The following is a 1,153,433-nucleotide window of genomic DNA, read 5'->3' on the forward strand; positions in this document are numbered from 1 at the left end:
AGTATCAGGGTCAACGTTGCTCCTATCTCTACCCACCTGCCATTTGCAGGATGGAGCTCATCACCGGTTCCCCCAGGAAGCTTAGTCAGCTCTGTTAAAGAAATCACAATAGTATGGCTTTAAATTGCACGATGAAATTTAACACCTACTCTTGCAGCTAATGTAGGGTACAGTCACTTGCAAAGAAAAAAGTATTTGGGGAACTCATAACTCAAATGGCTGAGCAGATTTTGCTTACAATGCCAGTGAAGCAGTGCGGGTCTCATGAGCTATGGCTCTGCTGGCTGAGCTCGATTTCTATGAAATCTTAAACGTAGTTCTCTCATGCTTTGCAAGACTAAATATGGTGTAAGTATAATCAAATGTGAAGCCATTAAGGCTGCAAAGTTCTACAGCCAGCTTCATTTCTTGGCTTAAAGCACTAGTGCACACTTGAAATTTGAGATGCAAGTCCACAGTGGCACAAAATGCATCAAACTGTATCTTGTGGAAGCTCTGCAAATTTTTTTTCTTAGAATACGTCAGCTACTCAAAACAGAAACATTTTTCAGGAAGAAGTATAGCTATTTGATTTAGTAAAGATTTCATAGGCACAGTTAGGAAATTCTGATGAAGAATGAGAAAAGAATTAATAGGTTGGTGGTGAAATCCAAGCTTCTCCTCTGTGTAAGTTATCTTTTTCATTAAAAACCAACCAACCAAAAAAAAATCCAACCCCAAAACCTCAAGTTTTGGATATAGTCTAGAATAAAAATATTTTTGATATCTCAAAAACATTGCCATTATTTCCTGTGTGGGCTACCTTGAACGAGATGTAGTCCAGTAAACTGGTGGCAATGGCTCAGAAATGGACGTAAGCACATAATCATAAAGGCTGGGAACTCACAGATCAAGCCTGTTATGGAATCTGGGGTATGTCATTTTTGCTGTGTATTCCAAGTTTTTCAGTAGCTACCATCTGGAATTAAAAACGTTAATGGTGATGATTATGAGATGAGATGATAAAAAGCTACAACAGCTCCTGCAGATATTATTGTAAAGCTCCTTCCATGTACCCAAGGAAATAGTACTGTGTAAAATATTCTCATAGATAATTTTTTAATTATTATTTAATTGATTTTCATTTTATGTATGTAATGTATTTTTTTGTAAGAAAGAAACAGTTCTTCAGAGCCTTTAAAATGGTTGAAGGGAAAAGATGAGTGCATAATTCATGTGCCCTTTGCAGCCCACATCCTGCGCAAGAGGGAAGGTTCAGAGGGGGGAAAAAAACCCAAAAAACACCTGTACAGTTTAAAAGGTGATGCTGGGATGTTAAATGAGAAAGAAATAGAGATGAGGAAGAGAACTTTCACAGTTTGACCTCTGAAATGTTAAGTATAAAGAAAAAGCATGCTAAAGCACTTGAGAGACTTTTGACCAAGGCGGTGAGGGCTTCATAGTTGAGAGTGACAATATCTAAACACGACTGCAACATAGCACAATGGTTATTTTTCAACTGCTGTCCTGACAATCTTTAATTGTACAATTGCAGCTTAAACTGTTACCTAGTACAGAACTCCGTGTTGGTCATGGCATTTTGTTTCTTTTTAATCTTGTCTACTGTAGAACCACAGGAAGTGTCTCAAAGGAATTTCAGGGAAAGAAACATATTTTTCAGGTTCTCTGCAGGAGACTGGAGCAGGCTGCCAGGCAGAAGTTTCAAAAGAAGTCTTGCTATGTGAGATGCTACGGGAGCATAGAGCAGCTGAGGAACAGAGAATTACCATTATACAAACCTTCTAGTTCCCGGCTGAACAAGACAGATTTCTTGTAGAAACTGAAATTGCGAGCAGATGCAAATCCCTAATATGTGTGACAAAGAAGTGTCACAGCGAAGTGGAAAAAAACGTCCAGTATCAGAGCTCTGAGAGGATGAACCCAAGAGGAGCTGCTGCCCCAGGTGTGTGTCTGTGGGGTGCATAGAATGAAATGTAGGTGAGTGAAGTTATTTTACTGACAAAAAAAAAATCACTCACAGAAGGTGGAATGAGCAGATCTGACTTGTAGGGACAAGGGAAGGAGGCAAATGGTTCTGTGCCAACAGATGCCTTTTCTTCTCTCCACCTGATGCCATTCAAGGCAGTTTGCATCAGCTTCTCTGCAGTGGGATGCAGTCACAGGGTAGGTATCAAACTGTGCCAAGTGGTGGTATCCCACTGCTTTGAAACGCAAACTTCATGGGGAAGAGCAAACAGAGATCCTGCCAGGGTACGCGGTTGATTCAGTTCAGACCCGAATACTTGTTTCTTCCATCTTAATAAGGAAGGAAAAAGAGGCAAAATGAGAGGAGAGCGAGTGAGCCCTCGCTTTGGAAAAGAAATTCTTGCTTAATCCAGGAGTGGGCAAAGTTGATACAAATCTTGATTTGATTAGCATGTATATGAGTCATTTAGCCATTTATCTGTGTTTTTCCCCTAGTGCTTTTGTCCTAAACTTGTTATTTTTCTCTGCAAAAGTGAGGCAGCAATCATCTGCTTTTCTGTTATCCTTTGGGGGAGGAGTTCTGCAGGTGCTGAATTGCAATCAGAACAGTGGAGAACGATCACTATGATTCACAAGGAGGCTTCAGGTCAATACCCTGCTGAGGAAGAGAAGGAACAGGTTCTGATCAGAGAAAGATAACTGCTTCTGCCTGAAAGTTAAACAGGTGCCCTTGAGGGGAGACCACACAGGGATCACAGGTTCAATCAGTGCCAGAGATGCGGTAATCACTAGATGGGTCATTTACCTAAGTAGTCTAGAGGTAGCAATAACTATTCATTACTGCAGAGCTATCAAAATGATGGTTCTCTTTTTTCCTTCTTTTCATGGGCTTCGTTCCTTGAGCATATACAGAGCAAACCAGGAAAGTCATTATATTAAATAGCTCTTAAATAAGGTGGAACAATGATCTTGGTTATAAGTAGTTTTTATAAATGGTACTGAAGAAGAAAAAAAAAAATCCACAGAGGACAGTCTACAGCTATTAACACAAATGACTTCCACTCGTGTGTTTGGAAAGTTCTTAGTCCAAATTAACTGAACTTCCTACATTTGAGTGACTAATATCTCAAGAGATTGACAGTCTTTCCTTTTGAGCACAGGAGTAAAAGAAAAGAAGATGGGCATTCAAATCAGTGTCATCTGATGAAGGGTAGACTCCTGCCAAAGAAATCTGGAAGTTCAAAGTGCCTGAGACACCACCTGGCACAACAGTCAAAACAAGTTATTCAAAGCTGCATGGTTAAAGAGAATAGGTTAGAGAGGCCAGGCAGTTGATACCCATTAAAGAGAGAGCTGTTCCTGTGTTGATAAGGCTAATCTGTTTGCTTAGACATTCAGCTGGAACAGAGAAGACTTGTATTCAGTTTCAGGTTTTATAAAGACAGCCCGTGCTCCCTGGACAGTTAGTTACTTGACCTCTTCTGTGGTTGCTATATGAGAAATTGGTGTGATAGTTCTCTTGCTCATGGTCATGTGCTGGTAACCAACAGAAGAAGTCACTGCTAAGGTGCTCTAACTCCATGCTCCATCCTCTAAAAGATAGTTCAGAGAAACAAGGATGGATGTTTCCTTTCTGTAAGCTTTGCCTATGAAATATGTTCTCATTGAAAGCCATTAATCAAAGCATGGTTTGATGCATGGTTATTTGCTTGGTCTAATGTTTACTGAAGTCAGCAGAAATCTTTCACTGAATGTTTAATGTCTTCCTCTCCCTGTCTTTCTGTGATGCTTTATGGTCACTGGCCCAGCTAAGGAAGAATGCTCGAGCGTAAAAGCCCTTGGGATGAGTATTGAGGCAACAAGGATCCAGAAAAATTAATCTGAAGAGTTACATAGTTCATAGCTTAAATGTAATCGTAGCCCTACAGTTAAGAGACAGTGTTAGCATAAGTACTGTTGCATCCATGGTGGTTCAAAGGTATAAGGGAAATAAGGTTGTTTAAGTTCTAAATCAACTTAACGTATTTATTCTTACTTTTATTACACTTATCCTCATAGTCTGAACTGCAGGACAGAGTGCCCAAGAATCTGAACACTGACCCAATTCACCTTCATATTTCATCGGTAAAGCAATTGAATTTTGAAGTTGTAAGTGCCATCGTTTGAATTTCTGGAATTCTTTGCCTGAGACATAACCTTCATTAGATAACACTGTCCTGAATTTGCCTTATTTTCCCACAAGACTGGATAATAATAACCTAGAATAGAGTCTGTAGGTGAGGAAGAGAAGCAGGAGGAGCACATGATACAAGAAAGGCTGTGTCCAGCTGCAGCCCACCCAGCTCCGGTCCAGGACGAGTAACGGTTGTCTTAGCAGCTTGCTCATTGGGAAGAGCTCAACGCCGTAGCCTCTGAGTGGTGAGATTCAAGCCCTGGGGGCACCAGTGTCAGCTCCATACAAACTTAAATGTGCAAGGATGTGGGCAATGCTGAAGGAAGCCAGGGACGTACTTCCTGAAATTGCAGGATTTTGCTTTGATGGGAATGAGGAAGATTTCAGTTTTTGTTTTTCCTGGAAAAAAAAAAAAAAAAAAGTGTAGTCTCCTTTCTCTCCCACTCCTGTTCTGTGATTCACATATCCTTACTTATTTTATTATAACTAAGAGCTACATGATGAACTTCTCTAGTCATCATTTTGGTGTGTTTAGCTCTTTTCTTATCAAGTGCTTATTTAGTAAATATAATGGAACACAATTTGTAACTACTGGGATAAATTCAACATGTCCACAGAATGTTTTAAGGGGATTTATTGTAATCTATTTGTTTTGTCTTTCTGCTAATAGTTTCTGGAGTGATTTTGATGCCTCTAAGACAAATTAACTCATGAACCTGGGTTGAAAAGCAGGGTTTAGTTCTAAAGAACAAAATTCCTAAAAGGTCTTCAAGTTCTACAGCTACAGGATTTTTATTAATGAAATGAGCAGCACACAGGAGGTCTTCAGGTAAGGCGCTTCCCATAGTATGTGTATAAGTGAAAACGTGTCTTGAAAATTCTGCTTGGTACCTGCTTGATCTCACTTGATATTTATGCTACTATCCGTTATGCATTGTCTTTAGGACTATATTTTCTGTATCGTATTAATGCACAGCAATAAATGGTGCAACAAAATTAAAAATTACTGTAATGAAAAATGGGAATAAGATCATGTACTTTTGCTATGACTTGCCTGGTTTGTAGAGATAAGGGAGTGTATGAAATACAATGTTATCAGTTTAATCTATGTTACTTTGGACATCACCATACTTATAGTTCATTAACAGGAACGTTTTTGCTGTGTAGGTTTTATAACAGTTAAGTTGCTTAGCAACCTTAACTCCAAGATAATGATGCCTTGCTGCCTGTGATTAAAGAATGTTTTTTTCCTGTATTCTGTTTATGATATATCTAGCTTACTTGTTTGCTTGTTTGCAAACTCTGTGCCTCATTTTTCATTCCAAATATAGCAAGGTATGTATGCATTCCTTGAATAATTTTATATTTAAAGTTCACCACAGTCACTTACTCGAGTGAATGCAAATAGCACAATAGTATTATGAAAAAAACCCCACACTGTACAGTAATGCAAAGAACACAAAATGGAGTACTGATACTGCCAAATAAATCCTTAAAACCTTTTCAGCAGAAGTGCATTGCTGTAACTGTGGATAATGCTCTAGTTCTATGATTTAGTTCTCCCCTTAAATAAATAAATGGAAAGCTATGGGACTTGCCCATATGCAATGCTACACCTTGGAAATGATCCAAAAAAGTGAAATACTGTACTTTAAGTGATAGTAGATGTCTTCTGATGCTGCTAGTGGATGGATCAATTAGTTGAATAGTATTTATGGAAGTCCATTGGACCCCAACACTAACAGTATTCCGAGCTAATATCTGAAGGATGGCACACATTAGAATGGATATTGGGTGACATTATCTATTTAATATATTTCAAATGATTCTGTTAATTCCTGCAGAGCTTATCACCATGGTTACCGTGACAGAAATTAAACAAAAAGAAAAACATTTAAATTAATCCATCCTGAATAAGATTCCAGTGGGATCAAGAGTCTCATTTAAGTGTTGGGATCCACATTGAAGAGTGACAGCTCTTCAGCTAATAGTATAACCCATGCCTGCTGGAAGGAGGGTTCTGTCCCCGGGTTTGGTGTCTCTCTCATAAATCACTTTCCGGATTGCACCGTATAGGAAGTGGTGGTTTTGGAATGGAGGCCTAGATAGGAGCTACTGATGTCAACTGTCTGCTTCCAATAGGCTGGAATTAAATCAGTGATACTTCATGGTGTCGAGATTTGTAAGCGAAGCGCTAACATTGGCATGGATGCAATATAAATGGAAATACGTGTGTATGCTGTGTATGCGACAGCACCAGAAGTTACAGCAAAGTAAGTGTTACGAGGCTGGGACTTGTATTCAACTCTCAGGACGCTGCTTGCAGGACACCGTACCCAGTAGCAACATTGAGAAATACGCTGTTTAAATCCAAATGAGAAAGCTTGCACTCTGATAAGAGCACAGCACAGGTGCTTTCTCAGTGCAAGACCCTCCATCCTAAACCCTGGAGGATGGCAACAAGTTGCAGCATATCACATATGCCAGTCCTTTCCTTTTTCCCAAACAGGAAAGCATACATTTCAAACAAAACAAACAAACAAACAAAAAAGGCAAAACAGACAATGTATAGCGAGCCTAGCTAAGGCTTATGAAGCTACTGGAGTCAAAAGCAAGGCATCAGCGGTCAAAATGGGTATACGGCTTGTCTTTGTGCTTCAGTATTACTTTCAATCTAAATTCAACTGTCTTCAGCCAAGAGATGTGAACAACAACTGTAGTGTGGCATTTACCTACCATTTTGAAGGGCTTCTAATATATCGAGTTGCTTACAGTTCCTAACTGTTTCTTTTTATTTAAACAATTATCATTACTTAGAAATATGGAAATTCTGATAGAGCATTTGGAGTAGGTTTTTAGTTACTGAACTTTACTGACTTTCAGTGCAATGTTGGAGGTGTGAAGATATCACAGAAAGCAGGAGGGGAGGGTATCTGCAATATGCAATTATGTTAATGTCTATAGTGAACTTTATGTTACAGCAGTTTCTCTAGACCGATAATGTAAGATCTCAGCGTCTGCGTAGTGAATTCCTGCTGGATCAGTCTGGTATTTCTTGAATATTTTTGTTGAAGAATACAGATGTGTTACCTCAATAGAAGTTGGAAGTTGTCCTGTGTAGGATATAGTCCCTCTACATGAAGCTTTTGTTTCAAATGTCTGCCTTCCAGATGTATAACAAATTTGAGATTGTGTTTGGTGCTTAGTTTGAATGGAAACCCTGTCTACTCATCCTATTGTTGCCATGGGATCTGAAGCAAATTAAACAAAAGTATTCTTCATGAGGAAATTCATGCAACCAAAATGCAAAACCTTGATAAGAGCAATATCAAGGCATAACAGGAATATAGTAATGTCAAATAAATACCATCTTGAGTGACAGGGAATTCTGATAAGTTTAATTCACATTTACTTTACTGTGTGTTTTGCACGGTTATACAAGTGAAAGCACGGTTACGTGCTTACATCAAATAAGCATCATTATACAAGTAAGTCTTTGGCATCTGGAGATACCCCTTTACTTGAAATCAGGCATCAATTAAAACATTTTAGCTTACGCTGGACTAAGTATTAGTCTGTACAAAACAGTACAGTGAGAAACATCCAGGAAGCTGTTAACAGATGTACAAGGTTGAGGATCTCATCCACTGATAATTATGAATGAAATTATCAAAATCTGGAGTACCTGATTTCTTTTTGTAATGAGATCCCCAATGGGGTGTCCACGGTGGTAATGTTGGCTGGCTCTGGAGTTAAAGGTACATTAAATTATAGCGAGTTGTAATGGAACATGAATCTTGTATGAATCACCAGAAAACAGCAACTGGGAATAACGCAGTATTTTTAAGGGAATCCCTATAACTCATGTAGTTAGTGCATATGTAGTCACAAAGGAGTTTTACTCAGCCCAGAATTCTTCCCAATGACCTCTGGTATGTAAAAAAGTTTAAGCAAATCAGAAAGATTGCATTGTCTCATAAGTTAAAACATTTTCCATTTTTTAATTATAGCTAATGTTTTTCCACTGGAAAACATTTCCCACAGGAAGACTTTTTGACCTTGGTAGCATTTAAAGACAAACCTATAACTTCAACAGCTGAATGTAGTTTTCAGTGGTAGTGTAGAACATCTTGAAATAAAACAGTCAAAACAACTCTCACATTATACGCTCACTCAAAATTCAGGTTTAAAACCTTCATGGGGAATCATATTTAATATTTAGTTAAGCATTGCCAATTATCTCTGGAACCACAGAATAAAACAGAATTCTACTACTTGTCAAAGTGTCGTGGAACAGCCTATTCCGATATGAATGAAGCTCTGAACATAAGTAATCCTTTTAAAGAATAAAAAGGAAGTACATTAAAGGTTCAGTGGCTCTCATTAAAATTAGTTATTCCCAAGACTGATCAGGAAATATGATCCTCTTAAAGCGATCTCAAAGAGGATACTGTCATTTTCATAATTACACGTGACCCCAATTTATGCTAAGATGTATGTAAAAGTAAACTACATCTTACTGCTATTCAAATATTTATAAGCTTTCCAGCTGAGCGGTGCTAATTAAAGCTTTATATGCTTAAAAAGAAAACTTAAACTAGTACTTTTAGCTTGGCTTTTATGAAATCCTTTTCTTTTCCAAGATGTCATAGAGCAGCACAGCTGCAGCAGCGTTAGTGCAGAAGGCCATCGTAATTGAAGAGTACCTCGGGAGCTACTATTGCCATTGCCTTCAAATTTCCCACAACTTGCTTTGTTGGCATTGGTAGAGTCTAATTCAGAATCTTGGGGTTCAAATCTGATTATTTCATTTGAATGTTTCCTAAGGCCTTTAAGAGTAGTCATGGTGAGTGTAGAGCACTGGTCAGAACACCAATAGCTGTTATCCCACTGTCTGTGAGCTAATTACAATAGATTTTTTTTTTGGCAATCGAGATTTTTCAATTTCTGTTTCTCCACCTACACTCTCGGAGCAGTAGTTTCAACATAATGTGACTATTACTTGGTAACATTAATATTAACATCAGGTTAGAGTTAGGTAATATTAAAGGAATAAAAAAAGATGAACTGGAAGCTAACTTTTAGAGATAAAATGTCTGGTTCAGGCTTACATAAAGCCTCTGGTGAGAGAGAGGGCTCCTACAGCCCTTTACATACATTCATTAAAGCCAGAGTTGGGTTTACGCTGAAAGCTGCAGAAACCTAAAGGAAGCCACCAGAAGACAGGGCCAGTAAAGTACTGTCAGGTTACTGGTAACCCAGAGCAGTTTCTTCTCCCAGATCAACCCTTGTGGCCAGTGTGAGGGGAGGATGGCATGGGGTAAGAACAAGGGACCGAGGTAGAGGCGATTCCCTCTTTTGGCGCCAATGCTCTTGGTAATACCAGCGCTGCAAACTTAAACTGTGTGTGGAACTATAAGGTACTTGTCTTTGGTATAAAGGAAATTCTGCTTGAGGATTAAGCAGAAGAGAAAAAAAAAACATTTCCCCCCATTCTATGACCAGTAATTGCTCTGTTGGGAAATGTATTGTTCTGTAGCTTGAATTCTGGGTAGAAAGTATGTGGTTTTGGAGGCCTTGTTTCTACCAGTCCCATGGAGTTTTCCTCTAAGGAGAAAGAAGAGGACCAGAGTATGTACACGTGTCTCTGTATGCTACACAACTGCTTTGCACCTTGGTAGTCGGTTGGGCTGTTCTGGGGAATAAACGGGGATGTAATTCCTTAAAAAGGAAAAATACGTGCCCTGAAACTAGTGGTTTCGAATGTTTGTCATTAGCTAAATGTCAGTAGCTAAAATAAAATTGCTCAGTGTTGTTATTACATGATAAAGGTGACATTCGGCAAGTGGAGGAGTACTCTTCCTCCTGTAGGGTGCTACAGCCACGCGTGCTCTCACTGTTAGAGCACTGTGCATCAGAGAGCAGCTCTTTATAGGAAGGTGGCTTAGGTACTGGAATCTTTCAGTGCACACGTCTTATATTCTTATTGAGCATGCTGAATGCTTGTTTTTCCATAATAAAGGTGAACGAGGGTATGCCATCACAAGTTATTTCTTGCATATTTTAGTAGTTTGTGCTGTGAATGGCTGCTGGAGACGTACAAATTGCTGCCTTATTATGAGGAACGCTCTGCCTTCTCAATCTACCTTCCCTCATCTTCAAGTTCTAAATGAGATTTTCAGCTATTTTTGTCTGTGTTTTTAAGGATTAAAAGTTAACGCTATCTTGCATATACCTTCCTTTGTTTTTGTTAGGTTAAAACCTACAACTTCTTGAAGGAGGTGCTTATATCAAAGATTAGTACTTACAAAAACTATTAAAGCTGGATGTAGCATTTTATTCAGGTATTGCTGTGCTTGTTTTTAGTTAAGCTGCATTCTAAAGTAAGGTCACTAGTTTTTAAAAGCTTTATTTCAATACGTATCATCTTTGACATATATAATATCTTATTTTTATAGAGCTATTTAACTTGTAATAGTAGCGCATTGATGTGATACAAATTAATAGCTTTCTTCCTAATTTGGGCAATCGCGTTAATATAACTGCATAAAGTAACATTGTCTTATTGCAATAATATTGTAAAATGGTACATCTTATTATCACGTTTACTGGGCAGTTAATACTCTGTTTGGCATCTGACAGTGGTCAGACAGTTCAGAGCACAGATGGCGTGGGCCCAGAGCACCGTCCGGTGTTCACCAGCTCACGTATACCTGGAGAGAGCAGTGAGTGCTGTCAGGGTGGTTTGAATCTCTTCCAGTTCCTCTTGGTTTACTTTTTTCTTACTTTCTGATCTTTCCCTTCACTTTTTCTGTTTCCTGTTGTCTGTGATTATTTGTTTCTTCCTGCATTGCATAGGGAGGACACTTCAGCCTCGCGAGCTGATTTCTGCTTGTCTTTAAGAGGAGACTTAAAGGAACGGTGGCCAAATGAGAATGTTTCTGAAAGATTAAAAACGGGGTGAGTACATAGGATACTTTCTAACCTCCATCTGCCGAGGAGCTCAGAGACTTCTTGACCTAGATATAGTGCCTGAGTATTTAATAACCCTCAGTGGTTTTATTTTCTATGAAGTTGTCCAGTCTCTCTTAGCGCTCCTGTAAGCTTTTGGCACTCACCATACCTTTCGGCAAGTAGTTCCTTAAATCTGCTCTCTGCTACGCGAAGAAAACTCCTTCATTTGTTTCCAGCGTAGCTCCTAATAGCTTAATTTGATCCCCCACAGGTTTTGTTTTGAAAGAGGCAATGAATACTTGGTGTCTATCCAACCTCCCTATACCACTCATGATTTTGCAGGTCTTTGTCACACCTCTTTTTAGTCATCGCTTTTTCAGACTAGAGAAAAATAGGTATTTGACAAGTTTGGTGTTTTGTTTTTTTTTATAAAAAAAAAACCCAAACTTATAAAAACATTTTAAAGACTTTCGGAAAACACTACTGCTTATGAAAGACGCCATCCATTCTGTAGAATGATGGGCAGCATTCTGCTTTGCTCCATGATTAATAGATGGTTGAGCTATCCGCTTTTCTGTTTGGAAATGTCTTTATCATCACTAGCAGGGGACTGTCCCTTTACTTGGGTGATAATAATCCATACCATAATGAGGTTCATAATCCGTACTGTAACGAGGCTGTTCTGCAGGCAAACAGAACCACCCAAATAAATTACAGCACCAATAATAGGTAAGAGACATTTTCTTCTTCCCAGCTTTGGTAATAAATAGTTAACAGAAACAGACTTTTCAATGCATTTTAAAAAGACTGTCAGTCGCAATGGAAGTAATATCATTCTATCTGCTCTCTGTAGTTACTGTTCAGAAAAGGACATGTTCCTTGAATCTTCTTGTAGACACAAAATAGGAGCCTTTGCCGAACTTGGAACGAATCTACAGTCTCAGCACATGACAGTAAAAAAGAAACAAGCAGAGAGGCAACATCAACTTGACATAATCAGAAGAATTGCACTGGCAATTCACTACTTGGAAAAATCCAGCAGTTAATTAAGAGATGATTATTCTTTTTGGGCACTTCAGTATAGAATAGATTACATTATGGGAAAAATACCATGATTCTGGCTTTTGTCTCTTGTCATACAGGCAATTGACTTTTTTTGCTTAGTTTAATCATAGAATCACAGAAATGGAAGAGGTTGGGTGGGACCTGTGGAGGTCACCTATTCCAATGCCCCTGCTCAGGCGGGGTCACCCGGAGCACGTTCCCCGGGACCCTGTCCCATCAGATTTTGAATGTCTCCAAGGACGGAGCCTCCACAACCTCTCTGGGCATTGAACAACTTCACATAAATAAACGTTTCTTTATATTCAGCTCCAGCTTCCTATATTTTAATATGCATTATATTTTAATGCGTCCTGTCTAGATACCAACTGAGAAGAGTGTGGCAGTTTTCTTTGCTGAAGGTCAGTTGTAACAGGAAAGACTGGAGTGAAGAAGGCATGGAGTACCACGGTCCTTTCTGTGTCTTTTGTCATTAGGTCCCCCTCCCATTCAGCAGCAGGCTCATTTTCCCTAGACTTCTTTTTGCTGCTGATCTACTTGTAGAAACCCTTCTTTTTGCACTTCACATCCTTCAACAGAATCAACTCCAGATGGGCCTCAGTTTAAATGTAACAGATGATTTTAGATAGGTTTAGCTAATTCCAAAGCCTCTTGCAAATCAGTCTGGCTCTGGCAGCGGTTTCAAGACTGAGTTTTACAGATGCTACTTGAAGAACCAGGAGTTTAAGAAAAGTAAAATTGCAATTTCCTAACCAACACAATTCTTGCTTTGGACCTCAGTTTCCTGAAATGTAGGAAATCCATTTCTTTTCAAATTCATTTTTGCCAGCAAAGCAAATCGGACTCTCCTGGACCTGGTATAGCTGACAAAGCACTTAGAAATGGAACGACCCATAAAACAGAATAACTTGTTATGTTATTCAAACTCTCTGCTTTTGGTTTTTACCCTTCTCTGTAATTTGCCCTTAAAAGAATGCATAATACTTCCTGAGGAGACAAAATGTTATTGTCGCTCAACTTAGCTGGAGCGTATGTGAAACAGGTAGCTTATTAGAATTAGCTTATAATCAATATAAACTTTGCTAACTATAAATATTTAATTGATTTCTGAGTAGGCAGTAAAAAAAATATTTTGTATGGATGGTTCAGTGCTCTGGAAGTGCTAGGTCAGAAAATTCCTTTGCCTCACAAATCCCTATGACAGACTACAGCACTGAAAATGACTGTTGACCACAGTATGGATCTGAAGTCCGTGTATTTCACTTTTAAAATACATGAAACTTTTAAAAGTTTAAGAACTCTTAATGCTTTTCCTCTAACTGACTATTTCTTGATTTCGATGTGCTGACTGCACATTTTCCCCCACTAAGTCACTTATATCATGAAACAATCTATAATCTTATTTTTTTAATACAGAAAAATATATAATCTACTCCCAAATGCAAATTAAGTAAACAGTGATGAATTGGGCCCACATTCAAAAAAAAAAAGCCACTCAATGAAAAGTTTAAGCAAATGCTCAAACATTTTACCATATGGAAGTACCTTTAAGCATGAATTCAGAATTAACCCTGTATGGGATTAACGTGCTGAACTGGGAAAGCACGTCACGTTTGTAGGACAAAAATGTGAGCCTCCAGAAGCCAAGTGTAACAGTTCTATTTATTGACTGATTCGTCGTCCTCTTTTATAGCGACAGTAAGGAAGATGAGATTGGGGAGTAGTGCAGCCCTCCACGCTTGATCTGCAGGCAAAGAGGTATTCCCGTCTATACATATGCTTTACTTGCAACTTGTAGTTTTTTGATGCGTGCATTAAAAAAAAATGTGTATACCATATGTGTGAAATGAGAGGCAGAAATGACCTTTTACTACGATTTCCATGGTGACAGTCCTCACTTTGGTGCCATTAAACTGTTCATTAATATTGAATTAACTACAAGGGACATCTGGAGCGGACATGATATGACAAGTGAAAGTAGGAGAAAGTGAAACTTTGGTAAAGATTGTGCTTTAAATTTTTTAGAGGTATCTGTTTTAGAAAAGCTTTGCAATTCCATTGTCCTACACTGTCAGCATGCTTTATACAAGGCAAGCAGCATGTGGGGAAAACAAGTACTTGCAGCCACGGCTGTTAACTCGCAGGGAGGTTACGTCTTACATTCTTTATCTTTGAATTTCATTCGGTGTGTCCTGGATATGAGAGGAAAAGAAACTATGCACTATTTCTTTCACAAGCGTTTTTATTTTTGAGGTATACATACATTTATGTGTATTTCTAGATATCATACATCATTCACATTAGCAATAACTGAAATAAAATGTCACTCAGTTCTCTACTTTTATTCTTAATATATAGGGTATAAGTTAAACAGTCTTGTTATGCTGTTCTGTGAGCAACTGAGCTGTATTTGCAACATTTGTTAAGACTGAAATCCCATAAATAAAACATCTAAGAACTCAGATGTAAAACATCTAAGAACTTATCTACTTTTGAGATGGCACGAATATGTTCACATATTGTATGAGCTGAATGAATCTGGGCTTTTTAGATTGAAGAAAAATAGGTTATAATAGGTAGCAGCAAATAGTGTGATCGTCAAGAAAATGCGCAGCGTATGTATTGACTTTTCACAATCAGAAGTAATGGCCCGTTCTCTGTTTAGCAGAAGACGCTTCAATAAGTATTTAAAGATTCTGCTTTGTTAGCTCTAGGAATTTAGTAATAATAGGTGAGAACTCCAGTGAGTGTCACCTGTGAAACCTCCTATTTAATGATATTTAATATTTGTTAGATTTCACAGAAGACAAAAAGCAAAAGAAGGAACGGTTGTGTAGCGAACATTTACGTCTTCCATTTGTTATTGTTAATAATTTTGCATCTGTGCTTCTTTTTTTTTTTCTCTTTTTTTTCCTTTAATTGTTGTCATTCAGGGAGCCTGCTTTTTCCAGACTAATGCATTTGCTTATATTTATGCACCACAGTTACTTCACCCAAGTCAACATGTTACTGGAATTTGCAAACCTGCAACCAAAGCACGTGTCTCAATAATAAGTAAATCTGATAGACTCTTCCCAAGTACAATAGCTGTCAAATGTAATGCAAATACAATTATTTCGTGGGGGCTTTCTCGGAGGAGGTGGGTTGGTCAGAGTTTACTATTTGTGAAATGTTACCATCTCTCCACCTAAATTCTAAGCCCCAGGGGAAGCTGTTCACCATCTCGTCGTAGGTGGGCCACCGTGGAGGCTCATTTGCCCTGGCCACTCACAGCAAACCAGACTTCTGGCCCAGGCGCTTGTGGCTAATGTTTGCAGATCTAGAGGACTTTGCTGTTGACCACTCAGCTCAATGTATGATGTGAAACGCCCTCTTTTCAGAGCAAGACTTTGTTTTAGAGTAGTGTCCAGGATTTCTTTGGCAATTATTGATTTTGCTAAACACTGTATCAAAATAGCGGGTTTAAAAGCAAAGATCGCTTTTGTCATGAACTGTTTGCTTCTACTAAAAAGTACTGTGTATCTTCTTTTCAGTACTGTCACGAGTTTCTGGCTTAAAGCCGAAGAGGTCTCATTTTGAGCCACCATATGGTTGTGAATTAAAATTTCTTAGGTAGGCAATTTTTTAAGACAGGATAACTGAGGTCTAGTCTGTTGTTGTTGACTTGTATCAGTCCTTACAAGCATGGCAGGCGCAGCGTGAAAGCTCTTTTTTCATAGGGATGACTGTTCCATCTTATGCTAACGTTGCCCACATTTGGTGACGTCCTTCATTATATACTTTGAAGAGTCTTACGTTCCTGATTAAAGCGCATACACACCCACTGAAATTCTCTCCAACTATTGTTTGATTTAGTGAAAGTGCCATGGGCACCACAATCGCTTTAACCTTTTTTCTAAACGTTTCCCCGACTGTATTTCACGTTAGCCTGACCTGACTTACCCACATCTGAAAGGTCGTGTCAGGTTTCATTCACTGTCAATCAGTGTAGTGTCTGCGGATAGCCCAGGGCTACGTACACATCTAGTGAAAGTAGATCTATGCCTTGGGTTAGGATTGCTGGAATTTGACCTGTAAGAAGAAACCTTGCTTCAGTTTTTATTCTGCGGATGCTGTTTCTTAAACCAAGGAACCCAAATTCTGTTTTTTCCCTATAGTTCTTTTCTTTCTTATATATAAGCTGGCTACTGAAATATTTCTGTGGTTTCTGAAAAGCATACTGTTTTTTTTCTTTATTAAAAACAAAATACAATTTCCCTCCTCTACCCACTGAAATACTGTCCATGACTACTGATATAAATCGTGTTAATGCCCCTCGTTGTTACTTTGTCGTTGGAGCTATTCTTGATCTACTTTATCTTCCAGAAGGAAACTCTTACAAAAAAATCTTTTCTATAAAGGGAGAATCTTGTAATTCTTCAAAGAAACAAAATTTCAGCATCCTCATTATCATTTCGTCAACATTTGCAGCGCAACTTATTGTGTTCAGGTAGTTCCTTATCCCATTTTAGTTTTCCTTTTCAAGGTATTGCTTTTTCAGTTGGAACTTGACATCGCTCTTGAAATGGCATTTACGACCATGGACGGTATTCAGCCATCATTAAAGGCAGTGGGCACTTTTGTCTGCAGCAGCTACCCTTTGGGACTGAAAACCTGTTCAGACTTCTCTCTAATCCTGCTCGGACGCAGGAATGTACCGTGAGAATCTGACGAGACTCTAACATCAGACCAGTTTTGACAGTGTAATACGGTTTACTTATATTAGGCTAGCATAGGAGAAAAAAAAAAAAGTCAGGTTAATGCAAACGTCCTAAACCTGTAGATATCACTGCTGTATTTCGTTTGAATAGCATAATGTGACACTGCGTATAGAAGGTGATGGCCAATTAAACATAGGAAGAAAGGTAGAGACAGATCTTGTATGAGGCTGGGTAATACATATGAAAAAGTCTGCTGGCAGTGTTATATCAGTAAATGAACATTTTGGCAAGAATTTATGGGTTTGGTTAATCAAGTAAAGTCAGTCGTACTACCAAAAGCACTGTATTGTCACGTCCCACTCTCAGTAAAGAGGGGGGGTAAATGACTTCAGATTCGTAAATTCTCAGCAGCGCGGACTAAGGTGAGATAAATCTCAAGGTCCATACACAAACATTTATTAGCTTCCCAAAATGGTTAGTATAGGTCTTAACAAGTCTATGATAACTGGTTAGGTGTATAACAAATTACAGCAAAGGGTGAGGTATGCAGCGTGTTACTTAACAACAGGGATAGGACAACTTATGGCAAGAGGTACTCAAGGTCGTACTTAAGGTCGTTACTTAACAATTAACTGTTACTTAACAATTCTAAGGGAAAAGAGAAACTGAGGGATAGAGAAAGGAAAACACAGAGAAAAAGACAGAGATAAAGAGGTCACTGGTACCGGTTCCAGCGTCTTTTTCAGGGAATCTTCCCAGGCATAATCTTCTTCTTTTTTGGAAAAATCTTCCCAGGCACGGTCTTCTTTCTTGGGAAGAATCTTCCCAGGCACTATCTTCTTCTTTTGTTTCTTCTTTGTTCCCCCCCTAGGGGCACTTATTTTCCCTTTTTACGTTTGCTGAATTAGCATGGTCCACCCCCCTTGCTGAGGACAGCCTCGTCTCAGGTTTCTCCCTTCTCCCAGGTGACGTGTAGCATGATTTGGGTGGAGAGACGAGTGCCACAGTCATACATGTTTAGCATGATCTCTATAATCTTCATTAGCATATGCAGGGTGTGTGTTTTCATATGCATTTCGTGGATAATGAAGCAAAGGTCACTCATGGGACACAATGGCCTCGAGAACCGAGAACTAGCGAGCTCACCAGAGGAGTGGCAGAACTATCCTGTCTTCACAAGACAGTTCTCCAACACTTCCAGGCGCCAGAAGTGTGAGCCTTGTCAGTTCTTTGAAGGCCAGGCCTGCATTATGTATCGCCTTGCGAGTGTTTGAGGCATTCCATTGAAGGCTTGGAGGGCCTTCTGCCCCTCGTCAGGGAATTTACAGTCCGTCCCTTACATGTATTATCAGCTTTATTGTGTCTATTCTGGAAGGATAGTGGAGAATTAATAAATAAAAATAAAATTCACTAGCGTTTCTAAGTTGGAACTTTTTTTAGAGTGGCTTTAAACTGATTTTTCAGTAAATGACTCCTGCTAGGATTTCTGTTTTCTGGGCTTTCATTACCTCCTATTCATGATTTGCATTCTGCTGGCCTCCTTAATCTAGGTTTTAAATCATTTCTATCATACCAAGATCAAACTCTCTCATCTTGGTATTATAATATTAATATGCTTTGTTGTTTTCAGCTTGGCAGTCTTGTTCAAGAGTGTACATCATTTATATTCAGGTAAGACTTTATTTGCATGAAGAAGTTCAAGTGCAGCAGCTTTTCTATTTTCCCTGGAACGTTTTTCACATTTTAAACATGTAACCATTCTAGATCACCTTTTCCACAGCTTGTGTAAGTCTATTAAAATCAAATTTGCTCTAGGCAATAAACCAGCCTAAAGCTGAAATACTGACTGTGACCCTTTGGAAAGATGTAAAGCACTTATCAGAAAAAGCGTTGTGTCCCTTTGTCAATGTCACAATTAATTATTCTTGTGACATTGTACGTCTGGCACGTACATTGCCATCAAATGGACAGGGCGAACTTAAATGCATTCTGTTATTCCATATTTAATACTGAAACTATTTTAAAGTTAAGGAGCTATTGTTATTATAGAAAGGAGAAAATAGTGAAAAGTTACGGCAAAACTCTGCTAAGGCAGATGTGGTCATATATTTCTAAGTCAACTGTTAATCTAGCATTTTAACTTCTCATAAACATTGCGGTGTATAACTTTTGATGCTATCTTAAGCGGTATGTTTAACCAGGAAAACAGGAAACGCAATTTATCTACCGGTAAATTGTAGCTGATCGTGTGATTGTTTAAGGTGAATGTTACCTGCTGCATCTAGATATATGGCTTCGTGCTAGGGGACCGACAGAGAGTTGGTCTGTCAGCTCCACTTGAACTAACCTCATTACTCTTGGATTCTTCCCTGAGGCTATTTCTACCCCATTTTGTACAACTAGAGCAACATGAAGGCACTGAAGTTTTGCAGAGAATTGAGTCTATGACATGAGCTACTAATTTATCTCACTCTTTTTTTCTTCTCTCTCTCTTTTTTTTTTTTAATCCGGGTAGCTGGCTTTTTTTATGCAGGAAACTCACTAAGTTGCCCAATTAAATTGTCAGAAGGAGCATTTCATTATTAAGGTTTGAGAAGGCACGTTTGAGGTGTTTCTTTTGTGTTTTTAAATCTGTTATGATTAAACGATATTCTTTTTTTTTTGCAACATTTCATGTTACTTAATTTTTAGGGTGAAGTTAAATATGGGAAATGATCAACAAATGAGATGAGTGTCAAAACCAGAAATCACCATGCAAATTGTTTTGCTACCTTTACGGAGGCAGTCTATAATGACAACTCTTTTTAAAAATTAGAATACATGTGTCGTACACAGAAAGCTGTTACTGTTAAGGAACTACAGAAGTCCTTCATGATGAATATAGTATCTCTCTTTCTGTTTACCATGGTATTTACCTCTCCAGAAAAGTTAACGCTGTTTTCAAATGCAACTTAAGCAATGTCCAAAGAACTAACTGAATTATTTAATAAATCCACACTGGTTTCAGGTGGATTGTGTATTGATAAACCTGTTTATTACTCCCCATGCAAAGCATCAGCAAAAAAAGGTTCAGTCTAAAATATGCGCAAGTCTCCAGCAGAAAAAGATTAGCAATAAAAAGCTTATGGAGAGCAGCCTATGATAATACTGTTCGTAGATAAGAACCTTCTTTGATATAGCTTCTTATTTCAAATAAAAACATTGAAATGCAACTGGATTTAGGCATAAAATGAGATAGTATTTCCAAAACTCACTACTAAAATAATTACATCTGGAAGCAAATATTTGATAAGCGCTTCTTACATACATCACAGCTATAGCTCAACACTTGAAATTGAACTCATTTACTAAGTGGCATCTTCACAAATCACATCTATGGGATATTGATTTGGATACTAAAAATGAGCAGATCCAAAATTAATGACCACTTTGCAAAATGTAGTGGTACTCAAATATTGTGGGGCAACTCTAGCTGTGTTTGGTGAATTTCCATTTCCACCTGATTGCTAGTTTAAGAACCAGGACTGATTTATCAGCCTTGGAAGGACTTTTCAGTTTCTTGCTCTGTCAGCAGCAAGAGACAAGACACTGACATTATTTGCTATTATAAATAACAGCAGCTTGTTGCTATTTAATTTTTCCAATACTAATGATGTTTCACCACCAGAATGATATTATATCATAATTTAAAGAATTTTATTGAAAATTTCCAACCATCACATGAGAGAAGACTTACTGTAAGTTTTTAAGACTCAGGACTTAGAAATTCTCTCTCATTTGTTCTCCCCATTTCAGATGCTCCATGTTCAAATGTATGTCATTGACTACTTAGGTACTGGTGACCAGCTACCAGAAAGGTGGAAAGAAGATGCGAGATGTTTGTGGATCAACTAATTACTAGCGAATCCATCTCCAGTAAGACAAACATGATTTCTGTGAGGTCCTGGGGACGAATGCCAGGCAATGTATCCCGCGGACAGTCCTGCTCCTCCCTGAGCACACGACAGGGTGGCTGGACTTTGCTGCTGTGAAGTGCAGACCTGACATCTCCTGCTCCTTCTGGTGACGAGCCACTTGGGAACATGCGGCTCTCGCCATTTGTGGTGGCCAGGGTTGGACAGCCAATTTGTGAATACAGGTGGCTGCACTCTTAAGTGCATAGACATATTTCTTTTGCCTTCTGCACGTGTAAGCTTCTCAGTGGGAGCTGCCCTCTGGAGACTTGTTTAAATTGCCTCTGGTGATTTATATGCAGTCATTTATATCCACTGTGGCTGCCTCCAAGGCTGTCATCTGATCTCTCTCTTGCTCCTGTCTGCTGTTTCCCCAAGTATTACCTCAGGGTCCAGATGGAACAGTAACCCTCTAAGTCAGGGCTCGAAAAGAAATGCGCGTCCCTACAGTGTGCCCCAGAGAGTAACTAGAATTACTGCCATTGCCCTGTCAGACTCTGCGGGTTGTTCATACAGTCAAATATCAACCACGCTGTTTGCTGAAGGATGCCCCCGTCCAGGAAACTCGGGATGCACGCAGTGACTGACCCTCGCTTCCTGGTACTGTTCAGTTATGTGGATGGTGTATGTAAGCTTGGCCAACCTCGTGACCGTGGCACCCAGAGGACAATTAAACCAGGTTCTCAGCTCCTGCTGGCCTCCACGGCATTGCTGTCGCTCCAGATACCGCGACAGCCTGCCTTGAGCCTCCTGAAAGCTGCTTCCCAGGTAGTCACTTAATGCTCCAGCTCTGAAGGTTCCCTTACGAATGAATGCGTGGGACTGCTGCTTATCCGTGCTGCCTTTAAATAACTGGGTGGATGCAGTCTGGATGTTAGTAAAAAAATAATGGTATTTAAGACAATTTTTCAAATTTATTAGCAGAGATAATGTCCCCATTTATAATGACTATGCAACACGGTTTGTGACTGTGTTGGAGGTACTAAACCTTCATCCTGATAAACTATACTTTGAAATGCGTTTACATGTTTTGAAACATTATTTCTCTGTGGTTTTAAGAAAAAATGTTTTCTGCTTCTGAAAATAAACAAGTTATCAGTAAGAGGGTACATTTTCTTATAAAACTGTTTTGTTTCTATTCAAACAGAATGTATTTGGGAGACAAATTTTCTTAATTTGCTAACTAACAATGTCATTCTTTTTCTTTAGAGATAATTCTAACACCTAATAACCCTGTAGGATACTTATTAAAATAGAAGAGATTAAATTCTAATGAGCACACTACAGGCCTCTTCTTGAAAGGGCTTCTAGGAAGGGATCGCTGTAAGAAAAAAAAAGATTAAATTAATTTTCCAACCTATAATGAAAGGCAGAGTGTAGTACATAGCTGTAACGACCTCCATGAATAATCATAAATTAAGTGGTGTTTTGCTGGTTAGCCAGCCGTTTGTCCCTATGGATGCGCAGGCAGAAAGTCTGCATTTTCTGCTGTGTGTAACTGTACTACTTCTTGTAGACAGGTACTATTTTTAAAACAAAGAAGATATCAGGACCTTTGTCAAGCTTGTAACCCATGGAAGAGGATACACAATGCAAACGCCTCCTGCATTACTGTACAGACGATGGTCTGGGAGGAAGATGGCATTGTAGAGCCATGGGGATAAGGCCACCGGATCAAGGAGATCCTCAGAGGAGAATGGGCAGTGACCGTCACTGTAGCCCTACCCAGCTCATAGCAGGAGTGAAGCGTTTTATACTCCCTGCTTCCTCTCATGCTGTTAGCACCTAGGCTTCGGATTCACTGTAGTAAATGAAATTCCTTATCTCCAGTAAATAATCCACTCTCAGTGAAAGTAAAAAGAGGGTCTCCTGGTGAGTTCAATAGGAGTAGAATAAAGCTTATAATACAGTTCTTGACCAACTTGAGGGGAGGGGAATAAAAACAAACCTGATTCCAGAAATACTTGTGGATTATGGATTACTAATAAAAAGAATTGCACTGATTTGGGCACATTAGGAAAAGCCATTAATATACTAGCAACAAAAAATGTTGTAATGAGGTAAAACATATATTGAAGCTAAAGGTGATGGGTACTATAAAAAATGAAAGTCAGAATTAAAGCATTTTGTGAGAATTGGGATGTAAATATCCTGCTTTCCTAGTATATCTCACAGTATAATATCAATGGTGCATTAACATACTATTTAGTAACACAAATCAATAAATACAATTGATGGGGAGGAAATCTTAATTACCATCATTCAGGCTGAGTATTATTGTGAATCTCCTACAAAACCTGTATGAACTAATTTTTGCCAGGTAATATAATTAAACTAAAACCAGTACACACAAACTGTTATGATACCCAGGTGATCAAAGGTAAAGCACTTATTTACATTACATTCGTGTTCTCCCCTTACACCAAACAAACAATTTAGAACAATTTAGTTGAGAGGAAAGTACTGAAGTGGATATGGAGTATATTGCATTGAGATAAAAGAAAAATATAGGGAAAATGTAGATATGCTTTTGCAATGCTGGAAGCATTATAAGAAAAGCAACAGGATTATGCATTGTATTTCTGTAAAAATAGAAAGTACCACTAATGGAAAGGTGAGCAATAAACAACATGAAAGGTTAGGTGAAGTAAACAAAATGCAAGGGAAGACAAAAGAGTAAAGTAAAATTAGAAAGGAAAATAACCTTGATAGTAACACTGCCATTGCTTCAACCAAGTTGAAAGACATCCCCCCCTTTTTATTTTTTCCGTGTCGGACTCTATACAAGTAAAAAGATACAGGTTTTTGCCTGAAAGCCTTGCAATCCAGCACGAAGCGCAAAATGAACGTAGCGCAAGAAGCGTATAGAGTATAGGTGGTATGCTCATATAGTTTTATGCATTGTGGTACATCAGTTGATTGAACTGAAATTGTTTAAACTATTTTTTAAAAACTTGACTGTAGGTGCAAATGCAAGAAGGATGATGATGATGATAAACTTCAGCAAATCCAGCAGGGGTTGGGACAGGTTGCCCAGAGAGGCTGTGGATCCGCTACCCCCGGAGGTTTTAGCACCCAACTTGTAAAAGCCCTGAGCGCCCCAATGTGCAACCTTGCTTTAGGGAAAAACTTGGACTAGAGACCTCCCACGGACACTCCAGCCACGGTGAGTTTGTGGTTCCTTAGTTCTGTACAGCTGTGATTCTGTATGTATCGCAAGCACCATCTCACTAATGTGAATTAGCAGATGCACTTTTGTAACCGAAACGTGCCTTGAGCTTTGCCTCCAATCTACAAAAGGTGCATAGGAATTGATGAATTTAAAAGAACAGATCAATCAGAAATGGTGAGAATAGATGATAGCCATCAATAGACTGCATCGTTTGGAGTGGGGATAAAAGCCAAAACAACCAAAGAAGAGAGATGGAACAGCAATCAGTTGAAAGATTCATTCAGTTATTTCTTGTAACGTATGAACTAAACATATATTTATAGTGGTATAATTTTACCGATCGTGATGATGCATGATATCTCTTAAAACAAAAATAGTAAGATGCATAACATTTTCATTTAAAATAGCCTAGCTTCTCACCAATAACTATTTTGTACTAGCTTTGCACTATATATAATTTTAAAATTTTGAGTTCTCTTTCCAATTCGTACATGTTTTATCTGTTCTCTGTGCTTATTCTTTCAACTCTCAACCATATCTCTTAGCTTTGTATTCTGTCTGGCTACAAAGTTGTTGTAAAAGACAAAACAGATAAAATAGCAGAATAATGAAAGTGGATGTGTCCCCTCTGGTGAGATCTAGATTTCCTCAGTGGAGTATATATGACCTTCTTTCATTTTTGACGCTTGAAAGCTTTCTTTAATAATGTCATTTCAGCCTAATTTTATACAGTCAGCGTGTTAGATGTCTTTTAAAAGTTCTCCCATCTTTTATTGTTTATAGCAACCAATTAATTCCCAGCCCAACTAGTCCCAGTTGCTCGGCTGTATAGTGGGCATTTGGCATAGCATGTTGGAATAAATCACTCGCCTTCTGCACCTTGCGGTCTTAAAATACAAATCAAAGCATAGATGTAGATGTATGCGGTGACAATGGAAGAACCAAAACAACAAATTCATCTGTTTACCTCTTCTTATAGTGACCCCACGTAAACCTCTCTAATGCCAGATGTTGTTTTTCTCGAAAGAAAAGAAGCAGTCATTTAAGGGATTTTATAATTAGGAAATATTTCTACTACTGCTGCAGATTAATACTATGCTTTCCTCTGCTAGAGCTGATCGCGTTTAATTATCTACTGTCCTTGCAAAGCCACTTGATGATGTGACTCTCTTGATTATAAGGAGGTTGTACACAGCCAGCAGAGGTCAAGTTCCCAACGGTCGCGTAGTACGTCAGTGGTGCCAGTTGAAGTCAATAGAATTACTTTTATGTACTTTTGAGCACATGGTTAAGCCCTGCTTTTTTTCTTTTTTTCTCTGTTCTTCTGTATTGAGGTCACTTTGACTGTTTCATTCTATTTGTGCTTTCAATCTCCATTTTTTACTGAGGACACTGCAGGCTGAGCAGGAATTCCACATTTTCAAGGGGCATACTGAAAAGTGATTTCCTGCTTAAAAGTTTTCCTTTTTATTAAGTACTTTCTGGAGTACAACTTAGTTCATTCTGATACAGACTGACTGAGACTAAAAGGTAGTTCTGCTTCCAGCAGCCACTGGCAGAGGCCTGAGAAGCCTTGTGCAAGCACCTCCATCACAACTACAAACACCTGAACTCCTCGGCAAACTCCTCGGCAGCTGGGCCCAGGGCGCCAGTTTGGCATTCCGCTCTCCGCTCCATTGAGCTAGCTCCAAGGTGGGACGCTTCTGTTTTCTTCCTCTTTTCCTCTCTGAGCCAGGAATAGTTCTAGGAGCAGAAGGCAGTTTCAGTCTGGATCAACTGCTGATGATCTGGATCGTATGATGCCGATCCCAGAGAGAAGCCCAAGATGAACATTTCTGTCTTTTTTTCTGGGTCTTCTGCTGCACATAAAAATTCAGGTGTTTCAGGTTCTTTTGGAAACTCTGAAAGGCTCCTCCCTCCTTTGCCTTTGCAAACGTGGATTTTGATCACAGGCCACGGCTGGTGTGAACAGCAGCGCTCACCACACACGTCAGGTACAACATGGCAGCCATTGCAATAATTAAAACATGCATCAGTCACACGTGGTATACATAATCACACCTGATATTTCTGAACTCTAATTAGGTTTTGGGACTTCTGCAAAGCTTGGGAACACGTTACGCTCATTTACGTTGCAAGACTGAACTGCGTTAGGATACTGCTATGTTGAAACAATGTTTTCCAAAATAGTTGACTTAAAATAGGTCTGACTTCAAAGGATCTACAAATTTCTCTTCTAAATGTTTGTGATGCTCTAACAAATCAAATTAAAACAAGTGTATATATAAATACTAGAAAATAAGATTCTTAATTGTCAGAAGAGTCACTTAATAACGTGTGTATATTAGATTTTTTTGAATAATTATCTCAATTTATTTGTTTTATGTGTTTAATATTTTATTTTGTACTATAAAAAATGACCATTTCTAGATAAAAGTATAACCTCAGTAGTTAAACTGAAATACTGTGCATCTGACTACTCATGAAATAGTACCTCTAGTAAATCATGTTAAGAAGCATATCAACAGTACAGAAACATTCTTCTTCTCTTTGTTTGAACAGTTTAACTATCACATTATTTGATGGACCAAAATGTATTTCCCTGACACCACGGATTAAAATCATAAAGCTGTAAGAAACACGTGAGTCTATTGCCTTTCATCTTTCCGTCTAATCACCCAGTTGGAGAAATGGGGCTTGTAGTTACTTGCCTTCTCTTCAGCTCACTTGCCCAAGGCAACAAACCAGAGAACTTACAGGTAACTGTTGATCAAACGCTTGTAGTCAGTTAACTCCCTCTCTACCTGTCACTAGGCATCCTTGTGTTCACAGAACCTTGACCCAGGTGGGCCAGTAGCTTGAAAGTTCAGAAGGTACGATGCAACTGGCAAATAAAAGATGGACGATGTGCATTTTGTGTTAAACGCACGTTAGCCTATCCGAGAGTGAACGTGCTAATCCGAGGTGACATTTTATAAGCGATATTGTAGAAGCCTTGTGAAAGGAACTCAGAACAGTCTTAGCACGCGCTATGAAGGGACAGGAGGAAAGACTTCATGGTTAATGTACAGGGGCTGTGAGTTTGCATTTGAATTCCCTGCAGTGGAAGCGTGCATCGGCACAGGATTTAATCCAAATCAACAAGACCAGGCGTAACACACAGTTTGCCACGCGAGCAAGCTTTGATAAGTAAGAATAATGACAGTTGAAATACATTTTTATTAAGTATAAATCATTTATAAACCCATTTTGGTTTTTTATATGGCTCTGTTATTGGTATAATAAATCAATTTTGTTTAATAGCTACTGCAATTATACATTTAAAAACATACCGTCACATACATGAGGAAAGAATTTTCTCCTAACATGTGAAACTGTCCATAATATTCTGTTGCTTTTTTTTTTTAGTGAGGTAGAAATTGAGGAAATAATCTTAATCTGAATTTAAATTTGCATTTTTTAATCAATTACTTAAAATTATATTATGAAAATTCAAAAACGTATTTAAGATTTTTAAAGCCACCTTAATTTAATCTTTACCTTTTTCACTGTATTCAATGAAAACTTGAATAAAAAGTGTAAATACTGATGAAATAAAGACTGCTTTCCATTGTACACAGTGAAAAGGACTGCTTACTGTCATTTTCATTTCTCTTAATTTCTTATTTTTTTGTTTCATGCCCCAGCATTTAACTTTGTAGCAGTACAAGAAGCTCTTGAAATGAATTCATAACCAAGACAGTTTCTAAGTTTTTGTTTTTTTTTTTTTTTAAAAAAAGAGAGAGGGAGAAGAAAAACTCAAATATTTTGTGTTAGATGAGATTAAAAAATCTTTTAGGTAAAGATTGAAAAATTAGTTCATCTATGGATTCTGTTTGCAGTTTGTGTACTATTTTGTTGGCTTAGATTTTTATAAAATAATAAAGAAAATAAAGACGTAAAATCTGAAAAACTGGCCATATAATCATTATCGCTCATAATTAAAAAACAAACAAACAAGCCAACCACAAAAACCTGTAAGCCAACCAAAAAAACCCACACTTTACTGTGGTAATAGCATTTACTGCAAATAGAAGAGTTTTATTATCTGTATAAATATGCTTTTCGAAGTGAAGTGTAAGGAAGTAAGAATTTATTCCAGGTAACTCATGTTACGTGACCTTTGAAATGAACATAACCTACTTCACACACTATGTGTAGTTCACAGGCATATTTTAAATTGTTTTATGGGGCAGTGGCTTCTGACAGTGTCTTCCGTGATGAGGATATAAGTTTTCTTCTCGTTAAACACTAGTGCTTTTCTCCCAAAGCTGCTCAGTTTCGCTGCCCTCAGTTCAACGTCCACAAACGCAGGCCCTGGCCCTGCGTCGTGGTGTGTTCTTGAAGGTGGCATCGGTTTGCCATGTCTAAGTGCCCTTCCCTCTTTTGGCACAGAATTTTTCACCTGTTTTTAAGACTATCAAGATCTGGAAGAGCCAACTTCCATTCCCCTCCTCTCCATTTCTCCAGCAACTGATATTTTTATTCTTCCCTTAAGATCTGCGTCTCAGACTGCCCCTCTCCTTCCTCTCTTCTGCTGTGCCAGGCACCCCACACCACAACTGACCCCCATGGAGCCACTGTCCATCCCGTGGGCATGACCTGCCTCCTCCGGGGACCTAAATCTGCTCGGCTTCACTCCGCGAAGGGCTCGGCGTGGGTTCTGCCATGATACTGCCTGGATTTTGGCCAAGATAGTTGATGGCAATCGTAATGCGGTGTGCAGGTGCCTTAATACTGGTTTGGTGGGATGATCCAGTGGTCTGAATTGAAGCTCTGGCTCTCCTTTGGTACCTTTATTCACTTATATAGTACAGTATTCACTCCTGTATTAATTTACATTTCCTATTATATCTCTAACAGGAACTCCCTAACCAGTCGTTACTTTATCCATATGTTAAATGTTCATTTTACAGCTATTAGTAGAACCCTACATTCTGCCCACGCTATAAATTATTGTAAAGGTTATTTTTGCACATTTTCCCTGTTTTCCTGTCTCCTCTGTAGAATGTCACCAGTGTGTTCACTAGGCCTTTGATGGACTAAATACACCCAGATCATTAGACAAATACCCATTTCCTATCAATCAATGTTATTTTCATACTCATTGTTTCATCAGAATGTTTTTAAGCCTTCTGAGCATTGCTTTAGCCTGCCATGTATACAGCTTACTACAGTTTTCTCAGAAAAATAATCTCCTATTTTGCAGGCCGATTGGTTTTCATCCAAGTACTGAAATGCTGCTTTTTAGATAAATTTTCCCACTACGTCTGATACTTCCAATCGCTTCTCTCGATCGGTTCTCTCAAAGATCACTGCCTTTGACTTCCATGCTTCCATCCTACTGGTTTTGCTCGTACTTTTCTGGCCATCGCGCTGTTGGTGTTTGTGTGGACTTGTCCTCCATTCTTCTCCGTTAGCATCTCCTGGGATTTCTGTTCATGCTCACACTATGTCTTTGCTGTAAATCTAGTGTCATCCTTGAACAATCTCATCCATTTACATGGACAGTGAAGTGTCTGCCTAGAGGCAGAAGTTAATTACTGTATTGTGTGTTACACAAATTAGTATTGTGTCTAAGCACCACTCCGCTTTTGGGATGCTATCTGTTGGGAGACATTCCTTGCTTGGTAACAACGGGCAAACTTTCCACTTCAGGCTAAGTGGAACATAACATCTCTGATCAGCGATGTTATGAAAAAGAAAATAAAATGTATTTATATTTAATGTTACGCCCCTGTGCCTGCTAGTCTGTCGCAGGAAGAAAAAGACATAATCTATGTTTTGTTCCCTGCTTTCCTTACAGTGCGTTGCAGCGTGTTTGTCTGCTGCCAGCACCCAGGGAGCAGGATTATTATTCTCGTCGTGTGGACGTTTTCTTTCCTCTGCTGACTGAAAGCCACAAACTTGTCAAAGAGAAAGTCTGATATATTTGTACCTTTGTCCCTTTAAAATTCATTCACGGCAAGTTGTTACACGTAGTCAACCAGGGAAAAGCGTCTTCCTTTATAAAGAAATCAGGTGTGTTCCCCAAACAGTGTTTCTAACAGCCCATTTCCCATATATTATTCTAGCTCTGGCTGTGGGAATTGCATGCTTGCAGACAGCTGTGGAATGATTATTCATGTTTTGTATCTACAAAGCTGAACGTTTTGTTCCTGTTCAGGAACAGCGTGGAAGACCTAGCCCAAGTTAGCTGGGAAATGACTTACGATTTCACTTGACCTGGAGGATCAGCGACCTTTGGAAGGTTTAGGGCCTCCAGAATCACCAAGTGTAAGAAGCAAAGGACAGGTCATGCTCGTATTGAAGTCAGTGGCATAATTTCTTACCCCTTCAGTAGAATCAATTGTACCACCAGCAACTGAGGGGAAAAAACCCCCTAAACTGCAATAATTTTCTAACCGGGATTGGAACACTTAAACGTTTCTGGTTTTAAGTTGAAGAAAGTTTTACTCCTGTCTTTTATCTGGTCTTCCGTTTTGGTGCTGGTGTAAACATCAGGCTTAATATTTTTTTTTGTTTTATATAGGTACATACTTTCTTTACGTATTTTCCCAAATTATGTCTATTGTAGCGGCTTTTACAAATGAAACTGAAGAATGTGTGCTGATGCCCTTTACAGGAAGGGAGTTAAGTTTTCTCTCTCTCTCCTTCTGGTCCAATAAACGTTGATTTATAAAATGTGGAGCAGATCCCACAGGACACTAGAATATTCAGTAGCTTGGTAAATATGCAGTGATCTAGGATATGGGTTCAAATATTTGCTCGACGTCATGCAAGCAAGCATCATTTAAACTAAGATCTCTTCTTTAATGCCCGTTTACCTGTTGGCTTCTCTCTTATTTTCATTATCAAGGTGAGAAAACTGTGCTTGGGCTGCCAAACACATCACCTGGGCAAAGCGAAGAAATCAGGTAAAGACAGAAGATGATAATGTACCCTTAGTAGCTGATCTAATCTGAATATTAAAATATGCATTGTAAAGAGGAAGCTTAGTCTAATTTTTCGCTGGTTAAAAGCTAACTGGCTCTGAGTGCTCCCTCGCATCAGTGAGCGTGGTAAGACTAAGGATTTTGTTTTAAGATATTGTTCCGTGACCTAAGATTAATGGTAACAGTACAGGTGCTAATGTGTTTGTTTATCAGAAACTGTAAAGAAAAGAAGTGGAAACGTTGCTACATTGGGCCTCACCTTGCTTTGTTACAGGTCAAACGAAAGAGCGTGTCACCCAAGAAAAGCCTGTTCTTGATTAGAAGGTGTACGTAAGATACTCTCTAGATGGTTTACCTGAAATGATACGTTTTTCATACGGACAGACTGGGACACCTTCCTATGCCTGACTTCAACCAGGCGTCTACATCTCACCGTGAACTACTCTTTAGAGGTAAAGTTGTGTTGGTTCATGAGCGTTATGTGACAGACGAAGGCCGGGAGGATGTAATTTGTCGCCCCGATCCACTGTAACTCCTGTGAAGCTCCAAATCAGCACCTGCCAGCACCCGCTGTGTTCCAGGGCCAAATCCATTCACCTGCTCGAGCAAAGACCTTTACCTCCACATAGCAAGTGAAGCTAAGAGGATCCATACAGCCACAGGGAAGCTTTCATTTAGGGTACGGAAGGCTTTTTTATTTAGGCTATGGAAGTTTGTGTGGTTATTTAGGCAAGGAAAAAATTAATCTCAGTAAGGAAAACTGAGAGTGACAGATGCACCGGGGCTTGCCTTCCCTGACCTCCCATCCCCGGGTGGACACTGACCTCACTGGAGGTTTGGCTCTGCAGCAGCCAGCGACGTTTGTCACAGCCACGGAGAGGGGAGACCAAAGCCCCCCTGGCTTCCTGTAATGTCACCTATGGCTACAGTGCTGTCCTTCCCGGTCAGAGCATCACCAGACTAATTTATCTTTCAGTAATTTCAGTTTTGACTGAAGTCTTTTCTAATGCTTGGGAAAACTGCACTTTTAGAAGACTCTAGCGTCTGAATTTGTGAAAATATTTACTTTATAGCCAGCTATGGTGTGTGGGTTTCAAGTTCTCTGAGTTTTTAAGTTAGCCAGGTGCGGGGATGAGGAGGAGCGAGACCCGGGCACTTGACCCAAGCTGGCCAACAAGATTATTTCATACCATGAATGTCACATTCAATATAAATTAAAAAGTTTTTGGAGGAGTCTCTCTCTCCCTTGATGGCTGCCATCCTGAGAACTTCTTGCCCTGTTGCCAGAGCCCTCAGCCCTTCCCTTCCTCCTGAAGCCGCAGCACTCACAGTGTCCGACATTTGCTGTCCCTGTCTGGGAGTGCACAGCTTCCTGCGGATAGAATAGGCTAGGTAGAATCCTTGTGTATTTTATACTGGTATCGGGATCAATTATGTTAATTAATTAGTCATATTCTATTAAATCTGTATTGTTTCCTCAGGTTTCCTTGTTTTTTCCCGATTCCTGTTCCCGGGTTGGGAGGGCTCATTGTGTGATAGAATCAGAGAGTGTTAGGGTTAGAAGGGACCTTAAAGACCATCTAGTTCCAACCCCCTGCCCTGGGCAGGGACACCTCCCATAGACCAGGCTGCTCCAAGCCCCGTCCAGCCTGGCCTTGAACCCCTCCAGGGATGGGGCAGCCACAGCTTCTCTGGGCAACCCGGGCCGGGGGCTCACTGCCCTCACAGGAAAGAATTTCTTCCTGATATCTCATCTAAATCTCCCCGCTTCCAGTTTAAAACCATTCCCCCTCATCCTATCACTATACTCCCTCATAAGGAGTCCCTCTCCAGCTTTCCTGTAGGCTCCCTTTGGGGACTGGAAGGCCACTATAAGGTCTCCCCGGAGCCTTCTCTTCTCCAGGCTGAACAACCCCAGCTCTCTCAGTCTGTACTCACAGCAGAGGGGCTCCAGCCCCCTGATCACCTCTGTGGCCTCCTCTGGACCCGGCACAGCATGCTCTGAACGGCAATAAATCGCGGTGGGTTCCTCAAACCGTAACAAGCACCTACGTTCAAACGGGCGGCGGCGGCCGTTCCCCCTCGTCCCGCGGCGCCGGGGCTCCTGTTTCCGGGGGGCGGCGGGACTCGCTGGGCCAGGCCGCGGCCCCGACGCCGTCGCTTAGCAACGGCTCCCGCCCTCCCGGCCAATCGGCGGCGCGCTCGGTAACGGCCGGCAACCCGGAAGCAGAGGAGGAGGCGGGCGGGACGGGGAGCGGCGCGCGGGGGGGGGGGCGGCCGCCCGTTCCCTCCCTCCCTCCCTCCCGGCGGGGGACACCGAGCGGCGCCGCCGCGCAGCGCGGCCGCTGTGGCACCCAAGCACCCACCACACCCGCCCGCCCCGGCGTCCCGTCCATAATCCACCCCCGCCCCGTTAACACAACCCAGCCCCCTCCACCGCCGCGCTCAGGCCCCTCCTGGCCGGTGCGTCCGCCGGGCCCGGTCCGTCGTCGGCGGGCGAAGAGGGAGGGTGCTCTGCTGAGCGGCGTCTGGCGGAGCCAACAGGCGGCGGGGAGGGGGGCGGGCGCTGCGGGGGTGTCGGGTTAGAGCGAGGCGTGACCCAGCTGACGGGCGCCGTGCGGAGCCGGGCGGCGGGCGCGGAGCCGGCGGGGGAGCAGCGGTAGACGGTTGGCGGCGGCGGCGCACGGCGTCGGTAGCGGTCGGCTCTGGCGCGGCGTCTCCTCCACCCCCTCGTGAGCCTGGGGAACCTGCAGCTCAAAGCCGCCGCCAGCCACACCACCATGTACCCCGGCAACAAGCGGAAAAAGCTCTGGCGGGAGGAGAAAGGTATTGCCGCCCTTCCCCGGACCGGGCCCGGGCCCGCTTCTCCCGCCTTTACCTCAGCCTCACCTGTGGGGGGGAGCGGGGGCGGTCCTGTCCCCTCGCAGCCGCCGCCGCCCGGGGCTGAGGTGACGGGGGGTGTGTGGGGTGTGCTCCGTGTTCTCTGTCGTTACCCCCGGGTCTCCCACCTGAAACACCCCCAAAATCCCGCGGACCCGGGGTCGTCCCCCCCCCCCCACACCTCGGTTACCGCTGACTGCACCCGTGGGGAGAGGGGCCCTGGGCTGAGGGGAGCTGTGGGGTCTGGCGGGCGGGGTGCGTGGGGGGAAACCAGCCCGTCTCCTGAGGGCTTCCTACACCCCCCCTCAACCCCCCCCCTCCGCCCCAAGTCACCTTGTGTAAGTCTTTCAGGCCGAAAAGTTAGGCACACGCCGTCAAAAACGTGCTTTTCCTTCTTAATTGTGTGTGTTTTCCAGGGGAAACGATGGTTTGTCGGTATGGCTTGAGTTTGGCTAATAGCGTGTGATCAGCCGGGGGGAAATGTTTTGGGGTATGGGCCCCTCTCCTGTCCCCCCCCATAAGTATTTATTCCTTTTATATTTTTTTAAGGACACCCCCCCACACACCCTGTGTAGTCTCAGTTCATGAAACCCCAACGTCAAGCTCCGGAGCATGGAAACTGTGGGGCCAAGCACTTTATGCAGGGACCTTGCTATTTTGATACTTTATATTGACCGCCTGGGGAGCGATGTGAAAATTAGCAGAGAAGCTCACACAGTGGAAGTATAATGCCTACATCGGCTAGGAGGAAATGCTTCTTCCCGGGCGTGTTTACAAACAACCTAGAAATATATAAGGAGGAGAAGGAGGAAAACAAAAGCAAACCAGTGGATCATATTTTAAGTTTTCTTTCCTGTCTTCCATCACCCCTATGGCTGTGTGTATGTTTCAAGCCAAGGCAGCAGTAGACTGTTTCGAAGGATAGGATTCATCCTTTTTTTTGTCTGTGGCGGAAATCAAATGCACGTTTCTGAGGAAATATTGTTAAAACACAAATAAACTGATCTCTCTGTAGGTTAGTTGCTTCTGGCAAACTCTTCTCAAAGGAAGTGAGTTTTGTTGTGTACTTTTTTTTTTTCTTTCAAAACTATCTTAGAAAGCTTGTTTCTGTAGGTAAGGTGAGGCAACAAATTTCTGCCAGGTGTTTTAAGTTTCTGTTTTCAACAGAGAAGATAGAGTTAAATCTTCTCAGGTGTTGCTTATGTGTGATCAACTATAACTGACTTCCCCTGTGCAAGTCCTTAATGTTGCTATGTCATTACCTTCAAAAAAATGCTGTTTCTGAGCTGGGGGCAGGTGGGGAAAGGTTTCTGGTAGGCTCTGGTGAGTGTTCCTGTTATTCCTACTTGACTCTTCCAGCTCTTGTTGCTGTCTGTGCGAATTCATAGCCTGGCACGTGAACTGCAGCCCTTGGTAAGGGTTGTGGAGCGGAGGGGCTGGAGGGTAAGCTGGCAACCTGAGATGCAGGCACGCTTTCGTTGTCTTAGTCAGCCGTGAGGATGGTGGTCCCCATCAGTATGGTGATGTTACTGAATGCAAACCAGAGCTCACGACTGCTGGTGAGATTTTTTTTTTTTCCATCCAGGGAATCGTGTTTGTGAGTGCTAGCTGGCCGGAACTCTGTGTCTCTTTGCTGTGTGAGAATGAACAGCATTTGCCAGTCTTCTGCTCCAGTGACTGCTTTCCAGTACCACGCTGATGACGTTTTGAGTGAGGAGGGCAGAAAAAAATGTCCGCGTTCATTGCTGGCATTGCTTTTCAGCTTGTAGCCCTGTGTGACTGTTCTTACCATGTACCTTCTCTTCTAGAGAGGAAAACTATAGAGGCCCAACTTCTTTCCTTCCTACCCCGATTGTACTTTTGAAGTCGAGTCTTCTGTTAGGTCTGCTTTTGCCTTTCCCAGGTACTCCTGAACCCCTGTAAAGCTGTCTGTGCTCCCCAGTTCTGCTCTTTCCATGAAGCTCTAAGTGTAATTGTTCTCAGCCCTTTTATGTTCTGAAGAACTTTTTGAAAAGAAAAAGCACTGATTGCTAAATATTCAGTTCAAACCCACTGACAATACGCTTTCTTTTCTTAATTACTTTCTTGGTAATTAAGGGTTGGTCCACGTTCTCCCAGGGTGGATCTTGCTCGAGGACTGATGGAACAGAGTAGGAGCGGGACTGGAGTTGATTTCGGAGTCTTAAGGCACAGGATTGGTCTGCCTGCAAACTTTCAAGGTGCTTCATAAAGCTACAGGCAGAAAACTGTACTTGCAGCTAAAGCTGTTGGAAGTATTTTCCAGGAGGTTTGTGTATAATTAAAACTCAGTTTAAGTTCTTGAGGCCGACTTGCAAGAGTGAAGTTTTATAAAACCTTCCTATAGAGAGGATTTTGTTATATTGACGGCGCAGAACTGGCTCTGTAACCTCTTCAGCAGAAGGCAGTAAAACTTCCTCTGCTTGTCAGTCCCTCAAACCTGACATGCACACACATATGCTCTCTCAGATTTGCCTTTCTGTAGTACTTTCAGCGTGCATGTTAAATAGTTGCTGTTTTGTGTGCTTCAAGGTCAAGTAATGGAGTTAAGTGCATATCTGTTGTGCATAATGGCGATCCTAATCACGTTAGTTTTACTTTTGCGTTTGTAAATATACAATTAAGATACAGAGCCTGAATAATGGGAGAGAAATGTTTTTGTCAATTGAAGAAACTGGTAATACTGTCAAAAAATATCAAAATAAACGTAGTTTGATGAGGGAGTCTGTTTTTAAAAACTGCCTTTGGTTATTAGAGTGCGCTGATTGTGGCCTGTGTAATTAAGAAACTTTATTTTGTAAATAAAACGCAATGAGAGTGATAATATTTCTCTCTTTTTCCCCGAGGATTGATCTATTTATTTTTTTTTTTTCAAGGATTGATCTGAGAAGCAGTTTCCATGTTCAGTTTGCTGACTGCTCCTTCAACTTCAGATGAAAATATTCTTTTCGTGTCCATCTAGTCCTCTATGCCGAAGGCAAATAATATGGGTCTAGACCCTCCCCTACACCTCTGAAAACTCTTGAATCATCAGAGCATTTATTGCTGATTAACATGTCAAGAAAAACTATTAGTAATAGTAGTACAGTGCCACTGGTAAAAACAGATGCAGGAATTTGCATAGCCTGTGGGTGTCACGATGTGCTCTACAGTTGTTTTTGTCCTGTTTCCCCCCCACCCCCAAATTCTGGAAGGGGAAAAGCTCTGCATCTTGTGCTAGCTAATACTAAGCATTGCTGAGGTGGGGAGGGAGAAGAGGACGTGCCTGCAAAAATCAGATACAGGGTCTTGCTGAAGTGCCGGGGTTGTTTGCAGCGCTGGGTCATTGGGATGTTTTTTTTTCTTATCTTAGAACTTAGTCCATTTATAGCAAGGTCTGAAGAAGAGTGAATTTGGCAGTAGCCGTCATAATTGTACAATCTTTGAAGCTTTACTTTTCACTAAATGTCTGAAAAAAGACACGGTGACTTTCTCGGGAGAAAACAGCCATCCATATGTGTTTTGGTGTGGTAACCGAGTGTGTCATATTAATGCTCAAAGAAAAATGTCTAAAGCTTAACCCCTGCTGCTCACTTTAAACCCAGGTTCTGTTTCACAGCATTCAAAAACCAGCAGATGCAGTTCATGCTGGTCCTGGGCTGCTTTTCAGGAACATGTTTAGCTGCTGGATGGCAGTGGGCTTTCCTAGTGCTTGGGATTATGTTCAACCAGAGTTTGACAAACTTACTTATATTGCTTACTCTTCCATAGATATCCTAGTATTTTCTACAGTTACTGATTGATTTTTTTCTTTTTTTTGGCCCAAAATGGGATTAAGTGCTGCTGGATGTGTCTAAAGCAGATGCCATCATTTTTCTCAGGCTGAAAATTACATGGTTTGCAGAGCAAAAAAACCCAACCAAACAGAAATGCCTTTCTTGTCACCTCAGCCATCTAGAAAGTGACGGATCATTTGCATTAGTTCTAATTTCTTCTGTAAGGTAGTAGCACTCTGTTCATCTTGGGTCATGTCCCCTGCCTTTACTTGCTGGCATTGATAAGCCTGTTTCAGTAAAAATGTTTCAATTTTGATCTTCCTAACTTTTTTTAAATTTTGGTTTACAGATGCAGTACCGGAAGAATAGATTTCAATACCTGAAAACTCTCTATAAATCAACAATTCCCTACTTAAACTTGCTGTTAGTTCTCTGATCCTTGAATTAAAGTGGCAGGAAGAAGCAGCACAGTAGCGATGGGGGGGGAAGTAGTCTGGACAGTTGAGTGAGCAGTGAAAAGGCATTTTTGCTGAACTGGGATATCCAGAAATAGGCGCATGCAGTTGTTTAGATGTGCTGTGTTTAGCTTCTGTTACTTGTAACTCATTGAATCACTTGCGCTTGGTTCTCTCAAATGGGTTTTAATTGCAGCGAGGACACTGAATTGGTCGCTACTTGGCCAATGTACAAGAATATATGAAAGCTTGCAAAACCTTATTTATTTCTCTTTTCCCCTAAACAGAGCGTTTGCTGAAGATGACCTTGGAAGAAAGACGCAAAGAGTACTTAAGGGATTACGTTGCCTTGAAAACTATTCCAACATGGATGGAAGACTTAAAAAGTAAGAGCGAAAGTGATGGTAAGTAAAACAGGAGAATCTTTTTAAATGTAGACCATGCTGTTTGCTCAATCTGAAGCTACTTTTAGGAAGGCCAAGACTTAGAACCCATGTTGTTACTAACGGCGGCAGCCTAATATGGGGACAAGGCACTTCGGGAGCAGGGAGGAAACCTCAACAAAGTTCCTTAAAGCCTCACTGGTGTCCACTAATTCTGCAAGTATCCCCAGACAGAGTCATTGTAATACTGATACCCTTAAGTGTGTAAAATAGCTGTTCTCTGCATGAGTGTTGTTTTCCAGATGCTCCAGCAGTCAGCCATGCCTAATGAACTTTGGCTTTGAAACTTAGGGAGCATAGCGGTATGGGGAATCTGGGCAAAATAGCGTTGTTCTTGTAGGTAGCTGAAAAGCAGAGGGGAATTGCACAAGTTTGTGTTTCCTGAAAATCCAGAAATGGGAGAAGATTGGGTTTGAAGCCTCTCTTACTTATTTGTGGTCCTGCCTGCTTTCTTGGGCTGAGGAACATGAGCCTGTCCTGGATTAACTCTCCTTCTCTTAGCGTGTGCAGTGTTATCATGGTTATGATAACCAGTAGAGTTGTCTAAATACATGCAGTAGAGGCTGCCCAAAAATGAGAATCCAATTCACTTACATAGAGAGTTCTGTATGTAATTCCGCGACAGTGTCTTGTTCTTCGTATAGTTCTCTCTCATCCACACAAATATGTGGAAGAAGAGGGACTCTTTCTGAGCTGGTTTCCCCCTCCTTTTTTCTTTCTATGTTTTGTTATCTTACTTGGTTGAAGCTTGTGTGTTTTGGAGGGGGATTTGGCTCTGAGACCTAAAGTGTTTCCTGCTTCTGCACATATAGGACTAGTTTTCTGACACTTTTGTTACCATTAAGAGCAAATACTGGCCTGTGTGAACAGGTGTGTAGAGTAATTTTGTGGCTGCAGGTGAATGTGGTCTTTATGATAATACTCCAGGTGAGATGAGGCCTCAAACTGATCAGATGTTTTAATAAAATGGGAAAGCTGTAACACTTTTTAGTACAATCTGTAGGAGCTGACAGATTTGCAGATGCCATTGTCATAAACAACTAACGCTGTCATCTACTCCTAAAAGCATCTTTAATGACTCTTGAAGAGAAAATCCATCCGAAGTTGCTGAGCTCTTCAATACTGATCAGTAGTTGTAGCATGACAGTACACGTAGACCTCTTTCTCCCATTAGAGTAGGCCTGTTGTAGCTTGCAACATCCAGGAGCCTATCCACCTGAAAAACAAAGGCTGCATAAAAATAAAAAATATTAGTGGGCTTCTCAAAAGTTAATTTTGGAGGCCTGCGGTAGATGGGGATATGCAGTATATTGTGGTTTAACTGGGGGATACTTCATCCATTCTAGCCTAAACTATGTTTTTATTCTAACTGCTCTCAGTCTGTACAACGTGCTAAAATTCACAGATCTTGTATTAGTTGGACTGCTGAACGTGACAAGGTGTGGATTTACGTTGTGATTGCTGTTACACTTCACATAAGCAAAATGTCAGTGTCTAATACGCGGGTATTGAATCATGGCAGCGGTGAATTTATTTTCTTGTAGCTGCTCCTGCGTTCTTTCTGTTAGTTCCTAGTACACTGTAAAAAATGCTGGAAGGCAAAAGTTGTGCTGAAACACTTCTCTGGTACTTGAAGCTTTTGTTATACTGTACATTCAGGAGAAAATATCCATAGTCACTTGTTTTCTTTGATGTATTTGTTGTAAATAAGCCATGTGGAATAGTGAACTTCTAGAAGGTTAGACTGCTGAAATGCTTCCACATTTCTACTATCAGTACAATTAAAACAAATATATATTAATGTGATGAAATATAATATATTAGTGTGACTATTACTGCATCTGTTTCAAACGTTAATTCCCTTAAACGTTAACCCCACTCTGACGGTATCAAGACAGTGAGTAAGGACTGTCTTTCTGAGCTGAAATACTGGAAAAATTAGAATTTAAGTAGTCTTGCTAATTAGAACAACTGCTCCGTATACTGGGAGGTTTGAAGCTGGGGGGTGGAACGGGCAGAATTCTTCGTATGTTTGACAAGCCAAAACAGTAGTTGATGGGAAATGTGGAAAAAGTTCTTTACCATTTACTTCCAACACTGTATACAGTGAAAAAAATGACAGATTGATTAGTAAAGTGTGGAGTGCCTGCTCAGGAAGAGTGATGAGGGGAAATCAAGAAAGGAACCAAGAACAAATAAAGTGAGGCAGGTGCAATCAATCAGTCACTGGAGTAAGAAGCTGTAGGAGAAGGGGAGAGCATCTGGGCTGGCAGTAGTCCCTGTAGATACTCAACTGGAGATTAAGGAGATGAAGTACTGCACAAATTTTTGTACTGTCTGTTAGGAAAAATTGTGTGAACACTACAAAAGCTTTATGGCACCCGTTTTTAAATGCAAATGACACGCTGGATGGGGTCTAAGGATATTCCAGTTAGGCACACGTTTTTGTTATATGGGACTTAAAGGGAAGATTATTGAAAAGTCTGTCTGTGGAACTGCTGAAACTGAAATGACCTAAAAGGTTCATGTTGGAAAGGCACCAGCCTGACCTCCTGATACCTCTGTGTGCTCTTTATTGACCAGTTTGGAGAGTATACTTTGGTTTGTGGAAGGAAGTGCTTCTTCCCCACCCCTCCTCCTCCACCCCTTGGTATGAAGCTGTGTTCAGAATTAATTCTGAAGAAAACTGGTAAAGCTTATAATAAGTTGATGTTAAGGTAAGTTTTGGCAAGGCTGGAAGTCTTTATAACACAGGGATGTTTAACAACGTAAAGGCTTCTGAGGAGTGGAATTTGGGAATTCTGAATGGCAGCTGACAAGGGCTTTGTCTTTTTTTTTTTTTATAGCAGCAAAGGTGTTTGAAAACATTTGGAAGTTGAAAGCAGCTGTGTATAGTTTTTTGTCTTTGACTTGCTCTTCTGTGACTTAAACAAAAACCTAAGATTTTTGCAGGTCTCCTCATATGGATATGACTAGCCGTAAGAAATCAAGTTGGTGCATGTTTTGGTGTGGAATTTGGTCAATATTTCTGATACGCTTTGATTTGGGGGTAAGGGGGTGTGCAGTGTGGAATGCAGGGACTAAGCCCGGTGCCCACTGCTCTGAACTGAGGGAAGCAAGCTGAGGTGGGTACGTGCGCTTCCAGGACTATGTTGCCAACAGCCCTGGGTTTTGGTGTGACGCTTGCCGGGCTGCACGAGTGGACCTCAGAGATCAGGTACCATAACGCTGTCCCTTTTCCTTTCACTGCTGCTGTTGACAAATGGTCGTCTTTAATGTCAGAGGAGATGGTAGGAAGGGAAAAAAATTCTTGTTCTTGAAGTAGTTCTGTAAATGTAAGTTTTCTTAGTTTTAACTGCACTTGTTAAGGAAATGAGTAGTTGGCCACTTCAGAAATGAAGAATGAGCCTGTCATATGGGGCTGGATAGTACATATATACTGTAATCCATCGTTCCTCCCACTTCTTATCCTTCAGATACACCAAAGGCAAGCACATCTCATCTGTTATGTACTTTGAAGTAGAGTTCCTTCCTGACAACATGCAAATAATGGACTTGTTTTCTGAAGCTCGGAGTTTTGTATACCTTTATTTCAGTGCTCTTTATTATATACCACTTTATGCTAGGCACTCATGCTGTACAGCAATGGTAGCTTATCTTTTGTGATGCTTGGTGAATAAAATGCCACCATGTAGATGAATAACTAGAGTGTTTTTTGAAGTTAAATACGCATATTAGCTTTTTCTTGGGTACACAGTTATTCCCAAAGATGTCTTTACTTTTCAATGGGGAAAAGGCAGAGATAACTTCAGAAAACTTTTTCTTGAAAGCTTTTTTTGAAAAATCAGGGTGTCGGGAATTCTGTTACTGAGTTTTGTGTAGAAAAATGTTGTGTTGCATTACTGGGATAATTCAGAAAATGGAATAAATTCTGTAGTTTAACTCATGGCAGCTGACAGTCCTGCTGACTCTCACAGCCTCTGGGATTTATTAGTATAGCAGCAGTGCCAAGAAAACAGCAAATTCAGGTGATGGTTTAAAGATCTTTTCTAATGGTAAGAACTATTTTTGATTGGATGAAGTTAAAAAGGAAGGACATGGTGATTTTTTTTTTTTAATTTTTGTTTACAATTAAATGGCATGAAAGGTCTGCGGTCTTTTTTTTAAGCAAGTCTTGAAGTATGTTTAGATGTTTTGTTGGCCTCTGGATTGTCTTAATCTGCTATATTTTTAGAAAATTATGTAGTTCAAACTGTATTCAAGTTAATCTACTTTAACACTGAAGGGTTTATGTATAATAGTAAGGTTTGGATTTAATAAAAGCATCTTTGTACTATGAATCTGTAGCTTTCTAAATATTAACAGTGAGTTGACACAAAATTATAGAGACAAAGCATCTAGATGAGCCACTCAAAAGGCTTCATTGCTGAAAAGAAAAATGTGCGGTAATACTGAGCTCCATTGACCAGCATTTCTTGAGACGGTTAACTAACCACAAGCAATATTGGGCTCTTCAGAGCATCTCTGTGTGGCCCCATTTGATGTGAGTATCTGTCCTGCGGGAACCAGGAATCAAGGTGATGATCATCAAACAGCCTTTGGAAAGTAACGCCATTACTAAGCTGCAGTGAAATTCAGCCAGACATTTACAAGTGAGAAATAGCATCTCTCTAAACCACTCGTTACTTTCAGAGTGTTATACAGGAAAAAGAAATTATGTTCTAGTAGACCATTAATATCATCAAAAGTTGCCCGGCAATCAACAAGTTCAGTCTGTAACAGCTACGTGAAACCAGTATGCTTCAAGACCATCCCCCACCAAAAAACAAGTCCATCAGCTTGCGTTATCTTTTTTTCTTATAGTGACTTTAGCAACTGTCTTTAGAACAGATTTCTAGCTGAGTGACAAGGATGAAAGTAAATTGAGACATCTTAGCTCAATGTGATGCTTGCTATCTGTCTGTCAAAGAAAATGGCGCTTTTGCTACTGAAACTGTTTGGTTAAGTTCACACTACGGCAGTTTTTCTATTGAGTTCACATACAAAACCACAACAACTTGCATGCCACAGTTCAGGATCTCCTCCAACTAGCTGTGGTCTTGAACGTGAGTTCCGGCTTCACTTAAACTCAGTGCTGCACTTGGTTTTGTCCTTACTTTTCATATGTTGGAGTGCCTCTCTGTTACTCACGCTAAACACTCTATCACAAAGTCTCCTGAAGACTAGCGTGTTCGGGTTAGAAAGCTGTGTCATTTAGATGCATGTGGAGATCACTGCTTATTAATTGCTGTGTATAATAGCTTGGGGGAGCTCCACTAGAAGATTAACATCTGTGGCTTCATGAATTGTGTGAAGATTGTGGTAATGGAGTATTTTGACTACTTAGGAAATGATGCACTTTTTACGGAAGGGACTATAAATCTGCTTGCTGATTTCGATTGTCTGTTTTTGTTATGCATATATTAAGGAAGCAACAAAGGCATTGGAGTGGTGACAACAGCAAACCATGTTTGCAGCATATTAGCCTGTTCTGAAGGTGTCCAGGAATCTCTGTGCCCATGGCATAACGTGGAGTGACCTTAAGGGTGAAGTGGTTCATGTTTGGCTGCAATGGATATTAAAGGCTGGCAGAGAAACAGGGAGTAACCGGAGCCCTGTGTGCTCTGCTGCGCCCAGGCTCTTGGCTGCCCTTTTGGGGATCTGTCCTGAACAGACACAGAGCTGCAGAGTGGTAAAAATCCAGCCATGTGGTCTACTGACCGCACACACCTTTCTGTCTTCCTGAACTCCCACCTCAGATATTCTTTTTCCAAAGATAGCCTTGCACAGTGCAGAGATGGCAAAAACTCTTCATGTGCAAGCTTACTTGAGTGTAAACTGAGAAATAACCTGGGGAGCAGGGTTTAGTTTGTTTTGAGAGGCAAGTATTCCTATCTAGTTAGTGATATCCTTGATACAAGTGGATAAAGCAGTCTGTTTACTATGGTGGGGGGGGGGAAAACTGCAGCAAACAAAAAGAACCAATATGTATTCAATTGACCTTGTAATTCCCTGGTGAGCTGCATGCATATAACCTTTATAGGATGGATTAGCTGTCAAAGAAATGATGCTTGGCTTACAGTTTTCTTTAAGATGTTTTGGGGAAAAACAAAAAATTCTTGCTTTCAGCAAGTGTGAGAGATGATTATTAAAAAAGCAAAAAATCAGCTCTGTTTATATAGATTAAGAACACATAATCCAGTGTGGCAAATCCTCTCTCTAAGAATGTAAATCACTTGTCTTTGATGTAATTAAGACGATGACTTCTTCTTAAGCTGCTATTCCATGATTATTTTTTTTTTAACAAGTTAACTTCCACACAGCGTTAAGCTTATACAGGTCCTTGACAGAGTTAGGATTTTGTGGTCCTTTTGCATGCAGCTGAGAGAATGCTTTTATCTCCAGTGTCAGCCAGCTCCTCAAGGGGCAAGAGTGAACTGTAGGAACGGATGCTGCTCTCAACAGTAAACTAGTATCTTTATTGAAGCTCTGAAAGCTCTCCGTGTGTTTTAGAGAGTCGTAGTGGGTGGAGATCCAAAGGGAAGTTAAGCACATCTTTGCCAGAAAGAGTATTTCTAATGTTTAAGTGCTGATGACACGAGTCTTTGACCAGATTAATAACTTCCAAGCTTCTGTCCCCTGCAATATGAGGCGCAATCCTTTTTTTGTAGCTACTGAACGTCACTGTGCACTGAAGTTTTGTACAGAGGTCCCTAAGGAAGTACTACCCAGAGTTAGAAAGTCCAGATGATGCAGTGTGCCGTCAGTGGGTGGGCTCGTTCAGGTTGTGAGGAAGGATGGCTTTTGCAGCAGTGATGCTGTGTGTAAGTCGGTATGTGCCGTTCCTCAGGAATTGCTGAGAAAAGCGTAGGGTTTCTCAAGTTCCAGCCTGGAGTGTTTCAGTGGCTGACTTGTCTCATGTTCAAGACTACTAAGGAAAAGAAGAGGAATAGTAACATTTTGAGTGAGGTAGTTTAATATATGCAGAGAAAAGTAATAGATTATAGGTCTTGGTTTCCAGTAATTTGTGTTTATGTATATGTCTATCTTTTTTTCCTTTTATTACTTTTTCCCCTCCCCTTTTTTGTGTATAAAGGATGAGCTCCTTTTGAGCATGGGGGATTGCAAGATCAAATAAGCAAACAATTCTTTGCTCTACAAAGACAGTTTCAGTAAGTCGTCTAGTTTTGCTCAGTATGGTAGCTTGGCTAAAGCCATAACCCATAATTTATGATGGATTGTGGCATATGTCCTCACAGTCTTTTGCAGACAGATGTGAGCCAGCCTGACTAGAAGCTGTGATTAGGTTGAGGCCAAGATCAAGCTGTTAAATTGTACCCTTGTCATGGCTTACTAGTGTAGATCTGTTGCCCTGCCAACTGGCTACATGACTTTTGGATATCTTCAAGCGTAGGTGGACAAAGCTGATGTCCTCCTGCAGAAGACCGTGAGCCTATTTTGATAAGACTGCAAGAGAGTGGTATGGCTTGTCTTAATTCACTGTAGCTTAGAGGTGACAGACATTTATGAAGGTGCTGAACTATTGCTTCAAGTGGGATTTGCTGCCTGGGGCTAGTAATAATTAGTGATCACACAGGACAGGCCTGTCAGCTGCTGTCGTCTGGATGTGGGAGGCTCGCATCGAGTCTGAAAATTAACCACCACGTAAGGATACTGGTTTAACTCCCTTGATAAGGTAGAGGGATCACTGATGTTGGATCATGTTAACCAACTTTCATGCACAGCTGCATTTGCTTCATGCACAATTAAACACTTGATTACACATGTGTTAAGAACCCAATCACTGGAAACCAGAGAAGCTTGGTTTCCCTTTTTTGGTTCACTAGAGCCAAACTGCTCACCATGTAGAAATGTCTCTAACAAACCAACTAACGTCCGAAAAAGATGTTGTAGCACTTCCTATGTGAAGTGATATGTGTCCCTCTCTGTGAGAGGCCATCTAGCTGATGTGCCATTGGAAAATCCAGCTGACAGAGAATTCCTCAGCCCTGTAGGAAGTGCAGCATACAGACATGTCTTTTACAGTGCACAGAAAATTCTGTTCTGTGCTGGAGAGAAAGCTTAACAATCTGGTTTAAATATGAACATCTATTTTGCACAGCTTTAAAAACCTTTGAAATTGCGATTTCATGTGTGGCTCCATTACACTAAGAAATATTTCTTATTTAAATGGGGGGGGAAGCATAGTGTTTGTGCACAGAAAAGGTACTGAGACTTGCAGCTGTTGTGTGTTGACTTGACATGTTTGCAGAAGTGTGTGTCACAAGGGCCTTTACCAAAGTTTCCAGATGTTTTTTGTGGACAGGATGCTATAGAACATATACTTTTGCAAAATTAAACCTTGTGCTGGTATAGCCAATACATTTATTTCTGAAAGTGGAAGTAGTTCTCTACATGCACCTTTGCACTAATAGCATCTTTAGGAGTCCATGATCAGACACAGAGTTAGAAAAGACTGCCGTATAGTTTACCAAAAGGATCCTGTCCAAAAGACTATCTGTATCTATAATGCAGATAGGAAGAAAGTGTAGAAGTGGTTGCACATCTGTCTTGCTTTAAAACATTTACCTGCCTTATCCTGCACTTTGCTTTTTCACAGAGGCGTGTTTTATGCAGACATGGGCCTTTTTGATTGCTTCTTTGGTACTGATGGTTAGTCTGTAAAGGCGGTGTAAGTCACTTGTTTGCTGCACGAATAGGACTTGTAGTTGAAGTTCAGCATGCATTGGTTTCATCCCTGTATGCTTAATGTCATTTTTTTCTGCATGAATAAGATATTCTTTTGAAAAAGACACTGCTGTTATACAAACATATTATGTGTTGCAGTGCTGTCCTTTTGTGGGAATACTTAATGAATCTGCACCAACTGAAAGCAAACCCCAGATTTTATGTAATTATTACTGAGGGTATGGATCAGTTATATTTAAAGAAAAAGTAGAGTTCCATGTTGTTGTGTTGTTGTTTTCTTTTTTTCCCTTTCTTCTTTGCTACCAAATTTCTTACAGGAGAAGATTTGTAAGTGCATTGCGAATAACTAAATCCAGCCAGGATAGGCAGTGCTCACCAACAGATGCCTATATTATCTTAAGGGCTTTGAGGTTTGGCGTGTCTTTTATTTCCAGGTAAACGTGCAGAGGAAGATAGAGCTAAACCTTTCTCCTATCTGCTGGTGACTTTGTAACACTTCCTATTTTTCGAGTCCTTAAAGTAAGCAAGCCTGACGTGCAACACTGATGGGTCTTGGTAGAGTCCTCTTCAAATATTGAAGATTTTCTTCTGTACCTTGCTGTTTGGATTGAAGCCTTATTGTTTCTTGTGGTAGCAAATTACATATGGTATCTCGGGGAGTAGGGAAGGGGAAAGGCTGCAAGGTAAGTGCTACCCAAGCCTAATGTCTTCATGCAGAAAACGTTATCTGTTGTGCTTGCATAGAAACTTACCTACCTGTCCCCTGGTACTGGAAGACTGGAGTTCCTGCTCCCATCTGGTAAGCAGTTGTAGCTATATCTAACGCAGAGATGTTCTTGAATAACAATGCCATGAGCTATTTGCCGACAGTTTTGCAGAAGTTTCATAGCTTGCTGGTAGTAACTTTTTATTTCCAAGCTATGTAGTAAGTACTACAAAAGGCTGGTAATGCTCAAGTAGAGAAGCTGTTGCTTAGCAATGGTGTAGAAAATTCAAAAAGCAGAGAACGTAGAGTAAAAATTGTCTGACTGCTTAGTAAGCTAATGAATGAAAGCTAACGAATTTGTGGTTTTGCACTATAAACTTACTTTAATTTTGCTTGATGCTGTATGTGCTGTTCACACGTATTAGAAATGAGTTTTCACTTCTTGGTAGATAAAATAGATGCTGCAGAAGACCAAACACCTGGTTGCTCATGAAAAAGCTTTTTTTTTTTTTTTTTCCCCCCAGCTAGTTTCTACAGCTGGGTGAAGGAATACTGTGCTACGGGTAGTGTAAGTCTTGGATGAAGGCTCATAGTTATTCCAGGAGGCACTGGATTGATCTGAACACGCCAGGAATAGTTGTATGAATGCTGTGATATTACCAAGACACAACTCTTGCAGTGAAGGTGATCCACTTTGTTTTTGAAGGAATCTAGCGAAGTAGCATCACCTATAGTCTTCTAGCTTAATAGAAAAGTATCAACGTATTTCTGTGAGGCAATGAACAGTGGTCTAAAAGAGTGTAATATATTTTTGTCTCAATTTTTGAACTTGTATTGTTAATTATAAGCTCTCTGTGGTAGAGGGAGGTTATAAAGTATTGAATTGGAGATGATGTGGTTTAGTTCTTGCCTCCGTGTGACCTTCGTTGACCATTTAACATACTTTAGTGCAACTCATGCTGCCATTCTGGAATGGCAATACCAATTCTTGGTATCCCTCAGAGTCAGGTACTGATAATCAGGCTTGGGCAAGAACTTAGTAAATATGCTGTCCAACAGCTGCTGCTTTTTTTTTTTATTCCAATATATTATCACAAAGTTTTGAATACCTCTGAAGGCTCACTTCAAAAAAAAAAACAAAAAAAACCCACAACAAAACAACCAACCAAAAAAACCCAACAACCAAACAAGACAGTGATTGAATGAGTTTCTTCAAATACACAAAGCACAGCTCCTTCTGGGCTGCAGCTAAGCCAGCAGCTGTTCCTGTGCACCCTAAATCATGAAATCTCAAACCAGCAGAAGCAAGCGTAGCAACCGTAGCAGCTGGATGCTGACTCTCTGAGTAAACACACAAATACCCTAGGGCCTCAGCCTACTTAATGTTGTGTCTTTGCTGTCACTGTGCATGCCACTGAAGTGAGAAGACTTTGATTTATGAATTGACAATTGCGTGTCCCTGCAGACCAGGTTGCATGACAAATAAGAATTGAGAATGTATTCCTTTTCTTGTTCTCCTTGTTTGTTGTTACTGCTTTCTCAAACTTTGGTCTTTGGTACTTTTGCACTCCATACCAAGTCTTCTCTCATTTTACAAAAACTTCAGAAAAAGGGCAAGCTTCTCAATTCTCTCTCCTTCTTCTGCTCCCAGATTTAAAGGGTTTTTTTGCCTCTGTGTTTTGTTTTTGGGGGACATACAGAGCTGTGTGGGATAGACTGAGGAAAAGGTTGGAACACTTGTAAGGACTAGGCAAGACCTTCGTAACACAAGAATAACCGCATTTTGCATAAGCGTTCTGTGGGCTGTTAGGACCGACTGGGTATTTTCTATCAATTCTCATGGTATACCGCTATTTCTCTCTTTAACATGTAACAGAGTCTTGAATGGCTCCAATTCAGTCATGTGGCTGAAAAGTAGAAGCTCATATTTACAACCCTTTTTGTGGGCTGCTGATTGCCATATCACTGCATTTAACTTAAACTGAGTGATTTAGTTCTGGGCTTCTTGCAGTAGCTTTAGAAGGTTGTGTTACAGCACTGTTGAACTCAATTATGTTGTGGTTCGTTGGATGCTAACCAGTGGATGTCAAGTGATGCTCACGCCCTCCGCTGGGGGTATTTCGTACCTCTGAAAAACCTTGAATGGGAGATACTGTGACCGCCTGACCTGGAAGATGGGACAGAGTGCTCACTCAGCAAATTTGTGACAACAACTTTTTGTACAAAAGTTGGAAGTGTAGTTGGTGCGCCAGATGAGCCACAAAGATGATTAAGGGACTGGAGCATCTCTTCTGCAAGGAGAGGCTGAGAGCACTGGGGTTTAGTCTGAAGAAAAGATGCCCAGAGAGGACCTGATCAATGTTTACAAACATATGTTGGGAGGGTGTAAAGAAGATGGCTCCAGACTCTTCTCAGTGGTACACAGTGACAGGGCAAGAGGCAATGAGCACATGTTGAAAGAGGAAATTCTATCTGGGCATAAGCAAACAAAACCACACAGTTACTGCGAGGGTGGCTGAACACTGGAACCGGGTTACTTGTGTGGAATCTCTGTCTTTGGAGACAGTAAAAATCCAACTGGGATGGGGTCCTGGGCAACTTGTTCTGGGTGACCTTGCTTTGAGTGGGGAGGTTGGACTTGATGATCTCTAGAGGGTCCCACCCAACCTCATCCATTCTGTGATTCATGGTGTCTGTATGCCTCATAAGCTTTGTACTTGGCTGTAGTTCTTGGTTAATCCAATTATGCCAGTTTGTAATTAGCTGAAACAGAGCATATTGGCAGAGTGTGTAGCCAGGGAGAAGGTGTTGGTGTTCATCCTCAAGTGCCTTCGACTTGTGTGATGTGCTGCATTTTTGGCTAGGTAGAAAGTGATTTGTTGGCAACAGATGTTTCTTCCTTGTGCTCAGGTTCTGATCTCGTTTAAGTCCAAGAAGTGATAGAGCAAATCTGTACTACAAATCTGAAGTACTAGAGTGCATCTGTGAATGCTTTCCCCCCTGGTGATGGAACATATGGAAATAATGCTTATCTTGATTTAGATAAGCAATTGCCTTTCCTGTACAATCATCCACAGTTAGTAGGAGTAAAAGCAGGCACGTAATGTAACAGATTTTACAAGCTGTCTTTTCTAACCCTCTGTAAGGCTATGCAGAAACAAATGGAATGGAAAGCTGTGTTAAATGCGAGGGTAGTAATTGCTAATAGTTTGTCATTTTTAAACTGCACAAGACGCTTGTGAAAACAAAGCATTAAGAAAAAAAAAAGCACTGAAGGGAAGAGTGCACGGAATATGTAGCAGAATAGTTGCTGTAGCTTTCTCTGCGGTCAGATGCACTCTTAAAGTTCGCTCAAATCCTTTGTTTTTTCAGCAGCCCAAGAAAAGTGGAGCAGTGTCCCGATCCAGCCTTTGTTGAGGATTCTCCTAGGAGAAGAAGGGCTGGCTCTTGTCTGGCGTTGATAGCGGGACTCTTGTCCCTTGCTCAGGCTCTTTTCCCAGCGCTTTGTCCAGATGGTGTTATAGACTGCTGTTGGAGAAGCCTTCCTTGTGGGAATACATGTTTCTATTAGTAGCTGTCGTAGCAGGGATGAGATAGTGGACAGACTTACTCTATTTATTTTTAACTTGAAATTAATTTATTTCCTTCAGCTGTGGATTCCAAAGTCTGTAAGTGATGAAACTCTCCCATTTTCAGCTTTGTTTCTTGCCATTCAGTCTGTTACTCTTGTTTTTGTGAACTAGAGGGGAAAAAAAAATCAAGTCATCTGACTTGTTATAGAAAATCTAATTTTCTTAGTACAAGCCTGTGAGCCTAGCTGCTGTAAATCCTTTTCACTTGTTCTTTCTTTGATTTCTTCTCTTATCTGCTTTTGCTCATGGAGTGCCAAGAGCCTTTTTCTTTGCCACAGGTATCGCTTTATACTATGGGGTTTCAATAACTATTTTTACTACTTCGTGTGTGCTCTACTCTTTAATTATCAAATAGTTTAAAAATGAAGATGTGTTTTTTAACAGAAGCTCTTCCAGCTGTTGGTTTTTCTCCTCCCTTTGATTGCAAGCTCTTTGGTATTGCTGTAGGGATTTCTGTAATTGGATGTTTGAGACCTCTTTAAAAAATTAAGATCCTTTAAAGTGTACTAGACTTTAAAATTCTGGATATTTTAGCAGTGGCTGAGTTTCAGAGTTGATTTTACAATGAAGTTAGGTTTGTGCTATACTCTTCCATTGCACGAGCTGAGCGTATTCATGCCCTTTATGGGGGCTCCCTCTAGTGAGCTGTTCTGAAAGTCCTTTTTCCTCTTCGTTCTGAAGAGCTTTCCGTGTTTTCTTTCTAGGTGCGTTTTTGTTCACTAAATCTAATGTGTTTCTCTGCATATGTGTAAGATGTAATGGTCCTTTTCCTTTGATGCGAGTTAGAAGGAATTGTAAAGTAAAGCTGAGGGACAGGACTACCTGTTTGCTGTACTTAGTGTTAAGAGCGCAGCTGATGAACTTCATGCTTAAGAAAGATGTGGCTAGAAGGAAGTCAGAGGTGCTGGGAGCATGGCTAAAGGCCCAAAGGGTGTGACTTGGCAGAAGCCAAGTTGGGTTGTGTAGACAGAGGGATGGAAGATGATGGTTTGGATCTGGAGGGGACAAATGGTGGTGGGACAAAAAGTTTTCAGCTTTTTATGGTGAAGATTTTCAACTCCAATATATTTCTGGGGGTGGAGGGGAGGACCTAGAGCGTTTGTAGTGTCCCCACTGTTGTGTGTCTTTAAAAACAGCCTAAACTGTTAGGTTTAGGTAGATAGATTTCAGTAAGAATGTGACAGGATCGACTCTGTACTTCGTGTGTGTGGGTACACAGATGATTTAACGACCATTGGCTTTGCTTTCCGATAGGAGCTATGGTCAGCATGTTCACAATACTGAAGTTTAAAAAAAACCCCACACACCTGTCTGTGTTTTTGCTTTGTTTCTGTATTTGATATTTTTCAGTATATTGCTATGCTTCCCTAGCAGATATTGTTTCTTGATGTATTTGTTTTTTCCTGTCAAAATCACCCCAGAGAAGGGATGGATAAGATCTGAATTAGGGCTAGTTAGGCAGAGGAGTAAAGTTTGAGAATTGTTTAGGTCAGAAAACTGTCAGAGAGACTGAATAGGCACTTGGGGAAAAAATTCAAAACTTAGTCTTAGGAATTGCTTTCATATTGGGTGTTTCCTTAGGGTTCTGTTAGATCCTCACCTGCTTGTGAATATGCGGATTTTTGGCATGCCCGTGGGGTTGCTTTACATCTCAGTGTCTCACTTTGCAAATTTAATTTCATTTCTTTCAAATGAATAGACTTGAACAGACTGTAGTTATGCCTACAGTCACTTTACGATACAGTTTCTATTGTGTGAAGTGAGTGGAATTTAGAAAGTCACTTCAAAAGTTTGTGAATATTCCATTTACCCTCCTCCTTAATAGTTTTCTTTGTGCCAGTTAACTTTTTTTCATTCATCTGAACCTGAAAGCTCTAAATGGTTGTGAAATCTATCTGTATGGGTGAGCATTGCTTTGCTGATGCTTTTAGTCACAGGTCTTGAATTAAGTAGGGCCTTTTATTCCAGAGGCAGGGCTGGCATTAGCTGGTCCCAGGAAGTCATCAGGGATGAAGACCCTGGGCTTGCACTTTCTCAGAAATCGGATAGGCAGACTTTACACAAATGTACCCTGCAAAAATTCACATTAAACAAAACGGCTTATTTGCTTTTGTTATGCACACATAATTGTAATGAAATACGTGAAATGTTAATGTGTTTAAACTGCAGCTTGAGTCTATTCATAATCCTTACCAGCCACACAAATAACTGTTTGCACAAATTCTGAGATTAAGGAAGAAAAATGAGTAAGAAAACTGACTGGGGGGAGCTGGGGAACAAAATGGTCAAACTAATGCTGGTTATCATTGCTATGAGAGCTCACCTTTTGTGTGTGTGTGTGTATATATATATATATTTAGCTAGTTTTGAGGAGCACCTCCAATAAAGCCTTTATTTTTACTTTTTCAATGGAGATGGGCATGGGGTAGAGGTGGGGGCAGAGTCTTACTGCAGAGGGAAGGGAAGCCCCAGAAACAGTCTCCTTGGGAGTACACAAGGATAAAACCCCAAATAAAGCAGAAGCTATTGCTCATACTTAATACTGCCACAGTCCCATTTGAACAGTTATTTTGGCATTTTACTAGCCATGGCTTGATTAAAAGTGATGATCTGAAGGCATCCAGGCGTCTTGCGCAGGTGCTCAGTATGTGTTTTGGTTTTGCTTGTGAGCTAGGAGAGCTATGATGGAGACAGGAGCAGTTCTTCCAGCAGGGAGGAAGCCTTTCTTCCAAGGCAATCTTTGCTGCCCAGCTGGATGATCTTAAAAATCTTCTAGTGCCTCTTAAATTTTACTGTAGCTATGCTGGCATTCCTGTGGAGGTACTTCAGAAAATTCAGTCTCTCTTATTCTGCTTGCTGCTTTGTCCTGAAAACTTTTCATATTCACAGCCGCAGTCCAAACAACGTGTTTTCTTATCTTGGAGTCTGTGATGCCTCCATCTAAAACTGAGATGGACTTTGTCATGACCTTGATGTAGTGTGGGTTTAGTTGGTGGGACTTCTTTGTTTGGTGGTGTGTGTTGTGTTGTATTGTTTTTTTGGTTTTTGGGACTGGAATATATCTGAATTTTCCTGGCTTTTCAGCTGTTTTGCCTTTAAGGTGCATTCTGGACAACCAATGTGGAGACAGACTTGAAAGCTTGATTTCCTTGGCAAGCAGGCTTTCTTTTCTTTAAAGACTTAGGCCTTTAAGTCTAGGGACTCAACTCCTGTTTTGTAGCTTGTGTTGAAGATGAGGTTACATAGCAACCACTTCAGAGGATTTATTTCTTGAGGATATCTGTAGAGCTTTTTCATTAATGAGAGCAAGAAATAGTCTCGTTATGCTACAAGTGCAAGGTAAATCTGTCACTGCTAAGATTTTTATTAATGTGCTGATATGTACACATGGTGCGTGTGCTTTGTGAAATAGGCAATGCCCTGGAATTGCTGGTTTGTCCTTGCTGAGTTACGGTACCATGAATGACAGGATAATACCTACAGCATTTGAGTTCCATGGGCATGTTTGAGGACTGATCATACTTATTCACAGATCTGAGGCCCATCATTACCTTGGGAACAGTCTTTGAAGTAAATGAGTGCAGGTTTTCTTTTAATCTGAGAAGCAGGCAAAAATGCTTGGTGGAGGAAGAAATGGGAGACAAAGGGGGGAAGTGAGTTATTTGTAAGGGCCAGAAGTGACTTTGCTGTCCCTGCCAAGATGACTAAATTGATTGCAGGAGAAGAAAATAACCCAAATCAGATATCAGTTTTGAGTTTGTTAAGAAATGTTGTCTGCCAGCCCCAGAGATCGAACAGATGGCGAAAGAGAAACAGTCGTCTCTCCTACAACTATTTGTATGCTATTGGGATTACTTTTGTAATCAGCAGCATATTAGTAGACCTGTTGAGTGTCTTTGCGAACAAGCCTTGGCTCCCCACAACTTCCATCAGTGTTGAGCTTCCTTCTGTAAAAACCAGAGCAAAATAAAATAAGTGCAAGCTCAAATCGTCTGTTAAATCAGGCTTTTATTGAAAGAAATGAGGGTAATCTATCAAAGATGTTCAAGGCAGCATATGCTTTTACTGCTGAACTCTAAAGACAGAGGTTATCAGGGCGGCTCTTCCAATAACTGTGGGTCAGGGAAGGGGCTTGCTCAAGAGGTTGTGAGAATCACGTAGGAGGGTTTTGGGTTTTTTTGGTGTGGTGTTTGTTGGTTTTTTTGTGGTTGTTTTTTTTTTTTTCTTATGAGGCAGTGAATTTATTAATCCACTTTCATGGGGAGGGAGTCTCAGGAGAACCACACTCAAATATACTCAGTCCTTGCACAGGGTGAGAACTGGAGGCAGAGTTGTGAAGGCTGTGGAGGATAGAAAAGAGGCAGCACCAGCATGCGCAACGTCGTGTTGTGTCACACCCTGCGGAAAGAGTTAGATGACCTTGCTGGTGACTGGACTAAGGGACATCTCTGCTTTCCCTCTGACTCAAATTAGTGATAAGGAGAATTTTATTTTTTTTATTTGTGTGGTATCTCTTCTTGTGGCTCTTTCTGGTAGGGTTTTTTTTTTTGTTTTAGTGTTGTATTGATAAAAATACTGTAGTGATCCATACTGTACTTTCTATTTAAATGGTTTTAGTTTAAAGCATTTGCTGTATTTGGTTTGATGTTAACTATTATTGCAGTAACTTGGGCAGAAGGGTGGAGGGGGAAGATGGTGGTGGGGGTGTGCATTTTAAATTTGGCAGCTCCGGTAGGACGCTCACTGGGGAGGGGTGGGGAAAACAACTGTCCTCCTTGCTGGTAGAATGCAGTTAACATGAAAGCAGATAATAAATCAGACTCTGTAAATCAGTCACAGAGACTGATTTTTATTTTAATACAATTCAACAGCTAACTGCAATTGTTACCTTTCTGTGGAAAAATGGATGAACAGCGTATAACTCTTAAGAAACTTCTATTAATCTAACTTAATATAATAAAAGCTTGATACATTTCCACAGAAACTCTTCCTTCACTTTGGCTAAGACACTGAGGGTGATCTGGTGGCGATGGAACAGTCGCCTTAGCAGCCAAATACAGAAATCAAACTCCTGAATACACACCTTGAATACAAGACTCCCTTTATGCTAGCGTAAGTCACAGCAGCAGTGTATCTTTTGCTGGAGGTGGTGTGGATTTTGCACTAGGCGTGTGATAACTGCTCTAAAGTAGAATTGAGTGAGGCTGGCTACCTTGGGGTGGTTGAGGTAAACAGTGATTTCTGGTACCAGTCCTTTGTGCTGATGTTGGAAGAGGAACACCTAAAATAAAGGCGTCTTTCTTATTTCTACTTATAGTTGTTTGGAACGCTGACAAACTTGAACAGATATGCTCAAATTTGTGGAAATTGGTTAAAACAAAGGCTGATGTGAAACTACAGGGCCAGATTTGTTTGGACTCCCCTCTACCTTCTTGCTAAATCTTCTCTTGAGGTTTTTTTTCTAACAAAAAAAAAAAAATCACCTGTTTGGAAGACTGAGAACTGTTTTCCACTTAAATTGTGACTTTAGCAATTCAGTTCTGTTTCTGGCCAAGATATGAACCCAAGCCTCTTTAGACTTGGCTTGTGTTGGAAATCATTAATTTTCAATAATAATAATAAAATAAAGCAATCTTTCTCTCATTAGTTCTTTGCTAATGATGTGGATGTCTAACAACGCAAGACAGTGGTGAGCTTTTCGCCAATATGTGTTTGTAGAAATGTTTGAGGTAACCGAACAGTTACATAGATGATGATGCAAATTCAGTGAATTGGTGACGCAAAAATTAAGAGTTTACCAGAATAAGGGACCTATTATAACATTGTTTAGTAATGAATCTTTTGAAAGCTAATGTATGTTGTGTCTTCACCCCCTTATCTTCTAGTTGAGCAATTTAAGATACCAAAGCTCCAAGTTTAAATTTGCTGGTGTTTTTGTTAAGGTTTTTCTTTTCCCCACTAGCTGCTGCCAGGGCTAGTTCTGAATTTTGGGGCTCTTGGCAAATGGCGTGCTTGTGTGTTGTTGTATCTGTTCTGAATAACTTTTAATTTGGATAAATTATTGCTTCAGTGGGAGGATTATCTTAACTAATTCTTCTCATTTTTCATAATTTGCGCCCTTATGGCTACCAAAGAAATTATTTGATGGCTCTAGCTCCAAAAAATGTGTATGCATATACAGTTTTTTAATCAAATGGCATGTGGGCAAGGAATCAGTGCTTCCTAGTAGCTTGTATTTGAAAACAAATAAAAAGCAACTAGTGTGACTTGAGGGAAATGCTGGTATCTTTGGGTTACCGGTGCCCTCTCGAGGCAAAACCGAAAGATGCCGCAGTCTGACAGCAGTAGTGTAACTGAAAACTGCTGATACCTGCTCTGGACTTCTAAATAGTGATCTCAGATCCACGTTTGTAATCTGGTTTTACTGCTTTCTTGTTTTGTAGGTGAAAACACTAAAGAAGATCTGCAGGGGAAGAAAAGTCTGAGCGAGAAAGTTTCTCTCTATAGAGGTGACATTACACTGCTTGAGGTTGATGCCATCGTTAATGCTGGTAGGTGATTAAATGTTTTACATCGCTATGTCTCAACAGTCCTTCTTAGTGCCACGTTGCAGGTTTGAACTTTGAGAAGTTGCATAAAATTGGCATGTCCTGTGGATGTCTCACGGAAACTACATGATTTTTTTCCCAATTTCTCTATATTGCATCTGTTCATCCTGTGTGCCTTTACTGTGAGAAGGAGTATTGTGAAACTGTAATAGCATAGTCGCCAAGGAAAAAAATAATTATCTTGCATCCATCTTTTGACTTAGTTTGAGCAGCTGAGACTTCACACTTGATCTGGTAGAAGGCTGAACTCTTACACTAAACTACTGCAGTACGTTCTTCTCTGTTTTCATAAATCAAGACATTCGTGGGCTAGGTAATGTGAAAACATTAACAATAAGGTGATAGGAAAAATCAATTTCTGTTTTATGCGGCATGAATGTTTGCTTTCTTGTAGGGAGGTTGTATCTTTCAAATTTTGGGTCATGAGCTACAGAGTTTTAAATGTTTTGATACCTCTTCTTGCTTAGTGACTGCATGCAACTGAGGTGAAGAACTGCACATAGCATCTTCATGTGACAAAAAAAAAGGGAGGGGGGAAATGCCTGTGCTATTAATTTATTTGTGCATAATGAGCTAATTTGGCTGGCTGGGACAGACTATGGGAAGGTTTCCTGCTACGCACGTGCCCCACCCAAATCTTGCCTGCACTCCTCGCCCCCCAAAAAATACGATTTTTTTCTTGAGGCTGGAAATTTCCCCACCCTGGTATTTGGCTGACATTGTCCTTAGTTGCTATGTGTATTGATTAATTTTCAAGAACTAATTTATGGTGGTATTCGTTTATTGGAAGGAAACATACTGCAGTATCTTCTCTGTGATGGAATAAAGTGCAGAAATTCCCAAGGTTGTGTTGGCCAAAACTGATGTGTTTGCTTACCACAGTAAAAAGCTGTGTGGAGGTGCTGGCTCATGTCTGTAAAGAGTACAGAAATGTTCGCTCAGAGTGTGGAAGTTGGGAAACAGAGGCTCTTGGATTGTTTGATGTTGTTTGTCTGCTTAACTCCCTACTTTACAGTGGAGACATGCTACTAGATTTCATGGAGTACAGGTAGAAGAACCCTTACTTATCTCAAAATGCATTTTTGCACTCCAACAAGTAACAAGGATGATATTTCCATGCAAAAGTTTTTAATTAATCTTCTAGTTTACTGATGCACAGAAGCCTTTCTACGTTACAGACAAACAATATGGGTAGCATCCATGTAGTAACGCAATCTTCTCCTCGCTGTGTCGGCAAGGTCTCTGAAGTATTAATCTTTTAATTTTTCTCCCCTGATTCTTTCAAGATGACATTTCCAGTAGTGCTCTCATTGACTTCCTAGCTTTATTACTCTACAGTAAGTCAATATTAGCATATTTCTCTCGATTTTATATTTAGATTCTCTTTGTTCATAGGCCTCCCTTGAATTGCAGGCTGGAACTGGTTGCGGATTAGCTTCAGAATTAGGACTCTTATAAAAACTCTTATATTTTCTAATACCTGCCTGTGAGGGGCAAATGAGACATAAATGGATTTACTTGATTAAACAGGGGTGTGAGAATACGTGCGGTAAGTTGCCTGTAGCGCTGACTCGATACAGTGATGTCCTCCTTCGGGCATGCAGCTGACAGCGTGACTGTTCAGAGTATAGCCAAGTTTATTTCTGAGCTATACTACACAAACCCGTCTGTCAAATTTAGTAGCTTACCTTATGCTCTGAATTCTGTTTCCCCTTTCAGTTTCTCATTTATATATGAGCCAGTTAAAGTGCTAATTGAGTTTATTTCGTTAGGCTAACAAAGGTGTTAATGGTGATCTTCTGTAGCTAAATACCAAGATATCATTGAGGAGCTCTGCTACAAAAGGATCCCCTTTTCTCCTTGGCTTTAACAGACAAACTGAATGTTAGTTGCTTTCCAAAATGTTTTACAAATATTTTATGCTAAAAGAGGACAACTATGGAAACAGTGGAAGTAAAAGTTTGTGTCTTTGCTCATTGTCAAAACAACCATATCAAAACAGCCACTTTGAAATCATGATCAGAGTGAGAATCTTCTTTTGGCCTTCAGAAGAGAGTGAGAGTTAACCTGAGATGCAGTGTGTTGGAGGAGAAGTAATTTTGCCAAAAATCAATGTCAGTTATCTACCCCTGTAAATGTGTTATCCTTCCAGAATAGCTCCCTAAAACTTTCTTGCTACTGATTGCATTGCAACAGCTATTAGTTTAACTTGATGTTTTGCCTAAGCCTGTTATGTTGATTTCTTTCCTCTTTTTTTTAAGGATTCGGCTATGATTTCTAGAAAAATCTTATTTTTACTCCTATATGCTTTTTGGCTCTTTAGGTATTATGCTCTAAGAATGCAATCAGGCTGTCCCTGAGGCATGTACTTACTGTGTAAATCCACGATAACTGGCCTTTTTAACAAACTAACTATTCCTAGATGTCACTTCATCCTGCTGCCAAAAGTGCTTCGAGCACCTGGAAGTCAGACAACCACAATTAGCTGGCTTCCAAATAACCTGTGAGAACTGAGCTTGGGGGTGGTGGGGGTGTTTGTGTTTAGGGGAGGGAGAGGAAGGGGGTTCGTTTAGTCCCTCTGCCCCTTTCTGTGCAGCTCTTTTAACACGTTTTGTTCATACTGCAGGCATTTCCTGATAGAAACCATTTTGTGGACCGAATGAGCTATGTAAGAAAAATAGTTTCAGATAATATTGGAACACAAAAGCTACAAAATGTGTAATACCACCTCGCCAGTTCCCTCTACCTTAGTGTTTTTGAGCTGCTTTCTCCAACATACGATACAGATTTAGGGAGCAAGTCTTTCTGCTGGAGGTTAAGTTAGCAGCAGTCCAAAAACAAGTGGTGTGTGTCCTGAGTTGTGACTCTAAAAAAAAAAAAATAAATTGTTTCCCTCTGTGTCTGCCTCTGCTTATTGAAAGTCTGGACGGTATGACGTGATGGTCTCATGGCTTAGGTGGGTCTGATGTAGTAACACAGGTCCTGACTGAAGTTTTCAGGGTCTATTGGAAAAACAAAAAAGGAGGATTAGTCTACCAGTCATGGAGCTTATTCTACTCACTTTTAGGCTTTTTCAGCTATGTTGTTTTTATAGAGTCGCTAATCCCAAAGACAGAAATAAGCGGTAAAAGCCTCAGTAAGGCTTGAAAAATAAATTGTGCAATACTTATAGTATCAGTTAAGCAGTAAATACTACATTTCCTCTGCATTATTAATAAATATAGGTGAAAAATATGTCACTATTTATATTGTATGCAGCAACTTTTTAAATCTGAAGTGAATAAAGGAGTTGCATTTTCAGAGTGGGTGTGATATGTATGTCTATGTACCTGATATACCATAAGCACCAGTTCATCACTACTGACCTATTCATTCACTTTTTACCCGTTACTGGCCCAGTTCTAAGATAAGAAGGTGTGTACTAATGTTCTTGTGAGTGATTTATTTTTTTTTCTTTTACTAGGAGGGAGAAATGATATTGGGGGGGAAGGGATTTCCTTATTTTTATTTGGTTGAGGGGAAGAGGATTACTTGCAGAACACTGGAAGAAGTGTTATTTCTTCGTAGTTTTGAAAAGTATTTGCGGATATCTGTACAAAAGTATGGTACTGAGAACAGAAATGTCTAATCTGCAGGAAAACGGAAGGTGATCGGTTCTATTCAAGTAGATATTTCTGGTAATAGGTCTATAGTGTTGCTTCTGCATTAGCAATTACATGGTTGCTACAGTTATAGCAACTGGGTGGCTTCCTTTAAGCTGTACTTGAGAGCTGGAATCATCTCTAATCCTCCCAAATCTGGGGAGAGGCTATCACTTTTTAAGGGGAATATTTTTTCCATATGAGAAAACAAATGGGAAGTAAAAATCTTACTCTGATAGGTAGTGAAAAGAGTTAGTGAAGAAAATAAGTAAAAAAAAAAACAAAACACAAACACCAAAACCCCAAAAAACAACAACAAAACAAAAACAAAACCCAAAATAAACTTAAGTTGCTTTTTTACTAACCTCTGATGCTGGAATTTAGTTACTAAACCTCATGCTGCTTAAGAAGAGTTTTCCTCTACGGGAAACCATCTGTGTGCCTGCAGTGGGTCACTGCAGCTGGGGATGCTGGTTTGGCAGACACGTGCTGCGTGTTGTGCAGAGCCAGTGAGTGACGCAGAGGGAAGGATCTCTCGGTTGCATGTTTTCAGGGAGTGAGTTACATCTGAGTCTTTTTAACAAATTTCTAGGAGTTTGAAACGCTTGTCCTGCTGTACCTCCCTGTCCTGGTACTGGAAGTGTGTGGAATTGGAAAATACTCGGTTTTGAATACATGGCTTTTGCTTTGCTTGTTGCAAGATTGGTTTCACCTGGAGTCTCTGCATGACTTGACTTGGAGGATGAAACAGCCATTTTCATATTAAGTCTCAGTTTCCCATAAATAGGCCTTTCCTCCCTCAGGCTTCTGACTTCACAACCATGCTTAAGTATTTTAGTGTAACAGCAGTATCTTTCTCTGGTTTTCTTAACTGGAGATAGCAACAGACTTTCTTCTAGACTCTTCTTTTCCTGGCCTTGACCTTGAAGTATAATCGGATTGTTTAATTTCATGAGGCATCCCATTTTTCTCAAGTCCAAAATTACACATCAAGGTAGAAGTACTATGTATTGAAACTGGGAACTGAATATATTATCAGTGAATTATGCTTAAATGAGAGTGTAAGTATAGATAGTGGCTGAACTGTGGCTTTCCACATAAACAGCTTGTTAATGCGCAATCAGTCATTGCAGTTGCCTTTAACTTGGTGCTTAATGAACAGGTGGGGAAAAAGGATGGATTCTAATCTGGAACAGATCTGACATCAGGCAATTTCACTGATTGCTAATCCATTTCATTTGGCAACTTAATTTATCACACAAAATTTTCATCTTGTCGCTTCTGAAGGAGAAATTACTTCAGAAGTGGCCTGTCTAAATATTATGAAGGTATTCGAGTCAGCTGCTGGGCCTGAACCAGTATTGTCTATATAGGTACTTTCTCCCTTTTTGTTTTACAGTGACCATTAGTTCTTACTCTGGAGTTTATTGGAAATTATTCTTCAGCTCTTTCACTATGAGTCCCTTAACTCAAATGTTCCTGCTATTGAAAGTGGAATCAACAAAACATAAAACCTGCCCTTAAGCTGCTTACAGGATTTTTGCGTGGGATGTTTGCATTTATTAACATTGATTATTTGGGGGGGGGGGGGGGGGGTGTTGGACTTCTTTTTCCCAGCTGAGCTAAACACAAATGATTGCTTATGTTGGGAGTGTCTTAGTGAGTTTGATATCTAGTAGCATGTTTTGTAAGCATGTTTTAAATGTTTTATCTCTAGTATACAGATAGGGAAACTGAAAACTTGCATGGAAATCTCTTGCATAGAGTCATCTGGCATCTGCCTATAACTTACGCTGTTCTAATTTCCTCAAGGAATAGAACCAATAATGGTAACAAATTGTTGTTAATTTAGTTTTCATCTTTAGTGTGAGCAGACTGTGGTGTTAATCAAAGGTTTCTCGAGTTAAATTACAGTTGGTGCAATTACACTTGTGTGTAGAGCCTCAGACTAATTTATATATAGTCCCCACTTACTCATCAGAAAAGTCAATGTTAATAGTTGAGGGAATCGGTCATTCTCAATCATGACATCTGTGAGTGAGTTTATTACTGCTTTTCTGTGGAAAATACCTTAAATGCAGCTGGTGAATAAGGCATGGTTTAACTTGCCCTCTGCTTTTGGTCTAATCTGATGTCAGTGTAGCTCTTCCCTTTAGCGTAATGCTCATTTGGATGAAAACTAAAAATCTGTGTAAAGTGGTAGTGATCAAAGAGAATGAAACCAAAGAAAACTACAGCTAGAGGTGGAGTTTAATTTAGGGGGATTACTTTAGCTGCTCTGAGGATGGGGCAAAGGCTTGAAATGGAGGAGACTAACTCAGAATTGTACTGCAGCAAGGTTGGTCACAATATACTTTGAAAATATTCCACGTATAATTAGTATAACTCAAAACTTAAGAACAAAAAAAAAAAAGAAAGGATTGGCAGTGCAGCAGACACATGGCAGGAATGAACTTTTTTCCTGTTCTGGGGTGATTTGGGAGGGGGGGAAACTTATTGTGGTGAAATGTTGTCAGGATGCCAGTATATTCCACCGGTGTGCTTACAGCTGTGTCGTTTGGCTAACAGAGATGGCTTCTGTGCCTCAGACATGGTCCTGGGCATTATCCTGCCAAATCACGTCTTGTGACTGTGAGCTGAGAGTCTCAGGTGATGGAATGAAGACCTAAACCTCACATGCCGGCAAGGAAAGCTTTGCCCATCAGCCTGCCATATGGCCAGATACCGCAAACAGATAGGCACTTCATGTTAACAAGTAGTGGGATGTGAGGGTTCACTGACTTACTGAGAAACCGTAAAAAAAAAAAAAAAAAAAAAAAAAGCAGTAGAGAAGAAAATGTACTTTTCATTGGAACAATGCACTCAAAAGGCTCCTTAAACTAACAGATAGTGGACTGAGGCACCAGACGCACAGCAGGTCGAGGTTCAGGGCAATGCTATTTGACTTCCCATGTTATTCCATGCTAGCACAGAAGTCTGAGTAGAATGAGATGAGGGTGCAGGATATCAAGGTATTTAATATCTAAATATCTCAAACAGGTTGCCCAGGGAAGTTGTGGATGTCCCATCGCTGGAAGTGTTCAAGACCAGGTTGGATGGGGCTTTGAACAACCTGATGTGGTGAAAGACATCCCTGACCAGGGCAGAGGGGTTGAACTAGATGGTCCTTTGAAGGTCCCTTCCAATCCAAACCATTCTGTGAAATACCCTGGCACAAAGTTATATGGCCAGCTCTCTCCTCTGACAGGATTCAGCATAGTCTGTTAGTCTTTTGAGAATGTAATGTTAAATGGACAAGGTAGACGTTTCACTAGCCTAATCTAACCTGATGGTCTATGGTACGTGGATTATTATTTTTTTTTTAACAATCTAGCCTTCATCTGTGTTGATGCTTTCAGGCCACTACCTGTTTTTCCTAGACCAATACATTCTCTTTATTTCTTTATGCATCCATTGTTGAACCCATTTACTGTCTCTGATTATTTCTAGGCTCGCTGGGGCAATAATTAACTGTATAAACCATGTGTTGCTGATGCTTTTGTTCATAAAAAAACCCAAATAAAAAACGTTTAGGAGCTTTATGAATACAAATAAAACATTTCAAGTAACTTTGACACTTTCTGGAGTAGAGAAAGAATGTGTGGGAGTAGAGGACACTACTCGCATCATTTGTGACTTGTCAGGTTTAAAAGTAACTCATTGTAATGCGGTGTTTGTGCTTTCATTTGACCTCTTAGCTTCTCAGGTTTGTACTCGGCCACTCAAACTTAGCACATTTTATCTTTCTAAAATGAGGGACTGTATGTGTTGCAAACAGGGCATGGGAGCTGTGTAGGCTCTGCTGGAGATGCAGGTTTCTAGCAGTGTTTGGTAATTAAGGGGAATAGAAAAAGGCTGGGAAATGCCAGACCTTTCACTGTATCATCTTCTCTTTTAGGTTTTCTATCCTCTGACACTGCTTTTTTTATCCTTTTTGGTTTGAGGGGGTGGTAACTTAAAATCCTTGCTCCTGTTTGTAGAACTTCTTGCTGGTATTCCAGCACTGTAAGGTGGACTTTACTAACCATCAGACCAATGTGGTTATTGATCCTTCATGCCAGGATTACCTTGGACCTTTTTCTGTACGTGCTTTTCTAGAGAAAACTAGCAACATACGGGCAAAACACCTGCAAAGTTGTATTTCTTAAATGTCTTTACCCGCAGTTGTGGAGTGCGAGGTGGTGTGGGATGCCATGGATGCTTTCTGACAGCAGGTGGCAATAGTGCCACTGTTATCACGAAATCACTTTTTGCCTGCATACGTTAATTTTCCTGGACATAAAATCAGAAATGACTTAAGCAGAGGAAACAAAATGCTTGTATTCTAGGACTGCTTGTTGGATAGGCCATCGATATGGCTCGTACTTATTAAATGTCTACTCCATTTCATTATGTGTGTTTGCTGTGTGTTTGAAATGAAACAGGAGACAGACATGGTTTGGAAGAACTGTAAGCATCTGTTCTACTTCATAGAGGAAAATATTTAGGAAGGACCCTGCTATCAGCCTGTCTCATCCTACATTTGACAGTGCAGCTGTCATCTTGAGTGCACTGATGGAGCAGTGTGGTGTAAGAAACTGCTCAAGGTCGTCTTGAACAATTATGCTTCATTTCATAACATTAAATCCAATTTTAATCAGGACTTGTGGGGGATTATCTAAAGGATTGTGGGTTTTTTAAGCCAGTAGTTGCAACAGTGTGTTGTCAGTCAAGATAGGCATGCAACGTGGTGTGTTTTCAAGCTTCTGCATTTAAAAAAAGCCCAAACTTCTAGTAATTGCAAAGTGTTAGGACACAAGAGAAAACTCTTTGCATTCTCCTCTCTCTGCAATACCCACAAACTCTTGGCAGTGGGTGGTCAACCAGGAGGCTGAGATTATCCATATAGTGTTAATATTGCCCCCTCATACTTCTCTGTCCAGATATATGTTTGCTCTTTCCTGCCTTTGTGGTGTTAACTATCCCAGACACATTGGGATAGACTAGGTTGTTCTGGGTTTGCAGAGGTATTAGCTCAACATGATCCTGGCAAGCGTAAGTAATGCAGTACGGTTAGCATGGGGATTAGTATTTCTATGCGTAACGTAATCCCATTAAATATATGCAGTTAAGTATTGAATAGGGGAAGGTCTACTTTGATTGGAGCGAGTAAACTTTAGGTTTATCTCATCTAACTCACTAGATGCAAAAAAAATGGGGCAACTACTCACCAAAATGGTAATGAGAGTTGATGTCCAAAAATGCTGTTGCGTAGCTGTCTGGCTGACCCTGTCTGTCTCCTCTTCCTTCTCCTTTGGCAGGGAGGTCTTGCATTTGCTTAATTCTCTTAGTATCAGTCTTTTACTGAGCAGCTGTGTCTTCCACCCTTTGTTACGATTTCAGATTTGCCCTGGTGTTTTGCCATTTGCTGCAGATCTTGGGGAAGCTTTTCAGAAATGTTAGTCGCTTGAAATACAGTTTCAATTGCCTGTTATGTAAATAATTATGGACCGTGAAATGAAGTTTATGTTTTGGTTTTACCTGTGGCTGTTGGAAATGGCCTTTTCTGACAAAAGGAAAACATTTATGTTGCAAAACCAATAGTTGCTTTCTTTAGGAATTCATATTGTCTCTTGCTTAAAAATTAGTATTGAGGGTACGGCTTGGCTTTAAAAACTTGGACTCCAAACCCCTTTGTGTGACCTGCTGTCACAATCATAGAAATTAGTAATGGCAGCTAAATATACATCAAAGCACGGGTGGAGGCTTGTGAAAGCTGTATTTGCTTGTTAATCCAAGCACAATAGCAAGTGGTGTTTGCATCTTGTGCAAGTAATAGACACTTGTACGTTTATATGCTGTTGTTTCTGAAACATACTCTATTGTTTGGATGCATGTGGGAATTGTTTTAATTATAGTACTGAAGATGCTGCAAAGCCCTATGCTTTCTTCACAACAGCGGGGTGATGAGCTACCGCTGCTCCCACACATCTCTGATTCACTCAGAGGTGACAGGAACATTCAAGGTTCGCTTTAATACCTCCTGCCTGGGCTGTCGCTTGCACAGTGTGCTCGAATGGCCCAGAGAGGACATGGTGGTCCCATTCCTTCCTCTTTTGGGGTACCCTGTCCTGAATACTGTCCCCTTGGCTGCAGAGGAGCTATTCTGAGCTGTGCAACTTCTTCCCTGAGCTGTGCTGAAGGGCAGGCTGTCTCATAAAGCAGAGATTACTTGGCTCTTGTAGGAGCTATGTTGTAATTGCCCTTGTTCTTAGACGGTTTCAGCAGTGATGCCTTGAAGCCCGGGGCTTTTATTGCCTGTTGTGTTTAACTAGTTGAAATTTGTGGGAAAAATACTGATTTGGAAAACTTCTTAGGATTACTGCTCCTTCTCCCTTTTGTCGCTTGTGTGTCTACGCTGCAGTAACTTTAATCTGGCGTACAACACGAACCACTTAAGTATGTCTCTGTGGCACCTTCGCTTTATGGTTTAAAGTTGGTTCCTGTAGAGTAATAAATAGAAATAGTTAATATCTGGTATGCCTGTTGTAGGCTGTCTGAAAAAGATGGTTCTGCCAGCTATATTTGATTTGTATTTATAACGTTTTGCATTGCAAATCCACGTTAGAAATGCTTTTAAAGTGTGAACCATATTGCTTTTTCAAGAGAACTGTGCTCTTGTCACGTGAAATAACTTTTTATTTAAGAAAGTGATGGTATTGCTTTCAACTCCATCAAACCAGGTTATAGAGGAATGTAAGTCTTCCCAGTGACTTGATATGCTAGATAATATTAACTGGCAACCCATTTCCTTTAGGTTTCTAAGAATTTGTGGTGTATAGCCTATTTCAGAGAAGCTCTGTTTTTTCATCGTGTCGGTTTTGGTCCGCTCTGAAGTGATTGCGTTGAGCAATGTGGTCCATGTAACTACCTGACTAATTCTGAATTTCTGCAAATCTGAGTCCTGATATCACCCTTTCTGAAATTAAAATCACATTTTATAATGGCTTCCAGAACAGTCAGTCAGTGAGAAAATGGTGGATTTTACCTGCAGAGTTCACCGAACTATATTCGGAAAAGTAACAGGAATTGAGAATTTATGCATGAGCTCTTATTTCAGAGGTTCTACAACAATTTTCATTTTAGGCTGGCCATTACCTTAAAAAATAAAACAACTGAATCTACCTTGGGGGAAGGGTGGAGTAGGACAAATATAGCAGTTCTTCATTATCCTTTGATTCCTTGGATGAAGGCATCTCCAAATGCTGGAGGCCAGATGATTTTTGCCTTGTGTCACAGCAGAGCTTTGCCTATCAGCAGTTCTAACCTTGGCCATGACCCAGCTAATTATAGTTGGGTTTTTTGTTTTGTTTTTTTAATACTAGATGACAAAACCCAGTGTTTCAGAGAGCTGAGTGATCAGCATTAGGTCTGTTTTGCCACAGAGTGATTTCTCTACCTGGCACCTCCTTGCTGGCAAAAATGAACCTGCTTAGGAGGCTCAGACTTGGTGTGTTGGTAGGGCTTAGAGCCCAAAGGCTCTTTTGGTCAGGAGTTTACAGCTTCAGAGGCTGCAACTCCAGTTCAGACTAGTCCCCGACACCAGTAATAGATTAAATTAAAATAAAGACTGTTTCTTAAATTCAAAGTAAATCCTGTGACAGCACAAGGAGTGTTTTCAGGTGGGAGCATTTCTCTGTTGTATACTGTTATCAAAGGCACAGTGTCAGGTTTCAGTTCCTTACTTCTTTCTTAGTGCCCATGTCCCAGGGGTTGACTTATATCTGCCTTCTCTTCCTTCATGCTGACATCATCGGACTCCCAAGGAGATTTGATGCAGAAAGTATGGCTTAGCAGTATCTCTGCTGCCTTCCTCTTCTCTCCTGTTCTCTAGTGGTAGCACCCAGCAGAGCAGCTTGCGTTGACTGCAGCCTCCCTTCCTACCCTTTCCACCCGTATCCTTCACGGGGAGAAGGATGTGAGAGGGGAGTGTTGCCTTTTCTCCCTTAGAAAGGCCCCTGTGAGCTGCTGTCAGATGTGGCTTCATAACTGCAGCCTGGGGTCTCAAATCGTGACCTTCAGCCTTTGGTTGCATGGGCAACTCAGGGGAGCGGTGCTTGTGTATTTAAAACCACTTTTTCTCATTTGGGCCAGTGCTAATCATCCAGGAAAGCTGAGCTTTGTTCTTCTTTCTTGTTGGCCTCTTCTAGAGATTCAGGGCTGTTCTGCTTTGCCTGGGGGTGAGAGTGAGATGGATGGCTCCTTGGTGTCTTTGCTATAGACACCGTGCCTCGGGAGTCTCCCCTGAGCGCTGCTGGAGTCACTTCATATTTCATAATCCCCTGCTGACAATTAAGTCAATTTGCTGGTGCAGGTGTGATGGAGCTAAGCTGGGACATGTTCCTTTTTTAGCCTGGCTATGGAGTGAAAAGCTTCCTCTTCTGCTTTGATCGAATTGAAAACTGAAGCATATCGTTACCTGTCCCTGTCTTGGAACATGGATCAGATTTATCAGTAGCATTGCCACCCTTGCTGGACTTCTTATTAATAATTTATTGCCCTTTTTTTGTTTAAGGGGAGGAGGAATCAGGGCAGGCGTGCATTGAGTTTGGTGCAGGAGATGGTAAAGCATCACTCTGCAGCAAGAAAGGATCTAGCTGTGAGCTGGAGAGCCTGGAGCTCCAGCGAAGGACCTGCTTGTGGGAGTGGGGGAAGGACAGGGCCTTCAGGATCCAGGGCTTTAGGAAAAGGGGACAAGCACTTTGGATCCGTGCAAACTAAGTAGCCTCTCTCTTGCCCAATGTGGTCTCTAACTCGATCAAGGGACTCTTTTTTTTTTAAATTCCCTGGCCAAATGCAACGTTCCTCTTGCTAGAAATATTGCTTTTGCTTTGATATATATATTTAGTGTGTGTGTTAAACAACATTTTCTTACATAGTCTTGGTAAACATATAAATTGGTACGTATTTTCTTGTTCTACTTCGGCAGCTCTAATTTTTCTTCAGTCTGGCATGAATACAGTGCTGCAAATTCAGAGTTAGTCTGGTGAAATGGAGGATAATTTAATGTTAAGTGGAACTTTGGGTGCTTTCTTGTGAAATCAGTTTATGAATTGGCTTACTCTTTTTTTTTTTTCTTGGGACTTATTTTTGTTTAGGCACAGGATCTTTCTAGTTGGTGTTTATACACTTCTAGTGTTGTAGGTATTTCTCAAGGTCTATACTGCAACATGTAACATGTCTGTATTTTTGCACTCCTTGTATTTTGATTTTTTTTAATTATTTATCTGCAGTTTGAAGTGTTTCTTCTAGACTAGTCTGCACCATCAGCAGTCTGTTTGGCATTGTATCAAGATACAGATATGATAGAAGATAAATCCTATATAATTAGCAAGACTGAAGAGTTTTAAGTTGTGATCCTGAATTCTGTTCCCTTGCAGTATACCTCTTGTGAGTGCATATAATGAATCTATCAATTAGGTAAGAAACAAAATGTGCATATAAACTGGAAATAAAATTGGCTGCTGAACAGCCCTAGGCTTTTAATTCAGCTTTTGTACAAACTGGTCTATGTGAAGTTATGTGAACTATTTAATCTTAAGAATTGCGAATCTGAGTCTGGTACTTCCAAAGCATCTTTCTTCTTTGTCCAAAACGCTTGCTTTTCAGAGTGCAAGGGTGATTCTTTTTCGTACTAACGCGTTATTCTTCTGAAGCTTAATACCTGCAGGTTTTATGAAACTGCTGATTTTTAAGGCAGTTGTTACTGGATAGATTTGAGCTTAAGTCTTGAGCCTGGAAAAAGCTGCACAGGTTCTTAAATTCTAGTGTAGGCATAGTCACGTTCACTTTGGCAGGATTGTTCATATATAATTTAAGTACATATACAAGTCTTGAAAAATGGTGTGTTAAAGGGCTATTTCTCATTGAAGTTTCTTTTCCCCCCGGTATTTAATAAAAAGGCACAAAGTTTTGTTCTCTTTAAAAGCTGCTCTCTAATCACTGTAGTTCATTATTTCAGCTTCAAAGTGTAGTCTGTACAGAGAGGCAATGAGGTGTATCCACATCTAGAAATTAAGCAATAATCATGTAGTTTGGTGTTTCAACAGGCTTTGTTCATTAGTAAGTACAATGATCCATTGTAAGTACTTGCTGTAGTCATGATGTTCTTAACAGTCTGAAACTTAAACTCTCCAGAATGATTTTTTTTTTTTTTTTTTTAATTAAAATATATATTCCTGACTGGAACAGTACTACCAGGTGTACCAAATGCAATTCCATGTGTCTTGGCTTAATGATAACTGTTCTGCGGAGTCATTATGGGAAGAATATTGGAAATTGTGTACATAATGTGTGCATACATGTGTACGTGGCTTTGGATTTACCAATAATTCATGCTTGCACTAAGAGCAAGATCAGCTATAGACATGGCAGGATGATTGGAAAAGCTTCTTTAAATTAAACACCCTTGAAGAATTTGAAAAAAGAGAAGGAGAAGCAAAGGCACAGCAAACCCTGAGGAAAACAGAGAAAGGGGAGGAATAAAACTGAAGTGTTGCAAATTGGTGGGAGAAAGGAGTTGGCACTGAAATACAGGTGGGCACATGCAGAAGAAATTGTTAGTGACTTGATGGGTTTGAATTATTGAAGCTCATCTTGCAACTCCACGGGCCCAACTCAATGATTAAGACACCACCTACAGATGGTGAAGTTTGATCAATAAAGGAGGGCGTAAAGAAATGGATGCTTTTAATTTGTGAGAAGATGAGGGAATGTTTAGATGTGCTAAAGATGTGAGTGGGAGGGAGCAGGAGAGGGTCACTTGACCAGGGTGTTGTGGGTTGGGACTGTAATTATACGGCAATTTGGAAGCTTCTTGGCAGTAAAAACAATTAACACTTTATTCTGTCTGTGCTTGAACTCCTCCCCTGGAAAGTGCCAACCCAAGACCATCCTGGGCAAGTGCATGAAACTTTGGAAGTCAGCCACTTGGTGAAATTTCTTTCACCTTTCCAACTTTAGTGAAGGACTGTATGTAAGTAGTTTCTGTTGATAGTGTGTGCAAGGCAATTATGAAATGCGTACACTGGGGGTGAGGGAGAGAAGCAGCCTGTGGTAGTTTTTATTTGGGTCTTTTTTTGCTATTTTTGGTTTGCAAATGGACTGTTTGTTACCATAACTATTCTCCATCTATGAAACTGAACCGCCTGTAAAAAAAGCTACTGATGTTCAATTACGTTTTAGAATGCAGACTGTACTTGTAACGCAGAAACTGTGCAAGAAGATGCCAGAGCATGCAAAAATCTCTTGAATCTGGTGGGGTTTTTTTGGGAGGGGGCATCCTGGTACAGCCCTGCCCTGGCTTTTGCACGCAGGTGCGACACCCTTGTCTGCTGCGCATCGGTTCTCAGCTGGTAAGACAAAGTGCAATGCCATAGCTTGTAAATGATTCACTATCAGTGTTTCAATCTGATCCAAAGAAATGGCGAGCTGTGTAATGACAGTCGCCTTCACGTTGTGTTGAGAGCAAAAAGGTCAGTGATTCCAAACCAACGCTGGTCTATCCTTTGCTGTCTAACAAGCATCGAATGCTTTATAAATGGAGGCAGAGTTCAAATTACTGCTATTTTGGGTTTTTTTTTGTGAGTGTAGCACTGAATTTATTTAGTTGTTATTGTGGAGGCTTCAGGTCGCTAGAGTGTGCTGCAATCCCAGCCCTGCTTGGCCAGGGCTGGCTTTGAGTTCGCCCCAGTGCTTTCCCTGCCGCTGGGCGACAGTGAATTTTTTCATCGTGTTACTTTGCTGCTGTCGCCTGGGCAACTTGAACGAATTCCCCTGCTATTTTCTTTGTGTTACACCCTGCTTCCCTGCCAGTGAATGACGTGGTGGCTCATTAGCCTGGTACCTGGGTGCCCCGGGAGAGCATCGTGTCGTTAAGCATTGTAACGTTCCCTACGGCCGCCTTTATTTTGCCGAATAAGGAGCCCATATGAGGTTGCCACGCTGATGGCTTATAAGGAGTTGGTATCAACAGCATTTAATTAAACCGTTTATAGGTGCTGCATAGTAATATTTATGGAGTTGGGCTTTTGGGCTTTGTGGTGGGGAAGGAAGTGCAGACTGGCTGCATGGGGCTGTGCATGGAAGAAAGTGCATGGTGTACGCTGTACTTGGAAACTTGTTGATTTTCTTTATCAAAAAGTCTTAGTTCTGCCTCTTTAGAATAAATGTGGTCTGTTTTCTGTGTTCCTGCAAGTTATTCTTTGATAGAGCTGCACAAATTGAAAGTAGTAACTTTTTTTGACACTCAGAGCTTTTCTGCTTGGTCAGGAAAACTTTGTACAGTTGAATTCTTTTCATATTTTTGGTGAAGGCTGAGGCAGTCTGGATCTCTAGCTTAAGGACAAATCCAAACTGTAAAAACGTAATTAAAAGATTCTTTTATTACTTCTGCTGTCCTGTCTTATTTTAATTAAGTTCATCCTCTGATGAAAATTGCGCTCTGAAATATAGTGGGAAATCCATAATGTCTTCTCTTCTCCTTGGATGAAGATCACGGCTGACAGTTCTCCTCTTCGGGCATACTGCGAGTTTCTGCTGTGAGCTCAGCTGCGCAGGGAGCGGTTTTCCTAGGGACAGGGCTCAAGTTGTGAGGCTTTGTACAGAAATGAAGGACAACCGCCTTCCATCTGAAGTGGGAGATTAACCTGTCTCCCACATCAGGAAATGCGGATTTTTTTCTTTTTTTTTGAAGTTGTCACTTTCTGAAACCAAACGCCTGCTTAGAAAAAGTGCTCTTAAGTATACATTTCTATAGCTATACATTCTGCAAAGAGTGAAACAAATGATAAACTTCTACTCATTGCTTAATGCCCTACTGGAAGGCAATTTAATGCAAAGGCGAAGTGTGTCTGAGCACCCCTATATACACAACAGGATGACCAGCAGTTACTGGCATCGGGCTACTGTCAGGGCAAGCTCTTTCCGTTTATTGGCAGCAGCGTGTGCTGTTGCACACTCCGGTATTAATCTCGTAACTCCTTCTGTGAAGCAGGCAGGCCATCTTGTGCAATTTAACAGAAAACTACGTGAAACAGGAGCGCAAAATAGGACAACTAGGAAAAAATACTCTGCTAAAGGGTCCCCTTTCCTGCCCCCTCAGATAATTTTGACTTTATGTAAAAACAGGTTGTCCGGCTATTTTCTGTCTCCATTGAGCATGTGGATGAAGTGGCCAAGTCAGACTGGCAGAATCTTTAAGTGGGGTTAGTGTTTTATGGCAATGTGATAACGTTGTTTAATCTGGAAGTAGTTACGGTTGCTAATATGTCTGGAATTTGTGCCAGATGGTCATTTTCTTGTCTAGAATGATACAAGCTAAACCTAAAAAAAACCCCAGCCCAACCTTACAAACAGGTCTAGCAGCTTCACTGTTCATACAACACATGGAGCTGTTTTGTCCGGCGTCTTTAATTGAACGTGATGAACGTAGGTTTGGCACACCAACTCCTGAAAAGTAAAAAAAAAAAAAAAATAAAAAAAAAAATCTCTTTTCAAGCCAGTGAGGGATGAATCCTTCTTGTTAATTTTTGCTTCACTAATGTGAGAAATAATTTTTCTTTCCTATTATTTTTGAGCTGTATGTTAAGGTTGTAAATTTCCTTGGAAAGCTAGCAAATGGAACATGCCTATGAAGAGATTAAAGTAATTATACTGCAATGCTCCACTAGTAACAGAGAGCAGTCTGGGATAAAATTATTTGGAGAGGCGCCAAAGCCAAGTTTGGTTCCATTTTAAGCTAAAACTAATTAAAGTTGTCAGGTCTTACAGTGGTCAAAGGTTGCTTAGCTGCTACTTGAAATAAATGAATCTTACTCAATCGGTAACGCTAGCAGCTACGTGTTTGCAGCTGTCTTCATAATAAAAAGCTCCAAGAACCTTCTAGTTCTTGTATGTATGTTTACCTTTGCGTATGTCTTTTAACATGACAAGTGGTATATTCTGGCCACAATATGGAGTTACCTATCTTGCCAGCTCTACCCATTAGTCTTTTTGTCTATGCCTGCCTCTTCCTTTGTTATTTTATTTCATTTGTGGGGAGGAATTCTTAGGAAGAAACTTCATCAGGAGGCTGCTTTAAGGCTTTCTTTTTCAGAAAAGCTGCTTTGCGTCATTCTATGTATTTAAAACAGCTGTACAAGATTCAGGAGAACAAATATGGATTCCTAGAATGTAAAGTCTGATAGAATATTAAACTTTTGAAAATATTTTTAATTTTTCAAATGTCATATGCTAAATACAGTTGACGTCAAATTCTCTTGACTGAGCTGTTGGTCACTAAGATAGTCATGAGTTTGCCAGTTTTAAGTGGTGTAACTGTCCTGAAAATCTGTGTGGTTTTTTTTTGTTTGTTTGTTTTAAATCACGCTAAATGTATTCCTCCCTCATGCAAATGCTGATATTTAATAATTCAAAAAATGCTTATTGGCACTTTCAAGAATGGACAGCCTATACTCATTGTCGACAGTAGGTTTCCATGAGAATCTGTGTTAGGGGATAACACTACATATAATGAGGATACATTATCTGAAGTGGTTAAAAAGAATGGAGTTGGGATTATTGGGGTGTTTCGCTATCACGTGCGCATTGGTGTGGAGGTAGGTGTATATACTCAAGGTTTGATCTCGGGATGTTAATATTGAATTTTGCAATTTTGTAGTTTGAAGGTGGAAAGTTTTGAAAAATGTGTTTTCTGGTGCCTAATTTGCTGTATTTACATACCCAATTCTGTTTTATTGTAACACAAACCATCATGAAACTTTGGAAGCTGCTTCACTTAAGCACACGTGCGCACACAGGGTTGAAAAAAACATGACCACGCAGGTCATTCTTTCATGCTTTTCTTATGGATGAGATATAAAATTTAGGTACTGTCTGTTCTAGTAGGGCTCAGGATCGGCGCTGGGCAAGTATCTGAGTGAAATTTGTGGGTTTTTTTCTGAAGAACTATCTAGAAATAGATTTGTTTGCATTACTAACTAGCCCAACTCTCTTCCTTCCAAAAAGAAAAAATCGTGTTAACTTTTAAAAACTCATGAAAGTTTTATTATTAAGTTTAGCTGGATGAGTATGTGGGGACGAAAAAGATCTGAGAAGACATGGAGTGAAGAGGCTGATGTCAGCCAGAGCTACTTGCTGAAATTCCGGATATATTTCACTTTTACATACTTGTAATAAATAAACTTTTACCTCTAAAGTTTCACCTAGCTCTACTGCAGACATACCATGAAATTTAGATGTCAGGCTTGACTGGCTAAATTCCAACTGGGATAATTAATAATTGGCTCTTGCAAATTCATTTGGGCTTTTTTTTTTTTTATTCCTCCCCCTGAGTAGCTTTGAATTGTTGCTTCTAGGTATACTCTCTGTGTGCGTGTATTTTACTATGTGATATCTATTGTGCGTGAGTATAATGAGGAGTATTGAGGAGACAAGCTTGAAAAGAATGAATTGGGATTGGATGTCAGTTGACTTTCTGTGCTTTTGAGTGCCTCAACCCTGCTATTTCGTGACAGGTTTGGGTTAAATTGACTTTGTGTATAAGTTTTAGGAAGTAAAAAAAAAAAAATAAAATCTGGATATTGCAGGTTGCCAAGAGGTGCTTTTACGGCTATTAATTATGTTGCTGAGATATTTTTCATATAGGAAAATTGTATACATGAGATCAAACAGGTTGTGTAAGACTTTCTTTGACTTTGTAGCGTCTATATATAATTTTAGTAATAATTAAGCACAGCTATGAAATAATACTGTTTCCCGTGAATTTTGTTGTTGTGCAGTTTACCCTTATAGCAAGCTTATATATTTCTAACTGTTCACATGAAGCTTTCAACACCAGCTACAGAGGAGACTCATTTAACCAGACTGGAATGGCAATCTAGAGCGACGCTAACGAACCCTGTGGGATCGGGGTAATTTGTAGTCAGAGCAGGTGCTCACTAAACCGGGGTTTAGCAATTTGTTGCCTCAAACTGTGAGGAAGGCAACCTGCCTGACCAGAATGTCAGTTTATGAAACTTCCATGGAGATGACTCTAGAGTGGTCAACGCGTAATGTTAAAAACTAACAAAACTTTTTCGTTAAAAAGGGAACAACATACTTAGGATGAGCGCGTTGAGAAAGCGAGGAAGTGCAATTGCTGTACTTAATTTTTTCAGTAAAGTAATCTTAAAAGTATTTATTAACAATAAAAACAGTTTATGTTTTAAGCATATTAGGCTGGATACTACATGTTGCCCTACCAAGAGAGTTACCCTCTGCTCGGTGGTGATGGTTCCTCTGTCTCTGTTTGGAGCTCCCCTGACCTTTGCAGGAGAAAGGCACCCTTTGTCTGTCGTGTTTGGGGATGTGGGGAGCTTGGGCTCTAGCACCTATATGCCAACTTTCTTAGTGCAAAATGTATTTTAAAGGGTTTGCTGCTATTGATGTAAAATTCCTGCACCAACTTTTTTACCAAAGTGCTCTGTTTTAGCCATCTCATGCCCCGCGGGAGGGAGGGCTGGCTGTCCTTAGCCTTTCGGAAGAACGCTTCAGTATTAAACTTCTCAACCTCTAAATCTTCTTCTTGTAAAAGTGATTAGACAGATTCATAGTCAACGGGTCATAAATGGACAGTAAAAGGACTGGACATAAATGTACGCTCTAACATCCTTAATGGAGCAGTTAAGGATGCAGGGGGAGAATCCAAGGGGAAGGGACCGCAGGCAGTTGCCAAGCTGATGTGTTCTCCCTGAACTTTGTCTCCTGTTGCTTCCATCAGGGAGAAGATCCTGGTTTAGACAGACCATTAGCCTTCCCAGTAAACCATTTCTTCCTCTTAATGGTATTTTGGAGTAGGTACCTCTTGCTCTTAAAAACTAAACTGGTGGGGCTTCTCAGGACAGCTTCGTTTCCCCTCTTTGCCTCTGTCATCAGGAATAAGTTTAAATTAGCACAAAATATGGAAGAAAAGCTTCTGCGCTTATTTCTGATGGCACTGAAGTTTGGAGCCCTTCTTCCCTTGTAAGAATAAATGTCATAAGCTAAGTCCACCCTTCTCTAAATGTGTGTGGTTTTTTCTTTTATGTTCACAGGTTGCCTTGTAATGACTGACAGTTCAATTATTTCAGCAACATGTAGCTGTTTGGGATGTCATGGAGTGGCATGTATATTTATATATACGCGCACACACACACACATATATATACACACACGTATATATATATATATATATGCATTCAAGTAGTTAAGGCCAACCAAGGCAGTGTGGTGAAGCTGTGTGCTGTATTCCTAGAAACAGGAATATCCAAATGACTTTGAGCTGAACGTTGTACCTGTTGGGGATTTGGTGTTGGGTGCATTAATAAGCAATAACTATTAAAATAGAGATGCGCATCGACATGCACACACATGCTTTTTTTAACACAGCGTTTTAATCAAGTACAGGGTACGTAGAGGAAAGTATTACGTTGTTTCTGTGGACGCGGCACAGTTAGGACTAGAATATTTATTTGCAAAGTTCACGGTGGATTGCCAGACTTATTTTTTTTCTTCAAATTCGCTTTCAAACCTACACCATGACAAACTGCACTTGCCAGTCTGAGTTGCTAACAATATCGAGAAGCCTTACGTTAATCACTAAAACCCACAAAACCCTGAACAAGCAAACAAATCAAAGAAGTCATGGATTAGCTTGTTACGCTGTCCTGGATGACTTGTTTTTCAGTATGCTTACGGGGATTGGTTTCTGCTGCCCACCAGTTATTTAATCCTGTTTTTTAGCAAGGAAATTTGGTGGAAAAAGCTACTAAATCTCTTTTTTTCTAAAACAGAAGATCTGTCTTTATTGTTTATCATGGAACAATTAAAGTGAATGTGAATATCTGTTTATGAAGGCACTAAAGCTTGTAAAAGCTTTTTTTGCTTGCGTTGGGGTTTATTTAGGGTTTTTTGAGGGCTACCAATGCCAGGTGGGAAATAAGACTTTTGAAGCAGAAGCTGCATGCTTGGGTTTATATAAATTTGTTTGTTTTGTTGGAATTTTAGGATTAAAATATGATTATATATAAAGGAGACAGGCCTTCAAATGGTGCCAGAGCAGTAGCTGTAGTGTTTAAATTACATGTCTTGTTTCGTCAGTAAAATTCTTAGACTTTAGGTGCTCATATGTCAAAAGATAATCTTTGAGTGATATTATGTACGCATGCATGATGGTTTTTATCACCGAGTACCTCAGTGTAAGTATTGAGTATTTCACACTGAGAAATACAGTGGAGTTTTTCTGTTTACTACTGGTAAAGAGTAAATGTGCTCTCCGTGTTTCATACCAGTGCTTGAACAAATAAATATCTACTGCTTTACAATGGAAAAAAAAGCCCCAAAGCTTCCAGGTTGCCGCTGGTGGGAGAGGTCGTGTTTGTACCTGAGAACAGATTGATCGCAGATGCCGGCTCTGCTATAATTCGGTTATTACCTGTCGGCTGATCAATACTGCACAGATAGAAAAACCTCGGGCTGAGGCAGAAGTGAAAGTCGCGCTTTTCCTCACTCAGCCTTAACTGAAGTGGCTGCTGCCTGTCTCCAACAGAAATGCTTTTGCTTTCCTCTGGGGTCTGCAGTGGAAGGACAAAAAGGGGAGGCTTTCAAAAGCCATAATGAGAAGCAAGCCCTGAAATCCCATTGACTTTTAATGAAGGTCGGGGGCAGACGCTTTCGTTGTGCATCAGAAACTTCCCTCCTCTTTCTCAATTGTCCAGGTTGCTGGTGGTGGATGAGATGTGCCTGTGCTACCTTCTGGACTCCTTTAGGAACAAAAGTTGTCTCGAGTTTTGTTCGCTGTCTTGCCTGAGCTGAAACACAGATTCCCCCTCTCTACTTGTTTCCATGAAGAGCGGTCTGTAGTCACACATACCTCTACGTGCTGCAGAGCCACATCTCTCTATAGTAAAGCCACTCGAAAGACAAAAGCGCGGAGAACTTGCTGCTCGGTTACTTTGTGCTGGAACACTGGGTACCATGAGAAAATAAGAGTTAAGATTTTTCTGAAGGTATCTTGTTGTTCTGTTGTATGGGAGAAACTTATCTGGTGACCTGCAAGAGATGTTGCAAAGGTCTCTCTCAACCAGCGTTGGAAATACCTTCCGTGTGGCTGTGCTCACAGGAAAGGTAGTTTAGTAAGTTTAAAATACTCCTTCACTCCTTGAATGACTGAAAAAATCACGTCCCTTTTCTCTTTGATAATACATGAAGATACTGTCGCAATTTATACATTTTACAATATAGCCTCACAACCTTGAGAAAAAATGCTGTTAGCATACAGAAGCATTTTTTTTTACTTTTTTTAAAAACATTTGGACCTCCCTCTTCAGGTATGCTTTTCCCATGAAAAGGATGGGTCAGCACACACAGCTTGCATAACTCACCGCAAAGTGCCCAGGCAATTTTCTGACTGTTTCTCTGGGACTCACGGAGTGGGGTCACAGCCTCCCTGCGTGAAGGGTGCGGAGGAAGGAGTAGTATTGTTTGGGGGACTACATGGGGAAATGCATAGAGAGATTTCTTCGAGACTTTAAGTATTCCCGGATACGGCATGGAATTAAACCTAGTTTTAAATCTTGGTGTTTGTGCTCTCCTAATTGTCAGCTGGTTCGTCTTTCTCCGGCTCTTCTGTGAAATGTGTTGTGTATTGTGTGCTATAATCTCTGAGAATTCAGGACTTCAACCGGTTTGTAGTTACTTTTGATACAATTCTTCACCCCTCCTTTTGTGTTTAAAGATCTTTGTGTTTTGTATGGTTGTTGTAAGTGCAGCATTTGGTTTTAAAACATGAAGCTACACAGAACTCATTTAACTGTGGGGAATCTGCAGCAGGTACCTCTATTTTCTGCATTATTTTAGGACTTTAGCAGGAGATGCATCTGTATGTAGCCCTTGCTTCTTTTGAAAAAGGCCTTTGGATGCATTATGGATGAAGCCAGAGACAAAGTGCTTTTTAAAAAGTTTATCTTGCATAGTCATGCTATATATGAATGTACAATCTATACTTCTTATAATGACTAGACTCTTGTCCACCTTTTTGCTTGTGGCTTTCTTCCACAATTCAATAATCTTCTTTATTATGCATATATAAAATGATGAATGATCACTTTATAGAACTCTGCCGATATAGTGTGGGAAAGTATTGGAAGCGATGTGGCCTCGCTAGTTGTCTCGAACTGGGTTTCACAAATACCTGTGTCTTGCCTGGAGCGCTGTTTGCCGAAGGTGCTCTTCACGTGGGCTGCCTGTAGAAAAAAAGGGTGTTCTCACAAGTGCATCTGCTTCCCTCTGTCTGTATGTTGGATATGGATTTTGCTTTCCCGTACCGCCTCAGAAAACGCAGTATCACTAGAAGCTAACGTACTTTCTATAACATTATGAAGTAATCAACGTTGGTGGTGGTTCTTCCTAATAGTTAGAATACGTTTTTATAACCCAAACAGTTACTACTGGAAGACTGAGCCGAGGTCTCTGATTTTGGCTATCAATATTGCACCCTTCAGCTGTTCTGTCTGCATCTTTTTAGTTATGTAACTTGATTTTTGGTTTGATCTTTTCATTACATAAACTTTTGTCGTTTTTTAAGAACAGATTATGAAAGCACAAATCAGAAGAAACCAGTCTTGGACGCTGCTGGAAAAAAACTGAACATAAGGGCAGAAGTATGGTAATGTCTTTATCGCTGACTTAGAAAGAAAAAAAGACTGGAAGAGAGGAGACAGGGAACGGTTTCAACCACCTGAGCATTGTTTTCTTGGCTGTAACCAGTAGCGCCTTTATGCTGAAAATGGACAGTAACCTCATGCGTTATTTTTGTTATCTGTGTCTTATGTAACGTTTGCCCAAAACCTAAACTGTTTTCTGAGTGTTTTGATAACTGAGAATGTGACAGAAGGTTATTAAAAAGTAGAGATCTTGAAAGTCTCCAGAATAATTAAAATGCATAAACCACAAGTAAGTAGCAGATGGCAAGCAAGTGGTTGAATTAAACCAATAACTCTTTAAATACATAACCTTAACAGATAATGTACTGACATGGCAGGCTGTACCACAGTTCCTACCAGCATTGTTCTAATGACGCCAAAAGATAAAATGTAGTTTTAGAGACTATATTTAAAAATAAAAAAAACCAAAACATTAACTTAGTGGGTTTTAGGTTTGATCTCATCCTCCCTCCCCCCTTTCACATGGATTTTGTTCTTCAGGTTGGTGTTTCACAAACTGTTACCTGGGCTGAAGAATGGAGAGATGTCAGCACCTCTCACTTGTTGGTATTTAAAAAAAAAAAAACAGGTTTGCCACAGGAATTTCAGTAAATATGGTCAAGGCTCAAATCATGTTTGGTACTTTGTGAAGGGAAGAAGCGTAATTTAGGAGGCTTTGGAGGGGGGGTAGCTGAGAAAGTAGTTCTTGCATGTGTTGAAGTATGGACCTTGTTTTAACATCATCCCCCATCATTTGCTTTCTTTTAACTGGTGGAATGTAGACTTAAGGGATTGGCAGAGTGAGCCCTAAGAAGGCTTTGGATTGAGGCTTTATTTGCTGCCTTTATGCCCACCTGGTTGTAGGACCTGTGTTGTTACATGTTTGTAAATCGAACTTTTTCCAATTTTGACACGAGAAAGCAATGAAATACATTCCGTTTCAGCTGCTAGTGTGTGTTATTTTAGGGTTTGTTCTGGTTTTGGACTTTGCACAGTAGCATTACCAGCTCAAAGGTGTTCTTCGTATTGTTGTTCTTGCTAAGACTGGTCAAACAGAGGGCCTGCTTCCTGCAGCAGCGTCGGAGGGATTGATTGATTGCTATGGCAGCACATGTGGCACAATAACTGTTCCCTGCCTCCCCAACGATGAACATGCAAACATAACTGTGCTGTACATGTATTAACGAGTAGGAAAAATGGGCTTTGTTGCTAAATCTTCAGTTTAAACTATAGAATAAACAGTTTAATTGTATTAGAGCCATTAGCAGTATACGTATATTGTCATGGCAACAAGGACACCTGAGATAATGCAAATCTAACCGGATTTTTTTTTTAAATAGAAATGGTTTAATAGAGCATTATCTACTTTTTTCTTACTTCTATAGCTTATTTACTTACTCTATGAGAAAACGCATTTGCTCCAGCTACCTCCCGTCCCCCGGGTCCCTCTTCTTTCTAGCCTTGCAGACTCTTTCAGGTATCCGTATCAGGCTGCAGTGTGGTTTTGATCAGTCCTGGACAGGACATCTGTCCTTCAGGACAGGTGCTGCACTCCTTTTTATGTATATAACTTTCAGCATGGGGGTAAAGAAGGGGAAAAGTAAAGGAAAGGGTTATATCTAGCCATGCGTGAATTCATGTGTATGCATGTGAGAGTTAACTTTCTCACCTTTCTTTCCTCCTTTCAGTCACTTCATTTAAAAAAAAAAAAAAACCAAACAAAAAAAACAACCAGCCAACAAATGCTCCAAGTAGTACTGTAGGTTTTCCTGAAGGCCCTTAAAGCATTTTTTTTTTTTTTTTTTTTTTGGTGGTGGTAACTTTAGCTCAGCAGAATTCCTTGGAATGATTTCTTGGTGTTGTCGAATGTCATAATTAATGGGATTTCTCTGGGAGTGAGACAGGTAGCCAGGGTTCTGGAAGCAGAAATCCTTTGTAGGGGAGAAGTTAATGAGACAGAGACAAGGAGAAATGTAGTAGCGGAAGCATCTGCTGTAGTTCTTAACACTTTTCTTTCTGCTAGAGCTGCTCTCTGCTTCCCTTCCAGTGCAGGCTGCTGCATAAAATGAGGGGAAAAATGTGATTTAAACCTCAGCTTCCCTTGTGTTTCTGCCTCCTTGGGAAAATGGGGAGCTGGGTCTGGTGACTTTTCTGGAGAAGGAAAGCCTAAAATTTGTTTTCTGCCTAAGCAATGCAGTTTCATCCAACCAGAGCCATTTCAGGGCCATGATAATTTTGAAGACTTTTTTTTCTTAAAGTTTCACATGACTTAACAAGGAATTTAATATTTTCAAATGAGAACAGGATTTGTGAATACACATGCTTGGGCTTCTCTTAGTCAAATCGTGTCTTTTCAAATTCAACTTTTGCAGGAAATCAACAACAGAAATGTCTGAATAATTTAAAACCCTCTTTAAAGCAATATGTGTTGCGACAATTTCCTTTTCAAAATTTCTGTAGCAAGGCAAGATCATTCTCTTAGAACTGTAATGCAGAAGTTCAGTAGGATGTCAAGATGCCGTCTACAGCATATGTTAACAGAAAGGTAGCACCGGCTAGTGCTTTGGTAGTGATGCTATTGAAAGTTACAGAAGTATTTCCTGTTCTCTCTAATGGAAACTCTTATTTTTCCTTGCCTCACAATAGTAATGCTCAACTAGTCATCAGAATATCATTGCCAGTTATTTTGAATAAATTGTTTTCCTCGAGAATGAAAAATTTATCAACAAATTCAAGAGTGTATGTGGTTATGCCAGATGTACAAGTAAGAAATTTGAATATGCATAAATAACTTCCCTTGGATTGCTAATGAAGTTGACAGGCAAGAAGACAAATGGCATGCATTTTTATGCATTAAACTCATCATTTAATTGAAGAATTATTTAAAACTTACTTCTGATACAATGACTACTTCTTGAACCTTACCTTTGTATCAGGCTCTTCTTAATTGCTTTTAACTCACTGTAACTCTTCCCCCCACCCCCAGCCTTCTTAAGCATTGTACACGAACTGAATCCAGACACGTGGGATCTGAGTTACACTGAATCTGTTCTTCTGGTGTTCTGCGCATTTGGGCCATATGGACATCTTCGTTTTTCTTTTGGGAGTCTACTGAAAAGCCTTATAGCTTACTGTAAATCAGAACACTTGCTTTTTCCTTAATGTATTTGTTTTCACTTCTCTAAAGATATTAAAATCCAGGTGAAGGGAGGAAAAAAAGAAGTTATTCCTATGAAGAAAGTTGGGATGAGGTTACATTCCATTGAAAGCCCAGGAGTCCTAGGTTCCCATCTCGAGCAACCCTGGAAACTTCCCTATTGGAGTTAAGAAATTCAATATCTTATTTTATCTTACTATACTAAGGAAAATATCTGTTTGCATTTCAAACATAAATAACTTGATAGAGCAGTGTTTTATTGAGCTTGTTTGACAGCTGTATACAGACCAGGTTTTTGTCTTCGTTTGTAGATCTAGAGGTTTTTTTTCTTGGTCTCTTTTCCTTGATGCAGAAATGAAGTGATTTATATACAGCCAAGATTGCATTGGCATGTAAATATAAAGGAAAAAAATCCTTTAAAACTGAATTTAGGTTTGGGATTGCAATGTAATGAAGAGAGACAGGAATAGTGGGTAGAGCTTGGTCTTTTTTTTTAATGACATTCATTTCTCTTGTAACTCCTTCGTGCTTAGACACTTTAGCTTGATTAAAATGAAGCTAAAGGTGCCCCTTGATTGTCCTTGAAATCTCCTACTGAGCTCCTGAAAAGCTTTTGTTAACTAGCGTTTGGTTAGCTGATAACAGCAAAACCGTGGCTTTCAGGTGTGTGTTAGCTGTTTGCTGAGGCTCTGTGCTCGGTGGTCTGCATCAGTAGTAAGCCCCAGGATTACGTTCCCTGTTGCCTTGGCGGGTCACAAATTTCCCTCTGTCAGGTTTTCCTTACCTCTTTGTATCTTTACTATTTCATACAAGTAGCCAAATTCTTTAGTAATACCTGTGTTTTCAATTGCAAGTGTTTGGAAATCACAGTGGTAGTTTTATTGGTAGTTTTATTCCTAAAATACGCAGTTGTCTGGGTGACAGCCCAGAGAGGCGTCCCTTCCATGACGGGAGGAGGGTGAAGGTGTGCTGGGGCTGGAACGAAGCCGGGGTGCGCATTCACTCGTTTCTGAGGAGCGTGCCTGCAAAGGGAAGTTACGGTTTGGCAATTGGAATAAATTTGAGAGAGCAAAAACGTCAACTGAATTTATAGAGAAGACTTTGGAGCTTCCTCCTGAGCAAAATAATCGTAGCAGCTGAGCTCGGTAATGCAAAAGAAAAGTCAACACACTGCCTGCACCAGCTCCGAGCCGAGGCATGGCCCGACCTCGTACAGCTTCTGCCTCTCAAGCAGCCAGGAAATCTGAGGGGATTTGCATTTTCTGCCTTGAATAGCAAGTTATTCAACACACACACTTGTAATTTTGGAGCGCTTAATAGCAATGGAGTCGAAACTACTTCACGGAGCGAAATTTGCAATGAAGTGCTGCTGTTCTAAGGAAGGAAATTCGAAATGCAAGACTTCGGATTCATTCATCAATTTAACTGTTACCAACTTGAGCTCTCACTTGATTCAACAGATGAGATGTTCGCTAGCCACGCCTTCATAAAGCATAATGGCAAGTGAAGGTTTGCGTGTTGTAAACGGGAATAATATCCCTTTGAGGCTAACTTGCCAGATTTCTTGAGAGTCACCAGGTTCTTAAATGAGTCTTGAAACAGGGCAGTGCTAAAGCAATTTGTGGGATAGGTTTATAACCAACTGATAATTTAATTAATGTAGCATCTTCGCTGCTTGTCTCTGCTGTAATTTTTTCCAGCTGTTTGGCTTTAATGAAAGTCTCTTTAGAGACTCATGAGGAAGGTAACATCTGGGGGAGAGCATTTAGGGCAAGTTTGCATGGAAGTAAAGCAATGCTCCCATAGCCATTACCTTCCCTTCTCATCACAGGCAATCCTGAGATTTGCAGAGGTTATGGATATTTTTATATCTATATGTACACATATATAAAAGAATAAAACAACCCAACTTTGTTTTAAGTAATGGAATGTGGTGATTTTTAAAACAGAAGAAAAAAAAAAAAACCTCCACAACTGCCACTGGGCAAGTGGTAATCGCAGTTTATACTGGCAACGTTTTTGTGGACTTGGACAAAAGCACAGTGGTTGTTACAGGTGACTTACACAGAGGTCGACTTCCAAATCCGTCAGCTTGGCCTAAATACAGCTAAGCTTGGTCCTCGGTTATGGTAAAACTTAGCTTATAAAGCAGGAGAGCTCGTCTGAAATCCCGCAGATAGAATACAAAGGAAACCAAGAGCTGTTGAGTTCTCTTTTGCTGAAAACTTTTTTATTTTAATGTGCTTTTAAGGTTCCTGTGTTTGAGGCATGGGAGCCACTCATTTAAGAGCCTGGGAGAGAGCGGGAGGGCAACCGGAGCAGCTCATGTGATTGTAAGACGCTTGGTCTCCGTCTTTAACAGTCACTTGAGGACAATGTTTCATTCATTGTGTTGACTCTATTCAGATAAAAGATTGAGAAGCAGAATATTTATGTCAATACCTCAGCAAACTTTAGCTTTTATAGTACACTGTAGAATTATGGGACAAGTTATATGCATTTTATATCCATATGCAAATACTTTTAAAAAAAAATCCCTTGCAATATCGATTATCAGTCTTAGATGATCTAGCTGCTATTTCTTTAGTTTGCATGGGAAAGTGATTTTATTTGCGTATGTTTCATGTTCTAGGAAACCAGGTATTAGGACTTGTAAATGGTAGTGCCCAACCTCAAAAAGTCATAGGAAATGTTCTCCTGAAGTCCTGTCCCATTGGGACAAGCAAAGGACTTTGAGATATGTTAGAAGTGTTAGTAAAAAAAATATCATTTTTTGAAAATCTTTATGTAAAAAGCATATTTGTCCATATGTTTTAGATAAGCTATCTATATTTTTGTAGAAAACTGATATTAAATGGAAATTCAACCCTTGGCGACTTTCTTAACAAAAGACACTTGTGGTCTGGAGCTCTGAGGTCCCAGGACGGTTCCGTTACTGTAATTCCACAGCGTGAGCTTTAAACATATCTGGAGACTTTAATGGATCACATGGGAAGTAAATCTCTTTGTACCTGCCTTAAGCCATATGTTACTGATACAAGATGTTGAGCTGCCTATCTCTTTCACTCAGACGCAGCTGTGCGCTTCCATAAGGGTTGGGCTTTTTGAACTGCAAAGGGAAGTTTCAGATTCCGTTCTTCTCCCCCATTATAGGCGATCTCATGCTTTGTAAGTTCAATTGTGTGATTTTTATAGATTTTTCCAGAAGAGGTAATTTTTTTGATACATTTCTAAATCTAATGATGCTTTTAAAAATGCTTTATGGCTTTTAATGTAGTCACTTCATTCTTTCACTTCTGTATGCCTTTCCTGCTGTTGATCAAGTTTCTTTGTTCTTACTATTTAAATAGCATGCACAAAACCTATTTGCTCCCAATTGATATTGCTGAATATCGATGCAAAGCAAAATTAAACATTAGGTTTAAATAATGGACTTGTTTTTCATACGCCTTGTTTTATTGTTTTCTAATATAACTGTAATCAGTGAATATTGTAAACAATTCATATAACTGTGAGACAAATAAAACAGGATTGAAATTTTATGCATGATAGGACACACAGACTGTTAATGTCTAAGATACAATTTATTTTTAATAAACTAACAATTCCCATTTGCAGCTCTAACCGCTCTTCTGAACGCCGCTTGCGTGTTATTTGTTTTTCAGAAGTCATACTAGTTACTTCACAGGTCTTTCAGGGACGCCTTAAATCACTGGTTGAACTCCCCACTCTGGAAATCTGAGACTGATGTTCTCCTTCAGTAACCAGGACCTTCTGTGCTGCGATTGCTGGATAAAATATTTACGGCCAGTAATTAGTAAATCTCCAATAGTGAAGGAAGGCTTCTTCCATCCAGAGTATCTGGGTAGTAGCTGTAAACCCAGTCTTTCCCTCTTACATATAAGCAGCGTGGGACTTAAGGTAGTTACTTACCACTCTTTTTATGCTCATTTTTTTCCCTATTAGAGGAAGAGTTTATTTAAAAGTGAAAAATGGGTGTGGAGAAGGAGTACTGGGGGGAAGTGCTTAGAAATACACTCCACACAGAGCTGCAGGTAGCAGGCAGCTCCTTTCTCAAAAGCATAGTTTAAATAGCAGAGAGAAGGAACCTCTATAAAGAAATTTCGAAATAGAGGGGAAAAATAGTGTGATGACAGCAGAGAGTAATTTTGTACTAGTTTTTCCCTTGGTAAGGAGAGGGTAGTTTTGTTGAGAAGATGTAAGTGAATAGGGGAAAAAAATCCCCACAAACAAACAGTGGTGGGGTGGTGGTGGGTACGATGAGGTGAAATGGTGAAGTGGGAAATTAGCAGAAGTGAAGGGGGCAGCTGAAGGGTGAATGTTGGTGAGGAGGTTTAGAGGAAAAAAAGAGGTTGATGAAGTTTACTTGATTCTTCAGATTACTCCAGCCGAAGATGAAAAAGCCCATTTTTGGTATGACTTCTGTTTCAGGGAATAGGAACTGGAAACTTCAGTTTCTGTAGAAATCTCAATTTCTTTTAGCATTAAGCAATATGAAGCTTATCCTTTTAAAAAGAAAATTGATGCAGTTATTTTTCCTTTCAGCAAGATGCAAATTATATGCAGTATTACCAATAAAGTTTATACAGGATGCTCTGTACTCATTGTCTTAGGTTTAATGAGCTAGGCTAATTATACTATGCCATAACTAACCAAGTAATAACAAAATTGATTTTTCTTTTCTCCTACAAGATGCTCTGGGCTTGTAGTTCTCAGATTTAATATACCCACGTAATTACGCAATCTTGTAGTTCAGCAAGTCATCGGAGAGTATTGAGATTGTAAGTAGCGTTGCGAAAGCGTGCAACTTCTTGTCCACTTTGTCCACACTTACAAGTCTGCATTTTGAATTCTGAGGAAAAACCTTGTTGACTTAAAATAAACACATAGAGTTGCTGAATTTCAGTTGTCTGCGTGTAGGAAAGAAGGGTTTCTCAATTTCACATTTTCATTTCCTTTTTTATTTAAATGAGCCAAAGGCAAGATGTTTCTGTAATAACGTATTTCTTCTGTAGACAAAATAGTGTGGATGGAATTTGCCTTGATTTCAACTGTCCAAGTTGTCCCTCTGCTGCTTCTGTAGGTAGTGGAGCATCTCCAAATGGTAATCCAGCCTTTCCTAAATTAGGTGCCTCACAGCTGAGGTAGCTTCTGTTCTGGGGTTACTGATGTCTCTCCATTCCCTGTAGACAGAGATAGAAAGTGTTTAACCTAAGAAAAATACCTAATTTAGACCTTTGTCTAAATACATTAGATGTAGCTTCTTCCACTTCATCACCTTTAATGGAAGTTTAACAACTGTCTGTTTCAGACTGTTAAACTGGGCTTTAGTGGATGTTACCACCTGTTTACATGGAGACAAGTGGCTTCTTGTTCAGGAGTGTGGGAAGCCTTTGAACTGGGACGCTTTAGCAAGGTGCTTCCCAGCACATTCTCCAAGTATCCAGAGGGTAACAACAGTGGTGTCCCCAGATAAGCCGGGTGGACTTGGCTGAGCAGATACCGAAGGGTCACAGAGGGGCTCAAACACCTTAGGTTGCTGGTTGGACTAGATGATCTGAAAGGTCCCTTCCAACCTAGGCAATTCCGTGATTCTGTGATGTGGCTGGTGGTAACCAGGAAAGCTGTCTGACACAGCAGGATTTTGGAGAACTTGAGTCCATGGGCTCATGAGGCTTGTGGGTTTTTTGTTTTTAGTCTGGAAGTCTTTGTTGACGTGCATTTGAGGCAAGCATGTGATGCTCTGTCCTGGTAATGTGCTGGTGCAGGGTGGTTTTGCCGCTAGCTCGGTGTGAGCCAACTTAGCTCTTGTGATTGCTGACATAAAAGTCTTTTTTTCTGTAGCTTAGATTAAGCTTAATGATTTTGTCACCTTTTCTCTTACCTTCCTTTAAGCAGGAAGTACAAAAACCCAATACCCTGTAAAATAACATCTTTCTTTATTTCCTATTAAATAAAAGAGTTCATGCAGCAGCTAAGGCTATTTAAATACATCTTAGAACGTATCACGCAGGAAGAAAAGCCACCAAATAAATGGATTTAGAGCCATAACTGGACCAGCAGTGGGTTCCTTTTGAGTGTTGACCCATTAATATCAGTTTGTAGTGTAAAACAAAAATTGCTTCCTTTTTTTGTACTTTGTGTGAAGTATTTTACATTTAAATTTTTGAACGGACCATATTCCTTCTTGAATGAGATAAAACTGTTAAGCCGAAGGGCAAGTTGGCCATTATACTTGTCTTTTTAATGAGCTTGAAGAAGGCTTAATTTTACCAGCAGTATAATTTGTTTGGGGTTTGGTTTTTTTTTTTTTCCACCTTCTTGAGGAGTCGGCAGAATATAAATGACGGATACTCTGGAAATAGTTACCTGGTATTTCACATCATTAGAACTAATGCTGCTGTTGCCATAATGTTACAAAAATGCCTTCAGTGCTTCTGTTTCCTTGAGACTGAATCCCAGATGTTAATTTATAGTCTGCCATCTGCTTGGTCTTGGTGGTTTTGTCAAGTTGCAGGTCAAAAGTATTACTTGTTTGCTGTCAAGAGAATGCCAGCATTTGCAACGCCTGTATCTTATGCTGAATGTTTGTCTGTAATTGCAGTCTAACTTGCATTTTTGCCTTGACTTCCTAGAGGAAATGCATATATAGCATGAATCTGCTATAATTGGTTGCGACCCATCTTGTGTGTGGAGGCTCCCTGGTTTCTGGTGTGCAAAACTTACAGGCTGTGCAGCTCTGAACTTTATCCTTTGGGAGCTTGTGGAGTGAGTATAGTAATGCGGGGAAGCAGACGATGACCTTCTCATCTTGCAGAAGTGTTGAACCTCCTCCTTGACGCAGCCATCAAAAGCTGGGTGTAATCTCGATTCTACGACTATAGTAAATGCTGGGTTTATTGCTAAGTGAAAACATTCTCAGCTATTAACTATGGAATTGTAAACTACACCTCTGTGACAGCAAAACATAAATGTCAGTCTCTGACTTTGAAGCATGGCTGAACAATGTGGGCTAACAAATATGCCAGTATGATTATTTTTTTTTTTTTTGCTAAAAGCCTGCATTTGAATTAATGTGAAATTAGTGACATGCAGCCTTACTTAGAAACTCATTATAGTGCTAATCATTATCTAACACTTCAAAAGATCAGTATACTTAATCTCTTCTGACCTATGTTGATAGCTGTGCCTGTCTCTTTTATTTATTTTTTTTTTACTAGTCAGATGAAAAAGTAGTGAAGAAAGGGGATGGGTGGAGAACCAAATGCCTCTGTGCTGTATTTTTCCCCCCAAGGACGCTGTAGGAGCTTGTGCTGCCCCAAAAGCGCTAAGTCCTGAGGTCAGGTACAGCAGACACACATGTGAGCAAAGCAGTGCAGACGCACAACTAGTGAGAGCAGTAACAGCTCCTTTCACTTACCTTTAGGGGCAAGTCTTCACTGTAACTTATCATACTTGCATTGCAGTCGTTCCTGTTGCTGAAGTTCTTTAAAGCTGTAAAAGAGCATCTGAGGATGCTCAGTGCTGCCAGGTGAGGGCCTGCCTCACCTCCCGTGTTTTTCGCTTGGTAGCGAGCACTGCGCTATTTGCTTCTTAAGAAGTAACCAACTTCACTTTTGCAAGATTTATGTTTTAAATGAATTTTATTTCTGTAATGTAATGCCACAGTAACAGATAACGTTGCATTTTAAAAATACTGGGTTATAGACACTACGGATAGTTTAAAAACACTTTAGGTCTTCATTTAGCTTCTAGTAACTTGAATTTGTGGCATGTCTCTTTTTAAATGCATTCCTTTCTTTTTTTCCTGTCCAGAAATACGTTCTGTTGTTTTAATGTGGCTTCCCTCTTAAATGAGCGTTGATGTCGGAGCCACTTCTTTGAAACGGACAGTAGTCTCACTTTGAAACCCTCAAGAGTAATCAGTGCTGGTGGGTGCTCTTAAAAAAACCTTTCTGCCATTGAATTAACTTAATTCATATATATTGGTGCTGTGAGTGGTTGTGTAAAAAGTTTTTCCGTTTCATTAAAATGCTTCATGCGTAGTGTTACTGTGCAAATGAAATGATGCAAGAGACAATTTTTTTGCCTGTAATCTTTTTTTTTTAAAGGGGAAAAAACAGTAGAGCAGTAACATGTATCTCTAATATATTGCAGAATGAAAGATTGGTTTGCAATGATTTATGAAAAGGCAACAAAAAGCTTGTATATCTCTGCTTTTATAACCCAAATCTGGGTAAGTAAGTGTTCAGAACAGGAAAGCATGTCAGTATAATTAAGTTTGCATTTTCTATACAAGAAACTAAAATTTGTTTTGACGTAGTTAAAATGGAAATATTTTTTTTTCTGGAAAGGTGAAAACACTGGAAAAAATAGGACTCTTTTTTCCTTCTGTAGATTTACTTCCATTCTTCAGCTTCAGTTTGTTTGGCTTTTGTTATTCTTGGTGTTACTCCTATTATTAGGAAACTCTTTAAAACTTTCATAACCATAAAACCTTCTTCTATGTTGGGCTTCACTGGCAGCTCAGAATCAAAGCTCACAGCGGTCTGGCCGGCTGGCTCGTTGGAGCTGCTTCTGAACTTGCTGCTGGTGTTTGTCAGGGATGGGTCCTTGTTCCTCTTGCCAGGCAGCCATGCTTCCACACTCCGGATCCCTGACTCCGTGCCTGTTGCAGGCTCAGGCTGCGCTTCTGCTTCCCAGTGCTGTGCCGTGCTGCTGCCCTTTGCCACGAGTGCCACGCGTAACATTCACCATCTTAGATTTTTCTCCCTTGAACCTGTAATGCTCACGGTCAGCTTGGCTTTGTTGCAACTTCGTGCAGTGGCGTCCTGCTCAAAATGCCTGTGGGCAACTGATGGTTTCATGTTGAAAGCCCGGCTGTGGGGCTGAGTTTTGACCTGCTGTGGCTTCTTGTGTCCCGTGAAGCAGGTCAGAAAACCAGCACATTTTTAGGATGATCTGAAATGTAACTCCATATATGCTCTGCTCGTACGCGGACGCTGGCACCAAATTCCGTTCTCTTGCTGTGCATATAGTGGTTTCTCCAGATGCATATATGCTGGTTATGGGCAGCACTGACTTAATTGCTATTTCCAGATTATTAAGAGCCCAAATCCGCCTGTAATTCCTAGGTATGATATTTAGAATTAAATTAGGGCTGCCAGTTATCAGGCAGAAAAAACATCATCTCTAAGTTTTCGGTTACCTCTGTTAAACCATTGTATGCACTTGCGAATTCAAATAAGATGAATCTGTTTTCCACGTTACTTTCATGCAGCGTTGCAAAAGAGCATGAGGTTTCTGGCGTGGCTTTTATTTTTCTCTCCTACTGTGTGCGTTGCATTAAGCATATGGAACACTTGTTTATAAAGAACTGAAAAGCACCAAACCCTGGAACTGGAAAGGATTATCCAAAGAAATGAGAGGCTTGTTGCAGGGAGTACTTTTCTTCTGCCAGGTTAGCTCTTTTCTGGAACGCAACTATTCAGTGCTGGATGGCAGAGCTCTTTCACTTGTTCGGGGTTTTAGAGTGAATGTGGTGGAGGTGAGAGATCCAAGGTGATAGAGAGGGTGGACGGCTTCCCTGTCTCTGCCTCCCCTCACTCCAGTTTATTTATTATTTTTTTTTTTTCCCCTGGATACCAGTGGTCTTAATCCTGCTGGTTTCTGCCAGTGTATATATGTGCATTGCCAGGCCTGATATTTGTGACCTTTCCCATACCTTCTCATGGCCAAGTTTTCAGTCTTGTAATAAAATCTGATAAAGCTTGTATAAGCTTTAAATAAATTCATACAACGAGTAGGCATTTGTTCCGAGTATTCAAAAACCATATGAATGATTTTTTCCCCTGCTCCGTCTCCATAACTTACTCATGCTTGTTTTCAACAGCTCTCAAATACAGCGTCACACAGCAAAAAGACAGACCTTGGAGGACACCAGGAATCAGGGCTTCAGGGTTCCTGTGGAAGCACTTTGCCACATGGACGTGCCCCCACTGATTTATACGGGATTCGGTATCAGAAGTGAAATAGGAATTTGTTAGCCACTTGCTTTGTATTTTGGTGCTTTTTTAATGGCGTTTTACATAGTCATGGTAATTTTCACTGATTGAATTTCAGATTGTTTGAATAGTTTGTTTCCTAGAGCTATAAGGAAACTAAGTTCTCTTCTTATGTATCTTGTTACGTTGCCAAGTTAGCAGAAAAGTTAGTAAACAATTTTTGGAGCTGACATCTTTTCTCTTGGTGAGCCTGAGCAGAAGCCATCATCAGGAGCTGCTAGAGCTTTTCATTGGCAATTGTGGCACTTACAAAACTTCAAAGTCCTGTGTATTTTTTGGCAAAAAACCTCTGCTTTTTCCGAGAGCTCTTCCTGATGTCCCTAATGGTGCCGCTACCAGCCAGGGGGTCGTGGTTATAATCCTCTTTGAACCTTCTTCAGATAGAATTTGCATTAGAAAAACCTGTTTGCTGGTTGTAGTGCATCGTACTCTATTGGTTTGTAGGAACTGGATAAATGGTCCTGTTGGTGATCGAGCACAAAGGAAGGAAGAAGAACATCCCAGACTATCTAATGTTTAAACTTTGATTAAAGACTATTAGTGAGGTTATTCTTTTTTTTTTTTTTAAAGAAATAACAAGGGGGATTGAAGAAATTAAAGTATCGGTGACTAAAACATATTTTTTATGAAAATGTTTGATTTGTGTATTAATAGAAATATAAAAGTAGTCATTGCTTTTGCATAAAAGCAGCTGGTACTGCTTGATGCCAGAGAGCTTGGTGCCAAAGAGAAGTTCCAGAAAATCCTATTGAACAAAAACAGTAGGGGAGAGAAAGGATGATTCATAGCAATGAAGAAGTTACAATAGTAATAAAAAGGAAAAGCAACTCTCCCAAAGTTGGGTGAGAACGTTTTCAGGCAGGGATGTTCCACATGGTACGGTGATGCCGATCCCCGAGAAATACCTTAATAGTGTTCAGCTTTTGTTGGCAACCCGTAGGGTTTAGTGCCCGCGGTGGATGCAGTATTTGTCTCTGAAGGGGGTAAGACTGTGTAATATTAAAAATTCCTTGGCCAAACTGTTTGAGCTTTAGGGACCCGGTTTACATGTGGTGACGCCAAGTGCCATTACAGGTATATGTGACTTGCTGTTCTCTGTTAAGAAACTCATTGCTTTAACTCAAAGTTTCTTAGAGTTTTTACAAACAGGTACAAGAAAGGTTGGATGTAATGGCTGTCTTTATGGGGGCGGACAGGGAGCGTTCTGAAGTTAGAATTGAATTTGATCACAATCCCCAAAGACTCAAGGAGGGATTCATAAGACTTTGACAGAATAATCCCACGTAAGGCAGGCGCTAGCAAAGCCCTGAAGTGCCACATCTTGAGAATGTGACAAAACATGGCAGATTTCTAATGTCTATAAAAGTAGAGGCTGAGAGTCAGCATTTGCTGGTGGCTGGGTCAGTGAATTCCTCCTCCCTTAATAACGGTGCCCTGAAGGCACTGTTCAGCTTTAGTTTCAAAATGGTCACGATCATTAAAAGGCAACAAGCTGCTTCAAAAGTATATTGAAATTTAGGATGCTGTATTTCAAAACAAGAAAAGAAATTACGAGGCTGGAGCAAACAAGTCGGGATGTGCAGTACCAAGTTGTAACTCTTCTGTCTTATGAAACAGCCCTCGATGCAGCTTTTCAAGTGCAGCCTAATGGCATACAATTGCGTCTAAAGCGTCAGTCAATAAAGAATACTTTGACAATAATGAAATTATTACCGTACCAGAATTGAAAAATACATGAGGGAAAGTTATTTTCCGAAAGAAATTGATTCAGAAAAAAACAATTGAATGTGTTGTGCAATAGGTGATGTTACACTTGCAGTACAAATGCTTAAATACGGAATTTAGCATGAAATAGTTGTATAAAACGGATGACTAGAATAAAATGAAACTCTTGGAGGAAAAGTAATTTAAATCAGTGACACACAAATGACAGCTTATGGAGTGTTTATCTTAAAATTAATTATTCGTATATATATATGTGTGTGTATATATATATAAAAAAATATAACCTAATAGTTGTAATAACCAGGAAGGGCATGATGGGTACGAACTTCTTAATTATTTTATATTATTGCTTTTTCAATATAAATTTATAAATTTAAAGTAAGTTGCTGGAATGTTCTTTTTCACACAGAGTGCAGGAGTACTGATTAGAATAGCAAACTTGCAGAGAATTGTTTATATGATGTCAGAATTCACGTCTAAGGCAATACTATAAATCTGTGATTGCTTGTCTTGTTAAGCCCAATTACTCCATGGACGTGCATCACGTGAAGAGTAGTAGCTTTTTCTACCACATGTAACTTCTGTTACACATCTAATCAGCAATAATGATAGACATATATCACCTCTTTTTTTTTTTTACAAGCATAGTACTATTTTCTAAAATCAAAGCAAATAATTTTCTCTGATAAAAATGTTAAAATTTTCTTAGACTGCACTTATGCCTTACAGACAGTGAAAGTTTGTTTTAGAGTTTATTAATTGGGTAAGTAACGATCGGATGACTAGTCAGAACTCTTGCCTGTGATATCCGTAGGGTACCAAAATTACCAGCAGCTCGTTGCAGCGCTTCCCCCCTGCGAGAGCACATGCTGACGATCTCAATTAAGTGAGGCATTTGATAACACTCGCATAATAAGCATTATCGAAGCCATGTGTACAATAGCTTCTTTTTACTGTGATGTCTGTTACTGTTCTAAACTAACAAATTCTCTGTAGTAAGTTCCGTAGCTGCAAGTAATGCACGGTGGTCGTGTGCGACATTGCTCCTGGGGCACTGCTCTTGCATCTTTGCACAGGGAATACTACCCCTAGGGACCGCTCAGAAGTTGGAGAAAAATCAGTTATCCTGTAAAAATAATGTTTCAACTCATAAAAACCATCCTAGAAACCTGGGATACTTTAACTTTCTCAGCAATTGCATTGGAATTATTCTTTTACCTGTGTTACAGGGTTGTAGGTGGTAGCACCTGGAGTTCATGCTTGTTTGATATATCCTGGACTCTTAAACATGAGAGAGATGTTAATTGCGTGGATAGTTTTCATTTTCAGATGTTTTGGGATTTCTATATATAAAGTCAGCTTGTTCTATAAACATTTGAAGTTAGACGGTCGAAAGCTTTCAGTGTGTAAAAAGATGGTAAAATCAAGGTGTAATGGGTAATATAAAATGCTTCTTTTCTGAGAGAAAGGAAGGGGAAAAATCAGAAGATTGATTTGGTTTGGTTTTTTTCCTCTTGCTCCTGTAGTCACTAAGCTTGGATTGAGCTTTTGATGGCCAAGCCTGAAATGGATTAGTTCTCATGGTACTCTATATGAAAACTTAGTGAAAACGTTGTGCAAACTGGATCCTGATTAGATGAAAAAAATTTCAATAATGATCTTGGCTAAATTGTTTGAACCTATGTAAAGCTTCTATTTTACTATTCACTGGAGGGAAAAAATCCCTCAAGCGTGAAAAATAGTATCTTTTTTTCTAGTTTCATTGTGTCACAAAACAAGAGGAAACCTGCGTATTTCGTGCTTTACATAGCACAAGAGGGTCACCAGATGTTTTTTCACTGATTGCTTTTCATCCCCTTCAATAGACACTGACCAAGAGGAAAACGTCTGTCTTTAATAGACTCAGTAGAACTGTGTCTTGGCCTGACAAGTTTAGTTATAGAATCACAGAATGGTTTGGGTTGGAAGGGACCTTTAAAGATCATCTAGTTCCAGCCCCCCTGCCCTGGGCAGGGACACCTCCCACCAGCCCAGATTGCTCCAAGCCCCATCCAGCCTGGCCTTGAACACCTCCAGGGATGGGCCAGCCACAGCTTCTCTGGGCAACCTGGGCCAGCCACAGCTTCTCTGGGCAACCTGGGCCAGGGGCTCGCCACCCTCACAGTAAAGAAGTTCTTCTTCATATCTCATCTAAATCTGCCCTCTTTCAATTTAAAACCGTTACCCCTCATCCTATCGCTACACTCCCTCATAAAGAGTGCCTCTCCAGCTTTCTTGTAGGCTCCCTTTAGGTACTAGAAGGCTGCTATAAGGTCTCCCTGGAGCCTTCTCTTCTCCAAGCTGAACTCCAAGTCTCTCAGCCTGTCCTCATAGGAGAGGTGCTTCATCCCCCGATCATCTTCGTGGCCTCCTCTGGACCCATTCCAACAGGTCCATGTCCTTCTCGTGCTTTCTGGACTGTGAGCCTGCATTGCTGGGTCATGTTGGGCTTCTCATCCACCAACACCTCCAAGCCCTTCTCCTTAGGGCTGCTCTCAAGCCATTCTCTGCCCAACCTGTATTTGTACCTGGGGTTGCTCCAACCCAGATGCAGGACCTTGCGCTTGGCCTGGTTGAACTTCATGAGGCTCATAGGAGCCTAACTCTCAAGTCTGTCCAGGTCCCTCGGGATGGCATCCCTTCCCTCCAGCGTGTTGACTGTGCCACACAGCTTGGTGTCATTGGCGAACTTGCTGAGGGTGCACTCAATCCCACTGTTGATATTGCTGACACAGGTGTTAAATAGTGCTGGTCCCAGTACTGACCCCAGAGGAATGCCACTTGTCACTGGTGTTCACTGTAGTCCATGCTTTGTTGGAATAGTGAAAACAGTTTTCCAATTCTTAATGGTCTAAAGTGTCCAGGAATTTCTCTGGAGTGTTGATGTAGATGCGCATTAAGATAAATATGTTCTTATACCCAGATGTCAGAATGCATTTTTCCCTTCTTGTGTCCCCACATGCCACCTTTACACCCTTCTTTTCTTTGTCCCCTGGCTACTGACTGGGCAAGATGTGTCTGTGCCCTGGCTGATGCTGGCGTGTGTTGCAGCTTTGTAAGGCTGGTGCTTTTTTCAGGCAAGATGTTAATCTAGGATTGTGTAATCCACACCTACTCACTGATATATTGCCAAACATTTAACTAAATACCTTTAATCTCTCTGCTTCTGAAGTTGCTTAACAAGCTTGAAAGTTAGTGCAGGGAGAGTTGGTCACAAAAGTCCCTTTCCTTAGGAAAAAATTTTACGCTGGCAACAGTTTTGCCTGTTCTATGTTCTAATACTTTTTTATCAATCAGAGGTGTAACCATTCGCTATTGTTTTATAAATTGCTATAGCTCGCTCAGGCACAGATGTTATTTACTGCCTTGATTTTAGTTTCATGGATCACTGTGCTATTCAAATACTCTTTTTCTGCTCTTCTTGACCCTGGGTGCAGCTGAACTTCTGAATGTGAAGGTTTGTTTCAGTTTGGACTAGCATTGATTGCTACTGCTCTTGTATGGTGTGCTTGCTTCCAAATGGAATAAACCAAAGAAGGTTGTTTCTTAGGCCTGTCTTCTGTCTCTTGATACAACCGTTTTCAAAAGCATGATGAAAACCAGCTGGTTTTGGCTCCTGAGCGGTCTTGGCCGGTATCTTTCACTTCTTACCTTGGAGTAACTGTAGAGGATGGGACTCCCAAAGACTACCAGTAGCTAGAGTTCTAGAAAACGCAAAAATAATACGGGTTTCATATTTTACTTTTTAAAAGCAAAACCAGGTCATTACTAATAATTGTTAGTGCATTTAGGAACACGGTCACTGTGCAAATTATTTCTGGAGGAAAAAGTCATCACAGTTGAAAACGTGTTACAAAATGTGTGTTATTAAAAATCTGCTGAATGCTTGATATTCTGTGTGTGTGCAGGAAGATGAGATTTTTAAAAAGCTTAATGCTGTAAAGTTCATGATCTGTCCTCGTGGTTTCCAGGCTTTCACTCGTACGTTTTGTCATTCATCAAGATTTCTCATTTCTCTCTAATGTTCTGTAATTCCTTTGGGAATAGGGGCAATGGCACTGGCTGTGGCCCTGGGTCTCGTTCCTGCTCGTGCATAAACAGTTCCATTTCCCTTTCTGAGGGCAAAGTTTATCAGATGTTTTCTGTATTCATTTGGGAAAATTTCTGATACTTAATACACCAGATTGGTGAAAACAATGTCATCAAATCTCATGGAATCTTCTCTCCTCAGATATTCCTGAGGAGAATCTGCGAGGTTTTTTCAATAGCTGTGTCTATTTGTGTATCTCCAGACCTTATATCCCTCAAGCTTGCTTGGCTTTCGTAGTCACGCCAACGTATTCCTCAAGGTAGTTAAGGTATGATTTATTTTTTTTCACTTCAGAGTTCGTTTTATTCTTCTGAGGGGGAAAAGGTAGAAGAAACAAAGCAGAGGAAAATTGACAATATTGCACGAAACCCTGAATATAAAACAGCTGCAGCATGTTCGTGTGCTCTGGGAACTCTTGGCTTTATGAATTAACTCCTTTACCAAACTGTTCAAGCTGATTTATTACCTATGAGAAGTACTGACTGAGACCATAAAAATCTGAGGTCTTGCATCTGTAATGCTGTAAAATAGGTGGTTATGAATCAGCTTATGAATTTACTTTTTTTTTTCCCCCTGAGGCATTCAAAGATAACAGTATGTCTAATTTCTCTGGGTAGTTCTGTCTGTTACGTAGTCTAGGGACTAAAATACTTAATTTGTTGGCTGTATGATGTATATAATATCTAGTCTGTAGAAATGGACTTGTCAATTTAGCAGAAATGGATCCAAGACCATCAATTTTATTCCCTCCCATCTGTTAACCTGGCGTCTTTGTTTAGCATGCTATGTCTAGGAAATACAAATGTAAGCAGCCAGAAAGCTGGTAGAAATCTTAGTCTGAATCAAATCAAAGCAACCTATTCTATTGCTGCACTGGAAATTAAAGTTTAAATCCCGGTATTCCTAATTGATCAGTGCAAATACCTTTATCAGGGAGCCTTGATTGTTAGCAGCCGTAGCGTGTCGTAGTGACGATGGGTCAATTCCTCCCTGAAGTCAGCGTTTCCCTGGACATACGGTGGGACATATGGCTCTCGCAGGACTCCATGCCTGGGTGTTAGCCGGGGATAGGTGGCAAGCTCTGGATGTGCAAAGGGAATTGCAAACTGCACCCCTGATGGCTTTTTCTTTCCCCGCACCTTCACGCGGAAATCTTTAACTTGAATTCCTCAGTTGCTCTTTTTTTTGTTTTTTTTTTGTTTTTTGGCAAGTTAAGGGAGAAGATTGCACAAAGGTAGCTGAGACCATCTCTGACCCGGTGTCACAGACTGGCTCCGCTACCCCCATGACAGCAAGCTCTGGGGGGCCTCTGCCCGCTGGGTGAAAAATTATTTTACCTCTTATAAATTGCCTTTTCCCTAGTTCTAAATCCCTTTTGTTTTGTGTTGGGTTTTCAGCCTCTCCACTGCCGGTGCTGCTTTGTAAATCTGGATTGTGTCTCCCCTCCACCTTTTCCTTTCTGGTCTGGAGAGTCCCAGCCTTCCCAGTCCTAATGTGGCTGCGTGAGTGTGTGTTTTCAGCCACGTGGTTTTTAAATTATAGCTTGCTATGTAACGTACAGGACTTTGGCAGCATTTACAGTCAGTGTTTGCTGGGAGATAAGCAGCAGTCAGACCATAAACCTTTTCACCTAAGAGAATAAATGTTCTTGTAGAGCTATACTTTAGAGATCTGTAAAGAATTAAAAAGTGCTTTTAATGAAAAATCTCAACAGATTTCAGATGACGAAAACATAACGTAAGAGTGAAGCTAAGCCGCTCTGTGTGTGTGTTTCTTGAGTTATTCTGAAAAAACTCTTCTGTGGCACTAGAGTTCTTAGAAAACACCCCTCAAATTCATGGAAGTGGTTGGGCTTGACATTAAACCATTGGGCATCTCTATCATTTTCTCCACACCAGCTTTGCCACCCAAGCATTACGTCCCTCACATACCAGACGTTGCATTATGATGTGCACAGGGGAAGCTTTTGTGGCCGTTTTCCTGCGGTGTGCTGAAGGCAGGCAGCCTGTGCAAGCGCGTCTCTCATTCCCAGCCGGCTGCACAACTGGGATTTAAACAATCATTTTTGGTTTGATCTGAATCACTCCTGCCTTATGAACAGTTTTCCATCAATTCTTACAAATAGCTGGGGTTTTTTTGAGAATTGCATATTTTTTTTTCTCCTTTTGTAAAAACTGCTTTATTTTTTTGTTTGTTTTGTTAAATTCATCTCTACTGTATCCCAATAACCAGGTGGCCAGTGACTGTAACCAGGTAGGCTGCATGAGGAGAGTTGGCAGGTCGCTGGGACAGGGGTCTCGGCTGATTTGATTGAGGCTCGTGTGTGTGTCGTCCAAGTCAGTATCTCCTCCACTTCTAGCAGAGTCCCAGAGTTGCGACTCCGGTCTTTGGGGGTTACCGTTGGAGTGCATTAGTTTTCACAATGCTGTTGGATCTGAGCAGTTTAACAAGTATCTTAACTTTTTGTATCTACTCCTTGTTTCTTATACTCTTCTTCTATCTTAAACCATCTTCTGTTTATCTCTCTTTACTTCAGCTCTTGTCTTGCTGTGTACCTACTCCCCCTTCATGGTATTTTTCTTTGTCAGTGACATCTTCCATTTTTCTGCCTTCCAAGTTATTTTAATCAGACTCTTCATTCTCTGTTTCTTTATAATCTTGCAGTTGATACTTCACACGTTCTAAACCTTTCCCAAAATACGTGTTTGCGAACCTGCCACCATCGCCTGTGCTCCTTTCACTGTTCATCAGTCTTGAACGCGCTTGCATCCTCTCATGTATATCAATAGTGCTTTCGATTTTCTAGCTCCAAATACTCTGTTTCGCACTGGTTCCCCATTGCTCCGCTCCACTTCTCCCTAATCTTACGGAGGAGTGATGTTAGATTGGCTTTTCATGCCAGCTCCTTTCTCTGATCTCTTCCCAAGAGAAGTGGGGAAGAGCAGAAAGAGAGTCCAACCTCTCCAGGAACCTCCGCGACTGTGGAAAAAACAGTTCAGCTTCAGGACTTGTTATGAAGGTGTTGCTGATGCCCCAAATGGAGAGCCTTGCCCGGTACCTCATTTGGTGTGTCAAGTGAAGCTTTTCCCAAACATGCTTGACATAGGAAAATGTGATACACTTTTCCATGGAAACTTATTGTACGTAATGGATATGAAGATAGGTTCTAGATGTTTTGCATCAAAGTAAAACAAAAGCTTGAGAATAACTCTGCTGCCTTTTGTTATCCTTGTTTTAAGATGGGATAGAAATTACTCATGGATCTAAGTAAACTTTATGTATTCATCACTAAGTAATCAAGTTTTAAAGTTGCTTCTCTCCCTTTTCCTCTCTTTTTGTTGCAGTGTTTCGTCATAAATTTTCATTCATGAAAATCCACCCTTCAGATTTTTGGAGCCAGTGATACTGAGGGACAGGCTAAGTTGCACTTGGCAGGGACTAGCACTGATTTTCTTCTTCTGGAAAACCCATTAAGGGGAAGTTGAGGTTAATTTAAACGTTACTGTTAATGTTTGATTTTTTTGTTGTTGTTTTTCTTGTTGTTTGTGCGGTTTGTAGCTGAAGCTGTGAGCATGTTGGTTTTAGAAGCAGGTTTTAGGGTCCTGCTGTTGGGCAGAGCTTCGAGGTGGGTCTGCACAGGCTCCAATCAATGTTGGAAGGCTTCGAAACAGGAAAAAAAAAGGCAAGTTTTATTATACTATAAACTAGAATAATTGACTGTTCAGACAGAAGTCAAATGATATGGGAAGGTGTAAAAGAAATCAAGAGGTTCGCATACAAATCCTTCCTTGACCGTTGTCCCGGCGAGTGGATTCATTCTCCCAGCCTTGATTCCAACTGCTTGCTGACTCTGTGGTGGCAAGCCCTTACCTCAAGGCGAGTTGTTCGCTCATTTTAGTCTTCTAGTTTTTAATAAGGATGTGATACAAGGTTATACTGGTCCATCTGTGATTGATTGCAGTGGGATGCTGAGCAGTGAGCATGCAGGAATATATTTTCCTAGAGTCCTCTTTCAGCTGCCTCTGATGGGTGGCTGAGAGACGGCTGGAGTACAGGTGGTCTCCCTGGTTTTAGTATTTGTCGTTTTTTCTGCTGTGAATTTATCCAGTCACTTCTTGAGCCCATTCAAACCGTACTATAGCTTAACTATATATACACTGGTTTCTTTTGAACTGGCTCCTTGCTGCTTTCATTGAATTTTGCCTAATTGTTGCATTGGAAAAGGTGGGGAAAAGCAGTCCCTAGCAATTTCCTCTGTGCTGCTCTCACCTATAAGACCTTCACCATTGCAGGTGGAAGATTTCTAGTGCTGTGTGCTGGAAACAGTCAGTGAACTTCATCCCGTCCCTGTTTTACCTCCTCCCCGGGTCATCTATGAATGGCAAAGGTGACAAGCCCTAGTTCTCACACCTTTAGGATTTCACTGATGTTACTACTTTGCCCTTGAGAACTGGCCAGGTGCTCTGTACTTCTGTCTGCACCCCTTCTTTTTAACTACTTTGATGCACATGTGAGGACCTTCTCTATCCCACAGCCACTTCTTTGAATTCAATTAATAAAACAAGATATTGTGTTATCCCAGAATGGCGGGGGTTGGAAGGGACCTCTGGAGATCATCTAGTCCAACACCCCTGCCAGAGCAGGGTCACCTTAGAGCAGGTTGCACAGGAACTCATCCAGGCGGGTTTGGAACGTGTCCAGCATTGGAGACTCCACCACCTCTCTGGGCAGCCTGTGCCAGGGCTCTGCCACCCTCAAAGGAAAGAATTTTTTTTCTCACGTTGAGGTGGAATTTCCTGTATCCAGAAACAACGTTCTTGCTTTATACCAGTTTTTACCAATCAGCTGAGAAAAGAGTAAATATTAGTAGACATATCTAATTGTATGCCTTTTGGGGCTTTGGTTTATTTTCTTCTGCTAGATCTTTCTCTGCTTAGCTCTTAAGCTTTTGAAAGGCGCTTTGTTTTCAGTGCGCATTTAGCATCAGTTGATCGGGAAACGCAGCCATTTTAAAAAGATTGAAAACTGAGAAAACTTAATACATTGAGACAGAAAGGAAGGAGAATGAAATCTGTTTCTTCTCCTCCTTGACTCAGGTTTCTACTTCAGTGGTAAATTGCAATAACAATGTAGAAGTAGGGCAGCAGCACTAGAAAGCAGGAAAACTAATTGATGAAAATTATTATTTTTTCTAAATAACTGCGTCAAAGTATAATTCCAAATGGGAAAGGCATCTGGTGTCCCAGCGACAATGCAAATGGCACAAATCTAATAAGAAATTACAAGACTTCTCTGAGATACTTGATCCCTTCTCTGTCAAATGCAGGCTGCTGTATATATTTGCATTGAGGTATTTTATTCTTGTTAAAATAATTGTGTGTTTACCAACGTTTTTGGTGAAATGGCAGCCTTATAGTCAGCTTTGCAATTACAGATTAGTCCGGATTCAGAAAGAATATGTATTTTGTTGCATTTATTGGCCTGACAATACTGTAATGTGCCTTTTTGTCCAAAGCAGTATGAGAAGTGCTTAATCATATAATTGGTGTATTCAAAGGATAACTGTAGCACTGAATAAAGAATTTATTAAATGAACAGAATTTTAAACTTTATCAAAAGGGTTTTAGTGAATATTTGAATCTTAAAATGCTAGGGGAAAAGAAATGTCTTTCTCTGATTAAATTTCTGTTTGTTTTTTGAAATTTTGGAGGGAATAACTCTTTTGTTGTTGGGTGTTTTTTGTGTGTGGTTTGTTTTTTTGTTTTTTTTTTTTTTTTTTTTTTTTTTACATGGGAAATAGGTTGTATCCTTAGTAAATATAAATACAGCCTTCCCTATTCTGATATGGACTCACTGACTTTGGCACTTTAAATGTGTGTTTTAAATCTTCTTTCACCTGGAGAGAAGTGTTTGTCTTTTCAAGTAGAAGGATACATTTTAAAAGGGCAACAGATAACATGTTATTTTTCTGTTAAAAGAAATAACAACAAAATGCCAATCTATAGGCTCTTTTTTTTTCTCTCTGATTCGTATTTGGGAAAGGGAAGAAAAAGCACACTGATCTCTTCAATATATCAGTATATCTGATCACAAAATATCAGATGCATTGAAGCAGAATAAGAGGTCATCTGTGTTTCTTGCCAGTTTCTGCCGCTCTTCTCTCAATTAAATATGTTAACATGGCAAAAAACTTTGTGTCGCTGACACAAGCTTTAAAAATCTTCATCTGGAGGCTTGTTCTTATTTCATTAATTTTCCCTCAAATAGCGGTGCCTAATTATGAGCTACATTAAAGCTTATATAGAAGAGGAAGAATCGGATGGAGATAAAATCAAATTTTCTTTTCATTTTGTAGGCTTTCTGGGGGCTGCTTTTGAACTGGAATAACAGTAATGACAATCAAAAAAATTGCTCTGACTTCAGGGGTCTTTTCTAACCATGGGAGCTGGACAAATTGGAGTTGAAAGGACCTCTCCAATTAACATGTCGTCTTCTCGTGTGTCGGACAATACACTGAATAGCCAATTAATTACAGATGTTTCAGCTTGTGTGGTTTTAGGTCAGATCATAGACGTGGCTCATGCCTCTTGATAGTTTTTCTTTTTCTCCTCTATAATAGCCTAATGAGAAAATAAGCACTCCAGCGAGAGCGGGGGTAAGTTAGTAGCTGACAGCCTGGATCTAAATGTCACGCTTGCAGTTTTGGGCTAAAACAGGAGGGTTTTTGCCGTATGGTGACTTCTTTTGCAATAACCTTGTTTTTCTTCTGGACAAAGGTCCTTGGAAAAGCAAGGGTGGCACTGAGGGAATTAGGATAGGTAAAAATCTGCATGTTAAAGTGATTATTAGAAAATACTGCAAGGGGTAATTACTCATTATTTCTTCTAACTGAAAATTGTATATTTTTGAGCTTTTTTTTGTTACAGTAACTTAACTTTTGAGTGAGAGTTGCCAAACGGATGTAGCACTCGTTCTGCCCTGCCTATTGCAACCTCAAGAGTAGCTGAGCTTTGATAATATTGTCTTCAGATTTAGAAAAGAATCCCAACTTCTTTTGGAGGTATGGGGTTTACCGTCAGCCATTTCAGCCTGAGTTTGTATGTGAAATTTTAAAATAACGTGAATGAAGGTGGTAAGAAAGGCTGAATATTCAAAAAAAAAAAAAAAAACCTTTGTGTGTCTTACTGGGTTTCTTTCAAAAGCTGTGGTCCTCCCAAGCTGTTTGGGAGCCCAAAGTAAAGGCTATTAATCTTTACGTGCTTCTTGTATGCCTTGTCTCCCCCAAAGCTTGGTCTCAGGAGGTGTATTTGACTCTTTTTCCTGCAGCGTGGCTGTTTGCAAGGCCAGCAATTCACTTCGCTGGATGCTGACTATAGTTTTCACTTGGCCTATAAACTATATTTTGCACCCACAGAGCTGAAATCTGTGCACCTTCTGCACCTAGGTACCGTTTCCAGCTTTCAGCAGCGAAGGCATTGGTTTTAAAAAAATGCGGCCACGAAATAACACTTGCTTTTTCTAACTTTAGTGCGTAACATTCTCCTCTACCCTTCAAACTTTGAAGAAAGTCTCCAGTCGGTGACAGATGGCTGATTAGGTAGAAAATGTGTGTATGAGCCTTATTAATAGAAATGTTTGTGGCTGAACCGCATTAGTACTAACCTCGCTTGTTGTGATCCTGGGAGAGGTTGATAATGCTTGTTATGAAATGTTGAAGTGACAAATTAGCCATTAGGATTTTATAGCCGATGTTTTTATTAAATGCTTGTTGCAAGGCGTTTTGGCCTCAAATCGATGTGCTGAGGGTATAATTGTACTTCTACCTTCTGCCACCCGAGAGTGTTATTTTTTGGGGGGGGGGCAGAAATCCGTGATCTTCTAATTTAATGCAACGTCTTAAAAGTGATGCTCAGGATATCAATGTATACTTGTAATTTTGCCCAGTGTGAGGGACGGTTACAGCCTGTCCCCTGTAGAGGGTTTGTTTAGGAGACAGAGGTGGGAAACTCGTGTCTTGCCCTGCAAGATCAAGTTAAAGGACTGTCAGGGCATGGGGTGAGAGATGTTGATCATCCATTCTGTGGCTGAACCAGAAAAAACAAGTTTCAGAGCCGCTTTTCCCCTCTGTTTCGTCCTGTGGGCTGGACGAGGTGAGGGGATGGCAGTAGATGGCTCTACTGTGCTTTGCTGACCACTGAAAGCAAAACTATGTGGATATTTAAGGCTGCCATGCCCAATAGCAGTCGCAAACGTGTGATTTCCAAAATGCTTATTACTGTGGTGCTGTTGGAGATCCAGTGGTAATTTGGGAACTTTGTACTTCCTTTCTTTTGGTGTGTGAGGAGCTGTTAGTCCAGCAGTTGTGGATACTGGAAAAAGCTTGAAATTTCCAGGTATTAAATAACACCTTTTCTCCCCGTAATGGAAAGGCACGGGGTAAAGGGCTCAGGAGTGATTCTGGATCTGTAAAATTGTATTGGAACAAATGAAGTGCCTCTCAAGTGCAAAATAAATAGGTGTATATTGACGTCATCTACTGTTAAGCTAATAAAGTATATCTGCTGCTCAAAACCCGTTTCATTTTTTTACATCTGCACCTTCTAAATAGGTCTGGCTTCAATTTATTTTGTTGAGTTAGAAAAAAATTGTTTATTTGGACATTAAAAATTGAATTGTCAATTCCATTATCCTCCTTGTACACTTCAATTTCAGGCTGATCTGCATTGATGAAGAAGTGTTCCAGGAAATTCTTTTTTTTAATTGAAAAAGATCTATTGTTACTTGCAAAACCGATGTAGAAAGTTGCACAGTTGCTAATAATCTGGAATTTCCCCAGTGTATATTTTTGCTTGCTTAGAGTATTTGCAATTAGAAGTCTCCATCTCGATGGGATAATTAAAAAATAATTTACCACTTGGAAGGATTTAGGTCTCTTTGGGCAATCTGCACTGCTATTGGTTAATTATTACTAATTTTTGGTTATCTGATACAGTTTTTCCTGACCTGACATCTGCATAATGTGGAAGCTAATGAGAACAGAAATTAAGCCTGGTAGTTGACATGTCCTCTATTCGATTTGAGAGAGTAAGGTGGAAAGAGATTAAAAATAATATTATCAAAGTGGATCTTTCAGCATTACTGGAAACTTTATACTGTGCACAAAATTTTTATATAGATAGATATATATGTAGAGAGAAAGGCACGTGTGATTTAGCAATCCTTCTATTGCTTTTTGTCATAGTAGCTGAAATACCGACTACAAATCTGAATATTATGGTGTAATCTGCATAAGCTTAATACCCAGTTGCTGCAGGACTTGCTGTAAAATGAAAGTTTTCCTCCCTGTTTGCAATAAATAAATGTTTTACAGTTGCTAAGGAAATATTTCTATTGCATGATATGCAATGATACTTTTTTATATTATTTACTTCATATAGCTGAGTAACATCTCTATTTACAAGCTGTGTCAGGTTGTCGGGCTCTCCCCTTTGCTATACTTGATTTGAGAAGGCGAGGTGCTGCCGCAGCTGGCGTGGGTTCCGCCTCTTGCACCAGGTGACTTCTTGCCTGGTGTCACACCTAGTGAGTTTTCTACGCCTCTCTGGGCTCCCAAGTGTTTATCTTTGTCAATATTTATCTTTGTCGAAGTTGAAACTATTCATGGAGCTTACCTTGAGTCACGATGAGGGGGTGGAGATTGTGGGATCTAACAGTATTTCAAAACACTCTGTTTTAACATCATAAAAACAGGCACATAAATTTGGGTGAAGGGAGAAGACGGCTTTTCAGTTGTTAATGCAAATTTTTATTCAAAGCAAACAGGCATTTTCTGTGGAGTGGTCGGTGTGAAACCTTTCCTCCTTGTTGCTGGCAAGAGATTTGTGCCCATGCATGCACACACGGAATACGCATTTCATAGTTGCTCCAAATAAATCACTGCTGGTAGCTCCGGGAGGCACTTTGTGCTAATAGAAACGTGCTGGCTTTCCTGGGATTTGGGATCAGACGAGGGGAAAGAAGGGAGAAACTGTCTAAATGTTTCTATCGTATCTATCCCAGCAACCTTAGCGTCCAGGCATCATGTCAGCGTGAGCTATTGGGGAAGGAAATCGGGGGGGTTTGCATATCGTGGGGCAAGGGGAGAAGCAGAGTTTTGAGCCCCAAAAATAAATTGTAAGGGGCAGTTTGGTTCTGGTAGCCAAAGGGTGCATCCCTGCAGGATTGCCAGGGCTTGACAGATGGGTGCGAGGGGAGGAGAGAGGTTTGCAGAGACAAAACTGTTACGGATTCTCTAAAAGGAACTGCTCTGCCTTGAAACTGATAGCAAAACTCTTCCTGGTATTTAATTTCTGTTGTGTTTGTTTGTTTTTTTACTTATTTATATTTTTGCATCTAATAAGAGTCTTTAATGGCTCATGGGCACGTGGAAACCAATGACATAAACGGAGTGCAAGTACAAAATAACCTGTATGTGATCATTTTAAAGCAAATAAAGGTGAGCTACGTGGTCAGACCGTTATGGGAAATACGAATGTGATGTTCAGCTTGGGTCTTGTAGCTTTTGCGCAGTGTTAAAAGGTTGTTTTATTTGGCTGAGACCAGGTTATTCCAATTAACTGTGAGTGTGGACAGGTTTATTCAGCGACAAAAGGCCACCTAGCACATTTTAGAGGTAGTTTACGTGTGTAGCTGTGACCTTTATTGATTCAGAGGCATTATTCCATTTTTAAAAAATGCTCCATTGTGCTTTTGTTGACTGCAGAGCAATAAAATCATGTTACACTTTAAATTTTTCTTAATGAGAAAATAGCCATATCCCAATTGAGAGGATTATTATGATAAATGGGCAAAATCTGCTCCCATCACAAAAAATGTGGTTTTTTTCTATTCAGCAGCCACACAGCTCACGTAATACGACGACAGATGCAAACAAGCAAGTTAAAAAGCCCATACAATAAGATCGCAGCAGAACTTTTAAAAAAAGGGGGAGTGCAGCACGTGAAACGAAGCCATCTGTCTCTGCGTTACAAAGCGTTCATTCCCTTGGAGAGCGTAATTACGGGCCTGGCTTTTCTGTTGCAGGATTTTTTTTTATACAAAATTGTCCCTAAGAAAAACAGAATTGATTCAGAATAATGTAAAATGACTGACTTGTGCTACTATAAATTCCCTGAGTACGGCCATGGAGTTCTAACTTCTATTGCTGTTCTCCATTTGTCCAGTGGCATTAGGTGAGAATAATGGTGTCTGTGGTAGCGGTTTACTGACCTGGTCGCTTGGCATTTAAAAAAAAGCTCTGCCAGGCTTTATCAATAAAAGAATTTAGTATTTTCGGGACAACACATAAATTTTCAGTTCTGCTGCTCTAAGTGATAAAATTGCTTTTGGGCTTGCTAAATATTAATTATAACTTTTAAATAAAATGGAAAGAGCAACTGAATTATATTTCTTACAAGGGGGAAATTGAGCAAATTTAAGTATGTAGCTTAGAATTCTGGAATATAATTTTTAACCTAGTTTTACATAAAATATTACTATATTGAATAATACACAGAAGTATATGTGGATCATTCAAATTAGCCATGCTTGGGTCCTTTCAGTCTCTTGTTCCACTTAGTCAAAAATTACTTACTTAAAAATATATAAATATTAGGACTTAGTGTTATAATAGAACTGAATCAGGTAATTTTTAGTTGGACCCCAGCTGAATCATAGGGCTGTCCTGAAGACGGGAAAGGTGGTGGTCAGGAATCTCCTGCTGCTCTGTGTAAACTATTGTATTGCTCGTGTAATTTCGCTCATTTAAAAAAGAGGCTTCTAAAAGAAATACAACATAGAATAGAACCTTCTCATGCGAAAATAAGATTGCCTTTACCTCGTTATATTGGCTCTGAACTTTAAGTTTTGTGATGGAGGTGGTGTCAAGTCTGGAAGCGGTCCTGGGATGTGTCTTGGCACAAAAAACTAATAATGTAGTTAAGGGAAACACTAAGAGGAATGAGGTACAACGATCTTGAAGTGCTTTTTACTCAGACAACTTGGGAGCATTTGGCATGTTATTAAAAAAAGTACAGAAGCTGGTTTATATTTTGTATGTACCTATTCCCCCTGGATAATTCCGTCGTTGATGTTACAGGTGCCCATCACTCTCCTGCTCTCTGTTCTGGTTGAACCCTGGTGTAGTTTTTGAGTCCTAAAATTTAATGGGGTATCTGTGAGAATCCTATTCCTTGAAGTAATAATATTTACCTTCTTAAATTCCTGTTGAGCTGTTTAGGGAGGTCAAATATGCCATCAGTTACCTTAGCAGCTTTTTACCAGCTTATGCTCGCGCAGCCTCAGTGTGCATGTTTGCTGCTTTCACTACTAGGCTAGAGGCGCAGTAAGCCCTGGGAGGTTATCTGGGATGGGGGAGAGAGGACGAGAAGGCCCTTAAAATATCAATTAATTCATCTGTCTCAAATTCTAGTATCAGCTGCTGCCTGACTTCAGGTGGCCAAACATCTTTTGGTTGCTGGTAAGAAGGAAAATCTTTTTTTTTTTTTTTTTTTTTTCTCCTCTGTACACTCAAGATCTGTTGGTTGCTGTGAAATTAAGTTGGCTTCGACCTGTATTTTAAATACTTGTGCACAAGTTTGGCTCAGAAACAATTTCCAAGTTTTGTTTCTTTCCAGTCACTTGTGAAAGGTCTTCCTCCGGTCTTGCCCTAACTAGGTTCGGTTTTAATGTCCTTGTTACCTTACAGCGGAGGGACAGATGCCGGTGACCTGCAGCCTTTCTTTCCCTGTCGCTTTAGGGAGCATCCACTTCTATGCTCTCCTCCAGTAGCAGATGCTTATTTTAAAAACAAATATTAATGCATTAGTATGCAGTGTTCAGAGCAGCAATTTGAAAACACAGTTAATGTAATTTGTGTTCTGTAACACTTGTTTTCCTTGTATGCAAACTCTGGTGGAGCAACTGTGACAGTCTTCTCAGTCGAAGTTTGAATATTAATTTTGCATCGGCTATAGGACCTGGTAACAACGTAGACTTTAATAACGCTGGCACTCAAAAGCATTGAAGTGTAACTGGCGCTGTCTTGAGAAAAAATGAAAACTCTCTCTCATGTCACCAAGGGGCAGCTGAAGTCGAGAAGACGCTTGCCAGCTTTTATTATCTTCTTGACAGTCTCTTAGAGTCGGTTTTGTGGGGCTCGATCGATCTTCAAGAATACAGCGTTTCTTGCATTCTCTACTTAAAACTTTCTTATTAGTTTACCAGTTTGTCTTTTTTTAAGAGGCAGCAACCAAACACCCTTTGTGAATCTAGTGGAAAGCAGCCCCCTGCCATTAGAGAATTTGGATGATGGAGATGCTGCAGGGAAGGGAAGATAATTGTTCTGTGGCTTCTGCTTGCTGACAGAAAACAGGATCTTCTGTACCCCAGACGTATCAGTAAGGATGTTTGGACACCGGACCCCATCTCATGCAGGGAAGGGGCTCGTTTGAGATGAGAGTTACTGGGGTTTTGCACTGGCTAGTCTCAATACTTTATTTCTGTGTTGCAAAGCTCATGTTGCAGTTAACGTAGCAGATAAATTTATGCGTAACAATAAGTTACGTTCTTTAACAGTAAGTTTTGTCCTTTGGTGTGAATTTTCCCAGCAGGTTTTTTTTTTTTTATCTTGAAGGTATACAGCTATTAATATTCACAACTATTCTTTAAAAAAAACAAAACAAAACCAAACAAAAAAACCAAAAAACCCAAAACAAAACCCCCAGACCCCCACTGCTGTGAATAAAGGGCCTCCCTACAGTGACCAAAGGTAAATGGCAAAACCCAAACTCCCAGTGCTGTTCTCTAAAGGATCTTTTGCAGTCTTTGGCTGGCAGGCTTTTAGCGCTACATGCAGTAGAGCTATAATTTTCCGTGCATTAGTAGGCTGCTTTTTTTTTTTTTTTTAAGAAGGTTAATTGGACAGATTTTCAATCTGGCCAGTTAAGGAAACTGAGGCAAGTTTTGCTTGCATTCTTCCGTCAGTAATTCCTTGCAGTGACTGGAGCTGCTTCTCCAGAGAAAAACGCAAACGGAATTTGGTCTGTTATGGATAACCACGAAAACCTAAAATGACTAAGCCTTAGCAAAACGCGTGTGCTGTATGGACAAGTGCAATGAAAACTGTTGGGTGCAGATTTGGGTGGGAAAGGCACGGCATTTGCGTGATATTGTCAATGCGTTTCCTACGGGGCATTTGGGATGAGTTGATTTTTATTCTGCTGAAGCTTCAGCAATGCTCTGATCGGTTACGGCGATGCTTGGGAGAGAACTGAAGGCTTCAATTCTTGCGAAATCTGCGAAAGGTTTCCCAATTGGAGCCGAACACGGTCAGGCCAAAGGATTTTCTGCGCTCTTTGCAGTGTGTATTGATTTCCTGCTCCCCATGTGAAATATGAAAGCTGCAGTCATTTCTTAGTTACATGGAGTATTGGACTAAATTCAGAGGAGGACAGATGAGTGACAGTGGAGCAGAGCTAATCTGGACTGTATCACATGCCTTGTTCTGTACAAAAGCAGGCAGGTAAGTGATCTGGTAGAGTAAGTTAGGAGAAGATGAGTCGAGGGACTTTGATTACAACCAGCAGCTCTGCTTCCAACTTGTGCCACGTGGGACGAATCACTTCAACTCGGAGTGAAATACTGTTTTCATTAAACCAAAGGTAAACTTCTCTTGGTTTCGGTGGAACCTGGTTTCATCCTCTGCAGTTTGTTGTGTTTTTTTTTTTCAGATACGATACACTTGTGAAAAAATTATATCATATTGAACATCATCAACATTATTACACTGCTGCCAGCGGAGAAACAAGCAAATAAAACCTATTGTGGCTGTGTGCGTTAGGGCTTTCTCTACACTGATGCTTTCCTTGGTTATTGAGCAATTCTGCATTTCCTCATTGCCACTTCTTAAAATCCGTTGTTTTAACGACATTTTATTCACTTGTTACACTTTAAAACATTTGTTTTCTGACAAATGGGCAGGTGGTATTTGCACACCCAACTTTATTGTACTTGTGTGATGCTGTCTTTTGCTCACTAAAAAAACCAAAACAACAAAACAACCCATACCTACCGAAACATTTTTTAGGAAATACACATAAATTACTTAATGCTGTAAGTACATAATTACTCTTACCAGCTATCAAAAAAAAAAAATCCACTGTAATACATTCTAATTTCTGTACAAGTATTTCCAGAATACGGAATGGGTAAACAGCAGACTTCGGTTCCCCAAATTAAGGCATACCCAATAAACGGCTATGGAAGCTGCTTGAAAAATTGCTGGTGGAGGAGGGTGGAGCTTTGCTTTGGGTTAATCTTAACAGCAGCTTATATGAATTTATAAATAAACCCCATCTTTTCCTTCCCTGCACTGCAGTCCATGCAAGTCCAACTGGTCTTTCTCCTGCTGTTACCCGTCTGTTTCTAGGCTCTAGCTAAATTTTACAGTATGCAAAATGTAGTTTTTGCTTCCCACAGAGTTGGAAGAACGGGTAGAGAGGAGAGGTTTGAAGGTACCACTCTCCCAATTTTTAGAGTGAGAAAAAACATGTTAATTGTTACAAAGGAGCGAAACCATCATCTCATTTCCCATAATCTGGTAACTTTCAGTTACGGCTAACTATGGCCTGGTTTGAAACAAGCCACATAAAAGTGAACAATTACATATAGGATTATTCAGTATTGCAATCTTAGTTTGCTCTAGTCCTTTATTTAATTTGCTATTTCACATTATAGAATTACATGAGAATTACAGATACTTAAAACTATGCAAGTTGACAGGTTTTACAAATTCCTGTGTAATATTTCATATATGGTGCCTTTACTAATATGTTAATTTACTTAATGTCGGTTGTGGAGTTCATTTCATTCTTGATTACGTGTGTGCTCTTGAAATGTTTCACTGAGCATATTTTTTTTTCCTTTATACTGGTTTTTGCTTTTCTTTTTCAGCCAGCCTATGCAAAACATCAGTTGTCATATTTAGAATGAAACAGCCGCATCATTGCTGGCGTGCCCGAGAAGAATGCTGGCAGTTTGGATTTCAGAATAATAATATGTTAAGAATCGGTCCCTCACTAATGAAAGAAGTGGGCTGGATTCTAGTTTTATTAAAAGGTTGCTAAGGCAATCTTCTCCCACTTGTTGATTTTTAAACTTTGAAGAAAAACTGCTTTGCCAAGAATATTTGTTTGAACCTACTCAGTCTTTATTTTTATAGCATAATAAAGTTAAAATCAACACTGCCAACCCAGTTTTAACAAAAGGTAGAATATAGTGTTGTTACATACTTCATTGTAAGTATCTTGAATAGGTGAAATGTGTGTTTACTTCCGAGATTGGGTGTGCGAGAAGGAGGAAAAGTAGCGGCAGAGAAACATCTTAGTAGGCAGAACACTGTCTCACCCCCAGCCTCTTTTTGCCAGCGCGCTTTATGTGGTTCATTAAAGCAGCTGCTTTCCTACCTGGAATCACAGAATGGTTCGAGTTGGAAGGGACCTTAAAGGTCACCCAGTTCCAACCCCTCTGCCCTGGGCAGGGACACCTCCCACTAGACCAGGCTGCTCAAAGCCCCGTCCAGCCCAGCCTTGATGCTTCAGCATTTGCTTTTGAAGCAAAAGATGCCTCAAATGTTTCTGGGTAAAAGCAAAACTGCAAAGTCTGTAGATTATTGATATCTCTGATAGCTAACAACTACTCCAAAACTAGAACTTTCTCACTTTCCTTAATGGTTTTGTTGCTTGTAGATGCTTGAGCAAAGAAGAAATATATTTTTTTAATACGCATCTGCAGTCGTTATGCACATGACTTACAAGCTGTGCTCTCTGTTAAAGAGCTTACGGGGCCTGACTGTTGCAAAGACACTTCTACCACAGATGGCACAACTTGCGTCTGAATTCGGGGGTGAGGTTTCTGTAGAGGCCTTTCAGGCAAACAAGTATTTTCTTTCAAAATACCTCTTGGGATTAGCCTCTCCCGAGAAGAGGACCCTGCTGAAAACCTTCTGCGTGGTGGCTGTAACTCACACCTTGGGAAAAGGGCTTAATGGATTCCCCTGTCCCTAGGGGCTTTTAAACAGTTTTGCCTTTGACTACATCAACTGGATATAAAATATGTATGAATACATCTTACTCTGCTTTGTGACAAACTGAAGGTATAAAAGTAAAGCCAACTCAGATAATGGTTTGCCGTATGGTTCCCTGTTGCAGGGAAATTAAAAGAAAAAAAAATTCATGAATGAAATTAGTGGGTTTGTATTTTTTTTCTAACTTAAAGGCTAATCTCTCTGAATTGACAACTTGGTACCTCACTGAGAAGAGCTTAGTCTTTTTGAATCCAAGTCCTTAGTCTTGGAAATGTGTTCTATATAAATATTTTTCATTTTAAACTATGACCGGAACATTGTAATACACCACCTAGAAAACAATGCTGATGTACAGCAATCCTGTGCAACTTCAGAGCTCTTTGATGTGCAGCCTTTAAGGATAAGAGATTAACCTCCTTCCCTCGTAGACAAAGAGTTCTTATTTTTCGTCTTTTTACGGGACCTGATCCAAAAGTCATCAAAGTCTATGGAAACCACCCTATTTATTTCAATGGGAATTGAATAAGGAACATGATTTCTGTGGTCCGGTGCTTTAAAAAAAAAAAAAAAAAAAAACCAAAAAGAAACACCAACAAAAACTTTGCTGTAAAGTCATAATTGCATCCAGATGGGTTTCTCTAAGTGGTTGTGAAGCAGCTGGTGGAAACGCCTTGATCTGACCAAAATTCAGCATGCCACTTGTTTCTGTATGTGGGAAAATCTGCCACAATCTGGAAGTAATTAGTCTGGAACCACCAGCCCCTCTGAGCAGTCCTTTTTAAACGAGTTACAAATAAAAAAGCTAAAAAAAATCCTTAAGACCAAGGTATATCATCTGTGGTGTACCGTTTTATCAGTAACTTGGCTTCTAGGGTTTTTTTTAATGTGCTTTTTTGTGTGCGTCAACACATTGTACAGTGATGGTTGTCTTCCTAACGTTCTGTGTTATTCTGTTCTTCTGCATGTTATGCAGTATTCTGGGCCCAAACCTTTATTTTACGTTAGTAGATGGGACACCAGACCTGAATTTCTAGGCAAGACTCGAGATTGGTGATACGGGCACAGGAACCTTTGCTTTGCTCTGGACAATTTTCTGGACCCCAGCTGGGCCCTTTCGCGTATTGCTGCTGAGGAACTAAGAAATATGAACAAAACACTCATGAATAAAAGAAAAAACCCCAGTTAAATGGTGAAATGGAGGTAAATGTGTACGTAATGTTCAGCAGCAGGTTTATTCCTTGCGCTGCTCCTCTCCTTGCGACGGGACGCGTTGTGATTCATTCCAGGGCAGAGCATCATCCTGCCTCTGACAGTGTTCAGCAGCAGCTGCTTAAGGAAGACAAAAAAAAAAAAAAGACATAAAGCTAGTAATAGCTCACCAGAATTATGTTCTCATCTTCAAAAATGGGCCATAAATGTATCTCACCAATTTAAGTGGAATTATTTGTGCTGGTTTGAGTCGGGGAAATATGAAGGCAGCAGCTCTATATCTCTTTTCTGTGTGGTCAGTGCTGAACTGCTGAGCTATTACTGCTTGACCAGAGACCCTGAAAAAATAGGTTGGGGCAAAAGAGAGAAGCAGCTAAAAAATTTAAAACTATATGATTTTTTTTTTTTTTTGAAGAGGCAGCGTACACAAGAATGGAAGCGTTCTTGGGCATGCTTTTTAGAGTAGCGATAGTACATAGGAGATGTATTTCATAATCCAAAGTGGGGAGAAGGAACAGAAGAGGAATGTGAGAAAAATGCACTGATGGAAAACCAGCAAGACGTAATATACTCTCAAGCTTCTAAAACAGAGAAACAAAATTAACTTTTTTAATTCTGTTATGACTAGCTGAGCTGTAATGTAATATAGTAAATCTCTCAGCATTATGTAATAAAATTAGTCAAAAAATGACAAAAGCATAAACAATGCACTAATGAAAAAGCCTTGCAGGACTCGTATTTAAATTGGATTGTGCCTGTTTGATTTATGCTGGTGTGTAAGTACACTCAGCTCGAGTGTGTGGAAGCACGGGCAGTATCCTCTCGCTCTGCAGTCGCTCCTCCTTTTCTGTATTTTTTTTTTTTAAGGTCTGGAAATACATTACTAAATATTATAACAGCATTGGCAATTATAGGGTACGGGGAATAGATAAATCTGTTGTGCAGTCTGAGAATATAATTAGGGACAAGCAAAAAGCCATATTTTACTGTAACATGGTAAATGATGGAATCGCTAGATTGTCTTGAGCTCACTTGGCTCAGCTTAGATGCACATAAAACCCATCAGCAGAAAACTTTTCACTTGAGCAGTATCAATGCATTTTAAGAGGAAGCAATTCCCTGGTGTCATTTAGATTGCCGGCCAGAGCTCTGCGTGTGTTGGTATTTCAGAAAACAAAATACATGCAAATGCCTTTTTTTTTCCCCGGCATCGTTTCTGATGGCACCTCTGCTGCTGCTGTGGTTCTAATGATGGTGGCGACTGCTTTGTTCACGCATAATGGGCAGAAGCCTGCAAGGTGTGCAAACCCCGTTAGTTGTTTTTAAAACAAACCCAAAAACGAGTTATAGAGATGAATATTTAATTTATAGCTGTGAAAAATGAGAGGAAACAGAAGGGGTTTATCAAGTTCCATACCGGTTCCTTGACTTGTGTCTGAGCCTGATTTCTGCTCCCTGTGTCTGCTGATAGAAATACCACTTGGTGCTTTATCAGTATGTTGTTTTCAGCTGTAGCGTGCAAATACTGTCGATGTTTTAGTATCCCAAGACACTATATCTTAGCTCTTTCCTATTTTGATTCGATATGACAGATACGTTTGAAACCTCTGTTCTGAACAAAAGCGCACGGAATGTTGGAAGGCACTCTATAATGCGAGTTATAGAGAAAGCAGCATAATGCAGTGAAAAAGATTAAACAAGAAATATATTAAAACGGAATACTTCTTTGTAAATGTAATCAATTTAAATGGAGGAGGGTAGAAGGATTGACTATAAATGAACATAATGCTGCCTGCTGCGGGATGAAATAGGTTGTACTGGGGTGTCGGATGTGTTCCTGCTGTCAGAATCCTGTTTGCTTGCAGAACTGTTCTTGGATTTATTTATGCCTTGCTCTCCAGGCAGGCCAGGGAACTGAGTGGTGGCAGCAGAGCAATTGTCCCTGGTGACACGGTACGTCTGTAATCCCATTGCCTGTTGCAGAAGGCACATCCGTAGTGTATTTTTTCAGGCCACATCTTAAATGGAGCAAGTATCGGAGTCGCGGGAGGTGAGGATGTCGAGCCCCAGCACGCCAGCTGGCATGGCGTGCCGATGGGCATGTCCTGGCACGGCCTGTCCTCACGGCGCCCGCCGTCCCAACAGGAGCAGGTGGGAGGCAGTGTCTGTCAGAAGACGCCTCCTTGAACGGTGCAGGGATGAGGTAGGATTTTAATGGGAGCCACATGACTTGAGTTGCTGATAGCGATACACTGATTTACGTGCTGATGTATATGACAACCACCCGGCTTCCTTTGAACCCTCCACCCTGGCCTGCGTTACGGAGATGCAAGGAGGTAGTGCTCATCCCTTCGTGGTCTCAGTCCACCCACACGCACCATATGCATAATTTTTCCATAAAGGATGACTGTTGGGATGTACAACCATCTGAAGTTAAGGCAGTTGCACGTACTCTTATTTTTCACATGCAACTGTTCAGCTATATAATTTATCTAACCAAAGCTAATCATTGAACACCTGAACGAGCCTATTTGTTACATTTTGAAAATGCATCATGTGACTTTTTTTGTAAAGGAAGATCCTGATAACTGTTATCTTATTTTTCTGTCGCTCGATTTCATTGGCTATCTTGCGTTTGTTAATATAAATGGTCTTATGGGAATTTTTATTAAATATGACAATACTGTTTGCATACCGAGTTACAGATGAATGGTCGGCTTTTCAGAAGTGCTCATTGTTGGGTGAATCTCGTCTCATTTAAGTCGGTGGTAAATCCTTCATTAGTATCAAAACTAGTACAGTGAAGACAACACACAAGCACTTTTGGAAATCATGCATTAAGAAGGTGTCTGTCTGCTTGCAGGACTGACAGGATAACAAGCTCATTGCTTCTGTTACAATGCTAGAATTTGGCTATTTGCATAATATAGAGCAGTAACACTTTAATTTACAATTCATGCATAAGCCTTTCAGACGGTGGTTTCCGACACGACTGAAATTTGTGAATGCTTCTCAAGTAAATTGCTGGTTTTGAGCACATTTTGTTATTTATCGGGAAGCTGAAATTATACTCGGATGCCCAAGCCCGAAAACAGAATGTGATTTGGCATTTGTGCATAAATGGTTCCTGAAGAAGGATGGTGGGGAAGTACTGAAACAATTCCGTATTTAGTTGTGCATGTAATAGGTAAACTTGGTTATTCTGTGCTTGCATTGTAAATGTTTCTGTTTCTTCAATCAGGTGGCTATAAAGAGAAAAGGCTGCAGGTGAGAAGAGTCAATCAGGATAAACCTTTTTTTTTTTTTTTTTCTTTTTTTGGCTAGTGTTTAAGAGTAGTGCTAGTATGGGAGAAGCCCTGCTGCAAGGAGGTCTTGGTAGACCTACAGAAGCTGTAAGAAACTCTGGTAGGTTTAAAAAGGACTTCTGCGCGTACTCGACGTGACTAAAACATATTGCTGGAGCTTTTCCTGTGGTTGCTGGGCTGGTCTTTTGGGTAACATGTAAGATAAAGCGTGAGGTGGAGCCTGGGAAGCGTCTGGTGGTGGTGTTTATGGACTGCGTGAGCCCGTCTCCCAACAGCGGGATCGAGGTGTTCCTCAGTGCCAGGAAAGTTGTGTGAAGATGCATGTAGGAGTAGTGGCAGATGTGCTGACTGAAGAGCTGCATCAGGAGATGAAGAGCTGAAATACAGATAGGAGGTACAGTCATATATGATGACTACGTGATAAACACGATAAAAACTTGCTGAGGAGCAAAGAACTTTTTGCCTCTTTCATGTCTCGCAATAATTAAATGGTCCGTTTTTATTCAGCTTCTTTCAAATGGGGTTCTAATGAAGCAATAACTAATGAAATACGAGGTTAAGCATCAGCAAATCTCTGATGGTCAGAGACGTGCCCAGGGCAAAGTCCAAATTGTAAAATTTGTGTTTGAAACAAAGCAGAAACAGTTCTTACAGAAACAGGAGACAGATTCCGTGAGTGTAAATGCAGATTGAATAAATATTCTTAGTGTTCTGCTGAACTGAAAAAAATGTAAAATTAAATATGTATCCCTTTTAATGTGGTTGCTACATCACCACCGCAAATTTTTAAAAAATGCATCTGTAACCAGATAAGATGCTATCAGGCACTTTTAATTTTAATTAAGGTTTAACCTATTGGAGGAATATATATTTAAAGAATTAATTAAAATGCTGTTCACTGTATAAGAGATTTCGGTATAGGAAATGAGTTAATTGCGATATCATAGGGGATCTGTGCTTTGCAAGCTGTTTTGTGATGCTAAAAAGGCATCTTCATGTGGATGCTGGGGACCTCTCGGAAGAAGCAGATGATGGCCGTCTTTTCGGTTTAGTTTGAATAAAAGTAGCTGCCGGTCTCGCTGCATCTATGTGTGTCAAACAGTCTTACTCCAGTTTCTGTTTTTCTTCAGGGTGGGTGGCTGGCTGGCACAAACGTTCAAAAATACTTGAGGTAATTGGGTATAATTTGATTGCATCATGGCAATCCTGTATCCCGCAAGAAGGGTTTTTAAGATGGTTAAAATACCTTTATAGTCTGAGGTCTTTCACACTGTCATTCTTGGTAACCTTGTATCGCCGCGAGTTTATTTTTTTCATTCGGCTGAACGTACGAAGTTGCTGCTGGAGTTCCTCAAGGATCAAATCACGCCTTATTTAATATTTTCATTAGCAGCCTTTCCAGAAGAATTGGAAGCACGCTGAATAAATTTACTGACGCCAAAGCCAAGAGACACTGGCAAGGCCAGCGGAGGAGTGGATTATTATGTGAGAAGAACCGCTTTCCTCTGCTGTTAATTGGTTTCAGGAAAATGTCATGTGCTTAAGGGCGGATGATACTAATTTCTTCTATAAGCTCAGCCTCATCATTTGGGAGCAGCGAAGAATGAAGGTGTCCTGCTTGTATTTAGGCGGATGAGTTTAAGCTGCCCCAGGTCGAGGAAGGGTAATTCGGATGATGGTGGAAGGATTGGCCAGCCTTTGTATGAGTAGCCTGGAAGAGCTTGGCTTCAGCCTAGAAAAACAAAACCTGAGGGGAGATAGGATTGCTCTCCATATGTATATGGAAGACAAAAAAAAAAAAAAAAAAAAGCACAGTTATTTAAGCTAAAGGATGGTTTTAGAAGGAGGCATCGGGTGCAAATATGGAATCCACTTAGGCAGGCAGGTTATTTCTCACCCCCTGTTTGGTGCTTCCCCGTGGGCAGGACGCCTTGAGCATTAACTAGTCTTGGCAAGCCCCAAGGTCAAGCGTTGGAAGTAACTCTCTTCAGAGCACATTGGGGAGCTTGCTTTCAACCATTCCATTGAAAAAAAAGAACAAAGCTTCTAGAGGAGAAGTGTTTAAAAAGCAAACATAACGCATAGGCAGCCCTGTCTTCCTTAAGGATTTACTGCTGCTCTTGGTGGTTGTGTGGACGTGCCAGACTTCTTCCGACACCTCTGAGTAGGTGCCAGTCTGTCAGATTAGCTCAACTAAAATAAACCTTTCTCCCACTCCCTGCCTGCTATCGGCCTTTTGAGAGAGAATTACCTTTTAAAATGTACCGGGCTGTTCGCTGGGCTTTTATTCTGCGGTTTTAAAATAGGTTTTAAATGAGCAGAGAGGAGGTGAAAAATGTTGGCCACTTTTAATACTGTCATTTAATGATCTCATCCTTTGAGCCAGTGTTTGTGGAGAGATGGCTTATCTTGAGCCGTTCTCTCCTTTCCTTGCCTGTTTTCCACGAGAGTGTCTCCTATTGTGTTAAGCCAATAACCCTTTTTATATAGGTCAGCGTATAGTATTAATGAGCTTTTATACCGTGGTTATAAATGTCACACACGTTTCTTAGAGTAGGAGCGGGGAATAGAAAATATTGCCTGGATTTGTTCTTTCCAACAGTAGATGTGTGAAAGAGTTGACCTTCTGATAGGAAAAAAAAAAGAATCTCTTTGATCAATCAGAGCCTTTTAGCTTTTGTCATATAAAATGCAATCCTAAAGACTAAACGCGGTGGCACTTGCCTTCAAAAGCAGCTGCTTTAGGAAAATTTAAAAAAAAAAAAAGAACTTGCTGTGAGATAGGTGTGCCCGTAATGAGAATTTTACAGGACAAGCCGCAAGTAAAAGTTGAGAGCTTTTATTTGTCTTGGGAACCCGCAGCATGTTCAGAAGTGCCTGGGCCGTGGTGAACCTCTGTTTGCAGCAGAGCAACGTGAGCTTTATCACCGCCTCGAAAGGCAGCAGCATTAGTGCTGATGGAGATGCAGATGTGGCGGGCTTGGCTTATACCAAGAGCGGCCAGTGTGTTTGACTCGGTGTGACGTCCCCAACTCTCCGTTATGGATGGCAGGTGTAAGAAAACACATGGCGTAGCCCAGAAAACAGAGTAGTGGGGAAGGTACACTGGTGGTTCATAAAGGGGAGGTGGTAGCGGCTCTCCAAGGCTCTCGCTCCTGCCTTCTTGACTGTCTGGATTGCAGAGCACCCCAGTAACGTCGTCCTTCAGAGCTTCTGCCGTTTAATTTCCTCCAGCAGCAACCACCGCAGCACAGCGTTACTCGTGGTAAGCTGAGGTAGCCCTGCTGCTGTCACTTCCATTTCGTTTTCAGCCACATTATCTTAGTAAACAAAAAATTGAACATCTGCAATTTTGCTTTATCAAGTAGTCGTATAATGCTGCAAACAAAGAAAAGGGGAAGCTGAACACATTTGAAAGTAGCTTTATAAATTAGTGTTAGTATTTTAATTTGCTCAGTCTTTACTTTTGGATTTTGGCTACTTAGCAAAAATTGCTTCTAAGAGCTATTAATTTTACCATAAGAATGATGATGCTATATACAGAAAAATATCTGACTGTATGTTTGTATCTTTATTTTAAAGGACAATGACTGATGAAATTTAATGTAAAGGGAAAAAATAAATTATTACTGTACATTATACTTTCGAAGAAAATGGAGAATAGATGGATTTAGAGCCGTAATTTTCTCATTTGCACTGTGGCTGTGCATAATACATGCTTTTGAGAGTTCAGGGTAAGTGTCATCTGAAGAGCATTCTTGAATGGAAAAGTAAATGTCACAAAGTTTGCAGTGTTAAACAGATGATCTGATATGTACTTGCGTGGATTTCAGTATCTTATAGCTGTTTTCATATCTGGTTAGTGCGTTTTATGCTCCTCTGGCATATCGTGCTAATTTCTTCTGTTGCTGCTTCAGTTGAGCTAAGAATTGTAAGGTCAAATTGTAAGGTCTCTTTCAAGCTGATTACTTTTAAAAATCACTAGTGAAGAAACAATATTACAAAAAGGTCTTAAAACAGCTTATTTTTTAAAAAGATTTTTCTGGACACAGAGAGTAAATACCTGCAGGGTCTTGAAATCAAGTTGGAATGTGGAAGTTGGTCACTATGGTGGGCAGGAGTGGTTTTTTATTTTCTTCTAATTTCCTGCTAGTTTTAGTCTTAATATGAAACACCTGCTATTATCATCCTTGCTTTTCACCATACAGGGAACGTTTCTTGTAGGCAAGTAGAATGATTACTCCTGCAAAACTGTCAATTTAACAACAACCCCCCCAGCACTTTCCAGTGTTCAAGGAACCTGCATCATCAGCATCTAATGATGTACCACAGGTTATTAAGCAGCGAGCAATTCTTTTACCATTAGAGAAACAGGCAAATCTGGGTTAGCCCCCAGGAGAATAAGAGTGTAAAGGTCTTGGACAGCTTCCTGGTGCCCGCGTATCAATCGGCCATCTCCCTGTTGTGCTTCAGCAGTTCAGGGAAATGCTGGAAGTTTTTCATGTTCGCCGAGTCCTGTGCTGAGGTCACTCATTTGCAGGCTCCTGGTGCCACTGTCCTCTTTTGAGACGGAAGAGAGAGAGATGCTTCAGGTTGGCATGTGGTGCCTTATGATTGATGATGGGGCTCTTCTTCAGATGTGTATCATGTGCCTGGAATGGGCGACGTGCCATAAATTTATACTGTTTACTCATATTGGGTCATTGGGATGCATAATGCCCTAAAATAACCTTGGTGCTCCTCTTAATTTTTCTGTGAACAGACCTAAAAAAAATCATAAAAAATTTAGTCTTGTAGGAGTTGTCTTCTATCTTCTGGAAGAGCTGAGGGCCACTCCTTGCCTTCCTGTTCTCACTGCCTGTGGTCCTTTTAATATAGCACTAACCTGCTCAGCCAAATGGTAAATGTCATGGAGATATCTCCGTGTTTGTTTGGGTTTTTTTTGTGTGAGGTGAAGCAAACTTCAGTAATCCCTCATCTGATCATGGAGAATGAATTTGATGTTGCTTTTAGGTGTACTTATGCTTATTCCCTATCTTCTTTCTTACTTGTTTTCAGGACGTAAGTGACACTAATTTGCACTTGCATAGTTCTTCTGTCTTGATTACTGAACAGGCTGGGTGATGTGAAGATTAGTAGTGACGTTTTGAAAGACCAGACGCTTGCCAGTGTCTTTAAAATTCCCTACTTTTTCCTCCTTGTTTGATCAAGCCCCAGGGTGAGGCATCAGAGGCGGCTCCCTACAAGTGCCAAAGCAGTAAAAACCGTGATCCTGGCCTCGTTTGTCACATGAAAGCTCATCCTAATTTTTATTTTTTCGCAAAGGGAGGAGTAAGTATGGCTGTCTGTTGACCAGGCCAAGCACAGGTGATGGCACCTGCTGGAGCTGCTTCTGGGCAGGGGGCGGGGAGGGGGGGGAATATCTTTTCTCCCTCCATCCCGGCATTTCAGCAGGTTGTGAGACATGCAAACAAATGCCTTGGCAGGTCTCCAACACCCGTTGGTGCCTGGCACGGTTATTTCCCTGTCTTCAGGAATGCTGCTTCAGTCCAGTGAAGGTTCGAGCATGTCCTACGTGGGTTCATCAGTTGATGGTGACGGACCCCAGCACATGCAGGCGCGAGCTGCTTCTGTATTTGGGCATTTCTGTGTTTGCTGTCTTTAAGCACCAGTTTATAGCAGCGCTGTGGAGATTTCTATGAATGAGAGACTGCACGTTTTATTTACAGATTGACTTGCACACCTTAGAAAAGAGGTCTGTGACTTGGGGATTTGACCTAATGTCTTGCTAGAACTAGCGAGTGAAACAGATGAAGAGATATTTTTAAGTGTTAGCCGTATTTTGCTTCTCTTGAAAATATTTTGCTGCTGAAATCTTTGCATCAGCCAAATGCTGCAGAAGTTTTGCATAATCCAAACCAGGCTTTTGTTAATACTTCACTAGTATCCTTTCAGCCCGCTGAATGCGTTTTAATTGATTTGGAGGGATTATATTGGAGGATAAAGTTAGTCTTTGTTAGCAGGAGGAGAACAATAGGTAATTTTATTTTTTTTCTTTTTTTAATAAATAAAACAGGAGTGTTTAATGTGGCAGTGAAAGCCTTCGGTAGTGTTAGCTGTTCTGTAGCAGAAAACTAAAATACCTGTCAAAAAAGTGCTGATTACAGCATCTTGCCTGGAGCTAAATTCATTGGAATAAAACCTCCTGGGCCGGAACGGGGTGCCGTTCATGCTATTTGCCTCTTGAGTTGTTTTTGCAGCGTGTAAATCCAGAGCCAACAGCTGTCAGGGTCGCAAACGGCTGAAGGAGCTGCGTGCCGAGGCACGGCCGAGCTGCGGGGCTCCAGTCCTTTGGAGGGAGGTCTCAGCCGGACCCCGGCAACGCCGGATGGAACCTGGAGCAGCTGAAAGCGTGGGATTAGAAGAGCTTACATCCTTTGACTTTGTACCGGATCACTGGATTGAAATCACTTTGATAGGTGCTTTGTGAGGATTTTGCAGCGTTGCTTGGTTTGGTTTTTTTTTGTTTGTTTAGGGATTTTTCTTGAAGTCTCTGGAACTATACGCTGGGTTGCATGCCCTCTAGGTTTGCAGCAAGACTAGTATCGAGTTTAACGTGGATATGGAGACAATCAAGCCTATACTTACCGTATCAGCAGGGTTGCTCCTTCACGGGGTGCAGAATATCACCTTCAAATCAATATCCAAGAGAGAGAGTCCCTTCCACTCCCTTCCCAACACGATGTGGTTGCTTTGGGAACAAGATGCATTTCTTGCATGAGCAGCTCCATGGGTCCTTTTGTCAATATAGCTGGGCTTGTGAAAGTTTTTGGGTTTTGTTTTGGTTTTTTTGTTTTGTTTTGTTTTTTAATCAGTAAAACAAAGAATCTACCTGCAGCACATTGTAGCACTTTTTTCTTTAGCTAAGAAAGAGCAGAAAGTTGGTTCTGTCCTACCTCAAACCAGGACATCCCCTAATTAGCATCTTAGTGTAATGTCTCTCCTTCCTTGTCCTCTCCCATCTCTACTGCCTTAAAAACTAAATCGACAAAGTGTTTTTTGTGCTTTTAATATTTAATGACTAAAATGATACAAATGTTAAAAAACTCAGTTGATAACACAGGGAAAATGGGAAGATGTTGATGAACCGTGTTGCACAAACTTCCATTTACTTCTACGCAGAATATGTACTGAAAAATATCCTGGGGGGGAAGGGGAAGGGCCTTAATTAAAATGTGCTCGTGATCGTTAATATGGGTATGAATTCAAATAGACCAAACCAATTTGTTTTACAGATAAAACTGGGCATGATGTCAGATCATTCCCGCTTGAAAGCTACGTCATCTGTTCTTTAGTTTTGTTTGGGTTTGGGTTTTGTTCGTTTGGGTTTTTTTAAATGTAACATAGGATAGTACTAGATTTCAGAGTTTGGGACAGAATTTTTTGGACAAACCCAAAAATTTGGGACAAATTTTTGTGGGAAACCCAGTCGCCATTACCGTTGTTTTCAGAGATCTGGGTGCATTTGGCTCCTCTTAATATCTCTGTCCCCACCCAAGGGAAGCACTGATCAGTGCAGCCCCGTCATCCGTTGGGTCCAGCAGATATTGAAAAAGACCCGAGCTCTTACTGACACAGATAAACCATGATAAACCAAGTAGTTATTCTCATTTTCAGTATAAGTCAAGTTTCAGTAGTAAAAATGTTACTTTGTGGTGTTCCATCTCTCTCTCCCCTGAAATTCTCTTTAATTGACCTTGTTTATTTGGATTTTGTCCATATAAATATGGGCCAGAGGAAAGCAGCGTTTGAGAGCAGCTTCTTAGGAATACATTATTTATTTTTCTTTTCCCCTTAAGATCTTGTTATTTTTAAGCTCAGGTAATAGCGGAGATTTCCAGAGGAAATATTTTGTGATGCGCTTACCTTGGATTTAATTGCAAACACTTTTAAGGAAAGTTTACCACCATTCCACTGTGTATCAACAAGTACAATGAGCAACGAAGAGGGTTTTTTTCCATGCAAATCAGTCATGTTTACTGAACAAACTCTCTTAATAAGCTTTATTTAAAAAAAAAAAAAAAAGTAAGAGAAAGAAGAGCTTAAGAGGTAGTTATGGTCCTGCTGGTGCTCAACCTTCTTGACCCTTCAAGGTACTGATAAAAATTTTCTTGTAGTCAAAAGCAGGAAGATACAGAACTGGGAGAGCTGAGGGGTCTGTCTGGGACAGTTGTGGATGAGCTGCTTATGTCCTACCTGCAGTTCCATCGCTGCCTCTTCTCATTTATCCAAGGAAACAGCACGAGGTCAGCAATTTAGCTCCCCCAGCGGTATTGTCCTGTACCTGACTTTTCACTTCATTTGGCTGCTAAGTGGGGGATTTCAGTGACCAAAACAACTTCCGAGATCTAGGAATAATGTGAGATTTTTTTCTTAATTTTTTTTTTTAGTATGCTGTATGTCATTTCCGTACTGGGGAGAAATGAAAAGGTTTTTAGCGGATGAAGTAGGTAACACGCCATTAAGGAGTTCTTAGAGTAAAAGAATTGCTTTAAAGACATTAGGTGCAGAGGTTCCGCATTATCAGCTAATATCCTAACATTATGTTTACTCGCTGGGTTAGCACTTTCCCTGTAGATGGCTTTCTATCTGTTAATGAGCTCATGATCCTTATGGGCAGTAAATTATTCTGTCAGGCTTCAGAAGTAAGTGTCTTCAATCTCTCTTGTGAAGATTATTGAAACCAGGCAAACAAACAAAAAAAGCCCAGGTTCTGTAGTTGTCCACGTTCTTGTTGTGGCGTTCAAAATGTGTAGAAAATGAAAATTCAGTGAGTTCTAGTTTATTTCCTGTTAGAGGACTGCAACGCACGTAGCTCTTGTTTCCCAGTAATGTAGTTTAAATAGGGCTTAAGCATATAATAAACACAATCAAAAAGCGCATAGGGTTTATAAAGGCTTGGGTTTTGTGTGTACTTCTGGAGTAAGAGTTAAAACGTGACTTCTTAAATCCTCTGCTTTGTCAGAACAGCAGCATTCCTGGGCAGAAGGCTTTACCTTTTTAAAAAAATGTTATTTATTTATTTTACCCTTGAATCCATGGAAAAACAACACTTTGATTTAAGAAAGCCAAATTAACTCTGCTTTACACATACAGAGCAATAGCTTAAGATGATGTGCAAGGTGAGGATGCTTTCTCTTACTCTCTGTTCGAGCTGTTAATGCTTGTTCTAGTAATTTAGGAAACAATGGTAATGTAGCAGACTCAGAGTTGGGCGAAGGCTTAGGTTTGACGTGGCATGCGGTGTGTTCCTCAGCCCGAAAGATTTCTGCTTCTAGTCCATAACTGCGTACGTAACTACAGCTGCTCGTGTGCTGCTCAAAACTAAAGTGTCCCACGTTTTGAATAGGATCGTACAGTGGTGCAAACTGGTGGCATTACCCTACTGCAATTCTTGCAATAAAAGCAAGACTTCAGCTTAGAATCCTGGAAAGCCTTATTGCGAGGAGAGACGGGAAAGGAAAGGGGAGCTCTTTTACCCCACCAGCACCTGCCCTAAATGTGTGTTGATGAGTGATAGGTGTTCACTTAAAATAGTCAACAATTCACTGTTCTATCCAATGAAAACGGAAAGATTTGGAGTGAAATTATTTATGCCTCCTAATTAAAAAAAAAGAGACAAAACAAAACCAATCCCCACGTCCCCCAAAAATACCTGTTTTCGTGTAGAAAGCCAGTTGCCTAGTAGGCACTTACCAGGGTCTAAGACCACTGGAGGAAATCTGTTTTAAATAAATCAGATGTGCGTTTCTGACCTAAATAATTTTTAAAATATTTTGCATAAATTGAAGAGTTAAATTATGCATAATACGCATAATTTCATCCGTTTGTAAATGATGTTGCCGCAGTTAATGATTAAAGAACATCGCGCGGTCCCTTGGTTTTGAGCAATTAAACCTTTTATGGCTGTGTCTATAGATAGATATTCCTTAAGCTGGGCGAGGGGAGCGGAGCGCGCACCAGCACTTGGCTGTGGTCCACTCCCTCTTTTTGATTACTTAAGAGGGCTGTTCAGGACAGAGTATCAGCCTATATGAATACTATCAACCAGCTTGAACAAGTCAGATTATTTAATTAGCCCTATTAAGAAGCTTCTATTTTTATAACTTATTTATGAGTGCTTTTGCTAAGCTTCGAAGGTCCAGCTTCAGATTTCAGAAAGAAAGCGTTTTCAGCTTGTGGTGTTGTTCGTAGTCTTGAGGGGTTTTATACCGTGGCTCCACAACACTTTCATCCTAAGGAAGAACACAGGGGCTCTGGAAAACAGTTGAAGTTGGGTAAAGCATTTCTGCAATCCCAGCCTGCAGGTTTCAGGTGTAGGACACTTATGGCGCCCACGCACGATGATGGACATTTGCTCGGTTTCCAAAACGTGCGTTGTACGCCTTTGCCTTAGACCACCGGTAATCCAGAGGATGGTTATTTCTTTTAACACTCATTTTGTTGAAGTGTTTTGGTTTCCCCCTAGGGCAGGAATGTTCCCCAGCCATCATTTTTTAAGGACTACCGTAAAATGAGCATCTTGCTTGATGTCCAGTGCTGGTAAAATGCAGGTGATGCTTGTTTTGAGCTAAATGCTCTTTCACTGTTTTAGTGACATCCATGTACTTCATGTGGTTTTATCTAGAGTTTTTTGAGAGGAGCAGGAAATTATTTGATGAAATAACTATTAAAATTAAATCAAACGTGCATCTTTTAAAAAAAAATAATAAAAATACATCTTTTAAAGCAATGGTGTCCAGAATGTGATACCTGTGGGGTGTCACATGGTTACACCTTCAGAGTGTTTGAAAAGGCTCTAATTTCATCACAAGAGCGAGACCTCTCCACCAGCTCCAAAACTAAATTCATTTGCAAAGAAAAAAGAAAAATGCTTTCAAGTATAAAATTTTCACATCTGAATTCAGTCAATGGGCTTTTCCTTTCTGGTTAAACCACTGCCGGCTAGTTTGGAAGAAGAAACTCCCCGGTTATGGATTAACTTTGTCCTTTGTTTAAAAAAAAAAAAAAAAAAAAAAAAGTTCACTGATTGTAAGTGCTGGGTTGTGGCTCGAGGCTTTTATTCTTGTTCTGGTGTCAGCGAAGAAAATTAAACAAAGATCAGGCTGAAGGTGATGCTGAAACACGGAACGGTTAGTGTGCCTATATGGATTTGGAAGCAAGGTTAAGGTGTTTTGAAAGCAGAGGGTATCTGTGCAAATTTGGGTTTCATCCAAAAACATCCCAAACAAACGCGGTTTGGAGAAATCCAGGCAGATGGCATCTGCCAGCTCACGTTTGAAGATCTCATCCAACTTTAGCTGCAGGTGAATATGCAAAACTGTATCCTCTTACTCAGCGGAGAAGTCTGTATATGTGCTTTAGTGCATTCTGTCATCAGTAAATTATTTTAATAGCAAATAAGGCTTTATTACTTTTTGCTTTATTGCATTTGCTGCTCTACATTCAATATGTACAGCATTGGCACAATATAGCTTGCATGCTAGCTAGTGCATTAGCAGAAGAAATGGTAACTGTGTTCCAAGACCATAATACTTTGAGATTGGTACTGTTAAAGCCAGGAGAAAAAAAAAAAAAAGAAAAAGAAAAAAAACAACCGAAAAACCCACCAGTTGTTGCATTTCAGGCTGTTGTACAAAGCTAGGAAATAATAGTTTATAAATGAAGCAAATTTAGTTCTGGAAGGTACCGAGATGAGACAAAATTAATATGGTTTTCAAAGTACCAGGGTTGGGTTTTTTTAGAGTCAGCTTTCAGGTTAAAACAGAACTGTGAGCAATTCAGGGTACCAATATAAATATAAAAAAAGGACAGTAATAAAGAATGTAAAAGATACTTGGCATAGTATTTTAATATGGAGAATGCTGATTAAATTAACCCTGCAGGTAGGTTTAGGCAACGCTGAAAGAAATTCCACTCCTTGCTCCACAATTACATGTTGAACAGTACACTGAAATAACATGGAATTCAAAATTATTCGAGATAAGTTTAATGTGGATTAATGTTATTTTGATAAATGTGTTGAGTAAACTGCTCAATGCAGTAATCCGATTTGCCTATGTATGTAACTGTCTAATAGAAGGGATTTATGCACGGTGCTAGAGAGCATTGCATGCTATAACTGCAGCGCTATCGTAAGTACAAGAGTCTTGAAGAGATGGGCATGACATGGAGCGAAATAGAAATTTGTATAAATATCAGAAGAAAAAAACAACCCTCAAGAGTCTAGTTTAAAATTAATCTTTCTCTTGCCAAGTCAGCACACGTTAATATTACACGCGTTGCATAAAAGTTGCTGTAGAACCTAAGGAAGATCTCGTATGCGTGGTGTGCTGTTTTTTCCCACGGACGTGGATTGCGGTAGGGATACCCGCTCTCCCTGCAAACCTGGCCTGGTTCCCCGCCGGCGACTGAGCCGCTTCTCCAGGTTTTCACCCTCTTTCTAGTGGAGGTGAACCGGCAGCGACTGGGCCAACCTGCGGAAGTTGCTCTTGGATTTGTCTCGCAGTACGTAAATTTCACGTGAAAAGTCCTTGTACTTCAGATTCACGTGCAAATATCTCCTCCTCAAGTGGCAACTTTTTTATGGCACTTATGACGTTTGAATGGCATCACCCGAGACGTGCAGTAGATGCTATGGACCACTTCCAGGCTACCTCTAGCTGAGGTGCTTCAGAAGAGGCATGGGACAGTACTCATTGAGTGTTCTTTTACCCTTTTCACAACACAAATTTGGAGTCGACAGAGAGAGGTTTTCATGTAAATAGCTTGAAAATACAGCAAAACCTATTTAATTTTGTTATGGGAGAGCCGATCGCAAAGAACCAGTAATCTATTGCTGGTGTCCCAGCCATTAAATCTCTGATATAAGGGGTCCCTATATCACTAGCTGAGATGAAAAACAGGTCCATCTTCTCCATCTGTGTTGGTTTTCCTTTCCCACTTGCCGCTTGGGAAGCCTTTTGCACAAGAACGTGATGAGGCTCCCCATGCTTGGCTTTCTCACCCTTCCCTAGATTCGTACCTGATGGGAAAACAGTGCAAAATAGTCTTTCTTAGCGCGTTACACTGAGCTGAGCACGTAGTTGTTTAGCATAATGTGCCCCTTCCTTGTCATTTTTGGCATTGTGGATCCATCAGCGCTCCATGTGAAGGAGAAGAGGTGATTTGTGCAAGGTCCTTAAGGAAGCACAGTGCTGCTCCTCCACCAGGGACCCCTCTGCTGCTCAGGAACTGCAGGAGGCGTTTGTGAAGGTGAGGTTGAGGAAACAGTTACCATGGCTCAGGGAGTTTGGAAGGGAACTTCCCTGGGCACATCTGGAAAATGAGGCTGAAAAGAGCTGTGTATTACCGGAAGTTTGGGATCTCCGCAGTTGGATGCCTGGCAGAATGGTTTGCTGAAACCATCACTGTTTTTTCTTCATCCTTTACCACTCTTAGGGAAACAGACAGGCCAAGCACTGCTAAAATTCTCTTAAAATTGAATTGCATTTGGTATAGATTCCTTCTTATCTGAGATACTGTCCAAAATGTTAAGTATTTTTTCTTCTTATTTGCTGTTTCTGTTGAAAAAAATCGTATCTCAGAGGGCTGTAATTCCATGCCTTCCCTCCCTTTCATTGTTCACATGCTTCAAAGTTGTGAAAACTTATTTTCCAGGTGATTAATAATAAAGAAACCCTGCAAGTGTGATACTGTCAAATTGAACAAAGAAGGTGGTGAAGCTCATGACCTGAACAGTGGTAGCTTTTGAGTGGGTTTCCTATCAGTGCACTGCACAGGTGCAGCATTATTTTGAACTAATTTTTCAACTTTATTCATCAATAAGACCAATATTTTTCATGGTTAAGTTACATATGAAAAAGTGGGTATTTTATTATTTTTTTTCCCTTTTTTTAATTTTTAAAAGCTTGATACATGTAGCGTTGGATCAAGGCACATACAAGACTGGCCAAAGGGCGTACAAAGCACTTTGGTTTTTAGTTGAAGAAACAAATGATTATGGCAACAAAGAGTGGCTTGGGGATTAAACATGAAATAGCTCATAGTTCAGTAGGAAGGCAGAAAGAAACATGTTACCTTACAGATTTACCAAGGAATTTCTGGAAAACTGTGACAGTAATGGGCAGTATTCCTGACTGTAACAGCGGTATACCGAACACATACCTGTATACTGTTGAGTATACACTTAAAAATAGCTGTATTCCCCAATTGTCTCTTTACCTTCGTGACTAAAGTTTTTGAGACCTTGCTTGCATTTGCCTGGGTTTTTTGTCCTGCTCTTTTTTTCTTACGAAACTGCACTTTCAACCCTTTTTCTGTTCAAAAACCAGGTTCTAAGCATTGTCTCTGTCCTCCTGCCCTTGCCCCCCAAATGCCTGTGACCGTCCATCGCTGTTGTCTCTGTAATAAGCAGACGACTGGTTTTGATAACCAGAAATCTACCCTTAAACTGCCTCTACCCACTTCATTTGTAGAGCCTAGCGCATTTTTTTAAATTCCTTGTTAGGAATTTCATTCTTTTTTTTCACACGTGTCAAGAGCTTCAGTCTCGTGCATGTCATTGATTTGATTATTTTCATCTAAGTTGGATTTCACCATTGTTGAATGGATATATCCAGACAGCTGATATTGCCCATTACTACACACATTTTTGTTTATTGAATATTGTTGTGGTTTACAGGTTTAATAGACCCAACATTGGAAGTTCTGTGAGTTTTTGCAACCACTTCTTGATCTTCCTGATTTGCCAGGTTCAACATTATTTTATTGATACCAAAGTGAAAAATGGCCTGTGCTTACACTTACAAGGATCTCAGATGAATGTTCTGACTGCTCAACACGGCAAGAAAATTCACTTTCACAGTCAACAAGTCATCTTACTCAGTAGAACATAAAAGTTAAATGGTCTGTAACTTCAATATTAGCAAGGAAAATACAGTACAAATTACTAAAAAATACTAAAATATAGAATTGTGGTCAGGTATCCCCACTACATTAATCGCAGCAGTAGCCTGAAATTTGAAACTTTTAATAAAAAGTTCTTAAATATAAATTATATGGCAAATGTACAGTACATTGCTTTGTCAGTCTTTTAATCCAGTGTTTTGCAGTAGAACAGCAACCGTTAAGTCAGTCTTTTCTCGTTTTCTTTAAAAAACAAAACAAAACCAAAAAACCCAACAAAACCCAAACCAGTCTTTTGTGTCCTTCAGTATCATGAGTGTGAATGATCTGAATCTGGAATACCACTGTCTCTGTAGCTCCTGTTACTACTGCTTTCACTGTGGCTGTTCTTGTACAGATTCATGCCGTTAGGTGGGAAAATGGTGTGTATTACAAATTCCTCCTTGGACACTTGGTCGTTGGTTATTGGTATCATCTGGAAAGAAGTCTCCCTGATTTCTAGGATGGAGTTGTCCTTCTTGGTTCCCGCTTCGGCGTAGTCATCTTTTCTCCGTCGTCCCTTGCTGTAGGCGCAGTTCCGGGAGAACAGGGACCCGTTTCTGTGGACGTACCAGCAGACCAGGGCCAGCAGCGCTATGGCCACCAGCGCCACCGCGCCGCCGATGATGGCGGCCAAGGGCAAGCTAGAGTTTTTGTAAGGTTCTTTCTCCTGCTCCCGGTTGAGGGTTGTGGTAGGGTTGTACATCTTAAGGGGCGCCGTCTCGGTCTCGATGCATTCGGGCGTTTCGTCGGACAGATAGATGTTGCTGGTTTCCATGGGAACCATGCATACGCGGTATGGCGATTCTGGTTCGAGAGCCGTCAGCAAATAGTCGTTCCTGTCGCCCGTAACTATCGTTTCAGTTATAGATCCAAAGGCAGGGCTGTGACCCATCTTGAGCCAGCTCAGCCTTAAAGCAGTCATTGGTAGTGCAACTTTCCAGGAGATGTGAATAGTCTCCGTGCTTACGGATTTCACAAATATTGTAATGATTTTGCGTACTGGGCTTGCTGTGGTTCTGTAGTTCTTATTTAGGTTGGGAGTCTTGATGTCTGGTTGTTTGGTCACAGAAACCGGCCAGTGTCCCTGGGCCGGGTACAACGTGTTTGGTACCGCAGTAGTGATTTGGATGGTGCTTATCATGCCATCATCCTTACAATCAAATAGTTCCGCGTTGAGGTCTTTGATAGCCATTCCACGTACTTTTTCTGGTGCCTGACACATCAGTCCACGTACGTTAACTTTCAAAGGCAATGACTGTAACCAGTCGCGTACCCATTTCATTTTGCACCCGCAGTGCCAAGGGTTGTTGCGAAGAAAAAGTTGAGTTATGTTGTCCAGGTCATCAAAGACACCCTGAGGTAAATTGCTAAGATTGTTATTGGACATGTCTAGTCGATACAACTGCCTTAAGTAAGAGAAAGCATTGGGTGGCACACGGTTGATGTGGTTTTCTTGAAGATAAAGCTTTCTTAGGTTTGTTCCCGGCAAATTTACCGGTGCGGCTGTGAGAGAATTGCGGACCAGTGACAGTTCTGTAAGATTGACTAGATTCATGAAGACTTTGTCTCCTAATCCATGATTATTTAGAAGATTTCCGTCTAAAACAAGGCGTTTTAGATTTGTAAGGTCTTGAAGGGACAGCTCTGAAATCGTGGAAATACGATTATCATCCAAGCGTAGCTCTTCTATCGTTTTAGGCAAACCCCAGGGAATGGTGCTAAGGTGATTTCGGGAGAGAAAAAGCAGTCTGAGATAGATGTTGTCCCGGAAAGCTCCATCCTCGATGCTAACAGCGGAAACGGAATTATCATCCAAATGCAGTTCTTCCAGATAAGGAATTTGTGAAAGTGAATCATAAGTAATGGTCCTGATATTATTCTCCTGCAAATGCAGTTCCTTAACGTACTTAGGGAGGTTAGTGGGGAATTCATCTAGGCTGTTGTGGTATAAATATATTCTTTCCACCCTAAGCAAGTTCTTCAGTTCTGAAGGAATCCCAGCATTATTTATTTGATTGTTCTGAAGGAAGAGGGTAGTAGCATCCTCTGGGATTCCTGTAGGAATAGACGTCAAATCGCGATCATTACAATATATGAAACCCATATCACAGCGACATACTGAAGGGCACGGTTTGGCACTAACAGGGTAAGGTGCCATGTCAAGTAACAGCCCTATTTTAGTCCAAACTAGGAAGATGCTCCAGGTTACACTAATCATGGTCAGGAATGATGAGATTTGTATACAGTTCTGATCTTCAACAATCTAAAAAAACCAAACAAACAAAATTATCCAGATCATCAGTGAAGAAACTGCAGTGAAAATTCAACTTCAACATTACAGAAGACATCTGAAACATGCATATTAAACTAAAATTCAAGCTCATAGACACGTTTACTTTTTTCCTTACATCAGTAATTGTACTACTACTTGTACTAATTCAATTACGTTAATAGGTTATTCTGCATAGTAATTGAAACTAATATAATCAAGTATGTCTGATCTGTGACTTGTCTTGCTTAAGCAAGAAGGCTCTTTCTAAGGATTCCTTCACGTTTCATGGGTAGAGACAATCTTTGTTCACAGATACCAGATAAGTACAGAGCTGAAGTCACGCCAGAGTTCAAGTAAATCATTCTATATCTGAAAGATAAGAAGTAATTCCTAAGCCAGCTAACTACCCAGGAGCCCTTAAGTGAACTATAAACCCCTTACCGAACCCACAAGTTTAGCGGCAGCTACTTTGGAGGTTCAAAAAAGTCCTAGTGGCAAAGCAGAAAACGCAGACAGAAGGTCAAAGGCCAGCTAAAGACTTTTTTCCAAGTTTTTCCAAGCACTATACATCATGTTGCGTATCTTAGAGATATTACAGCCTACTTTTCCTGGGTTTTGAACTGGAATGTTTAGAAAGGTGAACGTTACGATGGGTAGGTAGCTAACAACCTGAAGTAGGTGGTAGAGCTACGGCTTTCTAGTTGACTGGATAGAATATTTCATTACATGCTTAATTTCACATTTAAATATTTGTCATTCTCAAAAGTCTTCTCACTAAGCAGTACGCTAATAAGAGACTACTTGGCAGGTTTAACCACATTTTCCCATCTTATTAGGTCAAACTGTGCAGGGTAGGATAATATAAATTAACTCTTGAGACTGAAATTGTACTTTGCATCAGTAGTGTGTTTGTACATTGAGCTCAGGTAATTAGCATTTTTATAGCTTTTAAGACAACATAATTCAATTACCATTGTAATTAGGGTTGTGAGAACTTCTGCAAGATGACCTATGCATTAAGCGGTGTCATGACCTTTTCTCTTGTGGGTTCATATATTAATTGAACTTTATTCTCTGAGGCACAAAAAGGAAAATAAATTAATATTGATCCTACCGTATTTAAAGGTACAAGTAAATTTTGTGCTTGAGGATATCCAGTAAAGGAATGTCTTTCTCGCGAGTCACTCTTACGGTTTACTCCATGGAGCCCTGTTTTCCTCAGCGGTGTTTCCTCAGACGGTCCTTCTCGGTGGTGTGTGTTTCCTGGCTCCTGGCACGATTCTCAATGAGCATTCCAACCAAGATTTATCATGGTACATAAGCACACCAGGCCCAGCTTCAGGCTTCCCTCTATTTTTGTCCTCGTGTAAAGTCTTGTGAATGAAGAGCCCCTTTTGTTCGGTTTAATGCCTTTAGCAGGAATGACGTTCTTTGTAACTCTTACAAACTCTTCCGTGCAGCGTGGTGGTTGGAGGTGGCAACTTCAGCGCCGCGTGATGGAGGCCATTCATTATGCTGAGGCTTGAAGGACGGCAGCCTCTTCAGGAGGTCAGGAACGGGGCTGCTTTTTTCCTGTCCGCAATTATCCAAGTATCAACTTTGTACAGCAGCTACATCCTGATACATCCACACTTCTTGGAGAGAACCATTTTCCGACTCTCGCTTTTTAACGCTTCTTCCACATTTGTAATGCAGGAAAAGAATTCCTCCTGCACTGCAAGAACGCAAGTTACTCTGCCGTAGAAACGTTAGGCAAATCAGATGGTTTTCTTCATTTAAAAAAAAAACCCACAAAAATACGATTTCCTCCCCAGAAAACTCCCTTTTTAAAGCTTTCCTTGAACTCTCAATTTCCTGCAAAAGTAAAAACAAAAAAATTTGGAATTAATAACAACGGGTAGAGACTAGTATTCAGAGTTTTGTTGCATTCCTTGTAGAAATCATGCTCTGTTTGTTGTATACTTGACTAGGACATCTTGTTTCCCCAAAATATTGGTATTTCAGCAAAGTACAGAGCTCTTCAAGAAAACATTTTGCTGTTTAGTTTGGTGTTAGGGCATTTTTGCCGGAACTGTATTTTTCTTTCTTTCAGTAGAAAATAAAGTCATCCAGAACTGAGAGGTTAACAAAATATTGGTAAATGATGTTTCCCACCTGATTAGAAATGCCAGTCCTGCCTCCTTGGAGGAGACCAGAATGATTGCTTGCTTTGTGTTCTTGCTAAACTGAAATAGATGATGATCCTCTCCTTGGTTTTAAACGTAAAGGGAGCTAATTACCCTTCAGTAGTTAGTGGATGAAAGGGGAAGCGGTTTTGCTAAAATACTGTATTCATATTTCGTATTTGCAACATGCCCGTTCTGAACTGGGGACTAGCTGGGCATCCCTATCGACTCTCTGACAACAGAGATACGTATATGGGTTTTCTTCGTGAAATGTGCTCAATTTTTGCGGTCTGAACTTTTAAGCTATTGTATTTGTCACTTTGCAAGGTGGAACTGGTGTTTAGATTAGCATTTTAACTGATTTTTTTTATCTAATTTAAAAAAAAAAATATTTTCAGTCTTGGCTGTTCCTGTTTCTTGAAGAACTCTAATTATTTGGTTATTTTTGAATGTTATTTTTAACTTGGGTTACTTTGTACCACTACTGCAGAAAGTATCCACTTAGATACCAACTTTGTTTTCCCCAAGAGCGTGAGGGTGGTATCTGTCTGGGATAGAAACAGTTAAATCTGAAATTACAAAAAACCTTGATGTTTAGTTGCCTCTCGTTTTTGTGAGGAAACGTATCTTGTCCAGAGAAGGGAGCACAATCCTCAGAACTGAAAGGCTGGGAAGAAACAGCGTGCTGAGTAATGCTCGCTTAGCTCCCTTCCCATGGGCTTCACTACGGTAGCTTCTGGGCCTTCAGAAAATATTAGATCTAACAAAGAAACTGTTTCTGGTTTGTAAGTGGGTTTTGCAATTTGAAGCAGGTCCATCATGAAATAGATGAGTAACACTCCTATAGCAGCAGGAGGTATGCACTGATACAAACTTATCGACATAGATACAAATTATGCTGCTCTTTTTCGTAGAAAAATAGTGACCATTAAATAAAATTATTTTTTAAAAAAAAAAACAAAAAGCCGCCCACTTTTAGAGATGGTGTGGCTGGCTAGTGAGCGAGTGGTAAAGCCTTTTCTCTCCTGATGCTGCTTTCGTGCTCATCTGAGCTTTGGTTTTGCACCTTGTTTCAGCAGTTGTGTAATGAAAATAGTAACTTAAAATGAGAGACTCTCCACTATGGCATATATAAGTATTTTAACATACGCTTTGTTTAAGGCGAAAACTCAATTTGCGTGGCCACACTTTAAGAATATAAGGGAATGCATATTTTTTGTGGTAATTTATGTAATTTGGTAAGTTATGCGATCGGTATAAAATGGAACAAAAATGCTCCATATTCTTGCCGTGTCTGGATCGCCTGGTCTGTATTACTGAAGTGTTTGGGGAAAAAAGTCCAGGCTCTACTCCTGAAACTTAAAACAGTTCCTTAACAGCTCTAGAAAAAATGGTATCTCTTAGGAACTAATGTGAAGTTCTGAGAGAGGGTATTTTCCACAAGTATATTTTGAAGTGGGAATATAAATTTCTTAAATAGGCCTTTGAAGGCTACAATAATGTTTAAGTACTTCCTTAAAAAAAAAAAAGAAAAATCATAAATCTTCTTTAGAACTTTCAAAGCTGTAAAAAATACGTTAGTATTCAGCAAAACAGAGGCTGTAGTATGCATACATTAATATATACATACACACGAGAGAAAGTAAGTCCATTTGTTGTACCTTTCTAGCATATAAACTGTTTCCTCTCCGCTCCATTTGGTAGTCATCCCTTCATTTATTGCCACTATTAGAATAGCAGTAATGTGTAGGATTAAAGTGAAAGCACTAAAGCTCATTAAGCTCTTGGAATTTATTTTTTTTTTTTTTTTATCCCTTCTCTCAAAATTACATGAAAACAAGGGAGAGAAAAAGAAAAGGAGGTCTCTTTGGAGAAGACGACACTGTTTCAAAAATGTGGATTAAGACTATACCCCCCACTCCCTTTTCTAAACTTAGAATAGTTTTCTTCAGGTCTGGATTGTTTGATATCTCGCACTTCCCTTTTATATCTGAAGCCATCGCTGAAAACAATGTTTTTGCATATCAAAGGCTCCAGTGATCTGTCGAGAAAGAGAAGAAGGGAATCCTGCTGCCACGCTCAAACTTTCCCCTTCTTGAGCCGTCTCTAAATATTCCCTGACATCAAGTCATTATAGCTGATCCGGCGGGATGAAAGGAAAAGTGACCCCCACTGGTACAGACACTGTGTCCAGGTTTCTGCAACATCAAATTGGGAGGCGTCATGGACACATGGTTTTGAAAGAAGCCATTACTTCTGAACAGAGCAGATTTTAGAAAGTAGGTGCTAAAACTCATTTTTAAATGCAAAAATTGCCTTTTTTTTTTGGCGGGGGGTGGGTAACAAAAGTAACATTGGAGCAACCGAAGAGCAGCTTTTTGGCTTATCTTTATTCCGAGTTGAATGTTTTCATGAACTTTGCTGAACTGCATGGTTAAATTACTTTTCCTGGGACATTGTGTAAGCAAGAGTATTACTACAGATAGTGGTAATGCGGGAGCCTCGTGCGTCTACTTATCGCTGTGGTACAGCTAGGCAGGGGGACATCTTATTTTAAAAAATTCAAAGCAATTTGCACTATACAAGAAAAACGTACTGAAAAGGAACATTATATTTACTATGAGATACAGAGTCCAGCTGCACTCCCTGTCCTGTAGGCAGGCAACAGCAAAAAAAAACCCCAAAGAACCACCACAAAAGCAAAAAAACCCACCCCAAAATAAAACAAACAAACAAACAAACGTTTTGGTATATATGAAAAGTTGGGTGTTTTTCTCAAAACGGTGCCAAAGATATTTTTTTTTTTTTCCTTTCCAAGCTGTGATAAAACATGAATAAAATCAAGACCTGCCTCTCTTGAGGTCACACAATGCTTATTTGAATTTCTAATCTACCTCTGTGTTCTCCGGCAGGAGCTCTGGTAGTTCAGTGGCTTCTTTCTAACCATCAAAGTATCAGGGGGAAGGGAAAGAGCTCGGTATTTTTAGGTTATAAATGACAAGAGTAACATTTAAAGTTAACATTAGAATATACATATATTTGAGAAGCCTAACAATTTTGCTTAATCAGCGTACCCACATTCCAGAACTACCTCTGTATTTGTTTATAATCTGAAATATATCAGGACTGTAAAATGTGCTTATCATCTTTTAAGATACTTGTGAAGTTTATCTACTGCGTATATTGCCAGCTCCCCTTACAAAGGTCATGCTGCCTCTTAAATAGCTTCAACCAACTTTTTTTTTTTCTTTAAAACAACAACAAAAAAAATCCACAGTGCTAATCTACACTTAAAACAATGCCCATACTTTGTTTTCTTTAAGTGTATTACTCAGGGTTAGTTGATAGTGACAGCAAAATGCTTTCTAAGCACCCTGTCTAGGAGCTGCGATTTCCACGATCATCATATTTCAAGAAGGTGCCCCCCAGTCTTTTGTTTTGGTGCTAGGCAAGCAGAAGGTCCTCTGGCTGGCTTTCCAAGGGGAAAAGAATGCAAAGGATTTGGTTAAAAGTGAGAGTGAGCCCTTCAGTCAGGTTGTAGCTCTGTGGTTTGGTGAAATTTGGAGGTTTTCCTTCTGTTGGGGGTTTTATTTACTGGTAGAAAATGTCCTTTCCCCCCCCTCTTCTTGTATAGTAGTTGAATAGAATATTGCTTTTTGTCTTCCTAGTTCTAACTGAAAGTGTCTTTAAAAAAAAAAATGCAAATTTTAATGTGATCTTCCCTTAAATGCAAGTGAATCTGCCTTAGAAATGGATTCTGAGTAAGAGCTTGACTCCACGCCTAAGATGAGCCAAACCAGTATTTGCTGTAGAGGATGGAAATGAAATAAGTTGTTCTCTTCTGAAGTTTACTTCTAAAACCTTGCCTGGTTTTGAAGATGCCGGGTTGAAAAGATCCAGACTATTAATGCTGTTCCCCCTCGCTCTCTTGTTTTGACTACTCTGCTCCTGCAAAGGTTACATGTTAAAAAAAACCAACCAAAAAAAAAAAATTCAAAACCACAAAACACTTTGAGGGGGGAGTGTTTTGAAATGGCTTTTTGTTTGGTGTTTTAGTGCTCTTTGAGTTTAGCCAATTATGGCTTCTAGGTTTTCTTTGCAGAGCTGCTGCTGAGGTAACTCGCCCCTGCTTAAAATAAAAGAATAGAGAACAAATGCTGCCATTGTTTCAAGGTAAAATCTAAAATTTTTTTCCCCCCTCTTGACAAGTTTAGGTGGAATTATACCTGATAAGGGAGTTCCTGGCCCAAAACGTCAGGCGTGTAAAAATATTACTGAAACACTGGATAAAGTTTCAGTAGTTTTGTTTCTTTCCCTTTTAAAACAGTTGTTTGCTCATCTCCCGATTTACTAAATTTGCTCCTCAAAATGTAAGCCTTTAAGAAACGTGAAGTTGAAAGATTGCTCGAATTCTTACAGCTCAGGAAAGGAAGAAGAGAGTTTGTGATGATGTAATATATTTACTGAATGCTTTTCAAGATGCCTGCCCTAAGTGATTTTTTTTTTTTCGGTCCCTTATTAAAAATAAATGCAAGCAATCACAGATTAAGTCTTCTACGCGTTCTTCTGCTTTGAAGTGATTAAGGGAAAAAAAAACCCCAACCACCTTCAGAATTAACTAGCCATTTGTCTCCTTCTAGCAGGAAGCATGGATGCTAAGATGGCCATCTACCAACTGAAGCCACTTCAAATCATTGCAAGGCAAAGTTTGCAAACTCCAGCAATTGCTTTGATTAGTCACCGTCGCCTGACGTAATATCTTTCAACTTTTAAGCTACTGGTTACAAAGGAAAAACGAAAAAAGAAAGAAAAAACAACCCACCCCCCCAAAACCAAACCCCAGAAACGCATCTCGATTTTGTTCTTGCTGTAAAACATGTACACTTTATTTCTGAAGATTAGAGCTCGCTGTGAGTTTACTACAGAGTTTTTTTGCCCACTGGGGGGTGGTACATACTACAAAAACTGTGCTTTTAAGAGCCACAAGTCAGATGGTTTTTGCTGCTGTCCAGTTTTCTCTGCTTTAATTACAACAAAGTCTCCCGTTGAGAAAAACAGAGGCAGCCTCCAAAGGAGGGAATTTAAAAAAAAAAAAAAAAAAAATTTACTCTTTCAGAGAGTTTACAGAATCTTATTTCCCATCCTGATTGTATTAACTACGGCATTTATCTAGTCGTTCTCCAGTTAAAATGGTATGAATGTACAAACAACAACAAAAAAAGGCATTTTAAATATATGCCAAGGGTTGTCACCGTTCCTGGTATATAGGAGGAGCACAGAAGGCAGGAAAAAAATGCAGCTTTTAGAAGTGATTAAACATAGATGGAAAAATAGAAAAGGTTGGTAACAGTATGAATAGAAGGATTAGAATAACCTCAGTGTATCTGAAGAGCTTTCTGTAAAGCCAGGTATACCGTTTGTTTATGAAATACTGGAAAACCGATCTTAAACGGGGCTGTATTGTATGGGTTTGGAATAAATTAAAGGAAACTTGAAGGGTTTTTCTTGGAGGGAGGGAAGGGCACTGAAATCTCCTAAATATGATCTAACGCGGGGCTTATATTGACAAGAAAAACACATACTCATCTCCCTGTTTCGTAGCAGATAATTCTTTTCTTTGTACACTTGAATTGACAAATGCATTTTTCTCTCGAATTCAAAGAAACGTTCATTAAGACGCCATATCCCCAGGCAATAGATGGGGGAGCATAACTGATGCTCCTATCTTTTTTGGGCAGTGTATTTTAGGCAAGGAAATTGGGGTCAGGATAATGAATTGTTTTAAAGTCTGAACATTTTCAGCCTCTCCTTTCTATACTTTTTTCTCTGCGTAGGGGATTTACATGGAAATGCAAATCGCGAATCTTCTTTTTCTAAGTGGCAATAAGGAAGATGCTTTCAGCTGAGGTGCTCTTTGGCAGGAATATGATTTAATTTTAAAGTAATTCTGCATTTCGGTGTATGAAAGGCTCCTCTGGACTCTGTGAGCCGACCAGAATTGATCCCTCGAAGAAGGGGAGCCACTTGAGCTCAGTCCAAATCAGGAACCCGGGGCTAAGTGCCCTCCACGAATTAGTTAATTACACGCACTCGTCGCCGCCCTCCCAACGCTCCTCGTAACTTTGGGCTCAAAAAGATGAAAATTGAGGCTCCCTCCAACAGAAGGATGGAGCCAAAAAGGCAGGGCTTGTGTTCGCCAACAGGGCTGAACTGGAAAATTGGGCAGGAACCAAAAAAAAAAAAAAAAAACAAAACAAAACCCCCAAAATGGGATGGCAGATGCGGGGACTACGACTGGGGACTGCGGGGCCAGGCGAGCTTCGCCTGGGCAACTAAGTTGCGGCTCTTACTTGCCTCGGAGGGGGTGGGTGAAACAAAAGCACATCGAGCCGTCGCGAAACCGCTTTCGGGGCGAGAAGAAGATCGGGATCTGAGGTGTGCGAAGGAAATAATTTATTTGCGAGCCGTTCATATTAAAGGCAGCTGCTGCTGCGCTTCTACTAGGGCAGACAATCGCTTAATCAAGTGAAAACAGCAGAAAAGTTGATTAAAACTAGGCGAGGACCTCACAGCCCGGCGGGAGGGGGCCCGGCCGGTTCTTCTCCCCAAAGAAAGTGGGGCGGTTTTGAGGGAATTTGGGCCTGTTGCGTTCTTTCTCAACGTGTGTGCAACCATTTTGTTCCCCATCTCCTCTCCCGCAGACGTGTGGGGGAGGGTGAGGAGGGGGCACAAACGCGCCCCCCTTTTATTTTTTAATTTTCTTTAATATATGCAGCAAGGGGGGGGAGGGGGGGGCAGTTTCCAAACCCAGGGGAGAAATGCGGGGTCCGGGCAAGGAAGATTCCCCCCCACCCCCTCGGTTAAAATTGAGGGACTGGGGTCCCAGCACAGGCGGGGAGCCCGGCGGAATTGCTCCGCGGGTCCCTCCGCCCCCGCGGAAGGCGGTTTTGCGCTCTTTCTCCCGGGGCCGGTGCGAGGCTGGCGCGCACCGCACGGCCGGTTTCGGGAGCAGCCGGCTTTGCACCCCCCCCCCCAAGTATACGGTGGACAGAGGCCGGCTGCAGCCGCGGGGGAAGGGGGGATGTCCGCGGAACTCCGCGCTCCTGCGCGCCCTGCCGCGCACCCAGCGGGGCGCTCCCCGCCGCAGCGCCGTGCCCGCACCCCGGGGCTGGGCGGCGGGGGGGGGAGTACCCAAACTTCCCGCCGCATCCTCCTCCTCTACCTCCGCACTCCCCCCATTCCATCATCTCCATCCCCCGACCGCGCAACTCCCGCGGAGAAACCGCGCTTACCTGCGGGGAGGGGGGGGGAAGGACGCGCGGAAAGGGGCGATCCCGGCATTTACAGCGCGGCCGCGGTCGGTAAATCCCACTGAGTGGCTGGGGCGGGAGGGGGGAGGCCCGGGCGGCCGAGGGGGTGCGGAGCGGTGCGTTGCGGTGAGCGCTGCGCTGGCGCGGAGCTCGGCGCGCGCCCTCAAGTCGCGGCGGCAGCGGCGAGCCCGCGGGGGCGGGGCCCGACGTCACCGCCAGGGGGGCGGGGCGAGGCGGGAAGGGGGCGTGGCGCGGCGCGGAGGGGGCGCCCGGCGGCGCCGCTAGGGGGCGCAGCAGGCGGCGCCATGGCCCGGGCGGCGCGGGGGAGGGGCGGCGGCGCCTCATCCCTGTGTGGAGCCGGGGGGTGTGTGTGTGCGCGCGCGCGCCGCCTTCGGCTGTTTTTTTAGTATTTTCCCCCTTTTTTTCCGGCGGAACGGCGGTGGTCGCGGTGTGGGGAAGGGAGATGGGTGCCCTCCGGTCCCTTCGGTTCAACCCCGAGCCACCGTTCCGGGTTCGCCAATGTCGGTCGGGCTCCTGAGGGGACAGACAACGGCGCTGGGAAGTTAAGGCCGGCCACCACCGCCTTCCCCGTGGTTTTGGCCCAAAGGTTGGGGATGGTTGCGAGTGGCACAAGCGCTTTTAAAAGGAAAATACTCATAAATCGCTGTCGCTTTCCTCAGGCATCGCGTGTGAACGTCGGTGAGCATCGTTCCCCAAAAGCAAGGGCCGAGCCGTGGCGCCTCACCTGAGGCATCGCGGGCGGCCGCTTCCAGGGGTTTCGAGGTTTTCTCGAGGTGTTAGCACTTAATGCTGTTTAAAGTCAGCCAGTCGATAAGGGCTGCTTGGTTTTCGTGCTGCACCCGGGACGGTACTCGCTTGGAGGTGCCTTATGGTGCCCAGCGAGACTGAGATGGAGGACAAGTGAGGCCTCAGGGATTTTTTGTTGGAAAACAAACTTTCTACTCTTTTCAACAAAACCAAAAATTTACAGTAGTTACAGGATGCGCTAGAAGATATGTTCCCTGGATGTTTTTTCATAAAACCTGGTTTGCTTTTACTCATAACTTACTAACTTACTCAAGTAGCATTGGATTTGGCAGATGCAGTTGATATGTCCGCTGTTGTTTTTTCTTTAATTTTCCATTGAAATGGGGGTTTCTTTCAAGGCAGACAGCTGCTGCCTCCACCAGTATCCTGTTCTTGTTAGCAGCGTGCAGGTGATCTTGGCCATCTCCACAAGGAGCTGACGTCCAGGGCAAGGCAGGCTCCCGAAAACCATCTCTGCTGGCTCCAGTTGTCCTGCGGTAGCACTTTTTGCTGGTATCAGAAGGCAGCAAGGCCAAGCTTCATTAAGCCTAAAGAGAGCTTGATTTCTTTAAGGCCTACAGAAACCACCAGAGAGTTGCATTTTCTGCATAAAGTTTGAATACTTAAATTCCCTTTGTTTACTTTTTGGCAAAAGCAAATAGACAAACTAGAAAGTGTCAAACCTCATCCTTTCTGGAGAGGAATTTTAATAGATTTTTGAACGGTGCTTGATGTATTGGGTATTTAGATGTTTGAAATGTTATATACATGCTGTATTTATTCAACTAATTAAAAAAAATCCTAGATTGATTTTCCTTGACAACGAGGGAAAAGGATTTTTTTCTCTCTTATCGCTTCAATTCTAGTCTTTCTCTGAGGAGAGTAAAACCTAATAAAAAATTCACTTTAAATTAAGGTACGATTGTCTGTACTGATAGTCCTGGTAGAGTGAGCTGTGCCCCGATCAGTTCAGTATATACCACTGTATTACATATACATCTTAATGTATGCATAACATGTTATTTGCATGGCTGTATGGATACGTATGTACATGCACTATACAAATATAGGTATGCTTGGTGTTACAGTGTGTCTGTGTCTCTCATGTGGGACAGAACAGTGGGCTATCGTAATGCAGAAAGCCTTTTGAGACGCAGTGAATATCCTGTAGAATTTTTTTGTAACTGAGGTTCTGTTCAGGTTATAGTAGCGTTTTTCAAAAACGTGGCGTATTTGGTATTTCTTCTGCCTGACCTAGTTGTATGAGTTAACAGATTCCAGTTTTTTGTTGCTGTGCCATGTCGCTAAGCCTTAACGTATATCTGTGGGATATTCATAAAAGATGTATATGGTATGCATTCAGTTATCTTTCAGTTGTATTCCAAGGCTGGCCCAGTGCTTGTGGCACCAGTTAGAAATTACAGTAAATATTCCTGGAGAATTTCAATGGGCATGTGAGAAATAATTAGATTTTACCAGGTCACAGCTGCGCTGGAGTACTGAAGGGTCTTTAATGTGCTGTTGCAAGCAGATCTCTGACTGCATTCTTTTTTTGAAAAGTCCTTAAATATACTTTTTAAGAACATGGGTAGCCTTTAAAATACTCTCCACGGAAATCTTGTTTATTGAGAACTGGACCATGTTCTCCACTTTCTTAAAATGTAGCAGTTCAAGGCCTTTTGAATTCCAGAGAACGGAAGACCTCTGTTAATACGGATGGAGTTACTCGTATGTGGGGAATAAAAATACACATATGTAACACAGATTTATCAAGTCTTAAGAATATAATGAGATATTTTAATTGAATTTCTAAGTTAAAATAGTCTTTTACCTGTATTTTGTTTATAAAAGTAATTAACGCTCGTGACACGGAGATTAAAGTTCTCATCAGACCTATAGGGAAATTACCTTTCGAAGATATGGCAATCTTGTTAACCTTTAACAGGCTGAGAGAGTTTAAAAGGTGGTAGATGGGAAATTCAGAGTACCTACATTACATAATGTGTTCTAAAGAGTTTTAATGCAAGTTCATAACATAAGCTTGCAAAGTGCTATGAGGTCAACATGATGATGATGATGCTTGGGTTTTTTTTTTTTCCCCGAGCACCCTGACGGTATGATAAGAATCCCAGTTCTGGGAACTCCCTCAGCCAAAGGTTGACCTGAATGACTCTCGCTATGACTTGAACAGGCTGTTTGGATCTACTTTGTCCTGCTGTAAATCAGGTTCCAGTCATAAACGTTTCTGGGCAGGACATTTATGAAATGTTAAGAAACCAAACACATTGACTGGGAAGTGAAATTGAATCTGAGATCACTCATCCTCAGTGCAGAGGAGAGAGAGCTGTCTTCAAGCATTGAAACTGAACCATTGCTTCTTTGAGCTTCCCAAGGACAGATTTCTTTTAGATAAAGCTGAGAGTAATAGGTTTGATATTCAATGAAATACCGTGAAATGAACGTTAGTGGTTTTCAGCTTCAGGCTTTTATCAGATTATATTGATTTTTCAAAGCAGGCTGTCCCAAATCCAAGCTAGGCATTGGTTGATTTGTAGAGACACCTAAGAAAAGAAAACACTATAATATATGAACTTTTGCATGATACATGTCCTCTAAGGTTTTCTGATATTGACTTAAGTACAGTTTCTCAGCAAATATGTATTGCAGTCTGTATTAGAGTTTAATCTCTCAATGATCTGAACCATTTCAACATTAGAATCCAATTTTGGATACGTTCCGTCAAAAATAAATGCCTGTCAAATTCAGCTTTCAGCATTGTGCATGTACGTAGAGTACCTTGTCAAAGTTAGTGCGGCAGCTCTGTATCAAATGTAACAAAAATGAGAATGTAATCACGCACGACACAGTCCACGCTACAGCTGAAAAGGTATGAAGAGTCTAAAACTAAATACTTGCTTAAAATTACGTGGGCTCAAGAGTGCTGCTTATTTTCCCCTGACAGAGGAATGTTTGAGAGGTAATAGTTGTAATAGTGATTATTCTTTTGTCCTGTCTGTAAGGGCTGGGAGATTAGACCGCTGCACCTGTGTTTTCGGCCATTCCTCTCCCTTCTCTCCATGCTGTCTTCCTGTTCTTCTTTCCAACTTTCCTAAACAGCCCCAGGGAAAAGATCTGTCAACTCAGAAACACCCCTGATGCAACCATGTCTCTATTTTTCCTAAGGCAAATAAACAGTTTTGCTTATCAGATCATGTGCTATTGATAGCAAAATTAAGTAACTTAATGGGGTACTTGAAATTGCAAAGGCTATGAGTAAGGTATTTATCTTTTTTTATTTACAGAACATACAGAAATGGATAAAGTGAGCTGACTGGGTGAAGTCCATACCAAGAAAGTTTGCTCCTAATGCTTAAGGCCAATTGCTTTTTGTACTTAGAAAGTAATTTCCTCTGTTTGTTAGTTCTCAAGCCATGAAGCCACCACGGCAAAGTTTTTAGGAGAAACAGAACTAACTCCTTCACAGCTGTGAAGAATATGGAGTTTTTGATTGCAGGCTTGACCAAGTGAGCGACAGACTTTCCGTACGCTTGATGTGGCTTGAAAGTGTGTTAAAGGAAGGGAAAATAGCGTTTCCTGAAGACAACCTTGAAAACTTAGGGATTGTTACCAACGTCTAGTATGTGTGAGAAAGAATCCTGTAGAGGACAAAACCGCTGTTCTTCCCTGAGGGCAGCTCTTGTATTAGCAGATTCAAGTTTTTTTATGGATGCAGCCTATACTGAGCTGAACAAAGCAGTAAATGCATTTTTACGCCTGCCTCTATATACAGTAGAAAAATACTAAATAAAATAAAATAAAATTTAAATGTCCTGAAATGGCAAAAAAAAATTAAAAATTCTAATGCCGTTTTGGTCTTGGACTCTTCTTCTCGGAGCTTTAATACCTGCTTATGTGCCCGCTGCCCAAAGGTAGCCTTCAAGAACAGAGAGATATGGAAGGCAGTGGTGATTTGTGGCTTGCTAAGGAGGGACTTGCGATGGTTGGCTCCTTTCTGTCCGTGTCCCTGGTCCTGTTTTGCCTGTTGGTGTTTGGGAACTCTTTGCTGCTCCTTCTGTTGACCCTTTAGGTACCAAGCAGGTATACGTTCTGTGAAAAGTCATGTTTTTTTGTTGGATTCTTTGGGTCTAGCGGGTGTATATCCATTTGAAGGTTAAATCTGCTTTCTCCATTACTTGAGGAATTTGGCAGTTTTCAGGAGACTTTTGGGATGAAAAATGCTGGGAATTAAATACCAAAATATGAAAAAGTTATTGTAAGTGCACTTAGATCACAAGCTATCTTGAAATGTTAGTTATCTAGATGTGAGGGTTATTTGACTGAGTGTGACTTCACTTTACAAAATTAAGACCAGTTCTCACATTAAATCTCTTGACTCAAAATGAGATTCTCTCAGACAAAGAAATATTTTCACGGAGGAGTTAACGTTCCCCTGGTGATGTTTTTTATGGTGGAATTTCCCCTCTTCGGAGGTAGAAGTTTAAACAATGCCTGTAGCTAAAAGAACAGTCATATTTCTACATGCAGTTTTCATAAATCTCAGTTCTTCATAGCTATATACTGAAAGCTTGAAATTCACATTCTTTCTCACAAGTTTATTTTCAGGCCCCCAAAATGGTTCTTCTCCTGGTCCTTTCTCTTTGTTTTGTTTTACTTCCTGACAGCCCCAGAGTTTTCGCCGCCTCTCTCTCCTCTCGCCGTTGTCAGCTTCTCTCTGCCAGGCTTTCTGCGTACGCCCTGCCTCTTACCCATCTCCTCTCCTCCTCCTGCAAGGCCCAATAGCTGTTCTTCTGCACATCAAACCCACACGGCAGCCTTTACATTCCAGCTCTTTATGCATTGATCTTCTGCCACGAGAAGCTGCTTCTTCTGAACTCTCTTCTCTCCCTCTTTGTCCTTCTCCTTTGGCCCCCTTTATGTGTTAAAGAGTTTCCTCTTTTCTTTCCTTCTCCTACTGGTTCCAAATTAGGTGAGCAGTTTCACGTAGATCATGTAATCATGTAAAATTACAGTGGCCAAGTTCTGTGCAGATCTATAATGTATTAGTTACCTGATTTGAATATTTAGCATTCTTTGTAAACTTAAACTAATTGCGTGGATGTAGTGCTGGTGAAGGCTTTAGGTGGTGATCTGTTATCTCTAAAAAAATGTACACCCCCCGCTTCGCATGCAAATCAAATCAAAGCATTCGCATGCTATTTTGGCCAAATATGCACCACCCTAGTTGTTTGCCTTGTTTGTGTCTAGTCTGTGTTAACATCTAGCAATAAGCTGGAGTCTGTGCATTTGCTGATTTGCTTGTGTAATACCTGGGTTTGGAATTATGAAAGGCTATGTGCCAGTGTGGAATATATGAATAACTCAAAAGGAAGGGCTAAGTTTACATTGTCTGAACAGATTTGTTTAGTCGTAAGTAGGGGTGATTATTCTGTCTTTGTCTATTCGGCAAGAGAGGGCGTTCCAGAAATGGCTTTGCACGACAGCAGTTAATGCCGTTGGCAGAAAGTTACAAGTTGATACGGCGATTAAAAATGAGTTAACAGGAATTTTGAAATTTCCCTGGCCATGAGGAGTATAGTTACATTTGATGAGATTCTGACTCAGAAGAAGGATATATATGCAGAAACTTTATCTCAGTTGAGAAGACAAGCCGCTCTTGTACGAGAATCAACTCCACCAGCACCATCTGTGTGAATCAGTGTGGAAGCTGGCTTGTCTTCAGCGTCTGCTGGCTGTGGAAAGCTCCTTGAAGCTAAACAGGAAAAAAAAAAAAAGTAGTTGTGAGGCATATGCGTCTTCTTTCACATTTGCTTTTCCTAGGTATACGTTATTAATACTGATTTTACTTTTTACCAGTGACATTTTGTCTAGAATTTACCTGGAATGTAAAGGAGATCTCATTTCTAAAGTGTTGGCTTGCTCAGTGGGGGAATACTGTTTCCTTCGAGTCTCAGAAGCATATTCATGTTGGAGGGTTTCCCGGGTATTCCTGGAGCGATCCCTCTTCAGTTTTCACCCGTGTCCCAGTTGCAACACCTGGAGAGAATGACTGGGAACACTGATGAGTGGAGAGAAGCTCTCCCCTGCTGGGTGTCTGCCCAGAGCTTGCTGGTAAGCATGGAAGTGAGGAGAAGGCCTGAGACCTGGGAATTACTTTGCACAGGTGATGGGCACGCATTATTTGGTTGGTATGCCTTGCTGCTACTGAGGATGAAGTTTCTTGAAGTGGTAAAAGACTGAAGTTTCATGGGAAACGGGATCTGAAAGCCATTTGAAGCTTAGTATCTGGAGCAGTGGTTTACTTTTTTTTTTTTTTTCCTCTTCCTTAATCCATCTTTAATCTCCTTCCTCAAAGTTTTTGTTCTTTGGCCTTTTGTGAACACGCACTAATTGCTTCTGCCAATCCCAAGGCCTTGGGGGAAATGTTGGGAATCCTGAAGAGAAGCAACCTGTAGAAACCCATAAGGAGGCCTTCAGCTCTGCAACTCAGGAAAACAAAAGCATTTTGTCTGAGCTTAGGATGGATGTGGCCGTGCATGATGTGCAGCATAAGAGAGACGTCTTGTCTGAGAAGGTGACAACAGTGGCCTTGTAACTGAAGAACAGAGTCTTTCCGACTCTGGATGGTTCAGAGAAGTAGGAGATTGCAGAAGGCAGGATGGAAATTTTGAGGTATGGCAGCTGTGCATCAGACGAACACTTTCATCAAGGTCTTGTATTTTCTTTGAGTTCCTTGGTTTTCCTCTCACTGTAAAAGTGAGAAAAACAAACTCCTGTCTTTCACATCCATCGTTGAGCATGTTTTTCTCTCCCCTAAGAGTGGTCTACGCTATAGTAGCTTTGTATCAAATTCATTGATGGGGAAAAAGATTTTCAAAGCTGCTTCACAGTCACTCTCGCACCTGCTTCTCCACCCTAGAAGCCACAAGTCTGCACCAAAGGCTTGTGGCATCAATTCCAGAGGCTTCATCTTCATTCCCTTTGGAGAGGAGCTGAAGGTCAAAGGCAGGCTTAGGTCTGCCAGCCCAGCAGGTAAAGCGAAAGGCCTGTAGTACAGTCGTTGCAGTATAAGTGATGCCATGGAATAGAGAGATCAGTGATATACGCTTTTGGCTTTTCATTTCTTTGCTTGGTAGTCTAGACAGGTTGTAAAACCAGAATATAAATCAATTTCTAATTTTCAGGTGTTATGGCAAAGCTTGTAGGTGTAAAACTCAGTTTTGCACGTTGCTATGAAAGCAAAAACTAGTTGGTGGCATGACAGGGCTGGTTGGACCTGTGATCTGAATCAAATACGGTCTGTTTGTGGTCCTCATTAAAGCGATAATTTATCTATTTCTAGATAAGCAGGCTTTCAGATACAGTAGCATGTGTGAGAAATATTTAATTTCCACTTATTGACCAAAAAAAATAATCTTCACTTGAATGAGAGAAATAGAGCAAGTCCCCTAATTAAAACTGGAGTAGTTCTTGACCTTAGCAATGGTTCTTTAAAATCACGCATTTCTAAAGCCACCAGCAGTGCCTGAACTAGCACATTATTTGTAGTTGTTGTTCACCTGATACGCATCTCAGTATGTCTTTCGATAGAGTAAAAAACATGCAAGATGCTTGTTAGAACAGCAGCGTAGTTTTATATATAAAACTTCAAACCTTTTACAAATAAAGTAACCGTAGTTTCCCCTGAGATACAAAGCATGATTTTGGGAAGTAACGCTTGAAACATTTGCTTTTGTAGTTTCCAAGCACTAAAACCAGAAGTTTGCCTTGCAAATGCCAGCAGATGCAACACCCAAACTCCAAGAGAAGCTCAGGAAGAGCTGTTAACAGCTGCACTGGGAAATTACCTTCGTATTTAAATATGAACACATCTAAAAATAACCCCAATGAGAAATGAAAACTCTATTTGTTGTTAGCTTGCCTAGCATTTGTCTTTATTTCCAGTTTGTGTTATTTTACGTTATTGTTCGTGGATATAACAAAGCCTATTTCGTTTCTTCTTGATCATTTTTCCCGGGGGACGTCAAGAGGCTCTGATTGCAATTGTAAATCCTTTAGCAAACAAGTCATGATTGCTATGGATTGTTCAACCACAATCATTTCAGGCCTGTGCTGGGTCAGCGCTGTACCCTTGCACACAGTGAAGCCTAAAAGCATATAACAGAAGGGATTCAGGTTACTGAGTTCAGTTCCGTGGTACTCCGGGCAAGAGCATCTAAAAATGGGTTTTAACAATACAGCTGGGCTGTTTGAATGGCTGGCTGCTACCACAGAGGGCAGTTCCGTCTCCGCTTTTGCATCAAGCACTTGTGTTTGGCCAGTCCTTTAGTCGGCTCAGCTGCCAGAAAATCACACTTCCCTCCAAAAATAAAATATGGTGCTGCTTTTCCATCCAGCTCATGATGGAGCTAGACAAGTGCTGGTGCCTGCGCCGCTGCAAAAAGGGAGCGGGAGCATCCTCTTTCCCTGCGGCTTGGAGGTCGGGTCAGGCAACGCTGCGCTCTGGAGCTGAAGTTGCTTTTCGTGGTCGGCTCTAACAGTACTGCAGGTTTGCTTTTCAGAAAGACGAAAAGTCAGGTTTTAAGCCTCGATAGGAGCTCTGCTTAGTACCCGCAGATTTAGTGGAAACTCTCTGTGCATGTGTGTGCGTGGAGCAGTTTCAAGTAGAATACATCAGCTGGAAGAGCAGATGATCCAGCGCTGAATGACAGCCAGTGACAGTGCACGTCACAAATCGCTGCTGGCTCACTTTCACTTATTTGTTTATTTACTTCACCGTTCTGTACTGCCTGCAAAACAACTGCAAAGCCCTGCTGCCTGCTCGTTAGCTGTGGTCTTCCACCCACCATCACCATGCAACGCTGACTTCAGCGCTGCATCTGTGAACTTCTGCCTTAAAGCTCTCGTATAAACTTGTTCTTAGTAAACGGTGCGAGTTTGGCATATGCAGCTATCAACTTTCTTATGGTTTATGTCGCCTGTCATATTACTACAAAAACAGTTTTCTTCCTTGCTGTTTCATTTCTGAAACTAAAAAATACTTGGTTCTTCTGTAACCTGTAATGCTATGTCTACTATATTTTTTAAAACGATGCAGACCACAACGTGCTGGGGCTGTCACTGTGGAATTACTTTGTTGTTTTCCTGATGGTCCTAAGGATTTTAGTATGTTGGCAAAATGCCTTCTCGAAGGGATTGTGGTATTGGCATGGAAACTGGCACTCTCGTCAAATTGTGTGGCAGCTGTTCATTTTGTCATGACTAGCAACCCTTTGCTCTCTCGCAATGTGGTGCTTATGTTACTTATGATTTTGAGTAGAAACAGTCTCTTGAAAGTATTGACGGAATGTGCAGCGTCGATTCTGGTGGTCACCTGAGCAGTGGGGGATGCTGCTTGGTAGCCACCAAGGACAGTACAGTTCCTTAATCCCATGTAGCCAGCTATGAAACTTTGGACCTTCTCGTCCAAGGGTGTTTTGGGTTCTTTTCCCTCTTAGAGACGAAGAGGAGTTGTTAGCGTTGACCATTAGTCGCTTTTGGAGCAACTCCTGGAAAACCGTGACTGTAAACCCGGGAGTGCTGTGGAGAAAGGCAAGGAGCTGGCAGTTTGTCCTTGGCTCTGAGATCCCACTCTGTAGAAGACTGTACACCAGAGAAGCACATTCATACACGCTGGGCCAGAGAGCTGGGAGGATATGGGATGGTTTTGCATTCTCATTTCAGCGAGCAAACACGTTGCTGTGTTGTGTTTGCGGCAAAAAGCAGAGGTAGATGAGAATGAAGGCAGCCAAACCGTAAGTCATTTACAAGAATAATGATGAGGCATCGCTGTAACAGGCACTGACCTGTTGCTGGCCTGCGAAGGATTGTACCTTTCCTCTTTGAAGCTACACAAGTTTAACAGTTTTTACCTGAAAACTTTCTAATTCTGCTGGATATCCTTTAATACCGTAGGCAGATTTACATTTTTTTTTTTTTTTTTTTATTTCATCTCGTGGCGGGAATACGTTGCCTGGATTACAGGCATCTTTTTGAAATTGCAAATTAAGGTTCCTTTAAAGCTTTTGGGTTTGCAGACTGAGCTAAGCCTTTTCGAGGTTGTTTCAAAAGTGGGTGTTGTACATGCAGGCATTAGCGTGGTGTTTAGGAAACAGGCGTTATTTGATATCTTCAAATCATCTGACTTTTTCTGGGCGAAGAGGGAGAACGCTGCTGACAAAGAGGACTTTTAAAACCTGTGCTGTCAATTTGTGTGTCCTGTTGCCTACCGGCTCCTTTACCTCTGCTGGATGGCTGAGTCATCCGCGTAGTTAGTGGTGCCTCTCCTTTAATGTAGGTACTTGAGGCCTGTGTTTTGGGTCTCTAATTTCAAATGGAGTTAATAGAATACCCCTTTTTAAATTTTAAAACAATTACTTCATAATAGTGTATTGCACCGCTCTGCAGCACAGAAAGCGCATTGGTTAGGCGTACAGGAGCAAATAAGCTGCTAGAATAAGGGCAAACCACCACATTTAGAAGAATAAAGGAAATATTTTACGGCTTCTAGAACTTTTTTTGTTGATCGAGTGTGACTGCGTTCCTCCCTGTCTGTGCTCCGCACACATGTGCACATACATATTTTCCTTACGTTCCAAATGTTTCCGATCAGAGCAGCTAGTTTCAGGCAAAAATGTTGTTAGGAAAACAGCAACCCTGGAAATGGCAGCTATTGAAAGATTAGAAGTGACTGAAAACAAAATCTTGTAAAAGAATTTCTAATGTAATTGTAACATAATTTGCTGCTGCTCTTGCTCCGCTACGGCATGATTAAGTACTGAATTTGAATCAGCTTTTAAAAGAAAATGCTTAGTTTCATTCCGCAGCACAATTGGCAACTAAATAAAAGTTCAGACCGGATTTTTTTTTTTCCCCCAGCCCTCTTTTCACAGAGAAAGAAAAATGTACATAGAGTCTTTTGTGTTTTGCAGAGAGGAAGTGTAGCACAATAGACCGTTGGAGGAAAGCAATTCCAATAATCAGTTTTCTGTACTACTTATTACAACTGGTCAGGACTGGGTTTTAATTAAATTTTAGGGATAAAGGACAATAGCGTGTGCTAAGGATGGCGAGTCAGCTTAAACTTAGAATTTCCTGGCTTTTATCCATTTCTGTGCCAACTCAGTAGTACTTAAATGTATGACTGCAGATGGGATTCACTTGTATAGAAAGTAATAACTGTTGAGGGTTTAGGAGTTTTTCAAAGAGTCTCTTTTGACTTCCAGAGGAGGTATTTGTTCTTGGGTGGGTAATGGGAGCGTGGCACCTGGTAATGCCCCCCTTCCCCGCCGAGCTTCAGCACTGTGTGGTCATACAGTAAGTTGGCAAGCTTGTTAGTTTGTCGTTGTTTCTTAAATAAACTTAAAATATAGTGATTTCCAAAGGATAGTTTATTAAGAGCCAGTGCTTTTTGACTCTTAAATGTTTTGTGTCAGGTTCACAGAGGATGAGGGTAACCTGGTGTGCCATTATGACATTTACCGTGACCTTCTGTATAACAGAGCCCAAATAACCTCTCAACATTATGTTTTTGCATCAGAGCTGTCACAGGCACCACTTCAAAAAGCATCTGATCTTCCAAGGTAAAATGAAGAATCTACTGCGTATCTTAAATATTAACTGTTGCATGATTACCCTCCAAGCTGTCCTCTCGATTCAAATCCGTTCTCTCTAGTTTGTGATTTGTCTGGCTTCAGCGGCTTTGGACATTCTCTGCAAGATGAGTAATCTGCTTGATAAGAGTTCTCATACGTTCTGGGCTTTAATGGCTGCAGGTAAATCACTCTCAACTCACTGTTGGATATATATATTGATTGCATTCCTCTGCTTGCCCCCATGGAAGCAAATTTTCTAGCTTTGTAATTCCTCCTTGTAGAGATTTTCTAGTGCTTTTCTAGAGCCATTAACATATTTTTCCCCAGGGTGGCTACAGCTGCAGCAGTGATAGCTTCAGAAAGTGCTCTACCAACAGACCGTCTGAATTCTTTACTGATAACGTCCCCACTTTTGCATAATTTTTGCCGTGCTTTCTTGTCAGGCTGGCAGTCTACAGACCTTTTTTAACCAGTTCTGTAGAATTCTGCGACGCAGCCAGAGTATTAAAAAGTGAAAAGCAAAACGGGCTGTCTGACAGGCAGCGTGGAATTTTGCTTTTGTATTCCTTAATAATCGCAAGAATATCTTAGTATCTTGAACTGGTACTCCCTCGTGTTTACTCATGAACAAGCACCGCTGTTTCAGCATCTGCTTCATGGGGCATGATATTTATTAGATAATGAAATGAAATATACTAATTTTTGAGAACCCCAAAGCACTTAATTGATATATATTTAATTTACCTGCCGTGAAAGAGGACACCGCTTCACAAACTTTCCCTTTATACTTTTGTGGGTAATACGCTCGGTAAAACTGTTGTGTTGCATAAGTGCTGTGCTGTAGGTAGGCATTACAGTAGTGTTTCAGCAATGATGGGAAAAATTTAAAAAAACCAACAGCGTAATAGATCAATACACAAATTAGATCGTTTGTATCTATTTGCTTTTTAGCTGGTATTATAGGTTACGCTTATGGTCCTACATGGTATGGGTTGGGTATACCTAAAATTTGAAAAGCTTTCGGGCTTAAAAAAATAGGATCGTAAATTAGCTAATTTTAATCTAGAATTAATTTCCTTGACTAAATTATAAACCACTTGAAAATGGAGGCGCCTATGAATTTTGCTGACACATCCTTAAAGTGAACATGGCTAGCTTCACAGTACACAATTGTATAAACAATGTTAATAAGCCTAACTATTAAGACTGTAAATATTTGGATTGGTATTTGTCATAGCATTTTGTTAGGGCAAGTTCCTATACTGTATTTATTCTAAGTCTAAGGCATATGCTGCTTTTGCACAGATGCTCAAAATCAGTATATTCAGGCTGCTTATTCCCACTCACTTTCATGAATCATTTGAAAAGGGAGGATGGAAAACACTGACAATTTCACCAAATGCAGTTGCAGAAACACATTAATAAATACTTTCTGCACGCCCCCAAAAGCTTGAATTAACAATAAACCTGATGTGAGAATATGAAATTGATACCTGCTGCCCATTTTTTCCCTGTGTTTGTGCCGTAAATGGTGCAGGGAAGGCTATTGAGTAATTTTGCTCAATGATGGGTTATATATTGCTTTTGCGGAGACCAATTTCCTACTTTAGACAACAAAAGCTCTAGGATTTATTATTTTTTTATCCTAATAGCTGAAAAATTATTTCAGCTAGTCTTGCTTATCATATAACAATAAAGCTTTAGGGCAATTGACCTGCTGACCTTAATTCCCAGGAAACTGTCACATTTCTTCTTTATTCCTTTGTTCAGCCTAACAATGTGACCCAAAATACTCGCGAGCTTGAAAGTTTCTCAGCGTTGTAAGGTCAAGCTTTGGTCGCCATAGTTACAGTTCAGCTCCGCAGGTCAGAGGGCAAATAGATTAATGATGTCAGACACATCTTTAAATGGTTCTTACACCGCTTCGCCATGCGGTAAGCAGCTGAGCATATTTGATATGACAAAGGCCTTCTTAAGTCTTGCTAATAGGAGGATCTTTGGAGACATCTGATGGAAAGGTCCTTTCCGCTGGGCGCCGGCGTTCAATATCGAGCGGCGGTGGGCATCGGCGGCGGGCTGTGTCGCTTCACACTGTCGGAAGAATATTGCAAAGAGCAGATAAATAGCCGCTGCTCCCCTGCGCTTTTCTTTCTGGGCATCCCATTCCTTTGTCTAGGATTCAGTCCAGTGGTTAAAAGCCCCAGAGAGGATGTAAAATAGGAAGCTGGAAGAATATATTAGCATTCTTGATGAAAGACGTGCCCTCTCCTTCGCAGCGCTGAGGTGACGCACAAGCCAAGAGTAATGTGGTTTATGTGCCTGCGTTCCGTTAGTTATTAATAAAAGCCTTTCTTCATACACGTAATAGTTGCACATATATATTAAAAACATATCTAGGGTCTTCCTCTAGATAATAAGACTTTTTAAATTAAAAAAGGAAATACGGCTCGCTTGATGAATTATATGGGTTCCTAGTGGAATGGGCCTTGGCGGTTTGGTGTAACGTAGCACATTGATATCAGAATTCAACAAGAATAAGCAGCTATATCATCATTTTAATTTACAAGCAAGCAGCTTTTTCCTGTATAAGATCTTACTACTCGCATACCTGCGCCATTGCGCTTTCTTAAGAGTGTGATGCATGTTGCGCAAAAATGAGAAGCTGTGGGCTGACATTGCTATGTTAGTTTTAAAAAAACCCCACAAACCAACCCCCCTGTCGCCAAAGCCAAGCAAAGTACTTTCACGTACCCTGTATCCGAGTATCTTCAGCGAACCCCTGATTTGGAAACACAGTCTGCCGGAACGTTGAATTTATTCTTGACACGGAAATCCAACTAATGGCATGTGTAAGCCACCAAAAGGAATGAAGGGAAATAAAAAAGCTTATTGTCAAGTATGTAAGGAAAATCAGTACTTTTCATTACTTATGTATATTGCCCTTCATCAAAACGCGTTATCAGTTCATCATTGGGATGGTTGACAGCAGGAAAGTAGGAACTGTTGATTTAAAACTAATGAAGAGTGGGGTGAAAGCCTCTCCCTAAGTGAGGGTGCTGATGCTGGTGGGCGGAAGAGCAGTGTCGCTCCTGGCAGCGCCTGGTTTACCTGGGGCTGTTTCACAGCCTTTTCTTGCCATTGGCAGAACCGGGCACTACTTATTTCCTTTTCAACCCCCTGGAATTAATTGTAGCGGAAGAATTTGGAAACCTGATGAGCAGCAAAATAAATGCTGATCTGTCAGGGCTTATTCTATTGCGCTATATTAGGGGAATAACAAACATATATGTGGTTTAAAATAAGAGTAATTAAAATGTTACTTCTGCCTCTGAAAGGTGAGTTGTTAGCTTTTTGGGTAGTTTTCCTGAAAGCTTTTTGTCTAAACATTTGGTATTTAACGGGTTCTGTTCCTTTCAATCTGAAGTTTCGCGAATGCAAAGTTGTCTTTATTCTAATACTAATGAAGAATAGACCACTCTAATCAGGTTTAAATATTTTTTTTGTTGTTGCTGTAAGGGGAAAGAAGGGACTCCTTATGTTCCGGTATTACTTTTCCAGCCCTGTAGGATATATTACAGCCTCTTTATTTATAGCCCGCTCATTGAATTGGCCCAGTGCAAAGTTTCCTTTTCTTCTGCAGAAGACTAATGTAGCACTTCAGAGGTAAGTGCTGCCCCCTGTTTCTTGTGCTCGCAGCGCCCTTCAAATTGTTTCACGTCCTCCCCTGTGAAAGCGTTCTGGTTTAGCATCTGTTTCTTCAGCCTGCTTGGGAAGCTAAGTTTCAATTCCCTCAACGCTTCTGTTGTAGAAATTCTTGCAACCTTATTTGTATTTCGGAGGCTTTCACGTGTCAGTGGAGTTTAAGGGTTTAACTGATATTTTTAAAGAGTATTTCTCTTAAAGAGTAATTTGGTTTGTCTTGGCCTGGGGAAGGAAAAACTGCAGTTTCCCCTATGTGACATACCTGGATGTTCTAAATACTGTGATTTAGCCCGTGACATACACCCAACATGGGAGAGGATGGCTGCGTGCGGGAGACGCGGGGCCACGCCGCTAAGACAGAAAACCAATTGGCGTTGATAGAGCACTACGTACCACTGCTGGTCCTTGCACTGGTGCCATCCTGGGACAGGGAGAATTGTTTTCAGCGTTGACCTCTTAACGCAAAGATACTCTCTTGCAAGATGATGAAAAAGCAGCTGTTGCAAACTCTTGCGCTTGTTTCTCTACAGCTCTGTGCACTTTTCGATGCTGTATCGACAGAACAGCTCGACTGAGGTATTTCTTAACGCGGCAAGTACTGAGCTTGCGGCACTTCTGTCCTCTGGGAGTTGTCAAATACTGTTGCTGGAGTTTGATTTGGCTGTGATCATTTGATGATCAGTAGCGACACTATCCTTTATGGTCATTATTTTGAATCAATTCTACGTGATTGACAGAATCACATAATTAAGAAAGAAAAAAACCTACAACCCTAAACTTTAAACACTAGCCAGCTGCTGTAATGCGCTTGTGATGTGGGAAAATGTAGGCATCACAGCCTTTTGTATATGGATTGATTTAGACATTGAAAATATAACCTAAGACCCCTTGATTTCTAGAGCCTTACACTATATGCTTCACTAGATAGCCTATTAGTATCATTAGGAACTATGTCTAAAATCATATTATGATTCTGTAACACTGGAAAAGAAAAAGGTAAGACTTAGTTTCCGCGTCCCAGTGATGAAGTGTATTAAAGGGGTTTGCATCGCCTTCATTGATGAAGAGTGATTCTCTGCTGGAGGCAGACTACTGGGATACAATAAAAGAATTGTAAACCTGATAAAACAAATACTGTAAGAGGAAAAAAAGCGTTAGGGATCTCTGGCTACAAATCAAGGAAATTTGCTAACTTAATAGTGATTTTGTTTGCTAGATTTTAATTCATGTGTTTTGACAGATGTTGTAGCCACATGTTCTGATGGATTTTTTTTGGTCTACATTAAACAGCCGTATCCTTCACTGGCTTGAAATCATCCCTTGAAATGACTGACAGCAGAGCGTGCTTTCCCCTATAGCCTGTGAGCAAAATCACAGTCCTTTCTTTTGCAGCTACTTTTATTATAGCTCCACGAAGCCCCTGTTTTTCTCACGCTCTCTCAGGTTGCCCCGTCGGTAGTCCCTGTGTCCGAGTTTTCATTTACAGCGAAACTCGAGGCGCTGTCACTGGCCCATGTCTTCCCCTATCTGAAAATAATTCTTCTTCCTTATGGTCTGTAGGACAGGCCGTGCTAGTCACTTCAAAGGTCTGGTTTCTTTCAGGGAAACGATCGAGCGGGATGGAAATTTCCACAATCCTTTCCTGATGTTAGTAGCGGAGCTCTGATTTATGTGAGATACAGTTCTTCTAGTTTTAAGTTTTGCAATTCGTGAAGTCGCTGGTGTCCAGGCTATTATTAGATTAGGTATCCATTTTCTTACTAAAAAACTTGGAGAAGGGGCTCAACATGAAGATTCCGAAAGGGAACTGTTAAAAAAATACTGAATATTGTAATTGTTTTTTCAGGATATTTGGTTTTATACCAAGCTTACTAGATGAAATGGGATTGCTCCAGCACAACTTCCAGTGAATTTCAGTCTACTTCTGAAGAACAATTTTAATGTGTTGTAATTAAGTAACTTCTGATATCTCCGTATTATCAAGTACCGTGACTTTTTTTTCACCACAGTGAAGCCGGTTATCTCCGCTTTTTATGTAACAAACCGCTGCTATCCTCATCCCTGCTTAAAAATAAACCTGTTGAACTAAAGGTTTCATGATTTGTGTGTCTCAAGAAGTTTATTTGGGAAGTTCGAAATGCACGCTTTTCAATTTGAAGCCCTTTGTAATTGCCCTGGACTTTGAAAGTGGCACAAAAGTAGATTTTTCACAGTGATTTCCTAAAAAATGAAGTTTGTGCCATTGCACGTGAGGTGTGCTTACGTGGACAGCCACGTACAGCAACTTTTAAGCTGTTTACCAATTTAAGACAAATGTGAATGAAACGATGGGGGAAGACTTGTAGTATCCAAACACACTGACGTGCTGCTTTTTTAATACAAAGTTTAAAAAACCCCTTGAGTGTCATGTCTGATCTGATTGTCTGCCATTATAAATGGTGTCTGGCAGAGTGGATGTAATTTGTGTACAAAAATGAAACGAGCGCTTAAGGGTAGAGAGTACTGCCGCTTTTTTAATATAAACACAAGCATAATGCAGGCTGCTTGTTGAGGCCTCTCTTTGCTCTATATTAAATCTCATCATTTACTCTGCGCCGCTACTTAGGTAATGTTTCATTTTAATTCCATTCATAGCCCACGTCTTCATTTTTGTAAAGCATCTGAGATTTCTTTTTGGTCAAGAACCCTTTTGAAGTGCCCGGGAGTACTCCTTGCAGCTGCATAAATGGTTTTGCACTGTAATTATGATCCTGTTTCTCAAAGGTATACACGGGCAGAAACAAAAGGGGGCTTCCCCTAACCCTGCTTACGTTTCAGAAGGGCAAAAACAAACCAGAGCCTGTAAAAATAGTACTAGAGGATTTAGAGAAAGTCAGGAGCTGGCAAGGAACTGCAGTAGGTGCTTTTCTTTGCAGATGTTTAACGTAGAAACTAAACAGTGTGACATAGCTAGCATTAAAAAACCGATATTTAAAAAGTTGATTTAGAAGCAGCGTAAGAAAGAGGGAGGCATTTTCCCTTGATAGAACTGGAGATAGGGTAATCATCGTAGAGGAGGCTTGAAAATCAAAATGCATAAACAAAGTTCAATTTAGTTGTACATGTGTATGCTTTCAGCTGGTAGACCAAATTATTCTGATTGTTCCTCATCAGATTTTAGTCCTTCTGTTTCATGCTGTTTATATTAACTTCCATTAACCGACATGTTTTGAGTGAAAGTTTAAAATGGGCTATGAAAATTGCTTTCATCACTTCTCAATTTTAAAATAAGCATCAACACTGGATTACTCTGTTCCTATAATAGATTAGTTTTAATCCACAGTAACGTAACCCAGAATGACTGCGTGCTTTTAAATGGACGTTTGAAAGTTTAATTTTTTTAGTTTGGTCAGTGATTTTAATAGATTTGCAGCACACGTAAGAAAGAGTTGTGTTTGTTGAAAGCTGGAAGTTAGATATTTAGGAGGTTTTTTTTGCTTTTGCAGTTGAGATATCTTGTTGCACTTTAATGTAATGCATTTACAATAGTAAATCTATAAATTGAATAGCCTGAACTTGCTGTTTCTGTGTACAGGTTAGCTTTGAGTTTGAGTACCTTTTCCGTTCTTTTAAAATCATCAGTGATGAATATAGTCGAGGGATCCGCGAGTATATATATGCATATATCTTAAGCATTGTTGTTCGCTGAATAATTCATGTGAAAGCTGCTCATAAAGCTTGGCTAGTAATGTACCTTTGAAAGGTATTACCATCAATATCTGACATGACTTTGATTTCCACTAATGATATGTAACCAGGAAGACTGCTTAATCTGTCACTGGGTATAAATCACTGTATTTGGGTGGTCAAGGAGACCACTGTATTTGCTAGTTTGGGAATGTAAATCCTTAATCCATCACTGCTAAACTGGATTTCTAAGTGCTGCTTTCTATGTTGTGTTGTAGGTCTTTGTTTATAACATGTTTGATGGGTTTGGAGCTAGGAAGAGGTGAAACTGAGCAGAAAAGCATTTATTTAATGCTAAAATCCGAGCACGTAATGCTCATTTGAATAAGGAGAACTAAAACGTAGAGCAACAAAAGGTGAATAAACTATAAATGAGCAATGAACTACTAACCAGCTGTTACATTCCATTTTAGAAGCAAAACAAATTAATGCGAAGGAAAGAAAAAACCCAAGGAGAGCAGAAAAGGATTTTTGAAGCAAAACACAAATAAAGAAGTAGCGTCAGGAATGAAGCGGGAGGCCGGCTCAGTGACGATGGCAGGCGGGGATGCGGTCCTTAATTGTTTCGTAACGCTTTGCCCTTAACGCAGCGTGCGGGCACACACACAGACACAGGGTCGCGCCTACGTGGTATATTTTATCCTCATTTCCCAGCTGAAGGAGCAAAGATGCTTCACCCAGCGCTCCAGAACGGCCCGGTATGGAGCTGAGATTAGAATTTAATTCGATCAGCTCGGAGCGAGAAGGAAGCACAGGCAATTAGCAAGGGCTGAAGAGCCTGTCGATGCGCCTGTAGAAGGCTTTGCTGGGTGGAAAAATGATTCTTGTGTAGTAAGTGAAATATTTGGGTCACAAAATATCACCAACTTTGTAAGAAATTAGTTCACTGTTTCATGCAATTTTGGCAGTTATCTTCACAACCGCACTGTACGCTGATTCTGTTGGAGGAAAGCAAAGGGAGTGAAGGAGATCAGGATTTCGGGTTTTATTAACTGTGAGTGAAGAAAATAGCCTTAATGTTTTTTATCTAGTAAAAACTGTCTTTAGTTTCCAAGTAAATATAGAAGCTTTTGGGAAGGAAGAACCAAGAAACTAGAGGATAATGCAGCTGTGAGCAGTGAGTGGGACGAGCTTGAAATAATTAAGTGTTGTTGGAAAAAAATACATTTTGAGATTACTACAAACGTTTTGCACAAAGGGTATAGGATTGTCTCGGTGAATCCGAGCCTTTTGCATGTGTCAGACGAAATAAGCATCCTGAAAACTAAATTAGTTAGGTGCGGTTTGACACTCCCCAATGTATTGAAATCTCGTTAAAGAATCACGAGCAGGCTAGGTCAAAACAATGCGGTCAGTCGATGAATCAATTGGTCATTTGCATTTTACCGAGATTATCAGTATACGTGCCCTTTCATTGCATCAGGCTAAAATAGATGGGTGATAAGTAAACTCGGTTACTTTGAAGATAATACTTAGTTCGAAGAGTTCAAAAAAACCCAATGTGATAGGAGAAGTTAAGGAAAGAAAAAAAAAAGGAAATTATTTTCCTTTGCGGAAAGTGTTTTGTGCATCTGTGGGGGGGAAAAGTGCCCAGTAAATAAAAAAATAGGGCAGCAAGTGGTTATGGTGAAAAGGGACTTAGGTAGTAAATAGTAAAAATGATGGGAGTAACCACAACTTGGTTGTTCTGTGAAGAATTAGAAGTTGGATTTTTTCCCCCTAGTAGGAAATAAAAGGCAGATAGTCATTACACAAGCCTAGCAGCCACTTGCTGTGCTGAGGTGGGCTACTGAAATTCAGAGAGGGGTTGCCCTCCCTAACCAGGCAAAATCTCCGCGGCATCCTCTCCCTCACACTCCAAACACCAGGAAATTCAACCATCGCCCCGAGATCTGCTCTACCATCTTGTCTCTTCCCCCACCTCTCCGCAGAGGAAGATGGTCGGAAAGTAACATACGAATGGAAAACTGCTAACTGGAGCCCTCTTGGAAAACCGGCTTCAGCTCTTGACTCTTTACCTCAAGTTGAGAGCTAAAGTTCTTGTGCCAAGAACTAAACGTGAGCGAGGATGAATTTTCCTTTAGAAGGGAGAGGGTGAAGGATGTTGGACACGGATAAAGAAAAAGTATTGAACAGAACGTAAAAGGCAAAACAACAATGCAGTGTCTTAATTGGATCCTATAAAAACATTTACTTCAGTGTGGTAGTTACCATTTTATCGTTGTTTTGCAGTTTGTAAGAGAAATAATTTAATTTCTATGTTTGCTTTGAAATGAACTCATGCGTAATGCTGGGCTTTCTGGTTTATGCCTTGCGTTACTGCCGCACTGTATTAAAATCCTCTCTGAGTTCTTTAGCCAGCGCAGATCTGTTGATAATTGATATCTAAGAATCTGCTATCTATACAAAGAAAAGGACGGATAATTTTTTCCCCTGTGCCGGAGTAAATATTGATTAAGTCGATTGCAATAGAAAGACTAAAGTGAAAAAATGTTTCCGATTTTTAGGTTCCCTTCTTTCGGTGCATAAGGATATTTAGCAGTGTGCAGGCGTGGAGACTGTGGCTGTGTACGTGGAAGCAAAACCTGACCAGGAGTTTCGTGGTTCTCACGCCTTTCTGATTTGATGTGCAATTATTTGCATATCCCAAAGAACCAAAAATGAATAGGCCGCATTTCCTCGGTTTTGATAAGCGAACTGATGTTTTTTAAGTGACTAATCTGTGCATATCTCCTCTTACAGTCTTAAGGCTGCTTTTAAGAAGCCTTTAAAAATGCAATAATGTTTTCCCCTCTCTTCTGAAGCTGCGTTTGGAGGAGCTTTCTGTGAGGTCCTTGATGCTCTGCTGGGCTTGCTTGACCCCACTGCCCTGTGCAGGGCTCACGCGCTGCTCCCGTTTTCGGCTTTACCTTTGTAATTGTCATGTGAACTTGTAACAGAGCTAAGGACGCAATTTCACACAGCCATTTGGCTGACTTTTTCCTCCCTGTTTAAACAGAAACAAATATTCCTCCTGGTTGCAGTGACAAGATGCTGTTGTAGATCATTTAAGTGCTAGTTCACAACAGTAATTGCTACTGTGTGACAGTTTGTGGAATGAAGCCATGATTTGCCTGGTTTTCATGGGTTTTCAAATTATACTGGATCACCAGTCACTGCTGATGGTTGCTTTGCAGTGCAGAATTTTAAGAAGGAAGAGTGCGAAGGCGGAGTTTCTTTAACAGTGAGATGCGAGCTGCGTTGGAAGCGATTGAGGCACCACCCCTGGAGGTATTTAAAAGACGGGTGGACATAGTGCTTAGAGATACGGTTTAGCCATGGTTTTTGTCAGAGTTAGGTTGATGGTTGGACTCGATGACCTGGAAGGTCTCTTCCAACCCGGGCAATTCTATGATTCTGTGATATTCAAGGAAGTCTTCTGGAGGAGCTTATTTCTGCCCATGGTGAGCTGCTTAGTTGATTGAATGTGTGACTCAGCTCTTGACACCTGCCAATCTTGATGGTTGTTCTCAACCTCTGTTTTGCCTCAGTGATCTTCATCTCTGATTTTTCTTTACAATTTTTTCTTTTTTTTGCGTCGTCTCCTTTGCTCCTTCAAGTTCTGGTCTCCGTGTTGCCTCTTCCTTTTGGGTGGCAAACCTTACATTGCTTTCCTGGAGTCCCCTCCACGTGCAAAGATATAAGTAGGCTGCTGTTTTTCAGGTCTGATTTCTGTTAAAAATACAGAATCTGCAGGAAAGCTGATATATTTTCAAATCTGAAAAAAACGTCTAAAGATGAATAATGAAGTTCCCTTTGTCCAGAATGGCTAATATAAGGTAGCTAAGTATATATATATAAAAGATACCTCAGTTGGGAAATGGCTGGCTGAAAATCAAGATGAAATTGTCAGAATGAATATGTATGTATCTGTCCAAGAAATTTTTTAAATGCACTTTGACCATCACATAAACTGAATTTCACTGAATATTTTTTTTAAGGAAAAAAAAAGCAGGAGAGGGATGTCTTTGAAAGTTTCCCTGAGACGTAGCCTGAATTGCAATTTTTGTACGCACAAATCACAGAAACTGCTCTGCAGCTTATAAATAAAGTATTGGGTTTGTTGTATCCACTTGTGATTTATGAATGGGAGTGCCTAAAAAGTGAAAAGCTACAATACTTTCCAGACCATTGACTGAAATTAAAGATGTTTAATACTTAATTTTTTTTTAGAATGACTCTCGAGGTACTGTAGTAGATTAATCTTGCAATTTTTTAAAAGAACTCAAATGACATACATCATGCCATTTATTGAACTGAGTGTCCCATGCATTGTTTGTATAGATAACACTACTGAAATATTAAATAAATCGTAAAAGAGGAATAAATTTGGTCCAGCACTAGAACACTGAAGCCAGGAGGCCTCGAGTCCCTCCCCAGCTGTGCTGTAATTTTGTGGCCTATTGCGTGCAGTCTGTTAACGTTTATTTCCCTGGCTCAGGAACGTGTGGGTAGGTAAGGAATTTACGTACCTAATTGAGAAATTTTATTAAATGAGTAGCACGCTAGTAATTATGTGTGCTAGTAATTATGTTAATTTTTTTGTAATACTTTACTCGCTATCCCGGATGAAATTTGCATGTTACCAAGAAGGGGGACTGGGCCGTCACCTTTTAGTTACTGCCTTAAAGTCTGTCCATTTTATTTGAAATAATTTAAAGAGAAAAGGCTGCCCTTTCTATTGCGGCACACAACAGATCAGGCAAAGCATAGTTGCCCTACATTTAATTTTGAAGTTGAGAATAATTTTCAGTATATCTGAAACACCTGGCCAGGTTCTGTTTTATAGAAGATGAAATTCTCAGCCACACAAAAGCCCCCGTATTTGCCCCAAAGTTGAGTATGCAGTTTTAAAATAATTTAAGTATTCTGTTATAAGCGTGACAATATTTCAAAATTAACAGAAGACTCTTGTGCCTTTGGAATCTTTGAGGTGGGAAAGGAGATTTTGTCTCTCCTCCTGTTCTCACGCTTAGGCACTCCTCTGTGTCAGATTTGCAAATGTCTCGGATCTGGTACTGTGGGTTGCTAGGTGGCACAGATGATAAAAGATGAATTTTCAGTGTTCATCTAAATGATTTTGTTTGTGGTTGATCTGTGTGTATCGGTGACTTTTTTTTTCTTCTGGGGGTGGTGTGATGGTGGGGAGGAGGAGAAGTGCTAAATGCAGGTTTATAAAGCAAATAATGAAAGATGTTCACACCTTCAAAAATATAATCAAAATGGTAGTTTCGCCAGAAGTGTGGTAGTTCTGCAATTTTTTTTTCTAGCATGTTTATTTGTGAGTAAAGTGAGTTTTTTCTCTCTGAATCTAAATTGTCAAAACCAGGATGACGTATCACTGGGATTGCTTTCCAGTACGTGACTGCAGGTGACGGTTTTACGATACGTGATGCTGTTTTCTGAAAGGACGGGCATAGAATACGTATGGTTGAAAGGGACTTCTGGACTCTTCCAGTCCAACCCCACCTTCAAAGCAGGTCCAGTCAGATCGCGTTGCTCAGAGCTGTGTCCAGCTCAGCTTCCCATGTCTCTAAGGATGGCAGTTTTACAACTTTTCTGGGCAACCTTTTCTGATACTTAACTGCCCAAGTGTTGGAAAGTTTTGCCTTCTGTCTCATTGGAGTTTCCAGTTACTGGAAATCTAAGGTGGCAGGTGCCAGGATGTCGTGCAGAGGATGGATAAACGCACGCTAGGGTGTTTCTTACTGGTCCAGTCATATTCTGTGCAGACTGTGAGGTTTCTTGTCAGAGCAATGAGGTAAATGGTTTGACATTCCATGTTCAGCATCTGCTCTTTTGGCTGCTTTGTTATGGGGAGGAGATTGGTTGGACTCCAGCTAAGTTGACCAGAAATGTAATGTCCTTTTTATTCCTGAAGGCATGACCGCCGGGACTTGGGAATCCTGCATCAGGTCCTTGACACGTGCCTGCAAGAATTTTGGCTTTTGAGCGGTCCAAGTGATTTTTGCTGCCTGCATTGTCTGTGACAGTTATCAGTTGTCAGATCAGATCGTGTTTCTGCTGTAGATGCCTCTTCTCCACGCTGTCGTTATTTAAACCTAGATGATCTCTGGGTGTGTGTTTATAACAAGACCTTGGTTTTTCTCACTGTGTGTTTTCATGAAACTGCATTCCCACGGTTCTTAAATAGCTTGGGTTTGCTGTGGAGGATACCTCTAATCTCAAACTCATGCTTTTGGATGAAACATTTTAGTTCAAGGTAAGATCCATCTTACCTCCTCTTATGTGCCTAACCTTTAAACACCTGAATGTGAGCTACATGTCTCTCAGCTTTCTGTTACAGTCGGTGGAGAGAAATAAATCACAGAAAGTGATTCAGCTTCATCAAATTACGAATGGAAGATAAGTTAGAAGTAATTGCTGTCTAAGCCATTTATTCCTTTCCATTGTCTATAGGAAACTTTGACAGTTAAATGTGAGCTAGTTACATTAACTCGTGGAAAACCTTACTTTAGGCGACTGAAATTCCGCCTTCCTGTTATCGTACGGCACTTCATAAATTCTGCTTGCTTAATTATGGATGCTGCTTTTAGCAGACGGCAGTTCTGTCTGTTTAATGTCACAAATTCAGTGACAGATCTGCTTTGCAAAGAGATTTTGGGGTGAGCGACGTGTTACGATTTAAGCGATTGAATGTATTTTGATGTGACACATACGTTGTCTAACTAGAAATCAGTATTTTCTGAGTTCTGAGGAAAAATATTCTGAGGAAGGACAAACCCTAGCGCTGCGTAAAGGTAGCTGACAGCCCGTGCATGGTGGTCTGAAATTTCCAGACACAAAGACTATGCAAATGTTGACGAGACATAAAAATAAGTACTTGTGAAATATTGTACTTGGTCTGGATAGCAATAAGGCTGGATTTTAGCCAAGCTTTTCCCACTGGAGGCCAGCACTCAGCGTCCGGGAAGACACTAGGTGACCTGCAAAGAGAAGATGTGGGGCTTTTTTGTTTGTTTGGTGCCTTTTGCTTCTCTCTTTTTAGGCGGCTAACCTTCTGAACTGCTGGCACTAGCTGTCAAAAAACTACTTGTTTGAAACGTGGAGACCGGCCAGTATTTTTGAGTTATGAATAAAGGCAGAAAAAAAACTTAATGTAGAAGGCTGAATCTATTACAAGTTGGTTGGGTTTGGGTTTTTTGGTTTGTTTTTTTTTGCGTTTTTTTTTTTCCCCATAACATTGTCGACTTTGTGCTTGGTGAAGAGGATTGATAGCAGGGAATCCGTTTTGTCTAAAGAGTAAAAAAAACTAGATGACCAGTTGTTCCTCAGGGGTAGAAAGATGCACCTGACGCTGATAATTTATGAGATAATTCCCTGCAAACTCTGGACTGGAACTCAATACCTGTACTTTGAAATTGGGGTAAAGTTGCAGCAACGCTCGACTGTTCAAGAGGAAAGAGATTCTGACTTGTGGCTGGAATTTGATGTTTATTTTAGAGCTCTTCAAGAGCACGATAGTATTTGGAAGATACTTTAATAGCAAGTGAGGCTGTCACATATACATGATAAAATGCATTTTATGATGTGCTTTTGCAATTCACCAAATGGATAACCCTACGTTAAGTGTAGAATTTATAGATAGAAAAGCATTGCGAGAATATAGCTCAATATTCAGAAGTATACCATCTATAAGAGGCAATGAAAACATGTCTCGGTGCTCAGAATTGCCTTCATTCATAGTTCATCACCAGCAATTGCGAAAGTAAATTTTACTAAAATACTCTGATTTTTTTCCATATTGGATATAAGGCCTCTTAAAGTTTTATGTTGCTTTCATTTTATTTTTTTTTTTGAGTTTTCCATTCTGTCTTCAGTAACTTCCAAGGAGTGAGTTCTTTTTCTTTTCCTCGTGCATGTTTTCTTTCACCGAGAAGGAAGTGTTGTGCTCTCAAGACGTTAACCTTTCCAGCATCCCTGTGTGATATTCATGCACGAATATTGTCTCAGTCCCCAGGGACGTTTTCCCCCTGGAGCTACAGGAAGATGTAAGAATTTGGACCAAAGCTCTCGAGTCCCTTGTTGTAAAGCTGGTGCTCGGGGAGGCAGATGATGCTTTTCTCTGCAGTGACAGGCTCTTTTGGGTGAGTCAAGAAGTGCTGGTCGCATGAGAAGCGTTTTGACTAGAAACAGCTCCAATCAAACAAATCTCTAAGGATCTAACTGTTGTGCTTCTGAACGAAGAATGATCGAATAAAAGATTACGGCGAAGTCTTAATTTGGTCCATGACAAAGCATCCTCTGACTTCACTGAGGACAGCTTACATTTCAGTTATTGAAAAGCTGTCTTAAAAATCCCTACCTTTTTATACCTTTTAGAAAGTCAATTGTTAATAATAAATGCATTTCTATCACCGTATCAATATAAATTAGAGATTAAAAAGACGGATAGTGTTTCCGTTGCATGTTAATATTTGAGCGAGATTTTTGTATATATAATAAATGAAAGGCGGTGTCTGAGAGATTCAGCTTGGAATCTTTGTAGTTACTCGTTGTAAATTTGCTATACCATGTTTAATATTGGAAGAAAAATCCTGAAGTATTTTTTAAGGAGTATCAGAGTTTTGCATTGGTAAGCGAGTGACCTTTCACTGCTTAAAAAAAAAAAAGAAAAAAAAAAAAGGTATCTGCCACAGGAGAGCAAATGCCATCTGCTGTATTTAGATGTAAATGTTAAAAAGACATCCAGGTAGAACAGCCTCCGTTCTCCTCTTGGTCTGCAAAGGTAAAGAGATGTTAAACCTTCCAACAGCAGGCTCTCTGAGTTAGGCTGGTTAGTCCTTCTCAAATAAAAAGATGCTGAAGCATATTACTTTACGTTTATTCCTTCTTGACTTTGAACGATGGAAGGAAATATTTTTATTAAAAATTGAAGTGTTGCTTTTTTTTTTTTAATTTCTTTATTGGAGTTTGTCTTGTAAACTTATAGCTCACGACAGTGCTGTAGAGATGCTTTTAATTTACGTATTAGCAAAATCTGACTTTCGTTCTAACTACGCATTTCCAGATTAGTCTGAAGTTTATTGGCCCAATTTATTTTAAAGAAAAGAAGTATGTAATCCTTTGAAACAACACACGTAGCAAAGATACTTTTTTATTTACTGGTTTTGCAAGAAAGAAAGCATATACAGTCGGGTATATTAGCTCGGTTTTGTAAACCCTTCTGGGCGGTGAGGACTGTGTTAGAAGAGTGCTCCATGATTCTTCTTGGGGGAAAACGACGAGTTCTGGGACCACCTAAGTCACCTTTTCTCTTCCATACAGTCGCTAATATCGTTTGGTTATTTTTTGGTGGTGTTCGCCTATTTTCTGGAGGTTTTGTTTGTTTGTTTTAATTGTAACCAGTGGAAGCTTTCCCCTTCTGCTGGTAAGAGGAGAATGTTTACTTTTTACAGTGTTCCCATTTATCTCTTCAGCTCTTGCCTGGGGGGGGTGTGTATGTGTATATCCTTTTGCAGATATGAATTATATTTTCTGTCTAGAGATCATAAGTTTTTTTGAAAGTGAAACAAAATGATTAAACTGAAGTCAACTACATTAGTTGAAGCTGCTGTATGTGTTTATCCTCATAGTGCTTAATCCTTGACTTTGCCTCCAGCTACTAACCCTGGCTGGTTATTAATTCCTTAAAAATGCCCCGAGCCAATGTTGCTTCTATTATAACTTGTTTGGGGCTGAGCTGAAGTTGACGTTTTTCTTAGCTGCAGCATCTTCGCGCTGTAATGTCACAGGATCAATTGGTTACAAGCAGTGCTGCTATTTCACCATGTGCCTCCAACATTTTATTTCTCATACAGCATCTGTTTAGACTTCTCAAGTTAGCGTTTAGTCTACCAGGGACGTAACCTATTTTGATGAACGAATTTCAGATCTTTTGGAAATACTCTCGCTATACAGATCCTAAGTGGCCTATTAGGAAGAAACCTGTGTTTGTACTATACGGAAGAAAAAAAACAACCCGTCGGCAAGATTGGAAACTTAATTCATTACGCTGTGGGAAGAGGAAAACTGTGAAATTGGGGTGAAATACAATACCGTTTCAAATGTTATGAACTTCTTTCTGTATACATTTTGGGGCTGATTTCATAAACTACTTTAAAATGCTTCCAGGGAAAAAAAAAGTTGGCCCAGCGTGTTTAAGCCCGAGGTTTTCCTCTCCTGAGTGTGTGGATGAGTTTCTTCCAGGCTGGAGCATAGAGTTTTCTGTTTTAACAGAAGCCTTCCTATAAAAATCAACTAACAATGCTGTAAAAGTACAGATTAGCTTCAGGAGCAGCGAAACAGCTTGGCGAATTATCTCCTAGTGCTGAAGCCGTTCCCTTCCTCCGTCAGCTGGCGCGAGCTGTGCGAGCGCCGGCCTAACGCCGACAATTTGTGCTGCCGGACGCCCAGCTTGACTCCTCCGACTGACTCAGCGGTGATGGGGGGGACGTGTTTGGAGGGAGGATGAGTCTGAAGGATGCGACGGCGCGTGGAGTCTCTGCTCTTCTGTGCCCGGCACGGGGCTGAGCTGACGTCCTGGGAAATTCCTGCTGCCGCGGGAAGCCTGTGGACCGGCTCCGTGAAAGCCCTGCGAAAGAGAAGGAGCAGAGTGTTTCTGCCAAAATGCCACCCTCTCTTTGCTATGCCGTTATAAACGTATGCTTTTTTTGGCGTGTTAAACATCTTCTGTTTCCATTCAGAGATGAGCTCTTGTTTTTCAGCATGAGGTAAAACATCTTTAAAAATGGGGGGATCACTTAAATACCTTCAAAACCCCAGACATACTCCCCTTTGCCCCACCCCAAACTTTTCATTGAAAAGGAAGTTTTGTCTCCAGATTCTATTTCTAAAATGAGTGCCCTCAAAGCCCACTGCAGAAAAGAAAGCGCAGACCACTTCTGCTGCCTTCCAGGAAGCCATGCCCAGCAGACATCCTGGAAGAAAAATCACTGGATTAAAAACCAGCAATAGCAGGAGGCTACCTGTTACCATCAACAGTAATATTTAGCAATCTACTCCTTCCTTAGCCTCAGAAGTCCAAAATACAGAATACTTTTAAGTATTCCTGGCATGTGAAGCCACCAGAGCATCTTCCAGTTTGTGTTCTAGACCAGGCAGGTAACTTGCCTTCTAATCCTCATGGATGGGACGACACCAAATGTTATTTCAATGCATCTTCCTATCAATCTATAAAGAAGACTTAAATATTTGAATAAGATAATGAAAACTTTTAGTCCGATATGTTACATTTCCTATGTTTCATTGACCTATTTGTGTCTTATTGTATTTGTATCACATCATAGCAAAGCTTCCTCTGTTCTCGTAGCGCCAGAAATGTTTCAAATTACGATTTAAATGGTAGACTTAATCATTATAGATAATTAAAGCAAAGCCTGTGTGAAGAATGCCGAAATTCTGTGAATATTAAGCCAAGAAATTATTTTATGCAAGATTACTGTAATGAATAGGATACGAAATAATTTCATCTGTGCTAAACAACTTCATTAACTATGATCCATACTTGGTATCTCACCACTTCCCCTGTTACGACACTTGTGGGAGACAAAGTTAACGAGACGGTCAGCAGCCTGTAATTAAGAGGCAAGTGGCCCCATGGCATGAGACTTCCCAAGGAACTATTTTTGAGCCGGTGAATATAATTTATACTTCTAAGTTTGTTTTCAGCGTGTTGTTTATAATGTTGTTCCACGGCGGTGTAATAGCTTGCTGAAGTCGCGATGTGAGATGCATAATGCTATGGTATGTAAAGCGCTGTAGAAATTAAATGGAGACATCCAACTGCCTTTTCTCCGGGAGAAAGGAGAAGAGTGTCTCCTTTTGCAGCTGCGTAAATTTTCCTTAACCAGAGCAAATTACTACGTTACATGGGAGGAGAAGGACCTGGGCTGGGTCTGTAATGCCTCCTGAAACTCCTTTTTGCCCAACACACAGCGAGAGCTGGTTCCACCACCACCATCCTGCAGCAAACTTCCTCTTTTGGATGGTGGCGATCCCAAAGCAAATTACATTGGGGAAGCCTGGATCGATGCGATACGGTCTGTAAAAGCAGTGGAGAAGCTAATTCAGATAAGTGTTATTTCTTATGCATTAAAAGCTGTGAATTAAATGCTGGAAATGAAAGATCTTAATCTTGAGAAAGTGGAACAGATTTCGTTTCAGTGTTGAACTTGGCTCTCCTGGCTGCACGGAGAAATCTGTGAAGATTTTGAACATTTAGCAGAATTGGGCTTGGCGTCAAGGCAGTCTGGAGTTTGACTCGAGCAACGCTGATCTTGTTTCAGCGAAGTTCCCCGCCGCAAATGGAGGTTCGGCTCCCTGAAACGTTGCAGCACAGCCTGTGATACGGGAGGGAATTAGCAAAGGGTTAAGAAGCCGGAGGGGCTGATCGGAATAGCTACAATTTTTCATCGCTCTTCTCGTGTTTTCGGAGCCACGTATCCAGCGCTTAACGCTGGCGCGGGAGAAGGCAGGGAGCCCCTGGCAGGGAGACAGCAAATCACAGCTATTCACAGTGTCACCAAACTCCACGCGGCGAATGGGGGCGGGGGCGAGGGGGATGAGATACGGGCGTTGCATTAAAGATCTGCTAGTCACAGGGGGGGAAAAAGTGAATCATTTTAGTCCTGCGTCCCCCTTACAATCTTGCACAGCCCCTCTCCGCTCCTGTGCTTCAAGGCAGCCCTGGAGGCACCGTCTAGTTGTTTCCAGGGGAGTTCTGCTCTGGAAAACGTCCGCTTTCTTATTTGGTGGCTCTGCCAAAGATTATTGAAAGCCTGTATCTGCTGACTCCGGTGACAATTTCTATTAAGTTTTCCACCACCAATTTCTATGGTGATGCATGCACAAAAAAGAACAGAGCTTGACTTTCAACTCCAGAGCTATTTTTACAAGGCTGGCTGTTAAAGACAAACAAAAGAAAACATCTTCTTTCTAAACTGAGCATCTCTGACATCGAAGGTCAATGAGAGATAATGCGACCAGAACTCTGATGTTTATTCACACAATTGCTTATGGAGCAAATGAAACGATGTAATGACCTGATGACTTCTTCTGTCTTCCCTAAATGAAATATAACCCTCTTCGCCCTTTGGTGCGCCTCTCAGCCTGTCCCTTCACCCAAAAACCCTTAAAGGATTTTGTCTGTGAAATCTGCACCTTCCGTTACCCTTGCCAGGTGCCGCAACTGGAATTCCTGAAATGAGATTCAAGGGTGTTGTGTGACTGCTGCCGCTGTTATGCAGATGGTCATTTCTTCCCGTGCTGAGTAATATAAGATTAGAGAAAGATTAAAAGGTACCGTGTGCCTCAAAGCCTTTTTTTTCCCCCCTTACATTCTCTGAAAGAAAGAAAGAAGATAAATCCTGGAAAACAGTTGGTCAGGGAGATGCAGAGGGTTAGTATCTATTGATGCTGAGAGCTGGGTGTGAATCTAGCCCTCCTCCTCCTCCTTCTCCTTGGAGAGGGAGGGAGGGAGGGGGAAAGAGAGGTGTGGATGTTTTCATCGGAAGGTGCTTTTCTCACGGTGCCCAAGATAAAGGGACTGACATTCCCACAGCGCTCTAATGGGGGTGGAAGAGTAACTGGATCCTGAATTAGGTGCTTCGTTAATGTGCGTATTTTTTCCAGTCCACGGAGTTCTGCCGAGCGCCTCGGGCTGCTGGAACCGTGCTTTTATGCCACTTAAGGTCTCAGATTTGTACTTTTCAAACCAAAGAAGATGCAAGTTTTGTAATTTCTTCATCCTCCCCTCCTTTTTTTTACTTGTAAATACTAGGTTCAGTCCAAGTGATGGTTTTGATTTTGGGGGATTTTTTTTTGGAATCAGCTTAATTGTGATACTATGTGGTTAGTTTTATTTGGATGGAAATAATTTAATGCAGCACATAACGTATTGAGATCCTGATTTTTTTGGTCGAGTTTACAGTCTTTTTTCCAATGTGGGTTGTGGTTTCATTACAGTAAGTTCCTGCTTTGGATGCAGAGACTTACGTCAGATTCACCAGCTGCTGCTCTCTCTAAATAGGCAGGGTGCCAGTACCAAGGATTAGCTGGGTTACTGTTTGTCCCACCAGTTGTTTTTAAAATCCTTAACATCCTTCTGTGTCGTCCCTGCCACTCCGTGCCTGATGCCCTCTCTTCCCACCCTCCCTTTTTTTTTTTTTCCCCTCCAGGCGATCTATTTTGCTCGCACTTGTATTCAATTACTTGCTTTGGAAAATCCTTTTGTAAATATATTTGGGTTTTATTATCAGCTAGCAACCTTCCATATATATATATATATTTTCATCTCTTGTCTTAGATGATGGCTTTTTGGGAGTGGGTTTCCTTGGCCTACCACGATGGCTACAGCATTCAGAGGCTGCCATTAAAATGCTTATCACAGGGGGTACGTGTCTCTCTCTCGGATGATCCAGGAGGAGAAAACAGCAGCAGTAAGCAATGCTTACCTGAACCACAGTTTGCTCGGCTCATGGAACAATTCTGTCAATAAGATTACCTCCAGCCTCCAAGGGCGATGGCTTGGAGACAGTGGCTTTGCGCAAGTCTTCCTCAGTCCGCCGACTTCGCTAATAAAGCTGAACTGAAATACTAAACTGGCTCCTAATTTAGGCTAAACTGCCGCGTTGGTGCTGCCGAGCAGCGTGGGTTTATTGCAGCCGAGGCAGGCATGGATTTGCCTTACGGGAGCTGCCTGAAGGAGCAAGCGGGTGTATTTGCTTCCCCGGAGGAAGCCGGGGCTGAGCGCCTGCCTGCCGGCGCTGGGAGCAGACCTACACCCTTGTTATTGTCTGCACACTACCTCCCTGCTCCCACGAGAGCATCTTGGGACATATCGTGTGTTTCTTTCTTCTGAGATGCTTCTGCGGTCTTCAGCTTTCCCTCTTGCCTAATTTAACGGTGACAGTTTTGGAGCAAGCATGTCCTTTAGGGCAAATAGTGGGAAAGTTATTGGAAGACCATGAACACTTCGATGCGTTTGCCGCCGTGCTCCTTGCAAAGATGACAGGTTTTAGCCCAAGTTTAAAAAAGAAATCTGAATTGCAACCGCAGGCCAAGCCAGAGCAGCCGGCCTGGACTTACTTGTACCAAAGGGGATGGTATTGGGCCAAAACACACGTAGGAGCTAAGGTGAACCGTGAGGTGAGGGAAGAGAGACTGCAGTCTCTTCCTCTGCTCCAGGGCAGCTGCTTCCCTCCAGGCTGTGGGATTTAACTTCATTAACCGCCCCAGGTCAATTGGAGCACGCGTTTTAAGATCTACAGAAGATTCATTTTCAAAAGGCAGAAGAGCATTTTGAGGCCTGTAAGATTCTTGCTGTGGGCGTAAAGAGGAGAGGTGTCTGGCAGAGGCAAGAGAGTAGCTTGGCTGGGGAAGAAAACACGGCAGGTTTAAGATTATGGTTTCCCTCTTTCCCCCTAAATACCCTTTGGACAGAACAGTGTGGGTCTTTACTCTCAAACCCTCTTGTTTTTTCCCCAGCACACAATTTTGCCGGCTGAGTACAACTGTGATGAGAAATGCGTGCGGAGCTGCATCAGCTTCGGTTTCAATCTTTATTCAGCAGCCGTATGCCATGGTGGGATGTGTTTCTGTTTAGACTATTAGTATGTGTCTTGAGTGAATGGACAGGGCAAAGCTTTTGTTCAGAAAAAAATCCAGCTCCCCTGGATGCTGTGGCTATCGTCAGCCCTTCCGAGTTGCAGATGAGAGTGCCATGGCAGCGGGTGGTGGAACCAGCCGTAGCATATACGTGGCGGTGCAGGCCACCGCAAACATGTCTCCCACAGTTCTTGGTGCTCCTCAATGTGATGAGCTCTGCTGCTCCGTCACCTGCTGCTGCTGCACTGCTGATCTCACCTTGTTTCTCTTCCACGAGCTCCAAGCCTTCCCTCCCCACCCTCATCTCTCGTGATTTCCAGTGAAGAACTCAAAAACGTCATCGGGTGATTTTTTGGGGGCAAGCACACTTCTTCGGCGTTCATGCATCAGTTGTCTCATGGATGTGTCCTACCCCGAGGACGGTGCACCAGTATGCCACGAGTGCCCACTCGATTCTCAAACATACTCCTTCTGCTGGATTTAAGGTCACCTGAGAACACCAAAGTGATAAAAACGGGAAGAGAAAAAACCCACCCTGATCCTAGTTCAATAAAGACTAGACTTTTATACAGTTTTTAAAATGGATGTAAATATTGTAACATTTCATTAATATGCATACACATTTTAAGAAGGCATTACTTAACCATTTGAAACCTGGTAGTTGCCAAGCTATTGAAGACTACTTAATTGGGGAAATCAGTGCAGGGGTATGTCCCATTTGAATTTTTTAAAAACGTTTTCTTAGTTTTAGTTTCACAAGTAAGAAAGTGAACCTTCTTGTGCTCGCCTTGATGGACTCCTATGTCGTGCACAAGCCAAAAGATTCCAGTCTTGGTGTAGGTTTCTTTTAAATTCAGTAGTGTATCTCTTAGTATGATACTCTGAATGACGGGAGGAAAAGGTGATTGTTTTTGATGCTTCGAGAGCTGGGACCTACTTAGCAAGCATCCTACCCAGAAGATATTCTTCCCTTTGTCAACTGCCATGTTTCATTTTGTAAATGACATATAACTACGATGGCCCATGTCTCGTTGGCTTTCCCTTGAGATAGAAAATGCAAAATCCTGCAATTTTCTGGAAGCATTTCATTGTCCCGCGCACTGATACTAAAGACTGTATAAATGATACCTGTTTAATTGTTGGAGAACCGACATTGCCATGCCACTAAAGGATGTCCTCTGTTGAGGAGAGAAAAATTATGCTTTCTGACCTTAATGATGTAATGGATTACCTTAAAAATCAACTTAAATAAAAGAAGTTGAAAAGAAAGCAGTCCTGAAAGCTTTGCAGTCCACAGAGTGAAATTTAACTTGAATGGTAGCCTGAACGGTGGTAGCTGGATCGTGTTAGTTTGTATTTAGGTGCCAGTTAACAGCATGATCTCGACAAAATGATTTTATTGTTCCCCAAACCCTGTTTTTATGGAACTGTTGTCTGTGGTTGGTAAGCCGCTCTTTTGATGATTCAGTGAACTGTCATAACGGTCCATCTTGTCTCTGTACCTTTTTTTCCTGTTTTCCCATGCCATCTTCTAAGGCCGTGTTCGCACACAGATGATCAGCAGCAGATTTAAGTGCTGCTTATGGGTAACCAACTGTGGGTTAGGACCTGATCCAGCAAACCATTAAGCATGGACCTCGTTTCATCGACGTCAGGCATGACTATATGTGTTCTTCAAGGTGAACATACGCTGTGGTGCTTCAGTGAATCAGGCTGCAATGATATTTGTAAGTTAACGTCAGGACTGTCATAAGGAGGAAAAAAGGTGGCTTTTCCTTAGCAGCGCTTCTTCAGTGGGGTTCAGCAGAGCTTTTTGGAGACACTGCCTGGAAATAATTCCAGGTTTTACTATGGGGAAAAAATCTGACATATTTTCTTGCAGATAAGATTCACGATTCCAGCCTGACTTGACGCAAAACTTAGGAAGAGGTGCCTGTATAGGGCTTGGACAGATGCCACTTTGTCCTTGGTTGAGGTTTGTCAAATTATGTCAAAAGTTCAGAGGCCCATGAGAGAGTTCCGAGCTGTTTGTGGCTGGACCCATGCTGCTTCTGTGAAGAGAAGTAAGACTCTCTCCAAAGTACGTAGCTAGTCCTCCTCTGAAATAAATATTCCTCATGTTACCAAATTTCATTTTTACGTTCTTGTAATGTAACACAAAATATTTTCTATCTGCTCATGGCGTGTTTGTTAAAAGGAAGTATTCTCCCGTTTAAAGGTTGGGGTTGGTGTTTCTAAACTTTTTGTGGTGATCGGGGTAGGCCACCCGGCTCTTCTACTGTCAAAATGTGTGTTTCTTCTTGAGGCTTGAGAAGGTTGAGGGAAAATAATCGCCTGTTCTCATTGCCTTCCTGGCTGCACTGTGAATATGTTAGAGTTCAGCTGTGTGCTTAGATATAACGCCGTTCGTGAAATAAAATACGCAGATTCATTAAACTCCAGCGGAGGAAAAATGGTGCTCATCGTATCGGTATCACTTCAGTCTTTAGTTTATTGTGGATATGAAGTTAAAACTCTAGTATCACAGAGCATTCTAAAAATACGCGTTAAGTTAAATTATTTAATATAGTTTTCTTTTATAAATGTCATGGATACCTTATTAGTATTGCCTAAGTTGTCCGATTGTGCTTTATACTAGCAATAAAGTTATATGTGGGAGCTGATAGCAAAAGAATTATTCAAGGCATAAGGATTAAAAATAAATTCCTTCTCAAACGTTTTTAAGAACCCAGACCACACATATTTTACACAATATGCCGCCTTTTGTAAGAGAATTTTTAAATAAATCAGGATTAGCCTGATTTCTTTTGTTTAAAAAAATTAGTGTTAGCGCAACTGTGTAGCTTTTTAAAAATGCAAAATTCAAATGTTTGAAATCAGGATAGCTGCAATGTTGCCACATACTACAGATGTTAGTATGCAAATACATAAGAAAAAGAGAATTACACTTTGAAACTGAAGTTTATTGTTTGAATATTATTTGAAAGTAGTGCAGATACAGAATAACGGGTGATCCATCGCCTGGTTGGCTTTAATTGCTGCATTCTTTTTAGTTATCAGTTCAGTATTGGGAAACTGCGGAGTCCTAGAAAGTTATGGCTTTAGGAGAACCAGAGTGTTTTGTCTTGCTTTAATCTCGTATGTGAAACTGTTATGCTGATGACTTCACCGCTTTGAAGATTCCCCAGTTCTTCTCTCAAGACTAAGACTCTTAAAGACCAGATTTGAGGAAGAGGTGCATCAGCTTACGTGAAGGCGCCTTTATAACTACTAAGACTGAAAAGTCAAGTCGGTAACCTGAAAGGGAAGCGTAAAATGGTATGAAGAGACTATTCTGCATATAAGAATCAATCTTGGTATTAAGCTTGTACGGTTTATATAAAAACCGTGGCTTCTTAGGATATTGCTGCTTTTGCGCTTTGCTAAAACAGCGTTACTACAGTGAGTTAATCGTAGAAGGTGGACTTTTTGAAACAGCACTTGTAAAAGCCACGTAAAGACAATCCAGGTGAAGAGGCTGTGTTAAGTTTTGGGTTTCTTTTTGCTGTTCGAGTTGAAGATGGCAATTAATGCAGCCTTCTTGATCTATTTGCGTTTAGTCATTCAGCATAAGCATGAAGCTCTCAATTCAAGCCTCCAAACAGCGAGTGATTGCTTCCTACTCTGCTGAATAGGGCTGTTTCTGAACTGCGACTGCATCTAATCAGCAGAGAGTGGGCTGACTTCACACCAGTTATTGAAAACACATTTTCATAAGGCTTCTTTGCTGATAAATATCCAACCAGAATTCCCTTATATGTTGTAGTATGCATTGCTATTGAGAAATGTTTAGAAATGCATGTGTAGTATCAACCGTACAAATATGGGTTTGTAATACTTCTTAGCACATTCATTATGAATTCTCAAAGTGTTAAGTTATCTCTGTCCTACAGTATATCTGTGCCGAGCAAACCGTGGCTGGGGGCCAAATCCATTTTACAGCTATCCAAAACAGTCTTGTGGCCAATCAATCAAGTTTACACTTATAAAATGCCCATAGTGTAAGCACCTGAGGCGCTGTGCATAATCCATGCTAAAATAAATACGATATACTATCTCTGAATTGTGAAGTCAGGTGAAATTAGACATGTGCCTCTGAGGTTGTGGGAGATAAAGGACTCTGGTTCTGTAGGAGGAGATGATTAACACGTGGTACAAATGCACACAACTCGTAAGGCAGTCGCACTTTTGAGATGTGAATGGAAAATTGATTGAATGTCTGAAGGGACCGAAAGGATGGTGAATAAGAGGGTTTTATAAATGAGACACAATCGGGCCATGGAAATTTCTTGCACAAATTAATGTTTAGCTCTGTGGAGAAGGCTATCGTCTCCTCTATCACAACTACAACTCCGTGAGCTTCAGTTACTACTAAAATTTACCTGCTGTTTGCTCATGGGTATTGCCTGTAGGAGTGGACAGCCCTCAGGCTTAACACATTTTGCAATAGGAGCACTGTGCATTGGTAAAGCGTGCAACTTGGCAGTGTCTTCCTTTACAAAAAATGAAACTAACTCCACGTCATGAATGAAGAACATTAAAAAAAAAAAAAGGAAGGAAAAAACCTTCACAGTGCGTCTGGATGTTGCGGTTTATTTAAGGACCAGCGAGATGAGAGGCTCACCCTGTTTGACGATCTCCCAGTCACATCGTACCCTCCCAGCACCACCGTCCCTGGGTCTCTGCTCCCCTGCCCAGCAGGGAGGATGCTGGCCATGGGAGATGGGACCCCCCAGCAGGGAGGCTGCTGGCCACGGGAGGTGGGATCGAACATCGGGTTAATCCGTGCTGTGCCACCACTCGCTGTTACCCGTCTCAGACATCACTGACCAAGGTCTTTGGGTGGCCCCTGATATTTGCCTCCATACATAACCCTGATTTCTAGGATCTGTCCTCCAGCCAGCCTCCTGACCTCCTTCTTCCTGCTTCCCAAGCCCCCCCGTTGTCCCACCTAACTGTCCCACGTGCAGAACCACAACGTGTGATCTGCCTCCTAGTTTGTGGTTCTGTCTCATATCCGTACCAGCTGCGGCTAACAAGTAGCAGGGTTGCGGTTGAGCATTCAGAAGTTCAATTTTTCTCCCCTCTGATTATCTGCTGCTCTTTAGCTTTCGCAATTTAAGTTACTTTGTTTTTTGCCAGCGACACCCTCAGCTATTAGCCTGCTTGTGCAGCTATGAGCATCCAGCCGCTCCGCGTGTGTTACGGCAATAATGATCGAAAGAAAGCGGTGCTTTTTGAGGCAGGGTGAAATAGTTTAGACAGTGCGGAATTTATTCTGATACATGAATCCAGTATTTAACGTGCAGGTAGGAAAAAACACTTGCTTCCTGTTCTGCTAATCCTTGGCTGGATAATTGACAGCCTTCTGGATCTTCATTTCTAGCCTTTTCAGCTTTCGTTGATAAAGATGCAAAAAAGACAGACATGTACAAAAGGACTGTATATAGCGTATAATTCATTTTGTAGAGCTAGAACATCTCGCTGAATGTGCCATTGATTTATCCTGGCACTAATTCCTAGCGAGTAGCTCATTTTGAAAGTAGCTACAAGTTGGCATATTTGCAGGAGCATTGAATTCTGGCACGCAGTCGCTGTTGTATTAAAAACATGGTGTGCAGCGAGTCTGGAGAGCCTTTGAAAGTGAGATATCAATAGAAGCTATGAGTTGCATTGTTATTCTCGGTACATACAGCATAAAAAACCCCCAAACAGAGTCAGCTATACATGTTACCAATAGTGTGCAGTTTGTGGCATGGATTTTTCTTGCAAAATGTGTTAGCGACGTTGCGTTTATTAAAAAATTGTACTCCAAGCCACTTTAAAGTCCATATGGTATCTGTTATGATTGCCTTAATAACAATAGCATAATTATGGGTATTATATCTTTATGGAATTGAATGTGCAACAAACAGTGCTTGTGAGCCGCAAGTTTTCATAAGAGATGACAGCTGTTTTAGAACCCAAATTATAGCTTATTTATTGTGTGTATACATTCGAGCTGGGCGAAAAATAGCAAAAGAATGAAATCTGCAAAAGAACTGTTTCTTGCTAAGTGTTATTTTGCAATAAGAAAGCTAGTTGTATACTAATGAACAATAAGAATGGGTTGGTTGGAAATAACATATTTCTGTAAAATAAGATGTTTCAAAAGGGTGCCTCTGGCTGCAGGATCTACCAAGTTTTTCTTCCCTTTTCTTGGAGGGAGAGGAGGAAGAGGAGAAGGGGGAGCTCCTTCAGAATTGGAAAACTTTGCTCAGTAGTGGGAAGTTGTAGTGGAAAACGTTGAACTGGATGAGAGAACTCATCATCGCCTCTGTGCGGCAAGGATGGACAACTCATATCATCTCTGTATCTCACCTGATGAGAACAGAGGGGAGAGGAGGGAGGAGCTGCTGAAGGTTCATCGTTTGTATGGATCTTGCCATGGAAAGTCTCCGCGCACCGGTCTGGCAGGGGCAACACTGACCTGCGACAACTACCCCAAGCATTAGGTACCAGAGTGAGCTGAGCGGAAAAGATTGGTCGCAAGGAGGTTAACTCCACAATGGGAGGCCCTTTTCCCACTTTTCCATGTTTTTTCTAAACCTGTGTCTGTCTGAAGTAGTGGTGAGTGCCATCCAAAAATTTCAGGTACCTCGAGCCTTTTACATGCTGTAATTTTGCTGTTGGATATGGTGGCCAGGTCTTCAGGATAGATTGCAAACAGAAGCATTGGAACAAGGAGCATTTTAACTGAAGGTTAATTTTATATTGGTATTTACTTATCTGAGGAACCCTTAGCACTTACAGCTTTTAGAAAGTTGTTGAAGGTTACAGAAAATCCAAAGTTTGAGCTTGCACATGGTTATTGCAGAGACTGTCACCTTCTTACAGAACTGAAGAAACGCGAGGCGGGATGTTGGAAAGCTGCATTGTGGAGGCTGGGGGGAGACAGGAATTCAAACAGGTGTCTTCGTTGCTGCAGATGAGCGAGAGTGTGGTTTCCAAAAAGGGGGGGGAAAACAGTTTTCAATACAGATGAATAGGCACTTCTTAGCAAGGCTTATAAAGCATTAAAATTCAGGCACAATTACTGTACAAATAAAAACCAGGGCTCTTGCATATACAGAAAGGAACTTTCGTTCCATGTGAAGGATCTTGGCACAAAGGGAGTTTTCAAATCATTATAGGATTGTTAAAAACTGGTTCCCCAGCATAAATTAATGTAAAATTTCTGGTGTGTGCTGTGAGTGAGCGTCCCATTGGTTGCGTCTCACCGAGATCTAAAACCAGGAATAAGAGTGATAGCTCAGATTTACCCTGCGGTGATAACTCTGACTACGCTGTTGGACAAATTCCCTGTAACAGAGGAGAAAGGTTGATCAGAGATAAACTAGGTTATAAAAAGCAACTTCAGCAATTCCAAAAATCCTGAATGCTGTGAGGGAAAAATAATTGTGAACAGAAATTCTGTATAACCTCTGTTTAGGTTGTTCGTGTTCCTGTAGGTGACGCGTCTGTGGACACACTGGACGAAGGGCTGTTGCCTAGAAGGCTGTTGGGTTGTATATTCTGGAGAAAACCAAGGAGGAGTGATGGGGACAAGGAGAATTCAGGGAGCCGGGAGGGTTTTCAGTTGCTTGGAGGCATCATTGCTGGCATGGGCTCAGAGGCTGGGCTCAGGCTGCAGTCACCTCTTGGGTTTTATCCAGATTTAAACTCTTTTAAAGCCTCACTGGCTTTTCCTTTACTTGCATGCAACTGAGTGCGGTGGGGGTCTGGGTTCTGAGGAGCTTTTCTGAGGGCTGCAGCCACGCAAAGTGAAGGTGAAGGCCTGTAGAAGATGGGGCACGTGGCCATTTTCGCAGGTAGAAGTATCTTAAGAAGCCCTTTCCCGCACTCGTGGGGCTCTGCTGCTGCTCAGCATCCACCAGGATTCCCTGGGACTGTATATGGAGCCAACAAATCCTCAGGAGTCTCCGTCTTGTGACCTGCTGGTGCCTTCCCGTCATGAAAACAAGTGTCTGCTTTGAAATCTGGTGGCGGGGAGTTTATGTGCTCTGAACAATTGACACGGGCAGCACAGGGATGTCTCTTCTGTATGGAAGAGATTTTTCCAGATGGCATTGTGGAAAGAAGTACTGTGTGATGGTTTGCTTTGAAAATACTTCGTAAACTCAGAACTTGTCTCAGCTTCGTAAAAAAACCAAACGGTTTTAGTTTGTTGGGTTTTTTTCAGGATCATTTTAAACATAGTGAGATGCCAAATCATTTGAACGGCAAATACTGGCAGATTGTATCCTATCTCTTTTGTGACAGAAATTATTGTCAGCGGTGTGAAACACTGATGTTGACTATGCAGTGATAGTTGTGTTTAAGTAGCTTTAGATTGTGTAGATCTTGTTAATCTCTCTGAAAAACCATTATAAAATGCAGTGGAATATAACAGTCTTGGGCTTTATTCTGTGGCTGCATCATTTGTTATTCTTCATTTTTACCAAAGCTATGAAATGGTTGCTGGTCTCATAATTTTATGGAAATGCTTTGTAAAATAATAACCACGTTACTCAGTTTTGTCTGTAGTCTCTGATGTGATTTAGAGCAAAGTTTTAAAAAACATTTTGCAAATTGCCAGAGCTCATTACCTGATGCATTGAATTACGGACGGAAAGGAATGCTGTAGTGGCTTAATACAAGCATAATGGCCGATCCTGTTGGGACCAGGCTGCACTATCTTTGAAATGTCTACATCCTAAGTACGTGCAGGTATCGTTTCGAGGCCCTACTCATTCCAGTGCTGGCATTTACGTGGAAATTATTCTACTAAATTCCAGAATGCTCTGCATAGAAATCCAACAAATAAGGTTATGTTAGACAGGAAAAGTGATTATTTTTTTTCTTCAGTAGTAACATCAACAGGTTTTCCAGTGGCCTGGAAGCCTGTTTGCAATTTAAAAGACTGAAGGACTACTTTTCCTTTAGGAAAATGTTGTGTGAGCAAAAACTTGAAGTTCTGATGGGGAAAAAAAAATAAATTGGAGCTGATGGGGAATTTTTGCTCCTAGGGGGAAAAAAATTTTCTCTTTTTAGGATGAAATGTTTGGATCTGAAACAGCTCCCTAGTTCTGATTTTTGCTAACATAAGCTTGTATTAAAAATATACACATATATCTAGAACAAAATGTTGCACTGAAACTAAAAAAGTAAGAAGTTTTTTTCTTTTTCCAGAAATGGATTGCAGAAGCTTGTGACTGTCTTTTGGCTTTTTTCCACTTCAGAGTACGAAGGGGTTCAAATGGAGAATATTTGGCATAACAAAATGTAATTCCAACGGAAATCTAGTCGTTGCAAAGCAGGCAGATAAACAATTGTAATTTGATTGTAATTTTTTTTAATTTCAGACTTTGTGAGGTGCACCTTACAAAATGTCACAGAAGCGTCTGCTGATTGGGTGTTATAATTAGGATTCGAGGCAATAAATTGCGCTGCCTAAAGAAGTTTTGGATTCTAAGGAAAATAATGTATTTGTAAGATGACATGACAGGTTTGCTGGCTTCTACCGACATTGGTTCACCACTGTTAACATTGAAGAGTACTTTGTCTGTCCCCATTTCCTGAGTTAGAAGTTACTCCAAGTCGTTATAACTATTGCTACTGCAACTGCTGCCGTTCGTCTTTGCTTTGCGTGAAGCTGGTGTTTGCGAGTGAATGAGCTGTCTGTTGCGATGAGTCTTTCGAAGAATTATTTTAGGAAACAGTCAGTCTTTCAGAGTTATTTTTAATGACGGAACTGACTCAAGGAGGAAAGAAAAAAAATCACGTTGATTACATCTGTCCAAATTTTGTAGGTGCATAATATCATTCATTAGGCCGATAAAGGTTCTGACAAGGTTTGCTCTTCAGCCGGAAGACGTCCTTGCACTTAACTGGACATTGAATCTACCACCAGTAAAGACTCCACAGGTCCGTAATTAAATTAATGTAATGCTGAATTCTCTTTTGCGTTCTTGGCATAGTCACCTGCATCTGAGCCCCATCTGCGCGCTCTGCGGTGGTGAAAACGGGCTGGTTGCTGCCACTGTGACACAGCAACCCTTTACGCCAACCAGAAAGGACATGCAATAGGATCAGACCGGACTTCATTTACAAAAAGGCACTATTACATCTGTAGTAAGAAACCCTGACACAGAGCTAGGATCGTTTCCAAAGTGATTCATTATATTTTTCATATTTGTTTATGAAGTCCCAAACGTTACAGGGGAAGTTTATGTTATATAAATTGCACTGGTTATCGGGAATCAGTTGTCAGGTGAGTATTCTGGTCCCAAAGCTTGTCTGCTCTTCAATTCTAGGATGTGTCATGGGGAGTTTTGGTAGAACATGAAGAATGATATTGCTGTAGTATAATACACATACCAGAAGGGATTTGCACTGAAATGCTGGTAATCACAAAGAGCAGAGAATTTTCCTCTCCAATTTCCATTGTCAGGGATGGTCCAACATGGATTTTGGGGGAGAAGCGCCTGCTCGACACGATACAAGCTGAGTTTTGCTTTTGGCCTTTGTGGCTCAAGATCAAATCAACGTCTCTCTTGGCCTCAAGAAATAGATATTGCAAAAAACCATAATAGTGCAGTATAAAATTATCTGGTTTGCTTTGTTTACTTTCAGGTGAACGCCAAAAGTAAAACTTTAAACGGTTGATCGCTTAGCGATCAGAATAATCAGTTCAGTTGAAATAGCGTGCTGTTTGAAGGCCTGCTTTTTAAATCTAACCTGTTTAGGCTAGAAGGGAACTTGAAAATAAAACAACATCTGAATCCTAATGTACTTGCAGACAAACACCTGCATATTCCCACTGAGTAATTCTGCTGCTTAAATATTCTTTGCTCTTCTGGTTCTGTATCTGCCTGTGATCTTCGGGACGATTCCTTGGAGATCAGGGAGGCAAACCAACCAACACAAATATAAAAGTGTTGACAGCGGAGGAGAAATCTGCTTCTTTGCCATCTTGATCTTGGGTTTGTCTGAGTTTCGGCATTGTGCAAACAACTGAAGGGTTGGGGTATGACCACCGTGGGGTTTTTTTTTCTGAACGTAACACTAATGTGAAAGTAGAAAACTGTGTTTTAAACTAGCATAGTCCTTTGCGTCATTCTTACTTACTTCTTGCTGGTTGATTGGACTGATCTTATTGATTTGACTCGTAATACTCATTTTAATAGTTAGCCTGTTTCTTTCTGTTTCTTATTTGTCCAATCAGTGATTGGAATATTTTTGCTTTGCAAAAGAATGTAGACGCTGCCGATAGGAATGTATCTTTTAACTGGGTTCTTCACCTTGTCTTTGCCAGAGAGGCTGCTAGCCCATAAACACTCTGGGAAGACAAATCATTATAGCTTTTTTTCCTCCCCCCCCCAAAAGAGAAAGAATCTTGATTTGTTACAGATTAATATAGAGAATATTTAATGCAATCTAAATAAATGGCGTATTGATAACAGCAGCAATGCATGAAGAAGAGCTGGACAGAGTAAAAGTTATTTATAGAAAGTGGTATTTTCTAATGAAAAGTAATTGTCTTTATATGTTATTCTGCGAGTCTCATGTTTAAAATTTGGTATGAATATTCAAGTAAGGTTCTTTAATATGTTAAAATTATGTGTATGTAAAAGTCTTACCTCATATTTGTCAGCTGAAATTTGTTTCCTGCAATAGGAAAATAACAGGAGTTTTCTTAATTAAGTAACGTTTTGTTGGAATACATTCTTATTCAAATTCATTTGTTTTCATTCCGCCATCAGTTAAAGAAGAGCTTGTAGAGACAAGCTGCATACCTGTATGCCAATTTTATTTTTTGGTTATAAATATATTCCAGACAAATCCATCTAGTTTATTCTCATTAGAATCAAATTATAGCAAATACTTGCTTTACCCAAGATCCTCTGTTCTCCGAGAGCCCTTCAGCATTACTTTTAACATTACCTAAAAATACTGCTAAATTTGAAAATACCGAAAGCAGAATTTAAGCTGATTACATTCAGTGCCTTTTTCTTCCGTAGGTGACTCAGGCTCACTCGTCTTCCTTTAAGTCGAGCATTTCTGGAGGGTTTTCCATTTGCACACATTGCAGGTGATGCCTCCCAGGATAAGGCCCCTGCCACTGAAGATTTGTCGGATTAGTAAAGAAAAAGCAAACTCTTATGTCAAAGCTGAAGCTGGAAAGGATGTAAAAAGATCTCTAATGTATTTCCTATAAATAAGGGCCGTGGCAAAAAAGTCTTATTTGCAGAAGGTCGGTGACTTGCTCATTCCTGTGTAATTTTGAATGGGGATATAAAAATTGATGTGAATGCTCCCCACCGAGTTGCATTTTTCTATTGCCTTTGTATTTTATTTTGGTCCTGAATGATAATATATTGTGGAATCCCTCTTTATGGTCCCCCTCAAACCTTTTGAAGGGGTCTAAAATTGATCACTTAAAATCAGTCATGAGTTTGTGGACCATGGGCAAAAATCAGTGATTTGAATATTTGTTTGTGAGTGATTTTAAGGATTTGGGGGGGTGGGGTGTGAGACTTTATTTAAAGTTGTGCAAAGTACAAAACTGGTTTTCGCTGACTTCACTTGGCAAAACAAAGAGACAAGGGTCAGAGGAGATGATTGTATTCTTTAAAAACAACCCAGCTTTTCTTTTTCCTGGCCCAAAGAAAAATCCATTTGCTTCTAACTATCACAGATGGTAACCTCAGGTTTAGCAAAATTGCGTTGCCTGGACTAGAGGTGGCTGCTGCTGTCTCGCGTGGCTGCCGCTGGAAACAACATGCAGCCTAGGAGAGGTGGAGTGGGGAACGTGGAAGCTCCACCAGCAAGGGTGAGTGAATTCTCTGTGTCTCTGGAAGAAACTGGAGGGATTCATGCTCCGGAATACTTTCTTGTTGGAGACTTAGAGGCTTGGGTCTGAAGATAAAACAAGTGTGAAACAGGTTACGAAGCAAATGGACAAGAGCGGCAGCAGCACGTTTCCAGGATGAGGTGCTGTTTCTCAAACGTGGAGAAGGTGCTCAAGAATGAAAAAGGTGAATTACTAATGGTGGAAACGGTTGGCTGAAAGGGCTTTGGTGTGTAAGGTGGCAGATGTAACGTCATCGTCTTGAACACAGCTTGGGAAAGCTGAGGACTGCAAGCCTGCAAGCTTTGTGTGTTCTGAGTAAGTTATTAAAAAGCGTAATAAAAAAATAAAACTCCCAACACCTGCATAAATATAGCTAGCGCCAGGTTCTGAGTGTGCAAAAGCTGGGCTTTCTACACAGTGGCTACCAGGCGTATGAAACTTTTTGCCAAAGGGTATTGCAGATGCTTACAGTTTAAAGATAAGGTCACGGACAAGAAAGCCACTCAGGATTATTTAGAAACTACAGCCAACTGAGGAATTCCCTGAGCTGAAAGCATATGGAGTATTAGCAAGAGTAACCGTATTTGGGAATATTGTGCTTTATTATCGTGTTTTCGTACTATTTTTTGGTCATCTTTTCATGACATCTGTTAGAAGTATAGAAGTAGGATCTCAGGCTAGGTGGATCTTTGCTTTGAAATAGTACTGTACTTCCCGTGGTCTTTTCTTCCAGAACACCATCTGCCATGTATGAAAGGCTGGTTACAAAAATAAACCAGCAAATGGCAGAAAAATACAGTCTATTAGAAAATTCCCGTGGCGGTTTGCAGGAAGAGGTCAGTAGACCAGTCAACGTATCCATCATGTTGTCTCATTGTGCTCCTCTCCTCCTCTCTGCAGAACAACGCTGAGTTACCAGCAAGAGGGCAAAGAAATGCTCGAAGGAAGATGAGGGCAGGGCCTGTGCGGGTCTGGAGGGCTGAAAGGGACGGCACAGTCTGTTTCCTATCCCGTGCTCTGGTTTATGGTAGGAAAGGCATGGGTGGAAACGTCTGGAGGGGAGTGGGAGGTCGAATAATGGTATTTGGTTGTGTTTAGTGACTTGCATTCCTTGCTCCTGATTACCTCTCGTTAGCCCCCCCGAGTTTGTGCATCGCTGCTCTCTGTGCCCTCGGAGCAGCATCAGCTCTTTCCTTGGGGTCAGCGTTACTCTCTGCTGGGCTCCCAGGCTGGTGTACGGAAAGGGGAGGAAGAGGTGCTTCTCCCAAGGGCAGGACCTTTCACATCTTGTTTTGTTGCTTCCGTACGAAGTGGCAGGCTGTCTTTTTTTTTTTGCTGAGACGTGCAGGCACGGGCTTGTCAGCAGGAGTGCTCCTTTCCTGGAAGCAGGATGTGGAAAAGGCAATTGCAGCGGGCAGGATAAAACAAGATCCAGTAAGAAGCTGTATATAGAAGGCAACGTGGACTTCAAACTCTCCATTAGCCTCCATATTACTACACAATAAGCCTCACTGAAAAGTATGAAGTATGCATACCGGGTCATTCTTTTGGGAATAAATGGCACACGTAGCCTTAGTTTTACTTCAGTCAGTTGCCTCATGATACTGGCCCTCTGTCTCGGAGGACCTGAATTTCTAGAGGCAGGCTACGTATTGATGTCCTTTCCTTCTTGCAAGACGTCTTCTTGCAAGAATAGGCTGTATTTGGGATCTTTCGGTTTTTCAGTTCCTGAGGCTGTAAATCAGAGAAGTGTTGTCTGGAACTGGAAGTGCAGAGGTCTTTAACTTCCATTTGTCCAGCCACTGGAGTATTGAAACAGGATGATTAGGAAAAACCCTATCAAACTTTCCATGTTAAGGTATTGCATTGATACGGCTTTGCAAATTTTTAGGTCGTATTACGTACCAATTTTTACAGAACCTGCGTGGAATCCATACTTCATTATATAAGCACAGTAGTGTGATCCGGTCGTTCCATCGGAGAAATGCGTGTCTAAATAAGCAGGATGGGGAGAGGGTGGGAAGTAGACCACAGATTTTATGCAGGTCCTCACCATATTGAATCATGTGAAGAAGCTGCCTATTCGGCACCACTGCGGCGTGGAGGCATCACGTAGTGCTCCAGTGGCACTTGCTGGGGATGAAAACGTCTTCTGCTTTGCCCGTAGATGCTGTCACAGGGATCTCTCTTCTTGGTGGAGAAGTAGGCAATACGGTTGCACTTAGAAGGCTGTGATTCTTTTAATTGTAAGCATTAGTTTTGGCCGAGTTTTTTTCCACGTGAATTTTTGGCAGTCTGAGGACCATTAAGTTGTTTAGACCTCTAGTTAGTGACAGAGGAAGCAGCGGCATTCAGTCTGACACAGGCAATTAAGTATTTTATTTTCAGGATCGCAAAGGCGGGGTTGCTTTAGAAAGAAAAATCAGAGGAGAAATATGATTACCAGTGAAGCCTGGATAACACTTGTAATGTTTAAGATATATATGCTTGAACAAGGACTTGTATTGCAATGATTTGTGAATTTATGATTGTTTGTAGAGGCGGGTTATAAGCAGGGTTATAATACTTTATGGTTTTAATTACAACTGATAGCACTGAAGCCAACAGCAAAATATAGTGGAAAAACAAGTAATTAGTGTCTTACAAAAACCAAAACCAAACCCTCTCTAGAGGCAATATTGTTAACAATTTTTTCATTGTTGCAGAAAGGATTCAGTTTTTAGTCCGTAATAAAAGGTGGTGAAATAGACTTCCTAGAATTGTGTGTGTGTGAATAATCATCCTCGGTGGCGGTGAAACTATGGGGGAATATCTGTTTATAAAAATTGCTCATTCTCTGGCAATCAGTGTTTACTCATTTTAATGAGCGAGAATTTAAGATTGACTGGCATATTTTCCATATCATATGTTAAGTTTAGAAAAATCTTAACTGTTTATGCATATAAGTAACACTTTTTAATTTCTATCTGATTTCTGAACTTCATTTTTTATAATCCTGAGATTTCCTCAACAAAGTTTCCACTGAATGTGACGAGACTTAGTTGATCACTCGTTTTGCGACTCATAAATACCGAGTCACTTGAAGTTAAGTGGTTCTTTAGGCACCCAAGTCGGATTTCACTGTCTAGTTTCATGTATATACAGTCTGTTAATAAGAACAGAATACTTCTTAAATAACATTGCAAATACTTTTAAATAGCTAGATTTTGAGCAGTTATGGGCATAACTTCTGGAATATATCCTTCATTGTGTCCGGTATCCCAGGTGTGGATGAAGGGAAGAGTACCTACCTTGGAGCAAGAAGTTTTCTCTCTCCACATCCAAGGAAAAAGGAAAGACACGAATTAAAAAAAGGAAACAGAAAAACAAACAAAAAACCCCAACAAACAAAAAATCCAACACAGGCAGTGGGCAGTTTCCTAGGAAGGCTGCTGAGATAAAGATGCTTGCCAGTTCCTTGAAATTATATTCACTTTTGAACCACCTGTGATTTGTGATAAGATCCTTATTCAGTTAAGCAACCCGAACAAACTGGCCTTCACTGTATTTTCGTCTAAATCCCTCATTTAAATTAAACGAAATTATGATTTTTGACCATTAGTTTTTTCTTTTTACTGGACTGGTGGGCCTAGGCGGTTCTGCACCTGAGCGTCTCTTCCTTAGCCTGAGGTGGTGAACAAGCGGGTTTTTCATTGACAAAGGGATGAGACAGTGAGATAGTATTAAGAGAAATGGTCATTAACCTTCTAATCCTTTCAGAGGTAGTGGTTTTGAAATCCATAGCCTTGAAAGTCATGCTTTCTGAGAATCGAGGTATGAGCCAGGAATTCATCCAGCTAATGCTTTCTATTGTGTATGGTTGTAGTTGGGAAGCACCGTGTGGAGTTAGTGCTTTGCTTTAGCTTCCCAGTTGCTTAACCTTTGTTTCAAACGAATGGGGCTGTTTCGTTGCTGTTGCCAGATGCAAGAGGCATCTTTTTGTGTTTGTTAAATGGGCAGTGATGAAGTGCTTTAAGTGCTCCAAAGTGTTTCCCCTTTTAATTATGTAAGAGGACAACAATAACTAAAAAATAGCTACAGCTGAACTTTTTAAGCCTTTTTCTAGCAGTCTTAGCACTCAGGTGAAAATAATTAAAGCTATTATTTGGTCTGTATATCTGCTAAACGTTGTGCTTTTGGGAGCAGGAGGTGGAGTTGAAGCCTGGGTGGACTTTTTGCTTGCGTTTTTGTTCATGCCTTAGTCCTCATTATGGCTCTTTCTGGCTCTGAACGTGTTGGTGTTTCAGTGGCAAGGGTGCTTGAGATTGCCACGTTTTGCTACTTAAAAATTAATAAAATCAAGAAGGAGGAAACAGGATGAATAAATGAGTTTGCCAGTAATTTCTCTTTTTAGTTTTGAGATGCTCTGATCACCTTTTCCATGTCTTGCTCCCTGACGAGCAGCACTGGAAACCATATTGATGGAACAAATTACTGCTAGAGAGTAATGCTGAGAAGGGACCAAACTCTGGTAGGAGAATTATGTGGGGCTGCAGAATCCTTCGTGGGGCAAACATGCCAAACACAACTTCTGTATCCTCCATCATATTGACTGGTGGGAGTTGACAGTGCCGTGGAAAGCAGGAGTTAGCGCGTGCTGTGCTGTGACTTGCCTGTTGGCGTCTCGAAAGGTGTGGCACATGTCCCAAAATACTGAGTTTTACTCTGTTTGTGTAAGCTGTTGCCATTCTCTCATTTTTCTCTCATTTGGCGTTTTTGAAAGCATTGTGTTTTGTGAAAAGTATCTGAACACTTTTATTTCTGGATGGTTTATTTAAAGGAAAAACGTCTTTATTCTACCAATTGTAGAAAAAATAGCTGATACGTACCCACAAGCTCAAAATAAAACTACTCTGGTGGATTTGAACCGGGCCTCCTGAGGACTTTCCTTTCAAGATAGACTGCCTCTCCCATAGTCATGATTCATAAGCTCCTCTTACTAAAAGCTGCTCATGTTTTCCTTCAGAAGAGCTTCTGGGCTCTTGAACACCGAACCTCTACTGACATCCACAAAGCAGATCTGCTGTGGCATTTGGAGGCAGACGAGAGGGGCTTGACGGTACCATAGTCCTACCTGGAGCTAAACCGTACGTGCCGTTTTCTGCAGAGTGTGATCTGCACTATGAAGTGCTCAGTATTTTCTTTACCTTCCTTCATATTTAAGAACTGTCAGATGGAATTATTTTTCTAATACGATGGCTCAGTCTGTGTTTTCCGGATGACGTATTATGGTGTTAAATTTTTGGTTTAAACATCGCTTTACAATCTTAACCACGTACCGTCGCAGGGCCCAACTTCACCCCGAGGAGTTCCTGTAGAGCAGGTGGCAGGAGACTGGCAGTTGAATTTATGTCGTAAAGCCTCCAATTCAGTCGTTAATTCAGGTTTCTACTGTCTAGAAACTAGATGTTGCCATCAGTATTTCTTCATGAAAATGTGGGTAGAAAGTAGATGTTGCCATCGGTATTCCTTCATGAAAATACAGATGAAAATCAGACAAATGGTCCTAAGTAAAAAAACTTGGGGCTTTAATCTAAATATTAGTTTTCAGTTAATGGCAGGAGAAGGGTTGTTGTTTGACCTGCTACAGCTGAAATGCAATTGCGATATAGGATTTTGTTGGTTTATTTGTTGTTAATCGCATGACCAAGTGGAAGAAAGGATGGGGAGAGTAAAGTTAATTTGAGAAGAGATAACTCTTACGAGACAAATCTTAAATCTTGCTGAACAGGGAGGTTAAAATAGTACTCACTGAGCACTAAATTTAACTTTTTCAGTATTTATTTCCGGTAGGCTGATTAAATTTTCTGGTCTCAAGGGAGCAAGTTTTTTTTTCACATAGTGATAATGATTGGTATTCAATATCCAATTTAGGTTGTTTGTTTAATAATTCAATATTCGTGATGAATCCTGGTAAGTGAAACTTTTTGCATATACATCTGGGTTGTAGTTGAAAAATGGCTTAATATCTAATCTTAATAGTGCATATATACATTTATACCTTACATACTTCTGTTTTTCAATAAATGGTATGATTCTGCAACACATGTTTGTTTACAGTTTCATAATTATATTGCCAACATTTATGAGACACCGAGGGACAAACTTTAAGTGATCTATGTGGTGTCCGGGAAAACGTTCTTAAGAGCTTTGTTTTTGAGAGAAAAAAAATTACCATAATGCATATGAAAAGATAATGGCTATTCTTCAGTCAAGATACTTCCCGGTCTCATGTGACCTTCTAACTACCAAGCTGTCAGATAAGGTTTTCTAGTTAGCAGCTACATCTCCCTCTCAAGAGAAAGCCCTGATAAATTAATTTGAATCTGACTTTTTTTCTTGACTACCCAGGGATGTGTTGTAGGTGTCTTTCATGAAGGATGACTCTGAAAGATGGAAAGCAGTTGGGAAGTTGCAGGCAACATGTATCGGGGCAGTGAAAAAAGGGTTATTTTCTCAAATGTGAATGTCGCTGGGATGAAGCCTGCTTTAGGCATTTACATCTAATAGCTGCTTGTTGATATATTTGCCTTCTTTCTAACTTAAGTCACTTTAATCCGGTTACTGGAAACCGTATGTGGTGAAACCGAAAGGCAAAATGTCATACTGCAGTGGAAAGCTGGATAGCAAACGGTAAGAGGGCAGCTTGACAGAGAAGCAGATGGAGCAGAGGGGTGTAGAAAAACAAACTGGTTTGGCAATGTAGACCTGTGGGGGGAGAAAGCAGCTGGGAGAGGAACTGAAGAAGAAAGAAGTACCTGGTAGAGGCCGGGTTTGTGAGCAAATGTCATGCGTAGAGCCTTGGAACGAGAGGAGAAACGTAGGGATTAGGTCAGGGGGAGGAAACCACGAGGGAAACTTGAGAAGCACGGACGCTGAGATGGGACAATCTGAAATACAATCTTGGAGACAAATAGTGCTCGTTGGCCCGATAACAGCATCTCGTTTGGGCTCAAGGTTATTTCTTTGCTTGGGAGAAGCAGTTCCCAAGGGGTTGCTTTCAATTAAGTACTGCAGATTGTGGTATTTTGGGTGCAACTGTCTTTATTTAAACATATGTGCAGGCATGGAAGGATGAAATGGTCATATAAGACAATCCCTCGCAGGAGTCTCGGGCCAGCTAGAAGTAATGAGTAATGTGAAAGTACAGCTGCTAACTTCACGTTTGTACAACGGGACTTAAACTTGTGTTTGTGGATGAAAACCTGGTCTGAATCAGTCTCTGGTGGATTCCCGCTTACTTGTGACAGCATCTGCTGAGCGCTTGAGTTCTCCCCCTCTACCTGCCTCTGCGTTTCTGCTAAGGGCTCGCTTCATTTCTAACTGTGGATTTCTGCCTAAGAGTATTACTGTGGGTGAAAAGCTGGACTTTTCTACTGTGTTGTTTGACTGTATTCTACCAAAACAAAAACGCTGATGTGCCCCCAAACTGCAGTAACCTCTCACTCTTCAAAATTTTGAAAGCTGGTATCGGCTGTCCTTTATTCTCCTCCTGGGTGTACGTTTCCATCTCTGAATGCGCACGATGTGGATGCTGTAAAGCTTGTAGGTCAAATGCTGTTTCTGAACCTAAAGGAGGATATTTACAAGAGCTGACTAGGTCCATCATACAATTGGTGGAAAGACGGAGTTTGCTCCGCAGGGTGGGAAGTTTGGTGGCTACGTCCACTGTGTGCCCCAACTTGCTTCCTAGGAGGACTGCTGACTGCACAGGGATCCAAGGAGGGCAGTACATTATGCTAAAATGATTATTTGTGAACACTATCTGAAATATAATAGTCCAAACACTGTCATTTACAAATTCCCAATTTGCTTTCCGCTCATGTGGCTTCAGCAGCATTAGTTAAAGTTGGCTGGTTTAGCAAACATTTTTTGTCATTACGTATATTTGCTATTACATTCTTCAAGTGTAAATCATGGAAAAGTCAAAACATTAAGCAGTTGAGTAGTAATAAAAATATCTCAACTTGATGTTCTAGAGATGAGATATATACAGCCATTTACAAAAGGAGAATAACATGGAAGAAAGAAGAAAGGAATATCAGTTGGGAAAAATCTTATGTGTTTCTGGCAGTTTTTAAAGCTGCTGTAAGTTTTAGTAGTTTCTTTTGTTGAAAAAGAAACTTTTTTTCAATTTAATGAATTTAATAAGTAGGTGATACTATAAAGAATTTTTAGTAGCAGCTTTTTTTTTTAGCTGCAGCTGAGTAAATGCTCAAAGTATTTTCTTGCTTAGCAAGAGAGAAGCTGATAATTTAGCTTTAAAAAAATATTCCTTCGAGACGTAGAGAGTTTTCTTTTAGTTTCTAGTCTTTCAGAAGATGTCCCGTGAATAAACAATATTTTGCATCTTTTATCGTGGGCTTTGTTCCTTCTGATGAACTTTTAAAATGATGTGTTAAAGTGGAATGTGTGATCCTTTTCCACTGCATTTTTTTAATAGAATGTTTTCATATGTGAGTACAATGCTGTTCATAAATGGTCCTCGTCCATTATTGAATTGATGTCGTTAACAGCAGATTCTTAATGCATTCACCAACCATCTTAATTAATACTGGTAAAACCTGGCTTATATCTTGGGAAATGATGCAGGATTTGGTTCCAGCTTGTTGGCTCTTTATCAACCCCGCTTAAAGCTGCTGGCCGTCAGGGTCTCATGCCTCCCATGCCTGTACTTAGGGTTTACCTGCTGAATATGATTTTGATGACAAATGTAATGAAAGTTCATATATGGAATAATAATTTTACACCATGGCAACGGTATCAAAACATTACTGCTCCTCCTGCGCTCATTTTCTTTTTTTACTGGCTGGAGAAGTGGTTTGTGACTGGGGACTCTCAGAGATTTTTGAAAGTGGAGATTTTTGTTGGGTTGGGTTTTTTTTTCTTCACTTGATCTATAGGCTCAGTGTAGGTCAAAAGTCCCAAGACAGAAAGTATGCATATATTAAAATAAACTAGAACTCTTCTGAAATAAATAAGCAAAGCCCCCAAATAGCCCAGCTTTGACAGAAAGAGACGTAGAACTTTTTTCTCCTCAATAGTAGCTCTACAGGTCTCTCTCGTAGCAGCTTAAATTGAGCCCGCTGGGGTCATTGGCACATTTTTCCCTGTAAAGGTTGTGAAAACACCTACTTTAATGATAGATGCCATTTCTAGAAGCATAAAACCTCTCATTCTCTGGAGTCAAAAGTGTAACTGGAAGCCTGGTTTCTAAAGGCGCGCTTTGGGGCAGATCGGTGTTTGCAGAGTCCCGCACCAGGCTGTGACAGCAGATCTTGGCCATTGCATGTCCCTTCCCGGCTCCGGTGCTGGGTACAGAGACCCGTGGAAGTTAGCTGGCAGCGTGAATAACTGGCTGGAGGGGGAAGGTCAAAGCGTCTGATAACTGGGGCTTCTAGTCCTTTCCAACAGTAACTGCAAGAGGTATTAATTTTGTCTGTCAAAACAGACTAAAGCAGTATTTAGGAGCTGAAGATTATTCATTTAAATTATGAAAAGGCTAAAGTTACAGTGATGGATGTTTCGAAGGATGCAAGAGGGGACTAAAGTTATATTTAAATATGAATCCACTGTGAAGCTGTCATAACATCCCTTACAGTTAAAAGTGAAATTGCTGAGCGGCAAGATTTGTTTTCTGAAACTGTGCTTAGGACATATCCACTCTTCTGCTTCTGCGGTATTTCTCAGATTAGGGAATTTAATCTTTTTAAGCCTGGCTGTTTAGTCAGTACTGACCCTCGTGGTGGTTGTGGCACGAGAGCTTTCCACAGCTCTGAGTTTGGCTGGGTCCCATGGGAGGAGGTCTGTAGGTTGCACGAAAGGGGCTTGAACCTCCAAATGGACGTCCTCTGGAATTATTGATTTTGAAGAACAGGAAATACAGGTTAAGTGCATTTATTTTTCTCAAGAGTCCTTTGGGTCCACCAATGGTTGAATTTATCTTTATGAAAGGAAGTTCTGTGCACTGGACATAATGCGTTTCAAATCTCACCTTCATTGACATGGCAGTGATAGAGAGTATATCGTAATATCCTCTGTTATAAAACTAACACGAACTATTTAATTTCTATCTATCTAGTTCAACTTTTTTTTCTTTGTTTTAGAGAACTATCTTGGGTGCTTCAAACAAATGTGGTTTTGTTCTTTTAAAGATTAATTTGGAAACTGTAATGGTAGAACACATAATCATAGAATCGCCTTGGTTGGAAGGGACCTTTCAGATCATCGAGTCCAACCATCAACCTAACTCTGACAAAAACCATCGCTAAACCATATCTCTAAGCACTATGTCCGCCCGTCTTTTAAATACCTCCAGGAATGGTGCCTCAACCACTTCCCTGGGCAGCCTGTTCCAACTCTTAATAACCCTTGCAGCGTAAAATTTTTTCCTAATATCTGGTTGCATTAATAAGTTGACTTCATCCTGCCACATGAGATGCAGTTAGTGGGTCTCGATGGAAGTTTTGTTCAATTTGTTACGGGAAAGGGACCTGTGATAATGATAGTGGTATCCCCTACTAACACCTACAACTGTTTTTTGTGTTGTTTCTTGTACGACCTCTTGCAGCTTTTATAACCGTTGTTCTTTTTAAAAGTGTCTCATAGATACATTTCAAGAGGTGTACTTGAAGTTTGTAATATGGATTGAAAATACGGTTACATCTGTATTTTTTTTTTCTCTGGTCCTCTCTTCTTACTGTTTTCTAATTGTTGATCTTGCAGAGGAAAAGCAAATTTTATCACAAATGGAGCAGGCAAAAAAGGCATCAGCTATGAAGAAGTTAGTTACTGCTAGTAGACCTATGCTTCTGGAATATTAAAATTCTTTCCCTGTTTTGTTCAGTGGGGCTTTTAGTAGTGCTTCTACAGTCAGAACCTTCGGGATTTGCGTGGTACTTCTCTGCAGCTTTCCCTGTCTTTGAAGAGAAGAAAAGTCTAGGAGGAACTTGGGAAAGGACTGGATAAAATATCCTCTAAAGTGTTTCTGATAAAGCAATTGGGAGTGGGTAAGGATACATGAGGACGTTTTATCTAAGTCTGTCACTTTTAAAAGCTTTGATTGAGGTCTGTTGTCCTAGTAGATATAGTTGATCCCTTGAACCCTGCAGCCTTTTAAATGTTCAAAGCTGGGTATTTTTGAACAAAGGTTGTGAATAAGTGACTTGCATTCTCCACCCTGGGAGTTTGTTTCTTGATATCCTTGATCAGATTGTCCCTTCAGGGGAGCTCTGCAGACTAGGTACAGGCCTGGTGTGTTTGCTCGTTGAGATACTGCCGCTTTCTGCAGTTATTTACAAACTAAGGGAGTTCTTAAAGACTTCGTGGCTACAGACATCTTTGCACAGGAGGCCTTGTGAAAAGCATGTGTGTTATCTTGCAATAAAGTGGTCTTTTTTTATAAGACATGACATATTTCTTGAAGAAAATGCATAGTTTGCCTTTTGCTAAAGTTTATCTAGTATTCCTTCCCATGTTTCTGTGCCGGTTCCAGGATGCTAAGTACTACTAGGGTATTCCCCTGCCCAGTTGTCATTATTAAGAGATTGGTGAAAAAAATTAGTTAAAAACTTGTTTTGGATTTCAAAAGTTTCCTTTTTGAAGGAGGATTACGGTATTTGTCTGCGGCAAGCCAGATTTTTCCACCATGCACATTACGGAAGACAAAGCCAGCTGATTGGTGAATTCAGCAAAAATAAAATAATTTGTTCCAATATTTTTAGACTTTTAAGAGCTGATATCTCTTTTACTAGCACCAATCCTTGCATTAGGGCAGTTGGTTTTCCAGTCTCTGCAACGATAACGATGTGTTCCCGTAAGAGTCAGCAGCATACTCCTACCCCTTCATGTACAGCCGAGATGTCTTTGCAGTATTAGTAGAATGTAAACGAGCAGTTTAAATGAGATTACTGGGATTAGTCACCTGGACGGAGCAGATTTACAGTGGCCTCGCTTGAGGTCCTTAAAATTATGAAGTAGACAGTAAAGCCATTATGGTCAAAGAGGAAAAATGATAAAAAGACATTAAGATGCAGGGAAAGAATGGATTTGGTTTATGGTTTGTGTATTTCAAAAGAAATAAAGGCTTGATATTACCTTGTATTTTTCTGATCAGCATAGAAATTTCCTTGTGGCAAGAGACGAGAGAAAAATACCATGAAATAATTACTTTTCAAAAAAGGAGTTTCATAACACTAAGAAGTACTTCTGTTGTGGAAATCAAGTGGAGGAAAACATGCATACTTAATCTCTCCAGATATTTCTGTGTAACTCTGTGTGTGTCTAACAGACTTGTTCAAGAGACCTTTCATCTCAGTATTTTCATAACATATAAAATAGAGCATTTCAATTAGGAGCTTATACTTTTTCTTTCACTCCTTTTCTGTTTTAGGGATTCTTTCCTTTGTGTCTCACTCCTGGACTTCTTTGTTAGGATCCGTTTTCCTCCTGGTGTTATCCTTCAGTTTGGTTTCCACCAGAGTGTTTTTCTAAACAGAAGACATTTATCTCCATATTATTCCATGGTTTCTCCTTTCTTAGAACAATTTTGTTTGAGAGACGTGGCAAGAGAAGAGCGTGGCTCCTAGCGTAGATCTCTGTCCATGTGCATGGACAGCTCTCCTGTGCTTGAATTATTAGCTTCTTTCTTTTGCTGGGAAAAAGAGAATTAAGGCATCTCGGGTGGTGCATGTTTTGCTTTTCCATTGCTCTGTGCCGCAAGCATTTGACCAAAAGACTGAGTAGGAAAGGCAGCTTAATCAGGGCTTTGCAATACTGAAGTAATAAACTCTTCCTCCCGTTTCACACCTTGGAAGTAGTCTGGCGCTGAGTTTTATTCTTGGCTGGTGGCTTGCCGTTTCCACCTCCTCAGTCTGATAACTGTTGTCTAAGGAATATTAGAATTTGTCGTTATTTTCGGTCATTTCCTTTCCCTCACGTGCCGTATCAAACTGTTGCCACCCAGGACTCTCGTGCTACCACGTGTAGCTTTTCTCCTTTGTTCTGGTCTAAGAAGCAAGGGTTTTTTTTGGTTGTAATTTTCAGTAATTAAATTGATTAGAATTAAACTGGTGGGGAAACTGCATTTGATTACACAGGCAATACAGAGGAGGTAAAACTCATCTAAGTAGGTTTCTTTCCAGCCTTTAGGCTTTTAATAGCTAAGTTAATTTCCTAGAGGAATATGGGCTGATTGAAGGAAAAACTATGATCATTAATTGCGGTAGATTTAATTTGTTTGAAGTATAAAGAAAAGACTGCCTGAGACTTTAGGGAAGGAAAAGAGCTGGAATAATGTTTTTTTCCTGCCCGTTAAGAAATTCTGGCAAAATTTTTGGACTGTTGTGGGGTTTATATGTGTCAGTAGGAGTGATATTCTTAGATCACAACATGATTAGAGATAAATTTACAGGACATCTTTTCCTGCAAATCATGACCATAAACTTCCGCTATGTATTTAGTAGTGTAGGTTTCATATAGTAATCTGTCCACCTGATGCTTCAGGGACGTAAGATCTTTTCTAGCTATCCGCTGAACCACTTCTGTGCTGATATGGTTGTAGAATATGGGAGTCTTTGGGAGGCTGTCATTGCTTTCCAAGAGAAAACAGAATTTTCCATATTCAAGAAAGTTGGAGGTTTTTTAAATTGTCGTTTCATTTCTTTCTCCCTGATGATTAGAGCATGTGACTGGTGTTTTGGGGCCTCTCTCTTAATTGCCACTAGAGAAGTAATTTTATACAGAGCTAACAGATGATTCATCTTTTTCTTTTCTGAGCAGCTATAAAAACATACTTTACCTGCCTTACGGATGTGCTTATATATGGCATAAGGTGTCTGTAATATCCTTTGACATTAGTGGCCTCTGTGTTTGTATAAGCAGCATTTGTGCTTTGCCTAATTCTGTCTTTGTTTTCTCTAATACATTTTTTGAAAGTACTCAGCTGACTCATAAATCCCGCCAGCAGTATTAGAATAATGAAATGAAGTGTTTGCTGTGCACAAATTAGATGATAGTATCCCTGTTTGTGTTTCCTAGAAGTTCAATAGATCTCTGTGAGTTACACACTAATCCTGGATGTAGAAGGTCTGCATGAAAGCTTGGAGCTTCTTAAGATTTTGAATTTTCCTGATATAAGGTAGAAAAGGAATGACAGCTCGTTAAAATACAATCTTACCGAGAACAGTTTTTTTAGAAAGTTGCTCGAGATAGTTGATCTGTGTGTGTTGTAGCATTGGGGAGAAAAATGACTGAACTCGGACTGCACGCATTCATCCTCGTGTGGTTTTTGTGCTACATGTGTTTGTTTCCCTTTTCGCCTTACAGAAAGACAGGGAAAACCAAAACCAGAGGAGTGCTTGTTTGATCAACACTTTAAAAACACAGGAATAGGAAAAAAAGGAGCAGCATATTTTGGAGTGATTAATCAGCTTTCCCAAATTTATCTTCAGTCTAATTGTCTGTAGAAATTGTTTGTAGGATTATTTCTTTGGCTTTATTTCCTCTGCCTTAAGCTCTGATTAGCGAGCCACAGTTCTTTTTATTGAAGCTTTCAAGTGAGAATACCTCTGACAATTAGGTGGTGCGGCGTACAAAAAAGCTTGCGACTGAGCTGTGGCCCAGACAAAGGGTCAAACTGGTTCGCTTATTTGCTTTACCCAGTGGTACTACTCTTGAGTCAATGGACAAACTGTTACTAGAAGCAACGAAAGCAAATGTTAGCAAAAATAGCAAGTACAAGCAGTTCTTGCGGTTTTGGGTAGTGGTTATAGCTGAAAGGATTTGTGGTGGAAGTGCTCGTGGTGATGATGGTAAATTAACCACAAGCGTCTCTGCCACAAGAGGGTGAATTCACGTCATCCGTCTTGGGTTCCCAAAACACAGATGTCCTCCCTTGCTGCCTGATAGTGCCTGCATCTCCTCATTGGCCGTTTGGGGAAATCAGTCTTCCACATGCGGTCTTCTGGTTTGCATTCAAAAGACGTGGCTGCTGTAGGCAGCTCAAATATATTGTCTAACTGGAATAGTCCTGCTTGAAAGGGGCGACATTTCCGTATCTAAACTTGACCAGTGGAATTAGCAGGAAGCAAGGATGGGAAATCTTAGGGATGATGCTGGTGCATATACAATGAAGTTATTGATTAGGTGTTGCATCTTGACGATTTCCCTTTCTGCATGGCATTATCGGCGTGTGGCACTGCAGCCAGCCTACCCTCCTGTTGCGCTTCAGAGAAAATGAAAGATTCTTGTCCAGCCTAACCTCAATAAATATTTCATCAAAGCCTTAATACTGCTTCTGCCAGATATTATCTGCTTGAGTGCACAGTCTTATAACAACAGTGCCTATTTACTGCCTTTTTTTTTTTTTTTGATAATAGCTTTAATCTCCTTCATCATTAAGAAGTGCCTGTAATCTTAGTGTTGAAGAGGTATCTTGAGAGGATAATAAAACTGCTTTACTTCTCAGGCAGCCATGGGGTACCCAAGGAGCAGGTGCGCAGCTGATACGCAGGCAGATAAAGTGCAGGGCAATTTTTGGTAGGCAGGTAACTGAGCAGTACGGCTCCAACCTGACGATCGTTGAGATCAATCATGAAACGCGAGGGTCCGCAGCTAGGAAAGATAAGAAACCCCCAAGAACCTGACAGGAACAAGGAATTGTCCCACGCAATTTGAAATACTGTCACTGCTGGGGATTTCAGCTGGGCTCTTGGCTTTGTCATGCCTTTGAAAATATGTACAGGCCTTCACATCATTCTGATTACTTGTGATCTCCCTTTTCTTTAAAGTTCCTGAATGGAGTTTTCAGGGCATGTGAAAATGGTATGCTAACGGTAAAAATATCTATTTTTCCTGTATTTTTTCGAACTTTAGATTATGTTTCTTCGTTTTAAAACATGTTATGGATTGTATGTTCCAGGAACAGTAAAATGGAGAGGATAATCAATCTCCCTCTGACTACGCTGACTTAATTTTATCACAAAAGGCGCAATTTCTGATTTCTCTGATAGAGTAAGTTGATGGCTACACGTTATTCTTAAAATCTTTTCTGGTCTTCTCAAGATTATTTTTTTTTTTTTTAGCTTATAAGTGGTAACCTTTTGAAACAATAAGGTAAAGTATGGATAGTATATTTGTCAACAGTACACAGAAAGATTTGAGACAATATTCTTATGGACAGTGTAGGATGTCCAGTCTGTATCTTACTGTAATGCGTTATTCCTGGTTTGACTGAAATACCCAGGTTATTAAGTTCCACTTTCCCTTATAAAGGAATACATGACCGTCGTTAGACAAATATTTAGCCCTATAGCAACAGTTTGGGCCCGTGTTTGAAAACACAAAAAGTACAGTAAAATACATAACCGGATTCTCTGCTGCTTCTGTAAAGTGGCTCACACTGACCACAGTGGGAGCAGCTCCCAATTTCAGGCTCTGTAAAGGACGGATCGTTGGAGAGGTTACACAACACCTTCATATGCAGAGCATGTTACATTTGCACAGTTGGATATATTTTAAAGTAGACCTTACTTCAGTGCTTTACTTGCAGGCTCTTCAAATCCTACATGTCTGCGCTAGTTGCTTGCAGGAGCTTGTAATTTGTTGTCAAAATCTTCCTTCCAGGCTGCTCTTGCAAAAGCCAGTGCAATAACACCTTGCCTTCCTCTAACTTTGCAGCAAAATTTGCAAGTGAAGTCTTGTCTGCATAGCTGGAAAAAAAAAAAGTGCGAGGGATGTTTTGGTAGGGCAAGTTTGTTTGTTTGTTTGTTTGTTTTTTAAAGTGAATGTTGTTCATGAGCGTTAATACCCTCAGAAAAAGCAGCGGTGTGGGCACTTACTATTTTACTTCAGAATGCTGAGGCCAGCCCTCCAGCTGCAGCCAGGGTTGACCTTGCTTTCGACCGCCTTGGAGTAAATGGGAAGCCCCACGGGCTGTTCCTGCACCCCAGGGTACTTTTTTGCTCCTGCTGAACCGACGGAAAAACGCCCTGCGCGGCTGTCGGCACAAGGCCCCGGGTAGCTGCTTTTCAGCAGTGGCCTTTGATTTCATAACAAGTTAGGGTTTGGTTTTTTATTGTTTTGAAGCCTGAATGTTGAATATGAATGTTTCAAGACTGAAATATGGTGGTTTTTATTGCCTTTTGATTTCTTTTTGATTCTGTGGCTTTATTCAAACTTTTTGCAATCAGACATTTTCCTTCTTGAAATCAAGTATTATGCAATTATTTCCTTGTGAAGGAAATTGAAATGAAATCTTATGATTAGTTACACTCTAAGTACCACACCACTGTTTTAAAAAAAAAAAAAAAAAGAAGAAAAAAAGAAGAAAACTCTCCTGGAGTGTTCTTGTGCACAGGTGGAGTTGGGGAGGTTCAGGCCTGGTTGTAATCTTGAAAAGACAAAAGCAAAGAAAGCACAAAGAACTTCACTCTCATTTTCTTTCTGTTTTCCAGATAACGTGTTCCAGTACCTTTGAGATATTGGAAAGATGTGACGATTATATAAATTTCACTAATTATTTTGAAATAATTGCTACCAAAACTGCTTTTCTAATTGTGCAGGTAGAACCTAGGACTACCTCTTATCCTATTTTGCGTAGGCTGTTAAATATTGATGATGACTCTACTTAAATGGATTAATTATATACTGCAGCACTTTGATTCCCTTTAATGTTACATTTACAAACCACACAAATGTCCCAAATTATGAGATGAAGAAGTGGCTGCAGTAGACCTGAATATTTTTTTCCTCATTATTCTGCCCTGAAATAAGTTCCTGTTGCTTTACGCTTCAGCTCGACTATATTTTAAAATACCTTCATAATCTAGAAGGCAACTTTAAGTGGTTGAGCAAACCACAAATTGACACACAAAATGGATGAAATCTTAATTCACAGCTTTCCCTTTAGCATCTGGCAGTGTGTGTGTGACAATTTATCAGCCTGTGTCTTAGAATGAAATTATTCCTGCTTTGCGCCTTTCTCACCTTTGCCAGGAAAAATGAGAGGAACGTGAAAAATGAGCGTGCCTTCTGCACAGGGGTTCACGCAGAACGTGACGATGGTCGTTCCTGTGCTTGCCTTTCTAGCTCTTTCTCTTCAAACGGCAGCTTCTCTTTTCAACAAGTCTGTCGTCTTCTCCCTCCTGAGGGTGAGATCAGCCTCATCAAACAGGTTCTTCTAACTGTCCTTCACCAGGCGCTGGTGGGAAACCTTTTCCTTTTTCATTGCTTGCTTTCCTTTGGTTTGGAATAGGTGTTTCTGTCTAGCTGAAAATAATACCTGTGGATGGGTATGAAGGGTAGGAATTTAATCGGTATGAATGCGCGAACTGCTGGTTTTGCGGGATTTCACCTGGAACTGTTTTGCTGAGTTGTGTTTGGGACTGAAGATCTCCTGGTGAATACCATTCTTAAAAACAAGTTCATCTGGTTTTCTGGATATTCTTTTAACTTACGTTTTTTTTGCTGCGGTTGACTGACTTCCCCACCAAGAAGCAATTGCAGTGATTTGGAGTCCTCAGGCTACTGGAAAGTTTAGGCTCCTTTTAAAGTTGGAGCCTAATCTTCAGTCCATATGGAAGTTTCTACAGCAGCGCTTAGGAAGTACTTTAGGCCAAGCGCTTTCTCTCCTGCGTTTTTCTCAGTATGTGTTAGTCAGCTTCAATTTCTGTTCATTTTCCCTCACTCTGCATTAAAGCAATTAGTGTATTTCACTGTAAGGTAAAAACCTGTCATTTTGCTCCTTCTACTTTGAAGGTATGCCTCCGACGTACTCTAAATTTTAAATGTCAGACCGATAGCTGTGTGCTTATTTCTATACTGCGTTGGCAGTACGCTGCTGCTGCTGCCGCCTTGCCTACATTGGGGTTTGTGGGTTTGGTGCTGGTTTGTTTTTTTTTTTCTCTTTACTCTGCATATCAGATTTCAGAGGCGCTTTGCATATGACTGATTAAGTTTAATGGGTGTAATATATAAATTTAAAAATAGCTTTCTTGCATAAATGCACATTATGTATTGAGTTGGTAATGTATTAGAAGAAGAAAAATAACTGAAAAGTTATGACAGTTATTGTTTCCTTATTGAATTCAGAATGTTGTGAAGGCAATTTCCTTGACAGGATCAACTCCAGAGCACTTACTAGTATGCTGATTTTTTTTTCCCCTTAATCTACCTATGAAATACCCTTTACAAGCTTGAAATTGGAGTTAATGACTACTTTATTTGCAAAGATGGCAAGACTTAGTTTTAACGATTTGTTCTCTATACAGAATTTGTGAGGGGGAAATAGAATAGCACAGGTTGTGTGACAAGTAAACCACAAAGCCATTTTATTTGTTTCAAATACAAAACCTGTACTTTTAATTGTAGAAAGCCTTCCGTTAGATTTTATTTATCTTTAAAGCAGGACAAATTTGTAGTGTGCACTTTCAGTATCTGGGAAAAAAGTAAGGCAGAGAAAATTCAGTCCCTTTCTTTTGTCTCCCGCATCATCTGCTTTGCTATCACAATTGATGGGAACTTCTTAAGCTGAATTGTTTGGACTCATTAGGTCATGCTTCTGGGCATCTTGGCTTTTTAGAAAGAGAGCTTGAAATTGGTACTTTTTACTAACAATAAAATAGGACTGGGTAGACTTTTGCTTCTATTTACAGAGGTTTTTTGTGGGCAGAAAAGGAGAAGATTGCTTAATACATGGAAGCTCAAGTCTTTAAGCGTGTATTGAGAATATGATGTGCCCTCCATCACCCATTACAAGCAATCAAACTATTGGGCTAAACTCAGAAGCGTCTTAGGAGCCTGTTGGAGCAGAGCGGGTCGAGGCCAGGCCTTTGGCCAACGCAGGGGTTGCTCCAAGGAGCTGCGGCTCCAAGGAGCCTTCCACAGCGACTGGCCCACTGCCCTTGGACTCAGGGTGCAACTGTCTACATGAGGCTCCAGCTCGTGCGTGAGCCAAAGGATTCAATCCCAGTTTGGCTCTTCAGTGTTAGTCCAGGCTGGCGAAAGCCCTTTCCAAGCACAGAGAGAAGCAACTTGTCTGTAGAAATCTTCTGCCCCGTAGAAAACAGTTGAGTAAATCGCTGGTACCCGAATGACAAAGCTGTTTCCGGTGCATGGCTGCATGCAGGTTATCATCACACCCTCCGTGTTGAGTAAGTATCTGAAGGCTGTGTTTAGAGAAGGCGTATAGGCATCTGAAGATGCTAATAGCGGTACTTACTGATGTGCCTAAACGTTTCAAGTCGATCTTATTTTGTAGGCTGGGTGGTTTTCTAATTTCCAGTAGTCTCTGCTTTGCACCATTAGGCACTCAGATAAGTTTGCATATCTGGCCCAGTCTGTTACTATAATGTTATTTTACCTCTCCGGATTGCCATGGCCTTGTGTGCAAGGAAGTATTTTGAGTAAAGTTAATTACAGTGGTGACTCTACTGTAGTATACTGTATATGGCTGTATTTTATTTACGATATATACCTCATGATCTTTAAGCCTAACGGATTTTTACTTGAAGGCACGGAGGCACATCTCGTGTTAAAAATGATTGAATGCACAAGGTGCAGTTGTTAGCTCACTCTGCCTTGTTCTCTCTGCTTCCTTGAGAAAAGATCAAACAAAATGCAGTGACAGGTAAGGATGTCTCACAAAACACGTAGAAGAAATGTAGCTTCCCGTTCCATAAATTACTGGTACTCTGCTCACCAGCTGCCTGTTATGATGTTTTATTGATGAATAAAAATGGTGTCTGAGGCAATAGAATGTCTTGCATCTTACAACGCTGCCAGTTATAAAGATGTCGGCTTGAATAAATTTCACAATTAGAAAGTATTGACAAAAATATTTAATCTTTTTTACATCAAAATAAGCTCAAACATCTGCTGCCAAAGTCAGACAATATCAAGTAATCTTTTAAAAGTATATTTTTATTATACTGACAGATGCATGGCTGCATGACATAGATGTCAATTTAAGTTACTAGTGCCATTAATACTTGACAAAGACATGCTCCCAGAAGAATTTACGTTTTTAAAATGTTGTCAGATGAGTATATGCCAACAAAAAGTAACCAGAGTTATTCAGCTATGTTGTTAACAAAGCTAAAAGCATGTTATCTCCAGAGACATCACGAAAATTGGTATTCGCATCTTTTCTATTCTCTAAATTCCACAGAATTGACAGCAGAAAAAATAATTCCGTGTCTGCAAATGTCTGTTTAAGCAACGCATGCATACATCCTTTCTCACTTTTCATACCTTTTGGCTTGCAGAGCAGAAAGATTTTCAGTTTCATTTGAGGTGGACTTCTTCAGCATTCATTTGCTTTCCACAAAATTTCAAATAATCCTGCTTCTTGGCAAGGACGCTGTTGTAAAGGAACATTGAGGAAAACGTCGAGACCTGTGCTAGAGTTTCTGGTCTGCTTATTCAGTCAAAAAAAGTGTTGGAAAGCTGTATGACTTAACTCATTAAGAGGGCTGAGATTTAAAACATTCGTGTCCAGTTCTTTTTTGTCAAATATGCTGGTATATTCATGATTCAAATTTGTACATTTTAGTAACCTCGTGTTTCATTGTGGGTATTCCATAATGAGAAACTAAGCTTCCTTTAAATTCTTTCCTTCCAGGTCTTCTGTTTTCTTTTCTTTTTTTCCTTTCTCCCAACGGAAGTGTTTTGGAAGAAATTTTGTTTCTCAGAGCAAGAGTGGAGTTTTGGTGGTAGAGGTGAATAGGGTTCATGGAGTTTATTTGGTAGCACTGTCCTGGTGCTGCTACTCTGTGTTAAAATGCATAAAAGTCTAGTCCTTTGAGGTGCCAAGTCATTTGAAGTACTGAATTTCCAGTTGCATCTGGGGTCATAAACATCTCATTAAGGGCTGAATCGTTATACTCAGTGATTAGACACTGTTTTTTTCTTTTAAGTGGATTTTTTCTGAGAGATGAGCCTGAACTTTGTAGGAACACTTTTTTCTGCTAATCCTTCTAATGTATCGAATAAAAAGAAACCTAGAACTAAAGGGCTGAAAGCCATATTACTACTTCTCGATGTATTTCTATTTGCTGTACTGAGGCAGACTGTGAAGGTGAGATCTGCTTCTCAAAATGCAGAGTTCACGACTCCGTTTAAAGTCGTGGCGATGCGCAGCATCTCCTGTGCTGTGATTTGCCTCATCCTGAAGCAGCTATTTAAAATACACCACAGGAACTGATCCCCAAATATGTCAGGAGTTGGGGTTTTTTTTATTTTTTTTTTTTTTAATTGAAGCCTATGTTACTGGTGCTGGGAAAAATATTTAAAATTAGATGAGTTCTCACCTCTGCTGCCACTTGCGGGCCATCGCCAAGTGAGATGTTTTGGATGGGGCTTTATCAATGCGTGTTACATTTCAGTTTGAGAAGAAAGTACGTAGTCTGCTGGCTGCCTGAGCGCTCTGTGTCATCACTCCTCTTAGTATAAATGAGTATGTTTCAAGGTTTGTATCGTGAGTGGATTTTCAGAATTAATGCCCAGGAATCTATTGCAGACTGTAGTTCGTAAGGAGGCAATTTTAGAAAGGTTGGGCAGGTCGACTTGAAGGGGTGACGCGGGGAATGAAATGAGGTGCGAGAAGTCTTTACCTCAGATTTCTTTGGAAGCCTCTCTTATGCTTGTTTGTTTTCTTTTACTGTTCTTTGCCTTGGTAACTTGGTAGCAATTCAGTCTTCCTCCTTCCTCCCACCCCAAGTCTCCTACGACTTGAGAATCTTGTGCAGCTGTGCAATAGAGAAATAAGGACAAGAGGATAGCGAAGATGGATTTACTAGTTGTCTACAAATGTGTTAACGTGTACTACCTACGGCTGGGCAGGCCCTGAGTCAGGTGGGGGAGTTGTACGTGCACACAGTGTTGTGGTGCAACCTGGGGAGCAATTTGGTCTGCACCGAGTTTGCAGGTTGGAAGGTCTCAGAGTCCCACCGCTGGTTGCTCACACCTACCCACAGCTGAACCTCTGCAGCAGGAGCTGCTTTCAAAGTGTTCGGCAAGACTTGGTCATTTGGGAGCACGGATGGACAAAATGCAGCTGTAGATTAACACCGGGGGACCGAGAAGAGAGACAATACTTGCTCCAACGTTGTGTGATGTGATGACAGCCATGGGGCTGTGCCGACCTGCTCTCTGCATCTGGGTGAAAATCCCCACCTCTGGCTGGGGAAAAGTGTTCTTTAGGTGCTAAGTGACAAGAAGTTTCTTCTTTAGTGGTGAGGCTTTCCCAAAGATGGAAAGAGAGTTATATTTTATTCAACCTTTTAGGCACAGTCTGAAAAATCTGAAAATAAAAATGTTCTTGCTTTTTGAGTGACATATTATCTTTCTGGAAAGGGTGCTGTAAATATAATTCAGTCATGTTCTTTCTTGTCGTCATAGGAAAATGATTTGATTTTCCTCCTAATAGTCAAGCATAATGCTTAAAAAAAAAAGTGCCTATGAATTATTACTGCAGTTTCAATAGCTGTAATAGATGCATTGCAGCCAAAAATCTGTTTGAGCTGTTTTTGCTGTTTCTATAGAGAAGTGTGTTATCCTGAGTTATACTGTACATTATTAACAATTTTTAGAAAGTATTGGAAAGATGAACGTTGTCAGGAAAAGTTAACGAGAGAAACATAATTCTCTGAGAAGCCAGCAAATGAGAGTTTGCAATGGGGATGTTGGCTGGGTATCAGAAGAGACTTTTTTAGCAGTGGAAACTTTGGTTACAGTGAGGTATAGCAGGTCTTAGCTGTGTCTCTTAAGTCTTTCAAACATAATAACTGAAATCCTAGAACTTGACTCATTCGAGAACTAGAATGGTAATTGTAGGTGCATTCTGCAGTGCCAAGAAGAATAATCTTGAATAGCAGATTTATGGCAGTAGGTGACACTTTGTTACTCTTATTTTCTTCTGATATGAAGTATGATGAATTTTGTCTCAGATCTACTTGCTTTACTGCAGGGAAGGTGATGTTACTTGTTGCAGGAGTCCTTTGGAAGCTGCTGTGGAAATGTGTGGGGCTGTTTTTAATTTGTGTCTTTCTTTACTGTTAGGTTTCAGTGAGGGCAAGAGCAGGCAAATATAGAAAGACTGAAGTTCAGTGGCACTCTTTGCAATATAAGTCTGCACGCATTTATTATTACTATCATTGTATCTTTTTCAAAGGCAATTTATATATGGCAATATTTGTTCCCTGCTAGCACTTTGTAGAAGATAGCCCGAAGTCTGAAGCGGTCTTTTTATGCTCTGTAAAAGCAAAGTAACTGTGACAGTGATGACCTAGCAGTGTAGTTGATCCATGGGGTATAGACACATGAAAGTTTTAAGGATCTTGAGCTAATATAACAGTATGTGACAGCCAAAAGGGAGGATTTGTTCTGTCTTCTCCAAACTGTGTTGCCCCATCTTCTCTTTTCTAGCCACACCGTTCTGCCACTTGGGTATCTCTCCATGAGCCAGTTCACCTCAGTGACGTGTCAGAAATCTGAATGAAAACAATAGTGGATAGTTTTCAGATGGTTTCTGAGTTGCATCTGAGGGAAGAATCCAGCCAGCAAAAAGGAAGTCAGGCACTTCTTTGAAAATGGCTACAAGTGGCTTTGTTTTAGAAGAAAAGATTATTTACCCCATTTTCCTTTATAGAATCACAGAATTGTTAGGGTTGGAAGGGACCTTAAAGATCATCTAGTTCCAACCCCCCTGCCCTGGGCAGGGACATCTCCCACTAGATCAGGTTGCTCAGAGCCCCATCCAGCCTGGCCTTAAAAACTTCCAGGGATGGGGCTTCCACCACCTCTCTGGGCAACCTGTTCCAGTGTCTCACCACCCTCATGGTGAAGAACTTCTTCCTAACGTCCTGTCTGAATTGACCCATCTCTAGTTTTAATCCATTCCCTCTAGTCCTACCATTACCCGACATCCTAAGAAGTCCCTCACCAAGTTTCTTGTAGGCCCCCTTAAGATACTCGTAGGCCACTATAAGGGCTTCTCGGAGCCTTCTTTTCTCCAGACTGAACAACCCCAACTCTCTCAGTCTGTCCTCATAGGAGAGGTGCTTCTGATCATCCTCATGGCCCTTCTCTGGACACGTTCCAGCACATCCATATCTTTCTTATAGTAGGGGCTCTGGAATTGGGCGCAGTACTCCAGGTGGGGTCTCACGAGAGTGGAGTAGAGGGGGAGAATCACCTCTCTCGACCTGCTGGCCACGCTTCTCCTGATGCAGCCCAGGATACGATTGGCTTTCTGGGCTGCTCGTGCACACTGACGGCTCACGTTGAGCCTCTCGTCCGCCAGCACCCCCAAGTCCTTTTCCTCTTCTTATGTAGTCTTCCAGAGTATTAGACCCAGACTTGGACCAGAAAGATGCAGAAGAACATCCCTCTAGGTCTTGGTCTCAACAATTCACTCACTCAATGAGTGTAGGAGCAACTAGTCCAAGTGTGGATAACTGTCCCTGTTGTTTACTGTTTATTTTGATTTGATTTTGTCAGCTATGCTGGATATAAAGCTGCATATTTATTTCTTTAAAGAGCATTGCATTTTGGATAATCTAGAGCTACTTCTTGAGTCACTGTAAGATAATACTAGTAATGGTATATGTTGCTTTTAAAATTGGAGATCTTGGGTATGATACTTTGATGGAAAATCTAGCTTTTTGATGACGACAGTTTCACTGCAGTGTCAGGGAAAGCTGGCTGCAAATGGTTGAGCTGAAAGTGGATGTTAAGTCAAAGATGTTTGTAGAATTTCTGAAAAAGGAATGAGGAAGACCAAGGTAACTGTTGATTTTTTGTAGAAGTCTCAAGAAATTGATGGAAAAAAACAACAGCCAGGGATTTTGCTGTTTACAGTCTTCTGTTTAGAAAGCAGAGGAGTATCATAGAAACAATAATGTATAACAGTAGAAAGTTTTTATACTGGAAAATACCTAGTTTATTCTGTGTATCTTGCCATCTACCCTCATCCTGGAGCAGGAAATGGTTTGATGCCTTGCTGCTCCTTCACTCATCAGCAAGCAATAAGAAATATCTGTGGCCATCCATTATATTCTTGCTTTTATACTGTGTTTTATCTATATTACAATAGGACAGGGATTTGTTTCCGACACGTGCAAAGGGTGAATACTTTACTCGAGACAGGCTGAGAAGCCTAGGCTTTCCTTCTGTTTTTCCCTAGGCAGTGAAAGGAAAATGTTTGGCATGGCTCCAATTGTGCTAGCTTAATTTGAAGGACCATCTTGTATCACCATGCTCTGAAAATTGCTTTCCATAAGTGATTTATCTGTTTCTGGCATGGATAGCTGGATGGTTACACTACAGAGGCAATTAAGCATACTGAGTGAAATCCCAACTTAATTGCATACAATGGTAAAACACCCTTTGATACCAATGGGACCAAGGTTTCTCACCCTTATTCTCAAAGGTCCCATGTCATAGAAAACAAGGAGAGCTAACCAAAAGTTGCATCAAAGTCTATTTAAGTTTCTTTAAAATGAAAGACTTTTACTTCATTTGGGAATCAAAAAGGAATGTGGTTTATAGAATTATAAATTCAAGATTGTAATTTCAGAAGCTATTCAACACATTAAGCATTAATAACTGTATTACTGTTTTATTTATTAGACTACATGTTTAAAGATATTGCAAAAGAGTGCAAAGATAAAGATTGCAATTATGATTTACATAAATGTTTGGTTTTGCAGTAAATGTTTTTGGATAATTGGAGAGTAGCAAAGTTACTGAAACACTGGAAAGTCTCTTATGAAACATCTTCTGTTTTGGTTCCATCTATGTTTAGGAAGCTCAATGCTAACAATTCTCTTTTTGTTCTTCTTGCAGCCAATTCCAGCCTTCTTGGAGGTGGGGGAGGTGAGTCTTTGCTTAATGCTGTACTTATTCTTAAATAAATGTGACGTATACGCTGAGCAAATGTGGTGTTTAGTTGGTTATGAAACTATGTATGGTAGGCTCAAAAGGTAGAAAAGTAAAATTATTAGATGGAAAAACTCACCCAAGTCAATAACATTTCCTATCATCAAGGGGCAGGGTGTGTGCCTGCTGCTGAATCTGGGTTCCCCTCTCAATTAGGCTGGGGCTGACCCGTATATGGGGCTAACTGAAACATGAAGGAACTGAACTGCCTTATGTTATGTTGTGTTTAAGTAGTTAGGATTTTTGTTTAATTTACTTCAAGGGAACCCTGAATGCATGTTAAGTAAATAGCTTTTTTTTAAAAAAAGTTAAATAATTAAAGCATGGTAAAAACTCTTTTTGTAAGTTCATGAGGTTTTATTTTCACTTTTTTAAAAACCCTGGTTGCTTACCCCCTTCTGCTTGCTGGAATACTTAAGTAGATTTCAATACAAATCTTTGGTGCATGTAAGAGATGCTAACAACATGTACATTAGTAAGACAGAGAAGCGTAAGCACACGTAGTGGGTATTGTTTCCAAATATGTGGGTGCTGTAGATCGATGCTATTTTGCTTTTTGTAGTACTGTGGCTGTAGCAGCTTACATGAGTGTTAACAACTCAGGAAAAAAAAAAAAAAACAAAAAAAAAAAAACAAAACAAAACCCCAAAACCACCAAAACACATGAAAAGCTTGATCTCAGTTTTCTGTGACTTCCCCTCCCTCCCAGAGGGAAGCAAAAGAGCTCAGTTCTGGAAATTTCACAGTGCAGGAGCAGTACGGGTAGGGACTAATCTTCCTTCCTGGCTGGAGTTAAAAGGACTTGATGATCAGAGCTTACATATGCAAGGTTAAAGGAAAGGCCTCTGTAAAAAGACAGAAGATCCCTGTTGCTTGTGAGGCTTGAGGACAAGTCCTCAAAGCTTTTGTTTTAACAGCCTTAACTGAACGGGCCTCTCTTATTCCTGGGCAAGGAAAAGGTGCTGGACAACTGCACCCGCTCTAAATAAAAGAGTTCATATTTCTCAGCTGTGTGTCTGGACATTAAAGTACAGGGAAGCCTTACCTGGTAATCCTGTTGGATTAATCTGTTTCTTTTGATGCAAGTTAGTTGTTTGCAGTATACCGAATTTTTCTTTATTTAAGAGATAATCCTTTAAAAGGTAATCCTTCGCTAGCCGTTCATGTTCCTGCGGAGCCATCCATGTACCTTCTCTCCAGTGCTTGCTCCCAGCTGGTAAAGTCAAAAAAATAGAAAAATATAAATCAATGCAAATGTTCAAATTCCAATCAGGTTCCCAGAGCACTGCTGCTGCTGAAAGGATTTGGCTATTGACTTTCTGTGGTATTTATTCAGCTGGACCATACTTCAAAAGCTGATGTCCGATCAGCGTGGCACAAGATAACGTGGCTCTCCTTCTGTGGCAGATGGGATGAGCCCACACTGCCAGTCAAGGGGGGATTTTTCCTGTATTTTTTGTGCTTGAAGTGGGGGAGTACTCACTCAAGTTAAGGTATTGGCAATGAAAAACACCTGCCCCCCCCCCAACTTCCTGGTCTCCTGTCCCCTCAGGGCGGGCTGAGGTGATGGCAGCGCAGGAGGCTGGGGCAGTGGGCTGCTGCACCTTCTCTCCTGCTTCTCCCCTCCCTCCTCCTGCCCTGGCAGCATTTTGGGCTTGTACCCACCATTTCTGGAACAATTTTCCTCAGTGGCATTGGGAAGCTTCTGTGGCAGGTTGAGTTTTGGCACACAGTAGGTCCCTTGGGTCCTCCCACAGAGGAGGTCTCCCTGCAGACTGCCCCTGGCCAGAACTCCACAAAACACGATGCTGGATCCTTTGGATCTCCGGTGGAAGGATGACGACATGCCCCGTTGCTTGTGATGCAGGTAAAATACTAAATTTGACTATTTTATGGCTGAGAGTTTGACGGCTGATGGTTGAGGGGCTGCATTTGTGCTCTGGGGGTGCCCTTGTGTAGGATGGCTGACGTGTCCTCGCAGTGCACTTGCTTAGGTTTTTCCAAGTCTTTTGAGGAAAAATTGTGAGAATTTTGTTGCCAAAGTACTCCCAAGTTTGGGCAGCCACCTTGGGGTGTCCGTGTCTCCATCCTTGGGTGCATGCACTGCCTGTGCCCTTTCGGAGGAGGGGAAGGGTGCGCGGGGCTGGGGACTGGAGCTTGCCCAGGGGGAGCACAAGATGGAGGCGCCTCTGACCGACCCGCCCGCCTGCCGCAGGCAGACGAAAACCGGAGCCCCTGCTTCTTGGCAAAATGACTCGTCACTGACAACGTGCATTTCTCTGTAGAAAGGATTGTTTTGTTTCCAACTGAAGGATTTTGGATTTAAAATTCTGGATACATTTTTTTTTCCCCCTTTTTCCAGAAGGAAGTGGCGGCAGCGCTCCGCATGAAATATTGCTAGTGAATTATTAAAACTTTATTATATACGTAAACACCAAAGCCTTCTTTTGATTGCAGATGCTGAATATTTATGATAATGCATAATACCAGTGTAGTTTATCCAATAATGGGATTCAGATCTCTTCAGTAACACTCATTAATTTAATCTCTTTGTCACTGCTGGGGGTATGAATACATATCTTAGTTTTACAGAAAATGAAAACCAGAAATTTCCACTTGTCTAAGCTCATGCAACAGGTTTTGTGATTTTGAGCTGCTCTTGAGTTGTTCTCTGTTAGAAATCTTTCCAGAATTGAACACAAATTAGTTGGAAATAGTTATTTGAACACCCTGATGTAACGTTTGCGAATGACTCGATATGTTTGTTAAAACCATCTTCCGGAGGAGAACTGTTGAGGACCCCAGTGGGCGATGTTGTCAGTAAATGTAGCGCATTTGGATATAAGTTCAGGTGCTGGTGGTTTTGGGCAGCTGCCTGTCATCCCTGCGTCACCTTGGAGCCACATCAGGGCACCCGCGTACTTTGATTTCCCAGAGCCAGAGTAATGATTTGTTCTTGCTTTCCCCATTTAAATGCTGTCTTTTCATTTTCATGACCATTTGGAATGAAGAGATAAAAGCACAAAAGACACCAGAAACAATTTTTCACAGAACTGTTTAATCATAGAATCGAAAAACCCACGATAGAGTCTTAGAAGAATCTTTAGTTAAATATAGATGTTGAAGATGTTTCTTTCTGCTTTTCAAATAACTCTGAAGTTTCCAGGATTTCATTATGAGTTTGGTGAGTGAACCTTTTTTTCTTTTCATTCTTTACTGGTTTTAATAATTGATTTTTAATTAGAAGGCATATTTCACTTTCAGGTCTAGATTTATCATGCATTCAGCGTTTGACTGCTCCTATTAACTTGCACAGAGCATTATGACTTATTTGTGCATTGTGTATTATTTGTCCCATTATGTTCAACAGTGCAAAGGTGAAAATTATTAAGAAAATTGCCTGCATTTGGCAGGAGTGAGGAAAAAACATCTGATATTTTGAGAAAGTGACCCCTTTTAAAAATGTATCGTGAAGTTTTGGCTGTTGAGAAATCGAAGTGCCCTATTTTGCATGGCAGTTTTTTTCTTTACGTTCTTTTATAGCTGTGTCAAGGAATGAAAGTATGTGATTTCAGGCACTTTGTTAATGCAAAGTGAGCAAGAGCTGAGACTTCTCCTTCCCTCTTATGGTTTTGGATAATCTGTGGGGCTCTTTTCCTTGGGGTATTCGAGTTCTTGTTGCGTGCCGATTCCCTGATTGGCTTGCTTTCTTTGACCTTAATTTGAGGGTCTATTTAAAATAGCAAGCTAGGGATTTTTATTGGTTTTTTTTCTTCATAGGATTTTATTGCCTATGCTGGAGCCGGAGGAGGAGACATCATCATTTAGTGTCCTGTTATGAACGTAATTTTTGCCTGCTCTGTACTTGAAAATTGTAATTTTGTCTTTAAAAAACTTTGAGAGGAGACAGGTTATGTTCGCAGTTTTTTGAAAGCATTGTTTGGACCCTGTTTAAGTTGGTTGCCCCAAAAGGTCTGTCTGGTTTCCTCTTTCTCTCCATCTCTCTCCTTTTTTTGGCCAGTGTAACTATATCTTTCTAGGGCTTTTGCTGGCATGGAAAAAGTTAATTCCTATATAGCCGTAAGTGTGTTAGCATATCTTAAATGTAGACCAGACCTACCTCTCCAGTCTGCCAAGATACGGTTTGTAGGCATGTCATTTTAAGCAACTGTTATGGCATGGGGAACTTGTATTGTGTTCATGATCACAGCAGGGAACTGGGTTTCTCTGCATGTTATCGAGTAGACTCCATTTTGAAAGTGGGATTTACTTACTGCCTTTGTTCGTCTCTAGCTCTGTGTTAGATTATAATCGTGGCGAAAGAAGTGTTTTCTCCTGCTAGGAAGAAATTACCACAGACTGACTTCTATCCTGGAAAATGGGTTTATCAGGAGGGAAATGAGCTATGCAGTGCCTGGAGTCTTTTGCTGAGCCCGGGCACAAAATCACAGGACGGAGGAGATGGACTTTGTGTGAGGGTCGGTATGCCACGTCAAAATGCGGGCAGCTACGCTTGCCTACGAGCATCTAGTGCCACATCATCCCAGTGGGCTCTCTGAGGTACAGGCGTGGGTCTGGCAGATAGGACACGAGGTTGGGTGGCGTTCTGCGCCAACTGATGGTCGCATAGGTCACTCTGGGACAGCTGAGGTACCAGTAGGTACCTGTGTTTGAGCATCTGTATTGCACCACTTGGTTCCAAATTGGTGGTGCGGTTGTTCATCTTCAAAGATAGGTATAGCAGGTCTGTAGCGCAACCATCTTGGCTGCTGCTAATGCTGTAGAAATAGAGGATAACTGCTGATGGGGTGCTGCTGCAAAGTCAATGGTGTTTGCCAGCCACCCTGTCTATTTGTCAATTAATTGCAGGCTAATGAGTTCAAAAAGCCAGTGATTATCCTGTCAGTAGTGGCAGGAAGGAACAGCTGACACAAATATCTTTTCTTGACATCCCTCCCCTTGGCCAGGGATAAAGTTTTTATTCGCACGGCTGTGGCTTAGATTCACTACTAACCATTTCCAGCCACCTTCTGATAGTGAAATCTTTACCAAAAGAAGGCAGGCTTTGCACTGTCTGAATCGTAACTTGACATTGACTTACATGGCAAATGAGTATTCATGATGCTGAGAAGTAAAAGTTGTACAAGAGAAAATTGGAGGCAGGAATGAGACAAGTTGCAAAGCACCACATAACAATCTAAAAGGAGAATACTTTAAATATTAGACTGGCCCTACGCTAGCCCGTTCAAAATGTATAGGAGGAAGAAGACAAGCCTGTTTTTTCCTGAACCAGGATGAGATGCTCTCTGTTTTGGATTTCACAGGGCTTGGGCTTGATATTTACATAATTTAAATGCAAGTGAAGCAAGGGTTTAAATCCAAAGTTCAAATTTGTGCATGACGTGCCCATAACATGAATGCATCCCTTGAGAGGAAAAGAGTGAGTTTGGGAAAGGAGCACTGACAGGATTCTTTCATCAAGAAAATAAGCATTATTATTTTGTATTTTTTTTGTGTGTCAGTCTGTTGGCATTTTCTTGTATCATGTCAAATGCGTTTGTCAGATTGGGGTGTGCTTGCAACAAATGGCTTCATGGAACAAATGTGCTTCGTCTGGGATTTCAGCTAGCTTCAAAGCTTTCAGTTGCTTTGTACACTGCGCCGTCCTATCTTAGGTATTTAGATAATGGCTAGGAAGGTACAAAGATTTTCCTAGTGAATAATAATGATCATGTAGAAGAACTGATAATTTAAGGCAAATGGCCGTTTGCCTTTGTTGCTAATTAATCCGTTTCTGCTAGAAGATTGCTGCTGCAATTCTGTAGGGTTGTTAAAGTGTTTTATCTCTTTTTACTATTTGCATGCTGTTCTTTTTCATCTCTGTAAATAGAGTGGGTTTGAGAGGGCTGTATCCACCAGTTCCCCCACTGTGACAGTACATCAGCCAATTAAAAGTTTAATATTTATGCATTTATGTATTTCTTTCTGTGCGGCTGTAATACTAGTTCCATTGGTAGCCCGGTAGCTCAGGCTAGACTGCAACCCTTTCAAGGTGTTTGGTTCATCCCAAAATCTTGTTATTATTTATGAGCGTTTTGTTGGATTAGATCAAAGCAAATAGATTTCTCTGTAATTTAACTGTTTTTATAGAATTTATTCAAACTTCCTGTGTAAGCAAAGTCTTTCTTTACAGGTCATTTATTCTGGATATGTTTTTTTCTTTCTTTCTTCAATCTGTGTGTGTATGTTTGCTTTTTGCCTTCTGTCATTGCAATGGATATTTCCATGTGAGTTTTAGTTCAGCTTTAATTAAAATTAGTGGGTTTTCTCATTTTGTAGTGCATCTAGAGACATAGTGATGATAGCTCTATAAATAAATAAGCACAGTTTATTTCAAAAGACCTTAAACCCAAACTGCCATGACTGTATTTAAAGTGTATGCTCTGCTGTCTAGAATTGTTGGGCTTTATGTGGTTTGCGGTTTATTTTTTTGTTTGTTTAAATTATGATATGTATTTTGCTCTTTGACTAGATAGGATGCTAACTTGCTTTCTCCAGTTGTTTTATACATTCTTATAGGTAATAATCATAAACAGGAAGTTTCTGGGTTGATTTTAAGTATTTCTCAGTTGTTCCATAATTGTATCCTGTTAATTACAATTTCCCAGCAGTTATTTAAAAAAAAAAATAAATTATGTTTTGCTATTTACAGGAACTGACACAGGTATGTGATCAGGTGTTAGGTTTCAAACATGTACATATATTTGTTGGTGCACATTAATGACTTCCCTAACATTGACTTTTGTTTAAAACACACATTCAGCCTGTGATCCTTTAAAGTGGTGCTCCTGTTCCAGCCAGTTGTGTGGGAACATGACTGTATGTTGCTGTCATGAAAGTAATCTAAAATTTAGTGTTTCCAGGCATACTTACTCACTGCTGTCCTTAGCTTTTTATTATTGCTGCTGTGTTGACTTAATTAGGCGTTAGAAGGTGATGTTTTATTTTTCACTCATCACTTACTGAATGCTGAATCCACAACACTCTCAGCTCTTGCTTAATTGTGAGGCCTTTTTCTTGCTCAGATAAGGGAGTCAGTGTGACAGTCTCATTTTGTTTAATTTTGTTATGAGGTAATTAGAGTGTTACTTACCCACAACTAAAAAATGAACGTATACAGCTTCTGCCATATACATGGCTTTCATATATGGTGACATGCGTGTATATATGTACATGTTTTTGTGACTGAATCTTGCAGTCTTTTCAGAAAGTCAGACTTTGTGTGTGTGTGCACACATGTGCATGTGCATAGATAAAAAATATGGCATTAATTTTGTTAGACTGGGAAAGGCCTTTAGTTCATGGTCGCTGAAAATTTAAGGTGCTTTTGATAAAAATCCAAGCCGAAAAGGCAGGCAGTTATGTAAGGAATGTATTCCTTTCTTTTTTCCTTTTTGTTTCGTGCTATGGGACAGAGCTGCAAATCAGGATGAGAGATCACAACCCTTCCCTAATCCGCAGTTATCACATGATGTATAAGGCAATTCACGGTACGTTTGTTACGTGAATTGGATATATGCTCTAAAAATGTTAAACGCTTTTTCCATATATAGACAAATACGTATATGTCTCTCATGTTTGTCTTGTAAGCAGAAAATACAGTTATTTTTTCATTTACCAAAGTGCTGCTCGGGCATCTTAGGATACTTTGGTTGAGACTCTCCCTCTGTAGCTGAAGGTGAAGAGCACAGCTCCCAGGATGAAAATAGTCTGGGAGTGCAGGAAGCGACACGTGTGGCTGTGTGCTACGACAAGAATAGAGTAAGTCAGACATTGGAGTGTATATATGTGCCACTCTATGGAAGACAGTTTTTAAAATTAAGCATTTGGTTGGTTTCCTGAAAGAAAAATCTGTAAATTGGGACACCTGTCAAAGTTGTTCAGTTTCACGCCCAACAATCTCGACAGTGTCCCTTTTGCTGAGGTAAGAATGAAGCGAGCGCTGCGGTGAAGACATGTTTTGTTAGGCTCAAACAGGGGTGGTGGCGTTCTTAAATCTGTTTTTCAGATTTAAGGTCTACAGCTATTTTCCTGGATCTGTAACAGAAGTACTGACTATTCAGTAGGAGGAAAAGGCGATTTAACACATTTATTTTTTCAGCTGATATTAAAAGAAATAGAAAAAATGAAATAAAGGGATGATGGCGGTACTTGACTTGTAGGCACAGAGGCACTTTTGAATATCAGCCCACTTAATGACGCTTTCATGCTGGTATGCCTAAATACAAAACAAAGACTTTAATCAGTCGAGAGTTCCTTAAAAGTATCTCCTAAGCCTCAGGCTCGTTACTTTCTACATCGAATGTGTATACAGGTGTGAGCAGCAAGGCAGGGAAAAGGCATAGAAAAATGGCAACAACTTGCTGATTTGCTGATCGTTGTTGGCTATTCTTTTTAAAATGCGTGAGCGTCCAATAAAATGAAAAGATGGACATTGCATAATGCTAGCGCGTCTCCAGAAGGAGGGAGAAGATCGCTGTAACTATTTCTGCTGAGGTACTTGGACACTTGGAAAACCAGCATTCCCCAAAGGTCAGAGACTGGAGGTTCTTGTTGTCCTTAACGCCCCACCTCACATAATGGAAAGAATTTACAGTAGTTTCTTAAAGCAATTAGTTGTTAGTCACTATATTTTCAAAGAAAATCTTGAATAAAACCCAGGATTAACTACAGAGGCAAGCAAAAAGCAAGTATCGAAATTACTGATATTATAGAAAGAGTTTACAACTCTGTTCTTGCCACATAGAATGAAGGATTATGAAATCAGGCCTGCATTCACCTCTCACCTTCTATTTCAAATTTTCTGCTCTTTCCCTAGAGCTTCACTACTCGTTTATGAGTTGCTCATTGCTGATCACATTTTTCCAAAGTTCCTTTGTTCTGTGCAAAATGCTTACAGATAATAACGTGCAGCTTTTCGAAAGCCAAGAAAGTCTCCAGCAGAGCAGCTGGCAAGATGGTAGAGTCTTGGAAAGATCTGTCCTTCTTCGTTTTCTGTGTGCCTGTCTTTCCAATTCTCTTCCTTCCGTTTTGAGAACCATCTATCAAACAGACAGTATAAAGTGGAATGAACTTTTGGCATAATAAAAAAAAAAAAGAGAGAGAGAAATGTGGTGATTGCTAACGAAGGATTGAAACTCTTACATAGGTGGAACTGATTTTTAAGAGACGTTAATGGAAAACCTGCGTGTACAAGTCTGTCTCTGCAGTTACTCATCTTTCCTAGTGGGTAATATTGGACGGTAACGCAGCTTCCAGTTGCTAATTTTCATTCTAATGCCATACGGCAAACTGCAAAGTAGACAGTCCCTATGATTTAAGAAACAAATAAAAAAGCTCCCTGCCCTTTTGAGGGCTTCAAGTTTAGCCTGAATGACTTTATACATTCAATTTAGACTTTATTTTTAAAATCAGTTGTAGTGGGGGAACAGTAAACTGAGATGCGAAGTAAGCGAGAACAGGAGCTGCTGAAGATGGCTTTGCTATGAAAGAAAACACATGATGAGTCTCATCCGTATGAGCGTTATTATCACAGAATCTAAATTCTCCGCAGACCTTTGGTGCATTTATCCTAATTGCTCTGTAAACAGAGAAGTAATGTTTTCTCCATTTTACAGTTGGGAAAACGAGACAAGGAAACCGTATGTTTTGCAAAAGGTCCAGATAGAAAAGAGCAAGAATCAGCTCTCTGAAGGCAAAGCATAACTCGCTGGGGTTTCATAATGCCTGTATCAGTTTTGTGAATAGGGATTTTGATTCCTATCTGGAAGGAAGAGGAATTTTAATTTTAGTACCAGTTTCATGGGTAGAAACAGGATGATATTTGGAAAAAGAGAAAACATACTCTACTGAGAGCAACTTTCTGACGATTAGGCCTTAATTGGTTATAGAGCAGAAGGACCTCCAACTGGAAATAAGATACTGCTAGATAACCAGTATTACACTAATGCAGATAAAACTGAATATGGGAAAAATGTGATGTATTTGAGGCTGCCACCATTAGTAATTCTAAATAAACAGCAATTCACTGTTCTTATTTGGGGCCTTTCTACATTGAGTTAGAGAACGGCTGTTTACTTTTATTTTGAATTTGTATAGTATTAATAACAAAGCATTTGAATATCTTTTTGATGATAAAAAGACAGACTCTTCTGGATTAAGAAAGTATCTAATTTTATTATCTACCAAATCGAGCCTCTTCCAACAGCAGAAGAATTTCAATGATTCTCCCATTAAAAATGCTACCTTATAATTATGTGTAAAATAGTTTTCTTTTCTTTATAAAGTTGCCTTATTTACATCTTTTTCCTTGTTCTTATGTAAATGCCGTGTAATGTATAGGGTTTATCATTCAAGTTTCTTTGAACTTGATTTATCTTTTTAAAATTTGAAAGCGTATTTTTGCCATTTGGACTGACAGATCTGTAGTGTTGTAGTTTTGGCTACATACACAGTAGCAAAGAACAAAATATTTTTTGTCACACTTCTACTGTTACAGTTCAGTCTGTTCCTTTTACATTATCAGCTTGCTTCTCTGGGCTTCGTAAAGGCATCTGTTTTAATTTTTATTGGGCAGGGCTGTAACTTAGCAAACTCATGTAAGCTTCAGAAATCATTCACAAATGTGGACGATTAAATCAATTATGTCTTGGCTGAGTGATCTATGACTGTATTATACACACACAAAGTTTAAAGAATGTTATTAAGGTGTGAACCCAAGCACTTAAAGTTAGGAAGAGCCAAAATTAAAGTTGCCTGCAGGCTCACAGTCTCCATGCATATATGCGCTATGGTATTGCCTCTAACTGTACAATTGCACTGTTTTTCCAGGTGGAACCTTGTCTCAGTCATCCTCTTTCTTCCAAGCATAAACCGCCTTTCGGCTTTTTGTGTGCTTAAACTCTGGTCTGCAAACCAGTATTTGTTATGGTACTTATCATTGGTATATGATATCATAAGAAAATTAAAGATTTCATAGGTAATATATTTGTCTTCCCCAAATGTTATTTGGTGTTATCTTTATTAAAAGAAAAAAAAAGGAGAGATTAAGGTCACAATTCTATGCAACAGGGGACTATTTTCTGTAAAGAAGTGGAAGTCCTTACATTTCAAAAAATAGGTCTAGTAAATTCCAAGCAGTTCTGCAAACTGGAACTTGTACATCAACTCAGGATGTAACATTATAAATTTTCAGACTGAAATTCACCTTGAGATTCCCATCTTCTTCTCTACTTCTTGTTCCCAGTCCCACTACCTGCATTTTAGAGTTTACTGCTCCCTTAATCCCATCCATCCAGAAGTCTGTTGGCCTAAATTTACATATTAAAGAGGGGTTGGTTTAGGGAGGGGTTTTACTTGGGCAATTCACACTGTGGTCTTAAAAAAGTTTGCTTTGGGGTGATTAAGGAGCAGAGAGCTGGCTGAGGGGAGGAGTGATGGGTGTGGAAACAAGTGCAAAGGGGAAGAGATGAGTGATAACTTCCTCCGCTGCTGGGCAGATCGTAATGTGAGACCCTGTTCTCAAACATTTGGGGTGCGGGGAGTGAACGTCCCCTTTCTTGCTTCTTACCATAATGTTCACTTCTGAAAAGTAGTCTCCATGTCTAGCCAGTCACAGTTTCTCTCTGCTTCTGGCTCACAGTCTGATTTTTTTTTTTAGTGGGAAATAGTTCAGTTTTAGTCCCAGGCCAATTTCCCAGATTCCCTCTCTTTGAATTCGAGTGCCTGTGCCCTTTCACTGCCAGCTTCATTCTTATGCCCTGTCCTAATCACAGCTTTAGCCACCAGTCCCTTTCGTCTTGAATCCTACCGTCCAACCCTAAACGCAGGTGGTGCTCCGTCTCCTTCCTTTCACCAGTTTGTACTGTGACGAAGGGAAAAAGTGTTCTGACCAGGCAGTGATTTGTTGAGCCAAATGAATTCATTATTCAAGCAAATGAAAGAGAACTGCCAATTTTGGAGTTGCTGTAAGTGAAGAAAAAGTTTACGAAAGCCTGCAGTTACGGTTGTTATCTCTGTGTATCTTTTAATCACAATTTTGATTTAAAACAGTTAGCCCAACCTATCCGTACTGCAGTGGTCACCCCATCTGCTGTTCCATTGCTTTTAGGAATGAAGGCAGTATTGTCGGTGTAAAGGGATAAAACCCCTGGTGTTACTACCGTCTTTGTATTTCTTCACCCTTGATGATCGGCAATAATTTCTCCATGGGGATTATTTGTTCAAGGGTGGGGCCTCTGTTCAATCCAGATATAACCCAGCTGCGGTGGAATTTAGCCTCTCCTCTGGGTTTACAAGCAATTAGCGCTTCAGCCAGGGCTGCCTGCCCTCCCAGAGAACAAAAGATTCAGTAGAAAACTTGTCCCCTGAAATGACAGCCGGACAAAGAGTCGGCAGATTTATCAGACAATTATTTCGAGTCACTTTTTACAGCAAAGTAAAGTAGCATGACCTCACCATGGACCGAGACGAGACCTCTTCTATGTATAAGTTTATATGTAGATAACTAGTGGAGCGAGTGTCAAAAAAATGGATATTCTTAATAACGTAAGGTACGGATAACAGTCATATGTGAGTTTTGAAGGAAATTTGCTCTGATGACAGGTCAGTTTTTCATCAGGTGCTGGAAAATTGCAAACATATGATTATTCAAATAAGATGATATCTGCAAATAGGATATACTAAGCAAATACTGTAAAGTTCATATGCGATATTATTATCTTCTTCTCTCTTGAGAGTTGATTCGGCAGGAGCAGTTGAATTTTTTTAAACATAAAGAATGTGAACGTTTAGAGGAGATTGTTTCATTATAAAGGAAAAAAGTAGCAGTGCACATCAAATATTAAATAGAATTCTCTCTTTTTCAAAATTAGTTCCCACGTTTGATGCTATAAAATTCTAACAGTTGTGGGAGAGCTCCCAGAAGACCCTTCATTATGTCTCATTATTACAGCATATGTGAGGCCATAATACCTTTGGTTGCCATAGTTCCTTATTTAATCAAGAAAAAAAAATGCTTCATGGCTGCACAGCTGGGTAACCTTATGTATCTACAGTTTTCTCAAGAAACAATCCTATCTATGCGCCATACTATCTTAATGTGAATTTTGCTTCAAAAATCCGTAAACCAGACTCCTTTTTTTTTATTTCTTGACTACACGGTAAAGTTTTAGGTCAGACCCCAGTTTTGCATAGTGCTTCTCTGGCTTTTCTTGATAAAGGGAAGGTTTTCTTCCTTTTGCAAGGCCAAATGTGATTTCAGGCTTTAAGTCTTGCAGCACAAGGAAGGCAGAGAGTCCACACTGGTGGCTGTGACAGGTTTGCCATCAAGTATATGGTTTTATGTTTTTTAAGAAACAATCTGAATTCTTAATGATGTGTTTTTCTTTCATTTATGTTATTTAAAACCTAATACTTCTTACTGAACAAATTGTATCGGGTCTCCTCTGGAATGGTTATCAAATAGCAGTTTAAATATTATCTAGCTTTAGGTGCTAGCTTTAGTTAAATATCTGCCCTGCCAGGGGAGACACTGTGAGGAAGACTTGTTTAGCTTTACAATTTCAGTGGTAATGGTTAAATAACTTTGCAGGCATGAAATACCCAGGAAAGCTGCTGCAGTCTCTAGGAGCTTCTTGGAATGAATTAATGCCCTAATACTCAGGGAATATTTACAATTTAATAATTGAGGAAAGTTGATTAAATATACAAAGCATTTAAATAGCCATTTTAAGCTCACATTAGTTCCTAACAAATTGAAGTATCTTGGCATGGGGAGAATTACAAACTTCTAGCAGTAAGTTTGGGCCTTACAGCAACTCATTACAGCCTTACAGGGCCCATTTCATGTGAAATACAACCTTTGGGTTCACAAGGCTGTGATGTACATGGTTGTATTTAGTCATACTGAGCCTGATCTCTCGTGGTGATGGGATGTGAGGATTTGTGAGTACCATTCCCCTAACTAAGATGGTAGGAGACAACTGGAAAAGTTCTTTTCTTATTATAACCACGGGGATATTTTCTTTCCCTCGTGTGACTTTGCACGCAGACAGCAGAGCTGATGATCTTTAGCAGTTCTGCGTAAGAGTATCCCAACTATTTCAAAACATTTTATATATAATTGGAGGAAAGCAAGGCTGGATCAGACAGTATCACTTTTGCTTAGGTCACTCCTGGCGGATACTTGTCAAACTCTTCCTTGTGCTCTTGCTTGTGACTCTGCAACTACTGTAGGCAGTCTTTTCCAGCGCATCACTATCTATACCATTATGCCATTGGAACATTTTCCCCTGGAATCTTAATTCTCTTTTTTTTACAGCTTTAAGCCTAAAATTATAGGATTCCTGTTTCTTTGGGGGAGAGGGGGGCTATCATGTCATTCATAACGTCTCATCCGTGAGAAGAGCAGGTGCCTGTGAAGCAGCCCACAAGGCTTATGATGAAGGATCAGGACACGTAAATTTGTAGACTCAGTTTGTTCCAGGCTGCCCAACCTGGTTTTGCTTTAGTAGTGCAAAGTGTCTGTAAAGGAAAGTACACCACCTGAGTTTCGGGGGAGAGAGACAAGATGACAGCAGTGCTCCTGCCTGCTCCTTTGTGAGTAAATCTTCCCTGGGTGCCCTGAAATTACAGAAAGGTGCAAACGGCTGTCTCCTCCTCATCTGTGGGAATAAATCAGACATGAGAGTCGTAGGCTTGGCAGTTAAGCATTTCCATTTGTAGAGCACTGACATACTAATGATGGTAATTTTGCATTTGTTACTACATGCCTAATCTAATTAAGTTTTTCTTAGGGTGCAATTGTTGTTTTCTGTACTTAATTATGTAAGCACCAGGTGCAAATGTTAACAGGAGCTGAATTCAGAAGGAAACCTTTTATCTTTGTGTTATGCAAGACCTTTTTTCTCTATCTTTAATTTTGCAGTTAAAAAAATGCATACAGTATTTGGTTGTTCCAAGGAGTTGCATTAACTTTTCTGATTGATATACATAGGAAGCGCTAATGAGGCCTAAAAGTTTATATTACTCGTCGTTTAAGTGTGTTTAGAACTATTTACGAGCTCTACAGGCTTGGTTTCAGGTGTCGCAATAGTTCAGACTCCTTCTCCCAGATATACTGCTGATTTTGAGGGTTGGCAGACTTCCCGCACTCCACGACAGATCTGACCCAGTCTGTTTGAAAAGGTCTGAACTACGTAGGGGTCTGTTGTCTGAATCTGAATTTCGTGGAGCACCGGTAAAACTGCATCTGTCACTGCCAGCCTGGCTGTGAACTTTTTGCCACCATTTTATCGATGCTTGTTCAAACATTGAAAGAGAGTTTTCAGTAGAATTCTTTGCCTGGAATAATAAACTCGGGCATTATTTTTAAAGCTCAAGAACCTGAGCTTTGAAATGATGTAAAAGACTGCTCGGAGGCAAGTGACTCTCAAAAGATTTTGCAATTATAATGTTAATTTTTAAATTAAGTGAATGGGAGTTGCAGTAAACTTTTCCACCTGCAGATTGGTAATTGTTTTTATCTATTAAGTGAAAATAAGTAAAGCTTGTATTTTCTAGTTATTCATTAGTAATCTATATTTACGTAAATTTGGCATTGACTATAATAGAAAAATTAGATAAATGATTGATGCGTGTTTGTTCTAAAGTGTAAGGTACCCATAAAACATTGCCATTACTAGCGACTGAGAATTGTCTCCAGAAGCATTTTTCAGCAGTTTCTAATTTGTGAGTGACTATACATTTTGTAGTAGAAGTATGGCCTGTACGTACTGTGAGTTTAAGCCTGCTGCCAGCACGCGTTCTTCTCTTTGTTATCTTTCGTGGATTCCTTTTAAAGTAGGATTTTAAGCCCTCCATGGACCACAAGTCAGTAGTAGTGACCTGAAATATATTACTTTTCATTTCAGGATCTTGTGTGATCGTTTTTCATTGGGCTGTCAAGTATGGTTTTATGGTTGACTGTTGAACCATTTTCAGTGTAGAAACATGAAGGTTCATATTTACACTGGTGTAAGACTGACAGCATCCGTTGTTTTAATTCTAGATCCGGGTAAACAAAGGAGCTGTGTCTGATAGTTGTTTTGAATTAAGCTTTCCAGTGTTGTTAATGGTAGAGATTTCCCCCATCCCTGCCATTGTTCGTAGAGACCTCGGTTGTTTCAAGTTTGGTTTGTTTCTTACCCTTCAGGCTTTTAATTCCAACTCCACTCCTTTGATGGTTTATCACAAAATTTGTTCAGAGGCTTCCATTTTTTAAGGTAGTCTTTTAACTACTACTGATTATGCATTGCATCAGAGAAAAGTGGTTGAAAACTGTAAAACCACAAATAAAATATACATCAATGGGTTACAGTAATGAATGCTAACCTACTGTTTCTTCAGAAAGAGCCCTTTAGGGACAGAGGAGAATGTTTAAGGTGATACGAAAAATGAGAACAGCTTGCCAGAGTTAGTGGTCAGGTTTTACTAAAGATGAATTCTAAAAAGATTAAAATAGATCTGTTTAGTATTAGTTCATAGAAGTCTTCAAGTTAATACCAGGATTAATTCTTTCTGGCAACAAGGCCTTCACGCTGATGGGAATAATAACTTGTCACTTAGTTGCTATACTCTTTTTTGCTTTTGGATTCAGTTTTCCATTATTCCTGTTCCAGGTGGTGTTGTGTTTTGTTGGTTTGTTGTTTCCCCCCCCCCCCCCCCGGAAGTATGATGATTTATTTGGGTGATAATACACAGGCTGCAATATTTCAGAAATTGATATCTGTTTCCATGTAGGGATGCTTGGAAGAAAAGAAAATAAGGCTATCCTGCAAAAAATATGCTGGCCTCATTAGGTGCAAAAGTGTCTCAAATGGCCCTTAAGCAACACTTTGGCTTCTCCAGCTTCTCAGCATGAAAACATGTCTAAGTAAGTTATATTATTTCAGGACAGTGAACAGCTTGCTTCAGATCCAGCAACTGTGTTTATTCTTTGGTTTTGGTTTTTCTCCCAAATGAAGAATGTCACTCTACATTGTTTACATTTACATCTCAAAACAATTAAGCTAAAACAGCTTCATAAGATTTGGAGCTGGCGTTCTCTCAGGGAAAGCTTTACATTTAGTTTCTAGAGTCATGCAGTAAATAGATTTATTTTTGTTTTTTCAAGCTGGTATGATTGCATATGTGTTCATCTTTCTGAAGAGGTTTGAATACTGTTGACTTTGAATTGTGCATATTGGCGAGGAAGCTTACCCATAATTTCTGTATAGTGCTTTAATTATCTTTATGAGAAGAAAAACTAACTGATTTATTATATCTTTGGGGATATTTTTTATTATATCTTTGGGTATCTCACTGAAATACCTTTTTTGTGAAGAATTACAGTAGAAAACCGTAAAAGCTTGTTTGCCTTTGATTGCAAGATCAGGTACAAACAAAATGCAGAGGCTTTGCTCCTTGGTATTTTTCTGTGTCCTTATACCATACCCATCTATGAAATGTAGTGGAGGTCTCCTACAGGCCACCTGACCAGGAAGACCGAGCAGATACAGTCCTCTATTTGTGTCAGTGACATGGACAGTGGGATTGAGTGCACCATCAGTGAGTTTGCCAATGACACCAAGCTGTGTGGAGCAGTTGACACACTGGAGGGAGGGGATGCCATCCAGAGGGACCTGGACAGGCCTGAGAGGTGAGCCCATGAGAACCTCGTCAAGTTCAGCAAGACCAAATGCGAGGTCCCGCACATGGGTCAGGGCAATTCTAAGCACAAATAAAGGCTGGGTGGAGAATGGATTGAGAGCAGCCCTGAGGAGGACGACTTCGGAGTGTTGGTTGATGAGAAGCTCAACATGAGCCAGCAATGTGCACTCTCAGCCCAGAAAGCCAACCGTATCCTGGGCTGCATCAAAAGTAGCATGGCCAGCAGGGCAAGGGAGGTGATTCTCTCCTTCTGCTCCACTCTCGTGAGACCCCACCTGGAGTACTGTGTCCAGCTCTGGGGTCCCCAACATGAGAAGGACCTGGACCTGTTGGAATGGGTCCAGAGGGGGGCCATGAAGATGATCAGAAGGCTGGAGCCCCTCTTCTGTGAAGACAGGCTGAGAGAGTTGGGGTTGCTCAGCCTGGAGAAGAGAAGGCTCCAGGGAGGCCTTACAGCAGCTTTCCAGCACCTAAAGGGGGCTACAGGAAAGATGGGGAGGGACTCTGGATCAGGGAGTGTAGTGACAGGATGAGGGGTAACAGTTTTAAACTGAAAGAGGGGAGATTTAGATTAGATATTAGGGAGAAATTCTTGACTGTGAGGGTGGTGAGCCCCTGGCCCAGGTTGCCCAGAGAAGCTGTGGCTGCCCCATCCCTGGAGGGGTTCAAGGCCAGGCTGGACGGGGCTTGGAGCAACCTGGTCTAGTGGGAGGTGTCCCTGCCCAGGGCAGGGGGCTTGGAACTGGGTGATCTTTAAGATCCCTTCCAACCTAAACCATTCTGTGATTGTATGATATGAAGAACATTTCTACTCTGAACTGAACTCGATTTATAATTGTATTGTTCTAGTGCTTAGTTATCGAAATATATGTAGGGGAATTCAAACAGACCTAGCCCCGTGTTGCTAAGTTTTTAGGGGACCATCCTGCTCTCTTTCATTCCTTCCCTATTTCCAGGTTTCATCAACCTATTCCTATACAGTCACTATACATGTTAGTGAGTGTGCAATCCAATATTTCTTTGCTCCCTGTTACAATAACTGGCATTTCTTTCTCAGTAGGCAAAGCTTTAACAGTAATTTTCCCTTAGGGCAAGCCACTAGGCTAAAAATTTAGAAAAGGCTGTAAAGCTTAAGACCTTTTCAGCTTTCTCATTTCTGGATTCGATTCTGTTTTCTCCTAGTGGGATGAAAAGGGATGCCCGAGGTGGCTGTGTGAATGAGCTGCCTTCTCTAGGCTGTTGCTTCCTCCTGCCATTCCTTCGCAAGGGCAAAGCCTTGTTTCAGCCAAGAGCACAAAGTGGTTTGTACAAGATGTGCTAAAGAGTCTCAGAGTGTTTTCATATCCCTCCTACTTGCCAGGGGACAGAGCAAGTGTGAAGCAGAGCAGATGGTAGGAGACCCTAATTTCCCTTCAAATGCTTGTCATGCCTCTTCCTGAAGGCTGTCCCTGCAGAGCTCTGGGGCAGCCTGCTCCCTGGAATTGGTAAGTTGTGAGCAAAGACAGGCGTCAGGGAGTGAGAAAGGTGCTCCTGGTTCCCAGGGCCAGTGCTGTCACCTCTGACGTTCCTTGCGCCCCTGCTTCCTTCCCCCAGCAGCAACAAGAATGATCAGCGTCGTTCCTCCACCAGTTTTGCAAGCGGTGCAACTGCAGTTAAGAGGTCTGCTGTCAGCAGGGGTTGAGAGGGCACCAGGGGGGATTTAGCCACTGTTGCGTATACAGTTCAGAATAATTTTCTGTTCCTTTCGTAGCTCTTGATGTGTTTTCTTGAGTTCCAGTCTAATCAAGTTAAATGTTTTAGCACATTGTCTTTCTTCAGACTTTTTACAGAAGGCAAGTGTAATCTCTCTTAAAAAGAAAAAAAATAATTCCCCTTTCATCTTTCTAGGGAGATCACTTTATTCATGTGTAGTGACCTGGCTCAACATTTGATAACTAGTGTGTCACTGAAAGTTCCTCATTATGGTCCCAGCTCGCAGACCACCTGGAGTGCTTCATTATTAATGTGAACTTCAGGTTAAATTTTTAGATCTGTGCAGGTGCATTTGCACAATTCATTGCAGGCTGGTGACACATGCCTCGTGAAGGGACAAGAGTACGTGAGGCTGAATGTGTCTAAAGGCATATGGAGCACTTATTGTTTTGACGCCAGCCATATGAGGAGTGGAAGGACTGAGGCTCAAGCTCTGTGTTATTATAGTCTAACTTCTGCTTTCCTTGGCAATCATTCTTTGATATATAGGCACTTAATCTCAGCGCCTGGAGAAAAGAAGTAAAGGAGTCAGAGCGGGGAGGATACAGGGGAAGCCACACTCCAGTTAAAGCCAGTAACATGGGAAAAGCTTAGTTCTTATTCCAGACATGAATGTATCTTCGGATGTAGATGATAGTTACATGGCAACCAGACACTGCAGAGCCCTCCAGATTGCTACTGGTTGTAGTGCAAGATGTTAAGTAATCCTGGTGATGCAGCTTGGATGCTGCGAAGACAATGAGTGTAGGAAGAATCTTGCATGTCCTGGATGGAAGCTTAATTTTGACTATTTTTTGCAGTAGTTGCCTAAACCACGTGAACTCTCCCAGCCTTCCATCTTTGCCTCCTGAAATCAAACGAGTGACCTACTGAATTAAATCTCTGCTCTTAACTTGTTTGGTCTATAGTCTAAATAAATAAAAAGGCAAAAGATAACAGAGTCTAACGTTGCATACAAGAACAACAGACCTCTGTAAAGTTGCAGGGTTATTAATTGTTTTCTCTGAGTTTTTGTTTGTGGGTTATTTTTCCTTCTTTAAGAGGGAGTTTCTTTGGCGGCTTCTCTCTCCCTCTCTCTGTTTTTTTTTGTTTTGTTTTGTTTTAAAAGAAATATGGAAATCCCAGGAGTGGGAGGAGAGGTGGATTCATAGGAGCAATGAAGCTGGAAGGACAAAGGGAGATGGACTGAAAAGGAAGGGGAAAAGAATGGTTACAAGTGTGTGAAAGGGAGTGGGAAGAACAGGAAATCTGAGTGTGGGATTGAGAGCACTGGGAATCGTGGGCAGGAATAAACTGGACGGGGGAAGAACACTCCTGAAACATGTTGTTTTCTTTAAAGATGCTAGCCTTATTACAGTAAGATAGCCTCCACTTTACTTACTGAGGACTAGATCTTGACACTATCTGCTTAAAACAAGTAATAAAATACATTAATGCTTTTTTAATGAAGAGCTAAGCACCAAAAGATACTTCCTTGATAGCTTAATATTTTTAAAAAAACATCTCTCAAATGCTGAAGGATTAAGGGTTTTAAAATCTTATACAATTGTATGTAATTTGTGTAGTTGACATCTTCCTGGTCATTTTACTCTTATTTAAACTGAGTATATGCTGGTTGTTTCTTCTTTGCGCGTGTAAAGAGCAGTGCCCTGATTTTCTAGCAGGGTATCATACCACCTACTTCAGTTGAGTTGAAAATAGCGTATGGTCTGCAAATGGGAATGTGAATTGCCTCTGGGGGTAAAATTTGGTTTTAGTGATTAAGGAGGTCATGATAGCCTGCTCTGAATTGAAAAGCTGATTGAAAATCAACAGATCTGATGACACTGTAGCAACCACAGACATGAATTTCATAGCAATAACCATTTTTGAAAATTACCGTTTTATTCGTAAACCTAATCCGTATAGCAGCTCTGTCCAGTTATATCTGAATGCATCAAAGTTGACAAATCAAAGTAAGGGTATTTTGGATTAATGTTTCTGCTTCTGGCCAGTAGCACTAAAAGATGAAATCTCTTTCTGATACCACCTAGCTTCTTAAAATTTTGGTTTTCCTTTTTAAAAAAAAAAAAATCATTAAATTAGATCTCAAGGCACTTTTTTCTAGATTTGCTGTTAATACAGTGATTTTGCCTTTTGGAGTTGGTTTCAAATATGTGGATATACCTATCTTGTAGCATTTTAAAGTGCGAAATTGCCATTGGAGAGATGAAAGAAGTCTGGAAATTTATTGACTAGTTTAAAATAAATTAAATATTCCAATTAAAGTTATTTAATGTTTGTTATCATTTTTCCTCTACACCTCAAATATTTGTGGAAAGCATCCAAGAATTTGTATGGCGTATTTAAAATGTCTGGTGAATGTCCCATGTGAAATAAATTATTTTTATTGCATTTTCGAAAAGTACATATTTAATAGTGAAATGCTTTGCTTATGTACTTATATAACTCCAGTGTATAATATGGGTCCAAAGGTCTTTAATTTATTATAAAGATAGGACTTTAATGACAAAATAATGGCTCTGACGTATCTGTAACTTTGGGGTTAGATATTAGAAAAGTATCATATCTTTCAACTCTTCCTTATGTGATGTGACATTGCTGCCCCAGGCATTTTTTACTGCATGAGCAATCAACATAAATGAAAACTAGAAAGCATTCATGTTAAGACAAGAAGCGGTTTTACTTTCAATAAGGTGACTTCAGAAAACTGTCACACAGATATTTCACTGGAGACATTCTGGTTTGACCTCTACCCCACCATTCCTTCTCTCTTTTTTTTTTTTTTTTAATTTATTTTATTTTGTGATTAAACAGAGGATGAGGGGTTTGCAAGAGCCTTCAAGAAAACTGACAGTTCCTTGTAGAATGTAGCTCTTTCTAATTTCCATATATTTTCCTGCAGGAGAATGGCTCTCTAACAGCACATTAGCCTTCAACCTTGGCAGGTGTAGAAGTAAATCTGCAGTATTATGATTGAAATGTTATACCTGCTTATTCTAAAACTGACATGATAGGTGACAAATGACAGGGGCATTACTGGGTCAGGTGAAGTCTTTGTCATAATCCCTTTTCCCCTAACTTTTAGCTGGTGCAGCAAAGAGAATCCTGTTTCAAGGATTATTAACACCACCTGCTACAAAATTCCTTTGGGAAGGACCAGAGTGCTTTGGATTCGAGCACTGACTTTGAAATATGCAGGAAAATGGCACAATCTCTGCAGATACTGTAACGACTACTTTGGTTTTGTTATAAGCCAGTTTTACAACTTCACACTGTGAAAATGTATTATTAAGGATATAAACACTGTTTCTCCCATTTCAATGTAAAATATATTAATTTTAAATGAATTTCTTAAATACTTGTTTTTCACAGGATTTAGACGTGCAGTCTGCTGCAATGAATTGTGCAGCAAGGTTTAACCGATCTCTTGGTTGAGGGCTTCCCCCTTAATTCTGCGTAGCACAAATAGAAAGCTCTATCTCCGTTACACAGGATTTTTTTACTCGTCTTTCTTCCCCAGCACCGTTTCATGTTTTTGTAAGTTTTCCCTCATGTCTGGTTCATCCATAAGGCAGATTCTTCCCTCAAGACCGCCTGTGGAAAAATTATTTCTCCCTTTGGTAGACTGTTTCTGTCCTACTTCTCTTCTGTACCTCCTGTACGCTCTCTGGGAAGGAATACACTGCCTCCCTGCCTGGCTACGGGCTATGTCACTCATCAGGACAGGGACCTGACGAGAAGCCCAAGCACCAAGTTTCACGCCAGTTCATCTCCCATTCCCGTGTTGGCTTTTGGACTTTTTCAAAAGCCAGATGAGGGAAAGGTGGGACTCCTTTTAATTGGCGAACAGCGTTGATATGGTCTCTTTCCTGCTGGAAGCGCCTGAAATAGAAGAGGCAGAGCAGAGAAGCAGGAGAAGCCCTGGGCTCTTTTCTTCTCAATCTCTGATTGCAGATCCCCCTGGAACCAGAGGGTGAATCTGTCCTTTTGTATTTTTGAGTGAAGTGAGTGCTGATTGATTTGTCAAGTGATTACATGCTCAGATGAGACACTGGAATGTGTAGTTTGGTTCGTATTCAGTACCACGGCAATGCCCAGGAGTAGCTTCATATAGTACAATGAAGATTGTAGTCATTGTAGGAAAGCGTACATAGAAATCACCTTTCTGAATGTCTTTTAGAACCTTATTCAGCATCGTATCTTTCAGTTTGTTTTCCTTTTGTGGAATTTTCTGACCTTGCACTTGCAGAAACAGAATGCTGCAGTTTAAATGTTGGCCAGAAGGACCTGTTTCTAAATAAACAATACCGAAGTGCACTGAAGTTAATTGCCTTTTGAGGCTATATCTGTCCTTTCTAAACTCAGATGTGGTAATATGTACCTAAGCCGTGAGGTGGTTTCAACTCATCACAGTACTCAATGTACTATGTTTAGTATCATAGTACTCAATGTTTAAATACTCAAAGTATTTAAACAAATACTTTGGTTGGTTTTCACATTTATACTATGGAAGATGTTGCTTCTGTGAATATGAATCCTCAAAGGTCATCTTTCTACACAAGTGCTTGCTCGCACTCTCAAAATAAACCCACCCAAGACCCAACTATCCCTATTTCGTTCTTGGCTGGCCCTTTTGTGCTGCCATCCTCTCTCTGCCCCCTCACTTCGTCACAACGTATTTACAGGGCCAGATCTACACTGTTGGGCAATCTGTAAGCGCCTTTAAGACAAGGCTCCTTTCCACAATTTTAAGCTTTGAAACCTAAAAAAAGATGGCATTTTGCACAGTTTTTAGGCAATACCTGTGTGCTATTTACTGCTGTGACTGATTACTAATGTACATGTGTTTCTGGAGCAGTAGTTCTCAATATTTGAGGCATAACATACTACGAGTCATTATTTTTTTTTAAAAATTCAGAAGGGGATTTTTGTATAAGAGAATCCTAAGAAGCAATTGTTATGATGTGAAGTGAATATATTAAGTTGTGATTTCTGAGCTAATCTTGGAGTCTATTGTAGAAATTAAGAAGCTGAGGCTATTTAAAACAATTCTTATGTAGCAGTTGCATTTACTAAGTAGCAGCTCTTTACTTTGGTGAAAGCAGGGAGTGGGAATGGGTTTTTTTTGGTCTTGTACATTAATCACACATGTTACCAAGAAGTGACTCTGATTAAGGACATTGCTTTTCCAGAACAGAAATAATAGTTTTATAAGTTTTATTGCTATCAAACCACTAGTAAAACCAAGGTATTTTAGGAATATTAGAACTAATAAAAGCTTGAGTTCCTTTGAAGTTGTGGCTCTGAGTTGACTCTGAGCTCAACCAAGCCGCTTTCTCTTGCAGTTTGAGCATCTGAAATGTGAGAAATAATTACTAATTATTTGTTTGTCAGAGACCTGACTAGATATTACCAGACTGAAACTTCTGGGTCTGTAAATGGAGCAAAGAATGCACGGTTTTAAGCTGAGAGATGGGGATTGATAAGCCAAAGGCAAAAATATTAAATATGAGCTCGAGTTTGTTCCCTGTATTCATAGAAACATCAACAAAGAGCCGGGTTGAAGTGGTGTAAATTAAAAACACGGCTGCTAAGCTGTAGTGAGTCTGAATCTCTCGATTGTCTGGGATTCACTCTGTGGTAGTGGCCTAAGGCTTAGCTAATCCCTTGGTACTGGCTTTCCTCATGTTAGGGGCATGTGTGTATCTGTTTATCTATCTAAATGTGTTTGTGTGTGCATGTATATATACATATATATATATAAATGAATATAGATACAAAGTTACGAACTTAGCAGATTTAATTTCATTTTTCATGCTCTCCCTTTTTATAGTTGCAAAAGGATGTTGCTGTATTTACAGTCCTGGATGAAAGATGGGTTACCACAAAGATGTTATACAACATTGAAAAAATATTTGAGAACTGTTGGTTAAAATAGTTTTGGAGTGGTTTGAGGTGATGGATGGACACTAAAATGATTGACAAGCCACTCGGCATGGGCCTGATCTTTGAAGTCTCAGAACAGTATAGCTTTTGGGATGGGACCTTCTGGGTTGTTTATTTCATCTCTAGAAGCCAAGTTCTGGGTTTCTCCGAGAGGTCAAAAGGCTACTTTAAACTCCTCTCAGGGCAAAATTACATCCATCCTCAGTGTGTTGTCTTCTCAGTGCTGGCAGGGAACCCACTTAGAAAGCAGAATCCTCTTCTGTTCTACTTGCATTTTGTACTCTTTGCATCTCACCCAGTACCTCATGAAATACCAATGGTAATATAAAACACTGAGATTCTTTCCAGATGGATATGGTGGTGTCCATATGTCAATGTATGTTATTTAGGAGGCGAGGATAATTCATACGTGAATACCAGAAAATACTAAAGGATATATTGTTGCTCTCATTTCCCCAAGAGGGAGCGAGGGAGGATGGTGTGTATTCCCTCTCCTGCTCCATGGATAGAGCAGGGAAAAGGGGAGATATTTGCATGGTCTGAGAGGAAATGGGATTCTTATTAGAAGAAAGGCATGAATAAGATGAAAGGGAGTATGTGTGGTACTTGAATGTTATCTGGGTTGCTGCTGGATCCTGGAATGAAAGGGAGGCCTTTTGGGAGGAAGCTGCAAGACAATACAGCCTTTCTGGGCACAAGATCATCGTCTTGTGTCTGGAATGATCTCTGGAACTATATTTCAGGAAGCAATTTTTAAAATTCTTTTAAACATTGCTGACATGTTGAAGCGACCAATGTTTTCATTTCATTTTGTTGACAAACTGTTTATTTAAGAGTATGTTCTTGCAGTGAAGGCAAGCCTGTCACGCAAACCTGCAACTGGCTGAAATGTGGTACATTTTAAGAAATCTATAGCTCTCTAATGACATTCCCAAACAGTAACAGGCATGATTGTAAGCAAACCAAAACCAGTCTCTGCCGGTCAGTTCCTATGTGTGTAGAATTTCTTTCTGCATTGGTTGTGTGCTAATGTCCTGGTTTGAGATAAAACAGAACCAACAGATAACTTCTCTTGTGTATTGTAGTAAATTTTGTTTAACAAATACAGTGTATTAAGAGGATGTCAGACATATCTTCAGTGCCAGTCTGGAACGTGCAGTTTTTAAAATGGAAAGAAATGTCTCTTAACTTGCAAAAATAAAAATATCCCAGGTGGGGAACATAATTTGTTCCTTTCCTCCATACAGATATTTTGATGACCAAATCAGATGCAGAATTCTGGTGTGTTTTGTTTTTCATTAGAGTTATCCATCTATTTCCTTACCTTAGTGTATAACACTTCATAATACATATGATAATCTGTGTTGGAGTCGTTTATTTTGAATCCTAAAAGGTAAAGAAAGTACTGATGCTCACCCAGGTTTCTTTGGCACATACCTGTATCTCTTCCATAAGTGCGGTAAATAACAAAGAGCAAGTCATTCTCCATTTCATTAATGCACTCCAGCTCTCTTATTTGAAGTTCCTGTCTCGTATATGTGGTAAGTGAAAAGGAAATGAGACTTTGGAGTAGATAATGTAAACACACCATTTCTGTGGTTTAACTGAAGTGAAATTAACACTTTGTTTTATAAAAATGTAATTACTGCTATACCTTCCATGCATTCAGACTCTTAACTCTGGCCTGGCCAAGCCTGTTGTGCCTCCATTATTTCAGGCATCAGGTTTTATGAAATATAGTATTTCATATGGTAAATACTAAGGTGCCTAATTCTCTGCTGTCTTTTACATGCTTAAAAAAAAGGAAAAAGGGTTTTCACCTCAGTCTCTTGATGTTCGTTAACTTAGAGATAGGGGCAATTTAATTCATGGTACTTCAGATTTCATTGTGCAGTATGTTCTCATTACGCATGCTGCATGTAAGTAAAATAAACTGAGAGTTGGGAATAAAATAACTTAAACATAACACAAAAAATTACAAATCAGTGCACAGGCCTCCCCAGTTGTATCCTTGTCTCTAATTCTTAGCTCTTTTGTCCAGGATTATTTTCCCATCCTTTCAACTAAGAGTTCTACCAAATTCTTGTTTCTGTCTAGCTTCCTTCTCCTGCCTGCAAGCTGTTGTGATTCAGTCCTTAGATTAAATAGTCCAGACATGTTCTTGAAATATTTAAACTTCTTGGCTGAATCTTTTAAAATAAAAAAAATCGAGGCGTAAAATTTAAGATCTGGTGATGTTATGAACTAAAGTCTGGACCTTGTAACAGATTTAAATCTTTTTTTTTTTTTTCTTTGTACTGATGCATTTCGTCCTTCTTTGCATTACAAGTTGCAGAACTGAAGAGAGGTTTGTATATCTGCTCTGTATATCTTGTTTTGAGTACTTAATTCCTGTCAGTGTTGACCACCATCTATCTGTTTATGTTATCATACAAAACTGCGATTCCAGAATGACAATGGTTTCATGTTTTTATTCCTCTTCCTTTGGGCAGTTCTGTGGGTTGGGGTTTGATAACTAAAGAGCCTGTTCACTCAAGCAAATGCCTGTCAGCCTCACTTTTATTTTCAGTTCTTGCATTTTATGGTGAATAATAGAAGAAATATTCTCTTTGGTTTCAAATCTAATAAAGTGGCCTAGATGTAATCAGTGAGTAGCATATTTAGATTGGCTTCATAATCCTAACAGAAGGAAATATTTGTAACGTGTTTAGTGTGTATCATCTTTAGATGACAAGAGACCGCTTTGCAGGAGTTGCCTTTGGTCTCTTAGTGACAATTAAGAAGCTTCCTCTGCCCTTGCTAAATGTATAAACTAGGGCAAAGTAAATAAAATACTTGTCATTTTAGAAATTTCACCTACACTGACAAGCAGACTTTTAAAAACACCCAACCAACCAGAATTAGTGCTATGCAATCTAGTTCATGTCTTTGCTTAGGAATGATAAATAGTATATATAGATCTGGAATGCTGTGTGCAGTTCTGGGCTTCCCAGTACAAGAGAGCTTAATTGGCTTTTGAAGGTTTTCCTGTAGTCTTGAATATCTAAGAACTTGCACACATCTAGCGGGTACAAAGGGTTTTGTGAAGATTGGCCCCGGGTTTTTGAAGATAACGGGAGTCTGAGTGATTAAAGTGAAATACCTTCCTCATGCTGGAACGATTCAAGATGCCTTTTTAACACCACTTATTTCTCAGGTTGCTTCTCATGCATAACAGTAAGTTTTAGAGACAGAACATGTCCATAGAAACGTGTGAAAACCAAATATATTTAAAACCTGGTCTTTGAGAAAAGGCTGTGACAGACTTGGATTTGTTTTATTTGAAAGAGAGTAACGATCAATTGTTTTCCATGCCTGGTGGCTACGTGAGAAGAAATAACAGCTTAAAGTTGTAGCAAGGGGGTTTTAATAGGAGGAAATCTCAGCTACATAGCAGCTAAATACTGAACAGGTAGAAAGGCTTTTTAAACATTGGATAGATAAAGATTTGGCAGGGATGCCATAGATATTTCAGTAGCATCAGAGAGCTGGAGATGATGGACTGCGTGTCGTCTTGAGGTCTGCTCTTAATTTCTGTGAATTCTGTCTGTAGAAATATCTCCGTATATACATCAGCATATCAAGAGTGAGCTTCTTTTTTGGGTAGAAAACCCACAGTTTTTGAGGAGTCCTTCACTTTACTTCAATTTATCTAATCGGGCATCTGAGCATAGGAAGTGTCAGATTATATAATTGATCTTTATTGCTGCCAGATAAAGAGAGAAATTAAGAGATTGCCAGAATTGCATTAACCATTTAAAGTGTAGCCTTCTCAGAGTGCTTTGTTTGGAACATCCCTAGAGCCATCCACATCTTCAGCATGATTTTCCAGTGAAATTGAATAAAACACCAACAGATTTGGTAGACCCCTACCAAATCTGTTCTCATAGAATACCAGCTAGCTAGTTTTTCCTATATAAATCGTTCTTAAGGTATTAAGCATGTGAGACCACAAACACATAATCTCATTCTCTTCAGCAGTATGTAGGACCAGAGAAATATTTCGAGAAATGTTTCTCTTCTTAAGCTGTCCACTCCATATAATGGAAGTGGCTGATGTCTCGATCATTGTTCTAAGTATGCCTATAATTAACAGTTTTAGTTTCTGTCGAAGTACGTATACGTTCTCTGTGGAATTGAAATGGTTTGATTTCAATGAATATTAGAAACATTTTCCGTAGTCCTCTGGTAAGTATGAAGTGCTAATACATGCATAAGAATAAAAGACATATAGTCTGATAATAGACTATAACTTTCCTAATTACTGTCAGTTAACAGGTAGTCACTTGTACGAAAATACTTCTGGGAAGTTCTTTAAGGTAAACAGTTACCTTTAAACAAGGGAGAAATTAATGTTGCTAGCCATAATATGCTGGGATTGTTATGTTATAACAGTTTTGAATTTGCGTTCATAACAGGGGCGTCTTGTTATCGACGGAACAGACAAAGTCAAGCCCATCTAAACAGTGCCCTGAAAATCCTTTTTCTTGGGGTGTGTCAACAACAGGCTGATGATGTGTTCCACGGTTGATTAAATGGTGTCAGATTTAGGTGCCACAGAAATATTTTTCTTATACAGGAAAACTGATATGCTAAAGATATACTTATGTCAAAAAGCGGAAGGTTTCAAAACTTCTCTGTTTTGCTTTGTCTGCTGTAATATTCTTCCCTCCATCTTTTCATCTTTCGTTTTTGAGTTTCCAGTTTACGATTAAAAAATTGTATGCATTAGTGTTATCTTCGCTGTATTTACTGGGATTTTCAGATATCTGTTGTGAACTTTCTCAGACTTTAAATCAAGGAATAAGGGCTCATTAATAGCAGAGTAATGTCTTGCAGCTTTCATTGAATATTGGAATTTAGAGAGATTTTGTTGTAAAATACCACTAAGCAGAGTTTTAATCTGAATGAATGTTGTTTTTCTCAGAATCAAATTTAACTCCTCTTATCTGGAATATTACTTTACCACCTTTCTATACTGTTCTCTCTGAAAAATGGAATAGAAAAAATGAGTTTTCTAATTAAAAAAGAGAAAGCATAGTGTATTTAGAGGACTTGAATGTTCTGTATCCATCACAACAATCTGCACACTGCAAAAAAAAAAAAAGCTTTATCTCTGGGAATATCACTTTTAAAGATGACTAATTTCTAGGATGTCCAATCTAAAGAGAGGACAAATTATGCAGTCTCCGAATATTGATCCTTTGTGTACAAATATGCGTGCTTTTTCTAGTATGTTGTCAGGAAGACTAGAATGATTGTGTGTAATATTAGATCATTGTGTACAAAGAGGAGACATTAGCTTCTTAGTCATCAGGAATTACATAAATTCAGTCTGTGTGCTTTGTATGGCATGTGCCTCACATAAAAATTCAGAGTTGGTACACTCTATCTTTGGCTCTACTGTGCTGCTTCATAAATTGATTTTTTTTTTTAAATGTTATAATGCTGTTCTCTATAATAGCGTTTTCATTTGCTTTATATGAATTGAACATGTTTCCACAAGTAAAATTGCCCAAGCAAGTATTTTCGTAGCTCATACAATGGTGTTAGAAACTTCGTTCTTAACTTAGAAGTATATTTTTTTAAAACACAAAGGTAGTTCAAATGGCCAGGAGTCTTTATTCCTATTAATAATAGTTGGGGTGATACATCCATTTCAAAGCTAGACTGAGGCAACCAGTTTGTTTTAAAATCTGTAAGGTGCTTAAGCCTTTCAAAAATTTGGGACTCACTGAGGTAGAAGATTCAGTGTTTCATTAGTTAAGTCCCAAGCTGTGCAGATTGCACCCTTGGCTTTCGTGTCTGAAAGCTTTATGCCGGAGGCACATTTAAAAGGTAACTGTAGCAGACTAGAGAATTCTATTTTCAAATAAAATAGTATGATAGTTTATGCTGTTATTCAGTCACAGTGTCAAATGTCATTAATCTTTATGTCAGTTTTAGAGGTTTAAGAAAAGCCGAACACCCAATTACAAAGTACTTACAAGGTACTTACTGCAACTGTTTAAGGAAGGGTGATGGTGGGTGGGTGGGTGAGCGAGCGAAAGGGATGCTTGCGCAGATCCTTTCACTAGTGAGAAATTATGTGCGAGTACAAAATAAGCATTTAAACAAGTGATAATTCTTTTACTATTTCAAGTCTTAGTGCATGAAAATATTGATAATTTGAGAGGTAAAAAAAAATCCAGATTACAAATCTTCTTTATGACTAAGTATTGTAGATATCTTGTGTCATATAGGCACTTTTATTTAAGTTGATCTGTAAAGTGCAAAACACCTTACCCTTCCCTGAAATGGAAGAAATGCAGAAACCTAAAATACATCAGGAGAGGGTTAGAGATTGATGAACTCAATATCTAAAGAAAGTACTCAAACATCATCATGAGATCAAAATGAAAGGGCAAATAAAAAGAGCTTAGGTCAGCTTTTAAAATGTAATATTCTTTGGCTAAGATCCCACTCCTTCATGCTTCGATTTAATCTGTCAGGGCAAAAGGGCAAAGGTTCGCATGATTGCTGGGGAGGGTACAAGATGCATGACAGAGCAATTTGCTGAGTTTCTCTGGATGAGTGTAGACAAAGCTTGCATGTCTTTGCTCTTTGTCTCTCTGACAGTAGCCTTTAACATAGTCCTTATTGTTCACTTTTTGGGTCACTGAAAGGCATTTATAAGGTATTTGTGATGCAGAAAGCACATGAAACTGTTTTCTAATTTGTCTTAATTGCTTGTCTCACTAAATGGTTAATTCACATTTGTATGTGCTCAGCAGTTTAGAAAAAAGGTGTTTGTTCATATATGAAATCTCTGTAATTGCCAAAAGTCACTGGAGGTGCTAGTGGATGATCAGCATTAGACCACCGAAACCCCTTTATTCTCACTTCCCCTGCTTTACTTTTAAAAGCGCTAGATGATTATTTTATAATTTGTAGCTATTTACTGAAGTTGTACTCGGTCCTTTTTCCTTCTTGGGGAAATATTTGGTCATTGGAGATTGCCTTCCTTGATTTCCCTTGGTGATGGGATGTGTTAACCCTTTGTTGTGCTCTTAAAATCCTGTGCACTAAAATTGGCCTTCCAGTTACAAAACGGTATGTGCCTCTCTTCAAGTCATTCAACGTGGTAGTAAATAGAGGAAAGTATGCGAGCGTAGATGCATGTCCAAAAATCTTTCTTATTTGGTCAGAACACAGTTATTTCGAAGTCATGAGAATTCCAAAGACAGTCGTCTTTTATTGTTCCGTGCATTACTACTAATATGCGTAACTTCTAAAGAAAATGGAAAACTGCTGGCTTTTCAGGTTGGTAGATTGAGGTATTGATCCTGCAATTGAATATTCCCAAACAGAGGGACTTTCTAACCAGATGCAATGGTCTTCTTCTGAAATTTGTCATAGATTTGGAATCAAAGTCCATAAAAAAATATCCTTGTGGTTTAGAGAGTTGAATGCCTTTGTGCGGTTTACAGAAATAGGTTAGAGGCTTCATGTCTTTTGCTTCATTTAATTCAACGTTATTCTGTTATTACAGAAAGAGAGAAAATGTCTTGCAAGCGTAAGTTTACCATTAGCAGAACGGATGCAATGTTTTTTATACATCTTGCGTATGATAGTAATGTTCAGTTAAGTCACTCGTAGTAGCAACAAATGCCTTAGATCAAGGTTCATTTTGTTAAAGGATGGCAAGACTGCTGTTAGCCATGAAAGCAGAGAGGAAAAGACTTTACGATGTACTGGGCAGTTACCTAAAAGCAATCTGCTTCAGTCTATCTGCAGATTCATTCTCGTTGCGTTTTTGAGCAAAAGAGGAAAATGACTGAGACTGCAGTAGGTCATTTTACGGTCTGGGTTTGTGTCATCGTATTAAATAATGAGTGCCAGGTATCTAAAGGAACTGAATAAATGAGTCACAACATTCTAGATCTGATCAGTGATTACTGACAGCTGATGCAGTCATGCATACAGGACAGCTGTTTGTCAATACTTAAGACTTTGGGGGAAAAAAGCATCATTTATTGATCATACTTCATAATCATCTTAGAATCATCCTCTTTTTTTTGTCTTCCCCCCTCCGCTCCCTTCTTTACTTAACTGCCTTTTAGTGTTTCAGTTGCTTTTCTTGGAGAGAAAAAAAATACTTTACGCAGCCCATAATGCTTTGGACTACTGACCTGTGTCTGGCTTGGTGTCCAGACACAGAAGATGACTTTAGCAAAGGTCAGCACCTGGGCAATGGAGTTAGTGAGTGGGCCCAGCTCTGAGGCCTGGCCTAACAATCCTGACAGTAACGTTTACAGGTGCCAGACAGAGTTTTGAACAATTTGAGCTGGGCAATGCTTCCCTTATCAGTTGCCTAATTTTGGCTTGTAGTTTTGGGAGTTATAATTTTACCAGTTTGCCAGGCATGGTGGTGTCTTCATAGCTCTGAATATTTAAGACAAATAACAACTATTAGAGAATGCTAACTTGCTGGTTTTGGAAGCAGCAGTTACGAGCCATAATTTTTGTGAGCATGTCATCTAAATTCTGTTACATATATGTCCCTTTCCCCACATTGTCATCAGCTAATTTGTGTCCATGCAGACACCCCTGCCTCGGTGCCCAGGAGGAGGTGGGCATGAAGAACCTTTCCTCTGGTATCATTTCTCTATTTTACACTGACTGAACGTGTTTCTGTTTTCAGAAATGTCCCAGCTTAGCACGGATGGCTCCTTAAAAGAAATGCAAAGAACTTATTTCAAAATGATTTGTTTGCAGAAATCACAAGGACAGTGTTTATGTTTATATACTTTAAATAAATGGAAATTGAGTGAACTTTTTTTTTTTTTGCCTTCTAGTGTTTTGTGCTGCATCTTAGGATAAATCAGTATCCAAGATTTTAACTAGCTTTATTGTTTGTTGTGTCTTTACTATCTTGCTATTATTTTTGGCATGCCTTCCTCTGCTGATGCTTATGTTGACATTTATTCTGATTAGTTTAAATGAAGGTCTTAACCCTGGCTCTATCCTTTTAGATGGCATTGCTTATGAGAGAATAGGAATGGCAATTGTATCTAACTATGCAATGCATTTAGGTAGTTTGTATTTAATGTCCGTGAAAATCTATTTCTTTTCTGAGGTAAACGAACCATGTACATTATGTGAGAAATCCATGTTCCTACATTTAGTTGCTCCATGAAAAATTATCTCTTTAGGTAGCGCTTGTGCTTGTAGTGAGAAGTATAAAGCTTTGAAACTGTAGGTGCATTCTGACATTGTACAAGGGCTAGGAAGATTGTTCTGTTGCTTCTGCTTGCGCGTATCCATTGATATGATTTCAGGGTGTTTATTCATTTATTTTTAATGAAAAATAAGTGATACTGAGGTGTTCTGTTTCATTCTTTTTGTGTCCAGTTTGGTAAGTTGTTGGATTCCTGTGACAGTTATTAGTATGTCGTGAGATGAGGGCATTCAACACCTTGTAGATCTGATTCCTTTCCTGTTCTCTGTGTCCAGTTTCATTTCGTAAGTTATTTTCATGTCGTCTTCTTGAGAAAGAAACTATTCCATAGAAACTCTGTGCCCTGATTCCTTGCTCAGCAATCAAAGGAGGAAAGCTGAGAAGACATTGCCACTGATGGGTTAAACAGTGGATTCTCTTTTGAACACTGTGCTTCTACCTGAGGTCTCTTCCCTGGGAAGCCAGGGAGATACATTTGATTATTTTTTTTTTAAATATGCTTCCTCCCTACCCCTTGCTGTTAGGGAAACTGGCGCGTTTGTGTTTGACAAGACTGTAGTATGTGGCTTGCTTCTAGCTTTGCAAAGGTTTTTGATTTGAGTAGTATTTTAATTTGCAGTTAGATCCTAAGCGTGATGGTAAATGAGGATCTGTTTTAAAAGTATGACATTTGGAACCAAATGATGACGTGAAAATCTCATCTTCCATTTGCAAAGTTACTGCTTCTTATGTCAGAGAGAATGGCTTTCTCAAAATGGGCTGTAACAGGGGACGTTTATTTTATGACTAGATGTGAATAGGACATCTATAGCGTCGTCCTTCTCTGCATGGGCTTTACCAATTTCCAGCAAATCCTGAAAATCTGAACCCTGAATAAGTAAAAAAGTTGTCTTAGTGTTTTTGAAGACCAAAATACATAGGCTAATTCAAAAACCCCTGAATGCTTGGACTGTAAATACTGGGAGTTGAAAGTCCTCTTCAGAACTGACTCCTTTGATGGTGGCTCCTGCCTCATTCCGTGCTCAATTCAGGGAAAATCAGAGTCTGCACAGAGACTTTGTCTTGGGTGACTCCAGCTCAAGTGGTAATCTCCTCCTAAATCAGTGACTCATCAACTTTCCTGTAATACCACACTTGAACCTCTTCCTGCCTTGGGCTTTTCCCAATTTTAAATCCTTCTGTCTTTCCCTCATTTGTGGCTGTGTGTTGGAGGACTTCTACCTGCAAAGCTATCGTTTAACTTGCCTATAAATGTTTTCAGTGGAATGTAGATATGACACAACTTTGTTTAATTCCTACTTCTTCCTGCATTTAAAGCCTTTTTTTTGTTTGTTGACTGAAGTATAAACAGGGTGGGGGGACACCTCTCCTCCCTTTTTACCAATGGTGGTTAAAGAAAAACACTTAATCCAAGACATTAACTTTCTTTCATTGGTTTTGTGAGATATGCTTCGGGAAGACATATTTGCTCCTACACAACATTGACTGGAGAATATAAGTCGTCACAGGAAAATGGAGAGTATGTATTTATTGGGGGCACACCGTGCTTTCAGTATAAACCCAAAATTTTTTATGTGCTTAGTGCTTGGCAAATGTGTTGATTTGCCTGTCATTTGAAGAAGGGTTTGAGAAGAATAATAAAGACAAAGTTGGTTTGTGTTTTCTAAGTGAAAATACTAATTTTGATAAAAGCAGATCCTTCATATACATAGTCTACATAAATTATGTGTAAAGTATCTGGATTAAATCGGGAAAAGCCAAGGATAATTTCTGCTGTCTCTTATATCTGAGTTGCATTCAGTTACCCAGGCAAGGCTGTAAGCATTTCTGTGGGGGTAAAACCTGGCATTGCAAAGCATCCGACATAAAGTTAGCTAATGCGAGGAAACCTCTTTTTAGTTTAAATACATGTTCCAGTTGATGTGCTTGCTAATATTACATCTCTTTTCTGACTTATATTGGATATAAGATGAAAAAAATTAGCTAGACTTGGTTTGAACAGTTGTTAGTGTTGGACTTACGTTGTTTTGCGGACAGAGAAGAAAGAAGAATAGGGAGGGTGGAGGAGAAGTTATATTCTTGAGAGTAATACGTGATAACTCCTTAATCTTGTTGGTTTTATCACTTTGCACCTGTAGGTTTTGACAGTCTGGTACTGGCTTATTTTATGGTTATGAGCTGAACAGAAACTTCCCTGTTCTCTTGTAAATAAATCTGAGCGTTCCTAAATAAAATAAAAATCTATGTACCAAAAATCATTTATAACACTTTCACTTTTGACAGTGAAGGATATCTGTCTCCAGTAAAACACTTGCTGTTGGCTGATTTGGTTCAGTTAATCATTGATTTGCCAGACAAAAAATAATGACAAATTATGTAAACTAATCTGAAAACTCAAATTACGCCTTACACTTACTTTGCATTTTGTAACCCTTGGTGCATCATTTCACATTTTTATAGCAATAGTGATAAGTAAGTAGGAATTGATGTGCCAAACCTGCTAGTAGTATGATTTTGGTTATCCATTAAGTCAGGCTCCTCTCTGACACCAGAGGGATGGCATAGCATGTTTCAGATGATTAAAGCCTATCTACCGTTAAGGCTTGAATTGAATGTTGTGCCATTTTAGAGTAGCGTGCACTCAAATGTTGCTTGAAAATGTCGAAAAAGTGAATGTTATGGAAGTAAAAGAAACAAAGCACATGCATGTAATTAGTATCCCCAAGGAAAGGAACCAAAGCTATGTAAGATAATTAAAACGGCTTGTGATAAACACAACTTTCAAACTAGTTGGTTATGGATGGACCATTTTGATTTCTTGTGACGGCTATGTTCTGGGAATCTCATTTGAGAGGTCAGATTGAGTCCCGGGAGCTTATGAGGCTCAGCCAAAGAAAGGCCGTGTTACAGAACAGAAATCGTTGCGGGGAGGAGGGAGGACAAGGACAGAAAAATACATCTGGAAAGGTCAGAGAAATTCTCACAAGTACTGATGGCCAGTTTTCTACTGATCTGTATATTTTCTGTTTTAAGGGTGTTTGGTTTATTGTGTTGTGGAAGTAATACCAATTTTATAATAATCTATTCTAAAGATTAATTATTAAAGCCCATTATTAAGGGTGGTATGTTCTTAACCTTATCTTTAATTTACGAAGGTCATAAATATAGCCGAACAAGGGCAAGACCACTATCTAGAAAGCAGATGTGAGAGCCAAGAGCTTTGGGTCTTTTCCAAGTGATTATTCTGGGCTGTGGACCAGCTCTACATCTAATGGTAAGAAGCAGTTTTCTGGGATGCGTTCAGAGTAGAGTGGCCACTTGATCCAGAGCTACGGAGAGGAGCTTCCCCAGCCTGCCATGTGGGAGCTGCAGGTCTCACAGCCCTTGCTCCAACCCAGGAGATTTGCTCTGCTGGCTCTGATCTGTACACAAATGGTCTTTTAAAATTATGTATTTATTTTTTATTTCTCCCATTATTGTCTGTGAAATATGCCGTACCCAAACGATGTTTAAAAAACTTGGATGGCAAAACCTGGTGACTGTCATTTTCGGCAAATGTTTTGAGCAATGCTAAAGCAATTTGGAAAAACCTTTTAGCATACAAATTAATTTGCAATATTAATATTTTCTAATATACGAAACAAAGGCTTTGTTTGATAGAATAAAAGATTGTATCTCCGGGTAGTGCACATTTCTCTAAAGCAGAAATTGTAGTCAGTGATAAAAGGTACAAGGAAGTCACTGCCATGCTTCCCAGCTGTGAGTTAGAATGGAAAACATTTTCATGTGTTCTTTTTACTTTAACTTGATTCCTATCTACGAGTTTGTTCTTGCACTTTTAAACCATTTCCTTCCTGTTATCAGTAGATGTTCCCTAATTAAAAGCTTCTAAAATGTAACATAAATTAAGTATAGAGGAAGGAGGCAAGAGTAAACAAATGTTTATAACTAGCTTGCTATCAGTCTGGGGCGTAGCTGGTTTGGATGGATGGATGGATGGATGAATAAAGCCGAAAAAACAACTGAGCTGTAGAAGCTGAGAAAAAATTTGGAGAAAGCCGGAATACTACCCGAGACAAAAAGCCTTGTATGATTCAGGAACTCGAAATAGGAACTGCATCATTAACGATGTATTATCTGCCTTTCTGTCTTAAGGATATTAGGATGACTAAATCTAGATATACCACAATATTCTTTGATTATTTTTTTTCTGTTGTTTATGTGGTATAAAGTGGCAGCCTTCTGACCGAAAATGGTAACTAGCGGGGTTTTGGTTTTTTTTATCAAGATGAAGACTTCACTGTGTAGTGAGTTATTGCTTCTGATCTAGCTCCTCTTCTGCTCTATAGCACTGAAAGTATGCTGAAGGAGGGGTGAAACGTAATAAAGTACATCGCAGCGACAGTAATTCTGAAGCCATTGACACAAATTATTGCTGTGGTAGATAGTGGTGCTGTGGCAGACTGGAATTGCATTTGGGTGCCTTTTAAGTTTCTCACCTCTTCTCTGCAGTTCGACAGAACATCAGCTTAAGACCCCAAGGGCCATGTTAATTACAGCATCACTTGGCAAATTTATTTCATTTTTTTATGGGTAGTATTAATGTTAGCAATGTATTTTAATCTCTTCATTTCAGATAGTGGTGATTCTGCCAAAAATAGTTACGTTGGAGTTTCTCATGGCCAGCTATATGATTACTTTGCATATTTATTTTTGCTCACTTTTTTCTTAACAAATATATGAAATGGTTTAGCTAGTAGTCCTTGAAAAATAAATCTGTCATGTCGGACAGTGGAAAATATAAACTTCACACTATCCAATGTATGTGCCAAAGAGAATAACCAGTAATGAGAGAAGTACCTGGCAAGGATGCAAAAAAATGTGCTAATTACTTTTGATGGGAAAATTAGATTTTAATTTATTTAATGTCTCCATCTGATACATTCAAGGCATTTACTATTAATAAATGATAGGGAAAATCAAGAGCAGCTGCACATTCTGAGGAACCATCTATTGGAAACTGAGCTGAGATCACTGATACTTAGCTCTTCGTATTATTCGAATGAGTAGCATCAGCATTTCTCTCCATTTTTCAGGGCTTCTTCCATTCTAGTATTTCAAAAATTTGGGGTGGGATGGGAACTTGGCAAATGCTCATAACCGTTTATAAAATAATACCTTTACTCTCAACCATGCCGTGACATTAATGGTACTAATATTTAGCATTGCTGAAGGAATTTTTATCATCATATCTCAAAGGACTAGGCACAAACAGATTGGAAATGTTACTCCCAGTGTACAGATAAGAAAAACTAAGCAAAATAATTTTGGTGTGTCTTTAATGGTGAGATGTTTGAGGAGCTAGCCTTAGATTCATCAATTTGCTTATTTCCCGCATGTTCGTCTGGCAGCTGCACATACAGGGATTTTTCAGTTTCCCCCAGTTGTGGTTGGAGAACAGAGATTGATGGATGGGAAAAGATGCAGCACTTCAGCGCACGTATTGGCTAACACCGGGGTGGGCTGTTGGGGGTGAATGGGTGGTGGGCAAGCAGCTGCGTGGGACCAGTTAGCGCAGAGATAACGCAGGAGGAGAAGAGGGAGCTTGGACGCTTTGCATGCTGCTTTCCTCTGTGTGATGTGGGTTTAGGAAAGAAGAACGTCACTGAGATGAAACAGGCTCAGAAGAGAGATTGAGTTGGCAGGAGCCTGTAAAACCAGTTGCATGTGAAGCTCTCATGCTGCATACGTTCCTGGTCTCCCCATTCCCACCATTTTATATTCCAGCCTATCTGATCCGCAGCTGTGTGTTGGACATGCTCCCTTTCATCCATCCTTTCTCAAGCGCTCTTTTTTAGTCTCATATGAACTTTATCGCGATTTTCCTTTACACTTTTTCTGCTTTTGTTTCTTTATTTTCTTTTCATTTAATCTGGCCTTCTGATTATGCCCTTTCTTATGTCATCTTCATTGTTCTACTTGCCTGATAATTTCCTTGCAGAGGCCCCTCCTAGCTGTAGGAAAGGAGCACACACAGCTCGCTCAAGATTTACCGACCATCGTATTCCCTCTGCTTGCATGTTGTATTAGCAAATCCTTGTCTGTTTTGTCAGCCCTTGGGAGCCAGGACTGACTACTGTATATCGACCATTTAGCAAAGGCAGCTATCGTTTCAAAAAAGGTTTTATCCGTCAGTACGCATCTGAGTATTCATAACTGGCTATCTCGCAAGCAGTTGAAAAATGCAATCCCGTGCAGTGCCAAGCCGTTCCTCCAAAGGCTCCCAGCTCTGCCAGCTCTCCCCGACTCGAGGGCGGGCAGCAGGTTAGACTTGCCCACATCAGATCACTTCACTGTGACAACTTATTTCAATGCGTTTAAAGTCAAATCAGCATAGAATGTTTGAAAAATCTCTCAACGGTAAAGTTTTAAATGTATTTTTTTTTTAGTAGCTCAGGTTCCCAAAGTTGAACTTGGTTAGTCTCATGTGTACATACTGAGTCTTTAAAAATGTATGTGAGTGTGTGGGTATACCTATAGATAGTCCTGACCTGAACTTCTTTTGTCTGTTCATTACATAAACAGAATATTATTTTAAAAAAATGCTTCTGGGGCATTCTAAGTTACTGTTTGAGGAATTAATAATGGAAAAGTATTCTAAATATAATATTTTATGAAGCATATAGCGGCTTTAAAATAAGCTTATTTCAGCATGTAATTTAATAATAATACAATGTTAATATGGGATATAAGTAAAGAACATAGAGGCAGAATTGCCTGACCTTCATTTTTTTAACTGTATCACTTGCATGGACACATTATTCATTTGCTACGGTCAAAATGAAAAAAGAATCTGGAATTGTTTTCATAGCCAAAGGAAAATATGTGAGCGGTAATAAGAAGACTGGCCATGTCAAAATCTGGAATCATTCTTCAAATTTGCTTTGAAAATTAAGCTTTTAACACCAAGCAACTGGCTCTCTCAGATATCTTGTTTCAAGGAAAATACAGCAAGCAATAAATTGCAGTATCGAATGGCTACTGTAACTAAATCTTGTTCTTCCTTCAGTGGCCTCAGGATGATTGGTCTAAAGTCTCCTTTAAAGAAAAAGGCTATAATTACTGCTGCAATTGTTTGCTTTGCCTCAGATGTAGAAAATGTGCTTCCTCCTCCTTTGTCCTTTTTATGGCTATTTTCGCCTCATCTTTCAATGTGTAACTGTTTCTGTCCAAGCAGATTCTCTGTAAGACTGCAAGTGACTAAAATGTAAATTGGCAGCTTTTTGCTAAATTGAACATCATCAAAATAGATTAATACTATAAAATAAAAATGTAATGTTTTGTTCTCAATGTACAGAAATTGAAATTTTTACCTAACAAATGATCTGCTGATTGTGCTTTTAATGATAGGAAAAAGCAAGCACTAATTAAAAAAAAAATACAATTTAAAATCTTGGGAAATTTGGTTTCACTGGAAATTAATACTCAACATTTTGCAGGACTGAGGGTCTTGGCAGACCTGAGCAAAGCTGTTTCTGCGCAGTTGCTGGTATTTATAATCTACAATAGAGAAGAGACTGTTTTATGAATGTTGAGAAAAGATCAACACTAACACCTAACAGATGGGTTGCATCAGGAGAACATTTGCTAACAATACTTGATCTTAAAGACCTGTGGAAAAGAGTTGAAAAAGCGTTTGGAAGAGATTAAAGAAAAAGGCTTCTAATGACACAGATTTCACAACTGTATACGTTGTTTTAATGGACTAATTAAACAGATCTCATTCTCTGAATTAGTTGTTCCACATGTCAATTTATTTGGTTTTGGGTTCTTCTGTGGGAGTATAGGTTTTGACTCCAGTGTTATGATCTTAAATAGACTCCTGCTGTATATTGCATTTTTTAAAATGCGTATTCAGAAACTTTTGAGACAAATCATTAGATTTACATATTCAGTTAAGTGAGTTTAAACAGGAAGCGTACTGTGAAAAGCACTTCATTTGTGCTGAAACTTTCTGGCTTTTCGGGACGGTATAGCTCTGTAAGCGAGGAAACAAGTCTTAAACAGTTTGGAACTGGAGATGAAAAGGAATTCAGAGGCAGAGAGGTGGAAGTTCGTTGTTTGTAAAATATTTATTTTGCTACAGTGCCTGAAAGTAATGGATTTTGGGGAGCATTAAATCATTCATATTCTCTTTAAAGGAAGACGTTCTTCTTGCTGTAATAAGAATTATTTTAAAAATAGATTTGTTGAAATTTACTGTTAGCACAGGGTATCTCTAACTACCTTAGGTACTCCAGTGGTTCCCATCCCAGACAAATGGAAGCATGTTAGTGCCTCGGATGTATTAATCTCTTTTGCACCGGGAACTGAAGGACAAGGCCAATGATGGCCTAAGACAAGGGGACTGACAATCGATTCTCTCATTGCTATACAACGGCCCTACCTACTTATGCGATACCAAAGGGAAAATGGTTAAAATGTTTGCCGTATTTTTATAGGCAAAGCTATGTACTTCTAACACAGCTTGATCCTTTGCATACAACCCTCTTATAGCTTGTAAATTTACCCGCTTATTTGTTCAAAATGAAATATTCATTGCTGGACGTTTGCCAAGCTTATTCATTTTTCATATTTTTCAGGTGAAATGGCTTTCCAGTTCCCAAGAATAAGACTAGAATAGTTCTTTTCCTTAAATAGCTCTAGTACTTCTGAGTTTGAGAGTAAAAAATTGATATTTGGCTATAGGATGAGCATTTGCCCACTCTTCTGATAGTAGTTTATCACTTGGACGGGTTTTAAACAATAGTTGAATTTTCAGACTTCTTAAGATTTTAACAAATATATTCAGTGAAGAGTGCATCCATGTGGAACATTGTCTGCTTCAGAGATGAAAGAGGCTTTTTAGGCAACTGTGTTTCCATGCAGTTCACAAATGCAAATAATAGTGCTATTTCATTAGTATGAAAATAAGCTGAGGAATGTTATTAAGCACACAGATAATTCCATGTCAGATGTCATGACTCCTACCAAGATATTTTTATAAATTGGTTTTCAGGGCTGGTCTTGAGAAGCATCTGAGCAAAAAGCAAACTGGAAAGTAAACAAGCAGTGGCCTCAAGCTGAACAGCAAGAATTAAAATTTCTGAGTAGTTGGAGCGTCCTCCGTTCTTTGTACTGAGTCAGGCAGATGTTACTGGGAGAAGAGCAGCCACCCATGTAGTATAACACAACGGACCAAATTAAGGCTATCCACACTGTGGTTCTCCATACAATAATTATCTTAAAACATGATTTTGATGTAAAAGATAAACATTTTCTATGCAGCTAGTGATATCTCTATCGAAGTGTGTGCTGAGGAGATCCATATCTGAAAGGGTGTGGTATAATTTGCTGTTATTACACATCTTCAGCTGCTTTGCCCCTGTTCATAACGTCAATCCTTTTTTTTTTTCTGTTAACACTCTATATGTAAGTGTTTGCCCTCATAAAGCACATCTGTGAATGTCCTGTTACTCTCCAAGTGCTTCAAGTCAAGGGTTTGCGAATGTTTTCATAGGGTGGGCCACGTTTTAGCTGTAATTTAGGGTGCGGATTCTGTGCGTTCCACTTCTGACTTTATATACAGCCCTTCTGCTTTATCAATACTTAAGCAGTTGCTCAGAATGACAATAAATATTTCAGGAGTATTTTGTGCCTTTTAATGCAGTTCAACAGTTGGAGAGGACCCATCACTATCAGATAATAGCAAGCTTATCTAGAAACTTCTTTGCTAAGCACTGGAGATCCATAGATGACATTATGAGAATCTGTTCCATAACTGGTATTTTTCCCACAGATACTGTAAATTTCAGGTAATGAGCAAAGAGTGCGTTTCCTAACTTGTCTAAATTAGTTCTATGCATCAGTGCTTAACAGGAGCTTTTTCATCATCACAAAAATCCGGCTCTGGGAAAGAAATGTACTCTTCATTCCCGAAGGTAAGCTGCTGTTTGAATGGCAGACTTAGAGCCAAATGCTGCCTCATTGTTGAAAAGGCTTTGTTAAATCAAGCTGAATGCTGCCTCTCGTGTAAGCCTGGAAAAATTAAAATATCATTGACTTTGTATTCAGTAAATCAGAGCTTCTGATAACGGAGCCCACAGCAGCATGAAAACGTCCTTTGCGTTTAGAAGAGAAACTGTAGCCAGAAAACTCTGTTACGGGCCCTTGTTACAGCTTCAGGGTATAGATAATAGACTGGGATGGAGAAAAAATCTCCCTCCCAGGCAAATGACAATTATGTTTTGAAAACGCCTGAAGATGAGAAATGTGGACTTATCCCCGGCACTTGCTTAACTAGCTCTGCTCTGAAACTTCATATGCACACAAACTAACCCCAGATGGCATGTTACTGAGGCTTTAGGCTTTGTTTTGTTTTAAACTTTTGATGTTTTAAATGTGTTAATATTGCAGCTTCTTGCAATATTTGTGACTGTTGAGGACGGCATTTTACCTTGACACTATAAATTTCCTGGGAGGTGTGCGCTCCATTGATGATGGATGCCCACTTATGTCACGTTGCCATTAGACGTAAGTTTTAAAATTAATTTGAGATATAGGGCTCCCTTCAGTGGAAATTTGGAAAAGGCAAGGGTTACCGAGGGTGCGAATGGAAACCTCCTCTACAGTATCTTTGTCTTTTTCTTTTTTTTCTTCTGGGTGATCTCCACCGTGGGCAGAAGCAGGGGACTGCACATTTTTCTCCTCAGCTGGGAGTCTCTCTGGGAGAAAGAGCAAGCCCTCCTGCCCCAGGCAGTCCCTGGCAGCTGTGCTCCCTCCCCTGTTGTGACGAGGAAGGTTAACGTGAAGAAACCGTAATTTCCTGATAAATCTGTTCATCGCCTTGCTTGGAAGCAGCTACTAACAAGTTTCTCCCATTAGGCTTTTCCTTCTGCAAACAAATACTTTTTACAGTTTTCAAGCAGTAAATTTAAAGATTTTTTTTTTTTTTTTTTTTTTTTTAAATCCTGGAGGTTCTCACTTTGAAGATGAAACTTGTTAGGTCATCTCTTTGATCTCCTGGAACATTCAGGATTGTCCCGCAGAAGCAGCAATAGCTTTTTGTCCAATTTAGTGCCCCGCTTCCCCCTGGAGACCAGACTTCAGATGATAGTCTAATGCATCTCAGTGGCAGCTACTTTGTGAGACATGCCATAAAAATGCCTGGATTTTTTTAATGCACTGTGTCAGCATGTGATTCATATTTAAAGTAAAGATATTACTTTACCCATATGAGTAATAAGAATTAAAAATGTAAAAAATCCAAAACAACCATCTTTAATAATCTGTTTTTGTGTGTCTCGTTAGGACAGTTTCCAGGGCATGAACAGATTAATGGAGTCAGGACTGGTTTTGTTCGGTTTCCCTTAGAGATTCTGCAATGCTTGAATGGCACAACTTGTTTGTTTGCAAAGATTCTGAGGTTTGTGTCTCTTTAATTCATATTAGAAAAGAAATAATCTAGCAGCCATGTTTATAAAAATTCCCCTTTTAACGCTTACCTGTTTCGATTGGTAGCTATTTTTTTCACTTTTTTGGCGTCAAAATACCTTTTCTGTTAGAAAGTTTTAAATGAAAATTTACCAAAAAAATCTGTTTTATATGCTCCTAAGTAATTTACAGCATCCTGTGTCAGAAGCTGTTCCAGCTGGTTAATTACATATGTTAATTATGAACCTTATTTCTGTCTGAACTTTCTGGACTCAGATTTTAACCACTGGACCTTTGCTTTGTTATATCAAAGAGTCTTTTAATGTCAGGTATCTCTGCGTGTGTTGCAGGGACTGGTGGGAAGGCAGTGTGCTCTCTATTTCTTTACAATTTTCACATCCATTAGGGAAAAAAGTTTATTCGATTGTTACCCCTTTCTCCTCCTAGCTTCAGATATGGTGGTTTCCAGACAGTGGGCTCTTGGTTGACTCATGCTTAGGTTGATGGATCCTCTGTCTTGCGTGGGGCCGGGAAACCACGCTCCAAGGTCTTGGTTTGTTACATCCCAAGCTGTAATGACTGATACGTAGCACTGGACATCTGAGCCTATCCTAGAGTCATAGCCTCAGCTGCTAGTTGGTTTGCTTTTAATCAGGTATATGTTCCTTTTTTTTTTTTTTTTTAATATATTTTTAATGTTTGGGTTTTTTTTTCCTTTGAAAAGATAGCAGAAAACTACCTAGTATGTATGTGAACGTTTACCTGAAACATTTAAATTATGATTAGGAGAGAGAGAAGGGGCAGTGAGGTTCCTAGGTATGCGTTCATAGCACTTAATTCAATGCTTTTATCACAAGGTGTCGATCCAGCCCCTAAGGAGTTAGTAAATGGCAGTGGCTTCAGAGTTAAGTGATGCTTGGGTAACTCTTGACACACGGGTATCGCACAATGCCGCACCCTTGGCACCTTCCAGATATAGACCTCCAGCGAATAGTGGCATATGATCTCATCAAAGATTTATAAACTCGTGGGAGGGTACGATGCCAAGCGATAAAAATGGACAAAAGATGCCAGAAAAACCTGAGGAATAGAGTGGAAGCTCCTGACACCTTATATTGTGAGGGACAGAAAAAAAACAAGACAAAACCACTTCCACCGGCTCCCAGATGAAGGGAAGAATGACACTTCACACTGTGTTTGTCAGATAACTCTTAGTGGAGATGAATTGCAACCTAACTAAACCATACCCCCTGCTGCTGCTTCTGTGTCCAAGACAAAAGAGATTGTTGTTATGGAAGAAAAAAGTTGTCTTATGTTCTGATTTTTTTTTTTATTATCTCTTTTTTTTTTTTTAAGATAACAAAGGAGTACAGCTGTGAACTGATGTGATGTCAACATCTGCAGATACAAATATTTTTTGCATGTGTATATAACCTTAGCCTTTAACCTCTTGGCATTTTAATAGCATTTATTTAGATTTTTAAGTTATTTCTGTAAGGATTCTCACCCTTACAGACATACATTGTGATTTCGGAAAAGGATGCTCAGCCTCACTGCAGACCATTTTAGATTTGGAAAAGCTGTGATTAGGTTGAATTTCTGTCCTAGTGAACTTGTTAATATGTCTTCAAGAAATAATCTCTTCCCCTACTACTGAATTCCTTTAATTTAGGTTTATGGGGTTTTTTTTTCTGGTAAAATTATTCAAGATACTAAGGACCGATTCGTTGTGAAAGGTCACTAAAGACAAAATCTTAAAAGTGACTTTGAATTCAAATCCCATTTTTCCAACCAACTTAAAAAAAAAAAAAGAAAAAGTAATAATCCTGCAAATACAGTTTTATAATAAAATGCTGGTGGGACTTTATTCATGGCTGCATGAATACCACTGCTAAGACATAGTCACAGAAGTATAGCACTACCTGTTTGTAATTTTAGATGCAGTTATATAAATTTGGTCTGTTTGTGTCATGTAATGAACTGAAGCAATGCCGCAGGCAGTTAATGAGGTTAGCTCCAACTTATTAATATAATATTTGCAGAATTCTTCTGCGTATGTTACAGCATTTAAATATTGTTATGCTGACTGCTACTGACATTTTTACTCTTAACAATAAAATCAAAATGGGTGGTGATTGCTATTTATTTGAAGTGGGGTTTACATAAATTTTTGTAGAGATTAATGTTTTCTACAGTGTCTTTTTTCAAACTGAAAAATGTAGTTTTTTATTAATGTCTTTACTTTGAAAGATGGAAAATGTATTTCCTTTTCCCAGACTACAGATCTTCCACTCCCAGTCTATTCTCAGTGTTGTTTGGGCTTTTTTTTTTCCAGGGGTAGGATGTCAAGGGGACTTGTCACGTCTGGTGTTGTGGTCCTTCTCCCAGGTCTCCCTTCCCCTCATAGGGTGAAGCTCCTTTTCTTTTCCAGTTTCCAAGGTTCTTTGGACACCAAAGTATAGACGCAAAGCAGGTTTTCTTGGGTTGGAAAGATGCTTTGCTCCTGGCAGCTTTTCATTTTCCTGTTCGCCAGTGGGTGAGACTTCTGGCTAACATTTAGTGTGAAGTTGCCCTTTGCATTACAAACACAGCCCACCTCCTGGACCCGCTATGAATTTCCAGACTGGTGGCAAATAGCACGTGCTGGCTCTCATGTCGTGCCCAGTAACGCATTAGAAAGACTCTGGCTTGCAAGAACTAAGCACTTTCTGGAATAGAAGAAAAGTTACAGAAAGAATAGTGCATTTAAGGGTGGTAAGATAGCCTAAATAATTCTGTAGTCATATAAATTGGGTTACGCTGGGGGAAGGGAGAGTTGAAGTTGTTGCAAGACCTTGAATTGACCAGAGCTGGGAAGGGGATCTGCCCAGTGGCAGAGCCTTTAGACTCAAAAAGCCACATTGTATTTGGATGCAAACTATAATATCTTGCATCTTAAACAGAAAAAACTTGAAGCGATTAGGCAAGACAGAACAAAAATAAAAAGGGTTTATAGACAATCTCCCCCTTTGTCCCGGCAGGCGGCTTCCTGCTTTCAGGCTCTGTTCTGGTCAACTCGGTGCCCTTGGATAGCAGCAGGGTGATGGGAAGAAGCTTTGGGAGAGCAGACTGCTGGCCCCGAGCCTCCTGCGGGCTCCCACCTCTTGCTGGGGGTCCCCCCTTTCCTGTCTGCCTTCTGCTGCCGGGAAGGACCAGCTCCTTCCAGCAGAGAGCTGGTCTCCCCCTCTCCCCCTGCCCCTTCGTAGCCTTTTAAGGCAGCACACCGTAACTGTAAATGACGAAGTAAAAATAAAATACTGCCTCTCAAAGGAGATTTCTTTCAACTCAAATAAAAAGTCAGGAAAATGCCACTTTTTGGTATAAAACTGCTTTCAGTTTGCAACAGTTTATCAGAATTGTTCTGCAGTAGGATTGCTCTTAAAATTTAGGTTAGATACTAAAATTTCTGGAAAAATCGGTTTCTTCTTATAACACAGTTTTTGTTTTCCTTTTTCTACGTTAAATCTGCTGTCTTGCCTGTTTCTGAGGATGCATGTGGACTGTGGTCACTGCAGATCTTGTCTGAGCATTAGCAGTAACTGAGAGCCGCCGGTGCCTGGAGTCCAGCGTAGCCTGTGAAATCCACTGAAGAATAATCACCAAAGTGGTTAACGTATGCCTACCTCTGTGCTGCTGTAGCGTTTTTAAGGCTAGCACAGGTATCTGTACACTGCACTGCAGCACAGGTACAGCAGCACAAGTTGGCTACTAAATTACGTCCAAATCTCTGTGTTACTTGGTTGTTTCAGAAAACAAGCAGCCTTGACTGTACCACGTTTCTATTTGCAGCTCCCTTCTATCACAAATGTCCTCCTGCAAGAGCCTTCTGCAAACCTAGCACCGTTTCACTGCCCGCCTGCCCTAATTTCAGTAGTTTCAACCTACGTGATTTCGAGTGAATTCAGTGCTGTGAATTCTAGTTTCCACATCTAGGGTCTGTTCTTCACGTACTCATGACGTGCCAAGTGAATGTGTGCAATTTCAGAGTTTTCTTGGCCATGTCCTTGGCTGTGTGTGTTGCGGGGAGGCAGACATTTCTCCTAAAGTACCTCAAATAATGAGTTTCCTTTGGTTGTTTTACTGTTTTGTTATATGTTGCACAAGGCTAATCCTTACCAAAACAGACTTTTACTTTAGCGGAGAGATGGAAATTCATTACTTCACTGTTAATTTCTGTGTCTGACTGCTTTGTTACATCTGTAGTCAGTAGGAGTTTTGCCCCAAAGCATATAATGGACATTATATCTTCTGCTACCCCTTATGGATGACATCCAAATTAAAATTCTAGCGCTGTGCCTTGTTGAGGACTATTAAAAAGCATCACCATACTGATATATTTCATAGATGCAGCTTCCCCAAAGTGCTAATAATGTGACTGAAGGATTTCTGCAAGTGAGCTGAAGGTGGAAGGGCTGTAAAAGGGGGAGAGAGAGGAATTTTGACATTTCTACTTATTGTAAATTCAGAATTTAACTATTGCCATGTATTGGCCTCTGCTTGGCCTTGTAGAGCTTTTCTCTCCTATTACGTTATGAGACAGTACTATATAGCTTCTCATAACATACCCATCACCGATCCCAAGTTTCACTGTTTGTTGTACGCCGTATGTTTTGACTACATACAGATTTTCATTATTCCTAAATTGCCTACATCTTAAAATGAGGTGTGGGGTTGTAAGACAGAATATTCAGGCACTTATCTAGACTTTGAATCGTAAACTAGATCAATGATTTCTGGTTTTTTGTTTTTTTTTTTTTTTGAAAGCAGAAAAGAGAACATTATCTACAGAAAGAATTGTGCTTGTGGGCTCCTGGCAGCAGCGTGTGGATCTCTTGCTTTTATACCTATGAAACTAAATTCAAAAACATCTATTAGGTTTGTTCAGCGTGGCACCTTTTTTATAGAGCTTTTTGGTGAAAATTATGTACCCAGATGTTTGATCATCAAGAGGAAGCCCGTTTAAGCACAAATTAATGCAGTGCTCAGTTATTAAGTATTTAATTCTCAGTGGTGGGCCAATACAACGAGTTTTGTGTCTCTGTACAATACAGTTAGGTATTGATTAAATAGACGGCTAACTTATACATTGAAATGTGAGAAGTTGGTAAGTTGTAGCAAGGAAAAACTGTAGGAAAAAAGCAAATTACTGTAAGTAATAAATTGAAATTATTTTGGGTAGCTTTTAGTGTCTGATATTGAATATGGCTCTTCTAGTATTGCTGATGGAGGCATTATTAGGCCTATCTCCAATTTGTTTACAAAACGTGCCGGTGTCCACTTGTGGTTGTGAGCAAAGCCGAAGTTGCAGTGGTGGCTCTGAGAGCCCTGGGGCAACGACGAGGGACAGTCCAGGCTTTTTCAGAACAGGGCCTGTGTTTGCACCATGGCCGTGACTTCTGCGCATCGTCACATTCAAGAGTAAAGAGCCTCGCAGATCAGTAACAAACTGAAAGTAGGCCTAAAATCCAACTGGTTCACTTGAATACCCTTTATTTATGACAGTCCCGGCACTCCACGCCACTGTGGAAGCTTGTTATTTTCAAGAGTCCGAGGACATACAGCGATGTGTCTTTGGGGCATACGTTTCCTTTCTGTGTTTTTATTGCAAGGCCAGACAGCGGTATCATGCTAATAGGGTGCATGCGCTCCATCGTCCCTGAATCATCAAGGTCCCATGGCTCACTACATCTTTATGGCGTTTTATATGAGGCTTAGTCAGTGACATTGTTCCCTGGTGGCAGAAGCGGAGAGAGACAGATGGCAAAAGCCATTCTTTCGTCAGAAAAGCTGAGGTGGAGACAGGAAAATGGAAGGAGAAAGTATCAGTATAAAATGCATACAACGGGGAAACCAGGAAGGACAGAAAATTACAGTATAGAGGGGTTAAATATAGGAAATATATTTATTTCAGGAAATATTGGTGTCCCATTTCTTGGTTAATGTACCCCATTGATTTCAGAAGTTCTCTGTTGCAAATAGTTTTTCTTAGTCTATTTGAAGGCAGATGACCTAGTCTTAATATTCTCACCATCTGTATTTCTTTCTAGCCTTGAGAGCTAAAATTTCCTGCAAGTAAAGATACCAATCTCTGGTGCATAAAGGTTGCTCCAGCATCAGCCTTTAGTTTTCTAGGGAGTCCAAAGCATTCTCCTCAGAAATGGGAAACACAGTCAGAGACCACGTTAATAAATGAGATGCAGTACATAAACTCACGCAAATTACATTTGTACTAGTTTTTCTGTCATCGTGGAAAACTGATTCTCAGGTCACCGGGTTAGCAAGTCCCTTTGTCGCTTCCCTCCCCTCGGACAGGTGGTGCTTCATTGCCCTGCGGCGTGCCACGGATGTGAAGGATCCCGCAGTCAGTACGGCCCCCAGCTGTACTGGGAGGCACAGTACCTGCCCCAGTACCTGCCTGGCTCTTACCCCCCCAGCCTGCTGCCTCATCCACCCCTTCACAGTCTTCGCCACTGTTTTCCACTCCGACACTCCCTAGTATGATTTCGTCTGAGATTCATTTTTTCATAAAATAATCCAGGAGCAGAGCAGTTTATATATATATATATATACACACGTATATATAAGGAAAAAAGTAATCCTCGGTGATTCCCTAATATCTCCATCACAAGTCTCATCACAGTCTTTTTAATTTGTTTCTGTGCAAGTAATTTTCAGCGGTGCTGTTGGAAAGTCTGCGCTGGGGTTCAGTACATTCTGACAATCATCTGCAAAATTGTGTTGCGTTCTCTCTTTCTCGATACGCTTTTGTCTATCAGGAAAGATTTAGCGTTCTTGTTTTGCTCCGACTCCTTCCCTGCCAGCCAGGGACGTACCTGAACAGGATAGCAGACCGGTTAGGGCTAATCCTTCATAAGTAATATAAACCTGGAAGTTTGTGAGGAAGGAGACAGCTATTTACAGTGTAAAAATTAGATATTTTTTTACCTCTGCAAAAATTACATGTGTTTTACCTCTGTACAGACACAGGGTAGCTGTTTGGTTCAAACATTTTTTTTTTAAATGTTCCCATCAAAGAACAAGCCGGTCTCACTTGAGTCAGAAAAGCAAAACACCGGAAAAGTATCCAAGCATCTGGAAACAGTGCACCACACTGGAAAGTCTGGGGCCATCCCAGCTATGGGTTTTGTCTACAAAAGTGTCCATATACATGATTAGAAAATGACTCAAGTCTTATGAAGTCTCATTTTATTAGGTCTGATAGGCCTTTGTGAGCGTTTTTACTTCTCTCCTGATTTCCTTAAAGCTGGATTTTTATGTAAGTTCTATCTATCTTATTCTTCCACCCTGCCCTTCCACTGACTGCTTTAAAACAAGTCAAGCTTTTCTAGCACATGTGGCTTTCCGCGGCTCAGCTATGCTCCCTGAAATAGTGATTGCTTTACCAGATCAGTTTTCTTGGAAAGACTTCCAAACAGTGATCTAATAAATCTGATATGTTAAAATACTTAAGCATTCAACAAGTGTTTGGCGAGACAGAAGGATGTTCTTGGAGTTAATATCCAAAGAATATAGAACACGTAGCGTCTTACTGTGCTCACAGTGCTGTAACTCATTTTATATTTTGCTGCCTGTAGGTTATTTTTTTTTTCCCAGTCTTGTCTTTTTTTTCCCTCGTCTGTGATCTTAATTCCTGAGGTGCAAGTATGTGCATTGGGCAGGTCAACGTTCAGAAGTGGCTTTCTCCAGCTCTACGCTGTCGGTGCTTGTTTGGCCAGTGAGAATTTGTACTCATACATTTACTTGAACTGGATGCCTAGCTGATTGACTCTGTCATCACCTGATAGCTTTCGGCAGACCTGGGGGATTTGGGGAGGCCAGTCGGAGGGTGGAACGGCTGTTCAGCAAACCTAAGCTTAATTCTTCCTTCTCCCTCCGTGAAATGAACTCATCGGTTCCAAAATGACTGATAGAAAGGAGGCAAAGATCTTAACAAGACATGAAGTGGGTTTGTTGAGAGATAATTTTTCTAGGAACAGATGGAGGCCTAAGAAAGGACTTGTTTCCATGTATTTTCCTTCCTGGATTTTGTGTGCGTGTACATACACACTTATATATATATATATACACACACACACACACACACACACACATATATATAAAAATCTCCCTTGAAAAAAAGGGAATGAAGTTTTCTTGTCCCTGCTGTATTGGCTGAGGAGTTGGCCCATTGCCTTAGAAAGCCCCAAATTTTCCTGATCTTTTTTTTTTTGGTTTTTGTTCCATTGAAGAATGTTTGGCCTCTTCTAGCACTCATCCCCACTTTGTAGAAAAGTGAGGGTCAGCGATGGCGAGCCCGATAAGCAGGGGCTGCAGCTGTTCCTCATGCAAGGCTGCTTCTTACCTGTTGCTTTATTCTGTCAAGGGTCCTTGCTTTGCTGGTGAGTTCTTATATCCTGCTGCTCTGCTGTCTCCCATGTCTGATAAGGATTTAAAATTCTTTTTAAAATTGCTATAGCTGCAGGTGGCTCTAATTATTGACTGCGGCACTGCTGTACTTTCTCAGGACCAACGTGGAACAGTAAAAGACCATCCCCGCCCTGAAGAGCTCACTGTGTAAGTGGAGGGCAAGAGACAACAAGCAGATGTAGAAAGCAGGCCTGGAAAGCCCAGCACAATGGAGAGGTGATCGTGAATTTTGGGTTAGGCAATAGTAAGAGCATAGCGGCTACCAAGGCAGTGTTGAGGAATTCTTCATGCCAGCAGCTGGAAGCAGCAAGCTTGTTGGAGCAGGTTGCTGTAGGTCTTCATTTGTGTGCAGTCCATATCCAGGGAAGGGAGCAGGATCGAACACCTAATACCAATAGTAGTAAGACCACATGAATCTTAAGTATATAAGAGTTATTAGTGCGAGAAAGGAGGGGAAAAAGGTTTCTCTGGATCTGCCAAGCCCAGCAGAGGAGAGGGGACTTGTGTGAGGAGCAGCGTGCCACATGAGGGTGGGGAACGGCAAGAAGAACTGGTGCCGTGGTAGGGGAGTTATCTGTTCTTAATGCGGGCTTCAGGTACGTGTTAAACATACCTCATATCCGCTCTTGTTTTAAGCTCATCACAGGAATCGCACCTATTCTGTTCCCGTAAATCAAAGCAGGCATTGTGCTGTAAGCAGATTTTGGAAGCAGAGTGAAATATGGTAGTGTAATGAAACATTCGATGACTTTAATTTCTCATATACAGGTATGGTCCTTAATTGTGTAAGGACCAAAAATTATGTAATAGTTTTAGCTGGCACACAGTGTCCTGTTTCAGAATGTTCTATTTAATCTATAATCTATAACCCTTTTTCCAGTGTCTTTGGGATTATGCAGTGTACTCCATTTTCAGATATAGTTTTTTAGGATAGTAGATTGGACTGAGATTTAGATTGCTTCAAGATATTCTTTTCTGTTCTCCAGTACTCATCACTGTTAATATTCTGCTGGTGTAATACGTATTCAACTTAAAACTTCATAACAAGATCAAGTGGGTAATAGAGGTTCCAGCTGACTTGATTTCTTCCCAGGAAAATATACAAGATGGTGAAATAAAAGCCCAGACAAATAATTAATTATTGACTTTAAAAATAGAAAGGAAGAGACAAGCTACATAAAAATAATTAAGTCCTGCCTTCAGAGAATACTATTTATCCACACATAAAAGAGTAGTGACCTGTGTTTCTCATGAAGAAAAGACTATGGCAGTTAATGTTTTTCTACAAAGCTTTAGTTCTGAAACGTTTTCTGCTGAATTAAAAAAAAAAAAAAAAAGGTGTAAGTGGAATATTACAGAACACAAAAACAAAGTGGATTTAAATTAACAATGAATTGTCATGATCAATTAGTGCTTCCTATCATGTTAAAAATCTACTCTAATAAGTGAAGATTTAAAAAAAAAAAAAATATTTCCCTTGTCACCCTCTGCTCCTGAAGAAATTAAATAGCATTGACAATTAAGACGCTTGGTAGAGAAAACGTTTGTTTAGTTCTCTGACTAATCTGTTTAGTTCTCTGACTGACATTTACACAGCTAATTGTGTAATGATGATCCTTCTTTAGTAGATCTGAATATTAATGCAAGATTTGGTTAAAGTCGAAACTTGTTTGTTTAGGAATATCACTGGAGAAATAAGAATGCTTCATCAACTACGGATTTTCATCACAGGTTTTATGACATATCATGTAACTTAAGTGCTTTTATGATTTGTAAAAAAAAAATAAAAATGCTTCAATATTTGACATTTTGTGCTTCAAGGAATCCTGACTGGCAGTTGATTAGCCCTTTGCTCAAGTCATTATCTTCTTTAGTGAAATTAGTTGGCTAGAAAATTGCATTGTAATTCATCAAGGGGAGAGAAAGTAACGTTTCAAAAGCTCTTGAGAGTACGATCCTTTTTATTTAGTATACAATATAAATTATTTTCCTAGCATGCTCTTCGAAAATGCACTATTCATCATATTATAGCAGTTTGTATTAAATTATTGTATTCGTTTTCATTTCAGTCTTTCATTGAAACTAGGTGATACTTGCGTTTAAATTAGCTCATGAGTAATACTGAAGGATGTGTGTACAAGAAAGAGTTTGGCCTTGAATCAGAAGAGCACTGAAACAGGCATTTAAAAACTAACCCAAATATGTGGAAAACTCTTCTCTTATTACATTTAATGCAATGCTGGTAGTCAGGTATTTCTCATTCAATAGGAAAACTTTCTGCAAAATGTTCATAAATAACGCACAAACGTTATGGTAAGGTGAGGAAAATGTATTTGCAGAAAGACCATCAGTTTTATAAAGTCTGTAGTGTACTGGAAAAAATAAGATGACATTTTTGATAAATATTCCTCATTACCTAAGTTGAAAGTACAGTACCTGAAACACATTGCTAATTAGGTGTGCATGGAGGGAGCATGGTGGAGGTCATCTGCCAGAAGCAGTGGGTAAGAATTTCCCTGCCTTGGCTTCGAGGAGCCGGCTTGTCCCCTCCTAGAAGCTTTCCTGCTCTCCCAGGTGACCGCGAGAGCTCGCCATGCAGGTACCTCTGACGTGAAGTAAGACAGAGAAACAGCAGAGAGATTATAGGAACTGCGTTCTTCTGAAACAGTGGGTTTCCAACAAGTTCCCTTCCAGACACCTGAAATGTCATTTGCATGTTGGCCAGGGCTGGTGTCTGGGGATTGTCCTGCCCTGGGTGAGGGGCAGGACTACAGGACCTCCAGAGGTTTCTTCTCACCGATATTTCTGATTGACGTCTAACATATTTCAGTTTGCTTCTCTTTTGCTCTTGGGCTGTGGAATAAAACCAGTTTTCTGCAGTGTTGTGGCATGCAGTGGAGATTGTTCTCTTTTCTTTTAGTAATTCCCCTTCAAACTCCAGCCATGACTTAGGGTCACGTTAGGCACAAAGAGATGCTTTTTGACCCACTGAGTGTCACCAACTTAATTAACTTCAGATTGCGATACAATAAACAAGGTGCTTTTTTGGTGGTGTTTTCCCATTTTCATAGCATGTGTGGTTTTAGATGTTTTAAAGCAGCATCTTGATGTTATATATTTAATTCATCTGGAAATTCTATTTAATTGGAATATGACCACATGTGTACCATATAAAATTAGCTACTGTGCAGTGATTATCCAGTGGAAGTTAATTTCTAGCTTGCTGGTAATCTTCTCCTACACGGAAAGACAGAAAACATTTTATCATTGCGTTTAGCATTCCTCCTGTGAGATAAATGTCTGGAAGAAAACACGCACGTCAGATGAAATAAGAACATTCTTTGTACGTGATTTAATATCAGTTAACTCACTGGACATCCTCTAAGACCTTAATTAAAATGATGTTTTTGTATGTAGCTTTGTTCCAGTAGTGACAGATGAGTCTGCCCAAGATCATTTAATGAATCACCTTACCAGTGAAAATAATGGCAGTCTCTCGTAACGCGTGTCTCTAACTTCTCTGGGTTTCTTCTCTGGGCTAGAATAGGCTTGTTCTTACTTCGTGCCTTTCCGTCTTCACTGCACCATTATCTGTTGCTACTGTATGCTACTGCTGCCCAGTATTTGATAGATAAGTAGCAAAAATCATTTGGGCAGAAACAAGTCAATCTAAATTATATGTACTGTAAATGGTCTGAAAAAAAAAGAGTTTCACAAAGTTACCTCCCTAGTTTGAAAGTCAGAATTTTATGCATTTTGTGTTGCGTGTTTTATATCTTTCCTACTTTAATGATTGTTGTTATAATAATAAAACAGAAGTTTTTTTTCTAATGTAAAAAACTTAAATTCCTAGTTCGTTAATAAAACATACCTACATTACGCTCTCTACAAAATATTTGTCAGAAGGAGTAATTAAAATTAATTAATGCTTCTGGTAAAAGAGTAATTGTCCCCTGAAGGTATCGCACACTGGACTGGAAGATGTTTTTTAAGAGCTTCCAACAAAGTAAACAAAACAAATTTCTTTAAAAGAAAAGACTGCTTTGAAATTCGACCTGTATTATTGCAGCTTACCTCTCGAGCTTATTGATCACTTATTGTCTTAACAAAAGGAACTCTGCCGTCTCTCCAGGAAACATTACCAGCTACAAGTGATCGGAGCGGTCATGCTCCGACCACACGATGAAGTATCACTCCTCATGCATAAAATATAGGACAGAGGAATTGGTCATGTCTGTTCCTCCCGCCCCCCCAGATGTTATATTATGATATGCTTACCAGGAGTAATGTCACAGCCTTTAATTATTTACAAAAGTCATAGTAGCAGCCGGTGTAATGATGCTGCCGCTTTGCGTATCTATAGTCCTTCTATCTGAGGAATGTAAAGTACTTTACAAACATTCGTTAAGTAAGTGTTATCTTTCCATCACTACTACTAAGTGGCCCTACTGGAATAATCAGGCTGCTATTAACTGAAGTTTCTCTCCTCTCCATTCATATTTAACGTGCTGCTAAAATAATTGACGTATTTACTGCGTGCTCCTATTCCCTTATTTTCCCTGTTCCTTTTACTTTGTGCCGTACTCCTTTAGGGCTAGTTTTGGAGGTGGAACTTAATTTTTAAAGAATGTTTATTCTCTAAATGTGAAACTGGAAAAAAAAAATCACTTCTTAGGAAGGTTGTTTTATAAATAGTTTAAGAATTTGTAAGACTTCAGTCTCCAAAGTCAGGCTCTCTAAGGCCCTGTCTCAATGTGTGTTGCAGAGTAGCTGGAGAATATGGTACTTTCTTGAATGTTCGTAGAGTTGCCAGAGCGCCTTTTAGTCAGAGGGGGAAATATAATTTTAAAAAACTGTTTGGCAGTAGTGATAGGCTAGCGTGTATGGTTCTAAAGCTTCTTGGCAATATTGTGTGACTCTTCTGTCTAGGAAAAATATAAAAATTGCAGACAGCTTCTATCTAACCTGACAGGGTGCAGTAAAATACGGTACTCACAGCTCAGGAGGTGCTATCTTTCCAAATGCTGCCAAAATATATTGGTGTGCCACAACATAGTGCTGCTTTATTAAACTCTCTGAACGAGAAAGTGGGATGGGATTTACACATTTCCTGTCTCATTATCCAGAAGTACCTCTGCTCCCTTTCTTCGGGAAAACCATATTGTAACTCTCTTGTAGGATATTCACTTTACGGTCTGAGACCTCGTATCACTCATTTGCATCAAAGGTGTGACAGAGCAGAACAGAAAGGGTTTTCTCTTTGGCTTTGCTGATTTTTGTTGATGGGCCTTTTGTAAACTTTGGTGCCGATGGGTCAAGAAGTCATACGAAGGGCGAGGGATATCTTATAGCTATGAGGAGATACACTTTTCTCCAAGCAGAAAAACCATGCTGATTCTTTTATGGCATATTTCTAATTTCATTCCCTGGCAGACGTCAGAGTAACATCATAATACCGTGTTTGAAAAGACAGAAGGGTGTGTGACATTTACTAGGTTGTAACTTCAATTATTTGTCACCATTGCCTGTCCTGGAAGAATCTTCAAAATCTGTCCCTCAAGTTTCTGCAGTGTTTCCGAGTCTTCTGAGTTTGAAGGAAGGGTATTTGTAAAGATCCAATTGACTGTTAAGTTCTCATTCTTTAATGTGGTCATTGTGCTTGACAAAGGATATTTATTTTATTGTGTAGCAAAAAAATTGTACAAGGGAAATACATGCCTCAAATTTGTAGTGTTTCTTCAGCTTGGTAAAATCGACTAGAGATATAACAGAAGCTCTGAGGCATAAGGAAAAGAAATCAAATTTCATGTGTTCTAATCTTACACACATTAAATTTGTTTTACAATGATTTTTAAGCTGTACTGTTTTAGGTCAGCTATGTTCCTTTTCTGGGGAATCACTGCATATGTTCCTGAGTGTAATAACATCTACACTTTTTTTATTTAAGCTTTCCTTTCAGTATTATAAAAAAATTACATTTATGCTCTTGGGAGCTGTTAATGGTTTTGATTCACTAAAGCACTCTTTTTATGAACAGATAACATTTATCATTTGCTTAATAACTATCAATTTATGTGCTAATGTTGAATAATCGAAAGTAAGATAGCGAAAACACAATTGGTTACTTAACAATGCCATTTGACTGTAGTCTTTTAAGAAAGACTATATAACCATATATATGAGAGAGGCACTGGCAGCACAGGTATTTAGGAAGAATTTGTTTGTTTGTTGGAAAAAGGATAGGTTTGACAGAAGCTTAATTGTTGTTTTCCCGTACCTATGCCAAGGACAAGCATGTGCTGCAGTTAGCATGGTGCTTTTGTGTGTTCGCCCAAGTGTCTCGGCGTTCGGGAGACAATGCTTGCAAAATCCTTATTTCCAAAGAGACCTTTCGAGTATTCACATTTACCCTCTGCACTGTACCATTGTGGTACTGCATCCAGTTTTGGGGCTTTCGAAAAATTATGCCTCGTTTTGTACGTTGTAAATGTGTTTCTGCTTCGCTTTGGAGCGGGTTGTGTTTTGATGTGTAGTGAAGCGGTACCTAAACCAGTGTAACTAAATGAAGCGCAAGAATTGGGGAAACGGTAAGTACAACAGTCACACCTACTGCAGCAGAAATGGGAGCAGAGCCATGAATACCTAATTGACTGTAGTGATAACTCGGCCCTGTAAGGAGATTGTTTTGGAGTGTGTTTTAACAGCGCTTCGGTTTTAACTCTTGCACAAAGCTCAAGACCAGAATGTGTTCAGAAAGTGCCATTAAAGGGTATGCTAGACTGATGGGAACATGGGTGAAGTTTTCATCCCAGTCGAGGATTCTTGCATATTGTATCATAGGAACAGTTTATTTTGTCCTTGAGATTAATGTAGCCATGTGTCGATGAAAAGGAGAATATTGACAGTGACTGTTGAGTATTCTGGCTCATCCTAGCATCTATACTCTACAAAAAACTTTATATATTAATCCCTACTCTTCTTCCTTCCCTCTATTGCACTCCCTCTGACTTATTTTGCTGTTTAGTTGTTGTTTTTGAAGGGATCGATCCCTGGGTAATGTAATTTTACTATTAAAATACTTCTACATCAGTTTAAGTTTAAGCATACCCTGAGACCAGTAAGTAGAAAGAGGTTTTAAGAGGAACGAAGGAGCTTTTTTTGGAGCTATTCTGCAATGATTTTTAATTCCTCACAGGATTCTGGAGGTCGCTGTGGCTGGAGGTGGCCAAGGTGACTATCTGGAGTCCTGTAGACAAGCAGGCTGGTGGACTCCTGAATCACAAAGGCCTATTATGATATATACAGATGGTGCCAAATTTCAGACTAAATCCATTATGTAGTTTCTGAAAAATGTTTTCTTTTTTTGAGAAGCGCTACTAAAATGTGCCTCTGTGTTTGCAGGGGAGAAGTATACCTCCTGATCTGTAGGCATTAAAACTTAATGAGGCCAGGTTTCTCCGCAAACCCCTAATTATTGCGTTCTCCTTTAAAACGTGCAGGTTTATGAATAATAGAAGGGAAAGATTGAACGTGGCTATCTAAACTTTTTTCTCCTAACTTTTTATTCTGTGCTTTCCCGGGGCGTCTATTTGAAGTATCAACAGAACGTTATTAGTTTCACAATGATTAACTCTATGTCATCTAAACAAAGTGAAGATGCTGTCTCGTGGAGCTATTTTGTTGCTTTCAAGTAGGCTTGCAACACTAACTCGTCTCACATTTGATAGGGAATCTGCTGAACATGAGAAAATGTCCAGACTGAATGACTTCTCGGTCAATATTCCACCAATAAGTGCTGGAGGTGGAAGTTCAAACCCTGATGTTCACTGAGTCATCTTGTCAGTCTCGTCCGTGATCTTCGCTGTATTTCATAAATGTTGTGACCACAGGCGCACACGCTTCACTTACTCATTCACAGATGGGCAGATTGGTGTAGTGAAACCTGGGGCTCCTTGAAGCCCAAGACAGTTTTGTCAGGGATTTCTTGTCAAACTGGAAAGGAAATATGTGATAGTATCCGTTTGTGCTTTGGTTATGCCCCATCTTTTATGAGTAGTCTGCAGATAATGAAACGTTCTTATTCTGGTTTCCTTGTGCTGTCTCTTGCCTACTATTTATTCCCAACATGTTATTTAATCTACTGGTTATTTGCAGATGTGTTTGACAGAGGATTGCAAGTTTCAAAACAAGCGAGTTTCTGCACATTTCTGAAAACTGATGTCCAGAGAGAAACTGAAGCCCCTCTCAAGGGGGTGAAATCCAGGGAGACTCAGCCATTATAGATTTTGTTGGCATTGTGTTCCTGGACAGTATTTCAGATTCACTATAGCACACGCGGGTTTTATCCTGCTGGCAAACCAAAAAGGTCCAGGTTGGAGGCATGGAAGAACTGAGAGTAGCCTAAGTGAAGAGAGACCAGAGACGTGGGGCTTTCCGGAGGTAGAGGGAGGGTCTTGAAAAGTATTGAAAATACTACATTTCACTTTACCCTCAGCCTCCCTCTCTGTATTTTCACATTTGGTGTCTGTCTCCTTTGTGAAGTACATAAAATCTTCTAATAAAACAGCTGCGTAAAGCCTTTAGGAGTTGTTTTGATGTGATAAAAGCTCTTGCATTCAAATTATATCTGGTCTGTAAAACATTGCTCAATGAGATTTCTATTCAAAACAAAAAATCTTGTAATATCTGCATCTGTGCTGACATGCACATAAGGCATTAATGGAAAAGGAACAATATATATTAGTACCTGACAAAAAAAAATCCTATTAATTTTAAATAAAAAAAAAATCAAGTAGGAAGCGTAGTTTAATAGAAAAAACTGCCTATGAGAAGGTCGTGAATGTCACTCTCGCCTTTTTATGACAGTTGGACCAGTAATGAACTCTATCCCACTGGATTTTATACAGTAATATTTTTTTAAAATGGTTTTGTTGGGTTGTTTATGTAAATGCTTTCAACGGGCAAATAGATTTGTTCAGGCAAAATAATACTTAAACTCCAGGCATCGCATGCCAGTGTGAACTAATTAAAATCATATTGTGCAATAGGTCAATAGATCAGGAAGTTGGCCATCTAATTAGCAGAGGTAGTTATAAAAAACTTGTTCTTGTTGAAAAGGAAGAGCAAAATTAAGAAAAATAATCTGGACATGAAGAAGGAAAATCAGAGCCCCAGTTCTCCGCTGAAAGCGGTCTTAAAAGTCAGCCCTTTCTGTTTTGAGTCACACTATGTTACGTATTGAGAGATTTGAGACTTCAGATTGTCCCTCATTAAGGATCTCTGCGCTCATCCCTCTGCCTGCAGTGCCTGCCCATGTTATGCATACCTCAATCTGCAGATAACAAATAATAGCCTGGCCTCCACAAATGGAGGTCTGACGGGAGTATTCAGATCTGGTTTGCATTTGCTGTCAGCTTAGGCCTTTCATCCTCCTTAATACTTTAGCTACACCTATTTTTTGTGGTTCTTGCTATCACCACAAATAGGTGCCTGGCCAAACTGAATAGGTGTCGTCTTGGGACTGTTTTCGAGTGAGCCTTTTGTGCCAATTATTGTTTAGCTTTCATTCTTCCATCTTAGTAATTGAAAAATATTTATTTTCAATAACATGTAGGTGTTGGGTGTTGTTTCACCCTGGAGCATAAACATAATTATTAAAAATAATAACAATAAAAAGATTTTTAGATGGTAGAGCAGCTTCTCAACATTTTCTGTAGATTTTCTTCACTTCAGAAGGGTTGGAAGACTGATCTGTTTCAACCATGCTTTTGTTTTGTAAAGGAAAGTTGAGCGGGGGGGTAGGACTGCATAAACTCCAGGGTCCAATCCAGCCTAAGTTATTCTCTGATTCTATCAAAGGATACATGCTGAAAATAAAATACATTAATACTATTAAAGCCAGTAAATCTAAGATGTCCATTTATTGGAGTGCATAGCATCATCTTTCCATAGGACTGTGATGAGCTTGTCTTCGCAGTGTGATGCTGGTAATACTGAAACATGCGAAATATTTGTGGTATGGGATTGTAAGTTAACCAGAGGTCTTCTGGAGACTGTTTTATAAAGTGTTTCACCATCATATTCACACCTTTTGCTTATTCAGTTTGAACCGAGATGTGTACTTCACAAGTACTTAGCTGTGTAAAATTTTCTGTATAATATTGTGAAGGCGGGGAGGATGACTTTTCTCAATCAGCTTCCCACCAGAAGTTACTAGAACTATGGCATTAGATTATTTGTGTAAGTGGTCTCGATGCTGTGAAAAAGGTTCTCCATCATTCCCTCAGTCTTGATGCTTCCTGACGCTTCATCCTTAACATCACCACTGCAAGCAGAACGTATTAGTCATTCTAAGACAAGGCTTGTTTATGCTTGTACCCTAGGGTGACTGCTGAATGTTTTTGTTCTGCCATTGCTCTGTTGTTTGTTAGTGCCTGTTTACAACTAAAACCTTAAGGGATGAATATCCTATCGTGCTGACTTCTGTGTGTGGCTGGTGCAGAGTTTGGGTTTGATGTGAATAGTTACTTTGATCTTTTGAACTTTGATTTACACAGGTTGTTAGGGCTCAGTAGCAAAACTGCCAGCCTCTTATAATGCAGAAATTTGTTTCACTTGGGTGTAAGAATGGGGGCTGTTCCTTTCTATTTGCAGGTGCACTAACTCAGGCATTGCTAAAAATGCTGAAAAAAATCAAATAAATGTCAACTAAAAACAATACTTAAAGGGTGCATTTACCTTGTTGTTTATAGTGGGGGCCTAGAACATGCTTGTGAAGGAAATCCCCTGACTCTCCTCACTGCTTTTGTATATAGTATCATCAAATATCTTGGAGCACGTGAGCTAGGTCTCTTTCCAGTAAAACTAGACTGGAGGATGTGTCCCTAAAGCATTCCGTCAGAAAACTGACATTCAGTCCATGGACCAGTCAAGACCTAGTCCAAAATAAAAATCAACAAAAGCAAAAAAACCCAACAACCCAAACAACAAAACCCCTCTGTACCACCAAAGAAACCCCTGAAACGTGTATGGTATTTATACCACAGGTTCTCAATACCAGTTGTTTTACTCCACAGATATACTCTTATCGGTCCTCTGTATTTGCTAATGAAGATGTACCTAAAGTGCTAAATTTTAGTAGAAAAATGTAGATGGGGCTTGTTATGCCCTTTGTATAGATAGCAGTTCATGATGCCTCTCCGAGCTTCCTTCCCAAATTCACTGTAATTTCTTCTCATAATCCTGTGTATGACTTCGTATTTGCAGGCCTTTGAATAATACGAAAGTAGGCATGCAAAACTATATTTAAAAGTAGAATTTTCTGAGAGAGGGTGGAGTAATATTAAGAATTATAGGGTTAGGAATTATGTCAAAATTTATTCTGCATTTGACACCATTGGCATAAGCTGTTGGTTTGTTTGGTGGTTTTTTTTTTTTTTGTTGTGTTTTTTGTTTTTTTTTTTTTTTTTTGAAATATGGGTAAGGATTCTGTTCCATAAATGTTTCTGGAAAGGATGCCGATTTGGAAGTGAAATGAGAACGATGACTTCTTTCTAATGGTATCAGGCTGCATTTTAGGTATGAACCACATATGGTTAAAAATCCAGTAAATTTAATGAGTCTGGCTTAAAGGTTCTGACATAACTTTTCAGAAACAGGTGAATTCTTTGGTTTTGTTATTTCTCTGCAAGCTTTTTAAACTGGAACTTTCCATCTTTTTTTGTACAATGCTGGAAATACACCTCACCCGCACACCCCCTCATCCACACAATGAGAGCTGGAAAGGAAAATCTGGAGGCTTAAGTATAATACCAAATACCATAGGATATGTATTGTTCAATCTTTCTACTTATGATCATATGTGTTTTCTTTAAAAACTGTATTTTTATATATTGGACATATGCACATTTGAATATGTTTACTGCAACTTTTATGGGCTAATGTTGAGCTGCTTTTTCCTTTTAAAGTCACGTCTCGGTGCTGTTGTATCATTTCATTAATACTGCTCAAACTGCAGAGAACTTGAGATGCTTTGGGTAAATTATTGTTTGGAATTAGCTCTTAAAGATTCAGTTAATACATAATGTATCTGTGGAACATTGCTATGGAATTAATGCTGTTTACTCGTTAATTACTGTAGACTGCAGCTCACAGTGTTGGCACTGTGGCTTGTTTGTTACATGTGATGATCACTTTAAAAATGTCAATAAAATCAAGACAAAAACCTCTAGTACAACTGGAAGTAACAACTCAGTATTTTCCTCATTAGTTTTGGCAGCGAAGTAGTCTTACAAAGCAGTATGCAATAAAACACCAGCCAACTGAGTCCCACACTGTGGCTATAATTACATATTTTTGCTTGCTAATCAGTAGAATTTTTCTGTGTACACTATTATACTTTAATGGTTCTGTTGCAACACCAAATTTACTACAATGTTCTCTTGAAGAAAATGGCACATAATGATTTTGTATTTACTACAAGAAGATATTAAACTAAATAATACATAATGATGCTGCACAGATTAACCAGCTCTTTAGTTCTTCTGTTCCTTATCTCTCTTTTAATAGTGTTTTAGGACAAACATAAAGTTATTTGGGAGGGAATTACCAGAATTACCGAACTGGTAAATATAGCCATCCGAGTGGGATGTCTTGTTTCTTGCTCGAAAACTATTAGATTGTAATTTTAAGCTGTGCTTAGTACTTTAATTTCCCTTCCCACAACTCACGGAGCATAAGGAGGGTTGCAGCCAGCTCAGATAAGTAATAAGTTCATTAATTACAGGCTTACCTTTCCTGTAGGTTAAAGAAGCTTGTGTGGGACTTGATTAAACAGGCTGCTGGGGTACGACCCTGTGGAGGGCTGGATGGTGAACCGCTCAGAGGAGGTCCCCCGGCAACTTTTGGCTTCCGAGTCTTCCATTAACTCTAAAGATCACTTGCTATTATCGGGCTTCGTGTCCTCCTCCTTTTTAAAATTATTTTTATCCAAGGTGATTACACTGCACAAAAGCCCGAAGCACAGTGGGCAACGTGGAAGGCATTTTTTTATCTAACGCTCTTTCCATTATCTTGTTTTATCTTCTGACCGTAAATAAATAAACACTTAAGAGTTTTTATTCTTTTTCTTTTTATTCATGGGTATGCAGTCACTTAAATTCCACTTGATCATTATGAATGTATTTAATAATCTTAGATTAGTTATAATGCTCTTCTATTTCCCTTGGAAACAGAACTTTACTGTCAGAGACAATCTGCCGAGGAGTGGAAATGGAAGGTAGGATCTGATGATGGCAGCTTACCCCCTTTACTCCATATACGGTTAATTATGTGCGAAGGTTGTGCTGATGCCTCTAATATTTTTATAGATCTGTCAGATTCTGCAATGCAGTCTGACATATTAGTGAGAGGAAATAGTTTCTCCTCTCTATTTGATTTGCAGTATGAGTCTGTATCTGGAAAAGATACTGTTTTTATAGGGGAAATTGTACTTAGCGTATGTGATATTTTGTACGGGCTGCCGGAAAACACTTGGTGTTTCAACATTGCCGAATGTTGATTGTGTCCTAGATCTTTTAAGTTATCTTTTGGCAAGCATTCGTCTTAGACGTGTTGCACGTATGATTTGTCATAGCATCTCAACAAAAGGAAAGAATATTTGAGACTTTTTATGGGTAATTAGTTCTCAGGCTTGTGTTAAAACATTACCTGAAAGAACCATGTTCATACATAATTTTCCAGTTAATCTAGTGTTTACCTTTTTCTTCCCTTGTATTTATTCCATTTGAATACATTGTAATGTGTTCAATTGGATTTACCTATTGCAAGGCAATTTTTCTATAATTAATACTGTTAATTAATCTGGCTTGAAACAGCACTCCAAATTGAGAGGATGTTTCTGTGATTGCAGACTGAGAAGTATCTCAACCAAGTTTTCTCCCTTCAGTGGTTCATGATAAAAGTAAATTAGCACAAGTGAAAATGGTCCAGGAAATAGGCAAACCAACCGCTACTCAGTAATTAATTCCTAGTATTCCTATAGCCTGTTAAGCCTTACTGCAAGCAAGAGAACATCTCCTTATTGATACTTAGTCTTATTCCTTTGTATATTCCAGCTGCTGCCCTAATTCAGAGTTCCTACATCCCTGTGGTTTTTTTAAGTCCCTTTTGAAGTATGTGCACAACTGGACACACTTTGCTTCTGTAACAAGCCTGTCCTCTGTGACTTTCTTCATCTTCTCTCTCTCCTGTAGATAACGCATCACTTAAACCTGCAGGAAGATTCCGTGCTGTCGCACAGTCAAGCTGAACCCGTATGGGTTAGAGAGGAAGGGAGGAGATGACTCCTGAAAACAAACAAACAAATTGCTTATAAAAAGTGTTTAGAAAGTAATCTTTGAGGTCGTAAGTCGCAAAAGTTTTTTTCTTGGCAGACCTGCCCATCTTTCTTTTGCAAGATTTTTCAGGGAAGTGGAGCTATTCACCTTGCATCATATATCTCCTTCGTCTGGCTGAGGCTCAGTGTCTTCTTCCAGGTTTTCTCCAAAGCTTTGATGTATTCTTTTATTCTAGCAGTGATGTATAGTGTTCTGGGGCTTGGTGCACCCTATAGCTGAAGAGAAACATCACGTTCTCCCATGTCTGGTTTAGTTATATTTAGTTAGAAGTCATATTTCGCTACAGAACTCTTCAGGCGTCAAATCCCCAAAGACCTATGTAAGAATGCCTTTGCTTCTATGGTCTCTGTGAAGAGAAGGTCTTAGATCACATCCCCTTGCATTTCAGTGGGGAAAAAGTGGTTAACTTTCAACGTTTCAAAAAATTTATTTTCAGTATACCTTTAAAACTCTTAGAAGTGGCAGGCTAACAGCCTGTTGGGCTGTGAGGATGCACCACAGTTATAAGGCTCCCTTTTACACAGTCATTTTACAATTATTACTTGGTAGCCTGCTCTGTCTAAATCCTTGACCTGTGCCTGATAACTGCTAGCTGATCATAGTGAATAAATATGTATAATCGCTGTGAGATGACTGCTTAATAACTGTGCTCCAAATATGCAAATACCTATTCTGGCTTAATACAATTTATCTACATGACTGGCCCATGCACTTAGTATTTTTGAAACGTTTTCAAGTAATGGAGCATGCCATTGCAGTCTCCTGCCTTTTCATGCGGAGCCCTAAAGTGCTGAAACCCACAGAGAAGGAAAAGATGCATTACCAAAAACCCAAAGCAAAATATTTATCAAACAACAGAGAGGAAGTGCTTGTCTGTGTGTGTTGTAAATGGGGGCAAAAAAACCAACCAAACAAAAAACTTTCTTAAAAACTTTGAAGTAGTTCTTTCTACTTTCACTCTCTTTTTCTAGGTTAGTAGCATGCTTTTACTCAGCATGATCTGCAGGATTTATTTCCCTGCTAATGCTGCTGTCCCCCTTACAGAGAGGACTACATAAAATTGGCCGATAGCAATCCAAATGCTTGTATGTGTCTGAGATGCTCTCACAAAATGCTCACAAAAAACCCAAGGAAAAAGCATGTCCAGAGTGATACAGAAAAGACATCTTGCTCAGGCTTGTGAGTTGCCGGTACTGAAGGGCTGGAAGAATATTCTGTGGAAGCACTGGTAATTTCTTTCTCTGATCTTGACCTCTTCTTTTAAGCATTTGCCTTTGGCCATCATGTGAGATAGGTTGCTGAGGCGGATGGACGGTGTATTTTACCAGTTTGTCCGTTTCTGTGTTCTTTATTTCATTTACATGCAGCATCAGAACATTAGTAGATCATTTTTTTAAATAAAACCTGAGTTTCGTTGCCCTTTCAAACATATTTTTTATCTTTTTAGATACTTGTTTTTTTTACTGTTTCTCAGAGTTTAACTTAATGTTTCCAAACAGTGCAGGAGGAAAAACAGGCTCCATAGTTCTATGCACAAGACAGAGATTGATACGAAGGTAATAGCCTAAAGTCATCAATAGCTTAATAGCCATCATGGCAAAAGAGAGTTTCAGCGAGATTTCAGAAACAATAACGGGGGTATTTACTGTGAATTTCTCCTGTGCTTGAGGGAGGAAGCACGAAGGTGCTTGTTTAAAGGAAAGAAGCAAGCGAGGGGCTGAAGGCAGCTGGTGTCTTGGTCCGGGTGAAGGTGGGTGTTGACTTCTCTGTGTGCAATTAAGAGTAAGTGTTAAGCAGAGCCTAATTTGTGACAGTGGGGGCAAAAAAGTTCTGATATCATCTCCTTAGACATTTACATCATTTAAGGTCAAGGTGGTGCAAACCCCAAAATGGTAGGTTAAAGCTTAATGACTAGAACTTTATTTGTATCCCTAAACTGGGTAGTGCAAAGAGTGTAACTCACCCTCCCAATTTCCTGCCTTTTCAGAGGGACGCAGCTATAATTTTTTTCACACGGTCTTAATCTGTTCCACACGCTTTTAATTTTTTTAGTGGGCATAAGAAGAAGCTGTGATGCATGAAGTTCAACTTCAGAGTTGTTTTCCTGATGAAGAATGGGAGTCCTGTAATTATAGCACACTAACATGAATGGAAATCCAGGACAAAGTAGGCACCCTGGCAATAAAATGTTGTCAAGCCTTTTTGTCCTTCCAATCTGTGCAGTATGCAGCTGGAAATGAGGTCCTGTGACTGCCCACCCAGGAGGCTGAGGAAAGGATTTTGGAGTCACCAAACCCATTTCTTCAGGGTGATGCCACATTAAAAAAAACTTAGAGCTTCTTAATAGTCAGTTTGGGAAGCTGGGGGAGCAAGTTGAGATGAACATGAGCTGAGTTTGGTTTAATAGCGTAGAATAGCCTGAAATTTCACCAGACTTCAGCTTATCGCTTCGCTTCTCGATAAACAACAACATGCGTTTTGTTTCTGCTTGCTGCAGTGAGGTATTTGAGGCTTAGCTGTCTCATTTCCATCTGTAGAAGAGTGTGGTGTGTCAGGTGTCTCAACACTAACACAATTAAAAGGAAGTGAATGGTTCCTTCACACATGCCTTAATGTCAGCGTTTTGGACTGGGAAAAACTGGTAAAACACTATTGGAGCCTTTCCTAGTTCTTTTTTTCCTGCCAAAAGTGTGACATTCAGACAGGTTTATCAGACCCATGTTTCTCTGAGGCCTTATGCTGCTTGAGTGGGCTGACAAAAGTGTGAATCCTATTGACATTATAACTCTGTCTACAAAATTGGACTGGAGCACTCGGAGACTAAGAAAGATGACGTCCTAAGTGTGAGATAAAACAAATGCTTTCTTTATTGCTTAGTCGTTTATGGAAGTAATTTACCAATCGTTATTGCTAACGTGACAGGACAACTTTTTCTTGGCTTTTCATATATTTTTAATATGAGTTTCTGATATCCCAAGATATTTGACTAAAATAAAAAGTCTGCCAAAACTTGCGAGTTTACTATTGTTTTGTGTTTTTGTCAAAGTGAGAGTGATTGTTTGTGTGCAATAAATGTAGAGCACTTAAAATTTAACAGGTCCACGGGTAAGTGAGCTTTATTTTGAACCGTTGTTGACTTCTTTATTTCCATATGTCTTTTTGCCAGTTTATAGCACACACATCGATTATGTTGGATCTTTCATCTGCTTTTGTTGTGCTGGCATGTGAACAGCATCCAGATTAAGGGCAGCCTTCTCTTAAAACCACCAGTTGGCTTTAAAATTTAATTTCCAACGCTTTTCACCATAGCAGGCAATAACTGGCTAAATTTGGAGGACTTCAGCTAAACAATATTCTAAAATACAAGTTTCCCATGTATGACTTTACAATAAGACTTGCACATGCCATTGTCATGAGTAGGTTTGTTCCTTGCAGTTTGTACTGGAATAATGGTATTATTACATCTTATTATTACTTTTCATTAAAGTCACTCTGTAACATGGGTTAGTGGTTGGAGCTGTGAGGACCCAGAATTTTAGTTTTGGCTGCGGTGAGGCCTCTTGTGCAATCTCAAAATGTTGATTCTTAAATAAAGATAGGCACTATACAGAGAATGGGAATTGACACATTAGGTAATGAGTGTCTTAAGCATCAAGACTTTAAACTCACCGTTTTGTCTTGATTTAACTCAGGTGTAGGCACTAAGAGTTTCTTAAAATAAGACTATTTAAGGAACTATAAATTTAGATTGTCTGTGATGAATCGTGAACCTAATTCAGTGAAATAGCCATCTCAAAATGAATACTTCATGTGTGCTTTTCATTTTTAGAATGGAGAATTTTAAGGCTAAATCAGATCGTGCTCTTAAAACTCCTTGAGATCTTGGCCGGAAAGTACCGTATAAATGCTAAGTATTTAAAATTAATTATGTTGGAGGCCTATAAACCAGTGCATTGATTAAAAATCTTCAGTTCATTAAACTTCCCAATGGCAGAGGCCATCTCAGTAATATAAATTGCTGTTTCCAGCAGCGGCGGCCGCCTGGCATCTGTGTTGTAATCTTTTTAAGATCCCCACCTTTGTTCATTAGACCAGCAGCTGTTGTCTCTTGCTGGGCAGGATTTATTTCCCCTCGACATCGGTCTCAGAGGTGCAGTTGCAGCTTTGGCAGCACTTGATACCAATGAACTTCCTCGAGGTGCTTTACCAGTTTTGCAGAATGAGGTTGCTTTTGTTTGTGAGATTTTTTTTTGGGGGGGGGGGGGCGGGGGGCTTGGTGGGGGGAGAAGGTCTGGGGGTGTTTTGTTTTGTTTGTTTTTCTTTTTTTTTTTTTTTTTGGTTTCCACACACGTCCTTGCAACGTACATTTTTGAAAGGTCCACAAGGACTGAGGGCATGTATACCAGAGGTGTGCTACAGTCTGGGCAAACCAGTTCCTCTTGTGTGTCCCTAGCCATGTATCTCATAAAACGACATTTTTCTGTTTTTATTCACTCCTGGCATTTGCCATGTGGGAGAACAGTACTGCCTCATAGATAAATCATGCATGGTTAACTTCCTTAGATAAGTAAATCTCCTGAATTTCCATGTGAAAATGAGAAATGAAAATATGGAAAAGCACCAGAGAACAGGTATTACTATGGAAAAAGAATATATAGATTCTTGAAATGTAATGTGATAAATCTGCATATGTTGTATACATTGTAACTTCAATTTATTCAGGCTCGCACACAAGGTCACAAAAGAAGTTTGGGCCTTATTATTCCTGGGGGAATTTGTATTTTTTCGCTGTGGTGTTTGATTACCTTACCCTTTTTTATTACCATCTGCACTACAAGGCTAGTTTTGCTGAGGTTATTTATTTTTTTTTTTAAGCAGCATCCCATGATACCCTTAATTCCGTGTTTGCTGCGCTTTTGCTTCATTTGCAATTTTAAGAGATTTTCTATAAGAAGTAGATTTATTCTGTATTGTACATCAGTAAATTATCTAGTTTTTACTATATAACTTTAACCCTTTAATTCTGGAGAACAAATTCAGTTTGTTTACAATGAACTGAATAAGAAAGGATTTAACCTTTTAGCATCCTTTAGTGTGCAGTGAGAAAGATGTCAAAGATTTACGTATTTTTGTTTAAGACATTTTTTAGTACGCTGTCATTTTGCCTAGGAGTTTTATTTTGACACTTGATTTTGCCCATGTATTTTAAGCAATTATTTTCAGGTGACTTCTGTGTGCAACCAATACCATTGACTGCAGTAGCTTTGAAAAGAGTTTTTCTTCATTAACGGCTTCTGCTGAATAGTTGGGAGAACAAAGTGCTGTCCCTAGTGGCTCCTAAAACTTAGGGATGCATGCAATGAGATTGCTAATATTGTTTTTAATGAAAAAATGTTGGAGCAGTGCTTTTCATAGCTTTACGCAAACATGAACGACTTGAACTATAGAGCTAAATTGCAGGCTCCTGGAGCCTTTCTTCAGCCCTCAAAATAAAGTTCATGTTACCCAGGTCTTCAAAACTAAGAAACCCCTTTCACACGCTCGTCCAGCCAAACCATGGTGAAGCAGTAAATATAGAAACCCCATTTGTATGGCGTCTCCACGCACGACGGCGCAGTGAATAAGGGGATCACACTTCAAAAGACAAGTTGAGCCACCTAAGTTGTTGCAGTCATCTAAAAGCAAAAAGTGTTACGTGCTTTCTCAAAGCATTTATTTTGCCTCAAGGTAGATTGTGGGGAACATTCAGCAGCCTGGCAGCCTGCTTTTTGGGAAGGGGAATGCAGATGAGAAGAGGGCCCATCCTGTGGATGTTTGCCACCTCACTGGTGGCCCCGAGCAGGACTCATTTAGTATTAATGCTGTCAAAAATCCTTAGAAATAGCTTGGTTTATATGGATGAAACTCATATCAAGGAGCACAGTATCAATAAGGACAGTTAGCAGCCCTGTCTTTAGTACATTCAAGTGTTACCAGTACATATAAATGCCAATTAATCATCATGCAAACCAGAGATGGGATTTCTTGTAAGTTACAATTGATAGCTTTTTCTGTGGGATTTTCCTACATCTTTCCCGTAGCTGTGAAATGGCAGGTCACTTGTGTATATAAATGACCCAAAGTACATATATGTGATTTCCATAAACCTGGACAGGAAGGTGGCCTGTAGAAAAAAGGCATACTGTGAAGCAGAGCGATAGCTTTGAAGTAAGATGGCATTTTTCCTTGATTGTAGAAAACAGTGATAATGCATAATTCCTTATCACTGTCACATGACGCAAGTCAGATTCGACCATAAATGCCTGGGTTTTTCAGCCAGTTGCACAAAGAAATTCCAGGGAAGGAACAGTAGGATATGTTTTGTCATTTTCCAGATCTGGTTTGAAAAATGCAGATGAGCATCTGTATATCAAACTGATGATACAGATGAAGTATCTGAAACCAATAAATCAAAGATTCTTCACTTTCCTATAAAAGCAATTTGGCAGCATGCCATTATTATCATGTAAATCTCTTCCTCCTTACTCCACAATAACGATATATCTTTGGCCATCATTTTTCCCTCGTGAGGTTGTTGCTGTTATCTGTAATTTCCATAGAGTTTCCATGTTAACAATGCTTACTTCTCTGGACTCTTACATTACTAGTCAGTGCACGCTCCCAGAAAACAAAATATCTCACGTAAATGTTTTGTGCGTGCCCGTTCCATGTTTTTTTGAATTACTACAGCTAAGACATGTTTTAGCAGAGACTGAAGTATCACATTTAGATTTGCTAATCTACTCTACCTTTGCCAATTTTTTTTCTTTATGTTAGGCAGGGTGCTCGTATTTTGCAAGAAATTTTACTGCTTGGGGTTTTGCTTTCAGAATTATCAAACTTGTGTCATAGGTTGTGTATGTTGGAAACATAGAGTATTTCTGTCATGATTTATTGAGTTATCATATTAAATAGAAAATGTGTACGTAGACCAGATGTCATCTCTGCTCAAGTATTTAATAAAGTATGGTAGAAAAAAGACATTATTCAGAAAATTGTGGGCGGTCTGGTGTTTGGGTTTTGGGTTGGTCTTTTTTTGCTGGTGGTTGTCCCCCCCCTCCTTCATTCTTCTATGTCATCAGTCACTGAAGTATATCAAATGCTAATGTCTATGTTTCTGTCTATGCCTGTCTGGAGCATTCAATCATTTTCTGTTATGCCACCCTTAGAAGAGAAGTATGCATGTCTACTTGTTTGGTTTCGGCAGATCTCTTCCATTTTCCTTGTCATATGTCAAAATTGGTTATGATAGAATTGATTTTCCTCCGTTAAGAATTTAGTTTTTTTCAATTATGTTTTCATATTTCTGGAGGCTGCTTCAATTTTAAAGACTGGACATGGACCTGTGTGGAACCAGCTCCAGGAAACTAGTGATAGACCATCCGTAGCATAGCTGTATGAGCATTACGGGCATGCTTCTTCCATCATGAGATGGTTTATGGATGGGGAGCCTGTGTGTTGGCCGTCATAGCTGATCTGGCACGTGGTGTGTTAACATAACGGGTACGTTAATACATTGCAGATTTAGAAGTGGCAAATCTGTGCTTCCACTTCCCTGCCAGAGGCGGTGGTTTCTTTTTGCAGGCTCTGTTGTTTGGCTGTGCTCTGAGCTGGACTTGGGTTAAAATCAATGGAGTTTAGGGAAAAAGAGGTTGATTTATCCAGCTGAGTTGGTTGAGAAGAGAGTAGCTGAACAAATCATTGTACAGACACTGCTCAAGGGAGAGTGCCTACTTGTCCCTAGATCAGAAGGATGTCAGGGGTGGAAATGGTTAATCCACTGCCATGGACTTGAGCCCTTGTCCAGTACTCATGAGGTGAAAGAATTCTTCCTCTGTAAAGAATTGTGCAGAAAGTGCTAGTCCTAAGCATCAGTGCTGTTTTTATGTTAATGTCTCAGGAAATATTAATGTTGGTAAAGATTGTGGTGGTGGTGCTTATAAAAATATACTTGAGGTTTCAACACATACTGGTTTACTTATCCTGCTTGGTTTGGAAAAGCATTTAGTAATTAAGTTAAAATAATTAAATCGGATATTATGAGCACAGGATAGATTTCAAGCATTCTTTTTTTCCCCTCGAGGTTACAAAATATTATTCTTGCATTAGAATCTTGCAGTCTTGTTGAGCAGAGATTTTGGGTAAGTTAAAAGCACAAGTTCAGCTAAGGTAGAGTAAGAAGACTTGGCGTCTTGGCATAGACAATGCACAACGAGCTTCTGACTGGTGGCTTGGCATCCACATTCTTTCCAATATGAAAGTTTTGTAATTGAAAGTGCAACATTACACGATTCTGTAATTATCTGTCTAATATAAAGTATTTCAAAATGACTTTTTAAAAATAAATGGCACTGTGTCCAGGGTGAGTATTGGAGTATTACAAGGAACCGCTTACACAATTTTACTGTGTCATCTCAATATTAACGCTGGCGTAGAACACCTCGAAAAAGGCAATTGAGTTTTTAACACTTAGTAGAAGGCGGCTTCATTCAGATAACAATGTTATCTTCCCCTCCACTTGGGGATGCGTGGCGTCAGGGAAATATTTAACACCTTGCAAAACCAACTGTGCTCTTAATGCAGAAAGACCCATCGCCATTTCCATTCCAGCTTCAAAGAACATCTTGGGTGAGGGAGTTATTTGGTCTCCTTGCATCCCGGTGGGCAGTGGATGGTAGGTAGGTGTGCTGGGTGCCCAAGTCTCATATTGCCCAAATCTTGCGATGCGAGCCTGTAGAAAGCTACACAGGTTATGCTATGAACAGATCACGTGCGTCTCTTGGAAACCCATCTCCGCTTGGCTTTTCAAACCTTTTGTGGTTTAATTGCTTCAAAAATGCTATTGGGAACTGCTGTAGTTTTGAACTGGTTAAGCCTGAAAGAAAATATTGAATGACAGGCATACAGAATCTTCCTTTCTTATCTCTATAAGTAATTTGTTTAGCCTTTATACTTCAGCTTATTTTACCTTTTTTGAATTGATATTGTAGTTTATATGATGATTATTTCTCATAGTTGAACTTCATCGTTGCTGCTGACTTAGGGCCTTAGTGTAGCTAATATGTTCATGCACACAATTTTCCCTTTTTTTTTTTTTGTTTCCTTTTTCTTAAACTTTTTGCCGTAATTACAGTAAATGATTTCTTTGATTGCATGTTGAGAGGACAGAAATGCTGTGCCAGCAGCCTTTTTTTTTTATTCTTTGCTGCTGTTACCATTCTTTCGCTGCCCCCCGAGGGTTATAAGATCTATGGACTCTACTAATTTTCTTGCATACGTAGCTGCAATTGCAACCTTTAGTAATTATTTAATTAACTCCAAAGTATTGCATAAATAATGCAAAATTTTAAAATGTAAAAAAGAAAAAAGGTCAAAACAAGGTATTTCTTATATTTCAAATCCACCAGCATTATTCCTTGGAATGTTTGTATAAGGCATTAATAGGACGGTGACATTACATGGTCTGCACAATTGTAGAAGCGTCAGAGGCGTGTGGTAAAAGAGAGTTTGGCATTTAACAGGGGATCAAATTTGTTTTCATAATTTGTAGTGAGAATTTCTTAGAACCTTGAATAAGACCCTTTTTAATACTGAAAATTGAATTCTCCCTTACCTTTTCTAGCTGTTTTTGGTTAGCAGAAGTTGACTAAATATTATTTTTTGGATAAACACATTGACTAATGCTGGCAGAAAAAATGTTTGTATGCATTTGGATATCTACTTATGGATCAGCGGGTCTGCGCTGCGAATGTAAAAATGAGCAGTAAATGTTTGTGACGGCATATTTGTGTGAAGGCAACATGAAGACTGGCTTTTAATAAATTAAAATTTCTGGCTTTGCTTTTGTAGTGGATGGCTGTATACACAGAGCTGCTGGACCCTGCTTAGTTGCTGAATGTCGCAACCTGAGTGGCTGTGAGACGGGGCAAGCCAAAATTACGTGTGGATATGACCTACCTGCAAAATGTAAGTCAACCCTCTCTTAGCGTTTTCTTTTTGTTTTAAGCACATGGAGCTGGTATGCATACTTTATTTCCCTCTAGTCTAATTCAACAAGGTATTCATTTTACAAAATTAGCAGTGGGACTTAATTAAGCATGTTGTGTAATAATGTCTTCCCCTCAAAGCAATTCAGGCTTTTCTAAACGATTATTTCACCTATGTTATCCGATGAAAACCTAGATGTCTCTAAAATATAAAGCATCTTTCATGTTTATTTTTTGCAAGCTAAAACATATCCTTTCATATGCATAATAAAGGATTGGAAATGCTTTATGAAGTATGAACAAAATATACATTATCATATTTAAGTTCCATGGAGACAATTTTTGGAAATGTTGCATATTTCATACTTTTCATGCAGATTCCTTGATTGTGAATAGTTTGAAAGCCGAGGAGATCAAAGCGATGTATTGTGTTTTCAGCTGCTACGTAGAGGCTGATTGGCAATTACTGTGAAGGCATCTGCCACACTAGCTTTCAACAGAGTGCAGCTCAGTGCTGGAATGTTTTTGCACGTTAAAAGTGGAATTGTCATCAAAATCCCCATCTTATTTAAAATAGGAAGATGGGTATTTGACCTTGTTGCATAGATGTTGAGTTTGTCTTGGGAAAAAAACCTAACATGTTGACAGCACATTGGTCAGCCAGTCTATTACATAAGAATAAAAAGTGTGAAATCTCTGCAAGTTAGGATCTTACAGAATAGTATATTAAGATACGATGATACAAATAGCAAGACAGCATTACAAACAGCATATAACTAGAATTCAAGATCTCTTTTCTTTTTATACACAGTTTGCACTAGGAACGTGGCTCATTCAGATATATTTAGATCTGCTTTCTTAATTTGTTCTACGTTTTTTCATGTAAAATCAAATGCTTACTGCAGTAGCAGGTATCTTTTTAGGTTCCTGTGGCCATTAATGCCTTAGGTAAAGAAAAAGATTGAGTTCCCAGTCATTTGTTGGCTTTGCTATGTTTTATACATAGTTTTACCACACGTTAATGGTTATTTATGGAAGGTTAATTTGCCTAGAGGTCAGCGAAATTGTTGGGGAAGATTCAATGTGGTAGTTATGCTGAGTTTGTATACGGCCAAAATTTTCACAAGATTCCTATAAAACTGAAAGGATTGTTTGATAACACGTTGTAATTTACTCTACTGGGGATTTTTGATGTTTAGTTCTTCCCCTTTAAAAAAAAAAATATCTTGGAAGGGACAGAAAAACTGCTCATGCATAGGTGCATGACTCGTCCCATGTATTTTAATGAGAGAAATTAAACACAGGGTACCAAAGCAACGAGCACTGAACTGTGCTAGAAAGAGAAAGGGTCAAGTCTGAGGTGTGGCTTCCCTTTAAATTTTATAGCAGATAAATGGGTCTTGCTTAAGTTAGGTTTGTAGAACGGGATCCTGTTTGAAGACTATAGGAAATTTTTTTTGTTTTAGTCTTTATGTAGGACTAACAAAACAAAACAATGAGAAAACCCGTTATCACTTGCAGTTGGAAATAAAGCCTGTAACCAGACACAGAGAAAAGTCAATATTCTGCCTAATCAGTATTCTTAGAAATTGAAATTGCATCAAAGACACGTGCATTTCTATTTGATCATGCATCAGCATGAGATGGGGAAAGGATACATTAACTGACAGGCACAGGGAGGGAAATGTACAGTTTGCATGCAGAGGCTCAGAATTAGATACTCATGATTTCTTAGGGTTTTTTTTTTTTTGTGTTCACCAACTGTTGTTTTCTTTTACTTTTCCCTTAAGAAGCTTTTAGTTGCAGGCTCATTAAATTACTGTACCTTCTAGACCATTCATCTGAAAGTTACCAAACAATCGAGAGACTGTTTTCATATTTTAAAAAGCTATAGAGCCACCGGATATCTTTGTCATTCTGTGTCACTTTGTCGTAATAGTACTTACAATTTAACTGTGGAAACTATTTTACATCTGATTTTTCTGGTGAGAGCAGCAACATGACTTCCCCATCCAGATGCGCTGTGATGCAAGTTTGTGTGTCGGCAATTTGTTGAAGGTTATAGGTGAATGGATAACCGCCAGCTTTCACAATGAGTTTGCTTTTCACTTACCTATTTGTAAATAGGAGACCAAATACAATAATCCATTAACAGTTTGAGTCGTGCAGTGATTATTTTGCCTCTGCTCTTCTCATGATTGTTGTTGGATGAATAATGATAGTAAATGTGAAACATATTTCCTAGCATGAGGAATTGTTATTTTTTTGTTATTTAACAGAACTGCAAAATGTTATAGTCGCGTTTCCTACCCCTGGGATTTTCCCGTCTCTAGTTCTTGATCCTGAAATGCGTTGCTTGGAAGCAGTTTGCTGAAATCAGCAAAGCTGCTCTGGGCCGGAGCAGTCTGCACGTGTGCCCTGTGATGCAGGATTTGGGCTTAAGCTGAGGACTCCATATTAAAGACGGTTTAGTATTCAAAGATCACGCAACGTATTGCTTTGTTTTGTAGACAGCTTGGAGGAAGTTGGAGTTAAATTTGGTGTTTGAAGGGAAGGTATGCTTTGTTAGGAAGCTGGTAGTTGGTAAATAAAAACCACTCTGGCAATCTCCTTTACGACCTATTGCATTTTTATTGAATGCTTTGCTGTATTTACTTAGGTTAAATAAGATCAGGCCTGATAAACGATTTCTTCACAAAGGAAAAATGGAAAAATAATGTCTGACTGAAAAATGCAAAGATTTAGGGTACAGACTAGCTTTCTGTGATTTGTTCTTGTTGCATCTGAGTCAGAGAATTAGTTTCTGAAATACACAAGTAACAGTAAATGTTCAGGGAGAGAATACATAAAATAGTTCATTTTTTCCTCATCTTTTTATCCTAATAGCGTGAACAGACCAACATTAGCATGTGTATAGCCTAGAGATGTTGCTTTATGAACTTTTCAAGATCTATAGTTTTGAATGCCAAAAAATAGTTGGTATGAAAATAGAAGTGAAATCAAATTGAGTTTTCTAATTGCCAGTTAATGTAATGTTCAGTACAGTTTTACAGAAGTCAGTGTAATCACCATCTGCCTTCTGTGCTGCAAAAGCCTACACAAAGCCCCCCCAAATGCCAAGTGAGTTATTTGCTGAATACATAATTTGGTTGATGTCATCTATTGTTGTTTTTCAGCAAACACCTATGCAGGCGCCCACATCTTCATAGTGCTTTGGAGGGCTGGAAAAGGCAGTGCTTTTTGCTCTGAGATACTTGCCTTTAATGCTCTCCCAGACCGATCATCAATTATTTAGCTTCTGTACTTCATATTGTTGTTCCTTTTAAAGAAAAGTTCATTCTAAATATTGTACAACTGGTCTTCAAACATTGAGCAGTACCCTGATACCGTCATGCTTTAAATAACAGATGAACAGTATCTGTTTAAAGCTCTACAAATGCTTGTTTTCTTTCTCATTTGATTAATAGTCTCAGTTGGCTCTGCTGGCAGAAAATGGTCTGAATGTAAATTGTGTTTATGGCTGGAACCAAGGGTCCGTAACAGCCTCGTGGCTTGTTATCTGCTTGCAGAGGTTCACCATAAAAAAAAAAAAAGACCCTGTCGGAACATATTAAAAAATACAGTCCCATTCTTCAGGGTATTTAACAGGCTTCAAACCAATTGAAGATGTGGTGACAGCATCCAACGCAAGGAATTGGTACCTGACCTTGGCAGGAAAGGACCACCAAACTAACTTTTTTCTATTGTTTATATGTCTAGTAATAATTTCTTTCTTTTCCTGAGAAATGTTTGATAATAAAACCCCTAAACGTGGGAAAATAAAATCTTACAGCCTCTAATATGGGATAGAGCAAACCATCTGAAAGGTGGACTTTCAGTGGAGGTACCTCGGTGGTAATGCTAGGCAGTTTCTAATAGATTGTTTTATGTTGTTAATAAAGATATAATATTTAGGATAAATTTCTCTGTTTGCTTGATATTTCTAGTACGTTAAGCAATGCCCTTTAGGAAATACTATATAAGGCATAGTCTTCTCATCCAAAATCACTGTGTAGATCAATGTGGAGTAATAATGTGAGCGTGCTCTCGAAGACAATTCCTGCTGTGAAATAAGTAGTTAGGAGGAGTGCTAGTATTAAACGCAGTAGGAGGAATCATCCTTTAAATTTGTTTAATCAGATTAAAAAGTGGAGATTAAAAAGTAGAGACTAAAAAGTGTGCTTCCATTATATAGACATAATTTTCTGGATTTAGAAGATGAATATTTGGAGGGTATTATTTTAAAGTAAGGCTGTAAAGGTAGGGATTTTAAATCTCTCCGTATTTGCTTGGAGATCGCTTACAGAGCTGTAATTAAAAGGTTGATTATGCAGAAATGGAACTCCAAAACTCTGCTCCATACTGCAAAACTGATCAATTGGAAAAATGGGGCAATAATATTCAAGAATATTCTCCGAATTTCCAGGATTCCCCAAAGAACTCTGTTTGCTTACTTTCTTTTAAAACCTTGCTTGATTTTAATAATACATGAATTTTGTTACAAATTATTCTAAATTTCTGACATGTGAGAGTCAGAGAGATGCTTTCTTCCACGTGGTTCTGATGTACAGAACATTATCTTTTCATGATTGTTCAGTTTGCTGCCTTCCTGTTCCTTCTGGAAAAAGGTAAGTCTGGGAATTGGAAAATAAGTCTGGGAATTTCAAAGGAAAGCATTAAAAGTGAGGAATGTGTGGCGAAGAGAGAGGATTGCTTAGAGAAGATTAACTTGGTTAATACCTCCCTGTTGGTCAAGGTCCTTGGTCGTCTCTCATAGTTGCTTTTAAATATTTAAGTGAAAACAGTTGTGCCACCAGATGCGTAAATAGACTGAAAGTGGATGAAATTTCAGTTGAAAAAGGCTGCTGATAAGTATAGGGTGACAAAAACATTAATATAATTGAAGCTTCATAAATGTTATGATAGTTTTCCAGGAGGGACGTTTTTGTACTCTATGTCATAGCTGAATAGCATCACTTTATTGTCAGCATTGTGCCCAAACTGTGTGACACATACTGGAAAAAATAATCTAGCTGGAAGAAGCCCTAGTTGGGTATTTCCTGAAACACCGCTGAGCTGCAGCCGCTGTTTGCCATCCCTTTTTTGTATTTCTTAAATCTTTATCGTTGTTTAAATATTGAAAACTAAATTTAAAATGAAGTAGAGGAAGTTAATATTAATCAAAGGTCCAGGACTCCTTGCTCTTGAGCGATGTTTTTGCTGTTTAGGTATCTTTGGGAAAGGATTTTTATGGTTAACAAAACCACCTACTACGTATTTGTGCTTTTTTCTTCTGAGTTGTGTCTAAATTTCAAAGCTGTTTTTTATAAGCTCCGTTTATGTATTTCATAACCATTTTGAAAATAATTGCAGTGATGTCTTTATTGTGTTTTAATTCGCTCTAATTGACTCCAGTCATCTTAATGACCTGCTATATTCACCGTTAACAATAGTATACATTGCATATGCTGTAAATGTGTTGGAATGGGAATATTAATGATTACTTCTTCGATCCTAAAACCTGCTTATATTTTAGAGAGGGTTTTACAATATATTGTAAGGTTTTATGGCTTATCTTTCCCTTATGTACACCCCCCCCACATATACACACAAAGGGAGAAGTTAGGACTCATGGGGAATAATGGGGAATGCATTTATCAACTTCAGCTAAACAAGTTCAAACATCTAATTCTCTTCCAAGTCTGCTCAGGGTCTGTCATCAGTTTGGGTAGGAAAAGGACAAGTGCTGTAGCTACCAGTTAAAATGTGTGGATATGTATCAGGAAGAATCTTCCACCACCAGAGTGTATGGTCTTTGTCTTTGGATGCGAGCCCAGCTCATATACATTTTTTTAATGGATAGATTCTTTAAAATTTAATTTGTGAATGGTCTGGAGTGCGCATTTGTCAGCGCTCTGTGTAGTGTCACGCTGTGGTTAACTTGCGGCATGTACTGCTGGAAATCCTCATTTCACATCAAATTGTTCAGTTAACAGATGTATGCGTTGTGGCTAAAGGAAATGTTTTACTATTGATCCTCACTGCTAAATCTAAATATTACTCTTCTGGGCATCGCTTTTTACAATCTGGTCATTGAACATTGAACTCCAAGACAGGAGCAGGCACAGACAATCTAAGAGGAGAACCGAACCGTGTGCTCAGTGATTGGGGCCACCATTAGCTTAATAATGCGTGTATTAATATGATGTAATGGTGGGCGGTAGAAACTCGATGCCATGAATTTCCCTCCCTGGCCTTATTTCTGTAATTTTGGACATGTAAAATTTCGGCAAAGGTCTAATTCTGATGTTACTGAGAGCAGTTCCAGAACTGAGTTTGCAGCGTAGTGTGGCGGTGACGGAAGCCCACGCAGTTCCCTGGCGTCAGCGTCTGACATGCTGGGGTTTATCCTCTGGATACCCCCTTGGTGAAACAGAGAGTAAGTTACAAGGGGTAAACACTTTCCTAATGCTTCATTTATGTGTAAGGTGCTATTTAAAATGTCTCCTAATTCGGTGAAAAATAATTTGCACCGGAATACGCCTTTCCACACTGGTGGCGTATAGTCATTCCTCAGGCATGTTGGCGCTGCAACAGGGCGTTGTGCCCCTTAAGGCTAATATATTTTCTTTCCTTCATACTTGGATGTAGTTGGTCATTTTTACTCAAATAATAATAGAAAAAAATAAGAAGTCCAGTGTGTAGCAGAAAAAGAAACCAGATTCTGATCGCTACGGTCAGCTGACAAGGAGAAGGGGTTATAAGGGAGATGTTTATGCTCCTTTAACTGCAGTGGTTGCTGCTGCTCCCACTCTAATGCCTTCTCTCGGTAGCCAAAGCCTACACTCAGTACTTGAAAAATTAATCTTTGATGCATGAGATTTTGTCTGCCTGAATTTTGCTTGTCTCATTTTTAAATGGTGATAGAAATTGCTTACTTTAGTAAAACACAACATTAACCTCATAGTGTGTTGGCACTTTGTGATTTATACTGGTTTAGTCGCTGAAAAATACGCAGCCTGTCTCCCAAGCCTGGATTTAGCTTATAAAATATGTTGGCACAGGCTTGGGGCTTGAATTGGAATGCTGATCCTCCGTCTCCCTAGGGTAGGAAAAAGGTTTAAAATTGTAGCCTCTCGGAGGTCGTTAACTTCATATCATTTCTTCAGATTAATAATAATTATATTATTGTAGCTGGAATGTTTTAAAAACAGTACAGCCTAGTTTTCTTTCTTGCAAGCAAAGTATAGGGTTCCTTTTTGTGCTGAATCTGCGTATTCCTCAGCCAAAAATATGGCAAATTATTTGCAAATGGAAATAATCAGACCATAGGTAATAAATAAGGACATAGCTATTTTTGTTCTATTATTTTGAAATAAAGCAGAAGGAATAACACGGACGTGAAAGGTGCTGTGATTCTTTTGAGTTATCCTTCACTCACCCACAAACCTTGCTGTTTACTTGAGGTTAAAACTGCTAATTTTATATTTTCTGAATATATTTTGAAAGAATCTTACAGATGAAAAGCGGGACTGTTTTGAGAGGAGGAGTTTACTTGTAATCTACTTCCTTTAGACCAGTCTAAAGTGGATAGGATGGGAAGGTTTTGTAAAATGGTTTTAAAAATATTTTTGTCTCCCTGAGCAGAGGAATCTTGAGGCTCTTTCACGTAAACCAAGTGCACAGACCAAAACATGTTTCATTAGTGAAAACTGAGGTCAAGCATTCGAAACATTTCTCTTCAGGAAGAAGACATCAGGTGTGAGACTGCAGGGCGTAAATAATGTTTTAATTGCTGTAGGAAAGAATCTAAATACTGATTAACCAGATAGTTTAAAAAAAAAGGGGGGGGGGGGGGAAGTTGGTATTATTTTACATGCTGAAGATGCTGTTTTACTACTGGTGAAAAGAAACCATCATCCAGGATGTTTTGCCTTCAAGTATGGGGATCAAAATCACATGGATTTTTGTTGTTGTGCAGCACTAGAAATTTATGAGAAATTAGTTCCTCTTTTTTTTTTTTTGGTTTCTGTTAGCATCCCCCTTTTCTTAACATTGTCTTCGCACTAAAACTTCTCTTTTTTTTCTAGTTTTGTTTGAAATATTTCTTACAAGTTGAAGAGGATACATTAGGTTTTATTTTTTCATTTCTTCTTAGGCTTCTCAGGTTCTTTCTTTCCTTTCTTGGTATTTGTGAATTTTCGATGATGTTTGTGAAGATTGTTGAGTTATCATCAGTGATCTCGTACCATTTTACCAAAAAAAAAAAAAAAAGAAAAGAAAAGATAACCAAGTGATGGAGGGGATACATTTACATCACTATATATCTATAGCTATACATGTATTTATATTTTCTCTGTGCATGCTAGTCAGTTTTGCAGATTACTTCCACTATTGTGTGACTTGCAAATGTTCTACCACTTATTCTCTTCTGGACCGATGGCAGCATCTTTTAGTTTGATTAGCTGATAAGAAAAAATAGGTTCTGGATGTCATTGATTTTTGGCCATTTTCAGAATGCTGGAAGAAGAAACATTGTTAGTTTTTAGTGGTTTCAGCACGGGGCTCATCTTGCTGGATTTGGAGTGAAGTTTCACTGTGGGAATACAGAGGAACTTTGACATGTATCATCTCCAGGGCACAGCAGTCACTCTGATCTGGGCTTTGCACCTTTCTGGATGTCTTTGAGTATTAACAACAACAAAAAAAAAAAAAAAAAAAAAAAAAGAAAAAAAAAAACAAACCAAAAAAGACCCAGCGGTACTCCAAGTGACTGATAATAGTTCTATGACCAGGTTTAGGAGGAAAATGTATTAATGCAAGATACGGTACTTTTATTGTAAACTTTTTTTTATAGCTGTTTCTGCTCACATGCTGGTTTGTAGGTGAGTATAATTTGTATAAAATAATTTACACAGTAAGAAGCCAGAAGAAAGTGTTAATTAAACAACTGTCACCAACGCTGAGTTACAGCTTCTTACATACTCTTCCTTAGCTATTTGTCATGCTACAGATCTCTCTTCTGGCTCCTGGGGAAACTGAGTTACGCTGAATTCCCTTTAACCTCAGCCACAGTGGTCTGAATTCTTTTATTTTCTACTGATGTATCACAGAGAAACGTCTGATCATTTTCATGTTTCAACGTGGCAAATCCCTGCGCGCTCCTAAGTATGCTTCCTATTTAGTTTTCAATAAAAACAGTTGGTAGCTTTCCAAGGCTTTTCTAGGCTTATAAATAAATAAATACATAAATGAGAAATGCTTTGCAACACTAAGAATAACCCTTTTGATATCTAATTATACGTATGTCTGTCTGGATCACATTTGGTTTTTTACAACTTTCTTACTATGCTTTCAGTATAATTTTATACGGTGCGTGCTAGAATTAAAACATGTGGGTTGGTTTTGAGAACGTAAGAATACAGTAAGAATATTGTTTAACATCTCGTAGCCTGCATGGGCTATAAACAGCAGATCATCAAGACTGTAAACTGCTTAAAGCACCCTTGAACACAAAGAAGAAAACGGTTTCTCATTGAAGCTTTTTGTTTTAACAGTCGCATTATGCGTTTTTAATTCTCCAGTAGGACTGGGGGAACTCTCTACATGTTACATGTGAAACAAAGAGGGGGAAAAAAAGCCCTGAGACTTTGAGAGGTGTCATGGATAGCAAATAATGTCGCGTAATATGCTCTGAAAGCCTGCAGTTTTGAAAATCACAATTCATTCAAGTAAAAGATTGCATTTGTGTCAGGTGTAATCCTGTCAGAGGTGTAATCTTGTTTAAAACAACTTTTTGTTCACAAAATGTAGCAGAAACGTTTCCAAGAAAGACTGTTCATTTAAAATTAATTTGTTGTAATACAGCCCTATTCATGAGAAGCTGAAAGTGAAGTTAACGCAAAATTGACCGGGGAGCCTTAAATATTGTTGGATTTCTTTCAGTTTAGAGAGTTGAACATAAACAAAGACGCAAAACAAGTCATTTTAAATTAGAATCTTACATTTGGCAATGAAAGACAACTTCAGAAAATGAGTGTTGGCTTTGAATTATTGGCTAGAACTTAAGACTAAAACTTCTTCCCCTTCACAGCCAGGATCCCCTTATTGCATGTTTTTTGAAGGGCATAAAAACTCCCCACCTCTTGTCATTTATAGGTAAAGAATATTTATTACCTGTCTTGCTTAGGGGACTGTCTGTAAATAAGAGACTGCGTTCAAGATAAAAATTAGTCTTAGCCAAGACTGATGTTTCTCTCTAGATTACAGAAGAAAACCAAAATAACCCGCCTCCCCTCCCCCTTCACCCACCAAACAACAAAAAAAACCCTTGTTGGGTTAAAATTTTTACAGTGGTGTCGTGTTAAAACGCTTCCAGTGTTGTCCTTGCCTGCTCCTGAATTGAATTAGCTGTGGTGTGGCACTGCCACCACTTTGGGCTTTTTTGGATTCGCTGCTTTTGGTAAGGGAAGGGACGTATCTGACAGCCCAAACTGGGATGTGAAAGAAAATCTAAATTATGTCTGATAAACTGGAATGCCACCGTGTTAGCATGGGAATAATTAGGGTAGCAGTAAAGAAAACTTGTGTACAGGTTTCCCCCCATGGGGAATTCAAAGGCCTCAGAGAAAAGGCACAAGACCTGTGTCAGAGGTCTGTGAATCTTACAGATGCTTGAATGTCCTATCGCAGCTACAGATCCACGAGTCCTCTTTCTTCATAGAAGTTTAATTATGCAATTGGGATATCTGGGTTTTTCTCCTTTTTAAAAAAATTAAATATGGAAGTGTATAAGTTCCCCAGATACTTTTTGTCAAATTAATGTAATTTGTAACACTTAAAGGTCTCTAAAAGCACGGTAAGATTTCATTTTATTTTTTCCCGTGTCTTTTTGTTGTTGATTTTAGACAATGCTTTATTTAGCTTTTCCACCAGATGGTTTTATCAAAAAGAGCAGTTAGTTCATGGGTCAGAGAATCTCTTGTGATCATACATAGAGGGTGAGGCTGAAAATGAGAGAGGACTTTTTTTGGTCTTTTTTTTTTTTTTTTTTTTGTTGTTGTTGGCAACAATATTTTAGGGGCACAATGACTATGAATAAGAAATCAGGGCGGCACAAATGAGTAAATCCCCCATATGGCAGACACAGTGTTTTGAAAGGAAATCCTCTAAGGTGGGTCAAGTCCTCACCTCGTGCACCAAAGAGCTTGGGGGACTCTGGCCTTTTTCAGATGTGATGCTGTTTGGGGTGTCGTGTGTTCCTGTGCTGTATGAAGAAATTGTAGCTGCAGAGCCCCTTCCGCTGCTGTTGCTCTCCTTCTCCCAGACAGCACATGCCTGCAGGGATGAAGACTTTAAGTGCCTGTTTAAAAATAAAAAACAAAACTCCCCTGTGTGTAACCCCATTAGACAGGTAGGTCGGCATGACAGCGATGGGAAAGTGAAGGTTTCCGAATCTGACCTAGGCTGACTGTCTTTTAACAAGAGAGTTAACATAATTTTTTCAGGGCTTGGAATATTCTGTGCTTAAAAAATATTCTTTAAATTAGTTCCAACTGTGGACGTGAATTTTATATCAGAGTAACTTACCCACTGAGAACAAACTGAGGGTATCAGCGCATTTCCAGTAATCCGTTGAACCAGCATCAGTTGGTACTAATTTTCTGTCACTGCTATTCAGTGGCAGATCTGAAGCAGAAGCGTATAGGCAAATGTCTCTGAAGCCCATTATCTAATCTAGTTCCTCATAAGAATCCTATTTTATTAAATAAATGGAGATTCATATTAGACGCAGGTGTGGGAAGTCACTGTCTCGTGTTTTTCCAGCAGCCTGCCAGTGTGAGCAGCCTGAGATTTCCATGTATCACTGTGAAGTGAATGAACTGTTTCCTAATCTGCCCAGTCTTTTGGGAGGTGAATTCAGTGGCTTTAAAACTGGGAAAGCTTTGGGCAGGGCCGATTGTACTGAGCCCTTCTCTGAAGCCTCTGGACTCTGGTCCCGTCTCAAGCTGTCATTTTTGGCCACACATGGTACACGTTTGTTCTCTTCTCACACTTCCCTCACTTTTCCGCATTACCCAGCCAGCCACACTTATCTCCCTGCCTATAGCAGAGGAATTCAGTGTGTTTCTTTGATACTGCATTTAACTATTACCTCCAGGCTATCCTTAATACAAACCAGTGGTAATGCTCATTTGGATTATTGTGTATTTTATTGGAGAAATTGTAATGGACATGTGCAGTTGATATTTGGAAAACAGTGTATTTACCTACCAGTGTTTTAAAAAATAAAATCACCCCTATTGGCTTTTCAACAGCAGGAGCTGTGATTTGGCTCCAAGCCCAGCATCCATTATATCTTGCACCTTTAGCCTCCAAATTGATAAAATGGCAGGCGTACGATTAACAGATTTAACTACAGTGTCTCTTATCTAAATGCTGTGCTTGGCGAGTACATTATCCCTCCTTTACCCTTGCATTTTTCTAGTTCTTCAAACTCCCCCCTCTTTCCAGCACTTTCTTGGGCAGTCACTTTTAGTGGTGATCTCTCCTTATTGTTATTGTGTCTCTTCCTAGACCGGCAGAGCATCCTTGATCAGTTTAGTGTCTTCCCAACCATCTCACACCCTTTTTCAGCTGTCTTTCCTTCTCCATTGTCCAGCTTGCTTCTGTTTGATGTGAACTCTTTTTCAATTTTTTTGATTTTAGTGTTTACCTCTATTTCTTCCTTCCACCTAATGAAAGGAACACTTCCTCTTGGTGCAAAGTTGGGTCTAAATCTTGGGTTTCATTAAAGTCAGGCTAGTTTGAATTAAGGTTTAGGGTTCATTCCTGCTAAATGTAAGGGAAGCATCTGAGCTTGGGCTATGGGGAGATGACAATGCTACCATCTCAGAAGCAAACCAGTCCTCTTTCATCAGGTGTCTGTGTAGCTAGGCTCAGGCATTTCCAGTTGATCTGGAAATATTATTTTCTCATCTAAACCAATAAGTTAATTTAGGCCATAGTTAATTCACAGTACGAGTTCAGTAACTAAAGATAAGTTATTTTTCGCCTCGGTTATGCACCTTGTTTTGATGAATGCATTAAAAAGATGATTGACATTTCTTTTTTACCGCATGAGGAGTGATACGTGCCATAGTCTCTTCTATACATACAGGGAATACCCCTTCATTTTTAACAATTGCAGCTGTTGAAACACTGCTTGTATATCATTGATCAAACCATACACATTTTAAAATGCATTCCTTCTGCTTCCTTCCTATCAGATGTTGAGAAACGGTTGATTGCAATTTCTCAAAGTTGCAAGAACTAGTCTAAGCTTGTCTTCTGATCAAATAAAGTCTTAAGACATAATGCTTTATAACAGGCTAGACTCTGTGATTAAACAGAGTTTTAACTTGTGAATACTTGACCAAATAAATGCCATAATCAACAGGAATAGATGGCATGCGATGATTTGCTGGGTGTGAAAATCCTCCTTTATTAAGGCATTTGTTACTTACTTTCATGACATGAGTTTCATCTGTGATCAGTCTCATAATATGGATAGTATCAATGAAATTATCAGTTTTGTTTTGTTATGCTTTGTTTTTTAAATAAACCGTGGCTTTTCACATTGTTGTGTTTTGGGCCTTCATGGAGAATTATGCGTTGAACTGATGGGCTGAACAAATATTTCTTTCCCTTGCCTACTGTAACATCACTCATGACTAGTTATCCTATTATAAATGTCTTGACACTTTGGTAAAAATTATGCTTTTCTCCCTTTGGTTTTTGAAAGCTGGAGAGACTTCCTTGTTTCTTAGCTTTTAGTCTGAAACAGCATGCATTTCTTCAGTCTTTAAAATGTGAGGTCTCTGTGTAACCAAGGATTGTGAGGTCCTTTCTTTTGTACATTTATGTTTGAAGGTATTCATTTGAGGGTAATTCCAAGTAAAAAGAAAGTCTCTTGAGGCACAGTGGATGTCTGCAGGTGTTCTAATCTCCTGCTATATCGCTGTCTGGGAGATTTCACCTTCATGTTTAGGGAGTTCATCCGGGCTAATCAGGATTGGCAACTCTGTGCAAATGAGATTGTAAATGAAGGTTGAAAGTGGAATTTATTTTAAAGAAAAATATTCGGGTTAAAGAGACTGTGATATATTTATCATTCTATTTTTCTCTTCTATCTGAACGCTCTTTAACATTTTCATATTTTGTTAAATTACATTAAATTTTTTTAAAAATTAAAAGAAATTGAGGTGGATCATTAATACATCCTGCTATTTTTTTCCTGACTATCAGTCATACTTAATGCATTCAGAACATAATTGCGATGTATGGAGAATTCAATCTTAACTAACAAGCTGAGAAAGAGACAAGTAAATTGGTTTTCCTTCTTCATTTTGAGGTGTTTTCTTGAGAACAATTTTCTGAAGGGAGGAAGGTTAAATTGTGGGTACCGTTTAGGTAGCTCTCTCTCTCTTTTTTTTTTTTTTTTTTTTTTTTTTTTTTTTTTAGAGCAGCAAGAGATGTTATTAAACACTGCTCCCCTTGAAGTCCTTGCTAAAATCAGTGAAGTTGGCTTGAAAACTGACAGCACTTTGCCCTTCATGAGTAGCTAGCTTATCTTTATGTTTCTTAAGACTTGTGGAATTTACTAAATCCTTTAAGGAATAAATGGGATATACTTTATATGTACAGATTTTTATCTATTTCCTTTTCTTTTAGTAACATTACATCAGCATGCAAGGTCAGTGAACTAGCAGTGGGCTTTCTCTATGACTGCACCATGCTGGCAGTGCTGTTCTGTTCTCACAAGCACTCCCAGTTCTCTTTCTTCAAGTTTCTACTTGACTAACGAAACGTTTGCATTGCTCTTTTGCCCAGTTCCTAACAATTCCCTCAGGAGCTGTTTTCACTTTCTGTAGAGCATTTACATCTTATCTTTGTAAGAGAGGAGTTTTGGCATCTATTCTTTTTTCTACACTAATGGGATTGATTTTGGAGTTACCTACCCAACCATTCTCCTACATTCCTGCATAAGTATAAACCTTCAAAATACATGGAACAATGACCTTTACATATCAGAAGATTAACTAAACTAGAGAACAATAAAACTTAGTGAAGCAGGAAACTTCAAATGATGTGGAATGATTTCTGAAGCTTATGTCAGTTTTGTTAGAGCTTTAATTTTACGTTCCTATACTTTTCAGATTACTTGACAATAGTGAGCAAATAGCAGGGTCTACTTTTCCTACTTACAGGAATGGAACAATTCAAAAAATAAAAATGGTGTCCTGCTTGAGAGGAACGGTGCTTGTTGTTTGAGATTCTAAGACCAAGATATGTTTGTTAAGAGAGGTATATTTTTGAAGATACTAATTCTTCAAAGCTTGAGCTGTCACACTTAAGACTGCTTCCTACAGTAGGTTTATCGGAAGTTACCAATTCAGATTGTCAACACAGAGTGAACAGTCAAAATAAATGAAAATTGCGTTGTCCTAAGGAATTTGAAAGGAAGTAGTGTTACTGAGATACGTTATGTTCACAGCAGGGAAAGCAAACTTGCCTTCCCAAGACTTATCTGTCACTTCCTAAATACCTTATTCAAAACCATGCATATATTTTCATTTGTTTGTGATAGGCATAGAAGTCGGAAGTCCCCATTCATCTCTACTGCTCTCAACACAGTATCTAACAAGGTTGACAGGTCTTGTAATTTGTTTGCTGCTTCTATTCTTTCGTTTCTTTTTCTTCAATTCACAAAAGAGCCATATTCCAATTCCTGTCACTTTTTGTGTGTTAAATTCACTTCAAGTGAACCTACATTTAAATCTCAAATCTTTTGCTCTGAATTAGAAGGTGGCTGCACTTACATGAATAGATTTTAAGGATGAAAATAATAAGCTTCAGTAGCTCAACGTTTTATTGCCTAAATCTGTTACTACATACTAATTCTAAGCACTCCAGTGCTGATTTAAGATCTTACTTAGACGCCTTTTCAGAAAGATTGCAGAATGAGTGCGTGGGTACAGGCACACGGGAAAATCTGGCCACTAAATAATTCTTCAGATTAAAAAAAAAAAAAAGAAAAAAAAAAAAGGCGCTGTGGAGCCTAAAGAGCCTAAAAGGTGCCCCGGGTTGAAAATTCAATCCAGCAATATCCATGATTGCTACAGGCATCAAAACGCTTTTAAAAAAGGTTGCAGCTACTTAGTGTGGTGCATTGCTTGGTGGAAGATATTGCTGTCAGACCTCCAAGTATACATCTGTATTGCCTGGGAGTGTCACCCTACCCGTATAAACTTCAATTAAGAGCTTAAAGCATTAAGTTGTGGGGGAAGAGGGGACAGAGAAGACCAAATATAGAATTTATGCCAAAAAGTTGCCTCTTAGCTCCATGCCATTTTCAGTGTTAAAATTTAGTGAGAAGCAGAAAGAAGAGGAATAATTGAGTGGGGAGTTGCTGCATGAAAATTTCAAGGAGGAGTTTCTGTTTTGTGGCTCTGTGTCAAGAGTTTCCTTACTAAGTGACTGTTTCATAAAACGAGTGGAGGAGTGGTTGAAAATGTGGGTATATTGAAGTTTACTACAGTAAACTGTTATTAAATGATCAAGATCGTTTGCCCTGTGTAACACTTCTCTGCTTGTGGTGGTTTTCTGAACACCAAATCTTGTCAGGCTCTGGGTACCTCTAGAGCACTGCTAAAAATCTCAACTTGCTTTACAGGTTCTTGGCACCTTTCAGGAGTAGATGGAGGAAGAATGTACCAAACTTGTTGGAACAGAGCGGTCTGTGAGCGCGTGGAAAAAATTCTTCCACCCATACCATGACTGGAGATAGGGGTGTGTCCCACGAAGTTTGGGATGGGAAAGATTGTCTCCCGGAGGCAATCCTTGTCCTTGCACCGCTGCCCCTCCCCAGAGTGAGCTCAGAGGCGTGCGTAGGAGGAGGCCCATTCATTATGTCTCAGGTCTGTTGTTAGAGCCAGCTTTTATGAGTGGCTGTAGGGATCTGCCGTGGAGTTGTGCTCCTTTAATGTGTCCACACTCTGCCCCGTGGTACTCATCCTTTGCCTTTGACATCATGGTGTACTGCTTGGCCTTTCAAGGAGAGGAGCGAGGGAGTCTTCCAGTCTTTGTTATGCCTCATTCCAATGGGAATAATGAAATAATCCAGTATTTTAAACATTGGAAAGGGTTTAGGCCCATTTATGCACTCATTTTGGATTTCTTTATTTGTGATTCTTCAAGGCGCAAAGTTAAAAAAATAAAATAAAATCAGAAGGTACATATTTCCCCAGTGAGTCATTAGTAATGAAATAGCGAACTTTATATTTTAATTTATATTGTTAGTAGATCAAACTTCCAGACATTTGTCTTAATGCCTGTTTCTGTGTTTAATAGCTGAGCTAAAGGTTAAAAAAAAAAGGGTTGTTTCATTATTCTTTCAGCGTTAGGGGAAAGTTAGTCCAGCTTTAAGGTTTCTGTACCAACGTGCTCCAACTCTGAGCTGCATGATAGGCTTCTAACCAAGGGTTTTGTGAAGTGTGGAGGATCATGGTGTATTGGAGGTAACAAAGCATACCACATTATAACATCTCGCTTTCTTTGCCTTTTATGCTTTCACAGAGCAGAGGAATTTTTTTTTTCCCTCGCGTTTATTGAGGGAATTGGTGATTAACTTCCGGAAAATAAAATTATTTTCTTGAAAGACATAAGTGCTTAAATCTAATACTGGAGCAGCAGGTGAAAAATAGTAGTGAAGCTGGTTTTAATGCAGGAAGTGGAGAATGCATAATTGAAACAGTATGATGATGAAAAGGCATTATGTGAAGCCGTCAGAAGTCATTATAATACACTAATTAACACATTTTGCACTCATAGCTTATGCTGTTGTGTGCTAGTATTTCTTCCTCTGTTGCCTTTTGTATTCCGTAGCTTGTTCTGCAGGTATTTGAAGGCAGGCAGCGGTATTCCCTGTATTTTGCTATTTTAAATGCTTTTGTTAGAGGAACCTGTCACCTGCATAGTATGGATTTTCCTCTTGATAGCAATTTAATGTGTATGGTTGGGCTTTAGCTTTGTTTCTCTAATGTCTAGAAGAAAACATAGATTATATTTCAACCTAGGCAGAGAATGTCAGATTGTAAAGGGAAAACTTCAGTCTGCGTGTGTGACTGATACCTTCCTTTGCTTGCGGCTTATCTACCTTATGCTGTGAGCCTTTCTGGAGAAAGCCGCCTTTTGAACATAACAAATGTAAACAACCCAGAAGATCTTCATATCTCCCAGGACTTCTGGAAGTGGTTCAGCGTGAAATCACCCTGCTTAAAATGCCTTCGTAGGGTTTATGCACCACCTGAGGAAATAACAGCTTAAATGATACGTAGGGCAGGAATTAGTTCCATGGATCAGTTTCATCCATTGCACTGAATTTAAGTAGTGACGCTTTAGACATTTTAGCATGATTTTTACATACTTGTAATTGAATTTTGCCATTGCCACTCTCCGGTTCTCCCTAATGGGTCTACATACAGTGTAGTTTAAGGCCTACTACAACTTTTCGGTACCTTTCCAGGCTCCAAAGTACAGAAATCAGGGCATAAGCTGCTGTCCAGCCTTTTCTAACGGGTCCGCGCTTTGTGAGGCTCAGTTGATGAGCCCTCCATCCCAAGATGTACCGCTTGATTTAAAGCACTGACAGGGCTTCCTTCTGCTCAGATGTGTTTAGCCATCTGAGTACGCCTTGCCTCAGTTTATGTTTACTGAATGGAAGAACCAAAAAATTAAAGATGAAAATGGAGAAAGTACCACTTGTTGAAATAAATCTTGGAAGAGAAGAAACACAGTGAAATCAGACTCCTGTTTCTCTCCCATTTGAGATGGGAGCAGTTCTTTCATTCCCAAAGTAGAGCAACTTTGCTTTTTTCCGAGGCCAAACGTGGACAAGTTGAGTCTCAAAAGCTCTCAACAGAAGATTCTGTTTATGGAAACCGTTGTGCAATCCATGACTGCCACGGCTTTTCTTACTCCCGTACGCATGCCCACATACACATCCCTGCCGAAAATACCATTTACAGTTAATGCCTTAGGCACATCTCCAGTGTAGTGAACATGTATAATTTCTAACGTAATACTGTGTGGTAACTGTTGGCAAACTGTTCACTCCATGATGGAAGTCAACTTAGATTAATTACTTTTTGATGTTAGGAAACGGCAGCTCTGAGAGGTACAAACTGTCCCATGTGCTTCAGAGGCAAATTACCATCACGTTCAGGCTAGTTCCTCCGGTAACTCGCCAGCTTGGACCATCCCAGAACCTATGAGCTTATCGGAGGATGCTGCTTGGGGCAGGGAGTAGATACCAGGCAGAGAACAAGGTCTGGGCTGTGAAGGGGTAGCCTGGGGCGGGGGGGTTAATTCCACTTAGGGGCACTGCTGGAAGGGTGGTTTTTCCATGGGCTGTGGTTGCCGTAATCTGTTCCTGAACTTTGGCGCCAATTGTGAAATCGCATTTCCTTCTCCTTACATTTTTGCGTAATCATGTGAGAAATCGCTAGATATGTATCAGTCCTAGTGCTGCTTCGGGACTTCATAATTTCCCAAGATCTCGGCAATAAGGTGGAACCTTCCGGCTGTGATCCTTCTTCACGGAGTTTAGCAAAATATGTTTTACATAGGTGAAATTTTGCAAAAGCACAAAGGAGCAAGTGATAGCTATTTGTGAGCAGCCATTCTGAAACCCAGGCCTTTTGCTCCATGAAAGCAACACGTGAAGACACTTTCAGAAAAGTCCTTTGGTCTTGGTATTCAAGGGTTATGTCTTCACAGTACCTCTTACCTAGATTTGCTTTCTTAGTTTACAGAATTACTTGAGTGGTAAGAGAAGTGCAAAAAATTACTTAGATCCTCATCTCCTGTGAGCAGAATGATTTCTGTAGGGAGACAATCCTGCAATTTTAATTTGGAAGCTCTTTGGTGCTCTGAATAACACATATAATCTGAATTATACCTCTAAATTATAACGGTGTTGGAATGATTATCTTTGAAAGGGAACATCTGATCGATTTGCTCAAGTTTCTTTTTAATACAACATTGATTTCTGTGTCTGTCATTTTAGATCGATGGATTTGCTTTTTTGTTGTCAAGGCTTGCCGCTCAGTTGTTATTGGCAGCTCTGGAACACTTTTAGATCAGCTCAGTAAATGGAACGTTCATCGAGGGTCGTTTTCCATAGCAGCTGATACAGTGCGTTATATCAGTTATTTCCTACTTTAATGAGTATTTGTGTCAGAAAATAATGGGATTTACCTGGGCAAATGTGATTCCTTTTCCTCTTGCTTAGCGAATGTACTGTACCTACCAAACGTAGGATATGTCCAAATAAGAAACCGATAAAAAGGACATTAATATTGAATCTCTGAGATGAAACTCGAAGGTATGTAGTGCGCTGCCTGATGGTAAGCTAACTGTTCGAATGTGCTTCAAGTACAAGAATTGTTTTTTTCCTGGTCAGACTGTGTTATCCACTTGGGAAAGATGATTTATTCTTTCCTTTTTTTCTTTTTGGTAGAAAAGAAACTACTTAACACTAACACTAGAAGAAGATTTGCACTTATGTAACAAATCTATTAGTCAGTCAAAAAGAGCTTTCTAAATCTTACTCTCTATTACTTTCACTAGCACTGTCGGATATTTATAGTAAAAGCAATTATGTTTGGTGGGGGTGGTGGTGATGGGGACAGACAGGATGGAAAGTGGTTATAAAATGCCATTTCTCACAAATGGTAGATGTCAAACAAAATGTAAAATCTAAAGGTGCCGTGTAAGCTCGGTTCTCAGACCCTTTGTTTGGAAGACATGAGTTTTACTGACAGCGTCTGACAGGAAGCTTACGTTTTTCAGGGTGGGCTGAAATGTGTCTGAAACCGATGGCAGTCAATCTCAGCCATTCACATCTCTGGCTTTCACGTTTCGATGCAGCTAGAATGAAATGAAAGAAGCACTAAAGAAACACAAACGAAGTAATTGGAACCTAATCACGCTTAATTATTAGGCATGTGTTTAATTTTAGGCATATAAATAGGCCCGCTGAAGGGAAAAGGACGTATTCTTTTCAGTGCCTAATGCGACTTTTAAAAGCCTATGTTCTTCAAGTAGTTGGATGGTTTTGATGTTTTTACAGAAGAATCCTTACAGTTACAGAGTTACACAAGATTTTTTGTTACATGGGATTTAACTCTTTGTTATGTTTCCCTGAAAATAAATAATCTGACAATAGCGTTAGCAAAATTGAAAACATAGCCCTGTTTCATTGCCTTCCTTAAGTTTTATATCCAGGTATACAACTGCTTGCTCTCCCCTTTTCATTTACGTACAAATTTGCAGTCTGCTGTCTTTCGATTCTGTCTTTTAGAGTCATCTTGCCTTCATTAAATAAGAAAGGTTAAAATATCTTCAACTGTAGTGCCTCCCACCCCCCCTCATTTTTCTTCTAAAACTGTCCATTGCTTCTTTTCTTTTAAATTCCTGCTGTGGGAAAGATTCGTGTGCCTGGGCAGCACGACTAGCATAGATCCGGATCCCGCAAAGCTGCCTGCAGAAAGACAGTAGCAACGATTATTGCTGGTGCTGTCAACTGCTTGAAGTAAACAGCATTAAAAATGAAGCATTCACAGGTTCCAGAGTCAGAGCCGCCAGGGGATGGACACCTCCGTCAACTCCTATTTTTTAAAAATAAGAAAAATGTTTTGCTTTCGGGTTTCTGCTGAATTGGTTTTGTCAGCTCGTCCAGCCCTTCGCTTGCATGGGAGGCCAGTGACGAGCGGCCCACAGAGGGAGGTGGGTTGTACGGAAGCGGGATGGCTGCCTTTTCAGCTGGCACGCTCTGATTTGAACGAGGCAGTTCAAGAGCTAATGTCCTGAGTTCCCGCAGTTTAAGCTCAGCAACCAAGGTCCTCCTGACAGCATCTGTAACAGCATCCCTTCTGCACGGCTTACATGTAGTCATCCATCACTCTGCAGAGGAAGGACTCTGCTGCGCCAGTGGAGATGCTGAGAATGTGCAAGACACTGATAACGCCAGTATAGTTTATTACTTCTACCTGCCATCTCTAGAAAGTGTTTTTCCTAATCTGTGCACTTTTCCTGACTGTCCAGTTAGTCCTTTGGGTAATCTGCTGGTCTTTGTGCGTGCATTAAGTGGTGGAGTTTTCATTGGTTAAATAAACATATCGGACTGCATTACTTTCTTGCAACACTGTGTATTGTGTTTGGCCATACGCTGGGTTTGTATCTTTAAAAGCGTAATACCATCTTCCATATGCCCTGTGTATTGGTCCATGCACGAACGCTGCGTAAAGAACACGACGGCACTAATCCAAGGACCATGCAGAAGGACCCCGGGCTGACACCCAGCTCAGCCACCCCTCTCTCTGGTTTTGCTTCATTGGTTTATCTGCATTTTACCGGTGGCATGAGACGTTACAACGTGTTTCTGCATTTCCTGCATTTGTCTCTTTCACACTTTTTTTCCCCACTGCAAAAGGGAGCATATGTTCCTCGCTGTTTGCATTAATGAGCCTTTGATGCCATTGCTAAATGAGCAGGTGGGCGAAACTCATCCTTGATTTCTGTTAATGATTATACGCAGTAGTACTCATTTCTCATTTAAAGAGGATCCGTTGATATATTTGTGTATATATATATATGTATATATATATGTATTTCCTTCAGGCTGGGTGCTCAGTTTTGCCCAAGTACAATCACTTTTGTGGCACTAGATGTTTGAAGCTATAGAGGAGTTTTTGTTCTCGTGACATAATACTGGTACAGGTGGAACTTTTACATGAATGCAGCTTTTGGCTTCGAGCGTCCACATCAGAGTTAGATTAAACAATTACATCAGTAAAAAGATGTATCTTTCCATTTCATAGGAAAAAATACTTAAACAATAAAGAACGGTATTTTTCATCACAAAGGGTAAGAGTTTTAAACGTCTTTCTGTGTATCTGGTACTAACTGGACTTTATTTTACATGGATGTTTCTGTTTGCAGAATGTATTATCAGAGCAGAAGTTGTTGCATTTGAGTTTAGACTTAGGTCTACTTTTTACCTCTAGATGTGTATAGCATAAGTTTTCACTTCTGAAAGATCATTTGTGCTGACATTCTCATTTTTAACTCATTAGGAGCCCCTGTAGCAGAGAGGCTGAAGTATGCTTTGCTGTCCTGAATTTAAGTATCACTGGTGTAACAGTAGAACCTTGAAAGCTCCAGAGAACGGAGTTTCAAAGAACATGGCAAGCCAAAAGGTTGCCTAAAATCATATGTTCCTGCACCTAACCCCGTCACCCCAGTCGTTTTCAATTGTTCGTAGTCATATGCTTCTCAGTCTTGTTCAATAGCAGGTTTGCAGACCTTTGACATCTCTATTTAAAAATGAACTGACAGCTTTCCAACAACAGCTGGTAAAGGGCACTTTCAGCTGTTCATTATGAAATGGATTTTTAAGAAAAGCACATGGTTTCATATTTCGTAGTTTGTCTCTAAGTTCAAACTAATATTTACTGATTTTTTTGGTATCTGCTTGACATTGATTTAGCTTATATATAATATGCGCTTTTTACTATACTAAACATTTCCTTACGTGGGAAGTGTGAAACCAACAGTGTTGGCGTGGTATTTCAGCATTGTGAGTAAATTTTATAATTGGTTGAATTGCTTTTAAAATGTTAGCTGTGTTAATTTCCTCAGATGCTGCATCTTTGATTTTTCTATACAATTCAAAGAGGCCATGCAGTTGATTGCAATTCGAATTGTTTTTGCAATTTAAGCATAGCAAATGGAAATCTAACTTGGGGCGTCCCATTGAAATACTATAGCAACTATTGGTAATCTTTCTCTGCAAATTTCTCTATAAACAGGTCAACTTTTCATTAATATTCATGGTTAATCCTAACAACTGAACATAGAGGGGAAAGTCAGGGTTTTTCTGGAGTCAGCTGGCAAAGGTTGTACAGTTCTTTTAAACAAAGAAATAATTTCATAATGCAAAAGCCCATCCACACGCTTACACATTCCTGCATGCAAATTTTAAAGCTAATTTCCATTTCAGTATTCAAATATTTCCCTAGACTGATGGCTGGCATTTTCTTGATAGTCTGAAGTACAAGGCTGTGTGTTTTATGAAAAACCTGAAGGTTTAAGTCTGCAGTGAGGGCAGTAACCATCTTCTAAGCAAAAACCCCTCACCGGACTGCTATGATCTTCAACCGCCGCTATCACTCTATTGAAAGCTCCCCAAATATGTCAGTTTGCTTTCCAACTTTGATCCCTGACTCTACTCTTGAGTTCCCCCAGGGCAGCATTCCACTTCCCTGACCATCTTGTATGTAAATTGTTTTCAAACGAGCGAATTAATCAACATTGCAGAACCTTAATTGAAAATACAACTGATGATGCATGTCAGTTCATTCAAGTTAGAAATATATTTTAATTTTCATGTTCCCCAGAGAAATTAGCATCTCTTACTTTAACATTTCAACCCTTCAAAATTACAAGGAGATTTTAACCTGAAAAATGCCAAAATTACCATTGTCAAATACCAACTTTTAACTTCCCTTCTGTTAAAGCCCCCTGAAAACATCTAAGAAATATCCATCAAAAAATGTCAAAGACGGCTGGAAAGTCAGGAAGAAGTTCCTAGCGGAAGATAAAACGCCTACTTTTGTTTTAATCTGTGGCCTGAGATATTGAACCTTAAAACGCCAATTTGGGCATATTCCCAAAAGAGTTTTTAGGTGCTGCAGAGAATCGTTTCTGTAGTGATACTTTTCAGGAAACTAATCGTGGCACAAGTGGGAAGTCATGAAAATAGACTATACACTTCTGATGGAGGAAGACTTGAGCTCTAGAATAAGTGCTCCATCCAGACTGCCCTCTTCAGTTGTGTGCGACCTGTTGCTTTTTCACACGTGCCCTTTGTCGTCGGGGGTGTGCAGTCCTTGGTGCTTCACTGGGTTCTTCCAGTTGGAATATACACAACACGTTTTTGGGTCTGACTTCAAATAACAATCTAGCAAGACTGATGAAAGCAAATAGAAGAGTCCCTTTTTTACTCCCCTGCCCTTTAAGAGAGGGGAAAAAAGAATCATCTCTGTTAGCGTGCCTCTGCCCCTACGCAACACGCTTCGATTTCTGTGCTCAAAATATTAGCCTTTGCATTATACTCGCAACAATTATGTTTACTATTTATTGTGTGTAAGGTATAGATGATGGAGCAAACACCCACGGGTAGGTATTTTGTTGTCCCTACTTTTTTCCAGCAAGATCTTGCAATGAAAATACGAAGTATCCAGGTGATAGCTGTGGGAGGGATAGCCTGGTGACTATCACAGACAAACGTTTTAGGTCAAGTATTTGACTTTTTTTTTCCTGTACAGTTATACGTCTAGGTTGTTGCTATTATAATTGTTACTGTTGGCTTCAAATAATTCCTTCCCCCACTTCTTTCAGTATATTAAATGAATAAAGTGGTTCATGTGACTCGAGCAGCTGTACTAGGAGGGTTTGTTTTTTTTTTTTTAAACTATTCTTATTTTTAAATTGAAGAGCTTATTAAAAAAGAAGTACTTCAGTAAGTTAAATTACTTAATGCTGCACATCCTTGGAACCCTAATCACTTCCAGATGGAGCAATTCATGCTTCTAAGAGAGCACTAATTTTAAAGTGAATCGGGGTTTTGGGTATATGCATCTTAGAGCACCCTTGTACATTGCAGAGCCGAAGCCCTTAAAAAATTAAGCAATCTAGTTTTGAAAATAAGTACTTTATTTTTAAACTTTTTTTAAGTAGTTCCCATTGAATATAGATTTTATTTCCTGCTGCTGTTCATTTAGTACTCGTACACGTTCCTTTGAAACTGCACTAAACACAGAAGACAGGAGAGTAGGAAATTTAATTCGCAGAAAGACCTTAACCTTACCTCTAGAAAAGTAACTTTGGTGTGCTAACTTTGCTAGAAATCTTACATTTCTCCTCACACATCTTGTTTTTTAAATTCTATTTTCAAATTGTCTTTTTACAGTTAATTACTTTCACTAACTAACCCATTTCTATTTTGTTTTGTGGGCTTGAGGATATGAAGATGTCTCGCACCATTGCAGTATTTGGACATCCTCTCTGTAAAATGGATGCAAAACCACAGTGCCATGACTTGCGTCTTGCCCTCTTGGGGCACTTTCTTACGACAGGTACAATTTCTTAGTGATCTAAAGAAGATGCAGCTGCATCCTTTCCTCAAATAATAATACACAGGCTAGTATTCACTAAAGAAGAGTTTAGTATGTAGTGGTAATTCATCCTAAAGCGTGTACTAGGCTAACTGCTTCTTGCTCAGAGCCGTAACGGTCACTTAAAGAGGGGGGTGAAAGAGTCTGTCTCTCCAGTTGGAAAGAAGACATAGTAAATGTGAAGGCAATACAACATGTGTGGTCACTTCTGTTTGAAATTTTAGATATTTGTAACTGGGAATGTCATATTTATTTCAGTGCGTGTGATTTCAAAAGGTAGATGCTATCATGGTTAGCCCCACTGCTCATTATTTCGTTGCTTAGGAAAGGAAACGAAAGAATAGTGTAACTTCTCTAACGCATAGACTACATCTAGCAAATGCTAAATCACATGTTCATTTTGCCCTACAGGTATATAAAAAAATTCTTAATGTGGAATTCTGCATAAACTGCTTGATGACTTCTTATGTTGGGGACAGCGGAGGGTAGGCTGGGAACGGTGGGAAATCATGGGAAATGATAGGCATCATTTTTGGGTTTATGCTCAGAAGGAAAAGGGGAAAGCAGCAGGAACCTGAGTTGTACTGGGAGAAACCAGGTTGTAGGGACCAAGTGAATCATGCCATATTCACTGGCACCTCGATACCGAGATAACACCAAATATATTTTGTCATTTCTTACCTTGTGACTTTTTCTGTTGGTGTGGTGATCTCTTGGACAGCCAAAGGCAGGTTCCAAACATAGCTCCAGTCCCAAATCACACCCCTTTGTCCCTAAAGGTGGTGCGAGAGGTCGGCACTGAAACCTGCCCTGGGCATGGTGTCAGCTCAGTCCTTTGAGTGAGGCTTTTCCTTACGCCAAGGAAAAAAGCTGCAGCACAGGGTTCGTGGCTCTAAGCCCTAGTGCGGTGCTTTCCAGTGCTTTTTTTTAACGTGCAACATGGTTGCTTTCCCCAGGAGAGAGGGGTGTTATTTACTGAGCCCTGTTTAGAAAAGAAAAAAGGTGCCATTTTATCGTGGTTTGTACTTGTCAGATCTGGGTGTTTTTATTTACTTTGAAGTAACTTGCCTGAATCCTGAAACAAGCCTGGATTCTATCTGTGCCTTCTCCCTACCCACAGCCTCAGTAATTTATGTAAAGATTTTATTGTTAAATATTGAGAGATTTGGATTATCTGTAAATTTACATTCCACATTTTCCTCTCACAAATTGTCACATAAAAACTAATTCTACATGTCAGTGGGTCAAAATACAGTGTGTACATTTCTCAATAAATTTGAGGAAGTACAATTTTATTGTAAGTGTAGGCTAAGAATGTTTCCTACTCGTACAACCATTTTCTAAGTTGTAGGTATGACATCTTTTAATAATAATATTTTAGAAAATAATTTCTGAAAGTTACTGTTTCTGTCGTTACTGTGTATCTATAACAAGCTCCATGTACATTTAGCGGTACATACACATGGAGCGTTTTTCTCATTTTGAATTTGTAAAACGTAACTTGAGCGAAGCAGGCAAAATTGATGATAATTCTCTTTCTACAACAATCGGGTGATAATAACTTTAATATTGTGAGGAGTAAAGGAAAAGAGCAATGTTACAAAATGTTGCCATTAAACAAATAACCAGTGCATTACGAAAGCAAGTAAACCCGTGGTGCTAATGTTTGGCAATCTCAGGTTATTGGAAATACCCCTCATTTTTGGACCATTGTCGAAAGCTGTTTTCTTTCAAAGGTTTATAGCTGAACAGAAGTATGTGCCATGATAAATGTTTACCAAACATTTTTATAAAAGCTGAGACTGTAAAATGATCTACAGTAAACCCATTTTTTTTTCTGGAACAGGTCATGCTCTTGGGACACAAGATTTTATAGTTGAGTGTGTTGGTTCAGCAGAGAATTTACAAACTTCAGAATTTGCTACTGCTCATTTTGTGAAAGCTAGATTACAAATGAAAGACTATGTGTTCATGTGATATGCAAAGTCTAGGTCTGCCTTGCCAACTGGTCAGCTGCCAGTTATAAATTATGCTGTAGGTATTTGCATGTAGAATATGGATAACATACTGCAATTTCTGTGTTTAATTTATTAAAGTACAGCGCAAAGCAATATATAGTCAGCATTTGCGTACTTTAACTGCACAGTAGGCATATGCTTTTGTTCTAAATGTAATCAAAATTATGGTATCTCACATACCACTTAGTGAAATCTGTTGGCAAAGGCTACAGTTTTTATTGTGATGACTATATTTTTACATGTCTTAAAACTAAATGACATTGCTGTAGCTGCTGCTTCGGGAGGCAGCGTTCTTTTCCTTGCAGCGCGGTGCACAGCGGCTTTGTGAAACAAGTAACGTGCCAAGGATGATGGTACTCCCACCTTTCAAGTCCATACTAATAACACAGGGAAAGAAATCAAAATCATTACTCTAATGCTCTTCTACATATTTCTAGCACCTGCTCCAGCGGTGGCCATGGATACCTTCACAAGTAGTCCCACGACGCAGGTTAAAGTGCCTTGGTGTACACTGGCACCAGTTTTCTTGTGTGGAGAGGAACATCCCACAGGCGTGGGTATAGTCAGCATTACTCTCTTGGAAGATTGTTATAGCATAGGATATGTGGCTTAGTATAATTCTTAAAAAATTCACATACCAATCTTTCATTTGGAATCAGTACAAGTAGAGGGAGTAGAAGATTATTGCATGATGCCAGCCCTTCTTCCATCATAAATTAGCTTAAAAGTTGATGCAAAGTTATCTTTGAAGATTCAAACGCCAATTAAGGCAACACAATCAGTCATTACAGCACACTGTATTTTAATGACCCGAAGAGCTTAAATCTTCTTTTCATCTTTGACCGCACCTCCACATATTTTATTTCCATCTGAGAATGTCAGACATTCAAATAGTTTTCAGAAGTTGGACACCTATTCTTGAGGGCCAGAATAATTTCTTTATTTTAGCTATTCTGTAAGAAAAACTGAGTTTTAGGAAAAATATTTATGCAATAAATATTTATGAAATGTCTATTTATACCAATATTTATATGTAACTGTCATTGTCTGATCTTCTCTGCCTCTAAAGAAGGGCTTGTTTCACTTTTCACCTTCCTTTAAAATTTGCGTACTGTTCCATTAGAGAGGGTATAAGCCTTGTCCAGAGAAGAAGTTTTACCCTGTGGTCCTGACACGCAATGAATAAAAAAATAAATAAAAAAATCTTTTGCCGTCAGGGCAAATTTTGGGTTCTGAGCCAAAATCTGCGGGCTACTCTGGACTCTGTATAGCAAATTAAAACCCCAAATGTTTTCATAGCTATAACCTTGAGCAGTTGTTTTGGGATAGATACCAATGAATATAATGGGTCCACTGGGAAGAGACAGAGCATTTTCAGATTTATGAAGGGGAAAAAAATCAATAGTCTCCCTGAGGCTGTATAAGTCATGAGTAGTACCAGTAGTTTTATGCAAAGTTGACAATATCATGAAATATAAACCCTTGGTTTGGAATTTTACCAGAAATTAAAGTGGCATTAAAAAGAAAAGTAAATGTTTTGGCATATGTATTAAGAAGGTGGTTTGTATTTCTTATCATTTTGCGCTGCAAATTCCTTTCAACTGAGCAATAAAAGACAGTTCAGAAAAGATTTAAGAAGAGTTTGGTTCTCAGTCCACATGTCTCATCTGAATTATGTCTCCCCCCAATTAAATGCGTCTGTCTCTGAGGAATACTCATTCCGTAAATGACAAGTGACCGGGACTGTTCTTTAGCAAACTGGATGTGATAGAATTAGGAATAGATGCTGGTTTTCAAAAGCTTGTACATGCTACTCACTTATAATAGCATTTAATTGCAAATACTCATATCTAAATACGCAATAGTTTTGTGAAGTCATCCGGTTGCTCCCAAGTCTCCCTGGCTGATGGTTCCACTCTGCACTTGGTGGTTTGGCTTTCAATATGTTGGGGTTTTTTGTCTCAAAAAAAGGGAAGAGAAAAAGAAACCGCACTCAAGTTGTTACATATATATTTGGGGAGAGGGTTAGGTTCTTTTTGAGGCAGAAGGAAAAACAGTTCTTTACAGAAAACAGATCAACTAAAAGAAGTTTGATACATGAGTAGCATGAATTGCACCGGAGCATGAATTGATCTGTACGTACTGGAAATCGTACTTCTGTCTTCAATGTATTACTTCCATAAGGCTGACCATAAGGTATTTGTGAATGAAACAAAGGAAAGATATTTCTGTACTGAAAACATTCTGGTTCGGTACTGTCCTTTTGAGTGCAAGTCCACTTGCAAAACACCTCATCAATATTTTTAGAATGGTAATTTTTCATTTTCCCCATATACATTGTAGTATGTCCAAAGAGTAGCATTGTCCGTAGGTGTTTCATTACTAGCTGCTTTTATTGGTATGTTGGTAAGGAATTTGGGATGACTCCCTGATGGTACTCGGTCATGTTGTGAACGTGGCGTGTTGATGAAGACCATGCAGACTGCATTCTGGAAGTTTTGTATTTATTTTCCCCTCAGTATATTACAAATTTAGATAGCACAGTAAAGATCACAGAATAAAACCATAGGGGGATGTTAAATTGAAAAGTACTAGCAGTGTGTTTCTGCTGCCCCCCAAAAAAGAAAAAGTGTGTTGTTGCTACTGGAAAATTGAGAAGCTTAAGAGCATGTGAAAGATTTTTTTTTGCTCTTTATCTACAGTGAGAAAACACTTGAAGGAGATACGTGTTTTAAGTATGGTCTGGGAGAGAATCCTGCTTACTCCTTGTGAGTTATGCTAATAGAGGTATAAATAAGAAGAACCTATGTAATCTATACTGGCATCTGTGCAACAGCTCTCTGGTGGAAGCTTTAGGCTGGGTTGCCTAACCGGCAGCCAGCCGGCTCTGCCCGCGCAGGTCGATTCATGTGGGCAGCCTCCTCCCGCTGCCTCCTTCCCCCAGCAGCCTTTGAGGTGGGCAAAGATGGCTCGATATTAGACCTCTTTGCCTCCGTGGTCCCAGACAGCTGTGTTGTGCCGGGCTTTGCAGGGCTGGTTATTCCCATCACGAGCGGTGAAGCTCGCCCATCCTTTCTGCCTTGGCTTTGCAGAGAGGAAGGGGACGGGAGTTTTGCACTGTCCATCTCGGCGTTTGGCTGTGTCTATGGTCCAGAAGATTGAGTTGCACCAGGCTCTGTTTTAAATGTAGTACCTGCATGTAATTTTTTTATTAAAAAAAAAAAAAAAGTTTCAGCTGTGTGGGACGGGCACATCGTTTGGATGTGCACAAGTGGAAATAAATTTAAACATGCAGCTCCAAAGTAAACAGATATGTCTGTGAATATACACAGGGAACAGATCAGTTGAGCTTTACATAGTCATTTTTCAAGTTAAACATGCTTTAATGTAAGCCATAAATTTCATCATCTGAATATTTTTATGAGCTGCATTTCATCCATTTATTACTCTGGAGTTCCAGATAGTGACAACAGGTAAATACAGTGCCAGTTCGCCTGCATGTCGAGACACTGGGAGCCTTCTCTCTCCTACACATTGTTTAAGCAAGGGTAACAAATTACTGGTATGATTTCAGATGTATTTCAGTGAGTTTTTTATTTGACAGTGCAGCTGCCAAGAGTTCTTGCGTAAGTCCAGACCATGGTTTCTGACCTCCAAGATGGGGGGTTTAGTTTTGAGGGCTCAAATGTGGTAGTATTGGCAGGTTCTTCACAGTATTTTCACCTGTTTTGGGGCAGATTTTACTTTTACTTTGGATCTTGACTCTCAGTTTTTAAATTAAAATAACAATTTCTAAATCTGTAAGACTGTGGTGCTCATGAAGCAATGAAGTACACTAAAAGCAATATACATTAGAATAATTTGAAATAGATTTTAGATAGATTACTGTGCAGATGTCATACTATATGCACCTGTGTTATTAAAAATATAATAATTCTGTTTTACTAAGAACCCTTTGAAAAACAGGGTTACGAAAGGGAGCTATGCCATAGTCTGCCTCAGGCAAAAAAAAAAAAAAAAAAACAAAAACTCTCGATTCCCTAAAAATCATCAGGTGAGGACACGGAGTCTGCTGGGGAGTCTGTGGCCTGGTAAGGCCCAGAGTTGTGCTGCCTGTCTTGGGGTGCTCATCTGGGGGATTTGAGTTCAGGTATCTGCGGTTATAAGTGAAGGAGGTCCGCTTCCCCCTCCCTCCCTCCCTCCCAAAGCAGGACAGCTGAGTTGATAATTTAGGCATATTTATTATGTGATGGTAGGACAGGATAAATGCCATCCACAAACTGGGCAAAAGACTGTTTGTTATTGGAAAAGTCTTTTTTGAGGACGGCACTACATGTTGGACATTATGTATTTAACCAAGCCTGTTTTCTGTAATCATTAATGTAGAGTGAAATATCTTCTCTGATACATAACCCAGCTTGGAAAGACATCTTACCTTCATCGAAGTGCGGGTAAAGTGGAAAAAGCTGATTTACAAGTAACTTGTTTTCCACTATATTAGAATCATAGAATCGTTAGGGTTGGAAGGGACCTTAAAGCTCATCTAGTTCCAACCCCCCTGCCCTGGGCAGGGACATCTCCCACTAGATCAGGTTGCTCAGAGCCCCATCCAGCCTGGCCTTAAAAACTTCCAAGGATGGGGCTTCCATCATCTCTCTGGGCAACCTGTATTGAAATTTTATACATACAAATAAACATACTGTATATTTAGAAGGTAGTTTAGTATTTTTGCTGCATATACCCGAGAAGTAATGATCTCTTTTGAAAGTTTTACTGCAGAGAAGTACATCATGGAACAGTACTAGAGCCAGTGTAGCTCCCTAAATTTGCTTTTCCTATTTCAGTCTTATTAGTATTTTCATCACTAACTTAAAATTGATCAAGGAAGACAAGTCCTTGCAGCCATGAAATAAAGTGCTGGAAGCATTCATTGCCTTTGTGAGTGCTGTACCATAGCAACCCTATCAGTGGCACGTACCAAAGCATTGCAATTTGAATTCTGGTAGATGAAGGAACTCGCTATAGTATTAGCAGACCTTAATCTGCAAATGGCATAGAGCTTTGAATGTGGAGTGACCTTGTTTGCTAGGCAGAGCACCGTGCCTGATAGCTGTATAGTAGATTTCTAATTCTTTTATTTTCCAAGAGTAAAGACATCTCTCCCCCGTGTATTGATGACAAAATTGCCATGTTTCTAGAAAGGGATTGCACTCTATCATGTAATCTTTTTCTCTGTCTCTGCTCAGAAAGAGATTGTATTTGCTTTAAAACATCATGGTAACAAGAAGCTGATTCTGTAAATTTAAGAATAACATCCTTCCTCTGCCCCAAATATCCAAATCTTTTTTTTTTTTTTTAAATTATTGTTATTCATTTCTTTATGCAGGGGAATCCACTGTTGCCTTTGGTCATTGCAGCTTCTTATATCTTCTACTAGTGCTACACTTAAAGATTTTGTCATACCAATTCAAATAAGAATTATATGCTGAATTGGAAATGCTTTATGGTCCTTACAGTGGATAAAATATGTTAATTTGTGTAAATGCTCTTCTGAGTGCAGATGCTTGCACTGAAAGCGTGCTTATCTTAAAAGCTGCATGTCTTTCATTCTGGCCTTCTTTTATATGCACAGTTTATTTTTTTTTTTTAATATGTGTCTTAATATTTGAGGAGAGTTTTAAAAGGAGACATTTAAAGCTAAGTGGGAAAAAACCCAACCTCCTAGCTTTTTCATAAATATTCATGGTTTCATAGAAAATCTTTTAACTGAATTGCTATTTTCTTTTGAGGTTTTTTGTGTTCTTCCCCTTTCCCCCCCTTTTTTTTTTCCCTTTATGCTTCATTTCATTGCTATAGATTAGCAAATTAAGAATGCTAAGTTGGCTGAGCCATTATATGCTTGACATCAAGTCTGGTATGTGAAGTGTTAGTCTGCTCACTTTTGTTACAGAAGTTTTATGTATCTTAATAACATGTGATAACACACAAACAAGTGAATGAAGCAGAGTTAATACGATGGACTATGTGCTTTCAAGGTTTAGAGTATAAGCTGAAGTATTTATTTGTGTGTCATACTTATTTAGCTTATGAATAGAAATATATGCAAGTTGCATTTGAGGTCGACAACCACAATATTGCATTATATGTTAATTATATTATGAAGGAAAATTTAATGAGTTTGTGTTTTTTGGTTGGGTTCCCCCCCCCAAATACTTCTGTTGGAATGCTTCTTATTGATAAAGATTTACTTCAGAACTCAGCTGTTAAATTCATATTCTGAATCCAATGGTCATCTAATTTGAGCTAGACGACAGCTTGGGTCCTAGGCACAGATATGAAAATAGACTAATTCTGATCCAGAGGAAGTTGCTTTTGTTTTATCGGATTTAATTATTTTTCTCATTGAAGAGATGCCATCTTGCTCTTCCTATTTTTAGTAGAACCTCTTTTACTAGAAAGAATTTGGTAGAAGTGATGCCGGGTAAAGCAAAAATAAACACCTGGTACCAGCAGCTGGACAAAACCATTGTAAATACTGACCTGTTAGAAAAACATAACGGAATATATGCAGCAAAACACACTGATACATTTTCCTTGAAACAAAATACAGGCATATATAATGTTATAATCATTAAATATTCATTTTTCAGGTTTTCAAGGCTACACCTGCGGTAAATTGGTACACTATATAATACATAAAAGATGAACTGTGTAGTGTGATAAGAGTAATGAATTTCACATTTCCTGCTACGAAACCCACAGAGCCTGGTACCATCTGATCATAAATAAATGCCCAGTCAACAGCAATGTCAGTCCCTGTAAGGAGAACATCGGGGTAAATAAATCAAATGTTGTTTAGGACATTTTTCTCAGTAGGAAAGAAATACACAAGTGCTTTCCGGATGTTATTCACTGCTGATTATTCACTGCACACTTTTATTCCATCTCATTCACTGAATTTCAATGTGTTAGACATTTAAAATTCAGTCAAATGCTGGGGAGAGAGGGTAAAAATGGCAAAGGATGAGGATATTCAAATCTCACTGGAGAAGTGAGTATATAAAGCTGAAAGCTGGCAGCACACTATAATAGCAAAGACCTGTAGTCCTTTTTCCCTGGTCAATAGCTTAGTCAAAAAGACAGCTTTGCATATATTACAGAGATATCTTTTAATAATGTATTTCCCTTTTAGAGATTTACCCTTCCCCTGTCTTTTTTACCATTTTCCACCGTGTGCAATTTGCATTCATATTACATATTCCTGTTTGAGTAACATATATGCGTGCTGTCATTTTTACAGCTTAGACCCGTCAGTGGCTTTCTTTGGGGCAGAGGGGGAATGGCTTTTAAAATCCCAGTCTCACCTGTTGCTGCGCACCATAGACTGCACGCGATTTGGAAATTGTTACGCAGAAAGCTGTGTTCCAGTTTTTTGCCATACTTTTAAGTTTCTAACACCATTTCTAGGAAAGCTAATTATAGCAGAAACAAAGGTTTCAAATTCAGATAGTTTCTTGTCCTTCCGGTTCCTTATTTTGAGTATGGCCTTGGGAACGGAAAATCCGGTGATTTGTCCCTCGTCACATCTAGAACTGCAGTGAAGTGAGGGGTCTTGAAGAACTGATTGTAGGGGAAAGTGAATACACATATATAGTGTGTGTGTAGTAAAAAAAATGTTTGTATGTTATATATGCTGACCTGACATATAAATTTGTAGAAGTCGTCCCCGGAAGGAAATAATTTTTAAGAAGTATTAAGCACAAGCTTTACATCCTCTGGGCTCGTGCAGCCTGTATCTGCTGACATAGCATTTAATGATGAAATCAGGAATAAATGTGAGATTCCGATTCTCCCTCTGTTGCAGATGACCCACAGTGGAGCACAGGGCTATTGCAGTGAAGTCTGAAGTTTGGCCATGCACGTGTGTGTTGTCTTACTGTTTCAGTTCATCAGGGTTCTTGTTTAATGCCTAGGGGTTTAAGATTCTACCCGTTCCCTTTTTTGTTGGCATGGTAGAAGCTAGCAGAGAGCTAAAGAGATGAAGAGGTTCCAAGGTGAGTTATATATGTAGAGAGTCGCACCAATGACGGCTTTGTCATCAACTCCTCCTCTCTTTCAACAAATAGACCGAATTATATAATCAATGTCTATAAAGAAATTGCCGCCTCCTACTTCTTTCAAGTGCTTTTGGGTAGAAAAGGTCCACCAACGTTTACGTGAAACACTTATATAAAATGTCTCTGGCTGTTGGCGCCCTACTGCAATGCTACTAAAGGAGATGGTGTTGAAATAGCTTTGGAAATTCTGCAGATTGTTTGTTCTCCTGGCTGTTTCAATGCTAGCTTCCGACTTGTGGAAAGCATGGCTGTGCCACGGCCACGGAGGCTGTGCCTCCTCTTTCGGCTTATTTTGGTTGTGTGCAGTATGCATCCGTGAAACAAAGATAAATGAAAAATATGTGACCTAGCTCGCTGTAAAAGCCAGATCTATGGCCTTTTATAATGTTGGAAACTGCAAGCCTCTGGAAGCTACCAGTGTGAATTACAATACGAACTTAACCTCCATCTTCTTTCTGTTTGTTTGGATTCACAGCTTCCTTTTCATTGGAAACATATGTTGCATCACCTTTACTCGAATTTAGAGCAGGAAAGAAGCATTTCCCCAAAGTCAGCAGATCTTTGCCATGGATTAGATGTAGGTTATGACCTCCCGTACCCTGTTGTAATCAGTACACATGCTGCTGCTCTAGCACAATGTTTGCTGGATGCCAGAGTAAAATAATAAGAATATCAACTTCCAGTACAATGCTTGAATGCTACAATGGTGCTTAGGTCGATGACACAGTTAATCTCTGTCTTTCGGCTATAATGATAGTACAGGTTAATGTAATATTAGATAGATGAGTAAAATGATTAGTTGTACTTTGTTTAAATAAAGTAACTTTGTTAACTTTGTTACAAGTTAATAGCTAAATGTGGATAAGCATAAGCTGGACACAGCCAAAGTGATAGGAGAGGTGACATGACTTGAGTAGCAATATAAAAGGAATTGTAGCGGATATGTGGAAGCTCAAGAACAGGAGGATCCTTTCATCTTAATAAAAGATACTTAGGATCTGAATGGGGAACTTAACAATTAAAAGGGTTGAAGAGACAGCCATTAAAAATTTTGCAACAGGTAAATACAGAAAAAACTGTTGAAGAGACTGTTGGGAAGGAAAACAGTACTGAAAAACAAGAAAGTCTGACCTTCAGTTGATAGTGGAGCAGTGTCAATGTCACTGATAGTTGGAATCAGAAGGGATTCAACAAGAGGAACAATTGAATTTTTTCCTGCTCGTCGCCTATGCAGGGTATCATAATTGGAAATATGTAAAGTGGCAAGGAGATGAAGGGGAAAGGGATATAAAATGGCCGGAGAAAAAAAATTAATTCTAGTTTATTCTGCTTTAGTATGGTACATGTAGAATTAATAAACGAAAAGGAAATCATGACATAAAATGAAAGGCAAGGCAGACGCAAGTTAACACATTTAAAGGACCTGATCCAGTTGGTTTAATGTGTTTAAGAGCTTAGTGTATGTCCTGATGTGTCTCAGATGAAACACTCATTGATGTGCGCTAAAAGAAAATAGATGAAAGACTCTCAAATTTTCAAGGCAGGTATTATTTTTTAGCTGTGAAATCTGACTGCCAATGCATAAAGATTTCCTGTTAAGCGAAAACAGAACAAGGGAAAACGGCGATAAAATCTCATCCATCAAACTCTATTGTATCAAAGCATATAAGGCGAGTCTTCCTCCCGCTTTTGGTTAGTGAATGTTAGTGTTTGAATCTTAGAGGAGACCTTGGCCCACAAAATGTCATCACCCTTTATTTTTGCCAATATTATACTGGAGTTTTCAGGAGAGCAGCAGAGTGGAAGTAAGAATGGCCATACAAGTAAGTAACGGGAACGCGTTCTACTTTGGCGATAAACCGCCAGGCTTCAGAGAGCCCCCCAAAATCCTGTCATTGCCATCACACCCTTTAACCCTTTTATGCCATGACTCGTGGTTTTGTACCGTAGGATGCCGTGACAATGGAGTAGCTGTCATTTGCTGGCTCTCTGCTACTGGTCTTTGAATCAGAAATGTAATTGGAAACGATGGCAGACTGAGTGGTGCTGTTTGGAGGAAAAAAATTCTGACTGGTTCAAAATTCCACGCCTGGTTTATTAACATTAACAGAGGAAATACTGTAAGCATTAAGGAATTCTATATTTAATAATACCATACTGTATACACTTCTGCTTTATTTAGAGTCTTAAGGCTACTGAAAATCAGTCTTGATTTTAGATCACAAAGAATTGTCAAGTTTTTATTGACAAAAAATAGATTGTGGTTAATATGGAAATATTTGGGTATATTGCATGCACACTTTTTTTTTTTAATGTTGTAAATAAAGGAGGAACCAGGGCATTTACTTCAAAACTATCTTAAGTTACTAAGGTGCTAGATTTTTTTAGTCAGTAGTGACTTTTTTACCCAGAGTCTCCACCCAGATGATCTTGGTATCTAGGTTAGATATGAGGTGACACAACAGAGAATAAGAAAACATTAGGCCTGGGAAAGGGAGAGGACATTTACATAAAGTAAATGAAGCTCTTTGATTGCACTTGGTTACACAAGATAATGGGTTAGTGTGGTCATTTCTTTGGGGAAGGATTTTATTTTTTGTTTTTGAATAGATTTAAAGAGCAGAAGACTAATGCTATGGCTCAAACTGTTCAAACTGAAAGGGAGGATTTGGCCTAATACAGTTTGATAGAAGCATCTACTAAAATGATTCAAAAGGCTTTTTCTGAATTCTTTTGATCATGTAGCTTTCAAAATATAATCAACCTGCTCTTTGGTTCTAAAGTAGGGCATTATCAAAGAACATGTGCTGCATAACGTCTTGCTTCCCTGTAGTCAACCAACTGCATCACTTAGTCTTCACTTGGAAAGATGCAACACGAGCCGGTATAGTTTGTCTCAGTTTTTCTCATTTGTTTTTTACACCCTTAACATGTTGCATTACTAGAAAAAAGAGATACCCCCCCACACTTGGGGGATGGTCATACCAGTACCTCTGGGGATGACATTCCGGTACCGAGAGAAATGCAATGCCACCCGCATGGAAAAGTAACATTCCTGTTTTCAGTACACCAAGATCTCGGTTTTACCTGCCTTGTGCATATCGTTGTGTTTCTTTGTGTTTACAACTCCGTTCTCTCCATAGACTCTTTTTCTATATGCTTCTGCACAGCCTAGCATTCTGCAGACCTCTCCGTGTCTTTGTGACACAGCTTTCTTTGCCTTGCCATCCCCTGGGTTGCTTCCAGCCTCTTGAGAAAAGAAGTGTTTACGCTCCTTATCGTAGATAGCATGAACTTCTGCTTAAGCAGCTAGGTTGACTGCTGCTTGTGTGTTGTGCAGTTGGAAATCGTAGCCATCTGCAGTAATGACCTCTGTGTCTTGGGTGTTTAATTCATGCATTAAATAGAAAGCTTTTCTGTGCTTGCTTCAGTTTTGTGATCTTACCACATGAAAGGGATTCTTTGCACTCATGAGATCCCGTGGGCATTGATCCATGGTCTTTATCTGTGCACATAGTTGCTCTGAGAGAATACAAGAGTTGGAAAGCTTGTCCTTTAGTACAATCCAGACTAGCAGGTATGTTTGTGTTCTTGGTGGATGTGTTTGTCTGATTGCCTGGGAGAGATAGTAGGTTTGTAGATAGAGTCGGTATCCAACGTTCAAGCGTGTTTGCCAGGGATAGTTAGCTGATCCTGCCTGTCTCCAAAGTAAATGGACTGCTTTTCATTTCTCTTCAGCAACTAGGAATGTGGGATTTCTGAAATGGTACATTGGGTTCAACTTTGGAAATAATCCAATACATTTTTGTGATTTGTTAGAGCTAGTATGCAAATGAGTGGCTCAGATATGGGTGATTTAGGAAGTGTAGCAGCTATTTTGATTAGGAAATCGGGGATCACTGTGATGGGAATATGCTGGCAAATTTCAGGAACCACAAAGAAGCATTTATTTATGCTAAACTACTATGCTATTTATCACTTAACAAATAAAAATCAAGCATTAATCAAATATATTAGTCAAGCTGTAGCTGAACAGTACCACACATCTGATGCTGTATTGTTGGGTCTGCTGGCTGCAAACCGTGATGGCTCTTCATCCCTGAGGCTGAGCTGGCTCAGCATGAGAGCTCTTTGACGAGGAGAGCTAGTGGGTGTCACCTTTCTTCCCCAACCTCCACTGTCCGTTACTGATGTTTATATACACTTTTTCCATGCATCGGGACCAGTCTCATCTAAAGGATCATGTCCTCTTTTCATAGGTCAGAACTAGTCTGTTCTAGCATGTCCAGAGGGTTGTTGCCTTCTGAGCGCTGATCCATTCTGGCCTCTTCAGATGCCTGTTACCTATTTTCAGACCGGGTCATAGTCATCACATTTCTTCAGGGTGTTGCAGACTGCGTCTGACTTATGACTGGGTATGATTATCTTAGTCTTACTACCTTTTCTTTCAACTCTGCCAAGCACAGACACTACCAAGTATTTAAGTTCCTACCCTATGACATGCCCTCTTGTGGTATTTTTGGGGTAGAGGGCAAATGAGATGTGTTCCATAAATAAGCCTTATGCTGCAGTTGAATGGGGATGGCCCTGAAATTATATGCACCTCATGTCACCTACATCAAGATAGCATTACAAAGGGATTTAGCTGCAGCGTCAGATCCTTTCTAATTGAACGGATATCACTTGGGACTCTTTTCCTTGAAGACTACCCACACATTTTCTTTCAGATCCAATCATGAGATCATTTACTGAGGAGACACCCGTTGAGTAGCTGAGCAGATGCCTTTGTAATCTATTTGGCTGTCTAAAGTCATCAAAGGCGTGAACTTATATCAAAAAAACATTTTGCCTGTGTTAATTTTATAATTGCACGTGTTCCTAGATTAAAACATAACAAAGAATCTTCTGTATGGTCAAGACAACAAAACCATGCCAACCTCGAGTTACTCAGACTACTGAGCATGTTCAGTTAAAGGCATGATGTGAGATTTTTTTGCAAAGTGTACCTATCTGCTTATGCAAAACAATTTTGCACAGAAAGAGTTTTGGGAAGGCTCTCTGGTGGGTGATACCTTGACTTAACTTATTTGCTGAGACCCCCTCTGTTTTGCTGCCTCCAAAGTATTTGGTGTAAGCGTACAGCATGTTGGACTGATCTCTGAACACGGCTTGTGGGCAAGGAATGGAGCACAGCAGGGTCCCATCTGAGTCTCTGAAAGGAAGGGGCGCTCTGCACCACCTATCTTCGACTCAACAAAACGCAACTCAAGTTTTATCAGCTGTGGGGAAATCCTGTCATTTCTGCTTTCTTGCTTCACTGAAATGGAAAAAAAAATATTTTCAAAAGCAATCTTTTATCTTATTTGGCAGATATGGCCAACTTCTGCCATAATGGGGACTAAATTTCATCACATAGTGCAACTCGTTGTTTAAAGAGGTAGATGCCATATGCATGTCAACATCACGGCTTGCATATATTACAGTCAAGGAGATCTTCCCTCATGTGGGCTTCCCCCCTCTCTGGGGCTGTAGCACGAGTAGAAGTCTAGAGCACGAGTATCAGGATTCAGAATACATTATTGCAAGCCTACTGTAAAGCACAGACAAAAGTTTTCTTTATTTCTCCCCTTTAGGATAAAACATGAAAATATTTTTTGAGCGGTGAAGAAGGATGCCCAATTATGCTGTCCTGGCTTGTTAGTCACTAAGTCTTATGAAATGTTGCAGGACTTTAGAAAAGATTTCCTATCATCCTCTGCTTAAAGAACCTTCTCTATTGAAACATAAAGCTTCTTGGTTATTATTAAATGTTTCAAAGTGGAATGATTGAGTGAATCAGAAATTGCCATTTTCCCAACAGAGACCTTTGAGATTTTCTGAAAGAGAGTATATCTTCTATGAATTTGATGCGCTGCCATAAATTTGGTCATTCACTAATCAGCTCTGCGTATGAACATAAATTTCACAAAACTTACCCTCTGTAATGGTTTTTCACAGGATCGCTGCTTCACTGAGGCGGCGATACCCTAAAACATGAAGGCAGTATGTATTATACAGTAAATATTTATTTCGCTTCGTAAAGAAATCTAACCTGCTCAGCGTTTGCATGTCATTACCCCGCTCACAGCTGTTTATGAGCAGTGCTGCTGTCTCAGCTCTGGGAACAAACAGGTTTGGGCATGCATGTGAATGACATGGTTCGTTCCTGTCTGTTTTGCAAGCCAGAATTGTGGAAGTATCTCCCATTCTTGGCTTGACTGTTATTCTCTGTAGCAAGCCTTGTTTTCCCAGGCAGATTGTTGAAATGTGCTAATGAGCCTCCAAAGAATATAAAATATGTGCTCCCATGGTTGCACATTTTCTAGTTCAAAAGCTACTTCTCGTGGCAGACCCAGGTATAACAATCTGAAGGAATCGGAGATCATTTGCTATGCTGTTTGTGCGTCCGCACCCAGAATGCACATCTGGTTTGCTATTGTCTTCTACTGTTAGTGTTGGCTGAGACCTGGATATTAAAATAAAGATTTGGACTGATTTTTCTTTTTGATATACGCTCATTTTCCTTCCATGGTAAACCAATGTTAATAGCTTCTTCCAAAGTAGAACATAATGAACTAGAAAGCAAATGTATGTATGTAGCGTGTTGCTCAACAATAATCTTTTCAGAATGGGGTAGCTTTACTTTGCAAAGGTAGTCTAAGCCGTAGCAACTGCAATTAGGACCCTATATGCTATATATACATTCATTCCATTTTGCTATTTAGCAGCTTCCTTGCATAGGGTGAGTTGTCTGAGAAAGTGGTCTTTGGAGGCTCACAGATGTCCTCTATAATTTTCGTTCCAGGAAAATAAAAAGGGTTCCTCAGATACAACTCTTCTTTCCCATGCCACAGACATTATCTCCAGCATAAATGGACACCTGCCAAATTGTCTGTTATCCTTACGATCAGAGGAGCCTGTGCCTCTTAACTTTATGCCTCAATAACACATATGACTTGCTTGATTGCACGTCAGCTGGCTCGCTGTCCCAGCTCCTTGCCTTTCCTGGGTCGCCGTTCCCCAGGGGAACGTGAAGGAGAGGAGAAGGTGTGGCTATTTCCCACCACAATGCCTTGAGTCTGCTCAAGCCCCGCTTGGATAGTATACGGTATTCAAATAAAATTTTGAAATGTAGGCGGTGACTTTTTTTCCTTTTTCTACAATCCTAACTTAATCACAAAATAAGTACTGTTTGTGCTTTCCACTAGTACACTCTTGGCTCTACACCGCCAAGCAAATGTTGCATATACTTGGCTTTGTAAAGCTGAGGACTTTGTCTTTGAGACGTTTTGCCACATTCTTGAATGGAAAATAGCTAGGTGGTTTTAATGACAATATCCCGTATCAACTGAGCTTCATTCTTTGGCATTAGTGCTCCATTTTTGAAACTAAAATTTCCAATGGAAAATTTCAGAATTTTTGATTGTGATATTTTCCAGAAATGCTTTGCCCAGCTCGGTTCAAAAACCAAATGTTCAATGCAATCAAAGACACAGTGGGTGTTTGTACTTCTGTGGTTTCACAGGAAAACTGGATGACTTCACTTTTTGTTGTTTTTGAAGATCTACAGTGCTTTATTTTTATAATGTACCTGTGATTTAGGGCTCTTTCTCTGCTCGGGTAGAAAACAAAATTCACAGCTTCAGTAAATTGGCAATGTGGTTCTTACTTTGTCACCTATTTGAAAGTGTGAAACCATTTTTGGCAGAAAAAAATAATGCTCAAATATTTCTTACAAAGAAGCATTAAACTTCATCTATGAAGTATTATGAATATTTGGTATTAACCAAATCCATACCATGTGCTGCTACACTGTGGTCTTTTAAAAACAAGGTGTGTTGTTTTTTTCACTGATCAAGATGAATTTACCTACATTTTAATAACTTTCATGACTTGGAATGTTATACAAATTGTCATTTATAAATATTGTTTATACAACTGTCTCCTAAACTGGAAAGTAAGTGCATGATAGTTGTGCTTGTCGCCAGAAAGTCTGTCCCCGTGGATCCAGTTCACGGGAGCATCTGTACGTGCTGGCACAAGGCAATAGTTCACTCAGACAAAACTCAAGAGGTATCAGCTTCAGTTGCTGCTATCAGGAGTTTATCTTAATCTCTCCATTTCCGTGGTGTCTCTTCTCCTTTTAATTCCCACACCTTGGCTGCTTTTTATAGCATTCTTTGAACTGAGTTAGCTACAAACGGGGTCGGATCACAACCTCATGTGCATCGCACTTGCTCCTTGGAATGAATTAGAGAGCTGGACTTACCTGTTCACCATCTGCTGCTTCACTTGTTGCACACGGAGGAGTACTTCTGCTAAACGCGTTCACGAGGGTTTTTTGTTTGATTTCTTCAAGTCCCTGATATATCATTAAATATGGATCTAAAAAAAATATCTTAAACAACAAAGGAAAGTGAATTGATTTTAAACATTGTCACAAAACACATTCTTTGTTCTGTTAACAATTTTAAGTGAATAGGAGTGATCTTTTTGGGGGGGGTGTCTACTTCTACCTCTCCAAATGTTCTTCAGAAATGGAAAGAGAGAAAGAAAAGTTTCCTTGCAGGAGCTGAGTGCTCTCTCTGGTATAAATCTGATGTGTTAGTATCTCATGAATAAAACAGAGTGAGTGTCTAGTGAAAAAAACTGCTCTAACCAGCCATGAACACACCACATGTGTCAGTTAAGGGCGTAAATAACTCCATCTATCAGAGATCCAATAGAAACTCTGTATACATGACAGAGTAAAGCGCACCACCGATATGTAAATGAAAGTAGAATTCTTGTCAGGGATGACTGTCTGTATTTCAGATTAAAGCAGTTTATTAATAAGGCATATACAGTTAAGAGTATCTTCCAACTACCTGTAACTTTCAGAGATGTCAGTTCATAATGATTTTGCCTCTGCATGCAATGGCATTATAAAATATCTCTCCAACACTTCCAGCATTAGGATGTGTGCAGTCTACAGTCAAAGTGCACTAGCTTGAAAAAGAAGTGCGATGTTTATTAGGTCTAATTGTGCATAATTTTGAAAAGCTGTTTGACATCTGAGAAGAGAGAAATGTTTTCACACTTTTAACGTTCAAACATGGCACACTGTCTTCACACCAATTATGCCGCTATGTCCTGTGATATGACCTTCTCTTTAGTTTTCAAGCTTCTCCTTTCTATTAATTTCCATCCTAGAAATTAAGCAGATACTCTTTTGTAAAGCATTGGATTTTTTATACGTTTGTACTATTTTACTGTGTGTTAAGTAAGGTACAGATATTTCTGCAATTAATGTGCCTTAACATCCTCCTTAAACCTAAAATTCAAATTACATTCACATCTATACAGAGTAATGCTCGTGATGAAAAGTTTCAAATGACTATGAATTTTTCAAAGCGTGTATACAGTTGAGGGTTCACTTATTATTCATTGTACAAATTATACTTATGCGCTGGATCATTAAGTGTTGTTTTTTATTGCAGAAAAGCATGGAATTTCCTTCTGTATTATAAGGAACCGGCATTTATTTGCTTTCTCATGCAAGTAGCATCTTTCTTCATCAGATTTTCATATCTGATCCGATAATTTGTATTTTAATGCCTACATAATAATGTTTCTGTTTAGATTTGTATCTCTTCTAAATAGAATAAAGAATAAGGATGCGATTGTAACGTGTTTTACATATGCTATGAATACTTTAAGGAAGGAAGGAAGAATGGTAGTTAAAAAAAGAACACCCAAAACAAAGTGGTAATGCAAAATTTTGTAGTGAAATGTAGGTGACATCTTAAGTTGTTGGATCGGGGTTTTAAGCCTCTGAGGTTTACTTGTCTTAGGCCCTCAAATAAATATTTTAATTCTCTCTCACAACTAGTGACTTTTAAGAAATACTCATGCACTCCCACAGTTTTAGCATAAACCAACTCCACTAGTCCTTTGGGAGTAATGATCTTCCGAAGGGTGTTTTCTCAATTGTGTTTTTCACTGATTGCTTTCCCTTTTGAGTGGGCAGGTGAAATAGAACTAAGGAAGCAGAAGTGACCGAACACTGTTGGTGGCTATGGTTGCAGCAGGGAGGGATTTTGAGGAAACAGATGGCTTTCTGCCAGCAATGGAAGAAAAGCCGTTCATTTTAGGGCGTAAAGAGCACCTCCCAACTTCGACTGCAGCTGAGTGTAAATGAGGGGCAGAGCTCTCCTGTGCAGTGCGTGGGAAAAGTCAAACAGCCAGTGTATGAGAACCAGAAATTCAGATAACGTGTGTTGGGCAGGTAGAGAAACCTGGATGAAGTCCTTGTTTTTTAAATAGGAAGGCAGTCTGAAGAAAGGAGAGGGAAAGACAGACAACTAGATGCAGGAATGAAGAGGTAGTATACAATTAATCAAAAATTCAGCTTCAGTGGTAGAGTTCAGACGGAAACCTCGGGAAGTGATGGAGGAAAGGAGGCTACACGAACGTTAGGGATGTACCTCTCTGTGTTACCCACAGAAGTATTTGATCTAAAGGCAGGGGAAGAAACTAGTTAGAAGATGTCACACTTTCAGTGAAGAATGGGAAGAGGAAATGGTGTAAGTGAAAGGATGCAGCAATACCAAAGTGAAAGGCATCTCTGTAGTACAAATATTGATGAAAATGGCAGGTTAGGTAGTGGAGCCTATGGAAGAATATACAGTTCTGTTAGTGAACAAAAAAACTTCTTTTTCTTCTTAAATGAGACCAGCAATTTTCCTTGTAAGCCTCTTCTTCAAAACTGAAAATAACGAAAGGTTGAAAAGGTTACAGCGCATTCGGTGAGTAGCACCAAACAGTTAATTTGGGAGTATATCCAAAAAAATAATGCCATCGGTTTGTGCATGTAGTGGTATGGTAGTGGCTGAGAGGATTCAGTTAAGGTCCGAAGGAGGAGGGGAAAGGGCGAGATGGAGGGGACCAAGGCGGGAAGGAAAAGATAGCAAAACTCTTTTGATGGAAAATGCCCGGTTTTCTTAAGGCTACCTGCAGTCTTTGATTTGTCAGTCATGACACCGAGTGTCTTAAACAAACACTAGATTTAAACCTTAACTGTTTTTGAAGAATAAAAACATCCAAGCACGAATCTGTCAAATTGTAGCATCCGATATGCTAAAATAAATATCAAATTCCTGCAGGGACTGAAGAAACGTTTAGTGAAATATAGCACCACTGAACAAAAAACCAGACCCAGTGGATGAGTGCAGGGGACAGCATAGCGTGCGTGCCCAAACGTGTGATCTCACAAGTACAAGTTAAAAATTGCATAGTGATGAATTAGAGAAAAACTTGAAATCTTCCATCTTCAGCTTGAAGACCTAACGCAGAAAGGATGTTCCCTTCTGTTTCCTTTGAAGGGTAGAAATCTTTTGTTCCTCACGACAGAAATGTCAGCTTTGTAATAATAAACCACTAACAAATGGGACTTGCCATGGATTCCAGGGGACCATGAGAAATACTGTCTGCGTAGTTATTTGCTGAAGCAGATACTAAGGGATCCATTTCTACTGCTGGTTTCCAGGTGATGTTTTAATGCTAGCCTGTGACAGCTGCATACTTAAAATAAAATGAAAAAAAAGCAGCGTTAGTAATGAATTAAAAAAAAAAAAAAAAAAAAAGGAAGTGGCTTATTCAGACCACACAAGTATGAAGAACGTCTTGGCTAACAGGAAGACTAAATAAAGTGGCACCAGTGGGAGTTCAGAAAATATAAAAGGGACGTTCTTATTGGGTAGCTTGTGGACTAAACCACAATATTTAATAATGCCTCTTCCAAACATAAAAACTTAATGGGAAAAACTTGTATGAAAGCCTAGAAGAGGTTGTTTTAGGAGCGTCTGTGTTTTCACACCCCATTCTCTTGTTAGGCGGATGGCTTTCAGTTATTTTTGTATCACAGAAATGCCGTATCGGCTATAAATACCAAATATTTTTCTATTAAAGCAGTCTAGTCGCCAAGAGGCAACTAGAAAAGAAATGGGAAAGACCTTAAATAGCTGTTTGATATTCATTTATGCAGTGCCGAAAAGCCATATAGAAAGTCTAGGAAGAAATTATTTAGAGTCCCATAAAAATAAGTAAGATTTGTTATTACAAGAAAATTGTTCTTATATAATACTCATTCCACACTCCATTTGATACAATTTCAGTACTGCTCTATCTTAGTTTCATTATTTCATGGTTAAGAGGGTTCTCACACCCAGTAGAAGTTGGGTGTGCCTGTACTTTTCTGCAGGATCAGTAGACTTGAACTTACCAAATTCTCAGGCCATCATGGAAAAGGACTGTTACAAATTATTATTTTTTTTTCTGTCTCTAGCAGTTAGACAAACATCTAATATCTTGCATCAGATAGTTTTGCTGTAATAGATAGTATGTTTTATTTAACCATCTAGCTTCTGGCCTGGAACAAGGCAGAATAAAGCTATATTTTTTTAACTTCATGCACTGAGAGTTGGTAGAGGGCCAGTTCCCACCTCTGAGTGATTAGCAACTTCTCAGCTGGGAATAATCAGCAGAATGAAGTGTGTTTGTGCCATCCCTCATGAAGGCCGTCAAGTTTTATTCAAGAGCCAAGGGTGTGGATCAGGATGGCTCCAGCAGAAATCTGCGGCTTAGGGAAAAGTGATGGTAGCTTTTGCGGGGGATCTGGCTACGAAGGATTCTGGGGGAAGCAGATTGAAACTGAAGTCATCCCTGAATCCTCTCTTTTGTTGCTCAGTTTTGAGTTTTGGCTTTGGTTGGTTGGATTTGTTTGGGGATTTTTTGGCTATAATAGAGATTCTTCCGATTTCTTAGTCAATTCATCTTGCCCTTTCTCTGTCCTTTGTTCAAGAATAGCACATGTGCTGTGGTTATGGCAGCAAGGACGGGATTTTTTTCACTGAGCTCTCTGCCAGTTGTCCAAAGATTATTTTGATTCTCATATTTGTAGATTCATTTGTTTATAATGCTCTATACATTAGGAGTTTTCACTTTCATCTGAAAACTAATTTCGGCTGTTGAAACCATTAGCTACTGTATTTCCCAACAGTATAACAGGAGAGATTAAAAAGAAAACAAACCAGTACGTTGCTGAGGGACCAAGGTGCTCTTACCTAACTAATCAGTATTCAACCATTAGTTCTGTTCATTTCCAGAAAACAAAATCTCTTTCTTCAAGGTTGCAGTTAGAAGATATTCACATATCCAGATGCTTATGGGCATTATCGTGACTTGTGAAATTAATTAGTCTTTATGTGGAGTTCCATTTTTCTTATTTCCTGATCTGTATTTGCATAACTTATGGCAAGGGTGCGGTGACAGTGTGCTTCACTTGAAGCCCTCCTTCTTTTTTGTGTACCGTAGCAGTGACCAATAACAATATTTCAAGAGTCTGAGAGGTGTTCACTGTTTTATACGTTGTATAGACTTTTCCTCCAAAACCAGGTTTTCATCGTTGGTACTTGGCATCGCTGATAGGTTGTCAGTGGGGAAAAAAAGAGTTCACCACGGACATGATACATGAATTTGGAAGTGCGTGGTGTTGCCTTAGAAGCTTTAGAAGCAGTTTCTCCTGGGTAGATCACAGTGTGGATACCAGCGTTTTACATGTTATAGTAATAAATACAGATGCTCCATCTTTATCTCTATTACACACACTGACATCTGCCATAAGTATTATATTTGCTCACTGAAAAAGAGCTTTTTCCAGCACCTTAATGGTGCACAGCTACATTCCGAAATGAGTCTTTTTCCACATTAGCCACGTTTATTAATGACTCTGGCAGAACTTTTTTCCCATCTACCAATTCAGAAATTTAACATGTTCACCTGCAGCATATTGTAATTCAGATCACTGCAGGGAAATTGAAGCTCAACATTTGCAGATAGAGTCTATTTCACTGAATGTGATGGATGTGGATATAGATTCTCTGTACACTGAATAGGTTGCAGGTAAAAGCAAGTATTCTGTCTTACACTGAACGTGATGAATGTGAGACTTGAATGCCTGTATATTGAAAACACACGTTGCTTGAATGGACAGGTATACCGTATCCACGCTTCGGATCTCTGCTGCATGCCCATCCGCACTAGTTATTTTCTTTGGTGCCTGCCATGTGCCAGATTGCCAGTCTAGTAGAGGGGGAATTCAGCCGGAATCTAAATCCCAGCGTTTCTGCGCCACTAATTGAGACAACACAGGAAATATCAAGGAGCATCTGTTACCTATGCGCGCATATTTTAAAGCAAAAAAAGCAGGGGAAGTTTCATCCTTTCATTAGTTTGCTAGCCCTTGGGGTAAGAAATAAATACAGGGTGGTTGTTGGCGTTCAGAGTTCATTTTCTTGAAGGGACCGGTTGCTGGCAGCCACCTTGCAGCGATGCAGGATACCTGCTCCGCTTTTCCCACTTTTCCCTGCTGGCCATGTTGAAGGTGAATGGACCACTATTGATTGATCGTGGTCCAGGAGCTGCTTCAAGTTTCTTACAACTCAACAGTTTGGAACTGGGCAATTTTCCTTGGAAAACACCAGTGTAATCTCTCTCGCAGCAAGAGGAGACTTGATAACGTGAAGCTGTGTGATCCGGCGGACTCAACAAAGGACTGCTTCTGTCTCTGATGTGGGGCTTCTTTTTGGAGCATTATCAGAGTCGCCCAAGCCGGGCCTTTCACGCTGTACAGGCAGAATCTAGAGAAGCTGGGCACTCGCAATTTCCACCGGAAACAACGAAAGCATAGCAACTCTGAGAAAAGCATGCTGGTTTTAATTTAGGAAAGTAAATAGAGATTATGGGGGTATTTGGGAATAGAAGACTGATCTAGAATCAATATCCATAGCCTTTGAGAAGGGGCTTTAATTACTGTTAAAATCCAGGATGGAGCAGAAAGACTAGTACTAAAAGGATGTGTAAGCAGGGAATGGCAGGCTTTGAAGGGCTGTTCAATTTGTCAAGAATTATGCTATATATTTTTCTCCCCAGCTACCCTGAGGGCTTTTACACTGTCCCCTTGCATGCTCTTGCCAACCAGGTGTCATGACCCTTTAAAGGTGAAAATGGTCCAAACAAGAGACTAGCGTTAGCATGGAGTTTGAAGAAGAAAAATTAAAAGATAATTGATTCAGAAGAGAAAAGGGAGTTGACGAAGCCTAGCTGCTCTGAAACAGAATCTCAATTTTATTACATGGAGTAGATTGCAATTCTCAGTAACACAGCTCTGCTTTTTTTCTGACTCAAGTTTCTGCAGTCATTTCTGATAAAATAACTAAAAAATTGCTTTTAAGGCCCTCAAGGGGCGACGAGGGACTGTTGGGATTTACAATGTTGATTAATAGAGTATGAACTGTCAGATCTGAAAGGCAGCTATCCAGAAATGCCAGGAAGATCCCTCTGACACACAGAGTGTGAATGCACGTGAGCTGCTTGTAATGTTTCTAATCATAATGATAATAATAATAGTGTAAGGCTTAATGCAGTGTAGTCCTGTGTTTTAATGTGACGGCGTTTTTCAAGTTGTTCTTGACAAAGCGTGTGATGGTGCATCCCTACAGCACATAGTACTGACTGAATACATTTCATGACGTATCAGTTGTCCTAGCGAGCCTCCTACCTTGTAATTCTTCCTTCTGCCTTTAAAACAAAGGCCTGGTACACACATCTTTTTTGGTACCTCACCACTTTTTGTGTAGCTTTTTGAAAGAACTGTTTGGGTTTTCAGAATCTCCCTCCATTTTAGGAACAGAATGTCCTTTCTGAATAGCACAATTCTGAATTTAAATTTATGCTGCAGTGAAAGGGGCTGGCAGCATCAGCAGGTGTTTCACAAAAGAACCGCAAAAGACTAAGTAGGGACTATGCCAGGCAAGTACACAAGGATATAAGAAGTGCCAAGAAGTATTTCTTTCTGTACTCTTCAAATTTACGTAAGCTGGTGTTAGTAGCCTAATTTGCACTGTGGGTGTGCAGAAGGATAAAGTTGTGCTAACCTTTCCCTAATTATTTATCCCATAATTTTTCAGTGCATAACCTCTGAAGCCTAAACAATGGGATTAGCCAGAGTGTTTTCCTATCGATTTCTTGACTAGGAGTCGGATGGTGTAGTAAGTATCGTACTTGTGACGTTCGATGTAAACTTCAGAGCTGCAGATTTAACAGGTCCTGCTAAGCTAAAAGGGAGCCTGAAAAGATTGCAGAGTAAATATACATCCCTTTCCTTGAGGGGCTGAAACAGGTATGTAGGTATCTTTGACTCAAAATAAACATTGGGACTAACCTAAGTATCTATCATGATTAAAAATATCCCCAAACTACAAAAAAAACCCAGCCTCTCACCCTTCTTCCCACCTGCAGCTTCCTCTAGGTACAGAGCAGACAAACATACTCAGGAAAGAGAATTCCTCTTAGGAATGTAGCATGGATTCTTGCTGTGAGAAATGAAGGGTGTTTTTTTTTTCCTTCTACAAAGAAGAAGGTAATATAAACATTAGGAGTATTTTTGCTTTTCAAAATCAATCAATAAAAATTGATTTTGCATACGGCATACATTTGTTTTAATGGCTTAGTCTGTGTGTATAAGGAGCACGTGCTGTTGGAAATAACAATGAAGTAAAAGAGATCTGGGGAACGGTGCTTGGTAAAAGTACTTCAGCAGAACTGTTTAAAGATTATACAATTACAGTTTTGTAAATCTCATGATGTTTTCTGAGACGCTTTAAATTTCCAGTGTAAAAGAGACATTTGACTTATTTGTTTTTAATTGTGTTTTGCTAGCGCCCCACGGAACAAAGCTTGCTTAAGACTTCACAGAGCAAAACGAGAAACAGGAACAGTCTCTCTTCAATAAGAATTAGAATAACTGCTGATTTGTCTAGAGAGATCTGCAGTGGTACATGGCTGTCATTATTAAGAAATACGTAACCTACTGTAAGTTGTTTTGCTTGATAAAGTTTGAAGTTGACAGTTCAGCGTGTGAGGTACGATGTGAATTTTAAGCCTGAGTGCCCCGGGAGGACAGGCTGCAAAAGGTTTGGTGGGGCAAGAAACAGCACTTTTATCCCTTATTTAGAGATTGTGCTTTTGAAGCAAAATACCTGGACATCTACACACATTGGGAAACAAAATCTTGTCCTAAATGTAATATTATTAACCTTAAGCACATTCTATATTTTTAGTAACTTACAGGTTTGTTTACTTCCTTCAAATTGTGCTTGGGACTCTTTAAAATGCATTATTCAGACCAAAACTAACAAAATCCCCAAACTGAAAATCTCTGCCATTTTGAGGCTTGGGGGTCAGAAAACAGAGAAGTAGAATCTCTTAAAATTTCATTGCCAGTAATGCTTGAGCCGTAGCGGCTAAATACAGTTCACTTTCTCTTTGCTTCTGAAACTTTCAAGCTGTTTTACGACAGCCATCGCAGTCTGTGCTTTATGCAAATACGGAGTTTGATAAGAGGGAAAATTGCAAAACTGGAGAAGATGAATTTTGCCTTGATTGACCTTGGACTCTTAATTGCTGGTTAGTGAAGGAACACTCCTTTGAAGTGCAAAAGCCGTCACTGTGTTTTAAAGACTTGGACTGCACAAGTGGGAAAACAACCTCTTGGATATCTTGCATTGAAAAAGTTGATCTGTAAATGATAATCAAAGAGCAAGCTATTTAAGAGTTTCTTCTCCTCTTGTTCTTTTGAATACTTTCTATTCTTATTCTGCATTCCTTATGCTGCGCTTTGGCATTTGGAGATGAATGCCATCTCATATGGTGACAATAAGGCCAATTCAGTGCCCTTCTGTAGGACATTAGGCTGTATGTCCTGCTACACGTAAGGGATTAATTAAATAGCTGTGAATAGCATATTTGAGACAGAAAGGTCACTGTCAGCACTTTGTCTGCTTATGCTAACCAGTTATGTTTGGAGAATAAAATGATGCATTAAGCATAATTAAACGTGAATTTGAGATGCTTCAAAGTAGAACCAGGATTGTCAATTAATTGACTTAGCGGCGTTTTGTGTAAGTGGTTCACTTCAGACTTTGTTAATGGCAGAGTATTTTTCATATTTTTGTCAAGGTATTTATTTTCTTAGCGGCCTGGTTCAGTCTTCTTGTCAGGGGGCCATCCTTGGTTGTATAATTGTATTTATAGCTCCTTTATATCAGTCTATATTGCCAACCTGTATCTACTCTAAAAAAGAAAACATATGTTTGGAAAAATGCCATGTCTAAAATCCCTTTTGGAAGAAGGTCGTGTGTCAGTTGCTACCATTTTGTAATGTAAAGATGAGCATAAAAAGAGAGAGATGGGTAAAAACGACTACTCCTAGGCGCTGATGGGAAAGTCGACCCCTGCATGTATGTCTGTGTCTTGGCCATACTGATCACGCTGTGATGTTCTCTTCCTTCTTTGTTGTCTTGTACAGCACTCAGGGCAAGGGGAGCAGAGTTGGGGCACAAGCAAAACCTTGTACAATTTTTTTTTCCCCTGCCTTGATCTGAGTTTACTGCAAACGTCAGCAAATCTCTCTGGCCTGCTCTACCCCACTGCTGCGACCTCTTCTGGGGCTTCTTACCTGCTTACTAGCCTTAGGTCAAGAGGTTAAATAACAGAGGGGCTCCACCAACAAAGGGAAGAACATCATCTTCATGGTCCAGTGTGCACCGGGCTTCTTCTCTATGTGCCTTTTCACGTGCCCCATGATGGCTGTGTGAAGCTGTGGTTCCCAGCATAGGTTCTTCTGTATGTCTTTTTTGGCAGATGGGCTACAAATTGCAACCCCTCTTGGACAGCAGCTCCCTGCCACAAACGGGATGCTTTCTTTTGTATTGTTACTGATATAAATTGAATACCACTATTCTAGGCACCGTAAGAGCGGATAATAAATGGCAGTCTTTGTCAGAAAGAGTTATCAGTCCAGATTGTTTTGTGGGTAAGTGGTGAGGCAATAGACTGCTAATGCACAAATTGTTCAGGCACATGGGAGATACTTAAGTACTACTGTCATGATGTTTTCTATGCTCAATTTACTGGTATTATTATGTCATACTGGTGAGTTCATCACCAGGCCCTCTCATATTGCTCTGTATTTATAATAACTAATACAATCTAGTTTCTGTGCGTTTCTTTGAAATGATTTCATTTAGCATATTCTTTTGGTTTTGTTTTTCTCAGAAAAAAAAGAAGAGAGCAGAAAGCCTGACTGTTGTTTGGGAAGGTTGTTTGCCTCAGTTTTTAATATGTGCAGATGAAGATATTTATTACGTGTATTCAGCTGGCTTTTTCTCACAAGGACAGGTTATCACTTTAGTACTGTAGGGTAAGACTTTAATTGCATTCATTACATTTGGCGGAGGATTGGCTGGGATAGCCTCTAAGGATTAAAACTGTTTATCTGGGTAGGAAAGAATCATTTGGTAATCTGCCAGAGCACTCTTGTTGTGAGGGGAGGTTTGCCTGTCAAACTGAAGAACCACTCGGATAAACGGGCTTTCAGTGCAGCTATCTTCGGTGCGTGGAGCCATTAGCTTAGGACACCTGTATCTCAAAACACTTGGGTTACCTGGGCTGCATCAGATACTTGTGCTGACGTATTAAATGTTCGTATTTTAATCCTTGAGGTCATGCTAACATTCTTTCTTATCATATTGCAAATACATCATCAGAGGTTGTTTTGGACTTTTCTTTTCATGATTTTCCTCTTCAGTTGATAAATGAGTCTCTTGACAAGAACAGCTCATTCAGTGCATTGGAACTAGTAGCTCTTCTTGGTTGTAAAACAGGAGCCACGCGTATGTAGAGCTGTTCTTCATCTTCTGGAACTTCATGGGTTACCCAAAAGTATAGTTTAAATCAAAATAAATCCATAATGCATGCAGTGCATTCATCTTTTTTGTGCGAGGGAAAGTGAAGAATTACCAACACTCTAGTGAGGCAAGGAAAAAATAAATATAATAACGAATTCATGTGTATAATGTGTATAATTAAATAATAACTAAATTAATACTTAAGACAATGGCTATTATTTAATAGTTCATTTTGGTTTTGTGTCTGTTTTGTTCTCAGTACAAGAGAGGAGTATATGTGCTCTACTCATGCAATGGGAGATGATTTTGATAGTTTTAAAACTTTAAATGCCTTTTTAGCAGAGGAAGAGAGCATTTGATATTAAACAGTGATAAGCCTCACTTAATAAATCTGAACTTGTTTTATTGAATACTGCTGATAGACAAGTGAGTAAAACCTTTATATGTAGAAACTTGCTCTTATAGGAAGGTTCTGCAACTGTGCAAAGCCAGGCTCTTGGTTTGCCAGTTACTGGAAAAAAATTATTTCGTTTATGAGTTTATGCTGCGTCTTTGATGCACCATGTAAAATTAACTTTTATCTCTAGACAAGATCTAAAATGTTTCCAACAGTTCACTTAAAAGGGTGGGGAAAAAGAACAGTGTGTTAACTAAGAAGATGACATATTGCCTGAGGCAGTCTGCTTTTCTCTTGGCTCTAGGAGGAATTTGCTGTCTCCTAAAGGTCTAATTCTTTATAAGTGGGTTGTTTTTTTGGTGTTTTTTTTTTTTTTTCTTTTTAAACGATACCTAGCTGTGGTCTTCTCGGATATTTTATGAGTGCCAGTTGCCAAAACAAAACCAAAAAAGAATAAAAATAACCCATATTTCTGGATAGGGTGAATCATCTGCTAGCCTGCCTCATCTTTGGTTTAAGTGCAGTGTTTGATCCGCGGAGCTCTGGGGAGCATTCTGATCCTGAAACAACTGGAATCCGTAAGAGAAAATTGATCCGGTTTTAAAACTTGGGAGGCGATGTGTCTCACAAGTGCTTTTCATTGAGAAAATGATAATCGAATAAAGTATCAGTAGCACCGGAGTGGTTAAGCTCTCATGTGTGCGACAGAACGAACCCCGACAGCTGTCTGTCCCAAACAGAGTTTGTTTAGGGCCACGCTGTCTGTACCGCAGATCTCAGCTTTACCAGTGTACTTATGGACAATAAAATTTACTCTCCTTCATAACATTTAAGAATAGGGAGTGGCAAAAAATCCAAATCTGTTACCAAAGCAGTTTTTCGCTGAAAAAGCGAACAATTTTAAATATAGTGTGACTTCATGTGTGGTATCCCTCTCTATTCGAAAGGCAGTCCCAAGGACTTTAATTTCAGAGTGTGCGGCTAATCAGAACCCTGATGCTATTTTGAACATCACCATGGGAATGTCTACAAATAATAACCATTTCTGCACAAATTAAAATATAAATGAACTTGTACATAAACACTGTCATCAACTTTAATGTTGAAAATGCTACTGAGCTTTAATGTGTTTTTCTGTCCACTTAGACAGATATTCTGCCCTGATTCGTTCCCAGGCATAATACTGGGCCTCAGCATCTGTTTTGTCCTCATGCAGAAACTGATCCAAAGCCCACAGAAGCCTTAACCGAATTGTGAAATTTGGATCTGATATCCATCTTATTTTACTGGTTTTTAATGAGGATTATTGGGGGTGAAATTCACTTCCTTGCATACCACAGAAAAACATTTTAATTAGGAATTCTGTGTTGTTTTTCTCAGCTTTGTCTTCCATGGGACCTTCCCATTCCCATGAGGTGAGCCTAAGATTGGAGTGTGGGAATAGGTCCATGTGCCACATCCTGATGCCTCCAAAGGTTACGTAGGTGGAATTAGATGTATGAGGCAGGCCAGCAAAGCTGGGTGTACCTGTGATCACAAATTCTACACATCACTCGCGTGTGGAAAAAATAAAATCATCTAGTGATGATGTGGTAAGAGCTGGAAAAGAGTAGGAAGACGGGGTTGTATAAGGGAAAAAGGGAATCAGAATGGGAGTATCTGTACGTTGTCTTCCCTGTGCTTCTGTAGCCCTTAAATCTGAAACTTGGAAGGTCTCTTTCCTTTCTTAGGTGACGGAATGAGCCATCTCTACATCTCTGTCACACTCTTTTACTTGCAGCCCACTCTGGCTGCTCTGGCGCTCCTTCTGTGGCTGTATATGTGTCTAATGGGTTTGTGTAGCTTTGTTTTAAAATAGGCTATTATTATTTTTATAATTTTTATAGAAGCTGAAATGTTACAGACTTCAACAGATTTCTTTAAAATTGGAAATCAATTATATATATATATATTTTTTTTTTTTTTTTTTTAAATTCCAAATCACAGGAATTCCAGCTTCTGGGGTTGTGAAATCCCAAGGGCAGCCAGCACTTGGGTTATGAAATCCCAGTGCACCTCAGAATTCCTGTGCAAAATATGCAAGATTGCAGTTGCAGCCAAGTTCTTGGACTCGTGCGTGGTCTTAGTGTCATGAGTTGGATTTTAGGGAAAGTGGTAGCCGAAATTTCAGCATACCTTAACACAGTATTCAGCACCAAATGATAACAGTATTACTGGCCTTGGAAATGCCTTCCTCTTCCAGTGATGCCTGATGCTGTTTATTGTGGTTTAAGGTATTCTCGCTGTGTGAAAGATTTCCTGTTTGGTCCATTGCAAAGCAGTCAGAAGAATGCATGAAATCAGTGAAAAATTGCTTCTATCACCTCTGTCACCTTAATTTGACTTGCTCTAAGTACTTGTTTATCACAAGGGCATTGTTTTTAACTTTGAAACATATTCTGCAGGTAATTAACCATGCATTCTTTTTGAGTGAAAAGGGACCACCACCATTTTTTAACCACTGTTAACCACTTCAGTCTCCACTGAAGGAGACTGTTTTCATTGAAAGTTTTGTTGATCTGACTGTTGGTGCTTTGCAATGTACAAAATTAAAATGTTCCTGGTGTGTACCTTTTTTTTAGGAATAATCTGTTGCACGAGATGATTAAACCGACGGGACAACTTGTGAACCTTCACCTTGTGGTGAAGCGTGGTCTGTGCTCAGCATATAGACCTAGGACGTTTTTCAAGTAATATGGAGCCCTTACTTGCTTAGCTTACCTATAGCTTAGGATCTCAGAGGGAGCCGAGCTCTGTTTGTTGTATCTCTATGAACCAAAAGGCCATTAACTGGAAGGGTCAAAGGGTTAATGGAAGAAATAGTCTCCGCTTGCCATTATCTTGCAACGTTCTGCGGGAACGGGGGAAAGATAACACTTGCTCCCCTATTTCTGTAGGTGGTTTCTGAAAAGGTGACCTCACTCTTCTGTGACTAAATAAAAGATTAAATGCAAATACAGAGGCCAACAGAAATGAACTTGCTCAAACTGCTAGCGGAGGGCCATGCTCCATTAAATGACCACTTTGGTAGCATCAGGTCAAATTCTTCTTAGATGAGTAAAGGTCATAGAGATTGTATTGCTTAATTGCCAAACTTTCTCTTTGTACGCGCTGTTGTTATCCTTTCATGTACTCCAGGAGAAGAGCACTTGCTCTCTCTGGGACTTGGGTATGTGGAAGATAGAACAAAGAGACAGATAAAAGGAAAACTTCAGCTTAGTAACATATCAGTGATATACTGACCGACTAAATAATTTTCCAGAGTGTTTAAAAATGCTTGACAAATACTTGAAAGCCTTAAAACCGAAATGTGTAGCTTTCTCCAAGATACACACATGGTTCTTTAAGTAGACAGGAATATGTATATCTTGTCTCTTTGGAGGATTTCTGTTCTGAAATCTCATGAAGCTTTTTTATGTGTTATAAATTCTTTTATTAATTATTAATGCTTCTTATAACCTCAGTTATGATGCTTGGTTTGTCTTTGGGAAAGCAGAATCATAAAGGTAGTCCATGATACATTGTATAAGAAGGTCACTCATTGATAGAGCAGAACATAACTAAGGTGGCATTATATCAGAAAACTGGAGAAGATGCTATGTGAGAAAGATTATGTTCACTTTTTCACATCTGCATTGCATTTGGTATCAATTCTAGATACCCATATAACAGTTGTGAGGGAGAATGACAGAGGTGTCCAAAGCCAAAAAGAATAAGAGGAGAGCCCAGACTGAAGGTTTAAAGAACTGATACGCTCATGGCTCGGGGTTTTTTTCCTTCTTTAGTTTTAGGCTCGTAAATCAGATTGGGCTTGTGAAAGCCGATGTGAACTGATTTATTAGCCACATGAGAGAGCTTCAGTGTGGATGTGAAAAGTTGAATCGATGCATGAAGTTTAACTTTCTTGGTCCAAAGGATACAAGTAGCACTTTTTAATGGAATTTTTAATGCTGGGCTAAACATCAAGATAGCCTTGATAGCCTCAGTTCAGCTTCCGAACTACATTTCCTGTATTTTTCTCCGTTTTATTTTAAAGTTGGCTTAGAACTGAATTTGGGGGAAAATTAACTGATTGCAATTTCAGTTTAGAATGCATATGCAAAAGTGGATGATAATGCATTGATTAAAACTACATATATGCACATATGTCTATGCAGAGTGAGTTTACCTAAAGCGTATTTCCAAGGGGAGTCTAAAAGAGGAGCGTCCTTTGGTCTTTTTGAGCCTAACCCAGGTTGGAGTCATCGCTGATGATGTTGTTCGCAAAACTGTATTCTAAGTAGAATGAAGTACTAGTATCCTTTTGATACTTCTGGCTAAAAATACTTTATGTGCATCAATCTGTTACAAACCAAATACCAGCGTTACGCCCAAGGCATTATATATATTCTGGCCAACTGCGTAGCTGTGTTGTTCATCGCCAGACCGTGTGATTTTGAAGGTAGCTTGAGGTTGTTGACAGCGTCAGTTACTGCTGTCACTTGATTTCACTAATTCTGGCAAGAGAACCAGGTTCGGATAAAACAAAGGGAAGAAGAATTGCTCTCATCTTTAACGTTATCCCAGGCGGCTCTATCCTTTTCCCCTTTGGCTTCAGTTATTTTGCATCATATAGTAATTCAGTTTTCCATTTATTTTTTTTATCTCCATTACAGTAAGATGCATTAGTGACCAGGACCACCCTCATGTTTGTAAAAGCCCCGCTGTGGAAAATATTTGGCAAAATTCTGCTATTGTCTTTCTCACCTGTCAGGTGGTTTTGGTTTTTTTTCAGTTTCCTTGCAAATTACACCATTTCTTTTCCAATGCATCACTTTCCATATATTAAACACCTCAGTCCTTAAAATTGCAAGTGCCTTGACTGTTTCATTCCTGCACAATGAATATGGTGATAAAAGGGACATGCCGCACATGTTAAACTTATGCTAAGCACAGAAGACACTTTGGGGAAAAGCATTAGAGCGTTCCCAATGGCAATGGAGAGAGAAGACTAAACTTGTAAAATTTAAACAGTTGTTGAAAACTCTGCCTTCAGTTTGACCCTCATCATATGGTTTCTTACTTCATTGCACTAAACTAAAATTTGTGATAAGTCCTGTTCAACAACTGTGCGTTTTTAAAAAGTTGCTGTGAAGTCTTTACAACAGCTTCCTTTTTTTAGTTGCCGTTGTTGTTTTCTTGTTTTATTTATAACTGAATGTTGCTCTCTTTCTTTCAGTATTTTGATTCATAATGCTTCTTGTGACAGGAAATTACATACAGCTTGTGAACGAAAACACATAACTTCTAATAACTGTTGAGTTTAATTGTTCAAGGGAAAACAGACTTGAAGTTTTCCTGTCATATTCACATCCCTGAGTTACTTCGTGCTCTGCCTGTCCAATCGGAGTTGCATAAACTTAACTAACAAAATCGTTTTCTGTCTTTTCAGGTGAATAAATACTGTTCACTAAGATAAACAATTAACTCACTGTTATTCATTGCAAGGGAAGAAAAATTCATTTCATGTCACTGTGTTGGTGATTTCAAAATAAAATCCACACCAAGTCATTCTTGACTCTTTAAAAGATTTTAAACATTTCCTTCGTTCCCCTGTAAAAGATCCTTTCTCACTTATTTTGGCTTCCGTGATCTTAAACCAGCGGAACTTTGTCTTTTTTTAAGGTTGGAGGTTAATTGGACAAAGCATTTCTTCATTCACGTTTCAAAGTCTTCTATCTGATTTTTCACTTTGTGGAAAGTCTTTGAACTTCTGTTGGAATGTCAGATCTCTCAAAAGACTTCATTCAGGCAACCCAAATTTTTTTTGCCCTACTTCAGGGCAATAAATGATTTTTAGGCCTGTCTCCGAAAACTGTACAGCTAATTCTACCTACTTCAGTTGTACTGGCCACGAGTCTCCAGTAACTTGCCTTCTCTTTCATGGCGAGCGGGTGACCTTTTTGTCTGATGCATAAGTGAAGGAACAACACACATGAAGTCTGCCACAAGTATTTGTGTGTGGCCGCCAAAGAGGACCTTTCTTGGCGAAAATGAGAGAGAGAACTGGGGATTGTAAAGGCCGGCGCTGAGGCGGCTGCGGCGAATGTCTGTCAGCGAGGCGGATCAGAGCGTTGTGCTTTTGTAGCCCCATGAAGGTGTACTGGTGGAGCAGGGGCTCCTGGAGGATGAGCCGTAGCCTACGACGTGCACTTGCATGTCGATACCTGTCAACAGCCGTGGAAGAGGGGCCAAGGACGTGGCGGAGCATCTAGTTAGCTTTTTGCAGCAAGAAGTAGAAGAAGATAGTGTCCCTTAAAATGCTGTGGAGGGGATTGCAAGATTAGGCAGGGGTGGAGTAATTTACTTTTTTTTTTTTTTTTTAAATACACTGCTCTTTAAATGCTGAAATGGAATTTTTAAAACCTCAGGAAAATCAGAATGAACCTTTACTATGTTACGTATTTTTAAACGTTTCGCTTGTGAATAAACCCTTTCACACAAAGTTGTCAGTTGTTCTTGTAGGAGAATCATATGGTTTGGAAATAATTTTTTATTACCCGTACTATTTTTAGTCTTTGTCACAGGCTAAATCACAGATATTTTGAAGATGCTGTATTTTGTAGCTGTGAAAGCATCTGTCAGGATAACTACTAATAGTCATGCACTTCTCTAATCTGTGTTTTCTGACATGGACCTTTTATCTTGTCTCTGAAATGATTTTTTTTGTATTATCTGGTATGCTTTTTTGCCGTACATCTGTGGCACCCAATAACCCATAGAGAATTTCGTTTAAGACAAAATAGTGACTCCAGCAGAAAATAAGTGGAGCCTTCTCCTGTGTAAGTTGTAATTGAGGTTATGGCACGGCATATTGCCTTTGGCAGAGTTCTATTACTGAGAAACTGAAACCATGATTTTGAGGCTGCTGCAGTGTAAGCAAAATGAATTAATTATTAGAGACATAGGAAGAATTAGAGGAAAAGAGAATGGCTTCTTGAGTGAAATACGATGTATTGACTTTTGGAAAAAGAGAGGAGCAGAGCAAACAACTTAGTAATGAATAATCCACTTTCAAGTAACTAATGACTTCTTTGCAGATCTGCAAGAGTTTTTCTGCTGGTTGGGTTGGCTCTCAGAAGTCCATCAAACGTTTCTTAGAAAATTTGTTTTTGTTACAAAACTCTTTCTTTGGATTTAACTGTGACTCTCACGAGGGGCTTATCAGATATGGAGCTGTTATTATTACTGTCTGTAAGTCGGTTTTAAATATATTTTTAAATTAATTGCGAGAGCTCTCACCTCAAGAAAGGAAAACAAGTGGAAAAGAAAGAAACTAGACAAACTAGAGGAAAATACTGGCCTGCTTAAGAAAACATTCTAAGTTTATTATTTAAAGGACATGGAATATGCTATTGAAGTCAATCTTTACAGGTATGTGCCTCTTAAACATTTGCTTAATCAAGCCTTTCTTTCGCAGAGGCAACACAGTACTTTAATTTTGAGTTTTTTCTTATTATCTGCTTTGAAAGAATGTTTGTTTACAATCTTGGATGGTCTTTGTGTGAGTTTAGGTCTGTGTAGAAAAATAACCAATCCATGTTTGGATTTTCTTACATCTGCTCATGTAACTTTCTACCCTACGAGCTGTCTTCTAGAGACGGGAAGGAGAAGGGTGGATAATAGGGACTAGTTGACATGTATAATACGTAGCAAACGTGGCCTTTTCTCATTTTTGTCTGTCTTGCACTTCGTTGCTTTGTTGTTTACCTGTTGTTTGTTTCTACAGTTTTATTTTACAATTTCTTGTTCTAAAATACATTATTTTGATCAGACACCAGTGAAGCCGCTATTCATTATTTCCTGAGGGTGAGGAATGCTGTGAGTCTCCCTACACTGGCAAAAAAAGTGATTTATTATTTTTTTTTAATCTGCTTTGAGTATCCTCACGTCTCATCCATCTCTTGGATCCAGAATGTTCAGTTTTGGTGGTAGGAAGGTGCTGTGTGAGTATCACAGGTGGATGTGGTCAGTTCAGTCTCTGATAAAGGAGGGTGAATCTGCTATCATACAATGTTATTCAGCAATCCACAGTAATTGGTGCTTGTAGTTAAGCCCGCTGCCTCGGCGCTTAGTGTTTTTACAACGTGAGAAAGATTTTGCAAGTGTATAATTAGGTCGTAGATTTGCACGGTGCTTTTAAGAGTTTGCAGTAGTACCCTTATCTCCTTGTTTTGCTCATTAAAGTAATTTTTAAATAAAAGAGGGATGTATGTCTACATCTCCCATTTATATACAGCTGTAGTTTTCACCTTGTAAGAAAACCTAAGTTTGTCAGAAAATGGGAAAGGGCAAATGTTATGTTTTAGAATCCTTGGTATGTCAAATAAAACTGTCTGTGGTGGTATGAAATCTGAGTAACTCTGTTAGTAAAACAGTTAAGATCCACGCGAGAGCAGCTAAGAGAAAAGGGAAACTTTTGAACACTCTCATCCCTGAGGTCAAGCCTTTAAAAACCCCCAACACAAAAGTTCTCTACGAGGTTAGAATATGAATTTTGTTGCAAGTCAATTGGACGTGTGCATTTGAAAAAGATACCTTTAAAATTGTATATAGTATATAATGAAATAGTGTAGATGTTGTAAATGCATGTATTAATATATTTAAGTCGGATTCAGATTGAAATTGTTAGAATGATTGAAGTAGTGGGGGAAAAATGATCTCTCAAGTTCTTTCACCAATTTTTTTTTTTCATATGCTTGATATTTTTATAACAGACTCTAGCTTCCCTTTCTTTTGGTGGTGCTAACACCCTGAATTGAAAGTTATAGCATAGCTCAAGGATGAGATGGATTGAAGTGCTTTTTATTACTGACTGTTCCCAGGCAAAATGTTTTAAGCAAACTGGGTAATGGAGGTAAATTACATTATATGGGGTGCTGGCCTTAAAGTGATCTTTCTATTAGGCCTTCTGATAAAACAAAATTGCATGTGAGTTGTGTAAAATGATAAAACAAATGAATAACTGCAGTGTGTAAACAAGAAGAAAAAAGTGCCTTTGAATGGTTAAATAAATAAAACAGAAAATCCACAAAGTTGAATAGGTTTTTACTTTAAGATATTTGATAAGAGGACATCCAGTCTACTGAAAGGCTGCGAAAAGAAACCACCTTTAATTTCGAAGGAGCCTGAAAAACTGACAGATAGAAGGTAAGAGCTCACCAGGAGTCTATAGCCTTTTGTATCAAAGTGCTCGGGTCACAAATCTGGAAGCAGAGTTCAAAGGTTGTCCCCCATAACCATCTATGAATTTTACCTGTTTTGGAAAAAGAAAACGGTACTGGCTGTACTGGATCAGACTGGAGATGTGTTTAGCCCAGTGTCATGTCAGGGGCCAATGAGACTATTCGCAAATCTCAGAATATTCTCCCATCTTCCAGCTATTTGTAACAGGGACTTCCTCAGCCAACAGTAGTGTTATTTTATTATTCTTTTAATAACTCTTACAAGATTTTACTTTCCTGAATGTCTCTTGTTGCTTTTGAACTCCCATAATGCTTCACGTTTGCAATATTCTGTCACGTTTTTCCACTGTTTTATTGCACCTTTAATGAAGAACTGTGTCCCCTTGTTTTTCTTCTGTTTGGGTTTTTTTATAACCTCCCTGCTGCCTGTTATATTTGACTCCGGTTCTTGCATGTGAAGAGGGGATGAACAGCTGCTACTTAATCACCTTCTCCGGGCCACTCTACGATCCTTCATCACAATTTTTTAAAATAATAATTATTATAGTTGATATTTTAAAATATTTTATGTTAATTAATGAGAGTGGGGGATTTTGTATACTTAATGGTTCCTGCGTATTGGCCCGGGCTGCGTGCGGAGTTCCTGCAGCCCTTGGTGGGGTCTGAAGGAAAACCTACTGGAGTTCTCTGTAATGAGAAGAGGGTGGTGTCCACGGGTTCATATAAACACAGGTAATTACTAGGCTGCCAAAGGGGTGTGTAGAGCTGCATTTTCTTTGTTTTGATTTGTCTTTTTTTTACAACTCCAAGGTAATACCTTTGATCTGCTCTTGTGGTTTATGTTGCACCCGGGAAGCAGCCTGTTCTCCAGGGTGAGTTGTACCTCTGCTGCTCCTAGGAGAGAGGTCCATCATCTACATAGCAAGCACCCTTTTTTCTTAAAGCAGTGCTGCTGCTTATGTGGTCAGGTAACTCATTTTTCAAGGGGCAGTACACTATAGTTTATTCACCTCCATTTTACATCATGCACGTTTTGCTTTACGTCTGTAATTTGCTTTACGTTTGCCTTAATATGGTGGCTGTAAGAGAGGCAGGCGTCCTTCTTAATGTGATTATGTCGTATCTCTTGGGGTAGTAAACCCTAATAGTTACCGTTACGTGCTGTGTGGGATGGGGGTAGTTGTGAGGACTGGTAGAGACATACTGAAACCTCCATTACTGGATAAGCTGTTCTTTCCAGCTGACGTTAAATAATTGGCACAAGAACCTGCCTTCATAAATAGCACATTAGTCAGTAGTTGTAGCAGAGAGGTCAGTGCCACGTGCGTGCCTTTTTCTGACCTGTATGCTTCATCCGTGTCCTGCCTGGCATGTTTAGACAGTGTTGATACAAACTTCAAAACCTTCTCAGAATCCCTCTCTGAAGAGTAAACTTTAATCACCTGTAGGTGACTCGATCTGGCTGGTTTTGTAAAGAATGGAAACGAGCAACAGGATAGGATAAAAACAGTGGTTTTCATAAAATCTTCATAGCAGGTGATGATGGTTTATTTGAGAAGGATGGCAGGCAAAACAGGAAAGGGGGAAAAAACACTGAGCAAAGGGAATGCAAGTCTATGGTTCGTGACACGGACCTCAGAAGTTCTCATAGTTGCCTTCCTCATCCTGTGACACTTTTCTTCTCATAACAGATTGCTCCTGACAAGGATATGGCGACTTATTTTATAGATAAACTTTTTTCAAAATTGCCACTATGTATTTTTAAGATTTTTTTTTTAACGTGAATGTGATTGTTAAGGTGATGTGGGTGGCCCCAGTTCACCAAAGCGCTTAAGCATGGGCTGAAGAGTCCTTGAGAACAAATGGCCGATAAGGGCAGTTCTCTAGTGGTCTTTTTTAAAAATCCATTTTCTCTTCTGCTGGTATTCCATTTTCCTGCTAAGTGCCATCTTTTACCACTCACGTTCCCTTGCCTTCAATATAACGTTGTAGCATTGGGAGAATTGGTGTTTGGGCTGGCTTTGCGGGATACGGTTTGGGAGAATTTAGTGCCGCTAAGCTGCAGCGCTGTGCACTTTCCTTCTCAATTTGCTTGTGTTTAGCAGTTTGAAAATTGGTCATTGGGCCCGGAGGATATATATTTCCTCTGTTAATTTTGGGATACCCACATTGTTAGAGCACAGTCGGTCTTTACCACCTAGGTAGAACATGTTGTATTCCACAAGGCTTTTGAGCTCTCTCTTACTTGGGTTTTAGGATGTCATGCCTTGGTGACCAGATTGAGAGGATCTTCATTTGCCTTTCACAGTGAATTTATGGCCCTCGGCCAAATTAAGCTCACATATTCTCCTGATGGAATATGTGCATGGGCGTGGAAGCACAGATAGAAGTTCTGGCTTTCCTATAATGGGATAATGGAAAGTCTGTAGGGAATGGGACAATAATTTCCCCATTATGAATGGGCCTAGGAAATGAGTTTTCAGCTTCGCTAATGTAAATCTTCTCTATGCCCACTCAATTTACTGTCCGCTGTGCCTCTGGGTCTGCACTAAGAAGTGCTTCTGTACTTGTCCAGACTGATTAAGATTCATATAAATAGATGCTTTCTATATGAAATGTATTTTGGCACTGCATTGACATTGGAATATATTACTCTCTTAGCCTTTAACAGTTGAACAAATTTAAATAAAATGATGGTTCATTTTTACAAGGTGATAAAATGAACGTAATTGGGTTAATATCTTAATCTGGCAGCCTGGAATTAGATTACACATACCTGTATGCACAAAATTTGATTAGAGAAAATCAGATTTTCCATTCCACCCGCTCCTTTTGTGACCTTTGGATATTCCATCCCGTTGCCTAGAAGGAGTTCGTTCAGACCAGCCAGCCCAAATCTGGTGGTGTCACTCATTCCTCCCTCAATTGCTTTTTGTCTGCACTGTTTTCTTACTCTGAGAGAACATTTGTTTTCCCTTAATATTGCTAAATAAATTTCCTGTAGAAATGGCAGTAACGTGAAGACGGTTTTAGTACTACTTTGGGAGGTGGCTCTCTCAATTATTTCCTGACAGAAAAAAATAAAATTGAGATGAATTTTGGGATACTAGCTGTGGTTGCTTTGGCTTCCTAGTATTTGCTGTGTGAACTTATTTTGCTTATCAGTCTTCATTTTTCTTCTATTTGTTTTTTGGTTGTGTCTGTTTGGTTTTTTAAAAATTGCTATTTTTTTTAAACCAGTTTTCTATTGCAAGTAACACCAGAGCGGGGTTGGTTGCAAAAGCCTGCCCAGTCACCGAGAGGTCAGTGACTTCTGTCATCAGGGCTTCAGGAACAGAAAAAGAACTGTCAGAACCTATTCCCGGACATACTAAAATTATTAGCACTGTTTCCTTGTATGACTAGAAGCTGCAGTATCACCTTGCTCTGTTTCATATAAAATAAGTCCAGCGACAGAGAATAACAGATGAGATATCGAAGCTTGTTAAGTTTTGTGCGTGGACTCATAAGCAATGGTCATCGTTTAAGTACATTACATCACTAATTATTGCTGATCTGCATATTACTAGTTTTTTAATGTGGGGTGGGATATAATTTAGAGATGATACTTTTGTGCTGAGTGTCCAGGTCCCACAATAAACACTAGATACTTGGTTGACTAGATAAAAAGGTAAGTAACCTGGATCCCTGCTGTCTAGAAACTCCCTCTCTGCAGGTAATGATGGGGATGGGTCCGGGAGTGAATGGATTTAGTGCATCCCTTGACCTCTCTTTGCTGCTGCTGGATCAAACACTGAGAGGCAGGGAGGGGGCAGGTTGGTCCCCACGTGTAAGTCACGGAGCTGGGTTCTCACCTGCCCTTCCGTGGTGACACCACAAAGTCAGACTACTCTAATCAGACATGTTTGAGTTACATTTTGGCCTGAGGGGACAGCCATTACCAGAGCAAATTATTGTCCTGTAGCTACATCCCAGTGAATGTGAATCACGTAAAATCTGACAGAGAAGTAAGGTATTTGCTTTCAAAAATCTTATGAAAGGAAGGATGCATAAAGAGGCATTTTAAAAGACTTCCAGACCACCTCCACAAAGATCCAAGAGTCTGGATCCTCTCAGGGGAAAGGGGTTTTGCTCCATCGATTTCATTTTCTGTTTGTTACAGAGCACTGCCTGCACGCTGCGTCCACCTCAGTCTTACCACACACACACTCTCACAGACTTTACTGTCCTTCTCCTCGTTATTCTAACAGTTTATTCTGGTTTGGGCAGAATTGGGGTCTCTCTTAGGTTGTGCTGCCTTGTGAACCACGACAGCCTCCACCATGTGCTGCTTTGTAGCCACTCCTTTTCCTCTCTTAAAATATTAAAACACTGCCCTTGGACTGCCAGGTTACATTTGTGACATGTGCTCATGATAAGGCATAGTAAGTGAATCCTAATTAGTTTATTGCCCCTTCAGGTTGAAACACTTATATATGACTAATTTAAATGTTGACAGCAGTTTAAAAGCTTAAATACCAATTGCTGTTCCAGGAGAAAAGTTGTTTTAAATTAATCACTTAAAATTCAGATTTAATGTAGTCAAGTTTAGTAACTCAGTAGACTATTTAAATAGAGCATCAAATTAATAGATCTGGAAGCCTCTAATGTTCGAGTGAACAAATTAAGGCATCAATGCTCTTTATTTAGCCTTTTAAGGATAAAATAATGTCAAAGCTGAAGGTTGCCAAAAGTTTGGGGTTGTTTTTTTTTTTTTTTTCCTAGGACATATTCATCAGCCCTTTGTTTTATGGTCAGGGGGTGCAGTAGTGCTTCCCCTGGGCTATGAATTACGCTGTGTTTTCAGTGATCCCTGCTTGGCCGTGTCGCAGTGGCGTGTACCATTCAGATGCTACGTGAAGTTGATCCCTGTGCCCTGGGCTTATTTTCTGGTATGGGTGAACAGTTTCCTCCACTTCCAGGCCTTTTTCTGCTTGTAGGTCTGTTAGTAGCCATTTTATTCAGTAGAATCAGAGAGTGTGAAACGCTCTGGCATTGTTCGCTTCCGGTTTTACTTTTTAATTTGCTTTTTCTTACTGTCTCTTGCTGTGCAAACTCTGCGCGTGCATATCTTCTACCATAAAACTGGTTTGTGATGATTATTTCATCCTTGAAAGTTTACTCAAATTTTTAGTTAATATTTTTATTGTGGTTGTTAACAGACAGTATGTGTTACTGGTGTCAGAGTATAGTATTATGTCTGTCACGGTAACACCTACAAGGGAACGCAGATGAAATTAATCTCAGAATTCCAGCATTTCTAAATTCCTTATGCTGTACAGGTTTGTATTGCTGATATAGTGCCTTTCTATGTAAACGCAGACTGAACGCCAGACATCCCCCTTTTTAAAAATGTTTGTTATCACGGACTGTTGGTCAGTGTATGATTGTAGCTAAAAAAACTGAACCAAATGTTAGCTTGTCTAAGGCATGGACTTGCAAGTGTGCGCAGAAGCCACTGTAATGATGAATTAATTGCGTGTTTGCACTTTGGATGCTTCTAGCCATGTTTTCTCAGAGAAACACTGTCACAGAACTTTAAAATGATCCACATTTAGGCAGAGAAAATAATTTAGGAGCGCTGAAATAATCTTCTACAGAAAGGCTCAAAAGATTGTTTTCTCTGTAGAGGAAGGCGTAGAAAACATTGAATAGTCGCTATATACAACACGGAGGTGAGAATTTGGTTTGCTTGTGGCGCATGAGGAAAAAGGTGGGAGAATTTTAATGAAACTAAAAAAGCTACAGAATGCAAGAGCTGATATAAAAAATACATAGTTTGATTAGTTACAGCTCTAAAATATTAGGCCAAGCCTTTAAATGAAGTAAAAGCAAAAGGTGGGAGAGGAGGTGCTGGGATTAGACCTTTGTAGGGTCAATAGTTAGACGTGGAGGGAAAAGCTTCTCAAGTTACTCGGTGTTCAGTCAAAGGACTGAAACCACATTTCCTCTGGGTACGCGTCCTTCGTCACCTGAATATCCTAATGAATCAACAGCAGCTCCTTTCTTTCTCCGCCCCTGGATTGCACAGGAGACCCTTACCTCTCCTGGGTCAAAAGGCTTTGGGTTGGGTTCGGCATGATTTGGTTGACCGGCCTGTAAGTGTGATGTGATTGATTGGCGGGGTGCTGCCAAACGCGATGTATAGCTGCAGGCGATGGCCTGTCTTCCCCTCAGCAGATGCGTGAATTTAGGCATTTCTTTAGGCGTGTCAGCTGGCTTTCATGATACTCTGGGAATATAATTGTCTCTTAGACTTTCGTGCCCTTTCATTTTAGTTTTAAGTAAGTTTAGTTTTTTAAGTTGGCCAAAAGGTTCAAAAGTCACGTTTTGGTGGTGGAAGAAGGGAAACTGTCATGGCCAAAGCAGTCACATAAGCCTTCTTGCTCTGTGAAACCAGACCTAAATGAGAAAACCTGGGTCTTGGAAGTAATTTAAACGACCATGCTTCAGGGCAAAAGACAAACTCAGATTACATTCACAATGTGAAGAAAACGTTTATCTTTAAGCATAATGTTGTCCCTTAACTGTGTCCATCTGGATTTCTTGTATCTTCCTCAGAAACATCTGGTATTGGCCACAGTTGGTGAAACGGTACCGAAGAAGTTGAATCACGGAGGTGATCTTGTCTGGCAATTCCTAGACTGCTAAGTCATTTCATCTGCCACTTTGTCCTTAGTTATCCCGATTAATACAGCTTAGAAATACTCTTCTTTTTCTAAGCAGTTTTGTTGTATGTGTTGTTTATTTGTTTTTATTCCTTCCAAAAAATGCTAAAAGGTAAATTTCAGACCAAAATGCTCTTGCATTTGAGAGCAGGAATGGCTTGTGACGGGATGGGAAAGTGCTGCCTTGATGCCTTCCTTCTTAAACGTGCCTGAAGAGCAAATTGGAACAGCAGTCAATGACGTTTGAATGTAACATGTGTTCTGTGTGGATCCCGCTCTCTCCCCTTATAAAAAAAGGGGGGGGCTAAAAAAGATGCTGACAGGCCAGCATAGTTTTTGTGGTGTGTGATATGTGCCAAATTTCCAGTGATCCAACAAAGCCATCTGCTTTCACATTTATCAAAGGTCAGTACTTACGAATTCTAGCAGCACAGCTGAATTGATTCACTGACATGAAGGTAATTATGAGCTCGGGTCAGAGTCGGGATGAAGGTATAGCAGGGAAAAATTCTGTATTTTGATGTCAATGCTTTATACTGTCTAGACCATACTAAACTGAACCGCTGCTAAATCCTGTATTTTCTTCAGGGTATGGGGACTTAGGTGTCCACAAAGCCACCAAGCTTTTGAGAGAAAATCATTGACTTACACGGAACATCTATATGATATTCTTATCTCTTAAACAAAACTCCTAGAAATGAAAATAAAAAACTGGTAAACTGGCAACACTGCTTTGAAAAGGGAAGGATCTGGTAGATGTCTTTCTGGCACAAAACCCAAGAAAGCAGCTCTTGATTCAGTTCCTAATTTTGATGCTCCCAGACATATAGATTGTATAATTACATTTGTCTGTTAAAATTCATTGATACAATTAATTTTCAGGACCTTTATGAAACAATATTTTTTCAGTTAAATTTTTGTTAGCTCCTCATATAAAAGCAGTGGAATAATTTTTTGCTCCTCTGGTTCACACATTTGTCTCTAGTTAGTCTAGAATTTGAAGAACTAGAATCTTTTTATGCACATTTTAAAATGTGAGGTTATGTGGTTTAGAAGCGTCACAGCCATATGACAGTCTCTTCTTATAAACAGAGCAATCGTAGCTTCATGTTTTAAGACTGAAGGGATGTACTAATACCCAGAAATGATCTACCATCCTTGTATGAGAGGCTGAACCTAGAGGATCAGAAGTTCCTTGATATTATTACACTATTATTCCATGATATTACTCTGTTGATATCATTCCCGTCTTACAGATGAAGAATGGAAAGCAAGGTTGACCTACTGGACATATCGTAAAGGTGAAAGGCAGCATATTGGTGACCATGACATGACCTTTCTTGATTTATTCCAATGCCAAGCAAACTAGATGAGTTTCTTGTATCCTTTTCTCAGAGAATCTCCTGTGCCAGTTTGCCCATGGAACCTCAGTTAAGTGCTTTGTAGACGTTATTTTCCCTGTAACACAGGGTTTTTCTTGGAGTCTTCCAACAGTAAGGCCCAAAATCCATTAATTTGCTCTTGAGCTTGAGTAAGTTTGACATGTCCCACTTCTGCTTCTTCGGGAGGAAGTAAGGGAGAGACTAATCTTTACTGTAATTCTTAAAGCCAGAAAGGAAAGATTTATTTTTCTCTTTGTTGTCCTTCACCATCATCCTTTGAAGAGAAAGCTTATATAGTCTTGAAACTCATGAAGAGCTATTCCTCTATCCCAACTTGAACTCTTTTAAGGAGAACAACCTTTGCTAAGTCAGCAACATCCAAATTCTTTCCCTTCAACAAGAAACCATTCAGAGGTATTGATTCCTCATCTTCCTTTCTTTTTCTTCTGATCTGCTTTCGTACGACAAAAGTTAAATCTGTTGCTAAGGCTCACGTTTCCTCAGCAGGCTCAGATGCTTACTGTGGAAATGTATCTCATCTTACAACCTAGTCAAACCCAAGAATATTTTGAAAGATGAACACTTAGCAGCTCACCCATTTTTGTCCTTTACATTGTAAAAGACTACCCATCCCTCTGATCAAAGTTTTCATTTTGGCACAGAATTCGCCAGCTGACAACAGTCATTTGGCATACTTTAACTACTCTTTTAGAAAACCATTTTACAGTTTGGAAGATATCTCTGTGTAAACCTCCATCAGTCAGAACTGAGTGGAAGTTTTGCTATTGACTTCAGCGAGGTCAGGATTGCATCCGTTATTTTTTAACGCTGTTAAGTGCAAAGACAGAAACTCTTCCTGTCAGTAACCATTAGTTGTGCAAGTGTGCTGGAATTATGACTAGAACTTTAATGGCCCAATAAATCAAAGTGGTTCAAGTTATGAGGGCAGACGAAGATACTGTCACAATGTCCGACAAACTAGGGTGTCATGATTTCTTTCACTGGTTTTCAGCATTTATTTCTTCTCTCCATACAGCTCACTGTCTACCACTTCAGCGGGAGGGAGATGGGCACGAAGGGGGAAGAAACAAGCCAAACCTACACTGCAGAGTTAAAATTCTATCACGAACTTTTTTTACAGACTTAAAGGGTAACTGTTAAACCGTGATTGAATACACTGCTGTGAAATATAGCTATTGAGTGGTTTTGCTTCTTAGCTTTTCCCTTCTCTCCATAAAATTTCTGCTTGATGGGCTAGGATTCACTGAAACCTCTCATTAGGCCACCATGGTTCATTAGAGCTTAAAAGAGGCATCACTGAAAATTGAATTGACTGTGCTTTGATTCTCCAGTTGCTGTGATTAGTAATCGCCTGACGTTATGCTGTGTCCTGTGCATGTGTAAGTTTTTCTAAATTCCATGCGGTTTCTTAAAGAGTTAATTTGTTTAATAGTTAAGATCTGAATTGCAGAATCGTCAGAGAAATTCTTTATATGATGTCAAAAAATATAAGCAATGATCTTTCATTATGAAGTATTTTTCGGAAATTGCTCTGATAATCTGTACAAAACACTAATTTTCACACTTGGGCTTTCTTCCATTATTTTTTCATTTGAGAGATGAGAATCTGACAATTCCTTAGACTTGCTACTGCCATTAGCCAGACTGATAGTCAGAGGAACAAATGCCATCATGAGAAATCAATCTTTAAAACTTTTCTCCCCATCCTCCAATAAACAGAATAATAAAGCATAATTATGTTTTTTTAATCAAAGTTAGTGTCACATTTGCCAGAGCACCAATGTGATTCTGCATGTGTAATTCATTGACAGTAAAATTAAGTCTGTCCTGATTTGAATCGTGAAGTAAAATATATGGAATGGGATGGGATCTAATTTAAGAAACTAATGACTCAATTGGTGAAAACAGCAACAACAGAGGCACAGAGAATCCTATTTGCCTCCCCAAGAGGACAGTTGTGCCTATAAACATGGTTTGCTGGTGAAACAGGGAGGGGAGGCCATGACATGTGAGACGATGGTACAGATAATAATGGACCTTTGCTCCAGAGTGATGATGATGTGACTATATTTGACCTAGGAACTGGTTCCTTTTTGCGCTCCAGCTAAAAATCTGACATTATCTGTCGTTATTGCTCCTTGAAACAGCAGTGTCAGGGATTTTTGAACAGGCAGAAAAACGTTCTTTCAAGGAACAAGGTCTTCCCTGCCTTGCTTTGGAGGTGCAGAGGACCTCTGCAGACCTTCAGTGGAAGAGAAACATGGGATGGCTCCTTCCTAGGAGCCAGGAGGAATCTTGTTGGTCTGTTGGTTTGTGTGGGACCTGGCTGAATGTGCCACCAGTCCAGAGCTTGACTCAGATGTCACTGTGGTACTGGTAATGAAGGCAATCAAGCCACACAGTGTCCAGCAGGGCTGACATCAATAGCTCAATATTACATTTCACGCTTCTTTACTAGTTGCTAGACCTTGTTCCGCCCTACCTGGTAGCTCTTTGCCGCAGTAACTTAATGGGTAATGGCCAGATTTCCCTCCTTGATATGAAAAGAAATATTCATTCATTTATTTTCTTGGTTTTATACATATAGTAATCTGTTAATTTCCAAGAAATTTAAGGATAATACATAGCTGTAGATAAACTGGGGAGTGAGTTTTTGAGTCTGAACTGGTTCCAGAAGAGCTTGCAAGCCTCTGTTGTAAGTGTCGGTATTGTTTAAATTTGTTATTATCAACCCTCAGAAATAATATTGTAGCATTATTGTCAGGATCGCATAAACTCGGGTTTATCTCTATAAAGAGCAAGAAGCAATGATAATCTCCGTTTTAATCTGTGTACTCTGAAATGAAACATCATGCAAAATTACTGGTTTTTTTTGTCTCTGAGGGGGAAGAGCACACTAATACAATGGCATATATTTGATCAGAAGGAATACATTTAATAAGAAGGAATTATGTGACAAAAAATGTGACTAAATGACATGGTGACTGCTTAGAGATATCAAGACACAGAATTTACACTTTCTATTCCATTTCTATGAAATGAGCATTTAAAGGTCAGGAAGAAAGGCTAGTATTTGCATTTAAATGGAGATATTTTAAGTTCAAATGGTGACTGCTGACCTCTGTACTGACTCAAGTGGATTTTTGTTTTGTTTTTAGGAATTAGAATGAGGCATCAAAAAAAAAAGTGAAAATACTATAAATCAGTAAAATGCTAAGACTAGCTCTCAGGTTCTACTTTATTGCTACTATTTGCACATACTTGGTCTTCACCAAACTGCTCTGTGCTTGGTGTAGTTTTAAATAGATGTTTGGCCTCCACAGCATAACCGCTGCAGAGTCTTCTGAAGGTGAATACTTTCCAAATTCAAGGAATCTGACTAAGAAAATACTAGGCGTAACTGCAAATCCACACACTCAAGCTCTCTGTGCTCTCGGAGCATGCACATTTCTCAGTTTGTGCACAAGACACCTGAGAAGTTTATGCTGTTTGATAGCCTGACAGAGTTATAATGTTTTCACCTTTTATCGATGGGGCACAAACTGACGTTCCAACTTTGGAACTACACAAAAGTGTCTCGAGGGTGCAGGTGTGATTGGAAGCATATTGTCCTTTCTGCTTACTCAGCGCTGATGGGTGGGATGTTGGTAACCTTTAGCTGGATACCTCCAGACTCAGCGATGCGTTTCCCTCTGGAGCAAGCAATGCTTGGCTGGCACTGGGCGGGTGGGAGCTGAGCCTTGTTTCTTGCATTAATTTGTGTTGAATGGAAATATTAATGCAGCAAAGATCCCTTTTCCCATTCTCTTGATCTGTGTGGTAGGTGTAGGCTAGATGAAGGATGATGATACGGCTGTGACTTCTCTGCCGGTTCCAGCTTGGGCCAGGCAGTGTTAATACCAAAGTCACAATCCTCCGATTCATATTTGCTATTGGTACCATGCTGATAGCACTGGAGGTAAGACTTGAAGAAACTCGTCTGTGTACAAAGTTCTTGAGGGAATTTTTACTTAGTTTCAAACCGCCTACAAGTGTGTGTGTGGAAAAAAATACCATGTCACCTTCTGAGAACGGCCTCTAAGATGTCACCTGCATCGTCTTCTGAGCTGTAGAGATTGGCAGCAAAATTTTCACTTATTTATTAAAGATCTTCCTCACTACAGGGGTCTGCCGCATTGGAAATAACGCACGGTAGACAGGAGAGATGCGTTTAAAATGTACAATTTGAAATAGATTTAAAAGATACTAATATTTGAAGAGAAGCCTGCTATACTTAAAACTTTGATAAGTAACTACAGTTTTTGCATGCAATATATTATGGTGTAGATAATCTCTGTAATTAGGTAGCATTCAGATTTCCTGCATATTTAATCTCTTTAAATACTCACTGTATATTTTGAATTTGCTAAAGAGGGAGTCTGAGCAGTTTCAGATATTTCACTGGCAGGATCTTCTGGAAAATTTCTAGCCTTCAAATCACATGGTTGTGGCCTGGTTTTATCCCTCTGAAATTCGAAATACTCATATGAGCTATTGCGAGCTACCTGGCCAAACCGGCATGCGCATGTAGTCAGAGAACTGGAGAAAAACAACCACAGCAGGAGAAATTTTTATTACCCTTTGGTAATGATAATGTCTTAAGACTTATTGGTAATAAAATGTTCAGCTAGAAATATGAGTTTTTAATTGATCCTGCCCTTTTAATAAATCATGTCCAGTCTTAAAGATTCCCATTCCCGCAGACTTCAGCGGGGGTGAAGGGTCAGCCCTCTTTGCAACCGCTCGCCTCATGAAAAAGGAAGAAATCCTTCTTTGCACAGTCCCCAGTTAGGGGCAAAACAAGATATTGAATTTCTGGTTTCATCTGTGCTGCCTCATGAGTGACTTCCAAAGCTGCCGGGGTGACTTTTTGTTTTTTTTCCCGAAAATACTGCATTGCGGTATACCTTGGTCTGGTGGTACTGAGGTGTCAATACGTTTGTTCAGTCAGAAACACACTTTCTTTTTTTGAACATGACTTTCTGAGTCTTGCTGCTCTGGAAGGGAGTGTTTCTCTCCTCATGTCGGTTCTTAATTATTAATTATATTTATTAGTTATGATTAATATTGATCAACCCTCTTCAGTTCCTGATGTCAGTTATGTTACAAGAACCCCATCTCCCCACGATGAACTTTCTCTTTCCTTATTAATGCTGAGAGATGCCAGTGCTCATGGCTGAGCAGTCAAGTAAATGAAAGTTCACGGCTTCCTGCGGTTGCGTTCCCTAGTGACGAAATTCTGCCTAAAGAGATGCTGGTTGAGCGCTGGTATATTCAATTTTTGCTTTTAAAGGAATGGTTTTAAAACTAATGAGTTTACTTTGCACGTATGGACCATTACATCTGTATGTAAATAAAGTAATTATTTGATTTTCAGTTGTAAGAGGAGTCAATCTGCAGAAGAAACTTAGAATATTTTGATAAATATATATGAGCTCTTCCACCTTTATTTCATCAAAGATTTGTCATATTTTTGATACCTGTTGATGTGGCTTTTGGGATAACATAAAAAAAGTACATGTTCTTGATAGGAAACAATTCACTGTGACAGCAGCTGGAGCCAGCATAAGTGTTATTACATGAACAAGACCGACATCTCCTGAATAAGAATTTTAATTAGTTCCACTTCTCAAGTTTTGAGCATCACACGCTTACTTTTAACCTTGGGCTTAACCATTGTGAGGGTTTTTTCTGGATGTTCTGCGTATTAGACAGTGTTTCTGCAGACCAACATATTTACCTTCATTGTGTGACAGGAGGTTACATTGGTCTTACTAAACAAGATGTGCTTGTAGACATAAAATCTCTATCTACTAAAACTGTAAGTACACATTTCACCATCAGGAAGTAACAACATATTCTGTCTTAGCTGAAGAAGGTGAGACAATCTAAAAACCAAGATTATTAGTATAGATGCTTCTAAATTCAGGGCTCATTAATCGATTTCACAATCAGAGCAGCAAAAATAAGAAGTGTGTCATCTGGAGCTGTGATTATTTCCATCAACAGCAGCAGTTTTAAATGTGACTTGTGTAACTAAGGTAGTAAGTAGGGAAGTATGAGGACAAAAAAAAAAAAGATATTCCCCAAAGACCATAACATTTTAAATTGGAGGTTACATAAGAAGCGGGAAGCAGCCAGGAAAACTTAACGGCTCTTGCTTTTTGCAGAGTGAAGGGTGAACTTTTGACACGCTGACTTAGACTCTTTGTCTGAATTTACCTTGTTTGAGATACACTACCTTCATATCTCGTGACATTCAACTGGAACCCAGTTACTTCTTTACCGCTATGGCCAACTTCATGAGTCAGAGGAATCCTTCCATTTATTTCAGCCAAACCCATTTTTTACTAGCAACACAAGCATTTTCACATTTCTATGGGGACATTCGCAAAGGGAAGAAAATAAATGGAGTAATAAAAGCAAGAAGATAATTGTCAGGAAAATGAAATGGGAAAAAGAGAAAAAGTGATTTAAACAAAAGAAGGGAGAGACAGCTAGGAATTACTTCTGTTTTCTTCAGTCTGCTTTTGTTGAAGGAATGAGAAACTCCTCTGTTAACCCACGGAGAGGAGAAATAGCAGAACACATTTGCAGCGCTGTGAATTTGGTCTTGCTAGCTTCGTTTCCATTTCCCTAGTGCTAATAGCATAGAAAACAGCAATAAAGATGGACTGTCTGCTGCCGCGTCTTATTAAACACTCTGTTGTTGAAACCTGCATTGAGCAGGTCTAATTGATAGGGCCGGGCACTAAGAGGTTACGCTGGGCTATGAGTGGGGCGGCGGCATTCCTGGACCCCATCACGGCCTATAGATTTCCCATGGAGATAGCAGCAAACTGGGGCTTCTGACAGCCCCTATAGTACATATCGTACAGCCCCCTGTTTTTTATGAAAACAACCTAAAGAAATACAGAACCGGAGGAAAAGAGTTGTATTTTCTTGGTATCGTATGGAAACAGCGAGGTTGGGAAAGAGATTCTCAGTCAGTTTTAGCATCGGAAGCGGATTTCTGTCCATCAGCCACAGCTACCCAACAGGCTCCTCAGCCTTCCCTCAGAGAGATGCCCAAGTCCTGAGACTGTATTGCCTGGAAAATGATTCTCTGTCATGCACCATATAAAGACATATTCTGGGGTATATTTTAAAATGCATTTGAAACAAACTGAGATTCTGATTTGTACTTTTTTTTTTTCGTGGCTTTAAGTGGTATTTTGGAGAACAGATGAAAACAGGTGAAGTTCATGGTGTGCCATCAAATTATGCTACACCATAGTAGATCTGTCTAACATCAGTGAAGTCACTGACTTTAAATATGTGATTGTGATCCTGTAGAGGTTTTGAGGTTTCTCGAACGGCTTTTTTAAAGAAATAATTTTTTATTGTCCACTACTTAAGCATTTTCCAATGTTGGGAATATTTAGGTGCCACATTACCTGTGGCTGGATAAACACGTGTACCAGTTACAGGCAGCGCCATAAACAGCACAAACATGGCAGTCTGATTGCTTGTCTATGTAATGATAGGCAATTTCAGAATTTTCTTTTTAGTGATGTTTGAAAACCATAAATAAAGCAAAACATAAAGCTGTCACAATATACGATAACGGCAGCCCACTGAGAAGATAACCATGATGCAATTAAGGGTGTTCACAGTGCTTTTTGACCAATAAATGTTTGTAAATTAAAGAAAGACGCAACAGCAAGAGGGACATGAATGTTATAAACTTAGTCAAATAAGCGGCAAGCACTCAGTGCACACTCAGCTACCTGAAGTGTGTATGACATGCAGTCACGTCTGCAATTATGAAGGCTGTACCAGTCTCGTTTGCTCAGATATATTTATTTTTTGTTACCTTGTACGGACATCTGTTTCAAGGAAGAGTAGTCACACGCTGTCAAAATAAACCACTGCAAAACTTGAGTCCTTTTCCCCTCTGCTGATATGAAGAAATTCCAGCTGAGTATTCATCTTCATAGCCTTGTATTTCCAGTCCCTTTTAAATTGCACTTTAAAAAAATTTTGACAAAGCTTACAGATTAAAAGATAGATGTACAGAGATGTATAATGATGGTTTAAGGTGACAATTTCCCATTATATCATATCTTCGTTGTGGGATGTCAAGAACCATTTGTTAAAATGTTCTCACTGTGAATGGATTTAGGTCCTGTGAAGTTTGAAGTCTCCTTTTTATTTCATGTTCAGCTTTGAAAAAAATCTACTTGCTAAGATGAGGATTCTAACTTAGTCTGACACATCAATGGAAATTTAAAGTTGTCTTTTCTGTCCTTTTTATGTTCCTTTTCTACCAATGAAAATATTGCCACATGGAGATTGTCAGTCATCAAATAGCACTAGGACAGGTTTCCTTATGAGTTTTGGCTGTCAGCAGTGTGCGTGGAGCATCACACAGAATGGTTTCAAATCCCTCCGTACCCACACATCACTCGGTAAAAGAATGGGTCTCGATCCCTCCCCCCTTTAATTTTAAATAATGTTTTCCTCAATACATGCCAGATCTTTATGGATTTGCTTAGATTTACTTACAGCACGAGATCCTGATGTGTTCACACGTGCTGCACAGTGTTTTCTTATGCGTGGCATAAATTTTGATTTAGAAGTTGGTAAGTTGGAATGAGGATGTAAGATTACAGCCGGCAATTAATGTTTAATGTCATCAAAAAGTCCCCTATAACTATTTTTGCATGGACTTACAAGAAGAATGATACACTCTAAAGAGTGGATTTAATTAGATGTCAGCTTTGCTAAGCTAATTTGTTTAGAGATGTATCTGGCAAAAAGTTGCGTAGCACACTATAGGTTCCTATTCGTCTCTGGCAATTTTAGTCGGGCTGCCTTCCCCTGCTCTCCCTTCCTCGTCTGTTATCTCTCTGTGGCCGGTCTCATCCCTGTGACAGGCAGTAGAGACCAGCCGGAGTCTTTAACTTTTGTCGTCTTCACCTTTCAGCTGTTATCAAGGAACCAGACTTCCAGGGAAAAGGCAGTCTCCCTGGACAGCTGCCGCTTGCTAATTGATTTAGTTTAAGCAGCAACATCCTGATCTGCCTGCGTAGATGCTGAAAGGGGTGGTGGTGGTGCTGGTGGGGAAAGGAATTTGAATATGCAAGAGAGAATCATTCCCTATCCTGGCAAGCCCACCAAGCACAATGAAATTGTATCTTATTGTGAGCCTGTGGCTACAAAAATGGATTGCACTTGAAAAAATACATATGCGTACCGTATACATTGTCAGCTAGGACAGATGATGCCCTGCCTTGCTGAGAGAGACCTCTTTCAAAACCAACTAACTTAAATAGGACCTGAGGACACGAGCCGTAAACCAGAAAAGGTCCGTGACCTCTTTCATCCTGCTTGACCAGCAAGTGCTGCCCTGTCTCTGAGGCTGCGCTAATTATACATTCTCGTTTCAGCTTTGTATTGTGTTAAATGTTGTTTTAATTAAAAATAAATAGGTAAAATGACTCCTCAGAAGTGGTATCCCAGGAACAGAATTCTTCAGGGTATTTTGCTAAAGTTAGGCTTGTTTTCATCAATTTTCCTGGAGGACATGGAGGATAGATGTCAATTCGGTGATCTCAGTTATGTATGTTAAAGCTAAAGGAACAGTTAAAAGGTTACAGCTAAAATTGACCTTAAACTCATTTGATGTTCAAATCTTTCATGTGTTGACAAGTCCTCTCAAGTGAAGGCTGCTGCTTCAAGTGCTGCTCAAATGAAGGTCCCACTTCTGTATAACCCTCACCCGCCTCATAAAAATACTACGTTCAAAGTGGGAATTACGGGACTGTTCACTTCCAGCTTCTGGAGAAGTCAAACTGGGTCCCCCTAAATAATCCATTGATCCATTTCCCAGCAAATGTACATTTTAAATCTGGAATAGGTGTTTAGACTACTTAGTAAAACAGGATATCTGCCCACTATGTTTATTTTTTTCCTCAAAAGTTATATGAGTACTTCTCTTCATAGGTGATTCGTTACTTCTTATTAGGCCTATATTTAATGTTGTTCAACCCATTACATCAAATAATACAGATAAACCCAGTAACTTAGCTTTGTTCTTTCCCTTGATAGCCTTTACAGTATGGAAATGGTTAAACCCCATGACTAATTCTTCCTTAGCCAAGGAATGGGTTGAATTTTTTCCAGTGTTGTTAGATGCACTATTCTCTGTAGGTCTTGTGCTACACCAAAGTATGTCAGAAATGTCCAGCATTTCATAGAGAACTGAACTGAGCAATCGGACCAATTCCTGTCACTCTTGTTTGTTCCCTTACTCTGTCAGCCCTGGGACAAATGTGTGCAGGACAGAATTTTGTTTCTGCTGGGTCTTTTGCTGCTTTTCCGTAGCGTGCGTGAGCCGCTGTGTATCTAATTAAGTGTTAGGTTTGGTGTGCAGTTACGAGTTTGTTCACTGTGTCATGAAAACCTGTGCCAACCCCACTCCTTTTTTTAAAATCTCATTTTGTATCTTAGTCTTGCCAGCCTGGAGTCTTGAGGGTTTTTTCTTTCTGGACTCCCTGCAGTTTGTCTACTTCGTTGTCGGGAGTCAGCGTGGTGTAGAGGTTAGGTAATAAATCTGGGTTCCTGGCCCTGGCTCAGACTTCCCGTGTGATCTTGATAAATCATTTACCCTTATTGCCTCAATTATGGAGCAAAAAGAGGTAATATTTACTTACCTCAGAGGCACTGTAAAGTTAAAACGTTTGAAAGCTCCTCTACCTATTTTTTTGGCTACTTGTGTATCTTTTATCTTTATCCACTTCCATATTGAACTTTGTCTCTGGTGTTTCCCCCCCTGTTTTTTTCCCCTCAATGGCCACTACCCGTTTTCTACCGTATTTCCTCTGTAGTGGAGGGTAATACTCTGACTCGCAATCTGTCACTGCGTGGGTCATCTTGAAGCTCTCCTCTTGGAAAATCTTCTAGAACGTTTTGTTATGCTGCAATTTTTTGGTGGTTTTTGTCCAAGCTTTTGCAAAATTATAGCTTTGTAATGTGTTTCTGCTTTGTTACTACCATCTCATCGGTTTTAGTTAAGTTTTCGTATAAAGGTTCAGAAAGACGGTGCCCGTTCCTATATTCTGCTTGTGCTTTCTTCTTTTACTTCACCTTTTCATGTTGGTGTAAGAAGCATCACTAGGAAACTGAACTATATTCTCAGTTAGGGAACAGTAAATTGCTCAGGAGTAATTACCTTCTTACAACTACAGCTGTGTTCTTAAACCAGGTAAAAACTCCGTAAACTCTGCGGTAAAGCAGAGATGCCTGCGTGCCTTAACGACTTCAAAATGTGCCTGTTTGTGCGGTTGTATCGCCAGTGAACACATATTTTATGTTCCTCCGTGAGTGCCTGTCATGGGGATTATGTAAAAGACAGATGAATAAACAATGGTGTGAAATGAATATGCTTGAAACTTGAGTACTATTGTTATTTGCACATTTATTTTGCATAATTGTTAAAATAACGAACCCGTGAGATTTTTCTGCTTCTTTTTGTTCGTTTTACTTGCGACGTGAACTGCAATCTTTCGAGGGTATTTCGCAGTAAATCTGGCGCTCTTCTCCCTGCTTTGTTTTTGTAATAAAATATTCCAAATATTTGTAAGTTTTAAGGAGATTAACCAACGCTGCATTTTAAATGAGGGTTATGCCTATTTAAAATGTATTAACGATACCTAGAGACCAGATTAATCAGAATTGCAGGTCAAGACTTCCTTGTTCCCGGTCATTCAGTAAACGGGGCGCGCAGTCAGGCCGATACTGTGAAATAGGCTGCCTGGGTTTTTTTTTCATCTCTCCCCACTGCTAGACACCTTCAGCCTTCATTTTTTTGGTTTGCACTTCATACTGTCCCTGATATAACTTAGAGAAACGTTCCCTTCAAGTCCAGAGCCTGTTACAAGTTGCAGGCCTAATCGGCAGACTCCATGAGAGATTACTAGAGAAGCGATTTAAGGTCTTCTCTCAAGGTTTAGACATTTTCTGCAATCTTTCAGTTTCCAGGGCATGCGGCGGAGCCTCTTCTTAACCCCGGTTCCCTCTGTCTCTCTGCTTCGCAGGCTTGGGGATTTAGATCAACATACCTTACAGTTTCAAAGGGGTTTGAATCTCATGGAGCAGATTTAGACCTACGGAGTACAGAATGACGGCAGGCGCTTTTATTTTTAGCAACAGGTCCGTTCGGAGGTGGTTCATTTAATGATCCTGTCTCTGGCTGGAGTTCCTGTTCCTCTACACCTCTCCCACAGCGAGGAAGTCTGATGGTTTGGCGTTGGGAAGCTAAATCAATAGCATACGTTCATGAGGACAGAGAGCCACAAGCATTAGTGGGAGCAGTTCTTGTTCGCATGCCAGTAACTCTTGTGCCTTAAGCGCTGTGTGAGAGACGCTTGAACTAAAATGCATGTGGGAGTTCAGCGCTCGTCGTTACTCCCTCTTCTGTAGCGTTAACTATAAGGTATCAATTAGAGTAATGATTATGCTGTTTAAACAGCACCTGTTTTTCTATTCTGAATTGGCACTTTAAAAGCCAGTGATCAAGTTATTGCTTTATTAATGTAGATCTGGTGAATATACTAACTAATGACTTTGGAATTTGATGTGACGTGAATGTTCTATTAATGCAGAGGAAAAATTAGGCTATCATCGCTGTCAAATAAGAAACAAAGGAATGATAAATGGGGTGAATAGTTCTCCTGGCTCCATGCAGTTTCATGCAAGTTTGAGGTACCACTCTGAGATTATCATTTGAAGAGTTATTCCTAGAACAAAAAAAAAGAATAAAGCGAGGTAGCACTTGCCATGTGTTAGATCCCCTAAATGCCAATATAACGGGACTTTCCCAGGCACACAGCACACGACAGTCTTGATGTTTCATCTTCACTGTCCATCACTGGTGGTTACTGCAGTGCAGTGTTGTGAATGAAAGTTAATGCCATGATTTTCAGTAAACTTGAGCTTCGTCTTATTATTTTTGTCACTTAAAAGGCAGTAAAACCCCCTGCGATGAAACTACATCTCCCGAGTGATAGGAAGCTGTTCTGCAGCACCTGCAGCATTTATGCTAAGGACTGGCTTAAGGTCTTCTCTCCTTCAGGTACAGTTTAATAGAATGAACACTGCAACCATTTGTTCCAGAGATATATTCCGCTAAAAGGTTTCTTTATTGACTTTTTTTTTTCCTGTGTTCCCTTTCTGTAATTTCTGTGGAGTTTAATTATTAGCCCCAGGTATCCTGGTTGAAATCCAGACTAGAAGAAATGGAGGTTTAAATTGAGACTTGTCTTTTGAAGTGCTGTAGAATAGTTTTAATATAGTTCCCATAATGTATGTTTTTCTGTTTACACTGTTGGGTAAATGAGACAAAAATGATAGCTTCTGTTTGAATTTCGATATATGAAGTCAAAGTCCCAGAGCAAATGTCTATGTGATTAAAGTGGTATTGAAGCATTATTAAAAAAGCTGTAATTTCAAATATTTAATGCTTTGTTACGCATATAGCCAACCTATAATGATGACTACTTACTTAATGTAAGTCTGGTGCTTGCACTCTACTGAAGTTGAAGAAATGAAGAAACTTTTCATTGGTCCCCTTTGGCTTTGGATCAAGCCCTTGGTTTAAAGTATTGATTAAAAGAGAAACTCAATATGAATGGGAAGCCAAGAGAATTAATACAGTGAACGCAGTGAATTAGCGAAAGGGAAAAAAAAAAAAAAAGCAGCTCCCAAAAGATTCCATCCACAAATGTAATTTGTTCCTTTGATTTGATGAATCTGGTTCCCGGTGCTGATTCAAAAGTCATCTAAGTAGTGGCTTTGCCTGTACCTACCCAAATGCTTTTTTTCTTCCTCTTTATTCTTTTTCTAATAACTCTGCTGTTTAATAGGTTTTGTTTTCCTAGTATTAGATTGCTATGCAGCAAAAAAAATAAAAAAAAATTAACAGGAGAGGTTTAATTAAGGACTGCTACAGCTGTTGAACCTTAGAAGACAAAATACTGTAGTAGGGAAGGTTGTCCAGTACCCCAATAAAAGATGAAGTGCCCGCTGGAAGAACCAGTGTTGTCACGGCAGTAGCCTAAGAGAGGAAAAGTCAGGATGGTTCACCGTGTCTGCTGTAGTCTTGCCTTTCCTAAATCACAGTCCTCAATAATACAAATGCATGTTTTTAAAAGGAAAGAAAAGGGAAAACAGACTCGAGTAGCTTCTCAAACAGCTCCCTAAGGTCTGCCATATCTAAATACTGTGAATGGAAATTGCTGAATAAAATGAATGCAATGTCTGTTTGACAAATCATATGCTGATTTAACCTGGGTTTTGATATCCCTGGGAGGATTATGCGGCAGAGAAAACAACTGAAAAATAATATAAATCCAGAAAACATATTGCAGAACTTTGTTGCGCAAGCATGCTGTGTTTCAAGCCACGTTGATTGAACAACCAGTGCTTGTGGTTTAGAAACTAAATTTCAGTTGAGTAAATAATGTTTTATATATCCCTTAAGGTGTTTGACATTTCAACCATCCAGATTTGTAAAATAAAAGCATATTTGAAGGCCATCTAAAATTGCAGTCCAGGTAGAAAGAAGAGTAACGAACGTATTATTCATCACAGCGCTGCTCACTGGGGATAGGGTAGTTTTTTATCTACAGGCAGAAATAGAGAAGAGAAGAATGCATTTTAGAGATGTACTGTTGATCGTGGTTAGCTCTCCGTCTCCTACACGTGGCCTTTTCCCTGTGTAACTTTTTCCTTTGGCAGACCCACTGTGTCAGGAAAATCTCTAGCCCTGTTGGCAGAGAAGCAGGCTGCTGCTGGATCCGGCACTTTATTAGGCTGCAAGTGAGAGCTCTTCTTAACACGCTGCGCCCAAATGATCCTTGGCCTGGTGTTCAGGCAGGGAGAAAATTTTGAAGACTCTCACTGTGCAGAGAAAACACCTGTAACAGCAGAAGACCATCTATTTTGGCTTTTCATTAGGTCAGCTGCTACACTGGTGAAATTAAAATGATGGGGAAATAGCATTTGGGGACAAACAGAGGAGAAGAGGGAAGAGTTATGTACCCCTGCGTACCCTATGGTTTAGTCATTCTCAAATCACTATCTTCAAAATGCATTTTATAGGCTTAAAGTTCAGTCCTGCTCACGTGAAGGGCCAATGTGAGGCACTATTTTACTATTGTATATGCTTAACAAATTATGAAACCCATCACTGAGCGTGGGTCCTGGTACCCCTACAGAAACATCCACATTTTGGCTTAACGGAGACATAATCATACGCTCTCCCAAATAGATAAAAGGCAGTTTAATACAGATTTACTTTCCTATCCCTGAGATTAACCTTATTTCCAAACAAACGAGAAAAATATGCGACTAATAATAGAGAGACAGACGCCAAAGCTGTCTCACTGGGTGCATCCACGCTGCCAAACAGAGAGGGTGATGCGGCAACCTTGAGCATTCCCTCCGCTCTGGGCTGCATCGCTCCCACTTGCTCTCTCAAAGACCAGGTCTGGGGCAGGCTGGAGAGCTAACCTGCTTCAGGGGCTGCTCCAAAAAGACACGTGTGCAAGACTGCAGCAGGCTGCGCTCCTTCTACATGGCATGGCAATTCCTGCGGCGTCTCCGGAAGACTTGCGTTTTACGATTTCAGTCAGCCCGCCTTTTTCCTGAGAGAGCTTGCTCGTGTTATCTAATATGTTTGTAAAAGGGGTCTCTTTTCACCCTTTTGATACCTGTCAACGTTTGCTGCCTTCCATTTCTGAAAAGACTGTGGCAACCTTTGGTCCTCAGGTTCTGCTTTCTAAACGAGCACACACACAAAACCCAAAGATTAATCGGTCTTTTTCTGTTCAGAAGTTGAGACGAGCTCCCCTTTCCTTTCAAAAGATTTGTGTTTTAAGAAGCAGTTGTGTGTGTTTGCTGGTTTTTAGCTGTTTTATCATTGCATCTGATCAATTCCGTTTCAGAGTCATAGCCAGAGAAGATGTTGATGGTCAGGTATCTTTTAAAAATGTTCTTTTGGTTTGAGTTTGTCTGGCCTCACTGAAAATTTTGGACATCGCATTTTATAGCCTGCGTTTTTAGGCAGAGCTGGTCAAGAATTTTCCGAGATAAAGTTTTTTTTTCTTCAGAGCTCACCAGTTCCTCAAAACGGAAATGTTTTTAAGAAATGTATTTTACATGCAGCTGATGGAGCTAAATAAGTGAGATGTACCAATTTGGTGCCTGCTTTTTCAAATTTCATAACTTCTTAATTTTCTGCCTGTTTAATAGTGAGATAGTTTAATAGGGTGATCAGCGAGGCAGGTCTGTTTCCCTGGATCTCTGCAGTTAACATTTCAGAGCTCCGTGAGAGGGAAGAATATATACTCCGTAATAAATTGTGGATAAATACTTGATAGATAAACTGACTTTAAAAATTACTTAGTTTTTCTTCGTATCAACTTATCAAATATATACAACAGCAAAAGAAGTATTTTATTTAGTGTGTGAAGTTTTGATACGCCATCAAAAGTACACACTTCTGATTTTTTTCTACACTGTTATTTTGTTTTTACTGGAGAATAAAAGTGTCTCTGTGCATCCCTCACGATGTTGTTGAATAGAAGACCGATGAGAATACATGTAATAAATTAAAAAATAAGTTTCATTCCTGTATTCAAAGGGGAGTTTAATGAGTTTTTCACACAGTAAACAGTAGTGAGTTTATGAACAGTCCTACCATGCTTACGGTGAAGGCTATGTAAATTACACTGATGCATATTTATTCATGTACTTCTTGTGGGAATACATTTAGGGACCTATAAGCATATATCAGAATTTGTTACAGGGAAGGAAACTTATGAGGAAGGCTTATTATCCCAAGAGTAGAATTAAGGTGAAATTAACAAGTAATTGAAGTTATCTTTGATCATGATTTTTCATTCCCTTTTTTTCCCTGCTCTAAGGAAGTGAATATTTTTGATGTTCAGTAGAGCAGTACAATGCTGCACAGAGAAGCGTAATGCTGAATTTTCATAATAATGTTTGTAATGCAAATGAGGGACACTTCAAAAACAGGTTGATTAGCATTTCTTAATAAAATGCCAGTCTCCTCCTTTTTCTTCATTAATTCTATCAGCAGATCACATAGCTAGATTTTAACATTAGTAAATGTGAAGTGTGTGGTGGCTTCTCGTGATATAATTATTTGGTGGCTCTAAATAGTTTCAGATTGTGCATTTAAAACAGTTCCTCCAGCACTAGGAGCATTACAGGGAATTAATGAGCAGCTTGTCACCTCTGGGACCTTTCCTTTGAAATCCAGTCTGGCTTAAAGCGAACTCCTACCATGTCAAGCCAGCAGCTGGTAAAAGGTTAGAGAATGAATGAGCTCCAGGGACAGCGCTGAACTTCCACGGGAGCATATATTTACTTTAGCGCTGTTTTTCAGAGATCAAACCAGGGGAAATACAGAGCTGCTGTGCAGTTCCTCCCACAGACTGCATCAGCCAGCCAGAGTATTCCCGAAACGGGCTTTGCTCTCCTCTGCTTCCCTGCCTTCTGCAAGGGAGGAGGCACGGCGACATAGCGACTTGAGCAAACGAATGGCGTTCTCCTTTCTATGTGTCATTTAGGCTTTTTCCTAATTATTTTTTGTCATCGCCTTTTTAATTGCCACAGCTTCCTCCTGTTCCCTCTTGTCTTTTATTTCATTTTTGAAATAATTTATGCTCTTCCTTATCTCCCAAATCTTGCTTTCCCCCAGTGTGTGTTTTTTATTCTCCGTTTTCTCCATTGTTTCCCAATGGGAGGCCCAACAAGCTATCTCACACTCCTCACCGGGTGCATCTTTCCTCCCCTGCTAGACACCCGTGAGGAGCTTCTGTTGCCCTTTTTTGTTCCATTAAAGAGACTTCAGAGAATGAAATGCTTGTTGTGCTGCTTTGATTTTAGAGGAGAGACGGGAGTGACATCGTGTGAGCTTTAAGTTCAGAGCATCAGTAAGAGCAGTTGGTGAGCATCAGTCTCTACCCAGTTTTGATTCCAGGTGAGCATCGCTTTACTGGTCACATTTCTTCTCCTAACTGCATAAGGCAACAACAAACCGAGTTTTCAGGGATGGTATTTAAATAATACGGGCAACGTGTGATACACACTCAGATTGCACAACTGAAACTGGAAATGTAAAAGCCATGGAATAATAGAATCCTAGAATAGTTAGGGTTGGAAGGGACCTTCAAAGATCATCCAGTCCAACCCCCCTGCAATGAGCAGGGACATCTTCAACTAGATCGGGTTGCCCAGAGCCTCGTCCAGCCTGGCCTTGGAAGAACTGAAACTCCTTATGTCCCTGGAGAAGCGCTGAATTAGGGTTACTTTAATCTGTTCTAATTTTTGTGTCTCAACGCTGCCTTCCTAGTGGTTTCTGGCATGGAGCTGGATCATTGTGATCAGGCTGTGTAACTACCTAACATAACTCAACATCTTGTTTCTTCTAAGATTTCAAGCAGGATTTTTTTTTTCTCCAAATTCGAATGTAGAAATAATTTATAACATTTCCTATTATTAAGATGGTCCTGGAGTCTCGTCTTTGTTAGTAAATCATCTTGATAATCTTCTTCCTTTCATGTGTGTTGATTTTGATTAGGTAATTCATCAAAAGTCTGTTATTAGCCATTTCTTAGGCCTTCTGTCTCAGACAACCACTTGTCATTTTATCTGGTTGTGGATTACTGCTCAGCAATCAAGCCAAGGCTTGCAGCATGCCAGGCAGCTCCATCCTCTGATTTCCCTTTCAATACTGCAGGAAGTCGTGCGGAATTCTCTGTTTTCAGTAACGGAGCCGCTTAAATCTGGCATTTAGCATAAAACAATGATTCGCGCTATTGATGATTGCTTAAGCTTTCTGCTGTTGATGTTGACTTGGATCTTAACTGTTTTAAAAATAAATGTAGCTCCAACAAGCTGCATGGTTGTACAGTCCAGCACTTTAGTTTGTGTGTGGCGAGTTACATGGATGGCTTTTGCTCCCCTCTTTTTTTTTTTTTATTTGATTTGAGAGAGTTGTATTATTTGAAAAAGATTGTTGCTAAATGAATTGAGTGAAGGAAATTAATTTGTGGAAAAATCATTTAGAGAAAAAGGTTGCTTTTTTTTTTCTCCCTTCTTTGTTTTTGGTTTTGAATTGGAACCACAGAAGAGTATGTTGGAAGGGACTTCTGGAGATCATCTGGTCTGAAATTATGTTGCAAACCTTAGATTTCAGGCTTCAGTTTAGGTTATCCAGGACATGACTGAGCTGAGCTTTAATTATTTCCAGCAAGGAGATTCCGCCACTTCGAGCAATCTATTCCAATACTCAGTTGCTCTCACAGCGAAGCTTTTTTTTGTCCTATCCAGACATACTGAAGCAACTTGTGCCGATGACCTCATCTTCTGTCAAAATGCATCCTGATGAGAAAAGCACCTCTGCTTTCTCTGTAACTACTTTTTTAGGTATGAGAAGATTATAACTAGATCTTCTGAGCCTTTTCTTTTCAAGCCCCGTTCCTTCAACTTTTCTTCGCATGATAAGTTCTCCAATTCGCTAATCATCCTGGTGGCCCTTTGCTGGACCCTATCCAATTTTTCGGTGTCATTCTTGAAGTGTGGGGGGACCAAGACTGGACACAGTATTCCAGGCATGCCCTAGCAAGCGCTGAATAGAGCGCAGTAATCGCATCCCTTGACCTGCCGCAGTCCGGGACATGGTTTGTCTTCATTGCCTCAAAGGTGCTCTGCCGACTCACACTGACCTTGCCGTCTGCCAGGACCTCCACGTGCTTTACAGCAGAGCTGTTTATGGAGTTATATACGTCCGGTTTGTTTAGCTGGTCCATAACTCATCTCTCCTCTACAACTACTGGCATCTCTGGCCTTTTCAGCTGGAATTGTATTGGGTCGTGACTATCACAGCGAGAGGTGCTGGGAGGGAATTACTTTAACTGTGAGTGTCTTCTGGAAGGAGGACAGGATGTGTAGACACACACACATCCCCCCTTCACCTCAGAGCTCTGACACTAATGGAAGGGAACTGGTGTTTTAATTTTTTTATGCCTACAGAAGCAATCTGGTTTTTGATCAGAAAGATATTGTAAGTGCATGAACTGTTTCTGCATTTCATAAAAATGCCTGCCTGGCCTCAGACGCTCACTACTGGGAGTGCTCTTTGCAGGATATTGAACTTGCCAGGATCTCATCCTCTCTGGCTTTTTTCTCTCTCTTTTGCAAGCTGACCTGCTCGCTTAACCTCTTCTCCAAGCTGGGCCTCCAGAACGCAGCTCCAAATGCAGAGACAGGGGGCTGTGTCAGCATGACCTCAGCTTCCTCAGCAGGGCCCAGCCTCAGCACTGGGGGGGTTTCCAGGCCCACCTGGACTGGAGCACCGAGCGATCTCCAGTCTGTTGGGAAAGACCTGCTGTACTTTTCACAGGGCCCTACCTCACAAGACAAAATGAGAGGACGAAGCGAGAGGACGCACTGCGCGGCTTCCCTAATCCCCCATTTGTTGTGTTTGTTCTCTGCCACTGCCTCCAGCAGCTCCGTTATGAAGGTTCTCTTGGGCCATAGGCAGCAGACTCAGCCTTTATGCTGCTCTGTCAACAGTTACGTTACAGATGAGCACTGCCAATGCCAAAATTTTGATCCTTTACTGAGTTGACAGTGGAATGCATTTGCTCAGTGGAAACAGGGTTGCACAGTCGTCCACATGAAGGCAAAAGAGCTGAAAAAGCTCTGGGAGGATGAGGTAGCTCAGAGTATGAGGTTGGGAAGGGAGGACTGCCCGGCCACCACAGCATCTCCACTGCCTGACCTCGAAGGAGCAGTGATGTAGCTTCTGCTCTTGCCTGTCCTTTTACTTGAAACGTAACAGCTACATGTCTTGTCAGGTATCTGGCCAGCTCTCCAACATGGGAAAATAAATAAAGATTTTTAAAATTTATTTTTTAAAGAGATAAATAATTGCAGTTACTATTGATCGTGAAATGCTTTATACCTGAAATACTTTCAGGGTCTGTGGCTCTATTGATGCCCTGTATTACTTGACAACAATTACGTAGGACTCTTGATAGATGGATGATACGGGGCCAACCTCTCCGTTAAGCCTGTGGGCTCTTTGCGTGATTGGATTAGGTCAGTTCCTAATGGGAGCTTTTTCCATATCACAAGCCAGACTCAATACAATGTAATCAGAGAAGAGCAGCCAGAATGCTAGCACGGCTAGTTGTAATAAAGTGAAAAATCAACTTCACTTTTTCTTAGGTTGTTGCAGTAATTTATTTTAACAAAAATTAATTAAGTCAGGAACCTGCTATAAAGTGATGACAGTGTTGCTAAGAGTCAGAGCTGAGAAGTTTTCCTAGCTCCTCTTAAAGCCATTGGAGAACCAAGAGATGATCAGCATGGAGCCTGATAAATTGAGAAGCACTCAACATATTCAAAGTCTGAATTCTTATTAGACCTCAATACGAGAGAGATATCGAGGTGCTGGAGCGAGTGCAGAGGAGGGCAACGAAGCTGGTGAAGGGCCTGCAGAATGAATCTTATGAGGAGCGACTGAAGGAGCTGGGACTGTTTAGTTTGAGGAAGAGGAGGCTGAGGGGAGACCTCATCACTCTCTACAACTACTTGAAAGGACATTGTAGAAAGGTCGTAGAGAGGTTGGTGCTGGTCTCTTCTCACAGGTAATTAGCGATAGAAAAAGAAGGAATGGGTTCAAGCTGCAACAGGGGAGGTTTAGGCTGGACATTAGGAAAAAATTCTTCAAAGAAAGAGTGGTCAGACACTGGAATAGGCTGCCCAGGGAGGTGGTGGAGTCACCATCCCTGAACGTGTTTAAGAATCATTTAGATGTGGTGTTAGGGGATATGGTGTAAGGGAGAACTTTGTAGAGTGGGGCTGGTGGTTGGACTCGATGATCCCAAGGGTCTTTTCCAGCCTAAATGATTCTATGATTCTATGTTCGGAACTTGACTCTGAGTGGCTTGCTACTTGTATGGAGTGGAAAATAAAAGGAAACTATGTAAATATGGTAAGTTTTAATTTAGGCTTGAGAGGACAGTATCTTACCCAGGTTATTAACATCCACCTTTCAGCAATAGTTTGGTCATACTGCTTATTTTAAAGAAATCTTCAATGAGTAAAGAAAAACAGAGACCATTTCTGTGGAAATGAAAAAAGCCCAGTGCCCTTTGTCAGTAATGGAGCAGAAACCGTCCTTCTTTTTTGCCATCACTTTAAGTTTCCAATTACTTTTCTTTCTCTTTTTCTTTCATTCTGATGTTGAAAAACATTCAAAATTGTGCACATATTGTTTAATGAAGGTGAAATTTCAGAAATTTAGATGTTCAAAACCAGGACTGATTTTATATGTGTTAGGTGTCCTCCTGTGAGCATTGCTTTGCTTTGCTTCCAGGTATAAAGACTAAGGAAAGTCAAACAGTTCCCATATATTCCCAATATTATACCCCATGTGTCTGATACTGCAACAGAGGTTGGCCCAAGACCCAGGGGACTGTGTCCTTTGCAGGCTACTGAATTCTAGTCCAACTTGTGACTGGTGGGAAGGAGAAGACAGATGTTGTCGTATTCCTATCATGACACCAAAAATGATCTGAAATGCCTTATTTACCCTGGCCGTGCCTTTACCAGAGCCAGATGGGGATCGATTAAATGAAGGCAGTAGCTAGACCAAAGGGGGAAGAAAGCAATGAAAGTATGGTCATGAGTTTGATCCTAAAGTTACAGGAAAGCTGGGATATATTGAACAGCGATGGATAGTAAATTCATGTTAAGAATAGATTTTGGTAAGCAAAATAAACCCCTCCAATTAGTTTCCTCCATGAATCACCGAGATTAATTTTTCAGTGGGACTTATATCTGGGCTAATGACAGCACTGGAAGATCAGTTTGCCACTGGTGAGTAGGAAATTGCATCTGGAAGGGCATGGTAGGAAGTGGGATCCATTGCATCAATTTCTTAGGAAATTAAGTTTTCAATTAAAATAAAATTAATTTATCTTCCTAGAGATAGGCCTGTAGAGGCTTACATTTGGTAGATTATCATCAAACATCCACAAACAGATGGCTCCCATGCTTCTTTACTTCTAACCTACCCAAGCAGAGGTGAAAAAAAAAAAATAATCAGTACTACTGGAGTCTTGTTGGGGAGCTGTGGAGACAAGACTCAGGTGTGTATGTGTAAGTGGGGTTCTGCTGCTCAGAACTATTGGAGTTATTCATGGAGAGAAAGACCTGGTGGAAAAAAACAGGTGGGGTGAAAACAGTTCTCAGCTAAAGTCAGCAAGTTAAACTGGTTCGTCCCAATGACATACCTTTTTCACCAAAAGCTACTTTTTTCTATTGGAAAAGTCAGAGGTGGGGGTGGCGTTCTTTTTTCTTTTTCTTTTTCCTTAAAAAACCAAACACACACACCCTCTCCACCCCAGAAAAAACCCCAGCCTCTCTGTAAAATCAAAACAACTCCCTGGAACAGTACTGCCAACCAAGGATACTTATAGTGATTTCATTTTACCTCCGTTGTGATGAGGGAAGAGAATATTGAGAGCAGCTCAGTGCTTGGTATTTGATACTCGAAAAAAGTTAATATTCTGGAAGCTATCGTTAAAGAAGCTGAGTAAATAATTTTTGTATGTATGTTTAAGCGGTAAGTGCTGCGGTCTAGTCTGGAGGAGCTTGGGAAAGCTGTGAAGTTCTCCATTTCAGGATCGCTCTGCTCTTTCCCCAGAACGTTCCTGTCACGCGTGTTCCCGTATTCCTTTTAAAGCACTTGCTACCATGAGCAAAATTTCAAAAATATCTAGTTCTATTGAAAATGAATTCTTTCTAAGCCAAGGTTCAATCTTTTCCCACAGATGCTGAATTTGATTTATGTTTGGGGAGGCAGGAGTTTTACAAGTGAAGGGTTTGTATTTGCTCTCAGGTGGTGCTAAGTAGACATTTGGGAGTGCTCGAACCCTCCCTCTCTCTTCATCCCATGCTTTCACTTCCACAAAGCCAGAAACACTACAGATAGGCCAGACAAACGGAACCTGCATTTTTAAGTGGGGAAAGGGAAAAGAAAAAAAGCTAAGATCAAATAGCATTCACTACTGCAATTCAGTGCGAACAGCTGGAGGTGGCAGAGAGAAAATGGAAGAATTCAAATAATCCTACATTTGCATTCACAAACGCATGGAAAGAGAATTTCCCTTCAAAACTACCCAGTCCTGAGACGGGTGTGACCAGGACAGAAAATAAAGATTGAAGGCAAGGCAGAGCGGAGGCAAGCACTGACCAAGAATGTCAGTTTGGTAAAAAAAAGAAACAGTGGAAGAAAAAGTAATGGAAGAACATTTAAAGTTAACACATTTTGAAGGATAAAAGCTGGTACTGGAGAGCAGTCTAATGCATTGAGGTATTGATCCAAAAAATGCCCTGTAAGCTTTGCAAAGAAAGATGTGATGCGTTGGTTTCCCTGAAGCATACAGGGTATGATAATTTTGAAAGAGTTCAGATCAAGGGAAAAAAATGTATCTTAAATCTAGTAGAAAGATGAAGCTTCTCTCATTTTCTAAACCTACGTTATTACGCGTTTCACCATGCTTGAAATGCAATCCTGATTTGGGAATCACTAGGATCTGGGACCGCAGATCTCACTTGCTGTGGTCGTCTACATTCTGAGAATGGAGATCTTCCTGTTGGGCAACCAAATTTAGGAAATGCCCCCAAACTGACACATGATGTTTTCTGTGTTTAAAAAAAAAAAAAATGTGTAGAGAGAAGAACAGCAAGAGAAACATATCTTTTATAAAACAATATGAAAATGTTATTTGAGTTTAATCTCAATCCAGAAGAGCTGCTGAGTATTGCTACTGATTTAACAAGAGCTGAATGGAGCCATTTGCAGTGTATAATGTATTAAGTAGTTGGAATGTGAAGTGTTTACTAAAATAACAGTAATTACACAAACCAAGCTAATCGCAGTGAAGTTGTTGGAAAGACTGTGGAATGTGATACGTTGGTTTGCTGCAGTATGAATGCTGTGGGTTGGGGTTTTTTGTTTTGGTTTTTCTTTTTTTTTAAGCAATTCTTTGAATTTTTACAGGTGTTTTGTTTTTTTTTAAAATTGCTTTTACATAGGAATAAGGGAACGCCAAGTAATGCATGTTTTTCACTGGTTCTAATGTCGCTTCATATCATGTTTAAAAACGCCCACACGGTGCTACACGCAACATGCAGAGACTTGAGATTTCCTTTCAAAAAATTTCTGAGTTTTTAAGTACTGTGCTGAGATTGCAACTTTCTAAATAAGCTTGCATCACAACATAATGTGATAAAAAGGAAGAAATGCGAATGGTTCTTCGGCATCTTCTGTCTGGAGGTAATAGCTGACAATATATTTGATTATGTCATTACACAGATTTGCTCTTTATCATAAGGACTGCATCTATATCACTCAAATACAGCTAGAAGCCTATTAAAGAACTCTGTGTTCTCAACTGCAAAACTAAACTGATTCTGTGCCCACTGGCAAAGGCTGAATTTTCCATTGACAAATGTGTACAATATGTAGAGACTTGGATTTTGTGGGTTTTTTTTACAGCCAAAATTCATGCTTTAATGTTGTAAAGAATATATTAGAATACTGTCAAAATGCCCTTTTAATAATTTTATTTATGACTCAACGTGTTTTCAAATATTTAATCTGTCTTTTGCCTTTTAGTGTGAAAGTTAATCTGTTATCTGTTATTAATATCTCTTCAGATATACAAATGCTCTTTTTCACAGATGCACACATGTGCAATGGAACAGAGAGTTATTTAACTATAAAACTTGGAATCCAACCCCAAGCCATACATGCCAAATTAGAATTAAATTTTTTTTTTTCCCATTTAGAATGAAGGCAACAAACCACTACCACACCATAATTTAGAAAGATTTTTATCAAAAATGGTTTTACAATTTTAGTTATTCACCATTCCTCATTTTGTTAAACTAGGCAGCGACAAAACCCCTTGTCTGCGTATTGCAGGTAGGACGCGTTGTGAGAAGCAAGGTGGATTTTCTTCTAATAACCTGCTTTTTGTTTTGTGTGTAACTTACAGGGGAAGACATATAAAGTAAGCTAATGAAATAACTGGAAATGGATTGGCGTGTCACATAGAGGAGGGCATACAGCTCCTTTCCGAATGACTGTGATGAATGGTGGGCATGGGCAGATGAAGTGCTTGCTTGTGCTCAGTTTGATCCATAACCTCAAACTTCAGAAAGCATCCTTAATCGTGACAACCAGTGAAGAAGAGTCCTCTAGATAGCAGGGCAAAAAAAAATTGAGTTTTATCAAAATTTCTACTGTTTCCTGAACCCCTTTGGTGTTCTGCAACTAGCTCAAAGGTAGGAACCATCTGAACAGCTGTCAGGCATTTACGGGATCTGCCCGGCAGGGACCTCTTCTTTTGTGTGGGCTTGAATTCAGGGGCCTTCCCTCTGCCCATCGGTTGATTTCCCAAACTGAAGGGAAATTAATTGCCTACCATTTTCCACCCCTCTTCCAGGTCTGGTTGAAAGCTGACTAACGGTTTCCACATGCGTTAGAAGACAACTTCCATAGAAAAGGATGGAGAGGCAGGTAGAGGGGAGGAAATCGCCTGGGCCTTGTTTATTTTAGGGAGCCAGGATCAAACCAGAGCCCATATGTGCGTTGTAAGAATTATCTAGGCTTTGTGTTTCATCTAGGGATGGGTCCTTTGCAAACACTTCCCTCTCCAACAGTATGAGTTGAAACCTTTGTCTTATGACTTCACAATTTGAAGACAACTGCTGTAGACTCAAGACTTAGCAGTGTAGGAGCACGTCCCGTGCACGGTAGGCAACTCCTTCTGAACTGTTTTGCTGTCTACTGAGGGTCGGTTATTGAAAGCTGGGCTTCCAGTGAACTTTGGGTCAGATAAATAAGCTGTTCTGGTTACAAGGAAGCATCTTGTTATTGAGGAATTGACTTCTGAGTAGCAAGAATTGTATAAATTAGCATTAATTAAAAAAAAAACCACAACATAGTATAAAGAGATTTTGCAAAACTGTTTAGCAAATGTTGTATGCAAGAAGAATGGCCTCAGAGGTTAGGCTGGGTGAAGCAGCGAGGAGAACCCTTACAATAACTGCTACCAGCTGTGATGGAAAGTGTTTCGGCAACTTGGCTTTTTGAACATAGAAGTTGTGTGTGGATAAAAGGGTCAAGATACGTATCTATGGCAAAGTTGCTTCTCTAATTGTTCCTGTAGTATAGATAATAATTAATCAGAGTATTCGGAAGTTCTGAAACAGAATCAAGGTGAACGAAGCTGATCTGGTTTAAAGCATATCCAACAAGTTGTATACGGTAGAAGCCAACCGAGCAGAACTCTGGCTTTGACAGCAAAGATTAATGACCCACCTCCCTTTAATTGATGGTATCCAAAGCGTGCTCCTCTCCCCCTGCCTGGGGCAGCTTCCAGAGGCTGCATCAGGTAGCTGCACTCCACTGGCTTATTTCATTTCTTTTTATTGGCATTAGAAGGAATGTTTAAAAACAAAATCTGCCATCTGTGTAACTCTACGTATTTTCTGTGCACCTAGTCTCTTGGTGGCCATTTATATTTTAGGAACTGACATGTTCAGTTTTATTAAAGTAGACTGAAAATGGAGAGCAACTGTTTAAGACCAGAGCTGTTGACCTGATATTTCACAAGTAATAAGATTTTATTTACTGTAGTTACTGCAGGCTTGCTAAAAACTGAGGATTTTTTTTTTTTTTTAATACTTTGCCATTTCTGGTACATATATGTAGATGCACACACTGTTCTTGCATGTCGTTCAAATGAACAACCAAAAAATAGTTTGAGAAACACGAAAGGAGACTGAAAAACATCTGAATGCACAAGTGCTGTTTTCACTTTGAGTCTTCCAGCAGAAATGTGCACCAGTTTCACAGAAAACTTTTTATTTTAGTTTGACATGTAAGTCCTTCAGGATGCAGGTGGACTCGTGTCATCGGTATCACCCTTAGAAAAGAACAGGATCCATTTCAGCCCAAGAGTGGTTAAACGTATTTCTTTCTGTTGTGTTAATTTTCACGTCTATGTCCGTGATTCCTGCCCGTAGTTTTGCTGTACTACAATGCAGCTTTCACACTGCATTTTATTTACAATTTTACTTAGGCTCTAGGAATCAGAGCTTTTCCTGTGTTTGACTATCTGAATCCTCCTGGTAAGGGGAAAAAAATCCCATATTATTCATAATCTCAAATGATTTTTGGTTTAGGTAGGCCCCAAAAGATTTTGAAAACCATATTAATATTTTGTACAGGACTTGATTGTCTCTTGAGTTGTATTGACTTTCTCCCCCCGCCGCTTTTGGACTGCATTATGCTTCCTCGCCAAAGTCAACAGATCTGAGAGAGACTGGATTGTGCTTGCAGATGGGAAGTTGCTCGTAGGGTTGGGTTTTTAAATTTGGTGGGGTTTTTTGTTTTGTTTTTATGAGAAAGTAAAGAGTATGAGGAAATACACTCAATTAAGTCATAAAATAATTTGCAATAAAGATAGGTTGTGGGGGTTTTTTTTGCCCCCTCCAGAATGAAAGATAAATACATGAAAATGAAACCTTTCATTCATTTGAAATGTCCACGGGCAATTGTAGGGAATCATAGAATGGTTTGGGTTAGAAGGCAGAAGGGACCTTAAAGATCGTGTAGTAGGGTGCTTCAGTTACGGACCCGTACATGAAACTGGAGAGTCTGTATGCCACAGAGGGATTTTGGTTAGGGCTTTGGATATGTCTTACAGGAGGCTACAGTATACGTGGGATCCACCATCTTGCTGTTGCCTCCGAGACGTAAATCTTCCAGAACAAAGCAAAGGGAATGTATTTACTTTAACATCCATGGCAGACCAAATAACTTATGACTGTGGTTGATCAAATAATTCTTGTGACTAGGCGCTGCAGTCCTGTCTGAAGGCAGGGATTTCAGAAGAGTGGAAAAGCCTCATTGGCAAAAGTGTAGAAAATGGTTTGGGTGAGGTAGGGTGAGGCATCAGGTGGAAAAAAGCAAACGGGTCCTTTTTCGTAGCAAAATGTTTGAATGTACCGGCAAAATCATGGAACAGGGAGAGAAAGAAACACTCCACGAGTTATGGTGAAGAACAAATAGAAGAAGAAAACAAAGGATCTGGTTTGGTCCAAAAATTATTTACTTTTTCTCAATGTTGAAAACCAACCCAGGAGGGATACCTACAGATACGCTTATTTTGTGTGTATCTGCCTTTCGTGCAAAGTCCATACAGAATATTTTATTGCAAGTTCTACAACTGATCATCCGCATAAGCCTGTCAAGAGCACAACATTAACTGAGCATAGAGGGGAAAATATAGTTTTGGTTTCATCTTTCCATGACCTTGCTGGTGGTGGAGATAAAAATATAAATTGTGATTATTATTTTTTTTATTTTTAAAATATATTTTCTTTTAATTTGATATCTCTTTAAAGAAAGAACAAATGTTCCTATGGCACGGCAGAACTCTGAATTGCTAAAACATACTTGTCTACAATTCTTTTTTGAATCAGAAAATTGTTATTCTGTGTAACAAAATGACTAAAACTGAAAGTTTGATGGAGAAGCAAAGGAAACTGGCTTAAAGGAGTTCTTTATTATACTCACGCAAAACCCATTAAGAGTGGCTAATTTTATACCTCAGTCAAGACACATGCCAATAGTTTTGGTATCTCTGTCTTTTAGAAGTCAGGCTCTTTAACATCCACAGTGGCAGCTAGATTTTAACTCTCTTATTCCTGAACGGATTAATAATTACTTGCCAAAACAATACTGATGTTACATTATGGACTAATACTGGCTTCTCTGATGCATCGATTTTTAGGCACAAAGAAGCAGGAGGTCTAAGTTCTCTCATGAAATATTTTAATAGTTTGCATTCCCTCGTTGGCACCTAAGTATATGCTCCCTCTCTTGACGGTGAGCTGGAAGTGACACTTTTCAAAATACCTTGACAAAGATACTTTCGAAACTGTCACTTCCTTATGATAATTTAATTATTCCTTTTTTCTTCAAAGGAAACTTCAATCTATTTGCAGCTTCTCATGCACATTTTTATCTTACTGCTTTTGGAATTGGGAGCGTAATATTACTAAAAGCTAACAGTGTAAGAAAAATCTAGAGGTTGTCGCTCACAAATGTAGATTTTGGTATTACAAGTGTGCAGTTTTTTAAATCAAAAAGAAATATTAAAATCTGACCAAAATGCTGATTTTTGCATTGAAACTGTCAAATAGCCATTTAACAATATAAATTGCATAGCCTACATATTCATGTATATAGCATATTCACGAATACTAATAATAACACGCTAGGTTATAATTTTGTAAAATACAATGTTGTACTTCATCAAATTATGTGTTTCAAGAAAATAGGTTTTTTATTGTAAAATAATTTTTATTGTGTGGACGGCTTTACTTCTTTTCTATGGTCCTGGAGCGCACAGTTGGGACGATTAAGAGAGAGTTTTGATAGAAATACAGATAGGCTTAACGTGGCTTAAGTGTTGTTTTAATCACATTTTTTCCAAGATCTCAGGTTAGTTACGTGTAACACTTGGTAGCAGCAACACCTGGACAGGTAACCATTTTGATGAGGTAGTTCTCTTCAAGAATACTTTTTATTTTAATACTGTTCTCTGCTTCAGTGACAATATAAAAGAATATATATTTTAGAACTTATCCAGACTAAGGATGTCATGTTCTGGGAAGCCTCTCGCAGTCCTTGCTGCCCTCTTTGCAGGATTAACTGAAAACCTGCTTTGGGTTCCAGTTTGAGCCCCAAGTTGTAGGTCCCTCAAGCATCTTTACTATCCAGAGAGTTTTGTGATGTTGGCTTTTTGTTCTTTTCTATGTATTTGTAGACTGGCTGGTTAGATTTAGTGAAATATTTGCAAAAATTCCATTCTAATTTCTAGGACAAGAGCGTTATTTTGGTGACTTTTTACATGTGTGCCTTCATACTTGGTTTCATCCGTGTACAGACACGCACAAACACCATGTATCTTCACATTGCCTTCTATAGGGAGATACCTGTATTTTTAACATCAAAGTAGTAATGGCCCTAAAATACAGCTTTTCTTGTATAATTTTGATTAGTTTTAATTTTAGTTTAATTTTTAATAGTTTTAATTTATAGAGACAAACACTTGAGAATTGAAATGAGAAAGTGACAATTTCAGAAAACAGTAATGTCACAGCAGTACAATCTCCAGACAGTACGTAATACTGTATATACTGCATTATAAATATTCCCCTCCAAGGGGAATGGCAATACGCATTTGCTTAAAACTCCATGATGGTTAATGTCTAGCGCAGCTGAATATTGTTGCAAAGACCTTTTTAAAAATCTCCAATATTGGAGGACTCAGCTGAAAATAGCTGTGTGACATGCCCGAAACAGATTCAGACGTCTGTGCCGAGCATAAGGGAAGACCTGAATACCAGGATTACAGATCCCACAAATCCTCGGCTCAGTTTTACAGAAGGCTCAGGCAGTTTATGTATTCAGTTAATCTATTTTCACTCCAGTGTAATGACTTGCAGCTGCAGCCCACTTCATTGGCAGAGCAGAAGCTACACTGTAATATCTGTCCGACCCATACCATTTGTCTTGGAAGGCTAATTATTTAGCTTATGGCATGTTTTATTCTCCCTGGCTACGCTTAAAAATAAACAGAGCCCAGGCAACCCGGACCCTGCTCCCCTGTGATAACTGTGCGATGTCCGTGGCGCTGGCCGTCCGTGCTGGAAACGGGGGCAGAGGAGCCCGGGCAGCGCAGATTTATCTCACCAGGCCCTGTTTGCATGCTCTGATGGGTGGTCAGTTCACCCGTCTTGCGAGGACTCTTCCGCAGATCCTTCTCAGATGCTTGCTAAAGCCCATGTTTGAAAACCCTTCAGCTCACCCCGGCTGGGGATGCTGAAGTGGACTGTCCAGCCGGGCAGGCAGATATTCTGACTTCTCATTATCCAAACTTAAGAGGATAACCCAGCCTGCAAAACCACAGCGCTTCTTCGGGTCTTCAGCCTTTTGTTTATTTTTTAAAACATCCCTCTCAAGCTGTGTTGTTCTGTTTAACAAAGAGCAGTTTCCTTTCTGTCTAGTATTTCCACCTATCAAGGGCCAAGTCTCTCTGGAAGTCTGGCTCTACGTTTCAGGGAAAACAACATCAGGGCTTGGCTGCTGGCATGCAGCACCTACAGGAGCCGAGCCCTCATTTCTGAACCGTGTTCTGCAAAGTTTCATCAGATCGCAGATGCTCTGATGTTTTGCTGTGCTAGGAGGAAGTTTGTTGGGGAGCTCAATGGACTCTCAAGTTTTCAAGTCATCAAATTACTTGAAAATGAGAAGATTCTTCTTTTCTGGGAGAAAAAAACGATCAAATCTTTCAAGGTATGAAGTGACCTGTGCTCATAGAATCCGAGGTCCTCTTGGCTTGCCGTAATAAGTTGTATGACTTTGGGAGATGGGACTAAGTTATTTAGCCCTTATGAAAATTTCACATGGAAGCTTCGGTTTGCACTGGCCTACACAGACCTACTGCAGGATGGAGAACGGGATGGGAAGGCAACGATTTGTCTGCTTTCTGCCAGGAATCAAAAAGCTTCACTTCCGTTGCGCCAGTGCGCACCTGAAGGTGACATGAACTTCCTACCTCAAAATGCGGTGCCTGATGAGCAGGGCTCACCTAGTATTTGTTTGGGTGGCGGTTTTAATCATATCCGTCTTTCAACACTTGCTTATGCGAACGGAAAGAGCTGACTGGTAACGACTGAGAAAATACACCTACTGTATGCAATCTGTGTGCAACCTTGGGATGTGAATTTTGTAGAGGTTAAAAAATTTACAAGCACATGCACATAGACACACTGTCATGTTTCCTGCTTTGCTGTGTGTATTTTGGACTTCATTAGCCTCTGTCCACAAGTAATTAGATGTACAGTCCAGAAATACTTAAAAGCGCTCTATTTCTTCTCCTATTGCTTCAAATTCAGATCAGCTCGCTTGGAGCTCAGCATTTAATGCAAGCTTCGGCAATTAAACCCTTCCCCATGGCATTTTACCACATGGTGTCACGCTGCAGCGCTGTTTACTTAATCGCCTTACTTTGCTGGATGGCAAGTGTTTCATTAGGAACTATTTATGAATTTACAGCACAACCTAATGAGGTCTTGTCTCCAGTCGGGACAGGTTTGCCTTACTGGTTGATACAATCATCTAAGTAAAGCCTCAGTATAAACTGGACTCAGGAATCTTTTGCACACGCATTTTAAAATACAATTATGTTGTCACTAAATGACACACCTGCAAGACTCGGTAGGATTCATTTAGGAACTCAGCTCTGAAATACTGCAAAAGACTTTTCATTTTAAAAGTTCAGACAATTAATTTAACATGTAAACAGTAATTGTTTGGAGAGATACCACTGCTATGTAATATTAGTGTCATTCTTGTTTTATTGTGGTAAACTTAAATTTAGCATTGTGTTGTAAAGGCAGAAGCATGCTTTTAATTTGAACTATAAAAGTCAGTTGAAACATTGCCTTCCGGGTATTTGAATTGAGTCCTCGTCTTTGATTTTACTAAGAGAAAAGTTAGTGGTGGGAATTGTTTCGGAGCATGTGATTCAAATTCATTCTTTGGCAAGTACCTTGATTGAGGGTTTAATCTACAGTTTGGCGCTGCTAACAAAGGTGAAGCGTAATTATTTACCAAATGGCACCTAAATTAAACACTGAGCACATGCTGAATTATTTGTATAAAGATAACCTGTGCTTTCAATGTTATTCCATAGGAAAATGCTGTGGCCCCCCTATGAGGACCACAGGAATTTTCAGCTTTCGTTTCCCCATTGAATCTCCTTTTTCAAGACTGTGTAAAGGTTTGAGTCAGATTTACTGTATCTTACTAGGAAATGAAATGCAGATTTCTAGGAGACTAAGATGCCTGGCAAATGGGCAACTTAATCTCTGGAAGTGTTTTTACATCTTATTAACTGCGTGTCCTCAAGAAATAGGATTTTTTTTTTCCATTTTCTTTTTTTTTTTCCCCCCTTTCTTTCTGTTTTGTTGACTTTTTCTTGTCTCTCTTTTGCCCTTTTCCTTTCCTGCTGTCTCTTGAATTCGCTTCCTTGATTGCAGAAGTTTCATAACTGGGAATCATTGAGCAGTGAACCTCCTTTTGCACTGTTTTCCACCCCGTTCTGCAGCTTGCACGTTTACACTCTGACGTCCAACATCATCCGTTACTGGCCTCCGACGCGCAGCAGAAGTGGCTCTACACATGAAAAGGCCCGGGGAAGGCCACAGAGTGCCACTTCAGTGGGTTCCGCTCAGCAACCCTTTCATGTGCAAAGCTCACACAACCTACTGCCGAGAGAAACGGACTTGGCAAATCCATTTCTCTGCAGCAGACTCGGCACGCAAAGAGCTGGCAGGGTTGAGCTGAGAAACAGAGAAACCCAAGCGTGACGTGAAAGCCAGAGTATTCATCACCTGGGCCAGAGTCTGGCACCTCTTTATGGCCTTTTTTTTTTTTAAAAAAAAAACCCACCAAACAAAAAAATCCCTCACAAAACCCCAACCCCCAAACCCTTATCTCCCTCTGCCTGAGAGCTGCTAACTTATTTTCTAGAAAAGTATCTAAAGTATTTGGTGCTAAACTTCCTTCTAGATGAAAGTTCAAAGGAGCTTTACAAGATTTGTGCAGAAATTAATATTAGCGACAGATGTTTAAGCTTCACCTAAATTAGGCATTCTTTAGCTCCTTGTTATGCTGAAATATTGATCTAGAATTATGAATTCCTAATCCCTTCCTCAGGCTCCCAGGGCTGGATTCCAGATGTGGAAGACAATGTGTTAAAACAGTGCTGCCTTTTTTCCATCCCTCTGAGTTCCATTTCTTTCTCTTCTGTTTTGAACTTCATCTCCTGTAAGATACGATTTGTTGATTCGTGAACCTCATCAGTAGTAAGCAATGCCCTGCCCCAGCATCCTAATTTTGATACGATTGTATTTATACACAGAACTAACAATTCTTTAGCAATTTGAACTCATTTTTTTTCTCTAACAGGTGCCTTTACTACTTCTGGCATAGTAATGCTTTGGAAGATCGATTAAAAAAATGCAGTACAGGCCGATTTACGAAGTATCAGAAGCACTAGAAAACAGATATTTTGAAGTTTTCCTAGATGAAGGTGCTACCAAACCTGTGGACAAGTTGTTCATTGTATGTATTTGATTCCAGTTTAATTTGCAGGCTGTAATTTTATTAATAACTCTGAATTATTATTAAGTTTTAGGGGTACTTATATTTAATAGTAAATATATTAGATTGCTGTAAATTAGCATTTTTTACCCAGAAGTTTTTCCCCAAAACAATGGAAATATATTGCCTGCTCCAGCCTAATTGGGGAGCGTGAATTCCTCCTTTTGATGCTGTTGAGGGATTAGTTAGTAGGAAATCAGGTGTATCCCCACTCCAAGGTCACCTTTGTGCTCAGCTATGTCCTCACACACAGGTAAGGTGGGATTCGAGAGCTGTTTATATTTGTTTATAGCCCATTCTGTAATATCCTGCACAGACTGAAGGAGTACACGATATATTTTTTTTAACATATGCATTTACAGTGCTAGGTAACTGTCTGTCCTTTTGTTCCTTCCCAGTTCTTCCAGGAAAAAAAGGCAACATAACAAAGAGATGGCAGAAGTACTCATTTGAGTTTCATACTGCGGTACGGATGGTCTTAAAAGGATCTTATAAATTTATGGCCTCTATCATCTGAAGTTCTGCTCTTTCATAGCATTACAATAGGTTGGCTGCCGAGTTGTGCGTTACCGTGCTCTACTTGAGCTGTTTGGAATATTACTTTGAGAATTGGAAGGGCTCCGGGGTGCTAAAACTGATTATGAGATTTTTCTTTGCTTGACAAGATGAGCAGGTCCATGTGAAGTATAAGGCAGTTATGTGGATTGACGGCAGACAGGTTTCAATCACAGAATCATGTTGTGTTTTGCTCATCTTTGAGGTGGGATGCCAGCGAAATTGAGTTTCAAGAGGATAATTACAGCCCAATCAAATCCTCAGGTTAAGTTTCGTGACTTTTTTTTTAATTATTATTTTTAAAGTGATTCCTTCCAGTGACTCGGTGTATTCTGAGAGTTTTTCAGAAACTTTGCTTATAATTTGTCTTCCTGAAAATCAGAGTAAAAGGTAGTAAACTTAGCAAAAACTCCAACTGCCCCAAAATTTTCATTTTAAAAGTTTTAGTAGTTGAACAATGTCAAGGGTGTCCAGTCCTTATTGCTAAGTTTTTCCATCTGTTAGTGAATATTATTCTTCAGCATGCGTTTGACAACAGTTTTGTGTGCTGACACCTCTCTCAGGTAGGAGGCTCAGCAGGCTGGTTAAGTGATCCCAGCTTGTAATTGCCCACCCCAGAGATAACCTCCCATAGTCAAGTGCCTGACCCTCTTAAGAAATCAGGAGTTAACTCTACGAATGGGGACTGTTTTGAGTGGTAAAATAATCCCTTTAGCTAAGCAGGATAAGCCCTGAGTCCAGGCAGAGCCCTTTTAGGAAGTTATAGTTATACATTCCCCAACAATAACACAACATTCACAGTTCCCCTAGTATCATTATACAGTTTATTGGTCTCTGACCACAGAGGCTGGGCAAGGGCTATGGCTTTCCTTAATCTGCTTTCTTGAGAACCATTTGCTGCGGTCCCTGGTTTTCATTTGTACGCTGGAAAGTCTCACTTCAGGCTCCTGTTGCTTGAACCGTCCCTCTTGCCAACTGCTTTGCACTTCCAAGTTGAGTCAACTCAAACTGCATCACTGGGGATCGGCTCGGGTTCCTGCTCAGCCCTAAAATCCAACTCCTCGCACAGCAGGTTTGTCCTTTCCAAACCTCCCCAGAAGACCGTCTGGTGTGATGGAAATACTCTGGTAACACCCAGGCATTCCCCTCGGTTTTGGAAGACTGATGTCTTTCACTGAAGTCCCCGGTAGCTGCCATCCCACCTCTGCTCGCTGGGGCTGCTCTTCATCCCATCCTCTTTCCCAGTGTTGGACAATTAGTACAGTGTTGGGCAATTAGCAAAAAGTTATTTCATATGGGGAGGGTTCTGCGTGAGGGTTCTGCCTGAAGGTGCTCCTCACCCTCACAAGGTTGAAAGTGATGCTTTAGATTTTGATACTGGCATACACAGTTCTGTCATTTAGGACATTCACATTAGTTTTTTTGGTAGTAATCGTTCTTTTGTACCATTCTGAGCTTTTTCTACTGTTTCTACTTCTCTTATTCCTACTTCTTGAATTGTAGGATAAGATAACTCAGCTAACCCATATCTGAGTTGTAGAAAGCTGAGTTCCAACTCTGAAATGTAGCTGGGGTGATTCAGCAGTGCCCTAATATATTAACTGGTAGGTTTTATTATGTTGTTCACTTTTGGTGTGGAAACCAAACTCCCAAGGGCATTTGAAGGAATTCTACTAAATTCCTTGAAAATGTTTTGTTGCTTAGAATGTCCTTTTTGTTCCTTTTATACACCCGGAAGCACCGTTCGTGTTCAGAAGGTGTCATTGAGCCATCTGAGCTCTTGCCACCTAACTTGAGGAGAAAGCGAGGGGTTCTGAAACCCAACTAAAAGAGAAAAATGAGCTGCTCTTGCTCAATTACACGTCCTCTGTTTGGGGCTTTGATCTCATGGCAGCCGAAGGCAGCCCCGCTCTTGGCTGACACCCTCCCAGGCATGTGGCTCTGCCCCTTCGGTGGTCCAGGTCTGACGCACTTGGGAGCTGTTTCACACCGCTACATCAGCAGAGAAGGATTAGATAAATATTAGATTTTCCAGTAACCTGCCCCAAACGGGTGGGATGGGAGCGTGGCACACTGTCTGCAATAGACAGAGAAACTTCTGGTGTCTGTGTACGATGATGAGAACCGAAACGCAACATGAGTGGAAAATAATGCAGCTTTTCGCTTTTAAATAATCTAAGGTGGTTGACACTAACCCTGGGACAAAACGCAATTGAAGTGTACCAGTCAAGATCCAGTTTAAGCAGTTTTGATGTTTTTCTTCCAAATTCATTGTTTGGCACCGTGTAATTCTTTAATACAAAACAGTTGTTTTCATTTTTAATGTTAGTTACAGGAAAATTTATGGTGTATTTGTACTTCTCTGCAAATATTCAAGTGCTCTTCTGGAAGAAGGTATGCAATAAATAACGCTGCTTCATACACAGAGTGGACATTAAATCATTTAATAGTATAATAAGAAAGCCTTGAACTAAAATCCTTGTGGACTTTCTGAAGGGTTTTTTTTTTATTAGATTTTCCAGTATTATATTCTTTAATGGAAAACTTTCCCTCCTGCTAGTATATATTCAGTCATGTCTTAAAATTAAAATATGGCAAAATATTTACTGTAACTACAAAACAGAGATATACAGAAGAGTGAAAATATACCTATATTACATCATTATGCTATGATTTAACATATTTACATGCCTTTTAAGAATACTGGCAAGTCTTAGTGGCCGACAATATATAGCGGTGCCTGCGTTAGCTCAAGTTTGCAAACACCAAAATCAAGAAAAAGGTTTTTTTCAGTTTCCAGTGATCACTCTGAATTACTCGGAACTCAGAGTTTCTCAGAAAATGGGTTGTTGGCTTTATTTCCTCAGTGCTACTGTGACATAAAAAAACCCTTAATACTAGAGTTTTCTTCTTAAGTAGGCTTAAAAAACACATGGAAGATTTAAAGTTTAAACCGACACAGATACTTATTCCGCAAGGACTGAGTGCGAGACTGACAGTACCGAAGCCCTTGAGCTGAAGGGGTAACTTCATTAACCGGCGTCACCGGCAGCCTTTTATGATCTCCTTAGGCCTCATCCCATCGAGCAGCCGTTTCGCACAGCCGGACTGTCATCCTTGCAGCCCCATTTTAGCTTAGTAACAATTCACTGCATCGGAAAGCACAGTTCTAAGCCTTTGTATTTCAGGGGCATACTCATGCTCTGAAAAGTGAATGTAGGGGATACAATCGTAGATGGAAAATTTTTGCATTTCATTGGCCTCAATGACCAATCACTAAATGTCATGTGTACAAATAAAAACACTTGTCAGTAAGCCGGCTGTTTTCCCAAGAATTTGTAAGTCAGGCTTCATGCTTTCTAACCAGGTAACTGTCATGTCCCCATCTCACTTCAGACTAAATACCGAAGGCACATGGAGAAGACCTAAAAGTAGGAAGAGTGATCTTCAAATTGTCACCCCTCAGGATAAAATTGCACTTATAAGTTTTTCAAAACTGAGAATCAAATTAACGTTTCTGCTTTGATTGAAACAAGGGGAGAAGCCCTCTGTCCGTTACGGAGAACCTGGCCCCAGAAGAGGTGCAGGTAAGAATTTTTTTGCCGCTCCCTAACGGGGCAAGGCTGGCATTGGATTCTGTCCATGCATCACTATATAAAAATACCTTGTCAGAAGTGATCAAAATTAGATCAGATTCTTGGTCTGTAGGGATGACATGTCAGAAGATGTGAAATTTACAGTGAAATAACCTGTATATATCATGCAGTGAGATACACCCACATACATTCTTTGCGTATAGTGCGAACACCCACAGATCTGCTTTTATTGCCTGCTTTCCTCCAGTTGAGATTCTGTGAAATCCCACTCAGAGGGGGGCAGATTTTATGACTGGATTTTATCTTATTGCTTCTGCTCGTGCATTTGCTGTCTATATTTTTGAACTTCCTACGTATATCTGTGTTTGGTGTTAGAAATTTGGGAATAAATGTACAACTAATCTTGAAGAAACCATTGCAGTGCAAAGCTTTTCTTCAGGAAGGCTTTCTGGTCACATATTTGCTTTTATGAAAAAGTGGAAATAGGTTGAAATACTTGTAGAAAATATTCTAGTGAGAATTTATCTTGCACTTTAAGTTGGGGTTAACAGAACCATAGTGCCTTATATACAGCACAGCAGCTACTTCAGCCATACTCATTCACTCTTTCAAGACATTCCATCAAGAAGACTTTTTTTTATATATATATATATTTTATTTCTGTGTCTTTTAGTCCCCTCTTTGTTCTGAAAATGTGGAGTGTGCTATGTTTCAATTCCTTTACTCCCTGGAAATGTTAAAGCCATTTGCCGTTCTAACTGATCCCTGCTTGGAGTGTTTCATTACTGATGCAATCTCGAGGTGAGCATTATAAAGTGAAGTATTATTCTTGATCTTACTGCGAAGCAGTAGGGAGTCAAACTGCAGGCAGCCAATGTCAAAATCGCCTTTTCTAAAGGATTTTTTATTTTTTATTTTTTTTTAATGTGAGGGTGAAGTGCATTTAAGGCTGTGTTTGCTGATCTTGAAGCTCGGGATGTAACGAGTAAAATGACAGAAGAATATGACCTTGCAAAGAACGAGAGGGATCAAATCTACATGAGCTTTGGGAATAATGGAAATGAGGCACAGTCCAAATGAATGAGACCTTTAAAGGTTGCCTTTCCCTTCAAAAAGGTTTTTGATACAATATGAAGCTTCTAACAAACCCTTAAGAAAAGACAATTATGGTACCATCCATAGGGTTCAGGATTCAAGGTGTTCAGACTGGCTGCAGCTTGACAGCCATAGAAACTACTTCCCATTTAATCTATTTAACAAGAATGAAAGAGTGTTTTCTTACTCTTAGTATGTAGAATATTTAGTCATTAATTTGCTTTTATACTGTTTTCACTGCTGAGATTTGAGCATATTGTGGAAAATTAATTATCTTAGCGCATACCGTACTTATGAAGTATTGATTTCCCTTTTCCAGTTATAGAAAATTGTACTTTTTTTTTTTTACCCCTCTTAAATTGAATTTATTTCTTCAGAGGAGTTAGACTGGAAAATGCTGTATGAAAAGCCAGCATTTTGAAAAGCGGGGTGTATTGAGTGGATTTTTTTGAAACTAATTTAAAATATTTTGGGCAGCCTTCTTTCACAACCACCTCTTATAATGTACTAGTTCCCAAAGAAATTACGCAGCGCATCTTCAGCCGTTACAGAAGGAGTGATTATGTGCAGATCTGAAAGACGTTGATGAAGGCGCCCATGGAGGGCCTGGCCCAAGGAAAGGCAGGTCAACGGTCTCCTGTTGGTGGCTTAGGCCCTACGAGAGGGTGTCCTTCATGACTAAGGCAGTAACAGTGAGGTTTCTGCCAATAGTCACATTTTTTACGCTTAGTTACAGTTTTTACTCTGCTGGTGCTCCTGTCTTTTGCTTTCTATGCAGTACTGTCCCTGATTTTCACCATGGTTAAAGCTGCTTCCTCTGTCCCTGCCTTCATGTAACTGAACCGATTTTTTTTTTCTTTCATTCTAAAGTTGCTGGTTTTAGAAAAGGGAGAGAGAGACGGAGGTGGAAAGGAGGTTGTTTGGTTTGGTATGTGACCTTTTTTTGCTGTGGCATTTTTGGTTGGGGTTTGGTTATTTTCTTTTCTTTTTTTCCTACTCCCCATTTTCTTGGAACCGAAGTCTGTAGTTTTAGGAACTGTGGGAAAAAGACACACGTTCACTTTAATTTTTCTGCTGTATTTTTGCTCTCTATGACAAATTCCTCTAGACACCTCTCATGAGTAGCCCCAGTCACACACTGGTGCTCTTCCTGCACGTCCTTTTGTAGCTACTCTGCTGCTGTGTGTAATGGACCCTCCCTCTCTCCCCACCTCCGTGCTGCGCTTTCCCTTTCTCCTTTTCTACCAGATTTCGCTTGTGATTTCTTTAGCTGACATATGAATGCTCAGAATTTCAAAACAGCCCACAGCTGCAATTAGCCATTTGTCAAGGTGTGCATGACCCAACCGGCCTCCTCGCTGCAGTTAAGTCCTTCAGTTGGTCTGCTGACGCACCACAAAATTATCCTCTTAGCTCAATGAATGAGCACAGTCCCATAGCAACAGAAGCCTGTTTGGGTAATATATAAAAAAAAATTGTGTGCATTCACGGTCCCGTCCCGTCCCCCCCCCTCCCCCCAATATGGAGTTGTTTTTCCCTTTCATCTTACTGTTTCTAAAGGCAATAAAAGCTTTGTCCACCAGCAGTTACAAATTTCTGGTGTGACACACCCCCAATTCAGTGCTATTATGCTTAGGCTTGTACGGCTGGAACCCCACGAGGCATTTTCAAGTATCTTCTCCATCCAACTCAAGCACTTCTCATCACTCCAGAAATGTCTTTCTTTAGCTTACAGGACAGAAGAATGAGCTCCCTTCAGAGCTTAATATACCTCTGCTTCACACAGAAGCTGAAGGGGTGCTGAGGTAATGTAATGAGAGCACAGGCAATCCGAGTTGGAAGTAAAATACATTTTCTCTGTGATGTGCTCAACCTTTTCTGCCCTGGGGCTTAAAAACTGAAATCTACTCTTTAATTTAGCGTTCTCCGCCTGTACACTGAAATGCCGCTAATGATTCGAGAGAGTTAACAAGAGGGTAGCGAAAACGATATGTCAGATATATCTGAAACCATAAAAATTCTACAGGCAAGACAATTTGACTCATGTCAACGGATTTTGAAAATATAATTTTCTGTCTACTGGAGGCCAGGGAAGAGAACATATTGAGTTCATTTGTGTCGCAGTATTTTTACAAACTCCTTATTAAATCAAACTTGAAGTAAAGGTTCGTTTTAACAACAGTCAGTGTGCTATTATGCTTATTTGTTTAGAATGGCTAAACAGAATTATTTTGAAATTTAAAAATAGTCTAAAAAGTCTAGATCGCTTCAAAACAGAGCCATATTTTGTTGGGGAGGCTTTTTGTGGTTTGTGTTTGGGGTTTTTTTCTGCTTTTTTTTTTCTTTCTGTAGAAGCAGTGCTCCCGGGAAAAAGGCCGGGACTTTGTGATTCACCAGCTCAATTATTCTTACGAACATGTCATGTGTGTCAGTTCTTCTGTTTTTTTTTCTTTTTTTTCCATGAGCTGCTACTAGGCAAGCTTGCCATGCGTCATGAGTGCAAGGGCACGTGTTCCAAGGAGATTAATATCCGTTTCCAGAAACATGGCAATTTCTCATGATTTGTGATTCATAGAGGTGGCTATTTACACCGTCTAAAAATGTTGAATAGGGCATCTATTATTTTACCTGTCTAATTTTTTCTTAATGCTGTAAAGAAGTTCATTTATTCAGTAAGATAGTTGCTTTTCATGACACTTTAACATCTGTTTCTGAATGATATCTTCAGCTCTCTAGTGAAACTTAAATCTACTTTGGAGTTGGAAGCTAATGCATGTTAGCGATGGCATACGATGCAATTTTAAGCTGTTCATGTGTATTTAAAATAAGATTGATTTACAGTAGTTTCTTTCCCAGGCAAGTGCAACTTAAACTAACTCTTAATGATCCAAATGCATTTAAAACTGGTTCATAAACTCCTCAAAAACACAAAACTCAGAAACCTTTCAAAGCCAGTTTACTCCAGCATTGCTGTCATGGCTAAAAAAGCACGCTTTCTTGACCACAACAAGTCGGCTTGTTTTTTCTTGGCATTGCCTTTCCTTAGCTCACAAAATGAGACAGGAAAATACATTACTACAATATATCCTTTCGGTGCAAGTCAGCTGGAGATGCACTTGGGAAGAGGCATTTCTCAGAAAATAGGTGTGCTTCTTAACAGAAGGCTGCAACTAAAAGCAACCCCCCAAACTAGCCTGTACACAACTGCGTGCCACGCGGGTATGTGGGGTGTGCGGCCAACTGCCCCAATAGTGCTTCACCCCCAACCAGTCCCTGGCTGGCTTTCTAGCAGTCCTGAACTTCGTCCTCATCAGGAGAGTAATTTTTTTAAAATTAATATTGTTTTTTAAAGGAATGTACTCTTGGAGGCTACTCCCATCTCTTCACGGGCCTTGCATTCTGCTGGTCATCGCATCTATTCCATGTCTTTCTTCTTCCTGTTAGGCTGAGAGCCTTTTCAGGTGCAGCAAAGCCTCCATTTTCTTGGAGCGGGAAGAAGAAAGGAAGAGCATGAAAATTCGGTTCATCGGGCAAGAGATGACCTAAGCTTTTCTCCTGTGCCGGCTGGTGGGCCGTCGTTATTGCAGATCTCTGTTTTTTGGAGGAGATATTACAAAGGTAGGAGCACAGGATGCTCCGACCATGCTTTGGGAGCACCAGCTCGCCTGATGGCTGCCCAGGGGCTTCATTTTGAGCAGCAGCTGGGGTTGAATCCATGTCAAGTTGTGACCATCATTTTACAGATTCACGGTGTGAAGCAAATGGAGGCAAATGTCGTATTAGATCACCCTGTCGAGGCAAAGTGAAAAGTGTATCGGTGCTACCCAATTAACAGCATAGTAAATTGAATCTGTTAAGTCTAAACAAAATTTGCTTTGGTCCCTAATTTTGAGCATACCTGTATTATTTTTAATGGATTGAAGCTGACAGGAGATTTGTGTAAGAAGATTTCATGTAATTCTAATGGGAATCTGAGCCCTTTGTCAGCGCGCGACAAAATCCTACATCATTCACAGAATTTAAGATGGTGTTAATGTTATCCAAGATTATTTACAGAATATTTTTAAATGCCTAAACGTTTCTTTACAACCTACTGGAGACATTCACGGGCTCCATGCCGCCTTGCCCATCGGGTTTGTGAACGGGGCCGAGCCCTTCAGCCTTCAGCCACCACAGCATTAATTATTGTTAGTCAGCAAGGAAGCAAAGTGGCGGACTTCTGAACTTGTGTGCAGGCGCCGCCACCGGCTAGAAACAGCTTCGATTCGGGAGAATTTTTAATTTTTTTTGTCAGTTGAGAAGCTTTTAATCACCGATTCTGTTATCGAGAAGTAAAAGCGGGCGCCCGCCCCGGCAGCGTGAGCACCGGGGAAGGCTCCCCTCAGCGGCCCCCCGCTGCCACACGGGGGGCTGCCCGGGCTCTCCTTCAGCCGCTCGCCCTGCCGCCTTCCCCTCAAGGGGCCGGCGGGTGCTGCGGCCCCAGCGCCGCCCCTGCCGGGTCCCTCAGCTGGGGCCGCCCCTCGCCTCCTCCCGCCGGCGCTGCCGGGCACCTTCCGCCGCGCGGGAAGCCCTTGAGGCGGGAAACGCGCCTTTGTCTGAGGGAGGAGTCCGAGGAAGCTGTCAGGAGCCGAGGCGGGGAGCGCGGAGGCGAGCGCTGGATGCCGTGCCCTGCCGAGAAATGGCCGGAGGACAGGTGATGGAAGCCGGATGAGAGTTTTCTGAACCCAAAAAGCAAAAGCAGAAACCCTCGAGGTCATCCCCCCGTTGGCAGCCCCCGCCTGGCCCCACAAGCCTGCTGCCCGTGGTGGCGCGGCCGCTCGGCGATGGCTGCCAGCACCCATAAGTTGGGTGCCAAAAGCAGCGCATGAGGCGGTTTCTTTCAGTGAAAGGCAGCAGCTAGGTATCATAGAATCATAGAATGGCTTAGTTTGGAAGGGAACTTAAAGATCACCCAGTTCCAACCCCCCTGCCCTGGGCAGGGACACCTCCCACCAGCCCGGGTTGCTCCAAGCCCCATCCAGCCTGGCCTTGAACCCCTCCAGGGATGGGGCAGCCACAGCTTCTCTGGGCAACCTGGGCCAGGGGCTCACCACTCTGAGTAAAGAATTTCTTCCTGACATCTCATCTAATCTCCCTGCTTCCAGTTTGAAGCCATTACCCCTCGTCCTATCACTACATGCCCTTGTAAAAAGTCCCTCCCCAGCTTTCTTCTGGGCTGCCTTCAGATGCTGGAAGGCCACTATAAGGTCTTCCCGGAGCCTTGTCTTCTCCAGGCTGAACAACCTCAACTCTCTCAGCCTGTATAATTAAGGAATTTGTGCTGACAGCTGTTCCTGCAGATACCTGCTCTTCCCCCAGCAATTGCCGATGTCTAGTAACCAGGCCGAGCTTGGTTAACTCCTGCTCTTTTCTGTGGGGTAATTGCAATATCTTGTGTGTAGCCATGAGCAAATGTAAACTTCTGCAATGGCAAGAAATACCGCATGGAGTGTTTCATCCTTAGCACATACGTAGCCTGTTTTCAGTATCTTTCGCAAGGCCTTTTCTGTTTTCTTTGAGCATATGGGCACTGCTGAAATAATGTATTAAGAAGGAAATAGAATTTCCCTGCTGTCTCAGTAGTAGTCCTCAATTTGTGGGGTTTGTAGACTTGTATAAAATTTATCTTATCTTTGTCTCATGATCTGGTGACTATTTAGTAATAACGGTGACCCACACAGTGTGCCAGGACACCATGCTGTTTGGTAACGAGAACTCCTGGAGTTCTGTGAAGGCACCAATTAATCATCATAGTGCCAATTAAAAAGGCCATTAGAAATACTGTCCGTAGCCATCAATCCTGCATAGGTATTCTTTCTCAAAGAGATGCATGTGTGGTGCACTCAGATTTGCACACATACGCGTACTTCTTTTTCCAGGTCGGTATGACCTGGCAGAGCGATTGGGCAAAATGTATTGGCAGCAGCAATGAATTTATATTCTGTCTTACATCATATTATATTTAGATCCTAAATTTATTCCAATCTGTTAAATCTTAAATCAGGTTTTGTTTTTGTAAGTGGGACATAATTCTTCATGCGGCAGGGTTACACTTAAGCTCTCACTGGAGTTGCACTGCAGTATTGTCAGGGTGTGATTTTAAGGCCAACATTCATTAAATCCTTTCAGAACAGGGACTTGCCTGTCCCACAGTTGCTGTTGGGGAGCTGTGTGCCAGTTTGGGTCTCCAAGCACTCCAGTGATGTAAGTAATTGTGGGCGGAGCAAGTAGCATTTTTACCTTACATTGTTTATTATTTTTCATTTTAAATTCTTTTAGTCAGCTACTTATAAGTTCTTCATATTTCACTTGTTTGAATTAGAGACATTTTTATACCCATTGCGTGCCCCAGAATGCTTTTTTTTGTTTCCCCAAAAAGTCCATTTGAAAACAGTAGAAGCATTTATGACACTGAGTAAAGTAGAATGCTGTTTTGTCTATATTAAGAAAAAAAAAGTTTTTTATTAGGAAGCAGAGCTCATGCTTTGAGCAGGGGTTGAAAATTCTTAAGGGATTATGGTTTTGGGGGTTTTTTTTTGGTTTTTTTTGTAAAACATCTAAGTTGTTCAAAGTTACAGGGCACTGAAACCCCCTGTTGTCTCATGCTCAGCAGAGGTGTTAACGTTTCAGAGCTGTGTTCTGCAAAAGGAAGGGAGCTGGATGGAAAGGACCTGTAATGAGTGGAGCACCTTTATCAAAAATCTGGAATTGAACTCAGGATTTTTCTCTGCTGTTAGCAAATACTTTATGAAACGCAGTAGCAGATATATATGTTATCATCCTGTTATCACAGAAGATAATCTGCTACCTCTGTCTTTTGCTTCAATTGCTTAGGTACCAGATTTTTGGTAAGCGGATCTTTGGAATTGATGATGTGCCTGTCGGCATCAACACGCTGCTCCATAATGGCAGATCAGTTTGGCTTTCCAATTTACATTTAAAAAAAAAAAAGTAAAAAAAATCCAAACAACCAGTCTACATTAAAAAATAATAATCAAACAAACCAATTTCAATCTTTTTTCCCAGCCTCAAAATCCCAGAAATTACACACAGAGGAGATGCGTTAAAAGAAGGTCAGAGAGTTATAGTCACTTGCACACTTTTGCTTAAGTCTTCTCCCTTTGTATATGGTCATCATCATTCAGTTATTAACGATGTGATCATAGACCCCAAAAGATTTTTTGATTGTAGAAGATGATACAGCTCTGGGAATCAGGCTTGTGTTGTGAAAGAGTTCCCTGCCTCATTTTGTTGCCAATCGTGAGGTGGGAGTCTTGTGAAGGAGAGGAGACAAGACCGTTACTTGTCTCGTTGCATGGCCACCATCATTCTCTCCTCCGTGGAGGACCTGGCATCACTGCATCAAGCAGACAGCACCTGCCGATGGCCCTATTCCTGGAGCAAAGAAACAGAGGCTGGGCAACTGAAGTTCTTACAGCTGCCGCTGAAATACACACTCTGAACCCCATAAAACACAAAGAAGTGCTGAATACCCGTAGTGGGTGGACGTGCTGGCTTTTCACACGGGCATGCAAGGATCTTGGAGTCAATTGACCTTCATCTTGCTGTGTCCCCGTATCCCAGCTTTTATCCCCTATCCCAGCTATTATCCAGGAGAGGATAAAATGCCTTTTGTCAGCTGGGAGCGGGAGGGTTGGCAAATAGCCTCGTTCTATTTTAAGTAGTGACACGCTAGTGTGCTGAGCACCATGAAAACCGGGATGATGTTAAGAATTTTGCAGTCAGAGCAAAATCCAGAGGGTGTTACAAGACAGCCAGAAATGACAATAAAGCCAATTATCAGCTAGCTTCCGTTCATTCAGTGAGAGCCCATGTTTGTCATTTATATTGGGGCAGGGGGAAGATGCAGCTTGTGAACAAATGGTGGGGGTTTAAAAGGGTGAAATTTTAAATGGTAGTCTTTGTAATAATAAAGGAACATAAGGCTTGTATGTGCTAAAAGCAAATTTAAAAATGAAGCCTCTTTCCTGCCCTTCAACTTAAAATCTTACGATTATCTTAAATCCCAAAATGTGGCTTCATTGTTCATTTCCTTCTTACCAGAATGTAAAATAACAGGAGCCCGAGGTTTTAGTGTATTAAAAAAAAAAAAAAAAAGTAATCCTTTTTCATTATAACTTCTGGTAGTGTTTTAATTAAAGGTATTAGGAGAACCGTCATGTGCGACACATTTTAAAATTCTTGTACAGTGTGCTAGAAATATCTAGGAAAGGGATTATGTGTGTAACTTGCTCACTCGCAGTGAAGTAGACCGGATTTTGTTATTCTTGACTGTTTATCACCTGCAGCTTGGTCCTGTGTTTTTACGTGGCTAAGAGGAAGAATGTCTGTGTCTTGTGTGTGTTCGTTGTAGTTCATAACCTATTTAACAAATTGAGACAGGTTTTAGCAAAATTCAGTGTTGACTCTTCATACTGAGAGAAAACTCGTTAAAGAAAGCTACATAAAATTTTGACACACAGTTAAAGAGGAAACCGAGAAAATTATTTCTCTGGTTTTGTGAGCTGCTTTCATTTCTCCCTGGTTTTGCCCCACCACCTTTCCCCACCTTCCTCCCAGGTGTGCCCTCGTAGTGTGTTTCAGCCTGTGTTTGTGCCACCTTCAATGAAGGATTTTGAAGATTCACTCTGACGGGCCGTGCTGTTCTGCTGGAATCATGTGGTGTTGTCTGCCTGGCTTCCTGGGCTCACACTGCGCTGCCCAAGTGGCAAGGTGCAAATTCCATGAATTTAAGAGGGTAATCCGACAGAATTCTTTGGTCAATCTGCTGATTGACGCTTTGTGCCAGCATTTTTCCTTTAGTGTTTTTCTCAAAGAGTTTGCATTATGTCACTACCCTGTAAAACTGGCTCTAAAATATATTATGGCAATGAGGATGAGCAACATAGAGCAACGTACGAAAATTGCACTGGCTGCTGTTTGGAGTGAATGGTTTGGGGTTTTAACCTCCAACATTTTGAATGAGAGAAGGGTGGAGGAAGGAATTTGGGAGGTTGTCCCTAGGAATTGTCATGTAACATGTATTTGTATAAATTTAGAAAAATGCGAAGTGTAAGATTTTAGGGAGATGTTTTAAAAGTAAAATGGTGTTTCCACCCACTCCTTAGCTTCTGTGTAAGACAGGAGTGTCACTGCTTTTAACAGCTGCCAGTGCAGCGACCTGGGTTTGAATGGAAAGATTTTGTTGATGGACGTTTAAACAAAATGTTAATTTGTTTACATGCCATGTTGTCCCAGTGGACTTGTTTAGATCACCAGATGCCTTGAAAAGCCAAAGTCTTCGGCCGTTATAAGGAATTTGTGTAATTTTTCTGTTTATCCTTTGTAGTATTATCTTCTTTCAGGGGATCTGATTCACTTGCAAGATGCCTTTAAGTAGGTCTTTTTACTTTCATATTCAGTTTTAAAAAAAAAAAACCAAACCAAAACCAAAGAGTTAAACAGGTATCTAAAGTTACTGGGTGTAAGCACATAAAACCAATTTATTAGGTGAAGCAGCATTACTGTGCAGAGAGACAAGTGTCCCCCTGAAATAATGTGTACGTTGGCTTCTCTACTTGGACAAGAGGAAGATTTGTGTGGTTTTGCTACTCTTGTGCTCTTTTTGAACAGTTAGTAAATAATGTCAATTAACTTTTTTTTTTTTTGAGTTCTTTAGCTGACAACTGATTGACCAGCCATTCTGAAAGCAGATGGGAAAATTTGTTCAGGTGCCCTTTTTTTTTCTTTTTCTTCTTTTTTTAAGTCCTCAGGATCTCACCTAATTATAAGGTGTGTAGAGTGCCTGTGGCCTAATTCCTCTTAGCCAAACAAGTATCATCCATTCAGGAATCTGGGTGTTCCTCGCATGTTTTCCCCAGATGAATGGATCTCAAGTTTAGTTAGCAATAATACAATAAATCTAAATCTATATTGCTATGAATATATTAAAGGGAGCATAAAATAAATTCATACTTCTTCCCATCTGTGCTTGGTACAAGTGCTGGTATAATGAAAATTAAGTCCAAGTGTTTCATCAAAACCAAAGTTTTGTCATTTCTTATTACACAAAAGTGAAGTATTTACCTTGCAAGTATTTGAAGGTTTATAGAGTCCATGTCAAGAAATTTCTGCCCATTAACGCATGTTATGAATGAATGCCTCTGGTTTGTTTGGGATTTTTGTATATAGGAAACAATATTGAGAGACTTGTGTGCGTGAATTTTTCTAAAGTGTCTGCAACAGTATTTACTAAAGTGTAAACGTCCAGTGGAGGTTTTGCAATACCAGCATTTCAGCAGAAAGCCCAGGGTGAAATTTTATGGAGTGTACTTGGGGTGTCTCATCTGATTATAACATTAAATAACTAGAACATAATGTAAATAATGGAATTATTTGAAAAGATACAAAAATGATGCAGTATGTGAGGAAACGTTGTCACTGTAATTAGCTCTGTTGGTTCGGCTGCACCATCTAATTGATCCAAGAACAGAATATATAGACATCTCCCTTTCAAAGAACCCTCAGATACATGATTCCACTCTGCTGGAGAATGTGTGGTTGTGTGTGTACGGCCACAGGCATGCTCGTTTTCTCAGACATCTCAAAAGATGAAACTGGAATACTGGTAATTTTTTTGATTACATGGCCATTGTAATCTCTCAGTTATTAGCAGTTTGGCACCCATCAAAAGCAGCTTTTGCAGCCCACTGATTGAACTGAAACTCTTGGCTTGACAGAAGATTTTGGAGAAGCCCAGAGAGCCGTGTGGGAACTGGTTTCAAATCCCAGATAACTGGAAGAAATGACACCCCCCGAGGTGTCAAGGGTCCCTATAGCAAATTTAAGCACGCTTTTCGTTTCCTTGTCAATGAGATGAAAGTAGAGGTGTTTCCCTGAGAAAGTGGGAGAAAGCAGCCACACAGTGCAATAGCATTTTGCGAGAGAGGTTGGTGAGGATGCTGGTGTCTGTCACCTTCCTCCCCTCCACAACCGCGCATTAAATGTAGGCAACCATTGATAGAGGGGCAGGCAGGTTTTAAAAAGAACCAAATAAGTGGGGAGAGCAAATAGCTCTCACGGAGTTCATTCCCTTTATTCCTTCTGCGAAACCAGGAGAAGCTTCTGATACTTTACTCCTGGCAAAAATGTTTGTCCACTTCTTACTGCCTCGTGTGTTTTCTTTTGATATGTTGGGCAAAGTGAACAAGCATAAAATTGAAGCCGGGCCAGAAGAGGGGATGAGAAAAGGAAGGACCAGTCCTAGACAGCAAGTTATACAATGCTAGCCCTTAAAGCCTAGAAAAAAGCTGTTTAAAATTGCTGAGTACGAAGCAAACATCGCCTGGGTCAGCTTTCCAGCTTGACAGCTATGAACACGTGACCAATAATTCAACCCGACAGAAGAGGCGTTCAAGAATACAAATATCATGAATGCTCTGTTCTGCTTATGCACTCGAAATGCAATCCGTAAGCCTGGACTTCCCTGTCAGAGCGCTGTCTCTTCCCCTCCTCTCGTTTGATGAGCATCTTCCATGTGAAAGCGCAGCCTTTCTGATCCCATTAGACGAGAGAGGCTCTGTCTCTGCGGTCCTTTTTGCAACCTGTGCACTCTGCAAACCGCGCCGTGCATGGGGGATTTGTTAGGAGATGCGTGGGGACCTAACGTGTCACAGGCAGACTTGTTACAGATGAAACCCTGTTGGCAGAAAGGATTAGCTGCAACCGAGAGGGAAAAACAAGAAGTCATATTTTTTAAGGGAGATCGTGGTGCAAAATTTTGATTATTTATTGGGCAAGAAGATAGTCAGGGCTTTGTGTTTTTAGAGATTCTGTACCCTAGGAAACTGGCAGCGGATTCAGCCTGGTGCTGCCAAACTGTACTTCAGAATCCGAGGTTTCATATGAAAAAGGGGGGAAAAAAGCAAAACAAACAGAAAACCCTCTATACCCTGCAGCTGCAGAGAAAATACTCAGAAACTCACTGTGACCAGAGTTGTGTTCTTGTCTTGAGTCAGCAATCAGCTTGAAGCAATACCTTTGAGAAGAGCAAACTGCGCTGGTCATTTCAATGCATGTGAGCTATGAAGTCTGACATGTTTACACAGCAGCTAGCTCATTTCTGTGCTTTTTTTTTTTTTTTTTTTTTTTTTCAAAATCCTCAATGTAATGCATGCTGTTTGAGAACGGATTTTCTTGGGACAGAAGAAGAGAACCAGAAGGAAGGTTTATTATTTTTCATGTAACTTAGAATTAATGTTAAAAAAATAAAAGTAAAAATAAGGAGGAAAAAAAAAGCAAGCAACTTTTCAAAATGTGGAGAAACAGAGAAACAAGGGATATTTTCTTTGCCCACCGGAAAAAGCTTTAGTCATATCCGGACTCTTGAAAAAATCAAAACAAAACCCCCTTCTTCCCACTAACTCCTACATTCTCCTTAGCGCCACATGCCCCAACTTACAATTATCCAGCTTTTAATACATTCCACTTCTGCTCTGACATCCATACAATGTACAACAGTTGCACAGTCAGAAAGCAAATCTGTGAAGCACAAAGAATAAAGAATTTGGTGACAGTTTAAAACAAATGTAGTGAATATCGAAGTAAATAACATGAGCAAAACAGGATACTGACGGTATTTTTTCATTTCTGTATGTCTGCCTAAACCTCCTGTCTGGAATGTGCCTACACAGTACTGGGAATTTCCCTTTTGGTGTCAGCTCCACTGAATTTACATTTAGCAGGCTGCAGAAATACAGGGGATCTTGTACTTAGTGCTCACGATCACCCTGAGGAACCTGTTAATCAGTGGAACAATTGTGTGGTTCTATGGCTTGCGTCATGTTTGAGCATTGGAGCACAACATTAGAAAAGCCCTGTAATAGCTAATAATTAGTACTGGGTAAGCCTCACAAGGTTTACTTAAGAGTCCTCTCGTGTCAGATTCATATCCAAAGCGTATCTGAAGTATCTGAAGCGTTTAAGGATCTGGGAGGTAATACTTTGTCATCGTGTAAGGCAGAAGACCTGTGTATGAAAGGGCAAGGGGATTGTGAAATAATTACTGGCTCTGCGTTTAATTTGAGTCAATGAAAATGCCAGAATGATTGAAGTGTTTATGCTGAAGATCAAGGAGTTAGATTGAAATAGGGTAATCAAAACCAGGGACATCTTTCTTAAGTTTTTTAATATTTCTCAGGGAGGAGATAATGGAGGACTGTGAGAGTATGGCAAGGGAGTGTTGGAAGGAAAAGCAGGATCAGAGGTCACACCTGTGTGAAGCGGTGGTTTGAAAATGACAAGTAAAAATAGAAATATGCTCCACTTGACGGTGATGAATGGGTTCCTTGACCTGAGGAGGAAGACTAGAGGTGGCTTTGCACTGTGGAGGTGGTAATTTGATAGTGGCAGTTACAGGTGAAAAAGTTTGCTGTTAAAAATGCAGTGGAAAAAATGACTGGTCTTAATTATGTATGGATCCTTGTGCCCCTGGGCCTCAGTTGCCAGGGTAGCTGTGCTTTTCTGCAGCCATGGCTGTGGCACTTTCAGTTTGCCATTTTTCCATCCTTCCAATGTTTCAATGTGATTCTCCCATCCCTGTTTTCTCCCTCTGTTCCCAGTACACTTTTTACTTGGTGCTTGTCTATGCTTCACTTATCTTCAACGCTGGAGTGTTCTGCACCACTCACCTGCCCCTTTCCTTTGGCACCACAAAACTGTTCAAATGGCCTCGTTAAGTTGGCAGACTGATGAGCAAGGCCCGTAGAATCATATTGCTGTACCTATATGTATAGTGTCCACCACGTGGGAGGTGGGATCAGTCATATATTGCTTACATATCTCTTGTATCCCAAGGGCAGGGAAACGTTTGCTCATGGCCTATAACTTTGCCTCTCTGCAAGCAATAAACGCCAAAAGTCTTGTCAGGTTTTTACATACTAAGACAAAAAGCATGTTACGGGCTGCTGGCTGCTTCTGTTCAAACATGAAGCATGGATTTTGAGGTTAGTAGAGGTCTGTTTGCTTAAAAGAGGTTCTGATGGAGATGAATTATGAAAATGTCAATAAATACCACATTTTAAAAGGCAATAAACTGACTATTAATGTTGAAGGCAGAGCTCCAGGCAAACATTAGCAGCAGCCTGAACCACCTATCTTTATGTACCTTCTTCCTCCATAGCACTCCCCAGCCCTGGACCCCAGAAGGGAGTTCTTAAAGGCCCAAATAGTCAAAAGTGTTCCCCAGACACCATGTTCATGGGTTTTGTTCCTATATGTGGGGGTTTCAGTCATACTTAACCACACAAGTCCCTTATGCGCATGTGACGTCAATCCATTTTGCGGCTAAAAACGCCGAGTACGCTGCAGTTTAGTGCAATTAATCATATGTTTGGGCACCGTGATGCCAAGTTTTATTTTGTTTTGAAATACCGTGTGTGGAAAAGTGGAAAAAATAAATAGTCAAATGCCATGTTTAGCGTAGTTCTCTTCTTTGTAAAAACGTGCCAAAGATTTGTTCTAAAGACTTGAGTTAAAAATAAATAGTCTTTTCATACGTCAGGTCAGGTTTTAATTGCTTGCCCACCCAGTCAGGAGTTATCTGCTACTTGCCGAGTTCCGATCTGTCCACTATCATCACAACACCAGTTTAGAGATTACCAGCTCAAACGACCCACTTGGGGAACGCTGGTATCCATGGGTCTCCCCCTTCCCCTTCACTGGACTTGAAGCCTGATTAGTGTTTAGACATTTCTTTCAGATAATGATAATGTGCCTTTTAATTAGCATCAATATTTCTAATCTTTTGGGAAATAGTAATGTGCTGCTTTTTTACTCCTTGACTGCTGACAGATGGCCGCTTATTAAACACCATTAAATTCCGACATCAATCATTTTTGTGCTTTTTAAAATATGTTTGTCATTTAAATGAAATGATATATAAAGGAGGCAGGTTTTTCACACCGGGGTGTTTAGACTTTGGTGCAGTGCTGAAACAGCATTTGGTGGAGGCCTTGTTTTTTAAGACGTTCGAAGTATAATCTCCGAGGCCTTGTGAACTTGTCATTTCAGCGTACGTGCATACGTTAAAAGGGGCTCTTGTATGGAAGTAGCCTGAATGCTTTTGAGACAAAGCCACTATTTAAACATTTAGAAACTTGAACTTTTGAGAAGCCTGTGCTCATACGCAGCAAACATTTCATGCATTTACACAGGAATTCATATTGTATGTGTTTTGTGAATGCCGTGGAAACGCGAAGATGGATTCCTGTGTGTTATTTGCAGGAATGCTTTATTTGACTCGATGCATTCTTGGCTAGACCCTCTAATTTGTTATTTGTGAAACTTTGTTTAATGGGTACAATTACGATCTGCATTGTGTCCTTGCTCATCTTAATAGCAGTATTAATTTGCAGGAAGGGACAAAAATTATCTTGCAGAGTTATCAAGCAGTGTTTAGGCTTTCTGAATGCTAATTAATTCAGAGCTCAAATGCTGTACCTGCTGTTTAAAAGGCTGGCAGCTTGTATTCATCACCTGAGTGACAGCTGTTCCTAGCCTTTTTTACTCTTAAAAAGAGCGGGGAAGATTAACTCCTTCCATGCTAATGACTGCCATATTGGAGTAACAACTGCAGTGTTCAAAATTTAAATTTGCAAATATTTGTCTTCAGCAGATTTGCTGATTTTGACAGTATATTAGAGAAAGGATTGGTGACAGAATATTGTTAAGAGAAATTGCTAAACATTTTTCCAATACACTGGTAGTTTTTCTGGGCAGAAACAAAAAAAAATCTCTGACATTTGATGTCAGAAACAGATCCTCAGTGTAAGCTAGAAGGGAAAGAATTAAAATATTGCTAAGTCAGATTTGAACATTTATAGCAAGTGTGGAATCTGAAGAATATTTCTCTTTGTGGAATCCGATGACTATTTCTCTTGGAGTCGAACTCTTTTTAATATTTACCGTCAAGGAAAATATTTATTAGTTGCAATTCAATTAAATGTTCACGTAAGCCATTTAAATGTCACACAAAATAGTAAAGAACAGTTTTATATTTTATATGCTGCATTCAAAGATCACTGAGTTGTTATTTGTTAAACTAAACTCCTCCACGCTAGGAAGAAATGGTAGTCTTTGGTAATAAAAAAGAGGGCTTAAAGGCATGCAGGTAATTTAATTTAATTTAATCTGAGAATGAGTATCATCTGGTATAATGCAGATGTTCATATGCAGGTTTGAGAGGATTATGCAGTTTCCCTGAATGATTGAGGAAGTGGGATACTAATATTGGATTACATTCCTTCTTTTTCGCAGAGGAGCCGATAGCTGAAATATGTATGTTAACTCCATCCCTTCATTCCCTCCTGCCCCCAGTCAAAACATTTTAGTTGTACTACATTTTCTTTTTGGAGGAAACATGAGACAAATCAACGATTGTCTCCTGTCAAAGGGCATTGCTTACCTACTGATACCAAGCAAAATTCCACAAAAGCTAGTATTTTTGGGTAAATTCAAAGGTTTTTTACTCTTCCTACTTTAAAGACCTATGGAGTCTGGTACGTGTTTTGCTATAGAAGTATTTTAGAAATGCAGACATACAGTAGATGTGTCATAATAATTATAAAATTTTCAATCTAATTTTGGAGGCCCTGTATCTTTAGGGAAACTCAGGGTGGACTTGACTAATGCCTCTGGGCTTTGATTCTGTTCACATCGGGTTTTACGCATTCTGATTCAGTAAATCTCATTAAGCACATGTTTAACTTCCAGTATTCACTGAAAGTTCTGTTGACTTCAATAGCAAATTAAGCACACGCTTAAATGTTGTTCAGAGCCTTAGGGAAAGGTGATTAAAGAACAAAGCTATCCTATTAAAATATTTTAACTCATTAAAATCCAGTAGATTTGCAGATACCGATTCACTGAATACTCTGTGTTGAAAGTAAACCAATTACCATCTAGTTGGCTGGCTCTCTTGCACAGCTTGGAACACCAGCGTCAGTATATTAGCTGGGTATTTCTGCTGTGACAATACATTTCCTTTTACTTTTGACCTGCTGTTCTATTCTTATAAATAATTAGTGATTATAATGAGTGATTGAAAATATAATGGGAAATAAAAAGCTTTCCAAGCTTGTTTACAAAGCGTTCTTGAAAATGAAAATAATTTTTAAGAAATTGTTGTCTTGTTCCAAGATACTCAAATGTCTCGTGTTATTAGTCATTAACTTCGAAAGACATTTTTACTTTCCACGCGCAGGGATGATTTTTTTGAAGCTTTAGCAGTATTGTCTTAGTGTTCTTTGTGTGTGGACATTTTCTGTGTTAATTTATTGTGGAGTTTGATACAGCATAATTAAAAATCATGCTTTGTCAAGACTGAGATGTAGTCTTTGAATTAGCGTGTAAGATGCTCTAATGAGTCCAGCAAGCATTAGGAAAATGCACTGCAGTGTGCAGTTGTGTCCTTAGTATGTTATTTATTAAAAAGTCCCTCAACTTTTTAGAATTTTGTGAAATATTTTCTGTAGAAGAAATCGAATCCATGGGGAGAAGGTTCTAAAATAAGCCCATAATGATTCGGAAACCAGAAGATTGCTAAAGTGTTTGGGGCAGGGGGTAAGGGGGCAGCACGAGGTTAGAGGGAAGGTTGTTGGGTTTTTTTGTTTCGTTTTGTTTTGTTTTGTTTTTTTCAGTTGATCATAGAGGAAATAATCAGGCCAAGACTGGAATATTTTGGGAGGCTGGACATGGCATTGTTATCTTCCCCAAGTTCCTGTCCTGGAACAGTTACTGTGTGTGCAAAATCATGAGCTCATTGAAATCCTGGCGTCAGTTCTTTGAGGTCTGTAGTCTGTCTGCAGCTTCTTGAAATAAATCTGAGTGACAAAGCTACATAATTGTTCCTACTGTGGTGTTAAAATCTTAGGACGATTCAGTCTCAGTGTGCTCCCTGAGCCAGACCAAGAAACCATCAAATGCTGACTCGCGTTTGCTTCTTGACCTTTTGGCAAAGATCAGGTGTAGCATATGTTTTTATCAGTTTAATATCTGTTATGTCCTCAACTTGAGGATTTTATATTAAATGAGTTTAGGGACTGGGAAATGTACTAGGAGCTTATGCCATCCTCTCCATGCGTGAAGCCGGCTATTGCTGTGTTTCTAGAATGGTGGGAAAAGAAAAAAAAAAAAAAAGAGTAACAAGTCCCCTAATGACCATAAATGAGTGCGAAGGGAAGAGCGGGAACAGAGCGAGCATAGATTATGCTTCTTTAAAGCATTCTCTGAATCTCCACCCATTTTCAGCTCAGCGGTTTTCCTGAGCCTCAATGCAACCCCTGTAAAAGTAAAACGAAATAGAACTTCTGATTGCATTTTAATCTTGTTTTCACTGTCTTCTCAATCCATATTAATGTATGTTTTGTTATGTCCAGTATTATAACATCAGATTATCACCTTCAGGACTGGGCATTACTTTGTACTTACCCGATACAGTGAGCCTACACTCAGTCTCATCCTTGTTGAAGAACATGTTATTGCATCACTGTTGCTGTTTATTTTCACTGCCCACTCTTACAGGTGCCGTTTTTTCTGAAAAATGAGATAAAATAGCAATCAGAAATAACCGCAAAATCCAAAAGAGAAGAAATATACTGCATCGTGGTAATGGTACATACAGGATTTGATTTGGTTTGATTAGGGAGCACTGGAAAGAAATAGGTGCGATCAAAATATTTGAGGAAACACTGCTGTCACAAGTGTTTAAAATACATTCAGAAATATGCCAAAAACTATGGAGAGTTGGTGTTCGCTCGAACGTTTTTGATTGATTAAATACCAGCTCATGCCATTTTATAAAGTGGAGGCCCAGAACTGTTCATACATGTCACGATCAGTGGGTGGCTAACAAAAGCTGGTTTTACTTGGCCTGTGACATAGTTACCGCTGAGGTCTATGTAAGGCAGCAGGTGATGACAAGCGTGGTTTATGACATCTTTTGAAACAGAATCAAGCCCCTAAATGCCAAGTTGATGTGACAGAGTGAAAACTGGAAGTTGTATTAGAAGCAAAATGAATACAGTTGAGAGAGAGAGTGTGATCAAAATAATTTCTAGATGACATAAGAATTTGACCCTTCAAGGATTTCTTACTAAGTATGTGAGGTAACACAGAAAGGAGGAACCTGTGTCATTGTAAATTAATGTCCTTGAGTTAAGCCTCATTACCAAGACACCTTCAGTTTTTTAATTATTTGACCTGCCATGGTTAATAAAAAGAAAGTTAATCTGGTGTGACATTTTTGGTGGTAGCTTGGTGCACTACCAAATTAATTGCAATAAAATAAAATAGTAGTTTCCCAAAAAAAACCCCAAACTTCCTGTTTCTTGCATTTTGAATTGGTTGATGATTTTTTAGTTGCTATTTATGGTCTCAGTATTTAAATTAGGACGTGTTAAGTAAAGCTGATGTTGGAGGGAGGGAATTAAATGCTTATGAACTGTAACCGTTTTAGTGTTGCTATTTAATGGAAAATAAACAATATTTTGATTCTTTAAGATTTCTGTTTAGAACCAAAAACTACAAGATAGAAATCCACTGCAGCAAAATACCATCTTATTACTATGCGTACTACGATGCTTACAGGTTATTGTCAATATACAGTGTCTACTGGCAAGGAAGCTTTTGTTTGTCATGGGAACAAAATGATTGCTCCTCATTTTTCTTGACTGCTGAGTTCTTTAAGCGAAAAGCGTTTTGATCCTGGAATAAATATTGATTCTCTCTTTTCTCTCTTTGAGAAAATTAATTTAGTGTGAGTTATATTCACCCAGGTGAGGTAAGGGCAGCTCAGGACCCCACAGGCTACTTAAACCTGTGACATGGGCTGGCATTCAAGCAGTGTCTTCATTACCCCTGGACCAGCACGTACACGCTACTTCTTTTGAAGAGTGTCTCCTGGGGCAGAGCAAGGCAGGATTAGTGGGCCACTTGTCTGTAGCAATAGGACTGCAGACTTTCTTTTTTCTAGCCAAAAAGTAGTAGAATCTGTCTGCCTTCGTTCGTGTCCTCCTCCCCCATTTCTGAGTGGTTCTGTACCGTAAACCCAGGTGGTGTAGGTGAAACCAAGGGCACTCATGCATTGTACTTTCCAGAGGCAGCCTTTGGAGAAACATAAAGATCTGCATGTTGCTATGCTGATTTTTAGCACTCAGAAATCCTTCCCGCTGTGCATTGGGAGAAAAGTAAAGAGATTGGCTATAGTCAAGTTTTGTCTTTGTAAATAGGCTGAAAACATGGAAGAGAGAATGCAGGGTTTTGAGATAATGCATGGGAATATGTTTATGAAGCTGAGCATTTATTGCTATGACTACTCTTCAGCTGACGGGGGACATGCTCGTCCTTGGAGAGGGACTCAGTGGCACATTCTTGATACACAAATTGAAAGAATAAGCAACAGCAATGGGAAGAGTTGGAGAGATTTCTTTAAAGAGTTGCACGCTTCCAGTTCCTTCTCTTTGCAGCTCTCTTAACAAGATGCTGTGAGAAACATCTGAGCCTTTGCAGATGACAATGTGTGCCCGTTGCTATCCTAGTGCCTGATAGCAGTCTCTGTCCATGTGCACCCCTATCAGAGCCAAAGCCAGTGTTACTATAAAAATTATGTTGTGCAAGCATGAAATTTCCGCTGCCCCAACTTAAAAATTAACTTTCATTAGTCAGTTAACAATTAGACCAGATTGCTGGGTTCCCTTTAGAGAGTGATACCTATGGTGTCTTGATTTTGCCATTATCAAAGCAACAATTGGCATTCTAAGAAAATAGTTTAGTGGAATTTGTTGCAACACAATAAGCTTTGTGTAAAGTCTATGTAAGCTTCTGACATGCTGGATCACTGAATATTATTGTGAAACTTTTATGTTTATGTGCTGTACACTGGTACTTGTATTATAGCATTGGCCATTTCCTGAGTAAAATGTTTTGAAGAGATGAAGAAAAATGATAAGGATTGTACATCTGTAGCACAATGTTAACTATACATCTCCAGCACGATGTCGTTATGTTTTTGTTCCAGTCGGTACTATTGAGTTAATGTTCAATTCACATTTAATTTCATTTTTTATTTTTAACTTTTTTTTTCCTTAAGAAAACCTCCACCACTATAGAAAAAACCCAAACCACCAAAAATGAGCTACCATATAACTATAACTCACTCACTTCTTCTGTGCCTCAGGCAGAGCGTAATCCTGCCATTGACTCTTTGAAAGCAGTTAGTATTGTTTGAGAAGGTTTTAAGCTAAAATGGGGACTTTCATATGGCCCATGTTATCTTTCCTCAAAGGAATGCATTTGTTAAAGTGACGATTTATGAGATTCAGTACTAATGTCAAACTTTGTTCTGCTGTATCGAGTAACACAATTAAAACACCAAAATAGCAGAACACAAGCAGTGGAACGTTGTTGAACTTGTAGATATTTCCACACAGGTGATTTAAAATTTGATGGAACAGTGATATGAGTGTTTGAGGCATGTCCACATGAGATGTAAGAGAAACAAGCCTTAAGCAACTTAGCTGTGTCCCTCACAAGGATTTTATCCAGAGAGGAAGATGCAATATTTATGTGCAACAGCAGCTGGGTATTTTTAGAATTATTTTAAATTCCTTTATAGTAAGTCTCTGCCTGATTGGAGAATAGATACAAATCAGATAAGGTCACTGTTTGTCCCATTTGTGTGAAGTGGTCTTCGAGGATAAAATTACAGTTTGTTTCCTTCTAAATGCTGTACTCATTTGGGAATAAATTAATTAAGCCTAAGCTGATAACTATTTGCTGTTGTTCGTCAGTCATGACATGGCAAGACACTAGGTATCTACATGCAAAACATTTATATACATCAAAAAAATAAATGATGTGCCTGTGCCTCTTGATTATAGACCTGCTATGTGATACTTTAAATAAATGACTTAGTTCTATGTTCGAAATACCCAAAGGTATAGTTTTTTATTATTGTTATTGTTAACTTAGATTGCATTAGTGTAACAGCTCTTTCCTCATTTGAGAGCCTTATCTCATGCGACAGGAACGTGGTTGCTGTGCACCGTGCCCTACCTGGCGTACTACTTTATCCATGCTATGACTTGAACAAATAAAGATGAACATAATGTAAATCAAATGACTCTCAGTTTGGGGTTCCCTCAGTGATCTCCACTGATGGGCAGGACATATTTGGAGGTTTTATCAGTGGGACCATGATACAAATTGCTTAGTTGCACTGTACCTGCTGGAAAACTGGGTGATTTCCTTGTTTCTCTTTTAAGGAGAGATCAAAAACTCATGCAGCAGAAATGCTAAGACTACCAGTGTTTGAAACAGTCATTAAGACAACAAAGAACTGCACATGAACTTCCCTTTGCCTTGTAGGATATCCTTGACTTGATGTCTAAATGCATTTAAACACGATTGCTTTCTATGCTTATTCCAGTCATCTTGTGTCATTTTCTGTTGAATTATTTTTCTGCCCTAAAACTAAGCTAATTGCAAAACAGTTTCATATAGCAGTATTGAATGTAAAGGTATGTTTTTCTACATAAATGTTCTTTTGTTTGATTTCTATGCAGTATTATCTCAATGAGGTGGATGGGAAATCAAGTGCTGAATTGCTGAATCTTTTAAAAATGCTTTTGAATGCTATCTTCAAGCAGATATTATGAGGAATGAACATAGCCAGGGCTTAATCATAAACTTTTCCCTTTCCTGACGGTACAGACGTTTCCTTGTTTCTAGACAAAGAGATGAATCATAGCTAAGGAGTTGTTTTGATCGTTTGTGGTGTTAATGCAAAACCAAGGCTCATCTATTGTGACCCTGTACCTCTGCACTAACTGTAAAAGTCTGAAAGCCTAAAAGCTGATGTTTTGCAAAGACTTATAAACTACTCTAAAAGTTGCTCCATTCAGTAGGCTTCAGCCTGTGGTGACAAACCACTGGTGAGCCATGGGTGACTGTGTGCGGAGGGAGACTGCAGGGCAGTCCGTCACACAGTGGACGTTTGCTGGCACGTAGCACTGGAAGCTGAATATTTAGGTTTTTTGGTTTGGTTTGGTTTTTTCATGTGAAGCTTTACCTGTGGCTTTTGCTGTGAGCGCAAGTGAGCCTGATCCACAGCAGGCTTTTTAGTTAGAGGGTTTCCCGGCACTATGTCTGCACTGCCTACTGTCTGCTGGATTGTCCAAATATCCTCCATTAGAGCAAGAAAAGGAAATGTGGGAATGTGAAAGAGGGAAAGAGGATCAAACAGGGAGATCCTAAATACAGAAAATAAAAAGGGAAACCTTGACCAGGTTGAAGTTAAGAATACTTACCCGTTCCCGTTTTAGTAGCCCTGTATTTTTGTACGGAGGGCAACGCAAAGGAGAATGGTGTTTCAAAGCATGGGGATTTGCATCTGTGACTTGCTGTTGGATACTGGAGCAGGATTTTGGTTCTGAAGTTGGCTTCCAATAGTCGGTTTGGGAAGCATGTATTAAGTATTCCTCTGTGGACCAGTATTAGACTTCGCATGTAATTCAGCTAAGGTAGCAAATGTAGTCCTTGAACCTTAATGTTTCTGTGATTTTAAAGATATTTTGCTGCATGTAGGGCTTTTATTTTTAAAAAGTGGATATCTAACCCAAAGGCCACGTCCAAGCCTTCAAGTTTAACCTTTTCATTTCACTTGACGCTCTAGAAGAAGATAAGGGGGGGAATGCTGTCATAGAGTTTACACAGAGGATGCAGAGTGGTGGTGGTGAAGGGGTAACGACTTCAGCTCTGATTTTCTTCTTCCTGCTGCAACAAGGCATCTATCTGTACTCTCTGCTGGGTGCAACCAGCTTTCACTCCTGCAAACCAGAAGTCAGCAGATCATCTGGGAAATTAAAGAGACATCAGAGCTGGACTTGTGATGACCTGTTTTGAAAAAAAAAATTAAAGTGTGGGCCGATGGTGAAGGGGAATGATGGGAAGAACGCGAGGAAGGAATTAGGTATACTTCCATCTGCAGTATTGTAAAGATAATACTGCTATGGTATCAGGTGCCACGAGCTGCCAGCCAGCCGTAGCAGCAGAGCTTTGTCTTCCATTTCACATACAAAGGGGAGAGCTCAGTCAAAAATCAGCTTGCAGCTGGCTGGCATTTCAGGGGGATCACTGACAGCAGTGAAGGAATAAGACTGAATGTTTCTGGGCTGAGATTAGCTAAAGGCTTCTCTTATCATATAATGGCTTATTATACCGTAGTATTCAGGCAAATGTGTATAGTGTAACAGTATGTCAATTATTTTGTCTAGTAATCAGACTCTTCATTTTGCGCTGCAGAAACAAATGCCTTTTTCAATTGCTTTAATATGCTACATTCTTTAAATTAGATGGTCTATAGGCAGCATATAAACAGCGCTCTCCAATATTATTTCAGAAAATGAATAGCACGTGTGATGCTCACGCTCATCTACAAGAGAAACTGCAGAGCGACATAGGTTCTTGTTATTTGCTTCCATATGAACGGCTCTGAGTAAGTGTCCATTCTCAAGAAATGCACATTTGCTGCATTCTGGCTCGGGGAAGGCCGTGTGTCTATTTGACATGCTCTCAGTGGAGAATTGCTTATCCATGCCTGATCCTGACTGGTTTCACCTTCCAAAAGAAACTAGCATAGGTCAAAAGTTGGCAAGATGGACTGAAAAGTGTTTCCAGCTGATGGAAATGCTTTTGGTAACCAAGCGGGGGAATTTGAAATCTAATCTATTCTCAACGGAAAAACAGCAAATAGTCCGTGTTTCAACACGAACAAGCTATTGCAGTATCTAAAGTGCTGACATACATGGGTTTTTCAAATAACTGAGACTGTGAATCAACTACTTTTTCCTGAAAGGTACAAATACAAAGTATCTTCTTTAATGGACTGTGGTATGCCAAAAGTACTTCTTGTTTAGCAGCTCACTGCAGCGCTAATGGACACACCTGTATGTGAATGTCTCCAGACTCCCCTGCCTCCTCCGGTTCTTATGTTCGGTGATTTTGGCATTCCTGATTTCTCATTTCTTTCCCTTTCTAAATTCTTAATATTTTCCCTTCTGTAGCTGAATCTTTCTCTCCCTTATTTGAATATTCATAATTTCCATTTTTTCCTTTTTTCTCATCTGAATTTCTTTTTCCTGTTTACTTTTTTCACTCTTGCCTGTTTGCCATGTTCTTCCATATGCCATTTTTTCACAAGTAGTTCCAACACTTTGAGGGAAACACGCGTTCTCAGTTGTTACCTGTTGCTCTACGTGAAAGAGTACGTGCTGTGAGCTTAGAAGCAGAAGAGCCTGTCTTGTTGGACAAAGATTATTTTATTCCTCCTTGATTTTCTTAGCTGCTTTTCTTTGCCCTTCATTCCTTCCATCTGTCTCTGGCTGTAAGCAGAGTGTAAGGCAAAGGAAGGGCCAAGTGTCTGTTAGGTTTCCTCTTGAAATACAGAATAATGATGAGGACGTGAGTCAGACTGAGCAACGCTGGGCACAACAGCATAGTAGTACTTTACATATATTTATTTATTGTAATTTTCCCTTTTTTTATTCCATTATTTGTCATTCCTTTTTTCCTCTTTGTACGGTTCCTAGCTCATGTGTACGACTAACTGACTTATAATAAGTGATCTTTAATCAAACATGGTTACCTTCTCATTTGCTGGGAACAGGGAGCTCCTTAGGTGTAGGAATTGCACCGGGAGTGCTAAGCTGCCCTTCATGGCTTCGCAGGGCTAATGAAACCTTTTGTTATACCCATAGTCCCCCTCCCCGTTGCCCTTTGCCCAGCACAGATTCCTTAGACAAACTGGTGTATGCAAATTTCTAGTGTAAATTCAGAACTAAACAAGGCAAGGAGCCCTTACAGTTGTTTTGTTAAAATCTTTAAAAACAGTTTCAAAATTTAATTTCTCCTGACGAGGGCAATCAGCAAAGACAGATTTCTGTAGTACAGAAGCAATCTTGTTTGACCGTCATGAGCAAATTCTCCCACTACTGACTGACTACGGAGATTAAGTGGAATTTCTAACAAATCCTGTTACAATGGGTCAAGCACTGTCTCTCTAGTTGAACTTATTTGTTGCAAGCCTCAGTAGAGGTTTATTTTAATGCAGCCGTTTTATGGTGCTTGGAATATCTTTGTACTCTGGATTGCTGCTGCTATAGATAATGGATGACCACTTGGTTAATATTTGACGGCAGTTACAATGCACACCTCCTGAAGTTGAGCGTCCTTATGTCTTTATTCAAGAACTGACCTTCAGGGACAGTAAACATATTGTTTGGCAACAAGTTAATTACAGACTTTATCTTCCAAAAACATTCATGTCACGGACGGGATAATTAAGATGTCCTTGCAAGTGAAAAAAGTTCTTGAGTTATAGTAATGTTCTGCAGTAGGTGTTAGAAACTGAGGTCACAATAGTATTACAAGAGCTGTGTACTCATGTTATTTTGGCTAAATAATTCTCCTCTTCAGGCTCCAAAAATGAAAGATGGACTTAACTGATACGTATGGCAATATATTCTGTAAGTCTGTGGAAAAAACAAAGGGGTTTGGGTTGTGCAGGGGTGAGATGGGCAAGCAGAACTGATTGTGTTTGATTTACTGGGGTATTGGTTGCTAGGGTTTATTGTTTCTCCCCTTTCCTCCTTTTAAGGCCTGTGTCTTTTGTTAAATAGTTTAGGATCATGTTGGCCCTTTCTGATTTTATAATGTGAACTTCATGGTGATAAATAGCTAATTATTTGCAATTGAATTAGGCTATGAATTTAAATATGACAGAAACAGATGTACTGGTGATTACCTTCAACACGCTGCATGGGGGATTTAAGTTTAACATAGTATAAATGATTTCCAGATAAGTTATTTCTGAAATGCAGCAGTGCAAGTATTGAAGAATATCATAGAGATGTTAATGAGTTCTGCGGTACACGAGTATCCTCCAGACTGGTGTATCTCAGATATGACACGTGCTTTGGTTTGGTTTTTTCCTGTAAGAATTTGGGGAGGGAGGAAAGGAGAGTCCAGCCGTGAGATCCGAAGTTCCAGTTCTGGAGTGTTGAATCTCTAAGCTGGAAGCATGTCATTTGGGTGAAGTTGTGAAGTATTTTTTTCACAGTGTACATTCAAAAGAGGACACTGAGCGTTCCCCAAAGACGGCGCCCCTAGAGGGGCACGTGGCAGTGCTGTTTTGTGGGTGCCACTTAAATGAAAGTCTTTGTTGGCTGGCTGAATTACGACAGGATGCAGCAGGTTAATTAGCCCAGCATGCTTTTGTATTAACATCAAATTAAGAATGAATACGCACACTAATGTAATTGAAATATTTGAATTGTAATATCTGGAAAAAAGCATGAACTCTGCACACGCTCTCTTTCTCAACACTTGATTCAGGAGATTGATAGGTCTAGTAATAGGATAATTCTGAGCTACTGTTTCCAGTTTCAGTTTTTCTATTTGGAAATTCATGTTCCAGCAGAAATAAGTCACTCCTTTTTTGATAGGCAGTATCGTTTTGGACAATTGGATAACTTTAGAATGAGTTTTATTTTCTTCAGTCGAAGAAAAGTCATTTAAAATTAACAAAACATTCCCCAAGTATAGCCACAATACACAGCAGCTGACGAGTCAAATCTTGCCAAAATGTAGCAGGATTGTGAACGATTGAAAGATACACTTTGAGACCTCTTTCCATGTATCTGTTTGTGGTTAGAATGATAATATTTAAGGATCCCAACGTTCGAGAAAATAGAAAAATGGGATCTGAGCACAAAGACTTAGATTGATGGGACTATGTCCTTCATGTCTAATGCATCACTGTTAACACGCCCATATCTAATTGATGCAGTAATACAGAATGCATCTGGGCTGTGTTAATACAAAGTGCAAGGCAATAGAATAACACCTACAAAATGGTTAATTTTGAGGCTGTCTTGGTGACTGTCTTGCAAGTTAAATCCCTGTATCTTTGCACTTATGAAAATGTTGTCCGCAGATATTTGGGCATGGTGTGCTCAAGAAAAGACAGATAATCTCTTCCAGATTCCTTCATTATTAAATAGCACTGGAATGTCATTTTTACTGTGCAGATCCATTCAGGAGTTTCACATTTTGAAATTCATCTCCAGCCCTAACCCAAAAGCTAGTTCGTATTTGTTTTACCTTCTTCTGTACATGAGAGTTGAGCATGTCAGTCGATCCCTTAGTCAGGATGTGGCATATCTTAAAATGAAGTTACCAATGAACTTTGCACGCACTATGTAAAGCTTTTATTTTCCTGTAAACTAGATAGTTTTCAGTGAGCAAGCTTTTCAGTTTTGCATGTGTTAACTTTTTAAATATGCGGTTTCCTCTTTGATTTCTTTTTTTGGAAACTTCATAGCTTATTTTCAAGTTGTCTCGGTTGTTTATCAGGTTTACTTGTGTATTTTACTCAACGTAATATGTCTCTATGAATTTCATTTGAAGTGATTTTTTTCTGCATAACTGTGTGCAAATAAGTGTTCCGATAATCCCTTTCTTTTTTAAATCAACAGTTTAATACTTGCTTCTGTCACTGTTAATGGAGATGAGAGACTTGACCTATTTTTAAAAATGAGCTTTTTAGCTTTGTTAGCTATAGGAACGCAGAATTTCAGAATTTTTAGAATTTATTTTTTGATTAGTCAGTTGCCATTAGGATTTCCTGGGGCAGACGTGGATGGTATTTTCCTTTTAATTGTTACCTTTTGCAGTGGAACTTAGTGGAATTTTTTTCTTCTCGTAACCCCCTAGCGCTTCCTAACCTTCTTAGTGCTCCTCAGTGTTTGGCTTTGACCTGCTGTACCAGCTTCAGCTTTGTTGCATAAAAATTGCTTGGATACTGCTAGAATGTACAAATTATTCCATTTCGTGTGCATTCAGGCAATAGGTGTGAAAAGTTGATTCATATATGATTACAGTTATTTCTAATGTGACATTTACCCCAGAACTGTATTAAGTTGTTAGCCTTGGAAAAAAAGAAGTATTTTCTTAATGCTATTCTGTATTCAATGGCTTTGATGGTACTTGTTGCAGATGTTTCAGATTACTGTCAAAACTTCATTATCAGTGAGAATATACTAATGCAGTAAGTTGACATAGGGGTTGACTGAATGACTATTGCAATATATAATTAGGTTGGTGTAATATGATACGTTTCCACTAATCCTACACAGCCTTTAAATGAAATCTGTTTGAGACTGAATTCCCTTGCTGCATTGTTACCTTTCCCAGAGTGACTGCTACCATTTTTTTAAGGATTCTTGCAGAGTGATGTGAGTATGTAGAAGAAAGTCCCCGTTATACAGCTACAAATACATTTTCTTTCAAATTTTCTTGTTAATATTGCTATCACTGAAAATAATAAGAGTACTATTATAGAATTAGCAGAACATATATCTCTGTCTAAGTCTAATAAATCAGACCAAAATATATTGTGTTTATCCTATATATAATCTGTATACTGTATATTACTAGCATTTACAAGTATTAAGCCATTTGAGAGCTATGGCAATTTCTAACCTGTATAAACAAAAATATTGTTTGCAGAGATGTTTGCCTGCAAAGTGAAAAACTGAAATTTTAATGGAATCCTTCCAATAGCTGTCAGTTTCTTCCTCAGAGTTTGATAATTGAAAGGTTTGTTATTTTTTTAGAAAAGGAAGATGGTTTCAATTATCCAAAGCTAGTGGAATGTTTAACTACCCTTCTGCTATCAGTGGACTTGTTTACATTGGGATTTTGACTAAATTGAGATTGCACATATCCAGATGTTATCTGCCCGGGTGACTTTTTCATTTGCTTTGGCAAAGGATTTGATGGTATATTGCTACCATCGCTTCGTCAGTTTTCACATTATATATTGCAGGCTACACTTAGACTTTTCTTTTATAAACTGTTAAATCCTAAACTTTTGCTCTTCTTTTCTAAGGGTGAATCCTCATTTTACGATAGGTTCATCTGACTAAAGATTATAGGATATGGAAAGTTGTATGTTGTATCCTTTGCATGGCTGCACACACAACTGAGCAAATGCTGAGTTAATTTTTCAGTTTTGATAGTTCATTTCTTTTGGTCTTATACACTTCGGGAATGTTGCTGTAAGTCTAGACTGCAGCCTTGCATTTTGCCTTATGTGTAAAGCACGGTGTTAGGCTGCCCAAAGGGCAGCACGGGAACTGTACTGAAAGCAAGCAATGGGATTTTGGTCCTTACTGCAGGTTTTCTCATAGGTTAGCATGAAAAAAGCCAAACTCCCAGACAAACAAACCCGAAATCCAAAAGAAACTTTTCATGTTCTTGATTTTTATCTCAGCTTTGCTGTGCTAAGGGGCAGAGATGTGTCTGAAATGCATCCACTCTGCAGTGTCCTTCAGTGAGATGGGAAAGGCAAAGCTCTCCACCAAGAACTGCTTTCTTCCCAGCATCCAGTGACCTATCCTGCCAAAGGCTTGCGCAGAGGAGCAGAGGCTCCTCATACAAGTAGCTTACAGCAGGATAACACTCCGCAGAGCATCAGCGGGGAATTGTAGAAAGCATTAGCCAGGACTACTCAGAAATAGAAGTGTAGTACTGAAAAATAGGAACAGTTGAACGTGAGTATTATTTAATTCATTACTGTCATGTCATTTTTTAGCACTGATGGGGTTTTGAGTAGGTGGGGAGGGAGAAATATCCTAGCCCAGAAACCTGCTACTTAGGATCTGCTCGACTGAAAAGCAGCTTGAATAAAGAATTCCATTTTTTGTATCTTTAGAGTGCTAAAGATGTAAAGTGGGCGAGTGCTCAAGCTCAGCAGTGATCAGACAGAGCTGCAGCCAACAGAAACAGAGGTTTGAAAGCCTAAGATCCTAATCTATCTCCTAGTGAACCTTTCTGTTGAGTTATTTTACCTCTCTCAACCTTTTGGTTGCAAATTAAAGAGAGTTCACGCCGATGCTCATGTGACTCACAGATGCATACATCTTACATTACATCTGAATGGAGCTCCACTTATTAATGTTTATACAGACTGGGTAGATCTAATCCTATTTGCAGGCCTTTAAAATGCCAACTTTTTATTTTAAGCCTGGTTTACTTTAACTGTAGTATTTAACCTCAGAAATGTGTTTGTGGATTTTTTTCCTCCATGGCATTTAAAAACGTGTAAGGCTTTAAATCAGTAAAAGCAATGAAAATTTATATGCTCTTTTGCATGTATGATTTAAGCAAATCTATGGTCTAACCATATGTCGTGGGATTTGAATCAAGCAGATTTAATTGTTGCTAATACTGTTTATTTTGGTAATGCCTAAAACCAGCTTTGCTTGGTAATGTAGAAACACATGGGGATGGGTTCATAATCTCTTGTAGTAGCCAGGGGTGAATGATACTGGTAGAAGTTTGTGGTAAAATCCATTAAGAGTTGATGTCAGCAAATATCAGACTAGTTCCTGTTTGAATATGGGAGAGAGAAGAGAAAGGGAGAAGAAAAATTGGTTATGAAGAGGCAAGATAGTTGAAAGGAAACGTGACACTGAAAAGGGAGAAATGTATAAACAGTGAAACTGAGGTGAATGGTAGAGGCAGGGAGGGAAAGTAAAGAGGATCTGCTAAGTGGAAGAGCAGTTAGCACAAAAAACACATCAAAAGTTCAGAAATTTACGAATCACCAGAAGTACCTCTTTTTGGCAACTTTTGGAGCTTCTTTTACTAGTTGGAGAGTGGCTAGGTTTCTCTCGGAGACTTTTCCTTCAGGCCAAATGTTGGCAAGAGATTGGGCATCTTTAGTTAAGTATCTGCTGTTAATAAATTATTACCAATAATTAGATGTTTTTAGATGTGTGCCTACCATATACATGGGGCTGTGCAAGAGGTGAATGCAAAACTGTCCTGTCCGAAGACTTCACAGCCTACATGACAGCTACAGAGAAAACAGGTTGTATATTATGGTGGTGGTGGTGGGAGCTTTTAGGGTACCTCTTTTTCTTCTGTTTTTGAATTTTATAAGAGAGCAGGGGATTGCTCAATATTGTGAATGAATCATATTTTCAATAGGCAGTTGACTTACTGTATAATGACCTGATATCTCTATAAGACTTGTGAGATTTAAGAGAATTCTTTTTAAAAGGTTATGAAAGCCATGACATGAAAATAAGTCTTATGTGCATCTTACAGCATCTGCAGGGTGGGGAGGTAGCCTGCAGTGTTAGCTTTTGTATAAATTTGAACGATACCACTTTTAGGTACAGCATTCAATAGCAGAGTATCATGAAAATCTGAAAGAATCAGTTATCCCGTGGTGCCTACTTTTTTCCATTGGCCTCTCTGAGGACAAGTTTGTTTTGCATAGAATTTTTAATTTTTTTTTGCAATAGCATGATGTTTAAAAGGTTGGAATTTTGTTTTTATAGGATGATTTTACACAGAAAGAGTAGGGCCGCTGCTTCTGGGCGAGTGAACGTGGGGACAAGTGTTAGAAACCTGTATCTTCCCTCTCCCTTAGGTATTTACAATGGCACTGACCAGGCGCTTAGCATTCAGTTGCATCGCTACATTGGCAATTATGGCCTGGTGAGAAAGAAAGGGCAAGGGCAGGGGAAAATTTACCAGTGCTGCTTTTTGGGTCAGCCAAGCTTCCTTCAGGAGCTCCCAGTAGATCATTCTTCTTTTTGCTCCTTGCCTTGTCTATAATTAATTTTGGCTGAGTGACTGCTTTTTAACTGAGTTCAGTGTTAGCTGCTCATTTAGAGAGCGGGGCCAAGCTGTCAGCCTCTGATCTGTTTACTGTTATCAGATGTCTTCTCAATCGCTGGTAATAATTTACTTAGAACAAAAGAAAATGTGGGCTCTGCTTAAAACCTGAGATTCCCGTCTGGGAGTCTTGAGAAGAAAGGGAATTTAGACAGGAGCAGAGCAAAGAAATCAGGATTAGCGGTAGAAGCAAAATAGTTCAGAAGTATTTGGAGAGGTGGAGCGCTCTGGCTGGAGGACAGAGGGATAGCATTATGTAGAAGGAAAACCGTGTGCCAAAGGACATCACAGAGGGTCCTGCTAAATTCCAAAAGGAGCATTCAGGAGTGAAGAAAGTGAGGCTGTGGGATGAAGGGATGTTTGTTTTATTTTTTTCTAGATTCTTTTATCTCTCAGTGTATCTGAAGTAGAGGTTCATAGGAGCTCTTTACAAAGCTGTATGTTACATATGTCATCCAGCCCTGGTCAGTGGAGAGAGAGAGAGGCACTGTAACCCAGGGTGCCTAGAAGGAACGAGCTGTGAGAAAAGGGTAGATTTAAGCTATCAGGTTGTTAATTTTTTATGAGAGGTGTTGCGAAGAGCTAGGGAAGCTGGGGATTATGTCTCTCGGTAACTCTTGCCAGAAGAAAGAGACTGAGCTGGTACTAACTTACACCAAAGGAAACTTGAGAGCACCTGGGTGCATACCATGCCTAGTTATAACATAAGAACTGCAGCTGACACTATTTCCCTGAAAACTTGACAGGTTGAAATAACAGTGGGAGACTTATGAAAAGAGTGGAAAGAAATATTGTACAAAGAACTGCATGGCTGATTGCATCGGTGCCTTTATGTCAGTAAGTCTTCACCATGAGAGATGCACGAAGGATATGGAGCATGTATACGCATATGGTGGCACGTACAAGTCTTGTGAGGTGTCGTTAACAATAACAGCTGTTTCTTCTAAAAATTTCTAGGAATTTTATTTAAATAAAATGATCAGTATCAAACTCTACCTGAAGCATGCCCAGATTTTCAACCTCTGATATTCAGCTCACTATGTTTCATTTCACATTTCGTTCCTGCTAACAGGCAGACAGGATTAGTTGGAAGCAAGAAGGCGCAAACTGTTTTTATTTGAGGAAAGAAGGTAAATTATACGGTATGAAATGAGCAAAATCCAAAGAGATTCAAGCCTTAGAATCTCAGTTATTAATTACATCACCTCTTGAGTCTCGGAATCGTAGCTTACAAAAGCAAAATGAAACAAAACTCTGTTACCAAACTTTAATTTATCAATCCAAACAGAATGTGCAGAGGTTAAAGGAGTGCCAGAAAACAGCACCCTTCAACCCCTTGTAGATCAGTGAAGTCCACCAACTGTAGTTCGTTAAAGTCCTGCTCCATTGATATGACTGTGCCCCAGTCCCACTTCACAAAATGAGATCCCTGGTCCCAGGTGGGCCTCAGTGCGTTGTACAGAGCTGTCTGCGTGGACGTCTCCAAGCCTTTGACTAGCAGCTGCAAAAAAGAACGTGCTCCCAGGTGACTTCCTAGTGTCCCCATTTCCCCCTCTCTCATATTCCTTTAATTTGGGCTTTTTATCAAAATGCTCTTAATCCACTTTCTCTAGACTAGATTCCATAATTGGTCCACCATTTCATAATTTCATTTACCTGTACTTAATATTATTTCCTAAAGTAAATTTGAACTCTGAACAGTGTAACGCAAATGCAACAAGGACAAAATAACATGTGTAAGTTCACTGGCTGACATTTGCCTTTATTTCTAAAACCAGAGCATAATTTCTTTACCCTTTAATCCTTCTTATTTTAAGTTTCACGTACAAACTTCTAGCCTTTGTCGAAAACACAAAATCAGTGCATACCAGGAGGTATTCATATTTTTCTCTTGAGCTCAGATCCTTTTTCACCTCTTCCTAAAAGGGCTTCCTTAGTTCGCATTTGCTATGCTTGTCTCAGGCGTGCGAATGTTGCCTTGGATCATTTGCGATGAACAGCTGCAAGGAGATCTCAGAAAGAGAGAATATGCTAAGTAAATTAGTAGCTCTGACTGCACAGCAGTCAGCAGTCTTTCATCTGCGATATTGTGTGCTTCTCTATGAATTCGGGAGTAAGTTTCCATACTTCCAGAAAGCTCCTGATTTTGATGTGTGGAATTCCAATGAGCAGGAACTTCTGACAGCAGCCTTTCCCAATATTTAACCTTCACAATGTCAGTGAAGGCGAGCTCAGATATTTTTTTTTTTTGCCCCTCGTGTCACCCCTAAAATACTTTTTTCTTCACGGTTAACAGTTAACAGTCACCGTTAAGAAACTCGCTGCCCGAAGGTAGGCTTTACGGATGAGCTTGTGCTCATCCAGAACACCTTGGTATGAAAGTAGCATCCCTTGACCTTTTTTACACCAAGAGGGTAGGTGTTACAGAAACCATATTTTATCCGTACAGCTGTTGTCTTGGCTAGTGCTCGTGCTTTAACACCACTCTTTGATGTTGGAGAATTTTGGAGTAAAGTGACGGTCATAAATCTTCATATTGGTAAAATTCCTGAAATGTAGTCGCTACATGCACTTTATTATATATTCTGTACTTCAGCCTGTTGCCTGCTGATGAAATTGCAGGCATTTGGGAGGGGAAGTGGGGGATTTTGGGTGGATTTTTTATGTTCTGGAAGTTAAAAGACATTTAATTCATCAATGTCATTTTAGTATACGCCATCATTTCATGGTAACTCGTGTAAGGTAGTAAAATATGTTTGTTCCCAACTGCTTCTCCATTTTAAAGTAGCATGAACTGTTAGGATAGCTATGTGAAACAGGTTTGGAAAAAATGATACTGTCAAAAACTGGATTTAAAATGTGTAGAAAGCACAAGTTATTTTGAGATTGAGTTTGGTGCAAAATTTCATTGCTCCCTCTGTAAAACACTTAGAGCAGAGAAATTCTGAATTCATTTGAGAGATGATGAAAAAAATCTGAATTGAGCAAAACTTGTCCCACTACCTACCTTGTGTATTGTATGCCAGGTCAGAGCAAAATTGGTCACTTATGAATAAGATACTGATAATAAAAATTATATAAGATTTATTAATTTGTGCAAACTCTCAGAAACATAGTAGTTGCCTAGCCACCCTAAGAAATGGCACTTTATTCTGCTAGAAAATATGGGTAAATCATCTTGTTTAAGTACATGCTGAGCTATAATTTATCATACTAATGTTTATCTGTCATTTTACATAGGAACAGCAGCATGCTTCCCACAATATTTTATCTGTAAGCATCAGAAAACAAGCTGATTTTCATTGTCAAAACTAATATTTTCATTATGTTGGTAACTAAAGGGTACAACAGTTTCAATTGTATATGTCTGGAGAGACGTCCATTGTTATATATACACTTCATACTTATTGAAAAGTTTTGGCTTTTATAGAGGGATGCGTTTTGGAAATTTCTCCTCTCAGAGTAGCGGATGGGATGGTTCTACACTAGCACTTCTGGGATTTATGCTGTATTTTGCACTACAACTGTTAAAAATTACTCACACAAACACCTGCATCTGTGGAAGAAGAATTATCCTAGACCAGTAATAGCTCCAAAATCTGTCATTTTTCTGCTAAGGACCAGGATTTGAATGCAGCATTCCAGCTGTTAATGGATCTTCAGGGTCCTTCCGGATGGAGTCTTGATTAGTAGATGACAGATTAACAGAAGAGCTGTGTTTTATGGCTAGGGAGGTTAAACAAAACCCATGTTGCCTTTTGGATGAAGGGGAAGCAGGTTCATTCAGAGACTTCGCAGGAAGTCACGGGAGGAGAATGCCATAGTGATTGATGAAGGTGGTCCATTATCAAACGCTTTGTGAGAACTTTGATTTCCTCTAAGTAAATCACATAGCTTGCACAGGGCACAAGTAGAGAATTAAATTTGTTGCGTTTTGCTGGAAATATGTCAAACAGTATTCAAGCCAAAATTTAGGAGGGGAAATTGCATAGTGTATTTAAGCCAATCATGTAGTTGATGTTCCTTTTTAATTTAGCAGCTTTTATTGCTTGGTAAACAATGTTCTATTGGAAATGAACTTTTTATGTCAAGGCTTTTTAGATCCGTATATCCAGGTACATGAAATAGAGCCACATAAGTTACAAGCTTTTTCTGTAAAGTAAATATGTAAATAGGTTGATTATTTTCATCTAAGTTTGAATATCACAATTTTCTTTTATTCTTACCAAAACAGTATTTAAGGAAATTACATTTCCTCACTGCTATTAGCATTGGAGGCAATGTCAATCCCCTAGGTAAGGAAATCCAAGCTTGGAGAATAATAATTTTGTACCTGCCACGTATTGTGAAAGTGTTGTTTTGGATAGGAAAGCTGCAAAGGTGTTCAGGCTCAAAAAAATCATTTGACAAATCCTTCCGAACAAGAATGGTATGTGCAGTCATCCATGGGCTTTACAGACCGCACAGTCCCCAGGGACTGCAGCAGCCTGGCACGTAGAAAGGGATGTATTATCCCTGGTTGATATAGGTAGGACTTGTTCTGTTGAACGGCCCTGGAGATCAGGATCAAGGTTTTCAGCTTGAATAGACGTGGGCTGGAATGTACTAGAAGCATAAGATAACATCCATGAGTGAAACAAATTAATCCCTTCTATTTGCAGAAATGCTAATGAATGCTTCTGAACAGCCACATTTTGCACAAGCTTAAGCCTTTGTATTACTTGTAGGTATGCCTGTATATACAGCAGGAGAATCAATATGGTGCCTGTCTGAATCACCATTGAGAGGACACCGTCTATGAGCTAAGGATTGAGCTTTAAGCCATGTGCAGGCTGGAGAATAGCTTTCTGTAGGCAATTTTAGTCAATCGTCTTAATTAAATTATGATTTAAGCACGATTCTAAGCTTCCCATCGCACTGGAAGGGAAGGGTGGGGAAGGTACTAGCTGGAAAGGGAAGACGTTCCCCAGGAAGTCCTCTAAAAAAATATTCACATCAGCCTTGCTCAGGTTTATTTTGTGCCAGGTGTTCCTTTGTGCAAGAAACTGATACTCCTGGCAGTCCTGAATAATCAGGATTTACACACCTCCTTTTAGACTCTGGAACGGCTCGTAATCTGTGAGACAAAGGGGAGATCAGGCTTAGCTCCTTTTGTCTGACACTGTGTTTCTGTGACCTACATGTCTTGTAGCAGATAGCTTGCATATCCTAATGTCGTTAGCCCCTCTGTAAACTGAAGGGTGCTATCAACTGAAGTGTGCTATCAACTGAAGTATGCTAAACGAAATGTTGGTTACATGGGTGAACTGGGTAAGGATCCGAAGTAAGCCAGAATGCAGAGGTTAAAGTGTGCCATTGCTCCTTTAAAGTATGCCAGCCAACCAAAAAGGTGCCAAAATTCAGGTAATATTCAGTACTGGTCCACCGTGGCTCTATACAAAAGCTCCCCGTGTGGCTTCCTGACCCGTGTAACGCAAATTGTGCTATGCAATCTGAAGTGTTGTAAAGCTCCTTTAAAATTTCAGTCTAATAAAAATGAATAAAATTAAATAATCTAAAGTCCAAAGACCTCAGAGGCTAATACAGAAATTTTCCTTGCATACATAGGTACTGGAAGATAATCTCGGAATAGAGCACAGTTGTTTGTCAAGAAATCTACACAGAAAATCTGTGGTGGTTAAAGAATTAAATATATGTCGTATTTCCTTGTAAGAGAGGTTGAAAGGATGAAGGAAGGTAGGCCATTCTTTCCAGTCCCAGGACAAAGTACTCATCTTTTGATTACTGATTATGATTTTGATTAAATATAAACTTTTAACATTTAGCTCCCAAGTTTTTATGAAAGAGACTCTACTGAGTCATTAACAGCCTGTTAACTGACTTGGATTTTAATAGCTATGCTTCTGCCTCAGAAAGAGGTGTATGTTAGAAAAATCTAAAAATTGGAAGTTCTGATTTGCCTTTCCTGCTTTTAACTTCAGATTGGATGTAAAGCCATTTCCTAACCTCAGTCAGATGCAGCAAAAGTTTCACAGGGAGAGCGTCTACCCTCATAGACGTAGACAGCATCGTTCAGGCTGGAGAGTTCCGCTGCATTCCTCTATTACCACATCTAGATTCAAGGTAAAAATCCCTGGGTTTGTGGCCCCAGGAAGTTCAGCAAAATGGAAGCGTATTTATACTTAATTCTGTTTGCAGCGTGGCTTGCTTAGTTGTGTTTTTATCTCCATCATATTTTTTCCCAAATTTCTAATACAATTTATTAATTTCCTTACATTTGACTTTTCTTGCCTTAATTGACTTTTTTATTTTTCTCCCATCTTTCCTATTCTCCATTTTTTCGCTTCTTCGAAAAGTAGCTGCATCTCTCTTGATGCTATTCTTCTGCTCACCTTTGTACTCTCGGTTGTCTTTTGCTTTTTGTCCAAGTATTTTTGTGGTTTATTTGCTCAGCCTTCTGTAGGGCTTTTGCTCTGCCAGCTTTAAACTTACATGTTCAAAATGATTCCTTTTTGAATGATTCGGTTAATCTGGTCTCCACATATTCAGCCGTACTCCGTTGTCTTTCAAAGGCCTATAGTTATCTCTAGTAAGACTTAAATGGCACTATAACGCATTAATTGTTAAAGCATCATTAAATATACTTAAGCAGATAGTTAAGCAACTAGCAGTATTCTTGTTTTCTGGATGGAGAAGCGCAGATAAAGGGAGAGACTGTTCATGACACAAGATTTTTAGGTGATAATTTCCTGTGGTTTTCCCACTAAGATTCCTCCCTGCATCCATTCATCCTGCCTGTGAAAATTTTGCTTGAAAAAATTTGCCTGGCGCAGGCTGTAAGTAATGCAGTGGGAAAGTACCACGCTCAATAAACTGTTCTGGGTTTCCTTGCCAGGGGGCGAGCAGCGTTGCTGGTGGTCTGCTCTGGTGGGTTGTTGGGGGAGTGAGGAAGATGCCAGAGCTTCCCTGACATCAGACGGGGTACTAGCGGCAGAACTGCTCTTCCCTTGCTAGTGCTGTAAAGACCTTTGTAAAATCAAAATGACAAGTGGTTTTCAAGAGACTGGCGTGGGCTTATGCAGCATAACAAAGGTTTTCACGTGTTATTAACTTGGATATTTTTAAGGTGCTTTTAATACTTTAAAGGAGAGATGTGAAGATCTGCAACAGACATCCCCAGACCAGTGGGCCGCGGGACTCCCTGTCCCTCCCCGCTCACTAGCCATCCCTACAAGGGTATTTCAGGGTCCTCCTTCATGTGGAGCGAAGATGTCGAAGGAGGGAATTGCAAAGTTGCCTTTTTTTCCAGTGCAGTCCCTGGTTCCAGTCTGTTCGAGTGGTACCAAGTGCAATAAATGAACTTAAAAGAAGGTTTTGAGTTTTGAGGAGGCCTCAGTTACAGGGTGATGGCCGAGTCCGCTCTGTTGTGTTGACCCTATTTGACATCTAACATTTACCTGGCGCTTTTTAAATTCAAGTGACTTTGGCCTTTTAATTCTTTCTCCCAATTAAGATGACCAGGCCTTGAAGTTAAATATCTTCTCTCAGTTTATGCCAATTGATCGTGTTCTGGGTAACTCTCCTGACTAAATTACCACAAAGGCTTTTGGAATGGGGGTAAAGAGAGTTTTTTAACTTATCTTTCTTGGTTCTTTTTAAACTGACCTCCCTGTAGAGCTGTCTTTAATTTCAGGAGGCACGCAGCATAAATCCTATGTGGTTTTTTGCTTGATGTAGTGGAATTTCTAATGCGAATAGGTTTTCTCTGCCTTTGAGATGAAGTGTAACAGCAAAACAAGGAGCCTGTTGTTGTTATCATTTTGTATCAATGTGTTACTAAAGCTTCCAACTGACTCAGGCCATTAGGACTGTAAAATTACCTGATAACAGACAACACAGGCCTGAAATCTGTGATAAGAAAATGACAGAAGGTTTTCTACAAGTAAATATTCAGGACTTAAGAAGCCTCTTTAAACTCTCCAGCTTTTCTGTCCAAACTGATTCGATCTAGAACCTACAGAGTCTGCAAAATTATGCTGCTCCTTCCCTTTATGACGACTCTTCCTGCCCATACCCAGCCTAACATCCTAAAATTTCTCCTGTGCCCATATTCCCCACCAATGACGCTTTCAACCTTCACCCAAATAGCGATACTCTCTTCTATCTCTCACAACTTCTTTGTAATTCTTATAATTTCTGTTTGGTAGAAAAATACATCCAGGGGTAGGTCTGTAAACAGATTTTCCACAGTGGTCTCTTTATCCTGCTTCTCTGCATCTTCAAAAAAGAGGCTTTTTTAGTAGCAGAATCCTTTTTCTGTTAGGTTCAAACTAGGTTCCTCATCTCTCAAACTCTCCATATATAACAAATTTTGAACATTTTTTGCACCCATTTTGCTATGTTAGTAAGAAGCTTTCACTAATGGTAATGAAGTAATAAAAGTTCCTGTATAGAAAATGTTATCTAAAATAGAAATACAGGTTTTTATTAGTTACTACTTCTAGCAGTAAGTAGCTGATTTGTTGCTGGTGTGAGGGGTTTTTTGTGTAGCTTGATGGTAGAATGATAATGTGCACCTGAAGAAGATTCAAACATTAGTGCTTTAAATTGCCACCTGGTGGTATTGCACGTTGTGTGTACTACTCAGGGTATAGCAAAATCCTTAGTAGACTGAAAATAAAATCTTATGTAGATGACAACTTTGTGAATGACAAAAGATGCTCTCGATGTTCATGTGAAACATATCATCCGGGCTCGTGATTAGAATTTTGTTATGTTCAGAAATGCAAAAACTGCAAAGATTTTGCAAATTGGGGACTGGTTAGATTTATTTACATGTGACATATTTGTTTCCTTTGTTTTGACAGCTAGCCCTACACATTTGCTCGTAAATAATTTAAAAAAAATCAGATCCATATGACTTCTTTCAGACAACTTTTTTAGAATCTGCTTAACGATAAGCATAAGGAAGGTTCAGATGGTTCGAATATAAGTTCATTCTGAATAATCATGTATTTAATTGCGTTGCTAAATTGAGCAATGGCTTCCAGTCAGCAATAGCATGTAAGCGTGTCTCTGCTTAACTTCATGTTCCGATGGTTTTTGAGTAGGGATATTTTGTTGGCTGTGGACCCCCCATACCCAAAGGAGGTCATTGATCCAAAAGACGGAGGTGGTATGAAGAATTGCTTTTCAGAACAGAACTGTGGACTGTTTTTTTCAGCATCACAGTTTCAGAATGTGGTATCTGCTCTGGACACCGAGGCTCTGTACTGTCTCTTGGGGCTGCTTTCTGGGGTCCACAGGTACAGTCTGGGCCACGTCCAAACCAGCACCCTCCTGAGCGGCAGCCCAGGTTGTTTCATTTGTGGCCTTAACATTGGTATTTTGGGGGCTGGTTTTGGTTTGCCCCAGAAACGCATCCGACCGGGACATTGTTTGGAGACTAGAGATATACCATAGTTTATCATGTTACATTCAAGATAATGAAAGTCCTTCCTTTTTGAGCTTGCACGTTTTTCACTTTGACTAATTTAGAGGAAAGTGATTTAACTACTAGCGTGTAAAGGAGTTTGATTTCTTCATTGGGTGAGCGTTCAGTTAGTGCAATCTCTGCCTTTCTTATGAGGGAAGAAGAGTTGTGAAGAATTTTAAGACTTTGATTGTGGAAGTCCCACTTCTTAAGGTAATTAGATGGACTTATTTTCAGTGTTTCTTTAAAAATCAGCATTAAGTTTTTCTCCTTATGTGCAATGATGAAAAGAATGGCGTAGTATATCTTGTGAAATCAGAGAGTGCTGAGGGGTTTTTGGTATTTACCACGGGGCTTTTCCATTAATAGAAAAAAAAAATCAGGGAAAACCTCAGATTTTATTCTGTTACTTTGGGCTTGTAAACCCTTTGCATAATATCCATGCAGCTGAGCTCCCTGGAAGTTTTGGAAGGTGTATGCAGGAGCCTGGGAGTGTCATGAGTTACAAGAGATGAGCTAATTACGGGGGCAACTTGGCAAAATCTGTTACAGAGTTCTGCAGTTGTGCGAGTAAGAAGAGATAAAGGGAGAGGGGCGAAATAGGTCTTCTGTGGAATGGAGGAATAATAAAAGCTGCTGCCATTTTGTGGGGAGTGGGCTACTTGGAGAGTGGTGAGGAGAAGGGCCCCAGGTGTGCTAGCTTCACAGGTGATTAGCTGGGCAGGGAGATGATGATAATCATCAGCTGATAGTGGGCAGCTGTGAAGAAAAGAGAAGAGCAGTGCCTCAGAGAGCAACAGAGAAGTCTGAGGGGAGGTGAGTTCCTGGAACATCGTGTACGAGTCTGCTCTCCTGCCCTCAGGAGAGATCCCTCTGGGAAAGGTAAAGAATTATTGGACTATTGGAGGAGAGAAAGCGTTGCTGGCTTGGAGAAATGAGAGCTCTCCCTCAGTACAGGATGGACATACATGAGGTAGGGAGATGGAAGAGAAGTCCTGAGTATGAGCCGGTTCTGTTTGTGTGAAGCTGGAAAAGACTCAAAAAATTAGGTTCTGGTGTTGATTTGGGGTGTTGGGGAGGGAGTGAAGATGGAACTTGAAAAGTTTATGGAAGAGTTTATGTGATATTGTCCTTGAACTAGCAGATCTTTAGAGGCCCCTCTTCTATAACTGGATATTCGTACTCTCTACTACTATCAGTTACCATGTTGTTAAGAGTGAGGAAGTCATGTGAGAGGCCTTTTGTACATACTACAAAATATTTAATGTTTTTCTGCTGTTACTTTTGCTGAGGAATCATAGAATCATAGGGTTGGAAGGGACCTCTGGAGATCATCTAGTCCAACCCCCCTGCCAGAGCAGGGTCACCTTAGAGCAGGTTGCACAGGAACGCATCCAGGTGGGTTTTGAATGTCTCCAGCATTGGAGACTCCACCACCTCTCTGGGCAGCCTGTGCCAGTGCTCTGCCACCCTCAGAGGAAAGAAGTTCCTCCTCATGTTTAGGTGGAACTTCCTATGCTCAAGTTTGTGCCCGTTACCTCTTGTTCTGTCTGAACTGACCACTGAAAAGAGCCTGGCCCCATCAAAAACTTAAGCTTGAATTGGTTTGGATAGTGGAGTAAGATGGCTTGAGTTTAGTGAGCAGAAGGTAAGGTGAAAAATATATTCTAAAAATAACAAATGGTGATTGATTTATTTTTGTAGGTATTGTTTATTGTTGTCTGATACGGCGGTGTAAGTAAATTATATATAATCTAGCTCAGTGCAGTTATGCAGATTCATCTGCTTTTTCATACCGTGCTTAGAGTTCTAAACAAATCATGGAATATAACAAGTGTTGATTAAAAAAAAAAAAACAAACCAGAAAACCAACAACACGAACCACTCCAGCAGAGTTAAGTGTGTTGTTATGCCCTTAATTCTGTATTTTTCTTTCTGCCTGCAATCATTTCTATTATTTGGCAATCATTATGTGTAATGGAAGTGAGCTGGAACACTCGAAGCACAGAGTTGTCTTTATAGAGAGATTTTTAGAAAGAAATGGGTTGTGCCAGGGGATTATTATCTGAAATACATCGGCATACACAGATAGAGTATCTTCCATATTTAGTGGCACTACAAAAATATTCATAACTAAATGTGCAATGCATGGAGTAATTCTTTTGGGAGCCATTTCATATAATTAATTTCCAATAATTGCATTACTATGTAATATCATATCACACGAGAAGATAAATACTCTGGATGGTAGTTGGAAAATATAAATGGCTAATTCTTCAGCTCTTTAAAGAGAATAGATCCATACAGAAATGGCTTCTCGCAGGGGGAATAATGGAGATGAAACGTTGCATGCTCTTTGAGGAAGCAGCGTGGGGCTTCTTTCAGCAGGTCTTTATTAGGCGTGTGAAAGAACTCATGCCTTGGGTCAAGGTATCCTTTTATTTATGGGTTTGGAGCTTACTGGGTCCAAGTCACAGAAGAATTTGACTTTATTTTTTTCACCTCACTGAAATCACAGTTCATGAGTATTCTTTGAAGTAAGTTTACTTATGTAAGCTGCTGAATATAACATTTTTTTCATTAAAACATAAGCCTTCTGGCTTACAGTATATTCGAGTTCCTTGTACGTTCTGTAGTAGCTAATAGGAGGCCTGATTGAAAATGCAGAGGGTCTGTCAGACTGTGAGAGGTGATTTATACAGCTTTTGGGCAGCTTTCTACAGAGAAAACCGAGACCTTCCTTTCATGGTGTGTTTTTAAATCTTCCATTTCTCCCCACCCACTTTTCCATTATCTTGTATAGTGCTAGTAATAACAAGGAATATATTGTGAATGTCAGTTAAAAGCCAAGTCTCTGTCTATTATAACTAATGAAAATATATTGAATTTAATATACTTGGTTGGAGATATTAGTTTCTGACAGTAAATGATTGCTGGCACTAATTATGGTCATTATCACGCAAGTAGAGTGCATTCTTTAAGTCTTAGATGTTACTGGTATTTGAAACTCAAAAAGATATATATTTTTTTTAAAGTTTATAAGAAGACGTTAAGCTTGTTTTCAATGTTGTGTCTTTGTTGGCCACGCCAAAGAGAACTGAGTCCATCACAGCTCAGTAGTCTGGCAAGGAAGCTCTGATGCATTCAGAGTTACTTGGCTTGCGTGGGAAGGTGGAGAAGGGTGGCATATTGACTTGTTAGGTCTTTTCTTTTTCTGCATCTTTTTACCTCTTCTAACTTCCACCATCTCCATTTCGTATGTGTAGGGAGTATCTCAGGATAAAGGGAGTGTCAGCACAAGCGATTCAGTTAGTTGGGATCACAAAGGTCCTCTTCAGGTGTATGGGAAGAGATGAAGGATAAATAGAGGAGACAGCTAAAAAAATACAGCTTTCATAAGCTGTTAGAATCTAAACCACAATACTTGGGCTTTTTTTGTTTTGCTCCTGTAATGGAGAGAGGAGCTCCCATGAAAAAAGCTGCTATTTTCTTGAGATAACAGCTGGGAGAAGTCAGGCTAACCCAAATTTGTGAAAGAAGAGGAAAAAATAGTCTTTAGTTCCTCTTTGGAAAAGTTCGTGCTAACGAAGATGTCAGATTGGTTCCTTTGGCTGTGTCTTGGCAGAGAGGGAGAGCTGTGCCAGGGCCACCCCTGCTCTGTTGATCACAGCAAGGTGGCTGAACTACATCGCTGTCCTGCCAAGAGGCTTTTTCCAGATGTAGTTTCTCAAGCCTCCCATGGGGAGGTGGAGAAGGAAGTGTTTAAAGTGCTCCTGGACTGTTTTGTTGGTTTTTTTTAAGTGAATGCTTATTAAAGTTGAGCACTGTGGTTCAGCATGCAATAAGTGTGTTGGCTGTGCTCGGTGTGCGGTGGCTTTTCAGTGTGTCTGTGTGTCCCCCGTGCTGTCCCGTGTCATCCGACCAAAGGGTGCTGTAAAGCAGCTGCTCTGTAACGCTCCTTCCTACAGGGAAGCAAAGCCCCCCCAAAATTACAAGCCTATTTCTGTTTTAAATCCAGAGACAGAGCAGCACAGCTGTCAGAGGTTATTATATCTTTAATTATTCCAAATTACTTTATATAGTGGCTTTCAGTATATGATCACATATATGGCTCTCAGTATATGATCGAGCATGTGCTTTTCCATTATGCTGCTCATTTCTTTCAGAAAAGCTTGTGCCTCATGTTAGCAGTGTTATTGCTTTGCGAACACACTGTACCTTCGTAATACTTTTCCTATGCTGTTGTAAGGAAAACTTTGATATAAGTATGAATTTCTCAATTACTGATTTTGAAGGTTGTATTTTTAGAACACAAGACATATTCCCCTTAGGATGATGCTGCTGTTTGATGTTCTGCACCTTAAAATATGTTAAAGTATTTATTTCAAAAGTGGAGTGAGAATTCCCAGGGGTTCTATGGAAAAATGTTATGTTGAAGCTGAATGTAAGCTGGTTTTCTGTTTAAGAAGCCATGTGGCTTTTTAAAAAAGGGCAAAACTTTTTGCATCATGTGACCACTCAGAGTTTTGTGCATCACCAGTCCCATTCCAAATGGAATTACTGTCTTTAAAAACAGCATTGGCTAAAAATACAGCTAAATATTCTGAAGTTTATGGAAAGCTAGGTAGTATTTAATCTATAAATACACGTGTATGCATGTATGTTTGCTCATTGGCTTGTTTAATGGTGATCAATGGAAGTCAACAAGTAAAGGCTGAGCTTTCCCCCAAAGTGCTTTTGACTGAAGGATGAGGCAGGTGGTTGCTTGATTGTTTCATTACTGTTGTTTAGGGTTAACAGGAGAAGGTCAGTAATTAGAAAAAGAAGAAAGAAGAGGAAGGAGTACGTTTAAATTAAGAGGCGGAAAACCGAAGGAATATGCAGAGGGAGGCAGAATAAAGTTGAGATGAAGATAAACTGCAATAGTGAAGGCAGGGGAAAGCTAAAAGTAAAGTATGTTTTTCAGTGTGGGAGAAGGTAATGCGTGGGCCTTCATAAACTGTCCTGCCACCTTCCTTCTCCTAGCTAGTACCTCCACCTTTTTCTTTACCAAGGACCAAGTCAACTTGGTGGGCTGACACTGCATAGCAGGGGAGAACTTAATTTTCTAAGGGGAATTTAGTGTCTTTTATCTGTTCTATTTCCATGATGCTGATGGCAGCTCTGGCTCTTCCAGCTCAGGCCCCAAGCTGTGCCTTGCTTCTGTTGTGTGATCAGATATTCTGAAATAAGCTTTTGAACACAGCTGAATGTGCTTGCTTGCCACTCATCCTCTTGATTAATTGTGCCTGCTGGGAACGTTGCTTGGTTGAGGGTTATCTGCTATCAAGCAGCTCTTGGGATCAGAGTTATAGATCTCACGGAGATTGCTTGTGAAGTGTTGGAGTTGCCTTCGTAGTTGTGAAAAGCACTGGAAGGCAAGCAGTTGTAAGGCTTGTGCTTGCTTGTGGTTGGAGGGAAAGGATCAGCTTCGACATCTCTTCTGCCTCCCTTTGCAGTGGGAGGTAAAAAGGGGAAGAAGACTTTGAGGATGGGAGGCAATGAGCTCCCAGGAGTGAGAAGATACAAAGCATGTCTCAGAAGTAATAACTTCAGAGTGTTTCCATTTGACTTGATAATATCCCGTACTAATGATTCTTTGGCGTGATATATGAAGTCCATTGGAAGCTGGTGATCGTTTCTAACTTTTTTTAATTGAATTCATAGGGCTTTGGAACATTTCCACAGTCACAGTTGGGTTATGACGGGAATGTGTTTGAATTATTTACTTTTCCATGTCCTGTAATATATTTAAAACTGTAGATATTTGTGAAGACAAGTAATGGTAGAGGCTTGATACATATGTTCATTGATTGTTTTCCTGTGAGGATGTATCAGAAGATAAAATTAAGTACTTCAGTCAGAACATACTTTATTTTTTGAGCTTGACCACCTTCCAGTGTGGTGATAGATGAAACAGTTCTCGTTCTGCGAAAACTTAGAAAGTATGTGCTCCTCCTGTGATAGTATGTTTAGGCTTCGGCTTCACATGTGGTTGTCTTCCTAAAAACACCAAAATAGAAAGGAGAACTAAAAATCCTTTAAAGCTCAGACTTTTTTAATCCTGAAGTAATGGAAACAAGAAATGTGTATATTCTGAAATACAGCTGTTTTCTACAAAACAGTAGGAGAGTAGAAGCACAAGAGTGCAGCTTCAGCTTAATGTCCTTTTTTGTTGTTGCTCTTTGTTATCTAAGTGGGAGTAATACTTTCAGCTGGCATCACCAGTAACTTCTGGGGTATTTACAAAAGATGAATTTGTGGGATCATATCTTAAAAATCCTCGCTATGTATCTCAGTTACCAAGACCTGTGGTCCCAGTCTACTCATAGTTGCTTAAGACAAATACCCAAATATGAATGTCTCCCCAATTGGGGGCTTTTGACTATAATTTTTTTCTGATTTTTTCCCTCCTTTTTTTAATCAGTTCATGATAGCTGTAATTCACATACAGTAATGTACCACTCATAAACTGTCAGACTAATTGCATTCTACATTCTTCTAAAGATTTAAAAGGATGAAAATATTTAACAAGCATGGAGAATATTTTCAGGATACTGTTATACTTTGTCGAAGCTCCCCATTTGACAAAATGTCTATGTGTGACTAATGGAATAGATTGCTATTAGAATGTGAAAACAGAAATTCTGATTATTTTTTTTAGTGTGTTTCACTTATATATGGTAATAAAATGCTGAATTATGCAGTAAAGTGTATTGTATGTAACATACTTGCTTGAGAAAATCTGTTTGTCATCTGCATCCAATTGTTCAATGTAACTGTAATTATCGTATGGTAAAAGGGACGCATTTTGGAGGTGAAGTCATAAGAATATTTTTCCTTGCCCCTTCCCTCGAGGCCGTGGAAATTCAGAAGAATTTCAGTTCTGAAGTGCAAAGGGTGCATGTGTGTGCCTGGTTTAGGCAGTCAGATTTTAAATAAATGCAGAATGCGAGATGAGACTGTGGGCCACACATTTTTAGGTATGCATCATTGGCTGTGCTTTTGCAGTTTTATTGCTCTGAAAGAACAGTTGCCTTGATTATATCTAAGTCATGAGAGCTCAATGATTCTGGCAAGTTAAAAATGTAAAAGCGACGTTTTCGCTGTTAAAAAATGCAGGAGTGCAGCCACTGATATATTAAATTAAGGTAACTGCATGTAAATGCCCAGTGTGTATTCATTTAGCATGTTGCTCGGACTAACTGTCGGATGACTAATGGCTTGCTTCATATTAGTCAGCAGATACAGACATGAAGAACAGGAAACATCTAGAAGCAGTTAATTCATCTGTTCATCCAGCCTGAGCAGCTCTTAATACTTCTGCAAGGCTTAGTTGCTGCTCCAGTTTTTGTAATGCGAAGAAAATGTAGTCTCTACATTAATTAGTATTTTTGGTAAGAGGCCAATGCATTTGTTTATTAATAAGAAAATAATTATTGTGCAATTTCCTTTGACTACATCAGCATTTTGCAGTATTTTTCTTACTAGCTAATGATAATCTCTTGCAGAAGAATAATCTTTCCTCTTTCGGTGGGGAAAGTTGTGCGGGGGGCGCAAAAAACCTAATAGCTGATGTTTTTGTAATGTCTGAGGCATTGAGTACTGCTCAGAATATATGTATTTATTTGTATTTATTTTCCAAGATTTTTAGGAATTTGGTGTTGGTTGTTTACACAAGTAGTTAATGGACCAGATTTTTTTTATTCTTAATGGGAATGGCCCCTCCTGATGTGCTAGCCGGCCGTCTTCTAATCAGTTAAGTGCATAATTCTAAGAAAATGAGTACATTTGCAGTATACAACTTAAAATTCTTGTAATTTTTATTTAAATATATTAAACTCTTGCTATTTTCCAACTACTGCCCTTCTTTAGGTAATGGCAACCTGAGAGTCTGAAGGAAAGTAGGGACCTGGCGATACAAGATTTTTAATCACCTTTTTTCCTATAGGTAGTCACAATTCTGTCCAAACCTGTTTGATGTTAAATTGTTGCTCTTTCTCCCCACTGCCCGCCCGCCCATTATTTGTGAACAAATCATTTAGCAAATGAATATCTAAACCCTGTGGCTATTAAAAAACAAAACAAAAAAAAACAACCAAAAAAACCCACACCAAAAAGCCTGCTAGCCAGGAAAGCCTATCTAAATGCAGGGGAATTAAGTGCTTGATACTGTCAATAATGGTCTGGCCGTCACAGGGCTGACATTTCTTAGTTGACAAGAAGATGAAAAGAAAAGCAAGCATTTCGACCATCTGTAGGTCTTTAAAGTGATTTGAGATCCAAGAAGACATCTGATTTCACTAAAGAAACTAAACATTCCCAAGAAGATAGTAGTAATATCGGGAGCTAAAAGGTGATCCTATTTTACTTTTCTCGAGGATAATGGGAAACAGCTCATCTGAGAGAGCTTCTGTTTTCTCTAAGAATAGACACAATTTGCTGAAACTGGAAGACTTAACTGCACCATTTTCTGGGCTTAAGATATTTTAATTTTCTTTAATGAATTTTCCCTTCTGCTTTTTCTCTAGGCACTCATACATTTTGGCTTGGAATGGGTCCCAGGGCAGTGTTGCTTTTTGTACAGTTAGCCTTATTGCACCTACGTATTTTTCTCACATGTGTGCTATAAAGATTAAAATGACATTGTTGTTTGGAAGAATAACAGGGAAATCATGTTCCAAATAAAAAACAATTAACTGCGCCCAGTAAGGGTAAATATCACTACTGAAAATACTGCAGTGCTCTTTTCTGGTCAGACTGAGGTCAAACATTGAGTGTGTTTTTTAGACTTGTGAAAAATAATTTTGTGGTTGCCTGATATCATTATTTTGCAGCGAGATGTTTCGACTCTTACTGTCTCTTTCCAGCTTATGGATAGCTGATGGCTTGGTATTCATAAAGATTCAAGTTTTGCAAGAGTGAAGTTTACTTTGACTCAGTTCTGCTTGTGACATGGGTATGAGCAGAAAAATCTTCTGTGTTTTTTTGAGTAGGAGGTAACTTGCCGGCTTATGCATTGATCATGCCTCTCAGATCATCTAGCACCTAGCTGATCTTGTTCTACAAGACTCATGGTAGCGCCTTGTCCAGCAGCTCCCAGCAAACAGGAATGATTTCCCCGTGTGTCATGTTCCATTGGAGAGTTCGTCTGTTCTAGTAGAGCGCTCTGCAAGAGGGGAGCTACTGGTGGCTCCTCACCACTGCTTAAACAGTCCAGCTCGAAGGACTGAAGTGTCATCTGACTAGAAATTAAAGAGATTTTCCAGCACCGTCTGGTTTCCTTTGGATGTTGGCTTCTGGTAGTCTGCAAACGCAGCTTTTGAGACACATATATACATCAACTCAAAGCTACAGATGTATCCAATCGTGTAAATTAAAAATCCTTACCTAGCAATGCCTGCTGCATCAATTCAGGGTGTTTCTGAACTTTATGCAGGTGGATAATAGTTTGTGGCTGATTAACAAATAAGCGTGTAATTTGTTGCTGTTGCCTGTGCTGGCACCTGGAGATGAGTGAAGCAAATGCTCTGGAGAGATCATCTCTCAAAGGTGATGTGTGCAAATAACTTTTCCTGTTACTCCTAAATTGGTAGCAGCATCTTTGCGTTGGGGTGCAAAGAAGTAGGTCCAAATTTAGCAATCCTAATAGTACAATCTGGTAAATGCAAAAAGTAACTTGAACTAGTGACTTTTGCATCTGCACATATATAGGTCTGTATAAAAGGTCTGTAGGTCCTTTTGAAGAGGGACTAGAATTTTTTTTATCAAGAAAACTCTGTTCACAAGTATATAAGTTACTTTCTCTACTGTTAAAAAAGAAAAAATACTTGAATAAATGCAATAGTTCCTGGCAAACAGGTTTTACCCAATTTTTCAGTGCAACATGTGGCTGGGAAGAAGGCAGTTGGGATGATACTCTGACTCATCAATGTCACAGCTGAATGGAAGTTGGGTGTGTTGGGTTTGTCTTTCTAAACTTTTTGACACCAGCAAAACTATCATGGTCTTCAGCTAGATTATGCTATTTTAAGACACTGTTCAACTTGTTACACTTTTCTCAATTTCTGACCCAATGTTTAAAATAACGGACCGGGTACACTGGCAACTTCTTGAAGGGCTTGCTTCTATGTATTGCTGTTTTTTATCTAGATTAGATCATTTTGTGTCTGTTGTAGCTGATAGTTAAAACAGTTTATCTTATAGTTTAAGAAGAAAGAGCAACCGTGACATTATATGGTCCTTTAAACCGTTTGTAGTTGCATTCTCATTTTCGAAGGTATAAATGCATTGAGAGGGGAGAACTGCATCTTAGTGAGCCTAATGGTATTGATAGAACTTCTCTAGCCTTAATCAGTCCCTGGAGAAACTTAAATCTATATATAATGAGCATTCTGGAAACATTGCGCCTACCTCTACTGTTAGAAATCAGAGCTTACAGGTTTTTTGCTCTTGTAATTGGTGTAATGTTCAACTTGAGTAAAACTCATTCACATTAACCTTGAAGTAAGGAGCTTCGAGTTGTTGATTATTACTTTTCCAAGTCTTGAGTGTTTTGTTTCTCGCTTCTTGGTGTTTTTTATCATAGGAAAATGAAATGGAGTTAATAAAATTTATTTGGAACATCTTTTATATTCTTTGGTTACAAGGAAGACTTTTATTTTAGTTGCTTGCATAAGGAAAGAAAATTAAAAGCAGGTGATATCAGCTCTATTGCTTCCAAATGCACTTTTAAACAGACACTAACAAGGCTGCTGGCTTTATAGGCTTATTGACAGACAACAAATGAATTTCATCCCTTTTCTTCTCTTTGCTGCTTTTTCCTTCTTTGTCCTCTTAGTTGCGCTTTCTGGGCAGGCGTAATAATTGAAGTGTACGTAATAATTGAAGTGTACTGACTGGCAGTGTGGCAATGGGATACAGTCTGCACATGGCTCCTGGCTTCCTTGCATATGAATTGGAGTCAATTGTTTGCAGATTACTTTTTACTATGTTAGAAGATCCTGTTTCAGGAGTAAAATACTCAGCCTTCATTTAAGGCTCTGAAAAATACAGTAAATATTTCAAATAGACGATAACAAAAATTGCTGTGTAACTTTTTGTCACTAATGTTATCCAATGCACTGCATGAATTGTTTCTTGTATCTCCCTCTTTGAGCAAGAACTCAAGATCAGGTTCTCTTCTGAGGTATTTCTTGCTTTTCCTATAGTTTTTTTGTTAACTAGTCCAGGTGTATGGGTTGTGGAGCATATCAAGCGTGTTGGTTGTGTGGTAGAAAGTAGTCTGGCTGACTTCACCTGATCCCTGTGCATTTGCGCTGTTACCTAGGAGAATTCTGTTTCCTCCTTCGCTGACTTGTTTTCCACTTTCCCTTCTCTGCATTCATTTTCTATGCCCTGATATGTTGGTCTTCCCCCTAGTGAATGATCTTGTTTTCCCTTTTACATCAAAGCATTGTTTCACGTTTCTTCATCCTTTCAGTTTGCCGTTGTGTGGTTTATGGGTTTGTGGTTGTTCTTTTTTCAGGATGGTGTTTCAACACTTAAAGTGTATCTGTGTATACGTCCATCAAAAGATGAGCTGTGTACGGGTAGTTATTTCTACATAGTAAAACCAAGAAGAATGCTTGGGTTTCCTTGCAACCAGCTGTTGAAAGATTGTATGTGTATCGTCTTAGTTCTGTGTTTTCAGGCCTTTTCATATGGAGATGGTATTAAGCCAAGGAAGAAAACAAATAGCTAAAAGGGAGGCAGAGAATGTGCCTAATTTTTGGATCATCTGCTAAACAAGGTCTCATTCTGTTGCAGATGTTCTCGGCCATTTTAGCAGAGCCTCATGTAGTATTAAGTATTTTATCTTGTGTATGTTCCCTTCACATCTATCATTGAGCTAGCATTTTTTCATCACTGCCTCTGTGATTCAAATGGAGGAGGCTCGCGCATTGGTCCTGTTGCAAAATATCCATGTGCAAATGTTAATTATCACAGTCATCCTTCAGACAACAGGAATTATTACATTGGATTGGCTTATTACCATGTAATATAGGATATACTGTGTTCTGGTTGGTTTTGACGTTTAGTGACAAAAGTATGCAGAAGTATGTAAGATATCTGGTATATATTTCATTTGCAATAGATGCATAATGGTTTTTTTTCTGGATTTCTCTTGGTTTTGACAGTTTTCATGTATGTTCTACCAAATTGGTGATTGTATTTGGAAAAATGCATTAGGTGGGAAGTGTTCTTTGTCATGAGTTAAAATATTGTGAATAAGTCTTCCATTGAAGAATTTGTTCTGAAACAGCCAGATATGAACTTATTTTATAGTTGAGCAAGTCTTGTAAAACATACATTTCCTTAATTTTTAATGCTGTATGATGGCATATTAACAAGTTGTTACCCTTAACAGGGAAAGTCAAATGCTTTTACTGATTCATACATGGTATGAATCTTTCAGTGATAGTATCATGGGTGAAATTTGCATATTACATTATAGGAAGCTGCAATTTAATGATGTTTACAGCAATCTGAAAGAGGCAGATTTTCTTCTGGTGGTGTCATGCCATACTGGAGAGCATTTGTGCATACAATCATGCTATTAACTTACTAAAGCTGGTATGAAATTGAAATAAAACAGAGTTGAAATTGTACTGAAATGTGTTTAGTTGTAGAGGTTGGAAAATTACAAATTGGGACTACTAAGTTGCTGGGTCTTTTTCAGTTTTACATTTAGTCACATCTATTCCCCGTTCAGCCACATCATTTGCTTGTTAAATGCACAGGAGAATATTTTTGGTAAGTTATATGCACTTTTAATAGCTTATGCACACACGGATACTAAAGAAAATTAGCACTGCCAACACAAATACATTTTAGATGGACTGCTAGTGGAAATCTATGGGTATAGAGGTCAGGCAGTTATTTGATGTATACTATAGAAATGTCCCCTGTAGCAGATCTGTGAGCTGTTAAGGTCCCCTGATCAGTGTGCATTGAATTGGATAAGAGATTTTCCATCTGTTTTGGGTCTGCGTTTGCAAAGACAAGTGGAATTGTTTAAAGCATTATTATTTTTTGTGCAGTTGACATGGTATACAAAACCTATTAATGCTTTCCATAACGCCAGGTTTGGACAAGAACCCTTCTTGGTCATCTTACTGGCGTTACTCTTAATTAGCTCTCTGATTACGGAAAATAAGCGGTTGTTTTGCCTTCAGAAGAAGTACCTGTGGGTGAGCGTGGTGCCACTCCTAAACGTGAGGTGGCCTGTCCATTTCTGCGCTGTGGGCTGCAGTGACATTAAGCAGCCCCCACATAAACTTGCGATGGAGAACAAAGGAGAAGTTGTACGAATGTAGCCACAACTCATTATCAAAACAGAAGAGAAAAACCAAAACAAAACACCAAAATGTTTCCTGCAAAAAGCTGTTCTTTCATCTTGGGACTCCTTGCCCCCTCTCAGCTCATAGAAAGCCTGGCTTATTGCACTGTAATTCTTGTCTTTTTATTTTTTGTGTGTAAGGAATGTCCCAGTGACATTTCTGTGTAGGTACTCAACTTTTTTTGTGTCAGTCAACGGAGTAGGGACATGGCTGGCTCTAGACAGAAATTGTATTTCAGGAAGAAAACTGCAAGTTCCCAGAATATTAAAACCCAGTTCTTTCCTGTTTCAAATAATGTTTGTTAGAAAATTATAATTAAATTAAAAAAATCTACTTGACAGAACCTGACAAACTAATGCTCATAAAACACTTCGGAGGCATAGGGTGCTGTTTCCAGTAGTAGCCATTTAATCTGTTGGTGTTTTTTGGCATAGGAATACAGGTTTGTGTCCTTATTATTCAGAATAAGGTGTTGCAATCCGAGAGGAGATGTGCTGGACTGTGTGGTAGCCGAATGCTGATTAACATCCACTTGTGCATACCGAAGATGCTTGGCTTCACCCGGGCGCCTCGCTGCCCAACTGGGGAGATGTGCATTATCAGCACTACTCTGTCTTGCTGCTTAATTATCTTTGTGTGCAAAGCTGGAAAGAGAACACAGGAAAGAAAAATGTCTTTGCACAGCGATAATCAATAAGACCAGCAGTATTTTCGGCCTCTGGTGATCACAATTTAGTTGTTTTGAAAACAATCACAAGAAAGACTAATGATGTAGAACTTGTCATTTGCTGATTGTTCCTGACAGCTCAGAAGAAATTGTGCTAGGAATGGGATTAATTAAATATTCTGTTTATCTGATTGCGTTAGTGAAGGTTTGAAATATTAAGTGTAAATTATACTACAGAGTTTTAAATCAATGGCAAGCTTTACCTTCCAGACTACATCTCTTGAAGAGCTTGGGGGTCTGCACACACCCTGCCATGTCCAGTTCCATTGTTAAACTAATGTGAGTTGAAGCAGCTCTGCAGCACGTGCTTCTGGGACAGTACTGTAGAGTTTGGTTAAAGAGATTAATGACCTATGTTTGAAAAATTACTTTTTTTGTGATGAAAGTGGGTGAGGCTAAAAGTGCCAGGTTTATTTTCTCATACTTATGTGTAAGGTTGAGAGGGAAATAGTATATAATTTCCTGTTAGGTTTCTGCTAAACAGACTGGTTGGACTATTGGAAAGAACTGCAGATTTGAGGTGGACCAAATAAGTACAACCTATTTTTGTGGAGTTCAGATACTTCTATTAGGATAACTTTTCTTTGTTGGCTTTCTAAGGTCAGTGAGCTAGATGAGCCGTGATGGGTGTTAGTAGTCTTCTATGGTAGTGGCAAGTTACGAGGCTTGCTCTTGGGAATAAAAGGTCTAGATTGATGGAATTACATATTGGTTAGCATACGTCTTGTCCAGCAAGTGGTATGTTATGTTCAGACTGTGTTATGTGAAGAGCTACACGTAAATAAGTTAAAACTTGGAAAACATCAAGGCTGCTTCCTTTGACTTGGGATCGAAATATGATCTCCTTTGTGAATTTTTTGTAAATATGAAGTAAAATTTGTTAAGAAGTAATTTTTGGCTGAGCTGCTGAACTGCATAGCAGCTGCTACGAGGACAAAAGCAACAGAGATGTGAAGTACAGAAATGTCCATCTCTCTTCAGCTGGTTCCCGTGGTGTGAAGTTGTCGTGACAGCCTGTAGTCAGGGAGCCAGTGCGTAAAGGCTTCTAAAATGAACAGTATTGTTGGCATTATTTTTTGACTGACCCCAATGTCAACAGTGTGATGAAGATGCAAAAAAGTCACAACATGAGGAAATAACTAGAATTGCATGCCTAAATGTGGGGAGGGGACCAACAGTTCTGTTTCAGTGCTTGCGAGTCTACTCGCTCAGAACTGCACTGCCTATTCCACAGAAGAAACGAGAGTGTGAGATGTAGAAATCATGACTTAAGAGGGGGACAAAAAAAAAAGTAGTAATTGTTTCTGTTTTAAAAAAAAAATAAGACAAGGGCAGGGGGACAGCCCTTTCATTTTAAAACGTTTCTATTTAAAAATATAGTAATAATTCATTTTCTATGTCTTGTTGGAGAAGGTCAAAAAGCAAGTTGGTTTAATTTGAATCAAAGATGGTCTTCCTTGGATGTCAGAAAACCTTTTCTAAGTCATAGGCTTAAAATCATTTTTTAATGGAATTTCCTTTATAGAAGAGAATTCTTATGTACTTATCTATCTATCTAAAACAGCCTTGTAGATATGCAAATGTATTTCTGTAGAAGTTATATGGAAATGTATTTCCTTAGAAGGCTTGGGACTATATAATCTCTTCCAGCTCTGTATTTCTCTGATCCTCTGGTGATTTTTATTTTTCTTGCTTTGACCAAGAGAGCCACTTGAAATGTGCATTAGTAGTTATTTCTTGTGGTAGGTTCTTGAGAAAAGGTACTGAAATTCATTTTAAGCTGCAGGTACTACAATCAGCAATTTGTAAGTCTATTGTAATTTTTGCTGTATCCTGATAAAGAACCAGTTAAACAGACTGTTTGAAAAGACAAAATTGTAATGAAGCAAACCAATCTTCTTCCAAGAAATTTACTCCCGAACTCGCTTTCTAGTCTTCAGATTGACTAAGATTACCTGAGTAAATAATAAAACTTTAAAAGTGGTTTTTAATAATAGAAAGGAAAATTGACAGTGTCCTAGCTGCTGTGTAAATGAGCATTGCTCTAAGCATTTATGATGTGCGTTTGCCTTGACTCCCATGCATGGTGTTTTCTAGGCAGGTGTCCTTTTCCTGGCAGTCTTCTGTTTTCTCCTTCTCTGGTAAGCTATCATCTTCCAGTTATGCGAGTCTTCTGCTCCCTAATAAATCTGGGAGGGAGACAGTTGGTGAATAACGTACCTTAAAATGTTTCTTGTGCCTAAAATACTAGGAAGACCCTGATATTTCATGGAGAACCTTGGCAACAATTAACATAATGTGAGTTAAATATATCTGGTTGGATCATTCTGGGCTGTGCTGCACTCAGTTCTGCCGCAGGTGGAGTTGGGCCACAGATGTTCTCTGCAGATCTTCTGAGCGCTGCCGTCAGGACAGAGCGGTCTGGGGTCTTTATTATTGAGGGTATGTCTTCATGGTCATTTACAAGCAAACTTGAAGAAGCTCTACTGAGTCGGCTAGAAGCTTTCTGACAGTGCTAGTTTGCTGCTAGGGCCTGGTCTGACATCCTTTTCTTCTTTCCTTGGGAAGTCAGCTTGACTTGGAGACGAAGCAAGGAGAGCAGTCATTACTTGGTGTGAAGAGTGAGCTCACCTGTACAAAAAAAGCTTTTTTTCACTAGTTGTTTAGAGCAAAAAGTTTCTCATCTTCCCAACTGGAAAGAACATTTTTAGAATGTAAATCCTGAAGGCTGCAGGGTTAGGACACTGTTAAATGGGATTTTATTTTTAACAGATGTTCTTATTCATTGACTTAATTGGAATATTTTTTTTCTTTTTAAGTTCTGAAAACTTAGTAGGAGGGAGCTCCTACTACAACTACAGCTTTTGAGCTGTAGTTTTTGCCTTCTGAGATGTTAAAATTCCCAGGACGTGGTAACTTGGAGATTGAAGTAGTGCAAAGGGCTGTGTGTGGAAATGGAAGCCTCAGGCTATACCTGACTGCTCTCCTAGGCTGGCAATCGTGGCACTTGGGGTGAGGGGAAGAAGGCTGTTTTCATAGACTGTATTTACTGGTTCATAGACTGGGTTTAGTGATCAAAACATAACATCACATTGCATTTCAAAACATATCTGTGTACTTGGGAAAAATAGTGGAAGGAAGATACCTGGTCTCATGGGAGGTACACCTGCCCGTGCAGGAGGGTTGGAACTAGAAGATCTTTAAGGTCCCTTCCAACCCAAACCATTCTATGATTAACATACAGCAACCAAATTTAGTTGACCTCTGCAGCTTCTTATGCAGCTCTTTTGATATCCTATTTTTTCTTCAGAGTGAGTCTGACTTTTATAGGAGCTTTCTGAAAAAGAGCCTTTTTTTTTTGGTCTGTTTTTCAGATAGTGGTTTTAAATTTTCGTTAAAGTCGGGCAATATCCACTTCAGTGGGACTTCCCAGGAGGTGGCTCAGTCACTGGTTGGGCTAGAAGTGTGCGTAGCACGCGGCATCCCCTGCAAACCAGTCGGAAGTGAATCTTCCCTCTACCTGCTACAGAGCTAATCATGCTAAACAATGATGCTTTTGTGGCTTCTTAGAAGTTTTACGGGACTAGCGGTCATTTTACACAGTTCATAAATCACACTTTTGGGCTGTTCTTAGTCCTCCATTATATAGAGAGAACCAATAGAAAGTTTTCCTCAGTAAAATATGTAAATATCCTAAATGAGCTTTGCTCATCACTTAGAAGGCTCCGTTTCCACACAGTGCAGGGAAAAAGTGTTGTGTTGGGGCTTTCTCTGCAGTTGTACACGGAATCAAATGCAAATTTGCAGCATGTGGCAGGCAGAGAGCTTGGGGATAAGGAGTGGCCTGTGCCCATCTAGGTCAAGAGGCCCCTTCTCTGGAAGCCTCAGTCTCTTAATAAAAACATTTTCCATTTTTCTCTTAACTAGTACTATTCTAGATATAAGACAGTACTTCCTTTTACCAGGAAAGACTACACATTGTATTAAAGAATGCTTTTAAAAAAAAAAAAGGCAGCCACCCTGATAATTATCTTCCAATAATCTGCATTTAGCACTGTGAGATTTATTCAGAGGAAAAGGAAGTTGGCTTATGTTGTCTCACAAAAAGTTACTGAACAATGCTTAAATATTTAAAATGTTCTATTTTTAAAGCTCTTTAAGAGTTGTTACAAGTGAGATTTTTTAGAAATTACATACTGCTGTGCATCAGAACTTCTTCTAACATAATATCAAATTCAATTATTAAGGTTTTAAAATAAGTGGAAAGAGTCACTATCAGTTCAGTGGAAATATAAATGGGCATTGTGGCTTATCCAGAAACTTTGGGACTTTTTTGAATTCTAAATGTTTTTAAACTGCTGCTCCTGTCTTCTGTTTCTTGAATGTGGCTTCAGGACGGTAATAATGTGTAAGACGACAGTATCTCTGTAGTAAGCAGGATAAATGCAGGGTGGAAGAAAGGGCTTTAACATGCAAGCGAAATGGTGGTTTACAGTTACTGTCTACGTTTATCCGTACATGTGGGAGAGGGAGAGTAAAACTTTAACTTACCAAATGAAAAGGGAGATGAAAGGCAGGGATGGGATTTCACCAATTGAAAATCACGGGGAGGAAGCCTGCTGGGCTGGAAAATCCAAGGGAGCAAATCTCCAGAGTGAAAACATTGGGAAGCAATTGAAGCCTTGTACTGGTGTTAATGTTTGAGAGCGTCAGTGCTCTTGTCTTGGTTTTTCTCTGATACCTGATCTAAGGGTGAGTTCCCTCTCTGGCGTGTTTATCTCGCCCCAGTCCACAGACCCTGAGGACCAAAAGGAGATTTACGTGCCCCGGAGATCCTGCCTTGTGTGGGGTTTGGAAACCAGGGAAAGCAGCAGGGCGGCGTTTGGGCCAGACAGGTCCTTTTTCACCTCTTCTGTGCTGCAGCGCTGCTTCGGCGCCTTGGGGGTGGTTTCTGAGCCCGCTGTATTGCCTGTAATCATATAATTTAACAATTACTTTTCCATATACTATTGTAAACTTTGGGTTGAAGTTTTAGTGAAAATTTTAGTAGTGAATTGTATCAGGGACATGATAAAATTAGAGATGTTCTGGGCACCTCACTTCTGAAACTTCCAATGTGAATGCAAAGTGTATTTTCCAAGCAATGTGCTGTTGGCTTTGCATATAAATATTTGCCTCTGCAAATATCTTTAAACTTTAATTATTGGAAAGGTATTTTTTGGATTTACTGTTGTGGTTCAGTTAAGGCCAGCCTGCTACCAATATGGAAAAAGATACATTTACATAAGCCTCAAGTGTTTGCTTCTGTGCTTTGACGTCTAGTGTGTGCAATATCATTTATCGAGACAATTTATGGCTTGTCAGTTTGGGAAAGCTCATGTTGAATATTAAGAAAATATTTTAGGAAAATTCATTTCAGCTAAAACATTTAGTCAGTCACATCTTATGATGCCCTTTCATGACATTCTGTTTTTCCTGATGCACAGGAGGGGGAAAAAAATACCCAACCCCTTTATTTCTGAAAGTTTTGTTGAAGTGTTCTGCTTCTAAACCATGTCTTCCAGAGTGTGAAGACAGACAAGGAACTAACTAGTTTCCTGGAAAGTTTGCATTGATTTTAATTTAGCAATGTGACTAAATCGGGTAAACTTCGTCAAGGGATTTATTGTTATTTGCTTAAAAGAAAAAAGCTATTCAATCTCAGTGTGCATTTTAAAATCAGTAATAAAATAAGTAATATGGCTGAAAAATGCACATTGGAATTAGCTTTGACACTCTATTTGCTTTATGTCTAGCTTTATCTTATGATGCATTATTCACTGGTAATATACAGACTACTTTATTAAGTCTTAATCAAATGCATTTTATCATAAGTGTCAATTCAATATTCTGCTATTGTATTTCTGTTTTAAAACACTGAGCTTTTTGTAGGAATTGAGGAAGCAAAGTGGCTGATACGTGTTTATCACGCTTAGCTGTGTTGGGAAGTGTTTGGAAGTGTATCTGAATGTGAATTAAGCCTTTTTGATCACTGCAGGTTGTGTTTGTGTTAGAACTAAGAGGAATTACACGTAGGTGGCATTTAGGGTGTGGCTCCAATTTTTTTATCTAAAAATGGGAACCAGGTAACGGTGTATGTTACCGTACAAGACTGTGTAATGCAATAGCTAGAGATATGCATGGCTTGCATACATAAGTCTGCTTTTTGGACTCTTTAACTGTTTGGGCTTGCATAAATTGTTCTCAAAAAGATCTTTTCGTCTGCCTTGAGCTGACTGGATGATGTACAGCAACACTTAGTAGCTGTTCTAAATCAGAATCTTGGCACTTCTTCCTGCTTTCCTAGCACAACCTAGTTGTGCTCTAAAAAACTTAGAGTCGGTCAGTTAGCTCCATGTAGGGCTGTAAGGAGACTGTAGTTTTGCAGGCAGGTTAAAATAAAAAGGTGATAATTTTGAATTTTCAGCATCTCGGCTGAAGGCTTGCAGTATCTTCCTTACAAAATGGTTGCTTAACTGTCTCCCATATGGGAAGCAAGAATTAAGTGGTTTCCATGTCACTAATCAATTTGTTTTGTTACTCTCCTAAATTTACATTTCTCTGCAGAAACAAAGGCTTGTCTAACTACAAAGCGTGCTTAAAAGCAACTGCTATTTTTGATTAAGAGGGACCAAAAGATAAAGCGAACCATTTACTTGGGCTAATATAAACCCTTCATTTTTCTCCATGAAGTCTGTGTTAAGCTTCACTAATGCTGATGGGAATTAAGCGCGTGTATGGTAAAGAACAGACCTCTGAGCCTGCAACAAACTCTTTCACAAACAAAATAGATGTTCCTTGCTGATACTTCCCCCCCTGCTCCCGGCTGACTGAACTGTTTGGTAGGAGCACACATAACGACAAACAAAGCAGTATTTATAGTAGCATTAGGAGGTTTATAAGCTCAGAATGAGTGCAGCAAGCAGTTTCAGTGTTACAAGTTCTTGCTCTTTCGTCTCAATTTTATGGCCCTGAAGATGTGGCATCTAGGAGAAAAACTTAGGACATACATTCTCAAAGAAGGATTGGGAAGTGTATAAGCATAACTTCCTATTTCATTTGTTTATAGAGTAGAAGTTAAGGTAAAGGATAGCTCACCTGCCTAGGGCGTGATAGCAGTTATGTCACGGAACTGTGAAATACAAGCACGTATCCGAGTGCTTCTCTTGTGTCTCAGTCAGGCTGGGCTTTGCTGCTGACTGTATGTGTGTTTCATGACCACAAAAATAAAAAGCTTATCTAAAAGCACTGCTGTAACAATAGGATTCGGTCCTGCCATTCTCAGATGCTTAAGTCTGTTCCAATGAAGTGATGTCTGCGTGCAGAAGTGGCTTTTAACTTGTAATAAAAGGTAGTTCAAATATGCGGCCTGCTGTTTCTTGCACATATGCTATTGGATGCTGTTTTTCCATACGTGCTTGAATGAATGAAATTAGGCCTATATAAAAGAAACACAAGAACCTTGCTTTGAGCTATGAATAGCAGATGGAACAGCATTAGTTGAGACGCTTGACTCTTTCAGCCTTCTACACAATATTCACTCTCATTTGATTGCTTTGTAATATAACTTTAACAGGTCTGTAGGGTTGTCAAGACAATAGAAGCTGTAAGAAACTTGGATGGCTGTAGCTTGAGAGTAGTTAGAAAATACTCCTGTGCTGAGAGCATTGAAAATATGCTGAAGTTCAGTTTCAAAATTTTAAAGGGTATTTAAATGGTACAAATGGTGAATTTTCACTTTGTGTTTTATAGCATTTTTTCATTTAAACATATTAAAATGCATGCCAAAATGTATTCTGATTCAGGTTGTAACGGCTCTGAGTGTCTTTTTTGGGAAGATGCACTTGTGATTGAATTAGGAGGCTTTCCTGAATTCCTACTTGAACTGCTTGGGTTTAGCTAGTAGGTATAAAATTTTGCTTTGCAGGCAGTGCTCTGGATTGAGTTGTGTGGAAATTCTGCACGTTGTCCTCTGGGAAAACAAGTCTCAGTCCGGTTCAGAAGCTGCCCGTTTCCTGGCCCGAACACCAGGGATGTACTCGAAGGTGCTCGGGATGCCTCTCTGGATTAACTTTGTGATGCTGAATTTGGGTACTGGGATATGTTGATATCTATTCTGATTTCCTTAAAGACTTCGTTATCACGCAGAAGCTATACGAAGCTTCTCAGGCCTTCATAGAACATGCACCTAGTTGTGATAACCAAACAATCCATTCATAAGACTGCTACTTTTGCTGGGTGTTGTGTTCATACTTAATCCTTCTGTGAAAAGTGCTCTCAAAAACGTTAAAGGGAATGGGGAGAGAGATGAGCATAACAAGCCCTAGAATTATATGGAAAAATTGGAATTTTTTTTAGTTACATATATAGTGTCTTTTCTTTTTTTTTTTCCTGGCAGTCATTAGATCCCTCTGTATTAAAAAGCTTGACAGATGCAATAACGGTTTCCTTGCTTCACCTACTTCACTTTTATAGCTTCCAAAAATTCAGTTTCACTGCTCTTTATAAGCTGGCACCGCAACCCAGTGTTTAAAGTCTCTTAATAGAAGAACATATGAAAGCTACCGCAACCTTTTGTCTGGCCGGGCATTCCTACTTACAACTAATGTACTTTAGCCTACTCATTGCTTTTAGTATTTTGCCAGTGGGATTTACAGAGGTTTTTCTTTAGCTTTTCTTTCTTGACTTGTAGAAAAAGGTGTTTTCAGATCTAACTATTTTTAGATTTGAAGGTGCCCCTGGCATTGCCAAATGATTTTTTTTTTTTTCTTTTCTATATTGAAGTAAAAAGTAGTATAAAGCTAGAAAAGTGATTGACTGAGAAGTTGCTAACATTTCAGACTTCTGATTCGGGTTCAGACAATAGAGATCTCTGCAGCTTGAGTAAGAGGCAACAGTATGTAGTTGTGTTTGTTGCGTTAAGTTTATGGTATTGGTTTCAAAAAAATGTGTTATTTGGTGTTTCTCTGTGCTTTATTCTGGATCCATTTTGAAGAAATGAGGATACTGCTTGACCTGTCTTGCAGGGAAATTAATGGTTCTCTTTTGAAAAATGTGTACAATGCCCATGAGTGAATATTAAGAGTCAGATCTATGCCACCGGAGGGCTGGGAAGAGAGAGCTTAACATCACTTTATGCGGCTCCGCCACCTTCTGAAGTAGGAGTGATTTCTGGGAATTTCACCTATTATGTCAGTATTTTCTGTACCCTTATCTTCCCTTCCTGGCCACCACCTCTTTTCCTGTTCTCCACAGTTAGTTCTTCTGCGGGAACTGCTCGTGCTGCTGTCTACCCAGTGGTGTGAACTGCGCGTGTACACGTGGATACGCACATTTCCGAACCCTGTATGTTTCAGGTCCCTGGTATTATTAATTAATAATTATTATTATAAAATTATTATAATAATAATTAATTATAAACACAAGTATAAAAGGCTATAAATATCAGGACTATGGCATTTAAAATAAACCCCCTAGAAAATATCCTTCTTGGGAAGGCAGATGGCCTTTCAGAGCAAAGAATCCTGATCTTACTTCCACGTATGTCCTGTGTTGGGGATCTATTTCAGGTCTGCAAAACATGAGTCCTTAGATCCTGGAAACATAACCTATTACAAACTACGACAGTGCTGCCCTTCAAAAATGTGTTTTAAAAGATACATAAAAGTCTAGGAGTAATTTGCAATTGAAGTACGTGTTCCCTTTGGGATGTCATAATTATTTTGGAGACTTAATTTGTCATGTATTCCCTGCTGACTTCTTGAAATATTAGTTTGCTTTCTTGAGGTTTCTCTGAAGCGCAAGGGCGAATTTGGATATTTGATCCTCTGGCTATAGCTGCTATTGATATGACAAATAGGTCAATTTGTGTTTCTAATCATGCTGATAACGTAGTATTCAAATCCTTGATGACAAACAAACAGATGTATACATTTGTGGAAGAAAATAAGAAGTCTCTTCAAGAAAAGCAGGATGTTTATTGTGAAATTTTTCAGTCATTATACTTTGAAATGTTACGTTTATCTTGGCATTCAGTTTCATTCTGTACTCTTGAAGGCCCCTCTCTCATTTATTACTGTTAGCATACCAGAACAAATGTCTTTCAGATGTGAAAAATCAATCATCTCAAAAATGTCTCCAGTAGTTATTTGGGTGGATTAATGCAAGGTGTTGGGAGAGTAAGGATGAAATGAAATGTCATAATGGAGCAGCACAAGTCACCAGAGAAATAATAGTCAATTGATCATGGCTCCAGCTTGAGAAGCTTTTTGAAAACCAAAAGGGGGTGGTGGTGGTGGGGGAAAACCTCACCAAAAAAGCGTGAGGAAGAAACTCGGATAGTGATATGTGATACATTAGATGCTGGAATGAGCACACACTTTGTGAGTTAAGTTCACTGAATACAGCGTGCAGTTCTTTACTTTTCAGACTTTTGGTTGTTGGCCCTGAATATGTTTTCAGAGCTACTTCATAGTCATCTGGAAAATAGAAAACGTAGGCCAGTAATAGACTTATTCTGTAATATCTAACGTTTGAGTGTGAAGTCCGAAATCTTTCTCATCAAGTCTTGTGGCCTCAGCACCTGTAAGGGAGAAGATAAGTAATGATGGTCTGTCTTGTCAAATGACTGTTGCAGAGAATCATAGAATCGCTGAGGTTGGAAGGGACCTCTAAGATCATCGAGTCCAACCTTTAACCTACCCTGACAAAAGCCACTTCTAAACCATGTCCCTAAGTGCCCCATCTACCCTTTTTTTTTTTAAACACCTCCAGGGATGGTGAATCCACCACCTCCCTGGGGAGCCTATTCCAATGTTTAATAACCCTTTCAGTGAAAAAATGTTTCCTAACATCCAATCTAAACCTCCCCTGACATAACTTGAACCCGTTTCCTCTTGTCCTATCACTTGTCACCAGGGAGAAGAGGTCAGCCCCCATCTCTCTACAACCTCCTCTCAGGTAGTTGTAGAGGGTGATAAGGTCTCCCCTCAGCCTCCTCTTCTCCAGGCTAAACAACCCCAGCTCCCTCAGTCGTTCTTCATAAGGTTTGTCCTCCAGACCCCTCACCAGCTTTGTAGCCCTTCTCTGGACACGCTCCAACACCTCAATGTCCCTCTTGTAGCGAGGGGCCCAAAACTGAACGCAGTACTCGAGGTGGGGCCTCACCAGTGCTGAGTACAGGGGGATGATCACTTCCCTAGTCCGGCTCACCACACTGTTCCTGATACAGGCTAGGATGCTGTTGGCCTTCTTGGCCACCTGGGCACACTGCTGGCTCATATTCAGCCGGCTTTCAACCAACACTCCCAACTCCTTTTCTGTCGAGCTGCTTTCGAGCCACTCTGCCCCAATCCTGTAGCGCTGCATGGGGTTGTTGTGACCCAAGTGCAGGACCCGGCACTTGGCCTTGTTGAACCTCATACCATTGGTCTCAGCCCATCGGTCCAGCCTGTCCAGATCCCTCTGCAGAGCCAACCTACCCTCAAGCAGATCAACACTCCCGCCCAGTTTAGTGTCATCTGCGAACTTACTGAGGGTGCATTCGATCCCTTCATCCAGATCATTGATAAAGATATTAAAGAGAACCGGCCCCAGCACCGAGCCCTGGGGGACACCAGTTGTGACTGGACACCAACTGGATTTAACTCCATTTACCACCACTCCCTGGGCACGGACATCCAGCCAGTTTTTTACCCAGTGTTTATTCACGTTTTTTTAACTAACAATTTAAATTGGTTTTCTAAAAATACTGTAAGTTTTAGCTGATTTGAGGTAGGATAAATCCTGTCTGCGTAGCTGGGGGGAGGTTGTCCTGACAACAAACAAATTTTAACAAATCTTTTTTTTTTCCCCCCTGTAAAATGCTAAAGAATAACTCTTGTGAATAAGAGATCACCCACATGTACGCTATTCTCCGCATAGCCGACTGAAATTATGGAAAACACATTGCGAATTCCTGCCATGTTCTGACTGTTGTCTTCAGTGACTGAAGCTTCCATGAGAGGGAGGAGGAGTGTCATTAATATATTATTAATAGAATGATGTATTATTAACATAGCATATTTTGAAAGCAGAGGAACATTTTATTATACAAACATAACCTCTTCCCCCAGTATTCCGATGGTCTTAATTTAGTATGTAGATGACTTTCCCTTTGCAGCATACAAATACACTTGGAGAAATGAGAGATGTGTTACCCGTGTTAGAGTTTCTGCTGCCTTTTCAGTGAAGGAATGTCTACGTTTTCTAGTATGTGCGGATCAAACACTGAAGCTGATTTTGGGAGAAGAAGTATTTTTGAAAGCTAAACGGGTTTGCTTGGGGGAGGGGGGAAGGTTAAGTGCTAGTAAGGCTTGGAAACCTTTAGATTTTGGGGCCAGAAAATACATGATGATCTTGTAATACACAACACTCCACTGTAATATGTCCATTACAGTGAATCTTGGAGACCCATGAGGAGGATGTTTTGGTTGTGTGTTTTGTTTTGTTTTTTTAAAGAATTTATTATAGCCCGTGACATGGGTTAGCTTAATTTGCATTGTAATGAGCCATTCCTTTTCCAGAAAGTGTCAGTGAGGGTAAAGTGTCTGTATGCAAACTACCCACAGGTCATATTCTCTGAAATCTGAGTGCTTTTGTGGAAATTGGGAAACTAATTATTAAATGCCAGTTGTCATTGCTGCAAACTCTAAGACTGTAAGAGAAACAAGATTCTAATATAAAACACAAAACAGGACATGACAGATGTTTCAAAGTTAACCCTGAGTTGAAAGGGAGTAGGGAAAAAAAAAAGCATTGTTTGATAGTGTTTTGACATTAAATTAATTCATAGAATTGAGTTATGCCCTGTGATGTTTTTTAGTGCAGATGCAAAAGAGGGTACTGGGGGGTGGGGTGGGGATGGGAAGGGAGTGATGCAAGGCCGGGGCAGAATAGAAATGTTGATTTGGGATCTCAGTGTTATATACCTTTTCTCAACCCAAATTTCACAGACCTGACCTAATAACTGTTCTGGGGAATGGAAATTTAGGTCAAAATCCGATGTTTGTCCAGGCCAAAAAGACAGCGTTTTGTTGGTGATTACATTGCCAGTATTCTGCTTATAATATTCCCCGTATTAACTTGAATGGGGAAAAACTTTGGAGTTTAGCAGTATTTAGGCTATTTAAGCTCAGGGATATAAATTAAACTTTTTAAAGTTCCCAGGCTACTTCCTTGTTTTACCAGGCATATTCAGGGGAAAATCCTGGTCCCATTGAGTAAAATGGCAAAATTCATGTCAAGTGAATCTGGAGTCAGAATTTCACCCTCATTTTTTTTTTATTTTCATTTTTTTCTTGTATCCTTCGACAGCCATAGAAAACTAGGCTGTAAATACAGTGTGTCTTAAAACTATTGCAAAAGATTTTACTGTGCAGGCTTTGCTTGATGATAAATGATTAAATTAACTGAGAAAGATGTGCAAGTTTTCTGAATGGCGATTTTCTCCTTCCTTGCCCTCAATTCTCTTGAATGTGGATATTTAACTGTGATATGCCTGCTCTGACTTTGAGATCTGCATTCATTTGGGAACCTCCTCAAAAAGAGAGCACCAAATGATCTGTATTTAAATTCTGCATATTAATTTGGATTCGGCATTGTCCTGCCAGCGTGCCTAAGCACAGCAGTCCTGTGCAGCCATACATCACATTTGAAAGTATCTCCTTCAAGGTGAACTGTAGCTTCTGTTCATGAAAAGCGTTTATAAATTAGCAAAGATGAAACAACAAAATTCAAAAACACTAACAAATTAAATAGTTTTTAGATGGTAAGTAATTCAGCATGGATCATTAAAATTAATTAGAACTGTGTGCTTATTTTGAAGCTGTAAGAATTCAAAGCAGATGGGATTTTGAAGGAAAGGATAATCACGCTTTCTGTATCTTTCAAGAATTTTAAAAAAGTGACTTGAATAACACTCAGTCCAGTAAGGTTCCTTCAGCTGGTACGCTAAGATGATGGTGTTGCACTTCCCTTCTATATAGCATCCCTTTAGATGCTTCACTGAGTTTTCTAACTTGAAGTTAAAGGACAAAGCTTTTGAAAAATATTAATCTTCCAATTAATAAACATGGTAATTTTGAAGTTTTATCAGGAGACTCCAATTAGAGAATGCTCACTGTTATGGGAGGAAACCATGGCATGTGAGCTGGAGTGATGATTTAAGCTGTATAATAAGTGACTAAAAAGATAAGAATATAAGATGCATTGCTTTATGCCTTAGTTGGATTTGGTGCAAACTTGTGCTTTCAGTATGCCATTGCCAAGCCTGGCCCAAGAAGTTGAAGTTGTAAGGTTGGATGAAGGCCAATGTGCAAATTGTACAGGTGCTTAGTAAGCGAAGAAGAGCAATGAAGAGCATCATTGAGAATACCCACTTAATTGTTTTACGTCTTAGCATTCATATTGCCCCCACTTCCAAATGGCCATTCTGTAATTTTCAGATGTTATTTTGTCCTGTAATTAGTCTGGCAAAGGGCACTGAGATTTTGTTCTTGATATGTTAGCGAAGCTTGGTATCTGTTCATGAGTCTTGGAGGTAGCACAGGTGTCTATGGGAGTACGAAGGTCCAGACGAAGAACGTCTGGTCGTCCTACAGTCAGGCGATGACTGGGAAGTAGTGTGATTGTACTGGAGTACATTCAGTGAGACTGGATGTCTCAGGAAGCCTTTGGTTTGAACCTGGGTCCAATTTGGACTTCGTCCACCAGTTGTTCCATTTAGTGGTGTCTTAGTTTATTTGCAGAACATTCTTACACTTTCATGATTTTGAATTTGAAATATTGAGCCAACAGAAATAAATATTCGTGTCATTTATACATATGCCTCAGCAGTAACGTCTCTGTAGTTTCTGGCCTTCCTAAACCAATAGCCTATGGTCAAGTGGTTTTTAGGTGAGCCAAACTCCTTGCTAGAAACCCAGGTATTTGAAGCTCATGTAGTGTTTTCCCTGCCCTATTCAGTCTTATCTCAGTGACTGTAAAGGAAGCCTTTGCTGTAGGCCGCTGAGGATGCGAGCTGTCACTACATGGGTACCCACGCACTTCCCAAAGGATCGGAGATCATAGACTAGAACTTTAAAGGTAAATCAATGGCTCCTGTAATCTACTAATTGATAGCATGTTAGTTTAAAGGGAACATTCTGTGAGTCAGCTAGTCAAATATTAGTGGGGAGCCCTCGGAAGAACAGAGTTTTAAACTAAAACAGCTTTTACAAATGAAGCAGCAGGCTAGCCCAGCCTATTTCAGTGTGCTTGTTCTCTTTTTTCGGGGGTGCGGGGCAGAAATCTAAATTCTTCTGTTTGAAATAATATATGCAGTTATAGTACTCCTTTAGTATGTTGAGAAATAAGTCTGCCAAAACAAAGTTCAATTTTAATATAGCTTTTTCTAAAAGTAGAATTAAGGTACTTCACTCCAACTGTAGGCTTTTTAACTTACAGTACTCATAACCTCAGCTGTCAGTTCACACTGTGGAATTTTACAGGAACTTAGCCCTACTTTGGGTTGGTATTTACGAATTCTGAAACGTTTCTAAGATTGGGGAAAAGGGATTTGAATTCCCCGTGATTTTTTTTGAGGGTCTATGCTTGGCATAGCATCTTTGGGGTAGATACTGGACCAATACTGCATTTCCTTATTGTTTTATGGGGCTACATAGCGTAAGCATGACAGAGTATTGGTTATGATACCCCAAATTCTGCTTATGTGAGAAGGGTTGAAAGATGTACTCCAGTTGGACTGTACGAACTTGTCAGAGACAAGGGTTGGGCACAGCTTGGTCCCTGTTGATCTTTGGTGAATGTGTATCATCGTGCATAAACCTGTTCAGTATTTCCCTTAATGACCTTGATGATGGAATGAACCGTGTGCTTATTAAATCTGCAAATGTTTCAGGCTGGACCATGAGCACAGCGAAGGGAAGGAGTGGAATTCAAGGTCATCTTAAATTAGGGAAACAAACCCCAAAAGCTGGACGACATTCAGTGTGGATGGGTGTTGTGCTACCAGCTTTAGCAGAAATCAGCCAACCAAAGAGTAGGTAAGCAGGAGGGCTGCTGGCAGGGATCTTGGGATTATAGAAGATCGCAAGCTGTTGAGGAGTCAATGAAATCCTGTTGTTACAAAAAGAGACACCTGATTTGAAGGTATAAAGAGGGTAATGGCCTGCCAGAGGTAGCAAGCAGTTCTCCCAAACTATCTTCAGCTTTGGCAAAGTCTCATCTTAGGATACTGTACCAGTTTGGAAAGAGAATAACCATTTGAAGAAAACCCAAAGGAAACATGACTCCACAAGGTATGAACAGGAGGTGCTAAGACTGAAGAAAATAATAAATGAGATATAATAATTTTATAAATATGTAGTCTTACAGTAAAGAAAAAGGGAATTATCTGTGAATAACAAGATGAGCAGCAACAGGGTAAAAGCTAGAAAGTTAAAGCCTAGGAAAAGCCGCCTGTTTATAAAAATAGCAGACTAGTGGAATAAAGCAACATGGGAAGATGGCGGAGTTTCCAGCTTTGGGAATCTTCAAGGACAGTTAGAAAAACATCTTGTTTAGTTGATCGTCTTTTAAAGCTAGAAGATAACTTCCCAAAGTCCCTGGCAGCCCTACTCCCAGGCTGGGTGCTATATGCTGCCCCTGTCTTGTGCAAATGGGATTTATGCACTGGCAAACACCTGGGAATGTGAGCAAAGGACTGGATGTAGACTTGCTGAGAGTTTGTGTATTTAGTCACTTTGCAGGTTAGATGCAGGAGAAGTGCAAGCGCTTGCAGCTCTTGTAAGTGGTAACAGCTTTTCGCACAGCTAAAGGAGGTTTTTCATACCTTCATAGGAGAGCCTTCTGCTGCTAGTCATCCTGAGGAACTACAAAACTGTCACATGCAAATGCAGATTAAATTATGAAAAACTGGCTTTTGAAATATCTCTTTGTGAACACCAGGAGTATATAAGCTACAAGAGTTGTGAAGAAGTGCTGACAATAAATTTAATAGTCTTGCCCATAGGTGAGCTCCTGATGGGCTCCCCATAGTCAGTCAGATATTCCAAAGATAGCTTGAAATGGATTCTGGTTTTATTTCATTGAAGAATATGAGATGAAGTTCACTACAAATACAGCAAGTAAGAAGGTCAGACACCTCGCTGCTTCACTGAAGAGTCTGATTAATCAAGTGTTGATCTATAGTGAGAGAAACAATGTAATTAGAAAAATGGATTAACTGTAAGTAAGCTTAAATCACACAGTTTAAAAGATTGTGTAGCAGGAAATCCTCTCTCGCAAATTAAAATAAAAATAAATTTGGTTTTGTGAGCAGGTTATTTTTCTCTTTAGAGTTGAAGCCTGTCTACGTAAAAATGAAAAAAAGGTGTATGTGTTAGCTAAGTGAGGTGACAACCATGTCACCATTCCAGACTTCTGCAGTATGGATGTTCCTGTGCCGGCAGGAAGGCGAGTAAGCTGTGTCAGTGTAATGTGTCTTCACAACACTGCATCCATTATTCTGGAGATAAAGACAAAACCATTTCTCGTGGGGGAAAAAAAACCCCAGCCCAACAGCAAAATACCTTCTAGCCCAAACCCAACAACCAGCAGCACAGAAAAATGCAGTGCTGCCTGGGATCCAGAATGGCGTTGTGTGTCCGTAAGTGCTGTGTGCCTTCGGAGCAGGAACAATGCCGCGCTGTGGAGGCCGGGGAACAGCTTAATCGCTGTTCTCTTGGGCCTGGGAAACGTGCGATTTGAGGCTACAGTTTGTGACTCCAAGTTGCTATAAACGTAGAAGGGAATGTAATATGAATAGTGTGAGAGTGCAACTTATAAATGAGTCTTTTTACTTGTTCTCTACCTCGCTATAAAGCATCTCCTCTCCCTCTCCAGCAGAGAAAAGAAGTGGCTCTTTTCTCTGCCTTCTCCTCATTTCTTTTTTTTTTTTTATTTTGCCCTGTTTAGCTTGAAGCTTGCTGGGCTTAGGAAGGCAGATGGGTGTCTCTTACTGAAAGAGAGAAAAGCTTTCATTTATTTGCCACTTCTGAACAGGAACATGTGGACGTAAATGCTATCCTACCTGACTGCGAAACAACATTGAGTTTCTCTCCTCCCCGACCCCGAGGTGATCTGGCATGTTATGTGCTGAGCCCCTCCCTGACGAAGGCTGCCATTATGCAGTGAGCAGCCCAGCTGTGGCAAATTTAGAGTCACAGGTGCAGCAGTTAAAGCAGTCAGCAGGAACCGAAGCACTAATTTTGCTATATGAAAGACCTGAAGGAATAGCTGCAAGCCATTTAAGCTAAAAGCTGTAGGAGGCTCAATTGGCTGTCTCTCCATCTCAGCGCTTGACTTGTATTTTGGTAGTACTCGGTATTTTTGGAAGCTTAGCCCAAGTTTGTTTCTGTTGTCAATAAATGTTTAATTTTATCCATTTTGCATTTGATATGCATCATCTCTTCTCGAGCCTAACCTACTTACTCATCCAGTGACAACACCCAAACTTTTTAGTGTGTTACTTTCTCAGTTATCAGCACAGAAGTAGCTGAGGGCTGCAAAGCCTTTCTGGTTACTAATGTGTGACTGAGCTCTCTTTGTGTCTTGCAGAATTATTTTTTTTGTTTCTGCTGGTCATTTGTTCCCAACTATCTTCCAGCAGGAGCCTTGTTTAATGTGCTGATGGCAGGACATCTTCCTCACAGCCTGTTTCCTCATATGCTTCACTTATCTCACCGCTTTCCCAGACTCTCTTGCCCTTTTCTTTCTTTGCCTTGCGACGACCTCCTCATCTTCTCCCCTCACCCTTTTCTATTGTTCTTTTGTCTTTTTTGGGACTTTTTTTCCCCTGTTTTGTTGTGTCTCCCTTGGCTGTTCCCTACTCCCCAGCAGCTCCATGTGTTTGTGATTGTTTGCCAAGTGCAGGACATCCACTGGGGTTGGCCAACATGTGTTTTTGCAGCTGCTGTGTGAATCCAGAAGGGACGTTTTGGGTACAGAAGCTGCTGTTTGCTCGCCACTCTGTATGCATGAGTTACCATCTTGAGCGTAGGCCCCCTACGAGAGCCGAGGGAGAATGGGAAAGGGATTTTGAAGCGGTCAGCTCTTTATCCATAGTTTAGGGATTATGTCCACAGTGGGTGGGTTAGATACACAACTTTCCAGCTCTACAACTTTTATCTCCCCTGTATCTAACAGTGCTAAATTCCAGTAGGATTTCAAACCGTGAACACACTTTTGTACTGAAGTTTAAGTCAGTTATAGATTAGATTAAGCCACTTTCTGTAGGGAGGGAAAGTATGCAAAGATCTTCAAAGGTCACAGAGTGGGAGGTGATCAGAAGAACAGACTGTGCTTGCAGCTGTGTGCAAGCGCCAGGGGAAGATAGTTGTATGGGCTGACTCAGGGCAGTGGGATTTCATGGTTCCAGGTTTCTGTTTCCTTGTAGTTCTAGTGGTTGGTGGATTAAGGGTGGGAGCTCACAATATACTTGTTACAGTGTTTTTCCTTAGTTCACTGCCCTGGCAGGTCTAAGCTTTGTGGACTATAATGTGTTGTTAAGGTGGCTGATTTCCGGGAGCTTCTAACACAAGGGGAAGCCATCCAGTGTGATGGATCCAGTACATAAGGTGGGGTGGGGAGGACGTGAAATCCAATGAATGGTTCTGAGACTTGAGCCAACTGATGTTAAATGGCATTCTGTTACACCTGTGTGCTGGTATTAAAACCACACAGTTGGAAATCCTCAAATGCAGTGGCCATGGGTTGCTCTTAAGTTGGATGGGGTTTTTTTGTCCTGGTCTGTTTTACAGCTGAATATTCCTTATTTTGCAAGGGCTTGGTAGGGAACCGTTGCAGTTGCTACTTAGGAAGAAACTCTGGGTGGTTTCTGGCACTGAGCGGGTCTGAGCCTATGAAGTTAGTGACATGACTGGTTGAGGTCTACAAAGAAAAGTAGGGTGTTTGCAGGGAGCAGTTGGCTGCCTCAGGGGAGTCTGGAGGAAAGTATCAGAAGCAGCTCAAAAATGGAGCTTAGGGGAGAGAGTTTGGGGAGGGCTTCAGGTTCAGAGTCCCTTAAGCCTTATTTTGCCCAGTCCTACTGTGAATCATTCTCCTATTTTAATTCTGAATTAAGACACTGAAATTTCACGATTATCTGCTATCTAGAACACAGCATGTAACTTACTTCTAACTCAAATACAATGAGAACAGCAAACCCAGGGCCTTTTTGCGGTGAGATTTTTGCTTTTTTTATGACTATAGAAGGTATCTGAAATCTATTGACAGATACACAGCTGCTTAAAACTTAAAAATTTTGAGATACTTTTTCTGTGAAATGACATTTGTTATCTTACTGTTTTCTTTAGCTGCGGACATTATTCGAAATGAAATCTGGCTGTAAGTCTCCAGAGCTGTAGATATTTAATTTCTATTTTCAAGACATCCCACTAAAATCAAAATTCAGTGTGATTTGTGATTGCTTAACTGTGCAATGTGCTGTATTCAATCATGGTCTCCATCATGCTTTTCAGCCGGGAATTCTGTTTATGGTAATAGGGATAAAGTAATTGTGCATCCTGAGGGGTTATAGTACTTGGGAGTTGATAGCTTCTGGTTCTTCCTTCCCAGTTGATGTTTTTATTTTCTTTTGGAATTTAAGGTGGATAGGCCAGAACAGCTATGTTGAATCACAGATTTTTCCTGACTTTTTTTTTTTAAATAGGAAAGTTTTCTGTTTCTCACTTTCATCAAAATGTTATTCATTGTGCAGTTGACACATTCCACTGTTCAGGGAAGGCTTTTTTGCAGTTTTGGTTAAATACATCACCTTGTCTTATGCTGATGAGTTAAAGGAAAGCCTTAACATCACGTTATTGTGTGGTTGGGGTTTTTTTTTTTCTGCTTCTTGATCATTGTTGAAATAGAATTGCTGGGGAAAGCGCAGAAATGTCATGTCTGTGCAATGTACGCCAAATCTGGCGCGTGTCAAAAAAGGCTGCAGTTTTGACGTTCTAGCGAGTTCAATTGCTCAACGTATCTGTGCAATTATTGCTGCTGCATTGAGGGGGAAGAGGGGAATGTTGGTCCGCTGACCTTGCGCCTGCAAGGTTAAATTCCCCTCTGTGCTGACTCAGACAGGGGATGGTGGCAGCTGATTAGTCAGTCACGTGTGCCACTCCACCTGTAGTGTTACAGCTACCAAATTAAATCGCACTGTGTAGAAATGACAACGGCTTTGTATTTTAAGCCAGCAAACATCAGCTTTAATGGAAACTCATGTGAAAGAAGCCAGGGCTTTTTTTTTTTTTGGTGTGTGTTTGTGTAGGTTGGGGTTTTTTTCCTCACTGATATTCCTTAAAAAAAAAAAAAAACAAACCAAAACAACTCCAAACAAAACCCCTAAACCTATCCATATCCAAGGCTAGAATTCAGTCTGGTGTTTTCATTTACAAAAAGAATTTGATGAGCAGGTTTTTTAAGATAATGGTAGAAATAGCAATTTTGAGTATGCAGTGCTGTCTTCAGTGTGGTTTTGCTCACACACTAACACACAAAAGATAAGGGAAGAAATCAATGCAGTACCATTCCAGTAACTGAATGGATCCCTATTAGTTTTCAGGCAATTGATTTTTAGTAGGCATTTGTATATGTTAGCTGTTCTTTTGCTGTGTGTGGGGTGGTATTTCCAATTAGATTTTTTAACTGTCAATGATTTACCAAGCATGTTATGTTCCACACAAGGAATTGGGGGGGGGGGGGGAGGGGGGCGCGAGTGGGTGGAATGGAGAAAAGTCTTTTTCTAGTCCCAGGTGAAGGCTGAATTTTTCTGTTATGCCATTGTTACAGATGACTTTTCTAATATGTTGACTTTTTTTTTTCCCAGTGCCATTGCTTTTCATGATTAGGTTTGGGTTTCTTGAGAAGTTTATGCTATAATCAGATTGGCTTCATGGAAAATTCCCCTGTATCATTTTAGTGATGCACGGAGAGCTCATATAAAGCGTAGGAGAAGAACGGTTTCAAATTTTATATTTGAATTTTACTGCTTTTCAGGTCGTAGCATCAGTCCTGATTAGATTTGGTCAAATACACTCAAGGCTACTGTGTTGGAGCTGTGATGCATAGTGTAATGCATGAGATTAATCCATTTTCCTACGGTAGGGCACAGCTACTAACTCTGCCCCTTTTTAAGACTGGTATTCATAATATATCGTTAAAAAGAAAATATCACTGTATTCATATATTACTTGCTAAGCCATTTGAGTTTCAGCAAATGAAACTGAATTTGTAAGCCATTAAAGGTGGCTAAAATGACAGTGGGCGATAGCAGGAAAGTCTTGCATTGCAGTAAACTGAGTCTGTTGATCTTGAAATGAAAGTTCGGTAGAAAAGCTGATGGAAAAAGTAACAGAGCACAAAAAGACAAGCTGCACAACCGATGAACTGGCTGGCTGTGAACATCCATGTGAAAGAAATGCTAATGCAAAGAATGCAGAAGATGAAAGCATAATGGGAAAAAAAAATGCCACCCAGTATTGTGACTTCTCGAGTATACGTAAGACACATTTTCTTATGGAAAATGAAGTGTTAGTGGTGAGTCAAATAAACTCAAGTGTTCTGGGATGTCTGTGAAAGCAGGAACTGAATACTTAAGGTTGCTCTGCAACAAACAGGCTTGAGCATGTAATGACCAGAAACCCAAAACTTCCAAACCAGCAATGTGAAAGTGCTACTTGATCATAATGTGTATTGAAAGGCAAATGCAATCAAAGTCCATTATAGTGTTTCACTGCGTACAGTAAAACAATGTCAACTCCAAAAAAATTTTGAAAATAGCTAAAAGGCAGCTGTAGAGAGGATGCAAATTTCTGCTACTTGTTACGCACCCGTGAACATGTGGCTTATGGAACGTAAAGAATTTGACTATGGGAAGGATGCCCTTTAGAAAGATAATTGACTTTCCTGGAGTGAAATACAGGAAAAACTGACATGGCATCTACCAGTTCCAGGCAAGTCAGTTATACTGACGAGTGAATCAGGCGTGCTTTCTCAGAGATGTGCTTCTGAGTTTATAGTCTCACTGTATATGCAAAAGGATGGAGTAGTTTTCTTGTAAACTTGACTGAACAATCAGAGGATAATTCTGAGAACAGTGCTTGAAGTTGATTAGGGAAGATGTCCATCAACCAAGAGATGCCACATGGGGAAACTCTACAGCAGCCTGTCAGAAAAAGGTGGCAAAGTGCAAGGAACTGTCGGAGGAGCCTTTTTGTCATCAGCATAAAAACTTAAAAAAACGATGCTTTCGTTCTCTTTCAAATTGATCATGCATCATAGCTTGTCTCCCGTAACGCTACTGAATTCTCTGTCTTCAATATGGCAGGTAACAAAGTATGGAGATAAAAAGAGATAGGAAAGATGATACCCAGAGTTAGCAACAAAAAATGTTGTGTCTCTACCCAGTTACTAGAAGGGTAGCATGACACACTTGTAAAATTGCGTGCCTACGTACACACTGTATGAAAAAAGAATGTGATATAAATCAGTTCTTTTGTAAACAGTTAAGGACGTATTCCTATATGTCCTGTAGTTGTGATTTCAATTTACTCTTACATGGGCTTTAGGAGGTTTTATGACTGAAGTTTGAATTTTAAGGGGAAAACTTAATTGCGGTTGGGGAAGAAGTGATTGTTCTGAAGTGTTTCAATTCACCAGTCCTCTGACCAGCACAAAAGCCCCCTGGGGCCCCAGGATTTTTCAGGCGCTGATCTGCTTCTGTTTTTCATAAGCGCTTCTTGATCTTGTATGTATTCACAATGAACTTCATTTGCACCATACATAAACTACATAGCCACAGAGAGTGGAGAAATGTGTCGGGATTTATTTATTTATTTTTAAAAATGCTTTTTGCTTTTCATATAAACAGTCTGCGTGATCAAACTGAAAGACAAAGCATAACCCAGATGAAGGGTCAGCATCTGTGTAAACTTGAATGCCAAGCACACGTGTGGCTGGATTCTATCCTCCACAGAAATATGTGTTGTTTAGCATGCGGTTTTACAGCATTTAAAAAATACCCCAGAAAACCTTAACCCTAAATATCTCATTTTGACTAATATAAATACAGCTGCATAATGAAGAATTCAAAGTTGATGTCGGATTAAGGATAGTCAGAACTCCTGAAACAGCCATCCTAGGGCTGAATCGCATAACTAGTTCCTGGCTCAAGACGACCAAATTGGTAGCAATAATGTGTCTCCTATTGTGTTAGAGCTCTATAGTGTACATTTAACCCACACTATTCTGTGATTTCACTTTTCTGTAGGAATTTAACCTATGTTTCAGCCTCTCTGTTGTGTATTTATGTTGTCAAGCCAGTAGCTTTAAGCAGAGAAAATACATAAAACACGTTAGGGAAATATTTTGAATAAATTCTCTTTTAATCGGAGATGATTGTGGCGTGAAAGCATGACAGCAGAAAGTTCAGTGCTTTAATATCTAAAATTAGATATCACTGCAAGTGCTAATTGAGTAGAAATGTATTTTCAAAAAGCTGCTAGAAAGTGTATATTCCTATGATGACTCCTCCTCTTAAACAGCTCTGCTTTTATCCTTGAAGGGTATTGCATCAGCACAGATCAAAGTCGTCAGGCATATGTTGCTTTACAAATGATGTATCTATTTTCTTTTTCTTCTAAAAGATATGCCAAATAAAGAGAGTTATTAAGCTTCTCAAGACAATTTGAATAAGATGAAACTTGTCGGTGGTGTTGAGCTGCCAAAAACAAATAATATAATACCAACATTAGAAGAACAAACTATTCCCCAAACACTCTGTTGGGCTTTTATGCCAATCAGGCTGCGCCATATTTAATTCTTGAATACGATCTGTAATTCTGCGATAACTCCCCCAAGACAATGATAAAAATACTTCAGGTAGATCTCGAGCACTTCAGCAGCTTGGGTGATGGAAGAATAAGGTTGTCCACGTTACATCGGTATAGTTCAGCCAGCGTCACCTTTGCTGTTAGTGACAATGGCATGGCCAGTCTGGTTTCTCGGGGGGGCCGGCCTCTTTTATTTGCTGCTTCTGGAAGTGCGGAGGGACTGCAGGGCACTGACACGGCTCAGATAAGTGTCTGTTTAACATCCAGGCATACGAAGTATGGGTGGAAACGGATCATAATAAGATTAAATTCCAGTGAGCTTGCCTTTTGTGTCTCTTGCCATGTACATACAAGTAGCAGAAGAAAATCACAAGCCATCACCTTTCAAGGATTTATCTCTCCCCCCCTTCCTTTCCTTGCATTGCATTCAGAAGGAAACTAAGTACCCAGATTATACGTTATTTACCTAGATTGACATAAAGGAAAATAAAGCCGCTGCTGCATTTGTGAGACTCTGCAGTTGCATTAAGACATCTTCTCTGGTTTAAAATACAAGACTGGAAGTGAAACGATGAGCTGCTGTCTCGTGCAGAACTGTGCTAACATGGTAAATGTGATAGTTGTCCAGACAAATCTCATTTTAATTCTTTGCAGAGATTATAAGGAAGCATAAGGAATTTATAAACTTTGCTGAAGTAATACAGCTTGAGTTTATGATGGTACAAATTGGCAGTTGATGCTGATGAGCTGTATAGCTGGACAGATGAGAAGAGAATGAGTAGAGGGATGAGGGAAATGTGTGGCAGAGCATGTGGTTTTGTACGGAGATGTGTTGGTTTCGTTTCCCAGCAGCAATCAGTTCAGAGAAGCAAAGTATTTCAATTACTCTATTACAGATGACTTCTGAAACTGTCTTGAAAAAAATTAAGAAAAATAAAATAAATAAATAAATAAATAAAAACCAATTGGTTTAGTCAAACTCTCTGGAAGCTTAAATGTGAAATCTGTTACTCTACAAAGTTTCCCAGCCTCTGTCCTGTATCCATAGTTTGTTATTGTAGGGTTTCTACAATAGGGTTTCTACAAAGAGATTTGACTCAGTTGCTTGACTGTTTTGCAAAGTGGAAGGCGGTGTGAAAACATCAGCTTTTCAAAAGAATCTCTAAACAAAATCAGACAGAATTCCGGGGCGGGGAAGTAAGAAGGCAGAAATTATAGTCTGGGCTTAATATCCTGAAGGCTATAATGCTTGTTTGGCATTTGGTGCCTGTTTTTCTGGGACAGAAGGCAGAATGGGTTCAGAGAGGGCAGACCTGGCACTGGGAAATCTGACTTCTGTACTGTAATGGTAGTCTGATCCTTCTCCAGGATTACAATTTTTAATCGTACCTAAAAGTTTCTGAAATACTAGAATTTGGAGATCTTCCCCAAACACACAAACTGAAAGAAATACTAGTTGAAGTCCAGATTTTGGTGTGCATAGTCCAAAGAGTATTTACTGTAGATCCCCTGCTGTCTTTTGCTGTTTGTGCAAGCTTGTGCTCTCTCATTCCAGATAATTAGCTCCTATTTTGCAATAATGTCAGAAAGCATTGGGTTACTTTTATAGGTTTGACATTTCCATCTGACTTAGTTGGACAGCTTTACGAAACACCCGATCCTGAATCTACGGCTGAAGAGTATAATATGAGAGATGAATTGAGAGGAAAGTCTAAAATGTGTCACAAAGTAACTTTTTTTTTAAACAAAATATTATGCATAGCTCAGGTTTAGTTCCTTTCTGAAATATGGTACAACATTTTGCAAACAATAATAGAACTCACAGTTTTGCATAGTTTGCAGTTTGACATACTTGGACTCTGGTAGTTTCATAAAGTAAAACATCCCACAAAACCAGTTGAAAGCGATTACTCAGATTGTAGCTGCAGAGGAGCTGATTGTGCTTGTGTGTCATAACGTGAGGGGACAGCCACATCTTTCTTCCAGGAAAGTGTGTTTCTGATTACTTTTTTTTCCATCTCTCGCTGTGGAAATGCTTTCTGGCTGTCCCAGCACACATGTATATGGTTGTCTATGACCATCAATACCATAGTAAGGTTTGTGTTTCCGCTCGTAGCGGGATGGATAAAAAGTTTTTCCATATTTTTTTTTTCTTCCTTTCGTCCTGAATGTTGATAAGAAGATTCTTGACTCCTCCTATAAAAAAAGAAGGGAAAGTCTAAATCCACAACTTGAATTTGGGAAGAGCCCTAGGAAGGAGTAAGGGAGAAAAGCAGTTAAGAATTTCCTTAATGCCGTGTGTAGGAGAAAGGGATCTGCGCTCCTAGTAAAAGAAATAACTAGTGTATCCCTGTTCACTGCACTGAGCCGCTTGCACGCAACCCTGTTAGCCGAGGAGTAACTTCCCTGTGACGAGGACCTGAGTCTTCTCATGTGATTGCATTGTAAAACCAAATTAGTTATTATATGGGAAGTTAAAAATAAAGCAGGGGACTGCTAGCCTTGTGCTCTGGCAGGAGTGGATGAGCTAGTTCAGGACAGTCCCTCTATAAGGTGCATTTAATACTATGTTTACTTGTTATGCAAAAGAGATGTAAATTTATGTAAATATGCAGGCAGAATAGCTTTGACCCTCAGGCTGTTGGCAGGATGCCAACGTGGTCCTGGGTACTCCAGCACTTTCAATCTCTATATCCTGGCAATTTCCTGGGATTACATTATCATTTGATTTTTAATGCGAGTTTCAGCCGCTTAACAGTCTGATCGGTTTCCCTTTTACCACCAGCTTTGCTCGCGCAGAGGTAAACAAACGTATTTATCACCCCTGGGATCAGTAAGTGCTAATAAAGTTGCTGTTGCTTGCATTTTGGGCTTGGTTCCATGACAGACGCATTGTAAACGAACTAGTAGTGTCGTACTTGCGCCACAGCTCAGCAGGAAAGGTAAAGAGGGGAATGCAGCGGCAGCCCCGGGGTGAAAGCGTGGCGACGGCTGGGCTGGCCGAGCCCGCACGTGGTCCCTGTCCTGTGGGTGAGCCCTGCCAGGGGTTCCTGCCTGGCCTGGGGAGCTCCTGTAGCTCACAGGAACCGGTCGTGTTGGTGGCACTTCAAGACTGATGTTTCCGATGTCCTCATTTTGGTTTAATTCCAATAACTGTGCTTACAGGGGAGTAGAAATGAGTGCGCCAAAGCTACCTTCATTTTTGGAAGGAATACCACCTGTCTTGTTACAGGTGGAAATCCTGTAATTACATTTTTGAAAGCATAATTGGATGTCTGTCTTAAGTGTGTTTTTTCTAAGAATCCATAGTAATACATTACCCTCATTTAAAAAAATCACTGTGGCACATTATGTCATCACAACGCAGGACACTACCATCCGTGTTTAAATTTTTAGGTTTTCTAATTCCTGGTCACTACTATGCCTTTTAAACTAATTGTTTGCTGTTTCTGGCAGATATTTCCAGTGGACATCCTGTGTTACAAGTTTTAGGTTTGGGGTTTTTGAAGTGGTATTTACAGATGTAACTAATTCCTGAAGATTACCAGGAAGTTACTTTTTGCAAAAGCAGCACTGACTCTGTAGCCCCTGAATTTCTTGCAAGATGGTGTTTCTTTTGCAGTACAGATTGTATTAAAATATAAAAGTAATTTCCACACTAATGTGAGATGCTTGATTTATAGAACAAAATGTTAGTCTCTTATTTGCCCATGAAACTATTTCAATTATAGGCTCCCACTGGTGTAATCAAATATGTAAAATAAATAAAAAGAAGACAAATAAAACGTCTCTTCTCCCTGCGCTCTATTCAGCAATTTTAATTCCTTTTAAATTAGCAAGTCCACTTGTATCTCTTGATTTTTTTCATAGTTTCCCTTGACAGTAATGTTATAAGGCTAACGACATTTTCTGAACACTGACTATTAGTCCTGTATATCGAATCATTCTTGCATTTTCACTTCCCTGTTGTTACTAGTGAACTTGCTGTTCATCAGCTTCTTACAGGCCTTGGAAATACCACCAGCGCTGTTCTCGGGTATGTCAGAGTTCGTTGGTACTCTGGAACACATACACACGGTGGGTTTGTGAAGCAGAAGGATCATGCTGCCTTCACGCATGCCTTAAAACAGTGTACTTGATATCAAGCCAGAAAATATTTACAAGAACTTTCATGAACTAGTTGTGAGAACAAAAAAGCTGTTACATTTCACAATCATGTTTTTCACCTGAGAAGCTTCACAGATGCATTCTCTTTGTGTTGGTCCTTGGCTCCTGACCTTCACCTGTTTGTGACATGGTGGCCTGTTCTCTAGTTGAGAACAGATCAAAAACACTTGAAGTGTCAAACATGAACCTGATGACTGGGGTCATGAAGAAATTCTTTAAGAAGAAATTCTGTGTGGGTTGTGAGCCCCTGGACCAGGTTGCCCAGAGAAGCTGTGGCTGCCCCATCCCTGGAGGGGTTCAAGGCCAGGCTGGACAGGGCTTGGAGCAACCTGGGCTGGTGGGAGGTGTCCCTGCCCAGGGCAGGGGGGTTGGAACTAGATGATCTTCAAGGTCCCTTCCAACCCAAACCGTTCTATGATGATACTGGTGTGCCTCTTCCCACAGGATCTAGAGCAGGAATGATACAGTATGGGATTCTCTGGAAGGGTTTGTCAATCTGTGTTGGCTTCTGTTAAGCCTTGTCATAACTGTGATTGGTGTTTACAGTATTGAGATGTCTCTTAGAAAAAAGATCTTGTGTGTACTCGTATACTTGGATGAGTGTCACTTCTTTGTGTCTAGTAGCTGTAGGTTTTCTTGTTAGCCTTGAAGGTCACTTTCTAAGGAAGCAGCAGCTTCCTTGTTTACAAATGGAAAAATCTATCGATAGAAATGGGGTACAGAAAATGAGTAACCATTCCAAAAAAAAAAAAAAAAGGAGTGAAAAGTGTAACACCAAGTAGCTTTGAGCTAAAGATTTTGAGGTCGTTTGAAAAGGCAGATGACAAGATCTGTTAGATTTTGAGCCGCCTGTTGGGCTCATTATATTTGCCTAAATGTTTTCCAAATAATAATCCACGATGACATCGAAAACAGTGTTTCTGTCAGGCTATTAGAGCTCTGATGCTAACAATGACATAATAGCATTACACTTTAGACACAAACAGCGCGCAGAAGCACTGAACAGACTCTCGCACAGAGAGAGGAGCCCACTTTCACTGGTTTAAAAGGGTGTTTGATGATGTTTACTGCTGTGGACTTTGATTGCTGAGTCCTGTAGCATTCCGTGGGCACTGAGTCCTCTGTAGTGCTAAAATATCTGTTATAATGAAGAATATTAGTGATTGTTAGTAAACAACTTTAGATTCCGGTCTTGGTTTTTATATTAAAAACATATGGAATTTTCTTATATTTGGACATTTCATTTTGGAGTGATTCTTACAGAAAAAGAGGATTAGCTTTTGTTTTTTGTTTTTTTTTTTTTTTTTTGTTTCCTTTTAAGTGAAAAGGCTTGCAGAGGTAAGTACTTGATAAGCAAAAGTGCCGTCATCATCTGTTAATGTTGGTATGATCTGTCTTTGGAGCAATGTTGAGCTGAATTGATGATTATGATGGAAAAGGGATTATTTAGATAAAAAAAAAATATTGATTCAGTTGTGTTGCCAATCAAAGTTGTCATTGGATCTCAGTTATAGAACTATTAAAAAGCTGTTGCGCTGATCTCTAACTGTAATGTATAATATCACTTATTTGTAATAGTATTAATGTAGTCACTTAATTTGGCTCTGGGACTGTTGATGCCAATATATCAGCTACTCTGCTGCTTTCTCAAAACAATAAAAAAACCAAGAGCCTCAAACTACAGACAAATAGGGAATTTTTGCCTTTTCAGTAGGATTTTGTTTCACCAAGGCCTCCAGGCGCGTTTTAACTTCGGTGATCTTAGTGCATGGTATTGAACCCTTGGCTTTCCAAAAAATTGTTTCCACTAAGGATTTTCCCACCTCCTCCAAGATCCTGCTTACCATTGCTTCTATTCCTAGCAGGACAGCGTGTGCAGTGCTCGGCTCTGGACTCTATTACAAAGGAACACATAAGTTGACAGTGTTTTCTCTTTCTTTTTCTTATTGATTTGCTTTCATGTCACCCTCTCTTTCAGCAGCTCATTTTCTTTTAGACTTCACATCAGGGGAATTGCAAAAGAGGAGGGAATGTACTTGCAGTGAAAGCCATGCTTTGCTCTCATTTGAACATTGTTAAGACCAAAAGTTTTGGGTTTTGTTTTTTGGGTTTGTTTTTTCTTCAAAAATAAAGCAATAAAACAAAGTTATTTCTCTGTGGTAGTGTCCTTGTCATAACAGCAGTGGGTTTTTTTGGAGTCCTCAGCTTTTAGTGACCCCAATCAGAAGATGCAGGTCAGTGATGTAGGGGTCAGTGCGTTTGCATGCTTTTCGTTGGTGACTTTTGACCAGGGTCTGCCCTGTTTTTTAGCTGCAGGATTTACTCTTTCACCTGTGCAGGTATGATGTTAGAGCTTATGGAAATCGTCCATTCCTGTTCATTTCCTGCCATGTTGCAGTGTTTGGGCAGGAATGGGAGATTTGGTCTTGAAGGACCGTGGACAGGACAGTCCAGAACACAGGCTCTGGTGAGAGAGAAACCTGGGGTTAAAATGAGATGGTAACTCTTGGTATCTTTTCCAGAGCTGAAACTGGTGTCATTTGTTTAGTTCCAGCTCTTCCTTATTGTTTATGTAGACTTTTCTTACCCTTGTTAATGTGAGGTGATGTGTGTTATAAAGAAGAAAAATCTCAGCATTTGTCATAACACCTCTGTAATACTCAAATTAGCCACGGTCTGCTTTGTTTTATCGAAAAAATAAAATGAGGTATTCCTTGTGAACTGCTGGCAAGCTGCTCATTTGTCTCTGAGACGCATGTCAGACGGCCTTGCAAATAGAAATACTAACCTTCTGGGTTGGTTCAGCTGCGGTAGAGAAATGTATGTTCTTTAATTGTTCACTTCAGGATCACAGAAACAGAAATGTGATCTCATCAATATGCACTTGAGGCTTAAGAGCTCCATGCTGTTACATCTGTGTAATTTAGGAAGTTTAAAATAGGCTTTGCAGATGTTGGGAGTAATGGAGTATGTTGTTTACTTTTTATTCATTTCCATCGTATGTCATACTCTATACGTGAATAGTCAATCATACTGGAGTATATCTTCTCTAAGGATTTCCTGGGCTTTCAATGTGTCTTGTTTATAAATATTTAACTTTTGTTAAATTTGGGTTAGGTAGGCCATATTTCACAAGGGTCTCTTTTGTAAGTGTGAAATGTAATTAATTTGTTTTATAGGTACTAAATCCCTGAGTTGTTGGTGGTTTTTAGCAATATGGATGTCTTGCAATAGTATCATAATGCTTCTAAAATAAGGTGTTTTGGTTTTTTTTTTTAAATGTATTGAAACAGCCAGAAGGCAATACCAAAGATCAGCCATTGCGACTTGGCTTGTGTTGCTGTGATTCATTTAATGTTAGACGTGCTGCAATTTACAGCTATAGTGATACCCACAAAGTAAGAAACCTTAATTGTGAACTGGTAAGTTATTGCTTTTCTCAAAGCAATAGAAGAATAGCTCCTTAAAGCAATAGAAGAATTAACAGAAGATCAGTGTGACATCAGTTTTGCTGGGCAGTGTGTCTTTTGTAATGCTTGGAGTTTTGCTTCAATATGGACCCCAATGTGCAAATTAATTATTATTCATTACACTAAGACAAGTTAGTGTGTTATGCCTCTTACATGAGTAATTGGTGCTTCTTTCATTACTGCCTGAATGCGCTTTTACTGCTACAAGAATGCATTTTTCTCTTACGTGAGTTCCTGTTGCAGTAGTTTTTCGCCTCGTTGTTTTACGTACGTATGTGCTGTGTTGAAGAATAAAAATGAGATCAAATTCAGCCACAGACTTCACCTGCAGACTGACTGGCTGCGTGCTCCACCGGTTGTATTTTGATAGGCAAATTGCCCCTGTGGCTGAGCGAGGAAAGCTGAAAGGATGCTGCTGAGCTGATCCGTTTTTGAGAGAGTTCCTTGCGCTACTTCAGGAAAGAGTAAAATATAAAACAAGCATTTGCTGCAGTTATGATCAAACTTTCTATACTGATTTTACTAGCAACTGCACTTTGGGGAAGAAACGTTGATATCTCAGCCAGCTGGAACTGCGTTGGACTGTAACTTAGCATTCATTCCGGATTTTTGGTGACCATGTGTTCGTAACCACAAATCTTGTTAAATTAGATCCGGCACTTGCATTTATGTGTGCAGTATATTATCTTTAAAAGATAAGCTGTTATGCATCTACGTATCTTAGTGTACAATCAGACTTTAGCAAGTAAATGGTCATCCTCAATGCCAAATTTTACTTATTGGTTGCAGTGTTGAACTAGCTCTAAACCATAACTTTCTGATTACATAATATTATAGGTATGAAATACGGAAACAAAGAAACGTTTGCGTTCTGTTTTCCTCCACATGCACTGCTTTGTTCACACATTGGGAAACTAAATTTTGGGGGCTTTTAAATTTCTAAGCAACATGCTGCTAGCACTTAATATTTAAAATAGGCACAGAATGTAAGTAATTGTTTTATTGCCATCAACATATGTCTCTCCATAATTGTTTTGGCTTGTGCCTCGGGTGAATTAGGAGGTGGCAACTGTGACTTTTAATATTCTCATCCCCCTGCCCCTTTTTCTCTTTTTTTTTTTCTTCTTTGTTGCAAAGAAATTGGGCTTTAAAAATTTTTTAGGCTAAGCTCTTACTTGTTCCCTACAGTCTCCCATTTTTTTTTTTGATTGTAGTGTGGCCTGGTGAGGGAGGGGAAACAATACAAAATATACAATTTGTTCTTCAGTGTGGAAAACAGCCCTAGAGAAACTAGTGGGTGACGGACAGTCTTTTCCTTATAAAACCCAAAGAAAGCCAGCAATGGTACCTCTCTGGTCGGGGACCCAAAAGTGAGGGGGTGTTACCTTGAGGTTTATACCATAAAGAAATCCTTACTTGAAAGGAGGAGCCCAATTCCTTGGGCTTACCAGGAAAGGAGTGGTAGCCTGGGTGGTACGGAAAAACGAAAAAGAATTGCCAGCACCTTTAGAAATGAGAGGGGTTTGATTATTGGTTGATGATTAATAGTACTGCATTGCACAGCGTTGTATTCTGCCACTCATAGACTTCCCAATGAAGTTCAAGGAGCTGGTCTCAGCTTCTAACAATTAGGTAGTGCTGCAACTTTCTTGTAATCCCTCCCTTTACCTCCAAAAATTATTACATTTATTACGTTATCCAGCAGAAGCACGTGAGCTGGAGGATGTTTGGGTTTTGATTTTTTTGTTCTGAGCGTGTGAGGGCTCTGTAACGTGTTGCTCTATCGAGACATTTGGTTTTGGAGCTCATTCCCTACGTAGTCCTTCCAGATGTGCTTGAAAAGCCGCCTTCTCTGCTGCTGCCGAGGGTTTGTTTGGTAAGGTGAGGTTTTTTGGAGGGGTGTGGGATATAGGAATAGGGGAATGGATGGCACCGCGGTAAAGCTAATGGTCACACTTGTGCTCCAGCTGTGCAGTTTGCAAACACGTGATTGTAAGCTGCAAGGGTGAAACGTATGGAACTGAAGCTCATGAAAACATTTTGAAGAAGCGATCGTACAGGGAGGTGAGAGGAAGAGGGGCAGAAGGCTCTGGGCCGATGTTTTTGTTAAATTGACTTTCAAAGCCTATTTGGCACGGGGCAAATACCTGATGTTCCCATTATGTGAATGGGAGTGTGCCCAGGTCTGCTCCGGGAAACCAGATTGCGCTGGGGGCTGCTGCGGAAGTATCCTCCGCCACAGGAGATGGAATGTCACCCTTAATATTTGTAATTACAAAGTGCAATAGTGACATCCACAGACAGGAGGCATGGCAACAGTAGATTTGTGAAAAGTACCTTTGTGCCTTGCCGTGAGGCAACTCTGCCCCCAGAAATAAGGAATGACAAAATACCGAAGACCATCTTCAGCTTTGCTTTCGCTTAAGATGGATGACAAAATAAATGCGTAGGGATGCTACTTATTTCCTAATTATATATAAAAAAGGGTTTAAATGAGACATAGTAATTTCTGCTTTTAGTCTGAAACATGCTTCTGAAGATCAAATATTTCTAATGTGACTTCAAAAAAAAAAGTTTATTAGTAGCTGGGGAAACAGTGCAAAAAGCTCAACTATGCTTAAAATGTAACATATGCCACGTTGGCGCTAATCATTTTGTGATATGTGGCATGATTCCTTTAATCACCTATGAGAACTTTCAGGAGTTGTTAACATTTTCTTTCATTTGTACAGCAATGTCATTCTCTGTTTTTTTTGAGGAAAGAATAACCCTCTGTTGGCTTATGCAAATAAATCATCTCTTAATGCACTTGAAGCAGAATGATTCCCAAAGGAAGATGAGTGGCAAATCAAACTGGCTGCAAATGAAAGTAACCTCTCAGACCAGAGTTACAAATGTTTTATTCAGATGAACAAAGCGTCTTTATTTTAGCACTTTAATCCATTTTCCTTTTGCTTTTTTTCCAAATAGTACTGTCATCCCAAAATGACAAGGATTGATCATTAAATTACCGTTGCATAATTTGCCTCATCGCTCCTCTGTAGACAGTGTTTGATTGAAAGTTCGAGTCTTTTGATGGGTATTGCTAATATGGAATTTCTGAAGTTTTGTGCAGTATACTACAGTTTTTGACAAAAATGCAAACAGTTTGTTACTTGGATGATTAACATTTAATTAATAGCTTTGCAAAAGAATCAAGTGTGTTGTTTCTAATTAGTTAAAGGATTGTATTCTTAGTGCATCCCAACGTGATAGATTTTTCCCAAAGTGCTTCTGTAACTGTTTATTTGAAATTCTGAATGCTGCCTTGAATGTGGATAGCTTTTGCAGTTAGTGTTGTCCAAGTCACTTAAGTTTTGCTTCTCTGTTAGTCTGCCATGAATTATCTGGGGGATAATGTTTTGTAAACACTTATATAGTATTGTCATATTTTTTTAATGCTATAAGAATGTCATTGTTATGGTTAGAAAAAAGGCACTTTTGGGGGGCAAAAGTTCTCCAGATAAGCCAATACATTTCTGTGAAACTACCCTCCGTCATCTGTCATGGTTTATATAATTGTGTCTATACCTGCAGTACTTCTGGGGAAGGTTTTCTCGGAAAGGAAAAATCCAGCAGGTAAATGTGGTATGGTTTTTGCCAGTTTGTAAAGCTGAATGAGAGACGATTGGCTGCTTTTGACTGTATGCATGAGCTTTTTTTTTCCTTCCCTGAACCTTGCTTTGCTGAGTGTATTGGATCGCTGTCTTGCTGCCAACACTGCGTGTGTTTCCATGTTCAGGAGGATTTTTGATGATCCAGCTCTCCGCTGCCAGAAGTGTAGTCAATGAACTGATGCTCCCAAGGTCATCCATAATGCGCGTGGGTGTATTTCCTCGCTGTAAATTCTGTTCACAGCCATCCTAGGAAATGGAACTGGCTTTGGTTTTTGGCTTTGGCTGTAGCTTCAGACAAATCTGCCTCTTCGCTTCAAGCCGAGGAGAGAGGAAGCTGACAAATATTTTGGGGGGGGGGGGGAGGAGAAACAATGCAGTTTAAAGGCTGGTGGCTTTAATTAAAATCCAAGTGCAAAGTTTACTGAATGCACACAATGCGGTTTATGCTAAAGCTTAGTAAAAGCACATTTAAGCACTCATTTGTTAAATGGTTGGTTTTTTTAGGTGAGGGATAGTTAATGCTGGTAATATAAAAGATTCATTTGTTTCTCTAGATTGCAGTCCGCACCGTTCTTAGTTGTTGGCTTTGTAATATTTCCTTTTGATGCCAAGCAAAGGAAACACTAAATGTAATGAGGGATTTTTAAAAGTGTTTGAATGAAAGAGAAATTCCCATAAATTAAATTAAATTCTCTGTAAGGCAGAAGATAAAGATCCCCATATCTATGAATGTTTGGATATGTGTGAATGTAAGGCACGTGTATATTTATTGAGAGCACCTGCATTTTTTTCTGTGAATGCTCATGCAGATGGCCTTTGTTTCTTTTTTGTCTTTTAAAAGATAAGGTAGTTTTGTATTTGGACATATTGAGGGCAAGCTTTGTGCTTAGTTTTGCATGAATGGAAGCAGATACCAAAATCACTGTAGTCATCTGGTCTGACTTTTTATGCCTCTTCTGTGCAACATAGGAAGTGTTTGGGCTGGGTTTCCCTGATGTATAAAATCATGTGGTGCAGGGGCACCACTGTTGACATGAGCTGCTCCATAAAAGAGAGCATTATTTTTGTCTGCATGTTCACAGTGGGTTGCATTTAATATACAAGGAGCAGCCTCATCAGCGGGGCACCCAGAGACTGGTGAGTCGCGTCTATCTCAGTGGTGCTTTGGCTACAACCCCTCCGAGAGTCCAGATAAAGCCAAACATATGACCTACTCTCATATGAACCTTTTGTCCAGAAAGTAAAAAAACTACTGAAAGTCCCCAATGTGAGCCTGTAGGTAGCTGGGGAGATGTAACCAGACAGCTGTAGGCTGCTTTTATTGATTTCTTTCTTCTTTAAATCCAGGACCTATGACCGTGCTATCACCCAGTCAGCAGCACAGAAGGACCGTGACCTTGTTCTTGCAGAAGTCAATGGGAGTTTTGCTGTTGACTTCAACAAGAGCACGAGTCCAAGGTGAGAGAACTGGTTGCAGATCTTTAATAGAAAAAGCCTAACATTTCTTATTTCTTTTGGGTAATACTTAACTGTTTAGGTTTCTCTCTCTGACATCTACACAGAAAAGAGAGTTCTTCCCTGTGGGAGTTCACTGCAAGACTAAAGTTGAAATTACGTACTGTTGCACAACGTTGCTCGGCTGCTCTCATAAGGATTTTATTAATTGGCATTATTATTTTAGGTGTTATAAATGAAGGATGCAGAGAAATTGTGAGATTTATTGAAAGCTTTTTTCCCAACAATGTAGTATTGTGTTTCTGAAGATGCTGAGCACTGATGGTTGCTTAGTATTCCCAACAATCAGGCCCATCTCTATGGTAAACAAGTTCTGGAGCTATGCATCAAGAGCAGAAATCGTTTTCTGAAGGGTGTTTTAAAGATTATGTATTTTTTTTTTTCAGGTTATGAGGACAGGCTACTCCCAGGGATTTTTCCCTGCAGTCCTCTGGAAACTTCTTAAACTTTTAACATGGGGAGTCTCTTATATGACCCTGCCAGGGGCCTGTTTAGCAGCAAGAACAAAGATTGGGTTGGTTTTTTCCCCGATAAACCACTGGCAGAGATATGGTCCGTTGAGAGCTGGCTAGGTGTTTTAGTATTTCTCTAGCTGTACTGACAGTTGTTCATTAAGGGTCTAAATATGCCACCTGAGACTTGATAGAATTGAGAGCGCAATAATTATAATGAGATCACGATTCATCCTAGGTCCTTATCCCGCTGCTAGAGCATGGGGCCGTGTGTGACTAATTCGCGGACTGAGGACCAGATATTGTTTGGATCACAAGATTGGGTTTTTTAAGGTGCAATTCGTATTTTCATATTTTGTCTTTATTTGGCTGCATCCAGACTCGCTTTCTGAGTTCATGGTGATCATGCAAAAAAAACCCAAGGTTTGATATGTACTCTCCTCTGTATCTGGCTTAACTTTTGTCTCATTTGGTTACTTGGTGTGCCCCTTCCTTTGCCTTCGCATCCGACTTGGGTAGCTCCTCAGTGAACAACCATCTTCTGTGGTCAAATACGCTTTTGTGCTGTGCGAACGTAGGAGCTTCTACAGTCTTTAAGGAGTAAGAAAAACGAGGAAAAGCCAACTCTGTCCCATGCGGTCTATTCACAGGGTTTGTATTTTGAAGGTGCCTTGTCAGAAGGACTAGAACTTGATTTCAACCAAAAAAAAAAAAAGGAGGGGGGGGGCAGCAGGTCACAGAACTGTGCTATACCCAGGAATGTGATGTGAATCTTTCTTATTCCAAGTAGTTTGCTTTTAATCATGTTTGTCATAGCTCAGAAGGACTGTAGAAAGCATCAGCAAGCGTTATATCCTATTGCTGCTGTGACTTGATCAGTAGGACTTGATGCTATGTAAAGCACCATGTTGGGTTTTTCTTTCCTTACTCTTGCTGGTATTTTGAAGAAGGTGAATACCATTATAGCGTTTCATTTATTAGAAAAATAAGCAGGTCTATGCTAAGTGACTTGCCCAAGACATGCAACCTGTCAGTGCTAAAGACTGGGACAATAACTGGATTGTCTCGTATTCTTTATGTGTGCATATATATGTGAAAAGTTCTGCCTAAGCTGCTTGAAATTAAATGCAGGGGAAGGGGTCTTTCGGACTTTTTTATCCATAATGACCTTTGCCTTTCGAGGACTAATTTTTCCAATTCTCATTAATCCGAGAGAAAATAATGAATAGAGTAACTTTTTAAAAAATGTTCCTGTGTTTGAAAAAACGTGGAAAGCATCCTCTGAAAAATTCTGGCTGTTCAGAAATCCGCTTTGGTTTCAGTAGCTGTGTCTGATCCGTAGCTTTCCAGTTTTGCTGTAAGGACGTGAAGTTATTGACAATCCTACACATCCGCAAAAGGGTAGGTAAATGAATTGTTATTAAGGAGTGTCGAAAGAAGTGATTGTCATTGTAGTTAGAAAAATGTGAATGTCAGGATTGACAAGGAGGTAATTATACTTCAGTAGCTTCGTATTCAATTGATGTTTACTGGCAGAAAATCTGGAGAGTATTTCACAGGCCTGTAGCTTGCCTCCTCCTTATTCACATTTTCTTCCTGTGTCTCTTCTCTGTCTCCTGGTCTCATTTATCCCTTTCATGCATGCACACTTGTATGCATATTCTCTTGGCGGGGTGGGTTTAAGCTGCAGCCCTCTTTCTCCTTTCATGGGATGTAAGAAGATGTTACTTTCAGGTTAGAACTGACTTCAGTTCATTGGAAGTCATTATCAATTATGAGAATAATATGGGCCGTATTTGTACATTTCATGTGCCTTTGGTTATCTGTGGTTTAAAGGGCAGGGGCAGGAGGGAAGTTCTCAGTTTAAAGTAGGCAATATTGGTGTCCTCTCTCCTCGATTTCCCCAGCGTTTATTAAGGCACTTGTCAGAAAACTGTAAGCGTTGGGCTTGTTTCCCACAAGGCAGTAAAAATAACAGAGGGAAAAATAACTGGGGAATCGGTCTGGTGGTTTTGGTTTCATTGATTGATTACAATTTTTCAAGGACGGAGTTTGCTGTGACGGGGAAGTTACATATTCCATCTGGTACAAAGCTGTAGGTTCTGACACCCCAAAAATCTTCCCAGGTCCTGTCCCCGTGTGTCTAGGAGTTCATACCGTTTCCTTCACTACCTAGTAAGAAGGCCATCTTTTTAGTACTGTGTGAATGAGAAGATTTTCCTCAGGGCCATCTTATTCCTCTGTAGGAGCTTTTGAGGTCTTATTTGGGAATACCTTGCAGCTGCAAAATGTGTACGGGCCAGCACAAGTAACAAAGGAACCTGGACACTTTTTATTTGTTTATTTGACATGGATATCCCCAGCCTGTTTATGGAAGAAATCGCAAAGTGATTTTAATATGATGTTGCAAAAGTGGGACTTGAAGTTCAATGGCAAGGTTCACTCTATTCACTACTGCGTGGGGAAAACATACAAAGGAAAACTGAGTTACGCTGGATTTAGAAAGATTCACGGGGAGACTGGGGACACAAAGGGTAAGGGAGGCCCTCCTGTTGAGTCGCGAGGTGCAGAACAGACCCCCTTGCTTTCTAAACCCCTCAGAGAGGAGTCTCGATGCGGCTGGATCCAGACGTAGTCCTAGACTTAGGCATTAGCATGAATTCAACAAACAATCCGTGTTACACAAGCAAAATCAAAATTGTTGTACTGCAGTGTTATGAGTGGTATTAGTCACTTAACCTGACATCTGCTGTTGGTAAAAAAAAAAAAAAAAAAAAAATCTGCCTCGAGGAGCACCCTTGAGAGGTGTCCCAGCTCCAGGGGAGATCACTGCCGTGCGGCCACGCTGCCGAGCAGGGAGAGCTCAAAGGCGGCTCACTGAGGCTGTCGTGTTTATGGGATAAAGTAATTGACTCGTAGTCAGATTATACGTGATGGAAAAAGTATGCGTGAGACTCCTTGTACCCACAACTTTCTCTGGTGGTTTTGATAAATGAAGTTTGGGAAAGCCACCTATTATTTCTGTGTTAATTGCATGAACAGTTCCAAACTCATCTGTATTGATGCTTACTGTCCTTTGTGTGTTTTTGGAGAACAGGCTGAACTAGAGGAGTTCTTGGCCTGGCTACAGCTCAGGCCTTTACCTCTTTTAGAGCCTGTACCAAACTGCTGCTGGTGTGGTTAAGGTTTTGAGCGCATCTGTCACACTGTCTCAGTCCTGAGGAACTCTGCCCTGTCAAATGTGCGTCTCCTGTGGCAGAGGTTGGTTCTCGCTGTATTTGATCAGGGCTAGCTGACACAGGAGGCTGTGTCCTTTGCCTTTAGGAACTGGGGTATGAAAAACAAATGCCGGACCACGCTGAGCACCTGTAATTTCTGTCGATGGTGGCAGCAGCTCTCCATAACCGGCTTTACGAAACAATCGGCTGGCAATTTACAGACATAAATAGCTGCGGTGCTAATTTTTAGAGGTGCTCAGCACCATCTGCTCTCATAGGACTCACCTTACTGAAGAGAAGGTTAAGTGGCTATTTAATCATGGTCTGTAAGTACCCACTGAGGGATAAGATGTCTGGAGCAAAGGACTCTTTAAGCTAGCAGGCAAAAACACGAGATGCAGCGGCTGTGAGTTGAAGTCAGCAAAGATCAAACAGGAAATGCAAGACATATTTTCAAGTGAAGGTAATTAGTCCTTGGAACAACTTGCCAGTGGATGTGGCGAAACTGTCCATCACTGCAAGCGTTTAAATCACATCTTATGCTCTATTGCAATCACAAGTATTTGGGCTAGACAGAGAGGCTCGGCAGGGAGAAACGCCGTGACCCGCATCATGCGGGAGGTCACACGAGACGGTAATGTAACCCTTCCGGCTGTAAAGCAATACACCTGGAGTTCGAGGTGCTCCACAAAACCCAATGTGAGAGGAGAATTCCTTACAGTGCCTCTCAGACTTTCACAATTGGCTTTCATCCTCCGGTGAACTACAGAAGTCTCTTTGTGTGCAGAAGATGTATAAGCCCTACAGACGGACAGTTACGTTACTGAGCTGGGAAATAAAAATTCAAGTCCCTGCTCTGTGGCAAGCAGGGCAAGCTTTTTCATTGCAAGTTGCAAAATTGGACAATGTATAGAATTGAGTCGAGCCCTCCCATCTTCTTAGCTGCTGACCTGTTGACTTAAATACTTTGTCTGGGTCCTTGAAAGCTAGTTTGGGGTCGGGGGGAAGTCTGTGTCTATGAAATGATTCAGCTCTAATGAAATGTGGTATTTTCATTAAGATTTCCAATTAGATCATATGCTCAGGACCTGTGAAAATCAGTGTTGAGTGAACAGGAAATGAAACAATCACATCATGATTCGGGCTGGAAGAAATTTTGCTATTTCGTTGAAGAGAAAATGCAGTTCTGCAAGTGGAGGATTAACCATGACAATCTTCTTGGGGGGTGGGGGGGGATGTTTTGTTGGGCATTCAAAAGAGAGAGGCCAGCTGGGGCAGGCAGTGAAAGGTCTTTCAGTTGCAGGGCGCGCTGTGAATGAAGATGCGGAGGATCACGGGAGAGCGCGGTGGTGGAGGGAGTGAGCTCACCAGCTGGGATGGCTGGACATGGCTTATCAGGCCATGCCACAGATGGGTTCAGATCAGTGCCCTGCAGCCCCCCTTTCCATCCAGGGAATGGAGCCAAAGGGTATGAACAGAAAGACAGAATGAGATCCGTACCCTCTTGCTCCCAGTATATAGGATGCTTTGTGCTAAATTAATTATGATATGTTATTGCTGGAGTCCGCATCAGTGCTTAGATTTGTGTGTGGTGTTCTGTAGGGGGTTGTTGCCCAGGCTTCGTTTTAGTTTAATTGGATGTTTTTTGGATTGCTTTCGTGACACTGAGAAAACATCTGCAATCCCAACTCCCCGAATGTGTAACAGGAAGGATGCTTTCTGCTTGCAGCATGAGTGTTTGTTAGCGCTCTGTCTGCGTGTTGATAGCGATCGCCCTACAGAAACACCCTTTTTCTGGTGGTGAACCACTGTGTTTCTGTCCCTTGTATCTGAAATCTTCGTACATGTGGCTGGCGCTTCAATCGGATCCAGTTTGGTGGGTCAGCATTGCCTGGGATCTAGTAATGCATCATTCACACTAGACACCACCCTCCCCACAAAGCGATGTGAAAGAAGTTAAAATTCAACACCAGGACAGGTTGAAAAGAAAAAGAAATGCCCGTCTTGGGCTCCTCAGCATTTCAGGTCTGTCAGTCACTGCTAATTGCTGCCTATGGAGGGCTTAGCCCCACAGGCAAAGCATTTTCCTTATCAATGTCGCCACAGAGCACAGGGGCTTTCTTTAAAGCTTTAAAGAAAATTGAAGGTTTTTAGAGATCTAAGCTTTTCTTAGACTCAACTGTCACTTACATGTTGCGCTGTTAATACTAATAAGTTAATACTGTATGTGCCTGGAAACAAATGCTTTTTCATTAATACTGAGAAAGTCCGGAGGCCATTCAACTTGAATGCTTGTTTGATGAAACTACAATATATCAGTGGTCAAAAGGATGTTACGTGGTAATTTACACCACACTCGGGGCAAATCGGAGAGCAGTTTTAGCTGACATGTGTGGTAAAATGTGCAGCGGTTACAATATTTTTGGTTCCTTAATTCGTCTCTGAAGTATTACATGGATTTTGATTTTGCACAGGCAATTTAGAACTCAAATATTTAGATTTAGCCTTTTGAATGGTTTGGTGTGCATTTTTTTCTACATGTTTTAACCATTTATAAACTTCACAAAACAACTTAGAAACCGTACGTGCAAGGAAAGACGTAACCCTCAACGGTGGGATGATTTTGGACAAGAATCTTTGCATGCAAGATTTGTCATGTGGCTGTGGGAGAGGAGTCATGGATGTCCGCTTGTCACAGGAAAACTCTGTTGTGGTCTTGATGTCCAGACTGAGCCAAATTTGGCCAAATCCTATGTTTTTAAGAGCGCAGGTGTATTATTTAGCAGCACACTGTTTTGCCTGCTAGTCGAACACAACCTGACCTTATTGAATAAGATGTGACAAGTGTAACAAGATACGACAATAACAGAAGATCAAAAATAGTCTCTTCAAAGCTTGTACTGGAAGTCTCCAAAGAGGTCTGCAGTTTTCTCCTTTCCCTCCCCTTCCACACGCAAATATTAGAATAAATTGTTCAAATAAAGTGTGCCCGGGGCAGGGGGCATAGATGGCTTCATATCGAAGAAGAATATACGTGAACAAACTCCATCGTGGTCAGGTAACCACAAGTAATTTGGACTAGCGTCTGGTGTTTTATACGTGTGGGCTTCACCTGCAGCTATTCTTAGGGGATTGGGGTGAAGCAGGAGGGAGGGAGAAAGGGCTAGACTTGATTGGCTTCTGTATTTTGGCTAAGAAGATTTAAACTTTGTGGGAGACATCTGCTTTATTTCACAGAAACAAAAAGCAGATGGGGAAGAGGATATAAACCAGACACCAGTAAGGTGCAAGGTTAACAGGGATAGCTATGTCTGCTGTTGAAATACCTCTGTATTTCTTTGAATAAGATAATATACAGTTAAAAAGATTTAATAAGACTTGTATCGTTATCAATAATGTAGTTGTGATTCTTCTAATATTGCCTCTGTACTGCGCTTACAGAAAAAGATTTATTTTTGCTGATGTATGTTAAAAAAAAAAAGCTGGATCAGCACTAATAGGATAAACGGATCTGTTTTGAAATATATGAAAAAATATTAGAACATTACCAGTAGCATAATTTAAGTGGGTGTTTCCATTTTAAGGTTGACTGGGTGAGAGCTGCTTCTGCCAACAGGTGCTCGAGCAGACTTAACCCACCCCCTGGTGACCCTGGTAGCTGGACTTACTTTGCCGAGGTGCCCTATGCCTACCACCAGCAATATCAAACCCACTCTTTGGTATTGCAAAGTGAACAGTGCCGGGGAACTTTAGGGGCTATAGATGAAAGCTTCACCCACATTATTTCGGCAAGATTTTTCTCTGTTTTGGGAGAGAGAGAGATATTTCTAGCCCTTTCTCTATTGCAAGACCAAGCAGGCTGCCATTCAGTTGAATGTTTAACGATGGGAGTTAAATGAGAAGAAAGCAGCTGTAGTCATGCTCTCTTTTGATGCCAGGCCAACTACAGTATTGGAGTGACTCAAAGCAATAAACTGCCAGTGCGGTGGTAATTCAAGTTTGGATAACTTGCACGTTCATTTGAGAAATATCCCTCAAATCTTAGCTGTAAAGCCTGGGGTATTCTTGCATCTTGCAGCTTTAGACATAGTTTGAAGGAGCTCAGAGTATCAGGATTTCACAAACGTTGAAATAATTGTTTCTGTAAACAAATCTTTTTTTTTTTTTTGACAGGGTAGGTGATGCATGAAGTTGTGTACTTGCTCGTATGTTGTCTGGAGGCAGCCCCTGTGTAGCTGTTCTTAGTAACTTCGGGTCTCTCCCGCAGCTCAGCTCACTGCAGAGCCCCAAATCCGGCGTTTCTGTATCTTAGTCGCTTCTGGTACCCAGCCTAGCAGGCATGGCCACACCGTGCCCAAAGTCCCGTGTAAAACGCAGCCCATGTCCGTGTGAGAATCACAGGGAAGGAGGAAAGAAATATCCTGTTATTTTTTTTGGATGTGGCATCCCTGGATTCTGCATGGTCCCAGTTTAACTGTTAGCCCCCAGCCATGCTGAGCGCTCTCCATCACAAAGCTTTTAGGTTATTTATCCTGTCGAAACTGCAGATTTATGGCCCCAAACACAGCCTTGCATCAAAGGGGGAACTTAGCTGAGACTCAGTCGCCTCCGGCCAGGTATAACACTGTCGTCTCCCTCAAAGCCCAGCGCAGGTTTCACCTGCAACAGTTAAATCCTTCCAGCGCCCTGGGCAGCTGCAGTCACTGCTCAGAAATTTTGGCAGCCTGATGTTTTATTACTGTTTGTGCAGAACTTTAATGGGAAACATTTAGTGTGAACTTCTGGCATGATGTTTGCTCAGTCATATGCAGCGAGGCTTTCAGGAAGGAAAGTTTTTGTGTATCTTCGTAATAAATACGTGTTTGTGTGCGTGATGAAGAATAAATGCACTTGTTTGAGGCAAGCGCCCAGGCATATATTTATATGCATATATATCCTTTCTTTTATGTTCTGATACTGTCATGATATGGTTTGGGATGAGATAGACTTGCATGGTTCTGGACTAAATTCTTCGTTAGTTTTTATCAATGTCCTAAGCATATTTATAAATGTAGCCACCAAACTATGCTTTTAAATTATATTTAAGTATTTATTTCTATGTTTACTGGCTTTTTATATGCTAGAATATTTTAACGACAGTTTTCCAAATCTAGGTGCTTCGCTATTCCGTTTCAAGAAAAAAGAGGACTTAAAAAATAAATAAAAAAAGTAAATTCAAAATCTGTTAATATTAGAAATGTGGGGTTTTTCTAGATGCTCCCACTGATTTCAGTTGGTAATTTCTAATGAAATACGAACATCCAATGCCCGTGTTCAGTGTGAGAATTAAATACGAATATGACAAAATCATTTAAGTCAGATGCTAATTCAAGCTCTTGTCTTTGTAAGTAATAGATAAGCACATTTCCATTGGCTTGCAATGCTTTGTAGCAGTTTTTCTTAAAATGTGTAAGTTCTTGGTGATCTTAAAATATTAAGTATATTTGCTACCACCAGAAATACTGTATTTCTGGCATCAACAAAAATCTGAAACATTTGAAGGTGAAACATTTTAGAGCTATGGGAGGCTTTGGAAAATGCAACCAAGTTTCTTGTTAGGGTTTGTAAACTTTAAGGGTGGTTAAATGTGCGATAGGCTTTGACATGAATATGCAGCCTGCGTGTGTTTCCTTAGTCAAAGACATTGTTAGTGGTGGGTGCTAATTTCATTCACATTGTAACAGCTAAACTGTAAAGCTAGGACACAATTCATGTTAATTACGTCTCGGTTAAAACCCTAGTTCAGGTATGAATTGTCAGGATGGCAATAACAAATAAAGCGTATGCTTTTGTGCGTTAAATCTTTGTTAGACTCTTGATGTGCGGGGAACCTGGATATTAACTCCTGAATCACACCTTTGTAGTGATAAAAATGGATTCTGTACGTGTGGCTTTTTTTACACCTAAGAGTAACCTGCTCAGTAAACTGAGAGCCTGCCAAAATCCCTCAAGTCTGGGGAGGGAGAAGGGGGCAAAATGTTGTCAAGTAACAGGGTGGGTGGGATGGGGTGCTTTGAGATCAACATTTTTTTTGTGTGTTTTCTACTTATTATGAGCAAGGCAGTACGTTACTAGAGCTGGCAAATCAGAAAATGATCTTCCAGTAGAAAAAAGGGCCAAATTACTGAGTATGGGTGAAAAGAATGTCATCAAATTAATCTAATTCTGCACAACGTAAAGTTCATTCCCTTTCAGGAGAATTCTGGAAACTGGCTGGATTTCAAGCTATGTTTTAATGCAACTTTTTGGCTGCTTGCCTCCTCAGAAAGTTAAGGGTCACTGCTCAATAATTGAGTATGAATACAGTCAGTGCTGTAGGCCTTCGTTTCAGTCATGCAGAACCGATTTTTAGTTTGATGGTATCACCGCTCCATACTTTTAATTGAAACTGTTGTGAGAACTACTGACATAAATCTCACTGATATTCTGGTTTTTCTGTAAGCTTACGGTGCTGTCTGATTTTGTTTCGTATGGCTGTGATCACCAGCGCTAATGTTCAAACATAGATGTATCCGCAAGTTTGGGAATTGGGGTAAGAAATACCTTTTGATGATTAAAACCAGAGTACCAGACAGTACCAGTGTATTCATTAGGCTGTTAATCAAATGCTTCTGCTAGTGCCTGTTGTTATAAAGATTTAATAGGTTTAACGCAGGGCTGTGGCACGACCCCAGCAGTCCGTAGTGCTCTTAGATACGATGTTTATTCCCTAGTGATCGCTTCTCCCGGCTTCCCAACAAAAAGAAACGAACCTCTAGTGTATGTTGAACATTTCCCTCAAAACAATATATTTAAAAGAACAGCAGCTTTCCTCAGAAGTCTGATTTTCTATCTTGTTACAATTAACAGTTTCCATTAATAAGTCAACTCTAGAAGATAATTATATCTTTTATAAAGAGATTCTTTTAATCAGTAACTTTGTTGTTAATGGCTCTTATACAGAGACACTTAGACGCCAAAAAAGATGCTGTCAGTGTAGTTATTTGTGTCCCAAAAGGTGAAGTAATTTATACCGCGTCTGTGACTTCTGCTGGGCCGTGAGTTTGGAAAACTCTTCCCTCTGGCCCTAGCGGGTACCTGACTCCCCAGAGGAGGGTGAAAATCCTAAATAGGGAATTTAGAAAATTAATGCAGTCATAGAAAGAGGAGAAGTTCTTTTTTGGCAAGGGTCAGGTTTTGAGATTCATCCACCTCAGCTTTGTGATTGAAATGGTTATATGGACTTACATATTTGTTATATCTCCGTGACCTCTTCCAGCCCCCTCAATCTTAAAGGTATCTCAGGAAGAATTTGAAATGCAGCTCTGCAATACCATTACAATGCAGAGAAATGTGATTTTTATTTTTTTTATTTTTCCCCCTCTCTGGTTTTTAAACCCTGATGCTGAAGCACAGGGGAGACAAAAGGACACAAGCTGTTTGCTGAGTGTCGCTATTTTGAGGAAATCTTTTTCTGGTCTGTGTTTTCAGATGGCCCCTGCGGGGCTTTGGGGATAGATTTGTTCAGTGACCTGTCCCTGTAAGGAGCCCAGCGGAGTGAAGACTGTATTCTTTGCCCCTTTTCAGCTGGGATCTGACTATAGATGGGTTAATTTTTCTTCCGGTATTTATATGTATGAAAATAAGTCTGTTCCTTAACTGATGCGTATAGCTCTTTTACGGACTATAGTGATTTGAGCTCTTTAATTTGTGAGATAAGGTAATGGAATTTAATAGCAATGTTTAGCTCAAGTGATGGCAGCAATAATGCCTTAATACTGAAACATCTTGCTGCTTTTTGTCCTCCATGCATATCCAAGTTTGCTATATTGTCTCATATGACTTTTCCCCCGTAACAAACCTGGAATTTCAGAACTGATGCAAGAATGTAAATGGTTGAGTTTTATGTTCACCTTTGGGTCTCCTCCCTTTTTTAACTGATCTCATTGTGTCTGCTCTGGGCAGATCCGGTTATTCTCTTTACTTTTTAATACTTATATGGTAGTTAACGTTTTTGTCACCTCCTACTGCTTCCTCTTTACTCTAAATATAATTTAAGATACTAAAATCCACTTGTAGCTCTTCACCATCCTATTCGCTTTAAATGGGTGACACTCCCTGTTGGAAAAGTAAATTTCCAGGTTTCTTTCTGTGGGCTTGAGTGTATTGTTAAATATTTGAATGTTCTCAATATTTAATCACTTAGGGTTTGTTTTTTTTTTTCAAAGGCACACAAAAAAAGCTGGCAGTCCTTTTGTTTATTTATAGGTAGTAGGCTCAGGTAGGGTGATTATATGTTGTGTCAGCAGCGGCAGGGAAGGAATGTTTGGGAAGACTCTGAAATGTAAATTTGGTGAACAGCCTACCAGGAGGGAACAAAGGCAGGGATTATAGGAAAGAATTTGCGAGCAAAACAGATTAGAGGGACTTTGTTTTTCTCATTAGTTTCTGTTCCTTCAGGAGATCAGCTACAAATCACCCGAAAAACTCAAGAGTCCACTCGCAGGTTCTGTGCGCTTGAAACTGTGTTGTGTTTCCCCTGCCCCCACCTCCAGTATCGTGCTAATTGGAAGGAAAAAGTAGATCTGGTGTGCGCATGCTCGTTGGTAGCACAGATCTGCTCACTTTATATAACACTCCAATATTGTTAGTGTTCCTCTATAGGGAAGTCTTGGCCCAAACTCTGCTCTGGCCTGTGGGAGCTCAGATGCTACCTGGGGAAGCATATTTCTCTAAAATTCATATAGTAACTGGCTGGGAAAATACATTCTGATGTGAATTTCCTGGACGGGACTCAGTTCCTGTAGTGGGGAAAGCAGTGTCGGGATGTGAACAAGCTGCAGTGGTTGGCATCTTCCTCTCCCTTCTGGCTCCTGGGCACCCCCAGGCTGGGGAACACCTTTACCCTCTGTGGTCTCTGCAGGTATGTAGTCTTACATCAGGCTAAGCTCCACTCTTAAAATGATCTCTTTTTTTCCTCCACTGAAGCCTTTGACAAAGATTCACAACATTTGTAGGCAGTGCTAGGTCTATTTTCTAGGAAGTGTTGTAAGCAGCTTAGTTAACGGTGTGAGAAAGGAATTCTGCTTCCAGCCTTCAAGGAGCTGCAGAAATCTTCTCTTCTTGGCACGGGAAACCCACCAGGCCTGAAATCTCCTTTCCAGCTCAGCATGGTGATCAGGCAAAGCCCCATGTCGGTCACTGAGGAACGCCCAATTACAGCACAAATTTCCTAATTCCATCAAAAGTAATTTATCCAATGGCTTGGCCAGCAGTGCAATTGCAGTTTGAGATTCACATTAGATAATACGAGCAGACAGGTAGAACAAATTAAAGAAATAACACGGTGGAGCGGGGGTAGGTTGGCGGTGTGTAGCTTGCAGCTCCCTCCTTTCCCCTCCAGCTGTGTGAACACCAGTCTGAATTTCTCCAGACCCTTCCAGCCCCACGTTCTGGTTCCCGCTATTCCTGCTTCTATCAGAAGCAAGGCATGGCATGGCAAGTAGTTGTCAGGACCTCTCAAGCCTAATCTGTGGGGAGACAGGGCTTCCAGTTTATCTTATTGGTGATTATTTTATTACTTTTTTTTTAAATGAGTCCGCTTAACTACTGGCGTCTGCTGGTGTGTGACCACCCCCTCAGTTTCTGATTCTGCAGCAAGACCGTCATCCTCCGTAACCGCAGAAAGAGCACATTCCTCATTACGAGTCTACTGTAGGGTCTGCCAGAGGGAGAAGCTCCTTTGTGAAATTGTTTGTTGATAAATTTCATGTGGTTTGTGTTCTGCACCAATCCCTCTTCTGATTTTGATTTTTTTGCCCCCTTGTTGTAACTCCGAATGCAGTGTGTGTTGCAGATGAAGGTCTGCCATTCAGTGTGATACCTTTGCACCCTTGCAAAACTTCTCGTGTCTTACTGTACTTGGACATATGCAAGATATACTCAAGTTTTGTTCACTAAATAGCACTTATTTTGAGCAAGCTTTGAAATTTTGGGTTTACTTTCAATTTGTAAGACATAATTAACTTTTTTTGGTTCATGTGTTATCAAGTTAGTACAGCTGAATTTACTATAAATGCAAATGAAGTTTCTGTTGTAAGATATGTAGGAATTGAACATAGTATTTCAATTCTCTGCTTTGCATTTGGCCATGTAGCATAAGAGATAATGAGTACAGGATAGAATCAGGTGGTTTGGCATAACCAGAGGTAATATAAAGGCGAAACTGAAGTATTTGTTAGTGGGAAGCCAAGTATTTCAATCTTTCCTTGAATGAAGAACACGGAACAGCACGATTTATCTTAAGGGACTATAGTTTAGCTTTCAGTGGTCATCAGCCTCTCTACAAATCTCTTTTGCAAGGTTTATTTTCTACAGATTACCTTGCTGCTTTGTTTGCAAATTGCTATTTACTGTTGGTAAATATACTTTTGCTATATTGGTAAATATACCAAAATTGGTATGTATATAATTGGTAAATTTAGTAAATGTACTTTTGTTCTTGTTAGAGAAACAAAACTTAATAAAGAATAAAGACTTCATACAGATTGACAAATTGGTATTGACTATAGTTTAACCTTCCAGTCCTGGCATGCTTAACTTGGGATGGTTTAAACCAAAAAAAATACTGTTTATTTTTTTTATTTCCAGCTTATAGCAAGATTGGCTTTTTTGGCTCCTTGTGCTTGAAATGAAATTGTTCTTTGTTCAAAATACGTAAGGCTGGCTGTCTCAAAAAAAAAAAAGGTATGAAGATACTAACTGATGAGAAAGAGGAGAATAAACATATCATTAGGTATTCAAAAACATTAACCATGGTTTGCCTTAAGCATTGTAATTGTCATTCACATTCTTTTCTATTGAAAAGATTTTATTCATCTATTGTATTGACTTTATGCCTGCAAATTATACTTTTTGCTGAAAATATACATGAATTCGTGAAATCTGCAAGTATGAGACATATTTGCAGGCAACAGTCTCATGCAATGCTTCAGTATTCCATTTAAAAAAATTTAAAAAATGAAATAATTGCAGACTGTGCTAGAATAGCTATTTACATTGAATATAAATTTGGTTAGACAGATTTCCTTTGACTGTTAAGTCCTAATTTTGGATCTAGATTGTTCATAATGTGATGTTTACAAGCCAGCTGTCATGTGGCATGGAGTTTGTTAAGAGAAGCCTAGGATGGGGTCGGGACTTTGATGCAGAGCTCATAAATATGGTGATATTATTTCATTTTGAAGCGTGCTGGGACTTACTGGAGTTTCCACTAAATCTACAGCGCTGTCAGAATGCCATCGTGTACTGAACTTGCAAAGACAGTCTTTTACATGATGTCTGAACTGGAGTCCCTCTCTTTGGCTTTGAGGGACTCTTGACATTATTCTCTGTATGAGTACGTTGTTATGGTTGGATTTGCAGGCTCTCCTTGGATTTCAGTTTACGCTGTGCTTCAGCACAGAGAGTAACTGGCAAACTTTCAACGAAGCTTTTGCCATTTTGAAGCACGGAACAACACTCCTCTCTGCATGTTGGGATCCTTCAGAGTAAAACAGCATTATAATCAAAGATCATAATCATCCCTCTAGCTCCAGTGACAGGGTTTGGGGGATCTTAACATCTGCTGTCGAACTCTTCCCAGTAATTTTGGCGTTGAGCAGGGCTCGGTACTGAGCAGAAGCATAGTGCGAGACACGAATAGTCTGGAACTGTGCGCCATCCAGAGCGCCTTGCATCTAACTGGTGGCACTGCTGACACGGACTTGCTATATAGTCATTATTTGTTCCACTTATTATTGAAGTCTTAGCTTCAATCCATCTGTGCTGGAAATGTCCACAAAACTTTCTCCAATGTGAACAGAACAACAAGCTCTGCATTTGCACCGAGGCAGCTGGTCCTCTAAATTTGCCTTTCATTGCAGCGCTTTGAGTTTTGAAATGAAAATAAAAAGTCTGCTCCTGACAGCAGGCGGATGTATTCTCTGGTAATGGCTTAAAGTTCTGGAGTCTACAGACGTGGCTGGACGTGGTGTGTGGATGTTTTTAAATGGTTCTGCTAAAATCAATGCTGCTGGTGCACAGTGGTTTACTTAAGTCATATAATATAAAACCAGTCACTAACTACCACTCTAAGAAATCTTGCACCGAAGAATTGTCTCGTTTGGGTTATTTTTGTAGTAGAAAATATTATTTATTTTCCCAAAATAAGGAAAAGAAGTAACTTTTCAGGTTCTTTCAAAGGGATGGCCAAATGATGGGGGGAGTGGGAAGTGAATGGAGTATATCTTCAAAGACATGAGAGCACTAATACCTGTTTCTACTGAAAGTCAACAGATGTTTAGCTTTTCCCCAATACCAGACGTTTTTGCAAATGCCTCACTGAAGTCAGAGAGGGACAAATCCGGCTCGGTTTCCAAGTGGCACATGTTCACAACATGTCAGCACGTGAACTCCCGCAGAGAGCCCTCAAAGCCAATGACATCTGGCGAAACTGCTGCCAGAAAGCCAAGGAGTAACTGGTACAGAATTGAGCTGAGACTCTGGTGCTCGAAGTGATCCCAGCTGGGACATGGGCATGATAATAAAGCAAAACATCTTCTGTCACTGGTCATTCATTTTGCTGTGATTCGGCAAAATATCTCAGTCCTTTTGCGAGCACTGAAGTTCACAAATGCAAATCTTACTGAAAAATGCGGGAAAGAAACGCTTTTTCTCTTTTGTTTTTGGGTGTAGCAACATTTTATATGATGGTGTTTTCAAACGTTTTATGTGTTTACCATACTGGCAACCTTTTATGTGTTATATGGTCAGTTCCTGATGTCTGAACCCTATAGTTAAGCATCTGTCAACCCTGTAACCATGTAATCGTCTCTAGGATGGCGTTCTTTTCCATGTGCTCAAAATGTTTTATCTTTAAACCTCATTCTTGTAACTGCATAGTTCTGTTTCTCGTGGTGAAATTACCATGTAATTATTTATAATAATAGTATTCTACAGTATTGTTTTGAAGTGAGCATAAATGCCCAAGAGTTTAAAAAAAGGGTTTTTATAAACACCCTCAGTATATGTAGTCCAATAAATCAGATGGTGGGTATCGGGTTGTTCTCAGTTCATTCAGTTGAAAATTGAGAGTCTGATTCTTGGTAAGTCGTGGGAATGCTATAATACTGGTTAGTGCCTGAGAAGAGGAAAACTGTATCGTTCCTCACTGGGTTTAATAATGGCAGTTCGCTTTCTGTCCAGGGCTGCTGGTCCAGTTCTGTTAATCATGTCAAGCTTCTCTGATTTGCCTTCAGTGTCACGCTTTTTTGATGTAAAGCTTGTTTTAACTAGTCAAAAAGACAGTGGTTCAAGAATGAGTATTAAATTACTAGATGTTTTTGAATGGTTTACTCTTATTTTGCTGCTGTCGAACTGCTTAGGAGCTGGTACAGAAATGCTTCTCTCCAGAAACTCATTTTTATTAATATGTAGTCCGCAAAGGTGTGGGGTGTGGTTTATTTTATTTTTTAAATTGTATGAAACTGATGTTGAAAAGAAATTCTCTGTTAAGTTTAAAATCCGGTTCAGTACTGAACGATGTCACTGGCGGATGCTCGGACTTGCATCTGTTTGACTCCAGTAGAATTCAAATGAAAAGACGGGGTTACATGCTCTGCCGGGCTTAGGGGGGTGTATTTACAGCTGAGCACCTATTTCAGTGTGTGGGTGAAATGTGGGGAGCTGACTGGTTTCCATGTTTCTCGCAGTGTCTGATTTTGGTTGTTCTTAGACATAAGCAAAAAGAAAAAGTAAAGGATTTTTTTCCATTTGGTTATTTTGGCATACAGATGCTCTTTAAACTAGTTGAATTTATTTTTTGAATACTAGATCTACACAAAGAAACAATGTTTTAAAATGCATAACCCTGCTGGCTTCACAGCATCAAAGAAAAACAATATCACACCTGATTCCCTGGTAGACTGCCCTGGTTTTACCCTGCCATAGTTAGCTTTATTTTCTCTGCAACAGCTTTTTAGGCTAATGTGGGTAAAGAGCTGGTGAGACGTGGTGGAGGATCGGGCCCAGATCTGAATATGGTGGTGGCTGCCAGAGGGTTGGTCATGCCCGGGGTCACTGCTGAGGTCCTGGTGGCCCGGGCCGTGCCACGCGCTGAGGCAATTTTTCTCTTGATGCACCAGCCGGGGAATTATTCTGTGGAGCTATTAACTCAGGGAAGAGAATTGACCTCCTGCTCTTTAGCAGGAATATCAAGTCGCTGGATAATAGTATTGTGTGCTTCCACTAACAAGGAGGTTGATTTAAAGTCTTATCAGTTGATGTTCCCACGTGGACCTACGCCAAGGAGCCTTCGTTGAGAAAACCAGCGAGCTAAAATGGAAATAATATGTGCTAGGGGGAAATAGCAGCCATATAAAAATATTCATAATGGCTTGTGTTTAAATAACACACTGCAGCATCTTTCGACGGATGCATATTGTGGGTAATAAAGTAAACCCATTAGGTTAACTGTTGTAGATAGAGGTTATGTGCCAATGAAGCAAACCCTTCTGTCCTTCGCGTAACTCATTTACATGGCAGCGCCTCACGGATGCAATCTCGCAGTGTTACTTCACAGGGCCCTGTACAGCCCTCAGGAGCAGGGATTCATCTTCCAAGTTAAAAAGGAAGAAAAATAGTGACTGTGCCCATGTGGTCCCTCTCGCAGGTCGTAGGACGATGGTGGTGGAGCCGTAATGATGGAAACGGGGCGGTTTGGGCAAGTCTTTCAGAGGAGGTAGCCAGAGTGGGCAGCTGCTCTATTTGTCAGGGACTTGTCTGTCTGTAACAGCATCCCATATTTCGGATGGCACGTGGATCTTGGTTTGTATCGGATGCCTGTTGGTGCGCCGAAGGCCGTGTTGTTTGCTCAGCTGGTATTACTGAGTACACCAGCACAGGACCCAGCGATGCAAACCTTGCCTGACTATAATCGGCTTTGAAGGATCAGGAGCCACAGATTAATTGTGGCTACAGAAGAATGAGTTTCTTCTTTTCTCTTACTGTCACTTCTCACTTGCTTGGGTAGGTGGTGACTATTCTGATGGCCACGTGCTTTTTCAGCACGCTGCGTAGTTTCTGAATTATTTGCTTGAAGTATGTAATAGCTTACTTCAAGCCAACAAAGAGTTCAACAATTACGTTATTCTGTGTTAATGTTAACTTTTAATTTTTCTGCTCCTCCTTCATCTCCCAATCCCCTTGTTCTCTCATGAAGCTTTGAGAGTCGCATATGTTTATAACCATCTAGTAATAGACATGTAGTAGATATTCTCTAATCTTTCCTAACACAGTACGTCGGCATTTCCCACTCTCTGTTGTAGGGATAGCAAGGATAGGTGTCAAATAATGGCTTGTTGGTGACACTCAGTCCTCTGCCTGCATGTTTGCAGAGAGGCATAGGTAGATGGTCCAGATTTGCGTGTGTGTGTTCAAACCCCAGAAGAGAACGGCTTTAATTGCTCACTCTCCTTCATTCATCTTCCTAATACAAAACTCCATTCCTCTGCTAATCTCCTTACACACCCTGTATTAGATTTCATAACCGCTCCATAACTTTTACAAGAACTAACGGATCATCAGACATTTGAAATCAAAGTGCTCTTTCTTTCCAGTTGGCTACACAGCGCAGTCATACAGCGTGAGTGTCGTAAAGCTTTTAACGGGCCGATGGAAGGGAAAAGGGAGCAGCAAGAAAACATGCCGAAAATGCACCGAGTGCAACAGAAGTACACCTTAGTCCAGTGCTGCGAGGGGTAAAATACTGCGCCTTTCAGCTAATAATCTGGGATCCCATTATCACTGAGCCGTAAACTGAATTATTGGTGACGTACAGGCTGGATTATTCTATCTACGTTTTGTACCGTATATCCAAAAGTTGACACTTAATTATGTTGTCCCACAGTAGATCAAGTTTTACAACAGCAACAAAAGATTAAAACGGTTTTATATTGGGGACATTCAGAGGATAAACAGCGCTGTGTTATAGGAGGGAACGGCAGTCAGCTGTGTTGCCATCTGGGAGAGAAGCATTGAAGTGCTATTAATATTTAAACCTTTTAGATTTTTTTTTTTTAGAGTTGGTAGCATTCCTAAAAAAAACATTATAACTGTGTAGTAAATCTTAGTGGCGAAGAATGCTGCAAATAGTGTTACAGCAGCAATTAACATGGGCAGAACTATAATCTTATTTGCTTTTTAAGGTATCTTCTTCAAACACTATTACAGTGAGAGTAACAGATTAGATTAGGTTGTGTATGGCAATAAATCTACTGTGTTGCATGAACACTATTTGACACAGATGAGGACAGTGCAGACTCTCTCTTCTCTGTCTCGGCAGAGCTTATCCATATTTATTTCAGCTAATCTTTTGATTCAATGTGGTAATCACTTAAATACCCTAATTGGCTAATTTTATTATTACATTCACTGCTAATGTGCTAATTGTTTTATTTCTGGGAAAGCTGTAAAAAAATGCTACTCAATATTGATTTGTTTATCTTTGGTCCATTTGTTTTTATTAAAACATGGCTTGATTTAATTCTGTATTTCAGAAAATCATTATCATACATAAGCATGTTAGTGAAGAAGGGTAGGGGCAGAGTGAAAAAGGGAGAGGCGCCATTATACGGGAGAGAGATGAATACAAGGTAGAAATTTTGGGTTTAGATGAATTTGCTGTGCAGTCAAAACATGTCTGGCTGCATTTCATTCATCTAGTTTCCTTGCGATGAAATGCAAAAATAAAAAGCCAATCAGTACAAGCTCTCCAGGGTTTTACTGTCCTGGTTTCTGGTCAACAAGGCCCAATTGCCTCTTTACTTTCTTGAAAGCATCATCCCTTTGAAAAGGCTCGTGTAGCTGTGCCTAATTGCCGAGAGTGTCTTTCTGCACAGCCCTGAGCTATGGCAGGGAATTAGCTCCCCGGAGCGAGGATGCTTTCCTTTGGGGGGAAGCAGGGGAGGAACAGCTTCTCATCAAGACGATACCAGGTGAAGGTAGAGAAACTTCTAAGACCCGTCTGGGAAGAGCTCCCTCCAATACAGGCAGAAAATTCACATAACGCCGTTTCATCAGTTTGTTTGCTACTTTTTGGCTATGCTAATTATTGTGATGGCTGTGTTAGTTACTCCGTAGGCCAGTGCTGAGCATCTCAGGGGTCAAGAGCAAGTAAGTGCTAAGGATATGCTGCACTTGTCTTTTTGCCTGCTAGCTTATTCCCATTGACATCGCAGAAACACTGCACAGAAATAGGATAGTGCTGACACTTAAAATTGAGCGCACGCTGAATGCAGGTGCTTACCATTTTCCACCTCTACTATTTACTGGGTCAAAACTGGGAGGAAGACCCATGGTTTTGAGTCTCCTCAGCTGTAGCTAATTCTGGAAACTTCATCCAAACATACCACTTGCAGTATTTGCAGAAGGTGCTCGTGGATCTGATGTCCCTGTTTCTCTTGGTTCAGAGCTATTAGCGACTATCAATACAGTTAACAGTTTGTTCTTCGCTCTTTCTGATATGGGGGAGAAAAAGAAAGGCGTTTCCCTATATTTTGTTGCAACAAAACCTACACTCTACGCATGCTTAATTTATCGGTAATCCAAATCTTTGGGCTTTGAACTTACCTGTTAGTTATGGAAATAAGGAAGGAATTTGAATTTGCTGAAACCACAGATAATATTAAAGAAGAAAATAAAGCATTTGGAAGGGTCAGCTGTATAAAGACTAGACTTGAATATCCAAATAACACTGAATGCTCTTCTCAAACACTCTCTTCTTTAAGAGGTTCCCAAAGGGGTGCGGGAGGGGGGAGGGAAGCCTCCTTTAATGGGAAGTTATATTTGGCCATTTTATTACTTACTGGTTAAATTAGAATAGTGTTTAAAGCATGCTACCTGTTTTCTCACTCTATAGCCCGGCTGATGCATCCCCCTTTACATGACGTTAGAGGTGCCTCATTGACTTTCTTTCAGTCAATGGACTTTCCACGTAATCTCTGAATCTCTCAAAATCCTTTGCCTTTCTCTGCTCTTTTTAAGGGGTTTCGTTCCCTGAAGGAGATATCCCTCCTCTCTCTCTCGGAAGTCCTTTCTAGCATTAAAATGTAGTGTTATGTTTTCCTAGGAATTGAGGCTCAATTTCTAGGTGAGAAACTTTCAGGCTAAAATAAATTGCTCTGTGTCTTGATAAGTATATCAAGCACACATCTAGCCATTGTTTTTCTTTATTGTTATGCTTTTTAATGAAATATGTAGTTTCTAAATTCTCGAAGGAAAGGATGTGGGCAAGGGCACAAAAAAGTTCACTCCTAAGGCTATCAAATCTCCCTGTAAACCTGTCTGCGGCTTTTAGCAAGACTGGAAACCTGTGAAAAGGATATTGTTAGTTCGGAGACTTTCAGAGGAAGCTGGGTACTAATAAGTCTTTTCGTGAATTTTACAGAACCACCTGCCTGCCCCCTCCTTTCTGTATTGCAGTATAAGGAAGCATTGCTTCCATAGGAGCAGTCCTCCAAACTTATTTCCACCCAAAGCTATACACTTTGAGCGTTATCTGCTCCTAATGTGAAGCTTCAACGGTATACGCAGCTTACATCCACAGTAGCCATCTATCACTTGAAAGCAAGCTTTAATTAACGGAACCCTAATTTTAATGAGGTACTGAGCCATGATCTTGTAAATTCTGCGGCACAGAGAATCACTTAGTTCAGGTTCACTTGTAACAATCCTCTACAGCGCGGTGCTTTTTATGACATTGTTTAACAGATTTTGATGTTAATCTAGGAGCCCTTTTTGGAGTAACTGTTTTTTTTACCTTGTAAGCATATTTTAAATTAATGGTGTTATGTTTTTCAAGCAATGATACTGTTACTTGTCTTCTGAAAAAAAACTTCTGCTGTGTCTGAACTATTCACCCTGTGTCCCCCCCAGGACTCCAAGGGGATTCACCGCTCTCAAATCACTTCCAAAAGCATCTTTGCTGCAACACCTAGGCCAGTCAAATTCCATTATCGTCACGGAAACCACTCATGTTTAACAACTGCAGCAAAGTAAACAGGTTATGCCGCTTCCCTGACCCTCCTCGTCTTGCAACTGCAGGAATGAGAGCTGGGTAGGGAGAAAGGGCAGTTCTCAGCGGCATTTTCTACCCTGGCTGAGATGTGCTGCTTTGAACATGCTGCGCTTGACGCGGGACCAGCAGGTGGGAGGTGAGGCAGGGAGGGTTTGGTGCCAGCTTTCTCTGTCCTGGCATCTGAGCCAGCCGGTCGCCAGTCCTCGGCTGATCGCATGTGACAGTGGCACGTTGAGCTGCTTTAACCTGCGACGAGCTCTCCCCACTCCGAAGGGGTGATTTCCAGCAGTGCTGGAGACTCTGGGGACAGAACCATGTATCCGCGAGAGCCCTTTCCCTGAAAATGCTGCGTGGGGCGAAGATGGTGGCTCCGCAGCAGTGCGGAAATGTTCCCTTGGTGGGAGGGATGGCCCTGGGGCAGCAGCGCCTGCTGCCTGCCCTGCTCTTTCCCGGAGCACGGTGGTGAATTTAGGAGTGAATCCCTGTGTGACTTATTTTTTCCTTTTTTTTTTTTCTTCCGCCCCCCCCCAGCATCATCACTTGCAAGAAGCCATTCAGGTTTTTGTGAACATTATTTTAATGGGGCTATTAGAAGGACAGGGCTCCCCCACAGAACCAAGAACCAGAAATGTTGAAATAGTTGCCTGGCAATGGGGGGGGAAAAAAGAAGATCATTCTGGCAGACTTTAAGCACTAAATACCCAATGGCTTATCCGTAGAAAAACAGGAAATTCAGAAGGCTCAAAGCACGGGGTACAGTTTTTCAGATAACAATCCAAATTGTTTATTATTTGATTGCGAATAATCCAAATTGCCCTAGTATTTACTATTCTTTAGCTATTTTTGGACCTCTAGTAATATTTTTTTAAAAATAAATACTGTCTTTTTAACAACTTGATTTGTCATTTAATATCTTACTGACTTACCATTCACTTCCTTGTGCAGGTAGTATTATATTCGTCTCTATACTGCCAGGATTCGCACTTGAATTATGGATTTTTGTTTGCATTTTTAGAAAAGTGTGTTTTGTAGCACTTGAGTTCAGCATAACTGTTCAACTTCGCCATCAACCTCTATTTCAGATTAACAAGTAGCTCCACTTCCAGAATTTAACTGCTGCTTTTGTTCTAATTATTAGTAAATTGTTTTGTACTAAGAGCAGCAAACGATGAGAAGCAATTTTGTTTGAAACTAAGTAATCTTCCTATTCAAGAGCTTTTAAAAGAGAACTTAAATCAGCATTCAAGTTACCATTCAGACTCTGTTTATTTTAACTGATGATGCATTTTCATTGTCGTCTTGTCCTACTTGTGATGAGAATGTAAAATTAGACCTTCTGGTATCTGTGGTTCGTACCACAAATAAATGTAAGTCTACCTGACTTGTTCCTCAGCTGGTAATTGAAAACATCAGCAATGGTTTCCATTTTAGTCTCAAGCTCCAACAGTTTTTTTTGTGGGTTTTCAGAATTTAGCAGATGTGAACGTGCAGTTACTTCGGCCATCCCATTTTAAGGGATGTTACTAAGAACTTCTTTTTGGAAGCGTCAGTGTGTTCTTCTTGGACCTGAACCACTGTTGAACACTTCTAACTACTCAACTAGTTTTCACAATCTGTTGTCCTGTAAAGTAATAAATGGCCCAAATTTTCTACACGCTAATTAAAATTCCATTTCTCATGAATTCCTTAATCGAGAGCAAGTCATTATGTGCTTTGTTGATTCTTAAGTGCAAAGATAATTGCAATGGGCAGCATGAAAGTGGTTTGATTATTGCCTGTCGACTCTTGTGAATTCTAATAGGTCTAATTGCGTAGCATCAATTCATCATCTCAGCATCACTTCTTTTTATTATTAGCTCTCTGAATTGTAATGCGCTCATAAAGAAGTGTAGTAGTATATCAGGGCTGACGTGGTACCTGGCCTATTGTAATTTTCCTTCCTTACCTAATGTGTTACTATTGAATTAAAAGTTTATTGTACGGTCCCCCTTTCCAGAAACTAGTTTAAAAATTTGTCTCCATAAGACAAGAAAAGGATACTGTCTTCCTCTGAATTTGCATTTTTAATTTCTCTGCTAAATGATAGTCCGATTTCTTACTTTTACAAATCGTTCCCATAAATCCTGACTGTAATGTGTTGGCTGCAAAACATCTATCAAAAGCTTTATGACAGGGTTCTTTGTTATTGGTGAACATTATTTAGACGATGAGGGCTCTGAGGTGAAGCTCTCAACAAAGACTTTATTGGTTGAGAAGCAGGAGAAAAGGAGCACTCGGATATATTAGAATTGAATTCTGTGGGAAATCACAGAATTGTAGGGGCTGAAAGGGGCCTTTGGAGATCATCTAGTCCAAAATCAGGAAGGGGGATTGGTTTTGTTGGGTGTCCTTTTCTTTCTCCCTTTGCTTTTTTGACCCTTAAAGCAAGGGTATCAGTCTAGAAAAAGTTATCTTGAAGGCAGCTGAAGATAGCTATAGAGGAAACCAGAGTCTTGTAACTAAAGGTTACAAGGTTCTGGATTACTAATTTTTAAGAGATTTTACTGCAAACCTGCAGAAAAATCCTACCTTCTCCCAAAGATAAAGTTTCTACTAAGCCAAAGCATTACAAATATTTAAATTTTAAAATGTTTCCTTCAGAGTTTTCTTAAAATTGGAAAGACGCTTTTGTGCTTCTGCGGAAGCTTTGCCTTTTTCTAAACTTTCGCGAGCGTAGTGAAGTCGTTGTCCTAGACTCCTCATCCTTCGCCTTTTCCGTCTGCTGCTGCGGCGCCAGGAGCATCTACAGAGCTCTCAAAGCACTGGTGGCCATTGCTGCAAAGCGATCGTCTGGCTCGTACCGCAGCCCAGGCGTGGTTAAGCACTTTACCCTGGCAATGGCATGGGTGAAGCCATTGGATTCAGCTTTTTCCAACGCATTGCCTTCAGACATGGCAACTACATGGAAAACATTCATGCGCGTAAGGTCAGGATGCTTACCATGATTAGTATCAAGCGTTTGGCTTGCCTTGGAAAAAAATAATAGCAGTGGTTTCACGAAAACACGTGAAAGCACATCATGTCTGTGTTTTGTTTTCTTCTGTCTTGCCCAACATGTTTTTGCTTGTTTGACTGTGTGTTGTTGAGCTGGCAAGGTTGGCCAAATTGTTTGCTGCGTCAAGTGCTCTGATTTCTGGCTTTCTGTAAACAATAAGGGCTGATATTATTCTTGAAGCAATTGCTTTCACTGTGAAAATATCAGTATGTCTTTCCGACAACCCACGCGAGGGGGTACGATGCTGTGAAGTACAACTTTGCACACAGACTTCTAGAAATTCCACCTAATCCTCAGGCTGGTGTTAAAGTAGATAATGTGAGTTTGCAGACGTTTCCTCTTTCAATACAATGATGCATTGAGCTTGTGGGCACTGCGGGTGGCAAAATAACCATTTTGCTTCAATAACAAGTGCAATAAAACTTACAAATATTTTTCTTGATAAGGTTTCCCAGAAATTGAGCGGTTCCCCTCCACGAGGCGCAGCCTCGCGTTTGGAAATGGCATGTTGTTCTGACACTCGCACCCTTGTAAGCTTTGCCATTGCCACATTAAGGTTTTTTTTCAAAGGCATTACTGTGTTTACAACTTACTGCTACCATTTCTAGCCCCGCTCTTTCTGGTTTCCAGTTCCTAAGCCACGAATAGCCTATTTAAGAGACTTGAGTTTGAAACTCCCCCCTTGGGCATATTGTGAAATGCTTGTGACAGGCTAGCGGGACGCTGCGATGTTACTTAGAGCCTGAGTTGACTGTATTTACATCTGTGTTTCTTCTACAGCAAGGCTAAGCTCAAGACTGTCCTTCAGCAGCTCTTTTAGGTCGTTACATGACTTTCCAGAAGGTTGTTTAAGTACATTTTCTCTATTGAGCTGAACGAGATATGACACCAGTGTTTTTCCAAGGGCTGTTCCTAGTGACATTGACATGGAGAACATTAACAGTGTAATAAGCCTCTGCAAGTTGCTAACAGTTTGCTTTGCAATATGTGGTGTTTTGTTGGTTTTTTTTTTTATGGTAGCAAAAAAAAAATAAAGGAAAATTGTTTCTCTGCTTTTTGTTTTGGTACGTTTGCTTCTGCTGCAAATTCAACTGTTTACAACTTCCACTGATGCAAAACACTCTCAAGATGTTTGTCAAAGCTTGTTTTTCACTTGAATCCACACGAGCATTACATATTGTACAAAATACCATACCACAATTTTTGCTAAATATCCTCGTTGGATGCATTTCATTTCTCTGCTCAGCTTTTGTATCTGCCAGGGCTTCTGTGCACATTTGCTGGAGACTCTTGGCTCCTCTCCACCCCGGTGGCGCTGACCCGTGTCGTCGGAGAGCTGAGCTGCGATGGAAGCAGGCAGCTTCTGTCCCACTGTGGGCTGGGATGTGGCTGAGCTCGTCACAACCCGTGAGAGGGTGTATATATGCCTTAATGTGCAATATTGCCAAGTTAAATGTTGCGACCCAGAAGGAATCTTGGACAGCACATGGAATAAAGATGGGTGGTATTTTCTTGTCAGCGCTTGGTTTGTATTTTGCTATTCCTCTCCTCTGGTCCCTGTATCTCTCCCAGCTAGAAGGGAGTAGAGATCAGAAGATTTCTATGCGGTGTTTCTGTGATATCTGTAAAAGCTCAGTTCCTCGGAGGTTCTGAAAGAAAACTAATAAAAGCAGGGCCAGCATTAGGGAGAGAGCGCCATGTTCAGAAGCAGCCGGATCAGCCAGAACAAAGGTTTCTTTTTCCCCTTGCCTGCTGTGAGGCGCATCCTGCTGCCCCGTCTGGGGAGGTACGGACTGAAGTGCAAATTGTCAGCTTGGGCTCACACTTAAGGAGTCCCGAGACTGAGCAAGGTGTAGCTGGAAAGTCAGGGGCTGCGTCCTGTTTGCTGCGGGGCAACTGTACCTCGACCGTACCCTCGCTCATGTGGGCAAAGGGTAGAGGATCTGCTCTCAGTCTCCATTAATGTTTACTTGGTTCTGATAAAGCAGTTGCTGGTTTTATTAATGTAAATTAGTCTGCTTGCTCATTTTGTTTGAAGTATTAGGAGAAGTAATAGCGGTTTATTACCAAAGCATGCAGGTAGCAGGGTTGAGGTACTGAAGTTCTTCTCTAAATCTGTTATTTTTTTTTTTAGTCTGCATCTCTACAGTACAGCATAGTCTGTGTAGATACGTGTCTTTCCATTTTCCCTCCCCCCCCTTAGGTTCAGGCTTGCTCATGCCCCCATCATCTGCTGGGTTTGCTTTTAAGATGGTTTGCAGAGCAGTGAATACCAAGTGCTAATGTTTGTTTCGTTGCCAGCCGATGAAACTATCCTTCAAACTAGAGAGCATCTCTGGGGAAGAGACTGGGAGGAAACGGTGAAAGGAATTTATCAGGGATGCTTGGCATGCACTGCATTCCCACAAGTTGGTATCTGGAATATGTTGATATCAGGAGAGTGCTTTAGCATGGTTTCAGCCACCTAAAATTAAAATTGATGATAGAAAGTGAGATTCCTCTTCTAGGCATGAAGTCTCATGTTACGGTTCAAAGAGCTGTCCAGTTATTTCACTTATCACACTCACATGAAGCAATTAAAGTGGCACCGCCAATCTGAAATCTAGTCAGCTTTTAAAAATGAGTTGAACTTAGTTTTGGGTACTGCATATGTCCCTGTTTCCATTGACTATGGCGATAGCAAGTTTAATTTTTTCCTTTTTTCATTGTTTTGTGATGGGCTCATAGGCACAGCAGGGGAAACTATCTCTAAAGGAACTGACTGTACACAAAGGTCTGTGAAATGCAACTTGCTAAAAGTACAGAAGATGAATAGTTAAGGTGAAGTAAATTGAAGGGACTATCTATTTTTCTTGTTACAATAAAAAAGTCGTAAAAGTGAGTTGGTTGTTTTGGTTGGGGTTTTTTGGGTTTTTTTCCAGTGATGACACTTTGTGATAAAGATGCATTCCTTCATCATGGAGAAGGTGTGCCGTCATTTTCCTGTTCCAGTGTCTGGATCCTTGCAATGTTCCCGCTGATTTCAGCGGGACTGCTCCCAGGCTTGAAAGTAGTTTGCAAATCCAGAGCTATAAACACTATATTTATAGGTTATGAGGAAAATATGGCATCCCCTGTATAAAATGCAGTCCTGTAGCATGGTTCACATGTCTCCTCGGCTCTGTCTTTTTGAACTGTGGACGTATATTTAAAAAAAAATATGTAATGGTTTCAGTCTTTTCATTTCTAACTTTCTCCTCCCTCTGCATCCACTTTGCTTTGAGAGGCGATGGACGGTACCAACAGGCTGTATGAGGCTCTCCTATCTGCATTCCAGGAGCAGTGTGCTTGTGGCAAGGGGAATATTAACTTCCCTAGCGTGGTTTCCTGAGTTTTAAGTGTGCAAACTTTGAAGTTAATCAGGCTGATTTAGCTACCGCTGGTTTCTTTAGGAGATACGTGAGAGCCTGTAATTTTGCCACCTTTTTCTTAAGGAAGACGCTGAAAATTCTTAGCAAAGCATGTATTTTCTACTGTGAAGGTTATCTAGATTAATGTCACATGAAAAGATGTGCTCTAATTTTTGGAGGTGGAAGAAGTTGGTTTATTCTCAAGAAATTGTGTAGAAAAAGTGGTAACTCTTTGTAATATGCTACCGTCAAGGAATAGATGCACCACGGTGAAGCTATGAATTATAATAAAATTTTCCTTAAAACTTTAAATCATACTTTATTGCTGCTTTAAGAAGCCCATAAAAATTCCTATTAAGGAAACAATTCTTTCAGTCTTTTTTTTTTTTTTAAATCTTTTTACCTGAAGTGATCTGATTTTAAAAATCTGTATCCCTCCACTAGGCAGATCAAACCAGTGCTGGCAGCTTCCCCTCCTTGCGCCTGAGGTTATTCTGCTGCTGATGTGTGACTAAGGGCTGTTTAGTTTGGTCTTCTGAAAGCTTCGTGCTATAATCACCGGTCCTTTCAAGCGAAGATCAGTGTTTTGTTAAATGACTATGCTGATATTCTTAAATCACGTGTGAAGGACAAATATTTTGAGTGATTCAATAATTTCATAAAGGGAAAGAAAGCCTTGAAGTATTGGCACAGCGAGCCCTGTTGCTTGGCACTCACCCTGCAAACGATTTGGGGACCTGCTCGTATTCACCACCCAGTTCAAATTTTCCCATGGCAAACATTGTACGTTGGGGGTATTTTTGTTAACCCTTTTCCTGTAGTTCCCTTGAGCTGCCTTCCTTTGTTTCTGCATCCCTGCAAAGATCTCAACCGAATAATAAAAGATGGTTTAATAAGAAACGTTAGTAAAGTCATCAAAACAGAATTTGCACGCAAAAAAAAAAAATCCTTAAAAAAGGAAATAAAGGGCTTTTCCTATAGCTTGTTGTTAAATTACTAGAGCACTCTTGTAGCACTGTTTGGCACTCTGAGGAAGAAAGTAGAAGAATTTCAGTTCTGAGTAAATATTCTCTGGATAAAATTACTCTGGTACTAAGTTTTGTAGTGAGGCTGGGTGGGGTGTTTTTTGGGGGGTGGGGGGGTGGGTGCAGTGTTAGTTTTGTGCCCTTCTAAAAGGCATGTCTGCGCTTTAACTGTGTGATACACCAGCAGAGGTAACTACATCAGCTTTAATGGAACTGGCGTGGACACCGAAAACTGCCCAAGTGTGGCAGGGGACCGTGCTGTAAGAAGCTGAGGGCGTTAACCTTGTTCCCAATTTCTGTGTCCCTGTAATTAATCCAATTCCAAAATTAGACCGGAGGCTAACTGAAACCCCAACGTATTTAACATATTTTTTGCATATTTTATGACTTGGTTTGTGTAATATTTGCAGGCTTCTCTTTTGAATCGAGTGTAGTTAAATATACCTTGAATTTATGCAGCTAGTGTTTATATCCTTCACCGTGCTGTGTATTTTGGTTTGAAAATTTTGTGGAATGGCAGACTGAAATTCTCTATTACTTAGAGCCTTAAGAATAAGCGCTCTCAATTTAGGGGCAAACAAGTTTATTTTTGAGTGCTGAAAAGCTGACTAACTTGAATTATTAAATGAGTTAAAAACAAACTCCTTCCCAAACATCTTTTGCTGCTCAGTAAAGAGAGAATCTTTGTGGCTCGGGCTTTCCTACATGTAGCAAACATAAACCAAAAGACAGATTAAGCATCTTTGTCTATAGCCTTGTCCACTTGTGAAGAATAATAGTAGGAGAAAGGTGGAGAGCATTACTTGGGTCAAGGGGGTCACTTGGTACGTGTTTCCTGAGCTGCTGAACGAGGAGGGTGCTTGGCTGAGCTCCTCTGCCGCTGTGGCAAAATGAGATGTGCTGTAGTGTGATGAGGACAAAATGTGCTTGGGGCCACATAATTTCGCCTGTTCAGTTTTCCTAGGTATATTAAGGTCTTTATTTGGCTCGATGATTTGTAGAGGGGAAGGAGGATAATATTTGAGCATTTCTGCTGCAACTGCTTTACGTCCAGGTTAAGAAAGAAAACAGAAATAGCAAGTCATGGATGTCATAATTTCACGTTAAGTCGTGTCGTGTTCATTTCGTGTTTGTGTTCATTCGTATTGCATCACGTTATGAATATCCCAAATGGAGCCATTCCCTTTTAGCTTTACATGAAGGCAATTATTTCCATTGAAGTTGTGGGGCCGTCTGTCTAGTCGCTGCTTTGACATCTGTCATCGTAGTACCAAATTGCTTTGTAAAACCTATTACTTTGGGATATGGTATAGTGTCTCTTAATTGTGCCACTTGCTTCTCCTGCCTGAACAGAGCCTACTTTTGTTTCCGACGTTAATGGCGAGGCCCTGATGGCAGAGCGATGCTGCGAGTTCGTTGATGGGAGGGGAACGGCTCTGGGATTACATGGGCATACTTGGGCCTTGTAGTTTACGACGAGCACGAGTGCCAAAAAGGCTTGGGTTTTTTCACTTGTGTGACTTAATTCTCCGGCCGGCTGTTGAGGCGGTGGTATAACCATTGCGAACAAGCTCTCTGTGTTTTTTAGCTTCCCACAGATGCCGAGCAATCGCTTTCTGCTAAATGCTGGCTATTGAGCGCAGACTTCTGCGGCTCCCCAAAGGATCCCTCGGGCTCGGCAAATCCTTCGCCCCTCTCCCTTTGGGAATATTGTTTTCTGACTGTCTCCACTGTCTCGTACTTAAAATATACACCCAACCCACAAAGAGGGATGCTGGTTAATCGTTTACAATAAACATTCTTTACCTTTTCTTGGGTAGACAGTGCTATTTAGGTGAAAAACAGCTTAAATATTTTACACAAATGGCTTCTAGATATCATAGCTTTTGCAGCTAATGGAACACTTTTTAATTCCCCCAAATCAGCTATTTAATCACTGAAGGCAGCTATAAAAGGTACAAACTTCAGATTGAGTAGTGTTTATTGTTTCAAGCCTAAAAAACTGACACTGTCTCTTTAACCGCTGATAAATGCAATATATATCTGTATAAAGGAAAGAAATACTTCTGAACTGAGGAGCTGTGTCATACGCAGTAAAGTTTAGCATTGCATGATCTAGAAAAGACGTTGCCATGCATTTAAAGTATTCAGCTCAGCTAATCTAGTTTTAGAGATTCGTATTAGTAAATAAATTAGGCTGTAGTCCTGTGGGGATTGATTTAAGTTGAACTTAAAGTAACAGTTGTTTGTTACACACTGAAAATGCACATTTTACGTGCAAGTGCATGTACTTAGAAAATGAACAAGCTGAGCAAATTTGTGTACCAAAGCATTAGGTACATGCATTCCTTAATAACAGGGATATTCAGTGTAAGTATCTGGAGGCAGTTCCATTTCCCATCAACTGAACCTTGGCTGTCCCTTTTCATCGCCAATATGGTGGGCGTTTATTGCGTAAATCAACTGATAAGATTTACAAATGGAGCCCTAAATACGCTGACATTTTGTCAGGTTTTGTTTTGGGGTGGGTTGTTTTTTGTTTTTTTTTTTTTAATTCAGTGGCACATGCAGCGTCGTAGCTTCCTTCTTAACATTCATATGGTTCCTGCTGTGATTGACAGGCTACAGCTTCATTATGCAGTTGGCTAGATGGGCCGATTATGGCTATGAATGTGTGAATGGGATGAAGGAGAGAAATGTGTAATTGATTCTAGCCGTCCTCGGCTGGTTCATTAACGGTGTGAATGTGCCACGCTCCCGTCTGTAAGGGAAGAAATGAGAAAAACTTATTTGTACTTTTTCCGTTGTTGGGAAAAAATTCATTATGCTAATATTTTTGCCATCTTGTGTCACTCTTACAAAGAACAAGGGAAAAGTAAATTGCATCAAAAGTAAATTACATCAGTCTTCCAGGTTCGTTTGTGAGGCACGGTCACTTCTCTTCATCCTTTTGCAACTGGAAGTTGTGTTTTGCCTTTGCCTGTTTCTCCGTAGCAGCGTAGAGGAAAAACTTGTGTGACAAACGGCGTGGTAATGCGTATGGACTGACTTCTTCGATAAAAAAGACCAGAGAAAACAAGCCTCGTTGGCCTTTTTACACGCAGAGTTTGTGTGCTGCAGCAGACATAGCGTCATTTTTGACTGGCCCATATGGGAGTTTGAGGGGAGAAGTCGCTGTGCTTTTGAAGTGTTGATTAAATGTGCAAATTATATTTATTTTCACTGGTGGCTAAGTAGTGACGGGGATGTTTTTAAATGCTCAAGCGCCTCTTATGTCTCCAGATTAGTTTGTGGTTTGCATGAGATTCAGTTGTCTGCTTTCATTCTTGAGGGGAAAAAAGAGGAAAACACTGAATGAAAACAGGCAGAGATGATCCAGAGAACGCGCACGCGTGCAGATCGGTGTGTGATTGTCACGGGCCTTGCTTTGGCCACCAGAATTTCTAACCAAATGCCTGGAACTCAAATGACCAAAATGGGAGCAGTAGATCCAAGGCCAGGCTGGACGGGGCTTTGAGCAGCCTGGTTTATGGGAGGTGTCCCTGCCCAGGGCAGGGGGGGTGGAACTGAGTGACCTTTATGGTCCCTTCCAACCCGAACCATTCTGTGAACCTGTAAACTCTTCTTGGATCAACCACGTGTTGCAACGCAAATCTCAGAAAAAGCTAGCGTAACAATAAAACGTTGTGCTGGCCCTAAAGGAGCTTCAAAACCCGGTTGTACAGAGCAGATCTGTGCTGCTGCTTTCTTTCAACCACCCCTACCTTCTCTTTTGGAAGGCTTTCTGAGGGGGAAAAAAAAATAATAAAAATCTCTCTTCCCTTATAAATATCACTTTAAATTAAGCAGCTTCATTAGCATTAAAAGCAGTTTGATCCATTGCTGTGGCCTGATCCCAGATGAGAATATACTTTCCTCTGGGGCTCTCTGCCTCTGTGTACTGTTAAAGCTGTAAGCAAACATCTCTGCTCTGTGTACACAGAGAAAGTGATTTACGAACACATGGATTGCAGCTTTCTTTTTAATGAAGTTTCTTATCAACGTACTTGGCTGGAAGACTGACCGTAGTAAATCAGAAGCTTCAAAGCAGTGCTGGCAGCTTCATTTGACAGGAAAATTAAAATACTACAAATGGCGAGTGTGGCGTTCTCTGAGAGCTGATTGTTCCCAGTTTTACTCTGCTTACCTGGTTTTGAAAAACAAAAAAACCACATTGGGGGACAGTTCAGGGAAATGTTTCTATCCCTTGCTCCCGTCTGACCTCATTAAGAAATGCTCAGGCCGCGAAGGGCTGCAGGAGCTCCAAAACCGAACAGGAGCCTGTTTGGTAGCAGGGATCTCTACCAGGCTTTTCCAGCCAAATTAAGTCTTTTTTCTCTAGTTTAAAAACTTGTAGGTGATGAGACCATTTGTTTCATGCCATTGCGCCTCTGTGTGCGCAGTGTACCTTCAGCCTGTTGTCACGCTTGTCCCTGCGGCTGGTGCTCCCGTCTGCATTGCCCTCTGCGGTTGGTTTGCCTTCCCCAGTGAAACTCATCCCTGCACAGTCCTGCGATGGACCTTTACCGTTGTCAAAGTCCCACCTGGAAGTTGTGTTTGCTTCAGAAAGGCCGTGTGCCTCTTTAGGGTGGATGCTCGTTTTGGCCGTGGGTAGGTTGGTGTGGAAGGTGTTCAAGTAGGGCTTGCGTGTCCGTGTTTGTCCTCTCCAGGGGTGCTGGAGGTTTGTGTTTGGGGCTGGCTGCTGTAGCGGGTGGCAGGGGCAGCAGTTCTACCCCTTCGTTTTCTGGTAGAGAAAATGCCTCTAGACTTTCCCCCTCCGGCACATCCGCCGTCCTCCGTCCTCCAGCTCCATAGCACGCGTGTTTCTCCGGCTCTGTGCAGCTGGGTGAGGCGGGAATGTACAAGCCAGAAGGGAACTTTATTGTGACAGACAAGCTGGAAAATTGACACAGTCTTCATAGATACATTAAAAATAAATGGCTCTGCTTCAGCCTGTGAAGCCTGATCCTCATATATAACTGCATGGGTTGGGCGGGGGGAGAGCTGTTTTATTTTCTGGTTTGTTTGCTTTACGCTTGTATAATCTCGAAGGGTTTTACCTGCCTGCAAACCTTGCCGTATTGGGGGATAGCTTGGGCAGAATAATGTATAGTTTAGGCAATGTATGGATACATTGATTTTATTGACAACGTGCAACAATAAAATTATTACTTCCCTGTTGGTCTGCCGACTGTGAAACAGACTGGCACATTACTAATGCTGCTCTGCTAGTAAAATCTTACACTCATATGTTTCAGAATAATAACGTGCTAATGATAAACTCTGTAAACAATTATAATAGTTTTGATGTTTTATAAACCAATTCACAGCTATCTTTAGTGTCCTGTCTAAAGAGCAGCCTATTCTGGGCTTGTAAAAAATTAAAACATAAAAGCTAATAACTGTACTAAAGGTTACCTATTTACGTGAAATGTCTGGTGAACGATAGAGGGTTGCTAACGAGGCACCATGAAGACGCTAAATCAGGAAGTTCTGAAAAAAAGATGACAAGAAAAACATTTCCCATTCATTAAGCTGAGAATTTTTAAAATTAGTGTTTAATAATGGAAGACTAAAGGAACGGAGTTAAACATTTAATGAGTGAAATGCATCTAGAAATTATACCAAGAGGAGTTTCATACAGAAGGACCCAAGCAAGAACTCGGTACTTGGGCTGTTCCCTAAAACTCTGTCTTGTTGTTAAGTAATAAATTAATAATTCAAGCCATTGGGCTTCACCTTCTAAGCAGCTGCTCCTTGAAATGCATGTTAATTTGGCCTTAGTAGAAAGAGGGAAATCTTTTATGATTCTTTCTCTTATTCATCTTTTACACTTTCTTTTGAAGTTGGTTTTATAGTCATTCCCTTATTTGCTTGTTGGTTTCTGGGTGTTGTGAATCTAAAATGCGTCACCATAGCTCTGATCTTAGTGTCTATAAATGTGGAATGACCTTGATTGAGATCAGATTTACTGGTATATTCCTTCCCCTTTGCTCAGTAATTGCAGCTTACCTCTGTCAAAACAAAACCAAAAAAAAAAAAAAGGAAAAAAAGAAAAGAGAAGCTTTTTCTTTCTCTGAAGTTGCCAAGTGCCAGCACTTTCAAACAGAAACCTTCCTTGGAAAGTTTCAACCTGAAGGAAACTGCTGTAGTCATGGTCTGAAATGATGGTCTTTCCTAATGGAAGTACTCGCACAACCTTATCTCCGCAAGCAGAAGCAAATTCTAAACTAGCTATGCTATTTCTTTTTCTTCGGGGTCTTAATAGTTCTCAGTTTATTATAGTAGCTAAAGCACATGTGAAAAAAAAAAAAAAAAAACAAAAAACAAAAAAAAACCAAAACAAACAAAAAACTCTTTCCTGAACTCCCGGGTGAAGCTATTCTGCTTGTTTCGATCGCCTGCTATCATCCTGCTCATCAGTGGATGAAGACTCCACACCGACGTGATGGTTCGGTTGCCTGAAATGCTGTAGGGAGGGTTCGCTGGAGTCACTGTCTGGCAGCTGTGACATTCAACAGAAATTATCCAATCTGTTTATCTTGTTCCCGCAACTGGGGGGAAAATTACTGTGATTGAAATGGGAAGAAGAATAGTTAACCTTTTATTTACTGCTCAGTAGGGTGTTTTTCTGTATCACTTCGGAAGTTCAGCTCTTGCGGGTTTCAGTTTCCATCCACGCCTGATTCCTCTGTGTTTTCTGGGCACTGGGATTCTCTGGCGTGCTTTTATTTGCTTGAATAGAGATACTTTCTGGCTGATGTCAAGAAGAAGTTTTGGAAATGTTCAAAACATGTCTCAGAACATAAGCCACCTTTTTTGGTAGAGACCAAGACTTGACAGATGATGCCTAGATAAATAAAAAAGCATGTATTTTAATGTTTGCCCATTTTCACTTGCGCTTTGGTATAGGTTGGAGGGGAATAATCAAAGAAAGCTTGGACAAAGAGCAATGGTGTGAATTCTGTAGGATTTGTGAATAAATTGAAATAGTCTGGAGTGTAACAACAGCAGGTGTTGCTTGGAAACCTTGTCCCGTATGGGACAGAAACACAACCTAACCAGTGGGACCAGCAGTACCAGAATTGAAAGCATTGGCCTAATCCCTTTTTGTGGCAACGTTGCAAAAAAATAGCATCACTGTTTATTGCTGCTGTTGTATATTGTAGGGGACGATAAGGAAGGGGGGGTGTGTGGGGGTGGGGAAGAAAGATCTACCTGCCACCACAACTCATTCTTGTGTGTTCACATGTGCTGTAGAAGAATGATGGTTGAAAACTGAATGTGCTTCCCTACTAGTCAAGTGTGTGTGTGGGAATGAATTACAAAAAATGATGACACCTTTTAGTTTGTGGTTTTCTTCTCAAGTTTTTTTTTTACTTCATTTTTCTTACAGTTCTTTAGAGACTTTGATTGAGGCATCTGATTTTGATGAGTCCAGGGGTGTCATACCTAAGATATTCCCTGACTGTACTTTTCTCTTCATTCAGTTTTTTCATTATATTTTGTTTTTATTGCATGGTGTCTCCATCTGGTCTGATGTGAGAGGAAAGCACATTCTTTGAATAGCTAACACGTTCGTAGGTCACAACTTTTCTCCTCTTAAAATGGCCGCTGAGAAAAGACTTAAAGTATTAGACAAAAAAAGATGACCCTGTGTATCACCATCGAAGTTCTGAGGTTTTGTGTCGTGAACTTTCCCAGTGAGAGGACCTTCAAGGGGTGAAAACAACTGAGGCTTTCAAACAATTGTCCAATATTTACAGTTGTACAGCCCTAAAGATTAGGGCGTTCTATGAAAACATTTCGCCTATCCTGCATGTGGATTGCAGTACACGTATAACAAGTGTTTAGTGCATTTTCCTAATTTCTCCTTCGGTGCAAATACTTCAAAATTTAGCCTTTACTGTTTTTCATTTTTATTTAATTATCAAAGTTGAGTCTTATTACATGTCTTACAGTTATAAACGTTTTCTTACAATATTATTCCTACCTTTGTGGCTAGATACAATGCCAGAAGGGATTGACTTGTGATAAATAAATAAACCACCTTAAGATCTCCAACTTCTTTATATTTTATTTCTTGCAGATGTGATCCATACTGTTGGGCCGATTGCAAGAGGCCATCTCACCGACGCTCATAAAGAAAACTTGGCAAACTGCTATAAATCCTCTCTGAAACTGGCAAAAGAAAACAACATCAGATCAATTGTGAGTACTTTATGAGAACACGTTATTTTTTCTAATTTGGATCTTTGTTTCCTTGCTGTAGAATAATTATATATATAAAAGTAGGCTTCCAGAAGGATTTCTTGCTGTACGTGATGTGAAAAAGCAAGAAATTGGATATCGTTTTGCCAAAATAGTTGCTAGAGGAAAGGGATAAGCTTATTTTAGGAGTTGGGGAAAGTTGTCCTGGCAGTAGGGGTACAAACAAGTGCCGCCTTATGAAAGGGAGGGAGCGGTTCCTGTGGCCCGTTCTTAGACTGTTATTATTTATTTAAAAAGACCTAGTAAGCCACTGGTCAGGAGGACAACTGTATGCAATATTGCTTCCTAAATAGCTGAGAAGTGATTAATGTGGTGCTTATTTTGTCCATTAATGTTTCTTCCTAAAAATAAAGGTGTTGGTCAACTGTCACTGTTTAAGCACTCCCTTACCAGAATCCATCACAAAATAGCCTATTATATGATATTCCATTGAATGATAAAGGTGCTTTGGTTGCTTGAAATACACGTTACATTTTTCTGCCTCCAAAGGCTAGATTTTCAAAGTCCACAGAGAAAAGGAGCCGTTCCTTCTACAGGCCTGGACCTTTGACTCTGTAGCTCAAACCGTTGCAGCTGAAGTCTTTAGATATCCATAGGTTAGTTCCCTATATGTTTAATCGAGTTATCACCTGGGCCCGACTTCACGCCTTTTGGGTCATTTTGGCTTGTTGTGTGATCGCACGTTTACTTGGCAACTTAGGACACACACGTTTAATATAATAAATGCTAGTTGGACCAATGGAGTTACAGCAGAGTGAAATATTCAGTAAGGGAAAGTTATTAACATTGAGAAGTCACAAATGGAAAATAAAGCTTTTCGAGGTGAGGGGTAGGACAGGCTTAGGGCTTTGAGCCCGAGTTAGATGTCCCCTACAGAGTGAAACCTGATGAATGTTGCGTCTGTCTTTTTTGGTGTAAACTGTGCTCTTCACACTTTTTCTGCTAGTTAAATCCTCTCTGTACTTCTCCAAATGGTGTCCAGTGAGTCCCCTTTTTGCCATTATCCAGCCACAAAAGAGAAGTGATACCCAATTTAGTTGTTACTTGATTTTTTTAATTTTTTTTTTTAATGCTAGGCATGTAAGTTAGAACTGAAAGCAACCTTTGGGTGGGGGGAACATGTTTTGAACTTCCCTCTGTGATTGTTTAAACATACGAGGATATTTCTGTCCTGCTGTGTTTCCCATTGGAGGCAGCAAGATCTCTGTGCTGTTGCTCCTACACTCTTTCTTGTTCCTGCCTTTAGGCTCTGGGTAATAACATGCTGCTTCTCGGGAATTCAGGTTAGTGAGAATAAAGTTCCCAATGTGAGGGGGTGGAAAAAAATACAAGAAAAAAAATATGAAATGGTGTAAAAAAGACTATTGAAATAACAAAGTAGAAACTGTAGTGGGCATTGGTCAATGCTGGTAATACTCGTATCCACAGGGATTCTGTAATTTCAGGACGTTCTAGGTGGTAGGTTGGTATTTAACGTGGAATAATAAAGAGCGGTCATACTCATGGCTTTCGTGAAAACTAGCCTGATATTTTAGTAAGAAAAGATGACTGCAGGAGAAATCATCCATGGATTATTTCTTTGCTGATTAAGAGCTGGTGACTGTGCACCTGTTTGAGATAAAAAAAAAAAAGTCAACACCCAGACTTGCAGAACACAGCTGCACAAGCTGAACAGGAGCCAAGAGCCATTCATTCATACCGGCATTAAGAAGCTTAGCAAAGCAATATGGATTTTAAAGTCCACATGACAGATCATGGACTGTTCTGAAAAGCCCTAAGTCCAGTGATTTCAGTGATGCTTTGGGAAGTGAAGGCAACTTGAGTGTCTACCCTAATGAACAAATCAAGCCTGGAGCAAAGTAAAATGTATAATTCATTCAATTAAGGAGCAGTAGATTACTGTGAGTCTGGAAAAAAAAAAAAAAAAAATACAAAGTGCAAGTGGGTTTCACACGATCCAGTACGGTAGACGTAGAGGGAAAAGAAAGAAAATGAATAAAAATAACCCTACAGACTTCTGTGGCTTGCAGAGACCTGGGAGAACAGAAGTACTCAGCTAAGCAACATGCAAGTGTGGACTGGATTATGGCAACAGATACATGTGTAATAGGGAGAAGATAAACAGAAACTGGGGGGAAAAAAGGTTACTGGTGTAAAATAAGGAAGAGAAAATCAGCTGTTCTGATTGACAGCATATTTTGGTGGCCTTTTTAACAAGAAGGTGAAATGAGCTTGGGAAAGAGGAAAATAAGAAATTTTCAAATAGTTACTGAGTAAAAGCAGGAAAAGCGGTATACTTATGACATATAAATAAATAGGTATTGATGATAACAAGTTGTAGTATACTAAAAGAATTAACTAAACCAGAAGGCATCGGAGCACGAGCAGTAGTAGCAAGTGAGAAGGAAGCAAGAAGGCATGAAAGGATTGTAACAACATGAACGTGTTACTTATCTTCAGAACAGAAAGTCTAGGAATTAATGCAAGAAGAGGGGAAGAAACCCCACCACGGTTCAGATTGTTTTGAACACGAATTGTGTCATAGGAATTTGAGTTGCTGGAGGCATTATGAATGAGGAGTAATGACGAATGGCAGTGTATCAAGTTGGACAGAAGTGGGGGGGGGGGTGACTCAGGGTGCACCGCTAAACGCAGTTTAATTTAACATCTTTATTAATGATTTTTTGAGGAGTACATAAACAGCTCATTAATTACATTTACAAATGATGCTACATTAGGCGGTGTTGCAAACACTAGAAAAGGACAGAGATGTATGATGACAATTGATTACAGAGACTGCGAATAAAACCCGATCCAGCATCCGCTGCAGCACCAGAAGGGAGGTTTTTTGCCTCCACTTGAGTGGAAGAGAGGTCAGAACCGGAGCTGACAGCTACCTCAGCAAGGGAAAAGATGAAGTAGCATATGGTGGGGAAAAATAATCCAGTTCGCAAATAGTCAAAGGCGGCAGCGTGCTGGAAAACCAGAATAATGAGGAAATGGTGTTGAATAATAAGCCTCAAATTAGATATACTCGCGGCAGTCACTTGTTTTGTTTCAGTATTACATATTGTCAAGCTGCCTATAGAGAAATGATGGATGCCATAGAGATTGCGGTTTCTGTTCAAAATGGACTAGGGAGAACAGGAATAAGATTCGGAATAGATCAAAACTCACTTATCCGTATGTGTATGTGGATGTTTTACATACTGAGCAAGGGAAGCAACAATCTTGAAATACTGTGTAAATTGCGAGATGCAGCTTTATGGAGGGGGGGAGAGAAGAATCTCATTGTGTATATGACAAAATAGCAATTAAATGTTGCAGCTGATATTAATTTGGGTTGTGTTCGCATCCAAAGTGTCCAGGCATGGATGAGAGCAACTCTGTGCTAACTCTTGGGGGAGCACTGAAATCTCATCTGAAAACGTTATAATCTCAGTATATAAAAAAAAGATGTGATGGGTAAAACCAGAAATGAGATGAGGGAATATAATGAAATGCCAGTCAGCCTGATTGCCAAGGTTCATAATTCACCAGCAGCCCAGCCATGGGCGAGGATTTGCATAGCCATTACGGCAGAAAGAAAAGCCTCAGGAACAAATGTGATCGTCCGCGGGATTGTTCAGAGAAATGAAACAGTCCCTGACACTTGTCTCCCGTTTTCTCAAACCTTTTATGCTCGATACGAGGTTTTGAATGCCATATCGGCTGTTTTTCATGCAGGAGTTTGTCTCTCTCGGATCATCTGCTCCATCTACCTTTTGGGTTACCAAAGTAAAGTTTACGTTGGTGCTTATTATCTGTCATTCCCAAAAGCACTCGTCGCTCTCTCCTTTGCGCTTGTTTATGTAGCTGTGCCCACTGTCAGACGCTTGAGCTGCTCCCTGACTATTTGTGTGGCCACGGGCGCCGGGTGAGCCCTTTGTGTTGGATGAGTCTATTATTTACAAAATCCTCTGTCTGGTTAAGAGGATACTTGAGACATTGTTTCTGTTTATCTCCCCTTCAGTTGGTACAGATCAAGTGGAGAAAAAAAATATTTAAGGTAATACAAGGAGTTTATTTTCGCAGTAAATAGTTGGTATTTAAGCAAATTAAGTTTCTCAAATGTTCAGAATGATTTCCTTATGGAAAAAATTGTATTTTGGTGTTGGTCTCTAACACGCTTGTAGTGATTGCTATCCTGTGACAATTAAATGTCTGCTGTCTGAAACACTGGGCAATACATTCCCAGGCACCAAATCTTCACTGAAAGAAGAAATGGTAAAAATATTCCACTAGATGTTTTTGCTGTTTTCGTGTGGTTTTCTAAATAAGAGTTCTACAGGCCAATTAATTGTTAGGTTATCAGGCAGGCTGGGGGAGTTGTAATCACTGTTTTGGGGGATTAAATTGGTCCCCTGTTTACACATTGTTTGAAATTATTTACTCTGTGTGCTCTGGCTTTTTTTGGAGGACCTCCCGTCCTGCTTTGCTTTGCGTACACTGCTTTGAAGCCATCTGATACCCTGGAAACTTTTCTGGACTTCAAGCACTTCCCTGCCACGTGCTTCGGTTGTGGTTGAAAAAATTCTCAATCGATTGATGTCAGTCAAAGCTGGGATTGTAGTTGAACAGACACTTTTTCAACTACATGGAAAATAAACCCGCCTGGACGTGTTCGTGTCCAACCTGCTCTAGGTGAACCCGCTTTGGCTGGGCGGTTGGACGAGATGATCTCCAGAGGTCCCTTCCAACTCCTATAATTCTGTGATTAAAAAAAGAAAAAAAAAAAAAAAATGCTGTGCATTGTTGTGGCTAGGATGCAAGTCAAAAGGGCTGTAGTGTGTTTGCAGAGAGGGAAGTTGGTGCTGATGCTTCAGCCAGAAGGGCAAGGCAGGCTTCCCCTGCGGTGATTACAGAAACGGAGAAGTTTTATCTGGGACTACAGCTCTGCTGTTGTTCAGGACTGCGTTTGGTATCGCAGTCTTCACGATCGCTTCATGTTGGCGGGGGGTGAATTGTAAAGCTTTAACAAGGAGCATTTCTTCAGACCGTGCTCTCTGACCTTCCACCTCTAGGGAGAATTATGGCTAATGTGTGGGGGCTGGAGGAAATCCTCAAAGAACGGGGCTTTGTGAGTTGCAGAAGGAGGCCTGCTTACCACCAACCAATATATTAGCAGGGAGGAATACGAAATACAGACATTTTTCTATCGGATCCCTAGAGTCAGGTAGGGAAGAGTTCATGCTGTTCTAGAGCTTTACTAGATTAGTTTGCTGTTGCATTAAAAAAAAAAAAAACAACACCCTACACACCAAAAATATCAGTCTTACTTTCTGCCTGGATGTTTGTGCTATGAATGCAAAAGCTTGTCCCGCTCCAGGGAAAGCCTCTTAGCTGGACTTTGCTTCTCAACACCGCCACCCTGCTCCTTCTGTCTAAAGGCTACAAAGGCAAAAGAGGCCGTCTAGAAATATCTCAGAAGTAAGAGGAACTATTCAAGGACTGACTTGCTCATCTTCAGGTCGAGTGGAAAAGCCATCATTTGGCGGTGGGGGTGGCTGGTGACCTGTAATGATGGGATATTTCTGGGAGAGTGGATAGTCTCTTGACTCTGGACAAAGTAGGTCTCTCCCGTGCACGCAGCTCATGCTGCACTTTGGCTAGCGTTATTAGAAAAGTATGCTAAATAAGGTTAGGACACGCTTTTTGAAATCCACATTGTGCCTCCATTTCTGGGGTCTTAAGTGAGCATACGCAATGCATATTACTGGCTGTGCATATGCGGTGTTTTTAAGTTAAAGTACTATCTGAGAATTTGAGACTTTGTTAGATAAATATTCCTTGCATATAAATATTAAATTAGTCTACAGGGATTTTCAACTCGTAGGTGTTTTTCACAAACAAGGGTCACTTAATTTTATTCGTTGTGTTGGCAAAGTTAATACTAATATAACTCATTTGTACAGAAACACAACCTATTAATTATTCAGAGCAGGATATAAAAATACATCGAGAGGCATCTGCCACTTTATCCATTTATAGCACTTGAGAAATAACCAATTTGTTTTTTAATTGGCTTAAATATTTGTCCCCACCTGTAATTGTGGATTTTAAAAATAGACCTTGCAGCTATGCACTGGTATTCTTGGTATTTGTATTTACTTTTAAAAGGAAGGTGTACTTCTGATAGGCTGCACTGTTTCTTTGCGCTTCGTTTAAGTGGAGACATATTTATATTTAGCCTCTATGATGCCTGAGTCTTCAATTGTAACTCACGGACTTAAATTTTTAATATCCATTTCAAACTCAGAGTGTTGGCAGCTCCTCCTCTTCTAAATGTTAAAATTCATCAGAGGAATTTTGCTTGAATGGTAGAAAGGCACATAGAACGGTGTACTCTAACGAATGGACCTAACAGATTGTTTTACAGTCTTGCTGTTACCTGCCTTGTTCTCTCATGAGGCACAGTTATGTTTTAGGGAAAAAATAAAGCTTTTTTTTTTATTATTTTTAAGCAAACTTATTTCCTGCTGAAAATGTTACCATAGCAGTGAGTTATAAGTCTGAAATTCCTAAAGGTTGACTTTATTCTATCATCTGGTCTTCTGATATAGATTCATATCCATCAATCAGAAGAGTTGCTTTGCAAGGGAATTTCTGCAGTATCATAAACCCATTTAATTTGTTTCTTTTGAAACACTTGTTTAACGTGTAAGCTATGATATGACTGACCTTACGTTTTCAAACTGAGTTTTCTCTCCCATTTAGCCTTCCTCTTTTTTTTTTTCTTAGTAACTTTTTTCTTTTCCTAGGAATTTTCCAGATAATATCTTTAAAAATTAAGCCACTACATTAAGTTTTTAAGTTTGCTTAATTACCACGTTGGCTTTTTACATCTGCATCGGATGAGGAGGTTGTGATATTTCCTTTTGGTTACAGAAATTGCTATAGCTGGCCATGCTTTTGTTATCCCAAGGTGAGCCTGCTGCTGTGTTGCACGTGCTCCCAACCATTTCTTCCCAAATGACCTTGGCAGATTGAATCGCAATCCTGTTTCTTCAATAAAGATTTCATTAAATGAGATGTATTCGGCAAGATCAAGTGTAAATTGTTACACTTAAACAGAGACGCTCATTCAACCAAGAAAGGCTGAGGACTGATTGTAGCGGGAGGCAGAGGTTCCTCGGAGAAAAAGCTGGAGTTTGCAGTTGGATCACGCACTGGAAGTGAGTTGACAACATCACCCTGTTGTGGGGAAACTCAAGAGAGGAGCAGCTGTAGAGTGACAATTAAACAGGAAAGATCTGTGAGTTACCTATTGTGCTACTTGAGTAGAGTGAAGGAGACTGTTGTGTCCAGTGCGGGGAACTGGAGCCAGGGATGGTGAGGGAGTTAGAAATGGCACCAAGAGAAGAGTGAAAGAACAAAGTTTAGGTCTAGAGAAGAGAAGACTAAAGGTGAGGAGAGGAAGACAGAGAAAAAATCTAACGTGTAAAAAATGAAAGTATTGAAGAGTAAAAGTTCATAAATTGTTCCTGGAGACAGGACAAGAAGTAACAGCCTCAATTTTTAGGAATGGAGTTTTAGGTTAGAGATTACGAGCAATTTCCTAGATGGAAGGATGGTAAAGCATTGTGAAAATTGTTTAGGAAAGTTATGGCTCCATCAGGGGCTGGATGTGGGCCCATCACTAGCACTTGTTGAAACTTGGGTTCTTAATGCATGAAGCATTGCCAGAAGCCCAAAGGTTGAGCTCTGGCAGCTGCAGCCTTGGGCAAATCGGCAGGTAGCCTCCTCGCTGCGGCAACTGGCTCGACAGTGCAGACTCTGGAGGATTGTTTTATGTTGCAAACAGATTTTCCTGAAAAAAAATTGGTTTTAATGCTGTTGTCGTTTTATTGTTTTGTTTTGGTCACACAGTTGCCCTTTTTTTTTTTTAATTTTTTTTTTCTCCTGGCCAATCTGTTTTTGCTGCCTTGCCGGTGTGTCACTGGGAATGGTTTTCCTCTTGAGATAAATGCCGTTGTTTTCTGTTTCTCCTGCTATCTGGCTGCCCTTCTTTCTCACCATGGAGGGTTTTGTGCAGACACCGAGAAGATAACCAGCTTAGGGTGCACAGGCAATAATGTTGCAGCTTGTGTAGGCTTCTGGGTTTTTTTAATAATCTATTTAAATTTTGTTTCTGCTACCACGCAGTTATGTATTCAGTATAAATTTCCATGGAGGAAGCACATTTGTTTTATTTGATGCTTGAAGCGTATTTGCAGGGTTTGTTTTTTATGGCCAAGAGTGGCAGGAGCAGCTCAGAGGGATACGTGGATCAGTTGTGAATATGTCTGATGGTAACAGACCACATAGAAATTATTTGTGGTAAGGATGATGGTGTGACCTGATGTCATTCTTCCTTTTTTTTTTTTAATTATGAATAAGTATGAAGTATGAATAAATTCTGCAAGCTTGTGTATGTGATGGGTTTAACGTGTGACAATTTTCCCATCACCCTGTGGGGAATCCTGTGCTTAAAAGGATGAAACTTTCTAGAACACTGCCTGTTGGCCTAATAATTGGGGAACTGTCTCATTAGGGAAGGACAAAGTACAAATCTACCGGACGGTGGACCAAGACGCTAGTTGTAAGAGACAGCTCATAAAAACTAGAGATTGCTGCAAAGTCTACACCATAAAGTGCAGGGGAAGAGAGAATGACTTATGTTTCCATACAGAGGAAATTGTACTGGAAAAAAAATAATCTTCATTTTGATTGGAAAAAGAAAAAAATTGTAAAAATAGACTAGAGGAATTCTTATTTGCATGCAAATCTTAGCTATCTGGAGTCAAGGGTGTAAGATGCTTGTCGTTATTTGAATAACAAGTTCTTGAAATGGAAATTCATAGTAAAAGTTGATGGCAAATACAAAGTCCTAACAAAGCTCCTATTGGTGATGGGCTGTGGCCATCAGGCTCTGTGCAAAGGCATCGTTGTCCGTCTACTTTGCTTCCACTGACCTCAGTTCCCCGACATCTTGTTTGCAGTTTGTAGGCTCTTCGGGAAGGCTTGTATTTGCTCTGTAAAGACAGTCTGTGTGCTACAAAGGTGCAATCCCTGTTAAGACTTATGGGATTTACAGCAATAGCAGTAATGGAAAATAATAGTTGCAACAGGGTCAAATTTTTTTTTTTTTTTTTTGACACTGGCTCTCTCCATCACCAGAAGTGGAGTCAAATTCTGCTGGAGTCAGACATTGCTTATTCACAGGTTTTCATGCTGGAGGTGCCCTCCGTGATGCCTAGAAATGTACGCAGGGCTGTCTGGCAGATAGTGATTTGTCACTACCAGGCTTTTTTCCTTGCAATTTAATGGTGGGGAAAAGAACGGGTGATGCGGCATTTTAGCACTGCATGGTGCTCACAAGGTCCCTGTCACTTGGCATTTTTCATCTGATAATTCTGAGACATCTTCTGTACATCCTGTTTGTTTGTTTAAACATTGCCTTAATTTATCTGTACAAAGAAAGAGCTATGGTGAAATTTCTATCTGCTTTTTACCTGAAATCAGTCCATTTTTCAATTAGCGAAGTAAAAAAATATTTTGAATGTTGTTTTTGATATTTACATGGCTAATAAAAAGCAAATAAAAAGAGCATAAATTATTCTGTGTATCAGATGGGCATCATAGCACTTAACTATGTTTAAAAAAAGTATTTTATTACAGCATAATATCTACTTAGGATCAGCGTAAACATATTGAAAAGCAGTTCTGAAAAATAAACAGAAAGGGCATGCTTTGATGAGCCTTGTTTGCAGGTCGTTAAATATGTTTTCCCTGAATTGCTACTAGTTGCTTGGAGCCATCTACATTATACAGAAATGATATATTATGTCATAGCTACCTATAAGAAACAGCAATTACGAGTAGTTAGATAGAAAATTTATACCCTTTCCTGAGAGGTATTTAATGTTGTTCCAAATGATGATGTCACACTATCTTTTAAGGCCTGTACAGAGTAAAACCGATGTAATTTGAACAATCTAATCAAAGTAGTATATGGCTGGTTCTTCAGTATTGTATTCTGGTGAAAAATTCATTTCCTTCATCTGAAAAACTGTTCTCACCAAATATAAACTACATGCCGTCCATACTCAAGTAAACAGTTTAGCAGCCTTATGTTTTCAAAGCTGACTTGCTTATCAACTCCTAGTGATGCCTGCAATTAGGATTTAGAGGTTGGTTCATAGCACAGATGAAAGCAAATATAGCACATGGATTTAGTAGCTTTGGTAAAGAAAACCATGAATGAAAAGACGTGTGTTGTAGCATGGCTTCCCGTGGTTTGCCATTGAGACATCACTGCAAGGGGGAGAGAATATTTTTAAATTGCGATAATTACAGGTAGATTATTTTTTTTTTATTTTACCTTGTTATGCCTTTCCTTCCCAAAAGATGAGTACCTAAGTTAAAGCTATAAGCCAATAGCACGCATTTCTGTAGGCTGCAGTTTGCTTGAGCGTTTCCGTTACTTAGTGGTCTTATTAAAAACTAGTATTTATTCTTTTCAGATTGGAACATAGAAAAGTCTTACACTGCAAATCTTTTCTTTTTCTAAGAAAAGAAATCAGTGCATTACTAGTTTTTGAGTTGCCGTACCTTTCTAAACTTCGTGACATACACTGGCTGGATTATATCTCGATGAATTATATCTTGACCTGTGTCTGTTCCACGCAACCGCAGAAGAGGAGCAGATGTGACACCGTGGTTTTTGTTCATACCAAACAACATAGTTTGGACAGAAACCTTGGAAGATGATCTCAATTTGAGAAAACTTAGATGGTGTTGGGGCAGAATTATCCGCTAACATGTCCCGGCTCTGCACTTGCATAAACGCAGTGCAGTTCTTTCCCCTGCTTGTGCAGAAAAGAGGAAAACTGCAAGTGTGCCAGGGCCTATATAAAAGGTGAGAGAGCATAAGCCCAACAAGTTTTATGTTTATTACCTGTTGATATTCCCTGCTGTGGAATGCATCCCTCCCTGAGTCAGGCATAGACAGTCAGGCTTTGTGCAGGGAATTTTGCTGGTATAGTAGTGATGGGATTAATCCTCCTAGTTTGTAAGCAGCTGATGTGCTTTCCATGTGACCTCTCTGTGCTCTTTGTTTTTCCCTGCCCTGGATTCATCTCAGGCCACCCTTGTAAATGAGCTTCTTTGTGTTTTGGCGTGTTGGAACCTAAACGTGGCCCCTCCTCATCACATCCCTGCAGCTGAATGTCTGAGTGTTTGCATTAAACAGAAAGCTTTGTACCTGCCCGTCTCCTGCAGGAGGAGGGGATGTTGCCATTAATGATTCTGGATTACCAAAATGTTTTTGATATTGAACCTCCATCTCCTATTGAGTTCTCATTTATGTCCTTTCTAAGTCCTTGTGTGAGCGTCTTTTCCACCCGGATCATTGCAGATCAGAATTTTGTTTTTCAAAGCGAAATACACAGTGGTGCAAAGCATTTCTTCATGCATCTGTCACATGCAGGCATTCCTGTTTGACCTTTTCTTATCTATTCTTCCATTCTCAAATACACCAAGACTAAGTTTGGTGACAAGGACAAGCGCAAGACAAATGTAAGTCATCAAACTGTCATTTTTTTTTTTCTTTCTTTCTGCTGAATTAATGTCTCCCTTGCATTCTAATTCCCTTGTTTACGTACTGTGGTGCCATATTTTCTTTCTTTAACAGAGAAACAGTGTTCCAAGCATCACATTTTTATTACTTGCTGCAATCTTGAGTCATTATGTTTGTTGTCTGTAGCTCTGTTCCTTTTAAGTGTTTACGTACATCCCTTCTTTGATGCCTCAAAGTGTGTTTCATAATGTTTGAATTCCATAGGACATTTATGTATCAGTTTCCCTGATTTCTCCCCATTTCCCTTTTGTTCTGTATTCTCACGTCTTCATTATTTCACCTCTTTTGAATCATCTGCAAAATTACGAGGGTCTTTGACTATCAGAGCTGCTGAGTTGCATTATATAAAAGCAAGGTTGTATCCAGACCTAAGACAGTAGATACAGAAAGATTATAATTTATCTCACAAACATGTCTTTTCTCTGTGGCCCTGGCACAGAGATGAGAAGTGTGGCGTATAAGCTGAATTTTTGATGTGGTATTTATATCCAAATGTTTGTAATTCACCAGTTCAGAAAATGCAGCTCCCAGTTCTCTTAGGAAAGCAAGCCTGTAGCACCGTACGCAGGCGTGTTCAAAACGAAATATAAAAATTTTGCTGAAAGATGAGAGTCCTAAAAAATAGTTTCATTAGGCCACCAATCATTTGGTGAGCCAAGAAGTCTAGCGGGAGGTGTCCCTTCCCATGGCAGGGGGGTTGGAAATAGATGATCTTTAAGGTCCCTTCCAACCCTAACGATTCTATGATTTGAAGATGATCAAAGGGCTGGAGCACCTCTCCCATGAAGACAGGCTGAGGGAGTTGGGGTTGTTCAGCCTAGAGAAGAGAAGGCTCCGGGGAGACCTGATAGCGGCCTTCCAGTACCTGAAGGGGGCCTACAAGAAAGCTGGGGAGGGGCTGACTGTAAGGGCATGTAGCGATAGGACGAGGGCAATGGCTTTAAACTAGAGCAGGGCAGGTTTAGATTAGACATTAGGAAGAAGTTCTTTACAGCAAGGATGGTGAGACACTGGAACAGGTTGCCCAGAGAGGTGGTGGAGGCCCCATTCCTGGAGACATTCAAGGACCGGCTTGATGAGGCTGTGAGCAACCTGATCTAGTTAAAGATGTCCCTGCTTACTGCAGGGGGGTTGGACTGGATGACCTTTAAAGGTCCCTTCCAACCCAACATGTTCTATGATTCTATAAGAAGTATATTACTAAAAAACCGCAAGGTAGCGAGCGCTGGCTGAGATTGGTTCATTCAAATAAGCTGCAGTCTGAGAGGATGTATACCCATCATATTTCATTTTAGGACTTCACCCCCAGAAGCTAATGACATTAATGACAGCTAATTCTACTTAGGCCTGATGGTGGTGGTGACTACAGCTTGTAATCAGGCGCTAGAAACAACCCACTTGATAAATTCGAGGATGCTGAGCCAAATCACCTACTGCACTGTTGACTTTAATTAAAATTGCTGGTGATCGATGTTTTTAAAAGCAGGAACTGCTGGTGTTCTTCATCGCCATTTATTGTGCATCATTTCGGTGGCATGTCTGTTTCCTCCATTTATAGTTGAGGGGAGTATTTTGCCTTTTTCCTGTGTATTTGGCCCAAGCTAGATTCCTTTTTGGAAGACCTTAGTCCAGTGCTGTCAACATCATTTAAAGGATTTCTGTAGGTACCGGAGGCAATTGAAATAACTTATCCCATTCTGGCTAAATACTCGCGAATCTCAACCAAAAAGAGCTCTGTCGTAGCTGCACCACCTGTAGTCCCTGAACTGAGTAGCTCGGGTGCATTAGTACGATTTATCATCGTGCCTTTCCTTTGCAGTGCAGACGTACTTTAAGTAAATGAAACCATTTTTCTTTATTATCTCCTTGTTAAGAAAACCAGCCCTTGCATTTTCCCCAAGCGTAGGGCTTCTCTGAATAAATATGCAAAGTATCATTTCACAAAATGACATTCTGCTGAATCCCTTTGTACTTAGTCCTGCCAGAGGAGGGAGAGCTGGGATGGTTTATAAAACAAATGCCTGCACCTTGCAAGTCTTTATGAGGTAGTTTGGGGAGAATAATGGAATGCTACGCAAGTGTCAGGGAGACTTTGGTTAACTGACGGGCTCCAGAAAAGCCTTTGGAGCATAAAATACAAAGTTAAATTCTCACCAGTAGCTAAATAACAGCCTGAACTTAATAAGAGCATTTCCAGCCAAATAAAACATTAGATAGTTTGGGCTGAATCGTGAAAGATTTTGTTAGTTAAAGATAACAATTCCCTTGTAATTCTGGCTTGTGAATAGTACCTATTTCAATGCTTAAATCCAAAAGGGAGAATAGCAAATCGGCAGGAATACTCGGGCGTGAATGTGACATAAGCATAGGTCAGGAAGAGCTTGAAAAATCCTACCCAAGGTGAACCTGCAAACGCTTGTGGAGAGGGCTAATTAGAAGCAGATGCTTCGTTCTTTGGAGTTACAGTGGGGCTGGGGGCGCGCGTTGGGAAGACTGAAGTCAAAGACTTCCTAAAAGCAGGTATGTAATACATCGGCCATGTAACCATTCCCTGTGTTGTTACCTTGTGAACATACAGGTGATGACGTTTAATTAAACTGCTCCTAGAAGGAGTTACTGGGTGCTTCATGTGTGTGAATGTGTGTTTTCGCCTTGGTGTGTGCTGAGGGGGTGAGAGCGCCAAGGTCAGCAGTGAAGTTTTCACGGGGATGTTTGTGTGTCTTGTCTTAGGGTCTTCTGGTCTGCAAAAGAGGTTGAATTTCATTAGAGAAATGGCAGCTGATCAAGATTAAGTGCTCCTCCAAAAATTAGTAAGCAATCGTAGTACCTTTAGGAGCCCTAGGATCTCTCCACCATATATTGACAAAAAAAACATTAACTGTTACAAATGCATGTCCAGACCTTTGCCTCAAAAATGTTTCTGGAAACCTTCTGTGCCTCTAGACTGTAAGTTGTTGGTTTTTTGTTTTTTTTTTTTTTTTTTCTTTCTTTGAATGGCTCAGGAGATCTTTTTGTAAATCCTGTGGGTTCTGGGGGCATCAAGGAAAGCAATGTCCTTAGTGACTTCGAATTACAGTCAAGCTGAGTTCATGTCAAATGATAGCTCACTTGGAATAAGAATTATTTTTTTTTTTATCTGTAAAATTTTGGAAGACACGAAATCTGTAGGTAAAGGATACACGTCCAATGGGCCACTCTCCTGTTTTTCCCAAGGGTTTTCTAGTGTGTTTCTAGTGTATTTATTAAGCTTTTCCAGAATACATTGTTCTGGTGTTTCATACTGAAGAATAAATAACTCAAACCCCTTTAATGCAGGAGGCTCTCTTAATGGTGAAGAGTAGGCTTGCAGCTATACCACTATCCTCTTCTAAGGCATTATCAGGAATAATAAAACCTTTCAAGGGCTCTTGAACACAACGACATTGAGCAATTGCTGGGTACACATTAGGAAATGTTTGTTTTTACAAAACCAAAAAATATGAAATTGTTTGACTTTCAAATTGACTGATGGTAAGTGTGCCTTTTCCCAACCATCGTGGACGAAAAATCTGGACTTGGCTGAAGCTATTGGAGTCAAGCTCCCATGTTCTGTCTCTGAAGTAAATCTCATAAACTCTCAGCACCTAAAACAACTGTGGTTGGCGTAATGACTGCAATCCATAAGTAATAATCAAATCTCAGACTGGAGGAGGGAAGGTTCTCTAAATGTCCTGGTATGTCTTGCGTCACCGCGTTGATGTCAGACAACGGCATCAGTGGAAATGATCAAAGGGAGGCAATATTCTGCATCAGAGTTGTATCAAAAACGTAAGTTTCTGCAACAAGATCTGTATGATTTCCTGTAAATTTTCATTTCTAATGTGACATGAATCATTGTATACTTGGGGTTTCGCCGCAGAAGCGCTCAGCTATTGCTCCAAGCCATTTAAATATGCTTATTGCAGCTCACGCTCCCTGGGTCCCAATCAGTTCAATGTAACAAAAATAATTAAAGGCTTATGGAATGTAATAATTTAAAAGACAAAACCACTGGTATACTTTGAAAGCTAATAGGCAACTTTTGCCGTAAGGAGTAGCGACGGGCAAAGCCCCAGCAGTGGCAGAGTTGCAAATAATTGGATGGTGTACTGAGGGCTAACGGCAGGAGCGAGCCTGCCTGGTTCAGCGTGATGCTGGGTCTGCAGGGAAGTGTTTGACACGGGTAGATTTCAGATTCATCAACTGCAGCAGGTAATACGGTGCGCACGGAGAAGCAAGACTGCTTTTATCTTTGCTTTATTTTGCTTGCCTTGGTTTTAACTTTTTTTTTTTTTTCCTAGCCGAGTAACATGAAAGCATATATGCTTGGTTGAAAGGTTAGCATCTGAGAGCTTCGTGGAGGAAGTTTTGTGCCCTATTTTGATTGACTGAGAAGAGGGTTAAAAACCTTGTCACACTGTGAACTTGGAGACATTTGTCTAGTAATGTCTAGCATGGAAAAAGGCACACTTAAGGGGATAGGAAATTAAATCTAGAGGGGCTCTGATTATGAGATCACTGACAGAAACAGGAAGAGTGAAAAAATAGTGTAATTTTTTAAAAAAATAAAATAAATCAGGTTATCAGATTAGATAGATGATCTGGTTGCAGAATGTGGTTTGAGTCACAGTACCTTGGAACTGGAAGAAGGCAGAATAGATTGCAGTTGTTAATTTATTATTTCTTTTTTTTTAAATGAATTCTGGGTCAACATAAAACAAAAGCTTGGCTCTTTTTGTGAGAAGCCCTGGGAGGTGACCTGAAGGGTGCAGCCTCTATGAAAAAGGCCAGGATGCGGGGCTAGTGAAGAAAGAATTAAAACTGAGCCTTTCTGAAAAGGAAGGGGGAAAAGACAATATGGTTTTACCAAGTAAATATTTTTGTGGTACTACTTCGAAGTTTGGTTTCTTTCCTTGGAAAAGCAGATAGGCAGGTGTGGACAGAGGCAGGCTGGAGGAGAAGATGGTTCCACGCAACGCAGTGGCAGGAGTGCCTTGGTGACCATGTACAGGCCACGTACATAAATACATAAATATTTACATGGAAAGTGGAGTTTACTCCTCTGTGCGTGTTGCAGCTGTTGTGAAATAGGTATCTCTGAATCCTAATTACTCACTTTCCACCTGTAACTTAACTGGTGTGGGCTGAGGGAGTGTGGAAGTTCTTTTACATGTGGGATGCATGTAAAAATAGTAGGGACTGTCAATGGAAATCATAACCTGACTCATTAATGCAGCCTCCGTAGCAGCGGGAAGAAAACTGTAACTTTTCCCTGGTACACTGGGATCCAGTAATTAGCCAGTGACACTGTCAGCGTTGCACTGGTATTTTTATAGTAGCTACCGATGAGCTGTTCTTGGATGACTTGTCGTTCCATTGTAGAAACTTGCACTTTAGTCCACACGGAGTTTTGAGATGAAGCAGCTGGGAGAAAATCCTAAACTTCTCTGAAGCAGATGGATGGGAAAAGCCTGAGCGAAGGGGATGGCGCATCCCGAGCATCAACTACTGCGCGCGCTGCTGAGCAGCTGGGCTCTTCCTTTGAGTGAGGAGGATTCTTCTCGGTGCTGCTCATACAAGCCCCAGCCCAACATCCCGGCGGTGTCAGAGGCTGCCGGTGCCGCGGGGCTCGTTTCTTCGCCTGTTCTTGATGCTGCTGGAGTGCTGGCTGCTATTTCACGAGGGGAAAACTGTTTCCTACTTCCTCATTCCCCTCCTCCTCCCTCTTTCCTTGTAGTCGACATCCAGGAGGTTGAAGGAGAGATTGCAAATGCGTGAGGGGTGTGTTATTGTAAGACGGCTTAATGCATCTTATGTGTTTTCCCAACAGATGCAGATTTCCACATTGTTGTTATTTTTGTCATTAGACAGACAATGTTTAAAATAAGGATAGGCTTGAAAAGTCTTTTTATGATATTACCAGAGTTTGTAATGTGAGCGCAGTAGCTTAGCCTGAAGTATTTTTAATTAGGGCTTTTTTTTTTTTTCAACATTGTTACCCAGATAAACCGAACAAATCGAGAAAGGCTAATTGACTTACCTTGCTCAATTTATCGGAATGCTTTTGATAATGTTTGACATCATTTTATTAAATGTGATGGAGAAGGGAGAGCAGTGGAATGTTTTGTTCTTCCTGACGTGTTATTTTTGGTAAGTGTCTAGGGTGCACTTAGATAAACTACAGTGCTAAGTCTGAGCAAGAAAGGCCTAAATATCTAATGAATTACCCCTATTTGCATTGAGAAATTAACTGTAATTAGCATTCAGGTTTTAATGATATTGTATTTGTGAAGCTGATAAGGCCTCTGGGAGTGTGGTTGCAAGAAACTTCAATTGTTTACTATATGCAAATCTAACTACTTAGCTTTAATTAGAGGTTGAAACCTGGAGCAATTATCAGCGGTTGCTTTAGTATTAATGAGCTTGACAGAGCTGTCCATCACGGTGTTTTATATGATTGAGAATTAGAATATTGAATCCCAGTTGGTTCACCGTTCAAAGAACTTGCCGCCTTCGTCAAGCAGCACCATTTCATTTAGTATGCCGTACATTTCGTGGGTTCAGTCATCGGAAAGACTGAAGTCCTTACAAATTTGTATAGCTGCTATTTTCTGCATTGATGGTTTGAGAATATATGAGAGAATTTCTTTTAAGGCGTACGTTACCAATAATTTTTTAAAAAATAAATGGTTCTAAGAGCAGTTATACAGTTGCAATATAAAGTTTAGTCGCTTGACGTCCGAATAATACAGCTTACAATAACTGTTGGCTGATGAATTTCCTCACAAAATTAGCTGATGTCTCCTCTTATGTGATGGAGTTAGATACTTCCATTCGCAGTCTGGTTTTAGTACAGGAGAACAAGAGATATGTAAGGAAAAGAGAAAAAGCTTATAGTGCCTAGCCCCTTAAATGCTTTTTATTTCACTCTTGTTGTAATGGAAGCACTAACCGTTAGTGACTTCTGTTGCTGCTCTTTAATGGTTGGTTTTTTTTTTTTTTTTTTGGAAAAAAGCAGCTTTTGTGTCAAAGCAGTAAAAAGTTTCCACAGAAGATCTATGTAGAGGGAAAAAAAAATTAGAAAATGTCACTTAAAGTTAGTACTTTTGGTAGACACTGTTGAGAGTTTTCTATTTTTGGACTATTTCTTTCTGAAACGATTCTCCCTTCTACAAGCTTTTGAGCAATTGGAGTAGATACTTTATACATAAAGTACATTAACAATGTTACGTATAATAGACGCTTTGTATTTGTAATTTTTTATTGTAGATCGATAGACAGCAATGTATGGTTGTGAACTTTCTTGTGCTCTGACAAGTGAGGCTGAAACAAAACCACCAAAGATGTTTTGAGCATCTGTTGGTGTTCCTGGTGATGTAAAAAGCTTGACAGTATTGAATGACAATGAAATGCCGTCTGAACCGCTGACCACCGGGGCATGAAATGCCGTGTTAGTCACGTGTGTGTTGAAATAAAACCTACAATCTCTAGTATTTCAACAGAGATGGGAGCGCTTTACAGAACATCGTGTTATGGGGTGCTATTGAACAGCCCCACGTTTGAAAGCTGAGCTCCGGGAATGGGTTAGGGCAAGGGTGGAAGCATCTTTTGGGGAGGTCCTGCCCCGCCATCGGGAAGCGTGTTCGGTTTCTTGCGTGGACGGGGGCTGCTGCCCTCGCTGCAGGGTGGCTTTTTCCTTCTGCTGTGGATTGTGGTTCCCTCCTGTCCCTGTGCGGCTCCAGACCGGCTGCCACTCACAAGACAAAGCCTGGTGATGCCCTCAGCGTTGGAAGGATCCTATTGGAAAAGAAAGCCCTGTTTTTCAGGGCAAAGGACAACTATAGAAAGTTTTAAAAGGCTTAATAACAATGCATGTTCTAGATCAGTATCTCAGACAGCTAAATACTGCAGGGAGAATAACACGCTGCATCTCAGTGGTTTGTAATTCAGAGTCGGCCGGCTGGAGCTAGATGGAGCAGAATTCTGAATCAGATACGGAGATGCTAGTACCGATTTATTCCTCCAGGAAAACACGGCTTCTAAGCCATGTGCTTTTAAATTCATTTGATAGGTGAACAGAGTTGAGGTTAAGGGACTAACGCTGTATCACGTAGGCAATCAGTTGTTTATATTATCTTGGTTTGTTACGCAGCCACGTCATATAGGAAGTGTTCTGTATTACGATATTCTTAGCAATTTCGTCTTTGGGAAAAGGCGAGTTAGGGATCATCAAATAAGTAATCTAGCTGGCTAATTAGAAGCCATTAATTACTACTCTCAAATCATCACCCTTCCACTTCTGGCCTTTGAGTCACTGCTCAGATTGTCCATGGCGGGGCCAATTTGGGTATAATCGTATATAATAGTAATCTATAATTCACACAGTGTCTGGTAATTTGATTTAAGCAACAGACCACACAGGCTACTAAAGGATAAAAGACAGCACATAAGTTACTCACCTTAATGAGGCTTGTTTGAGCTGTGCTTTGCCCGTTTATTATTCAGCAGTGAAAATGGGATCCATTTTGCCCCTTACCCGCTGGCGTAAGAGGAAATGAAAAAATTGCTGCATATATCATTTCCTTATTGATACTTTCCCTGCAATTAATTTTATAATAATACCGTGTGCACTTTTCAGTACCTAAATGACATCCAGTATGCATTCTTCAAAGGTTTGTTTTCCCCATGATTTTCAGCTAGGAAACTGTGATTTAGTCTTGCCCTAATTCGTGCTGAAGGTTATATGTGGTTACAAGAAAAGGAGAAACTGGGGGGGCGCCTGGGCGGGTGGTTGTTGTTTTTAAATGCTGCTAAGCTTTTAAAGTATTTTTGGCATGCAGACCACTTAGCATTATTATATATTATTTTTTCTGTACAGCAGAACGTGTAGTAATACATATTTAACATTTCTTATCTTTATTTATGGCTCCTATTAGTTGCTATATTCATAAAGATAAAACACCCATAAATTACCAGTGAAACAAAACCATGTTAAGCTGTAGTTACTCATCCAGTCGGGCAACGTTTCTGTTGTTGTTTAGGGATCTTGTTTGTGTCCCAGTACTCTTTCATATTTATAGCCATTTGTCAGCAACAGCTTTGTTAAAATTTTGCAAATAGGTGACACTTTTAACATTTCTTAAAGCCTTCCCGCGGCAGCATTTTTTGTTGGTGTGTTGGTTCGTTTTCATGTTTCACCCGCTTTATTTGTACTTTTGTAGTCTTGGTGGCAGGAACCTGGAAGGGGGGAGGTTTGGGGATTATTTTTTTTTATTATATATTATTTTATTTGGAAATAGGCTTAACATTAACATTTCTCTTGGGAAAGATTTTGCCTGCTCTCTGATCAGACGTGAACCATATCAAACAATCATCACACTGAACATAATAAAGTTTGGAAGCTGGGAATGCATTTGCTGGGGCGCCATCGGCGTTTTAGGAGATACGGTATTATTTGTTCTAGATACAACTCTTTGGCTTTGCTTACATCAGATCTCTTTTGCGCTCGCCTAAGTGGTAGCTCTGATAAGTTCCCCAGTAAACAACCCAAGGTCATTGCAATTCATTCCCGCAAGTCGCTTCTCGCCGCGGAGCTATCACTTCAAGGCACGCATTTGTTATTTAGCAGAGAGCAAAAGAGAGATGGGACCATGCGGCTGCTTTAGAGCGCCTTTGATCTTCTCTTTCCTAACAACAGTGCACAATGGTAATTACAGTTCCTTTTAAAACTTATTAGAGAGGTAGGATAATAAGTGAAAAGGGAATTTTCAGTCATTTTCAGCGTCGATAAATGTGGTATTAACTCCCAGTGATTTTGCAGATGCTATTTCTGCCAGATGAGCCTGAATGAGTGGCGCTTGCCAGATCAGCTATTTAAGGAACTCTGTTTTCTGCACTCAGCAAGGGATGGTTCCAGTCAAGTCTAGTTGTAAATCCAAATCTGGGAGACGGGGTGTCTGTTGGGGCTGCCAGGATATTATGTTACCCCGGCTCTGATTCTTTTGTCTAGAGCAAGACCAAAAACCCTGCTAGAAAATTCCCTTTTTGATTAACGCGGCGCTGGCTGGCCGGCCGGCTGATTTCTGCGTCGTGGAAGGGCAATTAGCTTTGCAGATGTAGCTGGGTGAGACAGTGAAACTGAGGAAGGCTGCAAAGAAACAGCCCCTTCCAAGACAAAATGGACCACCCCATATGGATATTGGATCACCCACACTCAGGCAGGGAAGTCGCGTGTTTTGTCTTTGCACGATTGATTGCGGTACCTTCTCGTCTCCTCTATGGTTTGCAGTATGTGAGATTTGAATAAAGAGCTCGCATGTGACTGACTCCCTCAGCATCAAAATGTTTTAATATACCAACCCCCAGGCAATTGGTATGTTTCTTTTTTTTTTTTTTAAAAAAAAGGAAAAATATTGGCTTTACAAATCTAAGAACTTGTAAGTTTTCAAAAAATTGTCCTAACCCGTAGGTCTCCATCATTTTTGTTTGAAATGATTTTGACTTTTTAGACCAATTCCATGTTTAGTAAAGGCTGTAATGGAATTCCTGAGCTCATAAATAGTAACACAGCTAAGCGATCAGTTTTAATAATCCATTGGCAGTATTGCTTATCAAGAAAACGTGTACGTTTTGAAATGACTTCAGCAGAAACTAATCAAGCTTAGTCACACTCTTTGACTAACTTCTGCCTAGCAATTTTGCTTGATTTCTCATATATTGTAAGAAAAACAGTTTTGCGGTTTTATGGAAGATTATCAAAACTAATAGCTTTTCAGAAAAACTCTGCTGTTAAAAAATGTGATAGGATTTCCATGATCTTTTTTATTTTATTTTTTTTCCTGGACAATATTGCAGGACTAAACCTGTCTTTCTCCATTTTGTTCGGTCTTGACAATTGTAGCTCCTTAATACGCTTTAGTTGCCATTCTCGATACGTCTGGTTGGATGAGGCGAAGGAAAAAAACCACGACAGCCAGTCAAAATGTTCATGGGATGTTGCAGAGTCTTTGTTCTTATTACATTAGAAATTTGAATCTCAGATTTGTAATTTGAGATTTGTGTCCTGTAACATTGGAAGCAAGAAAATCATTTCTTGAGCGAACAAATAACGCGGCAGCACCTGTAGCAACAGGATGACAGCAAGCTGTTTCCCATGTTATCTTTAAAATGCTGATTTTCAGAGATCCAGCAAAACCTCAGTCCCCAAAAGATTTTTTTTTTTATTTTTTTTTTTAATCAAATCAGTTGTCGATGTGAATGTTTCCAAGAGGGCTTCCTTGGTTCCTAAGTATTTTCTTGTATAATCCTGATGTAAAATATTTGGGGAACAGGTAAACGTAAGGAAAATTCTCTTAGTATTACAATTAAGTCAAATAATTGCAATAATATTTTTTTTTCATATTCAAAATAATATTAAAGATACAGAGTAGATATTTTCTGAAGGGAAACTTTGATCAAATTTCTCTTGTGAAGACAGTGCTCCTATTTCTACTTGCAAAATTATTTCTACTGAAAGACAGCAATCAAATGTTTTCATGGGACCTGGAGTTGGTCTTCATGCTCTTTTCTTGAGCACTAAGGAGTTTAAATGGAGTTCAAATGGATTTGAAATCCTTCCTCTTTCATTTTTAAAATTTTCTTTTCCTGGTTATCTTTTACTTTGATTTAGTGTCTCAGTTGTAGTGTTGTTATTTTACTTTGTCTTTTTTTTTTTTTTTTTTTTTTTTGCCCCTTGATGTATCTGAGGTCTGGAATCCACAGAATTGATCCGAGGGTCTTCCGGTAGAGTGGCTACGGTAGAGGAAAAAAATTAGTTTTACAGCTACCGCAATTAGAATTCAGCATGCTTGATGTGCAATTAGCTTTTGGTTTGAGTTGGTAGCCAGAACACTTACAAGGAAGCATACATGGTCTCGCTGCAGTTGTCTCAATGCCTAAGGTCAGAATTGAAGCCATTAAGCTGGCAGTGACGTACCGTAGTCAGTTGGTACGCTGGGGAGCCACTTATTTTACTGGGGTGTTAGTTTAGTCCTCTGTAACAACATTTTGGATGTTTTGAATTTTTTACCGGTAGAGGAGTTTCCCCACCTCCCTTTTTGGTGGGGTGTTTTTGTATTTTTCTTCTTTTGTTGTTGATGGGTTTTTCTGTTTTTTGCTTGGTTGGGGTTTTTTTTGTTTGTGCTTTTTTTGTTTGGTTGGCTTTTTTTTTTTTTCCTTTGTAGGCAGTTCATGAGCTATTCCTCCAGGATGACCGCAGTGTTGGTGCTCAGAAACAGTGATGTTCTCTGGAACTTGACTTGTAGATGTGAAATTTTTCAACTCGTACGCGGATCAGGAGATTGGCACCAAAATACTATGTGTTCCCCTCCAGATGTTCTTAAGTGCCACGTTATTTTGTAGTACGGGATGGATGACTTTTCTGAGATGGACTGAAGTTGCCTGTCGCCTGTATGTCACTACTATTGACTAAACAAATGTCAACACTGGGGTAGAAGCCCATTTCATTAATGGGATTTTGCTGTTGACTTCAGTGGGATTTGATTTCAGGCCATATTAAGCTAAAAGTCCTTTTAAAGAGATCTGCAGTTGTCCTCTTTATATATTTATTCCTTATTTTGGTCACAATTAATAAGCACAGTGTTAGACAGGGTGTTGAGGCATCTTGAAACTCAACACGCTTTATTTCGCTTCCTTTAGACCTGCAGTGGCGATATACAATAATAAACCTTTCCAAATTTGTATCAGTTTTTGTTGAGCCATCTGGCTCATCCTGTAAATAAAATATGTAACAATTGGGAAGGCATTTATAGCCTATGTAGTGTTGATGCTATTACACTGAAATTCTTGTAAATTTAATAATGTTTGAATTCATAGTCCCTTTATCAAATTGCACTGTTCTCGTAGCGGGAGCACTGGGAAGGTGTTACTGAGTCAGACCAGAGATCTAGCTGATGCTCGCTGTCCGCTCTCCAAGAGCGGCCGACCGCAAATACTTGGCGAAAAGTATGAGCAAAGCAGAAGCGTGCAGCGATATGAATATTTTTGATCTTTGTTTGTTTTTCGTAATCTCTGCTGAGCACTGAGCTGCTGTTTTTGTAGAATTACATAAAACTCTGAGCTCTCGTTTCTGAGTTCTAATAGCTAAATTACAGCTTATCATTGTGTAAGTAAAGTCAGGAATGTTTTTTCAATGCATGTTAATTTACATTTGTCAACATAGTATTGCATCTGCCATTTCATCACCTAAGCAGTCAATTATTGTGGCATCTTTCTGCAGCTGTTTGCAGCGGGATTTGTTTTTCAGCTGTCTTGAATAGCTTTGCCCAGGCGCAGGTCCCTGCCAAAGGACAGGGTTGGTGGTGGGCGTATAGACACTTTCTGGGTGGCTACCGGCCATCTGTGCCAAGCTTTAGAGGAATCGGCAAGTGGAGGTGATGAGTGGTGGTGGGGCTGTCCTGAGACATTAGTCTTAAGGGTTGTAATGCTCCAGAATATTTCAGTAAGGGCTGGACTGCATCTAGCACTGTTAGAAATGCTTTTGAGCTTTGGTCAAGGTTCCTTTGCTTGCTTTCATTTCTTGGCTTCGGTTTTTGAGGTAGTTCATCAGAACTTCCTTACGGTGGTTAGAGGTGGATCACTGGCTTCTCAAGATCCTTGTCACTTGACATTCCCATCTGAATTTACTGCTGCCTTAGTCTCATTTTGCTTTCATAGGAAACATGTTTAGGATCAGAAACAGTGCAGCCTTGCAGGTGTTGTGGGTGGTTTTGTTCGGGTAAAGGCTTCTGATATCAGATGCTCCTTTTGACAGGTCATAGTCCAAATCTGCCACGTTTTAGGATTTAACACTTCTTCCAGAAGCTGTACTCCCAGCCACACTGCTGTTGGCTCTGAAAGATGAGCATGCCTTTTCCGCTCTTATTAATGTTTGTGCTGTTATTGTTGTCTATGCCTTTTTCATAAATGGTCTCTTCTCATTGGATTGCAAAAAAAAAAAAGTGTTTCTTGGCACATCCTTCTTCCATGGCACTGGCTGGAGGAGTCTTTGGTGAGCTGCTTATAGCAAACGGGCTGTGGATTTTGGTAGCAGGAAACTAAAGTAAACTGCTGTCAGCTTTTCTGAGATGCTGCGGAGAGCCATTGGGGTGCCTGGCTCCCGGCGGCGAGTGCGAGTCAACGACTGAGCACTGGTGTGAAGATAATAAGGGGTTCTGCTTAACATTTACTTCTTTGTCTTTCATTGCTCTCTTAAGAACATTACTGTCAAAAGATTATTTGTCTCCTGAGAAGAAATGCCACATGTTAATGGTGGTGTATTCTTGAGGGGCAGGGGGGAATGGAACTCCATGCCTTAGGCAACATAGTTAATTTGAGTTGGGTTTTTTGGGGGGCGAGGGGAGCAGAGGGAGGAGTGTTGGTTTTGGGTGCTTGTTTTTGGTTTTTTGAATTAATTTTAAATATGACCCAGTAGATGGTCTGGATGTTTTGCGTCAATCTTCTGCCCGGATACGGCTGTTTCGAGCAATGTGTGCCTGGGGAGAAGCAGCGCCGTTTTATCTCCCCTAGAGAACATTCTTTTAGTCTGAGGAGTGTTTGTATTTTTGATTATTTTATTATGGGCCTTCCAAATAAACTTTCTCCTAAAGGAGTATCGTACAGAGCGCTTAGGAAAGCATATGAATGGTGACAGGATATAAAATACAAACAAATAAGAAAGGATGTGACTGAGACATTGGGACTGTGTCAAACTGATGATGTCTTGCTCTTAAACAACTAACTACGAATGAAAACCAGAGCCCTGTCCTCCCGCTTCCCAGACTAAGGGATGCTGTAAAACACTGTCAAGGTGTTGTATGAGGTTTTTATATGTAAGTTGTTTAAAGAAATACAAAGACAGTTTTAACAGAGGATTTGCTTGGGAGAGAAAAGTTAATGAGTGCTTTAGTCATTTAAGTCACTGCCGTGGGACCGCTTATTTTCTCAATAATTGTTACACTTTATTTTTTTTTGACAATTTATCTTTTGCCAGAAAACACAATTTAAATGTCAGTTTTAAATAATAGTTTTAATAATTTTCCGGGTTTTATTCCTGTTACGGGGAACTTTTAATAAAGACTTTTAATCATTAGCAGTTATGTGTCCTGATAATTAAATGCAAACTTCATAATCTTACCACTTGTAATTTGTCCTGCAATGATGTGAGAGAATTAGGGGGTTGGTGTAATGCTCACAGTCAAGGACACGTTGTTTTAAATCTGTCTGTGTCTTAGAAATCTTGCAAAACTGGTGATTGGGCGGCTTTCTAAGATGCATATAAATCCTTGCTCACTGCCGGAAAGTGATAGACAGAAGGTTTTGAAGTAGAAACAGGTTGTGACAAAGCAGTTGGCAGGAATATTGGATTTTGGAAGATTCATTAAAAATCTCAAAATCTGATCTCACAGGCAGGGAAAAGCTGTTCTTTATTTCTGAATGATTTTTGAAGGACCACAGAAAGATGCAGCAGTTTAACTGCCTTATTAATCACACTTTACTGCTGCTTTACCCACTGGAACTAGGAGAGTTAGAGGGGTCTCGCTGGTTTTGCGTTACAGGCTCCCCTTTCGCTGGACTCGAGTGTTAACAGTTAACGTTTTGGTCCAGCTGAAAGCGTTGGGAGTTTTAACTGCGCCGGGATTCTAGTGATGGATAGATTTGCAATTCTGTGTTGAAAGATTTGGGAGGGGTAGGTTTATGCAAGCCTCATTATTTTTTAAAATCAACTATTTCAAGTTCTAATTTAGTTTTGGGAAGGAGAAAAAATGGTGATTGAAAATGTCATGCTAGTCCTTTGAGGTCTCTTACTGAAAAAATATGGAGAATGAAAGTGGTTGTCAAGCAGAGTAAGAAAGACATAATGAAAATACTGCATAGTGCTATTTCATGAATAAGCATCACAGAAAAAATAATCTTCTCTACTAATAATGGGGAGGCCCGTCTGGATGTGTTTCTCTGTCTCATTCACGTGCGAAAGAGGAACAGTCAGCACTCTATCCCGTTTCCGTTCAGAAATGTCACAGGATTTATTATTCCTTGCCATTTTGAGGCAAATGTTGCAAATACAACTTGAGAGATTTCTAATTCCTTGGCCTCCAACAGAGACCCCATCCCTGCTTCGTTCTCAGGGCTCCCATCTAAACTTCAAATCTGATGTACGTGTTGTCTCTTATTTAATATTAAGAAAATTCAAGCTTTATTGAAACCATTGGCGGCAAGGCAGTTAAGTCGTGTAAATTTATTTCCAAACTGTCCTGTGGCAGTGAGTTCCGTGCTTCCATCTTACGTTATTCACAGTGCTTGTGGTGATATGGAAAAAAAAAAAAAAAAAAGGAAAACAAAGTCATAGTTTGCTTTTTCTGTATATTAACCACTGTTGTACTTCAGCCTTCTCCATTGTTATGCATCTTCCTTCCAACATATGAGCACATGGAATATCTAAATCAGTTGAAAAAGAGCCAGCTGGGGCGGCCACCGCAGCACAGCCGTGCCATCTGGGCGGCGGCAGAGGCTGATTTGCTCTGCTCCGTTGCACATAACCCTGTGCCATGCAGATGCAGCCTAAGGTAAACGATTCCAATCTTTTCAGTTGCTTTTCGTGAGGGCTGTTTTAAGCAGTTCAGGAGTCTTTGAACCCTCTCTAATTCTACAAAATAGATTTGGTGGTACTCGGTGCGCTCGTAACCTCTCAAATCATCCGTGCTGCCACCTGTCCGCTGCGTGCCCCAGTGTTTCCAGTATCTTGGGCTTTCCTTATGGCAGCGATCCCAGTTAACACTCTTGCAATATGAAAATACGTAGGAACTGTTATGAAATATTTGTTATCTTTAACTCTGGGTTAACTTGATTTTATTAATGTCAGACCATGAACTTTAGTCGAATGCTTAATGTGGTCTAATATCCTCAGATAGTTGGGGTTTGGTTTTTTCCCCTCTACTTTCTCACCCTTCCTTAAGGCTAAAGATACTTTCTTTCCTATTCTGCTGTGTTCAAAAAATTGTTTGGAAAAGCTGATACTCTCCTATGCTCCGATGTCAGTGTGTGCTCACACATGCACAAAAGTCTGCAGGGTAGGACTGGAAACAAAGGGAAGATCTTTATCAAGTTAGGGGTTTTTAAGATTTAGAGAAATTTGAAATACGGAGGAAGCGTTTGTCGCAATTTGCTGTATTTCTAGAATGGGAGTTTTCCAATGTGCAAAAGGTGAAACTATGATTTTAATTGAGGACAAAATTGCCAAAACAAAACTCTGTTTCAAAAATACCATCCCTCTTGGTTTGTACAGTGGTGGTGGATGTTGTTCATCTCCCTTGTCCCTCAAAAATCATAGCACACATTAACTTTCTGTTCAGACATATATTTAAATGTACTTAAAATGTAATGATCGTGTGTTGCACTGGGGGGGGGAGAGGTACAGCAAGAGTAAGTAAGTAGATGGTCCACCAGCTTCCTTCCTTTGTGTGTAGGCATTACAATATATTGATTGTTACTCAGAAAATACCGTGTTATTTTAGAGTTATGATACTACAGTTAAATTATCGGAGAGCTTTTTTCATGGAGAGGTGGAGAATACTTGTCCGAGTTGTTTCAACATTCTAACTACTTTGAAAGCACGGAAGATGAGGTTATTTAAAATGCTGTAAGCATATCCCATGACCAAACATTTTATGGATTTTTCTATTCAGAACCTTTCAAAAATGTAAAAGAACAATGTAAAATGTTAATACGTAGGTTTGAAGGATTGTTTGTTTGAAGTTGCAGTGTGTTCTGTACGAATAGATAGTTTGGAAGAATTACACTTGTAATTGTGATTTGTGGCCACTTAACAATATGAGAAACATAAGAGTTGCATTGGCATGATGTTATTGATGATACACGTTAGAAGGAATAGATCATTCTCTTCATTAGTTATACCAACACGGCACAGCTTAAGATGACAGAGTAGGACAGAATGACTGGTTGCTGTAACACGGGAGGACTTCTGAAGAAGCTGCTGTAGTCCATAGGAATTGCAGAGACGATTCGTTCTGGGAGCGGGCCAAACCACAAAAGTTTCTATACGTGTTAGGGGTTTTTCTCCTTTCTCAAGCTTTTTTTTTGGCCTGTTCTAGTTTTTTTGTCTCCTTGAGGCAGCTGATGATTGTTGTTAGTTTTGCCATGTAGAGTAGCTATCCTGAAACCATGAGCCAGGGGGAAAATTCTTGTTATCTCCCGGTTTCATTTTGGATTTTCACAAAGGCAAATACCCTAGGCAGTCTGCAGGAAGAAAAACAGTGAGAGCTGAAAAAAGCTGGTGGGGGAAGAGTAGCAGGAAGCTGAGGCTGAGGTAGTGGCATGTCTCCTTGTTGCACCTCAAAGCCTTGCTTAAAATAAATAGTAAGTGCTGAAACGGTTGTAGTGCTTTTGGGAAGCATACAACGATTTACACTCTTGGGGACGCTTCCTCTAACATTTTGTATTCATTAATTCATAAATAAGTTCTTAAATTCATAGTTGTTTGCTGTAGGCATATCTGGTAACTGTTCCACAGTACACATTTGGATATGAACGAAGTCATGTGGCTGTTGTGTGTCTGCTTTTCAGCACAGTTGGTGCATCTGGACATACGATGGATAAATTCTTCCTAGGTAGGTATGTTCATTTCCCCTCTGTCTTTTGGAGGGGGTGAAGAAGAGGAAGAGTGGAAGCTCCTTCCTACATAATGCATAGAAATACAAACGCAGTAAGCAAAATAAAGTGATTAGAGACATAAAATTACACGTTATTTACTGCTAATCTAGAAGCCTGAATGGCTGCACTGTGGAAGTTTCTCTTCTTGAAGGATAAACCAGATTTCTAAATTGACTGGGAACTATAAAAAACCATGGGTGGGATCAAGGAGAAATACAGATTTATCTATTTTTTTTTCCTTCATGTTCCTGGTGAAATTTTTTTTCTCTAAGTTGGGTGCTGCATGATTTCCAGCGAGTGACCTCTTGCCTGCGTATAAGGAGTGGAGAAAATGAGGCTGGAGGTACAAGGTAGCAAAAACTGCTTTTGGTTATCATATCATACCTACCTGCGCAGTATACTACTCCTTCCTTGAGAAAAAACACTTCACCTAATTTGTCAGTTTTGTTCTTAAGAGTTTTGTACATCCTCTATGAGTAATTTCAAAAAGCTTACTGAAATCAAAATAAGTGAAAACTTAATTACTTATTACTGAAGGATGCTTTCCAGAAAAAAAAGTCATTTTTCAACTCCCAGTTGTTTCAGTACTGAAGAAGTCGAACAAAAGGACTTTTAAAATTATATTTTTATGAAAAATGTGTTTTGACTTTTCATGCAAAAAATGGTTGAATCGGTTTCTTCAGAGTACCTGGAAAAATTCAGCTTAGAATGCAGCCGGATAGGTGGAAACTTCAGACCGTATTGGAGCTGAAATAGTCTCAAATAGAAATGCTAGTTTTTTAGACAGTCTTCAGGCTACTTCTCTGCATGCTCCTCCATCTATTATAAAAAGTCTGAGAGAATTTGGTGTAATATTAATCTGTAAAGATCCATCTAGCAAGAGCGTAGGCCTGTGAAGGGATTGTATTAAGCTAAATAACTTGCTAAATCAGGGACTCAAACATTTAAGTAAAACTAGCTCTTTTAACTTAAATCTGTAAAAACGAACAAAGGCGTTAGGGTAAACTCTTGAGCTCAGATTTTTAATGCTTTTTGCCCTCTTCCCTTTCCGCCAGTTGCAGCCTGCTATGTAACTGCCAGTATCTCTCTGATACAGTAGTTCTGTGGGCAATACACATTCTACTTGTTTAAATGGTCTAAATTTTTACAGCCTATTTTGTAGCTGATAGTTTCTTGCTGTCACTAGTATGATTTCTGTATCTTGTAATCATAGAACGGTTGGAGTTGGAAGGGACCTTAAAGATCACCCAGTTCCAACCCCCCTGCCCTGGGGAGGGACACCTCCCATAGACCAGGTTGCTCCAAGCCCCGTCCAGCCTGGCCTTGAACCCCTCCAGGGATGGGGCAGCCGCAGCTTCTCTGGGCAACCTGGGCCAGGGGCTCACCACCCTCACAGGAAAGAATTTCTTCCTCATATCTCATCTAAATCTCCCCTCTTTCAGTTTAAAACTGTTACCCCTCATCCTGTCACTATAGTCGTTGATAGAGAGTTCCTCTCCCCATCTTTCCTGTAGGCCCTCCTTTAGGTTCTGGAAGGCCACTATAAGGTCTCCTTGGAGCCTTCTCTTCTCCAGGCTGAACAAGCCCAACTCTCTCAGCCTGTCCCCATAGGAGAGGTGTTCCAGCCCTCTGATAATCTTCGTGGCCTCCTCTGGACCTGCTCCAACAGTCCATGTCCTTCTTCTGTTGGGGGCCCCAGAGCTGGCTGCAGTACTCCAGGTGGGGTCTCACGAGGGTGGAGGGATCCTCCATCTCAAAAGCTGAAACTTCACGGGTGCACATAGATTTTTACACCCTGAAAACTCTTTAATCGCTAGAAAACCAAAATACTCTGTTTTCTACTCAGGTCTGCAAGAGAGGTTCTCGCTTCTGGGGTGTTTATGTTTAACAACAGGAGCCTCCACCTCTTATCCCCACCTTCAGAGATATGTAGAGATTTCTCACTTCAGTGAGTAATTCGGCCTGAATATACTTTGCTGCTCCCTGACACGCGATTAGCAAAGGACCATCTGAGCAGTAGGTTGTGGTGTTACTAACCTATTGACATACGTGAAGTAGGTTGAACCTCAGAAATATTTTCCTGGGAGATCTGCATTCACAAGCAGGTAATTGCTTTGTCGGTTACAGTCGGACCACTTCCCTGCACAACCGCAAGCAGCTTTTCTTTAGGAAAAAAAGTGAGGCTGACTTTCTGGTGCAGTGACTGGCTTCTAGGAGCAAGAGCTGCGGCTTTGCTACCCGGTGGATTATGATATGAGTACATTTATGGGATGCATCTCACTCTTCTAGCCACACGGTCTCAGTGCAGAATCGTTACCTCACTGTAGATGTTACTGTAAAACCCATTTGAAATGAATGAGAGCCTTTTTAGTCAACCCCTGTGTTTTTGGTATTTGTAGACTTGTCCTCACAAAGGCACGTTTCCAGAGTCTCAGCAGAGGATGCCAAATTTCATGGACTCCCGGTACCAAAAATGCATTGTAGCTCTTCAGCATTAACCTGCTGATACTTCACTAAACCAGTCTCGGCATAACTTGCAGATGTCTTGGGGTTGACGTTTGAGGCAGTCTTCCAGCCCGTACCGTTTAACATCTTTTCTCTCATACTTTAACTTCTTCCTAATCTTATTTCTCTTTTCAACAACCTTCAACAGTGTAATGCCTGAGAGATTTTAAAAATTGTTTTTATTCCTAGAGTCCAACCAGGCTGTCACAGCTCAGCTGTTGTCCCTCACTCTAGATTCAGTAATGAAATAGGACTTACCTGAACTGCATCAGACACGATGTCCTTCCATCCCCAGCGCTAACACTTGGCGAGTCCGGGTGCTTCAGGGAGGCCATTCTAGTATTGAGCTACTGAGAACAAGGCAAAAGCCTTTGCTAATGATTTGGGAGATCGAGTTGAGGATATTGATGCTTCTTTATGTTTTATTCTTAAACAGAGTAGCAGGGGCATTTTCTTCAAAGCTGACACTATTTAATGTATAGATAACTGGGCAGCTGATCTCTGATAAACTCCTGCTAACAAATCTATTAACAATTTGTCTAAGCCTCTTTGCCAACAATCTCTAGCTCTAGGGTTGGGATGTTACTACTTTTTTGTCTCTAATTTTGAAGGTTGGTTAATTAAAACACATGGATAACGAAATGTTAATAATTGAACTGCTCGAAAGACCAGTTTTTTCAAAGAATTTCTCGGTCTGTTTGGAATGAAACAAAAATATTTTTATGACCAAACAAACCGTGTCCCCCAAACAAAGCAAGGTGTAGGAACCCTGCTTTAGGCTAAGCAAGAGCCTTGTGGGTAGGGTAGTCTCCTGAGCTGGGAAAAATGCGTGCTTCCCTGGCGCTGCAGCTTTTCTCTAAACCTCAGGTGGTTTTGTCAGCCTCTTCCTCAGCTTCTCCTGATGTCCCCGTTTTACTTATTATGGGTAATTAAATATTCATTTGGATGAATATTTGATACAGATATGGAGAGGGAGACTGATGCTAAAGAGTAGGGGTTTTTTCATGGTGTGGGAGATCCAGGTTCCCTGTAACAGTCTGTCCAGGCCTCTCTGAGCAAGTGAATATTGGGTCGTCTGTATAAACTGGAGCACCTTCAACGGACTGAGAGCGGATTGAGAGCCCAACTCCCCAACCTGCTAGGTGGGGAACTGCTCTTGAAATACGTGGAAAAAGGAATTTAACTGCTTTCGTCACCGTATACCACGTTGTGGTTTTCTATCACAATGAAGGAACATTTATGAAGCAAATATGGAAGAAACAGCTGTTGGTTCTCACCAGGTTTTAGAAGACCCTTCCTTTGCCTTATTTGATTTGTGTATCTTAAGCTTCTAGTGAATCATAGCAGAAAATTAATGTGACAGAAAATTAAAAAAACACATAGGAGTTGCAAAGAGATGTCAGATAGGCCACCTCTGGAACTGTCCACCTCAGTAAACCACCTGCTGTATGCTACCTTATGGCTATGTCTATGGCTGAAAAAAACATCTATTTTTTGTCAAAGGTGGATATAATATGATTGCTCCATGATAGCTTCTCTTTCTTTAGTTTCCTGAGTACAATACAGTGTTCATCAAGCATGCATAAGGCTTTTTGTTAGATGTTGAGTTGCTTTTTAATTGAAGACTGTTGTGTATTAATGGCACCGTTTTGCTGTCTCACTGGAAGTTAGTTTTAAGATGCTAAAATGGAGTATTCACTATCTCTGGTACTTGTTTAGAATTTTCCTTGGGGGTTAAAAAACAAGCTTCGTAAGAAGAAAGTGTGTTTCATATAGTGAATCAAATCAGCCTCTAAGGAATGTTAATGAGTCTAATTACTAAAAATTATGTGATGCTTGATTGTTTTACTAATTTGGGAGGAGCTGGTGTTTTATCTTGACTGCAGTAAGCAGTTTTGATGACATTTAAGAAAACCTTTTCTTCAGGGAAAGAATGAATCCAATTTTCGTTTATTCTTTTGTTTGCTTTTGGTTCTGGGCAAATATTTTCAGATTATTGTCAAACAATTAAGGTAGGATTCTGTTTTGGTTATCACAGAATATTAATTCCCTAAGATATTATTGTACACAAGTGAAGATTAGATAGGTTTGGGTAAAGGGCAGATGTCTTAGTGATGTCTGGCGTTTTTTTTACAATATACCCTAGAACCTTTGTTCTGATCTTTTCAAATCACATGGAGGAAATATTGAATCTAGGTTAGAGACGGGCAAATAGTTATGACCTTCATTTGAGGCATTAAACCTTTGTTTTGGAACAAAGGTTTTGTTAGGCTGAAGTGCTATAGTTCGAATTTAGAATGTCGCTAGCACTGGAGTTGAGAATAAACTGAAGCAAGTACATTAATTCCCTCTGCTTTTGACCTAACTCATATAACAGACACCCAAGATGGCGATTCACAAACTTTTTGGAGGAAATGGCTGCTTTCAGGGTCTCGGCATGTGAAGAAAAACATCATCGTTCCTCATTGTTGAATGTTTTAGAGCTGAGATGTGGCAGTTTTACCGGTCACTGTGATTTGCTGGAGCAGCTGCGAGTACCGGCTGTGCCTCGCTGGCCATCGACTGGGAACCGCTGCCCCAGCACGTGAGGAGCTCTGAGGACAGAGGGAGGTCCTGCATCGTATCCTTTAAAGATGAAGATGTAGCTGATACAGTGTATGTTCAATGCTTCTCTCTGCCAGTGCCTTTGTCTCTTCGTATCCTCAATTTCACTGGGTCTCTTTGATGCATTTCTTTGTGAAATTAGTTACCGTAACTCAGAGATGGAATTAGTGATTATACGTTCTTCAGTTCTCTTTGTATTTTATGCCCAAAGAAATAACGATTCCAATAGCTAAGAAATGTTTAACAATTGTATGCCTGAAGTTAGCCTTTGGCAAATGATAAGTCACTTTATTTTTTTTTCCCCCTCTAGCTTGATTGTGCTTGGGCTGGCTGTTTCATTTGACGATGTTCTGCTTGCAGAGGCAACCTTGCTGATGTTGCTGTACCTGTTTCTAAGGCCAAGCATCTTTTTCTTTGTCTTCACTTACTGTATATCATAGCTCCGACCTTAACACTATGAATCAGATACATAATTGTATCTCATTACGTAAATCACCAATCTCTGTTAACTACAAAGACTTTTTTTTTGCCACGACAAGACCTTTTATTATTAGCCATTACCTAATAAGACAAATCTTGACCAAATAACCTGAAGAAGAGGTGAGCTAAAATTTGTGTAAGGACTACCCATAAATTTATCTGTGTTAATGCTGCGGGTGGACGTGGATGCTATTTTAAGCAGAACGTTGCAGAAGTAAAATTGGTTCCAAATCTTTCTTGCCCATTTTGAGAATTTCTCTGCCAAGGTTGCTGTAACTTTTATTCTGTTCCTTTTCACTTGTGAAACCTAATGTGAACCCAAAATTAGCAAAGGCTACGTTTTCTCTCTTCCTTTAGTCTTTTCAGGCTGAAAAGATGTCTACGAATCCGTGCATCATTATGTGTGATGTATGAGTATGAATGTTATATATAACAGGAATAAGATTGTGCCTGACGGATTGATTTTTTTTTTAAACCAGTGTTTTACTAATGTGCCATTCTGATAAATGAAAGGTAACTACTGAAGTATTAAAACACTATTACATAAAAAAGAATATCCTAGTCCTGTAACACAATGCCGTGTAAGGTACGGAAATGTTTCATTGCATGCTTGGAGCAAGTTTCTTGCCTATTATTGGTTTTTTGAACTTACCTCCCTCTCCCTGTTTAGACAAAGGGTGTGTGTTGGCATCATTTGGAAGCAAACAGAAATGGAATAAAACATGTGGAAGAAGCTTAGTGAGTTTGGTTGACTTGGGTTCCTTTTCGCGAAGCATTCAGGACAAGAAATATTTTCTGGCTTTTTGTGTTTATCTTTTACCTATATAACATGAGCAGATTCCTTCTATGTGGCCAAAATATGTGAGTGATTGCAATATTATTTTTGGTAGAGAGAGAGCCAGTCAAAGAGGAATATTTATGCTCAATTCAGATGAATTAAACTTTTAATATTTCTTCCATATGGATTTTAAGCTATCTCATCACTACATACAATAGGGTAGACTGGGTTGGAAAAAGAAATACCTTTGTGTTTCAAAACTCCTTTGGAAATGGCTGGTGGAGACACACACACACTGTTCCTGTGCAGTCACGGCAGTTCCACCCACAACCTACCGTCTTCCTCTCTGGTTTTGGTGGTAGCTTTCTCAGTAAAGACTTTCCTCTACATTTTCAAAGATGTCCAACTCCCATCAAGTAATATCTAAGCATCGTCTAAACAGTCTTGTAGAAGAGAAACACTTACCTTAGAGGTTTGCACATGCTGTGCTACTGTTAGTCTAGTACTAGTTGGTTGACTGTTTGTGGTGGTGGTGTTGAAAGTGAAAATACTGGTATTTTAATGAACAGTGCACTTTCCTTTGAAATAAGGTTAGGAGATGCATGTGTAGTCTGTGTGCGAGAGAAGTGTTTATAGCAAATGGTGGGGCGGGGGAAGGGTGCTGGTGAAATTTTACCTTGCAGATGTCATAGCACCGTATCGCTGTTTTCCATTTGATGTAGCTGTGACTGTAGTAGTGACAATAAAGGGCATTTACACTTCATGCTTGGCACGTATCCATCCCCAAATACTTCAGCCATGTTTGATGCAAGCACAGTTAATTAACTTCTGCATAACTGGTTTGGTCAAACTGTCGTACACACTACAGATGCAGAGAAAGAAGCTCAAAAATAAAAAATAATGTACCTGGAACTGGGGAAAAATATGCATGAACATTGCGTGTTGCATGTTTTGTTCTACTATGAGTAGATTTTAATTTACCTTAGATCAGTATTAGAAAATAATTTTAGTCAAGAGTCTGGTTGAAGGTTTTCAAGTATGTTAAACTCACTGAAGTCCATTGCAATTCTACCCTGACTTCATAACAAACGGATAGAGTGGTGCTCTGAAGTTACTGAAAATCCTTCTCTGAATGTTTTTATGGTCAGTGGGGAATATGGTGTGCTTCAGAAATTCCCTTATGGCTATGAAAGTAATGCTCTCTTAGATGTTGCAGCTGGGCATACAGTTCTGCAGTGTTTCTTGCAGGGCTAGGGTCTTCTACATGCTCCACTGTCTACTCTGTGGAGATCTAAAGACGTCCGTCCTTTCCCCATCCTAACCTTAGACCTCGGAGTAAGAAAGATAGGAAGACAGCAGGGTGCATAATGGAGATAACTGGATTTGCTGAAATCTCAAAATGGATTTCAGCAAATCTGAGTTTTAGTCTGTTGGAGTGTGGGAAGGAAATCTGTCCTTCCATTTTTTGGCTTGGTTGGTGGTTTGAGCTTTTTATTATCTAAGCGGGTGCCAGTTTCTTCTGTTCCTACTGTCAGGCTCACCTACGTGTACGTGGTAAAGCTGCGAGAAGTGAACCGCCCCACAGAGACCCAAGCACGAACGGACTTGCATAGCACCCTAACTCAATGATAAATATGTGGTTTGTGTCTTAATATATATTACCGTGCCAAATGAGCTTGAAGATCACAGCCCTGACCTCTGGATAAACTACCTCAAATACTTGCGCAGAATTGGTGGGGGTTTGTGTTCATTAGAGGCTTATGTTATGAGCCATTACGAAAGTGGAATGATTTCTCCACTTTGCAACAGATTTGCTACAGATCATTATTGAGGTCAGTGGCTTGAAAGTTTGAAAAACTATCTGTAGAGCTGTTTGAACTATCTGTCTCTCTAAGGGACCATTAAATTAGTTATTTTAAAAATATTTCTGTAACTGTCGCTAATAAAGATGGAGGATTATACAAGGGAATTCAGTGACCAAACACAGAGTTGGGGAAAAGAATATGTTTGTTGAGATAGACATAAGAAATAAGCAATAGACGTAAGAAATAAGCAGCAAGAATAAGCAAAAGACTTGCATTCCCCTTGTTCCCCGGTACGTTATAACCGTAAGATTCCTGTTACCATCCGGAAGCAGTTCTGGCGCTTTCACTCAATCGATGAATATACCACGGCCCGTTTGTGCACTTGGACATGTCCAAGAGTTGAGTGAGTATTCAGAGTAAAATTGCGTTTCTCTGTGAGGCAGTAGAAAATGGAGGTGATTTTTCAGATTAGCACATTTGTATGCTCCCCTGATGATAATATGGGGGGGTGGGGATTACATAGAAGCCTGATTCCTCAGCGCTGTCTTGTCTGTCTTTTCTAAAATAAGACTGTTTGAGTTTTATTTTTAGAAAGCGTGGGGGGAATCACCTCAGTAAAGCATAGCAGAACTGTGCTGACTTGGCACAGTAACGTGGTTCATTAACAGAGGCTCAAAGTACTCCCATTTTGGTATCAGTTCTCAGTAATACATTGGAATCTGTAAAAGCAGATAAGATTTATTATTTAATAATATGACCTTATCCTTTCCAGTGGCATATGAAAGATGTTTGACAAAGCCTTGTTCAGTGTTGACTTTTTTCCTACACGCATAAGAAGCAAACTGAAGTTTTAACTGCATGGAGTAGCTTCTTGATATAAAGAATTGTTTTGTGGTGAGGGGGAAAGATGTTTCTGTGACGATGGGGGTTCATCCGTATGAAATCTGTCTACATATGGTAATTGCAGTTAGTTTTTAATGAGCCACATGCAGACTAAAATTAATGTGATCTTCTGCAGACTACAGCGTAGTTATCTCCCGCTCTCTAATTCGTGAATATTTTTCACATAATCACGGAATAGCTGAGGTTGGACAAGGGCCTCTGGAGATCATGTTGTCCAACCTCCCTACTCAAAGCATGGCCACCTGGAGCAGGTTGCACGGGACCATGTCCAGTTGGGGTTGGAATATATTGAAGGATGGAGACCCCACAATCTTGCTGGGCAACCCGTTCTGGCGTCCAACCACCCTCACAGTAGGTGAGTGTTGTTATAACAGGCAACCAGTGAATTTTTATGCAAAGTCTACGTTTTTTTTAGGAAAGCGTTAATTTAGGGTGGGAAGACAAGGTAAACTTTATTTAAAAACGATAATCAAAAAAACCCCAGGACTTTATAAATAACTCTTCAGACCTGTATAATATCTCCACTGTGGTCACTTACTCTAAGCTAGCTCCAGCTGAAATCTGTGAAAAGCATACTGCCAGCTTGGGTGGACGCTTGGGCGAGACCCGGAGTTTTGAGCCTGTGGAGATAACTGAGTCATTGTAGTCTTTGGGGGGGCGTGAATCATGTTACCTACTTCAGCAAGGTGTCAATTAATTTAGAATAAATTCTTTTGCTCTCCGCTGATGAGGCTGATTATTTTTATTGGTCAATATTGCATTTTAAGAAGAAATCATCGAAACAGTTATTTCTGAGAAACTTCCCTTTTGGACGAGCAACCCAGGTCTTGCTTTTCAATTCTGTATCAGCGCGTTACAGATACTGTTTGGGACACAATGATCAACCACAAGTTATTTTGTCATGGAATGAGTTAACTAATTTCTGATGCAAGGCTTATGAGGACCACAGACTACCAAGAATCATTTCTGTTTATTAGAATGAATCCTTGAGGTCATTCCCAGCATATCAAAGCAGAGATCTTAATTAGGATAAGTTCCAGGTCTTAAAGAAATTGATTGTGATAGCTTAGGAAATTGGAAAAGATCTGAAGAATGTGCTGTTCTTAGCATTGTCAGTGCTGAAATTTTTGATTGAATTAGAAGAAGAGTTTTAATGGCTTTTTTGTGGGCAAAAGAGACAATTTTGTTAAGCGTTGGTTAAAGAATTATACTTTTTTTTTTAAAGGCTTAATCTGTTGCAGTCAGCCGGGGAGCTGCACATTATTAAAATAACTACTGCATTCCTCACTTGCCTCAATCCAAGGCTTTCCAGTTACTGTGGAGCTATAAATCCACACATACGTGGGTTTTATCTATGGATAGATTTATATTGTATATAAATATATGTATAGAAGAACATTTAGTGTAGAATTATAGTGAGACTTATGCAATATACAGAAATAACCTAGTTCAGGTTTCTGCTGTACATTTAAAATTATTGCCTGTAATAATTTTGCCAGTTTGCTCCCATTTTGTTTCACCTAATTTTGAGGGGATGAAGCTACCAAGATGATACACGGTACTGCCAGGTTTTCCAGCAACTTTAGGTTAGTTGTTAGTCTTTCGCCCCAAGAAACGAGATCTTCTTTTGATCAGAAGAGAAAATTAATTCAGTAATGTCAGCCTGGGCTGGCATTTGTCGACATTGCAGAACAACCACCTAGTTTGACACTTCTTGCTTGCCTGATTTGGGAGCAATTTAGAGCTGAAATAACGGGTGTGCTTTAGATCAAGATTTATATGTACGAGCAAGGCTCTACAAAGAGTTCAGCCATAGCTGCTGGCGCTCTGCCTAGGGCTGTGTAGGAATTGCCCTTACAGATCAGAGCGGGAGTCCGTCTAACTCAAAGTTTGCTTTCTGACAGCTTCTTCAGAAGAGCGAGGAAAAAAGCCCGTGGCACACAGTTAAGGGACATCCTGCCCGTTACCTGCTGGTAATCCCTTGTTAGCAGAGGTTTAACTTCAGCTCTCGTGCAAGAAGGCGTTGCATCTCTTCCGGAATGCTTATAATGCCAAACATCTTGCATTCAAACGTATTGTTTGATATTTTTGTATACTGTTTATTAATTCTCTTTCAGTTAGTTCCATAGTTAATTCTGTGTTGCATAAAAACAAAGCAGCAGATATTCCGTTTGCATTTTCAACTATTTTTCGGTTTCATTCACTGTCACTTTGGTCTCTGAGAGGGACTAGACATTCCAAGTACATATTTCTTATGTAATTTATTCTTATATCATCTTGCGGTTTGTGTGCTTTCATCTTCCTCTCTGCTTCCCGTGCTGTCCAGCCGCATAGCCATCAGAAGAGGGGTCATACCACATCGGGGCAGTGAAAACGATTCCTCTCCTGGCATGGGACTGACGTCACATACGCAAGTCAAAGCCAACAGCAGGAGTCACTCTCAGACAGATCTCTAAGGCAAGAAAATGCTTGTGCTCTGTTCAGTTCAATTAAAACAGGCCGTTCTGCCTATTCCCTGCATCATATTTTGTGGCGTGTGCTGGTTTTGAGATGCAAAACCTGCAAAACCCCTTCCTGCATGGTGGTGCCACTTCCCATAAACAGGAGCGGGACGATGACATTGCCTATGCATTTCCTAGTTGCAGAATAGATATGTGCCTCGTGTGGATCTTTCTTTTAAGTAGTATCTTTCTCTTCAATAGTGTATTACAAATAATTGCTGTTGGCAAGGGAAAATAAAGTTAAGCGCAGAGTGTTTCTATTACTGTTATGAAAGTACAGTCATGCAGTTGCTGTAATTATTTTATACCATAAAGCACCTATATTGTCGAGCTTCACTGCCATTTTCTTATAGCTCAGTTTGATTTATGGTACATATTGAGCCCTGTTGGAATGCTGCTATACATTAGTATGAACATAAATCTTTTTTTTTTTTTTTTTTGAACTCAACGTTCCTGCTTACCCCAACTTGCCACTATTAAATTCTGCAATATCCTCTGCATGTATTTTCCAAGAGTCAAGCCTGTGGTGGCCAGCTATGTTTTGTTCTCGTTAAAGGTGTTAAAACGATGAAAGAGCCTATTCTTGAGCTCTGCTGCCCTGGGTACATCTCAGCACGTGTTTGTGTAATGCTTCTCTGGGCCTTTCTCCTACTCTGTAAAAAAAAAAATGGAGGGGAAATGACAGTATACTGAACAGTTTATTGAGAGGTTTGGTTGGGTTTTTTTTACAACTGTTTATGCCCTGCCTCCGCTGCATCTGAGTGACCATGCAGTAAGGGTTAAACGGGTAACCTGGAAAACTCTAAAGCTTTGAAAATAGTTGGGGAGGAAAAGCCTTTGGCGTCTGGAGCAGAAGAGGAGGACAGACTTAACAGACATATTTCCAGCTTCCTAATCGGCAGTAACAGCGTGCTGCTGCTAAACCAGCTTGGTTCTTTATTATTTATGGTTTACAAGTTATTTTAAAAGACCTTCATAATAATAGCCCCATTTCATTTCTGTCGGTTCTATAACTGCTTCTCTTCCACCACTTCATTTTCAGCTCCAGCATTTCAATTGCGTGGTGCACCGAGAATTGTTGTTAGTTGCTGTTTTATGGCGGAATACGTTTATGCTCGGTAGCAGAAGTACATTGTGTGTAGATCTTAGGTGATATGTTTTGTCTCACACATCGGTTTTGAATATGTTGTTTTTAAGAATGAATGGAGAGCGAGTGAGCCGAACATGGCATTAGGAGGATGTAGCAGCTCGGCCAAATCTATCACTGACTTTACTAAGTGACAGAGGCAACACCAAGGCAATCAGTGCAACTGTCTGCTGTGCCTGCCAAGTACCTACGAGTTACATTATGTGCCAAAAATACTTTCCCCAGCTTGCCATGTATTTACTGCAATGACTTGAGTCAAATGTGCGTGCTGGAGAAAAATATCAAGGAGGAAGAAACCCACTTTGGTAGTTCAGTGTGAAGCTGCCACTTAGAAAGGGATCAGATTGTATTGATGGACCCTCTGTTTATGGTGGTTTTGAACCTTTAAAAGTGTTAAACAGGAAATTAATGGTTTTCAGGCTTGACCTTCTGCTTTGGTGTGAACTCCAAGCTCTTCTCGTGCTGATCGTTTGGTCTCTTGTTGGCACTTCCTTACCGTTATAAGGAATTTTATTTTTTCCTTTCTTATATTACTTTTCCCCCTATTCCTTACAATTGATTCCGTTTGGCTAAAAATAATATTAAAAATGCCCTTATCCAGTCCTGATGTCGCCTTTCCTAATGAAAGCGATTGAGGAAGTATTTTTTTTCCTTTCTGTTCCTGGGCACCTTCCCCAAAGATTTATTACAGCCTGGGTTCAGTTTTGGCTGTAGTACAGAAACAGCTTTCTCCTGTGTTTTATGATCTCCCTCACCTTTCTGGTTATGACGGTCCCCCGTTTCCGCCCCCTTCTACTTGCCCTTTGAAAATATGGATTGTTACTTTCTCCAATATCACTGCCTCAGCGATTTCTGGTAGGTTTGCTTGTTTTCTTCTGCCGTGCCAGTGCTAGCCAGGAAATCGAAGCATTTTCCCCTTTGCTAGCGACTGTCCTTCCACTTTGTCACTCTTGGCAGGGAGAAACTGGTCCCAAATGTGAATACTCCTGGATCTGTAAAGGGCCTTTCCCTGGCTCTTTGCCAGAGGGGCCCAGCCTGACATCTGCGTGGGGATGCTCCTCTTCGCCCGCTTGGCTCTCGGTGACAGCAGTCCCCAGGTTCAGCCTGGCAGCTCGTGGGGACGCTGTGCCCGGGGCTCTGGGCAGCCCCGCGACATGTGCAGAGTGGCGGCTGCACCAGGCGCTGCCCGGTCGTCCTCAAATAAGAGGAGCCGTGACAACTCCGGTGGGATTTCAGGTCTCTCCACCTGTCCCTCCTCCTGGACATCTTTGTTGTTATTCAGGATTTGCAAGTAAAGACAAATGAAGTTGATTTGATTGCGGTAAGAATGAAATACTTGGTAGGAGATGGGAAATAAAGTTACAAGACGACGTTAACGTGAGGTGCTGTTGCTGTCAGCCCAGTGACTGGCAAGTCCCTTACAGGCTCTTGAGAGCATCCCGCTGCTTTGCTGGCGTGTCCCCACTGCCAAACCGTGGGCTGAAGGGCTCATGGAGTCACATCGCTCACGAGGGGCCCCCAGCTGCCATCTAATCAAACCGCCAGCTCTGAGCAGGTCCGGGTAAAGCAGAGAATATAATTTAAGAAGCAAGAGTTATGCAAACAGCTGATTAATATCACGCCCTTGGCAGTGCACAGAGATAAAATGTGACAGTTGACTGGAACAAATGATGGGGCTGGGAGAAGAGATTTTTGACCTGCATAACACTCCCTTTGTGCTGATCTGCTGGTTCCAGGGGACACTGTCAGCAGATGAGAAAACAAGTTTGTGGGGATGAGAGATGGGGAGATTGTCAGGAGAACTCACTAGACTGGAAAATTAAAAACAAACTCTTGTTTGCATTTTGTGTGTTATATACTGTGTGCTAAGGAAATGGAAGGGACGATACAAATGAAGTAAAAAACCAAAGCAATGTCACATCTAACTCTCGAAGTCTATGAGATTTTGGTGTTTGCAGGATTCACTTACCGGCTTGTATTTCATTTGAATGTTATTTTCATTTGAATGTTATTTTCATTTGCATTAATTCTGGCCACTTCCAACTTTCTCTTTCACTTATAGTTTAAATTTGCAGGATTTCATAAAATTGAAAAAATACTGATTAATCTGTGTCTACACGTCACAGTCATACCCATGTCATAACGTCAGGGACACATAACTAGGGATTGGTTTTCCTCCATTCCTGGGCATCGGCAAGAGCGCATGCGATACGATACCAAGGTTTTTGTAAAAAAGGCTTTGTGATTGAAACCAACCGTATCTCACTTCCTAAATACACCTAGGGAATTGTGGAAGAAAATTACATTTGAATGCATTGATTCGTTTTGATGTAATATAGAACCTGTCTGGGTTTGAGCTCATTGTTTATTACAGAAATATACAGGTAGTGTGTAAGATATAAACACCGCAAATTCAGTATAAACATAGGTAAGACCTTGTCAAAACTACTGAAAGAGAATTACATGATGTTTGGAAATCAAGAAGTTCAGCCCACAGAATAACAGCTGCAAAGTTTTTATCTTTAATGTCTCCAGTTGTGTTGCAGTGAAAATGAAATCTTTGAGCAAGGAAACAGTTTCAATTAACTGTGTTCAGTGTTCTGCAAGGAGTAAGTGATTTGAATGAAATACCTGAAAATTACTAATAATCTCCTCCAGATCTTGCATAAGGAAAAGAAATAAAGCTTCTGCAGTGGAAAGGCACTGATGAGTTACAAGATAAGTTACCAAGGAAATGTGCTCCAGTAGGGCTTGGGATCCCTTCTCCTGCTGAGCTGTGGGCGAGAGAAGCATTTTAGCAGCCAGTTTTTCCATCTGTACTACAGCAGGCTGGCAGCCAGGGGTAGAGCTTGATCAACAGCCTCAAGGGGATATGGCTTACCAGCCAATGAGTAATCTGTTTGGCTGTTTTGTGTTCTGTAGATTGATTTTTTTTTCTTCTTCTTTTTTTTTTTTTAACTGGAAATTGCCAAAGTAGCAGCCCACCTGCCAGCAGTCCAGCCGTTGCCAAATAATTTGTGCTGGCATCCAAATTATCTGGAAAGTCCAATTCAAAAAAAACAGAGCTGCAGGCAGGAGGAGAGGAGCATTGAAGGCATTTTGAAACTGTTTCACTGACAGGAAAAGATGTATTTTACTTTTTTTTTTTCCCCCAAGGAATACAATTCTGTTTGATTTCTGCCTCCTAGAAACGCGCAGTAGTTTCCTGCACAGCGTATGGCCTGCAGCAGGAGTGCAAAGCAGTGATTTAAGCAATCTGAGCCGAAGGAGGCCTTGATGGAAGTCCTCCAAGGAAAAAAACCTGTGTACTTGCAGGCACATGAAGAGTGGGTTGGATGGTTTGGTAGGCGGCCCTCCTTCCTCTGGAGTCTGGAGTCTGTCTGTCCCCAGCCGTATGGGCAGCAGGTTTCCACAGTATGCCAAGCTTGGGCTTGCCGAGATTGTGCAACTTAAGAGTTGTATATTAATTAACGGGAGAGCAGATTGAATTCCGGATGAATTGAGCATTTTTGCCAGACAGATGAGCTAAGAAACTGGGGTAAAGAGAAAGTGGATGTAGAGAGATAAGTAAGAAATGATGTGTAAGATGGCAACCGTAGCATCATGCAGCCAGAGTGTGCCACAGAAACTGGATTCTTCTTGAAAACCAGGGGATCCCAGGAGGGCAAGGACTGGCTTCAGGTTTTCAAGTTCTGGCTTCAGTGGTGAAGGGCGTTCAGTCCTGCATTCTCTTTAAATGTCAGGGATTTTGTCCTGGTGGTGCCGTGAGTCCAGAACGTTTTTTAGAGGAGATGTCTTCTAGCAAATCCTAGGCAGTCAATGCCTTGGAGTAAGTAACCCTACCGATGTCTTGTATTTTGTTGTTCATCCCTTGACATCGAAGAAATAGCTCAAGGGACATTTCCCACCTATAAAAGAAAGAGGATGATGGCAGCCAAGAAAGGTGAAGTGTCCAGGCAGAACCGTGAATTTGCATCGAGGCCTCCTGAACTGAATGGTGCTCTGGCTTTCGGGTGAAACGTCTCCTGTCTCCCTTGAACAACAGGTTCTTGAGCCCGTGTGATTCGGTACTAGTAATCTGCAGGCTACTGGCTGCATTTCAAACATCTCCGGTTCCTCTTTACGTTGGACAGAGCCAAAGGCCTTCTGCAGCTGGCCAGGCCTAGTCTTTGGTACTTGAAGTTTTCTAAATAGATGTCTCAGGCTCACGCTGTAGCAAACCTTCTTTGGCATAGGAACAAAGTTGTTTACGCCAGCCTGTACTAGCTTGGCAGAGTATACAATCTTGTGCAGTTGGGCTTAGCAAAACATTGTATTCGGACTCAGCAAAGTATTTAAGTAGGCGCTAAACTTTATCGCAACTTAGCAAATCGCGTAAGAACCTTAACGCTTTGTTCAGCGGTGGGTCCGTAGTGCAGGAATTTAAGCCATTTTCACAATCGGAGCTCATGTTGTTTCTTACCAAAAGAAGAAAAATACCAACAGCCACTTCTGTTAATTCCCGGTTACTCATGGTAAATATAGCCATTTCCAAAGACTTATTACAAGAATATCGTAGTTGATAAAAAGCACCTTATATTTTAAATATGGAGAGCAAATAAGATATATTCTATAGGGACGTTTACTTCTGCAAGAACCAGTGCGGTTTGGGTTGCAGAGATTACCGTGTTCTTTTCCTCATTGTATTGCTGGCTAATGTAGTTATTCGTTACACCAAAGGAGAATTTGCGTAAAAGGAGACATATTATCGTATGCTGATTTTGACAGAGTTGTTCTTAATGATTTCGTTTGTTTGCATGGATTTATGGGGTGCACTTTACCAACATTCCCAATCGCACTACGTATCGGGCAGTTCTCTTTCAGTGCGTTTCATTTGTATGCCAGCATTGCTTACAAGTACTGTATCTTGTGCCTTACTATTCATTATAGGATTGTTTTTAAGATTTGGCATTTTCACTATTTTTTGTGGGGGTTGTTGGTTGTTTTTTCTTTTCCTTTTGGCATAATTATGTGCTCATGATTATTACCTGCATAAGTCAGCTAAGCATTTCTTTGCTTGAATGTTAATCTTTCTCAATTCTTCGCCCACTAAGTGTGAAGTTAATAGTATTGCTAACTGGCTTCTGTGAGGCTGCATGCTGAAAAACATTTCACGTTAACAGGGTAATTGAAACTGTAGCTAATGTATTGGTCGGAGTTGGTAAGTTTTCTAAAGGCTTCTTGCAGTGATCTTATGGAGAGGTCCTGCGGCAATTATCTTACAGAATAGACAATGTATGCAGTGAGCTATTCAGACTAGACATTCAATGCCTTACGTGCCGTTTGGGGTACTCATTCCGTCATCCCTCTGCCTCTTTTGGACATTGGAAGGACTGTTGGTGCAGTAAAGCCTTACTCAAACAGAATAAAAGGCACCGTAATTTTGTTTTGTCCTGTTATGAATGGTTCTTGGGATTCAATGCATGGGTCATGCACGCATCCTGTGGACATACTTTGCTTTTCATCTTTTTGCAACTAGAGTATTTTTTTTAAAATTCGTTAAATGTAAAAGTTTTCAACTCAACAGAGTACTGGAAATCCTTACAATTGAATTAATTATTTTTACCCACCTGTTACTAAATTTAAGGGATAAGTTTGCTGCTGCATTACTAAGGGTGAATTTTGCTGCGAACATCTGTATTCTCTGTGTTTCTCTCCTTTAGCTGTCTATGTAAGCCAGTTGTCTGAAATTTTACATGGCTTTGAGGTTTTCCCCTTGGGGAAGCTGGGAAAAATGAGGAAAAAGAGGTACAATCTGTCCCTCTTAAAGTTAGCGGCAAAACTCTCGTTGCTGTAATAGCACAATATCATTCTAACCTCTGTGCTGATTTTTTTAGAAGATAGGGCAAATTGGTTGACATAGAGATTGCAAATTGTTTTGATAGATTTTTATAAACTAAACCCTCATTCATTACATGAGCCGGAATCACTGGAGGCAACAGTGTGGAAAAAATTGGATGCTGTCCTCAACTTTTCTTTAAGAACAATTCTTAAAGCAAGAAAACTTGCGGAATGGAATTGATGCTGCTTCAACTGCCCAATTGTGGGATTTTACGCCAGGCCTTTGCAACGTGAAGAGCTAGAATAATGGGAAGCCCCAGGCTGGTGGGTAGGGAGAGGACGGGAGAGGAGTCTCAGACGTGGAGGCAGGGAAACAGAAGGAAAAATGGTATAAAATGAACTTGGATGGCTCCCTGCCAAAACTGTTTTCTGTTTTGTTTTCAAATTAAGTTTTGGGTTTCTCTAAGCTCTAACCGTTGAAGTTTTTAAAGCGAGATTCAGTATCTTTGCAGAACTGTCTTTGGGTAAGCTACAATTACTGAGTAAGTAATAAATATTACTCGACAAAGTACTGTGGATGTGTTGCAGTATGGTCAGAATACATTACTATAGCGGTTATTTCTGGGTTTGGACAGCTGTAAACTTCATAAAAGTAATTTGCCTTGAGGGCATGGAAAAAGGAAGAAATTCAAACGTGTGGTTACTTTAGCAACTATGGTGTTTTCCCCCGTGAAACTCCATGGTTTATTTCATGCTGTGGATGCTGTACGGATCAGTGCCCAAAGTATCTCAGAGCTGCCTTCTGGTGTCCCATGTCCCTGCTGAACCGCGGCGTGGTGGAGCAGGCTCCAGGGAGCTCCGTAGAGAGGAGCCTCAAAGATCGCGGAGGTGCCCGGTCCTGTTTTGTCGGGGGAGTGTACAGAATCATCGCGGCAATGGTGATACCCATCCAGCTCTTCAGCGTGGCAGCAGGTTTTGCTTAACTTCATAAAACAAAGGATAATAATAATAATGTCAGGCATGGCAGACATTTCTCAGTGAGCAATAAAGTAAAAACTTCTAGCACCTGGGTGTTGCCAGGAGGAAAGAGAAACGGTGTTATCTGTGCGTGGGCAGAGGTAAGGAGCCACACGGTATCAGATGAGGATGTGAAGCCTTTCTTTTCTCTCTGCAGCCTTTCTCCATAGTTTGAATCAAAAAAGGAGGCAGTAGCAGTAGGAATACGAATTGGTGAGGGTATGGACTCCAGAATACTACATTTTGAGTAAGGACCAAACAATTATACGTCCATCAACTTCTGTCTCATAGAAAGGCATCTATATTTTCAATCAAGCACCAATAGCCCCAGTAATCCCCTTAAAGTTTCTCCTGGCCACAAGGAGCTAGCACCTAACAAGGCCAGAGCTCTCCCAGTGCCTCTGGAAGCATACTGAATATGACTTTGTCATGACTATGACAAATTTAGTCCTAATCCTGTTAACCTTCTCCACAGGCTAGATTGATGGCTGGAAAACAAATAGTCACAGTCATTACGTTGACCCTGAATAGAGGATTTTGATCAACACTTATGTGCGTTATAGTAAGAGTAATGAAAGATTTCTTTGTCATCGCTGCAGTTTTCAGTTGGACCTCCAAATACTTGTTTTCAGGATTTCCCCTCCCCCTTCATAAAGATCTGCGTTCAATAAGTGCCTTTGGAAGAGCTCAGAAAATATAAGCAACAAGTAGTTATTAACTGATTTTCTTGATGGTGAATGCACATAGCAGTTTTGGCACTGCAGACACCGGATCTTTTCTCTGTCAGTTCCTACAAAAGAGAAATTTGTCTTTGCGTTGAGCTTAGCAAGCTTCCTTTGACATGCAATTTCCAAATTTCATTGGGACAACACCTCAAATCTGGGTTCGGGGATGGGAAAATGGAGATTTGGAGTTGTTTTTACAGTTCTGGGGAAATACGGTCTTCCACTTTACTGCAGTAGCTTGTCCCGTCAAGGTCAAGAAAGCTTACTGCTTGCTGGCTGTTAGCATATCAACTTGCAGCAGAGCTGAAAGGTAATCTTACAGCTCGATGGGGATTTTACGAGATATTTACAATATTTTTAGGCAGTTATCAGGAAGAGGTATATATTTAAAAGAGAACAGGTGTTCAAGGACAAAAATCGGAAGACAAAAACTGATCTGTGCTCCTTAACTAGATGCTAGTTAACTTTCCTTAACTAGGTGTCTTCATCAAATTCAATCTGATGGTTTTTGGAGAGGGGGGAGATAGGAATCCTTAGAGACAACACTCTGTTGGTAAGCTAACAGGAAGTTTAACACCCCCGAAGTCCAGAATTTCCTTCCATTTTTCATTATTGGTTTCAGCTTCTGGTTTGCATCAACTTTTCTTCATTCTTGCAGGCATCCTTTTGAAGAGCTAATTTTATTCCTAGACCTAGCAAGAAAGAAACTGAGATTGTATCTGCTGGCAGATCTTGCATTAATAAGGGTGTTCGCTGCTGCAGAACATTACTGGCGCAGTCAGATGCCTGAGAAGCTGCAGCCACGCGTTCCACGGTACTCTTGGAAAAAAAAAAAAAAATAGTAACTTGGAGCAATTATCCAGCAAGAGCTTTACAGGTTGTGCACCAGTTCTTGCTTTCTGCCATTACTAAGCATGCTAACCGAATAGCAAATCCTGGATCCGTTGTTGATATCAATGAATATGTCGTCTCCTAAGATGAATTAGGGTGGCAGTCTAAAAAGATCCCAGCAGAACACTGGAAGTTAAAGTCGATACAAAAAGAATGGATACTTGTGGTATGCACACTCTTGTCTTTCTCCCGTGAACTTCCCAGCCTGAGTAAACTGTACATTTAATTTTACATTTTAATTACTTATACTACATTTACCTTGTATTTAGCTTTTTTGTGTTAACCGAAACATTGCTGATATTGAAAGAAAATCTAATAGCTGATTATATCCTTACTTGATAAAATTGTGTTGTAGAATTGTTTATCTTGCAGATCTCCAGTGTTGTTGAACATATACATAACATGAAAAATGTGCTATATGAGAAGCATGATCTTATACACACACGTATAAAAAACCGTAATTATATATCATTGTTAATAATATCATACGTAATTGTTATTTTATCTAGCAATTTATGTGATTTCATTATTAATGGGAAGTGGTATACTGGTAAATTAAATCAGAGAAAGATTTACCATAACTGTTTTCTTCCTAACATGATACGTAACATTTTATATAAAATAACATTATTAGCAACGATATGTAATCAGCAACTGTAATATAAATTAACAATTATATTATTAACAATGCTATATAATTATTATACATATGGGAATGCTTCAGAAGCAGAGAACTTTATTTTTGTAAGATGAAGGCTAGAAAAGGCAAATGTTTGATGTTTACACTGAGTTAATTTGAAGGCATCTAGTTACACGTGAGGCTTTGTGATCACTAATAATCTCTTTGATTACTTAGTCTTTTTGTTATTGTTCTCTTTCTTCTCCATGTTATTTTTTTTGTGTGTTTGTTAAACGCGCTTCTGACTTTTACTTGAAAACTTCTTTAATCCCCTTAACTTTTTAAAGACGATCCTTTATTTTCTGCTTCTTTCTTCGACTACTTGCTGGAAGAGCATAGACAATATGGAGTTAGATTCTCTGCTTCTCTGCTACAGAGATTGCATTGTATCTCCCCCTTAGTTTTAAGGGACTTCAGCTGACTTTATTAAAATAATAGAGGCAGTTAAGGTCTTCTGCGGAGATGACCCTCTTCCCCCAACTCCAAAAAGCTTGCTTTTTCACTAAAACAAAACAGTGGAATCCTTTGGAATAGGAACTTGCAGGCCTGAGACATCATCTCTTACCCTTTAGAGGGGTAAGGAATTGTTTGATGTGTTTTCAATAGGCAGAGATTGAGAATGGAAAGGCCGCTATGTTAGCAGATTAATCAAAGATGCCCTAAGAATATGGAAAAAACCAGGTTTGTTATTTCCAGATAAAATCTCAAACATGATACTTCCAGCAAAGGGAAAGACTGGTCTTCAGCAATCTGTTACAGCTAAAGACGCGTGGCATCTTGGCAGCCAGTATCACAATCGCTCAAAATGTTACCCTGGTAATTACAAATTCCTTCCAAAAGATGCCCAGTCTCTCTGTGGATCAGCTAGGGGAAACGGGATCTTTTTCGAGGTTCCCTTTTCAGGCAGTTCAGGCAAATCCCAGGCTCTAAACTGCAATTGTGTACATTTTTAAAACCTTGCTGGGCTTCTGTCCTAGTAGTTTTTTTGATAGCTTTTTAGCTGCCTATTTTCTAGCTTTACAGTTGACTATGAGCTGCGGCAAACAAACCACCCTCGCTTGTTAGTGGCGTCCATCCTGCACCCTTTGCAGACAAAAGGAATATACACGTCACTTCCCCATTTTGTATAATGAGGTTTTTCTGTCAGCGTATTCACCACCAGACACCCCTCTGGCTGCTACAGCCGCAATCTGTGCGGGCAGGCACGCCAGGGCTTTGTCATAAGGTCTCTGGTGTGCGGGTCTTGCTTCCAGGAAAATGACGTATGGGGTCTTTTATTCCCCCTCCCTAATTAAATCGGCCCATGATGATGATTGCGTTATTGGCCTGGATGGAGAAAATCCATCTTCTAGCAGGTTGGTAAGGTAGCAGGAATGATTTCTGTTGTCCTAGGGTATGAACCAGGAAAAAAAAACAACCCACCTCATGAATTTTGGGCAGCAGTACACTGGCAAATTAAGTCAGAGCAAGCTTTGGCATAGCCATTTCCTTGCTAACATCCGAATGGCGCTGACACGGTTGAGAGAAGAAAGGTAACTTGTGTAACTGTCTTTTAGAGAAGGGACAACTTAGATTAAACTACCTAAAAATAGCTCCAAGAGTAACCTACAAAAATAGGTTAATTAAATAGTGAACGGGTATTGGGAGAACAGACAGGGACTAATGTGATCATTAAGTTGACTCTATGCTAAATTTATTCAGTAGCAGAATTCATCCCCCGCCCCAAGGTTAAAAAATGATAATTCAGCTGACGTGAATCCCTGTCCCCCTCCACTCCTCAGCACAAAGTCTTTTGCAATGGTATCTGTGTGTGTGCATGTAGATATATATATATATAATTTTTTAATAATAGTGCATTGCACAATTATAATTGTAGGAACCAGGACAGAACTTCTAAGCACTGTCGTAATTTTAAAAATGGATATATGTGTTGTTATACGGGAAGTAATGTCATACAACAGTCACGTTACGAAGATGGGGCTGGTGAAGCCTGCTGTGTCTGTAACTCAAAACAATGGGAAAACACTTCAGGAGGAACGTCAACAATTTGGAGTTATTCCCACTTTACCCTATTCATTGTTAGTTTTTCTGAGGTATTTTGCTTTTAATGGTTGGAGCTGGAGGATGCTGATGGATATGAAGCCTGTAAACTTCAACTGCTGGTATAAGATCAGTGATTTTTACTCCTGTCGTTCTATTTGAACCCACGAGTAGCAGATCAGATGAGGGAAGTGCAGTACCGTTGAGCCCAGACAGCCCAACCTGGCTGAGCTCAAAGGAAAGAGGGGAACAGCAGGAGATAAATAATCATCTTGGCAATATTTTTTTTTTCTCAGCGTGTTTTTATTGAGATCTTCTGGTTTTCACTGTGATCCATCCAGCAGCACATCAGCTTTGGCTTTGCTTTGTCAACTGGCTGCGGTGCACCTACCTGGCAAGGGCTTGTTAGGTATTGTACAGTTAGGTACATAACTGTATACAGTTATGTATTGTTCCCACATCTAGAACTGAAGAGCGCATCTCTGATAAGAAAGCTCTCTTACTCGTCTTTCCACTGACCCCAACTCCTGCAAGGAGGAGTAACTGGAGTTGGGTGACTCCGGAGCACTGGTGACACTCGATGGTGTAGTTCAGGACGCAGCAAAGCCTGGGAGAATTGCTTAATGCCTCCCCAGGGTAGAGGCGGGGAAGCTTTATACCACGGGGCTTCACAACCAGAGGGGGAAAAGAGATGTTGCTGGTGAGTTTAATCCTGCAGAGATTATGTTCTCCCAAAACCTTATTTTGCCTTTACTTAATACTGTTAAAACCAGAGAAGTGCTATTTGCAAATGGAGGTGGTGACTGTAGTGGTGGTAGACTTGGACGTGCTCGGTGAGGAGAGCTGGAAATGAAAACTGGTGGGTGTGACGGAAAGCGGAAACAGGCAGATGGCACTTCTTGGTTTACCGGGGTGGCATCAAGGTTCTGTGGAGAACATCTCGTAGTCATCTCTCTGGCAGATGCCATCGTGCTCCATCGCTGCATCACCTTTTAGTCCTTGGCCCGTGGCTCTGGCTGCATCTTCAGGACAGGAGCCCCCATCTGCTGCGGGGTAAGAGCCAGTCCCCGGCTCAGCCTCCCAGCCTTGGCTGACTCTTCGCAGGCACGGCGTCTGCCGAGCTGAGAAGTTGCCTGCGGCTGTTTGTTTCTGCTTTGTTAGGGAAACAGGATTTTAATGTGTGGGGATTTTTTTTTTTGTAAGCTAACAAGATTATGTTAATGATGTACCTGATTCATGTTGCTGACTTATTACATCCCGAAAACGACCCTGCGAAGCCCCAGCCGTGGGCTGATCTGTGAGGGCAGGCTCCTGAGAACGACAGCTCTCTGGAAAAGCTACTCGGCTTGATACTTTGAAAATATATAGACTCAAAAAAGTCTTAGTGGAGTTTTCAGAAAAAACTTGTGTGGAGCACACAAGGCAAGAGCACAGCCGGTACGGGAAACTTCCAAAAGGGTTTTAGAGGGCTTTTCCAGACAGAAACAGCGAAGGGGAAGATCTACAAGCATTGCACTTGGGAGCGTACCAAAATGGAAATTAATCCTAAAGTGTCTTGCCCTCTGTATTCAGCCTACAGGTGGGAAGATTCAGCCTACAGGTGGGTGTAGATATAGCTGGATGCTTTCTCCCATGGTCTGTAACGAGACACTGTCTGATCAAAAGTGTTTCTCACTGTGAGGGCTGCTTGTATCACACTGTTCAACATAGAAGGCAGGCAATGTGACTCCCATCACTGAGCAGCTGATGGACATCAAGTTTTACTATTGAAGAAACAGGGAAGTCGTAGAGCTTCACAGATACTGTGGAAGAGGTATGTGATAAACGGGTTTACTGGTGTCTGAAGTCACCAGAATTCCAGCCCATGCCGCGCAAGCTGCTGCTTGACAAGCAACGGGAATTGGGAATCTGTAAGCGGGACTTCACACCAGCAGAGAAACAAATCCATCAGGAGGTAGCATGTATGAAGCACGTGTGCGTGCGCCGCTGAAATTCTCCTTAAGCTGTTAGAGAAAAACCGTTGGTTTTAGGAGAAGGTTCACCAGGGTGACTTGTTTCTTGTGCTCTTTTGTTTCTTAGATATTTGTCCATCTCGTAAATTTATTTTTTTCTCTGGAAATTGTATTCTGTGGAAAAATAGTTTAGAAATAAACATTTCAAAATTGTAACGAAATAATTCATTTCGACGGCAGAAAATGGGAAAACTGGCTGTTTGGTAGGAGGCAGCTGTACAAGGCAGTTGGGCAGAGCTGAGAGCCCGAGCAGCGCTGCGGTGATTTGAGGGCTGCCGGCAGCCGGAGCATCTCAGGCTGTGTGATATGTTGCGGCTTCGTGAGCCGGGCAGCCTCGGGTCAGTGCTCGGGCCGCGAGTTTGGAAACAAAACCTGGAGGTCGGCAAGAAGCGTGTTTCCTCCGTGTCGCCGCTGTGGGTACACGAGCACGGATTTCGTTTCATCACTGCTGGGAGCAGAGGAGTTGGCTGGACCAGCCATCGCGCGGTGCGGTGGTGTGATACGCTGCGGGGTTGCCTTCTAGGTCGGCCAAACTGAGGGACAGGGGTGCGCTCCTTCCAAAATGTGTTCTTCTGATCTAGCTCTAAAAGGCTGGGTGTGAGGGGAGCTCATCAGTGATCAAAAGAAACAGCAGTAACAAATCTCCAGTTAAAAAAAAAAAAAAAGGGAGGCGAGTCAGCCGTATGTCTAGCTCTGATACTGATTTCTTTTTCACATGTGAATACCCCACACTAGGAAATCAAGTTGCTCCTGTTTCCACTATGGTTTGATGATACAGTAAAATCTGTTTGGGGGCTCTCACTGCTGCGGTAGGGCTGCCACAGCCATGTGCTCAACAACACTGTTCTGGCATAAAATCAGCGCGCTGGCTCAGTTTTGAAAACCTGGTCATATTAGGTGTTACCTCTCTGCACCTCACTAATTTTATACTGGATTAGAGTCCGTCTGCTATGGTATAGCCAGCTTAAAGCCAACATAAACTTTGTATATGGCGTTCTGGCTCCTTCATCTGAAAGGCAGTCATGAGTCCATCTGAATCCCGGTCCAGTTTATACCGCTGCTGGATCCAGACGTTCACAAAACCTTTCTAGTGAGTGCTGTGCGGCCATGTGCATGGTTTGGAGAGTCAGGAAGGCCAGGAAGTTGAGGCAAGATGCTTAAAGACGTTTCAGAAGATGCTTAAAAATAACCTAGTTCACGCTGGTGACTTGAATTGTGCTTTTATGAACTGAACGAGTTCTGGGCTCATCGGAAAGAAATGTGCTAATCACCGAATTGGTAAAAATAAAATAAAATCTAAGGAAGAGTTAAATGAATGAAAAACTGTATGAACAATCTTACTTCAAGAGGTTTGTGATTTTTTTTTTGAATGCCTTGCATTGGCAGCCTTAAAGATTTTTAAACCTATTTTTATATGCAGAGCCTTATTACATTCGTTCTCAGGAACTAAACGGGCTAATTGGTAGCTCAGAGAGCTTATCTCTCTGAAAATGTACATGGGATGGAGATGGCTGAAGAAAAATTGTTTTGTGTGCTGAAGGAAATGCTTTGCAAGCCTCAAATACATTCGTGTTTGGTAACAGTCTCTCAGATACTTGTTTTCCCCCTCTATCTTTAATGTCACGGCATGCTCTGTTGCAATGCCTGTTTATATGTAAATAGTTCCTTGATGGAGAAATCGGCTTAGTCAAGAAAATACACAGCAGCCTTCCCAGGGCTTGCAGGTTTCACAGGGCCAATAAAATCTCTTATCATGATACGCTGCAGATAGTGTAATTTGAGTGGCATATTTGTAATATTTAAATCCTTGCAAATGTTGACTTCCCCCTCCCTTTCTCCCCCCCCCAGCAACAAGGGACTACTCGAGACAGTAACTCGCCGGGAAACTGCTCCTACATTAGGGTATGTTCAGCTAAGCTTAGTGCTGCAGTTCTGGCAGCACCCAGAATATGTTTTTCTTAAAATGTGAAAGATAATGAGCTATTCAAGGCCTACATCTTGGGTCAGGTTCAGCTTTTTTATGTATCTGTGTTGAAACGAGATATGCGATGTCTGTACTGCGGCACCTCTGTTGGAATTACTTGGGGCGATGGCTTTTGTGTGCTCTTTTTCTGTAGGGTTTCCAAATGCCTGGCAAGCTTGGTGTGTTTATTATCCCATTGAGTTTTAACAATATGTCAGTTGGCTGTTCTTAAATTTTGGCTGAATAGAGAACAATGCTTACGTGAAGCTGAATTTCACATAGTACGCATAATCCACTTTCCACATAGTTTCTTCCTCAGTTATTGTCTGTTGGGAAAGAAGTGAAAATACTGGCGAGGCTGGAAATCATATTTTCTGTGGCTAAACTACCTCTGTATATTCAATAAATGTGAAACGAACATGGTATCAACACAAGGGCAGCTAAAGTAAAATGTTTCACAAAAACTGAATACCCCGCGTAGGCGCAGCCATTGGCAGTCCCATGTGTGACAGGATTGACTTCGTCCCCACAGCAGGAACGGTTACAGAGAAGTGTATAATACTACTCTTTATTATTTTTATTTGAGCAGATCACTATTTCTACTACATAAAGGCCAATATTGCAAAACTTGAGCGCTCAAGGCTTCAACACAGCAGGCTCAATGTCGGGAGAGGCGAGTAGTGGGGATGCTGTGCCTGCGTCCCCAGTCGTTGCGGTGCCGATCCTGCAGCCTCTTCCAGTTTGGCAAAGCTCTGGGGTCCCTCTCCGGGTGTCCTAGTGCCTTCCAGCGCTACGACTCCGAGCAGTGTCTGTGTAAAACATACTGCCAGTAGCAGATCCCTGTCACACGTGGATCCCTTCCCTTCCTGGCTGGTGCAATAAGAGCTTGTTGGGGCTTCTTGTTTTGTTTTTTTTTTTTTTTTAAGGCAAAGAGTTGCCTTATTCTAGTTAATGATGACAAAACTTGATCAGTTTAGGCTGTGTTTCTCATAGTAATTCATAGCCTGGACTCGGGATTTAGACTGTTACATGTGGATTTCATGGCAAAGGGTGGCAGGTAGATTGTGGTGAAAAGTATTATCCGTCGAGTTTTTTTGTGGATTAAAATTTATTTATTTAATAGTTTTCTTTTTCACTTAACTAATTAGAAACAGAAGTCGGTATATGTTGTCCTTTTTTGGCTCAAAATACAAAAGAATGGACCTTCCTGCCCTTCAAGAAATGAGGTAAATTATTTTGCAGTAGAACAGCATTGAAGTTGTGCTGTAACTTGAATTATTCATTGGCAGTAAAAATTTAGAGAGGATACTGAGAAGAAAAAAAATTAATTTCAGTTTTGTATACAACTGTCTACTAAATCTGTGCTAATGTACATCATATGTCTTTAGGGGAGCAGTTATTTTATGACAGTGCTGAAAAATAGTGAAACTATTGATTTTGGCCATTGCTTTTTTGATTTAATTCACTTCTTGAGAATTAACTTAAAATGATCGGGAGAAGCTATTAATTACCTTAGAAAGAGCTTGTGTTATTTTTTTCATGGAAACCGGTGACACAGCAAATGCCCGCGTGTCTTGGAGGTGCTTTATAACTGCAGAGGAGAGTTTGCGACGCTGGGTAAGTTTGACCAGCCGTCACATGTGGAAAGCCGTGGGGAGCGTTGGGCTGGTCTGCGGGAGCTGCAGGCTTGGCTTTGAAGGTAATTTTTCAAAGAAAGAACAAAAAAGCCCAAAGACCTCCTCCCATCAACTTCAAGGGAGCAAAGACTACCCTCATGGACCGAGCCATAAGCGTTTAGGCACAAGCAGGCTTTGATGCTCATTCTTTGTATAAGCGACATGTGGAGAAGAACATACCAAACACTCTAGGAAGTTCAAACTGTTCTGGAATAACCATCGTTGTAAAGAATTTTGGCAACTTCAGTTGCATAATGCAGTAGTTCAACGGGATTTGTGTATCGCCAGGAGTGAGATGGTCAAAGCACAAGAGCGAGGGTACAGCTGGTGCCCATTCAGTGTGATTTGGAAGTTCTTAAAAGTATCAAATACTCTGGGTTGCAGAATTTCACAATAATTAATGGTGTTTTGAGAGAACAAGCGGTTATGATAGTTAAAAAGGAAATTATGTGGCTCAGACGGAAGTTTGCACAAGGAACAAGTTAAACTTGAAACAAGTCATCTTTTGACCTTACGTGCTACAAATTATATTGCTTTCTGGGAATTGCCGATAAAGCTTTGAGCTGGGGATGGACCATTTCCCTCCTCCTCCTCCTCCTCCCCTTATTTGTCCACACTGCTACATGCAGTGAGGTAAATTATTTTGCAGGAGGGACGTGCTAGTATTTTATGAAGTAGGTTTGCTACTTGTTTATCCTTGGAGTCTTTATGTTAAAAGAGAATACCGATAGATTTATGGTGTCTGCGATTGCAGCCAAATGCTCTCTGAATCTCTTTGATCTGACAAGTGTTCTTAGAGTAAGACTCGTATCCTCGTCAGCTTTCCCTTTCTACCCTCCATCATCCCCCAATTTTCCTTAATTGGGCATAATATTGCAATTCCCAGACCAGGCTTTTCTGTAAATGGCAGTCTGTTACAGATGTCCTGTAACCGACCCTTCGCTGTCCTGAAGGATGATGCAGACACGTCCCAGAAACTCTCAAGGCTTGGGACCCCGTGAAGGAGTACTGCAGCTGCAGGGATGGACACAGGAGAAGGGACTACAATTTGCCAGATCACATACATTTTTTTATTATTTTTTTTTCCTGGAGTCACATTATAGAGTTGGACATTTTCTGTTCTGTACCATAATGCTAGACTTATGGCTATCCTTGTTCTAATACAGTAAAACATATTAGCGTGGATGTTAATTAGGGGTGAAGTGGCAGCCAAAATCCTGAATTATATTAAAGTGGGTTTAGCTTAATCTGTATGTTTTAATGTTCTGCTTTTTAGTCCGTAAAGAATTTATGGGTTGTCTTTACTGACCCCAGCAGCTGAAGAGACCAAATCAGTCACAGCTGATGCCTTTTTATTGCTGGTGTATTTAAGAGTGCCGTTTAAAGACCAGGAGCCCACAGAAGAGGTAGTGTTAGCTGTCATGATTTGAAGTAGGCTCAGTGTAACACCAGGTTACATTTTGTTAAGGTTTTTAGACACTGATGTAAAAGGAAAAGGTTTTTAAGGAATAATTTGAAGGAGAGAAATGGGAGAGCTTTGTGCCTCGCTTGTGGTACTTTGGTAGTCAGCCAAATTACCCGACATATACTTCATGTACGGCTTCAACCACAATATTTTGATATAGCATTAATCAGTGTTACCACTGTTTTTCTGAGTGGTGCTTACTGTCATAACATTTATCAAATAAAATTTTTTTTTTTTCTTCTTAAGAAGAAAATCCAAAGACCTTTACCAGCGCTCTCCATCCTGTGGCTACGGGAACGTAGCTGCGGCCAGGGCTGCTGTCACAGTGGTCCGGGCACCGGGGAAGGCAGTGGCTGATGTTGCTTGTGGTGTGTGGAGTAACAAAGGTCAGGGACCACTGCTCAATGATGGGTAGCGTTCAAGCTGTTTCCCTCGTTTATTATTAGAACAGGTCAAAACTCGACTGAAATGTTAGGTGTATTGGCCTCCCTCTTTTCCGTTTGCTTCCACTTGTGCTTGGTATGGCTGTTTTTTGCCCAGCTTTACCTGTCTGTCCTGGGTGGTGTGTGCCCCCCCTTCACCGAGCTAAGGATGGAAGTCTTGACTGTCTGTCTGGCAGCCCCAGAGATAGTCTCCTGCTTTATTCCCGGCAGCATCTAGGCTAGGAAGGCTTGTGCTGCAGTGACAGCTTCCCTTTCACTGCCAGCTATTGTTGAGAAAATAAGCAGCGTTGTTTATTGACAGTAGACAAAAAAAATAAATAGTCACAAGATGGGGAAGTTGATAGCCTTTGGAAGTTATGGATTAAAAATCAATTAGTGGATGAGGAACGAAAACAAAGAATAAAAAAGCCACTCGCTTGATGAAGGAGGTTAACAGTAGTATTAGGGGGAGCAGTGTCAGGTCAGGACCAGTTTTGCTCTATATATTTGACAGCGTTTCCAGCAGTGCAGTAAAGAGGGCTATAATTTGCTGATGACTCAGAATGACTGACGTTATATATAAACTTCAAAGACTTTAGATAAAAATTGCAGAATTCACAATGGAATCATGTAAATGACTAAACCACGTATGGGTTCTTAATTAGTTGTAACTCCTTGGGGGAAAAATTTTCTGAAAGTGATTTTGGATGACTTCTTGGAAACAGTGCTGGCTGGAAAGGCAAATAAAATGCTCAGCTCTTAAGACGTGACTAGGGATGATTTTTTTTTAGGGGGTGTATAACGTGAATGCTGCGATCAGGTGGTACAGTGAGTTACCAAAAAAGGATAGAGCAGGAATAGTAAAGATCTGTCAAATATTTAAAATATTATGACAGTCAGTGTGTTCAATATGTTCACGAAAGGAGAGTCTAAACCATACCTCATCTTCATGTTTATTTTGTCATAAAGCAAGAGGGCTATAATAACATAAGACGATGTAGGGTTTTACTTTTCTGATTCAGAGAGCTGTTCTCTGTGCGGGGATGAAGTCCTTCCTAAAGCCTCCTGCAGCAGCACATTGGGAAGAAGCAGCAAAGGCCAGAGAGACAAAACTCCTCACAGGGGAAGTGAAAAAGCTTCCTTGTGGCTGGAGGCAAGTCCAGCAAGGATAAGGGTTTGCAAAATAGTCCCTTTTAGGATTAGCACATCCGTGTTCCTTGCTCACGCCATGGGGAAGCAAGAGCACGTTGCACAGCAAACTCCTCTGCCTGCCGCCCTCTTTCCAGGTGAGGGTTTGTTCTAAAGGCCATCCATGGCAGAAAATGGGATGAAAGACTTGCCCTCCATAACCCCATGTCTCAGGCAGGGCAGAGGATGCTCGTGGGCTGCTTCTGTGTGATGGAGACATTCCTTCCCCTTTGCAAGGCCTCTTATATAGGTCTTTTTTTAGGGTGTTTCTGGTTCTGACCTTTGCTCACCCTGCGGAGTCTTGGTAAAAGCACAAGGAGTTGTTCACTGCGTAGGAAGAGTCTCACGTCGCTGGAGATGGAGGGTGCAGTGACCGCTGGCTGGTGTCCATCCGGTGTGCGTGCGCCATTCTCCTCAACGGTCGGTGTCACGCCAGTGGTTCCAGGAGCTGCGTTTGCCTGAGCCAGCACTTGGCTCAATGATCCATGTCTGCTGGTTGCTGCTTTAGTGGCTCTCCTCCTATTTGGCAATTGTTGTTGTCCTGATGCAATTTTTTATTTTCACAGATTGTAGCCTACAAAAAAGCCCTCCTCTTGCCAGCCTGTCCATGCTTTTCTCGATAGTTATGCGGAAAGTTTGTTGAAGACTGTATGAACGGCCACGCTGGGTCAGAGCAAATGTCCGTCTCGTTTGGTGTCCCGCCTTTGCCATGGCCAAGAGCTGATGCTTAGTGAGGAGTGTAAGGACAGGGCAAGCGTTTGATGGCAGTTGTCAGAACCTTTCCCCAGCCCTGGTTTTTCATTGCTCAGGGGCTTTATGGTCCACAAATTTTATCTTCATGCTTTAAATCCCTCATTGGCTTTTTCTTAGGTGAATTTGTAATATTGATTTTCAGCTCCCATAAACGTTTTTCTGTCGCGTGGCATCCGCTCTGCTTTATGAGAAGAAGCATCTCCTTTTGTTTGTTTTGAACTTGCAATGCTCTGGTTTTGTTTGGTACCTCCTATTTTTTTGTTCAACCGAAAGTTTGATTTGAAGGAACCTTAGTTCTTATTGTTGTAACGTAATATACTGTCACTGTGTGCCACGCTATAATAACCCAGCTTTATTGTGTTGGTTATTTCATTGTAGGGTTTTGCTGATGTGTAAAGGGGACAATGCATACACTTTAGCTGAAGGGGCTTTTTGTTCAATTTTTTTTTTAACTTCAGCTGTTGGTTTTTTAATATAGAATTAGCGTCTTGATAATCTGTTAAGTTTAATGTAGTGTTACTTAGTGCTATATTGCAAATGATTTAGCATTTTAATTCAAGTCTAGAACATGATTATTATCCAAATATATTTCTTCTCTCACAACTGGGTAAGTCTTGACTATACTAGTAATTTTGGAATATCACTTTATTCTCGAACTGATGGTTAATAATGTCAGCTTTTTAGAGAAATAAACAGTTTGTGGATGTGTCTCCATCTACTGGAAAAATACTCAAAAGGACCTACAGATTTTGCCCATATATAATCTCCTCTTTGCTAGCTAACGTGGCAACAATTCAGAAAACATGGGTGGTAGGTCTGTGAGACGTGGGTGGCGGATGAATGAGTTCCCAGGTGGGGAGAAGGACAGAAAGGGACAGAAAGACACTCTTTCCAAAGTAAAATGTGCACAAGGTTAGAGAAAGTGTGGCAATGCCTATACAAACGACAATAAAATCCCTTAACTAGTTAAAGGAACGTTTAAAGGACTGGTAAAACAGATGGTGCATAAGTTAAAACTGTACAGGAGCAACTTACCTTCTGCGGCAATTTCAGCAAGACAGTTATTTCCGTGGTTGTTACTCTATCATTCAATCACAACATGCAATTACTATAGCAAACCTTCTGTCATATTGCACACGTTTTCACACTTGTCAGAGGAAAAGTCATAGATTAAACAATATGGTTTAAAGTACTGTTTAGTTATGAATTTTGTAACTGGATTTTAATGCAAGACAGAAGTGTTCTGTTGAAGCAGATCTCAAAAGAACAAGAACCAGGGGAATATGCTCAGGAAGAAAAACAAGTATCGTTGGCCGTACAGATCCCATTAGCACAAATGGAAATTTCTCCGTGTTAATGCCTTTGCATCAGTCTGAAAACACAAGCAATTAGAGCCCCGTTTTGGAGTCACTGCATGCGCGGAACTCTTGCTGAAATCAATGGGAGCTTGGAGAAAAGACAGAAAGAAGAACTGGGGCCTTACTACTAGCATCTCCCTTTTTCTTTTATGCCGTCCTTACCATAGCACATGGTACACAACCTTTCAATTATTTCTTGATTCTCTTCATTTGACAACAAGAAACCAGTCTCTTAAACCTTTAAAAACCTTTACCATCCACAGATGCAAGTTCATTTCATTCATTTCCCTTACTGCTTTGGGACTTTTTTTTGTGTGTTCCCACCCCCCCGTGCGCTGTATTTGTTCTCCAGAACTGGTATCTATTTGGCATACATAGCTGTTTAGATGTATACATGCTGCTTTTGTCTCTCACGCTAAATGGTTTGCATGAATGATAAAGTATTAGTAATGCAAGCGGTTGTTCCTTATAACGTTTCTTGAATAATAATGCGTCTCTGGTTCAGACCTTTTCGTGTCTGTCTGTCTTTAACAAAAAAAAAAATTCAAAGCCACAGCACAAGGATCTCAATATGCTTTTTTTTTTAAAAAAATGAAAAGGGCATCTTGGGGCAACTCAAACAGAAAAGACAGGGAAATCAAAGCGATAGCTATATTTTTCTGTTCCATTTTGTTTCTTCAGTTTTCTTCATTTGTGAAATAAGTATTTTAAAAAAAGAGAGAAATCTTTGTCTTTTCTCTAGTTTTGCCGCTCCTGCTATTTTAAAAATATGCATACCAGTTATTTCCATACAAACCACTTGAAAATAGGAAGAATTTGAAAAGGCATTGAGTGTTACTTGAATCCAGTACAAAAATCTGCCTGGATCATTATATTAAAGAGGAGGACATAGAAAAGTAAAGTCACAATTCCATTTCAAGTTGTTAACCTTGCATTTCTGTGGCAGCACCTATCGAGAGAAAGAGTAAATGTCTGTAGGAGAACGAAAGCTGGAAGAATTTAGAGAAAATGAGAAAACATACATATTTTTCATATTTTTCTCACTTGTGGGTTTTTTGGTTTTTGCTTTTTTTTTTTTACTTTTCCAACGTGTGTGATGGCCTTTCTTGCATTGACATTGAAGTTTTATTGAGACGTATCCTGACAAGTTTACTGGTGCCAAGTGAAGCATTATGCAAATTCCTTCAACTCGGCAGAAACACTGTTGGGGTTACTCAGAATGAGCGTCAGAACCTGCGAACCGGGATTGGCCTTTCTTCGGGACTCCTCATTTTCCGAGTGCCTTTTTGAACATGTTGCCACTGATTTTTCCAAAACCTCTTTCAGACGGTGTGGTGTTTTCCATTTTCTGAACCAACCCCACTAAACCAGAAATGAGGCATCCAGAGTTGTTGACCTGTTTTTGGCAGTAATGGTGCAGCTTAGCTTGTTTATTTGTGTCATTCGACAGCAGTTTGAAAGAGGGAAAACGGCAGAAATAGGGTTTGGATTGCAGTTGAAGTGGAGGTTTTCTTGCTGCCTGTGATGGCTCCGCATCAAGCCACAGATGGTGACGAGGTTCCTGTAGCTGCTGCTTCTGTTGCTCAGGTGCTCCAGCAATGCCGAATGCAAGGAAGGGCCTGAGGAAAAATTGTAAAGAGGATCTGAAAGCAGATGTGCCACAGCTGTACGGGAAGCGATAATGGAAGCAGTGAATTCCGAACGGGGCGGATGGCAGCAATCTGTCATCTGGGGCAGGGTGGAAGGACGGAAAGGAAAAAGCTAGAGTAGGGTGACAGCAGAGAATAAATAGGGAGGGGAAAAACACTGCATTGAGGGGACTCACGATAGCCATAGAAACATCTGTAGAGAACTGTGCCTGGGAACAGTAGAAAGTAAGTTGAAAAATACAAATAACCTCCTTGGTCTTTAAAAAGAGTCTCAAGTCGTCTTTATCATGATTTATGTTACCAGACCTCCTCAACAGAATTACAGTCGCGTAATCCACAACTGCTGCTGTTTATTCTGGATAAAGAAGGCAATTTTGACTGTGATCTCCCTTGACATTTCCCAAGGTCTACTCCTGTCTCATACCTTTCATCATCATGTACTTCTTCAAGGCAATCAGCGCCTCTCTTGCCTCTCTCAAAAAGAAACATGCGTTTCAGTCGCTCACCCTGGACCAGAGTGACACAGACGTTACAGGTTAGGGGAGATCAATTGCATAGCCCTGCTCCTCTTCACCTGGGAGGATCTTTGATGTGTTGACAAAGTTGGAATCCAAATAAGACATTAACCCGCTGTATCGCAGTGGCTAAGGTGGCAGGAAGGAAATAAAACAGCGCTTTATTCAACAAGGTATCCTCCCTTTTTCATTTTACAATCTGTGTCAATGGCAGTTGGAACTATTAGACCTGCATTAAAATTACATATTACTTATATAAATGGGAGCTATAAATATCACAAATAGTAAAACTAAAATTGCACTGAGGTTGAGGAGACAGTATGTCTAAAACCTACAAAATTAAGGACATTTAGAGGAAAGCCTCAACCTCCATCTGCCCTTAATTTACCTCATTATTCTTGGTTGTCAGAGAATGATCTCAGTACTACGTTAATGTCATTTAATGGCTTTTTCTTGCAAGGTTGGCTCAGATCTGAATCAGACCACAGTAAAGGTGCAGCGGTGTTTCCTTGGGTATGTTGGTTTAGATGAAGCAGTAAGGACAGGCTAGCCTAGTGTTAAGGATGAAGCAGTTATCGTCACTGCAGTCGGTAAATAATTTTGTTGCTGAACGTCTCCTTTCGAATGTTTTTTACATTACTATAGTCTTGTGGGTTCTTATTCCTTTTCATTTGAAGAATATTATAAATGTGAAGCTAGTATTGATCTGTAGATGTGGCACGATATTGATTTGGATCAGGGCCTTGCACGCTAAATTTGAGCATGTTCAGAATGGATTAGTAAGTGTAACGACCAGTATGCAGGAAATGCTAATGCTGCAGTAGGTATGTCCTCTCCTGCGTGGGCTCCGGCCAGGCTTGCAATGTCCATGTCTTCTGAGCACAACGTACGTCGCGGCATTTGCATCCCCTGAGGTGGAAATTGCCCTGGACTCTCAGAAGCCTGTGCTGTGGCCAGCAGACCTGACTTTCACAGCTGTGCTCCTGCAAATGGGACCAGTGCACAGGACTGAGGATGCTGCGTAGTTCTTAATTAGCCCTTGTGAGAAACAGAGCATACTCGCTGGCCCGGAGGTGCCTGCTCAGTGCAGGCGTGTGTGTGTTTCTGTCTGAGGCAGGATTGTGCCAGACAGACCTTTTCCTGGACTGTTTTAAGGTCTCCTTTTGCCATCGCACCCGTGGGGCTGACTACCATACAGGATGATCTCATGAAGCTGGAGAAGTCTGGCCCATCATTTTTCATTAGAAGTAGTTTTGTATTGAATCAATGGAAAGAATATTCCTGTGGTTAGGACTCAAGAGAAAGAGAGTTCCTGAATATACTTTCTGGCAAACACGTATGATTTCCTGTGCTTGGGGAGAGATTTGTTTCACCTAAATTTAGCTTAGGTATCTAGCTTCACTCTGTAGTCAGCGGTTCCCCACGAGAGCCATTCATTTGACCTGAAACAGCTGAATTACCCTCTTTATTAACTGTAGAGAGAACCTTCGACCAGAAGTCCACCCTCAAAATGGCTTAACTGGGATGCAGCTGGATCCTCGCCTTCCCCTTAGTGCTATGCACATAAGATGAGGTCAGCGGATCCTGCAGGATCTTGTGAGTGGAAATACGCCCGTGGGGGTGAGATGCCCAAACGCTGTTGTGAACGTGGCCTCTGAGGCTAAAGAATTGGAATTCCTTAATACAACCAGGGTTTTTTTTGATGTGAGTATGATTAAAGGGTATGATTAGTCTTCTGAAAATAGTCGATACCTTTCATTTAAAAAAGTAATAAGGGCTGTATCTGTGTTGTTCTTGTGAAGGAAGGTGCATATTCAAGCTGCTCTTCACACAATAATTAGACGCTGATAGTTCAGGGACTCTAGAGGCAAACCTAGCAACCACTCCATGCTCTGCAGTGCCGAGAGGCTGATGCGTAGGTGAATGTCCCTTTCTCTTTAGAAAAAGGCAAAGGGATTTTTAATTTCTTGCTCTTTGGTACGAAGGAAACTTGTAACTGTTCTCCACTGGGGCTAAAAGCACAGCACAGGTGTGGTTCAAAATCAGTTTGTCATTAACTTCAATCCTGTTTTGGCATGGGTTGGCATAAAAAGGAAAAAAAAATATAATTTAAATCTGTTCTAAGTTCTCATTTGATGTTTTATTCTTTCCTCATCATCATCTGTGCTTTTGCTGCTTTAATTGGTGTCTCAACTGCAATGGCTTCTGAACATCCTTGGCAGATGCTGTCTTATATACCCAATTATTATGTTTCTGTCTATATTTTTTGCTGTGTGAGAGGTGGACTGAAAACTCACTGAGCTGCTGGGAATAAAGGTGGTGGTCACTGGCACGAAGTCCAGCTGGAGGTCAGTCACTAGTAGTGGACCCCAGGGGCCAATAGTGGGGCTGATACTATTAAAGATCTTCATTAGTGACTTAGTTGGTGGGGCAGAAAGCACCCCGGGGAATTTTCAGGCGATACAGAGCTGTGAGGAGCGTCTGATACACCAGATGGTTGTGCTGCCTTTCCAGAGGCGCCCCGGCAGGCAGGAGAATTGGGCAGAGGGGACCTCATGAAGTTCAGCAGAGGGAAATGCAAAGTCCTGCCCCTGGCAACAAATAGCCCCGTACACTAGTGCGTGCTGGGGGGCAACCAGATGGAAAATGGCTCTGCAGAGGTCCTGGGGGTCCCAGTGGGCAACAAGCTGACCATGAGCCAACAGTGCTATCCTTGAGGCAAAGAAAGCCACCAGCCTCCTGGGCTGTGTTAGGAAGACTGCTGCCAGCAGGTCAAGGGAGGTGATCCTTCCTCTCTACTCAGCTCTGGACTCCCCAGTACAAGAGAGACACGGACATGCTAGAGCAACTCCAATGAAGGTCCACAAAGGTGATGAAGGACTTGGACTGTATTTCACAGGAGGAGATGCTGAGAGACTGTTCAGCCTGGAGAGGAAAAGGCTCAGCAGCAAGTTGTTGTCAACGCGTATCAATGCCTGATGGGTGGGAGTAAAGATGAGCGCCTCTTCTCAGTGCTGCCCATTGCGTGGACCAGAGGCGATGGGTACAAACTGAAAAACAGAAGTCACTTATTTACTCTGAGGTCAGTCAAACAGCAGAAGGAGTTGCCCGCAGAGGTTGTGGAGTCTCCATCCTTGGAGATGCTCCAGCCTGAGTGGCCATGGTCCTGGGTAACAGGCATTAGGCATACCTGCCTTGAGCAGATAGGTTAGACTAGGCAATCTCTGGAGGTGCTTTCCAGTCTTAGCTGTTCTGCGGCTGTTTGAAACATACGATTTCATTTCTGAGGATTTCTAAATGTAAAGGGTTTATGATTTTTAAAAACGTGTACCAAACTGTTAAGTCTGTAGGTCCCCTACAAGCTTTTTGTTCTAATTACGAATGTCCAAATAGCTTAGAAAAAAACCCCAGACAACTCCCACCCCACAACTGAGTTTATACTTGAGGAAAATAAGTAAATTATTTGACCAACTTTCAGTCCAGGTCCAGTTAATTGAGCTATTATTTTAAATTACTGAAAGATAAAAAATTTGAAAATTTTAAAATAAAAATTTTGTGAGATATGCCTCAAGTAGTGAATCTTCATTTAATTCCATATTACAGTGCTCTATTTACTGTCTTGCATAGTTCATTGTAGCAGCTGGTTTCAGTGTCTTCAAAATTCTATTTTAAATTCATGTAAAGTTAGAATACGCAGCTGCTAAAAATAATTTGTGAATCTTGGTAGTGATTCCTCAGTGTTTTTTTTTTCCCCCTGCTTTCTTATTGTTGAATGGATGTTCTTTGCTTGAAGTTTTTAATTATTTCAGTAAAAATTAAACAAAATCGTCACTCATTGTGTGAGGTGAGACATGCAGTTTGCTAATGAGAAGGCTGCGGCTTTTGTAGCAAACAGGTCATCAAAGGAAGAACCTCCCCCGCAGCCCCTTGATCTATTTAGTTTGGTTAACAGGAAATATTAAAGATGTTCTTTTGGTCCTTTTAACCTCTCAGGTGGCCTCTTTCTGTAACTGCCCTTTTGTATAAATAAACAGACTTAAAGAAAAACTGCAGTCTTTGTGGTAAATATTTATCCAGAGAAGTCTTTAAGTGTGACCAGCAGGGGAAACTTGTGGAGATCCTCTGAAAAACTGGCATATGGTTGGTTTGGATTTCTGCGTTGGCTGAGTTACGATGAAGTTCTCTATGCACTTGTTGCAAATCTTTTTTTGACTAAATAGGAGTCCTTTAAGCAGCTTTCAGTAGCTTTGCAACAGTTTCTGTCTCTCAATAACCATTTGCCACCCAGCTGTTAGATTTTTATTTACATTTAGTTACTGCTGTGTATAATTTTCTAAACCTGTTGTCCTTTGATTGTGCCATATTAACTTAGATTTTGGGAAATGAAGGTGTATAGCAAAGTCTTGAGCCACAATATAGAAAGGATGTTTCACATGGGGTCTGAAGCTGAACTTCAGCTGCAGTTGCTTGACAGGTATTTTGTCAGCTATCAGCATCCTTTTAGAGCTTTCGGATGGCTGGCATGTAAACCTTTAGGCATGTAAAATAGCCGGACGCTTGTGTTTCTACAAGGAAATTGCCCTCAACTGGTTTTGGCACTTGCGTGCCAGGTGTTTCTGCTGGTGCCGAACAGCTGGATGGTGTAGCTCCTGACCCTGCCAGTGTGGGAATGAGCAAGCTCATATGAATGCTTGAAGGTCTGTGTGTGATCTGCTATGTTGCAGAGACTCGCTTTTGAGGTAATAATTACCTTTGTATTATTTAAAGACAGATTAATAAACCCGCTAATATGGTCCGTAATGAAACTTGAGTTTAAACATTCTCATATTCAATTCTTCCATTTAGTTTTTTTCTCTTCATTTTCAGTACAGGGCATTGCATTGGAGTTTTCTATGAATAAGTTTTCTTTGAATGATAGTTATTTGCAAAATTTGTTGTCCGCTAAATTAAAGTTCAGAATGATGATAAATATAGAATTTATGGCAGGAGATTGATGTGTCAATAACATAAGTTTTTATTTTATTTTTCTTCCAAATAGTAGTATAAAGATTTTTAAAAGGCAACGGGCTAGGATTATAGTTAGTGGTTTATGAAATGGTTTGCTTTATAAGTTTAATCTAGTAAAAGTAGCGAAACTTGACTCTGAATGTTTGATGTTATTGATATCATAAAATGTATGTATGTACCCTGTTAATATTTTGTGCAGCTTAAGAGGCACAATAGGCCCTGAAGTTTATAAAAGGTTTATGTGCTTTTTTGGAGTTAGGTGGCTTTATAGAGCGTATTATTTTGAAAAGTATCTAAGGCACCCAATTCTTTTAGGAGCTTTGGCTGATCAATGGCAATATCAGTGTAGTGATACTGAAGTTAGGTGGTGCACGCTGAAAAATGGTGCCACAAGTGGGTTCAGACTGTTTAGGCTGACCGAAATCAAGTTACGGCAGACTAATGGCCATGGCAAGGTGAAAGGAGCTGGTTCTCCTGGTGCTAACTCGCACTGCTTGACGCTGGATGTAGGGGTGGATGGGTACTGCACTTCCGTCCCTCTCGCTGTCCCTGAGATCTACAGATCATCCTGCAGTTGAACTGCGGGCGTAGATGGTGCTATTTGTGCTTGCAAACCACGAGTCAGGGTCTGCACAAGGGAGATGATTTAATATAAAGTGGGTACAGGAGCACTGGCTGTTAAGTGCCGTACTGAAATGCCGTGGGGAGTGTGCCACACCGCTAAGTAGTGCCGTTGTGCACACCTGGTGTTACGTTTGTGGGCATGGATGAGCTTTGAAGAGTTTCCAGTTTTGAATCCCTCTGCTTGTACGTTGAAAACAATGATTGCAATGGGTTTGGAGCATGTGCAACTGATGGTTAAATGTAATTTTCCGCCACTAAAAGAATTGAAAGGTTTTCTTTAAGTTCATCTAGGACCATGCGTTCTCTGCCGTTTCATATTCCATCTTGACAACCGTAATTCATCTCAAAATGTCAGCCGTACCTAGAGGGAGTAAGGACTACAAAATGCACATCGCCAGCCAAACAAGGGCAATGAAAAACACCTTATGTTGAACGACACCGAGCTCTCTCCCATCCTCACGTTTCCCGGCCGAGGTCCTGTACGTTCCCTGCCACTGTAGCGTCTTAACCACGTGCTCCAACCGATAAATGTACACTGCTATATTCCCCACCACACCTCTTTCACCACCCACTAGATTCAAATCATAAAATCTTGTTGTGAAAATAAATTATTTGTTATTCCAACAATTGACACCGTTTAATTTAGTTTACTGTGTGGTTTAGCTGAAACTTAGCTTTCATAGCGCTGTGCCACAGTTTTGATAACAGCACTTCATAATGCCATGATGTACATGCCACAGCTTTTTGGTGTTGCATGGTAAAAGATACTCATAGCATGCCATCTAAACATGGATTTTTTTTCTGGACAAAAGCATAGGCTTTAGGCAGTAAATGAAGTCGGACACATCAAATCATAGAGGTAGTAAAGTGCCAAGGAAATCAGAACGTTATTAATCTGTGATGTTCTATAAGGTTATTACAAATACATATTTGCATCACAGTGAACTTTTTGAAAGCACGCATGGGAACTTAAGGTGCGAAAAGCCCCAACTTGTACTTCAGCCCTACACAGCAGAGCTCGCTCCAGCACAGGCAGCTTTCCCTCGTAACCCTGTGCTTTACCTCAGCAGAGTCCCTCTGGCATTCGCCCTCGTGAATCGCTGCAGAGCAGTGTTGTCAGGGCTGCTCTTAAACAAGCAATTTTCTCCCTGCCCACTCACCTGCCACTCCAGTTCACGAGGCAATCACCAACTGTAAGACAAACAATCTAGCAAAGGTGCTCACTATACTACTTTTAAGACAAAAATGCCTACTGCACAGAGAAACTCATCTTACTGTAACATTTTGATATAAATGGAGGAAGCTGAAAAAAACAAAAACTTGGGTCCTACTTTAAAAATAATAAACTTGGAGCACAGTTCGGCTGAGTTTTGGATCAGGTCCTCTGAGTGGCAGGAGAGAGGCCTTCTCTTGCTGAAGCAAGGATTCAAGTTTCTACGTATCCGACATGGAGAGTGTTCTGGCACTTAAGCTTTTGGAGCTCCAGGTCTTTCTTTGGTCTGGGCATTAGTGCTTCTGCAATTTCTTAATGCGGCTAAGGTGCTGTAGGGATAGTCTTTCAAAGCGGAAGGCAAGTTGATTTTTTTTTTTTGGTCCATAAAAACCAGGCAAAGAGAAATAACCGCCTGTCGTTTTCTTGGCCGCTATGGAAAATACAGTGGCGCTGGTGCAGTGCTCAAAGCCAAGACCCAGGGCTGCTTCCCGCTTGCTGGCAAATACGGGGGAGAAGGTGAGAAAGAAAGGCTGTGAACAGGTAACTCGTAGCAATGTCAAAGGGAAAAAGGCAGGTAGCTCAGGAGCTTCTACTTTAAATTTTAGTGAAAACAAAGACTTTTTTTTAAAAGTCCGTGAGTTCTTTGTGAAGATTCAGTAATGGAAGTTGCATAAAGGAATGGTGCTCAAACACGAGTATTAGTTAGATAGTCCGCTTTCATGAGGTGATGCGGTGAAATAAGAGAAAGCTCAATTTGTGTTTGATGTTATTTTTGTCTGCTGTGTTATGTGCTGGGAGGAAAGTGCTTACCTTGGATGTGGCTTGGTTGTGGCAGAAATGACACTGGGATGCCGGTGCAGAATGCCGAGCACTTAATTTGAAGGAAGTCCTTGCTCTGTGGATGCAGTTATTAGGACTGCAGTAGGAGGCATCTGGTCACATAGACACGGCAATTGTATTCATCTAATGTATAGCGGTTAATACATTGCAGCTCAGTGTGAACCAGAACCCCTTGTTGTAGACAAGCCCTTAAGTATTTAAATACTCAGGTCCCTCTTATTGAAATGTCGTAAGAGTCCAACTTGGCCTCCGCGTGGTGACTATTGTAAATTTTCCTCATGAAACCGCATTACATTTCATCCTAATTAGCACTGCTGCCGTAGCCGTAGTAAAGAAGCATTAGATTAAAAAGTACCAGAGGCTGAGTGCCCGCATCCTCTCCTACAGGAATTAAATCCATTTCAGGCTTACAGTATTCACGCAATTGATTTAATTTGGCCTCTTTCTCAAGATGATGGCAGCAGCGTAGTAGGAAGCTCTTGCCATTATTACTTGTGTTTTACTCCAGAGTTGTATCTGTTTTGAGTGCTGTCAGGGCGGCATTTCTTATTAGCCCTGGAGTGAAGCAAACACACTATTTCAGTAGCAAAGAAATTAAAGGTTAGTCAATAAATAGCAGTTACCGGTAACAAATTAAGATGAGAAACGTTTTATTGTGGAAATAGGCATGAATGTTTCCTACTGTGAAATTGAATTTTTTATTGAAATCAAATATATAATTAAGATATTATTATGCACAGAAAAGGTTAGAAACCTTAACATCTTTTGTCCATACGCCAAATATTGTAGTATGTTGATATCCATGCTGTGAGTTCCCCATTACTGCTCTGCCAGTAATTTCAACCTGGCATCTAGACTAAATTGCCTCCCTAGGAGCCAAGAGGAAACACAGTTGATATGTGATCTCGGGCACGGGCCTTTCTTGAATGAATAAAAGCACTGTCACATTTTACAAAATTACATCTGCTGGTTATAGGCCGTGATCATCTCTGAATGAGGGAGAGGGCAGAGCTCATCTAAATTATGGCACAGACTGCTATTCGGAAGGAGCCTGATGGGATTTTACAGACTCTTGTAGCTCCATACAGATATGTTTCAGGTGCGTGACAGAAACTGAAATCAAGGTAACGATGAGGATGTGTCTACGCAGTAATTTCAAAGTAGGTATTAAGAAACACGCACGACGCGCAGATTGCTAGCGCAGATTGCTAGCTGAAGCTTGCTGAACAGCCCCAGAGCAGTGTGTTCTGTGAATTGAGATGAACAAATGCGACAAGGGTCTGCAATGCCGAAAATGCCGTTGTCTAACCACCTCCTCTCTGAGCAGAGCTGCGGAAGCAGCCCAGTCCCCTGGAGCTGCAGGTTCTCTTCAGGCACTGGGCTCCAGTGGCCTCGGTAAACACCGGAGCCAGTGTGTGCTGAGCCTGTCCCGTAGTGCAGCGGTCCTGTACATCCCTTCAAGGTCACCAAGAGCCTCCCCAACCCGTGGTCCCCCAGGCGGGTGGCTTTGCCACCCCTGTGGGGATCTGAAGTCATTGTGGTGCTTGGAGGATTGTTTCCCCTTGCCTGGAGTAGTAGGGCCAGTAACAGAAGGAACCAGAATCCTCCGTAATTTGTTCTGTGGCCGATAAGAGTATCTAAAGCGCATGCTGTTTCTTGAGTCGTGGAAAAAAAAGGGAAAACAAAACACTGGTTTGGAGCAATTACCTTAATATGTGAAACTTCAACAGTGGTCAATTTTAAAATCTCTTGCTAAACTGGACAAAATCAACCTTTATACCGCTCTTATTGCTGGAGCATCTGTTGCCACCTGAGCCTGAGCTCTGTAACCGTGTGTGTTGGGGTTTTTTTCTGCTCCATTCCTCATTTCCTTAAAGAGCTGATTCATTGATTTATTGGGTACAAACTACAAAGCTAAGTATTTTTCAGGATGTAAGTTGTAGTGGTTGTGAGAAGGAATAAGACTATAATTCTCCCCCACTTTATTTTACTTAAGTATTTTCAGAGGGGAGGGGAGGATGTATTCTTTCCATTAGACCTCTCCTTTCTTAATCACCATTCCCTAATTAATTCCCTGGTTAAATATAAAGCAAGCATTAGCTTTGAATAATGTTTTCCTGTGTGATTAAGTAAAGAAGAATTCCTTTCTTTTGTGTGATGACTCATCGCCAGGGGATCTGGAGGGAGCCTGAGGGTGGATATTTGAGACTTTGGTCCCAGGTGCTCTTGTACCTTTGAGCTGTGTTCGCTGTCAGTCCAGAGGTGGGAGGCAGAGGTGATATCACATATCAACTGCGCACAAAGAAAATCCTCTCTCTTGTGAAACCACGTCGCTAGTACGGCTTTGGTTTCTCCTGGTGGAAAACTGATTCCGGCTCACAGAAAGGCAAATCTCTAGACAACACGTACAGCTAGGAGAAATGTAAATTGTCGTTCTTGCTGGCACAGTGTATATAACCATCTTTTTGTTGCTCAATGTGTTTCCTTTGGTGTCCAAGATGACCCAAAAAATGTTCCCTTTCTTTTCACGTAGCACTTCTTAGTTCCTCTCCCTGCACCAGTTTGCAAGCCTTTGACTTGTACCAATACGGCTGTGTTGGGTCACACCGCAAACCACACGTCTGCAAGAACTGAGGTTAAAAATGAAAGGCTCTGGAACAAAAAAGGAGGTTGTAGTGAAGGAGGGCATGGCAAAGAGGCAGGGGAGGGCACGGCAGAGTTTAAGTTGTCCAAGCTTATTTTACTACTGAAGAAACATTGTCTCACTCTACCCAGAGAATATGACTTTTTTCTACCATACTAACTTAACGGCATTAATTTTTAGCTCATGGCATTAATTTTTAGCTCAAAAGGCAGTTTTAATAATGATTCTGGGTTCAAACGTTGCTCATAGTTCAAGATGAGAAAAAGAATGTGGCTTTATTAACGTGGCAGCAAGGAAAACATATGGAATATGTTTCATATAATGACACAAAAGCGCCTGTGAATTCAATGCCGTAACAGTGAAGGCTACAACATGTAATCTCTAGGTGTTGAAAAACGGGCATTTAAAAATACCTTTGCTTTTGATAAAAAGTTCAGCAAACCGAAATCCCACTGATTATTTTTTCTTTTTCTTTTGTTTTACAGGCATTTCCCTGTATTTCAACAGGAATTTACGGTGAGTAAGACCTTAGATGTCACTTATTGCTAACTCAGTTTTTGTTTTTGCTATTACTACTATTTTAAACGGTGATATTTCATATCAGATGTCTCCTCAGTCATTTCGGCTTGCAAATCTATTTATACTGTGTTAAATAACGGAGACCCAAAGCTTTTGACTGTGACTGGATACTGGTGTGCTGCTAAGTGGAGTACTGCTGTGCAGCCCTTAGCACAACCTTTAGCCTGTGAGCCGAGGCCCGCAAGTAGGATCACACTTCTGCAGCTCTGGTGACTCTTAAACACGCTGCTGTGACTTCAACAGGGAAAAATAGAGTTTTGGCAAAATTTTCTATCCAGGAGGCAAGTAAGCAAGACTCCTCAATGCCCAAGATGGGCAAAAAGTACGTTTTCCTCCAGCAAACTTGCTAGAATAACATGAAATTGTCTTAGCTCCCTTGAGTTGCGCTTCCACATTTTTAGTTTATTAATTTACATGCAAATTAATACCGCCTGAAGAGCTGGAGGGAAAGGGTTATTATAAAAGTTTGTCACTTGCTTTGTTGTAATCTTAAGGCAATTCATCACTAATAGTCAGCTGCTTTATGGTTGACATTGTGGAAAAAGTGGGCATGATATTTGAAGGAAGAAAAAGATAAGCTGTTCAATATTTAGAAAAAATATGGAGAAATTTATGAGAGAACATGCAAATTTAAAAAAAATTCATTTAAAAATAGCATAGGCTGATTTTTCTTTCATTCATATTCAATAAATGCATACAAATGGTGGTGGGTTGGATTATTGTACAATTCAAGGGTTTCAGAGAAACAAGCTAAGCAGCAGTAAATAAAAAAAAATGCAGTCATCACGTACCACCATAGTATGACGGTGCTGCTGCTGTGTGAAAATAACATACAGCAACTTTTAGTTAAGTTAATTTGAGTTTTGACTAATCAGGTACTGCAGATGCAGGGGAAAAAACAGTGACAGGAATATTTAGAGTTGTTTCTTCTTTTTCAAGGACCTCTTATTTAAAATTGATTGTTTGATGATTGTAAATCTGAATTAGGCTTCAGAAGGTAGAATCTAAATTACTTCGGGTGCTGCATCCTTTTCTACTTAAACTGCAATTTCATTATTGCAGAAGAACATGCAGATGCCGTTTCCACAAACACTAGAAGCCACTGAATATGAATCAGGTTTCAGATAAAGCTCGGCCTTGGTCCTCAGTTCAGGTCGCCCTCTTGAACTCTTGGGGGAGCTCTGCATTTTAGTTCTTGACTCTTTGGCTTAAATCTTGCTCTTTAACATAGGCACAATTTTGGTATTAGATTACGAAAACAGGCAAGACATGGTACATGGAAATTACTAGGAAGTGGAATGTACAAATAAGAATAGTTCGTTTTATTTTAGAATTGGCCTAGTTAATAGAAAAAGTCTCAGCAGGTGAGGAATATGGTTCCCTGAAGTCAATAAAGAAAATTGGAAAGGATCTCTGGTAGGAATCTTGAGTTTTCTTTTCCTGAGGCAATGGATGCTTTTCTTGAAGGTAGCATTGATTTTTAACTGGAAAGCTGTGGCATTCCTGAAACATTATATGCTGTGGCAGGTGCTATTTTAGTAATCGTTTGCTGTTTTCACCTTTGGAAGTGAATTAAGGCACATTTCTGCTAAAATACTCTGGTTTTCTGAGGCCGTGTTTTGTTTGTTTGTTTTGGGGATATAATCTCTAATTGATTTTACTGTTTATGTTTTGATAAATACTTTCTATTCCTCAGTGAAAAAAATACTTAGCTTGGGGGAAAGGAGGAAGAACCTTCTTTCCAGACTCTGATGTACTGCCTGAGAGTAGTAATTAAACAGTCAACCCCGCATCAGGTGTCAATATTTTCAAGAATGTTTGATAGCAATTGCAGTGCTAAAATTAGGCAACGTGACGTGTTTGACGTGTAAAGCACACCCAAAACCTGCAAAGCTATGCTTTCATCTTTCTGGTTCGTTGGGATTTTCCCACTCTACACATACACATTCCTTTATCTAAAGTCAGTGTCTAGACAAGCGAGTGGATCAGCTTCATTCCTGGTGGCCTAGCTGATTAGTATTGCGTTATGCATTGTGCGGTTAGCACTGGGCTATCCCAATAAAATGTTATTGAATGAACATGCAGCCTTGATTTCTCACCTCAGATCTATACGAACAAATGCTCTCCCTTCAGAAACGCTTGGCTAAAAACTGGGTTTCACCTCCAAATGGAAGTGGACAAATTTGCAAGAGATCAACTGCGTGTGTCCGATTTAAGAATCTGGATTGCTTTCTGCTCCAAATTCTTGTAAATGCTTAGATTGCTTCCCTGTTCTATTGTTATCAGGAGAGAGTAGTCACGCTTCTCTGGAGAGCAATCCTTTCCTGTGCTCTGCAGCGATGCAAACTCCTTTTCTCCCATAAAAAGGAAACTGGGAAGACACAAGCAAGCAAACCTCCTTCCAGAGGTTTTGGCCGAGGGCAGATTGCATTTCATAAGAGGGTGTTGGATAGAGAAAAAGTCTGCCTTTCCTTCCCAAACACTTCCCTGACGCTCCATCTCCACCCATAGCACTGCGGATGTTCCAGCTTGAACGAGTTAAAGCCCCGAGAAGGCCATTTGCCATTAAGACACTGTGCCAGGAGTCAAAACTTTGATTTTAATGTGCTCCTATTTAAAGAGCGCTGGCAACAAATTCACTCATGAGGGACCTTTCTTTTAGAAGTCTGATAGCTTCAAATGAGGGATGAAATCTTTAAAAAATGAAGTAGAAAGGAACCAATGCTGAATGTTTGTAAGGAGTGCAAAACAAGTAAGGGTCTACCCACAGGCATTTTAGAGAAGAAAGGAAAAGAGGCATTATGTTTTCCTAAGAGATCACTGTCACCTCTAATATGCTTATAAACTGATAATCAGACTAAGAAAACAAAGGTTGCGAAGACTTATATCTGCATGGACCCCTGGGTTACTCTCTTCTGTTGTCATAAATGCTTTCCTTTGTAACACGAGCACAAAGTTTTCATAAACAAAACTGCTTCAGGAGGAGTACAGAGGACTCGTGTCACTCCCATATCGTTGGGGAGGTATCGGAGTATCAAGCCATGGATCCTCAGTAGCTGTTCAGTAATACTCAAACATGAGCAAGAGTGAAATCCTAGCCTTATCACAGCTTTTCTGTAGGCCAGCTAGATTTTTAGGGAGCTTCTTACATTTTGTCTCTTTCCCTTTTCAAAGCAATTTTACTCTGTTTAAAAAAAAAAAAAAAAATTAAAAAATTAAAAAGTGGTAACAATAATCTACAGATAAATCTGTAGTCCAGAGGGTAAAAAGTGTTATTTTAGGCTGTAGTGTGTCAGACGTTCACCTTATACACAGTGAATCACCATTTACACATCCACTTTCCCCATAATTACCATCTTGTTATGTCTGAGGTACTGCCAGAAGGAAAAAAAAAGTGACTTTCTTCCGTAGGTTTTATGGAAGAGCACCTCATTATCGTGTCTTTAAGAAGCTATCCACAATTTCTGGTGTTTGCAGCCTGCAAAGTGAACAGGGATGTCTGATATAGTGTTACAAACCTTATGAGCTGCAAAATTAAAACAAGGCTCTGCCGATGGATATGAGAAGACAGGAATTCCAATGTTTGTCACAGTACTCTGTTGAGAGATAATTATGGGGTGGACTACATCTGGAAGGAGTTGAAGATGTTACGGTCTATGCACACCTATTTGTTCTTCTTACTGTTATTTTACAGTAATACAGGGTTTGGCTTCTGTTCCTAGAGACTTATGTTGGCAACATAAGCTGCTCTCTGGCAACATAAGCAAGTATTTAAATGTTATTTTAAACTTAAGGGGGGAAAAAGGAAAGGGGCGGGGGGGAAAGATAAAACTTAAAAGAGAAATCTCGAGTTGGTATTTCTTTTTGTCTCTACATGAGTGTAGCTGTATATTTTACCTTAGCTTGACTTTCACTAAAACGCTATCATCTATCCTTTGTAAGAAAGAAAAAATAATGGCAGCTCTTAGGTTTTGTTATGAATGGGTGTTTGCATTTCTGCTAAAAACGCAGGGACAGAAAGGGAAAGAAAAAGACTAAAACCTGTGAGAGCGCAGAATGTCTGCGGTGATTTAGGCAGTGGAAGCACACAGGTTCACCGCATTTCTAACACCTTTATTACATTGGAATGAGACTTGTTTCTTTTAGAATCAGGCCACTTACGCTTACTTGTAGCTTTTGGCCAGGTTGTGGCAAAACATTGCAAGGTTAAATTTATTACGTGTTGCTAAAGGAGAGTCTGAAATACAAGCTTAGAAAGCAAGGAAAGGAAAAAAAAAAAAAAGGCAAAGTATGCAGTGTGTATAGAAGCATATAATACGTGCTCAAAGCAGGATGCAGGGGAGGTATCGCAGATCCTCTGCTCTGCTTTGTCTTTATCTGGGGAGAGAGGTCCCCTGGTCGAGTGCCAGCTCATGTCACAGCTGTCCTGACCTCCAGCACGTCCTCCTCAGTATCCAAAGAACAATTCATCCTGCCAGTCCGCAGAGGGCTGGGAGCGTATCCATCAGCTCTTCCCCCCGTGAGGTGATCCAAGATAGATTAGAACAAGGGATTAACCGACAGGTGCGCTACTGAAGGATTATAAAAGCCCTCTGAAAATCTGAGTCAGAGGACTAAACCAAATGTTTTCAAAGGCAGAATAAATTCCTGACACAGGGCTAAAGGTTGAGGCGATCTATTTCCATCTTTCCCATCTGTTTCTTCTCATTTTCTGTTGGTGTTTCATTCCTAAGATACATATTTCTTTAATGAGCAATTCTAATAAGAGTTGCACTGTCATCTTTCCAAGGAAGGAGTTAGCTGCAGATTTTTCAGAGGCACTGTACACAAATCTATAATAAGTAACCATGGAGAAGTCTTGTATTTATCTCTAATTCTGGTCCTTTGAGTCCGTGTAACCATCACGATGACCTGACGCTGTATGTAATCATCAGCGTTTGAATATCATGATGTCTGTGGTGACCCAGGAAAATAGATATTATCATATAAATTCTCTGTGATGAGGGAGGGAAGAAAAAAAATCCAGTAGGTCACACAAGGAAAGTTCCCATTAAGGAGATTGTCTCTTATTACTAGGCTAATTTTTTTTAACCTGATCAGCAGCTCCTCATCCCTCAACTCAGACTACATCAACTTTTTTGACACCACTGTGTGGTTTTAACAGTCATTTTTTGTAACTCATTGGGAAGTTAATTTCATTTTGTTATTTACTCTGTAATTTGTGTAATGTAATGTTTTAGCAAAAATTAAGATGTATAATAGCTCATTTTTTGTTGCTTCTTTTGGGACTGATCACCAGTTAACTGAGATTATTATTAAAATTAATAATAGTAACAGCTACAAAATGACTATTATAATATTCAAATAATCCTAGAAATCTAATTACTACTTGTATAAAAATTTGTTGCATGCATTATTTAACAGTGTTCTTATTTCAGACAGTGCAGTGTCCATGATACTAATTGGTCTCTTCCCATATTTTAAATACTAAAAAAATTATTACTGGAAAGTGTAAATCGATGAGCTCTCAACAGTCTAAAATTAACATTCCTATGACATACTTAGCAGGGAGAAGCTCAAACTCGATTCCAGACGAGAGACTTAATAAGCTCACTTCTTCAGTGCAAATTTTATGGGTATTGTAGTTAGACTGTCTAGAATTCTGTCTATTCTGAAGTTCTTGCTGACTGGTCCAACTTTACAGCCTTTCCCCTGAATACTAGAGGACAAATCTTGTCCTTCATTAAAATGGTGTTTAGTGACTGTCTCTAAAAATTTCCCTTTGAGAGCTTAGACTGAACACTGAATACTCAGTTGCCTCATGGCCTTGCTTTTTGTCGTCTTCCTTTTCTTTTTAGGAAGAGATAGAGAGTCTACGTAGTTACTTTTTTTTTTTTTCTTTCAAAATGGGCAGAATTATGAAGAACTTAAGGCTTTGTAAAGCCTGGCTCCTTTGTTAGGCTCACTGACTGAGTTTATATTTGCATATATTAATTGCCCCCTTCAATTTTGCAACTTCTGCCCACGGTCTTTAACCCTCACTGTCCTGGTTCTACTCTACAAGAAACAATTGTTTGTGTGCTCTCTTGCTCTTCTTTCATGGTGGCTTACATCTCGAAGCTCCTAGCATGGCTCATGTCTCGTTGCTCCTGCAGTGGACTATATAGATATCTGCAGACTGTTGAAGAAAAGCCAGTGGCCTCTCCAAAGGCATCAAAAACACTTTGCACTTTGGGTGCTTTTCCTCTTTTTTCCTTTCACTTTTTGTATTTTTTTTTTTTCTGAGGCAAACTACTCTGCAAAGCACAAAAGAGTTGGAAAAAATCTCTGGTATTCAGAAAACATATTGCTGATATCACAAACAGGGCTTCAGCTGGGCAGATATGATGTTTGTTTTGGTATTTGTGGTTTTCTGTTCAAAGGATTAAGAATGTCTCCGTTACCACGATGAAAGTTAAAACTCCGCATTGTTACATACCAACAGTATCACTTAATTCCCTTTTCTAAATTTTCCTGGCTAATGTCAATAAGATAATCTATGTGTTTGTTCTCTGGCTTTACAATCAGGAAAAGCTAAAGCTCTTAGAAGCTAATTTGTTAAGGAATGAATTTAGGTAAGAAAATAAAGATATACGGACCTGGTCCTAGAGACGTTAAATTAACATGATACATGAAGTACAAAATAATTCTTGGTAAAAGGCCCAATTACCACTATCCAAAAACTTACTTTGATGTAATTTTGCCCCTTCCCCCAGAAAGAAAGCATGTCTGTCAAACTAAACTTGGAGCCCAGTCAGTTAGTGAGTTCCTCTATTTGCATTGGCTTTAACGAGAATGGAATGTCCCACAGCATCGCAAAAGAAGCCAGCAGCAGAACGATGCCCAAGTTCAAAATTATGCAGTTTCACTTTATTTAGCTTTAAATGTATATAAAGGAATGAACTGGCCCAAGGTAACTTAAAAATAACTGTCTCAAAGAGTTAAGAGGATCCTCGCAACTAGTCTAAGCATTTGGATACCTATTCAGATAATTAAATTAACCAGTTAAGTGTGTAAATTGCTATTCATGACTACTTTTCTACATTTATATTTCATCCTGAGAAGTCAGCATTCAGAAGTAAAGACAAAGATGCGCTCCCTTGGGGTTCTCCGGGGCCCTGAGTAACATCATGCAAGTTTGAAATTGTTCCTGCTTTGAGCAGAAGGTTGGACCAGATGACCTCCAGAGGTGCCATGGCCCTTCCAACTGGGGTTTTTCTGTGATTCCAAGCTCCTTACATGTTTTCTTCATTGGCAAGTGAGATTCGTATCAGGGAATCACACCATTACTTTAGATTCCTTGGTGAGATCTTATCTGGTGCTATAGCAAAGCAGGTTTTCTTTCCAAAAGGAAAACACTGTGTTCTTGTGGGTGTCTTTTAACCATATTCGTGATTAAATGTAGTGTGACAACTTGGTAATTATAAGAACATCTTTTTCATGCCTTCCCCGTTTCTACAGAAAATGTTGTATATGAAGTATGTTACCTCTGAGTTTTAAACACGTTGTAAAAAGACAGACAGCTAGTTTAATGGTTTCAGTCAAATTTCATGATGCAACTGAGCTTCCTTGAAAGGAGGAAGTTAATATAAAATTAATCTAGTTAAAGAAGAATAGATATCATCTTGACAGCTGTAAAACTACTCCTGGGTTTGAAAACTTGCACTAGAGCTGATGTGTGTCGTATTAGCAGTGATTTCATTTACCCGTGCACTGTGGCATAACTAGTCTTGTATGTAATCTTAGTTACACAACACAAATTCTCACAAATTCTCTACACTTCAGCAGCTAGAAAAAGATCTAAAAAGCGTCTAGGGTAAGATTTTCAGTCCTAGATTGTCACTCACAGTCATTTTAATATCGAACAGTTGTTTTATCTGACATTTACAAATGAAAACTTTGAAGTATATTCAGTTAAAAATGAATCTCGCTCACAACTTAAAACTTATTCCTTGAGAACAGAAAGTGCATACTAGTCTGTATTTGTATGTCCTTAGTTTGTAAAAGCCCTGAGACAGTAAAGTTGACTGGGAATAATATTTGTAGTCTGATGTATATAAATTAGTTGTAATGCAAAGGTATTAACTGTATCTTATAGAAATTCTGTGCCTGCGTTAGCTAGTAAATGACTTGGGAAGACAGCTCCTATTATTCTTTCGTTATTACTAGCACACAGTGATATTCTGGTCTGGCCTGGCCACAGAATATTGTGGACCTTATTTGTCCTATTTTTTTGTTCTCCGTAGCAGACGTTGTATCTTACTGTTTAATTATACAATACTTATCATAATGCGTCTAGTCAGTGTGGGAGACCCTGAATACTACCTCAGTACAAATACAGAAAGTCACCATATACATAAATTTTCTCTATGTTACCAAAATCATCCCTCATTCATATGCTTGGTGTCTGAAGGTTGCTTCAAGGAGTGTGGAAGAAGTATGTGTGAGAATATCGGGGCTTTTAGGCAGCCTGTGAAAGGTAAAAATGTATTGCTGTTAGGGGAAATACTTTCTCTTTCTTCTGAAACGAAAGAAAAGATCAACCGAATAGACTTGCTATTGAGAGTCTCGCCGAAGTACCTGAAAGACAATTTAAAGGTGTGTCTGCCTCCAAGGGGTCGCTCACTGTGTTGTCCTTTTTTCTGCATCTTTGTTAGACAGGAATGCTACCATATATCATTGGAAAGGGCAACTGCCGCTGAGGCAGAAGAAGAATAGCAAAGTCGGATGATTCAGTGTAATGAATGACTAATCCCGTTTTTAAGCCAGGATCCTATTTACAAAGACGTATTCTGCAGTTCTGCACACCGCAGGTCTTGGTGGTGGTAATGGAAGGCCACCTTGGGTCTGGGAGAGAGTGGTGCCTTTTTGTCTTCAGAATGTGTTTAAAGCCATTGTGCGCTGCTGACTGCTGGAAACACGTTCACCTTTCTTCTGTCTGAAGATGCGATACCCAAGACAATAGTATAAAATACAATGAATTACAACAATGGAAGGAAGCATCTATTGCAGTGGTCTGAATTTTCTTGAGGGAAAAAAGATCTATTTTTTATTAAGCTGAATTTCTAAGGTAATAGAATGGTAGGTTTGTATACATGAATTTATACAGCTTGAGTAATTTTCTGGTGGTTGTACCAGGACATAAAATTAACTGTATGCGTGCATTGTTGGGAATGAGGCATTATTTCTCAAATTCCATATTAATAATTTTTAATAAAAATCAGGTTGTTGTGGAATTGTTTCCTATTTGATGAATCTATCAGAATCTGATTATTCAATTTAAGCTAGTTGTATGTATCAATGAAATATTAAACATCTTGTGAGAACACATGAGGTTTACAGCAGAGGAAATACAGCAAGAGGTAAAAACCTACCTTTCTGTGAGTACTGTTCAGGAGAAAGTTTGAATGCTTTTAAGAGCTTCTCTACAGAGCAGAATCGTTGCTGGTTCTGTTTACTTAGCAGTAATGGTATACATATTAAATTCCCCTTCAGGCTTACTCAGGGTGAGACGTTCAGAAACAAACGTGCACCTTGTTGAAGAGTGTTAAGTCAGAAGTTCAGTATGTCTTAACAAGGTGACTACAAAAATAAATGTGGATGGCCTTTTTGTGTACCTGCCAGGCAGGATAGAAGTCAACCATTTACTGATAGAGCTGGTTAGAGAGGGAGGGTGGGAAAAGTCACCTTCTGCTTTAAAATACACTTTGAGTTAGGTTTCTGCTCAATAGAGCTGAATTCAGTTTATTTCTGAGCTGTCACTACAGCAGAATAGCACTGGTTCGAGGGGTATTCTGTGAGAAGACTAACTGTAATTGGCAATCCATTTCTTCATTTCCATGCTATAGCCAGCCTTGACAAATTAATCACAATCAAATACAGGCTGCGGGAAGGGGGCGACCTATGTAGCACGGAAGAAAAATGAGGCCTCATGCTGGCATGACAGACTAATCTTTCAATTCACCCTGTTAGACTGAACGAGAGGACTTGTTGGTGTGCCTGTCACCAGCAGCACCCATAAACAAACTGTTCATTCTCAGCGCGAGGGTTTGGCGGGTATGATAAAGGTTATTGAGTGCCACCCAGCACCTCGTCGATCACTGCTGTGGGATGGGGATCACCTGGATTAGTCCTGAGGAGGAAGAGTCACTGTGCCGTGGCTTACAAGATGCCTGGAGAGAGCCCAACCCAAATTGTGTTGTGAGAAGTGATTATTTTTATTTTTTTTTGTGTCTGATCCCACAGGAACCGAAACAGCTCCTTGGTTTGGGTGGATGTGTTATGGCTACTGCACAAGAAGCCTGTCACAGCAGTGATTGTTGCTAGCAGGTCTGAGTAATGATAACTAGCCTGTGAAGTTGTCCCAGGGAATAGGACCTAGGCTGGTTCCAGATGGGAAGGAAAGAACATCAGTCTAAAGAACCAGACTGTCAGCTATGGAAAAAACTTGAGATCTTTTGGTAGATGTTTTAGTGAGTTTAGCTTCTTACGCAATTCTTGGAACGGCGCGGCATGTGTGCAGTTCTACGGTTATATTTGGAATATGAGACCCTACTTTAACGGACCTACTCATAATAATGTTCTTTATACTATCTACTGCTATGACTTTAGGTTTTCATCTGGTAACTAAAGTGGAAACAGCTAAATTCATGCTGGAGTAAATCAATATACCTTGGTTTCAGAGAAGCTTATAGTGGTTTGCACTAGCTGTGAAATATTCCATTGCATTTAGAGGAATATAGATGTAGCTTTTTGTAATTGACCCTATTCGCTTTGACTCTAACTTCATTGACTTCAGCAGAGAAGAAATCTGTCCAATGTCCTTTCTTATAATGTTCATTTTGAGCAGAAATGACTTTGTTATCTTACTTTTCTTGAAAGAGTATCTACCCCATTGTAAGCAACATTACTTTAAAGTCTGATTTTAAAATGATTTGTGTCTCTATCTTTTTTTATTCCTTTCAAAACATTACTTATATGCGGAGTGCTTGCTTTCCTATATATTACTAGATGATAAACTGTATCTATCATTTTCCAATTTAGTTTTGGACAATGCGGCATGTCACTCCCCCCCCCCCCCCTTCCCTTCTCTCTGTGACGTTTGAAAGAACCCTTTAACAGAAATAATGTATAATGCTATTTATAGGGTAATAACTTACTGTATGTGATGCTGTGGCAGTGGAAGACTTTCTGTCCCCTTCTATTTTCATTTCCCTCTGGAATAAGAACATTAAACCTTCACTGTCAAGGAGCTGGAAGTATCCCATATGGAAAACACCATCTTTCATCACATATTGTGACTTGTTCTGTCAAAAAACAAGTTCTGGTTTGCTTAGTCAAATTGAGTAGCACTTACAGGTTACTTGTTGAGGAAGGTACTGTTCAATGTGAGTAATGTTATGCTGATCCTGCATGGGGAGAGCCTGGTTCAGACATCGCTGAGCTAAAGAAGAGCCAGTACAACTGTCAGCACATTATTCCAGCTGGCAAGCGGGTAACATGTTTTCTGTATCCGTTTTCCTGTTTCTCAGTTTTTATGATCAAAAGCGTATTTCTAAAATGGAGAAGATGAGTGTGAATTGTTGGCCATTCTGATAAGAATAATACAGAATAGGGCGATCTAAAACCTAATCTTAAAAAACCCAAACACAAAAAAACCCCCAAAATATAGTTGCATCCTTAGGATAAGAGCGAATCGATTGTACCAGCAGTGACCAGTGTGTGGTGCGTAGCGTAAACTTTATGTTCCAGTTCATTATCCAACGTTGGAAAAAAATGAGCATCAGTTTTATGCAGAATGCGTATCGGTGTAAATTGCCCAGTGTAGGCTGTGAGCTGTAGATGGTGCAATCATAATAGCTTTTCAACTGATGCAGTTTTATGGCTTCAGAACATTAATCATTTTCTTATGCCTTTAATTACTGTAAGGTAGTTATATTTGTGTCCATAATAGGTGCTAAACATTATGCCACTGATAGGTTTTTAACCATTCTTTTTGTTGTAGCTAGTAAACACAATATAGCAGACCATTATGAGTTCAGAACTTTTTTTTTCTTAGCCGAGTGCCATTAGGAACATTACTGCTGTAAGGCCAACAACATTTTGAGCTTTATTTGCTAGCTGATTGTTGTCTTCTGTTTTGTTTTCTTGTTGGTTTTTTTTTTTTCCTGGCTTTAGGAATGAGAGAAAAGAACAATTCAGTTGCTAAACAGGCATTACTTATTTAAGAGAAGATGATTTTTGTCCCTTTTAGAGAAACAAAGCCTAGTTCCCAATGTGAGAAAGAAAGGAAAAGTCGCTGCATTTTCCACAGTACTAAATACAACATAGAAGAAAACAGTGCTGCTACTTAAATGCTGACCATGCTGGTCAGTGCTCTAGGAATCTAGTTTTATTTTGCTGTTTACTTCATAAGGTATAATTTACTAGTTTCAGTAAAGCAATAGTTTACTGATGTATAGTAGGATCTTCACAAAGGAAGATGTGAGATTTAAAGCTCCCTTGTAGTCGAAGCTCTCAGCCGTGATGAAGGTAATGAGGGTGCATATTGGCAGTGCTTCTGTGTCACTCCTGATGAGGATTTTGGGTTGTGGAATCTTATACCGGTCTTGCTTTTGTATGGCCTGTTTAATTGTCACCGTTTTATTGAATATAGGTAATCGGAAGCAGTGATTTTATTTGCCATGCTTGGCAACCAAGAAGTAGAAAATATGCTATTGACAAACTTGAATGTCCAAGAATCTCTAGCCGTTTAATTTATGTGCACACACAAGGCTTTAGCAACTTCCCATGTATCTTTTCAGTTGATGTTTTTCAAACTTGTGCAGAAGCGACACTGGAAATATTTAACTTCTCTACTATTGAATTTCTTTAATAATGCCAATATATTCAAAACTGTCTTACCAAGGCAGACAGTGACGTTCTAGTTGTGTAATTTCATGCATTTGATAGTAAAGAATTAACATCCAAATCCTTTCTCAGCTTGTTGCGTGTTTTCAAGCTTTCTTTTTCCTAGTGGCTGACCTTCTTCTGAGTTTCCCGTGTTGATTACATGGCATTTGTGCTGACCTTAACTGAGCCAAACACTTTCTGAAAAGGAATAGATAGAAATGTTTCTCCACCAGCACTTATGCCAATAAAACATAGACTTGTAGTTCATAAACATATATTATGTTTAAATTACGTATGATTTCAAGAGGTTATATACTTTAAAAAAATTACATTGGATAATGAATTATGTTTACTTAATAGACCAATTTTCACAAATTATTGAAGTTTCACAGTATCAAAGCTTCCAGCTAGGGAGAGGTCACCTTGATATTTGCACTGAATATATTTCAGCCTTGGCTCCACACTTCATCATTCTTGGTGTCTTAAGTTTTCTCTTACCTCCACAATTTTTTTTAATCTACTTATTTTTATTATTTGTTTTTATGACTCTTACTGTCAACATATTTTACTGGTTTTCTACTTACTAAACAAAATGGTTCTGCCTGAATTTCACGTGTAGTTTTAATTTTATAACTTTTAATGTATGATCCCTGCTATTTAGGTTACTCTGTATTTATTGCTTGTTTCTGTCACTGCCTACTAAATACATTAATGTCTGTGGATCTCTACATTATAAGGCTCCTCTCTTCCCCTAAAATGTCAGAACTGGTGATGAAACTCTCTTCCTTTTCCTTCACAACAGATCTAAATATCCACTTAGTAAATGTTAGGAGGTAATCACGTGCTTCAATCCAGTTCTGAATTATCTCTCTATAATTTTCAGCGCTTAAGACAATATCACATTAATACTCGCTGGCTGCACTTACTGAAAAGATACTTTGCTTTTTAAAAAAAACCCAAAGCCACCACCACCAAAACATCCAAGCAATCCTATCTAAGCACTATTTGACTATTCCAGTTCCACCTGCTGTGAGGGTGCCTGCCCTCCAACAGCTCCCTCAGTCACCCCGTGTCAGGAGTCACAACCTCCTCAGGTCTGTCAGTCTGTCTGCTTGACTGTGTGACTGACTGCTAATCCATTCCAATCCCAATGAACGTGACTGGAAAAGAAAACAAAACTCTGGCAACCTAGATTGAAGCTAACCCATCCTGCTTGATTTGGACCAAAGCAAAGGATGTTCACACAAACATTTCGGCCAGCAGGTCTGAGTGTGGAGTAACTCCTGTGGAACAGAGATGAGCTGCTTGAGGCAGTAGCATCTTTATTTGTTAAAACTGGATTTAGAAGGTGATATTTTTCCACACTCTGAACTCGCTTTGTTAAAATTAGCGTGTGGGCTTTTTTAATTTGTTTACTGAATTTTCAAAAGTACCTCAATCCTTTTGAATCATCAGTTATTTTCAGCTGATGGTATTATCCCACTCGTATATACACAGAACATGTATGTAGAATCTGATGGGAACCATCAGATCCATATTAAAATTTCAGCAAAAGAAACGTCCCAGAAGTTCACACTCTCATTGTTTCCTCCGTTGACTTAGTACTATTATTGCACGCTACCTCTTTCTTCAAATAGTGTTCTGAGCAGTTTTGAAACTGTTTACATAAGCTAGTCTCTACAAATGCTATCCCCAGCATTTTTTTTTCTCCTTTCTGCTCTCTGTACAGGGAAATTTTTCCCAAATTTCTACTGGGGAAGGGATTTCTTAATTAATGTCCCTTCTTTTGGTGTTTACATGAACTCAGATACCTTGTAGCAATTAGTCTTTCTGTTTGTTCAAATTCATTTGTGTCTTAGAGGTTTAGTTGTAATCTCCTATTTTCTACGGGATACAAAACCTCCTTCTTTAACCCTTCTGAATTTTGGAGATCCTTTTTTCATTTGGATTTCTGCTACTTCTTTTTCTCTATTCCTAGAATACTTTTAAGTTATTAAAAAACTGAGTGCTGGACGTGTGGTGGTTTTAACATGGCTTGATTAGTATCTATTACAGTGTTAGTATAATTTGTTTTGTTTAGAGTTTGCTTAACTATTTTAGATAGCAACTGCACCTTTGTTTGCTTTTTGAAATAATTTAAAGTAATAATGTTCAGACTTTCAGTGGCACAACACTACAAAGTTTGTTACTCTTTTCCTGTCTCTAGGTAGTTACTGTAAATTCAGTAGCTTTTATCTGCATAAGCATCAAGCTGCAAGAGATTATTTTGCAAAGCTCATATAAATATGTATAATTCAAATAATCATAGATATTGTTCCCATTGGTTTTGACTCTTCAGTACTGTAAGTTTTCTTGCTTTGTTGAGGAGGTCCTTTCTTTAGCAATTCATTCATAAAAATCAACCTTGTTTCTTGTAGAATGGCAGTCTGTCAGTTTTTTAAATCTAACTAGAGAAGTCTAACTAGAATTGCTCCCTTATTCCCACAAAATACTTCTTTGGTTTTGGACAAACTCTTATGCTGGTCTCACCAGCATGAGTACTCTTATGCCTTGAATTTCCCTTCTCTGCCTTTTATAGTTTTTTCTGCATGTTATTGTGACTTAATTTTGCAGTCTTTCAAATTGTGTGTTTTGGTGAAAAGAAAATAGAATAGTTAGGATATTTTACAACAGAGAAATCTGTGGTGCATGGTGGCTTGACTTTGGCTGCCTCGAGCCACTCTCTTACTCTCCCCTTCCTCAGCAGGACTGGGGGGGGCGGGGACGGGGAAATAAGATGAAAAAGCTCGCGGATCGAGAGGAAGACAGGGAAATTGCTTGCCAAGTGCTATCATGGGCAAAACAGACTTGTCTTGAGGAGAATTAATTTAATTTATTGACAGTTAAAATAGGATTGGATGAGAGACAGAGGCCTTCCCTGTGCCCCCTCTCTCCCAGGCTGAGTCAACCCAAAACCTCCCCACCCCCTCCTGCCAGGGGGGCTCGAGGGCTGTTTCTCACGTTTTATTTTCTTTTCCTCGCTGCTGGGTGCTGTTTTGCCCTTTATAAAACCAGCCTCCCCTAGGGCGCCGCAGGGCAGGCGTTGCGGAGGGTCTGGGCCGCGCCCCGCTGTGGGGCTGCTGGAGCTGCCTGGAACCGGCTGGAACCGGCTGCGTCCGGCTCAGGGCAGCCCCGGCCTCTCCTCACAGAGGCCCCGCAGCCCCCTCCCGCCGGCACCTCGGCGCTCGCACGCAGTACAAGAGCAAAAACTTAGCTATGGACTAGAAGATACTACAGTGCTTTGTTTTAGCTTAGACGCATTCTTTGCCGTCTTCTCCATGATCTCTGCAGTGCGAGGAGGTGAGTTTGTGAAATGCCTTTTTTCAGTTTTAAGGCCTAGAGCTGGGAGGTGCTCTTTTCCCCTTCCGGGGTAAGTCTTGTGAGGAAAGCTGAGGTAAAACCTCTGTAAATCTGCCTGAATTCCGCTGACTTCTCTAGATTTTGTCCTATACGGTAACAGTTTTCCCTCCTCCTTGCAGGTTTTTTTTCACTAGTTTCTGTCCCCTGAGATGTGGGGAAGACTGTGCTGTGGAGGGTGATGTCTGCATAATGATAATCCACTGAAATAATCCTCATCCAACTCAGTATTGCAGGGGTATTTTTTTTTTTACAATCTGGAGATGTGCAGCTATCATGTTGATGCAAGCGATCTTGAATGTAATTGTGTATATAGAGAGGACCCTTTGATAAAATTAACAGAAATCACATTTGCTAAAGCAGCTCCATAAGCTCGACTCTTAACACTTCCATTCAGTTTCGGTTATGTAAAAAGCTCTTTTGAACTGACACACCTTCTTTTTACGTTTGCCCTAATTAAAGGTCTTTTATTTTCCTTAGTTTTCGTCATTGCTTAATAATCAATGATATTTCTCCATCCAATAAGTTTAAATGCTCTTCCGTATGCTGGCCGCTAATCTACCTGGGATGCCATGTTTCCACGAGGACTGGTGGTGTTTGCCCGCAGCATGGAGATCTGCCTCGAAAGTGTCGTTTTCCCTAGGCATAGTGTGGGTCATCTCATGCTGAGCATCCACACAAGCTAAATTTAATAAAGTGCTGGAATGAACCACCCCTTTTGCTGCCCCGTGGCCGCATTTACAAGGAAATTGAGGTGGGAGGTCAATTTTCACTTAAAGACTCAGATTGGAGATGTCTGGTTTTTAAGTGGAGGTCTTTTAATCTCACTTGTCTGACAGGTGGTAAGAAATTTGCATTTAAATTGTCTAGATCATCTTCTTTATTTGTACTGGGTTGTTGGACAAAAGAAACTTCTTAGTCTTCCATATCCTTTGCTGCTTGATCTAACCAGCCATAGCATAGGCTCCTTCTTTTCAAATATGGACACATTGCTTCTGACTACAGTAATTGTCATTTGCATTGGTATTTATCTTTCTCCTATAACAGTTTGAATGTTGTTCAAAATGACATGGAAAATATGTTTGTTTTTTTTTTCCCCTGGAGAATGGCATCTCACAAAATGAAATCATTTTACTTTAAAAGCTGGATTTACCAATATTGGTCTAACCAGAAACGTTGACAGTTGTTAAACGTTTCTAAACATTAGGGATTTCCATTACCTGCTAAAGCAGAACACATTTGCTTGTATAATGATTTAAAAAAAAAAAAAATCATACTGACAACTTGTCAGAACACATGCTGAAAATGTTATTTAAAACAAGTCTTAATAAGACCTAAAGTTCATATCAAGACTAAATTGGATTTGAGTTTGTGGGATTGGAAGTGCCACTAACTAGTTATTTAATTTCCTTTTTGATTGAAGTATGCAAGACTCAGTAAATGCATAATTGTGAGTGAAATGCAAATTAGAGATATTATCAGAAATCATATTTTTTAAAAAAATACTGGTTTGACAATTAACGCTGTGATCTTTTGACACGCTGAAGAACCTGATGAGATCTGGGATATTTTGTTGATCAACTGCTATTGTTAGATTTAAAAGGCAGCTGATGGAGGGGCTGATTGTCAGTCAAGAGAAGTGTTGCAATAAGGGGATGCTAACGTGGGTATATTTAATTAGCAGGTGAGTGATTGAATCCTAAAAAACAGAAAGAAGGTAGAAGAAGAGTCAGGCTTTTCCAAGAGATTGTATTTTTTTTTTTTTATTTTACCCTTTAATCATTTGTTCTATTCTCTTTAGCATATAGGGACTCGCTAAGAGCATTGGGAGTATGAGATGCACAGTTGTAACCAGTCCGGGTTTGCAGAATCAGGGGTTTAAATGTCAAGTTTTCCTTTTCCTTGCTTTAAACCAGTTTTCCCGTTAATCCAATCCCTAAAACTCTTTCTAATTGCGTGTCTCCTTTTGTGTATATTGCTGCAACCTCAGGTAACAGAACAAGCAAAAAAGTTTTCAGTGCAGCATTGGGAGGAAGGGTAGAATAGCTGTTAGTGGCTTCCGTGTACTTTTTGTTCATCGAGTTGCTGCAATACAGCCTGAAATTAAGTTATGCACTTAGAGTAGATGGGCTGGTTGCTGATACATACAGTGGCGTAAAACCGAATAAGGCATACTGTGACCCTTGCTGGACAAAAAGAAGGATATGTATTTTCGGATGGAGCTCATCTCTTGGCAGGCAAATGACTTCTACAGAAATGAAGCGGTGTCTAGGCAAGGAGGAAAAAATGCTTCCTCTTAAAAAATTACCGCGTAAAATGTCGAGGTAGTGCAATGATGTGTCAAGTCAAACATCCAGCACAAGCACTTTTTTTGGTAGCATTCACATAGCTGGTGTTGAAGTAGTATGGAGTGCTCTACTGTACGGTGAAGAACTGATGCCATTAAACATCACATATAAAAAGCACCTCCCTCTCTGTTCCTCCAAAACGTACTGGCATTTTTGAATTCCAGATTAGCTGGATATATTTCGGTTTGGAGCTGTTGGAGACTTCCTGAATACAATAGCTGCTGGCCTGTGTGACACTTTAGTATGGTTTATCACTGCCTGAGGCAAGAATGTGAAAAAAAAATAAAATACACAGTGTGAATAATATACACAAACCAAGAATCAATAATGTATTGGTTAAAAAGTGTAAACTAAGTAGATTAAATATGCCTCGCACGGTATCTTGCTTTTTCACCCAACCTGCCCTATAACTTTTTTCCATAAATGTCTCTTGGGGAAAAAGATAAAAGAACATCTTTGTTTCCCCTTTTTTTTATGTTTTTTCCACTTTTTTTCACAAGGAGTGAGTATATGTAGTTTCAGCTGATTTTCTTTATGTGCTCTTCGGAAATCTTTTATTTCCCTTGGAGAGGAGATAAGAATGGTGCTTCAGTAGAAATAATGTCAGATTGTTTTGTTTGTTCTTGTACGCGTATGGCCTTCACCAAGTACTCTGTTGGTTTTAGATAATCCAGCTAGGTCTTTGGGTTGCATCTGTCAGAGCAATTGAATGTGGTGGAAGTGATTTAAAGGATAGAGCTGGGCTGGCAACGCCGGCTGTTTTCTTTATGTGTCTTTGTATTTTTGTCCATTGCCTGTGTATGTTTTATTCCTATGAAGTTTCTCAGACTTTTTATACTGTCATGTCCCTTCATTTTGCTGCGGTAGCTTGTCTTCCCTCACGTCCTTTATATACACGTGTATCCTCAAGTAGTTGTACTTGTAACTCCTGTCACAATGTGCTGCCTGTTCCAGTCAAAATACTGAGAGCTCCAGCGAAGCCGACAGCCCTGATTCTGCTGAATTCAGCCCTCCTCCCCAAAACCCTGCACCTCGTCTTGCAGCAAAAGCTCCTATGCTCCCTCCCTCTCCTCTTCCTCTGCCCCAACCTCTGCCGCACTTCAGTGCGCTTTCCCGGCTCCCACTGTCTGCACAAAGATCCTGCCAGCAAGGAGAAAGAAGAGTGAGCCTCTCATAGCAATTTCTCCTCCTTCTTCCCCTGCCCAGCTTGTAGTGGCAGATGCATTAGTAGACATCAGGGACTCCAGTAAGAAGAGGCACGTCGAGAATATCTCAGCTTCAGGAGAGACTTCAATTAGAGTTTGCAATCAATTGCAGGATGCATTTCCATAGGGAACCGGGCTTTGCAAAGTCCAGGATAGTTACTTCATTCCTACTGCTGAACAGCAGATCTCTGGGTGCTTATGCTTCCCTTTATGATTAGAGGCACTGTATGTTAAGGAGGGCCTGGAATAGTGTCAGTAAAGGTTAAGAGTCGCCACATCGGACCGCGGTTTTTTTAGAAAACTACCAGTTTGAAGTGGAATTCAGAGGGTGTGGGCGTTTTTGTTTGTTTTTATCTCTTGCAGCATTAGCAAGACACTTGAGGAAGGTAGGATTGATTCCCTATGCATTGCTTCAGAAGAGAACAACAAGGCATTTTTATTTAAATCAGTGGGTAGAATAAATGTTTAACCTTATTGGAATTGTAACTACAGTGAAGCCAATATCCCATTGCTGTTCAATTCAGTGTATGATGGGAGATTTCGCAGTTGACTAGTGCTTTATACTTTGTTTCAAATTATTTTTCCTGTGTTACCTTGCCACCCTAAAAAAACAACTTGCTTACTATGTATGGATAAGTAGAAGATTAAATACTCAGCATTGAGGAGCTCATGTACACTTTGAAACCTCTTTCAATTAACGTTTCTCTGTACAGCACTTGCTTCTGGAATAGCAATTCTGGATATGGCGTAGAGTGTTTTAAGAAGAACGATGTACTTGAGCTCATGAGCAGCTGCATACATGTGTCTAAAGGGCTGTGTAATTTATGCAAACATTGCATATACGCTCTTATAGGTAGATTTTATAATTGTGAAACTACCTGCGTAAGGGTATCTCTTGCTTGTATTTGCATTGTATATACATTCTCTTACCATATGAGAATGCTAATTGCCAGAGTAGCGAGATCTTCTCCCTTTCAGTGTTGTGGTATTTTTCTGCTGTTTCCCCTATTATGCTCAGCTTGAAAGCTTAATGTTCCACATGGGCATTAGAAATACTCTGACAGGCAGAAAAGCTCCATCTCATAGCACAGTAAACAGCACAGCTCTGAAGCAGTTTGCTTCCCAGAGAGTCTCTGAGTATTGCTCACTATATTTTTTTACAAGACTGTTAGAGAACCCATTTATCCATGATGCGGTCCCCCTGCAAGCATACTCCCTATAAATGCTGGAAAAAGAATGAAACCAAAATCTTAACTTAAATCTACTGACTGCTGCAGAGAAGTTAAATTCTTGCAAATATGCAGCTCTCATGCAGAATCCTGGTATAATTTGTCCTGCAGTAAGGTACTTGTAAGGAAACTCTATTCCTCTTCAGCAGCCCAAGTGTAAATGTATTTTTAGTAAAACTTTTTATCTTTTCTCCTTTTTTCCTTTTTTTTTCCTCCCAATGCTAACAAATATCAAACCACTTGGTAAACTTAAAATCTAGTTTTTTAGTGGAATCCTAGGGCCTTGTTAGTGCAAGCCTCTCTATCTGCTCACATGACCTAAATAATTATAGTCTACACGTATACTCAGCTCATGCTTTTAAGACCATTACATGGCAGGTATTTTCCTGATGATATGAATGTAGTAGAGTGTGAAGTGAAGCATGGTGTGATACCGTGTGTTTGAGAAACAGCAATGACGTGGTTTTTCTTGCATCTTAGCCACCTTCTTGTAACTGAGCTCTCTTTGACTGCAGCCGTAAGCTGAGTCCAGGTTTGCAACTTGTACGGAAAAAAGCGGCTGACTTGTAGATGGAGGTGGATTGCTGTGCTGATGAGACAAGAGACCACTGTCAGTCGGGACAGCACAGCGCACACTGGGCATCTTTTCTGACGAGCCAAGGCTGAGCCAGCCCTCTTGTCAAGAGATCCAGTGCATCTCGGCCTGCAACTTGTCCTGGTTTTGCTGACTTGCACGAGGTTTACAATGTGCCCTGGTGCCAGCATTGACACTGGTTGACTTAACCAGGGATCACTGAGTTACCCAGTGCGCTGCTGTGGATGAAGGGCTCTCCATCATTTCAATACTCTGCCGGCTTTGTGTCACTGCATCAGAGCAGAGACATTTGGTTTCTGGCATTAGCTGCTAGATGCTTATTTTGGGTTTCTTTATTAACTATCTTCTGCCAGCTGCCTTTTTATCATGTCAGCGATTGAATGCAATTGGCAATCATTCTTCAGGAGCTGTATGTCTCTTCCTGTTGCTGCTGAATTTTCTCACTCAAGGAAAATGAAAAGGCATGTTCCTTGCTTGAGACGAATCGAGATACATATAATGATTTCTTCAGAAGAATGTTTTGTTTTATGCATTTCGAAAATTTCTCATTTTCCCTTGAGGTTTTATATGCATGCTAATTAATTGTTCTAGCATAGTCTATAAGGGATACCGTGAACACATGCAACTTTGCTTTTGGGGGTAAACGGGGTAACAGAAAGGTTACTGGCTTTTCACGGTACTTAATTTCACTGTCTTTCTGAGAGTTACTTTTTGAGAGGACAGCAAATAAGGTTTTCTCTGGCTGAACGAGTTCAATAAGGCAAGGTAGGTTATTTAGCAGAAGATTCATGGCTCTTCTGTTTAGTCTTCAATGCAGCTGACCCAAATGAGGGCACTTCCTTTCCAGGTTGCGAGTGTCCACAAAAATGATCAGCTTGTCAAAAAAACCATCAACTTGTCAGCTTGTTTATCATATCGTCATGTGACCATAGTTATTTAAAAAAAAGAAAAAAGAAATAAAGCTCGACATTAGCAACAACCTAAGCATGTAGGTAGAATACTACCCTCTCTGCGTCCGAGCAGAGCAGATTTACCATGGTATGGGAATCAACCTAGCACGAGTGATTTCATTTTGGCTGCTAAAATATATCTTTGACAAGATGGTTATATGGGATTGGTTGCAAGATTATACTGCGAGTTTCACAAGTGAAGGACAAGTGAGTGTACTGAGTAACCCCACCTCAGGCATGCTGGGCTGTGCATCTCGTTTGTTTCCTTTTATTGTCATAAAGCGCTAAGGCTGAAGTGGTACGATTAGTGTGTTGTCAATAGCTAGCCTTAACCCACATGACCATAATGAAGCTCAGTTCTTCACATGTCTGTTGTGATTCAGAAAGCGTTTTTAGCTCCCGATAATAATACTGAGTTTTGGAACGTATATGGAATAAATGCTTAGTGCCTCTTTTTGTTTTTTCTTTTTTAAACAAACCTGGGAAAAGTCTTTATTTTCCACACCATCTGGTGCTGATGATTCCCACATAGCAAATACTTGATATGTGGTGGAAGTACCTTGTTGTACTGCAGAGATGGCCTTCGGTATACTTGCACAGTGTCAAAATGTGACAGTTGAGCTACTATTTGAAGAGCTTCCTTTAGATATTATTAAATATCATTGACAAATATCTAAAGTAAATAAATGGAAGTTATTACATTTTGACAGTCACATTGATTAAACAATGGGACTCAGATTTGATTTTAGAATATGAGAACAGTCCGTAATCTATTGCATCTTGATACAGGCACAAACATGCCAGTGTACATATTCCTCTGAGGAAGTATGAGGGAACACATAAGGCATATTTGTGTTGGTGTGCATTTGGCTCTTTCCATGATTCAAAACTAAACCATTAAAACTGGCAAATAAGAATATTAAGATTGTGATGGGCCTTTCAGAAACCATAGAGAAGGGAGCACTCTTAAATGAATAAAAACCTGTCTAGCATTTAGGCTGTGCTAACAAAAAAAACCACGCAGAACTTTTTTTACCAGGATGAGTTGATTTAGGGAAAACATTAGGCATCTCACTTAAACTGACAAATTGTAACACTTACCCCTGGAGCTACTAAAGTGATTTTCTGGATTGACATTTGCTTGTTAGTATTACAACCTAGCTGTTATAATCTGTTATCGTCATCTTCAGCTGTATCATACTAAAAGTTGATTATTTAGTACTTATGTTTTGTTAATGGGCTTTTCGTGGGGAGGTGACATTACCTGATTGTAAGTTGGACGTTTTTAATAAGATGCAGCATTGGATTGAGCACAGTAAAAGAGACAGATAAAGCTACCAGCATCTCTATACAATTTGGGAGTCCCTTAAATAGATTTCTATTAATTTTATCTCACAACATTCTTGTTGCACTGTTATTCATTGAAGAACTTCTAGTATACATTTTTCAGTTACTGCACAGACAAATTAGGCATACAGTAACAGATATTCACAATAGTGTGAATGCTTCTCTGCTAAATCGCTCAAGCACAAAAGGCCGAGCATTTACACTAGAGTGTCTAACAACAGGGAATTCATCGCATATTTTCTGTACATTGATGAAATAGGGGGACTTATGTTCTTACTGGTTGCTTTCCAGGGAATAAATACAAAATATAAGGGAAACTTCAACATGTCTCTCTACAGTAACTGTCTTTCTCAGTTCTCCTCCGCACTCTCCTCGTCTAAAACGGCACATTTATTTAATATCAAATATTTCAAAATAATTCTACCAGATCTTACCATGCCTTCTGTGGAAAATTATGTCCATGATGACTGGAAGAACTTGCACAGTGTACAGCTTGTTTCAGCAGCCATTTCTCAGGTCAGTGTTAACAATTTCCAGGAATAAGGTGGTAAAGTCCTGGAAAGAGGTGCAGAAGCTCATAAGTTTGAAGACCTTTAAAAGCTTTCATAGGCTGTCACCGTGGTAATATCTGTGCAAGGACATACTGAAAGCATAGAGTTCAGATGAGGTATATTTTATGTGATGGTAGTAGGATGGAGTTTTTGTAGTGGGGAGTAGGAATGCATAGTCATTCGTTTTAGGGAGTGACTGTAGTGCTAGGTACATCTACTAACAACGGGGGAGAGGAGGTTTTGGAGTTTGGCTGTAGCCAGACTGATGCTGGTACCTAAATCAGTGTTAAAGCTGGCACTTGCTTCTCTACAGGTGTATACAAAGGCAGCTGTCCTGTCTAGAGTGTCATTTTAGCTGTGGAGCAACTGGGCAGAGACATGGAAAGCTTTCATAAGTTTCCAAGCAAATGACAAAGATTTTGGAGTAACAAGTGTTTCTGGAGACACAGCTGTGATACAGCCCTTTCCCATATGGCCAGAGGGACAGGCATGTGGAGATGCTTAACATGGACATACTTTCCAGAGTTGGCAGCGTTGAACGACCAGAGGAAAGCTCAGCTGTGGCCATGCATGCATGTGGGATCTCCTTCACCCACCATGTCTTTTGCACCCTGAAGGACTTTCCGTAGACCCTGGTTTCTGCTGTCTTACTAGGCTTGCACCTGCTGTAGCATCAGCTGTAATGAATAAAGCCACTTTAAAAGAAGGCTCTTGAACCAAGAAGGGCACAAGAGATAGTGACTGCTCGCTTCTAGGATTTGCTGTACTTGAAGGGAGGGGAGTGGACCCTGGTAATAGATGGTGAGATGTGATTAGCAGGCACTGCAAAACGCAGAGGGCTGCAGTACAATTCCCACTTGCTGAAGCAGCTCTTCAGGAACCAAAGGCAGCCTGTGCCCATTTTGTGGTGTAGCGAGATTTGTTGACAAAATGTCAGCTTTGCCACTGGAGTATGTAGGAAGGCGGCCCAAATTAGAGGCCTCTGTGTGTGGGTAGGTACATGCTTCACCCCACGCCAGTCCATGACGTACAACCTGCCAGCCATCCCTTTTTCTCCAGCCAGGTAAACCCAGTGAAGTCCTACGGAAGCACCGCTTGCCCACACCTTATGGCTAATGCTTCTTTGCCTTTTTGTGCCCTTGTCCTTTTCAGTATTCTGGAGGAGCACTCACTGCAGTAACATGGGCCAGTGTCACTCTTATTACTTTACCTGTTTTATCTTTTGTGAAATTGAGCCTTTAGCCAGAATTGCCTGAGCTGCTGCTCCCGCAGTCGGTTAACTGTGAGGCTCCTTGAGCTCATTTCTCTCAAGTAATTTGATTCCCACGTGCTCACTGAGATTGCTTTTTCGCTGAAAGGAAAGTGGGGAAGGGGGATGGGTGTGTGTATGAGAGCAGACCAGAAATGTTATGGCAGACAAATATAGCTTAGAGATAAAAACAACGCAAAAACGTGTTAAAAAAGATCCCATCTCACTTTATCTCCCTTTAACCCAGTCCTATAAAACAAAATGTTTTTCTGTTTGAGAAACAGAGACACAGTCTTCTGTGCTGGTGCAGGTTATGGAACAGGAGGCTAATTCCATTCTGCTTCTGCATAAAGCCAATAAGGTAATCCTTTCATTAAAATTACCAGAAATGTGTGTAAAATATTAATTAGGTATTTTTTTTTGGTAACTGGTCATAAAAGGCTTCTATGGATTCCAAGATACTTTCTGAAATCATATGCAAAATTCAAGGGTTTTTATTTTGGTGGTTGAACTATTTCTTTGACGTTGTGGTTACTTAAGAGTAATTGAACACCAGTTTTCTAGATAAGGTTCTACTTAAGATTGGTTAGCATGGCAGCGGTTTTCTAAATAACGTACAATTTATGGAGAGATTTATGCTTCTTTAAAATTGCCAGTGCTTTATCACAGTTTTGGGCAAATACACTGCTGCAAAGGAGTGAAAAACAAGCCTGAAAAGTGAATCTTGCTGGAGAGAGAATTGTTCTGAAAAGAAACCATTCAGTGCATAAACAATGGTATATCAGTTGTCTGAAATAGGCATTTCTCCCTCTGCATGGTGTTCGTTGTGTTTCCGGGCAGATACACCATACTCAGGGTACAGAATTTCTATGTTACAAAGTCCTGGTTTGTTAGAGAGGATATTACTAATTTGAGCAGCCGGTCTGCTTAGAGGTCTGTTCTTTTATATGATGAAAATGAGGCTGTTGGAAGTCCCTGCTTTGGGTTCTGTTCGTGTTCATTAGTTTGTGTCATAAGACATCTGGCTTGATGATATCAGCAGCATTATTAAATGTCATAAGAATATGTTTTCTCAGCAGCAGTGGAAGTATCCACAGTAACACTTGTAGGATCTTAGCTAATTTTCTATCTTGGACCTGGAAAAAAGATTTCTAAGAAATTAAAAATACGCTTTACTGAGAAACGCATGCAAAGGAAGCACGTGCTAAATGTCAGTATTACCCAAACATTGACTTTACTTGCTACTCTTGCTGGATAGTTGTCATCTGTCACTTTGAAACGTCCAGCAGCATGCGTACTAAAATCTTTGTGGAGTCCAGTTACAGGGAGTAATGTTTTTGGAGATGTGATTCAAAGAGGGTGGAGGGATTTTGTTCCTTTTTTTTATTTTAATCTAGCAGTGTGCAAGTTCTGAAAAAGGGTTAAAGGAGATACGAGTTTGGAGGATAACGTGCTAGGTCAAAAAGCTGGACGTATCTACTAATTTTTGCAGTGTCTGCATTTCAGTTTATGGTGCTAGGGTGATGTATGATGTAAGAAAGGCTATATGTATGCTGCTGTATGCCAAATTTCATGACACTTTTTGTCTAGCCCCGGTGCTTGCTTGTACACCGTGCCTGCAGCTCCACCTCTTCAAAGACTTCTATTAATCTAACCTCCTGAGAGCTATTCATACAGTTTATGGGTTTTTATTTTTAAATCCTCACAAAAGTGATTTGCTGCCCTCAAGTTAGGAATCTAAAGGAAAATTAAATTAAGGCTGCCTAAGTAATGAAAGCATGTTTAGACTTGATAGATAGAGACCATCAAAGCAAAAAGTCTGTATCCCTGGAAAGATTTCTGGTATTGTTTAGTGCTGGGGGGAGTTATTATTGCTAGTATATCATGCAGCATCAGGCCTTAAATTCATATGCTTATGCTTCATGAATTCGTTAATTTCCAAAGTTGTTCGTTATGTTTTAGGTCATAAATTAAGAGATTTCTAACTCAAAAATTTCTATCCTTATAAGGCCTATGGCGTTGGGAATCATAGTGTTGTATAGTTTTGCTGACAGATGGATTAAAGAAGGAAAGCCTTAAGAAAGCTCTTATGCTTTAAGAAACGTCTGAATTTTTCTTTCATGCCATGAAATGTAAGCCTAATATTTGTTACTGTGATGTGTGTGTTATATTGTTGCCTGCCTAGTATGACGTGTGTATAGCGCTCTATTGTTTCTACTTCTCGTGAGCTGTGGAGCTTTCCTAGCTAGAGTTTTAAAAAAAAAAAAAATAAAAAATCCAATAAAACATGACTGCTCCTATTTTCAATTTGTTTATCTGGGGGAAAAAAGTAATTGATAATTGATGTTACCTAAACCCTTTATACAAATCTGTGAAGAAGGGAGTTTACCAATTGTAATCCCAAAATAGTCCAAAAAATGGGGGGGAGGATGAGAGGTAGGGAAATATGAGAAAATAAAAAACTGGATATGTGTAGAAAAATGCGTGCCTTTTATTTATCTCTCATTTCTTCTGTCTTTAGGTTTTCCAAATGAGCCTGCTGCTGTCATTGCCCTTAACACTATTAAGGAATGGTTGAGCAAGAATCATAATGAGGTATGGAATAAAACATAAATTTCCCAAATTTCTCTTCAAGGTTACGGTCTTTGAGTCCAAAACTGTGAAGAGTAAACATAGACTTGAGCTTTGAAGTCTTTTATTATTTTATTATTTAGTCTAAGACCAATGAAATCAGGTCAGGACAATATAGCCAGAGGAAGATTGTTATATTTAAAAGGTACACTGGAGTTGAAGGGAAGTACCTTTGTTTGAAACAGTACTGTGCATTTCCTGTGCGTTTTAATCTTTCCTGGCAAAGTAAAAGACTATTCTCTTCTTAATCTGTTTCTGAGCGTCAGAGTTTTCATGTAATAATGAAGAGATTCTTGGAAAGGAAATGTATATAATAGTTGTCAGTGGAAACAGCCACCAAAGGTCAGTGGTGTTCCAGGGGTCGCCTTACAATAAAGAGCTGTGTGATAGTATTTTCTATTTTCATTAATTTTTGGTTTGCTTACAGTTAAGTGTTCATTTTCCCCAGAACGCTCATTAAATACGTGATACAACTGTGAATTTTTGACAGGACTGGTCGTCTTCCATTGGCAACACGATGGTGATTACTTTTACAAGACAAAAAAAATGCTTTCAACAGAACTATCTCCATATCTCCTCTTTCTAGTTTTTGTCTTTCTCTGGTTTGAGTTCTTAGCAGGCTGATAGTTCCTAGTGTTGAATTGGAGAAATGCAACGTAGAAATGGCAGAACAAATAAAATAATCATGATGTCTTAAACTGAAGATATGCCTGTTTCCTCATGATGACAGCCAACAGATTTCAGACAGCTAGAGTTGTTCAGTATTTTTGTCTGAAAATATTTAACAAAGCATCCAGTGGAGAAGCACTGGATACAGGGACATAATTAGTATTTTTCCTCTAGCAATATATTCAGGGGGCCTTTTTATCAAGAGAATGTGATACATGAGAGTATGAATTTAGCAGATTTTTGTGGTTTGCTTGGTTTTTTTAACAACTTGGAATTGAAAGGAAATACTCTGTTGAGATGTGAATAGTAAATTGAAGTTTCCAAACCTGATTTCCAGTAAGTACACTCACGAGTGTGTATGTGTTTGGACACTGGTTCTTTGTAGCACTGAGCTCTTGGTAGCTTCCTGTGACTTAGTGGTGAAGCAGGAGTTTTGGATGGACAGTCTTTGTTAACGCTATGGTGCCTAGGTGTTAGCTTATCAGCCTAGCTCTAGACATATATTTTTGGCAGTCTGGTCAGTTAATGTGTAATTTTAACCCTTAAGTGTAAAGCTAGAACTCCTACATTTGCGCTGCTTTGCCATTTTATAATTTCTCTTAATTGCATTTTTACCACATAATTTAAAAAATAGGCTAAAAATAATTTTTGGCTCCAGAAGTAAGCTTTTGTCCCTCAAAAGATGGGCATGTATTGTATATACACCCCTTAATTACAGGGGTATTACAGGAAACCTGACTTCATTTGGTAGCCTGCCTATCAAAAGTGTAGAAGTTTTCTCAATAAAAACTATTTTCTGAAGTATTTTACTGTGGTTCAGCCATCGCTTATCAGCTGTAAGACAACTTTCAGTACACTTTGAGTCTTCCCTTTTTTCACCTTCTGCTTCTGGTCTGGAAACTCCCGTGTGCCCTGCGTGTCACCTTTCCATCTTTCTTTTAGTTAGTGTGTTGATTCCACATTTTTCTGGTTGCCTCCATAGACTTCAAGCGAGTTCCTCCCCTTGTCATCTGAAAGCCTCCAGGTCTGTTTCAGAAGAGGACTTAAGGTTCATAGTAGATAGTGATTGAAGTGACAGTGTTTGCCATATACATTCATGACTCTTATCTGAGTTATAATTTTTTATGTATTTTGACCCGTGTCTGCAAAATACTACTGTATTTATGGTCCAAACAGATTACTGTAAACTATGAACACTGAATATGCGTGATTCCGCCTTACTTACTCTCTGTAACATGTTCCCTTCTAATCCTTAGCTGCCTAACTCTAAACGTTCTGTCTTCCTCCCCACAAACTCCAATTTAATCTGAACTCTTCGTAAATAAGTAGCTGTAGTTTACAGTGTTTGGACAGTGAAGGGAGCCCAGGCTTTCCTGACTACAAGATAATTGTTAAAAATTATCTTACTGAGTTCATGTCACTGCTGTTTTCTGAATTTGGACTAGTATAGCTGCTAGCTTTTATATTAAATGTTTCCTAACACCCCGAATCCCAGACTCACCAAATTGAGAGCTCATGCTGTTTGATGCACTTGAAGATGTACATGGGATGAATTTGATGCAATTATTACATATCAGTTTAATATCACAATTCAGAGCTAATCCCAAGAGCTTTTGTTCATTTTCAAAGGGAGTACTAGATTTTAGTCAAGATACATTTTGAGGGTCCAGCTATTCATAGCTTTGTAGTTTCTTGTACAAAGTTTTCCCATAAGGTTTTTCTGCGATCTACTGGCTTGGACTTTAGACTATGGCATACTGGGAGGTTTTACATGTGATAAATCAGTCAGCAGCAAAATAACAATACTCAACAATTTTGTTGAAAATAGAAGTAACTTACATAGTGAAAGGGAGTCTTTGCAAAGGATGCTGTTGTTGGGTCTGTTGTTTAATGCATATAGCAAGGTGAGCGTAGTTCACCTTTTTTAAATGAACGGATGTAGCTCTGTGATAGGTGTCAATCTGATCCATTTTATGTTGTGTACACTTATTCCCTCTGATTCAATTTTAGGCTTTGAGTAGTAACATTATATATCACCCAAACTCTTCCAAAAAGTAGCTTACCATACAGCAACAGAAATGATAGGGGCTTTCTGGGTTTCAACAATATAGTCTCCTCTTATTGCAGAAAACTGTATTATATAGTCCTTTCTATAAACTCCTGTCATAAAGGTAGAGCAACTCCCACTACACCCACTGGATATTTAAATTCACATGTTCTAGTCTGGGAGCAAAATCTCTAACGATTTGCCACGAGGCATCTTTTCAGAGGGCTGCCCATGTTTCACTCCTGTGATCGCTAACCAGAACCACTCCCCTGACACTGGCTGCGCTGTCAAAATGTAGTCAGTGTGTCCTGCTAACAGCCTCTCCTGAGCGAAAGAGGTTACCGCACTTGGCTCTGCCAGAGTTAAATGTTACCAAAGGCAGCTTCTTTCCTTCATTCCTTCTTGTGCAACCTGCCTTGCCTTTGAAAAGGTTCTGCTCCTTTAGTGCCGAAGACGTTTGGCAGCTAGTTATCCCCTTGGTAATGTTTGGTGCTGGTTGTCCTAAAATCTCAAACTCTTTGAATGTAGAATGTGAATTGATTGAATGAATTCGAGAAGTTTTAGTGCAAGAGAGAGACCAAAATGATAGCCGGCTCACTAGGAAATTTGCCTACAGAACAATACACCTGGCAAAAACAGATAGGTGAATAAGATGGAAACTTAAAAAATTTGTAAGTCTTTTGTTGTGCTCTACAGCAGCAGTGTCTTATCTGCCTTCCTGCATCCCAAGAAACTGTGACAAATTTGTGAAAGATAAAGCAATATTGTTGTTTTCCTCCTCTCTACCTTCCTGTAGTACTTCTCTCCTTTGATGCTATAATGAAGATTTTATGCACACTGATATTAATTCAAAATATATATAAAGCAGTGGCTATATTCCTTAGTGAGCCTTGGGGCCTGAAAATACAACCTAAATGACTCCATTCTTGCAAACCTTTAGAGTCCCATGAAGTTCTCTGTCATAGTATTTACAAGAAAAGTGATTTGCATTTAATAAAAGGTTTTCTTATCCAAGTCCGTTGTTGTGCTTGACCCCTCAGGTGTTTGCGTAAAAACTTATTAGCATGCTTAACTCCAGTGTTGCTCAGATGAATGTCTCATTACCATGCAAATGGAGTTGGCTCCTTTCTGAGGTTAATTGTTACAAAGCAACACAGAGAGAGATCTATTGTAATTTACTGAACAGGGAACACCAGCTAGGCAGGGCCCCAGCCATCATAGTCTAGCAGCCTAAAACTTAACTACATCAAGTCCACTAGGGAAAAACAACAGTATTGTAAGTAATGGTTTAGACTTAGTTGTATGTAACACAGAACTGTTCTGGTCTTGAAATGCAACTCAGTCAAACTAATTTCGGGACATGTTTTACACCAAGGTCTGCTGACTGGCAGCCAGAGGGCAAATCTAGTTTAGAAGCTGGTAAATGGTGTTATACTGTAAGCGTAGAAATCCCTTGGAGCAAACTCACAAGAATGGCCACAGTCAGCAGTACTGGGTTAATTTACTGCAGACCACCTAGGCTATCTCTTTAGCAAACTGCATTTTCACATTTCACAAAGTGCACTAAAGGTTTAATAGAATTCTTCAGAGCACAAAATAGAATTGGATCCCATCCTTTAGGAAATTATATACTGGGATTCATTTAAGAATGCACATTATGCTCTTTGAACAGTTCAGAATGTTTCTTTCTGGGATAATTTGACAAGGTTTGAGATATTGCCACCTGATTTCCCATAATGGTATCGCAACAGAGTTGTGACACCTTTAAATACTGCACCCCTATATTTTGGGGGGCGGTGGGGAGAAGGTTATGTTTGTTTTTTTGCAGTCGGGTATCTTTGAACATTTGCAGTGTTAGAAATTGTTATTTGCTTTTACTTCAGTACCATGCTATGTTTCTCAGAAGGGTGAAAAATAAAAAATGCTCAGTGTTTGCCTTACCTTATGTCACTGACATGAAAAGCCTCAGGACTTTTTCACTGCTCAAGAAAATAATTTAACAGCACATTTAGTTCAAAGTATTGTTCTTTCTCTTGCACAATATCTCACAACATTTATTACTCACCCCAGTAGAACAACAACCAGGAAAGTGCAATTGCAATATACGTTCCATTGAAATAACTGATGCAGATTAAAAGCACATAGATGGGAAATAAATCAACACATTCCTGATTCCTTTTCATTAGAATCACTACTGAAGAGAGATTTTTTTTTTTTATTTTGCCTGAAGTGTATGGTATTTAGGTCCCCATGTTTTAGCAAGTAGTTATGCATCATCCTACTGCTAAAATAAATAAATAAATGTACATTTCCAGCAAAACAGGATGAGCAAATCCTGGTACAGCTGAAATTAGTGGAACTGTTTTCAGTGGGGTGGCAGGATCACAGTTGCTATACTTCTCATTACAAAAAAGTTTCAGGAGGAAACACCTGGTTTGTCAAGCTAGGCACACCACAACACGGGTGCCCTGCACCTGTGCTTCGTTTTGTGCTGTGTTTCATCCAAATCACAATGACATTTTCCACTACTGAGATAGTTTAAGCGGAATTACCTTTCCTGTGCACCGATTCCCATATGCATTTGCGCCTTGGTGGCCTCGTCAGCAGGAGCTGTGGGTGTATGAGAGCAGAGGAAATGCTCCCTGCAGTGGGGACCATGGATGTGACTGGAGGGACTTTTATCCTGCTCACAAAAGCTGCATGAGCAATTGAATTTCTAAGGATGCAGAGGGTGTGTAGGAATTCGAGGAAGGGGGACGGGCTGTGATGAGAAGGCAGAGCTTCAGGGATTATGCTGTTTTCCTTGTCCTCACAGAGCTTGTCACCCTGATGTTATAGCAGGTGTCTCCTCCTGGTCAGGAAGGGCCAGAGTAGTGCGGTGAGGGAGCAGCTTCCTCAAGAGGAAGACACAGCCGACAGTGTCAGCAGGACTTAAACCAGCTGCGCTGTGTATTAGCCACACAGGCCTAAGCCTGCTTGAAGCATCTCAGCTCAAAAGAGTTGTTGTTGCTGTAACAAAAAGAGCACTGCTCTTAGGTGCTTGAGGGAGGGCATGACTGCTGCGTGGGCTGGCAGATATGGCACAGCACCTACAGGAGAGCCGTTGGTCTCCAGAGGGATATCTGTGTGCCAGGCAGGACATCCCCAGCACCTAAAATGGTGCTAGGTACCGGTGCCTAGTTTGGAGAGCAGTAGATGGTCCTCCTGGACAGCCACTGCATGGGAGGACAGAGCAAAGGGTGTTGCCATCTGTTCTCTATTGCACAAGGCAGGGTAGTACAGGTGTGTCTCAGTGAGCTTTTAAAAGCACTAGAGCTTTATTTTGGGGGTAAGCTAACATCACAGCTTTGTGTTATGTGCAGCACTCTGCAGGTAAGCATGGCACCCCATGCTATCCATTTGGGTACCACGTTAGTCTGGGAGTATCTGTGGTGTGCAGTGTTACGTTACGTAGGCATATACCTAGGAGGTGTAAAACAGCAGGGTAGGAACATTTCTCTTGTCTCGCCTTTCAAAATTGGGTCAGGCAGCTAACAAAAAGCTGCTTTTACCTCCGAAAACATCAGGGCAACCTGATTTCATTATTTCTGCAGACTGCCTTTTTTTAAAAACAAACAAACAAACAAACTTTCTCTTTCCCCCTCCCTTTGGTGGTCTTGGCAACCTAATTTTGGCCCTTTAGACCTTAGAGACAATTAAACAAAGTGGCATCTTGAGATGAGGTCTTGTCTTTATCTCTATAGAAGGATGGATATGGAGACAGTGTGTCTTGGAAAATGTTGTCTGATGCAGTTTCCTTTAATGTAACCTCAGTTATATTCCCCTAGGCTGAGCAATTAAGTTTCTATGTTTATTCCAAAAAGGAGTGGAGTAGCTGGCTGACAATATTTAATGAAAGCAAATATAGTTTGTTTTTTTTTTTTTAAAAATATAATGCAAACAGCTCCCCCTAGATAGTATTACTTTTGAGTTTGCTTGGGTAGTTTTTATGCTTACAGTTTTACAGTTGTCAACAAAACTGTACGTAATTTTGAAAAAAATAAATGTATTTATGCGTAAGGTGATATTTTCTATGACAAGTTTGGGCCTGCAGTGACATGTATTTATTTTAAAGTATGTTTATTACTCATAAATAAAGCTCTGAAACACAGGTTTCAGTTGAGGCCACTGACAGATCCTCAAGGACAGTAAGGGTGCCAATAAAAATTCAGGCGGCTATTTTGGTAGCTCTTATATGCCAGTATCATTTGATTAACATAATCCCCTCCCCTCCCCCAGCACAGTTCTCTTGGGTAGGTTAAAAAATGATCTCCTTTCTATTTCTACATTCTAATTAGGTGGTAATCATATGCTGCTCTGATTGAAATGAAAATCAGCCATCATGCCACTGTCATCTAGCTGAAGTCGAGGAAAAAATGCTTTTCAACTTGTACAAAATTAAAATGATTTACTTGCTCTGTGTAGCTGCTCTCTCACTGGGCTCAAAGAGATTCAGTGCTGTCCCCAAAGCCCAAACCTAACTACCGTCCCAACAGACAAGTTATTTTCTGAAATAAGTAAGCTGCCAAGGCAGCGATGCTTCCTTTTATGTTCTTCAGACTGCCATTCAGGTAGGAGGCTGATAAAGCGAAGCAGACAAAGGCCATATTCATTACACATGATACTTTGTTTATTAAAGTTCAGAAGCTTTTTTGGTTTTGATACAGCTATTGAGAGATCGAGGCAGGAAGGCATCCCTCTTGGTAAAAAATGTTAGAGCTCGTGATTGCTGTGAACGTCCCATGTGACCGACGTCCCATGAGACTGATATCCAAGTTACTCACTTGTGACCCCAATAAAAGGCGGGGGGGGAGTTGGTAACCTGGTTTCCTGTCACCTTTTCCCCCTCAAATTTGTTGAAGATCAAGGAAATCCACTTCTGTGCATAGTGTAGATGTTTTCAGTGAATACATCTTTGTAAAGATTTATATACAATTAGTGTATTGCATAAATAATGACTCCTGTAACTCCATTACAGCTAATGAGTGTCACTAATACAAGACAGGTCTCTGCATGGGTTCTTTTGTGTTTACAGTAGCTAACTATCTAATAATTGAATTTTGTCAGAGCATTTATTCTTTTTATCCTTACAATTTGATGGCAGTTATGATAGCAGGAACCTGAATAGCTTGAGCATTGTACAGGCATGTAGCTATGTTAACAAAATTGTTACTAGTTCAGGGTTGAGATTTTGTCTTGTTTCTATGATTTTTTTTTTTCCCTCCTGATTTCTGTACATTGAGGGGCCCGGGTACTGTGGTGAGCTGTGTGAAAAGACCTTAAAAATAAATAGAAACAAAATTACTTTTTTTTTTTTCCCTTTCCTGTTACTTCTTGCATGACAAAAAAGATCATGACAGCATCCCTGTTTTTCAGTACTGGTTTTCAGCCAGAAATCACGATCATTTCAACTGGCTTGTGAAATAAGCCCAATGCAGAAGAGCTCCAGCCTTCATTTTGGAAAGATTCCGTTATCGTTGTTGCCCTACTGGACACACTTTTCTTTAAACTCACCTTGTGGGTACATAGGAATAAACAGACAATTAAATGAGGAGTAGCCATCCATGTAGCTCTAGTGAGATACATGGATAAAATACTTTATGAGTAAAAGAGGAATTGCTGTTACAATCTTTGTTTTGCTTCTGAGCTCTTCATATTAATAAACCTGTGATTTATGTGTTGTTATATATTCATGTCCAACTGAACTGTATTTGTGGCTTACAGCTGGATCTTAGCAGGAATTGAGCTGAGACGGGGTGAGAGGAAGGAGAAGGTCTGCCTTTGGCTTTGTGGAGGTTTGCAAGGAGGCTCCCATCATGAAGACAGAGTTTTGGGAGACTCACAGTCGAAGCTGTCTGCCGAGGACGGGTATGGCCAGGCAGCTGCCAGCAGCATATAAACCAGGTGGCCAGATGAAGTCTGGCCCTGATGCCATTTCAGCCACCAGACTTCATTAGGGTGCTGGCAGAAACCACGGGAGGGTCCCTTTGGCTCGGCCTCAGGACAGGGAGCCCAATGCCCAGCCTCTTGCTCCACAGCCACAGTGTGCAGACGGGGTTTACTTCAACCACAGAGTTTTCAGTTCTCTGAATTGACTCTCAGGTGACGTGTTTGCCGGTCTTTGCAGACGAGAAATGTCTGTCCATGTGACTTGGGCTTCTGCGAGTGCCCTGGAGGTGCTTTAGCTGTGCAGCCCAGCATGTGCTGGAAGCACATGTGGTTGGGCCGGACGGTTACCAGCTGACGGCTGTGCTGCATGACCAGCCGCAGCGCACAATGCGGTGCTAAGTGAAGCCACTCTGCTGGCATGGGCAGCGGCCCTTCCACACGAGCCAAGAGCACATGCTTTGTTTTGTTGGCGCTTTCCTGGCATCCTGCAGAGCGTATGATGTCTGCTTTTTGGTGTTCTGTTTCAAATAAATTCACGTAGCTGGTTTGCTTCTGGAAAGCTGCTGCTTCTGTTCAATTTAAATTCAGGTCTGTTGCCTACAGTTTTCCCCAAAGCAGAATGTCCAGTATGGCATGTGAGGGTGAAATAATAGTAAAATACAAAGCTACAATTAGGCAAGTCTCACACTGGAGCACTCATTGGATCACCCTGCAAGGGACCAAACTGGTAGAAGCTGGCTAACGAAAAAGGGGATATTTTGTTAAGTTTTATTCTGTCTTCCCATCTGAGATTTTATCTGGCCAGCTCCCACCATCATCTCCGAGCATGTTAGCCATCAAGAGTAGATCACAATCAAATCTATACAGAATGAAACCCGCGTGGATTCTTAGAGCCGGAGTGCATTCCCTATGAGGAACAAAATGAGTTTATTGCTGCTAGACTACAGCATGTTGACATATAGTGTGAGATATACGATTCTGACATTTAATAGGTTAGATTATATTGGTCACATACTTCATAGGTTCTGTATCGTACTGTATTCCTGGGAAGGTGAAAAATGGGTCTGCCTATTAAATATGAAATAACAGAACAGATGACAAGAGCACTGTGGATGTAGGGGAGCATTGACGGTAGGGACCTGTGGAAACATGGGAATGACTGACGGGCTTCCAAGATAAAATACCTGATAATTAATACAGAACAACTGCTTAAATTCGAATGCTAGCACAGTTTAAGGGTGTGCATTGCCTTCCTACTTAGACTTCAGGACAGGTTGTGTGATTCTTTCATTTTTCGGGATTAATGAAAAAATGGAGAATTATTAGATGAGCTATAAAATTCTTTATTTCAGTAGGAATAAACAGTGCTTCCTGAGAAGAGTTTTTGAGTGAAGGCTACAAAGAGACTGGTTCAGGTTCTCACCTTGCTCCTAACGTGATCTCTCATGAGACAACAGAGCACAGGTTAATTTTTACTAGCATAGGCTGTTTACAACTACTAAATCTAAATTGGATTAATTTATTGCAGTCTTATTTTTTTTTCTACATTAAAAAAAAAAGAATGTACTTTGAGACTAGTAAAATAACTGGAAAACGATCAGTGGTTAAGAAGACAAATACTGACTGAGGGTTAAAGCAGAATTAAGAAGGTTTAAAAGCAGCATCGTTTTATAGTTGAACTGAAAGTCACTATGGCACAGAGCATAGATGTAACTTGCAACTATGCCTTATAAATAACCAGGTTGCTGTTGCCCATGTCTCTCTGCTTTTCTGTCTGTCTTCGTCCTGATTCAGGAGTGCATTTTAATATTAACAGAACTGAATTTGGGGTACTCTTCAGAACCAGAAGTATTGAACTTTTCTGAGCCAGTATTTGTCTTCTCTTTGCTATTAGACTAAAAATACCACATGCTAATACACGGCTGTACTCTCTAGTACTGCAATCTGAAATAAAATCCCAAGAACCAGTTCCTACATGGTCATCCACATGATCAACGCACAATAAATCCAGGGGGATAAGTGTCTTTCTGATTTCTCCCCCTTGCAAGAAACTAGGGTCTTTCATGAGCCCGTCTCCAAATGTCCTGGATTTGAATGAGGTACAAGGAAGGGATTTTCGGGTTCCATATTCTTTTCTGCACTCTTCCATCCAGCTTTTCTGCACGCTTGCCAGGGACTGTGCTTTTAAGCCTCAATCCAGCTACGTGTTCTCAGGTTGGGGGAAAGGGTTTTATATGCGACTTTCATCCTCTTCTGCTGGAAATCTCACCTTTCATTTAAAGTCCCTTTGGGTTTTGTAAGCCAAAAGGTTAAAAAGCCTTAGTCTTCTATTTGCATATTCATAGTCTTATGCTTTAGTTGAGATATTAATTAATAACTGTTGTTTTATTGCTAAAATACAGCATATTTGATTAATTTAATTAATTCTTTTTACTTTAACCTTGTTTTGCAAGAGTACGTGGAAAAGACATTGGACGTGGAAGAAGTCTTTGAACTTGCACTGCTGCTTATTGTTTTGAAGTTGCGAATGCACAAACCTTGCCCTAATATGAAAGAAACGTATCACATAGCACTTTGAATCCCCTGAATTTAATCTTGATACCTGTCAGACGATAACCTCTTCCCTGCGGACATTTAAACAAACATCTTCCTTTGGGGACTGCATACTAATAATATACGATCTGTACGATGATAACCTCATGATGGGGGAAATGTTTCAGAAGGCACAATAGAAATGACATGCTTAAGTCCTGCTGGCTTTCACTGTGACTGTTGCCCCACTGCTCTGTGTTCCCTGTTAAAATCTCTCCCTACGGACATCATATTAAATTCATTAATATTTACAAAGCAAATATATTTCCCTTTGGACATTTGAGGCACAACTGCCCTTGATTTTTTTTTGTTGGATTATATGAGTGTTGACACAGCTTTATGTAGCATAAGTGCAATATTTAATTAATATGCATATTTATATTTGTAGAATACCCTAGGCATTTTTTTTCCAGTGTGATTTTTGTGGGGCATATGAGAATAAAATTTCATTGTAACTACAGGTGGATTGTGTGTCTATGGCCCTCAGGATGGGGTCTGAGTCTTCATGGGAATTTGGAAAGTGCCTGGGATGCTGTTGGTACTGAAGCTCCTATTACCAAGGTGGACTTGCATATATAAGAAACTGCAGTATCACAGATGATCAAAGACACTTGTAATTCAAAGCTCTGAGTGTAAATCCAGAGGGTAAAACTCCTATAGACCAACACTAGTCCTCAAAGCTCTCTTAAGTTTCAGCAGAGTGAGCATTTTTGCAGTGAAAGAATTTTTGCATCACAGTTGCTAATGAGGAACGGCGGGTATTTAGTATCTTTAATGATGGTAGTGTTAATGTTTGTTACAGGGCGTACATGAAATTTGCTCCCACATTGAACATGCAAGTATTTACAGAAAATATAGTTGTATATTTACTAGCGCTTGTTTTGTTGTGAGCGTAGTGTTTCAGATTCTGCAATGCTCACTTTGAGACAGAGATGTATTTGAGGGAGAATCCCATCACGTGCAATTTATAGCCATCGTATTACAAAAATAAATCTAGCTTGTATGATGCCTCCAAATAGCAGAAGCTGAGGGAAATAAGTAGCTGATTTTTCCGAGACTATTAAGAAAATAAAGAATTCTTTATGGGCAGATAATAAAAAGTATAAATATTGCTTCAATGCACTGGGATTTCCATGTAAATGGTCAGTAACCTGTCTTTATTGACAATTTGTGATTACCTTTTATGTTTTGTATGTGGGGAAAAAGGGATCCTGCTGTGGTCCGATGAGCAAATGTGATGATGTGGCCTGGCAAAAGAGGGCAGATGTCAAGCTGTGGATAGCCATGAAGAGCGTGTATGCGTTTTCCCTTTGATCAGGACTGGGAGTAGAGAGGAGCAAGGTAGGCTGACACTGCCTTTTACGTAGAGTATTGCGGGAACTTTAGGAGTGAAGTGCTGAGGAGCTATTTGATCCGGTTTCTTAGTTCCCAGATAGCCTAGTTGAAAGGGAAAGCTGCCATAGACCTTGAAAGTGCAGCGTTAGCTACTGGGTTTTCTGAAGCTTGCTGGTGGAAAAAGTTGATTTTGGATGTCCTACATATCCGGAGCAGTTGCATAAAGTAAAAATGAACTCCTGAATCAGGGATCTGGCAGGTTCAGTACGTCTTGCTCTCCCCTCATTTTTACCTTCTTTCCCTTTGCAGTTTTTCCCTTTGTCATCCCTGTTCTGCCCCCTGCATGAGTGGTGAACTTGTCTCTTTATATTCTGCTCTGTTGCCTGGGCATTTAACTAAGTGCTTTGGAGCAGGAGAGAGGAAACAAAGACTGTACCTCTGCTCTGAGTCTATCTTGTGTGTGGCAGCTGTTGTTTTTAGGTAGGGATTGCAAGTCCAGCTGCTCCTTATTGACCCTGTGGGAAGTGGCAGGTTGAATCAATTATTTGACATGCACATTCTCTGTTGGCAGGATTCTCGAGAGCCTTATAATGGCACAAATGATGTTACTTGCTAGTGCAAAAGAAAGTTACAATTGGGTATAGCAATTAATATGCAATTAGGAAGGCATTCTTTTTTCTTTCCAAGTATTTTTTTTTTACAGTTATTTTTAGATTTCAATTGACTGAATAGTTGAAGAATTCCTTTTGGAAAAGAGGAAGCGGGTAGTATTTTTTTTTTCTGTATTAGCTTTAGATTTCTGTATTAGCTTTAGATTAGATTTTTCCTTCTGGAGGGACACAGAGAAGCATGCACAGACAGCTGTTATTTAAAACAAAATTGGACACGAAATGCTATGAAACCATTTACTATCTCTGAACTATAACGCAGCAGTCCTCTGTTTTAATGATGTATTGTTGTTTATTATGCACTGCATTACTGCTCGAACTTACATTCGTTTAGAAAAGTAATGAGATTTAAACATAATTACAGTGTATCTCTAGAAATAGCCTATATGTGCCAGCTAAGGTATTTTGGTAATATACTGATTTTGCCACCTAAGGCCGTGACACTGCCCAGCAGGATGTGAAAAGGAAGGGTTTGAAGGGTGTTGGGCCATGGATGTGCTGAGATGTCAGCGTTATCAGAAATGACAAAGTCTGTGAGCAAAAGAACAGAGCAATCACAAACCCTCTTCAGCCTTTGGCACCACCGCTGAGGCTGCCAACAAGGGTGTCAATTTGTGCCAGCTCCTGCAGCATTTTTTTTTGTGTTGATGACGCGTGTTGCTTTGGAACTGGATCGAGACAATCGGTGCATTTCACACAAGCCACCAAGCAGTCCCAGCTGCTATCTGCTTTCAGACACGCATCACCTGGGCTGTGTTTGACCCAATGATGTATGAGCAAAAAAGACTTTATATTTTATAATAGTCTCCAGAGCCGTCACGTCCCAGTTTTAGACTAGATTAATTAGCACCTGTGTGAGTAATTATATACACAGTCATTGAGAGCTGTTACCTTTATTCCAGATTGTTTTCTTCTAAACGCTCTAGAAAGTGGTTTTGAAGAAATGTTCAGTGGTTACTGAAAATATCTATGAATGTAAAGCCATAGTATATGGTGTATAATTTATAAAGCTTCATCAAATGAAAATATATGACAAATACAGGGTTTTGCTGGCTGGGTGGCCTCTGTGGGCTGTTGCTAAAAGAGGTCAAATTGGATCTGTGAACTTAAAACCACAACTGTACTAGTTAACATGGTAGGAAAATGTTAGGAAATACAATATAATTATTCATGGAACTGGGTCATAATTTCTTTTTCAGTTAGTCTTCCAGCACGTTGGCGCACCACAGTGCCTTCCATTAATAATGAAGACATTTTGGAGAAATAGTATTAGCAGCTGGTTGACTGTAGTTAATTGACATATTTTTGTATTCCAGCATGTTCTGTCAGGGACTGCTGTGAGTGGCTTAAAGGCTTCTAGGCAGAAATAAAGCAGAGATAACCAAAGAGAAGTTATTTTAACTTAACAGTTCTTAGACTCTGTATACCGTGATTCTAGGAGGCAACTTACTAAAATATGTAGAGAATTTTGATTTAGAAAATAATGATGTAATCAACTTAATACATTTTGTCTGTGGAATAGCACATAAGCTCCTGTAGGAGTAGGGCAATGCACTGAGCCTTTGTAGTGTTTTAAAATCTGAGTCACTAAACGACATAAATCCATTTACTTATGGATTTAATCCAGGCTGCTTTGTCAAAAATTGGGGTAATGAATTGACAAGGAGTTTAAGAAATGAACCATATATGTAACTGAGGCATGCTAATTACAGTCTTCCCCTGCTCCCAAAGTTAACGGAGCTTAAAATGAATGCATCTTTGTTTTTAGAGTGAGGTCTAAAGAAGAGAGCCAGAGTGAAGCCGGGGTGGTTATGTAGCCAGCCTTTCACCTCCAGGTCACCGATTCAAATCCAGACCATTTTGTTCATGTCTGAGAGCTTTTCAGCCTTTGCACTAGTCCGGCCTGTGAAGACTGAAACGGAGAATGTGGTTTTGGTCCCTATCACAACTGACGTGACTCTAGTTGTACTGATGAACATTATGTATTTAAAGAGTCTGTTTCTGCAGTCACAGCACCCAGCTGGAGATTTTGCTTTTCTCTCCAGAGTAGCTGGGATTAGGCACAAAATAGAAAACGGCAGCCTCTAGTGCTGATAGTTTCAAATGTTCATGGACGTATATATTCTTGGATGTGCATATTGAAGGAAAGGGAAAGTGAGTACTTCAAAGGAACTGAGCTATTTGATCATAGAACATTTTATTGTACAGTTAATTACGTAAAATAGGCTGAACTGAGATAGAGCTCTTAGTGACTTTTTTCTGTGTGTATAATTAGATATACAGAGCTGTTTCCTCAGCTAGTGTCAGTCTGCTTAGCTCTATTTAAGTCAATTTGCATCAGCTGAGAAGCTGGGCCCTGGTATTTATGGAACCATTGACTGTTTATTATACCAGAGTAACACATGGCCAAGCTCTGTACCCTAAGGAAATTTCGGCCAAGATGTATAAAGTAAGAAAAATGGTACTGTGTTAATTTTTAAAGTACTGATGGGCTAATCTCAACCTTCAGAACTTTTATTTGAAGCTTGTTAGAATTTATAGCGATTTGATATAGAACTAAAGAACTACCATGATGTTTTGGGGATGTACTTGCAATTTAGAAGGAAACTTGTGGTAGGGGATTTCGATCTTTGTAGGCTGCGATCAGAAGGCAAAAAATATCAGGCGTGGGAAAGTTGTGGGGTTTTTGCAGGGGTTGGGGGGGAAGGGAAGACTGACCTCTGGAAAAGTCTTTTATCACTGAGTAACAGGGGAACAAAGTAGTAAATGAAGAAATGGTATTTGATAATGAACAACTAGGGTACAGTGACGGCACTCTGAATGCTCATGCTGTCTGTTCTTTTAGAACTGTTTTACATTTGAAAAATACAGAAACTCTCCATGTGCAAGCTTCCAGATCCTGATTTTAAAAGATGACACAAAAAATAACTTTCCCATGTTATCAGAATGTAAGTTTGAGGCACTGATAGTCTAATGCTTCCTAGAGTTGAAAACACGCAGATCCCAAAAGAGTAGCAGTCTTCTGTATTAATTAAATGATTTTAAAACAGTTAATCCTTCAAATTCTGCTCAAGCTGTTCATGGATATTTTTACCACTGAAGGCCTTGGAATGCCCAGTTTCTTGCACTCGGCTTTTCTGTTCACCATTGCCAGAAAGAGGGTTAACAGAAGCATTAAAAATATTTTAGAAAATACCAATGTCTAAATCATCCGGAGCCAAAGGCCTGTTTTGTTGAATTGAAACAAACTTGGCTGTCTCGTCTTGGAGAGACCTTAATTTAAGAATTGTAGCCTTCCTTTAGCTGAAACGCTTGACTTTGTCATTGATAAAGATGAGGTAGTGTTTCTGCGGAGAATGTGTGTGACTGTTTTCTCAGCACTCTGCACCCGATGAGTGGCTGCTTTTCTGAGCGGGACAAGAACTGCAGACTGTGGTCAGTGCTTGGTCTGGCACTGTGTGGTGAGGTTGATGCATCCACAAATAATGGCTGTACTCATTTCATTCCATTCAGAATATGATATTTCAAGAAGAAATATCATTCCTTGTGGCATAAGTAATCAATTCTTTTGTTAGCTCTTAAATGGTGATGCTTTTTAATAATCTCAGAATAGTCACATGATTGTCAGAATTGTATTCTCATGCACTTTTGAAATAATTTAATTTCACTTTCATAATTGTGTATGGGAATTCTGTAACGCTCTGCATTTCTCTGTGGTGTCAAAGCAGTTTAGTTTGAAAGTTTACAATACACCTAGTGATTAATGAAGTTACACTCATTTACCTGAGAACTAATTCTGCTTTGAAAAGGTGGTTTGCCTCACACTAATTATTTCTGGATTGTCCTTATTTGCATCACAGGCATTTCACTGCTCCTCGTCTTAACTTATTAAATCCTTCTCACTCATGCATGAATCTGGACAGCTGGATGCCACTAATGGGGCAGCTAGTGCTACCCAGTGGTCTATAATCAACATTCTGTTGCCACACATTAGCATCACACTGCATGCCTAAAAGGACTAAAAATTTGATTTGTGAAGCAACAGCTGATTAGGGATGATTAACAAAAAGACTAGGGGGTGGTGGATATTGTGTAATGCTGCTTCTGTCCTTTCAGAATCCAGCGAAGAGTGGCATATCTGATATGTCAGTCTGAACAGAAATAGATGAACCATTATCTAAATGTTTTTAGCACTAATCATTTCTCTAAGGCTGTTTAAAACTAAACACGTTTAATACCATTTTAATGAAAACAGAGGTGGAAATCATCATAAAACCATGACAAAGAAGGTATGTCTGTTTATTTTAAACAAAACGTATCACTTTGTTTTTCTGAAGTGTCAAGGTAATACAAGATGCCATAATAAATAGATAAAAATACTGTGTTACTAACTGTACCTTACATGTGTTCCTACATACAAGAGACTCCTGTGCACTGAGGTTGGTTTGTGGTCTGTAAAGAAAGACAGTTCATTTTGGATGCTGAATGAGATACAGTGGAAAAACTGAAGTTGCAACAGGCAATCTTGAATGACCACAGAAAAATATATTCAGTGGTTTCAGTGTAACTCAATTATACCTTCATAATAGCTCCATTTCTGCAAACCGCTCCATATGCGTCATCTGCACTGGTACGCAGGTCTGTTTCCAGTTTGCAGTTTTGGATAGCAATGCTTTTCTTTGTTAAGAAACAACAACAAAACCCCAAACAAACCAAAAACCCCCCCATAAAACACCAACCCCCCACAAAACCCCACCAAAAGCCTGTGTGAATCCAACAGTTCCTCTTGTGTGTCTTTCATCCTCCTGCGGACCACAGTACATTTCTCTGTTGATCTTCTGCTCTTTTCGTGCTGCAGATGACCAGGAGAGGAAACAATTATTTCTGCTCTTACTTCTCTTGCTGAGGCGTGATTTCGAATGGAAAGGACTGATCATCTTTGCTGCCTGTATTCAGCTGTTATCAGTGCTGGAAGAATCATTCGGTTGGGAACTGCCCTTTGCTGTGGGATTTTGACAGTGTTCCCCTTATTTCAGATTCTTGGCCACCCAGGCTAAGACTGGATGTAAGCAGTATTTTTGGAGAATGGACAACGTGGCATTTCCTTGTTTTAGTAATGCCATGAGTCCAGACATGATCTCTCTTTACTAGGAATTACTTTTGGATTGTATTTTTGACAACAGAAAAGGGGATGTGATCTAGCTGTGTCTGGAAATGACCCATCTGGGAAGGGTTAAAAAAATCAAACCACAAAGAATTATTTTATCATAAATATAAAAATATTATACAAAAAATGGTATACGTTACCCTCTTCCTTCTGTCATTCTTCCACTGGCAACTACTAAAAAGGCGAAAATGTTTGCTTTAAAAATTGGGAAGAAAGTGAAATATTAGTTGCTGTACTCTCAGTAATAAACCACAAAGTGATGTGAATTCCAGAGCTGTTGGTGCACTTCTGAGGTGACTGTAGGGAAAGAAACCTAATGCACTCGAAGTGTACATAAATAGCCTACTAATGTACAAACTGCTCCAGTTCATCATTGTAGTGGACATTATTAAGATAATTATTTTATCCTTCATGACTTGCTATTGTATTGTGCTGTGATATAAATCAATCCAGTCTAGCTAATATATTTTGAGGGACAATTTTCATCTCTTCTTACAAAAAGGGTTTATTGCAGAAGGCAGCCTTATTAAAAACTTGTCACTTCACAGATCTGGTGACAATAAACGCTTGGCTGTTCATTCACTGGCAGGTCACGTTTCAGTTAAAAACAAAAGCAATGCAGGAAGTGGCATGTAAAAAAATCGGTTGTCTAGCTTGGTCCCTTGGCTTGTTCTATTTCTTGTCGTTTTGTTTCAAATCATATCAAGTTGGGCTTAAAACAATGTCTTCAGGACATTTGGTTTAACCTTCAAAAGTTCAGGAAGTGCCACTGTAACATATATAAAATGCAGATCAAGATCCAAGTTGAAGTTTGTTCTTGACTTAAATCTTTTGTTTATGTCTTATCTCTTTGCTAATGATTTGTTTGTTTAGTTGAAAAGCTGGATATAAAATTATAAGCTGAGATCATAGTTCTGTGTTTCAGCAGTAGCGTAATCTTTTCCTGCTCCCGCTTTCTAGTTCAGCTTCGAAGTACTTTTGTGTGTTGAGAGCTGTGGGTTGCTAGCCTGGGGCCACGTGCTACTGAGATTGTCCACCTCGGCAGCTAAGCCAGGGTTTTTCAGTGGTGCACGGAAGTGTTTTCTGGGAACCTAGTTACTTTGTTAGATTCACTCTGAAAGGCAGTATAAATGAATCTGTTCTGGTGGGTTAGAAATACATCTTTTCTTTCGTTTCAAAAGGATTGTATGCAACCTCTCAGTTGAAGTATTTTTAAAATATGGTTGTTGCTATTTGGCTGTCTTTATGAGATTGGCTGCTTAGAAGGTCTAGGAGATGTGCGGAGAGATGCTCTGTGTATTACTGAGTAAAAGCAAGCTGTTATCCTCCTTTCCTTAGATGAATGATATTTGACACCTCAAATAAGGATTTTGTTTAGATCAGTCCATTGTAGACATTTGTTTGCCAAGAGAAAATGAGGTTGCCAGCTTTACAACCATCCTTGCCTTGCAGACTGTTTGCCAGCTCTCCATGAGCATCCCTGCCCATGCGGTCCCCTGCAGGGAATCTGCGTCCCTGTAAGACTGGGTAATATTCCAGGCTTAAGGCAAGGTATTAGAGCTGAGCCTCCCAAGAGGCAGCTACTGCTGCAAGGATGACAGCACTGTGTCCTGAAGGTAGGGAAGCATTTCCATGCCTCCAGGTTATGGTTAATTCTTTGCTCTGTATGTATTATTGCTTTTTTTCTGCTTCTCCCTAGCTTAGCTGCCTTCCACATACCTACACAATATATACAAAGTTCGGGTGAAGAAGGTCCTCTTGTATCCTCTCTTTTATTTTCACTACATATGCTGTTTTAAAAATCAGGGAAGAGTTGTTAACACTTTGTAGACATCTGTGTAAGTTTTGTGCTTATATGTAAAGAGTTAAAATTGATGACTTGTGAATATGTCATGAAGCACACTCCCTCCTTACCCCTAAATAGCAATTAAAATTTCAGCAACCTTAGCAAGCACTTGGGGGTAAAATATTGTTAAGTATATATTCCATGATACAGTTCTTTGAGGGGCGCAAGGACTGAAATTATGATTTTTGTACTATACTAAGAGGGAAATTAATTTTTTGTGTGTAGGGTGTTGTACTCTCAGTTAGTGTCAGACCTGTGTTCTCTGTGATCGTCCATCCCACTTTTTGTGTAAAGGTGCCACGTGGATGTTTGGGTCCGTTGCATCTCAATGCCTAATAGACTCTTCCTATTTCACAAGGGTGTAGAAAAGGATTTTCTCAAAAAGAAGAAAAAAGCCAAATTATATTGTTTATTTGTGGGTCCTGATAAAAAAATAAATCACAAAACATGGAGTTGTATTAAGAAAGCAAAAAAAAAATTTGACCTAAACGTTTTCCAGGTAATTACAAAAAATCAGCCATCTGTAACTTCCATTGCAAGCACGCAGTTAAACATATTTCACCTTTCTTGTGAGCATATGGATCTTTCAGCTATTGACTGAGCTTATCATGTGGAAGAAGAAATATGAGGAGATCGTGCTGTCTTTGGGAGGGAACAAATTTAGTGAAAGTGAAACTCCAGTGAAAATCATGCTGGCGAATGTATACAAATGATTGCGTGACTAAGGTGCTTTGAGAGACTCGCATACACCAAAGTAAACAGCAGCTCATCTTGGCCTTGGCGAGGCTGAAACAGTTGCTATGTACGTGTTAAATCAGCTTTTTTGTGACTTATGGGTTCACTAATCATAACCTGATTTATCTACATGACTTCAGTAATACCTTTTGGACTAAACTGACCCAGTTCTTAATAATGACATGAATTTATACTCCATCATTGTAGTACCAGTCGTACATGAGATTGGTGTCTTTATAGAGTATTTGTCAATACATTTTGCAGATTATATTGTCTCTGGGGCAATAAGAATCAATCAAGCAGCGCTAGATGATTAGTCTGCAAGTACCAGTTCTAGATATATGTTTGAATGACTAGAGAAATGAGTGGCAAACAGAAAAGACTATAAGTAATATAATATTAAAGGGTAATTATTTCCATAGCTTTTTTTCTGTGAACTTCTTTATCTGTGTTTTCTGAGGTCAGTGATATTCAGCTGTTATTTGGAATACAGTAGATTAGCTATTTTATAGCTTTACTTTTAATGAAAATACCTCAGTAGAGAGGTCATGGGCTTGTTCATAGTGAAGCGTTGGCGATTACATTTGGTAAAGACTTTTGGGGAGGGAGTCAGCGGCCTACAGTTTTGGGTGAATTTGGATGAACACACACAAATATGTAATTTTTTTTGTTGTGCTAAGCCTTTGGGTGATGATTTTGAGATTTGAGGTGTGATTATTGCCAAACCACCTACAAATTTTGCATCCTAAATGGAAAAAAAAAATACAATTTACTATGTGCACAATATGGCAAGACCTTTAATGCTTAAGACAAGGCAGGCCCAGAAAATGCGATCAAAAGCTGTTCTTGGGAATTTAGGATTTTAATAGGAATTTGCGTCTTCAGAATGAAAGTGGAAAAACACGAGGTATTGTTTTTATTGCAATTATAAGCACAATAAAAATGACAATAGGCAACAAGTTTAAGGCAGGTCTGCCGAAGTGCTCCACGTGACAGCTCCTTATTTGTCAGCTGTGCTGTTTCCAGAAGCATTTTTCTTTGATGAACAAATTCAGCAAATGAACGCTAATGTATTTGCATGCGGCAAAACAGTAGTGACTGGCAGTTGTTGATAAAGATGCATCACCCTCTGGTTTTGTTCTTCCCCATCCATGTGGAGGTGAACTGGGAATGTGTAGGCTTTTTATCTCTTCCACGTGGGTTGTCTTTACTGTACAACGGCAGCACTGCAAGACTGGGCGTTCGTTTCTCATTTTGTGAAGCAGTGAAAAGGGTCAATTATTTCCAATGCTTCAGAGGCTGCTCTTCTGTAAGAACACTTAAAAAAGAAGAAAACAGCTACATATTAAAGGGCTCAATGACTTTTATTCAGTGTTTTCCTATATCTCCCTCCTCTCCCGTTTCCCCCCATAGAAGTAAAGAAACAAAGCAGCAGCTTTCTGACATTTAATCATGAACATTAATTATACTACTATCTTTGGCTCCCAGGACTAGGAGACTATGAGGAATGTATTAACCATTTTGGCTTTTTGAAAATGGTTCATTATTAATATGGTTAAGTAGGGGTACTGGGTCAGCAAGTAAGGGGAAGTACACATCAAGAGCGTTCATTTGATTTTGGAATAAATATTTTATTTCATAAAGCAGCCAATTACTTAGGGGTGAATATATCTGGGGAGCATGTAGTGGCTATGTCTTTATCTCAAAACTTCCTTTTCTGGGCTAAGCAAGGCAAAATCTTTTCAATCTCGAATTAAAAGTTATTTTGGGGAACAAACCATGATTCGTGCAGTGCAAAGTTATGAGTTAGCCTATTGACTCTGTATAATTCTAATTATTTTTTGATGTAGGACGAGATACCGTCAACATTTTGCAGTAGCAACACTTGCATAATAAAAGCTTTAACAAATGTGTTAGTTGTAAGGGACCTAAATGCAATCTCCCTTTCCGAAGAAATCCTAAATGAAGTCCTCCTGGACTGTCATTATTATGGACGGATGCTACAGCAAACTGATAATTACTTGTCCGTGCAGATTTATAATTTAATTTACATACTGATTCTTTTAGAAGCAACACAGAAAATATTTCTAGCAGATGCCAATTTAAAATCATACCTAGAAACCAAGCCCTACTGTGAAAAAACGTGATGTTGGATATGTCTTTTTGAGTAACATCAGAGACTTCTAGAGTTATGTTGACAGGGAAGCTGCTTAAATCTAGACATATGCAATCTACTGTTGTATTAGAAAAGTAGGTTTTCCAAACAGGGGAAGAATTTGACTTTAACTACAGACTAAAAAATGTGAAAGTATAATTTTAATAAAATACGTGGAGCCAACACACAAAGAAAGTTTCTCGCCACTGAAGTATGATTACAACATCAGTGCCCCTTCCCAGCTCGTGTCAGTGAAGCCTGGAAGCTTTATCGTACATGAAGACCTGGCCCTATGTGTCACCTAATATATAGCCTGTACATAGGGCTAGAGGCTTTTATACCCTGTCAGAGTACGGTAGCGTCTATATCTCTGCAGTTTCCCATTGTAGAACTGTGTAGAACTAAATTTCATGAGAGAGCTGGACCGTGATGTTGGGTTGTGTCTTGGAAATTAAATTTCCTTTAATGAGCGGGTGGAGATTTGCTATTTTTTCTAGTTTTTCCTTCCCCCTACCCCCCCCCCGTTTAACCATCTCAGCCCAGGCACAGGTAATTTAGCATTTCACTTCTCAGAGTGAATACAACTTGAATGAACAGTCTAGTGTTTTTTCTTTTTATAATCTTGTAAAATTTTTCCTTTTACTTGTAACGAGACATATTTAGGTGTTCAGGGCCATTCCTGAATAAGGTTTATGAATTTCATCTGATTCATTTTATATTCCTTAATGAGTTTTCCTAATCAAAAAGTTAGAGTTCAAAAGCAACGTGGCTTTGATTTTAAGCTAATAAAAAGCTGAGTAAATTAAAAATAATAAATAATGCAAATTTGTTCAGCTTAGCACTTTTTCTCTTTTTTGGTGATGGTGGTGAACATTGTTTAAGAGCATGGTTTGGAGAGAAAGCCCCTTGAATCTGGACATAACACTGATACATTTGCTGTAGGTATTACTGTTATATTGTAGGAATTTCTCCATGCTTCCAGACAAGGCATGCAAGACCTTTTGCACTACTAAGCTAACGATAAGGAGGATGTTGTCTGCAAATATTTTCTTCCTCTTGGTACTTATATCCCCGCAGCATAACAAAAGGTCGTAAATGGACAATAGAGTAGAGTCACGAGTGAGTGATTCTTTTTTAGCTACAAGTATGTCACGCTATTTTTATAATTTCCTGAAGGATTATTAAAACCTCTGTTGAGACCTAGAGGAAACTGCTGAAGTTTTGGGATAGTTTTCTATCCCTTTTTTCTGCATTGGTTTAGGCGGATACAGCTTGTAACTCCATCTGAAAAATACAGATAAAACTTACATCTGGATTGTTATGGGGCGGAGGATGTTGTGGTTTCAGTTCTTTGTTTAAAAATGGTTTATTTTTCTGTGCTGAAAGTCTCCATGGATCTGAGTGTGTCGCGTATATGTTTTGATAACTCTGAAAATTGTCTGTTCTTAGAATGTATGTGTATAGGCATGATTCACCAAAGATAGAGGGTGGTTTTAATAGACATAGTTTCATTGAAATCAATAGCTGTTTCAGTGTTATTTTTTCCCCACTAGTTCAAGGTCTTCCCCAAAACACACTCACTTAGTTGCCTTTTTACTAGTATTGGCCAAATATACACACCTCTCCCTTTCCTGTAGCTAAAGACGCTGTTTGCACAGGTAGAACAGCAGAAGGGGTGATTGCCCGCATCTGAGAAGAAAGTTGCAGGTGATGTTCACACTTCAAATATTCTGTTGCAGAGGATTAAATTTTCACTTGTCTCAGAGTGTTCCCTGTTGCTGGGGAAGATCGTACTGAGTGACACTGCGCAGGAGAGACTCCCTTTTTCCTGAACAGGTGAACTGCAAGACTGTGGCCACCATAGAAGTTTTCCTGAATTGAGCTGCGTAACGTGGGCTTGCAAGCTGTTGGAGGATAATCAAAAGTGTTCCTGCAGCGGCTTCTTTCATGTCTGTTTAGAAGCAATGTGTGGTTATCTTGCCATGGATGATTTACTTTAAAATACTGTCTGTTTTCTTCCCTTGCCAGATTTTTTTTTTTCACTTTTATCATCCCTATGTTGAGACTAACGTGAACTCTAGAAGGAAATATGAGTCAGAGAGGAGTCTCTTAGGTAGAGATTCAGGTAGCATCTAGTGTCGATGCTACCCTTATGCTTAGTGGAATCCCTACTGGTTTTACTCTATTAATTCTCTTATCAGTTTCTGATGCTTTTATAATACTGTCAGCATCTTCCAGGATGCAAAGGGTAGGGAGTAACATCTATAAAAATAAAATGATTCAGTGACCCAATGAAACTGACTGAAACTTGGATTTATTACCAGAGGTTTTGAAACTTTGCTGTTAGCCCTTAAGTTCAGGGTGAATGTGGTGCATAAAGGTAAATATTTTACATATTCTTATGTACTCAAGTTTCTAAGTCTTATGCCAAGCATATCTCTTACACCTAGGAGCCAAAGTCACATTAACTTTCAGTGAGAAATCTCAAAAGCTTTCCATGAGAGTCGGTGTCCGTAATGACTAAGTAACCTTTGGAAATGTAACTGAAGCTCCTAGACAGTGAAGTACCTCTGATGGTTTTACTTCAGCTGGACTTGGATACCTCACATGTAAATACAAACATGCCTGAACTGCCATGACTCTGCCTCAGAGTAATTGTTGCCGTATGTCCACTGTCACTTCTAGTCTAAGGTTGCTCCCACCAGTATCGTCCTATGATGGTGCTGCTACATCGTAGGCTGGTTTGTTGGCACTGTGCCTAGGAGAAAACCAGCGTACCTTAAAGCAAAATGATAGCGCTATTATTGTAGAAGGTCACTGAACATCTTTTTGGCATCTGGCATTTATATATTAAATGGGGAACCCTTCAAAATGACATTTCAGGTAATGAAAGCTAAACCGGCCCGGTACATACCCATACAGAGCTGCACCAATGCCAAAGCACGTCAGTGCTTTTCTGTGGGATCAGTGACATTTAAGACCTGATATTATGAAACCATCAGTCAGAAATTCAGGCCTTCCACTAAAGACAGGTTGGCAGTCGCTACTTTGTGGCACTCCCAAGGCAGATTTTTCCAAATCTATCAACTTCCGTTTGAGTCTAGTAAGTGCTTTTCCTAAAATGGTTGTAACTTACAGAGAAGGTTTTGTGGTGACAGGTATGTGTTGCCCCGTTGGGCCTATTTGGCCATTGTAATGGTTGATGTCCATAGTTGGCAGCTGTCAGGTCCCTTGCCATGGATAAGAGCTTTGGGGTGGCATTGAAGCTGGCATTATTTCACCATTTTTGACTGCTTCCATTAGCAGATAAGGCTGCACTAACAGATGTGACTGAATTATGGATGGTCCCAGTGGAATCCCTGGTGTAAATCTGTTATGTTAGGTTTGTTTCCAGGTTACCCACAGCCCATTTCCAGTACTGGAACAATAAACGTTGTTTATGTGAAGCAACTCATTCAAATATGTTTTATTTTTAAAGTAAAGACCCTCTGAAGTAGCATATTGTATCTTTTTTTTGCATAACAATGAAATGCGACTGGAGATTCGACTCAACCAAAATGAACTGTTTAAATGACTTACAGAGCAGGACAGCTCACTGAACTATATATAAAAACCTTCTTATTGTGAAACAGCATGTTTTCAGCAGAATATATGCAAAATAGTTGACAGCTGATATGCCTTTAAACCAACTACAGTGTATTGCCATTGCACTCTGCCTCTTCCAGGTTTCTTTACTTGATTTATGGTTTCCTGAATTGCAGAGGCATCAGTCTATGGATGTTGTAAATCTTTTTTTAAACCAAGTCTCACCAAATTCAATGAAGCTGTGTATAGAACTGGAGATTCCCACACACATATTCTTACAGTGAAGCAGTTATTTAATTTGGCCTTTGTTTCCAAGGAGGCAGAATTTTAATCAATATATTTATTATTAGGGAGGCTTGAGCTTAAGGAGAAATCCAATCAAATGATGTTCTCTTCATTGAGAAAGCATTTATCATTTGGCTATGCAACTGTCCAGGATGCTGGAAAATTATGACTTTTGGCAAAGGTACAAGAAGCACATTGAAAGATGAAAGAATTGCATGGTATGCTCACAGGCCAGTTAATACCTGTGTGCCCGTAAATCAGTGGTACAAGGTAAATATTAAGCTGCAAATCAGCTATATGAGACCCCTGTTGATCGTCTAATGTAATCCTGATAAACTGTTTAGTTCTCTGTTGTAAGCAGATCTCTCTCCTAGACTGTCAACCGAGCTCCTCTTCTTCCTGAGTTTTAAGAAGAAAGAAAATAATAAGGTATTTTCGCTTAAGTTTGGTTGCTCAGAGAGTTGACCCCTCAGGATTGCTGGGCACATGCACAACAGCTTGGGGGAATAAATCTCTTGCCTTTATGAATCCATTAAGCACTTGTCACTTTTTCTCATCAGGATCAAGCCCCTCAGGCAGGCGGAAGCGGCCAGCCTTTTACATCTGTTTAACTCTTACTTCTCTAATCTTTTATTTAAGTCCATTGCTCTGCAGTGGTCCTTTAAGCTTAGATGAAGCCATCTGCTGAATGTGTTTCACAGAAGAGAGAAAGGGGTGTGTATGTGTGTGTATGTATGTGTATAGATGGATAAACATTTTATAGAGTTATTATTTTTTTTCCTCATATTTGATAGTAAATGTGGATTAGCCCTCTTTTGGGAGTTAGCAACAGAAGAAATGATGAAAAGTCATGATTTAGCAATCTGTGCCCCATCGGCTGCACTAAAGTAAAAAAAAAAAATGGTTTGTGAGTCTTTGTTAATGTGCTTGTAACCGAGATGTGTGTTTGTGAATTATTTGGATTATGCCTTTGTATATTATGTGTGCTTTCAAACTGATAGCTTCTATGGATTTGGCATAGAAAGGATTCGATTGATTTGTGATGTCACTGTCATAAAGATTCACACTGAGTAACCGATTCTCTAGCGTACACCACCAGTTCAAAAATGTTAACATACAAAGTAAAAGGCGAAGTTATATTTTTCTTTAATGAATACTTTATTAAAGAACTGTCCACAGTCTTAAACATTGTCAGTAGAAGTGAAATTATGGAAGATACCTTGGGAGATAAGTAAGCTGTAGCTTGTGGCTACAACATCTATAGCTGTAGAGCTCTATAAGCTTACTAGCTGCACTAGCAGTTTCTGAATCAAAGTATGACCATCTCCTGCATTTTGCTGTTAACAAACTGTCAGAAACTGTTCCTTTTTCTTTCTGAGGGTTCATACCAAACTGTATGTTACTACTGGACCTAAGATATAGACTTCCCATTTCTCATGAATTTGTTAGTATTTATGTCCTCAGTCTTGGAATATATAATCCCATACCATCCTTAGTAATTATATAAATGATTGTCTTCAAAATATGATGAAGTAGTTTTTTGCATTAGGCTTTATCTTCTAACTTTCCTCCTCCCTTCCATTTCTGAGTATTGTTTCTTAGAAGGTATTCTACCTGTCCTATTCAGTAAATGACTTTTTGATACTGAATTTGCTTTGGTTTAGGATAGCTGCATTCCTGTCTTCATCTAAGGTTGTTTCTCTCGCTCTGTTTTTCTTCTAGCTGGACGTTTTCAGAATAGATCTTATATTTTGGTATCGAGTTCCTTTTCCTTTGCTACCTCTAAGTCATAGCAGATCTTGAACTGAATTTTAACTTATGGCATAAAAAAAAAAAATCCACAGCATTTAATTGGCTTCTAGAGTCTTGAACCAACCCTGTATGTTTTGGGTTTTTTTTTTTTCTTCTATCTAGATGCTGCTTTTAAGGCATGGTGCAGAAAGCTCTGGCTACGTAATGTTCACTTCCTTCCTCCCAGGCAGACTTCCAGCCAAATGTTTCTTGCCACAAAGGAGGACTCAACTACAGATCGTGTCACAGAGAAAAGGGAACTACAAATGTTCCTACTTGTGTCTTTCGCCAGACTGCAAAATGAGTCAGATTCTTGGATGGAAGAACCCAGAAATTCTTAGCTTGAGCCAGAAAAAACACTTTTAAAATGTGTCCATTCTTTTTAGAATAAATGCAAAATATATTCCAATAATGCTTTAGCTCAACACCCTGCCGTCCCTAGTCCCCTGCAGAGTCAGCTAGCAGAGCTGCACCACAAGATGCTACCACCTTGGTGCCTTTTCCTGCCCACCCCCCGTTGCTGAAGGGAGTCAGCAACACTTTTAGCGTCCCTCCTACACATTGCAAGCAAGAAAGTGGAAGTGTCAATGGAAATACTATCCTGGCCCCAGCAAGGAAATAACCAGATATTTCTCATCAGGAGCCCATTAGAATCAATCTCTTTACAGAAAATCTCTGAATAATACAGCACAACTTCTTTCTGCATCACGGTAACGTGTGAGCTTTCCTCCATGGCTATTTCTTTGCTGAATCCTAATTCAGTGGCAAGCAACTGTATTGTTTCAATATCTCTGCAGGTGTTATCTGGTTACCTTGTTTTATGAAGCCTGTCTTCACTCCTCAGGTGAGGTTGGCCACCACAAGATGTACTGGTGGGACCCATTGCCATGAGCACGCCCTGTGCCATTGTTTACAGTGCCTTTTTGTTGAATTTGATATCACATTTTGCTCTGCCTATCTTTTTCCTTGTCCAAATATCAGCCTTTCCTTAATTAATCTTTCTGAAAGCAGAATCAGCTTTAGGTGTTTGATGTGAGGAGATGCAGCTTACACCCATCATCTCCTGACATGCCATCCTCTTCTGATGGATGTTAGTACAATGATTCCTAGACGTTTTGCCAGAAGCAGCATCTGGCTCTTCGCCACTCTCCTCAGGCACTATATTTGCAGCTTTGAACTTGCCTCTGCATATATCACACAGTTAACATGTCACTATCTTCCATTAGCCTTCTCGGCTGCTGTGCACTTGGTTGGCAGTTTCCAAAGGCAACCTTTAAATTTTCACTAAATTGTAGCCTCTGTAATGTGAGTTTTTGAGAGTCTGACTTTCAGGGGGGATCCTCTCTTCATCTATTGCCTTGCACTGCGCAGGAGTTCAGGTCACACGTCCTTGTGCAAAGTAAATGGAAGGATCTATGCAGAACCACAGTAACGCCGTCAGAATTTCTGCATTGCTTTTACACGGTGTTACTTCCTGATAAAAACAGTGCTTTTTTTCTCTGCTGCCCCCAATTCATCCTGAAGTGATCTACTGCTGTAGAATATGCGCAAAGGGTCTCGAACCACTCCGTTTGATATCCCTAACTAACCTTAGCAATACACACATCAGTGTTCCTTGTAGTAGCAAAGGCTTTTTATTATGAAATACTTGCTTAGTTCTTACAGACATATCGATGGGAAATATCTTACTGTTTTACTGAATTCCAGCTCTGGGTTTATTGCCTTGGCACGTGCTAACAGGCAGGTATTTTTAAGGAATCACAAGATGAAACTAATGTAGTACGGAGTTCTTTGTTTTCTCTATATGAGGATGAGTTTGAAAAATTGGTTCCATTTTTTATGAAATTTTCATATGGCTTATTCGGCAAGAGAGTTAATGTCTGGTAGCTGTAGAATCATTTTGTTTATCTAAAATGAATTATGCATGAATTTGCACCTAATGTAAGAGCAGTACCAGTTGTGATGAGATCAATATCCATTGTGGATAAAATTCAGCTCCATGCTAGCGTCCAGTTGAAGGCCTATGCATCACTTAAGTCCTAATTTAAAGTCTTAAATGAAACTGAAGTGGTTCACGGGTTTTATGCCGTCCTTCTGCACAGAAATGAATTTTACCCGGTATGCACACGCAGAAGATATATGCCAAATGACCTTGATGCCTTAGGAAAAATACTTTGTAATTGTTGCTTGTGATAATTTTGCTATTTTTCTAGCATGATTTTATTGTGAATTTTGCATTGCTTGCTCGCCTTAAAGCCTGAGGTCTTGGAATCACTTAAGAATCTTAGCTTTCATTGAAAAGGCAAGAGTTCTCCTCTTCTGGGTGGCTATAGAGGAAACTGAAGACCCAGTGTAAAAGTCTAACAAACCTGGAGACAGAGAAAAGAAACCCCAGTCTTACAAAAATGTGACATAAGAATGTAGAAATGGTCACAATGACTAAAACCAAATGTTAGGCTGGCCTCTGCTCTGTTTCTCTGAGTAACCACTGCTAGGTGAAATAAGAAATAATATGTGAAATACAAAGTGTTCTCCCCCACCTCCCTGTTCGTTTCTGCCAGATTGTAGCGGTCGTTATTTTTGGTACTTTCTCAGATTTATTTTTGTTGGTCTGGCATCACAAGATAATTAACTTTTAGGAAAGTAGTAGATGTGCCATGTTAGATTTAAGATTGTCCTTGAGTCTTTTGTCGTGGCCCAATCGTGCCTGCAGAAATCAAGAGATAAATATGTATTTGGATTGTGTTGGCAGCATAAAATTTATTTGTTGCTGATCGATGCCACTAATGAAGCTTCTTTGATATAAACAGAATATTAAGTATTTATTTGTGTATGTGCCAGAGCAATCATGGAGTTTTGACATAGGCAAGCTAGATGTGAGCTTGGATAAGCATTGGGAAATAAACATTCACACACAGTGTAACTGAGGGTCTCCTGCTATCCCTTACTCTAATTTTAGGGGATTTTACTCAGTGAATACCGGGTGGTGCCAGGAGCATCTGACTATGAATGTTTATTTTCACAAGCAGCCCTTCACACTAATAGATCCTCCAACCTCAGCTGGATCTGTATATGAGTTTTTGCACTTACATGAGTAAATAGAATTTTATTCTGGTTTACTCAATATGTTATTTTTTGTTTTTTATTGTTGTTATGAAATGATCAAATGCCGCACTGACGCTGCTCGTACTTCGCTCCTGAGAACTAGACTCTTAGTTATGTATCAGCTGATTCAGCATCGGAAGAACAGCCCTCACTCAAATTTCTTACCCTTCAAGTTTTGCTTAAGGAGCACCGATGACAAGAGGAGAGAGCGAGTGCTGATACAATTTAAGTAAAAAACAAATGCTAATCCCATCAGCCAGTAAGTCTGGGGAATGGTGGTTATATATGGAGTTCTTCTGCATGGGAAGTAGTTACTCCTGTATAACGTCCTTAGACATTATAAAACCTTCAACTCTAAGTCTTACTCCTCTGACATGCCTTTCTTTGATGCCCAACAGGATGCTAACCTCTCACTAGCTATGAAGGCAAAGTGAAATACAGTCACAAATCTAAACAGAGATCTCTTCTTCTTCTTGTTTATTATTTATTTTTGTACTTGTTAATGTAGCCAGGTCTATTGCTCCATTGAGAAATAGCAGAGAATACTTTTAATAATAAAATGGCCAATTTCTTAAATATGAAAAGTCATAAAAATCTTCTCCTGTATTTATTTCTAAGTCTCCAGAGTATTTAGGAACAGTTCACTGGGAATATTTGCCATTCATAATTTGTGGAGTGCTAATTAGTCTTATAAGTCACATGGTGATGTTGATGTTACAGGGTTGAATGAACAGCCATCTCAGCATGAATCAGAAAGTCAGCACATGAACAAACTGTAGATAATTTCCTTCTGAATCTTTTAGTAAGATCAAAATGTGCTGTTGGTGAGCAGCACAGTGAGTAAACTCGTGTGCCTTGGATTTTTGTGGTTAATGAGCACAAAATAGATGTTCAGAAATGTATGGTGGAATGGATATTTGCAGAGAATGTTTTCCACCGTTACTTGTTTACAACTTTGTAAGAATTGGTTGGATCACTGTGATTTACATTTCCAACCGTGGAAAGATAAGTAAAATTATATAATGCAGATTTATAGTTAGAGTTTTCTGCTTCTATAGTTTCAGCTATTCAAAATATAAATTCATTGTGTGATCCTATTAACAATTTCTTGTTTTATCAATACAATTTAATCTAAAAGTCATTACAGTGAAGTTGCCTACTGTATGGTGGTATGAAGATGGTATTATAACTAGGAAGGTTTGCTCTTAGTTAGCTAAAAATAAATTACTGTAAGCATCAAAAGTCCAGTGAGATGCTGATGAGAACTGATGACACTTCAGGTTTATGGCCTATGCTTATCTTGTTCGACGGGAATTCTTCACCCGAAGCAATTCTGCAAATTAATTTGGGTGCACAAGTGTGATATTTACAGCTCTGCAGAGTGTTCAGATGGAGAACAAGTATCTGTTTCTGACTGAAGGCAGTTTCCTTGGGATCCAGTGCCCGATCTTTATTTCTTGGGAGTCATAAATGGAGCGCTCGCTTCCGTCACTCTTTGAGGCCTGCTGCTGAACTACATCTTGTTCAGTGAAGCATACTGACTCGGAGGAGGAAAATTAAAAAGGGTCTTATAAGTCTGTGTTTTCTTTCAGGCATGTCATGAAAACAGCCATTCTGGGAACATCATAAAAGCTTTACCCATCTGTCCATTTCAGACTGACTGGGGAGTCTTTCAGTTCTGGCATCTCAATGAATAGCGCTGTAATGATACGATGCACACTAACAAGATAAATTTCTTGGATGCTGAAAATGTGATGCAAGTAGTGGATTTGTGTCATTTTTTCTTCATATGGCAACATTCAGATTTATGGTTCTCCTGAGCTAGACTATGAATTCTCGCTTGTTTTTCTGAAGTCCTTGTTTATATTGAGGTGATTTACTTACAACAAAAATGAGCTTACTGTGTGAGTTGTGTCAAGTAAATAGCAGGTTTTGATATACTGCCCTCTTATAGTTTCCCTATTAAATGTAGTATGTTATTTATGGTTATATGTTTCCTCCTCAGTGATCTTGAGTAGTGAAGTGTGTAGCACAGTGTAATAGCTATTTTTAACTTCTGAAGACCTGGTTCAAAGCTAAGGCTCTTTTTTTTTAAATGTAATTAATTTGATAAATAGTACGTATACAGATACACAAACACTTTCTAACCTTTTGGAGTATATGTTATGCACTCTAGAAAGTTGTTTCTGAGGGGTGGAGAGTTGGTTTGGTTCTGGGCAGCGTGGGGAGAGCTCTTCGCTCCAGTGAGCACTCATCGAGCTGTGCGTGCACCAGGAATAATTAACGGAAAGTCAGTGTTTTCAGTGGCGTTGCTCCACAGTCATGCCCCCCACTCAGCAAAGCACTAAAGCATGTGTATAACTAGTATATGCCTCGATGCCTTGCTCACCCCTTTGAACATGGGATGGAGTACCTTGCACGATGTCATTTCAGGCTTGCATCGTTCCTTTAGATGTGGAATGGCAATACGAGCTGAAATCAAATGCAGTTGCTTTGTATGGAGAATTGAAATTCAGCTGCCTGTCCAGCCTTTTATCTTATTTGGTATTCTGGAGTGGCATGAACCTCTATTTATTGTTATAAAACATAATATACATGTATGTAATATAAATATATATTCTATAGGAGAAGCAGAATATTGAACCAAAGCTGATATCCCTCGTCTCTGCTAAGCTACTTCTCTTTTGGGCAGCGAGGGAGGTTTAAATCTTCCTGTTTCTTGATTTGCTATCATATTACCTTCTGAGCATATTTAGCATACAATCTCTCTTATATGTGCTGTTCACCATGCAGAACATCATAAACTACTTTGCAGTCAGAGATAAACCAGAAAAAGACTGTTGCAAACAGTGAGTTGCAGGCAGCCAAAGAGGGAAAGAGCAGTGCATTAAGATGGAGTAAAAAAAATGAAAGTTGGAAGTTTAAAAGTAGTAAAAATGCTAATCAGCATGCTGAAGTGATTCATTGTGGCCTCTTTTCAGAGACGTGCACTGTAGTACACTGCTTTCAATGTCGGTATTTGCAAGTATCAGCATATGCTGTATAGTGTATGTTCCTAGCTTCTGAATGCTGGGGTGTGGATGTGAATGAGACAGAAAAAGAAGAACTTTTCTGGGAAATTGGATTAGATCTAGGGAAAGAAACACCACAGAAGCGAATGAAAAAAATATGAAGTGCCGTATTTATAATGATCACAAATACCTGTTCACCTTTAAGAAATCTGCAGTTTGTTCCATTGTTTTCAAGTCAGAGTTGATATTTGTGGTGGTCTAAAGACTTTGGCAAGCTATTTATTTGTTTAAAGCATTTACTCAAATGTATTACAAGAAAGTTCTCTCTGATGCTGTGACCAAAAAAATGTTTACTCCATATAAATCAATAAAAACACCCCACGCTCAGCTTTCTTCTGCAGTCATGGCTTCGCTGAAAAAGACAACGACAAACACTGTGCTTAGAATAGCATAGCTGTTATTTTAGTGCGAAGAGGCATGTGGGCTTTTTTATATAAGACGTAGCGTGCATGATCCACTTTTGATTGCCAGTATTCTGCCAGATAGTGGTCCCCAAACTACTAGATGTTATTACCTTCCCCCCTCCCCCCCCCCCTCCTGTGGATAGGCAAATGTTAGAGATGTGATTCACATAGAATGAGAGTAGTCTTTAAATTTAATCCCTGAAATAAAAAGGAACATCGGGGGAACCGGAAAAACATGCAGTCGGTCTCACTTTCAAAGTATGTCATTATCCTACATGTCTTGAATTTCTTCATTTCTGGGATCCAACTAGAGCTCAGAGGAGGAGGCACAAACTACATAAGAGGAGCTGTTCTAGTGAGACTATCAAGCCTGTTCCGTTCACTTCAGAAAATGGTGTAAGTTACAACTTCTGGGCATTTTCTCTGAAGAAGTTTGGAATGTTTTGGTGCTTATGTATTGTGTCAGGCAGGATACACTAAACTGTATTCAAACACAAACTTTCCCTCATTTCAGTGTAAGCTGCTTTTTCAAAAACTAGTACTTTAAAAAATAAACCTTAATACACTTGACAATGTTCAGGAAGTTTTAATTGCAGAGTGCTTGGCTGTAAATGACAGTATATTTTAGAACCTCAGCTCAAATAACAAGACAGACTATGTAGTTTCACTAATCAAACGTATTTTTAGGAAGATGTACTCTTTAAAATGGAGAATTAAAGTTTACTAGCAGAATTAAAATGTGAACTTTTTAAAATTGACTTTCCACTGTGGGTGGAGCTGCATGCCTCCATAAGTAGAGCAGACGTTTATCATGTTTTATTAGTGTATTCTATATGAAGTTGCATAAAAGTGACATATCTGCCACCAGTAGACCAAAGTTAAATGCTGTCATCACCACGATTGCTTTGTTTTCTGAAATCAGTGCTTTTTGCACCTCGTTGTCGGTGACGGGGTTTTGCCTTTGGATAAAAATCAAACAAAATCATTTGGCACTGAAATTAAGGTGGCGAAAGTGCACAGAATGCTCCCATGGCATCTTCAGCTAACTCTTTAGCTTTTGTTGTTTGCAGTAAATTATTTAGCAGAAGTTATCATTAAACCGGCACATACAGTGACTTTGAGATGCTTTTTCCTTTGTAACAATATAAACCTAGAGGGATTTTGAGGGAATTAAAAGAAATATCAAGACAAACCATGGTGTTGTAAGAGATACTGCAGAATCTCTTCCTGACATCTTCCTGATGTTAAACAAGTACCTGTTTAATGCTCTGAGCACATATTGTCATGTATTGTTTTAGTATGATCACCGTTTAGATCGTTGAGCCATGTAGGTAGAAGTCCCTGTTCTAAAGAAGTAACAGTCAAATCTGAAGTCCAAATGTGACTAATGAAATGAACAAAACAAAGAATAGCGTAAACTAATATAGCCCTGTTACGCTGGCTATTTTTTGCATCATTATTTGCAAAAAGCTTATTTATTTCTTTAATCAGTTATCCCCAGCTACTACTTAGCCATAATTGGTTAGTTGCTTTTTGTTTGTTTTGGTTTGTTGTTTTTTTTACAGCTTCAAAGGAGAGGTGAATCTTGGGGATGGATTTGAAGTGGGAGAGAGTCAGTGCAGCTTGATTCAGTTTAGAGGCAATTTTGTCTTCTGGCCAGCAATTCTTTGGAAAGAGATCTGTGCTGGACCATGGCATCGCTATTTGCTGCGTGCTGGGACAGTAGGTTGGAATACAGATGCAATTATCCTTTTGTATGTCTTTGACACATGAAACTCTGACAGCAAATTGGGAAAAGTACTTTGGTTTTCCTGTGGTAAGAACATGATTGTCCCTGGGAAGGGCTACTTATTGACCAAGGCCAGGATAATAAACCCTCTTCAGGAATTTGTTTCATTTGACTGCCCCTCTTGTGTTCCAGATAGGCTTCATCTCACAACACTGTTGCTAGATGTGGCAATACTGCCTTATTTAGTAGGAGCAACTTCCTGACTTTCTGCCTTTGTTACTTCACTTTTTTTTTCTTCTCACTCGCTCTCCTCGCTGCCATCGGCAGGCTTTGCACTCCTACTCCGATAGCAGTAGCTCAGAGCCCTCCTACATCTTAAACAGCTTTTTCTTGCCATAATGGAGTTGGTGTTTCCTGTTTTTTTATTTCAGCCTTCCTTTCCCAGCAATGGCTGATCACACCTTTCACTATAAAAGTGGTTCTCATCCCGGCTTAGTTCACACATTCAGAAGCTATCTCAAACCGTCAATTTTAGCTACCCAAGTCGGCAGCTCTCCTCCTGGTATAGGTTAGTTTCATATTCTCAGCTTAGTAGAGATTAGTTTCAAATTTCTGACCCAGCAAGACGCTGCCTGTCCTCGACTGCTGTCACGCTCTCTTGTTCTCCGCTCTCCTGGGAGAAAAAAGGGTGACCACAAGAAGGCAAAGGCAGTGCTGGCGATGGTTCTTTTTTTTTCCTTCCTCCTGAGCGATGCAGTCTGACAGTTGCCCTGTGCTATTTCCTATCTCTGAGAGGTGCAGGCTTTGATTTAGTTAAGTGTCTCTTGTCCTGACCCTTCCTTCAAATAACCTGGCAGAAGGCTCCCCATTTCTGCTTGCGCTTGTCTCAGAGGTGTGGAGGCAATTACACTTCTGCTTTTTTTTCTCCTGGAGACTGATTTTTTTTTTCCTTCCAGGTTAATCCTACAAATGCTTTTCAGCTGGTCTGTTCCTCAGAGTAAGTCTTAAAAGCCTCATGCCATCTCTGTTCATACCAAGTAATTTCTCTTCTGTGAGAAACCCCGCTGATTTCCGCATCACTTTCAAAGTAACACATTGTCAGTGTGCACATGCATAGCATCATTGTACTCATTAATATTGACTACATCGTGGAAATATGCTTCTCTGAAAAATTAAAGCTAGCACAGATAACGGTTCAAATAAAGACATTCACTGAGAAGGTAGGGCAGAGACAGGGTGCCTCACAGGAATTAGTATATGGAAATGAATATTATCATAATGAAGGTGGAAGCCAAGCTCTAAAGTCTTTACATAAATGGCCTGAAGTCATGGGAGCCAACATAATCTCCTTTCCAGAATTCAGAAAGACCCGATAATATGAAATGACTTTTCTAATAGTAAGGGTTGGTGATAAATCTTTCAAATCAGGGATGACCAGTCAAAAGAGGAAGACAAAGTGATCTGGCCCACTACAAACTTGTTAATCTGTTCTGAACAATATGTAGAGTTTTTTTGAGCAAGAAAGGAAATAAAGAATAATTAAAGGTACAGAGGTTAATGGGGAACCGGCATAAAATGCAACCATAACTTTGCCAAAGACATTGTTTCAGATATTACCTAATACTTTTCTTTGATAATGGGCTTAACTTCCTATTTGAAGTGAAAAAATTAGATCTTACCTGCATTTTGATAAAGCACACGGTGTAGGAAATTTTCATTAGCTGAAGAAGGTGAAGACCTGTAGAAAATTGTATGATGACTGGCCAAGGCTGCGGAGGTGATGAGATGCCTACAACAAGTAGTGGGCTAGAGAAGGGTCACAATTCTCAAACTTAAGCTGTGTTTTTGATTTTCTTTATTTCCACTGACGGCTTTGGTGTGAGAGAAGAAACCGAAGGAATTTGTTGATGACAGTTGTGGGGCGTTTGCTATCCATAACAATAACGGGTAACATTGAAGACTGAGTAACAGAAACACGATTAAACTTTCAGGGCAGTTATAAGGTAATACACACTGTGGTTAATAAAGATTTCTGCTATATCATGTAGGTTCATCAGCTGGAAATGACAGAGGAAAAAGACTCAGGTTTATTAAATCATTGAGATTATTAAATGATTGAGAATGAGCAAAGTGATGAAGCCATGGCTAAGGCAAATGCAGTCTTAGGGAGGTGTGGTGTGAAATATTCTAGTATAAAGAGGGGCACAGTTGTCATGTGAAAGACACTAGAGAAACCTGGTCTTGAAATCAGTTTGCCATTGTGGATCACTTGCGTTTAAGAAGGATGAACACAGACTGGAACTGGAAAACAACAGGTAGAGCTTACTTATTGAGAGGAGGATAAAAAAATTTGGCTTATTAAACCTAGCAAAAGTAAGCTGAGAGAGAAGATGTCATTGCGTTCTGTAAATACATCAGGCAGGTAAACAGCAAAAGTGGCTGCTGAAGCTGGAGGGTAATGCTAGCACAGGAGCAAATGGAGATAAACTGGCCACGAATGACTTGAAGCTGGCAAGAAGGTGTTTAACTATCAGAACGGAGAAATTGTGAGCAACCTGTCCAGCAGGGGACAAAATAGCTCCATTAGTTTTAAGACAGACCTTAATCACTTTATGGAAATGGGATTCGTGAGTTTGTTGCCAGTGGCAAAAGGAGGCTGAATTCAGAGAGGTGGAGTTGTAGAGTCCAAGTTGATCTTTGTCTAAATTTTCAAACAGGAACACCTAATGCTACAGTGTTAAGTCTGTATTTAAGCAGCTGAACAGAAATAGTTTAGGTTTTTTAGGTTTTGGTTTCTCCAGGAAGTACTGGCATCTGCTTGGATTTAGTGAGATCTGTAGAACTTGGGCTTTCACATAGTTACTTTGGTATTTAAACACATTGCAGAAGTTAACACCAAGAAGAGCTGCTGCTGCTGCAGCAAAATATTTAATCATCGTAAATCTACAGAAGCCAGATGTGAGGTTTCAGAGTCTGACCTCAGTGTTTTAACAGAAATAAAAATGTTCTATTGACTATGTTTCTTTAGTTAATATTTGTAAGTAAGTGCTTCACTAGGATCTGTATGGAATTACTAAAACGGGTATGTCATATTCCCTGTGTTGTTCCAGTCTATACATGATGCTGATACAGGCTTGTAATTTCTATGTGGACTTCCTGCAAGTACACATTGACATTTCTGAATGGCCATATTCCACATTCTTGATATTTGTGGGTTTTTTAAATGCATGTAATGGGTGAGGCTCCCATCCTTTAGGAATACTTAGAAATGTATTTCAAGCAGCAGAACACAACTGTAAAATCTTGACAGTATTAATTCCTCTGACAGTAAAATAACATCTAACTGATAAATCAAAATATTTTTCATCACTCTCCCACCACTTCCCATAAAAAAACCCAAACACTTCCACCCCCAAAAAAAACCCCAAACCCACAAAAAACACCCCCAAAAACCATCTCCCAGAAATAGAATTTTTCCTCCCAGAGTGGAAGAAATAAGGAGGGGATTATACAGATAAGGTAATATACTTTGTCATTTTCCAGAGTTTAAAAATTAGCTTTATACTGGACTGGAACAAAATCTCAATCAACTATTTAGCTAGAAAAAGCGTGCGCTGCCTCCTGGGCTCATTGTGACAAGAACAGAAGTCTATGCAATCTTCTGCTCATGTGGTCTGATTTTAGCATTGCTGAAACAAAGGGCAGCATTTTTTCCTCTTTCCTTTTGTTTCTATATTATTTCTTGGTATTAAAAAAGAGATTTGAATAAGTTCATTTAAATCAGCCAAAACTTGTGCTTGGGCTGGATCCCCCTAAAATTCCTTGTGTGTACGGTTATTCCAGATGGTTTACATATTCCCAATTTAATATCAACGGTGAGTGATGCTGGAAGAGTATTCGTTACACCAGTTGCTCTGTCAGTTGCTATCACTTTAAATCGTAGCAATAACGATATTCAGTAAGTATATTACAATACAGCCCCAAACCAGTAACTGTTTCAAATACTGCATTAAGAAGTGTTAGCACATTTTAGTTGCTATCCTTCGAGGTTGTTATACACAACATAACTCTGACAGGCATTTGACAGAAAGTGCCTGCAGGTCATCTTTTGTTACAGGCTGTAGAATATGTAAAAAAAATTAGAAATTATGAAGAGGATGTATCTTATCCCATGAGGGAATATGAATGAGTCTGCTGCCTTTTCCTCAGTACCGTTTCGCCCTCTGCATATTGAACGATATTTTTATTTTAGACTACTTCTACTCCTTCAGCGGCTGATTGCGCACATCATGCAGGGGCGTTGCACAGAATGAAGCTCTAAACCACTTCACGTCCTGTTGAGGATGTTGTACTGTTGATATAGCTGGTACAAGGCAGGTAGATGGTACCATAAGCCACGGTTAGCAGAGCTACAGATCACAGGAACAAAGAGATGATTGCTCTATAGTCTGTAATAAAATCTTTATTTACACATGGTATTTTTACAGTTCTTTTTATAAATGATTCAATGTTTTCCAGTTGTCAGCAGCTCCACTTAACCTGACGCTTAACCTCTAACCTCCTTAAAGGTTTCTGAGCAGAAGGCTTAACAAATGCAAATTTCCTTTCCGAATTCCCAAGAGAGGTTGCCTATAGGTGAAAACTGAAACAATCATAAAAGATGCTTCCAAGGACAACTTGTAAATCTGCTAAATGTTATAGCATAACTGTATGTGGGATTTTATAATCAACTCTTTCAGAAGAAAAATGGAGATGTTCTCATTAAAACGTTTCTATTATGTAGGCTAATAGCTTGGGTGGTGTTCTAGAGGGATTTTATTTGCTTGTTTTGTTTTGGCAGAATTGAGTAATTTTAACAGAAGACAGTGTTGTAAGTGAATCATCTTGCATGATAATGCTGAAAAGGGCTTTCTTGTGAATCTGAACAGAACTGGCTCAAGTATTTGAAAAATGGCATCGAGGCTTTAATAAAAAATAAATGTTATTGCACAGATATGGCAAAATGTCAAGGACATATGTACACTTAAGCAGCATTAATGAGGATGAACTTTGCTCATATGCAGGGTTTTTTTGATAAAGTAAAAATTTGAAAAGTCATTGGGTTTAAACCATTGTAGCTTAAAATGAAATAAAAAGAAAGTTGGAAAAGAACTGAATCTCTTAAGTCTGGTGGTAAAAATACAGCGCTTTTCACCTTAGGGACGTATGTTCCACTCTTTTCCTTGGTTCTTATGGAGCCACCCCAAATAAAATATGTCAATATAATAAAAATAAAAAAAGAAAAACAAAACACAAAACACCAACAGAGAGGACCACAGGTATTCCAAAAATCCTCATGGGTCTTATAGTTCATTTTCTGAGCTATGTTCTCCCATCCCTTCCCATTTCACTTCCAGGACTGGCATCAGGAACACAAATAGAGATGGTCAGGGGTGTGGGAGGGTCTCAAGGCTGCTCCTTCCAGCACCTCTACTTTTAGCTGAGGTGGCAGCACACCCAGTTGTGTTCTTGTGAGCCCCAGCAAGTAGCAGAGCAAAATGATAAGAGTGATTGGCTTTTTGTGGTGCTGCATATTTAAAAGAGGAAAGGAGAAAAGAGAAGTAACATTGTGACAAGATGTCACATCTTACAATGTTCTCTTTTCCTCTGTGTCATTGTCTTAAGACTTTTTTCCTAGGGTTTCCCATAGAGGCTCTTCCTGTAGTGGCCAGAAATTGTTATCATTTGACAACTGTTCGCCTCTGTGAAATTAGCTGAATAGTCCAGTGCCAGGTATCCATTTCACCACACAGAAAGCGTTATCGTCATTGGCAGTAATTAGTGTGCTTGTTGGCAGCCTCGCAGGAGATGTGAAGGATTGAATGGTCCGGGGGGAACGGTCACCCCTTGAGGTCTCTGTGGAGAAGTGTGTTGGCAGAGCATTAAGCTCCATGTCGTAAAAGTGGATGAACAATGCTTCCTTTCCAGGCTTTTGTCATTTACTTTAGCTATTTTAATTTCTTAAAATGCATAGAAAATAAAAAGCTTGAGATAGCATTAATAAGTGTTAATCAGGGTCCATTTGCATCCTGAAAGCCTGTCTCTAACTTTCAGTGTAAGGGGGATTCTTTTTTTCCCCGCCTTCTGTATTCCTAGTGAGTGAAATTACTTGTGATTTTACATGGAAGTCCCTCCGTACCCATTAAGGAAGAAGGGCCAGGTCTTTGAGATCTGTGGTGATGGAAGTTTGGGTGTTGCTGTCATGTGAAAGAAAGGCTTTGGAGTTTATTCTTATGCCCCTCCAAATCTCCAACAGCGCAATAACTAGTAACGATGGTAGTGGTTTGTTGTGTAAGATCTGTGGTTTAGATTTGTGCATCACATCAATGTGCAACAGCAAAATTAACATATAATGTCCTAGTGCATATAATTTAGGGAGGGTTGATTTCAAGATCTGTAGTTGACACAGCCCATTATGTCCCATTTTATGACCTGCTTTCCATTGCTTAAAAGTTTGCCAAGCGTTTGCTAGCTACAGGGTTTTTTTTTCTCCAGGATGCACAGATGGCATGTGCTTTGGACAAATCACAGCTAAGTAGAAAAAAGATGCTGTTGTTTCAAGGAGCTTCATAAGGATGTTGTGTCACACCATATGTGGCAGAATTGAGAAGATGGAAAAAAATGATGGATGCTTGTAAAAGAGAGAAAGGATCATATGGTGGCCAAGAAAGCTGCCTTGAGAACTAGGGCCTGTCTGGGCCTGCATGACTTTAACAGAACTTCTTTACGTGTCCGACGAGAAACATTAAGATGTGGCTTTCAACAGCTAAAGGACTAGAGTCAGCATTAGTGGTAAAGCTAAGTTACCTCGAATAGGATGCTCATAAATAGTGGATAATTTCTTTAGCTCATCCTTCCTGTTGTCCCCAGTTCCCTGTCTGTAAGTCGTATTGCAATATTGCTTGTTCACCCTGCTGGCGTAAATCCGTAAATGTCTGTAAAGCTTGGAGAAACACCATACTTGGATACTAGGGAAAAGTTAACGTCATTTAAGAATATGTTTAATAGCATGCAGTTAGCAAAATGGGGATGTAGGGAAAGAGTTCCTACCTCTTTAGTTCCTTCTCTTGTTCAGAGGTAAAGAATATTAAACCTGTGCTTGTTTTCTGAGTGTTAGTAGTCTGAGTACTGGTTAATAATGAACAACATGGAAAAATATAGTATATGATCATATACTTGTATGATTCAGCTTACTTAGCTCTTTCCATCTGAGTGCTTTAGCAGACTTTGTGTGCGTTTAAGGCAGTAAACGGAGCAAACAGGAAACTTTACATTTCCTACATGTGGGTATAGCATATGGAGGACAATGTCAAGAGCAAGTTACCAAGGGTTTGCGTTGGTGCATCCTTGCAGGCAAGGGGTGGATTATCTTGCTTCACTGTGTAGTGTGGGCTGCCAAATAAGTGTTTCGGTCTTACTGAATGACGGGACACACACAAGAACCGTGTGGCTGCATTAAAGCTTACAGGCTACAAGAATGAGACATTCATTCACTTACCTTGGGGAGAGTCCCTATGACACGTGGGAATTTGTTAACAGCATGGCAAAGCTTGTGCTTACACACGAGGACAATAGAAAGGGATTTGTGCATTTAATACCTATTGTCGCTTTTCCTGATCTGAGTTCTGAATGGCTCCAATTATCTTTTGCCTATTCAACTACAGAAAACTTTTCCTGGGTGCTGCATAAGCATTGAGTCCTGTTTCCCAGGCTCCAGGGAAAGGACTGATCTGATACAAGGGAAGTAGAATAGAAGTATCATGCTTTACTCCCAGCATTGACTGGGAGCATTGGGAGATCAGCAATGGGAGCTGATGCAATGGGAGGAGCAATGGGAGATCAGCATTGACTATACAGTTAGTTAAACATCCATACCCACTCTCTGCCCTGAAACTTCTTGTATTCAGTCCCTGGAAACACTTGGAGAAGTGTCTGAAAGATGTGATGTATTTGTAGGGTGTGTACTGCAAAAGTTTGTTTTGTTCAGAAGGAAAAAGCGGATTAGTCCCGAGATGGGTGGGATATATTTTAGTGCTGTTCCCAAAAGTTGAGAAAGGCAATGGGGGATACACGGTAGGATGTGAGAGGATACATTTCTGACCACCATAACACCATCATGATTCTAAATATGAGAATAAAGATATAATGTAGTATTTTTAATCTAAAAAAAAAAAAAGTCAAGTCACCACAAGCCCTTTATAACCCCAGAGAAATTTATTAGCATCATGTTTGTCCAGAGTCAAGTCAGGAGTTACACGTGTTTATATCTAATGGACTTGTAGCGATTGATGCAGGAGCACTGCGGTAAGTCAGGGAAGGGAAGCCAGGAGAGGTTTCCTCCTTTTGTGAAAGCAAGGAGAGAGTTGCTCAGTAACCACTCCATACTGGCATTGTGTCTTACAGAGCCATTTGCATCTCTAAGAGAGGAAAGCAATGATTATTTTATTAGAAAAGAATAGTAAGGCCGTCTTCTGGATAAGGAGAGATTAGAGTGCATTTTGGAATGAAAGATCAGATCTGTCTGGACACCTGGGAAACTTCAAAGGAGAGATTAGCTATAAAAGCTTGCATGCTCAGGGAAGATGGAGCCACGTGAGGGTGAGCTCTGACAGGTGCTTCCAAGGGTTTTCTTTTTATTGGAAGCTCTCCATGGGGGAACTCTCCCTTAGAGGGAAATTTTCTGACAAAACTCAGATGTAGGTGCTGTCTAGCAGATACAACCTCAGGCATAAACTATGCACAGAGAGTGAAACTGTACAATAGCAGAGATGTATAAAGGAGACGGTATAATTAGAGCATTGCTTTCCTTTCATTTCTTCACCTATGTCTTTTATAAAGTTGTGTAACTGTGCTGCTTATTTTGAATATTCCAAATAAAGTGCTTTTATTTTTGTTCATCTTAAATTGGCTTTAACAAGCTGTAGGACCGTTTTAGCTACGTGAGCCAGGTGGGAAGGCTTGGCACCGCGGGGGTCAGGAGAGGGAGGAGTGTCGCGCAATGAGCCTGGCAAGTGTTTGTAAAATATCAGGGTGCCTGCATGAAACCAAAGTCTTCAGGGAGCATGCTGCACATACTGGAAACCTAAACATTATTTTACTCATCTTTTTCTTGTACTTTAGGAGCACAGTGTGGCTGAACCACTGAGCTGGGGGATATTCTGTGATTTATCTGGATTTGGTTCCAGCAAGTGTGACTTAAAGATGATTAAATGGACTGAGCTTTTGGCCTGATTCTATTATCGTTTCATTACAGAAGTTTGAATTGAATGTAGTAAAAGGCAAGCTCTGCTTTTACCTAGGAGCCTTGTTGTGCGGAGAGAGCCATAACCTGCAATTCACAGTTTGTTAGAAAGGGTTTGGTAGGACCTTGAACTGAAAAATATGTACACGGGTAGAATCTATCGTGCTGTTTTCTGTTTGAATTCATCCAGCCTAGAAAGGCTGAGACAAGCTGCTGATGGTTTTCTAGTCTGCCTTGTCAGACCTCACTTTGCATGTGTGCAATGTCATTCTCTTAGAAGCTTTTAGGATTTGCAAGCCTTGCTTGCTTTCCCCGAATTGCCAAAAACAATTGTCCTTTCCTAGTTTTAACAGGATTAGTCAGAATTTACACTTTTGCTGCTTTGATTCAAGTATTATCTTGTGAAGCGGTAAGAATTAACATAAGAAAGCATGTTTTCTTTTTTACTTAAAGGGCATTTTTAGTTTTATTGGAAAAGGTGTTTGTGCTAATTGCCTGTCAAACCCTAATATTTAATTTTTAGTTCTTCTGATAACCTCCTGAAAATGCTACGAGTTTCCTCCCTAGGGCAAACAGTAATGTCATTGAAACCAGCCCTTAATTTAAAGTGAAATAGATCTGTGAAATGATAAATACTGCTTTACATACAGCATTAAGTGGACTGTCCTCACGTATTTGTTTGGGTGCCAGGATGATAGTGTACAATATCCAAAGAAGGGTGAGCAACGTTATTAAGTGCCTCTGGATATAGTGAAACTATGATGGGACTTGCAAATATCTATTGTCCTTATTGCGCCATGCATCCCTAGGTTTGTAACAGATACGTATGAGATAAGATCGTAAACATCTTTTCTGCTAAAACGGTCTTTTACGGCAGTAAAACAGGTAGGGATGGGGGCTTCTACCGTGCAGATATTCACTGCAGCGTGACGCTAAGTTGTAGGAGGAGACAATAGCGCTATATTTTTTGTTGTAGCAATGAGTGCTTGCCAAAACCACTTACATAAATCGATACAGGCACAGCTATAAATCCGAAGCATTTAGACCAAATTAGTAGTATTTTGATCAACTCCTAGTGTTTCTTTATAATATTAATCTTTTATCAGCCTGTGCAGCCAAACGCTTTATTGAGTCTTTTTGCTTTTCTCCGTGTTTCGTTTTTAAAAAGGGCAGTCAGCATTCGTTGTTACGTAGATCCACGGTGCTAGCTGGGGAAGGGAAGGCAGCTTTTTGTCTCTTTTTCTGTTCTTACTGGAGGATATTGAGGATGTTTGGAAAAATATAAAAGGTCAGTCTTTCCCGAAAAAAGTGATGTGGTCTGGCAAATTCGCACCTGCACTGTCGCGATGTTACCTTAAAGGCAAGTTTATTGGTGAAGAAAAGAAAAAAAAAAAAACCCCACAAAAAACAACAAACATGTACATTTTTAAAGCATATTTGATATGTGCAGAGGGAACTCAAAATGGTCATCCAGAAGAAGCCAATGGGCACTTGTACCAGGGCTCCTTCGCTAAGCTGCTTGGAACTCGACTGGCCTCGGGCACAACTTACTCATCTTATTAAGGGAGGAGGGGGAAAGTCAGCGTACATTTTCATAACCCTGAAAGGAGTCAGAAATTTTTAGGTGTTTCATCTGACCTTAAGGCTAATGCTACTTATTTTGCACTGTATAATCATAGTTACTGTTCCCCCCAAGGCAGCAAAGTCAAACGGTGCAGAAAGCCCGTGAAGTAGCAAAGGCTGAAGGAAAGACCCTAATTTTCCTACTTTTTAAAGGAAATCTCAGAAATTCATTTTTAAGTCTGTTTTCTTTTATAAGGAGTTATACAGAGGGGGCTTAAATTTTTATCTATTTTTTGAAGATTAGTCTCCCTAACCTCTGGCAGGTTTTGGGTGCAGAGCATGGATTTTTAAGTGGATTTCACAGGAACGTATCAACATATGCCTCAAGTAATGGAAAGAGTGAAAGACATGACTTCAAAATATGATCCTAAAAATCTACAGGGGACTTTTTTATTATTATTTGCATCATTTCTGCTTGGAAGCATCTGAAGCTAAAGGAGTTGTGAACTACCCTGAGTCTACATTTTTTTTTCCTTCTGCATTTTGCCTAATGTTGCATACATGATACAGTTAGTAGAATTTAACTTCTTGTGAGGGACAGACCGACCTCTCCAGGATGTCATGCTTAAAATCTGGAATGAGATTATTTTTATTACTGGCAAGTGCAGCTAAAGGGCGTGGAAGAATGGAACTGTTAGCCATTGAACCAGGCTTGTTTTCTTCATTAAGTTCGTATAGTAACTTATTTTAAACTTCCTTCAGCCTAGCATGTAATTAAACCCCATGCTCCTAAAATGAAATGTTGGTTGAATCAGGGTTTCGCTAACATGAGGTGCTTTTTTTTTTCTCTTTACTTTGCCTGTAAATATTTTTCTGATCTCAGATGAAGGTGTAGAATTGTCTGTTGATTTTCTGGACAATGAATTGCGTCTTGAAACACAACAGCTCAGACATTCTTATATATCCCTTCAGTATTTGCAAGAGTATAATTATCCTTTCTGAGGAAGAACCTGGTGAAATAATGGCATTGTAATTTGGAAGTTGATTCTTCTTCTTCATAGTGTGCTAATCCAGCTGAGAGGCAGCTCACGTTGCACTGACGACTTTAGTTTGTATTTCTCTCCAGCGCTTTTTGTAACTGCTCACCATTGATTGCTTCAAAGGTTGCTTCTGTTCTTTCATTAAGATTACACTTTGTTTTCCAGGTGTTCTTTTACAGCTTTCTAGCATTCTTTCTCATATTCCTAAGTAATTCCGAGAACCCAAATGCCTTGCACAGCATGTTGCTGTCTATGTGAATGCTCCATGCAGGTAGAGGACTTTCCATTAGGTGCATCACGTTTCCATCAGGACCCATCGGAAAATCTGATGTAACCAGTGTCACACCACTGGTGGTCCTCTTTGACCTCATGCTTTAGTCAGCATTGGCTCACTTAAAGAGACCAAGACTATGATTTTCAGAAGAATGATTGAGATTCTGTTATCAGGTTTTATTTCTGGCCTCACATGACCAGACTTCATCAGAGTAGAGAAATGTTATGTTTGATAGTCATAGGTCAGAGCTCATCTGTCTACATTGGAAAGATGTTTTCACTCTGTCAAAAAATTTGCAGGTTTGCAAGCAGGTTTTTGCAGAGAACGTGGGGGTTTTTTTGCAACTGATGAATTCTCCAGTACTGACATAGGGCTCTGTGTCTGTTCCTCATCATCTGCTCAGAGCGTGCCAAATATTGGGAACAAGGTAGCAGCTGAAATTAGAAGCAACCTTTGTCCGGAAATTTTTCTTCTGTGAGAAATAAAACTGTTGGAGATGCTTCCTCTCCCATATCTATGTTCTGTACAAATTTTAGACTTAACACTGTCCTGAGTTTTCATTTCTTTGTGTTTTATTATTAGTAAATGTCTATTCACAGTTGTGAGATGATTTTCCTTTGTGAGTTCATCAACTTGTATTGTTGCATTGCGTTTTGATGACTGTTGGAGCTAATGTTGCAGACCCAGGAGGATGTGAACCAGTGAGTAATCCCAGCTCACTATTTGAATTATGTATGTAGCTATTGGCTGCCATCTCCCATTTAACAGTGTACTTCCGGATAATGATTCTTCTGATTATAGACTTTTTTGATATATAAAAATGTACTTCTCTGACTAGATCGTAATTAAGCCAGGAAGGAAGTGTGTTTAGTTACTTACGCTGCTCAGATATGTAATGATTTACTATTTGCACTTGTAAACTTGTCTAAGGCCTTTTAATTGAAAGCTGTTCGAGGACACTAAGTTTATGACAATCTGTTAATCTCTTGGCATCCTCGGCGCCTCTCAATAGTGCCATTAATGCCTTCCATTATATTCTTGACACGTGGTTGCATATATCTGTTCTGTCTTCTGCTAGAGTTCAGTTTATGGAGCACGGGTGAGCTAAGTGACTACCTATTACTAGTTAACCTAACAGAATTGAACACCAGCTTTATCAAAAGTTCACTGCTTAATTAATAAGACAGCGAACTTAACATATGGAATTCATAAAAGGTGACCAGTTCTGTGTCAGCAACAGATTCTTATTTTCATTCTACGTTACCAAAGTGGTACTTAAGGTCGAGGCTGTCCCTTAGGTATTAAAATTCTTGTCTATTTGATGAAAGGTACAGTGAATTCTTGAAGGTGATATATCCGCCCATTAATAGAAATGTCCTACTAACATAACAAGGCAAGTCCTGAATGCAGAGAGGAGTGGGACAGGAGTGGCTGGTGTTCGAGCAGCTCTGTTCTAGACTCTTCACATTCGCACGTTCATGCTTGTACGGCTATCTGTATTTATAATGCTCGGGCACCAATTAGGTTGATTTTTGTGGTAGCGATAATACAGGGAGTTACGAAGGAGAATTACTCTTGGGACCCCTCACCCTCCAATTCTGTAACTGGGATCTTCAGTTCATTGCTTCTGCTGCCGCTGCACCCTCCATCCCCCGTAAATAAGGGTCATGATCACACTTGTGTCCCGTCAGACCGTTGGGGGTGCATATTGCTTGACATCCCAAGCCTTAATGTGACAGTGATCGAACACCTGCATATCAGTAAAAATCTTGAGTGCAGCTGAATTTTTGTTCTAATGACAAATGTCTCAACCTTGATTTGCATCACTCAGGCTACTTTCCATCTTTTTGCCTGCAGTGTGCCGTCTCCTATCCTGCCTATAAAAATGGAAACGTGTTACTGCTATTCTTCATCTAAACTTATTTTACCTTTGATCATCATGTAAATTTCTGGCCAATTCAGGCAGAGCTTTTCAAACCACAATCCACCGAGCAGGGGTTTTCAGTCGCTCTTCATCACAAAGCCTCGCAATCTAGCTCTTTGTTATTGGTGTTCAACTTGCAGGCCACGCTCCCTGTAATAGTTACTTGTTCCCCTATAATTATTCACAGCCCTGTTTTGGCTCTTTGGGAGGGAATTTGGCCGAGTATACAGTATTACCGCATCTGTTGCAGATGATACTGCAGTTGCTATGTCTGTTGCCTCGATAGTTTGAGATCGGTGAGGAGCCACGCGAGCACCTTGGAGCACTTCATTTTTGACCTTGTGAGGCCGCAAGCAACAGTGTGAATGTCGTTGCCGTATCTCGCAAGGCCATTTGGCCATATTGAAGGTTACTCCCTGTGTGTTATAGCCTTCGTGATTTGAGTGGATTAGATCTAGGAAATATAAGAGGATTGGGGATTATTTTGCAAGGATTTTAAGCTACATATCAAGGTATACTTTGTTTTTTTTAACACCTTCTTGTTTCTCATTTCTGAGTGTACTTATGGAGCAGCTGCCCAGAAAGGAGTCAGATTCTCTGTCTTCCAGTCAAACGCTCAAAGGTTAATCTCGGGTGCCATCCTCCCTTACCCACTGCTGTGAGTTAACGTATCGCCTCTTTCCGCCAGAGGAAAGGGAAGCATGGTCAAGGCAGACTGTTCTCTCTGCCTGTTTCGGTTGTTGCAGAGGTACGATACCTGGCCTCGCTGCGGTGATGTGCTGGTGTACCCCATGTGGGATAGTGCCAACGTTACCTCTGCCGGGAGGCCAGTGCTCCAGGTGGGGTTGGGGCTTGTGAGCTGTGATGTGCATCCAGCTTCTTTTTATTTTTTGAGTGCAAAAATTTGTTTTTTTAAATCCAAGTGATATGTATCAGGTGGGCTAATACATTTTCATTTTGTTTTGTGTGGGAAGTAACAGGATGTATAGTTTGGGCTTTTATTAAAAGCAAAGAACTGCAGCAATAACAAACTTACTGCACTGGGACCTAACTGGTTGGATTTAGAAGAAGAAAATTATAGGAGGTTTTTGCTTTCACAGTATATGACTGAATAGATGATTACTGTTAAGTTGCAAATCCAATTATAATACATAGAATTGTACGTAGATCTCATAAGATCTTGTTTTATTATTTCAAGCTCTAGCATTGCTAGTAGGCTTGGCCATCCTTTGGACTCATTAGCCATACTGTCTCAAACCCCTTTTCCCTCTCTGATGCTTTATTAGTTGTTCCTGTAGGGAGTGTCTTCTAATTTGATTTTGTAAGTTAAAATATTTCCATGTGACGATTTGTATGAAAACTCTTCAGGCTAGTTTTGTTAACACGTACGGCCCACCTAATGGTGTTTTCTCTATATAAAGTCCTACCGTGATGCGTGTGATGTATCCTCATCCCACATTGCAGAACTTGCTACACTGTTGTTTTTCAACATGAAGTGTGTCTTTTGCCACTGTTTATTTTAAGATGTTGTATAGTTCAGCACATTTTAGCGAAAGGTCCATTCTTTTCTCAGCTCACTATGGAATAGAGCTTTTTGCATCTGAGACCTGGACTTTCACCAAGTCCTGACTTTTATTTCATTGCTGTTTTTTTTTCACAGCCTCTTAAAGCTCCTTCTTCCCTGAAGATCGATTTATATGGGTTTTGAATTCTGTCCATATAATCTGGTTCATAATCACTATTGCAGGAGTGCTATTGCTATAGATGAGTGTTTTTACTAAGACTTAGATAAGTATTGCAATCTCTTCCAACTCTAAGTTAACACAGTTAATTATTTTTTTCTCCATGCTTCGTTGATGTCTATGATTGGTTTAACTTTGTGTAATTATATGCACAAATTCTGATAAGTGAAGATGGGAGTACTGTGTTCCTGACAAATATTTCTGAAATAGATTAGATTGCTACTTTCAAAATATCTTAAGTGTTGAATCATTTTGTTTCTCTTCAGGTTTTGGCTGAGTTAGTTTACCTTCCAAACTATTTCTACATCTCTACCTTCTCAGTGGTTCAATAAAATAATTTGACTGCTTCTGTAGCGAGAGAAGCAGCTGCTTATTACTTTCCAAAATGGAGATAATACAAGCAATCATCAGACAATTTTGAAAGAATTGGAATTGCCTTTGGCCAAGGCTGTAATGCACATTTAAAAACCTGTGTTCTTAGAAAACTGAATGTGTGTTATGTGGGTTTAGCATCTGACATTTTCATTCTGTGTGTTAGGCCCATTGAAATCTCTGAAAGTAACTTCTAAGGGTTGTGTGCAAGCTTTATTCAGTGTAAGCTTTGAATTGCTGTGCTCCACATCATTGGACTTCTCTCCCATCCTCAAGTGCAAGGAGTGCGTGTTTCTCTTAGTTTGCAAATCGATGTAGAAAACTTATCTTTCTGATTTAGACTTTACTAGATGTTGAATTTTACGTCAGTGTTATAAGCTCCAGTGGTGTTTTATCTGCTGATTAGTCTTATAATGTAAAGTGCCTGGTGATGCATTGCATGGAAGATGCTATAAAAATAGTTTATGGTGTGATAGCAAGGAGAAAAGTGGGGAGCGCAGATTCACTTTATTAGATGAGCAGGCGTCCCCAGGCAATCGTTTGTCAACAGTAGTTAAAGATTAGTTTATCTTCGATCATTGAACCTTTAATAAACATGTTTTTAGCTGAAGTAAAATGGTTATATTGAAAATAAAGGGAATTTATATGTTTATGTCAGTTTTATCTATTGAGAGAAAAAATTTGAACGCGTATCTAATTTTCACACTAAGTATCTTTTCCAATAATGGTGTTGAGGAAAATAAAAAAATAGTCTTTCTCAATGTTATATGAACAAAGTCCTTTCCTGTGGCAAAAGCAGCTGAAGTTAAACGTGTTTAACTCTCTGTGTACATGTATTATATTTAACAGTAATTAAGTACAATCATTCTATATAGAGACATCCTGTTAACAGCAAACATAATTGTTTTTTAAAGCTATTTTTAACATGCAGTCTATCATATTGTGGCTTATCTGGTAGTGATCGGCTTGTTTTCAAGCCTTGTTTGACTATAGGCTTAGACACTAAGAGTCTTGACAAAGTCAGCATCAAAGAGCAACTTTGGGACTCGGCTTCTGTACCACAAAGCTCTTCACAAATATTAGTCAACGAACGTCAGACAGCCCCGGTAGGTGACATTGGTATTATCATCTAAGTTTTACAAATGGGGAACATAAGGCTCAAACAGCTTTAACTGAAGTATCTGAACTCACATGTGCTTTTTTTTCTTTGGAGGGGGGGAGTGTTTTTTTGTTGGACTTCAAAAGTATTACCAGAATTCCTGACTCTTGGCATAAAGCTTGTTCTAAAACCTTCTAAGCATTAGCAGTAATTGTACAAATGGCTGTCTGTGTGACCACACTGCAACAGCTTGGGTTGAGGCTAGAGCTATGTGCAGGAGAGATACATTTTTCATACGGGGGTTAGCTTCTGCTGAACGTAATTGATGTCTTACGTTAGCTTCAGTGTGGGTTTTGTGTGGATTTTTTTCAGAGAACATTAATGGCACATAATTGTTAGCTGCAGATAAAAGGATTGTCTTGGGATGGTTTTGTCTGCTTGTGTTTCAGGGATGGTTTGGCTCATCCACTATTGCTGAAGTCAATGAATTTAAAGGAAATTGGCTTTCAGCATGAGAAACAATGTGTGCATTAACTGTATTTTTCAAAATATAGATATGTGCTTTGTTTGTGTGTAATTAGATAACCAGCACTTGCAGCTGTGACATCTGATCTTTTTATCCAAGATGTAACATGAGAGTGCAAAATAACTAGCATTTAAAAAATAAAGATTAACATGGAGAACAGTAACCTCCTGTCTCTTCTCATGCATATTGAACTCTGAATGTAACTGTGGAATTTTGTGACGAGCTATAGAGTATTCATGTATTACAAACTAGCCTCAAAATTAGTGCGTGAATCACATCTTGGTATTGATTTCAGTAAAATAGGTCCCAAAGCTGGAGTTTTTCAGGTGATGCATGTGCAAAGTTTCCATTGTTTGAACAGTGAGATGCAAAGAGGTGCAGAGGCCTCTGCGTCATCTGCAGAGACGGGAGAGTCTCGCTGGTACATAGAGGGAGATGCTGCTCCATCGCCTCCTCCACAGGCAATGAAGTACCAAACAGTTGCTGATTCCAGTGGGTGTTAGGGCTGTTCATCCTTTGAAAACATCTCACTGGTGCTCACTTAACATACTTTCGGAAATAAACGTGTAATTTTCTTCTACTCAGTTTTCCATAAGCTGAGATACAAGATTTCTTTCATTGGGTCTAACGGTGTAGCTGTTATTGCTAATTTACCTTCAGAAGCAGTTTTGCTTCTAATTAGCTTAATGGAAAGGCATTAAAACAAGATTTTTTTTTTCCTTTGCAGTTCTAGATATCGAAGGAGGGTGGGAAGTAGAGCAGGGGAAACAGTGCTACGTCTCTTCCATACACCAGCCATTTAAAGATAACTTCTGCTGAGGGCTTTTAATGACATGGCAAGTATTTCATGGGACCCGTTTATATTGCAGTTGTCTGGTTAATGAAGAATAAAAATGTGCCTATTGGTTATTAAAAGGAAAAGACTTGCTGCAAGCTACCAAAACCTGCAGGAGAATAGTTGAGAAATGCTGAAATTTTTGAGAAGAAATGTAAAAATGTGAAAAATAGGAAGAATTTGAGAAAAGCCACTGTATCATATAAGTAGGCTCTGTTGAGGTTAAAGAAAGAAAAAAAAAGTACTAGTCCTCTTGTTGTATGTGTTCCGTTATGTAAAATACAGAAATTGTATATACATACGTATTTTACATGAATAATACAGAAGTTTCAAATTTTGTTTTTAAGTGACTTTCCTTCAAATTCTAAGAATTTTAGTGCAATATAAACAGGTTTTTTCCTGTTTCCGAAAGAAGGATGAGCAATATATGTTACTAATAACACTGAAAAACAATTTTGTGAGTGTTCAAATTGACCAGTTACCGTTTTCTTAAAATAACAATCTCTAACAGAAATTCAGTGCAAGCCCTCCTGAGCGGCATTGTTATAATAATTGAATATCAGAGTTAATGAAATATTCAAAAGGTTCCCTTCCTCGTTTTCTCTCTTGCCCGTCTGTTAGTGAGATCAGCAGTTAATGAATCTTGAGGTAGCACAATTGTTCTGTTGCCCTCCCAATATATATGGACTTCCAGTAGAAAGGAAATTTTTAAACCTACAATTTAATATCTTTTCATTGTCTAAGAGCTGTCTCTTGCTAAAAAATATTATTTCTATGTATTGAAAGACTTAGAAATGAAATATGCTAATAAAAGAATATCTGATTCGTTTTCCAGAGAATAATTTTGGGGGGGGGGGGGGTGGTGGTGGCATAGAATATGTATGATTCATATTAAAACACAGTTTTCAGTTGAATCTGTGACAAATTTTTCTGTTCTATTTTTGCAGTAAAAAATAGATTGCGACTACTATTAAATGGGTACTTGCAAGGCAAAAGAGGAGGAGATCGTGTAATGGATTGGATCCTCAGGGCCAAATCAGCAAGCCAGGCTGTGGGGTTTCTAAGGGTACATTTATGTATTTGCTTATTATTCAGTTTCCAGTAGTATGTGCAATGCCTACCAAAAGCGTTGGACACTGCATAGACACTCTTTATAGCATAAATCCTGTCCTGGACATCTCAAACTTAAGAAAGGAAAAAAAAAAAAATAGAATGAGAAAAGAGCACATCTCCTTCTCTTTGTCCTGCTACATCTGTGACAGTTTAGCAGCTCAGGGAGGGATTTGGGAGCTGCGGTGGGGTGTCCTGCGTCCCAGCACCCAGGGTTTGTGGGTCCATCTGCCTTTCCTGTAAGGCAGGGTACAAGGGCAAGCGCCAAGTAACTTGCGTTCCTCTAGGATTAGTCTGGTGTTCCTCATCACCCTATTTTTTTTTTTTTTTTTAATATCGATGCCCATACTGTTTTTGCACGTTATCATCATCTCATGCAGTGAGATAGCACCACCTAAGTCTCTCCAGGCAGATTGATAATAAAGGCTTGTTTTAATTTTCACTGTGTTAGAAAGAGATCCTCTGATATTTACAGCCGTTGTTAAATGCGTGTCCTGATGAGACTTTTGTCCCGTCATTCACAAGATTGATTTGTGCCCTGATTTCTGTGGCAGCAGGACTCTAGTTAGAGAAGCCACCAAGCTAAGTTGCACTAGTTGTGTCATCGTTTCATTACTGAGAATAAAAGCTTTTTTTCTTCAGGAAGTGTTTGCTGTTTCTCTTTTATTGGTAGAAAGTACTTCTCACGTGCTGTTCCTCTCATAACACTTTCTCTGTCACATCAAGAGTCAAGCGGAGGAACAAAAGTGCAAGTTGCTGTCAATGAAGCAGGGAAGAAACCCTCCCCCTTTCCTCCAGTCAGGTTTCTTGAAATAGTTGTGCCTCTTCAGCTGTTCATTACTGCCTTGCTGCAAGCAGCAGCGCAGTTGTCTCTGTGCTATTTGGGACCGTGAGCCTACAGTGAGCAGTATCCGCTGCTACCAGCCTGGGAAGGCAGCGCGGGAAGCCCATGCTCAGGCTGTGCTGAAGGCCAAGAAATCCGAGCACCAAAGGGGACAGTGGGGCAGGCTGGCCCGCAGGTGCTGGCACCTCGTTGCACCTACCTGGGCTTCCCTCAGTCATCTGTGTGACTGTAACTTTGTGGAAGATGAAATGACTTAAAGCTACGCTCGGGCGACAGATGTAACATAGAAATATGCGCTTCTCTTCAGGATCACAGAGCTAATGTAGTGCTATGAGAAGTTTAGGATTGGGAATGAAATTTTGTCTTAAAAATATCCTTGTAATCGTGTTCTTTGCGACAAAAGCTTGTATGAAGCTGCTAATCTTGTTCAATGGAGATCAGTGACAAAATTTTGAAAATCTTTCTGAGCATTTGTGCAAATTTAAAATAGTTCAAACTTTTAGTAAACACGTAACACATTAATAGAAGATTTATGATAAACATTTTGCTTTTCTCTTTGGGAGAGATTACAGACTTTTTTTGATGTGGGTGTCTGAAGTTGGACATCTATAGGAACAGCCTAGTTTTCAGAGGGGGTAAGCACCTATGTTTCCCACTGAGTATTAAAGGATTGCTGGAAGTCCCAGTGAGAGGCACTAAGATTTTTAAGAAGCTCTTACTGAAGTGTGCTCGGTAAAATGATTGTAAGACAGCTAGTACGGCGCTTGTGTTACAAATGGCTGGATCTCTAGGATGAGCAGCCGGACTTGCGTTTCTCTATTCAGTGACTACGTAAGCATCTAGCGGTGCCTTGGGGCATATACAATTCTCAGGCCTGTATAAATCCCACCATTCTTTAAGCATTGCACATGCAAAATGAACCTTAGGGTAGTTCTTCCCTTAAGATCCCAAACCAATGAGGATTCATGAAATGGTGAATGCCCCTCGTTATTGCCAAGCTTGTTTTTAGTGACTCTGATTTATCTAAATATTTTTAGTATGTCTGTATGTGTTACAGTAACAGGATCTGAATTTCCAGCTAGCAACAAGAAACCCCAAATTGTCATGGTGCGCAGGGACTTAATTTTAAGCCACAACCACTTGGTACAAGCTAATGTTCTAAGGTACAGTAAAAGAATGTGGCTAAGAAACCCCACAGAAAATAAGTGTTTTGATATAGCTCTCTCATCCAGCTGTGAGAACAAATAATACATCTTCTACTTGGCAAAGCTGGCAATTGAAAAACATACTTGAGAATGAGGATTTATAGCAAGATGACAATTTAATGACTTTATGGTTTCAGGAGGTTTTCCCCTATTCCTGATTATTGTCAGAAGTACTATAGTAAACAGAAATTGTTTGCCTAATAATTGCTTACACATATTTTATAAACTTCTTCAATAACTTTCTCATTTTCTAAACCCAGCATCGCTTTACACCAAACGTCTACATCTTAAAATAAACTGGCAAGACTGGTTGTTTCTTACACTAGTACAAAAATGAACAATGTAAGTAGGAAGACATTCTTCAAGTAACACATTCAATTGGACAACTGAAATGCATAGTGCTGCTTGCCTATTTCAGAATATTTTAAACATGGGTTTTAAATGAGTTAAACTAATAGATATGAGAAATCGTGAGAAAGCATTTATATGGTAGGAATTTGCAGAAGCAGACTTTTAATGCGGTCATTGGAGTTTCAGTGTTTCTTGTATGTTGGATATGTTTTTGGAGAAAGAAAAGATTGGGCAAAAATACCGGTAGCATCCTTTACAAGACTGTTGCCATCTTGTCATAATCCATTTCTTCAGGTATTGGTGTGTGTAGTGGTCACCAATGGATGAGGGGCCCAACTAAAAAAAGCAGTGCACTTGTCAAGTTGCCAAAAAGTTTGAGACATCATCCTATAGACTATAGCAGTTTTCTACCGCTTCCCTTGTGTACGATCAATAACACTTAGCCTAGCATTTGCCAAATGCCAGTGACCCCATCATCCGAATGAAATAAGCTTTGCTCTTAGTTTGTGTGGATTGTGGTAACGTAAGCCAGACTGCAGCGAGATGTTGTGAGACCATTGGCTTGGGTGCTTGGGTAAAGGCCTATACGAGTGTCTCATATAGGATTAAATGTCAGGCTAGATTGTATATTACACATCTATAACTTGGCATAGGTTTTGTCCACTACAGGGCTTGGAAGGGCTTAGTATGTGCTCCATAACAGAGAGAAATCAAATTCTATGGTCCCTTTAGGAGCCTCGAGGAAAGAGTTAGACAGTTCCAATCTCCAGCTTTCCCTCAACACTGTCAAGAACAGACAAAAAGGCTGCTGATGCTCAGCTAGTCTCCAGGTGAGTTACAAGCCCTTCTGCTTGTCTCCTTTCCACCTGGTCACCTCTTTTCTGGGATCTTGAGTATCAGAAGGAGAATAACAACCCACCCTGTGACAGTCCAAAATCTGTGTTTCTTTCCTGACCAGACAAATGCCCCTGTTTGCAAAACCATCATGGTCCACAGCCACGTGCATACTGAAATGTGTCCATGACTTAAAGTGGGTTAACAGTTCTGTTCATTCCAATCTGGCAGTTTCAGGATTGGGACTGCATCTTTTTGAGTCTCATCAATCGCAAAATTTAAATTCATAGTGAAAATTATAATGAAAATAAAAGAAAATGTAGTTATTTTAAAAGTTTCCAGCAATAGTGGAAAGTGTAGCTAGCGATGCTCTGATCAAAAGCCAAATTTAAAAGTGAATGCAAGTAAGAAGCTATGAAAATTGAGGACAATTCTCATGTTTATCCTAGATAGCTACAGCAATTACTGTGGCGCCTTTAATACTGGCAGAGGAGGCCTGTACCACTTTCAGCTAAATAAAAGAAACCACAACAATGGGTAACTACTGATGCAGCACACTCATGGAAAAATTACATTTTGAAAGGTATAACAAAAGCTTTATAGACTAGAGGCTTTATTTAATAGTAAAAGTTATTGCTTATTCTTTGGAAAGTCCCCTCCAAGTGAGGTATAGTATTTTTAGCCTTTGACTTTGAAATGCATGCTGTGTGTCACCACACCACCTGACTAAAAATTATCATAAATACCATTTCTTCCACATACTTACATGCATTTAGTTCAGTGACCCTCAGCCTGAGAGTTTAGAATAGGAATTATATGTGGACCTGCCTCTCCGTATTAAAGGATTACCTGACACTGAGCCTCTCTGAGACTGTCTATATGGACGCTTGCATTAGATGAGTGTCTGATGGAGTTCCGAATCATTACTGCTGATGTGGATGGAAATCATCAATGAGTTTCTGAAGAAATAAGGAAAAGACAAGATAAATTGCTGGCTGTGTAAATAACAATTGGAACTAGAAATTTAGGCCATAATTTTATGCCTATAAATACTAGATCTATGCATTAATACATCAAATAGAAGTACAGATTTTATCTGATCTGATGTAGATGTATGATCAAATTACCTGAAGCATGTGAATATGGAGCTTATGATAGCTTAAATTATTAGGAATGAGGGTGAAAACACAGATAATCCCTAATACGGCTTAATGCCTTCTGAGGGACTGTTAATCCATCAAAACAATTTTTGGCTTGCGTGATCTTGTAGATTGAATTTATTTCAGTCAGTCTTTGCATCATGGAATTGGAGACTTTCTTAACTTAATGCTGGGTAACCAAAACTGGGTCTTTCTGTATTATTTACCCCACAGCTCTTGGGGGTCTATCTTCCCAAACTCATTGTCAGATGGGCTCTGTTGCAGGGTTGTCTATCTTGGGACAAGGTCTGTACACCATATTTAGTTGAACATGACCCCCACACATTTGGTAGAATTGCGCCATATAACTGAAAATTATTAAATTAAGCAAATGTGGGCTTCTAGTGCTATAGTAATGGAGGTACCAAGATTTCTAGGTTTATCAGGCGTGTAAAGGACCTCAATGAAATTGTCCCATTTGAATGTCAGTATTCGGTCAGTACCAGAAGTGCTTTAAGTCTTTTTTCACGTGTCTGGTGAAGGAGCAAAGAAGTTCCTGAAAAGCTGGGAAAAGAAGTCTGCTTAGTGTACTATGGAAGTATATGTGCTAAAGGTAAATTACTGGAAATCCTACAGGGAGGAACGAGGAGAGGAGACTAGGTATGTAAAAACATCTAAAGTTTCAGAAGGACTAATGGTGCCTGATGAAAGCATAAGGTAAGTTTTACAAGGTAATGTGAGTAATCTGCAGATCTGTAAGCACTACGTTGTTGTTTGCAGCTTAGGGGAGTCTTTATAACTTCTAAAATATGGAATTGGCTGCTAGCTTGCGGAAAATGGAAGTAAAATTTGTTACCCTTGTTAATGTTGTTATTAAATATCCTTGGCTTTTTGCCTATTGCTTATTAAACCACACTAAATGGAGCTTAGAGTTATATAGTCATACTTGAATATCCTTTCTCTAATGCATACATTTAATGCTCAGATTTTGCTTCTTGGTGAGCTGTATGTCATGTTCATTTGTCTCTGCGTGACAGCGTTAAAGTAACATGAATATTTATCAGCTTGATAGAAAGTATATTAGAAATCAGTGTCGTTATATTAATTAACTTTAAAAAAATTAATCAGTACTTAGTCTCATGATAATTTTATGTAAAGTCAAACTCTTGTATCTCTTAAAATGCTCTGCTTAATATATCCATGCTTATTGAAATTGCCTATTGTTCTGCATCATACTTCGGCCAAGGAGTCTTCCAAGTCCTACAAGCCACCATTCAATTATTCTTTTACATTACTTATTAATAATATGCAAACTTTATATTTTAATTTTCATTGGCAAATATCAAACCGTTATTACTAAGGACATCATACGTGCATATATATGTATATATCTCATTATATCCAGCTCCGTGCATACAGGAGTAAACCACCAGACTGAGCTGTTTAAGATGCCCACTTAAATGTAAGAAGGAAGAGGCTGATATTGGCAGTGGGGGCCCAAGCACCGTGCTCAGCCATTTCTTTGGTCCCTTTAGCGGGGGCAGGCGTAGCAGTGAAGGGCCATGATGAGAGGGCACAACCCATCTCAGGTCTGCAGATCTCTGCAGAATCTCCTTTGGCATCAACTCTTTTTCTTTACAAAAACCTCAACCGAAACCTAAATAATTTTGCTATTTTTTTCTTCAAGGGCACGTGTATTTTAATGTATCTATTATCTTTGATTTCACATTGAGAGCCGCTGGTTCTAGATAAACAGAAGTACATGAAACACAAATATACAGATAATCAGAATGCAATCGCGGACACAGACAGTGTGTTGCAGAGTCCACAGCAAACATTTGCTGACATGACTTAGAAGTTGTCCAGGATGGCATGTGTTGAGTAGGATGGAGAAAACCTGTTCATTTCTAAAAATAGCCCTACCTGGTTTTTTTTCTTTCTCTCTCTTTTTTTTTTTTTTTTTGACAGAGTGGATTATGGTTCTGTTCTGAACAAGGCACAAGCCATTTTATTCTTTATCTGATAATTGTTCTGTATGGTTTTCATGATTAATGCTAACCTGCAGTCTTTCTGTACTGCGTGAGATAGCATCACCTTTGGATTTTGAGTTCCACTGAATGCTTGAGTTCCTGCTTTCTAATCAGTGGGAGAGAAAGAAGGACTGTTTGAAAACAACCCAGACGTTTTTCACAATATGGAAATAATTGCAAGCAGCTAATCTCATTGGCAATCCAATATTTGCTACTAAAATGCAAAAAAAACCCAAAAAAACCAAAGTAAGATTCAGAGTAAGAGTTACACCTTAGTCCTTATCTTACTCTGTGGTTTGGGGGATTATTTAGAATTTAGCTTGTGTGTTTGTTTAAGATAGAGTTTCATATCGCTGTGTGAGGCTATAAACCAGGTTTCCATTATGCTATGCTGTTTATACCCAAGACTGTACAAAACTTTTCTTGGCCTTTAACCTAGATGACAGTGCCGGGGATTCATTACATGGCTGCCTAAGCACTTTCTTTTTATATCAAAATGATTTATACGTTCTCTTCTTTTCCCATTTCCTCTTTGGAGAACGCCAGAAAAAGGAAGGCCAGAGCAACAGTCGCTGTGATTGATACTGTGTTTTTGAAGACAGATGGGAATTATTTAATGTGAGGGGACTTTCCAATTAGCTCTCTATCCTACCCGTGTATAGAATTATCAGTTAATTTGGTATGCTGAGTTAGCTCAGCAGCTCCTGTCAAAGGCACCCTTAGCAGCACCAAGAACTGAGAAGCTGATATCAAATACTTTTCAGCTGATTATCATAGCACCTAAGCCGGAATGGTTTTCCAGATACTTATTCAGGAGTGACCCTTAATATTTAAGATGTTTTACATCAGTATAGGGCCACTAACCTTGAGGAGATTTCTCCCAGGTCAAGCCGTTAGAAGTGACCTTCTTTTAGTATCTGATTTTCCATTCCTGATGAGGGGCAGCAACACTAAATGTGATTGGTCTACCCCAAAACTTAACAAAGAAAGTTGAAACGCACAAAAGCAAAGGTTTTAATAACTGGTAGGTAGTCAAAGTCTCTCCAGTCACTGGGCTTCTGAAATGCGGCACTCCAACACCCAAAGCAGAGCATGCCAAATCCTAAGATACTTCAGGCAGTTGTGCTCTTTGGTGTTATTCCCAGAAATAGCTGCTCCTGAAATCGCCATTTTAACAAATCTGTTAGGTGATGAGTCTGATGCTAGAAAATAATTGCCCTCCTTTTTAAGAAGAGGAATAAATCAGTGGACACTGAAAATCTGTAACAGCTTTTAAGCCAAACAGAAGCCTGTGGAGGCAATAGTGAACACTGCCTCACTGTAAACAAAACACACGAGGTTTTTTCTGTAACGATAACCCAATGGTTCGCATAGTTTCCTTCTCTCCAGCTCTACCTGATAACACTAAGTCATTTGCCAAGAGCATGCGATTTTAAGAATCCGGCAACTTGTAAATGTGGAAATATGTAGAGTCTTGAAAGACCCCGTGTACTAGTACATGGCTTTACATGCTTTACTGGGAGATTGTATATTATTATACTGGGTTTGGAGCATTCCTCTCAGCTAAAATACTTAGCTCATACTGCATTATCATTATTATCTCCCATTCAGGTTTACAGTGGCAGAGATGATGGTTTGAGTAAAATATTTTCCTAGAAATACCCTTTTCTGTAGAAGCGTATTTAACAACAATGCTTTTGCTTACATGTAACGTACATTTCTGCAAGTATCCAGAAGAATGTGACACTTGAGAAATGAAACTACTGTTCACTAGGAACAATGTAATTCTATGTAAGAGCTATTTCTAGTATTTGTGATAAATAATAGTGATTACTCTGGTTCACTGCTGCATAGCCATTCTGGATAGAGACATTTGCCTTTTGTGTGAACAGAGAAATATGAACACCGCTGATGAATTATCTCTTTATTTGCCCTAGGCAATGTGTCATTTATGTGTAGGTATAGATTGTGAGAATTAATTACATTTTCTTACTGTCTACTAATCAAAGTAAAGACTGACAGGTAATGTGCAAAGGAATTATTTTCTTTGTATTTTCTACATTAGATTCACTGCTATCCTTAGCTTTATTAGAGTTGTTTTAAGCAAAAAATAATAATAAATCATTAAGTTCTCATCAGTGAGTAGGTTTTTGGGAAAGATCTCACGTTTGTTTAATGGAAAGGGAGAATGCGAGAGCCTAGAAATCCTAGTGAAATAAATTCCTTAAAAAAAGAATGCTTCTGCAATTCTAATGAATGAGCTTATCAAGTGTCACCTACACTTGCGTAGGTACTCAAGATTAATTATTTTTAGCCAATCTTTTTTTTCCTTGCAAATATTCATTTTTCTTTTGTTCAGTTAATCACGTAACAAGTACCTGCCTATTGTTATCTCTATGTTAACTTGAATGTTGCACTGTAATTGAACTCTTTCTTTAACCTTATCACATGAAGAACTTAAGTGAATTGAAAATTTCTTGTATCGTCATAATCCATTACTTATCTTTCATCGCTTAGGAGGTAAAATACACCCATTGAACTCAACTCACCTAGAAGATTTATAAAATACTAGTACTCTGAAAATTGCTAATTCAGTCTATTTAGATTCCCACTTATTATGCAGACATACTCATTTCACATTCAACTCATCCTTAGCGTCCAGCCATTTTTATGCCACTCCATCTACACTGTTGCTAAGAATCTAATTCACAGGCTTCTTGCAGCAGGGACCGTGGGCTGACTCCCGCTCTGTCGACACCAATGGGAATTGTGTCATTGGCTCCTGTAGGTTAGGATTTACTGCGTAACCTTTACTATTTTTGTTGTCTTGACAAATCACATCCTATGTTGTAGAACCCCTGATTACCAGTGTAATCTCAATAACACTATACCAATATGTAGACGTGTATACGCTTCTGCTGTAGGTGTGAGGTCATAACTTATATCTACCATGTTGATATGAGGACACCTGCCCCATGTTAGTAAATGCAGTCTCTGATCTATTTGTGTATTTGGGTATGGCAGCAATTGCTAAAATGCTTTTTTTCTTCTCCTACTTATCATAAACCGACTTTGTGTGTTGAGGGTTCCTGACATTCATCGTGCTATTCATTGTGTCTTATACCTGGATTTTACTTTCATGCATTTGGAGATAGCTTGCCTTTACAATAATTAAAAAAAATTACAACAGAGAAAAACGTGGGGGGGTGGGGGGGGGTTGTGCTTTCATTTGTGTTAGTTCATATCTGGAGTCCAGGGGGTGCTACGTTGTGGCTGAGAAGGAATATGAGCCCCTGGATACTGTACATTTAGGCAGCCGATTAACAGTTGTTCTTAAAGCCATAGCTAATGCCGTCAGTTTTTCAGAACACCTCCTCCCCTTCCACAGCACTGCAGTGTATTTACTCCTACAAATCCCTCCTGTTTCTTCAGCTCCCAGTGCTCAAGGCCAGTGCCTGGTAAAGCAGTCTGAGTGGTCTGCAAAATACAATTTTTAAACCCATGCAGCCAGATTATTTTTCTCTGGTTTTTATTTTATTTATCAGAACTCTCCACATCCTACTTTGAGGTAGTGGAGAAAGTCAAACAGTAAGGTCAGGGCCTTTTTTTTCCATCATCCGTCTGTCTCCAGCCACCTAGTCAGGATCTGGCTGCAGAATTGCCCTCTAGAGCTTTAATTTAATCTGATACCATAGGTTTACGGAGAGTTGTGCCTGTCTTCCCTGAGCTGCAGGGGGAAAAAGAAGTAACAGCTGAGCTGCGCCCTTGGAGCTGCACGTGCCTTTCTGAGGGTTCCCGGGCAATTACAGGTGCGATGCCAGGTATTACATTCTGACTTAAAGAGAATCAGGGAATTGATTTCAGTAGCTAAAGGTTTCTAAAAGTACCCTAGGACTTTTCATAGAGCACTACAGGTGAACTGTTAGGGTTGCTGTGTTGTAAGTTATTTCATTCTGGCTATTTAAATGGGTTATATCTGTCTTAGGCTGTGAACACCCAGAACATCTGTGGCACGTTTGAATTGCTTTCCTGGATCAGGGTCTTGCTTGCAGGGTGATGTCATTGCTGGTTTTGTTTTCAATCCAAAAGAGGTTAGGACTGTGTTTCAGTGTTGGAAATGTAGTCGTCCTCCTTATACGTTTTAACAAATCCTTTTTCTGGCGTGTCTTTTTGTTACGACAATGATCCATTATAATCCCGTTCCTGTCCAATCATGTGCAGCTTCTCTCTGCTTGCACCGTCTCTTCTATTTGCAAGTTTGCACTTGCCTAATGTCACTGGCAATCGCAAGCAGACTCACGCGGCCGCGGCACTCATACACCTCCCGAATCCACACATTCCCAGTGGTGCTCATCTCCGAAGCGGTCGTGATTGGATGCTGCGACGTATCCTAGGAGACGCTCTCGGCCTCCCAAAGCCTTGCAGTTTACATTATTAATGGCTGGGTTGTGGTTTGGGATGTTCATACCAACAGAGATCATGCAGGTCCCAATTATTTTTGCACTTGTCTCACCAATTCCCATTTACCACTCTAAGTCAGAAATTTTCTAAAGAGAAATAAAAGCACAGGAGCAGTTTTATGTTCTTCGACAGATATTTGAAGGTGGAAAAGATTTAACAAAGCTTTATATCGGCAAGCACTAAATGGAAATCAATTAATTAGAACCAATGCTTTAGAAAGGGATATTTTCAGTGCCTCATCACGTTATATCAGGCAGCCTATGATTTTAAATTGTAGGCTGAAATCATGTAATTCTAAATTTTGTTTAAATCTAACCTAATATAAATGAAATGTTGTCAAATTGAAGAGAGATGATTCTCTTCCCCCCCCTCCTTTTTCCTTTCTCTTCCTTCCCCCTCCTGTTTTTTCAGGGAATGGATTGTGTGGCTTCTTTTTTTAAATGTCTGTTTCTTTTAGTGAGTCTGCTGCTGCCTTTGTTTTGTGTATTATGGCATCCTACAGGAAATGTATAATTGATTGTCAAAATAGCAGCGGACAATAAATTGTTTAGAGTCAGTTTATTCCCTTTGAAATAGTTTTTGTGTCTACCCCTTGTTTCACAGGATCTCCTCTTTGCTTTATTCCTGATGTTCGTTATGTCAGACAAATGCTTGTGTACTGAATAGAGGTAATTAAAGATCAGGTCTGTCATGTCACGGCAGTATTTTTTATATTCACAGAAAGCATTCGTACTTGCTTTGTGAAAATACTGTGCCTGCTCCAAAGCTACTCAGACTGCTTCATGGTTTTATATTAGCTGCAAGTTTCCCTTTGGCTGTTCCAAACCATGGAAATTGAAATAAGTACTTCTGTTAATGTGACAAGCTGTGATAATACAAGATGAAAGTGCCTTGCATTGTGCTGTACACCACAGCCAATGTCTGTTCCTGCATTTCCTTGTAAAAAGCCCCCGCTCCATTACAGCTGGGTGCTTATAACCTCAGATTATAGCAAATTCATTTGTTTGCTGATCTGTATGTTTGGGCTAGTCAGGAACCACCGTCCAGCAATTTAAGTTGTACCATGTCACAAATAGGGACCTATTCCCTTGTTGGAAGTGCCTGGATATCTAGGTTTTTTAATGCAGTTCACCTTTTCCATGCTGTTTGCCGTTGTGTAAATAGGATGATAGGTATGTCCCGGATGTGTTTGAATAAAGTGTCCCCCAGCCTGGCGCTGGTGGATGGGTGAAGCGGGTCATCGCTAGCCCGCTGCTTGTGCAGGGAGAGGGAGAGGGTGCGTTTGCAGTGTGGAGGGTGCACTTGGCTCCAGCTTGGCTCCCGCAGGGTGCCTGCTGCCCACTCTGACATTTGAGGGCAAAGAAACATGCCTGAGCTCAGCAGGAGCCCTTGCTCCTTGAAAAGGCCAAATACTGCTGCTGGGGAGCTCCGAGGTTCCTGACTCTGTTTCGGCTGCCGTTGCGGCTCAGTGGGTTCCCGTGGTGCCGATCGGCAGTGCGGGGAGCCCTGCTCCTTCATGTCAGTATGAGCCGGATAAAACAAAACCGGAGGGGATTGTAAGATGGTAGATTGCTGCGTACAAGCACATTTCCAGTGCTGTCTTCACCTCTAAAGAACACGGATGAAAGTGGCATCACACAGACCTTGTTAAAAAGGAAAAAAAAAAAAAAAAACAACAAAAAAAGGGTTCGGAATCTGACATACCCGTAGCTCAGTGTTGCAAAGCATTTTAGCATCTCTTGTGAAGTGCTGGCTGCTCTCAATTCTCACTTACTTTAATGGACATTCAAGGCACTTAGCACCTTGCAGGAGGCCTTCAGCACTGTTTAGCATTGGTCCCTTCCTAGGTCTTCACGTATGAAATAACCAGCTCTGCAAAGCGGAACAAAAGTTTATTTTGACAACCCGCTGTGATGTATGGGTCCAATTACTGAGGTCTCCAGACTCATGTTGGTTCTGGAAATTTATTTTTTTTTTTGGATAGGAGAAGTATAATCTAAAACAAGGAATTCTCCTTTATGTTACATTCCCTCTAGGCAAAAAAGTAAATATAGAAAGGAAAGGAATTAATGGAGACGATAACTCATACTGGTTTAGTTTGTTCATATACATTACATTACTCTGCCACGCTCTGTCACTTTTTCTCATCATTCTTTCCCCACTCCCAGTTCTCCCTTCTCTTATCATATTTTTACATCAGCATAACTCTTTGGATTTCGTAGGATCCACTCCTAATTTAATCTAATGCCAACAACATGGATGTTGGAGATGTAATTTACACCATCAAATTGAACTGGGGCCAGGCACTTCTCTAAGAGCTGCACCTGCTTTCTCTAGGCTGTATTTAGTGGAATTTTTCCTTTCATGTTTAATTCATTTTCCTTCTGGGAAAATATTTAGTGAGCTAACAATTGAAGCTAGGGATAGGGGAAGTTAGTACAGCTTGAAGTTCTGTAATGCAGATAAAACATTTTCCAAACGTTTTGGATATCACAAAATGAGGTTTGAATTATGTGAATTTCTCCCCCTGCTCTTTCTCATTATTAAATCCATGTTCCTTTTCATTTCATTTCCATTAAAAGCATATATTTTTCTGCCCTGGGGAGGGAACAAAAAAAAAAAAAAAACCACAAAAAAAAGCCCACCAAGAAAACCCCGATGAACAAGTGAGCTTGATAACTTATCCTTCTGTTCTGGAACAATGCTGGATCACTGGCCCTCCCCTCTTGCAGGACAGAAAGAAAATTTTGTCTTGGGAAGTAATCTGCCATTTGCAACGTACAGCATAAAAAGTGCTTAACTGCATGCTCAGAGATCTATCAATGAACTTATAAAGAGTTAAAGAGGGCATTATTTGTGGCTTTGAGGATTGCCTGATGAGCACATGTCGTTATCTGAAGTTAATGTAATTTCGTCAAGACGACTGTCTTTTTTTTTGTTTGTTTGTTTCTGTGGTTCTGCGTTAAAAACCAGCTCATGCTTATTTTCAGCAATATTGGAGCAGCTTCCTCCCTATTTTTGACACAGATCAGTAAAGACAGTTAGATGTCCTAAGGTACGTGGGATTAGGAACAAGCCATCTATACTTAGAAATGTTGTTTGTTCTCTCGCTACCTAGTTATTCATCCTTCCACTTTTCAAGAGCAGTTAATCCCTGGCAACAACAGTATACTTTTTATTGGTCATGAAACAAGATTCTGTGAGTGTGTATTAAGAGCTCAGTCCTGAGAGATGGCAGCTGATAACAGGAGAAGTTTCATGGTCAGTGCGTGGGACAGTGACTGCAGCAGGCTGAGGTCCTTTCGGGCGCTCTCCCAGATTTGTTTGGGTTTCTAAAGCAGATATCTCTGATTCACTGTTGTCTGTAAAAGGGGGAAATAGTATAGACTTACACAAACCAAAGGTGGTCAGAGTCCTTTCATCTCTCAACAATGTTGTGTCGATTGTGCATTAGAAAACTGGGATGCATCGAGTTTCAAGGTTTTTTTTCTAAAAGACTCTGAGGCAATTTTTGACAGCCGTTTTTGTCTCTCTTATGGGAATGAATGGGAAGTTCTCTGCATCACGCGTAATGCAATGGGTCGATGGTTTGGGCTGCTAACAGTACGGCAAACCTCTTTGTTGATCCCATAACAGTAACAAGAAGCTTCCAGACTTCTGTTGGTAGATCTAAGAAAACACATGAGCTAAGCGTGTCATTGCATTGCCTTAAGATGCCTGGTACAAGTGTCTAAAACTCCTAAAAAGTCTGGGGTCCGTAACAGAGGAAACGATGCTTTCAGAAATTCACCTCGCAATTTATTATCAAAATTATACTCCTATACGGCTGTAACTTTTGCAAGGTCTTGTGTCAAAAATGATAAATGCTCAAATTGCTGGTAGCAATCTATGTCTGCTTTTGTATTCCTGCTCAGCTAAATGTCCTCTTAGAGCATGTACTTCTTAGTGGGAAACATAAGAATTCAAAGGGTGAACTTAAAATTTCAGGACAATTTTTTGTTTTCTGGTGTAGAAGGAAACAGCTTGCGGTCCCTTTAAAGAGCTCATTGCGGTGAAGCCAAGAAAGAAAAAAAAGAAAAACCAAAACAAAACAGAAACCCAGGAACAGATTGCTCAGCCTGTGGCTGGACTGGTACAAGCAATCTGTGCAAGATTTCTCCAGAGGAAAAATCTTGAGACTTGTGCTGCTGAGAAACACGGCACAGAGTGGCGAACTGAAAATTGTTGAAGAAGCAGAACCTATACTGGGCTTAAGACAAAAACAGATCCCGGAGAGTTCTGCTGTGCCTGCAATTCTTCTGTTCAGCCTGCATCCCTCTCTGCTAAAAAGGAATAGTCTGCTGGGCTAGAAGTGGAGTCTGTGAAACTTAGAACTGGGCCTGTTACAGGAACAACCTGGTCATATTTTTATTTAACTTTTAGTCTACCACAAAACTTCACAGCTGCTTGGCCTTTGGCTTACCCATATGTCCCACTTTCTCAATACTTAATTACAAAATAATTGCTTAGAGGTTGTATCTTGGAGTACCAAACCAGAGGAGGTACAGCAGCCTTGTGGCTTTATTGAAAATCACCTATTTATGAAAACTACGTGGTTCCCTTGGTTCATCTTGCAGTGCGCAGGTGATTGCAGATGGAAATTTGGTGCAAAATCAATCCTGTGATAGCTTTCTGGTTTCATGCATTAATGTTTACTTCTGTAGCCGTAACACTGTCAGTAGCTCTGTGTTTGCCTGATGCCTTGCTCATAAGCAAGGTATTTCCTCTCCTCCAGGAGGTACACAGCTGGAATAAACATAGTGACTTCCGTAAATTGTGTCTCTGCTTGATATGATTTTGATTGTCTGGAATTTGACACAAAATGGGAGAAAAGTGGCAACTAATGATAAAGGGCTAATGCTGCAGTTTGGCAGAGTAGCACCCCTTGTGCTTGCTGCCTGGGCTGGCAATGGCCAACTGCTGTCGAAGCTGCGAGTTGTTGGGAGAACCTGCCTGAGACAATCAACTCTGGGCTCTGCAGGGGTGTTGGCAGGATGGGATAGCCTGGATAAAGCAAAACCTGGATAAACGTGCCCATTGAACGCAGTCAGTACGTCCCACTTTAGAAATCGCTGGCAGCTGATTTCTGCAGGCATGAGGGCTGACTGAGCAGAAAGGCAGGAGCGTGGCTGAATGCCCGAGGCATGTGCTCTGTATTGTAAACACCACAATGCTGAACCGTGGCTACCAGTGCGGGAGGAAGATGGGGGCTTGTTTCATCTTCAGCCTGGAAAACCCACTTGCTGATTATCAAGTGCTGTAGGTTAGAGCTTTTCGCTGTTGGTCGCGTCCTCCCCTCCTGTTGACGTTTGCCCAAAGCTGGCTTTTTGGAGCTTTTCCATGGGATGGCAGGAGAGGAGACATTCTCACAAAATGACTGGTAGGGTCATCTCTTTATAAGCAGTATGTGGGCAGAGCATGTTTTTGTTCAATAACATGCCATAACGTACGCCAGACAGGATTTGATGTTCTAGTCACATCTTGGATTAGGGCTTTTTTTTTTTTTTTGGTTGGGTTTTTTTCTTTGGCGGTGGTGGTTTTTTTTCATCTCTAGTTTTTGCTTCTGACCTAAACAAGATATTCAGATCCTTTGGAGAACGAATGAAACAACACCCACTTCTCATGCCACTGAAAACATATTCCTGATTTTGCCATTCAGTCTTCTGAAATGCCAAGCTGCGTACACGGCTTGTGAGCGTGCGCGAGGCGTATCACTTGTTGAAAGCCTTATCCTCAAGTGCTTTAAGACTGTCTGGATCGTTGTTGTTCACCCTCTTCTCAGACTGTTTGAAGAAAATATCACTTTTATTTCTAATTAAAATGCCTGCAGATTAAATAGTGGGAGCTTTTGAAAGACACCCATAGGGATCTGTGCCATTTGCAATAGATATTGTCAAAGGAAGTCAATGAGCAATGACAGCGATGTCATCTTGTATCTAATTGCCTGAAATACATCCCTCTCCCCTCACTTTCTTAGTGCATCTTTATGATTGAAGCACATAAGGCTTAATGCATTTAGGGAGTTTCTTTCAGGAAACCATTTCTCATAAGAATAAAGTACTACAGTTCCGTATAGTTAGAAAACTGCACCAGTGCTGTCACCCCAATTATTTTTTGAGGGAGAGAGAACAATGATTTTTAAACTGCTGTGGGGTTTTTTTGTCTGTTACTCAGAAACCTGTTTAAAGCACATACATGAAGGTGGGCTCTCTCTTACCCGAGCTTGAGGTTTACTGGTCTTAAATCCTTGCCTCGGCTCCTGACAGTCATTAACACATGGCCCAAAATAATTCTTACTGTCTCCTTTGCTGGTTACTGCAACCGAAATTGCCGCCCCTCATCCTGTTCTGAGGGGCCACTGCTAACTTCTCTCTAGGGCCTCACATCCATGCTGTGTCTAACACTCAAAGGTTTTTAAGATAAACACTTTTTCTTTTTAGCTAGCCACAGAACTGACACTCTGGTCCAAACATCATCTCCCATTTGGTTTCCAGCTATCTTTATTTTTTCTCTGGCTCTCCCAAATTCAGTTGTGGCCTCTTCTTATCTGTTTGGGATGCTGCTTTAAAGGTCATATCCTTATCTCTTGCCTTGGCCATCTTACTCCTTTTTTTTGCACTGCCTATTTCTAGCACAACAGATGGACGTGTTCGCTTCTGCAGCCTTTTTTCTGTATGATCCCACACTGAGAAGTCAGCTCCTCAGCTGGGACAGCCCCTCTCTGTTACGTTCCGAGATAAGACTTTTTATGCGTCCTGCAAATTATTCCCCTCATTCTCCCTGAAAACATTTGTTTAAATTTGTTAAACCCTTGAAGTCCTTCCTTGAAATATCCTTTGGCAGAATACTCGCAAAATAGTTGACATCTCTCTGCATCCATCTGTTCTCTCTTAATTTATAATGAGGCTGTAAAATTCAGGACTAATTTTTTGTGTGTGTTTGCACAGTATTTCTTAAGTGAGCCTTGCCCATGCTGATGACCCCTGGAGTACTGCAGCAGCTATTGTTGTCAGGCCCAGACAGGCTGTTGATAACTGAAGGGGTTTCTGCCTGTGCATTGTTATCATGGTCTTTGCCATTAGCATCCCCTTTATATAACCTATTTTTGAATGACACCAGGGGGATGTTCCCAGATGGTGAGAAGACTGTGTATCTCCTTATGTTTTGCTAAAGTATACTATACATAGCATCCCTGGCAATCCAGAAAATACACCTCGTAGGTAACCAGCTGCTCTTCATTCTAAAAACAACAGGCTGAGATTTGCTGCTGGAAGCGTAAAATCTCATCGTTATCTGTATGAGGCACAGTCTAGTCTACTTTCTGCAATTCATTGTAAGACCTTGGAAGGAAGAGAGGGAAAAAAATGTGTTCTTGGTGGATATTCATCATTCAGTAAACAAAAAGAAAAAAAAATTAATCATTAGTTAGCAGCGATTGTGCCCTTTTTATAGTAAGCAGGCATTTGTCAGTTGCAGGTGACACCAAAATCAAGGTGTTTACAGAATGATGGTGATTCTCTCAGATTCAGAAAACCATATGGCATGAAAACTGCACATCGCTGTCTCTGAAATCTAAGTGACAACAGTGCCAGCCATTTGTACAGTATGACCAAAGGCCTTCTCCTTTTTCTAGCAGGAGTCACATCTGCATCTTTTCGTTAATTTCCAATAACAGCACACATTTGAGGGAGTTTTGCATGAACGGTAAAGCTCCTCTGAGGCATCCTGAGAATGTCAGAATTATTCGGTAAGTGTGGGACAAACGGGCTGGCATGCCCTGATTGTCCGATGCATGTCCCTCAGCAGTGCACAGCACACAGACAGTGGTCCTGGTCCTGTGCTGCTGCAGCAGCAAAGAAACCGTCGTGAGTTTGAAGTGAACTGAAATTACAGTAGGTCTTATTTGTTAAGACCTACTGCAGCCAATTCAGTTCCTGTCGCAGTTATTATAAGAACAGAAAGCGACTCTTAAGCTGAAGTCTGAAATAAGAGATGTGGTTGTGTATCATCATTTATGCTGTTTATGCTTTATTATCCCATAGTGACATTTGCCAGAGGCGCGGTACAATGGCATTAGATTAGGGGTAAAGCAACATCATCTACACAGAGTAAAGGCATTCCGAATTCTCTTTGCCCCCATCTTTCCTCTAGTCATGCATCCTTTATGTTTATCCATACGCCAGATTTGTCCACCTCCTTGCTGTCCTGTTTTTATTTCTCCCTCCATCGTCTTTCATGGTGGAGTGCAGCCTATTGCGTACAGGCTGGAAAACTCTTGGAAAGTATTTCTGGATTTCTAGTCTATGGGAGTCTTACCTCATTCAGTAATGAGCTGTCCCAATTAGGCAGGGAGTGTGTTATTAGCTAGGAAACCAACATGTATCCATCAGGATAAAAATAAGAACTCTTCTTCTATTGACTAAACTTAAAAAGCAAGGCTGAAGTCTGGTTCCTTTGAAAGCAGGACGTCTTTGTCCATCTTTATCCACCGATTTTAGCAGCATTCCCTAAATTGGCAGGATGGCTTCAGCTATAGTTACCCTTCTGCTCTGCTGTTTCTCATTATTAGATCCTACATAGCTGTTGGGTGTGTATTATTTTCTAAGACTGAGCAGACTAATATCATCAGCCATAATTCTGTGGGTTTCTCCTGAAGCCATTACCATAATTAAGATAATGATATTTAAAGTGAATGTTTATTTCATACTACTTTGTATGGCAAAATATAATTAGATGTTTGGCTGCATATGTATATGGTTGAAAAGGATTTAGTATTTTGAAAGAGGCTGCAACTAAATCTGAATAAAGCAGTAGTTTAACTCTTAGAGTGACTCTGAAACTTGAAGCAAGTGTGCCGTCATCACACCATGAACTTTGCTAATACAGGGTGAAAAGACTCTCTTAATTTGCCTCCGCTTGAGGAATTGTTTGTCCTGAGTGACAACTGCAACTTTAAATTTACAAAATTCCCAGAAGTCTTGTGTTAACTGTGCTGAGCTAATCTTGTAAATATTTATCTGCCTTACATTTGGAGCTAAATAAAGAACGTTTCCTTATCACGCTTTGCAGTGCAGTATGGGCTTTTCCCTGTAGGAGCTTGTTTATGTTGCCCATGTAGACTCTTAAAACCTGAGACCCTGAGCACGGAAGCAGATTGCAAATGAACGAATTCAGTTGGCTATCTTGTGGCTCTAATCCTTCCTTTTGTATTTGAACTGGCAAGCTTTGTAAGTGTTGATATCTTACGGTCAAAGTTGCATGAAAAAGACGTTGCCTTCATGTTTTGTGCTGACATTTTAGGCCTCATTTGATGCCATTTTTTTTTTTTTTTTAGACAGGACTTCTATTTTTTTTTGAGCGTTAGCAAGGAGAAGATACAACCTGACAAGATGCAGTGCACCTTTTCTGTATCTCACCATAAAATTTCAAATTTAACCCATTGGCCTGATAGTTTTTGAGATACATTACTGTTGTTTTAGTGTGTCTTTTCTTCAATGTTGAGCAATTTGTAGTGGATATCATTTGGGCTGGCTTCTCTAAGTACTTGCTTTATGCCACATGAGTATTTGTTGTGTCTGTAATAAAGCGTGACGCGTGGTTAGCGTGCCTAATGTGGCTACCCAAGAGTCTTCTCGCTAGCAGCACGTACACCAAGCATACTGGCGGTGTGATATCTTCTCTTTGTCCTGCCTGGGTGGGAGCAGTGGTGCCAATTCAACACCAGGATCAGGCTGTCAAAGAAACGGGTCTCATCCCAGACCCCTTCAGCTCAACTGTGCTGTGGATTTGGCTCATTCTCCAGTTCAATCAATACGAATCACTGAAATTTTGACCATGTTTGGTACAAATCATCATCCTCGCTGGTGGGGGTTAGCTGTGCTCTGAGAGTCTGCTGAAGCCTCAGGTGGGAGTTTGAATGGGTGGCTCTGCACACAGGATGGATTTGGGAAACGTTGTGGTGTACCACCTTCTTTCATTCCAGGTTCCTTCTAAGGCTCAAAACCATACAGATTTCTTTGACAGAACTCTTGGGAGGAAAGTGCAAGAGCTTGTCTCTCTGTATTTCACTGAGGTAACAGGGTGAAGTGGATAATTTTTTCTTCCTCAGAATTTTAGTCTCCTAATTACTGTAACCGCTAGCCCTTACTAATGGGACTAGTAAGATAACAAAGCCCTACTTTCTACAGTTCAAAGCTGTACAACGAAATATGTAATGCTTGGGATAGGGATGACAGGGATTTTTTTAATTTTTTTTTTTAACTACAGAAACAGTAATTACTTTATGTAAAAGACAACCTAAAATATTAACATGAGGGAAAAAAGGACAAATGGTGTAAGTCGTGTCTGTATTTTGCTTTCTTCAAGCGCACAGGTTTTTAAAGTGGTCCTTCTGTGAAAAGACCACACAGATGCAAAGGGAAGGATGGGTCATTTTCCATAATGCCTGTGGCTGGCATGCGCAAGTAGCTTGGAGAGGTACACCCATACTTGTGACACTTGATTCACTGAGGTCAATTATTTCATTGAGTTAGATGCTCATAGATTACAGTCTCACTTCAGGTTGAAATGGATTCTGTAACCACAACTCCATTGATACATTCAGTTTTAACAAGGAAAGAATCGTCACAAATATTTAATAACTGTCCTAAGACTCAGTGTTTTTGTCATTACCTACTGTTTAGATTCCAAGATAATAGAGCATCTCTACGTGGGCACATGTTAGTAGTTAATTTGGGAAAACCTGCAACAATTAAGAGTGAGGTGAGGAATATGTCAGGTCTGAGCGCCTCACCAACCACCTGTTGTGTGAAACGATCCCATTTCTAACTGGGATGAGCATCTCAGAGAATGACTGTTTGCTCATGTATACCCACGGTGTATAGAGGCGCAGGAGGTAGCAAAGAGGTCTGGCAAAGTCTGCTGGTATATTTTCGAAGCAGGTTGGTCATCTTAGGGACATTCTGTTCCGTTCTCAGCTTGGTTTAGTCTTAAATCTCTCTGCAGCTTTAATTTCTTCTTAGTTCAAGGCCTGTCCTTAAACTGAAATCTTATTCCCATTGAATTTTATAGCAAATTCTCTCGTTTCAGTGAAACTCGTTTTATTTCCTGTGTTTAGCGGTACTTCAAAGCATTTTGCCAGATTTGGCAAACCACAGGGAAATTAAAAACAAAGGGAAACTATACCATCTTATATGATTTGTTTAGGTAATGCACATACATACCTCCCACCTGATGATTATAAGATCAAAATGACTAATTAATTTAGGCTAATAAAAGGTACAATTAGGTATTTTTAAAAAAATTAGACCTATGGAGGTACTTACCTTAAAAAGATGTTTCCAGCCTTGCGTTTTACTGTATTTGAGGTTTTCCTGGGACTGAAGATGAAGTTCAATTGGAAAACTGAAAAGGAATATGAAAAGGACTGAACTGTTTTATGGTACGGAGACACATGTCAAATGTCAGTCTTTTTATAGGTGTGTGAGAGAGGTGGTTCTCCAGTGGTTGGGGAGAAAGGGGAAGGATGAGAATACTGCTATTAGTACCAAATGAAACAAGCGTCCTTTAGCTCTGCTGATGGAAAGACAAATGTTTTAGAGGTAAAGGGTAAAGAGTTCAGTTCTGGTGACTTCGTTAGTGAGTGCATTTGCATGTGAGCTTTGCCTCGGTTAGATATTTGTTAAAAATGAACCATCCAAAGGGAGTGAGGAAATACTGCAATCACAACCAACCAGGAAGGCTAGAAAAGTATTTTAAAAAATTAAGTCAAAAGTGCTTTAACGTTTAAAAAAACCTTTGTTAAGCACTTTAATAGAATCAAGAGCATTTGTTGGTCTATTGTCTGGTACTTAAAATCATAAAGCATCAGAAATTGTATCCATTTGTTAAGCTGTTTGTTTTGAAAGTTACTGAAATCTGACATTAACTTTTACTGGCCCCTTTGCATTTGATGAGGAACGTGCAGGTCGCTTGAACTGGCTACATGTGTATTTAGGCTTCCTCTATAAAACGGATTGTCTTTGTAGTGTAAAGGAAAGACAGTTTCAGCTGTCTTACGCTGCTTGCTATATATACGTAGATATTTAAAACGTCATGCACTAGGATATATGTTTACTGTGAGATTCATTCTTGACTGCGGTAAGGGGCAGGTTTTAGAGGAAAAATGACTTTGAAGTATAAAGGCATGTTTAAGATTGAAACGACTCCTTTTGTGGAAAGAGCTGTCTAGGAACTTCAGTGCTGGTGGTGTTTTTGAAAATATGTAGAATTCAGTAGACCCTAATAGCAGCAAATTGTTTTTCGGTCCGCGTCGTTTAGAGTTCTGTTACTCTCGTTTTCCTCCACTTTCCTCCTTTGATTTACTGGCTTTGTGTGTGAGATTCAGTACATTTGGGCAGATGCAAGCAGCTGGAAGTAATAGAGTTAGAGCACTTTGAAAGGCTGAATTTTCACAAGTGGTTTGGGGTTTAGATGCTGGGAGTCATTATCTGGTGCTTCAGAATAACATTTAGAGAACTTGCTCTCATGGCAGAGATTTGAAAGAGGTTATTCATGGGTTGTATTTCACTTCTAAAAAGTTGAATAAAATTACATTGCATTATATTTTTAAATGAAGAAATCTGATTGAGCCACGCAGACGCATTTTAGAATAATATATATTCTAATGGCACAAATCGCTACTTTTATTCCATGTATTCAGAAAAACATATGCTCCCAGAAGCTTTGGAGAGAACCTTTTTTCTTGCCAACTATATATAGTATAGTGAGTGTTTCCTTTAAACTCAAGCCAACATCCCATGTAAACATGATAAAGTTAGCTATGGCAGTTTTATGGGGGAGCAAGAATTTGTGGTCTTATATTGTGCATTTTTTTTGTTGCGGTGTTTCTTTCACGGCTCTCCTTTCTTGTCTCTGGAGGTTGGTTTCATTACTTGTCATACAAACAAGTTTCCCGTGTTTTATCCATGCCTCTCTGTGATTCTGTGTCCTCCACCTATTTTATTTTATGTTTGCTTTCAGTAGGGTTTTTCAATACTGACAAAATCTGGAGGGGCACCTATTTATAAGGCACACAGTGCATTATTTCCTCATATTGTGTCCTCTCTTCTTCTTTATGGCATGTCAGACAGAGCACTTTCTTCCTCCCTAACAAAATAGGGAATGGAGCCCCCATAAAGCAGAATAACAGGCCCAGATTGTTTCAGTGGATGTGTGTTTGTTGTAATTGCCATTCCAGCTCCAGTGCACCAGTTCTCGCAACAAACCGCTCTGTAGACGTGGGCAATGGGTAGCACATCTGGGGTTATCCTTTCCTTAGCTGCTTTGCTGTTATTTCTGCCAGTGAAATACCGGGTAACTTTTCCCACATCTGTCTATCTCTGCTCATAAGGCAGGTTGTGGGAGACTAGTGCCATACCAATTCTACGCGCTCTTTGGATACTGTTGTACGCTGTCACTTTCAAATGGAAAACATAAATGTGTGTGACCTATAAAGGTACGTGAGAACGTGTACTGCATCCCTGCCTTCTGCAGAGCCCAGATAGCGCATTAGAATAATATATATTCTAATGGCAAAAATAGCTACTTTTATTCCATACCTTCATCCATCAAGCGGTTGTTTCCATACATCTTTAAAGGGCTTAATACTAAACTCTTGTAACTAAATTTTGGAATGAGATCATTAAAACAGTTTCAGCCCCTCCTCTCTCTGAACGAACCAGAAATGACAGTTGTGGCCTCCTTTAAAATAGGCATGTCTCAGTATAAATGAATATCAGCTTTTTAAGAATATGGTCATCCAAAGTAACATGTGCAGGGAGCTGGAAGCTAACAGGTCTTCTGTGCTGGATTTACAGAACAAATAACGAAATACCATTGTAGACAAAACTGAAAAGACTCTGGGCTAAGGCTGTAGGGGTTACGGTGAAGTCTGGAATTCTTCGAAAGAAAAGGTGAAATATCACAAGCTACGTTTACTTCTAGTAAAAATATGCATGGTTTTGGTGGAGCTGTAGCTGTGTAGGTGTTTATATTTCTAATTGTAGCGGCAGTGTGTGTTCAGAACCAGATTTTTCCTCTCTTGCTTAAAGAGGTAAGATATCCAAGCAGGCTTTATTATCTAGCTCTGTTTTGAGCTTTTTTTTTTTTTTTTTAAATGCACCAGGTTTTGAGTGTGTCTGAAAAGGTGATTTTAGAAAGATTATAACCTCTATGCTGCCTTTGTTTAAAGAGAAAACATAGTTACTCACACTCTGTTGTTCGGCTATCTACTGCACGGATGTGATTTAAAACCCACCTTTAACAGGAGTTGCGTTTAAAAGATATCACTTCCATGTGGTTTCAAAATGATATCAAGATAAATCTTTTACTTCTCTATATAGACTGAGTACTCTCTGGGGTAATTTCTAGCAAAATTTGGTGATGATTTCTATGGTTGATATATTCTACCTAGGGAAATAAAAAATGTGAAGTAAAAGTTGGAATCAGCAGCTGAAATGGTCTCATTTCCTGCCAGACAATTTGCCTTTGGTTTGTATTGAAGTGGATGTCAGTCTGGAAAAAAATAATGCTTTGGTTTTACATTGCAGTTCTTTAAAAATAATTACCCTTATCTTATATTCAGTTCAACTCTACTACTCCCAGCTTAAAAGAAATTGAGGTCATGAGGCCCATAAATAACCATCTGGTCAGTAACAATACAGAAGAGTGATAGTATTGGTATTTCCTACCAAATTTCAGGTGCCAGCTGTCACTTGAGGTTTGCCTACTCTACTTATACAAACAAATTCATCAGGAATGTTTTGATTTCCAGAACATTTTTATGTTTGCATTTAGAGTATGAAAGGAGAAAGGCATTCTTCTTTTTAAAGGGGAAAAATAAAACCGAATGAAATATCTGTTAAACTGTTTTCCACTCAATGCTTTTACTCCAGAATATATTTGTTAGTTTTGTTTTCTGCATCCCCAGTTTAAGTGCATTTACAAGTCACAAAAGGTCTAGCTGACAATGAAATACTCTGTGCCAGATGTCATTTCTCTTTGGTGCTTCCTATTACCATGTTGAAAGAAAAATAAAGCCCAAGTTGCTCAAGAAACAGATGTTTCTGCCCATACCCACGGTCCATTTACCAGTGTTACATCAGACATTTTTTTCTTCCAGGGACCAGTCAATCTGAATTTTCCATGATTCCAAATTCTTAGCATCAGCAAGCAAATGTTCCTAAAAAACAGAGCTTTTTACTTACAGACTGTGAAATTCTTCCCTGAAAGAATGAATGACTCCTTTCACTGTTCAGTTTACAGGCACTGTGTAGGTGACATTATTTGGATTGATGCAATGGTGCCCAGCAGATTGCAAAATCCTTCCCAGTTGTGGGGAAGCGCGTGGGAACAGGTTCCGTTTGGGTCCTGGGGAAGCAGTGAAATGCTATTTAGTGGAAAGATCTGAGCGCAGATTGTGGCATGCAGTGTGTCCTGTAAAGAAGCAGTCAAGGTTTGGTGGCCTCAAGATGTGGTTACAGATGAGGAACGTTTCCACGGATGAGTCATCGCCACTTTGCTGGCACATTCAGCTGCTGCTGCCGCCAAGTCACCTTGCGGTCTCGGTGCAGAGTGGTTTTACGCTGAGAGTTGTTGGCCTTCGGAAACGCTTTCTCCCTGATAATGAAATGGCGTTCATGGGAGAGGTACCACTGTTTGTGTGCCCAGTTCATCCTCTCTTATCTGAGCATCCATTATCAGCTGGTGATAAAGGCAATTAGCCGGATCTCAGGTAGACCTTTGTCTCGCCCCAGCGTAACTGCTTTTACCTTGCAATTGTAAGTTTATTTGTAAAGACTTCAGTGCGGGATTATGCTCAAATGGGTAAAGTCGAAGTTCAACATTCTGCATTGTTTATACGAGTCTTATTTTTATATATATAAAAGAGCAAAGAGCATATATAAAAAGGTTATTACGTTAAAAAGGTCCTATTTGAAGGCACTCTGACAAAGCAGTTGTCGATTTGTGCTGAAGGCTGACCCCACTCCCAGCTAGGTATTGATAACTACCTGGTCAGTACAGATTAAAAGGCCAAAGTTGCCACAAAGGATAGTAATTGCGTTGTTCACTGCAGTGGCGTTGGGTACAGAAGCTGTGTGCTCTAGGCCAGGCTAGACTGTGGGCCGTGTAAATAGAAGACAGCAATTTTGCTGCTTTCTTTAAACTGTTTCAGGAAAAATGAGATAGATCGTGAACAAGGACAGATAGTCAATTTGGTTGTAGGAGCAAGTGATTCTTGAGAAGGGCATTAGTATATTTTACAAATATAATTGTAAAGTGCTGCCACACTATTTTATATGCACTTAAATCAGAATTCAGAACTGTTCAAATAAAATATTTCTAAAATCAACGTTCGTGACCAAATAACTTGTAGCCTAATTGAGATGCTGTTGCTTACGTTGGGGCTATCTTAAAACTCTGTGGGCGGGGGGAGGCAAACAAGCCACCCAAACTCCAAATGCTATTAGCTCCAATAATCAATCCCAGAAGACATTTACATATACAATTGGATTGCCTCATTAGAAGTTAAGCTCAGCTGCTGCCAGTTAGGATGTGCTAATTTGCATAGGCAACTTGATTGTGTAGCATTGTTAGAGACAGGATTGCCGTCTGAGGAAGCAACAAGAAAAGCTTTCTGCATTGTCAGATGGCTTTAGCTGATCTGAAGTCAAAGTGTCTTTGGCGCATATAACTGAGAATAGATTCATAAATGTTTGCAACTTCTTCATACCATATTTTTACTACATTTAACTTTGAGGCAGGATATAATTTTTTGCTGAGAATTGGATATTTAGGAAGATTTCAATCTTCCAACCTACTAGAGGGAATGTGTTTGAGATGTCATGAAATAGAACTTTTATGAGTATTGCTCACCGAGAGGAGAACAGCGCGCTGTGCAATTCCCTAGAAATATGCATCATCTGGAGTTCAAGTTACTCCAAGTTACCTACATCCCTAAATCCCGTGGCTTTGAAAATAACTAATGATATAGCTTGTAAGGTTGAGAGACAGCAAAATGGCTCAATTTCAAGAAAATATATATTTCTGCAATGAGTGTCAGTATGTTCCCTTTCTGTAAGGACACAGGCACATTAGCCATTAGAAGACAACGTGTTGCTCGGCAATAGTGACAGGCAGAAAATCATTGTGGTGTCATCCCACTTCATTACCTGAGCACACAGCTACAGGAGGAAACTATCTGGTGCTTCTCTGCAATTATCAGAGATTTTTTTGTTTATTTTTTGTGTTTCTGGCTTTTTGAGTGGAATTGTGTCAATTATAAGCTTCAGAATATAGGACTATATACACCAAGAGATAAAAGTATTAGAAGTCTATTTGAAGCTTAGATGTGCCTGCAAATTGGGTATTGCATATTCTGATCTCTCAGCACTGGGTTTCCTCTCACTGTCTGCTTCTGTCTTTTGTTTAATCAAATGCGAAAGTACAAGTTTTCAAATTGGAGTATGTCTCGTTGTTTAGTTCGGTTCCTTTTCTGCTTTTTCAAAACTGCCTGTGGTCCTCAGCATTCAGGTGGGAGCAGCGCCCTGTTCCTGTGTCACAGAACACCTCAGGCTGGTGAGGACGCTGGCAGAAGTTAAGCAAAATTGTTATGTTTCTGGAGAGCGTTAATTTTATTGTAGCAAAGAACTGGTCGTTGTAGTTTGCGCTGGTATGTGAAAAAAAATCTTACAAAGAGACGTTTCAGATTTTTTAATTAAAACTTCAGTTGGGATTGCTACACTTACTATATCAGGCTGTTCAGAAAATAGTTTTTTTGTTTTATTAATCACAGCCAAAGAATAACTTCAGCTTTGAATACTAGAATTTTGTTTTATATGGTACGTTTGGTCTCAGACACGCAAGGGAAATACGAAAAGTTTAGAGGCTTTAGACTCGACCGCTTTGAGTGCAGGCAGGTAATTAGAGAAAATTGTGATATTGTTGGATGGCCAATTTTATGAAGTGAACAATCTGGAGAGTGGGCACATGCTTTTTTCTGCTCTTCTGTGTTTCCCTTCTGCACAGGTTTGGCAGAGGTCAGTGGTGAAATGGGTGGAAAATCTGATAACCCTCTTTGCTCTGAAATGTAGTGGCGTTGTTAGAAAGTTTGGGCAGAGGATTTCAGGATCTAGGGCCGTTAATTTGGCTTTTTTGAGCAATGCCATTTTAAAAAGTATTTAGGAAAAGGACGGGAAAAAGCAAGGCTAAGACAGCTGGAAGCGTTTGTTTTAGTTTTCACTGAATTTGTCATCGGTTAAACTCTTCAATTTGCGGCATTACTCTAAAAGGAGCTTGGGGGTTTTTATATAGTTTTCAGTCTCTGAACAGTTACATAAAACTTCATTTTGAGCACTGGCTTTTTTGCTCGCTTTGTTTGCGTCGTGAGCTCAGCCTGGCTGCACTCGCAGCCTTTGAGAACCTCCACGCATATTTATGGACTCTGAGGTTTGAAAACATCAGATCACTGGGTTACGGTGAGGCTCTGGCCAAGTAAATGCACCATTGTTCATTCCAAATGTTAGCCAGAATGATAACATGCCATTTCCATCGTTATTCAAATAAAAGAGCCATTGAAAGGTTTGTTGGTTTTTTGTTGTTTTTTTTTTTTTTTTTTTTTTTTAAAGACATCTCAATTAAACTAAAATATGGAGAATATAAGAAGTGTGCAGAAGCGGATTCCACATCTCCTTGTTAATTGTCAAAACTCACGTTGAAATGAACTGTTAGAACATGCATCGGAGCCAGGAAGTCGGTTTTCCTTCCTAGAGGCCAAAATGTACTTGATGTAAGGGGGAAATGAGGAGGAAGCCTGAGGGAGTGTCGCTCTTCGGTGAGTCCTCAATGCCTACCGTATGGGGAGGGACTGAATTTCCTCAGGAATGTTCCCAATTCCTGTGGGTGCCCCCAAATCCCATGGCTCTGACTGGAAGAGCTGAAAGAAACTGGCCCTCCCAGGAGCAGGGATCTTGGGATCATGCTTGGGAGCGCGTTTTTCTGCGTGGCAGGGATCCTTTTTTGCTATGCCGTGTGATGCTGGAGATCCATGCCATGCGCAGGAGGCCATGCAACGGGGCCACTGGGGAGAGTAACTCAGTCTACCAGATTTTTTGCTGGTGTATGGCACTAATAGGCATAAAAATTCTGCATGCGTTAAGTATTGCGGGTATGCCTTTAGGTTAAGAAAAAAGGACAAGTATTGATTTGAAAAGTAGGTGCACAAAAAGACTTTGGAGAGAATGAAAATGTTGTTTGAAACATCACCAAGTTGACAGCTGTTCATCCTTCTGTGAAAAGTATAAGACGCTTTGCTGATGTGTAAACCAGGTGGGGAGCACCTTTCTCAAAGAAAATACCTAGTGGTGCGCCAAGGAGTTTAGAGATTGGATCCCCTAGAGCATGAATTCCGGGAACTGACCTTTGCTGCCTTACTAAGATCTTCATTAATGGTGTCTCACACCTGGCAGAAAACGGCTAACTGGGGATTGTTCTTAGAGAGTTGGAGAAAATCTGGGTCTGTGCGGATGCCAGTCGGAAGTGCTGTGTGGCTGCTGCCAAAGAGCGTGCCCTGCAGCCGCCGACACAGCTGCTGCCTTCCCCAGCCCGACCCCGGCTGGGCTGCCCGCAAGAGCCGTGCGGGGCTCTCATCTCCCAAGATAAGGTTGTCCCTGTTGGAATCTGATCCCTTGAAGGGTAAACCTTCACTGAATTCATCGATACGTATTTTTCCAGCCAATGATTTTTGTTGTTTCAGGATGATTATTTTTATTTCTGTCCAGAAATCAACTGGGGTATGCCAAATCTTAACTATGTTTAGCTGTAGTTTTTCTGTTAAATCACAGATGTGTTTCTCGAGATGCTTTTTTTTTTAAGATTGGGGAAGTTTCGCTTTTAATCAGTAATTTGAAAATTCACTATTGGTTTATATATTCCCAGTTAATTGCTTATTGTTATCTTAGAAAAAACACCAAAACCAAACCAACCTAAAACCTCATGTTTGTAAAACTGGACATAGATACTGAACTTATTCATTTTTAAGAGGAATACTATGAATAGAGAAGAACTTGCATGAAAAAAAATAAAGAAGTGTTTCCAGGCAATTAAATACTAACTTCAGACTTGGTAACTGCAAAACCAGTTAATGAGTGTAGTGTGTACACGCCAACATTGTAAATGTTAGCCTTAATAAGGCACAAGGCAATAGCAACTCAGCAACTGTAATATTTAAAAGGGGATGAGTTCCTGGCACGTAATAATTTAAAAAATTGTCCTCCTGTTTCCTGGGTTATACATCAGTGTCACTTTAGTGACAGTTAAAGGGCAGGGTAACAAAGTGAAAAATGACAGCTTGGTCCTCAAAGTGAAAAAGTATTTGGCATGTGTGGCCAAGAAACAATGTGAGGGGACATCGTGAAAGCCTGACCTCAGCAAATTGAATGGCAGAATTGGCATTGACCTTACCAGAGTACCAGGATGTCATTTCTGAGCCATTGTCTGCTTTGATTCTTTTCTGCGCGGAGTGAAATTGGTTGCACTGCTGCTCTTGTTTCATACGTCTGGTACTTGCTCACATGGCTCTGTAAGTACTATCTATTACAGCATATGAACCAAGTATAGAGAATTTTGAAGGATAAAGTATCATAATTTTTATTGTCTGGAATTTATCGAGGTGGTGGACAAATGGCATTTTTTTTTCTGACACATGAATCTTCGTAATCAATTAACTGTGCTACTTTTTGCATTTTTTACATTCTGTTTATCATATGCAAGAGAGATACCTCGCTTTCTTCCCTTTCCCAAAGGGCTATCGATCTTTGTTGCGAAGGGTCTGGGATCGCAATGAACATGAGTCCGTTTCTAACACTTTGGCTGCTTTTAGTTTTTAAAGTTGGACACTGGTCAGCCATATCTAAAGGTTTTCCATCTTTGGGAAAATGGTTTTGCACTCTTTACAGCAGTTATCAGTTATATCAGTTCTGATGTTTCGCTCTGCTAGATATAAAATATGACCTGAAATGCTGCTCTTTCCCCGTTCACTGTAAACAGTGTATTTTAGAGCTGTCGAGTCCCTGTATTTATGCTCCCATCCATGCTCTTTTATTTATCTTTATGACAAACCTTTGAAGTTCTAGCTAATAAATCAGGAATGCAGCAACTAGTTTTGAAAAGTACAAATCTTGGCAATTTTATTGGTTCCATAATTTACCCAGTCTTTTGGTTAATGCCAACAAAACTGCCTAACTCCGGTTGTTTTTTAAGTCAGCTGATGCATCCCAAATATAAATCTGTCTTACAAAGATCGGGAGCAAAATACCTTAAATACCAAAGCTCCACCCGGTATTTGTATAATTGAACTATTAATTTGTCCCGAGCTTTTAGAGTGGTCTGAGTGAAAAGCACGGTATCAGTACCATCCCCAAAGTTTGATGTTAACGGAGTTTTGAATGTATATACTAAAACATTAGAGGCCTTGCAAATCGTTTAAACAAAGTTAGGAGAAGTGAATGCTGAACAGGTGCTTTAATAGCTCACTGTAAAGCATGTCGTTTAAAATACGCCTTCTGTTATCTGCTACGTTGCCCTTCGGGGCACATTGCGAAGGCTCATTTCTTTTCAGGGCCACCGGTGGTAAGTAGATGTGTCTGCCGACTGGAAGAGGAGGAGACGAGTCTTTTGTCTGTACCTGCACATGGTGCTCTTTCACAAACACTTCAACGCTGCTTAGCTTCAGGCGTGCCGTTAGTCACAGGGCCTGGATTTAAGCACGTTCTCTAGTGGTTCTTGAAACGACATCTGAATTGTTGTTGCAGTTTATATGCATGCTTTTAGATGGTTATGATGCATACATGTAAATGCTGGAATAAAATCCATTAAAAAGGTAAACTTTCATTTCCTGCCACGTTGCTTCATGGTAAACTTGAGGAAAAACTATCCTTTTCTGTGACTTTAAAGCTGTGAAAGGAAGATCATCCAGCAGATAACTGCGAAGAGAGAGAAAATACTCTGTGAAATACAAGCTCTCTTTCTTTCAAGCAAAGAACTTGCGAAGAAACCATTGTAGCCAAGTCAAATCGTGCTCTGTGGTAGCAATATTTTCAGTGGCTGGGCTCTCATGCCCGTTGGTTAAGAATGTGGTATCTGTAGGATTACTGTCTATAGCAATACACAAATCTGTAGTGTTTGAATGAAAATTAACTCAGGGCTTAGTTTTTCCGTCTGTCTCCGATTGTGTATGACCTGGAAAGGATCCAACGTGTCCGTTGGCTACGTAAGTTGAAGAATCAGGTTTTGGTGTTCTTGGTTGAGCGGACAAAAGTTCAGCTGGAGGAATCAAACCCTAGAGAGTACGTAGTGTGTGTAGGTGAAGGTCAGAGACAGCAGAGGTGGGATGGATGTCCATGACTATAACCATCGCAAGCCAGAAAGGTGGCAAGAAAATGATTGACTACAAGGGCACATGCTTTCTTCTTTTTGACGTGGTTTCCGTGGTGGCAAAGGGTCCTGCTGTCAGCGCTCTAGCCTGTTGCATTTTTTCTCAGAAACTCTGCTGTGTTTTCAGCCCGGGCAGGACATAGTGGACAGGTAGCTTTGAGCTTTGGGTAAAGTGCAGTAAAACACTGAAGTATTCTCTGAAGTACAAGAATGGAGCTACAAACAGATGTGTATCTGAACTGTTCTGGCATGGGCTGCTTAATCCTGTAGCTGCTTCCCTAGGTGAGGTGGCAAATGAGCTGCCCAAGCTGCACATCCCTTAGGGCCACAGTTATCTGCTGAAATTCTGGGCTCTTCCAGCAGTCTTGGCTTCTGTCCACCTGTAAACGCGCCTGGGCATGGAAAGAGTGGTGGAAAGCAACTAACGCTGACAAGTTCTGCATCATTAACCACCCAAATTTGTGGGAGGAGAGGTAAAGCAAAGACAATTGCCAGATGCCCTTGGGGATTGGAATCTCACTTGAAAGACTTGTGCTGATTTATTATGTACTAATTTTCCAACTTTTTCCTGATGGTTCTTCCTTTTCCACCTACCAACAGAATTCTCTGTGTTTTAAAGCCCGCAATTCAGTAAAGCAACCATATAATTCAGTAAAGTAGTATTACCTATAAAGATTGCTCAAGGGAAGCTATCAATTTTTCCCGTGTTTCTGGGTGAGGACTTGGATGGTGGTATTTAACTTTTAAGGAAGAATCCCTGGATAATTAAAAATGTCCCTTTTTGCTACTGACTGCACCTGGAACAACCAAAGATAATGGTAATTAATGGTTGCTGCACACTTGTGTACAGTAAATCACTATTATGTCATGCTTTTTACCTGCATTTTTATTAACAAGAAAACAACACAGTATTGTTTTTGGTGAAATTCAGAAAACCATAGGAACAGAGATTGCCATCTGGACCAAGCTAGTAGTCCAGTTTATGTCGCTTTCATCGCTCGGAGCTGCAGAACCCAAAACTAAAGATTCTTTTTCTTTTTAAGCATGGGGACATCAATGCAAACTGATCACCCCTAATTTTGGCTAACGTTCAGTGTTTCTCAGGGCTGCTTTCCTGCAGGTGATGTAGCCAGGGACCTGGTTTTATCTCGGTGGCAGTGACAAGATTTTTGTGTACCATTTCAGTGTAACATCAACAATTTGTACTAACAACCTCCTGGGGGAGGGCTGGGAATTTTTGTTGTGATGAAATGAAAAATGGATGATTAGACAGAAGCTGCAACTAATGTTACTCAGTCAACACTTTCATCCTGAGAAATCATGGCTGACATCATCTGCCCTTGCATTTTAACATTGCAACAAGAGTTTTGTTTTTAAGTATCATTGGTGGACTTGAGGCACTTTGAGGCCACTTACGCACTGCCTTTCTATGTTGCAGCTTTTGAAAAAAATTGCTTTGGGGGATTTTTTGAGAGTTGTGAGATTAATTCCTAGAGCTGCAGTTGAGTCAAGTATATTGTCTTGATGCGCAGTCAAGATTAATTTCAGAAACAGGGATGTTAGTGACTTGGGAGTGTTTTTAAGTATCAAAGTCAGAATGGATTTTCTTCATTTTCCAGACCTAATCACCATGCAGTAGGCATGTCATTGATTTTTAAGCATATTTCATTATTGAGTCCAATTGGGAGTTCATTTTGAAAATTGACGGCATGATATGGCCATGTCTCTTTCTACTGTTTTCGGCAATTTGGGCAGGGCCGTGGATTGGTCATTGGATTGTACTAGTTCTACAAAGTGGTTGGTCATGGATACAGTTTATATGGAAAATGTTCTACTGCCTAAAGTCGATTCATAATTTTTGAGTATCTGAAAGAGAGAAAAAAAATGTAACTGGAGGTGAATTTATTGGGAACGTTACTGGAGGTGCCCGTTGATAGACATGGCAGATTGGGAGGAGTGAAACGGCTTTGCCGCCGCTGCCATTTAGCTGACAGGAGGGCATTTGCGAAACGGGTGCAGAGTTCATCTGTTACCCTCAGCAATCCGCTCTTAACTCTGGTGCACAGAAGGTCAGCGGAACCTCAGTGCAATTTTAGGATCTCAGCGAAAGCCCTTTTGATCTCATTTCACCATCGCTTATCGTTCTCTCTTAGAGCTGCATTATTTGTATTTTTTCCCTCATTTTCCCATACGTGAGTGTCTGCCGCCATTTCTGACACCAGCAGAGGTTTTAGAGATGGAGGGAAAAAAACCCTAAACCATTGAGTTTGCTTACTTCAAAGTTATGCTTACCGTTTTGCGTAGTAAATTGAGAGAACAAAGCAGAATTTAATTTTGGTGGGTCCCTAGCTTTGCTTGGACCTATCAAATATAGACAGAGAAATAGAGATTGATGTCCATGAAGTATGGAGTAAGAGAGAAAATTTTGATAAAATCATTTTGGGTAGGGGATGGTTTGGTACAAAATAACCAAGCGGAGGAGTTTGGTGATGGATAATTAGAAGTAGATTGAGAGATTTATCCTTAGGGCGGGAAGAGGGAACGAATGGGTGTAGGAAATGATGTGGAGGATTAAGTGCAGTTTGAAGAAAGGGAGGAGAAGGAAAATAACTGACAATAGTAAGCAGCTGTGATTTGTATCACAAAAATAATGTTTCCGACGAATATTTCCCACCCAGAGGTTTCCAGGGTATAATGACTGGAAACAATGCCTTTATTTTGTTTTAAATAAAGATGGGTGAATACAGAAAAGTACAAAGCAATCAGAAAATCATCTGATAATGATACAAACAATGAATTTTTTGCAGGCATGTAAATGTACTGGGTTTGTTGCGGAAGGGTCAGAAATAGGGAAAATTAATAAAATCTCATTCTGCATGATCCGTGCAGGCTGATTAGATTAATGACAGGGAGGAATGTTGTCTGTTTTGGGGTTTTGACATTTTGGCAACAAAAAGTATTTTATGTTATCAGCTTGGCATTCCCAACAGTTATTACAGTATCTCATAGTCTGGTTTAGGGAGGAACATAAGATTTAGTTCTATCACGTACAGCATAACGCTTTGGGATTCATAAAAATTTATTGACTAAATCTTCTGTATTCATATGGGACAGGATTCAAGAACATATAGATATATGGTGTTGCTAGTAGCAACACAGTAAAAGGAGTTGTCTAAACTCTGCCACCTGTCCATAAGATGTCTGCTTTACCTGTAACAAATTTGTAAGAAACTGCAAGTGCCTGTCTGACATTTACCGTTTGCAGTCCAAGGACTGACGCCTCATTAATTCCTCCTGGGACTTCGCTGTCCATGACAGTTTTGAGTTACTGTAAACAATACGCTGAAAAATTTGCTCATCATATTTTACTGTCAGAAACCTCTCTTCTGTAGCCTTTCCTGTTTGTGTTGCAGCGGCGTGTAGTGGTGGGCTCACTGGCACTCGTATCTAGCTGGGTTTTCAGAAGAGATCATTATTTTATAATAAGCACATCTAAAATGAAAGGTATTAAATTTTGCAAACTCTGTCATTGCCAACTGTTCTAAATCCTGGTGCTAACTCACATTATTCATCTTATTTAAAGCTATAAATCAGAGCTTTCTTGTCATCATCTTGATGCCCTATTACTAACTCACTGCATCTTTCCTTCTAAAAGTGACCAGTGGAGATACGAATTAGTGGGTTTTGGAGTGTAACAATAAAACTTTTCATTAATGAAGAGTTTCTCTTCCAATATTTTAAGTGATAGCTTGTATAATATTTAGAAGTCACTGGCTTTGCTTGCCTTGAAAACTAGTTTTGAATTTATTTGAACACCATGGATAAGTATTAGTTAGAATGCCAAGAATAAATGAATGGTTTTTCTCCATGGTTTTTCAGGCAGGAGTGATGCTGCAGCACAGATATTTAATCTCCTTTTAGCATTTACCATAAATTGCAGAGCTTCTTGGAGAGTAATTTTGTATTGTAATTGTTGACAACAGACTTAAGTTGCTTTAGTGCATGTATAGCTCGGCAATGAATTGTTCAAATGGTTTGGGGGAGTACGCTACCCAGGATTTAAGAAATAATAACAACTGGAATCCCTGTTTCATAACTTTTATTGCAAGACTTAAATACTATGGGTGCCTTTAGGTAGGTTATGCGCAGCACAGACAAGACAGTGTGAAATACGTAAGACATCAGTCACTGGGAAAATCCTTTATGCAAATAGTCCCCCTGTGAGGGACTTTTATTTGCCTGAAAGCTGTTTTATTCTAATGGACTTTTCTGCTCAAGGGTGTAAAGAGGGTAGGATTGGGAATGCGAAAGGACAGATTGCTGGCAGCTCTCTGCCGCCTCGTGGTGTGGACCTGCTTGCCTGGGCGCTTTTTTTAGCAGGTGGGGGAGGCTTTTGTGGTAGTGGAGAGCGAGGACCTGCCCCGAGCTCTCCAGCGGATGCCTGCTCATCCCATATGAGTACAAATTGCTGGAAGAGACTTCAGGTGCCCAAAATCAGCTATTGTGACTCCTCACCACCTGAGATCCTATTACCTGTGTAGATTCAGGTACTTCCAATGCTTGACCTGTTCTCAAACACATTAAGCTACACCTGTGAAAGATCCTAGTTGTGGAGACAGAAAACAGCCATACTGAGATTGGTGTGAAATAGCATGTTGTAAACTACTGTCCGGACTCATTTTCCGCTAGCTTGCTTTCCTGTAGAGAGCAGGCCTAGTGTAAACCACCTAGAAACCTGACAAAGACATACTATACTTACTACTGCAATGGTAGTATGCGTGAGTTGTAGTGAGAATTTCTTAAATAACTTTGTAACTAATTACTTTAAGCAATATTTTTGTTAGATGTGCAAACTGAGTAGATTTTTGGCAGCTGCTTTCATTTGTGTAGTGTACCCCAGCCTAATGAAAGCCCTTTTCTCAGGTGCAGCAATGTTGGAAAGAGAATTGCCAAGTGCTGCATCCAAAGAACTAGCAGGTTTCCTAGCGGAAAAAGATACATGTATATATACTGGGGAATTCAGGTGGCTCTCAGGAACCATTAGCTTGCCTGGTTACCCAAGCTCTTGGTTTTGAACACAGGCCAGAGTGTAATTAGCTGAAATTAACGTGAGGATGGTGACAGAAATGAGGAAAGCAGCTAAAGAGAGAGGAGAAGGGAGGCTGTCCCTCCCTGGTGGGAGCAATGAAGGTTGGGGATGGCGTTAGGCACGTGCATCTCTGAAGGCTATGAAAATGCAGAGCAATCACTTGTATAGGCAGCGGGTCTTTCTGTTGTGCACATATAACCTCTTCAGGGCTTTCTGGCTCAGAAGGAACCATTACCTCTCATTTAAATGCTAGCACCAGAATTATGTCTGAACTTTCTTTGGGCCAGAAGTCTTCTCTTGCGTCTTTCCACATCTGCTGCAATTTGGCCTTCCTTTAGCCTACTCTGTTTTCCAAATGGATTACATATGGGGCACGCATTTAATGTGGTCTCTATGAACCAGCCTTTTCACCTTATCTTTTCAGCTTGTGCCCCTCACACGTGACATTTTCTTCGTCGTTTGCTCTCTGCAGACCTGATACTTGTTCTGTATAGCCTTGTCCCGGATGACCATAATACCAGAAAGCAACTTTTGACTTTAAATTGTTTATAGACGCAAAGCTAAAGAGCTGAAGTGGATTTGTGACCCTTTCTGTGTAAAGCAATCTGTAGAATGGCATGATGATTTTGAAAAACTCAGTCATCTCTGTGGGTATCGGTAATGCAAAAAGCACATTTAATAAGTTTTTCAGGAGCCGCTTTATTACCTTATCATTGTTCCTGGTGGTAGCTTACTGTAATGGACTGAGCATATAAAACACCCCCGGGAACTCCTGTGATTAAATTGAATTTCTGATAATGATTTGCACTGTGAACTTAAGAGAATCATTTAAAGCCCACCTGTGAACCTTTACTTCCATATTGGAGCAGCTATTTCACAGAATTAGTACTGAAACAATGTGATGATTCTGGTGAGTAAATGCTTACAGCCTGGACCTTGATCTGTCTCTGCTTGCTTCCATAAAAAGAAACGGGATACTTACCTGTCTCACAAATTATTGTGAGGCTGAGCTGTTTGATGTTTAAGATCTGTTAAAACACAATTTTTCATGGAGGAAGAACAAGGGAAAAGGCTAATTACAATTGCTCTTCTTTCTGAAAGATAAAGTAAGTGTGCATCTTTTCTGTCACTTCTGGCGTTGCTGGCTTTTTCATTTTGCATTTTATTCTTCGGCCAATTTATCTATGGCAGCATACATTTAGAATTAAGCATGCGTATTTTCAAACTCACCAGCCAAATATACAAAAATACAAAGGTGATGGGATGAAGCACACGTTTTTGTTTTTTTTTTTTTTTCTGGCCTGATGTCCTGCTAATTGTGAGAAGCAGAGAATGCCACACTGCAGACAGGTCGCTGTGTGGGGCAGAATCTGCTGCGTGCCTGGAAGCAACAGCTACGTGCAGCGAAGTCTGCTTTGCACTCTGGGTTGTGTTTTTTTCCTGGCATAACTTAGGCATTTGATACTGAAAATCCGATCCAGAACATTTTACAAACAAACCCTAAAGGCTGCACGTATGCTAAAATAGCACTTTATATTTTGTTTATATCCCTTGCAGAAGACTGGCATGAAATTACTGGTTGAGAGATCCTATTTCTGTACTTGCTTTAGACACATGCTCATTTTAGCTTCCTAGTCTTAAAAAAAAAAAAAAAAAAAGCCTTAGAAAGTTTTGAGCAGAAATGCACGTTGTTTTATATTACTGCTTTTTGCCCAAGCAGACACAGTTAATGGCCCTCACCCTTAGGGGACACACTGAGATTTGTAAGCAGATGTTGCTGGCTGAACTTGTGACTCCAGCCGAAAAAATTTAGGCATCCAGTAGTTACTGAAGGTGCCACACATTCATGTCGGTAGCCCCACATCTTCTTTTCAGACTTTTGCTTTTTATCAGCCTTGTTGATGTTGAGCACTTGCCCCCGTGTGTTTTGTGATTAATGTGTTTGTCCTGTTGAAATAGGGAATAAACTCGAACATACCGACCACTGCATCTGTAGCAGGGCTTCAAGCAGAAAGCACAGATTAGTAAACATTGAGTCCTAGTTAGTCTTCAGAAATGGCGCTTAATCATAAAACTCGGATCTGAGTTTCCCTTTAGCCTGAAGGGGCAAGAAAGAGGACGGGTTTGGGATTTATCGCTTCACGAGTGAGCTGCTTTAAACGAGTCCCATTAAAGCATGGAGCTCCGTGTGTTGTATGGTTGTATCTCGTTGGCGTCTTGTCAGAGGGAATGGTAGGTGGGTGCACAAACACTTTTTACATAGTTATTGAAGGCTTATACATGCCGCAATGCAACAAAATATAATTCTGCTGAAAAAAAAAAAGTGAAGAATTGGGATTCTTGGTGCTTCAGTTTGAACTGCTCTTAAAGCTAGATTCAAGTTCATTTGACTAATGTAGTTGTTACTGAGTAATGTGCGTATTAAAGCAGCTGGCAATTCAGAAACGTGTGCCTGGGTAATAAGCAAACATAAAGGCGGATCACAGAGACAGGCCTGTGAAGGCCCTCACGAAGGCGTCGAGAGAATCCTCATGACCAGAGTCAGTGCTGAGTATCCTTACGTCTTTGGGAGACGTGTCTAACCTGTATCTTGAAACAGCCCTCCGCTAACGTGGATTCTGCTATATATTTTGGTTGCTCTGTTCCAATGCTTAACTGAATATACAGTGAGGTAATTTGATCTTGTACCTTAAATTTATGTTGCTGCAAGTTCAGCTGATGAATTCTCACTTCCCCATGAGATTCACGGATTCATGAGATTCATGGATTACCGGATTCATGGAGCAGTTGATGATCACTGTCCACTCAACCATGTTTGAGTGTGTTGCTGGAACATGTTCCTCAGCCATCTTTTTTGTAGGCTAAACACACATACGCGCGCATATATATTTCTCTAAGCCTTTCTAAAAGCACATTTTTTTCTCACCAGTTTGCCCAGTGCTATCTGTTCTGTAATCCACCTGAGACCTCGTCATTGTTGGATAGCAGTGGATTAATTGCTCTGGGGTATTACAAATAAAACTTCTGGTAGTTTTAGCTAGTTTTAGTAGATAGCTATCTAGTTTTAGATAGATTCTAGCATTCCTAGAATAATGTTTTTTATCCTTTGTGGCAAATTTTGCATGACGTTGTTTATTCGCTTATTCTGTGATGCATGTTAAATTTCTCAAAATCTTTTTTTCATAGTCTGGCACTAACCATTTGTATGTATGACCTACGCGAGGTAGGTGAAGTGCTTCTCACTTGTCTTTGATTTCAGACCGCTTCTCCAATCCAGCAACATTTGTTTTTTAATTTCATCCTCCAAACTAATTACCCTTCCGCTCAGTTTTTTTTTTATTGGCCAGTTTTATATGCGTATTTATTCCATCATGGATGGTATCAACAATCAAGCATCAGAGCCCTGAACAGAGGCACTGATGCCTGCGTTGATATATATTCTAGTTTTGCCAGGAAATCGTTGGTAATTGTCCCTGAGAGCAGTTTTTCAGACAGCCCGGCACCTGTTCTGGTGCGGTTTCATGTTAACCTACATTTCTGCGGTTTGCTTAGGAGCATGTCATGTGGAATATGTCAAGAGCATGACTGAAGTCAAGGTAGATCCCACCTGATCCTTTCTCTTTAGCCCACGGGTAGCGCTATAGCAAATTAGGTTGTTTTTAGCAGCTCCGCGCAGGCCATCCTCAGGCGTTTTGTTAGCCTCTAGATGTTTGCTTAGGAATGGTTAAATGTTTTTTCTAGATGAAAACTTCTTTAATTTCTTTTATTGCTCTGTGACTTCCTAAATCCTCATTCTCTGGATTTTTTTTTCCTTCCTTGCTTTCCTGCCTGTCCTTTTGGATTTCTCTTATCATCCATGAATTCTTCAGGAGAATGGTCAATATTTCCCTGGACTCTCTGGAGTGATTTCATCAGGCTCCACTGACAATTCTTTTACCTAAATGTGTTCAAATGTATTCCTTCTTAGTTTTTTCATCCCTTTTCTTTGTTGTTGAAATTAATCATGTGAAGGGTTTGATCACAATGGAACGTTTTTGCAGAGTGAAGAAAAAAGGCATCAGTCATCTCCCTTTGACCATTATTTTAGTATTTATAAGTAAAGGACCTTGCCTTTCCTTTTCTTACTGCATCTTTTCTTGCAGCATTTTATATCCTTACACCAGAATGTTGTAAAATGACTGTCAGGCTAATAACCCATTAGTTCAGTAACTGTAACCAAACAGTAACTGGTGTGTATTCTGCATGCTAGTTAAGAAAATCTGAAATGGACACGTAGAAGATGCTCTCTACCTCTCTGTTATTTGTTGGCTTGGTGTTTTTTCTGGCCTACAAGTGCGCTAGAAAACAAAGGCAAAACAAAATCACAAAAGGAGGAGGGAAAATATGTTTCTAAACTTGCAATTTTGGCAGTGTCACTCTGTGGAAAACTCTGCTTGGATCAAGCTCTGCATGTTTTGAGGGCGCTCATCAGCTGCACTCGTACACAATCCCATGAGGACCTGGAACATAATGTATACATGTTTTTCTCTGTGGTGTTTCAGGTGTTTACATCTCTGGGCCACCATTTCCACCAGTGCTTTGGGTTCATCGCCTCTTCAGTTTGCCAGTTTGCTACTTGTTACAGGGAAATCGTCTCTGTTTTATTTAGGAATGGGATTTTGGCTTTGTTGTTCTCCTGTCTCCTCTTTGTTTTTCTCCATGGAAGGGGAAACATTTGGCCTGTTGTCAGAAAGTGACATTAGGAAAGTCCTTAAAAAGAAAGCGGTAAGAAAAGTGCATATGGCAAAAACTATACATATTGTGGACATTGCAGAATGTCTGTTCCATTGAAATCCAAACCGTCAGGCTGTGTGGGTGGTCAGAGATGAAAGGATGATCCGATGGCAGAGAGAAGAGGGTAAAAGATAAGTGTAAATGACAGTTCAGTCTTTAGCTATATTTAAAGTGGAAACTGTGTGTTCCTAAGTCGAGTGTAGGAGAGAGCAGATCCAAAGAAGGGTGAAATAGTGAAGCTGCATCAGCTTTCATGACACACTTTTCTGCAAATCTGGCAATATCTTGGTGTTTCGTACGTTAAATCCATTGAGATTTGCTTTCGTTACTTGGAAAAAACCCAACAGAATCTTACGATGTAACTGTCTTGGTCGCAGGAACTAACTTACACACTGGACAAAATCAGTGATATAAAAATGTAGCCTGTGCATGAATAAAAGGATATAATTATGTTATATAAGCTGTTAAGTAATGCTGGTGTCAGTTCTGTTTTTAATTTGAAAAGAGAAAGAAGCACTTTGAATGTGTAATTAACTTCTTCAAATTGCCTGTGAAACTATGACCAATCATAATTAATTTTGTTTTGAAAATTGCATCCAAGGACTTCAGTGCATTGAATAACATGATGGATGTTACACAATTAAAAATAAAATTTTCAAAATACTGTTTCCAATGGAGAAGGTTACGAAAGGAATCCTGTAAATCTTTTAATGTTGGGTCTATAGAAACGTAACAGGCAACATTTTACTCCCTGACTACATTTTGCAGGTTTTAGTGCTAGTGATTTTTTGATTATTCTTTTACAGTTTCTAACTTTTTTAGCTCTAGCAGATGTGTACATCAAATGTTTATAGGGAAAAATATTTTCACAAAAAATGAGATCCTGTGAAGTAGTAAGAGTTTTTATTATGTCTCTTTATGCGCAAAGCATTTGTTTTCGAAACACTGTGGGCATATAAACATTAAAGAAGTAATGCTGTATATTCACAACATGATGTGTCTATCACTTCTCTTTGTCAGAATTTCTCCCCAAGTGATACTTGGCAATTGTAGAGTTCCTAATAGTTTACCCAGCTTTATACTTCTGATGGCATCCTGGAGCAGTGATTTAATGTTCCGCCGGGACTACTTTCAGTGTTTGGATTCTTGAATGCTGCAACATTACTCTCGGTTTATTTGCGCTGCAGTTGTTTCACCTTCCCTTATTATTTCTTCCTTCCATCACTGGGATAATATACTTCTCCAAGAATTGGAATGGGGAAAAAAACCCAATCTTGTTTTCTTGTCAGATATGCATAGATGATAAGGTTGGAGAAGGGGATTGTGGTGAGCTTATAGGCCTTCTGGAAGAGACAAGATATGGAAGTACTTTGACTTTAAGGTCTTGATTTTGAACTGGAATGCATCTTATAAAAACCCATCACTGTTTTGGAAGGTCGCTAAAGTTCTAGCTACATTGCTGTTAACTTTTGCATTTTATTTCTAGCCTGAATTTACCTAACTTCTTTTTGTATCCATTTTCTTTAATCTGCAAGGTTAAAGACTCTGTAATGTTGTATTGGGAGCTCAAGTTTGGTTGATTACAGAGTCAGATTCAAAGAGTAATTCAGGGTGGAAAGGAGACACTCTGTCAAAGTTCTCTGCTCTGGGCTGTGTCAGTGGAATTTTGAATCTCTCCAAGGATCAAGATTCAATGTTCTAGACCATTTGTCCAAACCATGTCACGAGAATTTGGCTACAGGATACTATAGTGAGTGCAGTGATGAAAGAAAGCTCTGCTGAAATGAATGCCACCAATATCTGCTAGTCTTCCTTTGTCCTCTGAGTCATAGAAGGCACCCACGTTTGTCAGGCAGGATTTGCCCTTGCTGCATCCCTGGTGGTTTTGCCGGTCCCCTTCTTGTCCTTCCTGTGCTTGGAGGTGGCTTTGGGAGGATTTCCTCTCTGATTTCCCCAGGAAATGAGGTGAGGCTGACTGCCCTGCAGTTCCTCGTATCCTTCTCCTCTTCCTTCTTACACGTGGGCACGATTGTCATAAGTTTTTGAAGGTGATATTACAGTGGCATCAGGTTGCTGCCTGGCACCCTTCGTCATTGTGACCAGCATGTCCTTTTCGCTTGCTGCTTCCTAGGGTAGAGTCCTTACTCCTTAAATATGGTCTTTATTCTTTATTTCTGTATTTATGTTCGGTAGCAGCAGGGTAGAGGTTTGGTCCGTTTTGGCCTCTGCTTGGAAAATATCCAATTCAATCTTAAAACCTGTCAGTTAGCTGATCTTTCATGTATTTAATGTATTACATTAAATTCTTGGTGTTCTTAGAGAAAATATTACACAACACCAAATTGCATACCTCATGGAAGTTTATCATCTCAGCACCTTTAACTTTATTAACCCTGCAGTGTATAATGTCATAAGTACATATCTTGAGCTAGACTGGCAAGACGATAAACACTTGCGATTGATACAGTCCTTCTTTAATTACGGCTGTGTTGCTTGTTCCATAATTTTGCCCGGGACTGATTTCAGGTGGCAGGTCTCCACCTACTTACATCACTAAGTACGCTTTTTGCTGTATTAGCATGTTTACTTTCTTCCAAAATTTTGAATTTCTTTAGTGTTCAAACAGTTATTCAAAATTGATGTTGATGGCAAAAATTGCTCCTTCATAAATATTCTTTGAAGGTGTTGGCCTGAGCTTATGCAGGCTTGCTGCTTTAAAAAATTCTCGTTTTAGGAGCTTCTTTTTAACATCACCCTCGGTTACTTTGAGAATGAAAGATAAATGTCATCATCCTTAAATGGTATGACTTTATCTTCTGCCTTATTTTCCAGGTACAGGAGACAGAAATTTATTGGATCTTGTACCCTTTTGCATCAGTATTGACAGCTAATCATTTTCATTTGCGAATCAACAAGCAAAATTGCTGTGACTCGTTTTGTTCCTAATGTGGTTTTTAAAAAAAACCCTTTTTGTACTCACATCACCGATAATTGCCAATTTCTTGTCTCCTCTTACTTTTCCTTTAATTCCTACTTGCAGTGCATTATCACCTCTGTTAAGTGCCTTACTGATACATCATGTAACAAAAGTAATAGAATTTATTTAATGCATATCTCCATGCACGTGTACATTGCAGGTTGTTGCAGGGCCTGTTCATATCCGTAAACTGAATCTTTTTTTTTTTTTCCTCCATGTTTTCAGTGGCCACCCCTTTTTTCCCTGTTTAAGCCGTTCTGAGTATGTGTGCCTGTTTATTTATGGAAGGCTTTTTTCTCTCTTCCTTGGGCTGGTTTGGTTTTGGGTTTTTTTTCCCTGTATATAGATAGCCTCCTTTCTTGATTGTGAGTTGTGAGGCAGTTGGTGGTATATATTTAAACAGTTTTTAATTATCTGGCACATTTCTTATTCAGAATCCTTATTTTTGTTTCTTGGTACATTGACTTTTTTTTTTGTTTTAGTGAAGTCACTGTCCTTAAAAACCTCAAAATATTACAGATTATTTTCTTTGTACAATAAAAATAATCACATCTTGATCGCTTCCATGAAGGCACTCATGACCTTTAAATGTGGTCAGTGTATTTTTATTTTTCAAGATAATATCTAATGCTGAATTTGCCTTTGGATAGACTTTCAGAATTTTGACCTGCAGGTTTTGGAAATTCTGAGGAAATTGTTCCTACAGTTTATGGCTGTATTGAAAAAATTATCACAAATTGACTGTGTAATATTAGTTGTGAAATTCCATTCAGCTCGTGCTCACCATTATGGGGTCTCTGATTACCTGAGCAGGATTTATGTCATTTCCTTAGCCAAGGTAGCCTGTATTTTCAGGGAAGCAAGAAATTTGAAAGATGGATAGAATTATTTTCTTCATTTTTTCTTTGTACTCTAAATCAAAAGGTATAGAAACACATGCTTTTGATTAGCTAATAAGCAAATAACACAAAGCTCTAGGCTTCATCTTCTGATATGCTAATTCTTGAAATAAAAAAGAGCAATGAAACTCTCTGTAAAGGGAAAGCGCTGAACGTCTGACAACAATACACTTGCCAGAGCGATGAGAACCATTTCTTATCTCAGCAAATCCTTCCAGCCTTGACTGTCATATTAGCCAGTTTTATTCTTCATTGCTTGTCTTTGATCATCTGCTGTATATTCCTATGGGAGAAAGTTATGCCCATTTGCCTGTGAGCTACTTGCAATGTTTAATGAGTATCTGCACGTTCTATCAAGGTTTTAAAAGCACTTCTGCTCGGATAAATTGAGCAATCCTTTCATTAGCTTTATATATGCAGACTTTCCGTTCCTCTCAAAGACAATAAGGCATTAGAGTATTTATCTTGTGGGTGGACTTGCGCGTTGCTATTTTTTTTAAAGGATATTTTTGCCAATGTTTTCATTGCAGCTGGATCAGAAGACCTAGTTTATACCGGTTTCTGCGTTACAGTGTAATGCTATCTCTGTTGAGTCTTTTTCCAAAGAGACAGCAAAAGATTACATTTGTAAACACTAGTGTGTTACATGTTAAAATAAAAGATATCTTATTGATTGTGACATCTGACAAGTTATACATCAACTGTTTCCCAAAAGGGACTAACAGTCAGTATTTTTTGGCACTGTCTGCCTTAAAGCGGTATATTTTTATGATCGATCCTTAGAAGCAAGCGCTTAGAAATTGCTATTTTAATGCAAAACCTTCAATTTATTTATTTTTAAAATACAGATTAATTGTCCTCGTTGTTGTCTTGCCTGGTTTTCCATTTTAATGGTGTGAACAGTATTTAGGTGCAAAATTGACCTAAAGAGCTGCAGTGTGGGCATGTGCTGGGCAAATCTTGTGTCCGTTGTATTTTCTGTTGGGTATTCATTTCTGTCCATATTTTTAGGCTGTCTGCATTTAATTTTAAATTCCTTGGTACCTGTAAGTTGGTCCAAACGTAATTAAAGTTGTCTATTTGTGACAGCGTTATTGATTCCTCAGCAATAGTTCTGTTATCAAGGCAGATTATAACTTTGAGGAGGAAGTGTGTACCCGCTAGCGAATGGATCCTTGGCGTTAGACAGACCTCAACTGAGCGCTGGTACCTTCGGGATAATTAGGAAGAAAAGGGAGCAACCCGTCTCCACTGCTATCTGGGCTGAAATGGTTTTCAAGGCTGTAAAAGGGAGTTGTGTGATTGACTACAGGCCAGCTGGTTCCTGGGAGGAGCGAGAGTGGGTTTTGTGCCCGAATTCAAATACTGAAGTGCATTTGTGGTACAAGCACCATTTAGAAATCAGGGCAACCAGAAAAGGGAACGTTTTAAAAGATGATTAACTATTTCTTTTTCTTTCCTTTGTCAGGGAAATTTATAAAAATCACATTATTTTTATTATAGAATGACATGAAAACAAATAATCTTTAAAAGATAGAGTTCATTCTTCGTTCAAAGACATTTGGAACAAGTGTGTGGACCATTTTAATCTTGTATTTAAAATTGAAACGTTGAAGAGTCTCTGAAGCGCGTAGGTGGCTATACTGCTCTTCGCAGCGTTGGCACGCTGGTGGGAGCAGAGGCCGCCTCTTTGCCCTGCCAACCTCGAGTGCGTTGGGACCTCGTTTCTCTGTCGATTCTGTGTGTGCAGAGCGCAAAGGGCTCCTGTTTAAAAGAATAGGCTGTTACCTGTAGTGAGGAATAAGGGGTAAAAACGCTGCTTTTGGGTAAGATGGAGTTATTATTTCCTCTCTGTGCATCTTGCAGCCTGTGAACCAACAAATGATACCGCTGCTTTCTTAATAATTGTGGTGCGCAAAGGGGAAGCTGCACAATGACTTTAATTATTAGGGCCAAATTGGGGCCAAAACTTGGTCAAGATCTTTTTTTGTTGCTCTGGTGGACTTGGCAGCTTGTCTTTCGTGTCTGCTAGAGAAGGATCTTCTCTAGATATGGCAGATGCCATGTTGGTTTTTCATAGCTGCTTCTGTGCCTGATTAACTGAGCAAAGCTCCAGAACCCGTTAATGCTTAAATGCATGTGGCTGCCAATTTCCCAGCACGTGTGGACTGACAGCCTGACCCCGATCCCTCTTCAGCGAGAGATGAAGTAATCTTGCAGTAAGGAGGAGGAGGATGATGAATTAAAGTTCTAGGAAATTGATGACTCTATTTTCTGGGTTCTGGAAGTAGAGTTTGGAAGGGTATAACTCAGGGCTCAATATAGACCCTGCTAATTGCAGAAAAATGCAATATTGCTGTCTGTCAGCTGGGCTGTGTGCTGCTGCTGACAGCGAAGAAGCAAATTATTTGGCTCGGGTAATAGATACGTTAGTTTCGAATTGAAGACATCTTTCCTCAGAGAGTTGGAATCATAAGCGAGCCCTGTTAGTCTGCAGGAAGTATCTGAGAAAGGGAGGAAAATTTGGAGAGCAACAGTGGAGCAAGGGGCAGGACTGGGACTGGCAGATGTGTGTCACTGCGCAGATGTGAGAGACTAAGTGATGAGAACAAAGGAACAATAGGAATTTCTGAATATGCAGACAAGCAGGGACTTGAAGGGAGGAAGGAACAATGAAAAGAAAGAATATGGCAAATCAAGGGGAGGAGATCTGTAGAAAGAAGGAAAAAGTGGTAAATAATGGAATAATTTGGCATACAATAAAGATGAAGAATGGGAGAAAATGCAGAGTGATTAGTCCTAAGAAATGTTATGAGAGTGTCTTTAGTGACAAAATTATGTGTTATTTTCCTCACATAGATGAAGTATTAGAAGAAAGCTGTTTCATCACAGTAGATGGACAGGTTTTACCAACTGCACAAAACTGAGAATCAATAAGCAAAAATACGATGTAGTCAATTGAAATAGTACATGTTAGGACTCCTTACAGCAGGTCACAACGTACAGTACAGGAGAAGAAAGTGTGTTACAAACAAAGCCATATTGCAAAAACCGCTTAACAGGTGGTGTTTAGTATTCTTACTGAGAACTCCTCGGGTTAATGCTCTTTATCCGTTGAGAACAGATTCAAATGCATCAGTTGCCTGATGTCGGATCAGGGTGGTGGAACACTTTTCAAGAACCTCTATGGTTATATCCTGAAAACTGAGCAGAAGAGGGCTGTCCAACCTGCTAGTTCCAGGTCTGACATAAGCCCGCGTGACCGGCAGTAAGCAGTTCCAAAATATTTGTGAGGAAATAATACGCAATTGTTATCCAGGAGGATAAAGTAGATTAGCTTCAGGTAAGACTATTTTGTTGCAGAGGTTAAGTTCCTCAATATTAAGAAAATAAAGCGGACACAGCTTTTCTGGCTGTGTATGTCTTATCCGAGCATTCAGGTAGAAACCACCTGACAGTTTATTTACAGTTTAATTTCATTGCAGTGCGGTTTGTTCGTATATCCTGAAATGCAGAATAGAGAAAGCAAGCAAGTCCAGTAGAAAACGACTTCCTTATACATTGTAGAATGTCACAAATATTAATTATTTGTAAATTAACTGTGAACAGCAGCTGCAGTGATACCCTACTGTAAGATAGACCAACCAAGTAGGTCACCCCTCTTTCCCACCAAGCGCGTAGCTAGAAGAACCCAGTGTTCCCCACAGCAAAGCGTTCGCTTACCACTATCTGCTTTAACCCACGAACCCATATTGGCAAAGATTCTGCATCGTCCTGATGACTGGCTTGTTACTAGTCCAACCTGAAGTGACAGGACCATCTTCTTCTACTCCAGCATCATTTATTGGATTTGCAACTCAACTGCAGATTGTAAATCTGCCTGGTAGGCAAAGGAGAGCGTGTGCGCAGACTAATATGTAGTCAAAATTCATTGACACTCTGTCAAAGACTGCAAAGTTTAACTGCGTGGAAGTTTGACAGCCAGAACTTCACTGGGCTGTGATTCAAGGGATCTCCAGTGCTGTGAGTCTACAGATGTATTTCTGCATCATACAATTCGTTTCAGTGCCGGACCCTTTGTTCTTCTGTCAGATCTTGTTAACTTGTGTAGGTTTATGAATTTACCATCGTTTAACCAATTGCCTGTTGGAACCTGCTCAGAGCCTATTAAGTATAGGTGGCGTTGGCAACAGAAAAAGTAATTGACCAAAACTCTTCCACTCAAACCCAAAACTTCGTTACTGCACTGATACAGAAAGGAACAAGAGTTATTTCAGTAATTGGAGGACGGAGCTCATAATTCCAGTTGTCAAATCCTCAATAATAAACTTAAAATCCTAGTTTTAGTGTATATTCATTGACTGTCCTTCAGTTCTGTGCTACAACTTAGCCCCTTTCTCATGAAGAAGATCATTTACTAAATGTATGTGTGGTTATATGGAAACTGTTGTATGTTACAGCTGGAAATGTTTTTCCCTTCAAACCGTTCAGTTGCTGTATGTGACAGCTCCTCCAGTTTTGTATGGCAGTAGGTCAGATGCACCGGATCACTTCCAAGATAAAAGTAGTTTCAGTGTGTTCATGATCTTTAAAAAGGCACGTTCCAGATGTTCGTTAACTCCTTGACTACCACCAAAAGAGCGATGTAAATACTGAGGCAGCACAGCATTTTTAAATAAAATAGCAATGGTCTTCAGCTACTAGTACAGCAAGGGTTAACAAAATATGATTTTTCTACATGTGCTCTAAGTTCCATCTATTATCTTGGCACATCTTAAGCTTTAGAAAATAATGACAACATGCTGCTCAACAAGCTTTATTTATAACTGTCTCATCCTAATATTGGTCTTTAGTTGTAATTAGTAAAAATAGAAGATTATGTGCCGCTAGTCACTTTCAAATTGATCTAAAGAAAGATGAATAAATTTCAAAAATCTATAAACAGATCTGCTAATAAAACATCCTTAGCACAAACTTTTACTGATGACATTTCTGGCTGTTGCCTCAACAATTCCCTAATTAATTATTAAAAAAAGAAAATTCTCTTTGATTTTTAAATAAATGCAATGGCATAAATAAAACCTGAAGTTAGCGGGTTTGGGTACAAAGATTTCCTGCCTTGATATTCCCTCCCTGCTAAAGAGGAGCATCAGTCTCAGATCCCAGCTCCCCACTAGCAAGAGAGGAATGGTTGATTTCAGTTGCCCTTAATTGGGTTTGTCTGCGTGGGATGGTTGTGTGCAGTAATTCAAGGTGGGATTTAACAGAACATTAGCTACTCTGCTTTAACTCTCATGTGAGCGCACTTGATAACGCGCTAAGAGTGCAGTTCTGCAATGTGACCTGCTGGATTTTGTAAACTGACTTGGGGGACTTCGGTTTGCCTCCATTAGCTCAACGATGCAGAGGGGTTCCGTTCTTGGAGATCTTTGATGTCCGCAGCGTTTTGGGGTGACCCTGTGGTAGCACTGTAATGGCAGGCATATACGATGGCATCCAGATGAAGGATGATACACAAGGAAGATGGAAGAACAGTAACGATCGGAGAGATTTCATGGGATTAGGCTTCAATTTGTTCATTTGCATGGAGTAATTCCCAGGACTGTCACAGGAGCGCATTCAGGCAGGCAGCAGGCAGCCAGCTAGGGACGCTGCTGCTAGCACGGACACTGCACCAGTGCTTTCCTAATGACTTCTCAGTAAAAGCTGTAACTTTCCGAAAACTTTTCCTCTATGGGAGCATCTTTGCAGAAACAAAACTCCAGGGAAAAGGTATCTAAAAAGGGAACAGTTGGACAAAAACCTTCCCCTCTTCGAACTGGGAAGAGGGAAAGGAGCTTAATACCGTTGCAGATATGCAGGATTATTAGTTAACTGCTGTATAAACGTAATGAAACTACCCTGAGCAGATGCCACAACAACTTCACAATGTATAGCGAGCTAATGGTGAAATCTCGGTAGGGTGAGTAAAATTAAACTCAAGAGAGAGGACGCAGAACTCTACAGATCAGCCTTTAGGTACTCATTATCCGTTCATGGCAGCCCACTATCCCCATGGACATCTTTCTATCACACCTTGGCAGGTGAACCATGTGTTGGTATTCTTAACGTCAGCGTAGCCAGCACACACTGCGTTGATACTTCTTTTTTTACAGTTGCCTTATTCCCGTGAAACTACTGAAAGAATCTCTGGGAATGGTTTTGAGGATCTAAGACAAACATCCCAATATTAAGGAAACGGTCAAAGTCCTTATCTCATTATACTGCCGGAATGACTATTCTAACAGCTAATAAAGGCAACTGTAATTTCTTCCTCACGGAAGCCTATCTTGATTTTTTTCTTTTGCTTCTAAATGACAAAATAAGCTGAGAACAGCAAAAGATTTAATTGGGTCACTAATTAAATGTCAGGCATGGGCTGCCTGTTAAAATCGAAGGTTAACTGGCAGTAAGAGCATTTGTGACAGAGGGGATCCAATAATACCTAGAGATATGCAAAATAATAAGATCAATTTTTATGGAATATGTTGCTCTCCCCCATAAAATGCATTTGTAGACTCCTTTTCACTATTTTTTAGTTTATGGTATTGCCAAACGCTGTGAATCACATAGTTTCTTTCTCAGTAAGTGTGCCTTTTAAAAATCAGCATATTAAAAAATGCAGTAATTACTATGCTGAGATTGCAGCTATCTCAGGAGATTATTTTTGTTCAGATTCTGCAAAAGAGATAGGTTTTGTGTTTTAAAAAGAGATGTTACAGTACTGAATTAAAGCCCAAAACTTTTGGTATTGGAATCAGAAGTCGAGCTTATTTGTACAGTGGTGCTTAGGAATTTGTGGTTCATGTGATTGAAGAACCTGACACTCTTTAATATATTACAGAGCTCCTTTTTGGCATTGACTAATATCCCCATTTTATAGATGGGGAATAGAGTACAAAGAGATCAAGGTATGTTGACGCTCCCAGTGGGAGTTCAGTGTAGATAAAAGCTTTAGAGGAGCTATTTAGCCCTGGAAGTGTATGGAGGCTCTGCTTAGGTTCCCTTCCCCTGGTTTTCGTCAAGGTAAATGAACCTTCACGTTGACGTAGCTAGGCCTGCTAGCTCACGCACGTTTCTGGAAGAAATCTGAATCCACATTCTCTCATACAGAAGAAATATGGATCTTTTTCTTTCAAGAATGAAACCGTTCAGAATGTTTAACTTGTGATAGCGCTGATAGAAATACTGGGAATTATAAACCATGCTTTTGAATATGTATTTACAGGTCTGTCTCTTTATGTGTACATACTTACGTGTGTGTGTCTAAAACTGAGTTTCCTAAAAAGGAAAAGACATTGAGACTGAATGGCAGGTGAATTTTCACGTCTTTTAAATAACAGCTTTAAGAAGCCTTGAGCCACAGGATGCTGGAGAAGAATTTATAAACCTCCACATAATAAAAGTGTATTGCAGCATAATATTGGAATTTCACTTCACTGAATACGTTTTTTAAAACAGAACAAAACCACCTTACGACTGTTATGTTGTGCTGAATGCTTCATTACCATCATGATGATGGGCAACAAATCCTTGAAGTCCTTGTATTAGCTGGGTAGTGTATTAGTATTAATTGGGTGAGACAGACCAAGTAATGCCAGAAAACATTCAAAGACGACATTCTTGTAGCCTCAAGGTAAGTTTATTGTAGGCTGAAAGCTTTTTGCCTTCATTATGTCAGACTTGTGGCTGGTTCGTCAGTTCATCTATTGTTGATATAAAATGGAGATCAGATGGTCTGTTTTGTAAAGGCGGGTGACCTGCTTTGATCAGGATCGCCAGAGTTTACAGGCGAGCCTGTGTTTCCACTTAAACAGAAAGTCAGCTGTCCCGAGGAGTTTCCCACTTGTTTATCACACAGATAGCTTCTGGGGCTGCTAGTCTACCCTTTCCCTCTCCTGTCAAAACCTCAAGTTGGTGATTGAGAATAAAGCCTTAATGTTTGATACCAAACCAACTTTTTCCAATCTTTCAAAAACTACTTTTGAACAGCAAAGAGAAAATTGCGTGTTTCTATTTGCGAAGTTGACAGTCGTCTTTTTCAGTCGAGAGGCAAGGTTCTTCCTCTGCTACTTCTGAGCTGTGAAATCAGCAAAGGGAAAAACTCCTCGAACCCTCACAAAGCAAAACACAGATTCATGAAGGCACCTTCTCTATTTTTGCATACTCAGACTAGATGGGGTTTAGTAGTAAAGTGGTAGCTCGCTAAAACTGAACTATTAGGATTGTTACCGTGAAGTAAAGCATACATTTAAGTGCTTTCCTGGGTCAGGGACTACTCCTTCATCACGTTCAAATTGGATCTCAAATTTTGGATCTCCAAACCTGTTCCAACGTGTGCTTCAAATGTGGCAATTTCCCAAACCTTTTCCCTGTAAAAGTGGAGAGGAAGGAGGGATGGCTCTTTATATGAGAAAATTAGTTATAGCACGTGTGTTAAATGTACAGTCGTTGCATTGAACTGGTCAGATGGATAAACTCAGCTGCCTTCGCGCCAAAATTGTTTACTCATGAACCCTCTCCGGAAGGAGTGATTTTACCCCACTTCTTTTTTGTCTTTGTCCGAAAAAGAATGGGAAATGGGGCCAGCCCTAATTGGGGTGATGGAGATGTTTTCTCAAATGATGAATTCTGATTTTAATGGCCGTCAAAAGAAGCCTTCTGCTCTTCGGATTGATAGAAGTTGGGATCCTGCTCAGGCTCCCATAGCTCTGAGCATCTGAGAGGGATGGGAAAAGAGCTACACAAAACCATTTAACTAGCCTGTGCAGACGGCAGTTCCAAATTAAGTTGGCTCTAGGGCTCTAAGGCCATATTAATCTCTCTGTAACTCTGACTAATAAAGTAATTTAGGCTGAAGATTTAGTAAAAACCTGTGAAATCTGACAGTTTTTACATTACAGATCACTCAGTGTCAGAGCTTTATTCCTGCTGTGTGGTGCTCTTACTTCATGAGCCGCTCATTCTGAAATCTATCTGAGATTTATTAAATCTATCCGAGGTCCCATTAAAACATGAAGGAAGAGTGCATCTTAAAATACAGCATGTTTGGAAACTGGAATTTTTATGCTGAAGTCTGGCTTCTTTCAACCTTCAGATTTTCACTGTAGGTAAATCTCTCTGAAAGTTCATCCTGAAGTTGAACAAACCTTTTGTGAATAACAGCTCTTGCTAAGAAAAAATTACGGTGTTTTACTCAGAGGTTGCCCTAGAGCAGGTCAGTGTATTTTGGAAGATTCCTTATGCCACCTCTGTGGCCAGACTTTTCCACCTTTTGTTCCAGTGCTCATGGAAATGCAGACTGAGGTTCCTGCTGAAAGTCAGAGGTAGGGTGATTTGGTTTGGCGGTGTGGAGTTTGCTTTTCAGCTTGTAACACTGGGGTAGCATCAACTGATAGACCTTCTGTGAAGGCATTTTCAAAGCTGGGGGCTTGCGGGAGGAGTTGTTCGGAGGGTTTTTTTAGTCATGAATCTTAAGCAAGTCACCTGTAAAAAAAACCAAAAAACCTGCTTTGTAATTACTGCAGTCAAAATTCAATGAGATTTTGCTGAAATCCTCGTGCAAGTGATGTGTGTGTTACATAGACAAAAAAGATGTTTGTTTTTTTTTAATTTGAAAACAAGCAGTCAGACTTTTTGTAAGCTCTGATTCTTCGCAGAGACTAAAAACTCTTTCGAAAACGGGCAAAATTCCGATCCTTTTAAAGCTTCCTCCTATTGACTTGATTTTCTACAGTTACGTGAATGACTTCAAAACTGCACACAAAAAAAAATTCAATAAAAGACTTACTCACTGGTGATGAAGTGGCTGTTACAGGACAAGTTTAGGTAGATTTTTCGGTCCATTCAGGACTGGATGGCTACCACATATTAAGAAATGTGGGGGGGGTTGCGTGATTAAAAGGAGGTTATGGTCTCTGAATGCCATGGGTGTATAGCACAGGTCTCAGTCTTTCATCTGTGGATAAAAGATCGTAAGCTCGGGGTGAGTATGGTTGGCTAATAATGAAGTAATTACCTGGAGCATGATCTCTGTTTGGAATACAGGTAAAAGGTTGAGTATTTTATGTATCATGTGCACGTATGAATCGGTTAGTGGAACAAAGTTTGCATTTAAAATCCTTTGGATTTGTGATACCACATCTAACCGTGGCAAGGCATCATAAGAAATGTAAGTGAATGCAGGTATTCTTCCACCATTTTAACAACAGCTTTTTCTCTGGGTTAAAATACTTTATTTAAATTATTCTGTAATTGAGTATGTATGGACATATGCATGTATGTACAGAGTACTACATACTCTGTTACGTATGTAGTAAATGGTTTACTTAGAGCTTGTTCATTTAGCACCTGTGCCGTTGAGCAGGTCAGTGCTCTATAGATGATAAAGAAATCAGATGATGAAGAAGAGAGGAATTTGTCGTCTCTTCATTAGAGAAACATCAGAGGTCTGAGTTCAGAAGGGAATGTAAAGTGAACTTTCCTCCTGATTAGTGAAGTCCAGCTGTTATTACTTGACAGTGGGGACACATATTATAAGGGGTAAATATTAGAATTTGGAAAGATGCTTTCTGCTTTAGGAAAGCATGACAAATGAGGATTACAGTATACCACATATTTAATTGCATTTACCGTGACATCTAACAGATGCTGGGAGAAAATGGGATCAATAGTTTTGTGTCCCAAGGGAAGGTCAGCTCACACCAGATGTACCAGTTTTCTTCCCCCTTTTTATATCATAAAAAATGCGCTGTGAATTGATTTAAATCTTACTTGAATCTCCCTAGAGAAGTATGTATGTAATAGTATTTCAGCTTTACTGACGATAGAGGTACCATTCATTTACCCAAACTCATTCCACCATGCTAATGAGGTAATCTTATTCTGAAAGAACAAGCCATTAGGAGTAAAGTTTGTATACAGAAGCACAGCGCTTCTTAATGGGGTATGTGCTGCCTTTTGCTAGTAATCGCCGGGGAGTTTAAAATGGGAAAGAATGCATTTTTGCCAATTGTGTACCTTTTATATGATTTACTTTATCAAAAATGCAAAGCTTAAGTTAAGCTTGGATACAGGCTTAGAAACAAGAATGAAAATCGCTTTTGTAGGAGAATATAAAGTGTAGCATGATGTGTTGTGCAAAATGTCGTTACTGTAGCAGCTGAAAGAAAACTTAAACTTTAGGAAGAGACTCAAAGCTGATGGATGGTCTGTTATCAAAGATGAATTTTGACACCTACCTATCTTTTGATCTTGAATAAAGCATCTACTCAATTCTGAGGTTTTTTAATCCTTACTTTATAGGCATATTCCCCGCTAGATAGCTGAAGCTCTATCTTAAAAATGGCAATGGTTTGAGAAAAGAGGTAATTAATCAGTGTGTTCACCTTCAAATTTCAGACTGTTGAAAACAGGGCAAGTTACTATATCTCTGCTTAGATGAAAGTTAAATCTGCTGGATCCTGTCAAACATTTAATTTGATGAAAGAATGACATTACAGATGGGTCCGTCATTTTCGGATACCACCTGGGAATTAAGTGTTATGTAAAGGTCAACTGTATGTGTAGAAATCCGTAGTCTCTTGGTGCTCGGAAAGAGATTTCCTGGAGAAACTGTTTATTAACTCTATGGTGTGGTATGCAGCCTCATACTTTTGATCACACAGAGCAAGTGGCTATCAAAGAGAGGGCATTGCAAGGTCATTAAATTCCCTTTCATGCTGGGTAATCATATCTTCTGTGGTTAACCAGTTGCCCTGCACTCCGTGTCTCGCAGCGGGGTAAATTACAGCATCCCTACAGGTACACGTTACTGATTTTAGTGTGTGGCATCTGCAGGTCAATTGTTCGCTTACAGCAAATACAGGGTGGGTAGTCAGCTATTACTGACCATAGGTTCCCTTTCATCTGGCATCACCAAAATGTAAAGATGAGAAGCCCCTCATTTTGTTTCCCTTCTGAAAGAGTGGCTGTATCTCAAGCATTTGCTCTTGACTTCCTTTACGTTGATTGACAATATAAATGATGCTGGAAGATCCTCTTCAGAAATGGCTGTCATTTCATGACCATCAGCCTTTGACGAGTTTTGGTTACTTACTATTTGATTTACCTGATCTCTGAAGATGATAAGAATGCAGGTGCAATTGATGAAATAGTGGTAAGTAACATTCCCTGAGACTTTTGATGACGCAAAGAATAGAATTAGGCATTGAGTCAGGCTAAGAGGTGGGGATGCTGAGAATCATCTGTGATCCAGTGGCCTTTGCCTTAGATATGAGTATAAAAATGGATGACCATAATTGCTTTTTCTAAGTTAATTACTTATTTAAATCTGAGCTCGAACAATGTTTGCAGCAGTAATGGGAATCTGTTATTTTCTTGTGAGTTTTCTAGGGATTTCCAGTCCCTCACAGAATAAGTACTCATGGTCTTTATGCGGGGTGAATGCGGGGTTCTCGTATCTTTTTTGCAAGAAAAAGTTGAAGACGATTCCTTTAAAGCGCCCCCTTCTTGGCTGCTACAACCCTAGTGCAAAGGATAAAGTCAGTGTAAGAGAGAAATAAGATAAGAGATAAGATAATAATATAAGATAATAAGATAAGGTAAGAGAGAAATCAGCTACAAAAACGGCAAAGCAAAGCTGAGGTGACGTTGGAAAGGGGAGGTCGAAGGTAGCCAACTCAAGCCAGTTTGGCCGCTTGGTGAATAAGCAATATCCAGCTATGTGTTTTATTGCCAGGTGGTGTCCTTGGAAGATGGAGCCTAAATCCATTGTGGCCTTTATGTCTTGTACGCGTTTTTGTCACGGAAATTGAAGACACAACATAGGAACAGGAAAAGCAATCTTTGCAAAGTGAATATTACGGGGTTTTAATAGTTTTACAAAATCAGTTCTCCATTTCAAACCTCTAGCAGAAATTTTATTGACTGAATTATAGGTGCTCAACGCCTCGAACCACCAGGGCCTTTCCCCGTGAGAAATGAGGAGACCGTCTGGGAAGACTACATCATCTGGGGCTTTCCAGGGGGGTTATACTTGCATGATTTTCAGGCTCTTCCGAATGGCTTTGTTGTTGCTCTTTTTAGCAGACCTGGGGAGCAAGTTGTAAAGCTGTTCACTTGATGTAGTGAATAGTCATTAGCTGATGTTGCCATAAACACATCAGAAGGCGTTCCTTGAATGAATGCTTCTTACTGCAAAAATTCACCAGATCTCCCTCCTCCTTAATTTAGCGTACAGAATGTGCAGGGAAAGAAAATTAGTTCCAATAATCTATTTATCCAGCCAGAAATATATATATAGCCCCAAAGCACTCTGAAAATTAATGTTTTCTGTTATAATTGAATGTTTTCCAAATATTTCTAGGGTGGTGGTGGTTTTTTTTTGGTTGGTTGTTTTTTGTTGGGTAAGTAGTGTTTTTTTCAGAAAAGAGATATGCAAAACATTTTAAATTACTTTTGTTTAGATATATTTCTGTCCTACTGCAACAAAGATTGAATTGGTATTATTGTTTGAAAGTGTTCTCATTTGGTTTAATGACAGTTTTCCCACGCTTTTCAACTGTACAGGATCAGGACCTTTCAGTGTAATGGATTTTTCTGAGGAAGGAATGAAGTACTGTTAATCTGACCTGACTTCTTGGAGTTCCTGGATTAGACTCGTAATCTGACACAAACCAATTAACCTGGTTTTACTTCGGGCTCATAAAATATGAATTACACTGAAGTATTTTGAATAATTGAATTAAGAGATGTGACTTCTAGCAGTATGAAATACAGGCGAATTATTCGCGTCGGGGGGGAAAAAAGCCCCAGGGCTGCAGGCAGCATTCTGGGCCTTTGCCGTCCTGCCTGGTTCTTGGTTCACTGACGGTACAAACATTGATTAATGAGTTCAGTAAAGATGTGACAAAGCTGCTGCTGCTGCCGCCTCATGTTTGTTTTCCCTTTTCATGACACATTGAGCAAGATACGGAATCTTGTCCAAAAGATTGTAAGTGATAAAACATTACAGTCATGGGAGAAATGTACTGTAAATGGCATCTTTTAGTTGTGATTTCTGCCTTCCATCAGCAAGAAATGATTGACTCTACTAAATGAGAGGAGGCTGCTGAGCCAGTTAGGGTTTTATTGAAATGGATTTTGACATAGACTGCTGCCTAAACAATCAAAGATTTCAGCAGGGATGGGGCACAGTGTCTATGTCCTGTCTATATAGCATTTCAAGCACCTTGAGGGGTTTTTTTCCCCCGTGACTCCTGACTGTAAGTGTTTTTCTCTCTGTTTGTGGTGGCTGGAATTGGCAGGAGTTGACTTTGTTCTTACCTGGAAAAACAAAAAAAAAATCATATGACACCCCAGAATATTGAAATAAGAACAGAAGTTCGTCTTGAAGCCACGTTGAGCTTTGTGAAAACAGAAATAATATGAAAGCATGTGAGCGAGGGGGATAAAAAGGGGAAGCAGAAGTAAAGGAGCTGTTGAGAGGAAAAGTATCTCACGCTGTAGTTCGAGTAGCCATGGTACTGTGTACCGGAAAAGAAAGGGACTGTGAATTGCTGAGTAAGGAAAAAGTGCTGCAATCCTTTAATCACAATGACCTACTTCACCTTACGTACCGTCTCCTCACTTGGAACAGGGCTACTCACACAGTAGGATATTATTTGTTTTGAGTACCTGCTTCAAAGCACAGCCTTAAAAGTGGCAGGTGAGTTGTGAAGGGTTTATACACAGAGAAATCCCTGAGAGACTTTCAAAAAAACTCCCAAAGGGCAGAAAGAGTCAGGTACATGGAGTGCGACCTCTGTCGTGCAGATGACGTTAGCATTTCTCTCTCCTGAACGCACTCACACCGGCTGTACGGGGGTTCTAAAGGGATTTCTGGCAAATCCCATCTTGCTGCAGTTGCCTCTGCTGAGATTGCTGGGCTAAACTTCCTCTTATACCAAGGCTCATTGTCTGGCTCCCGCCGTCTCCTGCCCCTGTCTCTGCTCGTGCTTTTTTTGCTGTTGTTGCCGTTTCTAACGTGTAACTTGAGGAATGAGCTGAATCAATCGGTCGAAGCGATCTCACACCAGTGCCACGGGCTACAAGATGCTCAGTGAAAGGACTGGTGCGACGGGGAGGTTGGCTGGTGTGGACGCACACCGAGTAGCCCTGCCATCTGCATTTTATATTGATGCTCGATTCACAGGCCGATCTGGAAAAACTCTTTCAGCTTCTTGTAGGCAAAGCGAATCAGGAATGCTTTAAAATTCTTTCAGTCTTTTTGTACTTTTGGTGTGTTTGGTACAGTGGGGAAAAAAAAAAAGGTAAATGACAGATTTGTTTTACATTTCTGTAAAGCGGTAGTAGCATTTCAAAAAGAACGCAGCTGGAAATATTACATGGCAAAATCCTGGCACAAAAAGATAACTTATGTCAGATGGATTTGTGTAGCATTCGCTTAATTGCTATCAGAGCCGTGATATAGAAGGTCTCAAAAGCGTCTGGAAATGTGGAGACTTTATCAACAGAAAAATGCTTAAAAATAACATATAAAATAAACACAGATTTTTATTCATCTCTGGTGATTTTTCTAGGAGGATTAAGATCTCTCTTACATCAGCAAGTGAGCAGCTCGTGAGGTGTATCGTTAGCGAGTTACTGCCATTGCAGAATCTTTTTTGGGGGCAAATCTGTTTTTATCATGATCTCAGTTTAACCGTATTCTGCTGATTGGTGGCTCATGCAGAGCAGGTTTCTTCTTTATTACCTTTGTGTCAGCTCTACGGTCTTTTAGCAGCCTAGGAATGGAAATTTAGCCCAGAGAGCTTTGGTTTCCCTTTCTCCCAGCTTTGCTTGCGGCCGGTGGTGGTTGGAGCGGTGTTGCTGGGTCGGGCTGCGTGTCTGTAAAAGAGATGTGAGGCCGTTGAAGGATTACAGGTAGGCCTGTGATGTGAATAAGACTGTTGGACGGAAAAGATTTCATGGAGGAGTTTCTTTGCCAGGAGAAGGCCACAACTTAGAAACGTTTCCAGCCAGCGCCCCAGTCCTGCTGTTTCTCTTGTAAGCTCCTGCCAGGGAATGCGCGAAGTGACACATCGGCACCTCCCGCTGTGACAGGCTCTTATCGATCCCCCCCAGTGACTCCATCCATCATTTGTATGCCATGAAAAATAGCAGAAGCTTCTTCCCAGGCCACTCGAAGACGATATTATATTTTGTGAACGCAGGACCTGACAGTGTGTGTTACAATCTGCAGTTGTCTTTTTTAATAATAATTAGCTATCTAATTGCATGTCCAAGCCTGGTTGATGCATTTGCGTTTGTAAGTAATTAGGATTTATTTGAAAGCCTGCTGTTTTAATGTTTTGTCTCCACTTTCTACAAATGAAATTACAGATAAATTTAATTTGAAGTAATAAAGTAAAGACAAAACCCAAACAAACACCAATCAAAACCAAAACCAAACAAAAAAACCCCATAAATGATACCGAACATGTTGATCAATCCCAACTTGAGCAGCCCTGGCTTCTGCGAGCTTTCATCGTGGAAGAGTTTACCTTGAATTCTGTTGCCTGAGTAAGATTTACTCTCTCAAGTAATAGCTGGAGGCACATTGTGGACCCATTACAAATGCAACCACATTTGTAATAAACTTGCAGAACTAAGTACCAATTACAAGTATGTACCTGCCTAATAATTTGTTATACCCAAATTATGTCCCACAGTATCTGCCTTTTTGTCTAAATGCCAACAATCTCATTTGTCTTTTCTCCTAGCCTGTACGCTCAACAAAGATTAGACAGAATAACAAATGATATCATTATCCTTCTAAATGAATATAAGGGAGAGAAAATAAAATTAAGAGTGAGGCAGGAAATTGTTAATATGTTTATAGAATTATTGTTATTGCATTAGTGAAAATAGGTTTTCATCTGCTTCTGGCTTTCCTTTTGATTGCAGCAGTCGTTTGAGTAAAGCAGGATCAAGATACTACTGCTGGCTTTCAAAGTTGTTTCTATGCAGCTGCAGGCAGGTAGATACTACATTCATGAGCAAGGGGGTGAAAACAGGTATGTTATCATAAAGGAAAAATATTTTCAAAGATCGGTTGTGATTTACCATTTCAGATGATCTGGTTAAAGATCCGTCTGTAGAAGCTGCTGAGAAAATATGTATTATTTGGGAGGTTTTTTCTGTTCTTTTTTTTTTTTTTGGTTCCTTTTCTCTGGGGAAAAAGGCAACATCTCAGGGAAAAAGACTTTGTGTCAGAAAAGTCACTGATGCTTTTCATAACAAGTTTCCTTTAGATGCCTCTTTACCCCATGACCTGATGATTTTCATACTGTGCTTGAAAAAAGGGAATTCTCTGAAGCGCCAGGGCTGCTTTAGCCTGGTTTGGGAGTGCAGAGCATCAAGAAAGAGAGCAGGAGATGATGAGCAGCTCTTCCCCTAAGGCACTGGGGTGGTGGATGCTCCATGGCTGGTTTGGGTTGACGCTTTTCGCTCTCAGAAGAGAATCCTTTTCACAAGAAGTGGAGCATATCTACAGAGTGGTTACTTTTGGAGAAGCATTGACTTGGCAGAAAACTACCTTTCATATTTGAGGATGGGTCCAGCCTGAAATATAAATACTCCCTGAGTGCCTTCGTGATCAGAAGGTCAAAGCCTCTGAAGTGGCAGTAGACCCTCTCACTTGGTTAAAGCACATGTGAGGCCATGGACGTGGGTGCCCATTACAGCTGTGTCGGTAGGGGGGTATTTTTGCCGTGAGTCTGGAAAAACCCTCTGCGTCTCTAGCAAGGTGCCATAACTGTTCTGCCACTGTTTCTCCTCTGCTTCCACCAGCTACTTAATTCGTAGTGTAAAAATATTCCCATTTATTTTTATGTGACACTGTACATGTGGTTAGACCTTATGGGATGCTTAAAATGTATGTTATGAAAAGGCTGCCTTTTGGCTTTGTGGCTTTTTTTTTTTCACTGTGGGCAACAGCAGCCGTGAAGTGGACTGTTTATGAAATAGTATTGCCCACTGGCGGTGAAGGAAGAGGCAGATAGAGTAAGTGTTTTATGTCATTGTGACAGCTTTTAAAGCAGCTCATTCCAGCAATTTAGTCCAGGAGGAAAAAGCATTAGCGTGTGCCTTGAGGAATTTTATGCTACAAAACCTACATATAAGTTCATATTAGTAAAGATTACATACATTGAACAAAAAGGCTGGCAATCTCAAGGGGCTTCGATTTCAATACCAAGCCTCGGAGAGCAGCTACAAAGAACGTGGTGTTGCACACGCCACACTGTAATTATAGCATTCAGAAGCCCCTTGCTCAAGAACGTTAAAATGGGACTCAGTGTTTAAAAGAAGCAAGCTTTATTATGGTTGTGAAGCAGTCAGAAATTAAGAAATGCCAATGTTAAAAGCATTTCTCCAATATGAATCCAGGTGCCTTGTGTCGCTCATGTTCGGGATTGCCATGACATCTGCATATGCAGAAGGGAGCTGAAGGAAGGTTGCATGGGCCGTTTATTTCGTGCATTTCTTAACTTTTAGTGATGACAGCCTTTCTGGTATTCTTTTGTGTAGGTCTTTAAATGCAGCTGCCTAGGGTTTTAAAAGAAGAAACCGTGATGAGGCATCCACTCAATGCTTTTTGTTAGTCATCAGGGCCCTCTGTACTTCACTAAAAGAGGAGCTGGTGGCAGAAGTCAGCGTTAGCCTTGATGTGCCGCAGGGCTGGAGAGGCATCATAAAGCGTCTCAGGGATATTTGCTGGTAGGCAAGCATGGCAAGAAGCTGTGGTGACTTCTCCTCCGGGCACTCTGTAGGAGAAACTGCCCAGTCCCCTAACCTGGACTTTTTTGGTGTCCCCTAATTATCCCTGCTCCGTTGGCTTGCCTACTCAAGCCTAGTCTTTGCTTGTGAGGCTCCCAACTCTCTTCATGGTCTTTGTGCCCAGACTCAGTCCTAGCCTTGCTCTCCCGCCTCGTGTCTGTACCCGCCACCTTCACCCAGTTTTAATGTGATGCCAGTCCACCTCACCTGTTAGTGTTCTCCTCTCCCAGCTTACTTTTACCTGTGGAGGGTTTACCCATTTATGCGGAGCAAGGTCAGCTCTCTCCTCAGAGCTGCTGCCCTGGCAGATCTGCCTCCCCCCCACCTCTTTCACAGACTCATTTTCCACATGCCATTTTAGTTTCTCATCAGCATTTTTTTAAACACTGTTTAAAATGAGAGGCAAGTAGTTATTTTAGAATGACTTATGTGTCGGTGACTCTGACACTGGATAAACCTTTTTCAGTAATTGACATTTAGAAGTAATGTTCTTGGCAGAGATTTGATAAAACCACCGAGCAAAGTAGAAGTGTGAAGCCCGGTGGTGTTTTGATGGTTCAGTGGATTCCCACTGCAGTCCATCCTGTTTGATCTGGATTTATAAATATCAGAGCAGTTAATGCTACCAATGAGGTTATTGGCTACGTCCAAATGTAAAGCTGTAGAGTAAATATGAATGGGGATGTAATGTGTAATATGAATAATTTGCTTAGAGCTAAGTGATCATTCTGCTGTGTGTGTTAGATTAATTGGCAACATCTTGGTGTATCCAAACCTGGGTTTCAACAAAGGGAGAGAAATGAAAAAAGTAATTTGGAAAAAAATGTATACTTTATGCATTTATAGCTGCATCTGGTCTGTGATTGCGGAGGTTAACAGCTGCTCCTTTTATTATTGCTGTTTTTGAATCATAAAATAATGCCCTGTTCCAAGCAGAGGCTTTTGGGAAAATACCGGAACAGATGAACAGTATTAGCAAGTTGCTAACTAAATATAATAGAGGAGGTATGCATTTCGATGTATTCAATTTTGTGGCATTATGGAGTTGGCATAGCATTAAAATGGGTCCTTATTATTAAGCTATCAGCCACAGAAAATGATTACGTGTAATATTATCATTTATTTGATTTCTAATTTGGCTTCAGACAAACTCTATTACCCAAATATTCATCTAACTATAAAAATTGGACAGTCAGTATAAGCCTGCTGCTCACTAGGACTGAATGAATCTTAGGTGTTCACTGGCGATATAAAAGCTGTGCGTGGTTTGCAGTTGGTAAGTAGGCAGAAAGAATAAGGGATTCTCTTCAGAAATCTTGACATTTTCAAGCTCCTTTAAACAGTACGTGTAGGGTAATAATGATATTTTAATTAGAAAAAATTACAGCTCCATCCCACTGCTCGAAGGGACCGCTTAATAATATAAAAAGCAAGATTGCATTTTCTGTGATCGTTATTTTTAAGAACTGGCTTGAACAAAGAATTTCTTTCATTGGTCTTTATAACCCTACACTGTGGCTAGGGAGGCTATCACCCCACAAATCCCCTTACTGGGAACCGGCCATAACCACCAACTTGCGGACTGCAAATGTATAGATTTGGCGTGCTTTTGTGAGCACACGTTATTCTTTTCTTCCTTTGCATCTGAAATAAATACGTCGTGTAGTTAAAAAATGAATGTATTCTTTACCAATATAAAAACTGAGAGCACGCCATGTCAGATGTTTACGTCTTGCAGGACCATCGCAAGGTTTAATTATGATTTATATTTAGTATTTGTTTTGACACTTGGAAAATGCGTAGCCTAAATAAATGCACAGAAAATATGGAAAAATTTAAAAAAGTTTTTTGATTTTTGGTTTTTTTTAGAAGTTTAACATTCACTAATGTTCTCTGTGTTTCTAGGTATATTCATTTTTGGTATAACCATAGTATTTCAAAAATTGCTGGAAAATTTTCTTTTTAGGCAAAGCAAGAAGCTGCACTGTGGTCTCTAGCACTCAGTGATAGTGGTTGGGATTTGGGTACAATGCTGGGAAATGGGCTGACACAAACAACTGGCATCTTGCATGCAGACACCAGAACGGGGCTGAGCTCTGGCGATCCTGAGCTTAGGTAGGACTCTGGCTGTGCCAAATGCTGGGGAAGGCTGAGCCAGGTTCCTGCCACTTGCTTTGATGCCATGCTCTAGCCCATCGAGCCACAGCTGAGGACATGGGCCTCTCGGCCATGTGTCAGGAGGGCTCCCTGGGGCAGCGACACGAGACCAGGATTTGGGAACTGGCTCAGTTAAATAGCCAGGGAATTTGCACTCAGCGCCTCGGGTTTACATTGCTCGTTTGCAGGGCAATAACATATGGTTATTCCCAGCTCTGGAATAAACATTATCTAAAGAGCTAATGAGATGCAATTGTTGTCTTTGTCCATTGCTTCTATAAATATTAAAGAGTTCTTCTGTGACTGAGTAAACTGTTCTCAAGTTGGCTAAATCATGATTCCAGGAGTCTCAGTTCTGTCCTGTACATGTATATACAGGTATGGCAGTCTTTACTATCACCTCTCTGCTGCTGTAGGTGCTTGTCCGTGACTACTTCTGATATTTTTGGCTAGAACAACAGTCAGCAAGACACTCTCACCTTCTGAAGTAATGACCGTTTCTGTTGGGAATAAGTGCGGATGGGCAGAGAGGGCTGCTCTATCTGGAGAAGGGAGAGCATGACCCAAAATGACAGATAGCTTGCAAGTGGCATGATATGTTACACAAATATCAGACACCCAGAAAGTATGTTTTTGTTTTGAATATCATGCAACTGATGGCAGTTTGGCACTCTCTTTTTCTGTTGTGGATGAATATGATGAAAAGGGTACATTTCGGTTATCTGTTGTTAATTTAGTATCCATGGATAATTCATAACTCACAAATCTCACACACTGTTTATATTTTTTGAAGGCTGATACAATCCCATTTCCCAGTTGTAATACAATCAGGGCACCAGTTCAGAAGCTGCTGCCATATCCTCTTAATTAATGTACAGTTTAAAATCTGGGTGAGAATAATGGATTAGATGAACACAGATGCAGTCAAGGGAGATTTCGAACATCTATCTAGCAACGAAACTCAAAAGGCAGAAAAAAATTCAACTTCAGCTTCATTGCGAGTGTTTTCCTGGATTTTTTTTTTTAATTTGTATCTCGTGAAGCAATATGTGGGGAAAAAAACACGCCAGCATTTGCCAGAGCAGCAGTAGCTGTACGCTTAGCACACAGCAAAGTCGGCATTATTTCATGGCTGTTTCAAGGGAAAGCATTTTATCTTTTTTTCCTGTGCTGCCTCAGCGTAATAGCAGTGCTTCCCATCTAGGTCAAGAGACCATGAATTTGTTGGTCTCTTTACCCTAACATCAAAAGTATATAAGTGTTAGCTTGAGTCCCAGCGGGGCTTGCTTTCTGATTTTTTTATTTTTAGTATTTGGGTGCAGAGAGGGTGAATGAAAGGCCTTGTTAAATATAAATTGGAGCACACAAAGAAAAAAGACATGTATTATAAAAAAGATATGAGCAGTGCTCTGTGTGATAGCTATGTTAAGCATCAGTAGATAACACAGCGCTTTTCACAGCAGATATCTCTGATCTTTTTGCTTCTTTTTTCCCCCCCCTTTGTCCCTGTGATTACACTTTACTCCCCTCTCTGGTCTCTTCCACACCTCTTAGCCTTTCCTGACCTGTGTGATATTGAAAGTACACTTAGCATCCGAAACTCCCTCGTCTCAAGGATCAGTCACCCTAATGCAGAGCGCTTTCTTCAGGTTCAATGATAGCAGAGCCCACTCCGACTCTTCTAGGGAATCGCTTCCCCACTGCCAAAACAGACTTTTTAAGTTTGAGTGGGGGTCCTGCGTGGAGTGAAACCAGAAACATTTGGGATAGCAAGGTTCTAGTGGTAAAGAGAGGATAGCAGCTCTGCCTTCTCCCTCTGCGTCCCACTTGATCTCACCTAAAGACTTTTACGTGTCTACATGTAAAATGATCTGGTATATGCTTGCATGAACCAGCGGCCTTGAAATTAACTCAGTCATCGTTGGTGAAGGTACAGTCAAAAGATTAGAAGGAATTGTGGTTGGCTCCCCAAAGGGTGTGTGGGTTCGAAGCCTTGGGTCTTCAGGCAGCGCTGGTCTAGTACATCCATTTACTCTACCTAAGGCTTGAGCAAGGCTTTTTTAATAAAGAAGAATACTGTGATATTTTGTGAAATGTCAAGCGATTATTTTGTAAACTCCTCAGCAAAAATTGAATATCAGTGGCTTAGCCGAACTAAAAAAAAATGAGAGTATCTAATCTTTGCTATAAATGAGAGAAAAGCCTAAATAACTGTGGGCCCAGATCTCCAGTTTGTTGTAGGAGCGCGTCGCAAAGCTTCCCTGCGAGCAGCGTTGCGCTGAACAGGGCACTTGAAGTCACTCCTACATCCGTCTGTGCTCCGTGCTCGAGCCTGGGTAATGATGCTCAAAAAATGAAATCGTTCCATATATATGATAATATTAAAATCAAGACAATGTTACTACGTAATGTAGTGCAACTGGGAAATTTGGGGTTGCAGGTTAGCTCTGTGTGTGGGGCACAGATACCTATTACAATCTGTGAAGAAGTGATAGTTAAAATGAGAGTAGGTTTGAATACGGTATACTTGTGTCACATTTTTTTTGAAGTAATTGCAGGATTCTTGCCTATGCTGTGACTTTATTTATTTTTTATATGAGTTTTCCCTGAGGTAGGCAAGGCCAAAATATTGGTTATTCTAAAATGAGAATCTGAAAATGTTCATATATCAGCAGATATGACTAAGCCATTAAAATTACTCCTTGGATAGAGAATTTGGCCTAAAGGAAAACAATGTCTGGAGCTGGTCCTTCACCAAAACTCTAGATACCTCATATTTTGGATTGCCAGATCATAGTTTCTGTCTCTGCCACCCTGGAAAGCAGCGGTTTGACACTCCTGGCTCCTTGCCCGCCTTTCTCCTCACTCTGGTGCCGGGGAGACAGAGGATGGCAATGATGGACGTTAAAATTAGCTTTTCTGATCCCAAGTCAATTTTAGTGCGAGGCTGCATTGGGGTGACTCTGGAGTAAGGAACCAGTCAAAGTGGGCTGGAGAGCACAGGCTTCCGTGTTTTAGCTGTGCAACTCCGTTGTGGCTTGTGTCCATCAACCCCTGGTATTAAAAATTTGCCACCAATCTCCGCTATAGGCTGGAATTAATGATGGTGGAGTGAACTATTGCAATTTGAGCATTTAGCGTAATCCAGGATGAATCTGCCTACCTGTCCACAGCTGCACCTGTTTGCACACATTGGTTTTCTTCAGTTAGAATGCCTCAAAGTATTAAGTCTCAGATAAATAATGAAATGAGCGGCGTTCGGTTCATTTTAAAAAAAAAACAACTCCTGAAATAAGAAAAATGCCTAGTATCTTATGCATCTGATTATAAATGTTGTCAAAGCAGTGAATGTATATTTATAAATAAATAAGCATATGAAAATATTTTATTTGTAGGTATATATTACAAATTATGTTCATATTACATCTGTCTCTCTGTAGACATTTGCTGTAAATACTGGATCAGGTGCAGGGAGGTCAGCTACACGGAAATTATTTGCAAATGATTTCAATTTGTTTGTGCCAGATGAGAAAAGCACACTCTTTTCCTTACAGCTGCTGCTTGCTGTATTTTTGTATTGACCCGCCTCTCGTGCCTTGAAACACGCTGACGATAAAGACAGATGAGCAAATAAAATACTCTGTGAAATATTTTGCGGGAGACTTGTCGCTCGGTGTACTGACTTTCTGACCGGTCTAGACGCTCTTTGAGGGCTAGTGCTTGACAGGCCCATCATTGTCTGTTAGTGTAAATTTTAATTTAGTGGATTTAATTTGTGTTGTTAAGTGGCAAGAATGTGTGTTATTGGAGTAATTACTGTAAAGCTATTTAATTATTGATTTCCCCAACATAGCGGGCTTGACATTTTACCAGATATAACGAAGGAAAAGACGCACATTAACAGGATGGATATGGAACAAACAAGCATTTTCAATAGAGACTTAATTCATTTTAATAGATATACAGTAATTACCTAGGAAGTAAGACTGTTTTCTTCATCGTGACATTAATGATTCAGATGAAGTGACAAAAGGGGTAATGTATAGGTATATTATGACTGTGTTTGGAACACCAGGGTTAGCTTATGAGAGTCTGGAGGACACCAGCATTGGCTTTAAAGAGCATAAAACCTTCAGATTTACTCATCTTTGTTCTTTACCGCTGAATAGAGTTTGGGAATAACATGTATTTACTTTCCCCCCATCCCTCTCATCTTTTAATGATTTCTCCATCTCCATTTGAAGTACCCAGGAGAACAGGAATCGACTTTGCTCCTAGTTGGAGAGCGCGGGGCGGGTGGGATGCGGCTGGGCTGACAGGGCTGTGTCGGAAGCGGCTGGCAGCCCCCCCCCCGCCTTTCTCTCGCTTTCATCTCGGTGAGGGAGACCCCATGCCCTAAAGGCAACCTCTGCAATTTGCTTGGCTTAGAAAGCTGAAGGCTTGAGGCAGCCCTGCCGGGGTTTGAATGCGTGATTTCAGGGGTCCCCACCCCTTTTAAACTTGCTTTGTGGGCTGGAGCTCTCTCTTCACACAAACCCCTGGATCGTGGTTCAGTAATTCAGCCACAGCTCTCCTGAATGAGGTAAAAAACAGCTGCCCTTTCTTCTCAGGAGAACAGTAGTCTACCAAAGCCAGAAGCAAACAGTGAATGAAGACTTTCTTGTGCCGGAGAGTCCTATATCTCTGTGTACGAGCGTCCTGGGACTATTACCTGAGGTCACCATTAAGGAGAAGCTGAATTGCTGCAGATGCTGCTTTTTTCCTCATTTTTTTTCATATGCTTTTGTTACTTTCCATTTCTGGATGCGCAGTCATACCAGAGCTGATTTCCCAGCCTTGTAGGGCCCGTGAAGTCCACAGCCACAGCACAACCCGGGTCAGCCCCGGGCTCTGGCGCAGGGAAGGAGCTGAGCTGCCACAGCCCTATGTGCTCCGCTGCATCCCCCGCATCCCACTGCACCTGGGCCTGGGGGCTCATCCCACGGGCTTCAGCATGGTCCCAAATTCACATCACCCACTTTTAAAAGCAGCAGGAGTACGTTGTTGTGGAGAAGTGTTGTACTCGCTTTGAAGCGGGTTTTCGTTCTATGATAGGCCGTAGGTAAGAGCACAGAAGGATGCTCCAAGGGCTAAGGTTTACCTAGGATTTGAGAATTTTTAAACTGTTAGGATGTATTCATGTCCAGGGAGAGTAAAGATGCCTGTAAGTACTGTGACTTCCTCTACAGCTGACGGTATCATACAAAAGGCAAACCCAGGTGCCTGAAAAAAAAAAAAAAAAAAGCAAAGAGCAATAACAAGGAGATGTCACTTCTGATAACTGTTGATTACTGCCTGGTTCCAAAATAAAGGTTCATCCGAGTAACTGGGGCTCCACAGGCTTCCCTGCATCATGTGCATTTTATCATAGCAACACTAGGCTTTGAAAGAGTTTGGATTTTTTGTTGGGAAGCTGTGGGTAGTCTGTCTCATTTACCCAAAGTAGGTAAGCTCTAGGAGCTGAAGGAACGTTACTGAGTTGATATCATGCCATATCGGAACACGTCTTTAAATGGTTTGTTTGAGAGAGACATCTGAAGTTTCAATAAGTCTGTCCCTTGCTTGAATTTTACAGCTATGAAAAGCAAACAGGCTGCACAGAGGCAAAGGAAGTCATGGTGGATAAAAGAGAACTAAGACAACTCCCGCTTCGGTGGTGTTTCTGCCCCATCGTCCTCCGTGCATCAGGTCGGGATCCGAGCGTGTGCAGAGCTCCTCGTGGGGCCGGCCGTGCTGTCTGCAGCCCAGCGGGGAGCTGGCAGTGGGCTTGCAGCCTCCTTTCAAATACACACCCGCCATTTCTGCACGTGTTCAGAACCGCGCAGGTTAACGTTCGGAAATGTGTGACAAGCCTAGGGTAGGATTGCTGCTTTCTGCAGTTCCCGTGGAAGTGAAATGGAAGATCTGCTGCGTCTGGTTTAAGCCCTGACTGAGGGAGGCCGATAGTGAAAACTGCTATTGCTGTACAGTGCACGGTACATATAAAGAAATAAAAGGCCAGGTTGTAGCTCGGCAAGTTTTTCTTTATTCCTTCAAAGCCAGCTACCCAGATTGCATGTATTACCAAGGGAAAGAGCAGGCTGCGTGCAGCTGCTGTGCCGTTTGCAGCCGGGTTTGTAGGCAGCCATCTGCGGGGAATACCCTGCAGAAGGTCTCCGCTTTGGACGGAGATCTCACCTTTCAAACTGAAGGGAAAACCCATTTGGCCAGCACAGCTTCTTGTGACAGCCATTTTGCATGCCTGACAGCTGAAAAAGCATCGTTTTTCCCCACGTCTGTCTCGTGATGGATCAGTTCCCCAATGCCGTTGGCTGTGCTTGGCGTCTGGGCTTGCTGCGGAGGGTGGTGAGGCAGATGGCGAGAGACTTGCCAAACACTGCCACCAAACGCGAAAAATGGCCTTTCAGCAGGGCCAGGTTTCGGGACCAGCCTCCAAGGTGTCCCTTTGAGCTGTGGGTGCTGCGGGCAGGAGCCGCAGCTCTCCCTGCAGCCTGCCTCGGGGTAAGCCGCAGCCAGCTGCCGTCCCGGCAAGTGTGGCACTCATCGTGGTGGCCAAGAGGGAGAAATGGTGGAAACGGTGGGTTTGTTACTGCCACCTTTGGCTTTCCTCAGCAATGTTCAGGCTCTCGGTCCTTTTTGTTTCCCAGACTCATGGGAAGCGTCATTAAATCTATTTGTTTTCCTCAGGAAAACCCCTTAAAGGAAAAGATGTTTTGTTTCATTGAAGACGCATTCATATCATTTTACTGTACTTTGTGTTAGGCTTGCCTTGCAAAGTAACCTGGCCCAAGTGCTGAACACACGTAGTGTGGCTGTGCAAAATTCTCTGTACGGGCTAGGCCGTGTCCTCCGGGCCCCACACCCCAGTGTTTCAGGAAGTCCAGTACATGACCGAAACAGCGAATAGCTCAGCAATAACTCCAATAGCAAATAATAAGACACAAAGTCAAATATTCGTCAGACTCCCGAAGGGCTGGCGTTAATGGCACGGCCGTCTTGTGAAGAGTAGAAACAAGGAGGACGGAGACTCGGCACCGTTAGTCGCGTGCTGCAAGTCAAGGGCCTGTCCTGTCAGTGTCCTGGCTTGTCAACAGCAAACTGACAAACAGTAATGCCCTGCACATTGCATACACACAGTAAAGCTTAATTTATATTCTCTTCTTTCCAGTCATGAATATTTTAAAATATTTACATTTTACTAATAATGTGATGATGTCCTTCTGGCTGCAGTAGTGACACTAATAGAATGGCGACTGCGGTCTCTAAATTTAATCAGATGATCATTTGTTTTCCAGCCTATAAATTATGAGCTAGTAAAAATTGAAGAGACTTAATGTAAATATTAATTTGTAAACAACAAATCCTTAGTTCCTACAAACCTGCCTGAAGCTGTATCCATAGAGGCCTGCTGAGAATAAGGGCCAAGTAAGATACTACAGTATCCATTGGATTTGTGCTCAGCACCTGGCTGTTCGTCAACTTATGGGACTATAGATACACTTATAAAATTTCCTTTGATTTCCTTGCAACCTAAGTTGAAAAACTGTGTGATTACAAAGATTAAAAATCTCTACTCGTGAAGAACAGAAATGTTTTGAATAAACATCTCTTTGGAGTAATACTAGATCTTACAAGTAGAGAAAATGTAAATTTTATCATTGCAAAGAACTCGACGATGCCATTACACTACCTGCACCACCTGCTTTGTATATACTTGGGAAATATTAGGAAAAGTCAAGTGTCGTACTCTTTGTGAACCCAAGTCTGCGGTACTCAAAATAACTGAAAAACGAGGAATCTAAAAGTAAATCTCTTATATCTTGCCATCTGTGTGAATGCCATTTTTTTTGGAAAATTTCTAACCTTTACTTGACTAGGAAGGCTATCTCAGCGCCGCGGCTGAATTTCACAGTGGTACTCAAGATGGTATACTTCTGTGGAAAAGTAATCCCACGTTTTTAGGAGGAAGACGTGGACATATACTGCAAAAGTTTCCTCTATTTTGAAACTTTCTAGTAATTTGAGAGCTTATCTTTGCATGTAAAATGAGCAACCCTTGTTGGATTCATTAATGTTTCCTAGAATGGAAGCAGATTTTGTAATGTGGTACGCTTGTGTGGAATATACTGCATACAGAACTTCAGCTATAGTTCCTGTAAATTATTAACAAGAAATCCATGAGGGAAAATAGATGGAAACCATCTTTTGTAAATTAGTATCCTCAGATCGTTTTCAGTTGTGCCTTACCTTTTCCTTGACCTGTCTTAGTGTCAGTGATTTAACAGGCATGGAGGGCCAGATTCTCACAGTTCATTTTGCACAGTTAAAGACAGGGTTTTTTTAAAAGGATTCCCATTTAGGCAAGCTATGGAAGATAAAATTTTAATTTGGGGATTCATGCCTATGTATCACATTACTGCCATTATTTCTATCGGCAAACTTCTTGATTTTTTTTTTTTTTAATTAGGGTACAGACTGCATCTTCTTGCAGGTTAATGCATTTATGGCATAATGGATATATATGAAGAAGGGGGGAAAGATGTATACGTACTCAAAAAAAATTGGATTTCTGGTCCTACTTTTTGCTGTTGTATACTAAGTTTTTGGGCTCTCTGATGTACGTAAATTGTCAACAGGAAACATTTGAGCTTCGAAGGTTGAGGCTGGGGCTACTCCAATTGTGCAATCTATTCTCATAACAAAATCTTATCCACTTGCTCAGTCTTAAAGATCTCAGACTTCTTCCTTCCTTCCTTCCTCAGCAGGCAAGGAAATGTGTTTGAAATTATAAATAGCGTTCTTTGAAGAGATTTTTTTCCTCAAATGAGACTTGTAATGTTCTTTAAGCCCTACAATTTTCCAGTTGCTCCCACAATTTATTCATTAGAAGTTCTGCTTGGTTTTTTTGAACTTTCGGTCGCCAGACTGCACTAGCTTTCTGTTAAATAATTTAAATGTTGTTTAAACAGAAAACAAAGTTGAATGGTTTGGATGGAAAATCTTGCAAAGAGGCAGTGTAATGCACTTAAACTCGTAACAATAATCACTGTAATGAGCAATCAAATATGCATTCTTAAAGTTTTAAGCAGTTAAAAAAAAATCTGCCATTTTGAGGGTGACATATCTCCTTTCTGTTTTGACATTCATCTGCATTAGTGTACGCTTGTTACACTTGTGTATCTAAATCCTACTTGTCAGATATTCTGGAATCTACTTACAGTTTCACCCAGGGCTCAAGTTGCACCACTCTCAAACCACTTAACACGTTTCAAGTGCCTAAGTGCTAACAAAGTCTTCCCTCCGTCACAGAAAGTGCTGCTATTATAGCTCCCCAAAAGTACTTTTAGGCATGCGATGGACAATTAATAAACTTGAACGCTAATAATGATGAAATAATGCAGCTGAAAGCAAGGTGGGGCTGAAAAGGCGTCTTTCATTAGAATTCACTTAAAACACTTACAGTCCACTTTTCACAGAAACTACCCTGGCCACAGAGAATGATGTTTTCAAATCTACTTTACGATCTTAAACTTTTCTTCTCATTTTGGATTTCTGTTGGAGTTTTTCACCTTTCTGTAGGTTTACCCTGGAGGTTATTTGTATTTCTTATCTTGACAGGATAAAAGGGGGTGTACCACATTTCAAAGTGCTGAATTTTTTTTTAAGGGAAGGACCACAACCGACCTTCAGCCGTAGCCCAGCTCCGTCTCTCTTCCGTAACGCCGGAGATGTGGTTTCCAGCTAGCACGTGCACTCCCAAACTTCTCAGCCGCTTTAGCACCGAGCATTAACAAGTCTCAATAGAATGGCAGCTGGGAGTGTTTATCTGCTGCAAGATCAAGCTGTTTGGAGTGAATTCTGAACATAGTTAATTCTGTAATTAAGCAGTCGCTTATGGTCCAGTGGCTTTAAAGACCCTCAGTGCTTAGCTCAGGAATATGCTAAAGTGCTCTCCTGAACTGGAGCCAGAATTTGTACCCAAGCCCCCTCGTTCCTCTTGCCCCTCGGTTGTATATAGAAATGTTCTCTGATTGACAGCATTTCACTAACTTAATTGTATTGCTGAGCCTGTTGGTTGGACACACGCAGCGGTCAAAAGGTTACATACACCTGAAAGATGCCATCTCCTTTTCTCCAAGAAAAATAGTGCTGCCTTCGAAATGTGCAGTAACCTGATATTGATTTGAATGAGTGGCATTAGGCTTTCACAATACTTTTAACAGGACGGGCAGGTTAGCCCTTCTCAGGAGCTTGCCAGTGATGATTAGGAGGGATACGGGTAACAGGGTAATGAAAGGTTGTTTAAAACATTTGCTTAACACCTGAATTCAGTGACCTTAAGATGTGCCTGCTAAAAATGTGATTATCTTTCCTTCCAATTTGTGCTTATAGATGGATTTTTTTTTATTTTTTTTTTTTATTATGTGCTTGCTTTTGCATTTAGGATGTATTTTGTTTGCGCTGCAAGTAGAATCCCTGTCAGTGAAAACACCAGGTCCGGCGCAGTGTGAAGGAACAAGATATACAATCCTTTCCATTATTCATAAAGGCAGCATACATGGGACCTAAACAGACACTCCACTTAAGAAATGAGAGATTTATATGGATGACCCGATTCATTAATCGTTCAGGACATCTGAATATATTTATCCCAGAGGGGCTAACTCAAGATTTAATGTTTCGTCTTATTTTATATCATGTCATTATGTTTCTTATGTGTTGTGCATTCCGTGATTCCGTGATCTCCTTTGGAACATAAATTGCTGTCAGTAAATTAATAACTCGTATTGAGACACCCCAGTATACAAATCTAGTCTTTCACCAGTCTAGCCCGATTATTGTCATTGATGTTAAAAACTGATATGAAACAGAAATGAAGGCGTGGGAAATCTGATTAAGGACTTCTTTATGGAAAAGTGCTTATGCTACTAAAAATCCCATATGTCTGTAAAAATTGTCATTAAAACATCTAGGGAAATGTATTTTGTGTAAGGACCGTTTGTGTGTTTAACTTCAAACACCTCTGTTTCTCACATTTATTAATTCTTCCGTACGTTTTTTTACTTAATAGTAACTGCCATGTAGGCGACATATTGTTCGTTGCGTATATTCTTAAGGTCTCACTGTAAACCACAATTAATGGAGAAATTCTGAATTTAAACTGATTCTCATGCTCTAGCTTAAGTAAGAGTTTGCTTTTATTTCCATTGGATATGCACCAAGACATTTAAGATATTCCCCACAGCAAATGAGAAAAGAATTGAGCATTGATGGTCCTTTTATCCTTTCTTTTCAAGTAAATCTTCCAGAGAAGTTACTTACCCTCAGTGATTTTGGTCCAGGTGTAAGATAATGAGTGTATTTTTTTTCAAGTTGTTTAGTTCAACTTTATTGACTTCTTTGGGTCTTTTGGAAGAGTGATGTGTTGCTCAGGAAAAATACCAAAACGGTGTGCGTAAAAATGACTTGCTAGCTCCCTTTTAGGGATTTCATCCGAAATCCATTCTGGTGATGAAATTTTTTTGAAGTTATTTACCTGATTGATAGCTAGACATCCTGTGCATATGGACTGTGGTGGTTGCTTTTGATTACGGTGAGAGGCATCATCAGTTAGTCTGTTTGATAGAAATATGTTTTGAAAGTCTGGATTGGGAAAAATGTGGTTGATGGTAGCGTAACTTACTTCTGTCATTCACAGAAGCAATTCACATGTTGTTATAAGGTAGTTATTGCATTTCTGAGCTATACTTTCCTGCAGCACTTGTCCCAGTGGTGGATCTAGCGGCTGCTAAGAGTGGCCTGAGAAGCATGTGCAGTGGTTCTTTGGGTCCTTCTCTTTAGAGAGAAGACAGAAGCTTCAGCCTGATCCTGACCCAACTTTCAGTTCAGTTCGACCTCAGATCCATGAGGTTGAATTTGGAGCAGAATTTGGTGCTCCTTTTTGAACAAAGAAAAAAGAATCTGGTGGGTTTGAGTTTGGGAACAGCAGTGCTTCCCCCCCACCCCCCCAACTTCAACTTACAGAGGACCCCCAAAAAAGGTCACGAGCATTTCAGCTTGCTTATAAAAGTGGAAGCTCTTCTCATTAGGTAATGTTAACAGATCACATGTGTTGACCTGTGGGACAGTCCTTCTCCGAACAAGCTATGAGATGAAACTGTTAAGGATGAGATATAACCAGCTCTGGGCAGCGGGCAGCCACCACGTCCCCGCTCTTCTACCGCTTGTGTTTTCTGCCTGGAGTGGAGTTTAATCCCCATGTTTCTTCCCGCGTTAAATTGTTGTTAAATTTTGAGATATCAGTGTTCTTGCCTGATAACACGATGCTGAATAGACATTAGAGTTGGCGGTCACAGAAGTACATTCGCTGTTCAAAAAATGCAGTTAGTTCCATTGCTGTTCAGTGCAGTGACCCAGCAGTGGTTGGGAGGAGGCAGAAGTAGATGGGGCTGCTGTTGTTTAAAGGTTAAGTGCCAGCCTTCACTGCGTTGTCTGTTGTTCTTACCAGGCTTTTGCACAGAATGAAAGCTGTCTGCTGTGAGCAAGTAGAACAAATGCTGCGTGAATTTAATTCATTCTGCAAAGCATATATAGTAAAACACATTTGTTTACTTCATGCTGTGGAATGGGGCCTTTAAGTCTGTTTCTAATTTATTCCGAGTTAGAAATATGAGGTAAACGCAGAAATCATGCATTAATAAAATCTCTTTATGTTCCCAGCTGGCATGAGAAATAACAGTTGTGGTTCACTGAAAATGACTTTGGGCCAACACTTTTGATGTGATTTTAGGTTTTATTTTCAGCCATGCAAGAACTCTCCTGCGATGCTTTCTTTTTAGTGTTTTATGAGCAGTTAGTGTTTTTGTGTGTCACTGAAGAATGAGTAAAAAAAAAAACCTCCAAATTTTATTTTTCTATGGTTTTGTCAGAAAAGAGCATTAGAAGAAAAGCCAGGTCTGTCCAATGTTGATCACCAGCGGAAGAGCTAGTAAAAAAAAAAAAAAATAAAATGAAAGCACACATTTGCAAGTAGTTATTTACAGAGCAGGGAACGTTAGTGAATTATTTGGTTCTATATAACAGCAAAATTTAGCAGTCAAGGAATAGCTTTTATTTCTGAGGTCCTTACTTCTGTGCTGAACATCAGCCCTGTTTCTGTTACCGTTTCCCCTTCATTTGCCACGCTCTCGTTAGCACGTGTATCCTTCCGCATCTTTTTTTCTCCATCTTTTACTCTCTGTGCCCTGTCCTGCTTTCTAGTGTTACCTAGCGTCTTTATTTCTCCACTTTTTCCATTTTTCCTCTTCTGAAACCTGCCTGTACCAGGAATTCTGGCAGTTTCATGACTACCCTATTTGCAAATTAGCATTGCCAAGAAGAAAGATGATCTGCTTTATGCTGTAACTTGACAGGGTTCATGTATTTGTATTTTTAACAGAAACTATTATGTCAATTGTCAATTTCTACCACATTTTGCAAATGAACTTGTTCATATTGTGGAATATAGAAGAGAAGAGGTGCGTGATTAATATGCAAATTGACCTCTGAAATATGAAAATGTACAAGACCAGAGTCTCATTTTCAATAAATTGACATATTTCCACTGGAAATACAGAACATTAGTCAGGAAAAGAGACAGTTCCATACTAAAGAGAGACTATTACCTAGTAATTAAAACATTCAATAGTTTTTTACTTCAATCTGGTATACAGGCTGGGTTTTTTGTATATGGTAGAGCAAGGTATTTATTAGAAAGTCTATTTTGCTTAATCTTATTGCTCCTTAAATAAATGATGTTGCCATTTTCTTCTGTGTTGTTGGAACACTGACATTGGCACTTAGTACATCACCCATCAAAAACTCTTCAAAGGCACAAGGTGAAGCCCATTGACTTCGGCTTGGTGCGGCTTGTTGGTTTTTTTTTTCCCTCCCAAAGGAGGAAGCTTTCCTGAATCAGCATCTGCAATGCCGTCCTTACACGCGCCGAGCCTGGGCCTGTATGGCTAATGATAGGGTAGTCCTTCCAAAAGTAATTCTCAAACGCACTGTCATACTCATCTCTAAAGTCAGAGCCATTCTGGAGTCAAGGGTGGTTTGCTCCCCGAGCATTTCATTCTGCTGCCACAGCTGTTAATGGCACGGATAGTTATTTGTCTTACTGACTGTCAAGTTAACCATCGTTATTTGAAAACGTTGTCTGACATCAGCCGCATGATCTGTAGCATCTTCTTAAATACCTGTCTGCAATCCTTTTGCGCTATTTAACTTGGAAACGCAATCTGTGTATCAAAATTGGATTTCTTACGGGGCGATCGGTGAATCATGCTTTTGTTGTACTTCGGCGTATCGTGACAGAGGGCAGGATTTTAAAAATAGCTCAGGATTGGTCTACCTTTGCTGTCTGTGATGAAACGCCCCTTTTTTTTCCAAGCACTTGCAGAAATGCCATACATCTGAGCCAATACTGTTAATGAATGCCAGCAAGTTCCACCCAGAATAGTTATTCCTTGTGCTGTTTTGTTACTGGATGCACTAAGGGAGACGTTTTTCCCCAGTAAAGGAAATTCCAATACATATAAGTTCAAGTCTTTTGGGAAAATGATTTGCTGGGGGAAAAAAAATCTTCTCATATTCAATAACTATGCACTGCATTTAATTCTCGTTCAGCAAAATAACATAATAACTTTTTCTTTCTTGCTCTTAACATGGAATCACACTGGTCTTACCTATCAACATTTAAAAATGTCACTTGAATTCTGCAAACATTTCTCACTGTTCAGTAAGGCTGGAACTTTTCTTATGTATTGATTGCAGTTCTCTCCAGCTTTACTCCAGACTTCTCGCACAGCCTTGCCAAGTGGCTTTATCTTTCTCCATCACAAATTTCCCATATGTAAAATGAATGGAATAATTCTTACCCCACGGGGATCCTTGTGGCTTAGTTCATTAATGTGTATAAAGCATTAAATAGAACAAGGCACTACAGAAGTTTAGAATATCGCTCTTGGTATAGCTGGGAGTCTACAGGCGTTCAGTTATTACAGACCAGAGGATGACAGGATTCACATCAAAGCCACAGTGCAAATTTGTATAAATGTGATCTACATCTGGAGTGAGAACCAATTCATACGTTACGTTCCCCACAGAAATATTTACTCAGCTGCGGAATATGTATTGTTTTAGCGAACATCAAAAATGATGGGAGTTTAAGACACTCTACTGGCAGTAACCTAATTAACTCACTCTTGATCAAATATTTCAGATGCCAGAATCAAAATAATTACATCTGCAGTCCCAACTGAAGACAATACGCTGGGAAATAACATAAGGGTCAGTTCTTGGACTAGTGTTAAATAGCACAGATTTGTTGATTTTGGTGGAGCCACGCTGATTAACTGCAGATGAGGGTCTGGCCTGCACTGTTTCAGCTGGAAGCTAAAAGAGAGTTGGGCTTTCAAAAAACAAGGGTATCGTATAGTTGAGCTAAATCTTTAAAGTTGTACTTTTCATTGGCACTGAGTTTTGCAGAACACACTGTCCTGGAGGAGAAATTCTGGTTCTGAAGTGTTGGTGAAGTACTGTGTCTGTCTGTCACTTTGTCCTCTCGGGCAATTAGACTTGGAATATATCTAGCAGCGTATGCTGTTAATTACTCTCCCTATTTATTAATCTTCAATGTATATCGTGGGTTTTAATGCTTTAGTTGCTTGCTTTTCTCTTAACAAATTTAGCATAATATGCTACCAATTATTGAGTGCATTACGTTTATCTTGCAAGATACACTTAATCTAATGCTAAACTGTGCCAGAAGCTGATTTGATTGAGAGTGAAAAATCTGCAACATCTACCCAGGGCATGATGGGGATCCCTGATGTCTCAGGCTCCTTGACAGTGAACTTGAGAAAACAAAGCAGAGAAAGGATAAAATCCTGGGTATAGGTCAAGAATTTCTAACACTTAAATGCTTTTAAAAAATTGCTCCAAATGACTCTATTTTTTTTTTTTTTTTTTAAACAGCACTTGTTCAAAATGTTGGTTAGGGAGCGATCACCATGGATGATTTAGGAACGGATTTGAGAGCACTCAACATAGATGAAACTTTCTGTCATTGTGAAAGCTGAGTCATGGCTTCATAACTTACTTGCTCACTTAACATTCAGTGTGAAAGCCTCAAATGTCGACTCCAAACTTTTAGACCTTCTGGGCCTTTGTTTGTCAGAACATAAGAGCTTCAGAAATATCAATAGCACATTTTGATTGTTTCATTGTGTTGGACTGCCATCTCTCATCTCCTTGATTCAGTCTTTGGCTGTTCTCGCTTATTCAGGTTATTGATTTGTTTGTGCAACCGTGATATTTTATAGTATTACTTCACACTATTAAAGGACTTTATATCTCTTGAATATTAGGTGATTTACTCCAAACTCAGTCGAATTGCTGTTATGAGAGTTTGCAGATAAAGAGAGGGACCCTTAAGGGCTGCTTTCCCCAAGAATGATTTAGTGGCAGACTCCAGCACTCTCCTGGCTGTGGGCTCTGAATCGCGTGCTTTGTTGCCTGTTATCATTTCAAACGTTCCCCCCCATTCAGCGTTTTGGTTTATTTTTTTTTTTTCATTTTTGCATTTCATTATGTATTTGCTGACTAGGAGGGGTGCTGAGAAAACACCTCAGTGTTTTCTGTTATTTTATGATGTTATAATATTTGTCACGCCTCTTCCAGTGGCGGTCCTTTCAGACACCTCCTTATTGCTCTCTTCCTTTCGAAGGAAGAAAGGACTAGGGACTTTTTAACAGCTACGAAGCGAAGTGTCCCGTAGACAAAGGTGTTAATAGTGCATTTCGTTCCTTTTTTTTCTTGTAAAGTATACTCAGGAATGTGGATCAGCTAGTAAAATAAACAAGCCCCTGTGTACTTCGACTTAGGATGTGATAACATCAAAGGGTAATTTATGGTTCTGTTTGCCAGGTGTCAGTTTGTTCACAGGGCTAATTGAAGTTGTATGGGAATGTATGTTGGTTCAACGGTGGAAGGATCAATGAATTGATTTATTGTAAATTGCTGTCAACAATTTAGCCTTTTGCAGCACTTAGCAGGCAGATTTTATGTGTAGTGGTGCATGAATGAGCACTGGAGATTCATATGGACTAGCGATGCTGCTAATTCTTTCAGTGTTTTTTTGGTACGATCTTTTCATATTTCTTGTCTATCAGGATTCAGATACAGCATAGAAATTGGTAAAATGCGGAATGTGGTGGCTCATGCTGTGGCGATATCATTCTCAATTGTCCATCCAGGCCCGGAGAAGAGACTTTACATTTAAAAGAACTGTGGCTTTTTTGTACCTTGGAGTGCCTTGGTTTTTACTTCTCTTGTGGCAATAGGCATGTGAAGGGGCAAATAAAAACGTTTGCTTGTTTTCAAGCCTCCCGCTCTTCCCTTGCAGCCACAGTGTGTTCAGTGCCAATGTAAAAAGCTGTGTTCACCAGCGGTACAACATAGATGCCCTACACCTCTATGTGTGGTGCACGTGCAGGAGGTCGTAGTGGGGGATTGGTAGGAAATGGAGGGACTGGGTACGATGGCCCAAAGAGAAGGTCATAGGACTGAGCTGCTTGTGTCCACCGCAGGCCATAGAGTTGGCTGTCGACATCTCAGCGAAGGCGGTGGCAAGATGGGGCTGTTCGCAGGACTGCTGCCATTCACAGCAACAGCCACACCATGGCATTGGCCACGCAATCCCAAGTCTTGGCTGTTTGCAGCTGAGTCTTCCTGTGCTGGGCTTCCTCTGGTGCCTCGGTTTGTGTTTAACACGTCTACATACACAGGCTGGCTGTGAGTATACTTGCAACCAGAGGTGTGCGCATGTGTGAACATGGCAGGCTTTCCCCTCTTTTAGGAATACTTCGGTGCACGTAAATTACGTATTTCTTCTAATTGATGCATCATTTAATACATCTTTTCAATATTTACTGTGTATTAATCTGTTGGTTTAATGCATTTCCAATCAACGTATCTTCTACAGTTGGTCTCCGGTGGCTACTCTGTGCATACGCAATTATCACATTTCCTGGAATGAAATAATTATTGAAATATATTTCTCTTAATGCCTGCCTTTCCCCTTCACCTCTTTTTTTCAGCTGCACCAACAATAGGACCTGTTATTAGACCAAAATATATTGACCTTCTTGTCATTGTGTTTTTGCATCTCCCTCCCTGATTACACCTAAGCGCTGCAGCTGGATATCCATATTCATATTGCTCTACCACAGAAAAAAACAGTCCATCTGCATAGACTTAGCAGTCCGTTTCCACCTGAAAAAGAGAGCTTTTCCCCCTCCATCAAACTGGGAACGTACTTTCCAAACCGGGAGTGCATCGGTGACACACGCGGCGGCGGTGTTCTGGGTGTGCCATTTTAACGCCCTGGGATGAATGCAGTGTAAAAAGAAAAGTCAGAGAATAGAATCTGGGAGAATTAAAGACAATAAACAGCCTATAATTCCAAGGAAATGAAGATTCAAACAGATGAGGTAACATATATGGCCACACAATGAGCAGTAAGAGAGACTTGAAATGTTACATTATGCCAACAGAATTTAATTAATTATACGAGGGATGGATCATCCTGATAACCTGATCAGAGTACAAAATAAATAATGAAGTGTCTGTAATTAAAAATAGTGCTCAAAATTAACTGACCTGCATTTCTGATGTATTTCTTGTACTTGCACTAAGCACGAAATATTCTGCCTCTGCAATGTGCCTGTTAAAAGCTCTTCATGCCAGCAGAGGAGCTGGAAAAAACGAACGCTAGGCTGCCCTAGGGAAAGTTCCCGCTAACTTTTGGGAAGTTTTGGGAAGTGGGAGTGTGTTTGCTCCATTCTGGAACCGGACAGAGGAGCGAAACTGGGGACTTAGGAGTCTGACGAGGAGCAAGGACTGACATTTCCTATGTTTCTCCTGATGCAGTGGGGTGAAGCCATGGAGGTGTGACAACTGCTGCTCCGCTGACTGTGAAAAATCGGTGCGAACCAGGGATGGAAAGAAAAGCCGCTTCTCCTCCCTCAAAAAAAGCCCTGTGGAGCCCACAGTGCAAAGCCTGGCTGCCTCTGTTTGTGTCTAGAGCTTTGAGTGCATTGGCAAAGTTTTCAAATGTCCCTGGGTGATGTAGTGTCTAAACCCAGCTGAAGGCAAGCGGAGCCAAAAGGCTAAAGTTGCCTGGGCACTTCTGAAAATGTTATCCTGTAACATTATCCCCAAAGATCAAAACACCAAATTGGATACACTGGCTTAAATGAAATTAGCGCTGCGTGCCAATCTTTTATCAGTCGCTTTGCTCCAGGGCATCATCTGTTGTGGTCAGAAGAAATCTTTCTTATTTTCCCGTGCTGTAAATTGTACAGTAAGGGTCAAAATCTGGTCTAGAGCTCACCACTATCTTGGTTTCAGCCGAGTTGATTAGTATGTGAATTAATCTTGCTAGCAGCAGAATTTAATCGAACTTGTTCTGAAGCATCTGGCACTGCCAAGGATACTGGACCCTCGGTCTATTCTAACATCGCAGTTCCCGGGTTTCAGAACTGAAGTTAACGTACTTTGGATGTGAGCCCGTGGCCAGTGGGCTTCCGTTAGCAAGATTGCTGCGAAATGCAGAAAGGCTTTAATTCAAAAATTGGTCCGAACTAAAGTTGGGGCGTTTAAGAATTCGGAGTTGGGGATTTTACTACCGTTAACTCGTACGTGTATGTCTCGTTGCAAAGCCACATTTAGCTGTGTCTTGGGAGATTTCCTGCTGCACAGAGCTCTGCAAATATGATCTGAAACAAGAAAAAAAGCTTTAATTCTGAATTTATTAGCTTAGGGCACCTCACCCTCTGTCTTGCATTTACCAGCATTGCCCTTTGTCTTCCGTCTCTACTCCAAACCAGCAGTCCGTAAGAGAAAGAAAATTCCTCTCCCTTTTCCTCAGCGGTCCGGCAGAGGAGGGGAGGTAGGAAAGGAGAGAGCCCTGTGGCTGGTTGGCCAGATCAGAAAATGTGTATTTGGAGGGGAGGGATTATAACCCATGATGGCTTTCTCTATTTGCTATTGAAAGTGGTCTTCAGCATATATAAATAAGTAATATTTGTCCTTGCCATCTTAGCTGTTCTTTTTTGTTCTTTCAGCTGTTGTTTTCATCCCTCTTTTGATCTATATTTATTCTCCTTTTGGCCCTCTCACTCCTTTGAAATGGGTGGCAAGTGTTTTGTTTTCATGTATCCTCATCTCTGTCCTCTTGTGGCTGGTACTTTTGGGGAAGGGAAGCGGAAGGGAAGGAAATCCTTGCTGGATGCCCTTGAAAAGATGACACAGGCAGGAGGGGAGCTACATCTTGTCCCCTGCCACCAGCTTGGTAGATTAGGACCTATACCTCCCTCTCCTCCAGCGGAAGCCTCTGCTGCAGAGTATCTATGGCCTGGAGGCATTGCCTTTGTTTCCCTGAGCACCTGCGGTGTCCAGACGTGGCTTAAGGACAGGGAAAAATGGTACCTGTCTTTGCAACGCTTACAGTAATTTTGCCTTAACTACAGGGGACCCCTTATTATTAATTTCCTTACGTTGGCCCGTATCGCTTACAGCTATTTATCAGGTATGGATGCATACTTTTACAATATTAATGTGTTAACACCCGAGTTAATTAAGCACGACTTTCCCTAGTGTTTCTATAGGAAATGAACAAACGAGATTTTTTTTCCTTTTTGCATGAAGTTTACACCTGAACGCGAAGTGCTGAATCAGAATCTACTGCAGTAAGGATAGTTTATAGCAGCAAGGCAGAAACGTCTCATATAAATATAGCTAACAACTGCCTCATATATCTGTAGAACTTTAGAAGGGTTCAGCTGATGTTTTATTTAGTAATGACACGATGAAAAAGCTTATAATAATGCTGAACACTTGGGCCCTGTAAAATGTCTCAGACTACTTGTCTTGAAAAGCGGACTTTTCAAACCGTTTTTGAGAACAACAAACTTTTTTTTTTTTTTTAAATGAAATTAAAGGAATACTCAAGAACAGCAGAATGTAGTGTACCTGTTACCGTATACGCCGATGGTCTCGCCTGTGTGGGGTGTTGAGCACTGAGCCGCCGTGTGCGCGCGGGAGCGGGCGCCCGTGCGGGGATCTTCGCCATCCTTCATCATTAGTCCATAACAAGCAAAGAGGTTTGGTGGTTCGCGCCCGACACCTGACCTGCCATGTCTGTGCCTTTGCTCTTGCGTACGTGTGAGACCACCTTCAGAATAAGCTGCGCACACCTTCTACGGGGTTTTATTCTGGATATTACAGAGCAGTTAAATGCTGCCTTTCATAAATATGCATTAGATGTATTGGTGGTTTCCAATTTATTATATTAGGTAGGGAATAGGAATTCTGCATTTTAAAAGCAGTTATCTCTTTCTCTGAATGCATTTGTCTTTATATCCTCAAAAAGAAAAAAAAAAAGTGGGATTAACTGCCTTGTTTCCTGCACTGTGCCGGGGATGCGTTTTAGTGACATTGTTTGGTATTTAATTAAAATAAACAGAGAGAGGAGAGATTCTCCCTAAGGAAAGAAGTTGACTAATTGAGGCTTCTCTACATTAATTCAGAGCATGAAAGCATTAATGCTTTTATAAAACTGTATTTTTGACCTGCCTAGGTTTGAGTAAAATTAGAAGCTACTGTCAATGGCTCTAATTTGTCCATATAGAAAAAAAATTGCGGGTGTTTCCATAATGCTCCATTTTAAATGGCTTATGATGCTGCTTAAAAAGTCTGCGTGAAATAAAGTTATGAGGTTAAAGCGTTGCGCTGCAAGTTAAAGTGTTTCCCTTATAAATGGTGAGTGCTGGGAGTGACAGGTTACCGTGCTCGGAACTGTAAATTGTTAACTTGCATTAACTTGATCACCTTTCTTTGCTTCTAACCTAAATTGTCAAGTGTAAAATCCCAGCCTTGGCAAAAAGCATCGTGTTTTATGACTGAAAGGAACTTGGCAGTAAATCACCTCTTGCCTGTCGGCCTCCTCCTGCCTGCAGAGGATGCTTTCGGTGGGACACAGCGGTGCTCTCGGAGGTCCCCAGATTCTCAGAGGACGTGTCTCTGCTTCACTTCAGCCCTCTGCCAGCTTTTCACACGCTGGCTGTGAACCTTGAGCTACCCTCTGCTGCTGCTAACCAAGGGGAGAGGGCACTCGTGCCCTTTAGGGTGGTGGGCATTTGGCATTCCTCTCTCAGCTCTCCCTTCTCACCTTGGCAGGGCTCATGATGCAGAGCCACGCTAGCGCTGGTCTGCATGGATATCGAAAAGGGTCTTTTATCTAGTCTTTATTTATATCTATATTTTTAATAGTCTCTCTTTTCAGGTGTAGGCTATAAACAGTTTTCCTTGATCCATTTTGGGTAGGATCTTTGTGGCGCTGAGGCTTTAAGACCTTCCATTTGGTTTCGTTCTCCTGTTTTTAAATACACGTTTTGTTGTATTTTTCCAGTCTAATGCATACATGCTTAAGTCTTCTTTTTTTTTTTATGTACTAAAGATTTCCCCAAATGTGAAAAGTGTTTCCCTTATGAAAAATTACTGTAAGATTTAAGAGGTAATGATAATATTTCTGTGGAGGTTTTTTAAAAAATGAAGCACAAAGTGTTATGCCCATGGGACAGAAATCATAAAATAGTTCAAAAATATATAAAAAGCTTGTCATTCTCTGATAAATTCCTCAGCCTTTCAGACTATTTTCCTGTTCAACTCAATTAGTTTCAACTAAAGGCATCTAGAGGCATTTTCCTTATAGGAATTGATGAGACTATTTATCCAGTAATTTCTATTATTACGTTGTAATTATACATAATGATTAATTTTTCATGCAGAAAGCTGAACTATTTTTCCTAAAATGCATCTGGTGATTTGATTTTTATCATAATACAACACTTCTGGAAAAGCCCAGTGCAAGTGAGTAAGAATGAAATTTATGGTTTCTGTGGACATTTACTAGATCTGTGCAGTCACTATCCTGGAAAACAACCAGATTTAACGGTCAACATGGCACTTATAAGATTATACTGCATTTCATAACATCGGTCAGTCAGACTCTTCCTGCTCTGGATCCATCAGTGCTCCTCATCAATGCAGTGTCTGAGAATCGTCCTCTTGGTTTTTGAATGTGTTCCACTTTTGAAAGTTACGAGAATATAATAATCTTGTTTTTTCAGGGTGAGCTGGGAAACAGTGATTCCCACTTTCTTTTAATTCTGAAGTAATGATCAACAAATACAGATGTTGCTGGGGATTTGTTTCCATTTTCTAAGTCATCCTATTGACAGTAATCGCAAGCCTTCTGCAGATTTTAGATCGCTTTTGTCTTTTTTATTTAAAGAAATTGATGATAAATGACCTTTAGATCCGTCCACACTATAATGTATTCCAGTTCTAACGAGCTGCTAAAGGAATAATAAGTGCAGTAAACTCTGTTTGTCACCACTAACAAGGGTAGAGAGGGATAACTTTTGAGAGTGGTTGAACTAATTGACTTAAAAATAGTAGAATGGTCCCTGTGGGTGGCAGGCTACAGGCAATCTTTTTTTCTTACTTAAATCAGAACTTTTAATATGTTTGTACTACTGCATGTGCATAATCTGCCCTTTGCATTAATTATTGGTTCTGTAGCAGCTTTAGAAGAGGGTGCTGAAAGTAATGGCAATCTTCCAGTTAGCGCCTTTGAGACATCACTTGATTTTAAGATTAAAGAAACTCCATGCCAGTCAAATTTCTAATAACTGTTCGCCTACCCAAATATTGCCATTTCTATATTGAAGACAAATGGATCGCAACCTTGGTCCCTATGGCTTTAATGGAGCTATGCCAATTTAGATCGATTTAAGATCCGTCGCATCCTTTTAGGTTTGCTTTGTTCTTTCGCATTGTGGAAGCGATGTTAATTTACATCATTTATGCTCTATTAAGTTGAAATGCCGTAGATGTTCTTGTACTTCTGTGTTTGGAGCAGAGGACAAAAAGGCAGGCAATTTGATTTTTAATCTTACCTGCTTCCCTGCTTACATTTCAATGTCTCGGTTGTCCTGAGTGTGTATTTGTTTGTATATAAATAAGATACGTGTCTGTTCAGGCTCACGTGACAACTGAAAATGCACTTTGACATCTTCAAACAGAAGTTGCCAGTGCAGTTTAAATTATCATCAGTTTCCAGCTCAGGAACCCATTCCCCAAATGAGAAATCTTCGTACCGAAAGGATTGTACAAGCCATACCAGTTAAGCAGTGAAATATAGTGAATTTGTGAGCTTCTGTTCCACCAAGTCAGGTCCGGATAGGATAGGAGTGAGCCTGCTTTCTCAGCCTGGAGGGAGGTACCAAACTAGAGGTAGTTCACATGCTGCGCTGCCCAACCGTTGTGTTGGAATAGTGCGTTTTACGGATCAGCTAGAATAAATATCAATAAATATCATTACGGAGATGTGCTGATTTGCTACCTCGAAATACTGATTTTTTTTCTGAATACCTGTTCACAGGATGCTGGATGTCATAAACTCTCCAGAAATCCCTGGGTTGCAGTTAGTAGCTCACAGCCAGTCCTGGTTGCTGATTTCTTCTTGCAAAACTCGCAGGCAGATTGCCCGCAGTGGTGTAGGAGTCCAGATGCCGAAGCAAGGTCAGGAGGAGAGAGCATGCTAACTGCATATAGCTGTCAGGGTTTTAGTCTGGAATTATCCTGAGTCACAAATAATTGGACATTCATTTTATTTGTTTTTACTGTGAGCCCAGCAAGTGATGTAAAAGCTAGGCAGGCTCTTTTGGCCTGCGTGTTTAGAAGTGTAAAGTCATAATACTCATTTCTGAAGCCAGACTTACGAAGTTTCCTAAAACTGCAGGTTCCCATCAGAGTGGTTGTCGCAGTTCCCTTTCCTTTGCCTTACGTCAATCCAGGGTGATGGGGGATATGTTTTAGAGGCAGTATGCAGGAGAAACATACACAAGCCTGCTTGTCTGTTAACCAAATTTAAGCACATACCTCCCAAGTACCTCTTTGAAATATTACTCTCAATTTAGCTCTTTGCTGCAGGTGTCAAGCAACAAATTTCAGATCCCGCTTGTGCTGACATTTGCTCTTGGGGAGAAGGAAATTAGATTTCTACTAGTCTGAAACCAGAAACAAATGTTAGAACTGAGAGCAGTTTGTTTGAGCTGTAAGTTGTAAGACTGCAAAAATAATGAAGTTGGTAGCTGAAGCTGCTTTTTGCCCTTTTATGCAGGAAAGCTGAAATGATTTCTTCTTTATTCTCAGATTTTTTTTTTCCTTTTCTCTAATGTGTAAGATAAAAGGAGGGACTTTTCTGATTGTAATTTCTCACTTCAGAATCGCCTGTCTTTTCACGTTTGCGTCCAGCTGACACTGGTGCAGCTTCTCCTTCCTTTCCGTGCAGCTCGGCACAGAGGCCGAGGAAAAGCTTTTCTCCGGTTTGAGAGGCCAAAGGGCCTTAGGGGTTAGGACCATTTTGGTGCCCGAAGAGAAGCAAAGAAACCATGGTCATGCGGAGAAGCTGCCCCATGAAATGGGGAAACGGAGGCGGTGCGGGACGTCGGTGAGTCCCCAGCCTCTTAGGGACCCAGGCGTGACCTGCTCCCTGTGCAGAAAGAGAGGGTTCGAAGCACCCCGGGACTCCGGCTCTCGTGGTAGTTTTCTCTTCACCTGCACTGGGAACGGCTCGGCTGATCTAAGCCAAGGAAGCCATGAGCGAGCCAAGCTCCTCGCTGGGGCAAGCGAGAGCGTCTCACGGGTGTCCTCTGCATATGCCAGAGCTGCACTGTGTACGTTAGCAAGGATTGGGACCGTCCTTTCCGCTTTAAAGAACAGCTCTTTGCTGTGTTTATCTTCCTAGTTTATTTATCGAGCCATCTGCCAGGTACGGCGTAAAGATTTTGACAACAATATGTTATGAATTACAAGTTCTCTTCCTTCAATTCATGTCCAAAACAAAGCTATGGCTGTCTAAAAACAGAGGGATGGGGAGGAATATGTCTTTTATTTAATGGAAAAGAAAAAGGAATGAAAAAAAAAATAGAGAAAACGTTAGAAACCCCTGTCTCATCTGCAAGTGGGTCCTTTAAAGCAGTGTTAAGTTTCATAATTACTGTTTGTTCTCTGAGAATAATTGTCCCGTCTAGCTTGTTCTTGTCAGGTTAGAATTAGTCTACAATTCGTTGAATGTTAAAGGGCAAGTTTAGTCCCAAGAATGGAAGTTTTTTTGTCTATTTTTTCACCTACAGGGGTACATATGTCAGAAATCTTGTTAGCGCATAGGTAACAACAGTTTCTTCTCGTCGCCTCATCCTAGGGGCTGATATTTTCATAAGTACACATTTCTGCCAGGACATTTAAATACCCCGTTTTTCTTCTCCCGCTGAAATTCATTATAGCATATTTTGAGTAAAATACACAGCATAATATATGTTTTGTTTTTTCAGTAGTTACTGTAATTAGTCCCCAGCCACAGGCTCAGGGCAGACTATTAGAGAGAAAGCATAAGTAACGAATCTTTAAATATTCTTTAACTGTTGGGAGAAGGCTTTTCTTTGTTTTCTGACAGACGTTTCTGTGGTACCAAATGATGACAGAATTTGCTGGGCTTAGCCAGTGAACAAATTTGTCATGGCTCTTCAGAGACACTGCCCTGGATATTGGTTCTGCTGTTTCTGTTTGCAAATCATGCTGCAGTATCATTTTTTGAGGCTGTCAAAAATCAGTGTTTTGACTTTTGACCTTAAATGTACTTTTAGAAATAACTGATCTCTGATGGAGCTTTTCTTTTTTTGGTCAATAAAAGGTAGAACTTAAAAACCAAACCAAACCACCTCCCCCCCCCCCCCCCCCCCCCCCCCCCCCCCAAAAAAAAAACAACAACCAAAACCAAAAACCCAACAGACCCATACCTCACCAGCATCCTTTAACTAATTTTGATTTGGTATTATGGCTCCTTATTGGCATTGGAGACTGATGGCTACGTCCTCATGCAGTGACTGGCTTAGCCTTTATGATCCACGCGATGACCGGGATTTCCTCGAATATATGGGAGAAACAGGGAAATGCAGAACAAATAAGTAGAGAGAATTTTTCTCTGCCTGATTCGGTTTTATGGACTAAAATCTGTTGTGGAATCTGGTTCATGATTGCTATCAAAATCTCCAGCAGCTTCGGAAAAATAAGCAAAAGCATCGAAGGAAGCAGCTTGTTAGTGCCAGAGCTTCTAAAAGCGTGTCAGATAGGTGCTTCAAAATTATTCAGGCTCTTCTGAATATCTCAGATTGATGCATGCATTATCAGGTAAAATTATGATGGTTCTGAGAAGATGATGCAGTAGGAAGGGACAGCAGAATTTCTGCAGTGCTCTTGGATAACCTCCCCAACTTCCCATAGCCCCTGAAGGTGCTGCTCGCTCCCACAACCAGATCCCCCCTGGCCCAGAAATGCCAAGGGCTGCCTTTGGGCCCCCTCGCTCCTCCTGTGTGCTTTTAGAGCTCGGGCATTTTCATATCCCCTCTGTGAATCATAGCTTCTGAGTCTTTTTAACGTCTGCTGACACTCCTGCTGCGCCCCAGGGAGACCTCAGGCCGGATTGCACGCTTGGATGTGTGGGTTTCAACAGGACGGTTGTTACCTCTGCAATGAAATTGTCCTTCCTGGCATCAAGACTTTTTCCCTTGTTACGCTCTAGAAGGGCAATGTATAAAATATCTTTTCGCCCTCTTCCTCTGGCCTTGTGGTGACTTTTACAGGACTGTCATCCATAAATAAGAAACTTGTCTTAATTTAATACCTAACCTTCAGAAGGGAAGCTTTCTGGCCCTTTGCAAATGAATATTGAAGTATTTTTGGCCTCTCAGCCTAGTGTGTGTTTATTATCACCAATGCAACAGTATATACACACACAAAAAATGTCGGATTCTTTTTAATGTGTTTTCAGCACCTTATAATTACGGATGACTTTATGTCAAATGTCACGGACTTGTTTATAAGCAAAATGTTTGGAGCGATCTAAGAAACCTCGAAAGGGTGATAGAGGATGCATTTTAACAGAGACAGTAACGTGGTGACTAAAGGAAATGATGAGCCCAAGAGCGCTACCAGCCAGTATCACAGTGAACGAGGTGCAGAGAAGATAAGAGGTATAGATGCATCCATAGCTGCAAAAGCACGCTGATCCATAGGCTGCACAGCCACTGGCATGAAAATAACACCTCAAGATACTTCACAGCCCTGGCACCACTATAAAAAGCATACTGGTCTCCTGCTGATTAAACCCCAAGGTTTAATCCTCTTCTGTGGGCTCTCTGTGCATTCTCCCAAGCTGGTTTTTTTTTTTTGCCCCTTTTTCTTGTACCTGATTATTATTTATTTTTTTTCCAACATCCCCACTGTGGGGCATCGCCACTCAGCTTTCCGGAGAGCAACTTGGAGCCACATCTGCCCGTGGTCCATCATGCCAGGCACTAATGAAGCTTAGCAAGCAGGACATCCAAGCAGGGCATTAAGGTGATCTTAAAACTCTCCCACTGTGCCTCCCTGAGAAGAACGGTGGCAGAAAATGTTGTTTAGGCGCCTTTCTGGTGCAGGGAGCAAAAGCACTAAAAAGCCTGCTGACCAGCTTCAGGAGATTAATGAGTCCTTGGTGGAGAACTTGGATATAAATCCGTTTATAGGGCAAGTGAGGCGGAACTGGCCAGCCGCGCACAGAAACAGGCTGGGGCAGAGGCGCAGAGATAGCCCATTTGTAGGAAATTCGTAGATGGTAGATAACTGTTATGCTTTTTGAGGTAAAATGAGATATTCACAGTAATTCAGATGATAAAACTAGCCAACACGCTGTGACATGACTGCTTTGAAAGGTGGGGGGAACCACGAGACGGTGGTAGGACAGCAGCTTGGGCGAGTGGAGAGTTAAGGAGACTTCAGGGGATGGAGCCGTGAGGACTTAGGGACGTTGTTTTGTCTTTCAAGGAGACTCCAGGGGCTAAAAATAGTAAGGGACAGGCAAAAGGGAAAGTTGAATGAGGAAGAAATTGTGCACAGACCAGCCCATCATACACGTGACTGCGCTGTGCTGGAAGCGCCACACGCCATTTGTTTTGGGGCGCCACCAAGGCGAGGAAGTTGTGAATGTAAACATCTGTGAATGGCATGGACTCTGCATGGCAAGGAGCAGAACATTGCTTCTTATAATTAGTGCTACTTAGTATGTAGATTTATTCCCAGAGCCAAAAATATTGTGAATATATTTTCAGTTGATGCTTTAAAAATAGGCCGAATTAAGTACGGAAAAGGTAATGTCACCATATTTATTTATGCAAACTCATTATAAAACTATGCATTTTCATACTGCATACATCAGAGGCTGAGGGACAACGCCGTACCTCAAACAGACGCGCATACCTTCAGCATGGTGTTCGATCCATGGTTTTACTTCTTTCCCCTCAGCTACTTAAAGCCCATTAAAAATCATGCTCATTAGAGTGTCACTTGACAACACATCAAGTGGTTGGCTCCTAACAATGGTATTTTAGTGAAAGCTGAAGTGTATATATTTAATTTAAATGAATACTGCAAAGTTGTTAAGATTATTTTATGAATACTTCTCAGCAAAGTGACACAGCTGGGAGAAGGAAATCTACCACGTAAGTGTTAGTGTCTGAAAATTATACAGAATTATTTAGCCCATTAGCTTGTTAACCAGGTGCTCCGTGCACTTAGCCTTATTTTCTAAACTCAGACTATGCCTAATATTTACTTGCAGGTAATGAGGTAATGTTGTTAGATGTAGAGGACACCTAATTCTTTCTTGGACTTCTTCCATTTTCCGGCTTTGGCAGTCTAACAGCTTGTCAGAGAGAGACATCTGGAATGTGATTGTTATTGGAGATGGCTGAAAACGTCTGTTACAGCGGGTTTTTTTGTGCAGAAGATAGGGGGATTTGGTCTCATTTAAAATTTGTGGAAGGTATCTTATTTTCTTGGTTAAAAGCAAAAGTCTTTGGATAACGCAACCTCCCTACCCCCCCATCCCTTTTATGCCCCTGGTTTGGAGGCAGAGACTAGCTTTTGGGCTGAGAAATTTTAGCTTGGGATTTATAGGGAAAAGTATAAACCTTCCTAGAAAGAGAAGACACTCTACAACAAGGAATCAGTTAAAATGTTTGCCTGCCCTCGTGTACGTTTTCCTTAGTTACCATATCTGAGCATCTTGGAAAGTTCTGTATTTCTTGGTACTTGTAACCTGGCCTGAACTCCTTTCACTTTATTTTGAAATCTGTAAAATACAATGTACTCTTATTTGTTCTTCCTTTCCAAACCGTAATTGTGCTCTTTTTAGTCAAGCCTAAAAGAAGTCTCAGCACAACATCATAGCTGTTCCTTTCATCAGTCCAGCCCTTCTTCTGGCACGCTGTGCTGCCTTTCCAAAAATACAGCTCGACTCTGCTCCCCTTATGTGCATCGAATAGGCCTTCCCTTTGTATGCAGCCCGAGCCCTGTAAACACGGACACTGCAGGAGTTCCTTTAATAAATTAGCTGTTAGCACATTCAAAACTTTTAAACGATAGGGTGTTTTTCTGCAGTGAGGGAGGAATTTTCATCAGATCAGAAGTTGTTCTCATCACGCTGTGAGTTACAGCTCAGGAAACTGCCACCAGTGTTGTTAGCAGCAGCTCCTCAAGCATGCCAAGGGAATGCGGAGATCGATGTTTAACCCTTACGCTGCCCGTGTTTTCCTAATTGGTCAGCCAAATGAGTGCAAGAGCAATCCATACGTAGGCACTGTACAGGGCATCCAAGTATTTTCTCTAGTCGCAGAGGTCTCGATGCTAGAAATGCATGTAATCGAAAGGATTATTTTAGTGCAAGTACTCTTGGTGCTAAGAGTCAGACCCAGAGGCAGGAGGTCGGCTTGGATACCCCATAGCCCCTTTTATTTGCTTCCCTATATCGTAGTCTGTGCAAAGCAGCTGTAAACAATGTGCCTGTTGCATTCAATTTGATGTAGATGTTGGAAATAGATTCCTGCAGGATTAGAGGTGCGATCACAGTGCCTGACTCTTGAGGCTCTTCTGAATAACAAGTCCTCATATTGATTTCCCTTTCTGGTGAGAAGTGAGGACATCAGGGGAGATGGATATAGATAAGCACGTTTCTAGTTAGACGAGGACTGGTTTGGGTCTGCTGAAAATCCCTTTGCTGTGAAAGAGAAAATCCCCGGTTGCTTTCCAAGCTATTAATCTGTTTGTGATTACTTTATTAAAAATTCCTCTGCTGTTCTTGTAAGACTGTCATTTAGAGGGTTAACCACACAATTGTCTCCTGGCATTTGCTGGCTATTTTTGTTCCCTCTTTTTTATTTACACAATTTGCCATCAAAGACTAAGTGATGCATTTAAATAATGGCCACAGGTAATTGTTTTAACAAGAGAGTCACCAGTGAAATTGCTGTTTTAATACCAGCCTGGGATGACCGTTCCCTATTAGTCTGTAAGAAAAGCGGTGTCATATTATGGTAAACCTCACCAGTTTCAGAGGAAATCATGTGAATTCCAAGCAGACAGGAGTTTAGCAGCAAAAGTCAAGCAAAAACCACAACTATTTCTTTGTAGAAGATCCAGCTGCGTATTAGGTATAATATGCCTAGGAGTGGTCGCCTCTGTAAATGGAAAACAGAAGGGGGAAAGGCTGGGTGCCTGCCCAACCTCTGTTCATGCTAATGAGAAAATCCTTGGCCTGCGTTCAGTCCGTGTTGGTGTTTTTCTTGGAAGGCGCGTCGGGCATCTCGCATGGTATATAACGCGCAACGTCTACCCAAATGTGGTTTATGAAGTGTCCTGTGTATATCTATTCTTAGAGATTTGGCATTGTCTCTTTAGCTTATATAGTATGTGCCTTTAAAAACAACCCTTCCCCCCCAAAAACCCACCCCCACCAGAAAGCAGAGACCCAAAGAGCCTCCTAGCACATCAGCATTGGTAATTCAATACTGCCACACCATTCCTTTGCTGTTAAATAGACAAAAGAAGTAGAAAGGACCCCACAGCTTGGAAGCTGATGCTATTTTGGTCTCTAACAAAAGTCTTTGCTTTGGAAAAGAAAAGATATTTGTTAAACTACTTAAGGAGTTAATTTTCAGGCACTGAAGGCAGAGTTGACATTAAAATGCAAAAAATAATAAAAAAAACCCGTTAAAACCTGTGTGGCAAGACACTTTTGTTCTGTCGGAAAGTTTGTGGATGCTGATGCAGATTCAGCGCTGCAGAAGAACGAGGCCCAAAGGGCAAATCCTCCACCCAGCAAATCAGGGATGATATTCCAATTTTATGCGAGGTTCTGCCCTTTCCTCTTTGCAGGCTTATGTGGAGAGAATCTGGGGTTTTTCTGCTATCTTTTATTATTGATTTCCCAAAATTAGAAGTCTCTTTCTAATAGAGAGGAGGCTTAAAAGCAATCAATAGTGTTTATCTTAGGAGACGGTAGTTCAAACTGCCGTGGAAGGTGGTGTAATTCACCCTTTCCCTTGTTACTGATTGTCTCATTTAGTGTAGTACTGCACAACGGCTCCGGGTTTTAATGTTGTAAATCCCTTAATTATGCGCTCACCAAATGTGTTAAAAATCATTTAAAAGTGTTAGTCGGGCATTTCTGACTATATCTTCCTCCTCCCACACTTACATTCCGCGTGCAAATCACTACAACTTAACTCTGTGATTTGTATTGGAAAGATTGTTTTTTTGGTTCATTTCACTTTATTATCTTTCAGCAGAGCTGTGACATCCACTTAGATATCTTTACTGCAATTGTTTCTTGATGAGATCAGATTGCCCACTGCAGCTATATCACAATAACAGTAAGATAAAAAAGATAAAATTCAGGCCGCCTTGCTTCCTTTTGATGAGCTGCTGTAGCCTGGCTTCACAGTGGGGGGAAAAAAAAAAAAAAAAAAAAAAAAAAGAAAAGAAAAAGAATAGCACATAAAAGAATGATGAAAAAAAATTTGCAATCAAAATTGCTCTGAGTTAAGGCAGATTGAACCTTTTAAATAAACACAACATGAATAAAAGGGAAGTAGATGGTTCTGAATGTTACAACAGGGTAAAAAACCCCCATAAACCCTCCTAAACGCAGTGATTTTTAGACTTGCCTCATTTCAAAAGAGAGCACGTTTCAGTTCCTCTGATTGAAAATATTTTTAATAGCTACTTGCTGTTGCCAGAACATGTTTAGTAGCAGGCTTTAAAACCTGCGCATGGCTAAACTGTTTACTGTAAAGCGAGTGGTTTTGTTTGGAGCTGTACGGCTATTGACTGAAGGAATCCTGTCTGCAGCACTTCCCCACTCACCGCCTTGAATCATGGACTCTCAAATCAAGCAACACACGCTCACAGGAGCTCGCAACGGGCAAGATTATTGAAGTCATTAACTTGCCAGGTAAACTTATTACGTCAGGTTGAAACCTCAAACGGAAAGTCCCACAGGCGGCCTCCAAGGCGAAAGGGAGGATACTCTCAAGATTATTTCCAAGTTTTCTTGTTACTTCTTAGCGAAGGAAGGGTTCGGATAGTGGTAGCTTTTTGAGTGTGAGCTACAGCCGATTGCTGCTGCGTTGCTCACTCTGTGCCCGGCAGCCTTGCTGCTGCCAAGTCCTCCATACCATTGGTGTTACTCCCTAGTGCCGCATTTCAGGCTCCAGTGGAAGAGCTCTGCAGGGAAATGAAGCCTAGAAATACAGATCCAAGCTCAAACGTCCTGGGGCACATGGTAAGAAAAAGCGCCTCAGAAAAAAAAAGCTCATTCCCAGAGCTGTTCCTTCTGCTGCTGCTTCAAATCCTCAGAGCCCCTTGGATGCTTCAGGAGGAGATGACCTGCTCTACAAAAAAATGCTGCCTCCCTTTTCAGCGCAGTAAAGAGAAAATATCCATGTGGCGATGCTTATATAGAGATAATGGCAGGAGGGACGTGACCCATCGTTCTCTTCCGTGGAAGCAGAAGTGTTCAAGGGCCATCACGGAAAGCCTGACCCAAGTCCCCTCATAATCAAAGGAGCCCGACCGAGTTCAGTATGAACAGGTTGGAGCCAGAGCAACCTTGCAAATCATATCAGGGAGTTTCAACTAGGTCACATACCTCTGCCTCGGTGGTTGTCTCATTTTCCTGTACTTCTGAAGAATGGATAGTGCAGTCTCCATTGTTGGCAGCTCTTGCGATATTTGATGTTTTTCTCAAAGCCTGAGCTGTGGAGGCATACAAGATTTTCAAGCTAGCGCATGTGTGTGCTTTTAATATATTTTTAGTCTTTCTGGTTGGAAAACACAGGTGAAAACACAACCTGAGTTCCTAAAAGCGCAGAATTGACAAGGCAGAAGAGATACCCACAATTATGAGTTTGTGAAATGCCATGATTTTTAAGCTGTTGTCATGATTTTGGATGGTTAAGGATGTAAATATGGCATTTACAGCAACAGTATGTTTTCAGTTCTGCAGACAGAATGAGGCACGTGCTAACTGAAAGCGGCGTTAGTCCCACAGAAGCTCAAACATCTATCACTCCAACGGGATCTCTTATTAGTAGGCAGAGTTGCCTTCTAAGGAAGAAGATGCCATCTTCATTCTGTACAATAATTGGAAAATAATGAAAGTCTTCCTCTCTCAAGAAAGCATCATCTTGCCATGGAGTTCAAACCATCATATAACATCCCTTGAAAACTGGTAGTTGTAGGAATGTCACATTTGAAATGTTATAGTTATAGGACTTCCATTATATGTATTATAAATCCACATTTTAGAGGGTTGTAATTTAACTGTATACAGTCATTCTGCTTTGAAACTTGGCATAAAAATCACAGCCCTGGAGCAGATATTTTTATAACAGAAAATACGTGAGGAAATTGGTTTGGCTTTTCAGAGATTAAGTCGTGTTCAAGTTGTCGCTCAGCACATCAGACTTATAGAAGCGGAATTTGTTAGTGAGTTACCAGATACAAGAACGTGGAGCTTTGGGCGGGTGTTATGTGATCCACAGCAAGTAATAATTTGGTTTTGATAATCATGAATAATGCAAATACAGGGACATGCTGTGTGGATTTTAACATGGGACTATTGAACGTTGGAGTCGGAAGCTAAATCAGTTGGAGTCGTCTCGGAGATCAGCTTTGCGGATGCTCCGTGAGTACTTGCAGACAAGTCAGTAGTAATGAATCTGAATAGAGCTGCTCATCTCTGTAGGAGTCACAGTCAAGTCCTGGCTGTGTAATGGGGAAAAGTGGAAAAGTGCCACAGATTAGCCCGACTGCGAGATCAAGGGCTCGCCGTCCTCTTGGCACTCGAGGTCGCAGAGGGCTGGGAATCGGTAGGAATTATTGAAAAGAGGTGCCAGCTAGACTCGCGTCCGTTATGGGACTTGGTTGGTTGAGTTGAAATGGTTTATTTACAGCATTTGCAGGAGATGTGCTTTTATTATTTCTTTTGTTCCCCTTCCACCTACAGCACGTTAAAAGGCAGTGGAGAGTATTACGTAAGTCCGTAGCTTATTATCGTTGATTAATGTATGTATCTGGAATCTTGACTGTACCATACAGAGTTTTAACACCAAGAATTACTGAACCTGGAGAGCAACTCCATGAAAGTGAGGTGCCAGATGAGAGACTTTGCTGATGTAAATTGCTGTGGCCCCCCCACTCCCCCCTGCCCCCGGCAACTACACTGACTTCCACCAGGGTCAGCCTGCTCCGTTCACAGCGGCCAGCTCTCCTCTGCCCTCCCTTGCGTTTTCCCTTTTTCTGTCTAGCTAAAATGAGATAAAGATGTTGCTTTGTGAGTGGGAAAGACCGCGAGCTCGCCACGAAGCCAGGCAGAATAAGAGCAGGTGCTGAGCAGCGTTTCCAGCCGTTCGGCTCCCTCTCGACAGGCTCGGTGCACCCCCCTCGCTTTTGAGCGCGGGGCCCCTCCGGAGCCCAGCTTGGCAGCTGCGCCGGATTGAGTGCTAGTCCTGCATGGCCGCATGATGCTGGGAGCCAATATATGATCTCCCTGTGTTTACCTTATGGATAAGATATGCGGTGGAGCTGCCCCGGAGTGGTTTGTAAACTTACACCGTAAACACTGTAAAACGTTTCATCTGTTCAAAGTCAGTCGGTTCAAATATCCTTTCTTTCTTTTTAAAAATCTCTAAATTAGTTTCTCTATTTCAAGTGGAGAAAATAGGTCCAAGCTTTGTAGAGCAATGTTAACCACATCAGATGTTTCCCACTCTTGTTTTTCTTTCTCCATTAGTTCAAGAATAAAAAACCGATACTGGATACCGATACTTATCAGCTATCAAGGGTATAGTAGGGTAGTTGTTAATAGGAGATGGGTGGAGTGTATTACAGACAAGGTTTTTTTAAAACTCTTTAAATCTGAACATCCGGACAGATTGTAGAAGAGAAATTCTTGGCTAGGTTAATCCCACACTGACTAATTTGTATTATGGATAGACATGTGTTTAAATAAATATGAGGCATGCATAAAATATCTCCTGATTTGAGAGTTATAACAATGAAGGAGCATATCACCACCAGGTCAGCCAGGAAGCCAAAACCTCTGGAAACCCGGGGCTGACCTGACTGCAGGTGGTACTTAGGCCAGCTGTAAGTCATCACCGTTCTTGTTAGCTAATCAGAACAGGAGAATGGTGAAGTTTTGTTGGTTTCTGGTTGTTTTAGACTTAGATTTCCCCCATGAACTTGATCACGGAGAAGCGATTTTGTCAAAGATGGGAAAGCCAAGCATATCTTTTTCAAGGCTGATGCAGCAGATGTGCTTGTAAGTATAAAATGTGACCTTGTGAAAGCTCTCTGCACTCTCACTTGGGAAGGAAAACTCTTGGTGGTGGCATCTCTTCAGTCACAAAGGGTAAGAGGGGAAAAAAAGCCCAGACAGAGGGTGATCAGAGGGAAGGAAATCACAGAGAGGGGTTAGATAATGATGATACCGTCTAGTTCTTACGTAATGCTTTTCAGCAGGAGATCACAAAATAATCTGAGAGCTACAGCTCTCACAAAGGTGAAAGGGAATCCCAGTCCTGTGTGATATCCATTAAGCCTGTTGCATCTTGTACAGATCAAAGAGAAGGAGTTAAGTCACAGCTAACGCTAGTGAGTCACTATTCTCAAATGTTTGGGGCAAAAACGTTTGCTGTCTTCATGTTAATTGCAAAGCTGCAAAGGCACCTTATACCTGGTATGTATTGTGAAGAACTCATTAATGAATGCATTGCAGAAAATTTCCAGCCGAAACCCGAATGGGACCGTTTACAGATGCTTTACTGAACAGAAGTGCCAAATCTTCGGTTAGGTTTTGGCTGTGGACCAAAAATACTTTCCACAAGAGGTGATTATTATGTATGATTCATACAGTGAGTCCACACGAGTAAAAATAATACTGCTTAGCTCTCAGTGTTCGAAGTGCTTTTACATTTTCAAAGTGCTGTGCAAACATTAGTTAATTAATGGCATAAAATAAGTTACATTTTTGTGCATTTAGCATTGACATTTTGACAATAAATGGTTTTGGTGACTTTATATGCATCAGTGCATTTGAGCAGCCTGTATAAATTGTGCTAATATTCTCAATTGTATTTGAGCAACATCTTAGTAATTTAGATGCTTTTTGTCTTATGATGAGCGGATAGATAGAGCGAAGGTTATCTGTGGATAGCAATGTGCCATAAATAAGGTATCTTCTCGTCCTTCCTAATAAAATCTAAGTCTGCGCGTACTCGTCTCTGTGGCTTGTGCGCCGTGATCTGACACAGAAATAAAAACACTGGTAGAAGTCAGAAACCACTAAGAGCCATCATTAGCATTCCAGCTGCGGAAACAGAGCTCCATCCGGGAGATGGATTTTGTGGAATTGGTGTACCCAAGGTTAGACATCGGGACTTGGTAAAGCGCTGGAACATCTGCTGGCTATTTTCAGAGAGCCGTCAGCTATTACCATCTATTAAAATTAATTTATAAGCGATCCCTTAGAGATGAATCTCTTTTTTCCCCTCCCAATCCTTGTGAAAAATGTTGGCATACAGTTGACATTTAAGTCCCAGGGGATATTTCTTTTTCTAAACAACCTATATTAAAGTTGCAATATCCTCTGTGGAAGACATTCGTCAATTGTATCAAGCGGGCTTAATGACCTTTCACATGAGGACGTTTTGGCTGAATCACAGATCGAGCTCACATGCCAAATCTATAATCACGTCTGCTCTCAAGCGTAGATCTTCCTTACTGGTCCCAGACTCTCACAGGTGTAAATATCCCCAAACCAGGCTCTGAAGTGCAGCAGTTCCCCGAGTTGACCCAGCTGCTGGCTCGAGTTCTTGAGTTCTTGGGGAATAAGTATTTTACATCAAATTTTCTTGTCTCGCGGCTCATTGTTCCTCCTGATCTCCCATCTGAGTAGCAAGAAACACGCAGAGAAACACGCGTTTAGATCATACAGACTCCCGACTTGGTTTCTTTCGGGATGCTGGGAGTCAGCCATTGTGAAATCTTGTGAAAATAACTCATCACTCTACAATCATTCTTATTTAACAAAACCACACATTATTTTGTCGTACCTACCTAAGTGTCTCGGGCATGAATAGGGTGTAATTGTGCCTGTAAGAAGTCACTTTCTACAAAAAGAAGAAAGAACTTTTGTGTAGGAAGGAGAAAAAGAGGCATTTTTTAAAAAAAATTACATATACTTTACCTGGCATCTATCTGACACACAGTAAGCAAATGATCCTGAGTTGACCTCCTTTTTGGAAGAGACACTGGAGTGAGCATCCTGGGAATGAAAGTGGTTTTTTTCTAGCCGTACTGGAAATTTAATAGCTTCCTTTTCTGCCTGGTTCTGTCTTTTTCTGATGGCAAAAAAGATTATCGCTAGCATTAGAATGAGAGACATACAGTATTTGAGAAAATCAGCCTTTGTCCATTAAAAATGGTCTTTAATAGCTTGCATTAATGAGTTTAATTTGATCTATAACTGACAGATAACTCAATCATAAAAAATTTTCTTCAAGGAGAGAGATAAGGTAATATTTACATAAATGAGATTCAGTCCAGGTTTTAGTACAAGCAATGATTTCAGAGCTGTTTCAAGTTATGCGATGTGGCCTATATTCTTGGGAAAGCAATTTTTTAGTTTTTTTGAAGGGCTCTTTTTTTATCTACAACAAACTTTTTGAATAAGAGCTTTGCAAACTCTGTGTGTATGTTGTCCCTTTATAACCTAGGTAGCAGGTATGTCACCCCTTCACTTTGCTTCCACTACAGGAGTTTTCGAACCCTCAACGGGGAGTACTTATTAACTTTCCACACCGGTATTAACTCTACCTATGTTCTCCCTCAAATAAAGAATAGAGATTATATATATAAATAATGTATAATATATATAAATAAACGTTTCCGTCCTAGCCACGAGATGCCAGCGCGCTCCTATTCCTTTGGCAGTAGGTCCTCGCCTGAGGACCCACCCCTGCCATGGGAAGAGTGAGGGAGGCAGAGCTTTTGGAGACTGACAGACACGGGGTTCCCACTGCCCAGGGACCTGGTGACTTCCCATAATGGCTGGACATCACTGCCATCCCCTGCCCAGGCAGCACAGCAGGAGGGAGCTTTGCTTTCCAAGGGCATCAGTCCCCATTGCTCTCCCTTCTGGCCCCCAGCCTCAGGCAGCTCGGTCCCCTCCTGGCACTGGCTCTAGCATCCAAACCTAAATTACTAGTACCTGTCCGAAGGGTAGCAGGTACCGTCCCTTGGTCTCTTTGTGTGGTTTTAAATCCTGGGGCTGTTTTGTATTCAGAATCTTGCAGCAGCCACAAAGATGACGGCAAGGAGGAGATTACGTTTCTGTTTTCGAGCCTATTCTGTTTTTCTTGAGTGGTGGACTCTGAGCAAGTAGCGCCGATTCCCCTGCTGGCCCTGGAAAGCGGTGGAAATTGTATTGGCAGACACTACGTGCTAGTTACAACAAAACCGGTACAATCATCAAGAATACAAGAAACTTCCGAAGTGACACCTCAGGCTCAGGGGATCCAGCAAAGAGCTTTTGGTGTTAGTGGAACACAGCATCTTCTGGGAATTAGTCTGCCACAGCTTGGATGCCCAAACAGACTTAGGAAGCTCATAATCATGGGGAACTTTGGGGTATTTAAATCCAAATTGTACTAAAAACATATTGAAAAATGTGTGTTGTAAAGTAAAATGTGGTGCAAAAAGTTGGCCTGTGGGATTACAACGCCCTGCTTGATTGTATGCCACAATATCATCTTATTCGGTGGAGATCCACAACAAGGCTGTAATGATAACTTCAAGTAAGCTGATGATTTATCTCCTCAAAAACGCATGGTTGTTGTAAAACTGCCGATCAGATATTTTCAGAGTACTATCCTTCACAAGCCCTTATTTAACGCAGTTATATTTGCATGCATACCCTCTCTTCACATTTGCCATTTGTCACTGAGATAGCAAATTACATTCATCAGAATCCATTCATTCCCCCGGTTTCGCTGAATACAGGATTATCTTGGCTGTGTCAGCTGCCCTATGACTGGTAACTGTGAAAAATGGAGGTCGCCTTCAGATATTCCAAACATGTATCTTCAAAGGACAGTAGGTATTAAGCTGGAAAAGATGAATGGGCTTTATGTCATCGTGTTTGTGTGGCATAAAAGTGAATTGTGCAGATTGATGGATATCTTGGTAAAAACAAATGCATTTTTAAACTACTCTCTTGCCCCTTGCCTGACAAGTTTTAGTGACCATCGAAAGAAATATACTGAGACACTGCCTTAAATCCTAGGCTGATTTTACAGGTTTTTTCACCTTTAGAAAACTGAAGAACTTTTAGTTGTTGAGCAAAAAACCACATGCAAACTATTAACAACTGGTTATTTTATAGTCTGTCTGTGTTTACATTAGCACTACCGGACTATCATGTCTTAGTTGTCGTATAATCATGCGATATATAAGTAACTGGGACGCGTACAATTTTGTTGCCGACCATTTGTAAATTCCTCAGAAAATGTTGCCATAATTTCCCATTTTAGATCCAGATTGCTTCTTTAGGACAGCCACTGCGCTTGTCTGGCAGGTGCTTTGTTCATACAAAAAAGTAACAGCCCAGCACAAAGAGTCACCAGGTCCAAAAGGAAAAGCTCTACCTGTCCTCGAATAATACACTGTATTAAAAAGGTATTGAAACCACAAAGTGGATTCTATCAAGGAGAATAAGTAACCTTTAAAAAACAACCAGCGTATTGGGGAAAAAGAGTTATCATTATTGATTCTCACAATGCATGGATACATTGAAAGGATATGCCAGAGGAAAAAAGGTGGTGGGCAGTGAAGCTTGTGACCATTGATAGGATTTTCTTTTTCCTGTAGCATCTTTGCTTGATAGAGAACAGGAGAAAAAGATCCCAGGATCCTGGTCTAGTTCTGCTACTCTTATTCTCTGTGACCTTGGGCACATCAAATCTCAGCCTGGAGACAAAAGATCTATCAGAAGTGTCACAAGACCGTAACGCTTACCTGTGTGTGAGATCCGTGGGCAAAAGTGCTTCCCCGCTGGAAAGTATTATGGTTTCTAATGGGTTTCGGTAATACGGAGATAGACTTGTGCCATAGTGATAACTGCAGTGGTGTATGTGGTACGGGGAGGAATTTGCCCTCATCTGTTGAATATGAGCAGAGCTGTAGGAACAGGAGCAATAGACAGGCAGAGACATTCCGACTGCGTTTTAAATTTATCTTGAGTTTCATCGCTAAGCGTGTTGCTACTGCCTTTTGTTTTAGAGGCAGGGATTGCTGCAAAGCCTTAGGTACTGTTCCTTTGGGATGTTGTTTGTGTTAATATTTTAAACTTGTAATAAATTTCTGGTGGGTTTTTTTGCTGTGTTTGGTTGGGGCTTTTTTTAAATTGCCTTTGGACTTCTAATTATCTTTCACTCCCAGCAAAGTATGCTTTCTATCATGAAGTAGGATATTAAAGCACTAATAATAACTTTCTGGTTTTTAACTTCAGTAAGACCACCGTAGAAAACATTCCACTCTCTTTGTGAAAAGCATAAATCATTTTATAACTCATGTGTTTTGTATTATTTTTTCTTTCAATGACTGCCTAAGTAACATGTTGGTTTAAGTAAGAGTTGCTTCCTCACAGCTGGTCCTCAATGGGTATTTGCTCTTGATGTGATATCATAACGCTCCATTAATACCGTTACTTGCGGGAGGTTTACAGTAACGTGGATTTTTATTTAGATTTTTGTTTTGGATTCAAAGAATCTCAAAACTCAAATCCATGAAAATCAAAGAGCTTTGTCCTGAGAGAGTTCGTCTGTCCTCCTCCACCAGCAGGACTGAAGGATGATCTAGAGATCGTCTGTTTGCCTGAAGCTGGGCTCCTTTCGGTAGCTGCAAGTTCAGGTAAACAGGGGGTAGGATAGTGTTTTGGCTCAGGTTTGCAGCGGATTTGAAGCTGGGCCAGGTGGAAAGATCTTAAGGCTAGGTGAATTGCTTTGTGAACATCATCACACAGTTCGTTGGTTGTCAAATTCACCGTATCACCAGTCTGGCACCTCCGCCCTGCTTAAATCTTGTTACGAGGATGGAAGCGGCGGCGAAGCTTTGTATTTGCCATAAATACTTGACTGAAGTTCTTTTTGAGAGTAATTCTGCAATTATAGACCATGATGTCATGCAGAAAGAAGCAGACAGTCAGCTAGGCTCTACGCTTTAACGGTTTCTGTGAAATTAGTAATAATACTAGGAGGCTGAATTTTAATTTACAGTGCTGTGAATTGAGTAGTTTTTATAGGGCCTGAAGCTATTCACCTTTCGAAGGAGTGTGTGAAGACTTCTGGCCTCGACCACGACTCCTTTCCAAGTGGGACTGCAGTCCTCTCTCCTCTTTCTTTTTGGGCAGGCAGACTGCTATCTGGACAGCTGGCCAGATGCGCACGGTGCTCGGGAAAGGCACTGCCTCTGGCGAAGTGGATCACAGCTGCTGCGAGGGATAGGGCAGATGCCTGTGTTATTTTACAAAGCTGGTATTTCCATCTGTTAGTTGGTTGCAATAGGATTACCAGCGGATCAGACCGGGCAGAGGGTAGGCTGAAGGGGGGACTGTCAGCATCAAGAGCATCATTTACCAGTAGTTTAAGGGGGCAGAAACAGATGTTGGTCTCTTTGAAGTGTACCTCTGCATGGAGCCAATTCAACGCGTCAGCTCGGTGCCGGGCAGGGAGGAACTCTGTCAGAAAACCAGAAAAGAGATAGATGGAAAATGAGGTTCCTGAAGATAAGAGAGAGAGAGAGATGTGGACTTCAGAACAGCAAACTGAGCCTTTGCCATAGAGATAGAAGAAATTTTACCCAGGGTGCAGGGACCAGCGAGGACAGTTCTAGTCTGATCCTGTGGTGCATTAAAAATCTCTTCCTCCTCCTTCTTTACTTCCCACAACTGAGATTTGGACTCCACGAGAGCATGCCTTGGAAACCTGACTTAGGTGGCTTTGTTCCCACTGGTCTCCATAAGGGAAGTCTTTGTCATGCAGTGAAAGCCAACAGGGCTGCCCCAGCAGCCACGGGTCCAAGCGGAGGGAAAATGTGGGATTGCGGCACAGTTGTAGGTTCAGGACTTCTTCCTTACAGGCACTGTAGTCAGGGAGACTTAATGGGTACAGACAGCTCTGAACTGTGACTGTTAAGGATACGTTTGAAGAAGTATCTGAAAATTTAGAGTAAGGAAATTTGGATATCAGAAGAACTTTAATTCTTAAGGAGGCAAATGTTATTTCTGGCATTACGGAGTACAGGCGCTGATCCAAGCACGCTGAAGTCAATAAAAAGCCTCCGTTTGGCTTCACTGAGTTTTGGGTTAAGTCCACAGAATGTTTGATAAACTAAAAATGTTACAGCAAGCTTCTGGTGTTCACCATCGCCTTACGACAATAGGTCCTGGTGGGATCAGGCAGGGGCGGTTCATAAAAGGGATTTGCTACGCGTACAAAGAGCAGAAAGCCGCTTCATTCTCTTTGTTGTTTGTTGCCATTAATTTGATTTGGGATTGGGAAATATTTTTTACAAGTTAGCATTGTTTTTCTATTGTGTATTTTCTGGTAGAGATTTAAATTATGATGAAACTTGTTGTCGCGTATAATAAAAAGCAGTTGCTGCCTGCTGGGTAAATGCCTTGGTACTGGGGATACGCATGAAATACTTGGGAGTGCTGAAACGCAGTTGGGTTTATTTTTGTTGCGAGTTGTTGTTTTGTTAGGACACAAGGTGGCAATGACATGGAAACACTCATCGGATAAAATAGTCTAGAGTGTCTTTTGACCAGTTTTCTGCTTCAAAGCTGTGCTTGATATATACAGCTTGGCACCTGGCTTATACATACAGCTATACGCATGACAACATTTGGCATGTCCTGCGGATTGCGCTTGGCAATACCTCTTTGTAGCAGTGCATAAGTGCACGACTGAGTATTACCGTCCCTTAAATGGATAGGGAAATTAAGTCAGAGGAACTGGACGACCTGCTGGAGGCCACAGCAAAAGAGCTGAGATAAAACCGGAGACATCATCAATCCTAAAATGTATATAGGTACAGCTGTAGAGTATAAACTCCTCCTGTATCTATGGCTGCATGTGCCACATGCCGCGTCCTCTCCCATGCTGCAGTAGAGGGAAGGGTCCTTTAGGGGGAACTTGGTGTTTACTTTTAGCTTGCTGGGGAGGACGGGCTTTTCTCCTTCTCAAAGAATCCATAGAAAAGGGTGTAAAAGTTACCAGAAAGCATCAGCAGGCTCTTGTATTATCATGGCTTTGCATGCGGCGAGGCTTGTGGCCATTTCTCCAAGTGGTGCGCGTCCATCTTCTTGCTGTGTTTGCCTTCTGTGGGTAGCGCTGTCTCTGGCTGGCGGTGGCTCTGTGTCGGTGGAGGTCGGCTGCTGCAGAAGGATGAGCTCCCAGCTCTGCCCTGTGCTTTTTGGGACCTTCCGCGGCTTTTCGTTGTTCCCATGCTGGTGGTGACGGTGCAGGTGCAGTCCCTGAGCACCCTCCCACCCCAACCTCCCATGGAGCTCTTCTAGACCATTAGTGGTCCATGAGTGAACCAACCCAAGGTGCATTAACCCACCACTAAACTTAAAACACACTAGATGTAAAGTGCTCACAAATTCACTGGGGAAAAACCAACCAGCCAAAACCCCACTGAACAAAAAGCAGGAGGAAATATTTTTGCTAGCTTCTTTGAATTAAGATCAATGCTGCTGCTCTTAAGACCAACAGTGCTGTTATACCCAGAGGAGGGGTTTTCACTTTGTGAGATTTGGCTGTATCCTTGTAAAATCCTGGCGTTAATGACCGAGTCTGGGTCCGGTCCTCTGCACAACAGCCTCGGCCCCGTGAGCCACGCAGAGCCCCAGAAGTTTACTGATCCTTATCCAGTGCAGCTAACAAAACCACCAGGCAAGTATCCCCCTCAAAATTAAATGGAACCTGGCAAGGAGAGCAGGGCCCAAGAAAAAAAAAAAAAAAATTAAAAATAAAAAAAAAAAAATCAATGTACTCTCAGCCTTGAGCTGTGAAGCTGCCTACTAAGTGAACAGCTCATGCAATTTAACTCCCTTCTTCCTGTGTTGCAGCGTTCTTAATTTTGGGGTTCTTTGATCCACCTATTCGTAGCTGTGAAGCGAGCAGAATTTAATCAGGCTCTGACAGGGGATGGTTGATTTTAATACCGGCCTCCAAAAAAAGAGCTGTCAATCAAGGATGAGCTTTAATACCTTCAACTTGCAGCTCCTTTAAACTTCTGCTGCAGTTGAGTGGTGCTTGGTCAGCTGTGGAGGAGCCAGGCACCGACAAAAGGCACTGGGGGCTCCTTGGGCACGCTCGGGGGAGTCCTGGGGGGCTACTCCCTTCCCTCTGTAAAGGGGCGGCATGAAACGTCTAATCAAGTTGGCGTTTCCTAGACACATCAGAGGAGAGATTTCCTCTTTGAACAAGGGAGAATCTTTCATAAGTGTGCATCCCAAAAGGCCTGCTGAGCTTTTGTGAGCCAGCAGGCAAGGCACGTTTGGAGTCACTTGGATTAAATCTTTCCTTATTGGAGCTGGAACAGGAACAGTGAGGACAAGGGTTACTTTCCATACCTAATTTCGAGTTATTATAGCTGGGGATGTTAGATAAAATAGTCAATGACTGGCAGGATGATAGAATATGGTTTAATTTCAGATTTACTATCTGCCAACACATGCCATTCAATCAGATAAACACAGGATTTCAGCTGTCATCACAATATCTTATGCATACTTAAAAATAGAGCGTTTTTTCTCACACCAAGAAGAAATTGAACAGGTTTATATATAGGATGTATACAGTTAGCAGGCTAGAAATTTTGAAATAGTCTGCCGTTTCTAGAGAGATTCCCTATCTTTAAATTAAGGAATTATATTAGAAGTAGTAGAAATTCTCAGGATTGCAGAAGTTTTATCATTGTGAACTGCACAGAATGAATAAAAGTAAAGGGAACACCTTGAGAAGTGGAACTGTATAAAATGAGGGACATGTCTGTAGCATTTATAGCAGAGAATATGAGACCGTATAGAGAGCAAGACAACTCGGAACTTCTCTGCGTGGGAATAGCATTCCTCCTCTGGTTTATAAGTTTCCATCCTTGCTCTTTTGTCTGTCCTTGTTCATCAAGTTGTGCCAGGGGAGGTTTAGACTGGATATCAGGAAACATTTTTACACTGCGAGGGTTATTAAGCATCGGAACAGGCTGCCCAGGGAAGTGGTTGAGGCACCATACTTGGAGGTATTTAAAAGATGGACAGACATAGTGCTCAGAGATATGGTTTAGCGATGGTTTTTGTCAGAGTTAGGTTGATGGTTGGACTCGATGATCTGAAAGGTCCCTTCCAACCTGGGCAATTCTGTGATTCTCTGTATTGGGCCTATCGCTTTAATGCTTAAATATCTGCTCCGTTCTGTAGGCGGAGGTAGGAGATGGCAATCTAGGGGCACCCCAGTGCTATGCTAAACCAATTTTCACAATAAATGTAATTTAAGCATTTGCTGTCTAAATCTTCCCTCCTGAAAACACACAATTTAGGTTGGAAGCTCTCATGCAGGTAAAATAAGACATCACTTGCCACCAGTGCTTTATGTTATAAATTTGTGAGTACACAGATGAGTAAGGCTTTTTGGCTTGAGCACTTAACCAGTATTTGGGTTGTTTATTATGTCCCTTGTGAAGAGTAGCTGGTGATACACTCCAGCATAGCTTTAAGGTCTAGCCTGGTTTGTTTACGAGGGATGCACAGAACAGCTTGTTTCGGTGAACATCATATGAGCAGACAGCAACAGGCAGTTTTCTTGCTCACAAATCTGCCGATACGCTTTCCCGGCCGGCAGTGCCGGCTCAAGCTCTGCCCTGCTGCTTTCTCTCCTGCTCGCAACCTCTTTCTTCCTTAACGCCCACGTAACCTGTGCCTTCAGTCTCGTATTTCCTACCTAGTTTGCTCTTTCAGGTTTTGTAGTCGGCTTTGACTCAGAGATATCCTTGTTAGCAACCACTCGCATTTTCCAGCGTAACCAATTATTGCCTGCTCTCGTTCCCGTCTGTATTTTACCAGGCTGCTCCAAAATGAGCTCTAAAATGACGTCCTGAGCTGCTCAGCGTAATGATACCTTTGAAGCCAAGACTTGTACTTTGCTTCGAAGAGGAGCTCTAGCAGAAGGACAGCATTTTCTACTGCAGATACGGGAACGAAGGCATTTTTTTGGAGAGCTTTCCTCCCGCTGGTTTCCCTGCAGAGGGCAGGAGGCTGGAGCTTTTTCTAGCATGTGCAAAGGCGCTCTTGAAGAGCTCTGCTACGACAGATCGGCTTATTGCCCGTGCAGACGCGAGGACAGCATAATGCCAGCCAAGATGCTGAATTTCCTATTGCTTGGGCTTCATCCCTTTCTGCTTAAGCTCTCATGTGCTTCAGAGAAAAACTTGATTAGTGGGTTGCGGGCCCTTCAGCTCAGCTGTGGGAGGGCCTTTCTGACTTCCACAGCTTCCTCCTGGGGCTGGGTTTTGGCTGCGGAGGCAATTTGTGCTGGGCTATGCAAACAGATAAAACAAAGGAATAGCAAGGCTAGAGCGAAGTCCAGGGTGGGTGTTTTTCAGTCTTAAAGGCTTTGGAATTCTGTTTGGTTTTTGTTTTGTTTGCCTTTTATTTTGGTTTCTCTTAGAAAAGCCTTTCACATGCAATGATCTCCCAAACAATTTATTTGAAATGATTGGTGGGTGGCGCATACATTATGAGCTGTGGTTTCATTGGTATGCTCGGCCTCCCTAAGTACATGGCATATTAAATGTTTTATTTACCCCGTGTGCTACCTGTCATCTAATCAGCTTTTGTTTTTGCTGCATTCTGCTTGTATTATAGCAAGAGTAAGTGGTTTCATGTAAATTAAAACCGCATGAAACCTTTTAAAGACATTTTAAAATACTAAATGGTTTTGCAAATAGGTTTGTCGGACAAGGATTGGAAAAAGAGCTCTTTGCTTACCCATTTACTCTTTTGTATGCTTATTAGAAGCCCCCCATGTGACTCTTTCATCAAACATTGCATCCCAGTACTCATCTAGAATGCCAAAAGTCATTTATACTGTGCTCAAGAGTGGTTTGCATAAACAGGAGGCAGTTAACAAAGAATACAGTTGTGAGCTGCGATTGCAAATGTTATTTTGTAAATTACAACACAGATGCACAATAAAGTCAAAACATGCATCCCTGTGATGTTTTCTTGCTTGCCTGGAGCATAAAAGTGTGTTGGCTTAAAAGTTTCTTTGCTTTTATTAACTATTACTGCCAATGTTTATGATTGCGATCATTTCACTGTGAACAATTCTGTTTCTTACAGGTGGATCGTATCATCTTCTGCGTATTTTTGGAGGTCGACTACAAAATTTTCAAGAAGAAAATGGGCGAGTTTTTCCCTCTAGGTAAGCGTAGTAATCGAGTGCCATCTGACTTTAAAAAATGATGCAGCAAAAAGACTACAGTTGGCGTCCTTTCTGCTTCCCCCGCTTAAGCCAAATATTAAAACGGGAACTTTCTTTAACGATCAGCTGCGCATAGAGGCTCTGATCCTGGGCAAATGCAGACATTCAAAATTTGTGAACCGGTAAAACTACTTGTGATACTGCTTTTGCAAAATTAAGGCCCGCTTTTTTCTGCTCAGTACAGCTAGTTTCTCCGTTCTCTGCTGTAGCCATATCTCCTCCCAAAACCTGGTACGTGGCACTGGCTTCTTGACTCTGAGAAGAAAATGATTTGCACTCATGTATATAGCTCCTAGCGTATATTGCTTTTCCATGCACTTTGTACATGCTTTGCTCTTTCATTAACGATGCTGGTAGGGTTTCTCTGGGTCTGAAAAGATACCGCAGGGGTTAGAGCCCAGCTGTGTCTGAATGAGAACTTTAAACTTGAGCTGTCCCTGTGCAAGAATGAATGGGAGAAAGATGGCTCTCGCCGGAGCACTTGGGAAATGTTAGCCATTCATCTTACGTTTCACACAGGAGGTTACTTTTTAAGAATTTTAGAAAACCTGGTGGATAGTAAATTTGTTAATCCCCCTCCCCCCCATGTGCCTGTGATTTATTTTTATTGTATATCATTAGAAATCTGTGTTCAGCTTTTTTATCAACCCTAAGCTTCTCCCATTTTATTTTGTTTTCTATGACATCAGTCCCACGATATGTGACAAGATCCAGATTTTAGTATTTTGTTTTATCACCCATTTCAGAAGTGGCAGTCACTTAAATACTCCCCACACTGTCTGTCTATCTGGTGGAAAGGGCCGTTGAGTAATAGGAACCCGAGCTTTGGTGTGTTGTGGGTCTCCATTAATTCTACTGGACTATCTTGTCACAGTAGCTGCAGTGGTTTTTTCCTTTCCTGGTAGTATGGAAATTGGGATCTTTCTGTCTCATCTCACTAGAACAAAGCTTTTTGTAGCCGACTTTGTAATCTCCAGTTTGCAATGATTGGCAGCTGAAACTTAAAGACCTATTGAATAATTCAGGTAGCATAGAATGGTGTCTAACTGCTTAATAATATTTTTGTCTGGAGCACATTGAACATGCATTTCAAAGACTGCATTTCACGTCTAAGCCGTTCATTGTGTGATGATGGCTTTTTTGGCAGTGTACCCCAACACATAGGATAAAGTGGCACTACCCTGCCTCCTGTTGCTGGGTCTGTCCCTGCCCTTCAGATTAAGCGAGAGCAGACTATCGTGTCAATTTGCCAGCAAATTAGAGTATTAATACTCACCTTGATCGTTAACGTCTTTGAAATCACGGATTAAAGCCTGGTGTATTGTTGTTATAAACGTAAAGCTCACTTGGATTTGAAAGCCCAAGAGACAAGGTGATTCAAAGCTGGCAAGCCCAAAGGGTAAAAGAGAGGAAGATGGGAGGTTTATTTATTTGGGGGGGGGGGTGGGTGTTCAAAACCTAATATTGTTGGACTCTTTGTCTACAGAGAACCTGTGTGGTTGGGTGTCACATTATATAAAGACTTGTAATTGCATTATGCCGCATTACAGAGATGATCAGTTTTACCATAGTTTTAAAAGTATGGTTTTTCTCATGCATGGGAAGTTTTTGCAATTTTTTTTTGGCTTGAAATTAAACCCGTGAATTTGATTTGTGACCATAGAGAGGTGGTTGTGGTAGGGACCCTCTAAGGTGCTGCAAATCCAGTGGTTTGCAGGTATGTGACTATGTAAAAGGTCGATCCGATGCTTATGCAGACAGCTGTCCAGAGAAGGAGGTTTTAGACCTCAGCAGCTACAATTTGATATAGATTGCTAAAAGATCTTAAGACCCATTTTGATAGGCTCCCTGATGCAATTTTCTTATAACTAATGATTCTGAATACCAGTTTTGATGTGCCTTAATGATGCTGGTTTCCAGAAGGACCTGAGCACCTACTGGCTAGTGAGCTGGAGCTTTAAAAGGAACCAGTGTAGCATCTAAAACTTTATCCCTGACTCATCGAAGGATTTCCTGTGATTAGGTCAGTAGTCAGTGATTTGGGAGATGTCATTTTAATGTCTTGTATCGCCATGGATGTTTGGTATGCCCTTACAGGAGTCACTTAGATCTTCAACTTGTGAGGAGACGGGGAGAGGCAGGAAAGATACGTGCTACCAAAGTGACTCTCCATTAGTGTCCCTGGAGAAACGATCAGTATCTGGGTCTCTCTCCTGGAGGAGTGCCCTCATGATTAATATACAGTCTCAGGCTTTCTTTGCCGTCTTGAATTGACGTTTTTCCGCAGGGTACCACCACTTCAACAGATGTCAGCTGAAGTCAGCCCCGTCTTAAATTGCCTATAGCCTACTGGTGAGAACATCAGCTGAAGGTCTGGATGGTCATCACCAGATGACCATCACGTCTGCGCCTTGTTCCCTTTTTCTGGTCTCTTATGAATTGCCATCTGCATTTAACGTAGTAGACTTTGACAAACTATCAGCAGACTCTCCTACTGCAGGGATATTCCATTTCTCTGGTTTCCTGCACAGAGGACGTAGTCGACATGGCTCTGTGTCAAGGAATTAGCAACTGTCTCTACCTTTGGCAATAATTTCCTGATATTTAGACTGTGGAGGAATTGCCAGAACTGTGGTGGTTTTGGTTTGGCTTTAGGTGAATCTATTAAGGTAGTGAAATTAAAAGTCTTTAAGGATAGTCTTGCCCGAAATTTAAATTGATAGGACACTATCTGAACACTCACAGGAGAGAATAACACTGAGATATTACTTTAAGCTTAGAGAAGAAACATCATGACGTTTTCAAAGCGTGTCTTGCATTCAGAAACATTCTGAAATACATCTACTTTAATAGATGTGGACAAAAATGCTTAGAAAGAAGAATATATTCATGGAGTTATATACATAAATAGTTATTACTGTAAACTCGGTGCATTAATAAATCCAAAAAGACATCCAAGTGCTTGAGCTAGTCAAGTGATAATGAAATGAAGCTAGAGTTACACCTCAGTGCATTAGAGTAAGTGGAATATAGATACAGGGAAATTGTTCCATTACTTGAACGTATCATTAGGCCTATTTTGCGAGTGGAATGCCAAAGAAATTAGTCGAGTAATAGTACTGATATTAAGACAACTGCCAAGAGCCTTGTCATTTGCAAACTTTAAATATATAGAGGGAAGAGGCAGACTTCTAAGCAATTTCCTATCTTAGGAGTGTAGCAAAGCTGTTCAGTAACAGACCACTTGTCACAGTCTCAGAATTTCCGATTTAATCTCAGTATTTAATCTCGGTAATCAGTACTGGCCTGTACAGAACCCGAGCCAAAGCCAGCGTGCTCCACTTTAACTCAGACTTAGGATCTCATCCTAGTGGTTGTCCAGAGAAGCCTTGGTTTAGAAGGTAAAGGGTCCTGGTCTGCGCCGAATTTTCTGTTGAACCTCTAGGGTTTTGCTGAGAAGTTTACGTATGTCCTGGTAGAAAAAGAGCAAAGATGAAAGACGGTTTCTGTAGAACAACCGACCTTCTGTGCTTAAGATGGATCATGGTTTTAACACATTAGGTGCAGCAAACAGTGATGTGTTTTTTCTTTTTACCAATGGAGTCCTGTCTCCTCGCGGAATGAGATAGCCCAGCCATTCTCCTTTCAGCTGTGTTGGGAAATTCTCTCTGCTTAATCCAAGAGAATGTCTTGCAAATAAAACATCCTTGCCTGCAGTCCTGGCTCAGATGTGTAGTTCTTACATCGCTGGATTCATTGCTACTAGTGTTATGAGGGAGCTTTCCGGGAAAGGAGCTGATGCTTGTCCCATTTTTTCTCTTGGAATTCATTGTTTCTTCCAACAGAATTCTACATGGAGCCTAGATACTAGGCATTGCTTTTACTTTTTTATATATATATCTCTCTCTCTATGTATTTGTAAGACTGACCAGGGAGTGGTATAAAAACAGTTCCCCTTGAAAAGCTATATTTACCAACATTTACCTTACAGTGATACGTACTTCTAGGATGCTATTCATAGGAGTAAAATTAAGTGTATTGGTAAACAGTTGCCAGCTGGAGACAGAGATACCTTTTTTTTCTCTCGTGTATACTGTGTATACCTAGCTACTTCCCATGTCAGATAGGTAATCTTGTAAGGACCTTTGGCAAATGCTTATTTTTCATGGCGGCTGTTGTATATTATGAAAGGTTTATCTTAAGTTGCAATGCTTAAAGTATTTCTAGATCTACCACCTGTTATCGGTGGATTGGAGAGGGGATCATTTTTTCTGAAAATGTTCTTCAGACAAAAGTAATGTTATAAAGGGTATGTACTGTGAAGCGGCGGCATTCAAGGTTATATTACATTCTTACTACTTGAAACAGAGTAACAAAATTACTTCACTAAAGCATCCCTAAAATTGTTAGAGAGAGGACAGGTTTGCACTTTTATTAGACCAATTGATAGATGGAAGATGCAGGCTTTTAGACTCCGTGTCCTTTCAGAGCTAATGAAAGGATGCTGAGCCCAAGAGCTTGTTTTTTTTTTTTTTTTGAGCCGTCTCAGTTGGTGTTAGGAAAAAGAGAGAGAAATTGCTTCATCTTCAATAAATTTTTCTCTCCCTCGATTCCAGGTTATGACATTTAATGCATTTTCTTCTTTTATCCTGGTTGACAAAAATACTGTCCCCCCTACCCGAAGCATATGGATAAGAGCCACTGTCTTATATTAGTCCTCTTGTTACTTCAGGAGGATGCATAGCGTCCTAGTTGCGCATAAAAGTGCAAATATATTACAATTACAGAGGAAATTAATTGTTAAGAGATCTACCAGGCTTGGAATCAAATTGGAAACTGTCTAAATGGCTGAATGAAGGGCTTTGTATTAAAAAGGCACATCCCTGCACTAATACGTGAGTGAACTCTTAAGCAGAGATTGTAATTCCTGTACTGGTATTGAGAAGCATTGCCCTCTTCGCTTAACATGGCAGACTTCACTGGGGCTGAAGCGGTCCTCGGTGTGCGCAAAGGAAGCATAAGTTAGCCCTTAGTAAGTAATTCTGTATCAAATGGGTAATTCGTTTGATAAATTTAGCCTCTTTATTTGCATTTGCAGTGTTCATGAGGCGATTCGTTTCCTTAATTCATCGCCTGAATGTATTCCACAAAATATTTTTCATGGGCTTTATTTTACTACGTGGATAAGTGCCAAGCAGTTTACTGGAAGTACCCGATATCCTTTATCTGAAATTTCACCTGGGTAGTGATTTGCCTCGTAAGTCACGAAGCTCTGTTTGTTCTGACCGGTTCAGGCAGGCGTGCAAAGGCCACCGGGGCTTGGAGCCCCCCAAAAACAGATGCTAGGGAGTAAGATTTGGGGGAGTTTGAAATCCCTCTGCCATTCTCTCCTGATCAATGAGGGCCGCCCTGAAGGTTTTGGTTGCAGCTACTCTTCCTGTCTCCATGCAGATTTTTTCAGGTTGTCGTGTTCACAGCTGATAACCGCCTGTGTTTTCACAGGTTTAAACTGGAGGCAGTCAGACTGTCATCTCCCTTTCTTCACTGCTTTCCCCCACAAAGCTTTCAAGGCACCGTGGATGGGCTGGGTCCCTGCCAATGACACGGAGCCTAAACTTGCGTCCAGACACCTGCTGTGGGTACACGAACACGTCTGGGGCTGAGCAGAAGCTGGGACAGAGCTGAAGTGACCAGCCACAGCAGCAGATTGGGATGTGGTGTCACAGTCCTTGGCCTGCACCCTGGTTACGGGCAGGATCACCTGCAACCCGGGCCTGTTGGCTGGAAGGAGCAAAACGAGTCCCATTTCCCTGACGCCACAGCTCTGATGGAGCTGCAGTCCCTGCTGTTGCATTGGGATGCTCAGGGGACCCTCTGGTTTCTCTGGCTTGTGAAACTTTTGACTTCCAACACTTGGAAATCCTGGTTGGCTTTTCAAATGGTGAATGTGCAATGAGATGGTGTGTGAGCACGTATCCCTTTCCTTTCCAGGGCTACGTATCAAGCAATTGAGAGTGTACCGGTGGCACACTGGCAATTTCACATGGGTGCGAAATGCTCTCTGCACCCCTTTGAGCTGTCTTTATACTGGAGGATGTCATCCTCAGATGGCTTCTGCAGGACCCCTTGCTGAAGAACTTAATTCAAAGCAGCTGGGGAGAAGCACAACCCCACTGTTTCCATGATGGATCCTTGTCCCTCAGTAGCAGAGGCTTCAAAGGAAGACTACCCATATGGGGAGCTGGAGGAGCCTGTGCACTGGACTAGGATGTTGGCTTTGCTTTCTAGTTCGCTCACAGCACCAACAGGCCCTGATAAAAGTACACTCCAATGTAAATAGGATGCTGTAAAAATTGCTCTCAGTCCAAAAGTTTAATATAGCCGTAATGCTTAAAGATCTGTCCATTTCAAAATTTGTCTGAAACAACTCACCTCGTAAAATCTCAAGCTAACTAAAAGCTAAAGGTGTTCGTAAAACCGCGAAGCAAAATTTTTCTATGGCTTTTTGTCTTCATTTGCCAAGGCAATGACTGTGCCAGTCCTACCACTCACTGGGGTTGTCTGTCTTAGCCCCTTTTGCCGGTGTCTCAATGCGGTGCAGGAGGATGAACAAGCAGCAGCTCAGGAGCGGTGCTTGGGAGGCAGAGTACGTAATTGATGGCTCGGGTACTGTTTTCAGCAGATCAAGAGATATGCAGATCAAGAGAGGGTTCCTAGCAGTTTCTAAAATGGCAGTGGGTTTCCACTACCTAGTAAAATGTTAATGGGCAGTTTCCTGCTTCAGTTTGAATCGTAATAAAACTTCCTAGTACGATCCCTTCTGAATTATTTTCTGGCTGACTGCTGAGAGAGCATTGCTCTAGACTTTGGCTGTGTCTTGCAAGTGTTGGTTGCCCCAAAATTCAGGCTTAGATCCTCTGGTTGTACATGGTTTGACAGAGGCTTGTGATATTGGCTGCTATACGGCCTGGAAAATCGTTTGCCTCCTCATTCCTGATGCTCCAAGCAGCACCACTGCTCGGAGCATGGACAGACAATGGGACCGTAACAAGATGCTCCAGTAGCATCTCGTAGACATTTTCTTTGTCTCCTTTTGTGAGACTGAGGATGGAGCCTGCAGTCAGCCCAGAAGTCAGGGGAAATGGCTGTTTCTAGGTATTTGTCCACTCTCTCCAAATCCCTGAGCTCTCCAGCCTGGGTAAGGGCTGCGTTGAAACAGTGAAGTGGCAGGCGATGAGGATGCCCTTGAAGGCATGACGGGGGTCATGCAGAGGCAAGGACCAGGCTGCTGTGTGTGTTATCAGCGTGGGAGAGCCCAGGGAAGATGACGAGTGAGGTAATTAGAAAGGTGAATATGGAGCAATCATTTACCATCTCTTGTAACGCAAGAAGCGTAAGGTGTCCCAGGAAATGATGAATCGGCATGAAAACAAGCAAAAGGAAGTAGTTTTTCACCCAACGCGTAGTTAGGGTATGAGAGTGCTTGCTATGAGGTGCTGTGGAGCCTGTAGGTCTTAAATATAGTTAAAAACAGGATTAGCTCAACCAAAAGAGGACTGGTCCAACAGTGGCTATTAATCACTGCGGTCTGTACATAACCTTAGGACTGAGGGAGAGACTGATAGGGGGAGGGAAATGTATTGCTGTTCTGTTCTGTACTCAGTCCTTCACACACGGGTGCCTGGCACCAGAAGGTGAACAAGCAGAAGCTTTTTCTGTGTAATACCTTACGTGAATACATCTTTGATCAGGGATCTTTTCTTCCTGCTGTGTCGCGTATTGTGGCATCCCATGTAAAGCATTCCAAATGCTTTTTATGTCATGCTCAAAAATATCCTGTCCTATCTGGTCGCTGACACTGAGTCACTTCATGTGCTCGAGTGCTTCTAATTGCAAAGGATGCAGTTAAATTTGCGTTTGTCTCATTTGATTGCCTCTGCCTTAGGTTGCTGATGAGATTTTGCTAGAAGCTTGTATTTAGAAATGTGTCGCCACATGCAAAACATACCATTTTGTGTGTGACTACTACATTAGCATACATATGGGTGAGAAATCCACTTTAGCACTTGTGTAAACAAAACTTGGTTGTTTTCAGTATTTTAGGGCAGGGAGGAAATAAGGAAGTTTTGCAATAATTTTTTTTTTTTTCTTTTAAACTGATGTATATTTTCCCAAGGAGCGCCTCATTCCTTTTGTGTAAGGTAGAAGCATCCGCGAAAGAGAAATCCAAATCTGATCCTGGCTGTGAGCACCATTTCCTGCACTGGAACAATGTTGTCCAGTTCACTCGCAGTGGGAGCGGCAGCTACCGCGTAGCCTTTATATGCAGCTGAGGCTCGTGTGGGTATATGTATTTTACAGCAGATCAAGTGATACGGTACATAAAAGAAGCCATCGATGTGGTGACAAAAAAAACCCCAGCGCCTAACTTCTTAGGAGGTTGGTACTAAGGATTTCTATTTGATACGGCTTCAAAAGCTACAAACACATTTTACATTCAGCGAGACTCCGGTGTTGTGGGACTGGTGTAACTAAGCAACACGGGAAGAAAAACTGCACCAGTGCTGCAGTAAGGCCAGGATGTACAGAGTGTATCAGTGGAAGTTTCTTTATAATCAGACTAAAAAATTTGATTAAACTCGCTTAGTGTCAGATGGAGGTTTATATTGTCCCTATTGCTCTGTATGCAGGATTGTATGATTAAAGGATACAAATGTTCAGAACCAAAAGAAGTCCCATTTCTTTTTCCAAAGCAGAAAAACGTGCTTTTTTTGTGAAGGATCTTTTTGGTTTACCTTTTTCTTTTTTTCTTCTTCCTCTTAGAAGCACTGAGGACGAGGGAAAAGCTTTATGGAAAATATAATTTATTACAAGTAGATGTGAAAAGAGTCAGGCCTGGGTTTAGTTGATCTCATCTGGCAGAGATTTCCAAATCTGCTTTTCCTCAAAGAAAACGTTCCCTTCTCTGCTGTTGGTCAGTCTGTTGTATTCTCCCAGTGGAGAGCTGAGTTGGAGGGATCAGAGCAACCCAAAGAGCCCTTGAGCTCCTTGGTTATTGTGAGCCTCATGCGTGTGTTTAGGCGTCACCGAATCCTGTTCTCGTGTGGTTTACTATGCTACAAAAATGTTGACATAGAGCCTGTACGCTATTGTGAAGTTCCTCTTGGGTAGTAGCAGGGGTCATAAGCAATCAAAAAGTGATCTTTTCAGTTACTAACGATTGAAAATGGATGTGAGACGCATGATTAGAAAACTCCCTAAGGATGTTAAGATGATCACATAGATAAGTGGCTGAAGCTTTGGGACAAAGCTTTGGGAAGACAAGCGTGGTAGAGAGAAATGTGGAGACCGAGAACTCTCTTAGTCCTTTCGAGCCCTGGAAACCTGATATTGTCATGGTTTAGACAGTTTGCATCAGGCAGGTACGCTGGCCCGCGCTCCCACCCACTCCCAGATTGGACTTGAGAAGCTTTTTGTTTGAGCAAGCAGAGGCCACCCCAAAACAGGATCAGCTTTCCTCAATGTTGCGAGACTGTTGTGCCGCACATCCTCTGTTCTTCTAGTGGAAACTGTACAGGCAGATGATGGAATACCTGCTAGGCAAATGCTTGAGGGCAGGAACTTTGTCAGCTGGACAGCTGGTTTTGTATAGCAAATAAGCTCAACAGGATGGCTGCAGCTGTCGGTGCTGAAAGGTTTTGTGGTTGCTTTTTTGGTTTGCGCTTCTCTTCAGGCATCAGTAGTATGAACACCAACTTGTCCCTTCAACCTTCTGTACAGCTCATTGCTCTGTTTGCCAGTGCCGTGTGTGTACAGGCTGCAGAGGGGAGGCTGGTCCGGCCCCACCGTGCCCTCCCAGCCCCTGGTTATGTGCATAGAATCACAGAATTGCCCGGGTTGGAAGGGACCTTTCAGATCATCGAGTCCAACCATCAACCTAACTCTGACAAAAACCCATCGCTAAACCGTATCTCTAAGCACTATGTCTACCCGTCTATTTTAAATACCTCCAGGGGATGGTGCCTCAACCACTTCCCTGGGCAGCCTGTTCCAACCCTTAATAACCCTTTCAGTGTAAAAATGTTTCCTGATATCCAGTCTAAAGCTCCCCTGGCACAACTTGAGGGCGGTTCCTCTTGTCCTATTGCCTGTTACTTGGGAGAAGAGACCAACCCCCCGCCCTTGCAACAACCTCCTTTCGGGTAGCTGCAGAGAGCGAGAAGGTCTCCCCTCAGCCTCCTTTTCTCCAGGCTGAACACCCCCAGCTCCCTCAGCTGCTCCTCACAAGACTCATGCTCCAGACCCCTCACCAGCCTCAGTACGTGGAGCCGCGCTTGCAAGGAGGAGCAGGCTGAGACACATGGGTAGGCTGGAAATAAGGAAATGCCTGGCAATCAGGAAACAGCAGAAAATGCTTGAGAAAAGGAGCAAATCCTGAAGGATGAGACAAGCTGAGGAAAGGTTAGAGGAAGGCAGGGAGGAGCTAGCAGCATGCAGTGCTGTTGGGGGAGCGCCGGCAGCCCGGGATGCAGACCCTGAATGCAGATGAAACAGCAGCCTCCTGCAACAGAGAGCTGGCTCTCGTGTAAGGGCTCTTCAACGCATACACGGTTAAAAATAAAAGGTGTTTGTATAGCGTTGACTCTCCACGTGCTAACATGAAGAAGAATGCAAATAGAAGCGTGAGCAACAAGGAGGAGGCGGTTTAATGGCTTTGGGGATTAGCAGCAGTATTTAGAGCCTTTCACCTCTCTGTTCCTAACATAAATCTTAACACAGATTGATGGTTTTAGCCATCTGGCTTGTGTTTGCTTGTATGCAACAATCAGTGAGCCAGAGAAAGAACCTGACCAGCAAGGCAAAAGGAAAAAAAAAAAGTATATGACAGAAGAAGGCATCTTCTCCAGTGTCAGTGAGAGCAGGTATGGTGCAATTATTCTGTTTCAGAGGGCTCAGCAGGTAACAAGGGAGAGGGAAATGGAAGAGTAAGAGGCATCGCTTGGTACATGACTCTGCCAGGGAACCTGTGACTTAAACAAATGTGCGTGCTCTGAGCATCTTGCTCTCAAATGCAAAGCTCTGTGATCTTGAGAGATATAGTTACCCCAGATGGCATGAGTGTTAGAGGGCGAGTTTCAATCGTAGGTTGACTCTCAACTGTAAATTACTTTATACTTGACTGGAAACTGTTGTCCCATACATCACAGATCTAATACCTTAATTTTATACACTAGAGTCCAGTTTATAAGCTGGAAAACTTTGCGCTCTCAACCACATGGCACATTTTGGATTAGACGGCTTCCTTGTATTCTTAGCCTTCTAAATAATGATGTGAGTTTTCTTGGGGGTGGACTGACCCTTGCAGGGAGTCACTGTCAGTTTTCTTCTCACACCAGGCTGCAAGGTCTGTCATTCCTTTTCCAGCAAGGTCATCTTGGTAGAGCTTCCCAAAATCCAGGGCTTTAATGGGGAAGCCATGGGAAAGGTCACTGTTCTTCTTCTGTAGACAGAAGAGTAACCAAGAGTTGGAACATGCATGCACACACTGTAACGTGTTTTCCCAGTCAATTATTTTTAATTATTTTTCAACAGTTCTTGAGTAAAGGTGAGAGTTACAGAGGACCTTGCCTCAGGTGTTTCAAATGGGGGAGCTTGGGCAAGAAATATTAACAGGATGTCGTTAAGGAAATGTTAACTGGTCTCACAGATTCACTCTTGGGTTCTCCTGTGGTTTCACTCAACTTTTGCTCTGGGATTGACTGTGGTACGTATTTCAAACCAAAGCAGACCTCTAGAAGGCTTCTTCTAGATGCAGTAAAAAAATATATAGGGAACATTAAAAAAAACAAGCAAACAAACAAAACAACCCGAACCCTAGGTATTGCAAATGTAGTTTATAGCAGTCTTGGCGCTGATTTTCCTTTATATTAGGCATGTAGAGCCTAGAGTAAAAAATATTTTTATTTGCTTTTCCTTCTTCAGAACCAGTAACCAAGAAACTGCCTGTAATATCATTTTTTTTTGGGGGGGGGGGGGGGAATGAATGAATTTGGGATATCGATTTCTAAAACACTGGTTTTTATCTCAAATAGTTTTGTTTGCACATGGAGCTCTGTCAACTAAACATGGTGTTTGTCACTTCAGCCAGCCACACCAAGGTCGGTGACAGAGCCTGCTTTATATTTGACAGGGACTTCCACCAGATGCGTTAATAGTGTGAGAGTAAGAATTACAGGCACGTGAAGCGAGCGGGGAGTGCTCTGTGCCACGCTGAAACTCAGATTCAGATCTAGATGGGGGCAGAATTTTCAAAGGCACCACAATGACATAGGGATCATGTCACCAAGCTCCCGTTTTCAGAACTGACGTAAGGACTTTACTGTCTCTCGGTGAGACTTACGTTCCTTTTCCCAGAAAAAAAAAAAAAAACGGCCTTCAATTCACAATTAGTTCACAAAAGCAGTCTTTACCTCTTCATAATTATATTGCATAATGACTTCACTACATTTCAATAACATCAGATTTCTTGTCTGTGCCCATTATCACCAGCTTAGAAGCTATTCTGTTGCTTTGGGAATTTCAAATTCCAAGTCACTTGCAGAACTATAATTAAGAACTTCTGCAGAAAACCAGGTGATATAAGTATGTTAAGATATTATATTCTGCTGATTTAGTGTCAAGTCTTAGATTAATTTTAAATTTTATCACAGTGGTTTCATTATAAACGCTTCCATGGAAAGAACATGTTATTGGAAGCTGAATAATTAATAATCTCTGTGTTACCCAAATGTTTTCCGACTGGTTTGTTGAAAAATGTCAGGACTCCAGTTGAAAATCCTGGCTCTGTTGAAGTCAATGGCAGAATTCCCATTGGCTTTAACAAGACTTTTCATTTTCTTATCTCAAAAATTACTTGTCAAAGCTGCTTAAAGTTTCTGTGTACAAATTTGTATTTGTACAGTCAGGGTCCTCGTACCTTTTTGATCTCCAGAACAACTGTTTGCAGAATAAGGAGAAAGGAAATAAAATGTTCTGATCTTTTGGGCCGGACTAAAGTGTACCCAAGAGAAACGTAACCTGCTGTTGTCTAGTGGCTTCTGAAAGTCCTGCCCTCCAGATCACGTCTGAATGAGATGGAAGGGGGAGGCGGATGGATACAGATCCATCTACTGTAGGTTCACAAGCATCCATGAAAGTTCTCACGCTTGTGGCTTTAGTGCTTGTAGCAAACACAATTCCCAGTGGAGGCCTCTAATATTAACCAATTGTTCTGTTCTCATACTATGTCAAATAAAGTTTCAGGCTCCAAATCTTGATGAAAGCAGAGCTTAATCCTCATAGCGTGTATTACAGCGTTTGGATCTCAGTGGAGTTTATAGTGTAAAGATCTGACCCTGTAAATTAGGACCTAAATACTACTGTTAGTTTCTGTTACCATAGTATTGCAAGACTCCTTTGGGTTCAAATGTTCCTCATAATATGCACGTATGCAAGTTCGAAAGATGTTAAGCTTTAGACAGAAATTGTAGGCTTGCTACAGAATTTGCACGTGCCCAAATCCATTTAAAAGAGCGTAAATGGAGTCTATATGACATTAACCAGTTGACATGAACTTCTGTGGTCAGTGAGCTCTCCGTTAGATGATTAAGGCTCTGGAACGTTCAATTACCTAGATGTTAACTAAGGCTGATAATTTTTTTTTTTCCTCATCGAAACAACTTGTAGGAAGAAATTCTTGTGTTACTGAAGTGCATCTTTTTGCATAAAGAATCTGCTTTCTTTCATATATCATCTTAATAATGACAATTGTTCAATTCTTGGCTAGCCCAAGTTTGGTCTTAAACCAAAGTCACGTCTGGCAAATTTATAGCAACTTCTTCATGTGGTACGATTTCTGGATAACTAGTTCTCTCCTTAACATAGCCAGCTGTTCCTGGCAAACAAAGCAAACTGTGAAACTTGACAAGGAAACCCAAAACTCTGGTAGAAAAGAGAATGCAATTTCATTTCATACAAGTCATAATTTGCCGAATTCTGTAAACTTTGCACAGTTTTATTCCCTGTCTTTATTCCCTGCATTTGCTGTATCTGGTAGTAGCAGATTAGTATCAAAACCCTCTTTTCCCATCCACCTCCAGATTTCACTGCAAAATGTTAAATGGGAGGAGGCAAACTAAGAAAGGGCAATTTGAAACATGGAATATTTCATTTTAGATGTTTTCTGGTATTCTTATTAATCATTTTCTTTCTATTTTTTTGACAGATGATGCTAATGAAGAAGGGGCTGAGCTGAGTGGAGAGACAGGTGAGTAAACAATATTTTATGCTAAAATATATCACTTCTCTGAAGCATCAACCGAACTAAAAGAATTCTTGAAACTAATTGCCTTCGTAGTGATAAGCAGTGCCAATCATTTATTGCCAATGTTACGACAGTCATCTCTGTGTTTTAACATAATGTAGGGTAAACCATCCCTGATACTAAATAGCACACGGTAAGAATAGCTGAGATTACCTTTTTAATGTCATCATCTGTTATGAGCCTCTGGGTGATACTCGGTTGCTTTTTATTAATAACTAGTTTGAATGTGCATAGGAAATAATTAAAATTCTGCAGTCTCTTTGTCTGTAAAAAGGTGTGAATACAGCAATTCTAGAGTCACTTGCAATTCTGATTAGTGGCCATGATTTGTTTGCGATGAAAATGGTAGCAAAACTCTCCCCCAAACTCTTAAATTCAATGGACTTGATTGGACAATATTTCACAGGACTTTTTTCGTGGCCCATCTAGTATGCTGTTTAAAACAAGTGCCAATGTTTAGGATTTGTGGATGTGTGTGGATAGACTTGAAATGGAAATGACTGATAGGTATAAAAGAAAGAAAGGCCTGAGGAGAACAAGAAAAGGAGAGGACAGAGGATCAGGTATCTCTCATGAGGACAAAAGCTTCTAGTGAGAAGACTTCTGCTAGGGTTTTTTTGTAGAGAGCTTCATCCACGTAATCTTCTTGGTCAGGATTTTTGTAACAGGCGTTCGCCGCAGCACCCTGGGTTACTTTACCTGCTGACTTTCACCTGGAGGTTCTCATAGAATCATAGGGTTGGAAGGGACCTCTGGAGATCATCTAGTCCAACCCCCCTGCCAGAGCAGGGTCACCTAGAGCAAGTTGCACAGGAATGTGTCCAGGTGGGGTTTGAATGTCTCCAGAGTTGGAGACTCCACCACCTCTCTGGGCAGCCTGTTCCAGTGCTCTGTCACCCTCAAAGTAAAAAAGTTCCGCCTCATGTTTAGGTGGAACTTCCTATGCTCGAGTTTGTGCCCGTTACCTCTTGTCCTGTCACTGAGCACCACTGAAAAGAGCCTGGCCCCATCCTCCTGACACCCACCCTTTCAGTATTTATAAGTGTTGATAAGGTCCCCCCTCAGCCGTCTTTTTTCCAGACTGAAGAGACCCAAATCCCTCAGCCTTTCCTCATAAGAGAGGTGTTCCAGACCCCTAATCATCTTGGTAGCTCTCTGCTGCACCCTCTCCAGCAGTTCCCTGTCCTTCTTGAACCGGGGAGCCCACAACTGGACACAGCACTCCAGGTGCGGCCTCACCAAGGCAGAGTAGAGAGGGAGGATGACCTCCCTCCACCTGCTGGCCTCACTTTTCTTGCTGCACCCCAGGATGCCATTGGCCTTCTTGGCCACGAGGGCACATTGCTGGCTCATGGTCATCCACCAGGACTCCCAGGTCTCTTTCAGCTGAGTTGCTCTCCAGCAGGTCAGCCCCCAAGCTGTCCTGGTGCATGGTGTTATTCTTCCCCAGGTGCAGCACCCTACACTTGCCCTTGTTGAGTTTCATAAGGTTCCTTTTTGCCCAGATCTCCAGCCTGTCCAGGTCTCTCTGTATGGCGGCAGAGCCTTCCGGTGTGTCAGCCACCCCCCCAGCTTTGTGTCATCATCAAACTTGCTGAGGGTGCACTCTGTCCTATTCTCAGTGGACATCTCAGTGTCCACTATTTTCAGTGGACATCTCCTGTTCTGTAAGAGACTTGTGTGCAGGGAAGGATCTCCTTTTACATGCAGGGTAGCTCCCCCTACTCTTCTTCTCTGCCTCTCCTTCCTAACCAGCTAGTACCCATCCGTGACACTGCACCAGGCGCGTGCACCGTCCCCCGGGTCTCTGTGACCCAGATCCCATCATAGCCCAGTGACTCTGCAGGAACTTCCAGTTCTTCTCTTTATGAAAAGATGCAGGATCAGAAAGGAGAGCCACATGAAGAAAGGCAGAGATATACCAGCCAGAAAACAGAGGTAAAAGCTTTTGAAGCAGTGTGTTGGTTGCTTAAATTGGCAAGATTGTCCTAAAGACAAATGGATTATGAAGGTTTATGCAACCGGTTAATTAGCTTAGAAATTAGAAATACTTGAAGAATGGTGTATATGCATAGATGTGAAAACATGGGTATACGCGGCTAGATATGTGTTACACTGACGGATTAGCACATTCTTTTATGGCTGTTCTGGCCTCTTGATTTTATTACGTATAATTATAATTACTTTTCCGTGTCAAGATTACTGGATAGGAACTTTTAGAAATTTTAATACAATTAGTGTGATTGATATAGTTGTACATACATACGTAAAAGTAGAAAAATAAAGACCGTCATTATACAGCAAACATTTGCCAAAGATTATCGTACAGTTCAATTTGCAGTATTCACGTAATGTTTCCAATTTCATTTTTTACAGTTATCATGGCATGTATATTTTTATAAGCCAAATTATTTTGCATTTTTTGTCTTGTTGCTTTTATGGAGATTATGCAAATTACATTGATTTTTTTTTTTTTTAAAGCATTTTAAATTAGAATTAAAAGGAAGTGCATTTCCACTTAATAGCCAGTCTCTTCTTTCTTCCCTTATATCCTTCACAGCTTCATTAATTTAGGTGAAGCTACATAGCTGCTCTGGGAAATTATCACTGAATTAAGTCATTTGAGGAAGATATTTCCCTGCCTGCCTGTTTCTTTGTGCAAGTGAGGTAGATGAGATCATAGCTGCCCTGACAGGTTTGCCTGTAGGGTGCTACGAGCTTCAACAGCACGTACTTGGATATTTCTTTGTCACTTGGAGATATTTTGGGCATCAGTGCATTGATTGCCAGCAATCGATATCTACATGGCTAAAGAGAAGTATATTTTGTATATCTGCTCCAGTAATGGGGCAGATATACAAAAGGTATGCCCTTTTGACCTATTTGTATGTGGACCTTTTAATGGTTGTAGGAGGCGTTTGTGGGAACTGTAAATACACAGATTTTTATGAATTGAAGGGTGTTTGCTTTTTACTGCTCTAAGGGAAAAATAGAGTAGCAACTTCTAGTCGCCACTTCAAGATACTAGTTGAATAATCATTCTTCATTCCACTTGACTTCATGGGTCATGACTGCAGCAGATGGAGCCAGCAGTTGGCACCAGTATTGATGACCCTGTTTTTTTGAGCTGTCTATATCCAATGTGCTTTGGGGTTATTTCTCCCATCCTGTCCTTAATAAAAATAAGTAAAATTTAAAAAAGGGGGGAAAAAAGAAATGTTGGATTCCTGGGCACATGTTGCAGACTACGCGCATGCGTAGAACCTTTGGCAGAGATTCACGTATTCTAAATTTGTCCTAAAATCCCCTGCCTCCAACTTCCTATTGGCTAGGTGTTTCTGAGGGCCAATATCAAACCAAGAGAAAACACATAGAAGTACAGGGACACAAATGAGATGTAGACTCATTGTATCTGCACCCATTTCCATTTGAAGAATGTAGTAGAATAAGGTGCAGGTTACAGAATCGCTCCTAATTTAAACCTGGTGGCAAGATTAGAGGAAAAAAACCTGGTCCTGGTCTGGTGTCAGCTGAAATCAGTGGGAATATGTCCATCGACTTCAGCGCACACCAGATTAGGCCTTGGGAACAGCTAGAGAATTAGCTGGGAGTAAGGACTAACAGATGACCAAATGCGTGTATTATTGAGTGATGGATACATTATGAAAGTAATCTGTCTTGCATTTCTACCACCCTGAAGTGCAAATATCTCGTTACACACAGAAAGGCCTTACTTTCTATGATGTCTCTTCAAAATAAATAAGGGAATATCTTAATTACTTCTGCCAGATAATCTCCATTAATATCTACATTAATACTATAAAATCAACAAGCATGAATGATCATTTTAGCCAGTTAATCACGTAACGTCACCGCATGTATTGGATGTACTAGAAGAAGAAAAACATTTAAAAATAAAAGTAACCTGCTTTTATGAAATACACACGCTCAAGACCACTCTTTTAATGGCATTTGACTCGTGGGATTTTAACCCATTAGCTTGTTATTCTGGATGCTGTATCTTGTAGCAGCTGCTGACTTAACGGCACCATTTAGTGCAAAGCGCTTTGATGTTATCATATGTCATAGGGCTTGCTGTTAGAATGGCTTGAGTCAAAAGGGCAGATATAGTAATAGCGGGTACGGACCTGTGCAGTTCTACAGCTCAGCTTTCCTTTATGAATGATTTCCTACACACGCAAAGAGAAGACCAGATGACCTAATATTCTTGTCTACCTTTACCTTCAGCGATTTAACACTGCAGAGTCATGAGGCTTAATGTTTTAAGCTCCATTAAGGGAAGATTATTCTAAACTTTAACTTCTGAAGGACTTCGCTTTTATACCCGTAGGTTCACATAGCCATGCACAGAAGCGTGCAAAATAAGCCCTAATACTGCCATAATTGTGTGCGCAGTTGCAGTGATTGCACGTGGAAATTATAGAAGCATGTGCTATTATGAGAAGCGTGGGCCAGATTCCTACACAGTAGTATTGCATTATTATGCATTGACATAAGTTAATTCTCTTACCATTCAAAAATAATAAAAAACCCCAGAAACACACAGAAAAAGAGTTTCAGTTCTGAATCTATGTTATCCCTCAACTTGTTCAGCTTCACTCTCCACCTGGTACCAACACCTTTTGACCTCACCTCTATGAATGTTGCCACGCTACTGTTTCTCATTTCTCATCTATTAGTTGTTCGTAATAAACGACCTGCTGGTTATCCCTTTTCTATCCTGAGTATCCTAATTAACCACCTATTCGTTACTTCAGAAGCCACAGGCAGCTAGGATGGCAGGAGGAAGGATCTCGTTCATGCTAAGGAGCAAGCCCTATTATAAACAATGCTGTATAAATACAGGATTTCTTTGTATGTTCCACTGTGTGAACACTGTTATACTTGGCCACTTTTTTGGGGGGAGAAACGTTCTCTTTTTTTCTGAGATGAAAGTAGCAATCACTTGTAACCAGGGAGATTTGGAAGTGTCGAGGGATTTGGGGAATAGCTTACTTGGAGACACACCGTGAGATTTAAGTGGCTTGTTGACCCTCTGAATTAGCCTATAAAGAAGAATCATTTCTCCCAGTGTTAGAGCTCAGAAGCCTTTTTGCACAGATGATCACGATTAGAAAAGCTTTTAATACAATCAATTCAGACACCTGTCTAGGTGTGCTGTTTTTAAACAGAAATGTGCAGGCAACATTTCTGTAGTATTTGGCTAACTGTTCTGAAAGACGTACATACTGTTGGAGAGCAGAAAGGGTTAAGAGTTGTATTTTGACCGTAATAAAAAGACATTATTTTGAAGCATGCACAAATTCTTTTCTATCTCTGGAATGAGGGAAATCTGCTAAAAAGCAGTGAAATTGTGATTGAAATCTTGTTCTCCTGGGGCAGTGCCTCTACATCCTTTTGTGAGCATTTTAAGGTTCTTCATAGAGTGCAAAAAGATCATTTCTTTTGAGATAGTAACAGTTCTGACTTCTCTGAATGTGAGCCTCCTCCCGCTCTGTCTTTGTGCTGTCAATTAAGATGTTGGTTATATTATCTAATGTATTCAGATACTCCTGAAAGACCTGGCTGGACATTTGCACTTAAACTTGATTGACATTTGACTTGTGGGACTGGAGGAAGCCTCACAGATTGGTTAGATGATAAAATTCATCACTAGCGGGGTGAGTGTTGATTGAAACACTCCTATTGATTTGGTTCCCTGATGTGAATCGTTGTCAACCAAAAAAGGAAACATAGCAGGTAGTTCAGAGTGGCATTAGAACCAAAGAAGCCATACATCGCTATGGTCCACTATAAATATTCAAGTTATTTTTTAAAAGAATGGAAGAGTGTTGGCAGGAATCAACCTTTAAAAGCCTGGTTATTTTCAGGATCTCTTTTTTGGATTGAAGTTCTTGCTGAACTCTGTCACCATTGCTCCTGAGTAACCCCTTTAAAGGGTTGAAAAAGCATGTCTTTATTTGGTGGGGTTTGTCCTTATTTTTCCCCACAGTATTTCTTGTGGTTACTCCTACGTTCTCACCACTCCAGAAATAAATTCATCTTAGCACTTGAAAACTCTTGTTTTCCTGAAAATATTGTATTTGAATTTCAAATTCCGATGAGCAAATGCGATGACATGACACACGACATGTCCTCTGTTAAGGGCTGTCGGGATAGTTCTACCTCCTGATCCTAAGCCAAACCTCAAAGCGTGTTCTGCTTTGCAGTAACGCCCTATATTTACTGATCGCTAAGGGCCCTTCACGCTCTGAACTATATGGAATTCTGTAATGAAACAGAAATTCCATTCTAGAAGAAATTTTTAAGAACAATATTCGGTTTGGCTTTTTGGGGGGGTAATGCTCATTCCTTAAAATTGCACAAGTGAGATGGGATTTAATTACTCAAATACAGATCTCCATTTTGCAATTGTTGTTGCCATTTTGAGCTATTGCTTGATATACGTTCCTGCCGGCTTCCCAATCCGTGGCTCTTCTTTATTTTTGGACGTAAGTACAGTAGAATAACCAGTTTCCCAGGAGAGCGGGCAGGGAACGTTTCTGAGTTTCCTGGGCTCCGTGCAAAGCCAACGATTCAATCCCTTTTTCACTGTTGAATGAACAAAATATTCCCCTTGACCATGCGAGTTCCCTTTCCACATCCTCGCTTACTTCTTTCATACCTCCTGTTTGGAAACTTTCAGCGTTTTGGTTCTACATATATGTAGTTGTGGAAAGGTAGAAGACAAAAGGGTAGTATCTACAGCTCTTAGTGGAGCCAAGTCCTGTATGAGAACTGGGCATCTGATTGCTGCAAGTTTTTTAGAAATCCAGCAACGTACAGAGTAGATGATGGTGTGAGCTACGTATGGCAGCAGAAGAGATGGGCATTTTTGGAACACTTAAGCGACTTATAATACACATGTAGATAGCTTTTTTTTCTCAGGTGCTAATTTGAGGTAATACCGTGATTCTTATTTTCTCACAGCACAGCAAGAGGGGTAAATCAGGCAAGGTCATATGTCTTCCTGAATTTCCTGATTACAGGTGGCCAAGCTTTCTTTCCAGCGTGCACAGAAGTATGTTTTCTTTAGGCTTCTCCTCCACCCAAGCCCTCAGTTGGCGACAGGGAACGGGGAGATTTGGTGGAAAGTCATTTTCCTGTCACGGTTGAATAGATTAAACAGGTGAATGAATTGAGTTTTAATTGTCTGCCGTTCTCTGCTTTCGTGGTTAAGCAACAATGTTTGAAGAATGTTTTAATTAGTGAACCTGCCTTCATTAAATATCTTAATTTACAAATACCTTTTATGATTCCTTTCCAGCTTGGCCTTCCTTTTGTATTAACGGGCTTTCTGTGCTACCAGTTTGTGCCTTGGGATCTATCATAGCGAACAAACAGTAATTTCATCCTTTAAGTTAAGATGACAGGGTATTTTGAAAATGTTGTAGAAAAAGATCATGATTTTTAAAGTTTAACCAGCTGGTATTAAACACTGTGAACTTCAGTCCCCACAAAGAGAGGTGATCTTAAACTTCACTGGCCTCAGTTACTTAGAGGGTTTTCCTTTTCCTCCACCTTCCTGGTGCTTTCTGTCTAAAAGGTTGGAATGGATTTTTTTTTCAACCAGAACATTTCTATCTCGTAAAGCTTTCATTTCCTTAGTTTTGCTTCACTATCAAACTTGCTTCCCTACCTTTCATTTCATTACTAATTTCAGTCAATATTCATTTGTTACTGTGTTGTAACGGTGAATGGAGAATTGAGCTGAGAGGGGAAAATCATTTTGTTCAGATTATTTCTCCGCAGTTCTGTAATGCAGTATAATATATATTATGTTTAAAACTGCAAATTAAAGCAGTATTAAATTTTCTATTTCTGAGGAGATTAAGAGCTTGTGAAGAAGTACGTAATTTTAGTGTGAGCTTTCTTCACTGCCGTCATGTGAAAGTTAGGGAAAGTCCAGTCTAAGCTGGAAGATGCCTGTTATGACTTTTGTAACAGATGACACAGTAATTAGTTTTAACAACAGAAAGATAGGCGTCGGGTACTGCATGGAGTGCTGCGATAAAATGTACTCACAGTTGTGGTATCATGCTCAGTAATATTTGATACAATAAAACAATTTCAAAATAATATAGGTAATTATTTTTGGTTTTATGTTTAAAGGAGGATTGGAACAAAAAGGCCAGCCTCCATCTCCCACAAAGAGCAAAGCAGAGCAGCCTGAGGACCCGAAAGATGATGCTGAAGGTAGGTGGTCTGACAGCTTTTCAAAGCTATTAATCAGTTTTGTATTTTGGGGGGAAGGCTTTACTCTGAATTCTTGGGAAAGAACTGGAAAACTTTCACTTCAGAATATTGTTTGCAAACACTTGGAAAGTTCCTTCTGGCCTAGATCATGAGATTGTAGTTCTTCTGAAGTGTATTTCATCTCAAGGTAGATTCAGAATTACAAATGCCGGTTTTATGTGATGGGCTGCTGATTATTGCTGATATATAAGGAGGAATCGTTGCTGTTTTGTCTCTAACCTGTTCTGACTTTATATAATGAATAATACAAAATGTAATGCGTGTTGTGCAGGGCTTGGGTCATAGTCTGGTTGGTTAAGTCGGCCAGGTAAATGGGCTACCTGCTGCAAAACATGGAGCAATAACCTTCTCGCTCTCATTTTCTACAAGAAATTTTTGCTGTATCCTTTTCCGCTCCAGTTACAGTGTTTATGGCTCTAAACCTTATGCAGCGTATTACATCTAACCGTGGTCAGAAGTCACAGGTGCTTAACATTATGCGTATAGTTTTGTTCCTGTAAGAGTGCTTTCCTGCACTCGAGTCTTCACAGGGCAGCTTGTCCGTGTGTACGGAGGTGAATGCGGTCTGCGTTCTGAAATTGGATCAAAGTCTCTTTTCTTAATCTGTATCTCACTGAGAGAGTTGTTAAAAGATGTTAACATCAAAGGCTTATTTTTAGAGTGCAGGGTTTCACGTACATGTGAAAGAGCAAAATGCCCCAATGTTGGAGAATTCCCCTTATGCGAAATAGTTAAAAGGATGAGCCTTAATCTTTAAACCATGACAGTTCCTTATCATGGATTCTCTTTGACCTAATGTTCCTCAAGTGGCATGTCTCATTCTGCACCTCAACCAGTGGCTCCACACTCTTCATCGTTTTGACCCAGCGCTGTGCATTCAGCTCCTGAAATATTCTGACTGGGGTATAGTGTGAGTCATAAAGAGCAGAAAAATGTTAACATCTATCACTTTAAGTAACTGCTAGTAACATCCTGTCACTAACATTGTGACTGCTTGTTAATGGCAAGTACTTAAAGCAATAGCTGTCATCGCCTGGAAGGTGTGGGGGGGGCCCCAAGAAATCTCATCCTGACTGGTCGTCTTTCCTTTCACGCTGCGCTAAACCCAGCTGACATTAAAATACCAATTTTATGTTTGGATTAGAGAATTCAGTGATGACAAACCACATGTCGTTTTGTACGCAGGCTAAACAGTGTGCGGGATCGTGGTGTCATTTTCCATATTCCTAAATGGCCGAAACAATAATAGTTTTTATTATGTATTCTTATTTGGAGCGTGGCTAAAAGCTTTCATTGTATCAGCGTCAAAAAAAAAAAAAAAAAAGAGTTGCAAAGCTGTAAGGTTTTCCTTCCATTGGAAGAATAACCGATGATGTTGCACAGTTTCTGTGGCTTGCTAGATACGGTTTCCTAGTTTACTATGCCTGTCCGTGTTTCCTGGTGACCTGCAGCTCACTTTGTGAAGCACAAACAAATGCATTGGAAGGGTGAAGTAAATAGCGTGGCGATGGAATGATTGCATTACCCTCGAGCTGTAAAATGCCTGAACTCCTTGAATTTGATGCCGTACAGTAGATTTTGCTGATGCTGTAACACATAATCACTGCTGCAGAGTTTAATCTAGCTGGTGAGGGAGTCCTCTTCTCCTTAGGCAGAAATCAGGCCTGTAATGTTTAGCATTGAAAATCTAAATTTAGACTTGAGGGTGGTTGTGATGGGAGGGGGTGTGGGGGGGAAGGTAATTAAAGAGTTTGCTGAGGGGGGCCAGGGAAGAAACCTGGATCCGGTTTCTGTGGCATTACCTGTGCCTCTGTTGTGAAGAGGAGTCAAGCCGTTAGGCTCCAGACACTGAATTCCTATAAAGTTGCCGAGTGGCTAGAGTCTAATGTAACACACCTGTGAGCCATTTCCATTTACGTAAATGGGATTTGCACACATTTGTCTGAGAATAGGATTTAGTTTCTGCTGTTCTAATTATTAGCTGTTGGGTTTGACTAATTAAAAGAACTTTTAATGTGGAGTCTTGAAGATTATGAAAGCTGTGAATATGTGACGTGAACCAGAACTACATGTCTGAGTAATTTTATTTAAGTAGGAGTTTGCCTTCACTTCCAAAAAAATGCCTTTTTCTTTTTTTTTTTTTTTCATTCTTTTTAAAAAACTTCTGAGTAGCTAATGCATGTAACCAGTCTCAGATAAAACACAATAAAGCCAAACTCTGCCTGAGGTCAACTTTGGTGAATTTTCCTCATGGTAAAACTGAAGTGCTTTGTGTTCAGCATGTTTTAACTTTGGGAGAGTTCACAGGCTTCAGGTATCCCGAGTTTAAAAAAAGCACGCAAACAAAACATAAAAAAAACAGCCAACAAAGCGAAACAAAAAACAACCCAGAGCTTTGAGTGCTAAAAGCAAGTCCAAAGATACTTATGTTTAACATAAGATACTGTTTTCCCCTTGGTAACGTGACCAGATATAAAATATGTAACAAATATACACTGAAGCACAGGAAGAACCAGGAATTTTTTCCTCTGCTTAGCTGTCGGTGTTCTTTTAGGCTGAAGATGGGAATAGAGGTAACTTGCTGATGCAACAGCCTCATGCATGCCCTTGTGGCGCTCTGTAAAAACTATTCCACTGAGCTGGGTAATATTTCTGCTGTAATATTTGTCTCCCGCACGCCAAGCTGGTTCATTGGCTAGAGGTAATGGAGCAATATCTTTTCAGCGCGTGTAAGAATCGCCACAGAAGACGAGGGAAAGTAGGCTCCTTCATTATTACCCTCTCTGCAATCAAGAGAAGTTGAATAAGTGGCTGTATGTAAGGAGCTTGTTTTGCAGTAAGCTAAAATAAACACTTGACATGCTAATGAAAGCGATTTTATACTGAACCTCTACAGTATTAATGGTGTCTGTTATTATGCTATTAGATATATTGTTCTCTGTCTTCAGACCATTGATAGAGAGAGGCAAGTGTGAACTGCGTAGCAGATTCTCCTGGCAATGGTTGTATTTAGTAGTTTTTCATTGTAGCGCAGGTTATTGTCTGGAGAAATGGATAGACTGGATACATGGAGAAACATTCTTTATTCCCAGGTTCCCTGCAGTATTTCAGGTTTGACGTGTGCAAACATGCAGCGTAATTTTCTACGCTCCCCCTTTCCTTGGTCCTGGGAGAGGAAAATCAGCCAGTGGTAATTTTGCCTTTCCCCTCGGTCAGGTGCATTCAGTGATTGAGTGATTGTAAAGTCTCAGGTGAGAAAAATATGTTCGGCACTAAACAAAACTTAGCACGTCTTAGCTTCATAACACAATCCTGAAGTAATTCCGTAGCCAAAATGGCAGTACTTGTCACAGCGTAGCAGCCACGAGGTAGCACAGATGCCACAGGTCACCTGTTCTCAACCTACTGATGGTCTCCAAGCAAAAGCAAACAATTTTTACAAAAGTCAAACAAACCAAAAATTTAAAATGTTGCTTATTTCTCTTAGCTGCCTTCCCCAAATGTTCCTCCTATATGTGCTGAACGGTGAGGTGTATGCAATAGATTTTCTTGATACTGGGAGAAGCAAAACTGCTTGCCCTTTCTTTCCTTATGGGATTTCTCAGCGAGGTAGAAAACGGAGCCTGCCCAAAAGCTGCGCCATTCCCACCATAGTCTGCAGGTGATCAATATTGTATCAAAGGCAACTAATACATCTAATAACAGCAGCACAAATGCCTGATCTTTCCCCTCCTCCAGGAGAAAGATAATCAATCCGTGCAGCAAAAGCTGCTCCTGTGCCTCCTGAGGTCAGGATCCTCCTTGCCCTCCTTCCTCGAGGGATGTGAAGGCAGAACTGGAGCTCTGCAAGTTGTCTTGCTCCAGCTTTTCTCATAAGCGTCTCGCAAAACGAATGTCTAGATTCTTCTTGATAGACTGATAGGGTGTTGGTCTCACGCGATCACCTTGGCTGAGGCTCAGTGTGTGTGCGAGGAGCTGGTCTGTTGGAATTGCTCGTCCAGAATGAACTTTGTCTGCTTTCTATTCACTTGGTGGGAAGCAGAACGGTTTGATGGATAAGGCAAGTCAGGAAGGTCAAAATGAACACAAATCACCTTTAAGAGAGTTGGTAGAGTTGGTTCCTTTGCCTGATGAGGTCATCACGCTGTCGACCCCTTGGCTTTCAAGGCCAACATCGAATGTCTGAAACATTGCTTGGCAGTGTCAGGAGTCTGGGGCTCACCAGCAGGCTCCTGCCTCGCTCAGCGGACGCTCTGTCCATGAGAGATGTCAGTCTAGTGATTGGAGTACGCAGCAGAAATGAGGCGAAATGGAGTCACATCTTACTCAACAACGCACCGGTGCTGCAGATCACGGTGATTAGGTCGGATGCTCACCAAGAGGGAGGCGCCCTGGCTCCTCATCCCTTCTCCCACAAGGTTTTAGTCCAGTGACAAAAAGTACGTAGTCTTGGGACTAGAAAATAAAACTCATTTTATGGCTTAGCCCTTTAATTGTGAGACTGCTGTAAGGCTTCCCCTGCCTGGTTCTCCTTTATAGATCACAACTTTTGCAGCTTTGCTGCTCACTCCGTAGCTTCGTAGAGAGGGATATAGCGCACGCACCCACAAAAGTCAACAGTGCTTGGCTTTGCTGCTTTGCTCTGAGGTGGGCTTACGCCTCCCTGGGTCTGGGGGGTGCGTGCTGGTGCAGCTGGGTGTCACCGTCTTACCGTTACACAGGGACGTTCAAAGCGTCTTTCTAATGGTCTTCTAATACTGTGCAGACCTGATTGTCTCTCTCTTCAAGGTATGGATTAATATTAAGTAGATTTGACTTCTCATCATTTTTAAAACGTTCTTCGGTTTATAGCAAGCACTTTTTTTTTATAATTTGAGAAATTGTAGCTACATATCTTCTTTGCATCCCACAGGGCAGTAATATTCTTCAATAAATTTCTGCTCCACTCATAATCTACTCAAAATGAACATCTAGACACATAATTATACTTCAAAAACACACACTTTCTTATTCAGCCTTAAAAGTGCTACTTCTTATTAAGATAGCTTAGAAGTTACTGTATTCTTTTTGCCACCAAACCAAATCCTTAAATAAAATTTTAAATTAAGATAAAATACTACAGAAGAAATGCCCTGGGAAGCGTGTGTATCAAACACATCTGTAAAATGTTTCACCTTAATGCAGATTGGTTATATTTAAAGTGATGCTATTAACCCCTATCTGCTTTGGTTGATAGTTGCTTTTTTCATTTCTGTTTTGAAGTCCACCATCTGTCTTGACTGATTACGGCTCTCAGAATATCGGGAGATCGCTTTCCACTTAGCCAGGGGAAAACCAGGAGGTTATCTGTATTTTTATTTGTATTTGCTCTCCGAGCAAACCTTTCTTAGAAGAGTCCTTTCATTGCTGAAGTGGCTTCTACGATTTCATTAAATTGCCGTGCAGCAGCCACACAAGACAACTTTGAAAACGCAGCTCATTTTGGCCTCCGCAGGTGACGTGCAATCCTGTTGCTTTCACCGTTTACCCGTTTGGGTTTCCTTTGGCAGCCGAATGTACGTGTGTGTAAACCAAACCAGGCAAACAGTTGTAATTCCTATTTTCACCCTAGATGCTTCAGAGTAGATTTTCTTTCTCCTGAGACGAGCTAAGGTGCAAAATACCAAGTTACTAAAGTGACTAATGCAATGTTGTCAGAGGAGAATTATACACGGTGACAAACCAGCATACCTGCAGGGGACTCATCTGTCAAGGAATTCATTTCTCATTTCTAACCGTGATGTGAGTAACAGTAAACCATCGTGATTGTTCAGGTCCAGCGCAGAAGACAGGGCTAATCCCTTAATTCTGAAATATTGATGCAAAATAGTGCATGGTTTTGTTCACTTTGAATGCTGTTTTTAACAAGCGTGATCTGCTGTGTGGCTTCTTGTCCATTCCTTCACTTTGTTACATTGCCACACCGCGTCATTTTGTGACCTATATGCAAAAAAAATTGGAAGAGGTCTCATGATTTATTTTGACTGTGGCTTGGAAAAGAAGCTGTGCCGCAGTCCTTAACGGTGCGCAGTTACCTGGTCTCTTAGGCACACCGGGGAAGTATGAAGAAATAGTAAGTTGACATAGTAACGATAAAATTTGTGATTGTATTGTACAGCTTCACATATGGGGACCCTTTTATTGTCTCTCTTAGGTAGGACTGCCTGTAAGGCTCGAAGTCAGGGCTTCCTCCGTCCTACTCCGAGCTCTGCCTCGGCTTGCTCTTCCAATGCATCAGCGCACATGAGCGATTTCTGTCCACTTTTATATACTATGATAATTGCGATAATACTTGTGCAACACTGTGTGTGTATTTTTGGCATCAAAATGCCAATTCTGTCTTTGTCCTCTGTGTGGGCTGCATATGACGTCTAGGCTGTGATGTCCGTCTTCTGGTTATGTTGGAGAGCTCAAGCTTCCAGGAGATGTCTGCTTTCATTTGTTTTGAACAGTCGCAGCTGCAGATGGTCGGAAATAGCGATGATCAGCATCTTTGGCAATGAAATTTTAGATGTCTCTTGCCAGGTGCACCTATATTACAAAATCTGAGTCCCACTGTATGTCAGACAGAAGAATTACACCCAGCCTAGCACAACGTTCCCAGCAATGTTATGTATGAAGTGGGCTGGGACAAATCTGAGGGCTCGTGTCTTCCGAGCACCTAATTTGATGCTGTAGCTGTTGGCCCGCGCTTTGTCCCCTGGTAATTCCCTAGCCAGAAAAGGTATAACGAAGCTGAGTTACTTGCCTTGGGACCCGCGGAGGGGTGAGGCCAGGGGAACACGCCTGATGACTTCAGTGGGCTTTAGATTAGGCTCCTCTGTTTCTCAGGACGTTAAATAGGTGAAATACAATAGCGTTATTTTTAACCTCTGAGATAATCCCCAGGAGCTACAGTTTTCTCATTCTTTTCCCACACTCCTCGACAATTCTTGACAAAATGCTGCATGAAAATGAAAACCTGTTATTTATTATGCTGACAACTTCGCTAGACTGGGTGCATCGACAGCAGCGCGTTCAGGTCTGACTCTGCAGTGAGGTAAATTGTTGAAGCCGCGCGGAGGGAAGAAGTCTCATAACTCCATTAAACAATTACTGCAGATAACTCTTTACTAACCCTTCTTAAAATTTACCCCAAAGGGGTTATATACAAGTAGTGATTAAAACTGACCTAAATCATAATTTAATTAAAAGAAATTAAAATGCAAACTGAAAATGTTCAGTAACCTCAGGCCACCACCCTAATGATTCATTTTAATGCGTTTGTAGTTCTGCAATAATGGCCTTTGTGTGTATGTGCTTTTTGTTTTATGTCTGATATCATTTTGCCACTGGAATAGTCTGAAAATGGTTGCAGGCTGTATGATCTTGAGTGTATACATGGATATATGTGTGCTTTCTTCTTGCATATTAGGAGTTTCACCGAAGTCAGCATATCTACTCGTGTGTGCAGAATGTAACAGCTGTAAGATCAAGGCCTATATTTTTAATTTTCTCATTAATTAGTTTCCCTGTTATCCTAGAAGGACCTTCACATCATTAGTATGATTACCGTGGCAATATTTTTGTGCTGTAAAAAAGATAATTCACAACTGGCATCCCTTATCTGCCAGATTTGCATTTGCGTTTGTCGTAGAAGCGCGGCCCAGCCTGGGGAGAGATTCCCAGGCCAGACCCCGGCAGAGACGCAGGGTCCCTGGCCACCCGGAGAACCAGAGGGTGCATCCAGACTTGCATGGCAAGTGCCATGTGGGGATATAACAGCGTCAAACCCGGTGCTCAGTGACCTGGCGCGTACACAGGTACGTGAGAGTGGCAAACGAGACGTGGGCCTGAGGCGCTGGCCCTCTGTCTCTTCTATTTCTACTCCAGGAAGGAGGAGGTTGTTTGAAGGAACCGTAGTCTTGTGACACACTATGGATGATATAAGTACAGTACACATTCTCAGTAGCAAAAACAATTTTATTATTAATAACATCTATGTTGGAGAGGTAGAAGTACACTGGTTTGTATAGGTTACATGCAGAATTTCTTCCTTTAAGTAAAAATACGTTATCTGCAATTCTTCTGGAAAATGTCTTTTTTTGCGCCAGTTTTTGAGACGCTGACTTTAGCCTCAGCTCTAAGTACGTCGCTGACTGCCTGTGAAGAAAGGTACTGCTGAAGAGGAGTAGGTGTATGAGCGGACCTGGCGCTTATTCAGCTCTGAAATGGGAAAAGCCAAGAGGCCAGCAGGATATTAATATTTTTGACTTGCCATGTTTGTTGCAAGAACAGTGAAAGATGTAAAAAGCCGTGTGCCTCCAGGCCGAGCTCTCGCAAAGAAAATGGGCAGAATATTAAAACCTGCTCTCACGCTGCGGCTGAGAGTTTGTCCCTCTGGACTTTCATAGGGATCTTGTCCCAGCCCTCTCCTATCTGACTGCCAGCTTATTATTTATCATCTCATCTGCTTCGTTTGGGGGCTGCTACTGCAGCTGGCATATCACTGTGCATGCTAAATACCTCTCCTTAACATAAAGTGGGCAGGCACTTGCAAAATACCCGGTTTTCTGGTTTAGGTAGAAGTGCCGCTTGCTCTGCCAGCTTGCTGAGTGTGCCGATTGATCGCTGTTTAGCCTGTTTTCTACCAAATATAAATGAGGGTATATATCATTACGGGGGGAGCGGGGAGGGAATTTTCTTGCTGATCGCAAAGAAAAAGGCCAAGCGGAGAGGGCAAGCGCCTACCAGGCAGTAGTCAGCTTGGCAAGGGAAAAGAAAATATATGGCCAGAAGTAGGTATTTCAGTGCCTGATGTGCTTATTTTGTTTGTAAGGTGCTACTGTAATTCTCAAACTCCTGTTTTTTCAACTGACTGCCATGCCGGGGAAAAGAAACAGATGTTCCCATTTGTCTTTTGATGTGGATCAAAATCATTTACATTTGCAGGCCTAAAATGACACGACATGCCGTTTGCCGCTTTTTCTGTCTCCTTTGGAGTGAGTGACAGATTGCTGTTCAATTACTAGTATAATGGAACAGCAGATATTGTGGGGACAGCTTTCACCTAAAGGAAATGCAATCGCCAATTGCTGCAGTAGTGGAAAGAGAAGGATGGCAGATACTGTACAAGCCATCCAGTGGAAAAGACATTTTTATTATTAATAATGTCATGGGGAAGACTCAAGGGAAATGCACTGGGTCTGGCTTTTCTGCCTGAAGAAAAGGAGAGCCAGGGGTGAATAAAAATATGGTGAAAAACTGGCTTGCTGCTCTTGTAAAATATATTTCCAGCTCTTAGCCTTGAGGGTGTGCTACTTAAAGCCTTCCCATTTGTTCTGCATCCAGCTCCAATGGAGAGCAATAATTACAGAAAGACTCTTCATCAGTAGAAGACACTTGGTGAGAGGCTTATTGGAACGGTTTTTAAAACATGGAAAAACTGTTTGTCAGATGCTTTGGAATTAGTCACTTCTCCACCCTGTATAGTTTGCTTTCTTATCGGTGTATTCGTACCCTGCTTCTTCCCTTTCTCCTGAGATGAAGAGATTCTCCAGGCCAAGCAGAGCTTAACCCTTCCTTCTGCAAGTCATTTACTCAAGGATCACTTGTCCACTCTTAATTTTTTAGTGTTTCCTTTTCTCTGTTTCTGTTGAAGTCACTTGGCAGGCACAACACGTACTTTCATTGTGATGATCAAGATTAATTTTCATGTCACGATCCAGTCAGTCTGTTGGACTGGGTCAAAGTACAAGAGGTGAAGCTTCTGCTTAAAGTCTTTTACATTTTTCTTTCTAAAGGAATAAAATGAAGCATTAGATGGAAAACATGTTGAGAATCCAATATATAGTGCTGTAATTATAATTCTGTTATACCAGTCTTAAGCAGTGAATCTCCAGTGAAATAGTAGACTTAGGGTTGACAAAATGTTATGATGAATATGTGCTTTATCTGATAATCTAATGAACCAGATGATCACTTGAACTTTCTTTTGTAGCTGAAGTTTGCTCTGAGTAAGTGACTTTAGCAAGAGAAGTAGTCCCTTGGCAATAAACATGAATGAATCCTTGAAATACCTGATGTTAGCCAAATAACTCATGGTTATGGTTGTACTTGTTATAAAGGATGTAGAAACAAGTGTCATCTGGAAATGCAGTTTTACGTTGTGAATGCAGGAAGGTAATTGCTGAAATGATTTTCAATGATATATTGGTAGTTACCATTTATGGCTGTCCTGCTTTTTCTGAATGTAAAGTCCTTCTATGCAAAGAGAAACACGTTGCGCTTGACCATAATGAAATCCTTTCAGCTCTGGCACCGCTTGTTTCACGGTGATGCAATATTCTCTTTGGATCTGACCTAACGGTGAGGATTTTTCAAGTGTCACTGCACTGTTGTGCTACAGGATTGCCTTGAACGTACTGTTCCCTGCCGCACTTCCTGAGCTAGATGACTTTTTCCCTTTGAGACACATCCTGGTGATACAAAGGATTATTTTTTTCCTTATTTATTAATTGCTTGCTGCAAAGCTTTCAAATTCCCAAGCCCACGTTTTAGAAGAAAAGGGGAGGGGGAAGGAGAAGTTTATCTTCTAGTACAGCTAACTTCCTATTTTGCGTGCGGTTCTCCTGATGGGCATGGACAGGCCGAACGCTGATTTTGAAAAGAATACTTTTTGATTTCAAGGGGGAAAGGGAAAAAATCCAGCTGGTTCTATCACGCCATTTTGGTCATCCATGTAATGCGATTTTTTACAAGTTAGAGCTCACTAATGTGCTAAGAAATCCCTGTAGCTGGCCATCCATTAGGGCTGGTAATCGGTACAAAGAGTTACCAAGTGGGCAGGAGGCCCGAGTCTCTGCTGATGGCCATCAGCTGCTCCCTGCCCACCTCTCTTCTCTCAGGTGGGGTGTCAAACTCCTGCTTCGTCTCATCTGCTCCTGAGAGCAGCTTTCTTGCAGGGTCAGCCTGGAAATACTTCTCCGCTAGTCCCATCTGCTGGATGCCGGGATGTATTGCCTGCTGGAAAGAGGGAGAGCGTCATACCTCAGCCTTTAAATATTAGCCGAGTGCGGCGTGCCACCAGATGTACGTTTGTTTCTGAAAAACACACGCTTTCTCTGTTTTTCTTCCATCCACCTAATTGCACTTGGGCTACTGCTGTTCTCTTCAGCAGACTCCATGTGTTAAGTAAAAGCAAGGTGGAGGCGCGAGGAACTTTAACCGTGTTGCTTTAGAGAAGCTGTAATCAGAAAAACCCAGGAGCCAGAAAAGATCACAGCAAAAAATATGTGTATCGTTATCAAGCCATTTACAGGCCGGGGAATGAATTTCTTTTCTCCCAGTGTATCTGCTCAGCAGTCAGTTTTTCAAATGCCTCATTAAGGCTGGTACTCAGCTGTCCTCGCTGTCTATCTCACCATGCTGGAAAAGAGGGAGTGGAGCCATCGCAGCTGATCCAGTGTGCTGCACTGCAGCCCCTGAGATTATTATGAACCTAAAAGAGCCTTCTCCATCGCTGAAAATACAGACTTCCTGATATATTTCTAATCAGGCCAAGCAAAGGTTAAGAGAGCTTGATCCTCGCGTCCATAGATGTTCCCCAGGGTGTTACTTTTCTCGGTGGTGATTCGCTGTTTGGTACCTGCCTTCCAAGGAGGGAGCTGGAGGGAAGAAAATGGATAATGAATGCGAATGTAAAGTAGTGGAGAAAATTGGGAATGAATGTGAATGTAAAAAGGGGGAAAACGCATTCAATCCTAGCAATCTTACTTTGGTTTGTTTTGCTCCCTTCTTTGCAGTCGTTTGTGATGCATTTTTATGCTTCAGCTAAGTGGCGTTATGCTTTTTGCTTTAAAATAAATTTCGGGCGATTCTTCCCCTCCTAATCTTACCTTCCATAGGCATCAACAGTAGGTTCTGCAAGTCAGAAACTCAGCCACTTCAGGGAGCTTGTGGAAATGTTACTGAAGGAAAATAATCTTAGGAAAAAAATCTTCATAATGTACATAGATTAAGCTCAAGCAACAATTTCATCTGTTGCAGACAGTATTTAGGGAAACATACCTTTATTTGGTACACAGATATTTCCAGTGTGCCTGTTGAGATAAAAATCTTCAGTCTAATCCCCCTTCCTGAGCTTGAGATGTGAAAATGTGACTGTTTTAAATGTAACAGGTTATGATTGCAGGTTTTTTCAGTTTACCTTTACATCCCTCCCCTTTTATCACAGCATCTTGCTGTAAATTAGCAGTTTGTGCTGCATTGGTTACAATTAATATTGCTGCTGCTGTTACCAATAAAAAGACACGTCATAAATAATTTCTATGTGTTTTCCTCGATAGGTGGTGATGGCACAGAGGAGAAGCAAAACACTGAAGAAACCGAGGGCCAGAGCCGAGAAGCAGGTTTGTACTGAGTTCCTTAAAGGGCCTTCCCAGGTTTTAGCCCCGTTGGTGAACAATAGCTTTAGTCAATGCTATTGAATGTTTGTACATTTTCACCAGATTAGCTCAGGGTCTCGAGCAATACTCCCATCAGAGACCACAACTCCATTCATTATGAATGAATGTATGGGAATGCAGACTTCCCTCTTTAGCTTACCAGCTCTAGGTTCTCCCTTTAAGGTGGACTCTACCCCTAGCTAATCCTCTAACTAGAAAGACTGAATTTTCCTTCCGTCTACAGCAAAATAGCTTTCTGCATAGACTAGAAATGGGGGAAAAGGAAATTTGGAGGAGGAGGAAGCAGCCTTCCTTTCATGAAAACTGTACTTCAGAAGATTTCAAAGGGTATTTTCGGGTTTTAATCAATTGTCTACACAAAGCTCAGGGGTTATGAAGATTTAAATCCATACAGAAAGATATTGCATATATTGCAAAAGAATGTCAGAGTTCACGAGCAGTGGGGTTTGCAGATGGCATGCTTATAAATTATAGTGAGTTCAATATCTTAAAATATAATGTCAGTCTGTGTTCACAATAGATTTTTTTTTTTCTGTTTATGGTTGTATTTTTCATCCTATCCAACTCTGTTCAATGCAAAGGACAAGTAGAATTAATCAATTGTCAAAAGAGCTGAAGTGACAATCAAAATGTCTGTAAATTCCCTCATTTCTTAAGGATTTCTTTTACTGTAGTGTTACATGTAACACAGTGCTTTTCTTGTTTGGTTGGTTTCTTTCTCATTGTAGTGCAGGATGTTGCCTATACATACTTAATCCAGAGAGCACGAAACAGCTTTCTTCAGAACTTTTTTTTCTTTAATCGGAATTGAAGATGGTTTTCAATATGGGGGAGGTTGAGCTGAAGAAAGCCGACCAGTAAATGCAGCAAAAAAAATTTAGAAGGCCTAGATTCTTGACATATCTGGTTTGCTTACCGCATTGTGGCTGTTTCCAGATGAGCAACTCATTTGATAAGGGTCTTTCTTTTTGTCCTGCGTGTTGGGCAGCGCGTATGTGGAAGTGCAGCATTGCTCCCTGCACTCCACAGGTCAGTCTTCTGCAACTAGGTGTTAACAGCTCGTGCTGTCCACAAGTGCTTGAAGTCCTTCTATGTTTCATGCCCCTTTGTCACCTCTTCTTCATGTCCTTCTGCGGGGCAGTCAGTAGGAGGTGAAGCGATAGGCGCATAGTATTACAGAATAAAAGAGACTCCCATGGACCTCCGCAAACTTTGGACCTAGGCCCTTTATCCTCCCCAAGATAAGTATGCAGTGGTGTTCTGTAAGTGCTGGAGGACAACCACGTTTCCTTTCCTGATTTTTTTCGCTTTTATGCTAGCCACATTTTAAACAGGCAAAGGGGACCAGGGAGAAGGGAGGAATGAGTTGCTCTGATTCTAGACTCCGTTCTGAATCTCTGACTAGGCAGATGCGTAGCTTTGCCCAAGCAATATTGAGCTTTTAACCATGCCAGGTACCGCTTGGCTGCTAGCTCGCGTAAGAGCTCCTAGCTCCGCCTGCAGAGGTTCCCGTTAAACTCGGTTATACTACTGTCGGCAGGTGCCAAATACAGCCCGTTGTGCTTGTCAGCTCTGTTCACTCTGATGGAGTGCGTACTTCCCCGGTATTTTGATTTGAAAAACAGTTTGATTGAATGAGATACGTTTCATTTTTCCCAAGAGAATTAAGGAATGTGTACCTCTCTAAATTACGACTTTGCTACTGGAGGTGTCTTAAATGCATTGTGTTTTTCCCAAAACCGTCATTATGACTTGTTATGTTACGAGCTGTCAGAGCTGGTTTATCAGAGCCATGATGTACATTCTTTTCCTATCTCATGTCGGTAGTCGTGTTCTGTTGCTTTCATGAAAAGCGTCAAAAAAAAGATCCAGACATTTTAGGTCCCAGATCCAGAAAATGTCATACTTTAGGATCACGTTTTAGGTACATGCCTAAAGATAGCGTTGTGCCTACGCATAGTCCATGAATCACCTCCTAAACCACAGGCACGCAGTGTTACGGGAAAAAATTATTCGCCTTAACGTTTATCCCTACTGGTTCACATAGTGACAAGAAGGGAGAGGTGTATAATTACCTCGAGTTAGTTACGTTCAGCTAATGAGTTGCTGCTGCTGCTTTCCACTCTACTCATTGTGGAAGCAAAACATCGTCGGGAACTTTCAGATTGCTGCTTCTGTGCCCTTTCTTGGTAGTAGAAAATGGCCTGATTTTCTAAGCTAGGCAGTTGTACGCCTAAAATGTTTCTAATCACTATGAGTGATCACTCTAAGGAGCAATCCCATCAAATGTTACAGTTCTTATTTGTATTTTCTAAACCAAAAAGGCATAACCTTCACCTGAGTGTGACAAATCACAAACAATATACTTTGATATTGTGAAAGAAAATGCAAGAGCAAAAATAGACGCTGTATTCTTACCCAGTCTGTTACATAAAAATGGATGCTGTATTCTTACCCAGTCTGTTACATAAAGATTTATATATTTTTATTACAGAATAGTGGAAAAAAAACGGATATAGTGCACAAAGACTGGCCTGAAATTTTTCAGCTATTACCGTGGGATTTTTTTTAAAGTCTGGCCTCCGGTCTATCATCAGTGAAATTCCCAGTTAACACATGGAACAACAAAATGGCAGGTGGTTCAGAGCTCTTGTTTCAAGCTAGTTAAAAACACTCGATGACTGTATTAGGAAAAAAAATTTTGTCAGAATCATCAGAGGCAAGTCTGTATGAAAGAAATACAAGGAGAGAAATGAAAACAAAGGCTTATAAAGGTTTTAGAACTATAGAAATTGCCAAGAAAAAGCAACAGTGACAGTTTAAAAATTCTATTAAATTCAGGTACTAGCTTTATCTGTTAACTCCAATAGTTTTACCTGCATGGTCTGCCGATGAAAAAAATCCAAGCCACAGATTTTCAGGGACTTGCTAGATTTCAGGCCTGATTCATGAAAGCGTCTATTTTCAGGAAAGCATTTGCATGTAATCATTTTGATTCCAATGGGATTCATGCACATGATTAAAGTTAAGAATGGCTTAATTGTTTTTTTTCTCAAAATAGATGGATTAAATGAAAAAAAAAGAATCTCTAAGCAAATAGCAACACCAGCCTACCCATGAAACTGCTAGCTGGTCCTCTCGCTGTATTATGAGAAATTGAAATATAGACTTGATCTGGCAGTATCGTAATGTAAGTTTACCCCTGGCTTAGGGGGAAGACAATCAGACCTGTAATGGCCGGTGAATGGATGGAAGCCCAGAAAATCAAATTCAGGCCTAGTATCTGGCCTCAATAAGGCGTAACGCTTTTTTTCAGTAAAGTGGTTCATCAGTTTGCTATCTAATTAATAACTTCTCTTTCATTTCCTTGGTTCTTATAGATGAGACAAAACCTTCAGCTGTAGCCAGCCTATCACCAGCAGAAGAAACAGAGCTGAGCGAGGATAAAGGTACAGATTGTAAATTGTCTTTCAAAATGCCCATTCCCAAGAGGCCATTTTGTAAAGCCTTATTTTCCTTTGTCTGGAAATTGCCAAAATCACAGTTAAAGGATACAGGAATAGGTAAATGCTTGGATTTTCATTTACAACAGTCTTTGTAATGAAGTACTTGGCACCAGCTGTTATGCTGGTAGGAGAGATGTTATGAATTCCTAAGTCCTCTTGTTATAGAGCTAATACTAAAATATCATACATGACATATCAGACATAAGCCCAAAGCTTGGGCTCGCTGGGGCGACTCACAGGCGTAAAGTTGAGCGTGCACATCTATCTCAGCAATATTAGCTGCCTATTCCGTGCTCTCCTGATGGGGAAAAAGAAAAACACAATAGCTATAAACACATCAAGAGGAGACAGGAGGAGATGAAGTCATAATTGAGAGGGAGAAAGTAGTGTTTATCTTGTGCAGACTGTGCTGGGCACTCAGATCATTTAGTTTGTGATAAATATTTAAAAGTGTCACGGGGCCAAATGACAGGGAGTTTAGGAAACAAGAAAGAGAGATGATCCAATTTAAATGTTTCAAGCTGAGATTTTTCCTGTGGAGTTGTTGGTTTACAGATAGGAACCGGTGCACAGACGTATTGTTTTTGATACTTTTATGATATCACGCTATTAATTGCTTGTGCCGGTCTATGGTTTTTGGCATTTTTCTGGGGGTACGTCAGGAAAAAGCCTGGGTGATTTATAAAACGTTCGCTACTGGTAATTCAAAACAGTTATGCTATCTATAATAAATACAGTCCATCAGTACAGCCTTCAAGAAAGACTAATAGAAAATTTTAATGCATTTTACTGAGATAACATAATTATTAACATCCATTAACTTATTTATTTTAAAAGATTTAATGTGTAATTCAGCATCGCTGCTTGACTCTCTTCTCATTTTTCTAGATAAGTGTGACGGGGTGTGAGATCTTGCCCTTTTGTTCCAAAGACACATGCGAGAGAGCCCACATACTTACCTGATTATGAGTTCAAAGCCTTGTGCAGGTTGATTTAAGTGTTTTCTTAACTGATTGATTGATCCTGCGGGGGGGGGGGGGGGGGGGAAGAAAAAAAAAAAAGCACCAACCCTTGCTGGAGCACTGGCTTTTGCTTTTGGTATCTTCATGGACTGAAGCCGTGGCAAGGCTAGTGGAAGGCAGAAATTCAGCCCCAGCATAGTTGGTGATTGCCTGTCATTCATTTCTCTTTTTTTTTTTTTTTTCCCCCTGACATTTGGCCTGTTTATGTATCCTCTATCTATAAGATCCCCCAACAGATGCGTTTTTTATATTTCATAATGTGAGGGTCATGGTGAGGCTTTGGGTTTGGATTTTTTTTTTTTTTTTTTTTTTTTTTTTTTTGCTGTCTGCAGTCTTACTGAAGATCCCAGCGTTCTGGTATTGCTTTGAATGCTTGTTCCTGACTATGAAGCCAGTGTCTTCTGCTTTGCTTTTCAGTGACCGTCTCAGTGTGTAACCACTCCAGTTTTTTCACCCATTGTGTTAATTGTCTCGTCTCAGGGAAGTAGCCATTGTGGTGCTATAGGTCTTGCTTTTCCTGTAATACGCTGAGCATAGTGTTTTCCCCTCTTCTCTTGAGAGGCTGACGGAAGAGATAGTGCCCTGAGAAATCCGAAGGGCGGTTTCTCTTCGATGGTCCTACCTTCTCCTCAAAAGTAAGACGGAAAGCATCTGGTAAGGGAAAAAGGAGCAAGAAAGACTCTCCTCCACTTATTTTATTTGTAAAGTCGTACCAGTAGAAAAAAGGAATGGTGGGGAAAAGAACACGTTTGGGGATTTGCTTGCGAGTTTTTTAAATGTAACCAAGAATTTTGAACGGTGACGCTGCCGCATCCACCAGGCCGTGGTTTTAATCTTTATTTCCATTAGCAGGCTTTCAACTTTTCAGATTTTAGAGTTTGAGGTGTTTTAAAGTGAATACCAGTGTTACGAAAAACTTGCTACTGCTTGGGAAATGGCGCTTTTACAAAATCCTGGCATTTCTGAAAACACCTGCTGCTCCTGAAATAAATTTCAGCCTTCAAATTGTTTGCCCACTGCGTTAACACAGCTAAAACCTGCCAGGTTCTGGAGTGTACTCATTTCTGCGGTTTATCTTCAACTAAATGAACTGGATGCAAAGCATTTATAGAAATTATGTTTTTCCAGTCCTTCCACCTGATTACTGTGAAAGGAGATTGGTGGCAAGTAAGTCTAGGCTACGTATTCCCAAAATGCATAGTTTAAATCACTCGGAATAGGAGGTTTCCAGGCCTACCATGGAAGTATAGCAGTCTTTCAAATGTCAGTTCTGGTGAGTGCACCAAAACAAGTATTTTGACTCCAATTAGAGTTGACTAGTAGTTTTTCTGCTTATTTTTTCTCATACTTCTGGGATTAGAATATAGCAAACACATTGAAATAGTTATTTATTGCTCTAAAATGTGGTGGTATTCAAAACCGAGCACGCGTATCTCTGCTACCATGAAGTTCCAGTATTTTTTGTCTTACCTGAGTAGTCTTTGGCAGTTTTTTTGAAAGGAAAAGGGGAAGGATTGGGAACATGAAAGGGGGTGTTTCGTGATAAGTGCATGGAACCGTGCAGGAATCATGTCTTGAGGGGCTCTGATTAGAGGGAAAACCTACTGTGAGATTACAAATCTCATATTAATGTGAAAGTTTCTCTCTTCTGTTATTCACAATAGAAGAGACACTGTACAGGGGAAAAAAGTCCACGTGGGCCCAGTTTGCGTGTGGCCTTTGAGCTGACTGAATTTTTTGAGTGCTTTGTCTTTCCTCCAAAAAAAAAAAAAAAAAAGCAGAACAGTCATATTCCAAGAATATCAAGATGTTTGATGTTATGCTGTGAAGGTAGCCACTTATTCCAGGCTGTGCCAAGTTTCTGTTTCCACTGTCTGGAAATACCACAAAGAAATGTTGCAATTTTACCCTTGAAAACTTGCACGTGTAACTGTTAGCTCTTGGGGGGAGAGCTGACATCTCTAGGCAGCACCTTCGTAGCACTTCATTACTGTGCATATGGAAGTAGATCCTTTCTACGCAGCGTATTTCAAGTTAGAGATGCTTCTCTTTATGAAGTGTAAGGGCAGAACAAAGTGATTAAAGTCATTAATGTTTATGCAGCAGATAAAACGTATGAGACAGGCTGCACTCGGTCTAGTGTGCCTGTCCATACACGATTGTGCTGGGACTAGAAACTCATTTTAAACGGACCACATTGTGTATAGCTGTGGATGGGTTTGAACAAGGGATTTTATTTTTTTTTTTAAGAGGAGTATGTGTGTGCGTGGTTACGAGAGAGGAGAGTGTTCATCTCGGTTACCTATCCTACCAGTTACTGTTTAACCTGATTTAACGATAGGGCTTTCTGGTAGAAAAATCCAAAAAAAAAAAAAGAACTGGATTTAGTACGGGTGAAGAATGAACTCCCCATTATGCTATCACGGCAAAGTTTCTGTGCACAATACGCTGATTTGAATTTGTTAGCACGTAATAAGAACTGAATTTTCATTTGAAGGTCAACTAAATTAAATCATATGCTAATTAATTTTAAAAATAAAGTAGCGATTAATTATTTCCAGGTGTTCACCAAAGTCTCTGCTCCTGTGGGAGTGCCATTTAAAGCAAGTCACTATTTTTCTACATGCTCTGAAATGGAGTCAGATTCAGTCAGCTGGAGGGCTTATGTTCTCAGAAACAGAATTAAGGCTAGGGGTTAGCCCTAAAAACTCACTTTGTGTAACCCAGAAGCCTGTTAAGTATCCCGCCTGTAAAACATACTGGATATAAAATTCCTGTTTGGCCAGCTGTAGTTCTCACCGTGGAAAAATCTTGATATTCTAAAGACATAAATGATTGAGAAAGGATAAATTGAAAGATAGAGCATTTCAAATGCTGTGCAGCTGTGCAAATCGACGTAAATTAGACATTGATAAGTGGGTGAAAAAGATTGACTGAAAGGCCAATATGTTCAAAAAGAGGTGTTTAAAATCAGCTCTTAAGTATATATAAAGACATCTAAATGAATGACCTGATTTTCAGAAGTGCTGAGTGCTCAGCAGCTCCCAGTGAAATGTTTTTACTTCACCCTTGGGCTATGATTAGACCTGGAAAATTTCAGCCTGAAAAATTTCGATTATAGGTAACTGAAAAAGAACCTTTTTAATAGAAGAGTTTCAACACCCCCAACCATAGCCGTGGCTCTGTATGCCGGGTACAGTGATAACACTTTTCTCTCCCTTGGTTAGAAGGATTTCTATGAAAGCAAATTGGCTAACGCAAGCTAAATGGTGTGGTTTGGGTTTTTTTTTAAACCAGGTACATAAACGTCACTGTCCAACCAAGTGGACGCTCCTAACGCTCTCCCTAATGGTCGCTTTGAGCTGTACATAATGCAGTTTATTTACTTGTTCTTTTAATCTGACCTATCTGTAGCATCGCGCATCCAAAGGGGGTCCAGCCCATAAACTACTCAAGAGGTATTTCTGTTCTACCCTTCGCCAGTACAGGCAGCCGCAACAGCTGACACTAATCTCCTTAGCGGGTTTATTTAGATCCTACTTATTTTTACATACGAGCTGACCTGGAGCCATCCAGCTGCGCTGCTGTCGGTCCGATGCGAGCGCCTACTCCTTCCATCTCCCCCCCCACCTCAACCCTTACCTTCAGCTGTGCGGCATCGTCTCCTGGGAAGGGTCTAACCGAGGCAGACAGGTTTTTCTCCGCTTTTTTTCATTCCCAGAGCCCTGTACAACAGGCCCTGCCCCTTCTGGCAGCAGCAGGATGCCCACCGTTATGATACCGGCTGCACCTGAAATTTTCTTTTGTGGAGAGAGGAGGAGGTTAGAGGAGATGCCCTTCTGTCGGCTCAAAGCATTAGCGGGTGGGAGCGTGACTCGGTGGACCCCACCTGCGGAGATGAACTGCCTGGTCTATTACCCAAACACTTGCAAAAACATCTCTACAGGTTGTTGCACCTAAAAAGGTCTGTTTTACCAAGCCGTATAAACTTGGGCTCCAATAAATCTAATCTGTCATAAAGATAGATTAAAATGAAATCTTAGTGGATATAAAAATAACATTTTAAAGTCAAAGCTCAAGAATATCTCCCTAACTTCTCATAAATCACCATTTTATAGTACTTCATTTTAACACATTTTCCTCGGTTTATGAGGCAAAAGAATACCCTAATCATGTGGCAGCCTCCGTGCACACCATTACCTGTAATTTTAGACGCCTGCTTGATTTCTTTCACTCTGGAAATACTCCAGTCATTTTTCACAGTATCATGCTTAAAAAATAAAACGCACTGAACCTCTTTCTTTCATAATGACCAGCTTTTTCCCTCTTTAATCTTCTTACGGCTCCCTAAAACATGGTGATTTATCTGTGCTGTATGCGGGACCCAGGTGTGTTGCACATTAGAAACGACTCAGTAAATAAGCCATACAGAGAGTAGCTGGGGAAGTGAATTTTAAAAGATCATTAAAACCACTTAACATGCAGATCTTACCATTTCTCCTCTTCTTTAGCATTTGCAAAATTGTGTTTAAACAGTGTCGCTTCGTACAGTCAAAAAATATGAATGGCGTGGAAAAGCGTGGGGGTTTATGCGGTATTTAGACAAAATAGTGTCTGATTATTGGCAGGAAGGGTAGGATCGGTAGTTTACGGTAAGCTACACGGTTTTCTTGGAGCCGAATTCAACGTACAGTTGATATATTGGAAAAGTGAATATAGTCGGGGAGTATTCTGATCGGCTCGCTTAAAATCCACCTATTTTCCTCAGGGGTTGTTAAAGGTTGGGGCTGATTCTCAGGCGCGTTCAACCATGCAGCCCCATGAGACAGTCGTTTCAATACAGTGGAGCCGAGCGCTCCTGACGTGGGCACTGTCACTGTAGCCACCAAGTAAAAGCAGGTTTGAAGGAACTAAGGGATGCTCAGACTTCAATGAGCACTTCAGTGCTTGATATGCAGTAAGTCAAAGGGGCCTAGCTTTGGTTCTTTTATGTCGTTAAATGTCATGTTTGGTTCGTCCATGTGTGATCAATAATGACATTAGGAACTGTGCTCCAGCGTAGTATCAGAAACACTGGTTATTTTCGGTCCTGCCTGGAGGAATGTTAACCCTTACAGTCCCAATTTGAGGTTACGCAAGGTAAATAGTGCCCAGCCTGTTTTAGCAAAACACTGAGCGTACTGTGCTGCAAAGTAATATCCTGACTTGGATTGTCCGCTGTGACTTAACAGATAAGCACCTGTGTCAGGAGAAGACTAACACTGCTTTATGCCATTTAAAAAAAAATCAGAGTTAGTTTCCTGGCCAATTAGAGGTGAAGGAAGGTTTTAGGCATGGCCAGAACTTTTGTAAACCCCGGAATCGTTTAGGACCGTGACACTGGCTTATGCCCAGTTGCATAAGGCTCTGAAGGGGTAAGTGAGCGCAGAGGACCAGCTGAGCTGGAGGAATACCGCTAGCCTATTGAAAACTTGCGTGCAGAGGAGTACATCTTCAGCATTTGTGGGCTTCCCACCGCTACTCACCAGCTGAAGTGGAGGTTGCACTCTTGCCTCATATCCAATTTTGGAACACCTTTTATTTACCGGTGCATTTGGTCTTACACTTTTACTCTTCCGTGGCTCAGATTTTCTTCATAAATCTGGGTTTATTCCTTTATTTCATTCTTGTTAATCCTAAAAGTAAATCTGTGTTTGGACCTTTTGGCTTGAATATTTGATCTAATATTTGCATTTGAAAAGAAGAAATCTTTGACATGGTCTTGACCTTAAAGATTTTGAAACTCAGAATCTGCATACTAATGCAAAGGCTGATTTCTACTGCTGAAATAAGAGCGGTGGACTCTTACAGCTAGGCAGTGACTCCTGTCCACGCTCTGCTCTTTTCAGAAACATGCTTTGCGAAAAATAACTTGTGCAAAATTATCATTGTGTGTTGCCTGGGGTAGTTTGGAATTCTGTGCGATTAAATTGCTTTCTCGAACCCTGGAACAATTAGAAAACTGTTTATGATGAAAACAAAAGTTTAACACAAGATTACAGCCCCGTAATAACAACCTGTGCAGAGCCAGCTCTGGGAATGTGTGAAGATGTGCCAAATAGCGTAGGTGGTCTCCAGCAGCGGTGCCTAATGCTGGCGCTCAGCACCGCCGCGGGGTCACAGCTGTGCTGACGGGTGGGGGTAGCGACAACTCCCTGTGCCCTGCGCTAACCATGGTTTGCCGTAAGTTACGTGATGCTCCGTGACAAACAGCAGCGTGGACGGGGCGCATACATCAGCCAAGCACGAGGCTCCTTAAACTCCATTTGTTACTATTGACCAAAGAGCGTAATTGTTCCTCTGATGCTGGGGATTGATTTTTGCATGAAATTGGAGTCATTCCTCATTCTAGGAGAAAAGTTGGCACAAGTGAACTGAGATTAAAGGCACAGGTCTGGGAGTATGAAGTACTGTGCAGTACGTGTGGGATAAAACAGCTCTAAAGGTCTGACGGGACCGAGCCACGTGCATCTCTCCCACCCATAACAGGTAACATCACACTTTATCATCACTTTTGGCTGTTTGAAGGGCTGTGTTCGGGCCCTGGCTGCACGGTGCTTAAGGCAGAGGACTTCTGATTCCGGCTTCTTCAGTACAGTTCCTTTTACAAACATGCAACCAAACCATAGAGGAAAAAGATTATATTAATTTCGGGTATGGGGCTACAGGTAATACAAATCTTGGCTTGTTTGATATCCTGAAAGGTTTGTCAAAAACTTCAGCAAAGCCAGAATTTCACTCAATGGGTTTAAAGTTTGCTTGGAGAATTCGCTACAGACTTTTAGTGCCATTCCCATTTATACCAAGACGTCCTTCTACTCGCTTTTTGATTAAACTTGGAATTTGATGGAATTCTAATTTATTTTTGCTCTGATTCGGGCTGATAGGGTAATCCCGAGTAACTCATGGCACAACGTGGCATCCTAGTATGAAAGGCCAGTGCCGTGGTCCAGCTGATAGCAGTGAGTAATATTCTAAGTCCACAGTAGGGTGAAAAAAAGCACAGCAAGGGCAAATTTTAGCAAATTGTACATCAGTGAGATATTCCGCTTTCAAACTTGGATTTATAAACTTATTGTCATGCCACGAAAGAAGTAAGAAGCTGTGCAGGTAATTAAATATTTGCCTTGGGGGATTATTTGCAGTTAATTAAAGCCACACACTTTCAGTGCATACCTTTTCTACAGATTATTAAATTTGGATCGGATGTTAACAACCCAGCTTTCTCACTTATCCGTCAGAGATTATTCTTGGCAACTTTCAGGAACAGTTTTACCGGGGCATCCTTTGGTGTATTGCAGGGTTTGCTTTGCTATAGTGTAGAAAGGGACCTTCCAGAAGTAGAACTGTAATGAGACTGTCATAGCATAATTTATTATGATGCACCTTAGATCTGTTGGCATTGTTACTTAACGGTTTCATCTAGCAGCATTTTAGAAAGTGCTTCACCCTGGAACGCCAATAGTGATTATCTGTTACGGTCGTTATGACCTCAAGTGTGCTTACCCCTGTAGTTTGCAGAAATGTCCAGTTAGATCAGCGGGGTTTTTTAACAAGGCTCAAAGAGAGCTCTTTATCCAGCGAAAGCGGTGCGTTACGGGAACGAGCAGAGCTAAAACGGGTGGCGGTGTTGCTGGGATTTCCTGACGGCGGTGGAATGATGCATTTCTCCATCCCCGCGCAAAAACTAAGGAGTGGCTGTTGTCAGAAAATGTCGTTTGACACAACAAAGTAGTGCCCTGTGTTTCTGAAGACTGCAGATGGCATAGCCATTGGACTTCCATCATCTGATTTAAACCTCACTGTGCCACTGGTTCAGATTACGGCTTTGAGCAGTTCGTTCTGATGGTCTGCCCCAAAAGGAAAGGCAGTCTTGGCCGTGATAATGACCTTGGGAGTTCCGACATCAAGTGAAACAAGGCTAGGATTTGCACTGGGATTTATAGGATTTAATGTTCGTCAAGCTTGTGGAAATCCAACCATGAAAAGCGTTGTTCTAAACAAATAAGAAACCACTTTATTTATCAAGTGCTGTGGTTCGTGCTATTTCTCATAGCTTTGTGCCACTCCATTCATTAGAAATAGAATTCTTGGTAGCATTGCTGATTATTCCTACACGTCCTTTCTTGCCAGCTCCTTCTTTAAGGTTTGTACTGCAGGCAAAAAACTGCTCGGTAAGTGTACACGTTATGAAATCAATTTGAATAACTGAAGCCCGTGAGTATACTTTTGTAGTATATAAGACTGTGGTTAATCAGATAGAAAATCTGTCAGCGGATCACAATGCCAAATGTGAAGCTAGCACCTAAGGGTCTGAAGAAACTACCAGACTTTTCCAGCATGAACAACCGCTGCAGGGTTGGTTGGTTTGTTTGTTTGCTGTTTCCTCAGATTCCCTGAAAGACTCCAAAGGTGCACAGGAGAGTGACCCGGTGCAGCCTGTGGGGTGTGAACAAGATCAAGCCCAAGGTAAAGTTTCGTATCAAAATTCTTTGAGAGGGAGATAATGAACCAGTTGGGAACCTTAGTTCTTCCAGTTTCAGCATCCAGTGGGTTTCAGCCTGATCTCTGCCACCTGAAGAAAATGCTGTCGGCTAGGAGAGGTCGTGTGCCAACCCGTTGTGGTGCGGTAATCTCTGGTGTTGCTGGAAAAGACACGTGTCTCCAAATACTTGGGTTTAACCATATTGATCCCAGGTGCAGGGCATTGTTATTATTGTCCTTCTTGGTGGTTGTTGTTGTTCTAGAAGCCTGTGGGGCGATTCTGTTCCTTCTGCTGAACTGACTGTCAAGTGCGAGCGTTTTGCAATGGCTCCTGTGAGAAACAGTGTGTCAAGGCTGAGCTACAAAAGAAGAGGGGGGGGAAAGTGATCCAGCATCAGTTCTGATGAGCTGTTTAACATACTTAATGCTTAGAGTTTAAGTGATATTTTCATATATAAAATAAGTCCCAACGTTGTTCGTTTAAGAGAAAAAGAAGCTGTACTTTTCTGAAAAATAAGGTGCTATATGTGTCCTGTTTGGATGGACTTGCCGTTGCCTGCGCGCTGCCATCACGCTGATGCCATTGTCAATTTGTCACGTTAACAGGACAACAGGATGTTTCTGCAGAGGAGGAGATGAAGACTGGGGCAGACTCCCAAAGCTCCTGCATGGAAATAGAAGGTACTGCATGCGCCTTGAAACCAAAGAGCAAGATTAACAGGCAAAACCACTAGTTATTGCTCGGATATTATCAGTAGTGTTTAAGTTCCCTTTCTTTCTCCGTGCCTACTAAGCTAAATCTGTGGAGACGGATCTCCTTATGGTAACTCTGAATTCAGCCCTGAGCAGGGGAGTGTCTATGGATTCTCAGTGATAAAAGCTGACTTTTTAATGACTGAGGCTGTTGGAGAAAGAAGCGAACGTTACATTTCTTATTGCTAATGACAAGCACTTCAGCTTTGTATGTTCGGAGCACTGAATGCTCGGCCCCCGGTCCAGCAAAACACGCGTGTGTACGTGTGTGTCTGGGCTTGTGACGAGTCCCGGTGAAGGCCCATGCTTGGAGCTAGGCACACGTGCAAAATCCCAGAAAGCTCAGCATCTTGGAGGATCAAGGCCTTGCTCTCAACTGCAGCCCCTTGGATTTCCCTGTATCTCTTTTGTATCTCTGCTCTTGGGGAAAAGGATCCTTTTCCTCTGCCGGTGTTTTTAATGGTAATTTCTAGCGTATGTTGATCCTTTTATGTCTGTCCTGAAAAGCCTTACTGTTCATCTTCTTTTTATCAAATTTATTCAGAGCCGTTGGTGAACCAAGAAGACACGACGCAAGTTGAGATACCTTTGATTCGTGGTGCAGAGGAAAAAGAAGAAGGAAAAGAAGAAGGAGGTGAGGCTCCTTATAAAATAGATTGAGCCAGAGAATTCTGCTGGCCTCATGTTTTCCTTTTCTATTGTGAGGAAACATGGAAAGAGCACATAAAAGCTTTCGGTGGGATTTTTTCCCCTAAGAAAAATTCTTTTTTGCCTATACGTGAGTGTTGTTTTGATATATTGGGCTTGGATTTACATAGGAAAATAAGTGCAAAAAAGTGCACACTCAGGTTCTAAAGTGACTTTAAAATAAACACTCTTCTCATTGTTGCTTTTCTGCATTAAAGTCCATAAGGCTGATTAAACAACTAATTTATGTCCATTTAAGTACCCTCTTGATCATGTTCGCTAGAAGCATTGAGAGTATTTACAATAAATGGGTATGATAATTATTTGTGAGGTCATTAATAGAGATTTAACTAGTAATTAAATAAAACTAGCAATTGTAATAAAGAAACCAATATTTGGAGCAGGAACACAGAGTCTTCCTGAAGCAAAGTATTTAAATCCTTTGTAATGCTTTTGCAAAGAAATGTAGAAGTTTAATTTTAAGTGTTGGACACTTCTGGGAACCCGGCATTCAGCTCAGCCTTTGTAACAGGCACGTGGTAATATAAAAAATAACATTTTATGTAAATAATTGTCTAATTGTAAAGTAGCTGCAAGTTAACAATTATATGGTCATTTGTAGAACACAGGGATGAATTCTACAGTTCCAAATTAAAATGCAGACATGATTTTTATTGAAAATTCAGGTCAATACTAACTGTGTTGTCCTAATTATGAACTCCTTTTCCCAGCCACATTGACACCAACTTAATTGCACACCTGTGTTAGTAATATTGACACTTTTCTTCACTGGAAACCCAGGTTAATAGAACCTCTTTGTTCATATACAGCTAAACATTTCCTCTCTCCTTTTTTTTTTTTCTTTTTAATCGCCTATCCAGGTTGAGACTAATCATATCTCTTGATTATCAATCATATTAATGGTGTCGGTTTTGTACTTTATTACTGATGGTGAAAATAGAATTGATATAATCCTTACTTCAAATCCAGGTGAATGGTATTGCGCTACCTCAGTTGCAAATCCAGGTTGTGTAATACCAGCTCGTTCTGATTGCAAATACCAAAGTAGTTATGTTAATTTCCTCCTAATAGAAATTATTTACATTTTATTTTATGCCTCATCAAAAGCAAGTTGGACAAAATGTACTTTCATTATTTGTACATTTCCTTCTCTTTAATACTTCAGTGTCCCCTACAGCTAGTTGCTGTCATTTAGTTCTCCGTGGAGAGATTATATTTCACCATCTGTTCTACCTGCTATTAAAATAAGTAACATTAAGGAAAAGAAGGAAATGTCAGAAAAGGGTTGTTCTTGGAACTTATCCTTTTCCTGTCCCTGATTTAAAAGGTTCAAGTACTAAGTAAAAGGTTCTTTCCAAACATTTTGGAATGTGTTCCTGCTTGGGGGCTCAGGTATTGCTCCTGTGCAGGATTCGTCTGATCCAAAGCTCGTTGAAGTCCAGAGAAGGATTCTCATTGATTTAAGTGAGCTTTCGGTCAGTTCCGTGATAAGAAGAGATGATGTGTTTCGTCTACATGCGGGATAACAGCACATTAGGTAATTGCATAGATATTCTGTTTAGCTGCCGCTTCTGAACATACTGTCTTTGGGTCAGGGAAAGTAAATGAGTGCTTTTTCAGGGTTTTGAGAAGGGAAGGAAATGAAAGCTTTCCCTTGCTTATTTTCATTCTTATGGGTACAAGAACACGTAGAGCACCCTCAGTGCTCGTCTTGCTAGATGCTTCCAGTTCTGGTGGGCGCATACCCTGACGTGAATTTTGAAAGTTCACCACAAGGCGAGGTGGATCTGGACACAGAGAGGTAAAAAAATACAATCAGCTGAAGTTCAGGCTGATAAAATAAGATATATTCTCCTCTTAATGGGAAGAGATTGCCTGGCATAGTTTTAATATGTAACATTATTTCACGTAGCCCAAGTGCTAGCTCATAAACTGATTCAGTTAAATAGTTTTCCAGCAGCATCCACAGTAAATTTGACATACGATGAAATGGCATATTTTGGTCTAAGACCACGTGAAAAAAAGCTTCCATGGAGCTGCTAGTCTCAGTAAATAGAAATACAAGGATCTTAAGTGGTTTTGACTTGTACCGGATCTAGATGCATAGCCAAACGTAGCAGCTATACTGCAAACTACCTGGTCTTTCTGTTGTATATCGGATACTCTTTTTGTGTTACCAAGCTTATCCCGGAACAAAGGGTAGCATGTAGCCGCCTCTTCCCTCCCTCTCTCTCTCTCTCACCGGGAGCCATTCGATTAATGGGAGTCATCTGCGACCTGTGCTGTCCCCAGCTCTGGAGCTGTGGAAGCCACTAAAAGGCCAACAAAGATCGAAGTCCCTTTTCCAACCTAAAGCTAGATTTTTGCTTAGTTACTGATTGTGGCTTTGAAGCGTGCTAGGAATTCTTTCAGTGATCTGTTTTTCCGTGGAACAGTGACTATTTGTTGTTAATTTTGAGATTGCAAACCTCTGTCAATCCGTAGGTAAGCTTCTCATTTAATTGTGCAAGTTTTACTACCCGCTCATCGATGTGTTTGGAGGGATTTTAGGGCTTGCAGGGTCCTTTCTGTGTAGCTCGTTTGGCTTCGTAGCTCCAGGTTCATGCCGAAGTACGTATTACCAAGGAGTCATGGATCCTGGCACTTTTGAGGTTCTGGGGCACTGGGAGCCCAGAGGAACGAAGGGAACGAAGAATCAAAGTCTTGGCAGTCTCACTACTGTTTTCCATTGCCAACAGTAAGAAACAAGCCAGATTACCCTGAAGAATTTAACAATGTAAGGCACTCTGTGTGTTTCATAAAAAACCTGCTGTTGCTTTTTTCCAAAATCAGTAATAAAATACAGCATGTGCCAATTTATTCCCTTTTTTCCCCTACCGTAACTTAAAGTTATATATTACCAGGGAGCAACTGAAGAAAAAAGACAAACTAAGATGCTTTTTAATTTTTTTCCCAGCTACTATAATGCACTCATTCTAGTTCACAAAAGAATAATGAAAATCTATGTTTCTTATAAGATTAGGGAATATTCTCAAATCCCTTTATTAAAAAGCAGAGCAAGGGGTGATCACTGCCCTATTTGCTGACTAGGTAAGTGTACACGCTTTTAATAGCCCAGTCGGCAGTCCCTTTATAGGTACACTTGGACGTAGTCCTGTCGTGTTGTAATGACCGTGTATTCAGCATTTAGTTGTAGTTTTAATCAGGACAGGTTTTCCACAACACGATTTGCAGCACATGGAAATAAAACCCATGTTTATTTGTGTGAATAGGTAGCCATTTCCTCTTCTGCGTCTGCTTTCCCCTCTCTCTTCTTGTTTCCCACTTCTTACTATCTCCCTTCGTAGAGGCATTAGGTGCGATGATTTCCCTCATTCATCATCTCTGAGAGTTGCTTAACTTTTTGGAGGATAGGATTTCTGTGGGAGCACTGGAATAGGAACAGAAGTAGCCATTACTTCTGTGTTGGCTCTATTCTGTATTTGGGCTAAAATATTTTGTCTTCTCGTGCTGTTTGGAACACGATTTGAGCTTGACCTGGGATGTGTCTCCACCCTTAGAGTGGTTGGGTAGCATCCTTCCTAGGCAGAGGGCACGTTCATTTTCCATTGGACAAGTCCAGAAATGCAGAAGCGGGTTATTGCTGAAGCACAATCAAGGAGCAAAATGCTATAATTAACACCTAATGAAAGGATATTGAAGCGTCGAGGGATTTAGCTTGGAGCAGGGCACAGCCCTTACAGTTGGTATTTCCGTGCAGTTGCATCTTAGCCTGTTTGGATGCCGTGTTTAGGGGACTGTATCGACTGTCTTTTTTTTCTGTATGAACCATGCAATGTTCAGGCAGGTTTGGGAACAGGCTGGGGCAGGTTTCGTGGTTTAAATCATTTGCAGTATTGTGTGATTTCCTTTGCCCATCTTCTGTCAGTGCCTGTTTACTGTAAATTTGAATTCTGTCTCATTTTTATTTTAGCTAAGCCCAGTTCTGCTTAACAGTCTTTGTTACCTGAGTAGCTATGTAACTCTGTAGCCATCATTTCATCCATTCTTGACTTCGACAGCTGGATTTTCAGGTCATTTGCCCATCTGTACTTCAGCAAGAGAGATAATTTTATGGCATAATCTTGGAGGGAATTAAATATTCCAAAACTTGGAGGAAAAGAGCTCTCAATTTTTTATAGTTTCAGTCTCAGGCGTTTATAGGATTTTACATGCATTGGTACAGCCATAAATAATGTCAAAATAATGACTTTCTTGCATATGACATTGTGGCTATAGAGAAACGAAATTCTTCTTGAGAAAGATCTTTTCAGACAAACCTGACATCTTTATTCTTGAGTCATGGCAATTGTAACTACCTTATATGTCTTAACCAAACTTCTTTTCAGCTTCAAGTGGAAATGGATGAGATGTTTTTGGGGGGGAAAAAAAAAAAGACATTTTAAAAATCTTCCTTATCTGTCCTTAAAAAGATACTTTCTTTTTCTTTGGAAAGAAAAGAATACAGAGATATTTTGGAGTGTTGTGGCTTCTGAAGACCTAGTATAAAGGCTCCAACTTCTTTTGTTCAGTTGCCCAAAAAAGAAAGGAATAAATATCCCACATCAAAATACAGTGTGTTTGGTCTTTGATAACAATCCGTACTGAATGGGTCAGATGACATTTTTTGGGCTGTTACGGTCTAGTCTGGCCCCTGCCCCTAAATATGAAATGTATCTTTAAAATCTGCTTCTGACAGGTATTAATATTTGGCAAAGGAAAAAAAAAAAAAGGTGCACCTTTTGGACGTTTTGCAGAAATGCTGGAAGTGCGGTGGAACTAGAAAATTGCGAAAGGATATTCAAACTCAAAACGTCTCAAGCTCGAAGCTACGCAGAGGGGTGGACTGTTGCAAAGCAAGTAGCTGGAAGTAGTTGGAGGTACAGAGTAACAAGATGATCACTGGAAAGCCAAAAGTGCCTTTATCCAAGGGATACCTTTTAGGTTTTAAGAAGCCTCGTTTTACGTGCTTTTATTTTCTCGAGAACTTCATGAAACTTGGATGAACTTGCAGCTGCGATATCAGCCAGATGAGGAGCTTTTGCAACCAAATTCTGCTTGCCAGCCTGCTGTGGTGGATCTGTGGTGGTCCAAGTGCTGTTCGGTCTATATCTCCCGGTGCAAAGCACTTTGCTCTTCTGAAGGTATCGTAGCTGTGGCAGAAAAGTATGTCCAGGTAATCTCTATGCCTTGTGAACATAGCAAAGGCCGTAACTGTAGGCAGGGAAAAGAAACATTTTAGCCTAGCAAAAGCTTACTTTTGGAAGGGGAGGCAGCATTTTTTTCGGAGTTTGCAAACAGCATGTTGAATTTAATGAACGCACTTAAAATGTCCTGCGTAGGTATGGAATTGGGGTAGCTTTGTTAAAAGCTGAAGACGGGTGAGGCTGACCTGCCTGTGAGTGGCTCTGTGCCCTTCTGTGCTCCACTTCCATGCTGCAGCTTGCGGAAGAGGAGCGGGTTTTTTGGTCCCAGTGCCTGTGGTTACGTTTTTGGTGGCTTTGTCCGTTCTGAAGCGGGAGGTCTCCAGGCTCTTATATCAGCAGAGGGTAGCACCTATCAGCAGTCGCTTCGCTGGCGGCGAAGGATCAGCAAGATTATTAGGAGGCAGCATCGCTTCTGTGGACCAGCGTAGCTGATCCACATCCCCTTGCGGGTTGTCATGAGCAGTGGTATGCACCAGCAGGACCGTGGAGGTGATGAGGATCATTCATTTTCTAAGCACGGGCCGGTGCAGAAGTCATACCACAATCAGGCAGCACATAGCTGCCTAAAACGATGTTCCTCCCCGGCTCTGAGAGACGCGGCAAATGGATTGCAGACCCCCTGCAGGCCTTCCCTAAGGGTGCTGCCCGGGCCGTGCTGAGCAGCACTGTGCCTTGGCAGGACGGGGCGGTTATTATACTGTCAGTAGTCTGCTCCAGATATTGATTTCGATCTCCTGGGGGAAAAAAAGTCATCTTTTTTTTCCTGACACAGAAGGAATCTGTTTCTTTTCCTTACTCTCCATATATCAGATTCTAGCCTGAATGTATGTAAAGACTAGATGGCGCAAGATCAATTTTAAGTTTTAATTATTTTTCATTTGTATTTCAATGACAAACGATATATTTTTTTCTGTGTGCTTAAAAAGTAGAAAATGTAAGGAATTTTTCAGCTTAGACATTTTGTCTGCTGTCACAGTCACTTTATGTTCTCAGGCTTGATGGTAGGGTACAAGACAAAAAGCCAAAAGCAAAGAAAAAAAGAAACAAGAAAAAGGCATACTTTAACAATGATAGTGTTTAAGGTTTATTGTGTATATTTGATTGCTTTCTTCATTTCATTTTCAGTAAGCAGAATAGAAATACTATTATGAATTGGCAATTTTTATTTCATTTAAAAATATCATGTCTTTGTTCTTGCTGAAAGTGTTGACAATGCAGCCTTTGTTTAGTTTAATTAACTCATGTTACAGTACTGAATTGAAACACACGCAGCATTAAATCAAGTAAAATAATTTTTAGAACTCTTCTCCATATCTAGAAAATAAAAAGAAATAAAAAAAAATTAATTCCTCTGAGAAGCTGGAGGAGAAACTGGATATTTTTAATGGGATATTTTGAAGTGCCGTTTTCATTTTTATTTTCCATGGCAGGAATGCCAAAAAATATAAAGTCATGAAACCCGACTGAAAAGCAGATGCTATGAAGTCATTCTGAGTCCTCATATATTTATAATAGTATTACATGATGTTACGTGTTTTGTACTTGTGAGCTACAAGGCTTAAAGAGCTTTAAGATACCGATAGCGCCCTTTTAGCATATGAAAACTGGAAAGATAATGGAATCCATATTTCATCTGGTGGTGTCCAAGTCTACTAGGCTTTGGTTTGAGCTCAAATCTCCAGAGTGGCAGCGGTGCCTTGTGCGAAGGAATCACGTATCTGTCTGAACTCATCTCAAATAGCACCCAAGGAATAAGTGAAAGGAATATGGGAGAGACACTGACATCTTAGAAACTTTTTCCTGTAACATATTGAAAAAGTAGGGCTCGCTGGCCAAGGACTGCACTGTTACAGATGGCATCATAGTTAACAGTATATCTGGAAATTAGCTTTAGCACCTCCAGACAAACGGCACCATTTTTAAATATACTATACAGCTACGGAGGCGTCCAAACAGTGGGATTAACTCCTGTTTGCGACAGCGAGAACTTAGGTCTTAAATTAGAATAGGTCCAGCAGACCAGTGGAGTGCAGGGAGCTACACAAGGAAAGAATTTGATCCCTTGTGGACAAATTTTGTGTTCTTGTGCCCTGTCTGCTACAAAAGGAGGCTTCATTTTGGTACGCACTGATTAATTTTGGAGTCTTACCTCCTGTAATAAAGTATGTTTATGATGGCATACGCACAGATCCAACCGAGCTGGCTCTGGGAACTGGAAATTCTGTGCTCCCCCTTGTTTACGTTGTGTACGGATGTACCACGCTGCCTGGCTTGTTGCATTATTTTATAGCTATTTCATAAAAGCAAATGGCCACACACTTAGGGCAGCAGGGGAGGAAACTGCACTTAGCCAGTGATTTTTGTGGAATCGCACGCGAGTGGAGTGCGGTCGTAACTAAGTGTGGAAAAAAAACCACAAGCATTGGGAGTGGGGAGGGAACGTTTTGGAAGACCTGTCTTTTATTTCAAGTACAGAACAGGAAGGAATTCAAAGCAAGCAGCATATGTCCTAGGATCAGAAGATTCCCTCGCTTGTTCTTCTAGGGGAGCGGGAAAACAACGTTGTTGCTTTGCCATCAGTAGCTTTATTGCCGTAGTTGTGCCCAATGGTGTGGGTGAGTAGTTAACCTTGTTTTCATATGAGAAGGGCGGCATTTACTCACTCTGCATGCTATCAGGGGGGTCAGGAGGCACACTATTTGATTCAGCTCTGCTCTGTGCATCCCCTCGGTGTTGGCTCTGCTGGGGGGGTACAGTTGCTCTTGGCACCTGGGGAGGAAGGCCAGTGCTGTACAAGGAGGCACTGTTACACAGGGAGGGGGAAGATGTGTCTACAGCTTGTAAAGCGGAGGTTGCCTTGAATAGGGCATGACCCCGACTGAGATTAAATCTGCTTCTCCCTACTGCAGACCCTGAGCAGGAAAATTCCCACCCGATCTCATTCAGATCTTCGAAGCATTACCCTTTCCTCATACTTCTGGATCTCCTCTTCCTTTCTTCTGCTTGTTACTCATAATTTTTTGGCACCAAGTTTTCTGTCCCCTCACCTTTCTCTAACGCAGTTGACAGGTGAGTGTTCTCTTGAGCAGATCTTGCCATCTGGAACAGTTCTCCTCCACTTGGTTGGCTTTCATCACATTTCACCTCCAGATTGAGCGTGTGAGGTCACCACCAGTATACCTGGTCCATAGCGTTAGCCCAACAGCCCAAGCTGACGCTGTCTCTAGTCACCGTGAATTGTCTGCCAGGGAGCAAGCTAGCATTTAATATCGCCTCCTACGTCTCTGTGACTGCATCTATATCTTAATCACGCAGTCGTGGTATCTCAGCACATTGGTGCAGCTCTTTGGGACTTCCTGTTATTTAACAAAAAGTTCAGCATCTCCTTTTTGAGGTCTTGCATGACCTTTGGAGCATCCTTTCCTGGAGAATTCTTGTGTTTGTAGCTGCAATTAAACCAGTCCTGCAAAGCAGGTGCTCTGGACCATGCACTTTGGGTTGCCGCTACAGAGAGTCTATAGGCAGCTGCAAAAATACCTGGTTTTGTTTGAGAGATCCAAGAGAAATATGAAGAGTACAGAATAACTTTGTCTTTTACTTGCCCATATACTTACTGGGGTGCTTGTAGTGTTATTGTTCCATACCTGATTGACACTGTTCTTTGCTCAAATGTTTATTAAGGATTTTTCTGCCAGGTTCAGAATTTACTTGTGACTGCTGTCCTGAATTTTAAGATCTTTCTTAAAAAGATCTTTCTGCAGCTTTCTGCAGCCAGCAAATATCAACCACAAAACGCCCTCTGTTATTGTTTCACTGGCGCAGGGTCTTTCCCCTGAAATGTTGGGACACGTAAGCCTTTTGTCTCATTATTCCCCTTTGCGGATGTGCAGCCTTGTTTGTTTGTTCCCCCATCACTAGTGTGAAGGGCATAGCTCTGCCAGTAATCATAGCTACAGCAGAGGCCAAACCCGCCTTTATTCCATTTACAGCATCCTGTCAAAAAACACTCGATACCTACATTACTTGACAGCCCTTGAAAGACGGCATGTTTACACGTTCAGCATTTTCTCTGTGGAGGAAATAAGCAGTCGCTTACAGGATATACCATTCTTACCTGGATAGAAAATCAGTTGAACCATGTTCTGGATTCTAAGGAGAAAAAGTCAATAATCTTTTCTCCATTGCCCCCTGGTCACGGCTAACAACAGTGTGTAGGTAGGGGGTCAGGGCGGCAAAGACACTGTCTCAGTGGCTGGAAAAAATTGAGCTTCCCAATTTGTGGCCAGATGCTATCATGGTTACAAGGTGTTCCGTCAGTTAGAACGCATTCGCTGGATGTGTTTGTATGATCTGTCAGCCTGAAATGTAGCACAAAAGCGTCAAATGAGCGCAAATGGAGATACCCCAGGTGCTTCAAAATAAGATGTCACAGTGCTGAAAAATCAGTACCTAACTCCAGCAGCTCGATTCAAGGAAATTAAATTGGCCGATTCTTCCAGCTCTCCAGGCAACAGGGAGGATTAGCAGAAAAGCTCACAGACTAAACGGGGAGGTAGTCAGCAGGGCTGTGTCTTAGCATCTCCCCCTCTCTGGGGTGCTGGTACCCGAGTGTGGAGCCTCTGTCAGCCCTAGGACCCAGATGGTCTGGAGAGGATGGAAGACTGAGCAGGACTTGCTCTTTTGAGCGTGCAGCAGCTACGCTTTTGTTTTGCTTATTCCTGAGTGTTGAAAGGGCTCCACAGGTTGGTAGCTCAACGTGCATGGGAAGAATGGAAGGGGCTTTCTCTCACGACTGCCTTGCAGGCATCTCTAGGATGTGAGGGTAAGGATTTGACCCCTTCCAGCATGTAGAGGGAATTGAACTGGGATTTATTTCCAGCGTCCTCTAATCAGCAGGGTACAAGGGCAATGGTAAGCACTGGCACGGTCCCTCTCCCTCCCTTGGGTGTGGACTCTCATGGCTGCTATAGTTGTGTCTCTGTTCAGTCACTGTCCCTAACTCTTGTTATATCACCTTGCGCTTTCACACAGTGCCTTGGCATGGTCTCTACCAGCACACCCAGTCCGTCCTTTGGATATCAGGGGCCTCCTCTCTCTGGTGGTTGCATCGGTCTGCAAAGCTGGATCTCCAAGAGAGACCAGCGTTGTGGTCTCTTTTGGAGAGTTGTGGTCTCATTTTCTGGGGCCTCCTTCTTGGGACAGCAGTTATTTTACAGTTCCTCTTATGTGAGTGGAGCTAACAGCTCCCGCACTGGTCTTGGACTGGCAAAACGGGCATCCTCTGTGGCTTTGTTTGTCTTACCTCTCCGTCTTCCAAAGTAGTAACTGTCCAGTGTGTAGTAAGTAGAGCTATTGTGGTCACTTTATGCAATTGTCATTTTTTTAAATGCCTGTCTCATCATAAACCTGCTTGCACACATAAACCTGAGTCTTGAACTGCACGATCCGCACTGGATGAATCAGTAACCACGTGGTGGTACTGCAGCCCCCCACAGCATCAAGGGCCAGCTGGAGCAGAGCTGCTTTCCAGGTAAGCGTCCAAAAACTTGGATGCTTTTTTAGCTTCGTCTTGAATCTCCCCGCCCTGCAACAGGGGCAAGTTTGCTTGAAAAAGAAAAGAAAGGAAAAAGTCCTCAAACAATATTTCTAATACTGCCTGCTTCCAGCGTTGCATAGGACGTGGAGAGGAATAGATTTTCGGCGTGCAGTTCTGCTTGCAGATCCAGTTGGCTCTTGAAGTGTGTGAGCGTGAAAAGCAGATGATAAGAAATACGTATATATCTGGTACCTATCTGAAGGAATGCAACTTATCTTAGAAACTGATATATACAGAGATCGCAGAATCTGCTTGTGAAACTGTTCCCTCTGGCGTTACATGCAGCCAATGTTTAACAGTGCTGAATTAAAAGCGTGACAGTTTAAGACACAGGAGCTCTTTCCAAATGAACCTTCAAGGGGAGCCTAGTGGAGAGAAATTCACATTGAGCTTTGGCCGAAGAATAGGGTTAACGCCATTTGTGCTTATCGCGACTGCTATGGGATGTTTAATGACCACAGGTAGCCAAGGCCTGGCTTGGCCGGTATCTGATCCTGGAGGCAGCAGCGCAGGGCGATGCATCAGATCGCCAGTACCGCTTCCTTCTTTTAATGAGGCCTCCCATCCAAGGATGGATATAGCCTGCTCTGGCGCAGCTTGCGAATGTGAGTGGATCACAGCACACAGCTGAAGTAATTGGAGAAGGATCTGCGTGTGGGAGGGCAGGAAATCAGCTGCACGTATTCACATCCCGAAGCGAGAGTTAGTGTCACTCTGCTTTTTGGCAGGGGTTTGGTCACAGCTTCTGGTGTCGAAACCAGCTTGCTTCTTGCTATCCTCCACCTGTAGGCAGCCGTCGCCGCATCCAGCTCATCTGAGAGGAGAAGGCAGGGGGGCTCCTCGTTTGGGTCACACCGGCACATTCGCAGCTCATGGCTGACAAAGCCATTTAGAGCGAAGATAGCTCAGATTTTGCTCCGGTGTGCAAAGTTTGCCCTCTGAACGCTGCGATTTTTCTCTAGCCGGTCTTAGAGATGGGAAAACACAGATGAGCCTTAACCAGGCCTGAAGAGGCTAGAGCGCATCAGCTGCTTGCCATATTGATGAAGCACCTGGGGCATTCATTTTGAAACCTAAACGCAGGCTGTTCACCTGTATTGCCAAGTACAACAGAAGCTTCTTTCTGGCTGGCAGGGTGGTATTAATTTAAAGAGAGCACCATCTGCAGGGCCTTGGAGAACAGCAATCAGAGGAGAAAGGTTGCCGGGAAAAGTCTCCTGATCCGGAGGCCTCACCACCCCCATCTATTACCTATCATTTCTAATTAGCGGACGTATCTTGGGGAAATCTGCTCCGATTCGCTTTCTTACAGATGCTTTTCTTGCTAAGAGCTGTTGTTTTTGCTGAGCCTCCTAAGCTCGTTTCGCGGGCTTTTGCGGGCATTGGGAGCGGTAATGGTCTCAGTGACCCGGTAATTAAAGAAGTCCTGTACCTCCTCGCTGCGGAGAGCTGCCCCTTTGTCCTTCTTTTTTCTCTCTGCAGTGCCACTACCAGATGGTCGGAGATTTTTCGCCCTTTCAAAAGCATCGTGTTTTTCCCATCTCATCAAACATGTTTCAGCCACGCTTAATTAGCTTAAGGCTTTTCAGCCCTCCTCCCCGCAACCCCGCCCCCCCCCCCCCCCTCCCCTCCCGATTCACCCCCCAGGAGTTAAGGACCTGAACAATTTCAATAAAGAGCTTGGAAAGCAAATCCTTAGAGGCTAGGCATAACTGCAGGGCAATGTAATGTTATTTAGTGCTGGGGACCAGTGGTTTGTTCTTTCCTCTCTCCCTTCCCTTCTGTCTGTCCTCCCCTCCATCCTTCTGTCCATCTTTCCTTTCCCCTTCTTCTCTCTCAGAATATTCAGGGATGCCCCTCGGTTCTTGGCAGTGTTTGCCAACAGCTGATAGCTGGTGGTATTCCGAGGAGGACTGTCGTCGCCCTTAGGTCAGCGGCAGAGGACTGTTCCTTTTAACCTGTTTTAATCTGTTTAGGTCCCCCAGAATAAAAAATGGCAAACATAATTAGCTAACCAGTGCTAGGAGACTGTTGGGTCGGGGCATTTTGGTTTAGGGCGGTTGGGGGTTTTTTGTTTGCTTAATTCCCAGGCTTGTTTGAAACTAACTTGCGAGCTTTAGTTACAGATCAGAGCAGTTGAGATGAAAGCTTGGTTAATTAACAGAAAAATAAATTTGCATCCTGCTTTGTATTTGACATTGAACAATATTTGTTTCTGCATTGTCACATATGCACTTTTATTATTAATCTCCAAGCTTTAGCTGTATGACTGCAAACAAGATTTAAAAAAAAAAAAAAAAACCACAAAACACAAGTCCTTCTCTTCTCCCCTCCCTCCCAATAAAGCACGAGAGCGAGCTGTTTAAGCATGTGAAGCACAGATTTTGTGTGGGATGTCGGATACCTCAGAGGTACCTGTGGACATTTGCCACATAATTGAATTCAGTGTCTTGTGTTTTGCATTTACAGGCAAATGAGAGCACCCAGCCATCAGGTGTTTGTATCACTAGAATTAAATACCTACTAATTTAGCCACTCTGGAGATAAATATTTAGATATAATTAAAATGGCTAGCTGTAAATACACGAAACGGTCCGTGGATGACAGACAAATGTAGGAGGGGGTTTCTTCGCAAACATGGAGGACGTGACCTCAGTTACTGCAGTTTTCTCCCTGACACCTCCCTTCGTATATGTAAAGTATATATAAAGTAGGTGTTGACGGGCACATGCTGCCCAGAGGAGAGCAGTGCTTTATATATGGCTAGATTGAAATGCTGTTCTTATGCTATTGCAATTTTTGGTATTTTTTAAGCCGTTGAGGGAAATAAAATGGGAAGAGTGTGTCTAAATGAATGCGCAATGTAGTTTTGTGTCACAGCGAAGGCCTGGAACACTGCTACCTCTATTTGAGTAACTCAGGCTGTCGTTAAACAAAGAGGAGTGCAGCTCCCCGGCGTATTGACATTGCTATTTACAGACCATGTGGTAATCTTGGAAGTGCTAACTGGCTTTTTTTAAGAGAGATGCTGCGTTTTTTCTTTTATATTTGTTTTGCACAAAAAGGAATGTTAGTATTTTTATGATGGCTGGTGCTTAGTGGAGCTCCTCTGTGTAAAGATAACAAATGAGTTATGCGACCTGACATTCTCCCTGGGAACGCGCTCAGAACGAAGCGAGCCAGTGGCATTTCAAAGTCTGCTTTTAAAGTAGCTGGTTATATATGCTTTGGTTATCACAATTGCTAGAAAATGCCATTTCTCTGGTATTTTGCACCTTCTCTTAATTGACTGGGAGGTGGAAGAGTCTTTGGGCAAAACCCCAGGACCCAAAGGACGCGTATGCAGAACGAAGCGGTACCACTTGAAGCTGCTCCATGCTTTACTGTATCCCTCTCCTGTCTGATGATAGCTTGAAGTAGTTAAACCTGCTGCGGGCTTTGGAAATGGAGGAGTGAGCTGTAACCCTTTGAGAGCCGCTGCAGCAGGTACGAATTGCCGGGCACACTTCACACCTGCTGTCTTCCTTGTCCTCTCGCTGAGGAGGCATTGCCTGGAGCAGCCGGGGCTCCCCAGTCACTCACTGAGCAGCCCTGGTGCTGCTGCTGTGTGTCCCCACGGCGGGATTAAATCAGAGCTGGGAGGATATGTCCGTAGGGAAGCTGGAGGAAGGGCAGGAGGCCAGTCCAGCCTTGGCTGTGCTCAGCCACGGTGGCCGAGGACACCAGAGAGGCTGCCACCCAGCAGCCCTCAGAGCCTTCATGACAAGGTTTGTGCAAGTTCTGTGTTCCTACAAAATACTTTGCCTTTCATCCAACACTATATATCACCAGGAATTTTGTTTTGGCAAGAAGGCAGCTCTTTCTTCCACATTTCACTGGTTTGTAGTTTCCGGAGACTTCACAGTTTTGTTGTTATAAATCATCGCGCACTTAAACTGATTGGCCCGCTAGCAGCCCTTGAAAGACTGTTTGAAATAAAAGCAGCTAAGGATAGAAACCCACCTTTCCCGAGGCCTGATATTCAAATCGCTTTTGCGCTACCCTCGGGAGGGGTGGCCTTTGGTTACAAGCTCCGCTCTATCAGCGGAGAGCCGGCTGCGCGTGACCATAACGGTAGCACTCCGAGGACTGAACTTTAATGATGAATGTCACAAAACGCTGCTCCGTGGGCTCACTCTGGGGATAGTAATTCTGTGTACAGTACGTGATCTGTGTCACCCGGAGTTCTTATCGTTTCTTTCAGCTATTTGCAGAGTTCTTTCGTATTTGGACTGCGGAAGGAGCTGCATTAATTCAGAGTTAGTAAACCTGAGGAGAGGCAGAACTAAAATGAATCTGAACTTTTAAGCTTGCTAAAGGAAACGTGTCACGAGAGTGAAGAGCTGGTAAACTGAACGTAGCGAGCTTTAGTTTGGGTCTATTTTCATTATACTTTCTATTGTACCATAATTGGTACACTATTAAGTCATCTCTTGGGTTATGAAATACCACTGTATTAAGGAAATGAAACTTGAGTGAAGAGCTTCGCTGGCAGGGGAAATGCAGAAGGATAAGCAGGATCTTTTTAACCATTAGTATTGTTACTACCATCGTTGTTCGTTACTGCCATGTAGCCATGCAGCACAGCTCCTGAACTAGAGCTGATAATATCTTGCAAGGTGCCGTACGCAGTTGTCTCTCCCTCAGGAGTGCACAGCCTAAATTTCATGGCTTTGCACGCTTATCAGCCTACTTGGAGCATCCGTTTCATGGCTTTCCAACGCAGTTGTACTGCTGTCTTATACACGTACCACCTGTGACCAGCAGGCTTCCTCCAGCTCCTGCTGGTTGAAGAATCAGCTCGCTTAGCTCTGCTAGGAATACTTGTTGCATGAATGCCCAATGCACACGCTCAGCGGTGCTTCCTGCTAGCTAGTGAAGCACTTCCCTCCTGTTCCTCCCTCCGTGAAAGTTTGTTTTACAAAAGCAAAAAAATACTCATTTTCTTTTAAATTTGGGAGATATTTTACTTTTTTTTTTTTTAACAGAAATCTGATAGCTTCAGTTCATAAATTTGGCAAGAGCCAGCAACGTTTCTCTGGAATGTTGGGCTTCTCAGGCTGCGTTTGTACAACTCCTTGAAAACATGACACTTCCCCTAAAACTATCTGTTCTTTTAAAAGAAAAAAAAAAAAAAGTAATTTGATTCAGGAAAAAGGTTTTGTTAGAAATATTTTGATCAACTCCACATGTGCCTTTCCAGTCGGTTCCCTGTGCAGCAGGACCACCCGCTGCCTGCGGGATGCAGTAGCTGCGGTGGCTTTGGTGCGGTGTTGGGGCTGCTGCCGACTGCCCGGCCGGGCTCCAGCCTAAGCCAGGCGCATTCCCAAGCTTTGATGGTGGGAGGCAAAGCAGCCAAAACCTCTGCGAGGTGCCGCATGAAGCGACATGACATGGAGACTTTCCCTCTCCTCCTCCTTCCCTATGCTTAAGGTACGTTTGAGGTTTAGGTGAAGTTTTGTTTTATTCAGCTGTTGCGTTTTTTTTTTTTTTGCAAGACCATATTCATTGAACGAGCCTAAAACCTGTGGCTATCGTGTAAAATCAGGCTAGCCTCCATTGTGCAAATTCCTCATGAACTTCACTGCACAATAAGTCCCAGTTAGCTTTGCACAATACTCCCAAATTTCAGCAGGATTTATCAGGCTGAGGCTCAGTGATACCCTGCGCTTAAGAGCCTCGTAAGATTTGCAATCAGGGCTCAGCATTGTCACAGATACTCGGTGTGAATTGAAACAACCCATGAAGGCACAAGGCTTATTTCTCCCCCACCACCCCAAATAATCTCAACACCTGATAACTGGAAGGCCACAGACTTTTAACTTAGAGCACAGCTCGTGTAGGGACCTCTTTTAGGTGCTTACATCAGAATAACAGGGTAGCTAAGTAGGCAAGGTATTTATCTAGATTTGCTGTGAACTATAAACCCTCTAGGCAAAGACCACCTGTTTTCGATGTTTCAGGCCCTCCCCTTTTCGAGTCTGTGCTATTTAAAATAGATTCTATGTGAAAAGAGCCATGCAAGGTGTTTATTTTCTTTCCTTGCTTTTCTTATATACATAAGAAACATCCTGTGCATAGTTGTGAAAAGAAGTTATTTGAGTCTCCTCACTCTGTCAGATTGATGGTTTTTAGCGCACTGAAGTGTAGTAAAAAATGGAAACTATAAAACAATATAACGTGAATTGTCTAGACTTTTAAACCTCCTAAGGAAATCAAGAGTTACATATATATTTAAAGAAACTCAATAAACCTTGTTTTTAAGATTGCGAAATTTGCTATTGAGAAGGCTGAATGTAAACATGGTTCAAGGCCAGTGACTTAATTCTAGATGACACCACTCCTAATCCTTTATGGCTGAATCCTTCAGTTTTATCTGTGACTCTGGCAAAACGTCTGTCAAGGCTGAAGTCACTTGCACCAGGGGATTAGCAATCTTCGCATTCTTTTGAAAGCTTCACTAGTTCCCATGAAAGTAACAGACGCCGAGGCATTTGTGGAGACTGTGGGCAGCGGCAATCCTTGCACCAGTGTGCAAATTCTTGCAGACCCGTAGCACAGCACACATCTGTAGCCTCTCTTTCTGACCCTCGTGCTAGGTGCTGGCAAAAGCTCTGTGTCGTCCTCCAGCTGCGGGTGCTCACAGGGAGAAGAGGGGAGACGTTGCTGCTGGCTGACCCCAGGGCGGAACCACTATATCAGTTTCTTTCTTTTTTTTACGCCCCGAACAGCTGAAAGCTGTATTATGAAAAGGCTTTGGGCATCTGCAAGTTCGTGAGCGAAGAAGCTCTTCGTTATGAATAAATCATAAAACGTGGTCCAGATCCAGCAGTCCGAAGGAGTTTAGCTTGAGGAAATGCTTTCAACGTGTGCGTATCATGCTCCTTTCGCAGAACAAAAGTCTGCTGCTATCAACTGCTAATACAATTATTCTCTTCTGACTTAATTGGTAGAGGTCTTGACTTCGGTGCTAAGATCCCAAGTCTAAGCCTTTACGTTTTCTGGCACCCCATGGCAGAGGGATGGCATTACGGAAGGGCTGAGTACTGCAGCGTGCCAGCCTGGGTTTCAGTACTTTTGTATGACATGTGGCATTTCCGAGTATCCCACAGCACTGGCCGCTGTATTCTGGCTGACCTACAGGACACCTCGTTGTAAGGAACCCTTCTTAGCCGTCAGCTATTAAGAGGATTTGGGGAGACGTTATAGACTTGCTCAGTAGCTTCAAGGAAAATTATAGTTATCTTGTTAGACTCAAGAGTCTGCCAGTTTTCATGATAGACACCGGGTTTTTTGGCAGTTCTGTAAATTCTGTTGTGGGAAAAAGAGGGCAAAAGCCATGTTGTTAGTTATAATGTCACCAAGCTTTCTAAGCACGGGTTAGAGAGGTGGTGTCATCCCTAAAGCAGTGAGAATTGGCATTGAATTTTTAGTCCGTGTTTAGGATCCAAAATTACGTGGCCTGATTTTCAAAAATGCTGAGCACATCCCAAACACCTTATGAAGGGAGACCGTTTGAAGCCAGCTGGAGCTGCTGGGCGCTTGGACCTTTTGAAAATCAGGATCTAAACTCTGTTTTAAATTGCTCCTAATCTTAGTCACCTAGTTTTGAAAATACTGACCTGCTCCTGCTGACATCTAGAACAACCTCTGTGTTAAAAGAGAGCGTTTGATGGGGAGAGGGGATATGATCTCCGGTGCTAAAGTCAAAAATCCTGGTCTTTTTGAAAACACATTCTCTGATAAGAAACATATTGAGACAAAATGGAAAGTTCCGCCCACCCCCCCACGCGTTTGTTTTTTTCTTAAAGACTTTTGTTCAGACTTTGTGTTACGTCATTTGTATTTTTGACCTCAGGTTTCTATTTGGTGCTTTGAGATACAAAAGGACTTTGAGGAACCTTCAGTAATTTGGAGTGTAGGCGAGGTGATTGAGGAAATAATGTGCTTAAGCTTTCCAAATGAGTTGCTCCAATTTTTACCCAACGTAACGGTAATAGTCCAGTCACAAGCCAGCCTTGGTCTAACTTGCTATTTGTATTTACTTTCTTTTGATTCAAGTAAGTCTCTGATATGTGTGAAATCTAGAGTAAATTTCTCACCCCTTGTTCTCCTGCTTATAAGGTTCCCAGAGTGACCGGTAACAGCAGGATGGACCACTTCAAACAGTGGGTATGAGCTCATATAGGGGGAAGTGGTGTTAGAAGCTGTTTGGGAGACAAAAAAGCCCCTAGTGCTTGTCCCCCTACAGCTAGACTGAGCTGTGAGTCTGGTAAATCGCTGAACCTGAGTGTCAATGTTGGTAGTGATTAGAGTTGATGAACCTGACCCAGGACTTCTCCAGAGTGATTTGCTGGGGCTCTGATGCACGTTGCTGTCTCTTCGCTTGCCCACGACTAGTGAGTGGGGTCCTGAAGAAGAAAGGTTGTCTCTCTTAAGCGTCCTGCAATCGGAAAGCTGTTCTTGGTGTTGTCCGATACCTATTTTTTTTAGGTAACTTGCAAGAAACAAAGCGGCCTTCCTCTTGTAATTACCACACTCCCCCACCGTGCTCAGGGTCCTTTCCCCAGGCTACAAACCGGAGCCATCTCCACAGCTAGAGACTAAGCCAGGGGCAGCATGGGGAGTGAGACTTGCTAAAATCAAGAAAAAAAGGGGGGAGGCAAAAAAGGAAAACCAACCAACCCCCCCCTGCATGTTAGGTTACAGGAGAAAGACAGACGTGTTCAGCTTAAAGCAAATAAGCCAGATCCCTGTTTTACAAAGCTGAGGTCAGCTGGGAAGAACTCTGGAGCTGTTCGGAGCGGGGAGGATTATGGTTGTTAGTATTCTTTGCATTATGTTATCTAAATGTAAATCCCTGTCTCTGATGTAGCATCCTAGTTAGACCCTAGAGTTTATGAACCAAACAAAGGATGAAATGTGAAAAAGTTGAGAAGCAAAATCTTAGCTCTGTCTTTGTGTAATTCTTACTGAGACCTGATATAAATGGAAGACAAATCAAAGGCAACAATAGCGCCGCGCATTTTATCTCACACCCTGTGATGCATGTTAGTGTTGTTTCCCATTGTGAGCCAGAAAGAACATTTACAATTTTAGAAAACACTACATAATGGCTCTCTGCAAGGAAGACAAGCAAGTGTATGACTGCCAGTACTGACGCTTGCTTTTTCCTGGCCTGCAAAATTGCTTTTCTGGAAGCTCTGTTGTGGGCAAAATTTTTGTACCCCCCACTGTGCATTTTGAATTTGGCCTTAAAATTTTATCCAAAAAAAATACAGCGAATAAACCTTGCTGCTTTGGTAATCTAAATCCAGTCGTTAGCCTTGCCAGGAAATACCGGCCCAGCCAATCATCGTGTGGCGATACACTCCTGAGGTGCAGATGATAACGCCCAGGCTGGTGGGTGAATTTTTCCTAAAAGCAACCCACGGGAGTCATCCTTTCCATTGTGCTTTTCAGTGTCTTGCAAACGCTCCTGGCTTCGTGGGAGGAGGTGAGTGGCAGGAGGATGGGTGGGTATTTCGGGTGTTAAACACCAGCTATGCTATCGCCGTCTGGCTCCACACCTCCCTCACTCCCCAAAATGTCAGTGGTAAAAGCTGACTTTTTAGACATGCCACTGCAATGCGCGGAGAGCGTGATTGGCACCACGGAGCTGAAATGCCTGTGGTGGTAGCTGGCTTGTTCTTTCAGGAGTAGGCAGCATGCGATTCCCTCTGGCAGGGCTGTGATTTGGGGATTTTGGTCCTCTCATGGCTAATTTCCATGTGCTCTGTTCAGAGGAGGATGTGGTAGGGCAGCTGGCCTAGGGCAGCTGAAGGTTAAGACCACCCCTTGCTCTGATGTAGTTCTCTTATTCCTTGGGGGAAGCACCTTACTCCACATCATCGTTGTAAAATTTTGCTCTTATAGTCATCCAGTTATCAGTAGAAATTAAAAATGGCATCCGCGCTTAGGAGATAATACAGCGTTTGCAATATGTTTGCTTTCCCTCCCGTTCCTTTGAGGCTGGCTGGTGTTGGCTCGCTCACTGCTGTAGAGGAGGGTGCCAGGCTTCCACCGGAGAAATGGGGGCAGCAATCAGCGTTAATGACATCCTCTGACGGCGAAGGCTGCACGAAATCTCCGGATTTCAGCGATGGCTTCTCTCCACGGGGCGCACGGCGCTTCCCAAGCAGAATGGGGAGCATCGCCTTGGGTAACACATCCAGCACCGCCATCTCTCGCTCAGCTATTCCCTTCTTTCCAGAGGGAAAACAACTCCCGGCCATTTATTGCTTACTGCCCTTGAATGTAAATGTATACACACAAGCGTGCCTCTGTGTGTGTTTTATTTAAACATCTGTTATATTTTGATGCGTCACCATCCAGGTCCGAAACAACAGCCCGGAGAACTGGAACAGATGAGGAGCTCAGTACCAAAATTAGTCCTTTATAGCAGATTTGTGTTTATCGCCATATAGTTAAAGCTGAGGTGTAAAATTTTGGCTTTAATGGAGTCAGAGCAGAGCTCAGTTAAAAAAAAAAAAAAGGTACATTTCTTTAATTGGTTTTGAAAAATGATCATTATTGAACATGTGTCTCAGTAAGGGAAAAAGATAACGATAAATATCATCTATAAGGTCTTTGTTATTGAGTACTGCCAATTACCTCTTCTTTTGAAGCAAATGAGTTTCTTATTATGTTCAGCTTGGTTTTAGGAAGATAACAGGTTTCTAAAAATTAAAACGGAATTCTCGGTCAGGGGGTGATGAGCCTTGAGAAATTCAAGTACTCTTTCCAAAACCAGCAAGACTTTTCAGTGGGGTGCGTTGTATCCTCTACCTCTGGTTATCCACGTTTTTATTGAGGTTTGGTTTTTTGGTGTTTGGGGGCTTTTTATTAATTTTTAGTCTTCGTGCTGGCTGTCGTATCTTTGAAAATTACACTGTACCTGTAAGGTCCCATCTATTAGCAGAAGTTTGTTGAACTTCACGTGCCTCTCCTTGTTGTGACTGTTCTGTTTTATTTTAAGCTGCAAAATTCAGGTTGGGGTCTCTGGATAAATAACTGGGATTTTCTCCCACACTGTATATTGTTGCTGCCTTTCAGGTAGATCCGTATAACCCTCCTTATTTACCCTTCTGCTGCTGTTCCCTGCTACTTTGGAGCTCATTCTTCATATACCTGGCAGTAGTCGCCTTGAAAAGGAATGGCACAGGATATTTTCCAGGACTCCTTTGACTCAGGGTCTTTCGGAAGCAGTGACCCCAGAAATAAATGGGTGCAGCCATAAGGGTGAGCAGCCCCGGCTGTATGTTATCAGAAACTCAGGCAAAGTTTGTCCTGTGCCCGTGGCGTGCTTTTTCACCTCATCGTCCTCTCCGCTGTAGCCAGGGAGTGGGGACTTCATAAACCATGAGGGTGCTTGTCTGAAAGGAACTTTTCTAACTTCCAGTGCTCGGGCAGTTCGCTATTTGTGTCCTCTCAAATTCTCACCCTCTCCCTCCCCACCTTTTCCTTATAATTTATTTCATAAATACAGTTTCTCTTCACTCCCCAGCACCCCCCTAGTCTTGTGCAGCTGCTCAGGGCTGACGACTGGCATGGTCTCTTCTGTTTGGAGCAGCTCCTTTGGAGGGGAACGGAAAGTTCGTTTCCATTTCCTGGAATAAATAGTGTGGCGTTCTGACAAATCTGGCCTATTTAGGAGATCCAGGACCTCTTTGCTTTCACAGTCTATTGCTTTGCTGCGGTTGCTTCGAGATTGTTTGAAACGCTCAGAAAATACAGCGAATGCAAGATTGAAATGGAATAGGGGCATATAGGATGTGCCGATGGAAAATCCAGCGGCAGCACGAGCTATTAAATTGTTCGTGATGGAGGGGAAAGCAAGGCCTCTTAAAGCCATTGGGCTCCCGGATTGGGTCCTCAAAATTAACGACCGAATGCTCACCCCAGATTAGTGGTGCAGAGAGGAATTAAACTTGCCGTATGAGGACAGCTGGAGACAGACTCGGTACGCGATAATGAGCATGGTGCGTGTGTGGAGAAAGCAATGCTGTGGTGGGAGGGGAGGTGCCGGTATCATTCTGGCAGCCGGCGGTCGTTCAGCAGGCTTGCTCCCATGGCCGTGAAATCAGAAAAACATTTTTGAACATCCAACATCGTTCCCCCTGGTGAAAGCTGAGCCTTTGGAGACCTGGGCGTTTCCTGTGGGTCCTCCCGTGCTTAACACCTCACCCCTACATGGCTTTTTAGGGTTAGGAAGCCAGTGATCGGGAACTGAACCAATTCACTTAGGAGTTTCATAAGTGGTTGAAGGTGGCAGGGGAAAATGACAGAACGGGAAAGAAAGGTAAATAGTCAGGCCATTTCTATTCATTCAGAAACCTTTCACTTCTCATAATACCACTGAGTATGCTATCTGCCTTATTTGTAAGCAGGGAAATGGAGCACGAGGGTTTTGGAAGCCATTCAGGACAGGTGGTCTACTAGCCTGAATACAACCCAGCAACATTTTAGTTGTGTTAACAGCCCGCGATTGAGGAACGTGATGAAAGCTTCTGGGTGCTCCACTTCAGCTGTTCCGTGCTGCAGGCTCCTTCTCTGATGAGAGGTTTCACAGAAAGAGTGTCTGGAAAGCAGCACCGTGGCCTCTTACGCAGCTAAGGCTTTTTCAGAATGAAAAAATTCAAACCCAGCTTTCCTTAAAACGATATGCCCTCGTATTCATCAAGAGCCTGCTGCGTTGCAGGTTTATCCTGTTGTTACAGAGAGACAAAAGATACAAAGAGCTCCTGATGGGCATTAGTGATTTTAGAGGCGCCCAATTTGTATGGGTCTTATGGACCATATTGCTGAGAGACAATCCTCACTGCGCTCCCATTCCCACCTTTAGGGAAAAGGAGGCATAATGAGATTTACTAACAGTGTGTTTAATAAAGGGCTGGAAGGGGATAGGGATAAGCGGATCTTAGACACTTTTAAATCGCGTTAAAAAAAAAATTGCGGTTCAGCTTGAGCTGGAAATAACAGTGGCTGGAAGCAGTGCGATGCCTTTAGGTACAGTTGCGTGCACAAGCACAGAGCGCTGAGATGATGGGCCCTACACTGGAGGGCCAGGGAGCTTCATTGCACTGGGTTACTCTGGGAGACAAAGCCAAAATGCCAAAAGGGAGGGTAAACACTGCGTTTAACGATGAAAGGGCTGCGATGTGAAGCCTGACAGCCCACGTGTGGCATTAAGAAACGATGCTCGGCGCCTTCAGAAGCTCAGCTAAGCCAGCGTCCCGGCCAGCACGCTCTCCTCTGAAATCTACATCCTTGGGTTTTCTTTTCACCTCTCTGGTGACGAATTGCTGGGGGGGTTTGGTTGAGGCAGAATATTCCTGATTTAACAGATGGAGACCTTTGTTGTTAACGAAGCCGCGCTGAAGAGCAAGAGGCACCTTTGCAGCAGTGCCATTCCAGCACACTCAGCACTGCCGTGCTTGACCTGCGTGTCACGCAAGGATGGCGAGGGGAAAAAGCGCCCACCGATTGCAACATACCAAAGTAAAGACGGATCGTGATTCGTGATTGCTGTGTTTGTTTTAGAGCCCCGAGAGCAGCAGGCTGGGTGTTTTGCATGTAGAGCCATACAAAAAGACAGCAGAAATCTTCTATGTGTTAGAATCTGGTGTGGTTAAAGGGGTCAGTCATCCCAGATGGAGGTGTCAAACAGGAGTCAAACTGAGCCCTTGTATCACGGACAGCTTCTGTTCCTAAGCGAAGCAGCATTTATAATGCTACTAAAATACAGCGGTAAACAAAGTACGTGAAGGCTTGACAGTCACAGTAGCAAAGAGCTCCAGTGAAATGACTGTGAAGTAGGAAAAAACAGCTCTGGCTATTTGCAGAGCAAGAAAAATGGAACTGGTTTTGACACATAAGACAATGCGGCTCTGGGTCAGAAGAGCTTTGTCTGTCTTTTTTGTTGCTGCAGATGAAAAATGGCGCCTTCAAATTTTAACCAGAGAAATTTGGATTTTAACAAGCTTCCATCTCTCGGAGTCTTCCAATTAGGGGAAGCATATTTACAGCTAAACTCAACCTAATAAATTTTATTCACTGGGGCTGGGTATGAATCAGGAAAATATGGATCATTCAGAATAGCTGCAATGTGGTTTTCGTATTGTATGACAGAGGTGATTTTTTCCAAAGTATATAACATGAATAGAAACAATTGCTCTACAAATAATTTACGATGAATGAATTTCCCCTGATTGCGAATTGTCTGTGGCCAGAATAGTGTTTGGTTGGAATTCCTGTGGCATCACCCAGAATCGCTGGGCAGACATGTTACAGGAGTAATGACCTTGCCGTTTTCTCTGTGAAAATAGAAGTAGTTGTCTAGACTGTTGTATTATTTCTCAAATATTCAGAATGATCCGAGGGCCAGGATTTCCTGTTGCAAGGCTTCTAAAATTGTGAGCTTTTTAAGTTATCTTGGTGTTGCCTGATGGCACTGACAGAACTTATGTGTGCGTGAAATCTGTTTTTCTGTCTGTCTTAAAGCTAGTCTATGACCTTGTAACAAGCTAGGATCTAACAGCTGAAATCCCGATTCCTGATTCAGAGCCCAGTTGACAGTCCCTTACCCACACCTGGTGCAAGGCTGCTCTGGAAGGCTGGGCTCTGCTGAGGGAGCCTGGTCTCCCAGGCTCCCTCAAGGATCGGTAAAGAGAAATGAACTCCCTTACGGTGGGCATCTCAGAGCAGAAACCCAGCTCAGGCACCTTCCAGGAACGATTCATCGATTCTAGGGAGGCTATGTTGGGATTTTGCTTTGAATTACCTTGGAGAGGAGCCTGTGTACAAAGCTTGTCCTGCTCACAAAGGCGCTCTTCAATACACAGCAAAGCCTTGCTGATGATCAGGTAAAAATGAGTTTTATGGATTGCTCTGTGTCACAGCTTCTAAGCATAGTTGCCTGCTTTTATCGTTTGAAATAGATGTAAACCGCGTGCAAAGGGAGGAGGAGGAGGAAGGTTATACTTTTTACTTATTAGGATTTATCAGGGGTGTGGAGAACAGATGTCTGACTTCTGTACTCGGGCACTTTTAAAATTGATGCTAATGTACCAACAACCACCACATCTTCATGTTAATCTTGTGAATCGTACGTGAATCTGGAACTGCCTTTCTCTAGAGAAAGAACAGTGTATTAGCTGTAACCACATGGAACTATTGACAGAGTGTGACTATAAAGGAGAAAAAACAGATGAAATAAGAGTGTGCAGAGTTTTCTGTCTTCCCGGTATATATTTGTCTTCTGCGTTTCAAAAGGCTGGGAGCCATCCTTGCTCGCGCCAGAAGCCTGTTGTCACTTAGCGCGAGGCTGGTTGTGTAACCAGCCTGCAAAGAGTTGGGGTAACGAGCTCTGTCAGGAGCGCAGTTGGAAATGGTAATTGAAATTGAAAGTGGTATCGCTCAGGCTCCCTCCCTTCGGTAACTCTCTGCTCCTGCTCGGAGACCCGAAATACCTCGCTTGTTTGTGCTGTAACGTGAAGCAATCAAAACAAGGGGGTGAGGGGAGGCCTCTGGAATAAATTGATTGTTGAGGTGGTTCTGGTATTGATCGGGTTCTGCTGTTTATGTGAAATGGGCTCATTTCTTTGTGGCACTTGGATTTACTGCACGGGGGGGAAGAAGCTTTTTGGAGAATACCCTTTCCACGGGCATAGCAGTATAGTGAATGCTCCTGTCCCCCACCCACAGTAATAGCAAGGGAAGAAATGAAGATTTATATGAACTGCGTTTGAAAGTCTTCCCAAAAATTGGACGATACAATGCGCAAGCCTCCTCCCAGGGTTTGTGGTGGTGCTCGGCTTTGTTAAGATTTAAAATATTTTCTGCCTTGTTTGTTCCTGAATGCTTTTTCCCCACTATCATTTTCTTGCTGACGATATCCAGCAACTAACATACACTATAAAAAAACTTTAATGCGGGCACAATCGCCTTCTAGAATGATGGGGAATCAGCCATTCCGACTTGGAAAGAAGGCGAAAATGCAGAATGCGTATTAGGGCTCTTCTGAGCTCATGGCCCTAAACTTCTCGCAAAGTAATTTTGCAAATTTGCTGCTCTAGGGCGGCCCATGGCGAGAGGTGAACCTGTGGCTTTTCGTACCGAGGGCTCTCCATGCCTTCTGCTTTTGTCCCTGTAATGGCAGCCCTAATTAGCACATGTGCACACATGTGCACATGCTCGTATGCATGCGTATGCCCAAAATGTCCTGTCTTTAATTAGGCTCCGTCTTCACCTAGCGCTGTGCCAATACTCCTTTGCACCTGTCAGCTGCACGAGAGATTTCTGAAACGGAAAGCGAGAAGCCTTTTGGCAGCGTGGTGAAGCCAGGCGTGCCGGCTAGTTAATGGGAGATCTTGGGATAGGGCCTGGAAACTTCACATGGGTGCCTTTAGGAGCTGACAACAGCCGAGCGAGTAGGTTAGAGAAGCTGGGAGCCAAGACGTAACCTGTCATATCCTATCTGCTTGATTTGGTTAATAGGCAGTGTTTTAGAGGAGGCAAAGTCGGACTCAGAGGCACCAGCTGAATCCCTACACCAGATATCCAAGTGTCTTAGCGGGAAAGGCTGTGTCTGCTGCTGGCGGCACTCGTGGCGGGACGGTTGGTGTTCCAGAATTTTGCTTTTCCTAGAGCTCCTTCCTCCAGCTGATGGAAATGTAGCGCAACCCAAATTTCAGTGGATCTTCCTTGATTAATTAGCGCTTTCATAGTCACCCAAATTTCATACTGGTTTTGCTAGAGGAAGCCAGGCAGGGATTTTGAACATACCTTCTCAGCCTCCTACTTGACAAGCTCCTGGCGTATGCATGCGCTTCCGCAATGGAGTGACCTGTGTTTATCCTTTGCGTGCGCGAAAAAGTGCCACAGATGAGTTCTGTGAAAGTTTGGGCCTGTTGGTGCATAAGAAACCTGAGGAGAAAACCACATTCACTCTCCTGAATTCCCCGGAGAAGCGTCAGGGATTTGATGTGCCCACAAAGGGACCGTCTTGGGCACTCGCTGGCACAGGGAGTTCACCATCACAGATGTTTACAGGCATTTTGATTGTTTGTACGGGGAGATGATTTATGCCAGTGTGGAAGAGGTGGAGCTGGTGATACGACAATGCACTGAAGGATTTCTGCAGTAGAAGTAAGAGCTATCAAAATGACGGGTGACATCGCCATCACTATGAAGTCATCCATTGCGCTTTCCCCCCCCAGTCACTAAAATGGCTAATTGAGCTTTCTGGTTGCTGTTTTTTGTTGGTTTCTGTATTTGCTGGGTCCTTGGTTTAGCATTTCAGCGCTCGGGAGCACCATAGATAGTGCGCTGGAAGTCGCCTGTGAGAATAGCACTGCCAACATAGCGAGCACAGAGGAGACTGAAATCTCCGTGACAATGCACTGGCTTGCAGATATGATTAGAAGGAAAACTGGCTGAAAACTTCCGCAGTAGATACATGGTTATGGACAAAACAACTGTAATGCGCCGAAGTGCATTTAAAAAACTCACTCCAGACTTCCACAGAAAGGAGGCGGCGGCATTTGTGGGACCGTGAACGTTTAATCTCTGTTGCTGAAGAGGTAAATGATTTCAGCTTTAAGAGTAGACCGTTTTTGAGATGTCTCGGTCCTCACTACACTTTGCTGTCTCATAATAACCACCCAAATGTTTGGATTGGATCGCTTAGCAACCAATAGCTTGACATCCTGTAGTTCAACCACAGGATACGTGCAACAGGCTTTGTAGTGGCCGCAAAAGTAGAGAAGTAGCGTGATGGAAATTAACTAAAAATTGGCTTCTTGGCACTCTAAATGACAGAATATTAGGAGAACTGTGTACGAAACAGCAGAACCGCTTGGTTTTTTTTCCATTTCAAATATCGGTAGGAGATTGAATCTAAGCTTCCAGATAAGCCCAAGGCAGAAGAGATAAAAATGTTGAGTTACAGAGATAAAATGCATTTTCCTAAATTCAGATTCTAGTTTGTGTCTGACTACCCGGTATATTTGAACTCTCACTGTAGCTATTTTTATTCTGCTAGCTAGAGAAACTTTATAAGTGCGATTAGGTCCCCATCATATATTGCATTTTATGAGCAGAAGGGATTCTTCAAAAACGATGCGAAAAGAATGGCAGGGAGGCAGAGGCACACACCATGATGTGGTTTTAACAATCCCAGTTAGAAAAGAGTGCAGGTCGCTACAAATATCCAAGCAATTATTTTCAAACCCTGTTCCTCCCCCTGTATCCTCTACCCTTTTCTCTCATGGCTGCCACTATACAGCAGCAGAGCTTTTAAAGGTAAGAGCATGCCAGAAGAAAAAGAAAAGAAAACCCAGGCATACAGAGTCTGAGAATTATACGTTAATTGGGTAATGTAAGTATTGATTTTTTCTCTTTCTTTGGCTTGTCTTATAGGGAAAGAGGAAACTTCTGTGGAGCCCATGAAAGTTGACCTTGCGTGTGAAGCAGCAGACATTTCAAATAAGGATGGTATGTTGTTCTGATATTTTAGTTGTCCTGAGGTGGCTGTGTAACATGACTTTCTGGGGTTTGTTTGTATGCTTCCCCCCCAGAATAGGAGTTATATTTAGAATCTCTTCAACCAAGTCTTCTTGAGAGTTTTCTGTTTTGGAGGGCTGGTGGAAGTACCTTTCAGTGCCATAGCCCTGCTTTTCTAGTTGACTGGGTTTATGTGATCAATCGGTATGTTCGCTCCGCTTACCTTTTAACGAAACGATATTTTAGGCCTCACTGTAATTTTGGTCTGGATGTCGAATTGGCCAAGATGTGTAGTCTCACATGGGAGTCAGAAGATAATATGCTGAAAATTTCTATGCTAGCGCCTGACTCCCATCACAGGGCAAGCGTTGGCTGTATAAGGACTCTGAACTCGTATGTTGGCCGCCTTCTAGCTCAGAGCTGATTTCTCTTCCTCCTCCTCTTTCGGAGTCCCTGTGTAGCTCAGTCTGGCAGCAGAAGGAAGTTCTCTCCCTAGAACATTTACCGTTGATAAAACTGTCGCGATTTGGTGACCCAACAGCAGTTGCGGCCAGGTTTGTGGACATTATCAACCCGAATCTCCTGACTTGGAAATGAAATTTTTTTTGTTCTTGACCTCAGTGAGCAGATGACCTAGCTGTCCCTGTGCTTAGGTTTTGGTGAGGCAAACCCTTTATTGCACCTCTAGATAGGCTCTTACAGCTTAACAAAGCTACATAAGGGGCTTTCTTGGGTTTTACCCAAAAGGCCCTCTTTACTGCTCAAAAGGGTGGTGCTTTTGGAACTGGAGTTCCAGTCCCTGTTTTATTATCATAAGTGGGCGCCTCTCTGTAGCAAAGACCAATTTTTTGGATTTCTCCTTTAGCCTCTTCAGTGTTGACGTAGTATAAATTCAGGCGTGCTTTTTTTACATCTCAAAGACAAAGCAATGTTATTCTTTTTGATGTTAGTTACACACAAAGAATCTGATGCTGATTTCCTTTCGCTGATGTCAGACCATGGTGCAGCGTTTGAATTGGTGGCCGACTTAGATACTGGCCTGTAGGGAAGTTTTTGCAAACACAGGAAAAGAAAGTGTGCATAATGGTTTTTCTTTTTAAAAAAATACTAGAGATTATGCTCTTACTAGTAAGTGTGCAGAGTAAAGCCAAACACGCTTTCTCTCTCCTCTTCCAAACAAACCAACCAAAAACTTGTGGTCACGTTACAATATTTGGATTTTGGATGCCTGGAATGCTCTGGGCTGCTTAGTGAAAACAAATCCAAATTTGCTAAAAAAATATCTTAAGAGATTTCCCGCTAGAAAGAAAAGCGATGGTGTAGCTGTTGAATGTGTGCCATGGTGCAGCACAGCTGGATCAGCTGACAGCTTCTGAAATTACAATCATGATAGGTTTCTTTGTTTCAGATCTTGCTTATCTTGTGAGGTCGTCTATGTATAACTCAGCTTGTAATTTCCTTTTCTGTGAACCGTCCCACAAGGACAGGAAAAGGGTGTTTGCTAAGGCTGCAGAAAAGTACTCTGCTGTTCAGGGAAGTCTTCATTTCTCTGCAGCTTAAGTTGCTACTGGGATCATAGTGGCGGTTTTTCTTGGGGACGTATATTAAGTGTTTAAAAAAAAATCGGAACGGCAGAAGAATCAAACTCCTTATGCTCTGTTTTATCTGAAGGGTTAAGTTTTGCTGAAAAAAAGCCCTAAAATTTTTATATGTACTGGGTACTAGTCGAGATTAAAAAAAAAAAAAAACAAAAAACAAACCCAAAAAAGGTTCCCTTTGTCAGTAATTTTTATGTAAATTGCCTATTTTTTCTCTAGTCCCCTTTCTTCTGCCCCAGGAGAGCTCATCACTTCACAGCTGAAAGCACAAGCATATATCACCAGGTACCCCTTGGCAGCCCAGCTATTGTGTTTTAATTTCATGTACCATATCACAGTGAAGCGTGCTTTAGAAATGCAGAGAGTTTAGACAGCTTAGGTGGATCTCGATATTGGTTCATCTAGTGGGCAGGGCCGTAATAGCGATATATTTCAGAAATTACTATTATTTGAAAGCTGGGCGTGATTCTCCGTCAGGAAAGCTGTCAGACGGTGAGCACGTAAGCCTGGAAATAGGCATGTGTATACAGAGATGCAGGTTGCTGCTGACAATCTCCATCAGCCACCAGGGTGAACACGCCCGGATATTAAATTTTTCGTACCCAGGACAAATTTGCTGATGAGTAGTTTTTAATGATGACAAAACCCGCCTTTGCTGATTGGTGTCCTAGACGATGTTTCCCTGCTGGCAACTTTTTTTTATTCTTATTTTTTTCTTTTTCTTTTTTTAACGCCACCAAAGCTTTAAAGATTACTAAGGTAGATGTGAGTTTCCAGCTGGTATTAGGTGGGCGAAACTCTTCACTCCTTTCATAATGGGGTTATGCATTCGCCTTTTTTATTTCAAGCCCATGGAAAGCTGCATCTTTACTTGCTGACACAATAGGAGAAAAGAAAAAGGTGAAGGCAGTGTCAAACCTGAAATTTCATATTTTATTTTTTTTATACGCTTGTGCAGGCTGATGAATGATCAGCAACCTGAATCATAGAATACCAGGTTGGAAGGGACCTCGAGAATCATCTGGTCCAACCTCTCTTGGCAAAAGCATGGTGACGATGTTGACAAGATGACCCAACAACCTGTCCAGCTGAACCTTAGAAGTCTCCAACGATGGGGAATCCACCACTTCCCTGGGGAGATTATTCCGATGGCTGATTGTTCTCATTGTGAAAAATTTTCTTCTTGCGTCCAGTCGGAATCTCCCCAGGTGTGACTTGTACCCATTACCCCTTGTCTTGTCCGTGCGACTCCTTGTAAAAAGGGAGTCTCCACGTTCTTTGTAGACACCCTTTAAATGCTGGAATATGGTGATGAGGTCTCCCCTAAACCTTCTTTTCTCAAGGCTGAACAAACACAGGTCTCTCAGCCTTTCCTCATATGGCAGGCTTTCCAGTCCTTTGATCATCTTGGTGGCCCTTCCCTGGACTCTTTTCATCCTGTCCGTATCTCTTTTGCATAGCGGGGACTAAAACTGAACGTGGTATTCCAGGCGTGGCCTGACAAGCGCTGAGTAGAGTGGAATAATGCCTGCTTTATCTCCGCTGGTGATGCCCTCATTGATGCAACCCAGCATCGTGTTGACTTTCTTTGCCACAGCAGCACACCGTTTGCTCATGTTGAGCTTGTCCATGAGGACCCCCAGGTCCCTTTCCACAGAGCTGCTCCCAGCTGGGTAGATCCCAGCCTGTGCTGCACTCCTGAATTATGTTTTCCCAGGTACAAGACCTTACACTTGTCCTTGTTGAACTTCATAACCTGACCTTCACGTGATTCACCAAAGCAACATAAAAGCAAGATCTCAACGACTAACACTCTCATGCTTTTTATGGTGTTGATGTAATATCCAAGAAATAAGTAACTATCAAGTAAACAGTAAAATGTTTCATCACCACACCGCAGGTAGAATTTAAAATATATGGGGTTTTTTTCTAGGCAGTCTGGAGTTATAGCTGAACGTGCTATACCCAAGTTATGTAGATGCAGGGAGGAAACATTGTTTAGGAAGCGGCTGAAGAAATAAGCTGTGTTTGCAAGAGTCTGACTGAGCTCCTATTTAAATCAAGACCGTTTTCTCTGCCGTCCAGGTCTACAGCATAATATCCTGCGGGTGGGGAAATGCACTCGCCCTCTCACAGGTGACTCTAAACTTGGTTTTCCAGTGTCCCGTTTGCCTGTCTTCTCTACTTAGATGCTACATGGTGACTCCTGGCTAGCTGACCTTTTAAGCAGGTAGCTTTCTTGCAGGGGAGAGGCAGGATGCCTTGCTGCTGACGCACATCCACCGGGTCAGCAGCAACTGCAGTGCTTTGATGGATGTGAACTGCGTGCTGGGTTATTTCTCCTCCTCTTGCAGGGAACTTGCTTGCTTTTGGGGGGAAATCCTTCCCTGGTTATGACTTGAGAGCTGCTGAGCAGCTCACAGGTTGAGAGAGGGGATGCAGATGGGTCCTCCCCAACAGGCCAAAACTTAAGGGAAAACACACAGGGAGAATGTGGGGAAATGTCCATTTCTGTTGCACGGAAATGTCCATTTCTGGTGTAAAAAGTGCCGCATGAAACTGCAGAAGGAGGAGCAGAAAACTGAATTTAGGAGGTGCTCACCCTCCTTGAACTTCAGGTGCTGAGCTGACCTGCTGGCTATTGTAGGTGCAAAGAGACCAGTAACCTAAGTTAGCAGTTAAACACCTCTAAAAACATTGTTTAACGATGTTTAGCAACTGTTTAGCATGCCCGGGGCTAACGGCGTCGATCTGACGCTGACTTGCGCTGGGAGGCAGCGAGGGCTGTGAGTCACATCCCCACCATACCCGGTGGCAGCTCTTCCATCTGCTCTTGCGGTAGGTACTTCACTGCCATGTTATTTTCCAGCTAAATATAGAGGATATTGTAGGCGGCCTTGTAGGGACATCTGTTGTTGAGGTTCACCAAGGGCTCTGCAGAAGCTTATCCTTCAGGTAGATCTCCCTGTCCCTGCCAGCGTTGATACAAAGAGCCAAGCTTAATCACAAACACATAGGAAAAAGCTAATGATGAAACCTGCCGGTGCCTTAGCGCTTGTGAGCCCCCTCCCCGCTGCGGTGTGCACGGCGGATGCTTTTTGTGCCGCTGATGCAGGATGCCTGGCTGCCGTTTCCACTGCAAAACAGTGGGACTCGGTGGTTCCTCTCGCTTCCCCGCTGGCGGGGGCTCCCCCTGTGCTTTCATGTTGCCCCTAAAGCATTCCCAGGTGGTTTGCAATTTGTCCCCCTCTATGTGACGTACTGTCAGCATGACAGATGGCGGTCTACTGCTCATAAAGAAAAAAAAAAAAAAGGAAGGCAAAGGAGATGTAGTCATCTGAGATGCTGATGGAGCCTAACCTCAGGTTTCGAATCAAGCTTTATTTTTTGCAGGAGATCTCTGTAGAACTTGAGTGAAGCCTTATGGTATTTTCAGAAAACCCAGCCAGTGAAACCGGCCGGCATAATGAGGCTGAGAAAGGCTGCTGTCATCAGTGCGCAGCAGCCTTCCCTTAATGATTTTTTATTAAGCATCCTGTCTTTGCTATGCAAATGTGGGTAAAGAACACAACATCGCTAAATGCGATGTGCATCAGAGCTTCTTAATCAGGAGCGGATACTTTTCTTATTATTCATTGCATACATCCAGGAAGCCATTACGGTATCTCTTCTGCATATGGATGATGAATAATTTACAAATAATTCATCAAGACCCTAACAGGTATATCGACATGATATTGACTCAGAAAGAGATCATACTGCTTGGCTGGAAGTAGCATAGCATTGATTTTTGTCTTTTTTCCCCTCCCCCCTCCCATCTTCCTTTAGTTTCCAAATGTCCCATTCAGGTTGGAGGGTTTTTCCCCATCACCCATGTCAAATGACTCATCATCTGCAGTTGATACCACAACATAAAGGAAAGTTAAATAAATAAAAAAAAAGTCTTAACATAAATGGCTTCATTCAAATTCATTGCAGAACAAATACTAAATTCTAATCTTAAAAATGCACGTGCTGATGTAACCGTTTTGTATTTGGCCTAGATAGGAGCAATCACACATGCCATAGTTTACATGATATTTTTGACAAAAGCGATGCTGAAATGAGTTTAAGCCTTCTATTTAAATTATTTCTTATGTTTTAAGGAATTTTAAATGGAAAAAAAAAAAAAAGATTGGTTTTGTAAATGGATAGTACACGAGCGAACTACTGTGGGTAGGAGTATAGTGATATTGCCCCTGAATCCTCTCCTAAGCTCCAGCAATTTGCAGTTCAAGGACACCCGGAGGCAGCGGCAGCATCTCTGTAACTGGAGATGGATCCGCGTTCAGCCCGCAGCTCAGCCTCGGCTCCTGCCAGGGACTTTGTCAGAAGCCCATAGATGTTTGAATTGCAGGGTCGAGACCAGTTAGCCCAGCGAAACCCTAAATTGCCCTTTGGAGATACCTGTATCTCTGCCTGTGGCCTACAGAGACAGAGGAGGATCATTGAGTTGGGCACTGAAGTTGGGCGCCAAAGTCAAACTGGGTGGATGCAGACCCAAGGGAAAAACTAGATCTAGAGGCTTGAGTTTCTAGCCACGCTGAAGCCTGCATCCGGGCGGGACTGCTCGTCGGGGCTTTCATGGAAGCACAGATTAGGATGGCTGACCCGAGAGACCCTTTTGCGGATTTACGACATAGAATTTTTAATACAATAAATGTCTCCGTTGAGTTAGAAGTGGTTATTGTTTGACAGACTGGAAGATTTAGATTAGATATCAGGAAGAAATTATTTACTATGAGGGTGATGAGCCCCTGGCCCAGGTTGCCCAGAGAAGCTGCGGCTGCCCCATCCCTGGAGGGGTTCAAGGCCAGGCTGGACGGGGCTTGGAGCGACCTGGTCCAATGGGAGGTCTGGAACTAGACAGTGTTTAAGGTCCCTTCCAACCTAAACCATTCTGTGATTCTATAATAAACTTAACAAGTATCAAGAATAGCATTTGATGACTGTCTCATTTTGTTTTCAGCTGAAATGACTAGTCAAGTTGAAAGTATAGATGATCCTACAGAAACAGAGCGGGAAGCTTAAGTAACAGGTAAGACCTTTATGGCTATTTTTTCTCCCATTTCCTATTCAGTTTCTATTTGAAAACTCGCTTTAAAAATGACCTTAATTAGACTTCAGCACAAAACCCCCCAACAAAACAGACAGAATACAAAGGAAAAGAAATTGTCTAATATGGCCCGTGTTACACCAAAAAAAAATAGAAATATCCAGTAGACTTGATTTGTCAAGTAAATATTAGAGTAGCAGTCTGCAATTGTAATGGATTTAGACAGCGCACGGTCTTAGATCATCAGAAGGCAAGACAGCACCGAGATAAGGAACAGAAGAGTAACCGAGTGAACAATTTTTGGCATTGCTTAGGAAAATGACAGGCAATTTATACCGGTTGGAACCGAGATCAGTTCTGTATTCTGGGAACAACAGGTTGGCGTCATGAGGGCTTTATTGCCCTTGGCTCTTCGATGTCTAACGTCACTTGTAGCGATAGTGCTGAAAAACAAGGCAAAGTCAGCGGGCTGCCTTCTGGAGCTCTGTTGCCTTTTGGAGCTTTTTGTGGATTTAATACGCTAAACGGCAGCGCGTGGCAGGAGCGTGCGATGGTGGCTGTTGCTGCAGAGCTTGTCGTAAGCATAAGCAGCCTCCCCCCTAGATAAAAATGAATAATTTGGCAGGACAACAAAAGTCCGAGGCTTACCCCCAATCACAAGAAGCAGTTGCCATTTCTCCCTCAAAAGTAGTGTTTAAGCATTAATGCACATTCCTTCCTTTGGCGTGGGGTTATCATGAGACGCCAACATCACATAAACAAGATGCGTTATTTGTGCTTGTAACAGGATTCCACGTAGCTCAAGACCAACTTATAGTGGCTTTCAATGGTGGCAGCTGTACCAGAGATTTAAAATACAAGGCCTTATTACTGAGTGTAGCCCTTTGTCCTTGTCAGCGTACAGACGATGTGCTGCCGTACTGCTGGAGTGAGGAATAGGCCTGATGGGGTCCCTGGTAAAAAGTACTGAAGCAAAACTAGAAGGCACCCTCGCCACTAAAATGTGGCTTCCACGGCTCTTCCTTCCCACTCCCTGGTGGGAGTGGGAAGGTTGTATGTTCTGTTCAGTCAGAAAAGGAAGAGGGACTATTGAAATCCTCGCTGTGAAAAATACAGGGAATGGTTAGTACCTCTCCTCAGTTTAAAAAAAATATATCTGATGGTTATTCCTGCTTTCACGTGGCCTGTAGGAAGTCTGTGTTTCATGCTGCCTTTTCCTAGGGAAAAAAATATCTATGAATGTTTTGGGCTGGAGTCATTTTTGCTGTACTAAGGGAGAGTTCACAGGAATAATATCACAATTAGCAATCGATTTATAAATCCCTTCAATTCCACTGAAAGGTCTGGCTCTGCCAGCACCTTTCTGAAGCAAAGGGGCCTGAGTCGGGGCGCACCCAGCATTTTAACGGCATGCGCTTGATTAGAAGAAGTCATTAAATCCTTCGTGGCTCTCTATCGAAGTCCTCGCGACACTGTTGCTGCCGTTTTAATTGCAAGGAGCGGGTACCCAGGGAGGATTGATCAGCCTGTTAAACTTCAAAGGGTCTTGCAGAGCCAAGGAGATCCTTTTGCTTATGATGTTGTTTTTAACAGAAGTTCTGTGGTCTAGCACCGAAGCACCCACCAGAGCTGGGGGCCTCTGATATCGAGCTGGGTAGCACGGTGCTGTGGAAAATGAAGAAACCCTAATGAGCGCAGCCAATTTGCTATAGAGTTAATAGTGGCTGTTATATATAAACCGTGTGACACATACCCGTGCTGCGTGCATAGCAGAAAGAGAACCCATAGGCATCTGTGCTAAAAAAAAAAAAAAAAAGATGAGACCTGGATTCTGTGCAGACGTTTGAAATTTTGCCTTTTTTTTTTTTTTTCTTTTTTTTCTTTTCTTTCTCTTACTGTGGTACAGGAAGGATGCGGGAGAGGAGAGACCCGAGGACACCCGACGGGCAGGCACTGACATCCTACGGCATCATTCTTGGCAGAAAAGAGCACGCAGAGATGCTCCGCGGGTTGGGAGGGAGGGCGCTTTGGGGAAATGACTCTTTGCTTTAAGTTCTCTTTGTTCTTCATTGCATTTTGTTCTGTAAGCCTGTTGGAAAGAAACATAACTTCCCAGTTCTAACAATGTTTTGCAATTATCCCTGCAATTACAACAGTTTCTTCTGAACCGTGAGTCCCTGTCTTATATTGGGTCTCTTTAGCTCCTGCATTGTATCATCAGTAGCCTGTTCCCAGGCCCTCACCCCTTTTCTGTCATCTTTATCTCTGTTCCCAGTTGTCTGCAGGCAACCTGTGGGAGCCAGTTTATACTCCTCCTCCACCTTTTTTTTTCAAAACTGTTCCCCGGGTTATAAAGGGAGATTTGCTTCGAGAGCATGGACTGCCACAAAGGATTATAATCCGCGTACGCTGATAAACCACCGCCCTCCTTGTGCTAGGCATTTGGAAGACTAGATACTCCAAAATCTCACAAATATTGATAGCGACAGCCCCGCATGTTGCCTGCCTCCAGGTTTGTCGTTCGGTACCCCCTGCGAGCACCCGCCGGCAGGTCGCCGTGGCCGAACCCTGGCTGCTGGAAGAGGCACTGGCCAGATTCCCTTGAGAGCATGCTGGAAGCAGAGTTCGCGAGTTAACTCCATCATCCCGATGCCTCAGCATCATCCGTGGCTCTGCCCTTCCCCTTTCTCTCTGGCCTGGGAAAGCTGTGCCATGTCTCTCCTTGGGTCCTATACACCAAAATAACAGCTCTAGCACCCCGAATCAGTCCTGCACTTTTCCAGTTAGCTCCGCGCACCTCAAAATCAGTGCCGTAAGTATGACCTTTGGGTACAGGTAGGCAACAAATATTTCCTCAAGCCTGCGAGTGACAGAGGATGACGGGCACTCTGCATTCAAGGCATCTTTAAATACGGCTCCCGGCTTTAACAACTTCACACCGTATCTTGTGTGAGCCCTCATTATATTCTCTACTGCATATGCATGGTTTCTTTTTTTTTTTAATTTTTTTTTTACAAAGCAATTAACAGTTATTCGGATAAGAATGTCTCACCATATGTCAATTGTTCTGCCAGCAAATGCTGCACTGAAATTTTTTAGAAGAGGAACAAAAGGGTTTCACATGCATTTCCTAACCATGTTGTAACTGAAACCGATAGACAATACACTCGATGGAAGAGCACGCAACCTGTGTCCAGGGTGTGATGTGCTACAAATTGTATTTTAAAATGCTGCTGATAATTGATCATTTAAAGCGAAGTAATTGATTCTTTTTTTTTTTTTTTTGCCCCCAATTACGCACGAATCCCAAAATAGTTATTCACTAGCTGTCCAAAAAAAAAAGGAAAAAGCAAGGTAAGGCATATCTCTATCCTTCTGCCATCTGGGTTTATCCCAGCTATAGAGTAGGTTTGGTGATAAATCACCCACTGACGTAACAGCGAGTCAAATGTGGCCCTAACACACCTAGCACTGGCCACAGCAGTTGATGGCTGCCCTGAGCTGCAGGGTGATTCAAAGGGGTGTCAGGACAAATAAGGATTGGTAAGGAAAACAAGAAAAGCCCCAGATGTCACCTAGAGAGTACGGCCCCTAGAAAGGCAGCCCCCTGGCTCCCTATGGGGGGGCTCCAGCATGTTTGCTTGTGGTGGGATCAGAAGAATCAGAATATTTTCATGTGCCAGCTCCTGTGGCATTTTAACTCAGGAGACACTAGCACCGGAGAAGATCTCAAGGAGCTTCTTCATCACCTCTTTCTCCTGGAGATCGGTGGATGCATAACTCTGAATTGGATCAACTGTGGAAGGAGCAAATGAGCTGACGTAAGCCTATGAATTGGGTTCATAATATTGATAAGTCTACCTAAATTTGCTAAATACCACTCCTCTAGGCTTTGTTCTTCTCAGAGCACCCTTGAAGGGACTCCTTGTTCCCTTTGAGGTGTCTCTGCTGCTTTTCTTTCCCATCCCTGGGCTCGTGCTTGACAGACCGTGTCGTTTGGGACATGGTTTTATTTTTTTTTCCTCTCCTGTTCCTTCACCTCGTTTCCAGCCGACTGCAGTTTTGCAGTGGAGGCCTTGCAGGTAGTACCTCTACACGGTGCGCATTCCCTATGGTTTTTTTTTTTTTGAACTGGGTGATTTGGATTGAAATCGCCTGTCATAACAGATGGAGGAGGAGTGGAGAAAAACCTTGGGAGAAAGAGGAATTTGAACACATTAGGTGTCTCTTCTCTGTTTCCCCTTTGTGCGGTTGCTGTGAAAAGACCAGGATTGAAGGGCTCCCTCAGTCTAGCTAAGTGAGGGAACTGGCCCCGCAGGGTCGGTGAGCTCGGCTTAAAGGGGCCCTACAGGAGAGATGGAGAGGGACTCTTTATCCGGGAGTGTAGCCATAGGACGAGGGGTAACAGTTTTAAACTGAAAGAGGGTAAATTTAGAGTAGATATTAGGAAGAAACTGTGAGGATGGTCAGACACTGGAACAGGTTGCCCAGGGAAGTTGTGGATGCCCCAAACTAGAGGGGCAGGTTGGATGGGGGCTTTGAGGGACCTGGTCTATGGGAGGTGTCCCTGTGCATGGCAGTGGGGTTGGGACTAGGTGATTTTTAAGGTCCCTTCCAACCCAAACCATTCTGTGATTCTATGAAATGTCAAGGAGACCTGAGGCGGCCAGGTCTTCAGCCAAGGTGAACCATTCTCCGCTGAGCTGTGGTGACTTCAGCTGATGGAGTATCCGGTCCCCTGAATCTAGCTCCGCTCTTGTTTCCATCATGCTCACCCACAGGCAACGTTAACGGAGCTGTAGGCTGCCATGATCTGTGTATCGGTTGTTACTCTCGCCATCGCCAGCCTCAGTTTTGGCGAGGGAGCCAAAGGGGGAGCCCCCAGGAGGCTGGCTGCCAAGGCGTGACAGTTCAGCAAGGAAACAAAGATTCCTTAAACTCCTTGTGAAGACTGACCGATAGTTTAAAAAAAAAAATAACCACAAAGGTGCATCACATTAGACACTCTCTAACCCCTGACAGTTATTTCATTGCACTTTTCATTTAACCTTGGTCCTCAAACAGCAGTGGGTCTTTGAAACCATGAGCCATTTGTGCGAGGATGCAGCGGTAAAGCGTGAAGCCCAGGTAGGAGATGTAAAGCAAGGAACGTAGGAGTTGATTAAGTCCTTACAAGACAATTTGCAGCTGCGTCTTATATCCATCTTTCTTCAGGTGGGTTTTTGTTCAAATTGGGGGTTTTTACCAGTCACAAAGCGAGTATAGTTTGGCAGCGTGAGGTCTTCAGCTGAATTAGTAGTCGAGGCCGGACCCGTGTCCCTCGATGCGGTCTCCACTGCTCTTGCCGGAGCTGTGGAAATATGGGGAGCTGGTTTTGTAGAAGAGCAAACGTCAGACCAAGAATCACTCCGCAGGGATTTGTGTCAAGGATTTTGGTTTAAACCCGAAAGGCGTTTGCAGTGGGTGGCGTAAAGGGAGTAGCAGCCCTTTGGTGCTGGTGTTCACATACAGAGTATCGGGCTCTGCTTCTATGTCTGAGAGAGCACTCATCCCTACCATTAGGCACAATGTTCCTCGGGGTGGTGGCTGCTCCGGTGACAAATGGCTTTGCTTCCATACAGACATCCAAAGGGGATATTTGAGACATAGTCTGTAACGATGGGTCACGCGTTTGCTGCAGCTTATTGTCAGTCTTTCTATAAAGCACTGAGAAAGCCTCTCTGTGAATTAACACCATTCTGCTTTAGGCACTTGAATAAAAATATATTTAAAAAAGAAAAAAAGGAGACTTTTCTCTATGTGCAGTGCATGCCGGCTTTGCTTTTAAAATGACAAACTTAACAGAGTACGTGGATCTATTTTCGTGGGGAATAGGGTGTATTATCGCAGGATTCGTCAAAGATTTGCCTTACCATAACATTTGTGATATAAAGGAATGTTTTAAAAAAAAAAAATTAAAAAATTTAAAAGGGTAACTTTCTTGATCCAAAAATACATTTTTACTGTGATGCGAAGAAATGTAGACTGTTGCTTGCAAAATGTTTTCTCATAGATGGTCCAGCAGCTGTATCGGTTAACACATGCTCTTCTGTTACTCTGCCGTTTACATGCTGAATTTGCCTCCAAGTCTGTTATTTTTCCTTTTGTCTGTGCCCTGCCTTGGAAAACTTAGAATCGATGCCTTCATACTATGATGTTTGTTAAAGCAAAATGTTAATAAAGCTCATCCTGAAGACAAGGCGATGCCGCCTGTGTGTTTATTCCCTCCTAACCACGCTGATCATTATTTGTGTTTATTCCCTCCTGATGGTGACAACCGACGGTCACTTCAGTTGTCGATGTTTCAGCTTGGACATGGGATCGCCAGCGCACGCAGCCGGCTCCCCGTTTGAATTTATCATTCACTTGATGGCAGAGTCTTGTGACACATGGATACCTCGGAGGGATTTTTTTGGACGGCATCACCAAAAGACTGGGGTCTTTGCAGCTCAGAAGGGAAAAGGTTGCTCGGTTGGTTCCATCGCTGCACCAGAGATGTTACAAAATCCATCCCAGCAGTTGTAGCAGTACTAAAATCCTCGGCATCTATCATTTGTCAAAGAATACTCCCGTGCATATGCAATCCACAGGCATAATAGAGAAGATGCAACATACGCTAGATGTTATCTGCCCTTTATGCTATCGCTGGTTTCAAGACTGAAAGGGTAGAAGATACTGCAAAGATCAGGAAGGTGGTTTTTTTCTTCCCACGGCACCGGTATAGATGAAAACACGCATATACCGACCCTGTCTTGCTCTTCTTATCCAAGGCCAAGGATTTAATCGTTGATAACCGAAGCTAGAGGGCTGGCTCTGTGTGTTCAAAGCTCTCTGATGAATGGATTCCCTCTCTGAAATGGGACCTTTCTTCGCCTGCAACCCTTTGACGGCCAAATGGAAGAGGACAAGGCACAGGAGACGGCAGGGTATGGGGAATGCCTGCCTTTTTACAGGATCCAACTGTCATGTACGGGGCAGCAGCAAGCTAACCCGAGTGAGAGAAATACCAGCAATAGCTGTAACACAGCACCGGGTTGGAGGTAGTTCGTCAGGAATTCGGTTTTCACTGTATCTCAAGAACCGTACCGCCTGGAAGGAGGCGCTCGCTTTCCCCATGCTGTAGCCTGTTTCTGCTGCAAGGGAACCTTTTTGTCCGTGGCAGGTGTTCATGTTCAAAAGGAGAAAAAGAAATTCATCTCTCATCTAGCAGCAAGTACTCTCTGTCCCACCCTTTTGGAATAGCACAAGGTTGAGAGGAAAACCCCTGTGGTTTTGGAGGACAAAGAAGGGCACATGTTTGAGGCTGCTCAGACCCTCGCAGCGATGGGTGTTTGCCTGGATGATGTGGATTAAGCAAAGAGCAAGTGAGTCTGATAGGATGAGATGAGCGATAAACTATTCCTTGATTACACTCCTGTTGCTGCTGGCCAGATTGACACCTCCCCTTCCAGATCTTGCTTGGAAAAGTGGTAGACTTGCACCTGGGGAAGACTTTTTCTGAGCTGAAAACATCGGAGGTCACTCTAAGGCTGCAGAAGCGGAGGCCTGGTTGCCACTTTTCCTGCTCTGCTTTCTTGAAGAGATTCTCACGGAGGAACTGGGTTGTCTTGCAGGATTTCCATGCAAACTGCCACTCCTCAGAGGACTCTGTACACGCTTTAAATAAATTGGCTTTGATTCCTTGCCCCCCGCCCCCCTTCTCTTGCACAGCAGCTTCCGAAGGGTCTTTATGACCTTGATCCTATCTCGTAGGGTGAAATCTGTGCTTTGGGATTTTAATTGGTCTTGGGGGTTGTATTTTTTATTTTTTTCCTGCAATAAGCGTCAGGAGACATTTTAAAAAAACTAATTTCTAGTTCCATTAGAATTATCGGCAAACCCTTAAAGTAAGCAGCAAATCTCTGTTAATTCCTTTGGAATTCACTGATAAAACATTTATCGTAATGAATTCCTGTAGAAAAAAAAAGGAAATAAACAGTCCTGATGAAAACACAGCTGGTGGAGGCGGTACCCAGGGATGCTGCTCTGTCTGGTGGCAGCTGAGGGCTCGTTGCTTTGGGGGCACCTTCTGAGTGTGGGGCAGGTGAGGTTTCTCTCTGGTTTAAACCTATGGAGCATCACCCTCTCCTCGGTGGAAGAGGAGCTCTGGGCTGAAATATGCCTTGTCTCAATGAGTTCAACAACATTTTGGAGAGGGCGGTGCTCAAGGAGCTTTGCAGGACTGTTGTGAGACCAGACGAGTGTGCTCAAGAAGATCCTGGGACCATTGTGAGATTGTAGGGGAAGCGGCACTTGATCAACCTAAATGCTGCTACAGGACAGGTTGCTGTACTCCCTCCTGCTGTGTCTGGACACGTCTGACTTAGAAACGGTACCACCAAGAAGACAACATTGCCATCAAGTTTGGTTTTCATCAGAAATATGGTGGTCAGTAGAAGCGATTGAGAAAAGCCCGCCTCCCACCCCATAGAAATGGTGTTTAGTCAACATGAGTGTTCATGGAAAAGGGCAAGGAAGCCAAAGCCCAGTGAGACCGACCACACTGTCCCAAACTAGCGCAATGGGGGCAAGAATGCAGGAAGCTTTTATTAAAGTTTTTCAGCACAAGCCTGGGAAGCAGCCCCACCACCGCTGCTGGGTTTTGCAGAGTCTGACGAGCCAGTTGGGTCTGTGCAGCGGATGTCCAACACCAGCTGCTGAGCACTGCTGGCAAGCAGCGCCCTTCTGGAGGGGAAATGTAAGCCCTAAACTTGAATTTTTTATTTATTTATTTATTTCTATTCCCCCTGCCATGTCCGTCTGTCCCCCCCAGCAAGCCAGGAAACTAGTATTGGAAAAAAAAAAGACCATGATTTTCAGAGAACGACGGAACACAGCAAGATCAAGTTGAAACGAGCAGCAAAGACCCACGAACCAAGCAGCAATCCACCGGGCGTCCTGAGCCCTGCAACTCGCATCGTCTCGGCACCGGAGGGGGGTTATGTTTATTTTTGCACCCAAAGGTGAACGTGGAGAGGCCGGGTGCTGAGGAGGGGGTGATTACCTCTCCCCCTCCCTGGGCACTTTACACGAAGAGGGGGTTCAGCATCTGAGTGATGAGTGCCCCAAGAGCACCAATTAATCTAAAATATAGGATTTAAATAGTGTATTCTGTAATAGTATATATGTACTACATACGTATAGGTATGACATACGCTACGTAATACATGATGTGGTAAATATTCTGTATTTACTGTGTATTAGATAATGTCTAGTTAATACATTTTAGATAGTATAATGTATATTATTATGTGCTGTACATATATCTAATTCAATTAGATAAACTATTAACTCTATAGAAAACGTATTTTAGATTAAACTAATTTTTATACACTCTGTAAACAACGGCCTGTATGTAAATACTATGTAACTTATAGCCTACAGATATCAACTAGTATGGAGGTAATATATACCCACTATCTACTAAAATACTGTGTTATAGGGCAGGTATTATAGATAAAATATATACTATACACTGTTTATGATATGTAACAAAATATAATCTATAACACAAAGTGGTGTTTTATGAAGTATATATGTAACTTAGGCACTACATGTGTACAAAACAGAATATGTTATGTACTGTATAAGCTCTATGCTATAATACTCTGATTTTTGAACTATTCCTATATAAAATGTATTGGTATTGCACTATATAGTAACTACATCATCATACTAAATTGCCTCTTTGTATACTGTGTCATTAGCAAGATTCGAGACTTAACATTACAGAGAATAGGTAATATAATGACATAATAAATTAATATATCAAATCTTACACTGTATGTAAAATTAGTATCAGCACATTACATCTCATGTTGATATATTGTATGGTAATTATACAACTGTCGTCTTATATTCAATGCAGATCATATTGCGTATATTATCAATGCAACATATGTTATGTTGCTGATGGGTTGGTTTTTTTCTGCAGCATATCCGTTTAATAAAAACCAAGAAAAACAGATGAAAACAGAGAAAACACATAGGAAAACCACAGAAAACAGAGGCGCGAGCGTGGCGGAGGAGAGGCTGGGTGAAGCTGGGCAGCAGGTGAACTCTAGTCCCCACCTGATTGCCTCGGCACCGTGACTTGAATAGCCAATATTTGAGCTGAATAAAGCCACTAGACATGGCGGGGGGTTGTTACTTTATATCTCTGTATTTGAAATCCGTGTCTGCCTCTGTGCGATTAAGTTGATTTGTACCATGATCTGGAAGACAGAAACCACGGTTTTTAAAAAAATGCTTCTTGTTAGCAAGGTGAGTTTGGGGTTTTTTTTTTAGAGGGTTTGTTGTTTTGTTTTGTTTTTGTTTTTTTTCACAGTCAAACCTAGTGACAAATACAAAAGACAGGACTAGAGTTTCACTTGAAAATAAAATAATAAAAAAATGCTGGCAATCCTCTCTGGTTTTATCCAGAGAGCAAGTTTGACATGACCTTAAATACAGAGAAAGTTGTCTGGCAAATCTGCACACTTGTTTCTTTTCCTGCTGGGAAGAGGCGGCCCTGGAGCACACCCCTGCCCTGGGCTGTGTTGGTCAACACACAGTCAGACCTGGGGAGAGCAGGAAATTATTCAGGCTGGTGGGCACCGCAGGAGCCCTTGAGCTCCGGCCAGCCAGCCACTAGTCCCACCACGGAGCCGAGGGCTCCCAGACAGCAGCCACTGCCCAAAACTCAGGCCAAAGGCCCAGCAGGAGGCTGGAGAACTTGGGTGGGAGGCAGATGGAGATGGCTGCACACCTGGGAAGGAGAGGGGATGGTGGGAACATGACAGCAGCAGACAGGCACAGCAAGCCAGCCTTGGAGGTTGCACGGCAACCCCAGCAGCATGACCCCAAGAAAAAGCGCTGTGCTTTTCACTAGCCATTAGCTGAAAAGAGACTTGGAGCTATGAGCAATGAAAATGCTTCCTGCTGTTCAGCCTCGCTGGGGCTGGAGAAAACAGAACTGAGATGAACCATTGCTTCCTTTCCTACAAAGAAAGTACCCAGCTCACCAGCAATTTCTCTCACTGGTGGGCCCTTCCCACAACGGCTGACCTCTTGTGCCAGGCAAGAGCAGCAGCATAGTTGAAATTATTTTTCTAAAGCTCTGACTTGTGTTGCTGAACCCCTGGGAAAGGGAGATTTAGAGATGGGTTATGATTCTAATCCTGGTCCCCAAGCCGTACAACAGCCGTTCCAACATTTAGGTTGGAAAAGACCTTTAGGATCATGGAGTCCAAGCATTAACCTAACACTGCCAAGCCCACCACTAAACCATGTCCCTCAACACCGCATCTACCTGTCTTTTAAATACCTCCAGGGGTGGCGACTCAACCTCTTCCCTGGGCAGCCTGTTACGATAGTTGATAACCCTTTCAGTGAAGAAATTTTTCCTAATATCCAATCTAAACCTCCCTGGCACAACTTGAGGCCATTTCCTCTTGTTCTCTCACTTCTTACTTGGGCAAAGAGGCTGAAACCCACCTCTCTATGTCCCCCTTTCAGGCAGTTGCAGAGAGCGAAAAGGTCTCCCCTCGGCCTCCTTTTCTCCAGGCTGAACACCCCCAGCTCCCTCAGCCGCTCCTCACAAGACTTGTGCTCCAGACCCCTCACCAGCTCCATTGTCCTTCTCTGGACACGCTCCAGTGCCTCAAAGTCCGTCTTGTAGCGAGGGGCCCAAAACTGGACACAGTATTTGAGGTGGGGCCTCACCAGGGCTGAGTACGGGGGACGATCACTTCCCTAGTCCTGCTGGCCACGCTATTCCTGATACAAGCCAGGATGCTACTGGCCGCCTTGGCCACCTGGGCACACTGTTGGCGCATATTCAGCTCCAGCCTGCCCAAAATAGGGAGGCCTCCCCTTCCCACACAGCCGCTGTGGAGCTCTGCTGCTCTTATACCACCACTAGCCCCGAAAATACAGCCAAAATTTCGAGGAGCTGTATGTCTTTCACCAACTTGTGTTCTACCCAGACATGCTTAGCAGACCAACCAGCTACCTAAGTTCTGGCACCCGTGGCTAAAATGTCTAAAAAGACGGTATGTCACAGGAAAGCAGAAGCTCTCAGCATCTCCCAGGGAGAGTTAGGAAAGAGTTGAAGGCAGCAAATGCCAGTTTTGGTCCAGAGGTGCTACAGAGCAGACCCCTCGCTCAAGCCCTTTATCCCCAAAGACCTGTTTGGGTGAGATGATATCCCAAAGCCACCTGCAAATGCTGGACTGCCTCAGTTATGCTTGGGTTCCTGTGATCCTCTCTCCCTCATCTCATCTTGAGCCCGAAACTCCCCCCCCTTGGAGGGGGGGAGGCACGAAAAGGCGGCAAAGCCTGTCTTGCAGACACTCATCTGACACAACCTAATACTTGCTGTCTACAGTCAGCTCAAACATAAACCTTTTGCTCTCGGTGAAGCTGCAGCACCTTACACCAAAATAAGACCCAGTCCCATATTTTGATTTACCTGATAGTGCCTTTATGTCCTTTCTGTATTGCAGCGTATTTCCAGGGCATGAAATATCCAGGAAACACAAGGAGCACTTCTTCATTCTGAAAAACCATAAACAAAGATGGTTGAAGCAGTGTCATAATTGTTAAACGAACCACCCAAAGACACCCTTGTTAAGGACAGACACACGAGCAGGTGGTATGAAAAAGCACACATTCACGCAAGACTGTGGGGAGCAAAGAGGTGCCGTGATTTGCAGCCTCACAGGGGGACGGAGTTGGGTGAGGTGCATCCACAGCCCCTTTCCACAGGGTGGGCTGGATAAGCACCACTGCTGCTGACCCAGATGGAGAGCAGCACCGGGGCCAAAGTTACCCCCACAACGCAGCGCAGCACAGCCAAGAGGGGAGCAGGAAACAACAGCCCCAAAGTCGGCTGAAATGACCCCAATATACACATTGACCCAGGGCCAGGTACCTCTAAGAGAGGAGGTCAAAGGTTGCCCGCCAACACTGGCAGGAGCCGGGGAGAAGAAAACAAGGGAGAACACAAGAGAAAAAAGAAAAAAACAAAAGAAAAAAAAAAAATCTCAGAAAGCCCACAAGCGTTACTGCCAAGGTTGTGGCTGACGCTCCAGCTGAAGTCTCAGTTCACAGCTGCAGGCATCAAGCAGCCAAGTGCCACGTGGCTTTTGAGCTGAAGGCCCAGGTCACTGGGAGGACATGGGCTTGCAGGGCCAAGAGGTTGGCCGGCCCCAACCCGGGTTACAGGTCCCACAGCCTGGCATCTGGCTCCAGAGACAGAATAGAGTGCTGCTAGACCCTAGTTCAGGTACTCATCTACACCCCAGGTGGGCCAGGAAGTGGTTCTTCCCTCCCACACTCCCACATCTGGCTTTACCTTTTTTTGGGGGGGGGGATGATTGCATCCCTTTACGCTCCTTATCTCTATGTAAATAAATTAAGGCATTTACCTTAAATCCTGCTAAACTCTAAGCTCTTGCCCTCACTGCTTCTGCAGAGCAGGCAGTGCCACAGGCTCAGCAGGCCTTGCCAGAGAATGAGTTTTCTTTTGGTTGCATTCACCAGCTTCCCACTCGGTTGGATGTCCACACACACCTTGGGCCGAATTCGTAATTGTTGGCAGGGGAGGAAAACTTGAAGGTGTCTTTTTTCTTCCTTGGAGTGAGGCATCTTACAGGCTGCATTCTTCTTTGCCCTGGTACGCAATGTATTCTCCTCCCTGGGTTTGAAGATATAACCAAGCAGGGTCTCCCTGCCCCACAGCAGCCTTGGGGTTGGGTTCCTTCATCTGTAGCAGCTTCTGCTTTAATTACAGCATCAGCTTTTCAACTGCGACAAGCCACCCTTCAATAAAGTCATACACTGAGGGCAGAGTTTAATAAGTTGTTGAAACAAGACAGCAACTTCTGGCCAGGTTTGTAGTGCCATCAGGGCTGCGGCAGCACGGCCGGTCACTGCTGCCCCTCATCAGGGCAAGCAGCAAAGAAGTGGGAAAGGACCTGTGTCTTGTTTTCAATGTATTCCCTACAGCTGAAGGTCACACCAGTAAAACCAGCTTCTCTTCAGCGTGCTACACTGCCTGTTTGGCAGGCGCTTTTACACAAGTCACACACAGATCAGCTCTTGTTGTTTCCTCTCTTCCCCCATCTTTGGGGGAGAAGACAAGATCAAAAGGCGTTCTCCAAGAACGTGAGTTTCCCTGAGGAACTGGTTTGCAGCCCTTTACTTTAAAAGCCTCAGTAGAAATCTAACACCAGCCTGTAGACATGCCAAGCTGCAGAGAGACTCGCTGTGCACAGAGATGCTTTCTATATGCTTAATCAAAAGCAAAATAATCTTAATATCCATAGGCCACCAAGAAGCAGTCAGTGGCCACTTAACTGAGGCTGGCAGGAGATGCAGCGTCACAGCTCCCATCCTAAACACAGCTCCTGATCCAACTCAGCAAAGCAGAGTTGGACCCGGATTCCCAAGCAAACCTAAACTCAAGTCTCAAGCAAACCCAGACTCCCAGGTCCAGGTTCACCTCCTCCAAGCCTCACATTAGGGTACCACACACAACCCCAACAGTACTCCCACCACAAAGGAGATGCTCCCATCTAACCCCACGGGGCCTTTTAAGGTGCCATGCTTGCTGGTGCTAAATCTCCCTCAGCTGTGGCCACTCGGCCTCACCCTGCCTTGCCAGGTGTTACCTTGTTTGATGGAACAAATTGCACCTGTGGGGCATGAGATCTCCCAGCCAAAATGTGCTTTTGGTTTGGTTGGGGTTTTTTGGGGTTTTTTTGTTTGGTTGGTTGGTTGGTTGGGGTTTTTTGTTTTTTTTTTTTTATTCTGGGAGGCAGCTCTTCCCTTCACATCATTACCTGACGGTAACTGGAAAAATTTCCTGCAAACACCTCTGGCAGCGTAGGCTGCAAGTGCACCCTTCGGGGCTGCGAGATCTCAGGCTCCTCCGCAAATGTCACGCTGCTCCAGGAAGGGCGTGGGCTCCTGCAGAAACCCTCTTCTGGGTTTTAATAAAAGGGAACCCACAGAAAGATGGGGGGCTGAAAGTTTTGACTTGTAACTACACAACGGACAAATAAAATTTCCAAAAAAAAAAAAAAAAAAAAAAAACAAAAAAAAAAACCCACCAAACCCAAGCACAAGGGAAGTGTTTGCTGGCGAGTCTGCATGGCTTAGTCTGCAATTACGGCCAGGTGACAGAGCGGCTGCCATTGAAGGAGCGAGGGAGGCAGGGCTGATGGATGGGGATCTCCGTCCACAAGGCGGCTGAGGCCAAGGGCAGAGAGGGGCGCGTGGAGCTGCGCGCTGGGTGTGCGGCCAAGAGCACGGCGCGGTCGGGAGCCTGCTGTGGCTGTGTGCCAGACCGCATTGATCCATAGTAGCCTGTGCCAGCATTTTTATCTCTCATAAGAAAGTAGGATAAACCCAAAATACATTGTCAGGAATGTATCTAAAATAAATACAAAAAAAAAAAAAAAAAAAGAGCATGTTTTCTTCCACAAAATTGCCTCTGAGGACTGGCAAAGCCAAGTGTATTTGCAGAGTAGGCGGGGGAAAAAGGTATTAAAATAATTATGTCTTGCTTTGAGTGGGTCTGCTTATGAGCAGATTTTAAAAAAAAAGCATATTGGAGAAAAAAAAAAAAATCCTCTTGACTCTAATCTCTGTAAGAGTCCACCTGCAGCTACTTAACCCACCCAGAGTCGCCGGGGGAGCTGTGGTGGCGGTGCCACTGCAGGGGATCACTTGACCAGAGTGACGAGATGGCTTTCTCCTCCCAAGACATCTCTCCTGAGATCCCCACGGCCTTCCCAGCTGCCCCTCCTGCCGCCCTCTCAGTTCCCAGTCTCACACTGAACACATTTAAATATGGCTTTAGAAGTAAAAACTATATTTATCCAAAATTGAACAGTTTCAATAGGAAACTCTTCTGTTACCTGCTCTGTGTGTGTGTGTGTGTGTATATCTGAGTATCCCATACATCCAAGAGGGAATACTTGACATTGAAGGGTGATGGTGTGCAAGGGGCGGTGCAGGAAGATTTTCACATCCCTGCATACACGTGCCAAGTCTCGGGAGCAATGTTGGTGGTTTATTTATTGCCTGGCTCCTAACACGCTTTGAATTTATTTATTTTTTTAAAAAAATCTCATGGATTTTCAGTTAACCTTTCCATTTTTTTCCAGGCTCACGGAGGGACCCGGATGGGCTTAAGAAGGGATGTGCCACGGAGGAAACACAACTTGTGCCACTTTGCCGTCTGCCATGCTCTATGGCACCGCAGAGTCACTGGTACAGGGCTACGTGGCTTTGTAAGACATCCCCCAAGCCCACTGTGCTGGACACATGCCTACGTTTATTCTAGTTTTCCTACATTTATTTATTGCAAATTCCCAATGGACAGGGAGTATGTGCTCCGTTTTTTTTTTTTTTTTTTTTTTTTCCTGTGTCTGAGTTGCACAGGACAACAAAAGGCTTGTGCCAGGTGGGTGCCATGTATTAAATAAAATGGTTAAAAAAAAAAAAAAAATCCCACCACAAACGCTGAGAGGGGAATTTGACGCCACGCGCAGAGCCGGTTCTGACCCTCGTTGGCTCCTGGTGCCTTCCCACAGCTTTTCCTCCAGCAGAGGGAGTGAAAAAAAATTGAAAGTCTGGTTTTTTTAAGTGTCAAACTCCATTACTGAAAGCAGCTGATAGGAAATGTGGCTTGTTTTAATTTGCCTGCTAATTTACCTAACAACCGGTTCCTCGGTGTCCGTGGGTCCCTCATTTCCTATCTCCAGCTCTTTGCGGTGGCGCCCACACGGGGCTTCTTTTCTGCCCCACCCGTGCGCCCATGTCTCCTCAGCTCATCTCCCATCCCCTGCTACCAAGACGGAGCCCTCCGCATCCACTGTTCATTTTATTTTATTTTATTTTATTTTATTTTATTTTATTTTATTTTATTTTATTTTATTTTTTTATTAAATCAGCTTAGCAGATGCAACTTCATTAATTCCATGAACTAATGAGGAATGCTCCAACCACAGTTTTTTAATTTTTTTTTACATAGAGCAGGAGGAAGATACAGACAGGTTAGAGTTGCTCCACTGGAGGGCCTGTGTCATCACATGGCCTCACGCTCGCAAAAGGCTCCCGGGGAGTTAAATTAACATCAAAGTGTCATTACACGGGAGATGCCATGGTGCAGTCAGATTCTGTTTCCACCCGGCGTGGGATTACGTCTGCAGAGGGGGAGGGGAAAAAAAAAAAAAATATGCTGTGGAGCTCGTTTCTGAGAAGTTTTCAGCCCAACAGATTCCAAGACTGAACCTTTTCCTACGACACACGGGCTGCCCACCCAGCGCCAGCAGAGGAACGGCTCCCGAGCCACTGTGGGGGGACAGTGGCCAAAGACCAATGGCACAAGCAAACAGAGGGAGGGGGAGGAACAATTTGCTATTAATAAACACAGCCGAGCTGCGGTGAACATTTGTTTGGAAACAGTTAATGAGGATCCAGGCAAACCTTTAGCAATTTGCACCAAAATCGGGGAATACACCTCGGAAAAGCACACCAGGGAAGGCGGTGGCGTGGGGGTACGTAACGCCGCTGCAGCGAGGAGCTGTGGGCTGACTCCTTCCTTCTGTAGGTCCAATGCCCTTTTTCTGTGCTGGACGATTTACCTCTTTGCCCGCAGGTAAGGAAAACCCATTTGTGTGCTTTGGTCTTTCTGGAAGGGAAAGGAACCATTTTCAAACTGTGGAAATCCAGAGAAGTTGCAGGCGTTCTCTCAGCCTGCAAAGCCTGCACTCCAGTGTGCTGTGCCAGTGCTTATGTATGCAATTAATTTACATAATAAAATTTTAATAGCGATGCCTGATGAGCGCTCAGCTGTGCTTTGCCGTGCGCAACTGGGGAATCTGTGACTAAACATCCAGCGCTGAGTGGCACGGGAGTTAAACCAGCTCCTGCAGGAGGGAGCGCTGGCAGACCCGGGTGCTGGCCTTGGACCTGGCCTTTCCTCCCGTCGCCTGGGGCAAACCCCCAACATGGGGGATGCCAGCGCCCGGGAAGCTCCTTTGGAAGCGGTGACCAGCAGGTGGGTGCCTGCGCGGGGCAGGGATGGACGGGGGAACCCGGTCCCCTGCCCCGGGGACTGCCGTGCTTCAGTGTGCCAGGGGAATCTCTCGCCGTGTCTGGCTGCACGCCAGCATGCAGCTCATGGACTTTTGCCCCTGACTTCACAATCCTCGGAGCACAAGGATGAGCAACTGGACCGCTCATAAACACTGTCAACTAGACCGAGTGGAAATAAATAATAGTAATATGCCTATATGTTTTTTTTGTCTATTTGGGGGGGGGGGGTGTCACTTAAAAAAAAGATTTTCCTAGGGGCCAAATAGATTTTCGTTTCATTGAGAAACACATCACCTTCTTTTGCGGCCGTTCTCCATGACAAATGAGGCAGAGGCCGGCTCGGCGGTTACCCCACTGAGTGACAGTGGCACAGGGGCCATGGTGCCATACCCTCCCCACCCCTCCTCTCCTGCCTTAAGGGACTCGGTTACCTCCTAGAGGAATTTGTGACCCTGCTGCATCCCCTGCCCCGGCGGAGATGCTGGAGACACCTGACTATTCACCGTGGCATGAAGCCGGGACGCAGTGCTCCACCTCGCCGCCACATGCACTGGTTACTTGCCCAGAAGGTAATTTCCTTTTCATTTTCGCCGTCTCTCAGCGAAAGCAGTGCGGTTCGGCGGTACTGGGCTAACACCTCCCCTTCCAAATTTCTGTTGCTCTCTCTCCATCTGCTTTTATACACCTATGGGCAAACCAGAACCACCCTCTGGCCATGTTCCACCTTGCAGCGAGCTGAAGAGCCGTGTCTGTACCCACCCTGACGCGAAATGCTCAGCGAAATAACCAAGTCATCTCTAATTAAGTGCAAGATGACTGTATTCATTTAAAGGTGCCATATTGACCAGCGCTAATGCTGCGCTGATCAATCACTCCAATTTAAACTTCCTGCCTCTCTGGGAATCGATAACATGCAAATAAAACCGCTCGGGAACCAAGATGATTTAATTCTTACCAAAACCGCCGGGATCAGAAAGATCTCTGGAGAGGAAAGCCAAGCACAGGCCCACCCGCCGCACTCTGGAGGGGCGTTTTTGTGACCTTTTTTTTACACTTTTGCTTTTGCAGGTGGCAGCTGAGGCTGGAAGGTTTGGGGAAGGCCAGCAGAACTACAGGGGTAGGGGCGGGGGAATGCAAAATCGAATTTCATTTGATTTGACTTTGCATGATTTCCTCCAGCCTCGGCAGGAGGAATGGTGACGGTGATGGTGTCCGGAGGGACAGCCCGCAGAGGTCCGGTCCTGCTGGTGGGCGATGCTTGGGAAACCCTGCCCTTGGAAAGACCCCCGCTCTCTCCTGCCAGTCGCCTTGCAGGCAGCGTGTGGTGGGGGAAGTGTAACACGCTGGTGGACAATACAGGCAGAGGAGAGAGATTGTAGAGGGGAAGAGAGAGAGAGAGGAGACGGAGGGATGAAAAAGAGGACAATTGTGTTAGAAAACACTCTTAGAAAAGGCTGGTTTGAAGTCCAAATCTGTCAGGAAAAAAAAGAAAAAAGCTTTCACAGCTTCACAGGATTTTTCAAGCCATTACAATGAAAGAAACATTTGGAAGTCGCCACCGTCTCATCACCACCCATCTCCACTGCTCACCGCTTGCAGGCTCGGTCCTGGTAACCCATGGGTGAAGGAATCCCATTTTGAAATGAAGGAGGGTCCAATTTCATCTCTTTCTTTTCGGGGAATGACGGCAGCCCCTTTCTGCTGGCAAGCCCCTCTCTCTGCTTACCTCAGAGACCGTTCTGCTTTCCAAGAGACCACTGCTTCTCGGGACCACATCATCACAATTAGACAGCCCCTAATTAGATCCCCCACCACCCTGAGGCACATTTAAATACCAACAGGAGCCACTCGAAATCTCCAACGCGTCGCTGAGAGGTAATTGGAGTGTTTCAAATTGTGACACGTCAGCAATTAAAACCAGACCAAAATGGGCAAAAGCTTTTTTTTTTTTTTTTTTTTTGTCCTTTTCTTCCTACTTTCCCTTTTCCATTTCTGTGCCTGCTCGCGGGCATGGGTGCAATTTGGGGAGGACTGGAAGCTTCAGCTGTGAAAGCAAAGGCAGCAGAAGTCGGCAGGCAGCTCCGGCTGCTTCCTTAGGCGTTCTGTGCTGGCTGCTGCTGGGTGCCCCCAGACAGGCTCCTGTTGCAGCTCAGCCATGGATTATGGTCCTTTTTTAATTCTCTTCAGAGGAAATATGCCTTTGCGGGGGTTTGGTGACACAGGGGGATACCCTGCGAGCGCTCACAGCCAGGGGATGGCTGGACAGACCCAGCTGCCGGGAGGGGGTAAGGCTGTATTTATATATATATAATGTAGCCATATATAAAAAAAAGGCTCCTTTGACCACCAACCCAACGTCCTGTTTTGAACCGGTTCTCCAGGCAGCAGATTGGCAGCAGATTGCCAGGCATCAAGCTTAAATAGCCTTGTGACAGGGAAAAAAAAAAAAAAAAAACTGCGACGAAGCGTGCTGAAAGCCTCTGCAATAGTCTGTCTCAGCATGCTCGGGTTGCTGCCGCAGGCATTTGATGCAGATTAACCTTGTCTGGGGTGTTATTAAAGACTAGAAGAGTGGACAAAGCCAAGGGTTATGGAGCTCATTTATCTTTGCATGCCCCCCCGGGTCCATTCATCAGTTGCTCTCTTGCAGAGAGTGTCTCTGCAAATGCTCCCTGCACTCGGGCAGGGCAAAGCCATATCCATCTTGGCACCTGGGCGAGACAACTGCCGGCCACGCCGGGACCCTACAGGAAGGATGGGGAGGGACTCTTTATCAGGGAGTGTAATGACAGGACACTGGGTAACAGTTTCAAACTGAAGGAGGGTAGATTTAGGTTGGATATCAAGAAGAAATTCTTTCCTGTGAGGGCAGTGAGCCCCTGGCCCAGGTTGCCCAGAGAAGCTGTGGCTGCCCCGTCCCTGGAGGGGTTCAAGGCCAGGCTGGACGGGGCTTGGAGCAACCTGGGCTGGTGGGAGGTGTCCCTGCCCAGGGCAGGGGGTTAGAACTGGGTGACATTTAAGGTCCCTTCCAACCCAAACCTTTCCATGATTCTATGACTCGCTGGTTGCCACTAACTGTGAAAGGGCAGGACCTACGGGCTCCTCCGCACGGTGACACGGGTACCTCCGGGATGAATTTATTAAGCATGTTGCTCTCGGTGTGGCAGCAAAGCTCTGCTCAGGCGTATACACCCCCTCCGCGCTGTCCGGGCCTCTGGTTTCAGCTCTGCAAGACAGGGATCGTTCTTCCTGTCCCCTCGCTCCCACGGGATAGACGATAACCTGGATGGTCCAAGGCTGTGACTTGGATCTCACTCTCCCCCCGTGCAAAATCTGGTTTGCCCCTTTCTCTGACAGACACATCTTTAAAAGGAAACAACACTTGGGAAGGACCCAATACCATCCAGTCAAGAGGGTCAGAGGCATCCTGATCCTGGATGACATTGTCCTGATCCAGATTTTATGGGGTTAGCCACCTGAAATTTGTTAAAGGTCTGGTTTGGGGAACATAACTCTGCCTCTAACCCCAAATTCACCTGTGACAGCAGGGCCCTTTGCTCTTCCTTCACACCAGTGTACTTCAGTCCTACATGATTAATTCATTAGCACATCTCCCTGCAGGGACAGATCCCCTCCGGGCAGCCGCGGTGTGTGCTGGAGAAATGGATAATTGGAGAGGTCGCGTGACCCCCTTTGCTCACCTCGCAGCCGCGGGGCTGCCGGGGCCACGCGGGGCACAGGGGACGTGCTCATCAGTCATGATGCTGTAGGGCATCGCTTGGCATTTTATAGTGGCATTAAAACATCACGGTACAAATGAAAGCCCTAAGTAAGGCTTAGGCTGTTTTTGGAGACGTTGTCTCTATAGCGCTGCGGGTGGTGACAGCCGGTGCCCGTCCTGGAGGCTCCGCAAACCCTTCCAAGGCTGCTGCCACTGGGGCTTGAGCACCAGAGTAGGGTGACCATGGTCCATGCAATTACGTCCCTGTGAGAAAAAGAAGCGTTTCAGCTGCAGATTAAGCTTTTATGTCAAGCTCTGCTCAAAGACAAATTCTGCTCAATCTTAGCCTGCAAAACCACCAAAGAATATTCAGTAGAGCATAAGCAACTGCAGAAAAAAGGATACATATGCGTAACACAAAGCGAAGACCAGAAAACAAGGCGATATTTCCCTTCTTAGGAAATTACAGCGTTGACACGATCATTTTACTGATTTGAAATACTAAACAACCGAGTCACCTCTAATTAAGTGGAAAGCTGCAATATTCATCCAAAGGTGCTGTATCGATTACGGCGTGCTCTGAAACCAATCAATCTTTCCGTTTTAAGTTGCGAGCCGCAAGTGAAGCAGCAAACCTGGGCAACGCTTCCTGACAGCTATTGATAACTTCACACCCTGTTTCGAACCCCTTTCAAACACCCAGCGACCAGAAAGGTGTCGATGCCATCATTCCAGTCTTCCATCACCACGTGCTCCTTCCAGTTTCCCTATGACTCTTCCTATCCTCCTCGCTCCCCTTATTTTGGGGGATTTGCAATGCGAAATCAGCCCCAAGCGTGGTGGGAAGAACCCAAGTATGACTGCTGGGCTGTGTGTGGATGCTTGAATGGAACTTAAATGCCTCTTTCAATATTGGAAGAAAAGCTACCGCTGTAAGCAGCGCATCAGCTCTCAAAAGGGGATTTATTTATTTTTTAATCTGCTTTGTGCAGTGCACACCTCCTGACCCCCAGCCCTCAAGCAGAGCGGCGGCACAGAGCATCCCTGGAGGACACCCTGGCTTACGGGCAGAGGAGGGTCTGTGAAGAAGGGTTGACCTTTCTCAGTTTGCCTAATTTGGGCAGGTCGGGGATTTGTCTGGAGTAAGAAAAGGACTAACTCGCTTGCTGACGGTGGCCTAGTCCCTATTTTGTTTTGCCTGTGACAAGCAAGTTGCCTTCAGGAAAACAGAGAGTCTTAAATAGTCTATAAAAGGGAGTTTCCATTTCAGTCCGTTGGGCCTTATTTCCCAGGGGGCTACGGTCTCAGGCTCATCCCGCTTCCCCAGAGACACAGGCATCTGCCTCGACATGGGGAAATAACAGGCTGATAAGCTCATCTAACAGATTTTCCCCTTCCTCCCCAAATCTCCATTCTTTAAAAAAACATATACAAAGGGTTAAGAGAAGGCACACACACACCCTTTCCCCTCCAGCTCAAGTTTAAATAAGGAGGCAGATCACAGCATTTCTTGTCTAGAGGAGGTCACGCTGCACGTGGTGAGCAAACCCCGTTTACCTGGTGTGGGGTCCAAAGCAGTTACGTGAGGGGACGGTCCTCACACCAGCCACGTCTGCAGCCGGCTGGGCAGCAACAGCAGCTTCCAGCTTTCAGGAGAGCTTGTGTCACCCTTGCTGGTGGAGAAAAAGGCGTTTCCTTTGTGCTTCAAGCTGTTCCAGCTGCGCAGATATCAGATGGGGAAAAAAAATAAAAAGCCAAATGCTCTCATATCTGTCTTTACTACTTCAGGCCAGTCGCCTTCACTTGGTGGGGAGGGGAATTAACTCCTCAGTCTGAACATGTGCGAGTGGTAATAACAAAAAAAAAAAAATCACCTTCTGGCATCAGGAAATAATCTACCCTTTGGAACTTTTCTCCAGCTTATTTCCCAGCAATCTCCAATCTTATTAATGACAAGAGCGCGTTGTAACGCCCCAGCATTACACAAGACTTGAAGTCTAGAAAAATGAGTGGCACATTATGATTTAACTTAGTGAATACCGTTCTCTGTATTTTACCTCCGAAATTATTTCCTCAGTTGCAGACTTCGGTGAGAAACTTGCAAGCGATTGTTTAGGAGTGCCAGACAATAAAGCGAAAAACTGTAATGAAGCATGTAGAGAAGCAATACATGCTTTGCTTGGAGTGAGTAAGGCACATTATCTCCCATTCATGAAAAGCTAGGAACTGAAGAAAGGATTCTTTTTTTTTTTTGGTAAGAGTCATGTTTGCTGTCAGAGATGAAATATAAAAAAATCAATATTAATGAGAAGCAGACAGTGGAAATGCTATAAATCCAATTGTACTGTCTGCACCATCTTCCTGAAATGCTGTTACTTCCTTTAAAAAATGACAATGAAAGAGGATTACAAAAAAAACCAAAACCAACAAACAACCAAAGAAAAAAGAAAGAGAAGGGGAGAACAGCCCCCAGCTCACAGATGGGCTGGTCTCTTTGCCTCTAGCCTGGATGAGAGCGGCATGACTCCACTTGCCAGGCCACGAACTTTTCAAACACTTATGCCATATGCGTACTGCTGATTGGATGCCGTCTTCCAACAGAACGAATTACAGAGGCTCCCTCTGGTGCAAATTGGACGCATTCTCAGCTTTCTTTAACTTTTAAGCCTTGCTTTTTCAGCCAAAGCGGGTCCTCAAATACTTGGCGTGCGAGCCGGCAGCAGAACGAGGAAGCAAGAAGGCCAAATGGTGAAATGGCAGCTCCCCAAAGACAGTCCTCTCTAAAGAGCCCTTCTGCTTGCCTTAGCGAGCATCTGCCAGTGCAAAGTCGATGGCTGGAGAAGTGGGGAGTGAAGAGGCCCTTGATGCTAACCAAGCGCGAGATCCAAGCAACTTGTATTCAAGAAACCTACAGGAAACAGAAATTGGATAAAGGCGCTTGGGTTGGAAGAAAGCTCTTGCATGCATTGCCTACACAGACCAGAAATTCTCACCAAGCTTGAGATGCACTGGAAGGTAACCTGCCAGACAGACCTAATTCAGGGCACCTTAAAAGCCAGTGAAAGACTCACCTGGACTTCACCCATTCTGGATAAAGTCCCCGAGAAAATGTCTTGAAAATGTCACTTAGTTCCAGAAAACTTCTGAATTCTTAGAAAGCCCTTCTAGATGTTTCATTAGGAAAACGGAGAAGCTATTAGTGTGCTGAAATGAGACACCCTGCAATGATTTAGTGAACTTCCTGTTGGAAAAGTCAATCTTCAAATAAAAATATGCAACAGTAAGAAAAAGTAAGGTTCGTATTTACAACATTGTGAAACAGGCTCTGTTTTTCATGGCCTTTACAAAGAGATTCCCATTTCATTTCTCATCCTTCCATTAACCGCCTGATTTTGGACAAGCTATAATAATTTACCCCACAAGAAAACACGCTTAATTGTTAATGCTGGAGAAAGCCTTGCAGAGCCTTCTCTAATGGGAGTTCTGAGTAGGCAGGTTCCTCTGAACCCCAAAGACATCAATGTGTACCTTATTACAAAAACATCAATCCTCAGACTAGAAACTGTCTCCTCTGGTCCGACAAAAAGCTGTCGAAGCATTACAATAGCTATCTGGTGATCTAGTTTGGATCAATTACAGTAATTGACTCTAATCTCTGCTGCTGTCTTCTGTGCAAAATATATCAGATCCAACAACGTAGACCCTTTGGATGGCCTGAATTGATAGAGGTCCTTTGGAGACAACAAGCGTACAAGCCAATATACACCAACCAATGACAGAGTCATGATGTTTTCCTCCAGATTTGGTTATTGAGTCAAGATGTCTGAGCATAAACAGTGTGGTCAAGAAAGTACCTGCTTCAGGAACACACCACCCAAAGTCCAGAGGAGAAATCTGGCTCTCTTGATGCTGAAGGCAAAGCAACCCCTGACATCAGTAAGGCCAGACGTCCTGTAGGAGATCCCTGGATTTTTGGAATGTCATGGGATGTACAACCACTCTATTAGTCATTTCCAAGGACCCTGTTGTGTTTGACAGTTGCTGATTTGCCCAGGGCTCGTTTGTCACTAGCTTCCCCTGCTCAGCTCTCCACAGCCCCAATGACACTGCCTGGGTTCCTGCTTCTTGCATGCTTTAGGAGCTCAGATCTTCTTTTACCTTTGTTTATCCCTCTGTCTTTGTTCCATCCCCTACTTGGGTAATCCTTATCAAACATTTATGTTCCTTTATTTCCCTGCTGCAGACCGTTTCATCACCTTCATTCTGCTGTGATGTCTTATATCTCTAGCCTGCTTCTTACTTTTTTCTGAATTGCCACACAAGAATAGTGAACGGCTTATTTCATTGGCACGGATGTATTTTTTTATTCCCACTGTGCTCCTTTCTGACCCACACGATCTGTCTACGGTGCAACACTTAAGGATGCGGACGTCACTCCTAAGACACCCTTCCTTTCCTCCACATTTTTTTTTGACGGTCAGAGTATCTCAGCTAGACATCTGCCTCTCTTATCTTTTCTCTCCTGTGTATATAGAGCCCTAGATCATAATGGTCTGGGCTTTTCTTCATTCTAGATGATATACTTGATCACTGCATAACCAGCTTGATAAATCACACAGGAAGCGTTTGGGAGAGTTGGACCCCATTTGAATTGATTTTGGAGAGCTCGATGAGCAAATCAGATAATCCATGAAATGGTAAATGTGGCCCAAACACTGTCCCTTGCTCAGACTGCCGCAGTTCATCAACACTAAGCCAATTCTCACAGATCTACCTCTGGGGGAGGTGTCACCTTGTCAGTAAAATAAATACGCTAAATCTTTGAAGAGTGTTGTCATAAACTATGTCACAGTTGTACATGGATAAAAGTTTTCTAGTGACTCGGTAAAATCTCAGATTGGGTCCTAGCTCTCTTTTCCCCCCCCCCAACTTTCTCACATCCTTTCGACTGGCCAAGGTATTCTGAAGTGCTACAGCAATGCTTATGCTTGGTGGCACGTAATAGCCACTACCTTCAGGAGAAAAATGGTGCAGTGCATCCACCGGTGTGACAGTTTTCTGAAGGGAAGAGGTTTTAATGAACATATGAACGCAAGTCGAAGAGACAACGGAGTGCCGCAGAAACCTACAGATGCAAGAGGCCCCACGAGGATATGAAGCCAGATCAATACCCCAGAAAGTTAGCAGGTTATTAAGATAAATGATTATCATGAGATTGTTTTGAGAGTTCGCAATACCTGCAGAAATGTAAAGGCCTGCTTAAATTATGGCAGCGAGCTACTACTGTTTCAGAAAAATTCTTCTAACAGAAGGAACATGAGAGGGAGGATATATAGAAAAAAATCAATAAATGCCTGTGACCTAAAGCTGGGTTTTCAAGTTAGTTTTAAAGAGTTTCTTTAAGGCATTTGAATCCTTGGCTTCCGTTGAATTGCAGTGTTTAAACGCAGCGATATCCTGGTTCTACAAGGAACCACAGGAACAGGACAAATCTAAGATGCATTTGATAGGAAATGAATCTCTATGGAAAGGGTAAAGAGGTATTAATTTATTTAATTTTTCTAAGGAAGGAATTAGTTCTTAGGTAAAATGGGGAGGGGGGGCACAAATCCATGGAGCGCACCAGCCTCTCTGTCCTCGTGATGCTTTCTGCTGTCGTTTAAGTCCCAGAGCTATGTGACCTGAAAAATTGTCATTGTTTTGTCCCTGATGAGGCATAGGTTAGATTCATCTAAAGTCCATTAATCCGTTCTTTCTCCAGAGATAAAGTACACAGCTATTTAACTGCGTTGCCATGTGCAGCTCTCCCTCTGTTCTGATTTAGGGGTTCTGTAAGAGTTACAGAAACTCTGACAACAATTTTAAAAAAGGACATATAGATAGATGTTTTGGTTTATCGTGAGTAGAGTAAGTGCGGCAGGGCAGACTACTTTGAAAAAATCCTGCCGCTGTTGAAGCCCCTGGGAGATTCGTCACTCCCCATCCTGGAGCGTCAAGCACCGCCTCGTGAATGCCGTGAGGTTGATTTTCCCTATCAACAGGGCAGGGATCGCAGCTCTGCCTTTCTTCTCCCGGTGAGCCCTCCTCGCTGTTTACACTGCAGTTCTTCAGGAGGGCAGCGCTATCTCCAAGGGTTTGTCCGTAACATACTTAACAAAGCAGGACCTTGCTTCTGAGCCCCCACTCCATGCTAACACCTGTACCGGCAGAAAGAAAGTACGAAAATCTTGTGCTGACCAGACATCAACCACTGCCCACAACTTGGTTGGGCCTAAACAAATCCCCAGCATGGTAAAGCACTGCATTTTGAGGTACATTAAAGAAAGAGGGCTTCCAGCTGTGCAAAAAAATTCCTTACTTTTTTGTTACATGGGATGTGGTGTGGCCTGAAGGTCTAAGGTCAGATGGGGAGCCATTGGGTTAACTGGGTTGGCATTGTTTTATTTTTCAGAGGTGGCGTTTCAACACAAAACATTTTTTCTCCTTTGTTTTGCCTCCTGGCAGTGGAAACCCCTTCGGATAATTCATTTCTTGTGGCTCATGCAGAAACGGCCTCTAACACTGAACATGATTTGGGTACACTGTTTGGAGCGCTGGTTTGCTGCCAGCTCCCCAGCCCTTCCTTCAACAACTTTGCAAATGTGAGTGCTGAAGGACATGTCTAGAAATCAGCCTTAAAGCATGGATAGGGGCAGGTCCTGCAAGCTCTGGGACATCTCAGGACATCTCTTCCAGGATCACTATAGACACTACCCTCCCAGAAGAGATCTCCTCTCTCCATAAAGAGGAGACACAGAAGAGAACTTGACAAAACTTCTGGAGCCAAGTACTGCCCCATGTTTTCAGTTGAAAAACAATAGCTTAAGACACTATCAGACATGGTTGTTGTAAAGGTTGGCGGGGGCACTTAGGAAAGGGAGACCATCGCAAAGGCATCCCCTGCAGGTAACTGAACGGTGCACGGGCTGCACCTTGCAGAAGGAAGAGTGTTTAAAAAAAAAATTGGTTTTGTGGTGTACAGGTGTTCGCACTGTAACAGTGACAAAGGAAAAAAAAATTTAAGTAAGGTTGCAGGATGGAACAGCAGACTTTTTATGGTGTGAGAGCTGCTATTCAAGGTCAGTGATAAATAACTCCTGTGATTAAGATAAAAAAACCCATGCAGGAGTAGAGACAAAATGAAGTTTTGCGCAGAAAGTGGGCAGCCTTGCACATCAAGCCCCTCTGGGTACTACGAACCGAAGGTAACAACAAGGACTGCATTCGTCCCTCTTCCTGGGGAAAGGAATGGGAAAGAAAAGCAAAAAGCCCCGAGACGTCTCTTTGTACTGGAAGGGCCTCCAGTTTACATCCTCTGCCATCAAGAGGATGTTCTTCCCCTCGGCAGAAGAGGACCAGGACTCACCATGGAAACATTGTTCCTACCTGATTAATCTGTCCAGAGGGGTCACTTGCTCGGTGTACGAGAGACTGTATGGGGAGGTTCTTCAGGACTTCAGATGAGAGGTAGATTATCCACAGTGGAAGGGAGGCCTGTCAAGGTGAGCATCGCCCTGAAGATGGTGTAAGGACACGAGACATTAGCACATGAAAACAAATGGAGAAAGTTGAAATAACTTTGAAAACAAATGTTTGAAAAAGATTGGGAAGATCAAGAAGAAAAGACAGAGTGAAAAATGCAACCGTCAAGGAGATAATGAGGCATAAATGGCTGTCAGAGAATAGGAAGCTCCAGTGGGTGGATCAGATGCTCATGACAGAAAAGTGAAAACAGTCAAAACAAGTGATGAAGAGGGAGCTTAGATCTTCAAAGAGTGCCAGGCTATTCGCTGGAGGACTGAGAAGCTTTGAAGCAAAGGATACAGTCAGGAAGGTATTCAAAAGGGGGTGGGGACCGAGTGGGAAGGAGACAGAGATGAAGTCAAGGGCCAAAGAGAGATGACACAAAGTGCGGCGCTGGCGGAGACCAAAGGGAGCCCGTGTTCCGTGTGCGGCGGCGGGAAGCGCCACCAAAGCAAGGGGCACGGCCTCGGCATGTCAACCTCCTCGGCGCAACAGGCATTTCTGCCGGCAGCAAATTCGGGCTGATAGTTAACAAAAGGCAGATACGAGCAGAGACGGGAGGGAACGCAGGCATCAGAACAGTGATAAAATAGACCATTTGACCAGCAGCAAATTCTAAAGGCTCAACGTACAGCCGGGAGGGGGGAAAGGGCGACACCGTAAGTCTTGAATTTAGTGTCTGCGTGCCCCTGTTCATCTGCTCTCCCCAGCGGCCGCAGCAGGAGCACTGGGAGGCCTGGGGTCACCACAGGCTTTATGGCCAGCACGGCAAAAAAACTGCCGGAGTTTTCAGGAAGCTGCCCCGCCATCAGCCTGTAATGAGACATTTTTACAAGTGTTGATTTTCTGTCTGCTAATTTCATCCAGGCTTAATTAAAAGCAACTAGAGAGAGCAAGCAAGACAGAGCGGGGAGGAGAGGGGGGAAAAATAAAGTTATTGGACTTCATGTTCCAGGGACCCAAGCGCAATTTGGCAACAAAGTGAGGCCTTGAGGGTTTTTTTTTCACCTTTTTTTTTCTTTTTTAATGATATGTGCTAAGTTTATATTTATAGAGCTCCAGCTCCCTGGCACTGTCACTTCCAGCCAGCTTCATTACAGCTCTCACAGTACATGGCCGTTAATACTAATTCCATAATGACAGTGGAGCACTGAAGTAAAATTTAACAGTTCCTCAGTTAATCATTAAAATTAGCCTATCTCGGTGGATGCTGGATCTTTCTAATGTTTCAGTGCAATGCAATTTCAGGTAATAAATGAGATGGCGAAAGAGGGTTTTTAATGTGTTATCACCCCACGGAGGGCAATAAGAGTGCCTCCATCCTGGCTCAGAAATGCCGGAGGGGGCTGCGCGATCCCACTCCTTTCCACAACAGTTCACTGGGCAAAATCTATTCAGACACAGCCACAAGGGATCGAAAGGTCAAAGAGGGTTAAGCAAATCAAAGATAGCCAGAGCACACGGCAAGCAAACAACCGTGCCATATTTTTCTGATGGACTCTCAGAGACGATGCTGGGGACAGGAAAATGAGAAAGAAGGCGCAGTGTTGGCCAGGTTGATCTGCACTGTGATTAACCCCACCAGGCACAGGTGCTGGGGGCTTTTTTCTGGCTTCAGTCAGATTTTATTTATTATTATTATTATTATTCATTATTTTTTATGTTATTATTCCTGACTTGGATGGTCTTGCCTACAAGATGAAATGCCGTGGCATGACCTAGAGATTGAAGTCGCCTCAGAACCTGGGGGGACACATTTGAAAAGGTTCAGGAAGGGGACAGCTTGCTTATCAGGTTAATGAGGAATTCTTGCCAATGAAGGCTTTTCACCATGAAAAAGAAAAAAAAAAAAAAAGGCATTTTATCATTAAAAGCAAAAGGCTGGCAACAATAAAAGATGATTTTGTTCTTCCTTATGAGTGGATGGCTGGTGGTAAATCATTATTAGAGATACTTCAGAAATAATCACTGGCAGCTCTTCTCAAATGTTGCTTCTTAAAAGCCACAGAGAGGTTGTCTTAAATAACGGCCTAAAAATATTTGCTTCTTTCTAGAAGAAAATCACCGAGCTAAATAACCACTAGGCTAATAAGTACTTTAACTTTTGGTCTAGTTTCTCCTTTATGAGCTATTGACTTTAATAGCGTCAACTTAAATGTTGTGGCCACACAAATCTGTCCATGCTCCACAGGGGGATGATTTTATTTTGGAACATCTTAAGGTAATTCACCCTGTGGGGCTGGGGTGCCACACATCTGCATCCTAATTGCGGATGCTGCCTGTGCTGGTGACGGGCAAGTGTTTCAAGGCAGCTCCTATGAATAAGTGTAAGTTGGTGTAAGTCAGCGCCACTGAATGTGTTTTGATCTTCGAAGTCAATTTGCGGGACGCCTGCTGCGTGTCCTTTTCTTTCTCCTCCTCTTCCTCCCTCTCTGACTCCTGCCAGTAACAGCCCATGCCACCAGCCAAGCCAGAGGGTTTTTTTCTAACAACTGCTGTGAGTCCGTGACCAAAAACAAAGCTTGAAATATTTTGAACAGACAGATGCTGGTACACGTTGACCGAGGTTTCGAGTGACTGATAATACCACATACTGTGTTTATCTTTCTTCAGCAATGAAACTGCAAGGAAAAGACAACAGCAGAGAGGAAAATGTCATTTTCTGGAGTCGGTGTTCTCGTCTCTCCTTTTTGGCGTTTGCACGTGCTGCTTTGCCTTCAAGAAAATAGGATCCGCTCTCCGTAACAAAAGCAACTGCAAGAACTCAAGTAACTTTCCCTCCTGGACCCTCTGTCCTCCCAGAAGACATTCAGGCCCTCTCTTCGTCTCAACAGACGGCTGAACCCGGGGGCATCTCCTTTTCTTAAAAGAAAAAGAAAGGTAAAATAAGATTTTAATGCCAGTGAGTGTCTATGAGAGGTCAAGGCCGATCACGGATCTCGTTTAGCTACATGGCATAAGTGTCAAAGCCAAGTTATCACCTGCGACTCCCTGTAGCTATTTATTCCCTACCATTAGTAGGGCAGAAAAAGCAAGTTGTCAATGGCATCACTGTGGTTTTAAGCACGCTGCGGGCAGGAAGCGGCTGTACCTGCTCCAAGGCACGGCTTTGGTAGGGACTCATCCTGACATTGCTCCTGCCTTGCTGCCCAGCCAGCAGGAATAAATGCTAATCCCCAGCACGGCCCGGCGATGCTTCCCATCGGCTGCTCTACTTCTGCTCTGTGTTTCATCCAAGGTCACAGCTCCAGGCGAGCGAGTATTGGCAGCACCTCTCTGGCTACTTGCAGGAGATTGTTTATTGCTGAAAATAAATCTTGTCAGGGTGTTAACTGACCTCCTTTCTAGTGTTTATTATCTTATTCTTCTCCACGGTTTACAGAAAGAAGGGGTTCAATGGAATAGGTACTGCTTACTTTGCCCCCGAGTTTCTGGAGGCAAAGCTGGTATTATCCATCAGATCTCCCTGTAGCATCGGCTTGTAGCAAATCTGAGCAACTTGCAGATTGAAGCCAAGCTCCCCAGCAGGGCGGGAGGGTTACTCTTTCCCTTCCAGGTGGCTGCTGCAGTGCGACAGCCGTCGATAGACACGGGGCCATGAAATGAAGCTTCGTGGAGGAGCTGGAGAACTGCTTGCAGGTGGGACCGGGTTGGTTGGTGCTTGATTTTGCTGCTGCTGAAAGCCAGGGAGATCTCCTCATGCTGCTGTCGCCTCTCCCCTACCCCTCGCCACTCTTTTCTGAATGACGGACACACAAAATACTTTTTCAAAGCAAAACTGTGCTAAATCGTCAGGAACGGTGGTAAAATGATAATTAAACAATGTGTTTAACGATCAGGGAACAAGATCAGAGCTGACTGTGTGGCTGTGAGGCCTTCTTTAGGCAGCAAGAAGAAAACAAAAATATATGGAATAAGGTTAGTTAACTTCATCCACCTAAATGAGCATTATAAGGACAAATATTCTGTTCACATGTACCCTTTCAGCAGCATGTTTAATTTGTTAAGCCCAAGTGGATTCATAAAGTGAGCCCCTTTATCTTCATTAAAACTGATGAGAATGAATTGCAAGATGTGGCATTATTATTCTGGCGTGATTCACTCCCTTCGTGAGCCTCCGAAGCATTGAGGAGCACAAATAGGCTGCAGTGCAGCCATGTCAGGCTTTGCCATCGCCGCCTTGACAAACCGGAGCCGTTCTCTCCCTCACCTCAGGATATGTAAAAGTAATGGCAGTCCAGCAGCAGCATTAAAAAAGAAGGCAGAAAGTGTTCCCATTTCAGGGTGAATTAGAAGAATTGGTTTTCTGTGGTCAAAAAGAGACTGCCACAAACCCAGCAAGCAGATGCTTCAGCCTTTGCAAAATATTCCTTCATGTCCCCTCATTATATGACAAAATAGGTGCTTAATTTTTGAAACTGTTCTCTCTAGGCTTACAAGGATTTTAATTAACATTTTCTTCATTATAAAGAAGCTGAGCTGTGTCACTTCTTGCTCTCAGATTGCCTGTAGTATGTACCTTTCTTTTGGTCTCTCTTCCTGGCGCTGACATTGCTTCCAGGGCTTTTCAAGGTTTTCTGAGAAAGCTCATTACTTGGGCCATCAGTCTAAATTAGGCCAAAAAAAGAAATTTAAGAGTAAGCAAAGCATGCAGACAGATTGCTCCAGCTAGCAGGTGCCTGTGGGCTGGGCAAAGCAACCTTGAGGCTTGTAGGCATAACCACAAGCCTTTCTTTAAGTGGCAGAAGAACCAGTAAAGGTCTTACACGAAACAGTAACGGCCTGCCAACAATGATGCTACATATCACGGCTTCAGGAAAAGGCATACACGGGACCGTTCCAGAATTTGCATTATGTGGACACAAGAGCAAAATGCTACAGCTGAAGGAGGAGACAGCTTCTAGCAAACCCTTGCTCTCCTGGTAAATCCCTATGTGAATGCCGAAGTCCTTAAACAAACAAAGACCCCACAAAACACAACGATGCTTGGTGTCAGCTGGCCACCAGGAGCTCACCGTCAGCAGGACAGCCTTCCCTTGCAAAGTACGTGACCCCAGCAGTAAATTATTTTTGCCTTCTGTGCCACCCCTTATGGCCTGGTCACCTGAAGCAGCTTGAAAGCGTTTGATCTGATATCTCATCAGGACAATAGCCTTGCCACTGTTAGTTGAGTGCCACAGCCAAGCCCACTTCTGGATTTCTCAAGATGAGCTTGAGTTCATGAACAGCTGGCTCGGAAATGGGAAGTGCTAAATGCAATGCACCCATAGAGTGGATTAGACCTACTGTATTATACCTTCGTTACATCAACTCCATAACCTCACAAGGGCACAAGCAGAATGATTGTCACTTAAGAAAAAGACTTCTTCTCTTGGCCAGAAATACATCTTATCCCCAAACTCCCAATCAGATCACAATCATGGCATCTCGAGTCAAACTATGTACCCCTAATCAATGCCTCTACATATTTTCTAGCCAAGGATACAACCTGGTTATACCCTCATTCATTCATCAATCATGTCCTTTTGTTGGGCTTGTTGCTTTGAGATCCTCTGGGTGAGGGCCAGGGGAGCAGGAGGTCTGTGTTGAGTTTTGAACGTGGTCCATACGTACTGGTTTCCCAGAAAAGGAAATCACCCAGCAGCACTGCTACTGGAGACACCTTCAACGAGCTGGTGCCATCCCTCCCACCCTGGATTTGGGTCTAGAGAGGGTGAATTCCTCGGGCATCGGGGAAGTGGCGGACCAGCTTGCTTCAAAGATTAAATTCAAGACCCTTCACTGCAGCAGGAGCAGTGCTGAGCACAGGGACCTCACCTGATGTATTTTCAGATCATCTTTGCTCCTCTGGCTGCTCACGGATGTGGCATGCTCACAGACTTGGGCAGAAGCCTAAGGAAAATGCGGCTGTAAGGGAAATGCAGTAGTGGAGCGCCTGGAGATGTGTCCGTACCCAGCGTTTCCCCAGGAGACGCGCAGACATTGCTGCGGGTGCAGCCGCTCCTGCGGGCGCTGAACTCCCTGTGAACAGAAATGAATCCACTTCCTCTGAGGCTTCGGTTCTTTTTGCTGTGGAGAGGGCAGGCATCCTCACCAGGTCCTGGTAATCAGATTTTGACTAGCTCCTCCTCCATATGTTTCTTTTTCCTTCTCCCTCTGTTTTGTTGAACTCCAGACAGTCGTTGCTTATCCACCTGCCTCTCGCTGGTGCGGGCTGTGACATCCATTTAATGTGCTGTCGAGGAAGGACGGAGAGCGAAACAATCCCAGCATATTGGTTATTAGTTTTTGAGGAGCTAAAGGCTCTTTCTGGCATTTCGACGACAGGAGGAGACAGCTCTGTTCTTCTTCAGTGGGATTTATAAATATGGATACGAGGGAAATTCAGGAACAAGAGGCCAGAGACGCAAACAGGCTGGCTCTGACCTCGGTGCAAGCAACTGGCTCGCTTTGATGAGTGTATTAAATCTATAAATAGATGTACGTAACCAGGGCAAGGCTTTTCCTTCATGTGCTTGCTTTATAAAACAACGGGTAGACAAACCAAATTATCGTTGGGTGTTTGGCCACCTCATGACTCTTTAAGAAAGAGATTCGCACGTTAAGATCTCTTGTCTCTGTGGGAAAATTTGGTCGTAGCTTCTCCACCGGCACCTCTGGGCAAAGCCGGGTGCAGCCCTCGGGCACTAATTAACAGCTGAAGGTTTGATGATGCCACATCCATCCCCAGAGGGATACGAAGTGGCTGACGGGACAGCAGGGAGCGCAGAAACCTCCTGTCCCCCCAGGCAAAAGAGCAGGCAGGCACGCAGATTAACTTACAGAAATTAATAGTTAGCGCACTGAAAGACCTAAAGGCAGCACTTAGTACGTGCAGGGAGAAGCCCATGCTGGGGAGCTTTAATTAAACTAAGCAGCTTGCGGAACAACATTGCAAAAAACTGGATAAAAAAATGTGTGGTGCCAACGGGTTATTACCATAAACTCTCACCTGACGTCTCCCCGGGGATGCCCTCCTCTCCCCGTCAGTGCAGAAAGCTCCTAATCCCCCCCAAGCAGCTGATGCCAGAGATGCCAGGCCAGCTGATGGATGAGGAAGCGGGTTGCCAGAAGGGTTTTCCCCCGCTGGGGGCTGGGAGAGGGAGCGCAGCAGGGCCCGGCGGCCGGCTTTCCTCTCATTACTCCGGCGCTGGCCGACGGCCAGGGCTTTCGGCGCTGCCTTGCCCCTGGCTGGGAACAAGGAGCCAGTAATCACTCCGTCTTGGATTTTGGAGCTTGCAGAAACGGATTTTTTAAATTTTTTTTTTTTTTTTTTTAGACCGTCTCCTTTCAGACGGCGGAGCTCAGCTCTCCCCCCAGACTGTATAATTTTGTCCCCGGGCTTTTCTGGGTACCGTTGTGGCATTTGCTTGGCACCAGCATTTTTGCTGCCATTTCTTTGCCGGCCCTCTGAAGACGAGCGCTCTTGCTTTGATCCAGTGTGGAGCCCCAGTTTGAAAAAATTCACACGCCGGCTTTGCTGTTTTCATTATGTTTCATTATGTTTTATGGTTACTGCTGAGAAAGAGATTTTTATTTGGAAGCTGTTGCCTCTGCTTATATAAAAGGGGGGGAAAACACCACAAATCTTACAAATAAAACCTCATGGTGCAAAATAAACACATGCATTCACATGTGCATCCTCTTTAGTACATACCTATAATTTAGCAGTGAACTTGGTGCTTTGCACTAGAGCTCCTGCCTGAGCCTGTGGATTACATGACTCTACACGGGTAGAGCTGGACACATGAATGTTTGAGACAAGCCCAAAAAATCGATGGGTGGATCAATGCAAGTGAATATTGTACCTCTGCCAGAGCCACAAATCATCACCCACCCCTGCTCATGGTGCCCTGACCGCTGGGGAGGGGGATCCAGGATGCCGGCAGAGGTAGCTGGAGTGAGGATTTACAGAGGAGAGGGTTCGAAATCCATTTATGGGTTGTTTTCACTGGTCTTAATGGGGGACAAGTTCAGATACAGCTGCTTCAGAGTCAGCATGAAAATAGTGCTGCTTTCCCCTCCTCTGCCCCGCAGCGGGCAGCTGGGGTGACGCGTCACCCTTTTTGGGGTTGAATTGCTCCATTGCACCAGCAGGTGGATGGCAAAGCTCTGTCAGCGGAGTTTCCTGCCCCACGAAAGCACTCGTGCAAGAGACGCCAAGCATCAAAACCATCTCTCCTAGGAGGCACTGCCGTGCTGGGTCAGAAGGCAGAGCCTAGAGGACGCAGATCACGCTGGTGAAACCCCGCTGCGATGCGTGGGGTGAGGTTTCTTCCACCAGCACATGGACCGGTGATGTGATGCACATCAGAGGTGCCTTTGGCCATGATGGGGCACGTCGGACGCAAGGGTCCTCTGCCGCTTGCCTCCACGCAGTCTGTGCTCCGCGTGTTGCCAATCCATGGGAACTTCTAAATAATCAATTTTTGAGGGAGGGATAATTACCAGCTTTTAGCTTGCCCACTGACATCAATGCTATCAAAGCCGCCTAAACGCACGCTCTCTTTTCTGAGGAATTACCACCCTGTAACGCAATACCTTTGGCTCGTATTGATCCACCCGTGGCGGATTATGCACAGCTGTTGACAGATAAGACTGAAAATATGAAACAGCCCCCTCAAAGTGCCGCTACCATACAAAGCCTTTATTGAATAGCAATCTAAACGTTCAGGCTGCTCCTCTCAGATAACCTAATCTTTTCCTACGTTAACACCTCCACGCTGAAAGGAATCAATTATGTCTATCAGTCCATATAGATTGGGTGCTGCGTTTTTGGAAGCTTAGTCTTGTTCCTTCATTACTGGGCGCTCAATAAACCCTTTCAGTAGGAGCATTTTACAGTTATGTAATGAAAAACATCATATAAGTTTGGCTTTGGCTGATGCTCTGTGTTGTTCTTTTTTTGGAGATTGGATTTTATATTTTTTTTTTATGTTTTATGACTATGAATTAATTACATAAAGCAGTCCTGAAACAGAAACCCAATCTGTCCTTTCACAAACTGGGCATTCTTTTTGCTGCTTATAAGGGGAAAAAATAAAAAAAAGAAAACTAGCAATAACAAAACAGAAATCAGCCATAAATATTTCATGTTTTCATTTTTCCTGAATTAACAGTTACTCTTCCCTTATTAATAAGCTACAGAAGAATTGTCATAGCAACAGTGGCAGCTCATCGAGGAAACCACAAGTGAAATGTAACCCTGGTCCTGCAGAGGTGGCTGCAGCAGTGCCCTGTGCAGGTGGGACCGGAGCGATGGTCCAGCCAGGCTCTGAGGATGCTCTATGAAAGGCTGTGCACACTGGCAGCCCAAGAAAAAAGGTGTCAGCAAACTCATTACACCAGTGTTTGGGGCAGTGGATGCTGCTCTTTGTTCTCCTGGGGCTTCTTACCTTGCTCCCCTTTTCTCCAGAGAGATCTGTCATTGCCACTGCTGCTTGTTCTGTGCCCCTGTGACGCTTCTCCGGCACTGAGCTGCAAAACAAGGTGCCACGGACAATAAATTTAATTGAGAACCTTCAATAACACATACTCCATTTTAAAAAAAAATCATTGGAAAGGAAGTTTCCAGATTCCCCAGCGGATTTGCCATATTTCCCCAAGGTCAGCGTGAGATAAGCTGTTTTCTTCTTTTAAACCAAAATATGCTGGAACATGGTATGGGTTTATCTAGTTTTCAGAAGGATGTTCTCAGTTTATGAAAAAACTTTGTCGGTGAGGGAAAATCGTGCCTTGAGTTTGGATAAAAGAAAGAGCATTCCCCACTGAAATTTTATTTTAAAACAAATTACTGGGTGTTTTCATGGTATGTTTTTTCACAAATACTTTCTGCAGAAGAAAAGTCTGACCTGTTCCGTGTGGGTTGCTTTTACACTGTGTCCTACGGAGTACTGCCAACCCCAAACACACACACAAAAACCCCCACGAGTCAGACATTTAAACCATCATAAGACTAGTTATAAAAGAGTAAAAAAAGAAAAAAAGGCAACAGGAACTAAGGTTGCCCCATGGTTTAGGTTTATGTTTATGAATTTTAGGATTTACTTGAGTGATGTTTCCAAGCTTTTCTCTGCAAGCAGGAAAGTGCAGGAGATGTGGGCACTCCTCTTCTGGTGGTCAGACATCGACAGCAGTCAGGCTTTTGTGGGGCGAGGTAGCCACTGCTTTCTAGCATTTTGAAGGCATTTCTCTGCCATCCTTCCTCCTCTTTCAGCCAATCGCCTCTGGTAGAAGACGAGATGCAAAATCTGGGATGTTTTCCGAACTGTTTTTTCGCATGGGCGAGATGCTCGGTTCTGGCGACATGGAGTCACATGCTGGCAGCGAGGCCAGCAGCAGCACTGGGGCTGCTCTTTAAATGCTCGCTGGAGACAGGTCAGCTCAGGTGCTGTGAAGAGGAGCTGTTTATTTTTCCAAACCTTTTCTCAATTTCAGAGAAGCCAAGGGACTCCCTGCCCTCCTGCAGAAAGTCGTCTGCGGGGAGCATCCTCTCAAGCACAACACTCGGGCTGGAGATCTGTATCCCTGGCCTCCATCACTCGGTATTCATTTACGGGGCGGATTCCGTGGAGGCAGAACGCCCTCAGCTTGCGTTTCACCTGGTTTGGCTGGTTTACGTTCCCATTTGGTGGCAGGTAGAAGATGTCCTTTGTAAAAGTTTCCATTGGCTCTTGCGGTCCGGCTGCTCCAAGCAGTTTTGCCCCAACGCCAGGTCTAGCAAAGGCTGCTGGCAGCAGCCAGCACCTCCGAGAGTCCTTCATTCCTCCGGAGCCTTCCTCGCTGTCAGCCCCGGCACCACACTTTGCCCTAGCACAGCCTGTTCAGCGCCACCCTCTCCATCGGCATCTTGCTAATTTGCTCCCAGTTTATTTACAAAGACTTAAAGACCGCCCTTCCTCCCTTCAGATGCTGGAAATAGAGGACCCCGTTCAGCTTTTCAAGTGTATCTGAACCTGCATTCAGGCTTCGTTTTCTAGAAAAAGCTTGAGAAAAACTGGACGCGCAAAGCTGTTGTTGACAGCGATGTGCCCAGTCATCGTACAATGACGGTGAATGCACGCAGATGAACATCAAGATGTAGAACAGCTACGGGAAAAGATGAATATCAGCCAAACACAAGCAGCTGTAATAATTACATCGCAGTAAAGAAAATGTCAGGGAGACTCGATGAAGTGTTAAAGAAAATGGTTTTCCAGGCTTTACTGCGCTAAAGCGAAAAAAAATTGAAAATGTGGCCCAGGAGTCATCAATGTAATAATAATTTTTCAGTTCTCTCGGAGAGCCTGAGAGAACGGCTCTGGAAAGGACTCTGCATCCCAAAGCTTCTCCATGGGTGGTGGCAGAGTGCCCTAAATCCTGCAAATGGGAAACATGAGGCACTCATGTGCCAAGTCAGTAACTGATATTAATATTACATGCACGCTATTTGGAAACGCTGCAACGGCGCTGGAACTGAGAGACTGGGAAAAGGTTGTGTAAATAATGCTTTTCCATAGCGCCTTCCACGGCAGGCTTGTCATAACGAGCCTGCTGCAAGTCATGTTTTCCAGGGAGGGTGGAACCGCTACGCGATTCTCTTGGGGCATCCAGCTTTGGAATGTGCCATAACGTATTTGACCACCCTCTTGGTAAAGAAATGCTTCCCACTGTCCAGTCTAAACCCCTTCAGTTTGCTAATGACAGGAGTACTCCTGTATGCCCAGAGGTGTCTTCAATATTTTGCAGATTCCAACATGGGAAAGAGAAGCCTCACCAGGAAGAGAGCACCTGAATCAGGAGATGAAGAAAGGTACGTTTGAAACATGGCAACAAATCTGAAGAAGCAACTGAATTCCAGAATATAAATGGAAGTAAGGAGCCCACAGACGGGAGCCGTGGAGTGAAATGGGTATTGTGGGACACCAGGGGAAATCGCAAATAACGCAAGCTTAGCTTGGGTTGTTTTCCTGGTTTTCTTCTGAACAGGTTCTCCAAATCTGTAATTGGACACCCAACGCTTTACTTTTAAAGCAAATAAACTTAATGAACCTTCTATAATTAAAAGGGCTGCTTGCAGAGGTATCTGAGACATCCTGGCATCTGTAGGGGCATCTGCCCCCACCCTGGATTGGGACATCCCTGGAGCACCTGGCTAACACAGATTTTCAGCAGAGCACAATTTCTTCCTTTTTTGGACTCGTTTACATAATCTACCAGCAAGCTATAGCAGCAAGTGGAAAAGCCAGTGATGAGAAGTGTCACATCAGTGGAGAAAAACCTCCTTTGGCATAGAGAAGCAGAGCCTTAATTTCCTAGGTAGTCAACGGAGAGAAATATGGGCCTCAGAGGGACAGCTTGTCATCTTTAGGTTAAATGCCTACCTTAGGCTCTCCCTCTACGCACCTCCAAAACTCCAAGGTGTCTCCCCAACAGGCACTTCAAATCGCAAGTTGGATGCCTGAATAAGTTCCAAGTCACGGTATACCCCACCATCGACTCCAGTGCATTTATCAACGTCCACTTTTCTACTGTTTATGATATAATTACTGCTAAATAGTGAAGCACATAGCTACGTGATAAGCTAAATAGACACATACATAAAATATAAGTATTATATAAAATATAATAAAATACAAATGTTATACAATGGATAAGTATGATATAGGCACTAACAACACCCTGTGCACAAACCAAAATGACACGGCGGGTTTCTTGGCAGTTCTGCAGGATCTACTGAATCCTACAGTGATTCATTGAACTGCCCGTCAATCCAGAGCGTTTTGGTGCTTTTTGCCCCACACTGGATAATCGTTTGGCTAGTTTGCTTGCAACAGCTGATTAACTGTGGCATAAAATGTCTACCAACCATTAGCCTTCTGTATAGCACTTACAAATGCACTCATCCAGTAATTTGTGACCACTTTTTTGGGGGGAAAAAACCCAACCACCACGTCTACTAGGAGCATTTCTAGCTGCATATTTCAAATTCATAAATATTTGAGGGTTGAAATTTTCTCCTTCCCGAACTTGATTGCTCTAATATTCATGGTAAGCAAACACCAAAAGCCTGGAAACAAATTTATTTTTACTTTTAGGCAAAGAGACAATTTCCAGCTGTATTCACCTAACTTAACCTCTCTAAGAAAAGGTCCTTCTCCCCTCAAAGTTCACAGTAAACTCACCTTCCCACGGGGTTCTTCTTGAGGAACGCTATAACCCTCGCCTCTGCAATCCACCCTAAGGCTGTGCACGTGTACAATAAGGAAAATAAAGTCATTAATACGGACCTAATGTGTGCGATTGTTTCTGCAAAGTAGCTTACAAGTACTGAATTCATTAAAAAACCAAATAAAAAATGGAGGAACTGGTTATACTGCTGCAACATTTGTTTGTTCAGAAAGCCTCGGTCACGAACAAGCCTGACCCCGTTACAGACCGAAGTATTTCTTAGTGCACGGGAAACTCAAGCATTGACTGAGTAATGGTTACAGCTCTTGCTGCCATCGGTATAAACTTGTCAAAGAGGAAGGACTAAATCAAATTATTAAACAAGTCAACAAGCTGAAAATTTACCTTTTCCTCTAACGCTCCTGGCAATGGCTAAATGAACTACTAAATCAAACACATCATAGCAAATTAGCAAAGTATGTTACAGCAAAAATGAAGTTTAATGGCACACAGCAATTGCCAAGATTTTTAATCAATTCTTCGCAGCCTGGGTCCTTAAATGTTTAACAATGGAGGCATAATATAAAGAAGATTAGCTCAGAACACAAAGGGAAATTCCCTAGTGAAGTTAGCAACATGGAAAGGGTTTTTTTTCCCCTTCAGGACTGTCTCTACCATGCTTCTGCATTTTCACACCAATTTCAATTTGAGTTTCAGTACTGCTTAAACTAAACCACCAAAACAAAACATAACTGCAAATTAACACATTCGCTCGCATCCCCAGACATCTTTAAAGGTATGAAATGGAAGACAGGAAAATTACTCGGAAATAATCAAGTTACGGGCTCCCCTTTCACACTAACACGGGCTCCTCTTTGGAAGCAAAACAACATATTGTGAAGTTCCTAAAATTGCTACAGCTGTTTGCAAATGTTACACGCTTTTTAGATCTCCCTCGAATATGTAATTTCTTTAAGACGCAGTAAGTTTTCTCAGAAAAACCTGTTGACTTTTCTGAACCACTGGGGTTCTCCAGTAAAACAAAAGGGGTTCCTGGTGCCCATTTGGCCCATCTGGAACCATCAAACACCCAGGTAGACTTGAGGGGTGCAAGTAAGACACGAGGCCAGACAACGGATCAGTTTTTAAAAACCATGTTCCGTACGCTTCAGGTCCCTGCTCTTATTATATGCTGCTCTACAGCAGAAGATATCAGCGGTGTCTCCAGCAATTGATGGAATTCCACTGGGGGGAGGAAAAGGAGGCTCAAAACAAGCTGCTACAGCAATTGCAGAGAAACCAGAGGTACAGGGCTGGGGGCAGAGGTATTTGTGACAAACTGGGCAAAGGAGAGAGGTGATGAGAAGACATGTATTTGGAAGGATGGATATGTAGAGGCGACTGCCATGATCACTGCTGAACATCTAACGACAAAGGCATGCCTCACAGTGAGAAAGGGCTACGAGTGCACCCTTTCTGCACCTGCTAAACTTTACGATCTGCCTGAACAGCCAAAATTGTTACATTGTCCATGCGATCAAAATTTGCTGCTATGCAAATTTTAATATTGGCAAAACAAAAACATGGGACAAGGATCAGTTGTTAGCTTACATAATGTAGCTCCATTAAGGTCACAATAACATCAACAACATTTGTCACTAACATTTGGCACTTGCTTGTTCCTCCTGGGATTCATTTTGGCAGATTTGTGTTTGTTTCTGCGCACGCGTGGCTCTGTGCTTATGACAGAGGTGAGCCAAGGACCTGCCTTGTGTCCCGGGAGCAGAGGGTGGGATGTCCAGGGGCGGGGGGGTGACACTCCGGTGTAATCTCACCCCACAGCCCCGGAGGTCGAGTTGGCTGGTCTGCAGATGAACTTTGCCCATGTGGTGCCACCCATTGAAGCTGTGCATCTCGGCCACCGCGACGGGCCCTGGTGTGTCCCCAGGACACTGCCTGCCCTCCCTGTGAGGACAGAGTCTGCTCGTCCTCCTGCAGGCGCCAGCTGGGGTATGAATATTGCATTGGGTTCACTGAAGAGTGCTTAAATACACCCCACAAATCTGTCTGCTTGTATTGCTTATTTTAACATCATCTCTTTTGTGTTTGTAGCATCACCAGCCACGGTGCCCGGCACAGGGCAGCAGCATCACACAGCTGTGGTCTGCCCCAGGAACACCTGGGGACATCCCAGCCACTGTCAGAATCTAAAAGGTCAGATTGGTCCAGAGCAGCTAAAACCCCAAAAGAAAACCTGCAAACCAGCTAAAACTCCCTGGATGGGTTGATTTTCTTTTTGCCTGCCTCCTCCTAACATAGTTGCACAAGCCTTGGGTCCCAGGGTGGGCTTTCATGGGAGCTTGAGGCACGTTTCAGTAAGTGGATGCTCCTTCTTCCTCGCAGAGCTGAAACCTTCTTTCTAGATACCTTTCTCCCACTGCTAATAGCTTTTTTTATTTAAACAAATCCTCAGTTATGCATTCGAAGGACGAGCGATGATTCATGAGCAGCAGATGTCAACGCTGGCACTAACAGAGCGGCATTACTCGCTGCATAGTTTCAGGTGCTAAAATAACAACATTTATTAACCATCTCTACTGAGGGCTCAGGAGCTTAAAGGTAGGTTTTACTGCTGGCACAGCGAAAGGAGAAACAACAAAAAAAAAGCCAGGGAAGGTACCATTAATAAAACATTTACAAAATATATGTCAAAGCTTAACTTCCCTCCAATGCAGAAAATAATAGAGGAGGGTTGTTTTGCGGAGTTTTTTTTCATTTTGATATGTTTGGACTTAAAGACTGTTATTATGAGACTCAAGACACTTTTAAATCAATAAGAAATGCTTTGGTGCTTTTTATTTATTTATTTTAAGGCTATTCTAAAGGTATAATGAAAGGTTTTAATCTTATTTCAGAGATGTAATTAAAAAAAATCTCAGCTTCTAAGAAGGTCAATATGGCTTGCTAAACAACATTGATTTTTGGAATATTACTGATGCACATAGTGATTTTTTTCTAAGATAACTTCCATCCCTTCACGAACTGTGTCAGATATAATTTGATTGGTAAATACCTACTCTAAATTAAACTGGCACAGTAATTACAGGTGCCTCATCACAAGTTATTGGAAAATTATTCAAAATGTTGAAGGAAGTCTGCGGACAACATAACAAATTTTCTTCTACTTCACATTTTGAACGAGACATTTGCTTGTGAGGGTTATTGGGGACAGGAGGTCCCTGAAGTGGACCTCGGAGCTACTGAACTTCAAGGGACTTGGAACACTGATTTGCACAGGATTTTAGGTCTGGCTTTTCAATCGGGCTCTTTTACCAAACTGGGGGTTTCTCATCTGCAAATTGGGGCTGATCATACGTTGTCCGTCTCGTATGGCATTACTGTACTTAATGCTTAGCAAGGGCTTTGGAAGTTTTCATTGAAAGGGTCGGGGACTTTTAATTAATCATCATTGTATTGCCCACAGAGAATACCAAGCTCGGTGGGGGGACCATCGCTATAGATTTAGCTGTCTGATAAACCCGCCCCATTGATTTCAGTTTTCCTTAGTGCGCAAAAGACTTGGGGTCAGTCTTCTGCAGGGGCTGGCGTGAGGATGAGCTCGCAGCCGGTGCGGAGGGCTTGCTCAAAAGGACCCCTCGGATATCACTCAAACACCTTTAGTTTCAGCCTGCTCTGGTCTACGGATAGGGACAAAGGGTCTGGCTTGACTCAACCCCGCTTTACATACAGAGGCAGCAATTTTCCAGTGGTAAGGCAGCCCCCGCCAACACAGGAGCCTGCCTATTGTGTCTCCCCCTCAGCCCTTTCATTTTATGGCGTATTTAAACGATTCCACATAATTATTCTACGGGAAATGCAGTCGCAGCCGTGCCTTTGAGGGGAAGGAGAGATGAACGCGTCATTCCCACCAGGGTGAGGGATTTCCAACGGCAGAGCAGCCCTCATGCAACGGGGACACCTTGTTAGCAGCTTTCATTAAAGAAGAAAACCCAGCTTTGGCACCCTTCAGTGATCCTGTGCCGATGGATACGGGTTGGAAATGGTTTTATCTACTCATGGTAAATAAGACCTATGGCTGCAACGATCCTAAAATAATCATCTGCCCTGAAGGGTATGGCCTTCAAGAACCCTGCCTGAGAGATGAGGCCCAGCTGCTGTACAGGAGCATCACCCCCCCGTTTTGGGGGGTCAAGTCTGCTTTCAGCTCTCTTAGCATGACCGAGGATTACCAAGGATGCTCTATTAGTTTAAGGAGTAGGCACAAAGGGATTTGTTTCAGTGCCGCCCCTAGGTAAATTCATGGTCATAACCCTCATTTTATAAAGGTGTTAACGAGCACTGAATCAGGCTAAAAAGCTCTTCTTGTAGCTATATACAGCAAACGAGGTGCCAATTATTGCTCCAGTTTTCCAGTGGAACATAGCCGCTTTGTTGGCTTTCAGTGAAGCTGCGCTGATTTTTCTTTTTACATTGTTTTTCTCAGCACACAACTGACAACAGCTCCAAAGAGAACTCCCGGCACGCTTGCAAACATTTGGGGGTTTTGTCCTGCAAATATCTCCTGGTTGCCACGTGTGGTGCAGGGAAAGGTTCTTTGCCTGAAAAGGGCTTGCAGGAGAGAAGGGAGCTCTGGCGCAGATGTTCACACGGGTCCTCTCTTCTGGGCTCCAATGGGATGTCCCATGACTGGGACACCTGGAGGTGGGGACTCAAACAGCGCTTTCCCAAAGGAGCACCTGACGGTGAGGTTAATCCTGGGCTGATGGGCGTCTGCTTACACTCTGACCCCTCCAAACATGTTTGCTTTGGAAGCCCCCCATGCCCAGGGCACCCAAAAGATGCACAGCACCTGCAGCCCCCCAGGGACCCTGTGTCTCGCTGACCCCAGCCGTAAGCCACCCGCGACGGACCCACCTGCACAGGAGCACCAGGGATCACCCGCGTTGGGATGGGTCTTGCTGCTGCTCCTGCAAGAAGCCAGTAACAGCCTTTACTGCCAAGAGTGAAATTAAACCATTGCTCCAGACGCACAGGAGATGAGACTGCGGGATCGCCCCAGGGCCAGCGGACATCCGCAGATGCGCGGCCGTGTGCCAGCCCGCTCCTACACGCAGCCTCGAAGCAAGACCTGGGGCAGAGTCTGAGTGTGGCATTTCAGAGTCAAAAATCAGCCCTCCCCCACTCCAGCCAAATGCTGGCAAATATTAGAGAAGCCTCTGAGATGTTCCTTTGCTGCAAATGGAAACAGCTAATAGCGGTGTGCTCTTTGAGGTTCATGAGCGGCAGATGAAGTCCATCAGAAACTAGAAAAAAAGGTAGTCCACATTGTCTCACTGCCTGCCATTCCCACAATACATTTGAAATAGTTCATATTCTACTCATACGTGCATAAAGATGTAAAACATAGCTGGTTATTTGGCATTTCAGCCCGCTGTACAAGCACCTGTCAATTTGAATTAGAGAATCTCCACAAAGTGCCAGGCAGGAATTTAGGAGAGAAAAACATCGATATCTGGTTTTAGCTCATAGAGGGGAAAAAATTCTGTCACAGTTTGTACGATGCTACTTTCTGCTCATAAAAGGTGAACATTCTGCTCAAAAAAGGTGAAAGGTCTCAACCAGAGGGATGCACATTGGAACATGGGGTGTGTGCACATCTGGTCCTGGTGCCCATCCCAGGGAATAAGAGTTATTCCCCTCTCACATACCAAACTGGATTCATCCTCGTTGATGGGAGAGGGATGAATTAACTTTTTGATTGACTTAAAGATTGGAGGCGTAATTTAGGATACAGCCGTGAGAAGCAGCACTGCATCAGAGAAACGTTTTCTATGCCACCCTGAGATAGCCGCAACTACCCCTCACTGCTGCCTGTGCTCGAGCTCCCCAAATTTCACCCCCAAAAACGCTCAGGTGCCAGGAAATTATTATCTGCATCGCTCCAGTTAACAGGTAGTAGATAATACGGAAGGGCTTCGGGAGCAAAGCCAAGCGCTGTGTGGTGTGATGGGGGGTGATCAGTGCCTGCAGCATTGGCGTTACCTGCAGGTGCCCCCCGTTCCTGGGGGGCTGGATGGAGTAGCTCTGGGAAGGGAAGAAAACAGGACCAGCACACAAGACCACCAGCGTGAGGGAAAGCAGAGTTTTCTGCAGGGCAAGCCTAGTCCCAGCTTTATCTAGGATTTACACTGGTCTTTTATTCTAGCTGTTCAGCCTCTCATTCATATTGAGAAAAGAGATTTCTGTCAGACGGTTTGTGGCACTTTTTTTTTTCCCCCCCTCTCTCTTTTTGATAAATGAGTTCAAAGAAAACTTAATCTTTTAAAAGACGGTTAATTCCCTAATTAAGCATTCTTCTCCCTCTCTCATCAGTAACACCGAAAACATATCAAGACAAATTACCCGTACGCAGATGCCTGGCAATGGCATCTTTTCTACCCAAATCCCCTGGACAAATCCAGTTAACTGCAGCACGAAGTATGAGAGATAACACCTGAGCCCCCTCCCGACTTGCAGCGGGGAGCAGAGATGTCTGTTCCCTTCGCAAAGTTTTCCATCTGCTCCCTTTGATCACAGAAAGAAGACAGAGAGAGAAATACGTAGTGGAGATGAACTGTAACTTACTACCCTCGCATGAGGCTTCACTTCCAAATTAGGGGAAAAAAGGGAGCGGGGGGAAAAAAAAAAGGGCCGCACGCCAGCAGCAGAGTTGGGTGCAGTGAGCAGATGCCCCGGCGGGGCAGAGGCATGCAGGCCATGCTCGGTGGTTTGGTGCTGGAGGAGAGAAGAGCTTGGACGATTTGAGTTTTCCCTTGCCTCGGTTTTGGTTTACAGTTGCTCTTGCCTTAGGTACCAGACTGGGAGAATAAACGAGGCTGAATCCACGCATAAGGTATCAGCATTTTTTGTAGGTCGCAGGCTACCTAAGAAACCCCACCCTCGTTTAATTTGGCTGCATAATTGACTTGAGTGAGACGTTTCATACAACCAGAAAGAAGCCATTTGGTTTTGAGGCTTTGAGAAACATTATGAAAAATATTCACCAGAACTGGGAGCCTGGTGCTTTCGTGCAAAGGCTCCCATCCGATCCCTCCCAGCTGGCCATTCCAGGCCATTACTCAATGAAGCCAAAGGGAGAAGCACCAAGGTTTGAGGTTTCTCCAGCAAGGCAAGTGCTCAGCCCCACAGAGGCTCTTTCTGCACCTCCTAACCCTCAAGTGGTCCTTCGTATACCTTGCAGCGGCCAGAGAAGGCCACCCTGGGCACCGATAACGTACCCCAAATGCCCCAGCCCCGCTCGCCGCGTCAGGGCAACGTGCTTGCCTTGCTGTCACGAAGCTGGGCGCTGTGCATGGGGTCCTGGATTGCCAAGGAAACACGCTGGCATCAGCCTGCAAATCCTTCCCAGCAGCTTTTTTATATCCTGAGCCATGTTTTTATTTAGCATCATGAACAACCCCCCCCCCCACCAGCCACCTTTCCCCACTGCAGAAGCCAAAGTTCAGCCAAAGGTCCATGAGATACAGATACAGAACAGAGGAAACAACACAAAGGAGTGTGTTTGAGCAACACGATAGTCAGTGAATACTCTCTAATTATGCCGACAAAAGAGACAAAAAGCACATACCAGCTGACACTTGGCTGCGTCTCCACTGCGCTAACTGGCTGCAATTAATGAGACAGCAGCACTGAAGCTAGAAAGAACCCAAGCCAGAAAGAAACCTCACTGATTAATTAAAAATTAAGAGAGACCCGGGAAAAAACCTCCCCCCACTCATTCCACTCTGCAGCCAGCCTTGGAAAAGCTTGCCAGGAGAGAGGCAGAAGAAACCTGAAAGGAAAGCAAGCCCGCAGATTCAAAGCGATGCTTCAAAACTGGCCAGAGAGCTTGCAGGTTGTCCATCAACCTCATGCAAATGATAAAACCCAGTGGCAGGTGGCCAGTGATGGCCTGAAAATGAATAGCACATCTGCGCTGTTAACATCATAGGAGACAACTTGCATAGATTTATGCTCTGCTAATGTTCGTGAGGTGTTGCAAAGCAGCGAAGATAGAGAATACCTTTGATGAGCCAAGAGCTGGAGCAGGGTGGAACCTCTGCCGAGACTGGGAAGGATCCATAAGGGAGAAGTGGCACACAGCCAGCGTAGATTCCCAGCTTCAGGAAAACCCTCCTCCTGCAAGAAGCAAACCCTTGGCCAGGAGCTGGGGAAGAGCAGCCTTAGCTCAGCTCTGGTCCTTATCTGGCCCTTTACTGAATCAAACTCAAAAAGAACCATAAACCAGGAAGGAACATAACATAAATGGGATTGAACTGCCACAAAAATTGTCTCCAAGAAAATATTTGGGTCTGATTCAAGGCTCAGCAGTCAGTGGTCATCTTTTCGCTGTTTCTAATAGCCTTTGGACCTGATCGCTGTATAACGTATCTTGTTCATTTCTTGCCAATATAGAAAGCTATAAAAAAGCCAAGAGAAATCTATTAGTCTTCGACAACAACAGGGCGGTAATGCTTACCGACTTCACAGCTGTTGTGGAGACTAGTAGTATTTTCAGTGCACTGAAAGACACAAACCCTGTTTTAACCACAAAGTACTAGTAGTAAAAATACTTGGGCATCGGAGACAATTTGCACTTGCATCACTCTAACCTCTTTCAGCTCAAATGCTAAAGTTCCAGCCTCCTTACTATGTCAGATTCATAGAGGAGTCATTGAGACTTATAGATGAGAATACACATGTATGAAAATATACATATTACCAAAGAAACTAAAGTCCTAGCCAACTATTCAAACCTCCTTTGTATTAAAAAATGATGGCTTAATTTCCTCCTCAATTTACACTAGGACAAGTAGTTACTAATCACCCAACTCATTGAGTGAGCCCTGATTGCACACCGAGTGTATCTCATTGCCTGTCCTGGGATACCCATGTCACACAAATCTAGGTGCACATGTGTGCATCTGGAAGGCATCCAGATGGGAGCAGAACTAAATGGTTTCATCTCCTGCTTCTTTTTCCTCCTTCACAGCGTTGTCACTGCCACACAGCCTCTCAGCTCTACGCTCTGTCCTGTCTCAGGCTTAGGAAGACAGAGAAGAGCAGTTTGGGATGCAGCAGGAACAGAAGAAGGGTAACCACCCATCGCTGGGTCACTTCAGCTCCTGCAGCTGTTGCCGTGCACAAAGAGGCTCTGCAAGGGGAATAGACGCTGTATGCACCGGCTGATGTACACCCCAGGTAGGTAAAACGAAAAGGTTACAGTAAGGTAAGAATTAACACCCCCTTTGCCCGCAGTGAGATGCCCTGCAAACCTTTGGCAGTGGGAGATCTCCAGGCTGGTGGGACAGCAGATCTGGAGCATGGCACTATTGACTCGCTTGACCTGCAGTCTGCGGTGTAAGAGCTCTGGTCGTCACGGAAATGATGGACCAGCACCCTTTTTCAACAAACTTGGGCTGGAAAAAAAGCAAATTCTGATATTAGTGTTCATTTTTTCATAAGTGAGTCAGAATTCATCCCCTGTATAGTTTGACTATGAAGTCCACTTTCGCCCAGTACGCACCACTTCGGTTTATCCCACCTATTTTATTAACAGAATTAGTATAAAGATTTACACAATCTTTAGAAGATTTTCTGCCATAAACTTAATTTGCCTTCTGCGTCACTCATGGGAAATCAAGGACTGAGATAATCAATGAAGTTCACAGGAGTTCCTGAATCAAGAAAAGTCTTGAGAGAACAGAATTTCTGTGTCAGGGTGCACTCAGGTGTTAATTCAGGCAAATACATTATTTTCTTCAACCGTGCTAACCCACACGCACGGTGATAATAACCTTCATGTTAGATTGCTTTGACCCATCACCACTGCTCAGGATTTGGAGAACGATAGATTCCAGTCTTGGCTGTTTGCCACATCAAATAAAATGAAAAAGCAATTTATACAGCCTCTTGGAGGAAAATGACAGCGCTCAAAGGAAAGGTGCTCAAGATAAAATTTAATTTAGGTGTGATGAGCTTCACACATCTCTCCTGGGTAAATCAGTCAATGAAGTTTCCAACTCATCCATTAGATGGGTTGAACTGTTTTAAACTTTTTTTGAAAAACTCTTACAGAGCAGACCAGGAGATAAGATCAAAGATTATTAATAAAGATGGTTAAAACGTAACACCTAAAAAAATTGTGAGGTACCATCAGCCTGGGGGATATCCAGAGGGAATCTGTACCATAGACCAACCGAGACTTCCAAAGAGCTGAGAGGTGCCGTTGATGCAAGGGAGCTGGAGCTGGGCTCCTTCACTGCCCTCAGGATCTGCTCCCCTTTTGCTGACTCTCTACTGGACGCCTCTTCATGCTTTTGTAGCCTTGCTCAGCTTGGTGCAGCACTGCTTCACATAACCGTGGGCTCTGGAAGCAAATGCGCACAACAGGCATGAGAGGAACAGGAGAGATTTCCATAAGAAGGTATCTAAAGCCAAGGTGAAGCAGTAACTATATATCTTCTCTTCATATATGATGCAAAGATATTGCTGTCAGCTGCAGGCTTTTATATAGCAAAGCACTTCTGGTCGGCGCATGGACAGTGGCCAACTCTGTGAACAGGAGAAAGGACACAAAACACATGGGGCAAAACAACAAGGGACACCATTAACATCTCTTTCTTCAGGGTTAGAGCAGTAGAAAACAAACGACATCTATTTTGTATGTATTTAGGTCCCCATCCACCATTCCCGCTTCCTCCTGCTGCCCCCTCCAACACGAATGCTGCCTTTCCTAAGTATACTGTTTAATATACAGCTGCATCCTTACAGGGACCAGTGTCTTAACGGGGCGGGAGGAGGGAGCATCCCAGCAAAGCCCACTCATGATTACTGCTGCCAGAGGCGGCCCACATGAAATGTTTGCCCAGCTAATAAATCTCTCCCTGCAACAAAATGCCTCGAGAGCAGCGCAGAAGCAAAACAGTAATTTGACCCTGTCAAGCTCCTCGGTGGCAGCAGGAGACAGTAAAACATGAGGTGCTACCTCATTCTGCACCTCTCCCCGTCTCCTCCGCCCACGGGGGACTCTGCAGCTTCCCTGGATATTGAGCCGAAGATAAGGTCTGCCTGGGCAGGATGAGTAATTAACAGTACATGCTTAGTGCAAACATGCCCATGCATCAGGCATTAATCAATCATCTCCCTGATCTCTAATTGCCACATTGGCTGGGGTTTTCTCTCTTGGTATAAACGCGAGGGTGACGTCACTCTGGTCCCTGCTTGTTGTGTTTTTACAACTGGAATCAAAAGAAACCCAACCTGTGTACATAGGAAGAGGGAAGGGGGCAGCAAGGTTAGCTGCCGTCAGCTTATGCGTGAAGGAGGAGAGAAACGACAAAGTTTGCAGGGCAAAAACCGAAGGATGTCGTCCAAAGAGATTCAGGAAAAAGAGAGAGGTGGGAGGAGCAAACAAAATGAGAAAGCACGTGTTAAAGTGGGGGAAAATGGTAACATCACCGTGGTACCAGGGGTGCCTAGGAAAGCAGCCTCCCTCAGCCAAAAATGCCATATTGAGAAAGACGCCTGGAGAATCAGAAAACCACGAAGGACACGTAAAGCCTCTGCTGATGCAGAAATTCGAGCATACGCTACCCAGCGATAAACACCCCTCAGCATGGAGCAAATTAACTGAGGAGCTCGCTGCGCCCAGACGCTTAATTAACCAAACTCTGAACAAGGTGTTTAGGGTGGAAAACAGAGCGGAGCAGCCTAAACACAGCAGCAACTGAGAAAGCATCGTGGTACGAGAGAGGGGTCACCTAACACCACGCACTGGGCTGGCACCCCAGGCTCTTCGCCGTGGGTTCGACGGCAGCAGGACCAGCAGGGGAAAGGGAGAAGGTACCAGGGTGGTTTCTGCCCAGGATGCTGCACCGCCAGAGCCTTGAAGTAAAGCTTCTAGTGGTAAAAGGCGTTCCGACGCTATGCGTGATCAGAACCTGAACCAGAGGGAGGTAAGTCTAGAGACCGCAGGCTAACGTCGCTTTGGGATGAGACAGGGCAATAGGCAAAGGTCTGCAAGCCCCTTCCCACACCTCTGCCGGCACAAATGGGCTTTTCTCCTCCTCTCACTCGGCCTCTGGCACCTTCCAGTTGCATAGTTATGACAGCCTTTTACCTGTCAGCCCCTGGCAAGGGCCGAAGGTCGAGCAGTTCCTCTGGCTGCTCCGTGCCACACTGGGAAACCCAAACACAGTGAAGAAATAGGACTTGAAGACTCACAGCAAGCAGAAATTCATGCCCCCTGTTTGAATTTCAGGGCCATTAGCTGACTGAATCAAATTGCAGTACAGTTTGGTTAAGTAATTAATTTCTTCACACGAACACAAAATAAGAAAGGAAATGCTACCTATATCCCGGGTTTCAGGAGGCTCAAGGTATTTGCCTGCTGTCCACCATGGCTGGTGTTCAATGCTTCAGCCATGAGCTCAGCTGCCCCCATGCTCCAGGGAAGGGTTACCTTCTCACAAACACAGTTTTCTCCTACTTATGTTCTTGGGAACAAGCTGAAATTCTAACAAGCCGATTTGCTGAGTGCCCAAGAGGGACGGCAAGCGCCTGCCTAGAGGTCTGCAGCGTTCCTCAAAGGGTCTGGTAATTTCCCAGGATTTAGCGACTAAACAAATTCGGTGTTTCATCTGCAGCCTCCAGTTAAATCGCCTTCAACGTGTAAACTTGGGAAAGCAGCCTGCAGTCTTATCGTCCTTGTTTTTCCACAGCAGGCTCAGCTACGCAGCAGAACGAAGCCCTTTTCCAGAAGTACCTGTCCTACACCAAGAACTTGGCTTCAAAGCCTCCATATTTCTCAAGGGAGGAGAGTTTGACCACGTTGGCTTTGGAGTTGGGTCAACTTCTCAGAAGATTTGTCTTCAGCTTGCAGGCTTACCCGCACTTAACGCTGCAATCTCTCTAAGGTGTAACAAGGACAAGATTTGGGTCAAAGCCTTAAGCTCATAACAGAAAGTCATTTAAGAGCCCATAATAAACTCCTGGAGAAGATCCCTAATTTTTAAAAAATTTGAAAGAAAAACCTCACAGGCTAATTAAGCCTCCCCTCCTGAGCTCTCTGACTTCTGATTTTTATCAGTCCCCATATCCAATTGCTGGATTCCTTGCTGTGCATGTTAATGGTCTTCTCACCAAAGCCTGGTTAGTTCTCTTGACACTAATTCCAAAGCATTATTTTGGAGTTAAACATACATACTGCAATAAGGAGATGATCTAACAAATTAAAAAAAAAAAAACCAACCAAAAACAAAAACAAAGGCAATCTCAAGAAAGCCCAACTGATACAACGCGACAGGAGAAAATATAAACGTCCGCAATGGTTTCCAATCCTGGCAGTGTGAATGCTGCTGCCGTGATTTACAGTTCCGCCGTACGGAGCAAGGGCACGGCTACATCCCCGGAGGTGAGTAACGCCAACAGCACAGCCGTGGAAAATCCTGGCTCCTGTGCGCAGGGTGAAGAAGGGATGCGCAGCATCTCAATAAACCTAAGGTGTGTTTCTGACCAAATCATTAGGAAATATTAAGTGGAACGCTTTGGCCAGTCTCCGCAGGCCTCCCAGCGCCAAGCCTGGCGTGACAAGGTGGACGCCAACCACGGCGCTTTGCTTCTAGCAGGACCACAAAGCCTTTTACAACCCTCGCCATTCATAGCGCTGATTTGGCATTCACACTGCCTGCACAGACAGATCCCTTCTCCTTTTCTTGCCTTAGAGTCATTTGCATGGGTGTTCCAAGCACCAGCATCGCTTATTTGTTCATGCCCTCCTAATTTTGCTTTTAGGTGAAAGGCACGGCTGCTTTTTGATTCACGTGGTCCCGGTGAGGAAAACCTGCTGCATTTTAATAGATTCAGGTAAACCTTCCAAAGTCTGAGGATTTTATCAACTTCTGCACTTCATCTGCTCACTGATCTCATCCTTTCATCTTGTCTCATTCATTCGCTGGGAGGAGAACTCCAGCCTTCAAAACTCTCCTGCTCCCATCTTTCCCACGGCTGTGCCGGTCTCTCCGCTGTTTTCTCTAATCAGATTTGGTGAGCGATATTGTTCACCTCAGATGCGTGGGCAAATCACAGCTTAATCTCAGCAGATGATGGGAGGTTTGCCCGGCTCCCGCCATCCCTGCCTCATGCTTTTATGCAGGAGGAGGTTGAGAGAGGAGCAGAGAGGCAGCAATCGGAGCGCCCTCCCAAGCTGATTTTGCAGACTGGATCTGCTTTAATTATGCTGGCTAATGAATTAAACATCACCCCTTCCCTGCAGCACGTCCTGGGCTCTGTTTGCCAGGTGGGTGCGGGGAGGGAGCGCAGCCCATGGTGGCCGCGGCTCACAGTGGGCTGCGAAGGGAAGCGCCTGGTGCTCCTGCAAAACCTTCGCATGCAGCTCCTTTTCACGGGCAGAGTTATTAACGGGCTTGCTTTTACACGGTGGAGCACACATACAGGCACGAACTGAGCCCTGGGAGCACAGGTAACATATCCAAACATACACACGTGCGGTGCTCCGTTTGTTAAGTGCCTGGTCTCATAAATCAGGGTGGGCTTTTTTTTTCCCCCCATATGCTCGGAGGTGGGTTGATGCTAAGCATAATCCTAAAACGTGACAAACGTACTTCATACTTCGCAAACACATGCTCTAGAGCGTTGCTGCATAAATCCCCCTGCAGCTTCCCGGGGCTTATTTCCCTTATCCCCTCACCAGTGCTTTATCTGGGACACTTGAGGGACAGGCGGAGGCAACAGGGTTTGCTCCACAAGACGTACGCATAGGGAAGTAAGATATGAACTGCAAACCATATGCTGCTGGGTGGTAATGCAAAGCAAACGACGACAAGAGTTTGGCGAGGGAGCTCTGCTGAGCCACCACAGCTCACAGCTACGCAGGAGGGAAATTTCCTCCTAAATGGTAGTGGGAAAAAATATTTACAGTGGAGCCAGAGATGCCAGTACCAGCCTAGAAGCAACTGGTGCTACATGTGCCATAGAGCCGTGAGATTTCTGGGGGGTATTGCTTAGCTCTTACTGCTGCTGAGAGCTCGTCTGCCCTATAAATTATCTCTCAGTGGAAAATTTCTGAGCAAGTGGGGGAAGGAAAGCTACGTGAGGAGACACTAAGCGTCTGGCCAGGGGATTAGCTGCAAGGTTGGGTTTGTTCGCTTCCAAGCCTTCCTGGGCCAGCTAACTCACAGTTACCACCCCAGCCACCCCTAACAGGCGTTTATGAATACACAGATGCACACAGGGAAGCTCTCCTTAGAGTCTACGCAGAAAAAGACAGCAAAGGAAAAGGGGGGGTTTTGTGCAGTTTGGGTTTGTTGAGCCCAATCAAGACAAGAGGCGAGTTGGGGGTCCTTGCAGACGAAATGCTGTGAGGTGCAGGGATGGCACTGCCCATCCATACCGACACATCAGCGGAAGAACTGCAGAGGCTTTTCACCAACACCGACTGGTTGCGCCACCGCTGGTCCTTGGAGCGTCCTTCGATGGTGGAGCCCACTCCTCCCCTCCGCACCCAGAGAAAGCTCACGGCAAAGACGAGGACAATCCTGTGTCTCCCTCTGCCACCTACTGCCACTATTTCCACAAATTTCTCTCGCAAATAACATTTTGCTCCTATATACATTTGCCTTGAATCAGCTTGGCATTACTCAAGCAGGGATCATTTTTAAAAGTTGGCAGAAGAAAGGCCCTCAGTTTTGCTCCCAAGCTGGGTATATTCTCCAAGACCTGTGAGCTAATTCAGCTGGGGAATACGTGGAGCTGCTCTGCTTCCCGGGGGATTTCCTTGCTAGGTTTTCTCAATATCACCTCTCAATTGTCAGTTCTTCCCTGTACACATGCCCTTTTCCAGATTAACTTTTGGGCAGGTGAAGTCCCCAGCCAGATAATTTCGCGGTGAAATCACTGGATGTTGCAGGCTTCTATAGATCCCAGCGAGAGCAAGGCGTACGTACAACCCATCACTCACGGAAAAGTGAGACAGAATTAAGAAAAATCACTGTAGAAAAATGAGACCGAATTAGCCAAAATGCACAGTAACAATCTATCACAAGTGTATCACAAGGGACAGAGTTTCACATCTGAAAGGGCTTTTCAATCCACATCTGAAGGGTAGTATATAAATGCTACAGGTTATTTAAGTCGGCCATTCAAGTAGTATAAATTGGCCAGTCAACCCTAAATATTAATCATGAGACAAATGTTAAGTCAACCCGAGTTCTTTTTGTTGGGTTTTTGAGCCTGCGGGGTCACATTTGTGACCATTTTTCTTCAGTCATGAGGACTAGAGAAAAAAAAAAAATGAATGCTTTTTTGATGAAAGCCTATATTTGCAGACAAATGAAGAATTCCCAGCACCGGGGTGTTTTGTAACCCCCTTAAAACACCGTGAGATATGCAGCAGGAGCTCACAACAGTAAAACCCTTAGAAGGCTGCGCCTCCGCTGGCAGGCAGAGCCCTCTTGCCTTGGACTGCTTCTTCCAGAAATGCTCTTCTGCAAGATCTCACCCCATTCCCTCTGAAGGCTCACTAGCCAGCCTTAGGTTTGTGTGGTACACCATCATAACCGAATACAGCGATTTCCAAATACAGTGATCTATTTTCTTTCTCCCCAGAAAGCAGCTCTTAAACAAGAGCATAATAAATTATTTACAAAATATAACAAAGCAAACTCCCTCTTAGAGACATACTCAAACACGCAGCAACGAAAGCACACATTGACCATAGCCAGTGTTGGTATGAATCATCCTCCTCTCCAGCCATTTAGTTACTCCAGGATTAGGAGGGCATAAGCGATGGTCTGCACTTTTATTAACGAAAACATCCATTATTATTCTTTTATGTGGAGCAGCGGAGCACCTGGAGGCCCTCTGCAGCTGAGCCCTTTCTGCCTGCACCCAGGCTTAGGAAAAATATGCCCTGAAACACTTTTGGATCGTGACAGATTCAACTGCTAGCGAGCCTGGTCTAATCACAAAGCAATTTTGAAATACTATACATTTAAAAAAAAAAAAAAAAAAGTTAAGTCCTGCAGGAAACTGGTTTTGAGCATATTTGAGTGATAGGGGTGAACGTGTCCTGCTGGGAAACAGCACTTTGAAGTTGCTCCCAACTGGATAATGAACAATTAAAAGAACAAATGAGTTAAGCCAAGTAAAATGCACGGGTGCGCCCTCAGCCCCCTTCCCCTCTGGAGCACACTGGCTTCGCAAGACTATTTCAAACGGGAGGAAGCACCTCCATGCAAAGAAGCGCTAAAACCAGATCTGCACAGCACCGGACTGCTGACGGTGCTCCAAAATCTCAAATGTCAGCTTGGAGCCAAAATGCAGTGCTGCCTGACAAACTCAGCGCCAGGTGGATGACATGCATCAGACATGTAGCCCAAGGCTAGGAGACGTGTCATGTTTGGGTAGGAAAAAGGCACCTAAAGACTCACCTCAGCCTCGTGGTTGCTACGTGGGAAGTATCATGACATCTGGCAGCTAAGCACTTGCCTAATGGAAGAAAGGTTTAGCCCAAGCCCTTCTCCTGTCCCTCAAGGCATGCTTTTCCAGGCGATGCCGCAGAGTGGCAAACAGGCACGCTCTGCAGTCCCTGATTTAACCGCTCTGTTAATTCTCATCTCATCAAGGCTGTCACCAATGTGGTGATTGCTGTTGTGTCCTTTCTCCGGGCGGTGTGTCACTCAGCCAGCTCTGTGCCTGCGCGATGGCAGCCCTGGGAAGGCTTCCGGGCTTCTCCTTCCACCCCACGCAGGTAGAGCAAAGCCATAGCTCATTCCCCTCGGGGCAACCAGGGAAGGGATTTCCACTTGGGACAACCTCCCCGGAGTTACACAGCCCCTGACGGGGCAATCTATGCAGCACCCTGAAGAGATAATTAATTGCACTGGAGAAAAGACAGACACTGCTTAGACACATGGGCTTTTCCTTTTGTAAAATCAAGGGTATTTGAGGATAGAAATGGTAAATAATGCCTGTTGTGCCCCTCTAAGCTGCGTGGGTGACACCCAGGAGCTAAGAGATCCCCGAGTCACCTGCAGAAATGCCACCCAAGAGAAAAGCACAGACAGAAACCAAAAGCAAAGAGGTTTAGCCCAAGAGGAATTAGATGCAAGCTACAGGCACTCCAATCTGAAAAGCATGCCTTAAGAAAGGATACCAACAGCTAAACCCTCTATTTACATCCCAACTTGCACACGAGAGAGCGTCCAGAAAAACACCACCCTGAACTCAGAGCAGCGGAAGAGCCGCAGAAGCCCACGACATCCACTTTTTAGCTCTGGACATTACCGTGTGAGCGTGAGCAGCGGCAGGGGAGGCATAAGGAGGTGGCGTAATGCTTGTTTGCAGAACTTTTATTGCTAATTGACATTTCTGCAGAGGTCCCCCGACAGTGGCAGGCGGCGCTGGTTGGCCAGGCCATGGGAAGCAGTCTAACACATGGTACCCAAATGGGGACCGTATTTCTGACAGAGACTCCAGCAAAGAAGTAATGGGTATAAACATGCCTAAATGCGCTAAATCTGAGCAAAAGCACTTGCAGCCAATCTTAGTTCAAACAATATGATTGTCTTACAAATTGCGTACTTCCTATAATTTCCACATTTGTTGTGAGATGAGCTAAATCCCTCAGGGGCCATCAAAGCATCTCATTTAAAAAATACCCATGTATACAAAGGAAAGCTTTCCTTTCAACCAGCAAGAAGGGCTTCAGAAGCTCGTGAAAGGCTTTTTCTTGTTTTGTTATTCTCTGCGTTTAGCTCATCCATCTAGGGAAGTAACAAGGTGTGACGACCAACTTTGCAATCACAGAGGAATGCTGCTAATGATTTCCCTTTCAACTGCTTGCGCAGCTTTACCTTTGCTAGAAAGGATTACCTGTTGCTGACAAAAGGTGTCGTCTCCACGCAGATTAATTGCACTCATGTTAATTACTGGCACGGACCACGGCTGACTGTGCGCAACATTATTTCAGCACATTAAATCTAACAAGCTTTAAGCCGAGTTTGCTGTAACGGGACAGCGCACGGTTCTCCCAGTTAGATACAGAATTGCTGACCCTGTTATTCACAACCAAATAATCCTTTTAGTGTGACTCGAACCACGATGGTCTGGTTTTCAAGCTTTTCCTCTCTCATTACTTCTTCTCCCTTTATGTCTGCTTTTCCTCCCCTCCATCATGGTACATCATGGCGTGTTGCCCCAAGCTTTATTAGGTGACTTGTGGCAGCCCATTTCCCAACTAAGAGCCCTGCAGGAGCAACACTCTGCTCTGCTGAAATTGCATCCCCTAAAATACGCCACTTTCAGGATTATATTTCCCCACCGCACACAGCCAGTGCCTCAGACTCTATAAAACATTGGAATGCCGCTGACTTCAGCTGAGCCCCAGCAGCAGGCATGGGCTGGGGATCTGAGCCAGCCTCCGCAGTCCTGCTGAAGATTTTGCCGATGCAACAAGGACAACAAACCTGTCCAGCTACCAAAGTGGCCATAGAATCACAGAATTGCCCGGGTTGGAAGGGACCTTTCAGATCATCGAGTCCAACCATCAACCTAACTCTGACAAAAACCATCGCTAAACCATATCTCTAAGCACTATGTCTACCCATCTTTTAAATACCTCCAGGGGTGGTGCCTCAACCACTTCCCTGGGCAGCCTGTTCCAATGTTTAATAACCCTTCCCAAGCAAATTCCTCTATGCTGTGCTGGTTCCAACCTTCAGCTGGCACACATAAGCCCCAGGGAGGATGCACCAGCCAAGAGGGAGGTGACCACAATTTGGTCTCGGAGGTTTCCTAATGCTGGAGTTGGGATTAGCATTAACCGCCCCATCGGTAAACTTTTACTTGGTTCAGCACCTGCTTAATTAGCTATGAAAGAACGCGACAAGTGGAGATTAGAAATCTAAGAGAACCTGTCCCTTAAACATTTCACTCTATCCGTAGCCAAACTCGACATTCCAGCGGTGTTGCAGGAGTTCGTTTGCCACCAGCCCAAGGGAGCACACGGAACCAAAGCCCGGCAGGAGACACTTCCCTTCCCAGCCAGGCTCAACCCGGAGATCAGAGGAGCAGAGACAAGGAATCTGCTTTCCTCGCCTCCAGCTGTGCTCTGCAGAGAGACACAGCACCGCCGAGCCCAGCCAAAGCTCTTCACAGGCTAAATCAGCAGCCCTGAGCCCAAGTGCAAAGCTCACGGAGGGGTTTAAAAGGAATTTTTCCACTAAAGCTGAGCCTGATGTTCAGTAGGACAAAACCGAGAGAGCTGAGTTCCCGGCAGGCAGAATATCTTGCAAACAGGGAGCTTGTAAAAGTAAATGACTTCTCATATAGCCACAGGGCAAGACGTGGGGATTAGACCAAACAACCTGGCATTTTCTCTCCTCATCTTTTTCTACCGTAATGACTTATTAACTCGCAGTGCCAAAAGGTCGTCTGGCCTTTGTCAGACACCCTGCGGGGACCCTGCCTCCGGCCGCGTCCCGGCCAGCCCCACCATCGGGAGCTGAGCACACACAACCATGCGGCTGCTCTGCAGAGCCACAGACTCCAAACACGGCTCGTGGTTCTGAGTAAAAACCCAGCTCCTCCTCTCCTGGGACCACTCCTAGAGACTAATAAATAAAACAAAGAGCCAAGCCTGCCAGCTTTAGGCCAGGCTTAAGAAGGCAAATCTCTCTTACAGGCATTCCTCTGAACACACCGTATGTGCTGAAAGGGCTGGGGCATCTCACAAGTACATCCCACCCCAAGACCCCCAGGAGAAGACATCCATGGGGCGGAAGGAAGCTGGCAGGATCTGCTCCGCACCCTCCATGATCCCACATGAGCATCTTCCCGTGGGCTACCACCAGGAGCCCAAAAAACCCAAACCTCGCTCAACCCAAGCCAACATAACTCAGCTGCTTCGTGATGTCCATGTAGCCTTGTTACGAAGGGTTTTGTCAATATGCTGGTAAGTAGCAAGAAGGTTAAATTAGTTCAGTTCATACATATTTAAGTACCACGACCTGCATTATCAAGCTCAGGCTCAAAATATTTGTAATGGCACAATTAGCCTCAGGCACATTATCTCACTAGTATCAGCAACTGTATGTATTTATTTACAAATGACACAGGGGGGAATTAAATGTTGCCGTCGCTGCTGTCAGGGAAACAATCTACTTCTAAATTTTTAATTTTTTAATTTAAAATGTTGTATTCTAAGCAGGGCTAGTCATTAAAATTGTATGAGGAAAAGGGGGGAAAAAAACCCTGGTGTATCTACCTATGGTGGAATTGATGTACACTGTAATTACAGCAGGTTACGGAGGGAAAAAAAATGTAGCTTTCATGTGAGACCACGGTTACGAATGTTTCTGCACATTACTTATGATTACTGTTGCTTAAGAAGGAGAAAATAATTTATTCTGCATGTGTAAATCCTCGGCAAAAATTGCAGGTTGGAATACATAATTTACCTTGTGTACTGCAATTTTTATGTAAATACTAGGATCATCACCATAAAAACGGTCGCTCAGTAGAGACAGATTTATATTGATATAAATGATAATTTGTGTAGTCGAATTTAATAACTAATATCCTAATTTAGTACTTTCACAGAATTGGTGGTACCGGGAATGCGCTCTCGTTCAGCAAATGCCTTCTAAAGCCTCCGCGGTAGAGACGGACTACCAGGTCTGTCAAGAAAATTGCTGCGATACCTTGTCAAGGCATTTCTGTAGAAGAAAAACCAGGCGACGGTAAGAGGAAAACAGCACATTTTGAATACCATAAGGCGAGACTGCCAGTCTCCAGCCTTAGGGACCTTAGAATTACCTGTAATCAGCATTTCACCAAAGAAGAAATAATACACGTAAATCTTTTTCTGAGCCCACTCCTCCAAAAACCTGAATGCCTGAAGATGTACCATCCGCTGCCAATCCGAACTCACTGCCCCATTCCCTCCCCTCCCCTGCCCATCTCCCTGTTGCCTCACATTCACATATTGCTTTTTAAATTAACTCCCAGTTTGTGCGGCCAGAAAACGACGCTGTGTTCCCAGTTCGTACCCGTGCGGCACAGGGAATGAGCCAAATCGCTGTGGGAAGCTGGGAGCAGGGCTGGGCAGTGCTCATCCCGGGGATGCCCGCACCCTTAGGGTCCTCCTCAACGTCTGGATGCGGCTCTCGCTCCCACCCCACGCACCATGGGCAAGGAGCATTTGGAGATGGAGTCAGATGGAAAAGCTTGGGTTTTTTGCTCGCCGGCCTATTTGTGTTACCTGAGCTGCCGAGAAGGGGCCCTTCGGGGTATACCACACGTCTGCATAAATCCTGGCTTTGATTTCTCAAAGAAGCAGACCACCTGTCGACAGCTCCAGCGCTGGGAGCAGGGGTGGCGGGATGCCTTGGAGCCCTCCTCCGCTCTCCTGTCCTGGCGTGGCCTTCTGGAGCGTCCACGTGTCCTTACCGAGAGCAGCGCCTGCGCCCATCCCAGCGGTCTCACCTACACGCGGTCACGCAGCTGGAAATGCGCCCGGAGCTGGGAGATTTGCGGACACATTGGCCAAACCCAACACGGCCCCCCTGTGGGTAGCCACTCCAGACCAGTCTGCCCAGTCCGCCCCAGCCCCTGCCGTGCCATGCACCAAGATTAGAAACACGGAGGAATTTTTTATAATTAACAGTTGGTTTTGCCTCAAGACTGGTTAACATGGGATGCCTCTCTCTGTCATTCCTGCTGGTTTCCACTCCCAGGCCCTTTATTCGTTTTCCTTTACACCTCTGAAGTTGTTTGGTTTTCTCCCAAGTCTATCCCTGAATAAAAGACCTAGTAACACCAGTTCTTGGACGTTTTTGTGGCGGGGTTAGTAAGTCACAGCGCTAGCTGTGATTCTGTAGATTAAAGCTGAGGACATTAAATAGCGGGTAATGGGTTAACCCCTTGGTGTCAATAGGTGCCCAGCTTCAGTGACTTCCATTTGATAGAGTTGGAAAACCCTTGACATTTTGCACCAAGGGGTTAATTTGAAAAGGGATGAGAGTTCAGTTTCGGTTACAAGCTTAAGTTTAATAATAAGGGAATGAAAAATTTAGGTTACCTGGAGACCAAACGGAGTGTAATATTGTCCTTGAAGGTGCATTTCTATGTGAAGGTGAAAACAGGGGAGTTTGAACATCATAAAGCCGGAGGAACAGGGAGGAAATACAAAAACAAATGGGTACTTCAGCTTGCTTGGTTTTTTCTTCCACATCCCCAGCAATATCTAAGGGGACAGTAAACAAATTACACCAAGGGAGTGAGAAAGGATCAACTCAACACATGCATTTAATCTCCAAAACAAGTTGCAACTGAAACGTGATTTCCTTTAAAAAGGGCTTGGACAAAGGAACCAGAGGAATTGAATGTCATTGGAAACCCACAGAGAAACCACAGGGCAGGTCCTTCGCCACAACTTGTGGGAAGTCATAGGAAATAATCGGTGAGTCCTGACCTTTTTCAGGCAGGTTAATCTGGGGAAGGGCGTTAGACATAGCTCTCGAGGTGCCCAAGTGGCACCAGCACCTTTCTTGGTCCCCTTCTGCCTCCACCCTCTTGCCCCCACTAGTTTCTTGCATTTTGAATGGGCACCTACCACAGGAAGAAAAGTTTCTACCTGAAGAGTGAATATTGGCCAAAAGTGCAGAGAGATCACAGGCTCACAAAACAAATTAGTTATTTTAAGTTCAGCATATCTCCAAGGAGAGAGATACTGACCATGAAATTTCCAGCAGAGAGCTCTGTGCAGCCTCAATAACCACAGCCCAACGCCTCCTACCTGGATAATAAATCACTCAACTCAAGAAAGTCCTGTTCTCACTGATTTTCCAGAACATCATTTACCAGCCTTGTCGAGTTCTTGATGGAAAGGTACTAGAACAGCCTTCATAACGGTCCAGTGGAAATTATTGCCTGCTTTTTTGTCCTGCCATGTGCAGGATGCCAGATGGGTGTTAATAAAGCAGCCAAAACTCACCCTGTAAAATCCCCCCCCCCACCACCCCGAATTTAAAGGCCAGACTACCCCATACAACGTTCAAGTGCCACCCTTGATTTAACTCACGCAGAACGGAATACATGTTGCAAATAGACCCTAACAGGGTCCCAGTGAAGACTGGGAAGCCCGCAGCGTTTCTCACTGCCACACTAAAACCTGGCTCCACCACTGCAAGAGAACAGGGGGAGTGAAATCCTCTCGCGTAGGAGCTGAGCTGTGCTGAAGGATGCTCCCATTTGCCGGTGGGCTTGCCACATTTGAGCAATTCTGGTTCCCTTCAGTACATAACACTAAGCAAATGTTATTGTTACCACAGATTAAGAAAATTGTGATATACGTATTTTTAGAACAAGCGCTTGGTTTTGTTTGGTTTGGATTTTATTTTTTTTTAATTTTCTTGCAATTTTTTTGGCATACTTCCCTTCTCCCTCGCTTTTCCTAACAACACCCAGTGCTACTCGCACAGCAGATAAAGCCAAAGTCTGGCATATAATTAAGATGTTAAGAGGTAACTTCATCTGGACACATAAACCTGAGCACCTGCTTATGAAAGCAGGTGCCAGAATCAATATGCTGGGGCAGCTTGGAAGCTTGGCCAAGAGTCTGATTTCACACGCTGTTGAGCAACCTTTTTTGTGTCGGAGCACAGAGGGTGTTTGCTGTACCTCCTGGAAGCACTTGCTTCCCAGAACTGGCAATTTCTTTTATCCACACTGCACTAATGAACACTCCCAAGCTCAAAATTGGACAGATTTGAATACAGGACAAACGGAGATACATATCTAATTGCTCACACAGTCTTCATGCTAAGCTTTATGATGGCTTTATTGCTCCTACATTGTCCAGCACTCTTCCCCTGTTGCTTGGCTACTAAAATGATGAGAATTAGAGACTGTTATGGATGGAAATATGCCATGGCTTGGTTTTTCAGGCTTGGCTCCTGTTGAACTCGATGGGAACAACAGGTGATTTGGTACACAAATGGTTGCAGTTGCCATAGAACAATTCTTGAAGCCCCCATTATTAGTATGCTCATTTGCACTATGAAAAGGAATAATTTCCAACCCGTGTATCTCCTAGCTATCCTTTTGTTGGGAATACAAGACAACCGTGATGCAGAAATCCTGAAAACACACTGAGATTTCCCAAGGCACACAATAATAGTAATAATTATTAAGCATAATAATAATAGTCTCCCCCCCCCCTCATTTTTGAGATTCTGATTTCTGGTGTAATCCACAATACCAAAAAGCAAGAACATTGATTCTTGCAGAACGCGACTAAAACCTGGTTTTAATCTGTGATCTCCAATCCATTTCTTAAGGAAAGAGAAAAACAGATTACCACAGAGGCAACCCCTGTCCCAAGGCAACACTAAAACGAGTTAACATAAAGAAAATATACTGTTGGGCAAGGATGGTCACAAAAGGCAGAGTCTCACAAAGACCTCCTGACCTAAACAAGGAGATATCATTTTAGGCTCCCTCTCCTCAAACACATCGTTTGAAGAAAGGCTCATGTCAAGTGTTAATTACAATGGAAAGGAATACACGAATGATCACGAAAAAGTACAATGCCCCAAAAAGCTGTAGCATGCGAGACCTTTGAAGGCTCAGAAGTTCAAAATATGTAAAAAGATCAAAACGCCGTGTTCCACTTTGCTAGATCAGAAGATGAGGAGATAACTACCTCTTTTCAAATAATAAAGGGTTTTCTTTTTCTTCAACTCTTCCCAGCACATTCTTCTAGACCGTCTGTAAAACAAGAAAACAGAGAGGAAATAATCAAAAACTTAGGAAGAATGAGAACAAGCCATTTGGACAAAACTGTTACGAGAAGATAGAAGAAGCTATCAGAAGAAACCGAGAAGGGCTTTGAAAAAGTCTGTAGACTTTTATTCTTAGACCTATTTCTTTTTCTAAGACCATTTTCTTAAAAAAACAACAACAAAAACGCTGCCGAAACTCTGCACGAGTGCCCAAGCTGTGCTACAGGGAGCTGACACTTCAGCTGTCAGCATGACATGGGAGAAGAATGTCAGTGTTTAGAAAGAAAATAAAATTATAAAGAAGAAAATGGAAACAGGGCTTCCCATGCTGACCTAGCATTTTTTGCTGAGACATGAAGCTAAAGCCTCTGATCCAAAATCTCACCTCCTGTTTATCAAATGTTAATGCGATCCCCTAAAAAGGCTTCCCCACACGCCCACTCCTTTAAAAATGTTTTAAAACTCAATCTTGAGATGGCAAAAGAAGTATATCTTTTGTCATCTGGTATTCTTATCCAGTTGGACAAGCTCTTTTACCGATTTAACCGCAGCAGACAGAACAGCATCACGGAAGTCTACCTATTTCCCACAAAAAAGCATATTGGGGTCACAGCTCACTTCCCCTACCTGCTTTGGTTTTGGGTTTCTTTTCTGATCAACCTTATTGTCTTTGTTTTGCCAAAATTGCATCCACAAGAACATTCTGCTCTGCAACCAATGACAACCAAACACTCTCTTAAAATAATGAAACAGCAATAAAAAGAAACAGTGGCGGGATCCAGAATATCAAAAATTCACTTCATAGCTCTGCCAAGAAAAATATATCCAGCCTTCAACCCCTTTAACTGGATCTCAGGACCTATGCAACTCCAGAAAGCTCGATTGCTCTTGAAGAGTTCCCTGCAAAGGAACATCTGTTTCCCATGATGAGGTTTGGAAGCCAACAAATTTTTGCTCTTCAGCTTATCAAACTTCCGCCCCCCTCCCAGGATCTATTGAAACACAGAGAAAACAAACCCCGGGGTGGACATAAGAATCTTGCTAAGTAAAGAGTAATTCTTTTCTTCCAATTTGTGGGCTTCAGTGAGCCCGCAGCATATAACATTTCAAGCTTTATAACAATCTACTACAAATGTGTTTCTTCTCAAATACAGGAGAGGTCGCATCGACAGTAAATAGGAAATTCTGGGATAGCTTTTAAAGGATCACTGGTTAAACTGCAATGATTTGCTCTGATTGTCCGGAGTGACACATTTAGTGTCCCACTTGTTTATTTATTTTTAATTTATGTATTTCAGTTCCTTATTTTATCTGACACAACTGCAAAACCTTGAGGTAACCAGTCAAGTTCTACACAGGTGGGTTCCCCCCCCTCACATTTTTAGGGCAATTTTGAAGACCCTCATCTCCAACATCATCTCCAACAGCAGCAGCTGAGCATCAGTTTTCGGACTGACCCTGTGGGCTCTGAGGACAGGGCAGCTCATGGAGCGAGGGGGGCTGCCAGGAGCCATTTAGCAGCAGGGCTTTGGGGGCTGCTCTATCTCTTCCCTACGTGAGGCAGCATATTCAGAAGAAAAGCGCTTCCCATTAAAGGAGTGTGGGGTCAAGACCAACAAGGAGGCCTTTTTGCATTTTGACCAAGTTATCATGCAGAAAAATAGCCCAGCACTATCTCCAGTACGCCTTTTGGCCTTTTTTGTGCACCCCTATTGATGAAAAACTGCTGTAGGGTCAGCAAGGAGATGAGCCAAGTGGTTTGGTGGCTTAAATGGAAGCACAGCTTCGGTTACATGGGTAGGAATGACATCCCCAGTTCAGTGAAGCACTTACTCAAATACACACTTCGCTTTAAATATAAATAGACCTGATACAGAAATCAAGCTTTTGCTTAAGGACTTTGCTGATGAGAGCCTAATTACAGAGGCGCTTTGAAAAAAAAAAAAACTGTACGAGCCCTGGAGATGACCTTCACAATGTTTTTGAAAGTACCAATATTTTAAACGTAAAATTCATGGAGAATTGTAGAGCCTGAGGGTACCTCTACAGAAATGCAGTCTGAACGTCTTGAATATGGTTAATAATTTCGACATGCAGCTCAGCTTCTGTTGAAAACTTCTTACGGAGTCTGGGCTTAAAGGCTGTAGGTTATAAAGAGCAATCATATTTTTACTCATGAAATTATTAAGAGATGCCTCTTTGTCTAGCCTAAGCTTGCAGTCATTGATTAAACTCTGGGTACCACTGAAGGATACATAAGAAGGTGGGAAAAGCTGGTAGCCCGGGGTTGTGGTCCTAATTGCCTGCTTACACTTGCATTTCTGTAGCTTTTAACTTGATGACATTTTAAATGGAGTGATTAATCAGCCCTTACTTTGTTATTTGCAATGTACACATTTAACGCTGCAGGCCAGATAAACTAGCCAACATAAATTAGCCACCTTATTGGCAGGTTTATGCCATTGGAGCATCTGGTCCTCCCTGAATTAATTTGTACCGTGGACAGAAACCGAGTACAAGTCGTCTTTTAAATTCATGTGAAAAATACGAATATTCATATTTTTCACTTGACTTAACTCCCTGTCTAGTTGTGTTTTTCTTCAACATATTCTCCAATTCCGAAGTGACATGAAGCGTGGGACTTACCTCCGGGAGTGCTGCACGCTCAACCCTTCCCGCAGAGCGGCATTTGCCATACGGCGGTGACGGAGTTTCGCTCGTCAGGCTCCGCGCTGCTTGTCACAGCAAAGCACCTGGCACCACTGAGGGGTTTTTTCAGGAAGGAAACCTGCAGAAACTGGGTTTGTGGAGCAGGTAAAGCAGCTTGCCGCTTCCTGGCCTGCCAAGTCCTTTCATAGAAGTGGCACACAGGAAACAATGCTTTACAGTTAGGTAAAATCCATTTTTTTTTTTTAAACTCTTCAGTATTAATTCTTTATCGTGTTACACTGCAATGAGGCAGGAGGGGAAGCAGGCCAAGGGAGAAGGAGAGACAGAAAAGATTTTCTGGTTTTGAAGTGAGATTTAGGGTCAAATTTCCCAGCGCCCTATGAAAACCAGCAGTATTGTGCCCAGCTTCTGCCTCTGAAGCTTCCCTGTGGGTCTAAATACAGCCCAGTGAAGTTACCCATCTTCCGTTAACCTGTGCAGTGACATCAAACTCGTTACTCAGCTCACCGTAGGAACCCAGCAAAGGAGAGAGGACACAGCCTCTGGGGCCGGGGGATGATCCATGCACAGAAAGGCCCTGGGAGAGACCGGAGAGGTGCAGTAGAGGCACAGGTCACGGTAAGGATCAGGAGGCTAGGTCCCTGTCGGTGACGAAGTGCAGGTGAAGTTATGACTCCAGTGCAGAAGTGCATGAGGGAGACCAGAACAGCTGGGACAGGGTGCAAAACCAGTTTGGGAATCAACAGGTTTGACTGGAACGCTTAGCTAAAAAACCTGGCTCCCAACCGAAGGTGTTCAGATGCCCAAGCAAGACAGAGTCAGATACAGCTACAGACACAGCCAGATACCGTCTGTACAGACAGGAAAGTCTACCCTGCGGATAACAGGGCTCCAGTGGTTTAGAAATTGTACCCTAACTTTTGTTTTCACTGAATTGCATCAAAACAAAACAAAAATGCTCTCAAAATTTAAATGATCCATTCTAACAATTATTTTTTTTCTTTTTCCCTTTTTCTTGTTTTTTTTTTTTCCAATTAAAAATGCTTATTGTAGCAGGCTAGGCTTAGTAATGTAACCCAATTACCTTTACACATCATATTAAATGTAAAACATTACTGCTCCTATAATTTAGGTCATGAAATAAAAATGTCAGCGGTGTTGTTACTTTAGGTTTTAATAATCGTTTTCTACAACAAGAAATAGTTTAATTACCAAGACCCACTGGTGATCGATGACAGCAACTCACAAATAACACTTCACACTCCTAACAAATCGCACACAAAACTTACCTTTCATTATGCGTTTTAATAACTGGAAGTTGTTTGATTCTGATTTTTTATACAACCAATTATACATTAACATGTACATGTACTCAATTCCAGTCACAGTGTATATATATTTTTGGATCCGCAGCAATATAAAATGACTTCTACCTGTATATACATGTGCAAGTCTGAATAAGTCCTGAGTAATTTTAAAGTACTCTTAGTCAAATCCTGCCAATTTTAACCGATGCAAATAAAAATCACGTTTTACAGTGTTACGCTATTGTGAAGAGGCTATTTTTCAAAAAAAAATGAAATATAGCACTTTGCATTAAGCTTTATGCATAGCTATGAGCTCTGTACAGTGCACGGTATCCACTTACAGTCTGGGTAATTAGAAAATCTGAAAAGATGCTGACGGCATTTCTTCAGTAACTATTGCTTCCTCTGCTTCTTAATTAATGGCGAGTGATTCGTTCTGCTTCAAAACAACCAAGTGTGGAAGACTTCTACAAGGTTTAAATTATATTCTTTCTGCTGCATATATTTTTGTAAACATTCCAGTCGCCCAAGCCCTTTAATTCTTCCAAGGAAAACTACACAATTTTACAGTCAAATAGCTAAAATGTGTGTCCGGGAGGGGAAAAAAAAAAAAAAAAAAAAGAAACAAGAGTGGAGTATGAGCATTGCCTTAAACGCCACAGTATGCTATAAGGAAACAAAAAAGGAAATGTTCTTTAAGGAACAGCTTAGAAACTGAAAGGCTGCTCAGAACCCCTCTGTCAGCATGACACACCACCCCAGTAAGTGCCAGACGCTCTCGCGCCACCAGGACAAATTGGCTGAGCGAGTGGGAAGGAAGCACTCCCGCCAAGGAGCCCATCCAAACCCGGCACAAGAGTCGGAATCTTTGTACAGCATTAACAGAGCGACTGACACAAAAACGTCCGTATAGCCCGTGCCAGGCAAATGCAGGCACTAATATGAGAGCTGGTTAAGGACACAGGCTAGCGCCGGCGCGTAGCTGTCTTTAACTGGAGTTGTTTGGATGCAACTTCCCAGCTGTGGGGGAAGATCGCTTTTCTTCTTCCACCCCCCCCCCGCCCCATTTCTCTCGCCCCACAAAAGCAAAGGCACGACTCCACCGGTGCTCCTCCGGCAGAAGGGTCCCAGCCCTGAAGTCAGCTAGTCCCATGGCTGCTATAGTCAAAAACACCTTTCCTGAAGAAGGGTGAGAATTCGCAGATGGTGTGTTTTGACAGAGTTAGCCCCACTTTGTCTATGTGCAGCGGAGACGACGGAGACTTCAGCATCGCAGAGAAAAAGCTCCTGAGGTATTTCTGTGGAATGAAATGCAAAACATCATAAGGTTCACTTGATCAAAATCATTATGGCCACTTTGAAGAATTAAATGAACAGCGGTATAAAAAAAAAACAACAAAAAAACCCCAAACAAGATCTCCATGGACTGTGAAAAGTCCTTCTAACAACCATCAGCATTTGAATCCGTCCATGAAAGAGGGCTACTGAAATGGCTGTATTAAGCCAGCAAAAGAAGTATTTTCCACTTTCTTCCCCTGCCAAGCTGAGTAACTGTGTTATTCTGTGCTTGTGTGACGCTGTCTGTGTTATTCTGTAATCGCGTAATGCTTTCTGCTAATCATGACCTGCTAATACTGCCGTCTAGCATTACCAAACGCTAGAGCAGGTGCAAACCTCCCAACCGTTCTGCAGGATTTCACTACATATGGACACAAAAGGCCTTCAGAAATCTTTCCCTCGCCAAGCCTCCACAATCCTTGCATCGAAAAGGATTTGTTTTGATCAAGGCCATCTGCACAAAGATTGCATGACTTCCATAATATCTCAGAACCTAACCGCATTTTTTCTCTCAGCTGCCCTCTAAATTTCAGGCGTTTTTTAAGTCTTACACATAAGAAACATTCCCCTTCCTAAAAGTTAATATTCACCAACCGCTGTGCCACTCGCATCCCTTTGTACCTAGAGAAATTGTGACAGATGTACATTAACACAAAGTTAGTTTTCACAAACCTGATGGGGTTTCCTTTGCATGTGGGTTGAAGTATTGCAATCATTTACCATGATTTAATAAGCCATATTTATAACTTTTGAAGGAAACGCAGCAGGTAAAAGGTTGATCAGACAGGTGCTAAAAAATTACCCGTTGTCACCCAAAGAGTTGTAAGGCAAATCTTGTATGGAGCACGTGGATAAGCTCCTTTGCTCTGTTACAGACTGACCGCACAAAAAGATAACTCGAGAAATTATTCCCAAATCTGGGATGCAGTGGGAAATACACCGGCAAGACAGAACAGCACCATCTCCTATGAAGACCACAAGGTTTAGTTATGTGAATGCAGCTGCTTTTGGGTCGTGGAAGTGGTTCCGTGTTTGGGAAGCAGTCCTAATTATTCACTCTCTTCCCAAAGAGACTTCTTCCATACCATAACAACCTGTTATCTATTTACTTGCCTTGCAAACCAGCTGTATTAATATCACAGAAAGCAGGATAACAAAACACAACAACAACAACAACAAAAAGCAGCCGGCACGTAAGCTATTCTCTTGGCAGGATTGGTGAATTTTCTTTTTTATTCACATCTCCCACAGGTTGTATTAATGCTCACAAAAAAGAATTCCATTACAAAAACGCCTTTAAGATGAATTCCAACAGACTAAGAGGTAATTTAAAGTGAGCAACAGGTGTCATATCAGCATTTGTCATAATTAGTTCACAAAGCAGGGCCCTTTAAAAAAAGTCCCAATCCAGTAATGCCTGAAGGATGAATATGGTAGAAAAATCAAACGTAAAACAAGGCATCCTGTTAGAGTTTTAGCACTGTGCTGAAAAGTTACTGCGGTAATTCCAGTTTATGGCTACTGAAGGCTCAAAGGTACCCAAACATCTCGCCGGAGACATTACAAGACCTATTGCGTTCACCTTGGTATGTATGGCCAGATAATTGACTGTCATGCTTTTCCTGCAGAGCCATTATTCATTGTTTTGGCGTGATACCTCTAATGGCGGAGCAAAAAATCCCTCTGCTACAAGCATATACTTATCTGACAGGCAAACACTAGGAAGGGCAGCTATACTTATTTTCCCCAGATCTGCGCACGGGAGTTGCTCAGTGAATATCACAGATTCTTTGAACATGAAAAAGGTCTTCAGGAAAATGGCACCATGCGGAATCTACCAGATTATGGTGGAATTCATTTTGTATGAAGGTTTCCTGCCATATGGCTTGGCATTATGTGCTCTTCAGCAACCATCTCTGAGCAAATTAGCCCTCCTTTAAATCCCGTACCCGCATTTGCCCTTGTTCGTGATGCTGACGTGTTAGCGTAGCGCAGAGCTCATGTGCCCTTGACACAAAGAAGCTGCTGCTTCAATGAAATAAAGGCTGCTCTGCCCAGATACGCTGGCGAGGAGCTAAGTCCCGTAGCGAGGGAAACAGTGATTGATGGCAGAAATGTTTGTTCACACCACAAGCATATGCCTCGATTAAAGAGCTGTGGCTGGGCAGCAGGAGGGAAGGTTGCGCTCTCCTGTTGGCTGCAATGTGGACAACAAAGCAGAAGAAAGTGGCAGGAGAAAAGGAAAAGTGCTCCTTACTGGTGTATGGAAACATGCTTCCCAAATTCAGACGGGAGAGGGAGAGGATGACGGTCACAGCAAGCAGGGAAAGGGGCAGAAGCACAACACCAAGTGCCAGAGACGATGGAAAGAAAACTTTCTTAGAGATCCTGAAGGGACTCGAGATGGACTTTGTTGCAACCCAAGAAGCCACTGGAAGCTGCTGGAGTGGCAGCAAGGCCAGATGAAAGGATCTCCTCTGTCAGGACTCAGCGGGCAGGGGGAGAGTTGTTTTCAAAGCTTTTATATGAAATCCATTTCCTGCAGCAGATACGATTTTTCTCTATTTACAGAATAATGTTATTTGTGCTGAGTTAAGACTAGGTAGGAAGCACTCTGGTATCTTTTGATGTGCTCCATTAAAAAAAAACCAACAAACCTCTCTTAGCAGACACTGGCAAGCTCAGAGTGCCTTCACAGAAACATGTCCACATTTTATACAAACTCGGACTGTGACTTCCTACCAGCACTTCACCCACAGCACCTAAATCATCGTCCTGAGTATGCAAAGCACTACGTTATAGCAATCCTACTTTTGCTAGGTTTGCATGATTACCTTGGCAAGATAAAACTAGATAACTGCTAGAAATACTCCAAAAAGCATGGGTTTATTTCTCGTTTTCGTTTGTTAGCCTTTCAAAACTCTAGCCATTTGTTCTGGATTATTTAGTCTGGTAATCAGTGTTCTTCCAAATGCATTTAGGAGTTTCATTTCACTAACAGCGTTCAACCTGCTACATTGCTGGTTTGCTGGAAAATATCCTAATTGTAAATTTGTAAGCGGTTCAACGTGAGGGCATGGGAGCCTGGCACCGTAACAGGGACGTGAAATGGGTAAATCACACGTCGATGGTGTTGGTTGCTCAGTCTAAACACACATTCAGGAACACTACAGAATAGAAACACTCTTGGCACGTATTAAACTCTTAAAGATTGAAAGTCAGGCTAAAAAACCATAATTCCAAAATGGGAAAAGCAGTGGTTTTGCCCTCTTGGCATGCATTACAACCTTCATGGCCTTCACCTTAAAACTGACGACAGCCGGAACAGCAAGTTTGAACTTTGTATTCCAAGTGTTTGCAAAGGAAACCAGACTGGAGAAAGCGTTGTGAGGCCCCCAAGGTTTTTCTTTACTTACCAATTTCAGTGGCTTTCCCTCCCTTTTAATTATGTGAATAGCAAAACGGCAACAATTTTAAAAGCTTATTAAAAATCATTTTAATAGGGTTCACCTTTTTAGCTGTAGGCCAGCATTCATCTCGTGCTCAATCCATCAGCACAGCAAAGTCATTCTAATGATTTTTGCACTACTTCGTGATGTGGGGAGCTCATAGTTTTATACACTTTAATACAAATCCATAACTTAATTTAAAGTTATTAAAGTTATTACAATCAAAATGCTTTTTGGAACGTGAAAGTGTTCTTATCATCTTTGCAATTGTGGCATATTAAAGAGGAATTCAGTTCAATGACATTGTTCTCATAATCCATTACAAACAGCGCCAGCCTCGGAGACCAATAGCAGAGCTTAGGAAGAACTGGATTTTTCATTAAACTTTGGTGTGTTTAAAAACTCATCAACTCTGGTACTTCCAGAACACGAAGAAACTTTGAGCTTTCTCTCTCCTACTGCTGTGTCTTAGCAATTTCTTCCAAAAAGTCAGTGTTTTAAATTCTTTAAATATAGCACTTTACAATTAGCATAATAAATACCACCTGCTAATATTTGATGGAGCTGAAAGCACCACAAACTTTAGTAAGATAAGCCTTACGAGGCTTTGGGGATTTTTGAAACAATAGCTTTTTTTCTTTTCCTTTGAAACAATACCCACACTTTCAACACCTACACATCCATCTGACAGTCAAAAGCTTTACCACAAGGTCACAGAAGGGCATCGGTGGCAGAGGCAGGACTAATTAACTTGCTCATCTAACTTGTAGCATTGGCTCCTCTCTCCCTTTAATATAGACGCTTGTTTCTCTCATCACGTAATTATTCTGTTGACTAGTGTTAAGTGCTGCAAGCTTTAAATCAATCTTGATTTGAATTATTCATAGAGCAACGCATATGCAGGTATCAACAGCTGTTTTCTATAGGATAAGAATCTGATTACAAAAAAAAAAAAAAAAAAAAAAAAGAGGGACAGATTGAAGCACAATCCCCGGACTCTGAAAAACCACACTATGCTGCAATTAGATATCTGCAAAGTAAGGCCTTCCTGAGAAAGACGCTGGCCCAAAACAAGCAGACAGGAACATGCTTTGCTTCCAATCTGTGAGCACAAACCCAAGGATCTGCTCAGAAGACAACACAGGCAAAGAGACTCGCTGTAGTGCAGGAATGGGAGTGCAACTCCTGCCTTTGTCTCCTAGAAAGAAATTCTTGGGCACATACAAAGGAAAAAGAACATTTGGGGATCCTTTCCCAAATTAACCAAATTTCTCTTTTTTTGGACCTTTCCATTGGTGTCTTGAAGAGAAAAAAAAAAAAAATACTTCCAGGTTGATTTTTCAAATATGAAACAAGGCAGGAACGCCAGCTATCGTCACTAATTACAGTCTCTACCCTTAAAAAAGAAGAAAAATGCCTAGTTTAAACGTCACTGACGGGCAATGGTGTCCCACAGGGAGTTCAGGCTGGTGAAGGGCCCTTTCTGGGGTGATGACACAGAATCTGAAGAGAAGAGGTTGCACATGCTGCCAAGAAAAACAGGATTCAAACTTTTCACTGGATCTGCTCCTTCCTTGTGGTTTTTTTTTTGTTGTTTGTTTGTTTTGGTTTGGTTTTTTTCTTATTGGGAAAAGTCAGAGGGAATTAACACACTGCACGGGGAGGTAAATGGGGGTTGCAGCCTGTGATACCACTGGGAGAGCACAGAAGACAGGAACCGTTAGGAAAAGGGCTGCAAGATAAGCCAGCTCTGCCTCATCCAGGACACACACCACATCTCAACCACCACACAGGACTGGATTATCTGAGTCAGGTGCGAGGGACAAGAAAAGCCATTAGTCACAACATAGGAAGCTTCTTTCTGAACTGAGTTCCAAGGGACCACGTTCACTCATGCCAAATATCCCAGCGTTACACAGCGAGGGATATTCAAGCTGTCCAAATCAAGGTGTTTTGGCCAGGCAGTGGTCCCAGCAGGCTCTTCTTGTGGTCTGCAAGGGGAGCTCAGCCCCCCCATGTCACGATTTGGTTCACCACAGTTAAGCTTCTGACCTCTGCCTGCCACTAAAACCATCTCCCCTTCCCTTGGGGACCGCCTGAGGCTAAACTGGCTAATTGGGAGTGAGGAATTGCCAGCATAATGCTCCAATAGCTCTCTAAAAGTAGTTTCACAACCACCTCTGGATTTATTAAATTTGAGCAAGCAGGGAAAGAATTGGCAGATAGCAAGATTGTAAAATACAAGGTGGCATTGCTTTGGAGTACAGCAGCTCAAAAGGATGGGGGACCGTACACAGACTATGACTAATATCTTCACCTCCAGTCATTCAAGATTAGGATCAACTCTCTGCTCTGATATAACTAGCTCAGAAACATTTTTGGTCTTCTGTGGGGTTTTCTTTTTTTTTTTTGTCCATAAAGAAAACATGAGGCTTCAATTCTTCTCCCCAACACCTCGACATATATTGCAAGATATCATAAAGCAGTTCTGAGTAAAATATGTGAGCAGGACAGCATGTGATATTCAATATCTCAAGTGATATTTCAGGCCCTTTGGGAAGTACCTAATGTCACCTCTGGATCCATACACATTTATCTCCTGCACTCACCCTTAGGTCATTACGTGCATCTGTGATTTCATAGCGACGAGAAAAAGACTAACTGCCCAGGAGACTACCTGGTGCCTGAAGGACCTTATTCCTGTGAAAAATTTGGAGAGAAAGCTTCTAAAATTATGACGTGATCACCTGGGCTGATATCTTCAGCAGAAAGACCAGGCTGGCTGGGTTCTCCTGACAAAAACCAACAGGATTAGACACTGTCAAAGATGTGCAAAGCTTCCTCGAGGAGTCCGAGGTAAAGAAATCCCACCAGGACGCATCTGTCCCATAGGTACCAGAGACCTCGCTCTAGTCACACACAACTTGTTTTCAAGAGAACAAAGACAGATTCACACATGTTGGAAAATGACAAGTCACCACCGTGTTAGTCATAATATTAAAAGGGGGGGGTTATTTGCTTTGGATTGGCAGACATTAATTAGGCTCAGGGCTGGATTAACTGGCTTCCCGTTACACAAGCCAAGAATAAAGGACTGACTCGTTTTAATCAAACCCTTCCTGTTCACTTTGATTAGGCCTAATCAGAAGCAAGGCTGTTTACAGATAATGCCTAGTAGTCATCGGCGAAAAAAAAAAGTTTAAATAAATAAATCAAGAACTTCCCAATCAGTATCACCTTACCCTGCGTCTGCATGTCTATACCTCTACGTACAACTCCACCCCACACACCGATTTCCATCCAAAACAAATCCTACATAGAGATTCTACATATAATTTTACAGCCATGCACAACGCACATCACCGACTCTTCCGAAACACACGTATGTTAAACTTCCAGCCATCTTCTGTTTTACCGAGCGACTGCCTACACAAACATCCTCTTACCGATGGGGGGAAGCAAGCCCAGCACAGCAGGACCCAGCGGTGCTGGGGATGCAGCAGCCAGGCACAGCTTCGGGGGGAGCAGAGGGTTTGCTGCAGGGTCCAGCTGCCTGTGCCACAGGCTGGCAACGTTCCCTAAGAAACCAGGATTTACGGGTTGCCCTTAGCACAAATTATACGAGTATGGCAAATTACGCTAGGTTGTTTTTTCTTTCATATACTCGCAAATATCTTGCCGATTTGACTGAGTTATGCATATATAAACCCCTAACTTGCTAGGCTGAATTTCTCTGCTAAGGAGCGAGATAGGAGGGGATGAGATTGAAACCTCCTACCAAAAGTGTAATGTAACTCTTTTTTTAGTGAACAGATTTACAGCTCCAAAATGTTAACATGGCTGTAAACATTGGATCTATAAAAACAGAATTTTACCTTGACAGCAAAGACTTTAGCCTTTGCTTTTGTTGGAGCTATGAAAACGAGCTATGGAGAGTTGTGTTCCTGCCACTGCAGTGGCACTAACAGGGCAGCAGTCTGTGGGGGCGGTGGACTTAACCCAAAGCAGAGAGAGGAGCAGCAATACCGTACACACCACTCCTTTGGGCTTGTTTGGAGGTAACTAAATGACTTTGGAACTAAGCGGGTAAGAATCAAGCTCTTTAAACAGCTAAATTCCACTAAAACCCCAGGACTTAGCCCTTTGGGAAACTCTCCCTATGTTTTTTATGCACAGCGTAATGCAGATCCCCTCAATCAGGGTTAGTTTCCTCCACAGCTATACAGGTGAAAGCAGATTTTACCACTACATCTCCAGAAGTGTTTGAGTGCCACTAAAATTTAATTTTACCCACGGTGGTAGTGAAATTTACTTGAATTCACGCACCTTTTTGAATTTTCGTAATGTACAAGCATTCTGAGAGATGCCAGTTATGATTCAAGGTGAAATTGCTCTCCTAGGTTTTCAAAATCCAAACTATTCATTATAGCTATTTAGAGCTTTTTTTCTGTGCCAGTCTAATGGCATGAGCACATTATGTCGAATTACTATTATGCCGCATCAATTGAATTAACTTCAGAAGTCAGTCTACATCCCAAATTACAATCTTATTCTGCCTGAAATTCATTTAAAATCCACAGGACTTAATATTTCTTACAACGCCTGCATGCTAAAAGCTTACATTCATTGGCTTTAAGTAGCACCAATGAAAACCGAATTGTAGGCTGGCAGGAAAAAAAGAAAAAAAAAAAAAAGGCAGCGAGGGCTATGATTCACAGGTGATTTACAGTGCGAGCCTTCTTTTGGAAGTGAACGGCCATATTAAAAGAGATCAAAACAGACCTGACTAGTGAAGGAAACCAATCTTTTCTCCAGAGCACAAGTCAAAACAAGTCCTGTCAAAATCTATTCAGAAAGAACAACAAGAGGCTTGAATTCACCAGGCGTCCCTGGGCCAGCAGCGACAGTGTGTCATCTGCTGGAGTGGCCTTGGCAAACATCTACCAAAGCACTTGACATGCATCACCCTCTACTTCCCTTGGTGAAATCGGATGCTGGAGGATGACGGATACGCGTCCTTTGAAAAGGGATAGCACCGAGTACAACCCAGCGTCCTTGGTCGAGTGCTTCCTTTATTCATCTGCTCGCACCTGAATGTGGAGAGCCATTATTGGAGACCGATAAAGGTACACAACTTCAAAACTTGATTTGTACGAGGACGTTGGGAAATTTATTCTGAACTGACGGTAAAGTACGTTATGATGTGGAACTACAGTTCAAAGTATATGCTGTCACATATTCTGAACTTACTAAATTATGATAAACATACCTCATTATTTTCTGAAATCTCTAAAAAGGAAAGAAAAAAGGTCTCTGAATTGCACATCCTACTTAATTCTTTGGTCGCAATGGAGATAAACATTTTATCACCAAAGCGCCGGTTTTTGAAGTTATACGTCTAAAGAAAAACCACCCAAATTCTTGTAAAGGGGTATGCGTGTTATGTAAAGTTACCTATAGCAAACTCTGCAAAAGGGGGTTTCAGATCCGATCTTGAATAAGGCATTGAGTTTGCGCAAATAAGACCAAGAGGCGGCTTACGTTCACTCTTCCTTTTGCCCCCAGTAGCCTGTTGGATGGGAGCTTAAAATTAACTCACCCAGAGAATAACCCCAGGCTTTCACTCCTTCTAAGCTACCATCTTTCTCTTCTACTGCTATTATAAAAATAATGTCTTGCATTTGCTGTGGGCCTGGCTGAGAGTCTATGGTATTTAATCAAAGAAACATTTTATTGGTATGGGATCAACTGCTGATATATGCAAAGTCCTAATTTCGACTTATTTGTATCTAGCGACTGTGATCAATAGGCAAAATTAATTTTATTTATGCACTTTTTGAAGGCAACGTGCCTCGCACAAGAAGCAGCGCCACCCAAAAAAAAAAAAAACAAAAAAAGATTAAATGCTTTGCTGCTGAGAGCTGCTACAACTCCTCTTTGAGGGTTGCCGCTTCAAAGAAGAAAAGCCAGGTGCCTGGGGCAGCCCCGACGACGCGCTGAAGGCTGGCAACCTGACGTGTGAAATTGCTCTCAGATGGCTCACTGCAAAGTTTTACTGTCTGCAGGCAAGGCAAGACTTCAGTGTTGTTGCTGAAAAGCCGTTATTTTTGTTTCTAAAATTTTTAAATGGTTACCGGAGGTTATGCAGGGCACTTGGTGCAGACTAACTGCACTCCTCTATAAAATTATCCTTGACGTGGATTTCATATAATTGATATTCACAATATAGCTCAGCCACACATGCTCTTCTCTTGTCTTTGTGGGTGCATCTATGCTCTTTCCTCCTGTGCTCCCGTTGCATCCCTATTTGTCTAGTGGGAAATTAAAACCATCACTCCAAGATGTTGCATTCTCTAGTTCAGACCATGGGTATGAAATGATCTTCTCTAGGATTAGCAAACGCTGACATTTGCAGCGGTTCGCTTTCGCGCTACCAGTCGTATCTGGTGTGCGTTCACGGCTGTAACAAAAGGAAAAGCTTCCTTTTATCTTTCAATGATTATCAAATGTATTCTGAATGCTTTCTAAAGTCCTTCTCATTGAGATGCTGCTAAGAACAGTATTTACAACTGCACCGTCAGAGGCAAACATTCAATCTGCAAGAGCCAGGCTGGTGAGCAGCTGGCTTTAAAGCTCTTCTTAAAAAAGCTTTGGTATTAGGGATGTTGTTGTAAACTGATACTGAAGGCTAATAATTTCCTTTTAATAATCACTTTGAACTAACACCTAATCAGTAGCTTTGAAATGTCTTTGTGACCGCCGTCAGATTCGGGGGGGGGGGGGAAATCAAACAGAAATGGTAACTCTGACCCCACCTGACAGGGCTTTTGCACTAGAAATATCCATTCACCTGTAACAAGGATGAAGCAGGTCGTCTCGGTTACACGTATTAAGGGATGGGCCTGCAAAACAAAGGCCGGTGGGGTGTACTCATGAAACCCATACTGAATATTCAGACGATGAATCATCTAAAAATCTCATTACAACACTTCTCTCCTCATGAAGGAAAACCTCAAGAAATGAGGTCTCAGAAACTCAAACATTCATTTCTCGACAAATATTTTGAGGTGCGTTTTTTCTTCACGTTTCTTTTGCCGGGCGTCAGTTCTGAAAGTAACAATACATTTAAATAACAAGAATAAATTCAAGTTCAAGGAAAGGTGCTATTTCCCTTATTTCATGTTTTCCTTAAGAACTGGATTCTTGAAGCCATGCAAAACCAACAGAACCTCACTTTTAAAGGGGAAAGTCGGAGTGGCTAGCTTTAGAGCCCTATTACAGTAGGACCCCCTAGAAATTATCACCTCCAAAGGAACTCAAGTGAGAATCCAAACTAAAAAAGCATCTGGCTTCTAAGTTAAAGAATTTTAATGTTGTTAAAGAAGTTCAAGAAGCTCAATTTTGACTGTAGGTAACAGCAGTATTTCAGAAACTTCAGTGCCTACAACGCTTTCCCCAGCCAGTTCTACAGATTCAGGAGCATAATTGAATTATGCAGTTCATACAAGATTTATTTCTGCCTCTTGCATTAACACCTGTCATTGAAAACCTCATCAGACGACATCAGGAAGTGAGAAGGTTAAGGACAATTGTATTATTAATTTTAAATAAATTGAGCGTGTCTATCTTTTAAAGAGGTTGAAAGTACCAAGAAAAAAAGAAGAACAGAGACAGTGCCAGGAAGATGTATGTGCTCCTACAAAACCTGGAGGAGGCTCGCTTTACCATACTGTTACAGGTTGGCTTGCTTTCATTCCCTGAGCTCTGTGAGTGGCAGGAAAAGGAAACACACGACTCCCACCGACCGTTGAGCTGTCTGTCTGTCTGTTGGTGCATCCCCGACCAGGGATTTTACCTGTTCCCCTTTGCTGTCCACAAACCAACCTGAGGAAATGCAGCAGTGGAACAGGGCGGTGGGGAAACAGGGAACAGAGACAAGGAGACAGGCTGAGGTTTGAGGGAGTTTGTTTTCCTTTAAGCAACAACCTGTTGGGATTTCGTCGGCATAACAACTGGTTTCTCCTAAGCACGCTGGTGACAGCAAGAGCAGAAAACAAAGCCTAGTGGGTCCATGTCTGCAAGGCTTCTCACAAGGAGTCAAGAAGCACAACTCAATCTGCCACGTCAAGCTTAGCCAGTCACTCCTGCCCGCTTTTTCTGGCTGCACAATGGGAAAATGGGGCTAATCATAATCTTCGTTACCACAACAAAGCAAAATAAGCAGGGGAATGATATGACACTGCAATGCAGTATCCAAAGAATCTGGGATTTCAGGAAAACTTCTTTTTACTGTCATCCACAGATCTAGCAACTTACCAAGGAATAAAAGATATTCTGCAGTTAAGACAGGAACAGATACATTCACCGAATCACGTGTCTCTTCTGACATGTGTTTCCTTGACAAAGTTTTTGCTTAAAAAAATAAAAAAGGAATCTACGTCATCTGATTTCATTTTTAAAAAGGATCCTATACCCTTATCTACTGATTTCTAATTGCATGAAAGGAGAGATACATGCTAACTTCTGTTCATTAACTTTAATCAAAAGAATTCTTGGCTGTTTCATTTAAGGCGGATTTAATCAAGCAAGGGTGGCTCTGAAGTGAAATTACAGTCTTAAAGACTGTGGAACAATTAATTTAGAGTTTTGCCCCGCAACAGGTCCCTGATGAAATACTAAATTAGCAGATTGCAATAGGGCATTTCGGATAGGTAATTTTAAATACAATTTAGGTCTTTTCTCTTAAGATGTATAGGCAAAGCCTTTGTGCAGACTTGCATGTTATTTTTCCAAACCTCTCTGGAAATGTAAGATATCGGTCAGAAGACTTTCTATTATACTAACAAACACCAAAGCAAGAGTGTTTACATTGCAACTACGTATCATGCTAGAGATCAAAGACTTCTCTCTTCAGGTTCATCTCACACAAAAATAGTACACAAAGCGTGCTTTCCAACCAGCAAGGTATTGTGAAGCTTTTGGTTATTAAGCATTTATACCAGCTAGGATAAAAAGGATAAATAAAGGAACTTAATATTTACATTCAATTTGCATTTATTGTGATTTTAAATCACCACACTCATAATTTGGGGCTCTCTGGAGTCTTTTACTCAAAGTAATTTCATCTCCATTATGATGAAATACGCCCACTTCTAATCTCAAGCCGAAATCGGATAACTCCAGGTGACAATCCTAAAACAAAGCAGACCCTACAGCCAGCCCCTCCCCCGATTCTAGTTGCCTTGCAAGGTACCACGAACCCCCCCCCGCTCTCCTCCACACTTCTCCTGCTGGGGCAAGAATCTGAGAGGCGATGCGTAGGAAAAACCAAACTCTTCCTAAACTGTCCCACAACGGATGTTTTGGACAAATCTTTTTCTAATTAGGCGCAAGGAAAATTTCCCTGACTGAAGCCAAAGTGAGTGAAATAGAGGAACAGTTCAGATATCTGCACTAGAACCAGCTCTCTGATTGTTGTGTGCTTAGTTAATTGGAAGAGTAGTTTGGCTCCTATAATAACTCCCAGACGATCTACATCGTTTTCCCAGACCTGACTGAGAGCTGCACTTCAGTTTTGATGTAGAGAAAAAGAGCCTGCAAGGCTGCTTCAGTAACCAACTGCTAATTCCAGCAAATGCTCTAGTCATGCCGTTAAACTGATATGACAGCTTAAGTCGTCTTATCTCTCACACAGGTGTACATCAGAGTTAGAATTTTCAATTGTTATGTGCAGACTTAAAAAAAAAAAGTTAATTAAAAAAGAAACTGCTGCTGCTCAGAAATGACCTGTGGAAAGCACTGGACTAGTTAAAGCTGCATTATCCCACTTCAATCCCCAAAAGTTCAGGAAAAACAACGTGAAGTCACAGCCTATTCAAGATGTATAAATACCTAGAGTAAAAACTGGAAGAGCAGAGTAATTTCTTTGTCATCCTCCACTGTTTGGATGACAGCTCTACTAATGATCTTACAATACAGAATATTTGTTCAGAGCACTTATCAGGCTGATATTTATCAGGCTGTCATCTGGTTTTAGTCAATAAAGTCAGCTCCGATGTTGGATAAGAATATACATTTTTGTTGGCGTGGAAGCTGTACTTTGCTTTTTCTAAAAATGCTGTATCAGCTCATTAGCTCTTTACTAACCTTATGGAACAATGCAATAAGCTTTTATACCATACCACAGCTATAACAATACATCATCTGTGAGGCTTGAAAGAGATTGCAGTGAGTTTTCAGCACATCAAGGCACAGGATCAGGTACGAAAGCCAACTGAATACAAGCCATGTTTCTGCTTGTTACCAAGGTCCAATGCCCCTACCTGATGAAAAGCCCACGTGAGAAATGCGCTATCATCAAAATGCCAAGAAGCCACGTCTCTTACAGCGGAAATCCATCCATTTACTATTTTCCAGTTAGCCCACTAAAGCGTGCCCAAGGTTCGCACCGGTAACAGCCAGTATTTTAAATAGAACTGGTGCCTGTGCCACCTTCCATTATCGCACTTTCTCTCCCTGCCAAATACTTCCCCAGTATAATTCAAGATGTCCTTTGAGCCTTCCAAGCGTTACGTGACTTTGGGAACCATCACTACTTCGGTGGTTTCTCCCACTCTTCACCAAGGAGGCTGCAGCTACGTCAGCTGAAACCCTCCAGCCAGTGGCAAAGCCTGAGCTAACCGCTGCAAAATATATAATGAAAGGAAAATATCACAATTAGAGGTCCAGACATAAGGGGGTTTTGACCAGCTTGTTGCATCAAATTCCTCATGGCAAGGACGGTAACAGTCACTTGGCTCCTTTTCCTCTTTATTTAACTTTCCCTTAGCCACAGGGGATCTTCAGTTTCTCCGACACTGAGTGATTTGTCAGGATTACCGAGCGGCATGGCCAAGCCTACTATCTGGCATATGGCAAACCATATTCATCTGAACCCTGGTCATATTATATTATTATTATTATTAAGTTTGCAAATTATATAGGTAATAAAGTTTTAATGACTTAATTCAGTGAAAATAGGTACAATTTAATTTTAAGCTAAAACCTGGCCATATAGAGAGCTATAAGTACTATAGGACCACGATCAAAGCATCACTACACACAGCACTTTTAACATTTAGAAACATTACAATAAAATCTGTTAGGAAATCAATGAAAGGTCAGAAAGATTAAGGGATTAAATTCCTTACTGGTACAAAGATATGCAAATTGGGTACTAGACTGGAATGTGGCCATGCCTTTATGCCCTCTACGGAGGACATGAAACAAAAAAAAAAAAAACAGATTACATTTTGTGCCACATGTAAGACAGCCTCACATCAGAAGTCAGTGGGAGGATCTTTTGTTTGTAGATCAAAGAAAAGGTGAAATAGGTAGAAAAAAAAAATTTAAAACATGGAAGAAAAGATTCCAGTTGGAAGCAATCTACTTTTATATTAACATCTCTAAAGCTCTACTTAATGCTACTTTAGCTCTACAAAGAATATAATTCTTAATGACTTGCATGATCAGGTAATCCCCATACGGCTACAATATAGTTGCGGGGTGTATGGTTTAGTCTTTGTTCTCGCCTCTTCTTTCCCAAAACCCTACCTCTTCCCCTGGGCTGCAATACCACATGCATTAACATAGAAATTTAAAGACCTAATGTGTGATGGGAGTCAAAATTATGCCATTCACATGGCACTGCAGAAAAAGCAAAGAAAACCCCAATCCTCAAACACTCAGTAACCTCGTCCACGATAAAATTAATTTTTAAAACTAATCGAAAAAAAAAATTACATTCAGAAAGCTGGGTTACAAAATAAAGCTCCAAGATGCCTAAATATTGCTTTCCTTCTGTCATGAGATATTTGGATATAGTAACTGTGATAAAACAGCAAATCTTCAGCTAACAAATTGCATTTAAAGTAGCAATATTTTTTTTTAATCTTGTCTTGCACAGAGACCATCTGTCTACAGTGAACACTTACCTCACCCACAACCTTTCCCCCTTAAATAAACGTACCTCCTATGAGTATCTCTAAAGAGATGCTTTTTTTTCCCTAGACTAGGATTAATTTTTTTTTTTTTAAGGCATGTTTCATTACTTTGCAACCTACTGCTGCCATCTCCTGTGTTAAATGAGGCAGCAAGTAACTTCATACTTACAAGCAGGCTATTTAACTTTGGCCATATGGGAACGGTTTCTGTTGGTCAAGCAGAGAGCACTCCACCTAAACACACCGCAGAAGCCTGTTAAAAAGTTGGCATTACCTCTAAGTGACTCCGTCGTTCTGCAATCACTCGTTCATCCTTGTTTCCAAAGAGCTTCTTTGGAGGGAATTCTAAAGTGGCAAGCTGGAAGACATTAAAGGATGAATCGGCATCAGAAGTGACAAGCTCAAATGAGAAAATTCTCTTTTAACTATGAAGCAACTGGGAAGAAGAAAATGCCAAATATTCACGAGCTACACTATATGCTATTAGCAAATATCATATCACGCATTTCTGCTGACATTATTACGATCTGGTCTGTAATACTGCTAAGAAAACAATGCGTTTTGTCATAAATGAGTGACAGCAAGTTTAGGAATTAGATTAATAAAGATTACAAAGTTGCTAACTAACTGAATCTCAAACGGCAGCACCAAGAAAAATCTCTTCAGAAACTCTGTGCATATTAAAAGATTGTACTACCAAGCAACACTGGTAAGAGAGAGAGGAGGGGAACTGTCTCCCTTGCTTGTACGCCAACAAATAAAATGCTTGAAAAAGTTCCAGCCAGCTATATCTGGAAAACCACTCTTCAAAACTGCGGTCTCCAACCATACTGTCATGTAATTTGTCTTTTTTTACGTTGTACTGTAAACGTAAGATCATTGGATCTAAGAACTATCATTGAAGTTGTGCTGTGGAGGATGGCATGGCTGGACTCCAGCTGACACCTGAGCTGGACCTGAAGGACCTTTTGCTGCACCTTGAACTACGGCTTCTTCCTTCACAGCGGGGACAGGCTAACAGCACGCACCTACGCTCTGATGGCAACTCAGACGATGGGAAGCGGGACCTCTTGAGCTCTAACTCAACTGTAGCTTAATCCCATTCAAATGTATGTCCATGCTGGAAGCTGATAGCTTTAATTTCCCAAAGGGATCCACACCAACAGGCAAAATCCCATTTATCACACTGAAAATGAAAACAAGGCAGCAGCACAACACCTAAACACCTAAAAACAACTATTCAGATCTGTCCTTTTAGGAGTTCTTCCACAGAGGTGTCCAGAGCTATCTTCTCATTTCTTTTTCATCCTGTAGGAACCGCAGTAAGCTACACTGGTGAGGGAGAGAGCGAGAGAACCGTCTTCCTTTCTTGTACACCAACAAATAAAATGCTTGAACAAGTTCCAGCCAGCTATATCCGGAAAACACACAAAAGACTCAAGAGTTGGTAGCAAATACCAATGAACTTGGTCTGCTGAGCCACTGCTCACTGCTGGGAATGATACACAAGAAAGCAAATCCTCTCCACGCAGTTTGTGTTTGCACTTGAAGGTGCATTGAAACCAGTTTCTTCCTAGCTCTCACTGTAGGAGACAGAAATATGCAACCTCCCATTGGCGTTGCTGGAGCTGTTTTGCAGGCGAAAGCCCTGTGTAAAAATGCCTCCTGCATGAATTCCCCTGGCTATTAGATGATATTGAACTAATAAACAAGATGCACCAATTTCTAGTATATCAGCACATACAGGACTGCGGAGAATTTATGGCTGGTTACAAGGAGCAGCAATACCCTGAATTAAACGAGGAGATTCATTATGAACATTGAACGTAAGCATCTTTTAAAATACAGAGGTATTCCGCAATACAAATAATTTATTCCCGCTCTCTGGTTCAACTCCAACTTGGGTCATTTTAAAGAAATGCCTAGACATCTTCAAAACGAGCAATACAAAGCAATGTGGGGCACCAGAGGAGATGGAAGGGATGTCTGCTCTGCATCAGTCTCACCAGCACACCCCAATTACATTCCTCAATTTTCTCCAATCATATTCTTCTCAGTGTGCCTGCTTCTTCATGTTGGCAGGACAAGCAGTACACAACCAAACCACATCCTGTAATTATGTCCTTGGGACCTATTTTCACTGCATTACTCACTCCTTAACCTATGCAGGATTATAAGTGCTAATAGTTTCAAAGACTTCAAAATCCCACCCCTGCAGAAATTGTATTTTATTAAATAGTACTGCGTCATGTCACTGCCAGAAACAAGCAAGGTAAAACAACTACCACCACAATCCCCTCCTGGCCCCAGGGAGATTGTTTTTATAGTTATTTGCTAGTAAATACTTTCATTAGAGAATTTTAAAATATTGCCTGTTAAAAGACAATTTAGACAAATAAAAAAACCCTACTACTACAATGTCCTCAGACATACTCTGTAGAGTTAAAATTATTACAGCTAAAACCAGGAACGATTTGTTTATCTAAATTAAGTTTTATTTTAAAAGGCATTTGGAGACTCATTCTACAAAACTTTGGGATGGTCAAGGTGTTTTCCTAATCTGTTAGTTTTAATCTGTTAGCTTTCTGGATACATCTTAGAAGAAAAACAGTTGCATTTTCTAAAGCCAGTAAGTTTTGCTAAACTCATTCAAACTGAAGTAGCTACTCCCATAGTTTCAGCATTTCTTCACACCCAAATCACTACGCTGCAGAAATCTTTGAAACCAAGCCAATGAAAGTCCGCTATTACAGTCATGAATTTAATACACAAAAGGCCTCAGCCAGTCAACTTGGCTCTGAAACATTCAAAGTCACAACATGTACCTAAATGAAAATCATAGTTTTGTTGCTGGTCAAGACCTGCATCGCAATACTTTGGACTTCGAGAACTATATATGACAAAAACCTCCATCCAGAACAGAACAACAATGTACCGAACCATACTTGGCACACATATGTACGTTACTTCTGTTTGTAATAAACATATGTGTGTACAGTATGTACCTAGACATATATGTAACTCGGAAGGATTCTGCGTCCTGCAGAGGGTACGTTACAAAGGACCTATCTCCTACTGCAGTCACCATCTCTACAGGGCTGGATGCAGAAGGCACACAACCTGCTGCAACATTTCTGTCTCCCGCTCTTTTCCAAGGGTCCTCTGGCTCCTCTTTTAGCCAGATGATTGGCAGATGTCCATCTCACAAATAAAAAATGGAGACCATTTCTGTCACACACCAGATGACCACCCAGCTACATGACAGAAAAACCTCCAGCCGTAGATCTCATCATCACTTCAGCAACTCTTGGAAACCCTGAATTATTCCAACGCGTTCTACTCCACTACATGCCAAGAGTCTAATCCCCACCAAAATGGAAAGAAAAGAGACATTCAAAATTCCCCAGGCTTGAGTTTCAGGCTGTCCGAACACTTAATGTAGACATGACAGCACCACCCAGCTTCCACCCAGTTCGCAGGTTGAAAATTATCTTTGCAATATGAGAACTAGAACCGTTCATGCCGCAATGTGAATTACGCATCCTCTATGCGACTGTGTAATTTCACTGGAATAGGAAGCTGGCCCATTGCAGGATATTCATATAAAAATACAATATTAGTACATTTATCAGAGCTACTGTCCTTTAGCGTGGGGAAAAATACGCTGGCGCAAGAGTTCCACAAATACACAGAGTGACGACACAACGTTCTCATCTCGTCATAGTTTTGGTTTATAAAAAAGGAAAAGAAAAAAAGCCCAGCAATACAGGTATACTGAAGTAATGATAAATGTAACGATAATTGTCCATAAAGATCCTCTGTCCTGATGTATCATTTGACATACAGACTCTGAACGTAATTGAGTGCGATTCAGAAATGCAATTATTCAAGAGAATTTGGGGGTTTATTTAAAATACCTTACTCATTTATGCCAAATTGCAGTAGCAAATGTGATACATGCAAATTTTCTTATTAGGAGTGCTACAATGCCTTTAAGAAACTGCAGAGTAACTTCAGAAGAGATTCCCACTGCTGCAGGTTACTGCACGCAGCACAGTATGTGGCTGAGCCGCATTTGTTCTGTCCCTTAAATACGTACGGGATCTGCAGGTATAGATTTTGCATCAAGATGTTTGCCTTGGCTCAGACACTGTAAGAGAATTTCACACTATCCAGATTCAGGAGTATAAATTATTCTCTTAGAATTATAGGGCCATGTACTCTCTGGCTCAAATTAATTTTTCAAGGGTCACACCTTGACTAAGAGATGAATATTTTGCGGCAATACAAGGCATAACGGTGGGACTCTACAGGTAGCAAGGTAAATTACTCTATTTTCCTGAAATTTCTGAAGCACGCCCCTCCTCTCCCTGTCCCCCTTGCTGCAGTGGCAGTGGAAGCATTTGGCAGTCAGTCTTCTTCGGCAGTGATGTTTTGTCGTTTTTCAGGGCTGCTGATGAGGTGGTATGTTTTCTGTCAGGGGAAATTAAGAGGCATATTCCCCAGCCTGACAGGAAGAGAAAGCTCGAATGATTTCCTGAGAAGCTTCTGCATGTAGCGTGCAAGATTTCTAATTTTTATTTTGGCTGCAGAAGCATTTCCCTACTATAGGTAATTATAGCACCGCTGTAATACAAATCCCATTATATACATAGGAGGGTGCACACGCATGCATATGCATACCGTAGGCAAGGCTGGGACTACCGTTAGACCCAAAATGCAAAGGCAGATAATATTTTAAAACAGGACGGAGACACCTCAAGACTGCATATCAGCACCCCTAATGTCTTTTAGATGTTAAACTTTTTACAGTTAATGATGTTTATCCTATCTGGCAATCGTTGCTAGGCAGTAGCAGTCTTAGGGAGAGGCAAACAGTCATTTGCAATTTACTCCCTAATTTCTTTATAATAAATAAAGGCTGTGTTTTATTTCTGGGTCTTGCATTACTGGGGGCATGTTATTTGTCTGTGTCTCAGCAACCTTATCTGTAAGAAACGATAGTCACCTACCATGATATAATATTTGTAAGATTAGGATGATCAAGTTTAGACAGTTCCAGGTCCTCAAGGGGAAGGTGCTTCATACCTAGCAAGTATTATTCTAGGAAATTTTAAACGGCTTAATGGATTCTTATACTTTTCTCGCATTTCAGACAAGAGATTGGTTTTAACAAGGTTATCGGCAGGTGTTTAATGCTGGTAAGAATAGGTGGCAGAACAGTAAGTGACCCATTTTATAGTCACCTATTTTACCTTATATACAACTCTTTGCCCTTAAGATTCACCTACTTCTGGAAACAGCATATACCTAACAACGTCTATGTGAAAGCATACTCTTTTGCAGTGAAACCATACATCTTCATCACCTTCAACCACTGAGACCCAGGAAGAGCGGCAAATTCGGGTAGTGGCTTTTCATAAGCCAAGAGAGTGTAAATGAAGGTTCCAACACCACCAAAGGCTCTGCCTGGGACAGGGTGCAGTCTCATTTGAGCACCTTTAGAAAACAAAGCCATCAGCATTCGAAGGGTGTCCTTTCATTTTTATTATATTCAGTTGGAGACTCTTACACTGACATTAATTGAAGTTTGCTCGGTACCTGCTGGATTTAATTCAGTTGAGGGGTTTTATGGTACAGTGGAACATAATACGTTAATAAAAAGTCTTGTACGGTACTTTGCGGATGATATTTCAATATATAGTGGACCAAAGTAAAATACCACATAATACAGTCATGTAAGCTTGTCACTTCTGAAGCATGAAAATGTTCGAAGTGTTATGCTCCCTAAACATTAAAAAAGTGCCATTTTCCAACATCAAGCAAAAATCTACAGGATTGAAACATCTCATTATTTCTGGCAGGTAAAATCTATGTTTTAGTGCCTACAATATGGTAAAAGGTTTTTTTTTTTTTTTTTAAGAAGAAAAACAGGGCAGACATTGATGGAGGCTGAGTCATCTTTAATCTTTCATCCCAAATTCTCTTTGTACTTCAATGTTTTGATATATTTAAATGGGGGGAAAAAGGGGGGAAAAAAGAAAATTAAGGAAATGCTAACTCTTAAATTAAAAAGTCAGTCTTCTTTAACTCTCATGTTACTTTTACAACTCTGAATTTTCTCATTTTTCAAAGGACACGTCTGACTTTTGATCCTTTGTCCCAGAAATCTCTGTCACAGATGAGAAAAATCAAAGAGAAGAATGTGGCACGGTTTTGCAGCCGGTGTGGCTGCACCTGACTTGATTTTGCAGTGAGCAACGAAAGAAAAAAAAAAAACTGTCCTACTTTTAGTTTTTGAAGTTTAAACAAAGTAACTTAAGCCTCAACTTCTCAAGATGTACTAAGACTCCCAGACTCTAAAGAAATTGGACAAAAGCTGCATTCTTACCTAGGAACTTGCACTAAATACTTAGGGATTTCATAACAAGGTAAAAAAAGCTTAATTTCTATATTTTACTAGTATTTTTTCTGAAATAAACCACCTATTCTACACAATTTCATAAGAGAGCCTTAGGCAAAGGGAAGAAGTTAACACTTAATGAACAGATAAAGGCTACTTTATAAATTCTGCCAAAAAAAAAAATCAAATAGAGATCAAAGATAAATAATTTGATCATATACACTAAAAAAGAAACCAAGAAAATAACTTAAAAACCACCCTAAGTCATATTTTCAGGTGATATAGCTCAAACTAATTGAAGTTCAAATGATGTTTTCCCAACTATGAGTGAATAAAACTCTAAACTTCATCTCCTTTAAAAAAAAAATAACAACGTAGTCCTCCCTCATGTAAACCTTACAGTGCTTCCCTGACAGGTATGCTATAGGTAAGTGATGCCCTCAGAGGACAGGAAGATTAAAGACGATTATTTTCCATTATCAACTAATCGATGAGAGGGAATATCCAGGGGATTATTTTCTGGATATTCAATTTGTCACCTACTTTTCCTCTTCCATGTCTTAACATTCTCTCCTTACTTCTTTTTCCATTTCTTCCAACATGTTCTCCCCCACTTCCCAGCTTGTCTGTGTTTTATTGATGTGCCACCCCTTGCCCCATGACCTACCTAATTCTTTTTCTTACTCCACTGTCCATTTGCCACATCAAATGTTCTCCTCCCACACCATCCTCCCTACTATCTCCCAGAAGTGGAGAGGGATTTGATATTCTCAGAGGTGGGATAGCCAAGCAACTAAGGATCGGACAAAACTCTGAGGTGGACCCACATCAACCTTCTAATGTAGTGAACTCCTTGGAGAAGACTGAACAGCTTTTAAACAGCAACAAAAGCCACAATTATTACAAACGAGGATAATCAACCTCCCAAAACAAAGAAAACTCAAGTGACTAGGAAACAGAACTGGAAACGGTTATACGCAACCTTTCTCCTGCGCACAGGCCCTGCAGAAGGTCCCTGATACCAGCCTAACACAGTCAGTCCTCCACTGGCCTTGAGGGAAGCAGACTCCGCTCCAGCCCCTCTGCTCCCCAGGTCTTTACAGTGTTTCTGAGAGCCAAGGAGCTGCTCCAGGCTCATCCCTACTGTCTTTCAGCTCCTCCATCAGAGCTGCAGGCTTACAGCTTTCTGTTGCTGCCTCTCCTTTGCTGCTAGAGGCTGCAGTGCCTAGATGTCACTCAAACATGCACAAAAGAACGAGCACCTCTCTCCTTCCTTGGGGGAGTCTACTCTGAAAAATCCTAAATAAATTGGTCAGCAAATATCTCCCTTCTGGCAAATACAAGAGAGACCGTAATTGCAGGGTGAGGTACTAGAGCTTTGATTTGGGGCATTTTTGGGTATGGAGTTCTTGGTTTTAGGCTGCAACTAACCCGCACAGATCACCTTCTCTGGATTCACCAATACATGAGCATCTTCTCAGGATGCACAAGTTCCCACATCTCTGCTGTCTCTAATTCTGGGTTACTCTTTGAACTTTTAAGATTTTCCTGGCATGCTTGCCAGTTACCTTCCTCAGACAGGCATAGCTGTTTCTCCAAAGAACATTTCAACTTCATCTGTCACTGAGGAGGGATAAGAAGACAAAAAAGAAATTCACCTCCTGCGAACCTCCCCGAATCCTCCCTGCGACGATGCAAAATTACCAAGTAGGACTGGACACCAAAGATTTCTCTTACCCATTTCACTAACTGTGCCCCACTGTCTTTGAATTGCACCCACCTGCCTATCAATCTTCTGCAATTATCAAAGAGGTCAGAGTTCTCATATCCAAGCTTCTCCTTTAAACAAGCAGGCTGACCTAGACTCAATATGCATTTTTGGAGCTGTGGTGAGATGTCGAGGCCACTGTTTATTGCATTATTTTAATTCCATTTAGTCTGCCTCCTGCTATTGAGAAAAATCAAATTAACTGCAGCCAAAGAAGTTACCTTGCATTACAGAGGTGTTTTTCTTTTCCTTAAAGCAATTTCTAGACTAGGCGGAATAACAACATACTGAAAGAAAGCCATAAATGATGGTCAATATAGCATTTGACAAACTACTTCATTGCTTTGTTCATTATAAGCAGTACGCTAGCATTTAAATACAGAATAACTATAAAAATGAACACTAGGATGTATCAAAGTTCATGCAAACCTTTTGCAGTTCTATAAAATTAGAGGACATCTTTCGAAATATAAGCCGCTACTTGCATAGCTCAGAATTATCAATCAAGGAAAGAGGTGCAAAAATTGGCCCAAATGGCAAAGAAAATAAACATTAAGTTCTCTATACAGGCTGTAGAAAGGCAGAATAAGATGGTGCAGAAACAGCATACGCCAACCCAAAGGATATAATTATTTCACGTGTAAACCAGTCAAAACCAAATAAAAACATAGTTAAATACGATTTATAGATGTATTTGGAAAATAAGCATGAAAAAATTGTAACGCATCATGTCCTTGCAACCTTGGTTTTGCTCTCTTGTTCATCTGTCCCTTGCCCCAAGATAGTAAAATACCAGTAGCACATGGCAGACCATGGTCTAAGACAATGGTACATGCTGACCTAGACAGTCTATGGACAAGTTTAACCCATTCTACACTTTTAGCTCATGATTTTGCAAACTAAACATTTCTTTTTTTTTTTTTTTTTCTTTTTTTTTTTCTTCCCATGTAGTCTCAGATCACGGTGCTTGGTTATTTCTTCAAAGAAATGGCAACAACTGCTGGGTTTGCAAAGTCACGTCTTCAAAACTCAACTCATTAATCAGTCTTCATCACTGCACGGCTCAGACCCCACTTCTCAAAAAGATGTTAAAAAAGGAATTTTCTGCTACTGTCTGCAGGGTTTATTTCCCTTTCAAAAATGATTTGGGATTTGATTCATTACCTTCCTGCTGGGATTTCGAGCAAGGCTAAGGAAGTGTCCCTGCAGTAGTACAAGGTGGGCCATGCAGCAGACACCATCTTCGCTGTGGCAGTGCACAGCCTTGCCCCACTCCGCATCACGTTCCTGCTAATGCCACGTTGGCTATCAGGCCACTTTGATCGTACAACGAGAAGTCACAATACCATTTGGCCTAAGCAACAGAAATAGTTTCAGAGAGGAGAATTCGCCAGAGCAGTTTTAACAGCTCTTCCAAAAAAAGGGTGGCTTGTTGCATATGAGCTCATCTCAGTGACATCTGGCAGCATTTATGAAACATCCCTGTCTCGTGTGGCCAACTGATACCATAAATTTCAGTCACCCTTGCCTTGGAGAAATGCTAATAATGAAAACTCGTCAAAGAGCAGCAATAATTTCTACTGCTGACTAGATGGATGCCTTTCTGACTACTCAAAATTAATGGCAGATCTCAGGGTCTTAAAGAACAGCTGTCACAAAGAAATACACCTGCAGGCAAAGACGCAGGGTGCCTCTGAGTTTGATTTTTATAGAGAGGAAGCAGCAACTCTCACAACAAACTGCTTACAAGAAGTTAGCTAGCCTTCTGCGTCATGTAAAATGATAAAACCAGAGAAAGCGCAGTGCAAGTACGCAAATGGGAGACTTAAAAGGAACTCCTTAGTGCCCCTTCCAACAGTAAGTCATTGATAGTCACATAGGTGATACGTAACCGTTCACTTCTGGCTACTCTTAGAGATGCTACAGAACTAGCTGCTTTATCACAGGGTGAAAAAACTAGCTGTAAGCCTCACACAAATTTGGGATTTTCGTCCCACTGCCACTGTTGTCACTAGGTAAAGCTTAAAATGAAGGTAAGTAATGAAATGTAATAAACAAAAGGCACATTTTTCAGGAGCTCGCTTGGCAGAGGATTTTGAATCTGGAGGACGGAAAAAGCAACTATGGGGACCAGAAAGATCACTGTTACTACCAGTTTCACAAGCAATACCCCATTTAGTCCTGCTCTTGAGATCCTAGGCATGGTGGTGAGAATAGATATTTGTTTCCAAGTATAATAAAATTTCTTGGTCAAGCACTTGAAGATAAATGGCTTAGAAAGCAAGACCCGTGTATATACCACATATACATGGAAAGCTCAAAGACACACTCGATTAAAATTGCCATGGTACCAAAGTCAACATCATTATTCAGGGCAGGGGAGAGAACAGGGATGTGCTTAACTATTGCAAGTATTTAGGTTTGGATTACGTGTAATTTCACAATTACTGTCTGTCAGATGCTCTCTAGAAGGCTATAATATTTCTGTCCCCAACAAGCACTGCATCACTGAGTCTGGGTATGAGCTCCACCTACACGAGTTGCAGTAACCCAGGAAAGCAGGGGAAAGCTAAAAGACCACATGATTTTTAATTTTTTTATATATATATATATATATATTTTTTTTTTTTTTTTTTTTTCAGTGTCCTTACAATTTATAGCACATAAGAGTTTTCAGGTACAATCAGAATGGAAATTATGCTACTCTACATATGTAAATAAAACCCTGCAATACAGTAGTTTGCAATTGCTTTAACAACACTGGTACTATTCAAAAATTGAACTGAACTTAAAAGTATTCTTATTTATTCCCTGATTTAAAAATAAAAATAAAATTTGAGTTAGAATTGAATGAGCAATTTAAAATACTGCTGAAGTTTTGCTGTATTTTTTTCCAAAAAAAAAAAAAAAGACGTAACAAGAGTAGGACATGCAGTGTTCAGATGCAGTTTGAAAGAAATTCAAAGTATTTAATAGAAAATACAGAGCGTACACTCAAACAGCCTCAAAGCGCCTGCATTGCTGACAGCACTGCACAACACAAACTATAAAGGTATCATTAATACCCAGTAGTACCTACAACTAAGTATGATAGAAAAGAAGAGATTCAATACAGAAAAAAAAATGGCCAAAGAGAACCGTAGCTTTGATTCTTTTTATCATTCACAGCGTCATAACCATTTATAAATAATCTTGAATTAATTGACTGTTTTAACACTGGCTCACGAAGTTTGGCGCCCATGAAAAGCGTGTTTTTTCATCTCGCTCACACTCACAGCACCAACATCACCGTAAGAAATTCTGTTTTTCAGACGTGGCCAGACAGCTTCCCCTCCGCACTGTTATTTCTGGCTTTGGTTCTGAAATACACCCTACAATAAACTGGACAACATCCTCCACTTTCAGTCTTCTCCTCTTGACGTTTTCAATTCCATAGCTGCAGCTCAATATTTCTCCTCACAGCCCCTGCTTCTTTATGTTTATTTTCATATTAAACCACAAGAGATTGTATTTTATTGATTTTTGTCATGCAGGGATGTCTAATAAATTTTACTGCTTGGGCTTTCTTGCTCTGGGCTCTGTAGTGGGACAGACAATTCTCTCTTGTAAGATGGAGCCTTCTGTACGTTCTGTGTTGCAGAGACAGATGGTAAAAGATCCTTCCAGATTTATTTTTTTAAATGTATTTACATTACAGCAGTCAAGAAAACATCCTGAGAATCTTAGAGGAAGATCTCATTGTGAATACAAAACCGAAGGCTTTTAGAAACTCATTTAGAAACTATACCATCAGCTGTACAGGCCTGAGAAATTTGTTCTCTTCCTTTCTTCTAAACTCAACCCATTTTTAATTAAGAAACACAATATTATTTTCACTATAATCGAGTCTGAAAGTTCATTAGCCGTAACGTGATAAACTAATATTTATGAAAGACCCTTAAATAAAAGAAGCCTCTTGTAGAATGTGACAATGCTAGCCATAAGGTTGGGTTTAGTGGTTGGGGTTTTTTTTGTTTGCTTAGTTTTTTAAAGCAAATTCACCATTTAACCGGCCTAACATATTAAAAAGGGTGATATTTACAACAGAACGCTGCAGTTCCAATTAGTGGCTCTCAGTGCTTCACTAGTAATTGCCCTCTCTCGGATGGACCCTGGACCTGACTTGTCACCTCACCCTGCCAGCTGATGCCTGACTGTCAACCGCAGGAGGGGGCCCTGTCACCGTCCTGGCCCTGCTCAGGTACTGCTGGACCGTGCCCTGGCCACCGAGGTCCCCACTGCGACCTGTGCTGCAGCCACCCTCAGCTCCCAGCTTGTCTCCCCTTGTGGGACAGCCCCCACCTTCCTGCTCCCTGGCAGCTGTGCAGGATCCTCCACAGCAAGAAGGTCAGGGAAGGAGACTCACCTCGGGTGCTCTGAAATGCCACCTGAAGGCACTGATCTCTCTATAGTGAGCACAAATGGGGCCTACAGAGACAAGGAATCGTGCTTCAATTTAACCTGTACACCCCAAAAACGTGAATGACAAGGTCAACACCTCAGCATAAAATACATATCATCTTTGAGTCTTCAAGAGCAGCTAGATAAACTATAAACCATAAATGTACATTAAAACGTGTAACAACTGTTATCAAATACAGAGGGGGAGAACTGTTTTTTTAGAAGCTTTTCTTTCTTGCAGACTACATCAGTCTTAGCTGAACGGGGTCTCCATCAGTTAACAACTGCCTGTATCTCAATTCTGTTTTGATAATAAGTCACTCAATACAGGAATGCCAAAATAAACAGCTAAATATTCTTACTGTACGGCAAAATCTGCAACCTGTATTTCCTTGTCCATTCTCCCAGTGGTTCTAAAGAGAGGACAACCCTGTATCCTGCTCAAATCCTGCCATGTGAGGCTCAAGCGAAGCTTGGTATAATCCTCCAGATTAGGCAGTGAATAAAGTTTATCACAACAGCTTCACATCTGCAGTTGTGTCAGTAATACCATCTAAATGAAAAAATGCAATGGGCAGCACAGTTGGAACCAGACAGTTTTTGCTACTATCTATGCTATTTGTTCGAAACTAACCTGGGTATTTTCACAAAAACTAGAGTTACAGCTGGGTCATCATATCCTAAATCAACTGAAACCAAAGGCTTCGACTTGAGAAGTCTACTTAATCTAGCAGTATATCCCTGACCCACACAGTGAGAACAAGCTGTTCTTCACAAAAGCCTTAGAAGGCAGCGAGGCTGTCAATAACAGCTAATGATTAATGGAAAACAAGTCTTAGAGGCCTCCAAAGCAAGGCCATCGTTAAAAAAAAAGGAAGAAACAGCAAGAACTCAAGTCCTCCCTTCTGCCTTTCACTAAGCAGGAAGAAAATAGAGAGACAGAGCTGCAGCCTAAGGTGTTCCCCAAGCCTACAGACAGTCAGGAGCAGCTAAAGAACAGCTGAATCTCAGCGAGCACTCATAGAATCATAAAATCACCCAGGTTGGAAGGGACCTTTCAGATCATCGAGTCCAACCATCAACCTAACTCTGACAAAAACCATCGCTAAACCATATCTCTAAGCACTATGTCTGTCCATCTTTTAAATACCTCCAGGGATCGTGCCTCAACCACTTCCCTGGGCAGCCTGTTCCAATGATTAATAACCCTTTCAGTGTAAAAATTTTTCCTAATATAACTTTAGGTCACATTGTCCAGGAAAGGTTCTTCTCAGAGGCATTCCTCTCTTGCAGACAGCTGTTATCCACTTAAAACTATTTTACTGGTAAAACAACATGAATATTTTGATATCATACAAATTCACTACATAATTGAGCAGAGTCTCGAAAATCCGATTATCAAATAATCAAAGCAATTACTCTGTCAAATGGTTCACAAATTAGGAGATGAAGGACTTGGCCCTCTCAAGATGCTTCTTTTTTCAATTTCTACATTACTAATGTATAAGACTTTTGCACAGCACAATCAGTGAAACCTGGCATTTGATGTTAGTCTTGGTCTTGTGCTCAAGTTAGTCTTGTCTTGTGCTGAATTTATCAGAAGACCTATAAAGCTAACAGTATTTTCCCCACAGAACTGTTTGGAAACTCACAGGTTTTGTTAGCTGCTCAGGACATAAAAAAAAAAAAAAAAAGTCTCATCATCAACCAAAACACAGGAAGGAGGAAGGGGAAGGAGGAGAGAGAGAAAGAAACTGTGTTTCTGCAGAATTGCCTCTACCAAGCCAAGGAAAATTTGCTGCACAAATCTAGCACCCAAAACCACAATAATCACAAATTAATCCCAAAGCCGGGCTTTCATGAGGCTCTTACACATTCAGATTCAGTTTTACGACAAGAAATTCACACACTGAATTCATTTTCCCCACTAGAAATAGACTGGGGATTGCTTATTATGTCGGAAGCAAATATGCCAAGGGGTTTGCTGTGCCTCAGATGCTCCAGTCCTGGTTAGCAACTATGAATTCAGAGAGACCACATGGAATAAATACACTCCCCCTTAATCAAACTTGCACTGAACTACATGATACGGTTAGCGGCGACGGTTTTCACACTTTACTTATGGGAACAAATTCTCCTGTTCATTTGTAGACTGGTGTACGGAGCAAACTTCTATGATTTCTTTTAAGATTATCGGCAAGCCAAAAGTCTCGTGCTGCAGAAAGAATGGCCAGATGAAGCATTTAAAGATCTACCTCTTCAATCACTTCTGTAGCTAGTGGCAAACTACAGCTGATATGGAAATACTACATATATAAACCTGCAGGCTTTCAGAACGCTCTGCACATAATATAATTAGGAAGGGAGCTGGAAACATGCACGTGACAAAATATTCTTCCTGTGTATGTACTTCCCGGCTGTTATAAGTGACAAGAATATGAATGTTAATTATCTATACCATAATTACTGTAATTTGTACTGAATAAAGGTGAAGGCTATAATCACATGCATGTATAATAGTATTATATGGTTTACACACAGATATGTATTCTAAAAATTACTACTTTATTTTTCTTTCAATATTTACGGAAAGATATATTACCAAGGCTAGGAACATTCCAGTCTAGAAAGTAAAAATTAAGGTCTGCCATTAGTTTAGGATATATATTTCAAAAACTATTTTCTAAATGCTTTTCTATATACTTATGATTCTGCCAGAGATATTATTTTAATACACATCATGGCAGTTGCTATTTATAAGCACATCAATGTTGCAAACAATTTTCACTTCAATCTGTGCCCAGAAAATACCGTTTCCAGCCAAAAAAAGATTTTAGACTGTTTATGCATTCTTAGTGTTTGTCCTAAGGTTGTCATATTAAATTTGTTATGCCTCTTTCTAAATATCAATCTCAACCATCATCGAACTTGTGAACGGATTGGGACTTCAGTCACCGCAGCATCAAGGCTTTGGCATAAGCATTGCAGGTTTCAGAACAAACTCATTTTAAATATCATCTTAGAAGTTTTTAGCTACAGTTAATTACAGCTATAGCACTTTACGCTACTTACAGTTGAACACTGGAAGCATCCAAATGTCCAGAGTTTTGCATTCGATGTGAGCGTACTAGCTAAATCTTATATATTAATTAAATATACAGTTACTGATGCCAGCAAATGAGAAAATCCAATGGTAAAACCAGCAGAGCTTCAGGCCGGCCAGCTCTGATGCAACAAGCTTTTGAGTTGTGCTGCCAAAGCAGCTCCTAAGCTCCAGGACCTCACTGGTTACATGGCAACTGGCTCGCCAGCCCTGCAAGCCAAGTGCCTCAAAGTTATTGCTTCCCCATCCTTTTTCCCTTTCAAAGTAATCCCGGGAGATTAACAAAAATTTTACATTTAATGAAACGCTACAGCTGCACAGTTACAAAGCAGAATTGGAGCAGCCAGACAGCCAAGATCCCAGCCCAAACGCTGCCTTAAGCACTCTGCACAAGTCTGTGCTGCCTTACGCTCTGGTCCTGGTTTAATCGCTCTGCTTGCATTCTTCCTTAGGAAGGAGAACTCCGCATCTCCGATAAGACTTTTAAAAATGATTTAATAATTACAGAAATACATAGAAATTGCCTAATTATCTTTGAGGCTATCGGGGAGGAAGTATAAAAATCCCCAAACTCCCATATACCGTGTCTTGAAAGTTAGTCAAAAATTGCATTTTTCTGTCAGCGATCCTGGAATCTCTTCCAGAATCCATGGGTGCTCTCCTAAAATTAATGGCTTCACCTCAGACTCATCCCCTCACCATTATCTGTGCCAGCACTTCGTGTTGAAGATTTCTTCCACTTATTACTTAGCAAGTAATTATCACTTAGTACTTATCAAGTTACTGGCGCAGGCTGCCCAGAGAGGTGGTGGAGTCTCTGTCTCTGGAGACGTTCCAAACCCGCCTGGACGCGTTCCTGTGCAACCTGCTCTGGGTGACCCTGCTCTGGCAAGGGGTTGGACTAGATGATCTCCAGAGGTCCCTTCCAACCCCCGCCATTCTGTGATTCTGTGACAACGTGATCGGTCAGTGGTGGCTACACGAACAGTTCATGCCTCTTCATTCATCATTACAGAGTTGAATTACTCCTAAACAATATATAGGACTAAAAAAAGAGGCTAAAAAGAGCTTAAGAAAGGATTACAAAACTACTGTCTGTTCTAGTTTAATAGCAAACACATACATAGTATGTTGGGTGGTTGTGGGAAGTATGGATGGATGAATCAGAAACTGGCTTCACTGAGATGCAAAATATTTCTTGTCTCTATTCTTTGAGATGCAAAATACTTCCAGCAAAAAAATGGACAGACTACTTTTGAGTTTTGAAAAAAAAAAATCAGAAATATTTTAAAATATTTTTAAAATAAGCTTGCAACAAATGTTTTGAATTCAACCCTATTTTCAAAAACATTCACATACTATTTTTGGAAAGCGTGAGAAATATTTTCCGCTCATTGAATTTCATGCAATTCATAGAAGTATGCAAAGCAAAGAGCAGCCTGTTAACTCCTCCAGTTGACAAGAGCCTCAAGTTCACTCAAACAGAATGATACTCTGCCAAAGAGCCTTCTCAGAAGCAGAGGAGATATTATCTTCAGAAATAAAAAGAAGGAATATAGCTCTCATTGACACTACCAATGAGAGCCTTTCCTCCAGAACACTACACTAAAAAAAAAAAAAGGAAACCAGACAGGATTTTTCCCTAATGGTTATAAAATACTTACTGTGGCTGAAAAACACTGTCATCCAAGCAACAATCTCTACTCCTAACCTATGAGATTCATGATATTGATGTGTTACTGCAATGTATCGCACACACTCATTTTCCTGGTGGGAACAGCAGATGTGAGTAGAGGCAGATCACATGGCTTGAAGGCTTAACTTTACGTAGATGTTCCTTCTGCTTCAGATATGGATATTATGCACCCATTCAGTCATGCGAGATGATAAAAACCAGACCAGCAGAAGGGGAAGCTGGCTCAATTACAACCTGAAAATCTTTAAAAATTATAAGTGGTCCTTCTGTGGTTTAGAGTGTTTAATATCTTCATCAACAACACAGACCAAGGTGAGTGCTGCGGTCAGCATACCTGAGGGATGGGATGCCATCCAGAGGGACCTGGGCAGGCTTGAGAAGCGGGCCCATGTGAACCTCATGAGGTTCAACAAGGCCAAGTGCAGGGTCCTGCACTTGGGTCGGGGCAACACCTGCTATCAATACAGGCCAGGGGATGAAGGGACTGAGAGCAGCCCTGACAAGAAGGACTTGGGGGTACTGGTGGATGAAAAGGTGGACATGAGCCGACAGCGTGCACTTGCAGCCCAGAAAGCCAGCTTTATCCTGGGCTGCATCAAAAGCAGCGTGGCCAGCAGGTGGAGGGAGGTGATTCTGCCCCTCTACTCTGCTCTGGTGAGACCCCACCTGGAGTACTGTGTCCAGCTCTGGAACCCTCAGCACAGGAAAGACACATTGGAACGGGTCCAGCAGAGGGCCATGAAGATGATCAGAGGGCTGGAGTACCTCCCCTGTGAGGACAGGCTGAGAGACTTGAGGTTGTTCAGCCTGGAGAAGGCTCTGGGGAGACATTATTGTGGCCTTTCAGTATTTAAAGGGGGCCTACAGGAAAGACAGGGACAGAATTTTTAGCAGGGCCTGCTGTGATAGGACAAGGGGCAATGGTTTTAAACTAAAAGAGGGTGGATTTAGACTAGATATAAGGAAGAAATTCTTTACAATGGGGTTGGTGAAACACTGTCATAGGTTGCCCAGAGGTGGTAGGTGCCCCATCCCCAGAAACATTCAGGGTCAGGTTAGATGGGGCTCTGGGCAACCTGATGGAGTTGATGATGTCCCTGCTCATTGCAGGGGGGTTGGACTAGATGACCTTTGAAGGTCCCTTCCAACCCAGACTATTCTATGATTCTGTGAGACTGTGAAAGATACAATAATGTATTTATATACAGACCTCCATTCATCAAATACAAATACACAAATTATTGCTTATTCTGTTGAATAAGCCAGAAGTCAATAGCTTTGGCACTCCTGCAGAAGTCTTGCCTACAGACATATGTCCTTATCTCCATGAATGAGTCTATAAATGCAAGCATACCATTTATCTTCTTTTTGGCAGCCATCCACGGATTTAACTAATATTTTAAGTCAAGAATCACTATTACTAATAAAAATGCATCAATAGCAGGTCCTTCCCTTAACACCATGTAGAGATTTTTACGCACACATAAAGATGTTTCAAGAAGATTGACGGGGAACTCCATAAGCAGAGCCTACAGTGAAAACCCCACAAAACCCAACTTAGACACCTTGCTCCAAGTAGGAATTAAGGACTCCCACAATAAGGAGGGACTTCATAAACGTTGGATTTTGGTAGGTAAAAACAAATAGACAATTGTTCCTCTGCTCTCCTTTGAAAGAGGGAAGAGATAAGAAAGCGTGAAGAAGGGAGCACTGGCCATCACAACAGTACATCACTCAACCTTGCTGAACTAACAGAGATGGGAGAGTGGGTTTTCCCCTCACAGCAAGACACTGATCAGGAAGGGAAGGTTTTCTGCAGAAACCAGCACTCTGGTAGTATTTCAAAACCATGAACTGATAAGAAAAGATAAAGAGGAAGGAAAAAAAGGAGAATCTTACTCTGAAAGTTCTCACTTCTCTATTAAAGACCCCGTTTGCTCCTGTTTCTGACTAACAAACAAGAAGTACACTCATTACAGAGACTACTGCAACTGAAAGCCAAGCATGGTCTTAATTAGAATTCCAAAAATAATAAGGGAGTCATTAATAATGTAGCAGTGTAAGAAAGCTGAAGCTGGGCAAATGACAATCATGCAGACGGAAAAAAAAACCAGGCACCGTTAAATGCTTGGTGCTTATCTGTCACTGGCATGATCTCACCCTGCTGCAGCTTCTTCAGTCTTTCAAAATTTGCATATGACATACTTCAATTAGATATCCAGTTGTCAGCAGCCACTTAATTACATTAGAAAAAACGTGCAGGTGTATAAAATATGTGGCATATTGTAAGACTGGAAGACATTAGATAGTTTCCGCTTCTGAAAGAGACACTTTTTTTTTTTTTTAAACTTTCCTAATAAATCAGTTTGCCAATACACTCCTCTGGGAATTCAGTGGCAGCAACACGAAATGCAAGATCAGCAAATTATTAAAATACTGATGTAGTAACTCAGAGCTCAGCAACTAATGAGCTGTAAAGTTCACTTCTAAAAGCAGGACACTCATACATTAAACACGTCCACAGTATTTTCGCTGTTCATTATAAATATTAATTTAGAGTTGGAAGGTGAACTATGCAAGATAAAATTCAACTCTGATGGATTCTGATAACATCGCTTTTAAGGATCAACTTTCTTTGGAATAATATACTGTAACTAAGTACGCAACTTTGCCAAGTTTGGTATTAAAATGCATTTTAGCATCATGGTAAATCCCAAATTAGGTCAATGACAGATGAGCAGACGCAGACAGATGATTTTCAATTTACCAAACAAACTGAACTCCTACTCACGTTGCAAAACTAATCCAAAATTACCATAAATTAAGGCTATTTTAAATAAAGGTAAAAATATGGGAAGCTATCCATCATTCACATATGTAACATCGATAATGAGATTCCTTCAAAGAAAACAAACACCAAATCTTCAAGACAGCACAGGATATTATGTTTCATCTATCGCAATGTGCTCTTCCCCTCTGATAAACAAGGACACAGTAGTTTATAGAAATGCTGACAAGTAGAAGAAACCAACTGCGTATTAGCTAGGTTTCTTCTGCCCACAAACTTGCCATTTCCTCGCGGTGCCCTAAGTCCCACAGCTGGAGTGGACACAAGGCGACAGCCTGTACTATGTAAAATAGAGAAGACAACATCAGTGCTGCAAGGGCTTCCAGAACAGGTACTTAAGCGACAGTACCTCTCTAAAAGCAGTAGATGACATGATCAAATTCTTATCTCACTTCTCCTGAACTTTCATGTGCTTTGTCCTTGGCAAAGATACGCATACTTGAACCTCACTGGTAATTTATTGAAGGCTGTTGTGAAGTGGAGGCTTGATAAAGGCTGGAAGAAGATACCACTAAAGCTATAGATCTCTTGTTTCAGAAAATAATGTGACCAAACATGTCTTTTAAGTATATTAGAAGCCAAAACACATTACTATATTTCACCAAAGAGTATGATATTTTAGGGAAAGTTATATTGTCAAACTTACTAGACTTGGTATTTGCCCCGACTTACAAGAATTGTTGAGAAGGGAACAGATAACTTAATAAAACATACTATGAAGCGTTTCCTATGTGGAAATTTGAAATTTAATCACCTGCATAGTTAAACCAATAATTCCTTTAACGTACTAGATATGAATCTCAGTAAGTTTACCTAAGACACAGACATATGGCGACACAGAAGTGTCAGTAAGAAACCAACTGGCACGTTAAACTAGAGAATGTATTAACCTTGCAAGCATGACCACCAACGGCAGGAAGAAGCTAAAAAACAAAAGCAGCAAAAGAAAATTGCCTATATAAGATACGTATAAAGTGAGTGGTGTAGAGAATGGAAAATATAGATAAAATCCTCAGGGAAAAATATTAATTATGACTTATTAATTACAACAAAAATAACTTCAGCTAGGAAGACTCCAAGACGAAGAAAGCTATATACCTTTAGCTCTAGACTGGGGTTTCTTTCCTCATTTGTATGTAGTTGTATGTTCTTGGATGCTGGACTTTATTTTGACCTATTAATACCACTCCTATGTTCCCATCGTTCTTCGAAACAAACAAAACCCAAGAAAACTCCCACTCCCTCCTGTAACACCAGAAAAAGCCTGAATTTCTACTGTGAATCACAAACGTTTGATTCAAAGAGGTGACATGAATACGCTGCAGCACACAGGACATTTTAATAGCGGCTTTAAGAACATCAGATTTCTCCTGAATCTGATTACTACATATAAGAAAGAAGCTGATCTCCCTCTGACATAACCGTAAAAGCCAAATTCAATTACTCCTCAATTTATTGTCAGGACCGATAACAGACTCTGAAAATGACTACTCAAACACATATTTTCCTAAACGGGGAAGATCAGTCTGCAGAGGGATTCAGGTGGCCCCTTTCTTTTTCAACTGGATGACTGCCTAGCTGTTTTTTCAAGAGTTAGATGCAATTAGGATATTACTGTTGACAGACTATAACTCTAGCATTCCAGAAGAAATGGCAATTCATTCGAATCTAAAATATGATACTGATGTTCATTCACAAGTAATATTTTTAAAAGCATTTGTGGAAAGAGAACATTTCGATTTTCCATTCAAAACTCATTTTTACCTTTAAAATTTTGACTTAGTTTTCTTTTCTCTCTCTTTTTTTTTTTTTTTTTTTTTTTTTTGAAACTTTTCCTTTGGTATTTGGTGCGTGGCAGTTTCAATTTCGGGTTTTCATAGTGTTTTGGAATGTGAATGATCTTAAGTCCCAGAATCCTTACAAAACACAGATCTACATATTTTACTCTTTAAAACTCAAGGTTGTTCCATGCTCAGTTAGTTTTTAGCTTAAAGAATATGTCAATGAAGACCAAGAAAGCATTTGCACAGGATTGCATCTCTCTCTTTTTCGAGCATATTAGTGTTTTTTTTAATATATTGCCCATGAATATATGGCCCAGGCTTCTTTACTTGTGCTAACTCTCAAGTCAGGATCACTTCCACTGCTTGAAAGATTTATTTCTTCTAATATCCAAGGGAACATGTAGAAAGGAAGCCAAATGTTAATAATTAAAAGTTAGATGTGGAAACCAAGAACTGTAATTCTACAAACGCTCGCTCCGACGAAATAAAGCTCTGTCAGGCACAGCTCCTCATATCCTGAATGCCCAGAGTCTCCGAGGTGGTCAGAAAGATCAATTTTCCATTTTGCAGAAACCTGGAAGCCGCTATTACAAAAAGGTATCTGTGGAACAATGCTCTTCTGTTAAATGAGGAGTTGTCAGGATGACACGATCTGACTGCAAGTACCTTGCAACGAACAAAACAGGAACCTCCAGGGAACGATGCCAGTCAGCAGCAAAGGGAATTAATGCCTCGAGGCAACACACGGAGTCACAGTTTCACTGCAACATCCATCCTGTATCTAGCAGCCTTGAATCTTTAAACTGCTGAAGGGCTTGCCAATCTTACTAGAAGCATACGGATGAGAGGAATATTGGTTTTGAGTAAACTTCTTTCAAAAAAGAAAAAAAAACCCCTTATTTTCAAGTCTCTACGTCTACCCTTTTCTGCAAAAGAAGTTTTACCAGAACTTACCTCTGGGTACTTCAGTTTTAAAGTTTTATGCATTTCCCGAAAACGACTGTACCGCCTGAACACTGTCCACGTCTCATCCAGGACTGTTATCTGTATCAGACGATAAAAAAAAGAAGAAACAGAAGTAAAACCACACAATGCCTAACACTAAAAACCACGCAGTACACAAGGTTATCAGACTAAAACAGGCAATTCTTAGTTCCCTTAAATTCATAAGCTTTTATAGGTTTACTTAATTTTTCTTTCATTACAGCGACAGAACCGTATTTATTAAGGAATGCTGATTGCAAAGCAAGAAAACTGAACGCGTTTATTCCTTATTCCGGTGTGGTTTGACAAGGCTGTAAACACATTAAAATATCCCCAATCACTCCTTGGTGCATCTACGCAGCTCACAGCATTACAATCAGCGGGTGCTCCATTAATGAATGAATAACACCCAGCACAACTGTAATATGGCCTCTCTATACATCCATAGAAATGTATATATTCTCATACACGCACACACACGTATACACAGATACACACACAAATAATAAATACAAGTTTCTCGGACACACAGAACTCATTATCACATAGAATGGGATTCCAATTTGTCAGGCAAAAAATTATATATGCCAGCTTTCAGTAGAAGACATTACTTAAAAGCATTCTGTGCCTGTGTCATCAACATGTTGATGAACATCCCGTTTATACAGGAAGTTTCATTAAAATCAACAGAATTATTCCCGTGAATAAAGCACACAGCAACAGGAGCGAAGGGGGAGGGCAGGCCAACCTTGCCATCAGTTATTCACCAAATCCCGGCTGAACCTGAGAAACCAACAGACATTTCAGGGAATGAAAATTTTTCACTGTTTGAAATTAGGCGAAATGAAAGAAATTTGTAAGTGGGTCACAAAAGTCCTACGACCGGAGCCTTTGATTTTACAGCGAGGTCTTTCTGTAGCTCTGGTGATCCAAGGGTAGCAAGAAGCAACGCTGCAGGGAGATGGGGCATTTTTCTACACCACCTAGTAGAGGTGGAAAAAGCCAACTGGCATTGCCTAAACCTGAAAAGACTGTTGCTTTTTTAATCTAACAGGCCTGATATGCGATATTGCCTCTGCCTAGCTATGAATTTAATGCGTGAAGATCAAAAATAAGAATTTTCACAAAATGCATTTCACAAAGACGCAGGCTTGGATTTAAATCCTATAGTGACTCCTAAAACAAGCCAGTAGATCCCCTCACTACTGAGCGTGCCGAAGTTACAGAGGGACAGAAAATCACAATGGAGCAAGATAACCAAGTAAGAGAAAAAAAAAAACAAAACAAAAAAACCACCCAAAAAAAACCAACCCAGAGCCCAAGCACTGCTCTTGACAACTGCTACTTCATGTTCACAACAAATTCATCTCTGGTCCACCCTTCCCCATCCCCGTCGCCTTTGCTGGTGTATACGCAGCAGGGAAACCAGGCAAAGTGGTTTGGAAACCAAAAATTATTGCATATCTTAGGACATCAGGAACCAAGCTTTTTGGTTTTGCTTTGTTGGTGGTTTTTTTCCCCCTATGTTTACCTCTATTTTTAACTGAAAGATCTAAGTAAACAAAATTGGCCTTCTCAAAACTTTTCACAAATATTAAAACGTAGGTTATTCTAGCACATCTCCATAAAGTAGATTAATTATTTTGGATAAAAATCATCTTCCATGTCACCAATAAGCTTGCCTGCTACTAGGACATCTGCACGATGGACTATGTTACCTTACTAAAAAAATTCACGCAGTTGCCCTCCCTCAATATATTGTTAACAGCGTCTCAAACTTTACAAATCAAGTGAATGGATTTAACATGAGTAGGGCAGGCTTAACTAAAAAACTAAAAAAAAGTAACTATTCAGGAATAAGCAAGCTGCGCTGATCTTGATTAACCAATTAACCACTTTGTTCTGAATAATTACTTTAATATAAAGGGCTTTGTGGTTTCAATATTCAAGTACACATCAGAGTGCAATAGATAATCATAAAATAAAGATGTTACGCCTTCTGCTTTAATTCTGTATTTTAATAGTTCTGACTTGTGAAATTTTGCTGTGATAATTTCATTTGTACATGATCTTTATTCAAAAGTGACCACTGTTTCCCCCTAGGTTTGTCACAGAAGCGTGCCTTTAGGGGAGCCATCCAGCACAAAGCATCCAAGGACTGTTCCAGCTGCACAGCCTGGGGAAGAGTGTGTATGTCAGCTCGCCAATCCAGTTGTCAGCTCTGCATCTGGCAGCTCTCTAGGTGACAAGGTGGTACCAAACTCACCCAGATCAAATTGCCTGCAGCCAATTATTTATCAGTTTTCTTCTGCAAAGTTTAATAAACGACTTCTTAGAGATAGACAGGAAGGAAAACAGGAAAACTGAAGGATTTTCTGCAGAGCGTTCCCTGGTGGCTTGGCTAGACCTGACTCCGGTCCCTGTCATCCTCTTCGTTTACTTTCCTAATTCTTGTAATGAGACTAGCAGGTAACGTATTGCAAAATTGTATTGTTGTTACTGCCGATATTATTGGAAAATTAATTTCAAAGCTAAACAAAATCTTAACCTGTCCCCAAAGCTCAACAAGAACGTTATTAGAATCAATAGGAGATTTACAAGGCACTTGGCATAGCAATAGCATTTCCAGAACAGGGCCTTTTACTTCTACAGCCGATCCGACCAGTTTGGGCTGGGATTCTTTTCCCCCATTTAAAAAATGCTGTATGGCAGACTATATAGGCTCTGTATGTCTGGGACTGAGACATATTCAAATCTTTTGAACAGTAGCAAGTAAAGCAAATTTTAAAAGCCCTTTACTTGTTACCTGTAATTTGCTAACATGGTAGTTAAAATATTTTCTTAATTAAAAAAAAATAAATATGGTTGAGTAAACCTGTAGGACAGATTTTCAAAATACTCTTATCTGGGCACTTATGTGATCCGACACTTGCCTCAGAATTGTGACTTTTGTCTTTTTATTCAAGCTTACCATTTCCTATGTAAAACTTAAAAATTTGAAAGGAAGTACCACAGTCCTGTCTCCTTAAACTCTTCTTCTGCACGATGATTGCCAGGAAATAACCTAACAGACGTTTTCAGCTTTCACAGTAAAGCATGTCAGAATTTGTTCCCCTTGTGCTCCACAGAAATATAATAAAAACCCACAGGTGGGGAGGAAATATTCCAACCTGATTCTGAAGCAATCAGAAAGAACAGAACACGCCCACTTTACTTATCTGGGCTGGTTAAACTGTCTGCAGTAATTGTGAAAATTCACATTTCTCAAAACAAGCCTTGTTGAAACTGTTCCTCGTGCTGTCTATGAATACAGCACCTGAAAAACTAAAACTTGCTTAAAAATTTCTTGGAAAATTTTTTGTATTCATTATTGAGAGGATTAATCTGACAAAGTTGAGGACAGAAGGACAGATTAGGCTTTTTTTTTTTTTTTCTAATTTAGATACATATGGGGCATGCAGAATTTTCTTTAAGAAATACGTATCAGTGAGCATTGCTGCTGCTGTACTCCAATTCTGCAATAGCTCACTGAGCTCACAAAGAAACTGTGACTACAAACACTGATATTTTGAGCAGACCCACCCTGACATTTGGCTGACCAGAACTGTGACCGGACCTGGAGAAAAGCACTGCTTTGGGGTGCATCTGCCTGGATCTTCTCCGTAGAGAACTTGGCAAAGAAAGATGACTGAACGGCTTTGAAACACAAGAAAAAGCCAGTTTTGAAAGAATATCAAACAGGATAAATAAAATGAGAGAACTCGGAACGACGAGGGAAAGCTGAATAAAAATGAGAAGGCTTATCTACAAACTTTCCTTCTTGTCAGAGGATCCCCTGCAGGACTGGGCTTGATTCCAGGCTTTGCTTCCCTCACCTGCTCTCGGGAGACCCCGGTTGCCTTTATGTGAGCGGGAGTTCCCCCTTTCCCTGCTGCCTGGCTGCTCCTTTGCCCTCCACAGATACTGCCTGCAGCCACAGGCACTGTCTGTGACAGATGCCAACGGTCTTATCCGCGCAAAAGCTCTTCCCACATGCTGCTTCTAGCTCAGCCTTCTCTGAATATTTCACGTATCACAACAAGATGAAAGGAAGAGGAGAATACAAGAATAGTGTGTTGGTACTCTGACTCAGCTCTAACATCAATATGTTCAGACCTGATTAAGTTACTACTGTTTCATCGTGTCTTTAAAGACAACATATAAAACCGTCACTCAAATGGAAGGTTTTTTTGGAAATGTATCTATTCATGTTGAATTCTTAATAGCAGATGAGCACAAACAGCTCTGTGACATCTCGTGCTGCAAAAGGAGAAGGTGCTATCTTAACTCTAATAAAGTACGGGCTTCGTTTTGATTTTGAACTCTCTCCAATAGGTTCTCCTGAGAGTCACTCAACATCTTAAAGTAGGATCTGTATCCAGTGGAAGAACCTGAGTGGACAGACCGTCTCGTTGGCCTGTTCCAAACTGTTGTATATGCCTAGATGGACAAGATGGTGAACCTGCACTAAAAGAAAACATTTTTGGATGGTATGTTCGGGTTGAAAGACTTATGAACTGACCGTGACGCTGCCAAGAAAAGTGGAACTCACTCTCTCCCTTTTGGTGTATAAAGGAAATCATTTTTACTACTGCATGTCACAAAAAGAAACTTATATATTTGTTACATATAGAAATTTATTATATTTATTCCCCTATACAGCAATATGCCAGGATTTAACTATGAACACAATGACAAGAAACATCTGCTGAAGAAAATACTTACAAGATACCTAGGATTCAAAGGTTTACAATTCAGCTCAATCAACCCTTGCCCCTTCGTCAGATTTCGAAGTGCTGTTACATGCAAATAGGTCACCTACCCATTTTCCCAAGAGCAAGAGGAACCTTGCTGAAGAAAATTTACTTGGGAGCTGGCAAAGGAAATGAGATTAACAATGCCCCAGCTCTTCCCAAAGACTGACATGTATTCTGGTATGAGACCACCTGAAAATAAACTTGAAGAAAGTAAAGTAAGGCTGAAATAAGGAATTATTTCAACAACTGACACAGCATCCTCACCCATCAAGAAGCGATGAAATAGACGGGTACACATTCTCTTCTCCCTGCCCTGTCTTCCTACCTTCCTGATTTTTAAGGCAAAAGAAATCACGAGGCCATATATTCTGATTTCACGCAGAATAAAATTAACAGCAGCTGAAGATTAATACAGATCAAATTCGAGCTGGGAGTTCTGCAGGGGAAAGGTTTAAAATAGAAAAGTTTGAGGAAGGTCTGCGGATTGTAGCCTGGAGCCAAATCCTGACCACAGCAAAAGCAGCCCACTGTGACAGAGAGGCCTGGAGGCAAAGGAAAAAGCAGAAACAGCTGAATGATTTGTGTAAAGGAATGACTGTAAGAAACACCCCAAAGATTGCCAAACTAAGGTCCATAGGAGCTTCAACAAAAATATTTAGTGCTCTAAGGACGCTGACAGGAAAAGAATACAATTATTGAAGTGATAGCCCGTGACACCCCATATGTCATCCATTTCTTTGCTTTGAAAAGCAGCTATTCGAGCAGGGGTTTCTTTTAGATGCGGCCTAAAAACAGCACAGGAGGGAGAGAAAAAATGGTACTGGCAAGTAGGACAGAAGAGAATAGGCGTTCCATGTACCCCACTCTTAGCCAGAGCATCCAGTCCTTCCGTGCCGTTCCTGAGGTTAGGTTCTCACAGAAGCCAAATACAAGGAACAGAACTGCTGGAGCCTAGTTTCAAATGCATTTTTGTCTCTGTTTGATACATCCTCCAGTTCTTTCCAGGTTACAAATCCCAACCATTTCCAACAGTTTTCTTCTATTACATTTCCTGCCAGGTAAGTTCAAGTCTTCCTGCACATACCCTTTAACTGTTCCTTCATCCTAAGATCTTGCAGATGCTTACATGGGTTTTAGGGATGAAGGCAGAATACTCAAAAAAAAAAAAAAAAATCGACCATCTTACTAAAAAGAGAAAATACCTTTTTACTGTATTTACCGTCACAAACCATTACCCAGTTTAGTAAATCCCGTGTGCAGAAACCAGTTGGCAGCTAAAACAGTCCTTTTTTACAAACAGGAGGGGGAGGTTTTGTATGCGCTTACTCTTCTCTCAGCGTCTCTATGGCTCTGGGCTTTCACTGGCCCCAGGAAATTCAAAGTTCAAAAGGCAAAAGGAAGTATTCCATCCACAAACTGTGCAGTATGTTTCCAGATGAAAATTTAATTAGCTCAAACAGAGCTAAGATTGCCCATCCTAATAAAAGCCTTTGTAAAAGGGAATGAGAGCACAGTTGAACAACGGTCCTGCAGACTGTGAGGGCAGGTCACTCCTCTGAACTTCCACCAGCTAAGGAAGCATCTGGCAGCACATTCAGGGAAGGCGGCTGCCAGTTCTGTCTCTGATGCCATGTACATCCGTTGTGCTACATGTCCACATGTGCTGAGAACACATTTCCAATTAGACTTCACATCTTGCTTTGAAAAAACACTGGCTTAGTACCAGAGGAAACATAATGAATATGCATTTTTTTTTCCAGCATTTCTGCACAGATCAACTGAGGAAGCCACTAGAATGGAGGGGAAGCAGATACCACTTTCGAGGAGCGAGACCTTGGAAAAGCAGGGTGGGAAGAGTCAGAACAACAAAGAGAGCCTGAAAGGAATCAAGTCTTTGTTGTGGATATGTGCAAAACGCTTCAATTATGCTTTCATTATTACAGGTAAATATTTCAAGTCTACAAGTTTTCTATACCTGACACTCACATCTCAATAAGGCACTTTCCTGTGAGTAAAATGCATTTAATCCTCCACTCTGCAACACTTCCAACGGAATTATTCGATATTGGATCCAGAACTGCTCACCCCCAAGCGTTTGACCACCAGCCCCCTGTGTACAATGGATCCTCTTGAAAAATACCTGTCTCTGTAGTGTCCTGCACGGTGCATGCCCCCTCACAGCCTCTTATTTAGCAGTACTGAGGCCACTTAGACAATGGAAAGACACAGAACCAAAAGTTGTGTTTAGCGCAAAAAGCCCTACATTTCATCGGAGTTAGTAAGGTGATTTCTGGACTCAGCAGATTCTCAGGTGCGTTTCCAGACGCTGTTTCCATCTTTGCTAACTGTGATGCTGTCACACTCAACACTAACAACTGGACAGAGGAAAGTACAAACCGCTTGGTTTTAAACAAAGGGCATTTTTCTATTATTATTGTTATTACGATGCTACCGTTGTACAAATGCAAGCAACGTGTCTACAGAGACACCAAACGTTAAGGAGAAGCAACTGAAAAGCACTTACCTTTATTTCAAACTCATAGTGTTCATCCTTTCCCTGCCCACACAGGACATAGCGTGGAATACTAATTTTAATTGGGTCCTTTAGGCCGTCTGGATTTGCTCCCAGCGAACGACAGACCATCCGCTTTCATGTGCATACCAAATAGGGAGAACAAAGGAAAACCAAAATCACTACATAAGGAAAAAAAGAAAAGAACTTCACTAAAAATGAGAAAACATCCTCGGCCAGAAGAGAAGGGAAAGACAGCATGGAGGAGGCAGAAGTTATTTGAAATAATGAAGGAATTACTTGGAAACCAAAGTGGCTCTCCTTCTATAAGCAAGCCCTAGCATTTTGCTATGCATGAAAAAATTACGGTGAAGTGTCTTCAAAAATATTGTTTATTCTTTGAAAAGGCATTTTCAGCTCAGATATTAAAACCAAGGGAAAGCAGAAGACTTTGTATTAACCATCTTTGAAAACAAGTAAATATATGGATCAAGCCTTCACAGTCAGCCATATTTTTTGTATGTCTTTATCTTTATATAACAAGCCTGTTTACAATATCATGCAAAGCTGCAGGGGACCAAGGCAATTCAGAAATTGCCTAGATCTTAGACTTTTAAATCCAAACTCATTTGATAATTAAATAAGATATAGATAACATAGCAATCCAGTGTCAGAACAGTTTCCTACTATTTTCTCTAAATCATATCTAATTAACAGAAAACTCAACTATGATAAGTTTTCATGGTCTGGACAAAAAAGTCTATAAAAGTATTTGTAATGAGGGCACATTCTTCTGACTAACAGCCAGTTGGGAGTTTGTAACTCTGAAGTTACGTTAAAAATTAAGTATTTTTGCAACTGAAAAGATGAATGCTTTGCAGTGAGTGCGTCCAAAAGTAGCACAAGCATTGTCAGTGAATAAGTACAGAAATTGCCTTTAAAGTCGTCCTTCACTTTCTTAGTTGAATATACTTGGTCTGAAAAACGTAGTGAACTTAACTTAAATAACAGCACCATAACAAATGTGAGTTAATAATAACAAAAAAGACTGAAAAACTATCACCTTAAAGTTATCACCATGTTATATATTTCTATTTAGTGATGCGATCCATCACTTATATAGATACGGTATTCTCAACATTCATTTTCAATCCCTTAGCAACTACCACGAGCCATGTTGCTTGGTCAAAATTCTTCAGTCTTGACCAACACTATCCCCACACATGAACGTGGCTCAGGCTTCTGGCTCATTGACACTTGGTGTCTTCTCCAGCAACTCTTGGTGACTCCCAGTACACATGTAGATGTTGTGTAGGGGCTGGAGGACAGTTTGAAACTCATTTATAAATGCCCCTCTGAATGGTCTTTATTACAGACAGCTTTTTGGCATCTTCACCTGGCTATCGAGAAGGGGAGGTTGTTATTTCATTACTAGTCAACTATAAATGCCAATGTCATTTCCCTTAACGTTAACATTAAGAGTAGTAGAAAAAGAAAACACAAAGCGATTTTTAGTTCCAATTAAGTGGCTTTATTCTAGAAGGTGTTTTCCACAAACTTCTTTTTTCAGTCAAAATATAAAAAAAAAGTTTGCACTGGAATGGAAAAATATTTTTAGTGACTTTTGTTTGCAGAACAAAGGTTTTCTCCTCTCCATAGTGCCCTTCTTTCACTTATCCTCAACTTACTGGCTTTTCAACTAAAACTCATTTCTGGAGCACAGAAATGTAAGCAATTCTTTCCTTGGGGGAAAGAGGAGTTCATTGCCTTGACAACAATATCATCTATTTTAAAACACCAATAAAACCATAAAGTCACTCTTAAAGCCACCTCCGTCAACACGTAATTTATTGGCAGTCATTTTCAGAGTACTATTACAAACAGCTAATAGTCAGAAAGGAAAATAATCTCAAACACAAAGTACTCTGAAAAACACACCCTAATACATTAAATAATGCTTTGATAGTCATAAACATCGATCATTATGTTATGTTTCATTTACAGTAGAATAAAAGATATTGCTGTGAAGTCATTTTTTCATAAAATTGCAGAATATTCATTGAGTTAGATTTGAAAACAAACACAACGGAGGAAAACCATGTTATCTGGAACACAACAGGCACAAACATTTAACTTTGGGGTACAATCTAAAAAGGAATTATTTGCAGAAATTGCTGTCATTTAACAGCCTTTATTAAGACAGTTCTCCCAGATAGGGACACTCGATATTAACTTTGGTACGAAATGGCTGACTGATGCCCGTGAGGAAGCCACTCTTAAACTGGACTGACATGAGGTTACACTCCAACTCATAACTACTCTGTCTGCTCCATGTTGTGCGAGATACTTGTGTATACTTTTTTTTTTAAAAACACAAACCATATCTGAAAAGAATACAACACATTTTCCTCATCTTTGGACCTCCTTAAGGAAGTAGAAAGTTTTGTTATGATATAAAAAACCCAACGCCTTAATTCTCCATCCAAACCAGCATTCATCCTTCCAGACACAACTCCCCCAGCCAATGCAAGTTATTTCTTTTTAAATCCCACATGAATTACATTATCCGGCCTTAACATATGGCAAGAACAAATGGGAAATGTTCTTATAGTAGTAGAGAGACTGAAGTCTAACTCCGTCTAGTAGAAGATTGCACCTCTACTGCAAATATGCTTACAGAATTTAGAATTTCAGATTAGATATCACTGTCTTTTCTGCCAAAGATCATCTTCCTCGAACAAGGCAGATGGCACATTCGAGCAACAGGATTCAAAGGTATTTAGCCCCCCTTACAAGGGAAGAAACAAAAGATGGGAGACAATGGCTTATTATTTGAACATCTGACAGGGTAACAAGTGAAGAATAACCTTGTGCTAAGCTAAAGGGAAGTTTTGACTAATGGAAGTCTTTTAGTAATGTTCAATAGTTCCATTATTTCTTGGAATTTAATATTAAGAGACTACAAGAGATGCAACCTCACAGCATCAACAACCCCATCAGTAAGCAAGCAGAAGAGGAGGAAAGTCAAGCCAGGCACATTACATGGAGAGAACTTTAGAGTTAAACTTACTCCACCCTTCAGGCAGTACCCCCAGTTGCTAACTATCCATTTAAGAGCACGAGAATCATAGAATCATAGAATTGTTAGGGTTGGAAGGCACCTTAAAGATCATCTAGTTCCAACACCCCTGCCCTGGGTAGGGACACCTCCCACTAGATCAGGTTACTCAGAGCCCCAACCAGCCTGGCCTTAAAAGCTTCCAGGGATGGGGCTTCTACCACCTCTCTGGGCAACCTGTTCCAGTGTCTCACCACCCTCATGGTGAAGAACTTCTAACATCCAGCCTGAATCGACCCATCTCTAGTTCTAATCCATTCCCTCTAGTCCTACCATTACCTGACAATGGGTAATGCATGTCTGCAGATCATAAACCCCGAAACGCTTCTCTTACCACAGGTATAGTAGCATGACCAAAGGTCAAAATGCTATTCAAAGCAAAACCAACACCTGTTTACACCCTTTAACCAGGTTCATTTTCACATCACATTTCCCTTAAACACTCACATCAAGGGGATGTAAAGACTTGTTCTGTTGTGGGGGTGTACAAGTTAACTATTTGACAAAATAAATAGGACTCACTTAAAGCCATGTATTGCCTCGCTTCTCTGCAAGAAAAGGAGGGGAGGGGGAAATTTAAAGAGTATTGGATGTTCTCTGCATTTTTTCCCTCTTCTGTTGCACTATGTCCATGTAGCCTATACTTTGTTAGCTCTGGGCAGAGGGTAAACCCAGGAGAAAAGAAATATGGCAAATCCAACAATCCCCACTACCTCGGTCGACGCAACTTAGGATAAGCAAACACAACTCCTCTTGCACGTGTGACAAACTTTAATGCGAGAGTGCAATAATCCTCAATGTAAAACTCGGAAGCAGAAGAGAATTGTCAATGCTACTCTTCCCAAAATCGTAAATATAAAAAGCTAAACACCCTTAGTATTAAGAGCATACAGTGAATGTACCTTAGGAACCTAAACATATCTTACAGCTCAGACAAAAAAAAAAAAATAATATCGCAGATGTTTTGAAATATTGAGATCAAGGGCATGAAACAGATGAGAAGCATGAAAACCAAAGATGTTCAGAAAGATTAAGAAAAAGGCAATCAAGGAGGGATGGAGAAGACATTAATGAAGATGGATAGGAGATGGAGGGAGCCAGAAACAACAGCCAAAATGGAAATCAGAAGACACAGCTGTAATTATAGTTTTGATCCACCTACCACATAAAATAGGAACATTTAATTTCCTAACCTTCCCAAGTAGATATTAGAGATTCAAAAAGAGTAAGCACTCAAGTAATAATGATTTTTGCTAAGATATCTGTACACACCCTACGGTATTTCCTTACGAGCTGAAAGGACTCTTTGCTTATTGATATATTAAAGCAAAAAAAAAAAAAAAAAGCATTTTATCAATATTCATTAGCCTCTTATTTTGAATGTATCTAAACGTATTTGGATTTCAACACCTAGTCAGATGCATAATTAGCCAAATGGCTTCTTCACTTGAACTGAATGTTAATTTCCAGATTTCCGAAGGGATATGCAAACTGCTTTGAAGAATTGATGGGATGACTGTCAGCTGGGTATTTATTCCTTTTTCACAGTATTTTGAAAAACCAATTCCTGAATCAGACCCAACCTTGCTCCTTCTAGAAAACACAAGCTCAATTTGGGTGAAATTCTCTTTGTCTGGCAAAACTACACATCGGATATCATTCAAACTGTACAACTGGAGGCTGTCAGATTGTAATTGTTGGCACGAAGCATCGAAAAAGTAAGTTGCAGGATAAAAGACAATACACTCCCTTAAGAGTCCTATATGAGTAGTTGTAAGAACAAGAGCTCTATACACGGTCTGCTTAGCACAGTCTACTTTCACCGAGGTATACAGCAGTACATGAGTGTCACCTAATGAAGGTTTAATACCTCCCATATTTTCATGGAGTAAGTAAACCAGATCAGCTAATTCAGTTCTAAATTTACAGGACAACCGTATTCCGTTTGATAAAACTAAGTCATCTACTTCTGATGTCCAGTCAAGAGAAATCTGCATCAAATCATCTTTCAAGAGCTGGTGATTTAAATAAACAGCATCATCCGTTGTAGAAATCAAAATGCTCATTATATCGTGGCAAATTCTTTGAGTGAAGTGCTTGTTATAGGTAAATATTGTGAGTAAACCATCTTCAGCAGAACACAGAAGACTAATATTCTGTCCAGCGAAGCCGACTTGAATCTCCTTTATAGTGATGATGGGAACCTCATGAAACACTGCCAAGGAACTCTGGCAGACATCTTGTTCAACTGAAGAAACAACGACATACAGAATGGAGCTGAACAACAGCAAGCAAGCAGGTTGTGGATCAGGTTTTTTGCAATTGCCAACAGCGACCCAGTATATACCTTTCAACTCCTCCATTCTAACACAAATTTGAGGTAAGGCACGGGTCAAAAATTCCAGCACTCTTTCCAAAGAACAGAGCTGAAGCTTCAAGAAGATATCAGGAAAGTGCACAAATTTCTGTCTTAACACAAGATTGTTTTCCAGCTCTTCTTTTTTACAACAGCACGCAAAGCCTTCAGAGGGCTTTCTTGCATAGGCATCAGAGATTCCTGGGCTTACACACATCGTGATGGCCTCTTGCACAGGGGATTCAGGCTGAATGACATTTTCAGTATGAGCTTTGGCATCATCGGTAGGGTGGGTCATATCTTGATTCATATCTGACTTGAAGAATACATTTACTTGCAAGTTTCTTACAAACGGTAGATTTTTTATTAATGATACCGCTTGTGCATATTTCTCGTTTCCATCACACAAACTTCCCAGCTCCTTAATTTGTTTAGAAAACACCATAGTGTTGAGCAGATGACTACTGGTATCTTTGTAAAGACAGGAAAGCTTACTGAAAAGATAGCCCAAACCATAGGTGTGCTCTGGGCTCGCATCAGAATGAGAAGCTATTGACTTAAAAGAAATCAGACCAGAGGCTTTTTGTGTCGGAAGCTGAGAATTACTAGACTGGTCTTCGATTGTCAGGTGCAGTGTGTTAAATGGGCTATTTTCTTTACAAGTTATTATTTCAGAATGTACATTAGACTGAGAAAAGAGAAGGCACGATGTGTTGTTAAAGCCATCCTGCTCATTAGCACCCATTAAGGATCCTACAGGAGACAGCTGTTTCAAGTGGGAACAATCAGATTCAGTTCTTGAGCTGTCACAATCCTGAGAAGTCATTATTTTATTGTCAAAATGATTGAAATTTTTAACCTTGCAGAGTGAATAAGCCACGTTATTTAAGTCATGACTTCGTAAAGAAGTAGATAAAACATTCTGAAAAGGAACATTCTTACTCTTTAAAGTATTAGTATTTTTGGAGTGAATTAAACTACTTTCAATGTCACAACGACAAGCAAAGCTCTCCTGGTCTGAATTACTCCTTTCATTCTCAAGTGCCTTCTCTGATGTAAAAGGAGAGGAGATTCTTCCAGAACTGGAAAATAAATCCCACATCTCTGTATATTCCTTCTGTCTTTTATGGCCTCTTACTTCTGCATTTTCTCCACACAACTCAGAAGCACAACTGCCATCTTTACACATAAATGGAAAGCCATCAGGTGGCTGCCACTGTTGACTTTTCTGTTAAAAATTTCAAAAGAAGAAAATAGAAGCATCTTTTAAAAAAATCTTCTGATTTGAACATATCTTAAATTGAGGATTGGTTTTTGATTCGGTTTATATAATCATTCAAAATCGGTACAATCACTGTACAATCTCTCAAAATTAGAGAGAGAGAGAATCCAACAGAACTGATTGAGGTCTGATTCAGGAATGGTTGATCTTCCCAGCCCACCACTGCTTTTCCTTTGTACAGTATCCATTTCACTTCCTTTATATTTGCTTTACTTGAAAACAATAGGGAAGTCAAAGGGCGATGCAGAAATTTTAAGCCCTTTCTTAGTTTTCCACACATGCACAGAAAAAAATATCCTCTGCTATTGAAGATAGTGTAAAAATTCCAACACAGTTTAAAAATAACAGTGCAAAAGTCCAAAAAAGTCCAAATCAGAGATTTGGCTCTTAGGAGGCTGCAGCCCTCCTACTATTATGGTTTAAACCCAAGACAGGTAAATAACCATGTTTCAAGCAATAGTTAGGCAACCAAATACGGTGAGAGGTCTAAGCCTCAGCTTGAAAATACACGTACAAATCCTTCGTGACAAAAGCAAATTTGCCTGATGCTGCCGCTAATATTAGAGACACCCTTACAGTAGCGAGGTCATTGGGAGTCACAAATGGGAAGTGGTATCCTGAATTCAGACAATCTCTCCTCATGAAACGCTTTCATCCTCTAAAAATCAGGAAAGGGATACTGTTCCAAACTAAGAATCATGACAGAACAAGGAAGAAACATCCACAATAACACCACACCTTTCAAATAAGGAAAAAGCTATGCCCAATCTGAAAAAAAAAAATCACTTTAATTCCAGCTGGCAAAATACATTGCTGTCTCGATTAGCCATTAATCTTGCTGTGAATTCAGAGTTCTAATTATGCAGCTAAACATTAAGAAATTTAATTACAGGCTATGCCATAATTTAAGACAACCGTTTCATTGTGACAAATTATGACCTACCTCATACTTCAGCTTGCGTTGAACGGTGCCATTATTGAGCCTCTCATTATCCTAAGAACAAAAAAGGTACACGTGATTATTACAAAGAGTGCCTTTCTTGTATAAGTTCATTTAAAAGTATTTCTAGGAAGAGACGTTCTTTTTAATAGCCCAAAATAACTGTTTTCTTACTGATATTTATTAAACCACTGGCCTAGAAGTCAATCAACCCAGTATTTGAATGAATTAGAACACCAGTTTTTAAATGAGCATTTGTTTGCAAGTATAAACAATTGCTGTTCCTCTGAACAGAATTTTAGCAATGTATTTTACAGACATGAAATTAAGATTTTTACTTTATCTGTAAGCTTCCTATTTCATTTATACGCTTTTCCCTGCAAAAAAAAAAAAAAAAAAAGGAATACAAGATAAAACAGCCACTGGGGGAAAAAAAAAAAAAAAAGATGAGCAAAATCTAAAACTGATATCCCTGATTTATTGTTTAATGTTTTGGTAAATTAAAATTAAGTAAATATAGGAAAACGTGAAAATTATTGAACAACAAAACCAAATCAGTTGTTGCACATGGCGCATTGAAGGTCAGGATTTCCTACCCATCTCTGCTCACCTTTAAACTTTCGGTAGACCAGGACAGGCTAACATCATTCTCCTCAGCTTTATGATGAATATTCTGCAGCCTTCTCTGCACTTCTTGCTCAATAAAGGCATTTATCCTTCAAGATATAGAAGAGTTTAAAAAAGTAGACTCTTAGATAAAAATCAAGACAGGCTAAAAGGCTCTTTGAAACGCTTATGAGCTTTAAGTACTGCACAACTCTTAACTGGCAGGCTTAATGTTAGACCAGTTTTATCGCTCCTTAAGGAACCTGGACTTTTGAGCAAGTGTTCATTTAACAGGCAAAGGTTAACAATTTGTTATCGCAATTAGACAATTTAATGGAGCACAGGTTAAGCCACTGCTATGTGTACAGCTCTATGTACAAGCGGCCCTAAGAGATGAAGAAGAACTAGAAGGCCGGGGTTGCATCTTTAGTTACTTAATGATTCACTTTTATCACTTTTGCAATATCGGCAACTCGGGCTAACAAAGGTTTGGTCTTCAAACGTTCCAAGAGTTGATACTAACAATTGCATGTATAAACGTGAACAGAGAGGAAATAGATTTTAAGTGATACCAGGCAGCTGCCCTATTAAAAAAGGCTTAAGACAATTTAATTTCCCTTGTTGCTTTAAGTGTTTTCCTTTAAATATTAATATTTATGTATTAAAGCAATACCATATAGACAAGTAACTGTAAACACAAAACCAATTTAAATACATTTAAGCCTACAGTTTCACACCTGTATTCTAAAACAAACCGCACAGGAGCAACAGATTAGCCTCTTGGTTATTTCGAGTGAAATACAGCAAATTAATTTTATTTCCAGACTATTCTTTAAGTACAATTACAGTATTTAATTAGAATCCAACCCTGGCAGAACAATCTTTCAAAATATTTCTCCTCTAAAGCTACTGTTTGCATTCCTATCAAAACATTGCAGAAATGCAGGCTACCTACCTATCATCAACCAGCGGAGCGGCGGGTGGCTGGGGCTTTGTTGGGCTGGTAGGGGAAGCCATATGGGAGAGTCTCTCTTCCAAAGTTCCGTGATTTCCTTTCTGACCACCATCACCCTCGTAAATTTTTTGTTTCAGCTGCTGAATTTCCTGGTCCAGGCTATAAAGAGATCTTAAAATATAATTCACTTTGTTTTAAGAGTACCACTGATTCCCATCGTTCTTATGGGAAGTACTGTACTTACACTGGCATACACATATGTAAGATCATATGTATTAAAGTTTATTATAATACAAAAATCGTAATTGTTCTTTAAGCATATTTAGATAGAAAAATAGAGACAGCTCAAAAAACACATTACAGCAGCAGTCTGAAGTTAAATAAAACAACTTCAATGATTTCCAATGCAAAAGGTTATCTAACTCGGCAAATTAAATATTAATTCGTAAGACTTAACCTGTCTATTAGGATCACTTGACTAAGCTTTCCTCATTACAGAACTCTATCAATGACCTCAGTTATTAGCTTCCAGTATAAAGTAAATGAATAAAGGGAGGGGGGAAAACTAAAAATGTAAAATGCAGCACCAATCCAAAAAAACACGAAGACGATATAAAACAGTGATGAATGATGGCAAAATGTATCTATAAGACAATCTTTAAATTACGTACTATGCATATAAATCTCATTTTCCAGTTATTCCTTCTGTCCACAAATACATTTTTGGAAATTTACTTACAAAATAAAACACCTAATATCGATTTTATATATACCTAATAAATCGTCTTTTGAAATGGAAACCTCCTCACTTTCTTTAACGAATACATTTAATACTATCCAGATTTATGCACAGAACAGAATATGCAGAACACTATTCACTTGTAAAGTAGCTGAGATTAGATTAGTAACACAGTAATAATCTTCCCCATTTCCATTACAACTTTTGTCTCTAAAGGTAATTGTTTTCTAAAGGTTGCTTGAAAATTAAAGAATAAAAGCAAAGAAGTTCCTGCAAAAGCAGGGGAAACTATGCAAAGTTGGGATTTTACCACTTATCCTACAATTGCATATATCTAAATTGAAGTACAATGCTACAACTACTTTATTCCATCCTGGAGGTTAAACCAAAAAATTAAAGAGATGAGGAATGGTGAGGCTTAGACTGGAGTAAAGCAGGCTGACTTGTTACTTCATTTTTAGAGTACTTTTTGCAGCCCTGCCAGAAGCCATCTGTTTCTTTTGATTAGCAGCAAAACAATCTTGCATCCTGAGGGAAAGCGGATGGGAGCTGTCTGATGGGTATAGGAGAGTGTTTGCATCTATGGAAAATCAATTTAACCACAAAAAAAAGTCAGGATTACATTAAAGGAACAAAGCTTATCTCTTGATTTGTAAACATCCCGCTATCAAGCCATATCGCTTCCTATAGCTATAAACGTATCCAGCTGCGGGATGCATCCACCAGTAAGTACACGAAACTGCACCTTGCCACTCACGAGCGATACGTCCCGTCATCGCAAAGATGACTCTAAAGTTGCTTTATGTTCATTCTATTGCCACAAACCTCTGCCAGTAAAGACAAAATGCGTATGCATTATTCCGGTATAAGTTCACTTCAAATTATCGTTTTAGGGGTCATTCCTGTAGGTGAAAGATTTTGAGCTAATGTATTGTTCAAACTGGAAAAAAACATTTTATCCAGTTATGATGGACTTCCGCTCATACACAGAGCATTTTAAGTGAATATTTACAGAGTTAACATTGATCTGAACCAGAACATATCATCATATAATGGTATCTAGATAACCAATAAGAAACATAGACAATTCATATGGTTACTATAGCGCCCAAGATATTGTGTACTGCAAAGTGTAAACTCAAACACAGGAGCAATAAGTAGCCCGAGACATTTAACATACTATCGTGTATCTTGAGATTTTCTTCTGCTGCAACATTCATAAAAACATTCTGAACTGAATTATTCAGGCCCCTGGGCCATGCACTGAAAGACTTCAAAGTTTTATTTAGCTTGTGCAAAAGGACTTTAAAGTAAACAAGAAAAAAAAAACCAACAGACCTTTTCACTTCTTTGATATCTTTTCCAAACCTCAATCTTCCAGCTGACAACATATTTTTTCACTTATCACACAACCCAGCAATCTCTTGAGGGCTAACTAAGCTGTCTGTTTTTGTGGAACCTCCAGTTGTTTATAGCAGACTTTAGTCAAGCGAGATGCTTAGCATAGAAACCGAGATTTTATGTTCAAGACAATTATGAAAAATAATGGCAATATCCACAACAAAATGATAAATCAGTACTGAGAAATCCTTGACTAAAATCCACACAACGTGGCCCTAAACGTTGAAAAAGTGACCTTTACACGGGATATAGAAAGGAACCATTCTCTTCGGATAATGGTTTAAAAAGAAAAGGATAGAGAAGAGCTCTACAATTTGGCTAGAGGCAAGTTTCTTTCATTAGGTGGTTTTTCTAATCGAGGATCTGTTTGAAGGGCTTACGAAACAAGAGACAGATAATCAGTGCAATATTAAAAAACAAATGACAAATGCTACCTCAAGACACAACCCATCATTGTTTCACCGATAATGACAGGTTTTGAAGCTCTAGTATCAACAAATCAGACAATATGTATAAAAGCGGCAACTCTGCCCTTTTTTCCGGTCTGCGTGGGTTAAATGTATTCATCCCAGTGGATTTTTGCTCAGGCGAAAAATAAAACCAAAGATTTCTTCCTCTTCCACATAGGAAGACCCTTCCTTACCTGAATCACTTTTCTCTGAGCCCCTCATATTTAGGCTGAATGTTATGCCACCAGATATGTGTACAACTGATGAAATTCCTTCTATCTAAGGGTTTATCATCAATTAGGGCTGTATTAAAGCCTCTGTATATTTTCAAATAAGCTTAAAAACCACCATCAAGTTTTACATGGGTATATGGCTACTCTATTTTATTTAGCCCTGAAAGTAACAACAAAAAATCAAACGTTGCACCTGTTTACTTTGAATACCAGATGTGTTCAGGGCATCATCAGCTGAGGCAGAGAGTTGGCAGTCCGCTATAACTCTCAGGCTCCAAATCTTGAACAAACATCTAGCTTGTTACCAATACAGCAACAAAACGGTATACATCAATATTTTATGAGGAAAAAGAAGTTGTTAGATGCTACATGTTTTTGTAAGGGTAGAACGTAAGGTTGGCTGAGCTTTCTAAACAGGTAAAAAAAAAAAATTAAGTACTGCAATGGCAAATGTAAATACTATACTGCTGAGGATGGGATAAGTATCCGAACACAACAGATATTAATGAGTGAGCAAGAATCCTTTAAAAAGCCATACAGAGTTTCAGTACTGGGTAAACCAGCTGAGACTCATCAAGAAACTCAAATACTGGGATGCAGAACAAGTCGCTCTCCCAACATCTAAGGTATTACGCGATTCACTTTCTGTGGATAGGTTCTAATAAATGGAAGCTACCACAAGACTTACCGTTCTCGGTCTTGCTCCAGGGCTTTCTGCTCAGCTTCCAGACTAGCCTGCAGACCGGCCTGTTCGCTGCAGCTGTTGTTCAAGGTGGCGAGCTTCTGTTTCTGCTCTTCAATTTCAAAGTCTATCGTCGAACGGCGTTGCAAAGCAGAGTGCCTCCTTTCTAGTTTAGCAACAGCTTGCTCCAGCGCCTCTCTCTGCTGTTTTTCCCTTGATTCAAGGATTTCTTTTTCCTTTTTCCGAACCTTTTCTTCCTGACGAGCTACATTGGCTGTGAATTCAAAGGTTTCTTGAAGCTGCTGCAGCTGATTTGTGCTAGCTCTATACTGGGCAAGCTGCTCTTCTTTTTCTTCTATTTCTTTCTCTATTTGATAGAGAGTGTTATCTAACCCTAACAAGCCTCTATCAAGGATTTCAGAAGCTCTATGTTTTTCTTCCAGCAGAACTGGCAAATGATTACTCTTCAGGTACTCAAGCTGGCGAACTTTCGATTGGAGCCTGTACTCCGCTGGCTTTATCTTGTCAACTTCTTCAGCCTTGAGTACGGCCTCTACAAAGTTTTCATCATCTCTCTTGAGATTTAAGTGTTCTTCATGCGCAAATTTTAAGCGTTCCAGAGCTCTTTTTTCATCTACTATTTCCTTTTCCAGGTGATCCATTTGTTGAACTAAATCTTTTTCCAAAATATTCAACTGTTCCAGCTGTTTCCTTTTAAACTCTACGAAATTATGCTGTGCTTTTTCTAACTCTTCACAGTTTTCATCACCTTCAGATCGGGCTTCCTTGACTTTCAAAAGAGATTCTCTAATATCTTCAAGATCTCTTTTCTCTTCTTCAACTCTTTGTACGTCCCCTCTCTTCAGGAGCTCTATCATCACCTGCTTCTCTCGAAGCTGCTCTTCTAGGTGAGCCACGAGCATCACCTGCTCCCTTTCTTGTTCTTCAAGTCTCTTTTTTTCTGATTCCAGCTTAATGTACTGTTCATCTTTTTCCTTTTTAAGTTTTTCTAGTTCACGGAAAATCTGCATTTTCTCTGCTTTTTCATTATGATTAAGTTCTTGTAGTCGCTGCAACTCCTCTTTGACCCGGGCAAAAATTTCTTCCTGATGCTTTTTCTTTTGAAGCTGTATCTCCTGTTGTTCCCGTAATCTCTCTTCTTCAAATTTTTCTTTCTCAGCCAGCAAATCCTTTAACCTGCTCTCAATGTGAACACTTCTCCGTTTCAGACTCTCTTCCTGCTTTCGGATTTGCAGCTGTACTATTTCTGTCTCTTTGCGCTGCGACTCTACTTCTTGCTGCATTCTTACAAGTTCTGCTTTGTCAGATCTTTGTTTTTCTTCCATCTCTTCGATTTGTTTCCTACAGTAAAATATTTACATGCAATAATTCCAACCTTTCCCCCCCCCCGCCCCCCCCGCCAAAACCCAACGTATCCCTTAGAAGTAAAAAAGGTTTGGAGAAGGATTTTGCAGGATTTATCATGGTTTCTTTTTTTAATAGTTTTGCTTTGCCACAGGTTAAGATCTTACATTGCTTGGAAGTGACTCAATCATTGAGACAAATGGTAAAGAGATTCAAATAGCCTATTTCAACATAAAAAGCTGTGGACGTATGAAGTTACAGGAAGACGTGCTGTATAAACACTTATGTTAGTAGAGTATCAGACTGTATTAGTTCTGTCAAATCCAGTACAAATATTGACAGAACACATCCACGCACACAGTGAAGAGTAAATGCATGTATTTTTATATATACATATGTTCTCATATACACACAAACTTGTACAAAAGGACTTGATTAAAAATTTGCCTCACCAAATTTAAGCCAAAAGATTATTAAAACAATGTCTTCTTGTTAGGTGAACCCAACTGAATTATTGATAAACAGGATTATAAGATTAGGAACAGACATATATGAGAGAGAAATTACTTTAAGACAAACTATTATGCCCTGTGCAACCTCTCTTTTAAAGGTTTTAGTGCGTTCCAAATGAGGGCAGACTGAGACTTGAAGGTCACCACTACCCTCACAACACAAGTGCCTGAATACACGTAGAGACAGCCTGCAAGTCGGTTGGTTATTTTGCGAGAAGTTAAAGGCAGATAAATTAAAGCACAAGCAAAGCAACTTCCGCGCAATCTGAATTCAAATCCTATCAACATAACAAAGAGGATAAATATCAGTGATTCTGCTGCATCATTTTCTGAATAACATCTTCTAACGCTTCCGAGTCTCGGGGTTTCTCTGAGTTAACTTAGTCCAACTATATAAACAGCTCTTTCAAAACGGAGCAAGCGGTCTAAAGCTGAGGTGGCAGAAAGTGTCTTTCAGCTTCTGAATGTAACCAATGCTGTGATCTGCAACAAGGCGAGAGCTATTATTTGTAAATCTCAGCAGGTATCGTGAGCCAGAACAGTCAGCTCAGTTTGCCACCTGACAACAATACTTTCTTTTGTATTTCAAACTCATTTCAAAACGATGTTCTGGTAAGCACGATTGGTACGCCCACACCGGCGCTACAGTTTTATTTAAGACATGCAGAGTTTAAAACGTGAGTTTTTCCAATCAAGATTCAATCCAAAGGCAACTATACCATAAAAAATAAAAAAGATCTGAATAAAGAATGTGATTTGCCATATTTTAAAATAATACCATGAAAATTGAGAGCAAGAGTAATACGTTACATGTGTATAATCTACCCTCCTTGGACCTTTGTGTTTGGTATTTTCTTTGCTAAAGATCAGTTAGCCACAATTCAGCTTGCCTATCTGTTACTAATCCACAAGAATAAACAGTTCAAGAAAATAATGAAAATCTTGAAAGATGAAAAAAAAAATTATTTGTATCAGGATCCTCTGCTTACTGAATAACACCGTGATTCCAAATTAATGATTTAAATGAGGCTACAACATGTATATATATATGTATATATACACACACACGTAAAAGACCATAGAGAATGTTACCTTTTACTTTCTAATTTTTCAAGTTCTTCTCGTTGCTGTCTCTCAAATTCTAGCCTGATTTAAAAAAAAAAGAAAAAAACCACACAACACAATAAAAAGGTTATTATTTCTTGCCTATCACAAAAAATAGGAAGATATGGTGCAATTCAGTGTCTGTTTAGAAGACTAACAATGGTATAAATCAAGAGTTTTATAAAACTACTTTCTACAATAACAGAAAATACTTCCTTCATTAGAGTTACAAATTAGATATCATGCTGTCTGACACGAGTACAAACAGAAAAGTAAATTAATGGGGGGGGGGGGGGGCAAAAACAAAAACCTATTTAAAAAGTAAAGTTAAACAAAACAGATAAATGATTAGCATAGCCTCTGCAAGTTAACTACATGCAGACATGGCAATCAATACATAGAAATTGAATTTCTCTACCTTAGACAGATCGGTCCTTTTACAGGGAAAAGGCTGCCGCAGGAGGCAGGGGGGAAACAGAGTGATCAATTAAGAAAAGAATTGATAGAAAACCAAACATATTAGTGGTACAGAACATTTTAAAGTCAACAACAGTTTGTTTTGTTAGAGGTTAAATTGGTTAGAATCATAGAACATTTGTCACATTACAACTCGAGAGTAAAATTTAAATAATAATTCTTTCTAAACACGCTTTTCAAATGCCAATGGTCGTTAAAGTGATGCTCTTCTTCTTATGGTTTATTAACTTGGCCACTTCCCTTGAGGAGGGAAAGAACTATGAAACTACACTACAGCTTGCTCGTAGTCCCTTTCTTTTCCCCCCAAGAAACAGAAAAAACCTCAAACATTATTATGATGTCACCAGTGGGGTTGAAAAACCTCAACTTCCTGTGAAGCACAACATTCATTTTTCAAAATAAATATCAAAAAAAGCATAGTGAGCCTACATATGAATGGAGATATTCAACTAAATACAAAAACCATCCAGTTAGTTCAGGCCTGCTACAGCTTAAGGAGTTTGCAGGTTAGTAGACAGTCCATGAACACAGAAAGAATGCGAGACTGCCCCACACGTTCATTTCAAAAATCTGACACGCTACAGGTTAAGATGTCGTGACCACAATTATGTAGACAGTTTGTTTGAAAAATAAGACATTTTTAGTATTTCCTTCTACTAATCATATGAATGCCTACAACAAAAAGGAACTGCCCTTACAAACACCCAAAAAATACAACAATGATCTAACATTTATAAAGCAATTTAAACGAACTTCGATTCCTACATGTTCAACATGCATCTTTCTAACCACTGCGATACTGGAGAAAGACCAGTTTAACAGCTTCCATTTTTCCTTATTTCTCACAAATTCATTTAAAAAAAAAAAAATACCTTCGACAATGCCTAAGAGATTAGCAAATGTAGATTATTTTTTTTTATACACAACTCCAGACATCTGGAGCCTTCATACAAATGTCTCACCAAGAGCCTCTTCACATTTGCATTAAAACTATCTAGGAAGGGCACTTCTGGGCACTATCTCAACATTACAGCACAAGGAGAGACGACAAAAATTTAGTATTTTTAATTTTATCATCATTTCTGTAGCAGCAATGCAAAGTTATGCAAAGAGAACGAAAAGCAACCTTAAGGGACCATCAGAAAGGAAAAGCTTAATTTAATGATTATCACGCACTACTTTTTTTTGTCCCTTTTTTATTTACTTTTTTTTAAGCTCTACCTCAAAAGCCCTTGCTTTGGCTGTTGTCTACCTCTGGAATTCATAGCTGTTAGTTATCGCTTTTTACCTAGGGCTTGGCTGACAAATGCCACTATATTCATCGCTACTTCAGTCCAAAATAATATAGACCCTGGGGAATATAGCTCTGGTCTGTGGAAATGCAGATGTCCGTTGGGCGCTGTCAGATGTAGACCATCTTTGCTTAGACAGCTGGCAAAGATGATTTACAAGTATTCCCATGCTTGGTTAAGCCATAATGAAGTGAAATGTTTCGGATCAGCTAACACAATGTGCAAAACCCAGAGCAAAAATCTTTTGTTATTTTGACCGTCCTACAAAACACATAATTTGGCAAAGCTATTTTATGTAAGCATAAAAATGGTAACTATCTTTTGATTGAGATCTGATACAAGGAAAACGAGCCATCACAACAATCAGTCTGATGTAAAAACAGGTCAGTGGTGAAAACTCTGTAATTTTCTCTTTAAGAAAGTGTCTCTAATGCTCTTCGACATTGGTGTCAGGACAATCAGTTTTACCTTACACTGAAATTAAACTGGTGGTGCTCAAAAGGTTGGTCAGGAAGGTGGAATGAACTATGCAGAAGTGGTTCTTTCTTCAATGAAAACGGCTGTTTTCCAAAGTCAAATATGGATCATCATCAACATCCCCAATCAACAGCTTCCAAACGTTTCATGCATTTTAAACAAGGAAATACCCCTAAGAGAAGGGCTAATGCAGCCTGGTGTTTCACTGCTACGTAGATGCAGTGGTGCCTAAGAAGGTCTGAGCTCCACTGAGGGCTCTCCTACCATGAGCTTATTCACAGCATCTCTGTTCTCTATCAAAGGCGCTCACACTGCAGCCTTTATTTCTGCAGGGGCAATAATGATGAGTGTCTTCCTTAGCTGGCTGCCTGTTTTCTCCGTATATTTAGGAATTCACCACTTGCGAGACCGCTACCTCGGTAATATTTGCTTCAAACTGGTTATGGGCTCAAAGTTATTTCAGGACAGAAGAGAATCCAGGGAGGCAGGACAGGCAGTCAGTGACTGCAGAAACCTTGTTTCTTTAAGAAGCTAGTCAAAAAAAAAAAAAAAAAAAAAAAAATCTCAGCATCACACACAAAAAAAAAGCACTGTCTGTAACAAATCACAGCCAGTTTTACAAAGCACAGATGCAGATGTTTTCCGGTTTAGTCTATCCGTAATAAAAATCTTTTTCACATAACCTCTACTCCCTTTATTAACGTGAGCACCACTGTGAATAGAAAAAAATATTAGCTTGAAATTAAAAAGAGAGAAACATACAGATATTAAAGACTAGAATATGCTCTTTCTTCTTTTGTGGATCTACCACAAAGGAACTTAATCTGATCAGGGTTGAATTAAATAGTCGCTATTTTCCTGGAAAATGTGGCATATCTAGTGATAAAAGCAGTGTAGATAAGCTGCAGAGAAAGGAAGTCTAGTTCTACTAGCACAGGACTACAATAGCTTAATTTACACAGCACAAAAGTGCCATCTGGTACTACATCTATTAGGAAAGACTGAGTACTGGCAGGACTACAGAGATGTTACAATGCTGCTCAGTAGCCCAATTTATGAGATTAATTAAAAAAAAAAAGAAAACAACAAAAAACAAAACAAACTCAAAACAAAAAAACCCCACAATAAATCCATGACAAGAGCAAGTTTTCTCATGGGTGGTTTTAGAGTTACAGTGTAATGTAGTTTACAAAAGGTCCACAAATGAAATCTTCAACATAAATTTAGGCACAAAGTTCTATTTTATCCAAACCTTATTATCTGAAGCGGTGTTGCATGACACCAGATTAAAGACAAAGACTGGGAACAAGCAGAACAAAGAATTTTGCATGTTAAGCCAAAATTTTATGCAACTATCTCCATATACGGGAAATCAAGAGCCAACAAAAACCACACACACACAACAAAAGCCACACACAAAGACCACCCATCCGAAAACACAATTAAAGATAACACTGATTTTCACATGGGAAAGATACAGTAAGCAAGATCCACCATTTATCTGCTTTTGCGACAACTGAAGGTAATGCCCCGCAGGCTCTTCTGCCATTGATTGCTAAAGACACTGGATCGTACAAGCTGTGTATTGCAACCTACAGAAACTGCAAATTTAGCTGCCAGCCTTCAGGTTATGAATACTGAAACGAGAAGAAAAGGCGGTCTTGAAAGTGCTACATTAACAATAGGCAGAATGCTAGTCAGCTACAGAAGTCGCATGGATAAAACCCAGAGGGACAGCTACTGAATCTAGAGGTACACTGCTGGGGGGCAGTATACCATCAGGTTACGAGAAACTGATACTACAATGTATTGTCACATAGGGTCATACCAAAAGACCACGTTTCTACAGTGTTCCTGGTGGAAAAAAAATAAATAAATAAAATCCAAACCAAATGTAATGCGGGGATATTCTTTTCCTTCTGCTGTTTTCCAGGTAGCAAGATGCTCGCCCCCACCTAACATCCTGGCTACAATTACGCTGCCTTTGATACCCAGAGATCAGATTTATCGAATGTTTTACCCAGGCTGAACACAGTCACCGCTCAGGAGAACAGCCACTGCAGCTTGCTGAGCAGCATTCCCAGCTGGGAATTACAGAGCTGCAAGCCATCCACCTCTTTATGAATCCAATGCCATGGGCTTTGAATTATTATCATTAAGGCCTAAATGCTTGGGATCTGCTGTATTCAAAACGTATTCTTTTCTTTTAACTTGCATTTCCCCCAGCCGCCTGTTTCCTTTAAAGTAACACTTTCTGCAGAATTACTTCATTGGGACAAGCTCACCACATGAAAAACCCCAGTGCAGTCACAAAGGAGGGGACGGAAAGAAAACAGTGTTAGCATCAATGTAAATAAATCTAAAATTGTGAGGGAACCCCAGCCGAAGCTGAAAAGCAGCTGTTGCCAAATTGCTGTCCATAAAGACAAATTGCATCCATAAAGATGCATCAATTGTGGAAGATGGTGTCTTCTACTGATTTGTAAGACCGGGGCTCAGGTTTTTTTTGGTTTTGTTTTTTAAATCGCTGATCTATTAGGACAACACCCGCCTCTGCACTGCATGGGCAATGTGTATTATTAGGTATGGCATCTATTGTTTTAAACATAATTTAAACTCTTACCCCTATCTTTAGCTGCTTTAACTATGAATATGCAACCATGAGCTTCCTCGCTTAGAAAAACTTATATACACAACAGGGACTATGGAACAACCTGCATTCCTCCTGTCATGTGAGCCTTAAGCATAATCCTTTCTTGTGTTTACAAATTAAGCAGGACAAAATATCTATTCCTGCAAGCCAGTTCACAAAGATTAATTGAATGCAGACTAGCAGGAGAATATCAATAATTAACCCTCTGCTCCTGGTTTATAGTCTAATAAAACACAGGCACGAAAGTAGTCAGGAATATGAAGAGTATTTCACCTAATCTCACCCTCAGTTTCAACAGCAAGCATGCTCTCATAATCACACCCAAGAAAGGAAGATAAAAGTTACAAGATGTGCTAGATGGGAAAATGGTCGCGTTTCTAAAAATTGCTGCATACATTGATAGCTTCATTATATTATTCATACTGTTTGATTTCCAGAAAAGCAAGGAAAGATGTCTGAAGAACTGATGAGGAAAAAAAAAGAAGCAATATTCCACAAAATTTATGAGGAGAAAAAGAAGGATTTGCTGCAATCTACTCCATCATAGAGACAATCAAGTAATACTCAAAAATATTTTTTTCTTCTTCTTTAAGAAAAAAGAAAAAAAAAAAAGCGTCACAGGAAAAATCCTCTGTATAAGACCCAACTTGGTATTATCTGAAGATGGTCTGAACTCTTTGTGCAGGGGATCATTCTTAAGCCTACAATCATCTGGCCCTTGCCCGTGCCATTATATTTGGCTGCAAATCTGAATGACTAGAAGCGAGGCAATGCTGAAACAATCTGTCCTGCTCTGTGCTGACTGCAAAGTCAAGGTCGGTACCGTGCAGTATAATGCAATTATTGATAACAGTGTTGTAAGAGAGGAACATTATTAGTAGGGGAAAAGCCCCCGGTAGCTGATCAAGAAGCAGAAGTAACAAAAAACAACCAGAAACTTTCCCCAGCCCACAGAAAATATAATAATAGCAACCGTCTCTAGAAGTTTTCAATCAAACTATCTGAAGAGCTAAAGAAATAGAGAAATATACACATACTCTTTTAACCTTCTCTTTCACATCTGAAAAAAGATGTAATTTATGCGCAACTAGCTCACTACCTTGAGATCTCTGCAGGTAGCTCAGTAGCAAAATAGTAACAGTCGCATTTGAAGCAGTGTTATTAGACATATTCACTGTATTTAAGACACTGTTTAACTTGAAGTTATTATTACCTGACCAATCTACCCAAGCTCTAATGGATAAAGAGCAGCCTCCCAGTAAAGCCTGGGAATAAAGCTGCACTATCGAAGCCTGTAATTCAATTCACGGCCAATTTTTGAAAAGCACATAGGTGGTTAAAGTGCCTCATCTCACACTCAATTCAAAACACAGGCACTAGCTATTAAAAAAAAAAAAAATAGAACAAAATACCATCAATTCTCTGTAAGTCATTTTAAGAACACTGGTAAAAACATTGAAAGCAGCTTCTCTACAATAAGCAGTCTATGTCATTGCAACTGTACAACAAAACTGTTTTCCACATCCTAACTTGGCCACCTACTAGGAGGCAGATAGGTGAGAACATTAAGACATTCATTTCCCTGCCTTTTTATGCTTGTATTGGTATTATATGAACTCAAGAAACCTTAATTTTCAGTTTACAATGCTTCCCCCTCCCCCCCGCCCCAGGAAAAATAGTTAACTTGTAATTCTGAAGAAAGCGTAAAGGTAAAATCTGCCATGTCATTACTGAGCTGAACTGCCTTGGCTGTAATGCAAATGTTGTCTCCCCGGCTCCAGGTCCTACAACTTTGCGTTAGATCTGTCAGCGTGTCTGGCTGCTGGTGTAGTTACTCTTCTTGCACTTCAGTAGAGAAATCCCAGATAAAAGCAAGTTTTAAGCAGTATAGAAAGATCCTCAGTGTCCCCTCACCCCATTTTCTAGCATGGACTAGTTCAAATAACTTTTTTTAAAAGCTCCGGCTTCATTCAAAAGCCCGTTATTTAACAAGCATATACTATTAACCTGAGAACAAAATATTTGCTGTTACTCCCATTTGGAATATTCAAACCACTAAAATGAAGAACGGTTGTAACTTTAATAACTGCATTTTAGAATATACTCACCCTGGGTTATAAAGCATAACCGCTGACAGGTTCTCACAAGATTTTGAAAGATCTGTCATAGACAAGCTGAAGGAAGATAGCAATCCGCTCTAACAACAGACCATAAAATACATGTATTAGACAAACACTGATGTGCTTACAAACTCCTATTTTGTTTCAATTGATGAAATATTAATGAACGTATGTGAAGTAAATCCAAAACGTATTCTACAACAATCAAGGTACGTCTATATTAACAAGAAAATTGTGAAAAGCCTTAAATTTCCTCAAACGCCGATCTCATCTCACCTTTCTTTTTTCCCTTAGCTTGGCAGCTTCTTTGGGGTGGTTAAAACGAAACATATTGGTTCTTCCAAGTAATATAACAGCACCTGATGAGAAAAAGCACACGTCACTCACTGACAACATACTGTACCTGAAAATGCCAAGTAATTTTTCAGACACACAAGATGTAGGCAAAGACTCTCATTCTCATTAAGCAAGAACAAAATGAAAACACATTTTGACAATTCAAGCACATAAAAATGCGTAGTCACAGCTACATTAACTGATGTATACACTTTATTCCTTCGTCTTCCTACTTTAAAAAAAAAAAAAACAAAACCAACAACAAAAACCAAAACACCCACACATTCACACACACAAAGCTCAATCATGTTCATGCAGTTCAGTTAAAGAATAAATACAGATAGAGGAAGCAGTGGAAGCAGCTGCCTAAATTTGATCTATACGTTCTTCAACAGTACTGCTTTGGAAGCCACCAGTAGGTACAATGGGAACATCCATAAATGTGACTAAGAACAAACTTGTCCATCCGCTACTGATCACAGTCAGGTTTGAATCCACCTACACTAAAAGCTCCAGATCTTCATAATTTGTACTCTCACTTACCCTTTTCTTCTCAATGTGGAACAACACTGAAGTTTATTGTCACTCAAAACAGGATCATTAGACTTTTATACCCATTAGCTATTTTCTGAGGGAAGAACATTGAATAATTCATATTGCTCAATGCACATCCATTATTGTATTTAATCAGCTAAGATACAGGTCACAAATAATGAGATCCTGGGCAATTCTTATCATATTTTAAAGACAGTGGCACCAAGATTAATACTTTCCTACTAAGTAGTATTTTGTCAATGATGTCTCACTACTGTCATAACATGGAAGTCTTCCGAGTTAACCACCACAGAATCAAGCATTTATTTGTTGATTGGTATGAGGCATTTTTACGAAGAAAATGGACTCCATTACACTCAAAGTATGAAACTTGGACCATTCACTACAACAAATTCTTACCATCTGAGAATGAAACAAGGAATGCTCCTATTAATTAGGAACATCAACACAAATAAGGTCATCCAGTGTTGGCAAATTAATGGCAAAAAGCACTATAGTTAAGACATCACTTCTTGCTGTCTATGCAACAACTCCATTTTGGACCATATGAACAGTCTAATCTTCAAAATCTTAGAACAATCTTCATAAATCTGTAGGTAGGTTTGTATTGCAAAGTCATTTTGATACCACCTTTGATTTATACGATGACCTTTCCTTCGAGAATTGGACTGGGCTTATTTTTTATGTAAACATATTAAAAGGGACCTCTGACGGTCATGGCTGCTGGAGTGAAAGGGCTAGAACTGGTTTTAATCTGCCACTGCTTCATATGCTCACAGGTGTCCCAAACATTTATCTGTTCCACTCTTGTTGACAGCCTGGAGGGGGATTTTGTGACAGTAGGGACTTCTTCAGTGACTTTCAAATGAAGATAAAAATAATTAATTGTAAACATTTTTGACCACCTTACTACATGGAAGCAACTTAAATATATTAATTAAAGTGTCAGAATGAATATAGTTACAGATACGTGTTTCTAACTTCATGTATTTAGAAGAAAACAGGAGAAAGAGGCTTAACAGCAAGCACACGACAGTCAAACCCAGATGACATATCACATGAACAACTCCTCGGTTTCTCTTTTAGTACTTCTCTGAATCCCATGATAATTTTTGTATTATTCTATTATTGAAGAAAAACTCTACAATCTTAAATCCCGCTTGACAGAACTTAGATAAGCATCAACATCGAAGCCTTTTAGGAAAAATACTCTGGACAAAACTATGCGGTCAACTATTTCCTGAGCACCAGGTTCGATTCTCCGCTGTTGGACAATGCGGCTCCCCATCAGAATGCAAGTATGCAAAGTGGCGGCGTAAATGTTGTCACGGAAACATAACTGGATTTGCTATGGGGTTTGCTTTCCATTTATTTACTGTAAGCAACAATTCTTACTCTCCTTGAATGTTAAATGGCAAAGAAAAAAGGCTTGGTCAAACACATTGATAGTACTAACAACAACAACAACAAAGTCTTGATCATTTGTGGAGCTCTGAGCTTGCAATTTAGCTGGTTGACTCCAAAACATATATGACCAGAGACCATATGAAAAAAAAAATTAAAAAAACCCATACATATATATATATAAAAAAAAATATAGAAAAAAGATGAATGGACTGTTGAATGTCATCAAGCATCTCTATACAAAGCATTATTTTGGAACTATGTAAACAAATGTATCTATAATTAAGATCTTACCAACTTCTAAAACCTACTTTTTTACTTTTAAAATGTTTTCTTTGATTAACAAACTATAAAAAAAAAAACAAGCAGTGGGAGGTTACATTTAAGTACAGTAGGGTTGGCAGTTTGGCCTAAAAAACTGAAAACTCGGTTTAAGTTGAGGATAAATTTAAGGTAAAGTACAAGCTCTAATTGTGAATATTAATTCAGTTACCTTTAGAAATCCTACCATATGTTCTTAAGAATAAAAAATATTGTAGTAAGTTACATTTACACAAAAAGGCCACATTAGCCAGAATTCAGAAGTGCTGGAAGTAATCTGTAGAAGGAAGTGCTAATTAATTATTATGCCTCCTTTTTTTTTTTTTTTTTTTTAAAACTCCATGACAGTCTAAAAACTTAACACATTTTCAAATGAAAAATGAACAGTGATTAATGATGAACGGAAACATTTAAATATATCAGCAGTTAATCAGTGTTACCTAAAGCGGATATTTAAGGAGGCTGGCACTTCATGCTGGGAGACTAAATGCTAGCACAGCTAGGATACACGGATTGTGCACCAGTTGTTAAAACTAGTTATTTCATCAATTTTGCCCACCTGATATCATAGCGGCCACCTTTCTCTCAGCACCAGTCTGGTTACACAGGCTACAGGTCAGCTTATGCAGCTCCTTTGTCCAATTTAGTAACTCAAAGCAACCCTTTCCCCGTCTTTTGAATTGCAAATTTCTTCCGACAGAAATTTGGGAGGAAACAAAAAAAATCATTGTTTCCACTCTACAGTACAAAAATCAAGTTGTTACATACGCTTGGAAGATGGAAACAGCATCCAAACTCCTACTTTCTTGTGGGGCACATCAAACCTTTACTGCCTTTGAAATGCAGTAGGATAAATAAAGATGAGTCACTGCAACTCAATTCTTTTTGTTTACAGTGTTATTTGCCATTAACGTCAATGTTTCTATTGCTAACAATTTATCAATGGAATTTACCCAAACACAAGACAAAGGGGACTGGGCTTTCTTTCCGCCCCCCCCCCTGCCCAGTATCTATAACAGAAACAAGCACATATGCCTCTCCTTTGGCAGGAAGAAATAGAGACTTTAAAAATCAGCGCTCCCTCTCCACACCAAAACTCCTTACTTTCTGAAAGCAGACTTTTGAAGCACTTGCTTGAGTTCAGAAAAGATGCAAGACTTCCCTTGCTCAATACTACATTCTTCCTTTGTTAAAATAAGCTTAATTTGAAAGCTTCTTTCCAGGAATGTAAAGTGACATTGGTTTTTTGGGAGCTGAGCTGCGTCACAGCCTCACAGGTCTTCAGCTCTTTGCTAAATGGAAAGATATTCTGGGTGCTCCTGGAAGATAAAACATCCCGCACCTCTGCTGCAGCACTCACCAGCTTACTTGTTACCCCCTTTCCAGGCCAACACAATACACCTTTGTTCCCAGATGTCCTGGCTGCTTTTTTCATTTCCAGATTTTAAAGCTTTTATATTAAAATTCTAATTCTCTAAACTTCCTCCATAAAGGTTAGCCTGCCCCTTGTTGTCATTTCCCTACAGCTGCAGTGAGCAGATACTCCAGCTGAATCTCCTGCTATACAAGAGGATTTGTCAACAGTGTTACGCAGGACCAGCCTGAAGGTGGGTGAGCGGGGCTAGGGGGGGGTGTCTCTGACATTATTATAGTCCTATAGAGACCAATATTCTTTTGCTTAATGTTACAGCAACCTAAGCAATCCGGCATGGAGTTCACTTCACATATAACACTGAACGAAATCAAACGGCAATTAACAATTCACACTCAAGGTCATGAAGTGGCTTAAATTAGTAAAGAATTCTCTTTTTACCACGTGGCAAATCTTTGCCAGAAAAAAAACTCTGTGGCTCTCCTGATGGTTTTGGGCTGTAGTTGAGAAGACATGGAATTAAAATTAATTAAACAATAACCCCTTTATATACACACATATTTTCTCAGTGCTGTTGCCAGAAAGCAACAAAGATGCTGTATCAGAAATGCCATTACGCCAGGGAATACCTTGGTTTAGGTGTGTGGCCTCTGTAACCTGAATACCGTTCACAGAACACTGCGCTCCATTCAGTGGTATTAGATTCACAGTACCGTTGAGATTTTCAAAGATGCAATGCTCGCTTTCCAAATCAAGGCCATGAAGAACTAAATACAAAGAAAGAAAATAACATAAATCAGTCTCTTAACAACTAGTACGATTAGCATGCTGACAGTAATTTATTAAGGACATATTACAGTATATATTTGAGAGTATCTTTTCTCTTCATTCCAGATAATGTTTTTTTCCTTCTTTCATCACATCCTGCATGTCTTAAATGTTGACACTGTTTATTGTTTTATTGTAGTGGAAAGAGAATTGTGTTGGGTCGCTTGGGTTGGGTTTTTTTTGGTGTAATGTTCTTTCCTCCTATGTTTTAGCACCAGATTAGTAAATGCTTCTTTCCTTCTGATAGCAAACAATAAAGAATAATTTACATCTTTGTAGAGACAAGGTTTTTTGACTGGTTTCTGGGAAATAACAAAAACTTCTTGACCTTAAAACAACCATGCTTAAATCTGAAAAGACGGGTTATAATCTGTGATTGTAGATTAATAAGGATGGCTGAAATAAGGTTCTTATGTTCTGTTATATTCAGACCTTTTATCAATCAGTTATGCTATTTTCTGTCTCTTCTTCAACTAACATATGATTATCTCTACCAGTATTGTTTAATAGCACAAAAACCATGCACGTTTGCTAGATTCATTAAATTTATATAAAAGCATTTTAATCCAGGCATCTTTTGACCCACAAAAATATACCAAATTAAGTTATTGGACTATCATTCTCTCACCTGAGAATTAAAGGATGCAGTTTATTTAATGGAACTGCCTTCAAGCAATGTATATGAGAGGATAGTCCAGATCTGGCAGCTAGTTGTTTTCATAGGAAGTGAAGAAGAAAATCAGTAGAAGCCTACCCACTTTTTACCAACTTCTAGAGTTTTCTTCAACTCAAATCTAAAGTCCCAAGACTGCTTTAGGTATAGCACTACTGTCATTAGACAAAGGTTAAGAGAATGACCGTGTAGTAATTGTGACAGGTTTCTGAAAAAGGATGGTATTTTACATGATGCTATTTCAAAGAAGCAAAAAATAAATTAGTAACAAGTATATGAAGAAATTTTAAGCCCACAAGCTATTTTAGAAGTCATGCTCCTTGATGCAAATCCCGTCTAATTCAGCTCTCAAATTTTCTAAAAATTAAGATACGCAAGAACATAGAGATGACTAACTGAAAAAGGGAAAGAAATTATGAAGCTTTGTTCACATATTGGGATGTTAGAGGAAAAACAACTGAAGAACGAACATAAAAAAACGCCAAATTCCATACCAATATCCTGTTCTGTCATAGCATCTTCTCTGCCGACATATGTTTGGCCCTCCTAATTAAGAGAAACACACGTATTATTTTTGGTCGAAATCTTCTCCTTCCTCCCCCACAAAGATGTAAGTTATCCTTCCACTTTCTCAGAGTAACCTGAACGAATTATTTATTTAAACATACATGAAAAAAGATCAGGTAGCATTTTTAGAATGCTTTCACGGTCATTATTATACGGTATTATTAGCAAATTCAAGTTTCAACTGTCCTGTGTAGAACCATCTTTGTAGTTTTGAGGCAATTAATCTAGATTTGGATTTCAAGTCAAGCTTTACAACGAAATGAGTGACAAACCAGTATACATGGCTAGGAATATTAAACACCTATCTCTGGTTAACTGGTTGACCCTCAGGATAAACCTAAACAGAAGAATTAAGAGATATTTTAATTGAATCAGTTGCAACCTCTTAAGAGCTTTTCTTACTATAGCAGAGAAACATAATGAGCTTTTCTTACTATAGTGGAGAAATGTAACGAGCACTATATTTAGATAGCAAATTAATACTACAATTTGTCTACTGAAAAAAAAAAAAATCACAAGGCATATAAATGCTATGGCAACACAGATGCGTTATTTACCTTCAAGTGGTACAAGATGATACCAGTGCTGAGAAGATCATCATCAATGCCAATGAGATGAGGCAGTTCAGAATCCAACACAACACCTATCCCTTCTTTCCTCAGAGCCAAGGTTTGCTCCTGTAAAGGACAAAAGCTTATTTATTGGGATATGCAAGAAATACTGCTCCTCTTTCTAAACCACATTTAATGTAACTTATTCTCTGTAATATCACCCCAAAAAAAGCACCTTTTTTTTTTTTTTTAAACACGTCTTAAATGTGACTTTTGTATTTCCATTACACGTTCCAAGCTTGCTGTTCAGGAAATCTGTGAAGGTGTTATTTGAAAGAAACCGGACAAACAGCTGAATTATACCAGATAAGGAAGATCAAGAGCATAACAAAGCAACATTGTCTAAAAGCAAGCTACGTACCACCTTGCGTAATTATAAGAATTTACAACTCCTCAGAATTCGGTATGGCTAAGGAATAGAAAACTGAAAACTTTGGCAATCCTTTAAATAAACCGAACCTTGCACAGTAAAAACCCCAGGCATCTGAAAATTTAGGAAGCCTAAGCAGTGAAAACATCATCCAATGTAAAATAGGCATTGACAATAGTAAATAAAAGTAAGAAATATTTGCAGCACAATTTCAATTCTTCAAAATTCCTTCGGGCAACATTGTACAGCCACCTGTAGGATGAGGCATCATTCAGCAGGACTACAAGTGGGAGACTTCGACCTTGAATAAGGCATCACATGAGGCAGTACTAATCAGACAGTCTATGCAATAAACAAGAAATTAATTATAGCTTTGAAATATGTTTTAGTATTTAGAAAGTTTGTTTTTCAAGTTGAAACAAAATCCTATTGACTTCCAAGCCTGGAAGATAACGGCAACAGAGACTGTGAATGCGTACGCACAGCGCCTTTCAAAATAAATGTGTTTTTCTACCTAAACTAGCTAAGCCCTTACAAGGCAAGGAAGACAGACAACCCAGGAAGGAGAGGCGGTGGCAGCAAGCATCACTTCTGTGTATTATAAGGCGCACACTTTTCTCCTGGTGCTAGTAAACATGGAAAATAGGTTTTCTGACAGCAGCGTGACTGCTCCTTTTCCAAGCCACCAGTATGCTTTCTCCAGAGCCAAGACACTACACTGTTTGTAAGAAAAAAAAGATAGACTGTTGCATGTATTTTCCCAAGTAGAGCAACTTGACAGATCTGAAAGAAGAAAACAGATGCAGTATCTCATTTCCCTGCACAGTACAGAACATCGCCAATATTGATACTGTTTAAAAAATTCTAAGTGTAGATGCGCCTGGGCAAGACGAGATGATGACACAATGTACAAAAGCCAGTCCAAAACAAAACCAGGAAATCCCACTCTGGTCATGGATGAATTTTAAAAAGTTCTCCAGCATTCAGAAAGAAAAAAAGCTGTGATTCATGTTGCCCCGCAGCTCTGACATTCAAACTGCACCCAGCTATTCCTCGATATTATGAAAGTGTCACCTCATAAAACCAAAAAATACAGCTTAAATCATTGTGCGATTTAAGAAGTAATTTCGGTCAAAAATACCTATCACATGTTAAATTTTTATTGAGTAGCATCTACTGTTATACATAATTTATAACGTTCCCATAGGACGAGGCTGAAGACTTAAAATACTGAGGACCGGTGGCCGTTTACACAACTGCTGGCACCTTCGGCCCAATGGAACTGATAAAATATTAAGAGCTGAACATCTTTTCCCCAGCATAACAAAGCATTTGCCAACATCCCTGACTGAGGAAGAAATAGGCATCCCAGGAGGCAAAGAAATTATGGCTGGGTGAGAAAAACGTCTCACAAATAATTAAGAATAAAGAAAAAAAAAGAACGTATTCTTCATTTTCCAGTCTTTTAATATTTAACACATTTTTACTATACTCAGAAATAAAGCACGTATAATTGTGATTTAAAATAGATACGTTGCTTATTTATTCCGATCTAAGATTAAGGAGCACAAATTAATTGAGTTTCTAAACCCTTATTTTGTAAGTGACTACCATTCACACACAGAACGCATCCTGTTGATGGAAGCATCATACCAAATCCAGCGGACAGCAGCTGAAAGTAACTACAAATATTTTAATTTTTTTTTTTTCCTTTAATACTTGTTGCAAATTAGCTTTTATCTTCAGACACAATTTACTAAAAATCCTGAATCTTAATCAGGTATCTAGAGTAAATGCTAAACTTCAATCATGTGGTTTAAAAATTTAATTCCAGCTTTCGCTTCTGCAAAGAAGCCTCCAAACACCAAACTGCGCCCTTTTGCCCCAAACGGAAATCCCAGAAACCCCATCAACAATAGATCTTTATTACTCTGTTCTCCCACAGCGAGAGAAAGAGAAGAAAAAGGCCAGAAAGTAGTCAAATTGCCCCTCTTTCATCCTCGATGGCATACGAAGGCTGTTTCTAAAGGACAGACCTCTTTTGAAAGAAATTCAAAGTCTGTAAGCTATTAATAAAGCAGAGAAATGATTAGGTTTAATCTATGATTTGATTCACTTTCACTCATGCAACACAATTTTGAATCCATAAGTCAAATGACAAGAGCAGGAAAGGTCACTGTCCCTATTAAAAAAAACACTTAATTCGGAAAATTTATGAAAATCTGAAGGTACAGTTTAAGAAACCTGAATGTGCCCCGTGCATCTTAGCTTGAATTATCCTTGAACAGAAAATTGTACACATAATCCCTCAGTATTTAAGATGCGTTCACAGACTGTGGAAAATAAAGCAAGCCAAGTATTATCCACAAAGGAGCACTCCAGTTAATATAACTGGTACCACGTGAGAAGAAGAAAAAGAAAAAAAAAAAAAAAAAGATTTTCTTCTTTAGGAGCTGCTACTCACTTGAAGAGTAGAAACTAAAATAATTCTGAGTCAGTACATAAGAAAACACTTCCTTGAGTCAAAGTTAAAATAAGGGTATCATATTATACTTTCAAATGATGGTCTCTTTGAATTCAGCTCTGACTCAGCAGTCAGAAATATCCTGATATAGTAAATTCATTAACACTTTTGTGAGAGAAGTAAGAGCTATTGTGAAATTTCATCCCTTCTGCACTGGTATTAAGTTTGCTGTATTAACTGATAAGGAGACGTTTCCAAGCTCACAGCTTAAATACACGCTGGTAGTATAGGAACAAAATCTTTGTGTACAGTACTTATTTGAGCCGTAGGCTTAATCTTCGTCGTCTGCAACTGGACACGATAAAGAACACCTCTAAGATACATAGGACTTCTTTAAATGTATTTCTGTAAGTGCACACACAAAAAGGGAATTACACAAATTTACTTTCTTCACCAACTAAACTTCACCAATTTAAAAAGAAATAAGCCCAAAAGACATTTCTAACATTCCTTGACCAACCTCCCACTGAAGCGAAACATACGCTGCTACCGGCCCAGCACATATTCAAGAGCACACATAATTAGTACACTGCCCTTTTAATGAACAGAACCTCTTGGAGGAGCTTAATTTCCATTACACTTTCCAATGCAAAAACTTAATTCTTTTATTTAAATATTGAACAGTTAGCTGCTGGCACACAGTCCTGAGAATACACTGTGCAGACACCTTCAGTAAAACATAACATTATGCTGGCTGAGTAAATTGTCCAGATGTCTATATTTAAATTATGCAAAAACGCGTAGTACCAAATTAAAGAAATTATGGGTAAAAATGTGCAACGGCAGAAGTCTTTGCATTAATATTTAACCTGACTACACCAGAGCAGATTCTTACACTAACAGGTACTTTGGGTGCATTTGATTTCATTGAAAATATGCTATTATATCCTGTGTTCACAAAAATGTCTGAAGATACTCAGTGGCCCAGCACTAACATTAAGCTCTCTATAAAATACACAGATGTAAACTGTACACAAGGGAAGTTCTTAATTCTTAATCGGTCTTCCTCCGGTTATGTATTCAGTACACTTTGTACTCCCTTTAAATCACCGGAAACGAATGTTTCATACCTCCAGAAAAAAAATAATATCCTCTACTGCTCGTAATTCAAAGACACGTGAAAATGCTTCTTTCCAAACCCCGCAGATCACAGAATTAGAGGAGCAGAAAAGAAAATTCTTCAGCAGGAGTTCACAACCAAAAAGCCACCCCTTGTTAAACTGAAAGGCACTGTGGACATCAACAATTTACACAGATGCAAGAAATGAGCTGGAGAAATGGCGAGAAAAGGGAATTACTTCTGGGGAAAGGCACAGGGTATCCATTGCCTGAGGTTCCATAGCTCCAAGACCCACAAACGCAGAAAGCCTGGGAAGTTTTCTGGGGAAGGACTGCTATCCGCCTGCCCTGTTTTATATTCCAAAAATGGGTACTGCTGAATAAACCCTAATTCACCTACTGGGGTATTTAATCTGAGCCAGTATAATTTTTCTTTAACAGCAGTACAAAGGATGAGAATGTTTGAAGTTTGATTTTAAACCAGATTTCCAAGTGTCTTAATGTATATTATCAGTAAATATGCCTTAGGAATTTATGCTATCAATAAAAATTCTCAGTCTCTTTTGACTCATGATAATTTTTTACTTTAAAAAAAAATAAATTCTTACAGCAATGAGTTCTTCAGCTACTCTGCATAAAAATCAACATAAGAAAACACTTCTCATTCACATTTACACTTTTTTTGATATTAATGAACTGCTTTTATCTTCTGTTGAGGGAGTAAGAAAGTTGTTACTACTTGAAACTCAAATTTGTGGTATGAAAAAAAATCACCCAATGATTCATTATGCAGCTTTTTCTGCTTTTGGTGAGTTACCTTTGAAGGGGTCTGTGCAGAGAAGTGGCAAACACGGAAGCAGCCCTTCTGACTGAAGAGTGAACTCCTTTCCTGGGCACCTCCCTAACTGCTTCATTTGCAGAACCTTTCATAATTCTTGGCATTTTCGAGAAAACAGTAGGAAAAATTCTTTGGGGGACTGTTTTTGTTGTCTGTCTTTACCGAGTCCTTCCTTTTTCTGCTTAGTTTCGACAAGGTCTAGCCCCACAACTCTATAACCACTGCATTTTCATTCTGATCGTATCCCTTCTAATAACATGTAGCTTTCTAATTTTTTGCATAAACAAAGCGCAGCAATGCTCCCAGTGTTATCTACAGCCATAGCTTTATATTTTAATAACAACGTGCACTGCATGCCTTATGAAGAGACAAAAATCACAACACTTAATTTGCATTAGATAGTAAAAACCTGTGTAGATCCCTCTCACAATCCTGACAACTACGAAAACTAAAAACTCCAATTTATCAGCACAATTTTTCACTTAAACTTTGTTAACCTGTAAATCCTTTTCGCATTTAACTGCGGGTTGTCATCGCATTATAAAGCCAAACAAGGTAAATTATAGATCAGTGAGGTTTTACAGAATGAAATCCAGGAATAGTTTAGTTGAATAAATTACTAGAGCTTCCATCAAACAATTGAAGAACAAAAGCTAAATTACTCTGCAGTTTTCCATATTAATAGATTGCTTTGACACCCTAACTAAATTATCCAATAAGCAGGAACTCAGATCAACAAGATATTATCTTATTATTGTATGTATCATCTGCGCATTCTGCAGAAGTCTGATTTATCCTTAGAGTTACAATTTTTTTTAGAGACACAACTAATTTTCCAGATATGTCATTGGGATATGATAGCCCATCACATGGGGATATGTGATGCTTTTATTATTCCCATATTACCCTCCACACATTTTTGTGTTTATCTACATTAATCAAATACCCTTGTGAAAAATGAGAGCTTTCAGTACAAATGAAAAAAAAATACTGTTTATCATCATGTTTCCCCCCCTTCTTTTTCTTTTTAAACAGGGGAATATTTCGCCTACTAATCTAAGACAGACGATCCTTCAGCATGAGGTTCCCTTCTATGTAAGCTATGAAAACATTTGCAAATATATTATATTCCACATGACGTTGGTAAACAATAACTGTCCTTCATGACAACGCCTAAATTCGGTCTTAGACTTCAATTTGCATGTAATTCTGCATGACTCAGAATTGCTACAGCCTCAAGTTTAATGCAAAACCCACGAAGCTTTTCCATGGTGTGTTTGAGCAAACTCTTGTGAAACAGCAACCTGTTACTAAATCAAAAGTCTACCCAAGAGCTCCAACAAAAGCAAGTCTTGGAAACTCAGCTACGCAACAAGATCACCACTCTTGTACGAAACAGCTGGAGACCATGGCCCAGTTCCATCCCTACATTATTTCTTTTTCCCTTCTAAATACCAACTAACTGTTATTTTCCACTCAAAGCTTATTCCCATTATTTGGGTGGTACAGTCCTAATGTTTGGAGAGGTTTTTTAAATGCCTTAGAAACAGCAGGATTTAAGAGGAATACACTGCAGACTTCTGTTTCTATTTACAGCAATTATCTGAATAATTCTAGATTTAATTGTTCTGAAAGAAAAATGCTAAATAAACAGATGGACTACTCCTCTGAACTTTCTACTGCATTGCATGCTAATTACTATATTTATAAAGAAGACACAGCCAACTATTGAAGTTGCACTCACAATGTTAAGGGGTGACCACACGGAAAATATAGTAAAGTTCCCAGTAAGCCCTACAAAACACAAGAAAGCTTACTTGATTACTTCTGTAATTTAAGCAAAACTTCAGGAATTTTACTTCTGCTTAAAACACCAGCAATGTTTCTCCTGCCTGAAGGGAAAGAACTGAAAGCGACCTGCTATGACACCAAGTACAGTTCCCAAATACCATAATAAATCATGTTGTAGATTATACTCAGGCTCTCACCTGTGATATAACGTAAATTGTTTTCAAATATTTGGTCTGAACTAACTAATAGTCAGTTCATACCGGTGTATTTTGCATCACTATTGACGTTCAGCTGAAACAATTATTTTCTTTCTCTGGCATTTATTCATTGCTATAGCTGCTGACAGCAGTCACAGCCACTCTCCCAACTAACTTACACCAGGCTAAACTCCAAGCATCTCCTTTCATATGACCGGGCTCCCCGTGTCCTGGTGTTTAACACATCCTCTCTCAAGGTCACCTTCCTTGACCTTGATGACTTACATGCCATGTACCCAATGTATATACAATTTTGCCAGCACCATGTACAACGGCACCCCTATTTTCCACTTCCTGCACAAAGCATCTATCTGATCGTTCCAAGATTTCATTTGCCTTTCATGCGGGCGTACTATCTCATGACAGTCAAGCCTCATGCCATCCTCCTCCCCTTCCATGGTGTATTAAGTTCTTATGAGTCCCAGTGCTTCTGCACTGCGAACTATTTACCATCAATCACCCTCCTATTATTCTAATCCTTAGAGCCATCCCGTCCTCTGTGACATGTCTGCAAGACAAATTATGTCTCCCAGCTTTAATATCAGCAAACTTCACCAGCTAACACACCTAAGGAAATTATTAAACATGATCAAGCCCAAAAATGAGCTCTAACACCACCTCCCGAAAAAAACAACGCGACTACCAACTTCCCTCCCCTCCCAGTACCACCGCTTCCATGACATCCTCTCTATAACCACTTTTATTTTATTTAAATTCTAATCTCCACGCTGTCTAATTAAGGAAATAGTTTCCAATATGTCCCAGGGTGAAATGCTTTACTGATATCCACAGAGATGAGAACAAGTCCTACAGCTCTTTCCAGCAGGGATCACAGATGGACAGAACCAGCTCCAGGACGCACTGAGCAGACAAACCAGGACCAGCTATCTCTAGAAACGATCACAGACAACATTATTAATATTAATGAAATATTTAAAAAACAACAGATTTACAGGGAAGAAGGTAGTTATGATTGTTCCAATTTTTGAAAGACATACGGCAGAAATAAAATAAAAAATTTTAAAGAAGTCTTCCCCAAAAGAAGCATTTCTTAAAATTAAAGTCTCACTAAAATTAAAGTCTCCTCACCAGTCCAGCAAATATAAGCCATTCAGGAGGGAATATTAGTCAAGGTTTTGAGTCCCTCCACAATTTACTTCAGCATAATGAACGTAGGTCAGAGTAGCAGTTCTGAATTTATCATTTGCATTTAGCTTTGAATGTTTAGTTCTGCTAGGTAGCATTTTAGCAGACTATTTTTCTTTCATTTCCTCTTGAAAACGGAGTTTATAACGACATTTCTGGTAATTGACGAAGGTATAATTACCTTACTTTTTTTCCCCAGAAATAATGTCCTAGGTTTTACTAGGTCAGTGACAGCAAACACGAGTTGTCACTTACGTGAAGCTTTTTTAATGCAAATTAAAGGACTATTAAAAGGTCAGAAATTGCAAAAAATATATTCACTTTGATCTCCAGGCAAACATTTGAGGATGCTACAAAAAGACAGAATAAAGTGCCCTTTAAAAACTATCAGCTTGATTTTGTGTACCCAAAGCATAAAATCATCGTTGCTTTAAGCTGGCACAAATGGCATTAGCCACTGGTGGTACGTCACGAAGTGAGCGGGACCGTTGACGCTCTTCTTTTGTAAAGCTGGTAAATTCAGCTGGGGAAACGAAAAACTTTTCCTTAATCCACATCTTCCCTTAATTCAAATTCCAGTGAAATAAACCCTACCTAAAAAGAAACTCAAATTCTATCATTAACAGTATACGAGACATGTGTATGTACATATAAATAAAAACTGTATACATATACATAGTATACTGTAAATTGACTTGAATTCTGTAAATCGCAGCATTTACGGTACAAGGACTGAAAGCCAGGAGAAGAGACACAGGAAATGCCCATGCCTTTTAATTACATTTAATGAAACACATTTAATGAAACCACAGTTTATTTCACAATTTTAACAATGAAATAAAAATGAACAAGTCATTTAATTTGCAATAGCCCAATATAGTAATTTAATTTCTTTAAAGAACGGCGTATGGGGACGCCACATGCTTGAACTGTAAACATAATAGAAGGACCTCAATTTTAACTAGAAACAATAATGAATCACATGCATAGATGCCAAACAAGATGAAAGCATCCATAGGAAAAAAAAAAAAAAAAAAAAAAGAGTAGGTCAAACAAAGAGGATAAACATTAATAAGAAGGGGGTGAAAAGGACAAGATGACAAGAGTATAAGGCCCAAAATATATGCACAAGAAACATGCACTGTTTGTATCAAAGGGAGGTGTCCTTTAAAATTAATTAAATAAAAACAACCTATACTGTTAAATCTATAATCTGGCATCAGTCCCTAAAACCACGGCCAGAAGAAATATATCTAATGGAAGAAGGAAAAAAAAAAAAAAAAAAAAAAAGAAAAAAACCCACACACCAAAACTTAAATCATATTTGATAGCCAAGGTAGACATTCCAAATATTGACTTGAAGTGTAAAGTTCCCATCACGTTTTTTATACATTCAGCTAAAATTGAATGGGAAAAAAAACAAAAGGGAGAGAAACTCTTGCAATCTATGTAATCTGGACTACAGTATATCTTGGCAGACTGCAGTTTCGCCATATTTGATTATTTTTGAAATTTAGGGCCCATATAGCCCTAAATGGAGTAACTTAGCAGAGTAGTTAGCTTTGCCAACTACTAACAGAAAATAACACTTCCTTTAAAGATACAAATCTGCTGCACGTTTTGGGAGAAAATGCAAAGCAATCTACCTCAAACCTCAAGAAGCAATCACTGCCCTTTGCACTTCGATGATTGATTTGAACCTAACTTGCACAGCTGTCATCTTTTTTGCATTCTCAGAAAAACCTCCAGGCCACTACTTTTTGCCAGCGAATACAAAATAACAGAAAAGAAAGTCATGTTCACCAAAGGTGGTATGGCATTCGATATATTTACATACTGTAAAAAATGCGGCAAGTTTTTCTTCTTCAGTAGCAAAGCTTTATGTTATTTTTATAACCCTACTGAGACTTGAAAATATTAATGCACCAATGCTGCGTATCGTGGCAGCTTTGCCTCTCACCTGAATTCTCAGCGACTCCTGACAGGTACATCTCAAAATTATAGATCTAGTGCAGGTAATTCACCCCTCTACGTAAATGAACTCAAAATAAAAGATTAATGCACCGATGTGCAGTACAGTGGAGCACTTTTCAATGACTTATAACGACTGGCAAGTAAATATCACCAACCACAACAAATGGAGGGCAAATCCACTGGTTCCACGCTAAGCCTTTGAGGCAGGGAAGACACTAAGAGTTTCCTATTTTTAGAAGTTAAATAAGACCTCATAACAAGTCAAATTTTAGCAATTTCAAAGCCGACTAGGTGTTTGAAATATTCATTTAAATGCTTCATTAACATAAACTGTCAGGAGCAGGTCAAAAATAACTTTTACAAATGTTGCCAACCAGAACTATGTGCCATCGAAGTCAGCTTGAATTTAACAGGTACAATGTCCTTTCTTAATGAAACCAGTTGACAGGTGGATTAAGACCAAAAAGATTTGTGGTAAACAAAAGCTTACGACCCCCGGAAACTACTTGTAAGTTCAGAACAAACTTCGTTATTGCTTTACCAAAGGCAATCTGGCATTAAACATTTAAGTATGTTATTTTAAAAATAGAGAAAACTTTTAGATTTCCTATCCAAAGCAGCTTAAACTTGGGACAAAACTATAGAGATTTAAACATAAAACCAAATATAACCAAATTCTCTCTCCCAGGCATATTTCAATTAAGCGTCTTAATGAGTGTCTTAAATTCAGCTAATCAATTTAGGTCTTAAGAGACTGGCAACTTTAAAGGAAAACGTCCAAAAGAAAATTCCTCAGAAAGATACCCTCTCAGATTTCCCTGGGTTAAGGATACAATAAAATACAATTTCCCTGGGTTGAAGGAGTCTTTAATCTTGAAATCCTCCGTTGCCTTTCTGCTGTGCTCCCTAGATATGACCCTAACTCTGAAACCAATCAAGGTCCATCAGAACACTGCCTCCTTCTCTCCACATCTCAGAACTCCACGTTGGATTTTGCAGCCACCTCTCCGTTGACTGAAACCAGAGAAAGAAATAATGAGAGACCACGATGTGATCACGTAATTAAAGACTGTGTAAATAGAAGTAAACGGCAGGGGGATTACCGTAATTCAGCTGGGCATTTTAAACATTTCAGCTGCCCCAAAGTGTCATTTTATATTTGCCACATTATCAGTTGCATTTCTCAATGGAAAAAAAACTTTCCTTACAAACGTCAAGTAAGTTGGTGTATATGTAACCAAAAAGGCAAATGGATTTGTGCATTCCTATAGGGGCCAATTAACAACTCGAACAAACACCAGAAAAACAAAACTGTAAGTTCCTCTCTAAAACAGATAATTCTTGGTTATGTGATAGTCCCTCTACCTAAGATTTTTTTTTTCCCCCTCAGAATTCAGGTGTCCCTGCAGCATGTAATCAGGAAATAAATGAAAATTCCAGAGCTATTGCCATATCAATATTCCAAACTCTGATATTCTTAGAGTTCCTATTAAAAAAAGCTGTCACCACAGAAGGTGCAGAAGGACAAATGACAGGTGGATCGCACTGGAAAATAAAAAAACCCCAAAAAACAACAAGGATGTGTTGTTGCTTCACACAAAACATAATCCACGATTAGTTATTCTGATTTCCCCCCCCCCCCCAAAAAGCTTCTGGTCAGCTTATCTTGTTCCTTAGAGCAATCAAGCTTCCCATGATGACTGGGGTATGGGATTTTGAACTGTTTCCCTTGACCAGAAATTATTCTTTGAAACAAACATCCCCACATTCTATTGAAAAAACAGGAGAGACCAGTCATTGCTTTTTACAAAGATTCAAATATGGTATTTTCTTGGGTCACGTCAGCACTATTCTTGGCCTACCATCACCTTGTCAAACCCTTGTGCTGAACATGCCACTACCCAATCGAAATCAGAAGTCTGATATTGCAGCCTGGGCTCAGGAATGGAAATGAAGGAGGATGGTAAGAAGCTTCTAAGGGGTGGTAATAAATCAGTTTCACTCCTTACGGCATCAGACTGCTTCTTCACATAATTAACGTTTGAGCACCTTTTGAGTGCTCCAAAATCCAAGAAGCTGAAACACTGTGCTTTTTGTTTTGAAACGCAACCCACCTCCAGATTTGTTTCCTTATGCTGTGTGAACACAGCCACAAAATGAGAACACAAGGGAAAATGAGAAACATTTGAAAACAAAAATAGACTTCCAACCTTTGACAAGCAAAGATTTGAAGATGTGCTCATGCAGAAAGATACTTTTTAACATAAATGTGCTGTACAGAAAATCCAAGAATTTAACGACACACATTTAGAACGAATCCTTCAGCAACAGTTTGTCCAGACGCTGCAAACCAGACTTTTAAAGAAATTAAATGTAAATATTTAACAAAAAAGGTCCACAGAAGTTGACATTTTGAAGAAGAGTAAGTCCTTAACTGGTCTGTTGTGGATTAATAGGTCTTAATTACATCTTCTGGATTTACCTACCGGTAAAAACCTCCAGATGTAGAAAAGGTGATATTCATGGATGAACTGCAGCTAGATCAGAAGCTGCCCAAAATTGCAAATCTTTTGCTGAAAAAATTCCTGCAAAACAGTGAGACTTCCACACAGAAAGAAGCTGTGCTGGGGAAAAGAAAAAATTAACTACCCCGCAGCATTCTGTCTGAACCCTGTGGTTTCAAAGTATTCATACAGCCAAATCCAACTGAAAACAAATGGGAATTAGGCACTTAAGATACTTTCAAGCACTAACAGATGCTTTAGTACCTAAAATAGGGATAACCTGAAACGCTAGCAATTTACCCTCCAACAAATAAAACTGAACCTGCAGTCTCTTTAACAAGACTATTGGATGAGTCAATCACTGCTGACAAGATTTTTGATTTCCTTGTGGGAACGCTGAAGTGGAAAGAGAAGGATATTAAGTTATATTAGATTGTCAGGGCTGGGTATTCTCTATACTATATGTCTCAATAACATCCTCATAGTCAGAGGGGAAAATATATAAGTGTACCAGAAAAAGATATTCTGCATAATAAAGCAATCTTGCTATGGACCAAGTGGAAAAACCTACAATAACAGTGGCAGAAAAATGATTTGGAAACAACACAGGTATGTTCAGAGCTATCCGTGTTTGCATTGATAGGTTAAACTATCCAGAGTACGCATTGGAGAGATGGAACAGACCCACTTCTTGCTTCTGAAGGCTGCATTGCCTCCTGGAAGACAGGCAGACATTTCATCAACAGTTTTCCAGACAACTAGCATATACGTAGCCACCCTGCCAATATTAGGAAATATTGGAAGTATATGCCAGGAAATATTAGAAATCAGGAAAGTTATTGATACAATGGTTTAGAATACAAAAAGATTTATCAAAGTATAATATTACTCCAAGAACTAAAAGAGGAACAAGGAACTTTCACTGCAAAGCACAAGAACATATTTACTGTCAACGTGACTGTATGGATGACAGGAACAAAAGGTAGGAGAGGAGAAAAAAAGATTTCAAAAGATTGTGAAATCTGGTTTGGGCTTACTAGTAATAAATCCTTAAAAGATGAAGGGAGAAACAGAGCTGAGGATTTAGCTTGTTATGTTTTGGATGAGAACTGCTTACACGGACAGCCCTCTTGCTCTGCAGGCTGACTCCCTTACAAAATACTTAGCACAAAAAGATCAGCCGAGACAAAACACTGAGCAGCAGCTGAAAGAAATTCGATTGTGTCTAATTGTGATTGAAAAGACAATGCCAGGGTGAAAAAAAAAAAAATAATTCTCTTCCAAGAAAACAGCTATGAAATATTTGAGATTCCCATTAAAGTGACAGCCTACACATGAACTCGGAAAAGCTGTTTTGTTCCACATTGTATCAGTGATGCTGCTCCTCTCTTCAGTGGGTGCCTGTTAAATAAGCTTTTTGTATATTCTACAAAGCTGTATATACAATATCAAATTTCTCACCTATGTTTTACTATGCTCAGCTTGCCACAGGCATGGTTTCTGGAATAACGAAATAAGTTTTGAATCATCCGCCACAGAAGTAGTAGACGCTATTTGGGAGGCAAGTGGAAGAGAGGAGGAAATACAAACACGCTATCAGTGATGAGGTGTACACTTTAGAACCCGTGGACACACCAAAGCTATATTTTGTACTACCCTTAGGACTTCAGTAAAATGCTTTTGAAAATTAAAGACTGTGCTCTTCCTCTATAAGTAATAAATTATTTAGATAATCAGCAATTATGAAAGGTCATATTGATTCCCTTGTACATACGTACATTAAATAAGGAACAGATTCCTACTATGTCTTCTCCTTCCAGTCCATGGGACAAAGAAATAACACCATCTCTCTGGCTGCCAGAGTCAGTTTCAGGACAATTAAAACTGAAAGTTGAGTACAATTAAGACAATTTAGTCTTCCAAGAGGAAGAAACCTCTACTCTGCAAAGCCACAGAGCAAACCACAACTGAGAAGAAGCCTCCTAATCGGATTTTTCGCTGTCTCCTAGAGCTTTAGGCCACACCACCCCCATCAATCAAGAAAAACCATTAAAGAGTCTGCAACAACCAAGATCAGAAAACCGTAGTTTTGCCGTGAACAGCTTACTGTGAAAGTGCAGGTGCTCCGGCAGCAGCCTACACAGGCATCAATAGCTCTCCGAAATGAATGTCAATTAAAAAGGCAGATGCAGAATGCAGAACTGCTCAAATGAGGAACTGCTAAGATAGCGAAGCTAAAACAGTGTAAAATTAACTCTGTTCTTTTAAAGAAAAAAGGAATTACAGGAGCAGCTCTTACTCTCATAAGGTCAGTTTACCTTTTCCATTTTTTATTGTTTCTCTTTCCCCCTCAAAACCAATTGCCACGTGCTCATCGCTGACATGCAGCTGCCTATTAATACACAGAAACCCGGTTATTGTAGTGGCACCCCAAAGCACCACAATACTTAACGTGCTGCAAGGATTTCCATTAGAAGCCTTGGCAGATTCAAAGTAATTTTTCAGGATATTTGGCCATTGTTCCTGGAATTACAAGGACAAACTTAACAAGTTGCAGTGCCTGCTCCTCGACACTTTAGAACTTGTACAGACAGAACTACTACTGACATCTGAGAAAAATTCCCTGAATAGAGCTGCAGGATTTGGCTAATTTTAAGGAGAGGTGCCTGTTTGGCTGCTTGAGCTTCCTGGACACTAGCCTGTGAAATCCTGTTTTCCAGTGGCTTATAAAACTTAAACCATCAAAGCTTCCATTTTCCATGCTGGAGCATCTGCTGCAGGCTGGTTTTTGCCCCCACCGGCTTGGGTTTAAGGGAAAACTATTCTTCCGTTTCCAAAAATGAGGCACACAGAGCATTTTGCTATGTCTCAAGTGGGGCAGGCTTCGCCTCTTCACAGCTTCCTGTGGGTGACCACAGTAAGCATACATTAGTCTCAAAGGAAAAAATAAGTCTACATCTTTCAGCACTGACGTTTGGGGCAGAGAACAGGACTTTTGTTGCCTCTAGTGATCCTTCCTAGCAGGAGGTACTATACCTTCCAGATAAGAGACAGCATCTCTGCCCTCGGTATTCTTCATGCTGGTATCTAAAAAGGGGAAAGGGGCCTGGTTGGGAGAAAAAGCAATTGGCTATCTTAATTCATCCTCTTCTCCCATATGCATTACAATACAGCCTTTAATTACATGATCATATATTTTCTACAAGACCTGTGAATAATTCATTCCATGGACTGTACTCTGGGAATGAATCAAGAGAATGCAGTGAACTAGACTATTATCTACAGGACTCCTACCTCATTTGTTGCTAAAGCTGGATGATGAACGAGTCATGGAATTTTAGAGGGGGCAAAAAAAAAAAAACCAAACCCCAACTAGTTTCATAGCCAAAACATTTATTCATTTTAAAAGCTATTTCAGTTTTTGTGTGTTTCTTGGGGGATGGGAGAAGTAAGAAGTGTATCATTTATCTGGAGTTCTGTTTTGTTTATAATTTACCTAGAAATTCATCCCTACTTCTGTAAAAATCAACCTACATTACTCAAAGTCTATTAGGCCCTTCCTCAGGGCCAAAACGTAACCGTCGCTGTTGAAAGAAATTGAAGAAAGGAGTAGGACTATGCATGCTAGTAAGCAACAACTACCAAGAAGAAAAAACAGACTTAAGGACTAGCAAAGTCTTTTGCAAAGAAAGATGCATAAGCTTGGTCGCCACCACGTTCTTGCCCCACACAGCCCGGCTACTGAGGTATAGAGTGACTGAACCTGAAGAGACACATGGCAATCAGAAACTGGACCTGCCTTTTCCGTTTTTCAGGAATATAGCCTGATTGCAGCAGCGGCAGATTTGTGCTGCCATCTGTGTTTGAGACATCTCTTAGTGGATTTCATTAAAAATATATTCTCTGTTGTTGGGAGGAACAAAGAACAAGCGCATCGCTCCGGTGGCACTCCTACTGCAGAATGGCTGCATGAATCAAGGCTATGCTCAATTGCCAGTTTAGACATTAAGTCAGGTGCACAACAGTACCACGTAACTCAAAGCTATCAGAATCATGCCGTAATAAACTCCTAAATATACTGCTAAAAACACCAGGAGAATAAAACAGTTCTAGTGTTTCATATCCAATACACATTGCCATTAGAAACAGCTCCTTTGTGAGGGACTCAAGATAAATTCATGTTTTTCGTCTAAAATGTTGATGTTGGAATGCTTCTTTACCCTCCCATAACCAAGTCCAACGAGGAATTTACATTCTGTCTTTTCTCCTTCTCGCTATGTCTCTGCTGATCCTTTAGAAGAAACAGCTTTCAGGGTATATTTCTTCTTCTTTTTTCCACAGGCTAAATCAGGAGCTTCCACTGCTTTCAATTTAGCTCCCCTTCCTGCCACAAGAAAATTAATAGAAAAGCAGACCAAATGTCCAGGAGGAATTGTTGAACAAGTGGCATCTGAGCTGTAGAAAGGATTTCAAAAGCAACTCACTCTGTCTGACTCCCTCTCATTTGAAAACCGCCTACAAGCCCTAGGGATGGATTAAAGCTAAGCATGGCCTGGATAATCTACAAATGCAGGGCCCCAGTTGTAAGGAGGATGGCAGCAAAATACTTGGGAGTATGGTTATTCCTAGAAACCGGAGGGCCTCTTTTGGAATGCACAGCCTGGATCAACCAAACTATTCAACCCTGCCTTAATCCGTGGCTGGTGAGCTCAGAAATAGCGGCCTGCGACCGTGCTTCTCTCATGGTCCAGGTGGTTTCAAGTGGGAAAAACGGTTTAAAACTGAAGTAAAAAACAATCAGTAGCATTAGGCATCTCTTGATTGCGACCTTCTAGCAGAAACTGAAAGTTAAAAGTGGTCAGACCACCGCAGAGGCATTGCGAGCAGCTAAAGAGGCTGCAAGAGAGAAAGGAGGTTTCTTAATAAGATGAACACAGGTGGCAGAGACAGACTTGAAATCACACAACTATTTCTTTTGAAATCTACTTTTGACTGCTGCACTCAGCGTTCCCCAGGTGGCTGGGACCCTTTCAATAGTGTTTCTATTAGGAAAAGAGCTACAGTAGATCAGTAGCACCAGTTCCCAATTTAGTATTTTTTCTTCCTCTGACAACAGCAAACCAATGCTGAGAGCGGACAAAGCACTGAAGAAGAAAAAAAAAAAAAAAAATCACTGGTGAGTGAAGAGCAATGAGAGCTGCTCTCCTGAAGGAAAACCAATGTGTATCTCAGGACAACCCTTAAAAAGTTTCTGTTTGCTTGCTTTTACAGAAAATTCTCTCTACTGTATTTTCTTTCTTCTCAGTCTGCATTGACCTAAGCATATTTCCCATACTGAAGTAAGGGGGATGATCAGTTAAAGTAATAATTAGCATTTAATAATGGCATCTGTTCAGTAATCTAGTATGAAAAAACAATGTCTATTTAAGGAAAAACAAATCATGTTTTGATGATCTCTGTCCAAACTCAAATTCCAAAGCAGAAATCTGTGTGTTGACCAATAGCATAAAGATCCTGGGATGTAAATACATTCATTTTATCTTAACAACAACAACAAAAAAGAGGGGCTAGGGGGAAGGACGAGGGGGGACATATAATTCTATTTTTTCATGTCCCAGCTTCTGAACCGACACCCCAAAGAACAAAAAGTCCATCTGTAGAGGCTTTGGAGAAGGGAAGCTTGTGACATTTAGTAATGACAATTTATCCCAACTTTAACTTGCACCACCAGAATAGATGATTTTATAGCCTACAACCACTGCCAGTAAGTGCTACACTTGGGAAATAAATAAACAATGCACAAGGCCAGGTATAAGAAAACAAACCCTAACAAAACCGAGAGCTAAACTAGATATTACTTGTCATTGCTCAGGAGGCAGGAGTTGTGGGTAAATACCGTACAAGGATTGAGAATGGTAAACATTCCCTTGTTTTCCAACAACTTCCTCCAAAAAAAAAAATGGAAAAAACCCAATGAACTCATTAAATTTTAATGTACTGAAATTCAATTATAAATCTACAGAAGTGACTAATGAAGAGAAGAATGTTAAAAGAAACAGTTATGAATAGAAGCTGCACATCATTGCCACTGGCTTTTCAACCGCAAGATCCATTAAAAGAGAAAGCAAATAGCAGAAGTGGCCTGGTGAAAGATCTGTGTGTCCAAAAGCCTGTTGGCTTTCTCCACTATACTACCTGGGTCAAATAAACGATACTACCTCTCCCAGAAACTGTTCTTTATATCCCTAAAACATCACAGCGACAAAGTTAAGCAAATAAATATGTTTTAAAGGCTTTAGCTAAAGTAATTTGTCAAGCATTCTAGATACACAGTCATTTCAAAAAGAGCGTTGAAAAGCGTACTGATAAATAGTTGAAATAATTTTGAATGTACATAATGACTTCACGGTGCATCCCACGTGTGAATTGTTGTTCAGAAGCATTTCTGTCAAAACAGTTACTCAAGTTTTTCGGGACCTGCTCCTAAACCAAAGCTTTGGCATTCTCATAATGTTATTTTAGTAGATCCAAACAGCAATGAAAGTCAAGATCTTGCAAATCATTCTGCCTTAAAATATCTGAATTCAATCTGAATTAAGCATGCAGAAGAACCTGATTTTTGTATCTACAGTGACATCTAGTGCAAGACACAAAAACCACATCGAAACAGGCTTCTAGAGAAAGAGAAGCTATTTATCATTCGTTGTGTGATTTCTGGCTGAGATAGACACAAATAATTAACATCAGCCCTTTTAAAACTTTCTTAGTATCTTGTCTTCTGCACAACATTCACAAGCCAGCTGAAGGGAATCCTATTAAGCATAATATGTTAATAAGAGGTTATTTAATGCAAATGCACATTTTTCCTTTCCATATAAATTCAGTTTGATAAATGTACATACATTACAACATTGTTGGAGGGCAAACAATTGTTGAGAAAACAAACATCCCTAGGAACAGAGTTGTTATTCTATTTATTCTATCAACTTGTCTAAAAGAAAGCAAATTCAGCAGTAACATCTGACTTAAAATTCTTTCTGCCAGCTCCATGGATATGCAATCCTGTTTTAATTTTGCAGCGATTTTTAAATCTCTTTCTTCAAAATTCAAGCAGAAGACACGGCTCGTAGAAAGGAAACAAAAACTGGAAGCACGCAATGAGTGTTGTCTAATACAGATGACAAATAGAAGAAGTTCTAAAATAACAAATAGGATTTGTTCAAACAAAAGTACAGATTTAAGTCTCCCGTTAAAAGTACACAGTTGTGCTTCAAACACAGCCAACAACAGACATTCTAACCAAAATGCAACACCAACATGTCTAACTAGCAACAATTTTACAAAAACTATTCACTTACTGAAATGTGAAAAAACCTTAGAAACAAGTGTTATTCCTGCCAAACATACAAATAAACACATATGCCAAAGCTGAAAATGAACAGTTGAAATACAGTACCATGTATACATTGTATACCATTCCTCTAACTCCCTTTTTTTTTTTTTTCCATTCAGCCTGTAAATACAGCCATTTCAGGACCTATGTTCCAAAGGCAAGTGGCCAGAAGTCTTAAAAAGCCACAAGCACTTTTTAAGGGCAGGATTAAACCCTATGTTGGAGCCTTTTGCAAAAACTTCGTAATATGCCATTTTCCCAATACCCAATTTACCCAATGGTAAAATGATTAGGTTGATACAAATAGTTACAAATATAAAGATGTATTTTTTGTTCAGCAGATAATTTTATATAATTTATATATTTCTAAATTAAAAAAAAAAAACCAGCTATTTATTAGTGATCTAGGACAACTACGTTATGCATTAGGTTCCTAAACTTCTAGTAATTTTACTATGGAATAGGCACAAAAGCCAGAAGATTTTGCTGGTTACTAAGGGCATTGAATGGGAAAGTGTCGCACATACTGGTTTTCTGGCAAGAAGCTCATGCCGTGGTTAAAACTATCGTCATGATTAGTGATGCTATAAGTACTTTTAAAAAGTTCTACAGTTCGTTCTTCAGGAGCCCAAGAGCTTGCACAGGTTCTCTATCCTACAGCCATCAAAAAGCAGATTTAGGCGACAAGAATTTTATGTGAAAGTAGCAGGTGTTAATTGAGAGCGCTTTTCACCTGAGGACTGAGGTTGTTAAAACAAAGACATGAAAGAATGAAGGAAACAAATGCTCATGGAAGGGCAAGGTACTGGGGTAGGACACAAAATAAGTGCGAAGAGGAAAAGGAGAGAAGCCAGTCAAGGTTAATAGGAAGTAACAAAAAGGCATAAAACAGGAAAATGGTGATGCATGCCCAGCCTTACAGGCAGAAGAACTGAGATAATAGTGTTTAAATACTATTCAGCAACTGTGTTTTTTAAATGATCTGGAAATGCAAATAAATGTAGACAAATACAGCATTTATACAGAACAGCAAACAGCTCTTGACAGAGTTCACTACAGTATACAAGCCAGCATGGAAAGGAAATTATTAAAATCAAAACCTATTAGCTTCTGCCACCCTAATCAGCACCACATAAAGTGCAACACAATTACTTTGAGTTTTGGTCTCCTAGTGTCTTTCCTAGGTATGGCTGAGATTCCTCAAGGAAGAAAATTCCCCTGTTTAGACGAGCATGCCTACAAAAAGAACTGTTTGGTGTTAGTCTCTATTTATTCATCATGGCAAGTCAAGAGTATTTCATCTCCCCCCCAAAAAGGCATGATATTTAAAAGAAAAAAAAAAAAAGGTACATGCTTGAAGATAGACAAACTAGCAACAGTTTTCTTCTCCAGGTTGCAACCACCATCGTTAAGCCATAAAAATGTACTATTAACCATTACTCAAGCAAAGGGGCACCGAAAAGACCAAATCAACAGCGTTCAATAACATATTTACACAACATGTGGTAAAGTACTGCAGCAGAATTAGTATTATTGATGAAAGTGCAGCTGTGTCACTAAATCCAACAGGACAAAGCCAGTTGAAGCAGCTACTAGTTAAACTATTGATCATGAGAATTAGACATACACACACCAAAAAAAAAAAAAAAGAGACCCTGTTCTTTAATAGACTCTGTGAAGGCAGATCTCTCTGCATCCTTTGACATCAGTTGAGCTCTGACACACAAAGCTAATGACGTGATGAGAATGAAACAGGATAACAAAATAAAAGGTAACTCTAAATCTACTTAAAACTAAAAAAAAAAAAGCGCATCTAAATACCTTAACGCTAGGTACAAATGCCATACATCAAAGAAGGCAAAAGCTAAAAGTCAGACCAATTTCTACACCACCGATAAAGGGGAGAAGAAATTTAAAAGAAAGTTGGGAAGAAAAAACAGCAGAGAATTATATAAAAGAGTACACATTTTAAGAAGATTAATATAAAAGCTGCTAAAGGTTAGTGAAAGAAATTGGAACGTGCACAAAAGATGACAAAAATAAGATGCCAGTATAAGAAATAAAGATCTCTAGGAGAATGACAACGCATGCAGCCTAATATAGCAGCCACATCAAAAGTAGTTTTGTACCAATTAAAGCCTCAAAGAAAGAGAAAAATCGAAAGTTGGATAGGTTACCCTAACATCTTAGAAAGCATCCAAAGAAATTACAGACCCCAGGATTGATCTTTAACAGAACAATACAAAAAGGAATACACTAAGGAAAAGAGCAAACAGTCTTCCCTCCTCCTCCTCTTCTCAGGATGTGTACGGAAGAACATTAACAGAAGGGGAAAAAAAAAAAAAAAATCCATAGAAAGATTCAATGAGAGTGAGATGAAAGCGAAATCCTAGAGTTAAATAAGTGCTGAAGTTGCAAGACATCCAAAGACAGAGAAACAACGTAAAGCAGTACTGGTTTGTAAAGTGCGATTTTTTCACAGCTGGTGACATTTCAGGAAATAACCTAAAGCCTACAGGCTTTAAATCAAACACCAGTGCCTTGGTTTTCAATGCAGTATTTTACCCAGTGCTGAAGCATCATTCCACATGCTTATTAAGTTTATTTAGCATTAAAATATTCTCCCTTTGATTAAAAAAAGAGAGACAGAAGACAGATTGCAATACTAGGTCAGTGAGGTTGGAGTGTCACGTTGTATGATAGTGAGGAGGTCAAGGCTGAAACCAACACCACCACTGGAAACACTGCTTGGCGCTTCAGAGAGATTAACAACGCCAAGAAGCTGGCACGCTACCCAGTAAAGAATACTTCATGTGGAGTCAGCACAATTCAACACCCAAATGTATGCAGTGCCCTAATCTTTGCATGAGGAAAAGGGGAGGATTTGGGCTTCTTCAAAATACAGGAAAGAAAGAGAGCGTACTATCGATACTACCATCACCAGCCCAAGGCACGTCCAATCTGACAACAGTGTAGACGAGAAGTTATACAAGATGTTCACAGCTAATAATGACATTGAGCCATACAGGCTCTGAACCAAATCCAGAACTGACACCATTTAAAGATAGGATACTCCAACATAGCCAGTCTAAAGACGCACGCTGATGGAAAAACGTAACTTCTGGTGAACTACAGAAAGACAAATGTCAAAGGAGATTTCTGCTACAAGGAGAAATAAGGAAGAATACTGGGGTGTACGTGTCAGCTGCACAGATGGCACTGTGCCGACCGAAATAATTGAATTTTAAGCTGCCAAATACTTTTGATCCAAAGCTTGCCTTCACGCGGTATCCTCTCTTCCTCAGTATTTTCTATCTGGATAGCATTTCCATTCTCTACGAATTATTTTCAAGGTAGCATTTAGATGTTGCTGGTCTAATTTAAAACAAGGTTCAAATTAACTGGCAGGAGTGAACACGTTTGAGGAACATCTTCCCTGCAAAACAGTATGCATCACCTCTTTGTCAGGCCAGATGAAAGCACTGTATTCAGTAAAAGCCAGGTAACTTTTTCCAGCAATATCTGTTGATCTAATGGAAGACACCTGCATGCCCTTCCTGTATTTTACAGATCCTTTCAATTATTTTGGATTTAAACACTAACAGATTTTCCCATCAGCCTGTGAGAACAATTCAAAACCATGCGAACTCCGATATTTAGAACTTAGCGTGAAAATGCATAACTGCATATAATAGAGTAGGAAATCCCATTCGTCTCCTAGCGAGCCCACTTGCATCTGGCAGGCATATATGAATAGGTAATAGGTAGCTGTTTACATGAATTTTCAAAATCCACTGCCTAAAAGATCTGGAACAAAAGGTGTTAGGGACTGAAAAGCAAAAGGTTATTAATTCTCCAAGTCCACCGCAGGGCAGGAACTGAAAGGCAACAACTATCTCAGGACTACAAGCCCAGGGGGAGGCAAGGAGAAGGAGCTTTTAAACATAAATACAAACTCGAAGTTCTAAGTACCTCAATGAAGAATGTCCTGAAAGTTACTGGATTATGGCACGGAAAAAGTTGCAGTTGTGACTGCAGCAAGGTGGACGTATGAAAACAGTCTCATTTCTCATAGGGTGCCGAGACGTTCTAGTTTTACAAATGAACAATGCCTACGGTCTCTGTATGCAAAAGGGGTTATATCAATAACAAAACAAAAAAGCCAGTGAACTTGTAGGGAGAGCCCGTTACAAGAAACACCGCTGCTCTCTGTAGTTTAAAATCAGCTTTCTAACTACTCAGCCCCGCAAACTTCTAAAAAAGCCCTTTTCCACTCGTATGCTGGCAGTGATTTCGGGAATTGTCAAACAAGAAGTGAATAAAAATACGGATAGCTTCAGTAAAAGGGTGTAAAATAACACAGTACAGCCAAGAAATCTTTTGCAGATTCTCAATTTTTTGGGGCCAAGAAAGTTTTATCAACTGCCTTTAACCCAAAAGTGAAATACAAGTTATATTCATGTACTCAAATATCAGCATATAAAAGCGCAAAATACAGAAGCCCTGTGAATTAGACTAACAAAAGCTCTGTACCAGAAGAAGCTCCTGTGTTTAAGTCCTTTATATTCAGCTATTTAACAAATGCAGCTTTCCCTTGTTTACATGAATTGTTCAGTTAACACCTCCTACAATTCTGTAATTTCTGTGGAAGAATCAGTACAATTTCGACATAATGCTTTAAAAACTTCCCATATGCTACATCGCTTTCACAACCGACCAAAATTCACAAATTCTCCATATGACAATGACCTCCACAATCCAGACCTGAGCAAAGAGAGGATTAATAAAGTTCTATGTACGTATAGATGCTTCAAAATAACGCAAAAATTGGACCCAAAAGATCTCAGAGGAATATGCAAATGGTAATTCCCAGTTCAGTATCTGGACAGACATTAAACAGTCCATTCTGTCACGCCATCTGCCAGGCAGTTACCAGCCCTGCTCTGTTCTCTATGCTCTTTGTGCTTTATTTTTAAGCATGGAGCCGTTCAACTTATTTGGAAGTCAGATAAAAGACATGGAAGTGAACTTCAAAAAAAAAATAAAGGAATCAAAAAGTGATATACAGCAAAACAACTGCAAAAACCAAGTTTCAGACCAGCGATAAGGAGAATTAAAAAAAATTACTTCTAAATGCTTGCTTGAATTGTACTCTAAACAAGTTTATGTTCAGCATATACAGCAAGTCATGAAAGCTCAAGCTTTGTTTTCAAAATCTTTATTTAACAGAACAGTTAAAACACTTGGCAACAAAAAAATGTTAGTCTACGTTATGGAAAAGAAATTGTGGGAATTACTCTTCTCTGTGTGTGTGCATGCATGTATGTACGCTTGTATGCATCTATAGAACCATAAAATAGCCCGTTAAAATACTACCTCAGAATAATCGCAAGCCAAATGCTAACGTAAAACCCTACCCGTACAACTGGACAGCAGAGAGGCAAACAGAGGCAGAGAACACAGGAGTCTCAGTCTACCTCATGCAAAAACCACAGTATGGAAATCATCAAGTTGCCTCTTGGATCTGTATTAAACGTGCAAAGATTCAACTGCAGAACTCCCATTTAAAGCTGTTTTTCAACTTTACAAGGCATTTCTGCCTGAAACGTGAATCTGAAAGCCAACCCAAAAATCTATCCACTACGTGCTGCATTCACTGAGATACCCAATGTAACACGAACGGTGATTATTCACAGGTCTTGTTCATACAACACAAACACCGAGGGGATGACAGATCCACTTGTGCTCCCCCCAGGTTTGCTCTGCTTGCAACTCAAGAAAAACATTCAGTATTTTAAAGATTTGTAAGAGAGAAGCTGTTTTACACTGAGGTCACTATGGTGAAGAAAAAAGTTGTGCTTATTTTTATTAATAATTATTTTAACTCTTATTCAAGAATTCCACCGTGCCTGAATATTTAGTCTTCAAATCTATCAAAAACTAACTCTTTGGAATAAACCAAAACAAGACTGAGAAAAGTCTGTGTTATTAAAAAAAGCTAAAGAAGGTGACTTAGAACAGGAACATTTTTTTGAAGGAAAAACTCTAAGGCTAGTTCAAATGCCAAGTTGAAAATGTATTTATTTTCCTTACTTTCAGAATATCTTGAGTTTCATTCCACTTGTTTGTCCACTCTTTGGTCAGTTCCTGTACCTATAAAAGAAAACAAATATTGGAAAAAAATCACATCTCTTCTAAAGTCCTTGGTAATGCATTCTCAGAGAAGTACTAAATATTTGCACAATTCTTCGTCAAGTTTAACACTTAAACACCTAGACGAGCACTGCTGCTCCTGCAGTAAGTGGTCATACCTACAATTTCTCTGTCTCAAAAAGGAAAAATCACAAAATTCTTATTTATGGTTTTAAATGAAACAAAGGAGAGGGACAGCCACTTCAAATAATGGCAGGAATTTTCAAAGGAATGGAATAATTCCACGCAGTGCTTCATCAATCCGACAAAGTCTGCTGCCACAGATTGATCCCTTCGCTGTAACAAGACGACAGCTCCTCTCCGAAAGTGCAGGTAGGCATGGTCATGCTAAAATACCCTCCAGAGAATGGCATGCAGAGGAAGAAGGCAGCCTTCGAGAAAGAATCAAAGTTCGCTGCAACTTAGTAATCACACACTTAGAATCATAGAATTGCCTTGGTTGGAAGGGACCTTTCAGATCATCTAGTCCAACCACCAACCTAACTCCGACAAAAAACATCACTAAACCGTATTGCTAAGCACCACGCGGTTGAAATCCGCACAGATCAAAATTTAACTTAGTTAAAATCAGCACAGAAGTGAGAAGCTGCTTGCAAATTACAGACAGGGAGAGCGCTGGGTGACGAACACTTAGGTTATGTCCTGCTTTTCCTACTTGTCTAGTTGTCCGTCTCATAAATTAACTTCCACAGCTTCCGCATCAGTAAAGGATCTTTTAATTTCAGAGTCTTTCAGATTTTTTAGAAAGTAGTGCATGCAGTGTGCTTCAGGCAGATCCACCTGAAAGCTCTGTCTGACTTGGAATCATAACCCCAGTAAACAGAATATACATATAGATACACACACACACACTTTCATTTTTTAAATCACCAGATTTCTGTGCAGGAATTAAATACATAGACTTGTAAAAACATACACAATCTTGTTATATGTATTCACTTCAACTGCACAAAGCTGAAAAAAAAACAAACCAACAAAACCCAAACAAACCTACTATGTCCCTTTATTACTTTACAAATAAAACCACTGTAGGAAAAAAAAAAAAAGGTCATCAATGCAGCTCATCAGAACATCTCCACATTTGCTACCTTCAACCTACTATCCCAGCTGTCTTTGCAGATCAGCTGCAAATTAATCAATGGGAAGTAAAGAAGCTTCTCTCTTTTCTACCTGTATCTCAATATTTCAACAGAGAAAAGTAAATACATCTTTCAATGCATCATATCAGTCCTAGTGCTGCTAATCAGAATGTTAAAACAAAAAATAATTGAAAAGATCAAAGAAAAACATGAAGAAGGTCCATCGTAAGTCTATTCACCATACTAGAACAATTTTTATTGCTCAGAAATCCTTTAAACATTCGTCTTATACAAGGACAAATCAACTCATTACAGAAAGCTACCATATATTTGTCAGATAATTTAAATATGGTGATAAAGTCTTTAGATCTGTATAAACAAATTAATTATTGCATTCATTCAATTATAAAAAAGCTATAACCACTGCAATATCTACTAAGAACTTTCAGTAATTACATCTATTGTAATTATCATGAATAGTAATCACATAACCTTCTAATGAGGCTGACAAAAGATAATAAAATATGCTCGATATACTCCCCACACAGAGGGACCAGCACTTCTGAGCAGGACAAGCAGTGATTACTGTCAGAGCATGAATAACATGCTCTAATTAGCACATAGTCAGCAGTTTATATTACTCAGCTACACTTAGATAAAAGCTTTAAATAAAATAAAAAGCTTTAAACAAAAATAAAAGCATACTACACATACTAACAATATTATTCATCTCCGATTCAGCTAAAAATATTTTAAAACCTAGGATGAATGTAAAAAAAAAAAAAAAAAAAAAAAAAAAAAACAATTTGTAACTGAAGTTTCATACTATGGTTATGCGGGTCCTACTTTAATTATTGACTACAACACAGTAAGGATTCCTACACACCCTACAGAGTTGTAAAATGCGTTTCCAGCTTGAAGCTTGTGTTGTGGAGAAGCCTGGCGTCTACTTTGCAGCTATGGTTTATACCAATACGCATATTTTGTCCATTTTTGTCAAGAACTTCATTTTTAAAGTATCATTTCACTGAAAAGTATTTCAACATGTCTTTAAAACTGGTATTACCAATGGGAATCCTGAGAAGAGCAGAGAGATACCGTACCAATTACTTAAGTCAAAACAAAATTCTCAAAGCAATGCATTCATTCGCTAATTGTAAAGGTCTGAGCAGCGCCAGTGTAAACCTTACTATTTAAACCAGCTAAGAAGCCCCTATTTTTTTTTAAAAGCATCATATCTACGTTTGATTGGCATCTTGTTGACTACATTCGCAACTAAATACATTAGTATATAAATTTGCTGCCACGTAGCTGAGTGATTTCAAATACTTTCAAAGTATTTCTTTCTCTTTTCAAAATCTGAGTAAAACTATTTTTCTAAACCAGTTTTTTTTCTAAAACAGTAGGCTTTAAAGACAGGCGTGTACATAGAAAAGAATTAACATAGAATGATAGAATAAAGAATGAAAGATTTCAAATTAAGAGAAATGAGAGTACCATTACATCTATATTGTTTCGGACCCTATGAGTGTATCTAAACCATCCGGGAATTTTTCCCAGATGGATTATTGAAAGAAAATGGTGTGAGACACACCATGAAGTACGCTCACCTAGATCTTAGACTCTCCCCAAAGAAACACAGCTAATTAGGCACTGAACGTATCTGTACATACCAGATTTAAAGACTGAAATTTTCTCAAAACCTACACCACAAGTTACTGATTACTTGAAAACGTAAGAGAGTTGACCTTTTTCCCCATAAATCTTTTACTGTATTTTCTGCACACTAAATGCTTTGTTGCTGTCATTACTGGTTACTGATTACTCTGATTTAGTGGCTTTTCCCTCTCTATTCTATTTATGAACATACTTTGTTAGTAAGAAAGTTGGTCTGAGAACAAATATTTTCATTAATTACAACTATTATACAAATATCAAGATATACCTTGTTCTTAGTTATGTTATCTTACATCAGTAGGATAACAAAATTTCAAGTTCACACAGGTGGGGTGGGGTTTTGTTTGTTTGGTTTTTTTAAAAAAAAAAAAGGCACCAAGAAAATCTTGTTTGGTGGAAGAAAATTTAGTTATGTATCAAAAAAAAAAACAACTGAAAATTAACAAGACTCTTGCATCCAGACCCTCATCCTTTCCTTTTTTTTGTGTTTAAAAGCTGTATTATGAAATTATAACTCACCCTTGCTTCATTCTGCTGAAGCTTTTCTTCCATACTTAAAGCTGTTGGAGAATCCAAGAGTGCGATCTAAAAATTATAAAAAGTAAACATCATCAAGTTAAAAAGGAAGCAAAAAGGTAGTAATTTCTGCTGGAATCACATAAAAGAAATGCAACTGTTCAACTTGTTTGTTTATTTAGGATGAAGTATTTTAAACTCCAACATACATCACTTTACCTTGAAATACCGTAAACAGAGTAATCGAAATCTTGTCAGAGCAGATATATCACACACAAATCATCAGTTTGGGAGTATTATTTTCATTCACTATGCATACACATTGCCACACATGCACACACTGAAATGGGACACAAGTTTCTAACAGGTAGTTCCTGGTACATCTATCTTTACGTTTCTGTTAAATGTGAAAATTTATCATGCATCAACAGTTAACCATTTTGCTATAAAACATATGTATACTACTTATCTTTAATAAAGGTAACCGGCCTTAGAAAAGGAAAGCTACTATGAACACGCACACACAAATAATACTCATTGTTATGTGACCTCCTACACTGAATCCAGTACTATATTTTGGTAACCAGTATCTTCAGTGATCTACATAAGCATTTGCAACACAGTATATTCTGGGAATATAAAGGAAAACCACAAAAGAAATTATACAGAGATTTATATTCTACTGTGCATACATAACACTACCTGCTGTTTTACCAACCATCACAAATTCAATTAACATAAGCAGGTTCTCTATTGTCTCCCACACAGACATCTATCACATCCTACAACTGAAACAGATTTATTTTGTGATATCCATTGTTTTACAGCTTGGAACTAGGTCAAAGCATTAGATCTTCAAAGGGGTCCAAGTTACATCTAACTTTGCTAACTCTAAATCAAACCATATTTTGAAAATAAATTAATTTTCTCCTCCTAAAGAATAGGGGAGAAACCCAAGTATAATATAGTAATTCAACCCCATAAAGAATTTTCTAATTGTTTTTAACAAAGCAGAGCCCTCCACTTCAATCATCCACAATACCTATTACTGCTTCCAACTGTGGTCCCATCTCCTTTTTCAGCAAATGTTTTATAGCATCAAGTCTAGCCTTCCATTAAAAACAGTCTATGCTGAACTGACATTTCAGATTGCACAGCCTACGTCAAATAAAATTAGATAGTTCTAGAAGTAAATCTGAAGTATCATTTCAGATACTTCCAAACAGTATTTGCTCAAGCATGAAATCTAGCAGTCCTGAGTGACATTATTTAGAAGAGAGGACTGGCCTGAGCCAATTGCATATTTCTTATTGTTAGCTTGGTTTCACCATCCTGGAAACAGAGGATAAATTAAGGCTAACTGAGCTTGAGCAGTAAAATGTTTATAGTGGCTAATACTGACAGAAGAGTAAGAAAGACAATCATGCAAAAGTAGTATAGCATGACACGTTTTCTTACACCACCACTGAAAATACTTTCACATATTGAGCACGTTACATGCTTTCTAATATACTGTGCAGCCAAACACAAATAAAATTTGTTCTTCAAACCCATCCATACTCCTACTTTTTATATTTACGCATCTTAAATACTTTATCTTCTACTACTTTTAAGGTACTAGATGAAGTACACCTCTTCAATCTACCAGGCTAGACCCAGGAAATATGGTACTGCTCAACCTCCTTATGCTGTGGCGACTGTTCCACAGCACACTGCAATCAAGCTCTGATTATATTAAGAGAAAGCTAAAGGCTTTGGGATGACAATTTTTCCCCCTTATGTTAAAAGGGGTAATCTACTGGCCATATGGAAACTGATTCAATCAGGAAAATAATATTCATTCATAGCCTCATAGAGCTTGTTTACTCAAATCAATATAATGAAAGATAATTATCTCATTACATTCTAGAAATAGATGTTATAACTCAAGGAAAATTACACATAAATTTCAAGTAAAGCTAACCTGATTCCCTTGAGCAAGCAGGGCTTTTAATCGGGCTATTTCAGCTCTCAGCTCACGGATCAGTTTGACGTTAGGATCCTCATTAATAGTAGGCTTGTTGATGATGTTTTTGGCTCTATTTGCATAGCGAAGTGTACTTAAAGTTTCTCCATAATTGACATCAGCAGGTGAAATAGCTAAGGAGATGAAGTCAGAAACAGTTTATCCAGTACCATATGTTTCATTTAGTAAAGTTAGTTTATACTTTAGAAGACAGATGAACTTAATATGGATGAAGAGACAGAAACATATGATTAACCAGTATGGCTACAATTTGTTCCAACCCTTCACCTAGCTCCACTGCTTTCATGTCACTATAACTTTGTTTAAGTAAACACTATATTAGAATAGTGTGTTAGAATAATCAAGTCCAACAATCAAGCACTGTAAAGAAATCTTGGTGCCAATCTATTTAACATTTACATTTCTCTGGTAAGCATAAACATCCTATATGAATACTTTACAGGCTTTCTTGAAATTTTTTTTTTTTTTTTTTTTTTTACACAAGAACAGTGGGGAAAACGGTGAGTATTTTGTAGGTATCAATATAATCATTGGAGGGGAAAGTCATTTCAGATAAAAACACAGTAGGTTTAGTCCAAGTTTTGAAGGGAAATTAAACAGCATTCAAGCAAAAGCAGCCATGAAAACAAAAACATGAGAAGAGCTTCTATAATTTACAAACCTAGCCGTTCTGCCGAGCTGCAGGCATCTGGCAGCACACAGAACTGTTACTCATCTCATGCATCAAGAAAAAACAGTATTATTTTTATAGGCAACTTAACCAGGAAAAACAATGGAGTTTAAACGAAACTGCTAATGCTATCCTTCAATTAATTTTCCTAACAATACACAAGATGTTCCCAACTAAAGAGATAATTACTGCATTCAAATAGATGAGTAAAAACACAGAAGAGAACACCATGCAGAAATTATGAGGGACCAGAAACCTTAATAATGAAACGGAACAAGAGACCCAGAGAATCAAACAGTGAAAACACCTGTAAAAATAATCAAGTAACCAAAGTATTCTGCCCTTCCTCGTAGTAACAAATACACTTTTTGTGGTAGAGACTCCCTGAATTAGGGGAGATACACTTGGCAACAGACCATACTTCCTCTAGCTCACACTATCACTTCCCTGCTTTATCTACTGTCTCCTCTCCACTACTCAATTATTCTTTTTCTGGAAGGATGTTACAATACACTATAGAAATATAAAAATACATCCAATTCTGATTCATCATAAGAACCTTTCCTACAGATGATCTTCCTGCTTTTTTTTGTGTTTAGTTACAGAAAAGGCAGGCCAAATGTATCTGGACAGCTTGTCAGGTTGTGTTAGGCCATTCAGCCACATTACCAGTAGAGTTACTGTTGGAGAAAAGATCAACCATCAGGGCTCTGCCGAGCAGAAGCATCGTTAATAGATGAGGAAGTAGTTGAAGAAGCAGCTGTGCACTGTAATCATTAGTATAGGCACTGAAAGCTCACTGTGTTTGTAAAACTTCTCATCCCTATCCTTCTGTCAAAAGAAACCCCAACTTACTCAGCCATGTAACTGAAAGAAAACACCAAAAAGAAAGATGCCAGCAGAGTGGTACCTAAACACCCAGGAAAACAAAGCAAAGTCTAGTCCAAAATCCTCTTTTGGTACTACTATGATCAGCCTGAGGAAAGAAAGTGGCACGGATTCCAAAAACAACCCCAAAGTCATGCAGTAAAGGAACTGCTATCCAGAGAATGTGACTACAGCAAAGCGAGTGAAGAACCAGAATTTGACCCAATTCATTTTATTCCCTCGATTCTGCTCTCCCACCATTCCCAAGACAGACTGCATTTCATCTAGGCAGGAAAGAGCAAGAGAAATTTCAGAGCTGCTCTTCTCTTCACACCTTACATCTCCAACATGCAAAATCCCCCCTCTGTCCTCACGTAGGTTTTTTTGGGAATGGAATTCCCATTCCAACTTGTTGAAAAAGAAAAATCTGCAATACATATGCCATCAGCAGGTTTTTAAACCAAGCGATCCTTACAGAGCTTTCTACAGGTAAAAAGGAAGCTGTAAGAAAAGTTTACATGATGACTGATCATAAATAATTGAATTTAGACAAAAAAGTTAAAACGTTGCATGCATTCAAAAAGTAGGTTAAATCAAAATGACAGTCTCACCCACTGAGTGTCAAAAGAGACCAGGTTGTTTCCGCTACTAATGCAACAAAAACAACACAGTTTTGGAAATGCAAACTGATTCACACATCAGTATTGACTAGATGCACAAAGCTGGAATATTTTATGTACTTGTGATCAAAGTCTACAACCTGGGGAGGAGAGGTGTAAGGGGAGAGAAGTAGAAGACTTTATCTAAGTCCAGGTTTGAGCATTTACCATGAGTAACAGAGCTGTCAGGAACGTAAATAAACCTCAAGAATAACCAGGAACTATTACTTGAAGTTTAACTGGTCAGATTAGCGAACCATTACACTGCACACGTGTCAAAGAATCACAGCGGTGAGGTAGATGTCAGAGCAAATGTAAGCAATTTGGCACGTACATTTGGATGACCCTTACTTATGCAAACAAATGCCTAGTGACTGTACATACACAATCTGGACGCCTTGTTACATTTGTGACCAAGTATTCCAGTCAGGGATCCATGCACCCAAACATACGAAAATGAAGCTCTCAAATTCTGGAGGCATACCTGCTATTGTTTACTAACGTCATAAACAACTAGACTCTCCCCATATACACAGTGAGGCCCTAAATAGTTCTACTGCTGGAAGAGATGTTCTGCAGGGTGTAAGTAAAGGCAGCGTGTTACTAGAAAATTCTGAAAGAAAGAAATTAATAAGTGTAAACAATATTCTACTTTAACAAAGCACCTGGAATCTAATTTACAGCCATTTCTATTACGGATGAACAGTTCAGGATGCAAAAAAAGTAATTTAAAAACACTTACTGGCAATCATTATAGTTTTAGAGTTTCCTCCTAGGCTATCTTTTAACAGCCAAGTCAACACAGAGTCCCTGTAAGGCACAAATACTTGTTTCTTCTTTGAAAGAGGATTTGTGGCATCCTGAGATAAATCAGCTGTGATGTGGAGGTAGGAAAAAAAAATAGCAATTATGTATTTTCATTCATTTTCAAAAATGGTATGTGTTAGGCCACTATTTGTATAAGTAAAAATGAACAGAAGCGTAAGTAAACAAACAGACAGCTATTTAATGATTAAAAAAAAAAAAACCAAACCAACAACCCAAAAGAGACAAGCACAAAAACCAGAGACTTACCTAAGGCAGAAATGACATTTCCCAGAGTAACTAGAGATTTGTTAATATTCCCTCCTTCCTTTAATCTAACCCCTGTGGCACCAGTGGCATCTGCTCTCTCACTTCCAGCAAGATCTACCAAATGAATCTTGCTAACAGTCTCACAAGGCATTTCAGAATCAAATTTAGCCTACAGGGGAGAAAAAACAACCGAAACGAAAGAATGTTAAGCTACCAAATTCAGAAATTTTACTGAATCGAACTTAGTGGCCTTTTTCATGTCATGACTGCATTTAACCCGTTTACGCTAGCAGAGGTTCAGAAGACAGGTGTATTAGAGGTGCCACAGAAAAGCATTTGATCATGAATTGCTGTATAACTTCCCCTCAAGTACTTACCTTCTTTAAATTGTAGCCCTTACAACTTCCTCGCCATTTATGCACACGCACTGACTAATGTGAATTGGTATTTACATGATGCACAGTGAACATATGCTGCATTCATTTTACTAGGCTTTCAACATTTAAAGTCACAGCATACACAGACATATTTACACTTAGCTTCTCCCCCTGCCTCCAAGTTCAAGTAAGTATCAATTGCAACTTTATTCCATGATTTTAAGTGAGGATTCCTCCCAATTTTTATCTTAATTCACATAAGTCAACTCAGATTGCCCTATTTCAAACTTCCTTCTACTTTTACAGTACAACAGCAGAGCAAGACCTTTTGCTGCCTGACTCTCATCCTCTTCTGAAAGCTTTGCGATGAGCAATTCATCAGTAGTGAACAGCTGGAGCACAAGATTTTGCGTCTGCGTGGTTTTGGGGGGATACATGCAAAGTTCTGTCAGTGGAGTGAGTCTCCTCTACGCTACCTTCTCTTCATCTAGCAGGTTATCCACGGACTGTCTAAAAAGTTCCCCGAAAACAACAATGCAGAGCAGGAGTCATTAGAAATGGAGTTTACTACATATAAACAAAAAGATCACTATGCTCTGAGAAAATGTGTGAAATCTCTCCATTATTCCATCAGTAAATCAAGGAATATAAATAGGTTTCCACCAGTAACAGATGAAGAGTCAGCAGGAAAACACACAGAAAACATTTCTACGCTCTACGATTTGCGCCATGGAGACAAGTTTTGTCATAAACTTTGGGTAACATCAGAGCGTAAAAGGTAGCCCCTGTTCAGCTCTGGCTGAAGCCTCAGACAATGTGCTCGGGGGGGTTGTTTTGTTACCTGAGTGAAGTTGATCGTGAAAATGGCATGCGACCTGCTACTGACATCATTCATTCCAGTTGCAGCCGTCGTTCTATTTATGTTTCCTGCGTCCATAAGTTCCTCTACATCAGTATAATTCTGCACTAAATGTTTAGACAAATCTGAAGAAAAGCAGAGTGTTACAGTATGCTCGTATGTGCACTTGATTTTCTTTACAAAAAGATTCACGTTACTCTCACCGCTGCAAAGTATTGCAGCAATTAGTGTTTATTGCCATACTTGTTTATCACTTAAGTAAAGGAATGAGGCCTCACGTGAGCAATGGAGAACTTACACATTTACAGTAAATTAAGAAAAAATATGCATTACTAAAGTATTTAGTGCAATAACATAAGCATAATGCCCCAAGAGACATGAACCTTCCCTGGTAGAGGGCAGAACAAGACAATTAGATCCTAATAGGTTCTTTCCATCTAAACACTCAAGATTTATAAGTTATAGTCAACAAATTCGTAAAACCATTCTTAACATTATTCACAAATGTGTTATAAATTTACAGGTAAAAAACTGTATTCGTATAATCATCTTAGAATTGGGAAAGAGAGTGGAGATACAAAATGAGAGGCTATTCTTTCATGTTTTTATATCAAAGGAATGCACTGCATCCCTCATCATTTATATTTTAAAAGATAAAAATGCCCTATGCAAATTACACAGGACATTTTGGAATACATAAAGGTAATAAAATATCCAGTGCAAAACACTGGAAGTGTTTTTACCCTCAACATATGGCCCTTCTTTTGGATGTTCTCGTATCCGTAAATTAGTAGTTTTTGACGACTTCCGTCTGAGAAGATCTCTCACACGTTCATTATAAATTTCCAGATAACTGAAAGAAAGAAAAAAGATTAGAAAAGCAGTGACTGATTCCAGAGTCTTTAAAAAAAAAAAGGAAAGTCGTGTTAGCACTGTGTTTGAAAGCAAGACGCCTGGAGAAGCAAATGGATCCAAAGTTGGCTTAAGATAGTAATGACTACAGTGTACTCGCATCATAAGGCAAAAAGCCAAAAAAGCATGAAGTAGAAAGGAAGCAGACATTAGCAAGATCAAGATCTCCCAACGTCAGCTTGAAATAAAGGGTAAAAATAAGGAAGACGCTGTCTAGTACCAAAGGCATTTTCACTATCATTTAAATAAAGCAAAACGCACAGCTGTTGGATTGAAGTTAGAAGTATTGCGCATTTGGACTACGACTGCCAACAAAAATCAATTATAGGACTGAGGCCAAGCATGGAAAGTTATTTGAAAAATACACACTTCCCTCAGAGATAAGCGAAACGGGGTGGTTGTAACTGAAACAAGTTTGATAACCAGCAAACTATTAACACGTCAAGACCTACCTGACTTCTGTTCGAAAGGATGCCTCATTCCGCTTTGTTTTTTCACTGATTTTGCTGAATAATCCTTCACAAATTCGAGGTATTAAACCTGCGTCACCCTGCAATAACAACAATTCTTATTTCCAAGGCTATATATGCATGCACAATTAATTTTGAAAAATAGAACCCAAGACCACTAAGAGTTAGTTAAGAGTTCCAAATCCAGAAAAGGAGAAACATGAAAACTTTTCAGCGAATACTCTCTTGCCATTTATTTACCTGCACTCATCTTGCCACGGTAATCCTCGTGTGTGCGTTGGAATGTATATACTAGCTGCAATTCTTTGCTGTTGGGATACATTTCACCCCTCTCACTTAGTTCAAAGAACCCCAACTGCTTAAGGCAGAAACCGGCTCCCCAGAGCAAGATACGAACTGCCTTATCTCAATATTACCTTTTATAACTTCTCCTTCTACCTCATTTTACTATGGATTTGGCAACATCTGCAGAGAATGGGACAAGAGCCATATACGTGCATCCATCGCTCAAACCCCGAGTCCCAAGCTCACATGTCTTGAAAGATGCAGCAGGTCCTCTGGATAAATCAAAAATTCAAACTACGTTCACTGTATCCCACAACGCAGCCAAATTAAATTTGATATTTAACTTCTGAACGCTTGCTTCTGCGGTTAAAGAGTTTTTATGCATAAAGTGCTCGGTCGGTTTAATAAAGCCAACTGAAAAAAAAACATACTCCTTCTCACAGATCCCTACAGACACGGTGTACTAGCAGGGCTGCAACTATCCATTACAGGGTCATTGCCACCCCAGCTAACGCAGCAGCCAGCAGCATATCATCTTCTCAGTTAAGCTGGCACTCAAGAATTGAGCCTCATCCCAGGGAGGCTGCTGCTCCGCCACTGATGTCAAACACGCGTCAGACTGCAAGGCAGCAGCTAATACCACTGAGATACCCAGAGACTTAGCATGCAGCTCTCCTCCTCCCCTTGCTCCAGGGAGACCCCTTTCCAGCCAAGCAGGCGGGCAGTGAGTCAAAGCCAGGGTCTTCCCCAGCAGCAGAGAGGAGCAGGAGCGCGCCGTGCAGCTCTGGTCCCAACTGCCAAGGGGCTGCTTGCGCCCAGCTGCCCCATTCCCACCGAGACTGATTAGCTAAATGACCAACTACCTGCTGAGCACAGCTCCTCCCCACGACTGCAGGAGGACAGCAGCTAACACTCCTTCAGAGCTGAAATGAGTGAATGTGCCTCCCAGGAATAAAGGGAGAGGAACACATACATACAGATGAGCTTTGGGCTCAGAGCTGCAAACTCAGAAGTGGCTCTACAAAACAGTCTGTCAGCTATAATTTGCCTCCCATACAAAAATGCCTAAGAGATTTGATGTGATGGACTAATTCTAATTCTACGCACCGCTGAGGCAAGAAATGTTCTTGCTTAGCGTTAGGGGCCTTGTAATTAAGCAGGAGGCATCTTAGGACAAACCAGACCCAACATCCAACATGAGCAAAGCCCAGGCACTCCAGGCACCCAAGCGAGCTTCCCTGGTGGGATTCTACAGATATCCGGCAGCAAAGGAAAACGTGAAGATGGTGCACTACTCTGCATCAGGCTCTGGCAGGGTGAGTGCTCCATGGACAAAGATTTCTCTTCTACTCAAACTCCCACATAAAATCTCACCCTTTTTGCCCAAGCCAACTCCAGTCTGTTCCTGTGCTAGTCCCCTCTGTCCTCATTCTTCAGCTTCCCACTGCATTCTCTGGCCCAACAGTCTTCTTCCAGGTGGCATCTCTGAGCTCCTCTTCCTCTTTCCTTTGCCCAGATAGAATTCCTGATTCATCATCCAGTCCCCTTTTTTTTTTTCGTAATCATACTCTATCCCTCCATTTTGCCCCTTTCCAGTTTCTTCCTCCTCTTAATCACAGCCTCTCTCTGTCCTTCTCAAACCAGGCTTCGTTCTTTGAAATAATAATCTGTTCTCTCCTTCCATCATACCTAGCCCTTCACCTGGCTGCACCTTGCTTTAAAAAATAATAAAATAAAATAAAAAAATTAAAAAAAAAACCCCACCCCTAGAAAAAGGCAGAAACATGCAGCTTAGTAGGGTTTTTTTGAGACAGTTGCCTTTGCTAACAAAGGAGCAGCCTTTTCCAACATGTATCAATCTCTACTCCAGATAAAGTTTCAGGGTTCAGTGTTGGAATCTCCCCTTCATATTTTTTTTATTACTTTAGAAAAAAAAAAAAAAAACACAGAAAGATGAAAAAGTGAGACTTTTCTTTCATCTCATGCTTGGAAACACCTGAATAGTTTTAATTAAAGCTTAAGGAAAAAAACATGAAAGATCCATCACAAAGTTTTAGGCAAGACATTAGTGTCTGACATAATTTTGCAACAGCGAAGGGAGTCTTAAAATGGGAAATACTAGCTCTAATTGAGTAACTTCAACCATAGCAATATAGTGATGAGAGAGGAAGAACACACAGTTGCCAGCGTATTTCATCAGTAAAATATACATCTTACAGAATGTACACTGTTTATTAGAAACTATATTTAAACATTTTCTCTCTTTTCACTCCTTACAGCTCCAGGGCAGGATCAACCACACCTGTGACAGGTTTTTTTCTGAGTTACAGAGTTTCCAGTCATGGAAATCTGCAGAACCAAAAGAGGTAGTTCATTCAGAACTTAATGTTCTCATTAAAAGCCTGTCTTCCTTCTGTGCTATCTAGCCAGAAAACTCATTATTGCAATTTAAATGTACTGTTTCTTACCCATCTACCTTGGGCATAGGAAACACATTCTTCCAAGACGTGAAAGGCTGCTGCAGAAAAGAAGGGAATACTTTTTTTCCTTCAGTCTTCCTTTCTCTGCGTACGCAAGTCTGATTTTCCTGATAGATCATATTTTATAGATCTCTGATCATTTCAGTATCTCTGCTCAAGACTGAGTCTAACTGGTCCACATATTTCTTGAAATGATTGCTGCCCACAGTATTGCAGAAGAAGCCTTCCAGAGCCAAGAGCAGCAGATATTGAAAGCAAAATGAAAACAGAATTCATACTTTTTAAGGAGAAGTAAGGAAAAAAGAAAATTTATTTCCAATTCAAGTTTTCTTATAGCACTGTAGTCTCTCTGACAGGGCCATCAATTTTCAAGCATTTAACTTGGCAGCTGAGTATATTTTATACACGTTCTGTACAAAGCCAGATTAAAGTATTTATGTATCATGGCAAGAAGATTAGACCTTTATTATTGAATAGTGTCAAACAAACTTCAGCACCTATTCATTTGCAAAATGTCTTGATGATTACCGTCATTACATATAGTGAGGCAGTCTCATAAAAATGTCACTTTTATAAATTTCTGAAATAGAAATCCACATCTAGGTCATAAGATCTTTTCTGGTTACAAAAGTCTATTCTGCTTACCATATCGAAGTTAAATATAAACCTACTTATTCTGTGACAACTGAAAGAAAAAGAATTACAGCTAATTTACTCTCCTAAGCTAAGGGAGGTACAAAGTGGCCAATCTTACATTTCAAAAGAGTGATCTATCTGAGGAAGGACGAGTAGCAATATTCCCCTGTTCAATTCTGCTGGGAGAAGACATGCTGTATTTTTTTCCCCCAAGGATTAAAGGGGAATGAAACCTGTAGAAGCAAAACGGGCTTCATCAGTCTGCCATTTTAAACTGCTCCACTCCCAACAATTCAGTGAGTTCTTTCTGTCCTTGGGAAGTCGTGGAAACAACTGCAAGAAAGCCCTTCATTCACAAACCGCCAAATGTCCCTCCTACCGTACCTTCCTTTTCCATGGTCTTCACTGCAGCGCTCAACAGGACTTAATCCTTAAAATTAAAGTTACCGTATCATCTCATAACAGTTTGCTGAAACTTAAATTTAGCAACTTTCATCCCCAGTTTCTACTCCTCACTTGATAGCCTTCCCTAAACAGGGGTGAAGGACCTATTTTAATCTCCTGACCCTTCAAAAGAGGCGTAGAAAACAGATCTCTTCAGAAAGAGCCGATCATTCACGTTCTCATAATCAGTATCTTCTTTTTTGTCTCGAGTTGGGCATAGAAAATCGTAGGTAACACTTGAAATTTTTGGTTTTGTAACTGAACAAAAATTATTGCTTTTTGTCCAACATAACATAGTATCACTTAGAGACATTTCTTCCAACTGTAAATATCTACGTATAAAAGAAAAAGCTTCTAAAACCTCCAATTACTAATAGAAGATATGATACATGGGGGGGTCAGTCACATACAGACAGGATCACCAATAATAATTCCATAAAAACATTCTTTTGCAATAGCAAACTTTCAATGCATTGCTACAGAATAAAATGCACATTTGCAAAATGCAACATACCGCATTTCCCATCATGGTGTAGGACTTCCCAGATCCAGTCTGTCCATATGCAAAAACACAAGCATTATAACCTTCAAAAGCAGATTTAAGCACATCTGTACCAAGATTTTTGAAAACCTAAAAACAAAGGAAGTTTTTTAGGACAACAGAAGCTTGGGGAAAAAAATTTGTCATCAGTCCAGCATGGCAAATGTTACAACAATAAACTACCAAAGTATAAGCTAGGCATCAACCGATGACATTTAGTACTAAATTTTACTACTGTAGTTTACAGCACTGACAACAATATATTTTCTACTTCTTTTTCTGTGAGAGATCTACCCGACATGCAGAAATATATAAAAAAAATAACCAAAACACTCCCTTCTTTCTATAGCTACAATTTCTTTCAGCTAATCTCAGCTATTTCATTCACTTTCCCTTACTGTTAATATCTGCTCACTTTTTGTATCTTTGCCAACTCACCACGTTCTGCCAACATCCAGCCCCTTCTCAAACGGAAATGTTTCAGTGATCCCATCAGGTTCTCGGTTTGTGTTTTTGGAGGGGTTTGGTTGGTTGGTTTTGGTTTTTTTGCTTTAACCAAGTGTCAGAGAACGAGCCATTATTTTCAACATATTTCCTCCCTAACTGGCTTTTACATACTATTACTTTTTAGGCTGGCAAACATGGAAACTTGTTTTCTATATGGCAAGTGACCTTCTTTCCTCAGCTAGCCCCTTCTCTTTTGCCCTCAACATTTACAAACTGGTAATGATCCCTCCTCCACACTCCATAATTTCGAATCTGTTCTCACCTAGTAACTTCATCTCTCACGAGATGCCTTCACCACCTTTCTCTGCAATACTGGCTCCAGTATCCCACCCAGACTCCTCACATTTCATTATCATTACCCCTCATTTCCATCCATACACCCACTGGCCCACCGGGCAAGGAGTAATACTTGGTGCACCTATTCTCTCAATGAAAATATTCATCTGGGTCTCCTGATCCAGACATGATTTTCAGAAAAAAAAAAAAAAATCTCATAAATGCTTCACCTAATTTGGCTACTAGTCCACGGTATATGTGGTTTAAATTAATCAAGGTGTAAAAATCATTATTAATAATGAATGGCGCACACACACAGTATAATCATGCTACTCCTCCCCCTGGAGGAGTGTTGGGTAATTTCTTTAATCATTAATGCTCAGTTGCAAGTGTACCTTTGGAATACTTAACTTGACCTTCCCTTGAGCAAAGGAGTTACAATGCTGTAACCTGTTATACTTCTCAAGGAAGAAAAGTATAAACATCAGCCAAAGCACAATTTCCTTTTCACTTGTCATTTGAAAAGGAGCATCTTGATGTAATTTTCCCTCCCGAGTAACTGCTCCTTTATTTTCTCCCACTTTTCCATTTCCCTATGTCCACGTTTTTACCTCACCATCCAGACCAAGTCTTTATGCACTGTGGTTTTGACTGCATTTTCCCTGTTAAAAATTTGTGTATAGCTTGCATAGGACAGCTACAGTCGGTGTTGTCTGAGCACAGAGGCTTAACACACAGGTAGAAGAAAAGACAGCGTTAGGATGGGACTTTGTCAGAACCAAATGACTGGGACACTGGTTTATCACAAAAGGGCAGTAAACTCATCAAAATTCTATTTGTTTCTCATCCATGAATACCAACTAAGTAGCTTGATGGTAAATTGCCACTCCCACTCTAATTTTTGAATACTAAAGCACATTTTGCATCTATAAGGCATATTAATGGGGCATGTAGTATTAGACAAACTTCCCTTTATTATTTTTCTGCCTTTCAAAAGGAAAAATATAACAATCATGAACAAAGCGCACTAGGCAACCGCATTACCAACAATCAAGATGAATTTTATTCCATGGCAAGATGAATGTGAATCAAAGATGCCCTTCTTCTGTGCCACTAGTGCAGTAAACTGGAAATTCTGCAGCAACTTGATAAGAGCTTAGCTACAAAGTCTTCCAATTAAATATGAAATGAATAACACAAGCAAAACAATAGCTTGTGCAGCATTTGTTTGGAAATTGCACTCCCATGGTTTGACAACTCCTTTTGTTTTCAATGTGCTGCATGCATTGTAATTAAACCAACACTTGAGCCAGGGACAACAATATTTTTGTGGCTGAGCAAGAGAAGTCAGCATTCCTGACAGTAAGGGTGAAGAAGACAGTCTGGGGTTGTGGGGGACACTGTAATAGCAGAATATTGAACATGGACATCTAAGCCATGTTTAAGATTTATTGTTAGCATCTATTACTATGAACCATAAAGCTCACAGCTTTTTTAAAAAAAAAAAAAAGATTGCTCGAGGCTGCTGCAGCGATCCCTATATGGGCATTTTAATTTCTTTATTTCTCTAAGCTCCTGATGCAGGCAAGTTATCCTCCTCTTGCCACAACCTGACCTGCTCTGAAACAGAGGCAAAATGGCACCAATAAGGGAAAACTTAGAACAAGGAAAACTTAATTTATCACTTATATGTGGAAACTGGACATCAATGCAGGGTACAACCTGTATATCCATTTATATTAATTCAAGTTTCCTTTGCAAATGGCTGTCTTAATGAGAATTAACTTCAGTATTTTGCAGCACATTCAGATTCTGGAAAAAACCTGCACTGTAACAGCAACAGCCAAACAACACGATGGTTTCTCTTCCAGGGATTCTTCTAATGAGGTCTTGTCTAACACAGCTTTCCAGAAGTCTCTAAAGTCAGGTAAAGAAACAGCTACCTAAAGGATCCAAGAATTAAATACCCATAAACCTAAGGCACAATCAGTGCTTACAAAGAATTTCTATAACAACTTTTATAGTACATTTTGCAGACTTTTCCAAATATGCATTGATACATCATTAATACTTTTTTATGGAGATGTACTCCTCTATATCAGGAAGAGCTGAGGATATGGTAATCAGTTATTACTGAGAATTATATGCATTTTCAAGAAACTAAGTAATATTAAGCTGAGACACTAATTGATTTGTATAAGCAAACTTAAAGCAATCCTTTGTCGCATCTGCAGAACCACAACCAAAAATCTCAAGCTTCAGTTAGAACCAAAGCATAAAAAGAGAAGATTAAAGCTGCTTTAATTAAAATAAATAAATAAGTCTCTGCATGTTCAACTTGAAGCGTTCATTGAAGTTCTAGTAAGGCCATATGGACTGACTGACCTGCTTAAAAACATCCACTAGAAACTATGGTTCCAATCATTGTGCTCAAATACTCGACTTCTTTAATTTGACACAGTGCTAAAGTAATTAGGGTATTTCTACATCAATGCACAAATAAATGTATATTTCTTGATATTTCACAGAACATAGCAAAAACTGTGTTACTTAAAAAGAACACCATCAAGACATAACGAGAAATTTTAAGAATATAAAAGATCGAATGTTTTGATTAAACACTAACTAATAACTCAGCAAAATAAAGAAAGAAGCTTTCAGAAAAAAAAAAAAAAAGAGGACCTACCACTTCAACTTGGCTTCAACTTATTGTTTCTTACTGTTAGTTTTAATTCTGAAGCTTTTTAGGATTAGCCATGCCAATATCCCTGATTTTGGTGGTTTCAGAATAGATGAGGTACACACCAAAAAGGTACGTATCCAACTGGCTTACAGTACATTCGGCAAACCCTTGCATTGCTTTAATGGGAAAGAAATACTATCACTTCGATCTTACCGCATCCCAAATTCCACAAAACCAAACGAGAAGAGAGCAATCACAAAACACTGGAATGTTACTTAATAAATTTATTTGGGAATGTGAAATAGCAAAAAGGTTCAATGTTCACATGAAAGGCGAGGTCAGGGAGAGCCTATCTGTTCATCTAAAAAATGCCTATAGCTCTGAGTTTTATTTTCTGTTCTGAGCGTGCAGGAAGAAAGGCAGTTTGGTCCTTTCCTAAGTGAATACTCAAGGGAAGAGGAAGAATAATCTTCTTCAATATGTACCAAGACTTTTGGACAAAAACAAACCCCACTTCAACCAGATAACAAGAATGTTTGTGTCTAAATGAATTAGAGATATATGCTTGTTTCTCAAAAGTCTTTTTTTTTTTTTTTTTCAAAAAAGCTTTTCAAAAACAAATTTAGTGCTCAGAGAAGTTTTCTAACTTGACCTCACAAGACAAATCAGGCAAGAGAACTAGGAAGAAGGCACTTAGCCTGCTGTACTAGAAAACACAGCACTTAACAATGTTAGATAAGTTAAAAAAAAAAAAAAAACCACAGAACAAAATTCAAATTCTCAGGTACCTAGGGGATTTTTAAATTGCGTAAGAAGTACTTTCAATGGAAAGAAGTTTCAAAGAACGCTTTCAAGCCAAAGAAAAGGAAAAAAAAGAAATCAATTATTCACATTCAGAAATCCTACCATTTCTTGACAAACAAAGCTGGGACTTTTACTGTCTGCTGAGAAATAGGAAAAATCATAAGTAAATGTCTTGGTTCTTTCTCGTCCTGTGTCTCCAGTACCACCCTCTGGCACCTATTTTAAAAGAAAAAAGCAAAAAAAAAAAAAAAAAGAGAGCTGGTACAATACATCCTGACGAAGTAATCAAAAACACTTTAGAATAAATAATCAGAATGCAAATTTAAAAAAACCACTATACACATTTAGGAATTTATAATGACAGGTTAGCCTATTACTCCACCAACAGAGAAAAAATTAGCAACAGATATACCGTTCAGCCAGAAGGATAGTCACATTACAAGACAGCACAGAAGGAATTATTTGGATCTTAGCTTACTGCTCCTAACACCCACAGTACATTTTTGCCACAATATTTACGTTTAGTTAAATCAGTCCTGTATATGAAATTCAGATTATAATAAGGGATTATCCTATACTTATAATTAATAGGAGCCAGAGAGACTTTTGCACTGTGAACAGCATTTCAATGCAGAGTCGTAATTTAAATGGTGCTACATACCTGGTGCTTAAGCTATCATCATGCACAAGACATGACAGCTAGCACTATATTTCAGCAATATTCACTGGGATCTGAAGCAGTCTAAACAAACTACACAATGAAATTACTTTTCATACATTTGTCATTGGAAATTATCTTTGAAAAACCTATTTGCTGTGCATGGTTTCTCTTGCTGAGAGAAATGTTAAAATCTACCACCAAAATATTGTAAAAAGGGATGGGTACTTTGGTTTTGGTTCATTTTCATGGGGATTTCAGAAAACTACTTCTACAGACGAAGTAAAGGTTTAACAGCTACCAGGCATGTACCTCTATTCTATTGTTGGCTTTCATCTTCCAGCTAATTAATAACCAGAGTGATAAACCATCAAAATACCTGTGAGATACAGTCTATAGAGTGGTTTTCAGAAAGCCACGGCAAGCTTAACCTGTTTCCCCAAAGGATTACTTCAACACTGTATTTTAAAAACTAAGGGCTGTTCTCCACAGCGCAGTGCGCACCGCTGTTTTGTCCAGTCATATCTTGGCAGCTGTTCTGTTAGGAATTCCTTTTTTAAATTGTGTTTACTCACCTTTAAGTTTGTGATTGTTGTTTTATTTTTTTCCATTGAAATAATAAACTTTGCATTTAGGTCTTTTTCCCTGCAAGAAAAACAAGACTTGAGTATTGTAAATAAAACATATCACAAAAATCCACAGTCGTATCTCCACTCGCTAAGTTGCTTGCCACAGTCAATTATCAAGTGAATTCATTTTTATTTCCTTTTTTAATTGTTGTGACCAACATTTATTTATTGCTCTGGGATACATTTGAAGTACTTGGGCTTGCCTCCAAATCCCTTCATCTACAAACAGAGTGGCAGCTTAGGGAAACCTGCTTCAGAAGTTTGACTCTGCAAGTCAATTAAGCAGTTTGTTCCTAATTTGAAGCACTCTGATCCAAAGCCCAGGGAAGTCAATTATGTGGCTCTAAGGAACTGAGAAACAGAACGTTCCAAGATAAGCCCTGGCCTCTTACCACCATCCGAGTACCAGCAGTTCCCATTCACCCATATAGCCTAGGTAACAGGGACTAAATATTTAAACCACAAAACCCCAGTATTTTAAAACTCTTTTAGAAATGAGGTATCCAACATATTTTTTGAGCTGTGACAGACCATGGCAGTGCAGGAGAGAGGTTCTGCTACCAAGGGATTCCAGGAAGAAAAAACTCCAGTTCCGCAGCAGTGTTTTCATGCACGCACAGCTATTTCACATCAGTTGTTTTCTGACCGTTTTCAAAACTATCATAAAAAAAATCATTAGCTTCGCATCTAAAACCAGCACATCTCAACCTGCTTGCTAGAGATGGGATTTCATTATAGTTAGTCATAAGAGTAATACAGGCTGCTCTTGAATGACAACCTTGAGCACATCTCCTGTGCTATTTATTAAAAACATGTACATGAAAAAAAAAAAAAAGAAGGCAGGAGAGGAAGACTGCTATATACACTATACAAAACCTCACTCCCCAAATGCTAACAGACACGCCTGTTCCAAAACCACCTGCTAAGTCACCAGATAAACTGGCGTGCCCTACTGGTGCAAAGGAAAGCAGAGGGCTTTAAGGCAATAAAGTGCTGCTTTACCACGCTGCATGGTATCTCAGTGATTCCCAGATACCCGCTTGCACCAACCAAAAATGAAAAAGGAGAAACTTCGTCCTAGTAACAGGAGACCCAAGTTCAGGATTTTAGTGTGACATTTTCTTCCTCGGTTGACTGTGCAGCTATCCTTTATTCACATTCCGTTTTCCAGCAGAAATTCTAAAGAAAAGCAAACCCCTTTTAAAAATCTACATTAATGAATAAAGATTAGGCAAATAAAAGTGCTTATTTAAATATCAACACATTAAGTTATTTTCTAAGCTAACAAAATATATAATTGTAATAATTACAGCATTAATTATACAACTGAATTTAGATCTACCATTGAAAAATGTTAGAGGCATGCCTTAAGAGATACCTTTTAGTCATTTCCATGTCACCCTTAGTAGCTTTTACTAGGTCTACAGTTAAGAGACTGAAATACTAAAATATAGCTATGCGTAATAAACAAGGAAATGGAGAAAGAGTTTCCAATGGTATTTTTTAGTAGGAAATAGACTTTGGCATTGCAGTAACGCAGCCTGTTACTGCAATGGATGGCTACCATTCATCCTGCTTCCTCAACAGTCTCTACCTGCCTGTAACGATTTGCTCAGCAAAGGTATAATAAGTAATGTGGCCCAATTAAATGGTCTATCTTACTATGAAAATTTGTTTCAAATATAATTTGTAACCTGCTTCCTCTAGGAAGTATGGAAGGACTCTAGGCAGGAAGAAGTTTGGGCCAGAATTATTGCTTTTTTATCTAGACTTCTTCATGCTTGAGGTGTATGAGGCGAAATAACAAAATATTTTGGTGCTTTTTCCCCCCAGACCTAGCCAGCTCTCCATATTACAAAACCTAAAAGATACTTAATAATGGAAAGCTGATACAAAATGTTTACAAAAAGTCTACATTCTGTTACAAAAATCTAACACCCATATATGAGCTACATAAAATTCTGAGAATCCTCCAGTCATTAATTTTTGTGATAACACTGATAATATTACTAAACGTTATTAAAGAATGAGGAAAAAAACCAAAACCACAACAATTTGTAAAGGACTAGCCAATAAAAAAGAATCATAAATAAAATCTTGCGTTTTCATAGGGGAAGGGATAGGGAGAAGACAACCTAAAACAGGAACACTATGATCAGAATCAATAAGCCAACCTGAGAGAAGTGAAAAGAACTAACAGGAATCAAATGTTAAAGCTTCATTTTAATATGAGACAGCCGAATATAATTTATTGTACACATAAAGAGTTTGAGAGGATCTCATAAAAAACCAATTGCTTGCATGATGCCAGTTATTTCCAGGCACTCATTTAATGCAGTTCAGCACGGGCTGAGTCCCTTTCAAAAAGTTTTGATTGCAAGTTCCACATTAATTAAAGGTTCAGGCTGTAAACAGCTGCACTGCAGTTTTGGGTACCCTTCCAAGAACCTTCAGGGCTAGGAGAACCCTACTGCAACCAGCTGCTTCTCCAGCACCCATAGGAACCACCAGCCCTATCTCAGCCCAGAGACAAGCCCCAGCCACTAACCAAAGCCTCTGCCCCTGCAAGTTCCACCCCTCTCATCACAAAGCAACGTAAAGGGGCCGGCTGCCAAAACTAGTCCACAATTAACGCTTTGATGATTTAAGCAAGCTTGCTTCCCCCGAAGCCCAATCTGCTCCCACAGCAGTGTTTAGGGTCAGCCTCTGGGCTGCTCTCCCTGTTCTTTCATACACCACGTGGAGTTCCAGCATCACAAGGGAAGGAAACTTAGAACCCGTGATCCCGTGGCTCCTAACCAAACTACAAAGTGATCAAGCAGGCAAGTTTCTTGGCACAGACCCCAGGAAATACATCAGCCCAGTGCTATTATTAACCCTCTGCTACGGCTAAATTCAGCTAGTCATCTAGTAATTAATCGCAAGGGGACAGTATACTTGTCTTGTAATGGGATAATTTGATAAATGGTTTACTTGGGCAAAGTTTTAATAATTTCATCACAAGGGACACATGGGTTATGAAAAACTGCCCCAAACTGAAGATGATTCAGCAGCTATATCAAAACATGGCAGCTTCACGGAAAAAGCTGCAGTGTAGATATCTCTACGTCAAGTTTCTTCCCCTACTTCCCTTATATTCCCTGCTTATTTTCAGAGAAAAGACCAGAGCGGTTTTTGCTCCTCCATGGGCATTCAGTCAATACCATACTACAGGCAACCAAATGTTAGCAGTACCTCCAGGTTTCAAGGCAACTTTCAACGACCCTCAATCATTACGTCACACACCCAGTCCTCCACAAGATTTTGTGAAGATGCTACCACAGAGAGAAGGGAGAAAAGCATGGAAAAGCACTGTCACCTCAATTATAAATCAACAAGGGAAGCTTTAGAAAAATCCCTATTACAGACATGCAAAATGTGTTTGGTTTTTTTCCCAAATTCATCTCTAAGGCTCTTCAGTGGATGCTTAAGATTTTTAACAGTGACTTTTTATTAATCTCCTCTGCGTTATTCAGACACTAGAGCACTTATTATAGCTTATCCCATTAGAAAATCGTGATATTGTTTTCCATTAAATTGATACTATGGGAATCAGTTCTGATTACCATAACACGTGTCAGACATGACTCTGAAAAGAGAACAGGAAGAAAAAGGTGTGTTTCATCTGGGGGGTGGGAGGGGAAAACCGAAAAGGACAGGACAGAAAGTACAACCAGTTTTCCCAAACAGTGCTTCAAAAGAACACTTCAGCAGACTTCCGAGGCTGCGCGGACAAGGCCGCGGAGCATCTCTGTGTCAAAATGGAAAGACGGTCTGTAAAATATACTCTTGGAAATTCACCTAACTGTAGACATCTAATGGAATGTCTATTGGGAAATGATTACACTGAAGAGCAGATGTGCGATTTTGTTTTTCGACTACTCAAAACCATAGTCTCAGCACTTGTAAAAGCAACTCAACCGTGCTTAATGGCTTTTCTTTTCATCAAAGTGCCTGCTACTTCTTATATTCACATTTTAGGCACAATGTTACAAATTTCCTATTTTATCACTCTGCTTGTTCACTACTGGGGTATTTCTGGGGTCACACAGTGAAAGCACACGGGTTGCCTAATGACCAGAAGAATTCAAGGTAGATTTAACTGAAAAGCAGGCACAAAGAGTGCCACAGAAAGAACCTGACTTTTTCTTGTAGCTTGATAACACACTAACTGTATGTTTGCCCCGATGCCCCACCGAATTACACAGACCAAGAGCACTTCCCTTTGAGTAACTCTTAAAAGGGGAACATTCAATTCAACAGTATGCTTAAAGTCAAACAAAAACCCTACTACAAGAAATACTTTGTTACTTTCTGTAACCACAGGAAAAGTAAAGTTGGTGCAATCTCAAATACCTCACAATTTCTCTTTCCTATCCAGAGGTTTTTGTTTGGTTTTGTTTTCTGTTTGTTTTGGTTTGGTTTTTTTTCCTTCAATGCTTTTTGAATCATTTTGCAGAAAGTACATTTTTTTAAAACGTGATTCCATATCCAGGTGCAGTTAAAAACACAAATCTGGTGGTCTGTATATAAAAACATCTTCATTACCTTTTGGGTTAAAGTAATTTTTTCCACAAACATCAATAACAAGTAGTTTAAATATAATATTGGCTGAGACCTAAAACCAGAACAAGTCAAGCAATCTGATTTAATCACAAGACTTTGGGAATCCACTGTGGCTTGAGTCACCGGTACTACATGATGACACTGTATAAAAATTACCGTTGCCTTCATGGCAAGGCAATAGTCCAGCATATCCGGAGCTCAAAGTGACCCCATGCTGTTGACCAACGTGGCTACAAGCCAGTAATTAAATGACTGAAGCCATGTTTACACTAATATAGTCTAAAAGTCAACAACTCCACATTGTACACCCAGCAGCACAACAGCAATGGGATGCCCTTTGGACTCAGTTTGTGAGGAGATTCCTAGGTGGATTCTCCAATAGCTGGTAGGGGCTGAAGCCTCCCCCATGTTCCGGAGAGCTCTGCAGACTCTTTTACATCCTCCCGTTCTGTCGGAACAACACATCTTCATTATCTTCGAGACCTCTACCAAGCTGTCAAATCCGGCTGACATCGGCCAACAGATTCAAAAGCTGCTAGATGGGAGCAGACTGGCTGCCAGACGGGTTGCGCAATCTCTCAAGTTTCACCTCAAGAAGCCAGATAAGAAAACTGCAGAAAAAATTCCTGGGGACTGAAGTTAAAAGAAACAGCTTTCTATGAACACAACTGCGATTGTGTCTCAGGAAGAGAAAGAAACTGTGTGCATACTTGGTACTTTAAAAGAATTTTGTCATAAAGCACATTTTGTGTGGGCATAAGGTTTTTCGTGATCAATGTAATCTCAATAATTAGCTAGCGCAGACTTACAATGATATCCACTTTCCCTTTTGTGATACCAGTTTTTATAAGCAGCATTGTCGAACTTTGCAAATAGTTAAATGAGAGAGTTCTGCTACTCCCAGAACTTCCTTCACAATGCGTCTGAAACCAGAATAATAAAGCCAGTGACATAGAATGCAGAAGCAGGGGAAATCTTGTACATCTCATGAAACAGAAATATTCCCTGAGCTTCCATACTAGTACACACCCAGCAGTTCTTGTACGAAGGACAACCTAGATCAAATTCCTTTAGCCATAAGTATAAATTTTACCAGCAATACTGAAAAGCAGTAGTTTAATCTACAGCAGCAAGGCTCACCTGGAAATGAGCATACAGGTGTCCTTGTGCTGTCTTCTGTCAAATGATAACTATCTTTTTGGGGGAAACTATGCACACTCATGGTAACACATACAGACTGGTCAGTACATTAAATCAAGTACCTGACCTGGCTTTTAAATTTGTGTTTTTCATAGCATTACAAGCAGATTTCACCTCCCAAAACCTCAGATCACATCTAGTAGGTAGCCACATCAGCAAATTTATAAATCATCAGCAACAGCTATCTTTAAAAAAAAAAAAAAAACAAGACACCTTACTGTATCCACACACACCATGGTCAATGATCACATAATCACCTGAAAAATATTTAAGCTTCAATTAGCAGACTACCTCAACAATGACTTTTCTGCTTTGCCTGCATAGATGGAGCATCAGATCAGGCTCAGTAATGGCGTTACCTGTAGGAACTAGTCCTGCATACTAAGTTTTAAGATATCCATGTGCGAAAACCCTCTTACACGTTTCTGATGTCAGCCTTTAAGAAAATGTAGCAGAAGCCCACCTTTGGCAGAAGCAACATAAAATATAACCTCAGACACAACTAAGTTGATTTGAATGACAGCATGGAATGTTATTGTAACTATTATGACACTATGAAGTTTCCCTAGGACTCTTAGATTTTAGTCCCTGTGATAGTTTGCTTTTACTATCTTGTTTCTTCTGGTTTGTTCTTTTACTCCTGCTATTCCAGGTCATAAAGACAGTACTGGCTTAAACTCTCGTGTACAGCAAAATGCAATCCAAAGAAATCACGCTGTTTCCCTGCAGTGCCCTTGTCTTTCGTGGCAGAAGGTCCTCAAGTTAGAAATTCAGAGGAAAAAAAAAAAACGTGCCTGACCTCACAGATTTATTAGCCCCACAAGTAACCCGTAAGGCTGATGTTCTGTCATTCCTTTCCTCAACTGAGACGCATACAAACAATCTGGATTCAACAACAGACGACTTCAGTTATCTAAGTACAAATATCTTTCAAATGTGTAAGCATACAGAAAAATGATGGGTGTACTCCAGGTTCTGTATTTCACTGCTGCTTTGAATTTACAATATAAACTCTTTGGAGAGGAGTCTTCATAAAGCCAATATTTGAAGTGTCTAAGTCTTCAACAATAAGAACTTCAGCCCATCAGTAATTAAAATGCCGAGTGCCATGTACACCCTCTTTCTGTTAGATAACTCTGAAAAGCCCTCTCTCAATAAATAACCCTGGCTTTGTATTCATAGCTACAGCAAAACAGAGGACTTTGCTCTTCAATTCAGTCAGCTGTTCTTACCAACAATACCTGCCTTTCAGATACTCAGACTTCTAAGAGTCTTCGAGTCCAAGAGCTCAGCTAGGTTAAAAGTGCTGAGCGCTAATCCCATTTATTTCAAAACCGGTCTTAATTTCAAATAAACAAAGCCTCAGAAATCGACAGACCCACCTTTCTCTTGCTTCCTTTCATTGGGAAAGCTACAATACAGAGAGACTCGTTACTGTTTTCTCTGCTTTTTGTTGAGAGCTCCCTGAGACCAGCAGAGTTTGAAAGTATTTTATTTTTCATTATTTTAGTGATATAACATGCGTAGGTAACCTGGCAATGTGTTTGATAATCCTGAAATAAATTCATTAGGAAACACTATTCTAAAACTCATTTTTCAAGTTAAAAATGTTTAAGATCATAAAGTTTTGGAGATTAGAAATCATAAGTGAGCCCAGTTTAATTTGTTGCCCCACATATGCCCACGCTGCCACTGTGCTCCGGCCCCGCTGGCACTGGCAGGCCTTTGTTCTTCAATGCTAGGGCGGGGGACAGAGGAGACAAGGTAGCAATTGTGACAAATCCCACAGGCTTGAAAAACTTTTGAAGTATTTGCATTAAAGCACTAAAAAGGACAGAAAAATAAGCACATGTAAAGAGAGGCTATATGTGAGCTTCCCGATCTCGGATGGTTTACGCAAGATTCACTGTCAGTCACGGCCATTAACTCTTCAGTTGATAGGAAGCCGCTATTTTGTTCAAAGTCCACAGAGCTCCTTCTGCAGCGGTCACGTCTGCTCCAGTTTTGCTGCTCACCAGGACAAGGATACAGCTCTGCACTTGGGGCTCTCCCTCCCCGGTACATCTTGCTCGATAGATGAAAGCAGCAAGATCCCATTTTAAAGACTGCATATACCCTGTTTATTCTCTCTCCTGTGTATAACGCTGTGCAAAAACCACTGCAGAGGAGGTCAGGGGTGGAACAGCAAGCACAGGAGCTACTTAGAAGCCACCCAGGTCTAGTCTCACCTTCCCATTCAAGCAAGATCATTTCCTGCAATGACTTTCTTCAAAGGAATTAGCTCTTCCCAACTGCCTGGGCTTTCATTCCCCTCGGGAGACTCTTCCACAACCTGCACTATCTCATTAGCAGTAATTCCTTAGATACTGTTTAAGCTGATCCATTATTAGCTTCATTCCAGTACTCCCAAGATATTATGAAGGAGACATAACTAAATATTTAATTCCTCTTTTCCACATTTAAGCCCTGCAAATATTTCTAGATTTGCATCTCCTAATCTATTACGGTAGTCATAACACATAGAGAGTACACATTTAGCTTGATAATTTTTGAATCGATGATTCCTGTAATTTTTGTTGATCTTTTCCCACGTAATTCAGATAGTAAGGTTCCAGAAACAGGACTTTTGGAGATACTGACCCAGGGGCTTGCTGGGGGAAACACCAACCACAGCTTCAGTGTTTGGCTCTGCAATATATTTGCAAACTAGAACTGCACTGTGATTGTAGCGCACTCCTAAATTCAAATTCATTTCTAAGCGGAAAAACTTCAAAGATTAACTACAGAGAAAAAGGGCACAGAAAGAAGAGGAAAACAAGCCACTGATGTTCAAAAACCTTATACTTTAACACAAGGGAGAAACTCTAGAGAAACAAACCACCAGAGAGTGCTGGCATTCCCTATTGCTCGCACCCTTACGTTTCAGCTTGCTTCAGCACTGCTGACATTTGCTATTGTGGAAAAGCCTAAGGAGAGTCCAACAAGTTTTTCTAGAATATCCTGACCTGTGGCATACAAATTCCCAGCCAACTATCATCCTTGGTGTTGGCTTCTCTATTTGGCTTTAACTTCTCATTTTAGCAAAGGCCATGCTCTCATTAGACCCCGCTTCTTAACACATTCAATACTGCATTTTACCACCCCTTAGGAAACACATGGTTAGACTATTTGCAATTTAAAACTCTTCAGGAGAGTGACTGTTCTGCTTTACATTTGCAATGTTCTCCTTAAACTACTGAGCAAAATAACTTTGGCTGTTTTCCCCCCACCTCATGGCTGCCGCTTCTTCCATTCCTACATAAGCACGCCTGATCTACTTATCTACTACGATTTATTACCCTTATGCCAAAAAAAAAAAAAAATCTTAAAACCTAAAACCCAACCATCTACCATGCTATTATATTCATTATAAGATTCCTGTCACCTCTTCCTTATTCTTGCCACTGACAACCAAGAGTTTTCTGTAAGCCCACTAGGCTCTTCTCTGTTTTTTTCTTTTCTAGTCCTTACAAGTTTGAGTCAACACTCTGCTGTGAGCAAGCTGTCACTTCTACCTCATTTGCTGCAACAGCAAGTTCTCCAACCTTTCCTCAATTTTCAAATGGTCTGCTTGCAGCCTTACAACACAGCTTAGTACATCCCTTTCTCAAACATATGATCCACATAGATATCATTTAGAGGAGTCTCACAATACATAGCACCTATGTTTCCTAGCAAACACTGCTAGGTCAATTGCATCTTCATTCCAGAATTACAGACAGGAATAACAACAGCCATAAACAACCATCACTGAGACTTTTATAATCTTTCAGGGCATTTTTACATAATTACTAATGTTTATGTCACGATTTTCTTTGGTACCCTTGCTCAAAGAACAAAATGTTCTCATCATGTTTAATAAGCAGAGCCCTCCCTAGCGCTGGTCAGGTACCATCAAAACCAGGGACCAACAGACCCATCAGAAGAGGCACACCTGTGTGTCCTACACACCTCTCCTTTCCTCTCTCTCAAAGTCCTACACCTTGAAATGTGTGGCCATACAACCACCATTTCATTTCACCCATAGGGAAACATGGATCAGATTCTACATTTCTTTCTCACAACCGAACAAGTACCAGATCTTTGTGCTTTCTCATGTCTGGCAGCCTCACTGTGCTGAGCTGCCAAGGCCAAACAAATGAAGCAGCCCGCTGCTCTTAATCCCATACGAGAACCTGGCCATACCCACTGGGTATCGCCAAGCCATCGCCAGCCATCACCCATCTGTTAAGCACATCTTCACTCTGGTCAGGTCAAAGGTAGTGATTACTAGGGAGAGACGACGTGTACATCGTTATGCTGATGCTCACTCCTCTGCTCCTCTCTGTACTAGAGAGGGGACCTGTCCTGAGAAGGTGTGCATGACCATATTGTAGAATAAAATTTTTCCAACCGTTCACTCCTTTTGAAGAGGTGAGAGAGAATAAATAGAAAATAAAGCCACTTCTTAATGTACCTTACAAAACTAAAACCACTTTTAATTTCAGACTTGAAGTTCTCTTAGTATCAACTTTACATGATCCAAGAACTCAGGTCAGTCTACACCTTTATGCACTGGTCCAACACTAACAACAGAAGTTGCACACAGATGGAGGTCCTTATATATACATATATGCATAGCTTACTTCCAGGGAGAGAAGTGTATCTACTCTGGATCCTCTTCCAAAGGCAAAAATCTGCTGGAGGTCATTAAATGGGTTCAAGGTTTTGGACACAAAGTACAGCAAGGTGAAAAAGCCACATTCAGAATAGTTTGTCTTGCCAACTCAGCATCAAAGTAGATTTTTGTTGGATTCAGACTCACCCACAGAAAAAGGCAGAGGCAAGTGAGAGATATGCTCACCCCGGGCACACCAGAGCCTCACCTACCCTTAAGATCTTTCAGTGTCTTTTTATAGTAGAGAAATTGTACGTGGTTATAAATCAAATCACAAGCTCCATAATTAAGACGAAAGTTCAAAGAATTAACGTAAGAAGTAGCAAATTCAGCTTGCTGACAAATAGCTTATCCTCAGCGGTACAGAAAGTGACAGTATTGCGACACTCGGCCGTATTTAAGCTCTGAGTTTTGTTTTCGTTATCACTCTGGACACCTCTTAAGAGCAACAACCAACAATCAGTGCTCAGAAACAGACGCAGCAAAAATTTCACCCTGCACTTCAGAGACAAATATGATATTTAACTGTAGGTGTCCTTGCTTGTAATCACTCCATCTTCTCTCACTCTACCTGTGTTACACTGATGTTATACACATTTTTTCAAAACACTCTATCTTTATAAATTCATGAAAATGAAACATATACACAGTAACTTGTATTTTAGACACAGCAATTTATCATAAAACACCAATTCATTCCCCTCTTCCCCGCATTAGAAATTCTATAATATATTCTTCATGTATTTCTTTTGCTTCTCTTCTCAATTCTAGAAAGCATGGGTAGTTAATTTTAACTTTCATACTCCCAGTACGCTCCTACCTAAATCACTTGTAAACATTCAGAATAGAAATTAAGATCTCATCTGTCTCTTCGCTGTTTACTTGTTTATCTCTTTTCACTGCTACAAAAACACTCTGGTCACATGTTCCTTGTGAAATGAAACATTTTATATCTCTGTCCTTTGCATTGCTGTATTAATTTGAGCTGTTGAAAACTCTGCTACTGATACTAAGGCTTGGATTGTGCAAGCAGTTATTTTTAAAGATAATAGAACGTTGGCCCTAAATTTCCAAGGTACTCTGACTCCAGCTCTGCACGCAGAGGAGTTACTTAGTTTTACAAGCATAACTGAGAGGTGTAATAATGTAAAACCAAGAGAGCCAGCCTTATGTCTGATGAATAATCATGCAGAATATATTTGTGGATTAAAGTATGGACATAAGCATGGCTTTTAATCCAAACAAATCCCAGAGTCACACAAAAGCCTTTTCTAAGCAATAAAACATATTTTCTTTGTCTCCCCACTATCAAACATAAAAGCTGTTAATCTTCACGCGGTAATTGTGAGTGACTGTACAACCACGTAAAGCACTATAGCCACTGACACGCGTTTCTGCCATCTCCCACTTCTGTTTGGAGAGCAAATCTAAGGGTTAAGAACTGACCATTTAAAAATGAAATCAAATTGGAATGTCTATTTCATTATATTGGAAATAAGAACAGACCTGTGGGAAAGTCTACATGGCTCATTTAAATACACATTTAAAAACACTGAGAGCACTGGATAAGCACAGGAAAGAAGAACTTACTGCAGTGCAAAGCCACGTTCTGATGTCTGCTGCATCTTCTGCAGGCAAGGGCAGCATATGACCCTCGTTTAGTTTGTTCAACCAGTTAAATAATTAGTTTATGCAAATGCAAGAGAGAGATGAAAAACATTAAAAATCAGAAAAAGCTTCTTTTCCTCTATCACTTCATGAACTAAAAGCCAAATAGAACAGAGCTATCGGGAGTAAAAACTGGCAACAGTCGCAGAAAGAATGAAGTTGATATTTCCTTTATTAAATATCAAAACATTTTTTTCTTATTTAGCATACTTTAAATGGTTTTATTTACCTGGCAAAAAAGTATAGAAGTGGTTTTCCTGAACACTGAATTCTAGGTTTCATGCAGAGGAAATGTGACATAGAATGGAAGTAAGAAAGAATTACCCCCTCATTCTTCTGAGCAAATGAACATAAAGCAATGTATTTGTTTGCACTGTGCAGATGCAGTACAGAACACAAAACAGAGAGACAGAATTAAGTTAGGCTTAACAGGATCCCAAATATCTCACACTATGCAGCAGACAGTGACTAGTAATCAGTAACCCAAACTCATCTGTTCAGTAAGTGAACAGAAAAGTGCCTCAAAGCTGATTATACTTCTCTATAATCCCATTATTTTGTCCAGGAAATGGCCATTCTGAGGAACAACAGGATCTTGATGAGAAACTGCATTTTGTGGGACCAGGTATGGGATTCTCCAGCCAAGTCCTCCAAATTATAAGTGTGAGTGCTTCTTCTAGTAACTGTTTTGGAAAATGAACCTTAGAAATAATGGTGACCAAAAGCATTAACTTGCCAGAGCAAAATACATCAGCCACCCAACCTCACCTCCCAGCAGATTTCTACTTGATGAAGAAAACCTAGTCTTCTGCTAGCTGGCAGGTTTTTATCCCCTTTACAGAAAGATTAAAATATAAGCACGGACCGAAAGTCTGACATTGCAATTTGGTATTGAATTAGGAAACCAAATGAAAGATGGAGACACAGCAAGTAACTGAACTTTCTAAGCTCACACTCACAACTAGTTTCAAAGCAGTAACTGTACAGTCATTAGACATCATTTTTATTATGTTATCCAGAGATACGGTCAAAAACTTCTAGTGTAACCTCTGCATAACACACTTTGGGATGTTAACTACTTTAAGAAGAATGGTCAAGGGCTTTGAAAACAGCACTGAAATGAACAAATTCCTTCCAGGTCAAGCCAGAGAACATTAAACCTAAAAATAAATCACCGCAGGAAAAAAAAAAAAAGGACTAAAGTTTGTCACCTACGCAACAGAACAGCAAGTAATCCTTAAACAACAACCCCCTCCCTATCACATGATTCATTCCAAGATCCATGTTCATGACTTATTACACAATTAGCAGTGCTATGACACCACACAGCGCAACTGCTCCATAATGCAGGAGTCTTACCAATGCCCATTCATTAACTCTGTCTTCTCTAATTAAAAATGACTCATGAAATAAGCTGCATTATATGATTAAGCTTCGAACAAACTAAAGCAAATTTAGAGACACACATGAAACCTACACAGTATCATGTTAAAGATTTTGAAAATAAGTGCTGCAGCATGAACACCCAATTGGGAAAGTTCCTTTGAACTGGCAGAAAGGTCCTTCCTCTGTAAAACACTGCGGTGACCCATAAAGAAGAAGGGAGCACAGCTGAGAGAAGACACGTACAAGGGAAACCAATATGAGCAAAATATGACTACTGGTCCAGGGTTAGGTTCACCATACCTTCACTATTGCAATAGGAAAAGCTATTGGATCCTCTAAGGCTTAGGATCTGTTTTTACAATATACAGCACACGAGTCCAGCACAGAATGAAGCAGAAGAGCACCACCAACCCCAGTACCGCTCTCAGGCTGCAGTACTGGGTGCCATGGGGAAGAGCAACTGTGCCTGTGAAAAATCAAGACTTAGAAGCAACATCCCATGGCACTGAATCCAGCTTCCTGAACTGGAAAGCTCTGCACAGTTTGCTTATTTCCATAGTCAGACACTTACTAGTTTTCAAAATAAGTTTATTCACAGCCTACTCAGTGCCACTCAGTACACAGTGCCAAAGATGATGTTGATCACACCGTGCCTCGGCCTGCCCTGCTCTTAGGTTTTTCCTTTCCATCATATCACGATTTCCATCATTTTCTAGGTACACTCTGATCTAGCCCTATCCAAGTCATATTCTTTTGCCACAACACTTGCAAAATTGTACTCATGCTTTATGAGCTGGTGTTTCCAGCGCCTATCACAATTACCAGCCCTTTCCCCTTCTGCCATATGGTTCCCATTTCCCTCTCTCTCCTGTGTCTTAGTGGATCATGGTTCTAGTCCACAAACAAAACTTCTCCATGCTACCAAAACACTACAAATAACAAGCCTTATCAAGACTTTAAAGACCCATGCTACCTGTTGTCAGAGATTCTGGAAGGAAAAGTGAAGTGTGTATATGGAATAATTTTAAAAATTTCGAAGAACCATATGGTTAAACTCAGGGGAGGGAGCAGGGGGATGTGACAAGATTATTCACCAACCCTGACCTCTAACCACCCGCCTCCATCAAACTGCCTAAACTACTTGAAACTGACCTGCAACATTCTCCCCCTCCAACCTTCGTCAGCTTCATTTTTGTAAGGTTTGTCCTTCCCCCACTGAAAAGGGCAAGATACCAACAGACTTTCAGAACCTGGCAAATTATCTCTTTTTAAATACCTGAATCGGATCAAGTGAAAGGAAGGGTGGGAGCCTGACTGGCTGCCTGTGCTTTTAAAACACTTTTCTTTTTAACTGGCTACATCATTCCAGAACAAGGGAAGAAGCAAGAGCTAGGCCAGTAGACTCTGATAATTTTCTGTGTATGGTTCTTAGATTATATCATAAAAAATTAACTCCATTGTGCATGTTACTTATTTATTTCACCTAAGAAAAGCGTTTATTTCCTGGGCACATCTCAGGAAGCGGGTGATAAACTCTTGCCAACATAGCAAATGCGGCAGACTGCCTCTTTTATACTTCAGGCTTAAGCAGCCTACTAATAACCTTTACCATAATGGCTCCTACACAAAAGCTGGCATTACAAACGAGCTAGACAACAATCTCTCTCTTTCCAGTAGGTAGGAGGGGTTGCCGTTGCTGCATGAGACGAAAAAAGTAGCTTTCTTTCACATTTCAGAAGCCTGGTTGTACACCCCGGGCAGGCTCTCGCCTCTCAGTAGTTTCCGTCTTTCCCACAGTAGCCTTTTCGCCATTCTCCAAGGATCAGACAAACGGACCGAACTTTCCCGGAAGAGCCCCCCATCTTCCAGCACATCGGGGAAGCCGCTCCCCAGCCTGCCGGCGGGAGAAGCGCTCCCGGCCGCCGCTCAGCCCCCGCCGAGACCCCGCTCCCGTCCCCGGCGGAGCTCTCCCGCAGCCTCGGCCGCGGTAACGGCACAGGGAGTTTCGCGCTCCCCCCGCCAGCGGCGGCCCCGGGACGGCGCAGCCCCCTCAGCAGCGGGGCGGAGGAAAGGCCGCTGGGGCCCGCACTCACCTGCGGTTCATGGGCCGCACTCGCACGGCCACCTTCACCGAAGCCATGGCTCATCCCCCGCCGGGCCGCTCGGGGCCCACACCTCCTCCAGCCGCCGGGCCGGCCCGGCCTCGCCCCGCCCGGTCCAGCCTGGCCCTGGCCGCCGACCCGCGCCCCGCCCGCCGGGCCGAGCGCAGGCCGCCCCCCGGCCTAGGCCATGTCGCTATGGCAACCCCGCAGCGGCCTCCCCCCCGCTCCCGGCGGCTATGGGGGCAGCACAGGGACAAACAACAGCGCAAGGCGTTGCTCCGCCCGGCCTTGGAGGAGGAGAAGGAGGAAGACGAGGAAGAGAAAGAGGAAGAAGGCCGGGGGGAGGGGGGCGGGTTGGCGAAGAGGGGTGCAGTTACCGTCTGTGAGTGGGTGGGGGCTTCTCCACAGGGCCCTCCCCCGAAGTGTAGATAGATAGATAGATGATAGATCTGTGTGTATATATATATTGTGTGTGTGTATATGCATATACATACATATGTATACACACCCCCCATAAATATATATCTCCCCATTATATATACCCCTTTGTATACCCCATATATATCTCCCCCTATACATATTAGGGGGGGAGCTGTGTGTAAAGGCATAGACATACATATATATTTGTATACACATCCCCTGTAATAAATATCTCCCCATTATATATAGGGAGATATATATATATAGGGATAGAGATGTCTATATAGATATATAGATACATCCATATATATCTATATATATCTACGTATATATCCAAATATAGGTATATACGTACGTACATGTTTAAGAGAAGGTGTTAGAACTGTGCACATGATCCCTGTCTCACTCTGCCAGGCTGCCACTGGTGAGATGCGGGTGAGGTGCCGGCGAGGCTGGGCTGCCACCGTGGTGGTACGGCGGGGCGGGGGACAGGACCTGGACACGGACCCCCACCATGGTGTCGCACTGCCCACAGGGATGTGCCCACAACGCCACCCTCTCAGCTGCCTTCCGAGGGGAGCTGCCCCAGCCTGGACTAGCCTGAGGCCTTAAGCAATGAGAAACCCTAACGAGGCCTCGGAAAGGGACATGGGACATGGTCCTGGTGCCATGGGAAGGGATAATGGCTCCACCGGCACCAGCCAGGCACATCTTTCCCTGGGGAGCAGCCGGCACTAGGAGGATCTGGCCACAGCAGGATGTCTGGCTCGTAAGGAGTAACTGTGATGAAGACAACATTAAAAAGGAAGGATAAGTAGTGTTATCATAAATAATAAATATTTTTGTTTGTTTGGAGCTTTCGGTGCCTGGAAACTACACCCAGGATGGAGATACCATTTAAAATGCTGCACAAAGGCCATTGCATTCAAGTCATTAAGGCATTACTGGATTGAGAAGCCAAAAAAAGCAATTGCTGAAATACAGGAGAAGGTCTCAGACCTTCTCAGATCTCGTCTTTAGAGATGACTGCTACCAATAACTGCCTCCAAAAAGGGGAAAGAATGAAGAAACGGGGGGTGACAGTGAAAACAACAGCTGATGAGCATTTAGAATTGGGATTCGGGATCACATAGATGAATGAGATGACCTGAGAAAAGGAGAGCAGAGAAGGGAAAGCGAGAGCCAGAAGGACCCCAGGTTTGCACCCCACAGGTGCAGGGGAAGCACTAGGAGGAGGTCAGAGGAACACAGCAAGCCAGGACGGAAGAGATTTAGAGGGTGACTGGCTGCTGGAGGTGGTCAAAGGGGGACCGGGTGGAAGGCCACTGGACACAGAAACACAGCTGAAAACCAGGGCAAAAAGAGATGCCACGGGGTGGAGAAAGGAGAGGAGGAAGAAAGAAGCCAGAGAAGTGATGTCCCCTGCGGTGCATCAGATCAACTGGGAGATGAGGTGATGTTTGAAGAGAGAGGTCAGGTCCAAGGGGTGGTTTTATAGCAAAAGAGAAAGCATTGTGTGTTCAATTTGCTCGAGGAAGAGAAGAGGAGGGATGAGAACAAGAGAGTTCCGGGGCAAGGGGTTAGAAAGTCACTGGTGCAGCAGCTTAAAAGAGAAGAAGGGAGGAAGAAATATTGGACTGGTAATAGGAAAGAAGGAGGAAGGAACAATATGTGGAGAAAGAGAGAGAAGAGCACACTGTTAGAGACCCAGGAGGCTTTCAAAAGCCAGATGGGACCTCTGGCCTGAGAGTCAGAGATTAAAAGCCGTATTAGAGGTTTGGAGATGGAAAAGAAAGTAGTCGATTCATAACATGGATTTTTCCTGAGGTTTTTGGCAATGTGAGAGGGCAACGCTGGGGGAAAGATGCAAGGAGGGAGCCGGAGTTTGTGGTGCTGAGACGAACTGCAAGGGTAAAAGAAGACGAGTCGGGAGAAGTTTCGGCACCAGTGTCAGAGTATCGTGGACCAGAGGCCACAGGAGCGCAAAAAAAGGCGGAAGGGATCAACTGTGCTATGCCAGAGAGGTGTCTCAGTGGGAGAGAAAGAATGGGAGCGTTGGGAAATCACAGAAGGAGAGATATTTGCTTAAAGATCAGCCAAGGACCGGGTCACCCTGGTGAGCGCGGGAGCTGACACACTGCAGCAGCCAAATATGCAGGGGAGGAGGCTCCCCCCAAGGCATCGGGCAAATCGATAAAAGTGTCTTGAAGGCTTTAAAGAGGATCTGGGAGACATGTGACAAGCTGACAGGGAAGAGCACAAACACATTAGAAAGACAGAATGAGCTAAAAAGTGTGTTAGAAAAAAAAGAGACGTGTACATGCATGCATAATAGGGTAAAAGAACAAAAAGCAGTAATAAAAAATACAATAAAATGTCATGATTTGCCACACCAGTTAAGGGTCCTAGAAAGGCCAACCAATATGTAGTTAGTAGAGCATCTACTAACTCCTCTCAGACAGTCATGCTTCCCCTTCCCCTGATGAGCAAAGCTATTGCAGAAATCCGTCTGGTTCAGTGTGTCTCCCCATGCTGCGTTCTGAGACACCCAGCCATCAGGGGATACAATGAGCTTCTCCACCCACACAGATCCCCCTGTGAAATGGAAAACATTTTTCCACTGGTGTAGCGAGTGCCATTTGCAGGTGGGAGCTGCAGCAGCTGAAGGCACCCGCAGCATTCCTGGCACGAAGCAGCAGCAAAACATTTCCAGGTTCTCCTGTCCTCCTGCAACTCCCGGCGCCTGGATATTTCAGAAATGCCTTTCCTTTGCCGGGCCAGGACACGAACGCTGCAGGCAGCCTGTGGAGAGTAAAGCCAGACCTGGTTTTGTCCAGCAGCACCGATGAAACCTTGAACGTTGTCCACGGGCTGTGACCAGCATCCTGTGCTTGCATGGTTACGGCAGGACCCAGCGGCAGGGTCAGGGGGGGCTGGTTCCGCTTGGGTTGTTATTCAATACAATGCAAATTATAGCCAGGGAAGTGGGATAAATTAGTCTGCTCCGTAAAACTAAGCAGAACGTAGTTAAATATTGCTCTAGTCAGACACATTTAGCATCAGCTCTATTTGCCCAGCTTTAACATCCATCCATAGGCAGCACAGTTTGCTCCTTTGACCCGTTACTGTCTCTTCTGCCCCTTGGTTCAGCAAAAAGTTAATATTTTGCTTGAAATTCTTGTCGATTCAGCCACATTAAATTATTACACACTGTATCTAACATCTCCTGCAGTTTCAGTAACGAACAAGTAAGTTTTATGAGAGGAGGAGCAAGGCAGAAGGCTGCTCTCTTAGGGCTGCCTCCTGTAATTAAGCCATTCAGCGGATGTTCGAAGGATTGAGGCTTTAGGAAAGTCGCTCTGTTCCCAGCCTGACTTCTACAAAACTTTCCGGAAAGGGATATTTTTGAGACTTCCATCCGCAGATGACAGTTTCTAAACATCAATCCAAAAAAAGCAAAGACAAAGGTATGTAAATATACATACCTCCACCAAGCCTGTCAAAGTCCTTTCCTTAAAAACTGGATGGGAAATACAGTTGTCACATTCTAAATACTAAATATTTTGCACTCAGAAACACCTGGCAAAGTCTGTAAACCCAAATCCAAACCAAACCCAAAGCACACACATTCCCAAATATTTCTCTACTCCTCAGGCATAAGTGTCTTTAATAAGCACGTGGCTCAGACATGGTTAACGAAGCATTTCCAAGGTTTTTCCTTGTGTTATCACAAAGAGCCTCTCTGCTACCCTTCACTCAGAGTTGGGAAAGCCATTTTCCCCTGTGGTAGAAATTATGGTTGGACTCTGAGGTGGGATCTCTGGAGCTTCTGCGACTCTCCAGCCTGCTGGCAAGGAGATGGGCACCTGGCTGACTCCTGACCACTGGCTGCTGCACTTCCTTCCCGCTCCTAATTGACCTCCTGCGATGGACCTTCTCGGTCAGAAACACCTTCAGGCACATACCCTCGTTTCCTGGGGTTGCAAAACAGGTTCCAAGCCCAGGAGATGACAGGCTGGACCTTACTAATAATGAGTGGTGCAAAGTCTTTCATTCAAGCCCTTCCACTGCACACTCCCCCTGACGATGATGCCTTTCCGTGTGTTCATATGCAAATAGCCTAGAAGGGCAGGAATTACTGACTCAGCGAATGGTTACATCTTATCTGCCACCATCCTCTTTTACCATCGCAGTTTGAAATATGTTTCCAATAAAGGAGACATCGACCATGACTTCTACCTGAGCATGCTGAGATACCCTTCCAGTTGGCAGACGATGGAGGGGACAGACAGTCCCATCCCATGGGACTTGCTGTCAGGCTGGAGCTCACCATCACCCTCAGTTCAGTTTGCATTTGCTAATTGATGCAGAAAGCCCAGCTGCTGAAGAGATTAAGAGGGCCTTCCATGGCCAGTATCTGGGAGAAAGTATTATCTCGTCATGGATCGATCTGTCGGGAAAGTTATCCTTCTCTCCATTCCTGGGAATCATTGCTCAGCATCGTCCTCCAGCCTGCTTCTGCGGGGCTTGTCACATCCGACGTGCCACGCAGAGTCAGATGTCATTTCTGCTGTCCCCGCTGAGACGGGGTGTGAACTCCTTTATCTCAGCCAGGGAAATCGTCCTCCTCCTCAGGCTGCTCTGATTTTCCAATCTGTCAAAAACATTAGGAATAAACAGCATTGCCCGTTCCCAGCAACACACAAACACGGTCCTTTTAATCTGTACACACATTTTGCTTTCTGGAGCTCATTCCCAAGCCAAGTTTTGGGTCTATATTCATGCCCACTTTGCACAAAATGCAGCTGTACATCTCTGGTTTGAACTCACATTTGTGTTCAGATGGAGGAGCTTGCCGTGGATAACTTCTCAAGGGGGCAAGTGCCCCTCTGCTAGCCCTGGCGAGTGCCAGGGCTTCACTACGGCTTCCTGATGGAAGATCCAAACAGAGCCACCTGATGGATGAAAAATAAAGGATTTCACTCTATTAAAAACTAACCAAAGTGCTGCATGAATCCACACTAAACAAGGAGAATTATCCCATTTCCAGCAGGTCTCAGCATGCAGTTTCAAGTAAATAAGCATCAAGCTGGCAGCTTGAAATTCTCCTTGGGAGCTGTGCGATTTTAATGGGCTACCACCAGGGCTGGGGTTTGGTATTTCCCCCTTCCTCCTTCCAGCAGTTGCCTTTTTCTTTTAAAGGAAACACCCTGGATGTGGAGCCAGTCCATCTGCCAGGATGCCACAGGCGGCTGAGGGTGGGAGTGAAGAATTTGGGGAAGCCCTGGGGGTCTCCTGGAGCTCGTGGGGCCAGCATCACCCCCAGCATTCGGGTAGAGCAGCAGCAGCAATTGCAGAAGACATGGCAGCATTTTGGTGCCACTGCCGTGCCAGGCTGTGTGCCAGCGCTCTGCTTGCTACAATTTGGGAAATTAGCTTAAACTAAATGTTAGCAGGTACATTTTCGTTTGCATCCAGCCCTCTCGCTGACCGCTACATTATCACCGTAATGATGATAATATAAATGGGAACGTGACCGTTCCTCCCGCGCTTGGCAGAGGGACCATCAGCAGCTCATCCAGCAGCTGGATGTGGTGGTCGGTGACTGCTGCCCATCTTTCCAGGTGTGCCTGGAGAGCCCCGTGCCCATCACAAAGGTTTGGAGGCTGCATCATGAGGGGCTGGGATGGGAGATAGTGGCCTGTTCCCAGTGCAGACAGCACATGCGCAGGGGTCCTCCAAATTCCTGGCCCGAGGACATAAGGAAATGACTAGCTGGGTTGAAGGGTGTCCTCGCTGGCACCCCCTTACACAGACCTTCATTTGAGCCATGAGGGAGGGTGCAAAGGGGTTACAGCCACACTGTCTGTCCTGGTTTGAGCAATACAGGATTAATTTTTTTTTCAGTAATTTTACTTTTTGGTAAGGCCTCTTCTAATGCTAGAGAACACTGCATTTTTAGAAGACTCTAGTGTCTGAATCTGTGAAAATATTTACTTTATAGCCAGCTATGGTGTGTGGGTTTCAAGGTTTCTGGAGTTTTTGAGTTAGCCAGGTGTGGGGATGAGGAGGAGCGAGACCCGGGCACTTGACCCAAGCTGGATTATTTCATACCACGAACATCACTTTCAATATAAATTAGAAAGTTTGCTGAGGAGTTTTCCCTTTTCTATGGTGGCTGCCATCCTGAGAACTCCTTGCCCCGCTGCTGGACCCCTGAGCCCTTCCCTTCCTCCCGAGGCCGCAGAGCTTGCGGTGTCCCACGTTGGCTGTCCCCTGCGGGGAGTGCACAGCTGCCTGCTGATGTAATCCTTGTGTATTTTATGTTGTTGTAGGGATCAATATTGGCTCTTCAGTGTTATTAATGTTAATTATTTAGTCTAATTCTATTAAATCTGTTTATATTTCAACCCCCAGGTTTCCTTTTTTTTTTTCTTGATTCCACTTCCCAGGTGGGGAGGGCTCATCGGGTGAGAGAATAATTGTCTAAACGACAATAAATTGTGGTGAGTTCCTCAAACCATAACCCAGGCTCTCGCGCTGGGGTGGGGAAGCAGACACCGGTCCCTGCCCCGCCGCAGAGGGAGCCGAGAAGACGACGTGGTGCAGCCGTGGCAGGACAGGGAAACACCAAAGTCCACACCAAAAATTTCCTGAGGTCTGCTGGACCACACAAAAGAAGAAACCGTTTGTAAATAGCCTTTGAGTTTGATCATCCGGGGGAATTAATCAAGCCAAGATTCAAACCACTGAGCACACGTCATCGTTTTCAAGTTGTTGTGTTAGGCTTGATCCAGAACTGAAGCTTCAGCCAAAACGTAGTTAGATCTGAACCACAAAGTCACCAGCCTGACTCTCTGCTGCTTTCATCTACTGCTAATTGCTTAATTAATTCTTCTGTGAGCTGATTTTCCTTTTGCTGTGCTTTCCACGTCCGTTTAGTTTCAAAGCATTTGAGACATAATTCACGTGGGAATACGCAAATAAGGTACATAACAACAGAGAAGCAAACGTACTGCTCATATTCATATATGTATTCTATAGGAGACAACTTTCTCCTTTGACACACAATCTTCACCTCAAAATTTAACCGTGAAAACAGCCACCTAATTTCTATTTTAAAATACGAAAGGGAGATGGCTTTGCACAACAGCAGTTTGCCCTACACAGAAACTTTTCTCATTATGAAAAGCACTCATGAGTTTCACAGAGCATGCTCCCGCATTTTAAATCTGTTGTTGGCTTCTTAGAAATGAGGTTGTTTTTGTCCCCTCTCCCGCTTCACTTTCAGTTAAGGAGCCTGACAAGGAAAAGTATGGTACAGAGAAGTGGAAACGAAGAATAAGTGGTTGTAGTTGACATTTAATTTCTGCACAGTTGGAAAGAGAAATGAGATTGTCTATTGTTCAACTCATTATTTTTCCCAACCATCCAACAACGTAGCGATTTCTTGTTCCTTTATTAAGTATAATAGGGAGATGTTCTGATAATTTTTCCTTATCGAGTTCTTATTATTTACAATACATGGACGGTGGCAGCCTCTGAGCTCTCTCGTTTGCTCTGTTTTCTGGTGTATCATTCAATTAACACAGAGGCCATCTGTTACATCCAAAAGGCAATATGACAGGGCTCGATAAGAAAGCAAGCCACAAAAAGATCTAACAATGTTTAATGAATTATCGCAGTGCCGGGTTTGGAGATGTTCTCTCGGCGGCACCCTGGGATTTACACAACACATCAACGTGTCACTACTTGGGATCAAAAATAGCATGTATTTCAAGGCTAGGTCAGGGCCAAGTTCTTGGGTAGGCCAGTGTAGTTTTAGCCACAAGGCCAAGGAAATTCCTTGTGTACAGCACTGCGATTTACTTCTGGCTTTTTAAAAGCCCTCTCACTCCTCACTCCAGGACCCCTTTTATTGCCTTTATTGGCATTAAAGAAGGAGGGGGTTTGAGGCTGCAAAGCCTCTTCCAGAGAAGTCTCTTCCAGACTTTTCAGTGAGACGTGAGACTGAGCACATACCTGTTGCCATCTCGCACCCCCAGCCACACCGCACCTCAACAAGCCACAGAGCTGGAGGGACCGAAGAGATTAGCAGCGAGAATCACTTCACCCTGCATCCAGACACGTGAAACAGATATGGCTGCCCCTTCCCTGGAGGTGTTCAAGGCCAGGCTGGATGAGGCTTGGAGCAACCTGGTCTGGTGGTTGGTGTCCCTGCCCAGGGCAGGGGGGTGGAACTAGATAATCTTTAAGGACCCTTCCAACCCAAACCATTCTGTGATTCTATGATTCTATGAGGCTGATGCCCACGTCCTCACAGAGCAAGAGACAAAGGCCTTGAAGGGCATCTCACTGGCTTGCTAAGCCGAGGAGCTCAGCTATGGTTGCTGTCAGGGTATCTAGGTTCAAGGCAGGAAAGTGTCCTTCAGGTCTCCACCTTGGGGTACGTCAGGCTGCAGACAGAGGCCATGGTTCGCCTAAAACACGTGAGAAGTTTTCCTGGAGGCCAGGGAAGGTTTGGTTGATGGCGTACAGGAAAGGAAAAGTAATTAAGCTTTCTTTCTGCATTTCCAATGTTATTTCTGTTTCTTCTCATGGCAGAAAGTCCCTTTATCTTTGCCTAGAGAGGTTCAGGGTGGGAATTAGTGTGTGATTTATACTGCAGGTTTAGGATAACTGATAATGAATGACTGCTTGAGACTGGACACTGGAAGTGTGGGCAGAAAAAAGTATCACTGCGTGTATTTTACACTCAGTTTGAATGTAATCTTTAGCAGTTCCTGGATTTCCAACGGAAATGAAGGTGAGTGTTATAGTCAAACTCCAAATAAAATAACAACAACCTGGGAAAATACAAATTGATGCAAAGCTGAAAGTAAAACGCTGAAAAGCATTGAGAAATCTTGTACTGACTTCAGCGCCATTTGATCAATATCTACAGGGAAAAGCAGACAAATATATTCTTGGAATAATGCTCCCTGAGAAAACACTTGGAGATTTGGATAAGCCAAATTTGGAGAGAAATAAAGAGATTACTCTGTTAGGATAGAGCACATTTATGTCCTAATACACTGCTTCTACATGAAATCTTGTTGTATTTAATGTTAAGATTAGGATCAGCAGAAAAATAGACTGGAGTACGGGTCAGCCTTCTTAATAAGATAAGGCTTTATCTGTAATCCCCAGGGAAAGAAACAGTGTAGGTCTGAGCTGCTGAATATGGTAATATCCATAAGAAAACTATTTTAGGAAGTACTTGAAAGGCGGCACACACGTCTTCAAAGGATCTACAGATTCCTCTTGACCGGAATGAAATATTTAGGCCGCCTGGAAAGCCATTTTACTGATACTCGCTCATGAAAATAAACATAACCTTCTTTCTAATCAGGCTAGCAAGCCGAGTCCACCACCCGGCATGCCAGCGCGCCGGTCCCGCTGAGAATTTCAAGGGGCAAAAGAGAGGGCGAGGAAAGAAACAGCAAACAGAAGCAAGGGCGGGATGAGAGATTGCTGCCTGGGGCTGGGAGGCAGGGACAGGCGGGCTCCTGCTGAAGAAAGGAGCCCACGGGAAGCATCGGTGGAAGGAGAATCACTGACGGACGAACACCAGCTGTGCTTCTGCATGGGGTTGACAAGGGACGCTTCAGCCTGTCAGGGGGGACACGACGGGAAGCCCACTGCTTACATCCCTCCCCGAAGTTCCTGCCCACCCCCTGGAGATCGATTGAAGTGATTGCTCTTTTATCGTCCGCAAGATAAAAATAAGCTTCATTGTGGGCTTCAAAGGCTGGTTTTGCCTGAATAGGAAGTAAGAACTGCGGGACTTCTTGGCCTCTTTCGAAAGGATGGGTAGAGGTTGGTGTGCCCTCCAAAATCGCCGTCAGTGCTGCTCCGGCTGCGGAGCAGCCTCCACGAAGACGGCATCCCTGTACAGTGTGGCAGGGTACCAGGCCCGTGAAACACGCTCCCAAACGCAGCCCTTAGCAGGTGGCTTTAGATGCCTCTCTTCATTCACTGATGCAAAATATACTGTCCACGAGCAGAAGAGATGCTGGGATAAGGTCACTGAACAGCCCATCCAGAAAAAAAAAACAAATCTGGGCATTGGTGTTTATTTAAAAAAGCATTTTGGGGAGAATTTATCAAGAAACTAAACGCCACCAGAAAGGTGTTTTTCTTCCAAGTTGCCAGCATGACCTGGTCCTGGTTCCTTCTAGAAATAACCCTTAATACTAAGAAATTACTCGTTTATTATTAAGTAATCTTTCAATTCACAACCTCTGTTAGTAATATCCGCAAAGGGCATTAGGCAATGCTTGCTGCAATTTACATTCTAATCAAGCCAAACAAAGTATTTTAATCAAACTACAGCTAGTCATTCTTACTTCACTGTGCTTCTGCAATGAGAGAAAACTAGATTAGGATCACACAAACCAGAACAAGAAAAACAGGTTTTATGTGTCAGTAACTGCATATAGAAGACGTATTTAACATGAATAAGAAGTATGCATGTACAAATCAAATGCATAACCTATTCTCCCTCTAGTGGCCACTGCTTCTCATTAAAAAAAAAAAAAAAAAACCACCAAAAACCTGGCATAGAGATTAATCATACCACGTTGGAAAAGAAAGAGTGAAAAAGACCTGAAACTGCTTTTAATTTCAAGTGCCTACTTTTCTGCTTAGTGATGTCTCAGTCCCAGATTTAATGTTGCTGGTAAAAGGCAGCACGCTGAGATCTTGCACGTCCTCCCGTGTGAGCTACAGGGAGAATCATCTGTTTCCAAACCGAAATGATTTCGTTGGAGAGGGGCCAGCAGCCTTTCACTGGCTGAATTATGGATCCAGTGAAAAAGCACAAAACCCATTTCTGATCTGCCATATAACGATTACATTAAGAAGTTGCCATTCTTTGCTAGAGTTCAAAATAGAAGAAACTCGAAGATATGAACACATCTTTGCGAAGTATTTAAATTGATACAGTTTCCCATCTTTGATATGAGGTATAACCAGTGTTTCAATTATTTCAAGTAATATCACTTTCTTACTGGAAAAAAAAGTTGTGCATATAAACACATAAAACACTAATACAGTATTTCACCGATACTTGACTGCATTAAAAAAAGCTGATAGCATTTATGTTGGCTGCGAGAAGCATCACTGCTGCTATAATGATGATGGCACATTTAGAAAATTTACATGGGATATTGTTGTACACATACTTCTGGATGATAAGCATTGCCAGAGAGAATTTATGTTTACCCTGCTTGCGTTGGGATAAATATGTTAATATTATTATTGGCAATAACAGTTTATATTGCTATATAAAATGGCTGGAGTATCCACTCACTCAAGCCAGAAAGCCCATGGTAGCAGATAGGCTGTAGTGTGTTTCCTTCCATGCCAGGAATTTGCAGCTGAATAGGGAAGACAGGGAAAAGAGGATGGGGAAAAGATGGGAAAGGAGATGCACATGGTCACCCAAGAAATCAATGAGCTCGTGAGAGCAGAGGTTTTATGAACAAAGGTTTTATGAACCGTATGCTCGCAGCCCAACACCTGGGTCACACGGACTTGATGGAAAGGGCACAGCTAGAGCTTGGTGCATGTCGTGTTAGAAAACCAAGGAACAGCCCCCTCCATCCCCCCCATCTAATCCTCCCACTGCTTAAAAAGAAGAGAAAGACTAACAATATAATGTCCTGCATGTGTTTTATCTCGTATACCTGCCCCATCTGGCATGCCACGGAGAAATGTGCCCTGCCTCTAAACAAAAACCAATCTGCTCATGTATGAAATTGAGTCTAGTAAATCAATAAAGTCCTGGAATTTAAGTTGGTGTAATTTTAAGGCATATTTACCATTCAAAGGCTGAAATGAAACACCTCATAACAGCATAGAGTCAGAAGATGTTGCTAATCCCATATGGAAAAGCAGCAGTAATCAGTGTGTTCCTGCACGCTCATAGCAAAGGAGAAGCAGCCCTGGACAGTGCTAAATATGATCATAATTTTCTTGCGGCTAAATATGATCACAATTTTCAGCCGTTATGTTTGTAACGGAGCCCTAAATGATCTGTCAAATAACAGAGTCCCAAGAGAAGTCCCGTTGACTAAGGGTAGCTTGCCTGGTTGCTCCACCACAGGCATCTTCCAGGTGTTCACCCACCACCAAGTCAGTGCAAGGTCGGCGTTCATCTCACTGAGGAAAGGCATCTTCCTAAAGGCAGGGTGATAGGCAGCTGCAGCAAGAAAGCACTCGCCATTAGAGAGGTGCAGCCATCTCCATCTGGTTCACAGGGTCTTCCAGGGAACCATTTCACTTCTCACTTTCTCCCTGAATCCGTTTAGAGGAGGCCTCCAGCACGAAGGCAAACACAGTGCTTTGGGGCTCTCTCTTGTTCTGCTTTGTCCCCTCTCAGAAGCTCCCCTCCGATGAACGGGCTCTGCCTCTTTAATCTCCCCATTTTCACATACCATCGGCTGGAAAGGTGAAAACGACAGGCGTGATCACCATGGCCCCCTCCTTCAGAAGCCGGGTTATACCTTTCACAAGATTGTTTTTGCTTCTCTTGAAAGATATATTTACCAGAGGTTAGTGCACTTTTTTCTTTGGAGATGATTGCTATCAGCACTGGAAGAGCTTCCCAAGATTGCTAAAAGGAAATGTCATATCACGGTATGTAATTTCTGAAGGGATGGTACAAGACAGCCTCTCTGCACGCGACCCCAGAGCAGCACTCAGGAGTTCTGCCTCGCTTCCCGTCGGGGCGAGTTTAGAGTATTATGACCAATTTAAACATTTCTCGAGAAGCGCTATTTGAATAATTAAGAACAAGATCTAGTTTGCTGCTTTCGGAGTGATTGCAATCGAAGACACACAAATGGCAGTCCATCCATTGTAAGGGGAGTGAGCTTTCCAGGGTGATGGGCAAGGAGACGCACTGCCGCTGCTGACACCTACGTCCTTACCCCCAACATCATTTCAGCTGAGCTGTACTTTCCACTGAGCATTTATAAAACACGTACGGAGCCATTTTAGAAGAGCCACACACACAGAGATTGCTTTTCTTGAAGATTAAAGAACAGAAGGACTAAAAGCTGGCTCAGACTTTCATTATAATCAGCCCCCTGACTTGCAAGGAGTCTCCTGTGTGAGAGTCCATCAGAGCTCAAGGGCACTGAGATTTCATGGGGCTTTTCCCTGCCTTGGAAATTCCAGCCTAAGGACAAGTGATTGCTCACTGTGAAAAATAGCTGTTGCTTTAAAAAAAAAAAAAAAATTATTCTCAACTTCTCTGAAGTCTTTGCTATAGTTCACTATATTCCTATTACACCCATTTGAACAAATCATTCTGAAGTAGTGGTAAAAACCAAAGGAGCGGAATCATAAAACTTTACAAGATTTCATTACCCTTACTAGGAACTGATGCTAATCCCTTCCAAGGCAGCAGGACAACATAAAGTGCCCTGTACGGGACAAACCTTTAAGAAACTCTACCATTTTATGAATGTGCAAATATGAACCTTTCCCAGTCTTTCCCACTGGGCGAACACTAGAAGATATTGCACTCAAGAAACAAAAATAAAAGCCCTCAAATTTAAGTAAAATCCTGACCACTGCATCCCCACCCTTGGGACTTACCAAAGATCTTGCCTTAATTCTGCTCACAGGCAAGCCTATCTAGAAAAGCTCCATCTCTTTTTAACAGATTCTTCCTTTTGCAGTAAAAATATGAGCATCCCTCTGCTTATCATCTAACGATAACACTCGATGGTCCCCGATCCTCGCTGAGGCAAGTCACCTTAGTTATATTCTCCTCACCTAAAAAGCAAACAGCACAAATACTTTATGCACAAGTATAACATCCCATAAAACTCTATTGTACGGGGGTAGAGGAGGTTTTTCAGAGCTCTAACATGATGCTGTTGTTGGCTGAAGATTCTCTAATGTTCCACATCTCTACAAAACCATTAGCGAAACGACCTTCCGAAATTTCCGCCAGCTTGTGCAGGGATTCATGTTTGCCAACAATAGAGATCTCGTGTCTGCCAAGCACGTGATTAATGCGGCTGCCCGCTATCCCCATCATCAAGCCGGCATCCCTATACTTTCCTTACCGTTTCCCGGCAACAAAGCACCGAGGCCCTTTCATGAATGCTAACAATCCGTATTCATCCCACCAGCAGACCTTTCCGGAGAGCCCTGCCCAAATGAATGAGTGGATCAGTGGTATCTGCTCCTGCAATAGCAGACTCAAACACAATTTTTTTTTCTTTTTCCCTGCACGGGGAAAGCATTATTAATGTGATTTTTATCTAAAAATCACTTCTATTTTTCTTTCTAGGCATTTATTTTTGGAGTCATACCGTATTATTTCACCCCACAATATATAACAATCCCATTTCTGTTCATTTTGCGTAGAACGAGCCTGATTATCTTTGATGGTTGGGGTATTATTTTTTTTTCCCAGTTTACAGGATCAATGTGTGGTAATGTGACAAATCTAATACCGGGTGTATCACAGATCTTTCTTTTAAAAAGGTAAATAACTAGCGTTTCCATTTTTAAGCAGAGAGATTTTTTCATTAATAGCAAACTAAAAGACAAAGAGCCATGCCATGAGGATGGGAGGCTTTCTCCTGTTTGGGTGATATTAGTCTTGAGCCCTCTTAGCACTAAACTAAGGCAGAAATAACTAAGAGCAGAAAAGCAGGAAAAGGAGATGCTTTTTGGATCGTGAACTGCTGTGAATGCACAAGGAGAGAGGATTGCTTCCTCCGAGAGCAAGTTCTTCCTGACTTTGGAGCAGGCAAGGGCTGAGAAAGGCGATGCAGAAAAAGCAACGCTCACAGTGTTCTCAAATAAAAAAATATTTAACCACTTTTTCCCCTCCTCCCCATAGCTAGCCACTGTTTTGAAGGCTCTGAACTGAGCAAGAATCAGAAGGGAAAAGGAAAGGGAATAAAGGGGGAAAAGGGTGAAAAAAGGGGGGAAAGGGGGAGAAGGAGATAAAATGGAGGGAAAAGAGGAGAAAGGGGGGCGAATGGGGAAAAAGGGGGGGAAAGAGGGGAAAAAAGGGGGGATGGTGGGAAAAAAGAGAGGAAAGGGGGAAAGGGGGAAGGGAAGGGAAGGGAAGGGAAGGGAAGGGAAGGGAAGGGAAGGGAAGGGAAGGGAAGGGAAGGGAAGGGGGAAAGAGGGAGCAAGGGGGGAAAAGGGGGAAAGGGGGGGAGGAGGGGAAGGGGGTGAAAGGGGGAAAAAAGGGGGAAAGGAGAAAAAAGGGAAAGGAAAAGGGAAGGGAAAAGGGAAAGGAAAAGGGAAGAGAAAAGGGGGGAAAAGTGAAGAAAAGAGGGGAAAGGGGCGAAGGGGAAGAGGAAGGGAATGGGCAGGATCCTCCCACAGCACTGCGATGCTACCCACACCACACTTCTGCCTCTCTGCTCTGCCAGGATCTTTGCCGTCCACCAGAAGCTTTTCTCATCTGTACTTGTCATCTGAAAGGGTACCCACTAGCAAGCATCTTTTTCAGCCCAGAGGAGACCTGGACAGGTTAAAAAAACTCCAGAAAATAACCCAAAATAATCCTGCTGAATTAGGATTAGGACAGGTTTTGAAGTATATGGGAAGAGAGAGTTCTTGGTTATGGAGAACTTCCACCAGTGTTTTGATACCAAGGGTCTTCTCTCATTTCCGTTCTGTTCATTTTATTAGACTATACAGGGTACCTACAGCCCCCTGACAAACATCTAATTTGACCCTCACTCCTCACAACCTCCCTCCCCAGCCCTGGTGAGGCTTTTGTTAACGTTACGGTGCTCGTTTAACAAATGAACAGACCCTCATGCACTGCCCCTGCCTTCCCCAAGGGCTTGGTCATGCCGAAATGCTCTCAGCTTCACAGCAGGTGGACACAGAGAAAACAGATTGCATGGTCTTGTCATCAAGAAAACACACTTTATTGACAAACAATCAATACTCAGGTTTGTAGTGACGCTGCCAATATTGTTAATACTTTAATGTCCTATGGCAAAATTTGTTTGACTTGAAAAAGGTCTGAGCGCACCCTGGAACAGATCATTCTCTGTGCTTTTCCTTCTGGCAGCTGACTCTGGTTTGAAGTCAGGGCAAAGAAACCTTTTGGATCATTAACATTGCTCTATGTTAGTCTGCATAGTGTGATTTCTTCCCCCCAACGATTGTTTTCTTGGATAAAACTGTCCAGGTAGTGAGAAAGTGAGTAATGCGTTTCAATCACACTTAGCAGATCTAAAGGGTTAGCTGCCCCTTTCTGTAATATATGGCTTTGACTGTGTTAGCCTAAAATGAGTTTAAGATGGATTCCCTGAAGAAACGGTTCATGGCGTATAATCTGGCTGCTGAGCAGTATTTCTTAGGGTGACAGCATCCCCAGCTGTCTCACTCGAAGGCTGTGGCTGCTGAATGAAGTTGGCACGGCGATGTTGCCCATGTAAAAGCAGATGCCCCACAAAAAAAAAAATTAACATTTTTGCAGGACTCACTGAAGGAGAGAAAGCCAATCTCTGATATATGACCTGTGACACCGTTCATGGCTGTGGTCATTTATACACACATGTGGTCTCAGTACAGAGGGGCAAGAGGTGACACTGTTACAGCCACAATGGACCGGGGAAAGTCACACGGGGTGCAGAGACGTGAGCGCCGAGCACCGAGGAACAATATTCATCCTCTCCTCATTGATAGGCTCACTTAGGCTAAAGGACAGGCTACTCCCTCCCCAGGGTACGGGTTTCTCCCTTCAAGCTTCGCCTGAAATTGAGAGTTCAAAGTTTGCCGAAGTCCAAAGGGGCAATGACAGTCCCAAGCCTTGTTTGCTGCTTGGCTATAAAGAGCAGGCACGGATGCAGCATGCTGAGGTCCAAACGCAACCGATTAGCTGACTCTGCACTCAGACATGTTTTGGATGCCAGTTCCCACTCACAGTCTCTATTTTCAGAGGATTAGGGGCCAATTTGCCAGAGCTGAGAAGCTTCGGGCTGTCCCTCGCAGGGCTGGCTGCTGGTGCTTGGATGGAGACTGTGGCAGAGGGAGCCTGTACTGGGAACAGCCAAAGCCGGTATAGGAGCATGGGACCAGAGATTTCTGCCTTTATTTAATATTATAATATTTCATAGGATAGGCTATAGAAATTTCTTCTCTTTCACAGAAAATGCATTTTCAGCCACCAAATTTCAATTTGGCATTACCTGTGAATGGTTAACACTGCTTTATTCCTAACGCCCCCACAACCACCTCAAATACTGTGTCCAGTTTTGGGCCCTCGCCACAAGACAGACATTGAGGTGCGGAGCGTGTCCAGAGAAGGACAACGGAGCTGGTGAGGGGTCTGGAGCACAAGTCTTGTGAGGAGCATCTGAGGGAGCTGGGGGTGTTCAGCCTGGAGAAAAGGAGGCCGAGGGGAGACCTTCTCGCTCTCTACAACTGCCTGAAAGGAGGGTGTAGAGAGGTGGGGGTTCGTCTCTTCTCCCAAGTAACAAGGAAAAGGACAAGAGGAAATGGCCTCAAGTTGCACCAGGGGAAGTTCAGATTGGATATTAGGAAAAACTTCTTCACTGAAAGGGTTTTCAAGCATTGCAGGCTGCCCTGGGAAGTGGTTGACTCACCATCCCTGGAGGTATTAAAAGATGTGTAGACGTGGTGCTGAGGGACATGGTTTAGTGGTGGACTTGGCAGGTTAATGGTTGGACTCAGTGATCTTAAAGGTCTTTTCCAACCTAAACAATTCAATGATTTTATGAATACCTACCTGAATGAAGCAGGGGAGGGAAGGACAGTGAAACGCCGCCATCCAAGCACCTGGAATCACCAGTGGTTTTGCAGAAGTCATCCTTCTGTGCTTTTGTCACCTTGATGTTACTGCTGCACGAGCTGGCTGAATTACTGATAGAGCAGAAATGTCTCCCTGTGCTGGAAATCACACCTTCGGCAGAGACTTACCTTCGGATAGCAACCACATTTTCACATTTATCTGAAAAATGACTAACCTCAAAGTAATGAAGTTGTATTGGTTGGATGGGATTCCCCAGGATAAACTATCACTCCACATGGAAATAAGGAGGCAGAAAGAAGAATATGGGGAGACTTCATAGTTCCTCTGCCTTGCAAGAAAATAACAAAATACCTTTTTCATATTAAACTGTTCAGTGCTTGAAAATGTTGGATGTTTCATCCATTTTATTAAGAAGAAAAACCTGTTATAAAATTTTAATACAATTTATAAAAATATTCTTAAACAAAAGGCTTTGTCACTACTAGTTTTCTCTTGAAAAATTACAACCAGCTTTATGTGAAATAATCGCCTTTCAGGCTGAAAACAGGAAATTTTTATTTGATTTAGGATGTTGACTGCTTAATATCATGTAGCCTTACTTTGTAACAAGAAGCACGGTGGAAAGAATTGTCTTAATCCACCTGCACACTTAATTGTAAGCCAGTGGATTCATACGTTCATATATCCGAGCACCTGTTCTCACTTCACTCTTTGGAGGTGGGAAATTTATTCATTCGGAGGTAAGATCTCATCTCGCAGAGCTGAGATTTATTTTTTACATTATTGAAGGCAAGACGGTGTAAATCATAGTGGGAACAGAGTCTTTTAGAAAGCCAACACGCGCAGAGCTGCTCCGGAGCGGAATTCTGACCGAGAGAAGATTGAAGCCGTGTTTGATGTTGCTGTTAACCTACACTATTTGTTGATGTCGGGTTTTTTTTAAGGGGATGGTGGACGAGAACCCTAACAGTTGGAAGGGTTACCTTTACCACGCTGAGTCTAAATGAGAAATAGGCACCGAAATGCGCTCTGACTCTGCAAACATACGGCAGCACAACACATACCGGCTTTTCCACAGCCAGACAAGCTTCAGGAGCACAAAAAGAATTTATAGCCAGCTCAAGACTACCAGATATGGTAAATTTACAGCCAACTCAAGTACCAGAGATGGTATGATTTACCATCAGCTCCCCAGTGTCTGCTGTGACTGAGAACGAAATGGTTTAAATCAATAAATGTTTGAAGGAATGAGACAATCAAAATAACTCACGAGTTTTATTAGTATCCATACAGGGAACTGTCAGAGCTTCAACACAAGCCCAGGCAGAACTTGTTAGAGGGGCTTACTACTGCTGTTTGCCCAAAATGCAGTAATTATTAACCATAAGGCTAGTAATAAACAAGCTTATTTATGGCTTCATAGCTTGATGCTGGCATAGGTCTCGGCAATTTCAAGGCTGAGCTGGCTTGAGAAAGAAGTGTTTGGAAATCTGAGAGCTTCTTTACAGGATCTTATTGCTGACGGAGCCCCACACTCGATGTGGAAACCCTCAGCTGGGCAGACCTCCCTCCTCGGGTAGGATTGGTGTAACCAGCCCTCTGCTCTTGAGGTCCTCCTTCTGGGCAAACCTGTCTCTGTCTTCCTGTCAATCAGTGTTTTCAAGGGCAGGTTTGCCCTTCCATCCAGGACATACTGTATTCCCTCCCCATCTGGGAAGGGGGTTCCTCAGCTCCACAGTGGTGCCACCAGCTATTTAAGACCACTGTGCCCACCCACTGCCCTGGCTTCCAGCCCAGCAATGCCACTTAAAGCAGGCAAAGCTTCCTACTCATGTCTTTGCCACAGTTCTTCCAAGCTCAGGTTGGACAGGGCACTAAGCAACCTGACCTAGTTGAAGATGTCCCCACGCACTGCAGGGGAGATTGGACTAGATGACCTTTAAAGGTCCCTTCCAACCCAAAATATTCTATGATTCTATGACTGTTGCAGACATCACCTCTAGCCTCCTACTTCCCAGCTGCTTTAAGCTCAGAGGTACAGGTAACATTCCCAGCACCCATCTCCACCTTCAGCAGTCCTTCAGGTGTCTAGTTTGCATCAGGGTCCCTAGCTCATCCTTCCCGGGTGTCTGGTGGCTCCTCTGTCTCCATTTCCCTGTGAACTGACAATGATGCCTTCTCCAGCTGCTTTACCAAACACTGTTGGCTTCACGGATCACCCAGGCTTGTTCCTGTAGCAGGTCACGCTCTGCAGCCAGTTCCTAGTTTCCTGCTCCAGGCAGGGCTTCGTGGCCTGTGAGAGCTCATCCCTCTGGTACCCAGTGCCCCCTGCGAGCGTGGTGGACACAGCACTGCTCCTCTTCTTTTGTCCAGCCTCACAGCCACGACACCCCTGGTGGCTAACAACTCGTGCACTGGGGCAACATCGCAAGAGCTGCAGCTAAAACTCGTTTGTAATGATGTGAGTGAAGATATTCACAACGGGGGACTGGGGGTTTGTGAGATTTAAAAAGAAAAAGTGATGGAAACAACCAGGCAATTTTGTACAACTAAGCAGCTAAGTTCTTGATTTCATTATACTACAATGTACTGCATATATTAGGATTCAAAAGTATTGAATTTCAAACGCTCGATGTAAGTCACGTCACTTATACTATATTAGTATGTGGATTCCAGTAAAAGTAAAAAATGAATCCAGACTGAAAGAAAAAGGGAAGGAATGCAGGTATTCTTGCACAATAATAAATCAAACCGGTGCGGTGCTATTCTTCCCAGCAAAGAGTTCCAGTGTGGGCAGATGGCACTGCCACCAATTAATACTAACAAAAGGACAACCCCAGCGCCCTGAACCAATTTGGAACCACCGCACGAAATTAAAAGCACTACCCACATTTAATCTTTTTCAGTGTATTAGCAAACCCAAACTAATTGTGAATCATCCTAATGATAAATACAGCAAATATGAGGAGTTCTCTGTTGAGGGCAGTGCTCAGGAGATTGAAGTAGCGATGTAACGTGAGAGACACTAGTGTCGTCAACGGCATCTGGTCTGAGAGGGAAAAGGCTCTCCCATAAAGGAAAGGCCAGTCTGGAAGCAGAACACAACCACAGCACAAACTGAATTAAGGGTCTGGCACGTTCTCTGGGGCGCAGACCCTTCCTTTCTGTGGGTCTGGGTTTTTTTGGGGGGGGCAGGGAGGTCGTCTGTTCCTGGCTTCCCAAAGCCCTGATGTTAACAGAAACTTTAAGGTATTAATAGAGCAGTGACAGTTGCTGTCATCTGGTGAGCCCTAAAATTGAAGAAACCCAGCTGAGGTGGGAAAGCAGGTAATTCACTAATGAACTCGGATGGCTTCTGTTGAACAAGTTTGTTGTGTGACCTGGTCAGTCCCCCTCCCAGTTACAGCGTTTCTTGAATTTGTTTCCTAGCATACTTGATAAAGCACCAAGATGAAATATTCCACAGTTTATGCTAGATATAACTAATGAACTATGAAAGTCAAGTATCTAACATTTAATTCTGGTTCGCTTAAGCAATGGTAAATATTAAATTTACCTTTTTTTAACAATGCACCTGTTTTCTGTTGCCAGAAACTAGAAGCACGTCCAAAGAAACAAAGTGATCTGCTGCTTTTTCCTGGGGACTTGGTAAGGGAGAAAGGAGAATTGGTCAACAGAACAAGAAAACAGTTGCATTAGTCACAATAGAACGATTTTCCTCTGAAACAATAGTAATAAATAATTGGGTTTGATGGTGCACTCTTTCTTGGTTGGTGAAGCTCCCTTGACTAAATCACATCATCTACCTAAAAGGCCTGTCACGTACTGTATTTAATAATTAAAAGTACAGATGTCAGAGGAATGCATGGAGGTTTTTTTTGGTTTTGATCAAGCAGTAATACATTCAAGCACCTTTTCAGACGTTAAAAACAGCCTTATTAAAGGAACTGCAGTGCATTTTTCCCCTTCCACACGGCGTTTTTGTTTGCTGCTCTCCCTACCTCTGGGTGTTTTATTGTCCCCCAAAGGGGGTCAGCTGGGTCCTCCTCCTGAGTGGTTACAGTTAATTCAAGTGGCTCAAACGATGCTTTTCCAAGTGCTTTGCCACGCGTTTGTCAATACTAAATTTCTCCTGCTGTCACGTTGTCCGTTCATTTTGCTTTGTTAGTTTGCAGAGATCATGTATCGTGAGACTGTGAACAATAATCTGTAAATCACTGCAGCCTCCTCGGCTCCTTCTGGCAATTTACTCTGGTGGATGGCAGTCAGTACAACTGCCCAGCAACCACTGATTTATAGGACGCAATTCCTTCTCTTTTGCACCTTCCAATTGAATATAGATCCCAAAGTTGTTCAACCTTCAAAGAACCTTTTCTGTCTTAAATGTAAGGTTTTGTGTACATTGACTTTGCAAGTGCTCACAGCACCACTGCCATGTTTGTACTTGCTAGGGAATTTCCTTATTTCCTGTCATTTTGTTCATTGTCTTCATCCATGTTCCAATGTTTAATGATGTGTTAACATACTCCTTGGCACAGCAAAACACATCAGTCAAAGGGTAGAACCAAAGTACTGAA

General features: G+C 40.7%; 3 protein-coding genes and 1 non-coding gene across 16 annotated transcripts; 2 read left to right on the forward strand and 2 right to left on the reverse strand.

The window, feature by feature from the left end:
• The first annotated feature begins 33,535 nt into the window (after window positions 1-33,535).
• On the forward strand, window positions 33,536-924,995 carry MACROD2 (mono-ADP ribosylhydrolase 2). 3 transcript variants are annotated; one of them, XM_054194034.1, is made up of 19 exons: window positions 33,536-33,779; window positions 38,349-38,465; window positions 58,034-58,141; window positions 225,474-225,503; window positions 304,497-304,613; window positions 551,972-552,093; window positions 630,245-630,275; window positions 658,660-658,733; window positions 832,824-832,905; window positions 847,229-847,270; window positions 855,500-855,583; window positions 868,009-868,071; window positions 871,509-871,577; window positions 881,087-881,164; window positions 881,786-881,860; window positions 882,477-882,566; window positions 911,981-912,055; window positions 918,671-918,739; window positions 920,664-924,995. In XM_054194034.1, exons 1-18 carry the CDS (start codon window positions 33,734-33,736, stop codon window positions 918,730-918,732), a joined length of 1,365 nt encoding a protein of 454 aa, XP_054050009.1. In that variant the 5' UTR covers window positions 33,536-33,733; the 3' UTR covers window positions 918,733-918,739; window positions 920,664-924,995. The 3 variants fall into 3 exon arrangements, with proteins under 3 accessions (XP_054050009.1, XP_054050010.1, XP_054050011.1); XM_054194035.1 differs by having other exon boundaries at window positions 38,349-38,447; XM_054194036.1 differs by lacking the exon at window positions 881,087-881,164.
• On the reverse strand, window positions 134,776-150,209 carry FLRT3 (fibronectin leucine rich transmembrane protein 3). Of its 2 annotated transcripts, XM_054194032.1 has the most exons (3): window positions 150,108-150,209; window positions 141,765-142,504; window positions 134,776-140,641 (listed from the first exon to the last, which is right to left on the reverse strand). In XM_054194032.1, the coding sequence occupies exon 3, from the start codon at window positions 140,594-140,596 to the stop codon at window positions 138,647-138,649; it is 1,950 nt and encodes a 649-aa protein (XP_054050007.1). In that variant the 5' UTR covers window positions 140,597-140,641; window positions 141,765-142,504; window positions 150,108-150,209; the 3' UTR covers window positions 134,776-138,646. The 2 variants fall into 2 exon arrangements, with proteins under 2 accessions (XP_054050007.1, XP_054050006.1); XM_054194031.1 differs by lacking the exon at window positions 150,108-150,209 and having other exon boundaries at window positions 141,765-143,012.
• On the forward strand, window positions 437,399-437,588 carry LOC128908006 (U2 spliceosomal RNA). The gene has a single exon (XR_008465820.1). It is a non-coding gene; the product is annotated as a U2 spliceosomal RNA (small nuclear RNA).
• Window positions 924,996-990,471: 65,476 nt separating the features above from the next.
• On the reverse strand, window positions 990,472-1,130,882 carry KIF16B (kinesin family member 16B). 10 transcript variants are annotated; one of them, XM_054194584.1, is made up of 27 exons: window positions 1,130,616-1,130,869; window positions 1,114,914-1,114,983; window positions 1,113,783-1,113,896; window positions 1,109,384-1,109,500; window positions 1,105,007-1,105,104; window positions 1,104,386-1,104,495; window positions 1,103,625-1,103,767; window positions 1,102,407-1,102,575; window positions 1,102,075-1,102,206; window positions 1,099,074-1,099,249; window positions 1,097,114-1,097,179; window positions 1,093,719-1,093,778; window positions 1,067,716-1,067,835; window positions 1,067,086-1,067,137; window positions 1,065,720-1,065,857; window positions 1,061,379-1,061,461; window positions 1,061,091-1,061,179; window positions 1,054,502-1,054,534; window positions 1,054,072-1,054,125; window positions 1,051,109-1,052,464; window positions 1,047,599-1,047,769; window positions 1,046,648-1,046,753; window positions 1,046,041-1,046,091; window positions 1,038,354-1,038,476; window positions 1,031,004-1,031,093; window positions 1,008,282-1,008,365; window positions 990,472-992,537 (listed from the first exon to the last, which is right to left on the reverse strand). In XM_054194584.1, the coding sequence occupies exons 1-27, from the start codon at window positions 1,130,660-1,130,662 to the stop codon at window positions 992,379-992,381; spliced, it is 4,011 nt and encodes a 1,336-aa protein (XP_054050559.1). In that variant the 5' UTR covers window positions 1,130,663-1,130,869; the 3' UTR covers window positions 990,472-992,378. The 10 variants fall into 10 exon arrangements, with proteins under 10 accessions (XP_054050559.1, XP_054050560.1, XP_054050561.1 ...); XM_054194585.1 differs by having other exon boundaries at window positions 990,473-992,537; window positions 1,047,599-1,047,757; window positions 1,130,616-1,130,868; XM_054194586.1 differs by lacking the exon at window positions 1,054,502-1,054,534 and having other exon boundaries at window positions 990,474-992,537; window positions 1,047,599-1,047,757; window positions 1,130,616-1,130,867.
• Window positions 1,130,883-1,153,433: the final 22,551 nt, after the last annotated feature.

The sequence above is a fragment of the Rissa tridactyla genome, chromosome 3 (assembly GCF_028500815.1).
Source record: "Rissa tridactyla isolate bRisTri1 chromosome 3, bRisTri1.patW.cur.20221130, whole genome shotgun sequence".
NCBI classification, from domain to species: domain Eukaryota; kingdom Metazoa; phylum Chordata; class Aves; order Charadriiformes; family Laridae; genus Rissa; species Rissa tridactyla.

What these genes read in the sequence shown, in the direction of transcription:
- MACROD2 (XM_054194034.1), top strand. Translation starts at nt 33,734, where the DNA reads ATGTACCCCGGCAACAAGCGGAAAAAGCTCTGGCGGGAGGAGAAAG. An exon ending in TGATGCCATCGTTAATGCTG is followed by an intron (nt 58,142 to 225,473) that starts GTAGGTGATTAA and finishes TTCTTCTTGCAG; the next exon opens with CCAATTCCAGCCTTCTTGGA. An exon ending in GGGCGAGTTTTTCCCTCTAG is followed by an intron (nt 832,906 to 847,228) that starts GTAAGCGTAGTA and finishes TTTTTTTGACAG; the next exon opens with ATGATGCTAATGAAGAAGGG.
- FLRT3 (XM_054194032.1), bottom strand. Translation starts at nt 140,596, where the DNA reads ATGATTAGTGTAACCTGGAGCATCTTCCTAGTTTGGACTAAAATAGGG.
- KIF16B (XM_054194577.1), bottom strand. Translation starts at nt 1,130,662, where the DNA reads ATGGCTTCGGTGAAGGTGGCCGTGCGAGTGCGGCCCATGAACCGCAG. An exon ending in CAACAATCACAAACTTAAAG is followed by an intron (nt 1,113,897 to 1,114,913) that starts GTGAGTAAACAC and finishes CTTTTAAAATAG; the next exon opens with GTGCCAGAGGGTGGTACTGG. An exon ending in TCACGATCAACTTCACTCAG is followed by an intron (nt 1,102,576 to 1,103,624) that starts GTAACAAAACAA and finishes TCTCCCCTGTAG; the next exon opens with GCTAAATTTGATTCTGAAAT.